General features: G+C 39.1%; 2 protein-coding genes and 1 pseudogene across 4 annotated transcripts; all 3 read left to right on the top strand.

Annotated features, from left to right (window-relative positions):
* The first annotated feature begins 81924 nt into the window (after positions 1-81924).
* Positions 81925-140385, top strand: SLC6A5 (solute carrier family 6 member 5). 2 transcript variants are annotated; one of them, XM_077964828.1, is made up of 16 exons: positions 81925-81992; positions 83344-83880; positions 86477-86615; positions 89218-89349; positions 89690-89863; positions 96829-96970; positions 100204-100336; positions 109522-109656; positions 110795-110898; positions 113539-113663; positions 119149-119261; positions 120016-120147; positions 121318-121417; positions 128657-128757; positions 133397-133564; positions 135826-140385. In XM_077964828.1, exons 1-16 carry the CDS (start codon positions 81990-81992, stop codon positions 135979-135981), a joined length of 2394 nt encoding a protein of 797 aa, XP_077820954.1. In that variant the 5' UTR covers positions 81925-81989; the 3' UTR covers positions 135982-140385. The 2 variants fall into 2 exon arrangements, with proteins under 2 accessions (XP_077820954.1, XP_028689390.1); XM_028833557.2 differs by lacking the exon at positions 86477-86615.
* Positions 140386-150508: 10123 nt separating this feature from the next.
* On the top strand, positions 150509-1082945 carry NELL1 (neural EGFL like 1). 2 transcript variants are annotated; one of them, XM_001092655.5, is made up of 20 exons: positions 150509-150724; positions 158967-159095; positions 260261-260411; positions 331011-331181; positions 372631-372727; positions 402826-402898; positions 403908-403990; positions 411903-412037; positions 412972-413074; positions 422377-422450; positions 433405-433504; positions 446308-446436; positions 609055-609180; positions 728121-728243; positions 862202-862297; positions 1038004-1038144; positions 1067732-1067925; positions 1078216-1078392; positions 1080636-1080860; positions 1082465-1082945. In XM_001092655.5, exons 1-20 carry the CDS (start codon positions 150670-150672, stop codon positions 1082513-1082515), a joined length of 2433 nt encoding a protein of 810 aa, XP_001092655.1. In that variant the 5' UTR covers positions 150509-150669; the 3' UTR covers positions 1082516-1082945. The 2 variants fall into 2 exon arrangements, with proteins under 2 accessions (XP_001092655.1, XP_001092540.1); XM_001092540.5 differs by lacking the exon at positions 1038004-1038144.
* Positions 775040-778758, top strand: LOC106993321 (isocitrate dehydrogenase [NAD] subunit gamma, mitochondrial pseudogene; annotated as a pseudogene).
* Positions 1082946-1120333: the final 37388 nt, after the last annotated feature.

Here is a 1120333-nt window from a genome sequence, read left to right as displayed (position 1 = left end):
ATCGTGCCACTGCACTCCAGCCTGGGTGACAGAGAAAGACTCTCTAAAAAAGTTAATTACCTAAAAGTAAAAATAGGGCCAGGCATGGTGATTCATGCCTAAAATCTCAGCACTTCAGGAGGCCAAGGCAGGAGGATTGTTTAAGGTCAGGAGTTCAAGGCCGGCCTGGGCAACACAGGGAGACTCCATTCTACAAAAAATTAGCCAGGTGTGGCATACACCTGTAGTCCCAGCTACTCTGGAGGCTAAGGCAGGAGGATCCCTTGAGCCCAGGAGGTGAAGGCCACAATGATCACACCACTGCATTCCAAGCCCGGGTGACAGTGTTAGGCCCCATCACTCATTTATCACTCATAAATAGATAAGTTTCAACATATTAAGGCCTTTTGTAAAATCAAAAGCATTTAAAACAAGTCTTACTTAACAAAGGGATTATTTTTAAGAAAATAAGACTTTTAAGGAGAGGCATTCCACATGCCTCCTTTAAATTCAGCATTTGGTTCTTTGTCAAAACAAGACATAAACCAGGCAGCTTAACATAGTATTGAGAAGCATTAGCTATGGAGTCAGTGCCTAGGTTCAAATCCTAGCGCCAGCTCTTACTTGCTGTATGATCTTAGTCACTTTCCTTAACTTCTGTCTTCCTCCATGAACATGCCAATTTATGAGTTAATAAATCAAGAATTTAGATCAGTACCTGGCACATAGAAAACAATATTAGGTGATAGAATCATCATTATCCATTCAAGGATTCCCTTTCCAAAGAATATATAGCACCTACATTAGATCAGTTTAAGAATTGTCATGTTCATCAGATAGTAATTATTGCCCTAGTACATGAATGGGTGAGAAGATTCTGATGGGCATTAATATTTAAAGTGGCAAAATCTGTTTCAACAAGAAATTGTCTTTGGTCTCTTAGAAAACTGGCCTAGCAATGAGGAGGAAAAACCTCTTCAAATGATGGTTTTAAGACCGTAAGTCTTTAGTCTTCCTTCACAAGCATGATTTGCTTTCACTGGGCTAAACCAGTCAGCTTGTTTTCACTATGGATTTGAACTCAGACCATTACTAGAAATTTATGGTGCTGATAACACAGTTTCAACTACTTGCAGTTTTGTCTTGAATGGCTTCCTACACAAATTTGAGTAGGTTAGGGTGATAAATAAGGAGGCCAAAAAGATTTAATGAATTTTTAAAGTAACCAAAAATGATCAGATTTTTTGTTTTCTTTCATTGAAACTGAATACCAAGTATTTCCTATTGTATAAACTTCTTAAAAATTATTTCTCTTCAGAACTCCTGTTAGGTTTCCATCAGATTTCCACCTGGTGACACTTTATTCTCTTCAGGTTATAACTAGCCCAGCTGCAGTTAGTGGATCTTTGTTCATTTCAATTAGCTTTCCAAGGCCAGGACATTCTTATTTGTGTGCCCAAGCATTTTATGAGAACATAAGTGTCCAAATGTTAGCTCTTCAATTAGAATTTCCACCTTCAAACTGCTGTAAAAAATAAGTACTTTGTAGCCTTTGACAATGATACAGTGTGCTTTTCTGTTGTGACAGATGGGCGTTTATAGCTATCAGTGTACTCTGTTCCAGGGATTTTATTTCCATTAAGAAAATGCATTTTTCCTCTATCTTCTTTTGTGATACTGTGTTTTGTAATGCGTGGGGCTCATCTCAATATGACGGTCATCTATAGCGGAACAGTGGGGTCTGAAGAGAGCACTTCGGAAGGAGTGTTCCCAAGAAACAGACCTCTCTAGGGTATACAGAATGGTCCAATAAGTAGCCATAATGGCTACAGAGCACACTCCATGATTAATCAGGCAGCTGTAGTTTAACTTTGAAACAATCCGTTTGCGTTAGGGAGGAGTGAGAAAGTCTGGTCCTACAGAGTTGTTTTTTGTTGTTGTTTAAATCAATGTGGATTAATCAGTGTAGTCCACCTGTGTCCTTCAGCATTCTACCTCTCACTTTTGATGATGATGTAAAATATAACGTGTGATATTGACTTGAGATCAGTCCATAAGAGTCTTACCAGACATGCTCTCATGCTTTCAACAGGGAAATTAAAACAATATGATATGCCACTTTGCTTTTAATGACCATGCCAAAAATTATCATTTACACTGCTGGGCTGTAACATGTACCCAAAATATCCAAGTATTCAGATTTTTCTGTGTAGCAGAATAACAAAAACATGTCAGGTTTGCAACACTGTCAGAGTTTCAGCCGCACTTTAAATCATTTGCAGAAATAAATAGTTTAAAAACTTGATGCTATACTATTTATACTATTTCACTCCTTCGAGAGAAACTAACTTGTGGTGAAAGACCTGTTAGGTGAGATACCCGAGGTCAAGCCCTGTCGAATGCAGGGTTGGCAAACTGCAGCCCCGGGGCCGAACCCACCTGCCCCCTGTTTTGGTAAATAAAATTTTATTGAACACAGTCACACTTAATTCATTTTTATACTCTCTGTAACTGCTTTTGTACTATCATGGCAGAGTTCAGTAATTGTGACAGAGACTGCGTGGCCCACAAAGCTGAAAATATTTACCAGCTGTCCCTTTACAGAGAAAGTTTTCCAACTCCTGGCCCTATAAGGCTTGTAATGGTAGCAAGTTACTTATTTGCTGTTACAGCTGAGAGTGAGGTGATGATAATAGGGAAGTCAATTCTGAGTCAAACAAATTTAAGTAAGATTCATAATCTGAGGCCGGGCATGGTAGCTCATGCCTGTAGTCCCAGCACTTTGGGAGGCCGAGGCGGGTGGATCCCCTGAGGTCAGGAGTTCGAGACCAGCCTGACCAACATGGTAAAACCATGGCCCTACTAAAAATACAAAATTAGGCGGGTGTGGTGGTGCATGCCTGTAATCCCAGCTACTCAGAAGGCTGGGGCAGGAGAATTGCTTGAACCCAGGAGGCAGAGGTTGCAGTGAGCTGAGATAGCACCACTACCCTCCAGCCTAGGCAACAAGAGCAAAACTCTGTCTCAAAAAAAAAAAAAAGAAAAAGAAAAAGAAAAAAAAAAAAAGGATGTATAATCTGTATAGAAGACCTACTCAGATGAAGGAATAAATTTGTTTTTAGTTCCAGTCAAGAAAGAAAAGCTACCTTTTGGAGCAGAGATGGCTAATGCCATAGATAAAATATTTCTTCATAGAACTCATTAATGGTCATGGCAGAGAAGATATAAATACACAACAGAACACATAGATTTTGAAAACTATGTTTCTTTTCTTTAATATGGAGCTAAGCAACTGGATATACTCCATTTATGAACATAGGCTTAAACCTAAATTGCTAAAAAAGATACAGCATTTACATGAAACTGATGTTTTGAATTGTAACAATTAGTGCCTTCTATAAAGAGAATTAGTAAAACTGAAACTTTGTAGCTGATTATCAACTCCATTTAAAAAGTTTTAATTAGACCAGAAGAAATCTGCAAACAGAACTTTTGTTTTTGGTTTTGTTTTGAAATAGGGTCTCGCTCTGCCACCCAGGCAGGAGTGCAGGGGCGCTATCTCACTGCATCCTTGACCTCCCAGGGCTCAGGTGACACTCCCACCTTAGCCTCTCTAGTAGCTGGGACTACAGGCATGTGCCACCACACCTGGCTAATTTTTGTATTTTTTGTAGAGATGGGGTTTCACCATGTTGCCCAGGCTGGCCTCCAACTTCGGAGCTCAAGGGATCCGCCCACATCAGCCTCCCAAAGTGCTGGGATTGCAGGCGTGAGCCACCGCTCCCAGCCTAAACAGAACATTTTAAAGCTAGAGATGGTTGACCCCTGCCCATGAGCTACAAAATAACCCAGCTAGTGAATAACTTCTGAGCCTTAAAGAAGGTAATTGCAATGGTCTTCAAGATAGCTCTGGACCCAAAACTATCGACGTTAGGAGAGACAGTGGGGGAAGGACTTAGCAGTTTTAACAAGTCTTGAGATTCCTTAATGCTTTACCTGCTTGGATGTCACCCCAGAACATGGCACTACTGTTGCAGTGATGCATGGGGCCATGGCAAGATATATAAAGTGCCTGCACAGCTATCCACACATGCTTTGTTGACTTGGAGGCTCAGCAGTCTTAAGTCTCTTCATGATTTTGAGTGTTTCCTTGCTATAAAGTTAAACTTTTTCAAGAACGATAAAGGAAACACTTTTTAAATATCTTAGTAATTCATTTGACCTTTCCAATGAAGTTTTCATCTGTTGTCTCACCATCCTGTTTAACACGGAGCTGTTCACATTGTCAGTTCTACAGTGTAGCTAAATGCACACACAAATGTTGCCACTTAGTTGTAATTAAAGTGAAGGTAATCTGATAATAAAGGAGGCAATTAAGTAAATTATAGCATATTTTATGGAATATTATGCATTCAAGAAAAATCAGTATTTCCTCAAGGCAGCGTGGAAAAGTTCATGATAAAAAGATAAAGCAAGATAAGGTTACACTGATTAAAAGAAAAAGTCAACACATGCTAAAATGCTGAAAGAAAAAAGTGTCAGTGATTGGATTATAAATGGCTTTTTCCTCTAATTATCTATAATGTTGCATAACTTTTGTAAGTTTTTAAAATATATTCTTAAACAAAACTGAGTAGCTGAAATCATTTTGCAAAGTGTTGATATAAGAAATGAACCCACCAGATCACCCCATCAGCTTAGATGGAATGTGGAAGCCCAAAAATTCTGCATACTCTGGCAAGACGCAACCCTCCATCTCTGCCGACAATTCCAGGCTTGAAAACATTGTTTGGAGACCATCAGGACTAATTTCATGATGCCCTTTATTCTTATTAATGCCAATCACCAAGAAGCCCAGGTTTCACAGTTCATTCTGCATCCCCCATTTCTAATCTTCATGCAGTGCCAATATATCCCCATTTTCTAAATTAAATCCTGAGATCATTGCCAAGATCACTGCTTCCCCTGAAGCCTTCTTAAATGGGAGCTATCTTCTCGCGCACCACTCATCGCCCTAGACTTGGCTGTAAGGTGGGAGACTTCTTGTTTTTGGTTGCCAATCATAGACCATTCTCCTTACTTCTACTGATTTTACATTGTGAATCACTTGTCATCAAGACTGTTAACACCAACCACCTAACCTTGTCAGCATCATCACCCCAACCCCAGGTCACTCACCTCATTCCTGTTTTCTTTCCATTGTTTTGCCTTTAATTTACATACAATAAATTGCACATTTTAATTGCATACTATGATGAGTTTTGACAAATGTATACACCCTTGCAACTGTCACCTCTCCCACCTCCTTAAAAATGTTAGCCCCTAACTCACTGCCCACACTGCTCCTGCCTAATCAGAGTCAGTATGAGTATCATGTGGATGATCCTTTATTCCCTGACCTTTTGGTTCACTGGCCTCCTTCAGTGCTCTTGTCTCCACCTGACCTCAGCCACTCACCCCTCTGGTCACCCTCTAGAATTGGCCATAACCCAGAACTCCAACGCCAGCTTGATCTTAATTTTAAGTATCATTCTCACTACCTATTTTTACAGCTTGCTCTCTTTAGTATCACAAAGCTTTGGGTACTGAGGCTGAGGCCAGCCTCTGTCCCTGTGCCTCATGCCCCACTCCCTTAATTACTCAGATGTTTTGTCAGCATTTCTCCCCTTTCCCCTGCATCATCACCGTTTCCCTCCACTGCTCCCCAATTAGCATACAAATAGGCTATAGTTTCTCCTATCTTGGTTCCACTTCTCTTTCCTGCTACTGCCACATTTCTAGTTTTCCCTTTACACTGAAAACCCTCAAAAAGAATTATCTGTGTTTACTGCTTTCTCTATTTCCGTTGTTTCACCTATGATTTATATACAATAAGTTGCACACATTTTAATTGTATGAGTTTTGACGAATGTATACACCCTTGCAACCATCACCTCTAGTAATATTTAGAACACTTCCTTCACACCAAAAAGTTTCCTTATGCCGCCTTGCCGTCAACATTTGTCCTCACGTTCCTCCTCAGGCAGACACTAATCTGATTTCTATCAATGGTAAATATGTTTTGCCTGTCTTAGAACTTCATCTAAATGGTGTCTTGGTCCATTTGTGCAACTATAACAATACCACAGACTGGGTAATTTATAAAGAACAGAAATTCATTTTTCTTACAGTTTTGGAGTCTAGGAAGTCCGAGATCAAGGCACCAGCAGGTTTGGTTGTCTGGTGAGGGCTGCTCTCCACTTCCACGATGGCACCTTGTTGTTGCATCCTCCAGAGGGGAGGAACCCTGTGTCCTCACACAGCAGAAGCGCAGCTGGGCACAGTGGCTCACTCCTGTAATCCCAGAACTTTGGGGAGGCTGAGGCAGGAGGATCGCTTGAGCCCAGGAGTTCAAGACCAGCCTGGGCAACAAAGTGAGACCCCTACTCTCTACAAAAATAAAGTTAGCCAGGCATGGTCGCACACACCTGTGGCCCCAGCTACCTGGGAGGCTGAGGCAGGAGAGGGTGTGTTGAGCACAGTAGGTCGAGACTGCATTCAGCCATGTTTGTGCCACAGCACTCCAGCCTGGGTGACAGAGTGGGACCCCGTCTCAAAGACAAAAAAGAAGGAGAAGGGCAAGAGGGCCAAAAGTTGTCTGAAGCCCCTTTTATAAGGGCCTTAATCCAATTCAAGAGGGAGCAGCCTCCATTGCCTAATCACCTCTTAAAGGCCCCACCTCTTATTACCATCACATTGGCCATTAAGTTTCAACACCTGTGTTTTGGAGAGGACACATTCAAACCACAGCAAATGGAATCATGCTGTGTATACGCTTGTCTCCAGCTTCACTCAGCATGTTTTTTGAGATTCACCATGTTATGTTTCAGTAGCCCATTCCCTTCTATTACTCAATATTATTCTATATGATAAAAGGAATACCACTTATTTGTTTATCCATTCACCTGCGGGTGAACATTTGGGCTGTTTCCAGGTTTTGGCTGTTATGAATTAAGCTGTTATGAACATTTGTGTGCAAATCTTTCTTGAGCCCACCCTCACCAGGCCCTTACCTCCACCACCCCATTCAAACTACTCTTACCAAGCTCACTAGGGAACTATGTTAATTCCAGTAACCAGTTCTCAACCCTAATTTTACTTGACTTACCAGTAGTATTTGATTCACTTCCTTCTTGAAACACTTTGCTTGCTGTTATGGATTGAATGTTTATATTCTCCCAAAATTTGCTCGGGCATACCTCAGAGATACTGCAGGTTCAGTTCCAAACCACCATAGGAAAGTAAGTCACACACATTTTTTGGTTTCCCAGTGCATGTAAAAGTTATGTTCACACTATACCATTAAGTGTATGATAATTTGCATGATGTCTAAAAAAAGTACAGACCTTAACTTAAAATTACTTTATTGCTAAAAAATGCTGACATAGAGATACGAAGCACATGCCGTTGGAAAAATGGCACCAATAGACTTGCTCGATGCAAAGTTGCCACGAGCTCTCAATTAGTAAAAAAATATATATTTAATAATGTATATAAATTAGTTACATATAATAGTAAATATATATAATTAGTAAAACATATATATAATATATATATAGGATTTCAACATTCAGGCATACCTCGTTATGTTGTGCTTCACTTTATTGCACTCCAAAGATACTGCATATATGTGTGTGTGTGTGTGTGTGTGTATATATACACATGTGTGTGTGTGTGTGTGTGTATATATATATATACACAGTATACACAGTATCTTTGGAGTGCAATAAAGTGAAGCACAACAAAACGAAGTATGCCTGTATGTTGAAATCCTAACCCTCAATGTGATGGTATTAGGAGGGGGATGGCCTTTGAGAAACAAAAGGTTGCACCCTCATGAATGAGATTAGTGTCCTTAAAGAGCCCTCTTGCCCTCTTTCTGCCAAGTGAGGACACAATGAGAAGTCAGTGGTCTACAACCTGAAAGAGAACCCTAACCAGAACCCAGCCAGAGACCAATCCATGCTGGCATCGTGATCTTGTACTTTCAGCCTCTAGATGGTGAGAAATAAATTTCCGTTGTTTCTAAGTCACCCAGTGTAGAGTACTTTGTTACAACAGCCTGAACGAAGACACTTGGCTTTCCCCGCTCTCCTCCCTCCTCCTTGGTCGTCTTCAGTTTCCCTTGTTCTTCCTCATCTCCTCACCTTTAACATGTTGGCACCTTAGTCCTGGGATCTCTTTTCTGTCCCTCCCTTGGGGATTTCATCCAGTCTTACAGCTTTAAATACCTAGATACTGATGACTCCTAGAGGTATTTATCCATCCATCTATCTTCCAGGGCAGTCTCCTGAGTATAACTCCTGTGTACATGGCATCTCTCCTTGGATGTCTAATGGGCATCTCAAACTTTGCATAGTCAAAGCTGAATTTCCAATCTTTCCTCAAACCCTGTCCCTGCTGTCTTCCTCCATCTCACTGAATGGACTCCATCTTTCAGTAGCTCAGGCCAGAAATCGTAAAGTTATCCTTGACTTCTTTCCCACCATATCCAAACTGGTTAACAACTCTAGGATCTACCTTCAAAATTCATCCAGAACCAGAGTATTTCCCACTACCTATTAGTGCCAACCTGGTCCAAACCATCGTCTTCCACCTAGATCATTGATTCTCAAAGGTAATGCACAGACTCTGGCAGTGCCCAAAAACCCTTGCTGGCAGTCACGAGAGAAAAACTATTTTTGGCATAGTACTAACACATTGTTTGCTTTTTCACTGTATCAACATTGGCACTGATGGTGCAACAACAATGGAAGGTAAACTTGCTGGCTCCTTAGCACAGATCAAGGCACCAAACTATACTAATGGTCATTGCATTCTTTTGTTTGTTTGTTTGTTCGTTTGTTTGAGACAGAGTTCAGCTCTTGTTGCCCAGCTGGAATGCAGTGGTGAGATCTCACCTCCCCACAACTTCCGCCTCCCAGATTCAAGTGATTGTCCTGCCTCAGCCTCCCGAGTAGCTGAGATCACAGGCATGCGCCATCATATCCGGCTGCATTGCATTCTTTATTACCACATACTCTCTAAAATATCCTTGATAAGCTGGACACAGTGGCATGTGCCTGTAGTCCCAGTTACGTAGGAGACAGACTGGAAGGATCTCTTGAGCCCAGGAATTTGAATCCAGCCTGGGCAATAGAGCAAGATCTTGTCTCAAAAAAATAAAAGAAAGAAAAGAAAAGAAAAATTCTTGGCTGGGTGAGTTGACTCAGGCCTGTAATCCCAGAGCTTCAGGAGGCTGAGGTGGGTGGATCATCTGAGGTCAGGAGTTTGAGACCAGCCTGGCCAACATGGTGGAACCCCGTCTTTACTAAAAATACAAAAATTAGCCGGGCATGGTGGCTCACACCTGTAGTCGCAGCTACTCGGGAGGCTGAGGCATGAGAATCACTTGAACCCAGGAGGCAGAGGTTGCAGTGAGCCGAGATTGCACCACGGCACTCCAGCCTGGGCAATAGAGCGAGACTCCATCTCAAAAAAAAAAAAAAAAAGAGAGAGAGAGAGAAAAGAAAAGAAAAACTATTGATGAAGCTGTAAAACAAAACAAAACAAAAAATTAATTTTTTTAAATTCTGAACCTTGAATATATGTCTTTTCAAAATTCTGTGTGATACTAATAAAGCACTTCTGTTGCATCCCGAAATATAATGTTTGCCTTGAAGAAAAGCACTTATGCAATTGAACTGTGAGCTACACTAGACACATTTTTTTATGGAACATCATTTTTACTTGAAAGAATCACTGACAGACAAACCATGGCAGACATTTTTCTGCAAAAGAAAAAAGTGAGCTTATCACTTAAAGTAAGACAACTAGCAGTATTTGTTACTAATGATAAAATTCAAGCTTTCAGGCTAAAATATGAATTTTAGAAAATACGTAATTTTCTACTGTGAACTTGAGGCTTCCCAATTTTTAGATTTTGAGATTAGCGGTAATAAGAAATATGATTTTTTTATATTGTAGAACAAAATTGTCAACATTTGGAAGATCTGCGTAACCCAGTGATCTATATTTCCCCCAAAATGGATGATCTTACAAATATTCATTCAGTGGGCAAGATAAACCACTGGATTTGAATGTAACAACAAAAAAATTTACTGATGTGATTTCAGATTCCACATTGCACCTGACGTTTGTAAGGGTAAACTGAGGCTGGAGCCGAACCGGGAACAAAGACACAAGGCAAATGGCAGTGAGAATAGCCTTTTATTAGGGCTTGCGGCTAGGTTCCTAAGTCTGTGGGTGTGTACAAGGGTGAAGGGAGTCTTTAACAAAAGGCCTGCTATGCCGGGTAACGCCGCCTCTTTCTAATAAGAAAATGGGGCGACATGTTCATCTGACTGCTTTCTGCTGGTATGGGTCATCGTGGGGTTCTTCCGAGGTCGGAACTCGGGTATAGGGGTGGAGCAGCATCTGATTGAAAGTGACCTGGGAGACTTATTTCATGTGGTCCTGGATGAAGCGGAGGACACAGGGAGCTATGAGCAGTAAGAAGCCAATGATTAGTAAGGGGCTTAGGAAGGGTAGGACCCAGCCATTCATGGACGACTGCCACCACCCAAATGGAGACTCTAATCCTGAGGTTTTTTTGTGGCGTCCTTCTTGGACTTTTTCCAGAGTGAGGAGGTTGGTTTCTACTAGTCCTGACTCATTGATGTAGTAGCAGCATTCTTCATTAAGGAACATACAGGTCCTGTCTTTGTCAGCCGTAAGGAGGTTGAGTGCTCTGTGATTCTGGGCTGCCACCTGGGCCACTGAGGTGATCTGTCATTGGAGGGAAGCCAGGGATTCTGCCAAAGCTTCGATTGCTACCTGTAATCGAGCTGAAAGGTCTTGAGACAATCAGACAGAATGAGTTAAGGCTCCAGTTCCAAGGCCAGAGGCCACAAGGGATGCAGCTAAGGAGACTCCAATCATTAACGGAAGGAATACTGCTCTTGCCTGGCGGGGGCAGGCAAGGGGCAGAAGAGAGGATAGTTCAGCTTCACTGTACAGGGTGAGGCTGGGAACTAGGGAGATGGGAACGCATAGAGTAGTGTCGGAAACCTTGAGAGTTTTTGACAGGGTGGAGTTGCACCAAAAATACCCGCCTGGGGGGGCAGTGAGATTTGGAGGTGCCGATCCTGTCCGGTTGTACCAGGAAGCATTAGGGGTGGAGTAGCAAAAGGGGAGTTGTTGTCTAAGCGGGTCTTGGAACAAAGGAACTTCCCCCAGGGCTTGGCTGGGAAGAGGAAAGGAGGGGGTTAGGTTAGAGGAGTTAAAAGGGCTAGGTAAAGGTACCGCAACCAGTGGGGGCTTATTCAAGGCTGCACACAAGAAACAACAAGAGATGTTGTGTACCTCGGCCATGTGTACCACCTGAGCCCCTTCCCTGACTAAGGTTAGCCAGGAAAAAGGGTTGCTGCTGTCTTGAGGCTTGCTGCCTGGGCTAGAGCTGAGATGGCTTCCTCCTGTTGTCTGATGTCAGAGGCCAGGCTGACAAGGCTGCTAAAACAGTCCAAGTCAGCTGGGAAGAAATATGAGTGTCTGGATCTTCCAATGTAAAAGCAAACAGAAAGTGGCAGTCTGGGTGTAGAGGGAGGGTAAAGAAGGCATCCTTCAGGTCAAGGACAGTGAAATGGGTGGTGTCAGGGGGAATGTGTGAGAGGAGTGTATATGGATTAGGAACAACTGGAAAGGTAGGGACTACTGCCTCATTAATGAGGCGTAGGTCCTGTATGAGATGATAGGCCCCAAAGCTTTTCTGTACAGGCAGGATAGGAGTATTGCATGGTGAGTTGGCTGGAATTAGAATATGCTGTTGGAGCAGGCATGTAATGATAGGTTTTAATCCCTGTCGATGTTCAAGGGAGATGGGGAACTGAGGTCTAGAAGGGAACTTGGAAGGGTCTTTTAGCCAGATGTGGACCGGAGTGTGGTGCTGGGCAATGATCGGGGTGGAGGTGTCCCACACCTCAGGGTTAATGGGGACTGGAAACGGGAGTGGGGGCTCAGCCTGGCGGGGTTCGTCAGGTGAGAGGAGGGGGAAGAGGAACGCAAGGTGTGGGGAGGGGTTGGGTCGGAAGTGAACTGAGGCCCCTAGCTTGGAGAGGAGATCTCGTCCTAACAAGGGGACTGGGCACGAAGGAATGATAAGAAATGAGTGTGAGAAGAGGGAGCCATCCAGGCAGCAAGACAGAGGAGGAGTCAGGCGGTAGGTGGAGGGAGTGCCGTCAATTCCCATGACTGTGACAGTGGAGGGGTGGCTGGGGCCACTGAAAGAAGGCAAAACAGAGTAGGTAGCCCCCGTGTCCATAAGGAAGGATATGGACTTACCCACTACCTGGAGCATGACCCTGGGCTTGGCGAGAGTGAGAGGGGTCCCCGAGTCTGGGCCTCTTCAATCTTCGTTGGTGTCGAGGAGCTGGAAGGCGCCTCCAATACCTGGAGGAGGGTCGTCACGTGGAGGCACAGTGACCGTCCTTAGGTCGGGGCAGTCTGACTTCCAGTCGCCCATCTGCCAACAGTTCGGACAGGGGCGAGTTGGCTCCTTTGGGTTAGGGCACTGCCTGGCCCAGAGGCCGTTGTTGCCGCACTTGAAGCAGGCACCAGATGGCACTCGGGTAATACCTCCTTTCTGGGAGCTCCTGGAGCCGGCTGGCCTTAGGGCTGCTACCAAGGCCTGGGTTTGGAGTTGCACCTTCTGTTTTAGCCTGGCCTGTCGTTGGGCCTCAGCTGCTTCCTCCCTGGAGTTGTAGACCTTGAAGGCCAGTTTGACTAAATCCTGGATGGGAGTTTGAGGGCCTTCCTCTGCCTTTTTTAACTTTTTTTGGATATCGGGGGCTGACTGAGAAATTAAATATGAGGCCAAGACGGTCCCCCCTGCGGGGGAGGCAGGGTCAAGGCGGGTGTATTGAATAAGTGCCTCAGTCAGCCGGATAAGAAAAACAGCCGGATTTTCATCTGTGCCTTAGACTACCTCCTTTAGTTTTTTAAAATTGACTGACTTATTGGAGGCTGCCTGCATGCCAGCAAGAAGGCACTGGACCATCATATCTCGGCGGTGGCGGCCTGCCTGACCAACCTGCTAGTCCTAGTTGGGCTCGGCTGAGGGCACCGCCTCAGTGCCAACTGGCAATGGCGTGGTCAGTTAAATGAGCCTGGTCAGCATGCTGCCTGGCTGCTGCTAGAATACGCTCCCGTTCCTCAGGGGATAGGGTTGAGGTCATAACAACATGGGGATCATGCCAGATGAGGTCATACTCCTGGCACAGGTATCTAAACTTTTTGAAATACTGAGTGGGGTTGGCCAAGAAAGAGCCTACACACTCTTCAATCTTAGACAGGTCTGCCAGCAAAAACAGCACATGGACCCGGACTATTCCTTCGGCGCCTGCCACCTCTCACAAGGGACACAGGAGGTCGGTCCTGGACCACCTAGGTGCTGAGACAGGCGAGGAAGGGGAGGAGGTGGAGGTAAGGGAGACAGAATCTGTCAGGTTTGGCGAGGGCACAGGAGGGGTGGAAGGGAGGGGTGGCGCTGACGAGGACGGGGATAATGGCGGGTCAGGGTAAGGAGAAGGTTGGGTGGGAGACCGAAGGGGTGGCCAGGATAGGGTGTCAGGAGGCTCAGAAAAAGAGGAGGAATCATCCCTCTCCTTGCTTGAGGGAAGAGACTTTGCGAGTAGGACCTGAGCTAACAAGCATTGAGCACAGAGATCTGGGTGAGAACGCAAGTCCTAAAAGGCTTGAACATAGGGTATCTCATACCATTTGCCTAGTCTCTTGCAGAAGTTGGTCAGATATGTGAGGATGTTAAAGTCTAGAGTGCCTTCTGCAGGCCACCGAGACTGATCTTCCAATTTATACTGTGGTCATGCTACTGTACAGAAGAAAATGAGCCGCTTTTGTTTTAGGTCTTGGCTGAGACTTAAAGTCTGGAAATTAGCCAAGAGGCACCTCAGAGGGGATTTTCGGTTTGGTTTGGACTGGGTAGTTCCCATGGTCCTAAGGCGGGCAGTCCAGCGGCAATGGGAGTGTCCTCTCACTGCCACGCGAGTGCGGGGTACGGTGGCTTCCGGGGAGGTTGGACGTCTCCTAGTCCCTGGTACCAAGGTCACAGTTGACCGGAGAGAGCCCCTGACGCGGCCGCGTGTTTCGAACAGGGACTCCCGGAGGGAGCCTTCAGGACAGGGGGAAAACTTAGCCAGCAGTGATCGAATTGAGTCTTGGATTTGGTGAAACGGCTCCTGGCTCGGAAAGGAGGTCCTGGCTCAGGGAGAGGAGAGCCTGCCCGACCTGGCAGGGGTCCGGGGAGGAGGGTCTCCTTCCGGGTTTCGGCACCAAATGTAAGGGTAAACTGAGGCTGGAGCCAAACCAGGAACAAAGACACAAGGCAAATGGCAGTGAGAATAGCCTTTTATTAGGGCTTGCGGGCTAGGTTCCTCGGTCCAAAGGCATGGGCCAAGGAAGTCGCACTGAGGGAGAAGGGTAGGAGCTTTTTATAGCCCGAGAGGTAGGGAAGCTGGTTGTGCAAACAGGGCCTGGGGGGCCTTGAAACTACTAGGGTGGGAGTTGAGTAAGGGTCATGAGGAAGGGGTCTTTGGAAACTGTCAACCGAAACTGCTGTTTACGAACTTGTGGAATGCAGGTGAGCTGTGGGTCATGGGGGAGTGTGGTTGCCCAGCTGGAACTCTGACGCATGTAAGTCTGTGGGTGTGCACAAGGGTGAAGGGAGTCTTTAACAAAAGGCCTGCTATGCCGGGTAACGCTGTCATGTTGGGTCTAGATTCCTGCCTAACAACGTTGAAGAAACTACTTGTCAAGTTCTGGTTTAGTATTGAAGAGGACTATTGGTGTGATGCCATATTTTCTTCCTAAACTTCAACTAAAACAACTTACTGTTCACAGACTGAAGGCAGAAGCAGCTATGAGAAACCAGCTGGGTTCTACTAAACAAGACAATAGAGATTTGTAAAGATGCTAAACACCACCATTATTTTCATTAAATATTTTTTTAAAAATAGGCTGGGTGTGGTGGTTCACACCTGTAATCTCAACACTTTGGGAGACCAAGGTGGGAGGATCACTTGAGCCCAGGAGTTAAAGACCAGCCTGGACAACATGGCGAGACCCCATCCCTACAAAAAAAATTTTTTTAATTAGCTCCATATGGTGGCACACCTGTGTTCCCGGCTATTGGTGAGGGAGGATGAGGTGGGAGGATCACTTGAGCCCAGGAGGTGGAGGCTGCAGTGAGCTGTGCCTGTGCACTCTAGCCTGGGTGACAGACCAAGACACTGTCTCAAAATATATATATAGTTGTTTCTATTAAAAACATATTATTTCCATCAACATATATGGTTTATTATTTTTAATAAATTAATAAATATAAAATTTTCTCAGTTTTAATTTCTAATTATGGCAAATATTAATAGATGTAACCCACATAAAGAAAAGTTATTTGGGATGTTTAATTAATTAATTTATTTATTTACTTATTTTTGAGACAGAGTCTTGCTCTGTCACCCAGGCTCGAGCGCAGTGGCACAATCTCAGCTCACTGCAACCTCCACCTCCCAGGTTCAAGCAATTCTCCTGCCTCAGCCTCCCAAGTAGCTGGGACTACAGGCGCCCACCACCACGCCTGGCTAATTTTTTTGTAGTTTTAGTAGGGACGGGTTTCACCATGTTGCCCAGGCTCATCTCAAACTCCTGAGCTCAATCTGCCCACCTCGGCCTCTTAAAGTGCTGGGATTATAGGCATGAGCCCCTGCACCCAGCCGGAATATTTAATTTTTAAGAAAGTAAAGGGGTCACGAAATTTTAAAAAGTTTGAGAATCACTAACCTGGATTATTACATGACCCTCCTAATTGGTCTTTCTACTTCTGACTTGCCTCCACGTAGCCTCAATCAGACAAAGTAATTCTCTTAAAATATAAATCAGATTGTTACTTCTTTACTCAAACACTCCCGGAAGCTTCTCATCTCACTCAAAATAAAAACTCAAGTCCTGACATTTGCCTATGAAAACCCTGCACCTCAAATCCCATTACATACGTCTCTGAAACGTGCCCCAGGACCACTTCTTTCACTGACTCAGCTCCAGCCATGCTGGCCTTCTTCTCCTTCCACTCCGCTCACAAGCTGTTCCTTCTGCCCGAAAACCTCTTCCCTCAGAGAGCCACATAACTCACTCTTCGCCTCTTTCAGATCTGCCTTCAAAAATTACTTTCTCGACAAGGTTCTCTAACCTGCCAGTTAAAAGTTGTAAAACTCACACTCACATTTCCAAACCCCATTCCTCTTTTATTTTTCTCATAGCACATATTGCCATCTAATATACTCTATATTTTACCAATTTCATATTTTTATTTTATTTCTCCCCTCCCCCCGTAGAATACAAGCTCCAGAAGGACAGGGATTTTCATCTGTTTTATTAACTACTGTGTTGTGCACTGGGACAAAATAGGAGCTCAATAAATACATGTTGGATAAATGAATGAATGAATGAATGAATGAATGAATGTAGCATCTATTGGCCAATAATCTAGACTGGTACCTTACATAATTAACCAGTGATACTATGGCAGTTATCTTCTTTATTTGTTTTATTGTCTATAAATTACTTTGGCCTTTCTGAATTAGGAAACCTTTTGAATATCATTAGTATATATTTAAATATTTCTCTTTTCTCAACCACTGTGATGTATTAAAATTTCAAAGCTGTAGACCATAGGATGGTCTAAGCCCACAGTAAAACTCTGGGTTTGCATATGAATGGGTCATTTAGTTGATATGTACACATTTAAATAGTTTTAAATTGACTTGCATGTTGATCCTTTTTGAAACGTAGATAATCTGGTAATATTAGAATTTTCAAAGGCTAACCCTGTTGTATTGATAAGTGTGTGAAAACTGCTTGTATAGATATAGTTAAAGCTTCCCTTAAAAGGTCAATATAAATTCTAACACATTTTAATACTGTTTACTTATGAATTAGTAGGTAAGGAAACAAGGACAAAATTATGAATGATACCAAATATCTCTTGAACACATAGCCACATAAACTATGAATATTAATAATCAGGATATTTTAATGAGGAATCTTGATCAGATAACTTTTAAAAGCCTTATCGAGTTTTATAAACATAATGACAGTGGCCAGGTACGGTGGTTCACGCCTGTAATCCCAGCATTTTGGGGGGCCGAGGCTGGTGGATCACCTGAGGTCAGTAGTTCGAGATCAGCCTGGCCAACATGACGAAACCCCGTGTCTACTAAAAATACAAAAATTATCTGGGCTACTCAAGAGGCTGAGACAGGAGAATCGCTTGAACTCAGGAGATGGAGGTTGCAGTGAGCTGAGATGGTGCCACTGCACTCCAGCCTGGGCGACAGAGTGAGACTCTGCCTCAAAAACATAAAAATAAAAATAAAAATAAAAATAAAAAATAACAGTAAGGATTCCTGTTGAGAGGTGTTTTTCTCCCTATCTCTATTCTAAAGGTTTCTGAAGGAACAAAATCTTTTGTGCGGTGTCTCCAGGATGTTTTCTGAAAGTAAACAGCACATTTTCCCCCTCTTTGGAACTGAAGCTAAGGCCACATTAACATGAATGCAGCTCCAGGCCTTTGTTTCATTAGTGTGGGCGTCTCCAATGAACCTCCTATTGGGAACCCCAGTAGGATTTTCCCCTGCTTACACCTTTGCTTGCCCTGGCTCCTCATGCTGCTCTGTGATGTTTGGTTTAATGAGACAACTGCTGTAATCCGGAAAAAAAAAAAAATGAGGATCCCGTCTTTTCCTTAAATAGACAATAGTGTAGCTGAGGGAATTCAAGATTCTGCTGTTTCCTGGCACTTTATGTTATCAACATGTGATGGCAATCCTGAACACACTGAGCCAGGAACATCCCAGTAACCATTTAAACTCAAAAACTCAGCCACAGACTGGCAGATTGCATCTCACAGAAGTTCGTTTAGCCTTAATAATGTGGAAAGACGGAAGACCTGAGCTGGAGGGGCAAGGAGTGGGTGAGGAAAGCAGAAGAGGGAGTAGGAGCTCTAAAATGTTTCTTCTGAAGTGAGAACTTGAAATGTAACCTAGTATGGGTGCAATCAAAGTACACAGGTAAAATAGGTAAAGTAACTATGGAAATAAGAACAGTAATAGATACAGTAACAGTTAACAGAATGGTAATAGGAAGGTTAGGGTAGTCTAAATAAACTGAATCCTCCCTATCATACAGAAAGGTAATCATAGATAATGTCTAAAATGGATACATAAAAAAATGGAGATTAAACATAATATTTAGGGATGTAACAGTAACCACAAGAGCAATTTAAAACAGAAACTGTTTAGCAAGTGAAAAGAGGTTGTTTCTGGGTAGTTCAAACAGGATTGAGGCAAGGAAATCTTCTTATGATGATGATGGTCTCTTGTCTTCTTTGATTGTATAACAAAGTATATATATATAGCCTAGATAATAAAAATAAAATATTTTAAATGGAACCAAAACCAGTTTGGTGGTCTGACCTATTTGATAGTGGAGTTGGGGCAGAATAGAGAGGTGAAATCCACTCTGGCATGTCAGACTCAACAGTTACATACAAAGTATCAGCTTTTACTGTTGGCCTTATTCAGGCATGAAAGGGGAACAAGAGAATTTCCAGGGGCCTCCAGTGGTCCTGGTGTCTTGGGCTTGCTGTGAAGATTTGGGTACAAGACAGGTGAGAGCTCAGGATAGTAAAGAACATTCCAAAGGGAGTTTTCATAATTGAGCTTTATTTATTTATTTATTTTTGAGACAGAGTCTCGCTCTGTCACCCAGGTTGGAGTGCAAGGGTGCAATCTCGCCTCACTGCAACCCCTGCCTCCCAGGTTCAAGCGATTCTCCTGGCTCAGCCTCCCTAGTAGCTGGGACTACAGGCACATGCCACCATGCCCGGCTAATTTTTTGTATTTTTAATAGAGACGGGGTTTCACCATGTTAGCCAGGATGGTCTCAATTTCCTGACCTTGTGATCCGCCCATCTGTGCCTCCCAAAGTGCTGGGATTACAGGCGTGAGCCACCATACCCGGTCCTGAGTTATTTTCATAGATCCTGTGGATGGCCTAGAGAAATGGTCCTATCCTCCTCAAGTAACCTTAGATAATTAAAGACACAAAGTAGCTCTGGGGCACAGAGTGTCTAGCTCAAGGATTATAAACGCACCAATGAGCCCTCTGTCAAAACGGACCAATCAGCTTTCTGTAAAATAGACCAATCAGCAGGATGTGGGTGGGGCCAGATAAGGGAATAAAAGCAGGCTGCCAGCGCCATCGGTGGCAACCCGGGCTGGTGGTCCGCTTCCGCAGTGGAGGGTTTGTGCTTTCACTCTTCGCAATAAATCGTGCTGCTGCTCACTCTTTGAGTCCATGCTGCCCTTAAGAGCTGTACCACCGCAAAGGTCTGCAGGTTCACTCCTGACACCGAGACCAGGAACCCACCAGAAGGCAGAAGCTCTAGACACATCTGAACGTCTGAAGGAACAAACTCCGGACACACCATCTTTCAGAACTATAACACTAATGGCGAGGGTCCGCAGCTTCACTCTTGAAGTCAGAGAGCCCAAGAACCCACCAATTCTGGACACACTAACAGGACTGTATGTGGAATTGTCAAGAGATGCTCAAGGACACACAAATATTTCCACCATATGGATACACTAGACATAAATAACCTTAAGGGCATAGATATTAAACTGTCGTGAAATAATTAGGAAATAATACATATTGCATATTCATTGCCTTTGTAATATTATGTATTTAACTAAGATTACATAATAAAAATTTTAATAATGCCTGAGTTTGACAACCAGCCCTCAAACTTTCTGAAAACTTGACAACTGGCCCTCATGAACTGATGCAGGCCAGCTCCAGCAGGGCCTGTGTGTTTGACTCCAAAGCCCTCGATACCACTGTTTAATAACATGTGGTCTGTGGAATACTGGTTCTTTAAAATCTTTCCTGAAACAAGATTTTAAAGAGTCAAATATGTTTGGGAAATGATGCGTGGTTAATTTGCTTCCTTAAAATCTACCATTTAGATGGGCATATCATAGGCCCTAAGAAGTACTGAGGTAATGAGACCTGTTAATTTCAACCCAAAGTTTCCTTTTTCATGTAATAGCATTCAACATCCTGCAGAATCATGTGTTTGTGGTTTTGTTTGTTTATATTTCTTTTTCTTCTTTCCTTTCTCTTTTTCTTTTTTCTTTTTCTTTTTTTAGACATGGCCTGGTTCTGTCCTCCAGGCTGGAGTGCAGTAGCATGATCTCAGCTCACTGCAACCCCTGCTACCTGGGCTCAAGTGATCCACCTGCCTTAGCCTCTGGAGTAGCTGGGACTACAGGCATATACCATCATGCAGGTCTAATATATTCATGTTTTGTAGAGATGGGGTCTTGCTATGTTGCCCAGGTTGATCTCAAACTCCTGGGCTCAAGTGATCCTCTTGCTTTGGCCTCCGAAAGTGCTGGGATTATAGTCAGGAGCCAATGCACCCAGCCATCAGTGTGTTTTAGAATGCACTTTGGGAAATGAGGTGCGTTTGGGGAAGTCCTAGTAAAGTAATTAAAGCACTGACTCTGGAGTCAGACCACCTGTGTCTAAATCCTGACCCCCCCATCATTTACTAGTTGTGGGTCCTTGGGCAAATATAATCTTCCTGTCTGTTTTCTTTGAGCTATAAAACAGGAATAATAATACTAATATCTATTTCATATGGTTGCTGCAAGGATTAAATGAGTTTATATATGTGTAAAGTAGTTAACGCAATCCCACGCACCGAAACAATGCTATGAGTACAAGCTACTGTTGCTGTTGTTATTCTCATACTATTCAGCTTCCAGCCCAGTCATTCCAGTCTCCCAGCCTCTCAGATTTCCTATCAAGCTATACCAAAGAAGGCAACATGATGGCAAGGATAGGGCCGTTGACATTCCTTCCTGAGTTCAAAGCATTTATAGCCACACTAGAAAGATTTAGAATTTGCCATTTTCTCTCCAGAACCTGCCAACTGGGACTGTGATTTTAGATGTGCATACATTTAAATAAAGACTTCTTTAAATAGAAACCATTTAGTTGTCCCATGGCATTGGCTATAGAGAAATTTTCCTTAGACATCAAGAAAATAACAGGCCTTTTCCTTCTGAGTCAGCATCATTGGGAGCAGGAACTGTCACCCTTCACGGAAGACTGGTCCAGGTTCTGACCTTCCCTAGTTGTCTCATGTCCGTGGCTTTTTCCCAGTCAGATGAAGGGCATGAGCCCCTCCAATGCCTTGTCTTCTTGCCAACTTAGCTAATTGCATTCTGCCTTAGGAAAGGTGATGATGGTGACACCTTGGAACAGAATTCCGCAAGAGTTAGGTTAAGAGAAACTAGCAGTGACCTCATCCTAGTTTTGTGAAAATCTGATTTTGTTTGGAAAAAAAGTGATTTAGATAAAAGGCCTAAAGAAGTCCTTTACAAAAAGAAATATAAAAGGCCAACAAAGATACAAATATTTCTAACCTCACTTATAATCAATGAAATGTAATAAAAATCTAAATATGTTTCTTCTATTAGGATGGACAGCCAGGCATGGTGGCTCGCACCTGTAATTTCAGCACTTTGGGAGGCTGAGGTGGGTGAATCACCTGAGGTCAGGAGTTCGAGATCAGCCTGGCCAACATGGTGAAACCCCATTTTAGTACAAATTTTGTACTAAAAATACAAAAATTAGCCTGGAGTGGTGGTGGGCACCTGTAGTCCCAGCTACTCGAGAGGCTGAGGCAGGAGAATTGCTTGAACCCGGAAGGCAGAGGTTACAGTGAGTCAAGATCGTACCATTGCACTCCAGCCTGGGTGACAAGAGTGAAACTCCATCTCAAAAAAAAAAAAAAAAAAGGAAAGAAAAGAAAAGAAAAAAAGGATGGGCAAGGGGATTTTTTTGTTGATTTGTTTTGTTTTGTTTTTTTGATTGACAAAACCTGTACTGGAGAAGGTGTGATGAAACTAGGACTCTCTTGCATGATTACCAGGACTACACAATCTTTTTGGAACATTCTTAGATAATATGCAGTATTTGAAATGCATATACCTTTTAATACAGCAATTTAACTTAAAGATAATTGGACATGTAAACAAAAATGTAAGTTCAAAGAAGTTTAAAACTAACTGTCTACGTGGTAGGTTGAATTGTTCTCAATTCTCTCTTTTTTTTTTTTTGAGATGGAGTCTTGCTCTGTTGTCCGGACTGGAGTGCAGTGACAGGATCTCAGCTCACTGCAACCTCTGCCTCCACATGGCTGCAGTGAGCCATGATCGCGCCACTGCACTCCAGCCTGGGCGACAGAGTGAGACTCTGTCTAAAAAAATAAAAAAAAATGTGTTGAAAAGTAGGAAAACACTCTATGAAAGATTTGTTCATATATTTATTAATTCCTAAGTATTTATTGAGTGCTTACTATGTGCCTTGCACTGTGCTATATTCAAGCAGATTACAGTGTGGTGGTAGTGGGGTTCAAGGATACTCCCGCCTCAGCCTCCTGAGTAGCTAAGACAATAGGCGCACACCACCACACTTAGGTAAGGTTTTGTATTTTTAATAGAGACTGGGTTCCACTATGTTGGCCAGGCTGATCTCGAATTCCTGACTTCAAGTGATCCACCCACCTTGGCCTCCCAAAATGCTGGGATTACAGGCATGAGCCACCACGCCTGGCATTGGTTTCAATTGTTCACCCCAACCTGCAGTTATAAGTCCTTCATAAGCAAGGTCTATTTCCCCATCCCTTGACTGGACTTGGCCATATGATGTGCTTTGGCCAACAATCTATGGGCAGAAGTGACATTAAGCCCAGACCTTAAGAGACCTCAAGTATTTCTGCTTTTCCTCTTGTGGTCCTATATTCTCCAAAAGAAAAGCCTGTCCCAATTGGCTCTTTGGTCTCAGAAAGAAGATAAGAGACACATGGAGGAGAGTCAGCCTTGCCGGCATATAGACAGAGCAGCTGTAAGTTGAAGCTAAAACACACACACACACACACACACACACACACACACACACACACACAAAATATATATATATGTATATATAAATGTAAATATATATATGTAAATGTAAATATATATATCCTTTAATTGTCATTTGAAGCCGCTGAGTTTGGAGACAATTTGTTATGTGGCAGTAGTTAACCAATACAGTCCATCAATAGAATATAATATATGTAATACCATACTAAGCAGCCATTGTAAATGATTAAACCATCTATATTTTTTGACATTTAACAAATCTGTCTACTTAATATTGTTAAGTGAAAAAAAATCAAGTTTCACTGGGCATGGTGGCTCATGCCTGTAATCCCAGTACTTTGAGAGGCCGAGGTGGGTGAATCATGAGGTCAGGAGTTCGAGACCAGCCTGGCCAATATGGTGAAACCCCATCTCTACTAAAAAATACAAAAATTATCCTGGCATGGTGGCAAGTGCCTGTAGTCCCAGCTACATGGGAGACTGAGGCAGGAGAATTGCTGGAACCCAGGAGGTGGAGGTTGCAGTGAGCCGAGATCGCGCCACAGCACTCCAGCCTGGGCAACAGAGCAAGACTCCATCTCAAAAAAAAAAAAAAATTAAGTTTTAGAATATAATCTATCTAGGTACAATTACACATATGAACATGCACACACAGATAATAAGAAAGAATGTATCACAGTGGTTATTTCTGCATAACAGCAGTCAAAAAATATATTATTTTCTTTTCTCTGTACTTTTGAATATTGCTTGATTTCATTTTTCAAAGACCATCCATCTTTTTTGTAATTGGAGATATGGCAATGGCAATGATTATGATATGTACTGAGAAAATAAAGACTAGCATTTTTGGAATAAATAGAAATGTAGTTAGAGAGGAAAAAGGGACCCCATATTACAAGGAGCCTCAAAAGGTAGATAAAGTTCAGATATGATATATAAAGAATTAGAATGAGACAGAATAATAGTTAACATTGATTTATGCTTAATCTAAGCACTCTGATAAGTGCACTATCTCTCATTTAATCCTCGTAGCAACCCTATGAGGTCATAATTTTAATTGTCCTTATTTATTTATTTTGAGGCAGAGTCTCACGCTGTCACCCAGGCTGGAGTGCCAGTGGCACTATCTTGGCTCACTGTAACTTCTGCTTCCCAGGTTCAAGCAATTCTCCTGTCTCAGCCTCTCAAGTAGCTGGGATTATAGGCAGGCACCACCACACCCGGCTAATTTTTGTATTTTTAGTAGAGACGGGGTTCCACCATGTTGACCAGGCTGGTCTCGAACTCCTGACCTCAGGTGATCCACCTACCTTGACCTCCCAAAGTGCTGGAATTACAGGCGTGAGCCACTGTGCCCAGCCTAATTGTCCTTATTTTACAGAAAAAGGAACTGAAGCTCCGAGTAGATAAATAATTTGCAGTAGATCGCACAGTCGAGATTTGAACCCAGGTCTCTCTGACTCCAGGACCCTTCTTTTTGCCAGTACACATGCCTAATCCCATTGCATGTTTTGCACAGAGAGAGTGACCCAGACGCATGAGGTATGAAATCCAAATAACCTAAGATCTTATAGCGTGAGGGACCGTAATGCAAGTCCAGTGGAGGGTATTATAGCACAGAGGATAGGCCACGGAGTCAGCTAGCATCAGAAGGCAAATCCTGTCTCTGCCCTTAGCAGCCAAGCAATCGTGTACCAGTTACTTGGCCCTCACTAACCCTGATTCATCCCTCCATGAAAACATAGAATAGATAAGAAATACCTCCTTCGCAGTTATGAGAATCACTTCATTGTCTGACAAGTAAGCTGCCAATACATGGTTTAGTAATATTACTGATATCAGTAAAAAACACTTTAGAAGCTGTAAAATGTTAATCATATACTAATAATTGGAGTCTACAATTTTAGTGGACACAGTATTTAGGGGAAATTGAGCAAGTGAGCTGAGAAGAGATTTGAGTTGACTGAGACTGCGCTAGAAAAACAGTGTTGAGCTAGATGAAGAATGTTTCATTAAACACATCAGAAATGTGTTGAGGCTGGGCATGGTGGCTCACATCTGTAATCCCAGCACTTTGGGAGGTCTAGTGGGGGAGATTGCTTGAGCTCAGGAGTTTGAGACCAACCTGGGCAACATGTTTTTGTAGAATACAAAAATTAGCCAGGTAAGGTGGTGTGCACCTGTGGTCTCAGCTACTCATGAGGCTGAGGTGGGAGGACCACCTGAGCCAGAAACGTAGAGGCCACAGTGAGTCACGATTGCACTACTGCACTCCAGCCTGGGTGACAGAGTGAGACTGTGTCTCAATAAGAAAGAAATGTGTTAAAAAGTAGGAAAACACCCCATGAAGAATTTGTTCACATATTCATTCATTCCCAAGTATTTACTGAGCACTTACTCTATGCCTTGCACTGTGGTATATTCAAGCAGGTAGTGGGGGAACAAATTTTAATCAAGTGATCACACAAATCAATGTAAAATACACCTGTGATAAATGCAAAAATAAGGAGGACATAGGGTTGTGGAAGCATAGTGCAGGAAAACGCTTACTGAGAAAGTGATGCTTCAGCTAAGAGCTGAAGGATGAATAGAAATTTAAAGAATTTAGTAACAGGTTGTTATTTTGCAGATGAATGGATCAGCATTCTGACAGGGAATTTGTATTTGGCCATGTAAATCAGAGGTTCTCAAATTTGAGGGTGCATCTGAACCATGTGGTGGGCTTGTTAAAACACCGATCGCTGAGCCTAACTCTCAGTTTCCAATTCAGCAGGTTTGGGGTGGGGCCCGCGGAGGTGCAGATCTAACAAGGTCCGAGGTGATGCTGTTGCTGCTGATCTGGGGACACACTTGGCCGATCTTGGGGCCACTGCTCTAAATTAACACGCACAACACCTCTTGCCAACTAATAGAAAACGAAATGTGAGCAGTTCTAACAAATGTTTTCCAGATTGCTCACCACAAAAATCAATTTTCAAAGCCTTTTGGTTGGAATGTTTTTACACTAGGTTGAATGTTAACATTACATGTTCAACCTTTCAATCCTTATTGAGAAAATAAGAAAGAAAAAATCAAAACAAAAATGCCACTGTAATCGTAGAATCGCCCTGCAGTTAGCTCTGGGTGAACAAATGTCAAAGCAATGTAAACAACACTAACGGAATATTTGAAGGGAAAGGATGAGCGTCTGGCCTCCTAGACTGCAGTGGAATGGAAAGGGGTTTTGGCGTCCACACAAAGAGATGTGCTGGGAGGAGACGGTTCATTTTGGATGATGCTATCATTTACAGCATAGGAATTCTGTTCCTTGGAGGTTGGGGAAAAGGGAAACTGCAAACCATCAATGGCTAATATATTTTAATACTTCAAAAATCTATTTTTAGGGTTACACCAGTAATGCAAGAATATATTGCCCTTCTAAACAAGTTAAATCAGTACAGAGCTGAGACTCCCAACACTAATTCTGTCCCCTTCCCAGAAATGATTTATGATGTCCATTTGGTATTGCAGTTTCCAGACCCTCTTCTAGGCAGTTTCGAGGAGAACAATTGATTATCATTTCGTGTAATGGTATTACACTCTATGTATTCCATGATTTACTTTTTTAAAACTCATTGTTAAGTCATACGGATTTTCTCTATCAGTACCATAACTCCATCATATTCTTTTTAATTGTTTGCATATAATTGCAAAACATAGAATTAACAAGATTTATTTATAGATGTTTGTTTAAGCTGTTTCCTACTCTCTGCAATCTATTATATTTTAGTGACAACAAACAATGTTGGCATGAACATTCTTGTCTGTGCCTTCTTGTAGGCCTGTGTGGGTGCTTCTCTAAGGGACAAATTGAGAAAGATAACCACAGAGTCACTGGAATTTGAATATTTTTCATTTTAACAGATAATGCCAAATTGTTCTTCTATCCCCGTCGACGGGGCCACTGCTTTCTTGTACATTTGCCAATAATTAATATTACCAAATATTTGTTACCAAACCTAGTGGTGAAAAAATAGCATTTCATTCATGCTTTAATCTTCATTCCCTTTGTTACTAGTAAATTTGAGCATGTGTTCATATTTTCATCATTCATTTATGTTTTCTTTGCTGTGAATTGCCTAGTTGTGATCTTTTCCTCCTTGTTCTTTATGTAGTCTAGACACTAGTCTTTTTTTCTCTGTGTATGGTGCAAATACCCCCAGATGTTTTCATTTTGACTTTATGTCTTTTGTCATGGAGAATTTTTAAATTTAGAAATTAGGCCAGGCGCAGTGGCTCATGCCTGTAATCCCAGCACTTTGGGAGGCTGAGGCGGGCGGATCACTTGAGGTCAGGACTTTGAGACCAGCCTGGCCAACATGGAGAAACCCCATCTCTACTAGAAATACAAAAAATTAGCCGGGCATGGTGGCTTGTGCCTGTAGTCCCAGCTACTCGGTAGGCTGAGTGCCACTGCACTCCAGCCTGGGCAACAGAGCAAGATTCTGTCTCAAAAGAAAAAAAAAAAAAAGGAAATAATTCACTTTATCATTCTTTTCCCTTTAAGGATTTTCCTATCTGTGTCTTGTTTAACAGAGCCTTTACTTTCATCTTCAACGATTCTGCACCCACTTACATGGATTACCTTTAAAACCAATAAGTCGTCTAGGCAGACTTCATCTTACAGATGCTGCAGCCTCGTCACGTCATTTCACAAATAGCAAAACAGAGGCACAAACAGGAGATGTGATGCGTAATACTAATACAACTCCCCTCACCATGCAGCTGGGTGACAGAGCCAGTCCTTGAACCCAGGTTATCAAATTCTAAGGAAGCAGACTCTAAATTCCCCCATGCATCTGCTGTGACTTTTAAAGCTAACACAGGTGCATCTGATTTGGAAAAGCGTCTACCAAAGCTGGCACTAGAGGCCAGAAGGCCAAAGGGCTCAGGGGAAATGCACACCCTTCTTCAAGCCAGGATGCTTGTTTACTCCCTGATGAGGAGCCAGTGTGGCTCCAACATGTGCCAGGTCTATGACTTTGAGGAAGTAATGTGCTGCCTTGGTTTCCTCATCTGCTCTCTAGAGATCAATAATGACATATGCCACAAAGCACCATTGTGAGTTTAAATGAAATGAGTCTGTATAAGGACTCTATGTCCTTATAATTTATGTCCAAAAACATTAGCTATTATTTGTTAATAGCAATAACAACACAATACCATTCTTCTTGCTTGTTTCTGAAAACTTGCATAACTTGGTTTTCTGAGGCCTCCCAGGTTTATTGGGTTTGGGAACCTCTTGTCCACTCCTCCATATCCTTCCAGGCCACCTCATACTCCAGGCACTGTGTGACGACCAGTTCCTCACAGACCTTCAGCCAGCTTTGAGCAGGTGCATCTGTAATGCCTTCTCTTGGGTCACTCCTCCTACCTTCACTTCCTGCCCCAGGCCTTCTCTGACTCTCTGAGTGGGACACCTGAGAACTTGCTGGAAGCGTGGGGCACTTAACACCCTTAGGGGCACCATTGACAACATGGAACTAAAGCTAAGGGATAAATTCATCCCTTTTATCCCCTGCAAGCCAATAGGCTCTCAGAAACTCCCATGAATCAAGGAGTGGTTAACCCAACAACACACCCTTGTAATGATTCTCCATTTTATTTTATTTTATTTATGTATTTATTTTTGAGATGGAGTCTCGCTCTGTCGCCCAGGCTGGAGTGCAGTGGCATGATCTCGGCTCACTGCAACCTCTACTTCCTGGGCTCAAGTGATTCTCCTGCCGCAGCCTCCTGAGTAACTGGAATTACAGGCACCCACAACCATGCCCAGCTAATTTTTATGTTTTTAGTAGAGATGGGTTTCACCATGTTGGGCAGGCTTGCCTCAAACTCCTGGGCTCAAGTGATCTGCCCACCTTGGCCTCCCAAAGTGCTGGGATTACAGGCATGAGGCACTGTGCCTGGTGGTGATTCTCCATTCTATGTTTCACTTCCCCTTGTCTCTGCCTCCTGCTCCCCAGGATCATATTCCCAAATCAACTACCTCCACACAAGCATGGATCTTATGCTCTGCTTTCAGGGAACCCAGGCTAAGATGTAATGAATGTGTAATAACTCAATTTTCACCTGTCCTTGTCTCTAATACAGGACTCAGCCTCAGCACCCTAATTCAGTCCCCTCCTCCCCCACTATTTCTGGGAATCTTCAGAGCCAGCTCACCTGTTTTCATAAGGTTTCCTCATGTGTTCTTTGCTCTGGCACTCACTGAGTACCACTGATTGAGAAGCCACTTAAGGTGCTGTCATATCCCTTGAGATCCTGACTGTGCCTTGCTCAATACACATTCCTCCTCAAGGCACTGTCTTCTCGTGTTCCCAAACCTGCAGCCCTGTGGAATCAAGGCAGCACTGCATTCCTGGAGCACTCTCTGAATGAAGCCATACGACAATAGTAGAACACACAGGAAGGAGGCTTGTCCCCTCCGTACCCTCTGTATTAGTCTATTCTCACGCTACTAAGAAAGACATACGCAAGACTGGGTATTTTATAAAGGAAAGGGGTATAATGGACTCAATTTCACATGGCTAGGGAGACCACACAGTCATGGCAGAAGAACAAGGGATGTCTTACATGGTGGCAGGCAAGAGAGAGCTTGTGCAGGGAAACTCACCTTTATAAAACTATCAGACCTCATGAGACTTATTCACTACCATGAAAACAGCATGAGAAAGACCCACCCCCATGATTCAATTACCTCCCACTGGGTCCTTCCCATGACACGTGGGAATTGTGGGAGCTACAACTGGAGATTTGGGTAGGGACACAGCCAAACCATATCACCCTCTCTTGTCACCTGCTCCCTTAATCAGGCTGTTTATGCCTCATGTGCCCCATGAAAACAGCTCCTGCAGCCTGTACCTGTGCTCAGTTGGGCTCAAACACAAGTCTGTGGGACCAGGCTGGGGCCAAACAGCTGAGTAGATACCCCATTCTATCCTCCCCAACCCTGTCTTTCCCTCAACTCCAGCCAAATGGCACTTTTCAGTATGAGGCAACCCAACTCGTGCATTTACCACACATACCTGAATCCCATTTTAGACTTTAGCTGAGTTCCCTGGTATGCTTGAAAGGTGAAGGTCCCCCATGAATTTTACTGCGGCTGTTAATCACCACTTGAGTAAGAATCGTTTCCACCGAGGCTGAAACATAACCTGGCAATTTTCATTCACCCTTCAGGACTTAGCTCAGCTATGACAGTCCCCAGTGCCTTCCTTGCACTGCTCTCCAGGCAAGGCTGGGAGCTCCTTTTGATATTCTGACAGGGCTCTGGCGGATGGTAACTCCCATCTTACTATGTTGCAACTTGCAAGCGTTTGTAGTGCTGATGCTCCTGTTAGACTGGCCCAATCTTGCTTGTCATTAAGAAAAAAACAAACAACCCCATCAAAAAGTGGGCAAAGGATATGAACAGACAGTTCTCAAAAGAAGACATTCATACAGCCAACAGACACATGAAAAAATGCTCATCATCACTGGCCATCAGAGAAATGCAAATCAAAACCACAATGAGATACCATCTCACACCAGTTAGAATGGCAATCATTACAAAGTCAGGAAACAACAGGTGCTGGAGAGGATGTGGAGAAATAGGAACACTTTTACACTGTTGGTGGGATTGTAAACTAGTTCAACCATTATGGAAAACAGTATGGCGATTCCTCAAGGATCTAGAACTAGAAGTACCATTTGACCCAGCCATCCCATTACTGGGTATATACCCAAAGGATTATAAATCATGCTGCTATAAAGACACATGCACACGTATGTTTATTGCGGCACTATTCACAATAGCAAAGACTTGGAATCAACCCAAATGTCCATCAGTGACAGACTGCATTAAGAAAATGTGGCACATATACACCATGGAATACTATGCAGCCATAAAAAAGGATGAGTTTGTGCCCTTTGTAGGGACATGGATGCAGCTGGAAACCATCATTCTCAGCAAACTATCACAAGAACAGAAAACCAAACACCACATGTTCTCACTCATAAGTGGGAACTGAACAATGAGATCACTTGGACTCGGGAAGGGGAACATCACACACCGGGGCCTATCACGGGGAGGGGGAAGGGGGGAGGGATTGCACTGGGAGTTATACCTGATGTAAATGATGAGTTGATGAGTGCTGACGAGTTGATGGGTGCAGCACGCCAACATGGCACAGGTATACATATGTAACAAACCTGCACGTTATCCACATGTACCCTAGAACTTAAAGTATAATTTAAAAAAAAAAAAAAAGAAAGAAAATTAAAAAAAAAAAAGAAAAAAAAATAATAAATAAATAAATTTCCAGTTTACAACCTGCGATGTCTATACCCTCAGAACACGTTTGTCAAATGAATGAATGAAACAAAGAGACATTGAGATCTTCTGGGAAGTGGGAGCATCACTAACAAATAGGTGCAAGCTCAGACTGGCTCAAAAGGGCACATTCACACAGAGGCACCTAAATGCAGGCTTGTTGATGTTTGGTCTCTCTGCTAGAGTATAAGCATCATGACCACAAAGACTCTTGTTCACTGCTCTTTCCCCTACCTAGAACATTGCTTGGAACATATAGGCCCTCAATCAATAATTATTGAAGAAGTGAATGAAATGCAGGTGTATTTCCATCCGTCTCTCTCCAGAGAAACTAACTGGCTTGACTTTTTGTGCTTTCTCCCCACTCCTGGGGAAGAGATAGGCACGGAACTAATCTTTCTTCCCCTTCCCAAGAGTGTGGTGTACAGTGGCTGTGGTTTTGCAGATGAAGCCTGGTCCTCAAGGTCAGACAAGCCAGAGGAGCAGAGCAAGCAGTCACCCATAGTCACAGTACTCTGGCTGGGCTGAGGGCAGGTGAGAACTCAGTCATGGAACTGAAACTGGAGGCAGAAGGTAGAGAGCATTATGACATTTTTCTTTTGATTTACCACTTTTGTAAGAAGTGGCCCATGTACCCAGAGAAGTATGAAGGTAAGGTAAAAACCACTACAAATACTGCAATCCCAAGGCACTACTGTTAACACTACGATGAATATCCTTGCAGGCATTTCTATATGCATGTGCAGACACATGTGTGTGCACATATTAGGTTATATTCAGCTATAAGTGACAGAAAACCAAAACAACAATGATGTCACCATGACAGAAGCTCATTCCTCTTTCACATGGAAGCCTGGGTGGGAGGCTCAGGTCTGGCAAGGTGCTCCACGATGTCAGTCACCTAGACTCCTTCTGTCTTGTTGCTAAATTGTAGGTAGCCTCCACCACATGGTCCATAGGACAGAATTTGCAGTCTCCGAAAGAGAGAGAAAGGAACAAAACAAGAGAAAGGGGTGGGGGTGGGGCTGGCGCAATAGGAATACGTGTTGCTCTTAAGGAAGCTTCCACATACTTCTGCTTACATCCCATTGGCCTGAACCAAGTTATATTGCCATACGCAGATGCAAGGGACTTGGGAAATGTAGCCATGTGCCCAGTTAAAAATCCTATTAGTGTGAAAGAAGAGAGGAGTAGATAACCAGGGGTGTCTGGCAGTCTCTGTCACAGGCATAGTGTCTATGCAATATTACATAATAGGATCACAGAGACAGTATAATAGTGATAAAGACTAGAAGTCCACAGATAATTACAGGTTAAAATCTGGTTTAGACACTATTCAGTTTACTTGTCTGTAAATTAGGGATTATAGCAGAACAAACCTATTTCATAGGATTGTTGTGAAGATTGAATGAGCTAATGTATGTAAAAGGGCTTAGCATGGTGCCTGACAGTCAGGCAGTAAGCTCTCAGCAAAGTCAATTATTACATTTTCTGCCTTTTTTTATCCTCACCAATATAACATGAATAAAGTTCTATGTTATCATCTATAGATTTCCTTGTGTTATCTTTTTAAATGACTGCACAGGGTTCCATTACGCAGAGAGAACATTATTTAATTTATTCACCACTTATAGCCATCATAGATTGTTCTTAATTTTTGCCATTATCAACAATCCTTGCATTAACATCATTTTGTACTTGCATGATTACCTCCTTACGGTAAATTCCTATCTGTGAGGTAGCTGGGTCAAATGTGTGTATTTTACATGTAACAATATATTGCCAAACTTAGGCAAACAGGTAGCTTCTGAAGACATTGGAAAACTCCAGTTTAACTAACAGTTTTTGGGTACCTACTAGATGCTGAGCCTTGTGCTAGGGCTGGAGAGGGTACAAAGATAAATTAAGACATGTCCTGCAATTAGAGAGAAAATAACTCCTAGAGTTTTATTTAAAAAAAAAAAAAAAGTTCAGGATGCTGTGAATGCTGATGATGAGGTTTGAGCTAGGGTGGGAGTATAGAAGGGTCTCCCCTGGGAAGTGTTATTACACCTGGAAACTGAGGCCCAAAACGTGTGCATGGATGGGGAGGGGAGGATTGGAGAAGAAAAGTATACCCTAGGGAACGAGAATATGTAGGGGAAAGTTGGTGTGATGGCTAAGAGTATACATTCTGGAACCAGGGTATCTAGGTCCAAATGATGGCCCTGCCTCTGCTACCTAAGAATGATTTCTCTGTATCTCAGTTCTCCAACTTTTACAATGGGATGATAGCAATATTAATTATCAGGGGAACCAACCCCCAATATTTCAACGTAGGTTTTTCTATTTTCTATAAGTGTTGGCCAGCTGAGAAATAGAGAAAGAGTCCAAAGAGAGGAATTTCACAGCTGGGCCACTGGGGGTGACATCACATATTGGTAGGACTGTGATGCCCACCTAAGCCTCAAACCAGCAAGTTTTTTATTAAGGGTTTCAAAAGTGGAGGGGTGTAAGAACAGGGAGTAGATCACATGCTTTAAAGGGCAAAAAGGAGAACTACTGATAAGGGTCTATGTTCAGCAGTGCACATATTGTCTTGATAAACATCTTAAACAACAGAAAACAGGGTTTGAGAGCAGAGAACCAGTCTGACTACAAATTTACCAGGGCGTAATAAAGATATTAGCAATATCTTCCCTACTTGCACGTCCGTTTATAGGCTCTCTGCAAGAAGAAAAATATGGCTCTTTTTGTCCTACCCTGCAGGCAGTCAGACCTTATGGTTGTCTTCCCTTGTTCCCTAAAAATCGCTGTTATTCTGTTCTTTTTCAAGGTGCAATGATGTCATATTGTCCAAACACATACATTTTACAATCAATTTATACAGTTAACACAATTATCACAGTGGTCCTGAGGTGATGTAAATCCTCAGCTTACGAAGATAACAGGATTAAGAGATTAAAGACAGGCATAAGAAATTATAAAAGTATTATTTGGGAACTGATAAATGTCCATATTAAAGTGAAATCTTCACAATTTATGTTCTTCTGCCATGGCTCCAGCCAGTCCCTCCATTCGGGGTCCCTGACTTCCCACAACAATTAATAATAAGGTTATTGTGAAGATTGAATAAGTAAAGGCACAGAAGCACTTAGACAAGCTCCTGGCAGATAGAAAGCATACTGTATCAGCTAATATCAATACTTTCATCTTCTTGTCTGCTTGAAAGTATTTTTTTATTTTAAGTTCTGGGATACGTGTACAGGATGTGCAGATTTGTTGCATAGGTAAATGTGTGCCATGATGGTTTGCTACACCTGTCAACCCATCACCTAGGTATTAAGCCAAGCATGCATTAGCTATTTTCCCCTCTCCCTCCTCCATCCTCCCCCAGCAGGCCCCAGTGTATGTTGTTCCCCTCCCTGTGTCCATGTGTTCTCATTGTTCAACTCCCACTTGTAAGTGAGAACATGTGATGTTTGGTTTTCTGTTCCTGTGGATAGTGGATAGTTTGCTGAAGATAATGGCTTCCAGCTGCATCCATGTCCTGCAAAGGACAAGATCTCATTCATTTTTATGGCTGCGTAGTATTCCATGGTGTAGATGTAACAGGTTTTCTTTATCTGGTCTATTGGTGATGGGCATTTGGGTTGATTCCATGTCTTCGCTACTGTGAAAAGTGCTGCAGTGAATATATGCATGCATGTATCTTTGTAATAGAATGATTTATATTCCTTTGCATATATACCCAGTAGTAGGATTGCTGGTATCGTTATTTCTGGTTCCAGATCTTTGAGGAATCACCATACCATCTTCCACAATGGTTAAACTAATTTACATTCCCACCAACAGTGTAAAAGCATTCCTATGCTCGAAAGTCTTAACCCAGGATTGTGAGAGTTCAACAGTCAGCATCACAGCATGCCCTGTGCATTTTCCCCATGAGTTTCCCCATTCTTTCATTCAATGAGTATTACTGAACACCTCCCAGGTGGTAAGCAAAATAGTCCAGACCCAGGCTTCGAGGTACTGTCTGGTGATGGGGGATTTTAAAAACTAAAAAGCCCACACAAAAAGAAGCCCAGTGAATCACAGACCACTCTGTGCTGTAAAAAAACCACAGGGAGATCTGTGAGAGTCCATCAGGGTCATGTCCAGAGGGACACGACAAAGAAAATGACAAAGAAACCAAGATCTGGGGATTAGGAGGCATCAACTAGGTGAAGCGTGTTGGGGGTGTGGGGTAAACCAAGCAGAGGGAACAGCCTATGGGAAGAAGCTAAGGAGGGAATGTTTAGCACATTGGAGGAAGTGAGAAAAGGCCACTGTGCAGTGAGGGCAATGGGAGGAGTGAGGGAGTGGAGAGGGTCACCAGGCAAGGTGGGGAGGGAGACAGGGCTGGATTGCACGCGATCCATCTCTAGCTCTCAAAGGTGACCCCCAGAGCCTAAAGGTGCGTATGGAAACCAAGTCCTGTCACAGACATCTTAGTAGCCCTGCCAAGGTCTTCATTTTTGCTAACCAAAAGGTGCCTCTCTTAGGGTAACGCTTCACATCTCCCCTTGGACTTGGTTCCTAAACAATCCTGGAACTCAGAAGAAAAGTCCTCCACACTAGCACTTTTTTTTGAAAAGAAACAGTGTTTATTGAACACCTATTATGGGCCAAGGAAAGTCCTGGGCCTTTTATCCTTCTTACTTCATTTACTGCCCAACCATCTATGAAGTGACTAATATTAACTTTCTTTTAGATAGTTAAGAAAATGGAGACTTAGAGAACACAAGTAACATGTCCAAAGTCATACAGCTATCAAATAATGGAGTCAAGTGTCTGAGTTCAAAGTCCTGATCATTTATTCCACATTGCTCAGACCACAGGATAGGCCTGGTCTGTTTTACTTAGACTTGTTAGAATCTCAGGAAGCCACTTCATTGTGCAGAGTGATAGCATTTCAGACAGCAGCGAGCTGAAAATTGAAGAATCCTCTCTTTAACCAGTGTGGGGTTCGTTAAGCTGCAGGGAGCTTTTAATATTGTCAGCATTTCAAGGCAGTTCTATGCTACCTGAATAAAGGAAAGAACGAACACCCATCTCTAAAAAGGTGAATGAAAGTCTTTGCTAACTAAATACTTCAGATAAGCATCTTCCCCATTTGGCTGCAATTACCTTGGTCCCAAGTTACATCATTGCTAGTGAAATGATTAACAAAATAATGGTAATGATACTGATGGTAAATTAAATGGAAATAAAAGGAGCTCAGTGTACTGTTCAATTTCCCACTTGGGGACTACTCCTAAGCTGTGTTCTTCAGCTTCCCACTGGGAATTTCCACATGTAAATAAATATGCCTGATTGAAACTGCAAACTTCGATGTCTATATGTGGCAAGCACTGAAATCTGAGCTTAAGATTTTTCTCTGCCTCCCAGGTAGTTCCCAAGGCTAATGCCAATGAAGATGGATTTCTCTCCACAAAATGTTCCGATGAATTATGTAAATAGAGACAAACACCTTATAGGACTGACCTCTGCCACAGAATTTGACATCCTCCTGCCCTAGCCAAACCAAGTGGAAAATTGGATTTAAAGAAAAGAATCAGGACTTCATTACAACCCACATGCCTTTGTGGTGTCTGGATTCTGATCACCACAAATCAACACAACCCCACCAAGAGGAATTGCCAAGAGATGTGACAAGGGATGGACATGGCAGATGAGACCTGGTTTATGTCATCAGGAGGCTCTTATCTTGCCAGAAACCCTTTATTATGGTTTCAGCAACAATCGTTAGTTTTCCTAATAGGACACCATACAAAGAGAGTGAGGGCCCTGGGTTTAAAACCTAGCTTTGCCTTGTATTAACTGTGTGATTTTGAATGTGTTACTTAAAAATCTTTCTGAGCACCAATTTCATCATGTTTAAAATAAGGACAGTAATAGTACCTGTTTACAAGGTGGCTTTAAGAATTAAAAAGAGAATGTATGTAAAAGACCCAGACTAATTGCTCAAGAAATGGAAAGTATTTTTGTTTGTTTGTTTTTTAAATCATTATTAGCCTTAAATTAAAGGTTGGTTCTATTTCAGGGTGAATATAAACTGGGTTTTAGACTTTGAGTTTTTAATATGACTTGAGTGCTTCTTTGGTCTTGAAACGATATTGATTTTAGGCTGTATAAAATTAGGTTGGTTTTTAAAAAATTATTTATCTGCCACTTAGTAGCAATGTAATGCAGAGCAAATCCTACCTTAACTGAGTCTTAGTTTCTTTGTTGGTTTAAATGAAATAGTCTAAGCAAAAAGTATAAGACTCTCAGAAGAAAACATAGGAGCAAATTTTCCTAATCATTAATTAGGCAGTGGTGTTTTAGATATGACAAAATGCACAGTGATAAAAGAGAAAATTGACAAGTTGGGCTGTATCAGAATTAAAACGTTTTATGTTTCAAAGGACATCATCGAGAAAGTGAAAAGATAACCCGCAGAGCGGTAGAAGATATCTGCAAATCATGTATCTTGATAAGGGACTTGAATCTAGAGTACATTAAAAACACATACAACTTTACTGGGCACGGTAGCTCATGCCTGTAATCCCAGCACTTTGGGAGGCTGAGGTGGGCAGATCACCTGAGTTCAGGAGTTCAAGACCAGCCTAAACAATATGGTGAAACCCCATCTCTACTAAAAATACAAAAATTAGGTGGGTATAGTGGTGGGTGCCTGTAATCCCAGCTACTAAGGAGGCTGAGGCAGGAGAATCACTTGAACCCGGGAGGTGGAAGTTGCAGTGAGCTGAGATGGCACCATTGCACTCCAGCCTGGGCAACAGAGTGAGACTCCATCTCAAAAAACAAAACAACCACTTACAACTTAACAACAAAAACAAACAACCCAATTTTTAAAATGGAAAAAGATTTGACTAGACCCTCCTCCAGAGAAGATACACAAATGGCCAATAAGGGGCCAGGTGAGGTGGCTCAGGCCTGTAATTCCAGCACTTTGTGAGGCTGAGGTGGGCAGATCACTTGACCTCAGGAGTTTGAGACCAACCTGGTCAACATGGCAAAACCTCCTCTCTATTAACAATATAAAAATCAGCCAGGCGTCATGTAGTCCTGTAGTCCCAGCTACTCAGGAGGCTGAGGGAGGAGAATCACTCGAACCCAAGAGGCAGAGGTTGTAGTGAGCCGAGATTATGCCACTGCACTCCAGTCTGGGTGACAGAGTGAGACTGTTTCCGAAAAAACAAACAGACAAAAATGGCCAATAAACACACGGAAGTATGCTTGGCATCATTTGCCACCGGGGAAATAGAAATCAGAACAATAATGAAATAGACTTTCACATCCACCTGACTATAGTAAAAAGACAGACAATAACAAGTGTTGGTGAGCATGTGGAGAAATCCATTTTCATTGCTACTGTAAGTGTAAAATGGTGTAGCCACTTCGGAAAACAATCTGGCAATTCATTACAGAATAAACGTAGAGTTCCTATATGACCTAGCAATTCCACGTCTGGTAACCAAGATAAATGAAAACAGGTTCACAGAAAAACCTGTACATGAATGTTTACAAGAGCATTGTTCATAACAGCCACAAAGTGAGAACAACCCCAATGTCCACCAACTGATGATGAGCTTTGAGCACATTAGTCTACATGAAAGAGGCCAGTCCACAAAGGACCACATATTCTATGATACAGTTTTCACAAAATGTTCAGAATCAGAAAATCCTTAGAGACAGAAAGTGGGTGGGCAGTTGCCTAAGGCTTGCTGAAGAAGGGTTGAGGAAAAATGGGGAATGACTGATAATAGATAGAGGGTTTCTTCTGGCAGGGGGGATGAACATGATTCAAAATTAGACTATGGCAATGTTTAATCAACTCTGTAAATACACTTTTTAAAAAACCATTAAATTGTACACTTAAAAAGTAAATGGTCTGGACAAGATGATTATTTGGATCTTGCCCAGTTTAACATTTTATGGAATAGAAGCCCATCTTGAAATGAGGCTCGACTCTACAGGAAGAGAATGGCTCTGTCCATGTCAGTGCACAGTGAAGGGAAAGAAGTTGGGTAACTTAGCCAGTACACAGTGACAAAATCCCATCACTCTATTATAAAAATTAGCTAATTCGGCCGGGCGCGGTGGCTCAAGCCTGTAATCCCAGCACTTTGGGAGGCCGAGGCGGGCGGATCACAAGGTCAGGAGATCGAGACCACAGTGAAACCCCGTCTCTACTAAAAATACAAAAAATTAGCCGGGCGCGGTGGCGGGCGCCTGTAGTCCCAGCTACTCAGGAGGCTGAGGCAGGAGAATGGCGGGAACCCGGGAGGCGGAGCTTGCAGTGAGCCGAGATCGCGCCACTGCACTCCAGCCTGGGCAACAGCGTGAGACTCCGTCTCAAAAAAAAAAAAAAAAAATTAGCTAATTCATAAATTAGGTGCCACATATATAAATTGTAATTAAGCGCTTAGTAGCCACTGATGTTTGATGGGATACTTCACATATGCCTGGTCCTGTTCTTTCCATGGATCTCATTTAATCCTCACAGCAGCTTTATGAAGCTTCAGATGAGAAACTGAGGCTCAGAGGGTTACAGTAAAGAAAAGGAGGCTGAGAGGTTAGATGCAAATGCAGGCAATTTGACTCTAAGACCTGTGCTCATGACCTCTGGCTATCCTGCCTTGCTTTCTCCATGCAATCCCCCGGGTGCAAAGTGCATGCTTAATCAGCAGAAGCAAATAACCAAGTCAAAAATAACCTCGTAGTTTCTTGCTCTATTTCTTAAAAGCAAGGAGTGTGATCATTTCATTTTTCAAAGCCCTGAATTCAGCTTTTCTTATGCTCAGGCAGACACTGTCATTTGCTTGCAAGGCACATACTCCTGGCTTCCTGGGGCTAGATGTGCTCCTCTTATCTAAGCCAGGCTGACTGGTTTTTTTCCTTTTTCTTTTGTAAATGTCTGTAATCCAGCAGCTTCCCAGCGGGCCCCTGGAGCTCCCGATTGCTCTACACCTGAGAAATTTGCTACAGAAGCCCTAAAGAAGCCAGATTTCAAAGTGCATGCTATTTGATTTTCCTCTCACCTCCAGCCATAATGCTTTGTTTGCAACACAGTAATCGTTCCACAGCCAGTGATTCCTCCATCATAAACACAAGAATATGACTCTGGGAATGTAGTGAGCAGTAGGAGACGACAAATTGTTCAGGCATGGCCTTTCCACCAGGCTGGTCCTGATATCAGAGCCTGTGCTGCCTTGGCGCGTGCCTCTCCTCAGCCCTCCTCTTCCTACCCACACTAGATGCTACTCTCGAACCCGCGCCCAATGCAAGGCTGAAGCTCAAACCCAATGCAGGCTGTAGAGAAACACCCAAATGTCTGCTCATAACTCAGAAACCACAGTCCAGCTTTGGAGCTTACCGTAGAGATCAGGACAGTCAATGCCCAGCCCTCGGCAAGAACTGCCACGTTCCTTTGGTAGAGGCACCCAGGCCTCCAGCCTGTGGTACAGAATGCACCTGTGTGGGAATGCACACAAGTGCCTGAGTCTGTGAACATTCAGCCTGCCATATAGGCCTCATGAGTTCTGTGTGGCTCCATACAAGCCGCTGGGCCTCTTTGTGCGTACACTCACCTCTCCGTGAGCACCTGGGCACACTGGATCTCTGTGCCCCTCCAGGTAACACCTATTAGCACCTTGGCCTGTGAGAGGACACTGAGGCCCCAGCCAGGTCCCCTTCCCAGAGGCCTTTAATCTTCCACAGTTCTAGCAAAGAATGGGGAGGTGCCCCCAGCCCTGGGATGGTCCAGAGCCTTGGAAGGCAGGTTGGCCTGGCATATGGGACTGGTACAGAGCAAGGTGGCCATTTTCTTCAGGAAAGGAGGCCTTTTCCACAGAGGGCCAGGCACTGGCAGAAATACCCCAAGCATTTCCTCTGTCCTCTTCCTTGTGCTCCTCCCTCTGCCTCCGCCCTGCCTCTGCCCTTTCCCCAGGCTCCTCCTCCCCTATCTCATTTTTGTCTCCTTCCCTCTTTCCTCCTCCTTTGCTTTTCTCTTTTTTCCCTTTCTTCCCTTCCTCACCCCATTCCCTATCTCTGCACATTTTTCTGTGTCTTCCAGTCTCTGTTTCCCCCTTTTTCTCTTTGCCTCCTTGCTCCCTCTCTTTCTCTGATTCTGCCTGCCTTCCCCTCTTTCCCCTCTACTTCCTCTTATTCCCACCAGGATTCCTCTCTAGGCTGCCTACTAGGCCCCCTGGAGCACACACAGGACTGCTGGATTGACCATCTGACCCCCACGCGCCCAGGCAAGGTGAGGCGAGGCCGTCGTCCTGCCCAGGTCCCTGCCCAACACACGTGGCATTGCAGCCAGTTGCTCGGGCTCAGTGGACCACTGTGGGCACAGGTGGCTCCTTTGGAAGGCCACTTCCTTTGCAGATAACTAGTGCTTGCATAAACGAATTGCCAAGGTCTGAGTTTAGAAAGAAGAGAAATCTCCAAACTAAAAGCCAGAGGGCTATAATGACCTTGTCCGGGGGTGACATCAACCCCAAACACCGATTCCCACCGAATTCCAGCCTCCCTCCAGTTGGGGGGCCCTATGGGAGAAGATGAGCTCAACCTCTGGGTTCCCTGTCTTCAAACGAATTACAGGTGGTCTACGGAGGACCGCAGAGCCACGCGCGGTCACCACACCACATCTTCCTGCATGGCCAGATCTCTCAGGGTCACATTGACTGCTCTAATATTGCTCTTCTTTCCTTTAACTGCCCAGGCAGCCCAGAGAGTGGGAAGAACCTGACCAGAGAGGGTACAGTGCCTGATCAAAGGGCAAATCAACGGTCTCCAATCCCTCCAAGAAGGGACAAGAAAGTGCCGGTGAAATGTAATGGGACAGAGATAATTTTCTTTTCCAAGACTCCACTAGGGGAAAGTGACATAGGCCTACTTGGGTAAACCACTTGAAGGGGTGGAGGTGGTGAGACCTTCTAAACATGTTTTGCTTGAGTAACAGCAGGTAAGCGCTGCCCCCTTACCTGGGAATGTAGGTCAGGTTAATTGGAGGGGAGGTAGGAAAGTCTGGGCCAGAGGTGACAGCTCGGTCAAGGAAGGTGAGAAGCTGGTCCCTGCAGAGTTTTCCATCTCAGCCTTTCACTCACAGGGCTCAGTCTTGTCTACAAATGGCACAGAATATTTGATTGAAGAGGCATCTAATTATCAGGCCCTCAGGATCCTTGAGACCTGATGTGGTTATGTGGCTGCCTCTGTTCCTCAGTCCCAACCACCCCTTGTCTAGGCCTCCCTTTCTGCATTTGAAGAACGTGGGGCTGGACTCCATGGGTCTCTCAAGGTCCAGCCTGCTGGGTCAATCTGTGAATCTGTGCTATGATTCACTCTGAAATCAAGGCTGAGTGATAGAATTGGAAGCTCTTCCTGTACATTTTCTCGATGGTTCTCTTGGGTTTGTTTATCCCTCACAGTCTCTCTGATCCTGGCCTCAAAGAACTGGGCCACAATCTGATGATCAAAACAACTGGTGCAGGACAATTGCTTTGATTTGCTGTTGGCTTCAAATCTGGATTAATGGTTGCCTTTCTAATTAAGCCTCTGAGCACAGGATTTAAAAACTCACAGGTATCAGGTCCTTAAAATGGGCCAGCCCCTCTCACTCTGTCTCAAGGCTCCTTTTCTGTTATATAAAAAATATTTTTAATATCCTATTTACTATCCTGAAATGGAATTCATAAATAATATAAGCCACTTATGCACATGATTTTAAAAATCATTATAATGTTCTTAGTACATTATATAGGAGACATAAGAATTTATTACAAAATACATATTTTAATACAGAAATGTTTGATTACATCCTAACTAGAGACATAATGAAGTAGTCCAAAGTCTACACCTACACATAGAATCATGGATATACTTACACGTAGAACCACATGTTACACCTATACATAGGATCATGGATATATTTACACATTGAACCACATGCTACATCTATGTGTAGAATCATGGATATACTTACGCATACAACCACATGCTACACCTATATGTAGGATCATGGATATACTTACACATAGAACCACATGCTACACTTATGCGTAGGATCATGGATATACTTACACATAGAACTACATGCTACACCTATATGTAGGATCATGGATATACTTACACATAGAACCACATGCTATACCTGTGCATAGAATCATGGATATACTTACACATAGAACCACATGCTATACTTATGCATAGAATCATTTATATACTGATGCATATGTGATTCTATGTCTGACTGTGACCAGTAGCACTCCCCATGCACATGTATACAGGAGCATTATATTGGTGACTCAGATACCATGAGCAATGTTGATTTTCCAAAATGAGTTCCAAAAGAGTTTAAACAACTCAATTAAAAAAAAAGTAAGTAATTCAGCAATGCTGCCTGTAAGTATATGCCCAAGCAAGATGAAATATATGTCCTCTCAAAGACTTGTATAGGACTATTCATAGCAGCCAAATTCCTAAGAGCCAAAACCTCGCAACAATTCAAATGTCCATCAAGCTGGTAAATGGATAAACAAAATGTGGTTTACTGCTATGGAATACAATTCAGCAATAAAAAGAAACAAACTATAATCCAGGGTGCAATGTGGATGAACCTCAAAAAACAGGATGCTAAGTGAAAGGAGAGAAATACAAAAGACTATATATTGTATGATTCTTTATACGCAAAATTTCTCGAAAAGACAGATCTGCAGAAACAGTAAGCAAATCAGCGGTTGCCTGGGGTGGGAGTGATAATTGACAGCAAATGGTACAAGGAAACTTGTTGGAGGGAAGGAACTGTTCTGAAGCTGGATGTTGATGATAGATGCCCAACTCCATCAAATTTACCAAAATCATTGAATTGAATAAACACATACTGAGTTGATATCACTGAAAAATGAATTAATTTTCTGGCATATAAGTCATACTTTAATAAAACTGTTTTAAAAGATGTGCATCTCTTTTGATTTATATGGTAATTCCAGTTTCAAAAGTTCAACACACACTGGTACTGTGCAAAAACAACCTGTGTTCCTATTTAAAGCAGAGCTAGTTTTTCTCTGACCGGAGTCAGACAATTATGAACAAGTTTTTCATCTACATGAGTATCCAGGAGGACATGTGACAGTTGTGCAGGATGTGGGATGGTTTTTCACCGTGGAGGACTGTCCTGTGTATTACAGGTTATCCAATAGCCCCACCCCAGCCCACTAAATGCCAGAAACAACCTGCATTCATTGGGACACTGAAAAATGCCCCCATAACTTTCCCGATCACCTCCCGGGAAATGGTTTCTCCCCCACTGAGAATCCCTGAGATAGCCCAATATCACATAAGGAAACTGAGGCCAAGCAAGGGGGAAACTTGCCCAGGGTCACGGAGTGACCTAGGGTTCAGCAGGATTGAATCCAGACATCCTAAATCACAGTCCAGCCTCCTCAGCCTATTCCAGGCCTTTTCACTCTTTTCTTCATCTCCAGACTTCTCCATCATTCTGGTTCTAGCATGTAAACAGCTCAATCTCATTCAGAATCCTGGAAAAGGCAGGCGGGAGGCCAGAACTTGTTGGTATTATGCTGACACATGAATGTCACTCTCAGGGAATTCAAGCAATGGGGGCAGCTGTTCTAAGGGTCCCAAATATGAAGCTGTGGTGGGTATATGGACCCAAGGATGTCAGATACCCACCATGCAGGCTGAGGTTCAACCTTTCCTCCCCAGGGTAGATACTGATGGTCCCCATGGTAGACATTGATCATTGACAATGGTGCACTTCCCATCTGAGACTGGATACAGACTCTGCCTCCTTCTTAAGGCAGACATTGTCAATTAACTGAAATTTCCAGAAAAGACAGTTACTATCCTGGGGTGCTAGAAAAAGCTGGGTGCAGGTCTGAGACAAAGAACCAACATTAGTCCAGAAAGTTCAGCCTAGGAGAGGAGGAGAAGGGGGGTGTGATAAAGAAACAGACAAAAATGAAAGACTAGCCAAGGACACTGGAAACAGAGTTTCAGGCTTTAGCTCAGGCAGATGGGTCCTCAGAGAGCAGATGCTCAGTAACTGCTTGATGAATGACCACTGATAGAAGAACAGGGACTGTCTGTCCTGGTTTTACAGCAACCTCTTAGTCAGTCCCCAAGCAGGTGTTTGCTGCTTCCCAAATTGAGGCTGGAGTCCCCAGGCCTCTGAAGCTCATCTCACAGCCTGGGCTTTGTGGAGGGTCCTTGACCCTTTTTAAAGGAGTTTTCAACCTGGGCCCAGGTTGTTCCCCAGAACAGCTAACAGTGATCACAAGAACAGGTTTCTCTTGGAGGCAACCAGAGAGATTCATACAATAGCTGAGATTCATACAATAGCTGAGTCTAGAGGCCAAGTGCATAGACTTTGAAGTCAGACAGACATGAATTTGGATCCCAGTGTTGCTAATTACTAGTTGCCTGATCTTGAGCAAGTTGCTTCTCTGAGGTCATTTTTCTCATCTCTCCCTGGGATCTAATTCACAGTGTGTTGTGAAGATTAAATGAATGGACACTCATTTGGCTTTTCAACATCTATTCATCTCTTCCTCCATTTGAAAGTAGCCATGTAATTTGGTTATAAGAGCCTGCATCCCAAACTCCAGAAATAGGCCATCATTGATCCAATCAATTAGGATAACACCAGCCCTGTTGCTACACTGATTGGTTAAGGAATGAGTTACCTAGGCTATGCCAATCAACCTGTGAATTTCTCCTGGTTAGTTCAGTTTGTTTTGGTCAGAGTAAAGTTCAGAAAAGTTCTTTGATGGAGCTGGGTGTGGTGCCTCATGCCTGTAACTCTGGCACTTTCAGAGGGCAAAGTGGGGAATCACTTGAGGCAAAAAATTTGAGACCAGCCTGCAAAACAAAGTGAAACCTTGTCTCTATAAAAAGTACAAAAAAACACAAAACAAAACGGAACAAAAAAAACAAAAACAAACTAACAAAAAAAACTCATCTAGCCAGCATAGTGGCATACACTTGTAGTTCCAGCTACTTAGGGAGCTGAGCCGGGAGGATTGCTTGAGCCTGGGGGGTTGAGGTTGCAGTGAGCCATGATTACACCACCATACTCCAGCCTGGGTGGCAGAGTGAGACCCTGTCTCCAAAAAAAGTTATTTGATGGTAGATATTGTTTGATGGTAGAGCTCTCCATCCCTGTGCCTCCCCTAAATATGAATGAGGAATTGTGTGGCACCAGTTAAAACCAGCAGCCATTTTGAAGCCATGGTAAATCCAGCCTAAGGAAAGCCAACACATGGAACTGGGTGGAGCTGAATTACAGGGAAGCCAAGTCAGTCCTGATCACACTTTACCCTGTCTGTGAACTTTTTAAGCAAAATTTGAGTGGGGCTTCCTTTTACTTAAAACATAAAAAGCACATATAAGTCTTGAATAAATGCTAGCAATCAAAACTGTATGATAATCAAGAGGATTACTAATTGAAGCCCCAAAAAGAGTTTGATATTTTCAGCATATGACACATCAACAACTTTCCCAATGGTATTCATTTATTTCACCAATTCTTCTTCCTCTTTCCCTCCTCCTTCCTCTTCTTCCTTTTCTTCCTTCTCCTCATCTTCTCCTCCTCCTTCCTCCTCCTTCTTCCTCCCTCCTCCTTCCTCCCCCTCCTTCCTCCTCCCTCCCTCCCCCTCCCCTTCCTCTTTCTTCTTCTTCATCTTCCTCTTCCTTCTTCTTCTTCCTCTTCCTCTTCCTCCTCCTTCTTCTTTCTTTTTCTTTCTCCTTCTCCCTCTTCTTCTCCCTCCTCCTCCTCCTCCTCCTCCTCCTCCCCCTCCTCCTCCTTGAAACAGGGTCTTGCTCCATTGCCCAGGTTGGTGTGCAGTGACACGAACCCAGCTCACTACAGCCTCAACCTCCTGGGCTCAACCAATCCTCCCAACTCAGCCTCCCAAGAAGCTGGGATTATAGGCACATACCACCTCACCCAGCTGTTCGAATTTTTTGCAGAGATAGGGTCCCACTATGTTTCCCAGTTTGTTTTCAAACTCCTGGGCTCAAGCAATCCTCCAACTCAGCCTCCTGAAATGCTGGGATTACAGGAGTGAGCCACCATGCCCAGCCTACCAATTCTTCAAACAAATTAATTAAACAAATAATTATTGCCTTTCTACTACGTGACAAGCCTGGTGCTAGGTGTGGGGTTAGAGTGGGGAGCAAGATGGAGATGATGCTGCCCCCTCAGAGTTTATTATCTAGAAATTAGGTAAGTATTTAAAGCGTGGTAAGTGTTAACATGAAGAAATGGTAGCAGGAATGGATAAGTGTACTGGTCAACATCCTCCCCACACATCCCCTCATCTTTGATAAGTTTCTTTGTTACTAAGCAGAAAGGAAAGCCTGCACACTCACAAATGTGGGCATATTTAAAATGAAAACTTTGCAAGATTATAGTGAATGGAGAAACTCTACATCAAAGTCATATGGTTTTCAGTGTGAAGATGTCAGTATTTTTCCCTCCCTCCCTCCCTTCCTTCCTCTGCTTCAGCCACGTATGCCTTCTTTACCTTCCTCTATCTCCTTACCTTCATCTACCTTTAAGACCCAGCAGAGATTCTATAAGAGGCTCCCTGGCCAACATAGGTGCTTACATTCTCCCTCCTGGGACCTTGCATCTGTTTTCTCCTAGAATTCATCCTATTCTACTCCTTTAGTTACCCCAGGTCTTCTAGTGTCCAACGGCCCATTCTTCCAACTGACTATCACCTTGTCTTGTGCTCCAGGATCTGAGCTCTTATAATTTGCATTTGCCTCAGGGATATCTGTATTAGTCCATTCTCAAACTGCTATGAAAAAATACCCAAGACTGGGTAATTTATAAAGAAAAGATGTTTAATTGATTCACAGCTCCACATGGCTGAGGAGGCCTCAGGAAACTTACAATCATAGTGGAAGGCACCTCTTCACCACACGGCAGAAGAGAGAATGAGTGCTGAGCAAAGGAGGAAGCCCCTTATAAAACCATCAGACTTCATGAGAACTCACTCACTATCCTGAGAACAGCATGGGGGAAATCACCCCCCGTGATTCAATTATCTCCACCTGGTCCCACCCTGGACACGTGGGGATTATTACAATTCAAGGTGAGATTTGGGTGAGGAAACAGAGCCAAACCATATCATTCCACTCCTGGCCCCTCCCAAATCTCATGTCCTCACATTTCAAAACACAATCATGCCCTTCCAACAGTTCCCCAAAGTCTTACCTCATTCCAGCATTAACCCAAAAGTCCAGGTCCAAAGTCTCATCTGAGATAAGGCAAGTCCTTTCCATTTACGAGCCTGTGAAATCAAAAGCAAGTTAGTTACTTCCTAGATACAATGGGGGTACAGACATTGGGTAAATACACCTGTTCCAAATGGGAGAAATTGGCCAAAACAATAGGCCCCATGTAAGTCTGAAATCCAATAGGGCAGTCATTAAATCTTAAAGTTCCAAAAGATCTCCTGTGACTTCATGTCTCACATCCAGGTCAAGCTGATGCAAGAAGTGGGCTCCCATGGCCTTGGGCAGCTTTGACCCTGTGACTTTGCAGGGTACAGCCCCACTCCCAGCAGCTTTCACAGGCTGGCATTGACTGTCTGAGACTTTTCCAGGTGCATGGTGCAAGCTGTTGGTGGATCTGCCATTCTGGGGTCTGGAGGGCAGTGGCCCTCTTCTTATAGCTCCCCTAGGCAGTGCCCCAGTGGGGACTCTGTGTGAGGGCTCTGACCCCACATTTCCCTTTTGCACTACCCTAGCTGAGGTTCTCCATGAGTGATCCACCCCTGTAGCAGACTTCTGCCTGGACATCCAGGCATTTCCATACATCCTCTGAAATCTAGGCAGAGGTTCCCAAACTTCAATTCTTGTTGTCTGTGCACCCACAGGACCAACACCACGTGGAAGATGCCAAGACTTGTGGCTCTAAAGCAATGGCCTGAGCTGTGCATTGGTCCCTTTTAGCCATGGCTGGAGCAGCTGCGATGCAGAGCACTAAGTCTTCAGGTTGTACACAGCAGGGGGGCCCTGGACCTGGCCCATGAAACCATTTTTCCCTACTAGACCTCTGGGCCTGTAATGGGAGAGGCTGCCATGAAGGTCACTAACATGCCCTGGAGACATTTTCCCCATTGTCTTGGCAATTAATATTTGGCTCCTTGTTACTTATACAAATTTCTGCAATGGCTTGAATTTCTCCCTAGAAAATGGGTTTTTCTTTGCTACTGCATTGTCAGGCTGCAAATTTTCCAAACTTTTATGCTCTGTCACCTCTTGAATGCTTTGCTGTTTAGAAACTTCTTCCACTAGACACACTAAATCATATCTCTCAAGTTCAATGTTCCACACATCTCTGGGACAGGGCAAAATGCCACCAGTCTGTTTGCTAAACTATGGCAAGAGTCACCTTTATACCAGTTCCCAACAAGTTTCTCATCTCCATCTGAGACCAACTCAGCCTGGACTTCATTGTCCATATGACTATCAGCATTTTGGTCAAAGCCATTCAACAAGTCTCTAGGAAGTTCCAAACTTTCCCACGTTTTCCTGTCTTCTTCTGAGCCCTCCAAACTTTTCCAACCTCTGCCTGTTACCTAGTTCCAAAGTTGCTTCCACATTTCAGGTATCCTTATAGCAGCATCCCACTCCCAGTACCAATTTACTGTATTAGTCCATTTTCACGCTGCTATAAAGAACTACCTGAGACTGGGTAATTTATAAAGGAAAGAGGTTTAATTGACTCACAGTTCCACATGGCTAGGTAGACCTCAGGAAACTTACAATCATGGCAGAAGCGGAAGCAAACATGCTTCACAAGGCAGCAGGACAGAGAAGTGCTGAGCAAAGGGGGAAAAGCCTCTTATAAAACCATCAGATCATGTGAGAACTCACTCACTATCATGAGAACAGCAACGTGGCGGTAACCACCCCCATGATTCAATTACCTCCCACTGGATGCCTCCCACAACATGTGGGGATTATGGAAACTACAATTCAATATGAGATTTGGGTGGGGACACAGCCAAACTGTGTTAATATCTAACCCATTACTCTGTCCTAAGGACTTGTTTTATACCTGTCCATATTCCTACTTGCTTACTGGTGGCTTATGAGATTCTGAAGATAATTCAATTAGTTCCTGGCCCTCAGCCTAGACTACACTGGTACTTACATAAATTCTACTGCTAACATAATGCGGATAGTGCCTTCTCACTCACTGCAAAGAAGAAAAAAAAATGCTCCATTGCTATCTCATCTTCTATAGCCTTGCTTTATTACATATTTTTAAAGCAAAGAAGTAACATATGCTTAAGGAGAAAAACTCAAACAGTATAGCATTTGGTAAAGTAAAAAGTGAAAACCTTTCATCTGCTCTTCTGTATCTCCTCTCCCTGGAGATATCCATGCTACCAGTTGGATGTGTAGCCTCTGACCTAGGGTAGTCATGTGGGCTCTAAAAGCAGGTCACGTGGATTCAAGCCCAAGCCTTATCACTTACTAGTTGTAGACTTGAGCAACTTGTAGGTTAGCTAACCTCCCTATGCCTTAGTATATTTATCTGTAAAAGTAGGCCAGACATGGTGGTTCACACCTGTAATCTCAGCACTTTGGATGGCTGAAGTGGGAGGATTACTTGAGTCCAGGAATTCAAGACCAGCCTGGGAAACATGGTGAAACCCCATCTCTACAAAAAACACAAAAATTAGGCGTGGTGGTGTGTACCTGTAGTCCCAGCCACTGGGGAGGCTGAGGTGGGAGGATTGCTTGAGCCTGGGAGGTCAAGGCTGCAGTGAGCCATGATTGTGCCATTGCACTCCAGCCTGGGTGACAGAGCAAGACCCTGTCTCTGAAACAAATAAACAAAAAACACACCACTAGACTAATAACAATATCCTCTCATGGGGTTCCTGGAAGGGAAAAACTAAAAAATATACAGAACAATGATTGGCACTTGGTTAAATGCTTAATAAGAATAAATAATTATTATCTACCTTGTTTTTAGTAACAGCTATATAGGGTCCCACAGGGCAGTTGTCTTTTATTGATAACTGATGTGGTTTACAAATTCTAGCTATTCCAAAATCATAGTCCAATACTGAGAACAAATATTTTGAAGTTGAGGCCACTTGGAAAATCTAGAATATGTGGTTTGGGTTTCCCTTCCAGAGGACAGTGCAGTCCTCTGCCACTTCCCTTCCCGTTCCTTTCTTTTTTTTAGATGGAGTCTTGCTTTGTCACCCAGGCTGGAGTGCAATGGCAAAATCTTGGCTCACTACAACCTCTGCCTCCCAGCTTCAAGTGATTCTCATGCCTCAGCCTCCTCCTGAGTAGCTGGGACTACAGGTGCCCACCACCATGGCCAGCTAGTTTTTGCATTTTGAGAGAGACAGGGTTTCACCATGTTGGCCAAGCTGGTTTTAAACTCCTGACCTCAAGTGATCCACCTGCCTCGGCCTCCCAAAGTGCTGGGATAACACGTGTGAGCCATGGCGCCTGACCAGTTTTGGTTTTCTTATTTGGAATCTAGTGACACTTCTTATTAAAGCTTCCTAGTGTTCACTTGCTGGCTAGAAGGTGCTGCAAGAGACCATTTTCTAGCAAGGGTCACTTTATTCTTCTAGAAATAAGGTTCTCAAATCAGGCACCCTTTCTTTCCTCCCAAGCCTATGTCCTGGGTAGCCAGCACCTTCGATAATGAATGCTGCTTTGAGCTGGGATTACTACCAACTAGAAATGGGACAGTTTTCTCTCTGCTTTTCAACATGCTTGGCTGGCAACACTCTTGGCTCCTAACAGGTTAAAGGGACAACAAAGTGCCTTTGTTTGAATAGTCCTCTTTCCTGGAGAAAGAGAAGGGAAAGAAGCAACCCAGACCAGATGGATCTAAATTGAACACGCTTTTCTCGGCACTTAATTTCCCCTACACAGAGCGCAAAAGGCCTTCTGGGAATACTTCCCAAGCAGTGCCTGGTGTTTTAACCATTCGACAGCGGTTAACCATACTAAGCCTCACAGGGCTCAGCTCCCCACCACCACCGAGGAGCCCAATCAGGCTACCATTTACCTGGTAAAGTGTCCTGTAAGCAGCACCAACCAATCTTCCCCAATAAAAGATGACCACAAACAATGTTAACAACTATGCTCGGCAGAGCCTTGATCTATAGATGCAGAGGAGGAAAAACAAAAACAAAAACAAAAAAGGTCGAATATAGCCCCTGGAAGCAAATTTTCCATGTTTCCCAGTTAAGATGTCCATTCCATTTTTGTCTCCTTTTATTAGTGGTGCCGTCCATTATTAACGATGGGGTCAAAGGCAGATCAATAGGAGGTAGAATTCTCAGACATTCTTTCTTTTTCACATCATATCCAATCAGCTGTCAGCTTGTCTACTCTGTGATGGGTCTTATATCCATTCCGACTTTAGAATCTCTACTGTCTATTTTTTAGTTTAACAAAGTATATTAAAAATATTGGGTACTTTGTTGGCACTCAGTCAAGGGCACAAATCCTAACAGTGTTATTTACTAATTGCAGACCTCTAGCAAGTCTCTTAACCTCCCTGAGCCTTATTTGTCTCATCTGTGAAAAGGCGAGTCTCATGCCTAATGCATAGCACTATTGTAAAGAATAAACAAGAACTGTGTTACAAGTGTCCAGTGCTGTTCGCATCTACTAGGCACTCAGAAAATATCTGCTGGACAGATGAAGAGGAAGTGAATGGAGACTTCCAGTTAAATGTGATGAATGTATATTTACTTTTAATCCTTCCCAAAACCACACTAAAATGATAAAGAGATTAAAAAACAAGTCTAGACGGGTTGATAGGTGCAGCAGATCACCATGGCACATGTATACCTATGTAACAAACCTGCATATTCTACACATATATCCCAGAACTTAAAGTAAAATAAGAAAAAAAAAAGTCTAAGTCAACAAAGACACAGATAAAAATAGCATAGCCTTGATCTGTGTGGTTTGTAAATGCAAAGGAGGCAAATGCAACCAACACACCTTTGTATTGGTTATCACTTGCTGCATAACAAACCACCCCAAAGCCTAATGGCTTGAAATAAAAATCATTTTACTTGCTCATAATGGTGCCACTCAGTTATTTGGGCTAGGCTCAGGTAGGTGGGTCTACTGTTGGTATTAAATGAGTTCATTCATTTGCAGTCAGCTGGTAGCTGGTATGACAGGTCTGGGTTCTGCTGGAATGGTTTGGCTTCTCTCCATGTGATCTCTCACCATGTAGGAGTTTAGCCATTGATTCTTCTCTTGGTGGGCTCAGGTTTCCTAGCAGTCAGAGAGTAAATCCCAAAGCAGAAGCCTCTACCTGCCTCACATTTGCTAATTCAATGTGGGAGAGAGCTACGCAATGTCGTAGATAACTCGATTCTTTGGGGGAATTGCTACAGTCTACCACAACCTCTGAAGCACATTTTCCAATGTTACTCTCTTTTTCAATGAAGACAACTACATCTCTGTTGTCTCTCGTTGATAGAAATGCTTTCCAGCAGTGCTGATAGTCAAAGATAGGTCAAAAGAGATCAAAACAAGTGGACAAGTGAAACTGTCTTAGCAGACCAGAGAAAAAGGAAACCACAATCTGAAATGGGGAAAACCAAGAAGGAAGTTAGTTCATGCAATAGAAGCCTAGAGGATTCAGAAATTGAAGGCAGGAAGTACATCCGAAATTCAGTGTGCAGGTGAGGCTAAAAGAAGAATGAGCTGCAAGTTTGTGTAAGAGGCATTATCTTGACTTCTATATCTTTTCTCCCGCCCTAAACGATCATGTAAATACCCTTGTCATATCCCAGAGCCTGGAGGTATACTCTGTGGAGGTGCTGAATCTTAGACTCTTCTGGATATCAGGCACTGTTAAATGTGAGGGCGCCATACTGCAAACAGGGGAATTATACACGTGACGGTAAGAAAACAATGGTGAAAAACATACATGATCCCTCAACTGGCTAACAGAAATTCCTGAAAGAAAGAACAGAGAAAAAAGATATGATAAAATGATCAAAGACTTCAATAAATTTTGATAAAATTTCCCAGAAATGAGTTTATAGACTGAAAAGACCTACTAACCACCTTGCAGAATGAATTAAAAAAAAAAAACAGAGAAAAAACCAGAACTAAGGTAAATTATTGTGATTTCAGGATAACAGAGATAAAGAGATAAATCCTAAAAGCAGCCAGAGAGAAAAGATCAAACAAAGAAAAATCAACAAATATAAGTCATATACAAAGGTTCAGACATCCATACGGCATCAGACTTAGTGGCCACACTGGATGCTAGAAAATAATGGAGCAACACCTTCAAAATAATGAGGGCAATGATCTCCATATTCAGCCAAACTATAATTGTGATGGTAGGCTAAGGATATTTCAGATATTAAAGATCTGAAACAGTCTACCTTACATGCATCCTTTCTTAGGAACTTACTGAAGGGACAAAAATTAGGAAGACATAGAAACTAGAAAACAGAGTGTGCTTGTTACCTTGTCTTGCAGCTGCAAGCCCAGAATTCTATACTCTGCTACATGAGTCTGGGGCTCAGACTCCAAAAATCACTCTTCACCTTGGCCAGCTGACTCCCTGTTAATCTCTGCCAGTGGGGAGCAGGGTTGCTAGAGGGAGACTGGAGGACTGGGGAAGGAAGAAGGGACTTATTCCTTACCGTTTGCTTGCTGTTCTCTTGCAGTTCCTGAGAGCATCACACTGGCAACACTTCTTCCCCCGGCAGCAAAATTTCCTTCTTATAGCAACTGTTAATCCAGTTGACAGTTTTCCCAACACTTTCAAAATCAGCCTCCTATGCCCCTCAGAGACACCAGTACCAGCTAAGCCACCTCTCATCCTCTGGTCTGTTAAAATAACTGGCATCATTTCTGAAGCCTGATTGATATACACAAGATCCAATACAAGATGAAAACCAGAACTCAAAGGGTGAGGGTGGAAGGACATCCTGGGACAATTGTTATGTACCAGACTGGTAGATTGCTTAAATTGATAGCCCCAGTTGGTGACCTTCCTGTATCTGTAGTCTCTGTAAAGTGACTTTTCAGATTCTTCCATCAAGACATGGAGTCTGCTTTGGTACTCCTTGATGCTTGGCTGGCCTTGTAACTTGTTTGGCCAGTACAAAGTGAAAGAAGTCACAGTGAACCATTCTAATCCTAGCCTCAACAGGCTTTGCATATTTCCTTTCTCTCTCTTAGGTCCTTGTCTCCACCACTGAGCCTGGGCTAACCTGCTAGAAGGATAATAAATCATACTATCCAATAGCCCCCCACCAACCTCCTGCCCCAAGCACAGCTACTTAACTAAGCTGCAATTAACTGCAGATGTCTGAAGGAGTCCTGCCAAGACCAGGAGGACCATCCAGTTGTGCTCAGTCCCAATTGCCAACCTGAAGAATTGCGAAGTAAATAAATGAACTGAATAAATAACTGATTGTTGTTTTTAACCACTAAATCCTAGGGTAGTTTGTTTTACTGAAATAGCTGATACACAGGCTTAGAGAATAACGAGTTCACATTGGAGCAGAGGATTTGGAGGCTCACAGATGGAGATCTTCAAGAAAAAAGGTGGTATCATTAGATAAGCTAATATGTTTGAATATATTGACAAGAATATTTACATTTCTAGTGAAGATTAAGTAATGATTTACTTTTAGATTCATAGAAAACAAGGAAATTTGTTATCCAAAACATTGTATAAGAAAGAAAATGAAATCATAATGTTCTGAATGTCTCATCTATGAACAACAGTCGCATGGTCATAATAAAGCAAACAGTGAATATTGTTTTAACTCCAATTTATGATAGATAATGACACTGGAAGGCTCAGAGGAGAGGGCTTGTATGTACATGTGTGATGGAAGGTGAGGTGGTGAAATGAAAGAAACCCAAATCCTGCTTTCCATAGTTAGAAGTCAAGAAATAGCAGAACAATCATGTTAATTAGAAGCATGGAGAAAAGCATCAGAAGAAACAGCTGAAAGATTCAGTAGATGGCTCTAGGGAGTCACAATTGTTAGTGGAGTAAACTGGGGCAAAGGACAGTGCCTTTTTATTTGTTTTTTGAGGCAGAGTCTTGCCCTGTTGCCCAGGCTTGAGGGCAGTGGTGTGATCATAGTTTGACAGTGGTTTCTCGTTGCAAGCTTTGTGAAACGATTCGATATGACCTATGTATGTATATAACAGACAGAAATAACATTCAAATTAAAAACTGAATGGACCAGGGGTGGTGGCTCACTCCTGTAATCCCAGTACTTTGGGAGACCAAGGTGGGAGGATCACTTGAGCCCAAAATTTCAAGACAATCCTGGGAAACAAAGTGAGATCCCATCTCTACAAAAAATTAGCCAGCATAGTGGCACACACCTGTAGTCCCAGCTAAGGTGGGAGCCCAGGAGGCAGAGGTTGCAGTGAGCCGAGATTGTGTCATTGCACTCCAGCCTGGGTGACAGAGTGAGACCCTGTCTCAAAAAAAAAAAAAAAGTAAGAAAGAAAAAAAGAAAAAGAATAGACTGCATGGATTTTCTTCAATAGTAGTTGCCACTTAACTTGCCTCTTGGGTGGTTTCAGCAACCACGGCTTTTCATGATACTGTTTTTACCAATGCAAATGCAGACAATATTCATCAGTAATTCTCATCAGGCTGCTAGGGCCTCGCTCCCAAACCCAATTGTTGTGTCTTTGATTCTACCTCCTAAAAATGGTGATCTACCCCTTTCCATCATCATGCCTCTGTAAGAGCTCAAGACACCAGCATCCTGCACCTGGACATCTGTAGCATCTTCTCAGTGACTCTTCTTCCCTCTCATCTAGTACCCTTCAAATGTTCTTCACGGAGCTGCCAGAATGTGTTTTCTAAACAAGTCACCTCAGGTCATTGCCATATCTAAAAATCCTTTATTGATTTCCCTTTGTCTTTAGAACACAATATAAACTCCTCAGGCACAGCTTTTCATGCTCTGGGCTCTCCGACCCCTTCCAGCCTCATCTCTTGCCATCTGTCAAGCTAGTCTCCAGCCATACTCAGCATCTTTCCTCTCTTTATTTTGTCATGCTTTGGTTTTCTGCCAAGCTTTTGCATGTGTGATTCCCTCTGCCTAGACCATGATTCTCTTTTCTGGCAGGCACTGTTGGTTGCCTACCCAAAATTCAGTCTTTCCTTTCTATTTGCCAGCAGAATCCTGGAAATCTCTTAGTCTCAAGGAAGGTAGGTGCAGACACTGGTCTAGAGGTGACATATAGTCCAGTTCCAGCTAATGATTTTTTAAAGGAAGTCGTTTTGTGACATCTTGAGAGATTTCTCCTTCTTTACAAGAAGATATGTAAGCAAAAACTCTCAGCCCCATACTCCCCTAGCTTTCTCCCCTGATTATGAGACCTGCACCTGTCACAGACCAATAAGAGAAAGGAAAGTGATGTTGAGCAGAAGTCTGACTTCCTAGATACCCTGGACCAATGCTAAAAACCACTTACCGCCAGACATTTTGTTACGTAGAAAAACAACCCTCTCTTTGTTTATGTCACTGTTGTCTGGGTTTCTGTTACTTGCAGCTGAAAGCATTTACACTGGATACAATCACGCTTCCCAAGCTAAATCCTGTTTGTTCTGCAGGACTCAGCAAAGTTACCACCTGGACCATATTAGAGAACACTCTCCCCCAACCCTGTGCACCTGTAGCTTTTTAAATTATAGTATAATGGCTAAAAGCCAGATCTAAAGCCAGACAGCCTAGGTTCACAGCCCAGCTACCAACAAGGTGGTGACTTTGGGCAAGTTATATATTTGCTCTCTGCCTCAGTTTTCTCATCTTTTAAATGGAGATAAGAATATTACCAACCTTATCTAATTGTCATAGGGATTTGGTGAGTTAATGCATGAAATGTACTTTGTACTTGGCTCCTAATAATCATTCAATTAATGTTTACTGTTGTTAACACAAGCTTCCTTACAATCTTATCACAATAGCCTATTAGTCCTCTTCCCTGATAGGTCATAAACTTAATGAAAGCAGAGGCTGCATCTATTTTATTGCTCTGTCCTCAGGAATACCTGGCCTGGAGATATGCCCAGTAAATGTTTATTGAGTGAATAAAAATATTATCACATACTGTGAACAGTGTATGAAAAGCAGAACAAGTCGAACATTAACCCAATTGAAAAGGCTTTTTATTTTTTCCCCCATGTGAAACCAGTGAAGGGAGTTAAAAAAATCAGCAACTTAGTTCTAGAAGGCTACTGCAGGAGAAATTCTCACTGATGGCTCAAAGGACAAAATATCCAGGTGCTTCACTAGCCCCCAGGATGGTAAGATTCACTCAATCAAGAAGAAAATTACCTAAGCAGCCAAAAGATACTCTTATAGTCAGCATTGGGCCAATTGTCCATAAGCGTTTTACCTTTGCCTTGTCCAAGTCTGCCTTCTAAAGATAGAATCTGTAATCAAAGATAGGTTGTGGAAAATAACAATGAATCAAAGGGCACCAATATGAGATAACCATATCTCTAAGTATCTTTCTTGTTTAATTTTGATTCACAGTGCTTTTTCTTGCCACTGACAGCCAGTGGGGCAACTCCCACTCTCTGATTTTTCTTTTTCTCTTTCTTTCTCTCTCTCTCTCTCTTTTTTTTTTTATCTTGTTGCATACCAACCATTCTCGGTCTTTCAACTCATCCTTATCCCTTAGTTAGTTGGAGCTTTATGATAAAGTTATTTTTTGGTGTGTGCCCAAGAAAGTAGGGAAGAAAAAAATCTAGCTGAAGGATGGTTGCATACAAGTATTTTCTGGTGAGTGAGCAGTTTTATTCCCTCATGTCTGACAGGTAAGACAGGCCACAGTGCTCTTTGGGTCTTCAGAAAGCTTCTACCATCGATCTTCATGATAATTTACCCTCTTATCTCTTTCTTTTTCTTTCACCTTGAGCAATTATGGCATCTTTGCAGAAGTTCAGTAATTGGAAAACTGGTTTACAAATCTGGTAAGTTTTTCTTCTTTGAAGACTTTTTTCTTATCACATATAGAGCAAGGAGAAAGAAAAAAGTATACATTTTAGTGAAACCTAGAAGGCTGAACATTGAGTATACTTAATATTCCCACTTTTACCTTTCAAGAAAAACTTGAATAAGGGCACAGGAATTTGATCATTTGGATAACTCAGGGCTAAAACCATATTAGTAATTTTCTTTTAAAAACATATTTTAGGCCAGCATGTTGGCTCATGCATGCCTGTAATCCTAGCACTTTGGGAAACCAAGGTGGGAGGATAGTTTGTGTCCAGGAGTCCAAGACCAGCTTAGGCAACATAGTGAGACCTTGTCTCTACAAAAAGTTTTAAAAAATTACCTGGGCATGGTGGTGCATGTTAGTAGTCCCAGTGACTTGAGAGGCTAAGGTGGAAGGAACGCTTGAGCCCAGGAGGTCCAGGCTGCAGCAAGCCATGATTGTGCCACTGCACCCCAGCCTGGGCAACAGAGCAACATCCTGTCAAAAAAAAAAAAAAAAGTATTTTTAAAGACTTATAGCCTCTGCATTGGTTTTAAACTATATTTGCAAGAGGGCATCAGCTCCAAGGATTGCTTCATAACCAAGAGAAAATAATAACAATAATATTGGCAACAGCTCACATTTATCAAGGATTGTACTAAGCGCATTACTTCATTCACTCCCAACAAATCCATGAGGTAGATTCTGTTATCTCATTTTCCAAAAATGTTACTGAAGCTTAGAGAGATTAAAAGCTATTTGCTAGAGATCATGGAACTAGTAACTGGAGCTAGGAACCCAAACTAGGTCTAACTCCAAAGCCTGTGCTCTAAACAAAGGTGCGAACTCACATAACATGTTTGACCAGCGTGAGAATCACCTTAGGAGGTTATCTGGGTCCATCTCAGAACTGCCTCCAGCTTTCTGAGGGTTTCTTCCAGCTAAATGCTCCTGATTTGAGACCTGGTATTGATCAAAGAGGTAGCTACAAAGAGTATAGGCAGGAGGTGCAATGTACAGTTGGCATATGTACATTGCTTGCTCCAGAAGTATTTTTAAATACAGTGTAATTAGGCAGGTGTTACACTTCTCGGTACTTGTTTCAGGGATGCTTCATATATTGATCTTGCCCACCTGGCCACTGTAGGCCTTTCAATGTGCCATGCCTGTTTCATTCAGAGCTGGAAGGAGATTTAAGAAATTATTTAGTCTGACACTTTCATTTCGTTGGTTTTTGTTTGTTGGCTTATTTCTCTGTTATACTATTGTTGCCTTGTGCATTTTTTGTCTCAGTGTCTATGTATCAGCTAGCTTTCTCCAAATCATGTTTCAGTAACAAACAATCCCCCAATCTTAGTGGTTCACAACAATAAAGTTTTATTTCTTGCTTAGATTATGTATTAGTCAGGGTTCCCTAGAGGGACGGAACTATTAGGATAGATGTATATATGAAGGGGAGTTTATTAAGGAGTATTGACCCACACAATCACAAGGTGAAGTCCCCCAATAGGCTGTCTGCAAGCTGAGGAGCAAGGAAGCCATTCCAAGTCCCCAAACCTCAAAAGTAGGGAAGCTAACACTGTAGCCTTCAGTCTGTGGCCAAAGGCGCAAGAGCCCTGGCAAATCACTGGTGAATGATTCTGAATACTACAGAATTTAAACATGCCACCCTTCTACCACTCTTTGCCTGAGCTTCGCAACACAGGGTAATACCAATCCAGGAATCCAAAAGCTGAGGAACTTGGAGTCTGATGTTCGAGGGCAGGAAGCCTCCAGCACAGGAGAAAGATGAAGGCCGGAAGACTCAGTGAGTCTGCTCACTTCACTTTCTTCTGCCTGCTTTATTCTAGCCATGCTAGCAGCTGATTAGAAGGTCCCCATCCAGGTCGAGGGTGGGTCTACCTCTCCCAGTCCCCTGACTCAAATGTTAATCTCCTTTGGCAACACCCTCACAGACACACCCAGGAACAACACTACTTTGCATCCTTCAATCCAATCAAGTTGACACTCAAGATTAACCATCACAGATTATATACATCCTTTGGGGATTGGCTATGACTCTGCTCTATGACCTCTTCAGTTGGGGATATAGGATAAAGGGAACAGCTTCTCTATGGGATATGCTGTTCTCATAGCAGAAGGAAAAGAGAGACAGAAAAATCATTTGATGCCTTTAAGAATTCTGCTTGGAAGTAACATATCACCTCCACTTACATTTTATTGAGTAAAGCAAGTCACACGGCGAAGCACGATGTCAATGGTGTGTAAAGTATCATTTTCTATAAGTGAGAAGGGCCATCTAAGAGTTTGAAAAAAAAAAAAAGTCTTAATCTACTTTCTTCCAGTCTTTTCATAAAAAGAATATTATTTTTCCTATTGAATTAATACATGTCTACCACAAAAAGTTCAGATATACAGAAAATGTAAAGAGATAAAATTCAGTCCACTTCTTACCCTCATAGGCACCCATTGTTAATATTCACACTATTTCCTTCCAGTCCTTGTTCTAAGCATTTTATTTTATTTATGTTATTTATTTATTTATTTATTTTGAGATGGAGTCTTACTCTGTCACCCAGGCTGGAGTGCAATGGCGCAATCTCGGCTCACTCTAACCTCCACCTCCTGGGTTTAAGCGATTCTCCTGCCTCAGCCTCCTGAGTAGCTGGGATTACAGGTGCCCACCACCATGCTTGGCTAATTTTTGTATTTTTAGTAGGGAGGTGGTTTTGCCATATTATCCAGGCTGGTCTCGAACTCCTGACCTCAGGTGATCCACCCGCCTCAGCCTCCCAAAGTGCTGAGATTACAGGTGTGAGACACTGCGCCCAGCCTTTTTTTTTTTTTTTTTTAACAGAGTAATACCATACTGTAAGTTTTCATTGCTTAACACTGAATCTTAAATACTTTCCTATATTCTTAAGAATGGTTTTATAATACTTTATTCTATGGCTCTACACCTTAAATTACTTGATTCCCCTATTTTTGTCTACATTTTGTTATTGTAGATGTTTTATCCTTGTACATAAAACTGTTCACATTTTAGAGTGTCCTATTTGTTAGAAGAGACACTTGAAAGATTAACTTCATTCTTCAGATGAAGATTCAGTAGTCAAGAAAGAATGTTGCTGAAATATAATACTCATGATCAAAAGGTAGACTATTACCAAAAGAGAATTGGAAAGGAACTACTACAGAATTTAAATATGCCAGCCTTTTACCACTCTTTGCCAGAACTTTGCAAGGCAGGGTAACACCAATACCAGCCATGGATATGAGTGTTTCCCTTCATTCCTAACCGTCTATGATAATTGAGTTCTAAAGTTTTTATTAAACAAATATGCCCTCAGGTCCTAGAGTTAATTATAAATTCCTAGTAACTGAGAATATAGGATGGAAAAGATTGAAGAACATCTGGTTTTTCACTGTGTGGAGTTTGGGGAAACAAAATGTAGATTTAAATAAATTTCAAGTTTTGCCTGAGGCATCAATGTCTTAGCTTGTTTGGAACATTAAGGGCAAGATAAAACCTCTCAAGATATGTTGGTCAGGGTTCTCTAGAGAAACAGAACCAATAGGACATATACAGATATTTAGAAAGAGATTTATTATGAGGAATTAGCTTATGTGATTATAGAGGCTGAGGAGCCCCACAATCTGCCATCTGCAAGTTGGAGGCCCAGAAAAGCCAGTGGTGTAGTTCTAGTCTAAGCCTGAGGGCTTCAGAATCAGGGGAACCGATGGTGGAGGTCCCAGTTCAAGTCTAAAGGCCTGAGAACCAGTAGCTGTGACGTTGAAGGGCAGGAGAGGAGGGATGGCCCAGCTCAAGAGAAAAGTTGAATTCTCTCTTCCTCCTCTCTTTTGACCATCTGTCTGTCTGTCTATCTGTCTGTCTGTCTATCTATCTATCTATCATCTATTTATTTATTTATTTATTTATTTATTTGAGACGGAGTTTCACTCTTGTTGCCCAGGCTGGAGTGGAATGTTGCGATATTGGCTCACCACAAACTTCGCCTCCCGCTTTCAAGTGATTCTCCTGCCTCAGCCTCCCAAGTAGCTAGGATTATAGACATGTGCCACTGCGCCCGGCTAATTTTGTATTTTTAGTAGAGACAGGTTTTCGCCATGTTGGTCAAGCTAGTCTTGAACTCCTGATCCCAGGTGATCCACCTGCTTCGGTCTCCCAAAGTGCTGGGATTACAGGCGTGAGCCACTGTGCCCAGCTGACCTTCTATTTAAACCCTCAACAAATTGGATGATGCCCACCTACCTTGGTGAGGAGAATCTTCTTCACTCAGTTTACTGATTCAAATGCTAATATTAATGTTTTCTGAAAACACCCTCACAAACAAAACCAGGAATGATATTTTACCGTCTATCTGGGCAACCCTTAGCCCAGTCAAGTTCATATATAAAATCAGCCAGCTATGGTGGCATGTGCCTGTAGTCCCAGCTATTCAGGAGGCTGAGGTAGGAAGATCACTTGAACCCAAGAGTTTGAGGTCAGTCTGGGCAACATAGTGAGACCTAGTCACTAATAACTAACTAACTAACTAACTAACTAACTAACTAACTAACTAAGCAAATAATCAACCATCACAGGACAAACAATGATCATTGCGGTCCACTCCTCACTCCTATCATGTGGAAGTAAGTGGTTATGTGCTAAGTTGGAAGGGGCATGACATTGGTGGGAGGGAACCTAAGACACGATTGTAATTTGGGATTTATGAAATCTTTGTGAATACCTCTTGGAGCCAGACCTGGTCTGAGATGTTAAAATGGTGCCAAGGATGCCATGTAACCAGTAAAACTCTCCCGAGACTTTGCCAGAGGGCTGAAGGTTTCTAACTTAAATTACATTGTCCTCCAGACCCTAAAGCTCACAGCTTTAGTTATTGGGGTGGGGTGAGGAATGGGTCCTGGATCTGAAAACAGAACGGCCAGCCTAAATGTGCAGAGCTAGTCAAATGGGTCAATTGCCTCTCTTCTTCTTCTACTTGCCTATGTATCCTCCCATTCCAAGTGGCTATGTTAGAGATTCCAGCCCATATAACTATCCAGGTTCCTTAGACAACTGTCACTCTAAACTAGTCCATGGAACATCATTGCCATAAGATCTAGGCCAGTTTCCCCAAAGCAGCATAAAGGACATTCCTTGATCTGGCACCACCTGTGTTTCCAGTAAATCAGAATGTAAATGCATAGCCGTGAGAAGGGGCTACTGTGAACTACAGAAGTTTAAGAAGGACTAGATTAATAAATGTAACAGAAGCTACTAAGAGATAATGGGCTGGTCTGGTCATTGGGCACAGATGTCCCCACAAATGGGTCAGGCAGTGCTTTGTCTTCACTTCGGTGTTCTGGCGCCAAACCACCAGTAGAACTCCAGTGAGCCAGGGGGGTCTCTTCCCCTAAGATATGGAGGCTTCCTTAGCCTGCTGTGTCTTCTCCCCAGTGCCCCAAAATACTAACCTTCAACCCCTTCAGCAGGACTTCATGGCCCCAGGGGCTCAGGCCCAAGAAGCGAATGTTCATTTGTTGGTATATTTAGGCCACCAAATTCCATTCCTAGAAAAAGTGACCCTACAAATGACTTGAAATCTGAATCAACCAGATCTATATCCTCCTGTGGGGTTGGAGTAAAATGGAACGATGTGGGCAGGACTCCCATTTTTAGACACCAATGCTTAGAAAACAGGCTGCTACAGAATCACGGGAGCCCTGTCTACAGGCTATCAAGTGGTTCCCGTTGGAACCACTCTTGCTCTGTTGACATCCATAGTTTCTGGGTGCTCAGCCACCATTTTTCTTCTTCTAGTAAAAACACCCCAATTTTTCCTTCGGAAACCACCATTCCTCCCTCTCTGTCCAACAGTTTGGATGAAACTGACCCAATCTCTCTTCCCAGCACCAATTAACATATGCCATGCCTGGCTGCAGTGATTGTTTCAGTGCTAGGACCAGGCCCTAAATCACTAACTGAGACACAGTTGAGGGTTATTTGCTGGATATGCTGAAAGGTGCAAGATCTCTCTCTCTCTCAGGCTGATAGAGCTGGCCAGTTTCTGTTCTTGCAATGAAATAAGCTCCCACCATGAAAACAACCCCACGGTGCTCGCCTGTCTTGTCCACTAGTCTGTGAGTGCCTCAGAGTAGTGAGACTATCAAGTTCACCTCCAGCTGCTTTTGTACAAGTTCAGCATCCAGGTATTGCACATGTTAATTAAATGAATGAACTTGGAGGCCTCCCCAAAGACCTCACCTTTCATTGTGAACACAAACATGAAGCAAAGCCTTCTTCCTTCTGGCAAGAATTTGCAGAAGAGGAAATGGTGTCCTATGGGCCACATTCTTGCCATCCTTGATGCACTACAACCTCACTTCCCTCTATTTTATGGATGAGGAAACTGAAAAATAATGGACAACATTCATGGGAGGCAATGTGCATGAGATGATTTTGATGTGGTGAGATTAACCTGGACTATCCAAGTGGGCCCTGAATGCAATCACATATGTCCTTATGAGAACATGGCAGAAGGCTGGGCGTGGCGGCTCACGTCTGTAATCCCAGCACTTTGAGAGGCCAAGGCAGGCGGATCACCTGAGGTCAGGAGTTCGAGACCAGCTTGACCAACATGGCGAAACCTCATCTCTGCTAGAAATACAAAAATTAGCTGGACACGGCGGCAGGCACCTGTAATCCCAGCTACTTGGGAGGCTGAGGCAGCAGAATCGCTTGAACCTGGGAGGCAGAGGCTGCAGTGAGCTGAGATCATGCCACTGCATTCCAGCCTGAGTGACAGAGTGAGACTCTGTCTCAAAAAAAAAAAAAAGAGCATGGCAGAGATGTTTTACATACAGAGAAGTGATGTGAAGATGAAAGCAGAGACTGGAGTGATGCAGCCCCAAGCCAAGGAATGCAGGCACCAGAAGTTAAAAGAGGCAAGGAAGGGCTTCTCCCTTAGAGATTCTGTGGGGAGCACATTTCTGTGAACACCTTGATTTCAACCCAGTGATACTGAGTTTGGATTTCTGGCCTTCAGAACTGTGAGAGAATAAATTTCTGTTGCTTTAAGCTATCAAGTGTATTGCTAATTTTTTACAGCAGCACTCCATTTCCAGGAGCCAAAATCTGTATGAGTTTCTTATGGCAGCTGGCGTTGTTGGGAGAATTAAGTGGGTTAATACAAGCCCTTAGGATGGTGCTGAGAACAGTAGTTGTTTTATGTTTTTGTTAATATTATCATTATTATAGGCATTGGAATGTTTTCAGGAAATAAAAATTTGCAAGTGTCTTTCAAGAGGAACCCAAGGGTGTTCTGGGGTGAACTATGAATTCCCTGAATTTATATGTGAATTCTGATGTATTTTATATATTTTCAATGTATATTCAAATACAGTAATATGTGCATATGTGTACTTGTGGGGTAGGGTGTGTATTAGTTTGCAAGTAACAAGGTATCATAGACTAGGCAGCTTAAACAAGGGAAATTTATTGTCCCACAGCTCTGGAGGCTGGAAGTTTGAGATCAATGTATTGGCAGGGCTGGGTTCTTCTGAGGGCTGTGAAGGAAAGATTCGTTCCAGGCCTCTTTCCGTGGCTTGTAGATGGCCGTGTTCTCTCTGTGTCTTTTCACATCATCTTTTCTCTAAATGTGTCTGTCTCTGTGTCCAAATTTCCTCCTTTTGTAAGGACACAAATCATATTGGAATAAAGCCCACTTTAATGCCCTCATTTTAACTTAATTACCTTGGTAGAGACCCTGTCTCCCCATGTCACATTTTGAGGTACTGGGGGTTAGGACTCCAATATGTGTTTTTTCAGGGGACCCAGTTCAACTGCCAACATTGTGTGTGTTTACATAGCTTTCTTCATATCTCAAAAATACCCAATACACATGCACAGGAACACTTGCCCATAGGATTAAAAACCCTTTCATACGATGAAAGCTCAGAGTGTGGACAGCAGGTAGTGAATGGTTTTGGGGTGGAGCTTCCAGGCCTTTAAGGTTCTCATCTCAATAAACAAATGCCAGTTCTGCTTAAGTAGCCTTAAGCCATGCTTGGAAGGAGGCAGTTTATTTGAAAGCAGTGCTGGCAGTGGGAGAAGCACAAGTTGTGGAATTATCCCAATCTGCCTTGGCCTCTAGGCGCTGTTGCCTCAGGTAACTCACTCAACCTTTCTGAGACTGTTTCTTGGTATGAAAAATACCCCCTACCTTGAGGCTATGGATTTAAAATGCCAAAGGTAGTATCTGGATTCTAGCAGGCATACGAAGAGCCTGGTGAGGTATGATTATAGGTGAGGTATGATTGATAAGCACAAACTCTGCTCTGCCTCTGGGAGCCCCACTAAACAGTAGCACACAGTAATGGAGTAGTGCTGGTGACTCAGGCTCTGCCCTTTATCTGAGACACATACTGTTGGCCTCACATAAGTGACCTTGGCAGGCCCAGGTGACAGAAAGTGGCTTTCAAGAAAAATGGCTCGTTGGTCTTCTGGTCAGTCAATTAGGGTGGCAGGGGATCGTGTTGGTTGCATGGATATTACCTCGGTTTGACAAATGGCTTCTTGCTCCCACTTGGGGCAGGTTCAGGTTGACGTTGTGTGAAGGCCTGGCATGTTAGTCAGGGTAAGTCTAGGCTGCTGTAACAAAGAGACCCCAAATAACAGCCACTTAAACTAGATAAGGGTTTATTTGTCTTTATGTCCTCATTAAGAGATAAGAGGAGCTGGGCTGGTAGGCAGCCTGCCATTCTTAACATGTGGCTCTGACTTGTAGGTCCATAGTGGCAGCTTTAGCTTTCATCTTTCCCTTGCCAACAGGAAGGGAGGGATACACAGGCTTAAGCTTTTTGAGAGTAAGTCTCTGGGAGCACACATCTGTTTGCTCACATCCTATTGTTCAGAACTTAGTGACAAGGGCTAGCCTACCTGTGAGGAAGGCTTAGATATGTCATCTGTAGCTGAATTGCCATGCGCCCAGCTAATCTCAATTATTATGGAAGAGGAAGAGAACAAACAGTGGGGAATACAGCTAGGAGACTATCACATCCAGTTCACCAGCATTTTTTCTCATTCTGGGTCTATTAGTAATCCTCTCCTTACAGAAGCAACTTTTTTGATAATTCTTCATTTCAAGAAACACCCACCTTCCCATCCCCCACAACACACGCACATACATGGACATTTGAATGATTTAAAACGGATCTGTAGGTCTCAGGTCCATGAATAATTGAGATCTAAGTTCTTAGGATTGCATGATATTTCACAATTTACCCAGTTCTCTCGATTCCATTATTTTATTTCATCTTCACCTCAGCTTTGCAAGTTAGGCAGAGCAAGATTTATTATCTCCATTTTACAACTGTAGAAATGAAATCTCAGAGAAGCTAGTACTTTATCCAAGGTCACCTGATACCTAATTTAGGCCTATTTCCATTCAGAGCCAGGGAAAAAGATTGGAAATTGGAGCTCAGTTCAATTGGAACAAATTCATTCATTCATATTAGCAATTCTAGGAAAGTGGTGATTGAAAGTTGAAAGTCAGGAGAGAAAGTATACCTTTCTCAGTGATCTTCCCACCTCCTAGTACCTCTCTTCTGACCCCTCTGAAGTTCAGGAACTTCCTGTTCTCTTCTGGCAGCCCAAATCTCTCTCCTGTTGAACACTCCACCAAAATGGTATAAAACTGTCTTTATTTCTGTCTTCACTAACTAGGGTTTTTGTTTATGGATACTGCAAATGTCAGCTAGCTGTAATGAGGAAAGCAATGTAATAAAGTTTATACCAGGATGAAAACATGTAATGAGTTATTCTAGGAGTAGGTAACATTTAAAAAACAACAACAACAACAAAAACAAACAAAAAACAGCTTGGTTAGGCTGGGGGCAGTGGCTCACGCCTGTAATCCCAGCACTTTGGGAGGCTGAGGCAGGTGGATCATTTGAGCCCAGGAGTTCCAGACTAACCTGGGGAACATGGTGAAACCCCATCTCTACAAAAATTATAAAAAGTAGCTGGGTGTGGTGACACACATCTGTAGTCCCAGCTACTCAAGAGGCTGAGGTGGGAGGATTGCCTGAGCCTAGGAGGTTGAGGCTGCAGTGAGCTGAGATTGTGCCACTGTACTCCAGCCTGGGCAACAGAGTAAGTCTCTGTCAAAACAATACAAAACAAAACCTTAGTTATGATACTATATGAATTTTGAATTGGAAAAACTTCAGGGTGATAGTGGCATAGTACAAATATTTGTGTTCAGGAGGTTCTTAGGCATAAGGCACTCTTTTCATTGCTGTGGTGCCTAGCTGCTATGCCTGACATAAAGTCTGCCTTAAAATAAGCTTAAGAGGGCCGGACATGGTGGCTCATGCCTGTAATCCCAGCTCTTTGGGAGGCTGAGGCGGGCGGAGCACCTGAGGTCGGGAGTTCGAGATCAGTTTGACCAACATGGAGAAACCCTGTCTCTACTAAAAATACAAAATTAGCCGGGCGTGGTGGTACATTCCTGTAATCCCAGCTACTTGGGAGGTTGAGGCAATTCTTGCTTGAACCCGGGAGGTGGAGGTTGCAGTGAGCCAAGAGCACGCCATTGCACTCCAGCCTGGGCAACAAGAGTGAAACTCTGTCTCAAAAAAATAAATAAATAAATAATAAGCCTAAGAGATCATAAGAGAAAGCTATTGTTAATTAATCTCCTATTATGTCTCAGGCTCTCTCCTGGGCACATTACATGCATAACCTCATTCAAGCCTCATAATAATGCTGTCAGGAAAGGATGATTGTTCTCATTTTAGATAATAAGAACAATACCATTTTATTTAGCATTTGCTATATGTAAAATAAGATATGAAATTTGTAAGATTAAATAAATTGACCAATGTCACATAGCTAGTAATAAGAATTCAAATCCTGAGCTCTATGATTTTAAAATTGATGCTTTTTTTTTTTTTTTTTAACAGCTTCCTCTGATGCCTGAAGTTCTACCACTAAAATATTCTTCTCTGGGCAGAGGCACTGCTGTGGATTTAATATATTTATCCTCCCAGTCCACTTTTAAGCAAGAGTCATTAGTAGGGAGAAAAGATTTAAAGTATATTGACTGATGCACTTCACATACAGTTGACCCTTGAACAATGTGGGAATTATGGGCAGCAACCCCCCGCAGTCAAAAATCCAAATATAACTTCCTTTCTTTCTTTCTTTTTTTTTTCTTTTTTCTTTTTTTGTTTGTTTGACAGGCTGTCTGTCACCCAGGCTGGAATGCAGTGACATGATCATGGCTCACTGCAGCCTCGACCTCCTGGGCTCAAGTGATCCTCCCACCTCAGCCTCCCCAGTAGCTGGGACTACAGGAATGTGCCATCATGCCAGGCTAATTTTTGTATTTTTAGTAGAGACAGGTTTTGTCATGCTGCCAAGGCTAATCTCGAATTCCTAGGTTCAAGTGATCCTCCCGCCTCAGTCTACCAAAGTGCTGGGATTATAGGCTTGAACCACTGTGACCTGCCTGAGAATCCAAGTAAAACTTCCTAAAACCTGTTGATATGAAGCCTTACTGATAACATAAACAGTTGATTAACACATTTTCATATGTTGTATGTATTATGTACTGTATTCTTACAATAAAGTAAGCTAGAGTAAAGGAAATGTTATTAAGAAAATCATAAGGAAGAAAAATTAGATTCCCTATTCATTAAATGGAAGTGGATCGCTGTCAAGGCATCCTTGTTGTCTTCTAAGGAGAAGGAGGAAGAAAAGGGGTTGATCTGGCTGTCTCAGGAGTGGCAGAGGCTGAAGAGGCAAAGGAGGCAGAAGGGGAGGCTGGAGACAAGCACACTCAGTGTAACTTTACTGAAAAGTAACACTGTTTTTTGCTTTTGTTTTCAAGACTGAGTCTCACTCTGTTGCCCAGGCTGGAGTGCAGTGGTGCAATCTCGGCTCACTGCAACCTCCACCTCCTGGGTTCAAGCAATTCTCTACCTCAGCTTCCTGAGTAGCTGGGATTACAGGCACCTGCCACCACACCCAGCTAACTTTTGTATTTTTAGTAGAGATGGGGTTTCACCATGTTGGCCAGGCTAGTCTTGAACTCCTGACCTCATGATCCACCCACCTCAGCCTCCCAAAGTGCTGGGATTACAGGCATGAGCCACTGCGCCTGGCCAACACTGTATTTTTGATTGAAGAAAACCCATGTATAAGTAGGCTTGCATAATTCAAACCCATGTTGTTCAAGGGTCAACTGTACCTTTACAATATTTACAATCATGTACAGCAAAATGTTCATTACATATTAAAGTGTTTACTAAATATGGTTAAGTAAAAAATGCAGCAATAAAACATGAATTCTAATGTTATCCCAGTTCATAAGGAAAAATGCATAAATAAACATAATCCAGAAATATATTTACTAAAACATTCAGTGGTTTTAACCTTAAAATAGGATTAAAGTTTGCAAGTGAATATCTTATTTATTGCTATTGTTATTTAGTCTGTCCATCATCCCTCCTGCACTTACTTTTTTTTTTTTTTTGAGATGGAGTTTTCGCTCTGTCACCCAGCTGGTTGGAGTGCAGTGGCGCGATCTGGGCTCACTGCAAGCTCCGCCCCCCAGGTTCATGCCATTCTCCTGCCTCAACCTCCCGAGTAACTGGGACTATAGGTGTCCGCCACCACGCCTGGCTATGTTTTTTGTATTTTTAGTAGAGATGGGGTTTCACAGTGTTCACCAGGATGATCTCGATCTCCTGACCTCGTGATCCACCTGCCTTGGCCTCCCAAAGTGCTGGGATTACAGGTGTGAGCCACCGTGTCCGGCCCCCCCCTCACTTATTCTGAGAACTAATTTGCTACCCCACTCTTTATTTGTAAAACTGCCTCCTCTTCTCCAGGTGATTTTGAGGAAGCTTCCATTCACAGCATGCTGCCTGCCCATCATGTTTGAGAGGCAGACATGCGGCCAGCTTTGGACTGATCAAAGTACTGAGTGATTGGCCTAGGGAGTGGGGAAGAAACTAAAGGTGAGCATAGCAGCTGCAATTGATGTCCCAGCCCATGTTGCTTTGGCCCATCTGCAAGTTCACCTGCAGTCATGTTGGACAATTTCTGGCATGCTGACAGCTCCCCACCTCAAGCAACCATGTCTCTCTGTTTCTCTACCTGACACCTTTTTCCAGCACTTGCTCAGTCCAACTGTAGAGTACCCACAAGTGCTGAGGATTTAATACTCTCAGGAACAATCCTCAGTCAATAAGGGGTGGGAGTCTGTGGACAAATCACCTTCTAGCTTCCCTGCCCCTGGAGGGAAAACTTTGACATGTGTTCCACAGGGTACCTCAGAGGGACCCCAGTGAGCCTGAATCCAGTTGTCCACAGAGGTAACTCACTCATCAATGCACTCTTTATTGACTCTTCTCTAACTACCTCATTGGGACTTCCAAATAATCTACCTGCATCAAAGCCACCATCTCAGCCTCCTTTCCCCAAACCTCCCAAACTGGGTAGAGATATACTATTTCCCCTTGGATCATAATCTATGAGCACGGGAACCCACAACTTTGAGTCACGTGACACCTACAACACGAGAGTCTGAAAACATGGACCCACAGAGGCCAAGGCTCCAAGAGAGGATCCTGTTGCTGTAGGCAACCTGGATCTAGCCCACCTGAAGTCAGCTCCATTTTTACCTTGACCCGTTCATTACTTGACTACGCGTCAGCTAGTTTTGAGTTGGGTTTCTATCCCTTGCAATTGAAAAAGAGTCCTGATGAAGTGATTTATTTTCTTCTTTTTGCCTATTTTTTTTCTATAATGTAATACAAAAGACCTTGTAATGCCAAAAAGTGACAGAACAGATTTCTAAGGGAAAAAATCACTCTAAATGCCTTTGACAGCGTCACCTTAATCGCCCGTGTGGGCGCAGCCCACCTTTTTCCCTTGGTATCAGTGAAACCAGGCCTTCATGAAACAATGGAATCATTGAACCATGCACCGTCACAGGCAATCACACTCCCCAAATGCTCCCACCGTGGGCAATGACAGAGGGTCTTTCCTTTGTCAGTGCCCCACCAATCACCCAGACTCTTAAATGGTTTGGATGTAGCTTCTCATTTGGCCCCAAAGCTGTGCCCAAGTTAATGACTTGGAAAAACATGTCATCATCCACATAATCTGCAGAAACCAGAGAGAGCCCTGAGTCAGGCATTTCCACTGCAGAAGAAGCATTCACAAATCCTCCACATTTTAACAATGTTTGTATTATTTCTTGCAATTGTTTAATTAAATCCTGTGTAAACAGATGAGCTTATTTGCTTGCTCCTAATAGTTGTAAAATTTGGATATTGTGCATACTGACAATTACAAATACTTGTATTTACCAAGTAAAATGATTTCCATAAAAATTCCTTTATGCTAAAGAGAAAACTGATTTGGTCTTTATGGAAACATACTATGGTCTTTGTTCCCATGGCTTTTTTATAGCCAGAAGTAGTCACAGATTGCTGAGAATCATTAGGAAAAGGAGTGAAAACAAAGCGCAGAGCACTGTCACTCTCTGCTCAGAGCCTGGCTACATCTTCATACACAGCTCTATGTCTGCATTTTGAAGGCAGTCATCAAAAAAACTGGTCCAGATAAGATGAATCCAATTCTGAAAAATGTGCAATTCCTTTTGGGAGTGATTCCATAGTTAGGAACCCACACTAAGAATCAAAATTAGAGACACGAGCAAAGATGTATAGCAAAGAATATAGTTAGTGTGAGTGAAGAATGATATTTTACATTTAATTTTATTTTAATTAATTTAAATGATAGTAGTGACACGTGGCTATTAGCTATTGTAGTTGAAAAGACTCACATGGAAATAAATAATTACAATAAACTAGTGCTAGGGAAGTACGGAGAATGGAGATATTAACTTTGTTCATAAAAAACCTCCAAGAGGAGACACATGTTGGGCAAAGTCTTACATATAGATAGAAATTCATTCTGGAAGGAAGAGCGTTTCAGGCAGAGGACACTGCAGTGGCAAAGGCACAGAGTTATGATGGGCTTGGCATTTTAAGGAAGGCGCAGTGTGAAGAGATAGAAAAAAGAACCCACTTCAAAAAAAAAGAAAAGAAAAACAGTCAAAGTTCATTTCCCATCAAGAAAGATGGGCAGAATAAAGTCCCTAGAATGGCCTATTATTTGAAAAAACAAAGAAGAAAGATGGGCAAAATACATAAAGATTTGGTCAGCAAATCCAGGAATACCAAGATGTGTAGAAAGGAGTCATTTGGGTACATCTCTAAGGGCATAATGTCAGACTTCAGATAGTAACTTTCAAATCTGGTATCTAAAGGTAGAAGGAGCTCTTGCTAGGCACCATGCTAGAAGTTTTTACACACTTTATCTTATTTAATCAATCAAAGGAATTCCATTTTATTGAAAAGGAAAGTGAGGCTCCGAAGATAAGTAAATGTTAGTAGCCACAAGTTGGATATTAGCTTCCCAAGAACACATAGTTAAAAAATGTCTGAACTTGGTTCAAACTCATGACTAACATCTACTACTAAAGCCCTATTTTCACAATATAATGTTATCCTCCACCCAGGAAGATGTTTAAACTGAAATAGAAACACTCCGAAATAGAATGCAGATTCTAAGAAACTACTCTAAAAGATTTATAGATCATTTCCAAGCTCTAATGGTGACATTCCAAGGGACAGCTACCATAATGACTAACTCTGGATTGTCTGCCAAAAATGGTAGGCATAGCTGGCCTCCTCCAGGCCATTGTTTGAAATAGTCTTAGAAATCTGGATGCCACAGATTGCTAGAACCAACAGTCACAAATGGGGTACCAATGTCCATAGTCCCCTAGACTCAATTTACAAGGGTGCTATCTAGTGACAAAATCACAAGGTCCTAAAGCTTGTTAATGCTATCTGGCAGTTCTCTACAGGTATAAAGTGTGTTGAATTTTCCAAGTTCCACTTCGTGGATTAGCATCCTTACCATTGTACCTTTCTGAACCTTCTTCACATTCCACCCAATAGCCTTGGTTAACTACATAAACTGCCTATACAGTGAAGATTTCCAACATCTGTTTCACTCTACTTGTGGGAATTCCTGCTAGGTTTTCCTGATATTAAACTTAATTCCCCACCCCTCACTGCCCCACCAACTAGGACAAAAAGAGAAGACCAGGGAAACATTTAATAAAGAGAGAAAAAAGGAATCTTATTCACCAGCATTGCAGACACAGTATCAATTCTCTTGTATTAGAAGTCTCCTATTTCCAATAATAAACATATTTGAGACCTGACATCTCTTACAAGGCTAGTATCTCTCGTTTTGGGGTTTGGGAACTTTCGGCAGATGGATAAACACAGAAGACTCATACCTGGAAGGAGATTACCAAGTAGTTTCGCCAAACATATGCAACAAGCAAAGCACGACTACCAAAAGGATGATAAGAAAAGGCAGCAGAGGAAAGGGGTGAATGCATCATGCATACTGGAAAGACATTAATGTTATCATTATGGAAAAAATAGAAATCAGGAATTTTCAGTTTGGTGTAATTTTAATGTAAATTACTTTATAGTTTAGTGTACATTATAAGGATAAGGGTGGGGGTAGGAGAGCAGCATCATATTTTCCAAGACTGTGTCCTCTGAAGGTCTTAATTATGCCCTGGTTCTACCCCAGCAGAGCTAAGAGATAGAAACATGAGGACCTGAGGAAGGAGGATTAGCCAAATATTGGTAGCTGGGATCCTTAATTAGCTGAATTCATTTTTCTGAGCTCTACTCTTCAGAGAAAGACAATAAAATAGGTGTAGGGGTAATACTTCCTATTGAAAGTAGCCTTCTTGGTGAATATCCTCATTAATTAAAGCAATAGATTCTAGTGCTAACTTCTTTTCTTAAACTTTTTAAATACATATTTTACATAAATTTATAAGTATGACTAGTAGAACTATTTTTGTTTAAGTCAATGTTTCTCACCCTCCCTCCACTTTTTCTACTTGGCTCTTCCCTTGTCTCCTGGGCTCACATCAATGCCCACATTTTCTGCCAGTAATCTTATTTACTAACTTATGTGTGTGCATTCACATTTTACTAGAACACATGTGTGTTCTAGTACACATACACACACACACGGAGAGACAGACAGACCGACAGACATGGCATTTTGGTTACTGTTTATTTTATATAAGTAAGATTCTATTATACACACTTTAATGTATCTGGCTTTTCTCAATACATCATGAAAATCTCTCCAATCTCTGTATGGTTCTAATTCAATCTTTTTAACAGCTACAAATCATTCCACGCTGCAGATACTCTAATGATCTAATGTGGCTATTTCTTTTTTCCGCAGGCTTTCACTTTATCAACTATGGTATAATAAACGCTCTTGCACTATGGTTTTTTATTTCTCTGGGATAGATTCCTAAGAGTGAGACTGCTGGATCAAAGGATAATATAGTTCTTTTTTCTTTCTTTCTTTTTTAAAGGTATGCCGCTAGACTTTGTTTCTAATTTGTCAAATGACCTTGAGTGCTCACTTTTCCTCCCTGGACCTGGAACTCTGCTTTCTCACTGGTAAGGCAGGCATGTGGGACTACAGTTGACCTTGAACATCCTTTTCATCTTATCATATACTTCTCTGCTTCTGCCCTAGCACCCACTGCCCTAGCACCCACTGCCCTGTGTTTTGCTGCAGTGAAGTGAGAATCATCACTACTGCTGACTCAGGAACAAGCATCCTGCCTGCCTGAGTCTTGGAAATTTGGACCTACATTTTGCACAGACTGATTATTTAGCTGAACCACTGATTTCCAAGTATGAGCTCTTCTGAAATGCTATGATGAGGGATGCTTGCTTTGATTAACTTGTGTTTCCCTGACACCCCTGGGTTCAGATGAGAACTGAACAGTGAGGCTGATTATGAAACTTCAAGCTTCTGCCCTTTCTTTTTATTGAAATTTACCTTCATCTAAACAAAAGGTGCCTCAGGAAAAACTCCTAGCAGCTTCTGTATTTGAGCACTTTTCCAGGATGCTCCTAATTTTCATTTAGTAAAGGTAAATACTTGATTATTGGGCGACCAAACACTGAATGAGGGAGAAATGTTGCACAATCGTTACATATTTTGTAAGGTTTTCTATTCTGTGTAAGTCTACCCATATTAAACCTTCTAGCCCAGGAAGAGGGATTTGTCTTATTTGCTAATTCTGAGGGGCTTCAAACCTATATTTCCTTTAGATTGAATGATATTAATAACAATAGCTTATTGAAAGTATGCCGGTAGCCAATCTCAATCTAGGCACTTTGCATGCATTCTTTCGTTTAATCCTCAGGCTACCCTTGAGGTTAGGTTAATTCTTTTCTTTTTTTTCCTGAGAGGAGTCTCGCTCTGTCACCCAGGCTGGAGTGCAATGGTGCCATCTTGGCTCACTGCAACCTCCGCCTCCCAGGTTCAAGCTGTTCTCCTGCCTCAGCCTCCTAAGTAGCTGGGACTACAGGCGCGTGCCACCACACCCAGCCAATTTTTTGTATTTTTAGTAGAGATGAGGTTTCACCGTGTTAGCCAGGATGGTCTCGATCTCCTGACCTCATGATCCGCCCGCCTCAGCCTCCCAAAGTGCTGGGATTACAGGCGTGAGCCACTGCACCAGCCGAGGTAGGTTAATTTTTATTATGCTCATTTTGCTGATGGGGAATTTTCCCCCCGAGGTCACAGAGCCAGGTGGTGCAGTGTATCTGCGGAGCCCACATTCTTAGCACAGAAAAACACTGCAATGGAGCTGGGCAGTAGTAGACAAGTGGGACAAAAATACGGCGGCTTCTTGACTATCGGCCATGTCACCTGAAACCCACACTGAGCCCTCACATCCATCATCTGTGGAAGTTGTATGTGTTAACGACTCCCATGTTAAAATCACATAAACATAGACATAGGGGCTCATACTCTATCCCTCATGTGGCGGATGGAGAGGAGCCAACACAGACCCGGGCTCAAAGCTAGGCTCTGCCCGCTGACCCTGGACGCGTTTCTTCTCTTGTCAGTCGCGCTGGCAGCTCTTTCTCGCATGCTGCCCTGAGGACCAGAGAAGACTGGTTCCACAGTGCCCTGCTAACGCCAGAGCAAGCGCTTGTAAAACACCGGTACCTTTCCCTCCTCTCTCCTTCCTTAGTGAGAAGGAGGGCAGCGACTTGAATGCCCTAGGCCGCCCTCTGGGCCCTCTCCTGTCTGGGTTGCAGCTCACTTTTCGGGTCTTGGCAGTAACACTGGCGTCAGGACTGTCACCGGATGGCCTGTTTTTCAGTAGACTACCCCCATACAACCGAGTGGACACGAGTTTTCAAAAATATTTATTTGCTTATCTGCAAGGCAGGAGGGGAGGGAACAAAGTGATCGAGGACAAAATCAATTACTATTTTTCATCTTTGACAAAGTAATTAAGGCCGTAGTGACTGGCTAATTCAGACCGAATGGCTGCGCGGTGATGGATGCGGATTTACGGCCTCCTTGGCTGCGGCGCACTGGGCCAGATTATCACTACAAACAGGCGTCCGCGGAGGGCGGGGGCGGAGGCCCGCGTCTAGAGGACGTGCGGCTGGCCTTTTTTTTTTTTTTTTTTTTTTTTTTTAATACTGCAGTTCCATCCTCTGCGCTTCGTAGGCGCTGACACACACCCATACGCACAACCTGCTGCCCCAGGGCCTGGCTTCCAGCCTCAGCACGCTCTCTCCAGCCCCTGAACCCCAACCTTCAAGCCGGGCTTGTGCCCGCCCCTCCGCCCCCGCGTCGGCCTCATAGCTACACCTCCAGGCCTCTCCGCTCCAGACCCTCCCTCCGTTCTCCAAGCAGCCCCTCCCTTCTAGAATTTTGCGGCTGAAAGTGGGGGGAGGCCTAGAGCCCTAATAGCACCTCTGCCAAACCCCGTAGCAGTTCCTGCGCGTCACCCGCCTCTGCAGAGCCTGACGCGCGGCAGGCCCCACGCAGGAACCCAAGTGTTCACTGGGCCGGGGAGGGCCAGCGGGCGAAACGTCAGGCCTGGGTGCCAAAGGGCGGCGCTGGGCGTCACTCAGGCCCAGGGCCGCAGCTGGGGGAAGTGAGAAGGCCGGCAGGATTCCGCCGCCTCTGCGCAGTTCTCCCCATTCCTCCCGGGGCAGCCAAGTTTGTGCGCCCTGGAACGTCCGGGCGCCGCGTGGACGCTCCATTCTCACCTGGCCCTTTGCGGGGACTGCTCAAATGCAATTTGGGAAACTGGCCAGAACCTTCCAAAGTCGTGACTGTCCCTCGGGGAAGTCGGCCAGGGAACTGCAGAGGGAGGCCTACACCGATCTTTGGGCCCGCCTGTTGGTACCGCTCTGGCCGATCGCTCTCTGAGCCCGAGCCTGCCTGCCAGGCCTGCCTTTACAATTCTCGCATTCATTCGTCTTGAGCCCTCTCGGAAACTGGGGACTGTTTAGGCAGAAACACCCTTAGGTTCTCTTGGCCTCCCCCAAGATGCCAAGAGCCTGCGGGCTGCTTCTCAGCGCCAGCTGGAACTTGAGCAGGCATCCCTGCGGAATTCTCAGTCCCACCCACTCAGAAGACCCTCCTCCAGCCAGAGTCCACCACAGCCCACCCCACCTCACCCTCTTAACCCTAATTCCCGACCTCGCCCTACGAGCTGGCCCCGGGGAGAGCGCGACTGACCCCAGAGACAGCCCCGCGGGAGGTGCTTGGGATCTTCTCCAGGATTCAAAAACGACTTTCTGAGCCCCAATTTCCTCAGCTTTGCAATTGTATAGTTTCTGAAAGGCCATTGCCAAATCTAACCGGGATAATTCATGGACAGCCGTTGCACAATGGTTGAGTATTGAGATCTCAATATACGTTAGCTCAAAACTGCAATAAAAAGCGACCTGAAATCCTCAAGGCGTCTCAAAGATCTCCTACTCCTGCCCCCACCAAAAGCAATGCAGACCGTGTGTCCCCAGCCAGTTGCCCTTTAGAGGGGCTAGGCGGGAGAGCCAACCAGCGGAGGCATCCAAACACTCTCGGGCTCTCCAGAGGGACAGGAGGGCGCCCCTCAGTGCCCCCGGCGCCCGCCGCAATCTGCCACTGCAGCCTACGCCTGCGGCCGCCGCCGCCCCGGCATTGTCCTCCTGCCGCGCGGGGACGGCCCAGCCGCTTGCGACGGCGCGCACCCTGAGGCAGTGGGCTGGGCTGTTGGCAGTAGGGAAAGGAAAACGTGCTGTCTGTGGCTCCTCATCCCCGAGGCCAGGGGTTCCCCAAGCTAGACCGGCAAGTAAGGAGAGGAGGGAAGCATTTTGCTGATAATCCCCTTCTAGTCTCCAAACTACACTTTCTTTGTAAAGGCGTTTTCTCCTCTCCTGATTATAGCTATTGCATTGTACCAACAAGAAAGTCCATCTTTTTATCGCCACTGCCACCCCCAATCCCATCTCCGCCACAGTATTGTTGAACTTCCTGGCACGGCTCCCCCCGCCCCCCCTCCCCCCTCCCCCCCCGCCCCCCCTCCCCCCCCCGCCCGTTGCTGGGCATCTCGATTTGGACGTCTCTAAGGTCTCGCGCTGTCAAATCAGGCCTGGCTCTGGTAGGATTTTATTGAAAGGACTACAAAGAAAGAATGGGTTTCCCTTGACTTTGAAAGTGACCTAAGAACTAGGTCTGTGTTGGAAAATCTTCATTTTCATTTCTCTAAAACGTCTTCAAAAGAGCTTAAAAATGCAATGAGAACGGTCAGTTATACTCAGAATTTTCTCCTGATTGTGTTAACAGCAATAGGAACGGAAATACTAGATCTCAATTTTTAAGCAAAAAACCCAGGATTCGTCCAAGACTGACTGTCCGGAAGGGTAGGGATGTGAGAATCTAAAGTCCACATACATGCTAGGTAGGTATACCTTGATAAATGCAGGACCCATGCCTGCTTCAGCCGTCGCAGAGCTGTGGGGCTATGCGCAGACCCTCAGTCTCTTTCGGAGTAATATTTTCGGCATCCCTGAAGATTGGGGGAGAGAGCAATGGAATATAGTGAAAGGGAAAGAGAAGACAGTGGTTTAGCTCCCTCCCCCTACCTCTACATCCCGATCCACTCTGCTGGCGACTGCGCCTTGCCTTGGGTGCAGTGGGACGTGTCCCTCCCATGTTTCCCTTAATTAGGAGGAGGCAAACTTCTGTCTTCCCCTCCTGCCGGTTTCGGTTTAGTAATCAGACCCACATGAGTCACGCCCAACACGCAGCCCCCTCCCGCTGGAGCGACAACTGGCCAGCATACTCTAGGCTGTTGTCCCTTTAAAACTTGAATCCAAGGGGGTAATGATTTATCAAACTTGTATTATCAAGAAAATGTCAAACCAAGGGCACCTTGCTTTGCACTGACGCAAACCCGGCCTTTCCCAAGGAGATATAGAAAGCGCCTCTCCTGCCGGAGCCAAACCCAGTCTTGTCAATAGCGGGTTTCACCCTCCACCAGTTCAATCTGTTGCCTGTGTCAGACATGGTGAGTGTTTGCTTTTGTTCTTTCAAGAGGAAAAGGGGCTGAGGGGATAGGAAAAGCAGATTCGTTTTGGCTATTTCTTTTGAAGACGTCTGTGCATTGGGTGGGGGGAAAGGGGGCGAGGAGGAGAACAATTCTCACAGCCCTAGGTATTTGTACTTGTGAGCGTCACCTGAGGTCGCAAAGAGGTTTCCTAGGTTGTAGAGCTGAGAGGTTGACTGTGGCTCCTAAAGACCCGATCCTGGGCACTGTCCTCGGTGCTGAAAAGCCAGACGCCGGTACAGAGGCGAGTTGCTCTGGGTCCTAGAGGCTATTGAGACAAATGCTGGCTGAAGCCGAGGTATTCAGATTTGTGGAAATTGAGGAGTTCTATTTTGCGTGCTTGTGAAAGGGGGTTAGACTAGAAGAGTGCAGTGGAGGTGAAGATAATAGGATTATTACAGTGTAATAATAATTATTGGTGCTAATGTTTAGGAAGCCCTGAAAGATAAAAGTGGCTAGGAAAACCACCGCTGGCAGTTATTTTCATTTGAAAGTGAATTGGGAAAAAGAGAATAAAAATTAGTCATGAGTTTTGGTACTCAAGCCAGCGTAGGGTTGTGAAGGATATTAGACTCCTGTGAATAGTTACGCAAAAACAAATAAACAAACAAAAGAACCAAAAAACTTTGCATATTATTTTACATGTCTGGGAATCTGGAAGTGAATACAAGTTGTGTAAGATAACAAACCTAGTTACTACTCTGTGTCTTAAATTTATTATCGTTGTAGGATTTTTTGTGGTTATTTTGATCGTGATTCTTAACATTTCTTTGCTACCTGGCGGGAGGAGGTGGGTTGTGGAGCGCTGGGACTCAACCAATTTGGCCTCAAGCACTCGCAGGTGCCAGGGCATCAGCTTTGTGGCCACAGCTTGTCTATGGGGGAAAAAGGCAATGTGCATTGTTGAATGACAAAGGAAATGGGGCGGAAAATTAAAAAATCTTTCTACAATGGTGATGGGGATGCGGGCACCCACAGCTGTGATGTGAAATCCAAAGAGGGAGGAGAGCTCATGACTCTAGGGCTATTTCCACTCCCCTTTTCCCCTTACAAAATTCCATTTCTGCCTCTTTTCTTAGTTCATCCTCCACTAGGGAGGAAATATTAGCTTCTTTGTCATCTGGTTATTGATGAAGCGGGCAAATTGAGAAATACTGATTGCAGTCTTTCTTAACAGAAAAAATTCAGATTCCAATTTGCTTCCCCAGATATTGTGTCTGGACCTGAGTTGCGAACGTCCCCATATGTAGATACAGGTATTTTTAATGCTGTTGTGACTTTGTTTTGCACGAACTTGACATTGTGTTTGCAGGATTGCAGTGCTCCCAAGGAAATGAATAAACAGCCAGCCAACAGCCCGGAGGCGGCGGCGGCGCAGGGCCACCTGGATGGCCCATGCGCTCCCAGGACGAGCCCGGAGCAGGAGCTTCCCGCGGCTGCTGCCCCGCCGCCGCCACGTGTGCCCAGGTCCGCTTCCACCGGCGCCCAAACTTTCCAGTCAGCGGACGCGCGAGCCTGCGAGGCTGAGCGGCCAGGAGTGGGGTCTTGCAAACTCAGTAGCCCGCGGGCGCAGGCGGCCTCGGCAGCTCTGCCGGACTTGAGAGAGGCGCAAGGCGCGCAGGCCGTCCCCCCTCCTGGGAGCTCCGGGCCCAGCAACGCGCTGCACTGTAAGATCCATGCTCTGCGAGGCCCGGAGGGGGATGCGAACGTGAGTGTGGGCAAGGGCACCCTGGAGCGGAACAATACCCCTGCCGTGGGCTGGGTGAACATGAGCCAGAGCACCGTGGTGCTGGGCACGGATGGAATCACGTCCGTGCTCCCGGGCAGCGTGGCCACCGTTGCCACACAGGTAAGCGGTTGCATTCGGCCCGCACAGTGTCCTGCTCTCCAGCTGCGCGAGAGAGGCCAGCCGGGCCGTGGCGGGTGCACGTGTGCTGATGGGGAAACCGGTTGGCAGTGCCAGGTGATGGATGCGGGAGGCGGCTTTGGGGCTTCGGAAGCTCGCACTGCGCTGGGGTCGGCAGTTCAGGGCGCGAGGGCTGCAGTGACCCTGCCAGAGGGGCCACGACCTGCCCCTTCCCAGCCTTGGCTGTAGTGGGAATCCAGGTCCGGATTCACAAAGCAGTTCAGGCAGATAGATCCCACCCTTTTATGCAGACAGACTCCCTCTCCTGCCAATGACTGTCTTTTCTTTTCAAAAGTAATTTCTTAATTAAACAAAAAGAGGGAGAAAATTCAGAACAAAGCCAGGTGGTCGTGGCTGGGGGTGGAGGGGTAGGAGGATAATAGTTTAAGTTTTGTAGCCTTTACACTGCCAGTAAAGCTTATTACATGAGAACTCATTTGATGCCAGGTGGGTTTACCTGAGGCTACTGAAGCTTAAGCTTTGGGGCCTGTCCTTTGCCTGGGTCCTTCCAAAACCTGGTGTCTACTTTTGCCAAAATTTTCTATTTTTTTCCCTAAAGTAACCTCCCTCAATTGTATAAGCTTCAGGCTACACTAATCTGAATCCCCTCTTGCATTTGATCCTTTACCACTTAATTAGAGGCGTGAAAAACCCACAGAGCAAATCCCAATCCTTGGGTTATGAATAAAGGCAACTTTTGCTGGTGGCCCGCTGTCTCATACAGGCTTTTGTTCTCTTCCATTTCCCTCTGTCTCTCTCCTTCCTTCTCTGATCTCTTCTTTCTTCTGTCCTTTTTCATCCACTTCAGCTCTTCCCTTCTCACTGCCTGCCTTTCTGCTATCTCCTCTCCTTTCCTGGCCTCAGGGACTAGGCATATATCCAGCAGTGGGGCCTGGACCAAAATTTATGCCTGTGTGAGGTTTAGGATTTATACAGCCCTTCTATCTTTAGTTACTCTAGTGTTTGCACACACACACACACACTCACACTTACCCACAGGCCCACCTAGCAGGAGCTTGTGGTGTCAGAACTAGAAATAAATATAGAGTTTCCCACTTGCCTTTCCTTTTGGGGTCCACATCTGGAGGGTTTTTCTATGTGTATTATCTGCCTCTGACAGCATGTATACCACAGTGTGACCCCAGGTGGAGCAGAATATTTGTTTCACTTGTCTTGCTTAACCTCCGCACTGCGGCAGAAGGAGCTGGAACTCCCACCCTTTGCAGCTCTGGAAGGATTGAAGGGTGGGATTAGGCGTGGAGGTGGTCTGTGTGTGGGAGGATGAGAGGGAGGATGTTAAAGATGTTTGGTTTCTGAAAGTACTTATTTTCGGCCCTGCCCATCTTTCTGATTGTGCCTTTCTGACACTCACCCTGGCTCTTTCTCCCTCCCCAAGACTTCTCCTGACAGCTGCTGCTGTGTCCTCCACAGCCTGTAGAAAAGTATGAGACCTAGCAAGTTACTACAATAGGAGGTGAAGGGTGACTGAGGAGGTGGAAACTGTGCAGTGGCCTGAGTCCCTGGAAAGCTTTGTGCAGTATCTAGGTGTCCCTAACATTTTCAGAGTTTATTTGGGGTGGTCTCCCCCCATTTTTCCTGAGTAGTAGTGAGGCATTCCACGACCAGGCACTGCCCCAAGAAAGCGTCCTAGTGTGAGCTTGAAGAAATGAGCCTCAAAGATTCATAGACTGCTGGAGCTGGCAAGGGCTTCAGGGGACAGTTATTCTAAGCTTCTTTTATAGATGAGACATGGAGGTTCAGAGAGAGCAAGTGGCTTGCCTGGGGTTGTCCACCTGGTTAGTAGTAAAATTTAGACCAGAACTCAAGGTTGTAGATGGCTTGTGTCTTCCCATATCAATCTTTTTTTATTTGTTTGTTTTCCCTCTTGTTTCATCTTCAAATCTGCCTCCTGCCCATCTCCCTTGCATTAGTCTTGAAGGATGCCTTCTTAAATTAGTTGACCAGGCAGGTTCTGTTTGGTCAAGAAAGTAAGGCAGGGGCTCCGGCTGGCTTCGGCATTGCAGCTCTCTTTCTGGTCTTGTCACACACTCTAAAGGAAGAAAGGGCTGAGGAGGGGGTGTGGTGAAGGCTTTTTTGTGGGAGAGGATTAATTAGGAACCTGCTTGCTGGGAACTCCAGGCATGATGCTTGCCAAATAAATTCTTGGTGAAGGGTTGGGGATGGAGGGACCTGCTTGCAATCACCTTACAGGTTCAAGGTTTGGGGAGAGCTGCTTGCTGGTGTGCCCTGACTGTATGATCTAGGAAAGAGGGGGTTTTGGGTCTGTTTAAGATGGATCTTCAGATCAGAATTGGGGACCTGCTTGCTGATTGACTCTCAGTGCAGGGTTGAGGGGTGAGGTCCCTGCTTGTAGATGCATCCTTTCTTTACATTTGGGGTCCTGCTTGCCGATGCATCCTCAGTTGAAAAGTGGGAGCCTGCTTGCTGGGAAGGACCCCTAGCCGGGGGGAGGGGTGGAAGGGGCCTGCTTGTGGACCTACTCGGGGCTGTTATCGACAATGTGCTTTTCCGCCCCCAGGAGGACGAGCAAGGGGATGAGAATAAGGCCCGAGGGAACTGGTCCAGCAAACTGGACTTCATCCTGTCCATGGTGGGGTACGCAGTGGGGCTGGGCAATGTCTGGAGGTTTCCCTACCTGGCCTTCCAGAACGGGGGAGGTATGGCTTTTCCGCTCTTTCCGCCTGCTGCGGGGCGGGGCGGGCACCTGAGGGTTGGGTGGGACAGGAGCCCTCAGGCAGGGTCGCAGGGCGGGGAGGCTCAGAGCAGCCTCCGCAGGCTCCAGCCCTACACCTCATAGGCGTGAGTGCATAACCAGAGGGCGGGGACGACCATAATCGTTCGGCATTAGATCCCGGAGTCTCTTATCTAGAGAGGGGCGCAGGGGAGGAGTGAGGCCCCACAAACCCCCACTGACCCAGTTTTGGGGCCTGGGTCCGGAGCCACGTAAGCACGGGTGCTAGCGGTCAAGTGTTCAGAGAGCGGCGGCACTTCGGGCACCCAACAAGGTTACAGCCAGCCGCTGTACAGTTCTGGAGCCCTGATTCAGGGTTATAGCCTGCCTTCCTAGGGCACTCCTTAGGCGAGCTAGGGGGTGAGGGAGAAGGGGTGGGGGATGTGCTGTCAAAAACCTCTCAGAAGTGCCTGCCACCTCCGCCTTCTTGTTCTGCTTCTTGAAGCAGAACGTATTTTGATTTTAGTAAAATCGTACAGCGAAAACAGGTTTCTTTCATCTGCCCTAAATGGGAGGAAGGTGCTGGTTTTGAAGGAAAGCCGTTTCAGAGATGGGGAGGACACTAGTTAGGCTTGCATCGGCTGCTGGGCAACTGTGCTCCCTTGTACCTCTTCTGTACCCACCGAGGAGGGACCCGGCACATTCACGATCCCTCTGGCCCTCCCGACGTTTAGGTGCCGCGGGGCCGGCCGCTCTCTAGCAATAGGAATTTGAACCTAGAGCCCCCTCCCACATCTTCTCAACTGGACGGAAGGGACAAACAATGCATTCCTTCAGCCCATAGGTCAGGCAGTTTGAGGGTTTTTGTTCTTTTGTTTTGCCTCTTGGGTCCGCTTCAGGCGGAATTTGGTGCAGCGGAACGGACAGGTGCTGCATCTGTCCGTTTTTGGTGCATCACCGGACGGCTAAAGCGCAAAACATAGGCCACTACTCCCCTCCTCTCCAGTTCCAAATTAGGACACTCTGACAAGTACTAATGAGAACCGCAGAGCTTTTGCCATCTGGGGTGCCCTGAAAACAGACCAAGTACCGGCCACACGAATAGAGGCACCCAGATAGGTTCCCTTTTGGTTTTCCACAGGGCGCCCTCAGGCCAGGATGCTACAACAAGGCTTCCAGTGAATAGAAGGGAAGTGGGTACTCAGGGTAGAGGAGGGAGTTCCAGCAAAAGGAGGTTGGCCCGCGCAAGTGCCCGCGCTCTGCTCGCCCGGGATCTGCGAAGAGCGGCAGAGCAGATCTCAGCGCTCGCGAGGAGCCAGGCGCTGCGATGGGAGGCAGCCTGTTCCGCACTGCGGTTCAGGGCCCCGCAGCCCTCAGTGTGGGGTGGAGGGCTCGCCGCTCCTTTTCAGGAGCTGAGGAGGACTGCACAATCCCCGTCTTGAGAGGATAAAGCAGGACCCCGGTTTTACTGCCCAGCAGCCCGTGGCTGCTCCTGGGCCTTCCTGGCTTGGAAAGCCCCGGGCAGGAAAGGCCCTGCCATCAAACAGGAAGTGCAGAGGGGCGGGAGCATGAAGAGTAGACTAGAGAAAGATTAGTTTTCCCTCCGCTAAGGCCACTGTTCTGCGCTCGCGCATCTCCAGTACCCTGGCCCTTGACTCTGGCCCATGCAGCAGCCCGTTCTGGTCAAAACCTTTTTCAAAACTCATGACCATTCCCCAAGTCCCTCCCAAACAACCTCAAAGAACGTTGAAGGGAAAGAACCCTACAGAAGTCTCAGCGACTCTATGGAGGCCTGCCAGATACTATTGCCCTAGACGGGGCATTTTGAGGACTAAAGAGATGAAGCGCAAACAACATTAGGGGCTCACAGGCTGAATAAGACACTTACATAAAAATTAACAAGTGATTGGTGCCTGGAGCAAGGTACTGTGGGAGGACACAGATGGGAGACTTCTTGGAAGAGGAAGCATTTGAGTTGACCTTGAAGGATGGAAGGAACTTCTCACATGGAGAAGGGCGTTGAGAAGTGTGTGATGCGGATGGGGATGGGTTTAGGAAGCAGGATGGGTATCCCCCAATGGCTTTCTGGCAGAGCCTGCCCAGCCCTGGTTGGTAGAAGCTGTTCAGGTAACTTACTGTAGAGGAGGGCTCCTGGAGTTTAGCTTAGAAGCTTTTAGGTCCTGGGAGGGCTGAGGCTCCGATAAGATTTCATCAATCTGAATCCAGTAGTGAGTCAAAGGCATGGACTGGTTAAGCTCTGCAGGGGCTTAATTTTGGGAAATTGAAGTGCTATAATAAAAAAAGAAAAGAATAAAACCCCATCAGCACATATCCCTAGCCATCTGCCAGTGGAGAATTTGAAATAAGGAGTGTATTTGCACGGGTACCCTTATACTTTTTGGAGGAGGGCTCTTAAATATCTGTGGGTGACTGTTGCTGAGACAGGACATCAAAGGGCTTCTTCAGGAATGGAGCTAAATTGTCCTTTAGTTCTTTGAGAGGGAGCCCAGCCCCCAACCCGGAAGGCGAAGGAGGGCAGCAGCCTGCTTTTGCCTCCCAGGGCTCTCACTCCCCACTCTCTTTCCAAGGTGCTTTCCTCATCCCTTACCTGATGATGCTGGCTCTGGCTGGATTACCCATCTTCTTCTTGGAGGTGTCGCTGGGCCAGTTTGCCAGCCAGGGGCCAGTGTCTGTGTGGAAGGCCATCCCAGCTCTACAAGGTGAGTCCAGCCTGCCTCCCAGCCTCCTCAGGCCCTTTCTGACTCTGTCCCCTCTGGCACCATGCAGCCCCAGGGAGGGAGACCTGCCTTTGTGGTTAATAGAACTAACTCTTTCCATCCTTTATTTCGTCCTTCTGAATAATGGCCCAAGATCACCTCTGGCATTGTTGAGTTCCCAGCAGAATGCCTTCATATCCCTGGTAGACATACAGTCCACTCTGCTATTAGTGCATCCATTCTGTACAAGAGAGCCCAGACCTAGGTCCCTACCCTATGCCTAACTCTAAGAATTCCATAGCATTTAAGAAGGAATGAACCCCTGGAATTTTTGCTTCTGCAGGCTGTGGCATCGCGATGCTGATCATCTCTGTCCTAATAGCCATATACTACAATGTGATTATTTGCTATACACTTTTCTACCTGTTTGCCTCCTTTGTGTCTGTACTACCCTGGGGCTCCTGCAACAACCCTTGGAATACGCCAGAATGCAAAGATAAAACCAAACTTTTATTAGGTAAGTTTGGAAATATCTGCTTTAGGTGTGTGTATTCTGAACTATCCATTTATTCAACAAAATAACTGAACATATATTATGCATGCTAGGACCTATACTATGTTCTGGGAACACAGAGATTACATTGAGCTATCAAATATACTTAATTCTAACATTTAAGGAGTTCCTGGCCCAGAGAAGGGCATAATCAAATTTTTGTTTGCTCACGAATAGCTGGAATCTTTGTTAAAAATGCAGGTTCACAGGCCCACAAGATAGTCTGATTTATAGATTTGGTTGGGTTCAGAAAATTTGCATTTAAACAAGTCCTTGTAGAATCTTATTTTGTTTTATAGTGTTTCTTAGACTAGCAGCATTACCTGGATGGTGGTTAGAAGTCCCCCTCTAGCCTTTCTGAATAAGACTTGCATTTTAACTAGGTTCCCAAGTGACTTATCTGCATGGTACAATTTGAAAAGTGATGGTCTAATTCCTAGAGTCCAGGTGAGCGATCCTGCGGCCAGACTTCACAAGATACTGCTCAGTGCATGGGGTGAACATGAGAGTGAACCCTTAGACCACTCTGATAAAAATGTAGTGTCTAGAAGAGGGCCAGCTACTGGGGAGTCAGGGAGTGTTCCTGGAAGATGTTTCAGATGTGAAATAGATTGGGACTTGAGGCCTTGGGGAAAAGCGTCAGCTTCTTGGGTCAAGGGCAAGAGAGTGAATATGAGGAGAAGTAGGGCAGCTATGTCAGGAAGTCTTTCTGGTCTATATCTCTGTCACTGACTATGTATGTCTGGGTCAGGTAACTTCTCTCTGGATCTGTTTTCCTTCTCTGAAAAATAGAAATAAAAATGTTCTTCCACTACCTACCTTATGGGGATTGCTGTAAGGAGAAAAGAAATGAGGGGTGTGATACACTTGCAGAAGTATACAACTCTACAGATAAAAGGTGCTAGTAGTAGTCACTTTGGAAGCTCTGGTCATTTCAAAGGGGACCTAGAAACAAGTAGTTTCTTCTTTCCCCAGTAGATCTGTTAATTCTCCTCAGCTAGGTCTGTGCCAAGACCAGCTTTCTGTGATCTCCGTATGATTGGCTCTTAGTGTTGCCCTCCAAAACCAGCTTTTTTCATGATGGAAAGCACATTATTTAACCCTTCAAGTAGATTAAGGGCAAAAAGATGAATTCTTCCCTCTCGCAGACCCAGAGAGATGCCATTCTTTTCTGCATTTTCTGCCATGAACATGTGTTTATTTTATAGTCTCTCTCGCTCTGTGTGTGTGTGTGTGTGTGTGTGTGTGTGTTTAAAGCAGGCTGAGCATGTTGACTGGATCAGGCACATGGATGGAGGCCCAAGAGGCACAGAAGCCCCTGCCCCTGGCTTCCAGTTTGGCTCACCATCACCTGGGAGACATGAAAGGCAGAGCAAAGACATGACACAGCTCAGCTCCTACTCAACTGGTACAAAACCATTAAAACTATCCTAGCTCTGAGCTCAAGGAGACAATGCACATTTTTCACTCTGATTGTTTCCTGAGAGTATATGACCAGGCTGAGCAGATTCTATCTCATTCTTACTCAGTGTTTTAAATTTTTTTTTTTTTTTTTGGTGGAAATAAAAACAAGGTGTCAGTCCGCACTCTTTCTTTGTGCAACCCCTCCATCTGTCGTTCTCTGTGTTATCAGCACATGAGTGTGTTCTGTTCCTCGGGCCAGGCTATCCCTTCCTTGCAGGGGTATCGGTCCTTTGGAATTCGGGGGTGACTTAGAAAAGGTGATAGTGGCCTGATTTGCAGAGCCCCACGCTCTGCTGTACCAATCAGGAGTCTAGACAACGGATATTCCCAGGCTGTTTCGCAAATGGTCATATTGAGCAAGGCTTCCTTAAGAGATGGACAAACTCTTTCCCCCAGCATTTCCCATCAGTTGCCTTCCAGTTTCACCTGCTCTCTCGCAACCCCACAACTACCCACACCCTGTGACTGCTGGGCAAAAGGACTCACCCCAGGAGAAAGGGACTGAATGGCTAGCTATTGTGACCTTCATGTGCAGCGCGGAGCTGCCCCATGACGCTCTCAGTGCTGCAAGGGACACATTCCATGGAGATACCAGGCAATCATACCCACTCCCGCCCCAGAGGAAAGCCGTGGATCTGTGCGTGGGGAGAGGCAGCGCTTGTCACGTCTTTCTCTGATGCAGGTTGTAAGAGAGGCTGCCGTGTTTAGGGTGACTCAACTCTTCAAGTATCTGTAATGGAGAATGACTAATCTGCGCCCTGTCAAGTGAGACCAGCGGCTTTATGTGAAAATAGGAGCTAGCTGGGTCACGTAAAATAGGAACAACATAAATACCATTTCTATTTCCGGAATGGCTTCATTTTCATTAGAACTTTAATTAAATGATTCCTTTTCTCCCTGGTCTTTCATGTGCTTTCATTTATTAATAATTGCCCGAGTAAAGAGAATCCCATTCCACAGCTTCCAATTTAGGACGATCATTATCTCTGTTCTTTGTTCGGGGTTGCTGGGCCGCAGAGCTCTCTGATGAGATGGCCCATCATTCCTTCGCCGGTGGACCCGAAGGCGCCGGGCGCTGGGAAGTATGCTCCTGCCGCCCAGTGGTGGGAGGGGATATTGCAGGAGGCTTGAGGCTGCGGAGCGAGCGAGTAGGGATCCTGGGAACTCTGCTGCATTGCTGCAGGAACGGTGACCTTGTGCTGCTGCGGCGGCAGTGATCTGCAGACATCCAGAGACGCTCTCTAGGGAGGCTGCCTGCGTGCTTCAACAATTGCAACTTGGGAAGCAAGAGATTTGGTGTTTGCCCTCGTGTTAGTGATCGCTCCAGTCTTGGGTGGATATAACGTTTGGCAGGAGAGCGAGAAATAACTTACGTGCTTATTTACAGAACAGAGATATGGAGGGTTCTTTAATTGTCTTCATTCATGTCATCGCTGGGGGAAACAAAAGCTTTCCTGGTAAACGATTAGGTGGGAATCTTCCTGGAACTGTTATTCGATTAGACTAAAGAAGATACTTTGAACAGGAAGATATTTTTAGGCCCTGAAGTGGAGATTCTCAACAAGGGGAGATTTTGCAGGGGACATCTGGCAATGTTCAGAGACATTCTTGGTTGTTGCAGCTGGATGGGCTCCTGGCATTTAGTAGGTGGAGGCCAGGGATTCTGCTAAATATCCTGCAATGCACAGGACGGTCCCAGAGCCAATAATTATTAAAGTTGTCCTTGCAGGGTTAACAAGAATTCTAGACAGAAGTATTGTGATAATTAGCATTAATCAGGCTGTGCTTTGACTCACTTCCTTGAAACCAAAAGTTGAGTAACACTACATACATTTGCATCCCCGTTGTTCCTATAGATAAGATTTCTGATGTTAGAATCCTAAGGCTTTTGTTTAAGAATTGCTTAAGCAGATCCTGAATTCCAGCAAAACAGCTGATGCCAACCAGTTTAAAGACTCCTACCAGCTTTAAGCAGTGGTTCATGCCTGTAATCCCAACACTTTGGGAAGCCAAGGTGGATGTATAACTTGAGGCCAGGAGTTTGAGACCAGTCTGGGCAACATGGCAAAACCCTGTCTCTACTAAAAACACAAGAATTAGCTGGGAGTGTTGGCGCACACCTGTAATCCCAGCTACTTTGAAGGCTGAGACATGAGAATCGCTTGAACCTTGGAGGTAGACATTGCAGTGAGCAGACATCATGCCACTGCACTCCAGCCTGGGTAACAACTGTCTCAAAAACCAAAAAACAAATGAAAAAAGGTTCCCACAGAGGAACTGAATCAGTGTGAGAATACATTTCTTCATGTCTCTGTTCCATGACTTCACCCTGCACTCTTCAACCTACTCCAAAACCCTAGCCCCAAACTCTTTGGGGAGATGGATTTGAGGTTTCCTCTTATCTCCTTGTTCAGTGGCTCTTATGATTAAACCTCTTTCTCTGCTGCAACCCAGGAAACTCTATTTGTTTCCTGCGAGTGTATGATCAGGCTGAGAGATCCTATCTCATTTTTAGCCAGTGCTTTATTTTTTAATTTATTTTGGTGAAAAAAAAAAAAACAAGGTGTCAATCCCCAGTCTTTCTTTGTGCAGCCCCTCCATCTGTCATTCTCTGTGTTACCAGCACATGAGTGTGTTCTGTTCCTGGGACCAGGCTATCCCTTGCAGAGTATTGGTCCTTTGGAATTCTGGGGTGACTTAGAAAAGGTCCTCTTTTCTTAATTAAACCTCTTTCTCTGCTGCAATGCAGTGTCTTGGTGGTGTATTGACTCACTGTGCCCATTGGGCAGTGGACCTATTGCGGTTACTTTATCTGACCCCAAATGCCATTAGCCCAGCTATTGAGAAACCTTGGTCTAAAGAACTACTGAAAGGGAAGGGATTCTTATTATTGTTTCCAATTTTTACCCAACATTCTAAGAAACTCTGCAGTGTGTATGGGAAGCGGTAGGCAATTTATGGCAGGCAAGTGGCCTTGTGGGAGATGATGTTGAAGACTAGAGATACTCTCTCCAGAAAACGCTATGACAATGATGATTGAGTTATGGCTAAAATTTATTGAGTGCCAGCTGTGTGCCAGGCTTCGTGGGAAGATTTTTCATTTGTGATCTCTCTTCATTTAGTCCTTACTGCAACCCTGAACAACAATGTCCAGAAAATGGAGGCTTGGATAAATGGAACTCATTCAAGCTCTCAGTAGTAGTGGAACGCCTGAACTCACATTCTTGCCCACTTTGCTCTTCCATAGACAGCATAAATTGGGAATCAAGCCTGCTTCTTAAAATTATTTATTTATTTTAGAGAAAAGGTCTCATTCTGTTGCTCAGGCTGGAGTGCAGTGGTGCGATCACAGCTCACGGCAACCTTGAACTCCTGGGCTTAAGCAATCCTTCTCCCTCAGCCTCCTGGGTGGTTAGGACTATAGATGTGCAGTACTGCACCTGGCTAATTTTTAAAATGTTTTGTACAGATAGAGGTCTCGTTATGTTGCCTAGGCTGGTCTTGAAGTCTTGGGCTCAAGCCATCCTCCTGCCTTGGCTTCCCAAAGTGCTGGGATTATAGGTGTGAGCCACCCTGCCTGGCCACTTTTTGTTATTGTTGCTCATGGTATTTAAAGACAATTTTAACACATTCAGTATTTTTAAATGGGGAGATTTCACGTAAGTTTATAGATTTTTTGCATCTTTTGCCGCAACATCTGGAAAAGCTTGGCACTGATTGGCTGGAGTGCTCTCTGGTTGGCCATAGTCCCCACCTCTCTCTATTATTTTCCAATTTTATGCCTTCCTTATTTGAGTCATCATCCTGGCTTCTGTAGGTGTTTGAATTTATAATCCCTGCTCCCTATTCACATTGGAGTGCCTAAGTCATTGACTCCAAAGAGAAAGCTTGTTTACATCCTGGCTTGATGTATGACCTTGGCCAGCCACTGCATCCCTCTGTGCCCCAGTTTTCCTTATCTGTAACATAGAGATAATAACAGTACCTTCTCACAGGGGGTGGTATGAGGCTTAAATTAGTCAATGCATGTAAAGTACTTAAAACAGTGCTATAAACGTGGTAACTGCCATATGAGTGTAAGTTGTTGTTGTTATTGTTACTATGTGCTCCTTCGCAAAATAATGTCCTTTGGGATTAGTCCTGGTGGATTCTTTATTTAAGGTATTTGTCAGTTGATCTGTATTTTAAAATCTGTTAGAGAGGCATTGTAAAATGGTCAGAAAGACTTCAGATTCTTCCTGTTTACAATGACAATAATAATATATACCTCCTGGATTTTATGAGGATTTCATGAGATAATCATTAAAGTGCTCAACACAGAGCCTGACATACCAAGACTTACATGGTTAATTTCCTTTCTCCATCCCTGCCTAGATCAGGCCTTCTCAGCCTTGGTACTACTGATGTTTTGGACTAAATAATTCTTTTTTTTTTTTTTTTTTTTTTTTTTTTTTTAAGAGACAGGGTCTTGCTTCATCACCCAGGCTGGGAATGCAGTGGTGTGATCATTTCTCACTGCAGTGTTGCATTTCTGGGCTCAAGCAATCCTCCTGCCTCAGCTTCCCAAGTATTTAGGACTATGGGTGTGTGCCATCACGCCTGACTAAAGGACTGAATAATTTTTTGTTGTGGGGGGCTGTCCTGTGCACTGTAGGATATTTAGTATTAGCATCCCTGGCCTCTACTTATTAGATACCAGTAAGCACCAGGTCCCCAAGGTGTGAATAACTAAAAATGTCTCCAGACTTGCCAAATGTTTCCTGGGGAGAAAACTCATCCCTAGTTGAGCACCACACTGTTAGGTCCTGTCACAGGCTCCCCGGTAGATGGTGTGGTTGCTGCCTCTGCCTACCCATGTGAGAGTAGAAAGTACACAGCACGTGTATCCTAGAGTGCTTACTGAATGTGGTGCCAGGCAGTGGGTCCAAGGTGAACTTCTTCGAAAGCCTTCTGTAGCAGTACCCTTCAGGAGGTCTGTTTATTTTCCAATTAAATTCATTTCAGCAATTTATTTGTTTTCTGCAGAGTCATAAGGATCTGGGTTCAAATCCTGATTCTCTTCCTCATAAGCTGTGTGGCTTCAGTAGAGTTACCTACCTCTTTAAGCCTGTTTCCTTGTTTTGCAAATGGAAGATTACAGTACCTCCTGCATAGGCTCTTGTGAGGATTAAATGAGATAATGCACACAAAATGCTTGCCCACCACATAGAGAGTGCTCTGTATACAAATGCCTTTGTCATCAATACGAGGTGCAGTTGTGGGGACTGGGGGCTCTGATGGAGAAAACATAATTCTTTGGTTCTTTTATTAATATATCTGGCTTTGCCCAGTTAATACTTTCCTGAAGTTACTCTCTAATATTTGGCAAATGTTTTTGGCATTTGTTTTTAAACTGCTGCAGAGAGATGCAGCTCTGTTTTCTGTACAGATTTCACTGTGTTTCTATTCTGTCCTCTCCTAAACAGATTCCTGTGTTATCAGTGACCATCCCAAAATACAGATCAAGAACTCGACTTTCTGCATGACTGCCTATCCCAACTTGACAATGGTTAATTTCACCAGCCAGGCCAATAAGACATTTGTCAGTGGAAGTGAAGAGTATTTTAAGTAAGATCACTCTCTTTTTCTTTTTTTTACCTTCTAAGAGAAACCCAATGAATTAATAAATATTCAATTTGCAGACCAGAGGTGTGGGTGGCCCAAGGGATGAGACTAGAGAGGAAGGTTTTTTCCCTGGTTTGGCTTCCTAGAGCAGATTGTTGTGTCTAGTGAGCCTGGAAAGCAGAGCTGGATGAACGATGGCAGTAGGAGCAGAATCAGTGTGGCTATAATTCATGATGTTGATGAAAAGCCCATTGCAAAACCTTGATCCAGTGTAATCTAAGTGGACTGTCAGTTAACCAGATTAGTTTTTCTTCCATCTGCACTTGGCTTCAGGGAAGAGAGGCAAAAAGAAAACAAGTCATGTTCAAAGTTTTAGTTTAAATAAGAAGAAATTCATTTTTTTCCTTTTTTCAGAGCTTTGCCTTAGTTTTGTATTTTTCAATATCGGTTTTGCTAGACATTGGAGATTGAGGTTCAGGGATACTTGAAGATCCTTAGCAACCACTGGAAGATTTAGTGAAGTTCATAGAATTATTTTTTTATTTTCTTTCTTTTTTTTTTTTTTTGATATGGAGTCTCGCTCTGTCGCCCAGGCTGGAGTGCAGTGGCGCGATCTCGGCTCACTGCAACCTCCGCCTCTGGTTCAGGTGATCCTCATGCCTCAGCCTCCTGAGTAGCTGGGACTACAGGCACGTGCCACCATGCCTGGCTAATTTTTTGTATTTTTAGTAGAAACGGGGTTTCACTGTGTTAGCCAGGATGGCCTCGATCTCCTGACCTTGTGATCTGCCCACCTTGGCCTCCCAAAGTGCTGGGATTACAGGCGTGAGCCACTGCGCCCAGCCATGAAATTATATCTTAGGGGAGATAAATGTAGACAGAGTTCATCATAGGGTATGTAAAAAGTGTTCTCTAGCTAAACTTTAACTCAGAGGTTGTAAATTCAAATGCACTCAGGCATGGCAGAATTATAAATGAGTAAAGTGAAAATAAGTGAGATGATAGGGAGGGGTGGGGACTGTGGCAAACCAAAGAGGCTGCCTGTCACAGGTAAGGGAGGCCACTGGTGCTCAGCTCCTCTGATCACTGCCTTGTGAAATTGTGGGGCAGTGCTGCCAGAGCTTCTATTTTACAATCAAAGATGGAAATAAAATCTGGATTTTTATGTATCTCTCCTATTTTAAATGGCAGCAAAATAATTCAAATAGAACATGGGGATCAAATAAAATGCATTAATCAATGAGCTTCCAGTTTGTGGCTTTCACTTAGATGGTAAGTGGTTGCTAATACCTCGACTCTTCTCTCAGTTGTCATTAATTCCTATTCCTGTTTTTTTTCCCCTGTAGACTCAGAGTGTACATGGTTGTTCCTTGTAGAACAAAAGGGAAAGTTACCTAATTGATTAAATAGTCCCCTTTGACCATAATTATCATGGTATTGGGGTGGGCCTTTAATTATCCCTGAGCACTGAGCAACTGCGTCTGACCTGGTATATGATGAAATCTGAAAGACTGCCAAAAGCAGGTTTGCAAATCATTTGCCAGTACACCTAATCCATGCAGTCAGGTGTACTAGAAAGTGATTTGCAAGCCTGCTTTTGGTGGCCTTTACTAATCCTTTGGGGCCAGTCTTTATTTCTAAGAAGAAATGTCATCAGGAGTTTCTTGGGACTTGTTTGAGGTCCTACAATTGAAGTGTGGAGCAGTTGAGACGGCTAAGTCGTGGAATTGTTGACTATGTGGTTTACCTATTTTGGGGATGGGACATGGGGAAGGTCCCTTTCCTCACTTGGCAAATATGGTCCTCAGGGTTTTGCCTTGGAACCAAGTTTAGTTCCAGCCTTGGTCTGCCCTAGTCAACTCTGAGCCCAGGTTCTGCCAGGGTTTGGGCCTGAAAGAGGCTCTGTCTGCACAGAGTTGGCCATCCCTGTTATGAAAAACATGGCCGTGTGTTGCCAAAGAGCCTCTCAAGCTAGCCGGCTGGACCAGGAGTCAGGCTGCTGCCTATATTTCCCTCGGCAGGTCAGAACGTTCTGGGCCATCATTCCCACAGTCCTGCGAGCCTCGATGCTGGCTTGCCTGTTCTTTAGGTCACAGAAAAATGTCAACCTACAAACACAGCAGTTTCACAGAGGATGTATGTCTAGATGGTTGTGGAGTAGAAGGAATTGTCTGAATCTGTTATCAGGCACTGTCCCTGAAGCTGCCTCCTGTCCTCAGGGGTGAGGCTGCCCTGCTAGCCATTTGGCCAGGCAGGCCATGATGTCTTCATTTTCTATACAAGTTGCCAGCAGCAGCTACAGCTGACCAGTGGCCTCTTCTGTCGGCAGCTGCTCATCTGTCTTAGAATGTTTTGCTTGAGCAAGGTCTAGGCAGCCCTGCTTTTATAATTAAGCCAACCTTAGCCTCAGGAAATGCCCAACACAACTTGAACTACAATCCAGGGCCACATTTTTAGTCATTTAGCATGTGCAGTTTCCACTATGTACTAATTTTTAAAATTTAAAACCACACAAATACTATCAGAATAAATTCGCATAAAAGAGTAGAGCAGGCCGGGCGCGGTGGCTCAAGCCTGTAATCCCAGCACTTTGGGAGGCCGAGGCGGGTGGATCACGAGGTCAGGAGATCGAGACTATCCTGGCTAACATGGTGAAACCCCGTCTCTACTAAAAATACAAAAAACTAGCCGGGCGTGGTGGCGGGCGCCTGTAGTCTCAGCTACTTGGGAGGCTGAGGTGGGAGAATGGCGTGAACCCGGGAGGCGGAGCTTGCAGTGAGCCGAGATCACACCACTGCACTCCAGCCTGGGCGACAGAGCGAGACTCCGTCTCAAAAAAAAAAAAAAAAAAAAAAGAGTAGAGCAATAGAGAAAACACACAAAAATCACCCTTGACGGTTCAGAGTTTCTGTTGCACTCCTCCTGGGGATGTGCTAGTGAGAATGGAACTGACAGCCTTGTCCTGAAGCCTGCCCAGGGCCATGAGTGGCCTCCTAGCACATAATCAAGAGCAGGGTAAATCCAGCTGGAGTCTCTGCAGATGGCTGTGGGCAAGAGCCCAGACCAGCAAGTTCCCCACAGCCTGATGTGATTAAGTCTGCGATGGTGGGGCGGGTGGAGGATGCTGGGGTTTTGTGCAAGGCTCCTGGCTCTACTGGAGGCTTAAAGCCTGCTGCCTGTCACCTCCCTCTCTCCTCCTTTCTATCACTTCCCCCATCCCTCCCTCCAATTCTTAGGTACTTTGTGCTGAAGATTTCTGCAGGGATTGAATATCCTGGCGAGATCCGGTGGCCACTAGCTTTCTGCCTCTTCCTGGCTTGGGTCATTGTGTATGCATCCTTGGCTAAAGGAATCAAGACTTCAGGAAAAGTAAGCACTTGGATTTATCTAAGTAAGAGAAAGCTGTGGGATGCCCAGGGGTGGTTGCTTTGGGGAGCAGGCAGAGCACTGGGAAGAGAGTCAGGAGCTGTGGATGCTGATTCTGACTCTGCCCTGGAGCAGCTGAGGGGCTGTAGGCAAGTGACTTCACTTTCATCTGCAAAATGGGGATAATAATACCTTTCTTGCAGGGCTGTTTTAAGGGTTAAATGAGACACATATATACAGAGCTCCCAAGGGATGGTGGGGGTACTCTGATTAGGATTTCCTTCCTTTCCTCTCAGGGGCGGCCACTCATTCAGCAGAAGGAACCTCCCTGATATCATTCAGTCACTTCCCCTAAACTCTAGAATTTGTGCTGCCGGCCTTTTGCCTCTTAGTCTGGCTGCCAAGTTAGTTATTGCTTCTGCCAAGAAGCTGGCTGAAGATCAAGACTGTGTAGTAGATTCCCTTTCCTCACTCCTGGCCACCATGTCCGTGGCCTTCCTTGCCTTTCTTTCAACCCTAAGCTTGACACTCTTCTACCCCACGTGCCCCTAGCACTAAAGGAAGATGGTCCTGCCCGTGGAATTTTGGCTGAGCAATTACTTGGTAAGGGTCACTTAGTGATCGCTTGGCTGGGCCCTTTGGAGATGACGAAACTCCCACCGAAGCTCAGTTCCAAGCCACAGAAAGAGAGGAGCCCATGGAACCTCAGGCCACACTGGGCATTGTTGTAGCATTCACAGTAACATTTCTTCATCTCCTTGCAGCCTTAGAAAAACCTACTGAAGGCTGGGCGCAGTGGCTGTAATTCCAGCACTTTGGGAGGCTGAGGCAGGTAGATCATATGAGGTCTGGAGTTTGAGACCACCCTGGCTAACATGGTGAAACCCTGTCTCTATGAAAAATACAAAAATTAGCTGAGCATGATGGGGGGCACCTGTAATCCTAGCTACTCGGGAGGCTGAGGCAGGAGAATCACTTGAACCCAGGAGGCAGAGATTGCGGTGAGCCAAGATGGCATCACTGCACTTCAGTCTGGGCGACAGGGTGATATCCTGTCCCGCCAGACACATACACACACACACACACACACACACACACACACACACACACAAAAGAAAGAAAGAAAAGAAAAGAAAAACCTACTGAAGAATTAACCAGTTATTCCAATACCATGCAATAATATTTAATTACCCCAGGAGGTATTTGCACGTTTTAGGATGAAACAAAAATGTCTTTAAGCCCCAAAGAATGAGGATGTAATGGGGGATTCTGAGACCATAGGTTATGGCGTTGAGATTTGGTCTGTTATCCAGGCCAAGAATTTCTGCGATTATGTTACAATCAACCAACTTCTGAAGGATCGGGTCTCATCGGGAGGGTAATCAGTGCCATCTTTCACCCCCAGGCATGCTTCGCACCCCCCACTAGACACCCAATCCTGGCACCTATTAGCCACATAGACCAAACTGTCTTCTCCCTAGGGACATGGACATTTTTTGATTATGGTTCTTATTAGTGCTTGCTTTTCATGTCATCTAATTCCACAGTGACTTGAGTGGTAGATTCTGGCAGGTTTGTCAGGGTTACCTGAGGCAGGTGGTACGCCTAAAATCACAGAGTGTGGGGAGAATCAGGCCAGCTAGAGAGAACCAGCCCGGGAGTGAGGAGACCTGGGCCCTTGTCCTTGAGGACTGCTCATGGTGTTTGCTGTGTAGGGGTATCTCTACTTGGGCGGTGAAACGTGGCTGAGCTTCTGATTTTGCTCTTAGCTTTTATTTCTTTTTCTTTTTTTTTGGCCAATAAATGAAAAGCACATTTTCCTAGCTGTTTTAGAAGTTCTGTTTCCTCATTTCTAAGGTGAGGGCAATTGGACTGGGTGATGTCTAAGGCCCTCTAGTTCTAAGATTATTCTGTCGGACACTTGCTGGGTGACTTGGAGGTTTGGGGGCACTTTTACTCTGTGACCTCAGTTTCCCCTTCTGTAAAATGAGAACTGGGATTCAGTGACCCCTGAGGAACCTGCTGGCTTTGAGTGAGTACCACGAGACTGGATTGATTGTTTTTCTAAGGTTACAGGGAGATGGGAAATGTTAACTTGACCCTTATGACAATACCCAGCCTGGCCTGAAGTTTCCCGGACCCCTCACTTTCTGTAGCTTGGAGCTGAGCTTGGGTGGGGTTTCCATAAGCGACAAAGGGCCCAGCCAAGCGATTGCTCAGTGAGACTAGCCAAGTATCTGCTCAATCAAAATCCCATGGGCAAGACTGTCACTTCTGTAAGTGGCCAGATAGGTGTCTGTAGTATAGGCTGGAAGGTGAGACTGCAGGAGGAGAGGTGATAGGTGAGGAGGGTGAGAACAGCACCTTTTAATGATGTGAGGAAGAATGGCCTGTGGCTCCAGAGTCAGACCAATCTTAGTTCAAATCCTGGCTCTATCACTTTCTAGTTGTGTGACTCCGGACAAGCTATTTAACCTTCGAAACCTATTTCCTTCTCTGTAAATTGGGGATAATAGTGCATAATACTTAGGATTGCTATAAGGATTAAGTGAGATATGCATGTTACTACCTGGTGTATGGTCAGTTATGAATTAACATTATCTCTTTTCATGTTTATTATTCTGAATGGCTGCTGTATCGACTGCGTATTGTGCCACTTTGACATCTCCAGAGCAGAGGCTTTGTTGGGGAGATGGGAAGAGAAAGAGAGCTTTGTTGAACACTGTATGCCAGGCACTGTGCTGGCTGCTTCACATGCATTAGAAGCACATTGATTCCCACTTTGTAGAGAGAGACTGAGGCTTGTCAAGGTAGAGTAAATTGCCTGAAGTCATAGAGTTTTTAAGTGGCAGTAGTGGGATTTGAATCCAGGTCTATCTGGCTTTGAAGCCGAGACATTTTTTATTTTTTTTTTATTGAGATGGAGTCTCACTTTGTCACCAGGCTGGAGTGCAGTGGCGCCATCTTGGCTCACTGCAACCTCCGCCTCCTGGGTTCAAGTGATTGTCCTGCCTCAGACTCCGAGTAGCTGGGACTACAGGTGCCCACCATCATGCCCGGCTAATTTTTTTGTATTTTTAGTAGAGACAGGATTGCACCATGTTGGCCAGGCTGGTCTTGACCTCCTGATCTCAGGTGATCCCCCTGCCTTAGCCTCCCAAGGTGCTGGGATTACAGGCGTGATTACATCGCGCCCAGCCAGCCTAGACTTTTTCTAATACAAGACATTCTCTCCCAAGAAGGGGTTATTAAGAATAGATAGTAAATGAGGAATTCTGGAGCCATCATTTTTATATAGTGGGGAAAAAATCTCCCCACAGTGAATCAGAATCTGCATTTCTACCCAGTCTCTGCTGTGTTGCTGTGTGGCTTTGGGCAAGTCACAGGATATATTACAGCTTCATTTCTAGCAAAATCAACAGTTAGAATATTCTCTAAGATTCTTTTTATCTTATTAGTCTGTGTTCTTTTGGAATGGCATGGCAGCCAGTTCTTTCCATTGATTTAGAATTTAATTCTTGGTGATAGATTTCATAGGCTTTCTGGAATAGGAAGTTTTGAGCAGGTACGTTTTTCTTTCAGATCTGCCAACTTATCTCTCTGTTTCATTGAGAAAAGTTTCCAACCAGAGATCAATGATCAATTTCTATTTTAAATGAAGAATACCACCGGAAATAATGAATCACAATTTACTATCCTGCCCTGGCCTGTGCAGACATTAATCATAGAGCATTATTTGGGAGCCAAGGTGGATGCAGCAGCTTTATGATGAACTCCTTTGTGATTGAAATCCCAGGAACACTGTCATTTTTATGCAAAAGAGATGTCATCCTCCTGCAGCCAGATAAGCTCAGTTCCTCTTGTTTAGGGCCTTAGGAGACAGGACTAGCAGTTTGCTTCCTCTGAGACAGGTCTTCCTATTTCACTGTTGGAGACTTTTCCAGCAGCTAGAATTTCAGAGGCACAGGCGACCAGCATGCAGCCTGAAGGTCAAATGCAGCCCACCTGCCCTCAGGGGCGCCTCTGCCTGAGAGTTGTGGCAGCGAAGCAAAGCTAACCTAATTAGCTTGTACGGGCTGGTGGGCTTTTACCACCTGTTCAGGGGTCCCATGGTGAGAAGGATGCCTGGAGGTGTCAGGCCAACAGGCTCAGATGGGCGAGTCAGTGTCACTCCTGCCAAGTGTAATTCATTACTGTTCAAGTTTAATTCCTCTGACAATACAATGTGGAAACAGGTGCCTTCTAAATCTCCTCTGACACAGAGGAACTAGCTGTGCAGAAAGCCTCCATGCCCACCTGACTCACATTTGAGGCATTCCCAGGATTTGTAAACCAAACTGTTGGCCCTCTCAGTTCACCATGATCACCATCTAAAAATGAATGCATCACCTGGGCGAGGCAAGCAAGTGCCTAGAGTGCAAAATTGAGAGGCACTCACTCTCAGGTTCCCGAAGCACAGGGCCAGCACCTGACAGTGAATTCCTCCGTAAATTTTGCACCCTAGATGCCTCCTGTCTCACTTGCCTCCCCCTAGTCCTGGCCCTGCCATACACATTTCTGATCGTGTGGCCCACAGAATGGCGTTCATGGAAAGAGTGGCTTTGGAGTGGGGAAGCTTTGGGCTTAAATCCTGTCTGAAGACTTTGAACGAGATATTTAATCCCTTGTGAGAGGCTTAACCTGAACCTCAGTTAACTTCTCTGCAAAATGGGAGAAATATACCTGGCCACAGAGGGAACTCAGGAATGATGGTGTCTAAACAGCCTCCAACAGTGAAATGGGAACAGTTGTATCTTAAACTCATGCCAGCCTTGGAGATTTCCTCCTTAAGCCACCGCCGTCTAGGTCATGTCCTCTCCCTCACCTCTTCCTTCCATCCTCACTTCCCACCAGCCCCAGGTGGTCAGGGGATGGAAAGGATACTCCTTATTTGTCTCGCATCCCATCCCCGTGCTGTTTTGGGGGCAGGAAAGTCAGGCTGGTCAGGGCCTGCCCTTGTAGCATCTCCTCTTCCCAGCCCCACCTGACAGCTGTGAGGCCAGCCCTGAGATGTCAGATGCCCTTGGATTTCCTAACATCCACGTGTGGAAGGGCTTCACGTCTCCTTAGACTTCAAGGGGAGGGAAGGAGAGAAGCAGGTTTGGTAGAAATAGAGAGGAGCTGGCTGCTGCCCCTCCCTTCCATCCCTAGCACTACAAGTTCTTTGAGACAAGGAGGGAGGAGAGACTGCTGTTCTGTGGGGCAGGGAAAAGGTATCCCCGGTGTCGCAGTAGAGAGAAAAGGAGGGCAGCCCATCCCTGGCAGCTCTGAACCTGCAGCCAGGAAGAAGGAGTTTGGCCTTGAGTAATTGGGTTTAGAGACAGAAGCAACTTCCCCATTTCAGTTCATGGCAACGCCACCCTTTCAGTTGCTGAGGCCAAAACACTTGGGAGTCACTCTGACTCTTCTGTTTTTCTCACACTCCCCATTAAGTCTGGTGGCTCCTCTCAAAAATGTATCTGGCAACTGTTTCTCACCAGCTCCATTGACAACACCCTGGCTGGAGCTATCCCCATTCTTTGTCCCTTGCCTGCTGGCTGCTGCGGCTTCCTTGCTGTTATCCCTGCCGTATTCTTGCTACATAGCAACTGGGAGATTCTGTGGAAAGGTTAGATCCTGTTACCCCTGTGCCTGAGTCCCTGCCATAGCCCCGTTGCCCACAGAGTAAGAGCTCTGCCTGGCCTCACCTAGTCTGCCCCTCCCTACTCCCACTTTGCCCATCTCTCCCACCTGTGCCCCATCTCTTGCCACACTGGCCTCTGCTGTTCCTAGGAGTCAGGCACACTCCCTTCTTAGGGCCGTGATTCCAACTGTTCCCTTCATCTAAAATGTTCTCCCAGACATCCAGTTGGCTCACCCTGACTTTCTTCCTTGACCAACTTCTCCCTGAAGCCTTCCCAACCATCCTCCCCACACCCCACCCCACTTACCCAGCTCTAATTTTTCGTTTTTTCAATCCACATATCACCTTCTAATATACCACAAATAATACTTACCACGATTATTGTTGATTGATGATCTCCCCAGCTAGAACGGAAGCTATTCAGGGCAGAAATCTTTGCTTTGTTTACTGATAGGTCCTGAACATTTAACTGTCCCTGGCACATATGAGTTGCTCTAAATATATATATAAGTATGTATGTTCATTTGAACAAGTGGAGTGACCCCAAGAGTTATAGAGTTATATCTTTTTTTTTTTTTTTTTTTTTTGAGACAGAGTCTCACTCTGTCACTCAGGCTGGAGTATAGTGGTGTAATACTGGCTCACTGCAGTCTCTGCCTCCCGAGTTCAAGTGATTTGCCTGCTTCAGCCTCCTGAGTAGCTGGGACTACAGGCGAGTACCACCAGGCCCAGCTCATGTTTGTATTTTTGCATTTTTATAGAGATGGGGTTTCACTCTGTTGGCCAGGCTGGTCTCTATCTCCTGACCTCAAGTGAGCCGCCTGCCTCGGCCTCCCAAACTACTGGATTACCACGCCTGGCCTCCAAGAGTTATTTCTTCATCTCAGCTCTAAACTTCCCCAACTCATCTCCCACTGTGAGTCCTTGAATCTGTCCTCACCTCCTGAAATCCCACTTACTACCATGCTGGAGCCCCTACCAGGTACTCAAGTCTGTGCAGGCAGCGTGTGGCGGGGGCCCTGTGTCCCTCTCATGGGGCAGGTATTCCAGTTGCCCTCAGAGGGAGGACTGCAGGTGGGAATGGAGGTGGCCCTTAACCAACAGCCATCACCCCATGGATCAGAGAGCCCAGAGTGGGCCTGGATGGAAGCTTAACCTCAGCCTCTCAAGTGTCTTTTTTTTTTTTTTTTTGAGACAGAGTCTCGCTCTGTCACCCAGGCTGGAGTGCAGTGGCACGATCTTGGCTCACTGCAAGCTCCACCTCCCAGGTTCATGCCATTCTCCTGCCTCAGCCTCTGTGGAAGGGCCTGCCCTTGTAGCATCTCCTCTTCCCAGCCCCACCTGACAGCCTATAGTCCCAGCAACTGGGACTATAGGCACCTGCCACCATGTCTGGCTGATTTTTTTTTTTTTTTGTATTTTTAGTAGAGATGGGGTTTCACCATGTTAGCCAGGATGGTCTCCATCTCCTGACCTTGTGATCTGCCTGCCTCGGCCTCCCAAAGTGCTGGGATTACAGGTGTGAGCCACTGTGCCCGGCCTCAAGTGTCTTTTAATGCACTTTTTGGACTGTAGCCTACCTACCTGTAAGCCGAGCATTGTCAATGCTATTAAGTTGAGGACTGGTGAGTCTTAGGCCAGACTGAAATGGTACTTCTGTTTCCAGTGCCCTGGGCCGGTTCCACTTTGTGTGTATTGTAGCACTGTACTCTTCCAACAGCCCCGTGAAGAATCTACTGTTGCTGCCACTTTGCAGGTGTGGGCACTGAGGGTCAGAGACTCAGAGAGGTTAAGTTGCTCCTCAAGGTGATCCAGTTCGTAAGTGCTGGAGTCAGGATTTAGACCCAGGCTCGTGGGACTGCAGAGGCTGAGCTCTCACACTGTTCCTTCCACTTCTGCCAAATCCTGGTCCCAAGCCCTCACCTTGAGGTTTGATGGACAGGTATGGAAGGAAAGGTCCCCCCACCTACCACGTTCAACTAACCCCCAAGTTCTGCTAATGTTACCTCCCAAATGTTTCTCTTTTCCTTTCCTTTTCTTTTCTTTTCTTTCTCTTTTTGACATGGAGTTTTGCTCTTGTCACCCAGTCTGGAGTGCAAGGACGTGGTCTCTGCTCACTGCAAACTCCGCCTCCTAGGTTCAAGCAATTCTCCTGCCTCAGCCTCCTGAGTAGCTGGGATTACAGGTGCCCGCCACCACGCCTGGCTAATTTTTGTATTTTTAGTAGAGATGGGGTTTTGCCACGTTGGCCAGGCTGGTCTCAAACTTCTGACCTCAGGTGATCCACCCGCCTTGGCCTCCCAAAATGTTGGGATTATAGGCATAAGCCACCGTGCCCAGCCTCCCAAATGTTTGTTGATGCTGGTCCCTCCCTCTCTTCCAGCATCCAGGAGTACCCTTTGGTTGGCATTCAGGACCTCCTATGACATGATCTTCTCCAATGTCTCTAGTCCTCCACCCCCGCCCCCCACTCTTAGCCTCAAGTTTATGCTGTGCTGATAGTGAGTAGGGCTTTGCCTCACACACCTGCCTTGCCCATGTGCTTCCTTCACCTTCCCACCTTGCCTCTCCTCCTCTAAGCTGCACTTGTCCAGCTCAGTGTCATCTCCATGAACCTCTTAGTAGACTTCTAGGTTGAGCACAATGCCCTTCCCTGAACTTCCATAGTGCCCTGTGTGTAATTCTCTAGCTCATTATTCAGACATTGTCTTTGTGTCTTCTAGGTTAGGAGTCCCTTCACCTTCGTGCAGCTGATGCCTGGCACAGTGGCCAGCTCATAGGAGGCCCTCAATAAATATTTGTTGAACTTAATGGGATTTAATAACCCGCTGTTATAAATCAGGCACCACGCTAAGTCCTATCCATGCATTAGCTCATTGAATCCTCACGATTGTCTGTAAGAAGGGCGCTATTATCCCTAATTTACAGATTCAGAAACTAAGCTTCAGAGAGCGTAATACATTGTCTAAGGTCACACAGCTACTCAGTACCAGAGGTACAATTTCATTTGAACCTAAATGCGTCTAATTCTAAGATCACGTTCTTTTCACCTTACGGGACTGCCCCACTTATGTGTATAAACAGGGACGGAAAGCTTAAGCTAATAGGATTCATCTTTAATGGTGGAATTTTGGTGCTCTACCAGGGGTGGAGTAGGAGTTGGGGAGGAGGGAGGCACAGAGCCCCCCTCCCTCCTTCCCTCTGTGGTTCCCTAAGGAGTTGTGTACTCATCAGCTGGGCTGGGTGACATCTACCCCAGCCTTCTGGCTGTAGGCCGACTCATCCCACAGCCTCAGGTCTCTCCTAAGAGGCTTTATTTCTAGCTCTCTCTGACTCACCTTTGGTCCCAATGCCTTCCCTGCTTCCCCAGCCCTGTCTGCGTTTGGGGAGAACTACCCTGATGTGCTCTCTGTCACCCGCTTGTGCCGGGGTGGCAGCCCTACTCCTTCCCCGAGCAATGCTCCTTCTGCACAGGTGCACTCTGCAGGGCTGCTCCTTCCAGCCCCTCTGCCCATGGCTTTTCTAGGTGGTGTACTTCACGGCCACGTTCCCGTATGTTGTGCTGGTGATCCTCCTCATCCGCGGAGTCACCCTGCCTGGAGCTGGAGCTGGGATCTGGTACTTCATCACACCCAAGTGGGAGAAACTCACAGATGCCACGGTGGGCTTCTAATTTTATTTATAACTGGCCCGGAGGGGAGTGGTCCTCTGGGATGCTTGGGCAAAAAGGATTAGACGTCCTCCCCCAGGGAATCCCAGTGTGTGCTTTTATAAGAGCCTGATGATCTTGGTATATTATGCACTCAGGAAATATTTAATGAGAAGTGGACAACTGAGGGTTTTTAGATTCCTGGAATAGTTGTCCTACATCTGGGGTTATAGTAGAGGCCGAAAATGAATAATGAAATCCCCTTAATAGCTTTGGGCCAACTCACACCACTTATCTGTTACTAATTATAGAGTGTCAGAGCGTAGTTTTGCTGGTGGGAAAATAACAGCATTTAGTGTAAACCACAAGCGATTCTATTTTTAAAATATTTTTACCTGAACCTTTTAAGGGCTCAGACACGTCTGAATACTTTTATACACCCACACAGGGCCAGCACAAGCCGAACTTTCTCTTTGCATATTCTGTACAGGCACATCTAACTCTAAAATTTCCAACTCAAAAACTACAAATGAGGGGGTGATTGTTGAAGGGGAACTGACTTTTCTCACCTTAAAGAAAATTCTGCTTTTCCAGGGTGTGTTAAGAACGCATAGCTAGGATTGAGTTTGATTGCACGTAACAGAAAGTCTCCACTTAATGGCAGGTAGGACGTGACACTATAAAGTCTACAGTGGCATAGAGGTTGCTTTACTAAGATTAGGGCTACAGAGTTTCAGAAATTTAATAGCAGTTGTAATCCGCAGAAATGTCAGTTAAAAAGGGTTTTGATTTTGCATCCGTTAATATATTTTGCTGTTGTAAATTATTATTTTCTGAGAGTGTATTGACCTAAAGGAAGGACTCTCCCTTCCGTTTAGCTTTACGGGAGAGAAAAGATGAGCACGGCATGTAGTGTAGTTTATTGAGTTCCTCACCTTTGATACAGGAAGTTAAAATCTCCCAGGTAATTTACTGTGCCTTTGGTTTCCAGCACAAGTGATTTATGTTCTCATTGATGTTGATGTCAGAAGTCATCTTGTCCCTGATGTTTCCCCTGGAAACATGATATGGCACTGGGTGTGTGAGACTCCCCTCCCCTGGGGCCAGTCTCCTTTATGGATCTTGAATCTCTTTCCCTTTTGCCTCTCAGGTATGGAAAGATGCTGCCACTCAGATTTTCTTCTCTTTATCTGCTGCATGGGGAGGCCTGATTACTCTCTCTTCTTACAACAAATTCCACAACAACTGCTACAGGTATGTAGAGGTGCTACAAGATCTGGGCATAGCTGGTGAGTGGGACAGAAGAATGGACTGAATTATCAGACACCTGAGGCCACATCCTCACATTTCATCTTAGGGAGAGCTAGAGATTTGCCTCTGGCCTAGGACAAAACACATGCTGAGGCCTAGGCACTGTCTTTTGAAGGCCTAGATCCTCACTTACATACCTGGCTCTGATACATGGTGGAGGCTCAAGTGGCTATTTATAGGATGGAAGCAAGTTTCTCTGGAGGTCATGTGCAGCCAGCTGTGTTCTGTGACAGTCATTTGTGAGCTACCTAATCTGTGGATACAGTGGACTGTGCCTTCAGATGGTCTTCCCTCTGTGTGGGGCTGTGACCTAATCTCTTCTTATAAAGACACCAGTCATATCAGTCACATTGGATCAGGGACCACTCTAATGACCTCATTTAGCTTAATTACCTCTTTAAAGACCCTCTTTCCAAATACAGTCACATTCTGAGATACTAGGGATTAGGATGACAAAATATGAATTTGGTAAGGGTGGGGGAGCAGTAGGAAGATATGATTCAGTTCGTAATGGCCTTGAGTAACAGACTATGGTATTTGAACTTCTTTGGTCACAACTGCTCATTAACCATTGACCCAAGTTAGTCTGAACACCATTAAAGGGTGAAGCATTGCTATCTTCTTTATTAGAAATGAGGCTGTGTGGTGTGGCAGAAATAACCCAGGCTGAGAGCTGGAAAGTCTAGATTCACATCCTGGCCCACACTATTAATTAGTCCATTACCTTCCCCTGGACCTCAATTTCCTCATCAGTAAACTAAGGGGTCAGTCAAGGTGGATCATTTGCTGCACACTTCTAGGCTTTGCATGGTACAGGCATCATCTCATTCTGTCCTGGCAACAGCCTATGACAGCCTCATTGCTGCCATTTCAAATCAGAGTGGAAAGGAAGTGGATTGCTCAAGGTCATGCCGCTACAAGGCAGGAGAAAAAAGATTTCAATGTAGCCCTGGGTTACAGTGTAACCCATCTAGCCGTGACCTCACATTTGAGAACAGGATGACTGAAGGTAAGCTGGGAAACCCTGGCTGTCTTACCAGCAGCAGGCTCTGCGATGAAGGTAGAGTTGCTGGGCTCTCTTCCCTCCCCTGCCCCTTTGTCCTTCTCAACCCTGTGTGTCCCAACTCCAGGCTACCCTCACATTTTAGGGTCATTTGACTTTCCCACTGCCTTCTCTTCCCTCACACATAGTTCCCGTCCTGGAGCCGACCAAGGCCCCATCTCCTCCATTTCTGTTCTGATGGACAGATTTACCCCTGCCCCTGGAATAATGTCTTAGTTTGTTCATATTGCTCTAACGAAATGCCATAGACTGAGTAATATGTTTTTCTTTCTTTATACATTTTTTGCTTTTGTTATTTTTAAATGACACATGGTAATTATGCATATCTATGGAGTACAGTGTGATATTTCAGTACAAGTACACAATGTGCAATGATCAAATCAGGGTAATTAGCATATCCACTACCTCAAATAATTAGCATATCTACCACCTCAAACATTTATCATTTCTTTGTATTGGGAACATTGAAAATTCGTTCTTCTAGCTGTTTGAAAACATATAATAAATTGTTGTTAATATAGTCATTTTATAGTGCTATAGGATGATTTTTTTTTTAAGATGGAGTTTTGCTCTCGTTGCCCAGGCTGGAGTGCAATGACCAATCTCGGCTCACTGCAACATCCACCTCCCAGGTTCAAGCGATTCTCCTGCCTCGGCCTCCCAAGTAGCTGTGATTACAGGCATGTGCCACCATGCCCCACTAATTTTTTTTTGTGTGTGTATGTGTGTGTATTTAGTAGAGATGGGGTTTCACTATGTTGGTTAGGCTGATCTCAAACTCCTGACCTCAGGTGATCCACCTGCCTTGGCCTTCCAAAGTGCTGGGATTATAGGCGTGAGCCACCGTGCCCAGCTGGGATGGTTGTTAATATAGTCATCCTACAGTGCTGTAGAGCACTATAATTTATTTCTCCTATCTACCTATATTTTTGTATCTTTAACTGACTTTTGGCTATAAACAACAGACATTTATTGCTCACAGTTCTGGAGGCTGGCAAGTCCAAGTTCAAGGTGCCAGAATATTCAGTGTCTGGAGGGCTGCTCTCTGTTTCAAAGATGGCACCTTGTTGCTGTATCCTCATATGGTGGAAGAGGCAGACACATTCCCTTCAGCCTGTTTTATAAGGGCACTAATCCTATGAGTTGGCTCTGCCTTCCTGACTTAATCACTTTTCTAAAGCCCCACCTCTTAATACTATCAAATTGTGGATTAAGTTTCAGCCAATGAATTTGGGATGGGAGGGTTCAGACCATAGCAGATAAGTTGAGACCCTTTATATAGAATGTGGAGTCAGAGCTTTGGCCCAGAGGCCCTGAATCAGGGCTATTAGGGGATATCTTTTGAGCCTTTTGGTGCTTTTTAAATGAGTCCAAGGGAGCCTGTGGTTAGGACATGAACATACATATATATAAAACACATGTGCAAGCAAACACGTGGGCACACATTTATGTGTCCTTCCCCTTGTCCCTTTCCACTCACCAAGCACATCTAATGGAAAACTCTGGTCTCTTCTTTCCAGGGACACTCTAATTGTAACCTGCACCAACAGTGCCACGAGCATCTTTGCCGGCTTCGTCATCTTCTCCGTTATTGGCTTTATGGCCAATGAACGCAAAGTCAACATTGAGAATGTGGCAGACCAAGGTACAGGACAGTTGTTACCCTGCTGTTGCAGGGCAGGTCCCAGGCCCATGTCACAAGCTCCTAATTTATACTATGCTGGGAAGTTGGCCTTCTGGAACAGGATAGAGGGTGGAGGAGCCCAGGTCCTTCTGTACAGTGGGACTGAGGAAGGCTCAAGTAGGAAGCTCACTACAGAGTCAGAACTGGCTTGTCTCTGACTAGAGGGATTGCTTTAAAAGCCCTCTTTCCTTCTCGTCTCCTCCCCTTCCTCTTACCTTGCCCCTCTTAATTTAGCTCCAGCCTATAGAAGTGAGGGTTATACCTCTTAGGTATGAGTAGAGAATTTATTAGGCAAACCATTGCCTCAGGAGCTGATGTGGGCACAGGCTGCTGTAGGATGACATTCCTTGCAGAGGGCCCTGTCGAAACCAAGGCTTAGTGAGAGAACTGACTTCAGAGGACCATTTTCCTTACAAAGCACTTTTCTGATTGTTAGGTCAAATGTGCTTTCAGGGCCTTCTGCTTAGTTAGCAATGCAGACCTGCAATTTTTTTCCCCAGTGGGTAGAAAGGTTGGATCGTGCTGGGTGGGTGGAGAGGCATGTGGAATAAATGTTTACTCTCTATCCAAATGATCTTCTTATTAATGGCTAACATTTGTATGATGTTTTCAAGTTTACAAAGAGCTTTCATTTTTATTTCATATAATCCATATTACTAGGACAGCATTTTGCAGAGAGAGCATTCAAGATTTTAGTACAAAGGATTTGGATATTTAGTAGGTTTCAGTGATTAAGGGATTTCATTGTGTTTATTGTTTACCATTATGATCTCATTCTCAATTCAGACATTTATGGGATGCCTAGTGTGTTGGTCCTGTGCCTCATGCTGTGGGGCATGACTATGGCCCTGGACAACCAAGGGGTGTACCTGTGAGAGGCTTGTCTGGGCAGTTATCTTCCTTCAAGCAGCTGATTGCCATTCTCAGATAATGTTTCAGATGTGGTGAGAGAACTAAGCCCTGGAAATTTCACCTTTTTGGACACTAAGATTTCTTCTGGTTCCCTAAGGATAATTCATTACTGCGCCAGTTCATGCTGATAGTACACCCAGGGCCTCAAAGAGTTAAAGAGCCAGCACGTTCCAGGGGTGCAATTATCTCTCCCTGGAGAGGCTGTGAAACCCTGAGGGGTGTTTGGTTTTGCAGCAATGCACTAAATTAGAGGGGCCCCAGGAGATAAGCAATGGCTCTGGCTGGTTGAGAATTCTCAGATACCCTGGGAGGCAGGGAGGGAAAGTGAGAGGGTAAACAGGTTTTGTACTTAGAGGTACTGGAGTCACTTCCAGCTGTCCTGTAACCTCATTTCCTCCTAGCAGAGTGGTTGGAGCAGATAGGTTCTGTCCCATTTTCTAGAAGATCTTAGGCATTTTACTTTCTGTGACATTACTGAGTTCTTTTGGAACCAGTGGCCAACCTGCTAGAGACTATGAATCCTGAGATGTGGGCCAGGTTAGTAAACGATTCTGAACTCTTTTCTGCTCCAGGAAAGGGATTTCTGGGGAGATATTGCAAAACCTCAAATAGAATGTTGTTTTTCTGGTATGTAAAATGAAGCCAACAAATTGCCCATGTTTTCCTCTGAAATTTCTCCTTGCCAGTGTTTTTTCACTTCCTTTGATTTGAACAAGGATAAGGGCACTTCTAACAGGTTCTAACCTGTTGTGTTAATACTTGTCTCTGGCACAGGGACAGTGGGCCTCATCTCCCACAGGAGAGGGTCCATGAGATCTTCTCCCAGACCCACTGGGGAAGCTTTCCTGCTCATCTGAACCTGCATGTATTTTTATATGTGCTTTACAGGCTTGTCTTACTTGCCTCGATATGATGGAGGCTCTGCAGAATATAGGACAGAAATTTGGGGTCAGGTCTGCATTAAACCCGAGCCCCATTTCATCCTTGCTGGGCAACACTGGCATATAGACATTCAGGCCATTTTTGCTGACCCAACTTTGGTAACTAAGTTTTGACCTTTAGTCAAATAGAGGTTCTCCTGAATGACCTAACACTATTCGATTTAGTTTACCACTCCCTTCTAAAAGAGGCATTTCTACCAAAATGATCATCCGAAATCTTGGTCTTATCAAAATTTTGAGGGGCTGAGGATGGGTAGGATTGGTGAAGGGACCAGGCTGTCTTTTGCTTTTGTGATAGACATAGGGAAGGGGGCATGTTCTTCTTGGGGATCTGCTCTAGAAAAGCAGCTTCCAGGGAAGTTAGGCCTTCAGAGCCATCTCCCCACCATATGCATTGCCACCTATGGAGCGGTGACTCATGTTCAGAATCTATCCTGAAGCCAAACAAAGATGCTTATCCAGCAGCAGAAAAACTCAGACCAGAGTAGATAAGCAGAAATGTGCATATTTATTTAGCATTCCCAGGTGTAGGTAACTCTCAGCTAAACAGAGCACTAGAAATACTACCTTGGTTCCCTTGCCCCTTAATAGTTCAGATACCTTACTGATCAAAATGAGCATTCTCAAACGGCACTGATGCCCCACTTCCATGCAGCCATCTGCCTATCACCTGTATCCCAATCCTTCTGCCCACAGGCACAGAAGTCCAGCTGGCATATCCTCAGAGAGCTCATTCAATTTGTAATAGTTATCACAGCAGAGTGGCTACCCAAGCTGTGCTATGGGCCTTGATGCATTGCATTGACCAGAGCCCCTTGCTGTGTCTTTAGTGGCGCTCTAGGATAAAGGAGGCTCTCATGGTAGGATCTCTGGGGACTCTGCTCAAGTTACTGAAATGTGGAGCCCCTTTGATCCCCTTTCACAAGACCAATAATAGTCTATGTTTTCTGAGTTCCTAGTATGTCCAGGCATTGTTCTAAGCTTTTTACTTGTGTTGATGCATTTAATTCTCACAGAAGCTCTATAAAGGTAGGTACTATTACTATTTCCATTGTGTGGATAAAGAAACTAAAATTTGTCTAGAAAGAACAAGTGACTCCCCTAAGTCCTCTGCCAGTAAGAGGTACAGCCATTTTTTTTTTTTGTTTTTGTTCTTTTTTGAGATGGAGTCTTGCTCTGTCACCCAGGCTGGAGTGCAGTGGTGCCATCTTGGCTCACTGAACAACTTCCACCTCCCCTGTTCACACCATTCTCCTGCCTCAGCCTCCTGAGTAGCTGGGACTACAGGCGCCTGCCACCATGCCCGATTAAATTTTGTATTTTTAGTAGAGACTGGGTTTCACTATATTGGCCAGGCTAGTATTGAACTCCTGACCTTGTGACCCGCCCGCCTTGGCCTCCCAAAGTGTTGGGATTATAGGCGTGAGCCACCGAATCCCGCCACCAGTTTTTTAATCCATGAGGAAGAGAGCCGGTACTCCAGTCACTGGGCTCTACTGCCACCTAGTGGGAGAGGAGAGAGGCAGAACCTGGCCTCCATCAGACTGGCCATATACTTTTTAACATCTAATGATGTTATTCCCTAGATGACTCTGCTCGCCATCAGCCTTGGGTAAGTGGAGTCTGCTGTAATTTAGCTTGCACATTCCGCCTTCACCTGGGTGCTTTAGGGAGGCAGCTGAAATGGAAGCAGGCTGAATATTTTGAAATCACTTCCTTCCTCTAAAAAAGCTGTAAAGCCCAAAGGGTGGAATCCTGTTAAAGTAAGCCGCTGAGGACCTCTGCTAGTGGCCATTGAAGACCTTCTTGTCGGCTTTATGGGCATGACTGTCGTGAGAGCATTAAACTGACTTCCTTGTTGTTCTGCATTTGAGACCTATTTTGAACTTTAGTTTAATACAGACTTTTCTTTTATGGTTCACATAGGGAGCCTTCAGAGACTGGCTCTACAGTCTGTTCAATAAATGCATAAAGTGGGGAAATCTCAGGCATTTGAGGCTTTATATTTTAAATACACCAAGGCCCTAGGCAACATCAGGAGCTAACAACCTGATAAATTCCAGTTTAAAAAAGTGCTGTTATGCTTGCGTTATAAACATTCTAGGTGCTGTGACTTCTGGCCGCGGATGTGTGCTGCCTGTGGATTATCCCGGTGCCCACATTCACTTGTCTCTGCCCATTATCGTTTAGTTTTCTACTTACAGGGAAATTCACAACTGCTGTGTCTTTAGCCACTTTTAGTTACAGTAATCTTCCCAGTGAGGCCGTGAGGCAGGGAGAATGACTGGCAGGGTTTTATGATAGCAGAGAAAACTGCCGCTCAGACATCCCCAGCAAGACCCACATGAAGTGTTCTAGAGTAAACCTGAATCAGAACCGCTAACTTCCAAGTTCATAGTCCACTCATAGTAGAAAATAATAATCTGTGGGTGTTGATGATGTAGGGGGTACTGGGCTCAGTGTTTTATCTGCGTTTTCTCATTTGTTCATTGTAGCCACCTTGTGAGGTCCTATTTTTATCCCCATCTTACAGATGGACAAAATTGAGGCTTACAGAAATTAAATAATTTGTCTAGGGTTGCACAGATGGTAAGTCATGGAATATGGATTTGGACCAGATCTGAGCCTTAGAGACCGAACCCTCTTAATCCTTACATGATGTTTCATGCACCGCCCCACCAACCCAACTAACTACTAGGACTGGCACCATTTATACCAATAGTGCAAGATCCTGAAAGTGTTAGATTCATATTTTATGTGAATGTTTTCTCCTGGAGGACTAAATAGGAGGAAGGGTAGTTAAAGGAAGAAATACTAATGCATTTCTTCCTAGACTTAATACTTCGGTGATGGGCTGATCTGTGCAGTACACCACCATGGCACATGTTTACCTGTGTAACAAACCTGCACGTCCTGCATACGCACCCCAAAACTTCATAAAATAATTAAAGGAAGAAATAATGTCATTCTGGTCATGTTCCAACTTTTAGAGCAGGGATTCTCAAACCTCAGCACTACTGACATTTGAGACAGGATAATTCTTTGTTGGCAAGAAACTCTCTTGTGCACTGTAAGATGCTTAGCAGCATCCCTTGCCTCCACCCACTAGATGCCAGTAGTTATCCTACCCCTACCCCCAGCTCACCCCTGAGAATAAAAAATGTCTGCAGACATTGCTAAATATCCCCTGGGGTGCAAAATCACTGCTGGTTGAGTACTACTGCTCTAAAGGGTAATTAATTACATTTTCCCTTAATTCATCCAATACGAAGATGGAGTTTCTCATCCTATGTACATGGCACACAACCTAGCCGTGGAGTCCAGTAGAGTTGCCTCTGAGTCTCTGCTTAGACACTATTTTTAGGCCTCTCCTGTGAGTTCTAGCTGTTGACCTAATTCCCTTGGTCTTTTTCTTCAAGAAGCCTATGGTTTAATTGAGGAAATGGATAGAGATGAGTGAAAAATAACTAACAGTGGAAGCAGCATATAAGAAGTAATAAATGAAGATCTCAGCAGAGAGAAGGCCCTCTGGGCTCCAGGAAGAGCGGCCTTGAGTAGGGCCTGCCTGCAATCATCTGTCTCGTTCCTTCCAGGGCCAGGCATTGCATTTGTGGTTTACCCGGAAGCCTTAACCAGGCTGCCTCTCTCTCCGTTCTGGGCCATCATCTTTTTCCTGATGCTCCTCACTCTTGGACTTGACACTATGGTGAGCCCCTTTGCCATCAGTCTCTATCCCAGACTCCTCTTGAAGACTCCCCCTCTTCTGGGTCCTGGGTTCACCCTTCAGGAGAGCGGTAGGCTTAGGGGTGTCTGAATGCTTCTCCCGAGAGATCTGGAGATGTTGAAGTGCCTGCGTAGGGCTCAGGATCACCTTGTATTTTGGGTACTCACGTAATGGTGCAAGAGAGTCGTCCTCTCTCTTTCCTTCTCCCTCTGTTCTATGTGGCAATTTTTAGTCTGTGTGCTTCCTGCCTTCGTGTCATTTTGCCAAAGCAAATTCTGTAGGGCTGGATGAGAAATAATGTGAAGTCAATTTTAGGGGAATTGCTGTGGGGCTGAGACAACCACAGATCATGCTGACAGGTGCTCAGAGTTTAGTCCTTGGGTGCAAAGAGGGTTTTTCCTCAAGTAGAAGAGCAAATGCAAGGTAAACTGGAGGATAGGAATTTACATCTCATGAATACAAAATGAAACTTAAAATGTCCTAATGGGTGAATATGAATGCAAGTCTCTGGGGGTTGGAAGTACAATTTTTAAAGCTCACATCCTGCTTGGGTTCTCTTGGTTGCCCTTGTGGGTTGGACCCCAAGGAGGCTTTTTAGACCCATTGAGGGAATGCCATCCTAAAAACCAAACCTAACACAAATACAGCTTTCCTGGATGGGACATGCAAAGGGCTTGGGGGTACCTCCTGGGTGGTACAATTTGACTCAGATGTTCATTTCCTGACACGGTTTCAGTTTGCCACCATCGAGACCATAGTGACCTCCATCTCAGATGAGTTCCCCAAGTACCTGCGCACACACAAGCCAGTGTTTACTCTGGGCTGCTGCATTTGTTTCTTCATCATGGGTTTTCCAATGATCACTCAGGTAAGCTGCCTCCTGGGCACAGGCTTGCGGTGGGGATAGGTGGGTGGGGGAGCCAATGGCTATCTGTCCTTCAACCCTTAGCAGCTCTCAGACCTTATAATCAAAGGCAAATCACTGCCATTTCCATGTAGATGGCACCAGTTCATTAGGGATTGTGACTGTAGAGGGAAATATGTCATCTTGGCTACCAGTGATGCTTCTAGTATCTCATAATTGAGATGTAGCCTTATTGAGCCAACAAGGCAGGTGTGTCCTACTTTAAGAAAATAGAATACGTGGCTTGGTGCAGTGGCGCATGTCTCTATTCCCAGCCACTTGGGAGGCTGAGGCAGAAGGATTGCTTGAGGCCAGGAGTTCAAGGTTGCAGTGTGCTCTGATTGCATCTGTGAACAACCACTATACTCCTGCCCGGGCAACATTGTGGGACCCCGCCTCTAAAAAGGTAAATAAAAAATTAGGAAAAAGAAAACAGAATACATAAAAATCTTTATTTACCAACCAGGTGCATTTTCTGATGATTACTGTCATGTATGAGTCAACAGGCACTTCAGTTTCTTCTAGTCCTGAGTGTCTTGGTAAATTGTGTTAACTCACTCAGTATATATATTGCTTTTGTTGTCTCTGTGGCCTTGAGCAATCTAACTACCAGGGCTTTAATTTCTTCCTCTGTAAAATAATGGATTGGAATGTGAAGGTCTCTGCACCTTATTTATTGTTGGGAGACTTAAAGAGTGAGGTAGAGATTCATGGGGATGTGTGAGAAATACCCAGAGACACCTAAAGGTCATCGGAGGGTCAATTGAATGCAGATACATAGGTGGATATGATCAATTGCTTAAAGCAAAAATAAAGCAATCTGGCTGCTTTCACATATACTTCTTCAGAGGTTGACCTTTGCCTTCCAAGAATAAGATGTTAAATCGCTTTTTTTGGTGCTTGTTATATTGATTAGCTCGGAGTCTGTTGAGGAACTGCTTTGCTGACACAGCAAGGCCTCCAGCTTACATGCTGGACCAGGTGTAGGTTACTGCTATTGAAAGGAGGGGAGATACATGGACTCCTGTTTGCACCTGACTCTTCTTAGGATTGAGATAACTGGCTATAAAACATGGGAAGAGATAGCCTGGCTCCAGGACGTATTTGATATTGGTTGTTTCTCTCTCCTGTTAGGGTGGAATTTACATGTTTCAGCTTGTGGACACCTATGCTGCCTCCTATGCCCTTGTCATCATTGCCATTTTTGAGCTCGTGGGGATCTCTTATGTGTATGGTAAGGAAATCACTGTGCCTGTTGCTGAAGTAGAGCTTGAGTGTCGGTAAGGCATTCATGGCAAGCAGATTTTCCATACTTAATAAGACAATACAAGGCTTAAATTGCAACTATTTAGGAAACCTAAGAGAGCTGCACCTTTGTTTCCAAACTTGCCTCAAGACCACTGTGATCCAAATTTAATAGGGAAACAAGAGGTGGCTGAAGATGCAACTTAAAAATCTTTGTATCAGAAATTCCTAGGACTCAGATACCCCTTTGGGTGTGGTCTGGCATGTGAACAGTTAATTGAACAATGGCCAGATCAGGGAGAAGGAGGCTACTTTGCAGGCATGAAATTATTTCCTGATCTTCAGTGCCCATGCAGCTTGAATTGAGGGATAACTTTGTAGCTGGTCCCTGGGTACTGTAGTGAGAAGAGACCACTCAGCTCACAGATCCTTAGGAAACTTTATTAGCATCATAGGTGCCTGTGATGCAATATCTCAATCTCAGATTTTTCCAGGAATACACTTCCAGTTGTCTTACAGTTTATCCTTCTTACTATCACAATAGCAACCAGCTCGCCATATCAGTGGGGCCATTATCAAGAACAGAAATGGTGAGCTTGGCCGGGCGCGGTGGCTCAAGCCTGTAATCCCAGCACTTTGGGAGGCCGAGATGGGCGGATCACGAGGTCAGGAGATCGAGACCATCCTGGCTAACACGGTGAAACCCTGTCTCTACTAAAAAATACAAAAAAACTATCCAGGCGAGGTGGCGGGCGCCTGTAGTCCCAGCTACTCGGGAGGCTGAGGCAGGAGAATGGCGTAAACCCGGGAGGCGGAGCTTGCAGTGAGCTGAGATCCAGCCCCTGCACTCCAGCCTGGGTGACAGAGCGAGACTCCGTCTCAAAAAAAAAAAAAAAAAAAAAAAAGAAATGGTGAGCTATCAGATGTCATCTTTGCCCTTTGTGTGGAAGTGTTTGTCCTCGGGTTTCAAGGGTATCTCCTGGTCCCTTGTATGCACTGTCAGTTAAAGAAAGTCCTATTTGATTCAAGGCCCTACTGACTTCTTTCTGCTTGGAAGCCTGCTCAGAACTGTCCCGAGGCCTCACTTATATATATATATATAGAGAGAGAGAGAGAGAGAGAGCGCCACCATAGCAAATATCTGGAAGGTGAACATTTCAAGTTCAGATTATCTAACTGTACTTCAGAGCTCAAAAGAGACAGCAACATATTCTAAGCCAAAAGGAAGTAAAAGATATTATTTGGAATGCAGGATATGCTTGAGGGACAAATGTACCATCTGGAGCCCAAAGGAAGAGGGGTCTAGGCCAGAGGGGTCTGCAGAGCTCTGCAGGTATCCCCGTTACGAGCATCTTATTTTTAAAGTAATTGTTAGCCTCCACCCAACAGGTGCTTAACAGCGTCTTGGTTTTCTGGAAAGCTCATTAAAATAAAGGGGGTGGAGTGGGAATCCAGAGGGAAAAAAGAAACCTCCTGTGTAAACATCCTGGTACTCACTCCAGAAACAGGATGATACTTGCAGTCAGTTTTGGACATTGGTAGAAGGGGAATTTATCTCAGATTAGAGACTACATCCCCACTGCAGGGAGAGTTTAGTTCCTGGCAAGAGAGGTGGGCAGGCATGCCAGCTGTCCTGATGAGATCAGAGACCAAGCTGCCAGCACTTTTGGCTGATAAGACAGCCTGGATCCTGCAGTGATGGTGTGATTGAAGACCTGCTGTCGGAGTTAGGGTGAGGCTTCAAAGTGCTTTCTAGCTGAGCAGAGAGTGGTAGAAACCCAGTGAAATCCACCACAGGCAATCATAACTTTCTGCCCAGAAACTAAAGACCTTGCCAGGAGAGGCAAGAAGAAGCCTCCAAGGTCCTTCTTTGGCAACTCAGCCCCTCATGGGTCTACGTGTAAGCTGAGGTCACCAGATGATCAGTTGGCAAAGTCAGGAAAGCTCTTTATTTGCAGCACTGGCCCAAGTGCAAGTAACTATCTCATTTCCATCTTCTGTTACCTGTACCCTAACTGCTGATTGCCACAAAGGGCACGTCTGCACAGCTCTTCCCTATAAAACAGGGCTGTTCAGGATGGTTTAAAACATCATTAAAATAGGAACCTCTTAATATTTCTGTTTTTTGGAATCAAATAGCTCGTCCCCCACCCCCATACAAATCTAGTCATAGGTTTCTTAGTTCTGAAGGAAAAAATAAATCCTGAGTGCTTTAGTCCCTGGGCTATGTTAATTTTCCTTGGGACCACCCAGGGAATCCCCTGGTTTCTAAGTAAGAGTGCTGGTGTTGGGTTTGCCTCCAGAATCAGGTTGCCTCTGTGCTGGGCTCAGGTTGAACCGGACTTCTGCAGTGTCAGATGTGTCCGTACGCCTCTGATTAGGATCTGGATGGAATTCTAAGAAGTGAATCTCAGGAAGAAAAATAAGCTAACATGACTGTTTGAGGTTAAAAAAAAAAAACAAAAACCTGCACAAATCTGTAATTTATATCCCAGAAGACAGTGTATTCTTTATTGAGATCATGAGGCCTCAAACCAGTGCAGAGTTCATTTAAAATAGTAGAACATAAACCTGTGAAGGGTTAAAATGAACCTGACTCGCCTGGTGTACTACCTTCCTGGCCAGAATTTTAAAAAGCCAGTGAATTGAAGAGATTTGTGTTTTCTTCTTGTTTCTAATAATCTCTAGATTCTAGAGGATATCATCCAAACGTTTGAAATATGGCAGGTACAATTTTCAAGTTTTATTAGATTGAAACAGTTGTTTGACGTTCTCAAGTCAACATGCCTCAATGGCCAATAGCTGGCTTCGAGGTATCCAGGTTTCAAGGTAAAACTCCCTGAGTTTTGTGTAGAAGTGGTCCCTTCAGCAGACTTTTATCTAAGTAGAGTCATTTTGAAAAAATGATTTGCATTTTTCTGGAGCCAGTACAGTGGTCTTTTGGCTGGAGGAACAATGTGATTGAACAGCCACCACCTGTGCTCACAGAGGAACCACACCTGGCCACCCAGGAGGGCAAGCAGCCCCTATGAACAATATCCAGACCAAGGGCATGGGTGTGGTTTAGAGAGGCAAAAGCCACAAAGGTGCATGGGGGAAAGTGACTGACTGGTTGAAGCAAGTCCTTGACATCTCAGTTCAGGATCTTTTGGTTGTATGTAGTTTGTCATGGACTGATTTCTGAGCCTCATATCTGTTTGAGTCTAAAATAATAGCCACAGGTTCACCACCTTTTTGTTTCCCCTGCTGTTTTTCTACTAATTCAGACTCATTTTTGAGAAGCAGCTGCTCAGAGCCCTTTTGGGGCCTGACTACTTGCCCTCTTACCTCTCCAGGCTCGAGGTCATGCAGCAGGCAAGTCCCTCTTGCCCATGCTCAAGGCTCCATGAACAATTCCTTTATCATGAGTTAGGCCTTGAAGGCAAGATGGATGTGGATTAGGGGAAAGGAGAAAGCAGGCAGAGGAAGCCATATAAACAGAGGCCTAAGATGAAAATAGCTGTTGACTCAGTGAAGGACTCAGGTGGGGACTTGAATGTGGGCCAAGGTCTGGGTGCCGAGGGGGGAAATGACTTTCCAGGCCTTCAAACTGGCCCTGGAACCCAAGCCTTTTCACTCTTGGTCCCAGGACTGCTCCTCTTCATTAAGTTGTCTCTTGCTGAAAACTGAGCACCCATGATCCACCCCTTCCTACAACCTGGGGTCCAGATCTTTATTCTCTCTTGGGGGGCTTGGGCACTTCTACCATGACACCCTCCTCTTATAGGAGGCTGCTTATGTGTATTCCTTAGGTCTAACTTTGAGCCCTATCATAACAGTGTCCCCAGTCAAGCCACATGCCACCGTCTCTTGGGGATGGTTTCATGAAGGGGAAAAACATGGCAACAGGATTGATGCTAATAATAGAAATTTCTAGAATCTCTCTCTCTCTTTTTTTTTTTGTTTTTAGAAAAAGAACTGAGGCCTGCTGTTGGTGCTTTATATATATTTTTCAGGGCCTCAGCTTTGACTTCTATTTATTTTATTCTCTCCCCTCACTTATGCTCAGAGGGCCTAGTGTTCAGAGGCCACTCATTTGAAGGTGTGTAATAAAAACTAAAGGAGACTAACAAATCCAAAGGTGATCAGGTCAGCTGCTCAAAGCATGCAGTTCTCGCCTGTAGACCCAAGAAAGCAACCTGGAGTGTCCTTGCATCATGGATTGACCTCTCTGGAAAAGCCTTAAGAGCTCATTCGGCTCAGTCTCCCCAATGAACAACAGCTTGGGCAGGGAGACTGTTTCACCTAAGGTCACACAGTGAGTCAGTAGCAGAACTGGGTATCAACTCTTGGACCTTAACTCCCAGTCCAGTGCTCTTTCCACTGTACCATGTTCGTGACTGACCGCTGTCAGACTTGCCTTAAAGTAGAGTGGGAAGCTCAGCTGCAACCTAAGGCATTTTAGAGTGAACTGGGAAAAGGTGCTTTGGATGAGTCCTCATACTGTTCCCAGCACAGGCTCCTCTACAGCAGCCCTGAGGCTTGGCAGCCCTCCATGATGGCTGTTGTCAGGGGGCCTGGTGACTCGCTGTCCTGAGGGGTGGCTGACTTCCTCAATCTGAGCTTGGTAGGAAGTAAAAGCAAATGTTAGGAGCGGAGGGCTGTAAAGGGTCTCAGGATCCATTATTTTGATAGTGGTGTTCGGAGTGGAGTTTTTTGGGTTAATTTTAAGATTAAAGTATAATGTACATACATGATATATTTTTCATTTATATATTTTTATTAGATATTGACAAATTATAATTGCATATATTTACTAGGTACAAAAGTGATGCTATGTGTTATACAATGTGGAACGATTGAATCAAGCTAATTGACATATCTATCACCTCAAATACTTACAATTTATTCCTCCTGTCTAACTGAAACACTGTATCCTTGACCAAGATCCACCCATTTTCCCCATTCCCCAACCTCTGGTTACTACCATTCTGCTGTCTCCTTCTATGTGTTCAATTCTTTCTTTTTAGATTCCACACATAAGTGAGAACATGCAGTGTTTGTCTTTCTGTGCCTGGCGTATTTTACTTAGCATAATGTCCTCCAGGTTCATCCATATTATCACTCATGACATCATTTCCTCTCTTTCAAAAGGCTGAATAGTACACCATTGTGTATGTACACCACCTCTTTTTTATCCATTCATCATCAGTTGATGTACACTTACGTTGATTCCATTGATGCTGCAATACACATGAGAATGCAGGTATCTTTTGGACATACTGATGTCAAATCCTTTGGATATACACCCAGTAGCTGGATTGCTGGATCATATGGTAATGCGATTTTTAGTTTTTGGAGGAATGTCCACAATGTTTTCCATAGTGGCTGTACTAATTTATATTCCTACCAACAGTGTACTAGGGTTCCTTTTTCTCCACAAGAGTATGTATCCTGAGTGTACAGCTCAATGAATTTTCACTCCAATGTAACCAGCACCCAAATCAAGATATAGAACAGCAGGGCCATTCTTTTTCTTTTTCTTTCTTTCTTTCTTTTTTTTTTTTGAGACAGAGTTTCGCTCTGGTTGCCCAGGCTGGAGTGCAGTGGTGCGATCTTGGCTCACTGCAACCTCTGCCTCCCGAGTTCAAATGGTTCTCCTGCCTTGGGCTCCCAAGTAGCTGGGATTACAGGCATGCGCCACCATACCCAGCTAATTTTTTGTATTTTTAGTAGAGATGGGTTGTCACCAAGTTGGCCAGGCTGGCCTTGAACTCCTGGCCTCAAGTGATCCACCCACCTTGGCCTCCCAGAGTGCTGGGATTACAGGCTAGAGCCACCATGCCTGGCCCAGCGGGGCCATTTTTTAAGGGTCTGAATTGAACTATTCCATTCTGCAGAAGGAAAACTCCAGTCACTTTTCTAGCCCAGCAAGACACTGTCTTCTCACATTCACATTTATCCTTCCCCACTTCCAAGTAGCAGAGAGCAGGCATTGAAAATACAGGACCAGGAAGGATAAGTGGGGACTGAGATGGGGGTGGTGGGGGGCACTGATTAGATGAGGGCAGATGAGGTGGTGGACAGGGAGGTGATGGCAGAAGGGGGAGAGGTGGCCAGTGAAGGCAGGAAGAGGAGCACCCAGAGACTGAATTCACCTGCTCTCATGGAGCTCAGGGCAAAAGACCCAGACATCTGAGGAGGCTGGGAAATCCTGAGAACAGGAGGAGCAAGGGACCAAGGTCTAGAAAGAAGGCCTGACAATGTGCAAGGAGTATTCTTGATGGGAGGAGTTGTTGGTAAGTCTCTCTTGACCTGCAGGTACCCACTTTTCATGAAAATGATGGAGGCTGAAGGAATGATGAGTTTTTAAGCTGAGGCCATACTGAAGTCAGAGTTGCTGACTATGAAGGAGCTTGAACTTGGAGACTGTACAGGTCCCTTCAACATCTCAGTCCCACAGTTCAGGGAAGGCCATACTTCTGATGAGGTTGGGAAAGAATGCAAGAAACTGCCCAATTCTAAAATATTTCTCAACGCCTTTTTCTTTTGAGGAGTGGTTTTAAAAACCTTCCTAAACCAATAGGGAGTAGGGATGGCAATTGTCTAGGGCCATGAGAGTAACCATCTCCTCTGTTTTTACTTTAGTGAGGTTGATGAATGACCAAGAAGACAGCAGTCCTTTGAGTTCCAACAAAGTGGGTGAAGGACACTTGGAATTTATGTTGGTTTTTGTGTGCTATTATCATCTTGCATGGCGCAAAGATAAATGACTCATTGGAATAGCGTACTTGGGAGGGTGGAAGATAAAAGCCAGTGTGCAGTGATTTTATCTCTAAATTCCAAGGTTTTCAGAATATACTCTGCTTATTGACCACAATCTTCACCGATCTTGCCAGAGTTGTCACCAAGCACCTCAGAAAACAGCCGCATGTGTGAGATGTCAGCTTGTGACAATGCTGATAGCGCAGGCTGGAACTGAGCTTTTCAGATGTTACCGTGGGCTGACATTTTTGAACCTCACCACAGAGCATATTTAATATCTATTTAAGTGTCCAATTTGCCTTAATCTTCCTGGCAGCGTGTCATTTGTCTGACGGTTCCCTGCATAATAGGGGTCATGTTGATACCAGGCTGGGGCCAGCCCTAGCCAATGGTGCTTGAGTGAGGGGCTCTAGTGCCTGCCCTGCCCCCATCTCGCCCTCCTGCTACTGTGCCTTATACCTGTTTTCTGCTTGTCTATTTGCAGGCTTGCAAAGATTCTGTGAGGATATAGAGATGATGATCGGATTCCAGCCCAACATCTTCTGGAAAGTCTGCTGGGCATTTGTAACCCCAACCATTTTAACTGTAAGGATTTTGCATGTTTTCTTGTGCAGACAGCACCTTGCATACATATGTGGTGTTTTACGTTTGAGCAGTGTGTGCCTGCGTGTGAGCCTGGGAGCTGGTGTGTTGGGTGGTGGTCTTGTCTTTCAAATGAGAAGACTGAAGTTCAGAGAGTTTAAAAGACTTGCCTAAAGGTGCCTAGCAGGTCAGGTGCAGAGCTGGGACTCATGCACAGGTCTTTGGAGCACCCCTATGGCACATTTCCCATCATATCAGTCTGCTTTATGTACTAATAATGGATTACAATCACAGCCACGTTTTCCACGTGATAACCACGTGGTAGGCTTTGTTCACAGTGCTTCCTATGTATAGCCTCATCTCTCCCTCACAGCAGCTCTTCAAGGGTGGCATTATAATTATCTCCACTTTACAGATGAGGAAACGGAAGCCCAGAGTTGATGTGACTTGCCTTGCATTGCACATCTAGTAATTATCAACAGCTTGGATTTGAACTCAGGTGGTCTGACTCTAGAATTCATGCTTTTAATCATGGTTCAACACAGCTGCTCTACAACTAATATAGCATTAAACTTTTATGCTAATTTTTATTGCTTTTGAGAACTACCTTGTCATCTTCAAGTGGGATGATGACATTTTGGGATCATCTGACATTCACCTTCTTAAAGATCAGACCCTTTCATGTTTCAGAAAATCTGCAATTCATGGACTTACATTCTCATTTTGTCACCTTTGTTATTGTGCTATAAGCTGCCAGCTTTGCCCACTTTGCACTGCAAACACAGCAATTGACAGAGATCTTTTCCCCTCCTCCTCTCTAGCTTATATAGGTGTAATTTTGGGAACGCTGGAGGATGTTGGCTGTAATTCCCAATGAATCCAGTAGGTGACACTAGAAACCAGATTAAGACCTTTGTTTTACTATTACACATAGTACCAGTTTCGCTAAAGGAAGCAAGACAGGATGAAAGTATAATTGTAAAGGGAATGCATTTTTTGTCTTTCTTCTTTCCTTCCCTCTCTCTCTCACCTTCCTTCATAAAATGAGTTTTAATCAAAACATCTCAATTTTTTTCTGAAAAGCTAGAAATGTAGACAGAAAAATCATTCAGCATTGATCTCCCTCTGCATTGACACGAATGTGATACTGAGGCTGACATCTGTACCCATATTTTAGAGTATGCAATTTGTCTGAAAAGTCCCACCAGATTTGGAGCATGACAGTTGAAAAGGATAGGCTTTCTGTCTCTTGAATTCAAGACTGGAATGTATATGAAGAACTCGAATTTACCTAACCGGTGGGAAGAGAACATCTGTGAACAGACTCGCAGGCCTCCGGTGTTCCCATCTCCAGTGCGCTTGCCCTCTTCCCTGGATCCTACCACTCATGATTTATGCTTGGCTAAAATCAAAGTTAGAACCTGTTCTAGATTCTCTCTTGCTTTTCTTCCCACCCCAAACATACTGTGCTTCAGAGGATTTTATTATACCCTGGAACAACATTTCACATAGTAACAATCAGCACTGCTGTTTGTTGTGGTCTATGTGAGGCAGGCACTTTATAAGCATTGTTTCTAAAGCTTAGGACCACTTTGCCTGCTGGGTGATTCCTCTCTCATTTTACATATGTGTGCACTGAGGCTTGGAGAGGTCAAGGAACTTGCCCAAGGCCACTAGATTTGGAGGTGACAAAGCCAAGAATTGAATCCAGGGCTGTCTAAGCTTCAAGCCTATACCTATGTATTATTTCTAAAAACCTAGTACTTTCATCTTTCATTAGAGTTTGGCCAGTTTGGATTAAAATAGTTCGAATTATTTTTGTGAGCAGAATGTCAGAGAAGAGGAATTTTAGGGACTTGCTGTTTTTTGAGAAAGTTCCTCAACTATGTTGTGCTTTACTTAGTTTCTAATATAAATCTTATGCCAGAAAGTTGTGGAGAGGTCCCAGAAAATATTCCGAACCAGATTCCCCTTCTGTGTTGGCTGGGAACTAGGGACAATGAGAAGGGGTCAATTCCATCATCATTGTCAACTGATGAGTCTCCCTCTAGCACCTTCTTTGGCTGCCATCACAAAAAGGTCAGGGTGTACCTGACTCAGTGGCTAAATTATGATCTCTCACGGCCAGTCCCAGCCAAGGACAGCATTTCGTCAAAATTAACTTGGCAGAGGGAAATTCATGGCAAAGGACAAATTTGCACAGGTAAGTTTGATATGATATGTGTGCAACTGGAAATGAGTATCAGAGGACCAAGCCCAACACTTATTTTTTGCCATCTGCCCTTCTATAAAATGGATATTTGTGGTGTGCTGGAATAGGCTAAGATTATGGGTTTAAATTACTTTGGAGCCCCTAAAATGAAATTGATCATTTTTATATATGCCTTCACGGATTTATAGAGCTATAAATATTCTCCATGCAATTATTGTATACATAGTCAGATCATGTTACTGAGTTATGCGTGCACATAAGCAGATGTATTGCTATTTATATAGTAAATGAAATGGAGCAGCTTACAATAATTACATTAGACCATACTTCCAATACTCTGGTTAATAAAGCTTATAACTCTAGGGACAAATGTTTAAAAAGGGGCCTAGAGTAGACATCTCTTTCCATAGAAGATTCTTTTCCAACAGTTGTCTTCGGGCTCGTGTTGCTTTGAATCAATATATTGAATTATTGTTGTACTGAAATAATCACTCATCCCAGCTGTTTGGGCTTTGCGGTAATAATACAGATGCCTTTCATCCATCTAGCACTTCACACTTTTCTAAAACACTTTCGTACATTATCTTTCCTGGCAAAATTCCTTCCAATCACTTTTGGGCAGTTATTTTGTGGTTTAAGTTAGGAAGAGAGGGGTGGGGAGAGGAGGAGAGGACTTATATGGGTACATTATTCTAGACTGATGTTGCTATAGGCAGGGTGAATACAGGGAGCCATACACCATTCAGGGAAATTTTCCCCCAAAGGCTTGAGTAGTGAAGTTAGAACCTTGGCTCCACTTTTTAAAGATACCTCTATTTTTAGCACTTGAATTCCCTTCTTTCTCTTTAGCTGCGCTGGCCGAGTCTTCAGAGGGTTCTCATGGCTGTTGCTAGCCCAAGTGTGCAGTGATAGGAGTTAATGGGCAGAAAATACATCATGACCCCTCTTAAAATCGAGGGGGAACTCATGAGTAAATACCAGACTATCATTTCCAGAAAACCCCTGTGTTGTATACACAGAGGGAGACATATCCATTTTATAGCAGGGAAGTCTGAGACATAAAGGTCCCTCAGCTAATCAGTGGTTGGGCCAAGATGAGCCTACTGGTCTCTGGGCTCACGGCTCACCACTTGGTGACGACGCCTGTTCTCCTTAAGTCATTTAAGGGGAGCTGTGCATCCCTTCTGTTTGTCCCACAGCTTATCATAGGACTAAGCTTCCGGCTCAGTCACTGCCTGGGGACCAATCTGGGTCTCACTCAGCCAGCATTAGAGGCAGCTCCTGGATGTGGGCCATTAAGCAAAGTAGATTCAATTTTTTAAAAGTAAAAAGACATAAACATAATGGAATTCCCCTCCCCCTCCTTCCCTCCCCTTCCCTCCTCCCCCAATCCCTCCTGCCCCCTCCCCTCCCATCCCCTTCTCTTTTTCTTGAGACTGAGACTCGCCCAATTGCCCAGGCTGGGGTGCAGTGGCATGATCTTGGCTCACTGCAGCCTCTGCCTCCCATGTTCAAGCAATTCTTCTGCCTCAGCCTCCTGAGTAGCTGGGATTACAGGTGCCCGCCACCATGCCTGGCTAATTTTTATACTTTTAGTTGAGATGGGGTTTCACCATGTTGGCTAGGCTGGTCTCAAACTCCTGACCTCAGATGATCCGCCACCTCAGCCTCCCTAAGTGCTGGGATTACAGGTGTGAACCACTGCGCCTGGCCTGGGTTTCTTTCTTATAACAAAAGCTTGATTATTACCCACTATAAAAAAGACAGGCTGGGCACAGTGGCTCACACTTGTAATCCCAGTACTTTAGGAGGCTGAGGTGGGCAGATCACCTGAGGTCAGGAGTTTGAGATCAGCCTGGCCAACATGGTGAAATCCTGTCTCTACTAAAAATACAAAAATTAGCCGGGCGTGATGGCACATGCCTATAATCCCAGCTATTTGGGAGGCTGAGGCAGGAGAATTGCTTGAACCTGGGAGGCAGAGGTTGCAGTAACTGAGATCGCACTATTGCACTCCAGCCTGGGTGACAGAGTGAGACTTTGTCTCAAAAAAAAAAAAAAAGAAAAAAAAGAAAATACAGACAACTCCTTAAAAACACCCACTATCATCCCCGCCCACATCTGCCCACTTGTCACCTTAGTATATACCCTTTAAACTTGTCTTCTCTGTCTGTCTGTATGTATACACATGCACATATATTGCTCCGCTCCCATGGTTTGGCAAATGCAGGGTCAGCAGCTCAGTACATGTCATTTCCATCTCTTTGAAATTTAGTTTGTTCATTTGAAAAATGGATTAATAATACTACTCTTTCGTGGGTATAAAATATTAGAGACGAAAGCATCAAACTCATAACAGGGGTTTAATAGTGTTGAGTGCATGAATAATTCATGCCACCACCCTAACACATGTGTCACTTCTCTTTCCAGTTTATCCTTTGCTTCAGCTTTTACCAGTGGGAGCCCATGACCTACGGCTCTTACCGCTATCCTAACTGGTCCATGGTGCTTGGATGGCTAATGCTCGCCTGTTCCGTCATCTGGATCCCGATTATGTTTGTGATAAAAATGCATCTGGCCCCTGGAAGATTTATCGAGGTAATTCTGTCTAGTTCTTTCCCTCCCAATTCCTCCCAAGGGAAAGCCCCTGAAAGCTCTGCACGTTAAAAAACAAAAGATTCGGTAAACTTATTCAAGAGGGAGACTTGGTGATGAAGCAATTACGATTGCTACCATTTCTATTAAACCCATTTTTATTATGTATGATTCCTCTAATGGAGGGGCTCAGCCAATCTGCAAGCAGAACTGTTATTATGCTAGTCCTCAGTGTGGTGACAGCTCTGGGGAATAAATGATCGAGGGTCTCCTTTTTCCTGGAGTTTCCTCCTCCTCTCCCCTCATCCACAGTTTAAATCTCAGTGTTTTGTTTTTAACCACACATCAGATTCCCCCTTCCCTGATGCTCCTCTCTGTCTAAGGCTTCTTCTTCCCAAACATCTATTACCATTAAACTTAAAATCACTACCCCCTCCTGTTGTGCCTCTGTTAGGGATGGTTGAGGGTCTCAGCTGATTAAAATGCCACTGTTACCACAGAATGTAGTGAGAATTTCAGGACATGGCTGGTATGAGGTGAGACTTGTCTTTCTTTGTCAATTGATCCCTTGCTGGACCCATTTCCCATCTCTAATGCGAAGAATCCCCACTGTCACTCCAGAGTGAATGGGACGGGGACTGCCTCTGGTGCCACCAGTGAAGTGTGGTCAGGCTTTTGTTATTTATGAGGAGTCACTTGCTCAGGTGTGCTAGGAATCACCCAGCCCTGCCTCGGTCTTGAGGATCCAGGAATCTGGCATTTTGGACTAGATCAGGGCTACTTAGGGTTTGCTCCAGCAACCAGCAGCATCCTTCTCACCTGAGAACTTGTTGGAAATGCACATGATCAGAATCCAGGCAGAAGACTCCTACTGAACCAGAGTCTTGGGGAAATGGGACCCTGGCATCTACAGTTTAACAAGCCCCCCTGTTAGCGAAGCATTGGACTAGACTCAGGTGATAGAAGGCAGAGAATAACCGTTTGGGCTTTGCTGTTGGTCTGCTGGGTTGAAAAAGGAATGAAGAAGGAACAGGCCTCTGGGGTATCCCATTGAGGCTCTGGAGGGGAGACAGAGGATGGGAATCAGGCATGTGGTACGTGCACAACACAAAAGTCCACTGGGTTGGGGGGTAGCTTTTGTCTTCATTGGACTAATGGTGGAGACAGAATTAGCAAAAGGATGTATAGGAATCTTTTTACTGCAGCCGTATTCCAGTTTCCAACCTCAGGAAATTCTGTTATTCCCTTGAGGTAAATGAGGTAAGTGACTGGCCCCATGGGCCTCCAGAGATGGTTCACTCCTGCCCCACATAAGCCTCCCCACCAACTGACCCAGAAATCTCTTTCCCTCTGAATGGAACCTGGTTTAGCCTCTGCTACTTTTGTCTTAGGCTAAAATTCTCTAAACTGATTGAGTTGACTATATAAATTTATTATGGTGGATTTGGGACACAAAGGTTGCAAACTGATGATTAAGGAGAGATTAAACCAACAGCTCTAAGTACCAGCTTCACTTTAAAAGGTAATAAACATATAATTGTTCCCTCTTATGTAGTCAGAAATATGTTTTCTTTCCTTTTTCTAGAAAATGTTCCAGTCAAGTTATGTTTTCCATAAAAATTTCAGCTGAAGGATTAGAGACATTCCTATTATTTTTAGCTTGCCTGCAAGAACCCACACTGCTGAACCAAGTCAGAAGCGTGTATTTTGTCAACAGATAATTAAAATCTTTGCTCACTCTTGGCGATGTATCTTTGGGGTTGGATTTTTTTTTTTTCCTCTGGTCATTTATATCCTTCTGGGAAATATGCTAAACAAAATCCAATTATTTAGATGTAGCAACCCACTGTTGAGACTACAGAACGAAAGTAATCAAGCACATGTCTTTTGCAGACTGTGTTTGGCAGTGAAGAGAGAAGCTTGAGGATTCCCTTCATTTGGAGGGAAAAATGTATAATTAAAATCTGGGCCCTTTATCCTCTATTAATCTTGTGCAAGGCAAACACAGAGCAATTGCAATACTGCTTGCAGGGTGATGTAAATAATTTCAAGTGAACCAAACTAAGTATCGTCTTTAATGTCTCTGGCCTAGTTAATTAATGAAGGCTGATCTTCCTAACTGCCTCTCTTGGTAGAGGGCCTCCTTGGCTCAAACAAGGACTCTGGCCAAAGTGGTCATAAGCAGTTTGGGAATGGGTGGGTCATCTCCAGATGAGGAAGGTACATTACCTCTGTGACCCTGTCTGTCTTTGGCTTCTTTGCAGAGGCTGAAGTTGGTGTGCTCGCCACAGCCGGACTGGGGCCCATTCTTAGCTCAACACCGCGGGGAGCGTTACAAGAACATGATCGACCCCTTGGGAACCTCTTCCCTGGGACTCAAACTGCCAGTGAAGGATCTGGAACTGGGCACTCAGTGCTAATCCAGTGGTGTGGGATGGTCCAGACTTGATCCTTTTTTTCCTCTCTGCCTCCTCCTAATGTTTTTCATAGCTCTCCTCCCATCTTTCTTCATCTTTCTTCCTACATCTTGGCTCATATCCATGCCTGAGAGTGATTATGTAGAAAAGCAGGCGTAATGTCGCATGCTGTAGTAAAGAGCTACACAGACCACCTGGAGTGCTGTTTGCCTGTGCCCATGGTGACTGTTTCTGGTCAGGTTTGTCCCCTGACCACACGTTTTACCCTACAGGGGAGGATCAGTTAGATGAGCGCTGGTATGTATGCGTGGTTTGGTCAATAGACGTATCCACCGTGTGATGTCATGGGGGTGCCAGCAAGGCATATATAGAATGACTGAATTATAAGACTTAATTTGGACTTGAACAGAACTGAGCAATGTAGTGATCTTGTTCAGACACACAAAGTTCAAGACAGGTTTTTTTTTTTTTTTTTTTTTTTTTCCAGAGAGTCAGCAGTGGTCAGAAAATGTTTTGGATGTAAGACAAGACCATTCAATTTGGACACCACTGTGGTGGTTAAGTTTGTATTTCCAGTCACCACTGGGGATCTGTTTCCTTCCTGTGGATCAGCCATCTCCAGTTACCACTAACTCAGACGCTACAGTCTGCACATTGTGACTTAGATTGAACTGTCAGTTTTCTTCCCTCAACTGTCTGGTTTTGTTTTAAATAACCACATTTGTGAGTTCTTTTGGCCATTTCCTCCACCTCTGCCCAAGAAGCCATCATATAAGTTGTGCCTCATTTTGTACATTCATAGTAGAGCTCCATGCTGGTTTCTACATGATATTTACCACCATGGTTCAATGTCATGATCCCGTGTTTCTTCTCTAAATGTCTCTCTGTAAGCTGTAGATACCTTGTCTTTTGACCTCTGGGAAAACAAGACTTACCCTGGTTCTGTCTATATATTATATATATAGGACACAAGCTCTTAAAAGACAGATAACTTCTTAATTTTTACTCTTAACTTTTACATTCACAGTAAAAGGCAATTGTGGTCATAGAGAAATCAAAGAAATGGAGAGTTTAATAGAAAGCAACCACAATATTCACTGCACTGGTAGTATATTTTAGGACATGGTATTTATAGAACTTTCTGATAAATACAGCTTAGGCAAGTAGCGAGTGAGCCAATTAAGACTATAGCTTTTAAGACTACATTTAGCCGATTCAATTTTAAGAGTTCCCTATTCACAGTATTCATTTTAACTGCACTCTAATGAGAGGGGATCATATGTCTGCAGAAATTGGCCAAGTATAAACTTTATTATCTTCTTGTATCCTGAACATGCATATATGAAATTTTTAAAACGTGACATGTGTTCATGTAGTGTGTACTTGTAGTGGTGTTTTCTGTCCTTATAAATATCCTATGAATTCTGTAGAGATGGTGAGTTTAGTGTAGTGTAGTCTGGGGATTTTATTTTCCCTTACAGTAATAATATCTAAACCTAAAATTGTTTCCTTTAGGGGAGATCATTTCAATCATTTTCTTCATTTATCTTCATAGTACAGGGTCTCAGGCAAAGTTTTCAGTTCAAATCTTGTATATTGTGACATTTTCATCCTGTTTAACAGAAATGAAACCCAACAACAGACTTTAATGTACATTTTTTTTAAAAAAGATTTCATTTGTTAAAAAAAAGTCTCAACTCATTTTACTGAGCTCTTCCTTTTCTAGGGCAAGTATCATTGCCATTTGCCAACATCAATATGAACTTCCAGTTTTTAAGAGGAGCTTGTGAAATGTTTTAGCAAAGGAAACAAAGATGGGTTTTGAACTTTAGATTTTCATGTCTTTTGTCTGCAGTGTATATTTGTTCTCCCCTCTCCTTCTCCTCCTTTCCCCTCTTGTCTCCCAAAGCTCAAACTTGCTTGAGTCTATCACAGAGACTACACCCTGAGCTTCCCCTAAACTTAGCTTTAGGAAGCTGAGCTGTCGCCTCACCTGTCTGCCATGAACACAGGTTTCTCTAAGAAAGCCATATTGATGAGAAGCCCCCAGTTACTGTAGCAGATGTCGCACAATGGTACCAAAAATGAGCCTCTCCAATTGATACCTGGTAGAGTGAGAGGAGCCGGGAGGAATAACTTAGGCCTGGAAATTATCTGCAGGCTTTCCAATTTGAAGGTTGAGAAAAAGAGCTTAAATCAATTAGCATTCTCTCATGGGACTGGTATGTTTGTGTCAGGATGAATGGTTTTTGGCTCTCCTCTTGCCTCTTGGCTAAAACTCGTCTGATGCTGGACGCCAACCCAATTTCTGCTAATTGCTGCTTTTGTGATTAAAAGGTGTGTGTGTGTGGGTGGGGGGGTTCCCACAGATGCTGCCAGGTTTGTTTTGTACAAACTGAAAGTTAACTTAATTGTGAGAACGGAGACCTCATCACTAGCTGCATGTTTTGGATTTGGGGGCATTTACATTTGTGTTAATTATGATTTGTCCAGGTAAGACACAGTAGCTGCTCCTGGAGCAGCTGTTTCCTCCTGACCCCACTTCACTATAGTTTCCAAGATTTATTTCCCTTTGTTTAAAGGGACAAGCTTAGCTGAAAGGTTCCAAATTTACCTGGAAATGGTTACGTTGTAAATTTAGCTTGTCTAATGGACTGTTTCCATGATATTAAAATGTACAGTCAATTGGAAGAAAAAAATGAATGGATACAAATAAAATGAATAACATTGTTAGAAACTGCCACCTGAAAACTTCCCTTCAAACTAGGGAAAAAACCAAGTAGCTGAAGAAAGACTTTTATTAGTTCACTGTATAGAATAGTGGAGCATTTTCCACTTGTGAGATTATTTCATAACACCAACAAAGGCCAGAAACTCATTCAGAGAAAAAAAGCCATATGTGAAAAACATTAACCCTGTCATATCCTCAGAGGAGAAAAAATGTGTATTTCTTAACAATTGGTGTTGTGACTTCTTATGCAAATGTCTTGCATATTAGTAACTTATTATCTTTAGGACTATGTTTATCAGGTACAAATATGTCCAGTTCTGTTTTATTGTTTTTCCTTTATATTTATGTATTGCATGAGGTCTGTGGTCAATGCAAAATCATGATGACCTCAATGTCTTTGAAATTTCCAATGCATTTTTAATATGTAAGAAATGTAATCATCTTGTATTTCAGTAAGCAGCACTTTAAAAAGAGTTTAACACGATGACTTTTAAATGGATAGGACTTGGTTGTTTTTATGGTAATGTTGCATTGGAGTTGAGTTTTCCTTTAATTAAGTTCTTGTTTCCTTATCTACGTGTCTCTCAGTGCTTCCTGTCCACCTTTGCTGTCAGCATGGTTTTCCCATGCCTAAAAGTAAGATTTTCTTTTCTCTTTGTTCCCTTGGCCATAGGTCATTGTCCTCTTCCCAGAGGCTAGCACAATAACTGTTGCTCAACGTCAGGTGAGATGGCAAGATCATACTACTGTTGTTGCACCTGGATTTGAGTTGGGACATGCTTCTTTGAGGCAGGTGACTCGAGAGAGGACGTGCTGTGTGGCAGGGTGTTTTGCAGGACCCAAAGGTCAAGGCCAACAGAGGAGCATTTCCTTCTCTTTCACAATGGGTATCATGTAGAAAACTTCCAGGTTGGGAGCAAATGTGTGGGTGATTCAGCCTTGATACTCATTTCCCCACTAAGTGGCCCTAGGATTTGTGAAAGTGAAGCTTCCTATCTTTCCCAGATTTTGCTTTAATTGTCCAGAAAGGCCAAGTAGTTTCGAAATGTGGTCTTTGCTCAGGTCACCTCTGAGCAGCCTGCAGCCAAAGAGAAAGTGTTTTCAGATTGGGTATTCATCACCTCTGAAAAGCAAGCAGTGGTTTGACTTGCCTGCCGTGGATTAAATACATCTTCAGGTAACCATTTGCCTTATAGGTGTATTTTACTGTTAGGATGATTCTTAGTAATTGACTAAAAACTGTTTTGTCTCTCATTTGTTCGTGTTTTTTTGCACTTTATTATGGACCTGTAAAGGAATAGGTTAATTCTTACATTGTGTACTTGGCTAACATCCAAAACGCAGGCACCTTTTGTGGGTACTGTTGCCCACGAATAAATATATGTTCCCTAATCAGGTCCTTATATTTTTTCATTAACTATACATGAAGAAGATATATTATGTTACAAATGATGCATCATATATATATATATCTTATAGAGTACATATTATATACTGCACATTATTCATTTAAGAAGTCATTATTCTTGAGGCCCTACCTCAAATTTTGTATTTATGTATAAAAATGCAATTTATTGTATTATATATTTGCCTATTATATAATAATATAAATTAGAATTTATCCTAATAATGTATGAGTTCACAAAACCCTAAATAAATGTCAGTGTTTAAAACATAATGATTATAGTATTGTGTGTCTTACAAAGCCATTACCCATCATCTTTCTTTCTTAATAAATAGCCTTTAGGTATCCCCAAGATTGATCTATTTTGTTGTGCAAAACCTGGGACGGTCATGGAAAACTGCCCTCCTGGGAAAACGAGATACTGTGCTGCTGCAGAAACAAATATCAATTCAGTTATTATGTTTTTAACCATCAGAAGACACTATTGTTTGCTGAATTATTAGTCACCCTCATGGGGGGAGAGAGATTGGAGTAGGAGAAAGAGAAGGAAGAAAAAGAGAGAAAGAGAATCTGAGTAGATCTGAGATCTGAACAGAGAGACTGGACAAGTTAAAACACTATGTATGTTTTCATGATCATTTTGTCAGTCTTCAACTATATTTCAATTTAGCAAACATTTTATGTAATTCCTGCATTGTGCTAGGCCCCAGGCAAAATGGAATAAAGTGGTCTCAAATCTTAAGGAACTCAAATTATAGTAGAAGGAAAACCTATTTCTAAAAAACAAATAAATGCCATTTCTCTCCTTTTGGGTGGGTGGAGCCCTCATGTTCCTTACTCAGAGATGTGGCCCCAGGGTTCGGTGTCATGTTCTCTGCTGTCTGATCAGCTTAACCCAGAGGCTCTGTTCTCCTCAAATGAGCACAGCATACTCATGCTCTGCCTCCATCTTCAGCTTCAGTGCTGGAAGGCTACAGAGATGATCTAGGCTGTCCTCACTAGGAAAGAAATGCCCTTACAAGCTGATGCTGAAATCCACATGCCAAGTGCACAGGTGTCCAGCCTGCAGTCAAGCTCTAGACTGGGAAGAGTCTATGATAATAAGAGCTCCATATAATACATTCAGGGACTGGCCTTAAAACTGTACTTTGGCAGGTGCACAGTGCTGTTAACACTAAACTCAGTGTAATGTCTTATCTTCCCAGCAACGGTGCTCCTGAAAGGGCAAGAAGTGCACTCTGTGGGATCAGAGCTTGGTGCTGACTCATCACCTTCTATGTCCTTCCTGAGATTCCCTTGATCATTGTGTGTGTGTGTTTGTTTTTAACATTTTATCTTGAAATTTCAGGTATACATAAAATTGGAGAGAACAGAATAATGAACTCCTATGTCCACATCACACACTCTCAGCAATTACCAACTCATGTCCAAGTTTATTTCATGATCCGTCTCCCCACCCTGAAACCCTGTTTCCCTAGAGTATTTCAAAGCAGATCCCAGGTACCATGGGATTTCAGTGAGAAATGCTCTGTTTTTATAACCCTTCTAAATATGTTTTTCCTTAATTGGGGATAAAGAGAAATAGGGGAAACTTAGAATTAATTTTTTATTTTTAGAAGAAGAGTCACCAGTCGGGTACTCCAGTCTCACTGGTGACTCTTCTTCTCCCAGGATTTGTCATGTGACTTGCTGGATCATGGCGAAGTCTGGGAGTCCAGGGGAGATACTGGGGTATGTAGGGTCTTGGACGTGGGCTCAGGGGTCTCAGGATAGCCCAGGTATTTTTATTCCATAACTTGATTCCTCTTGCCTCCTCCTTTCAATCACGAAACAAAGGCAGAGGCATTCTGCAATTATGTGGTATATTCACTTGCATGATTTGCCTCCAGGCTTCCAGCCATCTGCATCGTGTGGCACTCACTGCCGGTGTTCAGGAAAGATGCACAGAGAGAGGTTTGGGTCTTACCTGCTAAGGTTGCATGAATTTAATCTTTTGGGCTTAGGGCTTTGAGATAAAACACATTTTTAAAAAATCACTCTGTCTCACCTACTCAAAAGTGGAGAGCACTTATAGGTGCAGGCCCATGACAATCTCACTGTGAACCTCTTTTTTTTCTTTCTGGCTTTCTTGTGAGTGCTTATTTCTATACAGGCCTTCTTGTGAGTGCTTATTTGTATACATAGTCTTGAGGTGAGGGCAAGAATGACAGAAAACTTGCACTAGGCTAGTATTGATATTTTATAAAGTTGGTACAATGTGAGGGAGTGTGGGGGAGAGACTGGTAACTGCCTTTGAATTTCTGTTCTTCCCTTTTTTAGTAACATCTCTGACGTTAGCCAGGCTTGTTGCCACCCAGCCAAACCATGAAGTTTCCTGGTTCCCTTGCAGCAAAGTACAGTAGATTGACCTGGCTTCACTTCTTTATGCCCCGCACCCTGCGAACCACACCCTTGCTAGGTCCTTATCGTGGGTGGATTGTACTTCTTGCCCTTGATTTGGGGCTTGGTAATGCATCTGTGCTTTGGCTAATAGCGTGTGAACAGATGTGGCAGTGTGCCAGTTTTGAGTCTAGACCTTAAGAGGCCTCACCTATTTCTATCTGCTCTTTGGTGTCTCTTTGGGCCATGAGGAACAGATCTGGCTAGCCCATCAACCCAAGGAAGATGAAAGGCACATGGGACAGTCACTCAACTGAAACACAGACCTGCAGTGAGAAATGGAATCAGCCCAGCCACTGTAACCTGAAGCAGAACTGCCTGAGACCAGCACAGATGAACTGAACCCTAGCCAACCTGCAGATATCTGTTTAGTGTTGTATGACATGGAAATTCTGTGGTTGTTATATAGCAGTATCTAACAGATACATATGGAGTGGCCCTGTGACTAGGTTCTGCCCAAATATATATGGAAAAAATACATGGGACTCCTAGGCATGCTCTTCTTTTCATTTTTTTCCATATTTTGCTGTCTGGAATGTGGCTGTAATGGATGGAGTACCAGCAGCTATAATGAACCATGAGGACAAGAACTACATTCTAGGAATGGTGGACTCTCCAACTCTAGAATTCTTTTACTGAAGAGAGTATTAAAGACTTACGTTACTATCATTTGGGAGTTTTCCTGTTATATGAAGCCAGATAGAATCTTTACTGATATAGGAAATAAAATAAACACTCTTGGCCTTTTATCCCACTCCCTATTCTCCCATCCCTTGTGGAGGAAGGTGTCAGCCATTGGTCCTCATTTCTCAACGGGGTCTCCTTAGCTTTCTCTTTTCATCCAGATCAGTGGGAGCAGATGGCTGTGGCAAGGTCCAGCCTGGAGGGAAGGCAGATGGCCAGTCTATTTTGGCTTTCACAAAGGCTATGCTCTTCCAGCATTGTCTCTACATTAATAAAAGTGATGTTTTAGCCTCCTGCTAACTGTTATCTTATGTCTCAACTGGTTCAGAACTCAGGTAGGGAATTGGGCTGTTATGAAACTGACTTCATAGGTTTAAACTCAGGAGAAACAGTAAAATTCATATGGCCTGGGTTTGAGTCTCACTCAGCCACTTACTTGGTCAATGGCTCACTTTCCACATTTGTAAGATAGGCATAATAATGCTACCTACCTAATTGGGTTGTTTTGAAGAATAAATTGAGTTAATCCTTGGATAGTACTTAGAGCAGTAACCGCTCATAGTTACACTTAAGAAATGTAGCCAATACCATTCTGGCCAGGGCTGGGGTGAGGCCTGTTTCTAGGGCCTCTATGAAGATAGTGTGCCAAATTTTTAATGGTCTATTGGAATGGACATGTGATTGCTTAACATTTAATAAAGCCTAGATATGTGCACACCTTGGTTTCTGTCATCAGAAACTTGAAACTCATCCAAGATTATTGATGTTATGGATTACAATGGTTTCATCCAAAGAATTATGAGATGCCTTTATCTATATGTCTATATATTTTTCTATTTTCCTACAGATCTATACCCAGCTTTGTTCTAAATATGTTTGATGCTATGAGACAAAAGGACACTAGTTAATTTAGCAAAATATGGATCCCTCTAATTTGGATGGCATTGAAGTGGATTGTGGTAATTAGAGAATGAAGTTTTCATATAGTTTATATATCCATATGGAAACAGAGGTTCACACATAAATACATTCATTCAGCCTCTTTTTATAAGTGCACGTGCATTTCAGGAAATGAAAACATCCGCACAAGTCAGGCTTGCACAGTTGCAGAGAGTACTGGGGCTGTTAGGTTTGTGAAGGAAACTTGGGTGCTTGTGCACTTTCCTCGACTCTGGCAGCAGATTGGCACTTGTGTTAATTTCCTACTGCTGCCATAACAAAGCACTACAAACTGAAAGATGTAAGACAGCAGAAATTTAATCTCTCACAGTTCTGGAGATTAGGAATCTAAAATAAAGGGTTGGCAGGACAAGTCTTTAGGGGATAATCCTTCCTTGCCTCTTCCAGCCTCTGGAAGACACCCCTTGGCTTGTAGCTTGTCTTCATTTTCTGCTGCTCTTTTTTTTTTTTTTTTTTTTTTTGAGATGGAGTCTCATTCTGTTGCCCAGGCTAGAGTGCAGTGGCACGATCTCGGCTCATTGCAACCTCCACCTCCTGGGTTCAAGCAATTCTCCTACCTTAGTCTCCTGAGTAGCTGGGACTACAGGTGCATGTTGCCATGCCCGGCTAACTTTTTGTATTTTAGTAGAGATGGGGTTTCCCCGTGTTGCCCAGGCTGGTCGTGAACTCCTGAGCTCAGGCAATCCGCCCGCCTCAGCCTCCCAAAGTGCTGGGATTACAGGCATGAGCCACAGCGCCCGGCCTTCTGTTGCTTATAACAGAATACTTGAAACTGTAATTTCTAAAGAAAAAAAAATCTATTTCTTACAGTGATGGAGATTGAAAGGTCCCAGGTCGAGGGTCTGCATCTGGTGAAAACCTTCTCGCTAGTGGGGACTCTGTAGAATAGAGTGGCACAGGGTGTCATGGTGAGGGGGGCTGAGCATGCTAACATGTTCACTCAGGTCTTTCTTCCCCTCCCATGATAATCCATTGATCCATTAACCCATTAATTTCTGCCCTCATGAGCTGATCACCTCTTAGAGGCTTTCAATACTGCCACATGGGGGTTAAACTTCAACATAATTTTTGGAGGGGACAAATAGTCAAACCATAGCACAGCTACTAAAACACTTGAATCTCTGCATCCATGGTCACATGGCATTCTCTCTGTCTTTCCACGGTATTTTTCTCTTCTTATAAGGATATCAGTCATACTGCATTAGGGCCTATACTAACGACCTCATCTTAAGTTGTTACATCTGCAAAAACCCAATTTCCAAATAAGCTCACATTCACAGGTACCAGGGGTTAGAACTTCAACTTATTTTTTAGGGTAGAGGGAAGGTATAGAATCCAATCTGTAACAGTGCTACTTTCTCATTTTCTTTTGTTTTATAAGGCAACTTGTTATGTGTCCACAATGTGAAGACAGTTGAAAGGCTGTTTGGACAAAGAAGAGTGGCTTCGGGAGGGGAATTCGTAAGGCAGTAAATAGAAGGTTTCTCATGCTTGGAACTGCTTTTAGCTTGCACGTTTAGTTTGGATACTAAAAAGGAGTCCTTCTTGCTCTTCCTCTATGGGATCTGCTGCCCCACATAGAGTCAGCCGTGGAGCAACTCTGGGGGAGAGAGAGAGAAGGCCTTCTGACTGTTGCCATGCTGACAGCCAATGAGAAGAGTTCATTCTCCATGCTGCTTCCTGGCAGAACATGCATTGATTCATTCATTCAACAACATTTAATGAGCTCCTAAAATGTGCTAGGCACTGTTCTAGGTGGGAAGATACATTGGTGAACAAGAAAGACAAAATTCCTATTCTTGTGGAGCTTGAGTTATATTGGGGAAGACAGAGAACAAATAAGTAAACATATAAATCATCTTAGACAATAACAAGCACTCTAAAAAATAAAGCAGGGTAAGAAGGCAGAGGATGCTGGGAGTAAAGTGCGAGGCTTCATTAGGCAAGGTCTCCTCAAAGAGCTGACACGTGAGACGAGATTTGAGTCAGTTATAAGTGAACCTTCCAGGTAGAGGGGACAGCAAGTGCAAAGATCATAAGGATGGTATGAATTTGGAATGTTTAAGGAAGAAGAAAGCCCACCTGGAGTGAGTGAGGGGGAGAATAGGGAGAGAGGGACCTGGGAAGAGAAGCAGGTGTGATATAAGATGTTTGGATTTTTCTAAAATATGATGGAAGGCTCCAGGAGGAGTTTTGAGCAAGGGAGCGTGATCTGATACATGTTACAAAACACAGACTATGACTGCTGAAGGCGGAGGTGACTGAATTATACGGGGCAAGAATGGAGGCAGAGAGAACCATTGAGAGTCTATAGCTGTAGCCTGTGGGAGAGCTAATGATGGGCTGGAGGAAGGTGGGAGAAGGTGACCTGGTGAGAAGGGAAATTTGACTTGGGATTTTTCTTTAAGGTATACTCACAGGGCTTGATGGCTTGTGTGTGGGGGCATAGGGCAAGCAAGTCAAGGATGACCTTGGGTTATGTAGTTGGAAGTCAGCAGTGAGAAATTTAAGAGAAGGGAAAAGTCAAAAGTCCTCATTTGGCCATATTACAATTTTTTGTCATGATCATTAAAATATTTTTAAAAACAGCTTTATTGAGATATAATTCACATACCATACAATCCACCCAAAGTATACAATTCAATGGTTTTTACTACATTGTGAATATCTGTGAGAGTTTTACATCCATCACCACAATCAAATTTAGAGCCTTTTCATTACCTCAAAAACAGCCCCTACACTTTTTAGCCATTACCCTCTAATCTTACCTCCCTAACCCCAAGTCCTAGACAACCACTAATCAGATGTTTTGTCTCTATAGATTTGCCTATTCCTGACTTTTCATAAAAATGAAATTGTATAATATACGGTCCTTTTTGACAGGCTTTTTTCACTTAGTATGTTTTCAAGGTCTGTCAATGTTGTAGTATGTGTCAATGCTTCATGTCTTTTTATTGCTGAATAATATTCCATTATATAGGCATACCACATTTCATTTATCCACTTATTTGTCAATGGACATTTAGGTTGTTGCTACTTTTTGGCTATTTTGAATAATGCTCTAGACATTTATGTATAAGTTAGTAAGTACATGGACATATGTTTTCATTTACCTTGTGTGGATACTAGGGATAGAGTTGCTGTACAGCAACTGTTTAACTGTTGAAAGAACACTTTACATTCTAACTAGCAGTATATGAGAGTTCCAATTTCTCCACATCCTCATCAACATTATCTATTTTATTCTAGCCATCCTCGTGGGTGTGAAGTGATATCTCACTGTAGTTTTGACTTGCATTTCCCAGATGGCTAATGATGTTGAACATCTTCTCATGTGTTTATTGGCCACTTGTATATATACTTTGGAGTATATATCTATTCAGATCCTTTGCCCATTTGCAAATTGGACCTTTTATTGTCTTGTATTATTTAGTTGTAATAGTTTTTTAGTAGATATAAGTTCCAACCAGATATGTCTTGCAAAGATACTTTTTCATTTCACCGGTTTTTACTTCATTGATAGTGTACTTTGAAGTGCAAATGTTTCTAATTTTGATGATGTGGCCATATTATATTCAAGATGTCTAACAGGTAGTTAGACATGTAGGCCTGGGGTTCAAAATAGAGGCTGGGGATAGAGATGCATCCCTGTATAGATATTATTAAATCCAAGAGGTGGGATGAGCTTAATAGGGAGGGAGTGTGGCTGGAAGGGGAGGGTTGAGGAGTGAGTCCTGGGGCTCTCTAACATTTAAGAGGTCAGGAAGAAGAGGCAGAGGGATAATCAAAGACAACTACTGGCTCCTGAAGAACGCACGAAGGTAGGCCATCCTGAAGGGGAGGGTGGACTTGGGATCTGGCATCGGGTAAGATGTTCCAGTGTGGCTTTCACTGAGCACAAGTCTCACTGTAACATTCCGCCATCAAGTACGTACATAGCCATGTGTCCCTTCATTGTCACTATAGAAACTTGCTGGGCCCATTCTATGAAGGTCACCTTAGCTTAACGGGCCTACACACTCAAAATCCCCACTCAAGGACTGCACTTATAGGAGGAGATTGCAGTACTTAGTTATCTAGAAAAGATTTATGACCTTATTGAGATTAACTCTTGTTACTGTTAATGCATGTTATGTTGCAAAGCTATGACAGAACATATGTCTTGCTTTATTTTTTAATGGAACAAGCTAAAAGTCCCATCCCACAGGACCGGCTAATTACACAGAGACTTTAATAAAGATAGAGAACTCTGAAGATCTTACCCAGACCACCTTTTCCCCTTGCTGGGGTCACTGTACTTTTAAGGATTCTGGGCTTTCTGAAATCAATAAAAGGGCCTTGGAAACAACAGTCCAAAGCAACTCAAGGCTGTTCCTGCTGAGGTGTACTTAAAAGACTGCAGAGGAGAGACAGGAAATGGCTCTTACAATACAACATGGTGTATGGTGTCCTTGTCCACAAGGCCCAACAAGACTTGGGAAATCCTATTCTCTTCAAGATGTGTGATTTTAACGTTAGCTTTAAATGCAACACGCTCCAGGTGGAAGGAAAAACACGTGGACTCTGTTAGTGAAAATACAGAGTCAAGGCAGACAGATTTCCTTTGCGCCTTAGCTGAATCTAAGTTGGAGTCAGCTGATATCAGTTTACCTCTTAATCATTCAGCTCAACTTCTGGATTGCACAGCAGACTTCTTGAGCTGGAATTTACCTGCTTGTTCACTTTCTTTTTCATCTGCCAAAGGACCACAACAAAAAGGGCCAAGTGGGACGGTGGCTTGCACACAGAAATATCCAGAAAAATAAGGCAGAGACCAGAAGAGCATGCTAGTAAAGCCTTGTCTCTTAATAAGCTGCACTAATTTGGTGAACTTCACTGGGGCTCCTGGGGTCAGAGTTGTGTAGGGGTTAAGGATATAGGTAGTGAAAGTGGGTGCAAGAAGTGAGAAGGGCACGTTCTTATTAGTGAAGAGGATTCTGAAAGGTTGGAATTGGTTTCCAGGAAATGAGGGAGGGCTGTTCTGAGGTTTCCTTGGACTCCTCTGGAATCCCTGTTGTGAATATCAAAGGGGTACTAGTGGTGAGGGGCAGTAGTTGGGGGGGTCAGAAAGAGTGGGAAGACTGAACAAGCTGGGTAACTTGAAATTATGTGGGGTTCATTTGCTGTAAATCAGAGGCTGTCATTTCAGATTTCATGACTTTACATGTCCAGTTGTAAATAACATTCCTAGGTGTTAGTGGGACAAATACGAAGTGGGACAGCAGTCTCAAGTCTGGGAGATCTTCACAGGGAAGGTCGTCAGGTCCTGAAAGGGTCGCATAGAGGGGAGAGAACCCATTCTCTTCTTGCCAAGTAGAAAACAAAGCCTAGCTTTTCTCTCCAGAGAATGTTGTGGTGGTGGGGGAGGGAAAAGAAGGTGGAGGTCCCGGAGAAATTGCAAATGGGGCCAAAATGTGACTATGAAAGAAGAGTGAGCTTTTGATAATACCATTAAGAAAATCACGCAAGAAAAAAAAAAAAAAGATGGTTAGGTATTACCCCTATGTGGCAGCATCTGCCCTGCAGAACGAGAAGGTTTGCAAACAGACTTCCCAAACCCCAACCACAGCTCGCTCTGCCTCGAGGACCCCTTTTCTGCACCCCCACCTCAGTGCCCTCTTCCTGCACCCACAAAGAGAGTACTCAGTCATAGGGGTTCACCAGGAGAGAGGAGAGAGAAGGTACAGGCGGTGAGCGGGAACTCAGCCATCATCTCACTCAGGTCTCTCCCTACCCAGCTGATAGAGCGAATCCCGAGTAATTGTTTTCCGAGGGGGTCCGTGGGCGCTCGGTGGCGCCGCCTCGGTCTGGGTTCCCCGGAGGAAAAATATCCACCCGCTAGGACACAGCGGCTTTTCGACTCGGCGGGGATGAACTGTGGCAACTTCTGCAGCCCCCACCGCGGTGCGGAAGCAGAGGCGGCAACATTGGCGACGGCGGCTCGGCGGGGCTGGAGCGCGTGAAGCCGTGGGGGCGCCGTGCGCCTCCCGCTTTCTGGTTTCGGCCGCGAGTCCCGGGACTCCGACTTGGGTGCTCCGGGTGGTAGCGGCTGCGGCGCCTGCAGTCCAGATCCTCGCAGTTCCGGGGGCGAAGAAGGCGAACGGAATCGTCCCCCAGTGGGGAGCGCAACAAGCCACAGTAGCCAAGCCCCTCGCTCCTGCCCCGGCTCCCAGGCGAACGCAGCTGCAGCGGGGGCCGGGCCCCGAGCCCCACGCCGCCGCCGCCGCCCGTGGTGAGGGGCGGGCTGGGGGCGGGGCGGCCGGGGCTGCCTTCCCGGGCGCATCCCCGAGCGCAGCACAGGCGCTGCTGAGCCACCTCCCCCGCCGCCCGCTAGCAAGTTTGGCGGCTCCAAGCCAGGCGCGCCTCAGGATCCAGGCTCATTTGTTTCCACCTAGCTTCGGTGCGCCCTGCTAGGCGGGGACCCTCGGGAGCGATGCCGGTGGATGTGATTTTAGTTGTGTGGTTCTGTGTGTGCACTGCCAGGACAGGTAAGCATGACGGTGGCGGTTAGAGGGATCCGGGAAACGGGGGTGCCCATAGCCCACGGTGGCGTGGGGAGACCTGGAGCCGAGCTCTACGCTGGTCTGGGGAACGGCGGTAGTGTGGATCGGTTCCTGGGATCTCTTTGCCCTGCTGGGAGTGACAGGGTGAGAAGAGGGACTCACGGGCTTGAAGATGTCCCCGTTGAGTGCCTGTTCTCAGGGGACCCGGCCTCTGGGGCGCAGGAGTGAGGGGCGCGGCCGAGCGGACGCACCCTCGGGCTGCTAGTAACCAGCTTTCTGTGCCAGGGAGTCGAAACCCGCAGCAGGGCGGGCCCGCGTGCCGCGTGTTCCCGAACTTGAAAGGTGCTGTGGAAACCGCTCTCGCCGACCCCCGCCAGGCTGGGAAGGGGTGGCTGCGGGAGTCGCACCCGCGGAGGGAGCGCTTCCGGCTGGCGGGTGCGGCCGGGGCCCAGGAGGGCGCGGTGCGGCGAGGGGAGAGAACTGCGGGAGAACCCTGGGATCCTGCGATCTCCTCCTGTCCCTTTCTGACTACCCAGGAGAACTCCAGGAGTATTCTCCTCCGCCCCGCTTTGCTCCCAAGGGTTGGGCGAACAATTATCTAAGGGAAATAGACCTGTGGAGACAATCCGAGGAGATTTTCTCAAGCTCAAACCAGTTTTCTCTTGCCATAATCGCAGGGTTCGGGGTGGGGAGGAGGAGCAAGGATGGTGCATGATTGTCTGAAGTCCCCACTTCGTTCTGCCTCCGGAGACGCAGTTGTGAGGACTCTCAGCGCATCTTCTTCCTTCTGCTTCCACCGGCTTCCTTGCCCGAAAGTCCCCTGGGGTTTGGAGACTGGCTTGCAGCCGCCTTCAAAGAGCTAGTAGTAGATGCGCGGAGACTGGGGTGAGGTGAGGTGGGGTGAGATGTGGTAGGAAATTGGCAAAAATAGGGCCTGTCAACTAGGGGGAGTGTCGGAGGTTTGCAATCCTACCCAGCCATCCCTCCGTACGCGCTGCCGACTTTGCACCCTAGAATCTGTGTGTGGTCATTCCCTCTGCCTTTATTCTCCCCGCTTTACCACCGTATTTCCTTCTCTATAGGCGTGGCCTTCTCTCCAGGCCAAAGAGCAAGTTCACCTGGAGAGGGCTGAGGGGGCGTCTGCCTTTGGTTGGCTCAAAAGTTCCCTCCGCTTGCGCCCAGGCGCCCCTCTTTGGCAATTAGCCCGCCAGAAGATCTAGCGTCTAGGAGCTTTCAGAGGACCCTTCCCACTTCCCCAGGACTGAGCAGGCAGCGGCTTTCGTCTGGTTAAGAGTGTTGAGTATGGATTTCTCCAGGGACAAAAGAAACCTCCCATTCCGTTCCTTACCTGGGAAGTTCCGAGCTTCCCAGGCTGCGGAGACGCCAAGGCTCAGTCTAGCTTAGAATAGTTACTTCTTGAGTTCAGGCCCATCAGAACGAGTTAGTCGTTTGAAACCAGAAAACGCTGAAGGAGTGCGCGCACCCCAGGAAGATCAGGACAGGCAAGACTAGTGCAGAGCGTGGGCTACCTGCTCTGAGCGCGAGAGTGCTGGTGGACATCTTGCAGAGGAACCGCAGACAGGGAGAAGCTTGAGAGGGAGGGGGCAACCCGTTAGTCAGTTCACCTCCCTAAGTGCACATCACTACGGAATATGCCTAAATCCTTTGTTCTCATTATTCCTTTGAAAAGTCGCCAAAGTACCCTTATCACGGAATGCAAGGTGTTTCAGGGTTCATTGCTTGTGGAGGGGATCTTTAAGAGCAGGTATTTTCCCTCTTTCCACTTCCAATCCCCTTTAAATCATGTAAAAATTTGGTTGTAGGGAAAAATTCATTCATGTATTTATTCATTCAACAAACGATGTTTTGCTGGGTGCCAGTATTTCTTATGCAAAGAGGAAATGACTTAGTCCTTGACTTCTAGGAACTTACAGCTTAGCTGAGAATCTAGATAGGAACTGGCAGGCATTTTAATTTTACAGATTGATGGGGGGTGGTGAAGAGGTAGGAGTATAAGTTTGTATTAAGGAAATATGGAGGAGGGACAGTTTGAATTAATTCTAGGGAGGAGTGGTGGTCAGGGATTTGAGAGTTGTGCCTTCAAGGCTTTGTAGGGAGTTTTCCAGGTGGACAAAGTGGTAAGGCATTCTTGGCAGAGGGAACAGATTGAGCAAAGGCAGGGAAGCATGGAAGAATCTGACCCATTGATTGTGACTGTTGCCTAGGGAGCTTGGGTTTTCAATGCCCCTTGGCACTATTTGAACACTAGAGGCCACATATTTCTTCACACATTATCAGAAGAATCAGAGAGACGGGGGGAATTACCTCTCAATTTGTACACTTAAAATATCTTGTAGTTTGAGAGGGTATAAGCAGTAGCTTTCTGGGGGCAGCCGTCTGATTTTGTGCGGGAATCACCATTACCACACCATCCATCCACCTCTTAGGTAACAAAGGCTGGCTGGTGATTAGTTTATCAGCATCCAAACAGCTGCATGGAAAGTTTCTTTGTCAAGTGGGACAATTGTTGTCTGGGCTGTTAACAGTCCTAGATGAAATAAACATGTGGTTCACTTAGTGAGCTGCTCAGATATCACCGCCTTTTAAAGGAACTGAGTAGATGATTATCAGGCACATTTTAATTAAAGAAAGACTGCAGTGCAGACACAGTTGCATATGAAAAGATCTAATGATAGGTATCACGAGGAGCTGCTTAAATCTGCCTTGTTCAGAGAACTCGTTTTAGAGTGCAGAGTGGAGTCAAGACGGGAGGTGCCATTCTCCAGTTCTTGTTATTTCTGGTTGAGAAATCAGAGATTTTCAGGTACATCACTCATAATGAAAATTTAGAAGGCTACAATAACAGCAGTAATCACACACTATCTCTATGAGTTTTCGCCAATGCTTTGGCCGTGTGAATAATTGAAAACTCGATAATTACTCTCATTGCTTTCCAGTTTGTTTTGGTCACCAGGGTAGAGGGTGAAGGGAGTACCTACACCTTCAAAGCCCCTACTGACTGAGTCAATGTCTTTTGCTGCCACCTGCTGGAAAGGAGAGATTTCTTTTTTTTTTGAGTTGGAGTTTTGCTCTTGTTGCCCAGGCTGGAGTGCAACGACCGGATCTCGGCTCACCGCAACCTCTGCCTCCTGGGTTCAAGTGATTCTCCTGCCTCAGCCCCCCAAGTAGCTGGGATTACAGGCATGCACCACCACGCCTGGCTAATTTTGTATTTTTAGTAGAGACGGGGTTTCTTTATGTTGGTCAGGCTGGTCTCGAACTCCCGACCTCAGGTGATCTGTCCGCCTCAGCCTCCCAAAGTGCTGAGATTACAGGTGTGAGCCACCGCACCCGGCTGAGAGATTTTCTTTTGGAAGGAACTCTCAGGTGGATCATTAATTATGAATTGAATAATGGAACTGTGAACATGAGCCCCCAGCCTCCAAGGATCAGGGAAAAAATATTGGCTAGCTTGGAACAGGCATAGAGCATATTCTTCAGGAAATTGCTTTTGGGGTATTAAGGACCTTTGTAGGTGCCCAGGGCCCCAAACCTGATTAAGTGGTTGTGAAATTCTGTGGTTAAATGAGCTCCTGGAGCATCATTCTAGCATTATTTTAGTCTGCATGGTCCAGAGGAAAACAGCTTCCACCATGGACAATGAGCAGGAGTAAATTTAAAGTCAGCCAGACCCAGGAAGATTTGCTGGAAAGCCTATGTCTGGGACCCCAAAGGTGAACTGAGTGGACTGTGGGCCCGAGCATTCCCTGGGTGGGGGTGAGGAGCAGCCAATAGCAGCAGCAGCAGGAGGAGGAGGAGCAGGTATCTTTGTTAGGGTAGAGGTTCTGAATTCTAGAGTCAGGCCTCAAGTGCCTCTGTGACATTGACATGCTGCCTTCCACGTTTTTAAAATATTTCTTCCCCAGGAGCTTTTTATCTTGCTTAATTGTAATTCACAATTTCAGCCATTTGTAGGGCCGTTATGTCCAAAGTAGAAAACTTTGATAGAGTTTCCTAGGAAAGGGCAGGAGCTCCATGCTTGGACAAGAAGCAGAAACATTAAAATTTTTTTTTTTTATGAGACCACACTCACACTACATAAGGTTCAAGAGAGCCCATGTAAATGCTGCCTTATTAATAGCTTTTCTCATTCCCTAGGCAGTATGCAAAGTGCTATCCTTTACACATCCTGCTATGGGCACGAGGCATTTTCATCCTGGTGGGGACTAATTAAAGGGAGAGGAGAAAACTGTATCCAGAAGCCTAATTGATTTCTCTTTTTTGACTCTGTTTTTATGAGGTGTTTTATTTTATTTTAATTTTTTTATTATGAGGTGTTTTCATAATAAAAGCAATACATTTATCTTTAAAGCCAGAGGAGCTCCTTCACTTTTGAGTTGTGGGCAGGGAGTTGGGGAGCGAATATAGATTTCATATATGGATTTTACAAGCAAACCCAGGGTGAGAGGCCCTTCTAGGTCAATTGGGTGTGGAGAGGGGCTGGGAGGAAAGGGACTATCTGTACCTTTTGTGTGATTCCAGTGGAGTTGAGGACCAGGGAGCTGCAGTGGTCTGGAGAATTGGTCTTTAATTAAAGACAGATGAAACAACCCCCAGCTGGGCACCACTTATGTGCCAGATTGAGCTGGTGAAGTGTGAATATAGTTTCCCCTGAGACCTCATGAGTCTGGTGTAACAGGTACCAGTATCTTTTTACACATGGTAACCCAAAACATGAAATTTCCTATAGCAGAAGATATGAAGCCACCCGTGTTATCGCTGATGTGGAGTACTAGAGTTCTGAAGTCTCCGCTTCAGCAATTCCTTCAGGGAGGCAGGTATTAACATTTCTATTTTATGGATGAGGAAACTGAGGCCTGATAAATGAATGCTTTTTTAAAGGGCACAGAGTTAGTAGAGGGAAGAGACTGGGCTGAAACTGACTCTCACTTTAGTGTTGGTTCCACGGTACTTTCTGGATTGAGGGCACTGTGTTCTCATTTGGGGGTGGGGATTCAAGGACACCATTGGGGTGTTCTGCTAGTTCTACAGGGTTGGTTTGGGTGATTTGAAGCCTTGCCCAATTAATTGCAGGGCTCTTAGTCTGGAAGATTTGAGCATCTTAAGGATGCCATCGTAGAAGAATTTTTGTCCCTGTATCGGTCAATATTGCCATAATAATTTTGTATAACAAATAACCCAAGACTCAGTAGCTTGAAGCAAACCATTGATTTTAGTTCACAGATCTGTAAATTGTGTTTGGTGTTGGCTTATCTAGGCTGCATTTGGCTGGGCTTGGTTTCAAACTCAGGTAGGCTGCTTGCTCCACACTTCTAGGTCTCCTTGGACCAGTGGGCCAGCAGGGACATGTTCTTATCATGATGAGGAAGTAGACGAGAACAAACCCCACTGCGCAAGCGTATTCAAACCTCTGCCTGCATAATGTTACTAACATCCCAATGGCCAAAACAAGTTATGTGGCTGGCCTCAAAGTCAAGAGATGGTGAGGTTTACTCCCATTCTAGTGGAAGGAACTGCAAAGCCACACAGTAAAGGCTGTGGATATGAGATGGGTAAAGATTTGAGGCCAATATTCAGTCAACCACTGTCCTTTTAGAAAGTTTCCCTGGCTTGCATGTCATCCGTCATCTCATACTATGCCGAGATATGCTTATTGCTCAGAGGTCATTGCACCCAAAGTATTGATCATGCACCAACTCATTAGATAATTAATCAGGTCCTAAGTTCAGAGCCTGCCTGCCATCTGTCCAGGCCTGTGAAAGGTACTTGGGCAACAGGGGTGCTTCCTTCTTCTTGCGTCTGGTGAAGGCACATTCCCCAGACCACTTTCCAAATTCCTGGCTAAAGAAACACCAATTTGGAGGCCCTTCGAAATTTAATTTCTGCCCTTAAACATAAACTTTAAAAACCTCCAATTATATCTCAGAATTAGAATAACATCCAAGCTCCTTGTGGGTCACAGGCCTTATATGATCTGGCCCTTCTCTCTCTCCCTCTTTGGCCTCTTTTCTTTCTTTCTTTCTTTTTTTTTTTTTTTGAGACAGAGTTTCACTCTGGCACCCAGGCTAGAGTGCAGCGGTGCTGCAGGATCTGCTTCCTGGGTGCAAGCCATCCTCCTAAGTAGCTGGGACCATAGGTGTACGCTACCACGCCTGGCTAATTTTTTGATCTTTTTGTAGAGATATGGTCTCCCTATGTTGCCCAGTCTGGCCTCAAACTCCTGAGCTCACACAATCCTCCTGCCTCAGCCTCCCAAAGTGTTAGAGTTACAGGTGTGAGCCACTGTGCCTGGTTGGCCTCATTTTCTACTTCTCTACCCCTGGCCCATTCAGTTTCAGCCATGCTGGCCTTTTTTCTGTTCTTGGGACACTCCCAGTTTGTTCCTCATTTGCATGTACCGTTCTCTGCATGTGGAAAGCTTCCTCCCATCTTGCCTTTTCTAGTCATTTAAGTTGCAGCTCAAAAGAACCTTTTCCAACCCGCCTTTCTAAAGTAGGGCCCCCATCCAAGTTGTTTTCTATCCTGTTACTCTATTTTATTTTCTTCACGGTATTTATTGCCATCTCAGATTATCTTATTAATTGGCTTATTTTTTGCCCTCCCCTCACCTAACCCACGGAAAGCGAGCTCCATGAGCACATCTCCAGTGCCTAGCAATGTGTGTGCTATATAGTACACACTCAGTAATACCTGTTGAAAAAATTATGAGATGAATGAATGCAGAGTGAATGGAAGGAAGACATCTTTGGGTCAACTGGAAGGGGAAAACTTAAATCTTCAGTTCAGGGGACAAGGGGAAGCCTGACAGAAACTGAGAAGGCAGCTAATAGACATTTTGTTTGCCTTGGCAATAACGGGTGTCAGCTCTAAAGAGGCCTTCCTGATCGACCATCTGTCGACAGAAGCCTAGCAGGTCCTGTTTCCTAACAGGGAAAGAATAAGGAAAGAGTAGATTTCTTTCTGCAAGCCTATAGGACCAGGGGTTAAGGTGGGAGGACAGGTGAGGTTGTGATAGCTTATGATGTCCCAGTGAACATTCACGCAGTGGGTGCAAGCCTTCCAAATCTTGTCTCAGTGACTGCATTACCATCAGATGAGAGTTGACAGCTGTTGCTGATTAAAACATTTCCAACAGCACAGTCAAAATTGCACGATTGAAATGATGAGTGTAGATGGACACAGCCTTTATGAATGGCTTAAACACAGCCCCTTAGAGTGATCACTAGCCTTATTAATACATATAGTTGGAAATCACTTTGCAATCATGAATGAATCATTCCTCAGAGCACCCCCTGGGTGAGAGGCGTCTTTAGGGGTTTGTCTTAGACAAGGGAAGAGGAGGCTCAGGGCTGTGTTTCTCTGCACTAAGGTTCTCTAAAAAGAGTTATCAGGGTATCTGACTTTCCAACCAGGAATCCCCTTGGATGGAAATATATATCCATTATTCCAGGGATTCTCCTTCCTGGGCAGTCCCTCTGCCACCCTTCTTCAACAGGAACAGGGTCCTTTTCCACTTTTTTCCTCCTCAGCACAGGTGATTGTGCCTGATTAGTTAGGGAACCCTTTGTGGAGGTGTTTACTGGTGGTGGTGGTGTCAGATTTTGCTGCTGCATCTGTCTCTGAGGCAGGTGGATCAGGGCCACAATCTTGTATCCACAGTCACCACCTCTATAAAGCTTGGAAACCCAGTTTTTTCATAACTCACCTGACTGCAAAACCTATCCTGAGTTGAACTCATTTCATGGCAAGACTTGATCTAAACTGATATCAACCTATTTATAATCTTTATTTATGCCAATTAGAGAAGTATGTCATACTTTTTGCTTCAGAAATACTGTATTTGATTATGGGGTGCTGAGTTAGATTTTGCTAAAAATGTTACATAAAATGTAGTATATAGGCCATATTACCTTTCTAACATATGGCACCTTCTGAATTCTGGATATTTAACCTCAGGAGTTTTGGATAAGAAATTATCAATCTATAATGTGGGGTAGGATTGGGGGAAGGAACAAAGAAACTACAGTATTGGCGGGGTAAGGGAGCAAAGATTTGCTTTTCTTTTCCCTCCATAGACAAAGACTTTCCAAGCACTCATCATTGGCTTCCTTGTATTACCTGCCACTCCCTGACTCTGTAACCTCTGCTCTGTAATGCTACTAACAGTCTGCATTTTAAGCCCAAACAACTCTTTGTTCCTTTACAGTGGTGGGCTTTGGGATGGACCCTGACCTTCAGATGGATATCATCACCGAGCTTGACCTTGTGAACACCACCCTTGGAGTGGCTCAGGTGTCTGGAATGCACAATGCCAGCAAAGCATTTTTATTTCAAGGTAAAGGCACCTCCTTTCCTGCATGGTGGCAGAGGTTGGGGAGGAGGGTCTGCCTGGGGGGTGCTCATCTGGTGTGTGTTTGTCTGGAGATCACCTTTGCTATTTCTCTTGTGTTGCTGTCCTGAGTGCTTAGATATGCAGGGGTTATTATTCTGAGGGCAGGAGGGAGGCATTAGAGATCATGGTGAAATATTTGGTTTGGCAGTGAAATATTTCCTTGATTTTGGTGAGGATCTAAAATGGAATGAATTTATAAAATACTTGAAAGTAATTGACCAGCCATATTATTGTTACAGGATATTTCTCTAGCTGTTATCAATTGCCTTTGCCTGTACTTATACCAATACCTATATTTACATCTTTCATCTAGTGGATATGCCATAAGGACAGAGGAAAACTTATGGCTGCATTCTCCTTGGGGTAGAACTTACTCAGTTCTGCCCACTATAAGCTGGACTACAGTTCATTAAATCATTCAGCAAGCATTTATAGAGAAAACATGGTGTGGTTCTTAGAAGCATGGTGTTTCTCACAATTTTGGAGGCTGTGAAATCCAAGAATAAGGCATCAGCAGATTTGGTACCTCGTGGGGGCTGGCTCTGTCTGCTTCCAAGATGATGCCTTGTTACTGTGTCCTGTGGAATGCTGTGTCCTCATATGGTGGAAGGGATGGAAAGGCAGAAAAATAACTAGCTAGTTTCCTTTCTAAAGACACTAATCCATTCATGAGGGCAAATACCTCATAATTTAATCACTGCCTAAAGGCCCCACCTCTTAGTACTAATGCACTGGGAATTAAGTTTTAATATGAATTTTGGTGAGACAAATATTCAAATCAGCAAAGTGATATGTCAACAGATAGTTAAAAAATGGATAGAAAGCCTGGTATAGGAAGGGATGGGGTCTCGGAGCATTCTGAATAGAGGGAATAGTATGTGTAAAGGTAAGGCAAAAGCATGGCGGAAGGGTGGTGAACGTCTGGAGGGGTAGACAGGGACTAGGTTACATGGGGCCCTGTTGGCAGAGCTGATACTCTGCTGAGGTGTGTGGGTTTGGGTGTACTGATGATTTATGGCTGGTGTCCAGTTTGATAGGTGGGACGCCATGTACTTTTTGTTGCCTGTTTTAAGTATTACTCTTGCCTGTAGGCCAGTTAATGGCTTTGTGCTTTACTCTCAGAGAAGTGGGGGCTTTGTAGAGGTTTAAACCGGGAAATGAACTGACCAGATACCATAGTAAGGCAGCCTGGATATTCCTCTATGAAAATGTCTGGCAGGGTTCTTTTAACTGAGCCTTTTATGATGATAATAAAAGGATTATTTTAGCATGGCTGAACCAACATAATAGAATGAGATTTACATATTTACAGTGCAGATAACTTAAGATGTTAATGATATATAGCAAATCTACAGTTATTATGTAATATATAACAAGACTATGGACATACTAATTTTCACTTGCTCCTTACTAATGAACTGGTGAAGTATGTAAGCTGGGTATGGTTAAAAGAGTAGAATGAATTACTTTGTTTTTGCATTGTGCGAGATCTGCCCAGTCACTGTTGAGAGTCCATACCTTTCTTGATCTGAGCAAGGCTGCTGACACTTTGTAAACAAAGTTGCTATGGAAACCTGACTGGTCTGTAAGCTTGAAGAAGGCAAGAGTCCTGCAAATCTAGATACTCCTAGATCCTCAGGGCCAACTCTTATGCATGAAGCATAGTAGGTGATTAATAAACATTTTGAATGGAATTAAAATTTCTTTTGTACTATGTACCTTATAAAAAAGCTTACTGCTTGCTTTAGTCACTACTATTCATTCATTCCACAAGTGTAGGTAGGTCCCCTGAGCTGGAACTCTACTCTCTAATCTGTGTAATCTCTGTTTTGGCAACTGTCTCTGTGATGTCTGTCCAGCTACAACAACTGGGAGGAATTTTCAGCTTCTTCAAGGGGAAGAGTAACTTCTTTATGGAACTTTGACAAAGAAGGCCTTTCTCTTATATCCCCTGTGATTATATTGGGCTCACCTAGAAAATTCAGGATAATCTCCCCCGTCTCAAGACCAGTAACTTAATCACATCTGCAAATCCCTTCTGTCATGTAAGGTAACATAATCATAGATTCTGTCAATTAACACCTGGACATTTTTGGGGAGCCATTATTTTGTTTATCACAAAGTCTGCCCTCTAGATCCAGAAGATTCATGTCTGTCCCACATGCAAAATACATTCACCCCATCTGAGTACCTCAAAAAGTCTTAATCCATCATAGCAACAACTCAAAGATTGAAATCTCCCCTAATCTCAGCTGAAAAATTCTACCTCTCATTAAGTAATCTAAATCAGATATGGGAGAGACAGTGGGTATAATCCATTTTGGGGAAAAAATTTCTCTCTATTGTGGTCCTATGAAACTGAAAAACCGGTAATCTGCTTCCAAAATACAATGGCAGGATAGACATAAGATACCAGTTATAGATATTTCTGTTCCAAAGGAAGGAAATGGAAAGAAGAAAGGAGTCACTGGTCCCAGACTCTTGTGAAAATCAGCAGTGCAAACTCCACTGGGTTCAAGTCTTAGAAATAATCCTCTTTGGTTTTGGCTCTGTCTTCTGGCTTGTGGCTCATTCCTCTGAGACATTGTTCGTTTTTCGTGAATAATAGCATTTGTTTGCAGTTGAGTAGTTTTATCAGCTTGTTTCCTGCCTGTAAAGTTTTGGGGGTTTGTCAGACATCTTTCATGGTGTCCTCTCTCAGTCTTCTTCAGTACAAATTGGCAGGGTTTCTGTTGGTATAATATTGTCAAGAAACTTGAAGGTCTCCTGTCTACTAGACAAGCGGCTTATCCACAGATCTGTCCTGGATAATGCTGTCTCTATTCCTAACTACTTCTGAGATGACTGAAGGGAATCCATGACTCACATACTGATCTCTACAAAGAGGCCTGTAGGTGATTGAATATTTTGACCTTTTGATCCTTCCAAGGCACTATCAAAAAGTTGTTTAGCCACAACTTGGCTCTAGAGCAGGCTTTCCTGATAGTGTATCTCCTTTTATTGTCTTCTGCAATCTGGATAGGCTGAGAACTCCCTGAATTATCAAGTCCTGACTCCTTTTTGCTTAACAGCTCTTCTCTCAATCCCTCACTTTTCTCTCACATTTTGCCATAAACAGCAAGAAGAAATCAGACTGTACCTTCAACACTTTGCTTGGAAATCTCCTCACCTAAATATCCAAGTTTATTTTACTTTCCACCTAACTACAGGACAAAATGCAGATAAGCTTTCTGGCATCAGGTAACAAGGATCCCCCATCTTTGGGTATTCATTCAGTAATATGTCCCTCATTTCCTTTTAAGCCTTTGCTGGGACCACTTTTAACATCTATATTTATTTTTAACTCCCTGTTGAAGGCAATTGGCCTTTTCTACTATGCTCATTAAAAATTTTCCAGGCTCTACCCTATTACCCAATGCCAAACCTCTTCCACATTTTTAGGTATTTGTTACAGCAGCACCCCACTTCCAGTTACCTAAAGTTTGCATTGGTTTCTTACTGGTGCTGTAACAAATTACTACAAATGTAGTGACTTAAAATAAATTTATTATACTTCTAGAGGTTATAAATTCAAAAAGAGATTTATGGGTTTAAAACTAAGGTGTTAGGCATGTTCTCACTCATAGGTGGGAACTGAACAATGAGATCACTTGGACTCAGGAAGGGGGACATCACACACCGGGGCCTATCATGGGGAGGGGGGAGGGGTGAGGGATTGCATTGGGAGTTATACCTGATGTAAATGACGAGTTGATGGGTGCTGACGAGTTGATGGGTGCAGCACACCAACATGGCACAAGTATACATATGTAACAAACCTGCACGTTATGCACATGTACCCTAGAACTTAAAGTACAATAATAAAAAAAAAATAAATAACTAAAAAAAAAACCAAAAACTAAGGTGTTAGTAGAGCTGTGTTCTTTCTGGAAGCTCTACTGAATATTCATTCAGTTCACTGCCTGTTGCAGCTTCCAGAAATTGCCATATTCCTTGGCTCATGGCTGCATCAGTCCAAGGTCGACTTCTGTTGTCACATTTCCTTCTCTCTGATTCTGTCGTCATATTGTCTTCTCTGATACTGACCTTCTGTCTTCCATTTTCCCTTATAAGAACTCTTGTGATTATATTGGAACCACCCAGATAATCTAAGTATTCTCAAGATTCATAATTTAATCACATCTCCAAAATCTTTTTTTGCTGTATAAGATGACATAGTTGCAGGTTCTGGGGATTAAAATATGAATATCTTTTGGGGCCCATTATTCTATCATAGAATGGCTAAGCATTGTTGGCCATAAATATGAACATAATGATGTTTCCTGAGTACTACAATTAAATCTTCCTTTTTCTAGTTCAGTACTGTTCAATCAAAATGTATTGTAAGCTCCATCTTTAATTTTAAAATCCGTAAGAGCCACATTAAAAAAGTAAAAAGAAACAGGTAAAATTAATTGTATATTTTATTTAACCCAATATGTAAAAAATATTATTTAGACATATGGTCAACACAAAAATATATTAATAAAATATTTTACTTTTTTTTAAAAAAACAGTCTTCAAAATTAATTGATATTTTACACTTAAAACACATTCCAATTTGCATGCTAAATTTTTAATCTGTAGTAACTGATATGTATTTTGATTTCATAAAATTTACAGTTAAAAAAGTAGATTCGTCAAATTATTCTGTACAGAATTATTAGATTAAAAAATTAAATAGGTTTATTGAGGTATAATTACACTATAATAAACTGTGTGTATTCAAAATATACAACTTGGTAATTTTAATATACAAATATACCTGTGCAACTATCATCACAATCAAGAAAAATGAACATACTTATCACCCAAAAAGTTTACCTTTTTTCTTATATAATTGCTCCCACCTACCTCTCCCAACCTCCACTTCTAGGCAACTATTGATCTGCTTTCTGTCACTATACACTAATTTGCATTTTCTAGAATTTTATATAAATAGAATCATACAATATGTGCTTTTTTGGTCTGGATTCTTTTACTCATTATGGGTATTTTGAGATTTATACATATTGCAGCATGTAAAGTGCTTTTCTTACAGGCAGTGTATAGTTGGGGGCTTAACTTTTTTTTGAACCAATAAAATAAATTTGTGTTTTTTCGTCAGGGTATTTATTTACATTTAATGTGATTATTGACATGATTGTATTTAAGTTTATCTTCTTGTTATTTGTTTCCTACCCGTTCCATGTATTCTTTGTTCCCTTTCCTCTCTTTATGTCTTCTTTTGGATTAATCGAATATTTTTTACAATTTTGTTTTATCTTTGTTGGCTTATTAGCTATAACTCTTTGTTTTGCTATTTAGTTTATAAACTCCAGACTACATTGTTATTTTTTATTTAATGAGTCAATTATCTTTTAAACAGATTTAGATAATAAAATCAATTATACGTTTAACTCATGTAGTTTCTTTTTTTCCCCAAGTTTTGTTTTAGGTTCAGGGGGTACCTGTCCAGATTTGTTATATGGGTAAATTACGTGTTGCAGAGGTTTGGTATGCAAACGATCCCATCACCCAGGTGGTGAGCATAATTCCCTATAGGTAGTGTTTCAGCCCACAGACTGCCTCCCACTCTCCCACCCGAAGTCGTCCCCAGTGTCTATTTTTCCCAGCTGTGTCTGTACTCTTGCAGTTTGTTTTCTGTGTTCTTCATTCTCTTGTGTAACTTTATATTTCCACCTGATATTATTTTCATCCTGCCTGAAGGACTTTAACATTTAACATTTCTTTCTTCACTAATATTTCTTATAGTGCAGGGCTGCTGGTGATAAATTCTTTGAGATTTTCTATGTCTGCAAAAGTCTTTATTTGGCTTTTATTTTTGAAATATATCTTTGCTAAGTATAACATTCTGGGTCAACAGGTTTTTGTCCCCATTCTTTAAAGATGCCTTTTCACTTATATTTTTTCTAAAAAGAAGTCTGTTGTTACCATATTTTTGTTCTCTGGAGACAATTATTTTTCCCTGCTTTTAAGACTTTATCACTGATTTTGAGCAATTTTATTACGATGTCCCTGGTGTGTTTTTTGTCATGTTTCTTGCTATATGAGATCTATTGGACTTGGGCAAAATTTGACCATTATGTCTTCAAATATTTTTTCTGTTCCTTCTTTTTTTCTTCTATAGGGACTACAGTTACATGTATATATTTGACTGCTTGAAGTTGTTCCATAACTAATTGATGTTATATTTATTTAAAATATTTACTTAGGCCAGGCACTGTGGCTCACACCCATAATCCCAACACTTTGGGAGGTTGAGGCAGGAGGATTGCTTGAGCCCAGGAATTCAAGACCAGCTGGGGCAATACAGTGTGACCCCATCTCTACAAAATATAAAACAAAAATTATTTTAAAAAGATGTAAAAATTAAATTAAAAAATTTTAAAACATTATTATTCCTTTTTCTCTCTGTGTATAATTTTTGATCATTTCCATTGTTATACCTTCAAGGTTACTAAACTTCTATATTGTCTGTCATTAATATCACTCAGCATATTTTTTACCTCATATATTGTAGTTTTAACTCTAAGTTCAGTTTGACTGTGTACAAAATCTTGCATGTCTCTACCTAACTCTTTGAATATATGAAATACAGTTGTAATAACTTTTAATGTTGTTGAAAATTCTAATAATTGTATCAGTGCGGGGCCAATTTTGATTGATTTTTCTCTTCATTACTTCTTCCTTGCATGCCTCTTAATTTTTGATTTAATGGCCAGTCATTGTGAATTGTATCTTCTTTGGTACTGAGTTGTGTATTCTTATAAATACTTTTGAGTTTTGTTATAGTTACTGGGAAACAATTCAATTCTTTTAGATCCTACTTTAAAGGTTTGTTAGATGGGCCCAGAGAAGTGCTAGTGCTAATAGCTAGGGTAGAACTAATTATTTACCATCACTGAGGCAAGATCCTTCAGCGTACTCTACCCAATGACTCATAAGTCATGGGATTTTCCAGTTTGACTGGTGGGAATAGGTACTATTTCTGGCCCTTGTGTATGCTGGATACTGCTGCCTTTTGGGTGGGTCTTTCCTGTCCTTGGGTAATTTTCTCACATGCATGCGCAAGTTAGTACTCAGCTGAGTACTGATTTTGGGTAGATCTGTGTTTTTGTCTTTGTGATGTTGTCTTCTCTCGTGTAGACTGTCCTGTGAAACCTAGGTGCCTTGGTCTCCCCAGACTCTCAGCTTTCTCTCCTCAACTCAAGGAGATTGCCTGAGTTCTGACTTCCTATGCTACAGCCTGGAAACTCCCTCAGAGCAGTAAGCTATGGTAATTATAGGGCTCATCTCTTTTGTATCCCATCTCTGAAGGATCACTGCCCTTCACTGACTGATGGCTAGTGTCTTGAAAACTGTAGTTTCATCAAATATTCACTATAAATCTAAATTAAAATTAATTAAATTATGCAAAATTGAAAATTCATTTCCTCAGTCACACTAGCTATATTTCATGTGCTCAATTGCTTTATGTGGCTACGGGTTACCATATTAGACAGTACAGATCTGGAGATGCTCAGAAATTTTACTGTTTCGCCACAGCTCTGTTAATATAGGCAGGCTTCAAAAACCCTGTGTTTTAAGGTTAATGTATGGTAGCAACTATCAGGCTACTTAAGCTCTCTGTCTCAAAGTACTTCCATTTACTCATTGATATAGTGGAGGTAATAATAGTACCTACTCTATCTGGTTGTAGTGAGGGTGAAATCATACATATAAAGTGCTGGAACGGTACTTGGTGGTAAGCTCTCATTAAACTTGAGTCTATACATTTTAAAGTAATAGGGTATAGCTTTGGCTTTTTTCCCCTCATGTGTATCATCTGCCTGATGTGTTATTGATGTCAGATTTTAACCCAGAGGTAGATTAGGATAGTGGAAAAAGCAGAAGATTGGGGAAGGGCAGAAGATTAAAATTAGCATTTTTTGGTTTTAATTTATTTCATCCTCACTACACTGATATGAAATAGGTACTATTATTACCCCCTTTTGTCAATGAGTAAATGGAAGTATTTTGAGGCAGTATTTGAGGGTGTCCGTGGATACGTCTCTTAATGTTTTCAAGCCTCAGTTTCCTTGTCTGGAAATGGGACGAATAAAGAGACTGATGAGAATTCGATGACTACATATGGGAAAGCACTTTCAAAAGTACAAAGTGTAAAAAACCAGTTCATTATTCTTTCCTTCATTTATTTTTATTTCTCCTAATATTTCACCATCTGATGTCCAGCTGTGAATTGTGTGTTAAGAGAATGAAAACCTTCATTTCAATGCTAGCCTATTAATAATATCGATACATTTAAATAGAAACCTCACTTAACTGGGAACATTTCTACAGTACCAATTCCAAAGCCTGGTAGGATTTATTTTGGGGCTAGCCAGCTTTTGAGTTATCTTTGTTACTGCTGTCTTTGTAGAGCGCAAAGAATTGAGTAAGTAAGATTTTTATTTTCTTCTTGCTTGAAATAAATTTTTTTTAGGGTGTTAAAAGAAAAACTTTAGACAAATTAAATTTAACAGAATTTAACTGAGCAAAGAATGATTCGTGAATCAGGCAGCCCCCGGAACCAGAATAGGTTCAGAGAGACTCTCACTGCTGCGTGGTTGGAGAGGATTTACGGACAGAAAAAGGAAAGTGATGTACAAAAAATGGAAGGAAGTGTGGTACAGAAACAGCTGAATTTGTTATAGCTTGGCATTTGCCTTGTTGGAACATTTGGCCACTGTGGCTGAAACTTGGTGATCAATATGAGTAGGTTACAGTCTGTTTACACACCCAGTTAGGTTACAATTCACTATGTATGGAGAACCTTTCAGGTGGAATTTACAAGGAGGGAGCTTTAGGCTAAACTTAATTTAACAATTCTCCCCTTTCAGTGCCCTCTCCAAATTGAGAAGCTCACCAAAACTCTAGGCATTGAAGTGACTCTGTCATTATTGTAAATATATTTAGTTGGTCTTTAATATCACTGGGAAATAGCGGAACATGTGGTTATAGGGACTTCAGTGTTTTTTTTTTGTTTGTTTGTTTTACATAGAGGTTAGAGTAGAAGGGGCCTTTTTATGTTGGAATTTCTTGTTTTCAGGAGAAAAAAACACCTGGTCTGTTTTGGGATCTCTCTCTCTATTTTTTAATTTTTAGTTTGATTATGTTATATTTAATTTGAGTGACTTTATTTTGGTTTGATCTGATCTTGTCTGTTGGGGACTAGTATATGAATTTAGTCTAAAAGAAGGTCTGTCATAATTTTGTTTAATAATTCTTTTAGTAAGATTTTTTCTTTTTATTTAATTTTTATGAGTACATGATTACATATGGTATTGAAATATTTTGATACAGGCATACAATATGTTAATGTAGATGAGTGTGACCAAAACTTAGGACTTTAGTGCTATTTTTAGTTATTATTTTGAACTTTTGGTCTCAGTATGTCATTTGTAGGTTATGGTGTCTTTATGACTATGTATTTTTGTTTTTTGAGTTTTTGTAGTTTCAGTAGAAGACAATTTGACATTTTATGAATGGCTATGTGTAAACATTTAAAATTTCTGAAAGAATGTAGTATGCCAGGGAGACTATTATGAATATTAGGAAGATAATGTTAAGCATATGGAGTATGTTTTTTAGTTAGGGTCTTTATAAACTAAACTAATTTTTTTTTTTTTTTTGAGACAGTCTCCCTGTGTCGCCCACACAGGGAGGGAAAAGCCTTTGGTAATGTTTTCCATTTTTTAAACTATTATAGGTTATAAGGAGTGGACTAATATTTTATTTGTGCCTGATAATGAAGTAATAAAAATACTATTTAATTTTTTTTGGTCCACATCTCACCATTTATTTTTTATCATCTGACACTGTCATAATAACTTTAGAAAAATTACATTTAACAAAGTTTAATTAAGCAAAGAATAATTTGTGAATTGAACAACCACACTCCCCCACTCCAACCAGAATAAGTCTAGTACTGTTACGATTGGAGAGGATTTACAGACAGAAAAAAGAAAGTGGTATACGTAAAACAAAAGTGAGGTATGGAAATAGTTGAATTGTTTACCGCTTGGCATTTGCTTTATTTAAACACTGTTTAAACAGTTGGCTGCCTTTGGTTGGCTAAAACTCAATGATTGGTGTAAGAGTATGTTACTGTCTGTTTACATATCCAGTTAGGTTTCAGTTCACTATGTGTAGAAAAAATTCTAGGCCAAACTTACAAGGAGGCAACTTTAGACCAAATTTAGCAACAAATTAGGGATGGTGTGGGGAAAAGAATGAGTGTCTATGGGTAAGGCTGGCACAGATGTTTAAGCTGAAAACCTTCCTAAATACCAGTATTAGATTTTCAAAAATCATTTTGGAATACCTCTGCTTTGCTTTGAGTGGTACTTGGAGAAGATCTGAGAGTTTGAAACTATACTTCTCCTTGACTGACAGTGTCTTAGTGTTAAGTTGTTGGGAGGATGTGTCATTGGTGGTTCATTTATAAAAGTGAATTAGAATATGCATGAGTGCAAATTCTTTAATATGTTGCTTTTTTTTTTTTTTTTTTTTCCTGCCAGGAAAGTGCTACCTTTCAGGAGTTCTGCTTCAAAAGAGTTTCTAAAGGAAGAATAGATAGTATCTTTCAAGTAGCTGGTTTTTTTTTTTTTTTTTTTTTTTTTTGAGACGGAGTTTCGCTGTGTCACCCAGGCTGGAGTGCAGTGGCCTGATCCACAGGCGCCCACCACCATGCCCGGCTAGTTTTTTGTATTTTTAGTAGAGACGGGGTTTCACCATGTTAGCCAGGATGGTCTCGATCTCCTGACTTCGTGATCCACCCGCCTCGGCCTCCCAAAGTACTGGGATTACAGGCTTGAGCCACCGCGCCCGGCCCAAGTAGCTTGTTTTATGTGACAAGATAGAACAAAGGCTAATGTACCTGCTTCTAGGGGAAGATTCAGGAATTTAGCACCTATTTGCATTCTAGGCTTTGAGCTACATGTTGTGGAAGACCTAGATGAATAAGGTAAAGATCTCAGCCTCAACTAGGTTACAGTTGAGAAGGGTAAATATGACCCCTGGCCGCCAAACTCAGAATAAAAGAGAACTGGCTTGCCATCAAGTGTGAATAAAGTAAGAATGTTCAAGAAAGGAACTTCTTACTGCGTAACCTGGGAAATGGTCTTTCGGGGAACAGACCTTGGAAGATGTACAGGAGTTAAATATGTGGTTTCTTTTTCACAGGAACACTGCCCGTGTGTAATCATTTTCACAAAATGGTGCTTGAGGCTTGAGCTATAGCTGTTAATGCTCAGAAATATCTGAGTAAGATGGAATTACCCAAAGGGTTTTTTTAATGCCGATCTTCCAGATTTCCTGCCACCCACTGTTGCCCAAGTCTGAATTGTTTTTTCTGTTGATTGGATGAGCTTAGTCACTAATTACCTCTGGGAGCATTTACTAGTCAACCTCACTTTGAGTGGAGTGATTTAGTATAACTTTGCATTTAATCAATTAGCCGAGTGATTCAATTCACATACCACTGTCTCCCAAATATAGGTGTTTTTGCTCTTGCCAAATAAAAGCTCAAGCTAGCTGTGAGAGTGGAGTGTTTTTTCAAATCCCTCTCTGGGGCAAATTAACACTTGCATTGGCTTATTCTGGAAAATCATTAAATGGCTTTGTGATTATCATAGAGCAAATAAACTCTGTGTTTATTCTCCAAATCTGTCCACATCTACTGTCTGCACTAAAATCTATTCTCTCAGTCATGCTCCTTCTGCCATCAAATAGTATGTGAAGGAAAGCAGAGTTGGAGAGAGACAGCAGAGAATGCAAAATTATAAGAATTACTTTAGAAACTATTTAGCTATATGGGCCAATTTCATCTGAACAAATTAACCTTGGACAAATTGCTTTATCTCTTGAAATTTGTTGCCTCTTCAGACATTGAATAATAATGACAATGTCCAAGGTAGAAGATATTTTTAAGGATTAATTTAGATAAATTCATCGTGTGAGAAAAAGACATTTATTTAATATTAAAATTTCTTTCAATAGTTTTTGGGGAACAGGTGGTTTTTGGTTACATGGATAAATTATTTACTGGTGCTTTTTGAGGTTTTGGTGCACCCATGACCTGGGCAGTGTACACTGTACCCAATGTGTAGTTTTTTTTATCCCTCACCCCATTCCTACCCTTCCCGACAAGTCCCCAAAGTCCATTATAAGTTATACAGTATTTAGTTTTCCACTCCTGAGTTACAGTTACTTCATTTAGAATAACGGTCTCCAGGCTGGGCGTGGTGGCTCATGCCTGTAATCCCAGTACTTTGGGAGGCCGAGGTGGGCAGATGACCTGAGGTCAGGAGTTTCAGACCAGCCTGGCCAACATGGTGAAACCCTGTCTCTACTAAAAATAGAAAAATTAGCCGGGCATGGTGGCGCACACCTGTAGCCCCAGCTACTTGGGAGACTGAGGCAGGAGAATTGCTTGAATACAGGAGGTGAAGGTTGCAGTGAGTGGAGATCGCAGCACTGCACTCCAGCCTAGGCAACAGACCAAGACTCTGTCTCAAAAAAAAAAAAAAAAGAATAATGGTCTCCAACTCCATCCATGTTGCTGTGAATGCCATTATTTCTTTCCTCTTTATGGCTGAGTAGTATTCCATGGTATATATATACCACATTTTCTTTTTTTTTTTTTTTTTTTGAGACGGAGTCTCGTTCTGTCGCTCAGGCTGGAGTGCAGTGGCGCGATCTCCACTCACTGCAACCTCCACTTCCTGGGTTCAAGTGACTCCTCTACCTTAGCCTCCCCAGCAGCTGGGACCACAGGTGCATGCCACCATGCCCGGCTAATTTTTGTATTTTAGTAGAGGTGGGGTTTCACCATATTGGCCAGGCTGATCTCAAACTCCTGACCTCATGACCTGCCTGCCTTGGCCTCCCAAAGTGCTGGGATTACAGGCGTGAGCCACTGTGCCCAGCCACACGTTTTCTTTATCTACTCATTGGTCAATGGGCATTTTGGCTGGTTCCATATTTTTGCAATTGCTAATTGTGCTACTATAAACATGCATGTGTAAGTTTCTTTTTTGTATAATGACTTTTCCTCTGGGTAGATACCCAGTAGTGGAATTGCTGGATCAGATGGTTCTACTTTAGTTCTTTAAGGAATCTTCATACTGTTTTCCATAGTGGTTATACTGGTTTACATTCTCACCAGCAGTGTAAAAGTGTTCCCTTTTTTATCACATCCATGCCAACATCTATTATTTTTTAGTTTTTAAATTATGGCCATTCTTGTAGGAGTAAGGCGGTATCTCATTGTGGTTTTAATTTGCATTTCCCTGATAATTGGTGATGTTGAACTTTTTTTTTTAATAAAATGATACTTTTATTATCAGTCAACATAGTCCTTGACAAAGCGAGCTTCATTATAGAAATGTTTTTAGAAAAAAAACAGAGCTTAAAAAACAAAATATATGTTAACTGGATAATATGTATTTCAATAGGCCAGGTGGAGTGGCTCATGCCTGTAATCCCAGCACTTTGGGAGGTCGAGGCAGGTGGATCATGAGGTTAGGAGTTTGAGACCAGCCTGGCCAATATAGTGAAACCCCATCTCTACTAAAAATACAGAAATTAGCCGGGCATGGTGGCATATGCTTGTAGTCCCAGCTACTCGGGAGGCTGAGGCAGGAGAATTGCTTGAACCTGGGAGGCAGAGGTTGTAGTGAGCCAAAGTAGTGCCACTGCATTCCAGCCTGGGCAACAGAGCGAGACTCCATCTCAGACAAGAAAAAGAAAAAAATATATATTTCAATAAAATATTTATTTTTTATACTTTAAGTTCTAGGTACATGTGCACAATGTGCAGGTTTGTTACATAGGTATACATGTGCCATGTTGGTGTGCTGCACCCGTTAACTCATCATTTACATTAGGTGTATCTCCTAATGCTATCCCTCCCGCCTCCCCCCACCCCACTACAGGCCCCGGTGTGTGATGTTCCCACCCAGTGTCCAAGTGTTCTCATTGTTCAATTACCACCTATGAGTGAGAGCACACGGTGTTTGGTTTTCTGTCCTTGCGATAGTTTGCTCAGAATGATGGTTTCCAGCTTCATCCATCTCCCTACAAAGGACATGAACTCATCCTTTTTTGTGGCTGCATAGAATTCCATGGTGTATATGTGCCAAATTTTCTTAATCTAGTCTATCATTGATGGACATCTGGGTTGGTTCCAAGTCTTTGCTATTGTGAATAGCGCCACAATAAACATATGTGTGCATGTGTCTTCATAGCAGCATGATTTATAATCCTTTGGGTATATGCCCAGTAATAGGATGGCTGGGTCAAATGGTATTTTCTAGTTCTAGATCCTTGAGGAATTCCCACATTGTCTTCCACAATGGTTGAACTAGTTTACAGTCCCACCAACAGTGTAAAAGTGTTCCTATTTCTCCACATCCTCTCCAGCACCTGTTGTTTCCTGACTTTTTAATAATTGCCATTCTAACTGGTGTGAGATGGTATCTCATTGTGGTTTTGATTTGCATTTCTCTGATAACCAGTGATGGTGAGCATTTTTTCGTGTGTCTGTTGGTTGCATAAATGTCTTCTTTTGAGAAATGTCTGTTCATATCCTTCACCCACTTTTTGATGGGGTTGTTTGATTTTTCTTGTAAATTTGTTTGAGTTCTTTTTGTCAGATGGGGAGATTGTAAAATTGCTATCCCATTCTGTAGGTTGCTGTTCACTCTGATGGTAGTTTCTTTTGCTGCACAAAAGCTCTTTAGTTTAATTAGATTCCATTTGTCAATTTCGGCTTTTGTTGCCATTGCTTTTGGTGTTTTAGTCATGAAGTCTTTGCCCATGCCTATGTCCTGAATGGTATTGCCTAGGTTTTCTTCTAGGGTTTTTATGGTTTTAGGTCTAACATTTAAGTCTTTAATCTATCTTGAATTAATTTTTGTATAAGGTGTAAGGAAGGGATCCAGTTTCAGCTTTCTAAATATGGCTAACCCAGTTTTCCCAGCACCATTTATTAAATAGGGAATGCTTTCCCCATTTCTTGTTTTTGTCAGGTTTGTCAAAGATCAGATGGTTGTAGATGTGTGGTATTATTTCCAAGGGCTGTATTCTATTCCATTGGTCTATATATCTGTTTTGTTACCAGTACCATGCTGTTTTGGTCACTGTAGCCTTATAGTATAGTTTGAAGTCAGGTAGCTGATGCCTCCAGCTTTGTTCTTTTGGCTTAGGATTGTCTTGGCAATGTGGGCTCTTTTTTGGTTCCATACAAACTTTAAAGTAGTTTTTTCCAATTCTGTGAAGAAAGTCATTAGTAGCTTGATGGGGATAGCATTGAATCTATAAATTATTTTGGGCATTAGGGCCATTTTTATGATACTGATTCTTCCTATCCATGAGCATGGAATGTTCTTGCCATTTGTTTGTGTCCTCTTTTATTTCATTGAGTCGTGGTTTGTAGTTCTCCTTGAAGAGGTCCTTCACATCCCTTGTAAGTTAGATTCCTAGGTATTTTATTCTCTTTGAAGCAATTGTGAATGGGAGTTCACTCATGATTTGGCTCTCTGTGTGTTTATTGTGTATAGGAATGTTTGTGATTTTTGCACATTGATTTTGTATCATGAGACCTTGCTGAAGTTGCTTATCATCTTAAGGAGATTTTGGGCTGAGACAATGGAGTTTTCTAAATATATAATCATGTCATCTGCAAACAGGGACAATTTGACTTCCTCTTTTCCTAACTGAATACCCTTTATTTCTTTCTCCTGCCTGATTTCCCTGGCCAGAACTTCCAATACTATGTTGAATAGGAGTGGTGAGAGAGGGAATCCCTGTCTTGTGTCAGTTTCCAAAGGGAATGCTTCCAGTTTTTACCCATTCAGTATGATATTGGCTGTGGGTCTGTCATAAATAGCTCTTATTATTTTGAGATACATCCCATGAATACCTAGTTTATGGAGAGTTTTTAGTATGAAGGGCTGTTGAATTTTGTCAAAGACCTTTTCCTCATCTATTAAGATAATCATGTGGTTTTTGTCTTTGGTTCTGTTTATATGATAGATTATGTTTATTGATTTGTGTATATTGAACAAGCCTTGCATCCCAGGGATGAAGCCAACTTGATCGTGGTGGATTAGCTTTTTGATGGGCTGCTTGACTCAGTTTTATGGAGGATTTTTGCATCGATGTTCATCAGGGATGTTGGTCTAAAATTTTCTTTTTTTGTTATGTGTATGCCAGGCTTTGGTATCAGGATGATACTGGCCTCATATAATGAGTTAAGTAGGATTCCCTCTTTTTCTATTGATTGGAATAGTTTTGGAAGGAATGGTACAAGCTCCCCTTTGTACATCCAGTAGAATTTGGCTGTGAATCCGTCTGGTCCTGGACTTTTTTTGGTTGGTAGGCTATTAATTATTGCCTCAATTTCAGAGCCTGCTATGGGTCTATTCAGGGATTCAACTTCTCCCTGGTTTAGTCTTGGGAGGGTGTATGTGTCCAGGAATTTATCCATTTCTTCTAGATTTTCTAGTTTATTTGTGTAGAGGTTTTCATAGTATTATCTGCTAGTAGTTTGTATTTCTGTGGGATTGGTGGTGATATCCCCTATATCATTTTTTATTGCGTCTATTTAATTCTTCTCTCTTTTCTTCTTTATTAGTCTTGCTAGAGGTCTATGAATTTTGTTGATCTTTTCAAAAAACCAACTCCTGGATTCATCGATTTTTTTGAAGGTTTTTTTGTGTCTCTATCTCCTTCAGTTCTGCTCTGATCTTAGTTATTTCTTGTCTTCTGCTAGCTTTTGGATGTGTTTGCTCTTGCTTCTCTAGTTCTTTTAATTGTAATGTTAGAGTGTCAATTTTAGATCTTTCCAGCTTTCTCTTGTGGGCATTTAGTGCTATATATTTCCCTTTACACACCACTTTAAATGTGTCCCAGAGATTCTGGTATGTTGTATCTTTGTTCTCATTGGTTTCAAAGAACATCTTTATTTCTGCCTTCATTTTGTTATGTACCCAGTAGTCATTCAGGAGCAGGTTGTTCAGTTTCCATGTAGTTGAGCGGTTTTGAGTGAGTTTCTTAGTCCTGAGTTCTAGTTTGATTGCACTGTGGTCTGAGACACAGTTTGTTATAATTTCTGTTCTTTTACATTTGCTGAGGAGTGCTTTACTTCCAAATATGTGGTCAATTTTGGAATACATGTGATGTGGTGCTGAGAAGAATTTATATTCTGTAGATTTGGGGTGGAGAGTTCTATAGATGTCTATTATGTCTGCTTGGTGCAGAAGTGAGTTCAATTCCTGGATATCGTTGTTAACTTTCGGTCTCATTGATCTGTCTAATGTTGACAGTAGGATGTTAAAGTCTCCCATTATTATGTGTGGGAGTCTAAGTCTCTTTGTAAGTCTCTAAGGACTTGGTTTATGAATCTGGGTGCTCCTGTATTGGGTGCATAAATATTTAGGATAGTTGGCTCTTCTTGGTGAATTGATCCCTTTACCTTTATGTAATGACCTTCTTTGTGTCTTTTGATCTTTGTTGGTTTAAAGTCTGTTTTATCAGAGACTAGGATTGCAACCCCTGCTTTTTTTGTCTTCCATTTGCTTGGTAGATCTTCCTCCATCCTTTTATTTTGAGCCTATATGTGTCTCTGCACATGAGATGGGTCTCCTGAATACAGCACACTGATGGGTCTTGACTCTTTATCCAATTTGCCAGTCTGTGTCTTTTAATTGGAACATTTCGCCCATTTGCATTTAAGGTTAATATTGTTATGTGTGAATTTGATCCTGTCATTATGATGCTGGCAGGTTAATTTTGCTTGTTAGTTGATGCAGTTTCTTCCTAGCATCGATGGTCTTTACAATTTGGCATGTTTTTGCAGTGGCTTGTACCCGTTGTTCCTTTCCATGTTTAGTGCTTCCTTCAGGAGCTCTTATAACTCAGGCCTGGTGGTGACAAAATCTCTCAGCATTTGTTTGTCTGTAAAGGGTTTTATTTCTCCTTCACTTATGAAGCTTAGTTTGGCTGGACATGAAATTCTGGGTTGAAAATTCTTTTCTTTAAGACCGTTGTATGTTGGCCTGCACTCTCTTCTGGCTTGTAGAGTTTCTGCTGAGAGACCCGCTGTTAGTCTGATGGGCTTCACTTTGTGGGTAACCCAACCTTTCTCTCTGGCTGCTTTTAATATTTTTTCCTTCATTTCAACCTTGGTGAATCTGATGATTTTGTGTTTTGGGATTGCTCTTATTGAGGAGTATCTTTGTGATGTTCTCTGTATTTCCTGAATCTGAATGTTGCCCTGCCTTGCTAGGTTGGGGAAGTTCTCTTGGATAATATCCTGCAGAGTGTTTTCCAGCTTGGTTCCATTCTCCTTGTCACTTTCAGGTATACCAATCAGATGTAGATTTGGTCTTTTGACATAGTCCCATGTTTCTTGGAGGTTTTGTTCATTTCTTTCTACTCTTTTTTCTCCAAACCTCTCTTCTTGCTTCATTTCATTTATTTGATGTTCAATCACTGATACCATTTCTTCCAATTGATTGAATCGGCTACTGAAGCTTGTGCATGTGTCACGTAGTTCTTATATCATGGTTTTCAGCTCCATCAGGTCATTTAAGGTCTTCTCTGTGCTGTTTATTCTAGTTAGCCATTCGTCTAATCTTTTTTCATGGTTTTTAGCTTCTTTGCGATGGGTTCGAACATCCTCTTTTAGCTCGGAGAAGTTTGTTATTACCAGTTATCTGAAGCCTTCTCTCAACTCATCAAAGTCATTCTCTGTCCAGCTTTGTTCCATTGCTGGTGAGGAGCTGCATTCGTTTCGAGGAAAAGAGGTGCTCTGATTTTTAGAATTTTCAGCTTTTCTGCTCTGGTTTTGCTGGAGATCCACTCCAGATGTTGTTTGCCTGGATATCACCAGTGGAGGCTGCAGAACAGCAAATATTGCAGAACAGAAAATGTTGCTGCCTGATCCTTCTGCTAGAAGCTTCGTCTCAGAGGGGCACCCGGTTGTATGAGGTGTCAGTCGGTCCCTACTGGGAGATGTCTCCCAGTTAGGCTACTCAGGGATTAGGGACCCACTTGATGAGGCAGTCTGTCCATTGTCAGATCTCAAACTCCATGCTGGGTGAAGCACTACTCTCTTCAAAGCTGTCAGACAGGGACGTTTAAGTCTGCAGAAGTTTCTGCTGCCTGTTGTTCAGCTATGCCCTGCCCCTAGAGGTGGAGTCTATAGAGGCAGGCAGGCCTCCTTGAGCTGTGGTAGGCTCCACCCAGTTTGAGCTTCCCGGCTACTTTGTATATCTACTCAAGCCTCAGCAATGGAAGACGCCCCTTGCCCAGCTGCACTGCCACCTTGTGGTTCGATCTCAGACTGCTGTGCTAGCAGTGAGTGAGGCTCCATGGGCATGGTACTCTCTGAGCCAGGCATGGGATATAATCTCCTGGTGTGCCATTTGCTAAAACCATTGGAAAAGCACAGTATTAGGGTGGGAGTGTCCTGATTTTCCAGGTGTTGTCTGTCATGGCTTCCCTTGGCTAGGAAAGGGAATTCCCTCAGCCCTTGTGCTTCCCTGGTGAGGCGATGCCCTGCCCTGCTTCGGCTCACACTCCATGGGTTGCACCCACTGGCCGACAAGCCCCGGTGAGATGAACGCGGTACTTCAGTTGCAGAAATCACTCGTCTTCTGCTTCGCTCATGCTGGGAGCTGTAGACTGGAGGTGTTCCTGTTCAGCCATCTTGGAACCTCCAGAACATTTTTTTTTAAATATGTTTCTTGGCCATTTGTATATCTTCTTTTGAGAATTGTCTATTCATGTCCTTTGCTTACTTTTTGATGGTATTATTTCCTTTTTTCTTGTTGATTTGCTTGAGTTCCTTGTAGGGTCTGGATATTAGTCCTTTGTCAGATGCATAATTCGTGAATATTTTCTCCCACTCTGTTTACTCCGTGGGTTATTTCTTTTGCTGTGCAGAAGTTTTTTTAGTTTAATTAGGTCACATCTATTTATTTTTTGTTGCTTTTGCTTTCAGGTTGTTGGTCATGAGTCTTTGTCTAAGCTAATGTCTAGAACAACAGTGGTCCCCAAACTTTTTGACACCAGGGACCAGTTGCAAGGAAGACAATATTTCCATGGACTGTGGTTGGAGCAGAGGATGGTTTCAGGATGAAGCTGTTTCACCTCAGATCATCAGGCATTAGATTCTCATAAGGAGCACACAACCTAGATTCCTTGCATGCACAGTTCACTATACGGGTCATCCTCCTATGAGAATCTAATGCTGCGGCTGATCTGATAGTAGCCAGAATTCAGGTGGTAATGCTTGCTTCTCCACGTCTCACCTGCTGCTATGTGGCCCAGTTCCTGACAGGGAGTTGGGGATGCCTTGTCTAGAAGAGTTTTTCTGATGTTGTCTTCTAGAATTTTTATGGTTTCCAGTCTTAGACTTAAGTCTGATCCATCTTGAGTTGATTTTTGTATAAGGAGAGAGATGAGGATCCAATTTCATTCTTCGACATGTGGCTTGCCAGTTATCCCAGCACTATTTGTTGAATAGGGTGTCCTTTCCATACTTTATATTTTTGTTTGCTTTGTTGAATGTTAGTTGGCTGTAAGTATGTGGCTTTAATTTCTGGGTTCTCTATTCTGTTCCTTTGGGCTATGTAACTATTTTTATACAAGTACCATGCTGTTTTGTTAACTGTAGCCTTGTAGTACAGCTTGAAGCTGGGTAATATGATGCCTCCATATTTGTTCTTTTTGTTTAGTCTTGCTTTGGCTGCATGGAGTATTTCTTGGTTCCATAGGAATTTTAGGATTATTTTTTCTAGTTCTGTGAAGAATTATGATGGTATTTTGATGGGAATTGCATTGAATCAGTAGATTGCTTTTGACATTATGGTCATTTTCACAATATTGATTCTACCCATCCATAAATGTGGTATGTATTTCCACTTGTTTGTGTTATCAATAATTTCTTTCAATAGTGTTTTGTAGTTTTCCTCATACAGATCTTTCACTTCACTGGTTAGGTATATCCTTAAGTATTTTATTTTATTTTATTTTTTGCTGCTGTTGTAAAAGGGATTTTGAATTCTTGATTTGATTCTTGGCTTGGTCATTGTTGGTGTATGTCAGTGCTACTGATTTGTGTACGTTGATTTTGTATCCTGAATCTTTACAAAATTCATTTATAAGATTTAGGAGATTTTTGGATGAGTATTTAGGGTTCCCTAGATATATGATCATATCATCAGTGAACAGCAGCAGTTTGTCTTCCTCTTTACTGATTTGGATGCCCTTTATTTCTTTCTCTTGTGTGATTGCTCTGGCTAGGACTTCCAGTATTATGTGGCATAGAAGTGATGAAAGTGAGCATCCTTGTCTTGTTCCACATCTTAGGGGGAAATGCTTTAGACTTTACCCCCATTCAGTATAATGTAGGCGGTGGGTTTGTCATAGAAGGCTTTTATTACCTTGAGGTATGACCCTTCTATGCCAATTTTGCTGAGGGTTTTTAATCATAAAGGGATGCTGGCTTTTGTCAAATGCTTTTTCTACATGTATTCAGGATGATCATATGATATTTGTTTTTAGTTGTCTATGTGACGTATCATATTTGTTGACTTGCATATGTGAAACCATCCCTCCATCCCTGGTATGAAACCCAATTGAACTTGGCGTGATATCTTTTTGATATGCTGTTGGATTCAGTTAGCCAGTATTTTGTTGAGGATTTTTGCATCTGTGTTCATCAGGGATACTGGTCTGTAGTTTTCTTTTTTGTTATGTCCTTTCCTTGTTTTGGTATTAGGGTGATACTGGTTTTATAGAATGATTTAGGGAGAATGCTAATTTAGGGAGAACTCTTTTGGAATAGTTTTAGTAAGATGAATATTAATTCTTTGAATGTTTGATAGAATTTAGCTGTGAATACATCTGGTCCTGGAGTGTTTTTTGTTGGCAGTTTTTTAAAATTATTATTACTGTTTCAATCTTGCTACTTGTTATTGGTCTCTTCAGAGTTTCTATTTCTCCCTGATTTAATCTAGGAGAGTTGGATTTTATCCGTCTCCTCTAGATTTTCTAGTTTGTGTGTGTAAAGGTGTTCATAGTAGCCTTGAATGATCTTTTGAATTTCTGTGGTATCAGTTGTAATATCTCCTGTTTAATTTCTAATTGAGCTTATTTGAATCTTCTCTCTTCTTTCCTTGGTTAACCTTACTAATGGTTTATTTATTATGTTTGTCTTTTCAAAGAATCAGCTTTTTATTTTATTTGTTTTTTGTGTTTTTTGTTTCAATTTCTGTTAGTTCTACTCTGATCTTTGTTACTTATTTTCTTTTTCTGAGTTTAGGTTTGGTTTCTTCTTGTTTCTCTAGTTCCTTGGAGTGTGACCTTAGATAATCTATTTGTGTTCTTTTAGACTTTTTGATGTAGGCATTTAATTCTATGAACTTTCCTCCTAGCACCACTTTTGCCATATCCTAGAGGTTTTGATAAGTTTTGTCCCTATTATGAGCTTTTTCCACCCTTTTACCTTAAGTTAATGTGAGTCCTTAGGTGTTAGATGAGTCGCTCGAACAGTGGACACGTGGTTGGTAGATTTTTATTCATTCTGTCATTCTGTATTTTTTAAGTATAGCATTTAAATTCAGTGTTAGTTTTGAGATGTGAGGTACTGTTCTATTCATCATGTTGTTCCCTAAGTACCTAGTTTTTTTTTCTCATTGTGTTATTGTTTTATAGGCCCTGTGAGATTCATGTTTCACAGAGGGTCTATTTTGGTATATTTTTGAGGTTTTGTTTCAAGATTTAGAACTCCTTTTAGCATTTCTTGTAGTGCTGGCTTGGTACTGGCAAATTCTCTAAGCATTTTTTTGTTTTGTTTTGTCTGAAAAAGACTTTATCTCTTCTTCATTTATGAAGCTTAGTTTTGCTGGAAAATTCTTGGCTGATAATTATTTTTTTTTTTCAGTAGACTAAAGGTGGGACCCCAACCCCTTCTGGCTTGTAAAGTTTCTGCTGAGAAATCTGCTGTTAATCTGATAGATTTTCCTTTATAGGTTACTTGATGCTTTTGTCTCACAGCTCTTAGGATTCTTTCCTTCATCTTAACTTTAGACGACCTGATGACTATGTACCTAGGTGAGATCTTTTTGCAGTGAATTTCCCAAGTGTTCTTTGAGCTTCTTGTCCAGATGTCTAGATCTTTAATTAGATGCCTAGATCTAGATGTCTAGATCTTTAGATCTTTGAACTTCTTGTCTAGCTGTTTAGATCTTTAGTAAGGCCAGTGAGGTTTTCCTTAATTATTCCCTCAGATACGTTTTCCAAACTTTTAGATTTTTCTTCTTCCTCAGGAACACCAATTATTCTTAGATTTAGTCATATAACATATTCCCATATATCTTAGAAGCTTTGTTAATTTCTTTAAAATTCTTTTTTCTTTGTCTTTGTCTTATTGGGTTAATTCAAAAGCCTTGTCTTTGAACTCTGAAATTCTTGTTTCTACTTGTTCCAGTCTATTGTTGAAACTTTCCCATGTGTTTTGTATTACTTTGTGTGTCTTTCATTTCCAGAAATTATGATTGATTTTTTCTTTATGATACCTATTTCTCTGGATAATTTTTCATCCATATCCTGCATTGTTTTTTAAAATTTCTTTAACTTGGTTTTCACCTTTCTCTGGCATCTCCTTGAGTAGCTTAATAATCAACCTTCTGAATTTATCTGACAATTCAGAGATTTCTTCTTGGTTTGGATCCATTGCTGGGGAGCTAGTGTGATCTTTTGGGGGTGTTTTAGAGCCTGTTTTTTTTCATGTTATCAGAATTACTTTTTTGGTTCCTTCTTATTTGGAACCAAATGAAGTAATCCAGTGGAGAGGTCTGCAACTAAAGGCCTGCTGTTCAGATTCTCTTGTCCCGTGGGGTGATCCCTTGATGTGGTGCTCTCCCACTTTCACTAAGGTTGGGACTTACTGAGAGCTAGACTACAGTGACTGTTATTGCTCTTCGGGTTCTAGCCACCCACCAGGGCTACCAGGCTCTAGGCTGGTGCTGGAGAATGTTTGCAACAAGTCCTGTGATGTGATCCGTCTTCAGGTCTTCCATCTGTGGATAGCAGCACCTGCTCTGGTGGAGGTGGCAGGGGAGTGAAATAGACTCTATGAGAGTCCTTGGTTGTAGATATGTTTAGTGTGCTGACTTTCTCGAATGCTACTGATGTTAACAGTGAAGCTGTCACATGGACAGACAGGACCTCTGGTTAGCTAGGATGTTGTAGGCCGTGGAATTACCTGTTGTTTTCTCTTTCCGGGTAGCAGTATTCTGTCACAAGTTGCTTTAATGGCCTGAGTTGGTTGGCCTCCAGCCAGCAGGTGGCACTTTCGAGAGAGCAGCAGCTGTGGTAGTAGGGGGATCTAAGCTTGCCCTAAGTTGGCCAGGGTAAGTATTCTGGTTTCTCAGGTGATGGGCAGGGTTACAAGACTCCCAAGAGTTTCTGTCTTTTGTGTTCGGCTACCAGGGTTGGTAGAGAAATGCCAGCAGGTCGGGGAAGGTTTAGGCAGGTCTGGGCTCAGACTCTCCTTGGGTGGGGCTTGCTGCAGCCACTGTGAGGGCTGGTGTGTGTTGGGGGGTGGGGGGCAGTGGTTCTCAGGCCAATGGGGTTATGTTTCAGAGGGGATTATGGCTGCCTCTTCTGTGTCATGTAGTTCACCAGGGAAGTGGGGGATAGCTGGTAGTGAAAGGCCTTACCCAGCTCCCACACAGTTGGTGAGGCTGGTCTTGCTCCTGCAGTGCCCCCTGTTCAGATCTTGTCCAGGTCATAAGCTTCCCACTGAGAAAGAAAACATGGCTTCAGGCCTCGTCCCCTCCCTGTCTGCCCACACTGTGGTCAGCAGCTCCTGTGCTCATATCTGCAGCAGTTCCTGGCCACCCCCCAGATTTTGCTCCAGAAAATTTGTGCCCAGTTGAAATTATTACAAATTTCATTTGGAAGCTTTGTTCACCTTGTGACCCCTCCCCGATTCTACTCATTGCCTTCTCTGAGGATGCCTATGAGTATAGAAAGGGATGGTTTTCCTGGGCTCGAGCTGGAGATTGGGAGTGCCTAGAAGGCTCTTCCCACTGCTTCTTTTTTATTTTGTGCAGCTCCCTAAATTTGTGTCATCTCTAGGTAAGGTTAAATCTTTCTCCTGAGATCTGGATATTCAGATTCCTCACTTTGCATGTGGAGGCTGGTTTTTTCCCTCTCATACTTTGGGAACTCAGTTTTTTGTCTGTCTCCCAGAGTTTGCTTCAGTGTGCCACTTCTTTCAAAAGATCAATGCATTCTCTCTTTTTTTTTTTCTGGTATGTTTCTGTGGTGGTTCCTCAAGTGAAAGTTCATGGTGTGAGTCTCCCCACACTGTTCTGTCAGTCGAAGTGGGAGCTTACCTCCCCTGTCTCCTATCTGCCATCTCCATGATGTGTTTTTCTTTTTTTTGTTTGTTTTTTTTTTGTTTTGTTTTTGAGATGGAGTTTTGCTCTTGTCACCCAGGTTGGAGTTTAATGGTGCCTTGTCAGTTCACTGCAACCTCTACCTCCCAGGCGCAAGCACTTCTCCTGCTTCAGCCTCCTGAGTAGCTGAAGCTACAGGATCATGCCACCATGCCCAGCTTATTTTTTTTTAGTTTTAGTAGAGATGGAGTTTCACCATGTTGGCCAGGCTGGTCTCAAATGCCTGACCTCAGGTGACCTGCCCGCCTCAGCCTCCCTAAGTGCTGGAATTATAGCCGTGAACCATCATGACTGGCCTTGATGTGTTTTTTTTAAAATTTTTTATTTTTTGAGGCAGGGTCTCACTCTCTCACCCAAGCTGGAGTGCAGTGGCATGACCCCAGCTCACTGCAGCCTCGACCTCTCAGGCTCAGGTGATCCTTCCACCTCAGTCTCCTGAGTAGCTAGGACCCACAGGCGTGTGCCACCATACCTGGCTAATGAGAAAAAGAAAATTAAATGTTAATTGATGTTATTATTAAGAGTATTTATTAGAAAATATACTTTTTTATTAAATAAATATCTAGCACTTTCCTACCATGTGCTATGCACTTTTTAAAGCATGAGGGATTTAACAGTGAACAAAGCAAAGACAAAAGGCAAATAAGTAAGTGTAGAGTATGTTCACTTTATGTAACTTAAGAAAATTCGTGCATTTAAATCAGGAAAATATTTCTGCTTTGTTTTCTCTCAAGAAGTATATATTTGAAATTATATATTGTGCTTAATTCCTAGTGAGGATGGATAAACTGTCATTTGAACTGGCTTTTTTTTTTTTTTTAAAGAATGATTTCAAATACCTAAAATTTGTAATTTAATTCTTCTGTCAGCCTTCCTATACAGGTACTATTTTTATATTTTTAATCCAAATGAGGAAATTGAGACCCAGGAGATTCCAGTAACTCTTTTGTGATCACAGATTAGCTGTTATGGCAGACATAGGATTTAACTCCGGAGATTATGCCTGCCGGAGCCTGTGGCTTAGACTCACTCCACCTTATGCATGTTTTTCCTACTTCATGAAAGTTGAAAGGAAGAAATAAGTGCAACCTGATAGAGACACAGCTTCTCTTAAGAGACACCAAAGGACATCTGCCAATATGTCTTTTGACAGGTATTTTAAATTGACCAGGACAGATGGTTGTCCTGTCAGTTGCTGAATTCCATTTAATGGAATTCTGATGATCCTTTCACTCGGAGGAGCCTGCTGAATACTTAGAGTTAAATATCTGGTAGTTTTTTTGGCTGCTTAAAGAGAATGTGCAAGAACATCTGAATTAAGCATGGGGCCACAATTTAATAGGCAGCTATTTCAGTGTAGCCTTTGTGGATGTTTGACATGGGCTTTCTTGAGAAAGCACTGTGGGAGAATTAGATCTGTATTGACTACACTGTTTTTCATGAATGTTCTGATTCTAATTAGGATTTATCTTTACATATTGGGGCTAACTTATTTTCTGTGGGAACACATCTCTAAAATTAAAATTTAAGTCAGTGGAAAAAAATGATTCGACATGCAAATATTTTACTTAAATACAACTTTCCATGAATGCAGCCAATGTATGAAATAAAGCACATGTAGTGATAAGCTAGGCTGGCTCCTTCTCATGCTTACAGTCTGTTAAAAAATAAGTCACACAAACTTCCTGGCAGCATGAGCTAGCAGAGCAGGCATGGGGCCATGTGCCTGGGGACCCAAGCTCTAGCCTTCACTATTGACCCCTGGGCATATCGCTTAACTTTTCCTGGCCTTAGCTCTCAGTCAAAGGGCTGGATGACTTGACAAGGAACTATTTTACAAAACAAAATAAAAATACACCCAAGCCCAAAGGATGCTATTGGCAACAACGCTGTAGCTGTCTTTCAGAATCAATACATCTTCACATTTTGCCATATTTGCCTCGAACTTTAACAAAAAATAATTGCAGAATAAATGGAAGTTCCCCTCCTGGTTCCTTTCCTTTATCAACCTTGCCAGAGGTCACTACTAATGTGATTGATAGCATTCGATCCATGTCCATGTACGTGTGCATGTATGTGTGCATGCTTACATATTGCCATGTTTATATGCGTCCATATACAAGATAGATAGTAGAGAGGGCTTATGTCTAGTGGCAAAATATGCAACCTTTGGGGACAGACTGCCTAGGTTCAAATCCTAGCTGTGACTCTTACTAGCTGGGTAATCTTGGGCAAGTTCCTTAACTTCTTCACTTCATTTTTACCATTTGTAAATAGAATGTCTATTTCGTAGTACTATTCTGTGGATTAAGCAAATTAGTTTAAATAATGTATTAGAACATCATTGGGTATGTAGCAAACACTCAGTGAGTGTTAACTGTTGCCTTGTGCGGTTTACAAAATTATCTAAATGGCATAATACAATATGGATTATTGTGAAACTTATCATTTAACTCTCCATTTTTCTTTTGAACACATTTAGATCTAGTTCATTAGTTTGAACTACTGCATAATACCACAACATATTCATCCATTTGCTATTGATGAAAAGTTGGCTTGGTTCAGATTGTTGACAAAAAATACTGCAATATACATCTTCATGCATACCTCCTTGTTCATGGCTTTTAAATTCTTATGGCACATACCTCACCATAGAGAGAATTCTTTAGGAAATCCTTAATTATCCAACAACTCATTAGTGCAGTCCTATGCCTGGTCATCCCAATGATGGAGATAATACTACATTGTGAGGCAGCAAATAATATTTTTGAACTACTCTGTTAGAAGTAATCTGAAGGAAGACTAGTTTTGGTTTAATGCAATGGTCTTATGTTTGTCCCACCTAAATCACTTCAGTCATGCCAGCCACATTTTGGTTCCTTGAATACTCCCAAGATTTTCCCTGACTCATACTACCATTTGTGCTTGCTTTTGCCTGAAAGACCTTTTTGTCTTTACACAGTTCCTTTACACAAGGAACTTTACAAAAATAGTTTCTGTTCCTTGTAAATAGAGATTCTATTTACAGATAGGAAAAACAAAGTGAAGAAGTTAAACACTTTGCCCAAGATTACACAGCTAGTCAAAGTCTTAACTGGAGTTTGAACTTAGGCAGCTTGTTTGTTTATCTATGTCTGACTTACTCATCATCTCTTTTTAACTTAAATGTTACTTTCTTAAGGACCTTTAAGGGTTCCCCATTTTGTTATCAATCACTGCTTCCTGTTTAGTCCTTCAGAGTTCTTTGCATAAATTGAAATTACGTATTTTTTTGGTCTCCTTTAATTTTCATCCCCCAGTAAATAATAATAACTCCATAAACTCTACTTGTTTTGTTTTCCATCATCAGTCAGTACCCAGCACGATGTGTGACACTCAGTGCAAGTGCATATGTTGGTGTAAGTGTAGCCCCTGTCACAATATTAATTTGTAGTAAACTTATTGTGGACCAAAACCCCAAAGAAGTTTGTTTTTCACTTGTTCCTGCTAATCTCTGACTTCTCCTTCTTGAGCTCATGCAGTTAGTTTTTTAGACTCACATTTATGTCCTTATGTTCATTACCATTAAATTTCATTACTATCTATAAAAGGAGAGCATTGAATTAAGTAACCAAGGTCACTTTCTGCTTCTAAAAATGAAATTGGTTATTCCAGAGCAGCACTATCCAATAGAACTTTCTGTGATGGTGGAAAAGATCTATAGCTACACTGCGCAATCCTACAGTCACAAGCCACACATGGCTATTGAGTAGTTAGAATGTGACTAGTGCAACTGAGAAACTGGATTTTAAATTTAAATTTAAGTAGCCACATGTGGCCAGTGGCTGCTGTATTGGGCAGTGCCATTCTAGAGAAACAGTATCAGAATTTTAAAAGATGAAATGGCATGTATAGCATATAGGGAGAAATCAACAAGCAGATAGGATGGCCTGTTTAGGGTCAGGGTTTGTTTATTCATTGTTCTTTTATTTATTTAATAGATTAAAATATTTTTTTCTTTCACTGAGCATCAGCTATGTGCTAGGCACAGTACTGGGTACTGGGATATAGCTTTGAAGAAGGCAGTCATGACCCTTGCTCTCAAGGGTCTTCCTGTTTTAGGTGTCAAACCTAAAGCATTTCTTCAAGGTAAGCTATTAGTTCCTGGCAAAATGTATTGCTAGTCTTCAAACTGGATTTCTGTGCATAGTGTTTTTTATATCTGTAATCTTGGTTAGTCTGGATTCTAGAACTTAAGGCTCTAGAATTCGCCTCAGTACGATGAGGAGAATGAGGAGCCAAATGTTTATGAGGCAGAAGGAATATCGGCTTGGATCTTTCAAAGAGGAGGCAATTTATGGTTGTATCTTTCAATATAGGCTGGATTGCACTGTAGTTAGTACCAAGGGCCGATTTTTTTACATGTTCGTTATAGGACATCTGGGAGTCCTGGAGCAAGCTGAGAGGGCAGCTTTTATGTAGAACATTGCTGGTGTTCTGACAGAAGGAAAAGAGCATGATGGAGTAGGAGCTGGCCTTGAAAGCATCTTCTAGAAGTGTATCCCTTTGGTTAAAGCAAGTTCCATGGCCAAGCAAGGAAGTGGTCTCCCCTAAGAAAAGGCAACAAATATTTGTGAATGGTAATAAAGTTTATTGTAGTCTTTTCTTCTCATCACAAATATTTGGTTCAATCTCTTTTTGATTGAGAAAATACACTCTCTTCCGGCCTTTCTTTTGGGAGGCCAAACAAATGTCCCACTAATCATGGCAATAGGATCATAGCCCAGGATCCTGTGATGTGTCTTTCTCTAGGTATTTGATTCTCTTGCTTCAGGTATCCATGAAGGAAAAAAGCAAATTAGCTGCTTCTCATATTAAATATTCATTGTTAGAACAAGGCCAGAATATTTAAATATGCTATTACACACACAGACACACACACACACACACACACAGTTTTGGAAAAAGGAAGAATGGAGGATACACAATAGTTACTTCTAGAAAAATTTTGGCCGGGCGCGGTGGCTCAAGCCTGTAATCCCAGCACTTTGGGAGGCCGAGACGGGCGGATCACGAGGTCAGGAGATCGAGACCATCCTGGCTAACACGGTGAAACCCCGTCTCTACTAAAGAAATACAAAAAACTAGCCGGGTGAGGTGGCGGGCGCCTGTAGTCCCAGCTACTCTGGAGGCTGAGGCCGGAGAATGGCGTGAACCCGGGAGGCGGAGCTTGCAGTGAGCTGAAATCCGGCCACTGCACTCCAGCCTGGGCTACAGAGCGAGACTCCGTCTCAAAAAAAAAAAAAAAGAAAAATTTTGGAATTTAATGGAACAGATATTACAAGGATCCTTACCTTAGAAATTGAGCATGTTCTTTAGCTCCCTGGAAACAGATCTCTAGTTCATTGTTTTCTGTGGCTTATGGCTTCACTTTCTTGGGGTCCTTCTTTTTTCATTATAGTCTTGAAAAACTCTGTGAGTCCACTCTTTACCCATAGAGGTTGGAAGCATAAGGATTATTTTATTTCCTAAACAATCATAGACTCTTTTAGTCTAAGATAGTGTGACTCTTTGGCTATGAAACAAGAGTGAAATTTGGTCATTTTTATCATCTATTTAATTCCAATCAGCCATGGTATGTACCAGGGGCCATACTCACAATTAATATTGAGTACCACAAACCTATCAGGATTTCATGGAAAAGCCAGACTGTTAGCCACTTTTCTTTATCTCATCCAACTGAAAAGATTCACTGGTATTGCCTTAATTTATTCAGATGCCTTAGCAATGGGTGGGACATCTATTTCCTTGACTTCATCCTTGCCTCAAGGCTGAGTTTTTGTTTGTTTGTTTTCTTTTCAAGGCCGAGATTTAATTGGCCTGCCCAAAGCCTTTTTCAGGTTTATCTTTTATTGTTGGAGATGAGGAGAAGTTGTTGCTTTCAATACTACAAGTTCTGGAATTTCTGGACTCTATCTCCTTTCATTTTCATGTATAAGGTGGCCAGTTCGTTCCTGTTATTTATTTATTTATTTATTTATTTATTTATTTATTTATTTATTTGAGATGGAGTCTTGCTCTGTCACCTAGGCTGCAGTGAGTGCCATGGTGCAATCTCAGCTCACTGCAACCTCTGCCTGCAGGATTCAAGCAATTCTCCTGCCTCAGCCTCCCGAGTAGCTGGGACTAGAGGCATGCGCCACCATACACGGCTAATTTTTTTGTATTTTTAGTAGAGATGGGGTTGCACCATGCTGGCCAGGCTGGTCTTGAACTCCTGACCTTGTGATCCACCTGCCTCGGCCTCCCAAAGTGCTGGGATTACAGGCATGAGCCACTGTGCCCAGCCTCTTTTCTGTTCTTATCTTCTATTAGTTTGCAAGGGCTGCTGAAGCAAAGTAATATTGACTAGGTGGCTTAGAAAACATAATTTTTTCTCTCTATTTTTGGATGCTAGAAGTCCAAAATTAAGGTGTTAGTGGAGTTGGTTCCTTCTGAGGGCTGTGAGGGAGGGGTCTGTTATGGGGCTCTCTCCTTGGCTTATAGATGGCTATCTTTTCTCTATGTCTCTTCAAATCATTTTCCCTCTAAGTGGATCTCTATGTTCAAATTTCTTCTTTTTATAAGGACACCAGTCACACTGGATTAGAGCTCACCCTACCAACTTCATTTTAGCTTCATTACCTCTGTAAGGCCCTACCTCTGAACAAAGTAACATTCTGAGGTATTGGAGGTTAGGACTTCAACATATGAATTTAAGGGGAGACACAGTTCAGTGCATAACACATCTTTTTCTTCTAGTCTTTGTCTGATGCAGCCAACAGTAACCAAGACACACTACTAACTTTCTGTTTTCCAAGCTCATCAGGTACATTTTTCTCTTCCAGTTTATTTTGGATGACAGCTTTAGCAAATGTTTCATCCTTGTGAAGTATGAATCAAAATCAGTCTAGCTTCCAGTCTCCTTTCTGCCCACTGTGTGGCTCCAGAAACCAATGCTATATATATATATGTAAAAAAATATAAAAAATATATAAATATGAAATATATATAAAATATAATATATATAAGTATGTATATTTGTTTATTTGTTGTTGTTGTGTTGTTATGGTAGCGATTTTGTATCGACAGGAAGACTGGATGTTGTTGCAATAAACTTCAAATCTCAGTGGCCTACAGTATCAGGAGTTTATTTCTTGCTTGTAATACATGTTCATCATGAATTGCCTACCTTTCTCCTTCACATTTTTCACCCCCTGGGATTCTTGCAACTGCTATTAGGAGGCTTTCTGTTGCTGTGGCAAATTGTGGGAAAATAAGAAAGGTGAAGCATCCACTGGCATTTAAAGCTACTGCTCAGAAATGATATGTGTCAATTCTGCTCAAATTTCATTGGCCAAAGTAAGTCTTATCGCCAAGGCTTCAGTTAAAGGAGGTGGAAAGTACAGTTCTCTAGGGAGGGGCAGCAAATATTTGTGAGTGCTGTTAGTCACAGTCTAGCATAATATAATATTTTAATATTTTTAGAAAAGTTCGGGGAGATAGTAGACAGAGTTTAACGACTTGACACTAGGTGAGTGGGAAGACGAGGGCAAAGGGTAAAGAGAAGGACTTTGGCTTTGGCACAGAGATCTTAACTGTAGTTAACACCAGAAGAATCTATCCTTTATCAGATGCTTAACAGGTTAACATGTCAGGGCTTGAAGAGTTCTTGGCAGTGGGGGAGGGGAAATAGTTGGTGCAGGCTTTGTATTCCAGGAGTTCAAGTTGCAGCTCTGCCACTTAGTAGCTGTGTAAATTTTGTTATGTTACTTGACCTTTCTGAGTCTCCATTTTTTTTTTTTTAAGAGAAAGTCTTGCTCCATCAGACAGGCTGGAGTGCAGTGGTATGGATGTCAACTCACTGCATCTCCATCTCCCGAGTTCAAGTGATCCTCCCTCCTCAGCCTCCTGAGTAGCTGGGATTACAGGTGTGTGCTGCGACACCCAGCTAATTCTTGTATTTTTAGTAGAGACGTGATTTTGCCATATTGGCCAGGCTGGTCTTGAACTCCTGAGCTCAAGTGATCTGCTTGCCTCAGCCTTCCAAAGTGCTGGAATTACAGACATGAGTCACCATGCCCGGCCCTGAGTCTCCATTCCTCACCTCTCAAAGGGAACAGCAGTATCATCCACCTCATAGTACTATTTTGAGTAATATCTCTTTATGCAGTAGTTGTATGACATTGGGCAAGTTGCTTATGTATACTTCAGTTTCGTATCTGTCACATTGAGATAATACTAGTACATATTTTGTAGGGTTTAGTGATTTAAAACATTTAAGCCAATGCTTGTGGTAAATCCTCAGTAAATGGTAATTATTCTCATTGTAGTTAGCTGAGTTGATACATATAAACCTTTTAGCACAGTGCCAGGCTCACAGTGAAAACACAGTAAATATGAGGCAATCATTTTCTGCACTAACCCTTATTAAGAAGTGCAAGCCTAAGAAGTCAGAGTCAGAGAAATGAAACAGAGAAGGAGGGAGAACAAATACAAGAGAGTTCATTACCAAGCAAGCCATAGTTGCTTGGCAAATTGATTACTCAGTCTCTGTATCAGTCTGTTCTCACACTGCTATAAAGATACTACCTGAGACTGGGTAATTTATAAAGAAAGGAGGTTTAATTGACTCAGAGTTTTGCATGGCTGGGGTGGCCTCAGGAAACTTACAATTATGGTGGAAGGTGAAGGGGAAGCAAGGCACATCTTACATGACAGCAGGAGAGAGAGAGAATGAGGAAATGCCACACTTTAAAACTATCAGTTCTCATAAGAACTCACTCATTATCATGAGAACAGCATGGGGGAACTGCCCCCATGATCCAATCACCTCTCCTGACATGTGGGGTTTACAATTCAAGTTGAGATTTGGGTGAGAATACAGAACCAAACCATATCATTCTGCCCCTGGCCCCTCCCAAATCTCATGCCCTTTTCACATTTCAAAATCAATCATGCCTTCCCAACTGTTCTGCGAAGTCTTAACTCAGTCCAGCATTAACTCAAAAGTCTAAGTCCAAAGTATCTGAGATAAGCCAAGTCTCTTCTGCCTATGAGCCTGTAAAATAAAAAAACAAATTAGTTACTTCCAAGATACAATGGGGGTGCAGGTATTGGGTAAATGTTCCCATTCCAAATGGGAGAAATTGGCCAAAACACAGGGGCCACAGGCCCCATCGAAGTCCAGAATCTTAAAGGGCACTCAGTAAATCTTAAAGCTCCAAAGTAATCTCCTTTGACTCCATGTCGCACATTCATGGCATGCTGATGCAAGAGGTGGTTTCACAAGGCCCTGGGCAGCTGCACCCCTGAAGCTCTGGAGGGTACAGCCCCTAGAGCTGCTTGCATAGGTTGGTGTTGAGTGCCTGCAGTTTTCCCAAGCACACAGTGGTAAGCTGTTGCTTGATCTTTTATTCTGTGGTCTAGAGAATGGTGGCCCTCTTCTCATAGCTCCATTAGGCAGTGCCCCAGTGAGGACTCTGTGTGGGGCTCCAACCCCACATTTACCTTCCACACTGGCCTAGCAGAGGTTTTCCATGAGGGCTCTGCCCCTGCAGTATAATTCTACTTGGACATCTAGGTGTTTCCATACATCCTCTGAAATCTAGGTAGAGGTTCCCAAACCTCAACTTTTGGCTTCTGCACACCCACATGCCCAACACCACGTGTAAACTGCCAAGGCTTGGGGCTTGCACCCTCTGAGGCCACAGCCCAAGCTCTACCTTGGTCCCTTTTAGCTGCTGCTGGAGCTGGAGCAGCTGGAAGGCAGGGTGCCATGTCCTGAGGCTCCACAGAGCCGCTGGGCCCTGAGCCTGGTCTATGAAGCCATTTTTCCCTCCTAGGCCTTGGGCCTGTGATGGGAGGGGTTGCCTTGAAGATCTCTGAAATGCCATGGAGACCTTTTCCCCATTGTCTTGGCACTTAACGTTCAGTTCCTTGTTACTTATGCAAATTTCTGTGGCCAGCTTGAACTTCTCCCCAGAAAATGGGTTTTTCTTTTCTACCACATGGTCAGGCTGCAAATTTTCCAAACTTATATGGTCTGCTTCCATTTTAAATGTAAGTTCCAATTTCAGACCATCTCTTTGTGAACATATATAACTGAATGCTTTCAGAATAAGCCAGGTCACCTCTCAAATGCTTTGCTGGTTAGAAATTTCTTCCACCAGGTACCCTAAATCATTTCTCTCAAGCTGGATGTCCCATAGATTCCTAGGGCAGGGGAAAATGCCATCAGTCTCTTCGCTAAAGCATAACATGAGTGACTTTTATTCCAGTTCACAGCAAGTTCTTCATCTCCATCTGAGACCACCTCAGCCTGGACTTCATTGTCCATATCATTTTCAGCATTTTGGTCAAAACCATTCAACAAGTCTTCAGGACATTCCAAACTTTCCCACATCTTCTTTTTTTCTTGTGAGCCCTCTAAACTGTTCCAACCTTTTCCCATTACCAGTTCTAAAGTCACTTCCACATTTTCAGTTTATTTTTATAGCAGTACCCCACTCTGCAAGTACCAATGATCTGTATTAGTCCATTCTCACACTGTTACAAAGATACTACCTGACACTGGGTGATTTATAAAGGTTTAATTGACTCACAGTTCTGAATGGCTGGGGAAGACTCAGGAAACTTACAATCATAGCAGAAGGCAAAGGGGAAGCAAGGCACATCTTACATGGGGGCAGGAGAGAGAAAGAATGAGGAGGTGCCACACTTTAAAACCATCAGCTCTCATAAGAACTCACTCTCATGAGAACAGCATGGGGGAAACTGCCCACATGATCCAATCACCTCCCTCAACATGTGGGGATTATAATTGAGATGAGATTTGGGTGAGGTCACAGAGCCAAATTATATCTGTCTCCAGGATGTTTTTAAAGACACCATATATAGTCACTGCATCTCCAAACAGTTCATGCAGTAAGGGAGGAAGGAAGGAAAAATTCATCTGTTGACTCCCAACTACTATTGTTCCAAATTCCCTACATGAAACATTGACTTCCCCAGACTTCCAGGTTGCATGCGCCTGAATGCCATATGAGTTCTGAGATATTTCCTGTGTCAGTGGCATCAGGGAAGCCCCAGAGATGGCATGAAGGTAGGTGAGGAACCGCCAGAGCAGGTATGTGAGCAACAGGAATATCTGAGTACAGTCTCCAAGGCAGGCTGTAAGTCTGTGGTGATGTGGTGGCAGCAGCAATCTGCTGGATCACTGTGGGAGTTGTGTAAGTTAATGAGAGGTTTCTCTGTGGCTTGAAAGCAAAGAAAATGCATGAATCTGGGGTTTTATATAAACATATTCACCTTTTAAGCCCCATTTTCTCACTTTATATGTGAGGAAATGGGTGCTAATTTGGAAAAAGATTTATTTAGAGTTATACAGCTTGTTAATTGCGGAATAAAAATTAGAATCCAGGTCGTACGAAGAGTTAGTTTTGACGTTTTCTGATCTCTAGGTTGCTAGTTTTTATTTATTTTTCCAACCTTTATTTTAGATTCCAGGGGGTACATGTGCAGGTTTGTTACTTGGGTATATTGCGTGATGCTGATGTTTGGAGTATGAATGATGCCATCACCCAAGTAGTGAGCATAGCATCCAAAAGTTAGTTTTTCAGCTCTTTCTTCCTCCTTCCCCTCTCTAGTAGTCCTCAGTGTCTATTGTTGCCATCTTTATGTCCATGTTTCCCAATGTTTACCTCCCAGTTGTGAGCGTACAGTATTTTGTTTTCCGTTCCTTTGTTAATATGCGTAGGATAATGGCCTCCAGCTGCATCCATGTTGCTGCAAAGGACATTATTTCAGTCTTTTTTATGACTGCGTAATATTCCATGGTGCATATATACCACACTATCTAATTCACCATTGATGGGCACCTAGCTTTAGTTCATGTCTTTGCCATTGGGAATAGCACTGTGAGGAACATGTGAGCACATGTGTCTTTTGGCAGAACTATTTTTTTTTGGGATATATACCCAGCAATGGGATTGCTGCATCAAATGGTAGTTTTTTTATTAAAAATATTTTATTGAGGCATAACCATCATAAAGAAATGTGTACAAATTATAAGTTTACAACTTGCTGGGTTTTTGCAAAGTGAATACACTTGTATAGTCAGTCTCTGGACTAGGACATAGAATATGCCAGCACCCTAGTCACTCGCACCTGAAAAAAGATAACCACAATCTGACTTCTATCATCATTGATTAGTTTTGCATAGTATTGAACTTTACATAAGTTGAACCCCACAGTAGAAACATCTTTGTTCCTGCTTTTAAAAAAACAAACACTCAATATTATTTTTATACAATCACCCTTTTTTTTTTTCTTTTTAATTATACTTTAAGTTCTAGGGTACATGTGCACAATGTGCAGGTTTGTTACATAGGTATACATGTGCCATGTTGGTTTGCTGCACCCATTAACTCATCATTTACATTAGGTATTTCTCCTAATGCTATCCCTCCCCCATATCCCCACCCTACGACAGGCCCCCATGTGTGATGTTCCCTGCCCTGTGTCCAAGTGTTCTCATTGTTCAGTTCCCACCTATGAGTGACAACATGAGGTGTTTGGTTTTCTGTCCTTGTGAGAGTTTGCTCAGAATGATGGCTTCCAGCTTCATCCATGTCCCTGCAAGGGACATGAACTCATCTTTTTTTATGGCTGCATAGTATTCCATGGTGTATGTGTGCCACATTTTCTTAATCCAGTCTATCATTGGTGGACATTTGGGTTGGTTCCAAGTTTTTGCTATTGTGAATAGTGCCACAATAAACATACGTGTGCATGTGTCTTTATAGTAGCATGATTTATAATCCTTTGGGTATATACCCAGTAATGGGATCGCTGGGTCAAATGGTACTTCTAGTTCTAGATCCTTGAGGAATCACCAGACTGTCTTCCACAATGCTTGAACTAATTTACACTCCCACCAACAGTGTAAAAGCATTCCTATTTCTCCACATCCTCTCCAGCATCTGTTGTTTCCTGAGTTTTTAATAATCGCCATTCTAACTGGTATGAGATGGTATCTCATTGTAGTTTTGATTTGCATTTCTCTGATGACCAGTGATGATGAGCATTTTTTCATGTGTCTGTTGGCTGCATAAATGTCTTCTTTTGAGAAGTGTCTATTCATATCCGTTGCACACTTTTTGATGGGGTTGTTTGATTTTTTCCTGTAAATTTGAGTTCTTTGTAGATTCTGGATATTAGCCCTTTGTCAGATGGGTAGATTACAAAAGATTTTCTCCCATTCTGTAGCTTGCCTGTTCACTCTGATGGTAGTTTCTTTGGCTGTGCAGAAGCTCTTTAGTTTAATTAGATGCCATTTGTCAATTTTGGCTTTTGTTGCCATTGCTTTTGGTGTGTTAGTCATGAAGTCCTTGCTCATGCCTATGTCCTGAATGGTATTGCCTAGGTTTTCTTCTAGGGTTTTTATGGTTTTAGGTCTAACATTTAAGTCTTTAATCCACCTTGAATTAATTTTTGTATAAGGTGTAAGGAAGGGATCCAGTTTCAGCTTTCTACATATGGCTAACCAGTTTTCCCAGCACCTCAAATGGTAGTTTTGTTTTAAGTTCTTTGAGAAATCTCCTAACTGCTTTCCACAGTGGTTGCACTAATTTACATTCCCACCAATGGTGTATAAGTGTTCTGTTTTTCTCCAAGCCTCACTAGCATTTGTTGTTTTTTGGCTGTTTAATAATAATTATTCTACCTGGTATGAGATGTTATTTTATTGTGGTTTTGATTTGCATTTATTTAATGGTTAGTCATGCTGAGCATTTTTTCGTGTTTGTTGGCCGCTTGTATGTATCTTTTCGAGGAGTGTTTGTTCACATCTTTTGTGCATTTTTAAATGGGGTTATTTGTTTTTTGCCTATTCAATTGTTTAAGTTCCTTATGGATTCTGGATCTGAGACCTTTGTTGGATGCGTAGGTTGTGAATGTTGTCTCCTGTTCTAGACATTGTTGTTTACTCTGTTGATAGTTTCTTTTGCTGTGCAGAAACTCTTCAGTTTAATTAGGTTCTACTTGTCAATTTTTGTTTTTGTTGTAATTGCATTTTAGGACTTAGACATAAATTCTTTTTCAAGGTCAATGTCGAGAATGGTGTTTCCTAGGTTTTCTTCTATGATTCTTATAGTTTGAGGTCTTACATTTAAATCTTTAGTCAATATTGAGTTAATTTTTGTAAATGGTGAAAGGTAGGTGTCTGATTTCATTCTGCATGTGGCTAGTCAACTATCTCAGCATCATTTATTGAATAGGAAATCCTTTATTGCTTTTTTTTTTTCAACTTTGTTAGTGATTAGATGGCTGTAGATTTGTGGCTTTATTTCTGGGTTCTCTATTCTGTTCTCTTGGTCTATATGTCTGTTTTTGTACCAGTATCATACTGTTTTGGTTACTGTAGTCTTATAGTTTGAAGTGAGGTAATGTGATGTTTCTGTTCTTTTTGCTTAGGATTACTTTGACTATTGGGCTCTATTTTTGGTTCCATGTGAATTTTATCACAGTTTTTACTAATTCTGTGAAAAATGACATTGGTTATTTGATAGGAATAGTGTTGAATCTGTAGATTGCTCTGGGCAGTATGGCCATGTTAATGATGTTGATTCTTCCAATACAAAAGTATGGAATGCTTTTCCAAATCTTTGTGACATCTATGATTTCCTTTAACTGTTTTGCAATTCTCTTATGGAAATCTTTCACCTCCTTGGCTAGCTGTATTCCTAGGTATTTTTTTTTATGGCTATTATAAGTGGGATTTCATTCTTGAATTGGCTATCAGCTTGAACATTATTGGTATATAAAATGCTACTGATTTTTTAAACATTGGTTTTGTGTCATGAAACCTTGCTGAAATAGTTTATCAGCTCTCATATCCTTTTGGCAGTGTCCTTAGATATAGAATCATATTGTCAGTGAAGAGATAGTTTAGTTTCTTTTTTGAGCTATCTAGATGTCTCTTATTTTTCTCTCTTGTCTGATTGCTCTGGCTAGTACTTCCAGTACTGTGTTGAATAGGAGTGGTGAGAGTGAGCATCATTATCTTGTGACAGTTTCCAAGGGGAATGCTTCTAGTTTTTGCCCATTCAGTATGATGTTGGCTATGGGTTTGTCACAGATGGCTCTTATTATTTTGAGGTATGTCCCTTTAATGCCTAGTTTCTTGAGGGTTTTTATCATAAAGGGATGTTGGATTTTATGGAAAGCTTTTTCTGTATATATTGAGATGATCATATGGTTTTAAAAATTCTGTTTATGTGGTGAATTACATTTATTGATTTAAATATGTTGATATATTGCTAGTTTAATTCTGTCTCATCTTCATCCATCCATCTTTTCATCTATCCATCCATTCATCCACTCACCTATCTCCATGCTTAAAGACCTCCCTTATATCTAGTGCTGGGCAGGTATTTCCCACACAGTAATGGAACACTAGGAGAGAATAACTGTGAGTCACTTCTTTTGCCTGACTTTATGCTCTCTTCTGCTGTGGTGGTTGGGAAGGCAGGCTGTCTGTGGAGTTGAGCCAATGGGGAGGAAATTGGATGCACTCAGGATGTCTGATAGATGGAATGACTGAGTTTGTCTGGGCCAAGGGAAAGGGAAAGCAGCTGTTCCATCTCTGGCTTCAGCTCCAGTGGATTGGCTGTAGCTTTGAAATGTAGAGAGAAGATGGATTTCCAAGGAGGACACTTGGCTTCGCTTAATCATATAGGACCTTAGACACAGCTTCCCCATTGAAACAAATCATCAAAGAGGACTGATGGCTCACTAACTGCAAGGCACCGAATAGGAACTGTGAATTACAGGCAGATCCAAGTTTGATTCCTCTCCTTTAAGAAATGAAAGTATAGTTGGAAGATAAGCAAATATGTAAAAGATTATTAATATTATACCATTAAATTAACAGCTAACAGTAATGTGCTTGTCTAAGAGAGACCTGTTGTATGTTAGAGATCTTAACTTAATAGTCTATGGAGAAGCATCAGCGAGCCTGTGAACTGCCTGAAATTGCATGTAAATTTTGTGTGTGCATTTTACTGGGGAAAGGGTCTATTTTTGCACCATATTCCCAAAGATGTGTGCAGTCTGTCACAAATTTAAGTAGTCCATTGTATTTCATTCTCATAACAGTCTTCTTTTTCACACGAGAAAGCCAATACCCAGAGAGGTTAAATGGCAGAATCGGTACTTACACCTAGACCTTGTTGACACCACACTTTGAGCTTGGTTCATCTTGCTATGGCATACTCCTACCATAGTGGAGGAAACAGAGGCAAGCAGTGGTTGGTCCATTCCCCCAGCTTTGATTTGTACCCACGAATGGTGTGTGACTGTGACTGCTGCTTTGAACAGAAGTCTGTGCTTCAGGGTGAAAGCCAGCAAGGCTTGGGATCATTTAACCTTGAGAACAACAGACTGAAGGTGGCATGCTTCCTAGTGGATACCTGAATGTGTAAGATGAAGATGATGGTGGGCAGTTTTCCCTGACTTCACAGAGGCTGGATGAAGAGTATAGTTTATATCCAAGGAAGAACTTCTTGACTTCAAAGTGGCTACTGAGGGAGGGATTACATTTTCAAAGCAGCCAGATTTGGATATGTCTTGAATAGTTTTGTCTAAGATTAGTGGAAGGATCCACTCTGAAGATTTTCTTTGGTCGTTGCTCTTTTCTGTGATTCTAAATGCACTTTATTTTCCTGATGTCCAGAAGCCAGTGGAGAGTTAATCGGTATGTGTGAGTTGGGATTCTATGATAATTTCAGCTGCAGTCCCAGAAGGGGCATTTGACACCTACTACTTAACTTTGCTATTCACCTTGAGAAACACAGTTCTGCAGACACCTGAGGAGGTCTGCAGTTATATGAGGCACCCAGGGCTTCAGATACTCTGTGAATGTCTTGACACCTTGACAAGCTGCAAGGCTTTAATGGGCTTAAAGCGCTTTGGAAATTACCTGCTGAGGTTCTGTTGCACAAATTAAGACCACATGGGAAATTATTATGTTGGGTTTACTTGGCTGATGCCTGTGGCTGAATGAAAGGGGAGAGAATAGGAACCTTTGCTTCTAGCAATAAAGAACTGGAGCTAGGTTAGGTAGGTTAGGTTAGAGGGGCTATCACTCTGAGTGTGTACATAAAAGGTATGGGATTTTGTGTGTGTGAGTGCTTGCCTATGGCTCTGTGTGTGTGAATGTGCAGATTCCTGATACCCATGTGTCTACATGGGCGTGAGTGTGGGGATGTGCCCAAGCATGAGGCTGTTGGGATTATGTGTGGATAGTAATTAAGACCTGGGTTTGAATTCCAGGCTTACCATTTACAAGCCAGGTAGGTTAGGTGACTTACCTCTCTGCACATCGGTTTTCTTATCTGTCAAGTAAGAATGGTAATAACCACCTCACAGGTTTGCTATAAGGATGAAAATAAAAACCATGTATAAAAAATGCTAAGCGTATGTCTGGGATGAGCAAGTGTTGAGTAAATGGCAGCTGTTGTCATTTGTAGTGGGAGCAGGTGTGCACAGATGCATGTGGTAAGGATATGCATATGTGTGTATACCCACGTTGGCTTTGTCCTCAGCTGTCTTAGAAGACTGAGTAAAGGGCTTCCCTTCGTGCAAAATCGCTGGTGTACTCTCTAACCCAACATTTCTAGAGAAGCATTTCACAGTGAGGCTCCCCTAATGGAGTCCTCTGGGACCCATCCTTTCTAGGACTTACCTGGCTTTCTGCTGGGTTTGTTCAGGGTTTTCACGCTGCCTTTTGGAGTCTTTTTTTTCTCACTGGTCATCATTTTCCGAGTCTTTTCCCTCGGTGGAGGGAGGAGGTATCCTGGAGGAATGGGTGATCTGATTTACACTGGGCCCACTTGCTATCACCTGAGACCTAGATAGAACTTTGCCTTTTTTCCTGCCCATTTCCTCTTTGTTCTTATGCTTCGTGGATCTGAGTAAATGGTAGAGAATATTTGAGTTCCTCCTGTGTTAAGCTCCGTCTTTAATCCTCACTTCAGCTTTTCATGGCCTCAGTTGCCTCTTTTACTGCATGGATTTTTGTCCTTTTGTTCTGCACTAATAGTTTGGGGTCTTACTGTTGTTTTCCTGATAAGGTAACTACCAGCAGAGTCTAGCTGGGAAGGAAATACAGATATATGTGTAAAGATAATGAGCATCAATGGTGTTCCTGAATGACTCCCAGGTGGTGAGTGCTATTGGCGGTCTGAGGATTCGGAGATCATTTGGGGCTGGCAGGATCCTGGAGGATTTGCAGCAAGAGGGGAAAAGTGAATATGGCCGAGAAAGACTGAGAAGTAGGGGAAGGCATATGAGGCAGCAGGGGATGTACTGTTACGGGACAGTGTAGATGCCAGTTTGACATAAGTAATGAGTTCATGTGACAAGACAGAAAATCCTGGAAAGTTAGGTTAGAGTGTAGCTGTACAAAGTTTTAAGTATCAGGCTTTGGAGCTTATTGTTGGGGGAAGGCATGGGCTTTTGTATCATTTAGACTTGAGTTCATTCATTAATTCTTTCGTAAGTCATTTATTGAAATGCCAGGTACCATTCCAGGTTCTGGTGATACAGTGGGGAACACAAAGGCCAGTCTCTACACTTAAGAACTTACATTCTAGTGGATTCAAACCCTCGCTTTGTTATTTTCCAGCTGGGTAAATGTAAAGAGCTTATTTAACCTTTCTAAGTCTCAGTTTCTTCTATTGTAAAATAGGGATAGTCAGACCTAAATGAAATAATGTAAATCAAAGGGCCTGATACATGGCTGCTATCCAAGTGTGTTAACTCTCCTCTTCCTCTTCTTCCCTGCCATCTCTCTTTCTCCCTGCCATCTCTCTTTCTCTACCTTCCTTCCATAGGTTTTGAGAATCATTGGCTCTCTCCTACATCTGTTGCTCTGACAGAAGAGCACTGCACCTTCTAACATTCAGTTACAATTTAGTGGACTCCTTAGGTACTTGGCCTAATGTATTTGCTTCCTAGAAGTGACATCAAATTGATGTAGATCAAGGCAGTTCATCAGTAGTAGAGATTAATCTATAAGTGCTTGGAATGTTCTCCAGGACAACTGCAAATTAGTCTGAGCTCAAGCTGGACCATGCCTAAAGAGAACCTAGATTAGGAGCTTAGGCTGGGAGAAGCAGGAGCAGATGAGGATAGGAAGCAGAATCAGAAGAGGAGAGGATGGGGACAAGAAGAAATATAAAAGGCCCTAGGTCTAGTGGGAGACTCTAATGGGTAAGGGTGCTCCCTATGTAGAAGTTTATTTTTTCCTTATGTATTTGTTGAGTACCTACCACTGTGCAGTTGTTGAGGCTACAGCAATGACCAAGAGAACAAATTCCCTTATGAAGGTTGTATAAAATCAGAAGAGAGAGAAAACAAACACATGAGCAAATAAATTCCAAGATAATTTTGAATGGAGACAAAGGCCATTCGTTCATTTATTCAATCAACAAAATTTTGAGTGTCTACTCTTTACTAGTTATTGTTCTAGGTGATGGGACTGTAACAAGAAAAGGGACAGTCTTTACTCTTATGGACTTTGCATTCTAGTGTAGACACAGTCAATTAACCAGTAGACAAATAAATATATAATAAGACTCTGTTAGTGACAAGTGCTATGAAGTAAAATAAAGAAAAGCAACAAAGTACAGGTGATAGGGATATTTTTAGATGAAATGCTTAGAAAAGTCCTCAAGAAGGAGTTAATATTAGGGCAGAGACCTACCTGAGGTGATGGAAGAAGCCATTTCCTACCCCAGGGGAAGGACATCCTGGGTAGTTGGAACAGCAAGTATGAAGGCTCCAAGCTTGGTGAGTTTGAGGAAAATGTAGAAGATCATGGTGACTGAAGTAGGCAAGGTGAGAAGGGGGAGTAGCAGGAGTTAATGTCAGAGAGGTAAGCAGGAGACAGATCATATTGGGCCTTGGAGGGTATGGAGAGAAGTTTAGATTTTGTTTTCCATGGGTGGGAAGCAGTTGGAGGATTTTGAGCAGGGCAATGATCTGTAATTAGTGTTTTTGAAATATGACTGGCTGCTTTTGTGTAGAGGGGGAAGAATGTAACTAGAGAGACCAGATAGGAGGAGAGGTGCAGGAATCCAGGTGAGATGATGGCTCTGATGAGGATTATCATGAAGGATACAGTGAGAAGCATTCAGATTTGGGATATATATATTTTATAGGTAGAAACAGCAGGGTTTGTGATGTATTGGATATGGAGTATGAGGGATCCTGTGGAATCAAGACTGTGTTTATGGTATTATCATTGGAAAGACTAGGGGAGGTGCTGGTGTCATTCAGTCATCTAAGGTCATGTTGGATTTGAGAAATCCATTAGATGTCCACAGAGAGATGTCAGCAAGGCATTAGGTCAAACAAGTCCAGGGTTGAGAGGAGAGATTGGACTGGAGGTGTATTTCTGGAATTCATCAGCACAAGTGTGATATTTGAGGCCAAGGTGGTGATGAGATTATTTAGGGCAGCGTCTCTCAAAGTGTGGTTTTTGGAGCAAGCAACAACAGCAGCAGTGGTCCCTGGGGATTTGTTAGAAATCCAGTTTCTCAGACTTCTCCCTAGAATTACTGAATTAGAAACTTTGGGGGTGGGGTCTAGATAAGTTTTAATAATTCCTCCTACCAATTCTGGTGCTAACTCAAATTAAGTGTTGGGGAGTGACATAGAGAGGAGGCCTAGACTGATCCCAGGATCTCTAGCAATTAGTATTAGGAAGAGAAGAAGGGGCCAGCAAAGGTTACTAAGAACCAACTTGGAACTTCAAAGGAAAACTCAGAAAGTGTTTTGCAATGGATGCTAAGAGTTTAAGGTGGTGAGCAGTCGGGTCAAATGCTGCTGAGGATTGAGGGAGATAAGGACTAAAAATTGTCCAATGGCTTTGGAAAGATGAGGATTTTATTAGTTCCTTCTCATGCTACTATAAAGAACTACCCAAGACTGGGTAATTTATAAAGAAAGAGGTTTAATTGACTCACAGTTTTGCATGGCTGGGAGGCCTCAGGAAACTTACAATCATGACAGAAGGAGAAGCAAACATGTCCTTCTTCACATGATGGCAGGAAGGAGAAGTGCCAAGCAGAGAGGGAAAAGCCCCTTATAAAACTATCAGATCTTCTGAGGACTTACTCACTATCATGAGAACAGCAGCATGGAGGTAACTGCCCCCATGATTAAATTACCTCCAACCAGGTCCCTCCTACAATATATGGAGATTATGGGAACTACAATTCAAGATGAGATTTGGGTGGGGATACAGCCAAACCATATCAAGGATCTTTTTGTAGCCTTGACTGGAACAGTTTCAATGGAGTGACCAGCATGAAAGCTTGTTTGAAGTAACGTTAAAAGAGAAAGGATGGTAAAGAAACAGAAACAAGTATAGCCAACTGTTTGTGGGGCTAGATAAAAAGGCATAGTGACAAGGAGCAGCAGCTGAATGCTGACTTTGGGTCTAGGGAGTTTTTGTTTTGGAAGGGGAGTTTTTTTCTTAAGGTCAGAGATATTATAACATATTTGAAAGTCGGCAAGGGTCCTGTGGTAGAGTCTGTAAAGTATGATGCAGGAGAGGGGTTGCTAATTGCAGGAAGGAAATCCTTGAATAGGAGAGAGGGGCTGGGATGCCGTTTGTGAGTGGGGGGACTCATCTTAGGAGCAGAGTGAGCTGATCCTTGGCATCAGCAAGAAAGGGAGAGGATAATGAATATGGATTTATGAGGTTAGTATACTTGAAGATGCAAAGATGAGCTAGTTCTCCCTGTATTCTCAGTGAAATAAGAAGTGAGGTCATCCACTGAGGGCAAAGGAGGGTGGTGAAGGTTTAAGTGAGAGAAGAATGTGTGAAAAGAAGAAAATAAATGAGACCATTTGGTTTGCTAGAGCATGCCTCCTCACATGCTCTCCAAACACTCAAGGTGGGCAGGTGAGATGGCAGGGCAGGAGGCAGTTAGAGCTTCTCCCACATGGGCTACTCCTCTTGCCCCAGCAGCCCCAGGAAGCCCCTGGCCAAGGAGAGCAACCTGTCAGTGCACAAATGGGGCAAGCAGAGATGCCCACGCTGCCCTCAGTTGGGTAAAAAGTTAGGCACTTAGCCCAGTGTCTTCTCTCTTCTCTCCTCTCTCCTGTGTCTTCCCGCTCCTCTCTCCTCTCTCCTCTCTCTTCCCTCCTCCCTTTTCTCTCTTCTCTTCTCTTCTCTTCTCTTCTCTTCTCTTCTCTTCTCTTCTCTTCTCTTCTCTTCTCTTCTCTTCTCTTCTCTTCTCTTCTCTTCTCTTCTCTTCGACAGAGTCTTGCTCTGTTACCCAGGCTAGAGTGCAGTGGTGCGATCTTGGCTCACTGCAACCTCTTCCTCCCAGGTTCAAGCAATTCTCCTGCCTCAGCCTCCCAAGTAGTTGGGATTACAGGCACGTACCACCATGCCTGGCTAATTTTTGTATTTTTAGTAGAGATGGGGTTTCACCATGTTGGCCAGGCTGGTCTCAAACTCCTGACCTTGTGATCTGCCTGCCTCGGCCTCCCAAAGTGCTGGGATTACAGGCATGAGCCACCATGCCCGGTCCCCTTTCCCCTTTTCTATACCTTTACTCTACAGTTCTGTATAGCCTTCTTCCGTACGTTATTTTTTTTTTCTACTTTCCTGCTCTTATTTTTATTATTTCTCCTCATTCTAGACCTCACATAGGCTCTGGAGTCTGATAGCCTGGTGTGAATCCTGGCCCCCAGTTTGTTATTTTGGCTCTAATGTTGTTCTCCTTTAAAAAGAACCAGAGCTCCCTGGGCAGAACTGATTACAAAATTTGGGATGGGGTACATCAAGATGGCTCTGGGGTATCTGTTTTCAGATATATCTGAGTTAGAGCAAAAAAGGGCCAAGAGGTAAACTGAAGGGGCTTTCATTGATCAACATGGAGCAATTTAATTATAAAAAGGCAATAATTATTATAATTGATAAAAATAACTTGCTACAAAAAAATTCATGAATACATGATAATGCTCAAAAAGAATGTGACCCTGAATCAGTTCTTGAATGTTTTGTGCCTCAGTTTACATGTGTAAAACAGGTAGATAATAGTAGTGTGACCACCTCATAGTACTGTGGTAAAGATTAAGGAATACAGTGCCTGCAGAGAGATTAGCAAGCGATTGAAACATCATGCTTAAGTGTCAGCCATAGTTAGCATTATTATTATTATACATCTTCTACTACTAACATTATTATTAGTAATATTGTTCCATAATGGTAATATTGTTGGTTATAGTCTCTTCTATTAACATTATTATTATTTCCACAGAGTATTCTACAAGATTCTATGATAAATATTCCAGGTACAAAAATTTAAAGTGGGGAAAAACTCAAGTATTTACTGAGAGCTACTATTACCTAGGCACTTCGCAATGCTCAGAGTTGGAACAATCAGGAATTATAGTTTATGTTTATATGTGGATTTGTTTAATGTTGTTCTTCCATACTAGTTATAAGTGCCCTGAGTCTAGGTTCCTTTAAGTTGTGGTGTTCACTGTTATATCCCAGTTATTGGTATAGTATTCGTTAAGTAAATGAAGTAGTGAAAAACACCCAGAATTATCTACGATGCAGTGTGAGAAAATGTAGTATAGAAGATTGTAAGATCACAGCAGATATTTCTGCTGAGAGTTAGAGGGTGTGTGTGTGTGTGCACACCTGTGCATGTGTGTTTTCCAGGCAAGCGTCCCAGAAGAGGATGCTCCAAGCCCTGGTGGGTGGGGGAATTTTCATCAGGTTGAGAGGCAGGCAGGAGGCATTCTGAGCAGAGATGCAGTGCTTTACAGAGAGCCTGGCACACAGGAGTGCTAGTGCTGAGGGACTGAGTGGATGAATGGAACAGGCACTGAGGTGCTGTCAGGTCACTGGGTTTGCTGGCTTGCTGGGGCACAGGGAGTGCAGATGATGGGGAATCACTGATGGTTTTAAGCAGGAGCACTTCAGCTTAGATGCAGGGTCCTGGGAGAGGCTGGTTTAAGCTACTGTAGATCAAAATCTGGGTCACTTTGCTGTTTGTGTTCATGTTAGAAAATTTGATGTTTTCAAAAAGACTTTTTCTTTCTTTTCTTCATTCTTTTCCGATGAAATTGAATAATAGCCCAGGCTGTGGACTTGGACCTGGATTCAAGTCCCAGCTTAGGCAGGACTGGCTTCATGACCTTGGATCATGTCCCCACATGTAAAGTGTGGGGGGAAATACCTATTTCCCAGTGAATCACCAATGAGGTAATGCCTGGGGAAGAACTTTTCCTGCTAGAGGACGAGAAACCAGATTTGAAAGATGGGACCTATTTCTTTATTCCTCAGAGGTGGCAGTGTGCTTGGTCTTTAACCCCAGGAAGTGGAGTCAGACTTTGCTTAATGTATTTCTTAAAGGTGTATTTCCTATTGGAGGAGCAAGCAAGTCACTGAGGTATTAGAACTGGGAGCAGAGATATAAGTAGGGCTCTTTTAACACCTTAGAGTTGTCCTATATAATTGCTGCAAGCTACATGTGGCTGTTTAAATTGATTAAAATAAAAGTTAAAAATTCAGGTCCTCATTTGCACTAGCTACATTTCAAGTGCTCAGTAATCATGCTGTATTGGCTACTGTGTTGGACAGCACAGCTGTCCTTGTAGAAAGCTCTGTTGGACCCACCGCCTGACAAAGAGCAGGGAACACGGCAATGTTGATCAGCAGAGCTCTGCTAAAATCATGGTGGTTTGGCAGCATCTTTCGGGGCCTGTTGACATTGTCCAGTGAGGCCTACAGAGGACAGAGCCCTTGAGTGAAAGTGAAATGATGGACCATCAATGTTACTATGTTTTTTGTGCTGTATTTGCAGATGGGCAGGATGCACACCACGTTGTCATGTTGCATCTTGGGAGCCAAATGCTCAACATAAATGAATACTGTTTCTTGCTTTCCTGCTGTGCTTTGTTGCTCTTTAAATGTTCCCAGCAGACAATAATCCAGCCGCTGTCTGCCTGTATTTACATTTTCTGTCATGATAGAGAGAGTGGGAGCTGTGGCATGTTAAAAGCACTTCACCATTTCTGTCATTGCCTTGACAGTGTCTTCTGAGAAACCCCAGAAAGTGAAAGGGATGGATGTCCTTGCTCAAGTGACGTGCAATGGGATTTGGGTGGGATTCAGCTGGATAAATTGCCAGTCATGTTAATGGACGTGTTCCCGCCCTGCCATTCCCTGGGCACAGAGAGAAAGTGACCTCTTCTCACTTTCTGCAGGGTTCACAAGAGGGTATGCTTAATATACTGTGGGGGGTAGCATGAGAAAGGAAGTAGTGAAATGGCCCAGAAAGCTCAAGTGGTCAGGAAGCCGTTTTTAAAGGATTCACTCAGAGACATGGGGCAAAACAAACAGACAATAACCAAGATACTTTACCCTCAAGCACCATCATTATACGGGAGGAAGATTCAGAGAGGGAACTATTTATTCACTCAACAAATATTTATTGAGTCACTACTATTCTAGTGCTTAAGTGATAGTAGTAACAAATAATCAATCTCTGTTCTGGTGGAATTTACATTTCAGTGAGGGAAGAATAGCCAACATGTACTGAGTGCAGACCACACGCTGGGCACTTTTCCAGCCCACTCAATCCTCATAACAACCCCCTGAGATGTACACTATTACTGTCCTCATTTTTCAAAGATCATTTTCTTGGAAGTGGCAGAACTGGTTCTGGCTACCTGGCTTCCTACTCGATGCTGTTGATCGTACCCTGCACTTTACTGCCACTCCTCAAACTAGGAAAGGAGAAGGTCTTCCTGGATGAAGACAGACTGAGCAGTGCCTGCCATCTCTGGGAGCAGGAAGCCCATGTTTAGGACAGGGGACTTTGTAATTGGCCTTGCATTTTCCTGGTCCCAGGCTCTTGCTCCTCTCCTTTGGGGCATTTTCCAAACCTGAAGAATCCTGAAGCTTTCTCAGCCTTGTAATACCATTGAGGGCACGGCAACTTCCGTGGTTGCCCCTGGCCCTGGAGTCCCTTAGATCTAGGAATTCTTCCCTCCTTGATCCTCCATGGAGAATTCCCTTAACAGATTCCGGCTGATGCTGGTGTCCCAAGTTGCAGCTTTTGATTTCTTTAGCCTTAAATAACTTTTCTTAATGTTGTCATGATGATGACAGGAATATTAGTGATGTCAGAAATAATCTTTTTCTAGTACCTCCTTGGTTGCAAAAAAAATTCAAATCTACTTTTTCTGATATGTTTTTTTTCATTTTCATTTTATTTTATCTTAATTTTATTTTTTGTAGAGACAGGATCTTGCTATGTTGCCTAGGCTGGATTCAAACTCCTGGGCCCAAGTGATCCTCCTGCCTCAGCCTCCTGAGTAGCTGGTACTACAGTTGTGTACCACCATGCCCAGCTCTAGTGTTTTATTTTCTGTTCCTTTTGATGTTCCCTCCCTGCTTTGTGCAGATTTAACTTTTTTAAAAGGGTTTCAACCTGCTTCTTCAGTTCCTTCTCTGAACTGACATATTTTCTGGTTCTGAGTTTTCTCCTCTCCTTTACTTCTTTCTTTCCCCTCCTCTTCCTGTTTTAACTTCAAGAACAAAACCAGTTTTTAAGCTGATTCTAATCCTCCCTGGGTTTCTGATGTTCTTATTCTAAAGTTCAAATAGTAACTTTCTGTGCACATGTTAATTCCTGGAGCCTTCTTGCTCCTCATGGTGTTTTTCCTTCTGCCTTGATGCACGTCTGATTCTAATCCGTGTTCCAAATATAGACCTTTTAGCTTCCCCCCGCCCCGGACCCCGGGCTTATGCTATTGCCATTTGTCTTTTCTCCTATCTCAACTTCAGAAAGTGTCATATGGTGTCACCTGGCAGAAGGGCTTCTGTTCATCTCTAACTGCTCACAGATGATGCCTTTTTTCCATTGTGATTAAACTGACTTCCAGGTCTCTGAAGTCTACAAGCGTAATCAGGACTTATTTAATATCCCTCATTAGGATAAAAAGGGCAGAGACATTTTAGAATCTTCCCTGTCAAGCCACCAAGAACATCACGGTGTTTCTTTTCATCTCTGTGAATAATCCTAAGAACTTTTCAGAGATTAGAACTTCCTTCTTTAAAGAGGGATTGCTAGTGGTAGTGGGTACTTCAGAAAATGTAGATGAGTCACCCAAACCCACCAAGGTGAATTCTGTGATGGAACACTCCACGTCTTTATAAACTTCTCTCAATTTTCAGAATTCTGGCACTGTGTTTCCACAGAGATTAGATGGGGTATTTGTCAGGGGAACTGATGAATACATAACTCTGTGCTCAATCAGCCACCCCTTCCTGCAAAGTCCCAAGGGAAATATATGATGGAGTCATGCTTCTTAAACTTTAATGTGTATATGAACCCTCTGTGGATCTTGATAACACATGGATTCTAGTTCAGGAGATTTGGCTGTATCCTCACTCAAATCTCATCTTGAATTGTAGTGTGTCCTCTGCATTTCTACAAGTTCCCAGAAGACACTGATGCTGCAGGTCTGTGGACCATACTTTGAGCAACAAAGGGCTAGAGGATGAGAAACCAGCAAAGGAGCATTGTCATTATCAGCTGGGGCTTTTCTCCATGCTCTGGTGCATCCCTCTATTGAGGTAGACTTTGTAGTAAGAAGGACTTCTTTTTCCAAGAGGAGACACCTAGGCATCAGCTAGGCTCTTGCTTGGCTCTGTTGGGAATGAAGTGCTGCGGCAGACACATCTCCCAAGCTGGAGAAGGTGCTGGGCTATGTCTTACTTTAATGGTTATAGGTAAGGAGGAGAGTTCAAAGAGGTAGTAGGGGGAAACCAAGAGGAAAATGACTGAAATCTTTCCAAGCGAGAGCAAAAACTATAATGCCTTTCCTTCAGACTCAGGGATCTTGGCTCCCATGGGTCTACTCATTACCTCCCCTTATGGCACATTGAAAACTCCATCTGTAGTAGTCTGTTCTCATGCTGCTAATAAATACATATCTGAGACTGGGTAATTTATAAAGCAAAGAGGTTTAATGGACTCACAGTTACACGTGCCTCACAATCATGGCAGACGGTGAATGAGGAGCAAAGTCATGTCTTACATGACAGCAGGCAAGAGAGCGTGTGTAGGGGAACTCCTCTTTGTAAGACTATCAGATCTCATGAGACTTATTCACTATCACAAGAACAGCATGGGAAAGACCCACCCCCATTATTCAATGACCTCCTACTGGGTCCCTCCCATGACATGTGGGAATCATGGGAGCTACAATTCAAGATGAGATTTGAGTGAGGACACAGCCAAACCTTATCACCATCCTCTGCCCCTTGATATCCCTAACCCATAGCAGTGCTTTTTGGAGGTGGAAGAGCTGTGGCAGGTGGGGGATGAAAGAGCTCTTACTTTGTATTCTATTCTTTTCACCTAGAATGTCTCTGTGTGCACATTTTCAATAGATATATATATCAGGTAATCTACACTAAGCTAATGTAGCTTCAAATCAGTCTATTTTCAAAGACCCTAGAAAGCTCAAAGGGCTTGTAGAAACTATTAAATCCAGTGACTCTGGCCGGGCATGGGAGCTCACACCTGTAATCCCAGCACTTTGGGAGGCTGAGACAAGTGGATCGCTTAAGGTCAGGAGTTTGAGATCAGCCTGGCCAACATGGTGAAACACCGTCTCCACTAAAAATATAAAAATTAGCCAGGTGTGATGGCGCACGCCTGTAATCCTAATTACTTGGGAGACTGAGGTGGGAGAATCCTTGAACCCCAGGGGTGGTGGCTGCAGTGAGCCAAGATCGTGCCACTGTATTCTAGCCTGTATGATAGAGTGAGACTCTGGCTTAAAAAAAAAAATCCAGTGACTGAAACTTTTCTGACTAAAACCTATTTGTGCAGGGAACAAGACTCATGGCTTATCTGCCAAACCCAACCCTATTTTCTAGACATGAGTTGTTGTAACAGTGAGATTACTGTTTACTTTTCCTGGTCTTTTCTTCATTTTCTTTTGTAATTAGTTGTATATCTTCTTTAGCCATCACCCAAACCTAGGAATGAATCAAATTTGAGCCTTGAAATCTTCTCTAGGTTTCCTGCTTCAGTCCTTGCCTGCTTTCCTCTTACCCCACAGACCCTTATTTCCTTGTAACCTTTGCTGGCTTGTCCTCAGCTTCTATATCTTCAAATATTGTGCTGAGCTCTGTCTCATCTTCTCCACCTCTTCGGGTGCTGTCTGGTCACATGGCTCCAAATATCATCTGTACACTGATGACAGTCAGATTTATATTTCTAACTCACACCACTTCCGTGAAAGGCAGAGTTAAATATCTAACTGCCAAGCTAGCATCTCAAACATGGTATGCTAAAACTATCTACTCTCCTCAACACTCTGGACATCTTCTTGCCCCAATACCAAGCCTTTTCTGTCTCACTAAACAGCTCCATCATCTACTCACTTACTGAGGCCCAAGATTTGGGGGCCATTCTTGAACACTGTTATCTTTATGTTCCTCATCTAGTCTATTGATTAGTACCATATCCTCTACCTCCCAAAATATATCTTCAATTAGATCACATCCCACCATGTCCACGGCCACAATCTTATTCCAAGCTACTATCGTTTCTTGCTTAGAAAATCACAATAGCCTCCTAACTTGTATCTTGTCCTCCACTTATGCTCTACTATAGTCCATGCTATAGGCAACACTCTTATGCTGAAAACTCTCCAGTGACTTCCCACTGTGATTAAAACGAAGCCCAAACTAAAGACTTTTCTTGTAAAGTTTTGCCTTATCTGACTCCTTTCTATCTCATCCATATTATTATACTATTTCTCCTCCTTGCTTGCCATAATCAGACCAATCTTCTCACTGTCTGAACATGCTATATCAGTCAGCTATTGCTATACAGCAAACTACTCCAGAACTCAGGAGCATGCATTGATAAGCATTTATTCTCTCTTTTATAGGACTGCAAGTTGATGGAATCAGCTAATCTAGGCTGAGCTTGACCGGGAGTTCAGCTTCAAGTTGAAAATATAGTTGGGCTTGGCTCTTTACAGTAGTTTAAGCTCAAATCTGCTCCATAGGTGGTCCTTCTGGAGCCCAGGATGATGGGGCAGCATATACTCAGGGCAGACTCTTTGCAAGGCGGTAGCCCAAGAGGGCAAGCCTATTGTACACGCATGTTTTAAGCCTTTGCATATATCACATCTATTTATGCTTCATCGGCCAAAGCTAATTCATATGGTCAAACTCAACATCGGGGGCCATGGTAATATGTTCTGTCCACAGTGGGAGTAGGGAGGGAATATATTTGCTGAACGACACGCCAGACCATGATACTCCAAGCTTGGTCCTGCCTCAGAAGCTCTTATCCTTATGGTTCTCTCTTCCTGCGATACAGTTGCCCAGTTCTTCACAAGTCTGCCACTCATTATTTAGTTTATGACTTACGTGTTACCTCCTCAGAGACATCTTTGAGGACCTTTGCCTTGGCAAAGAAGCCTTCTCTCTACCACATTACCGTGTTTTATCTTTTCCATCACACTTTTTTGAAACCAGGTATCACTTCATTTACTTGTTTTGTTCATGTGTTTGTTGTCTGTAATCTTCTGCTAGAATGTACAATTTTGAAGGATGGGACATTATCTTGTTCACAGAAGTGTTCCAGTGCCTAGAACAGAACTTGTCACATCATAGGTGATCAGTAAATGTTTGTTGTTTGGCCAGCCATCTAATTTTCATATGCCTTAAAGCCCAACTATTGAAAATTATAGGTCTCACACATTTATCCAACTATGTATCACCACACATGGTAGAATTAACCAAATGACCCATTACAATCTAAATGGATAATTATGGAACTTATTAACATCAATTTATAAGCAGTCATAACAGCAATTGAAAGCCATGATCAACTGAAGATAGCGGTGACATTAGTGTGTTCTTCCTCAAAACTGCGGGCTTTACAACCATCTGCACATGTGCATACACAGTAGGAGCTTTGAATGTTGCTACATAGTTGAGTCCTGAATAAACTAAAAGCACATTCATTTTAGTTGACTGTTAACAAATTACAGTAACCTACTTAGTAGGTTATTAGTAAGTAATCTTTGGCTGTATACAAAATAACACCTTGCAATGGGATGCCATTTACTCATGCAATTAATAAAAGGAGCTTTGTTTTTCCATCCAGTTTAGACCCATCAAGACGACCCTTATGGTCTACCACTGGGTGTGGGCCACATTTGAAGGGTGATTGATCTGGTGCAATGCCATAATCTTCTAGATGAGGACATTGAGGCTCAAAGCAGGGAAATGACTTGTCCAAGAACACATAGGAAGTAATGACTGAACTGTGAAATATTTTATTCTTGTCCTCTGACTCTAAGCTTAGTGTTCCTTCTGCTTCTCTGTGCTGGACCTCCATGTAAAGTGAAAATATCTTCACAACGAAAAAGAATTTCTTACCTGTCTACAGTCTATTAACTCTAATTATTTAATAAAGAGATCGTGAGGTGAGCAAGGAGAGAAATTATCCTATTTAAAAGGGAGGAAACTGAGACACTGAGGAGCCAATCAGTGGCAGAGCCCCACTAGCATCCATGTCTTTTGGGTGAGGGAAGACTTCTGTTGTCACCTGGATTTGTGATTGCAGGTAGGGAGTATCTTTTGACAGTGTCAGTTGGCAGAGGGAGAAGCACAGGGTCTGTTCGACCTTTGACCTTACTTCTTACTATAGTTCATAGGATGAAGTTCTTTGGAATTATTACACAAAAGTCTCCAAGCTTTTCAAGAACTCTAAGGTGACATGGACAAGTGGAAAGATGTGATTTGGAGTCAGACAGATTTGGGTTCAAATCCTTCTAGGTCAGTAATCTTAGGTAAGTAACTTAACCACTCTAACCTCAGACTTCTAATCTGTAAGATGGAGATACTAGTGTTGTCCTCCCTTCACATATGTAGGAAAGTATCGAAGTACGTGGCATATAGAAGCACTTAGTAGATAGTGGTTATGATTATTTAAAGTGGAATTGATTGTGGCAGATTTCACACACACACACACACACACGTGTGGAATTGAACATTGCCCTTTTCTCATCCTATTGTTTTTGCCAAGTGTGATTTTCAGATAAAGGTCATTGAAGGTGAAATCTTATTTACAAGATATAGTCTAGATCATTTTTAGACTGTTTTCTCGGTACACTAACCAGTTTTTACATTGTATATTTCTCTGCAGTGGTGTTGGTAAGTGGAAATCCAGGATATGTACAATACACAGCTTCCTAGGTGGTTTCTTCCTGGTTCTACACCATTGTATCCTGAAGGCTGGAAAGAACCGTGAAAAGACTTTTGTGCCCTCCCCATGGCTGAAGTTAACACCTTGTGCACAGTATTCTAGGCTGATAAAACCCTTTCATTTTCTTTGCCCTCAAAAGGAGAAATCTCTGGTGGTGACTCCAGTTAGCTGATTATTGGTCTGCTCCCCTTTGGCTCACAGATCTGTCTTGTTCACAATTACATGCCTGACTTCCTTTTTATAGAACACCTGGCACATATAATAATTTTTGAGTATTGCCTCAGAGTGATGGGTTGTGCTGACCAGGAAGGCAATTGAATGTATTTAAATAGTGAGAAAATGTTAACTAGTCTGTGTGCGCAGTGTATCTATGTATAAAGATATATCAGTGTATGATTTTGCATGTTTGGGAATGTTTTGTATGATACATTTAATTAGTGGAAACAGAATGTGCTGAATCTTTTGAAATACGCATCTAAACATAATTTCTTCAGCAAGAGGAACATGTCTTGGTCAGCAAGATTCTAGGTCATCTAGGCGTGATGAAAAGGAAGAGCTGTTCAGTCTGGCATCCTTTCATTCAAAAGAGAAGGAACTGAGATGGAATTCAGATGTCTTAGTCCATTTTCTGTTAATTATAACAGAATGTCTGAAACTGGGTAAATTATAAAGAAAACTAATTTATTTCTTCAGTTATGGAGGCTGGGAGGCTAAGTCCAAGGTTGATGGCTGCATCTAGGGAGAGCCTTCTTGCTGGTGGAGACGCTCTGCAGAGTCCCGAGGTGGTGGCACAGGGGCATCACACGGTGAGGGGGCTGAGTGTGCTGGCTGAGGTCTCTCTTCCTCTTCTTACTCGGCCACCAGTCCTACTCTCAGAACAATTTATTAATATATTTACCCATGAATACATTAATCCATAAGTGGATTGATCTATTCATGAAAGCAGAACCCTCATCACCCAGTCACTTCCTAAAGGCCCCACCTCTCATGTCCATCTTGGAAATTAAATCTCAACATGCATTTTGGAGGTTACACATGTTCACGTCATAGCAGAAGGCATTTATTGCAGAGGGCAGCACTTGAGGTCATGGGATTATATGGGGATACAAGTGATCTGAGTATCAGAGGAAAAACCTGAGTTTGTGAGTTTTAGGCTTTCTTGATCATGGCAGCTGTGTATGGTTTCCCTTGCTTGAGCTATAGTTGGGAACTGCATGTCCTCAAGCCATGTGTCCTCATTTGTTCTGTCTGTTGGCATCACTGCATGAAGGAAAAGCTGGCTGGGAAGGTGGGGAAATTTGTACTCTTAGTGGCTTTCTGATGGGTTGGATTGCAAAGCTCCGATTACTTTCCTTACCCTTGCCATAGCTAAAGAGGGTTGAGCTTCTACTAAGAGTTAGTAGAAGCTTTCATCTAAAATGTCAGTTCAGATGCAAAACCTTCATTCTATAGCCAAAATGTTTGTCCTCCTGCTCCATCTACAGTGGTTAGGAAACCCAATATTTCCTCAATGACTTAGTGTTGCCCCTAGGATAGAATCATGATCATGGTCTGTGTGGTATGGTTTCTGTCTACATGTCCAACAGTGTCTTTCCACTCACCTCCCTGCTCCCTGTACTCCAGCCACATTGAAGTTCTTTTGATTCCTTGAATACCTCGTATTTCCTCATGCCTCTTGGGTACATTTTAGATATTTTGTCTGCAAGTAACTGCCAACACTCAATTAGCTTAAATAATAAAGTTTACTTTTTATCTCTCATATATATGTGTGCATATATATATTTATATAAAATTTCAGTAGCTTTTGGGAATACAAAGTAGTTTTTGGTTACATGGATTAATTGTACAGTGGTAAAGTCAGAGGTTTTAGTGTACCCATCATCGGAGTAGTGTACATTGTACCCAGTATGTAGTTTTTTTTTTTTTTTTTTTTGAGACGGAGTCTCGCTCTGTCGCCCAGGCTGGAGTGCAGTGGCCGGATCTCAGCTCACTGCAAGCTCCGCCTCCCGGGTTCACGCCATTCTCCTGCCTCAGCCTCCAGAGTAGCTGGGACTACAGGCGCCCGCCACCGCGCCTGGCTAGTTTTTTGTATTTTTTAGTAGAGACGGGGTTTCACCGTGTTAGCCAGGATGGTCTCGATCTCCTGACCTCGTGATCCGCCCGTCTCGGCCTCCCAAAGTGCTGGGATTACAGGCTTGAGCCACCGCGCCCGGCCCAGTATGTAGTTTTTTATTCCTTATTCCCCTTCCCACCCTCCTGCCTTTTCAGTCTCCAGAATTTATTATACCACTCTGTATGCCTTTGCATACCCACAGCTTAGCTCTTACTTTTAAGTAAGAACTCATGGTATTTGATTTTCCATTCCTGAGTTACTTCACTTAGAACAGTGGCCTCCAGCTTCATTCAAGTTGCTGTAAAAGACATTATTTTGTTCTTTTTATGGCTAAATAGTATTCCATGGTATATGTGTATATATATAATTTTCTTTATCCACTCATCAGTTGATGGGCACTTAGGTTGGTTCCATGTCTTTGCAATTGAGTATTGGAGCATATTCTATCATCCATCCATCCATCCATCCATCCATCCATCCACCCACCCCCCCATCCACCCATCCATTCACCCATCCACCCATCCATCCACCCACTCATCCATCCATCCATCCATCCATCCATCCATCCATCCATCCATCCATCCATCCATCCATCCATCCATGTTTTGACATATATTTACTGAGGGGCTGTTATACCCCAGGAATTGTTCTAGGCAATAGGGTTAGAATGGAGAACAAAACAGACAAAACCTCTACTCTCGTGGGATTTATAATCCAGTGATAGAGACAGACGTTAAATAATTATAAGTAATGCAGCTATTCTAGGGCTGTTTGATCTTGGTTGAGTGATAATTCTTTGTACAGTTAGCTTTTAGGGCAGGGATGGAAGAAAGCAGGGGATGTCACACACTATAGTGAACAGCTGGGACTATGGTGGGCGAGAAATTACTAGCATTTTTTGTAAAAGAGCAAAAAAGTTCAATGTTTTCATATTTTTTCTCTTTCAAAAATTAAGGTATGGGTTGTGTACGGTGTCTCATGCCTGTAATCCGAGCGCTTTGGGAGATTAAGGTGGGTGGATGCTTGAACCCAGGAGTTCAGGACAAGCCTGGGTAACACAGTGAGACCTCTTCTCTACAAAACATTTAAAAACAATTATCCAGGCATGGTGGCACGTGTTTGTGGTCCAAGGTACTCGGGAGGCTGAGGTAGGAGGAATGCTTGAGCCTAGGAGGTTGAGGCTGCAGTAAGCTGTGTTCATGCCACCACACTTCAGCTTGGGTGACAGAGCAAGACCCTTTCTCAAAAATAAATAACTAAATAAAATAACATAAAACTAACGTGTAATTAACACACAATAAATGGGTAGATATTAACTGTTATTGGTGAGTTTTTATAATTTTATATATTCATAACAACATCACCCTCTAAATAAAAGTAGTTTTATTATTGCTTCCTGACACCTTATCCACCCCCAGCTGTTTAGCTTTGCCTATGCTTGAACTTTAGATGAATAGAATACTACTGTTCAATATACTTTTTGTATCTGGTTTCATTTTTCTTAACATTTTTAGATTTAGCCATGTTGTATGTATCAGTGGCTTATTTTTATTGTCAGCTAGTTTTCCATTGTATAAAAATATTATTTATTTTGGGTAAATATCTAGGAGTGGAATTGCTGGGACAGAGAGTAGGTGTAATTTTATAAGAAACCACCAACGAGTTCTCCAAAGTAGTTGTTTATTTTACAATCCTATCATTAATGTATGAGAGTTGCAATTGCTATACATTCTCCAACATTCAGTATTGTCAGTTCCTTTGATTTTAGCCATTCAAACATATATTTAGTATTATCTCATTGTGGTTTAAATTTGTATTTTCCTGATGACTAATGATGTTTAGCATCTTTTCACGTGTGTTTTGTTTTTATTCCTATGTCTCTGTGCAGGGTCTGTTAAAATCTTTTCTTCATTATTATTATTTAAAAAATTGACTTGTAGGAGCTTTTTATTCTGGCTACAAGTTCTTTTCCAGATACATGCATTGCAGATACTTTTCTTACCGTCTCTGGCTTATCTATTCATATTCTTGCTGGTGTTTCTCATAAATAGAAATGTTAAATTTTGATGAAGCCCAGTATATATATTTTTTCTTTTGTGGCTTTTTGTGTCTTTTCTAAGAAATCATTTCCTACTTTAAAGCCATGAAGAAATTTTATCTTGTAGAAATTTATAGCTTTTATGTTTAGTATATAATGTACCTTGGAATTATTATTTTATCATTTTGAGACAGGGTTCTCATTCTGTCACTCAGGCTCATTGCAGTGGCATGATCATGGCTCACTGTACCCTTGAATTCCTGGGCTCAGGTGATCCTCCCATCTCAACCTCCCCGATAGAAAGGAATACAGGTGCACACCACCACACCTGGCTAATTTTTTGTATTTTTTTGTAGAGATGGGGTTTCACAGTGTTACTCAGGCTGGTCTTTAACTCCTGATCTCAAGGAATCTACCTACTTCAGCCTTCCAAAGTGTTACAGGTGTGAAACACCATGCCCAGCCTGGAATTTTTGTGTGTGATATAAAATAATGGTTGGGGTTCAGTTTTTAAAACACAGCTCCCTAGATGTTCTGGCACTATATGTTGAAAAAGACTTTTCCTATTTCATTGACTTTGTCAAAAATTATTTAACTCTCTCTCTCTCTCTCTCTCTCTCTCTCTCTATATATATATATATATATATATATATATATGAATCTATTTCTGTTCCACTGATCTATCCACAAGTTTATCCTTATGCTAATACCACACTTTGCTGATTACTGCAGTTCTATGGTAAATCTTGAAATCAGGCAGTATAAGAATTCCAACTTTGTTTTTTTCATGATTGCTTTTCTCTTCTAGGTTCTTTTCATTTTAATTTACATTTTAGAATAAGTTGTCAATTTCTTTAAAAAATTCTGGTATTTTGATTTGGATGGCATTAAATCTATTTATCAATTTTGGATAATGCACATCTTAAAAATATTTTTAATATTAATAAAATACTGAGTTTTCCATGACTCAATCCATCAACATTGTCTATCACTCCATTGATTTAGGTTTCTTTAATATCTCTCAGCATTGTTTTGTAGTTTTTAGTATAGAGGTGTTGCACGTTTTCTGTTGGATTTATTTTTTCTTTTTCTTTTGGAGTTGGAGTCTCACTCTGTTGCCCAGGCTGGAGTGTGATGGCATGACCATGGCTTACTGCAGCCTTGAACTCCTGGGCTCAAGTGATTATCCCACTCCAGCCTTCTTAGTAGCTGGGACAGACATATGCCACCATGCCTGGCTAAATTAAAAAAAAAAAACAAAACAAAACATTTTTTAAGAGATGAGGTCTTGCTATGTTGCTCAGGCTGGTTTTGAGCTCCTGACCTCCCTCAAGCAATCCTCCTTTCTCAGCCTCCTGAGTCATTGGGATTACAGGTGTTAATCACCATGGCCAACATTTTATTGGACTTATTTTTTATTATTAGATTTTTAATGCTAATTTAAATGGTATTACACTTAACTTTCATTTTTATTGTTTATTACTATTTCATAGAATTGCAATTAACTTTTATGTATTGGCCATTCATCTTGAGATTTTACTAAATCCACTGATATTGGTAGTTTTTTTTTTTTTTTTTTTTAATGTGGCAGATTCTATAAGGTTTTCTTCATTTACAATGTTGTCATCTGTAAACAATGGCAATCTTACTTTTTCTCATCTTTTATCTTTTATTTCTTTTCTTGCCTTATTGCACTGATTAGTACTTATAATACAACGGTGAATAGAAATGATGCTGAACATTTTTGTTCCAATTTTAGTTGAAAGCATTCAATATTTCATCATTAAGTCTGATGTTACCTGTAGATTTTTTTGTAGATGCCCTGTATCAGAATGAGTTGTCATGTATTCCTAGTTTGCTGAGAGATTTAAAAAATAAAATCCTTGGCTGGGTGCAGTTGCTCACACCTATAATCCCAGCAGTTTGGGAGGCTGAGGCAGGTGGATCACCTGAGGTTGGGAGTTCAAGACCAGCCTGACCAACATGGAGAAACCCTGTCTGTACTAAAAATACAAAATTAACTGGGCGTGGTGGTGCATGCCTGTAATCCCAACTACTCAGGAGGCTGAGGCAGGAGAGTCGCTTGAACCCAGGAGGCGGAGGTTGTGGTGAGCCAAGATCGTACCATCGCACTCCAGCCTGGGCAAGAGGAGTGAAACTCTGTCTCTAAATAAATAAATAAAATCCTTAAGAATGGTGCATTTTGTCAAGTGTCTTTTCTGCATCTGTTGAGAAAACCTGGCACCAACTCTAGTTTAAGTCAGCTTTGGGAGTAGTCATTTCAACAGTAGGGGCTGTAAGAGGGCAAACATTTATAAACATCTTTTGTAAAGATGGCTAAGCAAAACCGACTTTTCTTTGAGAATTTTCTCTGTTAAAGTTATAATGGGTGAGACCACACCATTACTTTTCACTCAAATTGTTTTCCTTGAAGCAGAAAATTTCGTATATGGCCCATGTACCAGAAATTACTGTAATTTTAAGATCTTATCATTAACTATGATAAAGTGAAGTAGACGAAAAAGGAAAAAATGGGCACCATGCTTGAAATAGAAGCTATAACATTAACAGATGACACACACACACACACACACACACACACACACACACACACACTTTTTCTCATTTGATTCAATTTTTCCTTCCAGAAGAATGATCTTAACACAGTACAATATAAAGCAAACAGGAGAAAGAAAAAATTAAGCCCTAATTTGGTTATAACAGGAAGAAAGCCTCAATGTGCTTCAAACAACTTCTAATCCTGAGCCCAGATTAATCTCATACAAAGAAATAGAACAAATTTAGTTTTGGTCATCTAACTTCTATGCTATAATCTTAGAAAAATCAAGGAGAGTGAGGGATGTGCCATTGGCTCCTATGCTATTTGTCCTTATCATTTTTCATGGAGAAATTTTGTATCCCAGAAAGCATAGGGTAGCAGAGCCTAGTGATCTTAATATCTCTTCTTGGTAAAATTCTGAATTGAAGAAATTAAACAGATGGGAACATTAGAAATGATTGACTCTGCTGGAGCTAGTTCAAGAAGACACTCATATATCCTTTTTTTCTCATGGCTTCTTGAACCCTGGAAGGTAGAATCAGTTCAGTTTGGTCTTTGTGCCCCTACATTAATCACATTTGACTCTAGCTGTAGCTATACATTTTCTTGTAATTTGTGTTTTTAGATGCCAGTCTCCTTCATTAGGTTACCACCTCTTTAAAAACCAGGGCCAAGTCTATTATCTATCGTATCCTGAGTTTAGCACAGTGCCTGGAACTGCGAAGGTGCCTGATAAATATTTGAGTGATAAATGAGATGACAGAACTTACATTTTTAAATGAATCTTATGTACCAGCCAAACCTTTTTACTTGCAAAAGATCAATAGCCAATTCAAAATGGCTTAAGTAAAAGGGAGGAATTTTATTAGCTGTTGTAACCAAAGTTAGTATTGGATGTAACCTGCATCCTCCTGGAATAAGGGGCTCCAATGATGTCATCATGGCTTAATCTCACTTTCTTTCCATCTCTTTGCTCCACTGTGTTTTGGGCTGGCTATATTTAGGCAGGCTGTCCCCATAGGAACAAAGTGGTCCCTAGGATCCGAGGCTTATATCATATTTTCTCAGGAATCCCAGTTGGAAGATGCGACTCAAGTTTTTTTTTTTTTTTTTTTTTTTTAAATCACTAAGCAAAACAAAACTTCTGGAACTGTGTCTCATTGGTTTGTCATGGGGCGTTTACACATCCTTAAGCCAAATATGTGGTCAAGAGGATGGACAGTGTTGATTGACCAGACCTGGGCCCTATGCCTACCCATGGAGTTGCAGGGTGGAGTGAACACCTGCATCATATGGGCTGGAAGTGGGTAAGTTGTGGATCTCCAAAGGAAAATCACTGTGTAGCTACCAAAAAAGAGGGAGTACATGACAAGCAGGAAAAATAAATTTAAGTACCTTCAGATTCTGGACCAGGTTATCTATTGCTATCTCACAGACAAGTTGACTTTGATTTCAGTAGGGCCTTTAACAGTCTCTCAGAAATAAGACGGTTAAATGTGAGCATGTTGATAATATAGTTAGGCAGATTTATAGTTTACTGAGCAAACATATCCTAAGAGTGTTTATTCATGAATTGATGTTGACCTGAAGGATGAGCCCTAGGGTCATGCTGTGTGATTTTGAATATAATAAGTTCTGGGCTGACATTTCTCATCAGCAACTTGCACAAACACATCACAGGTGTGTTTGTCAAATGTTCAGGTCAACTGCTCCTAGAATTTTGTGTTTCACAGTCTCGGAAAGTTGTAGAAAAAATTATTTGGGAAATGATGCAGGGTCTACAACTTTTTGTTTTTGCCAAGGAAGGATGTACATATATTAACTGTCATCTATTTATTTCACTAACATTTTACTAAGATAATGGCATTTTAATATTTAAAAAAAGGAAGGATATGATGTCATAAGAAAAGACAGTGAGTTCCAAGAGAGGAAAATTGGCTGCCTTATACTGACATTAAAATAAAATAATGTAATGGATATAACACAAACAATCGTAACATAAAAATTCAATTTTCACAATTACAATGAATCTAATTTCTGTAATTTTCTCTCTGAAGATTTGTCATATTGGAGATTTATATTTGACAGTACATCATAGACTGGATCCTTAATGTTAGCCTGTGGATTTGATTGTCTTTTAGACTTAGTGAAAAGTTCAGGTTCATATAGCTCTGCTGACAAAAATAGAACCACACTCTTAATGCTGTTTTATTCAATTCAGATATTTTGCATTATACAGAGTGGTTGAGAAACAACTCCCCCAACCCCAAGCCACATACACGTACATCTCTGGCCTGACTCATCTCAGCCATTTCTGCTCTCTCCTTTTCCCTACGGGGGAGGGAAGGAGCCATGGTACCTGACAGTGAGATGTGTAGGAAGTATGATCAGGGGAGCTGTTACTTAGAGGGCTGCTCTCACCTAAGTGCTCAGGTAAAAACCCAGCTCATCTTGATTGAAGCAGGCAGAAGACTAGCTGAGAGAGTGCTGCCAATCAACTAGCATCCTGGAACCAGTTTGTAGTACCCTATTGTGGAGCTGCTGCTGGAAGTGATGAAGAGCTGAGAGAAATTGCCCCTTCACTGAATGTTAGAACCAAGCCTCTCATTTCATTATCTCCAGGGACCGTAACCAGAAATCAAAACTGAAAGGATAGAATTTCATGGGCTTAATATAAAGTTCTTCCAAGGGGTCTAGCACCTCAGCTGTACAACAACAAGCCTGACTTGAGAACATTTCATGTAAAAAAGACCTGCGTGTTTGTGTGTGTGTGTTTTTTTTTTTTTTTTTGAGACAGAGTCTGGCTCTGTCAGGCTGGAGTTCAGTGGCGCGATCTCGGCTCACTGCAACCTCTGCCTCCTGGGTTCAAGCGATTCTCCTGCCTCAGCCTCCCAAGTAGCTGAGATTACAGGTATGAGCCACCACGCCTGGCTAAGTTTTCTATTTTTAGTAGAGATGGGGTTTCATCATGTTGCCCAGGCTGGTCTTGAACTCCTAACCTCAGATGATCCACCCATCTTGGCATCCCAAAGTGCTAGGATTATAGGCGTGAGCCACCATGCCCAGCCAGACCTGCATTTTTTAATTGAGTCAAGTTCAATATGATCCAGAAGAGCCTATGTCATCTATCTTAGGTCACCTTAATAGGGACATAATGTCCAGATCATGGGAGATGATAGTTGCACTAGAGCAGAGTTATAGATATTTTAGGTTAGATAATTCTTTTTTGATGGGTCGTCTTATGCTTTGTGCATTAGCAGAATCCCGGGCCTCCACCCACTTACTGCCAGTAGTTTCCCTCAGATGTGTGGACCAAAATATCTCCAGATACTGCCAGATATCCCTGAGAAGGGGGAAATGTGTCTAGTTAAGAACCATTGCACTAGACTCCATGGTGGAGCTCGTATTCAGTTCTGGGCAATGCATTTTACGAGGAAAATTCACAAACTGGTAAAGCCCAGAGGAATTGCATCAACCAGGGTGAGATGTATGAATACCATATCACTGGTATATTGGAGGAACTAAGATTGTTCAGACTGGAAGAGAACAGACTCTGGTGGTGGTGTTAGAGCTAGATGTTGGGGAAGGATATTCCAGCTTTACATCCATCCTTCCTTCTCTTTCTTCTTTCTCTCCCAACTTTTTTTCTCTATAACTCTTTCCTTTGTTTCTTTCTTCCCCTTTCTCTTTTCTCTGGCTTCATTTTCCTTTACACTTAGATTTTTTTTAAATATAATTTTAAAATTGTGATATTATATATCTATATATGTGCGTGTACAATGTCACAAAAAGTGACATTAATTACATTCACAATGTTGTGCAATCATCACCACTATTTCCAAAATTTTTTATCACCCCAAACAGGATTCACTCAGTTTCATCTTCCTGCCCCATCACTGGGTATAGAGAGACTTCTCCTGGCTGCCTTGCTATAATCCCCCACCTAGGGTAAATCCCACCATCCACGCTCAGTAGGAATGGTGAGACTCAGCTGCTTACAGCCTTTCAAATTTCTATTAGCCAGCTTTAGCTAGACTCTTATTATCTTCCTTTGGTGCTTATATATCCCAAATGCTTTCTGACTCTATATATACCAGAGCAGCTGTTTCAAACCTTTCTATTTATCTTACTTGGCTCACTCCATAATCTTCTTATTCTACTACCCATAACCTTGCCTTTATCTCACTAAAAATTTAGGTTATGTGAAATGAGTTTCCTTAACTCTTTTTTCCTCTGGAATTCCACTCTGTCATCACCTCTCTTTTCATCCTTTGGGGTCAGTCTCAGAGCCATGTGATCTTCTTCCTTCTAAACCGATTTTACCTGAGCTGGTGGAATCTCCTGCCTCCAAAACTTGATTTGAGAGCCATATTCTCCTTTTTTGCAATTTTGGTATGTTCCTTCTATTTCCTCTTAATATGCTGTCTTAGTCAGCTCAGGCTGCCATAACAAATCATAGAACTTGATGGCTTAAACAATAGAAATTTAACAGTTTCGGAGGCTGGGAAGTCCAAGATCAGGGTTCCAGCATGGTCAGGTTCTGGTGAGAACCTTCTCCCTGGTTTGCAGATAGCCTCTTCCTTGCTCTATCTTCACTTGGCAGAGAGAGAAGAGCCAGGCTCCCCGGTCTCTTCTTGTAAGGGCACTTATTCCATCCTGAGGGCCTTATCTAACCTAATTACCTTCCAAAGGCTTCGTCTCCAAATACCATCACATTGAGGGCTTCAACATGAGAATTTTGGGGTGATGGAATTCTGTCCCTAGCACATGCCCATGTCACTCCCTCCTGAAATTCAGAACATCCCTTCACCCTCAAATCCGCTCATACTATCACTAATCTCCCTCTTCTCCAGTTCATACTCTAAGCTGTGGCAGCCATCGTCCTCCCACAAGAGCCATCATGGTGTTGCCCGACTCAGAATGTGGCCTGTGGCCTAATAAATCCAAACTCCTTAGCATGACATTTGAGACCTTTCATGAATCTGGCTCCAAACTACTTTTCTCATCTTCCACTACATCATGCTCCTGATTCTAAGCTCTTCCTATCCTACTGACCCTTAGTGTATGCTGCACTTTTATGATGGCAGTCTTTGCTTTCAGTGTCTTGTCATCCAAAGATGTCTTTGTCTCCATTTCAATCCCTTTAATTTTCTTCATATGTATCACATTTTTTCTTGACCCATCCTGGATGACCTCAGTTAGAATTACATGGGTTTTTTTTTCTCTTGGAGGATGCAGCATATTTTTAAAAATTCTATTTGATGTACATTTATTCTGCCTTATTTTGCAGTTTCTTTTTCTCTCTTTCTCATCTCTGTTAGAGCGTAAGCTTCCTGAGGGTAGGAATTCTTTTTATATTTGATTCTCCTCTAGGGCCTTGAACATGCAAGAATCTATGATGCATCTGCTGCTTGATGAACTCAGGTGGTTTTATATTTATTCTGTGGAGAAGAAGAGGACAAAAATAGGACCAATGGCTTAAAGTTCTTGTTTTTGATTTAAGCTAAGGTGAGACATTTTGAGTTAGAACCAATTGACAATAGAGAGAGGGTGTATCGGGGTAGTGATTGCCTGTCACTGAAAATGTTCAAACCAAAGCCAAGAAAAAAACCCTCAGAGTTATTATAGAGAGAATTCCCAAAGTAGTGGGAAGATGGTTAGAGGTCCTCTCAGGCCCGGTTTCTTAGTGTTGGTAGTTGACATTTGGGGCTAGATAATTCTTTGTTGTGGGGAGTGATCCTATGCATTGTAGGATGTTTAGCAGCATCCTTGACCTCTACTCACTAGATTACAGTAGTACCCCTAAGTGGTGGGAATGATAAATGTCTCAAGACATTGCCAGATGTCCCCTGTGAGCAAAACCCAGTTGAGGATGACTGTTTTAGGGTCTCTTCTATTAATAAGAATCTGTAACATTTTGTCTTCTATTTTCCTTTTTTTTAAATTATACTTTAAGTTCTAGGGTACATGTGCACAACGTGCAGGTTTGTTACACATGTATACTTGTGCCATGTTGGTGTGCTGCGCCCATCAACTCGTCAGCACCCATCAACTCGTCATTTACATCAGGTATAACTCCCAGTGGCATCCCTCCCCCCCCCTCCCCCCTCCCCATAATAGGCCCCAGTGTGTGATGTTCCCCTTCCTGAGTCCAAGTGATCTCATTGATCAATTCCCACCTATGAGTGAGAATATGTGGTGTTTGGTTTTCTGTTCTTGAGATAGTTTGCTGAGAATGATGGTTTCCAGCTGCATCCCATGTCCCTACAAAGGACACTAACTCATCCTTTTTTATGGCTGCATAGTATTCCATGGTGTATATGTGTCACATTTTCTTAATCCAGTCTGTCACTGATGGACATTTGGGTTGATTCCAAGTCTTTGCTATTGTGAATAGTGCCTCAGTAAACATACGTGTGCATGTGTCTTTATAGCAGCATGATTTATAATCCTTTGGGTAGATATCCAGTAATGGGATGGCTGGGTCATATGGTATTTCTAGTTCTGGATCCTTGAGGAATCACCATACTGTTTTCCACAATGGTTAAACCAGTTTACAGTCCCACCGACAGTGTAAAAGTGTTCCTATTTCTCCACATCCTCTCCAGCACCTGTTGTTTCCTGACTTTTTAATGATTGCCATTCTAACTGGTGTGAGATGGTATCTCATTGTGGTTTTGATTTGCATTTCTCTGATGGCCAGTGATGATGAGCATTTTTTCATGTATCTGTTGGCTGTATGCATGTCTTCTTTTGAGAAATGTCTGTTCATATCCTTTGCCCACTTTTTGGTGGAGTTGTTTGTTTTTTTTTCCGTAAATTTGTTTGAGTTCTTTGTAGGTTCTGGATATTAGCTCTTTGTCAGATGAGTAGATTGCAAAAATGTTCTCCCATTCTGTAGGTTGCCTGTTCACTCTGATGGTAGTTTCTTTTGCTGTGCAGAAGCTCTTTAGTTTAATTAGATCCCATTTGTCAATTTTGGCTTTTGTTGCCATTGCTTTTGGTGTGTTATACATGAAGTCCTTGCCCATGCCTATGTCCTGAATGGTATTACCTAGGTTTTCTTCTAGGGTTTTATGGTATTAGGTCTAACATTTAAGTCTCTAATCCATCTTGAATTAATTTTCGTATAAGAAGTAAGGAAAGGATCCAGTTTCAGCTTTCTAGTTATGGCTAGCCAGTTTTCCCAGCACCATTTATTAAACAGGGAATCCTTTCCCCATTTCTTGTTTCTCTCAGGTTTGTCAAAGATCAGATGGCTGTAGATGTGTGGTATTATTTCTGAGGGCTCTGTTCCGTTCCATAATGGGTCTATATCTCTGTTTTGGTACCAGTACCATGCTGTTTTGGTTACTGCAGCCTTGTTGTATAGTTTGAAGTCAGGTAGCGTGATGCCTCCAGCTTTGTTCTTTTGACTTAGGATTGTCTTGGCAATGCGGGGTCTTTTTTGGTTCCATATGAACTTTAAAGCAGTTTTCTCCAATTCTGTGAAGAAAGTCATTGGTAGCTTGATGGGAATGGCATTGAATCTATAAATTACCTTGGGCAGTATGGCCATTTTCATGATATTGATTCTTCTTATCCATGAGCATGGTATGTTCTTCCATTTGTTTGTGTCCTCTTTTATTTCACTGAGCAGTGGTTTGTAGTTCTCCTTGAAGAGGTCCTTTACATCCCTTGTAAGTTAGATTCCTAGGTATTTTATTCTCTTTGAAGCAATTGTGAATGGAAGTTCATTCATGATTTGGCTCTCTGTTTGTCTTTTACTGGTGTATAAGAAGGCTTGTGATTTTTGCACATTGATATTGTATCCTGAGACTTTGCTGAAGTTGCTTATCAGCTCAAGGAGATTTTGGGCTGAGATGATGGGATTTTCTAAATATACAATCATGTCATCTGCAAAGAGGGACAATTTGACTTCTTCTTTTCCTAACTGAATACCCTTGATTTCTTTCTCCTGCCTGATTGCCCTAGCCAGAACTTCCAACATTATGTTGAATAGGAGTGGTGAGAGAGGGCATCCCTGTCTTGTGCCAGTTTTCAAAGGGAATGCTTCCAGTTTTTACCCATTCAGTATGATATTGGCTGTGGGTTTGTCATAATTAGCTCTTATTATTTTGAGATACGTTCCATCAATACCGAATTTATTGAGAGTTTTTAGCATGAAGGGCTGTTGAATTTTGTCAAAGGCTTTTTCTGCATCTATTGAGATAATCATGTGGTTTTAGTCCTTGGTTCTGTTTATATGCTGGATTATGTTTATTGATTTGCGTATGTTGAACCAGCCTTGCATCCCAGGGATGAAGCCCACTTGATCATGGTGGATAAGTTTTTTGATGTGCTGCTGTATTCGGTTTGTCAGTATTTTATTGAGGATTTTTGCATCGATGTTCATCAGGGATATTGGTCCAAACATCTCTTTTTTTGTTGTGTCTCTGCCAGGCTTTGGTATCAGGATGATGTTGGCCTCATAAATTGAGTTAGGGAGGATTCCCTCTTTTTCTATTGATTGGAATAGTTTCAGAAGGAATGGTACCAGCTCCTCCTTGTACCTCTGGTAGAATTCGGCTGTGAATCCATCTGGTCCTGGACTTTTTTTTGGTTGGTAGGCTTTTAATTATTGCCTCAATTTTAGAGCCTGCTATGGGTCTATTCAGGGATTCAACTTCTTCCTGGTTTAGTCTTGGGAGAGTGTAAGTGTCCAGGAAATTATCCATTTCTTGTAGGTTTTCTAATTTATTTGCCTAGAGGTGTTTATAGTATTCTCTGATGGTAGTTTGTATTTCTGTGGGGTCAGTGGTGATATCTCCTTTATCATTTTTTTATTGCATCTATTTGATTCTTCTCTCTCTTTTTCTTTATTAGTCTTGCTAGAGGTCTATCAATTTTGTTGATCTTTTCAAAAAACCAACTCCTGGATTCATTGATTTTTTGGAGGGTTTTTTGTGTCTCTATCTCCTTCAGTTCTGCTCTGATCTCAGTTATTTCTTGCCTTCTGCTTGCTTTTGGATGTGTTTGCTCTTGCTTCTCTAGTTCTTTTAATTGTGATGTTAGCATGTCAATTTTAGATCTTTTGAGCTTTCTCTTGTGGGCATTTAGTGCTGTAAATTTCCCTCTACACACTGCTTTAAATGTGTCCCAGAGATTCTGATATGTTGTATCTTTGTTCTCATTGGTTTCAAAGAACATCTTTATTTCTGCCTTAATTTCGTTATGTACCCAGTAGTTATTCAGGAGCAGGTTGTTCAGTTTCCATGTAGTTGAGCGGTTTTGTTGATTTTCTTAGTCCTGAGTTCTAGTTTGATTGCACTGTGGTCTGAGAGACAGTTTGTTATAATTTCTGTTCTTGTACATTTGCTGAGGAGTACTTTACTTCCAACTATGTGGTCAATTTTGGAATAAGTGCGATGTGGTGCTGAGAAGAAGGTATATTCTGTTGATTTGGGGTGAGAGTTCTGTAGATGTCTATTAGGTCTGCTTGGTGCAGAATTGAGTCAATTCCTGGATATCCTTGTTCACTTTCTGTGTCGTTGATCTGTCTAATGTTGACAGTGGGGTGTTGAAGTCTCCCATTATTATTGTATGGGAGTCTAAGTCTCTTTGTAAGTCTCTAAGGACTTGGTTTATGAATCTGGGTGCTCCTGTATTGAGCGCATATATATTTAGGCTAGTTAGCTTTTCCTGTTGAATTGATCCCTTTACCATTATGTAATGGCCTTCTTTGTCTCTTTGGATCTTTGATGGTTTAAAGTCTGTTTTATCAGAGACTAGGATTGCAACCCCTGCTTTTTTTGTTGTCCATTTGCTTGGTAGATCTTCTTCCATCCCTTTATTTTGAGCCTGTGTGTGTCTCTGCACGTGAGATGGGTCTCCTGAATAAGCAAACTGATGGGTCTTGACTCTTTATCCAATTTGCCAGTCTGTGTCTTTTAATTGGACCATTTAGTCCATTTACATTTAAGGTTAATATTGTTATGTGTGAACTTGATCTGACATTAGTTGGTTATTTTGCTCATTAGTTGATGCAGTTTCTTCCTAGCATCGGTGGTCTTTACACTTTGGCATGTTTTTGCAATGGCCGGTAACTGTTGTTCCTTTCCATGTTTAGTGCTTCCTTCAGGATCTTTTGTAGGGCAGGCCTGGTGGTGGCAAAATCTCTAAGCATTTGCTTATCTGTAAAGGATTTTACTTCTCCTTCACTGATGAAACTTAGTTTGGCTGGATGTGAAATTCTGGGTTGAAAATTCTTTTCTTTAAGAATGTTCTTTAAGAAAATTCATTCTTTAAGAATGTTGAATATTGGCCCCCACTCTCTTCTGGCTTGTAGAGTTCCTACCAAGAGATCTGCTGTTAGTCTGATGGGCTTCCCTTTGTGTGTAACCCAACCTTTCTCTCTGGTTGCCCTTAACATTTTTTCCTTCATTTCAACTTTGGTGAATCTGACAATTATGTGTCTTGGAGTTGCTCTTCTTGAGGAGTATCTTTGTAGCGTTCTTTGTATTTCCTGAGTTTGAATGTTGGCCTGCCTTACTAGGTTGGGGAAATTCTCCTGGATGATATCCTGAAGAGTGTTTTCCAGCTTGGTTTCATTTTCCCCCTTACTTCCAGGCACCCCAATCAGACGTAGATTTGGTCTTTTCACATAATTCCATATTTCTTGGAGGCTTTGTTCATTTCTTTTTCCTTTTTTTCTCTAGACTTCTCTTCTCACTTCATTTCATTCATTTGATCTTCAGTCATTGATACTCTTTCTTCCAGTTAATTGAGTTGGTTACTGGAGCTTGTGCATTTGTCACGTATTTCTCTTGTCATGCTTTTTATCTCTGTCAGTTTGTTTATGGCCTTATCTGCATTGATTATTCTAGTTATCCATCCTTCCATTCTTTTTTCAAGATTTTTAGTTTCTTTGCACTGGGTACGTAGTTCCTCCTTTAGCTCTGAGAAATTTGATCGACTGAAGCCTTCTCCTCTCAAGTTGTCAAAGTCATTCTCTGTCCAGCTTTGATCCATTGTTGGCGACGAGCTGCGTTCCTTTGGAGGGGGAGATGTGCTCTGATTTTTTGAATTTCCAGCTTTTCTGCCCTGCTTTTTCCCCATCTTTGTGGTTTTATCTGCCTTTGGTCTTTGATGCTGGTGATGTACTGATGGGGTTTTGGTGTGGGTGTCCTTTCTGTTTGTTAGTTTTCCTTCTAGCAGTCAGGACCCTCAGCTGTAGGTCTGTTGGAGATTGCTTGAGGTCCACTCCAGACCCTGTTTGCCTGGGTGTCAGCAGCAGAGGCTGCAGAATATAGAATATTGCTGAACAGTGAGTGCTGCTGTCTGATTCTTGCTCTGGAAGCTTCGTCTCAGGGGTGTACCCTGCTGTGTGAGGAGTGAGGTGTCGGTCTGCACCTAGTGGGGGATGTCTCCCAGTTAGGCTACTCAGGGGTCAGGGACCCACTTGAGCAGGCAGTCTGTCCATTCTCAGATCTCAACCTCCATGCTGGGAGATCCACTGCTCTCTTCAAAGCTGTCAGATAGCTGTCAGACTCCACCCAGAGTCTACAGAGACAGGCAGGCCTCCTTGAGCTGAGGTGGGCTCCACCCAGTTCGAGCTTCCTGGAGGCTTTGTTTACCTACTTAAGCCTCAGCAATGGTGGGCGCCCCTCCCCCAGCTTTGCTGCTGCCTTGTACTTAGATCTCAGACTGCTGTGCTGGCAATGAGGGAGGCTCTGTGGGTGTGGGACCCTCTGGGCCAGGTTTGGGATATAATCTCCTGGTGTGCCGTCTGTTAAGACCCTTGGTAAAGCACAGTATCCGATTTTCCAGGTGTTACGTGTGTCAGTTTCCCTTGGCTAGGAAATGGGATTCCCTTCCCCCTTGCGCTTCCCAGGTGAGGTGATGGCTCGCCCTGCTTCAGCTCTCGCTGGTTGGGCTGCACCAGCTGACCAGCACCGATTGTCCAGCACTCCCCAGTGAGATGAACCTGGTGCCTCAGTTGAAAATGCAGAAATCACCCGTCTTCTGTGTCGCTCGCGCTGGGAGCTGGAGGCTGGAGCTGTTCCTATTCGGCCTTCTTGCTCCTGACCTTGTCTTCTATTTTCTACATAATAAGTACTTCAAAAATCAGTGGAAGTACCTAAGGTTGGGAGAATGAAGGGAAGGACGGGAAGGAACATCAGTTCATTGAACCTATTATATACCATGAAAATCTGTGAGACAGAGAATTTTACCCCATCTTACAGATGCGGAACTTGAGGCTCAGCAAAATTATGCAGCTGGTAAGTAGCAGAGCTAAGTCCCAAATGTGGACCTGCCTGACAAACTCTGTCTTCCTCTACTTTCCTCTTGCTTTTATCTAAATGTATCTCCATTGCCTTTAACTCAACTCTTACATTAACTCGCCTCCCTTTATGAATCACACATGTAAAATTTGGGAGTATTTTGGTATTTGCTTCTTGTAATTAACTTTTCCATAGAGCCGTGGTTCAGCACTCTCCTATAGAGCTGACCTGGAGTCTCAGACATTGAAAGGATCCATGGTCCATGTGGAAGAAGATCACATTGAAATGCTGTACACTTCTACTTAATGATGCTAATGGCTTGTTGTGAGACTCAGTGTCACCAGGATTCACAAACCCGTGAATACCAGTGGAACTACAGTATTGCTAATGACTGTAAAACATCGATTCTTGTGTCATTCTGTCCAAGCAGAACCTCTTGTGTTTTGTGCATCATCTCAGGAGCGTAAGTCTTTCTGGGGTTCCTTCTAGGGCACCTCACCACTCAGTCTGACAGCTTCATCCATCACTGGGCAGGTTGTTCTCTTTTCTCAACTCTGGCCAGTTCAAGAAGCTGCTGGAGGTTTGTTGTTGCCAGGGCTGATAGAATCCCTTCTAAATCACCACCTCTGTCCAGGGTGCTGTGCCTGATTGGCCTCCAGAGATGCAGGTCTTTAGAGATACTGTTGGAGACAGAGGTGTCCTCCCTAATTTGACCAGAATCCAGTCCTCTGGGGGTGCAGAGTGTTCCTGGGTCCAGAAGGACTCTTACCCCAATTACACCACACTTTGTTTCCTGGACTCTATCCCTGCTTTGCCCAGAATCCACAGAATCTCTTACGGAACTATCCTATCTTCTGTATGTTCTTATACCTCTAAACATAGTGGCTCAAACCCTGTCCAAAGGTCTGGTGAGGAGAGACAGAAACTTCATTATCTCCCTACAGGCTACTATCATCATGAAAAAAGAGAAACACTCCTTTTCCTCTCCCCAGATGCCAAACAAAGGTCTCAGAACATATAGTGGCTATATGGTGTGGGGTGGGGAGGTAGGTTGCTTACAGCTATAGCACTGGGCCTCAACTTAGCTGGCCACCATGCCCTCTTAGACAAATGAAAAGAGGAGATTGACACTTGACTGGAGAAATGCCAACATTTTTGTACCATCAGTGAAAGATTTCGGCTGGAGTGTGTGTAGCCGTAATGTTGTTCTCAAGTGTCTTTAATTCATTCTTTTGGTTGACTTAACTAGTGTGGCTGGTCCAATTCTCTGCTACTGAGTCTGTGTCTAGGATGCCATTGATCAGCCAGCTTTATAGTTGTGAAAGGAGAGCCCCAGAGACATTTGGGTACACACTGGTACTGGCACAAATGCAGATTACTAATAGTTTTATGTTCCAGACCATGAGTCCCTAGACTTTTTCTGGGAAAAGTGAATCTAATGAGTGTTGTAGTTTCTCCGTTCTCAAGGGCATGGATGGAAGAAGGCACATGGAGTGTGGTAGGTAATGTCCAGCCAGTGGAGGACAAAGAGTGAATGATTGATTAGGGCTCACAGTGATGGATGTCAGCTCCCAGATATATCAGGCAAGACCTTGAGATTTCAATTTGGGATTCTTTGAAATAAAAACAAGATTCCTTAGGATTTCAAGCAAGATTGGTATAGGCATACATACTGCTAGTTTGGAAATCTTTTTGTCTTTCTACTGTATTTATTTTTACTACTAAATCTGAAGTATGGTGCCTAATTCCATTTGACAGTGTCTATTAAAGGTTTCAGTGCCACTGCCAAATTCCCAGGTCTCATTTGGCCCCTTTGGAAAATCGGGTCTAATGGAAGGAAAACTCAGCCCAACATCTCTAAATGTGCAGCTCCTCAGAGTGCCAAAAGCCGCTGTTGTGTGCTGTCCTGCGGGTATAAAAATTAGCTCTTTTTTATGAGTGTTCAAGCTGCTACCTTATTTATCTGCCAAAGATTCATACTCATCTTGCTGTCCAAACTGCAGGCATGTCTGGCATGAGAGTGTGTTTGAGGGTGTGAGGTGGTGGAGGGGGAAGAATTTTATTTTGCATCTGCACATACCCACTGTTGGGTTGCCTGGTGTCATGAAGTGTCAGTGGTAAGGTGCAGTTTAACGTAACATGACATTAAATTAGACAAGGTGACTAAACCCATCCCCTCAGGAACTATAGCCTCAAATATAGTAGCCATTCACTTGGGCTTAAGATTTGTTCTAGTGGATAGAAGCAGTCCCAGTTCAAGGCTACCTGGTGTCTTGGAGCACCTGCAGTACCTGGGTGAAGAGAAAAAAACATGTGGACTTGCAGTTTTCAAAAATAGTTATCACTGTGCATCTGTACAGTAAACATAAGCAAATACAACATATGCTTCAAGCTTGTTGCATTCCACTTTTCCTGAGAATACCAGGGTTCATTTTTCTTGAGGAACGTCAGAAACATGTTGTAGTCTCAGCTTAATCTTAGATTTGTTTGTAAAGCTCCACAAACAAACCACAACTTTGGAAGTTTGGCAAATGCTCAGTCCGGGAGATCTAAATCTTGACTCAGTCCTTCAAGTTTTAGGCAAGGAATGACTTTAAAATGTCTTCTTGCTTTTACATATTTTGAAACAAACTGGGAGAAAATGTATTTGGAAGGAATCTTGGAAGCTGGCCGGTTTTGTATGTGTGATAGAACAAGATGCTTATAGGTTTGCTTTAAAAAATAAAACCTCAAAACTTGAAGTCTGATATCCCTGGGGCCATTTGATAAATGCTGATGGTTTTGCAGAGCCACACATTACTTCCCTTTCCTTTTCACATTTATTTCTTTGAAAGACATACCAGAGTCTGAACTTTGAAGGGACCTGGCAGCCTTTGCTAAGAAAAGGAAACTTCTCAGAAGAGAACCTTGTGAGTGCCTTAAATATCTTTCCAGGTGGGCACCATCACATGAGTGATTTTTCTGAGGTAAAGTTGCCTACTTTGTAGATTAGTCTGTGGTCTGACCGCGTCTCTTACAGTCAATTGTTTGATGTGTTGTTTCAAGCCAGGTTCATATGGAGCAAAGTGCCCTTTGGTTTTTTATTTGTTCCCTAATTGTTTGGAAATGTGCTCAATAAAAGACAAAGTAAACACGATTCAGGTGTTGTGCTGAAGGCAGGGATTGTGGGGTACTGGGAGGGAGACAGGAGAGATGAGAGAACACACGTGGTCCTTCTTTTAGATAAAAGCCTGTCCCAGAAACAAAGGCTGATGGAATACAAAAGCTCTTTGTACACTGAGCACGTCTGCCGTTACGGATGAACCCTCTCCAATGGCTGCTATCAAACTTGTCATATTTTATTCATGAGTTGTGGTGTGCCTGGATGAAATAAGAAAAGCAAAGCTTCAAATCATAATTAGGGCATAAAAAAGATAAAATAGTTATTATTTTGACATTTTTGAAGAATTTTTAAATCTCCCCGATAATTCATTTGAAAAAGTTGCACGGAACGACTGGGTGTGTGGCACGTATTTATGCTGGTTGGAGTCTCAGTTACACCCAGACCCACAGTGACAGACTCCATGCATACGGTGAATAAGAGCATAATTAAGGAGAGGGCTACAGCCGTCGTTACACATAAATAGAAACATTGACAGGCATCTTTGCATTTCTCATGCTCACATTATTATTCTGTGGTTGATCAAAATATTGCTTCCTTGTTTTTTACATTTTTGTCTTTTTTATAGAACATGGGGTCTAGATCATTTGGTATGCCCGGTATGGGGGGACTTGAGGGAATAGTGACAGGAAAAACTTAAAAGGATACCTGTACCTACAGATGTTGTGGGACAGCAGCACGGGGTTGAAGAAAGACACTCATCCTGTTGGTTTACATCATGAATTTGAAAAAGTAAGCTGAAACACTTCAAAAAAAGATGTCAACCTTACTGGAAAGACAAAAAAGGCCAACTGTTGTTCCATGGCATTCTCTTTGGATGCAGGGCTTAGTGGCTCCTTATTTATTGACTAACTCACCTGGAGACACCTATCACCCACACCATCCATATGCTCTTGGCCTCTCTCCTTCCTGGGGATTCAGCGTGAGGTATTTATTTACTCAGGGTTTATCTTTGTCATGCTAGGATCTATCCACCCATTCTCACTGCTGGGTTGTAAGCTATTTGAGAAGGGTGGTGAGAGCAAGCCCTCCCGCTGTAGTCACCGCATGTACCCAGCCTGCTTGGGGTTGTCCTGCCCTGGCACTCAGGCATGGAGGAAAGTGAGAGTGACATTTTCAAAACTGGTCATGTGCACGATCACATGTATTAATATTTGTTGTGTGGATTCTGGGATAGAAGAATTATTCTCATTGGTCATCAGTTTATGAAAGGGACCCCAAGATTCAGAGGGATTAAATGACCACCCAGATATTAGTGTTGGAGTATTAAATATCACTCAGATACTAAGTGGCAGGACTGATGGTGCATCCCAGATCTTCTGATCCCCAATTCTACTTCAACACTGGGCCGCATTCTGTGACCTTTTTCATATCATGGCACATAAGGAAAATGGCTGTATTTGTACATTACATGGAAGGAAAGAGAAGGGACTGTTTTTATGCCAAAAGTGCTCTGCTGAGCCACCCTGAGGGCTGAGGGACTCATACTCCAGAGACCCCTGTAACCCACACCCTGGCACGCCAGCTGAGAAGCACCAGGGTGAGGCTGGAGAACCTAGAGGGGCTAGGAAGAATGTGGAAGGGCAGGAATGGAGGGGGTTTGTGTAGGGCCTGGGTGAGTGTGTGTAGTATTAGCATAAGTTAGAGATGTGCTGGGAAGGGCCTTCAATCCCAGGTGCATAGGGGGCCAGCCGGGTAACAGCTGAGTGATGTGCACTGGCAAGGGAACGCAGCCAACTGGCAACATTGTGCATGAGTTGCATTTCTTCAATTCCACATTCACTGCACTGTTGCCTGTGGGAATATGGGCTCTGTGTTGCCAGGTCATCTAATTTTTTAATGGAGATTTGAATTTTTATATGAAATGTTTCAATTTTTATACTGTATTTCACTGATTCCAAGACACACACACTTATTCATATAAGAGCTCTCCAGAACTTCTTAATTTTGCAAACTGAAATGCTATATCCATTAATATTTTAGGGTAGGATTGGATTTTGCCTTACAGGCAATTGGTATAATTATGTAATAAATTACATATGTGTTACAATTATGGTGTCTCTTATAATCAACAGCTTTTTGTTTATTTCTTACGGTGTGTCAAATGATGGTGTAGTTTATAATTGATGACATCTTGGACTTGATGAAATATGGTGGGTTGGGTGGGTAACACTGGGAGCTACACCAGCATGTTGAGGCTGCATCTGGCCTGAGGCTGGCCAGTGTGCTACTGTTGACCTGGAGCCAGGACAGTCACCAAAACACCAACACCTGGAGCTGGGACACCAGTTCTCAGCTGTGGCTGCCCATCATGTTTATCTGAAACAAACAAATAAATATTGACACCTGTCCTACACCCCAGACTATTTTTTTTGTTTTTGAGTCTCTCAGGGTGCAGACTGCAAATCACATTTAAAACATGTTACCCAGGTGATTCTGATGCACAGTTAGTGCTGAGAACTGCTCAGCTGGAGGGAGTTGGAAGGAGGAAAAGGTGAGATGTTAAGTCTGTGTTCACAAAAGGCTGAGGGGAAGGAAGTTAGACATGAGAGTCAGGTATTTGTTGATCTTGTTGACCGAAATCTCCAATCAAGGAATGAGAACTGGGGGCTGCCGTTTAAATTGGAATGAGGGCTGGGAAGGATGACTCACAACTGTAATCCCAGCACTTTGGGAAGCCAAGGTAGGAGGATCACTTGAAGTCAGGAGTTCAACACCAGACTAAGCAACATAGCAAGATATCTCTACAAAAAATTAAAAATTAGCCAGGCATGGTGGCAGATGACTGTAGTCCCAGCTACTTCGGAGGCTGAGGTAGGAGGATTGCTTGAGTCCAGGAGGTCAAGGCTTCAGTGAGCTATGAACATGCTACTGCACTCTAGCCTGGGTGACAGAGCAAGACCTTGCCTCTGTTAAAAAAAAAAAATGAGGCAGATACAGGAGAAATTCTAATGCTAGTGTATATTGTAGGCATTGTACTTGCATGGTGGGTTTCGGGACAACCTACAGATAGCTTCAGAAAGGTTTAACTTTCTAGGTTCATACAGGTTCAGAAGGGTTTACCAGGGATTACCAATGGATTACCAGTCATCCATCCATCTATTTCTCCAATGTCCTTCACTAGCTGCTCTTTGTGCTATATGTGGCATCAGGCACCACAGCACAGTGGTGAGCTTCCATGCAGCCTCACACTAGGATGAGCCCAAAGAAGGAAAAGCTGTGGTATGGTAATTAATGTAGACTGGGAGACCTACTTTAGCTGGGGGCTGGGGTCTAGCGAAATGACGTTTCAGCTGAAGCCTGAGTGATGAATGGGAGGTAACCAGGTATGGAGTGGGCTGAAGTGTGTTTCAGGCAAAAGAATGACCTGACCGGAGACCCTAAAGGCAGGAAGGAGCTTGTGTGTTAGTTGGTGGAACCTAAAGAAGGGCCAAGAAGGAGACCAAGAAGGAGGGAAGAGGTGGGAATTGGGCCTGGCGAGGTCTATAGGATTTCATTATGTAGAGTTTTGTTGGTCACGTGAAGGGGATTCAATTTTTATTAAATTAAATGTGTATTTTTAATTGTGGATAAAAAACACACAACATAAAATTGACCACTGTTATCATTTCCAAGTGTGCATTCCAGCAGTGTTAAGTATATTCATGGTGTATAACAGCTCTCCAGAACTTTTTTATTTTGCAAAACTGAAATGCTGTTTCCATTAAATAATAACTCCATATTTTAGGAGGATTGGATTTTGTCTTAGAGGCAGTTGGAGTCATTGAAGGGTTTGGAGCAAGGCAGTGGCATATGTAATGAGGTGTGACACAAGTCTGTAGCAAGAACTGTGAGCACAGGGAAGCTGCACCTAAGCCATTCAAGGGAGTGAGGAAGGTGTAGGTAGACACCTCCATACTTCAAGATTGACGTCAAGGATGACCCTTCCCTGGGCCCCCTGTCAAAGCCCAAACACGCCTGGATGGCAGTAATAGTGCAGCACTTCATGGCAGTGAGAAGAGCAACTGTTTTCATGTGAAGTCATGTCATTTCTACTCTAAACTGCAAGCAATGTGAAAGCAGGGAGTACAACCATGCAGTGCCTCAAAGGGAAAGGTCCTCACCTGACAGGGCATGAGCTGCTTGTTTTATTGGAAAGAAGAGACACAAGGTGGTTGGCATTCAGGGCTTGGCAAGGTTTTCCCCACCAACTGGCTTTTAGCCACATATTTTATGTATAATTTAGCCACAGCATCCTTTTTGGTATTTCATTTAAACAGAAGATCTCACCATGATTAAGGAACTATCTAAACCCGCTAGTGTGTATTGGGGACAGGGCAAGGTTGAGAGCAACTTCCTGGAGTCTTGCTTTTAATCTGTCTTTTTTCAACATGTGACTTCGGCATCCCTTCTCTCTCAATCTTTGACTGGATGGAGAAAAATAATTTCTTATTTTGAGCCCCTACCTTTAAAGGAGGCTTTAAATCCTATTTCCTATTGACATATTTATTTATTTATTTATTTATTTTGAGACAAAGTCTCATTCTGTTGCCCAGGCTCAAGTGCAGTGGCATGATCTTGGCTTACTGCTGCCTCCACCTCCTGGGTTCAAGTAATTCTCCTGCCTCAGCCTCCCGAGTAGCTGGGATTACAGGTGTGCACCATCACGCCCAGTTAATTTTTTGTATTTTTGGTACAGATGGAGTTTCACTATGTTGGTCAGACTGGTCTTGAACTCCTGGCCTCAAGTGATCTGCTTGCCTTGGCCTCCCAGACTGCTGGGATTACAGGTGTGAGCCACTGTGCATGGCTGCTATTGACGTATTGATCAATCAGGAGAGTCTGTTATGCTGCTGTGTGCCAGCCATTGTCCTGGGTCCTGATTTTATAAGAGTATGACAGACACCCTGTCCTTGAGGGGCTATTGGCCTAGGTACAGTGAAGAGAGAACCAGTAGTATATCATATTCATTCTTTCATGCATTCAACAAATATTTATTGCACATCCATGTGACAGGCACTGTTCTGAGTGTTAAGAATGCAGCAGAGAAAACACAGTCCCTGTCCACATGAAGCTTACATTCTACCAAAGATGGCCAATGGCCAATTGCAATAAACAAGTATACTAATAAATGAGTAACTTTAGGTTGTAATACATACTATGAAGGAAATATAACAGCTATATTGGAGAGAGAGAGAGAGAGACTTAGGGGGAGAGTTGACTTTACATTGGGGAGGACTTCCCTGCAGAGGTGACGTTTGGGCTGATGCCTAAATGAAGGAGCCAGCCATGCAAAGATAATATTAATGATCACTCACATTATTAATGAGGAACACTTCATATGCTAGGTACTTTTCTAAATTCTTTATATTCATGAGATCATTTAATCCTTGTAATAATTGTACAAAGGAGATAGGTATTATGTGCCACAGAAAGAAAAACAGAGGCACAGAAAGGAAAATAGGAATTAAATCACTTGACCAAGGTTATATATATAGGTCCAGTAAGCTGAGAGTTGAATCCAGGCTGTTGTGCTCCAGAGCCTTTGTTCTTGAAACAGCTAGCCAAAAGGCCCCTTGGGTCAAACAAGTTTAAAGGGCATAAGGATGGCCCATGTGGGTGAAGGTACCAAAGGAGGCCAAAGAGCATAGTCAGGGCCTTTCAGGCCATGGCAAGGAGTTAGGGTTTTATTCAAATCATAATGGGCAGTGTGGACAGCTGGATAATGCTGCCCTCCTCCCAAATGATGGCCACGTTCTAATCTCCATAACCTGTGACTATATTACTTCAAATGGTAAAAGGAACTTAGCAGGTATGATTAAGTTAAGGGTCTTGAGGTGAGAAGCTTATCCTGGATTCCAAGTGGAGCCTGTGTAATCACAAGGGTTTTCATAGGAGAAAGGCATGAGGATCAGATAGAAAAGTGATGTGAAGATGGAAGCAGAGAGAGATCATAACATGCTATGCTGCTTGTGTTGAAGATGGAGGAAGAAGACACAACCCAAGGAAAGCTGAAAAAGGCAAGGAAACAGTCTCCCCTAGAGCTTCCAGAGGGAGTATGGCCGTGCCCCCATCTTGGTTTTTGTCCTGTGAAACCTGTTTCAGACTTCCGACTTCCGGAACTGTAATATAATAGAATTGTGTTGCCTTAAGCCTCTAGGTTTACAGTAATTTGTTACAACAGCCATAAGAAACTAATACAGCAGCTCTTTTAGGACTTTAAGTAAGGAATTGAGGTAATGTGATTTAAGTTTGAAAAGGATCTTCCTGATTTTCTGATTGCTACATGGGATAGAGCGAGAAAATGACAACGAGTAAGAGGAAAGGGGAAATGAGGAGAGAGGAGGGGAGGGCAGGAGTGACAAGTGGAGGCAAGCTGACAGTGAGGGACTGGTGCAATATTCTAGTCAAGAGGATTGGGGATCATAGTGGAAATGGAGCTCAGGGCTTGCTGATGGATGGATGTTCTTTGAGGCACTCTGACAAATAAGACAGCAGGCAGAGGAGTGCACCGTGTAGGAGCCTCTAGACAGCCTTGGAGGTAGGAGGACAAGAAGAAGAATGCGGTGTCAAAAGGGCAGAATGTTTCAAAAGGAGGCAGAGCATGACTGTTGGGGAGGTTACCAGTGGTTCACTTAGTGGTCAGGCCACCATCTGGCCATTGACTTTGGCACAATTAGAGAATAAGATTTGTAAGAGTGGGTGGTATTGGTCAGTGCAGCTAAAAATACTGGCCAGATGTTTCTCTCCAGACTGAGTCCATCTTAATCACCACAGTACAGAGCCTGGCACAGAGAACGTACTCCACAAATACATCTTTGAATGGGTGAGTGATTGAATTTTGGATTGGAAAAGGAAAATCACCCTCAGCTGGGGTGCCAGAGCTTCACAGAGTTAGAGGAATTGAGTTGGGCCTTGAGAGATGGGCAGGGCTTGAATAGGCATGGAGGTGGCTGAAACTCTGGGAGGGAGAAGAGATGGTGTCCCCATGGAGCCTCTCACTTGTGCCTGGCTGTGCTTCAGACCCTTACCATGTCTTGCGCTCTGGGATCTCACAAGTACTCTAATTGGGGATGCACAAGGATGAACTTACAACTACTCTTGGTATGGGTAGTTCGGAGAGCTGAAAAGAATATCTGTTGTCTAAGTTAGATGATACCCAAGTAGAAAAGACTGCTTGGGAACCTACCAGGCATCCTTTGAAATAAATTATCACAAAGGCTCTATTTAATACACTGAAGGAATAATTTATTGAAACAGATTCAATGTTCTTACCCTAGGATATGCAAGAACCAAATTATTTGCAACAATGATCAAAGACCAATTTTCCCCAAAATTGACATTTTCATTTCTTTTAAAAAAGCTTCAGTAAATGAGGATTATAATTTTAGCTCTCAGTTATGGCTCTTGTTTGGAAGGGTGGAGGTGGGAAATTGGTCGAGAAAGATCCTGCAGCCAGATAGCAACAGGCCCTGAGTTCAAGGAACAAGTGACATTTCCAGTGATTCATTTTAAGGGGGGACGTTAATGTTTAATACAGTCAGAATAACATCTCTAAAAAGGAGGTCCGTTTTCAAAGAAAGACAGCAAGTCTGCCAAAGGAAAAAAAATCTACCATATCCATAGCCCCTTTTCTGGGCAGATGCACAAAGCTTTTGGACAGAGCTTCTGTTCAAAGCCTGGAGTTTCAGGTGACCTGTTTCCCGTCCAGAAAGCCTCACCATCCTTCCTGAGCACAAGGTTGAAGACTGATAATTGCATAGTTTCCCCAGGAACCTGAATACACAAACACCCTGTGGCCAACACAGATAGATAAATAGTGAGGGAGACCTCCTCAGCAGTGACTCTGGAACTAATTAGCTAACAAGGCATGTAATTAGATTAATGCATGTGATCTAAGAGCTGATGATGTGCTTTTTAGGACAGTGGAAATAAAGGAGCTGAAAAGAAAGCATTATATTGAGGAGTTCCGAATTATTATTCCTGGCAGAAATACCAGCTGGGAGGGTGGGGAGGTGGTGGTGAGCATGAGGGTACCTATTCATCACTTAGTTCCTGCTGGTTCACCTGGGACTGACATTGCTTCATGACTCCTGGTTGCTGTGGAAAAGATTTTTTCCCCTCCTTCCCATAGCAAGGTGAGAGGCTCCTGTACTATTTATTTGGCATGCATTGTAGCCAGACCTGCACCGGACAGAGGGGTCTTTCCAGAAACAACGTGCACAGTTGTTTCTGGAAGGACCCCTCTAGCTTCCCCCAGCTCTCTCCTTTGGCTCCATTGGAGAAGAAATTACAGATCTGAAGCTTACTAAGCCCCCTCCATCTCCCCAGTGCAAGCTTCTGCAATGCAGAGGGTCACCCTCCCCAAGTACTGAGTCATGTCCCTCACCACTGACCTCTGGGACCCCAATAAAGCCAACTTTACCTCTCACTCTCCACTCCTTTCCTACTTCTCATTAATTCCTTTGCCTCCATCTGAGGTAATGCTGCCCTATTGGTCCCTGAGTGTGAAATCTGTGCAGTTTCTGGGGTGAAATATTGCTGAGGCCACCAAAGTCATTTCTCATTGAGCCTCTGACAGTTTGCTAATTAATATGATTTTGGTCATTGCATCCTCTGCTGAAGTTGGACCAATTTCCCAGGGGTGGGAAGTCAGACATTAATCCACTAAACCAACTAAATTACTTGTGTGTGAGAGAGAAGACAATTTCATCAGGAGTATTTTCCTGTGGTTTGACATATCGCTTTGCAGGCTGTGGACTTTTAAGAGCAGTTTCTACTGTGATGACAGGGAAGCCTAGATTCCTGATAGAAAAGTCATATGATTAAGATACCCCAAGATACCTCTAAGTTCTAACGATACTCCGAGAGCTGTTTGCATATCACAGAGAGGGGATGCAAGCTCTATTTTGAAGTTGGGGAGAAAACTATCTGGTGCTGTTTTCTGTGAGGCTGAATACAAGCTTATTCAGAAGAGTGTGTCTTTCTACTTCTCTACGCCACAACTGTCTTTTTGCCTACGGAGCCACAGGAGCTTACCTTTGAAACATTAGCTGTTCACCCTAGTAATTGCTCTATCCTCTAATTTAATGAAAACCCATTAAACCGAAACAATAATTAAAATGAGACATCATCTCTGTAGGAGGCTTGCATATTAAAATCACTGTGCATTTCAATGCAGGCAGATTTTTATTCTTGAAAAACAGCATTTGAAGCAACATGTAAAAATGATTTATAATGAATAATCATAAATTAGAGAGCTTGGCAGTTGAACATGATGCCCTACTGTTTACTACTGAATCTGAGTAGATGTGGCAAGGTCAGGACCAATACAGCGTTTAAAAATGTCTCTTTCATGCCTGAGAATTAGGACTGTGCACAAAAAGGAATTAATTGTAATTAGATCAGCCCACCAAACTTTTTAAGCAGGCTAGAGATGACACCCTTAATATACGGAATAGTTTAGGCTGTGGGAGGAGGAGTGTGTCTTTACGTAGGGAAGGCGTAGCATTGGAGTAGAGAAGTGTAATGGTTCTCTCATGTTGGGGATTAGGGAAGCCAAACAGAAATATACAAAATAAGCTACAAAGTTGGAGTCAGAGACACATCTCTGCTACTTGCTAGAGGTGAGATCTTGGATAAGTCACTTATTTTCTATAAACCACAGATTCTTCATCTTTAAAGTGAGACTATTAATTCCCATTTAATTGGTTTTATGAATTTGAAATATTATCATGTGTATGAATATGCTTAGAAAATATTAAAGCCCTGACTTTAATGTCTAGATATCTGGGCATTTTTTTAAAGCATCTCAGAAATGTCATAAGGTGCATAGTACCAAAATACTAGGCACTTTTCATTCATTCATTCATTCCTGAACCCTGGAAGGCGAGTGTTACAGATGAGGCAACTCAAGGATGAAGGGAGGAAAACAGCTATCTAAGGTTGTACAGCAGGTACTTGGCAGAGCTGAGATTCAAACACTGGTTTGTCTGAGCCCATAGATGGTGCTGAGGGGCAGTGGTGCCTTATGGTTGGCTTTAGACAGATCTGGGTTTGATTCCAGATAGACTACTTAGTAGAACACGTTTTAACTTTTCATATCTCGTCTGTAAAATGGAGATAGCAATGCTGACCCCATTAGGCTGCTATGAGGATCAAATTAGCATATATAAAGTCCTTAGCTTGACATCTAGCAAAAATAAAAAATTCAGAACTGTTTGAAAATTGACTGGCTGGACATAGATTGGAGTGGCTGGAAGTCCTATAGCCGCTGCCCAATTTTCAATTTTTGTTTTAACAGAAGAGAGTTAGAACTGACTACTAACCATGCCTCCACCCATGGCTGGCAACCCCTGCTCACCTGCCCACTGCTCTCCTGCCCACTGCTCTCCTGCCCACTGCTCTCCTGCCCACTGCTCTCCTGCCCACTGCTCTCCTGCTGGGCTACAGCCATAACCAACCATCAGTGTGACCTTTACTTCAGCACCAGCTGTAGCACCAAGACTCTTGTGGCATGGTGGCTGCTGCCATAGCTTCATACCCCACCCATCCTACAGGACCCAGGGCCTGTCCTGGCTCTATACCAAACAAGCTAACAGTTGTCATGTGCTTGTTTTGTGGAAGACAGTTTTGAGAGTTCAACATGTACTAATTGATTTAGTCTTTATACTATCCCCGTGGGTATATGTGGTTTTATTCTCATTTGTAAAAATGAGGAAGCTGAGGCACAGAGAGATTAAGTTATCTAAGATTATACATCTGATAAGAGGTGAAATTGGATTTTTTTTTTTTTTTTTAGATGGAGTCTGCCTCTCTGTCACCCAGGCTGGAGTGCAGTGGCGCCATCTTGGCTCACTGAAGCTTCCTCCTCCCAGGTTCAAGTGATTCTCCTGCCTTAGCCTCCCAAGTAGCTGGGATTATAGGCAGCACATGCCACCAGGCCTGGCTAATTTTTGTATTTTCAGTAGAGATGGGGTTTTGCCATGTTGACCAGACTGGTCTTGAACTCCTGACCTTAAGTGATCCACTCACCTCATCCTCCCAAAGTGCTGAGATTACTGGCATGAGCCACCACATCCAGCTTGAAACTGGAATCTTAACCAAACAGTGAGGCTTCAGAGCCTGAGCTCTTAACCACTACCTTACACTGCCTCTTACCTGGAAGATTAAGTCCCTGGTGAGGGGACTCACTCTCTGGTCCTGCTCCAGGTGATTTCAGACCTGTGATGACATGACCTAAACATGACCTTTTTTTCCCTCTCTCTTTCTTCTCTCTCTCCTTTCCTTCCTTCCGTTCCTTTTTTCCTCCCTCCCTCCCTTCCTTCCTCCCTCCCTCCCCCCTTTCCCCCTCCCCCCTCTCCCCCTCCTCCCCCTTCCCCTCCTCTCTTCCCCTCCTCTCTTCCCCTCCCCTTCGTTTCCTCCCCCTTTCCCCTCTCCTCCCCTCTCCCCTCTCCTCCCCCTCTTCCCCTCTCCTCCCCCTCTTCCCCTCTCCTCCCCCTCTTCCCCTCTCCTCCCCTCTCCTCTCCTCTCCTGTCCCCTCCCCTCCCCTCCCCTTCTTTCTCCTCTCCTCCCTTTCTTTCTTTCCCTCCCTTTCTTTTTTCCTCCCTCCCTTCCTCTCCCTCTTTCTTTTTTCTTTCCTTCTCTCCTCTCTTTCCTTTCTTTCTCTCCTTTCCTTCCTCCTCCTCTCTCTTTTTCTTTCTTTCTTCTTAGAGATAGGGTCTTTCTCACTATGTTTCCCGGGATAGACTTGAACTCCTGGGCTCAAGTTATCCTCTGTCTCAGCTTCCTGAGTAGCTGAGATTACAGGCATATGCTACCATGCCTGGCTCTACTTTTCTTGTATCTCTGAACTGAAAAGCTGAGCAGAATCCATTCGCTTTTGTTTGTGTCTTTATAACTAGACTTTTAGCTCCTCATGCATAGAAGGTGTGTCTTAGTTTTGTGTCCACAGTGCTGGTTCAGAGGAGTGCTCAGTAAAGGTTTTTAAAGTTAAGAATGAATGAACAAAGGAATAAATGAGTGGATGGGTGGTTAGCAGAGGGCAGGGGCAAGGACTGCCCTCATGTCTTCATAAGAACATCGAGAGATCCCTTGCTGGAACTGATGTTCTTGCACCCGGCAACCTTTGGTGCTTAGAGTTTTGTGCACTATGTGATGAGTACACCCTTGGGGTTCTCAGACTCTTGACAATCAGTGTGTATTAAAATGGCACCTGAGGAGGGTTGCTGGTCAGTTATTGCCAAAAAAACCCCTCTGTTGTCTTCACTGATTTAAGGATACACAATTGTGGGACTGAAAGCAAGGTGATTGGTGATTATTTTCTTCTTTTGTAGGATGTCCTTCTTGTTTCTCCAATTTCTATGATGAGCTCATATATTTTAGCATAAACATTGTTTTTTTCTTACAATAACTCTCAGAGAAGATTTGGAAAATTCAAACACATGGAAAGAAGAAAAATTTCACCCATGTTAGCTCCTAATTTTTGACAAAATTGAAGGCCATGCCTATCTATCTGCTATGCATCACGAAATAAATTTTACGTTACTGTAGACTTGATATGATGCTGTATGTACTATTGTATACCTGTTTCAGAGTATTGGCTGGACATTTCTATGTTATTTCAATGCCTTTCATATCATTATATTATCATACATAATTTTCCATGGGGTGTATATATCCTAATTTACTTAGCCATTCTCTGCTGTTGGATAGCTTCTTCACTATATAATGCACTCTTAATCGTATTATAAAAGTCTTTTCACCACTCTTTTGCTTTTTGTTCTCCTGTCTTGTGATTCACATGGAGCTGGCATTCATACTTTAACTCTTTATTCCTGTGTTTCTCACTGAGATGGGGCGGGAGGTATGGGGATGAGGGGGATGGGGATAACGGGACTTGATTGCTGGTGGGTGGCAGTGTGGAAAGGCAGCCTAAAGAGGAGTGGCTACACGTTGTTAATTTCTTAGCAACAGGGGATGCATTGATTTGCCTTACTAGTATTGTCAAACGTTTTTAAGAAGAGCTCATCTGCCTTACAGTACCTATCTAATTAGCAAAATTATGGGGTACCAGAATCTCTTTTGATCGAATTACACAGTAATTACAGAAAATTGGTTAATACCATGTGTCACAGGATGCCTTAGGTTTAGTCCCCTAATGGAGGAGTTGGGGACACTGAACTGGCTTTATTATTCTTTAGGCAGCTCATTACTTGAATGTACTTTTTCTCAACAGGTTTGGGTTATATTTTCATGTATTTGGTAAACCTTTTTTCTTATATTGTGTTCCAGACTTTGGAGCCAAGATATGATTTATTAATGTGACAAAGATTTGAGGCTTAACCACGTACCAGGCACTGTGCTAGGTGTAGTGTACATATTGGTAGGCAATTTTTCATGGAACTTACAGTCCAGTGGGGAATAAATATAGCACTTGGCGGGGGGCTGTGGCTCATGCCTGTCATCCTGGCACTTTGGGAGGCCAAGGTGGGTGGATCACTTGAGCCCAGGAGTTTGAGACCAGCCTGAGCAATGTGGCGAAACCCGATCTTCTACCAAAAATACAAAAATTAGCCGGGCGTGGTGGCGGGTGCCTGTAGTCCCAGCTAATCAGGAGACTGAGGCAGGAGGATCGCTTGAACCCGTGAGGCAGAGGTTGCAGTGAGCCAAGATTGCACCATGATCCAGCCTGGGCAACAGCCTAGGTGATAGTGAGATCCTGTCTCAAAAAAGCAAAAACAAACAAACAAATATATATATATATATGGAGCACTTAATAAAATGATTACACATGTAAATGATTATACACATAATCCCTGACAATTGTGATAAGTACAATGAAGATAAATAAAGACAGGAACCTGAGCTGGCCTGGGGTGGTCAGAGAAAACTGGCCTGAGGAGTAGCAATTAACATGTTATCAGAAAAGGGGAGAAGACAGATGGTTGCTGCAGATGGGAGTGTACCAAAATGGGGAGGAACATGGCCCTGGGAAGAAGGGATGTGAGGCTTGTGGTGCTGGAATGCAGGAATGCGGGCTGTTGGGGACAGGAAAGGGAGGAGGATAAAAAATAAGCAGAGGCATCAGTTGAATACCATGGAATGTCACAGTCGACTCTGCTGGGGCAAGAGTCAGCTTTGTCTCCACTCGTCATGTGACCTTGGGCAAGCCATGAAACCTCTCTGTGCCTCAGTTCCTTCACCTGTTAAATGGAGATGTGTTTGTATTTACCTCATAAGGCATGTACAAATAGATTGTTCATTCATTTATTCAATAAATATTTCCTGAGTGAACACAAAAGTGCCAGACACTGGGTGTATCATGGTGATTTACCCTTGATTTATATCAAGCACCGAGATCACACAGATTGGCGAATAGCGGGTGTAGCACAGTTAAGAGTGTAGCTCATGGAACCAGCTTGCCGGGTTGAAATCTCAGCACCAAGCCTTCCTAGCCTAGTGTCCTTTAGAACATTATTTAAATTCTGTAAGCTTTAGTTTGGTCATCTGTAAAGTAGGAATAATAATAATGTCTTCTCCTAAAGTTATTGTAAGTGAGATGACATGTGCAGAGCATTAGCCCTGCCCTTGGCACAGTAATAAGACATACACGTTTGATTTGTCTCATTCCGGCTTCTGGAACAAATGGAGGTTTAACAGAATGTTATTGTGCACTTGTTAGTGGAGATGAAAATCCCTTACATGTTAACTGGGAGTCTTCTAGTGATTTCTGTTGCTTTGAAAGTTGCTTGGATCTGACATCCTTAAAGAAGAACATCTGACATCCTTAAAGAAGAACATCTGACATCCTTAAAGAAGGGTCACAAGACCAAATAGTGGGACATGTGCCTCCCACCCTCCAAAACCAGAAATTGCCTCACTGATGGTTGGCAGTTCTGAATTGACAAATTTCCTCTACATTCAGAAATGAAAAGCCAACTGTCATTTCAAATTAAGAAATGTTGCTTTACCTTTTGGGGCCGTTCTTACAATGAACTTGTGTGGCACTCAGGCTAGAAGGATGTGGCCTGTCTATATCAGGAGCTTGCTATATTTTGAGGTTCTCAGTGTAATTACTGAAATGTTGCCTGCATTCTCTAGCAGCTGAGGCTGAGACGGGCTGCCTTGGTGCGTTTGTGTTTATGTGTTTCTGGCTGCTGCTGCTTTTCCCACCTCAATTTGCTGATTCTTAGCTGTGCACTGGTGGGGATTTTGCCTCTTGGTCTGCTTTGTGCTAATGTGGTACCCCTTGGCCAATCAGGGGCCTGAGAATTTGCTCCAATATTAGGTAAGTAGATGCTTTCTCTGCTGAACTTGTAGTAAGAGATACACTTGCAGAAAAAGAAAAATGCTGGGATAATGTAAAACACGTGAGTTCACAGTCATACAATGCTGTTGCAGTGAATGCCCTCTTCTCCCTCTCTCCTGCCTAGTAAATGCTTATTCATGTTTTTAGAGTCAGGTTCAATGATATCTCCTCCATGATGTCATCCCTAATCTCTAAGGGGCCTCCTCTCTTTATCTTTGTGCACTGCCCTATTCTGTAACTGTTGTCTTAAAGAAACTGTCTTGCTTATGTGTCTATCCTCCAGGGCAGAAACTGTATTTTTACTTTCATTCCCCCAGTGCCAACCACCGTGCCTGGCGCAGGGGAAGCAAGGTATATGCTTGTTGACAATGAAATTCACCACCATCCGCACTCTATACATCAGGGAAGAGGGAAATGAAGTTCCTTCTATTTGAGGCAGGGAAGAGTGTGTGAACACAGAGAAGAGTGTGTGAACACAGAGAAGAGTGTGTGAATACAGAGAAGAGTGTGTGAATACCATCATTTAATTTCTTTCCTTCTCCAATCTCCTCCCTTCACCCAGCACTTTTTTTTTTTTTTGCTGATGTTTAATCATCATATTAGCATTTTTAGTCTTTCTTTAAAAATGACGAGGTGGAACCGTTTTATCCTGGGAAAGAAAAAGCACTTAACTCTTGCTGCTGAGTTAGCACTTCTTAACTAGAACATGCAAAACCTGAGTATTTCGAATGCCATTTTCCCCCTTTTCAAAAATGTGAAATATTCACTTAAAGTGAAGTGGTTGTTGTATGTGAAACTACTTTTATGCAATGGTAGCCTCCAAGGACACCCCGAGAGGTTACAAAATGGGAAGCCTCATGGACAGACTAAATTCCAATACTTGAATCATGTTTAAAATATCTAGGAGGAAGCAGGGGAAAGAGATGGAGTAGGTTAACACATGTAGGATTGAGTGTGAGCAGTGGGAAGCACCAGCCCACCCAGTTCCTGTGTTATTCATTCCTCATATATTCTGTGTTTTTTTTTTTCTCTCTCTCATTGCTGCATCAGCTTCTTTGATGATGGTGTGATTATGAGGACTGGAGCTGAGGTTAACGAAAAGGGAGGGGGCTCAGCGAATGGGAGGTTTCCGGAGCCCACATGCTTCCTCTATTGGAAATACTTAGGAGCAAGTAATCCTGGATACACCTGTAATTCACCAGTTAATTTGGTGAGCAGTGATGGGTTTTATTAGCATTTCTCAAGGATAGTACATGTGGGACCAGAATGGAAATGAAACGGATGTCAATGATGGGTGTTGGTTTAGGGATGGCGTGACTGTCATTGTGAAGGTGGCACGATTTGCACATTATAACTTGGTCCTCCCAACCCATGTATTTGTAAGTAACACTCTTATTCAATCCTTCTTATCTGTATTCAACACACTTATGTTCCATGTATTCAGTCTATGTTTAGCATGTTTCACAGGTTTCTAACTTGCTCTCTATATTTAGCACTTCTTATGGGCTTTATCTGTCCCGTTTGTTTTTCTTGTTCTCTCTAGCAGAATTGAATATTCTTAAGTAATACAGCAGACACATATTATAGTGGTTGAATATAGAAGTACAATATTCACTATAGGTTCCCATTAATTGGTTTCATTGGTTGCTCTTTTAACTCCAGGGATAAAGCAGGTTGCTGCAAAGTAGGTGACATATCACTATTTTTAATAGTTGACAACTTTATGTTTTATGTTAATTTGGAAAATCAGCAGAGGAGAAAAATTGTAGAATCTAGGTTTCTTAATAGATGGAATTTGCCCTCAGTGCTCTCTTTTGCTATGCAGCTATGAGCAGGATTAAGTGATTAACTGAAATGAAACGTCAAGACTAGGAAAGAACTTGGAGATCATGGAATTTAGTGGTCTTAATTTTCAGATGTAGAGTGTGAGGTTCAGAGAGGTAAGGTACTTTATCCAAAGTCACACAGCTAGTCATCTGCAAAACTCAGTGATCTCAGTCCTTTGAAACCTGTCCAGTGTTTCTGCCTGCATATTGTAGGGCATAGAATTACTTTGTTGTGTTTTTCTTAACATCTGAATCATGGTCAAAATTTACTTGAAAGGGCTTCTCTGAAAATGAGAATGCACATAAAGCCTCAGTGTATCAAAACAGATGTTTCTTCCATTTCACTCTAGTGAGTCCTAATGGGGTCTCTTTACTTCAGTGTGCCAATCATTTATAAAAAGGAATAAGAAAAGCCAGCATAAGAAATGTTCCGTTTTCTTGGAGGGTTGAGTGAGCAGAAGTATGGTAGGACTAGATCAGACTATTAAGTGGAGGTGTCCTGCAAAGAAGTAGGACTTATTTAACAGCAAACATGATTAAAATAAATTTTCATGGCCATGAGCATTTGAGAAGGACCCATTTATCTCCTGGTTTTCCAAAAGATATATTATTTTCTGACTATAATATATGTGGTTACTTGAAGTAACAATATAAATGAGAGAAATAAATGGAAAATACATTAATCAATTCAGTAAACCTTTATTGGATGCCTGTTTTGTGCCAGGTACTAAGAACTGTGGATAAAACAATGGATAAATAAGTATGCCTGCCCTCATGGAACTTATAGTCTAGTGGAAAAAGAAAGGAAATAATAATAGGTAACAAACTTGAAACAAGACTGTGATAAATGATATCAGCAAATAATAAATGGATTACAGTACATACAATATGACAAGTCAAATGAAGAAAATACCCAGACTGGAGTATTAGAGAGACATTAATGCAGAGCCTGCCTTGGAGAGGCCAGAAGATTGCATTTACAGTGAAAGCTGAAGGAGAAGGAGTCAGGGACGTGAAAAGGAGAGAGAAGAGCACTGTGGGCAGGGGGACAAGCATGAAGATCTGAGGTGTGAGTGGGCCTGGTGTGCTCCTCTAGCAACCAAGGAGAAAAGTATGAATGGGGTGGGAGAGGTAGGCAAGAATCAGTTTGTGTGCAACTTTGCAGGCATGCTGAAGGGACTGGATTTTATCCTCTGAGCAGTGGGAAACCATTGGAGGATTTTAAGCAGGAGGCTGAAAGGACTCGGACTTAGGCTTTAAAAAGAGCACGTTAACTACTGTGTGAAGAATGGTGAAAAGAGGGCAGTATGGAAGTGGGAAGGTTAGGAGATCATTGGAAGCACCCTAGGGAGCAATGATAGTGGCTTGGCAAGAGTTTTAACAGTGAAATTGGGAAGAAGTGGACAGATTCCAGATGTGGGAGCCCACTTGACTTGTTTTTAGATTGGATATGGAGAGTGGAGAACAGGGAAAAATCAAGGGCAATTTCTAGTTTTTCGACTTGAGGAACAGGGTGTTACCATTTACTAAGACTGGGACCTCTGTGAGAAAATTGAGAGTGGAGGGAAGAGAACAGGCTTCACTGTGGGCACATTACAATTTGAAATGCTTGAAGGTGAACATTTGAATGTACTGCTTAAGGGAGAGGTTAGGGCTGCAGATATAAAGTTGGAGGCCATTGGTCATGGGGTTGGATAATATCACTCAGGGAGAGTTGAGTGAGAGGTGAGGATACCCATAGCTGATATGGTATTCATATCCATTTCCTCCAGCAGGCATTGCTGAACACTTATGGCTCTCTTTTCTTTGGTCCCAAGCTTTAGAATCCTGAAATTCAGGCATCCAATACCAATCAGTTGATTCCTAATTGATGAGTAAAGAAGAAAAAAGTAAAAAGTCAACATATAACTGAATTTTAAGAGTTGAATTTTTTTTGGCATTACTTATAGGTGAATTTATTAAGATGATCTTTGCTTAGAAGTAATGATAATAGGGTACGGTGGCTCACACTTATAATCCCAGCACTTTGGAAGGCCAAGGTGGGTGGATCCCCTGAGATCAGGAGTTCAAGACAAGCCTGGGCAACACGGGGAAACCCTGTCTCTACCAGAAATACACACACACACACACACACACACACACACAAACAGCTGGTCATGGTGGCACATACCTGTGGTCCCAACTACTTGGGGGGCTGAAGTGGGAGATCGCTTGAGCCCGGGAGGTGGAGGCTGCAGTGAGCCAAGATCATGCCACTGCACTTCAACCTGGTAACAGAGTGAGACCCCCATCTCAAAATAAAGAAGTAATGATAATAAAAATAATATTAACAAACATTTTCTAACACTCTCGTTTATAGAGTGATTCACCCACACATTTAATAGGTTTTAAATATCATCTGGAATGTCTTTGGCTGGGATTTTGTAAAGGTATAGGAGCGTTTTTCAAGTGGCTATCTCTTATCTCAAAGCTTGACAAAAGCTGACAGCATGCCACTTAACAATTAAGTAGTGAAGGCTTTGCTACTATTGTGCAGGTAGGTTTTATACTGGTAGACTGGTCTACCTGAGTTGGGTGTCTCCAAGATAGAGGACAAACATTGCTTTCTGCCATTCATAGCCTAGATATTTACAGGTGGAAAAGACTGTGCTGTTCTTTTCTGTGTTACAAAATTGAAGCAGCAATTCAAAAAATTATAGAAGGCTAAGGTGGAAGGCTCTAAGAGATCACCTAGTCCACTCCCTCATTTTGCAGATGAGAGAACTGAGGCCCAAGGTCAAGAATTGAAGGATATCTTATTCAGAAGCCACCCTTTAGGATGAGATTCTTCAAGGTCCATATACCAGTCTGTGATGTTGCTTGGGCAGTGCAGCCTTTGAAGTTCTATGTTTTTCAAGGGCTTCCCATGTAGTCCTGGAGAAATAACCAAGTAGTTATCATGCAGTCAGAGGAGGTGGTCAGAATGTGAGAGGAGGCCACCAGACGCACTTATAATGTTCATTTATCATCCTCTGAATAATCTTCTCTAACTTTGCTCCCTTAATGTCCCTTTCTGATGCCAGAAAATGTAGTGTAAAATAATGAGATAACACCTAGTTTATCATGACAAGGGTGAGTCTGGGTATGAAGTGATGGATGTCTCTCATTATGCTGATGTTGGAGAAAGAAACATTCTTGTCCAGGACCAGGATTAGCTGGAAGCACACACCTCTAGACCTGCTGAATTGGCTTCAACTTTAATAAATATTTCATGAGGAAAGTCATCCATTGCATGTTTATGGAGAAATTCCAGGCACGTGTGTGGAGCATGAGCATGCCTTGTATTTATTCTTTAAGCAAAGGCAGAGTTGTCTGGCATTATTAGTGCTAGTAAATATCTGCTAGGTACAAGGCAAGGACAGGTTTCCTATATACATTGTGGGGAGAAGGAAGCTGTGTCCATGGAAAAAGTGAAATTGGAGAATGCTGAGTGGCATTTGGGTCTTATTATCCCAAGATTCTCTGAATTTAGGACCACATTTATCCGACTACCTCTCACCTTATTTACAGCAACCTAATCTGTTTGCAGCAAACTGAATTGCTCAGTGTCCTGTCAAAATTCCTGTCAGAAATCACTGGCCAATTGTGAACTTGTCAAAGTGACAAGTGGGCGCGGTGACAGAGATAGCATTTCCGGGATTTGCATTGAATGAATGCAGCTGTAGGGAGTGGTGAATGGTGCCTGAAAATGAAAACTATTGACAGAAGAGGAAAATGAAAAATGCAATCTGGATTCTTTGGACATGACATTTTTAACCATGGATCTTTTCTCCCCTTCCTTCTCATCTCCCCTCTCCTCTTTCTCCTGTATTTCTTCTCTGTCCTTCTCCTTCTCCTTCCTCTTCTCCTCTCCTTCTTCTCTCCTGTTTCTCCTGATCTTCCTCTTGATTTCTAGACATAGAAAGAGAGATCCATGCAGCTCCTCATGTGAGTGAGAAATTAATTCAGCTGTTCCGGAACAAGAGTGAATTCACCTTTTTGGCCACTGTACAGCAGAAGCCATCCACTTCAGGAGTAATACTGTCCATTCGAGAACTGGAGCACAGGTAAGAAAGCTCTTTCTGCTTTTGAAAATCTCCTTAGAGTTAATGGGTTATACAAAATGTCTTGGAATTTAGAGTTTGTAGCCCCATGAAAACTTTCATCTAACTGAGGCCTCGTTTCTGTTAAACACATTCATGAATTTACTTTGCATTAAGAATTTACTTTGGTTAAAGTGGCTTTCTTGTTTGCTCTTCAAGGACCAATCATGAGTATCTTTCTCACCTGTCTTCTGGTAGACTTTGAATAAAATCACATTCTATCATATTTAGTCATCAAGCAAGTTAGTTACTTATGTTTAACAACCTTCAATAAACATTTACGGTGTGTTTATGTGGGGATTATACTTGACACTGGGAATATTAAGGTGAATAGTGTAGGATTTTCATTGCAAAGATCACATAAGCTAGTAGGGAAGATAGACAAATAAATATAATAAAGTATTGAAGATGCAGTGCTAGAAGGTTGTAATCAGGAAATAAAGGTAAGAGTAGTCATTCTGCTAAGTGTTGTGGTAGCCAGGAAAGGCTTTGGAAAAGATGATAGTTGTATAAGGAAAAAAATCTGAGTATTTTACATGCCAAATGTGAAGGAGTAAGGGATGGAAGAATAACATTTCAGAAAGAGGTTGCTATGATTTTTAAGAATCAACACGTGGGTAGGTAAGTGGTTGGAACATAAAAGCGTGTATGGGGAAGGGATGAGAGTTTGGGTTGGGCAATGAGGGGTGGTATTATAGAGGTAGGTAGAAGCCAGATCATTGCAAAGCTTCAATGCCATGTTAAAAACTTGGGCTAAAGTCCCCTAGGCAATGGGTTTTAAATTTAAGAAAGATCACTCTATCATTGAATTCAAATTAATAATCATTAGGTAACCTAAACAATTTTAATTTTTAATACTGGGTTCCTCTGTATTAGTCCACTGAAAATATTTATGAAGCGCCTGCTCTGTTCTAGGTGCCATGTAAGGTTTTGTGGAGAAATCAAAGGAACAAAATCTTCTAAGGATATATGAGGGAGTTTGGCAATGCAGGAAACAAGGCATAACCACACAAAAAGCTAAAGAATAAAAAGTCAATAATAAAGAACTAGTAGATTGGTGTTACAATGAATTATGGAGCTAATTTCAAAATTACGTAAAGGTGTTAAGTTCACTGAATTAAATGCATTAGGTTAGTGGTTAAGGAAGACCACACACAGTGCTCTTGAAGCACAGGCAGAATTCCAGCAGGTAAGGGAAGAAGGGTGTTATATCAAACAGAAGGAACAATGTGCACAGTCACAGAGGTGAAGAAATGTAGAGAAATGCAATTTTGGGAGTGGGAGCAGCGAACAGACCAATTTGGCTGGAACGGAGGCTCTTTCTATGCAGACTTTTCAGCAGTTGTAAGGATCAACAGTTCTGTCTTTAATGGTTGGTTGCTTTCAGCCTCAAAGCGTGCTGATGGACCCTGATCATTCTGTGGGGGTGTTGTCATTACAATCTGGCTGTTCTTGGTCAGCCCAGAGAAAGCAAGGTGATGTACATGTCTGTGAGAGATATGGGTTCATTCAAAGGTGTTCTGTGTGCTGGAGAAAGGTATATGTTCTCATTTTCCAAGGATTGAGTGTCAAGGCAAGTCTCAGCTTCACAACCCTACCTTGCCTCATTGGCCTTGTGGGGTTGAGTGTGAATGCCTCTTTGGTATGAGGATTATACAGATGCCCAAAGTAGGAGGTAGATCTTCAGATACTTCTCAGTGAATGCACAGGAGAGCCTCCCAAAGCAGGTAAGAAGCATGTGAAATAGTTGCTAATTTATTAGAAAGAGCAAGGTTTCAGAGTCAGACTGATGGAGGCTGGAGTTCCAGTTCTAGCTTTGTGACACCAGCTCTTCAATGTCTTGGAGCCTCAATTTCCTTGTCTGTAAAATGTGTGTAATAATCTATTTTCCTGGGCTTCTGTAAGGATGAAAAAGGATAGCGCATGGTGTGCATGGTGAGTGGCCATCCCATAACACATATACATTTATTCTCCTTGTCTAAGTGTGTTCTGAAACTGTATTTGCCGTGTTTCTCTTTTGGATTTTTTTTTTTTCAATAGGATAGGTTTTAAAAAAACTTTTGTGTTGCCATGTGAGGCTGTCTTCTTTTATATCCCTAGTGGGTTTCTAATAGAACCCGAGGATGATTGAAAGGAGAGTCATTTAATCATTTTTCATTGTAATAGGAAAACTTCAGAATTTTTTTTTTTTTTTTTTTTTGAGAAAGGGAGAAGAGGCTGGGCACCATGGTTCATGCCTGTAAACCCAGCACTTTGGGAGACTGAGAAGGGCAGATCACCTGAGGTCAGGAGTTCAAGACCAGCCTGACCAATGTGGTGAAACCCCGTCTCCACTAAAAATACAAAAATTAGCCAGGTGTGGTAGTGTGTGCCTGTAATCCCAGCTACTCGGGAGGCAGAGGCAGGAGAGTTGCTTGAACTTAGGAGGCTGAGGTTGCAGTGAGCCAGGATTGTGCCATTGCACTCCAGCTTGGGCAACAAGAGCGAAACTCCATCTCAATAAATAAATAAATAAATAAATAAATAAATAAATAAATAAAATAAAAGGGGAGAAGAAAACCATGTACAGGGGTTGAATGCCTTTAGCCAAAGAAGGTGAGGCATAGAGGTCTTACCACTAGGAAACATATCCGAGTCACACAGCACTAAAGTATATTAGCAGTAGAAATTATCTGAGTCACAAGGCACCAAAGTATGTTGGCAGTGGAGGGTATCCAAGTTACATGCCACCGAAATATGTTACTGGCGGCAAATCCATATGGGTCTACAGTAACCTCAATTCTTGTGTCTTCAGAAGAAAAATGTATCTGAGGGGCATAAGGCAGAAGGAGAGACCAAGGCAAGTTTTAAAGCAGGAGCAAAAGTTTATTAAAAAGCTTTAGAGCAGAAACGAAAGGAAGGAAAATACACTTGCAAGAGAGCCAAGCAGGCACCATGAAAGACAAGTGCGAACAACCTCAGATCTTGACTGCTACACAAAATAAATATGAAGAAGTAAGATACTAGATCCCCTCTCCTCTGGACTTTATGGTACCCTGTTCCATGTGTGTGTAGTCTGACAAGGCAAGGTATGAAAGACTGTGGATTTCTAATGCATTGGCTATGGGTAATACAGAAAACCCAGTTTGTACTCTAGTAGAGAAGATCTAGTTAAGGAGACCTGGAATGCAAGAAAATACAGAAGAATATATAATGGCATATATTTAGAAATTTAGACTATTCATTATAACCCTCCTCCCCTCACCAAATGTTCCCATCTGCAATAAGTGAGAATCTTTCATAATTTTCAGGTTACTTTTATTATTTACCAGGATAACAGTATCTAGAGGAGCAAATTATCCTGTAGAAATTTGGCATGGACATTTGACCAGATATGTAAGTTGACCAAGGATTGGGGGCTTTTCTTTATTCAATAGCAGAAGATCCAGGTATGTAGTAGATGGATTGTTGGCTTAGAAGTCAGACGCCCAGGTTCTTTTCGTGGTTCTCTCTTACGTGATTCTGATTGTATTATTAATGATGAAGATAAATTAGATAAGTATTTGAAACAATTGGGATATGATGGACATTATTAGATTTCTAGATAATTTTTTATTTTTATAATTCAGTAGCTTTTAGTATAATCATAGAATTGTGCATTCATCACCACGATCAATTTTAGAAGTGTTCATTACCCTCAAAAGAAATCTTATACCTTTTAGCTCTCCCCCACAATTTCCTCATAAGCTCCCTAGCCTTAGGCAACCACTAATCTACTTTCTGTCTTTGTAGATTTGCCTATTTTGGTTATTTCATACAAATGAAATAGACACTATGTATTCCTTTTTGACTGGCTTCTCTGACAGAATAATGCTTTCAAGGTTCCTTCATATTGTAGCTTGTGTCAGTAGTTCACTTCTTTTTATTGCAGAATAATGTTATGTTGTTTGGATATAATACATTATAGATATCCATTTATCAGCTGGTGGACATTTGAATTGTTTCCACTCTTGGCTATTATGAATAATGCTGCTATGAACATTCATGTACAAGCTATTGCGTGGACATGCTTTTTTTTTTTTTCCCTTGGGTATGTGACTAGGAGTGGAATTGCTGGATCAGATGGAAATTCTGTTTAACTGTTTGAGGAACTGCCAGACTTGTCCAAAGTGACTACACTGTTTTACATTCCCCGAAGCACTGTTTGAGGGTTTCAGTTTTTCCACATCCTTGTCAACACTCTTTGTTATCTTTCTTTTTGATGATAGACATTCTAATGGGTATGAAGTGATACCTCATTGTGGTTTGGAGTTGCATTTGCTTGATGGCAAATGATGTTGAGTATCTTTTCATAAGCTTATTGACCATTTGTGTATCTTCTTTGGAGAAATGTATATTCAGATAATTTGCTCACGTTTAATTGGATTCTTTGTCTTTCTATCATTGATTTGTAATAATCCTGTATGTTTTCGATGCAGTCATTTATCAGATGTATGATTTACAGTTTTCCCCCATTCTGTGGGTGGTCTTTTCATTTTCTTGGTGGTGTCCTTTAATCACGAAGGCATTAAAATTTGATGATGTCCAGTTTATTTTATTTTTTTTTATGGTTCTGATGTCATATTTTTGCCTAATTCAAAGTCGTGAAGATTTACTCCTATGTTTTATTCTAAAAGTTTTATAGGTTTAGCTTTTACATTTATCTCTTAGATATATTTTGAGTTATTTTCTTCTAAAAGTTTTGTAGGCTTAGCTCTTACACTTATCTCTTAGATATATTTTGAGTTAATTTTTATATATCATGTGAGGTAGGGATCCAACTTTATTCTTTTGCATATGAATACCCAATTGTTTCTTCACTATTTGTTGAAGACTGCTTTTCTTCCAGTGAATTGTACTGGCACCCTGTTGAAGATCAGTTGACCATAAATGTGAAGGCTTATTTCTGGGCTCTTACTGTTACGGATCTTTGGGGTGTCGCTTTTCTGACCAGAAACCTGTGGCTGGTGGTGCCTTTGCCCGAGTTTTGGTAGGGTCCACTGGGCTTGTTCCACCAACTGGGCCTGGCAGGCTGCACTCAGCTTATGGTACTGGCCTAGGTGCCATGCCTCCGAGGGAGATGGGAGTCAGGCATGGAGCAGCAAGGGGTGTGTGAGTGAGCATGGGGACTGGCCACTGCACAGTCAGATACGCTGGCTGCTGCCACGGGGTGGGCAGCTCCAGGTACTGGCAGGGTTACCGACTCTCTGTGAGATTGTGGCTGGACCAGGTGCACCGCAAGCAGCTTCCACCAGCACCGGGGAACATGGTGGCACCTGAAAGCTTCGAGACACCAGGAACTGCAAGGCCCCAAAGAGACAGTCACAGCCCTGGCTCAGGGAGCCCAGGTCTGGGCTCCCCAGAGGGCTACAGCTCTTCTCTTCTCTCCTCCTTGCCCCCAGTGTGGCAAGCAAGGAGAATGTTTCAGCCCTGTTTGTGTTACATCTTTTATAGCCTCTTTCAGGGAGTCCCAAGTTCTTGTCCTGCAACCAGGAAGAACGAGGTACACAGACAAGTGGAGAGTGAGCAAGATGAAGAGAAGCTCTGTTGAGCAATAGAAGAGTCTTCCACAAGGGTAGCTCCTTTCCTCAGCCAGGGTGTCCGACAAGTGTTCAGCTCCTAATAGAGAGGAGACCCTGGAGTGGGAAGCTCCTCTCTGCAGGCAGGTTCCGCTGTGGTCTCTGCAGCTCTCAGCAGAGAGGAGGCCCTAGAGTGGGTGGCTCCTCTCTGCAGCTGGTTATCCTGATGTCTGCTTGAGTTTCAGCAGAGAGGAGGCCCTGGACTGGGTAGCTCCTCTCTGCAGCTGGTCCTCCTGATGTTTGCTTACCTCTGGTTGAACCTGGGCTCCCCGAGTCAGGGCTGTGACTCCCTCTTTGGGGCCTTGCAGTTCTTGGTGTCTCCAAGCTTCCAGGTGCCACCGTGTTCCCTCGGCGTTGGTGGAAGCTGCTTGCAGTGCACCTGGTCCAGCCACAATCTCACAGAGAGTCGCTAACCCTGCCAGTATCTGGAGCTGCCCACCCCGTGGCAGCAGCCAGCATATCTGACTGTGCAGTGACCACTCACACACCCCTTTTGGACTTCTATGGGCCTCAGAGGGGAGGAAGTACAAGCCAGTTGGCCCATGGGCGGCCATGGATATGCCTGGAAAAGGCACTACAAGTTCCCACTCTGGTCTGTGGAACTGGCAGCCTTCTGGTCCTCCCTGGCTTGAAGGTGAAGTCTCACCGGGGACCCACCCACTTCCACCCAGGAACCTGTCTGCCTCCTGCTGACATTTATGGTTCCCAGATTGCAGGTGCCAAGGGATACCTGCAGGCCAATGCTGAGCTGACTTTAGCCCCACCTCAGCTTTCCTCCTATGCTCATTGGTGCCCAAAATCCAGAGAGGGCTAAGGTGGCAGAGGGCTGGTGTGTTAGCACAGCCCTGAGCATGTGCACACCTGGCTAGGCTGTGACAGTGCTGAGACTCGGCCCTGACTTTGCTCAAAGACTGGAGCAGGTGCTTGTATCAGAGAGAAACCAGGCGGTGGGAGCAGGCATTTCTGAGCCTACAAGTGCAGTGGGGTCCTTCCCAGGTCCCCAAGAGTGCAGGGATGCCTGGGCCCGCAGCTGCAGCTGTGAGGGGAAGGGTTGGGGCTCCTGCCTTGGTGAAACAGGAGGCCTGGGTCTGTAGCCACAGTTTGGGCAGCTGCAGCTGAGCCCAGGGGCATAGGACTCCTGCCTGCTCTGTGGAGTGGGAGGTCTAGATCTGCAGCCCTGACTTGGACACCGCTCCTGCCTGCTCTACGGAGCAGGAGGCCTGGGTCTGCAGCTGCAAGTGGGCAACTGCAGTGTGCCTGGGGAACTTCTACCCCAACTTGGAAGGGGCGGGGCTCCTGCTTTTTCACAGCTCCCAGTTGCTCCACAGAGCCTGCAGGCCTGGCCACGCCTCACTGCTGCAGCTGGAGTGATGGTAGTGGCTGCTCCAGACAGCCTGCCACTACCATCATTACTTCTATTTCATTGATCTAGATGTCTGTCCATATGGAAGAGCTGTTTGATTATTGCAGTTTTGTAATAAGTTTGGTAATTGGGAAATATAAATCTTCCAAGTTTGTTCTTTTCAAGATTGTTTTGGTTATTCTAGTTCCCTTGGATTTTCATATGAATTTTAAGACCAGCTTGTCAGTTTCCACAAATAAGTCAGCTGAGATTTTGATAGAGATTGCATTGAATCTGTAGGTCGTCAGTGTGAGGAAGTATTGCCATCAAAACAATATCAAATAATTTGATTCATGAACATGGGGTGTCTTTCTGCTTTCTCAGATCGTCTTTCATTTCTTTCAATTTTTTTTTTTTTGGTTTTCAAAATCTAAGTTTTTGGTGGCTTTTGTTAATTTATTTCTAGGTTTTTTTAATGCTATCATATATGGAATAATTTTCTTATTTTCAATTTTTGGTTGCTCATTGCTGCTGTATAGAAAGGAAATTAATTTTTGCCTATTACTTTGCACCCTGCCACCTTGGTAAGCTTATTGATTGGTTCTAATAGTTTCTAGTGAATTCCTTAGAATTTTTCCATATAAGATTATGTCATCTCCAAATAGAGATAGTTTTATTTCTTCCTGTCCTGCCTGGCTGCCTGTTATTTCATTTTTGTACTGAATTGCCCTGGCCAGAACTTCCAGTACAATGTTGAATAGAAATGGTGGGTGAGCAGATATCTTTGTATTATTTCTGATTTTAAAGGGAAAGCTTTCAGTTTTCACCTTGAAGTATGTTAGCTTTGGATTTTTACAGAGACTCTTCACCAGTTTGGAGGTTTTTTTTTTTTTTTTTTTTTCTATTTGTAAGTATTCTTTATCATACTGAAGAAGTTTCTATTTCTAGTTTGGTTAGTGTTTCTATTATGAAGGGTGTTGAATTTCTTCACATGCTATTTCTATATCTACTGAGATGATAACATAGTTTTTATCTTTTATTCTATTGATGTAGTATATTATACTAACTGATTTTCAGAAGCGATACTAAACTTGCATTCCTGGGATAAATTCCACTTGGTTATGTTCTATAATCCTTTTTCTATTTTATGAATTCGATTTGATAGTATATTGTTGAGGACTTTTGTACCTATACCCATAAGTGAGATATTGGTCTGCAGCTTGCTTTCTTTTGATATTTTAATATGGTTTTGATATCTTTCTTTTGAGTTTTAGCTGATTGTTAAGCTATATCGAATAGCTTTTTTAAGCTAACATTTGCCGATTGCATACCATGTGCCAAACATTAATTTTTTTTAGATGATCCCCTTTGACTTGTTAGGTATATAATTTTGTAATTTGAAAATATTGAAAAGTTTTCCTTTCTTAAATTTCAATATTTATATTAGCGATTTCTTTTTCTTGTTTTATGATATGGACTAGAGTGTCCATAATCGTGGTAAATAATATATGAACAAATCAAAGGTGTTCATTAAAGTCAGGAAGAGGGCAACAGATAATCCTTTTTTTCTTTCCAACTTTAATAAGGTCCTCTGTTTAATAAACTGTCTAGTAGTACTTTCTAATATCTATCTCTATTTCTATCTGTCTTTATCTAGTTGTCATGTAAAGGAAATCTAATTTTATTCCTATTTTACTGAAAAATTTAAAAAGAATAACTGTTATATTTTATTGAATATCTTTTCAGTGTGCATTTTGAGAGACTTTTGTGTCTGTCCCCTTTTATCTATTAACATAAGTAATTACATTAATAGAATCCATGATGTTGAGCTATTTCTGAAATCCTTGAATAAACTCACATTAACGCTTTAGTTAGGATTTTTTGTATCATTAAATAATGATAGCAATAGCAATATTAATAAAAGCAGTAGTAACTACATTAGTTTAAGCACTGAAGAATTATAGGCAATGTTTTAAATACTTTAAATTTATAAAACATTTAAATGTTTTAATTCATTAATAAGTGAGATGCCATAGATTTTTCTGTGTATTTGAGTTAATTCAAGGCTTTTTGGATTTTTTTATGCTCTAGGCTAGTTAAAAAATATACACTGTATCTTTTCTACAAGTGTTTCTGATAGAATGAGCCTGAAAATAGATGCAAATGTAATTAGATGTAAATAATGACATGTAAATATAATTAGAAAAGGACAGAAAATATTTTGTGTAGAAAATATTTGGGCTGAAAAGTACAAAAAGTATTTAGGCTGATAATTTGGTTTTGGGGAAGCTGGAAAATCTTTTATTATTGAAATGTTCATTTTCCATTTCATTTATGGTATGGTTTCTATCTAATTACTTTGAGCTTTTCTTGGGATCAATTTATGTTTTTAAGAAAATCCTGTATTTCATTGAGATTGGGATTTTTTTTGGCCAATATTTGGACATTATAATCTCTTTTACTTAATAAAATTTTTATATTTGTGATTTTTATCTCCTTTTATTTCTAATGTGTGATATGTGTGTTTTCTTCTTCTTTACTTGGTCAGGCTCATTATGGGATTGTGTAATTTATTGATCTTTTAAATGAAACAGTTCTTAGTTTTATTGATCAAGTCAACTGTTTTCATTTCAAATTCACTGGTTCCTACTTTTTACCTTATTTTGGATCATCTTGTTTGTATTTTTACTAGCTTCTTCAATGTTTAGTTCATTTGTCTTCAGTATTTTCTGTTTACTGGTAAAATCACTGATGGTTTTATGTTTTTTTGTGAATATTACTTTGAATACAGCCCATTGATATTGCTATTTAGTGTTTTTATTTTCTGTACTTTTCTATAGTTCTTAATTTCAGTTTGACTTCCTCTTTAACCCTGGTTAAAGGAGTGTTTAAATATTCCAAAGTGATTAAATTAAAAATACTTAATGGGTAATTTCTGGTTTTATTGTTAATTGAGGGCATGAAATATGTGCTGTCAGATTTGTAGATTTTTGAGTTTGCAGAATTTTTTTTTCCTGGTGATCTTTCACATGCTCAATATTTTTGATTTTGGGGAGTACATTTTAAAATAATGTGTAGTTTCTGAAAATGTATAGATATATACAGACATATGACTTTATATATAGCACCTTTGAGTTATGTTATTTAACTTCTCTGTGCATGGATTAACTGATTGTTCAATCCATGACACTCTGAGAAAGGTAGGTTAATGGCTTCTATTGTAATTATGTAAGCATTGTAGGTATTGTAATTATTATTTTTTCATAGTTTCTTTGGATAGGTGTAAGGGTCAGACTGAAAATGTCATGTATAATCTGTATCCCATTTCATTGACCAGTACTGGGAAGTTCAGCCTAGCATTGTGCCAAGGATGAGAGAACATGGGTATTGGAAACACTAGGCAGTCTCTGACTTGATTGGTTGGGGTGTTTCCTATTGAGTCTGTGCCCAAATACATGGAAGCAGCATAGGTAACGGACTGCCTCACATAGGGGTTTCTCCAAGTAATAATCCTCAAGCACATAGTATGCACTCAATAAATACATTTTAAATGAAAAAAGGATTTGTCTTTTTCATCTTCAGTTAGAGCTGCTCAGAAGGTTCACATGGAATACATTGTACCAGACACAAGTATTACCTGGGTGTGCTACACGTGGGAGGTTGCGTAGGATAGTGAAGGGGCAAAGGTTTTGGTATCTGGAGGCTGAATTGATAGTACCTGGTGATTTTTCTGAGGATTACCATTTGTAAAATACCTAGCATAGTGCTTGGCATACAAAAGAAACTCCAAAAAAAAAAAAAAAAGCCATAATGATGCTGCTGCTGATAATGACGATGTTATTGAGATGGAAATTTGATGCTGAGGGGAGACAGGGTGCTGAGGAGTGACCAGATGAGAAAATGGTCATCCCACCCACCACCCCAAGTTCAGTGATTAAAGGAAAATAATGACTATCACCCAAACCTTCTGGTAATGTTCAACATTCCAGTCAAAATGTTCCATCTTTACTGATGAAGCACAATGGGGGAACAGCATTCTGGATCTGATCACCTTCCCTAGCCATCATGAGCACCACAGGAAGTAATCATGCCCCTGCCTTTTCCAAAGCTGTCAACCAGAGAAACTTCATTTACTGTTTTGGAAATCACTGTTTCCAATTTCTGCTAGGCTTCTGGCTACTCTCAAGCACGGCCATTATTGAATTAGAAGACTTCATTCAGTGGCTGAGTTCCCTTCTGGCCAAAGGCAGGCATCTCTCTCACCTAGTGGGAACCTAGTAGCCAGAGTTAAAACTCTTGGGAGATTGTGTTTCTTTAAACACGGAGTGAACTTCTTGGCAAAGCAGTATCTGGAAACTCCCTAGGTAACTGAGCCAATTGAGTTCCCATGGATATCATAAGTGGGTAGATAAAATGAAACGGAAAACTGAAATATAAAGACTATTAAAAATGTACCTGGAGGTAGTAATTGAAATAGGCTCTTTAATGTAGTGGAATGGAATGGGTACTCTGTTATTAATTCCAATGTATATTTCTAATGTGATAAAATTATTTTTTACAGTAGAAATAGAGCGCATTAGCAGAGCAACAAAGATGAATCTGTCTTGCTGAACTATCTTAATGACATTGCAGATTTAATGTTTATTTCTTCGGATTCAAATGTGTTAATATAGAGCTTTGTTAAAATGGAAAGCTTAATTAATGCAGATTAAATCTAATTGAACACTCTGCCAGTATATGTAACTCTATAAGATATAATGGTAAATCTTCTGTTTTTGTAATTTTATTTCTAAATTATAGATAAAATTAAGTTGAAGCATAATTAGATGGGAAGCTGAAAGCTAGGGCTCTAAGAAAAAGCTTCCTGTGGAATCCTTCTCTGAGATGAAGACGACATTTTTGGCTTCCTAAGAAGGTGTCTCCTTTTTTTTTAAAGAAAAATTTTGTATTTCAAAAGATACTCTTCAGTTTTCTGAAGAACTTTGGTGGTGGAAAGAACTTTCTACTGTGATGCCAGGTAGACTTGGGTTCATTTCCTGGATCTATCAATTACTAGATGTTTGAGCTTTTGCAGTTACCTTTAATTTACCTCAGACTCAGGGTTCTTCTAGGAGAAGTGAAGGTATCGGTTGATTACCATATCATAAAGTTATTGGGAGGATTAAACCAGAGCAGTTCCTCATACATCTCTTATATCAAGGCTCTCAGTAAATGTCATTTTCCTTCCTGTCCTTGTGGCTTCTTTAGATATTTCCTAATTCTTCTTAAAATTCTTCATAAGGGAAGAAGGTAGATGTTGGGACCTTCCCACCATTTGAAATAGTAATTAGCTTTTCACATCAAGAGATTGTTATAGATAATCTAAAACAATGAATTGCCAAATGGAATATATTCTGTAATTTCTAAAAAAGCATGTTTAACTTCTTAATTATAGATGACTTAAGCTTATATTTAAATTATTTTGCACTTTTATAAAATTGATTGAAGAATATCAGAATGGAGGGTAGGAGGAAAGGGGAGAAAATTCCAGAAGTATGTTACATGGTTTGTTGAAGCCAACTCAAGAAGCCAAGAAAAACTTTCTCCTTGGGTAATTCTTTCCTCAATGAGATACAACATAGGCTTTTATTATTACAAAGTAGATATTTTCAATTATTAAATTACTTTCATTTGAGAAGGAAGGGAGCAAATTGGAGTCTTGCCCTAAGAAATCTATCCATACTGCTTTTGAAGTATGCAAGCAAGTCTCCACACTTCAAACAAATATTGGGTGTCTGTAATTAGAGAGTCTTTAGGGTTAGGACTATGATCTGAGTAGACTGTAAGCTGTCTATTCAGCATCATTCAGGAAATAACAATGCAAACCTATCAAATACTATGTGGTCATAGATGCTGGGCGACAATTGTGAAGCATACAGGAGTGGAAACAGTCAAAGAAACACTGCTGAGTATTATTAGTGCCTTGGTAGGAGGAATACAGGGAGCCAGGCACCCTACCTTGACCAAAAGGAGTCAGAAATTCTTTCCTCTGAGAGTTATGCTTAATATGTTAAATAGAAGGATAAGTAGAAATCAGCCAAGATGAATGGAAGAGGATTCTGAATGCAGCATGAGCAAAGAGGTGAGAGATGAGGGATAGCAGTGCATTAAAGGAACTGAAGAAAAATTTATTGTTGGAGAGTAGAGAAAGCATAGGTAAGGAAGAGGCAAGGTGTGTCAAGAAATAAACCTGGGGAGGCAGGCAAGAGGCCAGATTGTGAATAGGTTTTTAAGTAATATATAATGGTTTAGCCTTTAGGCCCAGGGCATTGGGAGCCATGGAAAGGATGTAAGTGCAGGTTTGGTGGCATGATTAGGTTGGTACTTTAGGAAGACCACACTGGCTGCTTAGTGGAGAATGGCACGGAGGGGGCAGAATTGGAGACATAAAGACAGGAGGTTGCTGCAGTTTTCTAGAATCGAGATCTTAGATAAGAGGACAGAATCCTGGACTATTTCAGATAATGGTGGTGCCAATTCTGGGCAGGGAAGTTAATTCTGGAGTAGACTGTATGTAGTTCTATATGGGATGTTAGGGGATAGAGAAGGAGGAGTCAAGGGTGATGCCCAGGGTTCTGGCTTATGCTACTGGGAGTTAGTGTGCCCTGGGCAGATAGAGTTGGGTTGTGAATAGCTTTTTTCTTTAATCATTGTGCTGTGTGTGTCATATGGCCCAATTCCTTGCATTTCCTTTGTCCAAGTTTTCAGTTGAATAAATTAACACAAATGTAGAAAAGTAGAAAAGAGTAATAATGAATGGGATGTATTTTCCAGTAAATGGTTAAAAGCTGAAAATGTGGACCATCTAGAGATGCTGCCAAATGCTAGGAGACAAGACGTCTGGATTCTGAGATTCCATCATTTTTATCTTTATGACTAGTGGAGCGCAGATACAGCTTCAAGGGAAAGTTTAAAGGGTGTATACTTGAGAATGGACAGTTAGGCTGTGGTATGCATTGGGAAGTAGTAATTTTCAGGCAGAAATGAAAATGAATGGAAGGATCTTATGTCAAGAAAATGAGGGTATTTTCAGGAACACACTAATTAAGTAAAATTTAAATCTTTGTCAGAAGAAATGAAGCTGTTCAGATGACTTTTGACCTTAATTGAAGACAAGAAGTATCATAGCAATAGAATATAATGCTTTGGGCAAATTGCTCATGCTTGTATATGTGCATATTAGATTTTGGATTGCCTAGTGTTTGAGAAATGAAAAAACAGCTAATGTAGCCATTAACCTTTACTTTTTTAAGTATAAAAGTCACAATTTCATTAATATTTGTGCATAAAATCATTTAAGTTCAATGGAATTCTCCTAGAGAATTTAAAAAACTGTCTTCTTTGACATCCTTTGGAATGAGTTGTGAAACACTTGCTCTTCTGGGTAACATGCATTCATTCACTTGGTTCTGTGGTGAGAAATATGGGCAGAATCTTGTCGCTGATGAAAGATAGATTTAACTCCTAACTTGCTGATTTCTGGGTGAAAGGCACCTCAGGCTGTCAGAGCACTGATGAGGGTGGTGCAATGACAGTGATGCTGGGCCAGGAGTCAGAAGACCTGGACTCAAGGCTCTGCTTTGCCAATGAATACCCATGAGATCAGACAGGTCCTCCCTGGACCTCAGTTTACTCCCTGTCAAATTATAGTTCATTCATTATTCATCAAATACGAATCTGCTTTGGGCACTTATCTGTGGGCTAGGAACATTGGTGGATTCTTCAGCGGTGAAGGTGTGAAAGGGGCCTGTCCTCAGGGAACTTTTATTCTAGTGGGGTGAGTCAGATGATAAATACGGACAAAATTAAACCTAATGATAAATGTCATGGAAGAAAATAAAACAGAGGGATGAGAGATAGGTCAGTAGAGAAGAGAAGCTGGAGAGGGCTTTATGAAGATAGGACATTTGTGCTGAATCTAAAGAAGAGGCAGCTATGAAAAAATCAGAAAAATGAGTGTCCCAGATAGCTGAGACACTAAGTACAAAGGCCCTGTGGAAGGAGCCAGTTTGGTATGTTTGGGGGACAGACCAAGAGCTAGTGCACTGAAAACTTTGTTAGTTGAGGGTGATGAAAGGGAGTGGTTTTAGATGAGGAGATGCTGACGCAATAGCTTCCTTGATGATTTCACAGTGTGAGAGAGAGCGTATCATGACAAAGTGTGATGTTTATACAAGGCCATATTATTTCAGGACGACAGTCACTTATTAAGTGCAGGCTATGTGCAAAGGAAGTCTACCCATCCATGCATAGTGTTCCTTGGAAATCCAAATTTCATAATTTATAAAACTACAACAATTACATTTTTTAGAGCATATGCACGCCATCAGTTTTTTTTTCTAAAGGACATTTTAGCTCTCCTTTTCCCCTTCTTATCGATTGACTTGATTACAAATAATAATAATACTTTGGTAGGAGTGAATTGGTAGTTCACCATTTGAAGCATTATCAGTTCATCTGGAGACAGCCAGAAGTATGTGTGTGTGTATGTATGTATTTATTTATTTATTATTACTATTTATTTTAGATTCAGGGGGTACATGCGCAGAGTTGTTACATTGGTATACTGCATGATGCTGAGGGATATGGAGATATGAATGACTTTGGAATATGGATGGTCCCATCACCCAAGTGGTGAGCATACTATCCAATAGGTAGTTTTTTAGCCCATGCCCCACTCTCTCCTTCCTCCTTCTAGTAGTCCCCAGTGTCTATTGCTCTCACCTTTATGTCTATGTGTATTCAATGTTTATTTCCCACTTATAAGTAAGAACATGCAATATTTGGTTTTCTGTTCTTGTGTTAATTCGCTTAGGATCATGGCCCCCAGCTGTATTCATGGTGCTGCCAAGGACATGATTTTGTTCTTTTCTATGGCTGCATAGTATCCCATGGTGTATATGTACCACATTTTCTTTATCCAGTTCACCATTGATGGGCACCTAGGTTGATTCCATGTCTTTGCTATTGTGAATGGCACTGTGATGAACATATTAGTGTATGTGTCCTTTCGATAGAATGAATTCTTTTCCTTTGAGTAGTAGCAGGATTGCTGAGTCAAATGGTAGTTCTGTTTTAAGTTCTTTGAGAAATCTCCAAAATGCTTTCCAAAGTGACTAAACTAATTTACATTCCCACTAACAGCATATAAACATGTCCTTTTCTCCACAGTCTCACCAGCATCTATTATTTTTGACATTTTAAAAATAATAGGCATTCTGAAGGGTATGAGATGGTATCTCATTATGGTTTTGATTTTAACTTCTCTGATGATTGGTGATGTTGACTTTATATATATATATGTATTTTGTTGGCTGCTGTATGTCTTCTTTTGGGAATTGTCTGTTCATGTCCTTTGTCCATTTTTTAATTGGATTATTTGTTTTTTGCTTGTTGATGTATTTAAGTTCCTTGTAGATTCTGGATATTAGACCTTTGTTAGATGCAGAGTTTGTGAATATTTTCTCCTGTTTTGTAGGCTGTCTAGCCAATAATAGCCTCTCGTGAGAGGTGGAGGGCCTCATCTCTAAGAAGATGGGTACAGCACAAAGGTGGGGGAAGTAGGTGGTGTGTGGGAATGAGAAACTATAAGGAGGTGCCTGTGGCTGGAAAATGCAGCCTGCAGGGCAGGAACCGCAAAGAGATGGGACTGATGATATTAAGAGTGATTGGCATCCTGTCCAGATTTGTTAATAAGCAGTGACTAAATGTTGAAACTGCAGGCCATAGTTAGCTTGTAGAAGGGCTTTCCTTGGTTGTGATGGCTTCCACAGTATCCTTCCACAATTTTTAAAAAAACCATAAGTTAGTTTACAACATTTGAAAATTGAGTGATTTGGTCTAAAAAATCCAGCTTTCCACCTTCTCGTCAAAAATAGGTATGTATTTTTCAGTTTGCCACAGTCCCTAGTTCTCTCAGTTGTCTTCCCATCACCATAAGATCATGTGTCAATTGCTGCTGTGTGGTTTCCTTTTTATGAATGTAAAGTTAGGAGAAAAGTGAAATTCTTAAACTCATTTCTTTATTCAAAGGAGAAAACTAAAGGGACTTAAAAGGTAGCTTGTTTTTTAAAAAATACATTAGACTTCTAGCCTACTTCTGTCATGTAAGTACAAGGGCCAGTAGCCACTGGAGATTTTGTAGCCCTTGTAGCCACTGAAGATTTTGACTCCCTCTCAAGGTTATACAGATACAAAATGGCAGAGCCAGAATGCAAAACCCCATCTGAAGATTTTGCCCTTTCAGACCTTTTGCCCATTTTAAAATCAAATTATTAGATTTTTTCCCCATAGAGTTGTTTGAGTTCCTTACATATGCTGGTTATTCATTCTTTGTCAGATGGTGGTTTGCAAATATTTTCTCCCTTTATGTGGGTTGTCTCTTCACTTTGTTGATTCTTTCCCTTTTCTGTAAGGAATCTTTTTAACTTCATGTAATCCCACTTACCCATTTTTACTTTGGTTGCCTATGCTTGTGGGGTAGTACTCAAGAAATGTTTGTTCAGTCTGATGTCCCTAGAGAGTTTCCTCAATGTTATCTTTTAGTAGTTTAATAGTTTGAGGTTTTAGGCTTAAGTCTTTAATGGATTTTGATTTGATTTTTGTATATGACAAGAGATAGGGGTCCAGTTTCATTCTTCTGCATCTGCTGGTCCAGTTTTCCCAGCAACATTTATTGAAGAGACTGTCCTTTCTTTCCCAAATGCATGTTCCTGGCACCTTTGTAGAAAATGAGCTCCCTGTAGACGTATGAATTTGTTTTTGTATTCTCTATTCTGTTCCATTGGTCTATGTGTCTGTTTTTATGCCAGTGCCATGCTGTTTGGGTTACTATAACTCTGTATTATAATTTGAAGTCAGGTAATGTGATTCCTCCAGTTTTGTTCTTTCTGCTCAGGATAGCTGTGGCTATTCTGGGTCTTTTGTAATTCCAAATAAATTTTAGGATTTTTTTTTCTATTTCTGTGAAGAGGGTCATTGGTATTTTTACAGGAGTTACATTGGATCTGTAGATTGCTTTTGGGAGTATGGACATTTTAACAATATTAATTCTTCCAATCCATGAATGTGGAATGTCTTTCCATTTTTTTGTATGTGTCCTCTTCACATTCTTTCATCAGTGTTTTCAAGTTTTCTATATAGAGCTCTCTCACTTTTTGGGTTAATTCCTAAGTATTTTCTTTTTGTATCTGATGTAAATGAACTTACTTTCTTGATTTCTTTTTCAGATCGTTCATTGTTGGTGTATGGAAATGCTACTTTTTTGTGTATCCTACAAGTTTACTGAATTTGTTTATGTTCTAATCTTTTTGTGGATCCTTTAGATTTTTCCAAATATAAGATTATATCATCTGTAAACAAGGATAATTTGACTTATTCCTTTCCAAATTGTATATCGTTTGTTTCTTTCTCTTGTCTAATTGCTGTAGCTAGGACTTACAGTACTATGTTGAATAACAGTGATGAAGATGAACATCCTTCTCGTGTTCCAGATATTGGAGCAGAAGCTTTCAGTTTTTTCCCATTCAGTACGGTGATAGCTATGGGTCTTTCATATATGGCTTTTACTGTGTTGAGGTAAATGTTCCTTCTATCCCTAGTTATTTGAGGGTTTTTATCATGGAAGGGATGTTGAATTTGATCAAATTATTTTCAGCATCAAGTGAAATGATTGTATGAATTTTTCCTTCATTCTGTTGATATGATGTATCACATTGGTTGATTTGTGTGTGCTGAACCATCTGTGCATACCTGGGATAAATTTCACTTGGTCATGATGAATGGTCTTTTTAATGTATTGCTGAATTTAGTTTGCTAGTATTTTGTTGAGGATTTTTGAAACAATGTTCTTCAGTGACATTGGCCTGTAGGTTTCTTTATTTTTTTGACATGTCTTTGTCTGGTTTTAGTATTAGGGTAATACTGGCCTGATAGAACGAGTTTGGAAATATTCCCTCCTCTATTTTTCAGGATAGTTTGAGTAGGATTGGTATTAGTTCTTTTTTAAATGTTTGGCAAAATTCAGCAGTGAAGCCATTGGATCCTGCACTTTTCTCTGCTGGGAGATTTTTCATTATGGCTTCTATCTCATTACTTATTATTGGTATGTTCATATTTTGGGTTTCTTCATGGTTCAGTCTTGGAAGGTTGTATCTGTCTAGGAATTTATCCATTTCTTCTAGGTTTTCAAATTTATTGGCATATAGCAGCCTCTAATGATCCTTTGAATTTCTGCAGTATCAGTTATAATGTCTCCTATTTCATCTCTGGTTTTATTTATTATCTCTTTTTTCTCAATTAATCTGGCTAAAGATTTGTTAGTTTTGTTTATCCTTTCAAAAATTAACTTCTTTCCTTGATCTTTTGTATTGTTTCTTCGTTTCAATTTCATTGGTTTCTGCTCTGATCTTTATTATTTCTTTACATCTACTAACTTTGAGTTTGGTTTGGTCTTGCTTTTCTAGTTCTTTAAGATGTATGATTAAGTTGTTTGAAATTTTTCTATTTTTTTTTTTTTTTTATGTTGGCTGTGATGGTTAACACCGAGTGTCAACTTGATTGGATTGAAAGATTCAAAGTATTGATTCTGGGTGTGTCTGTGAAGGTGTTGCCAAAGGAGATTAACATTAGAGTCAGTGGGCTGGCAAAGGCAGACCCACCCTTAATCTGGGTGGGCACAATCCAGTCAGCTGCCAGCATGGCTAGAATATAAGCAGGCAGAAAACTGTGAAAAGAGAGACTGGCCTAGCCTCCCAGCCTACATCTTTCTCTTAAGCTGGATGCTTCCTGCCCTCGAACATTGGACTCCCAATTTCTTCAGCTTTGGAACTCGAACTGACTCTCATTGCTCCTTAGCCTGCAGATGGCCTATTGTGGTACTTTATGATTGTGTGAGTTAATACTTAATAAACTCATATATATGTGTGTGTGTGTGTGTGTGTATATATATATATATATATATTCCATTACCTCTGCCCCACTAGAGAACCTTTACTAATAAATTGGTGCTTATAGCTATAAACTTCCTTCTTACTACTGCTTTTGCTGTATCATGTAGGTTTTGGTATGTTGTGTGTCCATTATCATTTGTTTCAAATTTTTTTTTCAATTCTATTCTTAATTATTTATCCATTTTTGAGATGGAGTCTCGCTCTGTCACCTAGGCTGGAGTGCAGTGGTGCGATCTCAGCTCACTGCAACCTCTGCCTCCCAAGTTCAAGCAAGTCTCCTGCCTTAGCCTCCCAAGTAGCTGAGACTACAGGCACGTGCCACCATGCCTGGCTAATTTTTGTATTTTTAATAGAGATAGGGTTTCACCATGTTGGCCAGGCTGGTCTTGAACTCCTGACCTTAGGTGATCCACCCGCCTCGGCCTCCGGAAGTGCTGGGATTACAGGCAATTTTATTCTTAAACTATTGATCCACTGGTCGTTTAGGAGCATATTGTTTAGTTTCCATGTGTTTATATAGTTTCCATAATTCCTCTTGTTACTGATTTCTAATTTTTTTTTCATTATGGTAAGAGAAGATACTTGATATTATTTCAGCTTTTTTGAATGTTTTAAGACTTGTTTTGTTGTCTATTATGTAGTCTACCTTTAAGAATTACCCATGTGCTGAGGAGAAGCATATGTATTCTGTAGCCTTTGGATGAAATGTTCTGTAAAAATCTATTAGGTCTATTTGGTCTATAGTGCAGACTAAGTCCAATGTTTCTTTGTTGATTTTCTATCTGAATAATCTGTCTAATGCTGAAAGTACAGTGTTCAAGTCTTCAATTATTATTTTATTGAGATCTGTCTTTGTTTTTAGCTCTAATAATATTTGCTTTACATATCTGGGTGTTCCAGTGTTGGGTGCATATATATTTACAATTGTTATATTCTCTTGCTTAATCTTTATTATTATATAATAAACTTCTTTGTACTTTTTATAGTTTTTGTCTTAAAATGTATTTTATCTGATATAACTATAGCTACTCCTGCTCTTTTTTGGTTTCCATTGGCACGGAATATCTTTTTCCATTCCTTTATTTTCAGTCTATGTGTGTCTTTATAGGTGAAGTGTGTTTTTTGTAGGCAACAGATTGTTGGTCTTGGTTTTTGTTTGCTTTTGTTTTTGTTTTACAACTCAGCCGGGCACTTTATGTCTTTTGATTAGAGAGTTTAGTCCATTCACATTCAATGTTAATGATAAATAAGTATGTATTCCTGCATTTTGTTATTTATTTTCTAGTTGTTTTGTGCTGTTCTCTTTCATCTTTCTTTTTTTCCTGTTGTCCTTTTAGTGAAGGTGGTTTTCTCTGGTGTTATGTTTTAATTTCTTGCTTTTAATTTTTTGTGTGTGTCTGCTGTGCTTTTAGATTCGCAAATAATATCTTATAACCCATTATTTTATTATTATTTTTATTCTTTTTTGAGATGGTGTCTTGCTGTGTCGCCCAGGCTGGGGTGCAGTGGTGTGATCTTGGCTCACTGCAAGCTCTGCCTCCCGGGTTCACACCATTCTCCTGCCTCAGCCTCCCGAGTAGCTGGGACCACAGGTGCCTGCCACCACACCTGCCTAATTTTTTGTATTTTTAGTAGAGATGGGGTTTCACTGTGTTAGCCAGGATGGTCTGGATCTCCTGACCTTGTGATCTGCCCACATTGGCCTCCCAAAGTGCTGGGATTACAGGTGTGAGCCACCGCACCCGGCCAACCCATTATTTTAAGCTGATCACAACTTAACACTGATTGCATAAACAAAAAAGCAAAAGAAAAGTAATAAAAACTGCACTTTAACATCATCCTCTCACTTTTTATCTTGTTTTGTTTTATTTATATCTTATCATACTGTCTCTGTTTTGAAAAGTTGTTACAGTTATTAGTTTTGGTTGGTTCATCTTTTTGTCTTTCTACTTAAATTATTAGTAATTTGCTCACCACAATTACAGTGTTATAATTTCCTGTGTTTTTCTTGTGTACTTACTAATACCAGTGAATTTTGTACCTTCAGTGATTTCTTATTGCTTATTAATGTCCTTTTTTTCAGATTGAAGAACTCCCTTTAGGATTTCTTATAGGACAGTTCTGGTGTTTATGAAGTCCCTCAGGGTTTGTTTATCTGGGAAAGTCATTATTTCTCCTTCATGTGTAAAGCATTTGTGTGTGTGTGTGTGTGTGTGTGTGTGTGTGTCAGATATACTATTCTAGAATACAAGATTCTTTCCTTCAACACTTTAAATATGTCATACTTCTGTCTCCTGGCCGATAAGGTTTCCACTGAAAAGTCTGCTGCCAGATGTATTGGAGCTCCATTGTATGTTGTTTGTTTCATTTTTCTTGCTGCCTTTAGGATCCTTTCTTTATCCTTGACCTTCGGGAGCTTGATTACTAAATGCCTTCAGGTTATCATCTTCTTCTTCTTTCTTTCTTTTTTTTTTTTGGTATTAAGTCTTAAAAATTTGATGTGTATTTTTTTTCTTATTATACTTTAAGCTCTAGGATACATGTGCACAACGTGCAGATTTGTTACATAGGTATACATGTGCCATGTTGGTGTCCTGTACCCGTTAACTCGTCATTTACATTAGGTATATCTCCTAATGCTATCCCTCCCCCCTCCCCTTCCCCCACCCCACTACAGGCCCCAGTGTGTGATGTTCTCTACTCTGTGTCCAAGTGTTCTCATTGTTCAATTCCCACCTATGAGTGAGAACATGTGGTGTTTGGTGTTTGGTTTTCTGTCCTTGTGATAGTTTGCTCAGAATGATGGTTTCCAGCTTCATCCATGTCCCTGCAAAGGACATGAACTCATCCTTGTTTATGGCTGCATACTATTCTATGGTGTATATGTGCCATATTTTCTTAATCCAGTCTATCAATGATGGACATTTGGGTTGGTTCCAAGTCTTTCCTATTGTGAATAGTGCTGCAATAAACATACGTGTGCATGTGTCTTTATAGCAGCATGATTTATAATCCTTTGGGTATATACCCAGTAATGGGATGGCTGGGTCAAATGGTATTTCTAGTTCTAGATCCTTGAGGAATCACCACACTGTCTTCCACAATGGTTGAACTAGTTTACAGTCCCACCAACAGTGTAAAAGTGTTCCTATTTCTCCACATCCACTCCAGCACCTGTTATTTCCTGACTTTTTAGTAATTGTGATTCTAACTGGTGTGAGATGGTAGTTCATTGTGGTTTTGATTTGCATTTCTCTGATGGCCAGTGATGATGAGCATTTTTTCATGTCTGTTGGCTGCATAAATGTCTTCTTTTGAGAAGTGTCTGTTCATATCTGTTGCCCACTTTTTGATGGGGTTGTTTGATTTTTTCCTGTAAATTTAAGTTCTTTGTAGATTCTGGATATTAGCCCTTTGTCAGATGGGTAGATTATAAAAATTTTCTCCCATTCTGTAGGTTGCCTGTTCACTGTGATGGTAGTTTCTTTTGCTGTGAAGAAGCTCTTTAGTTTAATGAGATCCCATTTGTCAATTTTGGCTTTTGTTTCATTGCTTTTTGTGTTTTAGTCATGAAGTCCTTGCCCATGCCCATGTCCTGAATGGTATTGCCTAGGTTTTCTTCTAGGGTTTTTATGGTTTTAGGTTTGACATTTAAGTCTTTAATCCATCTTGAATTAATTTTTGTATAAGATGTAAAGAAGGGATCCAATTTCCAGCTTTCTGCATATGGCTAGCCAGTTTTCCCAGCACCATTTATTAAATAGGGAATCCTTTCCCCATTTCTTGTTTTTGTCAGGTTTGTCAAAGATCAGATAGTTGTAGATGTGTGGTATTATTTCCGAGGGCTCTATTCTAATTCCATTGGTCTATATCTCTGTTTTGGTACCAGTACCATGCTGTTTTGGTTACTGTAGTCTTGTAGTATAGTTTGAAATCAGGTAGTGTGATGCCTCCAGGCTTTGTTCTTTTGGCTTAGGATTGTCTTGGCAATGTGGGCTCTTTTTTGGTTGCATATGAACTTTAAAGTAGTTTTTTCCGATTCTGTGAAGAAAGTCATTGGTAGCTTGATGGGGATGGCATTAAATCTATAAATTATCTTGGGCAGTATGGCCATTTTCATGATATTGATTCTTCCTATCCACGAGCATGCAGTGTTTTCTATTTGTTGGTGTCCTCTTTTAGTTCGTTGAGCAGTGGTTTGTAGTTCTCCTTGAAGAGGTCCTTCACATTCCTTGTAAGTTGGATTCCTAGGTATTTTATTCTCTTTGAAGCAATTGTGAATGGAAGTTCACTTATAATTTGGCTCTCTGTTTGTCTGTTATTGGTGTATAAAAATGCTCGTGATTTTTGCACATTGATTTTGTATTGTGAGACTTTGCTGAAGTTGCTTATCAGCTTAAGGAGATTTTGGGCTGAGACGATGGGGTTTTCTAAATAGACAGTCATGTCATCTGCAAACAGGGACAATTTGACTTCCTTTCTTCCTAATTGAATACCCTTTATTTCTTTCTCTTGTCTGATTGCCCTGGCCAGAACTTCCAACACTATGCTGAATAGCAGTGGTGAGAGAGGGCATCCCTGTTTTGTGCCAGTTTTCAAAGGCAATGCTTCCAGTTTTTGCCCTTTCGGTATGATATTGGCTGTGGGTTTGTCATAAATAGCTCTTATTATTTTGAGATACATCCCATCAATACCTAGTTTATTAGGAGTTTTTAGCATGAAGGGCTGTTGAGTTTTGTCAAAGGCCTTTTCTGCATCTCTTGAGATAATCATGTGGTTTTTGTCTTTTGTTCTGTTTATATGATGGATTACGTTTATTGATTTGTGTATGTTGACCCAGCCTTGCATCCCAGGGATGAAGTCAGCTTGATCATGGTGGATAAACTTTTTGATGTGCTGCTGGATTTGGTTTGCCAGTATTCTATTGAGGATTTTTATATCAATGTTCATCAGGGATATTGGTCTAAAATTCTCTTTTTTTGTTGTGTACTCTGCCAGGCTTTTGTATCAGGGTGATGTTGGCCTCATAAAATGAATTAGGGAGGATTCCCTCTTTTTCTATTAATTGGAATAGTTTCAGAAGGAATGGTACCAGCTCCTCTTTGTACTTCTGGTAGAATTTGGCTGTGAATCCATATGGTTGTGGTTTTTTGGTTGGTAGGATTTTAATTATTGCCTCAATTTCAGAACCTATTATTGGTCTATTAAGGGATTCAACTTCTTTCTGGTTTAGTCTTGGGAGGGTGTATGTGTCCAGGAATTTATCCATTTCTTCTAGATTTTCTAGTTTGTTTGCATAGAGGTGTTTATAGTATTCTCTGATGGTAGTTTATATTTCTGTGGGATCGGTGGTGATATCCCCTTTATCATTTTTTATTATGTCTATTTGATTCTTCTCTCTTTTCTTCTTTATTGGTCTTGCTAGCAGACTATGAATTTTGTTGATCTTTTCAAAAAACCAGCTTCTGGATTCATTGATTTTTTTGTAGGGTTTTTTGTGTCTCTGTCTCCTTCGGTTCTGCTCTGATCTTGCTTATTTCTTGTCTTCTGCTAGCTCTTGAACATGTTCGCTCTTGCTTCTCTAGTTCCGTTAACTGTGATGTTAGGGTGTCAATTTTAGATCTTTCCTGCTTTCTCTTGTAGGCATTTAGTGCTATAAATTTCCCTCTGCACAACGCTTTAATTGTGTCCCAGAGATTCTGGTATGTTGTGTCTTTGTTCTCATTGGTTTCCAAGAACATCTTTCTTTCTGCCTTCATTTCGTTATGTACCCAGTAATCATTCAGGAGCAGGTTGTTCGGTTTCCATGTAGTCGAGCGGTTTTGAGTTGAGTTTTTTAATCCTGAGTTCTAGTTTGATTGCACTGTAGTCTGAGAGACAGTTTGTTATAATTTCTTTTCTTTTACATTTGCTGAGGAGTGCTTTACTTCCAACTCTGTGGTCAATTTTGGAATACATGTGATGTGGTGCTGAGAAGAATGTATATTCTGTTGATTTGAGGTGGAGAGTTCTGTAGAGTCTATTAGGTTTGCTTGGTGCAGAGATGAGTTCAATTCCTGGGTATCCTTTTTAACTTTCTGTCTCGTTGATCTGTTTAATGTTGACAGTGGGGTGTTAAAGTCTCCCATTATTATTGTATGGGAGTCTAAGTCTCTTTGTAGGTCTCTAAGGACTTGCTTTATGAATCTGGGTGCTCCTGTACTGGGTGCATATTTATTTAGGATAGTTATCTCTTCTTGTTGAATTGATCCCTTTACCATTATGTAATGGCCTTCTTTGTCTCTTTTGATCTTTGATGGTTTAAAGTCTATCAGAGACTAGGATTGCAACCCCTGCTTTTGTTTGTTTTCCATTTGCTTGGTAGATCCTCCTCCATCCCTTTATTTTGAGCCTATGTGTGTCTCTGCACGTGAGATGGGTCTCCTGAATACAGCACACTTATGGGTCTTGACTCTTTATTTAATTTGCCAGTCTGTGTCTTTTAATTGGAGCATTTAGCCCATTTACATTTAAGGTTAATATTGTTATGTGTGAATTTGATTCTGTCATTATGATGCTAGCAGGTTAATTTTGCTCGTTAGTTGATGCAGTTTCTTCCTAGCATCGATGGTCTTTACAATTTGGCATGTTTTTGCAGTTGTTGGTACTGGTTGTTCCTTTCCATGTTTAGTGCTTCCTTCAAGGAGCTCTTGTAAGGTAGGCCTGGTTTTGACAGAATCTCTCAGCATTTGTTTGTCTGTAAAGGATTTTATATCTCCTTCCTTATGAAGCTTAGTTTGGCTGGATATGAAATTCTGGGTTGAAAATTCTTTTCTTTAAGAATGTTGAATATTGGCCCCCACTTTCTTCTGGCTTGCAGAGTTTCTGCTGAGAGATCTGCTTTTAATCTGATGGGCTTCCCTTTGTGGGTAACCCAACCTTTCTTTCTGGCTGCCCTTAACATTTTTTCCTTCATTTCAACTTTGGTGACTCTGACAATTATGTGTCTTGGAGTTGCTCTTCTCGAGGAGTGTCTTTGTGGCATTCTCTGTATTTCCTGAATTTGAATGTTGGTCTGCCTCACTATGTTGGAGATGTTCTGGATAATATCCTGCAGAGTGTTTTCCAGCTTGGTTCCATTCTCCCCGTCACTTTCAGGTACACCAATCAGAGATAGATTTGGTCTTTTCACATAGTCCCTTATTTCTTGGAGGTTTTGTTCATTTATTTTTGCTCTTTTTTCTCTAAACTTCTCTTCTCACTTCTTTTCATTTATTTGATCTTCAATCACTGATACCCTTTCTTCCACTTGATCGAATCGGCTACTGAAGCTTGTGCATGCATCACGTAGTTCTTGTGCCATGATTTTCAGCTCCATCAGGCCATTTAAGGACTTCTCTACACTGTTTATTCTAGTTAGCCATTTGTCTAATCTTTTTTCATGGTTTTTAGCTTCTTTGCAATGGGTTTGAACATTCTTCTTTAGCTTGGATAAGTTTGTTATTACCGATTGTCTGAAGCCTTCTTCTTTCAACTGGTCAAAGTAATTCTCCATCCAGCTTTGTTCCGTTGCTGGTGAGGAGCTGCACTCCTTTGGAGGAGAAGAGGCACTCTGATTGTTAGAATTTTCAGCTTTTCTGCTCTGGTTTCTCCCCATCTTTGTGGTTTTATCTACCTTTGGTCTTTGATGATGGTGATATACAGATGGGGTTTTGCTGTGGATGTCATTTCTGTTTCTTAGTTTTCTTTCTAACAGTCAGGACCCTCAGCTGCAGGTCTGTTGGAGTTTGCTGGAGGTCCACTCCTGACCCTGTTTGCCTGGGTATCACCAGCAGAGGCTGCAGAACAGCAAATATTGCAGAATGGCAGATGTTGCTGCCTGATCCTTCCTCTGGAAGCTTTGTCTCAGAGGGTCACCCAGTTGTATGAGGTGTCAGTCGGCCCCTACTGGGAGGTGTCTCCCAGTTAGGCTACTTGGCAGTCAGGGACTCACTTGAGGAGGCAGTCTGTCCATTCTCAGATCTCAAACTCCGTGCTGGGAGAACCACTACTCTCTTCAAAGCTGTCAGACAGGGACGTTTAAGTCTGCAGAAGTTTCTGCTGCCTTTCCTTCAGCTATGCCCTGCCCCCAGAGGTGGTGTCTACAGAGGCAGGCAGGCTGCCTTGCGCTGTGGTGAGCTCCACCCAGTTTGAGCTTCCTGGATGCTTTGTTTACCTACTTAAGCCTCAGCAATGGTGGACGCCCCTCCCCTAGCCTTGCTGCCACTTTGCAGTTTGATCTCAGACTGCTGTGCTAGCAGTGAGTGAGGCTCCATGGGCATGGGTCTCTCTGAGCCAGGCGTGGGGTATAATCTCCTGGTGTGCCATTTGCTAAGGCCATTGGAAAAGTGCAGTATTATGATGGGAGTGTCTTGATTTTCCACGTACCTCCTGTCACAGTTTCCCTTCGCTAGGAAAGGGAATTCCCTGACCCCTTGTGCTTCCCAGGTGAGGCAATGCCCCGCCCTGCTCTGTGGGCTACATCCACTGTCTGACAAGCCCCAGCAAGATGCACCTGGTACCTCAGTTGGAAATGCAGAAATCACCTATCTTCTGCTTTGCTCACACTGGGAGCTGCAGACTGGAGCTGTTCCTATTTGGCCATCTTGGAACTGGGCAGAGGTTGTCTTCTTTTGGTTAAATTTGCTTGGTGTTCTGTAACCTTCTTGTATTTGAATATTGATAACTTCTTATAGGTTTGGGAAGCTCCTTGTTATTATCCCTTTGACTAAACTTTCTCCCCCTACCTTTCTCTTTACCTCTCCTTTAAGGCCAATAACTCGTAGATTTGCCCTTTTGAAGCTATTTTCTAGATCATGTAGGTGTGCTTCTTACTGTTTTATTTATTTATTTATTTATTTTTTGTCTTCTCTGGCTCTGTATTTTCAAATACCCTGTCTTCAAGTTCACTAATTGTTTCTTCTCCTTGATCAGTTCTGCCATTAAAAGACTTTGATGTTAAATTAATTTTAACAAAGGATTCTGAATTCCTTCTCTGCATTATGTTCAATTTCTTTGACTTTCCTTAAAACAACTATTTCGAATTATCTGTCTGAAAGGTCACGTATCTCTGTCTCCCTGGGTTTGATCCATGGTGCATTATTTAGTTTTTTTTGGTGGGTCATGTTTTCGTGGATGGTCCTGATGCTTGTGGTTATTCATCAGTTCCTGGGCATTGAAGGTATTTATTGTAGTCTTCACAGTCTGGGCTTGATTGTACCTATCCTTTTGTGAAGGATTTCCAGGTATTTGAAGGGACTTGGGTGTTGTGATCTATGTTTTTGTTCCCTGTAGCTGAGTCTGCATTAGGCGGCACCCTAAACCCAATAATGCTTTAGTTCTTGCAGACTCATAGAGGTACGACTATGGTGGTTTTTGGATGAGATCTGGAGAATTCTCTGGATTGCCAGGCTGAGACTCTTGTTCTCTTCTCTTATTTTCTCCACCCAAAAACGGAGTCTCCCTCTCTGTTCCGAGTGGTCTGGAGCTGGGGGAAGGGGGACAGAAGCACCCTGTGGTCACTGCCACCGGGGTTATGTTGAGTCAGAATAAAGCTAGCACAACACTGGGTCTTGCCCAAGGCTTACTATAACCCTCCCTGTCTACTGCCTATGTTTGCTGAAGGCCCTAGGGCTCTGCAATCAGCAGGTGGTACAGCCAGCCAGGTTTGTGCTCTTCCCTTCTTTGCAGCAAGTTCCCCTGGTCCCTGGGTGGGTCAGAGATTCCATCTGGGAGCCAGACCCTGTAGTCAGAAACCTTAGAAAGCTGCCTGGTGCATTATCTACCTGTGACTGAGCTGGCACCCATAATGTAAGACAAAGAATCTTCCCAGTTTTCCTTCCCGTTTTCCCAGGTGGAAGAATCTTTTCCTCTGTCCGCCACCACCACAGGCTCATGGGAAGTAGTGCCAGGCTACCACCAATGTTCCCTTAAGGCCCAAAGCCTCTTCAGTCAGCTTGTGATGAATGCTCTCTGGCCTGGGACTCATCCTTCAGGACAATGGGCTTCTCTCTGGCCCAGGTTAGTTCCAGAAATGCCATCTAAGAACCACAGCCTGGAACTGGAGACCCCAATAGCTTTCTTGGTGCTCTATCCCATTGTGGCCAAGCTGGTACCTAAGCTATAAGATAAAATCCTTTTTACTCTTTCCTCTGCTTTTCTCAAGTAGAAGGAGTCTCTCCTCAGCTGTGAATTTGTGCTGGGTCTTGCCTCAAGCCAGCATGTCTCAGAGTCTCATCCAAGGCTCATTCATGGTCCGTGGGCTCTTTAATTAGCAGGTGATGAATACTGCCTGGACTTGGTCCTTTATTTCACTTCAGCAGGTTCCCCTCTGGCCCAAGGTGTATCTAGAAATATCATCTGGGAGCTAGGGTCTGGAATGGGGGCCTCAGGACTCTGCCTGGTGTCTTATACTACTGTGAGTGAGGTGGTATCCAAGTTACAAGACAAAGTCTTCTTTAGCCTTCCATTTCCTCTCCTGAAGCAGAAGGAAGCAGTCTTTCCTGGAGCTGTGAGCTGCACTGCCTGGGATTGGGGGAGGGCTGGTGCAAGCACTCCCTTGGCCACACTGGCTGGTGTCTAATAGGTCACATGGCCCCCAAGTTAGCTGGCTCTGAGTGCAGTATAGTATTAGTACTTGCCTATGAATTGCAGTCCTTGTGGCCTTGACTGCCTTTCGTGGTTATTTAGGAACCCAGAGACTTTAGCCCATGGTGGCAAGGCTTGCTGAAATTCAGATTCTGACCACTGGGATCAGGAATTCCCTTCTAGCTAGAGCTTGACTAAATGCTCCCACTGTGGGCACAGGCTGAGTTCTGCCCATTGGCAGCACCAAGTTCCAATGCAAAGCCCCACAGTCATTGTACTCTGTCTCTCCTGAGTGCATAGATTCTTTTTGGTATGTGGCTGCTGCTGGGGGTTGAGGGAGGGATAGGGTCAGCAATTCAAGACTGTCTTTCCTACCTTCTTCAGTGCCTCTTTCAGTGATATGAAGTAAAACCAGGTACTGTGATTGCTCACCTGATTTTTGGTTCTTATAAAGATGCTTTTTTGTGTGTGTGTATAGATAGTTGTTAAATTTGGTGTTACTGCAGGGAAGATAATTGGTGTAGGCTTCTATTCAGGCATCTTGCTTCACCTTCTCCTGAAGAATTTGAAATAAGATTGGAAGGGCGCTTGAAGATTTTTACCAATGGGTAAGGGTTTGGGTGTTGGTGAAGTGTTTTTGTTTAAGTAGTTTTATTATTGCTATTCTAACGGAATCAACAAATATTATTTAAAATTCTTTTTAAAAAAGTATGGTTGGCACATAATTGTACATATTTATGGGGTACAATGTGATGTTTCTATATATGTGTACATTATGTAATTATCAAACCAGGGTGATTAGCATATCAATCATCTTAAACATTTATAATTTCTTTGTGTTGAGAACATTTAAAAACCTCTTCTAGCTATTTTGAAATATACAATACATTATTGTTAAGTTTAGTTATCCAACTATACAATAGAACACCAGAACTTGTTCTTTCTATCTAATTGTAGCTTTGTAAAAGTTGACCAATCTCTTTCCTTCTCTCCTTGCTTCCTCCCCTTCCCATCATCTGGTAACCACAATTCTACTCTCTACTTCTCTGTGAATAGCTTTTTAGATTCCACATGTAAGTGAGATCATGCTGTATTTGCCTCTGTCTACCAGGCTTATTTCACTTAATGTCTTTCAGGTTCATCTAAGTTGCCACAAATGACAGAATTTTATTCTTCTTTTTTATGGTTGAATCGTATTCCATTGTGTATATATACCACATATTTTAAATGCATTTATTCATTGGTAGACATTTACATTGATTGCATATCTTGGCTATTGTGAATAATGCTGCAATAACATGGGAGTGCAGATATCTCTTTGACATACTGATTTCATTTCCTTTGTATATGTACTCAGTAGTGGGATTGCTGGATCATATGGTAGTTCTATTTTTAGTTTTTTGAGGAACCTTCATACTGTTTTCCATGATGGCTGTACTAATTTACATTCCCACCAGCAGTGTGTGAGGATTCCTTTTTCGTCACATCCTTGCCAGCACTTGCTATCTTTTAATATTTTGAGAGTATCCTTTGTATCTCATTGTAGTTTTAATTTGTATTTCCCTGATGATTAGTGATGTCAAGCTTTTATTTTTTTTTCATATATCTGTTAGCCATTTGTATGTATTCTTTTGAGAAATGTCTACTCAGGTCTTTTGCCTATTTGTTAACTGGGCTTTAAATCATTTTTCATTTATTTTATTTATTTTAATTTTTCCATAAGTTATTGGGGGTACAGGTGGTATTTGGTTACATGAGTAAGCTCTTTAGTGGTGATTTGTGAGATTTTGGTGCACCCATTACCTGAGCAATATACGCTGCACCATATTTGTCATCTTTTATCCCTCACTCCCTCTCACTCTTCTCCCCAAGTCCCCAGAGTCCACTGTATCATTCTTATGCCTTTGCATCCTCAGAGCTTAGCTCCCACATATCCATGAGAACGTATGATGTTTGGTTTTCCATTCCTCAGTTACTTTACTTACAGTAATAGTCTCCAGTCTCATCCAGATCACTGCAAGTGCTGTTAATTCATTCCTTTTTATGGCTGAGTAATATTCCATAATATATATACCACAGTTTCTTTATCCATTTGTTGATTGATGGGCATTTGGGTTGGTTCCATGACTTTGCAATTTCTAATTGTGCTGCTATAAACATGCGTATGCAAGTTTCTTTTTTTGTGTAATGACCTCTTTTCCTCTGGGTAGATACCTAGTAGTGGGATTGCTGGATCAAATGGTAGTTCTACTTTAGTTCTTTAAGGAATCTCCACACTGTTTTCCATAGCAGCTGTACTAGTTTCTATTCCCACCAGCACTGTAGAAGTAAGTGGGTTTTTTTAAAATGAGTTTTTTGAGTTTCTCATATATTTTTTATATTAACCCCTTATCAGATGCATAGTTTGCAAATATATTCTTTCATTTTGTAGGTTGTCTCTTTGTTCTGTCGATTGCTTCCTTTGATGTGCAGAAGCCTTTAGTTTGATACAATCCTATTTGTCTATGTTTGCTTTTATTGATTATGCTTTTGAGCTTTTATCCAAAAAGTCCTTGCCTTGACCACTATCATGGAGCTTTCTCACATGTTTTCTTTTTAATAGTTTCATAGTTTAGGGTCTTATGTCTTTGGCCCATTTTGAGTTAATTATTGTATATATTAAGAAAAAAGGGTCTAATTTTATTATTTCACATTTGGGTATCCAGTTTTTCCAGCATCATTTATTGAAGAGACTGTCCTGTCTCCATTGTGTTTACTCAACAACTTTGTTTCAAATCCTTTTCCATTGTTGCATGTCGTTTTTATGCTGGTATCATGTTGTTTTGGTTATCATATCTTTGTAGTATGTTTTGAAGCGAGGTAGTGTGATGCCTCTAGCTTTCTTTTTGCTCAAGATTGTTTTGGCTATTTGAGATTTTTTGTGGTTCTATACTAATTTTAGGATTTTTTCCCTGTGTCCGTGAAGAATGTCCTTAGTATTTTGATAGGGATGGCATGAAATCTGTAGACATTTAAACAATATTAATTCTTCCAATTAATGAAATTTGACTGTCTTTCTATTTTTTGTGTCCTCTTCAATTTCTGTCATCAATGTTTTATAGATTTTATTGTAGAGATCTTTCACATCCTGGGTTAATTTTTTTCCTGGGTAATTTTTTTGGTAGTTATTGTAAATTGGATTGCTTTCTTAATTTCTTTTTCAAATAATTAATTGTTGGAATATGGAAATGTTACTAATTTTGCCTGTTGACTTTGTAGCCTGAGACCTTATCAAATTTATTAGTTCTTTCAGTTTTTGTGGTGATGTCTCTGAGGTTTTATATATTTAAAACTGTGTTGTCTGCAAATAAGGACAATTTAATTTTCTCCCTTTTAGTTTGGATCCTCTTTATTTCTTTATTTTGCTTTATTATTTAGGTTAGGACTTTCAGTAATATGTTCAACAAAAGTGGTGACAGATTGTCCAGATTATCTTGTTCCAGATTGTAGAGAGAAAGATTTCTGCTTTTCTTCATTGCGTATGATGTTAGCTGTGAGTTTGTTATATATGACCTTTATTATGTTGAGGTGTGTACCTTCTATACCTAATTTGTTGAGAATTTTCAACATAAAGGAATGTTAAATGTTATAAAACACTTTTTCTGCACCTATTGAGATGATCATATTTTTTTCCCTCCATTCTGTTCATGTGCTGCATTATGCTTATTGTGTTGCATATGGTGAACCATCCTTGCATCCCTGGGATGAATCCCACTTGATAATTGTGAAGGATCTTTTTTGATGTGCTGTTGCACTCACTTTGATAGTATTTTGTTGAGAATTTTTGCATCTATGTTCATCAGGGATATGGGTCTGTAGTTTATGTTATCGTTTTTGCTTTTGCAATTTTGTATATGTGTATCCTTTTCTGACTTTGTCAGTGTAATGCTGGCCTCATAGAATGAGTTTGGAAGAATTCTCTCTCATTCAGTTTTTTTTTTTTAATATTTTGACATGAATTGGTATTAATTCTTCTTTATACAGTAAAGCAACATGCTAAGATGGTTATTTTTAGAGAGAGCTCTTAGGTGGTTGTGCAAAGAATTAATTTAGCATGCTGGCATTTATTGTTGTTAATTAAAGGAGGAGGTCAGTTTAGAGATCATGGTTGGGATTAGGTACTCTTCAAATTGAGAAAGGATGAAAGCAGAGGAAAAAGATGGAACTAGCTGAAAGCTAAATTGATTGAATGAATTAACAGCATTTGCAGTGATCTGGATGAGATTGGAGACTATTATTGTAAGTTAAGTAACTCAGGAATGGAAAACCAAGCATCATACATTCTCACTGATATGCGGGAGCTAAGCTCTGAGGACTCAAAGGCATAAGAATGATACAGGGGACTTTGGGGACTTGGGGAGAAGAGTGAGAGGGGGTGAGGGATAAAAGATGACCAAACAGAGTTTATTTTTGAAGCTTCATTATATTGTTTTCCACAGGTTACTTCAGGGACATTTCATTTTTCCTATGGCCATGGGTGGCCATATTTTCTATGGCCAAGTCAGAGTCTGGGGAACATATACTCTGATGAATAATTTTAGGCTGACTTTAGAGATAATTCTTAATCCAGAAGATTGGGTTTAGTCTCTGAAATCATGGAATCCTTGGGATGTGTTGTTGATTAACTGGGAAATAGGACAATAAATTATCCTAGAATAACTTTCCTTGAAAGTCTGTATAGTCATTGTAGGTTTAGCAGAATTGGCTCTGTAGAAATAGTTAGTAGATACACATGATGAGTTTGAAGAGGATGTGATAAAAAAACCATTGCTGGCTCATTTGTATCTTTTAGTTCTGCTCTGATTTGATTCTGGGTACTCAGCTCTCAGCTTTGGGAATGTGGAAAAACTGATCTCTTTCTGAATATTATACATTCAATGTCTTGGGTTTATCTTGATTCCAACCAACAAGAGGTAGAAATGCTCCGTAGCTATTTCCAGCATTCAAAACATGATTATGTGTTTGTTAAAAAGATAAAATGAATTCATTTTGTGCTTTTTTACTCCAGCATTGTTCACAGATGAATCTTGAGCTAAAAACTGGAGCTGCTGGTCTGTCTACCCTTAAGTGGTATCAGCTTTCAGGCTGAATTTGCACTTCTCTTGAGACATAATGAAAAGGGAAGCAAATTTGATTGATCCTTAGTATATATTAATTGTTTTACCTTCATTATCTAATTTTGTCTTTATCACAACCAAGATATGATAGGTATTTTTTAAAATTTCAACTTTTATTTTAGGTTCATGCTGTATATGTGCAGGTGTGCTACATTGGCATATTGTGTGATGCTGAGGTTTGGAGTACAACTGATCCTGTCACCCAGGTGCTGAGCACAGCATGTAATAGGAAGTTTCTCAGCCCTTGCCTCCACCCTCCCACCACTCTAAATAGTCCCCACTGTCTATGGTTCTCATCTTTGTGTCCATATGTACCCGATGTTCGGCTTCCACTTACAAGTGAGAACATGCAGTATTTGGTTTTCTGTTCTTGTGTTAATTCACGTAGGATAATGCCCTCCAGCTACATCCATGTTGCTATAAAGGACATAATTTCATTCATTTTTTTTTTTTATGTCTGCATAGTATTCCATGGCGTTTATGTACCACATTTTCTTTATCCAGTCCACTGTTGGTGGGCACCTACATTGATTCCATGTCTTTGCTGTTGTGACTAGTGCTGTAATAAACATGCGAGCTCGTGTGTCTTTTTGTTAGAAAGATTTGTTTTCGTTTGGATATATACCCAGTAAAAGGATTGCTGAGTCAAATGGTAGTTCTGTTTTAGGTTTTTTGAGAAATTGCCAAACTGCTTTACACAGTGGCTGAACTAATTTACATTCTTTACATTCTTACCAGCAGTATGTAAATGTTCTCTTTTCTCCACAGCCTTGGCAGCATCTATTATTTTTTTGACTTTTTAATAGTGGCCATTCTGATTAGTGTGAGATGGGCCCATTGTGGTTTTGGTTTGCATTTCTCTCTCTCTCTTTTCTTTTTTCTTTTTTTTTTGTTTGAGACAAAGTCTCTCTCTGTTGCCCAGGCTGGAGTGCAGTGGCGTAATCTCAGCTCACTGCAACCTCTGCCTCCCGGGTTCAAGTGATTCTCCTGCCTCAGCCTCCCGAGTAGCTGGGATTACAGGTGCCTGCCACCACACCTGGCTAATTTTTGTATTTTTAGTAGACACAGGGTTTTGTATTTTTAGTAGAGACAGATTTGATGTTGGCCAGGCTGGCCTCAAACTCCTGACCTCAGGTGATCCACTTGCCTCAGCTTCCCAAAGTGCCGGGATTACAAGCATGAGCCACTATGCGTGGCTGTGGTTTGCGTTTCTCTAGTGATTAGTGATATGGAGCATTTTTTCTTACATTTTTTGGCCACTCGCATGTCGTCTTTTAAGCATCTGTACGTGTCTTTTGCCCGTTTTTAAAATGGGGTTGTTTTTGGCTTGTTGATTTAAGTCCCTGATAGATTGTAGTTATTACGCCATTGTTAGATACATAGTTCGCAAGTATTTTCTCCCATTCTGTAGGTTGTCTTTTAATCTGTTACTAGTTTCTCTTGCTGTGCAGATGCTCTTAGTTTAATTAGGTCCCACTTGTTAATTTTTGTTTTTGTTACAATTGCATTTAGGGTCTTAGCCATAAATTATTTGCCAAAGTCGATGTCCAGAATGGTATTTCCTAGATTTTCTTCTAGGAATTTTATAATTTGAGGTCCTATATTTAAGTCCTTAATCCAGCTTAAGTTAATTTTTATATATGGTAAAAGGTGTAGGGGTCTTGTGTCATTCTTCAGCATATGCCTAGTCAGTTATCCTGGCAACATTTAATGAATGGGGAGCCCTTTCGCCATTGCTTATTTTTGTCAACTTTATCAAAGATCAGATGATTGTAGGTGTGTGGTTTTATTTTCAGGGTCTCCATTCTGTTCCATTAGTTTCTGTGTCTGTTTTCGTACCAGTACTTTGTTGTTTTTATTACTACAGTCTTATAGCATAGTTTGAAGTCAGGTAATGTGATGCCTTCAGCTTTGTTCTTTTTGCTTAGTATTGTTTTGGCTATTTGGGCTCTTTTTGGTTCCATATGAATTTTAGTAATTTTTTCCAATTCTGTGAAAAATGACATCGCTAGTTTGTTAGGAATAGCGTTGAATTTATAGATTGCTTTGGGCAATGTGGCCATTTAAACAATGTTGATTCTTCTAATCCATGAGCGTGGAATGTTTTTCTGTTTCTTTCTGTCATCTGTGATTTCTTTTAACAGTGTTTTGTAGTTGTCCACGTAGAGATCTTTCATTTTGATTAGATTTATTCCTAGGTTTTTTTTTTTTTTTTTTTTTTTGTGGCTATTGTAAATGAGATTTAGTTCTTGATTTGGCTTTCGGTTCGAACATTATTGGTATATAGAAATGCTGCTGATTTTTGTACATTGATTTTATATCCTGAAAGTTTACTGAAGTCATTTATTAGTTATAGGAGTCTTTTAATGGAGTCTTTAGGGTTTTCTAGGTATGGAATCATGTTGTCAACAAAGAATTTAAATCCTTCTTTGCATATTTGGATGCCTTTTATTTATTTCTGTTGCTAGATTGCTCTGGCTAGAACTTCCAGTGTTCTGTTGAATAGGAGTGGTGAGCATGGGCATGCTTGTCTTATTCCAATTCTTAAAGGGAATACCTTCAGTGTTCACCTGTTCAGAATGTTGTTGGCTGTGGGTTTGTCATAGATGGCTCTTATTACTTTGATGTATATTTTTTTCCATGTCTAGCTTGTTAAAGGTTTTTATCATGAAGGGATATTGGAGTCTACCAAAAACCTTTTCTACATCTATTGAGATGATCATGTGATTTTTGTGTTTAGTTTTGTTTATGTGTTAAATCACATTTGTTGATTTGCATACATTGAAGCAACTGCATCTCAGGATTAAAGCTCACTTGAGCATGAAGAATCAAGTTTTTGATGTGCTTCTGGTTTCAGTTTGCTAGTTTTTTGTTGAGAATTTTTACATCTATGTTCATCAGTGATATTGGCCTGTAGTTTTCATTTTTTGTTGTGTCTTTGCGAGATGTTGGTATCAGGGTGATGTTGGCTTCTTAGAATGAGTTAGAGAGGAGTCCTTCCTACTCTATTTTTTGGAATAGTTTCAGTAGAATTGGTACCAACTCTTCTTTGTATGTTTGGTAGAATTTGGCAGTGAGTCTGTCTGGTCCAGGGCTTTTTTTTGTTTGGTAATTTTTTTACTGACTAAATTTCAGATCTTGATGTTGGTCTGTTCAGGATTTCAGTTTCTTCCTAATTCAATCTTGGGAAGTTGTGCATGTCCAGGAATTTATCAATTTCCTCTAGATTTTCCAGTTTGTGTGCATAAAGGTGTTCATAATAGTCTCTGAGGATCTTTTGTATTTCTTTGATATCAGTCGTAATGTCACCCTTGTGATTTCTGTTTGTGCTTTTTTGGATCTTCTCTTTTTTTTTCTTTGTTAGTGTAGCTAGCAGTCTATCAATCTTCTTTATCCTTTCAAAAATCCAATCTTTGGTTTTGTTGATCCTTTGTATGGATTCCTGGATCTCACTTTCCTTTAGTTCTCTCCTGATTTTAGTTATTTATTTTCTTCTGCTTACTTTGGAGTTAGTTTGTTGTTGCTTTTCTGTTCCTCTGGCTGTTATGTTAATTGTTGATTTCAGATCTTTCTAACTTCTAGATGTAGGCATTTCCTCTTTATACTGCTTTTGCTTCCTCCCAGATATTTTGATATGTTGTGTCTCTGTTTTAAATAATTTTTTTTGATTTCTGCCTTATTTTCATTGTTTATTCAAAAGTCATTCAGGAACTAGTTGTTTAATTTCCATGTAGTTGTGTGATTTTTAGAGATCTTCTTGGTATTGATTTCTATTTTTATTCCACTGTGGTCTGAGATTATCATTGGTATGACTTGCTTTATGGAAAAGCATGTGGTTGATCTTTGAGAATGTCTCACGTGCAGATGAGAAAAATGTATACTCTGTGTTTGATGGATGGAGTATTCTATAAATGTCTATTAGTTTCAATTAGTCAAGTGTTGAATTTAAGTTTAGAATATCTTTGTTAGTTTTCTTTTTCAGTGATCTAATATTATCAGTGGGGTGCTGAAGTCCCCAACTATTATGTGTCTTTCTAAGTCTTTTTGTAGATCTGAAAGCACTTGTTTTATGAATCTGGGTGCTCCATTTTTGGGTGCATATCTATTTATGACAAGTAAGTCTTCCTGTTGAATTGGACTTTTCAGCATATGTAATGTCTTTCTTTGTCCTTTTTTAATGTCGTTGGTTTGAAGTCTGTTTCATCCCATATAAGAGAAGCAACCCCTGCTATTTTTTTAGTCTTTGGACTCAGGAGACTGCTGTTCAGATAAATTGAATAATTTGTCCAAAGTCATACAGATAGAAAATGGCAGAGTCACAATGCAAAACCAAATTTGAAGAATTTGAAATCAGATTGGGAAGACATTTAATGATTTTAACTGGTGAGTTATCTTTAAATGTCATTTTTCATCTCCTACCTTTAGTATTACTTCATGGTAGTAATTACAGTTTTGCTGAGTTGGATATGTTGAGATTGATGTAATTCTAGCCTGACTTAGGGCACATATCGTTGTCTAAGTTGGGGAGTTTCCCAAATGGGTACCAAGGGCCACTGGGCATGTAAGCCACCCTTAGAAAAGAAGAGTTATAAGATTAAATACATGTGGGAAGCATGACTGTCTTTCTTGGAAAATCACAATAAATATTAGCATATTGAGAGCTCTTCAAATCATGTCATAAAGTGCTAGGCCCTGTGCTAGGTACTTCAAATGTGTAGTAGCATTTAATCTGTACAAAACAGTAAGGTATTATTACCCCCACATCACAGATGAGGAAACTGAAGCACAGATTGTTGGCTGCTTTGCCAAGAGTCACCCAGCTAGTAAAGTGATGGACCTCAGAGTCAAACCCAGGTATCTGGCTCCTCAGCACATTTTCTTGACCAGTATATGTTACTGGCTCTTTAAACTTACCCAGCATTTCCCAAACTTATTTTTATCATGCGGTGCTTTGGAGGTATTTTTAATGCCTTAGCATGCTAACAAACACTGGAAAATCCTGCATGCGCAGCATTGATTCAAGGCCATGATGGACTTTCAGTCTAGATAAAAGCAGCAGAGTCTTGGACCCCTGAACATAGTGGAACAGGTGAGGTTGTCAGAGAACAGGCAGTGAGAGGAAAGGCTTGGTGAGGTTTAACCCAATTACAGTGTTGCATTCATGATTGGTACCTGTACTTTGTCTTTCTGAGGTCAGCAATAAGATATGTCCTGAAAAAGGCTGTTGTTCAAATGCTGCAAAGATGTCTAATGCCCACTTGGGCCTGTGGTCCACTGAGGGCAATGCGTGGGAGCTCTCTACTTGTCAAGATTCAGAGGCAGAAAGGGGGCTGGACAACTGCAATGTCCGTTTCTAAATTGTTATATGAGACTTTTGAAATTGTCTAAAAGTTTCAGATGAGGGTAAGATAAATAACCTCTGAGCTGTCCAGTAAATGAAAAATACAACATTCAGCCTTTATTGATAAATTCCCCTTCATTAAGCCAGTGTAGACCCCAGAAATGGGTGGGTTGTATCTGGTTGAAATTTAGACACCTTAAAACTTGAAGAAAGCCATGAAAATTTGTCGAGATCTTTTCCCACTTTTTTGCAAAGGATTTGAAATATGGTTAAGTACAGCAACTCCAGGGGTTAAAGATAGTTTCATTTTTCATCTTTTAGAGGACTCCGGGGACATAAAGAGTTATTAACTATAGTTGTATGGTGCCTAAGGGACAAAGAGATGATCCGCTTGATTCCTTGAGCACCTTTCAGGCAGACTTCAGGAGGATTTTTAGTAAGTCTTACTGGAGAGTGAGATAAGGTTCTCAATCTAGACTGCAGTGACAATGGAACTTGGGCCCTATGTTAGTTTTGAAGGCTGATTTTATGACCTCAAATTTCTGGTTACAGGAATGTTGAGCAACCTTTTTCAGTGGCAACTCTTAATGCTTTGTTGTTTCTGGGAGACTAGAGTAGTTGCTTATTCTTGTGCTTGGAGAACGGTGATGTTTTGAAAGCATGACATAAGGTAACCACAGGTATATACAGAATTTATGAGGCTAATCCTTCCCTGACAAATAGTGGAAAGCAGACAGTCCTGTATGCTCTGGAGGCCTGTGGCCAGTTTACGGTCTTTTATTCATTCTGCTCTTTTTTTCTCTAAAATGTTATTAAATACCTATTATAAACTAGGTGCTGTGCTAGGAGCTGGGGAGATTGAGATGTACCCTTGTGAGAGGCAGATCACTCAACAGTTACAGCACACCATAATATGTATTATAAAAGAAATGAGTAATATCATGCCACTTCTTTGGTTAGCACTCTTAAATTCCTTCTCCACTAATTCATAATAAAATCCAAAGTCCTTACCAAGGCTGTGTTTCTGTGGGATCTGGCTCCTGCCTGCCTTTCTGACCTCATCTCCTGCCTCTACTACATTGTCACTCAGCTCAGCCACAATGGCCTCCCTGTTATTCACAGGCATGTCCAGCTTCCTCTTGCCCCTGCCCCAAGCCCTTTGTACCTATTTTTCTTGTCAAAGTATAGAATACCCTTTTCCTCATAGACTCACCAGTTATTCAGATCTCCTTTCACAGATTTACACCTTATTAGAGAAGTCTTTCTTGATAGCTGTCTGTAGCATCGCCCCCTCTCTGCCCCTGCCGTGCTATATCCCCATTACCCTGATTTATGTTTTATAAACTTGTCACCTAATACAATATATATTTATTTTGTTTCTTTCTCTTTTCTGTTAGATAAACAACTCAAGTACAGAAATTTTATTTGGTTTGTTCACTGCTATATCCCAAGCACTTTGAACGATGCATGGCACCTTGTAGAGGCCCCATCAATATTTGCCCTATTGAGAAGCAGGAAGAGAAGGAAGCCATTAACCCTTCCAGGAAAAGTCAAAGGAGGCTTTATAGAGGAGATGGCATTTAAACTGGGACTTGAAGCATGAGTCAGAGTTTACCAGGTGGAGAAGTTGTGGGTTGCAGAGTTAGGTGGAGGGAGGGAACGATTATGGGTGTGACATCAAAGACAAAGGCATGATGCATTACTCCTTTCCCTCCTCCACCCTTCTTCTTCCTCCACCTGTCTCTAGAATACAAATTACTAGCCAGCCTCATTTCTGGGAGAGTTTACCACTGAGCAACTTGCTCTCAGGCTCCCACACTACAGTAAGATGTGTCAAGTGCCTGATTGAGCTTAAGTATGATTATGATGAGGTTGGGGAAGGTGTGGATGTATTCATTCTTCTGCAGTGAGTATTATCAGCTCATGACCAGCTCCTTATATGAAGTACACAAGGGTTTCACATGCTGGCAGAGGGATTGTAAAACATCTTGAATTGATTGTAGGGTAATAATGTCCGTCTCCAAAAGGACTTGTTATGATTGTAAAATGTCCAACTGTTTTCATATGTTTAAAACTCAGGATGAAGTTAGATCTCCACTTGGGGCTTTTTCTCACTCTGACACTTTGGAATTTTAATTGAGCCTCAGCAGCTAGATCTTTAAAGTGAGATAATGTTCAAACACTTTAATTAAATTTTTAAAAAGGGCAGCAATAACTTACGTACCAGCAGGCTCAGCCTGGGTTCTGTAGTGATTCACATATTGCTTAATCCGAATACCAGGGCTGCTCTCTTGTTCATTTGTATGTTACTGGGAAACACTTGCTTAGCAAATGAAGATGAACCATAAGAAAGCTCTTATTTAATACCCTCAAAGAGATTAGCTGAGGGCCTCTCTGTAGCTCCCACTGGGTCGGCAGTAGTAATACATCCAGTTCTTTTCCATTTTTCTCTTTTGTTCTAAGAGGCTTCTACCAAGGACATTAAAGTGCTTAATCAGGCCACTGTGTTTACTTAAGCTCATACTGGGTCCCTGAGTGTCCCAAGTCAGTCTAGGAGTGGACAGGAGCAGATAATAACTGGCAGTGAAGAGTAGACTGAGGGTCAGGGAGCATACACGAGAATGATTCCTAGGCAAAGTAGTAGGTTGGAAACCAGGCAGAAAGACTCCAGGAGACATGCAGAAGTTGAAGAGTTAAGCTCAAGGGAGTGGCTTGGTAAACTGGCATAGTCAGGACTCAGAGAGCACTTGGGTAATAGACATTAAGTCCTCACAGAAAGAAATCAAATAGATGGTATAGCAGATGGAAGCCATTAGCAATCAGGTGATTACATTTTCTACCTTCATTCCCTGGCAGGGCATGATATGGCATAAATGTCTAGTATATTTTGGTTGAATGAATGTGACAAACTTTTTTTTTTTTTTTTTCTGAGACAGGACGCCTTTTGCTAGAGCAAGAGTTATTCTTGGGGCCGGTATGCCCAGGACCTGCAGGTGTGGGTGGGTGAAACACCTCAGAGATATTTTAATAGATTGATCAGTTTAAAATGAGAATTGTGGAGCTTGATTTTTGGCAGATTTTGACAGTTCGCCAGTGTCAGGGGTAGCAAGGTAGTTCTTATAGTCCTTCATGTGGATGATGGAGGTGAGTCTTGAAGAGTGGGTATGATTTGCCAGGTATCCAGGAGTAGAAGAACATTCCAATCACCGGGAACAGTGCTTACCAATGCAGGGTGGGAAGGTAAAGGTTGGAGATGAAGCTGGAAAATTGGAGGTGGTAAGATCATTGGTTGTCTTATGTGCTCAGCTTAAAGACCTTGGTCTTGTAGTAATATATACACTGAATGAATGAATGATGCAGTGGGGAATAAAGAGGTCTAAAGCAGGTCCAGTTTTCAGTGGAGGGCATGAGCTGTGGTGGTACACCTAAGAGCTTGGCCTGGAAAGCTGAAGAGAACAGTTCTGCCAGTGACAAGGGTCATAAAGGAACCATGAAGGAAAATAGTACAGTAAACAGCAGAAAATACAAGGTCTGTGTATTAGTCTGTTTTCAAGCTGCTGATAAAGGCATACCTGAGACTGGGCAATTTACAAAAGGAAGAAGTTTAATTGGACTTACAGTTCCACGTGGCTGGGGAAGCCTCGCATCATGGTGGAAGGTGAGGAGGATCGAGTTGCGTCTTAGATGAATGGCAGCAGGCAAAGAGAGAATGAGGAAGATGCAAAAGCAGAAACCCCTGATAAAACCATCAGATCTCGTGAGATTTATATTTACTACCACTAGAACAGTATGGGGGAAACTGCCCCCATGATTCAATTATCTCCCACTGGGTCCCTCCCACAACATGTGGGAATTATGGGAGTACAATTCAAGATGAGATTTGTGTGGGAACACAGGGTCAAACCATATCAGTCCGGAAGGGGCAGCAGTAGTAGGACTGCAGGGAGGGTCACATGGAAACATTGAGTCGTTTGCCACACGTTTAGCCAAATCCCCTTGGACTTCAGAAGGCACAGAAGACATAGCTGAATATTTTAATTACCTGGAGAGCTTTTAAATATACTATTTTGGAAATTGTTATAAATCTCCTGAATCTCAGTGCTTGGGAATTTGTTCTGGGGATGTCAGTTTTAAATAAGTTTCCAAGTGATTCTAATGTGAATACTCTGCCAAGTATGTGGGAATCACTGCAGGGCAGCTGTACTGTATACCCTCTCTCAAAAAGGCCGTAGAGAGGAAACAGCCACCCAATCAGAGGTGGAAGGCGAGCCAAGGCTCATGGAAATCCTTCAGAAATGTCCCTGCACCTGCACCTCAGACAGCCTCACACAGTCTATATTGGTTAGGATATGGGAATGACTACTGAAGCAAATACTCAAACAACAATGATTTAAGCAAGATGGAAGGGTAATTATCTTTCTTGCAGCAGTTTGAATGTAGGTAGTTAATATGGTCTGGCTCTGCATCCTCACCCAAATCTCATCTTGAACTGTAATCCAAATTGTAATCCCATGTGTTGGGAGAGGGACCTCATGGGAGATGATTAGATCATGGAGGTGACTCCCCCCATGCTGTTCTTATGATAGTGAATGCATTCTCATGAGATCTGATGGCTTTATAAGGGGCTTTCCCCTACTTTGCTCTGCACTTCTTCTTCCTGCTGCCATGTGAAGAAGGACATATTTGCTTCTCCTTCCGCCATGAATGCAAGTTTCCTGAGGACTCCCCAGCCAAGCTGAACTGTGAATTAATTAAACCTCTTCCCTTTATAAATTACACAGTCTCAAGTATGTCTTCATTAGCAGTGTGAGAACAGACTACTACAGTAAATTGGTGTCAGGAGTGAGTTGCTGCTGTAAGGATACCTGAAAATGTGGAAGTAACTTTGAAACTGCGTAACAGGCAGGGGTTGGAACAGTTTGGAGTGCTCAGACGAAGATAGGAAAATGTGGTAAAGTTTGGAACTTCCTAGACACTTGGAGGGCCTAGAAGACAGGAAGATGTGGGAAAGTTTAGAACTTCCTAGAGAATTGTTGAATGGCTTTGACCAAAATGCTGATAGTAACATGGACAATGAAGTCCCGGCTGGGATGATCTCAAATGGAGATGAGGAACTTGTTGGCAAATGAAGTAAACATGACTCTTGTTATGCTTTAGCAAATATACTGTTGGTATTTTGCCCCTGCCCTAGAGATCTGTGAAACTTTGAATTTGAAAGAGATAATTTAGGATATCTGGCAGAAGAAATTTCTAAGCAGCAAAGAATTCAAGAGGAAGCAAAGCATAAACATTTGGAAAGTTTGTAGACTGACACTGCGATAGAAAAAATCAATTTTGGGGAGAAATTCAAACCAGCTGCAGAAATTTGCATAAGTAACAAGCAGCCAAATGTTAATCACCAAGACAATATGGAAAATGTCTCCAGGGCATGTCAGAGACTTTAGCAGCAGCCACTCCCATCACAGGTCCAGAGGCCTAGGAAAGAAAAATGGTTTCCTGGGCCAGGCCATTGCTTCAGGGGGTGCAAGCCCCAAGTCTTGGCAGCCTTTATGTGGTATTGGGCCTGCAGGTCCACAGAGGTCAAAAATTGAGGTTTGGGAACCTCCGCCTAGATTTCAGAGTCTGTATGGAAATGCCTTCATGTCCAAGCAAAGTTTGCTGTAGGGACAGAACCCTCATGGAGAACCTCTGCTAGGGCAGTACAGAAAGGAAATGTGGAGTCAGAACCCCCACACACAGTCCCCAATGGGTCACTGCCTAGTAGAGCTGAGAAGAGAGCAACTGTCCTCCAGATCCCAGAATGGTAGATCTACCCACAGCTTGTGCCATGAACCTGGAAAAGTTGCAGATACTCAATGCCAGCCCATTAAAGCAGCTGGAAAGGGAGCTGTACCCTGAAAAGTCACAGGGGCGGAGTTGCCCAAGGCCATGGGAGTCCACCTCTTGAATCTGCGTAACCTGGATGTAAGACATGGAGTCAAAGAAGATTATTTTGGAGCTTTAAGGTTTAATTATTGCCTCATTGTATTTCGAACTTGCATGAGCCTGCAGCCTCTTTGTTTTGGCTAATTTCTCCCATTTGGAATGGGTGTATTAAGCCAATACCTGTACCTCCATTGTATCTAGAAAGTAACTAACTTGCTTTTGATTTCACAGGCTCATAGGTGGAAGAAACTTGCATTATCTGAGATAAGAATATGGACTTGGACTTTTGGGCAAATGCTGAAATAAGTTAAGACTTTGGGGAACTGTTGGGAAGGCATATTTGTGTTTTGAAATGTGAGAAAGACAAAACTTGGGAGGGATCACGGCTGGAATGATACGGTCTGGCTCTGTGTCCCCACCCAAATCTCATCTTGAATTGTAATTCCCATGTGTTTGGAGAGGGACCTTGTGGGAGGTGAATAGATAATGGAGGTGGTCCCCCATGCTGTTCTTGTGATAGTGAGTGAGTTTTCACAAGATCTGATGGTTTTATAAGGGGCTTTCCCCATTTGGCTCTGCACTTCTTCCTGCCACCATGTGAAGAAGGATGTATTTGTTTCTTTTTCCATCATGATCAGAAGTTTCCTGAGACCTCCCCAGCCATACTGAACTGTGTGTCAATTAAACTTCTTTCCTTTATTAATTACTCAGTCTTGGGAATGTCTTTATTAGCAGCATGAGAATGGACTAATATAGTAGTCCAGAGTTTATGTGACAACTTTACAGGGTTGAGAAACTAGGTTCTTCTGTATTATGGCCCTCTGCCTGTGGTTCTTGATGATTCAGTCTCATTCCCTCGCTATGCCAGCATGAAGGAGAACAAGAAGTCGAGAGCATTCTCCTTACACATATTACTTTCACTGATATCCTACTAGTGAGAGCTTGATCACATGACCATACCTAGCTGTAAGGAAGGTGGTGAATGTGGCCTTTATTCTAGATGGCCATGTGCTTCAGTAAGATTCAATTACTAAAGGAAAGGGGAGAGTGCACACCAAGGGACAGCTGGCATTCTCTGCCTCCAACATTCTTCAGATTTTCACTGACAGGGTCCTGGACTCCTCTCTGGGCACTCCTCTCTGGTTAATTATTTTTTAGTGCACAATTCTGGATTAGGAACTTATTGGGGGATTGACACCCCTTCAGGAAAATCACCCAAAGGCTTACCTATAAAAGCTTGCTTTCCCTGAAGTTACTGCCATAAAAACCCCTCCAAGCAAGAATGAGCTTTGGTGGAACCAATCTGGGTATTTGCCTGATGTATCTTAAATTTGCTTGTTCATGTGAACAAGACCTTTGCATGGAAGAGTGAGACAGACTGGATGTCAGTAAAGAGATTATATTTAGCTGAGTTGAAGGGAAGGGAACTAACATTTGCTGAGGGTATACTTTTGTGTGTTAAATGTTTTCGATATGTGATAACACATTCACCCAGAAGACCTGAGTGTCAGATCTGGCTCTCTTGCTCACTGGCAGTTAGTTTAACTGTAATACCTTTGAGAGTTTTATGCTGGAATTGCCAAGACACAGCCCTGGTTTCGCAGTGGGAGTGCAGAAAGAACTATGGCTTGGTTTATCTGAATCTAAATGTTTTCATGTGTAAGATGGGGGATTCTAATGGTGCCTGCCAAGGCATGAACATTAGTATCTAATTTCTAATTCCATGGACCCCCCTGGACCATGATCAGAAAAGCCTGGGTGACCAGTGTCAAAATAAACTCATGTTTTTATTCTTGTGCCAAAGCTGTGTAGATACTGTCAGTGCTCATTATCGTCTTATCAAATGAAGCAGGAGAAAGTAAGTCTTTCTTTCTGTATGGCTTGAAGGGATTTTTGAGGCTTATAATTAGGAACTATTTCTCATTGACAGTTTTAGCTAGGCATGTACCATATTTATATGTTGCTCACATAAAAGACCAATGCAGGTATTTCTGGCTAGGTATCTGGCCTGGGAAGATCTTCTTCTAGTGGAGAGTTAGAGGCCCAGACTCTGTCCACTTTGTCATTCTTCCATCTTCAACATGTGGTATTCCAGGTGTTTCTGAGGGTTGTCTTTATTCCAGCAACCAGAAAGAGGATTGCATGCAGGAGGTTTAGGGTCAGCCTTGGAAGCAGTACACACGTATCAATTACTTCTGCTGACATTTCATTGTCTGGAACTCAAGCATATGGCCACACCTAGTATTTTTAGCAAGAAAGGCTGGGAAATGAGTCCTAGCTCTGTGCCAAGAAGAAAAGTAAATTGGTTATGATTTTCTTCCATCCTAAGTTAATGTGTACTATCTTTCTTATTTTTGAAAACACAATATTCTCTGTGGGGGAGTGATGAGGTTGTGCAAAACTGTTTAAATGATTTCCCTCTGTTGTGATGGGCACCACAGATTAAAAATATCTTAGTCCCAAAGGGAGACTGCTAACTGCTCGTCTCTATGCTACCTACTCCCAACAGCCTCAGCATCTCTTTATTGGTGCTAGAAACTTCGTTTCCTCTACAACATCCTAGACATAGTGTCATGGAGCAGACAGGGCGTCTTTAGTGTTATGTAAACTTGGGTTTCTATCTTGAATCTACCACTTACTGGTTGTGTTTTCTTGGACTACTTTATATCTTTGAACTTCAGCTTCTTCATCTGTAAGCTAGGTATAATCATATCTGCCCAATGGGCATATTTTAAGGATTTAAGACAATGTCTGGCACATAGGCGCTCAATAATTGTCAAATGTTATTATTGTTTAGATCCCATGCTTTCTGTCCTGAGTTTAAAGGGGATGATTTAAATGAGATATTCTGAATATCTCATTTATCTTGCATGTTCTACTCTTGGAATATCTATTAAAATCAGCCATATTTGAAATGTAGTCTCCACGTATAACTTGCAAACCCTAGAAACCCAGAAGAGAGTTAATAATTGAAAAAACCCTAAAGTTTGTCATTACCTTAATGATTGGTATGAGGAGCCATTTTCCTAGCACTTTTCTAAAATTTAACCTAGGGACCTCGTGCATGCTCAATTCTTGTTGAGATTGCTGCAGGTAAGGGCTTTGTGGAACTGTCTTGGGGTTCCTCTTACCCAGAAATTCATGATCTACTGCATTCTGGCTTCTGCCTGCATTCTGGCCTTCCCACTCTCAGATGTCCACCCGATCTCATGTAGGACAGGGGAACTCTTAATAATTTTAATGCTGTTTTATGCTTATCATATTTTTTTTCTTTTCAGTCAGTTTCTTTGAGTCAGTTTTAGTGTCTCACTTTCTGTCTGTTCTTAAGGGTTTCACTTTTCTGCAACTGTGACAGATAGAAGGTGGATTTCACAATTCTAACCTGGGTGAGTGGATGGCTTCTCTTGATTTATTATAAGAATAACTCAGTTGCTGAGGAAGATGAGAAGGAGAACCAGGAGCCAAGATTTTATTGGGAAAAAAACTATGATTCAAAGGAGAATGTCCAGAGGATCCAGTCTTTCTATTTTTGCAAGTATGAAAGATAAAATAGATTTTCCATTGGGATGTCAATCACTGGCTTGGCTTCCTTGGCTTGGCCTCTTAGAAGAGAAGACAGTGATTTATTTTTTTAACTTTTTCTTTGAAATTAATTTTAGACTTAGAGGGAAGTTGCAAAAATGATACAGCAAGTCTTATATATCTCTCACCCAGTTTCCTCTAATATATTAACATTTTACATAACCATGATAAAATTATGATAATCAGGAAATTAATATTGCTGCAGGACTATTTTTTTTGAAACAGAGTCTTGTTCTGTTGTCCAGGCTAGAGTGCAGTAGTGCAATCACGGCTCACTGCAACCTCTGCCTCCTGGGTTCAAGCAGTTCTCCTGCTTCAGCCTCTGAGTAGCTGAGATTACAGGTGCCCGCCACTGCGCCCAGCTAATTTTTGTATTTTTAGTAGAGACAAAGTTTCACTATCTTGGCTAGGCTGGTCTGGAACTCCTGACCTCATGATCCACCTGCCTTGGCCTCTCAAAGTGTTGGAATTATAGGCCTGAGCCACTGCGCCCATCCTGCTGTAGGACTATTAATCGAATTCCACACCTTGTTTGAATTTTGCCAGTTTTGTTTGTTTGTTTGTTTGTTTTTTAATGAATATAGGATTTTGTTTTTCTGTTTCAGGATCTTGTCCAGCCCACATTTCATTTAGTTGCTGTTTCTTCTTAATCTCAAAAATGTTACAGTTTGTCAGACTTTCCTGTCTTCATGACTTTGACACTTTTGAAGAGTATGGCCAGTTATTTTATAAAATGGCCCTTAGTTTGAATTTCTGACATTTTCTCCTGATTATTATTTTTTTTGGCAAGGATACCATAGAATGATGTTGTCTTTTCTGTGTGCATCATGTCAAAGGATTCCTTGTATTGCTATATCTTATTACTGGTGATGTTATCCTTGATTGCTTTTTTAAGGTGGAGCCTTCCAGGATTCTTCACTGTGAAGTTTTTATTTTTCATTTTGTAATTAAAGAAAGTGGTAATTTATAAAGGATTTTGGCTGGGCGCAGTGGCTCATGCCTGTAATCCCCCCACTTTGGGAGGCCGAGGCGGGTGGATCACGAGGTCAAGAGATCGACACCATCCTGGTGAACATGGTGAAACCTGTTCTCTACTAAAAATACAAAAATTAGCTGGGTATGGTGGCACATTCCTGTAATCCCAGCTACTTGGGAGGCTGAGGCAGGAGAATTGCTCGAACTTGGGAGGTGGAGGCTGTAGTGAGCCGAGAGCCAGCCTGGTGACAGAGTGAGACTTTGTCTCAAAAAAAAAAAAAAAAAAAAAAAGAAAAAGAAAAAAAGTTTTTTCCAGCCCTCAACTGAGAGAGTGCTTTTGAATCACTGAAGTGAGAAGCTGTGTTCCTGTGCGTCTGTTTATGGAAGAAGGAGAAAAGATGGAGAGCAACACCTCAGTAATACCTGGTCTTATTTTTGCTCTCTCTTCTGTCCTCTGCCTCCTGGGTTCAAGCAATTCTCGTGCCTCAGCCTCCCAAGTAGCTGGGATTACAGGTGTGTGCCAACATGCCTGGCTAATTTTTTGTATTTTTAGTAGAGACACAGTTTCATCATGTTGGCCAGGCTGGTCTTGAAGTCTTGACCTCAGGTGATCTGCTTGCCTCAGACTCCCAAAATGCTGGGATTACAGGCGTGAGCCACCACGCCCAACTCCTGAAATAGCTTTTGTAGACTGTTGGTGTAATAAAAAGGGGGGAACTCTTTTCTTAACAATGCATTTCCAAGGTAGGCAGGGATATATTTTATGTGATTTGTAAAATTCCTTGTGTGGAAAACAGTTACTCTATCACAAATCCATCACTAATCTGCTCCTATGAGAACTTTTCCAGTCTCAGGATAGCAAGAACTCACTACTGTGTGAATAGCATCCATTCATTTATGAGAGATACATACATATGATCCAAGCACTTCTCACTAGGCCGCACCCCCCAACACCACCACACGGGATCAAATTTCAATATGAGTTTTGGTGGGGACAAACCATATCCAATCATAGCAGTCAGGGAACTTGACTTTTGAAGCTTTCTTAATGTTTGAGAGTCATTGGCAAACTCTCTCAGAGAAAGTTTGCATCACTGTTTCAAACTCCACAAACATGTGAGTAAGTTTCTGATATCTTCTTGCATTCTTATGTCCAAGATCAGAGAAGAATTCCCTTCTCATATCTAGTAAATTTCATCTCCAGTTCAACCTGCACATCTTAACAATCGTACTCATCTCATAAGACCTTGCTGCTCATCGTGTGGCCTGCAGACCAGCAGCAAGAGCGTCGCCTGGGGCTTATTAGAAATGCCATCTCTCAGACCCCAGCAGACCTTCTGAATCAGAGCCTGCATTTTGACAAGTTGACTCATGTGCACCCTCATGTTTGAGGAACACTTTTAAAGTGTTTACAGTGGCTGTGCCCCCTTGATACCTGAATGAACTGAGCTTATCAAAAATTCGATAAAGGCGGCTTCATGATGATGGTGGCCAGGAAGCTCCTGGGCATTCTGGAGATGAAGAACATAACAGGAATTATGGTAGCACAGGATAAGTTGATTAATTTTGAAGCCTGCTAGTTGTTTTGGAAGGTGGGGGGGACCCTGGGTATATTAGCTTCGTAGGGTTTTATTGATAGTGAGAGAACGCACTATGACACAGATCCATCTCATCTACCTTTTTGAACTGCTGCAGATTGGGCTTAGGTGTTTCAAGTTTGCCCAGAATACATGATTCTAAACTCAATTTGCCTAATGGCCAGTCTACTTAATGGTGATTTCCCCTAATAGTACTACTAACATAAAAATTCATGTTTGTGAAATTTATAAGAATTCATATGTGATAGGAAGGTAAATTGGTTTTTGTCAAATTTGGTTTCAGATAAAGCTGCTTTAGGCAAATGTTCACTTACATATATTAGCTCTAGGCAAATAGATTTTATAGATGAATTCACCTGATCCAGGTGTCCTCTCCTGAGGAGGGAACAGGGAATTCAGGGTAGGGGGTGGGAATGTTTAGTCATTATTTCCACTAGCAGTGATACTGGGTGTGGAGGAGGCTTCTGTAATAGCAGGTGGGCTGGGTGGGAGCTTGCTACACTGGTCTTACTAATGGCCCCCTGAGAGATTTACTGCATAGCCCTCACCTGTTTCAGTGTTTCACTGTGAATGACTGTTACCACTTAGGCCCATCTGGGCTCCATCTTCTAAGCTCATTCCTAAGCACTGTTCTTCTTAGTGACCGTACACTTTTATGAGACTCTTCACAATGCTCATGTTTAGCCTGTGGTTTTCAGGCTGGGTGGCTTTATCCCAGTGTGACTTAAACTGATCCAGGCTTTGTCACAGAACCATGTTCTTTTCTCTCACAGTGCTTATTCGTTTCCAATTTTACATTTATTAGTGTGATTATTTTGTTAACATCTGTTTCCCACTGGATTGTAAGCTCTGTGAACACATGGATCATATCTGTTTTTGTTCATCACTGTGTCTTTACAACCTAGCAAAGCACCTAGCAAGTTGTAGAGACTCAACATTTTTGAAATAAATGAATGAATACCTTAACGAACCTCTGGCTTTTATTAGCAGTAATAAATTACATATGGCACATCTCACAGATGATGGTGATACATCAAACTGCCTTGACATTGAAGTTGAGAATCACTGTAGAAAATAAAAGCTTCTTATCAAGGAGGCAATTCAGCAAAATTAACATTTAAATAATGATGACAATAATAATAGCTGACATTTATTGAGTTCTTATAGCATGCCAGTTATGATAAGTACTTTACCATAAAATTTATCTCACTACATTTATTGAGAGCTCATGTCTTCCTAACAGAAACAGCCACTAGAACATGTTTCCTACGGCACCCACTCTCATCCTCCAGTACTGTGGAGCCGTCAGCACCAGGAACAGAGGAGGGTTCCATGTTGCTTCTGTTAAGGGTAGTTCATTTCCAGCTCATGGTGGCTGGCCTCATATCCAGCTGAACGCTCTGCTCGTGATGTCAGCCTTCCTGGTGACTCTTATGGCTAGTGGAAATTTCAGTTATAGGACAGGTTGGTCTGTGTTGATTCTCATAGTTCTTTCTTCCAAGAGGGCCTGACTTAGGCATCATTGTCCTAATTTTGTGTCTTTGGTCATCATTTAACTTCTCTCTGACTTGCTTTCTTCACTAGTTAAATGAAGATGATAATAGTACCTCCTTCTAGTGGGTTGTTCCAAGAATTTAGTACAATATTGTATATAAAGTAATTACTAAGGTGGTATGTGGTAAGACTTGATAAATGTTAGCCATTATTATTATTGTTATTTAAATGGTGCTTTTGCTGAATTACCTTCTTGATGAGTAATTTATTTTCTATAAGAGTGATTGTCAACTGCAATGTCATACCCTTTGTTGTATCACAATCAGCACTAAGGCATGCTACCTGTAATTTGTTACTGTTACTAAAATCCAGATATTTATTACTATATTTATTCATTTATTCAAAAAATATTTATTAAGTCACTACAGTACGCTAAGTGTTATGCTAGGCTCTGAAGACACCATGGTGAAAAAAACATATAGTCCATGTATTCATAAAGCTTATCCAGTGGGAGACAGATGTTAACAAAATAATGAGAAAAATATGTAAGGTCAAACAGATAGCTGTGAAGGAAAGGAGCATAGTCTCATTAAAAAAAAACCCTAGGTAGTGGTAGGGAGTGCATGTCAATGGACTTCCTGGGGAGGTGACATTAAAAGTGAGAGCTGAATGAGTAGAAGTTAGCTAGGGAAAGAATGGGTTAAGAGCCTTTCAGGTAGTTGGAGCAAGTACATTGTAGTGGGAGGGATCATGGTATGTTTGAAGACTTGAAAGGACGTTGGTGTGTAGAGGGCAAGACAGAGAGTGAGAAAGTTGACACTGGAAAGATAGGCAGGGGCTAGAGCATGTAGGTTCCTGAAGCCCATGCCTAAGACTTCTAGGCTTGAACTCAATAGGAATAAGAAGACATTGATGGATTTTAAACTTGGAAGTGGGAGTGCTTGGAAGAAGTTGATAATATGATTGGATTTTTGTTTTAAAAACATAACTTTGGCTGTAGAATAGATTGGAATGGGCCAGGGTGGATTCAGTGAGACCTGATAGGAATCTATATAGTTGCTAGTAGTAGATGTTGGTGGATAAGATAAGGATGATAGCTGTGAAGGAGATTTGGAATGGATAAATATGGTAGATACTTTGGAACAGAAGTGATAGAATTTGCTGATGGTGTGCACATCAGGTGCTGGGGAGAGAAAGGTGTCAAAGACAATGCTTAAGTTTTTAGCTTCTGTTCTGATATAGGATATAATGGATGAGGCCCAGGTTTTGGGGAAAGAATTAGGAGTTAATGTCTTGAGAGTATTGAGTTTGGGGTATCCAGGGAGAGATGCTGAGTAGATAGTTGGTTATACAAGTAAACAGTTCAGAAGACAGGTCTAGACTGGAGATATAAATTTGTGATTTATTTATGTAAAAAAGCACCCTCTTGGTTGACACGGTGAAACTCCGTCTCTACTAAAAATACAAAAAAATTAGCCCCATGTGGAGGCAGGCGCTTTTAGTCCCAGCTACTTGAGAGGTTGAGGCAGGAGAATGGTGTGAACCTGGGAGGCAGAGCTTGCAGCGAGCCGAGATCATGCCACTGCACTCCAGCCTGGTGACAGAGTGAGACTCCGTCTCAAAAGAAAAAAAGCACCCTAACATATTACTGTGGAGTCAGGGTACATAGAGTCACTGTTATGATGCACTTTCTGAGAGGTGGAGAAAGGACTGGAGTTAGAGGTAAGAAAACAAATTTTGTATAACTGGTGACACCCGTGGGAGTGTTTGAACATTACCTGCATATCAGCCCTAACGTAAAATAGTTTGAGAACTACTAGGCTATAGGAAAAGGGCCAGAGGGCCAAATATCGGTGGTTGGTTCTATGAATCTAGCTCCAACTTACCTTTCTGTTGCTTCACAACTCCTCTGATCTGTTTGTATACATCATCAGTGCTGTTCATACTTCTTTCTTTGTGGCCTAAGCATGCCAGACACATTTCTTCCTCCATGTTTTTACATTTTCCCCACTCCTGAAGCACTTTTCTTACCCATTTCACTCCAGTCTAGATCATTCTTCTACATCTAGCTTCTTTTTGAAACGTTCTTACATCACCATTCAGGAGTGGATCTCCTCTCCTCGTTTTAAAGGTCAAGCTTGTATTGTTGTCTGTCTTTCCATCAGTTTTTATTTTATCGAGTGACATGTAAAATCTTTGACAAGAGGCATACATATCAAAGGTTTTTGTATTACCTTGCGCTTGTTACTTACTTATCTTTACACTTAGTGCCTTCTTTGCATATATGATTTTCAATCTTGCTTTCACAGTATGTAAGCCTGGCTTAGCCTTGAGAAAATGGCCCTTTACCTAGTTGTAATTTGGATTTGTGTTATAGATAAGTGAGTGATTTTAATTTTGAGTGGGAGAATATATATCGAATTGAAAACAGTAAAAATAAAGAAAATGCTGTCTGCATAAGAAAGCTTTCTTATTACATCAATTGAAAAAAGTATAGAACAGTGAGAATACTATGCTACCATTTGTGTTAAAGAGGTGGGACAAAATAGTATATTTATACTTGCTTTCATAGCATAAGAAACCTTTGGAGAAAAGGTTCTTTTCTTCCTAACAAATGATGCTTGCACAATGGGACATTTGTATTCAAAAGAATGAGCTGCATACTGACCCTATACCTTTTACAAAAATTAACTCAAAATAGATTATGTACTTTAATGTAAAATGCAAAACTATAAAACTCCTAAAAGAAAACATACCTTCGGTGATGAGCTTTTAGGTACAACATGAATAGCATGATCCATAAAAGAAACAGTTGTTAAGTTAGATTTTTATTACAGCTACAGCCTTCTGCTCTACTAGAAAGATTAAGAGATTAAAAAAACAAGTTATAGGCTGGGCGCGGTGGCTCACATCTGTAATCCCAGCACTTTGGGAGGCCAAGGAGGGCGGATCACGAGGTCAGGAGATCAAGACCATCCTAGCTAACACGGTGAAACCCCATCTCTGCTAAAAATACAAAAAAAAAAAAAAAAAATTAGCCAGATGTGGTGGTGGGTGCCTGTAGTCCCAGCTACTTGGGAGGCTGAGGCAGGAGAATGGCGTGAACCCAGGAGGTGGGGCTTATACTGAGTGGAGATCACACTACTGCACTCCAGCCTGGGTGACAGAGCAAGACTCTGTCTCAAAACAAACAAAAAAAACAAGTTATAGATTGGAAGAAAAATTTGAAAAACACACATTTGAGGAAGGATTTATATCCAACATATATAAAGAACACCTGAAACTCAACAGTAAGTAAACTCAACAATAAATAAACAACCCAGTTTTTTTAAATAGGCAAAATATCTGAATAGACATATTACTAAAGAAGATATGTAAATGGGAAATGAGCATATTACAATGCTGAATATCATTTATCATTAGGGAAATGCTAATTAAAACAATGAGATACCATTACACACCAATTAGAATGGGTAAAATCCAAAAAACCCCCAACATTGCTGGTGGGAATCAATAGCAACAGGAATCCTTGTTTATTGGTGGTCTGAGTGTAATGTAGTACGGCCACGTTGGAAGGCAGTTTGGCAGTTTTTTACAAAGCTAAACATAGTCTTATCACAAAATCCAGTAATTGCACTTCTAGGTATTTACCTATTGATTTGAAAACTTATTTCAAACCAATTGATTTGAAAACTTATTTCAAACCAATTGATTTGAAAACTTATTTCAAACCAATTGATTTGAAAACTTATTTCAAACCAATTGATTCGAAAACTTGTTTTCACAAAAAATCCTGCATACAAACAGGAAGTAACCAAGTCCCTCAATAAGTAAATGGATAAATGAACTGTGGTTCATCTATATGATGTATTACTCAGCTATAAAAAAAATGCATGACTAAGCCATGCAAAGATATGGGTGAATCTTTTTTTTTTTTTTTTTTTTTATGGTTGATCGTATTTGGATGAATCTTTAATGCATATTACTTAGTGTAAGAACCCAGTCTGAAAAGGCTGAATACTGTATCATTCCATTTATATGACATTCTGGAAAAAGCCAAAAAAAAAAAAAAAGATGAAAAAAAAGATAACAAACAGATTAATGATTTCCAGGGCTTTGGGAGTTGGGGGAGAGTTAAATAGGTGAAGAACAGAGGAATTTTTTAGGTAGTGGAACTATTGGGTGTAATTCTGTAGTGGTGGGTACATGACACTATGCATATATCAAAAGCCACAGAACCTTACAGCACAGAGAATAAACCTCAATGTGTGCATATTTTAAAAAATCATTTAGGAAGTTAAGAGATCCCAGGATGGAATTCAGAATGTAACAGAATTATCTAACTGTATTACAAATGTATGAAATAACCTCAACAACGGGGATTGAGGAAATAGGAGCTGACTTCCGGAACTTTGGACACGAATGGAGTAGGTAGGACTAAAGGCCGAAGGAACTGTATATAGACCCTTCACTTGAGTTGATACAGTTGTTTACCTGAGGGTATTGGTTAATGATATTAAAACCACTATACATGTATACAGAAGGTGAATAATTAAGTTAATGGATGGCAGATCATGGGAAATTACAGATAAGCATGGGACAGAGACTAGAATTATCTATGTGATAACGGATTAGAGTTTAAGATATCAGTATGAATTCATGTTTAGCTTACTTTAGATACAAATGGATACATATAGAAATATTTACAGATATGTGTATATGTACTGATTGTTATACACACACACATATATTTCTTTGTTGGCTGAGAGAGCTCAGAAGCAACAATATCTCATAGCAATGAGCACACATAGTGGCCAAATCTTGATTTCTAATACCATTCTCCAGTAAAAGGAACAAGGCTTCCTTGGAGAGATGGTTGATTTTAGGATTGGGTCAGGAAATATATAAGATGAACCTTGAGCATCTTACAGTACTAGAAAGTAAGGAAATGCTCAAAACAAAATAAAACAAAACAGGAAACATGATGGGAGTAAGTCAAAGGAACCAGCTGAAAAACGTCCAACAGCTAAAGCTGGAACAATTTGAGCAACAAGATAAACAGTGTTGGATTATAAACCAAAGTAAAAAGTGATAACCCGTGAGTCTACACTGATATAATAAGTGTTTGAATAAATAAATAAATGAGAATAGATAAATATCCCATGCAGTAAAATTCTAATAATTTATGTAAAATGAGTATTTTCATTTCAATAGTCCATCCTCAAGGAGGTGGAATGTAACTCTCCACTCCTAAAGTGTGGGCTCCGGAGTGTCTTCCTTCCAAAGAGGACAGTATAGAACTGGGAGGGGGAAGAGTATTTTTATAATGGAGAAAACTGACAAACACTCAGCCAGGGAGATAAACCCTGACAGTAACATCAATAGTGATGTCATGTAGTAGAATGCATTCTTGATATGATGCTGTGAGATTTGCACATTACTTCTATGGTATTCCTCCCCAAAAGTCACAACTCTAGTATTAATTATGAGAAAAATTAGACAAATCCCAATTGTCAGATATTTTACCAAATACCTGGCCCGTACTCCTCAAAACTGTCAAGGTCATAAAAAAAAAGACAAGTCTGAACTGGCACAGCTCTAAGGAGCCCGAGGAGGCATGACAAACAAATGTATTGTAGCATCCTAGATAGGAATGTGGAACATATAAAGGGTATTAGGTAAAAACTAAGAAAATCTAAATAAAATACAGACTTGGTTAATAAACTATTAGTATTGGTTCATTAATAGGGCAAACTGGGTGTGGGATATGTGGAAACTCTATTTTTGTAATTTTCTGCAAATATAAAACTATTCTAAAAGAGTTTACCATAAAAAACTTTGTACAAATACATGGGATACCAACACTAGTTGCCTATAAGCGTTTTTGGATACTGGGAAGATTGGGTGCAGGATGGAAGGGAAATTTTCCACTGAGTACCTTTATAGATATATCAGTTTACTTCTGAACAATAGAAACAAAAAAATTTAGAAAACTGAAGATTATATTTCTTGTTTGGGAACAATAATATTTCTTCTTTAGGCATTTTAGATAAAATTTAGAAAGAAGTATAGAAAGTGCTACATATGTTTTGGTCATGAGTACGATTACCATTACCACTACAACTACAACCACCATGATATATTTAGTGCCTATTTCCTAAATCTTGATATTCATAAACATCTTAATTTTGAGTCCTGGAGATCCAAAGTTATACCTTAGTCTTCAGATGCAGTTGTGCAATTCCAAGCTTAGTGCCTTCGGCTTGGTTGCTTAATAAATGTTTTTATTTTACTGTATTTGCAGTCCTTGACAATCAAAACCAAATGATTCCTCGCCCCTTGTCCTGCTATATTAGCTGATTTTTTTTTAAGTGTATTCTGTCACTAATTTTATTTTTCTATCTTAACTTGCCTGAAGTTTCGTGTATTTTTCCTGGTTCTCTAGGGAAGTTAGAAGCCAGCCTTTACTTTATTAAATACAGCATGGCTAATACCATGTGGATTTTTAAAGAGTGTAATAGAACAGTTTTGAATGGGCATAAAGAGCCAGAGTTTTACATTTCATTTAACAATGAGTGTTTTATTTTCAATAACAAAGGCAGTTTGTAATTGCTGTCATGATTAATCTCTTGCTATATGTTTGCTAAGAGGATTGAGTACAGAACTAATATGTAACCTTACAACTACAAGTAAAATCATCAGGTCTAGTCTAAACAAGAGGAAGGGGAAGGTAGAAAAACACTTCTTTCTGAGAAAAGGCAGAATGCATATGCTTTCAGCAGCATCACACCTTTGTAAGGCTGTTTATTTTCATGTATATAGAAAGATGAAGGGAAATCATAATCAATATTGGATACTAGGCAATTTATAAGACGATTTACAAATGTATGTCATTTTATTCTCAAAACAAATCTGTGAAGTAGATGTTTATTTTCAACTAGATGAAGAAAAGAAGGTTTAGGGAAATGGTGTGTCCTGCCCACATTCACACATGAATTGAATGGCAGAGGGGAGGGATTGATCGCAAGATGTCTGGGTTCTGAAGCCTCTTTATACCTGGCATATTTTTTTTCTGGTATATATTCTTTTTCCATATTGCTCTGAATAAAGGAAACAGAAGTTGAGAGTACCAGAAGTTTGTCTAGGAAAATCAAGACTTTCCTTTAGTTTAGTCAGATAGCTCTGTAGCCTTAAAGGGCACATGGACCTGGAACCCAAAGATATCTGACTCGTGAAAGAACCGCCAACGGGTCCACTTCCATTAGTGTAAACAAGAAGCTTGAGGCCAGAATGTTTGGGTTTGATACAAGAAAAATAACAGATGAATGAGAAAGATATCAAAGTAGTCCTAAGGTATTTATTTCTTTAAGTAGCCTCTGAAAACCGTGTATTTTAAAATACATAATGGTTTATTTATATTAAATTACATTTTTGGTAGAATTCCATTTTTATAAGTTAAAAGAAAATGCATAGTTATATATCTGTGGTGCTATTTATAAGCAGAAAATCAACATTTTGAGATTTGGTTATCTGGCCAATGACCCAGGCATTTAATAGAAACATACTTAAGTTATAGTTTTAATTTTTTAAAGATATAATAAAAATCTGTATACCCAAAGTTAGAGTGTTCCAGTTTCTATTGATGTATTAAAAAAACTACTCCAAAACTTTTGCTCACAGTTTCTGTGGATCAGGAATTTGGACAGAGCCCAGAAAGGATGACTTCTCTCTATTCTACCACTTCTGTGGCTTCAGTGAGAAGAGTAGACAGCTGGGCAGGCCAGCTGGAGGTGTTTTCACTCACAAAGCTGGTGTGCAAATCAAAACCACAATGATAGCATCTCACACCAGTTAGAATGGCGATCATTAAAAAGTCAGGAAACAACAGGTGTTGGAGAGGATATGGAAAATAGGAACACTTTTACACTGTTGGCGGGATTGTAAACTAGTTCAACCATTATGGAAAACAGTATGGCGATTCCTCAAGGATCTAGAACTAGATGTACCATATGACCCAGCTATCCCTTTACTGGGTATATACCCAAAGGATTATAAATCATGCTGCTATAAAGACACATGCACACGTATGTTTATTGCAGTGCTATTCACAATAGCAAAGACTTGGAACCAACGCAAATGTCCATCAGTGACACACTGGATTAAGAAAATGTGGCACATATACACCATGAAATACTATGCAGCCATAAAAAAGGATGAGTTTGTGACCTTTGTAGCGACATGGATGCAGCTGGAAACCATCATTCTCAGCAAACTAGCGCAAGAACAGAAAACCAAACACTGCATGTTCTCACTCATAGGTGGGAACTGAACAATGAGATCACTTGGACTCGGGAAGGGGAACATCACACACCAGGGCCTATCATGGGGAGGGGGGAGGGGAGAGGAATTGCATTGGGAGTTATACCTGATGAAAATGACGAGTTGATGGGTGCAGCACACCAACATGGCACAAGTATACATATGTAACAAACCTGCACGTTATCCACATGTACCCTAGAACTTAAAGTATAATAATAAAAAAAATTAAAAAAATATAAAATAATGGTTGTTGGCTGGAATCCCAGTTGGGGTTGTCAACTAGAGCACCTACATGTCACCTCCCCAGTATGGTCTGGACTTCCTCACAGCAAGGTGGCCTCAGGGTAGTTGGACTTTTTACAAGGTGACTTAGGGATTAAAGCGCAAGTGTTCTGGTAAACAAGATAGAAACTGCATTTTTACATTTATGGAAGTCACCAGGCATTCCTTTTGCCCTTAAAGTACTTACAAGTCCATGCGGGTTCAAGGGGAGGAGACAGTTCCTGCCTTTCAAGGTAAGGAATGTGAAGTTCACATTGTAGAAGAGTATGCAAGATGGGAGATTTTGTGACTGAAAGTACAGTTTTCCCAACAGAATATTAAGCCATGTAATTCAGATTATCTGTGACATACAGGACAGGAGATGACTGTGTTCATAGCTGCTGTCATTTCTTTTTACTTATAGACCAGCAATGACCTGTGCCCATTGTTACTTTTCAGCGTTTTTTCTTTTTGCCTTTCTGTGGTTTCATGTTTCTGTACCTCTCTTTACTGAGTCAAGGTAGACTAGTAATCTCTAAATTTCACTGGTTATTATCAGTAAAAGTTTATTTTTGTTTACTTCCCAGTTCAGTGTTAATCTGTGTGAGGAAAAGTATCTGTGCTCCATGAAGTCGTTTATAGACCCAAACTTTCTCCACCATATGGTGCCACCACCCAATAAGGCCTCAGAATTCTCTACTGGACCTCTGCAACTGGCATGGATAAAGCACATCCTCTGTTAACTATTTTGGCCTGGACATAATACACAACACCTCTGCTCGTGGTGGTTTTTTTGGTGACAACTACTCATGTGGTCCTTTCTAGATTAAAGGGAACTGGGGAATATACTTTAGTATGTGCCCAGTGCCCAGGGAGAAGGCGGGGTGTAGATATTAGCTACATCTGCTACACTTACCTCTTGTTCTTCTCTCCTCCAGGCTGATAAGGAGTCTGGAGCCTGAATGTTGACATAATATCAAGAATAGAATGAAACTAATTGACCAACCAATCAGATGCAAATTAGCATAAGAATTCTAGGAGTTTAGACCTGAGCTGGACTTTAAAAATTATTTAGTTCAATAGTTTAAAACTATTTCTTTCAAGAATAGTTTTTTTAAAGAATAAAACTATTCTTTTATCCAAATGAAATCTTACAGGAAACTCCAATTTATGTAATAGATGACAGTGAAGTTGCTCTGGTTAAAAAAGGTAATGGGCCTTGTCTTTTCCCTCTGCCATGGACTCTAAGAGCCTTTTGAGAAATCCTAGGGCTTTGTGGATCAGATATAATTACTTTATTTAAGACACATTAAAAAACCGAGGCATAGTGGGACAGTGATACGATATCATTTTTGGCAGTGATATGCCAAAAATCACATGATTTGTCTGGCAGGTTTAAGGTTGCAACTTAAGCTTCAGTAGTCCCACTACTACTTCATTAAAAATGGTGGTACTGCCTCTTTTTCAAGACACGTAGCCATTGAGACCCCTGGTCTAAGGTGTGGCACGGTATACCTGCCTTGTATTGTTGGCTTAATCTCTTTGTCAGCCAAACAGTGGACTTAGGACCAGGAAAGAGACAGGAACTTCAACATGGGCTGGGCGCGGTGGCTCACGCCTCTAATCCCAGCAGTTTGGGAGGCTGAGGTGAGCAGATCACTTGAGGTCAGGAGTTCGAGACCAGCCTGGCCAACATGGTGAAACCCCGTCTCTACTAAAACTACAAAAATTAACCAGGCATGGTGGTGGGGCGCCTGTAATCCCAGCTACTCAGGAGGCTGAACCAGAAGAATGGCTTGAACATGGGAGGTGGAGGTTGCAGTGAGCCAAGATCGTGCCACTGTACTCCAGCCTGGGCAACAGAGTGAGAGTCTGTTTCAAAAAAAAAAAAAAAAAGAGCTTCAACATGAACAACTGTAGCATTTCTTTCCAGAGTGATGAGATTAGCATAAAGAATGAGGGCTGGCACCTGGGTCTGCAATAGTATGACTTGGCAGCATACCTTGACTGAGGGCATCATGAGAACCATGGATGGAGGCTGCCTGAGTTCACTGGAACTGTTTTGTCCTCTGACGCTGATGTGATCATGCCACTGAACCCAGTGAGGAGCATAGTGTGGTGGAATTAAGCACACCTGGATTTGAATCGTGGGAGTGATGTGGCTGCAGGCAAGGCACTTTATCATTTTGGATCTCACACTTCACACTTACGAATATAATAATAAGTACCGTTTAGGATTATTGGCAGAATTACAGATAATATATTTTAAAAACCTGACACAGTAGAAAGTAATGGGGTGTTGCCACCATACTTTGGTGTCTAACAGACTCAGGTTCAAGTCATGGCTCTGCCTCCTATGGTGGTCTGAGCTTTATATCTTTAATTTCATAGCTGTAAAATGAGGTAGTGGTTAAAATATGGACTTGAGTTGCAGCATAAAGCATGAAGCCTGGAACTAGACTGCTTTTGTTTAAATCCTGGATCTGTTCTTATCTACCCGTACAAACTTGGGCAAGTTATTTAATCTTTCTGTACTTTGGTTTCATCTTTTATAAAATAGGGATGATAATAGTTGGTAATTTTTAACGTTGTTATGAGGATTACATGAGTAAATATTTGCAGACCAGTGCCTGGCCCATAGTCAGTACTATAGAAATATTTGTTAAAACAAGTAAAATATTTTACAGGTTTGTGGTAGGAATTATTTTGATATGAAATATACGGACCTAAAGGCAGTTCTCCTAGTAATGATTAGTACTCAGTAAGTATTAGCTCTTATTACATAAATAATGTTAGCTATATTGTTTTTGTTATCATTGTTATTATTATTGCCCATTAAAATAGAGTTACCCTTTATTGAGGTCCTACAAAATTGTAGGTACTATGCTGGGAAACTTATTTTTTTCATCATCTTTAGGATTTTCCAGGATTTTGGGAAATGATCTACCCAGGTACTCTCTCTCTATATATGTGGTGGCTTGTTCCTTTTATAGAAAGTAGCTGGACGCCTACCTGGGTTTCTGTCTATCTGGAGGGTCCTGCTAGGGGTACACACTGGGAAAGGGTGTCGTCTTGTTTCCCAAATCCATTTTGCTTTGACCTCCCCACCCAGACTCCTAGGAAGCAATGGTTTCTTCAGGGCCACAGAAGAATCATTGTTGGAATGTAAGCAGGTACTGCACTAACTCTGGAGCTCTTTGGGGTGTGATATATTTCTCTAAATAGCTAGTATATATCCTTGTAGAATAACTGGAAAAGAGACCTTTTCTAAGAAATGTTTTACCTTTACTTGTGAATTAGTGCTGGATACCATCTAAAATTAACTTTTACTGTTTTCACTCTTGTACACAGATGCCACATAATTCATCCAGCAATAATCACTTTAACATTTTGAATATATCTCGCCCTTCTATTATATATATAAAAATATAAAATTTTATTATAAATATATACATATAAAATTGTATTATATATTTTAATATTATACATGTATGACATCTCAAAATAGGATACCTTTGGTATCAATTTTGGGGAAAATGATAAAAATTTTAATAAAAATAACTTGATTGATCTTTACCTAAATTTTTAGAATTATTGCTCCTGAATTTATTTCCAGTCTACTAAGGAATTCAGATAGTCTTATGAAAATTGACTGCAGTTCATGGTAATATTAATTGTACCTAATACCCAAGGGTGGACCTTTGGGGAATTATGAATGTTGATTCTGGGTAGGGTCTACCTTGCACATAAGTAAAGGCCTGGGCTTAAAAAATTTAGCTAAGTAAATACAGGTTGGAAAAGATTTGCCTTCATAACATTTTGTGTGAAAGGTCTTGGGGTGTCAGTTGATGGGAAAGTCAGTATAGGCATAGTTGTGCACAGCTTAGAGCAAAGCAGGTGATAGTGTCACTGTACTTTGCATTAGACCACATCTGTACAATGCCTTTATTCCTGGATGCTATATTTAAGTGGAAAATTGATTCATTTGACCATGCCTAGAACATGGTGACCAACATGGGGAAGGCTGGAGAAAGGAAGAAGGCAGAAACCTTGTCCAGGAGGGGTTCATAATTTAGATGGAGATGGGAGTATAAAGGAAGGTGCCAGGGATGCTTGGCTTGAAAAAGAAAAAAGAAGAGGGAATATCACTGCTGTTTTCAAATATTTGCAGGATGAGCCGACTTTTCTGGGAGTGAAGGCAGTTTGTTGGAACAACACACTTGGCTGAGGTCCAAGGCTAAGGGCTTGCAAATCTTTTGCTTACAAAATCTGACTTACAGTTTTATCGTTTATACAGCTGCCCTCCCCCATAGACTCTTGAAAAAACCCCAATACACCTGAGTCCTGAAGCATGAGGACTGCTGAGGGGTAGATTGCTCACTAGATACCAGCCTACTGTCACTTCCAGTGTCCTCCTTCTACCTGGCAGCACCACATGGCTCCTATTCACTTGCTCGTAGCATCAAACTTCTGCTCTCCTCATCATGACCAGCTGGCCAGGAAGTAAGGCAACACCTGGCATACTACTATAGTGCTTCTTAAACATAGATGTAAACGTAGAACGTGAATCATCTGGGAGTTTTGTTGAAACGCAGATTCTGCTGCAGTAGACCTTGGGTTATCCCAATAATCTGAAATTCCACAGGTGATGCTGCTATTGGTGGTCTGTAGACCACACTGAGTCACAAGGTTCTACTACAAAACATGAGTCTTCCCTCCAGGCTACAGCCAAATCCCATCAGGCCAAATGACTTCCTGCTCAGAGTTGCCGCACATCTTTATTTGTAGAGCATTACTGCCTGGAAATGTTGCCTTATTTTCCTCCCAGCCCTCATGAAAGAATTTTATCCAGATGTCACTTAGCCATCCAGTGTTTTTATTGTCCCTAAGGCTGCTTCAGCAGTTATCTGACACGTTTTTTCAAAAATATATCATCTTGATTTTCATCCAAGTTGCATGAGATGCAGCACTTTTTGAATATGTGCAGGATGTGGCCAGAAACTTTAGTCTGAGATACAAGTATCATTTGCCTGACACTAGGACAGACTTCTCTTCTCATAGCTATATGTTTGTGATTACCCCAAAGTAATCACTGACTCCAGTGCTTTATAAAGTGATCTTTAAGAGATGTGTTTATAATACATTGAATACTTGCTCAATGAGGCCACAACCCTGAGAATAATGATGAAATCTGGTTAAATATATTTGCCTCCCTGTTTAATGATTCCATCAGGTGACTTCTGTGAGTATTTCTAATTGTCATTGATTGAAGCCCTTTCAAGGTATGTCCCTTCCCCCAGTAGTTGCTTATTGGTCAAAGTAAAGTAATTGAGAGATTTCTCATGATGTGTGAATCCTGGTAAGATCTCAAATATAAGCTTGTGGTGCATTTCTATACAGGTGCTAAATGGTCTTGGGCAAGATACTTAATATCTTTGATCACCTATAAAATAGGGATAATGAAATCTACCTTAAAGAAATTAAAAAGATGATGTCTATGAAAGCACTTGCCATATTCCTGGCACATGGCAATCATTCATTAAATGACTTTTCTTACCTCCTCATTTGTTCCTTTTAGGCCATTTTCCACCTTTTTTTTGGGGGGGAGGGACATATTTTACTTCCTTCTTCCCTAGTCACAAACCACCTTCAGAAGTGGGATATGTATTTTAAACCCCTTCTTAGTTTTTCATTATGTGTTCAGTAAAGACATGTTGAATGAATTAATGAATGACCAATACTCTATAACATCTTCTTGATCTCTAAGTTCTCTGATTGTTTGATTCTTCAGTGCTCTAACAACTTAGAAGAAATTGGAGAATTCCCTTAAAATAAATGGCTTGTTAAAGCACTTCCTTTTGTGCAGTGTTATAAAGTATGTATTACATAAATTATTACTAATAAGTGTGAACCTGGGCCTAGAAGTTGGCTGCTATGGTATAAATAACCTCTTTTAGTTTATGACCTTGGGCATGATTCTTTGTACTGGTGCAAATGAGGTGAGTCAGAGGCTGGTCTTGACTCTCTGCTTGCCCTTCACTGTTTACTTTGGAAAGATCTGTGAAAGATGAGCAAGACATATGTATTTGTTCTTTGGCATGACTTTTGGGATTCACGCACAATAGAGGCTGAGTTTCATGATAGATTCATTTTAGTCCTCATAGAAAATGCATTTTGTCTTTTAGATTAAATACAGTTTGGCTCGTGGGGTTAGCCAGTTTAGTGGATTAGAATAGAAGCAGCAGGCCCTTCCAAATCTAGGGATTAAGCCTAGTTACCTGTCTAGGCAAATCGCTCTGGAGTTGCCTGTATGAATGAGTTGTTGGAGTTAGTGCCTGGAGAGGCTATCCTCACCACTTTGTCATCATGCCTCTGGGATGGGCGACAAACTGGTAGAAAGTACACACACTGTCAAATTTAGATCTAAGTTTAAATCTGGTTTGGGTATGTTTAATCCTTAATCTCAGTTTTAAAGTTTTTTAAAAAGAGATAATACCAGTCTCATGGGTTTTTTGAGTGATAAATTAGTATATGTGAAATACCTACTGCAAGCCCTGGCAGTGAGATCAGGCCCAATGTTGATGACAATGACACATTTCAGAAGAGAGGCATAGGAAACAAAATAGTTCTGGCACCTGTGAAAGTACCAGCCCTGTTGTGTGCCTGAGGAGTGTCCCAAAGTTGCTTGTAGTATTTTATGACTGAAGTGCAGACCACAGTGGTAAGGCTAAGAATTTCTTATGGGTCTGAAAAACAGGATCATAATCTTGGAAAAGAAAAAACTTAATTGCATATTTCATTCTCTGATAATTTGAAATACTGATTCTTTTGTGTCTAGCTTCAACCTTTTCTCCCCTGCTTATTATCTAGGAATTGTTATTCAATTATATCTTTTTGTTTAGGGAGAAGAAAAAGACTAATCTTTTCATTCTGACAATGTATTTCAATCCCTGTGTCCAACATGACTTCTATTTCCCTTTAATTCTTGAAAAAGTAAAGATAATTGTTCTAAAAATAACCATCAATAGATCAATTCCACATGAATGGCCTTTTTTAGACATTCATGGAATGAGGGTTCTGATTTGTACTTTGAAGTATTTAAGAAACACTGCACTGAGTTTTGCTAATTAGCTGTGGCTTGTTACCTCACAGTGGATCAATTGATCTCTGTTTCAGAGGCTCAAGATGTTGCCATGAGGGTTCTCAGACAATAGATTCATTGGGTGTCATACAGTGCATTGATTTCAGGTCTTAGCTCTTTGTGTCATGTTAAGCTAATTTTAGATTGTGAGAGACCCGGTAGTAAGGGGTTGAGGGATTGATGATGGCTGTGATATCCAGAACTAAAATAAAACAAATGTTTGTTCCTTTACATACAGCTATTTTGAACTGGAGAGCAGTGGCCTGAGGGATGAGATTCGGTATCACTACATACACAGTGGGAAGCCAAGGACAGAGGCACTTCCTTACCGGATGGCAGATGGACGATGGCACAAGATTGCACTGTCAGTTAGTGCCTCTCATCTTCTGCTCCACGTCGACTGTAACAGGTATTTCTTTGTCTTTGAGCGTTGCTGATTCTGCCCTTGAAATCAAGCAACGGAAAAGGGGAAAAAAATATCAGATTCCTTCATGACTTGCCAGGAAACAAACACCAAGGGACCCTAATTGTAATTTAACCTACCAAATGGGACATTAGGCATGCTGAAATGACCAACTGTAATATGATAAGAAAACAGTTCATTAAAATGAAACTGTATCCCGTGATTAGGAGCAAATGTACAAAAGGTTGATTGCAGATTGGGGAATAGTAAGTGCACCTCAGTGTGCTCCAGGCACTGGCTGGAATTCCATGGAGCTGTGATCACAGTTAACATTGATATATTGTTGTTGAGTTCGTTCCACTTGGAAGCGAATAAGCTCGTCTACCTTAGAATGAATCTGAGAAGCCTGTGCTACTGAAGCAGCTAATTCTATTTCACTTCATCAAGCTCACCTTTGCTTAAATATCTTTTCCAAATGGAGGCTTCTTAAAGAGGCTGTTGTATGAGCCTTTTGGAATTGATGCCGTGTATTTTCTCCAGAGGAACCTTCCAGCTTGTCAGGGGATGGTGGGACTATTTGTGAGGTCTGGGGGGTTTTACAGGAGGTTTTGGGTTGGGGTGGGATGGAAATGTTGTCTCCCTCGTCTGTCACTGGAGCCAGGCTTAATGAAAGTTGAAGAATGAGGGAGACCATCGGCTTCTATTGCATCATTTATGGCTGGACAGCTGGATAATGGTGTTCAAGGGGAAAGTTTTTATCTCTCCAGAACCCACTGAAAATCCTTATGGATAGTGACCTGAGTCCAATTACAGAGATTTTTTTTTTTTTTTTTGCATTCTGAGCAGTGCCCATGCATTGTTGATTCTCATTAATGATGCCATCAAAGTTAAAACGACTTTTCAGCCATACAAGGCTTGCTCCCTTGAACCCAGGATAAGGAACATGCATATTGGGGATAGCCTGCCTTCCGAAAACCATCGAGAGGAGAGATATTCCAAGGTCAGTCAGCTTTAGACCACATTTCTCATGAGGAGATACTTGAATGTGCCTGCCACTCTGACTCTGCAGTTTCTTTTAGAAGAATTGGAAGGGCAGGGAACTGGTGTCAGGCTCAAGGGAAGGTTTGCCATCTTGAGGTGAGTCTTGGTCCATTTTGATGTGACCTATTTAAGGTACATTTTAGACTTCTGAAGAATTGTGGTTTCCACCAGATATAGTAAGTATGTCTGGACAGAGTTTCCATAGAAACCACTAGCTCCTTTGTACCCTGCAGACCGGGCCTGGCCAGCCTGGATAAAGCCAATGCTTAGCTGCTATATCCATTTTCACTTTCAGGAGCTCATTGCCCCCTTCAACTCTCTAGAATTAAAGTGGCCTATCAGGCAGCACTCCTATGACCCACTGTGACCTACACCCACATGCTGTCCAAATGGGATTGTAGAGGAAGAGCCCTGCTTATCCTTCTGAGCCACAGGACAGAAAGAGGTCACAAAACCCTAGTTTAGTAATTTCCAACTTCAGAGTCCTGGAGATACTGCTGCTTTCTTGCTATGCAATTTTTTGTTTCTTCCTTCCAAAAGTTGTACTCTGTTTCCTGACATTCTTCTCTCAAGAAAAGTTCTTAGGTGGTGGTTGGCCTTTAGTGCTCAGTCCACATTGGTGGTGGTTGTTGTTATTTACTCTGCATATCAATGGCACCTCTTTGACCCTGCCTTCAAACTTCCATATGCTGTATGTCCTTCATGGCAACCATGACCTCTCTACCAGGAGATCTGTAGTTCACAGTATTCTTTAGAGTCATTCCCATTTATAAAGAATTGACTGAGGGTATTCCAAATATTCTTTCTGTTTTCTTAATATTTTTCATACTTTGACTTGTGGCATAACATGTCCCTCATGTAAGATCTTGGAGGGAAAGTTTATGAAGTTGCTGCTAATTAATGATTCGTAGAATCTAAACACAAATACATTTTTCAAGTAGGTCAGAGAAAAAATGGCCCCAGAAGACTGGGTAATAAGAAAAGTAAATTTTGATTTTCATGTAGGAAAAGTCTAGAAACATGATTCCAAAATCTGACTGTACCTAAGAATTACCTGGGGAACATATTAAAAAAAATAGATAACCAGGCTTTGCCTCTGGCCTACTGCATTAGATTCCCTGAGGGTGGAACCTGAGAAGCAATATTTTTAACAAGCCCTCCATATAGGTTCCATGTGGGCAGTCTACCCTTGCTGCATGGACTGGCATTTCAAAACCACTGGTTTAGAAAGAGGGGAAGGAATTTGGTGGAGAGGCTGGGCTACAACAAATAAATGAAGTCTTGGAAGACCAGTTACCTGAAGGAGGGTAAGAAGGAGAAAAGGTTTAAGGAGAGGGTAGTGTGTAATGCAGGACACAAACCTTACCTTCTTCACAAGTTTCTTCCCAGCCCGAACTTGCTGACTTTAGAGTAGCGGAAGCTCTGTCCCATTTATCAAGAAGCCGGTTCTATCACTTTTAGTCTCAGCCACCCTCACAGAGAGTGAATTTCAGCTATCCATTTCATACTACCTTGTGATTCTTATTTTTTGATCCCTGTTATCTACCCTTAGAGTTTTTCTCAACCTCTCACCCAGTAGTGTTCTGCTAATTAGAGCATGAAAGGAGATGATGTTAGATAACTTTTGAATGTTGACTGTGCTAGGCACAGTGCTGTGTACTTTACATAGATTAACTTATTCCATACTCATTCTGTTAGTTTTTCCTCTTTTTAAGATGAGGAAACTGAGGTTATATATTTGTCTGTAATCCTGCTACTAATAAATGGCAGCACCAGGATTTGAACCCAAGTTTGACCTATGAGTGTCTGCATCTAGCTACTACTAAGCTATTTAGCTCAGTAATGGGGACCATTGACACTTTATTTGGTACATGAGGGAAGGCCAAGATTCAAGGTGAGCAGTTTGTTCCTTTCTAGTATTTCCCCGCCACATGTCTTATATTGCTAATCCTGGGAGCTGCTTGGAAAGATGTGGAATCTGACTGATGGAACCCTTTGCACTGGTGCTGGAGAAGGGATATACATTTATTAAGCCTCTACTATAGGCCAGGTAATGTGCTAGGAATAGTATTCCTTGGGATATGGGGACAGTTTTACTAGACCCATTTTGCAGATTTGGAAGTAGAAAAGGTCAAGATAAATAACTAGGTGTGAATCATATAATATAATAAGCATATAACCAAAACTCTGAGTCTGAAGCTACCTCCAAAACCTTAGTCTAACCCACCCTCCAGGTGACTTCCATAGTATGCTAATGACATGTACTGCCAAAGACAAGGTCACAACCATACCAGGGAGTTTTTCCAAGGGAAAGATACTGCAGAAGGTTCAGGGACCATGAAAACATCTAAAATCAAGAAGAGAAGATTTCCCAGATAATTCCATTGCTCTGAGGAATATTAATGTGGCAGGATTTTGCACATTATTTTTTTAGGTCAGAATTGAGAAACAGAACTTTTTCAGACCTAATTGTACAAATTGTCACAAGAAAAGCTACTGCTATTTTGGTCGGTAGTTCAACACTTTCTACTTGCTACCGAGACACTTTTCTCCTTGCTTCAGCTGTTTAGCTGGGCCTAGTTAGAAGTTCCTGATGTGTGGATAGCAGATTACCCCAAGCTAGAAAAATAAAAGGAACCATTCAGTTGGGTGGGCAGACTGATTATCTCCATTGCCTTGGGTTTTTCTCCAGCTGCCTTTTATATTAAGAGTTGCCAACGAAGCCTAGAATGAAACCTGGAACGAACCTTCCTTAGATTCACCCTCTCCCTTCTCAGCTCACTTTACAGCCTGTCTCTATTACTCAAAGGACAGAATCCACCAACATCTGGGATTCGGTGCATAAGCAACTTTTCCCTTTCAGAACAAAATGAATTTTATTTCCTTCTCTTTATTTGTAACTTTTAATTTTCATTCAGCCCATCAAATTAATTTATTGGGCACACTATCTCTGCCAGGCTGTGCAGGATACAAGGAAATAAGAGTCCTTGCCATCAGGAAGTTCTTGGCTTATTCATTTAGTCATTTAAAATTCGTTCTGAAATCACCAGAGCCCCTCACAGTGATTGGGCCTAATCCCTTGGTATCAGAGGAAGCCTGGATGCAAACAACAGCCCTGTAAGCAGGCTGATTTGATAGCTCTCAATGGCAGCTGAACAGTGGAAAGAAATGGAAACAGTGACTCCCAGGATCTTGGTCTTGAAGTGACAGTGGAGCTGAGCTCCTCAGCAGCTAAGAGATGGACGGCTTTTAATTCACCCAGCCTTTGACCAGCACGTTTTGTGATATGCAGGCATCCCTACCCTGTGTTAACCTCCTCATTCCTCATCGCTGGAAAAATTCAGCTCTTAAGTGCAGTCTGTCACATTTCAACTTAGCTCTGAACTCTCATCTTATTTTTTCAGACTTGTTCAAATGTGTATGGCACATATACACACATCTGCATCCCGATTTTCACCTTGACAGGGAGTTAACAAGTGATTATAGTCTAGACTAGACTAAACATATTTAGCTTTTCCTTTTAACACGTGCTATTTATTATCCACAGAGCACATCCAATTTTTGCATACAACTGACCTTGAAAAGCTTGCAGAATCCAAAACTAAACTTGCTACAAATCACTGAATGAGTCAGTAATTCAAGGTTTCTATCTGAAATTTCTGAGTAATTTCAGGTTGTGAATATCTGTTTATACGTGTAGACTTTTCATAATGAAATCTGTTGATATGGCATCTTCCTTCCAGAGAGCTCTGCAACTACTTACCAACATATTATTTAACCTCGTATTTTTTGAGGTGGTTAAATCACAAGTCTAATGCATGATGTTGGTTTTATACAAGCATTTCTGCTATAGAATGCAGAGGGAAATTAAGAGATGACTATCAGAGGTCTCAGCTTTCAAGAGAGCCAGGCTGAGACTCTCAATCTCCTGGTTCTCCAACCGATAGGCTCTTCACTTCATAAACAGAAATACAAGAGCACAACTCATTATCAAAATTAATTAAAATAAAATTGGAAGCTACCATATGCCTCATGTCAAACTAACAAAGCAGCTTCAGATCCTCTATCTAGGAAGAGATGGCAAGGAAGCTGGGAAGATAGGACATACTCATGTGTAAATTTAAATAACAGTACAAGGCAAGAGAACAAGAGATGTGGAAAAGCAGTCAGTATATGACATATTGCTGGATTCCTGGTATAGACAATCAGGCCTGGGAGGTCACAGTAGGGGAAGCTCCTTGGGGACTTGGAGTAACCTCTCAATTTCTTACCAGCCTAGGTGAAAATGCATGACAATCTCTACAGCTTTATGGTTTCACCATTATGTGATCTAATTCTGTATCAGTCACACGAGTCAGGCTTAGAACAAGGTTTGTCTCACTGGCATCACAATGCCAAACCTAGTCTGGTGAGAGAAAAGTGTGTATGGGCAAGTAGTATCGAGTTGGTAGTGAGGGAAGGCCTGTAGGGAGAGACAGAGAAGGAAGTGTGGGAGAGGAAGGAAAAGGAAAGCTTGTCTTCCATGTTTCATATTTGAGGCATTTGAGCTCTGTAGTTTAACCTAGATGGAAACACATTTTGGACCCTAGTCTTAGTTTTGCCATTTATAAAATGTAAATTTTATGTAATGATGCAGGAGTATGAAAGCAAGAAATCTATGTCTAATTTTCTCATTCATTCATTCACTCATTCATATGCCAGAAATTGCTCTTGCATCTTAAAATGGGAATAATATTAATTCTTCTACCATAGCATTGTGGTAGGAATTTAGCTAGAGGGTGTATGCCAAATTCTATGAAAATGTTAAGCTTCTTTATGAACATACAACATCATTGAGCACAACAGACATGTACCAACATATAGAGAAGGTTTTAATGTATTGTACTGAAAATGAGTAACATTTAGTCCGATTTTTACCTCTGTGAAAATAGTGGCTTATGTCCCATGGATTCAGGACGTAATGTGTAATGTAGGTTCACTGAACAATGTGAGGTTTCTGAGGTTATTCTGCTTTCCAGATCCTAAGCAAGGTTCTCCAGTAGTTTGTCTTTGAGTTCTCTGGTCTGTAGTGCAGCACAGTATTGCGTGCTTTTTACACCAATAGAATCACTTTAAAAATCTGTAACTGAGGCAGAGTGGGGAAGGAAACACCCCCTGCTATGTAAGATTTTTTGTTGATCCTGGCAGGGCTTTGAGAAAGTGACATGCCCTTTTCCCCTTTTTATTCCTGTGAGGAGTGGTTCGGAAATTTACTCCCCACCACTCATGAGGCAAAATTATCATGGCTTTTATGAAAGGATGTAAAGTTTTAACTTTACAAATGAGGGAACTAATTCGCTCTCATTTTCTGAATGTCCTAAAGCCCACATGGATGAGCCAAATGTATACTATTTGCTTCTCTACTTTGAAAGTCTGACTTTTTAGCACAAAAATGCTCTTGACTGAAAACTTGAACTGAAAGAAATTGGTATTACCCTGGGCAAGTCCTTTACTGTCTCTGGGCTTTAGCTTCCTAAGTATACGATGTGGGGCTAGGACTAGATGACTTTTAAGTCTTCTTCCAACTCTAGCCTTCTGGGTGTATCTCCTTCTGATTCTATCTCATCACAAGGCTGAGTTCAGGGCTTGCATTACCCTCCCCCCTTGCACCATGGAGAGCAACTTAGCTTGTCCTCTTCAAAGTGCCATTTCTGTAGTGGACCTGCAGGGGTTTGCAATCATCTGAATTTATATGTGAGTTGGCAGTGCAACATGCTGCTGATGAGCAAAGACCAAAGCCTACTTCCCCTGGATGCTCACTCTCTCTTTTTCTTTCTTAAATCACTTGCTGGAGAAGCTACTGAATATGTACTTTTGGATGCTAATGAATGCTGGCCTTTTCTTCTTTCCACCTTGTGCTGTTTCTTCCTGAGTTCTCTGCCTCAGGCATGTGACAGTGGACAGCCTGTGTGGGATGCCGGCTTTTCTGGCCATGGAGGCATTAGTGACCTACAAGACAGGGCAGTGCACAGTAGCAAGCAGATGATGGATAGCTGTGCTGTGAAAGACATACATCCTCTGAATGCTGAAGTAAAAAAAAACCTTGGATGCTGCTAAGTCACAGAGATTTAAATAACAGGAAAGAGATCTAATGTTAAAGAGATAGATGGCCAATATAATACTTTCAAAATGAGATTTTCAGGCAAAATAGAGAGTGTCTGCTTAATTGCTAAGGCAACCTGACCATTACAGTGTTGGATATCTCATTCTGACTGAGCCCCCACATTTCTACTCATGCTGTGTACCCTGTGGCATATTCATTTCAACTTTATTAGGTGGATTCCAAGTTTAACCTTGCCCTATGTTCTATTAACATCAGTAACAGACCTATTTCTAATTTTTAAGAGCCTTCAACTTTTTTTTTTTTTTTTTCTGGTGGGTTTAAATATGCCTTTCGTTAATGATTGCCTCAATGGCAGAGAGAGATAGGAGGTGAAAGGATTAATTGAAGTGGAAGATGAGAGAGTGACCTGCATTTTTCTCCATCCACTTGCACTCCTGGGCTTTCAAGTTTGCAAATAGAAAGAACTGGGAAAAATACAATAGACTCTTTCCTTTATCTAGTGGTTTGTTGGCTCCCTGAAGTGATGAGCAGAATAAAAAGAAAGCATTTTGTTGCATACATGAGACCTGAGATGTGTTAAAATAGAGAGGAAAATAATACTTCATTTCCAACTCATAGTGATTTCATCTACCTGCCTTCAGTCACATCTCATGTTGTCATTGTATTACGTGGACATGGGTCTATATAGATGAATGGAGGGGGAAAATAGGTGCAAGAGAAAAATATATTTTCTGATAGGAAAAATATTGATGCTTGCATCTTTATTGTTGTAATTTTACTCTATTTTTGATGGATATGCATGGTTATTTTTTAAAAAGAAAAGCAAGGAAAGAAAATAAACCAGAACAATATACCTGGTGAAACTGTTTGAAAAAAATATACACATTCATATATTAGTTTTCTCTGTTCCTTTTATGCTTCACTTGTTGGAAAGGAGTGTTGGGGAATAAAAAATGCATGAGCCATAAGGACTTTTTAATTGAAAAAACAAAAGCAAAACCAAAGAATTCCAAACAGTACATTAGTTTTCCAGGTAGATCAGGGATGCTGATGTCGTCATTGAAAACAACTGATTTTCTATACTACTGTAACAAGATTCATCTATCTCCTTGGAAACTTTAATTAAACTAATGTTATAAATAATAGCAGCCAGAGCTGTTGGACACAAGAAAACAGATTTATAGCTGCATCTGTTCAGCTATTCTTTTAGGTAGTATATTGGAGTTAGGGTGTGAGGATGAAGAGGCTCAGATGGAAAATGATTCTGTGCACTCTTTTTCCTGCACAAACCCCAAATCCAGGTGACTTTTCTCTCCAGATTATCCTTTTTAGTTTGTTGTGTTTCTTCCAGCAAGGGTTCTAGAGTTGCAGAGCCAGCCAGCTAATGTGCCTGGACCCACACCTGAGGGTTCTCATTGGCAATTAGAGTGGAAATAATTTCTCTTCTCCTTAAAGGGCTTGTGTGATTGTGTCTGCAACTCTCCCTCAAGAATGCCATGTCGCATCCCTACTCATTAGAGTCTATTAGTCGGAGGGTGTCACTTTTCTGACAGCAAATTTCACACATTTGAACTTACAGGCCTCAAGTTGTAGCTATCAGTTGGCTTCTTTGGGACACTTGGAATGCCTGTATTACCCAGAATGGAATTTTATTTTCAATGGAGGTAAACAGCCCCAGGCTGTGATTAGTGCTGGTATATCCTCAGCAAAGCATTTGACTAACTAATCCTTCGATGCAGTTTTGCTAATATCTGCTTTCCAGGTCTGATGCTGTTTTTGGCTGAAGTACAAGCAAGAAAGGGGCTGGGGAAATGCTAATTCAAGTTTCTTGTATTCTTTGACATTTTAACCTCAGAGGCATAACACGACGCTGAGGAAAATGTAGAGCTTTTGCTTAATCATTAGTGAGATAAAGTTAGTGTCTTATATTTCTCTAGAGATGATTAATACGTTCACTTGATCTTTATAGCTCTGTGAGATGGATGTGATTGCATCTTATAGATGGGAGGTTTTGAGATGCCAAGTATAAGGTATGTGGATGTGCTTTGGTCAAGATTAGGCTGAGGCAGACAGGGCCAGAGTAACTCAGTGAGTTTGGAGCGCAGGTGCATAACTCCACTTGTTATGTAATCACAGCCATAACATGGGAAGGCTCATCACCTAGCTCAGAGCCACTATTGTTTGTAAAAGGTATAACTGCACTGCTGACGCTGTGCATATAGCATGCATCCAGAGGGAGAGAGGGAAGCTGTTAACTATGTAAGGGAGAGCCAGCCTTGCAGGCCAGGGAATGCAGCTGTAAGCATGGGAGCGGGAGGAGGCGCAGAGCCAGATCTGGCAGCCGAGATAAAGGCAAATGGTGTGAGAGGGCTGCTGATGAGAGAGTTGCTGAATAAAACCATATTTCACCTGCCTATAGCCCCCGAAGTGTTCTTTCAGCCATTCACCACCCATCCACTCACTCCCCTCAAACCTCAGCATGGGCTGGAACCTAATATCTGGTGTGACATTTGGCATAGCTGGCAGGAGAAGGTGAGTGGTTCTTCAGCCCCGAGGCTCCCAGCTCAGCTATGTGACCTCGGCATGGGCTGTGGTACCCAGTGGTAGCGGTGCTGCTTTGATGAGCCTCAGTGGAAATGTGAGAGGCAGTGGATGGGTCTCCTGTGAGTGTGGAGAAAGCGCTGAAGCAACTGGAACCACACAGCACCAAGAAGGAACATGTCTTTGCTGGCAGAGTTGGATGGGTGTTTCTGATTGCACAGAGGGAAGTACATGCTCAGCCCCTGCAGGACATCACCCAGGTTTAAAAGCAACAGTGCTCCTTTTGCCTGGGATTGAGATGATGCAGTTGAGAGAGTCTTTCTGGCAGCCAAGCAGGCAATTCAGCAGACACAAGCCCTACAAGTAGTTAGCCAGGGGTGTCCATTTAAACTTGATGTGCATGTGACCACAGATAGTTTCAGTTAGGGCCTATAGCAGTGCATGGAGCACTGAATGCACCAGTAGGCTTTGGGTCCCAACTATGGAAGGGAGCTGAGCTCCAGTATTCCTTGATAAAGACGCAGTTAGTAACTGCATATGCTGCCCTTCAGGCTCATAAGAACATAATAGGATGGGACACAGTTGTTGTGCAGACAACTTACCCAATAGCAGGATGGGTGCATTCATGGATAACAACCCCCCAGACTGGGACAGCACAGACATCCACTTTAGCAAAGTGGGACACCTACTTAGAGCAGCGGAGTACTCTAAATACAAGTCCCTTAGCAGCAGAAGTACAAGAGTTATTGAAGCCTGTAGCCTGTAGTCCTAATGCAAGATAGGGCCATGGGGCCTGAGGTACCCCTAAACCCTGAGCCATCACTGTTTAAGGAAGGGCACCCCCCTATTTCTGATGAGGCATAGTATGCAGATAAGTCTAGCCAGAGTACTACTGCTGCCTGGACTGCTGTTGCAGTCCAGCCTAGTACTGACACTATAGAGTTTTATACCAAGTGTGGGCAAAGTAGCTAATGAGCTGAACTCAGGGCAGTGTGGATGATGATCAAGGAAGTAACACCTATGGTAATCTGCACCAATAGCTGGGCAGTTTATCAAGGCTTAACCTTTTGGTTAATTACCTAAGAGTTACAGAATTAGCTAGTCACTAACCCATGTAGGGCCAGGCCATATGGCTGGATCTATGAGAGGAAGGATGACCTTCTCCAACTAGGTATGAGGACAAATGATAATCTGTTGTTGCCTGCCCCAGCACCCCTGAAAACAGAGGGAACAGAAAACCTGGTGTTAGCCATAAGCTCTCCAAGCTGCCCTTTGCAGATGGTTGGCTATCATAGCCCCCTGTGGGTTGCCCCCTGTGGACTGCAGTATAACTTACATGGTACTCCTTGGGTATTTAATGTGTGGCCTCCACAATTAACCATTTGTAGGGGAACGGCCAAGGAAGGGATCCTCGTCCTGGGGCCATGTGTACTGTCTGTGTGGCCTATTAGAAGCTCCTCTGTGACTTTGGCACAGGTACAAGATCCAAAAGAACCATGGGGAACTGATAAGGTGTGGTACCATTGCCCAGGGCAGAAGCCCTTGGCGACTGCATTGTTATCCAGAGATGAAAAATTAACCTGCATTTTGCCTGAGGAACATGATTTACCCCTGTTAGTACCTGTGCCTGCTTCGTCATTTTGGCTGTAGGTTGACATGCTCCAACAGCATTGCAGACTAGGCCCACACCTACGCTGAAGTAACCAATATCTCAAACTGTTGGATCTGCACCACCCTTCCAACAGCAGCTGCGGAGAGTTTGCCCTGGCATGTCCATCCAGCTTCCGTGAAGAACTGGACATAGCTAGAGACTTGGGATTCCACGGACATTGGTTGAGATACAACACAGGAGCTTTTAAGGGGTGTCATAGGAGATTAAAGCAATTGAGTGCCTTACTGATGACCCCCTACAGAGTTGGTGGGCATTTCTGGGCCCTACCCTATGTTGGGCCCTAATAATCATAGGTAGTATAGTGGGAATATTAGCAATAGGTTGTTACTCCCTATATTGTTGCTGTAACCTGTAGGGTTCAAGGTGCTGCCCTATGGGGTCCCCACTAAGAAAATGCCCTCAGCCTAGGGAGTGGAATGTAAGAACTGTGTGCCAAGCCTATATATCAAACTTATGTTCCCCAAACTTATAAACTTGTGTGTGTATATTGAGCCTGTGTACCCAAAGCTTATGTGTATAACCTGTATATCCAAAGCCTATGTTTCCCTCAGCCTAGTGGGTGGAGTGCAAGGTACATGGATGTGCTTTGGTCAAGAATAGGCTGAGGCAGACATCCGGGCCAGAGGGACTCAGTGAGTTTGGAGTGCAGGTGCATAACTGCACTTGTTATATAATCACAGCTATGAAGCCATAACATGGGAGGGCTCATCACCTGGCTCAGAACCACTATTGTTAGTAAAAGGTATAACTGCCCTGCTGACACTGTACGTATGGCATGTGCCCAGAGGGAGAGAGGGAAGCTATTGACCTTGTAAGAGAGAGCCAGACTCGCAGGCCAGGGAATGCAGCTGTAAATGAAGGAATGGCAGGAGCCACAGAGCTGGAGCAGGCAGCCGAGATAAAGGCAAACAGTGTGAGAGAGCTGCTGCTGAGAGAGCAGCGGAATAAAACCATATTTCACCTGCATGGCATGCCCCCTCACCACCCCCCGGTGTTCTTTCAGTGATTTGCCACCCATCCACCCACTCCCCTCAAACCTCGGCATGGGCTGGAACCTAATATTTGGCGTGACACGAAGTAAAGAAGTAAGTTGTCCAGGGATACAACATAAGTCAGTGGCAGACTACAGCCAGCGCCCAGGGGTCCTTCTTTATTCCTTTTTTTGGGAGGAGCTTATTCTTTACCACTCCCTCCACCCCCTGCTCCATCTGTAGTCGCTCAAGAGAGTCAAATAGCTTTCTCTGGGCTAGCACCCAGGGCTTGGATTTTCTTACTCTCTGCCTCCTTCTCCCTGTTTGGTGAGATAATACTTTTATCATGGAAGAAGAACAAAGTATTCAACTTATAAACTGGAGAAAAAACACACAGGCTAAGTTTTATGTATCACTTTCTGAGACTAGGTTTGCTGGTCGCCTCACAAGACCACTTCCCTGTTGGGCCCAAATCCACCTTGTTATAAATTCCAAGTATAGCAGATCAGTTGGTCTTTAGATGCTAGAAGGCTTATGTGTATTGTTTTTCGATTCAAAGACTCCCTCCTTCCTGGAATTTGAAGTATTGATAGGTTCATGACTTCAACACCACAGAGATATGGCCCATTGTCCTTGTAAGATTTGTATGCCTTGAGTGTGTCTTGGTGCTGATGTGTAATAGCCAGGGACATAATCTTACATCATGCTGACTGCAAATGAGCCATTTGGTCATTTCTTCAAATGTGGAATAGACGTTACACTAGTCTCCAGTGTTACGTATGTGGTTTTACACTGCTTCGATATAAATTTTGATATTTGCTACCTCAAGGTGACAAATTCTCTGTGTTCTTTAAGGGGACTTTACAATTGAAGGTCTCATTAAAAACCACTGGTGGTGAAATCAAGGGTTGGGCAGTAGGAGACCCCCATTTAGGAGAGCATTTGTCATTATTGCTTCTTTTATTGGCACCTAATTAGATATGTACTAGAGGCTGCAGGAACTAATAAGAGAGCACAGGAGGTAGGGGAACACATTGAATTCTGAGTAATTTTCATGGATGGCAATTTTTCATGGACATTAGGTTGATACATAACGACTTAACACTGCAAACCTGATCATCCTATTCCCTACCCACTGCAACACACAATTAAGCTTGCTTAATAGCCTCTGATAAGCTTTAGGATAAAGGTCACAATCCTTAATATAGCTTACAAAAATTGTGTGTAGTCTAGTCCATGTTTCCTTCTGTAGTTTCTCCTTACATTGGTTTCTGCCTTTTTCTGATTTCGAGTTCTTTTAGTTCTTTAGAAGTATCATATTCACTTAAGCCACAGAACCTCTGCACAATGCTGTTTCTAGGATGTCAAGTTCACTCCTACACATCCTTATTTTTCAGGCTAACAGAAAGGGGCCTCTTGTGTTTTACGCTTTTACCATAAAATAGTGTTTGCTTTTCAACACAGTAATTTTTGATCATGTGATTGATGTCTGCCATTCCTGTGGGCCATAAGCACCCTATGAGCTCACCATTGTTTCAAAAATGCCGATCATAGAGCTGCCACCTAATGGGTATTCAGCAAATATTTGCGAATACCCGAATGAATGAATAAATGGCAAAGCTTCTCTAGGGATCTGGATTCCTAGCTTGTGGTCACTGATCCTCGCATTCTCGACGGCCTCATTAGTGAGTTCCTATTTCTTTGCCTCAGTCTCCTCATCTGTATAGGCATCATTTCTACCCAGTCCACGTGTACAGGGGTGTCGTGAGGTTCAAATGAGAGCCTGCACGTGAATGTGTGCTGTAACTTTCAGTGTGCTTTATGAATATCAGGCACAAGGAAAGGTGAAGATGAAGTAATCCTAGCAGTTTTTGCTTTGAACTTTCGAGTATCGTTCTCTTCTTCAGGAAGGCAGTTAATTTATCTGAGGCTTTCGGTGATTTCCTGGTCTGATTCACAGCACAAGGTGAACTGTGCCTCGCTCTCAAGTTGAATTTGCATGTGGCCTGTGTCAGCGGGAGCTCTGGCAGGTGTGAAGGAGTGGAGGCGAAGTTAATTTACAGATAGAGTACGAACATAAACTGATCACAGGTAGGGTGAAGGGATGTGTACCCCTGATGGAGAACAAACACAGTTGGGTACTTGTGTTTTGCCTGCACAGGACATATCTCCGTCTTTAAATCCTGTGGGTCTGTTTTGTAAAATTTGAAGCTCAAAGTAAGGGCCTCATTCAAGCCCATTAGACTAACCTCTTTGGGCAGGATTTCATGACTCCCAGGCTATACTGGTGTAGCCTTAGTGTGAAGATCAATGGATATGTTTTTCTTTAATTTTTAAAAATTATGTAAGGTGCAAAGTGTTTAACGCTATACAATACCCATTGCCCTGCCCTTAATCCTATTGCACAGAAGTGGTCATTATTAGCAGTTTTGTTTCTGTTCTTCAGATTTTTTCTTTGCATACACAACACGTTTTTTTTTCCCCCAATAATGATATAGCATTATATATGTTATTCTTCACCTTGCATTTTCATTTAACAGAATATCAGCCTGATCTGCTATTGATCTGCAGCGGGAACATATTCAGCAGGAATGAGGGCTGTTTGGTTTCTTGCAGGGTAGCCTGGGGCTGCTTTGTCCCTTGGTAGTGTGTGGAGCAGTATTCACCTGCAAGCCTCTAGCCTCCTGCTTTGGGCTACAATACATCTCTCTTTCCTGTCACACACAGCAGTGACTATAGAAACAGGGCAGGGAGCCAAGAGCCCCTGCCCTTGGATCAGCATGTCCTGTCTCAGCTGCATAGCTAGGTGAGACCATGGCAATTATCCTGCACTGAGATGGGAGTAACAAGATTGAACTGGGTTTGTGATAAGAGTCAGGTGCTCCGAGCAGGGTCATAATGCTCAATCTTATTTTGTGTGGCTGAAATGGAGCTAGTGCTAGCCAGGGTCAGACATCAGGTGAGCACAATGAGAGACAGTGTAGTTTAGTGGTTACGAGCATGAGCTTTTGGAGTTGGACAGAACTGAGTTTCAAGTCTGGCTCTGCCACTAGATATGCTACCCTTGCCAAGTTACTTTTCTAAGTCTCAATCATAAGATGGGACAGAGTACCTCCCTCAAGTGACTGTGAGAATTAAATGTGACAGTGCATTTAGATCAAATAGGACACTCCTGGTTGCTAATAACAGTAGCTGAAATGATAAGGATATATAATGTTTACTTCAGAAGTTTAGATAAAGCCGTGCCTGGGATGAGTCAGTAGCTCAGAAGTGACATGCAGGAGGGACACCCTATGTGTCCTTTGATTCTGCCATCCTTGGCATTGTTTCTAGATGCTTTCCTCTGGAAAATTAGCACTGTGTCTTGTAAGTAAGTGTTTAATATGTGCCATCATGATGATTCGGATGCTAAATCTGACTATGATTCTTTCTCATCTGAGAAAAGCAGAAGTGAACCGCCAAGGACAAAATATAGGAGATAATACCAGTGTCTGGTTATTCAAGAGTCATTTTTTAACAATTGAATTTTTTTTTAAATCGACAGAAAATTGTATGTATTTATTGTGTAGAGCAGGTTGTTTGAAGTATGTATACATTGTGGAATGGTTAGAACTAGCTAATTAACAGATGCATTCTCTCACAAAGTTACAAATTTTGTGGTGAGAACACAACATCTATTCTCTTTGCATTTTCCCAAGGCTACAAGATACTTCATTAATTCTAGTCACCATGCCATACTATATATCTTGTGAACTTATTCACAGTCTAACTGTAATTATATATCCTTTGACCAACATCTCCTTATCATTTTGATACATGGCTGTTCCTGCCATCAGGGCATCTTCAAAAGACAGGGCCATGATCAAAGAAGGGAAAGAATATGAGTGGTTCTGAGAGGCCAGAGTGCCTCCTGCCTCCAGAGACCATCGTCCCAATTGGCAGGGCTCAATCTTGTTGGCCTTCACTTTGGGAAACCCGGCCTCTACCTGTCTGCCTGTTGCTGCTGCCCTCTTAAAGGCCCTTTCAACATAGGTGTTCCTTATACATATAAAGGGCCATGGCAGGCCCAGCTACGCCAGAGCCTGATTGCAGCTTTTACCCAAGCCTGACTTCACACTTACTTTTATCTCTTGATCCTGTCAGCGCTTGCCTTTTTAGTTCACCAATCCCTAGATTTTGATACCTACTCAGTTTGGCAACTTGTTGGGATTCCTTCCCTGTGTACTGAGTTCAGAACTTCCTGGGTCCTCCTGCCAGTCCTCCTGTACAGCATCCTCACTGGCAGGACAGCCCTTCCTGACCTCAGGGGAGATTCTGACTTTGCTTTACTAGTCTCCCTGACCTTGACTTTTTGATACACACTGATATTTTTATTTTCCTGCCCTCCTTTAACGGCAAGTTGTATCAATGATAGTTTGGGGGATGGTTGCTCTGGACCTCTCTGGAGTTAGAGCTATGCAGCAGTGGAAATCTATATCTGCAGTTGAGCTTAAGGCTTCACTTGGAGGAGCTCTGAAATCTAGATTTCAGATTCTGGAGATGAATACGAATACAACTTTTACAGGATACATGAAGCTGTTAAACGCACAAATTATATGACTGAGCCTTGCTCTAAAGCTCATCCCTGCTAAGCACCACATGAAAAAGGTGACCCAGTATTTGCAAGATGAAAAATCACTAGGATTAGCCAAAATGTCACCTCCTTCAAAAGAGGATGTGCTCAGGTATCAGCTGCAATCATCCCTCAAGCAGGAGGCCGGGTGGGGTGCTGGAAAAGTCTTGGAGTCTGAGCTGGGTATCTTCTGCTGGCTTCTCTGGAAACATTGTCTCCCCTCCCTTCACTCTGCTGTGTCTGAGCAGGCTGACCTGCGTGGGCTGCATCTGTGGGCTGCTTTGCCGTCTGGATTTATTTTGAATTTTATTAGCAGGAAGAACAGGCCGGGGAAGGGAGGAGGAGAAGGTATCTATTGCCCTGTCTCCTTCTCTGTGGGGTCACCTTGGGCTGGCTGTGACCTTTGACGGAAAGCCACAGACCGTATTAGGTGGTCCTTTTTGGCTTCCTTGCCCTTTTATGCCAGAAAGGGAAGAGGTTTTCCCATTTTCTTTTTACAAACTGTAAGGTGCCACCATCCCTCGCAGTTCATGTACTCCTGGCCTGTACTTCTGTAAACAATCCCTTTTAATCTATTATCCTCTTTGCAAATGACCAAAGCACAGTATACTGACTTTCCCACCAGGACGCTGACTGTTACAGATCCTAATTCAGAAACCCTGGCTCTCTCTCTGGCTTCACCACTTCCCAGCTGTGTGCCCTTGGGTGTGTTTCTTAACTCCCTTGAATCTTGGGTTTCTTTTCAGTAAAATGGGGCTGGCAGTCATTTTCTTGCTTCTGTCTCTATCACCCTCCCACCTCCTGCCTTCAAGGAAGAAACAAAGAGTGTACAAATGTTATATAAACTGTAATGTACTGTGCACAAAGGAGGAGTTACTATCTTTGTGATGTGCGAGGAGCTTGAAGTGGGAATTGGGGAAAGCAGAAGGCTTTGAGGCTAGAGCATTTGGGTCTCCAGATGGGACTCTGCATCATCACCTGCTTCTCAGCACAGCCAATGAGAAGCATGTCTGGCAGGAGAATAGGACCCAACAAAATACCCTCCAAAGCTGATGCCACAAGACTTCCTGTTCCATTCACCTTAGCCCACAGGTCCAACTCATCTGGACTACAGATGAGAGCTCCTCCAATTACAGGCAAATTATGTAGGGATGACATTAGCCTCTGGGAAGATGGACTCTATGGTAAGGCCTTCGGAAAATACAGTTATGTGGTCCAAAAGGAGGAAGCTGTTGAAATGGTGCTGAGAAACAGGTGAAAAGGCCAATTTCTGGCCTTTTGTTTTTCAACATGCAGAGAGTGCAGTATTGGCAAGAGTAAATCCTGTTATTTGTGTCTGGATAATCTGACATTTGTGGCTAAAAGGAAATGGCCATGGCATTTATATTGGAAATTTCCTTGGAAGGCCTTGTGCATGAACTTCTGGAGGGAGGTAGCACCCACTATAGCAGATCACTCTTTATCACGTCAATCACCTCATCCTCTTTTATTGTCTTTGAAGGACTTATCATTGTGTAAAATTATCTTGATCAGTTACCTGTTTACAGTTTTATGGTGTGTGTCATTCTTTCCTACCTGTACCCCTTGCCTCCAATAAGGAAATCAGCTCCTTGAACTTATTTTAATGCTGAGTTCCAAGCACTTGGCTAAATGCCTGGCACAGAGTGGAGATTCAACAATATTTGTTGAATGAATTAATAAATGAGGGAAGGATTACTATGCATAGTTGGCTATGTTGGGCACAAGACAGAATTCTGGGTCTTTAAGGAGCTCACATCTAATGTCTAATATCTTTCCACAACTTTGAAGCAATGGGCAGGCATAAACCCACAACTCCAAGACGTTAAATACTCAGGACCCTAATAGAAGCAAAGGCACAGATCAACTGTTACAAAATTAGAAAATGGGAGACTTGACTTCCAGTGGAAATGAGGGGAAAGTAGAATGAACAGAGGTTTAAGAGAAAGGCTGTGTTCATATTCAGATCCCTAATTTCTCAATGGTTTCCTTTTGCCTAAGTTATTTGGGCCACAGTTTTCTCTTTAAAAAAAAGATGATGATTGACTCTACATCATAGGTTTAACTGAAGTAATGCATGGAAAGCAGTTGGGCACATAGTAAGCAGTCAGCAAATGTTGTTATTATTGTTAGCAGCAGTAGTAGGATGAGGAGGAGGAGAAAGAGGAAGAGACATTTATGAACTAAAATTCAGTGAATCCTGAACAGTGGGTGAGAAGACTTGGGTTCCAGCTTTTCTCTTGCTATTCAACTCTGTGGTGATCTTTGAAAGAACTTCCCTTTTCTGGGTATCATTTGCAAAATGAGGAGTTTGAACTTACTGATCTCTGGGTATCCTCAAATTATTATTAGTTTGCATAGAGTTGGGCTTGAAGGATGCATAGTGTTTGTGTTTAAGAGAGTACGGTGTGCATATGGAAGAATAACTTTCCTTCTTATATTTATTTTTTTCTGCCTATGCCATAAGGTTATTTAATTGAGAAAAAATAATCACATATGTCTTGAGATCCTTCTACTCCAGTACCTGCACACTTTGGATACAGAGGAGCAACCAATCAAATATTCGTTTTCTTGGCTGACTTATTTGGTTGGATATTAGAATTGGAAAGAGTCCCAAAATTCCTTTTTTAAAATTTCTGAATTGCGAATGAGACATTTATTTTGCCCTCACTCATATATACTTAGGTAAACACAGAGAAATAGAGGGAGGGTGGAAGAGAAGAAAGAGGATGTCGAAAAGGACCGAATAATATTGATAAGTTGTTCACTGTGTGTCAGGGGTTTACATATAGCATCTCATTTGACCTTCAGAACAATCCTGTGTGGTGTGAGAGCAGATGTTTTTAAGGCATCTTCATTTCCATTTTGACTCTGAGACAGTAGGATCAGGGAAGTTTAGCCTGTTTAAGGTCCCAGAAGCAGGAGGTGCGTTAGAGGTGGGATTGAAACCCAGACCTTCATGACTCCCAAGCCATCATATTCTCACACTTTGCCAGTGTGACTATTTCATGCTGCCTCCTCTCTTCTCACACCCTCAACAATCCTCCCCTCTCCTCACATTCAGTTTATAAACTTGTTTCCTGCCTCACCCAGAAAATAGAAACAATTAGAAGAGTAGCTTACTGGCTCCTGTCACTATCTCCATGCACCTGCCTGCTCTGTACTCTGCATTTTCCATCACTACAGGGACTGTCCATGCTCCAATTTAGGCCACCCCTTTCCCTTGTGCCCTCTGTCCAGTATCATCAATTTTCCCTCATCAGAACCATCTCAAGCAGCCTTGTATACATTATATAAATCCATCCGATGTAAATAAAAATCTTCCTCTAATCCCGTATTTCTCTCTAGCCATACTCCCATTTCTCTGCTTCTCTTTATAGTAAAATTCCCCAGAAGAGCTGGCAAATGCTCTGCCTTCACTTCTGCCCATTCCATTTTCTCTTGAATTAACCCTAGTCACGTTTTGATCCTTATCATACCACACAAAGCAACTCTTATTAAGGTCACCAGAAACCTCCATAGTACCATTTCCAGCGGTTAATTCTCCATCTTCATCTTATTTGACCTGTCGGCTGCATTTGACGTAATGAATCACCCCATCCTTGAAAATTATTCTTCACTGGGTTACTGGGCCACCCAACACTTGCAGTAATTTTTTTCACTCGTTACTTTTTCTCACATGCTAAATATAATGATCAGTAAATTCTATTAATTTTATCTTCATAATATATCAAGAATCTGACCACTTTTCACCACTTCTACAACCACCAGCCTGGTCCACAACTACAAACTTGTTGTAGACTATTGCAACAAGTTTCCCTGCTTTCACCTTTGCTGTGTCCCAACCTATTCTTAACCCATCAACCAGAGTAATGTATTCAAATTAGATAACATCAGTTCTCTCCTCAAAACTCTTAAAACTTTGTATCTCAAAATAAAAGATTGAGCCATAGGATGACCTATAAGTGTAAAGTGATCTAGCCCCTTGCTGTTTTCCCAACTTCATTTCCCACGATTCTCTTTCCTGCTTACTCTGCTCCAACCACATCTGATTCCTTGAACTTTGATGTTGTTCCTTGAACATTCCCTACTCACTCCTTTGTGTCTTTTGCATTTGCTGTTTGTTGTTCCTCTAATACTTTTAGACATTCTCATATCTTGCTTCATTTCTTCTATGAAGTCTCTTTTCAAATGCCATCTCATCCATAAAACTTTCTAAAGTAGAAACTCCCCTGGCATGTAACTCACCATCCCACTTATTCTGTTTTATTTTCTTCTTCGTATTTTTTGATTCCTGTATTTATTTGATTACTGTGTATTTTCACCTTCTCCTTTTATACCTTCCCAAAAGAGGGCAAAGATTGTTCAGAATTTAGCATAATGCATAAACCATAGTGGGTAATAAATATCTGTTGAAGGAAAGAATTAATGGCAATGCTGTGTTGCTTCCTTTGTATCTTATATTACTAACTATTGAGCACTTTGAATTATATATGCTATTGGTACAAAACCAAACAAGACCAAATCAAAACAAAAAATGAAGCTGATGTCCTTGATTTTCTGAGAGTCACCAAGGGGCCAAGCAGCGGAGTCGCTTGTTCAAACAAGTTTGCAGGGCCAGAAGAATATGTGTGAGATTGTTTTACAATAAGCAGATAACAGGGATATCTGCTGGGCCTTTTTCTCATTTGGGATCAGGTCAATGATGTAGACTTAGTCAAACTAAGCAAGTGGGATGAAGTGGAAGGCAGAGTTGAGGAAGAGGACTAAGAGTTATTTCTTGAGCAGCTACTACAAGCTAGGCTTCCTGATTTACAGACATTATTTTATTTCTATATTTCATAACACCTGGGAGGAATCAATCACCTCCCAATTTCATAAAGAGGTTAAATGACTATGTCAAACCCTCTTAGCTTGGAAGAGTTAGACTTGGATATTATTATACTGTAATCTTATTGATGGGGAAGAGATGGTGAGGCATAAGAAAGTAGCTGTAGGTTTCTCTTTAGAGTTTATGTTCTAACACAGAGAGATCTGTCCAGAATGTAAGTGAGGATCAAAATACTGTATCTTTCTTTTTTGTGTGTTTTTAAAATTAATATTATATCTTTCAAAAAAGCAATTGTCAAGCTTGCTTTTTTTTTTTTTTTTTGCCGGTGGAATGCTATAGGAGATATAGAATCTATATATATTATTATATCTTATAATAAGCTGTGATCTTATTTGGAACATAAAACCAACACATTGATTAGTAGATTGTAACACACAATACTGCCTGGTGCAATGCTAAATTGTATATCAGCTGTATTTTAGGTGCTATTACAATCGAGAAGACACAAAAATCTGTACCATTTTTTAGTTCAACATTTATTGAGTTTTTTAAAAAAATGTGTTTGTCCTTCACTAGTTTCTGAGAGTAAAGAGATGATGATATTAAATACTATATGCTGAACACTGGTCTATGCACTTTAAATGTGCCCTCTTTCTTAATTCTCACAAGAACCATATAAGGTAGGTACTACTATTGTTCACGTTTTCCAGATGAGAAAACTAGAAAAAGATGGTAAAATAACTCATTTCCTCAAGGTTGTTGTTGCTAGTCAGTGGCAGAGTAATGATATAAAGCCAATTAAGAGTCCAGTCCTAACCACACATACTAAAGAAAAGGTCTGAGTTTTTTTTTTTCTTCAACTTTTATTTGCAGTTCCAGGGTATATATGCAGGAGGTGCAGGTTTGTTACATAGGTAGAGGTGTGCCATGGTGGTTTGCTGCACAGATCATCCCGTTACCTAGGTATTAAGCCTAGAATCCATTAGCTGTTTTTCAAGATACCCTCTCCCCCAACACCCACCCCTTGATAGGCCCCAGTGTGTGTTGTTCCTCTGCCATTTTTCCATGTATTCTTATCATTCAGCTCCCACTTAAAATTGAGAATATGTGGTGTTTGGTGTTTTGTTCCTGCATTCGTTTGCTGAGGGTAACAGCTTCCAGCTGCATACATGTCCCTGCAAAGGACATGATCTCATTCCTTTTTTATGGCTGCATAGTATTCCATGGTGTATATGTACCACATTTTCTTTATCCAGTGTATCGTTGATGGGCATTTGGGTTGACTCCATGTCTTTGCTATTGTGAATAGTGCCAAGTTTTTCAGGAGTCCAGGATGTAGATAAATAAATGATTTCTGTATCAATACAGAAGGTGCTACCCATAGTGTGGTAGGAATGCTATAAGAATACAGAGGTGCTGTTATTAACCTAGCTTGGAGTATCATGAAGGATGATAAAGGAAAGTTTCCCTTATGTCCAGATTGTTCTATGAAAATGGCATTTGCTTACACCTGAATCACTCCACATTATTTCCCAAACACGTATAGATCAACAAGGATAAAAAATAAAAGTATACATATCCATATTTTTAGCATAACTGGAGGCAGACAATACTGTACACTTTAATGTACCTGAAAATGAAACTTTATGAAATGAAAATAAAAGAGCAGAAACATGTATACAAAACTACTATAAAAATAAAATGAGAAAATATTTCAGCTGATATAAATTTAAAAAAAAAACCCAAAGTAGAAAACAACTGTGATAAAATATTATCAATCTGAATTAAACATCATTTAACAAACCTTTAGAATCTCTAAGAAAACCCATCCTTAATCAAAAATTAAGAAACTCAGAGGAAGAGTGTATATAAAATAGTAGTATGTAAAATGTGAATTGATTTAATACAGAAAAGAAATTTTAAAAAAAGACAAAATCATTTTAGGAATGAAGAAGAAAATAATAAAACCCCCAAAGGAGAATATGTTCAACTGAAAGAATTACAGGGGACATTAAAAAAGAGGCATTAAAATAACCAGGAGAATGAAAATAAAAAGAATCAGAAAGAAAATAGTCAACAAAAAAGATAGATACAGATTATCTAAAATATGTATAATTGAAGTCCCTGAAGAAGCAAAATGAAATAACCGAATAGAACTAATATTTAAAATTTTATTGGAAGATAGCCAAAACAATCTTGAAAAAGAGGAATAAATTTGAAGAACTCACACGTCCCAATTTCAAAATGTACTACACAGCTATAACACTTACTGTGATACTGGCATGAAGATAGACACGTAGAATAGGACAGAATAGAGAACACAGAAACAACCTTCAAATATAGGATCAATTGACTTTCAGGAAGGATGTCAATATTGTTAAGTGGGAAAAAGACTTTTCAACAAATGATGGTGGGAAACTGGATATCCTCTTGCAAACAGATGAAATTGGAGCTTTACCTTATACCCTGTACAAGAATTAACTAAAAAATGTATCAATGTAAGTACCCAAACTATAAAACTCTTCAAAGAAAACATAAAGTCTTCATGACATTGAATTTGGCTATGATTTCTTAAATATAATACCAAAATCAAAGGAAATAAAATAAAAAATAAATTAGACTTCATCAAGATTAAATATTTTATGCATTAAAGGACACTATTCATGAGAGTAAGAAGATGTCCCACAAAATGGGAGAAAATATTTGCAAATTGTATATCTGGTAAGGGATTGATATCCAGAATATGTAAAGAACTCACACAACTCAATAACAACCCAATTCAAAATGGGCAAAGGACTTGCAAAGACATTTCTCCAAAAAAGATAGGCAAATGGCCAATAAGTACATGAACATCCTTAGTCATTAAGAAAATGATAATCAAAATTACAATGAGATAGACATCCACTAGGATGTCTATAGTTTTTTTTTAAAAGAAGAAGATGACAGTTGTTGATAATGATGTGGAAAAATTAGATCCCTTATGTATTGCTAGTGGAAATGTAAAATGGTACAGCCATTATGACAAACAGTTTGGTAGTTCCTTAAAAAGCTAAAAAAATTATCATATGACCCAGCACTTCCATTCCCTGGTATATACCAAAAGAAATTGAAAGCATAGACTTGAACAGATACTTTATTCATTGCAGCATTATTTATAGTAGCCAAAAAGTGGAATCAAGTGTCTATCCATGAATGAATGAACAAAATGTGGTATATACATACAATGGAATATTATCTAACCATAAAAAAGAATGAAGTTCTGATACATATTACAACATGGATAAGCCTTGAAAACACTATGCTAAGTGAAATAAGCCAGACACAAAAGGACAAATATTGTAAGATTTCATCTATATGAAATATCTAGAATAGGAACATTCATAGAGACAGAAAGTAAATTAGAGGTTATCAAGTGCTGGGGAGAGGGTGAATGGAGAGTTATTGCTTAATGGTTACAGAGTTTCTGTTTGGGATGATAAAAAGTTAAGGAAATAGATAGTGATGATAATTACATAACATTGTGAATGTAATTAATGTCACCGAATTGTACAATTAACAATGGTTAAATGGTAATTTTTTGTTATAAACATTTTATCACAATTAAAAAAATTAATGTTATATATCAAAAACATTGAAATATATAGCTTAAATGGATGAATTGTATGTGAATTATATGAATGAGTAAATGAAAGAATTATATTTCAATAAAGCTATTAAAAATTGCAATGCAAGAAAATAAAACAAAACCCAAATGTACATATTGAGCTGGTCCATTATAAATCTGGGAAAATCAATCTGTAAAATAAAGTCTGAAATACATCCTAGTAAAAGTAAATTTTATAAAATTATATAAAATTTTATAAAATATGAAACTTACTTTTATATTAAATTTCATATAAAATTTTATATAAAAGAGAAGAAATTTCATGATCTTAAGGCAAAAAGACCTCACAAAGGAAAAAAGTTCAGGTTGCCATTAGATATTTTTACTGCGATGTACAAAACAAGGCAAAAGTAGCATTTTCAAGAAAACTAGAGGAAAAATTGAATGGTAAACACTTCCCAGTTTGACAGCTGAGTTAAATATTGGTGTATTATATAGCTAATGAAGTGCTAGGAAGGTGTCTGGAACCAAGGGTCCAGTGGGTGGAAGCAAAAGAGTATATGAAACTTTTGGGAATTGCCAATATTTAACAATTCAGTCTCTGTAAAGTGAAGCGGAGAGGCTCGTAAGGCCGTAGATTTCATCAAGTAGTTCATTTATTCATTCACTTAATTGATGTTTCTTGAGTGTTAGTATTAAGTGCCTAGTAATGCCCGGTCAGTTACATGTTACTGAGAGAGAGCATTGTTTATGAGATCTATATAAAGGGATGAAGAGAGGTTAAAGAGACTAGGGGAATGTGCATACAAATTTTCATTTATGCATGGAAATGTAGTATGGCATTTACCTGAGTAATTCTTCAGCTATTCCAAACATCCTCTTTCAAATGAAAATTTGCATTTCAACCTTTACATCAACCTGGTATTGAAAGTGCTGATGGACAATTAATGTAAGAGGCAGAGAGGACTGAGCCCGTTCATCCATTTGATCAACATTATACAGTTGTAGGGAGATGGCTGTGTACAGGAACTGATCAGATGGATACAATTTGAGTGCATAAGTGCAAAAATAAGTGAAATGAAAACCACTCTTCTTGAGCATATATTTTGTGCCATTAACTGCTTTAGGTACTGAGGATGCCAAGGCAAATAAGAGCTGGTTTCTGCTTTTCAGTTGACCTGAATCTATAAAATGCTGATTACATCACAGGGTATAAGTGAGGTAAGTACCAGATATGGTGAGAAGAACAGAATTCTTAACTTTATGTGTACTGGTGAGTGGTCATGCCAAGACTTACCATAGTGCTTCATTTGAATTTAGAATTGCTTGCCTTACAGTGTATCTTCCTGCATACTTTTGTGTTAGTTAGGATGCTCTAGTTGTAAGTAACAGAAATCAACTTGAATACCTTAAGCAAAGAAGGTGAGGTTATTAAAAGGTTACCAGATTATCTCATGGAATGAACATAAGGAAAGGGATGTAGCTGGATCAATGGAAGGATGTGGAAAATCAGTAAACATTCAGGTGACTTAATATCACTTCACTTATGCCACTTTACGTTTGTATTGGTGACATTTTCAAAGCAATTACTGTTCATGGCCTCATTGAGCCTCAACATAAATAGGTAAGTAGGGCAGGCATCATTTTCTTTATGTGAGAGGTAAGGAAATAATCCAGGAAGAGGAAATGATTTGTCTAAAGCTACATCCCAAGTTTACTGGTTAAATCCAGAATTTAGAATAGAGGCCTCTAACTCTTGGGCTTATTCTTTTCCCATTGGTTGTCTTCAAAACTTTCTCTTACTACTACACAGTTTTTTCCTTCTTCTAATTCTCTCACCCGTTTAATTTTTATTTTATCATTCATTTGGTCTTTGAAATGAAAGGAGTCACTTGTGTGTCCTTAATAACAGGCTTATTTGACACGTCTCTGGCAACTGTCTTTAATTTATATCCCATAACCTGAACATGAAGGGGCCATCAAGAAAGGAGATAATTAAAGAGATGATAGGAGATCTCAGTCATCTCAGTGATTTTCTTATTATCATCCATGAAGTACCTTACCAGAAATGGGCCATTATGGTTTAAATGATGAGTTGGAGTTTGAAAAGGATTTGGAACTTCATCAGATACTTTCCGAGCTTGTAGCCCATTGCTTTCCAAACTCCAATTTTTCTTCCACAATGAACAATAACTTTTTGATTAAACAGCTGGCAGTTACTATGGAATGCCTCACATTTAATAACAAAAGTCTTCCTTCAAACAGGAAATTTTATCTAAATTGCTTTGCTCTTCTTCCGTGATTGAGAACTTCTAAAGTCTGACAGGACTGATAGCCTGAAAAAATAAAAATTTCTTTCAAGAAGATGATGATTACTTTTTAAAAGAAAGAGCCCCAGACTAAATGAATAATTCAGTGTGCTTGCTACAAAGCAGAAGTCAAGGCACACAAGTTGTCCTCTCTGTAAACATGATTAAAAAACAATCAAGTTTGTCTTGGCACTTTTATATTGGGAAGATAGTAGACAGCAGCTGAGAGAAAGAGGAAAAAAATTAAAGCACCGCTTGGGACTTAGGGACCTTCTTCACTTTTTGTTTTTGTTCTTAATAGAAGTGGCTACCATTATTCAGCTAATACTATTCTATGCCCTTAATATGTTAATTAATTAGTACTCCAACCTCAATCCCTTCCTGCCCTCCTGCTAGTACTTCCCTTTGACTGAAACCAAGTGGAACCAAAAGGAGAGGAACTTTTGCTACAGATCAGTCTCCTGTAACTCAAAGCCAGGCAAAGAGGGGTGGAGAGCATATCTGGCCAGGACAAATGGAGAATATTCAGCTCACTTTAATTTTATAATAAATAAAGTTATTTATTTGTATTGCTGTTCATCTGCCCAACGATGCAGGCTCTAGGAGGACAGGGATATAGTATTATTCTTGTCAAAATAAATTTACAAGTGCCTGCCTATATATTATCTATCTATGTATCTATCTATCTGTCCAGTCTATCTAATCTGTCTATTCATCCATCATCCAAACAACTGTTATTAATGGGCATAGTCAGGAGAACTCTTTCATTTCCTCATAATGCTTTGAAAATGGTGGGACGCTGTAGGAATTTTTCTTTTCTTAGTACTGCTTTCTCGTTTGTTTTTTCAGTCATGTAGAAAAACCTCTAGGAATGGTCCTGCAGAGGAAAATCCCCTCCCTATGCCTCTTGCTTTGCCTGGGAGATGCCGTAAGAAGAGGCCCAACTACTTCCATCATAGGCTTGCTTGGCCGTAGTGGGGGCTGGGGCAGGAGCTCCCAGTCAAACCTGACTCTGCTGCTCAAGGGCAGATAATGCCAAATGAGGCATCTACAGAGATTGTTTTTTTTTTTTTTTTTCCCTTGGAGACATGGTCTCACTCTGTTGCCTAGGCTGGAGTGCAGTGGTGCAATCTGGGCTCACTGCAGCCTCAACCTCCCTGGGCTCAGGTGATTCTCCCGCTCCCACCTCAGCCTCCTGAGTTACTGGGACCACAGGTACATGCCACCGTGCCTAGCTAATTTTTATATTTCTTGTAGAGATGGTGTTTTGCCATGTTGCTCAGGCTGGTCTGGAATTCCTGGGCTCAAGTGATCTGCCCACCTTGGCTTCCCAAAGTGCTGGGATTACAGGTGTGAGCCACATGGGGCCAGGCTGGCACCTATAAGTCTGATTTTGTGAGGGGCCTATGAATTTGTATTTTTGAAAAGCTTATGAGGCTATCCTACTGCCTAGTAAAGTTTGGGAATTGCCAAGGGACCTTTGGTGGTTTTCGAAGTCCTGAAAAAGTCAAAAAGTCAAAGAATACTAATCCATGCCTGAATGTGGAGATGGCAGTGTTTGAGGTGTGTGTGTGTGTGTGTGTGTGTGTGTGTGTGTGTGTGTGTGTGTGTGTGTGTGTAGTCTATGCTGTGCAAAGACTGCATGGAGAGGGAGCAAAATAATTCCTGTGTTCCTTACCATAACTGCTAGTCCCTGATATATTTCATATGGATTGTTTGGGAATGCTCAATCATCAGGCCTTTGGGGAGACATTTGTTTGCGCTGGGAAGCTTTAAACTATTACACGAGAGTGTCACACATGCTCACTGAATGACAGATGGCTTTCGGATTCTTATAGATTAATATAACAAGTAGCAGATAGAGGTTGGATCAGAAGGCCTTCAGTGTTCTTTCCAACCCTGAGAGTCCTGGTTACCAATGTCTGTTTTATGTGAGCAGCGGTCTTTTGATTTATTATCACTGGAACATAATATCTGAATCTTCATCTAGGTGAATAATAATATGGGCTTGCCCTAACTTATCACCCACTTGTGAGCATCAGCAAATATTTTGGAGGCAGCTAGCCTGGGGTATAATTGAACACTAGGAGCAGCACATTTTGCTCTGAACCCCTGGAAAAGATGGGACCGATGACTATGGTCTTGATGTACCCTCAATGGCACCATCTAGAGAGTGATTTCAGAGGTTAATGCTCCCCTCTCTTTCCTATCAGATTGTGGCTTTTAAGCTCCTCTTTTACAGAAATTGTGAAGCTAACACTAGGTACTGTGTTCTAACCAGTTGAGCCAAGTGGTCTCAATGAGGTTTTTGGTATTTTGTCTGAAAATATTTCAAACTAAAATATCTTTTAGATTATTCTGTAAAGATAAAGGCATTGATTTCACCTAAAAACATTAATAATGTTTCATTTGTGAAAAGCATTTTAGACTTTTCAAAGTACTTTTACAAAGCACATGATGTTTTGTGCTTACGGGAAATCCTGTGTGTAGATGTTGTTATTAAAGGTTTATGGATGAAGAAACCAAGGACTCAGAGAGGTTTAGTAACTTGTCCCAAGTCACAAAACATGAAAGTAAAGGTAAGACACAAATGGGAATTTTCTGGCTGTATTCTAATGATCTTTTCCTGACTGATGCTCTTTGTGTAACCCACTGGTTGAATATTTGACTTTCTTTTAATTTATTATTTTTTTTTTGAGACAGGGTCTCACTCTGTTGCCCAGGCTGGAGTGCAGTGATGCAATCACAGCTCACTGCAGCCTCGACCTCCCAGGCTCAAGGGATCTTCCAGCTTCAGCCTCTGGAGTAGCTTGGACTACAGGCACACACCTCCATGCCCGGCTAACTTTTTTTTTTTTTTTTTTTGTAGAGATAGGGGTCTTGCTATGTTACCCAGGCTGGTCTTAAACTCCTGGGTTCAAGCAATCCACCCTCCTTGGCCTCCCAAAGTGCTGGGATTGGAAGCCTGAGCCATTGCACCTGGCCTGAGTTTAGACTTTTTTTGTTTTTTTGAGACAGAGTTTCGCTCTTGTTGCCCAGGCTGGAGTACAATGGCATGATCGCAGCTCACTGCAACCTCCGCCTCTCGGGTTCAAGTGATTCTCCTGCCTCAGACTCCTGAGTAGCTGGGATTACAGGCGCATGCCAACACACCTGGCTAATTTTTGTATTTTTAGTGGAGACGGGGTTTCATCGTATTGGTCAGGCTGGTCTTGAACTCCTGGCCTCAGGTGATCCACCCACCTCAGCTTCCCAAAGTGGTAGGATTGCAGGTGTGAGCTACCTTGCCTGGCCTAGACTTTTTAATAGCAGAATTCATTGAGGGTTTTAAGCCAGTATGGCATGGCAGAAGTTTACACCTGGATTTGAATTTAGAATTCACCATTTACTGAATAGTATTAGGCAAGTCATTTAATCTCTGTGAACATCTGTCAATTGAGTATAGCAATGCTTGTCTTTTAGGGTTATTGCAAGGATTATAAAGTCTGTAAACTTTTGGGCTATAGGAGTTGCTCACTCAAAGGCAGCTCTTAAAAATTTTGAGGCAGTGCCTCTCCATCTCTCTGAGTTTGAGGCTTGCTAATTGTCCTTCATCATCTGCTGAAACATCCTTCAGAGACTGGAAGTTCACTGCCTTCCAGGAGTGCCCCTTCCCTCTGTATGCTATAGCTCTGACTGCTAGGAAATTTTTTCTATCTTGAGCTCAAAGGGCCTCCTTATAGCTTCCACCGGTTGGTATCACTTTTCCCTCTTGGTGCTACACAGAGCAAGTTCAATTCCTCTTCTACATGATAGTCCTCCAAATATTTGAAGACCTTATTATGACCTCTCTAATCTTTACTTCTTCAGACAGAACATCTGTGTTCCTTCAACTGTTCTTCACTTAATTTGGCTCACAGTGTCCTCACAATCTTTTCCGATTCCTTCTGAAGTATATCTGTTTATTATCTGAGAAGTTCCTAGAACTAAATGTGATTATCTCTGGACAGATTGACTCAGAATAAAATGAGATAATTACTTTCTTCTCATGGTACACTTTAAGATCACAACATCCTTTTTGACAGCTGATCTTAGCTCACTGTTGACCAAAAAGGTGTGTTTTTAAAATTTTTTTAAATATGTGTTTCCGTTTACCCTTAGATTTCACATTCTGTCTTTCAGTAGCATATTTAACCTAAGTTTGGACCCTTTTATTTTTTCCATGTGAAATTTCTTTTGATTTGGCCCTAATTCCTGGCTATTAATATCTCTTTTAATCCTGATGGTGTTGTGCTAAATCTGTCATGATTGAAACCATCACACCAGCTTCAAATTTTCCGACATGTTTAAGAAACCTATATTCTAGCCAGGTATAGTAGCATGCACCTATAGTCCCAGCTACTTGGGAGGCTAAGGTGGCAGGACTGCTTGAACCCAAGAGTTTGAGACCCTGTCTCTTTGCATGCCTGTATCAAAACATCTCATGTATCCCATAGATATATACACCTACTGTATACTCACAAAAATTTTAAAAAATTAAAAATAAACAGTGAAGCATACTTTCTATTATTTTGCCAAATCACAGATACAAATGCTAGTTAGGACAGACTTATATGAGCTGGTTATTTGACCCTGGTACATAATCACAATCATCTCAGAATGATATCTGGATCGTGAATTTTAAGCAGAGAAAGGTTGGTAAGAAGTAGTGAAAGAGTGATGATAGGGACATAAAATATGGTTAAGAAGAAAAAGCACCCTTATTATCATTAGAGATACAGACGAGGAGAGAAAAAGAAAACAGTAAAATTCAGTTGCTGGGCAAGAAAAAGCATGAACCTGACAAGGGTTTCCTAAGGGGATGAAGCAGGTCACACGCAGGCTTGATCTCTGAAAAGGCCTCTCTCCTCTCTGAGGAGGGTGTCCACACCCTGCTTTGGCAAACTCCCTCCCGCAGTGTTTACTGATCTCATTTGAACACTTCTGCCTTCTCATTTAACACAGCAAAGGCATCTCCTTGCAGATTTCAACTTTGCGCCTTCTCTTTTTTGTTTGCATTTGTATTTACAGACAGCTGTTAAGGAACTCGCTGAGCCTTGTTACAGCTCTTTTTCCTGTGCTTTGTGTGGATTCAGCTTGAATTCAGTCCTTACCTGTTGGGGACATACTGTATTTATCCCCGTCGTCCCTCTCCCCATTACAGTCTGTGTTTTCTGATATAATGCCTGTGTTGCATTTTTTAATTTTGTCATTTTGTCATTTTCTGAGTGTCATCTGGATTTGTTAAACAGATTGGCAGGAGGAGACTACAGAGTTACTCTTTGGGCCGTTCCTTTCATGTCCTTCTGGTTTCAGCCCTATGTACTGTGTGTTCCATTTGAGCAGATAATTAATACCATCCAGGCAGCCTAATATGGAATTGAACAGACAGCTCATCAGTGTACACGACTGGCAAAACACCCTGTCACAGTGAGTAAGCTTTGAGGACCTGCTCTGAAGAGTGTAACAGCCTATGGAATGAATGCTCAATATTTGTTGGTGCCAAAAGTAATGCTGATGACATCGTAACTTCTGCTTTTCTAGTGGGGCTCAAGAAAGTTATAATTCTCACATTTTTCTTATGAGGCTAAGAGGGGAAAGGGTCTGTTATGTCCCCTTAGCATAAGGCCCAAAGAGGGGCTTAGCTTCATGTGCAAGTTCACCCATTACCATATTGGGGAGAAAAAAAGGGTGGGAATGAACTTACGTTCTGTATAGGAAAAATTCTCCAAGGAGCACCTTGAGATTCACTAATGCCAGCTAAAAGGCAGTAAAGATGAGGCTCTATGTAGCTAAGGAAGGTCATTGCAACTTTTCTCTTCAGCAAGAGCATGAGAGCTTCTCTTCAATTCTTGGCAAAGCCCAAGGTAAACCTCTTCATTTACTGTCTCATTTGGGCTTCATATTGTCTTATTGAATAGTGGCATAATACATGTCAATTCACATGATTTATATTGGAAATTTATTCTTTTATATGATTAGGAAAGGTACTGTGGAGTCCCTTCAAAAACTTTCCTTTATCCAGGTAAATAAAAATCCAATATTTCTTTATAAGTAGTATTGTTGAACCACCACATTGTTTTGTGTTTAGCTCTGAGGGCTTTATCTGTTAATGAGAAAATCAAGTTCTGCACAGAATATCGCCTAGTCTTTTAAGCAGACAGGACGCTTGTTAGGGAGGGTGTTTTAAACCAAAGTCATGAATTAAGAGAAGTTGCACCTTGGGAAGAAAATTCCTAATGTGAGCCCTTGAATCAATGACTGGCTTTGACAAGGAGTGTGGCAGTTACTCTTTGCCTTGTTCATTCCTCTCAAGCAGGTTTTACTTTTGACTAGATGTTTCATGTTGCATGGTATGATATTAGAAATGAGATACTTACACTTTAAAATATTGATAGATACTAATGGCATGCAAAATTCCTGTAATTCTCCCAATACAACTTAATAGGCAGCACCTTGTAATGGCTCAAGTGAATACAAAGCCTCAGACACATGTCTAATGGGAAGTGAGTGTTCTGCAGCCCAAAGAAAGGGGAAATTTTTGATGGTTGGAGATCAAATGCATTGTTTACATCTGATAGCCTATAGGAATGTGGTACATTTAGACTGATTTCAGTGTAATCAGATTAAGCAGTAAATCATGTGCTTTTCAAAAAAGATGCCATTTGATCTAATTAATTTTCAAGTTGCCAGCTGCTTTTCCTGCTCTTTCTGAAATACGTCTCTCTGGTTTCCCTGTTAGTGAGTTGTCTGCCTGATAGATTCAAATTTGCTATCTCTCTCTCTTTTCTGGGTGAGAAACAGTGAGAGGGGTTTATCTTGCTCTTTCTTTTGTGCTTCTTGTATAAATCTCACAAGGTAGGGATGGTGGAAGAGGACACTTTAAAAGGGTTATTACATTTCACTCATCTTCATTGACTTCATGGATCTCATGATTATTAGCATAACGTAAAGTGTCACGTCTGACTATTTTTCTCGTCTGGATTATTAATTGTTGCAAATTGCTCCTCCTCAAGTTTTGCCATAGTAGAACTTTTATAGCTATCTGACTATAGTTCTCCTATTCTGAATATAGTCAGAGAACTTTCATTCATTTATTCATTCAGTGTATGAATTTGGCTGGGTTCTCTTCCAGATACTAGAAATGCTGATTTGAAAAAGACAGATGAGGCTCCTTATCTTAAGGTGCTTACAGTGTGCTGGGTAAAGCAAGCTAAGTGATGGAGACTGACCAGGTGGTTAGGAGTTACTTTATTTAGGATGGATAGGGAGGGCGTCTAGTGCAGGAGATATCTAAGCAGATATAGGAATGCTGTGGTCATTGTTCCATTTCCTCCAGACTCAGAAGATAATTGGTGGTAGTAGCAGTCAGGAAGTACACATACAACTTCAGGATGGATATGATGGGCACAAGGGTACCAGGAAAGCTATTTCCTCCTTCCTTAGCCAGGTGATCTAGGAAGGCAGGGCCAGCCACGACCAGAGTCTTGGAGACCCCTGTGGGTCATGGGAGGTACCGTGTTATGTGCTGAAGAGTTGAAGAATGTGTCTGAATGGATCGTCCAAATGGGGAGGTTCTGAGAGATCAGGAAATAACCAACATATAGGGGGGTTAGAATGCATAAAAATAATATATAAAGAATGTATAATGTAAGGGTAGTCCTAGATGAGAACTTAAAATGCAGGCCTCTGCTTACTGCTGTTTTCACTTTTCCAGAAACATTTTTCATAAATTGGCTAAATCCAATTAAATATCCCAAATTGACTAGGAAAATGCTTACTACTGGAGTGGGTGAAAGTGTTAAGAATAGTGTGCTGCCGTATTTTACTCACAAAAGCTAATTGATGCCCAGGTGTGTGTGTTTGTGTGTGTGTGTGTGTGTGTGTGTGTGTGTGTGTGTGTGTGTTGGGGCGGGGGGCGTTGATGATAGTGTGTTTAAGCACACTATCTTATAAATTGTTTCTTCCATCTCTTCCTGTTGCCTGAGCCTATTTTCAATCATGTGTGAGGTTATGATTAACTTTCCACAAAAATAAAACTTTTATAAATGTCAAAGGATTATATTTTTGGAAGAATGTAAAAGAAATAAGATATTTGCTTAGAACTTTGAGTAATTTACATAGAGAAGTTTACGATTTATGGCCAGAAAGAGTTAAAGAAAGCTGAAAAAATGATACTTTAAAACTACAATAATAAAAATACTGCAGTTTTAGGATTCGTAGAAAGTATACTTTATCCAAAAATTCTGTTTTAATGCAAAGTTTAGTATCTAAATAGATCATCAGTTTTCTCCATAATATCAGATTAAACAGCAACAGAAATGCTTTTTTTTCTGTTACATATTAGCTTGTTCTAGCTTTAAAGTTTATTAAGGGAAAAAAGAAACTTAAGACTTAAATTTTCATAATTGTGGAAATGTATGGCAAAACAGACAATGAGTTCTTGCATTTTAATATTGAAATATCAAGCCCTTAAATTCCCTGTGATAGTGATGTCATTTCTTTTAACTGTAAATTCAAAGCATAAGTAAGCATCTAAGATATTGAGACTTCCCATCTCAGTGGGTCCATTTGGTGAGAGCTACAGCAAGTAGGCCGGACTGGGTCACATGACCTGTGCAGCTCTGCATTCTTAGGTACCCATGAGACTTACACAATGTCAGCACCGACTAAGTGCCAAGGGCATGTAATATATTTTGTTTAATCCTCATGACAATCCATACAGTCAACAGTAATATCCTTATTTTTTAAATGAGGAAATTGAAGTACAGAGAAATTAAATTACTTGATTAAAGTCATGCATTTAGTAGAATACGGAACTGCAATATGAAGAACCCAAATGTATTTAATACCAAATTTATGTTATCTTTGCTATACCACACGATCTAAGATACCTCTTGGCTTTGTGGGCATGAAAAAGACGACAGTTACCTTTTTATTTTTCAGCGTGGTATATTTTTTAGGGTAAATGATACTAGCCACAACTTCAGAATATCCTCTCCTTCTCAGTGGCTTAACTTCGCAGAATTTTATTTCTCATTTAAATAGAGTCCAGTTGGGTGTGTCTAGTTGATAGGTGGCCTTTGATGTCATCATTTAGGGATTCAAGAATCTCTGTCTTATAGCTCTGTCCACCCCCTAGCCCTCAGTCTTCTCCAGGCAGCTGAAAGGGAGAAAAAGCAAAGAGATAAAGGGAAAGAGACAGCATGGAAGATACCTGAGGGAGTTTTTAAATTATTTTGTGTGGGGTGGAGGGGCGAGCTTAGAAGTGGGGCACAGCCTTTCCACTCCCATTCCATAGCCACACTCAACTTCAAGGGAGGCTGGGAAGTGTAGTAGAACTGTGAATCTAGGAGGAAAACAAAGTGGGTTCCAGGAGAGCTGACCGGTCTTGCCTTCATGCTTTGACACATGAACTTGTTTCCCCTTTTTCTTCTGATAAGTAAATCTAGTTAGGAATTTTACTTTATTTGAATGAGTTAGCTTTTCATGTTGATCTTTTAGGAAATAAAAAACCTGTCTGTAACAGGAAGACATCCCAGGGAATGTTAATCATGTCCTCTCTTGTTCAGAGTTGATGTAAAAATTCTACCAAATCATTTACTATTTTCGTTTTCCTGTATTTTAACTCTTCGATAAATAGTGGCTTGGCTGGGGCTTTTGTGGCTGGAACTGCCCTTCATTGCTTGTCTAGAGAGGCAGTAGAGCAAGGTGGTCAATAGTATAGACTATAGGATCTGGTTTCAAATCCCAGCTGTGTCACTCACAAGCTGCTTAACCATGGATGAGGTATTTGACCTTGCTATACCAAGAACACCCACCTGAGGGTGCTGTTATGGGGATTTAGTACATTAACATATTGAAAGCCCTCGATACACAATATGGGCACACATTAAGTGCGGTACAGGTGCTGGCTGTTATGTCTGCTCTTTCAGCTCCACTTTATTCTTCATTCAAAACTCAGTGCAGTGTCTCCTTCTTTGGAAAATTTTCTCTATGGCAGGCAGAATTCTGGTTTTTGTTTTGTTTTGTTTTTCCTTTCTGCTTCCAGGAAACGTTGAATTTAATGCATTGAATTATAAGGTTTGTCCATACATGTGTCTGTCTCAGGCATTAGATCTAAAGACAAGAATTTGCCCATTCTAAATTTGCCTGTATGTATTCCCATAGCCAGCACAGCACAGCACAGTGTCATACACATTGTAGGCAATCAGCTATTTGCTGATGTGAAGGAAACCTCATTAACTAGAATACCCTATACATCAGAAAGTTCCATTTCCTTACCACACTGGAGAGCAAGGAGTTCACTGTATTAGCTTTTACTTTTCATTTTAGTTGACTTGGGTGACACTGGATTTAAGTGACAGATCACTGTGCCCTACCTGCCTTTTTACATTATCCAGTCCACCCAAACTGTCCCTCCGGGACCAGCCGCCTTTGTGCTAAGATTCTGATTTTACTTTGGCTGGCATGTATAGCTTCCCTTCTGTAGGGGTACATGTAGGAATGTGATAATTCAATTTCTTAGTTTGTGTTATCTTATCAGCATTAGTCTGTGCCATGCACCTTTCTTGTTTCATTCATTCACCTTTTTCTTGCCTCACCATTCCCACCAGGCCTGTGATAGGAAAATTGTATGAGTATCCTTAGCTAACCGATAATATTGTTTTTGCATGTGTGAATTTTTAGTTTACATACATTATGGGCCTTGTTGGTTTTTTCTCTATTTTTTAAACTGTTAATGTTAACATAACTTTAAGCTCACAGAAAACTTATAAGAGTGATACAAGGAACAATCATATTTGCCAGGATTCTGCATTATTTGGAAGGAAGAGAAAGTGTGTATTCATAGAGAGATATATATATACAAACAGTATTGTTATTATGAACACTTTGAGAGTTAAGTTGTAAACATCGTTACCCTCTACCCCTAAATACTTCAGTGCCTATTTCCTAAGAACGAGACATTCACTTAAGTATATACTGCCCAGTTAGCAAAATCAGGAGATGGAGTATCAATAAAATACTATTACATAATTTGCAAATCTTATTCAAATTTTCCCAATAATATCCTTTATGGGATTTTTCCCCCTGCCCTAGCATCTAATCCAGGATACCATCTTGCATGTAGCTTTTATGTCTTTTTAAATCTCTTTTAATCTCCAACTGTTGTTCAGCCTTTATTTTTCATGACGTTGACATTTTAAAGACCACAAGTAGTTATTTTGTGGACTGTCTTTCAATTGAGGTTTATCTGATGTTTCTTCATGATTAGATTTCCTCCTCCCTCCTCAGCAAGGTTTCTTTTTAAAAAAATACTGTTTTTAAACTCTCTTCATGTTGATACATCTGTATTATTTGTTGATTCCACCTGCTGCACAGAATTCCCTAATGCAGATTGGAACAGATTGGCAGGGCTGCCAGGAAGGCAGTATCCGGCAGACCTTCCTTGGCATCAGGATGGTGTCTTTGCGGGGGCTGTGTGACATGGGACATGAGAACACCACTTTGACACATGTGCCCTGGGTCACCCTGCTTTAGCTGATGGTGGTAGGCCTCAGATGTTTGCTTCTTCAACTGTTTCTGAGGCACACGGAGCTATTATGCTTTGCAAGATAAGGTAGCATAGGAAGTTGATCTCTTCGATTGTTTCTTCCTTAATTAATTCATGCATTTAATAAATATTGATTAAGGGCCTACTCTGCTCATTGGAGCTTATCTTCTAGCATATTGAATATGTAAAATAAACTTTTGAATTGAAAACTCATCTTACTGTGACAGAAGCAAAACTTTTAAAATTGAGGTTAAGTTAAATTGTTTGACATTTTCAATTTATTAGTAAAATAACCTTATAGAAATTATGCTTCTGCCTCGTCACCCAAATACAGTGATTTCCATTTGTCTCTGGACTCTTCTGGTATTTACCAACATTGAACATCGTTTGTGCCTCATTATCTCTATAGGGCATAAATAATTTTGCATTCCCTTTTTTCCAGTGAAAATTATTTTGTATATACTTTCCCTTGTTTCACAACTTGCATATTCATCACCCTTAATGACTGTAGTAAATTATTTCAAGCTGATCTATAACTTATGCATATCTCCTATGTTGTAAATTTGCCTTGTTTCTAGTTTTACCACTAATATTAGGAAAAAAATTTTAAAGGAAGTATGTATCCGGCTCCTGTGTTAAGGCAGTTTTGACAAATAGTTTCATCTAAAATCGTTCATTCTAAGATACAAAAAAGGTTAGATTCCTTTGAAGAAAACACATTCTGTCTTTTTTTTAGGAAAACTTATTTTTTCTTGATTATGTTTGGAGCCTCCATTTATAATGGAAAGATAATTAGTAGAGAAAGACCTGATGTGCTTGGAGCTTTGCCAGCTGAAAACGTTGCATGTATCGTTAGGAAACAGCAGGTTTCCAGTGGGGAATAGTAGAGTAATGGACTGTGCAGCTAAGATATAAGGCTGCAGCGTGACAGCTCCCAACCGCAGCAACTTCACAATCACTCACTTTCCTTGACACAAGTGGACAGTCTTTCAGTTCTTCCGCACTTTCCTTGTGAGAACCACCGGAGGAATACATCACCCTCTGGCAGGAGGCAGTCAGCTCCATCACAGCAGGGAGGACTGATGAGCTGTCTATACCTCTGGACACACCTAGGAATGATTCCACAGCGGTTGCTCAGTCCTCAACGAGGACTCAGGAAAGCAAGAAATGGACATAGTTCTCATTTACAGATCACTATATCTCACCCCATCCAGAATCTTCTGAGCATCCGGTGCTGAGAGGTGCTTGCCAGGGGTGAGGTGGAAGCTCATGATCAGTGGGTGGTTTCAGGGATTATTTCTAAAGAGGACACAAATAAAAGATTTGTGACTAACTAACTGGACCTTGGTAGGGTGGAATAACTGAGACATTAATTGTTTGGTAGGCTCTGTTAGAAACTTCAAAGATCCTAGAGGATCCTAGAGGGCCCTGACCTCTTCTGTATTAGTTATGTGCCTGTATGGATTAGATGAGGATTTTCTTCATATACAGAATTTTTACCTTACTTTTCCTCCATGAGAGTAGGACCTTGTGTGTCTGGTTTCTTGCTCTATTTTCCGTTGATTAGTGTGGAGCTTAGAGGGTAAGAAGTGCTCAATAAATATTTGGTGGTTGGACAATGACTTAAGCTGCATGGTTCTGTAGACTAAAAACATGATCATCTAGGCAGCTGCAATCTATTTGTTTAAAGGATTCTCTCAGATTACTACAGAAATGAGTAGGAGCTAAAGAAACCAAAGCCAGGGAATAGCAGGGTGCAAAGGAAAGTACAGTGGCTTTAGAGCCAGGTGGATAAGGGTTCTTATCCCAACTCTACTACTCACTGCTGTCTTCACTTGGTTGACTCATTTATAATCCCTAAATCTGAGCTTTCACACCTATAATGTGTATCAAACCACTTTCCTCGCAGAGTTTGTGGGCAGTTCATTGCTCAGAGTGGACACTCAAAAATGTCACCTTCTTCCTCCCTCCCCTGCCAGAAGGGAGACAAAAACAGGAGGGGCCCAGATGATGTGTCCAAGTGTTAGATCTCTGCATTTGTGTTATCTGTCATTTAAAGTGTGCCACATATTGGCTTCTCTTCATACAGCAGCTAATGGCATGCGTACTTCAAACAGCATATGTACCTTTTGGTTCTGCTTTGAGCCTCTCTATTAGTAACTGTGTTCTTTGTCTTTACAGGATTTATGAGCGTGTGATAGACCCTCCAGATACCAACCTTCCCCCAGGAATCAATTTATGGCTTGGCCAGCGCAACCAAAAGCATGGCTTATTCAAAGTAAGCACTAACGTTCTTTTTATTGAAGTATATATATAGGCAATGCTCAATTTTCCGTGTTATTGGAGATGCGTTTATAATTACATTAGTGGGAAGGGCATGGCATAATAACTACTAATGTTTATTGAACACTTACTTTGTGACACATGCTTTTCTATGTGCTTGACATGAATAAACTGGTTTACTTGTCCTAATAATTTATGAAGTAGGCGCTTTGAAACCAGGCAGAGTGTTAAGTGACTTGCCAAGATTATCCAGTTCACTTTGCTGCCAGGTATGGATGATCCAGAATGCAAATGACCTCAAAACGTTGACCTCCCAATTCTGAAGGATTTAGGATAATCTTCAAACTGGTTTCCCTTCTCAGATTATATGTTAATTCAGTTTAGAGTAGATGTCGAGATATGAAAACTAAATCTCTGCTTCCTTGAGCTTTGGTTTAATTGCATTACTGGGAACAGAAAACCAAATACTGCATGTTCTCACTTTTAAGTGGGAGCTAAACATTGAATGCACACGGACACAAAGATGGGAACAATAGACACTGTGGACTACTAGAGGTGGGAAGGAGAGAGGGCGCCATGGGTTGAAAAACTATCTGTTGGGTACCATGCTCACTACCTGAGTGACTAGACCATCCATGCTCTAAACCTCAGCATCATGCAATATACCTGTGTAATAAACCTACATGTGTATCTCCTGCATCCAAAATTTTTAAAAAAATAACTGCATTATTATACTTCACAAAAACATGAGGATACAGTGACAAAATAAATTGAAAAACTTAAAAATGCCATGAAATTTTAAGACAGTCTTGTTCTTTAAAAGAATGACACACTTTTGCTTCTGGCAATATGGCAGACCAGATATTCTAAAAATCCTTCTGCTTCAAAATGCCTATAATGCTCGATAAAATATCCCAAAAACCTTTTAAAATTCAGCATTGTACTTATATGAAAGGAATTCCTTGGGGACCAAATATGTGGAGGGGAGAGAAAGCCAGAGGGATATCAGTACCAGGAACTTAGAGCCTTAGATTCCTTCCTTTTAATTTTTAAAAAATTAAGGTGTAATTCCACATGTTCTCACTCATAGGTGGGAGCTGAACAATGAGAACATGTGGACACAGGGCGGGGAACATCATATACCGGGGCCTGTCAGGGGTTGGGGGCTAGGGGAGGGATAGCATTAGGAGAAATGCCTAATGTAAATGACTAGTTGATGGGTGCAGCCAACCAGCATGGCACATGTATACCTAGGTAACAAACCTGCACGTCATGCACACGTACCCTAGAACTTAAAGTATAATTAAAAAAATACAAAAAGAAATTAAGGTATAATTTACATACAAGAAAATTCATTCCATTTAATGTACAGTGTCACAAGTTTTGGAAAATCTACGCTGTATTATAATCATCATTATAATTGAGATAAAGAACCATTTCTTTACCTCCAAAAATTTCCATCCCCCTTTGTATTCAACCCTTCTCCTCGCCCGAAGCCTTTAGCAACCACTGGTCTGTTTTCTGACCCTGTAGTTTTGCCTTTACCAGAATATTATATAAATGGAATCATATATGTGTGTGTGTATATTTACATAAGTTTGTATGTTGAGATTCACCAAGTTGTTATGTGTATCAGTGGTTCATTGTTTTCTATTGCTGAGTTAGTATTCCAGTTCTGTTGTATGAATGTATCATAGTTTGTTTGTCCATTCTTCAGTTGATGGACATCTGGGTTATTTCCAGTTTGGAACAACTATGAATAGAGCCTCTATAAACATTTGCATACAGGTTTCTGTGTGAACAGAGGTTTTGATTTCACTTAGGTAAGTGTGTGGGTATGGGATTATTGGGTTGTATATAAAGGTATGTTTAAATTCACAGGCAGCTGCTAAACCATTTTTCAAAGTAGCTGTGCCATTTTTTGCATTCCCACCAGCAATCTATGAAAATTTCAGTTAGAGCCTTAAATTTCAACCATCTTTGTAGGATGGGAGGAATTACTTAGATCCCATGCATGAATGAGTGTTGGAATGGAAATTTTTAAAGTAAAGTCAGTCCACTATCTAGCAGAGGGAGGCAATCCAGAAACTATCCTGTCTACATCTCATCTCCAGGTAAGAAAAAATACTTCCCAGAGAACTAGTAAACCACAGCACTTGAAGGGTTGCAGACTTGAAACCCAGATTTACTTTACCCATGAAACTCAATAAAGTATATTAAAGTGGCCCTGGCCCTGGATTATGTACCTCGGGAGTCCTGATGAAGAAAATACAAATTATCTTTGGAGAAAGTCACTTTTGATGTACACCTCAAAGGATGCCCACAGATTAAGTCCATAAAATAGGAGCTCTAAAGCTATCATGAGTGACAGTGGAAAGAAACAAAAAAGTGCTCAGTCCTCAGAGGGCTACAGAAAATGAAATTAGCGGATAAGGAATGTTTTTTTTAAAAAAAAAATTTTTTAAAACTTCTGTTTAAAATATTTGAAGAATCAAAATAATAAAGAATGTATTATGACTAGAGACAGTAAGTAGGCCCAGAGATAATTGAACTAAAAAGCACTTCCAAAAATGAAAGATATAGTTGTTGGACATTAAAAAAAAAAAAAAAACAACCAAAAACCTCACTGAACCTGCTAAACAGATTAGACACAGGTATGGAGAGCATTTGTGAAATGGAAAATATTGTTAAAGTAATTAAACTAATAGTAGTACTTCAGAGATAAAGAGAAGAAAATAGGAAAGAGGTTAAAATATAGCAAAGATACATGTATATAAAAAAAGTTTACGTGTCTGTTTAATATGTGTGTATATGTATGTGTATCTGTATAAAATGGCTATTCTGATGCCTCTGTGTTTTCTAAGTGGCTTCTTAGATAGCTTAGATAGATAGATAGCTTCTTAGATATGAATATTATTATATACATATATTTAAAAATTAAGGAAGATTATAAGGAATATATTATATCTATATATGCATATATATTTGAAAATTCCAAATAATAAACAGAGATAAAGTTTATGGGTACTATTACAAGTATAATGGGTAAGAATTTTCTAAACTTGATAAGAGACATTAATTCTCATTACTGAAAGAACAATGAAATAAAAGTATATGTTGTTGATTGCTATCTAAGAAGCCACTTAGAAAACATAGAGGCATCAGAACAGCCATTTTATTTAGCTCAAAAGCCATTTTTTTTCTGCTTTGACCTGGCTAAGCTGATACTTGCTGGGCTCTCTCCCATGTCTGTGGTTAATTGGCATGCCAGCAGGTGGCAGGATGATCTGAGAGCCTCTTCACCTCTCTGGGGGTTGGCTGGCTGTTGATTCTTGTTCTTCAGTTGTCCTCCACATGGTCTCTCATCTCCAGTGGCCTAGCTCAGCTTATTTACATGTCAGCCTTGGGTTTCCAAGTATAGGAAGAGTGCAATCCCTAAAGTACTAATGCTTTTCAAGGCTTTGTTTGCTTGATCACATTTCCTAATGTTTTATTGCCCAAAGCAAGTCATATGGCCAAATCCAGAGTCAAAGGGTAAATAAATAGACTTCATCTCTTGAAGGGTTGCTCCATGATATCACATTGCAAGGATATGGATGCAAGGTGGGAAGAATTTTTTTCGGCCACATTAGTAACCTATTATACAAATCAAGATAAATAGACAGCCACACTTAGATATATTGGCAGAATAGCAGAACTCCAAAGACACAGAGAAGATCTTAAAAGTAGCCAGTGACAAAACACAAATTTTTCACAAAAGGATAACAAATTGAACAGCTGGCTTTTACCAGTAAAAGCAGAAGTCAAAAGACAGTAGAAAAAGTGTTTTCCAAGTTTCAAGAGAAAATAACTTTCAAATGTAGTAGCATATACCAAGCTTAATTGTCATTTGAGAATGAGTGTGACATAAAGACATTAGTAGAGAAATAAAACTCAGTTTATGACTAATAGATCTTCATTTTAAAAACTTCTTGGAAAGAAGACATATAGTGCAAGAAGAATTGGAGAGTAAATGCATATTGACAGCATGCACAAATCTCAGTGAGTATTATTCTGAATGATTGCCATTATCATTGTTTGATTAAAATATAATAGTAATGCTTAATTTTAGAAAAATAAAATTAAAAATATTGACAGTGGAATCCTTCACCAGCAACCAGGATATCCAGGTTCTCTCATCAAAATTGACTAGAAGGCTGGCGTGACTCATGGAGAGAGGGAAGAACAGTGTGGTGCGGCAGCCTACCTGAGAGCCACATGGGAAAGGGGAGCCCCCTCCCCCGCCAGCCAAGGGAGGCAGATTTCCAGTAACTCCAGCCAGAGACTCAGGGACGGAATTCGGATCTCCCTGGGCCCAAGCCCCTAGGGGGAGAGGTGGCCACAGTCTCTGTGGACCAGCAGACTTAGCCTCTTCTCTTGGTAGTTCTGAAGAATCCGGGCAGCTTAGACGACTGGGTTTCAAGCAAAGCACACCCGTTCCACTAATAGACAGAGTGCCTCATGAAACAGGTCCTGCTCCCTGTGCCACCTAACTGAATGAGAGCCTCCAACAGGGATTGTCAGACACCCTATACAAGAGCAATCCTACTGGCATCAGTTTGGTGTTCCTTGAGGCCAGAGGTCCCAGAAGGAGCAGGCATCCATCTTTGCTGTTCTCCAGCCTCCTTAAGTTACATCTCCAGGCATGCAGTGAATCAGATGAATAGGGCCTGAAGTGAGTCCCCAGCAAACTGCAGCAACCCTACAGAAGAGGGACCTGACTGTTGAAAGAAAAACAAGCAGAAAGTGACAAGAACAGCATCATAATCAACAACAAAAGGCCCCCACAAAAACCCCACCCAAGGGTCAGCAGTCTCAAAGACTGAAACTAGACAAACTCACGAAGATGAGAAAGAATCAATGAAAAAATGCTGAAAACCCAAAAGGCCAGAGTGCCTCTTCTCCAAATGATTTCAGTATCTCTCCATCAAGGGTGCAGATCTGGATGGAGGATCAGATGGACAAATTGACAGAAAAAGGCTTCAGAAGGTGGGTAATAACAAACTCCTCTGAGTTAAAGGAGCATATTCTAACCCAATGCAAGGAAGCTAAGAACCTTGATAAAAGGTTAAAGTAATTGCTAACTAGAATAACCAGCTTAGAGAGGAACATAAACAACCTGATGGAACTGAAAAACACAGCACAAGAACTTTGTGAAGCATACACAAGTATCAATAGCTGAATTGACCAAGCAGAAGAAAGGGCATCAGAGTTTGAAGATCACCTTACTGAAATAAGACATGCAGACAAGAATAAAGAAAAACGAAAAGGAATGAGCAAAGCCTCCATGAAATATGGGACTTCATAAAAAGACCAAACCTACCATTGACTGGAGTACCAGAAGGAGACAGGGAGAATGGAAACGAGCTGGAAAACACACTTCAGGATATTATCCAGGAGAACGTCCCCAACCTAGCAAGACAGGCCAACATGCAAATTCAGGAAATACGAAGAACACCATTCAGATACTCTGTGAGAAGATCAATCCCAAGACACATAATCATCAGCTTCACGAGGGTTGAAATGAAGGAAAAAAGTGTTAAGGGCAGCCAGAGAGAAAGACCAAGTCACCTACAAAGGGAAGCCCATCAGACTAACAGTGAACCTCTCAGCAGAAACTCTATAAGCCAGAAGAGATTGGGGGCTAATATTCAATAATCTTAAAGAAAAGAACTTTCAACCCAGAATTTCATATCCAGCCAAAGTAAGCTTCATAAGCGAAGGAGAAATAAAATCCTTTCTAGGCAAACAAATGCTGAGGAATTTCGTTACCACCAGGACTGCCCTGCAAGAGCTGCTGAAAGAAGCACTAAATATGGAAAGGAAAAACTGGTACCAGCCACTGCAAAAACATGCCAAAATATAAAGACCAATGACACTACAAAGAAACTGCATCAACCAGTGTGCAAAATAACCAAATAACATCATGATGACAGGATCAAATTCACACGTAACAATACTAACCTTAAATGTAAATGGGCTAAGTGCCCCAATTAAAAGACACAGACTGGCAAATTTGGATAAGAACTCAAGACCCATCGGTGTGCCGTATTCAGGAGACCCATCTTATGTGCAAAGACACACACAGGCTCAAAATAAAGGGAAGGAGGAAAATTTACCAAGCACATGGAAGGCAAAAAAAAAGCAGGGGTTAGAATCCTAGCCTCTGACAAAACAAACTTTAAACCAACAAAGATAAAAAAAGAAGGGCATTACATAATGGTGAAGGGATCAATTCAACAAGAAGAGCTAACTATCCTAAATATATATGCACCCAATACAGGAGCACCCAGATTCATAAGGCAAATTCTTAGAGACCTACAAAGAGGCTTAGACTCCCACACAATAATAGTGGGAGACTTTAACACCCCACTGTCAATATTAGACAGACCAATGAGACAGAAAATTAACAAGGATATTTAGGACTTGAACTCTGCTTTGCATCAAGTGGACCTAGTAGACGTCTACAGAACTCTTTACCCCAAATCAACAGAATATACGTTCTTCTCAGTGCCACGTGACACTTATTCTAAAATTGACCACATAATTGGACATAAAACACTCCTCAGCAAATGCAAAAGAACTGAAATCATAACAAACTGTCTCTCAGACCACGGTGCAATCAAATTAGAACTCAGGATTAAGAAACTCACTCAGAACCAAACAGTTTCATGAAAACTGAACAATGTGCTCCTGAATGACTCCTGAGTAAATAATGAAATTAAGGCAGAAATCAAGAAGTTCTTTGAAACCAATGAGAACAAAGAGACAACTGCTAGAACTGATCATCAGAGAAATGCAAACCAAAACCACAACGAGATACCATCTCACACCAGTCAGAATGGTGATTATTAAAAAGCCTAGAAACAATAGATCCTATGTGAGGCTGTGGAGAAATAGGAGTGCTTTTACACTGTCGGTGGGAATGCAAATTGTTCAACTATTGTGGAAGACAGTATGGTGATTCCTCAAGGATCTATAACCAGAAATACTATTTGACCCAGCAATCCCATTACTGAGTGTATACACAAAAGAATATAAATAATTCTATGAAGACACATGCGGCTGGGCACAGTGGCTCAGGCTGGGCATGGTGGCTCACACCTGTAATCCCAGCACTTTGGGAGGCCGAGGTGGGCGGATCACGAGGTCAGGAGTTCAAGACCAGCCTGACCAATGTGGTGAAACCCCATCTCTACTAAAAATACAAAACTTAGCCAGGCGTGGTGGCTTATCCCTGTAATCTCAGCTACTTAGAAGGTTGAGGCAGGAGAATCGCTTGAACCCAGAAGGTGGAGGTTGCAGTGAGCTGAGATCCTGCCTCTGTATTCCAACCTGCGTGAAAGAGCGAGACTCCGTTGCAAAAAAAAAGACACATGCACATGTATGTTTACTGCAGCACTATTCACAATAGCAAAGACATGAAACCAACCCAAATGCCCATCAATGTTAGACTAGATAAAGAAAATGTGGTACATATACACCATGACATACTAGGCAACCATAAAAAGAAATGAGGTCATGTCCTTTGCAGGGACATGGGTGAAGCTGGAAGCCATCATCCTCAGCAAACTAACACAGGAACAGAAAGCCAACACTACATGTTCTTACTCGTAAGTGGGAGTTTAAGAACACGTGGATACAGAGAGGGGAACAACACACCCCAGGGGACTGTTGGGGGTTGAGGGGGGAGGGGAGGGAACTTGGAGGATGGATCAATAGGTGCAGCAAACCACCATGGCGTATGTATACCTATGTAACAAACCTGCACACTCTGCACATGTGTCCCGTGGTTTTTTTTTTTTTAGAGGAAATAAAGAAAAAAAAATCAATTAAAATTAAAATTGAAAAAAATATTGACAGCAATAAAATGATAGTAGGGGTGATCCGATTTAAAGTGCTCTAAGGCCTTGTATTGGTCAGAAAAAGAATAGAGAAACTGATTAACTTTAGACTTTAAGTCTGCATGTTGGAATTAAAACAACATCAAAATAATAGAAATCGTGTTTAACTCCCAAACTCTGAGATTTAAGTATAAGAGAAAAGGGGATTTTTTAAAGCCTCATCAATCCAAAATAAGATAAGAAGAGAAATATTTAATGTAAGATACCAGATATAATTCCATTTCACAATTGTTATTATCATTTAAGTGACTTACACTTAGAATGAAAAATAAGAGTATTATATTGAATTCATAAAACCCAAAGCCTGTTGTATATTGCTTACAGTGAAACATCAAAAAAATAAGGACTCATAAATGTTGATAGAGAGGTAGTTAAAAGAAAAAAAAAAAAGAAAGAAAAATAGGCCAAACTAAACATGAGAAGGCTGGAGAAACTGCTGATATCAAACTGCAAGGGCAAAAAGGTCACCACATAACAATAAGCTGTTTTAAAGATGTACATACTGAATCACATAATCTCAAACTGTATGTTGTAGCCTGGTAGGATAGCAGGGATGGATGGCCTGCTCACTACAGTGTGCTGGGTCAACTGAATATCCCCATGGGGAAAGCACTAATCTTGACCCTGTTTCACACAACTGATAATGCAAAATCAATTCCAAGTGGGTTATAGATCAAAATCTAAAAGTTAAACTGACAAAGCTTATAAAAGATAACATAGGAGAATACTTTATGAATTTGATGTAGGAAAAAATGCTTTTTAAATAAGACATAAGAAATAATAGCTATAAAGGAAAAGACTGATCCATTGGAATATATTAAAATTTGGAACTTTTCTCATGAAAATAGATGACTAAGAGAGTCAAAAGGCATGTCAAGGAATAGGAGGAACTATTCAAAGTAGTTGTGTCCCACACAGACTTTTTATGCAAACTGTATAAAGGACCCCTTTACATCAATAACAAAAAGTCTATCCAATAAAAAAATTTGAGAAAAATACTACCAGGCACTTCACAAAAGGGAATGTCCAAAAGGCTAGTAAACATAGGGGATGGTATCAATATGATTAGTCATCAGGGAAACTAAAGCCAAACTGAGATGCTACTGAATATCCATCAGAATGGGTCAAATTAAAAACACAGACCATACCATGTATTTGCAAGGATGTGGAGCAACTGGAGCCTTCATTCACTGCTGGTGGGAATGAAATTGATTTAAGTACTAAGGAAACCTGTTTGTTAGTATAGTTAATAAAATGGACGTACGTATTTCCTGTGATCAAGAAAGAATACTCTAGGTACCTAATGTCTAATAGAGATATACATTTGTATACATTAAAAGGCATGCACAGAATGTTTAAGATTTGCATAAATTTCACGGGGTGCATGTGAATGTTGTTATATATATATAATGTATAGTGATCAAGTCAAGGTATTTAGGGTGTCCATTGCCTGAGTATAATACATTTTCTTCAGTGTAGTCACCCTACTCTGCTATCAAACGTTGAAATTATTCTTTCTGTCTTACTGTATGTATGTGCCCTTTAACCAGCTTCTCTTCATCCTTCTCCATGTACCCCATTCACCCTTCCCAGTCTCTGTTATCTGTCTTTCCACTCTATATCTTTCCACTCTCTGTGTATTCAAATTTTTTAGCTCCCACATATAAGTGAGAACTTGTGATACTTGCCTTTTTCATGCCTGAATTATTTCACTTAAGATAATGACCTCCAGTTTCATCCATGTTGCTGCAAATGACATGACTTCATATTCTTTTTTTGGCCAAATGGTATTTCATTGTGTATATACGCCATATTTTCTTTTTTAAAATTCTATGATTTTTTTTTTGTTTTTTATATTTTGTGTTTATTTTTTATAATTTTGAAAAAATTTCAATAGATTTTGGGGAACAGGTGGTTTTTTTCTTTCATAGATAAGATTTTCATAGTGGTGATTTCTGAGATTTTTGGTGCACCCATCACCCGAGCAGTGTACACAGTACCCAACATGTAGTCTTTTACCCCTCACCCTCTCTCACCCTTTCCCCTAAGTCCCCAGAATCCATTGTCATTCTTATGCCTTTGTGCCCTCATAGCTTAGCTCCCACTTATGAGTGAGAACATACGATATTTGGTTTTCCATTCCTGAGTTACTTCACTTAAAATAAATCTCCAATTTCATTCAGGTTGCTGTGAATGCCATTATTTCATTTCCTTTTATGGCTGAGTGGTATTCCATCACATATATGCCACAATGTCTTTATCCATTCATTGGTTGGTGGATATTTAGGCTGGTTCCATGTCTTTGCAATTGTGAATTGTGCTGCTATAACTGTGTGTACAAGTGTCTTTTTCATATAATGACTTCTTTTTTTCTGGGTAGATACCCAGTAGCGGGGTTACTGGATCAAATGGTATTTCCACTTTTGGGTCTTAAGGAATCTCCATACTGTTTTCCATAGTGGTTGTAATAGTTTACATTCACACCAGCAGTGTAAACGTGTTCCCTTTTCACCACATCCACGCCAACATCTATTTTTTTTTTATTTTTAAATTATGTCCATTCTTGCAGAACTAAGGTGGTATGTCACTGGGGTTTTAATTTGCATTTCCATGATAATTAGTGATGTTGAACATTTTTTCATTTGTTTGTTGACCATTTGTATATACCACATTTTCTTTATCATTGATGAACACTTAGGGTGATTCCATATTTTTGCTTTCACAAATATTTGCTTTCAAAAATCTATAAATAAAACTAGGGAAGTCTCCTAGTTTTATTTATGTATCTAGGTGGCAGTTGCACAAAGTGTTTACTTCGAGTTAATTCATCAATATGTGCTTTTATGATTTGTGTAACTTTCTGTATATATGTTATTCTTTAATAAAAATGTTTACTAAACTATACATATATGCATAGCAGGTAATTAGAGGGAAAATGGATAAATTTGCCATCATACTGAGTGATATTTAACATACTTCTTGCAGTAACTTATAGATAAAGCAAGCAGAAAAATTAGTAAGCATATGGATTTAAACATACTTAACAAATTTATCTAATGGCTGCATATATATATATATATATATATATACACACACACACACACACACACGCAACCAACAATGAACACACCTAGAACATGGAATCTTTGTGAAAATTAACTGCATAAAAGGCCATAAAAAGGAAGTCTCCACAAATTACAAAAAATTACAAAAAATGATACATAGACCATATTCTCTGATGACAATGCAGTTATGTTAGAAATAAATAGTGAAAAGATAACTAACCTCTCACCTTTATATGTTTGGAAATATAAACAGTATCATTTTAAGTAATCATTCTGGGGAAAAATAATAGTATAAGTTAATAACTAAGAAAGATAATAAATATCACAATTTGTGAGATGCAGCTAAAGCAAATCTTAGCACTATTTATCTTTAAATGCCTATATTAGAAAAGGTAGATATTTAATGAGTTAAACATCCAAATAGGAAAGTTAGAAAAAGAGCAACAGAATGTATACAAAGAAAGTAAAAGGAATGAAATAGTAAGAATGTAGAACAGAAATTCATAAAATAATGAGTAGGGTACAATAGGCAAGATCAAGAAAGCCAAAATTTGGTCATTTGAAAATACACTGGGAAATTTGAACAAGAAGAAAATGAGAGAAGGCATAAATAAGGTAGAAATAAAAAAAGCATATAACAATAAATGCTGCAAAAATTAAAACAGTAACCATTTATTAATAACTTTATGCCAATAAAATGGAAAATTAGAGAAAAATGGACAATTTTCTAAAGCTACATGAATTACCAAAATGGACTTGAAATAAACAACTACAGTAGTCTTAGCTTCATTAAAGTAATTGAGTTTGTGATTTGAAGTCTATTGTACCAGTTAGCTTTTGATAGACAACAAATCAAAACAAAGCTTAATGGCTTAAAACAACAGCCTTTATTTACCTCACAATTTTGTGGGTTAGAAATTTAAGCTGGGCTTACTTTGCTGGATTTTATTCTCAGTGGGTTCATTTGTACATCTTTGATCAGCTGCTGGGGTTTCTGGGGCCTGGCTGTACTAGAATGACCTTAGCTGGTATGGCTTTTCTGTGCTTTATGTGGCCTCTCAATTTCCAGAAGTCTAGCCCAAACTGGTTTACATGATCATGGAACAAAGTTTCAAGAGTCAGAGCAGAAATGTGCATGGCCATTTGAGGCCTAGGCTTGAAACTTGCACTAGATTACTTAGGTGCATTATACTGGCCAAAGCAAGTTACAAGGCCAGCTGGAATTCAAGTGTATTGGAAATAGATTTGACTTTTTGATGGGATATGCTACAAATTCACATTGCACAGACATGGACACAGTGAGGAGCAAAGCACTGGCACCATTCTTGCAGTCTATCATGTCCCTCCACCAAATAACCACGAGGCTCACACAGTTTTACAGGGGCATTCTAGGACACATCCAGGGAAATAATTCTAATCTTATATAAACTCTTCCAGAGAGGAGAATAAATGAGAATACAACTCATCTAATTTTATGAGGACAGTGTCACCTCGATTTGCAGACTAGACAAGGACCGTATGAGAAGGGAATTGCTTAAGCCAATTTACTTTTGAACAGATTAGATTAAAAATTTTAAGCAAAATATTATTAGCAAACTGTTTATTAGCAGTGTGTATGTATGCATGTGTGTCTGGGTATGTGAGAGAGAACAAGTTGATTATTTCAATAGTGAAAATTTGTTTTTATCTTCAGAAAATTTCTTAATGAAATTCACTACATTGAACAGACAAAAGGAGAAAAAAATCCAATGGCCTTTTCAAGAGGCAGAAAAAGCGCTAGATTAAATTCAATACTGACTCATTAAAAATTCCTAGCAAACTAGAAATAGAAGGAAACTGCATTAAATTGATAAAAGTACATAAAGTAAACATACATCAAATATCGTACTTATGGTTTAAATATTAAGAAATTCCTGTTAAAATCAGGAACCACACAAGAATAATTATTATCAGTGTTTCTATTCAATATTGTAGTGGAGGTTCTTACCAGCAAAATAAGTAAAAATCTTAAGGAGTATAAAGAAAAATGTAGTTATTAACACATTATGTAGTTGCCTATGTAGGAAAAAATGATCACCAAATTATTAGAGTTAGCAAGAGTTCAGAAAGAGTGCTAGACGTAAAGCCAAAGATAAGATCAATTGCATTGCTGAACAAAAGCAACAAAGTAGCAGCTGCAATAGCAACAATAACAAAAATTGCAATTAAATAGATTTTATTTATAATATCAAAATGTGAATAAAATACTTAAGAACAAATCAAATAAAATATATACATGACACCTATAAAGAAAATTATAAAATTTTATTAAAAACCACAAAAGAAGACCTAACTGGGCAGAAGTACACTATGTTCTTGGAGAAGAAGGCTTAAAATAATTGTCTGATCCTTCTACATTGGTCTCTAGGGTCAATGAACTTGTAATCAGTTCCCAAGAGGATTTGTTTTTTTCCTGATGGACTCTGCAAGCTGATGCTAAAGTTTTTAGGGAAGACCAGAGGCCAAGAATAACTAAGACATTTTCTGAGGGAGAAAAAGGAAGGGACTTAGCTATCCAGATGTGAAGGCTTATTATAAAGTTATAGCAATCAACAGAGTGTGATATCACTACATTGGTGAGCACATGAACCAAGAGATCAGAATGGAGAGGCCAGAAATAACCCTTTCATCAGATGTGGAAACTTGGAAACTTGATACGTAACTGATGTGGCATTCCTGACCAATGAGGAAAGGATGGATTCATCAATACATGGTTAGGAAAATCAGTTATTTAAAAAAATTATATATGTATATATAATATATACACACATTGAGTGATGTAATTGATTTTTGTGTACAGTATAAGGAAAAGCTTCAAATATATACCTGAATCATAAATAAAATAAAAATAAATAAAAATCACTTACAAGGACAGTTGAATTAAATATCTAACTATGAAAGCACAATGTTGAAAGGTTTTGAAGACAACATAAGAACGTATCTTCACGATCTCATTCAGGATAGAGAAGTTCTTAAGATAAAAAATGCAAAAGTCCTTAAATATAGATGGGTTTACTGCCTAAAATTCTAAAAATTTTAACAATACATCAAAGAAGATCTTGACAACAATTAGCAAAAAAAAAGTATTCATTAAAGAAATGCTGTAAATCAATAAGAAGGCTTTTTTTTTTAACTCAGTAGTAAGTCAGGCAAAAGATACAGAAGAATGGTTTTCCAAAGTAGTAAGCATAAATAGCCAGTGAACATATTGAAAGTAATTCAAGTTCACTAGTTATCTTGGAAATGCAAATTAAAACCATTATGAGAAACCATTTCTTACCCATTAGCCTGGCAAAAGTGAAAAACCATCTGACAATGCTGTGTGTAGGGGAAGTTGTTGAGCAATGGATTCTCACCCATTGTGTTGGAAACTTGAATTGGTAAAACAAATAGGGAGGGAAGTTTGGGAATCCTTGTTATATGCATAATTTTGACATAGGAGCCCAACTCTTTGGTATAAACATTGAGGAAACTCTTGATCGTATACCCAGGTATACATGTATAAGCATCATCACAGGAGATTTTTTTGTTTTGTTTTGTTTGTTTGTTTGTTTTTTGGTAATTTCAAAAACTTGGAAAAAACTTAATTGTCCATCAATAGGAGAATGTTTAAATACATTGTAGTAGAGTCATCCAAAGAAACATAAAAATCAGTGAAATTGAACAAAAATTGATGAATTGCTAAAGTAATTTTAAATGAAAAAGCCAGTAGCAGGGGAAAATTACAGTATTAAATCATTTATATATTTCAAAATGCCAAATAATTCAATATACTGCTTATTGATACATCCATATATATACAAAAACAAATGCATAGGAATGATAAACACTAAATTTAGAATAGTTTAATTCTGAGAGGAGGAAATGGGAATTTTATTAGGGTTGTAAACCCAGAAGACTTCAACTATATTGAGGATATTTTATTTCTCAAGTGTTTCGTGCATTTTGTTTTCAACCCTTTTGTACATCATAAATACTCAAAATGTTTACAATGGCATACTTTTTCAGGGTGATGATCCACATATATATGTGACTATATGTGTATATGTGTGTATGTGTATATATGTATATGTATATAATTTTGCCGTGTTTCCAAGAATGAACAGAAATTCATCCAGGTGTCTCAGTTTAAAACTGAACTCATATTCACTGCAATGCTGTTTCTTGTTCTGTAGCTAGTTACTACCTGGTGAAGCTCTACTTTACTTGTAGGCCCTGGATCTGTAATGAAGGGCAATGACTGGTTCTCAATCCTGAAAAGACATTAAAATCACATTGGAAGACTTTAAAAATGAAATTATTGTGTACTCTTAGACCTCCTCATTGAGAACTGAACAGTAGGGTCTAAGAACCGACACTTTTTTTTCACAACCTTCTTATTGGTTTTGATTTATTCAATTTGAAGTTTCAAATTCGAGTGCACTGACATACGGGAAATACGTGTTGATAGCCTGGATTAGGGTTTTGCCTCCTCTCTATAAAGAGCCCACAAATCTAACATATGGTCAGTAATTAGCTTCTAATTAGTGACTTTTTAGATTAGTGGTTTTCTAACTTTAGAGTGCATACAAATATCCTGTAAGGCTTGTTAAAACACAAGTAGCTGGATGTCAACAAAATGTTAGAGTAGAAAACCCCAAGCTGCTGTTTCTCGACAGAAACACTGAAAAACAAGCAGAAATTGTCAGAACCAACTTTGTTGGAACTTAGGAAAATCGTCAAAGGTTTATAGCAACTGAGTGAATGCCAAATCAAGAAAAAGGCAACTTTAAAGGACTAGGAAAGCTGTGAGGTGTGTTTACTTGCCTTTTGCACCATAGCATTTATAACCCAGTGGCAGTCTTGAAAGATTTCAGCCCATGTTCCTAGTGTAGGACAACAGTCTCTGGTTGTGGAATGGGCAGAGCAGACCTTATTCACAAATTATTTTGTATGTCTATTCTAACTATCTAGGACTATGTGAAGAACTGATACAAGGTACTTGTTTCCATCTCACCTAACTCAGAACTCTTCCATGCTAGAAAAACGTGGCAGGCATTGATTTATTGTATATTTCAAAATAGCTCCAAGAGAAGATTTGGAATGTTCCCAGCATGAATAAATAACTAATGTTTGAAGTGATAGATATCCCAATTATCCTGATTTGATCATTATATATTGTATGCATGTACCAAGTATCAAATGTATCCGATACATAGATACAATTATTATGTATTAATTTAGGAAAACATTTCAAATCTAACAAACACCATGTGGCTGCCTGTGGCCAAAGAGTATGGTTGAGACATAGAGTAGATCACGTAAAGCAAAGAGAAAATGCTGGAAAGAGAGTTTCTTTGGACAATTAGGACATTCAAAATCACCTGTGTGTTCAAGGAATTTAGAAAGCCATACACATGCCTAGGGCAAGAGGCAAGGCCAGAAAAGACTTGAGAACACCCAAAGCTTTCATCTTGGGCTGATCCCCAGGATCCGTGCAAGCCTGGTTAAGTGTTGAAGGAGGATCCCAGCACAGAGATAATCTGCAAGGGTTGGAGGAGTCTCTCTCTCTCTCTCTTGTTTTTGGCTGCTGACATTCAAGGAAATCCCTGTCAAAATACTTTTTTTCTTTTAACTTTTTTTTTCTTTTCTTTTTTCTTCTTCTGAGACAGGGTCTCATTCTGTTGCCCAAGCTGGAAGGCAATGATATGATCATGGCTCACTGCAGCCTTGACCTCCTGGGCTCATGTAATCATCCCATTTTAGCTTCCTAAGAAGCTAGGACTACAGGCACACGTGACCATGCCTGGCTAATTTTCAATTTTTTTTTTCATACAGACAGGGTCTCACTATGTTGCCCAGGCAGGTCTCAAACTGCTGGCCTCCAGCAATCCTCTTTCCACAGCCTATAAGAGGATTGGGAATACAGGTGTGAGCCACCTTGCCTGGCCCAAAATACTTTATAACGTAAGATTAGGAACAGAGATTTCAGTTACTATACGTGACTAGAAATACAGTCTCTGCAAAAATAGTTTGGTAAGCGACTAAAGAAATGGACTACTATAGCATTCAACAATCAAAAGTAAAGGAAACCAAAACTCATCAAACCCCAGTAAAGGGGAGGATCTGTTCTCCAGTGTTAATATGTTATAACATCCCAATGTTCGGTGTTTAAATAAAGTCACAGACAAAGAAAGAGGAAAGTATTGTCGTTCAAAGGAGCAAAATAAATGAATAGAAACCATTCCTGAGGAAGCACAGATATTGAGCTTACTGTATAGACTTTAAAATAACTGTCTTTAATGTGCTTAAAGAGCTAAATGAAAACATGGATAAAGAAATAAGTCAGGAAAATGATGTATAAACAAAATGAGAATATCAATGAAGAGATATAAATTATAAAAAGGAACCAAACAGATATTCTGCAGCTGAGAAGTACAACTGGAATAAAACACTTACTAGAGGAATACAAGAGAAGATTTGAACAGGCTGAAGAATGAGTAATGGAACTTAAAGATAAGATTACTGAAATTAACAAGGCTGTGAAGCAAAAAGAAAAATGAATAAAGAAAAATGAACAAGGCCTGAGGGATCTATCTGTAGGACATTATCAAATAGACTAATGTATGCACCAGGGGTGTCTCAGATGGAGAAGATAGAAAGTACTAGAAAGAAAATTTGGAACAATAATGGTGAAAACTTTTCATACTTGATGAAATATATGAATGTATATATACAAGAAGTTTAGCAAACTGTAAGATAAACTCAAAGGTATCCACACTGAGAAACATTGTGATGAAACCATCAAAAGACAAACACAAAGAGAATCTTGAGAGCGGAAAGCAAGACATGACTGTCAAATACAAGGACTTCTTCATAAGATTAGCAGCCAATTTATCATCAGAAACCACGGAGACCAGAAGGCAATTGGTTGTCATATTTAAAGTAGGGTCATTACTACTGACCTTACAGAAATTAAAAGGATTAAAATAGAAGACTGTGAATAATTATATGAAAACAAATTAGATAACCTAGGTGAAATTGACAAATTCCTCTAACCTACTAAGACTGGATCATGAAGAAGACTGGATCATGAAGAATTAGAAAATCTGAAGAGACTTATAATAAGTAAAGTGTTTGAATTGGTAACAAAAATCTCTCAACCAAATAAAGTCTGGGACCAGATGGCTTCACTGGTGAATTGCAACAAACATTTAAAGAAGAATGAACATCAGTCCTTCTCAAACTCTTCCAAAAAATTAAAGTGGAAATACATTTCCTAACTCATTCTATGAGGTCAGAATTACTATAATACCAAAGCCAGATAAGGACATCATAAGCAAAGAAAATTACAGACTAATATCTCTTATGAATGTAGATGAAACATTTCTCAACAAAATACAAATGAATTGAATCCAACAGTTTATTAAAAGGATTATACACTATGCCCAAGTGGGATTTATCAGGAGAGTGGTTTAACACAGGAAAATGAATCAATATTATTTGCCACATTAATAGAATGAAGGGAAAAAAACCCCCACAGGATCATCTCAATTGACACAGAAAATGCATCTGACAAAATCCAGTATCTTGTCATGATAAAAACACTCAGAAAATGAGCAGCATATGGGAACTTTCTTAACATGATAAAGGGCATTAATGAAAAAGCTCAGAGCTAGCATTATACTCAATAGTGAAAGACTCAAAGTTTTCCTTTTAAGATCAGGAAGAAGGCAAAGATATCACTACTGCTATTTAACACTGTACTGGAATTTCTAGCCAGTGCAAATGGACAAGAAAATAAGTAAATGCATTCAAATTGGAAAAGAAGTAAAACTATCTGTACTCACAGATGCTGTGATTCTGTGTATAGAAGTTGGACCCCCTACTTCACACTATACATAAAAATGATCTCAAAATCAACTAACATTCTAAATATAATAGCTACAAGCATTAAATCTTAGAATTAAAAAGTCGAGGTAAATCTTTGTGGTCTTGCATTTCACAATGGATTCTTTTGGTCAAAAAAAGCATGACCAACAAAAGAAAAAAAAATAGATAAATTGGATTTCAAAATAAAAAAAATTTCTTCATCAAAAGAGATTATTAAGGATGTGAAAACAAAACCAAAAAAGGAAGAACATATTTTCAAATTGTGTGTCTTATAAAAATTTAATGTCCGGAGTATATAAAGTACTCCTATAACTGAACAAAATGACAAACAATCCGATTGAAAAATGGGCAAATGATCTGAATACACATTTCTCCAAAGAAGATATACAAATGTCCAATAAGCACATGAAAAGATACTCAACATCTTTAGTCATTAGGAAAATTCAAATTAAACCTCCAATGATATGTCATTGCATACCCCAGTGGTTATAATTTTTAAATAAAATTCCCATTCTAGTAGAAAATAAGGGGAAAATAAGTGTTGGTGAGGTTGTGGAAAATTTGGAACTCTTGTATACTGCTGGTGGAAATATACAATCATACAGCTTGATGAAAATGCCGAAAGCAATGGCAACAAAAGCCAAAATTGACAAATGGGATCTAATTAAACTAAAGAGCTTCTGCACAGTGAAAGAAACTATCATTAGAGTGAACAGGCATCCTACAGAATGGGAGAACATTTTTGCAATCTACCTATCTGGCAAAGGTCTAATATCCAGAATTTACAAGGAACTTCAACATATTTACAAGAAAAAACTGTATCAAAAAGTGGGCAAAAGAGATGAACAGACACTTCTCAAAATAAGACATTTACATGGCCAAAAAACATATGAAAAAAAGTTAAACATCACTGATCATCAGAGAAATGCAAATCAAAATGACAATGAGATACCATCTCAAGCCAGTCAGAATGGAGATTGTTAAAATGGCAAGAAACAATAGATCCTGGTGAGGCCGTGGAGAAATAGGAACATATTTACACTATTGGTGGGAATGTAACTTAGTTCAACCATTGTGGAAGACAGTATGGTGATTCCCCAAAGATCTAAAACCAGAAATAACATTTGCCCCAGCAATCCCATTACTGGGTATATACCCAGAGGAATATAAATCATTCTACTGAAAAGACACATGCACACGTATGTTTATGACAGCACTATTCACAATAGCAAAGACGTAGAACTAACCCAAATTCCCAACAATGATAGACTATTTGATAAAGAAATTGTGGTACATATACACCAGGGAGTAATACACAGCCATAAAAAGGGACACAATCATATTCTTTGCAGGGACATGGATGAAACTGGAAGCCATCATCCTCAGCAAACTAACACAGGAAGCAAAAACCAAACACCACATGTTCTCACTCATAAGTGGGAGTTGAACAATGAGAACACATGGACACAGAGGGGAACATCACACACTGGGGCCCATTGGGGGTTGGGGGTAAGGGGAGGGAATTTAGAGGACAGGTCAATAGGTGCATCAAGCCCCCATGGCACAAGTATACCTATGTAACAAACCTGCACGTTCTGCACATGTATCCCAGAACTTAAAGTAAAATTTAAAAAATAAAATTTAAAATAAAAATAAACATTTTAATTAAAAAAATTAAAAAATTAAATCGTGCAACTGCTGTGGAAAACAGTTTCTTCGTTCTTCAAAAATTTAAAAACAGAATTACCATGTAATCCAGCAATTCCTCTCCTTGGTTTATAGATAAGAGAATTGAAAACAGGAACTTAAACAGACACTTGTATGTCAGCATTCACTGCAGCATTATTCAAAATACCCAAAAGATGGAATGAAGCCAAATGTCTACCCATGTATGAATGGATAAAGAACACTTGGTATATGTATCCAGTGAGATATTATTCATCCATAAGAAAGGAATGAAGTTCTGATACATACTGCAATGTGGATGAGCCCTAAAATCATATGCTATGTGAAGGAACCACACACAAAAGGACAACTATTCTATAATTCCACTTACATGAAGTATCAAGAATAGACAAATTTATTGAGACAAATTAAATTAATGGTTAACAGGGAATGGGGTGGGAGGTCATGGGAGTTATTGCTTTATGGTTACAGAGTTTTCTTTGAGGCAATAGAAAAGTTTGATTAATAACGGTGATGGTCGCATAACACTGTGAATGTATTTAATGCCACTGAATTGTGCACTTAAAATGTTTATAATGTAAACATTTAAAAAACAAAATAAAAAAAACAAAACAGGTAGCTTGGTCCTGTTTCCAAAGTCTGATTCAGTGGGCCTAGGTTGGGACCCAAAATCTTCTCATGTCTAACAAGCCACCAGGTGATGTTGATGCTGCTGGTTCTGGGACATGCTTTAGACAGAAACATAATGAGAACTCCAGGGCCGGGAGGAAGAATCTTGGTTTCAAGGGATGGAGATCTGAGTTTGAATCCTGAACATACCTCTTTATTATAGCTGTTGAACTTGTGTTACTTTGCTTTTTGAAGCCAATGAAGTTGCTCTCTTACTTAAATTTTTTCAGTGACTCTCTGTTGCGTGTCAGATCAGTGTAAGATCTGGTCCTTGCTGTCCTCTGCAACCTTCTCTCATGCCATTTTCTCTTCTGCCCACCATGCCTCAGCCACTTTACTCTTTTTATAGTTTCTTGAACGTGACAGGGCCTTTTCACCTGCTTGTGCCTAGGACAGTTTTCATTCGGTTGTTTGAAATGCTGTCTTCTTTTTTTTGATTAATTATAATTTGTATTTTAAGTTCTAGAGTACATGTGCAGGATATTTTCCTGGAGCACCCTCTGTTTGCAGGTCCTTCACCATTACTGCATGTATCAGTTAGCTATTGCTGCACCACAAACCCCCAGAACTCAGGGGCTTATGTCAATAAGCTAACAGGTCTGCTGAAAAATTGTGTTGATAAGGATCAGTCTTGGTTGATCCCCTCTAGATTTACTCATATGCCTGTAGCTGGCTGGTGGAGTTGGCCAAAGGCTGACTTATCTGGGATAATCTCAGTGACATAGTGATTAATTCCTTGCTGGGGCAGTGTTGGCAACTGGACCATGTGTCTTTCATTATCTAACAGACCAGCCTGGGCTTGTTCCTGTGGTGCTTGGCAATGTTTCAAGGTAGGGTAGATGCTCACAAGGCCCTTGAGGCCTAGGCTGGGAACTGGCACACCATCACTTCCACAGTGCTTTACTGGTCAAAGCAAGTCACAAGACCAGCCCTAGACTTAAGGGGTAGGGAAACAGACTCCTCCTCTTGATGTGACTGTGTACAAAGTCACTGTTCAAGATGTGTGAGTACAAATGGGGAATCAATTTGCAGTCATTCTATCACATACTTTCCAACGGAAACATCTGTATTTCCTTCCTCACACTCACCACAGTTTGAAAGTATAGGCAGGGCTGGCTTCATGGGCCATCAACCTGTGCAGTCCCACGGGGCTGTGCTTAGAAACGTCCTGTGATTAGCTTAATGCCCTGCTGTTGCCCTCTTCAATTGTTTAGTAAATTTTGAACAAGGGACTCTGTAAATTATGTAGCAGGTTCTGAGTATCGTTTTTGTGACTGTTTATTTGTTCATCATTGGTCTTTCTAGATGGTAAGCTTCACCAGGGTCAGAACTCTCTCTCATTCAGTAAGTGCTTAGAAGTACCAGGTACATAACTGGCAGACAATATACTCTTAATGAATTTACCAGTTATGACTCTATCTTCTTATTTGTAAAGGTCCAGAGATGTCTTTCCTGAAGGTAATGCAGATTATATAAGAATACATATTAAAAGCAACTTGCACATAGTACGTGTACAGCACATGTCCCCATCCCTTTTTTGTATTTAAGCACATAAAAATGCATTTCTAGGCATTTAATGCTCCCTGTATGTGTAACTGTATGCTGTAGAAATGAAGGCACTCTCCTGTCTTTTAGGAATGTCTGCTTTAGTTGGGAGGATGTCATTAAGAGAGAGAGAACAGTTATTCCTATTATCTATTCCAGCTTGATGAGTGTATGATTCTCTGTAGATATAAGGAACTTTGTGCTTGAGCTCAAATACCTGGTACAGACAGATAACACAAAGAGCATTCAGAGACTTGGACAATCATTTTGCTGCAGAGGTGGGTTATGGGAATGTAGAGGACAGAACCAACAGTTATTGAATGCTTCCTATGTTCAGACTTTGGCCCTGAGGTATGTTATCTCAGTTAATGACATATGTTATCTCAGTTAATGACATTTCACCGTCAGAGAAATCCTACTAAATTAGTGATTCTTATCCCCATTGTATAGGTCAGGCAATTGGACTCCGAGATTAAGGAAGTTGCCAACCTTGTATAGCCCAGAAGTGATGGAAATGGGATTTAGACCCAGGTCTTTACGATTTCAAAGTCTTTACTTATTCATTCAACAAATATTTATTAAGGACTAACCGTGTGTTTCCACAGTTACCACTGTATTGACTAGGGAGACATGATATTTAATTACACCAAGTACCACCAGGAGACAGAATGTGTCTTTTTCTGGGTTTCCAGCTTCAAAGAATAGGTGATCCCAGTGGAAACATCAAAAGGGGATGGCAATTTCACATAGCCCATCTTCCTAGAGAGCGAGGCGGTTCTTCTTGTTGGGGACTGGCCTCATGGAATGGCTCATTACAAAGATGCTTTCCATGGGACAGCTTTCAAAACTCATCTTCTCCTTAGAATCCTGGATGCCAGGCAGTGCTTCTGGCCATCCTTTTATGAGAAGAAATGGCTGGGGTAGGGGAAATATATCAGTGTCTCATTACGGAAACTACCTCTTGATCAATTCAACACTACAAAAATCTCCCTGAAAAAGAGGCAGCCACTTCTCAGGTGAGAGTCAGCATAGCTCCAGGCTTTTAATATTTATCTTGTGGAAGCTGCCTCATGGATTCAACAACCGCGTCTGCTGAATTGCTCCAGAGCTAAAATTGCTTCTGATGTGCTTCCAGGTTAAAATAACATTATTCTCTATTTTAAATATTATTATGTTGCTTTATAGGCAAAGTAAAAGCAAAAGCTCCTCACTTGTCAAACCGAATTTCTGCACCCTGGTGGATCCTTGTGGACAGCGCAAAAAAAAAGTGCTGCTGATTAAATAGCAGAGGATGGAATCACTTGTTTGGTGCCTGGTACATAAGCCTCTAGCATTAGGTAATTCCTGTCTGAGACACAGAACACAAGCTGGGAATTTCTTCACTTCAAAACAGCATCCATTTGAAAAAAGCTGGCCGGTAGCGATAGGCTTATCTGAATCTTCTGATTGTCATAGATTTTCATTATCAAGATGATTGACTACCCACTCAATTTCCCTTTGATGCATTCTAAGCTGATTATGCTGTTACAATTTCAGAGGGTGAAAAATTAAAAAATGAGCCCAGGTGAACCGAAATAAGTTATAAGGATGCTTCAGGGGTTGAGTGTTCTGACAGTTTCTAAAGAGTTGAGGCCTCAGGGAGACTTTTCATTCCAAAGCCTTTCACAGCGGCCAAGGCCCTCCTGGCTTTGTTTCTCTATCTCTGTCTGTGTCTGGTGAACTGGGGTCTGAAACCTTTCCCTTACCTGGACATCACTGTCTCCTCTAACAGCTGAGGTGTCACTGGGAAGTGAAATTGATTACAACTTTTTAAAAATTCCACAGCTGTTATTTTTACCTCAGCTGCTTCCCATAATTCCACAGATGGTAAACATATGTTTATAGGCACATTGAAAAATAAGCTATATTGGATTCCTCCCATCTTTAATTCTTATTTTTCCTTTCATGCAGAAAGTCAAAGTCACAGAACTAGGGAATCTTACACATTTGAAGATTAATATTTCTGTGCATTAAGACTTTGGAAACAGCAGGACAGCTAATGATATGCTAATGAGCTGACAGTTTTTATGGATCATAATGAAAGTCGACAAGTGTCTTTCTTGGCTGTTTTGCATGCTGGAATATTTTATTAACGTCTTCAGGGCAGAAGTACATGATTGGTTGCATTTTGAAAACCTCTCTGGGAGTTTCCCAGGTCCTACTTTTTGTTAGTCTGTTTCCAAAGCTTGAGTCCCTGCCAGTTTATAACCAGAACACATCTTCATCCATATATTTACATGCCCAGCAGGAAACTCTCCCACCCCTTTTTCCTCTCTCTTTCAAAGCAATTTGTTTCAGTATTTTAGCATACAAAAAAAAAATAGAACCATTTTCTTCAATGTAAACAGAGATCTGCAGGGAAATAAGAGCGTTAAAAAAAGAATTAGCATTTGCTTGGTGGTGAAGCTGCTTTCATTTGTATCAGAAAGCTCTGCATGTTTAGAAGAGCTTGCCTAATGTTAGTTATTCCATACACAGGAGGGACCTAATTGGATAATTTTCTAATTTTTTTAATTGCATGTTTCTACATTTCTTAATGCAAAATGAGAAACGTTCTAGGAATAATAGAAATAATGGGCATTAGTTCCCTAAACATTAACAATCCATAATATACAATGTACCAGGTGCAAATTTATTTTTCAGTGCATGGTGAGCTGACAGCAGGAGGTACAGGGTGGCAACAGGTGAATTAAACAAAAGGAAAAAAAAATCCATTTTTCTGCTCTCCATCAGTACTAATAGTAAAAGCTTATTAATTTTGGGCTCTGCATCTTAGGGATTTATTTAGGGCCTCAGATCAGCTGAGGTTCATCATTACACTAACAATAAGAAAATGGAATGTTTAGCAAATTAATAGTGTAAATAAGATTACGGGGGCGGGGCGAGGGGGAATATTTGGCTACCTAGAAAGACTTCTGTTTTCTAGCACTGGAAAACTGTCTTAGCAAATTATTAGTATTTAATACAAATAATTAGTCTTGCATGTTTGATTAGTATCTATCAAGGCAATTAAGATAAAATCTCATTTTGATAACAAGAGCTCTTTGTAACAATATGTTGTTAGTTCATGTTAAGGGGCTCCCTTAAATGATTTATTTTTTACCTACAGCATATTGTAGTGACCCAGCACTGGTTTTAGAGTGTTAATCAGAAATGTCTCGATCTGTCTCTAGCTGATGATAAACAAGTCTCAATCAATTTAGAAAGTTTATTTTGCCAAGGTTAAGGATGCACCCGTGACACAACCTCAGGAGGTCCTGAGGACCGGTGCCCAAGGTGGTCCTCATGTATACCTTGCTTTAGACATCTTAGGGAGACATAATACATCCATCAATACGTGTAAGATTTACATTGGTTTGATCTGGAAGGGTGGGACAACCAGAAGAGTGGGGGCTTCCAGGTCATAGGTAGATTTAAAATTTTTCTGTTTGGCTGTTGGTTGAAAGCGTTATCAGTAGTAAGGAATGTCAGGGTTCTGATAAGGGGTTGTGGAGAAGAAGGTTTTATCATGCAGATGAAGCCTCTAAGTAGCAGCCTTCAGGAAGAATATATTGTAAATGTTTCTCATTAGACTTAAGGTCTGTGTTGATGTAAATGCTGGAGGGGTATAATGAAGGATGTTCAACTCCTCTCCCATCATGGCCTAAACTAGATTTCCATGTTAACTCTGGAATGCCCTTGGCCAAGAGAAGGAGGTTCATTCAGATGGTTGGGGGCCTTAGAACTTTATTTTTGGTTTGCAAGAGTTAGTAGCCCTGTAGTATATAGCCTAGGATTAAGGTATCCTTTAGAAAAGCTACTTAGGGTATCAAAGCCTTAAATTTCTCGTAGGTCATATGAACAGGTGATCTGGTCCTAGATAAGTAGTTCTTATGATAAGTATCAAAATGACCTCAGACAGTTTTCAAAATAGTCATGACTGTTCTTTCAACCTCTTCCAAAATTCTGATGTATACCCTAAATTAAAAACTAACGCCCTACATGATCTTCATAGATCCTAATTGTGCTCAAAATTATGTGGTTCAATATTGTATAATTCATAGTTTTCAATAATTTGATGCTTTAAAATATTTATTGTGTTTACTATGTGAAATCTACTACAATAGGAACTTCAGGGGATACGAAGATGAAAATCTATTATCTTTGCGTTCATGGTGTTTGTAATATAATCTAGTAATTCTGTTGGGTTTTGTTCAGTTCCAAATCAGTGAGATTTTACTCTGTTTATATATGAGTTGGATGCAATAATTTTAACCATTGTGAACTTTTAATGAGTAAACCCTCTTGCTCCAAAAGAAGCAAATTGTTGACAATAGAGCAGAATTTTTCAAAGTGAGGTCCTTTTACCATTCATCAGAATCATCTGGAAGAGGTTTTTTTTAAAAAATTAAGATTCCTGGGCCCACTCCAATCCTACTGAAACAGGATCCTTTGGGTTGACACAAGAATCTGAATGTTAAGCAGATACTCAAGGTGATTCTCAGAAACTAGAAGTTTGAGAAACACTGCCAAGATGAATAATATGGCAAAAACCATAGGTCTGAAAAAATGAGATCAAAATAGGTCAGCTAATACAGGCCCAGCTAGAGTTGCATTTTTCAGTTAAATGTAGATACATTTAGAGTTAAATGAGGAGAAATAATAAAAATTTTGTCTTTTTATGCCATATCGCCTTTGGGGGAAGTTGTAGTGCTTGAAGGCACATTTTCATCTGTGGAAATCCTCATAGATTATATATATATATATATATACACACACACACACACACACACACACACACTTTTTTCTTTTTTTGAGAAGAATAAAGCTGATTGAGCTCCTTTGTAGTTTTATACATTATAAAATCCCTTTTGTAGTTTTATGAAGAAAACTACATGCTTAGCAAATGCTTCTTTTATCAGCAAATGTCCTGGCAATAAATTGTCCATATAGCAATTTAATACCAGATCTTCTGATTCTTATTCTGGGGAAGGTGCTGTGATATACATAAATGTGTGTAGTCACATGCATACACACACATGCACTCAGACATCTTTAGATTATAAGTGGTATCTGTAGGGTATCACCGCTTTTCTTTTAATCCAGCATTGACTTAGAACCATTCAAATAAATTAACATTCCCATCTTGATTCATTTGGTAGGAACAAATTTTCATGCCAGTATGTGGGCTCACCTCTATGACCTTTTCTCATAAAAAATACCAAGTGCTTTGGGTTTTTGTGTTAATGAGCATTGGGAAGCTGTCAGCTTTTATTTCTGTTTTTTGTTCAAGTCAACATCATTGACCTTCACCTAATCTATAACAGACACACACAGGTACCAGAGATTAAAAGTGGAAAGACAGGTAAGTAAGGAGAGATGCAGACAGAAGAAAGGTATGAAGGCAGGTGATTTGTAATTCATAATGTCACTAAAATGAGTAAAGTCACTTGAAAAGGAAAAGGAAAACTGCTATGTGCTGTATTTTCTTGCTTTAGGATTAGTGGGATGGGGTATTTTAAAATGAGTTTTCTGTTTGTTTTTGGAAAGATATTTAGCACCATGACATATGTGCTCCAGGTTTCTGAGTACCCTTTTCCATGATGATAAAAATAAAAATAATCTAGGGTCTTCTGATGAACACGTATGGATCCGATCCTTTTCTGTTACATATACTTCCACCAATTCTGCATCACCTAAGGTAACCAGCTGTCCTGGTTTGCCTAGGAACCTCTGTTTTAGTGCTGAAATTTTCCATGTTCCAGGAAATCTATAAGATGGAAATCTATAGTTCTGTCTGTTCACATTCTTTTATTATTATGATTATTTGAAAAGTAATGAAAGCATAGATGCCTAAAATGTGACAGTTTCAGTTTGGAGGCCTGTTTCATTGACCTAGAACATGAGTGCTGGGTGGATCTTTAGCTTTTTCACCTAGCACTTCTTTTCCAGATGAAGCAACTGGGGCTCACAGAAGTTGACTAACTTATTGCCTAAGTCTGCCCGGTTAGTTAGAGACAGATCCAGAACTTGAACCCAGGTTCCCTGACTTCTAATCCATGCTTGTCTCAAATTGCCATGTATGCTTGAAGGTGTGCTAGCCTCTCAAAGGAGTTAATTTGCTTTGAAAGACTGCATAATTTCATCCCAGAGAGAAGTTAATTCATTTAGATTGTGCTCCATTAATTGCTCCCTGGTATTCCTCTGCAAGAGATTATGAATTAATATTGAGCAGCAGTGGCAGAAACTTCTTCCCCATGGTGAGGCTGTCTTCTCTTGTAATCACAAACACTGCATCATCCTTGAAGAGGAAGAGGTTAATAAACATATCATTCTGTGGAAGAGGTGCTGTGATCCTGTTATTTCTATTAATATTTCCAATTAATATTTTTTCTTGAAATAGTAAGTCAAAAACAGCATTTGCTGATTGCCTTCTGCTGTTTAGAAGATGAGCACATAAATGTTAAATGTTACTCCCTCTGAAAGACTTTTATCACTATCTTAAGCCTATATTTTATTTATAGATTAGGCTCAATATTCTGAACCAGCTTCCACATCTTCCATCTGTTCTGTAATATCTCTGCCATCAAATCAGAAAAAAACCCTAACAACAGAATCTTGAAATTCAACTTGAAAAATTCAAAAGCCAAGTCAATATTTTCATTGAGAGATGACAGCCCTGATGACTTTCTTAAATTTGAGCTATTCTTCCAGACTGAATTACAGAATTAATAGACCACCTTTTACTCTTGTCTTAAGACTCATCAACAAAGACTCATGTTACTTGATTAGTTGAGGAGCAAGGATTGTTACGGAATTTTCCCAATGTCTAATTTTATTTCCTTGGTTAAATGAATCAGTAGAAAAATTTTAGGCTAATATGTTTCTTTTATATTTCTTCCCACTTTAAAAAAATCCTGTAAATCAGCAGTATTTAACGTTCCAGGATGATTAGTACATTAAGGAGAATTTTTATTGAATCAATGCTTTTTATTGATGTATCTTTGGTGATATAATCTATAATTGGCATTAACTAGTGGTAACTAATAGTAGCTTTCTCCACGTAAATGTCCAATTCAAGATTCCTAAAGTAGGATGCCTTAGAGTAGTTCAGTATATACTAAGGCTAGCTCACCCTTTGAATGAATCAATTTTGTTGAAAAATAATCTGACCTGCCAAGAGTATGTGATTGCATAGGGGCCATTTGAGCTGGTGACTGTAATCTTGATTGCCACCTGTCTCTTCTGTTATCAAGGGGATCATCCAAGATGGGAAGATCATCTTTATGCCGAATGGATATATAACACAGTGTCCAAATCTAAATCGCAGTAAGTAGCAACTTAAAGCATTGTGATATATAACTTGTTGATCATATCAGAGAAACACATCTGGAAAGATAGACCCAAATTGTTTACAGTGTTGACTTCCGAGGTGCTGGGGATACTGAAAGAGAACTTAATATCTACATTATATAACTCTGTGTCTTTAAAAAAATATGTATCATTTATTGGATTAATTGGTTTTCTCACTGCTTATAAAGACATACTGTAGTCTTTATAAACTTTATAAACTATGGACTGGGTAGTTTATAAAGGAAAGAGGTTTAATTGACTCACAGTTCCACATGGCTGGGGAGGCCTCACAATCATGGTGGAAGGCAAAACAGGAGCAAAGTCACATCTTACATGGTGGCAGGCAAAGAGAATGAGAGCCAAGTGAAAGGGGAAACCCCTTATAAAACCATCAGCTCTTGTGAGACTTATTCACTACCATGAGAACAGTATGGGAGTAACTGCCCTCATGATTCAATTATTTCCAACTGGGTCCCTCCCACATGTGATAATTATGGGAGCTACAATTCAAGATGAGATTTGAGTGGGGATGCAGCCAACCCGTATCATTTATTGAATTAAAATTTGAAAAGAAGAGTTAGCAGATTCTATTGGTGGATATAGAAAGATATGTTTAATATATATTTTAAAAAACTATTCATTAAGATTCTTGACCTGGATGAGAGTTTACTTTTTCTTCTTCTATGATACTTAACATTTTTTCAGTTACCTCCCTGTAAAAATGAGAATTTAATTTTAACTTTAAAGTGTCATGTTGCCTTTCTTTTTAGTTAACAGTGCCTTTTTCCTGTTCCTTTCTTTTTGCTTATTAAAATAGGAAAAGATCCAGACCTGAAATCCTCTGTGATTTCACTCAAATTTCAAAGCAATATTGACCAAAAAACCCCCAAAAAACTCTTCTACATAGTCACATATCTACTGTTTTAAAATTTTATTGCTTATATTAGCACAATATAAATATACATTTTATATTTTCTTTATTGAGCTTGCCCAACCTGCAGTGATTTCTTAAGCCTGGTACAAGGAATAATGGATTTACAAGAGCTTTTGGCCAAGATGACTGCAAAAGTAGGTATCTAAATTTCACTTGTGATGTTTCATTTCTTTTTCTGTCCTATCTGGAATTCGGAGTGATGTGTTATAATGGAAACATTTTTAGCCTTGGCATCTGCTATATGTTACTACAAAAATGTTTTATTCTTACTCAAAATAGGACTACCAATAGTAAACATAACCATTCCTGTCTTTGGTGCTATTAAGCTGTATCATAATGTTTACTTGAAAAATGTTTGGAAGCAAGAGGCAATATGTATCACTGTAGATTCTATGGGAGTGGAAAAGGAATTTGCCCATTGGCTGTTAAAGTAGTAATACTGTAAGATGATCTATGGTCAGAGCCACTGCTCTTATAAGCTAATGCATTTTGGATGTAAGAATAATTGCGCATAATCGGAAGGGGCAAAATAGCTATGGTTAGGAACAGATTACTGTCAAAGGAAGGCATTACATTCCATTTTTAATGTATAATTCATTTCAAGGCTGGTTCTGAGTTAAATAGCAAAGGAGGCCAAATTTGCCTTTCAACACCTTTGTTTTTATAATTCTGCACCTTTTCCTCCTCTCCATTCCATCATCCACTTAACAAGCATCTTTTGAGGACCTGCTGTTTGCTGGGCACTGTGTTGGGCACAAAGAGGCAATGGTGAGCAAGACATACTTTCTACCCTAGATATGTTCATATTGAGTGGCAGAGCCCAGTGTGTCAACAACTAAGGGCTTTAATATATATTCATAAAGTGTATATTCATAATGAAAAGCCTTGAGCCTTGTTGAAAAAGACACTGAAAAAATAGAAAATGTGGCTAATGCTGTTGTTATCATACCAATCAGTCGTGGACATGAGTTCCAGCCTAGGGCGAAGAAAGAATTAGGTTGGCCCTAAGAGACATTATACTCTGCCAAAGGAAGAATTTTAATAACAGTGAAAATGATACATTAATCCTATTGTACCTGCGGCTAAGACTGCTCCCTACCATTAGCCATGGCATGTGCAAAAAAATTGGTGGGTAGGTAAGCGTTTGCGAGATAAGGCTATATTTTGGACCCATGGATTGTGCTGCTGAAGACAATGTTTCTATTTCAAACTGGGTTTTTGGCTAAGCCAAGCCCCTTTTTGTCTGGAAAGGAGAGATGCATAATTTTTGTGAGAAAACGATTGAGACTGGGGCTTAGATCCGAAGCATTAGCTTTTCACTTCAGAGTATAGTGGGAATGTGAAACGCAGGTGATTATTTGCCTTCCCAGCTTGTGTCGTGGAGAGGCTTTTATTTCATATTGTCTGGAGCAGCTTGATCTCAATACTGTTAATTATATTTTAGCATGCTACCAAATTTTTGGAACAGGAAACATGCCACTCAGTCTCAGGTGACTGTGGTTCTTCATTCTCCAGCTTCGAGGACGTCATTCTTTCCCATTGCAGAGAATGTCATTTTTCTCTTTTTAGCCACACATCATCTAGGAACTACATTGAGCTCTATTCTCAAAACATTATTATATAAAATGGGCATTTGTGAGGCAGAATATATTTAATTGTGGGCAATTGCAAGCAGCAAATGGTTTAATCCACTTTCTAAACCTCCCTTTGGCACTTTGGCAGATTTTTAAGTCTGTTCCTTCCAAACCGTGTATAGAATTACAATTTGAAAACTGAGTACTTCCATCTTTGCTGCGTAATTTGAAATCTGTGATCATCTAGAATAAGCGTTGGCAAACTTTTTCTGTAAGGGACCAGCTACTAAATTTTGGGACTTGCAAGCCAAGAGGCAAAATCAGGGATATTATGTGTAGACTTAGTTCATTTAAGTATAATCATTTAAATTATAACTCTTGAAAACTATAAAAACCATTCTTAGCTTACAGGACATACAAACGTAAGTAGCGAGCGAGATTTGGTCCACTGGCCTTAGTTTGTCAACCGTTGATCTAAAAGAAACGGAAAATCAGTAATACAAGCATTTACTATGTATTAGTTATAATGCTTAAGCTTTTATATCCACTGTCACTTTAATCTTTACCACAGTCCTTTGAGCTTGCTTTAATTTATTAGTCTGCTTTACAGATGAGATGACTGAGGTCCAGGAAGGTCTGATAACTTTTCCTAAGAGAGTAGATGCAGAGCTGGGACCTGAACTCAGGTAGTTAGATCCTGAAAGTTGAATCATGACTGAGAAAGTTTATGGTTTGACAAGATAGGGTTAGGAAGAGAGATAAAAGATATAAATAGGGAGTAATATTACTCTTTCTAACCCTCTCCATCCACTGGCAGAAGGATGGAGATACTACTAAGAATGAGCAAATAAAAAGAGAGGAAAAGAGAAATGAATGTTTGATCATTTTATTGAGCTGAACTAAAGTTTTCAGATCACTCCTGTTGGGAATGAAATGTATCAACATAGAACTTGTAGTAACTTTTCAAAGAGGAAGGTTATGGCAAGGGCTAGGTCTCTTTTTTATTGTATTATTTTATTATTTTTTAAAGAATAAGGTCTCTTAATGCACCCTTTTGGCTATGAGCTGCTTGTTTTCCTTGGAAATATGTGAAAATTCTTTGACATTATCTACTTAAGTATTTTCAGACCAGATTGCTCAGAATCAGACTGCTACACCTAGGATAGGCCAGGTGAAGTCTCAGGAAAGTATTCCTTAAGGATTTTCAAGGAAGATTTTTTTTTTCCTTCTAGCTGGCGCCAAGGTCTGAACATGAAAGTTTTCTTTCTTTGCCTTGTGCAAGCCTGCTTTTTGTTCACTCTAAGACTGACGGTATCACATGTTAGTACCAAATCTTTATATAGGGGCTTCCTTTAAGGTACCCAACTTGGGAAGATACTTTTTCCCAGCTCTGTCCCCTATACCCTGTGCAACCACCAGGATAGAAGCTCAAGGGCTCCACATTTCATTGGAAATCTTCAGGATGTTGTTGTCTTTAGTGCTCACTTATTTCCTGGGATCCCTGCAGTCACTTTGTTTTGGACTCCATGACTTTCTTCCTTTTATATTAGCTCAGTGACAATTTTCAAAAGTTTTAATTTATATATTGAATACAGCAGTTTAGTTGGTTCAGTTGGTGAAGTCCTTCAGGGTATGTAGTCTGCCATCTTGGTGGAGGCAGAAATGTAACTCACTCTTTTGGCAGATGGAAGGAGATGGAGTCTGGAGATGTCAGGCAGACTTGAAGTTGAATATGGTTCCCAGATGCAAAAGGAATTCTATGGCACTAAATTTATCTGGGCCCAGTCTTTATTTTTAATTAAATAGGCCGATTGTGGCAGAATTTGGTTAATGGGGCTGGAGGTAATTTTTGGAGGTTTGATTTGAGTTGTCCAGCAGTTCTGATTAAGATGAGTAGACAGTCATATAATTCATAGTGGAGATAGAGAATGGGCTTTAAAGTCAGGCTGATAACGATTCTGAGTCTCTATTTTATAATCTCCTTGGATATTTGTAGCTTTGAATAAGTTATTCGACTTGTTTCAGCATCTGTTTCCCCATATGTAAAATGGTGACAATTATTCCTGCTCTTGTAAAGATTCTGTGAGCCCAGGTAAATGAGGTTTGTTGCATGTCACACAAGTGTCATTCATTAGTTGGTGGCTGCTGCTATTTGTACCCTTAAACCTAGAAAATATAGACAACCATGGGGGGATGATGGTTCCTTAGAGAAAATGGTCTTTAAGAAAATGCACATCTTACCCAGTGACTTGAAATCACAAAGTCTGGTAGAGCCTGTACATTGCTGTCAAGACCCTAGTCTGGGAGTCCTGGGAAACAGCAGGAAGTCCTTCCTCTTGGGTCAAGGTGGAAACCCTGGAACCCTTCCAGAGAGGAAACTCTGTGTACAAGCTGGATAGGAATTGGTAGCCAAAATCAGAACCAAACAGATGTAGATACCAGATCAGTCCAGGGGTCTGTGTAGGAGAGCTCACTGTTCCTTTTCTCCTTTTAGGGTTAGGCATGCTGGCAAGTGACTGTGCCCTTGCTTGATACAGGACAGGGGTCAGGGTAGATAAGAGCTCTGTTGAGGAATTCTGGCATTTTGGCAAAACTATACTTTTTTTAAGGCAGAGAAGAGATGGGGCTGCTACCTCAAGCAATAACCCTTTTTTGTCCTCCTCCGTTTCCCTTAGTGATCTACAAGCATCAGCCACACCCCTGGCTTACTCTGAAGGTTCTCTCAGGTGGTTTTGACATTGTGGGAACTACCTACCTGCTGGGAACATTGTGACAGGGTCGGGCTCTGTCCTGCTATCAGATCCCAACTGCACTGTAATCCCATTCTGACTTCAAGCTCAGAAAGAAGAGATACTGAAGACTGGGACTTTCTTGATTACTTCTGTTTAAATATTTGTGACAAATCTATGTATGCAAATCAAGCCACACTTGGAGTGGCATTTAAGCTTGTAACATCTTTAATTTTGAGACTTTCATTCTTTTGAGGAATTCAATAATGAATTTTCAATTAAGCTCAAATGTTTAACAATAGAAGCCTGTTTTTTCCTTTCATATAGCAAATGCCAAATAAATGTATTTCAAAGAAAAGAAACAATCCACCACACGACTAATATACTTAGATCTGTTCATTGACCTCTGACGATTAAAAAAAGGCCTCTGCTGTCTGTCTTTCATTGTGTAGAGTTAAGAATAAATGATTTGGTCCCTGGTGCTTAGATAAAGGCATAAACAAAAGGAAGACAGAATGGAGATGTAGATTTGATACCATATCTATTTTGAATCTGCAGACAATCTTAGAGAAAGTGGCAGGTAGTATAGAAATAGCTTTTGAAAATGAATGTGTATAAATCCAGCATGCTAATACCAATGACAGAAAATGTAATTCATTTTTTGATTCACAGTTGTTTGTCTCCTTTATTGCTCTTTTAGGATTTAGCAGGAGCGAAGGGGAAGGCAAGAGGTTACATGAAGCATCTTTGAAAAATTAGCTTTTTGCCTTAACATCCCTTTGCCTTTGTGTCTATTTGATGTGCTCTTATTATTACAGAGAATAGGACTTTTCAATGTTGTCAGGAAAGGCTAAAAATATTAAAAATAAAAACCACATTCAGAAGGGAAACAAAATCAGCCTTGAGAATAGCTTTTATTATATTAAAACTGACATTTTCCTTGGAATTGAGTTTTGTAGGTGAGCATAGCTCAGCTTTGTGGGACAGTGCTAGAAATTGCCACTGTTACCCTTAGGCAAGCTCCTGGATTTTAAGAAAGCTTAGATAGATGTAGAATTGCCTTTTGGGCCATTTAGTCTGTAAGAAGTTCCCTTTTTGGAGTGATACAGACACCAGAATTGTTTCAGATTTTCAGAGTAAGTCAGGAATGAGTCTTCTCACAAAGGTACACAATTCTGAGACCCTTTTAGGAGGAATGCAGATCTGGTTCAACTCTGTTGTTCAATCCAAGGCCATATATCTGTTACTGCCCTTATGTAGGAACTACTGGGGCTATAGAAATGAAGTAAAGATAAGTGAGAAGTTGTCACTTTCTTTTTATTGAGATTCCACATCTGTAGATTCAACCAACCATGGACAACAATATTTAGAAAAAAATTCCAAAAAGTTACAGAGAGTAAAACTTGAATTTTCTGTGTACCAAGTACTGCATTGAATCCATGTGAATGAATTGATGTTTAGACATTGTATTAGGTATTATAAGTTATTTAGAGATGACTTAAAGTATATAGGAGGATGTGCATATGTTATATGCAAACTATACTATTTTATATAAAGGACTTGAACATTTTCAGATTTTGGTATTGGCAAGTGGCCAAACCATATGCCATCATCCCTCAGAGTCCAAGAGTATCACCAAACTCAGAAGTGTATTTTGTCTGTTTCCTAAAGCATTGCCAAATAACTTAATTATCATAGATTCTATAAACTCTATGATTAAGCTGGAGTTTTGTTGTATTAATTTATTTATTGAGACGGAGTATCGCTCTATTGCCCAGGCTGGAGTGCACTGGCGTGGTCTTGGCCTACTGCAACCTCTGCCTCCCAGGTTCAAGAGATTCTCATGTCTCAGCCTCCAGAGCAGCTGGGATTATAGGCGCCTGCCACCACACCTGGCTTTTTTTTTTTTTTTTTTGTATTTTTAGTAGAGACAGGGTTTCACCATGTTGGCCAGGCTGGTCTCGAACTCCTGACCTTGGGTCATCTGCTCGTCTTGTCCTCCCAGTGTGAGTCACTGCACCTGGCCTGGGTTGGGGTTTTAAGTGAAACATAAATTTTTAGAAGATCATGCATATTAGAAGGAGTGATAGGAAGCTAACATTTCAGGCAGCGTCAACTCTTAGGTCTTTAGGGGCTGCTCATGGTGCATGGTGGTTGGTCTAAGATCCTACTTGTTGTTTTTTCTGCCCTTTGCTACCACCCATAAAAGGCAGACAAGGGGCAAGTTTTCTTGAGAAATTCCAAAAGCTTGGAGGAAGAGGATGAAATAAATGACAAAAACAAAGGTTAGAATTACATGTGGATTCCATTTCCAGAGAGTAGTTCTGGTATGAGTAAGTCGGAGGAATGTGTATGAAATGGAACCATAGTTAATGTAGAAAGATGGTGGAAGTCTTTCCCTAGATTTATCTATTATATTTAAAATAGTGGCTTAAAACAATCTTAGTTAGATCAAATGTTGAATTGATCTTCTGTATGGGGAAAGTACTTAAGACATGAAAGGATAAACATGATTGAGAAGGGAAAAAGAAACTCAGATAATTTTCTAGGAAATGATACTTGTTTTTCAGTCATGGTGGTCTCTATGTAAGGAAAGGGAAAGGGAGAGTAATATCACTACTAGACTGAGTTACTCTTTCATATGGATGTGACGGTAGACAGATCATATCAAAGTGCTGTATTTAGGGTTTTTTTGCACCATATTTTTGAAGGTAAACTGGAGTAGGCTGTATGAAAAGTGATCAGAAGAGAGGCTTGGAATCATATCATGAGGGGCTGTTAAGGGAAACTGGTCGTGCCAAGTGTGGTCAAGACGACAGGATAACCTCAAATGCATGAAGATTAGGTTTGCTCAGGATAGGTTACAATGAAAACCTAGGCATGGCAGGAAAAAAAAAAAATTTCACAGCCAAAACCATGAAAAATGTTTCAAACATTGAGAGCTAACTGAAAAAAGTGGCTTTCCTTGGAAGATAATACATGTTCCTCCACTGGAGATGTGCAAAGGCTAGATAATCACTTGAGGTTTCTTGTGAGGATATTCAAGATTTATAATCCCTTTCCAGCGGGAGAGTCTAAGACTCTGTGATTATTGGCAATGACTGGGTGGCCTAGAAAAATAAAAAAGGTTATTTTACAAAATTCTGATCTTACCTGGGGGTTTGGTTACTTTTCCTGACCTTCTTCTAAACACAAAAGTGAATTCCTGGGGCATTCTGTTTGGGGGATCCTCTTACAACTTTTCTTTTTTTTCTGGCCTCAGTTCTCCAGAATTTTTCATCAGACAGAAGGCAGTGACTTCCTAGTTTGTAAACCATGACATTCTAATTAGTGTGTGAAGAACATAGAGAGGATAGTGGGAGATAAATGTAAGAGCCTTGGAGTTCCTGATTAGATCGCCTGTAAACATCATAATGAGTCCTTGAGAACACATTCATTATGAGTGTTTTTGTGTGGGCTTGAATGGAAAGCACACACATTTATGAACACCCATGAGGTTCCTGAGATACAGTTTAATGTCTCATTTGGTATTCATTAGACCATGATAGCCAATATGTCTTCAATTTAGAGTGATTCCACCTTGTGTAAAAAAATAAATAAAACAAAAACCAGATAATGCTAAGAATCAGTGAACTGCTCTGAGCACTTTCTTCTCAGAAGGGTTTTTTTTCTTGTTGCTATTAGCTTTGTTAGGATGATGCAATTGAATTACAGAAATTACATTCAGTAACTCTTGCTTGCAGCTAAATTATGCAGAGACAAGACTTAGTCAATTGGAAAACTGTCATTGTGAGAAGACTTGTCAAGTGAGTGGACTGCTCTATCGAGACCAAGACTCTTGGGTAGATGGTGACCATTGCAGGAACTGCACTTGCAAAGTAAGCCTCTTTGTAAATAAATACAGTAAAAACAATTGTAAGGGGACAAGTTTGATAATTAGAGTGTAACCTGGTTCTTTAATAAATAATGTTAACTCTAAGAATTGTTAGGTTTTTACTTAGCACCCACTAGCCATATGAGCAATTGTGAAACAATGCTGGAAAAGTGTCATGTCTTACATGAATACTTGGAAATTAAAATCTGCTTTCCCTTGCCAACACACTCTAGTTTGATTTAAGATGCAATGGTTGGAGTTTGAAGGTTGGGATATAGTAGAAAGAAGGGACTCCTTTGATTTTCAAACAACCTAATGGTTATCCTTATTCACAACCAGAATAACTTTAAAAGGGGAGTTTAATTATTCTCTACATGTTTTTGTTGTCTTTTACAAAGTGTATCCATCACCTGTTTCAAATAATTGTAAGACGTTTCCTCCCTGACTCACTATCACTGTCAGGATATCCATTATTTGTATATCCCTTCATCTGTTTCAGTGAATTATAACAGCCCCCTCCAAAAATTAGTATGTAATCCCTGTCCAGTTGAAATTACTTGATAAATATCCAAAGAATGCCATTGTTTGTCTAGGAAAATACAAAACAGATTGTTAGAGCCTCAGAAATGATTGACAGGGTCTGCAAATGTGTTATTTATGTTCTTATAAAAATAGACTTTTTGTTTTCTGCATAATCTAGTTAGCATACATGGGCAGGTAGAATGAAACCAGTGATGTATTTCAGAAACGTAATTGAGGTGGTACGGGTCATTCGGGCTGGAGAAAACACTTTATTTGTGGTCCTGGAGTGGACTGGGAATTCTAATACTGCTTCTGTTTCCCCGATGAGTTTTCTAGGATGAGATCTGAATGATCTCCACAACAGGAGCTATCAAAGGATACTTCTGAGATTATGTTCCATGTGCTTCCTTCCTCAGAGTGGTGCAGTGGAATGCCGAAGGATGTCCTGTCCCCCTCTCAATTGTTCCCCAGACTCCCTCCCGGTGCACATTGCTGGCCAGTGCTGTAAGGTCTGCCGACGTAAGTACTGACTGAGGGCCAGACTGGCTGTCTGTGTTTTGAGATTTATTTATTTTCCGTGTTTTTCTGGACTCAACTCATTGACATTGATGAAATGAAACATTGGCAGTTGATGTAACATTAAATATATGGTAAGAAGAGCCACAGTATTTTAATCACTTGCAACGTGGCAGACACTTAACATGGGCTTTTTAAAAAAAAATCCTAACATCAACTGTAATTACTGTTCTTCTTTCATTCTCTGTGGAAGGAACGTGTGTTCACAGGGATTAAGTCACTTGTCCAACAAGTGGGTGAGGCTGATCTGTGAATTAACAACTCCAAAGCTCCATAGGCTTTAGTCCCCTCATTCTAAGTGATCAAGTTAAAGGCCAAATTCTGTATTTTGGCTTTCTGAGGTTTTGGCTAGATTCTCCTCTTCTTAAGGGGCCTTTGTTAGGAACTTCGGGATGAAATTCAGTTAAAATATGGAAGCTATCATTTAGAACATGTGGTATGTGCCATATACTGTGTTGGATGCTTTAAATCTACTAGCTTAGTGAATTCACACAGCAACTGTTGAGGTGGGTATTATTATTATCCCTATTTTACAGGAAGCTGAGGCTTAGGGATGTTAACTTACCAAGATCATGAGGCTGGTGAGTGGCAGAGGTGAGACAGAAAACTAGTTCTGTTGACTACAAAGCCCATAGCCTTTTTATCAATCCATATGGTCCTCTACAGAAAAGGAGAGTTCTGGTCAGAAATGTATGCTATAGATAATTTTCAAGGTCATTTATTTACCAAAAGAAACACACCAATGTCAGTAGCCTTCAAAGCACAGTGGTCTATCATTCTGCCAGGAACAGCATGTCACCTATTATGACACTGAAAGTGGGAATAGCAGTGAAAGTGGGTTGCAGCAGCCCAAATAATTGTTGAACTTTTCAAAAAGGAACTTTGTAATCTTCCTTTTTTTTATGGTTGGCACACTGCACCCATTGCTCTGGGGGATGTACTTGGAGTTGCTCTAAGGAGAAGAACTTTCTTATTTCTGTTCCAAGAACTTTTGGAAGTCATGTCTGGCAATATATGCAGCTCAGGTGTCTGGATACTGAATTATATAGTTTGATCCCATGATGGAGAGAGTTGTTGGTAGGTACAGATTATTTGGTTTCATTCTTGATATTCTTCAGCAGAAGAAGTTGAAAAACTATTAGGGGCCAAGCACGGTGGTTCATGCTTCTAATCCCAGCACTTTGGGAGGCCGAGGCGGTCGGATCACTTGAGGTCAGGAGTTTGAGACCAGCCTGGCCAACATGGCAAAATCCTCTACTAAAAATACAAAAATTAGCTGGGTGTGGTGGTGGGCACCTGTAATTCCACCTATTCTGGAGGCTGAGGCAGGAGAATTGCTCGAACCCAGGAGGCGAGGCAGAGGTTGCACTGAGCTGAGATTGTGCCACTGCACTCCAGCCTGGGCAACAGAGTGAGACTGTGTCTCAAAAACAAAAAAACAAAAAAAGCAAAAAACAAACAAACAAAAAAACAAAAAAGAAAAGCTATTAGGGATGTATTTAAAAATGTGAGATGTTTTAGTCTATCATTTAGAGTTCCTGCACAGATCTCTGAATACCATCTCTTCAAAGTTGTTGTTTGGACATGGAAGTAATGAGTCCTTCAGCGGGTTTGTGTCTTAACGTTTTGATATTTTTAAAAAATTATAAAAGCACTGTGCTTTTGGCTTAACATTTTCAGAACACAGAGAATGATAAAGATCAAGATGGACTTATTCACCCATAATACCTCCACTTAGAAACACTCTTGAAATTTTAGTGGCTGTGTCCTTTTTTTAAAAAAACAAATTATATTTTGTGTGCAGTTGAGGTTGTACTGTGCGGGCAATTTTGTATTCTGGTCTGTTAACTTGCCATTGTCACTTAAATATATTATTATGTTTTAAAAACTTCTTCATAAATGTCATTTTCATGAGCTTCATTGTTTCCCATTGTTTGACTGTTGCATAACTTTTTTTTACCAGTCCCAAATCATTGATATCTAGATTGTTTCCCACTTTTCACTATTATAAAGTACTCTTAAGTAACATGTTTTGTATAGAAAACACATTTTTGTATATTTTTGTATTTTACATTTCCTGAAGATATATTCTTCAGGCTAGAATTACTGGGCCAAAGATGAACATTTTCAAGACCCTGGATACATAGAGTTAAATTGCTCTCTCACTAGATGTGTGTGGGACAGTCATTTTTCTTTATGCTAATTTGTTTGATAGTTTTAGGTTTTAAAAATTATTTCAGAAAATAACTCAATTTTTTTTAAAATGTTGATACATGCACTAACTAAAACATCAGTGTTTCTATTTTTTTTCCTTTGCATGGAATTCATAGCAATTTAGTTACGTAGCACTAATTTTCTCATAGCTCTGATTGGTAGTTTGATGTGTTCAGAGTTTAATAAAGTGGGAATACAAATACATTATTAAAACACTATTCTAGAAAAACTTAAAAAGAAATGATACAAGGCACCTCTGGTAATTAAAAGGTTGAGAATCTCTGGGCTAGAGGGCTTTCGTTTCTTACTAGTTTTTAATAGAAATATGCATTAAGTGGTTACTGAGTACTGGTGCCTGGAATAATGATGAGGGATCCTTCCCTGCTTTAGAGGAGCTCACTTTCAAGGCAGAGACATGGTTTATAGTGTCTGGAACTATAAGTGCACTAACATTAGGCATGTGTACGGAGCACTGTTGGAGTACACAGGAATGGCCTGGGAGGGAGGTGGAGGATACCGGGGAAAGGCCTGGGATGCTTCCTGGAGGACATGGAGCCAAGTTAAAAATGTAGAACCTACTAGAAGTTGACTTTGATGGGTTAAGCAGTGGGGTGGAGAAGAGAATGAGGATTGCTAGAGCAGAGTTCTAACACTAATCAGTGGAATTTCTAGACATTTTCAACGTCTTCATATCAGAAACATGATAGAGAATATTTACTTCGGTTGTCCCTTCTAAAGATAAGTATGTGAAGTAATGCATATGTTAGTTGTTAGCCATACCACAGTGCCTATGTATTTCAAAACATCATGCCGTAGACCGTAAATATGCATACCTTTTGTCAGTTAAAACATAATAATAAAATATTTTTTAAAATGACAAAAAATAAAGTGTATCTTGTATGAATAACTCATAGTCAAATCTTTTTTTTTAATCCAGTCTGACAGTCTGGATTGTTTTGTTTGAATTGGATCCTTTAATCCATTCACATTTAATGTTGTGAGGGATATAATTGAAACTACTGTTTCCTGAGTACCATGTTTTTCCTTGGTTTGGTTGCTTATTTTGATTTTTTTCATTTTTTTGTGGAGCTGCCTGAAGTAAATTTCTTTTATGTGAATTTAAAGAAAAATGCCCAAGCTTCTAGGGACACCAGGTAAAGGCAGGGACATGACAAAGGCAAAATGAGCCAATATGTAAAAGCAGATTGTGTTGTCTGCTTACTCACTGAGTGTTCACGGACTTCTTTTGGCCTTGGGAGCTACAGCACTTACAGATGAGGGCATCTGTTTAGAAATAGGAAAGAACTTTATCTAAGCATCCATGGGCGGTATAGAAAATAGGGAGTTTCATTCCTCAAACATTTGTTAGGTGTCTGCTCTATTCAGGGCATGTTTAATATACCTAGTTGCATGTTAAAATTCTCTGGTGAACTTCTTACACTTGGAGGTTTCCAGGGCTCCACCTAGACCTGCATAATCACAATCTCCAGGCAGCAACATCCTGAAATCTGTATTATTTTGGTAGACAGATTTGAGATCTACCAGAGATAGAAGGAGTGAGGAAGATGGAGAAAAAAATATTTCTTCCATGCAAAACAGTATGTGTGAAGGAATAAGAGTGGAAGAGGGAAAGGGGAGTAGTGTATTTGATGATAACACAGGATTTTTGTAGGTAAGAGTTTGAAATAGAGCTGCAAACCTGAGTGGCGGATGGATGATGAAGATGGTGAAGACATTCAGTAATTCTTACTGAGGTCCTTCTGCCACTATTGTCAGTTCTGGGGGCAACAGGTGACACATATGGATCATTTACTCTGACAGGCAGTGTATTTAACCTTTTATATATATTAATTCATTTAATTCTTCCAACAACTCTAAGTGGTAGGCTCCACTACTATCCCCATTTTACACATGAGGAGGTGAAACCCAGAGAGGAGAAGTGACTTGTCCAAGGTCTCTCAGTTTTCGGGGAGCCAAAATAAAGCCCTGGCAGTCTGGCTTCAGAACCCAGTGGGATGCTCTTGACCTGTTGGCTCTACCCATTGTTCTCCAGAGAGATCTCTGTTACAATAAAGAGCATTATTTCACATTAACACTATGGAAGACATAGAAGGCACACAGAGAAGGGAGTAATTAACTCCATCTGAAACGTACATATGTATGTGTGTGTTAAGAAAACATCATAGGCAACAGCTGAGCAGGGTATTGACAAATGAAGAGTTTTCCAGGCGTACAAAGTAGATAAGAACATAACTGCCAGAGGGAATTGCACACACAAAATCATGGAAATAAACCAATGTTGGTTTTGGTACTCCAATCAAGGTTTTAATGCAGAGTTGTGGCATAATCAAAGATGTGCTTTTAGAAAGGCTACTGCATCAAGAGAGCTGGAGGTGGTGGGGGATATGGAACTTGGGCGTATTCCAGGTGGAGGTGTTGAGGCTGGCAGGCAGACACAGCCTGGGAAGATGCAAAGGAAGGGAAGGGTGTGGGTGACAACCAAAGGAGCTGGCACATTAGAGATACTCCACAGGTACTGTTTTGCATGAGACAAATGGATCAGGGACAGAGCATCTGCAAGGGAGAAATTGCCAGGTTTTGAACAAGAGCATGTGGGAGACTCATGGTGTGATTAACAGAAATAAGACAGGTGGAGGAAGCAGTTTGGGGAGCAGTACATTCCGTTTGACATGTTTGAGTTAGAGATGCCTGAGGACAACTAGTTTGATGTGGGTGTCTTGCTCATAGAGGTGGTATCTGAAGCCAAGGCTGTGAATCAGCTCACTAAGGGAGGAGGGATGCTTGGGTGTTCAGCTTCTCTGATCTGCCACTCTCCTTTGAAGTGTAAAACACTGTGCTGATTTTGACATTCTAGGCCGCTGAGTACCAACGGATGGCTGAAGTGTGTGCAGGGTACAAATACCTAAATAAAGATAGGGAAACCTTACATCCACATCTGACAGGGACGTCAAGCTGTACCTGTCAATTGGTTATTCAGTGTGCACCTGAATGGCAAAAGTCTTCAATTATTGCACCAGACAAATCAAGGTCAAAATTGAAGGGCCAGGTGTCTGTGGGTGCAAAAAGATACACTGCATAACTCTTTATATCCTTAGTACATTTGTTTCTGACATAATGGAGAAACGTGTGTTGGTGCTAGGTTTCAATTTTGTGTTTGGGCACTGCAAAATATTCTAGTTTGCATGTCACCAGTGTGATATGAAGAGCTTTAGGTATTCATTTACATTTCTAATTACACTGAAAGCTGTTGGAATGGAGTCCCAAATGCCCCAGCCAAACGCACCAGAGCCTGACTCACCTTATGCTTGAATTTCCTCAGGCATAAAAAAATGCCTTTTGGCTATAGATCAAGAGGTTGGATAATGAGGACTGATGTTAGGCATAGGAATGCAATGGCAGGGAAGGAGGGCTGTTGTCAGAGAAGTGAGGATGAGTATGAGAGAGCAGGAGAAATTCTTGTGACCTCTAGTGGTGATCCTGAAAGTCGTCCTAAGATAATTTCATAGATACATACATTATTCACCAGTGCCAAACTGCAGATGGTTGAGGCATGCAGTAACATGTTGATCTCATTCGCCAGCACCAAAGCACCCTGCTATGTGAGGACATAAAGTTCAGTGGACATTTAATTTTTATAAGAGACTGGTGGATTTGAGGGGTGGATGTGTCTCCATGTGTGGTGTGAAAGTAAACAATGAGGCATTTTTATCTACCGATTAGGAGTTCTGAGATGAGCCTCTCAAAGGGGAAGAGAGGATTTGGACAAGTGCCTTAAGGCAGGGGAGCAAATGTGTTAATACCATTGTGGGAGTGGCAAGGGGCAAAGGAAGAACAAATGTCTATTTCTTTGCTTCCCAGCTTGGGCCAAGAAGCAGATGGCAGATTTGACAACAGTGCACTTAGCAGAACTGTCACTCTGGAACATGCTGCCTTGCCAAGTTGGCAGCAGCCACATTTGGGAGTGTGGGAGTTTATTAGACAGGAATTCCAGACCTTGGAGGTGTGGTCTCCCCATACAGGTACACTGGGAAATCCAGCTCTCATTAGGATCCACAAGTCATGGTCAGCCGATTTATCTACAAAATTGAGGTATAAAAGATGATCAGGGATAGATTTTGTTTAGTGAAGGACCTATCCAGACAATTATATTAATTCTCCATTTTTTTGGTATCTACTTTTAATGTTTGAAGTTGTATTGAATGCCAGAAATAACTCTTATCTGTGGATCAAGAAATTTGTTTTTTGCTACCTACTAGAGGCTCATTAATTTGAAAATGATTTATTATTACTCACAATAAGTCCTGAGGCATGGGGCTTGGAGCTGGAGATAAAATTATAGGCATTGTCCCTACCCTCATGGAGGCTGCAATTAGCAGCAGGGACATGGTGGGGTGTACAATTAAATGGGAAATTAGGATGTCATGTGATATATATTCTGTTGGGATTAGGTCCAAAGTACAATAGAATAAAGAAGTGAGGACGATTAACCAGTGTTTAAGGGTAAGAACAAGTTCTGAGGGAAGTCAGCCCTAAGCGGAAGCCCGGAAGCTTATGGGTGTATAGAGGGGGAGGTTGCCAGTGGAAGGTGGGTGGGGTGCTCTGCTGGTGTTTCTGAGAAAGAGAACAGTATATGTAAGGCCTGGAAGTGAGAGAGAAAGCGTGTCTAGAACGTATGTGGAGGTGTGAGTGTTTGGGAGGGTGAGTGAAATCACAGGAAATGGTGGGCTGTGAACTTTGGGAGATAAGAAGCCTCATGAATGGCCTTGTTTGTTGAACTAAGGATTTTGGACTTTATTCTGAGAGCTTTAGGGACCCTGATTTTAAGCAGGGCCTCATGTTTGCACTTAAAAAAATGTATGTCTGACTGTTATAGGGGGAAGGACTGGTGAAGATTGAGACTAGAACATGGGAGAGCTAGGAGGGACTAGGACATGGGAGAGCTAGGAGGTTGTGGTAGTACTGAAGAAGAGGGACGATGACAGCCTGAACAAAGACAGTGTCTGCGGGCAGAGGGTGGGGAATGGAGAGGAGGAGGTTGACTTGAGAAACTTAAGAAGGGAACATTGATAGGATTTGGACACTGATTGGACATGGAGTTGTATAAGACAGAGAGATTAGAAGGATGCCAGGCACTGGGGTGTGGGAGCTGGGATGGATACCTGTGCCATTGCCATTCACTGAGAGGAGAATGCAGGAGTGGAACATATTTGGGCGGGGAGTGAGGTGGCTACAGGTCAGGTTCTGAGGGGAAGCAGGCTCTGAAATAGAGATTTACATGTACCTTATTAGGAAGTGCTCTGAGAATCAATTCTGGGATAGGAGTGAGGTGGTGAAGGAAGAAGAATTGGGCAGAAGGAGAAGTTGAGCTGCAGTGGTGACAACACATACTGAACTCATTCCTACAGGGAGCTTTGGAGCTGGAATGGCCCGTCAGAGTTGTCCTCAGTTTGGAGAAAGGGGGCCAGGACTGTGTACCATGTTCTTCACCTTGGGCAAGGTGGCTCTCTACAGCCCTATACAAGTCTTAGATCTCCATTCAGGGGAGAGCTGTTAGTTGCCAGCTGTCACAGCAGTTGTAAGAATGTATCCTTTGCTCATGGAAGTAGATCTCCACATGCCACAGCATCGACTACAGGGTATGATGTTAAGCAAAGCATGTCCCTGGACTTCTTCCTGTGGCTAAAATGGACTAGATGACTACTATTTTATTTTATTGGAAGGGAGGAATGAAAGCCCTATTTCTCACCTGGTCACCCTCTTTGCCTTTCATATCTTGCCCCTCAACATCAAAAGGGGTCTAGGTTCTTTATCTGCAAACATAGCACTTGCCTCACTTAGTAATTATACATTCACTGATGTGATTATGTAATTACTGTCCGTTTCCCTGATTGTAAGCTCCATGAGAAAACAGCTTTGGTTCTTGAAACATTATATCACCAGTTAGCATGTTGCCTGCCCTTTAGTAACACTAAAATATTATTTGAATGAAGAATGAACATCCCATGAAAACCAGAGGATTTTATAACTAGGAAACCACCAGATTTAATCAGCCCATTTTTAACAGATACAGATATAGGGGTTCTGAAAGGTGAGGTGGTTCTATAAGACCAACACTGAATTAGTGGGAGAGATCTCTTAGAGTGCATATCATTGCTTCTGTTCCTCCTAGAGCTGGGGCTAGAAGGGTCCTCATCAGGGCAGGAGAGGGAGTGACCAGATATTTGCTGCTTTTTTCCTGTTGAAGTGGATGGAGAATTTGGTGGTGTTATATTAGGATCATATCAAATTGACATAAGCTGTACTTGCTTAAAAGTGAGTCAGCCAGTTAAGTCAAGAAATGAGTTTCAGTGCAATCTAAATTGAGTGGTAGGGGCTCCATTTATATTTCTCTTTGAAATTTTCTGCAAGTTCACCCCCCTGCCCTTCCTGGCAGCCTTTTAAACTCACCTTTCCAAAGGCATTCTCTCTAGTGCATTGATCTAGCACTTTACAGGCTTTCCTGGTATTTCTCACTTGTCTCATGTGTATTTCTCACGCCCACGCCCATGATCACAAGGAAGAAGAAACGGTGTCCTTCTCCATTGTGGCTGAGGTTCTGAGGAATGGAGTATATGTGAGTCCCCTTTCACCCAGTTGTTTGTTTTAGCTGGAGTGTCTGAATCAAAGCCACTGCTAATTGTACTCCACAGTGATTGCCACCAGTTCTTTCTTGTTTTAGCTTCTTACTACATCAATTCATTCTCTAGTTCCTTTGGCAACTGTAACATTGAAATAATTGTATATCCTGGCTGTAAAGGCTGGGCAAACACAATCATGATGAGGCCTGCCTGGGAGATTTAAGGGTTATCCTCCACACAATTCCCATGTCTTTCACTTTAGACAAAGAGATTTGTATTGCTCAGAAGCAGAGAATCTAGGTTTCTGTGGAATCTGTTGGAGTTGGAAGGTACCTCTGAGGTCATTTTGTGGCACAGCAGGACTGTCTGACCCATTTTTATGTTTTATTACAGCAAAATGTATCTATGGAGGAAAAGTTCTTGCAGAAGGCCAGCGGATTTTAACCAAGAGCTGTCGGGAATGCCGAGTAAGTGTTAATTTTATGGTTCCTATCACTTCTGGAAAACGAATAGATAGATGTGTGGGCTTTAGATAAGGTTCTTGAGTGGGGCATATTGGCCTGGATAGGTCCCTGAGGGGTGGAACTCTCTGCGGTGGGCTGGAGTACAGGATGGGGAGGATGCAGCCACTGTCATTTATGTGGTTAGCTTGTGGTCAGCTGTGGGTCAGGTAGCCTTGGAAGAAGCTATTAAGGCAAGGATGTGAGAGGAGAAAGAACTAACAGCTACTATTAGTTAGGGAGGCTGGTGGGTGGCCCCGGGAAAAGGTTTTGAGTTGGTGTTAGGGGAATCAGTCTGCGATGCTAGTTGTGATAATACTAATTCTACTCCCAGAGGGCTGATATACTGTTAAAAATGCCTCTTTCTCCTGCCTGCCCGTCCTATGTATTACTTGAAATAAGGTGTATAAAATCATAGATCTCATTCAATAATCATTCAACAAATATGCATTAAGCAAATGCTATATGACAGCATTATAGTGTCTGGATATACAACAGTGAACAAAACATAGTCACTGCCTTTATAGAACTTGCAGAGTAGTGAGGGAGATAGTAAGAATTAAACATATAATATAAAGCCAAATTCTATAAAAGTATGAAGTAGGCTGAAGGAATAGAGAGGTCTGAGGTGGGGATGGGTGGACTAAGAAGACCGCTCTGAAATGTAAGTTTGGAACAAAGCCCTGGGTAAGGTGTGGGAGCCAGCCATGCAAGTATTTGGGTGAGTGATTACTTAACCAATAATTGCTTCCTAGGTAGATGAGGGAGAAGGCACATTCCAAACAAAAGGAATTGCACTTACAAATGCCTAAAGCAATAAAGACAGCAGGTTTTACTTAGGGACCTACAAATAATTTGACTTGAGTGAAGTTCTAGAGGACATGTGCGAGAGTGATGAGAGATGAACCTGGACAGATAGACAGAACAGGTGAGAATGAAACTAGTTTGGACTTGATCTTAATGGAGATGAGAGTTCATTGAAGCTTGCGCGCTCTCTCTCTCTCTCTCTCTCTCTGTGTGTGTGTGTGTGTGTGTGTGTGTGTTACGAGCAGCCATGCATTTCCAAAGGTCACTGTGATTGCAATGGGAGGAGTGATTGGAGGAGCACCAGATTAATTTGAATAATTGTAAGAAATCACCTAAGGTTATGATTGAAGGCAGTGATAGTGAAGATGTACAGGAAAGGAGATTCGAGAGCTGTTTGAAAAATGGAATTGAAAGGACTCGAGTGATTGGGTTTGGGGAAGGCTAATATGATGGGGAAGAGAAACCCAGATGATGTTCAGGTTCCTGGTAGAGTTGCAGGGAATACCAGTTTCTGTTTTCCCAAGTAGCCAAAACCTCCCGTGGCTAACGTAGGTTAAAATGACAATGTTATTGAAATGATATTGGGGGACTCGCAGAATCCTCAAAAGTCCAGACCAGGCTTGATACTTGATAGAAACCAGAGTCCCAGAAATTAGGAAGCAGAAACCATAGCAATGGCCTACTAGCGGGGATCCTGGCAAGCACATTGCTGCTGTGATGAGTGACTTTCAATCATTTCTACTGTCCTGGAGTCACTTATACAAGATTTAAAGTTCAGAGAGAGGACATATGATTAGCGAAGTTTGGATCATATGTCCAAGCTCTGATTGTTCAGGATGGGGAAGAATTCAACTCCTTTATCCTCTGTGTAAGGAGCTGGTTACCTGGAATTACCATCCCATTAAGACTGCATGCAATGGAGAAAACATTCCCCAAGAACACTGTGTACTCATGGGAAGGGAGACTGGATCAGAAGAAGCCAAAACGTGATAAATGCTCTCTGCATTAGGTGATGACGAGACACTGATGCAGGAAGAGGGACATTCAGGAGGAGGAACATGTTTTGTGGGTGAGGAGGGAATGAAGAGCAAATGAGACCAGGTTTAGACGTGTTGAGTTTGATTGTATTTTGGCTATCTACACAAACTCTAAAACTTAGTGGCTAAAACTTATATTTTATTATTATTTCTCGTGGTTGCATGGGTTGAATGGGCTCAGCTCAATGATTCTCACTTGGGTTCTCACATGCAATTGCAATCCGATGGCTGCTGGAGCTGGAATCCTATGAAGGCTTGACATGGCTGGCTCTCAAAGATGGCTATTTTATTTTTGTGTCTAGCACCTCAGCAAAGATGAATAGAAAGAGATTTCTCTCAGGTGCGCTCTCTCTCTCTCTCTCTCTCTCTCTCTCTCTCTCTCTCTCTCTCTCTCTGTGTGTGTGTGTGTGTGTGTGTGTATGAGTGTTCCTTGTTCTCTGCAGCCCCTAGACATGTCTACCTTTGGCTTTTTTTTTTTTTTTCTTTTTCTTTTCTGATACCGGGTCTCGCTCTGTCTCCCACGCTGGAGTGCAGTAGCACAGTCTCGGCTCACTGCAACCTCTGCCTCCTGGGTTCAAGCAATTCTCCTGCCTTAGCCTCCTGAGAACCTGGAATTACAGCCACGTCATCATGCCCAACGAATTTTTGTATTTTTAGTAGAGATGGGGTTTCACCATGTTGGCCAGGCTGGTCTTGAACTCCTAACCTCGTGATCCACCTGCCTTGGCCTCCCACAGTGGTGGGATTACAGGCGTAAGCCACTGCACCTGGCCCCTTGGGCTTCTTTATACCATGGTGGTCTCAGGGATTTCTCACATGCTGGTCAGGTTCTCCCAGAATAAGCTTTCCAAAGACCAAGGTGAAAGCACCAATATTTCTTATAACCTGGTCTCCAAAACTGGAACATCATTTCTTCTACATTCTAAAGGCTATATAGGCCCAGGCCAGATTTATTGTAGAGGCAGACAATACAAGGGCAAGAATACCAGGAGGCATGATTCATTAGGTAGACAGGCATCTTTGGAGACCAGCTATCATAATAAGACTTTGTTATATAATTTTCTACTTAAAAATACCCACCTGCAGCCAGGCCTGGTGGCTCATGCCTGTAATCCCAGCATTTTGGGAGGCTGAGGCGGACGGATCACCTGAGGTCAGGAATTCAAGACCAGTCTGGGCAACATGGTGAAACTCCATCTCTACCAAAAATACAAAAATTAGCTGGGCATGGTGGTGCATGCCTGTAATCCCAGCTACTCCGGAGGCGGAGGCAGGAGAATTGCTTGAACCCAGGAGGCGGAGGTTGCAGTGAGCTGAGATTGTGCCACTGCACTCCAGCCTGGGCGACAGAGTGAGACGTCAATCTCAAAAAAAAGTAAAACAAAACAAAACAAAACCCACCTCCAGCGTATCATAATGGGAAGTTACTAACCTAATAGGTTAGTGGATTTCCATGGCTGAAAAACATTAGGAATCAGAGAATTCCTTTAGTTGGGTGAAAATCTATCCCCCCTGTAACTTCTATCCAGTGGCTTTACTTCTTCTCTCTGGAGGGTAAGAGGGTGAGTCTAATTACTCTTACAATGTAGCATTGTGGTTGAAAGGTCAAAATCTGCAGTCAGGTGGACCTGGGTTTAAATCCTGAAATTTTACCTAATTGTTAATGAAGTTCAGAGTTCCTTGTGTTCTTTTCCCCCATTGGGTTCTAGTAAGAGCTGGGTTGGAGAATATCACTTTAGATTATTACTTCCTCCTGCACGGTATTTTTTCTCACCTCACCACTCCCACTGCAACATAATGGAAGATAATTACAGGCATAATCACTAGCCCTGGAGGAATGTGGAATATTTTGCCTAGTGCCTTGTGTTGAACTGTCAAACCCATCCCTTTTCTGCCTAACATGAGCTGGGATACACTGGTCAGAATAGTAACACTTCTTACCTATCTGATCCTGGTTTCTAGAAAATAGAGCCTGAGGCCTAGGTATTTGTGTTGATGCTTTATTTATTCTTTGGTGGTCATGGGGGTGGATAGAGGAGGGGGAAGGGTATAGTCCTAGGAATGCAAGAGTGAGGCACAGACAGAAGGAAGTATGGAAGGAAAGGCAGGAGAGCAAGTACAAGATGGTGCATAGCAGAAAAGCCAGAACCCCACAACAAAGCACAACTGGCTTTGTGAGGCATCTCCTGACAAGCTGACAGAAATCACTGTGTCTCAGAAAAGACCATCCTTGCAAGTGCTCTTACTTACATTGTTTCATTTTCTTTTCATCACACCTCTGGGAAAACAGACAGGAATGCATTTTAAAGATTGAAAAGAATGAGGCATTTAGAGACTTGCAGAAGCACTCAGGGAGATACTAATCAAAGAAGAGCTTGAATTTTGTTCTTTATGGAGGACTAGGCAGGACTTTCCCTATATTCTGTCTCTCATTGGCCAGACTGTACCCTAAAGGTTAGCTTCCTTGAACCTCCCTATTTTGATTTCCATTCTTGCCCTCTTGGCTGCTGCTGGGAATGCCAGAGATTCCACAAGTCCGGATGGTCTGGTGGGTACGCACGTGTGGTGGTCTCTCTGCATCAGTGGGTACTGATGCAGTGGGTACTGCATCAGTGCCTAATTATGTAGCTGTGTGTCTGGAATTGGTGGGTTCTTGGTCTCACTGGCTTCTCACTGACTCAAGAATGAAGCCGCGGATCCTCGTGGTGGGTGTTACAGTTCTTAAAGATGGTGTGTCCCGAGTTTGTTCCTTCAGACGTTCAGATATGTCTGGAGCTTCTTCCTTCTGGTGGGTTCATGGTCTCACTGTCAGGAGTGAAGCTGCAGACCTTCACGGTGAGTGTTACAGCTCTTAAAGGCAGCGTGGACCCAAAGAGTTAGCAACAGTAAGATTTATTGAAAAGAGCAAAAGAACAAAGCTTCCACGGTGCAAAAGGGAACCCCAGCCCGGTTACAGCTGGTTGGCTGGGCAGCCTGCTTTTATTCCCGTATCTGACGCCACCTACATCCTGCTGATTGGTCCATTTTACAGAGAGCTGATTGGTCCACTTTACAGAGAGCTGATTGGTCCATTTTGCCAGAGTGCTGATTGGTGCATTTACAATCCTTGAGCTAGACACAGAGTCACAGAGTGCTAGTTAACTAGAAACAGAGTTAGCTAGATACAGAGTACCAATTGGTGTATTTACGAACCTTGAGCTAGACACAGGGTACTGATTGGTGTATTTACAAACCCTGAGCTAGACACAGAGTGCTGATTGGTGCATTTACAATCCTTGAGCTAGACACAGAGTCACAGAGTGCTAGTCCTCCAAGTCTCCACTAGGTTAGCTAGATACAGAGTACCAATTGCTGTATTCATAAACCCTGAGCTAGACACAGAGTGCTGATTGGTGTATTTACAAACCCTGAGCTAGACACAGAGTGCTGATTGGTGCACACACAATCCTCTGGCTAGATGTAAAAGTTCTCCAAGTCCCCATCCAGTTCAGAAACCCAGCTGCCTTCACCCAGTGGATCCTGCACAGGGGCTGCAGGTGGAGCTGCCTGCCAGTCCCAAGCCAGGCCTGCAATCCTCAGCCCTTGGGCTGGCTGTCCATGGGACCGGGCACCACGTAGCAGGGGGCACTCAGGCTGCGGGGGAGCCCACCACAGGGGGAGGAGCTCAGACATAGCCGGCTGCATATCCCGAGCCCTGCCCTGTGGTGAGGCAGCTAAGGCTCAGGGACAATTTAAGTGCCGCGCCAGCCGGCCGGCACTGCTGGGGGACCCGGTCCAACCTCTGCAGCTGCTGGCTCAGGTGCTAAGCCCCTCACTGCCCTGGGCCAGCGGCGCCCGCTGGCTGCTCGGTGTGCGGGGCAGCCAAGCCCGCGCCTGCCTGGGTGCCCCCTGGGAACTCTCACTGGGCCCCTTCCCGCCTGCGCCTCTCCCTGCACACCTCCCCGCAAGCAGAGGGAGGAGGCTCCGGCCTCAGCCAGCCTGGAGAGGGGATCCCACGGTGCGGTGGCGGGCTGAAGAGCTCCTCAAGCCCCGCCAGAGTGGATGCCGAGGCTGAGGAGGCGCTGAGAGTGAGGGCTCCTAGCACGTTGTCACCTCTCAGCTGGACCAAATGGATTTGGTGGCTCTTATTTGGGTGTAGAGGCTCTCCACTCTGTGGCAGGGGCAAGGATGGTGTGATAGCAAGGGATTTAATGATCTCTTGATTGACAAGGAAGCTCTCAGGGCTGGGAGTAGGGGAGCAGGTGGGGTGGTCAATATCCTATAGGTGGCACATTATCACACAAGGATGTCATGTGGATTAAATGAGATAAAACACATGGAGAACTTAGTACAGTGCTTACCACAAAGACCATCCTCAATAAATGTGAGCTATTTTTGTTATTCCATATGACCATACATGTCCTCTTTGAATTTAAGACAGATACCATGCTCTCTGAACATTGCTTTACTTCTAGGAAGGGAAAAAGGTTGGATTCTAAAATCCTTGCTTTTGTCTTCGACTTCAGGGAAAGCTGGGATGGTTAAAGGCAATTTTGCCCACTGTGGTGATGGTACCAGAATCAGCCATATCACTTACAATTAGCAAATCCTTTTCCATTTTGAATGGAAGCTGTGGGTGACTGTAGCAAGGGTCACTATTATGATTCAATGTCTATTATGAAAGCAGAGCCAGGCAGGCACCATTTGAGACCTGTAGAAGATATGGGCATGGATTTGAACGGCCGGTTATTTAAATAGCACTTACTACTATTACTGGCACATTGCAGTTGCTCTATACACTTGGGTTCATCTTTTACTGTTTTTTTTTTTTTTTTTTGTTAATAATTTAGAAAGAAGTTGGGGCAGACTGATTATTCTCTTGCATAAGTAGTGTGTGTGCCTGTGTGAGTGCATGTGAATAATTTTATTCTGTACAAAAAAGTTATTTTTCCATTTATTGTGTTTTCTATAGTTATTTACTACTTTGTATATAAGAGTTATTGACAATAATTTTTAATATTTCTTGAGCACTTATTATTTTCCAGGCACAATTAGAGCATTTAAAACATTTATCTTGGCCCGGAGCGGGGCTCAGCACGTTGGGAGGCCGAGGCGGGTGGATCACAAGGTCAGGAGATCGATACCATCTCGGTCAACATGGTGAAACCCTGTCTCTACTAAAATACAAAATTAGCCAGGTGTGATGGCGCATGCCTGTAATCCCAGCTACTTGGGAGGCTGAGGCAGGGTAATCGCTTGAACCCGGGAGGCGGAGGGGCAGTGAGCCGAGATCGCGCCGCTGCACTCAAGCCTGTTGACAGAACAAGACTCCATTTCAAAAAAAAAAAAATCATATTCATCTCATTGAAACCTCATAATAATTCTGTGCGGAAGGTAATACCCAGATGTGAAAATCAAGGCACAGAAGAACAAGGCCACATAGGTAGTGAGTGAGCCAGCTGGGATCAGGACCTGGGTGGTTTGGCCCCACAGCCTCCTCTCTTAGCCTCTCTACTGCCACTCCTGATAGTATTAGACTGACTTGGAAATAATTCTCATTTCTGAATTTTAGAGGGGCAGATTGAGAAGGATTGATTGATCACTTTTCAGTTTATCTAAGAATATCACATTGGTCAGGCTATGGCCCATTGATTCCCTTGATAAAGGTAGCATTTATAAAAGGCCATGGAAGAGCTTTGGGACATATTTAATGGATATTGTCAGCAGAGAGTGAGGATAATGGGTATAGGATCAAAGGGCCTCTTATTTCTCCCAGGCAGTTTTTCTCACGATGTAAGCCCTAATGCTCTATGGAATCTGTTGTATGCAATAAATTAAACTTTCTCTTAGGCATCTAAAATGGTATTATGAAAGTATTATCCTTGGGAGGATTGAGAAAATAATTGCTAAAATAATTTTTGATATTCTGTCATTCAGATGGAGATCTTCAGTTGGCAAAAGGATGCCTGGAGATCCCTCCATTTTCATTTTCCTGGGATCATTTTAAAGCTTCAGCAACATCAATTAGACAAAAAACAAACTCTTGTTTCAAATATTTTCACCAAGTGTTTCCAGGAATTACCATAATTTTTTTTTAAATCACCATGAATAAACTCTCCTAGCAGTCTTATTAATTTTGCCCAATTATTGCTTTTCTGCAAAATTTCTTTATCCTAGCAACAATTTTTGACTTGAAGTTGTAAGTTTTATATGTTGTTAGAAATTCAGGTTAGTGCACAATGATTAGTACAGAACTTGAAAGTGTATATATTTGACCAATGACATGGAGACAAGCCACTCTAAATGAGAAAGAAAAGAGGAATTATATTTTTTCCACCAACACAGAACTCCAGGGATCATAAAATAACATACCATAATCAGAAAGACTTAAAATGTTAATTATCAGGTACTTCTTACCAGAGATAGTTTTGAAAATAAAGCTGTAAAAGGTTTGTGCCTAATTATGTAGCTGGACTAAATGGATTTGGTGGCACTTATGCAATTGTAATCACAGTTCATATTATTTTCAAATTCATGCAAAAAGGTTTTTCTCCGTTTAAATATTTGGGATTATGATCTTACTCATTAAATATGTTAAAGGTTGATTAGAATTGTTGACTGATTTAATCAGTGGAGCAAACCCTTTTTATAAAAATAGAAGACTTGTGAGTGATTATTTTAAAAAAATCTTCACATTTTTAATATTTTGTTTTTACAAAAATATATACTTATACAATTTGGAATATAGAGGTAAAAATATAAGGAAGAAAATGGGAATCACTCCAGAATCTCACCACCTAGAAAAAATCTTTTAACTATTTGATTTTTGACAGCAAGAGTGAAATTTATTTTAATTGTCTTAGTTTGGGTTCTCCCAGAAGGAGACCCTGAGCTAAGGATTTCAGTACAAGTGATTTATTAAGGTAGTGCCCCCAGGAGAAACCAGTGAGGGTATGGGGAATGCCAGATGGAGAAGGGGAGGAAACTGAGCAGAGGTACAATTTTAGATGAAAGGTCAGACATGCCATGATCCCACCATGGGCTCTGGAGCATGCATTCTACCCTAGAGAATATCTCTAGGGTAGAATTCTTTATCTCTTTGAGGTAAAGAATATCCCATACTATTCATTCATTGGCTTTGGGTCATACCTGTGGGAATTGTAGAACTTGCATGTAACTCTCTGCATGGGCAAAATCGCTCCAGTGCCCAAGGGCAGTGCTCTGAGAGTGACAGAGGTGAATCAGTTGCAGCAAAGCATTGATAAACCTAGAGGTGCGCGCATAGAACTGACAAAAGGATTCAACAGTGTCAGTCAGTCTTATTTATGCCAGGAGGCAGCAGATCATCAATAAATATATTAAATATCGAAGGATAGACTTAGAGGCAGTAATGGTAAGTAATTCAGCATTGTGATTTCCTCTACATTTAATTGCTGATAGTAAGATTACTAACTTCTATTGATTGGTAATAACTGGTTTGTTTCCCTGTTGTAGAAAGTAAGGCACATCGGGTAGGGACACTTGCCTTACGACTGGAGATAATTTTTGAGGCTAGATGCCACCCATCATGGTCTGGATTCAGGAATAAAAATGAAGTGCCGTTGCAAAGTGGGGCAGAGAGTGAATAGCAGGATCAATTCTCAGGTCTTAGGGACAATTCTAAGATGGGAGAAAGTTAAGAGTTACCTTGGGAAAGATTGGGAATACAGATAAAAGGAGAAGAAAAGACAAGACTAAGAATGCCAGAGACTGGACTGTCTGGACTGGAAATTCTGAGAAATGAGAGGAAGCCATGGTGCAAATATTCCAAAAGATGAGCAGTTGGAAATTTATATTTGACATACACAATTGTGTTACTGTTCCAATTTAAGAATGGGTATTCCTGATATAGTGGGAGTTCTTGCCAAACAAGAGAAATGTGGAACCACTGGGATGACAGTCTCTTGAAGATGGAAAACTCACTCTCTCCTGCATCCTTCTTGACTGTACACCTTCATCCTATTCTTCCACCTATGTTGGGAACTACCTTTTGGCCTTAAATGAGACACCTCCTCTTGAGCTTGCTTCTTGGTTGACTTAAGCATCCCCTTAAAAATGAGAGAGAAAAAGTAAATATTTTAGATAAAATAAGGGACTCTCACCATTTAAAAAAATAGTAATTAATGGAATAATTTTTTAAAAATTGGCATCAAACTTAATACACATGCTAGTAATGTCAACCAAAAGGACCTTGGATGAAGTAAAGTCATAAAGATTCACCTTCTGAATATGATACACGTTATTGTAAGTGATTTTATATCTAGGGAAAATCTAGTGCTCAGCTAACTGATCCTCTTTCAGTTCTTTCCTGCCCACATGCCTTGGCTCTTTTCTGCTCTCTTTGCCAGGAAAGTCCCTTTTTCCTTTATTCCACTAATCAAGTTCCCCCAAATGTGGCATCTTCATAATTTCTCCCAACGTGAGCAGAATTAATTATTATTCTATGACACATTATAATACTTTTATTAGAGCATATTTTTTAGACTTACTGTTCTGTATGTGTTATGGTTTCTAGTTTATGAGGCTTTATTCCCCCTTCCATCCAAACTGAGAACTCATTAAGAGCAAGGAAGATATGCTCTCTATCAATGGATTCACAATGCCTGTTATCCAGGGGCGTGCCAGAGCTCACATAAGCTCAATTATATATAACTTCCCAACATTGCTTTGAGTGATACCATGTTAGTAGCTCAAAATCAGCCATCCTGGAGTATTTACATCATAGAAATTAAGAAATGTTATAAATTAGGCCTCACCTGCCCAAGAGTTAATGTTAAACTTTTATCAGTGCATCACTGTTAGAATCCTTCTGCTCCATAGAGAAGATACTTCAAAACTGTTGAATTTGAGGCTTTTAGGATATAGAAAGGGACATTTACCTTATATTCTAGGGGTCTCATTAATTTAATTTGTGGCATTATCGTTTTTAGTGGAATCCCTGGGAGTATTAATTATTATATGTTGTTATCACTGCAGGCTATTAACAAAGAACATTATAAGTTTGTTCAACTGACTAAAAATGTGAACATCTTTTTCTTTCCCTAATATTTGGCTTCCAGGGTGGAGTTTTAGTAAAAATTACGGAAATGTGTCCTCCTTTGAACTGCTCAGAAAAGGATCACATTCTTCCTGAGAATCAGTGCTGCCGTGTCTGTAGAGGTAAGTGGGCTTGGTGGTGGGCCATGCTTGGGGTGAGGCTGGGGCTGGCCTTGGGGGTCATGAGAGTTTAATGAATAATGTGATGATAATAACATGGGTCCAAAACTCTGAGCTGCTCCTTAAAAAGGTGCATATCCTATTTACCTCTCTCAGTCATAGTCTCCTCAATTGTAAAATGAGTATAATAATAGTATCTACTTAATTATATGCTGTGAAGATTAAATGGGATAATGCATAAGCACCTACCATCATGCCTAGCATGTGACACATGTTCAATAAATGATAGTTCCTATAATAATGCTAATGATAATTCTTATAATAATAATCATTATCATCATTATTACATTTTTCTCATGAGTGAGATTGGGAAGCATTCTTTTCAGCTCCGTCTGTTGGGCCAGTTCCCATACTCTGGTAGAGAATGATGTGTGGTGAATCCTTACTTATAGGTTAGAGTTTTATGCAACATTTTTACTCCCTGCAAGGAAAAATGCATCAGATAAATAACACGTGGTTGCTAATTAATTACTGGGCAAAAATGGTTTTGCTTCATCTTCCTGGAATTTCCTTCATCCCTAAATTTATTTAAATTTTTATTTATTATTATTAGTAGTTTAGAGATGGAGTCTCGCTCTGTCACTCAGGCTGGAGTGCAGTGGTACGATCATAGCTCATTGTAACCTTGAACTCCTGGGCCCAAGCAGTCCTCCTGCCTCAGCCTCCTGAGTAGCTGGGACTACAGGCATGCACCATCACACCCAACTAATTATTTATTTATTTATTTATTTTTAGAGACTGGGTCTTGCTATGTTGCCCAAGCTGCCCTTGAACTCCTGGCCTCAATCAATTCTCCTGTCTTGGCCTCCCAAGGTGTAGGGAGTACAGGCATGAACCACCATGCCCAGCCTATTTTTATTTTTCAATTGTTATATAATAGTTGTGCATATTTTGGGTGTACACGTGACCTTTTGATACATATATACAATGTGTAATAATCAAATCAGGGCAATTGAGATATCCATCACCTCAAAATTGATCTTTTCTTTGTGTTGGGATCTTTTCTTTGTGTTACAATTCTTCTATTTTGAAAAAAGAGAATAGTTAATTGTTCAGTATAATTACCTGACTGTACTATTCAATAAATTCCTTTTATCTAACTGTATTTTTGTACCCATTAACCAAATTCTTTTCATATTCCCTCCCCGCGCCCTTTCCCCTCATGGCCTCTTAAACTGATCTTATGTCTTAAAACCCAGCTCAAGTATCACTTCCTCTCCGCAGCTACTCACCCAAGCAGAATTAGATGAATTAGGAGAACCTAGGATTTGTTCAAAACCTTTAAAAAAATCCAGCTAAACTCATAGGTATTATTTTAAAACTATACCTACCATAAATACTTCAGATTCTCAAATACCCAGTAAGTGGTATTCTTTTAATTTGAGCTTTGAAGCTTCCAGAGTTAAGGAGATCCCAGCAGCATAGCAGTTTAGCTCAGGTAACCTCATATTTTGCTTTTTTTCCTATCTTTTCTGTAGCAGAGGGGTGGCAAAACTTCTTTATAAAGGGTTACAAAGTAAATATTTCTGGCTTTGCCAATAAGAGGTTTCTGTTACAACTAACAGAAGAAAGTTAGCAAGAAAGCAACACAGACCATAGGTATACGAATGGGTGTGACCATGTTCCAATGAAACTTTATTTACAAAAACAGGTGGCAGCCTGTAATTTTTGACCCCTCCCTTAGCACCTTCTGGTATATGAAAATGTTGTATCTTTCACCATGGCATGTTTTCAGCTTAGGCTTTCTGTGCTTGGTCATGAGAGCCCTGGGCTTTGGTAAAATTCTTAGGAAAATGTAGTATGTTGATAGCCAGAAATGGCCCCTAGAATTAGTGATAGGCTAACTATGACATCAGAATATCTTCCTGGAATCTGCTTTCATGGTTATAAGCTTATCTGCAGCTGGTATGCTTTAGAAATACCTAAAGATTGAGTGGAATTTTCAGAGTGATGCATTTATTGGTAACCAATAAAATGGTTAGGTAGGTCTTATAATTTAATGCAAAATCCATCACTTGCTATTTGTTGGGGTGCCAAGTGAGACTCAGTTTATGTAAATCCTTTCTGATTTATGGTTTCATTAGAGCAGAATCATTGATTAGGCCACAGAAATTCAGGAGGGATTTCATTACCCTGACCCAATTTGCAATAGAACAGGTGCCACTGCTTCTGTTAGCACTTGTCTGCAATGTGTCTGTTACCAATGAAGATGCTGAGAGATGTGACATCTCATTGACAAGAAGCAGACGTGCAGGATTCCCATTGCTAGCAAGCAGTGGTGTTTACCAAACCTGATTCAGCTTTGAGGGAAGAGTGGGAGGCAGGAGGAAGACCTCATAGATTTGACCTTAGGCAGGGCCCATCTATGAAATCAAGAGCTTTCTTTTTCATACCCAGTTCCTTCTCAGCCAGGAAACAGTCAGCTCTTTCATTTGGAAGCTAATGGTTTTCTTCAGAGGTATGTGTGTGTGAGAAAGTTATTTTATGCTCTTTGACTGCTCTACATTTGGACAGGAACTAGAGCATGTCTTCAGAAAAGACATGGTGGGAGGGTCTTTTCACAGGAGGTAGATGAATTAACCATTTGGATTTCTTCCGTACTACTCCCATCTCAGAATCAGACTCTGAAGTAAAGGAGGCAGCATTGTTGACTGAGGCCCTTTTCAGAAACATCTACTGTCATGACCTTCCTTCTTGCTGATCCATAGCAGAGAGAATCCCAGAACATCCAGCCCACTTGTCCACATGCTAGGGCCTGCTCTGCCCATCAGGCAATCAGGAAATGAAAGGCATATTTATCTGGATAGTGAGATGTCTCTTTTTCATGAAACCCTACAATTTAAATGACAATTAACAAAGAACAATGCAGATGAGTTCAAAAGTCTGTCATCTTGAACTAAGCCCCCCCGTGAATTTTGCTCCATATCTCTTAATTCCATCTTTAAAAGTAACATAATCGTCTCTCACAATTTTGTGAGAAATACTTTTGCTCTTTATCTTCTGTTTGATTTTTGCCTTTTCCTCTACATTTCTGAGTGGACTCACAAGAGGAGGGGAGGGGGTTGGACAATTACTGTTCTGACAAGACCTGGAAAGCCCAGTGGACTTCTAAAGCAAATTATTCAGTTCTTCTTGCCTCCTCCCCTTCTCTGAAACAGAAAGTAATGAAAAGGTGAGAAACACTCGATTTCTGTGTAAAGTAATTTGTATCCTGCATATGGAGAGGCAGCATCGTTTGCTCTGTGGACTGATTGTCCACAGACTGGCTGGCAGCATCGTTTGCAGAGAGGTGGGACGGAGATGAGCTGAGGCGCATCTTTTCGGGAATGAGCTCTGTGGTCTGCTATGGCCGTACTGCCTCTGCCACCCTGATGTTATTGATTACAAAAATCAAAGTGGCCGTGGCCTTTCAATACCTGCACCGAAGGCCTTTCAATTAGCATATTTATCATCTCTCTCTTACTGTGACCATCCAGTCATTAGTCTGAGGGAAATTACCCTGTGACAGTGTCATTCCTCGGAAGTCTAAGTCGAAACCTTTCTCATGCCTGCCTGGAGCATTTGAAGTTTTCCAAGGTTTATTTTCTTTAGGACTCTGATGAGCCACCTTACCTGGGGAGGCTTAGACTGGGAATTTGAGACAACTTCCAGAGAGTGGCTTTTGCTGCTGATCTCAATTTGCTTAATTATAGAATATCCATACGGCTCTCCAGTCTTTTTAAAAATAACGTTTATTTTAATGATCACATTTTGTGAATTGATTATTTAAATACAGGAGACAAGGTAGGGATGAAGATATGGTCCACCCACATAGAATGTTTCTGTCATTGTCATGTTAATGAATGAATGACCTTATTTTCAGCACTAGCTGATAGGCTTTATATATTTTACAAATGAAATAAGGTTAAAACCCATTTTGCTGAGTTATAATTGATTTCCTCAAGTTATAGCTTGCTAGCTTGATTATGAAGTTAATTTTTTTTAACTGAGTCTTACCCAATTTTCTTATATGGTTACTGTCCTCCGCCCCACCTTTTATTGAGTAATCAAGATGAAAGATACAGGCTACATCTTTACATTTGATTTTTTTCTTTGTTTGAATTAAACCTAGGACTTTAAAGTTAATAAGAACAGGTTCTGACTGACTTATGGTGTTCACTGTATCAACAAACTGGTCTCCAAGCTAGGGGCCCAGGTACCTTGTCTTCAAATTTTGTGTCATGGCAGATGCTGTAACTAATTCCCTTGTCCTTTAGGGAAAAATGAACATAACGAAGTCAATGGGCGGTTTAATCCACAGGGCTATTGGAGCAGCTGGGACACCCATAGGAGAAGAACTATAGAATTGCTAGGAAAGAAACATGTAAAGGGAATCAAGGTGATGGATGCTGGCAGGGAGAGGCCACTTTGCAGTTCGTTGGACTCACGGTCTCAGTCACACAACAGCACCACCCGAACAGCCTTAATCACCACTGCAGCTTTTCTCTGATACCTCAGGACAGTTTGTGCTGGCAACATGAAATTCATTTACCCTCCTCTTTACCTTGAGGTAATGGCTGTAGCAGGAGCCTGCCCACTTGAAGTGTGAGGCCATTAGGTGGAGAAGGGGAGTGTGCACTGGAATAACATCTAGGCTCCTGCCTGGGAAGAAGTAATAAAAGCATCAATGTAGACCCAGCAGAAAAAGATTGCTCATGAATTTCTGGTGCTCTCAGTTAAAGGATGGAAAAAAAAAAAAAAAAAAAAAAAGGTCAACAATATTGACCATGTATTCGCAGGACCACTCCAGGAAAACAGACCCATCATTTGACCCATCCCGAAATTCTTAACATACTCCTCAGGGTTTTATTCCCCTCGTAATCAGCTCTAATTGTATCTTCAATGTCGCCAATGACGTTGGAGGGTTTTGCTGCATTTTTATGACTTCTAGTATTGGGAAAAAGTTCTTTCCGACATCTGTTCCAAATGCATTTATCTGTAATTTTAATTCAGGCTTACTTGCCTTGTCATCTGGCCTGGACGGAAATTAGCTGAGATTATTTGTACTGTTTAAGATTTTATGCCCTTCGATTAAACCCTCCCAAAGAGTCTTGGCATCAAATGATTTCCCCCTCACCCGGTCTTCCTCATTGTTTTGGGTGAATTTATAATTGAAATGGTTTTAGAGAGAGGATTTCAGGCAATTTGAGAAGAAAAGAGACCTGAGAAAAAGTCACTTAATTAGAGTGTAAACTAGCGCCTAAATAGAGGAACTGGCAGTTCACAGATGGACCAGTTCCTCTGCGTATTGATAGATGAGATCTGATCAAAATCCCAGCAACCGTGGGCTAAAGTGGACTGGAAAGACAGGGCTATATGCTCAACTGTTGGGGCTGGGGACAGAGGACAGTCTCAGTGAGTACATGAATTCATGGCCCTAAAAGTGCTACAGTGGATCAAGGCCTATGAGGCTTCCAGAAGTAGGCACATTTTCCCAGAGAGGAAACCTGACACTAAGGCTAGGCTGCCTCAGACCTTAAGGAAAGACCCTTAAATGTTGACTACTGTAGAAGAAACCAATTGCTTTCTAAGCTAGAACCTGTGAGAGTTGGGAGTTCAGTCTCTATTAGGCCTGTTCTAATGGCCCTACCTTCTGTCCACAAAAGCTTAAGGAATGTTCTCACTCTCAAGGGCCCAGGCTTCTCCTGTGTTTTGTGTGTTGCCTGTGGAGTACATAAAGGCATCCAGTTCTCATAAAGACCTTTCAGCCATCCTTCTTAACCAGTCCGTGAGTGGACCTGACTCTATGTGTCTGAGGCACATGGAGTATGCTGCCCTCACTATACCATTTCTCCTTATATGAATTTCAAGGTTGGGTAAGCAGTAGTGAATGTGAGAGATATTGATGTTCTGAGATTTTAGAATAGAGGACTCTGGAGTGCACTTTTAGATTGTCCAGGTATATAATTTCAAAGGCAACCTGCATGACCTGCTGGGGTATATTTTAGGGACAAGAGATTGAGGAACTATTAGTGACCCATTTATTCCTTGTTGTGGAAGAAGTTACAGTAGTGAATCATAACGATGTATGTCTGTCATTGGCTGCAAAACCAAGAGATGAAGCAGAATCAGTGATGGTTCCTCGATAATTATAAACAATATAGAGTGGGATTTGGAGAGTGGCAGTGTGGGGGGCCTCAGTGTAATAGGCAGAGCTTATTATATGCAGATTAGGCTAATGAATTTAATGAAAGTAAATCATTTGGCTAGTGTTACTGGTCATTCATGGCAACAGAACTCGATACAAGACCACCACGGCATCCAAATTTTAGGCTGCTTTCAACCAGAGGAGAAAGTGTGACCCCAACATTTACATTTTCTCTCATTAATTTCTTTGTACATATCGTGGGCACATGCTTCTCTAAGCATTTGGGACTCTTACTCTTTGTACAGCCAACCTCACTCATCCTTCAAATCTCTTCTTTAAAACATTGTGTTAGGTTTCTTCTCTGCATACACTCCTAGAGCACCCTGCCCCTCTCCATCATAATATCCCCTTGGAACCCAGTGCTCGAAGTCAGTCACCCCTGCTAGAATGTAGGATGAATGAGGACATGTTTATGGTATTTTTTGCTATATTCCTATTGTCTGGTTTAATGCCTGCACATGTGCTAGGTGCTTAAAATTTGTTGTTCTTAAGAGGACAGTGGAACAGGACAGTGATTAAGTACTCCAGCCTCAATCAGACTATGGCTCTGTACCTTCCACAAGTGCACCACCTTCCTCTAACTTCAGTTGTCACATCTGTAAAGTGGGGATAATAATTCAGCTTCATATAATTGTTATAAGATTAAATGGGATGATGCATGTAAAACACTTAGTCAAGTGCCTAGCATATGGTATGTGTTCAATAAATGTTAATTATTGCTGTTGTTACTTCTGTAGCAGATTATTTGGGATTCTCCAAACTTACTCCTTCTTCTTCTTCTTCTTCGGTTGGCATTCCATTTCTCCCACTAGGATCCGGGTCCTGCTCCTCTCAAGTTTCTACCTATTATAGTTTTTTGTTATCTTGAAGTGATTTATCCTTCTCTGAAACATTATGACATTTTTTCCTGCTCACATCTGACTTAACAAAGATTGCCTTGATGGAGGCCATATGTGGTTTATTGCCCCTTAGGGATTATAATTTCCCTGTGGGCAGAGTATCTTAAACATCTTTGAAGTGTCTGCAGATAATTATGTACTGCTGCAGCCCACAGAGTAGAGGCCCCATAAATATTGAGTGAATGATTATTCACTCACTTGTGCAGAAAGGTAAGTGGGCTTGGAATGAATATTGCTTGAATAAAGGCCTCCATTAATTTAAAAAACACATTTTTGAGAAGAATGGTTAGGCATAATCAAAGTGGATTTGACTTGAAGAATGGTTAGGCATAATCAAAGTGGATTTGACTTGAAGGTCAGTTTGTCCCACCGGCCCTTCACTGTCCTTGAAATACAATTTACTCAACTCCTGGCATTGTGATTTGACATGGTACATGCTTAATAGAAACATATGCATTGGAAAATCAACACTGTTTGAAAGGCTTTGTTCCAGGCTGTCAGACGCACGTGGAAAGAAAAGGACAGTTAAAGTCTCCTGGAAAAAAAGAGAAAAGAAACACAGACAAGGAATATGTGTGATAAAGGATGCACATGTCCATTGAATCAAGCTTCCTAATGAAGGAAAATGTGACCATTTGATTGAATTATTGATCAATTCAGACATGGGAAGTGAAGTTCAGGCTCTTCCTTTGGAAGAGAGACATGTGATGCCTAAAAGTACCCCTTTGGTAGGAAAAACATCAAGCACTGCTAGTTTTAATGATTATTGTAAGCCTCTCAAGCCCTTATAGAAGTGTTGTCAACTGTCAGAGGTTTCAGATTTCCAGCCAGTTAGACTCTTGCTCTGATTTTTGACTGAGGCAGTCACCAGTTAACAGGTCATAAGTAGTGAGGCTGGATGTAACTCATCTAGGCCTATGCATCTACTCTCTAATGTCCCAAGGAGTGGCTACCTCTTTCACTTTTCATCACTAGGTTTTGCTATCTGGGAGGATATATGACGTAGTAAGAAGCACATGGGCTTTGGAGTTAGCCAGACCTAATTTAGAACCCTGGCATCTCCACTTACTACCTAGAGGTTCGTGAATTTGTACTTTTTATCTTGAAGTTGAGGATAACAACATTAAGTTATTTTGAACTTTAGTCATCATTGTTAAAAATATCATCATCATTATTAGTGGCTACCATTGATTGACCTCTTTAGTAGTTATAAGGAACTGTTTCAAGTGCCTCACACCGATTAGCCCATTTAACTTTCTCAACAACATATTAAAAGGTGTATATTATTATTCCCATTTAAAACATCTAGCGTGCCAGGCATATTATAGGTGCATGAAATTTATCATTTAATAACAATATTATTATCTTTCAGGGTAAGAATTCTCCAAATATTGTTGGTTTAAAATTTTATTTCAAAGAAAAATAATTCTAGAATGTTATCACTGAAAGGAATTAACTTGACTTTATCTCGTGGAGTGATTTCCATATTTTTAAGCCAGAAACTGTCATTAACATGATCAATATGGGCCGGGAGCAGTGGCTCACGCTTGTAATCCCAGCACTTTGGGAGTCCAAGGCAGGTGGATCACGAGGTCAGGAGTTAGAGACCAGCCTGGCCAACATAGTGAAACTCCATCTCTACTAAAAATACAAAAATTAGCTGGGTGTGGTGGTGTGCACCTGTAGTCCCAGCTACTTGGGAGGCTGAGGGAGGAGAACTGCTTGAACCCAGGAGGTGGAGTTTGCAATGAGCCGATATCATGCCACAACAACAAAACAAAAAAAAAGCCCATGATCAATGTGTCAAAAATATAAAAGCATAACTATTCTATTTGAATCAGAGACAGAGTTGAACCCTGTGTAACAACTCATCTGTGCCTAGAGCCCTGAGGAGCACAGTTTAAAAATTACTAATTTTATCCATTCTCCATATACATACCTAGAAAAGCAAAGTGATTTATACTGTTTGTTAGCTGCAGACCCTAAATTATAAATTAGATCTCCTGACTTCTAGATCCATTGTTTTCTATGAGATCACAGTATGTGATAGAGCATAATTATTGTTTACTAAAAGTCCTGATTTAAGGATGATAAAGCATCTTTATCATATTTGAACTTCACAAATTTTATGGTAGATGTTACCTATTCCTTCTAGTTCACCTAAAATGCTGCATAATTTTCTGGAACATTTGGTGGCAATGGCAGTAAGGGGGAAAAAACAACTGGAGACCAGAATATAGAAAGAGGGTGATTCCATTGAAGTAAGCAAGTACAGTGGAGTTGGCATTTGCCCTGAGTGCAATTTCTAGTCTCTGGTGGTTTAAAATCTGGCTTCTAATGGACACTGTGTAAGCAGACAGGAGACAGCCTGGGGCGAGTATGAGAAACATAAGTCAAGAACCTTAAAGGATGAATCCCTCCATGGGTGAACTAGGAAAAATCCACTCTGTACAAGGAGACTTGCCTGTCAGTCTTGACTCTAGATGGAGGTCTACAGGAGAAAATCTTGTATTCCTGAAAGCTTAGGGCTGGACTTTATTCCACTTGTGTGACTCAATCTTCAAGCCCTAAGACAAAAATGTAGTTGAAAGTCATCTTGGGTTGACAGTTCACTCAGACCCCTGACAGAAGGAAACACAAATCCTCTCCAAAGAAATGCAGTTTAAAAACCAAAACCTCAAATAATTCTCACAGATTAAATTCCAAAAAATATGAGCTTACAGATAGAAGAATCACTCAAAGCACAAGAGAATAAGCCATCATGCATGCTACTCAGCATAAACAACAAATGGCAAAAGTAGATGCAGAAAGCCTGAAGATATTAGAATTATCAATATAAGATATTTATATGTAACATGTTTAAAGAATTTTTTTAAAAAGGAAATTTAAAAAATGAAAGAATAAGAGACTATCAAATTTGACTAAGCAGATTGAAAAATAATGAAATAGGATTCTAAAAATAAAAATACAGCAAGTGAAATTAAAAACGATGTGGGTAACTGAAAGAGAATATGACACAGCCCAAGACAGAATTAACTGATAGATACATCTGGAAATGATACAGAATTCAGCATAAAGAAAAAGAAACAGAAGATATGAAAGCAAGTCTAAGTAACATAGATGAGAGCTTGAGAAGAAAGAACATTTATCTAATTGGAAGTCCACAAAGACAAAATGGAGAAAAACGTGGAAAGGGAATGTTTAAAGAGACAATATCTAAGAATTTTCCAAAATGATAAAAGATTTCATCATTTTTCAGATTCAAGAATCCCCCCAAATCTTAAATACAAATACATTTATACCTACATACCTTAGATTAAAACTGAAAAAATATAAAACAAACAAACCCCAATCAGGCTGGGTTTGGTGGCTCATGCCTGCAATCCTAGGACTTTGGGAGGCGGAGAGGGTGGGGAAATCGCTTGAGCCTAGGAGTTTGAGACAAGCCTGGGCAACAGAGTGAGACTTCATCTCACAAAAAAAAAAAAAAAAAAAAAAAAAATGAGTTGGGCCTGGTGGCACACACCTGTAGTCCCAGCTACTCAGTTGCCGAGGTGGGAGGATCACTTTAGCCCACGAGGCTGAGGCTGCAAAGAACAATGATTGTGCTATTGCACTCCAGCCTGGGCAACAGAGTGAGACTCTGTCTCAAAATAACAATAAAACCCAACCTAACGCACAAATAAAGATCGTAAAAGCATCCACAGAGAAAGGGGTTGCCACATATAAAGGAATGACTATTAGATTAATAAGTGACTCAGCAGCAATAATAGAAGCCAGAAAACATGGAATGACGTTTTCAAAATGTTGAGATAAAATAACTATACTCAGTAAAACTATTTTTTTAAGTATGAAGATAGTCTAAAGACACATTTAGACGAATTGAAATTGAGCAGAGTCACTATCAAAAGGTACTGTAGGAACTTCTGAAGGCTATATTAGGAAGAAAAATTTCTTTGAAGAAGTAGCAGGGAACAAGAAAGAATGTTAAGCAAAGAAAATGTTGAATACGAGGCTAAAGAGTATGCCCCAGGAAGCATGTTTAAGAATGTTTTTAGCAGCTTCGTTTGTCAAGGAAAACCTGCAAATAGCTCAAATGTCCATCTATAGTATAGGCATACCCCAGAGATATTATGGATTCAGTTCTACACTATGGCCATGAAGCGAATATTGCAATAAGTGAGTCACACAAATTATTTTTGTTTCCCAGAGTGTTTAAAAGTACTGTCTGATGCCATTTTACTCACTGGAAAGTCTTTCAAAATTGGTGCTGATCCTCCTGCTTTGTCAACTAAGTTTATATACTATTCTAAATCCTTTGTTGAATGAATGAACCCATAGCTAAAGGCATTCACATGGATGAATAGAGAAAAGCACACCATAGTATAATAAAAATAAAATGGATGTGGTGTGGATGTGGTGAACAGGGAGCACTTCTACACTGCTGGTGGGAATGTAAACTAGCACAATCACCATGAAAAACAGTGTGGAGATTCCTGAAAGAACTAAAAGTAGAACTGAAAGTAGAGTTTGATCCAGCAATCCCACTACTGGGTGTCTACCCAGAGGAAAATAACTCATTATACTACAAAGATACTTGCACATGCATGTTGCTAGCAGCACAGTTCACAACTGCAAAGACGTGGAACCAACCCAAATGCCCATCAGTCAGTGAGTGGATAAAGAAACTGATATAGATGATGGAATACTACTCAGCAATAAAAAGGAATGAATTAATGTTATTCACAGCAACCTGGATGAGATTGGAGACCGTTATTCTAATTGAAGTAACCCAGGAATAGAAAACCAACCATATGTTCACGTTCAAAAGTGGGAGTTAAGCTATGAGGATGCAAAGGTATAAGAATGACATAATGGACTTTAGGAAGTTAGGGGGAAAGGGGCATGGGGTTGAGAGAGAAAAGACTACAAATAGGATGCAGAGTATACTACTCAGGTGATGGGTGCACCAAAATCTCACAAATCACCACTAAAGAACTTATGTAACCAGACACCATCTGTTCCCTGGAAACCTATGGATATAAACTATTTTTTTAAAAAAATACCATAGAAGATATGTACGGTATGATTTCCCTTATAGGAAGTTTAAAATGGGCAAAGATAAATGGTATATTGTTTAGGCATAAACACAAATATGTAGTAAAGCTATAAAAAGCTGCAAGGGAGTGATGAACTCAAAATTGAGGATAGTTATCTCTAGTGGCTGGGAGGGAGATTCATTGGGGAGGGAAATTAAGGAGTTTTGATAATCTGGTTGTATTCATTTTATTTTATATATTCATATATATTAATTTTATGTACTCTTTGTATTTTAAATTTTACAAGAAAACAAGTACAAAAAGAGTAGTCATGTAAGAATGTAGTGAGAAGAGGATGCAGGATCAGCATGGATAAAAGCATTCAGGCAGGAACAGTCTTCGCAAATTTGAATATGGGTAGGGTAAAGCCTCTTATGCCTGGGACAGCCCAAAGTTTCCTATATCTATTCTGCCACTTTCTTATCCAGTTTATCCTTACATACTGCCAAAGTGTATTTTCCTGCATAGTGACGTATAAAAAAAAAAAAGTTACATACTTTATTTTGGGGAGTTACTTTATTTCTTTCTTTTCTGTTGTACAATTTTATTTGTTTTTTCTAGGTCATAACTTTTGTGCAGAAGGACCTAAATGTGGTGAAAACTCAGAGTGCAAAAACTGGAATACAAAAGCTACTTGTGAGTGCAAGAGTGGTTACATCTCTGTCCAGGGAGACTCTGCCTACTGTGAAGGTAAGTACGCTATTTCATGAAGTCACTTGTGAGAGGTTGACTGAGAAGTGTATTCCTGGTAGGTGTGGTTAAAGAGTGAAAACTATCACTTGGCTCTGGTCCTATGCAATCCTATAAGAAATCATATCAATTGCTGAAGGTTCTGTGTTCTCCTGGTTTATCCATACTGTTCAGTAGCATGAGAAGGCAAGACCTTTGAAGGCAGTTATGAAACACAGCAAAGAAACAAAGACAACAGGGACATATCAAATCCCATGTTCTGCTGCTGTGCACATAACAATCACTAGATCAACCATAGACACATCATATTCTCTTTTCTTATTTGATGAGATTGCCATCTTCATATTTAATTAAATGTACATGGTGGATTCTGTTTTCGAATGATACTTTGACATTAACTCATACTAAGCTGCTATCTCCTTGACCTGACAAGATCAGGTTTGTATTCTTTTTAGTGGGTTTCTTAATGACTGATTCATGCATTGCCAATTCCCAATGTCTACTAAAAGTCACAGTGATGGAGGGACTCATAACTTTGGCACATGGGCTGACGCCATTACAGTGGGATGGTGGCCTCAAGCATCAGTGACCCACATTTCTGCTCTAGAGAGAACAACTCCTCCGTCTTAAGAGAGCACCGTTTTTTCAGGCTCAGTACTGCAACCTGCTAGTGGTGAGCATTGCACATCCCTATTACCTTAATGTGCCAGGGGAGTGGGAGTTAGTTCGACCTGGTCTATATGTATAGTGCCATAATATCTGAGCCCATCCATTTCCAATGTGCTCATGGCTCCCTTCCATCAGTTTGCAAAAGCTTTAATAAGCAAAGTGATGGCTGGACTATTTTTCTGTTTGTTCTAGTTCCAATTATTCCTGTTGTCTTCATTAATGATACATTGCACCATGATGATTTGGGTAGTTGTCTTCAATGAATGCTGCAAAATTCTGGTCACTTTCCTCTGAGTGTTTTAGCTCTCAAGTAGGTCAGGTATTCTAAAGGTAAAGGCAGTAATAACTGATGATAGTAATGGTGAATTTCTTACTATTCTGCTGTCTCATTGTTGACCCTTGAACAACACGGGTTTAAACTTTGCATGCCCTCTTATACATGGATATTTTTCAACCAAACACAAGTCAAAAATACAGAATTCGCAGGATGCAAAGCCTGCCTATATGGAGGGCCAACTTTTCCTATACAGTGGGTTCTGCAAAGCCTACTTTGGGATATGAGTATGTGTAGGTTTGGGTATACACAGGGGCCTACAACCAATTCCCTGCATATACCCAGGAATGGCTATATCTTGCTAATCCCTGCTTAACATTTTGGCTTTGACTAAAGACCTCTAGTTGTCAAGAGGATGTATCTTATTACTACCAGAGACCAGTACCTTGTAGGAACCCTCTGTTGTTGTTTTTTTTTTTTTCATTTCTTCTGGAAGGCTTTGTTTGTTACTACCATAATTTTTATTAACAATATATTCTAATAATATATAATAATTTTGTCTTCTTATTTTTCACCCTTTTTTTTGGCTGGTTTTATGGATTTGAAGTTTTAAGGAGACATGCCACTTGGGAGAATGAAACTGCCCCTTCACTTATGATCCTTTTCATCTTCCCTTTAATACATCTTAGTTATTTGTTAATTTGGGGTGATGGGAGTATCAATTTCAACACTTCATATTAATATTTATGTTTAGATCTCATGCTATTTTCTATCAGAAAATTTAAGTAATTTTAAAAGTTAAAAATGTGAATATTCCCACTATTTACCATGGAAAAATCCTCTAAGCCACATAATAGTCTAAAATATGTACCTTCTCACCTTTTCTTATATGCAGGGATAGACTTTGAACAATTATAAAAATGATAGAAGGAACCTCAAAAACAATGTGAATCCTGATTACACCACTTGCAGACCTTTTAGTTGTTCGTCGAAATCAGCGTAGCCAACATTCCTGGCCCCACTTCTCTGTCGAGACCTGGCAGAATATGGGAGAAAACTGCTGGTGCTAATGCTGTTTGGGACTCTTTGATTCATTTCTCATTGATATCGTTTTTTATTACAAAAGATTGGCTCCATGAGGAGCCACCTGCAATATCAATCTGCTCTTTCTCTATGAGGCCTTATTTTATAATGTTGAGTGGTTTTTAGGTCTGAATCGCTGTTTTCTTAGACGTGCTCCTGTTTAGCTCAGTGTATGAGCCTGGCCTTAGGCCAGTTTGCATTGTGGTGCTATTGCTGTTGGGTAATGGCAATGTGACTGGGCTTCAGTCGTTTCCCTGTTGTATGGAGACTTTCCATAAGCTCCAGGGGACGTGTTCTTGGAGAGAAGGATAGCACCTGAGGAGAAATGGCTAAACATTGGACCCCTTCTAGCATGCAGGAACAGAACTCATGGGTTAGAGCTGGGGTCAAATACTGGGCATCTGGCTGTGAGGCACAGAGCACCCAGTAGAGAGAATGCCAACATTTAGAGCAGATGCCTTTCTCTCATTCCTTCTGCCATCTTCAGCATTTGAACTTTGATCTTTGGGCTTATTTTTCCATGATTGCATGATGACTTCCATAGCTCTAAGCATTGTACCCTCACAGCAGCATCCTAAGCAAGGAAGAGAGGAAGGGGCAGGGCTTAAAAACCTTGTCTGTGTGAAGTTCTGTCATTTTATGCTCAAAGTAAGTCCTTCCTAGAAAGCCATTCCCCCACTCTACCCCTATTACCACCATAACCACATACAGAAGACTTCCCCTGTGTTATTTTTCAGACCCAGGTTACACCACTTCTATCCTCACCACACACACACTTGTAGACCGATGTGTGAGAAAGGAGAATGAGATGGCTGTCACTGGTTTGGGCTAATTGTGTTTATTCCCTGGAGCTGGAGGAGAGGTTTGTCTTCCTGAAACCAAATAAGCTTTGCCCTTTACCTCAAAATAGGGTTTTAGCAACCATTCTTTTACGGTTACCTTTAGATGAATTAAATGAGATAAATGATCATGGAGGCCATTTCCCTAGCTCTCTCTTAAGATTTGCCCTTTGAAATGATCGGATAGACAAGCTTACAGGTGGCCAAGTGCCCTCCTAGGAACAGAGACTCTCTGAGGCTGCATTCATTGTCTCTCCACAGCCTAGAAAGAAGTAAATACTTATGAGCTGCTTGAAGCAAGTTATTTTTACTCGGAGTAAGTGGGATGAAAATGACGCGTATGATAAAAGCCACAATGAACAAGAGTGGTTTGCGAATTAAAACAAAATATTACACACATTGTCCAGGCCATCTTGAAAAGCCTATTCAGGCTCTCAGTGGAAAAGGAAGCACAAAAGGCTTTCAATTTCCGTAACTTCCTAAGTTAGAAGCAGAGAGGTGGCATATTGCAGGCTCCTGCTCTGTAGAGATTGTCGTAGAAACTGCCACAGGGAAGCTAGCTGAACTCCTGGCCAATCAATAGAAGACAATAAGACCTTTTGTCGGCTGTGATACAGTTCACAGGAGGCTGTTTCATTTTGCCTCTTCTGACTCCAGTAGGAGGCTTCCCCATTTTGAAAACTGCTCTAGTTGGATTATAATGTTTCAGGAATCTTGTCGGCTGAGGCTTTTTCCCTTCGTAATGACATTTTCAACAGGTTGGTCTTAAGTAGTTTCTGATGCATTAGAAATAGTGTCTGAGGAAAGTATAGCAACAGGGGTCCTACTCATGATCTTAATTCTTGAATTTGGAGTCTACCTAGATAGAGTCTCCTAAACTTTTTCTTCCTGTAGTAAAAAGTTACTTAGGAGCATAAAGAACAATGTAATATACACATCATGCCATCTGTCAGGCATGGAAAGCACTACAATTAACATTAAATGGTAATACCTTTTACTTGCGAGTGTTTTGAATTTGTCAGAGTCCTTTTATGTATGTTACACTTTTTGAACCTTACAGTAAATCTGTGAGACAGTTGCAGCATTGGCCAAATTAACTCCTTTTTATGAATACAGACACGAGGGCTCAGAGAAATGAAGTAAAAAGTTCATCCTCAACTCATTTCTACTCCAGAGCTTTCTGCCCGACTTACGCTGCTCCCTCTCCTTCCACTACCCACACTGTTCCAATACTGTGTTAGCGTTCAAAATGTTGGTTGCCCTCCCAATTTTGCCGACATCAGTTTTGGCTAATGAAATGTGAGTAGACATGATATGTAGTTTCAGAGTAGAACCTCAAGGAGCTTTTGCAGAATTCCACATCATTCTCTTTTCTCGCTGAAACAAAAACTGGCAGTGTTCCAGGTCAGGGCTTCTCCTTTAGCTGACGTCCCAGAATGAAGATGACATGGAACCGTATGACAACTGACAGGTGATGGATATGTGGCATATGTGAGAAATAATCTTCTATGCCACTGACATTTGTAGGATTTGGGGGTGGGGAGTTATATTACCTTGTGCATAATAGCATAAGCCTACTGATATGTCTTCCTGAATTAATGGATCCAACTTTTGTGGGTTCAGAAGGATACCAAAATTCAGAGCTCACAACTGAAAGCAGTTTTTAATAGAGCAAGCATTGAGAGTTACCAAAGTACAAATTGTTGAGTCATCAGGAGTTTGCTCTGGCACTGCTGCCAAGCAATAGACTTTTTACAGACCACAAGTTATAAATTAGCATTTTGTTATGCCAAATTCAACATGGTAAATGGATTTCCCAATTAAGATGATAATGAAACAATGCATGTCAGAAATTTAGCAAATTGTCTGGTATTCCCTAAATATTGAATAGATCACAGTTATTATTTTTACCATTATTATTTACTTAAATCATTAATGTTTATGAAGATCTTTCTTGGAATTGCAGGATTGTGTGCTGACTGAGACCAGTACTTTGAGAAGGAGATCAAATTGGCAGGTAGCAGGGGAGAATACATTCAGATGGAAGGACTAGGGTTCATCAATTCTTCCAGGTGCATATTGTTAGCAGTGGGGCACCAAGCATAATAATGTATAGGTGAGCTCATTCCTTCTTCGGAAAAACACAAGTGGAATTGTATTCAAGGAAATATTTTGGAAAAAAATGACCTGAATTGGTATGAATTTAATAATTTCATGTAATAAAACTGACATGTCTGAAACAGAGCAGCTGATCAGCAAGGTGATTTACAACTTCTTTCATATGACTAGAGGTGGTGGTGAAGGGTCTGACCCTTAGAATGATAAGAGGCCGGGAAAGTGGTAGAGAGATCAGAGTTCAAACAGAACACAGCCTGCAGAATAGCTAAGTGGGTAGATATTTACCAGACACAGAGACTACTGTGAATGTACTTCTATAGATACAAGATCCTGCAAATTCTTAATTAAGAGATTGTGTAGGGAAAATGGGCTAGTTTACTTAATTACACTTCTAATTAACCAGTATTTAGGTAACATTTTTTAGATTTAAATATTTTGCATTTTATAAAATGTGTGAACATCATGATCTACATAGCCCAGTTTCTTCTCGAGTATGGACTTCAGTCTCCTAAAGCTCTACTGTGGATAGCAAAGCATCACTTTAGTTCATTCGTGCCTCTGTAACAGAACACCTGAGGCTGGGTAATTTACAAAGAGTGGAAATTTATTTTCTGATGGTGCTGGAGGCTAAGAAGTCCAAAATCAAGGTGCCAGCATCTGATGAGGGCCCTTTTGATTCATCATCACAGGTGGAAGGCAGAAGAGCAAGAAGTGGGCAAGAGGGGGCCAGAAGTGGCCTTTTTATATGAGGGCAGAGCCATCATGGCCTAATCACCTCTTAAAAATTCCACTTCTTAATATCGTTACAATGGTGATGAAATTTCCATGTGAATTTTGGAGGGAACAAACATTCAAACCACAGTAGGGATCAAAAGCCTCTTCTGATTAGGCATCGTCAGCAAAACCTTAATTCTTAGCTCCTGCTCCCATTTATTTCCAGGGATTCAGAATGCTTGAGATAAGAATACCTTGGGGCATCTTTTTTTTTTTTCTGTTTTCTCATTAGCCTGCCTTACTAATGGAGAGATCTTCCAGTACCCAGCTATCTGTCAATCCCCACCTCCCCTTTCCAAGGCACAGAGATTCCTAGCCTTTGCTTTGTTTAGGATAACTCACATGTCACCTTCCTCCCAGCGGCAGATGCAGCTGAGTCTTGTTCCCAGGCCTGGATTTTCTCTGCCTCTGCTTCATTATTTCCAAGGCTACTTAGCCAAAGTGCATCTATTCCTGCTCTCCCACCCACTTGAAATCTTCTTAACCACCATCTCCCCGCCCCCTGCTGCCCGCCCTGCCCCCGACACCCGCACACAAGATTTTCTTCTTGAAAGTATAACACAAAGAAAAATAAAGTTCAACTTCAAATCCTGGTTATTCCACCTAGTTGTTAAAAGAAGGGGTAAATTCCTAAGCTCTGTCCTTAGGAATTGAACCCCAGTCAAATCAGCTGGGGCAATGGTCAGGATGGATGTTCAAATAGCATTGTTTTGTTTTATTATTATTATTTTTTTACCATGCTTCATGCTTCAAACATTTATTTGCAAGATATGTGCAGAATTGTTAGTTATTTCTTTGTGACAGAAGTGGTGTAGGCATTGATTAGGTTTTCAGGCCGGTTCATAGAAGCCCAGGGGATAGATATTTACTAGGTGCAGAGACTCATGTGAATGAACTTCTGTAGAAACAAGACCCCGCAAATGCTTATGAGATTGTGTAGGGAATGGGCTAGTTTGTTTAATTATGCATCTAGTTATCCAATACTTACGTAACTTTTTTTTTTTTTTACAATTTTTGTATTTAAATATTTTGCATTTTATAAAATGTGTGAACATCATGATGTATGTAGCATCATGATCTTCACGTAGCTGAAGTATTTTACTACAAAGATACCCTGAGTTCCAGGGTCTTGAAAACAGAACCAGGTGCTTTTCTCCCAATTTCGGGTAAGGGTGCATCCACTTAGTTGCTCAGGTCATAAGACGTAGATATCATCCTTGATTCCACTCTTTTCTTTATTCCCAACATCTGCTACATCAGAGTCTTGTTAGCTTTCCCTCCAAAATGAATCACAAATTCACTCATGTTTTGCTATCTTCACCACTTCCACCCTGGACCAAACTTCGTTTATCTTTTGGCTAGTGATCCTGATAGCATCCACTCTTGCCTACCATAGTTCATCTTCAAACATCTTTAAATTGAACTTTTAAGGTGGAAGTAGATTATGCTACTCTCCTGTTGAGATTTGTCTCATAGCTCCCTGACTCAGAATAATATGCAAACTTGGTCCTGTGTCAGGCCCTATGTGAACTGGAACCTGCCTACTTCTCCAAATTCATCTTGTTTCACTCTCTCCAGTGTACACTCTTTTCCCATCACACTGGAATTCTTTGTGTCCCTCCAATAGGCCTGTGCAGTAGTTCTTTTCTCAACCTGGGAGGCCCTTCGCTCAGATCTTTCCAAATCTGCTTTCTAGGCCTTGTTCAATATGTAATTTAAATGTCACTTCTTTAGAAAGATCGCTCCTAACCACGCTGGCTAAATTAGCTCTGCTGCTATCATCAGTTACTCCCTATACCATTTGAATTTGATTTATTTTCTTTGTAGCACTTATGCTCTAAAATTGTGTTGTTTTCTTATTTGTGTTTTTCTGTTTAAAGGTTTATTATCTGACTTAACCCCTTTGAAATATAAACTTCATGAGGGCAGCGATTTTATTTCGTTCACTATCTCTAGCACCTAAAATAGTGCATGGTACATTATAGACACATAAACATATTTGCGTAAAGAGAGAAAGGAAGGAAGAAAGAAAGTGCTTTTCTGTATCTGACACTGTTTTCTTATGTCAAGTTCATCTTACTAGCATTGCTCAAGGGCTGCTTTTTAAAGCGCAGAGTCTGCAGGTCAGGGCCTGCTTCTCACTTTTGCTAATACTCAGTTCATGTATGAATGCTCGTGTGTGAGCGTTTCATGCTGAAACGCTGCCTGTTAACTTTATTCCATATAAACGTCACTGCCTTTCTTTGCTACGGAATGCCTTTCCTTCACTACATGACAAGAAGGTAGCTGTCCCTTCATTTTGATAAAAAGACAATGGTTTTTCAAAAACTCATTTTTATCAGCTGCTTATAGAAAATAGATTTTCTACAGATTTTCAAATGGATGTTCCTGGTTAACACGTGGCTCCCCTGCAAACCATGAGTCAGGGACCCTGGCTACTTTCCTCTTGTGGCTCTAGCATGTGCAGTATGTGCCTCCCAAGGTCACCAGGGAAGGGGAGAAGAATGGAAGGTTACCAGTGAGAGGTTTTTATGGTCCAGGGCTGATCGCATTTCACTGGCCAGAACTCAGATGCTGGCTCTATCTAACAGCAGGAGAGGTTGGTAAATGTCATCTAGCTGTGTGCCCGGGAGGAAAAAAAAAAAATCGGTTTTGGTGAGTGGCTTTTTGATCTTGCCAGCTTTTCCAGTTATTAAATGAAAAAAAAAATCTCCTCATTAATTATAAGCTTTTTACTTTTTATTTATTTCTTTTTTCCCATAAATGAGTTTTGGCTTCAACTGATTATGTTGAAGCTTGCTTACTTGGAGACCAAATAGGATTTAACTACTTAACCATCCCCCTTTCACTTTCCTGTTGCATTATCTCCAGACTTTCCTATGGCCCCCACTGTATCACCTCATTTGGGTTTGTTCTATCCTCAATATTCCTCATGTCTCAAGGTGACCCATCTCCTTTCTTTCCAAGCAAAATTCACAATTTCCCGTGTGCTACAGTTCTGAGTTTTATGCTAGAAAGAAAGCAATTCATGGAACAAGCTTACACACATTTGTAAATGATTGATATCCAGCTAACGTTACCAGAGGTAAATGTATTCTTTAAAGAGGATGTTTGTTAATTAAGAAAGTCTCCAAACCGTTAAATTCCAAGCAGCATAGCAAAAGAAAGGAAAAATTAAAGTAATGTGAACATGGAAGAGAGAACTGCTTAGAGGACTAAGCAGATTGTCTCTGCCTGGGAGTTTGTCTTGGTGGTCAGCTATCCTCAAATATTTTTGCTTTCTAACGTTTTTCTTCCCTCCATTTTTTCCCCTGACAACTCCCAGGGGAGTGATGTAGTAAAAAACAAAACAAAACAAAAAACATTGAAATAGGGACAAGAAGACCTTGATGGATCCTGACTCTATCATTTAGCAGCTGGGTAACATTGGAGAGTCACCCAATTCTTCTGTGTTTTGGTTTCTTTCATGATCTAAACAGGTCTTTTCAACAAGGCCAAAATAAAGGCCTTACTTTGCCAATTGGTTGTGGAAATTAAATAAGATATTGAATGTGAAAACATTTTGCAAAGGCTAAAGCAGCATAGCTATGTACTGTAACATTATAATTATATTATCATGCATTATTATACCAACAATAAATATTATTTAAATCATTGGCAGTATTTGTTCTAGAACACTAGAACACAGGTCTTTAGATCTTCATGGCATATATAAATACCTAATCTATCTATCTATCTATCTATCTATCTATCTATCTATCTATCTATCTATCCATCCATCCATCCATCCATCCATCCATCCATACTCTGAACATAGAGATATATCTACCAACATGTATATTGAGCCACAGTTTGTGTGGAGCCATTGTGGGCTTTATAAAACTGGGGCTTCTGTGTTGTACAACTCCATGGGGCATCATTTATGTAGCAGTCTAGGTGAGTGGCAGCTGGTAGAATTATGCAGTATAAAGTCTGCAATGTTGTACACTGCAGCCCTACCAAAGGCATAAAGGAAAGGGTCAGGCCCAGAGTCTTGTCTCATTCTTTAAGTGAAAATTAATTGACCATCTACTGTGGCTGGGTCTTGTGCTGGCTTCCAGGAATCCAAAGATGATTAAGCCATAGATCGTGTCCTCAAGGAGCTTAACAGTTTAAAAAGGGGAAAAGAGCCTTGTAGCAGATAAGAAAATTACAATAGGATTTGTTCCATCCTAGGATTTAAATAGTGTTGTAGGAATACAGTGGTGAGAGCAATACATTCTGCCAATGGGAGTCTGCACAGGCTGCCCAGAGGAAGTGACATTTGAAATGAGTCCTTGAGAAAGAGATATTCTGCAAGAAGGGGTATGCAGGAAGGCTGTTCTCAGTAGCGGGATCAGCAGATACAAAAGCTCAAAGTGAGAAGTTTGACATGGCTGGACCAAAGGATTTTGGTAGGAGATGAGAGTAAAGATATGGTTGATAGTTGGGTGGTGAAAAGCATTGTGAATGTGCTAAGAAGTTTCAATATTTTTTGTAGGCCAGTATATACACATATAGGATGCGGGTATCACAGTGGGTGCAAAACTGGATCCATTGGGTTATGGAAAAAAATTAGAACTTTTATTTATGCTTATTTTCATCTCATTCTCTTAATGAAATAGTTGTTATCTTGATGAGTTTTCAAACCTGGCTGTGATAGGTAAGAAGGAGATAAAGCATCGTTGAGGTCATAAGGATGAACTTGCATGGCCTTGCTTGGTGTCTGTCCCCAAACTCTCGCAGTCATGCTGCATCTGATTCTCTATCATGACTTCCCTCTCATAACTCAGATACCTGGCATTTTTCCAGGTGAATCTATCTTGCTCTGCTTGGGGCTGGATGGTGCCCAGAAGCCAAGCCTATGTGTGTGGCCTTACATGATTTTTTAGTGATGTACCTTCACCTTAAGAAATCACGCTGAGACATTTTTTGGCTCACTTAATAATATTTTAGGACTTTAGCTTATCTCCTTGAAAGACATTATGCATAAATTATGTTATTTATAGTACTTAACATTTCTATGTAGCAAAAAGAAGGAAGAGAAGAAGAAAAAAACAGAAGGGAAAACCGTCCCTGCTTTTCAGGGACAAGTCCAAGTTTTAGAGCTTTAAATGGAAATAGAAATGTAGTCGCTTTAAACTTTTTTGGTTATTTAAAAATAATACCTTTCAACTATCTCCAAGAAATCTAATATTCAGACAGAAATGAGAAGAATTGAAATCACTCAGTTTTTATTGTACTCTTGTTATTGCAGCTGGTATGTTAGTGCCTGCTGTGACTCAGCTTCCTGGCGAAGCTTACCTGGGTAAACAATTACAGAAGAATAACACAGGTCTAGTGGGAAGTTTGGATTTAGATTTGGGGTACCTGGTTTAGAAATCCTGGCTTTATCCTTGTTTTGTGAACTTAAGCAGGGAACTTCATCTCTCATCATTTTCCCTTTGTATAATTAATGTGCTAATACTTATATCAGTTGTCTTTTTAAATAATTCCTATAAAGAAAATGTAGCACATATACACCATGGAATACTATGGAGCCATATAAAAGAATGAGATCATGTCCTTTGCAGGGACATGAATGGAGCTGGAAGCCATTATCCTCAACAAACTAACACAGGAACAGAAAACCAAACACCACATGTTCTTACTCGTAAGTGGGAGTTGAACAATGAGAACACATGGACACAGGAAGGGGAACAACACACACTGGGGTCTGTTGGGAGGTGGGGAGGCAAGGGGAGGGAGAGCATTAGGACAAATACCTAATGCATGCAGGGCTTAAAACCTAGATGATGGGTTGATAGGCACAGCAAACCACCATGGCATATGTATACCGGTGTAACAAACCTGCACGTCCTGTACATATATCCCAGAACTTAAGGTAAAATAAAAAAATAAAAATAAATTGCTATAAGAACTAAAGGGAACGAAAAGATCTAAGGCAGAATCCAGCACAGAATGGGTGTTAGTTAAATCTGAATATAATAAAGTTCAATAAGATATAAGTAAGTCCTAAAATATATGGTTCAGGGTGTGTGTCAGTGAGTAGTGAGGAAGGGGAAGGCTAATTCTTGGAGTTAGCAGGAAAGACACCAGTCAAGAGGGGGGTAGGTTGAAAGATCAGGACTACACTGACTATGATGAATGCTGAATGTCTGATGGGGAAGTGTGGGGTGGTATAGGAAATTCACACTGAGACTGTAGGATAAGAAGGAATTAGAAACTAGAGGGAGGGTGAGAAGAGAGGAGGTTGATGTAAGAGTTGGAAGCAGTGTGACTGAAAACCTGGAAGTACCAAAAAGTAAAAGAGCATTTCGTGTGTTTGGAACTCAGTGTGGGAGATTGAGAGTATTGAGCACAGAGAGAAAAAGAATTGGGAGGCATTGTAGGCCTTGTGAAATTTGGATTCATTAGGAAATTAAATGTTATTGATGAGATTTTAAAAGAGGTGATAAGATCCAGTTTGTATTTCTGAAAAGTCATCTGGCTTCAGTGGAGGACAGAAGGTAGCAGCAAATCAGGGACACCAGTGGTTAGTCTGCTGCTGCAGTCCAGACAAGATGTAATGGTGGACATGGAAAATGTGGGCAGGAGGTGAAACCCACAGGATCCATTGATTGAGTGTAAGGAGTATATTGGATATTGTATGAAAAGTGAATTTAGAATCAATTCTCTATTTCATCTTTATCAAATCAAACTCTAACGGCTGACTTTGAGGCTCCCTCTGGTTTCTAGTAGCACTAGTACCACTTTATCAAACCTTATTAGAGTGCCTATCAAACAGGATCTTCATTACTTTTTTAATTTTTTTGAGATGGAGTTTTGCTCTTGTTGCCCAGGCTGGAGTACAGTGGCACGATTTTGGCTCACTGCAACCTCCGCCTCCGGGGTTCAAATGATTCTGCTGCCTCAGCCTCCCGAGTAACTGGGATTACAGGCATGCACCACCACCCCTGGCTAATTTTGTATTTTTAGGAGAGATGGGGTTTCTCCTTGTTGGCCAGGCTGGTCTCAAACTCCCGACCTCAGGTGATCCACCTGCCTCGGCCTCCCAAAGTGCTGGGATTACAGGCATGTGCCACCGCGCCCAGCCTCTTCATTACTTTTTCTTAACATATATTTTAGGTTAAGAGCTATTCAAAGGCCAGAGCTGTTTCTAATTCATCTTTATATCCCCAGCCCAACACCTGGAATATACTAGTTACTTTCTGAATGAACTGATGAATAAATGAAGGTAGAAGAGTGTGATTCCATGGATAAACTTTAGTGCTCTGTGGATTCTTTCCACTAAGACATTTGGCATTTCATAGATAGATCTTGTTAATTTCTTTCCAATTTTAAGGTGGATAAAGCCACCTTGAAATATGTTCCAGTTACAGGTTGCACGTCTTTATAAGAAACCTCCCCTCCTCCTTTTAGGATTGAAAGGATTTACAGAAAGCCCAGTGCTAGCTAACAGTTTCTAAGGAGCTGCTATAGAGATTCAGGGACTTTTTCCCATTCATTTCTGGATCTTTATCACTTTTCCTGCTGCTGCTGAATGCTGAAATTTGTCTTTTGATGCTGACACCTGGCTCCTCAAAACTCTAATGGGAACTTTCTGAGCCCAGCTAAAGAAACTTGGTTTGTCAGATAGATTATAGTTCACATGTTGATGCTTCCAGCATTGTGTGAAGTCATGTGTTGCATTTGACTGAAAAAGGAATAAGTTTACGTGTTTAGGCTTGGGAGGAAGGAATGGAAATGAGCATTCTCTTTACAAGTGCCAGAATGTAAGCCTTATGAAGACTGGGATTGTTGCCTGTTTTGCGGATTGTTTTTTCCCTAGCACCTTGGACAGTTCCTGGAACAGCGTGGGTGCTCAGTAAATATTCGTCGAATAAACGAACAGCTGGTGGTATGATGTGGGACACTCCCAGATGTTTGATCAGTTTTTCTGGGTAAAAAAGGAAAACTAACATTTGTGTCAGGCATTGTGCTAATCAGGTCTTAATACCTGTCATCTTGCTCCATCCTGTCTGTAATTGGTCAGTAAGTAAACCAAGGCTCATCACACAGTATATGACAGAATCAGGATTTAATCTCAGACCCATCTGGCATCAGAAATAATTCATGGCCCTATAGAATGATCCAGAAGAAAAATAACTCCAATGGATTCCTGTTATCCTTTTTTTTTTTTTTTTTCCCCCAGGGTACATTTGGTTAGTTGTCCATTTTCTGCAGTCCTAGACTTCTGCACATTTCTTTCACAGAAGTAATATTTTCTCTGAATTTGTCTTTCTCATACACCAACTCAGCATTTTTTGGTGGGGAGGGTAAACAGAGCATCCTTTCACAATTTCTGACAAGCTATGATGAATAGCACTTCTCAGGATTGTCAAAAATCTTTAGTTAGCTCTCCCTTCTGGGCTGCTCTTCTGGGAATCCATAGCTGGGTGATTTCTCTTACACTGGAGAGATTTCTCTTCAGTTATCTCTTAGGGTCTGGGGTTTAGGCAGTCAGAGGGAATCTGCTTAATGTAAAGTTTGAAATGCTTAAATTTTAAAAAGATAAATGGTTTTAATACTTTATACTACCTGATGTGTCAGTCTACTTCGAGAAAGTGGATTTTTTTCCTAAATCAACTCTGACAAATTGCAACTCATTTTCAGTGAATGATTATTCACTGTTATTCATTAACATTATTTCCATAGATGATAAAAATCAGGGCCCTTTTTTTTTTTTTTCTTTTCAGACAGAGTCTTGCTCTGTCACCCATGATGGAGTGTAATGGCATGCCCTCAGCTCACTGCAAACTCCACCTCCCAGGTTCAAGCGATTCTCCTGCCTCGGCTTCCCAAGTAGCTGGGACTACAGGTGCCCACCGCCATGCCTGGCTAATTTTTGTGTGTGTGTGTGTGTGTTTTTTTAGTGGAGACGGGATTTCACCATGTTGGCCAGGCTGGTCTCGAACTCCTGACCTCAAGTGATCCACCCTCCTAGGCCTCCCAAAGTGCTGGGATTACAGACATGAACCACTGCACCCGACTGGGGCTTCCTTTCTGTGTTCTTGAACACATCGAAATGTATATCATCCATTCTTCCCCAGTCCAGTAGTAACAGCTTGCCCCTCACTGAGAATGCCATTGAAATCCATTGTTTATTGTATGATTAGTTCTGGTATAGCTTCAAAATAGATACTTCTTATTCTTCATGGATATAGCTATATATTCAATATACTATTTATTATATATACATATGTATATATGTACACATATTATGTATATAACATGTAATGTTCAGATTTATTTTTTACTTTGACTTTTGAACATAATTCATAATAAATTTTAGTATAGACAATGAATGCCCATGACATGTAGTAATTGGCCAAAACACAATCAGAATTTAACCGGCTACTGAGTGACAAGCAGACCATTTGATATCTAGATTCCAACCCAACTTTGGGCTTTGTGGTTCTCTACTGTCACTGAGTATTGAATGCCTCTTGTTGAAAATTCAAAGGGATAACTTAAATGTTTCAGTTGTGTTTACTTAAATTTCTTAAAGTTTATTCCATTTTTCCCAAGAAGAGAGGGAAAATGTTTCCTTGTTCAAATATGTTTAGAACATTTTACATACCAGATATCAAACTTGCATATAATGGTTTTGAGAAGCTCACTGCCAACTGTGTTTAACATAGCATCTATTCAACTGACTTGTACATGGAATTATCATAATTCACACATGAAACTTATTATCATTCCATAGAACCAGAATTCTGTGGATCATATTTTCAAAAATGCTCCTTAATGGGGTTTACTACGTAATTATAAGCTTTAGTAATATTTACAAATCTGGGAATTCCTAAAATTTTTGTATAGTTGTAATAAGTGGCAGAATTTTTGTATGGTAACTACAGTGAGTTATAAAGTTTGTTTTATTTAACACAGACTCCTACAAAACCTGTTTGTTGTTTCTCTTCCATAATTTAGTGAACCTATGCCAAAATTTATGTTTTTGAATAATTAAGAAGAGAATGTTTCGTCATTTTGCTTTCCCCTTTGGGTAAAGTTTGGGTATGATGTTCCTGAATATGCGGCCATTGAGCATGTGTATAGCTAGAATAAATATGACAATAACAAATATTTGTATAAGACATTTTAATTTCTAAAGTGCTTTAATATATATTGTTTCCTTAGTATCCTATCAACTCCCATAATTTAGGGATTTTTTTTTCCTTAGGGTATTTTGTAGTTGAGGAAACTAAGGCCCAGAGAGGTAAAGTGACATGCCCAAGATTCAGGCAAATTAAATTAAATCTCTTTTTTTTTTTTTTTGAGATGGAGTCTCACTGTGTTGCCCAGGAGTGCAGTGGTGCCATCTCAGCTCACTGCAAGCTGCGCCTCCTGGGTTCACGCCATTCTGCCTCAGCCTTCTGAGTAGCTGGGATTACAGGCAGCTGCCACCATGCCCGGCTAATTTTTTTGTATTTTGAGTAGAGACAGGGTTTCACCATGTTAGCCAGGATGGTCTTGATCTCCTGACCTCGTCATCCGCCCACCTCAGCCTCCCAAAGTGCTGGGATTACAGATGTGAGCCACCGTGCCCAGCCGGCAAATTAAATCTTAATTCAGGTTTAGGACTTTATTCATGCTGTCCTCTCTTAAAAACATACTCAAATTATTAAATAAATACTTAAGTTTACAAGACACTCTTATTAGCATGGAGGGCAGGCTGCAAGATGTCAGAGATTTTTGTCTGCTTCATTCACTATTGACTCTCTAATAACCAGTCTTGCCTGGCACGTAGCAGCTGCTTGGTAAATAATTGTTGAGTGCGTAAATGAATAAATAAAGCCTAGTTGTTGTTGCTGCTAATATTTATTAGTACATTTTCTATATTTATAGTCTAAGTACCTTACATAGTTTTTCCTATTATACTCCAGTAAAATATTGTTATTCTCATTCTACATGTGAGGAAACTGAGATTAAGGAAAGTTGAGAGACTTGCCTGAGGTCATCTAGCTAGTTAAGTAGTGGAGTTAGAGCTCTGATTCTGCAATCCTATTTCTCATCTTCGTAGGAGGTAATTGAGACTCACCCTGAGGTTACCTAGCAAGTTGAGTAGTGGAGTTAGAACTTTGATTCTACAATCCTAGCTCTCATCTTTGTAAGAAGGAATTGAGGCTCACAGTACTTAAACTTGTATCTTTTTATACTGAATCCAGCTGTTTCTGTACCAAACCATCTCATTTCTCTTGTTCTAATTTAGTCGTGGTTGACAGAAGATGACAATGTTGCTGCTGTTGTTAACAGCGAATACTTCCTCAGCATGTACTCTATGACGGTCACTGTGAACCTAAGTATTACTATGATTCCTATAAAACCAAAGATCCAAGAGAATTAATGATTTACCCAAGTTTATGCTGTTAATAAATAAATGGCATGCCTTCAATCCTAATCCAAGATATTTGTCTTCGTTAAAAACAAAACAAAACAAAGCAAAACAAAAAAACCACAATGAAGACCAAATATCAGAGTCTAAATGAGGGATTTTGCCTGTTTATATTTACTCTCTTTATGGGTCCTGAGGGAACATAATATGTGTATCTTAGATAGAAGATAGTTTGGGCAACTCTTATTTTACAATTTTAGGTCAGCATAGATAAGGAATTAGTCTCCCATAGATTCAGGCATGCTTCCACAGTCCCCTTCCAAATTTATCCCCGATGGAGAACTTCAGGATAGAATTTAGCAGAATACTTTACCCAACCCTGTCTCTAATAAACCTGTCCTTAGTAACCTTCAGATTCTCATCCTCTTCCTTCTCCCTTCAAGATGCGGGAGTCCTCTCCCTCAGCCTCTTTCCTTTCTTTTCAGGTTACCCTGCAAAATCAGTTTCTCCTGCGTAACTGCTCTAGTTCTCCTGGCTTTCTAATCTCCCAATTCCCTCCTTTTCTAATTATTATCAACATTATTGATGCTTACTGCTTAGTGTGATGGGACATGCTGTTTGCGATGGCCACAGGTAGTTACACTTGAAAATGAGTGGATGGGATTTTGCAGGCTCTCCGCATATTTACTGGAGAAAGACAAAGGGTTTAAATTAAAGGATTAATTGGAAAGCTCTTAGGTGCACTTAGTTTTTGGTCGACTGAACCAAGTTCTTCCCTTGAAAGGTCAATGAGCTGTTCCATAATTTTTAGCTGCTGCGAGGAAGAAACTGTAAATCTTTCCATTTATTTGCTTTATAAATCTCCCTTCAGCTCATTTAGTAAGAAGCTGAACATAATAAATATGTGGCTTTCTTTTAGAGATGAAAAAACAAAGCATATTTGGTAACCATGCTACCATAAAAGGAAATCTGAACTGCTAAAACCTTAAAAAACTATAAATTAAACTTCCTGAATGGAAGATGTGTCAGTGTGTGTGTGTGTTTCTGTGTTGCACATGTGTGTGTTTTATGTTAGATTAAATCATGCTACTGGGCCTACCCATGTTATCTTCCATGTAAATAGCATGTTTTATGATGTTCCCAAAAGAATGAAATAATCCTTGCTCTGAAATAATACCTGCTTTAAACCAGGCACCATAAAGTTGGAAATAATGGAAGACATGTTCAAACTAATTAATGGTGTACTCAGAGAATAGTGTATTCTGGCTAATTGGAATTTTTGAGTATCTGAGGAGAAAATCTTGAAACTCTTAATTTCCCCCTTTGTTGTTGAAATCTTTAAATTCTTGAATCCTCTTTCTAGTCTTAGAGTGATAGGCTGTGTTCATTGTCGAATTTCTTGGCGACTAAGAATACTCATGGGGCCACCAGGCTAACCGTAGGCATTGCTTCTGAGCCTCTTCATTTACGATGTTAGATTTGCATGGCCAGGTTGAGGCTTCTTCCCTGTGGTTGTGTGAGCTCCAGGGCCCAGTTTTGGAGGTTATTTCTGTGCCCCATTTATCATTTTGGCTTTTCTACTTGAAGTGACACGCAACAAAGGAAGAATGGGATCTTCTTAAGGTCAGAGATGAAATCTTATTCACTGTTGCATCTCTAGCACTTAGTATTGTACATGGTACATTGGTCAGAATGCATTTTTCTAAATATTCAATGACTTACAGTAGACATATTTGAATCACTAAAGTTTTTTAAAAGTTCGAACAGTTGATTTTTCTTCCTTTTTTTCTTCTCTGAATTTATTGAGCATCTCTTGTTCTCAGATACTGTGCTAGGTACTATGACTACAAAGGAGGAAGTAGGTTAATGTTTCCTGAATCCCTCTTACACAGCAGACGTTGTGTTGGGTGCATTTACATATATCATTTTATTTAATGCTCATAGTGAACTACACAGTAGATTTCACAATCTCCATTTTTAAAGATGAATATATACATTCCAGAAGAATTAGGAGTAAGATTGGAATTTAGGTTGGCCCATTATACCTATTATTTTGTCCCTGTGGTTCTTGAATGTGGCGAGCTGCAGTTTCCTGATAAATTCTGCAAAGATTCACTCTTCCCTAAGACCTTTCCTGGACCTAGAGTCAGGGTTGAATCTTTAGAGACCTGAACCAATGAAAGGTTTGTGGTGTATCTCTCCCATAGGTAATTCAATATTTTTGAAAATAAAATGTAGAAATAAGCCTAAAGAAGTCCTATACAGTTCTGAATTTTTTAAGATAATAACTTTACAATATTGCATATCAATTTATCTCTAAAATTCTTTCTCCCCTTCTCTCTCTCTCTCTCTCTCTCTCTTTGCTTTGCTAATGCCCTACCCTATAGTCTGACCATTGGGTAACCCAGTGAGTCCAAGACCCTGGGATTCTGATTGTAGCTACTACGCAGTGCACCAAATATTTTTGATTCTACCCCCTTTTGGGCACTACTGTGTTTGCCGTGGGACTTGTAGTTCTGGCCAAGGAGTTATGGACAGAAGCAATGTGTGTTGCTTCCAAGCCAGAGCACTGAATTAGTGAGCAATACCTCCAAAATTCCTTCCAACCAGCAATCTGAGAAAATGACTGTTTTGTCAGCCTAGATACCTGAGGCTTTCGTAATCTAAGACCACCTGCTGACCTGTAATAGTCATATAACATGAGTTAAATTGACTTTCGTTGTTTTAAACTACTGAAATATTGGGATTGTTTGTTATCACAGCTAAACTGTGATAGCTGTATGTGGAATCCACCATGCAAGGCACTTAAAACTGAATTTTAAAGTATTTTGCCAGACAAATAGGGAGAAAAAAGGATGCCAGACAGAAGGAAAGGCATATGTATTTTGACAACTTTATTTATCAAATTCTTAATTCTTTTCATTTTAAAAGTGCTTTTAGAGGAGTTTGTAGAAGTTGGCTACAGAATTTTAGTAGAAATCATAAGTCTGTTGGTATCTCAGGGCCCATCAAAGCCATGTGGGTATGACAGAAGACAGTTTCTAGACTAAGCAGGATATGATATGATGGCAAAATACAGTTGAAAAGTTGACTATATCTAGAACATAAATTACTTGTGGAACAGTGGTAGGATATGAAGTGATGTAAAGTTCTTACTTTAACTATAACTATTAACAGTGCCTACTAAGCACTCCTAATCTTCTGAGCAGAGCAGAGCCATATTAGGGACTGTTTTCTCTATTTTGAGAATAGTTTGCAAAAATCATTAGATCCTTGACAAGTTCAGTTAAGCCTAAAACATTTGCCTTGGCCCTGTTTTTATTTGTCACCTTCTGGTTTCCCTTATATTAATAAGCTAAGAAAGTATAGATGTGTAGTAGATTCAATAAAATAAGGAACTCGTGTTGGTGTATAAAAGGGCCAGTTGTGCTGATCAGCATTCTTTGATATGCAAATGGTGGAAAATGAAACTCAACATGGCTTAAGCAGGGAAAATGTATGGCTTCAAGTAACTGAAAGTTTAGGAGTAGCCTTCAGGCAAAGCTGGATTCAGGGCTCAAACAATGTCACCAGGGCTCACTTTCTCTCTCTCTGTCTGACTTTTGTTGATTTTATTCACAGGCAGATTGGTTCAACTGCTACCATCATCTTCAAGCTTGTCTTCTTAACTAAATAATCCCAATGGTTCTAGCAAGTGTCACAGAATTGATTAGTCTGTGGGGGTCCAAGGCTTGGCCCCAAACAAATCAGGTTTCCAAGAATCTGTAACATACTGAGTAGCCAGTCCTGAAACACAGTCCCATGCCTGGAAAGTGAGGATGAGAATTCACCTTCACTCAAACCATGTGACTGAGAGCAGGGCAGAGATGCCTGCTCAAAGGAAACTAAGGGTGTTGTATTAGAAGTGAGGGGATAGTTTCTGGGTAGGAAAAACCAATAGCTATTTTTTACTCTGATGTCTTTCAATTTTGCCAATGAGGGACCTGCAGAGTGATGATATGATTGAGAATGATTATGTGGAGTAAACGCTGAACTGAGATTTAGGAGACCCAATTTAAGTCCCTATTTGCTGCTATCTGGCTATGTGATGAAAACCCCAGGTACCTTAGTTACCTCACCTGTTTAATGGGAGTAACAATATTCGTTCGCTATGAGATGCCACAGTGCTGGTAGTGAGATATAGGAGGTTATTCATGTGATGTCTTTAGTATTATTTAGCCCCTTCATTTTCTAAAAGAGGAGGGTCAAGTGACTTGACCAAGGCCATATAGTCAGTAAATATAGAACCAGAAGCAAAGTCTCTCTCTCCTCATATTAAAGACAGAATTTTAATAGCAGTTGTAAAAGTGCCCTGGAAGAGTTTAAGAATTATGCCAGTGTGATTTACAATTTCTAAACAGTTGTTTGTATAGGAAATTTTTGTTAAATAATCTTAAAAGGGCAGAGGTTAATACTTGAAGGATTTCTATGGTTAATCATTTGGAATCTTTGTTAAGTGAAAAACCTCCAACAAATGTACGTTTATTTTGGTAAATGTTTTTCAGATATCTCTTTTACTTAGAGTATGGTCAGATCTGTTTATTATGTTATTTTAAGATCTGATTTTCATTGTTTTCAGCATAATACAGTGGAAAAAGACCAAACTTTTGGATCAGTAATACTTGGATTCCAATCTTGGTTTGGCTCCTGTTAAGTTTTGTGACTGTGGCAAGTTACGGAGCCTCTGGGGACCTGCAAGCATTCACTGTTTATAGTTCTGTATCACTATCCTCAGTAGCATTCTAAACTTACTCAATTCACACTCCATTTGCACCTTCTTAAAACACACTTTATTGTGATATGTCACTCTGGAATTTGTGCTACCTCTTGGCTCACTTTCCTTTCCTCAGACAATAGATGATGGAGCACCTTAAGGCTTGATCCCAGACATTGGCCTCTGCTCACTCCCTATCCCCCATACCAAACCCGTCTATACCAGTGCCATAACTCTGATACATGGTTTACTAACACAGTTACATACTACGCCCCAGCTCAGACCACTTGTCTAAACTTCATGTTTTAAAGATGTATGATCTCTGCCCTGAACACCTGCTCTTCTTTCAGTGTTTCCTCTATCTGTCAGTGATAGCACCAACCCTCCCATTACATAGTCACATATTTAGAAGACATTCTTAAGGCTTTTCTCTTTTATACCCCGGAGTCCAGTAGATTACCAGACTCACTTGTTTTTATCTACCAAGTATCTTTTCAAATCATCAACTTCCCTCCACATGTTTTGACACCCTTTAGACCCAGCTTTTCTTGTCTCTCATCTCAACTGTGGCAGTGGCCTCTTCACTTCCTTCATTCTGGCTCTCTTTAATTGGTTTTGGGTGTTGCATACAGAGTAATCTTTTCACAATGTAAAACTGAGCATTTTGCCCTCTTGGTCTTGGTGCACAGTTTCTCATCGCTGTAAGGAACAAGATACATCCTTATCACAGGCCACAGGAACCTTCAGGATCTCTCTGCCTTCTGATCTCATTTTGCACTGTGCTCCCTCTTTGTCTCCATTCACACTAGCCATCCCTCAGTAACACATCTGCTGGTCCCTCTTCCTGCAGCATTCTTCCCCTATTCCTTACTAGCTTCACTTAGTTATCGTCCATCCTTTTTTTCAGGTCTCAGGTTAGTTACTACCTTCTCAGTTGATTTCCCTGCCCAGTTCCAATGTAATTTCCAATATGCACTCTTCTAGGATCATATATGTCTCCTTTTTTGTACCCTCACAATGCTAATTTTATATTTGTTTGTAGGATTTCTCAATGATTCTGGACATTTTCCCCATAAACATTGTATCCCTAGCACCGAATAAACTGCTGGATACATATATTATGTAAATAATAAATATTTAAATCTCAACTGTTATTTTACTGAAAATGGAAGACCTCTGAAGCCAAACAGATCTGGGTTCATATCTTGGCTTTACTTCTTAATTGCTATCGGACTTTGAGTCAATTACTTGAATTGTCTGGATTCTCAGTTCTCTGATCTGCAGAAAGGGTTAGTAATTCTGCTGCATAGGTTGAAATCAAATGAGATAATGTAGTTTACTACCTAGTATGGGCTTGTCTGATGTAATTCATTGCCTTTCTTCTTTCCTCCCATCCTTCCAACCCTCGCTTAGAATAGAATAGGTTATGTTTCACAAATGTTGGGAAGCTCTTTCTTTACATTTTTCCTAGGCTTTACGGCCATCTCCTCCTTTAGCCTGGCCGGTCATCTGCATGACTCCTACTGGATGCTGTTCAGTTCATTAGTGATGAGTCATCACCATCCTGTGTCCTCTTGGTGGACTGTGCAGAATCATATGGCACCTTAATGACCAACATTTATGATGATGGGTCATTTGCAGAGAGAAGGGAGTAATTTGCTTATTTTGAAGGTACATTAACTCGCTTTGGTCACTAGGACTAGATGATTAAATTTCTTCTTAGAGTCCCCAAATAGCATTTCTACTTGGACCCTCTTTGATTTAAACCAGGTTTCAATGAATTTTAGAAATCTACATTGGTCTGACCAAGTTAGTGGTTTCCTCCCAGTTACATTGATTCCCTAAAGGTTTCAGGTTAATTGGGTTAACTCTGTTTGCTGAAAAATACGTAAAATTTTTTTTGGATATGATTCACCTGGTCAACTTACAGGATGATTAAATTGGGTCAAGTTAAGTTATCCGTTGTTAGATATATCTTGTCTCATTTCGTAGAATTTGAAGTGGTTACTATTCTTTGACTAGTAGAAAATTCATTTCTACTATTTTACTGTATTTACTAGAATATGCAAGTACAGTAAAATAGTAGAAATGAATTTTAAACTAAAATTCCAGTAGTCAGTGAAGTCATGGCTAGCTAGAAAGATAAAAGGTTATGTTTTCTTAGTTTAGCTGCACAAACCCTAACCCATAGTAAGTACTCAATAAAACAGATGGCTATCATTTTTATTTTTGAATAGCTGTCTATATTCAAGTTTGCTGAGTGGTAAGTAGAACTAGGGAGATTTTAGAAATGATATACAGTTATGGAAAATCTATGACTGCTGCTCTCACCTTGGGGGAATTGACAGCTAACTAAATGAATCGTAGAGCTGTGTGGTGAGGGCTATATGCACAGATGGGTGTGGTGCCATAAGAGCCCACAGGATGAGGGACTGAGGGCATCTCTCAGAGAGTGCCGGGCTCTTTTGAATCTGTATTCAGTTTCCTGTATTTTGGGAAGTGGAGGGAAGAAGATTAGGATCTTTTCCTTTATCTAAAGAATAAACCCATTCTAGTTTAGATAAACTGGCCAAAAAAAAAAAAGCGGGGAGAGAATTTATATCTGAATTTCTTGACCACAAGCCTTATATAGTTAGTGAAATTGTGCTATACTTTTTTTTTTAATGGAACTGAAGAAGAACCTTGATTAGTTGCAAGATTCACATTATCCATGCACAAAAATTATGATGTTTCCTTGGAAGAAGGAGGCTTTTGGATTCAGAGCTAGGCTACTGCTGTCACTGTCTTGTGAGGCTTTACTAATGGACTTCACCTTATTGACCAGTTTCTGTCTTCACAATGAAGAAGTTAAAATTAGAAGGTCCTAGCCAGGGGGGAGGGATTGCATTGGGAGTTATACCTGATGTAAATGACGAGTCGATGGGTGCTGACGAGTTGATGGGTGCAGCACACCAACATGGCACAAGTATACATATGTAACAAACCTGCACGTTATGCACATGTACCCTAGAACTTAAAGTATAATAATAAAAAAAAAATTAGAAGGTCGAAGTTGGCATGCTATGGGCTACACTTGATTCGAACATGTTTTTCTTTGGCTCACAGGCACTTCGGAGACTTTAAATTTGATGCCTCTTGGCAGAGTCTGCAGGCCTCCAGTTTGCCACGCTCCCCTCTACTCCCTTTTGTGATACACCCAGCCCTTTTCTCTACAAGCCAGGGGGCCTTCAGGAGAGTAGATTAGGCAATACTTCAAGTTAGTCTCAAGAGAGACTATGTTAGATCAGGATTTTCAGAGTCCGAGGACCCTCCTTTCACATTCACAGTTGTATCCCAGGTCCCGTTCTCTCCCATGACGGATCTGCCCATGTTCCAGATGTGTAGTGAAAAGCATTATTAAGAAAGATTGCATTTTTCAGCTGGCCGTTGTCACCTTCACCTCCAATTTGGAGATGCTTGTCTTATTGACCTTCTCCTTGTGCACCCTTGGCAACTGAAACCTTTAGCACCTGCACAAGGCCCTAGAGGATCAGTTTTACCAGATGCTGGTGGTTCACAAACTTCCATGTGCATCAAAGTCACTTGGACCCAGGTGCCTGGACCCCACCCTTAGAGTTTCTGATTCATTAGGTCTCGGGTAGGGCTTGATAATTTGGCATTTCTAACAAGTTCCCAGGTGATGCAGTATCCTTCCCTTATTTCTGAGGTCAGGAACGTGCTTTTAGAATCACTGTTCTAGACATTTGGGCACTTTTTTTTTTTTTTTTTTTTCACCTTTCTTAAGCCCACATCAATAAAACAAATGACTGTCAACATTTGTGCCATTGTACATGCTTTGAACTACAATGATGGGAAAATATAGCACTCTTTAAGAAAATTAGAGAATGCAGTTATCACCGGGTAGCTCTCCTGCACCAATTTTATAATCTTCACTTACATAATATGTAAGAAAGCATTTTCTATGTAAATAAACTTCAACAATCACAATATTTCTTATTATTTAACTGGGTTGAAGAATTAAATATTTTAAAGAATTAATTCAGAAGAAAACTTAAAACTGCAGAATATATAATGCAGTTTTGCCTAGTACATCCCTGGCATATGGGAGGCAATAATCAAAATGACTTTTTTAATAGATAAGAAGGAAACCCCATAAGGCTAAAACATTGCCTAATTCTAATGAAAAAGGCCAAACCCATTTTAACTTGTGTAGATTTTACTCTACACTGATCCTATTTTATTTCTTATTCTCCCTTTGAAACCGTCCTTAACTAACTTGACCTTGGATGTACTTATTCTTGTCTAATCAAAACCTATGCATCATGGGCTCTGGAGAGATGTTGCTCAGGTTACACTCCCTTCTCTACAAGTTACTAGCTATGGATGTTGGGGAACTTTATTAGTCTGTTTTCACGCTGCTTTGTAGAAATACCTGAGACTGAGTAATTTATAAAGGAAAGAGGTTTTAATTGACTCACAGTTCTGCAGGGCTGGGGAGGCCTCAGAAAACTTACAATCATGATGGAAGGGGAAGCAAACGTACTTCTTCACATGGTGGCAGCAAGGAGAAATGCAGAGCGAAGTGAGGGGGAAGACCCCTTATAAAACCATCATATTTTGTGAGAACTCACTATCATGAGAACAGCATGCAGGTAACCACTCCGATGATTCAATTACCTCCCACCAGGTCCCTCCCAGAACACCTGGAAATTACAGTAACTACAATTCAAGATGAGATTTGGGTGGGGACATAGCCAAACCGTATCAGCAACTTAAATTCTTTGTACCTCATTTTTTTCTATCAGTGTAATGAGGATAACAGTAGTACTTACATCATACCATTGCTCTGAGAACAAATTAATCAATATACATAAAGAATTGGAACAATACTTAACACATTTTAATATTATAATGGAACTCTTACCTTCTTCAGCTCACAGAGTATTTTGTGGAAATAATTTGTTGGTTCTTAAAACCGTGATGTACTGATTCCTAGTTAATAGAAAAGAAAACTAAGACACAAAACACATTGAGATTTGCCTGTGTTTACAACAACTAAACCATCCCTATGCTGAGCGTTCTGAGTCAGGCTGCACTTACAGCTTCTATTTCAGAACTTAAATATGTTGTGCTATCTTCAATCTGCTCTTTGGTAGTTGAAATTTCATGTCCTTTAAAGAAATAGTGTTTCCTGAATTTAATAAATTCCCCTTTTACCTTTTCTGCTGTTTTATCACTAAGGGATGGACTGTACTTCATATATTAAGAGCCCTTCTTCCGGGTGGAAGTTCATCATCTGAATCGGAATTGAATGAGCTATCATGGTGAATAATAATGGTGAATTTAATTCCACAAGACCTATTATCATCTGCTTGTAGATAATGGCACATAATGTGTGTGTATATGTACATATCCATCTATATACACATGTACATATATGTGTGTGTATATATACATATCCATCTATATACACATGTACATATATGTGTATATATACATTTCTATCTATGTACATATATATGTATATATTTGAAAGCATTTTCTTCTTACTGGGTTGTCAGGACACTTTAGAGAGGTTTGTTATTTTCTCAGCTTGGTACCAAAGACAGTTTTAGAGTTGGACATACCTGAGTTCTTCACCTGACTCCTCCACTAGCTAACTATTTGATGCTAATTCTTGCAAGGTGCTTAAACTCTCTTGACCTCAGTTTTCCCATCTGTAACAATAGTGTCCCTTGGTGGTATTGGTGAAAGACAGCAAGGTTAAGCCACTTGCCTATACTCGTATAGCCAACAAGTGGCAGAGCTGGGTATAAATCCAAGCCTTTGTGATGCAGAATACTCTCTCTTCATTGTTTTCCTCAATTTCTGAAGAGGAAGAGTTTGTGATCTCTGGTCCTAAGCCCCTGTGAAACACATGAGACCTGGGGTTCTCTGAATAGGGGCTTCTATCCCAGCAGTTTGTTTGCAGTGGGTAAGGCAGATGGGCTCCATTCCTGGGTATTAGCATCTTCCCAATTCTGGGCTGGAAAATCAGGCCTGTCTACTCATTCAGAAAGGTTATCAATACAAAAAGGCTGACCATTACATAAAAGGCCAGGGTATTGAAACTGCTTTGACTTCTCTAGGTCCTTCTGTCATCCTCTGGTTAACCCTTTCTGTTCCATTATCTTATCTTCTTGACTTTGATTTTCTTTTCAGGTCTTGAACTCATTTCGTACTTGACAGCAGAATTGGGCATAACTGATCAGTTGAACAGTTTGAAATTAGCTGGGGTATAAAGCATGAAGCAGTTTTATTTTTCTTCAATAACTGCCCTCAACTATGTCCTTGATAACTTCCTAGGCAGATTCCATAGCTTTCTAGTGACTTCTGTTTAGGGAAATTCCAGTCTAGTTTGCGACTTCAGTTTCATAACCAATTTAAAGCTTTTCTATTTCCTCCTTTTAGCACTGTCCAAGCTTTGGCCTGAGGACTTGCAGTGTGAAGGGAGTAGACTCTGGTTTTTCAGTTTTGTCTTGCCTGGGGCCTGCAAATATTTGACCTTTCATGGGTCAGTCAGGTCTGTGGCAGGTCCTGTATGACCATCCTTTGTACATGTCCCTAACAGGGAGATTCATTCTGGCCTGGCCTCATATCTAACCACTCCTCCTTTTTAGATCCTTTTCTTAGTAGCATGCCTCTGTAGCCTCTTACTGCTGAAGTCTCCTCACCCAACTGCTAACTATTTTGGATGTGGCCCTGTCAAAGTGGCTCAAGGTTAGTTACCTTTCACAGTGTCCACTTGACCATATAAAACATGCATTCTTGACATGACAGGACCAGGACATGCCAGTACCAAGAGATGATTCTGCTGTTGAGCTCTTTTTCTACTCTGCCATTTTTCTCCAGTGTTTTTCTTCCCATGCTCGGACACAGACATCGGTAGGTTCACTGCATACATAGATACCCAGCTGAGGAATGACATCTTAGACTGTCCTTCTTGCTGGCACCTCCAATCTCTTAGAATCATTTTTTAGTGGTCAAAGCATTCCTTCTGAGCTAGTGACTCATACCACATTATCCTTTCTCCCTGAGCTGTCATTTTTGCTTCTATGGATAGGCGAGGGGATGGAGTTGTAATGATTTAGAATAGCAAAACTTGGAGATAGTGTCTGGCACCTAATTGTTTTTTTTTTAACTTTCTTTAGGATTTCAGTACTTGGTTTCATTTCATCCTCAGCTTTCATACTAATTCTGGCTCTGGGGAGAAGTCCTGCTCAACATCCAATTATACTGGCTTCTCTGGCTCTTGACCCCAGGTGCTTCCCTAGCCATGCTCTGTGGGTATCTTCTGGTGGTTTCTACTCCTGGATTCCACAGCTCGCTAGTCTCCTGACCCAGTCCTGATCTTGAAAACCAACTCTGGTATCTGCCCAGCAGGTTCAGCTTTTTCAGATGGCCTCTGATTCGTAGGACAGAGGATTATCCTAAGGAAGTATTCAGACACCACGGTCTGATGAGAGCCTGGAGCCATGTGCCATCACAAGGGGAGCAAAGTCTTGCCTACTAAGGGAACACATGCCCAGGACTGCATTTCCCTCTTTATTCCTGCCTCTGACACCAACATTTCTGGCGACTAAGGTTTTTGTTGTAATGCATTGTCTTTGCTCCAGCAGATCAGGGACTGGGCAGAGTTGTACAAGTCCACTGTTTCACTGCCACTGAGATTTCTAAGGTGGATTTTCAAAAAGGGAAAGACAACATAAATTAACCCTTATCGAGTACCTTCTAAAATTAATAATATGCTCTTATTTAATTTTTGTACCAATTATGTGCGATAGGTGACCTTATTCCCATTTTAAGGAGAAGTAAATGGAGGCCCTGCCGTAGGCAAGTCACATGCTCAATTCAGCTAGATCTTGGGCTAGAACTAAAATTCAGATTGGTCTGATTCCAAAATTCATTGCTCTTTCCCCTATATAACAATAAAACAACAATGGAGAAGGCATATCTGGCCAGGCTAGCTCATTGGGATGTGCCTAGGATTGGTCATTTGTTTGTATCAACTGGCACATGCCTCCGTCATTGCCTCCTGGCGCTGATGCTGTCTGCCTCGAGGCGTGGCTGCTTTTGAACTGGAACCTGCTCTGGGAACGATACCCGCTAGTCCACACTGACTTTCCATTCTCCAGGCTTATCATTATGCATGTTACTTGCAGCAGCAGAGGAAGTTAATTTGGCAGAAGGAAATTAAACTTGTCTCTTGAGGGCGGAGCAAGATGGCCGAATAGGAACAGCTCCAGTCTCCAACTCCCAGCGCGAGCGACACAGAAGACCGGTGATTTCTGCATTTTCAACTGAGGTACTGGGTTCATCTCACTGGGGAGTGCCGGACAATCGGTGCTGGTCAGCTGCTGCAGCCCGACCAGCGAGAGCTGAAGCAGGGCGAGGCATCGCCTCACCTGGGAAGCGCAAGGGGGAAGGGAATCCCTTTTCCTAGCCAGGGGAACTGAGACACACAACACCTGGAAAATCGGGTAACTCCCACCCCAATACTGCGCTTTAAGCAAACAGGCACACCAGGAGATCATATCCCACACCTGGCCGGGAGGGTCCCACACCCACGGAGCCTCCCTCATTGCTAGCACAGCAGTCTGTGATCTACCGGCAAGGCAGCAGCGAGGCTGGGGGAGGGGCGCCCGCCATTGCTGAGGCTTAAATAGGTAAACAAAGCTGCTGGGAAGCTCGAAGTGGGTGGAGCTCACAGCAGCTCAAGGAAACCTGCCTGTCTCTGTACACTCCACCTCTGGGGACAGGGCACAGTAAACAATAACAAACGCAGCAGTAACCTCTGCAGACGCAAACGACTCTGTCTGACAGCTTTGAAGAGAGCAGTGGATCTCCCAACATGGAGGTTGAGATCTGAGAAGGGACAGACTCCCTGCTCAAGTGGGTCCCTGACCCCTGAGTAGCCTAACTGGGAGACATCCCCCACTAGGGGCAGTCTGACACCCCACACCTCACAGGGTGGAGTACACCCCTGAGAGGAAGCTTCCAAAGCAAGAATCAGACAGGTACACTCGCTGTTCAGAAATATTCTATCTTCTGCAGCCTCTGCTGCTGATACCCAGGCAAACAGGGTCTGGAGTGGACCTCAAGCAATCTCCAACAGACCTACAGCTGAGGGTCCTGACTGTTAGAAGGAAAACTATCAAACAGGAAGGACACCTACACCAAAACCCCATCAGTACATCACCACCATCAAAGACCAGAGGCAGATAAAACCACAAAGATGGGGAAAAAACAGGGCAGAAAAGCTGGAAATTCAAAAAATAAGAGCGCATCTCCCCCGGCAAAGGAGCGCAGCTCATCGCCAGCAACGGATCAAAGCTGGACGGAGAATGACTTTGACGAGATGAGAGAAGAAGGCTTCAGTCCATCAAATTTCTCAGAGCTAAAGGAGGAATTACGTACCCAGCGCAAAGAAACTAAAAATCTTGAAAAAAAAGTGGAAGAATTGATGGCTAGAGTAATTAATGCAGAGAAGGTCCTAAACGAAATGAAAGAGATGAAAACCATGACACGAGAAATACGTGACAAATGCACAAGCTTCAGTAACCGACTCGATCAACTGGAAGAAAGAGTATCAGCGATTGAGGATCAAATGAACGAAATGAAGCGAGAAGAGAAACCAAAAGAAAAAAGAAGAAAAAGAAATGAACAAAGCCTGCAAGAAGTATGGGATTATGTAAAAAGACCAAATCTACATCTGATTGGGGTGCCTGAAAGTGAGGGGGAAAATGGAACCAAGTTGGAAAACACTCTTCAGGATATCATCCAGGAGAACTTCCCCAACCTAGTAGGGCAGGCCAACATTCAAATCCAGGAAATACAGAGAACCCCACAAAGATACTCCTCGAGAAGAGCAACTCCAAGACACATAATTGCCAGATTCACCAAAGTTGAAATGAAGGAAAAAATCTTAAGGGCAGCCAGAGAGAAAGGTCGGGTTACCCACAAAGGGAAGCCCATCAGACTAACAGCAGATCTCTCGGCAGAAACTCTCCAAGCCAGAAGAGAGTGGGGGCCAATATTCAACATTCTTAAAGAAAAGAATTTTAAACCCAGAATTTCATATCCAGCCAAACTAAGTTTCATAAGTGAAGGAGAAATAAAATCCTTTACAGATAAGCAAATGCTTAGAGATTTTGTCACCACTAGGCCTGCCTTACAAGAGACCCTGAAGGAAGCACTCAACATGGAAAGGAACAACCAGTACCAGCCATTGCAAAAACATGCCAAAATGTAAAGACCATCGATGCTAGGAAGAAACTGCATCAACTAATGAGCAAAATAACCAGTTAATATCATAATGGCAGGATCAAGTTCACACATAACAATCTTAACCTTAAATGTAAATGGATTAAATGCTCCAATTAAAAGACACGGACTGGCAAACTGGATAAAGAGTCAAGACCCATCAGTCTGCTGTATTCAGGAGACCCATCTCACACACAGAGACATACATACGCTCAAAATAAAGGGATGGAGGAAGATTTACCAAGCAAATGGAGAACAAAAAAAAGCGGGGGTTGCAATACTAGTCTCTGATAAAACAGACTTTAAACCATCAAAGATCAAAAGAGACAAAGAAGGCCATTACATAATGGTAAAGGGATCAATTCAACAGGAAGAGCTAACTATCCTAAATATATATGCACCCAATACAGGAGCACCCAGATTCATAAAGCAAGTCCTTAGAGACTTACAAAGAGACTTAGACTCCCATACAATAATAATGGGAGACTTCAACACTCCACTGTCAACATTAGACAGATCAACGAGACTGAAAGTTAACAAGGATATCCAGGAATTGAACTCATCTCTGCAGCAAGCAGACCTAATAGACATCTATAGAACTCTCCACCCCAAATCAACAGAATATACATTCTTCTCAGCACCACATCGTACTTACTCCAAAATCGACCACGTAATTGGAAGTAAAGCACTCCTCAGCAAATGTACAAGAACAGAAATTATAACAAACTGTCTCTCAGACCACAGTGCAATCAAACTAGAACTCAGGACTAAGAAACTCAATCAAAACCGCTCAACTACATGGAAACTGAACAACCTGCTCCTGAATGACTACTGGGTACATAACGAAATGAAGGCAGAAATAAAGATGTTCTTTGAAACCAATGAGAACAAAGATACAACATACCAGAATCTCTGGGACACATTTAAAGCAATGTGTAGAGGGAAATTTATAGCACTAAATGCCCACAAGAGAAAGCAGGAAAGATCTAAAATTGACACTCTAACATCACAATTAAAAGAGCTAGAGAAGCAAGAGCAAACACATTCGAAAGCTAGCAGAAGGCTAGAAATAACTAAGATCGGAGCAGAACTGAAGGAGATAGAGACATAAAAAACTCTCCAAAAAATCAATGAATCCAGGAGTTGGTTTTTTGAAAAGATCAACAAAATTGACAGACCACTAGCAAGACTAATAAAGAAGAAAAGAGAGAAGAATCAAATCGACGCAATTAAAAATGATAAAGGGGATATCACCACCGACCCCACAGAAATACAAACTACCATCAGAGAATACTATAAACACCTCTACGCAAATAAACTGGAAAACCCAAAAGAAATGGATCATTTCCTGGACACTTACACTCTTCCAAGACTCAACCAGGAAGAAGTTGAATCCCTGAATAGACCAATAGCAGGCTCTGAAATTGAGGCAATAATTAATAGCCTACCAACCAAAAAAAGTCCAGGACCAGATGGATTCACAGCTGAATTCTACCAGAGGTACAAGGAGGAGTTGGTACCATTCCTTCTGAAACTATTCCAATCAATAGAAAAAGAGGGAATCCTCCCTAACTCATTTTATGAGGCCAACATCATCCTGATACCAAAGCCTGGCAGAGACACAACAAAAAAAGAGAATTTTAGACCAATATCCCTGATGAACATCGATGCAAAAATCCTCATTAAAATACTGGCAAACCGGATTCAGCAGCACATCAAAAAGCTTATCCACCATGATCAAGTGGGCCTCATCCCTGGGATGCAAGGCTGGTTCAACATTCGCAAATCAATAAACATAATCCAGCATATAAACAGAACCAAAGACAAGAACCACATGATTATCTCAATAGATGCAGAAAAGGCTTTTGACAAAATTCAACAGCCCTTCATGCTAAAAACGCTCAATAAATTCGGTATTGATGGAACGTACCTCAAAATAATAACAGCTATTTATGACAAACCCACAGCCAATATCATACTGAATGGGCAAAAACTGGAAAAATTCCCTTTGAAAACTGGCACAAGACAGGGATGCCCTCTCTCACCACTCCTATTCAACATAGTGTTGGAAGTTCTGGCTAGGGCAATTAGGCAAGAGAAAGAAATCAAGGGTATTCAGTTAGGAAAAGAAGAAGTCAAACTGTCCCTGTTTGCAGATGACATGATTGTATATTTAGAAAACCGCATTGTCTCAGCCCAAAATCTCCTTAAGCTGATAAGCAACTTCAGCAAAGTCTCAGGATACAAAATTAGTGTGCAAAAATCACAAGCATTCTTATACACCAGTAACAGACAAACAGAGAGCCAAATCAGGAATGAACTTCCATTCACAATTGCTTCAAAGAGAATAAAATACCTAGGAATCCAACTTACAAGGGATGTAAAGGACCTCTTCAAGGAGAACTACAAACCACTGCTCAGTGAAATAAAAGAGGACACAAACAAATGGAAGAACATACCATGCTCACGGATAGGAAGAATCAATATCGTGAAAATGGCCATACTGCCCAAGGTAATTTATAGATTCAATGCCATCCCCATCAAGTTACCAATGAGTTTCTTCACAGAATTGGAAAAAACTGCTTTAAAGTTTATATGGAACCAAAAAAGAGCCCGCATCTCCAAGACAATCCTAAGTCAAAAGAACAAAGCTGGAGGCATCACGCTACCTGACTTCAAACTATACTACAAGGCTACAGTAACCAAAACAGCATGGTACTGGTACCAAAACAGAGATATAGACCAATGGAACAGAACAGAGTCCTCAGAAATAATACCACACATCTACAGCCATCTGATCTTTGACAAACCTGAGAGAAACAAGGAATGGGGAAAGGATTCCCTATTTAATAAATGGTGCTGGGAAAATTGGCTAGCCATAAGTAGAAAGCTGAAACTGGATCCTTTCCTTACTCCTTATACGAAAATTAATTCAAGATGGATTAGAGACTTAAATGTTAGACCTAATACCATAAAAATCCTAGAGGAAAACCTAGGTAGTACCATTCAGGACATAGGCATGGGCAGACTTCATGTCTAAAACATCAAAAGCAACGGCAGCAAAAGCCAAAATTGACAAATGGGATCTCATTAAACTAAAGAGCTTCTGCACAGCAAAAGAAACTACCATCAGAGTGAACAGGCAACCTACAGAATGGGAGAAAATTTTTGCAATCTACTCATCTGACAAAGGGCTAATATCCAGAACCTACAAAGAACTCCAACAAATTTACAAGAAAAAAAACAAACAACCCCATCAAAAAGTGGGCAAAGGATATGAACAGACATTTCTCAAAAGAAGACATTCATACAGCCAACAGACACATGAAAAAATGCTCATCATCACTGGCCATCAGAGAAATGCAAATCAAAACCACAATGAGATACCATCTCACACCAGTTAGAATGGTGATCATTAAAAAGTCAGGAAACAACAGGTGCTGGAGAGGATGTGGAGAAATAGGAACACTTTTACACTGTTGGTGGGATTGTAAACTAGTTCAACCATTATGGAAAACAGTATGGCGATTCCTCAAGGATCTAGAACTAGATGTACCATATGACCCAGCCATCCCATTACTGGGTATATACCCAAAGGATTATAAATTATGCTGCTATAAAGACACATGCACACGTATGTTTATTGCAGCACTATTCACAATAGCAAAGACTTGGAATCAACCCAAATGTCCATCAGTGACAGATTGGATTAAGAAAATGTGGCACATATACACCATGGAATACTATGCAGCCATCAAAAAGGATGAGTTTGCGTCCTTTGTAGGGACATGGATGCAGCTGGAAACCATCATTCTTAGCAAACTATCACAAGAACAGAAAACCAAACACCGCATGTTCTCACTCATAGGTGGGAACTGAACAATGAGATCACTTGGACTCAGGAAGGGGAACATCACACACAGGGGCCTATCATGGGGAGGGGGGAGGGGGGAGGGATTGCATTGGGAGTTATACCTGATGTAAATGATGAGTTGATGGGTGCAGCACACCAACATGGCACAAGTATACATATGTAACAAACCTGCACGTTATGCACATGTACCCTACAACTTAAAGTATAATAATAATAAATAAATAAATAAAAACAACAACAAAAAAACTTGTCTCTTATTATCCATTCTCCCAGAAGTGTTGTACTTGAGGAGAATCACATTCCCAAGGTGATAGCTATTGTGCAGAAAGGGCGTAATAATCTCTCTCCTTCTTTGGTTCTTTCAAAGCCAGTGTAGAATGCAAAAAAAAAAAAAAAAAAAAAAAGTTGAAAATGTTTTTATTTACCTCAATAACGTTTTTATGAAGACAAAGATATTTACTTGCAAGGCTATTAATTCAGAGATACAAGCTACTGAATAGGTAAGTAAGAACAATTTCTGGGACAGCTCTGTAAACAGGGCCTCTAAGTTGGGGAGGCCAAGCCAGGAGACTGTTTCAATTTAAATGTGATCTCAATAACTGAATGCAAACCTAACAAATAGGACTGGGTGTCTGGGTTTCTTGCTCAATCCATGCTTTTAATTTCTGTCCAGTCCTTCAAAATGAATTCGTTACATATTTCATTGCTGTCCAGGTTGCTGGATGCTAGGATTTGCAGTCTGCCAGAGGATTGAATGTTTTCGGGTATTTTTTGTTGTTGTTGGTTCTGTTTTCAATTTTAGCTTTTGGAAATTTAGCCTGTAGGGACCTTTGGAAGTTATTTCAAACCTGCTCATTTTGTAGATTAGGAAAGAGATCCAGAGAAGTTAAGAATGTGTAGGTTCCAGTTCTGTTCATAGTTTTTTGTCACTTATAAGTCTGTAGCCTTGGGAGAGTCTTGTCCCTTCTCTGGCCTTGAATGGGTCAAGGGCAGGTGAAGAGTAATTGGTACTGCCTAGAGCTTAAACTTTGTCTTCTAACCAATGTCCAGGGCTGTTGTCATTGGATTGGAACAACTGCTTTATTTCCCTAAGCAAAAATGGCTTTTTTTTTTTTAAAGACGGAGTTTTTCTCTTGCTGCCTAGGCTGAAGTGCAGTGGCGCGATCTTGGCTCACTGCAAGCTCCACCTCCTGGGTTCAAGCGATTCTCCTGCCTCAGCCTCCTGAGTAGCTGCGATTACAGGCATATGCCACCACAGCTGGCTAATTTTGTATTTTTAGTAGAGACGGGGTTTCACCATGTTGGCCAGGATGGTGTCGATCTCTTGACCTCATGATCCTCCCGTCTTGGCCTCCCAAAGTGCAAAAGTGGCATTTTTGACTACCTCATAGAAGCTTTGTGTTAGGAGGCTTGTGGCAATCATTGCCGTGTCTTACTTTCTTCTTTTAATAAGTGAGTTTCCATTGTCTAGAATGCCATCCTTACTTGGCAAACTCTTACATGAGTCAGGGCTCAATTTAGAAGCTATCTCCTTGAAATTTTCCTTGACTCCCCAGGCAGACTTTGATTTTCTCTGTCAAGTTTCATTTTATATCTTCTACTCATTGTAATTCCACCTAACATAATCATGATGTCATGATTGCTGAGTGGCACATCATTCACCACAGTGATTTCCTTGTGGGCAGAGGCTACTATAACTAGTTTATCACTAGTGCTGAATACTTGTTTGTTGACTGACTACATGAACACACAGAAATGGGCTGTGGCAAATTTGATGGTAAGGCTTTTGTTGGAAGCATCCCATCACTTCTTAATTAGACATGATGGCCATGGACTGATTTGGGCTAGTGTCCATTAGCTTGGTTGGTGAACAGAGTCTTAGTGAATATACTTAAATGTACATTCATCCCTCAGTTTCTGTGGGGGATTGGTTTCAGGACCCCCTCAAGGATGCCAAAATCCATGGATGTTAAGTCTTTGACATAAAATTGGTAGTATTTTCATATAACCTATGCACATCCTCCTGTGTACTTTAAATCATCTCTAGATTACTGATAATACTTAATAAAATGTAAATACTGTGTAAATAGTTGTTAATACTGCATTGTTTTGGGACTAATGACAAGAAAAATATCTGTACATATTCAGTACAGACACAAACATCCATTTCTTTCCCCAATATTTTTGACCTGTGGTTGGTTGAATCCATGGATGAGGAACCCATGGATACAGACAGCTGACTGCATTGTCTTCTTATCAAAAAAAGAAAAAATCAGTGTGAGCCAGTCATTACCATTTTATGCATCCTCAATAATATTTGATGACAAATGTGATTCTAATATTCCTTTATATCTTCAAAGATAGAAATGCAAACATAGACTATGGTAATCATGCAATCCCTATCTAGCTTACAAAATAATGTTCTAGTTAATTAGGACAACTTTTAAGAAATCTAATTTACTTTTGAGTATTTTTGTAGCATATACAGGTTCGGGGCCTTATATTAGCTTTTAAGCCATTATTAGTGAGGATTTGAATGCCAGGTTTGAAGACACATACACCCATTTCTCCACATACAGCACACTTTCAAAACCAATCATGATACAAACTCAGCAGGCCAGTTTTGAAAATAAGCACTGAGTATTGTCATGAAAAAACATGAAGATTCTCTGAGCAGTCAAATCTGCGGTAAAAGAAATTTGATGAAACTTATGTTAGACATAATAGTTAGAAATGTCTGTAGTGCATCAGTGCTTCTACTGGCTCACAATAGCATGCCAATTTTTATAATCTTATGTATTGTTTACTATGATTGAAAGAGCAGAAAGTCAATCAGCTAAAAGCTATGCTTTGACATCCACAATTAAAAAACAAGAAAGAACAACAAATGCATTGCTAATGAATAAAAAGTTTTTTAAGTTGGAAAATGTAAAATCAAGGAGTGGAAATTTGTAGGGAATGTATAAATTATATATGTCCCCAAAGTGATAAATACATAATATTTATGCTCATGCTTACAGTAGATAGATTGCTTACATTTTCCAAATATGCCATTGTACTTACAAGTGAATTAGTTTACATTTTATATTAAAAGTGCCAGACCTTAGAAGAGCTAAACTAGAATTATTTGTTGTCCCCTGGAGTTACTCTGGTTATTTTAGTGTAATATCCTGCTGAGATTTATATGAAAATGAATTGTAACTTCTAATAAGGTAACCATATGCTTTGGAGGGTGTTGCAATAAAGTGTCATAAATAATTATTGTTTCTAACAAATTCCACCTTGAGACAATCAGATCTTGTTTTAACAGCCCATGTTAGACATGGATTTTAGCCATTTTCATATTTCCACAACCCTTACCTTGCAGTTTTCAAGTGGCAACAGGAGAGACACCCTGGTGGAAACTTTCTCTCTTTACTCTTCACTTACATGATGTTATTTTGTTTAAGAATTGCAAACTCCAAAAGGAGGCAGATATCTAACAGACTTAATTTTTTTTTTTACTCCTAATTGTTGCAGAGAAAATTGATCACATTAGGTATAGTGTGTGTGAATTGTCCAGAGGAATTAACTTTGCTCATGCTTTTCTTGTGATTAATAGTTATTAATTTTAGTAGCTGTAAATAACTAAGAGTCAGAGGGAGCAATAAAAAATCAACTTCTGACTGGGTGCGGTGGCTCATGCCTGTAATCCTAGCACTTTGGGAGGCCGAGGCGGGCGGATCACGAGGTCAGGAGTTTGAGACCAGCCTTGTCAGCATGGTGAAACCCGTCTCCACTAAAAATACAAAAAATTAGCCGCTCATGGTGGTTCGTGCCTATAATCCCAGCCACTCTGGAGGCTGAGGCAGGAGAATTGCTTGACCCCAGGAAGCGGAGGTTGCAGTGAGCAGAGATTGTGCCACTGCACTCCAGCCTGAGCAACAGAACAAGACTCTGTCCAACAACAACAAAAATCAACGTCTATAAATTGTTTCACATTTCTACATCCCAGAAGAGCAGAGTGGCTCCAGTTCTTAACTCAGTTCTTCCCCTTTGTTATATCCCTTCAACCAGCTTTCTTTGCCTTACTGTGTATCAATCAATAAGTCAATCAAAACATATTTATGTGCTGCCCTGTTTCATGCTGGGCAGTGTGAGACATCAAAAAAGAGTAAGACATGATCTCTATCTTCTGTAAATCACCTCCTTAGAGCTAATCTGGCTCACTGGAATGCTACAGAATTTAGGTAAAGGAGGAATTCAGAGAAAAGTTAGGTCACTGGGCACTGAACTAGACGGAAGTTTCATGAAGGCGGCGAGGGCTGAAGAACGAACAAGATTTGGATTAAAGGACAAAAGAAGAGAAACATTTTATGCTCATTCTACAAGGGTTTACTTTTACTTAATATATTATTCTTCAGGTATCAGGGTTTAAATTATTACCCTGGAGCCATTTAATGTATAAGAATTTATTTTCTTCAGTATGATCTTATTCCCTTGCCCTGTTCTTTTTTTTTTTTTTTTTTTTTTTTTTTTTTTTTTTTGAGACGGAGTCTGGCTCTGTCGCCCAGGCTGGAGTGCAGTGGCCGGATCTCAGCTCACTGCAAGCTCCGCCTCCCGGGTTTTTGACGCCATTCTCCTGCCTCAGCCTCCCGAGTAGCTGGGACTACAGGTGCCCGCCACGTCGCCCGGCTAGTTTTTTGTATTTTTTTTTTTAGTAGAGACGGGGTTTCAACGTGTTAGCCAGGATGGTCTTGATCTCCTGACCTCGTGATCCGCCCATCTCGGCCTCCCAAAGTGCTGGGATTACAGGCTTGAGCCACCGCGCCCGGCCATGCCCTGTTCTTGATAAAAGGAGGACCTGTGTGGTTATAGATCCTTGGATCTCACTTAACTTAAAACTGTTATTTGGATGGACTCAACTCATTTAGGTAAGCTAAGTATTCAGCTTATTCAACGTTTAAAGCTTCCTCACAGCTTTTAGAGACCTCCTCTTTCCCTTATGCTCAAGATAGTAGTTGCATATTCTGTCAGAGGACTGGAGTGTCTGATGTAATTCCTCTTACCCAGTCTTTGGGTGATAGTCTCTGTTCTTGCTGTAGCCTAGCATGGCTTTCCATGCATGATGAGTGCTGCCAGGAAGCCTTTCTATCTTAACCGCTGTGCTCCCACCTCTGCCATCACTGGGGCTACTTATTCTCCAGGACCTAATTTCAGCTTCCATTTGCTCACCTGCCTGGGCGGTCCACCTTGAAATCATCTGTATCTCACCCTGTGGCTCTTCCCTGGTGACCTCACCAGCTGGATATTCAGTAAGCTTCTCATGGTGGGGATAGGAAATTCTGGATCCCTTCCTTCCCATATCAGGGAATCAGGGACCCTGGATATGCCACATCACCATTTCTGTTAAATTACAACTTTTTCCTGTGGGCATGGGAGTCCATCTTTAGAGGCTCTCCTTCTAGACTTCCAGACAGCAAATTGGGTAGCAAATTCTTTGTTCTTTAATCCTCCTCTGCCCGCTCTAGGGTTTTTATCTTCCTTATTTGCCCACCTCCATAAAACTGAAGAGTTGGAGATATTAGGTCCTTAAGACCTTTGTTCTCCTTACATCCTCTCTGAATCGCCCCCACCTCCATATCTTCCACTGGAATGGCTTCATCTTCCTCTTTCTATATTTTAGGAACTTCTCCTCCATCATATTCTTTTTCCTTACCCCATGAGCATATCGTCCATTTTGCTTTCGCAAAAAAACTTTATCCAAAAGATGAGAGAAGCTATAAGGGAAGAAAAAGATAACCCTGTAACAACCAGATGATTAAGAGGAAAAACACGTCAAGTTATATTTCACAAAATTTGTCTACTAATAAATACAATGTATGACTATAACCAAATGGGTACAATAATATTTTTTGGTTTCCAATCCAATGAATATTGAAAGGTGGTGAGTGCTTTGGATTTAAGATTTCAGGTTTCCTATCACCATGTCAGTAGTGTGGATAAGACATGACAAGTCTAAATGTTAGGCATCTTTAAAAAGCTAAAAGACAAGACACAGTGACTCAGTGGTTCGTCTGTACATTACAGCCAATCCAGAGCACTGGGATCAAATTCTATTGCCCCAAGTCAGCCTGAAAAAGAGAATGATACTAAATGTAGCATGTTATCGTTGATGGGGATTATGGAACAGAATAAAGGCATTAGTGAAAAAACTCAGTGGAATATGAATACAATCTGGAGTTTAGGTAATAGTAATGTGCCAATCAATGTTGGTTTCTTAGTTTTGACAAATGCACCATGGTATATAAGATGTTGACATAAGGGGAAACTGAGGTAGAGGTATTTAGGAGCTGTCTCTACTATCTTTACAACTTTTTTGTGTGTAAAATTATTCCCAAATAGAAAGTTTATTTAAAATAAATTATTTGGGATCAGGCACAGTGGCTTACACCTGTAATCCCAGCATTTTGGGAGGCCAAGTTGGGAGGATCGCTTGAGCCCAGGAGTTCAAGACCAGCCTGGTTAACATAGCAACACCCTGTCTCTACAAGAAATTAACAAATTAGCTGGGTGTGGTGGTGCACTATAGCGTCGCTCAGGAGGCTGAAGCAGGAGAATCACGGAGCACAAGAGTTCTAGGTTTCAGTGAGCTGTGATCACACCATTGCATTCTAGCCTGGGTGATAGACCAAGACCCTATGTCTAAACAAACAAAAAATGATAAATAAAAATAAAAAATTGAATGATTTGTACCTATGGACAAATCCACAAGCAACAAGCAAAATGCAAACTGTTATATTTCTTGTTACAATCTTTTAAAATTTTTTAACATTTTCCATCTTCTGAGATTTTTAGAATGTTTAAAAAATTGTAAGAATATTAAGAAATTAAAAACTCTCATTTTTTTCTTTGTGTGTATATATATATGTATGTATATTTTCATTGTTTTACTTATAGCCCTGTTTTCAATAAATAGCTATTTAGTAAATAGCCATACAGATATTACAAAAGAGAGAGAAAAATGTTGATTTTCTAACAATCCTGATAGATTAAATTTCCCTCAGAGTGCAGGATATTCTGCATTTAGTTTAGATACCATAAGCTTTTTTTTCATTTTGTTTTAGCCATAGGTGAATTTTGTTTGTTACCCCGTCTGAAGTTTCTTTTGCTAAGATATATTTTTGTACTCTCAGTTTACAATTTTTTTTTCACAGTGATGATGGTGACAATTTTCATTAAACACCTCACAAATAGTCCTACACCATCTCTATATACGTCCAGTTCTGTTATTATTCAAATTTATCATCTCTCCTAGGTGTGTAAGCACCTCGACACAAAATGCATCTTGAGAACTATTAAGCCAAAGCAGCAGCTAATTTAACAGCTTTGGCTTGGTCAATAATGTTGACCAGTAGGAAAACGTCAGCTGTCTTCCATCTTCCTGCTGGTCAGCATTATTAACTTCTCAGTTTAATGAGTGAGCTTGAGAACTGCTGCCTGTGTATGCTTCTGTAGAAGATGAGATTGGATTAAATTCAATCTATATAATGCCAGGGATGATGAAAATTGCATGTCTTCTTAACATTCATGTAAAAATTTATTTCATGGAGCTCTTCCTTCTTTCTGTAAACTCAGCTTTTCTTAAAATGAAATACACATTTTCAATAGGAATCAGACAAAGGGTGACTTCTACCATCACTAGAAAAGCAGCAAATGCAACTTGGACAAAATTAAATGAGAGTTCTATCACACATTTGGCTAAGTTCAGGTTTGCAATAATGACTCACAGTGTCCAAGTTTGGTGTATATGGTGGTTTGTGACGTTTTACATTATGTGCCACATCCCCATGCTAAGTCAATGATGGATGTCAAATGCTGGGGTTAAGGTGCCAAGCCTGTAAGACTCTCAGAAACCCTGTCATGGCAGAATTCTGTACATAAAAGACGTACCACAACCTTCTGTTTGGTTCCTTCTTTGCGACATTGCCCATCACTGTTGGCTCCTATCTAAGATTTGGGACTCCATTAAGCCTTAGTGTGATGCTACTATCTCATCCTCACCTCAGTTTGTCCATAGCTTTGCTTTTGTTCTACATGCCAGTTCTTAGCACCCTGGCTGCACTCTATGTGGTGTATGACATTTTAAGTGGTGACAACCACCTGTTGTTCTGTTCTGTGAATGTGGGCTTCTACCCAATGGGCAAAAAGAGTCCAACCTAAGAGAGTCAACTGATTCCTTAGACTTTCCGTACTAAAAATGTGTGACCAGTTTGAATTTCCTTACTATTTTTTCCATGCTATCTTTTTATTTCCAAAGCATGAGTATGAGTCTTTAGGGGAAGCTGAATTCCATTGAATTCACCCTCAAAATTAGGAGACTCTCCCCTCATATGCATCTTCCAGACCTTGTTGTCTAAAAAGTTCATTATAAAACTTTGACACCCTTGCAAAATAAATAAATAAATAAATAAATAAATAAATAAATAAATAAATGCCCCAACTTCGCTTGAGTCTTTCTGGAGTCCCAACTTTAAAAGGCAAGAACTTTTCTTGATTTGATTTTTCAGCTGTTTTAACTGGAAATGCCTCTCAGCTTCAATCAAGTAAGGTAGCTTCTGTTGTTCTTTTCTTCATTATGGTATCAAGAGTTTTAGCTCGAATCTGCCACCTGCCCTGTAAAGGACATCGATACTCCAGAGCATGTTTGCTAATTATATTTGATTAGTTGAAAGGTCATATGAAGGTTGTGTGTGTCTTTGGATGAGGATGTTTCAGTTAGAGCACTGATAGATCATGTTCCTCAGATCCACCAAGGGTAAATAAATGGAGTTGAACAAAAGGTATTGGCAATGATTAACTAAATCACAGTGAAAGATGTGGATCTGGCCTTGGGAAACTTTTCTACTCAGCTGACATTCTTAGCTATTGTTTGACCTTGAATAAGAATCTTAATCCAGTTTACTGTGTCAGAGGGTGGTGAGATTCAAGATTGTTATAAAATGTTTGTGTATTACCTACTTAAGGGAATCTTTATGAACTTTGTCATTCAAATAATCTTTTCAGAACCCAGAGTTAAAATCTCACAGAGCTATTGTTGGCCGTTGATCTTTAGCCAGAATCCTTTGATGGAATTAGATTCCCAATCTAGCAGTTAGGACATGACGTGATGCACTTTTAAAAAAGCAAAAGGAAAACCTAGGAAAGACAAAGCCAGCTTTAAGTCACTTTCAAAATCTCATTATTTTCCTGAAGTGAGGAGACTCCATGGAAGAGAGTGATATCATGCCTCCGACTCAGTGGAGTACATTTGACTGGGATTTAGGTAGATCACATTAATTGCTTTTCTGCAAGCTACAGCAGAAGATGAGGCTTTTAATAGACATTATTTCTGAAGTTAAATATTCTTTATGCAGCAGGATGTTAAAATAGAATTCTTTATGCCCCATGGGTGGAAGCCCACATGTGTAGAACAGAATAGCAGGTGGCCACTCTACTCCCCCATTCCAGATGAGATCAGGCACGTTCAGGGTGTTATGGCTGTAGACAGCCTACAGCAGTGGTATTCCCAGGCAGTCTTCCGTCCAAGGACTAACCAGGCCTGGCCCTGCTTTCCTTCCAAGATCAGATGATACTCCCCCATTCCAAACTGGAAATGCTGGACCATGTAAGCAGGGCTGACAAATAACTCTTTTCTTTTTTTCTTTTTTTTTTTTTTTTTTTTTTTTGAGACGGAGTCTTGCTGTGTCTCCCAGGCTGGAGTGCAGTGGCGCGATCTCGGCTCACTGCAAGCTCCGCCCCCCGGGTTCACGCCATTCTCCCGCCTCAGCCTCCCAAGTAGCTGGGACTACAGGCGCCGGCTACCACGCCCGGCTAGTTTTTTGTATTTTTAGTAGAGACGGGGTTTCACCATGTTAGCCAGGATAGTCTCGATCTCCTGACCTCGTGATCCACCCGCCTCGGCCTCCCAAAGTGCTGGGATTACAGGCTTGAGCCACCGCGCCCGGCCAACTCTCTTTTCTTAAATGAAAGTGTGATCGAAATGTAAAACTGTCCATATTTTGGGGATGAATATACACCCATGAAAACTACCATCATCAAGGTCATAGATACATCAATCACCTTCCAAAGTTTTCTCCTACCCCATCATTATTATTGTTGTTTTTATTATTATTCTGTGGTAAGACCTCTTCACTTCTCCGTTTATTCTATTAAGTGGTTGGAAAGGTATGAGGGGAGCTGAGGATTAAAGAAAACATTTATTTGGACAAAGTTGTTAAGTTGTTCTCATTTCTTCCCACATTGGAAAGGGGAGAGGTGGATTCTGTCTTCTGCTCAAGCCTAGGGAGAACAGCCTCAGGGATGCTCTAGAGAAGTTGTGCATTTCTTGGAGCTAGGGGAAGACCGTTCACTGCTGTTTGACTCACAGCTTGCCAACCTGAAGAGTGACAGCTGATGGAAGCAACCTTGGGCAGCAGACTAAGGGACACAAATGGAAAGGACCTGTACCCCACTGGAGTTACATTCCAGATATCCCTGGTGTGTTATTTGGGTTCTCTGGGAAGCAGATGCTAAGACTGAGCTAGAAGGGCAGATGGTTTATTAAGAAAGAGGGGAATGCCTGTGAAAAATGAAGAGGAAAGAAGCAGAATAGGGAAAATAAGAGAGCCTCAGACCAGGTGTGAATCTTACAAAGTCTTGGCCAGTCAACGGGGAGCTCCCACATTGGAAGGGAGAGAGGTGGATTCTGCCTTCCTCATAAGCCTACTGAGAACAGCCTCAAGGATGCTCTGGAGAAATTGTGCAATTCCTGGAGCTAGGGGAAGACTGTTCACTATCTGGGTCACCACTTGCCAATCTGAAGAGTGAGAGCTGATGGAAGCAGCCCTGGGCAGCAGGCTAAGGGGTCATTCGAATGAAGAGTGTCTGTTAGAGTCCCATGTTGGGCAAAATGGCCCAGCCTTAGTACCCCTGCGATACTCAGTCATTGGTTGAAGAACCTCAGCTCTGATGTCACTGTAGTAGATTCCAGGGCTAATGCACATGAAGTCTGTTGGTTAACTGTACTTTTCACAACTGAGTAGCAAGGTCTTTCTTGAAGAGAGATTTAAGCAGTGTACCTCTATGGGTACTGGGAATGGCAAACTGCCTCTCCATATATTTCACAGCCATTTCAGCATCTCTGTGGCTAGCATTTCTGAGGAGAATCTACATATCAGGGCCATAAAAGGCTTTAGACTAGAAGAATATCAAAGCTGAGCCAGAATATATTATAGCAGTTACCTACATGAATGAATGTACAAAGGGAAGTCTGTGCAGATATTTGGACATTCTGACTATTCTGTCTTTGATAAATATTATGTAGCAGGGAAATGCTGTTAGTGGGGTTGGGGTTGGGTAGGTGGATGGTGGATTGGAAAGTCTTTCTGCTTGTCTGGACTGATTACTACTTTCTGTTTTATTAGAAAACTTTAATCAGAACAACAAAGATAGATAGGATACTACAGAGCAAGGGTTAGCTACACTTGGGAACTTTCTCAGCCAGAAAAGTCTCCATGGGCCTGCATTAAACCTGCCTCTACATTCCATCCAACAACAGTCTCCCCTGCTCCATCCAAAAAGTATGGCAGAAAGAGGTTCTCTTGTCTAGGGTTGTTTATGGAGAGAATTGCCTCACGTATTGTGGCTCTAAGCCAGTGGAAAATTTTCCTCTTCTGATAAGTCACCTTGGTAAGGCACAGTGTCCTTAAACTTGTTCTTCTGCCAATCCTGTTTCCACCTGCAGTTGTCACACTCTGGCTCCTGCCAATTTCACTTGCAGTGAATTATTTTCAGCAACCTTTGGCTATTCTAGGAGTATCTGTGTATGCTAAGAATTTATCTTAATTCCCCCAATTCCTCTTCTTCTTGGGTTTTGCACTGAATCCTTAAAAACATGATTATAATTTTAAACTGCTAATAGAATTAATATTAACTTAATATTTCATCCATTAGTGGAATTGATTTCTTTTTTGTATTTTTAAATGTGCCATCTCTTCTCATCTAATTGATAATTAATTGCATAAGCATTTTCTATTGAATAAGCATTTGCTGAGCATTTCCTATGTTCCAGGCTCTGTGCTGGAATAAATTTGGGAATAAACTAATTTAGATATAGTCTCCAATTTCAGGATGCTCAGTCTTTAGATTTTCCTACAAATCATGCCTATAAACACATAACTTCCTTTCTGAAAAACTGTGTTGTTTTTCCCATTCAGCTTAATGATTAGATCTCTGGTTTCTTGACAGAGTGGGGAAATAATTGGTGAACAGCTACCTCTGAATCAAGATATACTATGCAAAGACCACACTCAAAGTGCATCAACAATGCAATGGTTACTAAAACGCCAGTTTTTGGTAGGTCACATAAATCTTGTGTTTTGGACAGCCTGGAAAGTTTAGGTTTGCCGAAGTATTAGAGGTCATCTAGTGCAAACTCTTATTTTATAGTACAGAGACAAAGCTTGAAGAGAAAAAAAGTCTTGCCCATAGTCATGGGCCCTGTAAATGAAAGAGCTGGGACTCTGTCTCCCTGTCTATACTCTGCTTTGCCCTGCTGTTTTTGGTACAGAGACCTATGGACCTGTATCAGGGAAGCTGGAAGAGATTTTGTCACTTGGTAAGCTGCAGGATGAGTTGGATCCAAGGTCCTCCTCTCTGAGGGTCTCTGACTCCAAGAAACAAACTGTGAGCACTACCTTTTGCATTATCCATAAATTATTAAAGTTCAGTACCTCTAAACTTTGTAGATTCAAATTCTCAAAGTTGAGAAGTACTCAATATAATATACAGATGAATATTCTCCTAGATAATTGTGGAGTGATGAATGTGAGAAAAATAGAGGACTCGTACAGATTTTCTTGCGATTTCCATTGCCTTTGAATCTCTTCCTCAACTTCTCTGCCTGGGAAACTTTTATTCATCCATGCATCACTAATGCCCTTTGGCCATCTTGCGGAATAGATTGTTGTCCCATCTGTGTTCCTACTGCACTTTATTGTACTTGTGATACTAAGGTTTACTTATTTTAGTTATTTCTGTGACTCTCCCTGGCTGTGCTGTGAGTGATGGGGAATAGCTATATTCATTTTTATATCCCTAATGCTTATTATGTGTACTGAAATAATTAGATGTTCAATATACAGTAATTGAAATGGTTAATAAAATCTAATTAATTAGAGTCAGTCTGGTTTAGCTAATATTATACTTATAATAAACATTTTTACAAATATTTTAAATTACAAAATATTTTTGTTTATTGTCTTTCTTGATTATGATTCTAATATCAACCCCATGAGGGAGTTGTTATTATCCCTGTTTCTATAGGAAGGAACAGAATCAGAGAAGCCATATTTAATGTTATCTAATGAGAAATTGAGATTTCCACCCATCCTGGCTTCAATCCACATGCCCTGGTCTCTACAGGGAGGTTTTCAGATACCAGGTATGGATTGCTAGTAGTTGGATAATTTTCGTATGTCCATGATTAAATGGGATAAGAGTATAAAAGTGAGGGTTCTTTAAAAATAATGCTAAAATACATTAATGTATAATGCTAAGATTATGTTAAGATGAAGGGCCATCCTGTGTGTGTGTGTGTGTGTGTGTGCTGAAATGTCCCCTTTTAAAATAAAATGAGTGGCAGCATATAGTGTATTAAAAAATCTTACCTGTCCAAAGGAACATTGGCTGCAATTTGTAAGACATAAATTATTAAAAATAATTTTTTTGAAGCGTTACTAGTCTGCTAATACCGCAAAGCCCAGGAACCATAGCTACCTTTGTGGAACACCTCAACTAGTTAATTTTTTCTATACCTGTCTTTTGGAAGCAAATAATGAGAAAACAAGCTTATATCAGGAATTTAATTAAGATAACATCCATCCAAAAACCATTTAGGGTGTGTCCTGGAATCAGAATGTACTAAATTTAATTTCTTATATTAGTTTTAGCTATAGCCCTGAAAAGGGAGGGCTCATATTCAGAATAATAACTCTGGTGGCATGTCGTTCTTATCAACTTGTGTTTCATTATTATATTTACTGACATGAGTGGTTAAAAACATCAATATGATGAGTTTCCACAATATGGTTAAAAGTGAGGTTTACTTCTACTTCTCATTTAAGCCTTTTAAAATTAATACTGTAATATGTCCAGAGCATTGTAGACAATTACATTTTTTGTTGCTGTGTTTACATATTAGGTAACATCTCAGATTTCACACTTTTTGACCTAGTTAATACAACAGAGTGAATGTGGTTTTATCTCAGGCTGCATTTCCACCCTGTAGGTTCAGACTGGACTGTGGCAGGGTTTTTGCAGGGAAGGAACATTATTGGGTCACCAGACTGGTGGCATTTAGAGCCCAGCTTACAGCACAGGGATGCTGCTGCTTGATTGCTGGCATTTTGCTACCTTCTGGCTTTTGTCTTTATAAATGGGTAGCATGTATTTCCAATCTCTTCTCTCTTGATAAAGATTGTGTTCATGAGCATTGGCATTAACAACACAGTTTTGCAGCCTGAGGTTAAAAGCTTTCTGATGTCTCATTAACTCACAATGGCATTTCATTTTTAATATTGTCTGTGTACCCTTGCTTGAATCATCACAGTTCAAATGACTATAATTTGCAGTGGCAAACGTAACCGTGATGGATTCTTTAGAAATACAAACCAAAGTGGTGGGTGCCACCACGGTGTGCTTATTCTTGGTTAATGCCTTTTCATAATATTAGGAACGTCTCTTCTGTCACGGGTATAGCAAAGTAGCAATCACATAGGCTTTGGACTTAGACCAACTGGGGTTTGAATCTCACCTGTGTCAGTTATTAGTGGCCATGAGAAACTCACTTCATCTCCTTTAATCACAGTTTCTTATCCATTAAATAGATATAATTGATAATTTCATAGATTTTGCAGGGGGGTGAAATTAAAAGAGAAAAAAATATATGTACTTAGCTTAGCATCTAGTGAAGTTTCAGGGTGGGATCTGCTATGGTTTAAATGTGTGGATCTGCTATGATTTGAATGTGTCCCCCAAATTTTACGTGTTGAAAGCTTCATTCCCAAATTTACATGTTGATATTTAGAGGCGGAGGCTTTGGAAGGTATTAGAATTAGGGTCGGGGCCCCCATGATGGGACTGGTGGCTCTGTAAGAAGAGGAAGAGGGACTTGAGCTGATATGCTCTTGCCCGCTCACCATGCAATGCCTTCTGCCACGTTATAATGCAGTAATGCTGTCTTCCCCAGATATAGCCCCTTAGCCTTGGGCTTTCCAGACTCTAGAACTGTACAAAATAAATTTCTTTTTCTTATTAATTACCCAGTCTGTGGTATTCTGTTATAGCAACAGAAAACATATTAAGACAGGATTTCTTCTTTACGTTATTTTCCTGGTGACACTTAAAAAACATTTTTATCAAATGCTTTGCCTGGAATCTCTAAGACTCAGAATGGCAGCATGCATAGTCCATCTCTCGAATCCCTTTTTGTTTTTTCTTTTCCCCTTGGTGCTTATAAGTTTCAGTGACACAGTCTCTTTTTACAGCTGGCTGAAGAGGGATAAGACCCCCAGCTCCTCTCAGGATTGAAACCTTCAACTACATCATGTTTATCTGAGAGCTTGGCATTGCAGTTTTGGCCTTGGGTGGTACAATACTTTCAAGTCGGTATTACCCTTTACAAGACTGTTGTCTCTGACGACTTCACAGGGAAGTGGGCAGGCTGGGCCAACGGAAATTCCTTGGTCTTGGAGTGAAATAAACATCCTCTCTAGCAACCTTTAACATGGTGAATGCCTTAGAATGCGAAGCACAAAATAAAGATCCAAGTTAACTTTGTATGGATATCTACCTGTTGGAGGGGGTAGCTGGTGATATATTGATATATTTATATGTAACAATCTAGAGGCAAATGTAGGCTGACCCTGCTTTATTCTTGTGATTAGAACAGAATAGTCCTGTTCTTTTGAGCAAGGAATGATTCTATTCCAGACTTAATCCTTCATCCTGTCTCATAGATAGGGAGACAAGAGAAAGCAGTCAACTGTACCTCGCATCTTTCTCTTATCCTCTTATTGTCTGGTTATACATTTTGTTTTCAATGTTGGGGGTAGGCATTTCTAAAATCATCAGAACCTTTAAACTTGTTACAAATGTCAGTTTTTAGTGATCTATCCTCTGCGGAAGACATAATAACATGTGGCATTGATAGGATTGGGGCATTCACAACCAATGTGTGCATGTACGTACACACACACACACACAAACATATCAGGCATGGAGTGAGAAACTGCAGAAATGATTGGGATGAAAGTTACTGTTAGCCTGGGGCCGCTCTCTGCAGTAACTGCTGCAGCCCTTGCTTGGAGCTTTTTGCATGCATATTTTACACTCCCTGTTACCCTTCCTCACTGGCATTCTCTTCCCACTCTAAGATTTCTTCTTTTGTTAGAAACAAGGCAGCCAGATTCCATCCTTTTGGTATCTCAGTGCTGGGTTTGTGTAGGAGGGACACCTGTACATTCTCACTTACTTGTAATTGTAGGTGCTATGCAATTATGACTTAACAGTGAGTAATTTTAAGACATCCTTCCATTCTCAAATTAAAGAACAATGATAATCGGATTTAGATGCCCATTTACAAACAAGAAATTTTTGAAGTTAAGGTATGGCCCACTTATATAAGATGATTTTTGTAACACCTCAGATACATAGCTAAAGATGTCAATATGAATAGAAATATCCACATTTGTTTATTCGCAAAGGCTCAGATGAAGTTAGTGCCTCAACCTGAAGCTTTCTGTGATTTTTCCTAAAGACATACCACGGAATTCAGAGCTTGAACTGATTTTATAAATCATTTAATTCAAACTCCTCCATTTATAGTAGGGAAAATGGATGCTTAGAGAAGTGAAGTAACTTGCCTTTAACTACTTTTTAAAAGAGGTTGGAGTCACCAGCTCTAACTAAACTGCTCCCACTCGCCTTATCTCAACTCCTACAATAATTATAACTCTGAATCCCCAAATAATTACAGACTGATCACACATTTTAGAACATCTTACATTACTCTTTATTGTTTCATGTGTGCAGACTTGTCTAACCTACTTCATTGAAAATATTTAACGTATTTTCTGCTCTACCTTAAATGTAACTGAATACAAGCTACATCTTAAATCTTTCCTATCATGAAGGCTAAATTGATGCTAATTATTTAGTAGAAAGATTCAATGAACATTATTGACTGAAATATCTAAGTATTTTGTCTACGTGATTCTAAGTAAAGGGTTACTAGGACATTTTTTCTTAATATCTGAATGTTTCAGATTTCTTTCTAATATATGGCATCTAGCCAGACTGGGACAGGGGCTATATTATAGTAATTTTTAGAACCATAGTAAGTGCTGAAAAATATGTTTATTGAGTCAATGAATGAATGGATAAGTAATGAAAAATGTGTATAAAGAACTAATAAGAAGAGAAGCTGTGGACAGAAGTGTGGCGTGGGAGAGATAATTATAGGGAAAGGCTATCTTGTTAGGAGACCTATACCCATCCTCACATGTATCCCAGGCAAGAATGAGGGGCAGGCGAAGTCCAGAGGTTTCCCTGTGGGGTCTGGGGCACAGATAACTTTCTTTTGTATCATAGTACCAGCTCTTCTCATAACTCATTAACATCCAATTATGATTTAACAGTGAGTAATATAACAAAAATAATTTAACAGATGAGGGAAAGTAGAATTTAACATGGAGGAGAAGAAGCAGCTTCTAAAATACTGTTGGTTTCGAGGTTCCATCAACTGTGGCATTCAATTTGTCAAGTAAGGTGGAGTGTCCAAAGGGATCCAACCAGGTTCATTAGGGAGAGGGCAACTGTGGCAGTTTGATTGGTGGGACGCGAATGTTTATAAACACATTGATGTCCATGGACCTGTGCTTATTTGGTATGTATGAAGCTGTTGTGCCACAATTTACTGTTGGAGTCATGACAACGACTTTTCATGAGGCCCAAGGATGCTCATCTCTGACTCACAGCTCCCTCCAGCATCATTCCTGGAACATTAATTCACCTGATTGAGCATTCTCCTTGGCATTGATCCATCCTTATGTTGTTTCACATCAACTTCCATGTAGCCTCATGACCATTAGTATCACTTGTTCATTTATTCATTCATCCCTTCAGCTAACAGTAATTGAAGGTCTTCTGTTTATTAGATGGCATGTGAAGTGCTGAGGATATGAAAATGAAAAGATGCACTGCCTGTGTTCATAGTGCTCACCGTTGATGAGGAGAGTAATAAAACCCAAGTCCAAATTTGACCCTGTAAGTTCTCATAGGACACTTCTGTGGCTCACAGTGAGGCAGAGGGTATCACAGGCAGAAGGGTGCATAATTGGTTACCCAGAGTTCACATGCAACGTGGCATTTCCTCTCCTCCAAATCACAACTACCCAGGGTCTATGTCTTGCTGCCTCAGAAATCTGATTTTGCCAGTTTGCTGAGAAGAGTTCCATCTCTGAGGGACAGGCTTATATTTGACGTGCTCACAGAACTTGATTATATATGAATCTCAGAATGTCAATTCAATAATTTACAGTAACTGTCAGGCAGGTCAGACATTTATCTCAGACTAGGATATTCTCACCTTGAAGGGAAGGAAAAAATGGTCAGAGGCTTCCTTAACGAGCATGTGGTCAGCGGAAGGTTTAATAGTAGTGGGTTCTGGTAGGCTGGTTAATATATCATAGAAATACACAAACAGTCAAGGGGTGGCACTTTTTGAGCAACCATCAGCACCCCCCACCCCTCCCCACCACTGTTATGGGCCCTGCCAACTTGCTAATCCTCTCTCTGTGCTGTGGGATGTGGCTGTTCGCTATTCTGGCTTAACCCAGGAATGGAGGTCTAAAGGATTTATAGGAATGGATAGACTGCATCTCTTTCAGACCGTACCACACAAACATTTTTCTCTTAATAGAGCATCATTTAATTCATATAATTCATGTATTAATATGATAGATATGTGTCACATGGCTTATGATGAAAAACAGCAGTCTACTGCTCACTTTTCCCTATTCCTTCCCTAAGAAGTTTCTTGTTTCTTCTACTGTTTACTTCCATTCTTTTCTTCTAAAAATGTGCTTGTATTGCTATCTTTTATATAATTTTATTTATTATCTATTGCCTTTCTCTTATAGTGAGGATTCAGCTTGCTAAATACCCCTTGCTCTACCCTGCCTGCCTGTCCCCTTCTCTGTCCAAGTTCAAATACAATAGAGCTAGGATCAACTGGAAGCCTCAGGTGAGGTCTGAAAGGAATGAGTTTGCAGTTTTAAACCCCAATGCCTGGGGCATAATAGACCAGTGTGCAAAATCCCCATTCTTTGACCTAACAGCTGACTGCAGACAAGTTATTTACAATTTAGGACCCTGGTTTCCTTCTTCTTCAAAATCAAAATGGTAATACTTGCTGTCTAGAAAGTGAGGGTGAACAATAAAATATATTTACAGTGCCTAGAACTATACACCTTAAAAATAGGCTGAATAGGGAGTAAAGCCTTTTGAAAAGTGAGATACCATAAAGCTTGACTAGGAACATTTTTTACTAGGGAATTTTTAAGGCAGGTAAAAATACTCCCTTTCCCTGCCCTAGATAATTTAAAAAAAAAAAATTTTTTTTTTCAGCAAACTGCCCTTAGCTTCTCCAGTCTTGAGCTGTGTCACCTTGTAAAGTACTGTTCTACCTTGGGCTGCCCAGCCCCCTTTCTTTTCAGTCTGTCTCTAAACAGGGTACAATGCCATTGATTAGACTTCCTTCTGCTTAGTAAATTACAATCACACTGCACTTCTCATTCCTTGAAATTACTCCCAAATCACCTTGATTGGGGGTTTCAATGTTCCTGGTTTCCTCAGTCACACATGTACAGACATTTTCTAGCTTTATTTTCCCAGATGGTTGATCTCACGCATTGTATGTGGATTTTATGTATTTAATTCCCAGCTGGCAATTTTATTTCCCCTATCTTTGCTTCCTTTTCTAATCAAATGCAGAAATCAACCTAAGAATATTCTCTATGATGAAGTCTTTCTGGATCTCCTGGTCTAGCCCAGAATTATTTGTTATTCATTTTCTTTGACCAGTTCCTTTCTTCCTGTTACAAGTTGGGTTCTCTGGAAGCAGATACTGCTGAGATGGCATTAGGGGTGCAAAGTATTTATTAGGGATCACCACCTATGAAAGGAAAGGGGAGGAAGCAGGATTAGGCAGAGAGAGAAGAGGAAGAAATTATAATTCTGTGATGACAAAGATCAGGAACAAATACTGTACCTGAGTTTCCTATGTTTGACCAAAATGACCAGACCCTTATACCTTTATACCTCCACCTGGCTCCCCTTGCCAGATGCAGACTGCCCTGGGGAGATTGTGTCCTCAAACCAGCTATCTCTCTGGAGCTGAAGTGGACCCTGAAAGAACTGACAGCTGGAGAATGTCTTTGATTACACTCTCTGCAGTTGGGCAGCAAGTCCTTCCATGAATGGAGATCTTAGGTTTCTATCTTTGTGCCTACTGCACATGCAGAGTATTTCTTTTAGGTTCTTAGTGAACACACTCATGTGTATAGTTAATTGGTTGTTGTCTACATTTTCCACAGGCCTGTGAGCTCCCTCTCACTGATTTTGCTCTTTGCCTCCACCACTTAGCGCATAATGGACATCCAATAAACTATTCAATAAACATTCCATAAATAGACGTAAAACCAGTGTTTATTTTCATGTTCAACTTCTAGAGTTATTTCTATCACTGTATTCATTGGTATAATGTGAAGTGTAGAAAACTTTTTTCTGTGCCCCTCTTGGGTGCCAACCACTGTGCTAAAAGCTTTACATCTACAACCTAATTTAATCATCACAATCATTTTCTGAGCAAAGGTTCTTGCTCTCACTGTATGTTGAAGAGATGCAGTTCAGAGAAGTTGAGCAACTTGCTCTGACTCCAGAGCCTTATAGTTTTCTAGTTCACCACACCACCTCTGCTTGTGAGACTGGGCTTCCGGGCACCATGCTGAGAGCACTTCTTGGGTTAAGACCTGTGTTTTCTCTGGCTTCCATATTAAGAGTCCAGCCCAATGTCAAGTAACATAGGCTACCCCCAAGTTGAGCCCCACTGCAGCCACTCTACTTTTCAGTTGCTGCCACACTGCAGTAAGGAGAGTGCTCAGATCCATCCAGAATGCTCTGTTTCTTATGGCATTCTGGCCCTGCACATCTTCATATGCTTTGCTCTGTTTATTCCAACCTTGAGAGCACATCTTAGATATTGTCTGTGTTCAACATTCAGAGCTATTCTCCCTGCCAGCCTTCCATTCAAGACCACACAGTTTTCTTCTTTCATGACCTCCTTTTCTCCCCATTCAGGGCCATTGTCTTGAAATTAGGGTCATCAGAAACCTGCTCACCCCTATCCTGCATGGGAGTCTTGGCTGGTATCTATTAGGGCAAGCTATGATTCTTGGTCTCTCCCATTTTAACTGCCTGATGAGAACCTCTTGCCCACTGTCCAGATATGCCAATTTATCAAGACAGAGGAATTGCAATAGAGAAAGAGTTTAATACACACAGAGCTGGCTAAAAAGGAGGCTGAAGTTTTATTATTACTCAGATTAACCTCCCTGAAAATTTGGAGGCTAGAGTTTGGAAAGATAGTCTGGTGGGCAGGGAGGTTGGGAATGGGGAATGCTGATTGGTTGGGTCAGGGGTGAAATCATAGGGAGTTGAAGCTGTCCTCTTGTACAGAGTCAGTTCCTGGGTTGTGTGGTAGGGGCCACAAGACTAGATGAGCCCATTTACCAGTCTGAATGATGCCATCTGATCTATCAGAATGCAGGGCCTGAAAAATACCTCAAACACCAATCTTAGGCTTTATAGTGGTGATATTATCTATAGTAGCAATTGGGGGGCTTAGTAATCTTGTACCCTCTAGCTGCATGAATCCTGAGCCATAATTTCTAATCTTGTGACTATTTTTTCGTTTGTTTTTACAAAGGTGGTCTGGTCTCCGAGAAAAGAGAGGATTTGTTTTGGAGAAGGGCTGTTATCATCTTTGTTTCAAAGTTAAATTATAAATTAAATTTCTGCCAAAGTTACTTTGGTCTATGCCCAAGAATGAACAAAGGGCAGCTTGGAGGTTAAAGGCAAAATTGAGTCAGTTAGGTCACATCTCTTTTACTGTCACAATTTTATCACTGTTCTAATTTTTGCAAAGGCAATTTCATCATGGCCCTCTTTATGACCTGGTAAGCAGAATTTGGCCACCCGCTGGGACCTGCTGGCTTATGCCTCATGTTGGAGTGGACACTTGACTCAGGCCCTCAGTCTGGCCACAGGGTATAGGAAACAGTGCCCCAGGAAGATTAAAGCTGCTTGGAGATGGTTGAGAGGGGCCGATTTGGCTCCAAATATTGAGGTAAGTGGTGAAAATGGAGAGCTGCAGCACTGGGCTGTGGACAAGGCATCCAAAGAAGTAACCAGCCAGCAGAAGACATCAGAGTCTGTACCGGGAGAGCCCAGCAGCAGTGGTCTGGGTCCTGTCCATGGATGGGGTGAGCATGAACAAAGTGTAGATATAGATTAGAAGGCACATTTTTCTGTCGTATAGGGTATCAGTACAGTGTGATGACTAAAAGCATGGTCTCTGAAGTCTGTCGGCTTATATCTGAATCCTGACGTTACCAACTACGTGACCTTGAGAAACTTAGTTAACTAATCTCTGTCTCATTCTCCTCTGAAAATAGGGGGTAATTATGGCAGCTACCTAAATGGATTGCTGAGGAATAAATGGGTCCTATATTATGTGCCAAGGATGTATTTCCTCTCTCTCTCTCTTTTTTAACGAGCTTTTTAGTTTAGAACAGTTTTAGAGTCACAGAAAAATTGTGAAGATGTGTACAGAGCTTGCAGTCTTGCTTACTATTAACATTTTACATAAGCTTAGTACATTGTTACAATTAATGAACCAATGTTATTACACTGTATTTAACTAAAGTCTATGCCTTTATTCATATTTCCTTAGTTTTTGCCTAATGTCCTTTATTTGTTCCGGTATCCCATTCAGGATACCACTTACATTGAGTCATTATGTTTCCTTAGGCTTTCCTTGCCTGTGACAGTGTCTTTGCTTTTGATGATTTTGACAATATTGAAGTGTACGGGTCAGGTATTGTTTTAAGAATATCTCTCAATTTGGATTTGTCTGATTTTTTGTCATAATTAGCCAGCGGTTATGTGTATTGAGGAGGAAGACTCATTGATAATTGTTTTACACTTGGAGTTACAATACAATACTGCTTTATTTTGTTTCTCTACTTGTTCCAGCTTTGGCAAATGGAGGCTGTTTCAGTTGACTCTTCAGACAGGGGTTTTAAGTTTGACTCAACTGAGTCAACTCAATGATTCAGTTGGATTTGATGTAATAGGCAACTGGGATTCTGAGCAGGGGTGACCTGCACTCTCAATGCCTTTGGCTATGATTCGATGCTTCCACTTTGGCAGATTGCATCAAGCCATGTGCCCTGCAGGTCTTCCTATGTTCTAAAATAGAAATTCTTGGGATAGAGCCAAGCTTGCTCACTTTTCCTTTTCTTTTCTCCCTGTTCACACTGTAAATTCTGTTTGAACACTAACTGGGAAAGATCCTTTCTAAGACAGATGAATGAAGAAATGTAGTTGAATGTACCACTTTCTCAGCCTGGTAAAGCTGGCATTCCTCAGAGAGTCTGAACTTTTCCTAACCAAAACTAGGTTACAAAACGAATATAGGTTTTATATTCACAGGGTTGATAAACCCATAACTCAATGCCTGCTTACCTCCTGCTTTGAGCACTTATATTTCTGTAATTATTTGCCTGCAGATTGCTCTAATATGGAGGGTACTGTGAACTCTTGGAGGGCAGACACTATGTTTTATACATATTTGTAAACCCAGTGTCTAACATGGTGCTATGTTAACTGCCCAATAATGTTGATTGAATAAACGAAGAACATTGGAAGGGGAATGTAATTAGTTTGTTTATCCAATTTAATTAACTTGAAATCTTATAATCAACACATATGATGAAATTAATATTCAAGCACAGTTATAGTCTCCCTGCCCTTGTTGTGGTTATTTCGTTATGATGAACCTCTTAAAGTACTTCTGAGGAAAATAGTCTTGATTTTGGCTCTTGTTTTCGTCAGCTGAACTTCCCCATTGTATTTATCAGATATTTTCTTTTTCTTGATTTTTACTTATCACTGAACATACTTGTTCACTGACTTAACTTTGTTCATTTTTTTTGATCTCTGGATCTTTTCTTGTCATGTCAATTCTCTTTTTCTTAAGGTAACTGTCTTTTGACAAGTCTTCTTTCTGTTTATCAGTTTTCTTTCTTCTTCTTTTTCCCCTTATTCTGTGAGTGTACTGCTCAATTTTCTTGCAGCTTTAATATCAGGAGTTTGATGAATATATTAGTTTTATATATGACTGGGATGCCTGTACAAAGAATGAACAAGCCTGTAGAGAACCAAGTGTGAATGAAGCAAGGTTGTCAATGAAAAGCCCAGAAGAGGGAGGAAAAGCAGAGATTCATCCTCACCGTTGAGATTACTGCTGTGATTACTTGATATGTGGGCTCATCACTTGCTCTGTAAATCAGTACCCTTTTCCCTGTGGTCATAGTGGTTCTTACCTTAGAGTGACCTTGGTGAAAAACGCCTGTCCAGGTGGTGTTGGCCTGACAATGTATTTGCCTTTCAGGGTCAACTTCTTTCTTCTTTTCACAATTTGCTTTAACCTGTTATACTGAGGTGACTTTATTTTCTTTGCAGCTTTGTTTCCCCCTGTGGCTGGATCAATGCCATTGTGAAAAGGTCAGCAGCTTCTGAAACACCTTTGGTTAGTAATGGAGTGTAGGGCCCATTTTAAAGATTTTTTTTTTCTCTTCTCTATTTCTTTCTCCTTTCCCTCCCACTAAGAATCAGTTCCAGAGTCCCATCTGTGCTTTCCCTCTAAATGGCTCTCCTTTTCCGGTGTTAACGTTGCAGTTAAGTTAAAACATGCCATTGCCCCTCTTAAGCCAGGCACGCCCTGTTGTCAACACAGTGTATTCTCCATTCCCACAAACCTCTTGCTAATCATCCTTGCACTGTGACCGTTTCTGGGTGCTGTTTTGCTTTATAAATGACCATTTAGTCCTGGTTTGTGTGAATGCAATGTGTAGAGCTTTTGTGTCTGAGGGCTAAGCTGTAAGGTCTTGTAGCATTTGCCTTTTGTGCATCTGGTATTGGCAGAAAGTAACTGAGCTTGCAGGTCCTACAATGAGAAGCGACTGCCATTGTGGTGCTTATTGGCATTATTGGACACTAATGGATGGATAGCAGAAAACGAATATATCAGAAGCCTAACCTTTCTTCCTCTCTTGTGTGCTAGGACAGACAGGATCATTCAGGGCAAGGTGAGTGTAATAACATGCTTTGTTTTAAATGACAAATCAGTTTTGGCTTAATTCGTTCCCTTTCTCCCTTTCAATAGGTGAAGATAAATTAACTAGAGAAGCTTGGGGATAAATCAAATAAGTGAACATACTGCTTACCTTTTCTTAGGCCTCCGATGCATTTGGCTGAGTGATTTTTATAAATATGAACTGATCATGCTTCATACAGCCAGTAGCTCCCCAAACTCCCAAGCAGGGCACCTCAGGTTTGCCATGATTTAGTTCCACCACCTTTCTAGTCTCTTTCTCCATTCTTCCCTACACGTACCCTTTGTTCTAGCCATAGTGAAGAAATCACAGTTCCTGTAACGAATCATGCCCAGTCACCTCTTGGTGCCTTTATACACAATGTGCTCCTACCTCAAATTACCTTTCCCCACTATAGTCTCCCACTCTGCACCCACTGGCAGATAAACTCCTATGCTACATACAGGATACTGCCACATGTCATATCCTTGTTAAACCTCCAGTGACCCCTTTCCCACCTGTATATTGATCATTTACACCTTCAGGCCACATCTCTACTTGGTACATTATAGTACCTGTTCTAAACTTAACAGCACCTAAGGTCATTTTCCAACTTGAAACCTTTCAGTGGCTTACTCTCTTTTTTCCCCCTAACTTCCCATATCAACCTAGTGGAAAAATTGGTAAGCATTGTAATATGACCGCATAAGTCCAAAATCCTGGCTGTACGTTTTATGAGCTATGTTACCCTGGGCAAATTATTTAATTTCTCTGGTCTCCATTCCTAGGTGTTCTTGGGAAAGTCATGTAGATTTCCTGTGCCTCAATTTTTATGCTGGATTCCATGTTATCCACCTGGCATCATCACCACCATTCCCTTCTAAAGGTCCCTTCTGCATCATATTGCAGAGAAACAAGAACACTTTCCCAGTATTTCCTGTATGATTCCGTGTTAGAGGTAGCCAGTGACAGTCACTGGCACAAATGTTGGCAGGCAGGAAAGGAGGAGCCACCATTCTCCAGAAGCTGTTGCAGCCAGACACCTGGGCAAATGTGAGAGCTGCAGCCATTTCCCAGGGAACTCTTGAGAATGACTTGTTTGCTGCCGTAGCTCCAAACAGTGGTAGAAGCTTCCTGGAGATTCTTAAAACTTCTAGAGGCTTGCCGGTGAGTTCTTAAAATAAGTTACTTTGTTGCTGCCTACAACCTAGGATTGCTGGTGGCTGCTTCCCAGCTTTTATTCTCCTGGTTCTTCCCAATGCTATGATTATCTTTAATTAACTATTTTTTATACCTGGAATACATAGAGTGGCTTCTGTTTTTCTAGCCACACCCTGACTGGTACAATGTTCTCATCAGTTTAAGGCAGAGAATTAAGGTACCAGCTTCAGAGAATTAACTGAAAAACAAATATACCTGAAGCTCTTTGAACATATTGTATACTTCTTTCTTAATATTTTGTGTCCACTACTGGAATATGAGCTCCATTCTATTCTATACACCCTTATTGGGAGCCTTTTCTACTTTCAGTTTTGCTTGCATGATATATCCATTCCTTATTTTATTAGAGGAGTATGCAGACTTGATCATGTCTCTCTTCTCCTTATCACGAGGAGCTCCCCATTTCTATCATCCTTATCTATGAGGGGAAGTAGAAATCAGCTTGTTGGAATGAAAGAATGAAGTCTACCATGATTGACGACTTATGTACTCATAGCCCCTGCTGTAGTCCTAGTGAACTTCAAGAGGAACCCAAAACTTGCTCTGGTATTTCATACTTCTGTGCCTTTGCTTTTGCTATTCTGTCTGCTGGGGAGATCTATCTTCATCCACCCCTCTGAGATCCTAGGCGCAATTTGTCACAGTTGGAGAGTCCTCTTTGATCTTGTTGCATTTCAGCCTTATTTACAGGCTTGATGGACATATTCAATTATGTATTTGTATATTTGTATTTTCTTTAATTATACAAGATATTTGGGAAAAGAATCCTTTCTTGTTTCTCTTGGTATTTCTAGTCCAGAAACTAGGATAGAATAGATTTCAATAATATATGTTCAATGAATGAATGATCAAACACTTTAATACTAACATTGGCCTTATAACTGCCAAAGGAGTACACTTGGCCATGGGAGTTAGAGGCCATGCTGTTACAGATTCTGTCATCCTATAAGAGCTGTGCTGGAGTATATGGAACTACAAGCAACATTTTGGCCACTGGGCACAAAGACTGATCTGTTAGACTGATAGTGACTGGGAACAAACTGTTACCGCTGTTGTGGCTACAGCAGTGTCAGATGTTTGGGTTTGATCATCCTAATTAGGAGAATATCTAATTCTTCAGAGAGAGAGAGAGACAGCGAGAGCTATTTTCCTCTCTGTCAGTCTGGCTGTCATCACTGGCTGTTTCAGTGTGGTAGGCACATTAGATTATGACTCCTGCTGGGTGCCCAAGTCAACATGAGGCCAGTGGGTAATGTGCTGTTGTTTCTCCACAAGCTGGTGCAAGAGAAGATGTATATTTTCAGTGATTGTTCAGCTGTACCTGGAAATTTTTAGCGAGTGGGTTTACTGCAGGAATGCTTAGATCTATTATTTACCAAATGGTGCGAGTTAGAGATGGATGCGATGTGGCAGGATCCTTATTCGTTTCTCATCTGCAGAGGCTGCTTCCTATTCAGCTCTGTGTTCTACTTCATTTTAAGTATTCCTAATGTTTGGACATCTCCCACTCTACTCAAGATGATTTAGTCATCAGAATGTGGTTGGGAAGTTTTTGCCTATCTTTCTGCTTTCATTGGTCTTTTGAAAGCTCTACTCCCCTACGGGTGGCAGGAAGATATAATAAAGTTTGAGATAAAAGGGTCTGGGCTTGAGCTGTAGCTCTGACATGAACTAGCTTTGTGATTATGGACAGATCTCTTAACCTTTCTGAGCCTCATGTTCATGCTCTTTTAAATGGAAGTAATTATAATTGCTCTTCTTACTTCCTAGGGTGTGTTAGTCTGATTCAATTTTCTAATTCTAGGGCAAAACTAGAAGTAGTGTTTCTTTTTTTCTAAATGAGTGAACTTTTACATAGGAACATTGAATCCCAAGCAGTGAATAAAACACAGCTGAACTTTAATACCATGTCTTATCCTGCTGACATCCAGTTGGAGAAGAATGCACAAGTATATGTGGCCCAAGAAGGGTCATTCCAGGCAGAGTATTGTATATTCTGATGGTGGAAAAGAGTAGTCATTCTACACTCTGTGAGGCATTCTTGTCTAACTGGGGGCTATGTGTATCTTAGTGGTTCTCAACTGGGGGCAATTTTACCTCTCAGGGGACATATGAAAATGTCTGGTGACATTTTTTCCTGTTTCAACCACAGGGGAAGGAGGGCGTGCTCCTGGCATCTAGTGGGTAGAGGCCACCAATGCTGCTAAACATTCTACAAGCACAAGACAAGCTCCCAACAACAACAAACGATCTGATCCCTAAATGCCAATACTGCTGTGGTTGAGACACAGTGATGTATCTTATTTAACCCTGTCCCAGAGTTCCAGGGCCAAGCACGATGAGCTGCATTAGGATGCAGAGAACTCTGAGGAGGTGATGAGCACCCTGAATGGCTTAGCTTAGCCCCTGGGCCCACCTGAATTCTGCACCAGGTTTCCAGCCTAATAAGCCTTGTACTTACAACATCAACCAGCATTAGATTCTTCTCTGCTCAGTTTCCTTGGAAATCTCTTGTATCAATGTTGGCTAATAGATAAGAATTTCTACTTTGCAGCTAGAATGTCTACTTTGAATCCTTACCTGTCATTTACTAGCCATGTGACCATAGGCAATTCTCTATGCCTTAGCTAACTAAACTATACAATAGAGATATGAGTATTCATCTTATATGATTATATGTCAATATGCACAAATAAAAATACTTTATGCCAATTAATAAGCACCTAGAATGGTACTTGACACTTAGTAAGTGCTTGGTTACTGTTAGCCATTATGTAATTGACTATACTCCAGAACGATAGCATATCAATACAACATTATTGTGTGGTTCTCATATCATTTTAATTTAATTGGTCAAAACTTTATTTCACGCCTTGCTTTATGCCAGACACAGCGTTGAGCAGTGGGAAATCAGAAGTGCTCTAAGTGAACTCACAGGCAAGAAAATAAATTTGTTACTATATAGTCCAATGAATATAATAGAACCATATATGATGTACTATGGTGACACCAGATTGGAATGATTAATTCTATCTGAAGCCATCTGAGAAGAAAGTTAGTTCTTTTTTCTTTTTTTGGAAGGTTAGTTTTTAAAAGATGACAAAGTAGATCAGGAAAAGGCCTTCCCAGGTTGAAAGTAGAAACTTCTCCTTATTAGCCTAACCCAAGATGTGTTATTTCTTGAAGCTTCTGCACATCTAAGCTGCTTTGTCCCCTAACTGGTATCACTTTGTGTTCCTCTCCCTCATCTGCAGTAGCTGGAAGACATCAATCCTTCTTGCCTCTCTCCACTTTTCCTGCCTAGATTCAGAGATTTATGTCAGAAAATACATCTTTGTGTGGGAGGGCTTCTGAACAGGTGCCTTTCATTCCCTTTCCTGCTCAGAAGAGACACCGCTGTAGGCAGCCCATAAACGACCACTAATCTTAAGAGCTCATGCAGTTGGCCAGCTGGACATTGTATTGTACCAAATAGCAGTGATCTGTGGAGCTGTTGAACGGGTTCACCCTCATGATAATCAGGAAAAAATCCTTCCTGGTAAGGAGGGGCCAGCTGACAGAGCAGAGAGAAACTTAGAACTTACACACACACACACACACACACACACACACACACACGCGCGCACACACACACACACGCGCGCGCGCGCACACACACACACACACACAGTTAAAATCTCTTTACTGGAGTTTTTAGACTTTCACAACTACCAAATGTTCTTTCCACAGAGAAACAGAGATAATGTTTTGCTTGTAACTGTATTTTAATGAACTATATTTGCCTTAAGAGTTGAGATAAATATGAGTTTACATATTCAGTCTTACAGCCAGTCTCCTGAGCCAAGCTGCCTACTCTGAATGCAACACTGAATACTCAGGCTTGGCTTGATGGGGCGGGGGGTGGGGGTGGGGTGTGAATATGAAGAAAGCTTTAAAACTTTAATATCTCTTTCATGTTTATCTGGGAGTGCGAAAATACCATGAATGTTCAATTAATTATGGCCCATAGAGTTGTGGATAATTGCTTATTCTCTTTCAAAGAACTTTGGCTCCCCCAAATAGTTGCTTTATTTTAGGCATGGGGCTTAAAAAATTAAACTTATTTTCATTATCAGAGCACATCTTAGGGAAGGCAAGTCAGACGAAAGCTTTATTATTGTTAATTATAATTTCATATCTTTAGAGAAGCACCTGTGTAAATTGCACACGAACTGCTGTTCTTCGAATGTATGCAGATTGCATTATGTACATGGTACTTGGCCTCTTGTTTTCTTGCATAGCAAGTTGTCTCGGAGATGTGAGATGATGATTTCAGGGTGGTGATAGGCCCGTTTGGAAAGCTGTTTGTAGTAATTAAACTATCAAAATACTGTTCCATTTCTCTTGAATTCCAGTGGGGCTGATTTGATTAGCTTCATGTTTGGGCTGACCCTCGATTAAACTGAGAGAAGCAAACTGAACTTGCGTCCTTGGCAGCAGACTTTCTCTACCGTGTCTTCTACTCTGGCATTGAAGAGTACAATTTCAGCATATCTCTACCTTGGCATTGTTGCCATTGGGCATTAATAATTCTTGTTGTAGGGGCTTGTCTTGTACATTGTAGGATGTTTAGCATCATCTTTGACCTCTTTCCACTGGATGCCAGTAACATCCCCTGCCCCAGTTGTGACAACCAAAAATATCTCCATATATTGCCAAATATTCCCTGGGAAGCAAAATTTCCCCTGGTTGGCAAAATTGTTCCTAGTTGAAAACCACTATGCTATTTGATGCTTCATGTATACGGAAAAGAAAGGAATCTAAAATGTTGAAACCCTAAAATTGTATGCTGGGCCATGTGGCAGGTTCTTTGATGTTACCTTTAAAGGACCATAGGTACTGATTTGCTCAGGCAACTCCTGTTTCACACCTGTTGTCCCACCAAAATTATCAATAGAATCCCCTTTCACTTTCAAACTATACTGATTCTAATGATAAATTGTATAGGTACTCTAGTTTTGGGGAAGATACTCAAAACTTCATACTTGCATAGAAGGAAATTAGGCCCAGAAATTCAAGTAATTTGCCAAAGGTCAGGTTACATGGCTACTAAATTGGGTTGCTAAAGCTTGAAAAAAGGACCAAGTCCAAAGTTGTATCCGTTGCTTTAATTTTCTCTTTTCAATTTCCCCATAGTGATCTACAGTAAAACTTTTGACACTAAAAGTATTTCAAGAACAGCCATGATGGCAAGAACTTGGAAGAGTTCATCTTTCTCAGTATCCAAACAGGAGAAGAGAGAGTTGAGAGTTGGACAATCCTAGTTTCAAGTCTGAGTTCAGCATTTACTTTTCTGTGACCTTAGGAACGTGCCTCCTGTATTTCTATCTCTAGAAAATAGAGATAATAAACTGAACACAAAGCTATCATAAGGGTTAAATTAGATTATGTATGTATAGTATGGCACCTGGCATATACTAAGCAGTCAATCAATTTTTGATATGATGATTACTAACTCCAAAAGAAAGGGATGGTGGTAGAGTTCAAGATATAAAGGGAAACAGGCAGGACCCTGGGGGCTGAGTTAGGAAAGAAGGGCAACATGAGGAGGGTGGCTGAACTGAGGGCTAGGGTGACAGCTTACTCGTTAGTGCTCTGTGGTTCCCTTGAGGGGCCCGCATCTGGGAAGAATACTCACTGAAATTTTCTAACCCAAAGCTTAACCAGGGTATTTCACATTTATAGGAAAATTTGAAAAGCAAAACACCATAAAGACCCAAAGGCGTAGAGATAGAACAGTGGGATATTGCCTTGGAAGGTTAGCACAAGAGTTAAAGTATCAGCGGTTAAGTTCTGTCCAGAGCCAAGCAGCTGTGTGCTCTTCAGTCAGCCATCCTTCTCCTTTGAACCTTAGTTTCTCATTGTAAAATGAAGAACTGTGACTAAGCCTTAGTACCTTAAAAAGAAGACTCACAAAATGACTTTATAGTAATGTGAAAAGAGTACCAACAGAAACAATACAGCCAGCCACAACTCTATTATCTCTTCAAATTACTTATATTTTGATTTAAAACTTATGTGAATCTAAGGGGTTATCACTGGGTAGTGGCAATATGACATTTTAATTTGTGTGTTTACTTGTATCTTCTAAATATTCTAATATGCATATTTTTCAAATCAGAAACTATTCAATGCTGCTAAATTATTATTTTTTTAATCTATGAAACTATAAATTTAATAGACTGGTGGGGAAATACTCCCTACCTAGAAAACAACTTCCTACGTGTCTTACTACTTAGAAAGTAGGCAATGTGCAGCCCTGCTTGGCTTGTGGATCATTACCTGCAAGTAATGTAGTGTGGAACATGCTAATAAAGACAATGTATGACATCTACTGGCTCCAGCCCCCACCTACATGTGCACAGGTGCCTGGTGTGGTGTCATTGTCTTGGTCTTTCATTTTGGGGAAAACAAATGCATTTGTCTTTTGGCTCATTTGAGTCAAAGGGTTTTAGTGCACCATATTTTATTTTTTCATTATTTTACATATATTAATAATCACTAAGCATTGCTCTAAGGCAATGCAGTGTTGCATAGAAACTATTCTACCAAAACAGATGCAAATAGATGCAAACGTTTCTTAGAAATCCTTCCAAAATCCTTCCTTTTGTAAGATAGCTTCTTACAAAAGCCTTGTTACAGAAAAGGTAGCTATTTACTTCTCAAAAGTAATAACAATTCCTATTCTTTATAGAGAAGAAAAGAAGACCTAGATAAGTTTTGATGTTCCAGAATGTGGAAACGCCGGGTCATTCAGAAATTGAGGAAATTTTAGGAATGCATTGGTTTCATTCATTTATTTACTTCATTCACAAATATCTGAACTACCAAACCAACTTAGCAAATATCTTTTACACTGATTTACTTAAAATCAAGTAAGCCAGAGGAGTGATCTTGACTATCATTTTTATCATTAATTTGATTACATTCTCTGTTTTATGGCTTTGTTTACCCAAAAGAGTCTTTGAAAATCTGTCAGTATTTTGGCTCCTGGACTCATATGGTCCCCATAGGAAGCACTGTAATAGTTAAGGTCTCACAGAGGTATCAGTTCCAATTCTGCCACTTAGAAGTGTTAGTTAAAATTGTATTGTTCAAACTTCATCTATCAAGCGGGAGTAATACCTCTCTTATTGGATTATTTTGAGGAGTAACTGGATATAAATTGCTTACAAGAATGCCTGGCATAATAAGATGTCAATGACATTTAGCTTTTATTTGTGTTGTCTCTCATGAACAGGCTTGCACTCTATCAGTGAAAAACATGAAACAAAATAAACTTCTCTAAAACAAGACACAGCAGAAAAAAAAGATCTTCCTTCTATCTATTTAGTTTCCAGGGTTTATTCAATAATTTCCAAGGCTATAATTTTTTATAATTCATACTATTCTTCCACCTTTCCTATTTATGTAAATTGTGTTTCATTGAATGAAAAAGAATTACCTAAAACTTCTTCGTGTCTCATGAATGAAGTGTCCTCTGTCCATTTCAACTCCCAGTAATCTCTTTCTGCTACAAACTCAAAGTGTTTCTCATTTCAATCTCATTCATTCATTCATGAAACACTTGGGAGCCAGCTCTGTGCCCTGTCCCACTAGCTAAGGATACTGTATCAACCATACTGAAAATGTCATTGTCCTCAAAGAGCTTGTCTTGGGGACCATGGTCTGTATAATGGTTTTTGAAATTTTTATGTATCTTTTATCGTTGGTTAGGTTGTTATCCTTCTGAGGTAGAATCCACTTCCCTGTACCTGACATGGTTATTTGTGCATCCCTTATAGGTGCTCAATAAGTACTTGATGAATAATAATTATAGAAACCATAGCCATTCTTTATTGACCTTTTGGGGTACCAAGCCCTATGCTTTAGATACAAAGTTTCACTTAATTCTCACAGTTCTATAAGGTTGGTGCTATTCTCCTCATTTCATAGTTCAAGAAAGCAGGGACAGCAAGGTTAAGTAACTTCCCAGGGTCTCAGAGCTGGTAAGTGAAGGAATCTGGATTTAAATTCAGGTTAATCTCATTCTACAGCCCATTTTCTTAACTGTTTTGCTATACTAGATGAATAGATGCATGGCTGCCCGCATAATTAGGTGAACAAATTTAATGTATAGGAAGTTTATGTTATGTATATATCCCCTGGATTTTCTCTAATTTTCTCTTTGCTGGTTTCTCCTCACTTTCCTGAGTTCTAAACATTAACGTTTCCCAGGACTCTCTTCATGAACTTTTCTTTCTGTTTATACTCACTCCCTTAGTGATCTTATCTTGTTTTGTGGTTTTAAATAGCACCTATGTAGAAGTGATGCCCATGTTTACATCTGATTTCAGCCTAGATTAATATTTTACTGATTGCTTTATATCTCCACTCGATGTTGAAAATGAATGCAAAATGTAACGTGTCCCAAAATGAGCTCCAGTTATTCCCCAACCACTTGTCCTCCCCAAACCTGCATCTTCTTTAGTCTTTCCCATCAATTAAAGGCAATTATTCCAGTTGCTTATGCTAAAACCTCTGGAGTCATTCTTAATTTCTGTTTCTCTCATTGCAATTTCAATTCATTAGTAAATCCTGTTGACTCCCTTCCAAATACATTTAGACTCTATCTGGTCACATCTTCCCATTTTTATTCTCATCATCTTGTTTAAGCCACCATCAACTTTCACCTCTATTATTGCATTAGTCTCTTAACTCTTCTTTCTGTTTCTGCCCAATCTCTTTCACAAACCACTCCTAATGTGTTCCTGTTAAATTGTAAATCAGATCATGTCATTCCTCTTCCTAGACCTTTTCAGCTACTTCCCAGTTCACTCAGTGTAAAAGCAAAGCTTGGAAGCTCTACCTAGTGAGCTATGCCTTTACCTCCCTGATCTTGTCTCCTCCTGATTCTCCCCATTCTTGGCCTCCTTGCTGGCCTCTGTGCTGACCTGCCAACACAGCAGACAAGCTTCTCCATCTGGGTCTTTGCAGTTACTCTGCATGGCTCATTCTCTCACCCATTTAGAGTTTTACTCACATTTTACCGAATCCGTACAGTCTTTGCTGGCTACTCTTTAAATTGCATATGATTTCCATTCCCCATCCCCCTTCTCTGCTTATATAGTCTCCACAGCAATCTTCACTATCTGAAACACTATCTAATTTATGAACAGTAGATGGCAAGTGCTATAAAAGCAGGGATTTTTGCCTGTTGCGTTGGTTGTCCCAGTCACTATTGCCTGGAACATTCTGTGCACTCATTCAGTGTTTGTTGAATGAATGACTAAATTGTGTATTTACTTTGTGTAAGGCATTGTGTTGCACAGTCTACATTCATTATTAAATTGTAAAATATTCACCGTGATCCTTTGAGTTAAGTAATCTTACTGAACATCCTTTATAGATGAGAAACCTGAGCTTCAGAGATTAAGTATTTTGCTCAAGGTCACACAGTTAAGTATGACATAGGTCTGTCTGCATAACCTCACGAACTCCTGCTCCAAACAATTACATGCTGCTGGCTTTTGTGTGCCAGCCCAGATTTTCCACCCCAGCCCTTCTTAGAAACACAGGCAGTTTTAGCCTTCTTGGGCTTTTCCTTTCTGTGGGCGATGACATGGCATTTCCCAGCATCCTGTGAAGGATTAACAAGCATTCTTTGGGAGAAGGGGTAGAATCAATGCTCGCGTTTATTTTTCTCACACTGAGCATTAAAGGAAGTAGATAAAGGAAGGTTTAGGATGAAAATTCATTTTAGATGAAATTTCTATGAAAAGTACTAAACAATTTGTTCTAGTTCTGCCAAGGCAATAACCTGCCATGTCTGAGAATGCCAGTCTGTTTCATAGGGCACCTCTACTTGGATCATCAAAGGAAGCTCCTGTGGTTAGTTTGGGAAAAGCCTGACTTAGTTGTTTCATCTCTATTTCTGGTTTTCCATCTAGTTTTTATGCTCCTGGATGTTTTTTATTACCAGCTAGTGATACACTAGTGATTATTAACAAAGGTAAATGAAATAAGATTCCAAGCTGCCAGAATAAACAAATCCATAATTACATGAAGTCCATTTCTAGAGATCCTCTTTGTGAATCTTCACATTAGGCCATAGTTGACACTGATCTTCATGCTTGTTTTTCTCCACTGCAGGTAACTCTCAACAATGTTGATGGGATTATATAAAAATAATGCTTTGGCTCTCTCAGAGTTGGCAGATCTCAGCAATAACCACCTCTTAGGTTCTGGGATTGTTCAAATAAGACCAGCGAGGAAGGGCTGTTTTAAAAAGAATTTCTGACTGTTTACAGTTCCTGAAGGACTTTTTTTTCCCTGCTTTGTTTTGATTTTTAGCAAAATGCAGTTTAGTTTCCCTGAAACCTTAACAATCTGGAACAGTTCATTGTTGAACAAAAATGTTCAGTGAAAAGGCACTACAAGGACTTGTATTGCTGGGTGGGCCTGGCAGTGGAGAAGAGAATGAAGCCGAGCAGTGCTTCATGTAATGCTGAATTGCTGCTGCTGCAGCATTTTTTTTTTTTCCTGGAGTCTAACTCATGCACACATTTTATAAAAAGTTAGGTGTATTCAAGTCTGCAGCAAGCATATGTCTCCATACTCGGTTCTCAGAAACTTTGTTCCCTGAAGAACAAGCTGAAAATAGAGAAAAAACAAAATGTAACCACGTAAAAAATCTTAGGTACCCACACTCTAGAAGCCATTCTATATTTCTGAAGGGAGGTAAGAGTGTTTGTCACTTAGCACATAAGATGTCCTTTTTTGGGACTATTCCTTGGATACTTGAATTTAATTAGTCCACAGGAAACAGCACATCAGTATTTTATTTTAATGCTCTCCCTGCGATTCTAACATGCAGCCAGGATTAAGAACCTCTGCTTTAAGCCGTCTCTGGGCTTGGTGTGAAGAGAATAATGACCTCTTGCAGACTTAATGCACTTTGGCCAGAGAAAATCTGACCCATTCAGAGCTAAGAAAACATTTCCAAGACAGGGGCTTTAAATCAGTGACTCCATGCTGAAGACCTAAATTGGCATTTCAAAGTGCAGTGATAACAGGTAATGCCCACCGATGAAATGAAAAGCTAGGAATGCCAAAGCAGTTTAATTAATTAATATATTTCCCCAAGAATCTACTGCAACCGTCCCAGTCCGATTTTATTCTCCTTTGCTGCGCTTCTCTCCCATTTTCCCCTATCATTTGTATCCATGCTCTCTCTACCTCTTTCTTTTTTACATTACCTTTCTTCTTTGATTTATATTTCTCTACTTTTTTCTTTCCCTTTTCTTATTTCTCCCTTTGGCCAGAGTAAGAGATAAGGTTTATTTCGTGCTGTTTGCAATGTTTATTGAGGAATTGTATGTCTCTAATGATTTATTTTAAAAGCAAATTAGCTGGACAGCTTTTATTTCTCTTAATTTAAAAAGCTCTCAGGTTATTGTTCTTTTATTCGTATATTGCCCTGAAAAGTTTATAACCCCCAACTCTACCTTTTCCCTCTGGTGGTTTCTGGAATTTAATAGAAACAGATCCCCTGCCTAAGCTGTTACAACATAAGTTAAATTGGAATTACCTGAGCCAGTTAATGCTCCTTTCTAATTCTCTGTATTGTAGATTTGTAAGTGTTGACTTTAATGTTTCTGAAACCAAGCAGAGAAGTATACTGATTCTGTCTGTATTTGGAAATACAGGGATTAAGTGAATCACAAAACATTTTGCTTCTTTGTAAACATCTTGTTTGGATGGCAAGGATGTGCTTGTTCTGCTGTACTTTAATTGTATTTGTTAAAGGGGGAAGAGAAAGGGGTTTTGTCTTCAACAAATGGCACAAGGACTCAAATACAGAAGTATGGAGTTCTTCTTAGGTTCTTTAGTTCACTTTAACAAACTTAACTTACATTTCTTATCATAAAGTTCAATTTATGAAGTTAAACTTCACATTACAACGTCTATACTGTCTTCATTTGATTTTTATCTTTTGTCAATTTATTGTCTGTGTAACACACTTGCTTTGTTGTGTCGTAGGTTTATGTTTGCTGTGTCTTCCAACTCATAATTTCTTCCTCAACACCTTCCTCCCCTCCCTCACAATCCTGTCATCATCATCACCACCACCATCACCATCACTGTGATCACCCAAAGACACTATGAAAACGTAATTGAGGTCTGAATCCCTGTGCAAATGCCTGACCTGCTAGGGTTGTCTCTGAAACCTCCATTTTAATGACTTCAACTAGTAGATTAATCTGATTTTCCAAACATTTTTTCCTTGACCAATTTGCTGCCATACGTCTTGGATTTGGGTTCATAGTCCCAAGAGGAAGCAGGAGAAGAAGAAGAGAAAAGGAGAGGGGTTGAATAAAGGGCATGGAGGAACTTTTGATTTAAATAAAAACAAGAATCACCTACTGTACTAGCGTCCAGTTTTCAATCCTCATCAATCCTCTCTCCATTCATCTATTCCTTTAATGGAAAAGAAATGGCAAAGCCATTAACCACTTTTATTTTGATGGCAGGTGCATTATACCTGAAAACAAGATTGAAGATCTTAAAATTTTTCCATCCTCAGCAAGACCTCTAGAGTGACCTGCTGAATGGGAGACTTCCAGTACAGAAGTAAATGAAGTGTTTGGAAGCTCATCACGATATATTAGATGATAGATCCGCACAAGTTTGGGAAAGTGACAGCCTGTAGTATTGGATGTTAGCTTGTGAATTGAACTTTAAAATTACGTTAGATATTTCTTTAGGGGTCAGCAGAAAAGACTTGGTGAAACAGGTATCTTGTATAAGAAAATTGTTACTGCCCTTCCTTGCATGTCGGATTTAGGAACTGTAGATGGCCAGGAAGGGTCCCTGATTCTTCCTGGTTCAGGTTGAAGCCAAGCCTTATCACATTGAGAAGATATGATGCATCTCTCTTTATGGGTAGTTTGCACTTTTTGAGAGCTATTTGACCTTTTAGTCGTACAGACAACTGTTATACATCAAATGTCTTGACTGAGGTGCCTTCCTTGGGCAGCCTTTTTGATATTCAGCTAATGCTGTTAAGCCAGAAACTTGGGTAACTGGAGTCCTGTATTTGGTTTTCAGTTACATATTGGAGACCAGTTAACTTATTTGATTAGGGCCCAGTGACAGTGAGAAGTAACTAGGCCATGGCCTCATATAATTCAATTTCAGAGATGTTTTATTTTCATCTTTGATTCATTTTCTTATGTTATTTTCTTCTAGTATGTTATTTTTTTTTGTTTTACTTATTTAACCTTGTCGGGGAGGGAGATATTTAAAGTTGGCAATGCTTTTGCAGAAAAGATGTTCTAAAACTTATTTGTTAATTTTCTTTTGTTTAGATTACAGTCGTAATATGTTCATTTAGAGAATAAAGACAAAAATCACCAATAATTTGAACCCCTCCATCGTAGCTATAATTACTATTGATATTTGGCATATTTCCTTCCAGGGTTTTACTATGTATGTATTCTATTATCATTCTTAATTTTAAAAAAGGTTTTATTTCTTGTTTAGGAACAGGGTTCTGCTGTGTTGCCTAGGCTGGATTCTAACTCCTGGGCTCAGGCAATTCTCCGGCCCCAGCCTCCCAAGTAGCTGGGACTGTGCCATTGTGCACGGCTTTTCTTAATTTTTACATTACCATCTATATTTGAATAAAATGGGTATTATACTTTCAATATAATATTTCTTAACATTCTATCATTAGCATACTTCTCAGCTATTTCATATTCTTTTAGAAAATTACTTATAATGACTAGGTAACATTGCACTGTACAGATAGACCATTCTGTGCACTTCCCTACTGTTAGATATTTAGATCATTTTCAATTTCCATTCTTATAAATAATGTTTCAGTGAACATCCTTGTATATAAATCTTGTTTAAATTCCTGACTTCCCTTTGAGTAATTCTTATGTTAATGTTCAGAATTCTTTTCAGGTATACTGCCATTTCTATGAGACTTGCTAATTCTGTAATTTATTCTTTGGATTTGTTGACAGATGCAAAGTAGCAGCATTGTGTGCTGTAAGAAATTGTATCAGAGCTTAGAAGACAGATTGAGAACACATTCTGATACTTCTTAGTTGTGTGATATTAAGGAAGGTGGTTCACCACTCTGCCTGTTTTCCCTTCCTCATTTGCAAAAGGAAGAATATGGAACTTGTCTGTCTTTCTTTTTCCAGTGATGAGGCAGTGAAAATAACAGTACTTTGTAAACTTTAAAACACTTTACTCTTGTAAGATTTTTCTTAATATTTCTTAGTATAGCAGATTTTTTTTTCAAGTGGGACGTATTACTTTTTGTTTTAATTTATTATAAATGATTTTAAACAGATGGTAAGATACAAAAAATAAAATTGGGCCAGGCGTGGTGGCTCAAACGCCTGTAATCCCAGCACTTTGGGAGGGCAAGGAGGGCAGATCACCTGAGGTCAGGAGTTTGAGATCAGCCTGAACAACATGAAGAAACCCCCATCTCTACTAAAAATACAAAAGTTAGCTGAGCATTGTGGTGCATGCCTGTAGTTCCAGCTAGTTGGGAGGCTGAGGTGGGAGAATCGCTTGAACCTGGGAGGCGGAGGTAGCAGTGAGCCGAGATTGCGCTACTGCACCCCAGCCTGGGCGAAAGAGTGAGACTCCATATCAAAAATAATAATGATATATAATAAATAAATAAAATTGAAATTTGGTGTGGCTACCATCTATTTTAAGAAATACCTCTTTATGTGTTATTAATCTAGTTGAGGCATTGTACTTCAGCTCAAATGCATTGCCCCTACTCCCCCCAGGAAATCACTCTCAATGTCTTTGTCATTCTCAGTATATCTTTATAACTTCACTGGCTTTGAAGTTGTATCCTTTATTTCTTTATTGTGGGTTGCTACCCTTCGAGGTTTAACGTTCAGACTTAACAAAATCTAAATATATTTTTGTCTTCCTTCCAGACTTTATGTAGAATTTTTGTTGTTTCTTTGAGATGGAGTCTCGCTCTGTTGCCCAGGCTGGAGTACAGTGGCACGTTTTAGCTCACTGCAACTTCTACCTCCCGGGTTCAAGTGATTCTCCTGCCTCAGCCTCCTGGGTAGCTGGGTTTACAGGCGCCTGGCATCACGCCTGGCTAATCTTTCGTATTTTTAGTAGAGACGGGGTTTCACCATGTTGGCCAGGCTGGTCTCAAACTCCTGACCTTGTGATTCGCCCGCCTCGGCCTCCCAAAGTGCTGGGATACAGGCATGAGCCACTGCACCTAGCTGACGTAGAATGTTTTAAGTCCAAACATTTCTTTGTCTTTCTTGTGACTTTTTCCAGATTTTTAGTTCTAATTTGCTTTGTTACTACCCAAATCAATTGTTATTTATATTATTATACTGTAGCCATGTTGATGTGATTTATCCACGTAGCCTTTGCTCATCATTCTTTCCTAATCTCAGTCTTTCTTCCTTGTCTTACTTTCCTTTGATATAACTGTTGCATCTGTGAGAAGTTTCTTTAGTGAGAACTATTAGTGGTAAACACATTTGGTTTTTGTTTATTTGAAAATGACTATTTCACTTTTATTTTTAAATGATAATTATCTTAGTATTTAATTCCAGATTACAGGTATATTCCCATGGTCTTTTGGCTCTCTTGGCGTGAAGTCTGCTAATGTGGACATTGATATTCCTTTGTAGATGATGCTTTTTACCCTGATTACCTGGATAATCATCTCTTTTGCTTTGGTGATCTGCTGCTTTATAATGATTTATCCAGGTGTGGGTTACTTTATATTAATTCTGCCTGGTAATTTCTTGAATTTGAGGATTGGTGATTGTTGTAAAATCTGGAAAATTTTCAGCTATTCTCCAAGTATTTTTTAAAATTTAACTTCTATTTTAAGTTTAGGGGTACATGTGCAAGTTTGATATATAGTACTCAATAGTCATTTTTTCTGATCCTTTCCCTCCTCCCACCCTCCACCTCCAAGTGGGCTCTAGTGTCTGTTGTTACCCTCTGTGTGTTCGTTTGTTCTCATCATTTAGCTCTCACTTATAAGTGAAAACATGTGGTATTTGATTTTCTGTTTCTGCATTACTTTGCTAAGGATAATGGCCTCCAGTTCCATCCATGTCTTTGTCAAGGACATGATCTCATTCTTTTTTATGGCTGCATAGTATTCCATAGTGTATATGTACCATATTTTTTTTACCCAGTCTACCATCAATGGGCATTTAGGTTGATTCCATGTCTTTTGCTATTGAAAATAGTGCTGCAATGAGTACACACTTGCATGTGTCTTTAATATAGAACAATTTATATTCCTTTGGGTATATACCCAGTAATAGAATTGTTGGGTCGAATGGTATTTCTGTTTTTTTGTCTTTGAGGAATCACCATGCTGTCTTCCACAATGGTTAAACTAATTTAACTTCTACTAACCTTGTATAAGTGTTCCTTTTTCTCCACAACCTCACCAGCATCTGTTGGTTTTTTTTGACTTTTTAATGATAGCCATTTTGACTGATATGAGATGGTATCTCATAGTGGTTTTGATTTGCATTTCTTTAATGATCAGTGATGCTGGGGTCTTTAATTTTATTAGATCCAATTTATCAATTTTTGCTTTTATTGCAGTTGCTTTTGGTGTCTTCATTATGAAACCTTGCCCATTCCTATGTCCAGAATGGTGTTGCCTACGTTGCCTTGCAGGGTTTTTATAGATTTGGGTTTTACATATAAGTCTTTAATCTTGAGTTAATTTTTATATATGGCTTAAGGAGGGAATCTAGTTTCATTCTTCTGCCCATGGCTTCCCAGTTATCCCAGCACCATTTATTGAAGTGGAAATCCTTCCCCCATTGCTTGTTTTTGTCAGGTTTGTCAAAGATCAGATAGTTATAGGTGGGTGGCCTTATTTCTGGGTTCTCTATTCTGTTCCATTGGTCTATGTGTCTGTTCAGGACCTGAACTCACCACCCAAAAATAACAGAATATACATTCTTCTCATTGCCACGTGGTACATACTCTAAAATTGATCACATCATTGGAAGTAAAACACTCCTCTGCAAATGTGAAAGACCTGAAATCCTAACCAACAATTTGTTGGCCTACAGCGCAATCAAATTAGAAATCAATACTAAGAAAGTCACTCAAAACCATACAACTCCATGGAACTTTAATAATGTGCTCCTGAATAACTTTTGGGTAAATAATGAAAATAAGGCAAAAGTTAAAAAGTTCTTTGAAACTAATAAGAATAAGGATACCACATACTAGAATCTCTGGGACACAGTTAGACCAGTGCTAAGAGGGAAATTTATACGACTAAATGCCCACATCAAAAAGCTAGAAAGATCTCAAGTTAACAACCTCACAGCACAACTAACAGAACCAGAGAACCAAGGGCAAACAAATCCCAAAGCTAGCAGAAGACAAGAAATAACCAAGATCAGAGCTGAAGTGAAGGAGATTGAGATACAAAAAAATTTAAAAGATCAGTGAATCCAGAAACTGATTCTTTGAAAAACTCAGTAAAATAGACTGCTACCTAGACTAATAAAGAAGAAAAGAGAAAAGATTCAAATAAACACAATCAGAAGTAACAAGGGTGATAATAACACTGACCTCACAGAAATACAAACAACCATTAGAGAATGTTATGAACACCTCTATGTATATAAACTGGAAAATCTAGAAGAACTGGATACATTTCTGGACACATACACTCTCCCAACACTGAACCAGGAAGAAATTGAATCCCTGAATAGACTAACAATGAGCTCTGAAATTGAGTTAGTAATAAATAGCCTACCAACCAGAAACAAGCCCAGGATCAGATGGATTCACAGCTAAATCCTACCAGATGTACAAAGAAGAGCTGGTACTATTCCCACTGAAACTATTCCAAAAATTGAGGAGGAAGGACTCTTCTCTAACATGCTATGAGGCCAGCATCATCCCAATACCAAAACCTGGTACAGACGCAACAACAAAAAAATGAAACTTCAGGTCAATATCCTTGATGAATACTGATGCAAAAATCCTAAAAAAAAAAAAAAAATACTGGCAAATGAATCCAGCAGCACATCAGAAAGCTCATTCAGCACGATGAAGTAGCCTTTATCCCTGGAATGCAAGCTTGGTTCAACATATGTAAATCAATAAATGTGATTCATCACGTAAACAGAACCAAAAACAAAAACCAACAATTATCTCAATAGATGCAGAAAAACTTTCAATAAAATTCAACACCCCTCATGTTAAAAAGTCTCTGTAAACTAAGTATTGAAGGAACATACTTCAAAATAATAAGAGCCATCTATGACAAACCCACAGCCAACATCATACTGAATGGGCAAAAGCTGGAAGCATTTCCCTTGAAAACTGACACAAGACAAAGGATGCTCTCTCTCACCACTCCTATTCAACAGAGTATTGAAAGTCTTGGCCAGAGTAATCAGACAAGAGAAAGATATAAAAGGGCATTCAAATAGGAAGGGAGGAAGTCAAACTATCCTTGTTTGCAGACTACATGATCTTATAAGTAGAAAACCCTGTAGTCTCAGTACAAAAGCTTCTTAAGCTGATAAACAACTTCAGCAAAGTCTCAGGATACAAAATAAATGTGAAAAAAAAAAATTAACGTTACTATGCACCAACAACAGCCAAGCTGACAGCCAAATCAGGAATGCAGTCTTGTTCACAGTTGCCACACAAAAAATAAAATACCTAGGAATATAGCTAACCAGGGAGGTGAAAGATCTCTATGAGGAAACTACAAAACACTGCCCAAGTAAATCAAAGTTGACATAAACAAATGGAAAAACATCTCATGCTCATAAATAGGAAGAATTAATATCATTAAAATGATCTTACTGCCCAAAGCAGTTTATAGATTCAGTGCTACTCCTATCAAACTACCAATGACATTCTTCACAGAGCTAGAGAAAACTATTTTAAAATTTATATGGAACCAAAATAAGAGCCAAATAGCCAAGGCAATCTTAAGCAAAAATGGACAAAGCTGGAGGCATCACACTAACTGCAAACTATATTACAGTGCTACAGTAACCAAAACAGCATGGTATTTTTCAAGTATTATCTCTTTCCCATATTCTCTATTTTCTCTTCCTTGGAACTCCAATTAGACTTTTGCATTCTGCCTTTCAAGTCTCTCAATCCTGATTTCCACACTTTCCATTTTCCTATGGTGCACTCTTGGTAATTTATTTAGATTTATCTGCCAGTTAATGAATTCTTCCTTTACTCACTGAATTCATATTTTCAGTGATCTCTCTTTCTGTCTCTGACACACACACACACACACACACACACTTCTAGAAATTCTGTTAGTTTAAAATTTTGTTTTCTGATTCTCTTTGAAAGGATCTTTTTCCTTTGTTGTATTTTAAGTCCGTCTTAAATTTTTAAAAACATGAAAAACATTTATTTTTATGACATGTATTAGATAATACTATTATCTAATGTTACTTTAAGTCTTATTTCATTGTTTGCTCATATTCTACTTACTTTATAGTGTCTTATTTTCTTATTCATTTAGTAGTAATTTTGGATTGTGAACTTATTTTCAGCAACAATTATTATGGGGATCCTGTGAAGCCTGGATTAAGGATGTGCCTCCAAGGACCAGTACTGTTCAATAGAAATTTCCATGATGATGAAAATGTTTTATATCTTCAGGATTCATTAATAGTAGCCACTAGCCACATGTGATTATTGAGCTCTTGAAATGTGGCTAGTGTGAGAAGCTGATTTTGTAACTTAATTTAATTTTAATTAATTAAAAATGTGAATTTATCCACCTTACTGGATAGTGCAGGTCCAGAGAGCTTTGCTTTGGCTTCTTCTAAGTGCATTTGGGAACTGCTAACCTTGGACCACTCTATGTTAATTTTTTGGAAATGGCTGTCTCACACTACACAATTAAATAAATTTGACCTTGAAACTATCAGTATAGGCCTGCGCTTATACAATTCTAGGGGATGTTTTTATATATGCAAGGAAGACATATTCCTCATTATCCATCTCCCTTTTCTGGTGGGCAGATAAATTTTTAGTCCACATGTTCCCCAATGTATGCATAGTTTTTTATATGCATACATTGCATATGCATGGAGCCCCAGCTTTATTTAAGGATTTAATTTTCCATTTTGAGAAAATCTAAATTATTCTCTGCTCTCCCAAACAGTCACTGAAAGCTGGTTATAGAGATCGGTAAACAGCTCCAAACAATTATTTGGGAAGCAACCGCTTATATCTCCTTTTTCAGTCCCTCCCTCCTTTTTTTGACCCCTGCAAACTTCCCTTAAATTCTTATGAGCTCAGAGAATCATCTGAAGAAGGGTTTGCCATATTTTATCCAACATTACTGTTTTGTAACAGGCAGTTTTCAGGACATGTATTCTGCCTTATTGCTGGAAATGGAAGTGTCCCCAGTTCTTTTTGACTGATTAATTTCTTTATTGTGGACAGGTATTGGTAGACTTTCTTGCTGGACATAAAGAGAGGTATTTGTTGGTTGTTAAATAACAGAACAGGAATGTAAAAGTGTTCCTTTCATGGGCCATTAAATTCAGGAAAAAAATAGATAAAACATGATACTTTGTATTGGCAACTGAATGCTGTTTATGTGTTTATAGTTAGGGTTTAACATACCTGGTTTATAAGCGAACTGCAAGCATCCATTCTCCCAGCTGCATCAGGGCATACAGGATTATTGATATGTGAGCCAGGAGTCCATGTTGTGAAGGTCAAATTGCCTTACTGCAACTGTACAAAAGGCCTGGAAGATAATAATGAGATTCAATCAGTGAGGCAATAGATCGTAAATGCTTTTGTTGTTTTATGTGGTTTTGGTTGTATTTGGAAAGATAATCTTGGTTTGATGAGTCTGTTGGTTATAACTAGTCAGTATGTTTTCTATGACTCTCCATTTAAAAATGCATATGTAAATTAGATGCTAATACAAGAAAAACAACTATATGATACAGAAAAAGAAGGCTGGGGTAACTTATACTAGAAAGAGAAGTATAGAACTATATTTGGACTGCGGTAAACAGGGAAGGGTTAGCACTGCTGGGTCATTTTCTGATATTTGCTTGGCTAAGTTTTTCTTACCAACTCAAATGCCACTGCCAATAGAAATCTTTCCTGACCGTCCTGGTCTCTTACTACTCTCTCTGTGCTGTCCTGTTTTGTTTTCTCCATTTCATTTATCATGATCCAAACACACTGAGATATAATTTTGGAGAGAGTGGGGATGGGTAGATTAGCTCAACTCAAAGTGGGGCCTGTGGACCAATGCTGGCCTGCAAATGTGTGTTACTAGTTTATGACAAGAGAAAGACCTTGCTCAAGACTGTAAATCAACTATGTCACTAAGCATGCTGTTTATTTCAGATTTTTTTTTGTTCATTTGTCTGTTTGCATTGTGTTCTTTATAGCAAGACTTTCTCTTTGAAGGAAGTAGTGAGTGCTGACTTACATTCTGATGTGAACTCCTTATCCTGTGGACTGTAAAAAAGTACTCAGACTAACCACTTTGAGTAACCACTGGGTTAAAGGATGAAGAAGGATCAAAAAGATCATGGGGGTGATAAGGGGTTGAAGTGACACTAGTGGGAGATAAATGGAAGGTCAGAGGTGAGTTTCAAAGAGCTACATTTAAGGGAAAGGGGAAGAGTTCGAGATAAGAATGAGTCCAGGAATTTTTCTTTTCTTTTCTTTTCTTTTCTCCGAGACAGAGTCTTGCTCTGCTGTCTCCCAGGCTGGAGTGCAGTGGCGCACTCTCAGCACACTGCAAACTCTGCCTCCTGGGTTCAAGCGATTCTCCTGCCTCAGCCTCCCAAGTAGCTGGGAGTACAAGCATGCATCACTACACCTGGCTAATTTTTGTATTTTTAGTAGAGACGGAGTTTCATCATGCTCAAACTCCTGACCTCAGGTGATCCACCTGCCTTGGCCTTCCAAAGTGCTGGGATTACAGGCATGAGCCACCACACCGGCCAGCAATTTTTCTTTTTCAATTTTATGTTTACTCTGCCATAGAAAAGTTTTATATGAGACCCCGAAAGAAAAAGTTAGCACTGCTCACTGATTTTCTGGATGGAGCAAAATTCAGTATTCTGGGAAGATGCATAACAAGGTTTCTGCTAAACATCTCCAATATTATTATTGCCAACTGGTACAGTTTTCATTGTATAAAACAAAAAGGTGCAATAATATGGCAGGTTTGCCTGTATTGAGTCCCCATTTAGGAACTAACAGAGAGAAAAATTCTTATCTAAAATGCATAAAATTGGAGGGAAGGAATTCCCAAAGGCAGTTTGAGGTCATTTTGGAGCTGATATGGATCTCTAATGCCTTTATCCTGTTAACCCACACCTTTCTTTGGCTTTTGGTGTTACAAAGGCCTCTTTTTGAAGGAGCTCAATTTTTTTTGCAATTAATGCAATAAATCTTAATAGCTTTGTAGAAATTGTATAATTTAATTTTTTTTACTGATACAAAAGTAACATGATTTTTTTGAACATGGTGGAAAATACAGATAAAATATAATATCCTCCTAATCTCACCAGCTTAAAATTATCACTAATATTGGTATTTTTTCCCAGCTTTTTTTTTTCTTGTGCCCCCATATAATTTTTTTTTTTTTTACAGGTTGAAATTACACACACACACTACATATGTGTGTGTGTGTGTTTGTGTGTGTGCATGTGTAAATTTAATACTAGGCATCGTGTCAAAAAAACTGTTTCATTAGAATTATTTGTAAACATCAATTGAATGGTTGAACAATATCTATCACAAAGAGAATAAATTATATAAATATTCTACTTCTTTGAACATTTACTTTGCTTTACATTTTTTCCTATTATATGTATGAGTTGATAAACGTCTTTTTACTCATCTTTGTATACACTTTGAGGAAATTGTTGTATTAATTAAGTAGATGTATGCAAACATATTATTGTGCATCAAAGCCTTGTATCTCTCTAATATTTATACCTGTGCCTATATTCCTGCCTCTGTCATCTTGTGCTCTTTTAGTCATGGATTTGTTCGTAGTGCTGGCTTGGACCCTTCCTGATATGAGCACAAAGAAGGAGCTGGTTTACTCTTAATAGAGATTTTTTATGTCTGCTTGGACACTGGATTTTCTTTTTCAGTATCATTAGCTAGTCTTTGACTTCTTTGGCCCTCATAACCAATCTTAGATTAAAAAGACCAGAATGAGCAGTTCACCCAATTTCTGTAGAAATTCAATTGTACTGTATTTTCATGGCAAATGTTTAGACCACTTATTACTCATATTATCTTGGATCGTTAGAAAAAAATAACTGTTCGTTGACCTAATATAATTTATAAAGCTATTACACATCCTCTTTGTAGCATCGTAACAGACCTTAAAATTCTGAAAGGATGCCATTGTACCAGGAATAATTAAGGGAGAGCGGAGGAAAAAATGAGATTGTCAAGGTCAGTAATCAGTGTCCTTGCTTTACAAGCAATGTCACCTGTTGTGGCTTTCCAGCTTTCCTTTGTCAACTTTCTCCTATTTTATAAATATCTTGAATATGTTATTTATGAAATAGGCTGTTTCTTACATCTATAAGCAAGCTACAATATACGATTATGTTGAAAGAATTTAGAGAATGACTCCTTTGATCATAATTTGGACATAGTACAGTGAAGAGAACAGTGGCACTTGACTGAGAAGGCTTGGTGGAAAGTCCAAGCCGCACCATCAATCATGTATCACTGCATGACTCTCAGCAAGTCTCTCCACTGCTTTAAAACTAATTTCCACATCAACAAATTGGATTAATAATGCCTTAATGCCTTACCTTGCATAGTCGCTTTGAGTTAACACAACACAGTTAAGTATTAATAAAAAATAGTTAATATAAATATAATATCATGGCATTAATGGATGAACATTCCATGGATATTGAGTTCAATTTTGGGGCTACTTCTTTTTATAGCAAGAAGTCAGAGAGTCGGGTGAAAGGTAACTGAGTTTTATTTCTTACCAGCTGTAGGTTAGGTGGTTAGTATATATTACCTTATCACCTTTCATGATGCTCACAGCCACTCTGGAGAAAATGTGGTTCCGAGAGAATGTGTAAGTTGCTCTGTAAGACCATAGTTCTAGTTGCTTGCAGAAGTGGGATTTGAGCTCAGGTGGGTCTGATTCAAAAATTTAAGGTTTTTATACTAGACCATTATTCATAAACTTTTAAAAGGGGAAAAAGGGACAAGAAAACAAAGACCTTGATTTAATTACGTTTATTCTAATAGTCTTTAAATATGTGCAAACAAAATCAGGTGTATAGTGCTAATAATTATGGGTCTTATACACTACAAAGGAAGTTTACTAGGTAACTGTAAACAAAACTACAGTCTAATGAAATTCAAATTAATTACATTGATTTAACATGACCAAGGGTGGTGTTTTGCTGAAGTGAAATCAGCACTGGCAATGTGTGTGAAACATGGATTCTAAGGTACAGGTTCTTTGGGGCTGGTGTGTGCACCGCCACATGTGGCATGGTGATTCATGTTTCTCTTCTTGCTGTATTTGAACCATTGCTAAGCCTTCTTTTGAGAAGCATGCTGTAAATACCATTTTGCCCTCATTGAGCTTGAACAAATCATTTATGAATCAAGTCTACTTTTTATATCATTTGCTAACAATACTTTTATAACCTCTTAGCACAATGTATTATAAACGAAAAACAAAAACGGGCATAAAAATTTCGTGGCAGTGTTCAATCATAAAGAGTTCATCAAAAGAATCTAGAATATGCTTAAATGAAAATGTTAAGACTATTGTCCAAATATATTGTTGTATGGGATTCATAGATCCTGGAAACATCTATGTATTATTAATGTCCTTTGGAACCATTTTCAGGGCAGTGGGGCATACTGCTATACTCATGAGCCAGCAGCCCACAGGGAAGATAAGGTTTGAGAGGCAACAGGACAAGGGCTAAGAAAATTGAATATTTACAGGTGTTACAGAGCACAGTATTGCTGTGGAGTAGTATCCATTGAAAGAGTCAGTTACGGTGCTAGTCCAAACAGTACATCACCTATGCCAAAAGGGGGGGTCTCAGATGACAGAGAAGCCAGAAGTTGTCTCAGCACCAGGTGCCTGAAATGGAAATCCACGCTGGAGACGGTGCCTTCCTCACTGTAGCTGCCTTCTTGTCATCTCTTGGTGACAAGTCCTTTGCCATACTGACCTGAGGACTTGCAGGTGATGACATTTGAAAACATCTGATAAGAGGTAAATGGGAGGTCAGGGAGCTGTTTCCAACATAAATTCCAAGCCATGTGTTCCCACTGTGTTGGAAACTGAATTTTACAATATTTGGCTTATTACCATGGCAGTAGTTGCATGATACAAAATATGCTTTGTGAGATTTCATTTCATTTGAAATGCCTATTTTTTTTTTCATTTTTAGTGAATCAAAATGTCTTTTTGTAACTGAGGACATAGAATGAATAGCAATTGCAGATCTGTACATTGAAGCATCTTTTGGAATTTGCCATAAGCACACTGAGAATCACTTATGGTGCTATTAATAACTCATAGTGGTGGAAAAGGGGGCATGGCTATAAAAATATATTTTTAAAACAACTGAAGATGGGTGCAAGAAAATTTGCTAGTCCCATTTGGGGAGAAAGAACTGGTGTGGGCAATGAGAGTACTTCTATTCATTCACTAACTTTAAAAGTATTTATTGTGCACCTACTATGACCAAGCCCAGGCGTGTTTGTTCATTGCAGGGGATATAACAGTAAAGAGATTGAAAAGCTCTGGCCCTGAACTTGTGAAAGTTAAATTCTGGGTGGGAGATGGATATTAAATGAGAAAAGAAACAAATAAGATGGGTACAGATTTTAATACATGCTAGATGTAAAGTCCTCACGGTTAGAAGGAAAGTGGTGTGTTCTAGGGAGTGTGGCTTTTGCTTAGAGAGAAAGGGAGACAGAGGAGCGTCATGATGTGCCTCTATCATGATGTCCATGTAAGGGTCCACATTATGAAAGGTCCATGGGCTATGGTAAGGAATCTTCAATTTTTCTAAGTGTAAGGGTTTACTACTAAAGGATTCTAAGCAGAGGTGTAATGTGTGATTCAGATTTTTATGTGATCCAATGACTGGTTTTGGGTGAATCTGTTGGAGGAGGCCATAGCAAAAGCTATGCCAGGGAGGCTTCTCCAGTGAGAGAGGATGGAGACTGGGTGGTTGCTGTGAAGATAAAGGAAAGTGAATGAGTTTGAGTTACATTTATTGAAGTTAAATGCATGATACTTGTTTCTGAATTAAACATAGTAGGGTAAAAGAGAGGGAGGAGTCAGGGATCACTCCAGGGTTTCTGGCTTTAGTAACTGCAGATGATGGAGTCACTTTGAGAAGGGAAAATGCAAGATTTCTATTTGGACCATGTCCTTTTTCAGATATCTGTGAAATACATAAGTGGAGATAAGCAGTGGGAGGTTGGACACGCAAGTCTTAAGTTCAAAGATATCTGTTACTGGAGATATATCCTGGGAGTTTTCAGGATATAAATGACATTTGAAACCATAAAAATACTTGAGATTGGCAGAGAGAATGATATGGGCTCAGACCAAATCCTGAAGATGCTTGAAGTTTAGAGTTTGGGTGCAGATGGAGAAGCCAACAAAGAGGATGGATATATTGTGCCCAGGGTGATAGAAGGTGCCTTTAGCAAGAAAGCAGCAGCCTAGGAGGGGATTTTAAGAAGGAGTTAATTCTGTCAAATGCTGCTGAGATACATTGGGAGATCAGAAAGATATCTACTGTATTTTATTTATTAAGAGGTCGGTTGTTGGTAACCTGGTTGAAGCAGTTTTTTTAGGAGTGGTGGGGGCAGAAAGCTGCCAGAAAAGAAGAGTGAATTAAAAGTAAGAATGTGGGATGGGATGGGTGCAGTGGCTTATGCATGTAATCCCAGCACTTTGGGAGGCCGAGGCGGGTGGATCACAAGGTCAGGAGATCGAGACTATCCTGGCTAACACGGTGAAATCCCAGCTCTACTAAAAATACAGAAACAAAATTAGCTGGGCATGGTGGCGGGTGCCTGTAGTCCCAGCTACTCGGGAGGCTGAGGCGGGAGAATGGCGTGAACCTGGGAGGCAGAGCTTGCAGTTAGCTGAGATCCCGCCACTGCACTCCAGCCTGGGCAACAGAGCGAGACTCCATCTCAAAAAAAAAAAGAATGTGGAGAAAGCATGTTAAGCAACTCATTTGAGAAGTTTGGCGTGGTAGCAGAAAAATGGATCAAAAGGGGCAGATCAGGGAACAAATGGAAATTTGTTTTTGTTGTTGTTGTTTGGTTGTTATGTGTATGCTTGTTGATGTTTTAAGATGAGCAATACCAGAGCATGTATATATGTGAATGGGAAAGATCCAATAGAGATATTTGATGTAGGAAGGAGGGGACCTTTTAGGAGCAAGTGGCTTAACATCTAGGAGTCCAGTGGGGAAACTGCCCACTGATAGGGGAATGAACATGCCTTTTTTTTTTAAGAAGTAAAAGATGGATGCAGGTAGGAGTGTTGATCTGATGGTTGGAGGATGAGAGTGTTTCTATGTTAGACAGTTTGGCTTCTTTGGGAAGTGGGATTATCAGATGACAGCTATGAAGGATGCTTATGTGGGCCTCTGAAGGCGAGAGGAGAAGGTTTGACTAGTCTCAGAGATGGGGAAGAGGGGCTAAAAGGAATGTATAGTAATGTCCATCTGACACTCCACACAGCCGGTTGTGTGAACTTGCTTCAGTTGGTTGTGTAAGGGCACGGAAAAGTAGACAGTTGAGTTCAAAAAAGTTTAGAGTTTAGCCTGGACAAGTATATCAGAAAACAGATGGCCGAGGGAGTTGAGCTTAGGGAAATGATTAAAAAGAAAGATTATCCAGGGCAAGTAAAGACAGGAGGCAGGCTGATGAATAGTGAGAAAGTAAATAGTAGATTAATGGATTGGTATACTCTATGAGTGAGAACTGTGGCAGAGGCTAATCAATGAAAGTGAGGTGAGAGCCTAAGAGATAGTAGTTTGAATTGTAAAGGGTTTGAGGTGAGATTGTTGGAGCTAGTACAGTTTCTGATGATGATGAGGCGAGGGTATGAATAAAGGTGTGAATGTGTGAAGTGGTTTGAGGGAAGAGAGTGTTGAAGGTGACAAGGTCAAGAAACTGAGAGTCCAGGGAGACTTTTTCATAGTAGTATTTTGAGTGTTTTTCAAACTGTTCTGTGGCATACAGAAATTATATATATAGGAAATGTTTTATAGAGAAGAGTTTCATGTTCAAATACACTTGGTAAACACTGCATACTATTCTGTCACCTTCTTCCTCACAATCTGTATTAGCATAATAGTTTATATTAGCATATAGAAAGCTCCAAGAAGCTCTGCTAGAAAGATACCTGTTTAATGTACTTAATTAATTTATGTTAATTTTGTTTTTTTAGAACTTTTCTGTTCCTGACCACCTCCTCATTTCTTACCTTGCTAAATTTTCTTGGCTATTTTCAACGTTGCATTCTTCCAGACCAACATAGCCACATTTCAGTAATAATCCTATATGGACTTTAACTGAAATTAAATTAAACATATAATTAAATTTCAGAATAACTGCCTTTTAAACATTCTTTAATCATAAACGCCTTTCCATGTATTCAAGTACTCTTGAGTCTCTAGGTAAAGTTTTATAATCCCCCCCGAAACACACATGTCCTCTCTGAATATTTCTTGTTAATGTTATTTCTGGTTATCGTTTGTTATGCTGCTAATATGGTGATTATCTTTTTCCATTATATTTTTTACCATTTTATGGCAGGCATTTAAGGATGTTATTGATTTCTGTATATTTACTTTATATCTGTCTTTATTACTGAACTCTTTTGTGAGTGTTAATGGCATTTTAATTGATTCTCTAAGGCAGTGTTTTTAAGTCTCTGTAAGGTATAGACCAATTTTTAAAGAGAAAAAATATTTTGAGCAACCTGACAATTTAAATTATTTTTGGGATAATTAGAAGAATATTTCTAAAATATAAAACTTATAACTAAGAGTGCATTTCATATTCTGGTGGCTCTTAATTATAAACCACAAAACTAATCAACCTCAAGTTAACAGCACTTATCATATATGTTCTTACTACCATTATTTGGCTGAATTCAAACCAGCGCTTTTGGTACGGCTATGTACTGACTGAGCCTAGATTGGGTTTAGCATGCCTCAGCTGTAATGTGTTCTATGCAGACTCAATTCTCTCCCTGGTGTCCTCTTTTCCCATCACTGCAAGACCTTCGTTTATGTCATCACTTGATGAAAATGCAAAATTTATGTTATGCCTGACTTTGTTCTTTTCTTATCAATACTCAATGGTTAAAACAGTCATACTTAGGAGCAACTGTGTCTCAATCAAGTGACATTCACAACTGTAATATTTTTGGCCTGCAGGCCAAATGCAGGTTTGCCCATTTATTTACTCAATCATTTATTTATTTATTTATTTATTTATTTATTTTGAGGCAGGGTCTCACTCTGTCACCCAGGCTGGAATGCAGTGGTGTGGTGTGAATACAGCTCACTACAGCTTTGGCTTCCCAGGCTCAGGGGATTGTCCCACCTCAGCCTCCCAAGCAGCTGGGACTATAGCCATGTGCCACCATGCCTGGCTAATTTTTAATATATATATATATTTTTTGATAGAGATGGGGTTTCCTTCAGTTGCCCGGGCTGGTCTTGAATACTTGGGCTCAAGTGATACTCTCACCTTGGCCCCTCAAAGTGTTGGGATTACAGGCATGAGCCCCAGTGGCTGGCCTGTTTACTCTAGATTTGCTAAAAGCTTATATTTGTTTTTCAGATGATCAGAGGAATAAAGATGTAAGTATAGAATCACTGTTGGAGACTGGAGAATCCCTGATAATATACCCATGAACTTTTAGGCTTCCATGAATTTAAGTAGGAGAAATGTTACTCTTGGGAAGTCTAGATAAAACAAACCACCTACTTTCTGCAAAGAATTACCAATTCTATCCTTTTCTTTTCAGTTGTATTTGTCAGCTAGAACTTTCTAATGGTAGCTGTTTAAAAAAGTGATAGTATGCATCCCCCCTGTTTTTTGTTTATAATTTAATGGAAATACTTTTTTAAGATACAATTTTATAATAATTGGTGTCAAATTTTACATTTATTTTAGGCATTTATTAGATGAACCTAATGGCTGCTAATAAATGACTTCTTGATGTCACTGTAATATGCTAGTAGCTTTTCTAATGTCAAGCCATTTTGCATTACTGAACAAATGCCTACTTAGTAGTAGTAAGCAATTTATTTAACATTTCAGATGTAACATTTCTAGAATTTCTAAATTTCTTAAATACTATTTCCTAGTATTGTACACCAAAGCTGGCTTTTATCTTGGAGCTATCTTTCCAATTCTTTTGTGTTATTGTATTAGGTTTTATTACCAAGTTTATGCTAACTTATAAAATGGGCTAGGAAAAGTTTAACCAGACTTCAGAGGGCTAGTTTAGGTTCAAGAAAGCTAACTCACAATTAGTTTAAGGTTACTTCTATTTGGTTTGTCTAGTGAACCAGCTAACGTGCAGTCTAAAGGGTGTACAGCAGCTGAGGATGCGAGTGAATGGACACTGCTCCCCAGCATCTCTCTGATTCTTCAGAGAAGTGTGTCAAAAACTAGGTGATCAGCACATCATGTAGAAGGTGAATACTTCAAGTCAGGGAGGCCCAGAGCTGAGGTCTTTTGCCTTTACACCCTTATGCTGATGGCAGTTCCCCACTGAATTGCCCTATAAGGCTTTTCTTGCACAGCTGGGTACTACTTTCTGTGTTCTGTTTCTGACTCTTTTGTCCACCCTAGAGTAGACCCAGTTATGACTTACTAGGAAACATCCATTTTTTTTCCTTAACTCAGGACACTAATAAAGTATAGGAGCTATTGGTAATTTTGAAGTTTGAAACAAGTTTCTGTGGAGTTTTTTTTTTTTTTTTTAAATAATTGCTGGATGTCTTTCCATTTATTATATACTTTCTGATCTCACATTTTATACTTCTGGGTCAATCTATGGTCATGTTTCCTAGGAAGTTGTCTGTTTCTTCAGAATTTTCATATTCATTTAAAAAAGTGAAAGTGTTTTTCATACCTTTGGGTCTTTTGTGTGGTCGTCATTTGTATTCCTAATTATGATGCTCTGTCTCTTTGCTTCCTTCACTCTGTTGATGTCTTTTTTCCTTTTACAATCCTCTCTTGCATAACATAACCATGTTCCCTTGCTTCTCATCCTCGCTTTTACAGGAGAGGAGTTTTTAACTTGCTGGGTTCCTTTTAATTTTCTGGCACCTGTGACTTAGGCTTGACCTTTTTCGTGTTGTAAATAGAGATGATTCTTGCTTTCCAGGGGCTATGCAAACCACAGGGAGACAACCACAAGCATGTTTAGCACTGTTTACCAACTACCTCAGGATTCTTAGGCTCTCATTTCCCTCCCTTCCTTTCCATGCACATGGAATGCCCATGCCTTCGCTGGCTTCTCTCATTTTCCTCTGTTGGCATTATCCTGTTATGCACTTCCCTCCGTGCTTGCTGCCCTTTATTGTTCCAGCCGGCAAGACAGAGTTCATTGCTGCTGAGAGTCCCTAAGATGTGCTTCCCCAGAAAGCACACTCTGACTTGGAGACTAGCATGCAGGAATTTATTGGGGGCAGGGTGGGGGGAGGTGTTTTCAAGATCGATATCTGTGAAAAAATGGAAGAAACAGAGCAGGAAAAGGGAGAAGTTGAACTACCATGCAGTCACAATATAAGCCTCAGCCAGTTCCATGGGAAGCTCTGATGCTGGGATGGCTCAGCTGAGTTGCCCTGCATTGAAAGAAATGGATCACATCAACCTGGCAGACACTAGTCATTGGATGTGCCCCCTAGGAAGGAGACCAAATTCTGATAATCCTGTTCTGGCAAAGGCAGCTCTCCTCCACTGAGGGAAATTCCCAGAAAGAGACTCAGCTGAAAGCTGTCAGTTACCCACACTTACAGAATCTGAAGGAATAACCGTTTCAGGCCTTTATAAGGGAGCTAGGCCACAAAGCCTCTGCAGTTCTTAAAGGAAGCTTTACTGTTACCCTTTTCAACATGCTTTTGATTTTGCTTTTGAAACTTCTCCTGAGCAGCCGCCCCATTGCAAGAGTTTTCAAATTTTTCTCTCTCCCAAAGAAATTACATCTCTTTTAGCCAACTTTAGTTGATTTGGCTTCTAGGTGATGCCAGAAACCTCAGTGACTTATAAGGTCTATCATTAAGGAACATAGAGCAAACTCCCCCTAAGATGAGAGCTAGACTGCATTTGATTAAATGTGTGGAACTGCACATAAACACCTTCTTTGCTAACTGGGGCTACTGCCATAGGATGTATCTTTAGAGTCTGCTGCCTCACAGTGAGATATTGACTCAATAACTTTTTTTTTTTTTTTTGAGATTACATCTTGCTCTGTTGCCCAGGCTGGAGTGCTGTGGTATCATCTCGGCTCCCTGCAACCTCCGTTTCCTGGGTTCAAGCGATTCTCCTGTCTCAGCCTCCTGAGTGGCTGGGACTGCAGGTGCATGCCACCACTCCTGGCTAATTTTTGTATTTTTAGTGGAGATGGTGTTTCACCATATTGCTCAGGCTGGTCCCGAACTCATGACTTCAGGTGATCCACCCTCGTTGGCCTCCCAGAGTGCTGGGTTTACAGGCGTGAGCCACCACTGACTCAGTAACTTTTGCTGAATAATAAAGCATCCCAACACTTACTGCCATGTAACAAAAATGTATATAATTTCTTAAGTTTCTTTATGCCAGCTAGGGCTGGATAGTAGATGAAGGACCCACTCACATGACTGGAAGTTGGCTTGATATCAAGTGGGACAGTGGGATGAATGGCCACATATCTGTCATCCTCTAGTTAGATAGCGTGGGCTTGGTCACTTAGCAATGTTTTTGTAGTTCCCAAGAGCAGCAAGAGAAAGCAAGCCCCAACGCCCAAGCATTTTTTATGTCTCTGCTTTTGTGGTGGTAGCTATTGTCCTACTACCCAAAGTCAGTCACATGTCTAAGCCCAGAGTTAGTGTGGTGGAGAACTCCCCAGAGATATGGATATAGGGAGGGGAATTGTTATGGGAGTTTTTGCCAGCAACTGACCAAATCTTCAGAGAATGGGGCAGACTTCTTCTTTGTTAAGAGTTTCAAATTGCAGTATGCTGGAGCCAACATATAAAACCCTGAGTCCTCCTCATTGTGTTTTCCTTATGTCCGTGGGGAACCTGGTGGTTCACCCTCATGCTCTTTCATGTCTCAAGTGGTTCTGCACATTAGATATGGTTTCTTTGTCTTTATATAAAACTCTAACTCAACTCAACTTTTTTCTCTGATTGCCAAAGCCTGGCAAATGTAAGCTGTCAGTGAATGTTTGTAGGATGAGTCCCTGAATGAGGAAACAAAGAGCATTATTGATGGCAGAAAGTTTTTACAGTAAAGCACAAAGCCCTTGCTCTTGCTCCTTAGATGTGACTCCATGGGTTTAAAAATGTCCTTGCCCTGATAATGGGAAACAGTAGAAAATGGGGAAGGAGGTTTACTGGCAGAGAGGAGAGGGCCACTGGATAACTCCAGGGAACACTATTCATATAGAATATAGTGGGAATGACTCTTTCTGGAGTTGTACAGTGTGGCTGGCCTAGAATGACATTACAGATCCATCTCTAAGGTCCTCTTCTTGTCTTTTAGTTTATAGATCCTCTTTCTACACTCAAGTGAGTTGTGTCGAAGCTTTCTGAGCTGCATTTTTAGGTCATGGTATACATGTAATACTGCCTAAGTATTTTCCTGGTAAGCCATGAGGGAAGAGGGAAAACTCTTTAAGTCTGGATGCTCTCTTGCAGACATCTTTTTAAGGTCCTCCACACAGCTTGATGGTTCTCAGAATACACAGATCCATTCCCAACCAAGATACCAGCTTTATGTCGCTGCATGTAAGCTAAATTTTTTGAGGACCCACAGAACTCATTAATTCGTGGCAACTCCCTGTTGCAGGCCTTAATTCAATGCTTTAAAAGTTAAATTGGAAGACATATATATGTTAATCAAACATTAGTTTGACAACTGATGCCACAAGCAAACACAGATGTAGATGTCAATCACTGGTGATGGCTAATGCTGCATCTTAAATGCTTTCAGAGACGATGAGTGAAAAAATAAGATGTAATTATCTGCCTTTGTCAGCAGTATTATTAACTTGGCTTGCCCCTTTCCTTCTTAGCACATAAGATAATATGTATGGTTTTGTTTAGCATTGTGATATTAGGGGTATGTGGAGAAACTGGAAAAAAGAAAACTTGCAAAGCACCCCCCACCCTTTTTTTTTTTTTTTTTTTAACAGCTTCAATCTTTCTTCAGTCAACTAATAATTTTAATCAGATTCCTGGAAGTGACAATCTGAATAATGATTACTTAAAACTCATAAATTTTATATAAATGTAATTTTTGAGACAATCTATTTTAAATTGGCTTTTTTTTTGAAGGAAGTTGATTTAATAAGGTGTCACATGAATGTTAGATAGCACAGGCTCTGAAATGACTGAAAGAATTAAAATATGCAGTGTTATCTGACTCAGAGAAGAGAAATTATTTCTAAATCTTCTGTGACACATACATATTCAAACCTGTATCCTGGATCAGCCTACAAGGCTTGGGTCAGGGTCAGTAAGAATCGCTTCTGAAGATAAATGATTTTTTAAAATGTTTTCTTTGTTAACGTCTGTCTTCTTCTTTAACTAGGATAAAGAAATACCAGGGTCACCTCATAGTCTCCTAAACTCTCTGGGACTTAGTTTTCTCATCTTTAGAGTAAGGAGGTTAGACTGGAGGACCACAGAGATTCCACCTGATTCTGATACTCTGTGATTCTAAGATCTATTCTAGGTAGCCAGTGGCTGTGTCTCTATAGATCTGGGGTTCAGGAAGCTACTCTTTATAATTCCTCACCACCTTACTGGCTCCCTAAGGTTGTCCTAGCTGCTGAGGTTGATGTCTTTCCAATGGAAATGGATCCCAGGGTCAGGAACCTCATATAGATGCCTTTCTCACTTCCTGGACTCTGCACCCAATACTCGAAATCCAGTGGTGGTCTACCCAGAGGAAAGAAAGTCCTTATACAAAAATGATACTTGACATACACGTTCATAGCAGCCCAATTCACAATTACAAAATATGGAACCAGCCCAAATGCCCATCAGTCAATTAGTAGATGAAGAAAATGTGACATACTGCGGAATATTACTCAGCTGTAAAAAGGAATGAAGCAGTAGTATTCACAGCAACCTGGATGGAATTGGAGACCATTATTCTTAAGTGAAGTAACTCGGAATGGAAAACCAGACATTGTATATTCTCACTTGTAAATGGGAGCTAAGCTATGAGAACACAAAGGCCTAAGAAGTATACAATGGACTTTTGGAACTCAGGAGAAATGGTGGGAGGGGGCTGAGGGATAAAAGACTATACATTGAGTACAATGTACTTTGCTCAGGTGATGAGTGCACCAAAATCTCAGAAACTACCACTAAAGAACTTATTCATGTAACTAAACACCACCTATTCCCCAAAAACCTATTGAGAAAAGTAATAAAACCTGAGAAAACTGAGAAAAGTAATTAAAAAAAAAAGAAATTCAGTGGTTGGATTTTATTAGCATCCGTATAACTATGGCCTTCCTTCTATGGGACATGATACTTTTCATTTGTAGATTCCAGGGCTAGGAGTGGTGGGGGATAAGGAAGTGATCTTCACTACATGTCTAGCACCAGTACTGCCAAAATAAATACTTGTTGTTTTCTCTCTTCTTCTGACACATTCTTTCATTCATTCTACAAAAATTGAGAACCTACAATACATCAGGCATTGTTCTAGGGGCCAGGGAGGAGCTATAACAGTGACAAAAAACTGAGAAAAATCCCTGCTCTTATGGTGCTTATATCCTAGCAAGAGTAAATAGAAAATAAACATAATAGACAAGTACATTGTATAGTATATTAGAAGATGACAAGTGTGGAAGACAAAAATATAGCAGAGTCAGGGAGGTGGGAAAGGCTGGTAGTGGGAAGGGTGCAGTTTTTAATGGGGTGTTCCTCGCTGAGAAAGTAGCCAAAAACAGACCTCCATAGAGTGAGTGAGCTATGTGGGTATCTGGAGAAGAGTGTTTCAGGCTGAAGAAATAGCCAGTACAAATGCACCAAGACAGGGATGAACAACCAGGAGACCATTATGGCTTGAGTGTGGTGAGATGGAGGAAAGTGGGGTGTGAAGTAGAGATCAGCGTAGGCAGGATCTCTAGGGCCTTGCACATCATTGTAAGACCTTTTGCTTTTGCTTTGGGTGAAGTTGGGACCACGGAAGAGTATGAACTGAACAGTCACATGATCTCACTTACATTTGAACAAGATCAGTGTGTCAAGCGAGGAGGAAGGCAGACCACTTAGGAGGCTCCCAGAAAAATCTAGGAAGAGATGATGGTATCTTGGACCACATGGTAGCAGCAGAGGTGGTAAGAATGGTAACATTCTGCATATATGTTGGGAGTATAGCCAATAATTTATGAATTTAGTGAGTCAATCAGTAAACATTTATTGAGTAGTCTTCTAAATGCCAGCTACAGTTCCAGGTATGAAGAAATAGCGAGGAAGGAAATCTCCAGCTGTGCTGTGAAAGAAACAAAGTGGGTTATATTTGGGACTCTGGAGAGTGAGTGGGCAAGAGGATTGGTGCATTTAGTTTGGTCACTGAGGAGGTCGCTGAGGTCTGAGTGAGGAGAAGCCCTCACATCAAACTTTGCAGTAGAGCAATCCACTGCAGAGGGGATACAGATGCAAAGGTCCCAAGACAGGTACAAGATTGGCCTATTTGAAGAAACGAGGAGTCCGGTGTCTGTGGGTGAGTCGAGGGAGTGGGAGGTGGAGATAAAAGATGAAGTGGAATGGTGGACAGGATCAAATCAGGTGGGGGATTTGTAGATAGGGGGAGAGAGTTTGGGTCACTGAGGCTTGTTGTGGCAGAGACACCAGGTAGCTTGAAGGGAGATAGCAGACACTCTGTGTTTGATATTAGACCACCCAGTGAGGCGGAATGTCAGCTGTCTGGAGCCCATATGCAGGAGGGCCCTGGTCTCAACCTGAACAGTGGGTAAAGCTGGAACTGCTCTGTGTTATGATGCCCCATTTTTTTATTATTATACTTTAAATTCTGGGATACATGTGCAGAATGTGCAGGTTTGTTACATAGGTATACATGTGCTATGGTGGTTTGCTGCACCCATGAACCCGTCATCTACATTAGGTATTTCTCCTAACGCTATCCCTCCCCTAGCCCCCAACCCCTGATAGACCCCAGTGTGTCATGTTCCCCTGTCTGCGTCCGTGTGTTTTCATTGTTCAACTCTCACTTATGAGTGAGAACATGCGATGTTTGGTTTTCTGTTTCTGTGTTAGTTTGCTGAGAATGATGGTGTCCAGCTTCATCCATGTCCCTGCAAAGGACATGAACTCAGGGTGACCCATTTTGAACTTAAGTGCACTCTTACAGCTTTGAGCTTTCTTCAAGAGCCTTGAAGACTTCAGGGCAGGAGCCCTCCCCAGGGAACACGGAGGGGTACACTCAGTACTGCATCCTCGGTGTTAGCTTAGAAGCAACAGATGGTGCTAGGAAAAACTTCCTGAGTCCCACACAGTGAAGGGAAAAAACCCATCAACTTTTCTTTCAGTCTTTTCTGTCACTCTCAAGAGCATCCTCCTGCCACAGTCTCCATCAGTCAAAAACAGATGGAGCTGGAGAAATTGTCAGGCCCGGGAAGGTTTCCCTAAAACATAATTGTTTGGCAAAATTGCTTTTCTTTGTATATGTGTCCATGTTTACAATAAGTCTCCTTCAGGCTGCAGGGTGCCTTTCTCGAGCGAATGTGTCTCTCTGATAAACCAGATTCTTGGTCAAAATCAATTTCTACTTATATGAAACCTAAACAATAAGAATAGCAACAGCAACAAAGAACTTGAGCTTTTTCCCCATTCACTATTTTGTAGGTTCTTCCTATGTATCTTTCAAAACATGATTGCTTTCCCTGATTTCAGAAGCAATACATTTTCATTGCAGAAAAGTTGGAATGCAGAAAAATCTTAAAAATGAAATAAAGCCCTCCGTAATCCTATTACCTAGAGATTAACCACAGTTAACATTTTGATTTGAACTCCTCCGATTTCTGCCTGCATGTTTCCCTCTGTTTTTTTTCTATCTCTCTTACCCTTTCTCTGTAATATAAATATTTTTCTTTTTATAAAGTTAGGATAACAGCATGGTTACTATTTGCCAACATTCTTTTTCAAATAGTAATAATATATTCTTCAACCTTAAATATTCAAACTGTAATTTTTAATGATTTCTTGCATTGTATCTTTTATGTACTATAATTATCTAATGTTTAATATTGTTTAAACACAGTGTTGTGATGGCCTTGTATATATGTATTTTTGTGAGTGTATTATTTTTCTTATGGTATTTTGAATGGCTAAAGAAAATGGATTCTATCATTTTAAGGTTCTTCTTAAATCTCAGCTATTAAACCTAATTTGTTCTTGAAAAAGTGCGTAACCATTTATATTCCACAGTATAGATAAGTGCTGTTAGACCTACCGGATTGTCTTCACTAATATTATAGTTTTTGACTTTGTTAATTTGGTAGGTAAATAAGTGACAGCCCATTTTTGTTTTAATTTACATTATTTTTGCTAATATATTAAACATTTTTGTATGCATATTGTACATTTTATTTCTTCTGTGAATTGCACATTGATGTCCTTTGCTCATTTTTCTATTTGTATATTCATCTTTGTCTTTTTTATTTTTATGACTTAAAAGATGGTCAGTTATTTCCTATGTTTATAATTTGCCTTTTAATTTTTTTAATGGTGTTCCTGAATTGTCAGACATTTTTGATTTACATCAAACCTTTAAAATCTTTATCGTGTTGCTTCTTTCCTTGCTTTTATAATTTGTCTACCTCACTGGTGGACTATTTTAATTTCTACACTATTTTATAGTTTAATTTTAAACAGTTAATTGTTTAGTTATGTCTTATGTTGCCTTATGGTGTGAAGTAGGTATCTAATGTTACTATTTTTTTCTCAAATAGTTGATCAAATGTACCAGAACTACTTATTAAATAAACCTAATTTTACTGCCAGTTTAAAATGTCTTTTATCATATGAAAAAAAATTATGTATGTCTAAGTCAGCATTTTAGTTTTTGTAGCTTTATGCTGTGTTTTAAATATCAAGTTATATATATTTTTAGCTCGGCTTATTTTCAATTATAATATTTCTCTCTTTTTCCTTTTAAAATTGCTTTATTCTTTCTTACTGATTTTTCTAGGTGTTTCTAATAGTTGTATCAAATTTCAAATATACATTTTAATTGGAATTGCATTACATTTATAGTTTTGAGAGTGCTGACACTTTTATGTGATCACAGTATCCCTCTTTTGCAAGTCAACTTCTATATCCCTTAATAAAATTTTAAAGTTTTTTTTTTATAGGCCTTACATAATTCTTTATAAATCTATTACTGTGTCTTTGAGCGTCTGGTTCACTAATATGAATAGAAACCTTCTTTCTTCTGTTATCTTTTCTAATTGATGGTTGGCCTTATTTAGGAAGGATATTGACCTATGGTTTTATTTTTTGACTGATCTCATACTGAATGGAGGGAGTACCCAGGAGGAATTGGTTAAACATGATCAAGGTGGGAGAGGTGGGTCAGGGATGCCTCTCAAGGGAAAACACTGGGGCATGGACTGTTCCTTTCATTTTCTATTCCTATACAGTTAAGGATTGTGTTGAACATACCACAGAAGCTCAGTAAAAACCATTTTAAAATACTTTGTGGTTATTCAAATGATTCTTTTTCACTTCTGGTAATAATGAGGATGGGAAAGGAGGGCTAGAAGGGAATACTGACTTCCACTCTGTGTACTTTGGAGTATTATAGTATCTAGGTCAATGTATTACCAACTGCTAGCAGTTACAGAGCACTATCAGAGGTCTAGGCTCTGGGCCAGACACTCATCATGGATTAATGCATTTAATCTTCACAACATGCTTATGAGGATACCTCCATTCGAGAATAGAAAAGTTGAAGTGGGAGAGGTCCAGTGATTTGCCCAGATCACAGAGACAGTAGGGATAGAGCCAGACTGAATGAAGCAAGGCAGCAGTTCAATAGCCCTGGCTCCTAAAGGCTGAGCTACATTGCTTCCTGGGCATTCCCCTCATGAAAGTCCATTCCAAGAATAATATGACATTGTGTTATCCATGACATTATGCTATTGGCAAACAATGATACCTTATTTGCTGACTTTTAGAAGTCAAACAGTTTATAGTTGGGATCCCAGGGTAAAGAGGTACCGTAGCAGAACTTCCCTTCAGAAGTGAGGAGGTTTGGGTCCCTGTTTTACTCTTCATCTAACTCCTTACTCGTCACCTTCGCTTTCTGGCCTCAGTGGTATCATCTAAAAAAATGAGGGAGGATTATGTAAATTTCAGGGAACTTTTTAGGAACACTAACAAACTGTGGTTGTAATAATACAGTCTTCTGGAAAAATCTACCTTTTAAAGGAATGTTCATTTGAGACATATATTTTCACGCTGGACAGAAAGCTTATTCTTTTAACAAATCAATTGCTTTATCAAGCTCTTTTCTCCATTACATTACATTTTATTTTTTATTAAAGCTTAAAATAAATGTTCCTGTAAACATAAATGCACATCAAATGAAAACTTTCATATTCGCCAATTCATAGAAGCACTGAATTTTAGAACATGAAAGTATATTAGAGATTATCTAGCACAGATAAGGAAACTGAAACTCTGGGATCCTGAATTACTTCCTGAAATTACACAGAGAGTAAGTGGCAGAAATGTGATTGAAAACCATGTTTGGCTTCTAGCTACAGCCTATATGATGACAGTGATTTCCATTGTAAAAATATTTGGGTAGCAGAAACCAAAAATAATGAAGAAATTTCTAGGAGAAAAAGGATAAGAAAAGGGGTTTATGAGTCTTAAAGTTTGAAGGCTTGAAAAATAAAAGATAACAAAGTTGCCATATATATGAGTGTATCCTTAATATATTAAGAACTTTGTCAAATCAATAAGAAAAAAGATAAACAAGTAAATTTTTTAAATGGGGCAAAACAAAACACATAAGGCATTTCATAAGACATATAAATGGCCCATTGAAAACTGTTAAATTTCTCTGGTAATCAAATATATGCAAATTAAAATGATTAGATACATTTTTCATCTATCAAGTCAAGATTAGGTAAAGATCACACCAGCAGGAAAAAGGACACCCTCTCACTTTTCTTTTGGGAAATGGATGGGAACTACTTTTTTAGCAGAGAAATTTGTCAGTTTCATCAAATGTCTTAAAATGTTGCATCTCCTGTGAGCCAGCAATTTTACTCTTAGGAATTTATCTTTAGGAAGTAATTATGGTTGTTTGTAAATATGTCAATATATTTATCTACCTATTATTTAAAACAGAAAAAGTCTTGAAACAATGTTTAGCAACAAGAAACTGGTCAAATGTATTAGTCTATATCCATACAATTAAAAAGCAGTACAATGTAGAAAATATGCAATGAAAGAGAAATGAATATTTGGTATATTATTATGTATACAAAATGCAAACTGCAGATGAGTGTTTAATTAAATTCTTATTTTAAAAAAGTATACCAATATTTAAAAATGTATCCCCAAATTATAAAAACTGACTATAGATTATGGATAATTTTAAAAATTTTGCCTGTGTTTTAAACTTTTCTATAATGACCATAACTTATTTTTATGCCAGGAAAAATTTAATACTTGAAGTATTTCCAAACCTGCCTACATGGTTTAAAGAAACTGTTATTATTTTTTTCTTATACTTTCTCCTATAGGCAGAGTTTTTTGATTAAAACCTACTATGTCAATTGTTTGCCGTCTTTCAGAAAAGGAGGTTGAATTTGAGCTCGAAATCTAGGCCATAGAAAGTCCCAGAAATATACGCAATGTCACTGTATACAAGACTGAGTACTGTCTCTAAGGAGATTTTAATACTCACCAGTGGGCAGAGCTCCCATAATATGTAACTGATAGACTGATGGCTACAGAGACAATTGTATGGGTATGGGACCATGGAAGGCATATGAAGCAAATCTCTACAAAGTTGCTTCCTGGCTTAGGCGTACAGATTCATAAGTTCATTACAATTTTTTAAAATTAGAATACATTTTGAGTTACTTTGTCTAAAAATGTATTGTCTTTGTATCCTCCTGTCTTCAATTATAATAAAATAATTTGGGTCTGACAGTCATCTTCTGAAATGAAAACATGATTTAATGAAATGACATATTCCAAGCTTTAAGTGAAGCAAATGTTTGGTTTAGCTTGTTTAAATTAAATGGTTGTTTTCCTTTGCTGTTATTAGTAAGCACACTTAATGTCATTTCTTGTTTCACACTGTGCATTTAGATGTATTATGGAAATGGGGTGGGAGACTTTGTAGCATTTTATCCTACTTGCATAGTGACACTTAAGCCCCTGATTGACAAAACTCTAATGATGGTGATGTTTGTGTTTATCCTCTACTAGTAAAGAAGGATGATCTTCTAGATCTAGCATGAACTTTTTCTTTCTGCACAGTGCCAAGTGCATTTTCTGTGGGTTTGGGGGGAGATATAATTAACTGAGATGTAGTGATGTATTATTTATATAAACAGGACTTTAGAGCTCTAGAATATCTTATGGAAATGTGACATTTAATTTTGATGAGGGCACTTGGTCTTGCATTGAGTATCAGAGGGACTAGCTTAGCTATGGGGCTTCCCACAGACTTATAGAACGTAATTTATTTCATCTTTTTATTGTTATCTTTTTGGTTTTGTGTCAAGTTCCAGGATGAGATTCATGATTTCTCTGCAAATGGAAAATGAAATTACATTGATTATGGACCCAGTGCCACCTTTGGTGGCCAATCATCATTTTTTTCTGGTCTTCTCTGTTTGAGTACCATTGGCCTTTACATTCTGAACACTTAATAATATACTGGGCACAGGACAAATTGTGAAATCCTCCTTATCCTTCAGGGTTCAGCATAAATGGTACCCTTCTTTATGGCAGAACAAGGGTTTACACATGTTTCACCTTTTTTTGTGGCAGTTGCATTTTCTTAACTTTCCATTTCTACATCTACACTGAGTTTCCAAGCTTCCTGAGGGCACAGAACAAGTTTTTTTTCTTTTCTTTTTTTTTCAAATTTTTATCTGCAGATAAAAAATGTACCTAACTCATAGTCAATACTCAGTGAACATTTGCTGCCTTTGCTGACTGGAACCTTGGGATTTTTCCAGCTGCTATTCATACTTCATCCTGAATCCATTCTAAAAAAGCCTTTCTTAAATGCACCCTTCACCCTTACTCCCCAAGAAGAATCTTTCCTCTTCACTTGGATTTTAGTCCTAATGATACCAAAGGGCATCCCGATAAGAAAGTATTAATTACCTTGTTATAATATTTTACTTCACCAAGCCATAGAAAAATTGATATTGCCGGGCGCGGTGGCTCAAGCCTGTAATCCCAGCACTTTGGGAGGCCGAGACAGGCGGATCACGAGGTCAGGAGATCGAAACCTGGCTAACACGGTGAAACCCCGTCTCTACTAAAAAAAAAAAAATACAAAAAACTAGCCGGGCGAGGTGGCGGGCGCCTATAGTCCCAGCTACTCAGGAGGCTGAGGCAGGAGAATGGCGGGAACCCGGGAGGCGGAGCTTGCAGTGAGCTGAGATCCGGCCACTGCACTCCAGCCTGGGCGACAGAGCGAGACTCCGTCTCAAAGAAAAAAAAAAAAAAAAAGAAAAATTGATATTTTACCAACTGGGAGAAATTACAAGCTTTTTACTTTCTGACATACACCTGGGTCTTAAAGTGATTAGCATAATATGACCGAATTCCCCTACTCTGTAGGACAGTTGTCATCTCTTCTATACCCTGTAGGACCCCAGGAATAACAGAGCATGAGGATGAATAAATAGGTTTGCCTTTTGCTGCTGCTTCTTCCTTTGCTGCTACTGGAGTTAAGTAGAGTAGGCTTTTGCTGAGTCAGAGGTTGGAGCTATGTCCTTAAATTAAAAAAATCAGTTCATCTTATGACATCTTGTGATTATGGTTGTGCATAAATATGCCAATATATTTATCTATTATTTAAATTAGAGGAAGTCTTGAAACAATGTCTAGTAACAAGAAACTGGTCAAATTTATTAAAAAGCTCTTATTTTCTCAAGAACCCATCTGCCTGGATCCAGGTACTAGCCATAGTAGCGTGCCTTATGCTAATGAACCACATGGGGTTAGGCACATTAATTAGGTAAATAGGACCTTGATGTCACTCTCTGCTAGGAAGATATGCTGTCACCATTCATTTCTACAAGCTATATCTGTAGCTGTAGCCTCACTTGGCACAGCTGTGGCTGTGAACTCCCACAGCCTGGTCTTGAATCTTGACTCTGCTACTTATTATCTTTGGGACATAAGGCAAGTCACTTAACCTCTATGAGTCTCAATTTCTCCTTCTGTATTATGAAAATATTGTTTCCTTCATAGAATTGTTGTGATTATTAAATCAAACTATACATGGTAATAGCCTGTAAACACTTAAAAACGTTAGCTGCTGTTGTTACTTAATAAGTTCAGTCATTTGCTTCCTGTGAATATGTGGCTTAGCTATGCCATCATTATTATGGGGGATTGTCTTTATGTGTGTGTATGTTTCTATATAACATTGCAACCTAGTTCTCTTTATACTTGCTGACATCTGGTAAAATGTTATATTATTGATTTCAGCATTCCGTTATGTACCAAATAATGAACCAGAGTGTTGGGAGAAGTAGAGTACAAAAGAGGAAAATTCTTGAATTGTCTATAACTGGCTCCATTATCTCTGAAAGCACTTGTGTTTGTGGACATCCCATCCTTTTTTTTTTGAGACAGAGTCTCACTCTGTTGCCCAGGCTGGAGTGCAATGGCACGATCTCTGCTCACTGCCACCTTTGCCTCCCAGGTTCAAGTGATTCTCCTGCCTCAGCCTCCTGAGTAGCTGGGATTACAGGCATGCACCACCATGCCCGGCTAATTTTTGTATTTTTAGTAGAGATGGGATTTCACTCTGTTGGTCAGGCAGATCTTGAACTCCTGACCCCATGATCTGGCCGCCTCAGCCCCCCAAAGTACTGGGATTATAGGTGTGAGCCACTGTGCCTGGCCTGACGCTTTCTTTTTTATGCCTAAAGGAGACTTTGATATTGCAAAGCCTAACAACCAGCCTAAATCTGCTGGTAGATGTGTTAGTTCTTCCAATTATACATTAACCACAGATTTAAATCCTGGGGATACAACCGTAAACAAGACAGATAAAGCCTGAGTTCACATGGAGCTTATATTCTGGTGGAGCCGAACAGTAGGCAAACACATAAGTAAAGAGTGTATGTGTGTATGTAAAATGATTTCAAGTCACGATAAAACACTAAATAAACCAGAATAATGAAATAGAATTGACTGGAGTGGAGTGACAGTAGGATTGGCTCTAGCAAAGAGGTCAGGGAAGACTTCACTGAGGAAGTGATATTTCAGTAGAACTTTGAAGGGTACACAGGAGTTGGCCAGATAAAAAACAAGGGGAAAGCTGTTCCACTGTCGAGTTTTAGTTAAGAAGTTAGACTTTGGGGCCAGATCCACTTTTGACTAGCTAGCCTTGGACAAGGTATTTAACCTCATTATACTTTTGTCTACCCATCTGAAAAACGGATTTGCTGTAAGGATTAGATTAAAATATATTTCTTACATTGCTCGATTTGGTGCCTTGCTTAAGAAACATGAGCTGTCATTAACATTTGCAAACGTCTTAGAGTGAGAGAAAGGAAGATGGTCTTTGCTTATACTTCGAATTTTGCTGTAGATGGTAGAGAAGCAAAAGCCCATTTTTGCTTCTCCTCCAGAGAACTGGAGGTGGGAGCATTTATGCTTCTTTCCCACTCACCTCTCCAATTGGACTGGTCAGAGTCTGAGACATTTACTGAGCCATGTTTTATTAAATGAGGTAAATCTCTTTAGGAATGGTCTGTGTTCTTCTGAATTAGCTGAACTCCCATTTATCCTACAGCTCAGCCTTAGTCTTTCTATTCTCTCTCCTTGAAGGGACTGAGTTAGGCAGGACTTGCCTCAGACTATACATTCTCCAGATTGTCTACTTGTAACTAGTTGGTCTATTTTTCCCCAAGGTAGTTTCAAATGTTTAGAACTATGCATCCAATATGGTGGCCACTAACCACTGTGGTTATTGATAGCACTTGAAATGTGGTTAGTCAAATTTGAGATGTGTTATAAGTGTGAAATGCACACTACATTTTCATAAATTAATGTGAAAAAGTAAAATAAATCATTAATACTTTTTTAGTATTGATTACAACTTAGGCTAATATCTAGGACATACTTGGTTACATAAAATGAACATTAGCTTTACCCTTTTGAATTTGTTAACAGTGATTACTGAAAAACTTAAAATTACATAGGTGGTTCAGATTTGAGGCTTGTATTTCTTTTGGGTAGTGCTGATCTAGAAGTATGAGAAGACTAGAAGCTTCCATTCTCCCTTAGATCTAAGCCACAGTTGTCAATCCAGTTATTAATAAATCTATTAATTAGAAAGCTTTTGGCTAAACTTTCTTTTCTGTTTCATGAACTAGTTATAAACCAAAAGGCAGAAGGAGTGAACTTTGGTTCACTTGCTTTAGTGTTTGAGGGACTATATTCCAACATCAATTGGTAAACTGCAATTCAGTTCTGGCACTGAGCCCCTGGAATTAGCATTGACCCTACAAGCTAAAGGGTACATTTCACAGCAAGACTGCCCTCGTTTCCGACTAATTGACTATAAATCTGGGGATTGTTATGGCCTTCCCTGGGCTTGATAATTCATAGGAACAAATCACAGAATTCAGGAAAGTTCTACAGTTATGATTATAGTTTTCCTTTTTTTGTTTGTTTGTTTGTTTTTTGAGACAGAGTCTCACTCTGTCACCCAGGCTGGGGTGCATTGGTGTGATCTCAGCTCACTGCGACCTCTGCCTCCCAGGTTCAAGCAATTCTCATCCCTTAGTCTCCCAAGTAGCTGGGATTACAGACATATGCCACCAGGCCCAGCTAATTTGTGTGTGTGTGTGTGTGTGTGTGTGTGTGTGTGTGTGTGTGTGTGTGTATGTGTGTTTTTAGTAGAGATGGGGTTTCACCATGTTGGCCAGTCTGGTCTTGAACTCCTGAGCTCCAGTGATCCCCCGCCTCAGCCTCCTAAAGTGCTAGGATTACAGGTGTGCACCACTGGGCCCAGCTGATTATAGTTTTCTTATGAAGAATACAAATCAGGAACAGTTAAATGATGAGACACAGAAGGTGAGTTCTGGGAAAGGCCCTAATGCAGAGCTTCCATGACTTCTTCCCCTGGAATCAGGGAGCATCAACCTCTTGGCACACTGAGGTGTTCACCAAACAGGAAGCTCCACTGAGCTTCAGTGTCCAGAGGCTTTATTGGAGTTTTATTACACAAGCGTAGTTGATTGAATCACTGACAATTTGATTGAACTCAATCTCTAGTCCCCCTTCTCTCCTGGGAGATCAAATTGCTTCAGAATCCCAACCCTCTAATTATGTGCTGCTGCTTTTTGGTGACCAGCCCCAACCCTAAAGTTATGTAGGGGTCCACCATGAGTTATTTCATTAGCATAAACACGTGTGATACAGGAGGCTCATAAATAACAAAGACACTTCTATTACTTGAGAAATTTCAAGGATTTTTAGAATCTCTGTGCCAGGAGCATGAAACAAAGACCAGACAATTTCTTTGTAACACAACAGACTGAAAAGTGCAGTGTGAGAAGAGCAAAGAGACTGATTCACCATTTAACTAATGTTTATTGAGCTGCATTTTTCTAGACACTTCAGATATATTAGTGAATATCAAACATTCCTGTTCTGAACCTTACATTCCAGCAGGTGAGACAGACAACAATAAACAAACTAACTAATAAATCAATTATAGAAACTATTAGAAGATGGTGCTATCGGAGAAAGCAAAAATGAAACAGATTGTCAGTGTTGATGTGGAGTGATTGGCAAACTGTGGATTGTAATTTATAATACACTGGTCAGTGCAGATCTTGTAGGAGAGTGGCACCGAAGCAAAGACTTCAAGGCAGTGATGGAGTTAGCCTTGCAGCAATCATGGAGAAGAATGTTTTAGTCAAGGAAACAGCCAGTGCAAAGGGCTGAAGGCAGATGTGTTTCTGTCTTAGTCAGGAAACAGCTAGAAGTCCCTTGTAACTAGAGCCAGGGAAGATAGTGAGAGAGGAGAGAAACAGAGGCAGCATGGGGCCAGACGGTGTAGGGCTTCATAGAGCATTGTGTAGTCTTTGGATTTTTTCTGAGTGAACTCTTCCATTTGGAGAACGGCACTAACTTCCTCTTTAATAAATTTACACAGGCTGCTGTGATAAAAATGGACTAAAACAAACAAGAATAGAAGGAAGACTAGCTTTGAGGCAATTGTCATTTTCCAGTCAGGAGATGGTAGTAGTTCAGAAGAGGGTTTTAAGAGAGGAGGGGGTAACAGTCAGGGTTTGGATATGTTTGGAAGCTAGAGCCAATAGGATTTCCTCCGAAATTGAAAAGTGAGGGGTTGAGTAGTCCAAGGTAAGACTGGGCACTGGATGTCTTCTAGGCTGTGGTAAGAAGTTCAGATTTTATCCTGTGTGCAGTGGAAAGCTACTGAAGAGTGTAAGCTGAGTGGCCTGATTATATTAGCATATTATAAAAGTCACTCTGGAGGTTCTATGGAGGAAGGATGGAAAAGTGGGGAAGAGTGGGGAATGGGGAGTGGAGAGGTAGTATTTAAACTCCTTGTAGGTATTAAATGCTCTTATGTTAGAGGATCCATCCCATTTCAAATTACATATTAAAACACACCCACATCTCCTATTAAATAGCAATTTTGCTATAAACATTTTAAAGCAGTTTAATAATTTTGCTTTTGAAATTATTTGGCCTGGATTACTCATTTAATTCATAAATGACCTTGATTCCTCAGCAATCATTATGCATACTTAAGTGAGAAAATCTGACCTGCAAGTTGATTTCAGATGTAAACATATTTTTTACAATTTGTGATTTTTAACAGTATAGAATTTAATGATATAGTGTTACATTTTGTAGACAAATCAACACATCTTAATATTGATTATGTCTAATTATGTCATTTTCTTGTTGTATTTTTGAGCGCATACTTTCTTTTATACAGGTCTCTAAGGTTTTTATAGGCTCCTAAAAACCTTATAGGCTCATAAGCCTAATGGATTAAATGACTCTGGATACCAAGAGAACAGTTAGAAAGCTGTGCTATCTGAGAGGTACTTTTAAAAGGATCTGGTTTTCACTAGCTTCATAAAGGCAGGATTTTAGAGAAATCCAAGTGTTTACCATGTCCTAGGGTTTGTTGTATAATTTCTACATTCATTTTTCAGCAGTTACCTTCTGTTTCTTATACAACTGATCTTGAACTCGCTAGAATGATTGGATGATTTTGCTCCTTGACTCGATTTGCTATAATGTGGTCTGTTCATGTCACTGTGGAACTATTTTCCACCCTGATTCAGTGAGGATGTCTATAGAATTATTAAGAGGCTGAAAAAAAGACACAAAACATTGATTTTGTTTTTACCACCCTTGATAATGGATTCTCTTTTTATTTTCCTGATAACCTGGCATTAGATTGCATGCGTTGAATTCAAAGAGAAATCTAGTCCTAGTTATATTATACAGGGCTGGATGTTGACTGTGAAGTAAATAATTCTAAGGGGACACTGCTCATTTTAACTCTGAATTCACTTTCAGTTACTATAAAATGGCAAAAGATTTTGCAATGAATCTGCAAAGAAATGTATTTTCCGCATTCAATTGAGTAAGTGCTTTTGTGATTAAATGTTCTGATACTGTATGTGCTACACAAGAAAGAGGAGATGGTTAAGAAAAATCAAACTAGAATTTTTAAAGATCAAGTTATTTTCCCCTTGTTTTTCAGAATGGACTTGCCAGGATCATTTATAAATACTTGTTCCTTTGTAGGGGCACTCACCCATGTCTACCCTACGTGTTCCTCATTCAGTTGTGATTTTGAATATTACAATTTATCTGATTTGCAGACTATTCTGAATGGTATTCTTTGTTTCACTTTTAAATGAATATGGTTCATCAAATTTGATTGTTCTTTTGTGCCCATTTGCTTTGGAGTCCTTGCTAGTAATGAAACAAAAGGCTTTTCAGATGGATATTTGAGTGATGAATGGTGACACCTTTTTCTCTTTACCTTACTTCAAGCTGCCAATCTCTTCACAAAGACATTGTGTCTCCCCGTTCTCTTAGTACACCACTTTCATTGCTGTGATAGAAAATCTTAACAGTCAGCACTGAAATTGCATTCCTCACGTGATCATCTCACATTTTGCATGGATAGTTGCCTATAATAAGTATATTACTTTCTTCTCTTACTGTATTAGTGGAGTTGGTAGCAGGATGATTTTTTGGCCTTTGTTTTTGTTTTAAATATAACATAAAAAAGTACAAAAGGAAAAAATCAAAAATATGGGCTAGGGATTTAGACTTTTCAATCCACAGCTTTTCCTTCCTCTGGGTACTTTGGGCAAGTTAATTTATTTCTGTGTTCATCAGCTCACTAATCTGTAAAATAAAGGTTGCTATCATTCGTTCAATGCATATTTACTAGAATGCCTACCTTTCAGGAAGTATTCTAGGCACTGAGTATATATAACACTGAATAAAAGAGTTCCAGGTCCAGTGTGGTGGCTCATGACTGTAATCCCAGCACTTTGGGAGGCCGAGGTGGGCAGATCAGTTGAGGTCAGGAATTATAAACCAGCCTGCTCAGCAATGTGGTGAAACCTCGTCTCTACTAAAAATACAAAAATTAGCTGGGTATGATGGTGCACGCTTGTAATCCCAGCTACTTGGGAGGCTGAGGCAGGAGGGTCGCTTGAACCCAGGAGGCAGGGGTTATAGTGAGCCAAGATTGCACGACTGCATTCCAGCCTCAGCGACAGAGTGAGACTCTGTCTCAGAAAAATAAAAAGATAAATAAATAAATAAGGAGCATTCCTACCCTCTTGGAGTTACCTCTTATTAGGGCGTGAAGGAGACAGCAAGTGAGACCATCTGACACATATATTCCTTCATATAATGCTATTTCCTTTTACCTTGTCTCCCTTCACAGTAAGGAATTAGCTTCATGACAGTATGTTTATAATTATTATTTTTATGTTTCATTTTTGTTGGTTTGCTTTCAAATCTGAAAGGGGAATTTGTCGTGAAGTTGTAACTTTTAAACGTAAGAGTTCCTAACAAGTACGAGGAAAGGAAATGATTAGAAGAAATTGCTGGACAGCACTTAAGTCAGATGTCCTAGATTCTGACTGCCTGGGAGAGTTAAAACCTTCTAATTTTGCAAACATGATGTTTTTTTAAAATCTTGCATTTTAAAGTAATGTTCAAAAATCTCAGTGGCCCAGTCTGGGATGTAACGCTGCTGTCTCTAATTAGAGTAAGGCTTGCTCTTCCGAGACCTTCCGTATACTGGGAGGAAGACAATTCACAGTGCTCAGAGGAACATCTATAGAAATGTTTTTGACCAAAGGAAAAACTGATGAAGAAATTTTACAGAGAGGAAGTTCTTTTTCCTTGGAGAAAAAAATGTGTGAACAAAGGAGTCTGGAAACTAACTGCAGGTGAATTGCAAAATGCCTTGGAGAGCATTGTCTTAGTATATACCATGAATAAGATATATTTCTAAAATAGTATAATCTGTATTCTTTAACAGATTTGTCACTTTGTTTAGAACTCTATTCTAGGCCTGGCGTGGTGGCTCACACCTGTAATCCCAGCACTTTGGGAGGCCACGGTGGATGGATCACTTGAGGTCAGGAGTTTGAGACCAGCCTGGCTAACATGGTGAAACCTGGTCTCTACTAAAAATATAAAAATTAGCCGGGTATGGTGGCATGCACCTGCAATCCCAGCTACTCGGGAGGCTGAGGCAGGAGAATCACTTGAACCTGGGAGGTGGAGGTTGCAGTGAGCCAAGATCGCATCACTGCACTCCAGCCTGGGCAACAGAGCAAGATGCCATCTCAAATAAATAAATAAATAAATAAATAAACCAAAAACCTCTATTCTAGAACTATATTCTTTAACAGATTTATTGCTTTTCTTGTTTTAAGTAAATTTTTCTCATAGATGGAGGTGTATTCATTCTGGTATCTAGTGGCCTTTGTATGTATCCTAGGCGCTGTGCCTGGATGAATGAAAGTCTGTGCAAGAAGGGCCCTATTGATATAAGTGATGGCTAACATTTCTAGAGTGTGTACCATGTGGTATGTTCAGTTTTATACCTTTTACATATATTACCTCATTTAATCATCACAACATTCTCTCCATTTTAGAAATAAACATAAAAGGCTTAACTAATTTGTCCAAGACCATCGAGTTAATAAATAGTAGAGTCAGAGTTTAAAGTAGGACCATCTTAGTCAGGTCTACTCTTTCCACTTCATTAGATAAACAACGGATAATTCTATAAGGATTAGAATCCCCTGAGTGGCGTAGAATAAATGTAGACATTGACTAGGAACTTGCTATATTGGTCTGATTCTTACTCTATTCTCACTTCTCTTTGCCCTTCAACACACATATTATACACATTGAAAACACACATAATACTTGAAAACACATTTGTATGCAGAGATAAATGGGTACAGCCAGTGGGCGGAGCTGCTAAGAAAAAAGGCCAGTCCACTGATAATGCAGATTGTTTGCTATTGACAATTAGATTCAGGAACCCAAGTGCCTCCAATAGCTGTGCAGTGTGGCTAGAGGTGCATTGAATAAATACTTGGGGCTGAATTAATTGAGCAGAACTACCTTTTGAATACCTTAAGTTTGCCTGAAAGAAATCTTCAGGGCCTTAGAGAGTGTTTAATATTTATTAAATAAATGAGGCTTTCGGGGCCTGGGAGCCCCTAAATTAAGGCAGTGACAAAGGGAATGAATTAGTTCTAAACATGTGTGTATACACAAATGTACACATTCCTTTGGAGTCCACATATCTTTGGACTGAAGTCCTGTAGAATACAACCAGATGCTGCTTTTCATTCAGAATTTTCTTTCTTGTGGAAACACTCCATTTGGCTCTTGCAATTTGGATTTGAAAGTAGTGAATGTCTGTATCCATTTGGCATGAACAGAAGTCTTAGAATTTGGACACAGGAAGAATAGCTAATGGATGCTGGGCTTAATACCTTGGTGATGGGATGATCTGTGCAGCAAACCACCATGGCACACAATTACCTATGTAACCTGCACATCCTGCACATGTACCCCTGAATTTAAAATAAAAGTTTGAAATAATAAAAAGAGAAAGAAAACAGATATGTTTGTTCTTTAACTCTTTTGAATGGTTTATTGCATGGAAAATTGTTATTCCCAGTATCATCCATTTACAGTGAGAGATTCTATCAGTTGTCAACACCACTGAAAGACATCAATAAACAGAGTCTTTGGATATTACTCCTGGCTGGCACCTGACTTAATGGAGGGACTGGCACTTTAGAGGGAGGGGGAATGGAAGGGAAGCAACATGGGGAGTAAAATCTATGCATTTAGTCCAGTAAGTCCCACCCTTTTGTGGAATTGTTTGACCTGATGTTATCTAATTAAAGCTGCTCTTCCACACAAAGCGTTGTGTGGCACATATATTTAAAATCATTTTTAAAATTAACTCGATTTTTGGTTTGAAGTATTATTTGTAGAATTTTAGTATCTTTCTTCACTGAAATGATGGTGTTACTGTAGGGTGGGAATCACTGATTAAGAGCCAGTGGCGTACACTAGAAAAATATAGATTTTGCAGGCAGGAGGCCAGGCTCCCTTCTCAATTTCACCACTTGCTGTCTGTGTGACCCTGTTTGGGAAAGCCATGTAACCTTTCTGAGCTGCTTTAACCTTTAAAAAAGTTGAAGTATGTGGGTACAATTCCCAACACACAGTAAGTGCCCTATAAATCCTTACTTTCATTCCTTCCCTTCTTTCAAATAGATAGACACTCATAGATCATAATGATGCTGTCAGGAACCACGTGCTAAGGTATGTTGGAGGGACAAAATAGTTTCCTTACCTGAAATGACAGGTTTGCTCATCTCACACCTCAACTAACCTACTTACTGAGTCACTCCAAGGCTGTTTTTTGTTTTTGGTTTTGTTTTTGTTTTTGTTTTGAAGTAGCCTAATGCCAAACATATGCTGACAGTGATTTCAGTATGGAGCGTTGTACTAAATTAAATGAGAAGAAAACTCAAAGGCAGCTGGATATACAATAATATCTATACGTATCTTGTCTCCTTGGGGGTTTTCTCATTTAATAGAGATAGAAAATTTCAGGAGTCAAACTGCCCTTATAAAGAAATGAAAGTTTTAAAATTGGTAGACTTGGTGTTTGAGGATCCTGGATGAACTTTAATCTAGAGTTTTTTATACTCTCCAAATGGTGTAGTAAGGTTGGCTTCTCAGAGACTAAAGTTAGAGCCAAAAGGAGTTAGAAAACCAGATGGTGGGGCTGATTCAATGGCAGCAAATCTTATTGCTGTCCCAGGGGCTCCATGGAGATTCTGCTACTAAAATTGAACAATGTTTTTCCTAATTTGCAAAAAAATACATTAATACACAGAATGTGCTTCTTTTCTAGGTTTGCATCCATGCTTTTTCTTAATTTTGGCACCTGCTATTTCTTGCCTTTTCCAGAGTCTGGTGTGAGCCAAACATATACCATTCAGCACAATATTATTTGAGTATAAAGTTTCAATAGTGCGTGATGAGTTGCAGAGCAACCATGACATTCAAGTTAGCATCTCATAAAATCTGAGAATCGTTGTCTGAGATTTGAGCCTAAAGATGGCCTTAAAAAGCTTCGTTAAGTAGGAGTGACTTTGGCCAGGTCAACTCTCCCTCTTGCCAGATGGAAAATATCAGAAAAATATTTTTTCTCTCCCTTATTCTGACAACAGGGAGCCCTACTTATCATGCTTACTGAAAAACTGACAAACACATCTCCCATTGCAAAGACACCAAATATTTTAAGTGCTAACTTTGTTTTTAGCCCTCCTACTTCATACAGTCCAGGTTTGCCTAAGAATCTCGGAACATCAGCATAGCTATGAGGTTAAGAGTGTAGTTTTGCAGTCGGGGTGACTTGGTTTGAAATCCCGCCCCATTCGCTGTGTAATCTTGGGCAAATATGGGGCCTTATTTTATTATTTGCAAAATACAAATAGTAATACCTCTCTAGTAAGTTTGTTGTGATGATAAATAGATTAATAAGCCAGAATTCCACACTCTCTTTGGAGAAGGGATCACCTCTGGTTTGAACTTTGCAGTAACCCCAGTGCCCATAGTGTATACTCAGTAAATATTACATAAGAAAATTAATGGATAATGCATCTTAAGCAGTTAGCAACATGTCTGGCACAAATGGGCCTCTCAATAAATAGTAAGGATGGCAATAATAATAATGGTAGTTGTTATATCATTAGCATTAAGTTACTACGTCTTTTGAAATACATTTTATAAAACTACAAAGAATATTTTGCGACTGGAAGGAAGACTAGATACGTTTAAAATGACATTTCCCAAGGCAGCCTCCTACCATCCAATGCCCTTTTCATATGATCAGTGTAGCTTTGGACAAGACAGTCTCTGACCATCTCTTATTTCATAAGGCCAAACTTTGAGAATAATCTCACTTCTAATCTCCCTCTCTTGCAAGCCATGTTTCCAGACTGTTGAGTGGCTCTGGGAAGCAGCAGGTGGTTCATAGATGCAGACATTAGGAATCAAATCTCCGCTCTAAGAGGGGAGAAGATGGAAAGTTCTTTGAGTCCTTTTGGCTGAATAGGTGACTTAATGAGATGATCACTCCAGGAAGCACTGCTATTTCCTTCCCTTAAATAATGAGTATCTTTGAGTGAATGTATTTACCTTCCTTGAGGCTTAGTTTCTTTGATGTCTGTGTAGGGTTTCTTTTATCTTTGATGGCTCACTTTGTCTCACAACAATGATCAGGGTCTTCATGATGCTGCCCAATTTGGTAGCAGAAGCCCATGAGAAGCAAAAGTTTGGAAGCCACAATCTTCTCATTATCATGGAGATTAGGTTGCCTTGTCAACAATATATGCAGAAGAGAATAAATTTAAACTAGCAACTAAGATATATTTATCAAGACCTGGTCTATTAACTTGTTTAGTTTTGTTGTGCAAGCCATTCAAGTTTCTAATGTGGCAGGTGAACTTTTGGGTAGCTTATGTTGCTAATAGCCAAATGGCATACAATAATCAAAGCAATAAATGTGGGTATTATTAAGCACAAGCGCAATGGCCTGAAATAGAATTGCTGAGTGCTTATAAATTACTCTATTATTATTTGAAGGAAAGAACAATCCAAGTTGAAATATGGAAACTACACACCACACAGTTCTGTCACTATTATTGTCCTGTATAAGGTGATTTCTGGGTTTTATTTATAATTCTCAGGTAAGTTGTTTTTTCTCCCCAGCTGCAGAACTCTGACTTGAATTCCATTTTCATTTTAAACATCAATAGTTCATTGTGTAAGAGCATTCTTCATGCTGCATGTTCTTGGCATTTTCTATGAGGAATATAGCACAGTAACAATTTTTTATAGGGATGGGAAAAATAAAACATGACAGACTAAAGATAGGTGGTTAAGTTGTAACAAAACCCAGCATATAAAGCTTGGCGAAGATTTATACAGAGAAACAAAGCTACTGTTCATGCCAGAGAAATCAGTAAAGAGGAACTGAAAAAGAAGCGAAGAACGTATGCTTCAAAGCTATAATGAGACTTGGCTGCCTCAGGCAATATCAGTAAGGAATAACATGCCCTAATTTTGTTGTCTCAGAAGCAAAACATTTCTTTTTCTGTTGCTTATTCAGAATATGTGCCATTAGCCATATGTGTACATTGTAGTCACCAATACAGCTGTAGCCCACATTTCATTAACATGTGTTCTGCTTCCTGCTCGAACACACAACACCCAGAAATGTGTCCCTGACCTTTTAATCTAGCTTGCTCTTTCTTCCTTCATTTACCCATCGTTTATAATAGCACGCTCCCTGAACCCCCTCCTTCTAGGCTACCTCCCTCCTTTTTCTCAGTTGCTGACATTGTAGATGTCTCATTGTCAATTTGGTAGAAGATGTCTTGGAGTAGAGCCTCTCAAAACCTGGAAATTATGTTGAGTCTGTTTGATCTGATTACCTTGAAGGCAGATGACAAACTGTCATCAGCTCTTGCATTTCGTAAATAATCTTTGGTAACCATCGTGGTCATCTTTGAGTAGATTACTTGGGATTCATCTAGAGTCTCAGTGCCTGGAGATTTTAAAGAAAAAATCAGAGGGTACACTTCCCAGGATGGCTTGGGTCAGTTTGCGGAATGGAAGAAAGAAAAATACAGATATACACCAATTTGGGGTCCATTGCGGTCTGATAATTTTGGTTGGATATATATGGATGTCAGCAAGTACAACTTACCTAATGGATGAGCTGATTTTCAAGTCGAGTCCTGGTGTAATGGTTTAATGTTGAGCCAAGGAAATGCCAGACCTTTGAATCTAGATGTCTTCACGGATAGGGCAAGACCTTGATGCTTAAAGCCCATGTGTAGCATCACAGCTGTATGTAATCAAAGACTGCTTGGTGGGGCCTGAAGATAATACAGGCTCACAGAACGAAATGTTATTATGAACAAGCACAGTCAGGGAAGGCTTCCTGGAGGACGCAGCATTTGCAATGAGATTTGAGGGAAGTAAAATGAAAACATTAAAAGTAGTTCAGTTGTTTCATTACTTTACATTTTAATAATATATTTCTAAACATTACTTTGGTTGCTAGATTTAGCCAATTAATTTGAGTGCTATAAATAGCAAATGAATAAATTTTTTCAATTACCTGTTTAGAAATGTACAAAGAGAATGGAGGTAGTTTTAAAGAGGCTTTTTTAGGCAAAGGAAAAAAAGATTTAAGCTAAAGAATCTAGGAAACTACCTCATTCCAATAGGTGTTGAATGTAAAGTAGTCAGACATTTTTTAAAAATTGAAATTATATACTGGAGAACTAGAGGAAGACTGGAAAATTCAGAGTCTTTAAGCCTTATTAGTTAAGGATGAATTTTTGTATCAAATTACATTTCTAAGAGAATAAGGTTCTTGCGACTCAAGGTGTGGTTCTGGGACTGGTAACATCAGCATAAACTGGGATTCTATTAAAAATACATAATCTGAGGACCCTCCCAGACCTACTGAATCAGATTCTGCATATTAACGAGACTCCTGGGTCATTTGTACACACTTTAACACATGAGAAGCGGCAGCATTCTTAGGTGGACAGCCTGTTGTAATGCAGTGGTACCCAACTGATAATCAGCAGAATCATCTAGGTGGCATTTGTTGCATTTAATTTAAATTTTTTTTTTAACAGTAACTCAGATCTAATGAATCAGAAGTTGGGGGCTGTGGTACGCAGAGGTTGTAGAAATTGCATTATATATAATATATAGGTTTCTACATTTCAAAGAACTTCACAGGCAATTCTGGCAATCTAGATTTGGAAGCTGCTGATGTATGAGACTAGTGATTCATAACTGTAACTGCTCTCTACAATCATTTGTGATGTTTTAAAAAATTATAATGCTAGGGTCAGTCCTCCAGAGATACTGGTTTAATTAGCCTTGGGTGGAATTTACACATGTGTTTTGTTTTTTTTTTAAAGCAGACTTACTTAGATATAATTTATATACCACAAAGTGCATCCATACAGCAACTTTTTAAAAAAAGCTTTCCAGATGATTCTGATGTGCAGTCAAGCTTGAGAACCCCTGGAGAAAGACCAGCAGGAGGCTCTTACATACTCCCATTGGGAAACAAAGAGATCTGATTTTCGGTAGTGTCAATGAATAAAGTCTGTACAGATGTGTGAGGCTAAGATGTAGGGAGAAATTCAGAGAGTTCTCTGAGGTTGAATTAACAGATTTTAAAAATTAATTTTGCATGGGTAGAGAACTAATTCAATAGTCTAGGATTACGTCAGTTTCATTTGACTGAGTGGATGGATAGTGACACCTGTGGGCTCACTTCCCTCTTTCCTATGTAGGGCTCATTTTTTATTCAGAGATTAGGGAGATGGCATGAGCTATAAAATATTTAGACTTTCAGATTATTTATTAAATTCAACATGGCCAAATTCAGCAGGAGCAACAATAGGTATACTATACCCAAGAAACTTCTGAATATCAGAATTTAGTACCTTTTAAATCTGCAATTAAAGATAATCTCTGTTGTGATCTATCCATTGTTTGTTGCGCAGACCCTTCCTCATACCTCTGTGTATCTTCCTTAAAGGTGGGTTGATAAGAAGTACATGTATTGCCACACTCTGAATACTCTTTATTAACACATGCCTGTTTTTACTATAATATCACAAGCAAGAGGCAGGAACTTCATGCTTGAGGTAACTGTGAGTGGCTCATTCTCAGATCAGTCTTTGTTTGTTTGTTTTTTGAGACAGGGTCTCACTCTGTCACCCAGGCTGGAGTGCAGTGATACCCTACAAATGGTATAATAATGGCTCACTACCGCCTCGAACTCCTGAGCTCAAGTGATTCTCCCTCCTCAGCCTGGATAATTTTTAATTGTTTCTTTGCAGAGATGGGATTCTATTATGTTTGCTCAGGCTTGTCTCAAACACCTATGCTCAAGTGATCCTCCCACCTTAACCTCCCAAAGTGCTGGGATTACAGGTGTGAGCCACCAAACCTGGCCTAAGATCAGTCTTTGACAAGATCTCAGCTTTACAGTGTTTTCAACTCACTTTACTCTTGAATTCATAAGAATGTAAATTTCCAGCAGTGTTCTCCTTATCTTTTATTTTTCTATAATGGGTCATGGGGTACAGAGTTCAGAAGAAGTATAGTTATTGAGCATGGTCAGGAGATAAGCCTGGTCCTAGAACAGTAGGATTAAGTGTTGGAATCTATTAGAACCTCTAATTATGAATCTCTTAGAATTTTATTGATTCTGAGTAGACTTTTATAAATACATACATAACTGGACTCTAACTGTTAACTAAGGATGGCTAAAACAGTTTTCCAGAGTCTGAGGGAAATTTTACTGAGTTGGATTGAGAAAGACAGCTGTGGAAATGGTCTTTTATTCTCTATATGTGATTGGCACAGTTAATAGAAAAGGATTGGAAGCAGGCTTAAGCCAACCCCTTCAGTGTTTAGCATGGATGAGATTCCACATCAACCAGAAATGGGGCTGATCCTGTGTAACACGGATAACACATTCTAAGGTGGACGGAGTCAGGTTTTCCCCGCAGCTCCTTTTCATTGACCCCTCCCTTTTGTCCACTAGAGCCTGTAACTATAAACAAGGTTTGGGACGTTGTTGGGATCTGTGGTTATTTCACACACAGTGGTGGAGGCAGGGCTGATGGAGAAAGTGACCTGGAAATAGTACATGTGTTAGGAATTATGGCTTTTCATTGGCTGAATTTGGTTAAAGAAGGACTTTAAACTCAGTTTCCTAGGACAAAAATCCTTCTCAGACTCACAGAACCAGGCAGTGGAGGTAAGAAAAGATGCTATCTCTGGCCAGCAGAGTTGTATTTGATGACTGGGCAAAGGTTTATTCATGTTGCTATAATTTGGATGCTTGTGCCCTGAAAACTAATGTTGAAATTTGATCCCCAATGTTGGAGGTAGGGCCTAATCGGAGGTGTTTGGGAAAAGAGGGCAGAGCTCCCATAAATGCCTTGGTGCTGTCCTCTCGGTAATGAGTGAATTCTTGCTTTATTAGTTTCCATGAGAGTTGGTTGTTAGAAAGAGCCTGGCACCTCCCCATCTTTCTCTCTGCTTGCTGCTTTCTCTCTTACTGTGTGATATCTGTACACGCTGACTCCCCTTCCCCTTCTGCCATGAGTGGGAGCAGTCTGAGATCCTCACCAGCTGCAGATGCCAGCCTATGCTTCTGTATACCCTGCAGAACCAAGAGCCAAATAAACCTCTTTTCTTTATAAATTACCCAGCCTCAGGTATTTCTTTATAGCAACACAATGAACTAAGACACATGTCAACCCACCTTCCAATTTTAAATATGGAAAGGGCAAATAATAGCATGCAAGGGAATAAAAGTGGTGATAAAAAGGGTCATTCATACCCAGTTGCTCTCTGTTCCTTTAAAGATGCATAAAAAGGAAAATAAATGAGCTAATTTTAATATTCACCTGAGTAACATGACAATATTATTCTAAAGACATAGAGGAAATGCATACTCTTGTAAATGATGCTTTACAGGCAACAAAAGCCAATTTAAGATGCTATCTCATTATGATAGGAAATAAAGATATATGATCACAAGGAGATACCAGAATGCTATAAAAAGCCAATAAGCCATAAAAAGTCAATAATCTGAGATGATAGTCATCTTGACTGAGAGGAAGAAACCACTGCAAGAATATTGAAAATTCAAGAGCAGAATTAGGGCCAGGAATGGTGGCTCATGCCTATAATCACAGCACTTTGGGAGGGTGAGGCAGGTGGATCACTTGAGGTCAGGAGTTTGAGACCATCCTGGCCAACATGGTGAAACCCCTGTCTCTACTAAAAATATAAAAATTACCCTGGTGTGGTGGCACGTTCCTGTAATCCCAGCTACTCAGGAGGCTGAAGCACAAGAATTGCTTGAACCTGGGAGGTGGAGGTTGCAGTGAGCCAAGATTGCATCACCGCACTGCAGCCTGGGCGACAGAGTGAAACTCTGTCTCAGGAAAAAAAAAAAAAAGCAGAATTAAAATTCCCATACTATAACATAGATAAATAACATATAAAATAACATGTTATAAAGTAGAACTAATGGTAGATGATTCAAAATTAAGAAGATGTCTTCTTAATTAAGACATCTTCTTAATTTTGAATTGTCCCGGAAGCAGAGGGAAAGAAAGACAAAAAAAGATGAGTCTGAAGGTAGCAGGTAAGATACAACCACAGCAGTGCTTCTCCAGTGAAACATACCAAAATACAGATTAGTAAATTGTATCATAATATTTTATAAAGCAGAAAGATACATTCATCTGTAGAGCACAAGACTCCAGGTAACAATAATAGAGTGTTACACCTAATTACATCCTTACGATTTTTTTAAAGATAAATAATTTTTCTCAAGGATACAAAATTCTGTAGAGGAGGAAATAAGAATGAAAAGTATAACCTTAAAGAAAAAATCTGGTGCATCCCAGAGCTTTCCTCTGCAAAAGAAATCAAAAGATAAAAGATAAATGCTGCGATATTTTGATGGAGAAAATTATGTAATTCAATAAATACTTATCCAGCCAAATTTTTCTTTCTATATAATGGTAATAGAAAGTGTAAGAGTTCAAAAAACACATTGAATAAGGCACTCCACATACCAGTGGGTAATTTAAAATAAAGACCCCAAGAATAATCACTTCATTAAAGACACAGAAAAGAATATCAAAGCCAGTTGCTCATAGAAGAGAATTAAAATAATTGTTTTACATAAATTAACTGCTAAGGCAGAACCCAAATCTGAAAATAATCTGTAAAATTCTGTAAAAAAATCTGTAAAAAGAAAATACAAATCTAAAGAGAAAAATGTCCCATAGGAAATAGGCGGTCATGGTGTAACCGCAAGGGAAAATGAATGCATATTAAATTTCATATTTCACATGTGAGTCTAAAGTGATATATTGCTCTACAACTATCTATATGTCTCTGTATCCTCACATACCAACATACAGAGATACACACACACATATACATACATACTGCGTGTGTGTGTGTATGTATATATTATATATATATGAGAGAAGGTGGGGAGGAAGATAAGATTTAGGTGTTGAAAATCTTAAAAGTAAATTCTAGTAGGATTGAAGATAGATTAGTTTTCCAAATCACCACATCAGGTACAAGCAAACTAATTGTAGTCGTCTTAAAACGTATAGATTTTTTAAAAATAGCAGGGCAGCCTACAATATAGAATTGTCAAATATAAAATAAAATATTAACTATATTGTATAATTAAATATAAATGGTTTAGCTTCCCACTTATAAGGCAAAAACTATGCATTTGTATTTTAAAAATCAACAACATTAAGTTAAAAGACTGATAACAACAACAACAACAACAACAACAAAATCCCAGAAATGGGCAAACGTAAAGCAATTCTGAACAGAAAGAATGCAAGGGAGGTAATATTAATATCTATAAAACTAGAATTCAAGGGAAAAAACGTTAAAAGAATTGTGAATAGACAATATTGATGAAAGGTAAACATCATACAGACATCATAGATATGAATCTGTTTACTAATAAAACATGAAAGCGCATAAAGCAAATATCTTAGACAAGCAAGGAAGATTGGCAGAAACAGACTTGTAGTGGCAGATTTTAATGCACTGTTCTCAGTTTGTAACAAGTGACAGAGAAAATAAATACAAGCCTAAGGATTAAATAATTCATAAAGGTGAATTACTACATATATCTTAAAATTTGTACCCTCTAGAGAATATTCCTATTTTTCCAGATGTTCATGAAATATTACCAACAATGATAATAGAAAACACTAGTCATGTTTGTAAATCAGGAATTATTCAGCTATACACAGTAAAACTCTGAAAGAATGACAAAAGTTTCCACAAACCAAGAAACCACAACTACTCAGAAACGAATAGTAAACTTCTAAATAACAAATTGTTCAAAGAAAAAATAAAACATGATTAAGAAATTATTTAGAATTACCAGAATATGTGGAAATAAACACAGCTCTATATGCCAAGCTTCTTCTACATGGCCAAAACTATATTTTGAAATAAATTCATATCTTTGCATACTTTTGTCATTCTAGGAAGTGTAGTCTATAGCACTGACTAGAACAGAAGGTAAGTTACTGGAAAAAAAGGTAAGGAAAAGTGAAAGGGGCAGTTGTCAGTTGCTAAAGTGCTGTGAATGCCACTTACAGTAGAAGATAATAAAGTTTATTAGTGATGTGGGTGGCACTTTTTGAAAGTGATTTCTGGATGAGGAGGGGAATAGAGGATTGGTAGAGAAAACGATGACCTTGGTTTTGAACATACTGATGTCTGATTCATTACTACATTAAAACAAGGTAATAATTATAATCGCAGTAAATATTTTTATTAAGGGCTTGAAATGTCCTAGGCACTGTGCTAAGTGTTTACAAGTATTGCCTCAATGAATCCTCATTATATTCCTATACCTTTAAAGTGGGTATTTGTCTATGTCTTATTTTTTCATTTCAATTAAATGTAATAGCTTTATTTTTAAAAAGCAATGAAGCCCATCATAAAAATTTAATTTGTAAAAGAGATTATTGAATAAAATGTATTAATATATCTACCTCTTGCTATCTCAGACCCCCAACAGCCCTCTGTAGAAATAATTTTCTTGTTTTTGGATGTCCTTTTCATGATCTGGCCTGAATATATGGAAAATATGTACATATATATTTATGCATATGACCCTTTTTATTTATAAACTATTATATATTGTTAAATACCTCCCTTTTTACTTAATATGTTGGATATAGTCTCATGTGAGCAACATATAGAATCATATTATATTTTTCTATGCCTATGTTGTATTCTTTGTGTGACTGTGGCATGATTTATTTAAACAGACCACTATTGGTGAATGTTTTAGTTTTTTTCCAGGTTTACTTCTAAAAAGAACATTTCAATGAATAAACTTGTATCTATCTCTTTTTGCACATGGTGCATGCATATGTTTATCTATAGAAAAAAATCTTATAAGTGGATTACTATATCCAAGGTATGTACATTTTAAATTTTGATAGATATTTCCAACTTGCCTTCCAAAGAATTTGTAACAATTTACATTTCTAATAGCAACATATGATAGTACATCTTTCTTCACATTCTCGCCAACAAAGTAGTGTTGGATTATATGATCTTTGCCAATCTGGTATATATTACGCACACACGCACACACACACACGGGATAAAATGGTACCTTATTATTTTAACTTGTTCTTCTTTGAGCATTTTTTTTTTTAAACAGGATCTTGCTCTGTCACCCAGGCTGGAGTGCAGTGGCATGATCTCAGCTCACTACAACCTCCACCTCCTGGCTCAAGCGATCCTCTCACCACAGCCTCTTGAGTAGCTGGAATCACAGGCATGTGCAACCACCACTGGCTAATTTTTGTATTTGAATTACAGATCAGGATTTCGCCATGTTGCCCAGGCTGGTCTCAAACTCTTGGGTTCAAGCGATCCTCCTGCCTCAGCCTCTCAAAGTGCTGGGATTACAGGCGTGAGCCATCATGCCCAGCCTTGAGCATCGTTTCATGTGCCTGAAAGTTTCTTATATTTCTTTTCCTGTGAAGTCTGCTTTTTTACTATCTCTTTTTCTGTTAGGCTTTTAAATTTGTCTTATTGATTTATATGGACTCTTTATTTGTTAAGAAAATTAGTCTTTTTTCCTCCCATAAGAATTGCCTATTTTTTTATTTATCTGTTTTTTGCTTTTGGGCTTTGTCGATTTCCCTTTTTTTGGCAGAAAAATAGGTACTGTTGTTATTGCCACCATTTTAAAAATGAGAAACCAAAGCTCAGTGGCATTTTGTCTAATTCCAAGTTTGTCTAATTCCACTGTTTACATTCTTAGCTGCTATACAATTCTGCCTCCTAATGTTTGAACATTTAAGCATTATTTTTGCCTTGAGAGAAAGCTAGCTGTCCCTTGTGGAATCTGCTTTCTCTGCAGCTCTTTCAAAGTGAGTCTGTTTATGTCAGACATACCATATACCTCATGTCCATGAGGGTAAGTGTTGTTGATGATTTTCCGTTCTTTCCTTTTTTTTTTCTTTTCTTTCCTTTTGTTTCTTTTCTTGCTTTGAGACAGGGACAGGGTCACCCAGGCTGGAGTGCAGTGTCACCATCATGGCAAACAGCAGCCTTAACCTCCCAGGCTCGAATGATCCTCTCACTTTAGCCCCGCTAGTAGCTAAGATCACAAGCATATGCTACCACACCCAGATAACTTTAAAAAAATTTTTTTAAGATGGGATCTCACTATGTTGCCCAGGTTGATCTTCAACTCCTGGGCTCAAGCAATTCTGCCCTTGGCCTCCCAAAGTGCTGGGATTACAGGAATGAGCCAGTGCACCTGACCTCTTTATGATTTTCAATGATGGTTTTAGATCATTTTCTCTTTCTTATAAAAATCTCTTTTGTTGTTGAGATCTATACTATCTGACTACAGCACCCTATTTCTGTTCCTGCATCTGATACTATTCTACTTTATCCATGAAAATTCTGGTTCGCTGTATTTCTCTTCATGCCGATTCCTGTCATTATTCTTGATTACTTAAATATCTACTTGGGTGAGACAATCCAGTGTTGATATCTCTGTTTTATGAACTTCTTAAATCCACTTGACCTTAGCTATCCAACCACTCTTTCTTATGGGTTAAACAATATTACTTCCTTGGCCATGGCCAAGATTTTGTCATCATCAGAAATGACAACATTTCTGAAACCTTCAAACATTTCATTCTTTAAGAAGAAAGTTCTATGCCTACACTTTTCTTGCTCAACTGTTCCCATAGCAAAAATTATTTCAGCTCATTGAAACCTTTAATCTATTGTTTTTACCTTTTTCATGATTTTTAGATCTTCTTATGTGTTTCCTTTGCTTCTTGGTTAAATTTCATGGCCCATGATTTTAATCATTTTCTTGAAAATATCTCCCAATGCCCTTACCCTTCTCTTTCATATTGTACTCATCCTAGCCTTGTATTAACCCAATTTCCACCTTCTCCACATCTGTTCACAGGTAACAGAACACTAACAGAGACAGGAATGCAATCAGGTGGATTGATTGCATTTTACATTTATGATCACTTTCACTTAGGAATTAAACATGACTTAGCAATAACTCATGTTTCACTAGTAAGCTTGCTTTCTTTCTCTTAGTCCTCAAACTTTTAACCTATTCCCTTTTTAATATCACTTGCATTCTTAGTTTATGACCTTACTTCATATGTCACTGAGAAAAACAGAAATCCCCAGGATAAAACTAACTCATCTGACTCCCAGTTCCACCATATCAGTATTCAACTGCTCCTGTCTCCTACTGAAACAGGTGCTCCTAGCTCATCAAAGGCCAGCCCTTTCCTATGCTCTGTATCCAACCTCCCCTCTGCTTTTCAGGGACCTCACACCTTTGGTTGTCACCTCTTCTTCTGTGTCATCAGTTTCACCCTCTTTCCTAATTATTTACGTCAGCATACTCTCATTATTATCTTTCATCTTACAAAATGTCCTTCTTTGTCCACATCCTCCTCCCATCCATATGCCCTTTCAAGGCAATTTCTTAGAATTGGCTCTGTAGATTGTTGTCAATTTTTTTATCCACATCCACTCCATAAACTGTTCCAACCTTATCACTCTTCTCTGACTTACATGTTGACAGCTCCAGGAGACATATCACTGCTGTCACCTTATTTGATGTCTTAGTAGCATTTGACCTTAGTCAATCACCAACTCTCTTCTTGAGACACTTTCTTCTCTTTTCTGTGATAATATATTCTATTGTTTCCCTTCCCTCGCCACCTTTCTAGTTACCTTTTTTAATCATCTTTGCAGGCTCCTGTTCTACCTAAACTAAAAACATTGAAGTTTTCTAGGCTTCAAACCTGGTTTCTCTTTTCCTTTTTTTCCCCTCTATAAACAAAGGTGATCATAGATCAACATCTCCAGCCCATATCTTTTATTTGAGGTTTGAATTTGTATCCAAATGCCCAATTACTATTTCAGCTCATAAAATAGTGTGTCTTAAACTCAACTTCTAACTTTCTACTCTAAATATATCTCTGGCAGTCTTTACCATCTCAGCTTATTATAGCACCGTCCCTCCAATTTGAATGCTGGAAGCATGAGAATCATTCTTGACTTTATCTAGCAAGTTTTGTCTAGTTTGTCTGGAAAATGTATCTCAAATCCACATAATTTTACCCATGTTCAAACTACTATGATCTCTTTTGCGAACTGGTTAAATAGCCTCCTTTCTGCTCTCCGTATCTCTCATTTCTACTCATCCAATCTAATGCAGCCAGAGTGATCTTCGTAAAAAATATAAATTAAATCATATGAGTACTAACCGTGTGTTCAGTGACTTATTTGGTTATCTCATTTATTTTTCAAATGATCTTATGAGACAGGTACTACTATAGACCTTAAAGAAGTTAAATAATTTACTCAAGGTCACTCAGATACCAGATGGGGGAAATGAGATTTAGACCCAGGCCAATTGGCTTTAGAGCCTATACTCTGAAACACTAGGCAATACTCTCTCATAAAAATGTACCATTTTCTTCCTAACAGCAACTTGAACTATTGTAGCTTAATACTTCACCTGTATTGCCTCTGGGGACCTTGAAAATGTAAAGCTGAATTCTTTACAATCGTGATCATTTCTTTTCCTGGCACTCAGCATCAAAGGGAGTCTTGGTTTAGGCAGCTGAATTAGGACACGCTTATTGGGGCTGCATCCTGAACTCCTGGAGGTCTCCATTCAGGTGAACAGGATTTTATACACACTATTTTATGATGCTGTTGATGGGGATGCACTATAGCAAAAAATCATTTTCTCTGAAAGTACAGATTAATTTAGAAAAGCACCAAGGTGATTCTATGGAAATAGCATATTTACATACACTTCTCAGCAACTGCAGAATACCTGCTAGTCTCTTATCAGTTAATCATAGTAATCAAAGATGCAGAGAGAGACTGTGTCATTATATGACAATTTTCCCATGAAGATCTGCATAAAAACAAGCACCGTTAGTTCTTTCTCTCCAATCCATCCTCTCCATACTGTTAAATTCATCTTTCTAAAACACAGCCCACATCCAGGAAGTTCATGGTTTAAACTTCAAAGTCTTCTCTGCCCAACAAAGGCCAGATCTTACTCTAGCATTTGAAAGCCTCTAGGATCCGGTTCCTATGCTATTTTTTTCTTAGACTTATCTCTGTCTATTCCATTTATGTACATGATACTCTCAAAAAAAAAAATAGTTTCCCTACACGAGCTCCATTTTCTCACTCTATGTCTTAATCTTCTTTGTTCTCTTATCTTCTTCAACTGAAATGCTTCACCCTACCCAATGCCTGCATTTAAAAATCATTATTTAAGGTGTGAAAACATATAGCATAGCGCTAGGTAGAAATTAAATTATTGTTACTATTTGCTACTCTTTATTTTTCTTATGGCATGACTTTTAGTAGAAAAGTGGCTCAGGAAATTGGATTAGTGAGAATGCAGAGTACAGTGGATACACTATGTTGGTCAGCTAGCGCCTGGGGCTTGAAGAATGAATATTCAGATAGAGGTCTCTGAATCTCCAGGCTAGCCAACAGGAGTGGGCACGTGGCCAGCTCTTGGCTGAAGAAGAGAGAAAGGAGCAAGTTCATACATAAGAATTAAGTCAGTATGTGTTTTTATGGGACCATTGGCAGGTAAAAAAACATCAAAGGTGTCAACCATGGGGGCATTGGAGGAAAATGATCAGAAGTGTGGTAGACAAAAGATAGTCTGTAGCACATTGCTGGGTGTGTGTTACTCATATGGCATCAAATGGTCTGAGGTCAGAGAGTATAGGGGTATTTTGCCCAGTCAGGGACCAGTTTTCGCAAACTTTACTGCTAAATTTCCTTTTATAAGAGCCTTACAGAAGAAAAGGAGGCTTGGAGAAAAAAGTGACTTGCTCGAGGTCGCATTGCTAGTTGTATTCCTTATGGTGCCAGTGTTAACAGGTTACACACTGCTACTCAGAACACTTCTTGTTGGCAGTTACAATATGAATTGTGATACGATTCAAGCCCTATCACAGGGTGAGTGGAAGGACCATTCATACAGATCTTGAATACGAAAATAACATCTAGCCTTTGCTTGTCAGCCACTGGGAAGACATTGAAGTTTAAAAACTAAACTATATCTGGGCTGTATCTTAGTTTAGAGTATATATATCTCCCGGTGAGCTTATACCTGAACTACAGAGATATTCTAAGAGTATTGAAATTATGCAACTATCATTCAACTTTAAACTTGGGTCCTATTACTGTCCCTCACTGCTTGTAGTATCATATAAATTAAAACACATTAAATACTTTTATTATTGTTTTGCCAATGACAAAATGAAAATGCACTATTTTGTTAAAAGTGTTCATTTATGTAAGTCAAACATTATTATTTTTGTAATCGTATTTTGGAATTTCATTACAAAAATATACAAGGAGCCATATAAAATAGAAATGACTTGGCAGGGACATGATCATGATGGTGTAGGCTGCACTTGGCTCTTCCCCAGGAAGCTGTTGTGGATGACTACAGTGAGCATTCTCATTGTAGTTACTGCAGGTTTGTATTGTTATTATGGTGATTTTCAGGCAGATGACATTGAAATATCTTAAGTAAGAGATGCTTTGTTTCCCTTGTTTGTCCACAATTGCAGTTTCAGCTGATAATGGTGCTGTGTCCTGAGCTTCTCCTGAACTCTGAGGTCCTGGGTATATGTGCATCAATGTTAGTGTCAAAGATAGTTTATGTATTCATCATCTCAATTTTCTAGTTTTTCTGGCTGTTTAATTGTTGTAAAATAGACCACTATGCCATTCAACCAGCAATTTCTTTATCTAATAATAGAGTGATTATAATAGCACCTACTGCATATGATTGCTGGCTAAGATAATGCGTACTTTCTAAAATTTTGTCCAATAGATGTTAACTCTTATAGTGATTGCTTGATTTTTTGATTTATGAAGTTGACTCTTGGCTCAGTAGGTCAGAGATGAGAAGTCTTGCTCCCCACATTATGATCAAGGGCTTCTCTGGCCCTGGGTGAAATGGTGGTTTGCAAGGTTAACTCTAGGGGCATGCCAAGAGAATCGAGGCACCAGGAGCGTTTCCAGATGAGTGCCATTTGTTAGTCTGTGGTTTATCAGTAGTGGAATTGCCAATCATCTTATTGTGTTTAGTTCCCTTTGTCTTGATGGCACAACCACAGTGCCATCTACTCCCTCTCACAATACTATAGTTGGGAGAGCTTAGTGGCAAGCTGTGCATAGACCCAGACACGTTAACAATACACTATCCAGGATTTTCTTTTTTCAGTGTGATAATGGTTAAGCGCACATCCTCCAGAATTAGACAACCTGGTATTGAATCCTAGCTTTGCCATTTATTAGCAGAGTGACCCTGGACTAGAACTTGACCACATAATATGTAGTTTCTTCAGTTATACAATGGGGGTAAGACACACTTATCTTTTATGGTATAGGAATTAAAGGTGATAATTCATACAATATATTTATAACAGTATCTAGCACCTAAAAATAAATAAATGTTAACTATTATTTCTGGCTTTATATGTTTAGTTGTTCATCTAAATGTTGAGTACCTGTAATACATTCAACATTATTCTGAGTATTGGGGGGTAGAGTGAACCACACTGTCATGGAACAAGATCCATACTCTCATGGAACCCATATGCTACTGGAAGAAATAGGTGACAAATAAAAAGCGAATAAATGAACTCCATACTTTCAGGATGATGTAAAAGGTAGAGGTGACTTTTGAGTTGAGACACAAAAGGGACTAGCTTTGGTCAAATGTTATTTTAGGCTGGGCACAGTGTCTCACATCTATAATACCAGTACTTTGGGAGGCTAAGTTGGGAGGATCACTTGAGGCCCCAAGTTTAAGATCAGCCTGAGCAACTAATGAGGCCCCACCTATACAGAAAAATTTTAAAAAATTAGCCAGTTGTGGTGGCCCATATTTGTAGTCTCAGATACTCAGAAGGCTGAGGTAGGAAGATCACTTGAGCCCAGGAATTCAACGTTACAGTGAACCATGATCACACCACTGCACTGCAGCCTGGGTGAGACTTTGTCTGTTTAAAAAAAAAAGATTTTTCTAGTCAGGGGGCAACAACAAATGCCCCAATGCCACAAGGAGCTTGAAACATTCAAAGAACAGATAGAAATTTGGCATTGTTAGAGTAGAATAGGGGACAGGCAAGGTGATAGGAAAGATGACACAGGTCATACAAGAACCAGAAGAAAAAAATGAATTTTATTCTAAATGTAATGGGAAAGCAAAGGAGGGTTTTAAGGAAGAGAGGGATATGACCTGATTTATGTTTTCTACAAAAGTAGCTCAGGCTGTGGGAAGAGTGAACTTTGAGGAATGGGTTGAAGCAGGAACACCATCAAACTGTTGCAGTTTGTGTTTTCATACCCGTAAGCTTCTGAAGGGCTCGTCTCTCCATTCTCCATTTTCCAAAATGCAATAGGCACTTAGTAAATGCCTATTGGATGAATAAATAAATTGAATGAATCAGGAAACTCTGTAAATTCCATGTACGACAGGTACTGTGCCCTCATCCCTTGTAGGCAGGGGCTGTGTCATACCCTAACACCTGACCAGATCTGTTTTGTTCTCAGTAATTGGAGTGAAGACTCCTAAGGAAAGAAAAATTGCAAATGTTTTGGAAAGAAAGGAAAGAGTATCCTGTATCTATTTTTTTCAGCCTCTCGATTTTCAGGCATTGAACCTAGTGACATTAAACAAAGTTTTTACTTTCTATTTGGGCACATGAAGTATTTTAGGATAAGAAGATTTTGTTTTTGCAGGATACTAAAAGCACTAGTACTTTCATTTACTAAATGTTACTTTTACTTGTGGGGTAGGTAGTATTGGCAGAAGTCTTTTCAGGTCATCAATATAGCAGCTAAAAGATAAAATTTGGCTGAGTCTGAGACTGGAATCTTCACCCACCACCAGCAACTATCACCTATTGGCTTCTGTTGTTGGATTAATTTAAACAGAAAACTCGATGTACCCAGTTATACGTGGGAACTTCTTACTTCATCATTGTTGATCCTAGAAGCTTTCATTTCCTTTCATAATAATTCATTAATCCTTTATCAACTTTTACCCTAAAATAGGTTCTAACTGAAGATAAAACTCAGTGTAACTTTCAGATAAAGAGCTTCTGATTTGAAAGACAGATAGAAAAAAATCTTGAATAGAAGAGAAAGAAGAATAAATAACAAGTAGACTACTGAGTCTTAATGGAATTTTTTTTTTTTTTTTTTTTTTTTTTTTTTTTTTTTTTGAGATGGAGTCTTCCTCTGTTGCCCAGGCTGGAGTGCAGTGGAGCGATCTTGGCTTACTGTAACCTCCCCCTCCCTGGTTCAAGTGATTCTCCTGCCTCAGCCTCTGGAGTAGCTGGGACTACAGGCGCGTGCCACCACGCCAGGCTAATTTTTTGTATTTTTTAGTAGAGACAGGGTTTCACCATGTTAGCCAGGATGGTCTTGATCTCCTGACTTCGTGATCCACCCGCCTTGGCCTCCCAAAGTGCTAGGATTACAAGCGTGAGCCACCGTGCCCGGCCCAATGGAATGGTTTTAACTACATATAAAACTTAACTTTGACTTTGGAGGTAGCAGAATGAAAATGTTCCTTTTATTTCGTTGCCAAGAGCAAAACAATTAGAATCAAAATTTTCATCAAACTTCAAGAGAAGAACAAGATAGGAAGGGGAAATTTTATGTTCATATCCTGAAACTTTTTAAGACAATCTTTTTGTTTGAGTCACCTTAGGTTTTGACTAAGGCATTTAATGCTGGTGTGATCTGAAAAGAAAAAGAAAGAAAATATTTTGCTAGTTACTAGTGTTACAAATTATAGCAGAATGCCAAAATTTATGGAAAGAGATCTTTATTCTCTATTTTTCCATTGTCATACTGACAAATGTTATTATTATATGTGAATGAGAAATTATTATTTTAAGGCCAGTAAGAACTTTTTTGCTTTGCTGTAATATAATTTGTGAATATTCTGAACCTGATGTCCTGGGAAGTTGTTTGGGCCATATGATGCTTTAAACACCAGGGTCAGCTGAAATGCAGCAGGAAGGAGGGAGTATGAGATGTCGAGTCCAGGCAAATTGTTTTCCTTTAGATTAGGGGTCAGCAAATTATGGCCCATGCACCAAACCTGGCCTGCTGACTGTTTTTTAAAAAATTGATACATATTAGTTATATAGCTGATTGTTTTTGTAAATCAGGTTTGATTGGAACATAGCCACACTTACTTGCTTGTGCTTTACCTATGACTGCTTTTATGCTACAGTGGCATAATCGGGCAGTTGTGTCAGAGACATGTTCCAGAAAGGCTATTACTATCTGGCCCTTTATAAGAAAACTGCTAATCCCTGTCATAGTGCAGATTTTACAATTTGCCATCCCTAATTCCCCAAAGCAAATTGTCTATCAGTCTTCTATGATGACAGCTTGTTTTCTGTGAGTCCCAGTGACTCTGTGTGTGTGTGTGTGTGTGTGTGTGTGTGTGTGTGTGTATCACTGAATAAATTTTGTAGCTTCAATAAAGGCTATTGTTCTAGATTTTATGTACCTGGCCATAGGGGTTTATAGATCACCATGACCATACCCTCAGGGACATAGAGAATGTGCTTCAAAAGATACATAGCAGCAGTTTGGACAAAATAATAATCTTGATAGAAGTAAACTGATGTTGACAGAGTGCCTCTGTATTGCTGGATCTGTGTTTCACAATGTTTTTTTTCTTATTATCGTAATTACTATACAAAGTACAGTTAGGGTTTCACATAAGGAACATAAGGAACTGAGGCTCTGAGAAGTTATTTTCTTCAAACAACAAATCTAGTGAGTCCAGACTCAAACCTGCCCTTGGCTCCAAAACCCATATATGTCCTTTCTATCACCACATTTGGGTTCTTCCTGGATAAATTATACACATAAGTCAGACAACTTCAACAGATTTGTATTGATAGCAACAAATCATTTTTTCTTACCTTTACACACCATCTTATACTGCGTGTAGTATTACGCTGCATGTATAGGTCAAGTACAATTTGTTTTAGCTGCGAAGTGAGAGAGTATTAGTTTCTTACCACGGACTGCTATTCATAGCTCACGTCTAATTTTTTTAAAGTGTATCTTCAAAATGGTTATAGAGGGCAATGTTCATACTCCTTGGGAGATTTGAAACATTTTTTAGGTAGAGTGAGACGTCCCCCATCAGAATTTTCATCAGCATTTAATTTTTCAACAAGGTACAAAGTCCTTCAAAATGCCACAGCTAAAGGTTGTTGGGGTCATGGGGAATTTGAGATCAATTATATGGGTAGCCTGCTACGATTTATCATTTGAAGATAGCATCTATGTGAATTTAAAGAGAGGCTAGTCAATATCACAGCACAGAGATAGGACACAGCCAGTATAAGAGTATTAGACATAAAAAAGAGAGAAGCGAAGCCTCCCTACTATGACCCCTCGTGAATGGGGGATGGGACATAGATAAAATTGCTGAGAGCTATTTTAACATAATTGCTTGGAGTAAAGCAAGGCTAAGGCAAGAATTACTTATTTTGCAGTATAATAATTCAGTGCCTGTCCTGAGCCAATAGAGGAATCAGGTGTAATGGCTTACAAAAGTAAATCGTGTAGTAGCCAAATGGAAATCGGTTTAATTACATTAATTTGCCTCATTTTTCATTCTCCAAGGTGAGTGAAAAGCTTTTATGAAAACTAACCAAAGTGCTGATCCCTTGAAATTCATCCAAACATTTAAATAATATTACATAAAATTATCAATTAGATTAGAGGGAAAAATAATTGTGGATGAATGTCTTCTCCCCTGTGGTGCATGTCTTCTCTCTTTTAATGGCTTCTTATGGACAGCAATGGTGGAATATATATAATGTAATAAACCCCTCAATAGGATGCATATTTGTACAGCTGACTATATAAATTTTGTCAGAAACAAATCAAAGACCAAGACTAAATTAACAAAGGCTGTTTATTCATAAACTCGTGGCAAGTTAATCCATCTGCCGTTATTTGTTTCTGCAAGCTGCAAAGGTATCAGAAAGGAGAATAAGTTTTATAGAATTAAAAGAGGAAAGACTGAGGCAGTCTCTGATTGGCAATCATTCTATAGGGTGCGATTTTAGGAAGCAGAGGAGACTTTCTAATTCATCTTTAGGACCATTGGTAGTCCTTGGTTGATGGCTAGGGAGCAAGCTAGCCATTTAGGGGTATTTCAAAAGAGGAAGGATTGTTTAATCTTAAGGATGGAGGGCTTTCTGTGGTTGGCCATTTCCTGGAACAAGTGGGGGCCAACGAGGTGCTTTTTTTTTGTGGTCAGGCTTTCATGTGGTCCTTATTTGAAAGTGAGGGTCTGCCATAGCAGGCGGTTTCTCAGTGATTTCTTACTAGCTATAGTAGAGGAGAGAGGCAGGGCTTCCCATGGACCATGGTGTATTTGTGAACTATCTTCATCTCTTATTGGAATTTAGTTTCCATTTTGCTACTTCCTGTGGTTTGAGATGTACAATAATACAGAAAATAAATAGAGTCCACAAAGAAGAGGAATGGCCAAAGAATGGGTGTTAAATGGCCCAGAAACATTGATCTCAGTTGGGTTTATAAAGGCTAGTTCATCTTTCCAGTATTCAACGACATCGTTTGTTGTTGTTGATGGCAAGGGTGTTAGCCACAAAATTATGGTTAACACTCCTCTCTAGGAGGGTAAGCAAAATATAGTACAGCCATGATGTGGATCATAAATAATAGAAAAAGGCATTGGGGTTCTCCCTATTTGCTTGTTTGGTGTTTATTTCTCTAGTTCTAACAGAGGTATTTTGGCTCTATTAAAAACAGCATTTATGTTCATCATGTGGCAATGTATTTCTGACAAGCAGCAGTGAACTTGGAGTCAGAGAGTTTGAGATTTGGGCTCAGCTCTGTCACTTTACAGTTGTGTGACCTTGAACTCATGGAAAGACCTGGTATATTGAGCAAGACAAATTAGGAGGGAAGAGAACAATGCCATAAATGCAGAGAGGTCTGCTTAAACTTTGGCTATCTTGATCTGGTTACTTTTCACTTATTTTTATGTGGATCTTAACAAATGCCTTTATGAGTGAGTCTAATGGGGGATTCTTTCTGTTAGGTGAGATTTGAGTTGAGGCAAAACCTCCAGCTCCTTGGGAAGCAAATGAGAGCTTTACCCAGATATAGGACATATATGATTTTTCTTAATCAACTGTCCTATTATTAGATATAATCTCTTTGTGAATATCATATAATTGAAAGAGCCTGGAGCGTCAAAACAAAATAGACTTGGATTTCAACCTTGGCTCTGCCATGTGCTAAGCATAAGCGCCTAGGAAACTTAACTTTTCAAACTTTAGTTTCCTTTTCTGGAAGATGAAAAATGCCTTGCAGAATCATGTAGATTAAAGATGATGAATACACATTTTCTGGCACATAATAGGTGTTCAATAAACTGTAGCTATTTTTATATGACATAGATTTTGTCTCAGACAACATCAGTAGGGCCATTTTTGGCTCGATAGCTCCTCATTGATAAATATCCCCTTCTCTGAAGATCTTTTCTGGAGCTGGGAAATACATAGATTTTACCCCCTCTATTAGATTTTACCCCCTCTATTTAAACAGCTTAGATAAAGACTTCAGAACATTTTTTGAGCATTATAAAGAATGCCGCGAGGAATCTCTAGCTTGTTAAAAACTGGCCTTTATATAACTCTGGGTTAAATAACTCAGTTGTGTGAGAACAGGAGCTCAGCAAATAAAGTTATTTCTAAGATGATAGCAAATGCATGGAAACATGGATAAAAATGAGTGATAATCAATGAAAATTCATTTTCAATTTTAGAGGGCAAATATTTTTAAATTTTTAATGCATTTTCGACTAACAGACTAGGAAAATAGGGAAAATGATCATTCTAGGGTCTACTCTTATCTGACCATGCTTCTAATTTTGATTTTGATTTTGATTTTTAATATATGACATATTCACCATAGTCTTATCTATTGCTGTGTTTATTGTTTATCCAGCTATCCATCCATTCATCCAATTGTTTGTCCTTAGTCATTTGTTTTTAAATGTTATTCAGCCCATATTTGATATTAGATTCCATGTGTCCTGAGGTTTAAAGATACAGAAATGTAGGACATCCCCTGTGTTTTTAAACAATTCAGGCCATTGAGGTAGATGCATGCACAGACAGTGACAATATAATTGAACTTTATAGAATTTAACTTCATAAAAACTGAGAAGAGATGGTGATTCTTCTCTCATGGCAGGCCCTAAGTCAAGGATGTGTACAAGGTACCATAGGGGGCCTAGTGGAAGGATGGAGGATGGGAAGGCAGAACTTTTTTGTGGAGTGAATCTCAAGATGGGTTTTGAAGGATGAGAATATATTTGCTCAAGGAACAGATGAGTAGAGCATCCCAGATGGAAGGAACAGGATGAGAAATGGCACCGAGTATTCCAAGGTGATATGATTTTTTTAAAACATGTAATATCTACTGGATGGCTTTTTCATTTTCTTGGTTCAAACTTGTCAATAGGACTTAGTAAGTAGTTTGGATTTTGGTCAATAGCAGCTTGGATTAGAAGGGCAAGTTAGGTAGACTGAAAATATTCATGGGTAGTAGAAGGACAGTGGGAACAGGGTCTATAGGGACAATAGCTCAGTGGTTAACGGTCAGCACTCTGTAGCTGGCTGACTAGCATTAGGCCTGGCTCTAGTAGGTCTTGGCTGTGCAGTCTTAAGCAAGTTACTTAACTATTCTGTGCCTTAGTTTTTCCCATCTGTAAAATGGGATGAATAAATATACTACCACATGAGGTACTAGTGAGAATTAAATGAGGTAATACATGTAAAGAGTGTAAAACAGTGTCTGACACATAAGAAATGTGCAGAAAAAAACTGTGTATTTCCTAAAATGGTAATAATAATGATGATGATGATGATGATATATGCCCCCTAGAGAGGAGAAAAATTGAGGCCCATCTGCATTTTAGGCACAGCTCTAGGAAATTTACATACTTGATCCATTTGCTGTAAAAAAAAAAATCCAGTGAGGGTATTTCTAAAAAATAGCCATTTGTAGAAAAGGAAACAGACAAAATGAATGTGTCCAATGTTATTACATAGCAAGGTACAGAAGCTGAAGCCAGACCAAAATCCACTCATCTATGGTTAATATTATGCAAAGACCTGAGAGCTAGAGAACTTATTGATGGGAAGTAGGTAGGAGGTTTTGGGACCTGGAAGGCCCAGGGATAGCTCTAGGATGATAGCATGTGAAAGTAAAGGAGAATCTAGATACAGATGAAAGCAGAAATCTAGGTGAATAGACAATTCTCTTCTCAGTGGTCTGGCAGGATCAGAATGGAGAAGAGTCAGCTTGGAGTCTGGTACACAAGTCTTGTTTCCTGTGAGCAATGGGAAGAGGGCTAGGCAGGAAGTGGGGAGCTATTGAATGATTACCATTGGTTCAGGGGTGGAAGGAGGAAAGGCCCAATTTGTAGTTTATTGATTTCTTTAGTGTAAATATTTCCACTAACAGCCAATGTGAAATCACTGACTGTGGATTTGGGAAGACATATGCAGAGTCAGCTCTCATGAGCCTCTGTGAACTTGGGGAAACATAGCACTGAAGCCAGGGCCCCAGACTGAGATGTAAGATGACAAACTGTAGGGGTTATCCTGATAACCCACAAATTCCATCTTTTGCCATTTGGGCAGAGTCCTATTTATTTATTTATTTATTTATTTATTTTGTTATCATGATGCAGTCACTACTACTAGTTGTACCTCTTCTTTGGCCAACTCTCTAGCATTCAATTTGCTCCCCAACAAAGACGGTACTTGTCAACTGAAAGATACACTGCCAGGTTCGTCAGGCCTTTCATATTGCCTCAGATCCTCTCCTGGGCCTCCTGTGGCCATACAGCCATGTCTATTACTATATTAGTTTGTTTTCATGCGGCTGATAAAGACATACCAGAGACTGGGCAGTTTACAAAAGAAAGAAGTTTAATTGGAATCACAGTTCCATGTGGCTGGGGAAGCCTCACAATCATGGTGGAAGACAATGAGGAGCAAGTCACGTCTTAAATGGATGGCAGCAGTCAAAAAGAGAGAGCCTATGCAGTGGATCTCATCTTTTTAAAACCATCAGATCTCATGAGACTTATTCACTATAATGAGAACTGCATGGGAAAGACTTGCCCCCGTGATTCAGTTACCTCCCACTGGGTCCCTCACACAGCACATGGGAATTCAAGATGAGATTTGGGTGAGGAAACAGCCAAATCATATCATTCCACCCCTGTATCCTCCCAGATCCCATGTCCTTATATTTCAAAACCAGTCATGCCTTCCCAACAGTCCCCCAAAGCCTTAACTCATTCTAGCATTAACTCAAAAGTCCACAGTCCAAAGTCTCATCCAAGACAAGGCAAGTCCTTCTACTGATGAGTCTGTAAAATCAAAAGCAGGTTAGTTACTTCCTAGATTCAATGGGGGTACAGGCATTGGGCAAATACAGCCACTCCAAATGGGAGAAATTGGCCAAAGCAAAGGGGCTACAGGCCCCATGGAAGTCCGAAATTCCGCAGGGCAGTAAAATCTTAAAATTCCAAAGTGATTTCCTTCGACTCCATGTCTCACATCCAGGTCATGCAGATGAAAGAGGTGGGTTCCCATGGTCTTGGGCAGCTCTGACCCTGTGACTTTGCAGGGTACAGCCTTCTTCCAGGCTGCTTTCACAGGCTGCCGTTGAGTGTCTGCATCTTTTCCAGGCACATAGTGCAAGCTGTTGGTGGATCTACCATTCTGGAGTCTGGAGGACGGTGTGACCCTCTTCTCACAGCCCCACTAGGCGATACCCCAGTAGCATCTCTGTGTGGGGCCTCCAATCTCATATTTCTCTTCCACACTACTCTAGCAGAGGTTCTCCATGAGTGTCCTTCCCTTGCAGCAAACTTCTGCATGGACATCCAGGCGTTTCCATACTTCTTCTGAAATCTAGGTGGAGTTTCCCAAACCTCAGTTCTTGAAAGCTTAACACCACATGGAAGCTGTCAAGGCTTGGAGCTTGCACCTTCTGAAACCATGACCTGAACTCTATGTTGGTTCCTTTCAACCACAGCTGAAGAAGGCTGGGACACAGGTCACCAAGTCCCTAGACTGCACATAGCATGAAAGCCCTGGGCCTGGCCCATTAAACCATTTTCTTCTAGACCTCCGGGCCTGTGATGGGAGAGGTTGCTGTGAAGACTTCTGACAGGCCCTGGAGACATTTTCCCCATTGTCATGGGGATTAACATTTGGCTCCTCATTACTTATGCAAATTTCTGCAGCTGGCCTGAACTTCTCTTCAGAAAATGGGTTTTTCTTTTCTATCACATTTTCAGGCTGCAAATTTTCTGAACTTTTATGCTCTGCTTCCCTTATAAAACTGAATGGCTTTATCAGCAGCCAAGTCACCTCGTGAATGCTTTGCTGCTTAAAAATTTCTTCTGCTGGATACCCTAAATCATCTCTGTTGAGTTCAAAGTTCCACACATCTCTAGGGCAGGGGCAAAATGCTGCCAATCTCTTTGCTAAAACATAACAAGAGTCACCTTTGCTCCAGTTCCTAACAAGTTCCTCATCTCCATCTGAGACCACCTCAGCCTGGACCTTAATATCCATATCACTATCAGGCTTTTCGTCAAAGCCATTCAACAAGTCCCTAGGAAGTTCTGAACTTTCCCACATTTTCCTGTCTTCTTCTAAGCCCTCCAAATTGTCCCAACCTCTGCCTGTAACTCAGTTCCAAAGTTGCTTCCACATTTTTGGGTATCTTTTCAGCAGCACCCCATTCTACTGGTACTGATTTACTATATTAGTTTGTTTTCATGCTGCTGATAAAGACATACCCAAGAATGGGCAGTTTACAAAAGAAAGAGGTTTAATTTGACTTACAGTTCCACATGGCTGGGGAGACCTCACAGCCATGGCAGAAGGCAATGTTGCCCAGGCTGGAGTGCAATGGCACAGTCTCAGCTCACTACAACCTCCACCTCCTGGGTTCAAGTGATTCTCCTACCTCAGCCTCCCAAGTAGCTGGGATTACAGGCATGCACTACCATGCCCAACTACTTTTGTATTTTTAGTAGAGATGGGGTTTCAGCATGTTAGTCAGGCTGGTCTTGAACTCCTGACCTCAGGTAATTCACCTGCCTTGGCCTTCCAAAGTGCTGGGATTATAGGCATGAGCCACTGTGTCCAGCCAGTCACATCTGACATGGAAGGCAGCAGGCAAAGAGAGAGGTTGCGTAGAGGAACTCCTCTTTAAAACCATCAGATCTCATGAGACTTATTCACTGTCATGAGAACAGCAAGGGAAAGACTTGCCCCCATGATTCAATTACCTCCCAACCGTCCCTCCTACAAAATGTGAGAATTGAGGATGCGATTCAGGTGGGGACAGAGCCAAATCATATCAGTTGCCTTTGCCCACTACCCAGATCACCAGGCCTTTTTATGACTTATCCTTTTCTAGCGCCAATGCCCAGTTCTATTTTTGTGTGTCCTGGGCGCTGATTCTTCTCTCTGCATGTTTTTTTCCCACCCACCGCACTGTGTTCTTTGGAAACCGTATTGCATTGTAAAAAAATGTCCCTTACATCCTCATTGAACTCTTCACAGAATGTCCCTCTGTCTCTCAGCCTTTTTGAATTTCTCTGGGGATACAATTCTCCTGCAGCTCTCTGAGTAGAGGTTGTATTTTCTCCCAGAAGCAGCATCAACTTTTCCAAAGACAGCTTTGCTGCATCTAGAGTAATTTCTTCCTTCATACAAAACCCTTTCTCTTTTGAAGCCCCAGCCATCTGCTTATAACACCTGTTATCCCTTCTAGTTGCTGTCAGTGACAAATCTCCTGGCCACTCCCCCTCATTTGTTGAGGTATTTGGCACCTACCTGCTCAGACTTTATCTCCATGATAAACTGTACCATCATTCTAGGCAGAAGTCCAGCCTTGAAGATTTCTATTTTGGGGACTACAATCATCTTCACTCCATACCACTTCCGTATGCTTTTTTGTTAGTTTTTTTCTCTTTTTTGATACAGGATCTCACTCTGTCACCCATTGGCACAATCACGGCTCACTGTAGCCTTGACCTCCTGTAAGTGATTCTCCCACCTCAGCCTCTTGGGTAGCTGGGACTACAGGCACATACCACCACACCTGGCTAATTTTTTGTATTAATATTACTATTATTATTTGTAGAGATGGGGTTTTGCCATGTTGTCCTGGCTGGTCTTCAACTCCTGGGCTTAAGTAAGCCTCCTGCCTTGGCCTCCCAAAGTGCTGGGATTACAGGCATGAGCCACCACCCCTGGCCTTCCTAATGCTCTTGACCTTGCCGTTGCTTAACTACTCTAATCCTAAAATCATAAACTCAGACTAACCTCCAGGTAGAATCTTTCAGCCCAAAGTTTTTGCACATTCTCACTCCACTCATTGACTCGCTGCAGATTTCTATGTTCATTCTACTTGTACTATTCTTAACGTAGTCACCAATGCTCTGCTGACTGTCAGATTTACCCTTCATCCTGCTTTCAAAATGATATTGTTGGATATAAAATGCTCCAAGAATAAATGCTTGGTGCTGTGAAGTAAAACCAGCACTCGGGCAAAAGTTTAATTCTCTCAGCAAGGCAATTTACTTCTGCAGAAGGGTGCCACTCACATCAATCAAGATAGCAAGAGCACAGAGAACAAAGGAGACCAGGGGCTTTTTATATCCTGAACGCAATCCTTATTTCTGTGTCCCTCCCTGTGGGTTGGGGTTGGACTGCACAATCTGAGCTGACCCAATTGGCTACTTGTACATATTTTCCTAAATATAGTAGGGGAGGGGGACGTGAGGTACAGAGGTGGAGTGTGTGAGACGTGCAGTTTTGGGGGGAACAGTGGGTACAGGTAGCCACGAGAACAGATGTGAGTTATTGATTAGAGCTGATGGGAAGCGGGGTAGGCTATTTACGGCAACGAGGGGCAAGGAAGAATAAGAAAGTTGAGTTTGAGAACAAAGGCTAAGGAAGTTAACAGGCTAAATCCTTTGAAGAGAAACTCATAAAGATTTATTTTATCTTACAGTGTGTTAAAAATGCATGAGTTATGTCATTTCCTAGCTTAAAAACTTAAATAATTGTATATTACTTTGTGCATTCATTCAGAGACACACAACAATGAACTAAGCAGTCAAAAAACACTGCTCTCAAATGCATATATCTCATTTGTGTTTTTTAAGAAAGAAAGAAGAGCCGGGCGCGGTGGCTCAAGCCTGTAATCCCAGCACTTTGGGAGGCCGAGACGGGTGGATCACGAGGTCAGGAGATCGAGACCATCCTGGTGAACACAGTGAAACCCCGTCTCTACTAAAACTACAAAAAAAAAAAAAACTAGCCAGGCGAGGTGGCGGGCGCCTGTAGTCCCAGCTACTCGGGAGGCTGAGGCAGGAGAATGGCGTGAACCCGAGAGGCGGAGCTTGCAGTGAGCTGAGATCAGGCCACTGCACTCCAGCCTGGGCGACAGAGTGAGACTCCGTCTCAAAAAAAAAAAAAAAAAAAAAAAAAAAAAAAAAAGAAAAGAAAGAAAGAAAGAAGAAAAAATGTAAAAATCTCCCTCCCAACCCCCCCCAAAGAAAAAAAAAATGCTACCCTGATCAGCTTGTATTTTCGTGCAGAGCATATATCCCCATTGTCCTCAGGATGAAGTTTACACTCCTAAGCATAACATTCAAGGTCTGCCTGGATCTGACCTTCCTTATGCTACAACTAAGTTCTGGTTCCTAACACCAGCTTTCAGTTCTGTGAAGTCACATTCATGGATGGGGCTCCTTCATGTCCTGTTGTCTTTTCTATGATAATTATTTTTCCAGGTATTCTTTTCTTTTCCATTTCTTACCTTCTCCTTTATCCATCTTTTATGACATCTTGTGTCATGACCTTTTCTAGATAGGATTACTTATCACCTTCTTGTGACAGTTCCATGCATATTTCCTACATGTCAGTGTCCTTTATTTTTACCTCTGTCTCTTCTTATTAATGATGAAAGGCATGGCCAAGCCTGCCTAATCTCTGTAACCTCATTGCCCAGCATAGCTCCTGGGCAGCTGAGCTCCTAAGAGCAGGTGAACATCTAAGGGCTCATATAGGACTCGGGTAAACCCTCTTACCCTCAGAAACTCATAGTGAAAACATCTATCTGCCTCTGTCCTACACGACCCAAAACAGTAGAGCAGTATTTGGAAAGACCAATGGAAATTTCCAGTGGGAGTTTTTAGAGAGGCCTGGTGGTACCACTTTGTTGAAGGTCTTCATGTTGAAGCAGGTGCTCCAGGGTCGCAGATGTGTGGGGAAGAAGAAGCTGTCATTGATTGAACTCTGGCCCATTTCTTTACTCCAGGTTTTTTTCCCCAGTAAAACCTTTTAGATCAGCATTTGATAATCAATATCCCCTAATTCCATCGCTACCCTCTACCCTTCTGTCTCTCTGTCTCTGTCTCTGTCTCTCTCTCTCTCATGTATGTGTGTGTTTGTGTATTCTAAAATTCTAAAATTTCTAACTCTCAGGCATGTCTCTGAATTAGACATCAACATATGTCTAAAAGGAGTGATCTCAGCATTTTTTAACCTACAGAAAATTGTTATTATATCTTGGATATTTTAAATTTATTTTTCCAAAAACTCATTCCTTTACCTTATGTAGGATGACCAATTCATCTTTGTTATCAGCCTTTTATTTATTCAAGTTTCTTTTATTCTGATACTCCTAAAGAAGGTTTCCACTCAAAAGGCATACATTCCGAGTTTTCTTTAAACTTAGGAGTTTTAACTTCTTTCACAATTTATTGGAAAAAGACATTAAACAACACACACACACACACACACACACACACACAGAGAGAGAGAGAGAGAGAGAGAGAGAGAGAGAGAGAGAGAGATCAGCTGTCATCCCATGGCATAGTCCGAGGAATCGCAGCTGGGCTCAGGCAGGGAAAAGGAAAAGCCAGTTTGCCTGAGCAGGAGGCAGCAGCCCTGGGGTTGTCAGCAGGGAGCAGTGGGGCATGGAGGAAGAGAATGCCTCTCTCATCTCATCTTGTGAAGGGACAGTCAAGGGGCATTGGCTGGCTCAGTGGATGAATCAGGGTAATCACTGATGGGCAGCAACACCAACTTGAGGAGATGTTGGCTTTCGCTTAGGTCCCCAAGGCTGGCTAGCAAAGCCCAGCAACCTGTCAAGAATGGCTGCCTTTGAACCAAAAAAATGAGAGGCAGCAGCTTGAGACATGTATTGAGGCCTAAGACACTGTGCAAGGTATATTATGTGCACCAGCTCACTGGATCTTCACAACAACCCTGTGTTCCTCAGATGTGGAAACCCAGGTTCAGAAATCTTAGGGAACTTTCCCACAGTAACATTAATAGGTAGAAAATCTGGCTTTTGAACTATTTGTCACATTTTTTTCTTTCCAGCTCTGTGACATTCAGCTACTCAGGGGCATGCCTGTTTTCTTGTTCTCTGAGTGAAAAGAAATACAGGCCTGGAATTGGTACCCTTTTTATTTTTCAACAGCTTTACTGAGATATAATTCACATACTAGGCAATTTACCCATTTAAAGGGTACAAATCAATGGGGCTTCAGTATATTACAGTATTTTACAAATTGTTCTAAAATGTATAGAACATCAAATTTGCCATTTTAGCTGGTGGTTTTTTTTTTTGAGACACAGAGTCTTGCTCTGTTGCCCAGGCTGGAGTACAGTGTCACAATCTTGGCTCACTGCAACCTCCACTTCCCAGGTTCAATCAATTCTCATGCATCAGCCTCCTGAGTAGCTGGGATTAGAGGCATGCACCGCCACACCTGGATAATTTTTTGTATTTTTAGTAGAGACAGGGTTTCACCACGTTGCCCAGGCTGGTCTCTAATTCCTGAGCTCAGGCAATGCTCCCGCCTAGGCTTCCCAAAGTGCTAGGATTACAGGCATGAGCCACTGTGCTTGGCCTCCATTTTAGCCCATGTGTACAATTCAGTGGCATTAATTACATTCACAATGTTGTGCAACAATCATTGCTATTTTCAAAGCTTTTTCATCACCGGATACAGAAACTCTGTGCTCATTAGGCATCGACTGCCCAATCTTTTCTCCCTTCAACTCTTGGAATCTCCCAGCCCCTGGAAACCTCAAATTTATGCTGGAGCCATAATGGAAAACAGCTTAGCGGTTCCTCAGAAGCCTAAACATGGAATTACCATATGATCCAGCAATTCCATTTGTAGACATATACTCCAAGGAATTGAAAGCAGGGACTTGAGCAGATATTTGTGCACCAATGTTGCAACATTATTCACAATAGCCAAAAGGTGGCTCGTTCTAATCCCAACCACATATAGAGGGCCTGAGACTCTGCTATACCATACTAGCTCTGCTTAATTCTATTTTATGTATTGTTCTTCCAAGTTAGGTATTATTCGAGATAGAGACAGTTTAGCGAAGTACAATGTTTCTTTCTTTCTTTCTTTCTTTTTTTTTTTTGAGACGGAGTTTTGCTCTTGTCACCCAGGCTGTAGTGCAGAGCAGTGGCGTGATCTTGGCCTTCCGAGTTCGAGCGATTATCCTGCCTCAGCCTCCTGAGTAGCTGGGATTATAGGTGCTTGCCATATGACCAGCTAATTTTTGTGTTTTTAGTAGAGATGGGGTTTCATCATGTTGTCCAGGCTGGTCTCGAGCTTCTGACCTCTGGTGATCCACCCACCTCGGCCTCCCAAAGTGCTGGGATTACAGGCATGAGCCACAGCAACCGGCCAAAGAACAGTGTTTCTTAACCTTTTTGTTAGAAAATGATTGCTTCCCTAAGGAGTCTTTTAAACATTTTTGCCTTATCACTGTCCCATGGAATTTTATTACCAGAGATACACTATCTGTTCATGAGCGTGGCCCTTTGAGCAACCACAGACCGTTATAATATCTAATATCACCACCATTAGCACCACCTCTAGACCCAGTTTTTCACTCCCTTAGAGGTAATGTCACTCTAGTTGAGAGTGCATGGTGTAGAGGTTAAAAGCACCACATTAGGAGCCAGGTCTGCCTAGATTTTTGTCTGGCTCTGCCCCTTACCTGCTGTATGATCTTAGACTAGTTGTTTAGTCTCTCCATGTCTCAATTTCCTTATGTGTAGACTTGGGATGCTAAAAAGCAATACCTACTTCAAAGAGTTCTTATGAGGATTAAATGGTTAATAATATAGGACAGCACCTGGCACTTGCAAAATGTTATACAAATGTTACTTATTATTATTGCTAACAGAGTTCTTTCATTTAAAAAAAAATGGCTTAAAATCCACTGGACATTATGGGCACCAGATTCTCTCCTACTTCCCACCTTTTGGATGGTGTTTTCCCTTCCACCTTTGGATTGTGTTTTCAGTGATAATATGAATCATTATTCTGCATTTAAAATTGTTTTCTCTTCTCTCCCCATCCATTCATTTTTGTTTTGCCTCAACAATCACATTGCATAGGAGTCTGGACTTAGTGACTTTTAAGAAACGGCTTGAGTACTTTATGGTTTTCATAATAAGGTCATAGATATAGTCAGATATATAAGAATTTGGAATTGGGAATAAGGTTGATTTCAGTTAAAGAAGCTTATTTTATTTCATCTAAGGACTCTCTCTGCATGGGGAAATATAGGAAAAAGTAACTAGTCTTCTTGAGCACATTCAGCTGATCGTCATTCATCATACAGGTGGTAGAAGACAAAATGTTTTTATTGAACCCAGGTTGTGTTCATTAACTACCTGCTCATAGGTCCACAGGCCCTTGTTTGTTTGTGTAAATCAGTCTGGTGTTGAATCACTGGTTAATTTGATCTTGTAGTGAATCAGATCTAAACCTCTGGCACCAAATCATTTATTTTTAAAGGCCTAAAGCCTGTTCACTCTATTTTGACTGCTTGAGAGGAGGTGAATGAATAATTTGACCAAGTAACTATGGGAAATTGCTATTGCATTAACTAAGAAATGTGAATAGTTTTAAAGGGGAAACTAAGTTTGCCTTGTGGAGAGGTGCAATAGAGTAGATGCCAGGGGCTAAAATTCCCCAGAGGTCACCTTCCTGCTGGTTAATCTCTTGTGCCTCCATAATGTAAAAATGTTGATAATACCTACCTATGTGGTACTTGTAAGGGTGAAATGAATTGATACATGCAAAATGCTTAAAACTATGCTTGGCATAAAGTGGTAGTTAATAAATGGTATCTATTATTATATAAAAAGGTACAACCAGAGATAAAGAGGATATAGACAGCTTTGCTGGTGGTATTGCACTCTTACGACTTGTTTACTCTTGACTGAATTTTCTTTATCTTTGCAAAACAAAAGAGTAGCTAGCTAATGGAATCAAAGAGATAGGAAAGACCATCAATGTTTTATGAAGGCGTCTTGCATTTTCAAGATTCAAAACAAATATTATTTTTGGGGGGATTCCTTCCCCAGTCTCTTTCAACAGAATTAGCCTCCTCTTTCTCTTGTAGAAATTTTACTGTTTTTACAGAGTTCATGTTCTTGTGACTGCCTCTCTGCTGGATTGGTACAGGTTTTATGAAGGCAGAGACCACATCCCACTGACATTTGGAACCTTTATTGCCTATAGTATTCAATAGCCTCTCAATGTTTTTTGAATTTCCTTTTCCAATTTCAGGGAAGCCAAAAGACCATTGTAGCTTTTACATTTCTAGGGTGTTCTTTGATTAGCCCAATGGACTCACAAGTCATGATGAAGCCTTGGACCTTTTTGGAAGCACTCACTGGGTTTGTTGGTACCATCAGTTGAAGCAGAGTTCACACCCTGACAGATTGAGGTAGGCTGAGGCACATCCTGAGGTGAAGACTGAATTGATCACCCTTCACTCAATGTGTTTCTTTCCTTGTGGACATTTAGCATCAGTTTTATGGACACCCTCAAAAGTCAGAAATACCAGGTTGGGAAGAAAGTCATGGGATGTTATCTTATGATGCCTTTCCAGTGCCAGCTAGAAACTGATATGCTGTGATTCCCAGGGGCACAAAAAGATGTCTTACTTTATGACAGTGTTTGATTCTGAAATTGAGCCCAGCAAGGGGAAATAAAATGACTTAGCATGAATTCCCCAATATTTAACATAGCTACATGTGGAAAATACTTGAAAAATGCCAGCAATCCAACAATCTAATTTGTATTTCATGGTATATGTAACCTTGTTGAAGAAGACTTCTTTACCATATATGGGATGACCAAAAGGTCATTTGAATTTTTAATCTGAAAATATTTGATCTGGTAATCAACATGTCTAATCAACATGTCTGTTTGATGCATATGTTAGAAGATGATGTTAAAAATCATTTCACTGGGCACCTGAGAAACGTGAAATGTTATGTTGTCATTATTAGTCAGCTCAAGCTGCCGTAATGAAATACCATAGACTAGATGGCTTGCACAACAAATATTATTTTCTCACGTCTCTAGAGGCTGATAGTCTGGGCGCCAGCATGGTCAGGGTCTAGTGAATGCTCTCTCTCTGACTTTCCTTTTCCTCGTGTCTTCAGAAAGAGAGCACTAAATGTCTGTTCTTATAAGGGCACTAATCCCATTGTGAAAGCATCACCCTCATGACCTCATCTAACCCTAATTATCTCCTAAGGGCACCATCTCTGAACACCAACATATTGTGAGGTAGGGCTTCCATATATGAATTTGGAGGAGGGGACACAATTCAGTTCATAGCAGTTATCTAGGCATCTCCCTAGATTGTCTTACTGAAGCGGCATCATTGTCTGGGGTAAATACTCAAGGTTTGTTGCCTCATGCCAAGGAAATCAAGGACACGGACACATGTGGAGTGAGGTTAAGAGTGGAGGTTTAATAGGCAAAAGAAAGAGAAAAGAGAAATAGCTGTCTCTCCTGCAGAGAGAGAGGGGCACCAGAGTGGGAATTTCTGCCCAAGGCAAAGTGCACAGTGTTTTATAGACAGGCTTGATGAGATAGTGTCTGATTTACATAGGGCCAAAAGACTGGTTGAACCAGGTGTGGCATTTACATCACACTCAAGGAAGCTGGCCACCACACCTTAATATTTTATTATGCAAATAGGGTCTCTACCTGGCCATTGCCATGTTGCCTGCTCCCTACTGTGCATGTGGTTGACAAGGAAAGGGACAGATGGAGCCACCATGTTGGACAGGCCTAGCGCCCAGGTAGCCTTTTCCTGTTGGCACAGCTGCCAGCATTCACCCGTGCAAGCTTCCAGCTTGCTTATCTATGTCTGCAGCTTGATTTTACGGGCTGCTGTTTGTTAGAAAAGAAATTGATTCGGGGGCTGCTTTTCATAAAAAGGAAAATCTTACCAAGGACTTCCTTACCCTATCTTCCTAAATAATTTCTTCTTAACTCCTATATCATCACTTCTCCCCTTTCCTCCCCAACCCTCCCCTCCCTTCCCCTCCTCTCCCCTCCCTTCCTCTCCCCTCCCTTCCCCTCCTCTTTCCTCCCCTCTCCTCCCCTCCCCTCCCCCTCCTCTCCTCCCCTCCCCTTCCCCTCCTCTCCTCCCCTCCCCTTCCCCTCCTCTCCTTCCCTCTTCTTTATTCTTTCCCTTCCCTCCCTCCCTCATTCACCCTCTCCCTCCCTTCTTTCCTCCCTCCCTCCCTCTCTTTCTTCCTTTCATCTTTCTTCTTTCTCTCTGTTTCTCTCTCCTCTTGGCCCACTAATGCTCCCTGTGACAACATGCCTTAAGGCACAGACCTCCGTGGATTGAATCTGATAGATAGCTATGTTTTGCTTGGTTCAAAATGTTTGGAGAAAAGGATGAAGCCAATATTTAAAAAATAATGCTAAGATTTTCACCTTCTCTAAAAAGATCACAGACATAGCCCACAATTCCTGAGAGGCAATACAGACTGTGGAGTTGTGCTGCCTGAACTCCTCTCCTGGCAGTCCAGTTCTACTTCCTAGCTACGTGACCTTAGACAATTTACTGCATGTTTCTATGCCTCTAATTCCTCATCTGTAACATGAGGATAATTCTAATATACACCTCATAGAGTGTGAATATTAAATGAGTTAATCCATGTAAAGCACTTAAAACTGCCTGGTACATAGAAAGTACTATGTAAGCACTGTTTCTTATCACACCTTCCTGGTAATGTTTCACTAGAGCTCCAGTTTTCTACAGTCCACATTCTTCCTATTGTTTTTCTACCACTGGGGTTAAGTGTCAGTTTTTATTACCATTGGCCTTGCACCGTGTTTTTTCTCTTATAAGAGAGATCCATTCCGTTGTTCTTGGAGTAGGAAAATGAGAAAGGGGAAGAGAGAGGATGAGAGAGAGAGAGAGAGAGAGAGAGAGCGAGAGAGAGAGAGAGCGAGCGAGCTGGCTTTATGCATTAAGAGAAATAAGAAAGACTTGATTTCTTTGGGGAAAGGACATGATTTGCATATATATTTTTTTACCTGACTTCTGTAGGTGTTTATGTTCCTAGGTTCTATAGGCATTTGGTTTTCCCCCCTTGCTTTAGGGAGGACGTTATAATTATAGAAAAACATGGAACATTGGATAAAGCACTAATTTCAGAATGAGAAGACTTTGATTCTATTCCCAGTGCAGTGATTTTCTGTGTTCCTTTGGGTAAGTTGGAAATTTTCTCTGGGTCTTTACTTTCTCATCTGAAAAAGGGAAGAATATATCTCGTCCACCTCAATGTTTTTATTGTTTTTAATTTTAAAAGTATTTTTAGAGCAGTTCTAGGCTCACAGCAAAACCGAAAGCACAGAGATTGCCTATATACCTCCTGCTGTTATCCATTATCAATATCCCTCACCTGAGCGGAACATTCGTTACAATTGATGAACCTTCACTGACATATTATAATTACACAAAGCCCATAATATACATTTAGGGTTCACTCTTGGTGTTGTGTATGTTATGGGTTTGGACAAATATGTAATAACCTGAATCCACCATTATAGTATCATATAGAGTATTTTCACTGCCCTAAAACCTCACTAGATTTTTTAAAGTTCAAATCAGAGATAGATAGGCCCAATTAAAAAAAAAAATCAGTTTGACACAAAGGGAAAGTAGTGATTATTCTAATATACCAACCAGTTAGCCAACACCTCTGTGTTTTTATAGCTCATGATCTCTGCAAAGTCAGTAGGTTCAAGTCTGATTAAATTGCTCTGCAAGTTATCTTACCAGTCTATGAAGAACTTGCCAAGAGCTATGCTTTTGTGTGGATATCTGCTTGCTCAACCTAGTTGCTCTTAGTTTTCAGGGGGAGATGTCAGCACAGTTGACACAGCTATCAAGAAACAGGGTGGGGGCTTGGGTCATCTAAGTAGTATTTTCCCGGACCTGTATCTTGGGAAAGGCATCTGGAACATCTGCAAGCTCCTCTTGCAAAAAGAGGGGGTGGCCCAAGAGAAGCTACTCCAGAAGCATGCTTTTATGATATGGACAAAAGACCTGACTGTGTCAAGAACTTTAGAACCGATGATTGGCTAAATGGTTTCTGGTCCAACTCCCTGAATGTATATGTGGGAAAAACCAAGGTCTTAAGAAGAAAAGTGACTTGCCCAGTGCCACAGTTAGCTAAATGAAAAAGGAAGAATAGAACTTGACTCTTAACTGTTGATCCAGTGTTCTTTGTCTAGTAGTTAGCGTGGAACAACTATCCTCTTTGGAGTCATAAGAACCTTGGTTGAAATTTTAGGTACTCTACATGTAGTATATGATGTCAGTCCATGGGATGGTTAGGAGTAATGAGATGAGAGGCATAGAGTGGTTGACCAAAAACATGTTCTCGAGAGCTGTTGATCTTCTTTCCTTTTTAAATGTACACAGGGAGTGGGGCATGCCTTTTCCCCTCCTGAGTATATCCCTCCCTGGGTTCTTTTTCTAGGAAATCTTTATGGAAGAAGTCTGAGTAGATCATACCATTTTATTAAGAGAATTCTTTGCCTCTGCTTCTATCAGCTACCCAGGCCCTGCACTCTAATTTAATGATGATGATGCCAAATTTGAGTCTGTGTTTGTTCTGAACTCTTATGCAGATGGAGCCTGGTGATATGTGAAGAATCATTATGCCACATCAAGTTTCATTTTACAGTCCATAAGTATACCTTTTAAAACAAAAACAAACTATTGCACCATCCTGGGGAGGGATGTAAATCATGGATTTTTATTACCTCCAAAGACCACCAGAAAATGAGCTCTAATATTTCAAAAGCGACAAGCCATTTATATGAATGAATCGCAATTTAAGCCCCATTATACTCAAGATGATATATGCTGCAATGGGGCTTATAGATGTTTCTCTAATAATACTTAATAATAAAAACCTTAGGACTCTTTTACTCCTTTCTAATTCCATGGTCTCAAGCAATATGAGTAGAGGCCGTGTCAATCTGTGAGTTCCAGCTGGGAGCAAAATGCTTCTGCCTGTTTTGGGGCCTTGGGTCACTGGAGCCTAAAGTGTGAAAGTATAAGGATTTGACTTAAAAGAGCCAAGGAAGCAGTGATGCACGGAGCAGAATTGCCATTTTAACGGAGAATGTAATGCCAGAACAAATGTCATGAATGGTCTTACACACGGATATAGAATTTAGAGATCTATTTGTTTCCATATATATCGTGATGCATCTAACATAATCATAGTCATAAACATCAGCTACAGCTAACATAATCATAGCATCAAAATGTTATCGAGTGCTAAAACTGGCACAGTGAGAACAATGACAACTTTGGGGTCATATTGTTTGGATTCAGACTCAGGTTTCTATGCTTACTGATTTTGTACTTGGGCAAGTGAAGTGACCTGATAATCTCTGAGCCTCCGTTTCATGGCATGGAGATACCTACCACAAGTAGTCAAGATAAATGAAATAATGAGATGCTCCATATGAAATACCTAGCATAGTGCTTGATATTGAAAAAACAGCAGATATTTGTTGGGTATTTACCAATTGCCAGGGGCTGTTCCTAGTTTTCCTTTATAAGGTATGTACTATTAGACTGTTAGAATATTGGTATCAGCCTGTGCCTAACAATGTGCTTTTAAAATAATTCATCATTTCAGTAGATGTCAGGTTAACTGTGTTCTTCCTAGCAAAGCTTTCTGGACTGATTCAGATTTTTAGCGTGAGCCTGGATTTGTGTATGTTCAACTTCCACTCTGAGATTCAGCCTCAGGCTTAGCCTCTTCTTGTCTCCTGGCTTCTGGATGAATATGACCATTGCTCAAGATAGCTGCTTCAGGAGAGCACTCTTGCCACCTGGGCAAAGGTCAGACTGCATTACAAGCCTGTGGGTAGCATACTCATAGCTTTGGTCTAACTCAGTTTCTCTCTTTAAATGTCCGTTTGTTCTTTCATTAGGGACTTACAATTTTTGTTTTGTAGTTATTCCATACCCTTCAGAGCCTTTTTTCTGTGAACAAAAAGCAGCATTTGTCCTAGGCTCATTTATAAAATCTCAATTGTTCACTGTTTCTGAAGATTGTTTTCTCAGGATAGCCCAGCTCTCTAAAGATGTTAATTCTTTTTTGACTCTGTTTATAATCAGATTTGCTTTTGAAACACCCTTAAATCCTACTGAAAGTGTCTTCTGGGTTGTGTGTTTCCCTGAGGATGCAGAGGCAATCTTTTGGCAAACGTGTTGCCATTCCATCCCCTGTTCCCATCCCCAAACCATGAGAGTTGCCAATTCCTTTCTTTCTTTTATCTTCTTGTCTCAAGAGAGTCAGCTGGATTACACCACTTCACTTTCTCTCTCCTCTCCCCACCATTTTTACCATAAGATAGCTTTTATATCTGGTGGTTACATGACAAAGAATAAGCAACGAAGGCAAGATTGTGACAGTTTAATTTTCTGGTACATTCATCAACTTTTCATCTTTATTACAGTGCTTTTTCTGGACTAGTACCAGGAAATCATTAGATATACAAGAGCTGAAATTACTAATGGTATAAACTGAAAACAAAACTTACTCAAGAACACATCAGCAGAGCAGCAGGGATGTGTGGGCACGGGGTCTCAATGATATGTAGAGAGCAAGGGTTGGATTAAATCCATGTGAAAAATTCTCACTGGGGTTTTCTAACCATCCCTTGTCTGATTTTTGAAAATATTTTTATTCAGGGCCTTGCAGTCTTATGAAACAAGGAAATAGCTTGGCTAGTTTGATTCAAAATAAGCTGTTATAGCCAAGTAACTCCTTTAAATCTAGATGAGGCGGAGGCCTCTCAGCAGCTTGGTGATATCCTAAGGGAAATGAGCCAGGAGGTTTCTCTGGGAGATGTTGACAAGGGTCCATGACAGGGAAACATTCATTGCAGTCAGCAGGCTAGTTGGCAGCTGTGGCCCATGGGCTGAAGATTGAATTGCCTCTAAGGCAAGTCCTGACTAGTTTCTCATCTTAAAGGATGGCTGGGCATCCCAGCAGAGTGAGATGGAGTTCAGTGTGGCTGTATCTCTGTGAGTAAAATACCAACATGATTTAGCCTTCAGCGTGCCCTGCTCCAATCAATTCTCTTCACTACAGCCAGAGTGATATTTTAAAAACAGAGAAATTGAATTGTGTTACTACCCTGATGAAAGTCTGAGCCCCTTCACATGGCCCGCAAGGCCGGGCAGAATCTAAAACTGGTAATATTTTATGAACAGCACACTAATGTCCACACAGGATCTGGCCCAAGCTTATTTTTCCAGTTTCATTTCAAATAGGCAAAGCTCCTTTTTGTAACTAAGTCTTCTCAAACATTCTTTTCTGTCTAGTAGGTTATTCCTCTTCCCTGGGCCTGTTTCACTTCTGTTTCATGTCTCAGATGAACCATCACTATCATAGAGAATCCTTCTCTGACTCTCTCAGAGTAGGTCAGATTCCCCTTGTTGAAAGATCTCACATCCTTGGTAGAATTTATTACACATTTCACTCAATGCCTTGCCCATCTGTGAGGTCTATGTGGCATTTTGTTCATCACTCTGCCTCTGGGCTTAGTAGAAGGCTAACTAATGTTCTTTGAATGTACATTACTAAATGATTCTTTCCATTTCTAACTCGACAGATGAAAACTTTAGCCTCTGTAGTTTCCCTGCCTTCATTCTCTACCTGATGAATTCTTGTTCATCTTTCAAGAAGAAGCTTAATGATATCCTTTTTTGAGATAACTTTTATAGTCATTCTCTGCACCGGTCAGGGAAGGCATGGTGGCTTAAGTCAACAAAGGCATATTTCTAGCTCATGCAACATGTATATGGTGCTTGCCTGGTGGCTTGCTCCTCACTTGGGGGCCCAGGTTGAAAGAGTCTCTTTGTCTTTACTTCCATAGGTTACAAGGCAGAAACAAGAAAATGTGGTAAACTGGATGCTGGCTCTTAATCTTTCCACTTAGAAGTGATTTGCTTCCACTTAGATTTCATGATCAATCATGAGATTAATTTAAACCATGCTTAAATTTGAAAAGGATGGGGAAATACAATTGTGCTATGTGCCCAGAGAGAGGAGAACTGATGATATTTTATAACATCACACTAATGTCAAGCAGCGCTCTCTGATACCTAGGGCTTCTTCTTGTTTCCAACCTCTCACTTGTTATGACTGTTTTCACCTGGCCTTTCATAGTCCTACCAAAGACCTTATAAGCAACAATAACTAAATCACTTCCAAAATCTTAATGTCACCACACTACTCTATGACTCCTTCTTTTAGTTTTCCAGCTCTTGGACTCCAGTGGTCTGACTGTAATAATTCCTTGCCTTCATCAGGATTCTTGGTACAAGTTGAGTTCCCCAGGAAGCAACCTCTGAGATAGTGATTGGCCTGCAGGAAGTTGATTGCCTGAATTATTCCACTGATTTCTGGTGTTTTGTTCTTATTTCTTAGTTATGAAAGTCTTGCTAACTGTGGGTCTCCTTCTCAGATCTCAATGACCTCACAATAACTTTTATTTATAGGCTGTCAGATCTTTAACTCTGAAAACAATCTGATGTTATTTCAATGTATTTTATTCGGAAATAAATCAACTTACTTTTCTTTTAAAATAAATAGATTGATGAGTTTCCTAGTGACTCAATGTAGCCATTTTTATCCTCAGCTTCTGTACATTAATAATATTAAAGCTCCAATGATTATTGTAATAGAAATACTATATTTGACTAATCACCATTTTCAAGAAGCTTTCATGAAGTAAATCATAGTAAATAACTTCTGAATTCAAATCCCAGGTCTAGCATGTTCTAACAGGATGACTTTGTGCCAGATATTTAACTTCTCTAAGCCTCAGTTTTCTAGACTATAAAATGGGAGTAGTGTTTGTATTTTGCTCATGGGATTGCATATGGATTGAATTAGATAATGTCTTTACAGATCCAAAACATTGGGTTCAGACTTGACCACTGGAATAAAATGATGAGGATACTGGGACCCAGAGTAGTTGAATGCAAGTCATAGGCTATAAATCAGCAGAACCAGAACTAGAGCTCACATTTTCTATCTTGGATTCCCATGATGTACTCATGTCCTTCTTTCTCTAACCATCACACACAAGCAGTCTGAGTAAAAGGAACATAAATCTGTGTTTGAAAACAATTTCCAGAAAAGGCTAAACTCTGTGTTTAAGGTTGTAGGTTATTTTAATCCCTATCATGAGCTTGTATGAGAAAGCAGGTGATACTCTGAACTCCATCCCAAAAAGAACAAGATCTTTTGTTGAATCAGCTCATTATTCGATCACATGGGGAGAAGCCCCAGGTCAAAGGATGAGAGACATTAATTTGCATCAGGCAACAGCAGTTGTCTGTATTCATAGTACAACATGGGAGAAACTGGCTACACCATCATTTTGTAGCATATGGATTGAAGCATGTCTTAGTAAGACATACAAGCAGAGAAGGACTGGATTCCCTTGATCCCGCTGATAAAAGCTACACCATGTACTGTGGACACCTAATAAATATTCATTGATATCAACTTCGTGGACACAGAACTCCTTGAATTTGGACATTTAAAAAGAGTATTCTCCCTGGTAAGAAACTAATAGTTGTAAATTCAGTCTTCATACTTCTTGGACTCTTACCTGTTTTGTCTCACCATGCATCGTTCTAGAAACACTTTCAGCTCAGGATGGGATCTAATGCACCAAGCTGAATTTTCACCTAAGCTTTTGTGTTTAATGCATGTTACTTTTTCTCTTGGCTTCAGTGGACATTCACCTTTTGTAATTTATCTGCAAAATGATTACACTCTTGTTCCATTATTTTACTAACCATGATCTTAATTTTCTTTTCCTTCAGATATTGATGAGTGTGCAGCTAAGATGCATTACTGTCATGCCAATACTGTGTGTGTCAACCTTCCTGGGTTATATCGCTGTGACTGTGTCCCAGGATACATTCGTGTGGATGACTTCTCTTGTACAGGTGAGCTTTAAGAAGCAGTGTTGTTTTTCTAATTCATCCATTCTCTGTACCATGTCTGTGTTGTTACATTTAATTCTGAGTGCACAAAGTGCTATTTTTACCTAAATAGTTCTTCTCTTTATTATTTCACCCCCACCATTTGAGAAAAAAGCAATAATAAAAAAATTGTCAGCATAATTGATTTCCACTCCCAATATTTCTGCCTCTGTGTGTGTGCTCGCATACATGGGTATGTGATTTGAAACTGAAGTCTCAGTTGCCTATAGTAACACTGAGGGAGTTAGATATACTAGTTCTAAAAATAGAAAGTCTCAATTATTTTCATTTCATCATGATGAGATGTTTTTGTAGATAAGAAAATGTACTTTGTTCCCACTGGGAAAGACAAGGATGAAATTTAAAGAGGTGACAGGGAGCACTTGGTGGTCAAAGTTTAGGTTTATGGGAGCCAGTCAAAACTATATTTAATTAATATATGCTTATTGTCTGTGTCCCGCTTCTTCCTATATCCCTTAGCACTAAAGTGGTCACTGACTCTGTTGGAGTAGTGCTGGTTTTATGGGGCATTTGGTTTGGCTTTCCAATATATTTTCAATCATGTGCATACAGACATGAACAGTAAATTGGATAAGGGTGGTAGAAGATTCCAAGTCTTTCTTCTCTTGGACCAAATGTGTTTAAATACCCAATCTGCAAGTTATAAGCAAAGGGTCCCTTGAACCCAACGTTTCAATCATGTTGTAACTTTTGGGCATCTTTCTCTTTGTTCCAATCGCATTGGCATATAAAAACTGGATTGTTTACCCAGAATATAATACTGCTATTTTTAAATGTACTTTTTTTTTCCTGAATGACCTTTTCAGAAGTGCAAAAAGTCGCAGAAGTTAAGGGCACATGTTAGTGTGTCCAAATTTCTTTGCCAGTGATGTATATTTGTAAGTTACCATTCTTTGGGTGAAGGACTGGAGAGTTGAGATTGATGCAGGTTTCTGAGGACCACATAAGGTCAAATCTCATTTATCTGTCTTTTACATATTATAATTAATATTCCTAGGAAAGGAAGAGAGAGACTGCATAAACATAGTGTGCTAGGATTTCAGTGTTTTAAAGGATCAAAATTTTTTGGATCAATAAACAAACACTTTCTAAAAAGCTGTAAAGTTACAGGGCCTATCACTCTGTTCTTAATAGTAAATGCAGCTCTTAACTTCTTTTAACCCTATTAGAAGAAGCCAGTGAATATCCTCCTAGCCCAAGAGCACCACATTATGCAACTCAATAAACATTAATTAAGGCCCTGCTGTGTGGAAGACCTTGTTGAAATTCTATCAGAATACTTGTCTGTGCTCGGATTTCCTCACTGAGGAAAGAAGGCAAGAGCTGGCACTTGTCGAATGCCTTAATAGGACAGGTGCTCTGTCTGGTGGTTTATATATGGAACAAGATGGAAAATGTATTATCTTAAGAACTGGCTCCAGAATTACTTTTAGAAAGGGAAATACATTGTTTGGAATAAAAGGTAACGGTGCGGGTATCAGTGGGCACCCAAGGGCCCTTCTCCCTCCTACACAGAAAAGAGTAAATAATACCTCTGCAGGAAAAGGCTACATCAAACACACACACACACTTTTTTTTGTTTTGTTGTGTGTGTGCCTAAGAGGGAACACAAAAGACAGAACAAAAGAGAGAAAGAAAGGAGCGGAGAGGAACCAGTCGGAGAGCAGAAGGCTCGGTGCTGTGGAGGACAGAGGGCTGGTGAAAACCATGCAATAGTAGGATAGCTGAAAGGATTTTTAAGAGAAGAAATATTTTTTGTGAGGTTTTTTTTATTGCTTTGCCATACAGTATGCTATGTGAGTTTTCCTCATTACCCTCAAATCTTCAATAAAGTCTTCCCACCCTGAATGCCTCTTGAGAACTGCCCTCCCTCTCCTGTTAGAATGTAAGTTAACATGGTGGACAACAGAAAGGATACCAGTGCGATTAGGATGTGGGGACCACAGAGGTAACCGTTATTGAGTAACCATTGTTACAGTTCTTTCTGCTGCCCTCACCAACATACACTTACTAATACACACACACATCATTATCATCACTGCCTCCTCTCAGGAATTTCAGAAATCTTGTTGGGGACTGTGGACTTTCATAGGTCATAAAATAGGTGAGGATTTGTTTTCTTTAAAAAGCCTTCTTTTGATCCCAGATTTCTTTCAACCTGCTGCCCTATTTTTCTGCTTTTCCTCACAACAAAACTTCTTAATTTGCCTGTGGTTATTGTCCTCACCTTACATTTATTCAGCTCACATATGCTCCTCACTTCTCTCCAGTCAGACTTCCATACTCACCATTGTGCAGAGGCTACATTTATCAAGGTCATATATGAACTCTGTTTGCTAAATCCAATGTTCTTATCTCAGCAGCATTTAGCAGGGCTGACCACACCTTGCTCTTGGCTTTTGTGCTATCCTATTTCCTGGTTTTCCCTCTTTGTCACTTGTCACTCCTGCCCAGTGTCCCCAGCTATTCTTCTGCTGCTGACATCTGAAAGGTTACAGTACCCACGGGTTCTGCCCTGGTCCCTTCCCCTGCTTACCTATAGGTTCTTTTTAGATGCCTTCATCAATCTTAGACCTTTAATATTATCTTTATGTCAACAATTCCTAAATTTATTGCTCCAGTTCCAGTCTTTTTCCTGAACTTCTGAATTATATATTCAACTTGACATATTCACATAGATGCTTAGTAGGAATTTCATACTTAACATGGATAAGACAGAACTTGATTTCTTTCCACTTCTGCAAACCTCCTTTTCTCCCAATTTCTCCCATTCCAGCAGAAGCACCATCTACCCAATTTTTCTAACCAAAAATTTAGAAATAACTCCTTCCTCTCCCCAGGGGTTACACTTGATCACCCCTCCACTTTCAATCCATGCTTTTGTCTTGTTGATGCTACCCTTTACATCTTGTCCTAAGTCTGTCCACTTCTGTCTAAATCCCCTATTAACATCTTAGTGAACTTCAGCCATGGCCATCACATTTGACTTTCTGCTCCAGTCTTGTTCCACCATAACCCATTCTTCACATAGCAGACAGAGCAATTTTTTTTTTTAAAAAAGAGAAGTCACACAACTGTACTTAAAACTTTGATCTAGTGTCTCATTACATGGAAATCAAATCCCTATTTCTTATTTCAACATGTAACCCTATGTGGTTTTCCTTCTTTCCCTTCTGTCTTGTACCCTTTCTTTCCCTGTCCATTATGACATGGCCATTCTGACCTTTGTCTTTTTCTCCATGTAACAAGCTTTTTTCTGTTTGTTAAGACCTTTGCATGAACTCTTGCCCTTTTATGGAAGTCTTTTTTCTCTTCGTATTTGTGTGTTGAGCTCTCTTATCATTTACCTCTTAGCCTAAGCCTCAGAGAGGCTTTCCATGGTCAATATAAATAGCCACTCTGTTTTTTCTGTCATACCACCTGATTTTAATTCTCTGAGTAATGCATATTATTATCTGGAATTCTCTTATTTATAAATGATTCTTTTACTTGTCTCTTTCCACTAGAACGTAAACTCTGAGAGCAGGGACCTTTTTCCTTTTGTTCTCTACTATACCTTGACTACTGAGAATATTACCTGGCAAAAAGCAGTGCTCAATAAATATTTGTTCAATGAAATAATGCATAAAGCTACTTGACTTTGGGCAAATTCTTCACTTTTGAAAACCTCATTTATAAAATATTGCTCACATCTGTCTTACCCACAGGTTATAGTGAACGTCAACTAATATATGTGAAAGTATTTATCATAGCACTTTTAACAGTAAGGATAGGATGTTCTGTAGGATATTCTGTAGGATGTTCAGAACATTCTGTAGGATGCTCTAAATATAAGTGACTTAAGATAAATTTTATTTTTTGCTTATGCTGTATGTCTATCCCTGATCAACAGAGATGTTCTGCATATCATATTCACTTTGGGATGCCAGCTGTTGGAATGGTCACTGTGGTGAACATTTCCAGTCACCAAGACAGGGAAAAGAGATCCTGGAGGCCCTCCATCAGCCATTAAATGTTCTGACCAAGAAGTGACACAAATCATGTCTACTTACAACTCATTGATTAGAACTAGTCACTAGTTCCATCCAACCACAAAGGGATGAGAAAATACTGTCCTACCTCATGCCTGGAATGGTAGAGAACCAGAAATATTTGGCAAATGGTACCCATGCCTACTATAGTGAGTGATACTAACAGATTGCCAACAAATATAGTTTATTTTGACATGAGTAGCTGCTGATTAGGATAACCTTTTTTCAACAGCAGTTCATAAGCTATGTAGGTATTCTCAAACAGTATGGGCACATTGTATTAAGTGCTATGATGGAAATGCAAGCAAAATACATTGAAAAATGGCTCTTGATTGCCAAGATGAAGTGTTTGAAATGTTTTCTTAAAGCCATGGGGGGCTGTGGGAATTGACTGAGGCATGCTCGCATGCAATGACTATATTATGTTAGGGATTTACAATGAGAAATATGGATGGGAGATAGGAGAGAGGAGAGCCTCTAGGCCAGATTCAAGGACCTTCATTAGACACTAGACACTACATAGTAAGCTCGAGTCTTTGGAATGCTGACATTTACTTTGTGTCGTGAAAATAAGCCTGTTAGACCAAATGGGCTCTGTACTCTCCAAGATGTATTATGTCCCCACCCATAATCTCTGCCATTTTTTATTGGCAAAGAAGACTTCTTTCCCTAAGTGGTCATTTGCCTGTGGAATAGATGAGGTGTATGATAGATATCTGCCACCATAAAATGTCTGTTCAGATGTTTCATTGCCAGATGATAATTTACCTGGAGAAATTGACAGGCCTAAAGGCATTCCTTTATTTGACGCAGGATTCTGATATAGCATTTCCATTATTGACATTCTTTATTTCCAAAGACCATTCTAGTCTCTTCTCAAATCAATCAGTACCTGCTGACACTGTTCAGTTGGTTTTATAACCATGTCAAGGTCATATTTTTTCCTTTCTTTTGCTGTTTTATATCATTTAGCTATGCTACTTACTTTTTAGAAATCAGTAGTCATACTGAAAAATTCTATTAAACCAAAAATAGGGAGCCTAAACTTAAAGAAGATATATCAGCTTTGGTGATTCATTGATTTATTGGATGATTAATTAATTAATTATGTATGAAATATTCAGTTAGTGTCTGTCACAAGTGTTATAAAAGATAGCCACCAAGATTATTAAAAAATAATGTCTGACCAAGGGAGTTCATGGTTCGTTAATTAGGCAGTGTCTACAAATGAAAAAACTCAAATGTTCATTCACGATCAAAATATCATTTGCCAAATCAATCCCTCTTTGAAATCTTAGTAGTTTAGTTCAGTATTAGATGTTTAACCCTGTGGTAGTTATTACTACTTGACAAGTTTTAAAGAAGAAAAACCAAAATAGTCTTTCCCAATTCTGTGCTGACAGCCATGGTCCTTTCAGAAGCCTACACCTGAGACAGTGGATGCTAAGCATGACGGAGGAGAAAGGCAATACATTACACAGAACAGGAAATTTTAGCTCTTACCCAACTTTTTTCTTACTAAAAGTTGAAAAAAAAAAGGATTATATGTATGGGATAATAAAGCTCTAAGAGTTCAACATTGAGAATAATTATCTAGAGCTTAAAAGTGTGCTGTAACATAATCATTACCCCCCTGGGGACTGGGGTTTTGCTGACATGACTGTGTGTTATATATGGAGCTCTGTACTTTTTTATAGGAAAGTCTCCCTTGGCCTTTGGGAGGGTGAAATCTAAAACATTTGGCCTCTGACACTTGGGGGAGTTTTTGGCCTTGGAATTTTTGTGTGAATTGAAATTGCTTTGTCTCTTGTAAGAGATCCCTGAGTTGCTCTTGCTCTTCTGTGAATTTTGAAACTGAAGGAGTTCCCTGAAATGGAGGTGTTACAGGGAGGAGGGGTTTTTCTCTCCCCCATATGCTTTTGGGTTTTGGAATAGTCAACCCACTTGATTTATTGGCCTCTGACTTTCATTTATCCCCAACTACACTCCCCGTGTTTTTGGCTGTTTGATAAGACATTATCATTAGATACGCAGGCAGTTTTAAAGGAGGATATTTGTGATTTACAACAATAGCATGCAGCGATAAGACAGATACTTGACAGTAATGGGTAAGCATTCATTTTTATGCCAAAAGCTTCCCATGAAGGTAAGAAATAAAGGGAACAAGTGAGATAACAAATATCCCATGTGATCTCTATTACCTTGCTAAAAGGATTTTTATTTTCTTGATATTGGCATGGAAGAAACCTTAAAGGAAGTTTATGTTTGAAATAGTCAGAGAAAACTTAAAGACTTAGATATAATAGCCTATTAATTTAGTGGTTTGAATTAAGTACACTATAATGAAAAGAGGTTAGACAACAATTTAAATGCCTTAAAAGTAATAGTTAGTTGTTAGGAATGTCAGGCTAGGTCTCTGGAATATGCTTTACTCCCATGATGAACTATACAAATATTTTTGATGAAATTTTATTATTATTTTGATCAATTATATTGATGAAATAGAGAATATTTTCAAATGTGATATATCTGATATTTTCACATTTAGCGGAGCCACATGAAATGGAACTAAAACAGAACGTTCTCCAACCTGATTGAGCAAAATGGTAAATTTTCCACTGAGCATCATTATCTTTCAAGCCTATACCATATACTTGTGTCAGAATGCTTGTCCTTGTTTACCATTGGTTGTCTGGCAGCATTAAGGGACAAGTTACAGGACAATTGCTTGGCTTTCAGTCTCAGAAGAGGTGATACATTTATAAGAGTGAACAGGTCTCAGGCCTCTAGATTATTTTACTTTAGTAAAAATATGCTATATGAAATGCTTTATAGAACGAAAGCTACTTTTTGCTTGTTAAAAATAACTAGAAACTATTTATTGATATATTGAACAAGAAAAGTAAAAATAAAGCACGTATTGCTACTTTTGCATATTTCAAAACCAACCTAGAAGGTCTGATGATAGTTATTCATCTATTGTTTTGATTTGTATGGCTGGAATTTCTCTCTTTTTTTCTTCCTTTCATTTAAATAGATAATTGGCTCTGTTACCTTCCTTCCCTGCGCCCTCAGCGGAGGAATGCTACTGTACCAAAAGCAGGATTCCCAAATCCTAATTCTTTAGGGCAGAGATTCTCAATTCTCACCTCAGGGTAGAATCACTTGGAATCTGGGATCTGTCCCTAGAGATTTTGATTTTGGCCTGGTCTGGGGTTGGGACCCAGCTTTGGTGGGCTTGTTTAAAAGTAATTCTGATGTCCATTCAAGGTCAAGAGCCACTGCTTTAGCATAGAACAGAAGAATAGAGAGGATTGGAGTATGGAGAGAATATCAGAGGGAAATGGGAAGGAGGATGAATTGCCCACTGTATTTTGTAAACGAGAAAAAAGATTCCGTTGAACTGGTGGTGAGAAATGTGGAGTTCAGGAAGTCATGAAGCAGGGACTTGGATGGTTCCTGGAGGAAGGGTCCTGCTTCTAAAGCTGCACTTCCGAGATGTATAAGTCACTGGATAGACAATGGCTGTGAGGTATCTCTGTAGATGGGGCCTCATGGGAAAATGCTGAATCTTTAACTGTGACATTGCTGCTGCAGTGCTTGAAAGAGCCCTAAAGTCAAATGGAGCATATCCACGGTGACCTTTGTGTTCCATGGGCTGAGGACTAGGCTGCTGCTTCTGGGCCAATGCCTTGGTTATTGGAGGTCCTCTAGAGTCATGATAGAGCCTAATAGAAGTGGGGAACACTTAAAATGACTGAGACATTTCATTGACCCCACTATCTCAGAAGAATAGGAGCTCACAACCATTCAAGTTGAATTGAAGAAATTATAGAAACTTTCATCACTTATACAAACACTTTTGTGACTGGACTTCTCTACCTATCACATACACAAAAAATGAAGTCAATAAAAGAACAAAACAGAAAAAAAATTAAGAGGTCCCTCTAAAGAGGGACTGTAGTTTAAAAATTCATGGAAAGTTTGTTTTTCCAGACCAATTTGAGTTTTCTATATGTGGTACTGGAAAAGCCAAAGACCACATATTTATTTCATTTAGTGATAGTAGTGTTAAAATAATGTTAGGGTTTATTAAATCCAGCACATATATCTTAGGGAGACTATCAAAGCTCATTTACCTTGAAATTTCATGATGAAAATAAGTCTGAAAGACATGTCCAGTGTTTGATTGTTTTGTTGGGTTTAAGTGGGAGTTCCTTTTTATTCCTGCATGTTTTATAAAGGACCTGAACCACTTTGGCTGTTGCAGAACAACCAGGATCAATGATGGAGCTTGCCCCTAGGGTGTTTGTGAACAAACCTATTAAGTACTGTGTTGCCCTTGACCCAAATTCATCATAAAAGCCTTGTTAATATTTCTGTACACTCTATTGTTAGATTTATGCATTCAGAATCACAATAAGGCTTTCTCGTAAAGAAGGAGTTTGATTAAGGATGCTTTAGCGCTTACAAAATTGTTGAGGCCGGTCTTGCAGCTTCACTCTATCCACATTCAGGTCATACAATGAATGGACATTTCTCTTTAACAACCAGAGTTTTATCTTTTATTCTTTATTTCTATCTTAAAGACATGGTACATGCATATCTGTCTGTCTGTCTGTCTATCTTATCTATCTATCTATCTATCTATCTATCTATCTATCTATCTATCTATCTAATCTATCTGCTGTCATTATTTCCATAGTTTTTAGAAGTATAATGAAGTGCCTTAAGATTTTGTTTTCTTTTGCTAAGATAATTGGGAATATATACTAACTATTCTTTGGCCAAATTGAAAGCTATAAATTCTCATGGTTAAAGTCTAGTGTATAAATTCTACTGGTTGCAAGCTTTGAGTATGTCACTTATTTACTTTGTGAATCAGAAAGCCATTTAAATTCTCTGCTTCTTCATCAGTATTCACTGTACATCCTCACAGAGTTGTTAAAGGATAAAGTGACACGGTATATGTATATCAGTTTGAGTGAGTTTAGCTGAAAGAATGAAAAAAAAAAAAAAACAGAATAACATCAAATGACTCAACTGGCTTAAATGACAAATTCTTATATAACGCAATGACTGTGGGTACAGTTTTTTTTTCAGAATTAGTTAATTCAGCGGCTCCATGAAATCCTCAGAGAAACAGATTCTTTCTAACTTTTTACTTGGTTATTTTCAGCATGATAGTTTTGGAACTTGATCTAGGTCCCCTCAAGGTCTCAAAATGGTGAAGTTACTCCAAGCATTAAATCCTGACTTAACCATGTCCCAAAGTCAGAAGGGGAAAGAGATTTCCCTTTTCACAGCCCCTTTTTAAAAATAAGAATAACTTTATTAAAAACCTCATCCCAACAGATTAGTTTTCATGTCTCTTTAACAAAAATAATTTGACCTACCTATTCATAAAATATACCTTAGAAAGATAAATAGAATCAAGATTTATTGCCTGAGGCTTGGGCAGATCCCAGCTTCTTTTGTAGTACTTGGATAACTTACATCTAAACAAAATGTGGGTTCCTTTGTCAAGGAAGATGTGTGTGCCTGCGTGTGTGTGTGTGTGTGTTTGTGTGTGTTTCTGTGTGTGTGTAGATCCACAATTGTTAGAGTATATTAACAGCTTTGAAAACATGTTTCAAGCTTAGGATTAATCAAAAGAAATGCAAATTAAAATGAAAATTAGATAGCAGTTATACTAAATTTATGTATGTGACTATCTGTGTAGATATATAGATACACATATATAGATAGACATATATGTCAGTCACCCTTTTCTGGAGAAGGATCAGGAAATTGGCACTATCATACATCACTGATGGGAATGTAAATTGATACAACCTTTCCTGAGGTTAATTTGACAGCGTGTATCCAAAGGCCTAGAAATGTTTGTTTATAGTAACTTATCCTAAGAAAACAATCAGTCACAATTATTTATGTAAGAAAATTTTCGTTGTGGCCATTTATTCCATTTATTATTTGTAAGAAAAAAACTGGAAGCAGCCTAAATATGAACTAATGAAAATTCAATTAAATAAATGACAATCTATCCATATAGTGGAACATAATGCATATCAAAATAATGTTTAAAAGAATATGTGTCAATGGAAAAGTCTCATCATATAATATGATTTAAGCAAGTATGTGTTTTATTTTCCAATTCAAATAGTAAATAAAAAATATGTATGAATACATATGCACATACACATGCAAGCACAGAAACACAGACAGGAAATATCCTCACACTCCTTCCCAAATAAACAGGGAACAGAGGGTATCTCTGAGTGAATGATCAAACACGATACTTTTTCTTTATACTCTCTATATTTTCCAAATTTTCTGTAGAAAGAAATATAAGGCAGTGAACCTATATACATATTATTATGAAAAAAGTGTTATCAAAGTATTAGAAAGCAGAAAATGCTAGACAAAGGTGACACTGAGTTTTTTTCCCCCAAAGTCTCCTAAATGTTACCTCACTAAATTAAAAAAATATATATTTATGACCTGGTAGGGATAATGTCTTTCATCTTTTGTGACATATAGTTCTGAACTAAAACGATTAAAAGCAATGGCTTTGCTTCATGTTCCTGGAGAATCTGCATGGCCAATATGGCAGCTGAAGGCCACTTGCAATTACGGTGCTGTCTTAATTCAGGCTGCTGTTATGAAATGCCTGACACTCGGTGGCTTATAAACAATAAGAATTTCTTTCTCACAGTTCTGGAGGCTAAGAATTTCAAAATCAAGGTGCCTGCAGATTAGGTGTCTGGTGAGGGCAGATGATGTTTTTCTCTTTGTTTTTTTTTTTTCTTTTTTTGAGATGGATTTCACTTTTGATGCCCAGGCTGGAGTGCAATGGTGTGATCTCGGCTCATCGCAATCTCCATCTTTCGGATTCAAACAATTCTCCTGCCTCAGCCTCCCAAGTAGCTGGGATTACAGGCATGCACCACCACACCCAGCTAATTTTGTATTTTTAGTAGAGACGGGGTTTCTCCATGTTGGTCAGGTTGGTCTCGAACTCCCAAGGTGGGATTACAGGCGTGAGCTACTGTGCCTGGCCAGATGATGTTTTCTAACTGTGTGCTCACATGATGAAAGGAGTGAGAGATCTCCCTGGGGTCTCCTTTATAAGGGCACTAATAACCTAATCACGCCCAAGGCTCCACTTCCTAATACCATCACCTAATCCTAACCAGGTTAGGATTTTAACATGAGTTTTGGGGGAATGAAAACATTCAGACAGATTTCAGATGCTGTTTTCTTCCTGGCAGCTGATCTGATAGTGGGGTCCTACCACACTATCTCTCATAAGCTTTTTATGAAGGGTTTTCAGAAACAAGGCAGTTGGTCCAGATTTTTCTGGATTAGGGCCAAGACATAGAGAGATACTGAGGGGAGCCTGAAAAGATCCAGTATTTCCATAGGAAAGCAACCACTGAATGAGAGAATCAGGGAACATACATTCCAGTCTTCTCCCTACCACCAGCTCTCTGAATGTCATCATGTCAACATTTTTCTTGGACTTTGAAAGATTAAGGTTTAACTAGCTCAATGGTTTTCAGTCAGAATAACTTGGATTCTAAATAATGTTTCTTTTGAAGAGAGTTCAGCTTCTTAAAAAAAAAAGGATTATTTTACAAACTATTACCTTTCTAATTCTATGATTCTGTAAGATATGGTTTCTGACCTCTAGGAGATTATGGTCTCTTTGGGAGACATAAAATTTACATTTAAGTAGAATAATTTTATCAGGCATATAACCGGGTTCTAAATTGTGAGTTACAGGCATTAAATGCCATGGGAAAGAGCATTGGTACTAGGAGAAAGGACATTTATTACTAACTGCTAGAGAGGAAATGTTTTCTACCCTTCCACGGGTGTCTGAAAGGGTTTGAATTTGATGTTAGGTGGGAGTGCATTGAGAAGTAATTGGGTGCCTAGGTGGGAGTGCATTGAAAAGTAATTGGGTGCCTGGTGCTTGAGAAATAGATCCATCTCCATTTTTATTGATCTACAATGTGAACTGGAGGTTACCTGTGCAGAAATGGGAAGAACACAGGGCTCTGAATCAGCCAGGCCTGGGTTTCTGCCCCAAGTAGGGCATTTATTCATAGGACCAACTCAAATCATCTTCAGGGAAATGGACACATCTTCTTTCTAGAATCTTACAAGAGTGAATGAGAGAATATTTGTAAAGTGCTTGGAAGAGAGCTGAGCACAGAGTAAATGCTCAATAACTGTTAGCCGTTACTACCTTTATACATGAGGAATCTATGTTGAGGTGCGGGAGGTTAAGGAACTTGTCTACGGCTGTAGGCTAGATGGTGGTGAGGCAGAGACAGGAAAACCAACATTGTAACTCCATAGGCTTGAAGACAGGATAGGATAGCAGGCCGTATAACTCCAGAAGTTCAAATATAAACTCCATCAGAGCTCTTTTGAAAATGTCTTTAAAATGTGAATGCGGATGAGATCAGGTGCATTCAGACCAAAATCTCAGAAGTCACCAATGAAGAACTTACTCACGTAAGCAAGCACCAACTGTTCTCCAAAAACCTATTGAAATAAAAATAAATAAATAAATAAAAATGCTAATGCAATGTGTTCAGCAAGCAATAGCCATTGTTAGAAATAAATAGCTTGGGACTTGTGACCAAGTGAATCCGTATTTAACCCATAGCTCTGCCTCTTACAAGCTTTGGAATCTTGGGCAGATTCTTTAAGTGCTGCATGCCTCAGTTTATAACACCGAGAAAGACGATTGGGTTTTAAGGTTTGATCATGTGAAAGAAAACCCAACCCAATGACTGAGTCCTAGGTGGTACTCAATATTGAAACCCTAAGACCTGTTCACCATATTCCCTTCTTCTCCCTCTCCTTAACAAGTAGCTCTTAAAGCACTTAAAAGGACACCAGGGCACCTTAAGATACATTTGGAAGGCCGCTTGGCTTGAGAAGTCCAGGCTGTGTAGACAGTGTTCAGGTTCTCTGGGAAAATGAGCTTGGAGTCAGATGCTTTCGGCTCATGAGTTAAGAAGGAGATGATGTAGTGTAAAGTGGACTTCAAAACAGTTTATAACTAGCAAGGAATACATTCCTTTAATTCAAGAGAAACATCACCTTCCTAGAGTCATTAGTTTGTGAGTTGCTGTAGAACAGAGCTTTGGAATGTGCTCTGTTAGCTCCCTTTAAAAATTTAACTTTGTTCCCTGAGAAGGGAAGCCCCTTAAACTGCAAACACTTTTTGGCATTTATCAGCTCTGCTGGCTGGCATCTAGTTAGTCCTTAAGGGTGGTCATAGGACAAATTGTTTTCAGAGAAGCCTGGTCTAGGTTGGACACCAGGATGGAGTCTTTGGCACTCAGGAAATTTCCTTAGAGGGAATTTGCAACACACAGAGAGACATGTAAAGAAAATAGCAAGTTTAATAAAATTATAAAAAGAGTTTTTCTAGTTATAAAAATAGTATATTAATACTATAGTAACATTAAGAAATTTAGAAGAATAAGAAGAAAATAGGCTGGGCGTGGTGGCTCACACTTGTAATCTTAGCACTTTGGGAGGCCTAAGTGGGAGAATCCTTGAGGCTAGGAGTTCAAAACCAGCCTGGTCAACATAGCAGCAATCTGTCTCTACAAAAGAAATTTTTTTTTTTAATTACCAGGTGTAATTAGCCAGGCATTATGACATGGGCCTGTAGTCCCAGCTACTCAGGAAGCTGAGGAAGAGGATTGCTTGAGCCCAGTAGTTCAAGGATTCAGTGAGCTATGATCCGAGAAGAAGTGGAAGAAGAGGAAGAGGAGGAGGAGGAGGGAAGGAGGGGGAGGAGGAGGAAAATGACGACAGCCTCTATTAACATTTTGCATTTCGCAGTATTTATCTTATGTCTGTTTTCAATGCCTGCATTTGTAGTCTACATGGTGGAAATCACACTGTCACTAATGGTCAATATTCCATTTTTTCTTTTTATTTCATAAGCATTGCCCAAATTAATAAGGTTATTTGAAAAATATACTTGTTTATGGTTGAAAACATTCTCTCATATGGGCATATCATCGTAGCTTTTACTGCATTAGAGAAGTATTAACATCCAGTTGCCTCTCTGTCTTCATTTATTTTTAACAGATGCATGCATTTTTTTTTCTTTCTCTATTATGATGATGATCATTGTTTTTCCTCAGTTTGGACAAAGAGTGAGTCACAGAACAAAACTCAACCAGCCCAACACAGGGACTGTGCATGCTTAGGGACTCGTGGAGGGGAGCATCTTAGTTTGTCTGATGTTTTTTATTTAGGGACATTTTAGGGAAAAATAGGAGGTTACAGAACTCTGTAATCTTAATAAACATCATGATGTTTTAAGGACCCCACATAATTATTTTACAGAAAAGCACATGGTACTTAAACAGTGGTGCTCTAAAGTGAGTCTTTGCCTCATTTATGAGATGTGGCTTTCATATTTATATTTTCTGATTGAATTATTTGTCCTTTAAAATTTGAAGAGTATTCCCTAGATGAACTAGCATTTTTTTCCCCTTTTGGCATTTATTTTCCCATTCTGGTTGATAAGCAGACCGTAGGGAAATTATTAAAGTATCAGGAGTTTCAAATAGCTGGGATGTTAGAAGCATATGAGGCATCAGAAATATCTTCAAATTAAAGCCATTTGATTCTGAATTTTGATGAAGTGTTGAAGAAATGTGCCTGAAGAAATCTAACTTGTGAATTATCTAAAAACTTTAGTATTTTTTCTCATTAGGAGAGCTATGTTCCCCTCAAGCAGATCATCCATTTAATTGGTTATAATAAAAATGTGGCATTGATCAGAAGAGGCAGACCTTATTCCTTACTATCAATGTGAGAGGGGGATGAGGGAACAATTATTGTCCCAGCCAGGGGAGTGTGGTGGTGTATGACTGTTACATCACGGCCACCCAGGCTGAGTGGTATACAGTACAGGGGAGGGAATCAAGTCAAGATTTACCCTGTAATACTTTTCTTGGCCTCAAGCAAACTGTTTATTTTTAGGACAGGTTGGAACAGCTCACAGCTTTGGAGCCAAGCCCAGGAGGGATACCAGAGAGTAGTGCCCTCTATCTAGTTTTAGGATTTAGAAAACTGACAGGTTACCAAGTAGCACTCACATGTTGTCATGCTTACCTGTCAAACCAGCTGGAGTTCTGAATGTATTCAACCTCTACTTGGACAAGATTTATTTTATTTCAGCTTTTCTTCTAGCTCTCTTTTCCTCTTGACTCTACTCTTTGGTGCATTATTACAGATTTTCTCCTTGAATCTTGTTTTCTTTACCTTTTACATTTGTTTCATTAGTGTGGGTATGTGTGTGTGTGGTTATTTATGGGTGAATCTAATAATGGTCTAAATGAGAGACTTAATGCCATAAAACAGAAAATAACAGGTATTGGTGAGGATGTGGAGGAATTGGAACCCTTGTGCACTGTTGGCGAGTATGTAAACATGGTGTAGCCACCATGGAAAATAGTTTGGTGGTTCATCAAAAAATTAAAAATAGAAAAAAATAGAAAATAGAATTATATGATCTGGCAATTCCACTTATGGATATATACCCAAAAGAATTGAAAGTAGGGTCTTGAAGAGATATTTGCACACTCATATTCATGGCAGTATTATTCACAATAAAGTGTGGAAGTAACTCAAGTATCCATCAATGAATGAATGGATATGCAAAATGTGATACAGACATATAATGGAATATTATTTAGTTTTAAAAAGGTAGGAAATTCTGACACATGCTATAATGTGGATGAGACTAGAGAACATTATCCTAAGTAAGCCAGTCACAAATAGACAAATACTGCATAATTCCACTTATATGAAGTACCTGGAGTAATCAAATTCATAGACAAAATGTAGAATGGTGGTTGCCATAGGCTGGAGCAATGAGGGCATGGAAAATTATTGTTAATGGGTATAGAGTTTTAGTTTTACAAGATGAAAAGAGTTTTGGAGATGGATGGTGGTGGTGGTTGTACAGTATAAATGTGCTTAATACCACTGAATTGTGCACTGAAAAATGGTTAAGATGGTAACCATCATGTTATGTTTATATTATGTATATTTTACTTCAACTAAAACGTTGGGAAAAAAATGCCACCAGGGGAAAGATCTCTTCCCATTAGTAAGTTATGTAAATGCAGTAGGTCTAATTTCTTTTTTCTTTTTCTTTTTTTTTCTTTTTTTGAGACAGAGTTTTGCTGTGTCGCCCAGGCTGGAGTGCAGTGGTGCGATCTCGGCTCACTGCAAGCTCTGCCTCCCGAGTTCATGCCATTCTCCTGCCTCAGCCTCCCAAGTAGCTGGGACTACAGGTGCCCACCACCATACCTGGCTAATTTTTTGTATTTTTAGTAGAGACAGGGTTTCACCATGTTAGCCAGGATGGCCTTATCTCGATCTCCTGACCTTGTGGTACACCCACCGCGGACTCCCAAAGTGCTGGGATTACAGGCGTGAGCCACCGCACCCAGCCCTAATTTCCTTACTACCATAGGTATATGAAAGGATCCACAGAGGAGAGTTTTTCAGATAATGTCAAGCATCCACCTTTTTATTTTATTTTAATATTATTTTTAAGTTTATGGAATAAAATTTCAAATAGTCATCTGCTCAGTGACTTAGGATTAGATAAGGAGGCTTGTTAAATCAGTAAACTCCAATCAGCCTTTCTCTATCCTGTGAGTATCTCTAGTACTCTCTTGTGGAATAAAGTACATGGGTTTTACAGCCTCAGAGACTCCTTTCACAGATTCTGGGTCATGGCTGTCTTCCTAAGAGATGAGGATGATAGAAGTCTGGCTACGGGATCCGTAAGGTTTTACTACTTTTTTTCTATAAATGGACAGCAAGGACTTAATGGTGATTACCTGGATAATATCCCTTCTAGAAGAGGAACAGAGTTTTGGGAGAGGCAGTTCACACAGAGCGCTTAGGAAATTCAGTGCCCATGTCCCATTTCCGGTAACAAGGCCTCCACCTCGAAATCTACAGGGTGAACATGGCAACTCTAGAGTCAGGGACAGAAATATCTCTGAGCACCAGGGAGTTGAAAGAGCCTTGCTTTTTCTCTTTATTGTTACATCTATGGTATTACATTTTCCCTGCTGTTGATAAATAATTCAGAAAAGAAAAGAATATTAGAGCCATGACCCTTTGGAGGACAAATGCATTTGCAATTGGTCCCCAAACACCCACAGGCTCTTGTGTGAAGGTCAGTATTTTGTATTTGTTAGTTGGCAATATGATCTTTGGGACTTTGCAATCCATTGGCTTTGTTTCTGTAGCTAGAAGGAGAGTGAGGACTGCATGTATGAAATGCACAGACCTAATGGTGTCCTCTTGTCTTGGTCCCTAATTGGGCTGCTGAGCAACAGGTAATAGTTAGACTGGTGGGCATTAGTGGGCTGTGCAGCTTTGTTCAGAAGGCGAGATTATCTGAGGATATTTTATGACATCATACAATTGATTTGCAACCTAAATGGATGTGGACTAGACTACCACACTGAGTATCCAGGGACATGCTTGCTGATGTGGTGGCGGAGATGTCAGGATGCCTAATGCTGGAACTTCTGCCTCTTGCAACTAGGATGTGCATGCTCACCTAACAATGCCACCTACCCATTTGTTCTCTTCTGAAAATCATCTCTAATATGAGGATAATAATAATAATGATTTAATGTATATTATCTATAACAATAATTAAGAAGGTGGAATCTGTATATAATTGTTTGGATTATTTATGTTTAGAAACAATGTTATTATCCACCTATTAGCAAATCATTTGTGTCCACATTCACCATGAATGCTGAATATTTGGCAAGGAAATGGGGTAGAGAGGAAAACATTTGGTATTGGGTGTTAGAGAGACTTATTTTAATCCAGACTAACATACTACATAGCCTTAGGCAAGTCATTTTAACTCTTTGGTCCTCAGTCATCATCTGCAGTGGGAGATTTTTGGATTATAAATGGACTTTTAGAAGTCTCATTAAGTGCTGACGTCTTTGAAGTCAAGATTCATGGCCTTTCATCTCTTCATCCACAGTGCTTGCTATAATGAATATGTACTTATTCCTTTTTTGCGGGGGAGGGGGAGGGAAGCTTAAATATACATCTATAATCATTTGGAGCATTGCAGTTTTGTTTGATTCGTGAAACTTTATTGTAAGGGTCCCTTTTAGTTTTACACTTAAAACTTTTGAACAGATGTTTAAAAGAATGTGTGAACATCATTCTGACCTACTATTTCTTTGGTGGTGTTTGTTTTGCTGAATATTCATGTAACTTTTGCATACTGACTCAGGCCATAATGTTTTATTAACCACTATTGACTTGTGATTTGGAATTGTCACACAAGTGATCAAAGAACCTTCCTTTGCACATCAGATTTCCAAGGGAAAACTGAAGACACAGGTACAGGATGGACAGCTGGTCTCCCCTTTGAAGTCCTTGTCAGGCTGTGTTTCATGCATACTTTTGAACACTTGTTGGCAATTATCACCCCTCTGGCATTGACTATGCTGTTTGTTTAAACTGGTGCCCACAGAGCCAAAGCGGTAACATAGAGGCTCATGGTGCAATGATAACAGATTCCAGTTGTGTCTTTCCTGAAGGATTAGCCTGTATTTTGTGTGTGTGTATGTGTGCGTGTGTGTGTGTTTGTATATGCACGCGTGCGCACACACAGGGCAATGGGGAGGGTAATGTGAGATTGTCACGAGATCCCTGGGGTGTTGCTTCACCAGCTGGAAACCTCTGTGGCTGATGGAACCTTCCATCTAAGTATTGCTCAAGCCCATTGAGCTCATTCCATCTACTTGGCCCAGCAGGCTGCGCTTGGCTTATACTACTGGCTTGGATCCCACACCTGTCAAGAGTGAGCTAGGTGCAGAGCGGTCAGGAATGTGTGAGCAAGTGAGCGCACAGTCCAGGCACTGCACACAGCTAGGCTTGCTGACTGCACACAGCCAGGCTTGCTGACTGCTGTGGTGGGGCAAGCAGCTGCCAGCATAGGTGCTAGGTCCGTATGAGGCCGTGGCTGGACCAGATGTACCACAAGTGGCTTCCCCTGCAGGCTTCTGAACAAGGGGAATATGTTGGTGCCCAAAAGCTTGGAGATGCCAGGAACCACAGAGCCCCAAAGAAGGTGCTACAGCCCTGGCTCAGGGAGGCCTTGGACCTGGGCTTCCTGAAGGGTCACAGCTCTTCTCTCCTTCTTGACGTGGTGAGCAGTGGGGTGGGGGAGGGGAGTGTTCGGGGGTGGTCAGTGCATGTTTAAATTCTGTTTGTGTTGCTGCTCTTTCAGTACTGCCGTTCGATGGGTCCCAAGTTCTTGTCCTACATCCAGGATGAATGAAGTATGCAGACAGCTGGGGGGTGAGCAAGGTGTAGAGGAGCTTTGTTGAGTGACAGAACAACTCTCAGGAGACCTGAAGTAGGTAGATCCTTTCTGCAGGCAGGTCATCCCATCAAGTATCTGGCCCTCAGCGGAGAGGAGACCCGTAGTGTGGATCTTAGATGGAAGTGAGGATAGACGGAAGATGACCTTTCCACAGTCAGGTCATCCCAACAAGTGTCCAGCTCAAGAGGAGACCTGTGGTGGGTAGCTCCTTTCCTCAGGCAGGTCATCTTGATCAAGAGACCCAAAGTGGGTAGCTCCTTCCCGCAGCTAGTAGTCCTGACCTGTCTTTGAATCTGACTGAGTTTGAACATTTATGGGCTCCAGAAAGGAGGAAGTACATGCTCATAGGTCCATGGATGGGCCCAGAAAAAGCACCAAAAGTTTTCATTCCACTTGGCAGAACTGACAGCCCAGCCCCCAGGCTTCAGACTGTCGTGGTTTGAAGGTGAGGCTTCACCAGGGACCCACCTCTTTCCACCCAGGAGCCTGTCTGCATCTTGCTGCCATCAACCTGCTGTCCATGGCACTCAGGCTGTTCCTGCGGAGGGGTGCCTGCAGGCTCCCACCGAGCCATCCTCAGCATTCCCCTGGCCTCCCTCCCAGGCTCATCAGTGCCCAACATCTGGAAGGGGCCCCAAGGCAGCATGGGACTGGTGTGTGAGTGCTGCTCTGAGCCCTCGCTCACCTGGTCAGGATGCAAAAGCACCCAGGTTCAGCCTCAACTTTGCTCCAAAATCAGAGCAGGACCCAGGAGCAGGGGTGGGGCGGGGGGAGTTGTTGGGGGATGGGGCTTGGTGGGGCATATGTGGGATGGGCAGTGAGAGCAAGCACTTCCAAGCCTTCAGGGGTACGGGGACTTCCTAGGCCCTGAGAGCAAATGGAGGCCCCGGTTCACAGCCATGGCTGGGTGGCTGCAGCTGCACCTGGAGGATGGGGCTCCTACCCCACCAACTCAGAAGTGGGCAGGACTTCTGCCTGTTCCCAGTTCCTGCAGGCTTCATGGGGTGCGCAGCCCCAGCCACGCTTCCTCCACTGCAGCTGACATCTTTGCAGTGACCACTTTCAGACAGGCCGCGGCTGCCATCAGAATCATGAAAAGAGTGGGGAACTAAATACCAGAAGGCCTGCATTCAAGTTTCCGCTTTGATATGGCGAGTTTTATGACTTTGGGGAAGATACTTCACATGACTATTGTCATTCTTCTTTGGCAAAGTGAGAGTGGAGACTTCTGTTTTAATGCTTCTGAAAGTCTATGGTTCTAAGTGGTGTGAATGACCAAGGAGGTCAGAAGGAAGGCAGCTCTCAGGATAGGACGACCAAAGAAATCTTCTTTGGGTTGGTGTCTCTGCAGCTGTGAAATCGGGTTTTGTCCTTATTGTTGTTGTTGTTGGAACTATGAGGAGAGGAGAGTCTTCCTCAGTGGAAGGACAGGAAGGAGTCAAAGCATAGAGGAAGAAAGGTCCAAGGCCTGTTTTAGGCATCTCCTCTTTTGTATGATGGCCTTTAGCCTTCACTGGGGTTGAGAGCTCTTGAAAGGATGGGACACTCTTAACCAAACTCGTCTATGCCCCTTTGGCATCTTTGCTTTCAAATTCCTGATTTTGACAATTCTGATAATCACTTATTCCATAGCAAGTATTGTTGAATTTACTGTGCTTCAGATTCTCTTTTGCGCACTGAGGATAGATGGCAGAGACAGAATCCCTGTCCTTTGTGCTTGGTTAGGACATCTGATCTATGCAGTTGGCATGGGTAGAGGAAGCATTTTAGCACAGTTTTAAGTATCATTAGAGAGAGGCATATATGCAAACCACAGTAATCTATTAAATAGAGCATGCTTTGAAATGTTAAAGTCCAAACGAATGAGTATTGGAGGTATGACTGAATAGCATTTGGGAGCCAGCAGAACTGCGTTTACTAGCTTAATGCATTTGTATGAATTACTTAACTTCACTGAAGTTTAATCTCTCATTTGTATAATGTGCATAATATTAGTATTTATAACACAGGGTGGTTTTAAGTATTAAATAAAATAATGAATGTAAAAGACCGAATGCCTATGTGTGCAAAACATGCTAGAGTCACTGTTACTATTATTATATTTTCTATTATTTTTGTTTTTCACTTAATGTTGAACATGGAATCACAGTATTGCTTAAAAGTGGGGAAAAACATGCTATCACCTTTATCGTTGTCATAATTATTGCTTTCTTTTAAACCTACAGAGTTCCTTGGTTGTTGGGAACATGTAGATCATATGAGCAATCTATTGGTAACTTTTGTGAAAGCATCTACTTGTAGCTTCCTTGCAGTTTAGGAAGGAAAAAATGTATATCCTCTTAGGTATGATGGTGATTGTATTTCTTAGGTATAGGTAGACATGTCCTATGAATGTTAACTCATGAAGAACTCAGGCAGAGAAGTGTAATTGTCTGGGGCAGTACAGATACCTAGAAAGCTGAGGAAGATGATTCAGGAGGCGTTTTGTTTACCAACTAAATGGAGGATCCAATTCATGAAGCAGTTGAGCCCAAGCTTTGGAACCAAAGAGACCTGAATTTGTGTCTTAGTTCTACAACTTGTGACCTATAGCAAGTCACTTTAACCCATCTGAGCCTGTTTCCTTATTTGAAAAATAGGAATGATAACAACAGCTGTTCCTTTATCATGACATAGTATGAGGGATTTGTGAGCTAAGAAATATAAAATGCTTAATGGAATTATAGCATATAGCATCAGAAAATAAAACATGTAACTACCTTCTATATGTCTGGTAATACCTATGACATAGTAGTTGCTCAATAAATATTAGATCCTTTTTCTCTCTCATGTTACTTTATGTATTTTCATATGGCTATATAGATTTGAAGTAAAATACTAAAAATATTCTTTTGAGAATATTTATCAACTTTTGGTCCCTAAACTTGGTGTTTCACTTTCATACCTGAAACTGTTTCCATATTCTAACACCTGAGCTCCCAGGATTTGATCTCTGCCATTGTGGAGTTTATATTCTACACAGGGAAATAGCTATTCAAAAATGCTTATTATTTCAGTTGTTGTAAGTGCTGTGAAGAAAACCAAAACAGGGTAAAGGATTAGGAAATGATAGGTGTGATCCAGAGGGCTAATTTACATAGGGCCGTAGGGGCAGATCTAGTGAGGCAATAGCCTATATGAATGAAAATCTGAGTAAGGGGATGGTATGAGCCGTGAAAAGTTCTATGAGAACATTTCAGTCAGAGAGAACACCAAATGCTATGTTCCCAAAGAAGGACTGAGCTTGGTATATATGAGGAAAAGACAGAAGGCAGCCATGCCTGGTGTGAGGGGGGTGGGTAATGAGGTTGGAGTAATAAGGGGAGACCAGGTCATGTAGGGCGATGTGGACCATCGTAAGGGGTTTAGATATAATTCTAAATTTTATGAGAAGCCATTAAAAGCTTATTCAACTGTAGCAGTGGTAGGATAGTCACCATTGGTGACATCAGTAGTTCAGTAATCTATGTACTTATGTAGCATTTCCTGTATTTCCAACAGTGTTGAGGGTAGAGTAAGGGTAGTTGGGTATTGTTGAGTTCAAAGAGGTGGCCCAGGAAATGCCTCTGTCCATAAGGTACTTAATATTTAAGTGAGGAGACAAATTTATTACAAAGTGAGTAATTTGCAAATAATTTGCTGTATTACTATCTCTAAGTGCAAAAGAAGTTAAAAGTAGGAACAGTCCCCTATGGTTTGGAGCAATTTAAAAAGACTGTCATTGTTACTATCATCATCATCATAAACATCATCATCATCATTTGGGTTGGTGTCCATTTTTTTAGAGTACAAGACTATTATAAAAAATGGTCTGCAATAAGCAATTTAGTTCACAAGTTTAAGTGGACGTTTTCTTCACCAGTCAAATCAAATTGTATGGATTTGGACCAAAATACCCAGTCTCACCAGTAAAGAAGAGAAGAGAAGGTGAGTTGGCTAGGCGTATCCTTAAAGGCAGTTATTCCACCTGTATTAACGTAGACCAATTACTGCTATGGAATCTGACTCAATCTGATGGGTATGCCCAACTCTTACGGAGGAGAGAAGGAGGAAGCATGCAGTAAAGAAAGCAGTGGAGATTTTCTCTTCCCTCCTTTAAATTCACTGTGAATTCATCTTATAAGTGGATGGAAATACTGAACTATATTACATGTAAGAGTTAGATATTTGAAATAGAGATGTGAATCATCCTGATACAGATATGTAAATAAGGATGCAAAAGTGTTTAGAGAAAAGGGTATATGACCAGTATCCTGGAGGAGAACCCCATGCAGAGACCTGGAGGTGGAAGAAGCAGTAGTAAAAGTGGCAATAAAATTAAGAGATTATAAAATGAAAATGAGAGGCAGAAAGAGTTAGTGGTTGGCGGTACTTCTGCTAGAGGATCATATAGGCTCAGGAGGGTGAAGGCACTGAAAATTCCATTATATTTGGCAAGAAGAGAGTCATTGGCAGTATTCCAAAGCGGGGAATCATTGCTGTCTCTAATAACAGGATTTAAAAAGACATTTTGATAGAAAGTTGGATAGTGAGTAAAATTTGGAGGGTTTTGGCAGTCAAGGGATTAGAAAGAATTGGAGAAAAACCTGATGAAGACAGCAAGGTCAAGTGAAAGATATTTTGTCCTCCTCAGGCCAACTGTTAGCATGAAGAATACTTGAAGGGTAGATGCGAAAGTAGATTAAAGATGCTTAAGGCATCATCTCAGGCAGGCAGCATACAGGTGGAGGAGCTGGCTTTGTGGAAGAGGAGGAAACATTTTCTTCTTAGGCTAGAAGGAAGGGTTAAAAGGTCCAAGCAGGAACAGGGACTCTGTTGTCAAAGTTAAATATACTTGGAGAGATCCATGCCTGCACTGGCTCGAGCTTTTCATTCAGTACATTTTCTGTAACATAATTTCTTTCTCCGTCTTTCAGAAACCAGGAAAACCAGTGCTACCCTATGTAAATAGAAATGTAAGGTTTCTCCCTGGAGGGACCTTTGAAGTGTAGTGTACACTTTATTGCTCTCTTACATTCTCAGCACTTTGTTTTGCAAAGGTGTTTGCTGAGGGTGGAGAGAACCCGATGGCATTATTTGTGCAGCTAAATCTGGGTTTGAGAACTCTGCACGAATGGCATTTAATTCTTATTCCCTCGGTGCTCTTGGGGAAATCTCATAATTGCTCTCTCAGTCTCCCCATCTGCAAAACTGGTATAAAGTCCCTCTTTTCCTTCCTAGGGCATTGCGGGGATTACTAAGTTAATGTTTCATAAATCTTTGGAAAGATTCTAAATGCGAAGTTCCATCATTACCCACCTACTAGATATGATGACACTCATAATGGTATATTTATTACCTCATGTTCATTTCCACAGCAATAGCTTGTGCATTTGTAGAGATACTATGCTTTCTGTGCCAGGGCACAAACTGAAACAAATCATCTATCACCCAGAGACACATCAACAAGAAAATAAAAAGTGAATATATGGTTTGTTTTGACCTAAATATTGTTTTGGGTGCAGAGCCTGTTGTGAATTTTTCTCCTGAAAACAAACTCTGCCCCCTACCTTGCTAGAAAAATATTTAAAAGGAGACCTGAAGGCTTCTCAGGTCATGCTGGGTTTGAGATGTCAATAAAGAAAGTATGAAATCCAACTGTTAATAGGTGTGATTTATCAGTGACAGCAATTTAAAAAATTATTTTTAATTTTAAAAAATTTTAAAAATTTAATTTAAAAAAATTTTAAAAATTTAATTTTTCAAATTAAAGTTATTTTAATCAAATACTTGATTGTTCAAATAACAATCAAGTCAGAATCTCTGAATTTTAATTAGGAAGATATGATAGTTTCTGTTTGAAACCGTGACCCATGGAGGGGTCCTTCCTCTTTGCAAAGTGTTAGTGCAAGGAATTTCTCTGTGTCTGCTCTTGTGCCAAAGCTCTGGATTACAACGGATCTAGCATCCAGCTCATCATAGTCTGCAAAATATCTGACTCTATTTTAATTAATTCAACTAATGAAGATGGAGTTTGTCATGCAGTGTCCTCATTGGAGTACTTCTGTAAGAATAATACAAGTGGAAAGTATTGAGGGCTCATGTTTCCAACGAAAGTTTGGTGTGTAATAACCTCTAGGTAATGCAGAGATGGCTTGTGAAGAATCAAAGAGAGCAGGTCCATCTTACTCCTGCCCCCAAAAATACCATCTTAAAATAGAGAAAAGGACCTTCTTTGGAAAGTAAGAGTGTGGTCTTTTTCTTTTCCTGCCCGTTTTCTCACTTGCCTTTGCTGTTTTCTAAATGTGCTGTCATGACTGGTGAAGCCTAAAATAGTATCATCAATTCAGTCTGCAGTCATCCATCCTAACTCAGGGACACGTGCTTTTCCCTGTGCCTGGAATGCACTTCCCCTCACATCTGCATAGCTGGCTCCCTTACTTCCTTTAGGCCTCTGGCAAAGGTCTCCATTTCAGTGGAGCTTCCCCAGCCATCTTTCCAAATGTTCAGTCCCTACTGTCACTTCCTTTCTCCTTTCTCTGTTAGTTTTCTCTGCTTACAACTTATCACTATCCACCACATTATATACTTTACTCGTTTACCTTAATCATGATCTGTCTCTTCCACTAGAAAATTCATAAACTCTGTGAGGGCATGAATGTTTGTCTCTTTTCTTCAATGCCATATCCTAGACACTAGAATGGTACCTGGTACATGGTAGGCACTTGATAAACATTTGTTCACATTGTAGGTGATCAGTAAATATGACCAGCAAATATTCAATGTCCTGGGTACTGTGGTAGATGCTAAAGATATATTCAGTTGCAAATAACCAAAAAGCCAGCTCAAAATAAACAATGAGGAAGCTTTATTGGCCCATGTGCACATAAGTCTGGAGGTCAGGCAATTTGGGGACTGGGTTGGCACAGCAACACAAGGATGTCATCAAGGACCTGAGACCTTTCATTTGTTCCCATTTTTTCCCTATGATTCAGCTTTATGCTAAGCCTCCTGGGATCTCTCTGTGGATTTGAGATGAGCGTCAACAACAACATTATCTTTCACATCTGGGGAAACAGAGGATGATCTCTGAGAAACTCTATCAGAAGTGCTAGAAAGCTCCTTTTCCAGGAGCTCCCCAGCTTATATACTCACTTCTGAACCAAACACTGTGACCGGCAGATACACTGATTTGCTGAAGCTTAATCACGTGCTCCATCCCAAGAGCCTGGGTTGGACTTGAAATCTCTCAAAGCACCTGGGCTATGTGTGTGGGCACCCTAATGAAAATAAGGATATTTATAAAATGAAAAGCAAATGGATAACAGGGAGAGAATGACAAAACTCTTTAAACCAGTAAGATCACATGTTTTACAAAGGCTGATACCTACTGAGAGAAATTAATTATGTATATTACAATCATGTGCTGTGTGCTACAGGATGGGAACACAAATGTGAGAGTTTAATGAGATCACATATGTAATTGTATTGGAACTGTTAGGTGCACTGGAGTTTAATAACTGCTTTTAAAATTGCTCTTATTAATACTTCAATACACAGAAGCCTTAGAAGAGTATTCTGAAGGTCATCTCTCTTGACCATCACTAGCTTTGGATGAGGCTTTGGTCACAGTTCTGAAAGTCTGCAATGAATGAACTCTAAGGCATTTGTTTTATGTTCTAAGGTCTGACATGGTAAAATTTATCCAATTATATATTTTTTGTTTAGGTCATATTATAAAAAAGAGAAATGGGATTTAAAATGGTTTAGATTCTGATTTTTAATATATTGCTATTTCTTTATAGAAAACCTTTCTTCAATTGGAGGTTTTAAAGTTAGGAAATTAATGGTCATCTAGCTGTTGTCCTTATTTTAATGAATAATAAACAGCCCCATGGTGTTAACTTGCTCCAAGGTTATGAAGTTAGTAACAGAACTGGGAATTAAACCTTGATCATCAGACTCTGGTTGAGTTTTTTCCAGATTATGTGTCAGAATTATCTTGGTTATTGACATTGTAGAAAATACCTGAATGATTATTTTTATAGACCCTGCAAAGTAGTCTGCATATGTCCCAGGATAGCAAGAAATGAAGTGCTCTGGAAGATTTAGTTTTCACAGATGAAAAGTGGTCAATTTTATGGTTTTGAGAAATTGGAGACTCAATTTTATTCCAGCTTGTACCCATATGCACATCCATTGCACACATAATGTATTTGCAGAGAGAAATCCTGCTTGATTAAACTAACTGATCTTGAAAATAAAATTTGAGATCTCAAGTGCAAAAGAAATAGAACATTAAAAAAAAGAATCTCACTAGAAAACTTTTAGTCTTTGATATTCAGTTAATTGTTCCCTCAGGACAATCTGAAGCCAGCCACTTTCCCTCAGCTCTGTAGGTTTTCTCTAAGCATCTAGAGCTGGAAGATTTCTTTGGCAATCACGTACCATGGATTGGCGTTTCCTATTTGTTTTGTATCCTTCTGTTTCATTGTGTGATCTTGGGTGAGCCAGTTAACCTCTCTGTGCCTCAGATAATAAAAACCAGTTCCCCCCTACCTTAGTAGTCCCATCTCTACTAGAGATGTGGTCAAGATAGATTATGCTTTAGTGGATTTTAAGTAAGAAATCTGTGAGGATAAATTGATGGTAGTATTTGAGCCTTATAAATCCAAGAGGAGTGATAAAGGAGGTGATTAAGGAAACAGCAGTAGCTTAAAGCATAGGGCAAACTTCAAGTACCTAGTAATGCAGAGAACAGTGGTATCACCATTGTATGCCCTCCTTCTCTCTCTCTCTATTTATTTATTTATTTATTTATTTTTGAGATGGAGTTTTGCTCCTGCTGCCCAGGCTGGAGTGCAATGGCATAATCTCGGCTCACTGCAACCTCTGCCTCCCGGGTTCAAGCAATTCTCCTGCCTAAGCCTCCCGAGTAGCTGGGATTACAGGTGCCTGCAACAATGCTCAGCTAATTTTGGTATTTTTAGTAGAGATGGTGTTTTGCCATGTTGGCCAGGCTGGTCTCAAACTCCTGACCTCAGGTGATCCACCTGCTTCGGCCTCCCAAAGTGCTGGGATTATAGGTATAAGCCACCATGCCTGGTCTCTCCTTTTTATTTCTATATCTCTCTCCTATCAGTCTTGAATAAAGTCATGACTCAAAGGTCAAGTGCTCTGAAACCAAATTTCAGACCTGTCTCTTCCATCCCTATAAAATTCTACCAGCTGAGGGCATCTGCTGATCAACAGAAATTTCCTGTTAGCATGAGCCTTCCTGTTCCTCTCAACAAACATGCCTTGGTGGTAATGAAATATCCACGGCATTATCCTGGGATGGCAGGCACTGTGGACTGGCTCGTTCAATACTGTTTCCAGTGCCTGCAGGCATGCCTTCCTGTCCTACAGAGCCTGGGATGACTAGATCCACATTACTCAAATTCCCTTGCTATTTGGGTCCCAAGTATGATTTAGGGTCTGCTAAATAGATAAATTCTTGGTGGCTTTGACAAGGAACTGAGTTATATATAAAAATAGGATGGGACAGCGGTTTCCACTTTGCTGGCTTAAATCACGGCAGAGGCATGGTGTCAGCTTCCTGCTTTATTTGCAGGCTTTGTGACTTGACACCTTCCACATCATGGCAGAGGTGGTGTGGTTCCGAAGTAATGGAAGCTTTGTGATTCTGCAGCCTCCTGATGGTGGCAGAAGCAGAGTTTTCCTTGTTATCCCAATTCTGTGGTGTGATTTGGGGAATTGTCCCTGAAAGTTCACCCTGAAGTCTCTTTGTCATCCCTCCTCTGTTGCGTCCGTCTTCTCATCTGCAAAAGGACACAATGATCAAAGCCCAGCAGCCATCTTGAATCATGAGATAACTAAGAGGATCACTGTTTTATGTTGCTGGACCTAATCCTAGTGGATACATAGGCTGTGAAACAGATGCACAGTATGGCACAATTAAGACTATTTCTAGGCAGGTGGTAACTGAGTGTAGCTCCTCCTTCTATGTCCCAACTCATATGTGAGTAAAATGAAGTAGAAATATATGCTGATGAACAAATATTCTCAAAAAGGCAACCCAAGTGGGATGTAGGGAGAGGTGCATCTGGGTAAGGATTTAAGGAATGACTGTAAGCACGTGAGTCTCCAGGCCAAACTCCCATTTTACACCTTTACCAGTTGTCTTTTTTGTGTATGTGTTCACCATGAAAGGCAAGAGGCAAAGATTACTTTGCTGTAACTCACTGGAATTCATAAACAGTTTTGGCTAAACTGTATGCGGCAGGATGAAATTTTTATTATAATAGCTTGCAGGATAATTCTTCTTAGGAATTTTTGCTTGGGACAATAATAAGCCAAATGAATGAAATTGAGAGAATCAAGGTGTAATTAGAGTACTCTGTCATAGAAATAAATAGGAGTTTGAAGGTGATAGAGAAGGAGGAAAGAAAGGGGAAAGGAGAGAATAGTCAAGGAGATGATGTGAAGCTGGGGCATTATATGGGGTGAAATAGCTAGTGAAAAGTCCTTGGTGGAGTAGCCAAAGGACTTGTAGGAACAAGGATATCCCACATTCAATTTGTTAAGTTTGCATAGTGGGGCTGTAAGACCCTCTTCTTCAAACATAAATATATTACTTCATTAAACAGTAGAACTATCCATTGGCTGAATGAATTCATTCAAGTTATATGCCTGAGCCCTAACTCACTGGAATTTATGTAAATCTTACACAGGGCATTGGATTTCTATGGTTGTGCAGTAGTAAGTCAGGAAATCTCATGAGGACCGTTAGTTATTTTTCTTTCTAAGGAGCTCCCTGTCGACAGATTCACCATTATAAAGTCCCAAGAAGATGAATACCCACCAATGTTTCAACATAGAGCAGAAGATGAGACTTGAAAGATAAAAGACCTGCTTTATTAACTAGGCAAAAGAAGTCTGTGTCAAGACTAATGTAACAACGGGGAACTAGGAGACGGACCATGAGGCCACCAGTAAGAGGAGGTGAAGGAAGGGAAGTTAAAATGAGGAACAGATACAAAAAAACAGGAATGGGTTAATTACAAAGTCTGATTTGGAAGAAAAATCAGACTTAATGTAAAAACATTACATCTCAAAATGATATCAAAAAACAAGTGAGAAAAGGAACGATGGTGGAGCATTAGTTCTGGAGAGCCTTCTGGGGAGAAGGTGCTAGTTTAGAAAATGGAGACTGTGTAAGGGAAACAGCAAAACAAGTGCGTTGTAGTGCAGTTGTCTGCAGGAAACCTCAGGTGGGCCAAGTGATGGGCTGAGAGGATGATGCTATGGAAGGTAAAGGGAACACCTTGGGACAAGCTGCTGCTGAATGGAAGTTAGAAGTAAACCACTGTTTTTCTTACATGTTTATATCTAAGGACAGTTGCATTCTGATTGAGTCAAGTACTTTGAGATATGTGAAATATGCATGCATGCATCCCTGCATCTGTTTTTGTATTGGAGGCTAAACCTGGGTTAATAAGCTCTTACAAAACAATGAATGCAAAGCTTGAGGTTTTCAAATTTGTCAGTAATAGAGAGATAGAGAGGGAGAGACAAGAGATAAAGGTTTCATTTGTTAGCAGGATCACCCTATCTTTTATGCGGTAGTTTTCCTTTCCACTCTGTCACTGGGGCCTTATCCCCAGGGAAAGGTTCTTAGGAATGAAGACAAGTGGATATTTTTTGCACTACAGTCTGCTGCTTTTAGCGGGACAGTCTCAAGAGCATGATAGGAAATGGAGGTAGTACTTACTGCAGGTGGAAGACACCAATGTACATTTCAAGAACTAAACTTTCTTCAGAGGCTGAAGGAGAGTTACTGAATAACAGGCCTGAATAGAATGCTAAGCATGAACAGTAGTTTGAGCAGCAGGATATGCTGTAATTGGAGAGCCAGACTCTGAAACCCAGAGATGAGGTAGGGTTTCCCATGACAAGGAAGTTCTAAAATGCTGTTTCATAGGGCTCTTTATCTCAGGCCCTGGAATCAGGCAGATCTGATGGGAATCACTACATATTGGCATGTACCTTGGGGCAAATCATTTTAACCTCTTTGTGCCTCAGTTTGCTCAGTCACAAAACTTAAAACTAATAACAATACTACCACATAGGGTTGTTGTGATGATTAAATGAGTTAGCACATGTAAAGCTCTTGGAAAAATGCCAGATACATAGTCAGTGCTATATAGCTATATGTGTTGTTTATTATTATTACTACTATTATCATTTCTTGTGTGCCAAGCACAGAAGGCAGTGTTTCATATAGAATATCTAATTTAATTGTCATAATAACTCTGTGAGTAGATATTATTATTATTCCCATTTTACAAATGGAGAAATTAAGACTTAGGTTAAATAATTTATCTAACTTACAAGTGGTAGAATTGGTTTATGAACCTAGACAGGCCACATCTAGAGACCCAGTTCTTAGCAATGTAAAATGATTAGGTACCTGACATTTGCTAATGGCTTGGCAAATAATAGCTACTATTATAATCATTTAAAATGGAAGTGGTATGTGGTAGAAGGAAAGAGTTGATTCAAATCATTGAGATAGAAAGATGTGGGTTGGTATTGTTTCAGATTAACCTGATATCAGATGCAGAAGGGAAATATCAAAGTTAACCTTTGGATTTAGGATACATAGACTGATGGTGCTGCTGCTGCTATCTCTTGATTATCCAATTGTATGAGATATAATGAAAGAGTCAAATAAGCTTGATCTTGGCCACATGTCTTAGATATATTTGAGTAAGACACACCCAAGGAAAAGATGGCTGGGCTCTGGGGGCCTATCCTTAACCTTTATAGCGAAACCTGCCCTCTGTTAATTTAGTCCTCAGAAGCAAAGTCAGCATCAGGATCATGGGCCAGAAGTACCAGGAGTAGCACGTGCGTTAATTTTTATATTCCAACATTAAATGTCAAGGGTGAAGGAATTTTCTTTCACAACATCAGGGGTATACTTCTGTTTCTTCTCTACTTCTTTTATGTCTTTCTCTCACTGTATCTTCAGGGTTTAGCCCAGGGCCTGGAACAAAGTAGGTTTGCAAAACGTATTGGTTGAGAGACTGTGTGCCCTCAGACTGAATCTGCTTCTGCCTGCCTTGGGCAATGTAAGTGAAGGCAAAGCTACTTCATGCCTCTAAGTTTCATCCTACTCACTGGTAAAATGGGGATAATAATATTTATCATTCAAGGCTGTTGTGAGGATTAAATGATGTAATGTGTATAAAATCCTCTGTGTAGTGTCTAGTGCACAGAAAGCACTAGTATCAGTGCCATTCCTTGCTCTACCAATCCGAATCTGACAGAAGAAAAAAACATTTTATTCCTGAATAGTTAAAAAGAAAATGACCAATAATAGGGATCACTTATAGAGGCATAAGTGGGATTAAGGATATACAAAAGGAAGATGAGATAAACAGTGATAATGTCATCAGGAAGCCTTTCCCATCTTTAGGTCTGAAGGGATGTGGGGAATGAATAGCGGTGCCAGAGGCCAGAGAGAGCTGGGATCATGGAGCTGAGGTGGCCCGGTGAGAGCTGTCATTACAGCTGCCTTTATCGCTTCATAGCTGTGGTCATGAGAGTGACACCAAACTAGGAAGGAAGAAACTGGGAAGAATTACTCCTACTTCTCTCTCCTGCTGCCCTTTATCTGGAAGCCAGTCAACAGGGCCCTCCAGGGATACAGTACAGGACAGAGAAGGTAGAGTATAGCTATGAGAGTGAGATGGGTGGATGGCAAATAAATGGAGAACCACGAGTTCCTATACCAAACAGTAAACAGAACAGGGGAAGAAAGTGCCAACTCACTTTTATCATCTAGATAAGTATCACTTTGGCCGGGTACGGTGGCTCACGCCTGTAATCTCAGCACTTTGGGAGGCCGAGGTGGGGGGATCACCTGAGGTCAGGAGTTTGAGACCAGCCTGACCAATATAGTGAAACCCTGTCTCCACTAAAAATACAAAAATTAGCTGTGTGTGGTGGCATGGGACTGTAGTCCCAGCCACTTGGGAGGCTGAGACAGGAGAATTGCTTTAACCCGGGAGGCAGAGGTTGCAGTGAGCCAAGATCGCACCACTGCACTCCAGCCTGGGTGACAGAGCAAGACTCCTTCTCAGAAAAAAAAGAAAAAAGAAGAAGAAGAAGAGAAAAGTATCACTTCTCACATCATGGCACTGAGAGATTCCAATGCATTAGGCTTCTAAAAGTGATCCTGAAGAAATTTACTTAGAACCCCTTTTAGTGAGAGTGATAGTAGTTCCGTGGGGGCTTTAATAGCTATTATTTGAAAAATAGTTTTCATGCTTAAATTAATGTGGGAAATGCTGAGCTGAACAAAATTAAATAGATTTATTTGCTGAGAGTTTTCTTAGAACCTTTGCTAACTAAGGAACATTTTGAATCTCTCTGTGGGAGATGTAATGTGCCACATTCCCCACATTTGTTTTCTTGGAGAATTTTTCGAATAAATACTTCTGGGAACATACTGAAGAAATTGTGTTTGGGGTTATAGCATAGGAGAAATACACAACTATCTTAGCTCTGCTTCGAAGACACAAGCTGGGCCCGGATTTCCTGAGCCAGAACCCTCCGCTGTCATAAGTGACTCTGCATTTAATGGTAAATACCTTTGTATAAGATATCGGCCGGGCATGGTGGCTCCTGCCTGTAATCCCAGCACTTTGGAAGGCTGAGGTGGGTGGATCACTTCAGGTGAGGAGTTCGAGACCAGCCTGACCAATATGGAGAAACCCCAACTCTACTAAAAATACAAAATTAGCCTGGTGTGGTGGCGCATGCCTGTAGTCCCAGCTACTTGGGAGGTTGAGGCAGGAGAATTGCTTGAACCTGGGAGGTGGAGGTTGTGGTGAGCCAAGATCGTGCCATTGCACCCCAGCCTGGGCAACAAGAGCGAAACTCCGCCTCAAAAACAAACTAAAAAAGGATATCCTTTTATTTTTCAGATATCTTAGAAAAGTAGTTGCTTTAGATGAGTTTGGCATTAGCAGAGGTACCCTAATGGAAAGTTAAGCTACACAAAGAGTAGTCTTCAAGTTAAGGCCTCTACTGACAAGGATTTATCCCTCTTGGGCCTCCCTGGGGCAGGCCAGCTATGTTAGCATTCCTGGTACCATTTGACGAGTATCTTAAGTGTGTATGCCACGGAGGAATACAGAAAGAGCTTGACAGCATCTTTGTTGTCAAATAACTTGAAATATTGTTGTAAAAGGATAGAGATAGGAACACATAAACCATTCAGAGAAAATAATTCCAGATAGCTCTTGATCAAATGCCAAAACCCATTATAGAACCAAGGCATATTCAATATTTGGTTGTGGTTGTGCATATGAATGAAGAAGGCTTCTTAGAAATTGCACAACCTCACCTGGCCCCACAGGGATTTTAATAGATCAGGAGAGGTCGCGGCGGGGAGAGTTGATGTTGGGAGAGACTGGCATTTCAGTCAGAAGAATGGGAATAGCAGGGTTTTAGCAGGAAAAGCATGTGTTCCTTCAGGTGATAGATTCATGGAAGGAAAGGACCAGACTCTGATGGTTTTACTTTTGAAGTCAAGCTGCCTCTGCTTTTGGTAGATATCACTTAACAGGGGTTTATGAGCCTTACTTCAATCAGTTCCTTGAGTTGCTGATGAACAGTGTGGGCTCAGCTTCTCCCTGTGGGCTATTAGTGTACTTTTTACCCACTGAAAGTTAATTAGAGGAAACAACCCCCCCCACACACACCTTTCACACTGATTCATCTGTAAGGAGCCAGTAAATTGGATTGGGGACCAGGATGAATTTTACTTGAGATATTTTCTTTCTGCTGAGAAATTGCCAAAATAGAAGACCTTGAGTTTCTGAGTTGTAGCAGAAAGGTTTTCTTTTTAAAATTTGTATGCATGATAGACCCACTGATAACATAATTCATTATATTACATTGCCTTAGGGGCCACATTGTGGTCCTGGAACATAAATTCTACATACAGAAAACTAAGGGCTCATTGATACTTGGTTTATCTATTGGGTTTTGCTAGGGTTTTTTCTCCCCTGCTCTCTCCTTTTAACATCAGTCATAGATGCAGAAAAGAGTATCAGGGCAAATTTTAGGCTTTTTGTTGCAGTTTTGGTCTTTGACTTTAGTTTTATTTATGAAGGGAGACCACAAAATATAACCACATAGTCGTTAAAAGCACAGGCTTTGCCATCCCATGGATGTGAGTTTGACTCTGCTCTGTTGGTGGCCTGGCTGCTGAAGAATTTTAAATCTATGTATTAGTATTAGATACATCCCCTCTAACTGTATCATGTAGGTTTATATATCCTTTATTGGATTTCCTAAAATCTGAAGGAACGGTGTATTAGTCTGGGCTCATGCTGCTAATAAAAACATACCCAAGACTGTGTTATTTATAGAGGAAAGAGGTTTAATTGGCTCACAGTTCCATGTGGCTTGGGAGGCCTCACAATCATGGTGGAAGGCAAAGGAGGAGCAAAGTCACATTTTATGTGGTGGCAGGCAAGAGAGTGCTTGTGAAGGGGAACTCCCATTTATAAAACCACCAGATGTCATGAGATTTATTCACTACCATGCGAAGAGTATGGGGAAATCCCCTCCCCTGCCCCGCATGATTCATTTATCTCCACCTGGCCCCACCCTTGACACATGGGGATTATTATAATTCAAGGTGAGATTTGGATGGGGACACAGCCAAACCATATCAAATAGTCTTCATTTGTTTTTTCACATGGTCAGACATTTACTGAATACCTGCTGTATACCAGGTGCTGTCACTGGCCCAATAGACATAAATAAATGGGATGCACAGAATTTCTGTTCTCATGGAGCTTACATTCTAGGTAGTGAAAAGAGAAGGTAAACAGGTTTACTTGTTTACTGAATATATGGCAATTTCAGGTAGGAATAATAGCCGTAATAATTTAAAAAGTACCAGTTAATGACAAACACTATGATGGAAACGAAACAGAGTGAAGCTGTAAATAACTAGGGTTAGGGAGGGACCCTATTAGATAGGTGGTTAGGGAAGGCTCTTTGAAGTGGGTGGCTTTTGAGTTGATGTCTGGAGAATTGGAAGGAACTAGCCATGCAAAAACCAGAGAGGAGAGTATTTCAAGCAGAGGGAACAAAAATTGCAAAAGTTCTGTGGCAGTGGGAATGAGTTTCACTGGAGCATAGTGAGGCCTAATGGTGGATACTTAGGCTACAGAGATGTCACAGGAGTTCCTTGAACTAAAAGGAGGAAAGCTTGTGGTCAGCACCTGTGGGTCTGCACAGTCAAGATCTGGTCTTGCCTTGCTTTCTTCTATCTATGGTTTCACAGTTGTCAGGCATCCACTGTATGTTACTCAAAGTGCTGCTAAGAAAAGGGCTTCACAGACTGGCAGGGGGGCAGAGGGGCTTCAGGCTCTGACCTGATGAATGTAATGGATTCCTTGTTTGCTTCAGTTTTATGGCTTTAGCTGTGCTGGGAGCCCACCATGCAGAGTGTCCCTTGGCCAAGTTCTCATTAATCCTCTCCAATTGCTAAGAGCCATAAGAAGGGCGTGAGGGACTGGTAATGTGAAGGCAGTGGGGGTGGGTGAGCCCTGGCTATACTTTTGCTGCACTGGTTGGTTAATGCCACTCATGGCCTGGGCAGTAGGACACCGAGATAAAAGTATGCCTGGAAAGCAGATGGCATTGCTCTCAATCTTGTCTGTACATATGAATCATCTGGGGTGGGCAAATTTTTAATTGCTGAGGCACAGCACACTACTCTCTCACTCAAATATTCCAATTTAATTTGTCTGGAGTGAGACCCAGAATTAGGTATTGCATTAGTTCATTCTCACACTGCTATAAAGTACTACCTGATACTGGGTAATTTATGAAGAAAGGAGGTTTAATCAACTCACATTTCCACAGGCTGTACAGGAAGCATGTGAGGGAAGTCTCAAGAAACTTATAATCATGGTGGAAGGGCAAAGGGGAAATAAGCACCTTCTTCACATGGTGAAGCTGGAGAGAGAGAGGGCAAAGTGGGAAGTGCTACACAAGTTTAACCAACCAGATCTCGTGAGAACTGACTGTCATGAAATCAGCAAGGGGGAAATCCACCCCTGTGGTCCAATCACCTCCCAAAAAGCCCCTCCTCCAAGACTGAAGATCATAATTTGACATGAGATTTGGGTGGGGATGCAGTGCCAAACCATATCAGGTATTTTTCCCAAAGCACCAAGGTTGAATGCCCTGTGGCCTAGCTGTGTAGCTAGGCTGTGCTTCACCAGTCTAGAGGAACACACATTACTGCTTCATTTGTTGTTTATTTTTCCTACATCATTTCTCCATGTCTTTGGTTTGAAAACCAGGATCCTTTACCAAATTACAGACTTGCTCTTCATAAAGCAGCATGAAGGTGGCATCCCAGGGACTTCTGATAGCAACTTACAAATAGGTGTGAGCATATATGAATGCAGTGTGTGTGGTATGAGTGATGTGTGTGTTTGTGTGTGCATGCTGTGTTGATGGTGCATGTTGTGATGTGTGTAAATTTGAAGTGTATCTTGCAGACTACTTCAGCCATTCTTCCTATGTAATGACCTTGATTAAATTACTTCTCTTCTGTGAGCCTCAGTTTCCACATCTGAAATTTGGAATGCCAATAGTGTTTCTGCCTCGTGTGCTTGCTTTAAAGATTAAATGGGATAATGCATATAAAATATCTTAGTACAGTTCCTAGCACAGAATAAGCTCTCAATAAAAGTTATTGATTGAAGATGAAATCTTGACGAATTTGCTTAACCTTTCTAAGCTCTGCTTTCTGTATCAGTTGATTTAGAATTACTCTTACTATTACTAATGCACAATATTTTGGCAAAAGTCAAATGAAGAGCCCCAAGCATTCACTCCATGTTGAAGTATTACGCAAAGTAAGATATGTCTGATGTTTCGCTTTATTGAAACATCTTCCTCCATCCATTTGGCCTGTCTGATTTCTTTGTTCCAAACAGAGATCTGTTTCCTCTTCCAATCTGGACTGTAACACTGGCTGACAATGTAGAGGTAAGTATGGACACTAATCCTCCCTGAAGGTGAAGTACTAGATTTAATAGTCCTGGAGTATTTAGGCTACTCCTAAAGGACATGGACAAATCAACTTCTAATGTCCTGCTATACCATGTCACAGTTTGATATGTTTTCCAGCAATGGAATGCAGGGGGCTGAGGGGCTGATGGCTTTTTGTTTGTACAAAGCATTTGTTGTCCAGCAATGTTAGCATCAGTGTGAAAAGTGTGTACTTTTAATCTATTCCCTGATCCCAATTCTCTCCTCGCCACCCTCATGTCTGCCAACCTTTCCCAGTGTAGTATTTTGACAGGTGATATGTTTTTGCTTGACATTGATTAAAGTTCCAACTCCATTGCTTAAAATGAGGTGCATACTAAATGTTGAACCAGCAAAGACAGTTTCAATTTTGACCAAAGGACATCATTTTAAATATGTTTTTGAAAAATTCAGTCTGTATTTGTTTTCTTGTCAAAAAGGTTTTGGGGGTATTGGGGATTGGCGGAAGGAAAGGGCAAATCTAAGGTCTATAATAATGTTGACCTTGATGAATCCTGATAATATAGCAGACTGTTAGATGTCAAGTTATTAACATTTTCATTTTATCATACTCAGCTCTTGTCTCTGCAATTGACAATTGTAGAGATGGTCTTTAAAATGAGAATTCCCTCATATGAGTTTCTTTTTAATTAAACAAAAATATGCATATAGAAAATTATGGAGTTTTTTTCTTTCTAAGAATGACCATGAAAATGAAATATTTCAGGATGAAGATACTTCATCTTTGTATTCTTTTCTTTCGAGCTATTTCCAGAGGCTTTTACCTAATTATATCCTGAATGATTTCAGAAATTTGGCATCAACCAATTTTCCTGTTTTTCTGCATTTACATTGACTTTCTCACAGAAGAGTCTGATTTTATTCTAGATTTGTTTTCTACGATTTTCATTTACATCACCTCTTAGCACCTAAGAATAACCTTTAAAAATTATTCTTCTGGAATTCATGAGCTGTTTCCTTCCTGTTGATGCAGATGGCATATAGCTGGTTGGGTCTTTTTATGTTCCTCTTAACCTTCTTAGAGTAGATGGATTTTAGACTAGGCATTTAAAATGCAATTGTGTTTTCGTCAGGTATTTTATAAATCATAAAGTTGCTAGTGTGTTAAATAGACATTTTTGATTTAACCAGATGGACCATTCATTAAGCCTCTCTGAGGTCGGCAGACAGGCTTTCAGAAATGAGAAGCTCAGTTTGGGGCCTTGTGTCTGAGTTAATGGTGTGTATGTGCGTACATGTGTGAGTGTGTGTTTGTGTATGTGAGATAACAGCAATGTGGCTGGGAGTAAACTAAGATTTCTTTAATGGGGGTGAGTAGAACAGAGTTGTAAGAAAAATCATTTAGTTCATTAAATAAATTATTTATTAAGCACTTGCTGTGTAACAGGCACTGTACTAGGCACTGGGGATGCAGCCTAAATAAAGCAGACACAGAATGTTTGCCCATGATGGAGCTCATCATCAAGAGGGCATTGGGGAAATGGAACTAAGGGAAAGGAAGGGCATGTATAGTTCCCAGTACTCTGCTAAATAATTTAATACATTGTATCTCTTTATTTATCACACTTATTATCGCTTTCGGCCTTTTGGCTAAGATCAGGTGTATTTATCACACTTATAAGAAGTCAATGAGGTAGATGTTATTCTCCTTTTACCAGTGACGGAAATTGAAGCTCAGAAGTTAATGTCAATCGCCAAAGATTATACATAATAAGAAGGATATCTAGGATTGTGTGACTTCCAAGTCATGCCCTTTCTACCACACTGTGCTAGTTATTTCTCTTTAGAAGTGGAGAACGTGTTCTTACCCATGAGAAATCCTGTTCCCAACCCCTGGCGATAGCTATTGATTAATGGAGGGTTTGTTGTTGTTGTTGTTGTTGTTGTTGAGATGGAGTCTCGCTCTGTCACTCAGCCTGGAGTGCAGTGGCACAATCTTGGCTCACTGCAAGCTCCGCCTCCCAGGTTCATGCCATTCTCCTGCCTCAGTCTCCCAAGTAGCTGGGACTACAGGTGCCCGCCACCACACCTGGCTAATTTTTTGTATTTTTATTTTTTTAGTGGAGATGGGGTTTCACTGTGTTAGCCAGGATGGTCTCGATCTCCTGACCTCATGATCCGCCTGCCTTGGTCTCCCAAAGTGCTGGGATTACAGGTGTGAGCCACCGCGCCTGGCCTATTTGAGGTTTTTTTAAATCCACTAAAATTAAGAACCATATGCTGGGCAGCATTAAAGAGCCCGTGTGTGGCAAAAATTCATGTTTTTTTTCTCTCTTCCCATTTAATGGACAAGATGAAAAGAGATATGAAAATGGGATTAGACTGCCCAAGTAACAGGCCATGTGGCTCCGTGGCTTGTGCTGAAAGGTTTGATTGAGCTGAGACCAGTTATGGATAAAATGTTGATGTTTTTTGAAGTTTGTATAATGAATTGCTACCTCTCTTAATGGTGGTGGTGGGGTAGATTATTTTCAAGACCCCATTTATAGATCTACTGAAATGTCTGATGATCAAAAGTAAATATATACATCTCAGAGAATATTTTCTTACCCTGGAGGTTGGTGATATTAAATCTGGGTTGAAAAATGATTGGTCTAGGACTTGACATGGCGGGGGAAATCTATCTATGCAACTATCTCTGAAAAGGAAAACTGAACTGTGAAATCCAATTCCATTCAATCCATTAAACATTTATTGATTGATTATTATCTGCCAGACTTTATGCTAAGTTATGAGAATCCAGAGATGAATAAACCACAGTCTTTTTCCCTTAAGGAGCACAAGTCCAGTGGGTGAGGTATACCTATTAAATTATAGATTCTCTTTTAAGGTGATAAGGACAAAAATATAAAAATATACAAGTTTCTTAAGTAGTCATGAAGGAGGAGAAATTAATGTAGAAAGAAAGAAGGAACAAAGCAAGACTTCCTGGAAGGAGGACATACTAAGCTGGATTACGTAGGATGACAGCAAATAAACCAGGCAATCATGTGATGGGTATCCCAAGCAGTGAAGATGGAATTTATGATGTGGGCCTTTAAAAATAATTTTGGAAAAATTTGTAGAATTCTATGTTGTTAGTGCATAAAATGTGAAGGAAGGAAATGATGAGCATAGATAATAAGAGTGAACATAGGCCATGGCATAAACAAGCTTGTACTGCATGGTGTACAATTTATAGGACTGGGTTGTAAGCTAGTTGGTCTAGGGTTTTTTGTGGGTGAGTTTAGGTGCAGAAAACTCACGTGAAAGGGGAATGCATTACTTCCAGTAAGAGACAGTAGTCTGAAGACAATGAAGAAAGAGAGGGTAGATTTGATCTAAGGTAGAGGATGCAGTTACTAGAGATTGTTGGATTTGGGAGCATATGAGTGAAAGTCATCAGAAAATCATTTTCAGGCTCTGACTCAGGGGCCTGGGTGGATGATGGTATTACTAACCAAGAAGTTTCTAAGAGAAGGAGAGTCTGGTCATGGAAGTGGTAGAAGTCATTTGTTCAGTTTGGACAGATTGGGTTCATACTTTAGAAACCCTAATGGAAATGTCTAAGGATTGGGTAAATGGGTGTGTCTGAAACTCTGAGGCACTGAGTGTAGAGATGTATATTTGGGTATTGTGAAGATAAGAGTGTCATTTATAAATTTGGAAATATGTGAATTTACCTTTGAAGAGAAGAGAGAATAGAACTCTGGGTAAATCAGTGTTTAAGGAAAAGTATGTAGCCAAGGAAACTGAGAAGTAGTTAAGAGGTAGGAAAAACAACAGAAACATGATTTTCTTAAATGAAGGAGACAAGTTTTCAAAGAGAGATGGAGAGAACAGAACGGAGAGATCAAGTAACAGTGATGTAAATTGCCCCTTGGTTTGGAATTTAGGAGTTCATTGTGACCCTTGCCAAGAAAATTCTGGGGAGAAGGGACAGAAGTCAGAGGGCTTTATATTAAATGGTGAATGAGTGATTAGGAAATGAAGAAAGCAAGTGGAAATCTATTTTTGAAAATGCTTGGGTGGAAGGAAATGAGGGACTAGATGGTAGCAAGGGAAGGACATGGAGTTGGGGAGAGGGAGGAGAGGTTGTGACTGCCTGGAAAGGGAGAGACTTGAGAATGCCTTTAGGTGAAGATAAGATGTTATTAACAGTGCAGAGGCTGAAGACCAAGGAAATACTTGAATAGCTTATAGATTACTTAGCCCACATGGAGAGCACAGGTCTTGAATAAAACAGGACTTTTTCACCCTAGGAGTCATAATGAAGTAGGAAATGATGGGTATCCCAATGAGATGGAAGTTTGTAGTTGGGACAGGGGGCAAGATGCTGATGGTGTTTATGCTACTAGCCACTTATTAATGGGTCCCAGTGGAACCTGAGGGCATCTGTTAAAAATGAAGGAGGATGAAGATTTAAAGTGAGTGAACATGTGACTAAAGCTATAGAAAATGGAGCATCCCAGAAGGAAGGAAAATTTTTTTTAAAGATTAATTTGAAATTTTGAAGATCCAGATGGAATTGGAAAGCATACATTTTAAGCAAAGCCAGTCTGCCTGAGAAAGTGGTTTTGCTCCAGCAGGGCACAGTTGCCTCTGCCAGAGTAGAGAAGGCTAACAACAGAACTGGGCTTTGGCTGGGCAAAGGGAGGTGTGTCGGTTAGGGAGACAAGAGTTTAAGTGATGGACAGTGGAGCTCATCTAGGCTGAATAGTCAGAAACAAGGAAAAAGGAGATGAGAGAGGAGTCTAGTTTGAAGAGCAGGTGTGGTTTGAGTAAGGGAGGTAGACACCTGGGAGGGGAGAAAATTGTAGTCAGGGACCAGGGTACTGGATTGAAGTTTCCTGTTGTGGATTACTTAAAAGTGATGGCAGTACCCAGCAGGTGATTATGAGAGGATGACACTGAAGCAGAAAGAAGGTGAAGATTGTTATTTTTGTAGAGGTCAAAACTTTGAAAGTACATTAGTCAGCACGTTATTCATAGGGACATTGAAATCATTTAGTATAATGCTGAGAGTTGAGGGTAAAATCATTAGAGCAGCTATTAATATATACCAAATTAGGCCAGGTGTGGTGGCTCATGCCTATAACCCCAGAACTTTGAGAGGCTGAGGCAAGTGAATCACTTGAGGCAAGGAGTTTGAGACTAGCCTGGCCAATGTGGTGAAACCCTGCCTCTACTAAAAATACAAAAAAAAAAAAAAAAAAAAAAGTTAGCCAGGTATGGTGGCAGGCACCTGTAATCTCAGCTACTCGGGAGGCTGAGGCATGAGAATTGCTTCAACCCAGGAGGCGGAGCTGAGATTGTGGCACTGCACTTTAGCCTGGGGAACAGCGTGAGAGTCCGACTCAAAAATGTGTGTGTATATATATATACATATATATATATATATATATATATATATATATATATATATATATATATATATGTATGTATGGGTGTGTGTGTGTGTGTATGTATATATATACACCAAATTAAAGAAATGAAAAATCCCAATGTCTTTTTAAATATTTGTCTTAGAATGATATTATGCTTGTCCTTGCTGACTCACTCAATCTGATTATCTCTACAGTATTTCATTTTCTTCCTCACATAAATAGAACATGTAGTATTAGATATATTTATTTGTAATGGAAAATTATACAAGCATATTACAACAAGCATTGTGTATGAAAGCAAGTATTCAATATTTGTTGAATGAATTAAAATGTGTACCATCAACTTCTATGCATTTTTGAGAATTACACACTGATGATTGACACAGTGAACGCACTTATAATTCTTGGTATAGCAGTTCTTGCTGAGCCATGAGAAAGCAAATTGTCTCTGCTTCAAATGAAAACTTCAATCTTAAATTGATTATATATGTTGGTTGTGCAATTTTGAATTCATGTTTCTGGCATCTCTTCAATAATATTTCTTCTTCTTTGAGAAGCAATATGGCATAGTAGTTTAGAACATAAACTCTGGGGTCAGGCTGCCAGGGTACAGATCTTACATGCAACATCTTGCCTTTGATAATTAGTTTAACCTCTCTATGCCTCAGTTTTCTTATCTGTAAAATGAGTATAACACTAGTCTTACCATACAGCATAGCTGTAAAGATTGAATATAGCTTATATGAGTTGTGTGATGGTTAGCATTAAGTATCAACTTGATTGGATTGAAGCACGCAAAGTATTGTTCCTGAGTGTGTCTGTGAAGGAGTTTCCAAAGGAAATTAGCATTTGAGTCAGTGGACTGGGAGATGCAGACTGATCTTCAATCTGGGTGAGCACCATCTAATCAGCTGCCTGTGTGGCCAGGATAAAAGCTGGCAGAGGAACGTAGGAGGACTAGACTGGCTAAGTCTTCTGACCTCCATCTTTCTCCCGCACTGGATGCTTCCTGCCCTTGAACATTAGACTCCTACTTCTTAAGCTTTGGACCCGTGGGCTTACAGTAGTGATTTGCCAGGGCCTCTTGGGCCTTTGGCCAGAGATTGAAGGCTTCACTTCCTTACTTTTGAGATTTGGGAGTTCGGACTGGCTTCCTTGCTCCTCAGCTTGCAGACGGTCTATTGTGGGACTCCACTTTGTGATCATGTGAGTCAATACTCCTCAATAAACTCCCTTTCATATACACATCTATCCTATTGGTCCTGTCTCTAGAGAACCCTAATACAAATTGTGAGGCTTAAATGAAAGGATTAAATTCATACTTAAAATTGTACCTTGCTATTGTATATGAGAGTGTTATCTATTATTGTTTTCCAATTTTACTTTACATAAATGTATAATCATTTGAATGTTAGGTGTGACCTTGCCACTTTTGCATTCTGTATCTGTACCCTTTGACTCTTCGTCTTACCTTGTGAAGTCTTAGAGTCTCCAACTTGGGAACACATCCTACCGTGGCATAGTTTTTGTCTGTATTTGGGAAATAATTTTTCAGCCTTCATATCATATCTACATTTCACTCAAAATTTCTCTAAGTATGAACTTCCTTTAAGTAGGACTGAGTGGGCAAGCAGTTTTTTTTGTTGTTGTTGTTCAGCTGCCTTTATTAAATTCATATTCAGTTATTTATTTTAGAGTAATAAAATTTTACTTTTCTGTCATATTTTTTCTCTTTTCAAGAAGCTTAGTTTTTTTTATATTATCTCGTTTGTTTTCTAAATTCAGACATATTGTAGGAGCACTTTTGAAAGACTAAGAAATTGAGAAATTGAGAGGTTGCTTGACTTGTCGAAGGTCACATAATGATTGGCCTGTTTTTCTGCTACTCAATATAGCATTCATAATGCTGCCGATCTGCTTTTGATCTCCTTTCAGTTCTAATGACTTTCTTATTATTGAGACCAAGATCCTAACTCTGTCTCAGCTCTGTTGGTGCTGGGTCATTGTTTCTCTGCCAGGCTGTCCATATGGATAACTTATCAATTGCTCTATGTTCTCTAGAACTGAGCTCCTGCCTTATTCTGACCAGTCAATCATAGGACTTAGATCTTAGACTTGGACCTAGGTCTTGGATCCCTGAGCCTGTTGGCCAGATTCTGTGAAGCTGCCTACTTGGATCTTTAAATCATACATCCTCCTCAGTTCTCCAATGGGGTTAGCTTAGTATGCCTGATCATGATAAATTCAAGCAGAAAATAGATGTATTTGGAGGATATGGATATAGGTATGATAGGAGGTATACAACAAGGAAATAAATGCACATCTAAGATCATGCCTTAGGAATGATCTGATTAGGAGTCCATAAATGCTGCTGCTGCACTTGAATACTTGCCACTGTGCGTCTGATTTTGCCAACTCTGGGAAATCAGCGTCTGTCACCAAAGTTGCAAATATAGATGTCTGTTGTAGTGGATAATGTCTGATTGACCAGTGCCTTCACACCACTTCCCAAGAGCTAAAGATCCTGGGAGAAGGCATCTGATTTTGTGTTCTGAAGTCACATATCCATGTTCTAGCTATCTGGGTGTAGGGAGAGGAAATACTTGTTCTCTTTGGAAACTACAATGCAAAGCAGGGCTATACTGCTAACAAACCTTGAGATAAATGTCAAAAAGTGAGGATGTTTATTGGCTGACTGGTTGAAACACAAAAGTCAAGCACACCACCAACTATCTGTTCTCCCCTTGCTTGTAATAGAGTCCATATCCCTCTTAGCTGAGCCACCTACTGTATCCAGTTTTAGGATTCAGACCTTCTTCATCTGTTCTGTTTAGCTGTGACCAGCTCTCAGGACCAGATGTGTCCCAAGACCTAACAACCGGAATTTCCACTCATGATTCCTAAAGGTTTTAACAGTTTCTCCAGGCACCTCTTGTCCCAATAGCTAATCTGCATGTAACTCAAAGAGCAGCCACATTTCTTTTCTGTTTTTAGAGAAAACTGCATTTGGATTTTATTAAAGATAAGCACATTTATCTACTCAAAGAATAAAAGAAAGCATATGTAGGTCTGCCTCTCTGCCTTTTTAAAATTGAGGACAAGTGAAAGCTTCAGGGGGTAATTTAAAGTATCAAAAACTGCAGCATTGTACCATGTGGGAAACACCAAGGTGTCCTCCTCTGGGGACTATTTTCTATTCATCATTTGAAGACATTTTTCTTAGCTAATATTTTTTTTAGACCCTGTCAAAATGCCTGGGTATTGTTTGAAATGTCTACTATTTGTAAAGATACCATCTGGCATGGTGTTCTCTAGGTTAATTATTCAGAATGGAAAGGAGTTTTTATTTTAAATCCCTGTTCAGTGTGGGGTATGTTTTAATTTCATTGTGTGCCCTTTTGTTTCTGCATAATAGTAAAAAGGAGGCAAGATTTTCCCAGCTATATTGGACTCTGGAATTCATTAGCATTTTGTATTTTTTTGATATTCTACAACTGGTGCTTATATCTGCGTGTGTGTAATCAGAACATTTGAAATCTCCTTTTGTTTAAAGGAAATAAATGGAGCTTTCAGAAAAAATAATTTATTTTTGAATATTTTAGCAAGTTTTGAGCAATGGATATTCTATTTCAAGGCAAAAGAACCTAGGCTAATAATTTGTTTCATGGAAACAAAGGAAACTTATACATTACTATTTCCACAGTATTTGTTACCTAATTCATGTTCTGTTTTAGCTCAGCTACAAATGGTAAGGTCATCTTTCCCCCCCCCCCCCTGCATATAATACTGCAATCTCTTTAAGACCTAGGTCTTTTTAACCCTAACATTCTGATGTTCAATAACTTATTTAATTTAAACATGTAGAGTTCTTATGGACTTGCTACGTTAACTATGATTTTAACCTCTTGCTAGCCTTTACACACACACACATACACACACACACACATTTATTAATAACATTTAAAAAATTCATTTAGAAATATTTAAGATAAACTGAAAAGTATAAGGAACAATACCATGAAGAACTCATCTCAAAGCACCTTCCACTCTGCTTTTTGACCCTCTGTAATCAAAGAATCTCTTCCCTTGCATCTGGGTTATTATTTATTTCTTTTGCTCATCGTATCTCTGTCATTTAGAACTACCACCATCAGCTAGGCACGGTGGCTCATGTCCGTAATCCCAGCACCTTAGAGCTGAGACAGGCAGATCATTTGAGGCCAGGAGTTCAAGACTAGCCTGGCCAACGTGGCAAAACTTGTCTCTACTAAAAATACAAAACTTAATTGGGTGTAGTGACGCACGGTGGTAATCCCAGCTACTTGGGAGACTGAGGCAGGAGAATTGCTTGAGCCTGGGAGGCGGAGGTTGCAGTGAGCCAAGAGCGTGCCACTGCACACCAGCCTGGGCGACAGAATAAGATTCTGTCTCAAAAAATAAAAAAATAGAACTGCTACCATTTCTTCTTTCCTCTGTCTCATCAGGTTCCATAAGACACGACTGTCCAAATACAATTATATGTGTGTGTAGAATTTAAAATTTTTATTAACCAAATTTTTTAAAGTAAGAAAAGGTAAAATTAATTTTAATAATACATTCTATTTAATCTACTATATTCTAAATATCATTTCAACTTTTTATTAATATAGAATTATTGAGATATTATATAATTTTTTCAACAAGTCTGAAAGCTGGTATGTATTTTATACTTGTGTACATCTTAAATTTGGATTAACCCCATTTCACATGACTAATTTCACATGTGGCTAATGGCTGCCATATTGGATAGTACAGTAAAAGTTCCCTCTCCAGTCTTTTCTCTGGGAACATAATCTTTTTTTTATTATTTTTAATTTTTAATTGTTTTGACACAGAGTCTTGCTCTGTTGCCCAGGCTGGAGTGCAGTGGTGTGACCTCAGCTCATTTCAACCTCCACCTCCCGGGTTCAAGCGATTCTCCTGCCTCAGCTTCCTGACTAGCTTGGACTACAGGCACACGTCACCACGCCCAGCTAATTTTTGTATGTTTCGTAGAGATGGGGTTTTGCCATGTTGACCAGGATGGCCTCAATCTCCTGACCTCATGATCTGCCCGCCTTGGCCTCCCAAAGTGCTGGGATTACAGGTGGGAGCACCTGGCCTGGGAACATAATCTTTATGTTGACATTTAACTCAACATTTTTCTTTGTTTTGCTGCTGTTGTTTGATTTTACTGTAATGTAAGTTGGGGGGAGAGAGGATGCAGCTAAGTGGAGCAAGAATTGGGATTAAAATGCCTCTCCGTATAAGTGGGAGAAACAGGAGGTCAGGAAATCTATTGGATTAGTTAACTAGATTAACGTACTTGAAGATACATCCCTGCAAAATGGATTTTACTGGTCAGTTTGTTTGTCTTAGATTGGCATAATGGTATAATGTTTGTGTTCATTTATCCTGTTCCAGATATGATCAGGTTTTAAGATTCTAGATAGTTCCTATGTCATAGAAAAAAAGGATGAAGCTATGCCCCAAGAATGTATAGGGCTTGGAATTAGTTACTAAATGAAATTTGTAGAGTGTGACCTTCAAGATCTTCAACCTGTTAGATATTACCCACAGAATTATTGGCGGTGATGGAGCTGGGTGGTCTCTCATACAGAGAATAAACAGAGCCAGAGACTGTTTATGTATTTGCCACCTTTTGCATACTATGGGCAACAATCACTAGTTTATGAATTTGTCCAATATACACTCTTTGTATAATTATATGTTTTAAATAATTCAATACAACAATTTATTTGAAACATGAAATGCAGAAAGATTTAAATCACAGCTGATATATACCCAAGATGTTTATAGTTAGGAAGGGAGACGTGTAATACTGTGAAAGTATAATAATAAAAATTGGTGTAATTTTAAATGATTGCACTGAGAAAGGAGGGATTAAACCTGTCTATGAGACTGTGAGACTTAAAGTTAATGATACTGGTGCCTAAATTTTGAACAAAGAGCAGGTGCTTGAGAAATTTGGAAACAATGGTCATTCAAACACAAGTTCACATGGGGAATGTTAGGGTAATTTCAAGTAAATTGGTGTCAGAGGAGTATAAGCTGTCAAAAGGGAGTGGCAGGAAATGAAGATGGGAAGACAGGCAGACTCAGGTCATAATGGGGTTCACCACTGTGCTAGGATCTCATCTTTCAGAATTTAGTTTAAAACACAATGCTTTCGCAGTCTTGTTGAGAATGGGTGGAGCATGGTGGGAAGATGATCTACAGACAGATTGTTTTAAAAGCTTTTAGAATAGTCTGGATGAAGGATGATGGTAGTCAGAAGTAAATCAGTGATAGTTAAGACGGGTTTGGCAGCTACGCTTTTGGTGGCTATAGTGGGTGGAATTGTGTTACCCTAAAGCCATAGTTTGAATCCCTAAACCCCAATGTAACTATATTTGGAGATACGGTATTTAGGGAGGCAGTTAAGGTTAAATGAGGTATATTCATCATCTTGCGCTGTCATAATAAAATGCCGTATACTGGGTGACTTAACACAAATTTATTTCTCACAGTTCTGGGGGTCAGGAAGTCCATGATGAAGCTGCCAGCAGATTTGCTTTCTGATGAGGGTCCTCTTCTTGGCCTACCTTTTTCTGTGTCCTCAGATGTTAGAAGTTCTGGTGTCTCTTTCTCTTCTTATAAGGGCACTAATTTCATCATGAAAGTTTCACCTTCTTGACCTCATCTAAACCTAATTATCTCCCAAAGGCCCTGCTACCAAATACCATCACATTGGGGGTTAAGGCTTCAATATATGAATTTTGAGGGGGGTGGGTAAAGATGCAGTCTATAACAGTCATAAGGGTGAGGCCCTAATGCAGTAAGACTGGTGTGTTTATAAGAAAAGGAAGATACACCAGGATTGTATGCCCATAGAGAAAAAAGTCATGTAAGAACACAGAGAGAAGGCAGTAGTGTGCGAGTCAAGGAGAGAATCCTCAGAAGCCAAACCTGTGGGCACCTTGATTTTTTTTTTTTTTTTTTATTATACTTTAAGTTCTAGGGTACATGTGCATAACGTGCAGGTTTGTTACATATGTATACTTGTGCCATGTTGGTGTGCTGCACCCATCAACTCGTCAGCACCCATCAACTCGTCATTTACATCAGGTATAACTCCCAATGCAATCCCTCCCCCCTCCCCCCTCCCCATGATAGGCCCCGGTGTGTGATGTTCTTCCTTACTCCTTATACGAAAATTAATTCAAGATGGATTAGAGACTTAAATGTTAGACCTAATACCATAAAAATCCTAGAGGAAAACCTAGGTAGTACCATTCAGGACATAGGCATGGGCAAAGACTTCATGTCTAAAACATCAAAAGCAACGGCAGCAAAAGCCAAAATTGACAAATGGGATCTCATTAAACTAAAGAGCTTCTGCACAGCAAAAGAAACTACCATCAGAGTGAACAGGCAACCTACAGAATGGGAGAACATTTTTGCAATCTACTCATCTGACAAAGGGCTAATATCCAGAACCTACAAAGAACTCAAACAAATTTACAAGAAAAAAACAAACCACCCCATCAAAAAGTGGGCAAAGGATATGAACAGACATTTCTCAAAAGAAGACATTCATACAGCCAACAGACACATGAAAAAATGCTCATCATCACTGACCATCAGAGAAATGCAAATCAAAACCACAATGAGATACTATCTCACACCAGTTAGAATGGCGATCATTAAAAAGTCAGGAAACAACAGGTGCTGGAGAGGATGTGGAGAAATAGGAACACTTTTACACTGTTGGTGGGATTGTAAACTAGTTCAGCCATTATGGAAGGCACCTTGATCTTGAACGTCTAGCTTCCAGAACTGTGGGAATATAAGTTCCTGTTGTTTAAGTCTGTGGTGTTTTGTTTGGCAGTTCTAGCAGACTATTACAGTAGCTGATTTCAAATAGATATAAACTGTGCATAGTTTTTATATATGGGTTTTTTCATTGTTTTTTTCTGCACCCTCTTGACTTTGTAGGAAGCCTGAGAAACAAAGTTCTTTAATTAGCTTGTGAAATTTAAGAGGATAAGATGGCTATTGTGAGTCTCAATTCTGTACAATCATTTCTACTCATGCTCAACCAGCTAATCTCAGACTTTAAATGTCCACTTAAGGTACCTAGATAACTGTGGGGTGTTTGTTCCTTTATTGACCTAATTAGCCAAAGTGGCATTTATTAGCTAAGTCCTGTTTTCTCCTCCCCTTAGTGTTATACATATGGATACTACATTTTTAATCTATTCTCCAAAGAGCTTCACTTGTCCCACTTCTGAAAGAAATCGTAGTGTTGTTATAAAATGCATTAGTTGTTTTGGTTTTTAAAAATAGAGTAAGGTCAAAGAAAGTGCAATTCTTCTTGAGAGCACCCAGAGTCTTCTCCTGTGTTACTTTCTTGTCAAGAAGATTGAAGGAGAACAAAAATCCTGTGGTTTGTGCCTCATTTTGACTCGGTTTCCTTTATGAAGATTTTGACTCGGTTTCCTTTGTGAAGTCACTTCATGGGAGGTTATAGATGTGGAATCATACCTACATTTTATTGCTTGCTTTTTCTCTAGATGATAACATTTTTAATAAATATTCTTCACCAGTATCTTCTTTATTTTCTTTTTATTTCCATTCAATTCAATTACTTTCTCACTGACATTCCTTCTCATAGAAACTTGATTATTTATTTTAAATGATTTACCATCAATTTATTTTGATTTACAGCAGCATTTTGTAGATAAAACACATCTAATTATTCATGTTGAGTTATTGTTATTAATCTTTAAAGGTTGAGTTCAGAAAGTTTTACAGTATTTCCCAGCTAATGGCCTCATGGTGCCATTCTCAGAGGGAGCTGACACTTCTCTATAGTGATCTTGACTTTGACTGCCTATGGTAGGTCCTATGGTTTTCTGTTGTTCCTTAGAAACTGCTGAGGTCTATGACCTGGAATATGTCCATTCCTTGGATTAATAGTAGAAACATCTATGCCCTAGTTATCTCATGTAGGCCCAAATTTTAAATACTCTACATGCTGATGTCTTCAGAATTTTTGTGTCTAGTCTTGAACTCCCCCTTAGCATCCAGCCTTCTAAATCTAAGAGGCAACTTGACAACTCTGCCTGAATATCAAATGAGCATTCCAGAGTTATCTTCTCAATAAATGAACTGTTGACTTGCTCTCAAATTTCTCTGTTCTCAGTTTGGAGGTTCCTCAAAAAAACTAAAAACAGAGTTACTATATGATCCTGCAATCCCACCCCTAGGTGTATACCCAAAAGAAAGGAAATCACTATATTGAAGCATTATCTTCACTCTCATGTTTATTGCAGCACTATTCACAATAGCCAAGACTTGGAAGAGACCTAAGTGTCTATCAACAAACAAATGGATAAAGAAAATGTGGAACAAATATACAATGGAGTACTCTGTAGCCATAAAAAACAATGAGGTTTTTTTTTTTTTTTTTTTTTTTCGAGGTGGAGTCTCACTCTGTTGCCCAGGCTGGAGTGCCATGGCGTGATCTCGGGTCACTGCAACCTCTGCCTCCTGGGTTCAAGCAATTCTTCTGCCTCAGCCTCACAAGTAGCTGAGTGCCCACCACAACACACAGCTAATTTTTGTAATTTTAGTAGAGACAGGGTTTCACCATATTGGTCAGGCTGGTGTTGAATTCCTGACCTCAAGTAATCCACCCACCTTGGCCTCCCAAAGTGCTGGGATTACAGGGGTGAGCCACTGTGCCTGGCCTGAGATCTTGTTATTTGCAACAACATGGATGGAACTGGAGGTCATTATGTTAAGTGAAATAAGTCAGGCACAGAAGGACAAACATGACATTCTCACTAATTTGTGGAAGCTAAAAATTAGAACAATTGAACCCATGAGTATAGGGAGTAGAAGGATGGATACCAGGGGCTGGGAAGGGTAGTTGGAGGAGTGGGGGTGAGAAAAGGGGATGGTTAATTAATGGGTACAAAAAAGTAGTTAGAAAGAATAAATAAGACATAGTATATGCTTATACAACAGAGCAATTATAGTAAAAAATAATTTACATTTACATTTAAAAATTGCTTTTAAAACATTAATCACATTTAAAAATTAATTTACATTTAAAAATGACTAAAAGAGCATAATTGGATTGTTTGAAACACAAAGAATAAATGCTTGTGGTGATGGATACCCTATTTACCCTAATGTGATTAGTACGCATTGCTTGTCTATGTCAAAATATCTCATGTAACCCATAAATATATACACTTACAATGTACTCACGAAAATAGAAAATAAAATAATAAAGAGACTTAAAAGCACACTAAAAATCTGTTTCTTCTCTAGTATTTCCTATTTCTATAAATAGAACCATAATCCATGCAGAGGCTTAGGCTGAAACTTTTGATCAAATGAAAGAAAATGTACGGAAAAAAGAGCATGTGACAATCTAAAACAAATAATAAATGTACAGATGAAGAAACAAATAAAATGCTAGTTGACCACTCACTCAATGTAAAAAGATGGCCTTTTGATATTAAAAGGCAATGACATTTACAGTAATTTAAAAAACGAAAATGCCAATGAGATACCTTCTTCTCAAGCTTAAAAGCCCTTACTAGCTTTCTTTGTTCGTAGGATAAAGTTGAAACACCCTACACTATGTATTTATTAGGGTTTGTTATATATTGAGTAGCAGGAGACAACTCAAGTTCCTTAAACAATGGAGGAAACACATTGACTCAAGCAACTGAAAAGTCCAGACATAAGGCTCATTTTCAGAGCAGATTGACCTAGTGAATCAATATTATTATGACCAGCATTATTTTTCTCCATGTATTGGCTTTAATTATATAGTGTTGCCCCAGTCTCAGGCATAACCTCCCTTTGTGGTCTGAGAATGTTTGTGAGAAGCCATATGCTTTTCAGTTTTAGGTCCTAAGAGACAAGAGGGACTCTTCTCCTGAAACAATTCAAACAACAGTGCCAGGATCGTGTTGCTGGCCTATATAGACCTGACTTGGGTACTGTGCTTTTCGGCAATAACTTTAGACAGTGAGAGGGAACACTGTGGTTGGCTTAAGCCAGTTAAGGCTCACCCTGATGGAGATTGGGTCAGTTCTTCCCAAATACCAAGCATGAAAAACTTGAGATACTGTTAAGCAAGAGGGACTTTTCCCTGCCTTACTTTAGGTACTGCAGTTCTCTTCATCCTCCTAATCATGAGGATTAGTCATGAGGTTGGCAATTGACAAATACCTTATTATAGTTGCACTCAAGAATACCAGGTGTCTCTTCCTGCCACTGACTTTCTGGAGTATGAGTCTCCTCCCCTGTTCAGTATTCTCCAGTTACATTGTTCTTCCTTTCATTCCTTGGACACACAGCTCTTTCTTGATTCAGGCCACATTTGCACTAGCTATTCCCTCTGCTTGCGAGTCTTTCCCCACTGTTTCACATGGCTAGCTCTTTCTTTTTCTTTAGATCACAGCTTTAAATCACCATTTTAATGTGCTCTTCTTTTGACCACTTACCTACAGAAGACCAAATATGCCCCCATGCACCTTTTCCCCCACTTTAGTTACTTTGCATTCTTCTATTTATTTCCTTTAGAATACTCTTCAGAATCTGTAATAGTTTACTCATTGACTTGCATAGGTATTTATTATTTTCTAATTATATTTTAAGCTTTGTGAATGGTGGGGGGAGAAGATCATGTCAATCTTATTCCACTTGATTCTCAGTATATAAGAAAATATCTAGAACACAATTGGTGGTTAAGTATTTGTAAAGTAATAAGTGAATGGTCCCCTAAAGCCATAAAAACCATTGTGTTGGAAGGAAATTAAAAGGTCATCTCTGATAAATGGGCATCCAATTTGTGCCTTAACAACCCAGGTGACATGGAATTTACTATCTCCCCTAGGCATTCCATTCCACCTCTGGATATCCGTGACCATTAGAATGCTCTTCCTTTTTTTTTTTTATTGAGTTAAAAAATATCATCTCACTGTAATTCAGATATGCTGATGCTAGGTGTATTCCTTGGAATCCAATTTATGTATAACATTCTTTCAAGTTGTTGAAGTCAGCTATCACATCCTCCTCCCTTCCTGTGTCCTCTTTTCTTTACATTTCCCTAACTACTTTATCTATTTTTTATCTGACAAGATTTTATCTAACACTTCCTCACCATCCTAGTGACTCATCCATTAACATGGTCCAGTTTGTCTGTTTTCAGTTGTGTTCAGTGATACACACAATATCATTCATTGTTCATTGGTGGGACCTTCTCTGCCTTACTTTAGATACTGCAGTTCTCTTAACCCTCCTAAAATCTCTGAGCTACTGATTCAGATTAAACGTATGGCTAGTTAAAGCTCATAAGTTTTTTTTTCCCCAGGTGCTGCTGTTAAGCTGCATGGCCAACTTGTAAAATTACGCATATTTGCAATGCCTTATCTTTCTCTTTGTTGTAACAGGCACAGAATTGTTTCTCTGAAGAAGATTTGGTGAGATCAGTTGGCCATTTAGGTATTTGCATTGGTTAGACTTCTTTTTTTTTTTTTTTTTTTTTCACAGTTTTCTTTTTTTTTTTTTTAAATTATACTTTAAGTTCTAGGGTACCTGTGCACAACGTGCAGGTTTGTTACATATGTATACTTGTGCCATGTTGGTATGCTGCACCCATCAACTCTTCAGCACCCATCAACTCATCATTTACATCAGGTATACCTCCCAATGCCATCCCTCCCCCCTCCCCCCTCCTCATAATAGGCCCCGGTGTGTCATGTTCACCTTCCAGAGTCCAAGTGATCTCATTGTTCGATTTCCACCTATGAGTGAGAGCATGCGGTGTTTGGTTTTCTGTTCTTGTGATAGTTTGCTAAGAATGATGGTTTCCAGCTTCATCCATGTCCCTACAAAGGACACGAACTCATCCATTTTTTTATGGCTGCATAGTATTCCATGGTGTATATGTGCCACATTTTCTTATTCCAGTCCGTCACTGATGGACATTTGCGTTGATTCCAAGTCTTTGCTATTGTGAATAGTGCCGCAGTAAACACATGTGTGCATGTGTCTTTATTTATTTATTTATTTATTTTATTATTATTATACTTTAAGTTCTAGGGTACATGTGCACAACGTGCAGGTTTGTTACATATGTATACTTGTGCCAGGTTGATGTGCTGCACCCATCAACTCGTCAGCACCCATCAACTCGTCCTTTACATCAGGTATAACTCCCAGTGCCATCCCTTCCCCATCCCCCCTCCCCATAATAGGCACCGGTGTGTGATGTTCCCCTTCCCGAGTCCAAGTGATCTCATTGTTCAGTTCCCACCTATGAGTGAGAACATGCGGTGTTTGGTTTTCTGTTCTTGCCATAGTTTGCTGAGAATGATGGTTTCCAGCTGCATCCTTGTCCCTACAAAGGACACAAACTCATCCTTTTTGATGGCTGCATAGTATTCCATGGTGTATATGTGCCACATTTTCTTAATCCAGTCTGTCACTGATGGACATTTGGGTTGATTCCAAGTCTTTGCTATTGTGAATAGTGCCGCAATAAACATACATGTGCATGTGTCTTTATAGCAGCATGATTTATAGTCCTTTGGGTATATACCCAGTAATGGGATGGCTGGGTCATATGGTACTTCTAGTTCTAGATCCTTGAGGAATCACCACACTGTTTTCCATAATGGTTCAACTAGTTTACAATCCCACCAAACAGTGTAAAAGTGTTCCTATTTCTCCACATCCTCTCCAGCACCTGTTGTTTCCTGACTTTTTAATGATTGCCATTCTAACTGGTGTGAGATGGTATCTCATTGTGGTTTTGATTTGCATTTCTCTAATGGCCAGTGATGATGAGCATTTTCAAACTAGAACTCAGGACTAAGAAACTCAATCAAAACTGCTCAACTTACATGTAAACTGAACAACCTGCTTCTGAATGACTACTGGGTACATAACAAAATGAAGGCAGAAATAAAGATGTTCTTTGAAACCAGTGAGAACAAAGATGCAACATACCAGAATCTCTGGGACACATTTAAAGCAGTATGTAGAGGGAAATTTATAGCACTAAATGCCCACAAGAGAAAGCTGGAAAGATCTAAAATTGACACTCTAACATCACAATTAAAAGAACTAGAGAAGCAAGAGCAAACACATTCAAAAGCTAGCAGAAGGCAAGAAATAACTAAGATCAGAGCAGAACTGAAGGAGATAGAGACACAAAAAACCCTCCAAAAAATCAATGAATCCAGGAGTTGGTTTTTTGAAAAGATCAACAAAATTGATAGACTGCTAGCAAGACTAATAAAGAAGAAAAGAGAGAAGAATCAAACAGACGCAATAAAAAATGATAAAGAGAATATCACCACCGACCCTACAGAAATACAAACTACCATCAGAGAATACTATAAACACCTCTACACAAATAAACTAGAAAATCTAGAAGAAATGGATAATTTCCTGGTTAGACTTGAGTCCTACAAGAGCACTTTATTGCTGCCTTCTTCCCAGTTATTTGTCAGTGCATGTGACTCAATTCTGCATTGGTGACGCAGTATATCTGCTGTTTGAACCCTAAGAAGAGATAAAAGCTTAATGCTACTATTGCATAATTCTTATCAGAATCCTGGGATTGCCTGAAAGATATTCAGTCCACCCATCCTTCCAAATACTCTAAATTATACCTTTTAATCTTGCCAGATAACTGGAGTAATGTTTATAGGGATCTTGGTGACCAACACGGAGGCATGTAATAGGAAACAACCAGGTGAAATTTGTAGGTATATGTTTAAGGATGGATGTTGTTTAGGGTTCCGTACAGAGTACTCTCCTGTTTTATTCTAAATACCTAAGGGAGAAATACTTCCCATGTTTCAGTATAAAATAAAGAAAAGCTGGAGCTTACTAGAAAGAACGGCGTGTTCTTATTTTATAATGTTGTGTATCTGGTAACCATGTTTCTCATTTTCATTTGACTGTTAGGAAGTTTAGATCTATTGTAATACCTATGCAGAACTGCATGGTATGCATTTCTGTTGCTGATGTTACTGTTGGCTTGACTATTCTCCTACCCCTATTTTCCTTTCAACATTAAAATATAAGATTTGATTTTGTAATTTTCTATTCTATGATGAGCTATGCTAACTGGAGCTTTATTTTGCATGCACTCTTTCCCATATCCTTTCTCTTAGTATGTTTAGGCAAACCTCTTCCTTACTCCATGTGTGCCTAATGGGACTGTAAATCATAATTCCTTGGTCATCTTTTGGCACAGAGGTAGTCATGTGACCAGTCTGACTCCTAGGCATTGAGGTGGCAGTGGAGTCCCTTCTGCTGGGCACCCGGAGAGTGGGACAGAACCAGCCTGCTGAGCCAGATGCAAGTGCCTGCACCCCAGAGTCACCCAGGAACAGCTGCCATCTCGCCCAGCACCCGCAGATGTCCCCACGGTGTCCACCGATGCCTTTTATGGCAGGAGGAAGTACGGCTGGATCTAGAGCCCTCTCTTTGTAGGGGTCAGGGACAGGGCCAGGTGGGCTTCTCAGGCTTTTGAGCACTCAGATGTGGACGGGGTTGTCACCGGCACAGACTCCATTCCTTGGAGTCCAAGTTCTTTGAACAAAAGGATGTGGAGGCAAAACCACCCTTCAGGTCCACTTTGTTGCATGACTCCTTCAATACATGACTGGGATGTGATCTAAATAGGTGAATTAGAATAATCCCAAAACTTATCTGTCAAACATGTTGGGAAAATGTCTTGTCCTCTTGGTTCATAATTACAAGGGTATGGGCCTCAGACTGCATATTTTCTTTCAGGTAGCTCTCTCTTATATTGCTTGTCTATGTTGCTGAGATGAGAAAATCTGGCTGATGTACAAATAGAAGCAGTGGCAAGTAGAGACAAGACAGAGATACAGGGACACACACATCTTGAAGACATAATTTAAAATCCAACCAGGACTAAAGGCTGATCCACTTTATGTATCCCAGTTTTACACCACAATATATTCCTATTTTTCTTCCAAAAAATTTCAGCATGTTTTCTGTCACATTTACCTAATATATAATATTGCCTTTTAAAAAACTATATGCACTTCTGCAAGCTTCCTTAAATACTTTGTTGAATGAGTGTCAGTATCTATCTATCTATGTATCTATGTATCTATCTATCTATCTATCTATCTATCTATCTATCCATCCATCCATCCATCCATCCATGTAAACATACAAATATGTCCTTCCAGTATATATGTATTTACTGTATTATTTATACTGTATCATATATACTGTATTATATGTATATCTGTCTATATAAAGTATATGTACAATTGTGTTTGTAAAACAAGTGAAAAAATTTACATTTATCCATATACAACTACACTTCATGGCACTTGACTCCATTTTCTTGGCATGCTGTAATCCTTCCTGATTTATGTTCTATTAACTTACCCTTTTTCTTCTTACTAACATGTTATCTATCATTTGTAAATCTCATCATTATAAAATAGATATCTTCATATAAGTTGTTGATTCTGTGATAAACATGGCAAGCTTTGGGCACATACCTACTTTTTAGAGACCATCCTACAAGCAGGTACAGCCCATTAATGAAGATTTAGGTTAGGTTATTTTTCATCAGTGAATACACACATATCCAGCCTTGACCTTACAGCTGTCCTCTAGAATGTTTTCCTAATATTCTGAAACCTCATGTTTTCTACATTTTCTCATCTGCTGATATAATGATTTCACTAAACTTTGATATCAGTTCCTGTAGAACTCCTAACAAAGGGTACCCATTTTAGCCCTATCATTTTAGATGTTTTTTCTTATCTCAAAAAATATGATTTACTGTGGAACTTGTGTACTATATATAATTATATACACACAAAGAAGAAGAAAGCAAAATTCATCTATAATCTCACCACAAGAAATAATAATTGTTAACGTTTTGGTACATGCACTTTTATCGTTGTCTATGCACAAAATAAACATATCTTTATATTTTTTAACAAAACTGTGATAGACCCTTTTGTAAATTGCTGTTTTACTTAACAAACTGTGAGTGTTTCTATGTGTTATTAGCATTTTAATACCATATGGATTTTCTCCATTTTCAGATATTTATATAAGCTGCTTACAAGTCTCAGACAACTAGTTTTCTTATTCTAACTTTTGTCTTATAATCTAAAGCCACTGAAGCTTGGGCTCCTTTGCATTTCTGAATTAGGATATAGATGCTGTTGTACTTTGTCCTCAAGAAACCCACTTTATTACTGTAAGGTATTTCTTAGGGTTCAAAATGGAAGTTCCCTATATTAAATTCAATACTACAGTGCTCTTCTGGGACTGTAGGGTGTGAATTTGGGTTTCTGATGCTTTTCCCTTAGTCCCCTCTCCCATTTTTTAACCAAATGAAATCAGTTACCCTTAATTCTTTGTTATTATTGCATTTGTACTGATCTTTTTTTAGTAAGATGTTTTTATTGTAATGAAAATAAAGTATTCTTCTTATGACTTTTGCAATCAAAATTACATTTTCATGTTTCTGAACTTTCTTTGAACCTGATGAAATGTAGTTATGATTATCTGGTTTTCAAAGACCCACACAATTGTGTTTCAAATTTGTCTCTAACATTCAGCTACTGTAAAAATCCAAGAAGGGTGTTTTAAAACTTCACCGCAAAGGGTATTTTTTGGATCTACCTATTGAACACCACAGGGTCATTAACATCTCATCTGGCCTGTATGTCTCCTCAGCTCCTTACAAATCTAAAATTCTAGTCTCCTTGTTACTAGATTCTAACTACTAGTAATTCTGCAGGACAAAACCACATCAGTAGACCAAGGAATTGCTACGTTTTAGCTCAAGCTTGTTAGCTCAGAGTGATTTTCTCTATGATTTCTGGCTTCGTGTATCAGCCTGTGGGCTGGTTGGGTTAAAGCCACATTTAACCAGCCAGGCCCAAGGTCTAGTGAAATGTGACTTTGCAGGGATGCATTTCTGTTGATAGCATGCTCCTTCTCTGTGATCATGCAGCTGATCTAAACTTTAAATCACTCTCTATTCCCCTTTCCTGACTTTGAGAAAATAGCAATTTTTTCAGGTATTATCCCCAAAATAGTTTTGTTTACGTATCTAGTCCCGAGTATATACCATTACCTTCTCTGAGGGATTAATCCCATGGTCTATTTTTAATCCTTTTTTCTCTGTTCTCTGTATTTAACAATGATACTACTACAAATAAGACTGTTTATGGAGTATTTACTCTATGACACACACTATGCCAAATACTCTATCTGCATATTCAGGGCTGAGACATTTTGCACGCAGTTTCAGATGTAACTCTATTATAATTCCTTTATAAATGCAGTTTAGCTTAACCTAGATATTTCGGGTAAAGAAGTGGAGGAAAATGGGTATTTTTTAAATGTAGACCTTTCATGAAGCTTATAAGATTTGACTCTTTGGCAGGGGTGTGTGTGTGTGTGTGTGTCTGTGTGTGTGTGTGTGTGTGTGTGTGATGCTACTTTGCTTTGATTTACAGAACTTTATCTCTGAAAACCTAGGTTTAGAAACAGAAGGAATAAAAGTTTGAGTTGCTCTATTAATATACTGAATTCACTTTACAATAGATCTCACTGTGGGATATCCCTAAATAACTAGCTCTCCCTATGCATTTCAATTTTGATTGGACTTGCAAAAATTTGATTTACCTACAGCTTCTCAGAAAAATATGTACAGAACAGGTCTTTGATATGAGACACACACTGCTCCAGGCATCCTCATTTAAAAGAGATACGTGACAGTAGGAGGCAAAGGGGGTAGATTTCAAGCTTGACTGTAGAGACCAGTGAGGGAAGAGGCAAATTGTAGACTCTTTGGCAGATTTTCTGGCAATATCAACCTAACTCCTAGTTCTCTGCTTTGCTTATGATTCGGAATGCACAGGGCTTTCAGATTTACAAAGCACTTTCACATTCTTTTTTCTAATTTAACAGCTTATGTACTTTGCCACATGGAGAATGATACTTTTTCTTTCCTATCAAAACACTCTTACACTTTAATACTCACCTTTTTCATGAAGACTTCCCTCACTACTCCAGGGAAAGGCAGTGATAGCCTTCTTTCTTGCCTTCAGTTTAGTTCAACAGATATTTGAGAGCAAACTAGGTACTAAATGAAATGACAGGACACGATCTCTGTCTTCAAGAAGAGGCAAGCACATGAACAGATGGGGACAGCGCTTGGCATTATGCCTGACATATGGTGGGTGGCATTTCATAAGTATGAATTGACTTGATTATTGCTTGATATGTAGAGGTGTGTGTGCGCGTGTGTGTATATATGTGTGTGTGTGTTTGTGTGTGTGAGAGACTGTCTGTGTGTTGCTATAGGAATGCAATGAAAGACTTGACCCAGTGTGGAGGTCTTTGTTTGGGTTGAGGACAGATTTCAGGAGATTTCTTAGATTACATGATATATAATCTTTAATCTTTGTCTTAAATGGTAATAATAATTATGGCAGTTGCTCTATATGCCAGGTACTTTTCTAAATGCTTTATATGCATTAATTTATTTAATCCTTACAAACAATTCCAGTAGCAACTAAATACTATTGTTCTCCCTGCTTTACAGACAAGGAAACTGAAGCTTTGAGAGGCTAAGGAACATGTCCAGGGTTATCTGGCCAAAAGGAACTGGAGCCAAGATTTTAATCCAAGAGACATAACCCTCACCACTGTATAGAGTGGTCATATATTTTTCATCCAAACTGAGTCACTCCTGAAAATAAGAGATACTGCTATTAGATGACTAATACACAGGTAACTGATTCTGTCCCAGGCAAACTGGGATATATGGCAACCTTACCAAACTCTCCCTGCTTACTAAATTCTATATTTCCCACAAATATATGTGGTAGCTTACAAAAAACTATGTCTTCTAACATTTAAAGTTTTTTTCTCCATTCTCCATAGCACCAAATACCACTTTTAGTGGTGAGTGGGGTACATAGTAAATAACTAAAAAGGAGCTATTGACCTTGATATATAAAATTGAAGTAATCAGATGGTCTAGACCACTATTTTTCATCTCAGATGATACGGTAGTTGGTTAAATATACCCTCTATCTTAAAACAGTAGAAGTGAGGGACAGACAATGAGGATGGAGGAAAAAGAAAAACAGCTACAGTTATGGAAGGACATGTGGGAGTATGGGACATTTTGAAGGAGGGAAGGATGAAGAAGCAGTGATCATTTATCCTGGTTTGAGACTGCTTTAGACCCACTGTTCTTAGCCATTTTTGTGTCATAATTCACAGGATGCATTAATTCCCTGGGGATGCTCAGATTAGCTATTATATGGCTGCAGAAGAGATAACAAAGGCAGCAGGTTTTGTGTAATTAATTCGTATAATCTAACTCCACTTCTGTCATTCCCTCTCCAGAACTGAAATATGAGCGAATGAGAGGAACTTTATCATTGGGATAACCTTGAGTTCATTCTTACTGACATTCAATAAGTAAATCACTCCAAATTTCTGTACCTTAATTATGAGTAGTCACAAATCACATGTTGCTCATCTCCTATACAAATAGGACAGGCCAGGACAAACTCGCCCTAAAACAATGTTGAAAACTGGCTTCAGTAGAAATAATTCTACTCCAGGCTGAAATATAATATCTTGCATGAGACTTAAATTTACTGAATTGCTGTCTAAAATTAGTAGCAGTGTAACTCCGGCCTTCTTTCATTTCCAAAAGAAATATCCTATTTTCTTAGGTGTTTCCCATCAATTCTGCATTCTGAGTGGGTTTGTGAGCCAGTAACAACATTAACACCAATAGATGGGATCTTCTTGTTTGTTTGATTTCTGGGACTTTCTGCACGGCTGAATTTTCAATTCTAACCATTCTTCAATTTCACGTTTGCTCTCTCTCTCTCTTTTTCTAACTCAAGAGTCAGTGTTAGAGCTTGATTATATTGTGAATGCACATACGTTATATCCTCATACTAAGTAATATGAGAAGAGATTTTTGGCAAAGCATACTTAATCACTGTAAATATTTCCTGTTTTTATTCAAATTCATCATGAATTGTAATCAGGTGGAAAATATCCTTAATTGGTCCAATTTAGAATTTAATAGTAATCCACTGGAATAATGTGTGACAGTGCTGTGAATTTCTCATCTTTAAGGTAAAAAATGGGTTGCTAGATAGCTATCAGTCTTTCTGTTTCATGACTCTACAAACAGAATGATTAAATGATAACTGGCAGCTCCGATGCTACAGTATAGAAGAAGCTTCAGATCATCATGACAATGGGACTCTCACTTTTTATCAAAACAGTGATGTTTTTTCTTTGAGCACATTTAAATTTTGGAGCCTAATTTTAAAATACCTCCTATCTGGGATGAGTGCTGTCACAGTCAATGAAAAAGTTGGGGCTTTGTGCAGTCTAATTTTGCCTTACAATGTGGACATTTAGGATCTTTAGTTAACCAATCCTTCTTGCTTATCTAACCTAGATGTCTGTGTTTTCCTTCATGGCAAACTTTACCTTGTCTGCCATGTTTACTGCAGGTTCAGGGACTTTGCTGCTAAAGTCCTCCTTTTCCCCTATTAGAATGCCCTACTATTTCCTTCCTGCAGACTCTGGGCCTAAATATTTAGAGAGTAGACTCTGGATTTCTTCGTCTTCTTCATGGGTTGCTGTGAGGATTAAATAAGCGAATGCATATGAAACAGTGCAATACTTGGTATATAGAAAGTGCTTCCTAAGTGGAGATGTCATGAATGTTTCTGTCTCCATCAACTTTCTGAGCCATCCTGCTCAGAATGCCAAGACCCTCACTTTGTTTTGAATTCTACCTTAGTGAAGTAAAATTTGTCTCTCCAATGAAGAGAGCTGAAATTGTTCCCAAGGTAGTGAGATTATAATGATTGAGGAGATATTTATCTCCAGATTCCTCTTGTCTTCCTCACATGAGATTCTTGAAATGTGATGGCAGTTATATTTCTAAGTCATGGGGGGAGTACAGAAAGCTGCCTGTGAACCCAATCTGGCCCATCTGAGGTTTATAGTGTGACAGTTTCCTGTTAAGGCCATACTGGCAGGCTTGAACCAATTAGTGATTGCTATTGAATAGTCACTATAGCATTTTTAGGCCTTAAAATTTGATTCCATTGAAATTATCTCACAAAATTGAGGGAAAAACTGAAGGAATCTTAACAAGAGAGAAGGAGGTGAGCCAGCTGTCCTTATGCACTTTGCCTACATTTGTGTCACATCCAATAGATGTAGAGCGAGCATGGGTCCTCTCTTCTCTGTGTTGTCATCAATTAACGTTTAAGTGGTGACACAAATGTGAATTTCTGATAATATGGGTTCTTGATGAAACTTATGTCTGTTATTTAAGCCATTCAGTCTATGGTATTTTGTATTTTGTTATTGCAGCCCAAACTGATGTTAAGGGATGTTAATGCACTCCTGATTTAAGGAGTGATAACATGTTATTTGTTCAAGCTGAGTTAATTTTTATTTTTAATTTACAAATAATAATTGTATATATTTATGGATTATAATGATGTCTCAATACATGTATACATTATGGAATGATCAAATCAGGCTAATTAACATATCTATCATCTCCCATACGTATCCCTTCTTTGTGGTGAAAACATTTAAAATCTACTATTTTGAACAATTTAGAAATACACATTATTATTATTATTTGTTGTTGTTGTTGTTGTTGAGACAGAGTCTCGCTCATCGCCAAGGCTGAAGTGCAGTGGCGCGATCTCAGCTCACTGCAAGCTCTGCCTCCCGGGTTCATGCCATTCTCCTGCCTCAGCCTCCAGAGTAGCTGGGACTACAGGTGCCTGCCACCACACCCGGCTAATTTTTTGTATTTTTGGTAGAGACAGGGTTTCACCGTGTTAGCCAGGATGGTCTCGATCTCCTGACCTCGTGATCCGCCCACCTTGGCCTCCCAAAGTGCTGGGATTATAGGCATGAGCCGCCGTGCCCGGCCACACATTATTATTAACTATAGTCACCATGCTATGTAATAGATGACCAGAACTGATTTTTTTGTCTAACTGGAACTTTGTACAGTTTGACCAACATCTCCCCTTTTTCTGTCTACCCCCTGCCATCTTTCAGCCCCTGGCAACCACCATTCTACTCTCTACGTCTATGAGTTTGACTTTTTTAGATTCTACATAGATGTGAGATCATGCAGTATTTGCCTTAAGGTGCCTGGCTTATTTCACTTAGCATAATGTCTTCTAGCTTCATCCATGTTGTCACAAATGACAAAATTTCTAGCTTGTTTAAGGCTGAATAGTATTCTATTGTGTATATGTACCACATTTTCTTTATCTAGTCATCTGTTGATGGACACATTGGTTGTTTCCATAGTTTGGAGATAATGAACTGTGAATAATACTGAAATGCACATGCAAGTGTAGACATGTCTTTGATCTAATGATTTCAATTCCTATACTCAGTAGTGAGATTGCTGAGTTGCATGGTAATTCTATTCTTCATTTTTGGAGGGACCTCCATACTGTCTTTTTATAAGGGCTGTACTAATTTACATTCCTACCAACAGTGTGCATGCATTCCCTTTTCTTCACATCCTCACCAATACATGTTACCTTTCATCTTTTTTATAATCATTCTAACAGGTGTGAGGTAATGTCTCATTGTGATTTTAATTTGTATTTCTCTGGTGATTCATGATGTTGAACTTTTTAAAATGTATCTCTTGGCCATTTGTATGTCTTTTTTGAAACATTTCTATTCAGGTGCTTTGCTCATTTTTAAAATTAGGTTATTTGTTTTTATGGAGTAGTTTGAGTTTCTTATATACTTTGAATATTACTCTCATATCTGATGTACAATTTGTACATATTTTTCTTCAAACCTGTGGGTTGTCTCTTCACTCTGTTAATTGTTTTCTTTGCTTTGCAAAGTTATTTCTTTCTTAGACACTAATATGAATTACCTAAAATTGGTGATCTAGTAAAGGAAGTGCTACTAGATTTTTATGGCCCTATTTTTCAACAGGGATTTCTTGCTTTTTCCACAGTGTTTCTGTATTTTCTTGGCCTCACCTGAGGCTACTAATCACTAAATACTTAATGAGACTGATCCTCATCTTCAAAGAATTTGTAATCTAATTGAACAGATGAAATTAACTGTAGAATCACCCAGAGCACTCTTCCCTTCCCCAAAAAGTGCAGGTACTGTGCTGGATTATTTTAAGGACACTTTGCTAGGGGTTTATTTAATAGTTTTACAATAGTCATAGTGAGAAATTTATTTCTTTTTCAATTATAAAATTCTTTGGGTGGAGGTGGTGGCTCATACCTGTAATCTCGGCACTTTGGGAGACTGATGCTGGAGGATTGCTTGAGCCTAGGAGTTTGAGACCAGCCTGGGCAATAGAGTGAAACCCCATCTCTACAAAAATTTTAAAAATTAGCTAGGCATGGCTTCTGCCTGTAGCCCCAGCTACTCAGGAGGCTGAGATGAGAGGATGGCCTGAACCCAGGAGATCAAGGTTGCAGTGAGCCGAGACCACGCCACTGCACTCCAGCTTTGGGGACAGAGTGAGAACTTGTCTTAAAAAAAGTTTTTCTGTTAGGTGCATTTAGTTAAATACAATTTTTAAAAAGATTCAACTTAAAGGATATTTTTGAGTCAATGAAAATGGAGGTTTTTATGATTAGACAAAAACTGGAAGGTAATCCCTGTGGTTCTCAGAGATGGGAAAGAATGACTTTGATGTTATGCATGGCTGAGGTTTGTGAATGCTGAGAATCTGTATTCTGACTGAACAGGGGATAGGAAGCGGGCATAGTATTACTGGCACTTAAAGAACTTTTTCGAATGACCTAGGTTCTTCCAAACTGGCAACCACTGCTTTATAGAACAATTAACTTACTGTCCATGAGTTCTAACCTTCAAGCAATATAGGAGTTCAGTAATAGTCTTGCTCATTATCAGATAAACAGCTGACAGCTTCTCCATGGAAAAGTTGGGCTGCAGCTAGATTTTGAAAACATAGAATATTTTGAATAGAAAGTAGTGAAGAGAGAATATTTTAGGCAAGTGGTCTAGCATGTAGAGGAAATAATATATTTGGAAGGTTTTGAAATACAGTGAGAGGGTGGTTTGATTATGTACTAGTTATTGCCATAATAATCATATGTAATAAACCACCTCAAAACTCAATGATTTATAAAAACTCATTTATTCTCAAGGATTTGCAGGTTGGCAGAGGTGGCTCTGTTTCATGATGTGAGTTGGCTAGTGTATTCTCATCCAACTTGCGATAGCAGGTGAGCACAGGCATGGTTTTAGTATGGCAAAGGAAAGTGCAAGACAAGCTCCAAAATATATAAAAACACATTTTAAGTCTTTGCTTATGTCAACTCTATTAACATCTATTGGCTAAATCAAGTCACTTGGCTAAGAACAAAATCAAAGAGCAAGAAAAATATACTCCACCCAAATTTCTAGACACTACATGACAATACTGAAACTTCACATAAAGAGAATACTCAGTGAATAGTCTTTTATTTGCTTCCTGGAGCTACATTTTGCACGTAGTTTGAGTTAGGAGTGGTCTTACCTTACTTATCTTTGCAACCAAAATATAGGGAAGTATTTGTGCAACAGTTTAGGACAGGAATCAACACACTTTTTTGTTTTTGTTTTTTTGTAAAGGTCCAGAAAGGAAATATTTTAGGCTTTATAGGTCATACTGTCTGGGTAGCAACTACTCAAGTGTGGCTTGCAGCAGGAAGGTAGCCACAGAATATATGTAAACAAATGGGTGTAGCTGTAATTCAATAAAACTTTACTTACACAAAGAGCTGGCTAGAGGACTGAATTTAGTTGGTGGTAGGGTTGGGGGGGTCTGGATTTTGCCCCCTTGCCATAGCTTGCAGACAAATTATTTAGGAGACAGCCCAGTATAAATATACATTAGGCAATGCCATTTTGCTGTTCTTATATAATTAAATTAACCTGTATTACATAATCTTTTATTTATATCTTATCATTTAGAAGAAAAACAAAATCTGTGGTTGCTTTCAAAGCTGAGATTATAGTCGATGCTTCTTTTGGTTGTGCAAATCAGCGGGTGTTAATTGGAAAACAAATTTTTACATGACTGAAATGTGTTCTGATGTGGAATTTCTAATTCGTGCCTGATTCTGTTTGGCATGCTGCTGCTCATGATTTTTATCAGATAATTTATGCAGAGATTCTCTTTTGGCCTCTGACATGAATTCTGAACAATCAGAAAACGCTTTAAGATCAAGAGTAGACAATTTTTCTTTCTGTGAAAGAGAAATGAGTTGGCAAATAATGTAGAAATAAATCATCTATTTCTATTTATTTACAACTGGAAGCCATTTAGGGTTCGATTTGAAGGGAGATTTTTGTTCTTCCTTTAGCTGAGCAGCAAACACATTGGCCTCATGCTTTCTCTAAATTTTATCATAGAAGCTCCTTAGCTATGTATTCTGCATTGCCTTCCCCTTATTTCTCGTGAGTTTCCCTGATCCTTTACTGGGGCAAGGTTTAGGGGCTCTCTGGCTTGGTCAGGTCATCTAGAAGCAGCCCAGCAAACTTTTTGTCTGAACATCCAACTCTTTTAAAGAAATCTTTCTTCATGGATTTCCTTAATATCTTGTTTCGAAAAAATGTTCTCTGCCTAGAAAACTACATTTTTCTAGGTGAATCCTGAATCCTATTTCTTTTTTCCCCATCTCACCATTGATATACTAGGTAAAGTAACCACCATGTCAAATAATTTTTTTTCTAAAAATGAGGATGCTCGAAGTGTCTATACTTCCGTGTTAAAGTTCACATTTCTTTGGTGAAATGGATACTCTCTCTCTCTCTCTCTCTCTCTCTCTCTCTCTCTCTCTCTCTCTCTCTCTCTTTCTGCAAGGTAACATAGCAGGAGCTGGAACAATTTTTAGACCTTTGAAACCTAATCTATTAGTCATTTTGAGATTTTGCTGGCTTTCATTTGACTGACATGTGAAGATGAGTAATACATTTATATTGTATTTATGGGGTAAAAGCAGAAGAAATATTTAGGTTTAGGTTGATGCAAAAGTAATTGCAAAAGTTTTTTGCCACTACTAATGATGAAAACCGCTATTACTTTTGCACCAACCTATAGTACAAAGTGATACTAGGCAAGTGAATTTGCTCAGGGGATATTTATTGAAAAGAGAAAAAAAAAAGAAGCTGCTATTTATTGAATGCCTACTTCATAAGGGCTATATGGCTTTAGAGAGTTAGTAATTTGTCGCAGTGTCAGAGGTGGGGCATAGCAGAGATGAGGTTGGAATCCCATTTCAAGTGTGAAGCTCCTCTTTTTCTGGCATCACTATTTCACATTAGCCATATGTACTGATTTAAGGAAACAGCTGGGAAATTATGCCTCTTGTTTGCTGTCTCTGAACTATACATTGAGTAAGAAGTTTGAATGTTTACGATATTAGAGATGGGAAATGTCCACACTTAATTTTGTTAACATTTCTTTCTTTTCTCTGTATTATGGCAGGCTAAATTTTTCCACTTTCTTAAATGGTCTGCAGAAAAATTGCAGAAACCTTAAATCTTCATTTAATTAATAAAAAATGCAACATCTCAATTGTCATGATTATTATTTTTTCTATTAGTATACTAAAGAAGACATGCTGGTTTCTGAGTATATGTGGTTCACTCTGTGAGAACAGTAGCCAAATTTTTAATAGTGCTTCTATAGATTTGGCATTATTCTAAGACTTTCCATATATTGACTTATTTAATTCTCACAACTATCTAATGAAGTACATACTGTTATTATCCCAGTGTAATCGATAAGAATACAGAGATATAGAGAAGTTAGCTAGCTTTCCTTTTAACCTTATCACAGCTACCAGATGGTGGAGCTGAGATTCAAATTCTAGCAGACTCCAGCTGGGCACGGTGGCTAATGCCTGTAATCCCAGCACTTTGGGAGGCCAAGGCAGGCAGATCACTTGAGGTCATGAGTTCGAGACCAGTGTGGCCAACATGGTGAAACCCCCGTCTCTACTAAAAATACAAAAATTAGCCAGACGTGGTGTCAGATGTCTGTAATCTCAGCTTCTCAGGGAGGCTGAGGCAGGAGAATCAATCACTTGAGCCTGGGAGGCGGAGGTTGCAGTGAACTGAGATCACGCCACTGCACTCCAGCCTGGGTGACAGTGAGACTCTGTCTCAAAAAAGAAAAAAAGAAAAAAGAAAAAAAGAAAAGAAAATGGGCTCCATTGAACTTTGTCATCAGTTAGGGTTCAGTCAGGAGACAGTAACCACACAAATTATTTTAAAAGAGAGAATTTAATATAACTACATATTAAAGAACTAAAAATATAAAAAAGAGCATTAAGTTATTAGACTTTTCAGGTATCACAGAAATAGCCTTTTCAGGAAGCAGTTACCTAGGGTTAGGGGAACAGAAGAAAGAGGTTGGAATTATTAATATTTAGAAGGTTGGAAAAGAGGCTTCCCAGGTGCCAGAGTCTCTGAGCATAGAAAAATGGTGTAATAGGATGGGGGCCACCAGAGGAGGGTAAGGAGAGGCTGGCCAGCTGATATGGTTATCTGGGGTTGCCATAAACATTGTTCTTCAAATGTTGGGGTAACGGCAAATGGGAACCAAGTACTGCTACTAGAAAGATAATTGTTGCTGTTGGACTGAAGAATCATTGCTAGGATGATACTTACAAGAAGAAGCTAAAAGGGAACAAACAAGAAGGATAAAGTCCTGTCTTCATTCTGAAGCCTTGCGGTTCTCCTCTTGCACCCATATGGGCAGAGCCTGAGAGGGAACAGCTGGCAAAATAAAGATGTGGTGTTTACAATTCTAGTCCCAGCACCACAAAGCAGAGCTGGGATTGACTTTATGCAAAATTTCCGAATAGAAAAGTACGTTCAAGATTTACAAAAAAAAAAAAAAAAAAAAAGGTGCTATTGGAGAATTGTATTACCTCAGTGTAGTATAATCTTACACATTTTTTATGAACACGATCTGTCTCTCCCAATAAATTATGGATTCTCTCAAACTGATTCTGACTTAAACCTTTTTCAAGGGCTAGCTTAGTGCAAGTCACATAGGAGGGTGCATAATAAATGATTGTTGCTGAAGTGATATTAGAAACATTTGAATATAGATTTTCTTTTAAAATTATTTTTACAGGTTTCAGAACATCTATTCATAGGGTCAGCTGAACAAATAAAGCTTGCGAATGAGTATATTATTCAGGAGAAGGGCTTGCTCTATCCCTGTGAATGCTCAAGAGAGCTCCAGTGTTTGCAGAAAAGTTTTACAAAGATTAAAACAATATCCACTCCCTCTCCCCTGGTGAGATTATCATTAAATAAGGAAACACAGGCATCGATCTGTTTGATAGCATTCCATCAGCAGAGCTGTGGCCTATAAAAAGCAGGTTGAGATTTTCACTCGTATTTCAAGGATGTTTCCCAGTTGGATGGCAGCATTCTGATCCCCCACGTTACCTGTCAAAGGATAATGAATACAGCTAGTGGGAACCATGCCGACCCAACAGCTATTATTTAATTTTAATAATGTGATTGGAATCAGGTTTGTGGTGTTGAGTTGAACAGGATTAGAAAATGAGTCACATCTCTGAACAACAAGTGAGATTGAGGGAGGGTAAAGGGAAATAGCTTCACTAGTCTGAAACAAAAGAAAAAACTCTGCATTTCTGTTACTATGATCATTTTGGGGGCTCATAGGTGGAAAGAATAATTTTGCCTGTTTTCTTACATGTTGGCCCATAGTATATTTTCTAAGTGTAGTGAAGGGCAATGTGATACAGAGACAGTAGCACTGTTCCTAAACCAGGAACAGATGAGTGGGAACCCCAAGTTGGCTAGCAGCTGGTGTGTGAGCTTGGAGAAGTCACTTAATTTTGTTGACCTTCAGTTTTCTCTTTTGTAAAATGAAGTGATTGGTTATAATCAATATCCCACATTCCCCCTTACCCCATTCTATGTCCTCTTCTTTTTTCTTACTTCACTGGCATGCAAATTGTTTGTTTGTTTTTTGCTTTTTTTTTTTTTTAAATGGAGTCTTGCTTTTTCACCCAGGCTGGAGTGCAGTGGCACCATCTCAGCTCACTGCAACCTCCACTTCCTGGGTTCAAGCGATTCTCCTGCCTCAACCTCCCAAGTAGCTGAGATTACAGGCATATGCCTATCATGACCAGCTAATTTTTGTGTTTTTAGTAGAGATGGGGTTTCGCAATGTTGGCCAGGCTGGTCTCAAACTTCTGACCCCAAGTGATCCACCTGCCTTGGCCTCCCAAAGTGCTGGGATTACAGGCATGAGCCATCGCGCCCAGCCAGGCATGCTAAATTGTGTTTCAAAGGTGTCAGTTGGAAACAAACTCATTTTTCAAGATGTAGGTCAATGTCTCTGAAGAACAGCACATACTATAGTCTAAAAGAATACTAGTTTTTCTACAAAATCATTTAATTTATTATATGTTTTACTGTAATAAAGTGAATGTCCTCTGTTTTATTAATGAGTGAGTTTTGATTGAAGTGAAATCATGTGTTTTCTAGAAAATGTAGATTTTTGCCTTAGGTTCTAGTTATTGAAATAGAAAGTTTGAAACCATCTAGTAGTGAAGCTCCTTGTGAATTTCCTCATTCTTCTAAATATAATATTGAAAAAATTGATATGCAACATAAATATGTGTCACATTTTCAAATGGCAACTTCAGATACAGTATTTTGTTGTTAGCACCAATTATTACTGATGCTTTAACAGCTAATCATGTAAGAATTGCCATTCCTTGAGCTCAACCAGTTGTCTGTCATCTTTTAGTGTGTCTGTCCACCCATCTCTTCACCTGTCCATCTTCCCATCCATCCATCCGTTCATCCGTCCATTAACCTATCCATCCATCCTTAGGGCTGACAGGATAATTCAAACATATTGTAAAAGAATATTTTCTCTCTTGATGTCTGCTATTAATATCATAAATAAACAGCCCAAATCACATTTGTTTCTATTTTGAATTCTTTATAATTTGACTAGGAGCATGCTTGTATTTAATTCCAGTATCTATCTTTCCTTCCTTTCCTTTCATTCGTTTGTTCGGTTTTTGAGACAAAGTTTTGCTCTTGCTGCCCAGGTTGGAGCGCAATGGCATAATCTCAGCTCACTGCAACCTCCGCTTCCCAGGTTCAAGCAATTCTCCTGCCTCAGACTCCCGAGTAGCTGCAATTACAGGCGCCCACCACCATGCTGGGCTAATTTTTGTATATTTAATAGAGACTTGGTTCTAACACGTTGACCAGGCTGGTCTTGAACTTCTGACCTCAGGTGATCCACCTGCCTCGGCCTCCCAAAGTGCTGGGATTACAGGAGTGAACTACTGCACCTGGCCCTATTGTTGTTTTTACTACTTACCAAGTGCAAGCTAGTTAACCTTCCTAAGCCTCAGTTTTAGTTTTCAAAATTGAGATCCTGCTTCCCAGTTCACAGGGTTGTTGTCTCTTAAATATGATAATGGGTGTAAAGCTCTTAGTGCAGTGTCTGTCATGCACGAATTCTCTCTCCTCTAGCTTTTAACCTGCACCTTGTTTACTAAGTTCTAGTAAAACAGATTGACTTTTAGCACCTTATCTGCCTTTTGATGAGTTTTTCTTGTTTGTTACGAAAGAGACGTCTGAAAATTAGTTTAAACAAAAAGGGGCTTATTGCAGGGCTATTAGGAGCTCATAGAATTTATTGGTAGGATGATTAAACTTGTGTAGAAAGAGGCTGAAACCAAGGAGGTTCCTAATGGCCAGGATGCAGAAAGGAAGGAAAGATTTCGTAGCAGGAATGGTTGGCTGGAAAAATCTAACCACCATATCCGCTCGCTTCTTATTTCTCTTTGTCTCTCAAGAGTCAAAATTGAATGAAAGGAAAAGTCTGATTGATTGAGCTTAGGTCGCATGATGACTGAGCTTAGGTCATGTGACTTCTCCATTATTTTACTGGACATGTTAAAAGAAGGGCCCCATTCACTGAGATCCTGTGGTAGGAGGGAGTTTCTGGATTCCACCACAGTATATACAGTAGTGAAGGATATGCAGTTCCCCATAAGGGACCTTGATGCCTGTTAGAAGAGGAAATGGATGCTGGATGTCCAAAAAATAGCAAATGTCAGTGACAGTGAGTATATTTGTGTTCATATTCTCTGTATCTACCTGTTTTTACCCAGACTCAGAATCTATTAGTTCTAAGTTTTTATATTGGTAAACTTATAGGTCTTGATTGATTTTAGTTTGTTCTTCTAAGACATCTCTTTCCATCTCTTAGGAAATTTTAATTGCTCATCTCTGGACCCTCTCCAAGGCTTGTTAAGCCTTTATTGAGCTGTGGTAACAGAGCTGCACAGTTTTGTGTCTTGACATAGTGTAGTTGGTTTCAAGGAAAGGCTAATATGTTTGGTCTTATGTCCAATATTCGTGGTCAACATTAATGTTATTTACTGGAGGAAAATAAGTTTCATTTTTATATCACTGGGACATCCAGGAATGCAAGCCTTGCTGGCACTGGGGAGGTCTAAAATTTTATAAATAGAGGGAAATGAATAAGTAGTGGGTTGTTTGATACCATGTAGGAGAAAGGGAAAAATAAACAAAAAGCTGCATTTCTGCACACCCTCAATCTGTTCTCTGAGTACGGAAAGTAATTTTTTGGAATTTAGATCCACGTTGATTTGGTTTTCAATTCTAGTTTTACAAACGTGTGACTTTGGGCAAGTCACTTTAATATTACTGACTCTCATTTTTGTCATTGGTGAAACAGAAATAATAATATTCAGCTTGACAGGATTAAGTGTGACTCACTTGATTGCACTTATTAAGGCTTTGGCAGAATATTTAGCACATGATAGAAATACAATTTAAAAGTCATTTTTTTGTCCATTTGCACTAAAGAGACACAAAAAATTTGAAATCATTAAGTCACTGGATCCTATTGGGGTTAGTCAAGGGAAGACTTGACAGAAGTGAGCCAGAAGCTGGTCTTTGACAGAGAAAAGTGACATGACTTTATGGAAAGAAGACAGGAGAACATGAACAGAAGAGAGACAAAATGTCTGAAAGTTTGAAGTCAGATAGATTAACTAGTTTTCCTTTTGGTTATTAGAATAGCTGGCTAGAAAATGGTGGAAGATGGTGCTAAGGTAATTGCTAAGAAGATGAGATTTGATTTGAGGTTTCTGAACTCAGGAGGCATAAAATCAAAGTAACACTTAAAATGGTAAGTTCATCCATGATGACATGGGCATTCTCAAAGAGTACATTGACTGGTCTATTAAGCAATTAATACCTCCCTTTCACATTTTTGCCTATTTAGTTTTAAATTTCATGCAGTGTCTCCGGGCAAGGTTGCTGACTCTATTATTTGTCTATTATTGTCACTCTATGATTTGTCACAGGCTCTCTTCTGACCTCTTCTGTCCAAGTTGTCTATGTGAGTAGACATTCTGTGTCTGCCCTTACAGGGTCGCTTTATTCAGAGAATCATAGAATGTTCAAGATAGGCTATTCTAATCTACCCAATTTTCAGGTTAAAAGGCTGAGGACCTGAAAGAGGACATGAATTGACAAAGATTATAGACTTTTAGAGCAGCATGTAGTTAACAAAAATAAACAAACATGGATTAGGTAGATATCATGCACTTTAGTAGATGTATAAACTTGGATATCTTATCTGACTTTCAGAACCTCAATTTCTTTTCTGTAAAATAGGCAGGTAATTGATGATACCTGTTTCAAATGGTGTTTGTGAAACTGAAATAAGGAAACACCTCTTAAATATCTGAAAGGAGAGCTCAATACATGTTAGTTTCCTTCCCCTTACTTTTAGAACTGATTTGGGATCTGGAATCTAAAAAACGAATTGCATCATCCCTTTGGGGAAGAACATGAAGGGGAAAGGTAAAAATCACTGAAGAAATCTAAGGGTAAATGAATGCATTTTTTGCTTCTGTTCTTTTCCTACAGTCAGTATCATCTTGGGGAAGCAGGTGAACCAGCTTTTTCTCCTCAGTCACTGTGCCTGGGGCTGGGACAGTTCTCATAATTCTGGTTGGAATTTGGGCTGACATTTGAGGGGTGAGACAGATGGCTATCATCTCCATTAAGAATAACTGCACCCCAGCTCTTTATCCGCAACTCTGCAAATGTGTTTGGCTCCCATAGCAGGTTTATGTGTTGGCAATATCAGTGAAATGATTTCCTTCCAGCTTCGACATGTAAAGACTTTCAGATGGCCCTATGGTTTTTTCTCTCACCTTTCTTTACTCGTTCTCGCAGTCTTGAAATTTACAACAATTAAGGCCACAAGGCTGTTATCTAGAAGTGAAGGAATTGTGGAACTGAAATGTTTCTAATTAAATAAAAAATTTATTTAACTAAAAAGAACCAAAAATAAAAGCAATGCAAAATATACAGTGAGGCACAGAGGATAAAAAACAGATGTGCAAATTAGAGAAACTTGGTTTTAGCATCACAATTTCCATTTACCTGCTCTGAGGTGTCTGACTGTGTAACCTAAGACACTTCATTTTGAATATTTTCAGAATTCTTTCCAGTATAAATCTTTGTGACACTATAAGCATTTTCCTTTTAATAATATTCACAAATTTACAAACATAGAAAAATTTAAAGTATAAAGTGACAATCTTGGACCCATCATTGAATCCTATCAAATCTTAACATGTTGTCATATATACCTTATTCCTTTCTTTGCATTTGATACTTATCATTTTCATGCATGTTTTATGCTATTACTGCATGTCCCTATATTTATAACCAATTTGTATAGTATTGTTTGAAATGCTTTTAACTTTAAAAAAATTATATCATAAAGTATAAATTCAACTGCCACTTGCATTTGTCATTCAGCATCATTGAGATTTATCCCTGCTCACATATGTAGCTCTTCATTTTAATTACGATACAATAATCCATTGTATGAATAGTTCACAATTTACTTATCCTTTTTCCTGATGACTAGTTTTTACAATTACAAAGAATGTCGGAATTAATGTACTGGCATAAGTCTCCTTCTGTTATGTGCATCTTTAATTTGCCTTGATATTGTCAAATTGCTTCTAAAGTTTGGAACATTATTGTTCAAATTGTTTATTCCTAGGTTTATTTATTTTATAATTGCCTAGTAGCTCTAGAAACTATTAAGACTCCTACATTTACAAGTCTTTGTTCATTTAAGACACATTGTATGCTATCTTTCTGCACTGTACTAAATATAAAAATCAAAAAGACATGGCAACCTACTCTCAAGGTTACCTTTAGAAAAGCCATGTGCATGTATAATTATTATCATATATTATAGGGAGAATATCTACTCAGTTTGTTGGGCAAGAGTAGTTTACTTTTATCACCTTTCTTAATATTAGTGGGTGCCAGTTACCTTGAAATATTTTAGCTGTCTATTGTTTCTTCTTTTTTTTTTTTCTTTACTTGGTGTGCTCTGGCACTATAAGAATTAAATATTACTTGGGATACAGAAATGTTTTAGTTTTTATAAGTTTGCCTTAGTTAAGGTCTAAGTCCTTTGGTTTTATTATTGATCTACAAAGGATGTTGTAACTATTGAAGTGAAAGAAAAAAGATATTTTGTTGCTGAGTTTAATACAGATGTTTGCTTATCACATTTAGCAGTATTGAAACTGGAGCCCTAAGAATGGCTCTTCTGTGGACTGTGGAAAGACATTCTGTCATTGGATGAACAAGACAACAGGTCTTGGTTTCTAGTTTGTTTTGTCAATTCAATTCACAAGGCACAAATTTCACCCAGTAAGTTTACTTAGATTTAAGAAAAGATGCAGGCAGAGTGTGGTGGCTCATGCCTGTAATCCCAGCCCTTTGGGAGGCCGAGGTGAGTGGATCACCTGAGGTCAGGAGTTCGAGACTAGCCTGACCCACATGGCGAAACCCTGTCTCGTCTAAAAATACAAAAATTAGCTGGGCATGCTGGTGGATGCCTGTAATCCCAGCTATTTGGGTACTTGGGAGGCTGAAGCAGGAGAATTGCTTGAATCCAGGAGGTAGAGGTTATAGTGAGCAGAAATCGCGCCACTCACTCCAGCCCGGGTGATATAGTGAGACTCTGTCTCACAAAAAAAAAAAAAAAAAAAAAAAGAATGTGAAATGGGAATACTGGAATTCACAACCAGGAGCATCAGAGAGGCCTTAGTCATCCAGACACTGGTGTCCCCTCATAGTCTGGTATTTGTTTTAGTTCCAAGGGATAAGAACTGATCCTAGATTGGGTCACATCAGCCCAAGGAAATGCAGTGTCTATGCTCCTTCATCTTAAAATCCTTGAGAATTTCCTAGCATGTGGAGGGAGAGTATACTCAGTTCCCATTCTTAAGTGTCGTTGCAGGCATAAGTGATCAGATATTCTGACAACTAAATACAGGATGCTCAGGGACAGCCTTGGAAATGTAATCAGTATATGACAACCTTAATAAGACCCTCATTTATCTCCAAAGATTATATTTTCTCACTTGATATTGCAAAAAGTACAACTGGGTGTCAGATTTTTCTCAAGCATTCCCAGAAGATGGAAAAAGAGATTATATCCCAGTTGTTAACTCTTATCTATTATGTTGCCTCAGTGAGCCTCACCAATTCAAGTAGACAATGAGAGAGGTCATACAGTTCTGAGATGGTGCTTTTTGCTTCCCTAGCAGGGAAGACTTTGTATGTAATACTAGGCCTACTGCAAGGTGGCAGTGTAATAGGGTGGTTTGAGAGCCTGGGTGGGCTTTGGAGTCAGACAAGGCCATGTTCAAGTCTTAGCTGTGCTACTTTGTAGCTATGTGTTACTGTGGTGGGCAAAATAATGCCTCCTTTCCATATATGAATCCCTAAAACCTGTTAATATATTAGGTTAAAAAGAAAAGGAGAATTAAAGTTTCAGATGGAATTAAGGTTGCTAATCAGCTGACCCTGAGATAGTTACATTATCCTGGATTTCTGGGTGGGATCAACTTAATCACAGCAGTCCTTTACAAGTGAAAGAGGAAAGCAAGAAAGAGAGAACCAGGCATATAGCAGCATGAGAAGGACATGGCTCAATGTTGCTGGCTTTGAAAAGGCAGACATTAATTCACAAGTCAAGGAATGTAGGCAGCCTCTAGAAGCTGGAGAAGTCAAAAAACAAAACAAAAGAGATCATTCCCTAGAAGTCCCCCCAAAGAAAACAGCACAGCCAGTACCTTTTTAGCCCATTGAGACCCATTTTGGACTTCAGACCTCCAAAAGTGGAAGACAATGAATTCTTGTTGCTTTAAGGCACTATTTTTGGTAATTTGTTCCAGCAGCAATAGGAAACTAAAATAGCAATGTTTATGTCTTGATGCTTCAGTTTTCTTATTTTGTAAAATAAGGATTATAACAGCACTTTCCTCTTATGGAGATTGTTTTAAGATATCCATTTTTGTGCAGAGCACTCGGCTTACTCTTGGTAAGACTCAATCTTTGGATGAGGCATCTAGATATTTGATCACGAAGTTAGGAAACTTGGATTATGGTTTCAGACAAAATGAGGACAATAGTAACTTCCTGCCTTTCTTATAAAGTTGATGTGAAAAGCAAATGAAATTATGTTTTAACTTTTACATTTTAACTAAAGTATTATTCAAATGTAACTTCTCGTTATAATTTAGCTTACACATTCCAAATGGACTTATTAGATAATATGTGAAAGATATAAAAATTCAACACTTGAATCATCAGCTGATTGTAGAAAATAGTGTTGGGGTAATAGATAATATTAATTCCAATGACTGGTACTGAGTAGTAAGTTCTTTCTTTTAAGATATTCTATTTTTATAGCATTTGTACTTCCTACTTATGTGGTAATAATTATGGTTCTTTATTTCATACGGCAGGGATGTGTGTTATCTTTTAATTGCAACCTTTGCTTATAATGTCTAAATGTAAGCACAATAATATTTATTTAATTGAACTAAAGATAAAGTGGAAGAATCACATATTTGGCCAGGATATAATTATCAGAGCTCCTGTAAAACACATTTTGAATATTTAAAAAGGTGTATTAATTTTTAGTAAGTGGGATGTCAAAGTTCTCATTGTTCTGTATGCTAATGATTAAGCATTCCAGATATTTATCATTAATTTTGATTGATTATACATTTAAATAAGTAAATTCAGGCAGATAAAATTAAGATTTATTTGTCTCACTGTTTGAAGTATTCCTTTACTGAGGTCAGTGAGTGTATGTATATGCAATGAAAAGTGAGCATTAGGCTATTACTATAATTCCTTATCACTATTTTCATTTTCATAAACATGTGGCAGTATGCACTGTTATATTAATAGATATATTGTTTTCATCATCTTAATTTTCAGTTGACTCTTGGACACAGTTAAAGGGCACATTTTTGTAGTAGCAGATTTTTCAAACTGATGTTTCCTGTGGAAATTTTATGAAGTAGAGGTTTGTTTAAATTCTATACCAGGGCATAGAAGAAACTTAAACAGACTGCTAAAGGAAGGAGTGTCTCCACTTTTTTCTGGGCATGCAATTAGTCTAGTCAATACAGGTTACATTGGACCAAGCATTTGAGATGGTTTCAACTCCCCATTGGGGCAAACTTCACAGAATGTGCTCATTCATTTTCCAGTGTCGAGAGAAAGAGGAAGGTGGATATCGTGGAGTCTTTAATGACTGGGGTTTTTGTAGGATTTTAATGATTGTTTTAAAGCCATTTATCACTGAGAAGTGAAAACCATTTACAAAATGTAATGGTTAAAATGAATGTGACTCGAATCCCTAACTTAACAGTTTACTTTTTGTTATCTCTCCTATTCTTTTAAACGTGAGGTATTGCAGGATAGGTGAGGGGGAAATCTGATTATTTGACTACTAACTAATATGTGAAAATCCAAAAATTTAGATTGAATAGGTAAATGGGGTAATTTTTAATGTTGCAAATAGTTGATCTGTTTTGTCCAAGAATGGGGTTCCTGTCAAGGAGGATGGAATAGGACAGAAAACTTTAAATTTGTAATGTTCAGCAGTTTTGATAATCTTAGGTCAATCAGAAATAAAGCATGCAAGAACCTCCTGAGATGATACAGCAAATGTGTGGAAACTGGGTAATTTTTCAAGAACTGGATAAGGGCTGTGTCTGAATGCAGACCATGTAGAGAATAGCATATATATATATAAGGCATTTTTGTCATTGGCATCTTGAAAAATAAAATCAATAAATATTTGAAAATTTATTTGCATTTTAGAACCAGTCAGCATCTTCACATAGCCATCAGGCGATAAAGAAGCCTTGGAAAAGAGGATAAAGTGTATTTATAGAGGAAAAAAATCATTCTGTAAGTACATTTAAAGTGGAAATGTTTAGGGAAGTTTGTGACTAGGAGATACTGGGAAGTTTTGATTTGTGCTTCTGCAAGGTTACCAAACACCAAAAAATTTCACAGATAAGTCATTTCATTTGATGTTCTTGATTTTTCCTTTTGAGTGACAGGGATAAAAAGAAGGTTTTAGAGATTGTCTGCTGGTTTCATTGTTGGCACTGCAAAGGGAGAAGTCAGTATCTGATTTTTAGATTCCTAGGGTTTGTCTCACTTTGATGGAAAAAATATTTCACAATGTTTACACTTGAAATTCTTATCTTTGTAGATTTCAGAGGATTAGATGCTAGTTACAATGGGTTTCATCTTTGAGGAGTCTCACAGTTGCGGATCATCTCTATTCCATCACATTTTATTCCTGTTGAGCCAGATGATGATTATAATGTTAGTGTCCTTCACATTGGAAGATTCTCTGGCTATGAAGGAAATGACAGTGATGGAACACATATTAACCTTTAGTCACTGTTAAAATCTCTCTAAAGGATAGACTCGTGAATTCTCATATCAGTTACCAGATGGCATTTCTAGGGACTCTGTCTCTGCCTTCTGGAGGCCTTGGCCTCCGGACTCTCTAGCACCCATGCTGACATCTGCCCCTTCACCTCCAGGTTCTAATGCAGCCCTGAAGTTGGCATCTATCCACAACGAATCAATCAAGGCTTGGCTTCTGACTGGAATGGGCTTGGTTATTTTTTCCTAATTTTATCTTTCGGAAGAGCTAGAAAGGAGGACCAGGTTGCTCAGTGGTCCTCAACCTTCATTTCTTTCTGGAAGAGATTTTAAAAATGCATATGTCTAGACCCCACCATAGAGATTCTGATTTAGTTGATCTGGTCTGGTCTAGGGCTGGGCATTGGTTCATTAAAAAAAATACCCCAGATGATTTAATATATGGCCAAGAAGATTGGGGTGCTAGTTCACACTCTGGATTCTCAAAGTGTGGCTCCTAGATCAGCAATATCAGCATCACTTGGGAACTTATTAGAAATCCAAATTCCTCAGGCCCTAAGCAAGACCTACCGAATCAGCAAGTTTTTAGGGGTAGGGCCCAGAAATCTGCATTTTAATAAGCCTTCCAATATGATTCTGATGCATATCAAAGTTTGAGAACCACTGATTTCATCAACTTTCCGAGATGGGGTAAACTGTTGAGGATTCTCTCTATGGATACAACTATATCATATGCAAAAGGTGCTCAGCACAGACCCAAGTCTAGGGGTTGGCATACACCAACCACTGGGGAGTAAGCCAATTACAGAGATCCATGCTAGCAATGAGCATCCCAGCCAACAATTTTTGTTTTCAAGAGGTAATGCCTGTTCATAACCGGTTATGACTAGAGTGTGAGCATCGGGGAGATGTTTTGCTGCGTTTAATTCTTGGACTTTTCTTTATTAGTTTAAGAAACATCTCTGAGCTTCATTTTTCTCTGGGAAAAAAATATTACCTCTCAAGGTTGTTGTGAAAAATAAAATTGTCCGTGGGAAAGGTCCAGCAAGAATAAATGTTCAGCACATGCCCAGTAAAAAATGCATGCTTAAGAAATTATTGCTATTATTATTATTCCCATATAAGAATAAGCAATACATGGTATGAAGGCTATCATGGTTGTCTCTGGTGTCCAATGTCAAATCTTATAAATTATAATCATAAAGCAGTCTCCTTACTGAACCCGAGTTGGGTCTCGAGTCCTTTCTAATATAGTAGTATGGGGCAACCACTATCAGACAATCAGATCTGACTTTCAAGATAAAACCCGTTTTCCGCCTCTAATTAAGATTGCAAAAATCTTAGAGATAGTCCTATTCCTTCATTTTCTTCCTTCCCACATTTACTTCACACCTGCTCTGCAGAGTCCAATTGATTGTGTAATGCAAGATACAGATATAATTTTGTTAGCCACATTAAGAAAAGTAAAAAAAAAAAGGGGGCAGTTAAATTTTAAAGTATTTTTAACCTAATACAATATATACAAATATTATTTCAATATGTAGTCAGTATAAATATTATTAACGAGATATTTTACATTCTTCTTTTTGGAACTAAGTCTTCGAAATTCAGTGTATATCTTATACCTGTAGCACATCTCAATCCATGCAAGCCATATCTGAAAGGCTCAATGGCCACATGAGGCTAGTGACTGCCATATGGGACAATACAGCTCTAGGTCCTGGGGCCGAGCACCAAAGCAAGGGCTGGTCATAGCCTCAACAAGCTCACAGTTTATTCAGTGGCTCAGCCATATGCAAGTAATACTATTTTTCAGCATGAAGTGTTATTACCTCCCACCTTGGATTTTTCTGAAGAACAAACTCATGTAGTCTGAGTCAAAGCAGAATGCTTGACATTCCTTTAGGGTTATTTTGTTTTCTTGTTTCTACATATTGTGTGTATGATCTGAATTGTCAGCCCCGCTTGTAGCCTGCAAGTTGTACACTCTGACCTTAACATTTGCTACATAAGTAGAGGTCGGACTCAGTGTTGTTGGTGAGGAATGTGTTTCTGCTATCCTGCTTTGGCCCTAGTCCATAATAATGTGACAGCCCAGCCACTTGCTGAGCATGTGCTATGATATGCCAGGTACTGTGCTAAGCAATTCTTGTAGAGGTTGATGGAAAACCCACCAGTGGCTTCCTACCATACTGAGAATATAATCCAGATGGCTTAAAAGGACCTACCTGATTTCACCTATGGTCACCTTGGAGATATCATTTCCTACCTTAATCCCATTTTCTCACTCTACTCCTGCTACCCAGGCCTTCTTGCTTTCTTTTTCCCACTTTAAGCATTTGTCTTGGGATTCCTCTAGCTAGAATGCTATCCTGGGAACACCCCAGGAAAATTGTATGGTTTATTTCTGCATTTCATCTAAGTCTTCATTTATGTGTCCTCAGAAAACCATCTCCAGACCTCTCTATCTACTTTAGTAACCCCATCACTCTCCATCCCCATACTCTGCTTAATTTTTACATATTAATGATCACTACCCTTAATTATATATTACATATTACTTTACATATTTATTTATTGTTTGTCTCTCCTGCTAGAATGTGAGCTCTATTACAGCAGGAGATTTGTTTCATTTGTTCACCATTTTGTTTTCTAGACTTAGAATAGCACAGGCACTTAAGAGATACGTCACAAATATTTGAATAACTTCACATACCCATGGTCTTATTGAATTTTTTTTTTTTTTTTGAGATGGAGTCTTACTCTGTTGCCCAGGCTGGAGTGTAGTGGTGCCATCGTGGCTCACTGCAACCTCTACCTCCCAGTTTCAAACAATTCTCCTGCCTCAGCCTCCCGAGTATCTGGGACTACAGGTGCCCGCCACCACACCCGGCTAATTTTTGTATTTTTGGTAGAGATGAGGTTTCACTATACACCATATTGGCCAGGCTGGTCTTGAACTCCTGACCTTGTGATCTGCCCACCTCGGCCTCCCAAAGTGCTGGGATTGCAGGCGTGAGCCACCGCATCCGACCAGTCTTATTTAATTCTTATGCCAACCTTTTTCTTTTTTTAACTGAAGGAGAAACAGTGTGACAGATAACATATGAAAACATGAAGTTCACAGTCATTAAGTAGCAGAGCTCAGATTTTAACTCAGGATTATATGTCCAGAGTTCAGATTTGTATTTACTGTACTTTCTCTAGGAAGAACAAAATCTCGTTTCCTATGCTTCTGGGTTTCTGCAAATTCTCCAGAAAAAAAAACAACCGAAAAACAAAAAAAAACCCTGTAGCTTTCTTGGTATGATTTTTCTATTTCCTCTGTTGTTAATAGGCTGTTAGACAGCCTAAGCCAGAGGAACTGGATGTAAAATTTGGTGACAGCTTTTGACAGTGCTATCAACAGATGCATTGAAGTTCCCAGGGCAATTACTGAGTTGATGTTGATGAAAATACATTTTGAATACTGCAAAATTGCCCCTTCTTTGGATTTATTTTAGGGTCTATATTAGGTGATAACTGAAGACTTCTGAGTAAAGGCAGTGTGAGGCAACTGATAAATAGTGAGGCATCCTTTAATACACCTTACTTTAACGACAGGAGACTGTCTCAGGGGAACAGAGAGTCTTTCTAGGTGCTTTAATTTTCATTTCAACCCAGTTCCACAAAATCTCATTGAACTTCTGTTTCATATCATACCCTGGGCTTGGAGCTAGGAATATCATCCTGATTGTATCAATTGCATCTATTGCTATGTAATGACTACCTCAAACTTATTGGTTTCAAACAACTGCCATTTTATTGTGCTCATACATTCTGTGGGTCAGCAATTCATTTGGAGCCCAGAAGGGATGGCTTGTATCTCTTTGATATCCGGGCCTCAGTGGAGAGAACTTCAAGTGCTGAGGGCACTTTTAAAGCTGGGAAATAGAATCACCTGAAGGCTTCTTTCCGCATATTTTCAGTGCTTGGTTGATATCCTCCAAGGCTGGACTCAGCTGGGGCTATCAACTAGAGCACTTCCATGTGCCTCTCCACATGTTCTTGGCTTTTTACAGTGTGGAAGCTGGGTTCTGAGAGTCAGTGTCCCGAGATGAAGCATCCAGACAATGAACGTTCTAGAAGCTTCCAGACTTCTCACCTAGCCTGGGAAGTAACACAGCCACATTCTGTCGGTTACAAACACATTTCTAAGGCCAGTCCAGATTCAAAAGGAGGGCAATTAGATTTGACCTCTTGATGGAGGAGGGCAAGGTTACACTGAAAAACAGCATAGAGAGTGGGAGATATTATGATGTCAATTTTTGGAAAATCTTCCACAGACACAGAAAAGAAAATGATATTTGTTACTACCTGTGAACATCAGGAGCTCAATCACTGGTAGAGAGACAGGTGCATCAGACCACAGTCAGGAAGCTTAATTTTCCTTTGGAAAGCAACATTGGCCCATAGTGTGCACATTTTGTGTATAAATGGGGTTATTTGCCCTGCATTTCTATCCCAGGTTTCACTGGAGCAATTTTCATAGATATATCACCTTAGTGCAGTGACTCACTGTGTGAGATCTGGTGTTGCTTTGGCATTTGGAAATCAGCATTTATTTTCAAAGTCTATCCCCTGCCTCATTTTGGTTGACTAACTCCTATCCAATCCTTTCGTTAAGGGTCACTTCCTCTAGACAGTCCCTTCTGACCCTTCACCTGGATTATGTTCCTTTGCTGTGTGTTATTATGGCCCCATGCACCGTGCCTACCTCTTGGCCTAGCATTTGTTATCTGGGATTAAAATGGCCTATTTTTGTCTCTAGATTGTAGGATCTAGCAAGGCAGGGCCAGTGTCTGTCTTCACCATTGTATTTATTGTACTAGTACATGGTTAAAGTCAGTTTTTTATCTATTCTTTTTACATCTGGTCTGGGGAAAAAAATAAATAGGCAAACTCAAGGGCAGACAGAGGGCTATACAATTATCATGATATATTTATCTTGTTGTTCTTACTACCCCTCTTCTTCTTTTATTCTTCCTCTTCCTTTATGGAAGGAATCAATCACAGACACCTCCTAGCACACTTACCTTAAATCTATTGGGCTCCCAGTCAGCTCTGTAGGTAGACTCTGTTAGCAACAAAGAGGAAAAAGGGCAACAACAACTTATGGGTAGTCAACCAACAGAGTACCCTCCAGGACATGTGACTGGGAAAACCTAGTAACTTCCTAAGCTCCAGGGCCTTTATTTTTAATACGTATTCCTAGGAAAACTCATCAGATGGTTGAGGCAGCAGAAACAGATTCTGTTACCACTCTTGCAATCTCAGTAAGTATATAGTTTTATATTTCTAAGGTTGCATTCCCTTTGGTAGTTGGTTTGTCATATCTTTTCTAGTTTTCTATCTTTTGTAGTTTGAGTCTGGCTAGTTAAAAAAAAGCTATCAATTATGAAGTATCTATGATACATTGGGTACTGTGCAAACCTTGAAAACTATATTTTTATTTTTTTTAAATTATATTTCAAGTTCTGGGGTACATGTGCAGAATGTACAGGTTTGTTACACAGGTATGTACATGCCATGGTGGTTTGCTGCACCCATCAACTTGTGATCTACATTAGGTATTTCTCCTAATGCTATCCCTCCCCTATCACCCCGCCCCCGCCGGCAGGCCCTGGTGTGTGATGTTCCCTTCCCTGTGTCCATGTGTTCTCATTGTTCAACTCCCACTTATGAGTGACAACATGTGGTGTTTGGTTTTCTGTTCTTGTGATAGTTTGCTGAGAATGATGGTTTCCAGCTTTATGCATGACCCTGCAAAGGACATGAACCCATCCTTTTTTATGGCTGCATAGTATTCCATGGTGTATATGTGCCACATTTTCTTTATTCATTCTATCATTGGTAGGCATTTGGGTTGGTTCCAAGTCTTTGCTATTGTGAACAGTGCTGCAGTGAACATAGATGTGCATGTGTCTTTATAGTAGAATGATTTACAATCCTTTGGGTATATACCCAGTAATGGAATCGCTGGGTCAAATGGTATTCCTACTTCTAGATCCTTGAGGAATCACTACACTGTCTTTCACAATGGTTAAACTAATTTACACTCCCACCAACAGTGTAAAAGCTTTCCTATTTCTCCACATCCTCTCCAGCATCTGTTGTTCCTGACTTTTTAATGATCACCATTCTAACTGGCATGAGATGGTATCTCATTGTGGTTTTGATTTGCATTTCTCTAATGACCAGTGATGAGCTTTTTTTCATGTTTGTTGGCTGCATAAATGTCTTCTTTTGAGAAGTGTCTGTTCACATCCTTCGCTTACTTTTTGATTTTTTTCTTGTAAATTTGTTTATTTGTAGATTCTAGATATTAGCCCCTTATCAGATGGATAGATTGCAAAAATTTTCTCCCATTCTGTAGGTTGCCTGTTCAATCTGATGATGGTTTCTTTTGCTGTGCAGAAGCTCTTTAATTTAATTAGATCCCATTTGTCAATTTTGGCTTTTGTTGCCATTGCTTTTGGTGTTTTAGTCATGAAGTCTTTGCCCATGCCTATGTCTTGAATGGTATTGCCTAGGTTTTCTTCTAGGGCTTTTATGGTTTTAGGTCTTAAGTTTAAGTCTTTAATCCATCTTGAGTTAATTTTTGTATAAGGTGTAAGGAAGGGGCCAAGTTTCAGCTTGCTTCATATGGCTAGTCGGTTTACCCAACACCATTTATTAAATAGGAAATTCTTTCCCCATTGCTTGTTTTTGTCAGGTTTGTCAAAGATCAGATGGTTGTAGGTGTGTGGTGTTATTTCTGAGGCCTCTGTTCTGTTCCATTGGTCTATATCTCTGTTTTGATACCAGTACCATGCTGTTTTGGTTACCATAGCCTTGTAGTATACTTTGAAGTCAGGTAGCGTGATGCCTCTAGCTTTGTTCTTTTTGCTTAGGATTGTCTTGTCTATGCAGGCTCTTTCTTGGTTCCATATGAAATTTAAAGTAGTTTTTTTCTAATTCTGTGAAGAAAGTCAATGGTAGTTTGATGGGTATAGCATTGAATTTATAAATTACTTTAGACAGTGTGGCCATTTTCAAGATATTGATTCTTCCTATTAATGACCATGAAATATTTTCCATTTGTTTGTGTCCTCTCTTATTTCCTTGAGCAGTGGTTTATAGTTCTCCTTGAAGAAGTCCTTCACATCTCCTATAAGTTGTATTCCTACGTATTTTCTTCTCTTTGTAGCAATTGTGAATGGGAGTTCACTCATGATTTGGCTCTCTGTTTGTCTATTATTAGTGTATAGTAATGCTTTTGATGTTTGCACATTGATTTTGTATCCTGAGATTTTGCTGAAGTTTTTTTTTTTATCAGCTTAAGGAGATTTTGGGCTGAGATGATGGGGTTTTCTAAATATACAATCATGTCTCCTGTAAAAGAGACAATTTGACTTCCTCTTTTCCTATTTGAATACCTTTTATTTCTTTATGTTGCCCAATTGCTCTGGCCAGAACTTCCAATACTATGTCAAATAGGAGTGGTGAGACAGGGCATCCTTGTCTTGTGCTGGTTTTCAAAGAGAATGCTTCCAGCTTTTGCCCATTCAGTATGATATTGGCTGTGGGTTTGTCATAAATAGCTCTTATTATTTTGAGATACATTCCATCAATACTGAATTAGAGTTTTTAGCATGAAGGGCTGTTGAATTTTGTCGAAGTCCTTTTCTGCACGTATTGAGATAATCATGTTGTTTTTGTCTTTGGTTCTGTTTATGTGATGGATTGCGTTTATTGATTTGTGTATGTTGAACCAACCTTGTATCTCAGGGATGAAGCCAACTTGATCATGGTGGCTAAGCTTTTTGATATGCTGCTGGATTCAGTTTGCCAGTATTTTCTTGAGGATTTTCTCATCGATGTTCATCAGGGATATTGGCCTGAAATTTTCCTTTTTTGTTGTGTCTCTGCCCGATTTTGGTCTCAGGAGGATGCTGGCCTCATAAAATGAATTAGAGAGGATTCCATCTTTTTCTATTGTTTGGAATAGTTTCAGAAGGAATGGTACTAGTTCCTCATTGTACTTCTGGTAGAATTCAGCTGTGAATCTGTCTGGCCCTGGACTTTTTTTGGTTGGTAGGCTATTAATTACTGCCTCAATTTCAGAACTTGTTATTGATTTATTCAGGAATTAAACTTCTTCCTGATTTAGACTTAGGAGAGTGTATGTGTCCAGGAATTTATCTATTTCTTCTAGATTTTCTAGTTTATTTGCATAGAGGTGTTTATAGTATTCTCTGATGGTAGTTTGCATTTCTGTGGTATCAGTGGTGATATCCCCTTTATCATTTCTTATTGCATCTATATGATTCTTCTCTTATTTCTTCTTTATTAGTCTGGCTAGTGGTCTATCTTTTTTGTTGATCTTTTCAAAAAACCAGCTCCTGGATTCGTTGATTTTTTGAAGGGTTTTTCCTGTCTCTAACTCTTTCAGTTCTGCTCTGATCTTAGTTTCTCATCTTCTGCTAGCTTTTAAATTTGTTTGTTCTTGCTTCTCTAGTTCTTTTAATTGTAATGTGCGGGTCATTTTAGATCTTTCCTGCTTTACCTTGTGGGCATTTAGTGGTATAAATTTCCCTCTAAACATTATTTTAGCTGTGTCCCAGAGATTCTACTATGTTGTATCTTTGTTCTCATTGTTTTCAAAGAACTTATTTATTTCTGCCTTAATTTTGTTATTTACCCAGTAGTCATTCAGTAGCACGTTGTTCAATGTCCATGTAGTTGTGTGGTTTTGAGTGAGTTTCTTATTCCTGAGCTCTTATTTGATTGCACTGTGCTCTGAGAGACTGTTATGACTTCTGTTCTTTTGCATTTGCTGAGGAGTGTTTTACTTCCAATTATGTGGTTAATTTTAGAATAAGTGTGATGTGATGCTGAGAAAAATGTATATTCTGTTTATTTGAGGTGGTGATTTCTGTAGATGTCTGTTAGGTCCCCTTAGTATAGAGCTGAGTTCAAGTCCTGAATTTCCTTGTTAATTTTCTGTCTCATTGATCTGTCTAATATTGACAGTGGGTTGTTAAAGTCTCTCACTATTATTGTGTGGGAGTTTAAATCTCTTTGTAGGTCTCGAAGAACTTGCTTTTTGAATCTGGGTGCTCCTGTATTGGGTTCATATATATTTAGGATAGTTAGCTCTTCTTGTTGCATTGATCCCATTACCATAATGTAATGCCCTTCTTTGTCTCTTTTGATCTTTGTTGGTTTAAAGTCTTTTTTATCAGAGTCTAGGATTGCAACCCCTGCTTTTTTTTCTGCTTTCAATTTGTATGGTAAATATTCCTCCATCCCTTTATTTTGAGCCTATGTGTGTCTTTGCATGTGCGATGGGTCTTCTGAATACAGCACACCAGTGGGTCTTGGCTCTTTATCCAATTTGCCAGTCTGTGTCTTTTAATTGGGGCATTTTAGCCCATTTTCATTTAAGGATAATATTGTTATGTGTGAATTTTATCCTGTTATTATGATGCCAGCTGGGTATTTTTCCTGTTAGGTGGTGCAGTTTCTTCATAGTGTCAATGGTCTTTACAATTTGGCATGTTATTGCAGTGGCTGGTACCAGTTGTTCCTTTCCATGTTTAGTGCTTCCTTCAGGACCTCTTGTAAGGCAGTCCTGGTGGTGACAAAAATCTCTCAGCATTTGCTTGTCTGTAAAGTATTTTATTTTTCCTTTGCTTATGAAGCTTAGTTTGGCTGGAGATGATATTCTGGGTTGAAAATTCGTTTCTCTAAGAATGTTGAATATTTGCCCCCTCTCTCTTCTGGCTTGTAGGATTTCTGCAGGGAGATCCACAGTTAGTCTGATCGGCTTCCCTTTGTGGGTAACCCAACCTTACTTTCTGGCTGCCCTTAACATTTTTTCCTTCATTTCAACCTTGGTGAATCTGACAATTATGTGTCTTGGGGTTGCTCTTCTCGAGGAGTATTTTTGCAGTGTTCTCTGTATTTCCTGAATTTGAATGTTGGCCTGTCTTGGTAGGTTGGGAAAGTTCTCCTAGATAATATCCTGAAAAGTGTTTTCCAACTTGGTTCCATTTCCCCATCACTTTCAGGTACACCAATCAAATGTAGATTTAGTGTTTTCACACGGTCCCATATTTCTTGGAGGCTTTATTCATTCCTTTTCATTCTTTTTTCTCTAATCTTGTCTTCACACTTTATTTCATTAAGTTGATCTTCAATCTCTGATATCCTTTCTTTTGCTTGAGCTGTTCGGCTATTGATACTTGTGTATGCTTCACCAAGTTCTTGTGCTGTGTTTCTCAGCTCCATCAGGTCATTTATGTTCTTCTCTAAACTGGTTATTCTAGTTAGCAATTCCTCTAACCTTTTTTCAAGGTACCTAGCTTCCTTTCATTGGAGTAGAACATGCTCCTTTAGCTCGGAGGAGTTTGTTATTACCCACCTTCTGAAGCCTGCTTCTCTGAATTTGTCATAATCATTCTCCATCCAGTTTTGTTCCTTTGCTGGCCAGGAGTTGTGATCCTTTGGAGAAGAAGAGGAGTTCTTTTTTCTGGAATTTTCAGTCTTTTTGCACTGTTTTCTCCCCCATCTTTGTGTCTGTATCTACCTTTGTTCTTTGATATTGGTGACCTTCAGATGGGGTTTCTGAGTGGAGGTCCTTTTTGTTGATTTGATGCTAATCCTTTCTGTTTGTTAGTTTTCCTTCTAACAATCAGGCCCCTCTGCTGCAGATTTGATAGAGTTTTCTGGAGATCCACTCCAGACCCTCTTTGCCTGGGTATCACCAACGGAAGCTGCAGAACAGCAAAGATTGCTGCCTGTTCCTTCCTCTGGAAGCTTTGTCCCAGAAGGGTACCCATCATATGCCAGCTGGAGATCTCCTGTATGAGGTGTCTGTCAGCCCCTGCTGGGATGTGTCTCCCAGTCAGGAGACATGGGGGTCAGGGACCCACTTGAGGAGGCAGCCTGACCCTTAGCAGAGCTTGAACGGTGTGCTGGGAGACTTGCTGCTCTCTTCAGGGCCGTCAGGCAGGGACGTTTAAGTCTGTTGAAGATGTACTCACAGCCGCCCCTTCCCCCAGGTGCTCTGTCCCAGGGAGATGGGGCTTTTATCTATAAGCCCCTGACCGGGGCTGCTGCCTTTTTTTCAGAGATGCCCTGCCCAGAGAGGAGGAATCTAGAGAGGCAGTCTGGCTACAGTGGCTTTGCTGAGCTGCAGAGGGCTCCACCCAGTTGGAACTTCCCTGAGGCTTTGTTTACACTGTGAGGGTAAAACCAACTACCAAAGCCTCAGTAATGGCAGACGCCATTCCCCCCACCAAGCTTGAGCATCCCAGGTGGACTTCTAACTGCTGTGCTGGCAGCGAGAATTTCAAGTCAGTTGCCCTTAGTTTGCTGGGCTCTATGGGGGCGGGATCCACTTAGCTAGGCCATTTGGCTCCCTGGCTTCAGCCCCCTTTCCAGGGGAGTCAACAGTTCTGTCTCGCCGGTGATCCAGGGGTCACTGGGATATGAAAAAAGAAACTCCTGCAGCAAGCTCGCTGTCTGCCCAAACGGCTGTCCAGTTTATATTTTTCTTAATACGACTCCTAAACAAAGTAGATGGTTGTCTCTGTGCTTTAAATATGGGGAAGTGGGGACTCAGATGTGAGAAATGTATTGATATCTTACTGCTGTCTCATGTTGGAGCTCTGATTTAAAGGCAGTATGTCTGTCTCTAAAATCCTTATTCTTTCCCTTACCTGCCAAACATAGTTAAATAATTTCATTATGGACATATATACCCAGGCCTCTTTCCTCTATCTTTTAGGGTCTCTTTTTTAGAAACAGTAAAGATCATTAGGACTTGGGCCGTCACTGTCCCCTTGGCACTTTATATTGTGAAAAATTATACAAAAATTTGATTATAATGTTTTCCTAGGTCTTCTATAACAAATTGTCATACACTCCATGGCTTAAAACAACAGAATCTTTTTCTCTCACAATTTTGGAGATCAGAATAAAAAATTAAGGCGTCAACAGGTCATCCTCTCTCCAAAGGCTCTAGGGAAGAGCACTTCCTTGCCTCTTCCACCTTCCTGTGGCTCCTGGTATGCCTTGACTTGTGGTAGCGTCATTCCAATCTCTGCCTATGTCCTGATGTGGCATGCTCCACTCTGTGTATTACAGTGTGCCTTCTCTTCTTATAAAGACACCAGTCATTGGATTTTGGGCTCATACTAATCCCATATGGCCTCATTTTAACAAATTATATCTGGTGAGACTTTATTTACAAATAAGGTCATAATCTGAGGTTCTTGGTGTATATAAATTTGGGGGTGGCACTGTTCAACCAAATGTGGGTGTGAATGAATAATTCAATAGGAGTATAAAGATACACTGAAAAGCAGGATAATAGGGATAGCACATTTTCAGAGTTCTGTGTTTCTCTTTGATTCTACTCACCCCTCCCCACCGCCTTTTCTTTGGAATCTCATAGTTGACTGAGCCTCAAAGCATCTGGACAGGGAGCCAAAATCACTGATGAAGGGGGAGGAAAAGGTATTTTTCCCCTTTGTCAGTCTTTCTCTCAAGTTCCTTTGCCTTTTTTGTCCTTCATCGTATTTCAGAAAGGGAAAGAACAACATGTTCATACTGAGACCCCCTGAAGGAGAAGGCAAACTTCTGTCATAAAGAAAAACATTAACCCAGCATTATTTTTCCTGCCATGTTTCATCTTTAGACACTTGTCTGCAGAACTCCTCTAGGTAGTTGTGAAACCAAAAGAATCACAAGCCAGCCTCTTCACAGTAGAGAGACAAAGGGCCTCAGCAAAAGGGACACCTTGGGGATGCGTACATGACCATTACATAAAACCAAACTTAAATGGCTTCGATTCTTTCTTTTATTCTAGTTGTGGATATTCCTATTGGACTAGGTGACTTAAAAGAAACCTTGAAACATTGAACCACAGTTAAGCTCTTCATTAATTTTGTAGTTTAATAATGCATTTCTAAATTATCTCTCTGAAACAAAACTAACATTCACTGAATCTGTATTACTTGCCTGGTGTGCTACTGGACACTTTTTTTTGCATAGTCTCTTCGCTAATCTTCCCAGCAGCTCTGTGTGATTGATCTTATAGCTCACATGTTCAGGCGACAACTCAGAGGCTCAGAGACATCAAGTATGCTTTCTAAGGTTGCACAGTGAGCAGGTGACAAAGTTGGATTTGAAGTCAGGTTCTTTCTCTTTGCAGGATGCCATGAACTCTGCATTCCCAAGGCAGATAGAGTAGAGTAATGAATCTGATAAAATCTTCCTGGATGTTTTAGGGAAGGCTTCATTAGAAACAGACCCACATCACACTGTGATGATGTTGATGATGGTAATAGTGTCAGTGGGACAGTCTCTGACATTTTTGGAGTTCCTACTACTTTATGTACTGATAATGAAACTAGATGTTTTACAAAGTTTCTTCCTATGAACATTCATTGTATCAGTGATCTTGAGCGTCTCCTCTGTAGCAGAATCTGTTCAGATCTGAGGAACAAAAGACTAAGCCAGCCAACTAAGCCAAGTTTTTACTCTTTAGTCATGGTATCATTGTCTGTATTTTACACACACAAACTGGAGCACAAAGAGTTTGCCAAACCTCTCCTAAGTGACAGTGCTGTGATTTGTATCTAGATCTATCTGCTGCCAAAGCTTTGTCTTTTTCATTCAGTCTTAGATACATCTGGAATCCATTTTCTTTTTTTAAAATAAATATTGTTGTGTATATTTAAATTATGCAACATGATGTTATGGGATACACATAGATCATAAAAAGGTTATAATAGCGGAGCATTTAACATGTGCATCATCTCATATACCTACCCGTTCTGTTTTTGTTTTTGGTTTTTTGTGGCAAGAAGAGCTAAAATCTATTTATTTAGCAGGAATCTCAAATATAGTACAATTTTATTTGATTACCTGTAGTACTCATGTTGTACATTAGATCTCTAGACTTGTTCATCTTACATATTTGTTGCTTTGTATCCTTTGACCTACATCTACCCATTTATTTTCTTTCTTCTTAAAACACAATAAAAACCCTCTATTCTTGGCCGGGCGCGGTGGCTCAAGCCTGTAATCCCAGCACTTTGGGAGGCCGAGACGGGTGGATCACGAGGTCAGGAGATCGAGACCATCCTGGCTAACACGGTGAAACCCCGTCTCTACTAAAAAATACAAAAAACTAGCCGGGCGAGGTGGCGGGCGCCTGTAGTCCCAGCTATTCCGGAGGCTGAGGCAGGAGAATGGCGTGAACCCGGGAGGCGGAGCTTGCAGTGAGCTGAGATCCGGCCACTGTACTCCAGCCTGGGCGACAGAGCGAGACTCCGTCTCAAAAAAAAAAAAAAAAAAAAAAAAACCCTCTATTCTTTAGTAATAAAGGATACATATTATAAAACATTCACAAGTGCAAAATAAGTATGATAAATAGTATACATAACTCCCATTTATCTTCTGTTCAACACTAGTGTAAATAACTGTCAGTATTTTAACATGCATTTTATAGACTTTTTCTATTTATGCTCAATTATATATAAATGATGGATATACATTATATGTAATATGCCATATTTAATATATAATTTATATATCCAAATAGAAAAGCACTTGATTGAATTACTACTTTGTGTTTTATTTATTGCTACTGCAGAGTTACTAGAAAGGAGGAAGCTGTTTCCCCTCTACCCCTCCTCCCACCTTTCCTCTCTGCACCTCTACTGGCATCCTTTCTTCCCATATTCTTATTCAGGGTTTTGAGTCAAGAACAGCTTCCAGTCCCGGAAAATCAAGCCCTCTGTTACTGGGGCAGAGTTAATACACACTTTCCAAGAGACTGAATCATCTAGAGGGAGTTGGGATTACAGAGGTTGATGTCTGGGGATGTAAAAGTGGTCTAAGCTGAAGTAGTTATAGCCCGAAGGAAGATTTAAGAATCTGTAAGCTCTTAAAGTGGTTTATAGCCAGAGTGGGGGTAGTTCTACCGAGGGTAATAGAATTTTCTGTGTACCCAAAGACTCAGATCTCCAATACTAAAGTTTCTGCCCTTGGCAAAGATCTCAGCACCTAAACTTGGCAGGGAATCAGCAGGGCTTTTGGCCTCCAATAATATTTTGGGTTAGATAGTAACCATTGTGAAGACCAGATAGCGCTCCCCAAAACTTTTGTCTAATAGCCCCAGAACTGTAGTGGGATCCTACTGGGCACAAAGGAGTCCAATAATGAATGAGATTTAGTTATCAATTCTGGCACATAAGAGGTTTATATTTATACTTATTTTGACTTAGAAAAATGCTGTTCGAACTCAAGAACTGCGTTATATTATAAATAACATATGTCTTTCAGCCTAAAGCACAGATTTTCAGATTTTATATTCTAGGAATCATCTTGTTCCCTGATATATGTTATACATAATTACTTCTTAACCCCATATTACTATCAAATAAATGGTATATATGTATATATTATGTATATATAAAATACATAATTACTTCTTACCCCATATTACTATCAAATAAATGTTTTTTTTTCAATTAAGGAAATGTGGCATATACTTAGGATTTTTATCAAAATAACTAACATTTCTAATTCCCATTCTTGGAAGAATATTTTGTCTAAGTATAATTTTTGATGAGTCTTTACATCCCCTTCTTAACATATGGACAGAGAATAAATGTGTTAACTTATTTCAGAACTTTCTCCTTAATAATTTTTAACAGTTTGTTAAGATATAATTTACACAGTATAAGTTTTACCCCGTTAAAGTGTAGAATTTGATTATCTTAAGTGTATTTTCAGAGTTGCACAGCAATTATCATAATCTAGTTTTAGAACATTCTTAACTGTGGTCCAATGTTTCAAGGTTTCTGTTAAGTCACCTAGGTGAATAGGAATATCCACAACTAGAATAAAAGAAAGAAGTGAAGCTGTTTGTTTTAACTTTGGTTTTATGTAATGGTCATGTAGAACATTTCTATCACCTCAAAAAACAAACTGATACCCATTAATAATCATTACCCATTCTGCTGAGCTTAGCCCTTGATAACTACTAATTTACATTCTGCTTCTATACACATGCTTATTCTGGACATTTTATATAAATAGGATTATATAGTTATATTTTTTTGACTGGTTTCTTTAGTTTAGCATAGTGATTTTGAGGTTCATCTGTGAAACCTGTTGAAGCATCTGTCAGTATTTTGTTTTGTTGGTGAATAGCATTCAATTGTATGGATACGCCACATTTTCTTCATGCATTGGTTAGTTCATGGACATTTAGGTTGTTTTAATCTTTTGGATATTATGAATAATACTGCTATGAGTATCTGTGTGCAGGTCTTTGTGTGGATTTATGTTTTCACTTCTCTTGAGTATGTACCTAAAAGTGGAATTGCTGGATGATGTGGTAACCCTGTGTTTGTTTGAGGAATGGCCAAACTAATTTCCATAGAGACAGAAATATTTTACACTACTACTAGCAATATCCAAGGACTCCAATTCCTGTATTTCTTGCCAACTTATTATTATTTATCTTTTTTATTATAGGCATTCTAGGGGGTGTAAAGTGGTATCTCACTGTAGCTTTGCTTTGGATTTCCCTAATTGTTAATGATGTTGAGAATTTTCTCATGTGCCTCTTAGCCATTTCTATATCTTCTTTTGGGAAATGACTGTTTAAATACTTCCCCCCTTTCTAATTGGGTTATATTTTAATTACTGCATTCTGAAGGTTCTTTATATATTCTAGATTCAAGTCCCTCATAAGATACATGATTTGTAAATGTTTTCTCTCACTGTGTGTCTTCAGCAATTCTTTGCAAAAGAAATGCCCTGCTTCAAAGAAAGCTTCTGAAGCCTCAGTATTATTTTCTCCACCCACAACGTCACTGTGATAAACAAATATATCAACATGTCATTACCTGGTTGTATTTCATTTTTAAGCTCTTCTCTTTAGAGTTCCTTCCAGGTCCCCAATTCAGTTACCTTTCTGGGGGGTCTTAGTTCTTGTTGACCTGTCTGTAGCTTTTGATACAAAAGACAATCATATTCTCTTTTTATCTCTGTCCTACCTTCTTGTCTGCCTTTCATCATTTATTCCTTCTTTCCTTTCTTTTATAAAGGGGTATTTGTATTAAGCACTTACTATATTTTAGAGCCCAGCTATGGGCTGGAGATAAAGAAAAGAAATATATGGTTTCTATTAAGAGATTTGTGCTCTAGTGAGAAGAAAGACTTTCATAACACACTAATAAAGGTAAATTATAAATGTGATTAGTCCTATGAAGGAAATATATTGGATATTATATAAGAATGTTACAGGGGAAATTGCTTCACTCAAGGAAATTAAAAGTTCTTTCTCTGAGAAGGTGAAGACATACTTGAGATCTCAAGGATAAGCGAATGTTACGTAGGATGAAGAGGGAAGAGCATATGAAAATGCTTATGATGAGAGGTAATATGGAACTTTTGAGGCAGGAGACAAAGCCATTGTGCTTGCAGCTTAGTATACAAGAAGGGGAATGGAGCAAAATCAAGCTGGGCAGGTGGGTGAAGGCAAGACCATACTGGGTTGAGAGTAATGTTAATAATGTTTTTCTGCATTTTAAGACCAGTGGGAAGTATCTGAAGAGCTTTGGCCAGGCATGGCAAAATGATAAGACTCAAATTCCTAAAAGATTGCTCTGAGTGCAGTATGAAAAATAAATTGCAGGTGGGCAATTGGGAATGTGAGGAGATGCATTGGGAAGCTATAGCAGTAGCCTAAGTGAGAGATGTTGATAACTTGGGTAAGGGGAGCGGCAATGGAAATGGAAATGTGGGAATGAGTTTGAGAGATACTTGGGAAGAAAAATTAGCAAGACTTGGTGATGGATTGATTACGAGAGATCAAGGGAGAAGGAGGTATCAAGAATGAATAATAACTGTATGGTTCTGCTTCTTCTTCTTCTTCTTTTTTTTTTTTTGGAGATGGAGTCTCTCTCTGTTGCTTAGGCTAGAGTGTAGTGGCATGATCCCAGCTCACTACAACCTCTGCCTCCTGGGTTCAAACGATTCTCCTGCCTCAGCCTCCTGAGTAGCTTAGATTACAAGAATGTGCCACCATGCCTGGCTAATTTTTGTATTTTTAGTAGAGATGGGGTTTCACCATGTTGGCCAGGCTGGTCTCGAACTCCTGACCTCAAGTTAACCACCCACATTGGCCTCCCAAAGTGCTGAGATTACAGGTGTGAGCCATGGTTCTGCTTCTTCTGACATAGTTTGATAGTGACTACCCTGGTTTGAATCTACCATCATATTAATATAATATTAGGCCACATACAACCTCTCTGTCCCCATTTATTCATGTAGAAAATAGGGATGACAATAATACTTGATATGGATGATATAATGCACTTCAGCAGTATCTGGCTCATATAGTATGAGCATAATAAATGTTACTTATGAAAAATTCAAATTATTATTGCTGTTTAGAAAAGAAGAAAAGGAGAAAAGTGACTAATTTCTGAAAAATTAAATACACTGGAGTCTTCTGGTTCCAGCCAAGATAGAGCAGTCCCAGTCCTTCTAGGTTCTTCCTCTTACAACTAAAAATTCCCTGGACATAACCCTACTCTAATCCTATGGCAATAAAAAACTGCTTAGTAGAAGCAGTTGGTGCTGAGATTCCTCTACTGAAGTAAAGTCACTGGGGTTCAGCAGGGAGCTGAGCCACCACTTGCACCCAGCAACATGAAGACTCAATAAGGCAGTGCAAGGCAGGGCTATTTGGCCCTCGCTTTCTCTCAAATCCATTGTTAGTGCAGCCCATCAGGAAACTGAAGCTCTACCTCCACCCAGCCTTAACAAGGTGGTATAAGGTGGGGCTAACATTATACTTCGTGGTGAAAGACTGAATGCTTTCCTCCTAAAATTGGCAACAAAGCAGTGATGTTTGCACTCACCACTCTTGGACAACATAGCACTGGAAGTTTTAGCCAAGACAATAAGGCAACAAAAAGAAATAAGCATGCAGATTAGAAAAGAACAAATCAAGCTGTATCTATTTACAGATGACATAATTTTCTATGTAGAAAATGTCAAGAAATTATAAAAATGTTGTAGAACTAATAAATCAGTTCATCAAAGTCTCAAGTTATGAGATCAATATAGAAAATTAATTTTATTCCTTTATACTAGTAACTGATGTGCAGAAACTAGAATTAAGTACCTACTATCATATATAATTGCTCCGAAGTAAAATGAAATGCCTAAGAAAATGAAATACCTAGTTAAAAGTCTAACAAAACATTTATAGGATCTGTATTCTTAACATTTAAAAAAACACTAATGGAAGGAATAAAATATTATATAAGTTAATGGAGAGACATACTGTATCCATGCATTAGATGACTCAATATAGTAAAGATGTCAGTTTTCCATAAGTTGATCTATCAAGTTTAACATAATTCCTATCAAAATTCCAACAAGCTTAATCTAAAATTTAGGTAGAAATGCAAAAGAACTAGAATAACTAAAATAATTTTGGATTGAATAATTTTGAATTGAATATTAACGATTTCTTTATAGATACTATAATCAATTGAATCAATTGGATTGAATTCTGAATTGAAATTTGAATTGAATAATTTTGAATTGAATATTAAGGATTTCTTTATAGATACTGTATTCAAGACAGTGTAGTATTGACAGGGGAATAGACACAAAGATCAATAGAACAGAATAGAGACCCCAGAAATAGACAAATACAAACATAACAAATTGATTTTGATAAAAGTATTAAAACAATTCAATGGAGAAAAAGTATCCTTTTGAACACATGGCACTGGAGTCATTGTATGTGCATAGGCAAAAAACAAACAAACAAACAAAAAATTAACCCCAACCTAAACCTTATACCTTATCAAAAATTAACTCAAATGTATCATGGGTTTAACTGTAAAAATGTAAAAATATAAAACTATTGGAAAAATTAGGAGAAGATCTTTGGAACCTAAGGTTAGAAAAGAGTTCTTGGACATTACATTAAAAGCACTATATATAAAATAAAAATGATTAATTCAATGCCATGAAAGTTAAAACCTTTTGCATTGTAAAAGACAATGATAGAATGAAAATACAGATTGCAGACTGTGAGAAAATACTGGCAAATCCCATATCCAATAAAGGCTTTATACAGGTTGAGTATCTTTTATCTGAAATTCTTGGACCAGAAGGGTTTCAGATTTCAGCCTTTTTCAGAATTTGGAATATTTGCGTTATACTTCTCAGTTGAACATCCTAAATCTGAAAATTTGAAATCCGAAACTTTGACCATCATGTCAGTACTCAAAATGTTTTGGATTTTGGAGCAATTCAGATTTTCGATTTCCAGATTTAAGATGCTCATATTTATGTAGAAAATATGAAAAATTTTCAAAATTTAACAGTAAAAAATCAATCCAGTTATAAAATGGGCAAAAGACATGAACAAATGTTTTATTAAAGTGTAGATACAGATGGCAAGTGAACATATACTCAACACCATTGACAGTTAGCAAAATGTAAATTAAAAACATAATGTAGTATTGCTATACACCCATCAGAATAGCTAAAACAAAAAATAGTGACATCAGGTGTCAGGATATGGAGATACGATCACTTAGACATTACTGATGAGAATGTAAAATTACAGCCATTCTAGAAAATCGTTTGGCAGTTTTCTTGGAAACTAAACGTGTTCTTACCAGATGATCCTGCATTCACACTTTTGGATATTTATCCTAGAAATGTAAAAACGTATGTTCACAAAATACTTGTGCATTCTTTAAATGACAAACTGTAGATATGGAGAACAGATTAGTGGTTGACAGTATTAGGGTGGGTGGGTGGGAAATGTCAAGTGGGTGCAAATACAAAGAGACTGTGATGGTGGTTTTGTGAATTTTACATGAGACAATATTGCAAAGAACTACACACTTACATAATACATACATAAATGAATATAGATTAAAATGGTATAAACTAAATTACATTTGTAGACTAGTTAACAGAAGCATACTAATGCCAATGTTCTGATTTTGATATTTTACTATAGGTATATAGGATGCTGATATGGTTTGGCTGTGTCCCCACCCAAATCTCATCTTGAATTGTCATTCCCATAATCCCCACGTGTTGTGGGAGGGACCCAGTGCGAGGTAATTGAATCATAAGGGTGGTTATCTCCATGCTGTTCTCATGATAGTGAGCGAGTTCTCATGAGATCTGATAGTTTTATAAGGGGCTATTTCCCCACCCTTTTCTCTCACTTCTCCTTGCGGCCACCATGTAAAGAAGGACGTGTTTGCTGCTTCTTCTGCTATGACTATAAGTTTCCTGAGGCCTTCTCAGCCATGCTGAACTGTGAGTAAATTAAACCTCTTTCCTTTGTAAATTACCTAGTCCCAGCTAGTTCTTTATTAACAGTGTGAGACTGAACTAATACAGTAAATTGGTGTAGAGAGTGAGGTGCTGGTATAAGGATACCCAAAAATGTGGAAGTGACTTTGGAACTGGGTAACAGGCAGAGATTGAAACAGTTTGGAGGGCTCAGAAGAGGATTGGAAAATGTGGGAAAGTTTGGAACTTCCTAGAGACTTAGAGGTCTCAGAAGACAGGAAGATGTGGGAAAGTTTGGAACTTCCTAGAGACTTTTTGAATGACTTTGACCAAAATGCTGATAGTAATATAGAAAATGAAGTCCAGGTTGAGGTGGTCTCAGATGGAAATGAGGAACTGGTTGGCAACTAGATAAAGATGATTCTTGTTATGCTTGAGCAAAGAGATGGGCAGCATTTTGCCTCTGCCCTAGAGATCTTTGGAACTTTGAACTTGAGAGAGATGATTTAGGGTGTCTCATGGAAAGAATTTCTAAGTGGCAAAGCATTCAAGAGAAAGCAGAGCATGAAAGTTTGGAAAATTTGCAGCCTGGCAATGTAATAGAAAAGAAAACCGATTTTCTGGGGAGAAATTCAAGCCCACTGCAGAAATTTGCATAAGTAATAAGGGGACGAGTGTTAATCACCAAGACAATGGGGAAAATGTTCCAGAGCATGTCAGAGACTTTCATTGCAGCCCCTCCTATCACAGGCCCAGAGGCCTAGGAGGGAAAAATGGTTCCCTGGGCCAGGTCCAGGACCCCCCTTCAGTGTACAGCCTCAGGACTTTGTTCCTGATGCTCCAGCTATGGCTAAAAGAGGCCAGGGTACAGCTTGACCCATTGCTTCTGAGGGTGCAAGCCCCAAACCTTGACAGCTTCCATGTAGTGTTGAGCCTGTGGGTGCACAGAAGTCAAGAATTGAGGTTTGGGAACCTCTGCCTAGATTTCAGAGGATGAATGGAAATGCTTCATTGTCCAGGCAGAAGTCTGATGTTGTCCCTGGCAGAGCCCTCAGGGAGAATCTCTGCTAGGGAAGTGCAGAAGGGAAATGTGGGGTTGGAGTCCTCACACAGAGTCCCCACTGGGGCACTGCTTAGAGGAGCTGTGAGAAGTGGGCCACCATCCTTCAGATCCTAGAATGGTAGATCCACTGACAGCTTGCACTGTGTGCCTGGAAAAGTTGCAGACACCATAAGCCAGCCACGAAAGCAGCTGGGAGTGGGGACTGTACCTTGCAAAGTCACAGGGCCAGAGCTGCTCAATACCGTGGCAGCCCACCTCTTGCGTCAGCATGCTCTGGATATGAGTCATGGAGTCAAGCGAGATCATATTGGAACTAAAAGGTTTTAATGACTGCCTTATTGGATTTTGGACTTGCATGGGGACTGTGGCCCCTTTGTTTTGGCCAATTTCTCCAATTTGGAGCAGGTGCATTTGCCCAATGCCTGTACCCCCATTGTGTCTAAGAAGTAAATAACTTGCTTTTGATTTTGCAGGCTTATGGGCAGAAGGCACTTGCCTTGTCTCAGATGATACCTTGGACTTTGGGTTTTGGATTAATGCTAGAATGAGTTATGAGTTTGGGGGACTGTTGGAAAGGCATGATGGTATTTTGAAATGAGAAGACATGAGATTTGGGAGAGGTCGGGCAGAATGATATGGTTTGGCTGTTTACCCACCCAAATCTCACCTTGAATTGTAGTTCCCATAATCCCTATGTGTTGTAGGAGGGACCCAGTGGGAGGTAATTTAGTCACGAGGGTAGTTACCTCCATGCTGCTCTTGCGATAGTGAGTGAGTTCCCCCAAGATCTGATGGTTTCATAAGGGGCTATTTCCCCCTCCTTCACCCTGTACTTCTTATGACCACCATGTAAAGAAGGACGTGTTTGCTTCCCCTTCTCCATGACTATATGTTTCCTGAGGCCTCCCGAGCCATGTTTAACTGTAAGGCAATAAAAGTACTTTACTTTATCAATTACGCAGTCTCAGGTATGTCTTTATTAGCAGTGTGAGAACAAGTTAATACATTGGGGAAAGATGGGTGAAGGGTACATTGGGGGAAGCTAGGGGAAAGGTACATTGCGGGAAGCTGAGTGAAAGGTACATTGGGGAAAGCTGGGTGAAGTGTACATAGGAGTCTTCTTTCTTCTTTTGCAACTTCCTGTGAATCTGTAATTGTTTTTTAAGTAAAAAATTACCTACACTGTGCCCAAAATTGTAGCAATTCTTTTGGATGACATGGTAAAGTGGACTTTTAGAAAGACAGTAGGAGATGGAATGAGGAGATGGTAGTTTGAGTTTCAGAAGTACAACTTATTATTGATATTTATGTGCTTATAGGAAAAGTGCCTTACATGCTCCAAATCCTAATTTCTTCATCTATAAAATGTTACCAATAGATAAAATCTGCTTGTCATGTCCTAGTCCAGTCATTGTTACAATTATGTAAGATACATAAAAGGTTACTTTGAGTAAAATAAAGCCACAAGCCAGCAGACCCCAAACATGGGGCATTTGTAGCCACAGTAGAAATGTCTGTCAGGTAGTTGTTTGGGTCCTGATTGGTTTCCTAAGGTGTCCATTGATTGTGGCTACTGATGCAAGAGTCACTGTTACAGGGCTGGATTTATTAGAGCCCTCCTGAGTTTTCCCACAGGCAGGAAATGAGGAGGAAGAAGAAAGGAACTATGTGATAATGACTGTTTAATTAGTGTTTGAATATTAGTTAAAAAAATAAGTATTGTTATGATCATTATAATTAGTGAAGAAATAGCTTGCTGTGACAATCATCATTTTTTGTCCTGATAAGTTGGATATTCCAAATATACTGTAGCCAAACTTAAGTTATACATCAATCCTAAATGTGCATTTTTCACCTTTCTAATCTATAGTCTTATTTCCTGGGGACTATAATTGACTCTAAGCAAATCTTTCTTTGGACTTGCAAGGAGGCATTCTAATTTAATTAGCTTCAAATGCCTATCTGTTCACAACCATTCTTCCTAGACTATTAGCTGTAAAGGAAAGAGAAAGATTTCTCAATCAATTTTTAAATTTTTAAAAAAATTGACATGTAAGTGTACATATTTATAGGGTACAGAATGACATTTAAATACATGAATACAATGAGTAATGATCAAATCAGGGTAATTAGCACATCCATTGCCTCAAATATTTATCATTTATTTGTGTTAGAACATTCAAAATTCTATTTTCTAGTATTTAAAAATGTGCAATAAGTTACCCTAGGGGTGACCATAGTTACCCCCACAGTGTTATAGAGCACTACAACTTATTCTTTAGCTATAATTTTCTATCTCCTAATCAAACTCTCTCTATCCTCCTCTCTCTACTATGTTTTCCAGCTTCTCATAACCACAAGTCTACACTATACTTTTGTGAGCTCAAATTTTTAAAGTCCCAAGTATGAATGAGAATATGTGGTATTCATCTTTCTGTGCATGACTTATTTTATGTAACACAATGTCTTCAAAGCTCATCGATGTTGCCACTAATGGTGGAATTTGGTTCTTTTTGTTACTTCGTAGTATTCCATTGTGTATACATGACACATTTTGAATCCATTCTTCTATTGATGGACACTTAGGTTGATTCCATATGTTGGCTATTGTGAATAATGCTGCAGTAAATATGGGGGTGCAAATATCTCTTCAATATACAGATTTTTATTCCTTTAAATAAACAAAGTAGTGAGATTGCTGGATCACACAGTGGTTCTATTTTTAGTTTAAGAAACACCCATACGGTTTTTGATAAGGGCTGTACTAATTTATATTCCACCAACATTGTATGAGTTCTGTTTTCTCTCCATCCTCACTGGCATCTGTTATTGCCTGTCTTTTCAATGTAAACCATTTTAACTGGGGTGAGATAATATCTCACTGTAGTTTTGATGTTCATTCCCTTGATGATTAATGATGTTGAGCATTTAAAAATTATCCCTGTTGTCCATATTGCTTCCTTCTTTTAAAAAGTGAGTGTTCAGATTATTTGCCAATTTTTATTTTGGGTTATTTGCTTTTGTGCTGCTAAGTTATTTCAGTTCCTTGTATATTCTGGATATTAATCACTTGTCATATGATAGCTTGAAAAAATATTGTCCCATTTCGTAGGTTGTTCTTTACTCTCTTGTTTCTTTCGCTGTGCAGAAGCACTTTAGTTTAATATAATTCCACTTATCTATTTTTACTTTTGTTGATTGTACTTTTGAAGTCTTAGCCCCAAATCTCTGTCCATATCAATATCCTAAAGCATTTTCCCTGTGTTTTCTTCCAGTAGTTTTATTAATTTAGGTCTCACATTTAAGTATTTAATCTACTTTGAGTTGATTTTTGTATATGATGAGAAATAGGGGTCTAATTTCATTTTTCTGCATTATGAATATCCAATTTTCCCAGCACCATTTAAGGAAGAGGTTGTCCTTTCTCCAATGTAGGTTGCTGCCACTTTTGTCAAAAATCAGTTGGCTGTTTTATTAGTCTGTTCTCACATTGCTATAAAGAACTACCTGAGACCGGTAATTTATAAAGAAAAGAGGTTTAATTGACTGTCAGTTCTGCAGGCTGTACAGGAAGCATGGCTTCGGAGACCTCAGGAAACTTATGGTCGTAGTGGAAGGTGAAGAGATGGAGGCATGATTTGCATGGCAGGAACAGGAGGAAGAGAGCAAAGAGGAGGTGCTACACACTTTTAAACAACCAGGTATCACGAGAACAGCAATTGGGAAATGTGTCCGCATGATTCAGTCACCTCCCACCAGGTTCTGCCTCCAACACTGAGGTTTACAATTCAACATAAGATTTGTGCAGGAACACAAATCCAAGCCATATCAGCTGTAAATACATACATTTATTATTGGGTTCTCTATTATTAATGTTCAATCGGCCTATGTACCTGTTTTTATGCCAGTATCATGCTGTTTTGGTTACCATTGCTTTGTAGTATATTTTGAAGTCAGGTAGTGTGATGTCTTCAGCTTTATCGTGTTTGCTCAGTTCTGCTTTTTGGCTATTTGGGATCTTTTATGGTTCCTCAAGTTTTAGGCTTTTTTTTTCTATTTCTGTGAAGAATGTCATTGGTATTGTTATTGATATGTCATTAATAGGGATTACATTGAATCTGTAGATCACTTTGAATAGTATGGTTTAACAATGTTAATTCTTTTAATTCATGAACATAGAATATTTTTACATTTTTGTGTGTCCTCTTTAGTTTCTTTTATCAATATTTCGTCATCTTCATTGTAGAGCTCTCTCACCTCCTTGGTTAAATTTATTCCTAGGGTTTGTTTTTTGTAGCTATTGTAAATGCATTTGCATTCCTGATTTCTTTTTCAGTTGGTTTGTTGCTAATGTATAGAAATGTACCAATTTTTATGTGTTGATTTTGTATCCTGCAACTTTACTGAATTTATTAGTTCTGAGATTTATTTTTGGTGGAGCTTTTGCATTTTTCAATATATAAGATTATATCATCTGCAAAGAGGGGCAATTTGACTTCCTCTTTTCCTATGTGGATTCCCTTTATTTATTTCCCTTGTCTAATTGCTCTGGCTAGAACTTTGAGTACTGTGTTGACTAGCAGTGCTAAAAGTTGTTATCTTTGTTTTGTTCTAGTTCTTAGAGACAGTAAATTTTGGCTTTTCCTGATTCAGTATGATATTAGCTATGGGCTTGTGTATATGGTCTTTATTGTGTCTGGGTATACTGATTCTACATCTAATTCTTTGGGAATTTTTATCATGAAGTGATGTTGAATTTTACCAAATGCTTTCTCTGCATCTATTGAGATGATAATATGGTTTTTGTCCATTCTGTTATTTGGACAATGATGTGATATATCTCACATTTATTGATTTGAGTATGTTGAAGCATCCTTGCATCTCCAAAGTAAATACTACTTGATCATGGTGTATAATCTTTCTGTTGTGCTGTTGTATTCAGTTTGCTAGTATTTGGTTGAGGATTTTTGCATCTGTGTTAATCAGGGATATTGGCCTTTAATTTGCTTTCTTTGTTATGTTTTTGTCTGATTTTAGTATCAGGGTAATAATGGCCTTGTACAATAAGTTAGGAAGAATTACTGCCTCTTCAGTTTTTGTAATAATTTAGAATAATTAGTAGTTAATTATTTCCTAAAAGTTTGATAGAATTCAGCAGTGAAGGCATCCATTCCCAGGGTTTTCTTTGCTTGGAGATTTTTTTTGTTCTGTTTCAATCTCTTTACTTGTTATTGGTCTGCCCAGTTTTCCTATTTCTTTCTGGTTTAAAATTGATAGGTTACCTGTGTCCAGAAATTTATCTGTTTGTTCTAGGTTTTCCAATTTGTTGGCATATAGCTGCCGTAATAGCGTCTTTTGTTGTTGTTCAGACAAGGTCTCGCTCTGTTGCCCAGGGTGGAGTGAAGTGGCATGATCATGGCTCACTGCAGCCTCGACCTCCCAGGCTCAAGCAATGCTCCCACCTCAGCCTCCCGAGTAGTTGGAACTACTGGTGTGGGCCACCATACCTAGAAAATTTTTGTAGTTTTTGTAGAGATGGGGTTTCACCATGTTGATCAGGCTGGTCTCTAACTCCTGGGCTCAAGCAATCCACCTGCCTTAGCCTCCCAAAGTGCTGAGATTACAGACATAAGCCACTGTATCTGGCCTAGTTGAATAATTCTTTATATTTCTGTAGTATTAGTTGTAATGTCTCTCATTTTCAGTTTCTTGATTTTATTTATCTAGCTCTTTTCTCATTTTTCCTAAGTCTAGCCAACGGTTTGTTGATTTTGTTGATCTTTTCAAAAAACAAGCTTTTTGTTTCTTTGATCTTTTGTATTTTGTTTGTTTCTTGTGTTTTTGTTTGTTTGTTTATTGAGACAGAGTCTCACTTGGTTGCCCAGGCTGGAGTGCAGTGGTGCAATTTTGGCTCACTGCAAGCTCTGCTTCCTGGGTTCACGCCATTCTCCTGCCTCAGCCTCCTGAGTAGCTGGGACTCCAGGCACCCGCCACCACACCTGGCTAATTTTTTTTTTTTTTAAGTACAGATGGGGTTTCACAGTGTTAGCCAGGATGGTCTCCATCTCCTAACTCGTGATCTGCCCGCCTCGGCCTCCCAAAGTGCTGGGATTACAGGCGTGAGTCATCACACCCAGCTGATTTTTTGTGTTGTTTAAGTCTCCATTCAGTTTAGTTCTGCTCTGATCTTTATTATTTCTTTCCTTCTACTAATTTTCGGTTTGGTTGGCTCTTGCTTTTCAAATTTCTTGAGGTACATCATTAGATTGCTTATTTGAAATCTTTCTATTCTTTTTATGTCAGCTTTTACTGCTATAAACTTGCCTTTTAATACTGGTTTTACTTTGCCCCAGAGGTTTTGGTATATTGTGTTTCTGTTTTCCTTTGTTTCAAGAATTTTTATGATTTCCATCTTAATTTCTTCAATGACCCAGTGGTCATTCAGGAACATGTTTATATTCCATGTTTTTATATAGTTTTCAAAGTTCTCCTGGTATTGATTTCTAGTTTTATTCCATTGTGGTCTGAGAAGAAACTTGATATTATTTTAATTTTTAGAAATTTGTTTAGACGTTTGTGGCCTAACATATGTTCTACCCTGGAGAATGTTCTATGTGCTGATGAAAAGAATGTATACTCTGTCATTGGATATATTGTTCTGCAAATGTCTTTTATATCTATTTGGCTTAAAGTCCAGTTTAAATCCAATCTTTTTTTGTTGATGTTCTGTCTAGATGATCTATCTAATGCTAAGAGTGGGTTGTTCAAGCCCCCTATCATTATTGTATTGGAGTCTCTTCTCTCTCTCTCTGTCTTTCTCTCTTCAGATCTAGTAACATTTGCTTTATGAATTTGGGTCCTCTAGTGCTGGACACATGTGTATTTATAATTGTTATATATATTTGCTGAATTGATTCTCTTATTATATAATGTATATAATGACATTCTTTGTCTTTCCTTTTTTACTTAATATCTATTTCATCTGATATAAACATAGCTACTTCTGCTCACTTTTGATTTCTATTTGTGTGGAATACATTTTTCTATCCCTATACTTTTAGATGATGTGTATTTTCACAGGTGATATTAGTTTCTTATGAGCTTTATATAGTTGGGTCTTACCAAAAATCCATTCAACCCGTCCACATATTTTAATTTGAATTGGGAAATCAAAACCATTTACATTTGAGGTTTATATTGATGGATGAGTACTTCTGTTGTTTTGTTAATCGTTTTCTGGTTGTTTTTTATACCCTTTGTTCCTTTCTTCTTCTCTTACTGTTTATTTTTGTGGTTTGGTGGTTTTCTGTAATAGTAATGTGTTATCCCATTCCCTTTGTATTTGTTTATCTGCTCTACTGGTGAGTTATATATGAGTATGACTTTCATGAAAGTATATGACTCAAAAAAAAAAAAGTATATATTGCCCTTCACTTCCTGATGTAGGACTTTGTTAAGCTTTTCTTGTAGGTCAGGTCTACTGGTAATGAATTTCCTCAGTTTTTGCCTGTCTGAGAAAGATTGTTTCTCCATCATTTCTGATGGTTAGTTTTTCTGTGTATAGGGTTCCTTGGTGGCAGTTGTTTTTTCTTTTAGAACTTTGAATATATCATCCCATTCTTTTCTGGCCTGCTGGAAAATCTGCTGTTAGTCTGATGGGATATCCTTATATGTGATTTGATGTTTTTCTCTCAGTTTTTAGCATTCCGTCTTTATCTTTGCCTTTTGAAAGTTTGACTATAATGTGCCTTGGCAAGGACCTTTTTGGGTTGAATTTATTTGGGGGCTTTCTAAATCTGGATGGCCATATCTCTCCCAAGTATTGGGAAGTTTTTAACTAATATTATTATTTTATTATTATTACTTTTTGAGACAAGGTCTCTCTCTATCACCCAAGCTGGAATGCAGTGGCATGAACATGGTTCACTGCAACCTCGACTTCCTGGGCTCAAGTGATCCTCCTGCAAAGTTATGACCACAGGTGTGTGCCACCATAACCCAGATTTTTCTTTTTTGGTAGATATGGCACATCACCATCTTCCCTACTCTGGTCTCAAACTCCAAGTGATTCTTCTGTCTCAGCCTCCCAAAGTGTTGGGATTATAGGTATGTGCCACGATGCCCAGCCTATGACTATTATTTTTTTTAAAGTAGGTTTTCTATGCCATTTCCCATCTTTTCTTCTTATAACTTCCAAACTTCACATATTTATTTACTTAATGGTGGCCCATATGTCCTTTTAGGCTTAATTTATTATTTTAAAATGTCTTCTTATTTTTGTCTGAGTTTCTTCAAAAGAGCTGTCTTCAAGTTTAAAAATTATTCTGCTTGAAACTAGCCTGTTATTGAAGTTCTCAATTAAAGTTTTATTTCATTCATTGAATTGTTCTGTTTCAAGATTTCTCTGATTTTGTTTTGTGATATCTATCTCTTTGTTGAATATCTCATTCAAATCATGCAGTCTTTCTGATTTTGTTGAAATGTCTGTGTTCTCTTATATCTTAATGAATTTCCTTAAGATCATCATTTTGAATTCATTTTCAGTCATTTCTTAGACTTCATTTGCTTTTGTGTGTTGACTCCCTCCGTCCTGGGGTAACGTTTCTATGTCTGTCTCATGTCATGATGCTGCAGCCTTCTGGGTATATGTGATGGGATGGCAGCAAGACCCCAGGAATATGGACATACAGTGACTATTGGATCCTAGGAATGGATACATTCTGGTGGCAACTCTGCTCTTCAAATGGTATTGTGCTTCAGCATCCTGGATCCAGGGGAGTAGAAAGGACTCAGCATGTTTTCCCTCTCTGGAAGTATGAAGTTGTTTGGATTCCAAATGCTCCCTATGCTGGGATCAGGGCCTTTAAGGGCTATGAAGCTCTTCTGTAGCTAGACTTGCTGGTGTCCATGGTGGGAATATGGCTGCTGGCAATCTCCCACTTTCTTTTTTCCCACAATAGGAGTCCCTCTTGACTTGAAACTAATTGATACCAGGTGCTTTGCGTTCCTTTCTATAATGCCTTTTTAAGTTTCTGAACCTTAGAAGGTCTTCATAACTTTTCCACTGAATCCCAGCATTTTTCCTTTAATATGCTCTGTTTGATTTGTGGTTATCTACTGGTTGTTGTGGTCCTTTGTTGGAGAGGTGAGTGCTGGACACCTCTAATTAATCATCTTGATAACATCTGTCTTAATTCAACTGTAACCACCATCCTATGATTAAGTCTACCCGCAAGTAATTGTAGCAGCAATATTAGTAGAATTAGCAGTAGTAGTAGTAGCAGCAGCAGCGGCAGCAGCAGCAGCAGCGACCATCAAATACCTAACACTTATGGAGCACTTACTGGCTGTAATATACTGTAGTAAGTTTTCTACCTATATTAATTAATTTAGTTCTCAAAACAATCCCAAGTGATAGGTTCTATCATTTTCCACATTTTACCATGAGGAATCTAAGACAGAGAGGTTGGGTAACTTACTTGAGTACACTTAGCTTGTAATTGGCAAACCAGGATCTTCTAATCTAGGCCGGTGGCTTTGGAGTTCATACTCTTAACCTAAATGCCAGTCCATCTTTCACAAGCACTTGTCCTATCTTTTGCAGCATCCTTAGTATCCTGAAAGGAATGTGATATTTATAGAAGAAAACTATATTTTCTTTGGCTGTCTCTATTAAACACAGTGTTGAAGATGCTGGTAATTTTGAAAACTTGGGCATGACTAAAGAAAATGAAATGTGGAAGTTCTATAGCCTTTGTTCTTTGGGAATAGGTCATCTGTTCTCAGTAAGTATGTAGGAGATCTCAGTAGGAATTGAGGGCTAGAATACAGGAAGACAGTTCATTGTTTGCATTATGATATCATTTCCACATGTCATGGTTTAGTTTCAGCCACATCCAAATTAATTTCCAACTGCTCAGTGACATGTTTGTTCATTAGTATCTACATTCACAATCTGAGTTTTTCTACTTACCAGTTCTATGATCTTGGGAAAGTTATTCTATAAAGTACTTTTGTCTAAGTTTCTTCATTGTAAAATCAGCAGACTTACTTCATTTAATTGTTGGGAGAATTAAATGGTATAATATGTGTAAAATATTGACTTCAGTGCTTGGCATTCTCTAGATTCAATAACATTATGTAAGGTATTAATATGAGCAGCTCTAATTGAGAAACCTTGACCATTCGTGAAAGATTATTTCAAATACAACCTTTTGTGAGAGGACTTTTCTCTTCCTTCCGTTAGAAGGAATTTCTTCCCTCCAATGAACTCTCGATCTAGCTTATCTTTATTCCTCTTATCTAGCATGACCACACATGCTAGTTTGCCTGGGTCATTCTGAGTTACGCTTGTTATCCCAGTGTAATTATAAGTGGAGCACCCTTTCATTCTAAAATATGTTCCATTTGTATGATAAAATATAAGGTCAACTACTTATAACTGTTATCACTTCTCTTCTGTGTTCCAGTTAGTTACCCCTATTAAAATGTTCAGGCTAGCAGAGACCATATCTACTCATCATTGTATTCCCAGTACAGACCATAATCACTATTTATTAAATGAATTTAAAGAAGGAGACTGAAAACTCTTGGAGTATAAGTCTGAATTCTTAGACTTTTTAATGTTTCTAACATTGTCTGGTAGTGCACCTGCACATACTAGGTACTTGATAGGTTTGTAAATTTGAGTGGACATGCACAGGGGTATACTATTTCTGCAGTGTGCTGGAGATGACTTGAGCACAGACTTGAGGTGTGCCCTCAGGAATCTTATCTTCTTTTCTCACTGTTTGCTAACCTGTGCACATTTCTTGCTGACAGTTGGGTTGGTCTTAAGGCCTAAATAAAATTTTTTTTTTAGAAAATCCCAAGTATTAAATCAATAATCAGATGCAGGTGTGTGCCCTACCTCTGTTGTGTGTGTGTGATGAAAAACAGTCCTATTTTGCAGGATTTAACTTTTCTCATTACTGGACCCCTGTTAGGAAATTTAAAATAAAAATAAATGAAGATTGATGATATTTCAAATGATTGGTACATTGGTTGTACAATTCACTTAACAAACTATATTGAATTTTTTGTTTTGCTCCAATTAGTGTTATTTCCTTGAGGTGTCTAGCTGGAATTTCTATTCTTGTTTTATAACTATTTGTGATTCGAATGGCCCTACTGGATTTTTCTTCTTAAAATTTGTGAGAAATTATACTAGCAGATGTTAAAAAGGAATAAAGGATGTAAACTTTGCCATATTGTTTATTTATAGAGGAGTCATTTGGGTAACTCCATAAACTTGCTGAGTGTGAGAGGAAATTATAGTTATCTATGAAACCTTAGTTTCTAACTTGGAATCTTTTCATCTGTTTTGTAGAGTTAGATCAGTTTCTCTCCATGTCTTGTGGATCAAGGATGCCACAGCTATCTGAATATATATAACCCATATCACTACACGGCAGGCAGCTATGCAGAGGTTAGATCTGAACCCTATGAACGTGGGCTATATGGAAAATTAGAGCTAAACTGCTGAAGGCCCTTAAACAGAGGCCTCAGAGTAAATCCTTTTCCTACTCTCAGCACAATCCTGTGCTTGCCAGCCTTCCCTGTGACCAGTGGTACTCCTTTGAAAATTTTGTTGGGAAATTCTCCTTTGCTAGGCTATATTCACCAGCCTTCCTCTTCAGTTTTATCCTCTTTGTTCTAAATAAGCCATGGAATCTCTAATATAGGTTTGCCCCGCCCCACCCTCCCCTCCCCTCCCCTCCCCTCCCCTCCCCTCCCCTCCCCTCCCCTCCCCTCCCCTCCCCTCCCCTCCCCTCCCCTCCCCTCCCCTCCCCTTCCCTTCCCTTCCCTTCCCTTCCCTTCCCTTCTCTTTTTTGTAACCTGAGGAGAAGGTTTCCAATTGTGGACATTTTTCAGTATTGTGGACGTTCTAGGCCGGCTAGTTCATTGTTTTGAGCAGTCCTGCACATCGTACAATGCTTAGCAGCATTCCTGGCCTTTATTCCCTAGATTTCAGTATCACCTCCTGTTCCCAATAATGGCAACCAAAAATACCCCCTGACATATCAAATGTTTGTAGGGTGAGGCAGTGCAAAATTCCCCCTATTGAGAGCCATTACCTTGGAATCTCTGAAAACCTTTTCAGAAGGTAAAAGAAACAACGGCCTTAGCGCAGCACTTACCAATTGTGTGACTTCTCTGACACTGTTTCTTTACCTGCAAAGTCGGGATAATAGCATCTTTCTTTCAGAGTTTAGATTTCAACAGGAACTTTTAGGCACATAGTAAGGTAGTGACATGTGGTAGTCACTGTCATTCTTATTTGGTGAATTCCAGCTACATTTCCCAATACCAGTAATTCCAACTTAAGAAAAGGTGTTTCTCTTTCTCTCTCACCCTGGAAACAGAACACGATGAATGTGGCAGCGGCCAGCACAACTGTGACGAGAATGCCATCTGCACCAACACTGTCCAGGGACACAGCTGCACCTGCAAACCGGGCTACGTGGGGAATGGGACCATCTGCAGAGGTAGGCTTACCGCCTTAGGGGTGAGTTGTGAGCAGCCATTCTGCCTGGGCTCTTGGCACTCGTGTGTCGGACCTTCTTGGTAACTCTTGGTGGAACACAGCCAGGGGTCCTGCTCCTGGTTTATCAACTGGCAAGGGTACTATGCATCAGGGAAAAAGAAAAAGGCTTTAGATTTAGCTTTTGAGTTGAAAGAAAAAGGTATAGGTGTGGGTCAGGGGCACAGTTACATAAGTTGATGGCTCTGTTCAGCTTTGCCTCTTGGCGTGGGTTTGTGAGGGAAGCTTCGATTGTGGATGTGGGCTTTTCTTTCCTGTGAGCTTTCCCCGAAGAGCAAGTGGACACTGTTTCTCTCCACACTTGAGGTACCTGCTTGGGTAGGAAACTTACAGTTTTAGCCTTGCTCAGTGTCTTGCAGCAGTTTATCAATTCAGAGGCCAGTGCTCTGGCTTCCCTTAGCATTTAGAATAAAATTAAAATTCCTCCTTCTGGCTTATGAGGGCATTCAGCATCTGGTCCCTGGCTCCTCACAGCTGACACCTCCCTTTCCTCTCACCCTCAATCCATTTGCCTCAGCCTACTGGGTCCCTGTTATTCCTTCAGCATTGCTGTTGCCTCAGCCTCAATGCTCATTTCTTTCATGTCTCTACTCAAATGTCCCCGCATCACAGAAATGTTCTTTGATCACCCTATCTAAAATAGCACCTTAGTACTTCTTAGCCCACACCATGCTTGATTTTTTTCTTCACAAACACAACCTGACAGAACATTACATGTGTATGTGTTTGCTTGTCTCTGTGTTATCTGCCTCCCCACTAGGATGTAAGCTCCATGACAGTGAATACTTGATATTGTCCCCCCATTGTCTCTGGCATTTAGAGTGGTGCCTTGCACACAGTAGGTGCTTGTTTACTATGTGTTAACTCACCAAATCACCAAAGAGGAAAGGCACAATCATAATGAAAAAATAGGCAACGTTAACAAGAAAACAAAAGACATCCTATGAGGTAGGTATTATTATCCTCATTTTAGAAGTGATAAAATTGAGACACAGAGAGGTTAAGTAACTTGCCCAAAGATACATAGTAAACACATTGTCAGTATTCCTCTGCAGGGATGAAATGCTGGTAATGAGTGAAAAATAATTTACAGTGACTAAGTCACTATATTTATGGATTGGATTGGGGAGGAATTTTAAAAGATTGATTTTATTCTGTGTTGGTTAAGGTGAGGTAAGCAGAAAGCCTAATACATGACTATCAGTGTAAATTGGTAAAACTCTTTTTTTTTAAACAGCAATTTGACAAAATTTATCAACATTCAAAGTATGTATTCTATTGATTCCATCAATTTTACCTCTTGAAATTCATTCTAAAAAAGCACAGGTTCATGAAGGGGGGGAAATGTATGTAGAGTGTTTTTTTTTTTTTTTTTTTTCAGCACTGTTTATATTCACTGAAAACTGGAAACAACCAAAATATCCATCAGTCTTGGAATGATTACATTTATTTTGGCATATTCATTTTATAGAGTAGAATGCTGTAGTTTAAAACTCTAAACATTTGTATGTACACACATGCACACACACAAACACATACACATACATGTCACATTGAAAGATGCCCTACATATTTTTGAGAAAAAAAATAAAATCAAGTTCAGAGCAATATAGTGTCATCAAATATCTAAGTTAATATTTATAAATATCTATATACATATTTATGTAAATAAATAAAGACTGGAAACATGCAAACTAGTCACCTTATTACCCAGGGGTGTGTGAAAAAAGAAAATTCACTTATTGCTATGAATTCTATATTATTTGCATTTCTTCCTATGGTCTTTTATACGTGAATATTCATGTGTATTTTTTCTAAAGTACCCTGAAGCAAATAAACTAGTGCTCAGCCTTTTTAAAAGGCTAAGGAAATTTCCAAAGCAAAACAAGAAAACAAAAACGTTAATGTAATTCCATGGATTATCAAGCCCACTGCTGGTAACTGCATGCTAGTGCTATAAATCTGAGGAGCAACATAGGGATTTTAATGCACTTTTTTCAGAATTATGTTACCTCATAAAATAATATTAATTGCCCTTGTCCTATGAGTTTGTATTTGCCAAGTCCTCTCTTGCCATTGTGATAAGTGGTGGTTTCACCTTTGTAGAATTTTCTAAGTCCAGCTGTGAAAAAATATGAGTGCAAATAATGTTCCTGGTGTCCGCAGACTGTGAGGGGAAACATATCTTCCCTTGAAAGTTATGAATTAGGGAAAATAATTTTCTTAAAGACATTCTCTTAATCAATTGTGTCGACCTCAGTAAGGAAAAGTCTTGTGTTTTATAAATGCTACATGGGAAAGCAATGTGGTGTAGTTGAACAATTGGATAAAGAGCTTGTACTCTATACCTGCTTTCACTACTGGTACTTTGCACCTGCTTTCATTATTGGGGAATTGTAACTTTTATGTTTTTACATATTACATATTAAAATTTGGTTGGGGCTGGGTGTGGTGGCTCACGCCTGTAATCCCAGCGCTTTGGGAGGCCAAGGTGGGTGGATCACCTGAGGTCAGGAGTTCCAGACTAGCCTGGCCAACACAACGAAACCCTACCTCTACTAAAAAACAAAAAACAAAATAAAAACAAAAATTAGCTGGGCATTGTGTGCACCTGTAATCCCAGCTACTGGGGAGGCTGAGGCATGAGAATCTCTCGAACCTGGGAGGCAGAGGTTGCAGTGAGCCGAGATCATGCCACTGCACTCCAGCCTGGGGACAGAGCAAGACTCCATCTCAAAAAAAAAAAAAAAATATATATATATATATATATATATTTTATATGTACATATATATATGTAGATATATATGTACATATATATATATGTGTGTGTGTTGCTAGCTAGCTAGTTAGATAGATAGATAGATAGATTAGTATTACTTTCCCTATTTATCTAACAGTATTGAGAGGTGACAATGTGCTAGCAACCCTCACTCTCAGCGCCTCCTCGGCCTGGGCGTCCACTCTGGCTGCACTTGAGGAGCCCTTCAGCCTGCCACGGCACTGTGGGAGCCCCTCTCTGGGCTGGCTGAGGCCGGAGCCTCCTCCCTCTGCTTGCAGGGAGGTGTGGAAGAAGAGGCACGGGCGGGAACTGGGGCTGCGCTCGCTGCGCTGGCAGGCCAGTGTGAGTTCAGGTAGGTAGGCCCCGGGGAGGGCCAGGCGGTCCCGCACACGGAGTGGCCTGCTGGCGCTGCAGGTCCAGGGCAGTGAGGGGCTTAGCACCCATGCCAGCAGCTGTGGAGGTTGACCCGGGTCCCCCAGCAGTGCCGGCCTGCCGGCACTGCACTCAAATTCTCGCCAGGCCTTAGCTGCCTCACCATGGGGCAGGGCTCAGGACCTGCAGCCTGCCATGTCTGAACTCCCCACCCCGTGGTGGGCTCCTGCACGGCCTGAGCCTCTCCTATGGGCGCCGCCCCCTGCTCTGTGGCACCTGGTCCCATCGACCCCCCAAGGGCTGAGTAGTGCAGGCGCAGCTCCGGACTGGTGGGCAGCTCCTCTGCAGCCCCACTGCAGGATGCACTGGGTGAAGCCAGCTGGGCTCCTGAGCCGATGGGGACTTGGAGAACTTTTATATCTAGCCAGAGGATTGTGTGTGTACCAATCAGCACTCTTTATCTAGCTAACCTAGTGGGACTTGGAGAACTTACCTGTCTAGAACTGTGTCTAGCTCAAGGATTGTAAATGCACCAAGCAGCACTCTGTGTCTAGCTCAAGGTTTGTAAATACACCAATCGGTACTCTGTATCTAGCTAACTCTGTGTCTAGCTAACCTAGCGGTGACTTAGAGAACTTTTCTGTCTAGCACTCTGTGTCTAGCTCAAGGATTATAAACGCACCAATGAGCCCTCTGTCAAAACGGACCAATCAGCTCTCTGTAAAGTGGACCAATCAGCAGGATGTGGGTGGGGCCAGATAAGGGAAAAAAAGCAGGCTGCCTGAGCCAGCGGTGGCAACACAGGCAGGTCTCCTTCCACTCTGTGGAAGCTTTGTTCTTTCACTCTTTTGCAACAAATCTTGCTGCTGCTCACTCTTTGGGTCCACGCTGACTTTATGAGCTGTAACACCGTGAAGGTCTGCAGTTTCACTCCTGCAGCCAGCGAGACCACGAACACACCGGGAAGAATGAACAACTCCAGACGCACTGCCTTTATGAGCTGTACCACTCACCGCCAAGGTCTGCAGCTTCACTCCTGATAGCGAGACCACGAACCCACCAGAAGAAAGTAGCTCCAGACACATCTGAACGTCTGAAGGAACAAACTCCGGACACACCATCTTTAAGAACTGTAACACTCACTGCAAGGGTGTGCAGCTTCCTTCTTGAAGTCAGTGAGACCAAGAACCCACCAATTCCGGACGCAGTATTATTGCATAGAATCACTGAGGGAGTATATATTTGGTGTTTTAAACTATAAAATGCTAAACAAACTAAAGACTAGTATTAGTCTTATAATAAAGAAGAGGGAAGAGGAGGAGGATGATGTCAGTTTATGGCCTTCTGCCTGAGATAACCAAATTTGGGTCTCCATTTCAGGGCATACATTTTATAGTTAACTTTGCCACCTGTAACTGAAACATTTACAGTGGGAGTTGGACAAGAATAACCAGACAACTTGAACTAAGTCTTTTTCATGTTTACATTTTGTTTGTTTGAGACAGAGTCTTGCTCTGTCACCCAGACTGGAGTGCAGTGGCTTGATCTCAGCTCGCTCTAACCTCCACTCCTGGCTTCAATTGATTATCTTGCCTCAGCTACTGAGTAGCTGGGATTGCAGATGTGCCCCCACCACACCCAGCTAATTTTTGTATTTTTAATAGAGATGGGGTTTTACCACATTGGCCAGACTGGTTTCCGACTCCTGACCTCAAGTGATTTGCGTGCCTCAGCTTCCCACAGGACTGGGATTACAGGCATGAGGCACTGCTCTCAGCGGAACTAAATCACGTCATTCTCCTGCCTCAGCCTCCGGAGTAGCTGGGACTACAGGCACCTGCCACCACGCCCGGCTAATTTTTTTCTGTATTTTTAGTAGAGACAGGGTTTCACCGTGTTCCTGAGGATGGTCTCAATCTCCTGACGTCGTGATCCACCCACCTCGGCCTCCCAAAGTGCTGGGATTACAGGCGTGAACCACAGTGCCAGGCCAACTAAGTCTTTTTAAGTGTTAAATATAGAAAAGCTTTTCTAGATAGACATGATATTGTTCATAGACTTGACTAAATCTGGTTAGAGGTAAACAGTTAACGTGCCTTTTAATAAGCATTACATAAGACAGCAGTTTCTAGAACAATACTAATTGGTGTGATTTCTCTCAGATGGGCTTCTGTGGTGGTTGATGCCCATGTAAGGCGTCTTTTCTTCTTTTGGATGGAAAATACTTGTTCAGCTACAAAAACTCTCACTAAGTATGTGAAGACACCTTGATGTATGTATTCGTATATGTTATCTCATTTAGTTCCCACCATCATCTTGAGAAGTTGATGCCGTTATTCTATTTCACAAGTAAATTTTAAGTAAGACATAGTTGAATCTGATTTAACTCAACTAGTATAACTGCTTTTAGTTTTTTTCCCTCCCTTTCCTTTTTCCTCCCCCTTTTCCTTCTCTTTTTCTTTCCTCTTCCTCCCTTGGCTGTTTATCATTTAACTCTCTCTCACACACATTGTATTCTAACTAGAAACTATAGAGAAAATAGAAAGGGAAGACAGTGTACAGTGACAATCTAGAATTTTTTAAAAAATTGCTCACATACTTAATAAATAGACTAAAGTCATTCTGAAACTATGCAATATGTTTTGCTCAATATTTTGGCATTTGAGTTTAAATGGACAAAACGCTTGCAAACAGTTTCAAGTCAGATTTGCATTACCTGACATGAAGGTTAGTCTTATCAGCTGCAGAGCGTTTATCTGCTTTCCCAGTCCTGCATTAATGCCAACACAGAAAGTGAGCTTTAACGAGGCAGTTGTCAATATGCAGCTGATAGACTGTCTTCTCTCTTACCTGTCATTAGTTCTGGATAGAATGTGGTGATCTTTGAAAGCATTCTTGTCTTAATGGCTGATAATATTGACATTTATTTATAAAACATTCAGTGAGTGTGAATTCTGTGTCTGGGTACCAAAAGAGCAAAATCAAGTAAGACAAGGCCCTGGGGATTTCACCATTTAGTGTTGGAGAAAGATTTGAACAAATTCTTCCAACCCAACAGAACATTTACAAAATGGTATTATCTTGTGTGAAAGGGGATTGTAAAGAATTACTCAAAATACAGAGCTATGCGAAAAGCATATGCATTAGTTAGGATTCCTTTGGTTGCAAGTAATAGAAATCCACTGGCAAACTGGCTCTGTAATTTGCAGAACCCAGAGAAAAATGCAAGCATGGGCTCCTTGTTTGAAAAGCAGGAAAAACTTGCTAATTAAAGATATTGAAATACAAAGCTTTAAATTTTTTCCCATGATCTTTCTCTTCTCCTGTCATAGAGTTTTGTATTTGCTATTGAATATTGCTCCCTTAGGCGCGGGGATATTTTGGGGATGAATGTTAACCCTATAGGAGCTTCAGTCCCATCTCGTCACTTGGTACATTCATGTAGCCCACCAACTTTGGGGTTTCTCACTCCCTGACCAGTGTACTATGATTGGGCCTAGGACAGGGAAATTGAGTCAAGTACCTCCCCTTCTCTCAAGAAATCTTCAAACCAACTTTAATATTGACTACCTTTCAAATAAAATCACTACAATAAAATTCAGGTCACTGTAGAAACTCCAGGAACACAGGGGAAATCTTTATTCTAAGGCTCTTCAGATTCCTGTAGTTCTCTGAAACCATTCATTATGAGTATGTTTGCATTGAGTGCATGTGCAGACAAGCTGCTTCCTGGAAATTTCTGTTTGATGAGTTGCTGGATAAACCGTGTACAAGGAAAACACAGAAAGGCAGAAACAGAAGGCCAGAGGTTTGATATAGACAGAAAGATTAATGTGACAGATCATGCTAAAGATGTAAACACAGTCCTGAATTAAATAAGTCAAACAGACATCTCACATGTACAAAGATGATTTTCAGAGGCTCACAGGCAATATGAGAGAAAGGGAGAGGGAGAGGGAGAATAGAAAGGTAAGTTGTTATACTAAGGTATCACCAAGGATAACAAACTATATAAACTACTGGATTGTGAATCAGAGAAGATGAAATTTGCGGAGTTTGAAGAAAGCAAGAGGAATAGGAAGCCTTTGGCAAAAGTACTTACAACACTCTAGACATAGTTTTGAAACGTGGTTAATGTAATGAGGAAGAATTCGGGAAGGTGCCAGTCTAAAATTCTGCCCTTAGGTGCCTTTATTTAGACCAAATATTGGAAAGAATGTTGAGGGCCAAGACTGTCTGATATCAGGGGATGGTTTGGCTCGATTAGGGTCAGGTCCATTTGTAAAAACACATTCATATTGAAAATCAGGGGAGGATTTTGAGCATATTTCTAAGAGTGCTCTTCTGGTTATAGAGCAATTTCATAACAGTTTAAGAAAGGATTTGAGACTGTACCCCACATAGGATTGATGTATAAAGTCAGAAAGTAGATAGATGAGAGGTGGCTTAAGGTCAAACTCAATCAGTCAGAAGAATCTTTGCAGCAAGTGCTCATTGTAATTAGAGCCAGTTAAAATTTCCCACCTACAAAGGCTGATGGAGCGGGGAGGTATACCTTTGGTAGTGTTTAAGCTTCTCTTAAGTGTCATATTGAAATAATTGGACCAGGTGATGTTACTATAAGAAATTTGACTTTCAGATTTCTTTAGAGCTATTGGATGATTTGACCATAAATCATAAGCATAAAGACAAGATTGATGTGAACGTGGATGACAAAAATCCCTTTTAGTTAAGTTTAATCAGTTATCACAAAGTGCTCTTAACACAGGGATACGAATTTTTAACATACAGTGGTAAGAATTAGTTTGTCAAGAGTATGCAGAACCTTAATGTCATGCTTAAATGGGTATAGACTGAAGGAGTGGGCTACAGAATGATGGAAAAAACATACATTTTTTTTCTCTTAATGTATTTTCTTTTGAATGAAGTCTAAACTTATTAGCAAAGCACTCAAGGCCCTGTGACATGTGGTCCCATATGGATAGTTTGAACCTCATCTCTTGTGATATCATCTTTCCCCATTACCTTGCCAGTCACACCTGAGAGTTAACTGATCATTTTCCCAACAGACCAGGCCAGATGGATGATTTCATGGCCCTTTTCCTTCTCCTTGGGATCATTTATTATACTGGAGTGCATTATTCTATCCTCTCTTCTTCCAATTGAAATCCTATTCATCCCTCACAGTCCAGCTCAAATCCCATTTTTCCTTGATCTACTGAGTCAGAATAAATTGTTCTCTCAGTTTTGCTTGTAGTATTCAATGTATTAATGTCTTGCTAAACTTAGCTGTTTATATGTCAGCCTTTGCCACACCTTATGCATAATGGGTGCTCAGTAAATACATAGATGCAAAATGAGAATTGGCCAGTTGATTTAATGCAAATCAACTCTGCTCTTGTAGCTTGGTGTATTACTGCAGAATCTACACCATTATTCTGAAAAATCGAAGAAAAATTAAAATTGTGAAGTAAACTTTTATGTAATATATATTTTAATGTTTTGAAAAATCATCAGTGGACCTGTTATTTAAGTTCAAAGACACTGTCTGTTGCCTACAGAAAATTTAGTCTATTTTATGTTTAATGCCTATAGATACTGAAAGTCCTATAGACACTGAATATAGTCATAACAGAAATGATCAAATCCTTTGGCCTAATTTGAGAGGCAATAATTAGGCTCAGTCTAGCTTCCTTTTTGCATAATATCTATTTTAAAATCTTACTTATTGACCCTTTTTAGACTCATTCAGTTATTCTGCAATTATATTGTGAGCTGGGTTTAGAGCTGGGAGGTACTGCTGGACAGTCAAGGCAACAGAGAGACACGACAAGTTACTAAACACATATTAAGAAATAAAAGAAGGCCTGCCAGCTACCAAGCAGAAACATACTTTTGCCCATAGTTTGCCTTTTGAAGAAAGGCTAGTGTAAACAAAGTTTTACTACATGACTTAGGGACTGTAGATTGGCCATTTCACATCCTTCAAATCTGTAAAACACCTATGGGCTGATTTTTACTGATATATTGGCCAAATATTTTATTATAGTTTTTTACCTCTTTTCCTGAGATCTGTTATGATACAGCCTTCAGCTATTAATATATTTCTTGTCCATGGGAACCTAGAATTAGTCCCCAGAAGGGAAAGGCACAGGACTATGGCTGAGCCACCCTGCTCATTCTCCAGAACATTCAAATTGGGCAACTACCTGTACCTTGAGACTATAGGATCTGCAGTCATGTTATCAAGGTAGAAAGAAACAACATACATTTTGTGTAATTCTCCTTGTTACTTAGTTTTGTATAGTACCCCGGGCATTTAATTTACTGATTAAGTCTCTTTGGGATGATCAACATTCTAAGATATTCAAGGCTCTTTACAAAAGGACTCGAAAACATTGTTCTAGATTTAATTTCAAGTAAGTACCCCCTTTCCACAAAACTGAATGAGTCTTTCTTTCTTACATGTGCCTCTTCTCTTTAGCTTTATAATTCTATCTTTTTTCTCTTCTTAAAATGCCCATCTATAATATCATTAATTGTTTTTACTTGCTGGAATGAATTTATAAATCAAGGCAATCATCATAGAAATTATTGAACAAATATTCATTGTGTGCTTATGATGAGCCAGGCACTATGCTAGGCTATCTAATTGGAAAAAGACAAAGGTAATCCAATGATCAGACTATAGTCTGAATGGAACTAAACCTCTCTGAAGCATTTAAAATCATCAATCCTTCCTTTTATTCTGTAAACATTTTATTTCAGAGATGCTCATATTCTCCTGGGTTTCCTTCTGTCTCAGGTACCTCCTTTGATTATTTGATGGATTCTTACTAGTCAGTAAATGCTGTACTGGCTCAACATTTCCTCTCTCTTTTTGTTTGCCTAGGTAATTGTATCCAAATATAATGGATTTAAATGGCATCTATATGCTAATGACTATTAAATTTATATCTTCAGCCCCAACCTCTTCTCTGATTTCTTCAGTCACGTAATCAGTCATCTACTTGAAATGTCCACTTGGATCCCTTAAAGGTATCTCAAACCTAGCACAACCAAACAGAATCCTTGATTCCTTCTACACATAGTAGATTTCTCATTTATACTTCTTTCCCATCGTAGACAATGGGATTGCCATTGACTAGGATTTGCTCAGATAAAACAATCTAAGTATTTTCTTTGATTTCTCTCTCTCAGATTTGTTATCAACCCATCAACAAGTCTATCATCTCTCCCTTCAGAATATCACAAATTCAGCTATTTCTTATCATTCCCATAACTTTGCTTTAGTTTAACCCATGATCATCTCTCCATGGAATGTTGCCCTAAAAAAAGCTAGATGTAGAATTTTGGAGGCTGTGAATTTGATGGTGAAAAGATGAGACGTTTTAATATGATAACTTCTGTTTTCTCAATAAAATATAAAATGCAGTCACGTATTGAAGAATGAGGTTAGGACAGGTGCTGAAATCACTGAGAAGGATGACCAGAGAAGAGACACTTTAATAAATGAGAGGTTGTAGTGGAAATGGACAGGCTGGGGGAAGTGGCAAAATGAGCTTCAAAGGAGAAAGGGGCTTTGCTGGAGAAAAGGGAACTAGTCTCAAAATGAAAATGGGAAACAAAAAGTATTCATCCTCTTTTTCTGAAGTTCAAAGAATTATAGAGAAAAGTATAGCCTCTGCCTGAGAGGGCGGCAGAAGACCCAATTCTTGACTAAGATGGAAAACTGAAGAGGCTGTTGTAAGAGTTGTTGCTGATAAAAAGAGAATTCTATTATAACCATTAGGTGCGTGGGCTTTGGAGGAAGATACATTGGGTTCATATTCTGGTATTTCTATTTACTAGTTATGTGACCTTGAGCAAGTAACTAAATTTTTTAAAAATTCAGTTTTCTCCACCTGTGAAAGGTGACTGTAAAAGAACATACCTCAACACATAAGTTTATTTCTCTAAACCTCAGTTTCTTTATCTTTAAAGGAGAACTGTAAGGGTACTTACTTCACGTGACTGTAAAAATTAAATGAGATAATACACTTATGGTACTTAGGTTAGTGCTTGGAACATAGTAAGTGCTCAGTAGACATTAGCAATTGTCAATACTATTATTAGCACAATGAAAAATCCACTGAAATTTTTCTCCCTACCATCTTTACTAATATCATTGCATCTCTCTTAGAACCTATGGTGGTTCTTGCTCTGTAATACTTAATGAACATTATGTATATAATACACATATATTTATGCATATGATAGCCATTTTCTGTCCTTATTTAATGTACTGATTGCCTTTTTAACATATGTTGTATATATTACTATATTTCCCATCATACCTACCACAGGGATGGATCATCTCAATATGTATTTGTTGGAAAAAATAAAAGTCAATAACTCAAACTTTATGATCCAAGATACTGCCATATACATCTACCCACCCAAGTGTGGCATGTGCTCTTGAGTAGGACATTGTCTTTTCATATGTGTCCTGGCCTAGGTGTGACCAGTGGGAAACATTCATGAGACTCAGATCAGTATTCTAATTATGTAGCCTCAAACAGCATGGAATAAATTTCTCTGTAGGTCATTTAACTCTTAACCATAAATAAACTCAGGATCACTTTGTTCCAGAAAAATGGAATAGTACCCTACCACTGCTTGTTGGAGATATGAGCTATCATTACTTTTTTCTCTACTTCTACACATTTGAATCAGTAGGGGATAGATATGGGACAGCGTGGGAATCACAGTCCCACATCTATCTTTGTTCTCTTGAATCAAGTGAACCAAGATAGATGGTTCTTGGTTCTCTGGGACCATCAGACTCCACTGCAGGGCTGGCATCTTCTCACTTCTCAGTTGTAGGAGGAGAAGGTAGAACAAGTGATGCAGAGACCTACTGAGATATTTGCTCTACGGATGATGTAGAAATGGGAAGTTTTGGGGATCACGTATGAGTGTGGGAGGTCCAAGAAAAGGAATGGCTTCTGCCTTGCTGGAGCCATGGTCTCTGGCAAACATGAACGAATCTTTATCATACTTGCCATATAGACATTCCTCCTCATAAGGGCAAAAGCTATTACTTGGGTAGAAAAGCAAAGAAATTTAAAGGAATCATTCCCTTCTGAAGTCTGGAGAAGATAAATAAGGACTTTCTCCCATCCTCACTATTCCACTCCCAGAAATGCTACCTATTTTAGATGTACTGTTCATATTGTTTGTAAAAGTAGATTGGCAGTTCTGCTAACATGATTATTAACTGCAGTGTTAATGTTAAAGTAACTTCAAAATTTTGCAAAATCTCTGTCATCAAAATGCTTACCAACAAACATTGATACTAAATTTAGATGTGGGGGTATTAGTTATAATCCTGAAGTGGGAGGGGGAACTTCATAATTCCAATTTAGTTCTAAGAGAAGGAAGAGTGTTTAGGCCCAGAGAAGGTTATGCATAAAGGTCTGATAATGTTTTCTTTGAAGAATGTGTCTCAAACTAGAAAATGAAACCAATTATCTCGTCTAAATTACCTAGAGACATTTATGCTCATCAGTTTGATAAAGGACTGCAGGTAGACACAGAAGCTGTATCTGCAGTCTTGAACCCAACAATAGTGCATTAACAAGATTAGGGCAAGGCAGGGGACTTTTGTGGCCACAAGACACAATATATTGATTGTGTTCTTGTGGCTTAACAAGGTGGACCTTGATATAGTCTTGTCCTGGCCTTTAATATTCTTTTTCTTCAAGTGCCTTTCTAGTGGGGGAATAAAAAGTCTCTTGGATGCACTTAAAACACTTTCCATCACTTACCAAAGTCAGTGCTTACGTTTTAAAGTTTGCAGCCCAGTAGACAGTAGCTACATCCCCAGAGGCTTAAGGGAAACATGTTAAATCAGATCAGCTTGTATCTCAGAGGGAGTGGAAATCTGACACGTAGACAAGTGCCGATTCTTTTGAGTGCATTTCCAGGTTGCACTATGCTAAATTACATAGATGTTTGTTAACCATGATTGTCAAATCTGAAATGACCCATAAGATTAGCAAAGCCGTATAACTATGTCAGTCAATTTTATTTTAAAACAGGCTACCAAACATTGAGTTTGTCTCAAGCAATCAAAATAAGATTGTTTTCCTTTCCTTAGTAACAATTCTCCATGGACCAGGAGACTTTAGGAAACATTATTGAAATATTTCATTGTCCATAGGTAGGCTAGCTTCTGGATTATGATCTGTTTTGGGTAGCAGGTATTTGCAAAATATTCACAGTATTTATTAGCTGGTACTATTATAGAATGGCAGCTAGCTCTACTTGATATGTCCATATCAGCTCATGGGCAGAATATTTACCTTAAGTAGAGCCAAAGAACTATTTCACCTGGTTTGGTGCCATATTGTAAGGCAAGGTTAGCTTAAATAGATCTGTTACCTTTTAATGGCTGTTTTGCTATGTAAACTAGCCTAAGCTTAGGCCAAGTACTGTTGCTGGGTCTCCTTGGTCCAGATACTTCAAGAGGCTTCTCTTGACTCAGGTCTTTTTTAAGGCAACAAAGGATAAATTTAAAAATATTTACAAATAATGTACAAGTGTCAGCATAATTTGGCGGTGGTGCTAACTGTAGTCTTTCCTCAGTCAGCTATTGGTAGAATGTGTAACTAGGACTGACCAATAGAATGTGTGTGGTTCTCACTTGCCTGTTTTCACATTTCTGCTTATTTCTACCTCAAACAGAATTATGTTTTTTTTTTTTTTTTTTCATTTCAGCCCTATGCATGCCACGCTGTTTGCTTTCTGCAATAAAGTTAGATATGCTCACGGAAGAGTTCATTCAACTGTGTTTCATCTTTAAAATACAGCCATCTTCTGGCTCCACTGAATTCAATGTCTGTTTCTGTTGTTTTTGCCTAATTGTCTCATTTATAGCTAGATGTTTACTTCCAAGGACGTCTGTTGTTACACCTTGTCCTGTGAGAATAAACCAGTCACATGACCTATTGTTTCTCATTTCCTTATCTGTTAATAGATATGATGGCATTTTCAAATTTTTTCTCACCCTCAGCTCCTAAGTGAGAAAACGTTTAGGGTAAAATGACGAACACGTGAGAAACTGCTTGTCTAAGGTAAGTAAATGATGGTAGCTGCTATAACAGATAAGCTCCAAAACTTCAGGGGGTCCAACACAATACTCTATTATTTATTTCTCATTAACAGCTGATGGTGAGAGTGGTTGTGTGTCACACAGTGACTCAGGAATACAGTCACTTTCTGTGTTGTGGCTCTAACCTCCTCTTGTTTTTCAGAATCCTTACCACTCCATCAGAAGATGGGAAAAGAATAAAAGGTCAAACACAAGAGGTTTTTAGGGACCATCATGAAAGTAGCACCTATCACTTTTGTCTTGCATTGAATTAGCCAGAACTCAGTCCATGGCCACACCAAACAATAAATCAGAAGCTATGTGTGCCCAGGAAGCAGGGGAGGGCACAGATATTGGTAGGCTCTAGCAGCCTCTGCTATACTGCTGTTGTAAATAAAATGCTACATAAATAAAATTAGCTGCATTATTATTTGTAGACAATAAACCTCTTATGTATTTCTGAAATGGATTCTGGCTGATTCACTGTAAAGATCACTTGTAAGCCTACATGTAAAAATTACTGTGAATATCCAGAGTTTAAAGAATTCTCTAGTTGAGCGAACGCATCCTTTCCAACCATGTCATCACCACTTCTCTCTGGCTTCAATCAAATTAAAGACAGTTGCTTTTTATCTAAGCCTCTGATCCTGCCAGTTTTAAGGAAAATTGAGAAACTGCTTTATGGGTCACTTGAAAGTAGTACAAGGAACTCAATCATTAAATATCTTTTGAGTGGAACTGCTAGTGACATAATAGAATAACACTCTACCTGCGCCCTGGACCTTTCATAATTCTATTACTTACATAACTGATTCCCACTTGTCAATATGACAGTTCCCTTCCTATTGTTAGTGATCATTTTTCCCCCAACTTGGGAATTTGTCCTTTTTAAACTTGCAACAGAGAACTATATGTGGATTCTCTCAGGCTGTGTTTTTGTATCACCCTACTCATTTGAGGAGATGCCGTTTTTTAATGTGGTATGTTCTGAAAGATACTGGGCGGGGATATGGCAAAATTTTAAGCATTTATTCATATCTATTAACAGTTTAGCTATAATTTTAGATTTTTTTATAAGGAATAATGAACGAATCTAAGGTATACTTCTTGTAGGTAGAATATTAAAATTCCATAAAATGAATACTGTACTTAAATAAGTGCATGTGTGGATGAGGAATTTTTCATATCCCTTTGAAGCATAGGCCATTTTTGCAGATGTAACTAAATGAGGTAGAAAATGATTTTGACTTAGCCTCCTAGGTTACTTAAAGCTGGGAAACAATCTTTGGGGTCTAGAGGGCAAACTCTTTGTTTTACAGATAAGAAAACTGAATCTTGGTATCTTCACTTAAGTTACCTCTTTGAAGACTGTATTTGTAGAAGGAAAGCAAATTGTAATGAATTTCTTGGAAGAGGACTTGCTGTCTCTTTACCAAAACAAAGCAAAATGAGCACATGCACATAATATGTGAATGCTATGAGATTAGTGCAAGAGGTAAAGGCTCTAGAACATCTCTGTTTAATTGAAATACAGTGTGAACCACATATGTGATTTAAAAGTATTTAGAAGCTGCCTTAAGAAAGGTACTAGACACAGGTTAGACACATCTCAGTTCAGACTAGCCACATTTCAAGTGCTCAGCAGCTACCTGTGGTTAGTGGCTACCACAGCCATTGTAAAACTTTCAGTGTGGGTTTAAATTAATGAAAAAATTGGCACGCTCTTTAATCTGCACCCTTAAGCACATAGAGGAGATCTGTGGAGAGGCAGCAGGGTACCCTTAAAATGAAATGGTATTTTCCATTATTTTTTTGTTATGTTGAGCAGCCCAAGTCTGGCTTTTGGTGGAATGCAACACTGTAGCATTTATTAAGCAGACAGGTAGCTGGATCATATAACAGAGGTTGAGAATACCTCATCATTTCTACAGGCTAACATTTCCTGTCTCTGGATGGAGCTTCACCATGAAGTCAGGTATTGAATAGAAATGAGTAGCATTCATTAAACCTCAAATTATACTAAGATAAGACAGTAGAAGAAAAAAGAACACAACAAATCTATAGCATTTACTTTTGTTGCATTTCAAGATCAATTTCATATTAAAAACAGTTCGTAAGAGAGCAGACATAATGATTTTCATAATGATCTGCTCACTGTGCTGATGCTTATTAACTTTAAATAGTGACATGCTCTGCAGGCTCTCTTACAGCCATTAGACAGAGAAGAGCCCATGCATTCTTGAGGATAGGGAAACATGGCAATTTGTGGATAATTTTCTGACACGCTTTAAGCACAGCACTTAGTGGGATCATACTTGAATGCTGAATGTACAAAGAATAAAATCTCAGTGTAGACCAAGATAATTTAGAATTTGGAATAATTTTATAGAAATTGAATTAGCAATACACATCCCCAAACATTATAAATATAAGGACTTTTGAATCTGACACTCTTGGACTCAAATCTCAACTCTGGCACATGCTGTCTGATCTGGGGCAAAGTCTCCTCACTTAGCTCTGAGTTTGCTCTCTTGCCTGAAGAATATTGTCTTCCCATGTTGCCTGTCTTTTCCAGGATGGATACTCTCACATTCATCCAGCACATAGCTGGAGCCAGAGAGATTGTCCGTGGTCTACCTGCCAGCAAGGTGACTGAGTGGTGAAGGTCATGGTTTCTGGAGCTAGACTGCTTGGTAGGAAGTTTGGCTCTTCTACTTAGCTAGTGTGCCATCTTGGGCTAGTCACTTAACCTCTCTGTGCCTCACTTTTACAACTGGGGATAATAATTGTGTCTATCTCCATGGATTGTTTTTAAGATTAAATGGAGTGTACACGCTTAGGGCACATCCTGGCATATAAATTGTTGCCATTAAGTATCTATCTATCTACCTTATGACTCCATGCTTAAGATCCTGCCATGCATCCTTCTTACATGTTACGTTGAGGATGCAATTAGCATTTCTTAGTGGGATACACAGGCCATTCCTAATTTAGTTCTCACCTGCCTCTGTAGCCTCATTTCCTTTTCCCCCACACAAAACCTGTACTTTAGTCAAAGTAAAACTATTCGTAATTTTCCAAGTCTTCCCTGCTGTGAAATAGCTTGGTAGTTAAATGCATGGGGCTTTGGAGTCAGTTGCCTGTATTCAAAGCTGGGCTTTAGGGCTTGGCAATTTCTGTGGCCTTGGAAGTTACACAAGCTTCTATGAACCTTCTTCCTCAGGTTATAAGAATGAGAAGAGGAATAAATAAAGTGCTTGGCACAGGACTTGTACACAGTCAATTCTTAGCTGTTGTGTCCTCAGTTGGAAGGAAATATCTTTTCCCTCATTTTTATTTGGCTTTTCCTTGTTGTTCAAAATGAAGTTCAAGTTTTACCACCTTAAGGGAATCTGTTTTCACCTCTACTCTGTGTCCAGAATATCACTGTCTGTCCTGGCGTATATTCACACTGCACTGTACTTGTTAATTTGCTTAATCTGTTTCCCTCACTGGCCTAGGCAGGTGGGCAATGTTTCCTTGTCATCTTTGTGTCCTAAAGCTTAACATGTATGGGTTATTTAATAAATGTTCATTGAGGACAACATGCAATGAAATAGTGGTGAGGATTAAGTGAAATTACCTATTTTGGCTGTTTGGCACATAGTCGGAATTCAGCAATTACAAAATTCCTTTCTCTTAGACTTACCTTTAGGTATTTATGTTATGAAGGGTAAGGTTTTAAGCTTTACTAAGAAAATTAAGAGTCAATGAATAAGGATCCTGCTCAAAGCACAGGCACTTTAGATCCAGTCTCTGTTTGGATGTGTCTTTGGGCACCAGAATAGTGACAGCAATCATCTGGACCACTAGATTCAAATTATTCCATTTAATACAAATTGTGGGGTTTTTTTTTTGACTCAAAGAATATTGAAATAATGCAACTATAGTAGAGAAAAGTATGACCATATACCTGCAAGCCCACTCATATGACAGTAATAACAGCTAATATATATTGAATGTCTATAAGTCAGGCACTGGGCTAAGAACTTTATAGCATGTATCTCATTTAAATCATACCAGTTTTCTATGAAGAAGGCAGAAGTATTGCCTCCATATTATATGTGAGCAAACTGATGTGCAGAAAGGATGTCTGAGGCAATCAGCTATGTAGTTTAGGCTAGAGTGGAGGTTAGATGTCAAGAAAGGGTTTCTGTAACACTGAAATTGTCATGTGTGTAGATATCAGCATTAGCAAACTTGGCGAATGCCAAAGCTTTTCATGTAATGGAAAGAGTTCTAAAGGATACAGATGTTTTGAGCATGGACATGGATCAAATTATAGTTATGTAGTACTTAATGATGGAGATGTGTTCTGAGAAATGTGTCCTTAGGTGATTTTGTTGCTATTTGTGCATAATACAGTATACTTAGACAAACCTAGATGGTATAGCTTACTACATACCTAGACTCTATGATACGGCCTATTTTTTTCTAGCTACAAACCTATATAGCATGTTACTGTACTGAATATTTGAGGCAATTATAAAAAAATGGTAATATTTGTCTAAACATATTTGTATTAGTCTATTTTCATGCTGTTGGTAGAGACATACCCGAGACTGGGTAATTTATAAAGAAAAAGAGGTTTAATGGACTCACAGTTCCACGTGGCTGAGGAGACCTCACAATCATGGCAAAAGGCAAAGGGCACACCTTACATGGTGGCAAGCCAGAGAGGAGAAACCTTTATAAAATCATCAGCTCTTGTGAGATGTATTCACTATCATGAGAACAGTATGGGGGAACCGCCCCCATGATTCAGTTATCTCCCATTGGGTCCCTCCCACAACATGTGGAAATTATGGGAGCTACAATTCAAAATGAGATTTGGGTGGGGACACAGCCAAACCATATCAATATCTAAACATAGTAAAAATGCAGTATGAAAGATAAAGAGTGGTACACCTATATAGGGCACTTACCATGACTGGAGCTTGCAGGACTGGAAGTTGCCCTGGGTGAGTCAGTGAGTGAGTGGTTGAGTGAATGTGAAGGCCTGTGACATTGCTGTACACTATGGCAGGCTGTGTATACACTGTACACTTTGGCTACACTAAATTTATTAAAATATTTTTCTTTCTTCATTAGTAAATTAATTAACCTTAGCTTATTGTACCTTTTTTACTTTATAAACCTTTATATTTTAAAATCTTTTTGACTGGTTTGCAATAACTCTTAGCTTAAAAAACACATTGTACTGCTATATAAACTAGTTTCTTTCTTTATATCCTTATTCTGTAAGCTTTCGTCTGTTTTTAATTTTTTTTCTTTTTTCTTTTCTTTCTTTTTTCTTTTTTAACCTTTTAAGCTGTTTTGTTTGAAATGAAGACAAAAACACACATATCACACAGGGTCAGAATCATCAACATCACTGTCTTCCACCTCCATCTCTTGTCCCATTAGAGGGTCTTCAGGGGCAGTAGCACGCATGGAGCTGTCATCTCCAATGGTAACAATGCTTTATTCTGGAATATCTCCTGAAGGACCTGTGTGTGGTTCTTCATGGTTAACTTTTTAATATATGTAAGTAGGACTGTACATTAATGATTAAAAACTATAGCACGGTAAAGACATAAACCAGTAACAGAGCCGTTTATCACTATCAACTATTATGTACTGTGTATAATTGTATGTGCTATACTGTTATATGATTGGCAGCACAGTAGGTTTGTTTAGACCAGCATCACCACAAACATGTGAGTGACGCACTGGGCTATGACATTATGACCAATAGGAATTTCAGCTCCATTATAATTTTTCAGCTTCATTATAATTTTCTTTTTATTTTTTTGAGATGGAGTCTTGCTGTTTCCCAGGCTGGAGTACAGTGGCGTGATCTCGGCTCACTGCGAGCTCCACCTCCTGGGTTCACGCCATTCTCCTGCCTCAACCTCCCAAGTAGCTGGGACTACAGGTGCCAGCCACCACACCTGGCTAATTTTTTGTATTTTTAGTAGAGACAGGGTTTCACCATGTTAGCTAGGATGGTCTCGATCTCCTGACCTCGTGATCCGCCTGTCTCAGTCTCCTAAAGTGCTGGGATTACAGGCGTGAGCCACCACGCCCGGCCTTCATTATAATCTTTTGGGACCATCATTGTATATGCAATCCATCATATGGATGGTGGAGGAAGCATTCTCTGAAGAGATGGAGGTATAGGGAAATTTCATTCCCGTCGGCGGAAGTTTTAAAAATTATAGCTAAAATCTCTGGTACAAAAAGGAGGAGGAGGTCAGGTGCAGTGGCTCACGCCTGTAATTCCAGCACTTTGGGAGGCCAAAGGCTGGTGTATGGCTTGAGCTCAGGAGTTCAAGACCAATCTGAGCAACATGGCAAAACTCTGTCTCTACCAAAATACAAAAAATTAGCTGGGCGTGGTGACATGTACCCTGTGGTCCCAACTACTCTGGAGGCTGATGTGGGAGGATCGCTTGAGCCAGGAGGTCGAAGCTGCAGTGAGCTATGATCATGCCACTGCACTCCAGCCTGAGTGACAGTGAGACCCTGTCTTAAAAAAAAGAAAAGAAACAATAAAACAAAACAAAAGCAGAAGGAGAGAAGTGTAGTATCTGGCTGTAAGTTTGAATTGAGATGGATACAGGGATGGACTGCATTTTGCGTGATGGCAAGAAATCAGAGGTTTGTGGCCACTGTTTAGATTAGTCTCAACCTTCAAGTGGTGGTGCCTGAGGTAGAGTCTGGGGAATGATAGCTGTAGAAATTGGATTACAGAGAATTGAGGAGAAAGTAGCTGGTGAGGCAGCAAGGACAGCTAAAATGGAGAATAGGACATCTGTTACTTTTTGCTACTCAGCATTGTTTTACCCTGCTGCTAAATGTTTCTTGATTTCCTTCTGGGAACCACCCCGCCCTCTTTCAGTCCATATGGACTTAGCATTGGAACTCATAACTTTTCTTTAAGACCGTTATAACAGTGCATTTTCCTGGTCACAGGGATTGGTTCAGGATTTGTCCTGTTACATAAGCCAATCAAAATAGGTCTGTTTTTGTTTTTTATCCTGGTAATATTGGAAAATGAGTCTCAGTTTTCTACTGTGGGAGGGAATCTGGAAGAACATGATGACAGGGCAGAGGCTGTCTGAGGATGAAGCCAACAAAGAGAATTGCATGGAGGGATAAGGTTGAACCAGATCCTGATAATACTGTTGCTGGGGGGCCTCTATACCCAGCCCTACCTGAAGTCAGGACCACCCCCTAGTTTTGCTTAACCTCATTTAATCAGTTTCTGTCATTTTTTAACAAAGCACTAACTGCTCGTAGGGTAACTCAGCTTCTATGTGAAGAAAAGCAGTAAGAATCCTTCATATCCTAATGGGAAAATCATTGTATTTTTATGAGGGTGAGATATATTTGGTGTAGAGATTATGCAAATCTGGTGATCAAGGTTCTTATTATTAAGCCAAAGGGAAGACAGTGTTTTAGATGGAAGAATAATTAGTAGGTTTGACTACAAAACTTATGCATTTTTCCCTCAGGCATGACCACATTATAATCAATTTCAACAGATATATTCTTGAATGAAGGTTTTTTTTTTTTTTTTTTTCTTATTCACTAAAACAGTTACTTATTGTATGAATGCATATGTGGGCTTTTTAGATGCTTTTCTCCTCTCCATTCTACTCAGGGGCCTTTCAATTTAGGGCTGTGAAACAGCCACCACTTTGTATCATTTCCACCGTCCTCAAAACCTGCAGGCCTGTTCCTTGCTCCTGGCTGTCGGAATTGAAATATCTTTTTCCTCTTCTTCAGAATGGTGTTTGGATTTCTTATCAGCTGCCAGCTGGACTTGAAGGCCTATAGCCTAATCATCCAGATAGATAGGGGAAGTCGTCATATTTTGTCTCTGGCTGATAGGAATTTAGAACACAAACAAACTCAAAGGAGTCACCCTTTGGGTAAGATTAAACCAGTGACTCTAATTCAGATCGTTCCATAAATTGTATTATCTTGAGCAAAACACTCTATTCCTTGACATTGCAGACTGTAAATGTTGGGAATAGAGAGAAATAAATGAATCCCAAACCTTTTTATATTATGATACACATAGAAATTATAATGTTTGATAGGCACATGGAAATAAATAGATGAGGCTTCTCACTGCTAAAGGTGGCCAGGCTGGTTTGAGGGGATCAGTAGCTCAGCATACCTTACCCTATTCTTGGCACTCTGGTTGGGAAGCTCCTGAATTTGTAAGCCATATGGACTGGGTTTTGGTCCTGGCTCAGTCACTAAGCCCCACTATGTTCTTGGGGCATTCTCCTTTCCTTTTGAGTCCTCAGTTCTGAATGCTTAAATGAGAAATCTGAGGTCTAGTTCAAATGTAAATGCCATTTATCAGGCATATAGAAAAAAGCACTATCATATGTAAAAATGCAGGTTTTTGAGATATACTGAGACCTTAAGCATGAAAGCATCTATAAGAGTTTAACTACTTATATCTGTTTAATTACTGCAAAGGGGTCTTATGTTTTTAAAACCAGCATGCCTACATTATTTAGATACCTGTGTGACAGTATATGATAGACAGTGTGAGGGTCTGACTTAAGTACCCAGAGATTAGTCACAGAATTTCTGAGCTGAGGGTGTTTAGGTCCTCTATTCCCCCAATATAAAAGGAGACTCTTTAAAAAATCATCATTGTACGGTTACATAGAACATCATACAAATACACAATTGAAGATCCAAACATATAAATCCATAATCTTATACATTATTAACTAGCCTAACCCTCCTTAGTCAAATATAATCACACGAAGTTAGAGACAATTTAGTTCCAGTAACATCTACACTTTTTCCCAACCCCCACCCGCCATCAAGAGCAAGTGCTGACCACTTTCATGGGACAGGGCAGCACTAGATCCAGGAATATTTAGGGACAAATGATCAGGATATATGGAAGCTGAAGTTACCACCAGGCAGTGCTCATTCTGGTGGGCAAATCCAGGGTCCAAGAGAATCAATAATTAATGATCATAGTCTAGGTAAACTTTGGCATTTATTTGAGGAGGTTCAAGGTGATGAAATAGATCACCATGAAGAAGACTTTGGAGTTGGAAATATTCAGTGAACCAAGCAGATTTTGGCTTTAAGATGGTCTATACGTGAGTAGTTGTGTTACATACACTAAGATGAAGTTCTGGAACAACTTCAAGGATAGAGCTTCAGACTACTGGAAAATCAAGGGCAAGAACAAGATTAATGTTCAGGAAAGAACAGGGTTGTGTTCATTGAATGCACACATGCACACACAGAAATTAATGGATATATATGGAGTGTTTACATGCTAGGCTCTGTATCACTTGTTTACACACGCTACTCCATTTAATTTTTTGCTAAATCTCCAAAGGACATTCATCGTTCTATTTATATATGAGGCAACAGAGACTTAGTAGCTACCAATAGTCACACAATTAGTAAATGGCAGAAACAAGATTTGAGCTCAGGCCTGACTTCAAAGTTCATTTTCTTTTCACTGGCATGTTAGAGAGGCTAGATAACTAGGACCTTGGGAACAGGGACCAAGGAAGAAACACTGAGTAAGATGGGTAGATCCAATTGGTTTTTCTACTGTAACACTGGTTGGGGGGCAGGTATACCTGTGCCTTAGGTCAGGTTTGATCCATGGAATGGGATACAAAATGGAGCTAGATAAGGGATCCAGAAGCACAGACCAGAGACTTGACACCAAGTTGTGCCCGACACTCCCGTTTGACCATACATGATTTTCTTTCAGATCTGATGCAGCTAAAGGAAGATATTTTCATCTGAAAAATTATGGCATGTTATACTTTTTAGGATAGCAGTTTGAACCTCAACATGAGCCCAGGTATATTTTGATATCCTTTGCTAAATTTAGTCAAAAGCGATCAAGTCCTTCTGTAATAAATTTATAATTGGGAATTAATCAGAAATGGAACTAAAATGGAAGCTTCTCATACCCTGATCAAACGTGGAGTTTGAGGTTTTGTTTTCATTTATGTGTTCAATCTTTTAGTAGAGCTATCGAAAGAAGGAAAACACTCAGGATAAGTAAGAAGGTAGTTAAGAATGACACAAAAGTCTTGAGTTATTAGATTCTAATCTCTTCGAAGGCAGCTTTCTATTACTTAAACTTAAACATGGTTTTGCATTCTGTGGCCTCTCAGCACCTATCCCTGATTAATAACTTTACAACTTAGTAATTCATGGTCTTGGAGTGTACAACCACTAATAGTTGAAGTAGCCTAGTCTATACTTTACTTTGAAGTATTTATAGTTGAGTAAATTTATAAAATTTACATTGTTGTAAGTAATCAAATGTCTTTGTGGTTAAGGGCTATCAAGAAATGATGTGAAACACCTCATTTGTAGACAACCAGGTGTTTTAGAGCTAGAATGACCTTTGGGGATCACCTCTCCTATTTAAAGGTCAGGATGTCCTGGGGAAAGAACATACCTATAACCTCTTAATGAAAGAGTGAGGCTGAGAACCCAAGTTGTTTAATTCTTGGAAATCTTTTCTTTATTCCATGATGTCTTTCTAGACTATTTTGTTAGTTTCACGGCTATTTTTATCTGTGTCTATATACTACTGTATATACTAATACTATAGTGATAGAGTGGTAATTATGATTTACATAGCAATTTGCCTATTCTCAAAGTAATTTCCACTGTGTCATTTTCCAGTGTTTCTAAGAATAACCTTTTAGGTAAATACTGTCCTCAACCTTGTTTATAGATGATGAAACTGGGATTAAAGAGGGGAAGTAGTGAGCTCAAGGTCATACTACAAAGACATACTAGAGCTCAGATTCAAATGCAGATTCTCTGAATATGGAATATATTATTCTTCCAATGTATTGATCATAAAGGCAACCATATATGTTAATCCAACTTGTAACACTTTTGGGAGTGAGCTATTAATGGTTCCATTGGCAAGACAATCAGTTCCATATTAGACAAACTGGGATAGAACATGTGACCATTCTATAATGTACTCTATAATATTTAGTCAGCCAAGAATATATCAGATGTCTAAAGGCAGGGATGTGATTGTTATAACAAAACAAAAAAACGCAGCTTCTGCCATTGTAGAGATTATAATTTTGTGAGGGCTATAAACAAGCAAATCAAGGCAATGACAATGTAGTATGGATATACTCTAATGGAGGAAAGAGGAACTTCAACCTCTTACTTTAAATTTGAAGGACTAGGAAGGTTTGAACAAGACATTTTTAAGTTGACAACTGAGAGATAAAAACAAAGTCAGAGGTTAGCGAACGGAGATGTGGTGAAAAAGAGAAAGATAATCCATGTAAAGGAACAATGTGGATCAGTTGCAGGGAAGAGCATAGCATGTATATGGAGCTTACTTCCTCTCTATATGCCTGGTCATTCAATTATCAAAATTGCCTGAAAAATATAAGCGACTGATCAACACCAAGAATTTCTTTTCATAGCATTAGGCAATGAAAATTATAAATGTGTCTCTGTGAAGTCAGCATATGTTAAGTATAAGACTAATTGCAAGACCAATAGAACATTCATAATGGTACCTGAAGAAAATATAATGATAGAAAAAAGCCATTTCCTCTCTACCAAAGAAATTACATTATGGAAATTGCACCATCAGAATGAATTAATAGATGGCTTAAAAAATGCAATGCCCAGCAAACAAAGGCATAAATTAAGTATCATGAGAAAGGTTAATGTTAAGGTAACATTTTCTCAGTTTATATGAAAAAAGGACTGCACGGAGAAAAGGGGATGGGTCAAAAAGGAGATTTGAAATTGGACAGCAAGAGAGTTAACATACACATGCCTAAGGGAGCTGAGGTCTGTGGAACTGCCTGGAAATTCATGTTTGTCTACCAGCCATTTTCAAAAATCTCTGGCCAGGCTTGTGTTTATTAGTAAGTCCTTGGCGGTTTAGGTGGCAGATACACTGGTGAACATTGATGAAAAGACCAAGCTGAACTGATCTAGTTGGTGAGCTTCCTATTTACTATTAAGTAGAGTTTTGCTCTCTCTTCTCTTCACAGTACATTTCACAGCCATTTCTGAAAAAGCCCAGCTGTGCTGAGATGGCCACTGAGGGGATACAGTGTGGTTGCATGAAGTTCAGAGACATTTGAGAGCAGCTGAGCAAGGCCCACAGCCTTCAAACACTCATTGAATTGCCTTCCAGAAGCATATTCTTTCACCTTTGTGTGACATGAAAGGGAGCAGAGGGAATGGTAATGATCTGAAATGACAGACATGCTGGGCTAGGATGAGCTAATTTACAGGGTAGAATGCAGTCTCCAAATTAACAACAAAGAGACTAAGTGTCCCATGTCCTGTCCTGAGGCCTTTAATGGAGCCAAGTGAGAATATTATTAACCCTGGGTAGAATGGTCTTAAAAGAACTATTCGGGTGACAACATTTTCCCCCACTGAGGTTAACATTTATCTTGCCTGTCCACAGAAGCTGAACTTCTGAATCTGACATCTCAGCTTTCTTAAGATTGTTGATAACCTGTGTTCTTTACATTTCTGTTTCCCAGGAAAGTAATTGCGTTGTTCTTTTAGTAATGGAAGAACAGAGAAGCTCTCCTTGAGAAACTCCCAGGATATGTTGTGAGGCAAATCGGCTTTTCTGCTTGAATCATCTACTACACAGCTAACCACTAAACTCAGAAGTTTCTTAGCAAAATACCTTGTGTGCACTAGCTTTGGAGGAAGAATTAGAATGCAATTTGACAAGATCGCATTCAGGCAAACATCTGGGGGAAAAAAAACAACTTCAGTGTAGCTCAAAAGCTGGAAAGGAAGATGTACTGCTAAAGAAGTTACATGTCATACATTTCTACAGTAATCAGCTTGTGTCTTCTCTTCCTTTCCATTTCCTAACACAATTTAATTATTTTATTTCCTGATTGCAGATTATATTTCTTCTATTTTTGTATTTGATTACAGAAATATGCTAGAAAAAATAAAGTTTAAGACATACCCAATTCATTCAGGTCTCATTAGCTTGTGCCTACCTGTCCAGATTCACTTTTTACTCCCCTCACCTCCATTTCTAATGGGGAACACCTCTTACTTTCTCTATTTTCATACTTTTGTACTTGCTGGTATTTCTGCTTGGAATTTTCTCTAGGTTTCAACTTTTGAAGAAAATGTTTCTTTTTAAATTCCTTTAGCGCTCAAACACGTTTCTTCCTTTCTCCTCCCATTGCAGACAATTCTAACCTTCATTCTAATACTTGGTATATATATCATATTGTCGCTTTATGTAGCTGTCTCCCCTCCCAGGCTGTGATTCTCTTAAGGACAGACCTAATATCTTTCTTACCTTCATTGCTTAGCACACCATCTAGTCCATAAAGAGCCCTCAGTGAATGGATGTTCAACACAACCATTCATGTTTGTGACATTTATTTTTCCAAGGTACTTTCACTTTGTACCTGTGTGATATGTAATTTTTACCTCTACTGAGCAATCTTTATATAATGTATATTTGCTCTCTCTGAGAACTAAAGGTAGACATAAAGATTGGTGCAACTTGACTTGAGCACATAACCGCTACATTTAGTGGATTTATTTCTGCACTTTGTAGTTAACAGAATTGAAGAGCTGCTGATCTGAGTCTGAAGCCAGGTAGAAAACAAATCAAGTGGCAACAATTAAGATCCAGAAGGCAGATCTGTTCTTGGATCTACTAGCACTGCCATTTTTCTTTGGCCTCCGGTCATAAGTAACTTAAGGTAATCACTGTGCTTTGACTACTTCTTTACCTGGAATTATGTAGCAGGTCTCATCCTGACTTCTTGGGGTCAGGTGTGTTCATGTTGTCAAACCAGTGACCTAAAAATGCTCACTTTTGTTAAGATATGAAGGCTGTTACCATCACAGTAGGTATTTGACCACTCAAATAGTGTCTGTCTTTCAAAGCTTTTGCTCTGGGTGTAACTGTGGAGGCAAGGAAAATGGCACTGCAGAAGAATGATTAAGAGCGCGAGTCTCTGGCTTTCTCAGAAGACTGTGAGAAAAGGATTTGAGCTCATCGATTGTATCTTGGAGGTGGGCACCAGAAACACGGGTAGGGCAATGGGCAATGAGACAGGAAAAGTAAGACATCCAGGGTTGGGTACTTCATTTAAGCGAAGTGGGTTACAGTTGTGCACAACAGGAACTCAATCCTGGTGGGAAATTTTGGGAAAATGTGACCCAAATTTATCTCACTCAGGGAGCATGTCACTGCTATGTAGCTGCTCCCCAGAAAAATTAATTTCCTAGCACTTGTTCCTGGAGCTTTCCCTCAGTCTCAGAGATGCAGTTGCTGGCAGTGGGAAGTCTGGAAGGTGTGTGTCAAAATGGTGAGGCCCAAGGAGATGTGAGGGAGGGACCAACAGTGTCAACTATAAGAATATATTAGAATAGAACTCTTCATGTTCCAATGTGGCCCTAGGACACAAGTGATGTGCAGTTTCAGTGTGAGATGCCACACCACTAAGTGGGCATTCTAAAGTAGATATTTTAAAGCTAGTTTCATGATGTTGAGCTCCTCATCTACTTCAAGGATTTGGAAATTTCAAGGGAATGTAGCTAGGATTTTATGATAAGAATTTATCTAGAGGAATCTGTCCTGTGAGCCTCACACTTTCATCTGCAAGTGGGCTTGTACCTTCCCTTTGATCAGGCCTGGGAGCTCTTCAGTCAGATCAGTTGGAGAGCCTCATATATGTTGTATGAAGTTTGGTGACACAATAAACTGGAATCTGAGCCCCACTTGAGTCAACCTAATATGTCAGAGAGAGAGAGACACTGGTGAACTGCTTTGGAGGGGAAGTAAAGGTGAACTCCTGAACACTCTGACAAACTATTAGAGTAGTCATAGATGTTTCCCCATGGCCAATATGCTGGACTGGACATTCTTGACAACATTCTTTGTCAAGAATGTTGCTTGAAAGAAGCAATAGTACAGTGAGAATATAAATTGATTGAAAGAGAACCAGGAGTTGTGGCTGCAGTGACCACCTGAATGAGAGCTATTGCCCATGCCAGTTTAATGGTAGGCGGGGATTATCCATGAGAGCATCCACAACTGTTCATCTGCCACCAGAGCATCCTACCCTAAGTGACAAATGTACCAAACAGCAAGATACATCCTTTTCTCCTAGTCTCTTTTCCTCAATCTGATCCTGGCAGAAGGAAAAAAAAGAAGCAAGGTCGGGAACAGGGAGACACAATGGTGGGAAGAAAGAAAGGACTATGACTCTTTCTCTCACTGTAAGTGCTCAACTACAGGAGACCCCCGAAGTGGAGAAGAAGTTAAAATCAGATGTCGAAGCAAGTTTAGTGTTTGTATTATTATCTGGGCTGGACAGTTGTCCACAGGACTCGCTGTTATTTGAGAGTGAGAAAAAAAATGTTATGAGACTTCCTGAAGGCTAAGGTGTCATTTGAGGACAAGGGAAAATCTTTTCCTTCAGTGTCAGAGCCAGAAGAAAAGCTGTTTTTTGATTACATCCTCTGGATGGTGTTTGCTGAAACATGGACTGTGGAAACCTCAATTGAAATTCTAGTTCTGCAGCTAATTAGCATTATTGTCTTGGTAAAGTATTAATTAGGCTTCTCCAGAGAAACAGAAGTATTAGAATGTATATAAAAAATATATATTATATAATTAATAATTATATTATGTATTTGTTACATAATATAGAATAAGAAATTGGCTCATGTAAGTATGAAGGCTGGCAAGTCCAAAATTTGCAGAGCTGTTGTACTAGTTTGAAGACAGGCAGGCAGGAGAATTTTCTTATTTGGAGGAAGGTTAGCTTTTTGCCTATTCAGCCCTTCAACTGATTAGATATGGCCCACCTAGGTAATGGAGGGCAATCTGCTTTACTCAGTCTACTGATTCAAAATGTTATTCTCATTAAAAAAAAACAAAAAAAAAAACCCTCACAGAAACACTCAGAATAATGTTTGACCAAATATCTGGGCACCTCATGACCTAGTCAAGCTGACACATAAAATTAACCATCATACTTATACTTTATGGATCCATTTTTATAATCTCATGTGTTGCTTAGAGATTAAATGAGAAAATTTGTGAAGCCTAGGCAGAGATAGAGGTTCAGAAAATGGTAGCCATAATTATTACCAATGGAAGTGTTCAGAGAAGCAAGAGTTGGATCCAAGTTTAGGAAATAAAGAACTAGGGAATAGTATAGTCACAGGGTCAAATGTAGGCCAGTAGTCAGACCAGCAAAAACAGAATGTCTCTAAGACAAGAGGACTATAAACCTAAGGTAAATTTTGTCTTTGACAAAGAATGCTTTATGTTGTTCCTGTAGAACCGGGATGGGGGCAGTGTAAAAATGGCTGAGTAACACCTAAAATCACTTGTTGGGCACTTATTATATAAGAAATACTGTACTAGATTTTGGAGACTCAGGGATGAATAAGACACCATCTCTGTCCTTGAGGATGTTATAATCTATGATGGAGAAACATTTGATAACTTTACAATTCTATCGTGCTTTAAGGGAGCCATTATTATAAAGCATAATGGGAGTCATTTGCTATAATTGGGGTCTCAGGGAAGAGAAGTGACCTTATTTCCTTTGGAATTTCAAAGGACTTTGCCAAATGGATATGAGGGGTAGACTTTTGGAACAGAGGAATAGCATGAGTAAAGTCATGGAAATACAATATTTCAGTCTTTTGGGGAGCAGGCTATCATGTGATGGTACTGAGTTGCAATGTAAGTGGACTGCAGATGAAAAGAGTTCCAAGAAGGGTGCAATAGACAGACTGGGGTTGGTAGTCAGGAAGACTTGAATGCCCTACTAAGAATTTTGAACTTAAATCCATCTAAAACACGAAAGTAACATGCTCACACTGGTGTTTTACAGAGGAAAAAAAAAGAAGATGCAAACTACTAAGTAGGAGTTTCTCTAGACCACTATAGTCCATAGACCTTTTTTTTTTTTTTTTTTTTTTAAAAAAAATTCTGTGTTTTCAAAGATGACTCTTTTTCAAGAATTAGCTTGCATAGCTTTTGGGAACCCAGTCTTTATCACTGAATCTATTCACCCTGTTTAGCAGATTTACATTTAAGTTGAATTTAAATAGAGTTGTTCTAATCATGTTTTAGAGTAGGGTCATATGTGAGCAATAAATTTGAGATGTGATTTATGTACCCTGAAAATTACCATCACATGTTTTATTAATCACCTTTAAAGTACAACTCAGCGTAGTTCTTAATTCCTTAAGCGAACAGATATTTGTTGAGTATCAAATACTGTTCTCGACATGGTGGATATAGCAGGAAACCAAACAGAAGACCTGGCCTATTATGTTTGCATCTTAAAATAGTTAGTCTTATCACATAATATTCTTTCTGACACTCAGACCATAGTGAGCACTATAAACCATGTCTCTCAGGTTTTTCCCAAAAAATAACACCATTATTATGTTCATTTCATATTGGCTCATTGTGGACATGTTAACAAGGTAATAGGCAAGTGTTAGTTTTCTGTTCTTCTGCTGGTAATTATATTTGACATGCAGTATTGCGGCTGCCTAAGGATATAGAAAGATTACTGTCCATGAGACTGCTTTTATATCAAGAGAATATCTTCATTAGGTGTCCCTTTGTATAACCAGAAAAGCCCAGTATAATGTGACTGGCAGACATGGCTCTTCAGTAGCTTAGAGCATCCTGATGTATTTGGTTTTTAACATAGTCTTGGGCAGTGTGGGGCAAATACTATATAGAACATTCATCTTCATTTGACCACTTAGGTATGCACATTCTTATCCTTTGACGTCTCATACCAAACTGCAGTTCAGTGAAGAAGAGTGTTTGAAGTTGCCGGAGAATTGTCTGTTTTCTAGCTGGTGACCCAGCAGACTAATAAATATTCAGTAGATAGAGAGTCCTCATCCACAGGAGAGAAAATGGCATTATGTCTTGAGGGCTATTGAAGAGCCTCTCCTTTTTTCTTGGCGTACTAAAGAAGAATAACTTTTAACTTATAGTCATATTGACTTTACAAATATTTAAAAATTAGCCAGTGCTCACAAAATATGAAATCAGCTTTAAAAAAAATTTTTTTTGGTAAGGAGAGAATTATAAATGGAATTTAATTTATTTTTCCTTTAGAAGACATATTAATACTTTCTATCAATTTCTGAAATTATTAAGTGGAGGGAGGTTAGAATATTAAGGGGTATAAATATTCTTTAGGTGGAGGTAATATTAAAGAACCCTCTATACCTTATTGAATAGAAATTCAGTAAGTGATCAGAGTTAGCAACTGTATTCAGTTATCAAAGCGTCGCTTAATAAATCATTGCTACTTAAAATGTTAGTCTGCTGGTTCCTCGACATTTTTAAATCATAATTTTGAGCAAATATAGATAATTTGGGTCAATAAAATGAAATGGCCTTTTTAAAATACTTTTATTTCAAGGTCGGGGTACAAGTGCAGGTTTGTTGCATAGGTCAACATGTGTCATGGTTTGTTGTACAGACTATTTTATCACCCAGGTATTAAGCCTAGTACTCATTTATTATTTTTCCTGATCCTCTCCCTCCTTCCCCTTTCCACCCTTTGAAAGACTCCAGTGTGTTGTTCCCTTCTACGTGTCCTGTTGTTTTAGCTTTATTTATTTTATTATTTAGATTGACTTAAAGTACCCTCAAATACTGCATTTGTACTACTAATGATGATCATAAACTTTATGTTGAGCTAGGCACTGTTCAAATTGCATATATTTAGCCCTCACAAAACTCTGTGAGGAAGACACTATTACCTACCTCCATTTACACAAGAGGAAACTGAGGCAGAGGGAGATTAAGGAATTTGCCCAAGGTCAAATAGCTATGAATGAAAGAGCCAGGATTAAGCCCAAGCAATCTGCTGATTTTTAACCTTTATGCATTACTGCCTCAAAGGAAAAATCTGTTTATGAACATGAGAAATTATTTTGTATTATTATCAAATCTCTACATACATGCAGTTTAAAGAATGAAACAGTTATAGAAAGCTTTATAAGGAAGATTAATCCCTTGGAAACAGTTCCTCATTTCCTATCCCTAGAGGCAACCACTTGCAATGCTTTTAACAGATTTGCTTGATGTTTTCTTTCATATCTTTAAATAGCACATTTCTTTGCTACTTTGTGATATTTTTAAGTTTTCATTTTTTTACACACCCCTCCACTTATCTTCTCGTTAGACTAATATTCTGTTTATGTTACTACGATTGTGCATGTGCTATTGATAATCTAATCATGGAATATACTTGATTTTCTTTCTTGCATAGCTCTTTGTTCCTCTTGTCATTAAGCATCTAAGTTATTAATCTTGTTATTTAGTTTACGATGGCATTATCATAATTAATCCTCAAACTCTCCCTAGTTGTATAAATACCCTCTAAGACATTAACTCTCTTATGTTCTGGAATAAATCTCCCCCACAGTTTGGTTGATTTCCAGGTTCCCTGTGTAGTTCATGTCCTGGGAATATTTCTGTGCATGTCTCTGGGGTCCTCTTTGCCTCTCTGGGGGTGAGAGCCCATGTTCCTATGTACCATGCTTACTTTTCTTAATTGACCACTCTGGCTTGGTTCTCCATTAATTACATGAGAAAGTCTACATGGGAGATGAGGGTTTGAGAACTTTCTGCTCTGAAAACTCTCTTATGAAGTGAGTGAATTAAAATTTACAAATTGCTTAGAAAACTGTCTGGCGCATGGCAAACCAAACATATGTGTTTAAAAATAATTTTACCTTCACTCTTGACTGGCAATTTGAACAGGGGTTGTATTTCTGTTTGTAAATCATTGTTTCTCTCATAGGATTATGAAAGCATTGTTCCATTGTCTCCTAAGTTCCAGTATGGAATTTGAGAAGTCCATGTCTGTTCTGACATTTTATCTTTTGTTTTGAAATTCACTGTTTTAAATTTCATGATGATATTGTTATAAATTTTCTTCATCCTTCTGGTCACTCAATGGAATTTTTCATTTTAGATATTCATAACGTTTAAGTCTGTGAATGTTCTGACATGATGTCTTTGGTGACTTCTCCTGTACTCTTACCCCTTTTTCTTTGGTCTGCTCTTTCTCTTTCTAGCTTTCCTGTTATTTTGATGCTGGACTTCTGATTCTTCAATTTTCATACTTGTCTTCTTTCTTGTTTTACATGTATTTGCCATTTTCTTCTAATATCTGGAGACTTCGTTCACTTTATCTTGTAACCCTTTCAATTTCTGTTGTCCTGTTTTATATTTCAAGACTGCTTTTTCTCTTCCTGTGTTTTTTCATACGTACCCTTTTCATTTCATGAACATGGTGTCCTTTCACTCTTAGGACATTCATCATGGTGAGTAATCAAGGAATAGTGACAATGAAGTGTTCTCTTAATGGAGTTCTCATATCCTCCTTCTTGGGTTTGTCTAAAAAATTTGCTGTGGCTTTTGTCTTTTGTGTTAGAAGTTTCCCTCAAATGTTTAACCTGGCTTTCCACTCATACTTAAAAGCTCTGCAATAAAACACTAATCAAAAGCTCTGTGCAACTGGAGATGTGATTGTTAATAATTACATTCAATGTGGGGTAATGCATTCATTCTCTCAGGAAACACCTGATTGTCAATTTCTTAAGTATTTTATTTTTAGTTGTTTGTTTTCTTGGAAATATTCTTCAAATCTTCTGCCCAGGCAATAAAAGCCCATCATTCAGCATTCTGATTGCCATACAAACTTTCACTGATTTCCCCTGTATTCGATATGGAATCTGCATTCAGTTGTGCGTGGTGTTCCATAGTGCAGAAAATAAATCTCCCATCTTTTTCTAGGCTGGTGGAGAGGCAGTCATCTAACTGGGCAGAATGGGAAGAGGAACCAGGTGTGTATCTAGTTTTTAAGGAGACTCCTCCCACATTTAACTGCCACTGTCAGTTGGTGTTGTTAATTCCTGAGCCTCTTAAATCCTACGGTGCAAAACAAATTTTTTCTTGGCTTTTCTCACTGAGGGTTTGAATTCAGCTTTTTCAGATCTGAGAAAGCAGTCATCACTCCTTCATCTGCTTCTAAGGTTCCAAAATTTTGTTGTCCTAGTTATAATTCTCACAGCCTTTATAGGTATAAAATCCTTAAAAAATGGAAAAAAAAAGCTCTTAAATATAACTTTGATGAAATTTCAAGAAGGAGCAGATGAAATTATGTGCATTTAGCCAACCATGTGTATTTGGAAACTTGTTTATAAAGAAATTGTTTTGTTTTGCCTAATTACCAGTTTATCTGTTAGATGTCTGAAAGTCTACAATGGGGTATATGTGCGTGCATGTGTGTATGTGTGTATCTCTGTCTCATCCTTCCCTCCTCAGGAATGGGGTGGGTGGGGGAAGGTAGCACGTAGAGACACATAAAAGCACAGGAGAAGAAAAGCAGCATGATGTAGGGAAAAGAGCACAAGCTTAGGAGGAAGAGACGGAGATTGAATCTTCTGCTGACTCTGAGTTATTAATCCTTTTGGCATCTCACTTTCCTTATCTATGAAGTGATTAGAATAACAGCTGTCTTGTAGTTACATTTTGCAGATGGAGATAAAGTGTCATCCTGCACAAGCCTTGAATATGGTGCCCAGTGGAGGGCATGTTGTATCTTGAATGAAGGGAGAACATTTGCTGGCAGGAGATGGGAAGGCCAGGGGGAATCTTTTTGAGAATATTTTTAGATATGTATATTTTGTATAATTATATCTACTTTGTATTATTGACCAGGGCTAAACTACTTGGCCAAAATATCTGGCTTCTGAAAGCCCCCACTAATTTCTGGATCTTTTAGTTATTATAATAACCTTACTATAGGAATTGGGTCACAGTGGTTTAACAAATGTGGAGTGTGCTTTATAGCAGAGTATGAATTTGGGGCTAATTGAAATAGAGACTTTTTGGGAAAACTCAGTGTATGGTTGTCTGAGCTGGTGACAGCAGTTGTGGAGTGTGTGTGTGTGTGTGTGTGTGTGCGTGTGTGTGTTGAACTAAAACCGATACTTTACCAGAGAGCACTTCATTGACTCTTGCATCCATTCATTATTAGCACAAAGAGATTCTCTTGCTTTGTCCTGTTTAAAAAGAAAGCCTCCAAAATAGCAGTTGAAGAAAAATAATAATAAAACCTATGAATAGTTCTTGGAAGGACACAATCCTGCTAGATAGGGAGAAAGAGAATTTAGAGTGGCATAGTAAAGGCCTTCGGTAATAGAAAAGTATTTAATAGAGTTGTTCATGTGGCTGTACTGTTTAGTGAGAAGGGACGATAAAAGATAAGCTGTTTCCAATTTCCAGTGTACCTGTAATCTTGAGTCTTCACCTGTCATCTTTTCAAGAAAGGTGAACTTTTGCCGCTTAAACATCACTTTCCTGAGTAGACTATAAACGCCTCTGTTTCAGCCAAAAACCAAAAAAAAAAATTGAGCATGAATAATTTGAACTATTCACCCCCTCCTTAATACTTTCTTTGCAAGGGAAGATGTTTTCCTTTTACTAAATGAAAACTATATTCAGGAGGCTCTTCTTAGTGTAAAAATAGGGGTATCACTTCTTCAAACAAGGGCTACAGTAGATTTGGTATTATATAATGTGTATTCTTTTTGGAAAACAGCAAGGACATTTCTAGAATCCTTTAAATCTGGCTTTCCACAGTTTTCTGCCATCTGTCAGCTCTTCTGTGGTTATTAAATAGTGATGGCATGGCAGGTGAGAAATTGCATTAATTGTGCAATAGAGAAAATGGAACAAATTAAGTATCTCTGTATTGATTCTTTTTAGAAAAAAAGTAAATAAAATAATGTTTATAATCATTGGTTCTCTAGGACAACATCCAATAAGTCTCAAGAGCTTTCTTAAAGAGTGTGTGTGTCTGTGTTCATGTTTTAAAATTTCTGCTTGCATTAAGGCAAATCTTTGGTATAAAATAGTCTTGGGTTCTTAAAACTTTACTCTCTCTCTCTCGCTTTTCTGAAGTTCACATTTTCCTTTTTAAGGTAGTATCTTTCTGAGCCCTGTATTTTTATTTCAGAAATTCGTTAATGTCTGTGTACCACCCTAAGGGTATTCTACAAATTCTTAATTTTTCATTCAAGGCCCTCTACTCTCTGACCCCAATTTACTTTCCCTATTTTTCTGCATAAATCCTTCCTTTCAGCCAAACAGGAATGCTTAGTGTACCCCACAGACCTTTCACTTTTGCCTCTGTGTCAAAAATACTCTCCCTTCCTCTGCACTTATCTGCTGCTAGCCCCTCCTTACGATTGGATGCTTTCCGAACCCTCCTAGTCCAGATATGCAGTCAGTTCATCTATGCACTTCCACAACCCAGCGGGGTCACTCAGGAACTATTTAGCATGAACTGGCAGTTCACATTCCATTTAGATATGCTCTTTAACTCTGCTTAGAATATAACCTCTGTGAAGGCAGTAGGTTTTATATTTGTTTCATAGTATTTTTTTTCCCTGACATTAAAAGGTTCACTTATGTGTTGCTTGTCTGTCCATCAATCATCTGTCTACCTATTTTTACTCTCTGCTATTTGTTCCTACTTGAATAAAAGCTCCAAAAGATATCTTGCACAGGCTACAGAGGTTGTACATGGTAGACATTTGGCTCTGCAGCTCATGCTATTAACCAGTAATCTACATGAGCCCATGAAGGTTATCAATGGTAACCTTCATTACCATTTCTAACTTTACTTACCCTTCAACGGGATTTTGGCACTGTTGACCCTTTATTCTTTGAATGTTGCACTTCTCTTGGCTTCTATGACACCCTTCTCTCTCTGTTTTTCTACATACTAGCTAATTATCTTGTCATCCTCTTTTGACGGTTTAAATATTGGTGGTCCCCGGTTTGTCATCATCATTTTTCTGTGCTTTCTCTATAGTCCTCTTCCTAGCCAGTCCTCTTGATCTTAGTGGCATGACTCATTACAGGATCACAATCAGTCATAGCACGTGTCAAAACTACTCACTCATAAGAATTGTTATAAGCATTTGTGAAAAATTTAACTTTTTAATTAATTAGACTCACCTCAAATGTACCATTATAAGAATGTCACACGTATGCATTTATTTTTCAATAGTGTGTACCTACTTGTGTGTGAAAATGTGGAATTCGAGTTCACTGTAAGTGAATTTCTCATAACTCACAGCCTATTTTCCATTTGCTGAAGACATCCATGAACTGTGATTATTGATGTGTCATTAATAGTTATAACAATTTTGAAATACTGTAGTCTATATACCATGGATTTAAAATTATGTTTCTTTTCTTGATTTATGATTTATCCATGGGTACATTTTTAATAACAAAGAGAGATGAAGGAAATGTATATGCATCTACATCTTCACGGTATAGAAGTGAGAATGAGGCAGTCCTTACAATCTCCAAATCAAAGACAAAGTGATCATTCAAATAGTGTGTGCAATAATGTTACTTATACTAACATCATGAATATATAGAAATGCTACTCACTATACTTTTTAATGATAAAATAAGAATTTAAAAATTACTAGTAATACATTTTTATTTTCTTGTATTACCTGTGGGGGTTTGAATTTGATCTTCAAAATATAGTTCAAAATAGTTTTTATGGTAGATTAACCATATATGCATTGTTTCCCTCCAAGAAATGACGTTTTAAGATAATTAAATATGTAATTTTACTGATCCTTTGGTAGTAAAATTCTTTTGCAAGTATGACCTATAAAAACAGTTTGGGAGTTCTTTGCTTCATTTGGCCAACTACTTTTGTTTGTAAGTGTGAGTGTTTGGTTTTCATTACAGTCCGAGTATGCTCCTGGGAGTATGTCTCATATGAATGTCATTCATCATCTGTCGCAGCAGAAGAAAAGTTGAAAACCTCTGCTCTAGGCTATTTTATATACTCTTTTGTATTTAACTTTTGCCTGTATGTTGATGACTCTTGAATCAGTATCAACACCCACGATAACTGACCCAGGGCTGCAGTCATTTATTAAGCCAACTACTGGGCATCTTTATGTGGATGTCCTACCGGTTTTTGACTTAAAGTTTATTTTATCTGATGTAAATGTAGCTCCTCCTGCTCTGTTTTGGTTTCCATTTGCATGAAATGATTTTCTCCATTCCTTGACTTTCAGTAAATGTGTGTCATTATAGGTGAAGTGAGTTTCTCATAGACAACATATAGTTAGGTCTTGTTTTTAATCTGTTTAGCCACGCTTTGTCTTTTAGTTAGAAAATGTAGTGAAGTTAGGTCACAGGGAAAACTGCTGCCCCCCAAATTGGCAAGACAGACAGGCAGAAACAAAGAACTTAAGGAAGCAAAAACTCCAAATTGAAACTTGTGTGGGAACCAAGACCAGGGTAGGGAAACCTGAAATGTAACTGATGAATTGCTTTAGGCTTATAGACAAATCTGAGTTTTAAAAACTCCTTAGGGTGGGGGGATAGCGATAGAGAGGCCCTCACACTTTTGTGAGCTTTACATCCAGGAGCTTGACCAGCTTCTAAGAAGGAAAAATTCCCTTATGCTTCTAGCAGGAGAAGGAGAGAAGAAACCATGTGGACATATGCCAGAGCATTCTGTTCTTAACAAAAGCTGCCTTTAAGAGAAACTATTTTATTTATCACAGCCTAAACTCTAGGGGTTTTATCAGAGCCTACCCAATCTAGGGAAAAGGAAACACCCAACTCCAGCCACCTCATAGCCTTCCACAAGGGGGAAGAAAAATTCACAACTCCAGCCCACTCTAACCATCCTGTCCCACCTGACTTTGGGAGGTGGAGACTGAGAAGCACTTGTGAAATTCATAGTTCAGAGGCACAGTCTTAATGAAAAAGTGAGACCTAATCATATAGAATGCTAACCCCTCAACAACTTCCCACCATGTTACAAATGTCTGTTTGTTACAGTCTCTTTTACATAATACATCATGTCATGTCTGGTTATCAAGAAAAAATGGCAAGGGATACTAAAAGGAGAAAGCACAGTTTTAAAACACAAAGCAAGTATAAAAACCAGATTCAGATGTGGCAGGAATATTGGGAGTAGACCTGGAATTTAAAACAGGTATGGTTAGCATGAAAAGGAGTCTAATGGATAAAGTAGACAGAATGTAAGAACAGATGGGCAATGTAATCAGAGAGATGGAAATTCTAAGAAAGGATTGAAAAGAAATGCTACAGAAGAAAAAATCTGTAGCAGACATGAACAATGCCTTTTTTTGTGCTAATTAGTAAACTGCACATGGCTGAGGAAAAAAAAAATCTCTGAGCTTGAAGATATGTTAATAGAAACTTCTAAAATGGAAAAACAAAAAGAAAACTGGGAAACAAAATAAAACAAAATAAAAAGCCAAAGAACTGTGGGACCACCATAAGATGGGTAAATGCATATAGTGGGAATATCACAAGAAGAAAACAGAAAGGAACAAAAGAAATATGGGAAGCAATACTGGCTGAGAATTTTATAAAATTAATTTCAGACAACAAACCATGTATCCAGGAAGCTCAGAGAAAACAAAGCAGGATAAATGCCAGATCTCTCTCTCTCTCTCTCTCTCTCTCTCTCTCTCTCTCTCTCTCTCTCTCTCTCTCTCTGTCTCTCTCTCACACACACACACACACACATACACACACACACACACACACACACACACACACACACACACACACATATATCATATTCGAACTGCAGAAAACAAAGATAAAAATTCTTGAAGAAATTCAGGAGAAAAAAAATCTTGCCTAGAAGACCAAAGAGAATTACCACTGATTTCTCAGAAATCATGCAAACAAGAAGAAAAAGGTATGAAATATTAGAATTTCACTTAGAATTCTGCACCCAGTGAAATTATCCTTCAAAAGTAGAGGGGACATAAAGCCATTTTCAGACGACAAAAATTGAAGGATTGTGTGCCAAGTAGAACTACCTTACAAGAAATGTTGAAGGTCTTCATAGAAGAGGGAAATCATATAGTTCAAACCTTGGATCTACATAAAGAAAGAGCATCAGAGTAAGAATTAGCAAAATTAAAATTAAAACATTTCCCTTATCATTGATTGATCTAACAGATGACACTTTGTTCAAAATAATAGCAACAATGTATTCAATTATATATTCTTACATAAAAGTGAAATGAATGACAGCAATGGTACCATGATGGGAGAGAGAATTAGGGTTTTTTTTGGTGTTGTTATTATAAGGTTCATGTACTCTCTATGAAGTAGTATAGTATTATCTAAGGGTGTGCTGGGATTAATTCTAAATGTATATTGCAAACTCTATGACAATCACTTTTTGTTTTAAAAAAGTATATTGCTATGGTAAGAAAAAAGAGAAAAGTAGAATCTCAAAATGATTAATGAAAACTTCAAAAAGAAGAAAAAGATTGGAAGACAAAAATAGAAGCAAGGACACAGGCAGTGAAAAGAAAGCAGTAATACATATAGTAGATACTAATTCACCTGTGTCAACAATCAGTGGTCTAAATATACCAATTAAAAGATACAGAATATCAGAGTAGATCAAAAGACAAGACTCAACTATGTGTTGTCTACAAAACACCCACTTTATTAAAAAATATATAGATTAAAAGCAAATGGAAGAAGAAATGTATGTTATGCTAATACCAAAATAAAATCAGAATAGCTATATTAATTTTGGACACAACAGACTTTAAAGAAAAAAAAATATCAGGGATAAATAGGGCATTACATAATTTTAAAAGAGTCAATTCTCCAAGAAGATACACATAATCCTTTTTGTGTATGTGCCTAACATGAGAACATCAAAATACATGAGTAAAAACTGACAAAACTAGAAAGAGAAATAGATGAATTCACTAGTATAGTTTGACAATTAGATACTCCTTTTTCAGAAATAAACAGATTCTGCTGGCAGAAAATCCTTAAGGACATAGCAATAATACTACATTAATCAACTGGATATAATTGACATCTATTAGCTACATCGTTCAATGACAGTACAACACACATTCTTCTCAAGCTTCTCACATGGAACATTCATCAAAATAAACCACGTTCTGGGTCATAAAGCAGACCTTAGCACATTTAAAAGAACAGAAATTATCGTATGATATCTGCATTCAGACCATAATAGAATTAAAATAGAAATCAGTAACAGTTGGAGAACTCCAAAATTATTGAAGATTAAACAACAGACTTTTAATTAACCTATGGGTCAAAACGGAAATCTCAAAAGAAATTAAAAATATTCTAAACTAAATAAAAATAAGATACAATTTTTCAAAATTTGCAGGGAAGGCGGTGCTTAGCATTGAATGCTTGTATTAGAATAAAAGAAAGATCTGAGAGTAATGATCCAAGCTTCCACCTTAGAAAACTAGAAAAAAAGAAAATTAGATTCAAAATAAGCAGGAGAAAAGATATAATAAAAATTAGTGCCAAAATCAATGAAATTGAAAACAGGAAATCAATAGAGAAAATTAACAAAAATAAACCTAGTTCTTTGAAAAGATCAACAAAATTGATGAACCTCTAGTCAGGCTAAGATAAAAAAGAAGGAAGACAAATCACTAATATCAGTAATGAAAGAGAGGACATCACTGTAGTCTCATGGACATTTAAAAGGCAATACAGGAATATTATGAACATTTTCTATGCCCAAAATTTGATAACCTATATAAAATGAACCAATTTCTTGAAAGATAATCATCCATAACTCACAAAAGAAGAAATAGATTATCTGAATGGGCCTATATCTATTACAGAAATTGAGCCAATAATTAACATTTTCAAACAGAAGCACCAGGCCCAGATGGGTTCACTGGTGAATTCTACCAAACATTTAGGAAAGAAATTATACAAATTCTCCACAGTCTCTTCAAGAATACAAAAGCAGTGGGAATACTTCCAAATTCTTTGTGAGGCCAACATTAATACTAAAACCAGACAAAAACCTCACAAGAAAAGAAAACTATAGCCCAGTATTTCTCATGAACATAGATACAAAAATTCTCAATAAAATATTAGCAAATTGACTCCAACAGTTATTTTAAAAAATACAGTACATCCAAGTGGTGTATATTATCCCAGGTGAGGCAAGACTGGTTCAACATTTGAAAATCATTTGAATTAATGTGTTCAGCACATCAAAAACCTAAAGAAGAAAAATCACATTATCATAACAATAGATGCAGAAAAAGCATTTGACAAAATTCAACACCTATTGTTGATAAAAACCCTCAGTAAACTAGGAATAATAGAAGGGAACTTCCTCAACTTGATAAAGAACATGTACACAAACCCTACAGCAATGTCATACAATAATGAGAAACTACAAGATTTGCTGCCAATTTAGGAAGAAGGCAAGTATATCCCCCCTCACCACTTTTTTTTCTTGACATAGTATTCTAAATCATAGCTAATGTGTTAAGAAAATAAAATAAAAGGTGTACTTACTGGAAAGAAAGAAATAAAACTGCATTTTCTTCTGCATACCATGATTATCTAAGTAGAAATTTTTAAAAAATCAATTTAAAAATCCCTTCTGAAACTAGCAAGTGACTATAGCATAGTTGCAGAATATAAGGTTAATGTACAAAAGTCAATAGTTTTTTCTGTATACTGGCAATGAACAAGTGAAATTTAAAATTAAAAACAATGCCAGTTATATTAGCAACCCCAAAATGATATACGTAGATTTAAATATAACAAAATATGGACAAGATCTATAAGAGGAAAACTATAAAACTCAGATTTTAAAAATCAAAGAACTAAATAAATAGATATTCCATGTTTATGGGTAGGAAGACTCAATATTGTTAGTATGTCAGTTCTACCCCATTTGATTCAAGATTTTATGTAGTCCCAATAAAAATCCTAGGGAGTTACTTTGTGAATATTGATAAACTGATTCCAAAGTTTATATATACAGACAAAAGACTCAGAATAGCCAACAGAGTACTAAAGGAGAACAAAGTTGAAGAATTGACACTGCCAGATGTGAAGACTTACTATAAAGCTACAGTAATCGAAACAGTGTAGTACTGATGAAAGAATAGACAAATAAGTCAATGCAAGAGACTAGAGAGCCCAGAAATAGATCTATGGTAATACAGTCAACTGATGTTAGACAAAGGAGCAAACACAGTGTCATGGAGGAAAACTGTCAACTCAACAAGTGGTGCTAGATAAACGACATCCACATGCCAAAATAAATTGATAAATGTAGACACAGATCTTAAAACTCTAGTAAAAATAAATCAAAATGGATCATAAATGTAAATGAAAATGAAAAACTCGAACTCCTAGAAGATAACAGGAGAAATTCAAAGTGACCTATAGTATGGCAATTATTTTTTAGATACAATCAAGGGAACAGATCATGAAAGAAATAATAATCTGAAATTCATTAAAATTATAAAGGTTTGTTCTAGAAAAGACATTGTCAAGAAAGTGAGAAGGCAAGACATAGACTGGGAGAAAATAGTTGCAAAAGACACATCTGATAAAGGACTGTTGTCCACAATGTACAAAGAACTCTAAACTCTACAATAAGCAACTGAACAACCTGATTAAAAAATGGGCAAAAACCTAGCAGACATCTCACTAGGGAGCTAATAAACATATGAGAAGATGCTCAACATTTTATGTTATTAGGAAACTACAAACTAAAACAACAAGGAGATACACTACACACCTATTGGAATGGCAAAAATCTGACACACTAACAGCACCGAATCTTCACAAGGATATGAAGCACCAGGAAGGCTACGGTCACTTTGGAAAAAAGCAGTTTCTGATGAAGCTAAGCATGTTCTTACCATGTGATACAGCAATTTAGCCTCTTGGTATTCATCCAAATGAGTTGTAAACTATGTCCACACCAAAACCTGCAAACAGATGTTTCGAGCAGCTTTATTCATAACCACCCAAACCTGGAAGCAATAAAAATGTCTTCCAGGAGTTGAAAGGATAAACTTTGGCATATCTAGACAATGAAATATTGTTCTACGCCAAAAAGAAATGAACTATCAAGCCATGAAAAGAAATAGAGGAAATGTAAATGCACAATACTAGGTGACAGAAGCCGATCTGCAAATGTCACATGTGATTTCAATTATATGACATGATGAAAAAGGCAAAACTATGAAGACAGTAACATCTTCAGGGGATTCCAGAGGTTGGGGGAAAGGAGAGAGAAAATGTACTCAAATAGAGGATTTTTAAGGCAGTGAAACTACTCTGTAATGATACTGTAATGGTGGATACCTATCATTGTACATTGGTCCAAACCTGTACGAAGTATAATGCGAAGAGTGAAACCTAATGTAAACTATAGACTTTGGTTGATACTGATGCATCAGTGTTGGTCCATTGGTTATAATAAATGGAGAATGGCAGAGCGAGATGGCCAAATAGAAGACTCTACCAATCATTCCACCTACATGGACAACAATTTAACAATTATTTGTGCAGAAACACACTTTCAAAAGAACCAAAAACGAGGTGAGCATTCACAGTACCTGATTTTAACTTCATATCACTGAAAAAGGTATTGAAGAGGGCAGGAAAGACAGTTTGAACTACTGATGCCACCTTTTCCCCATCACTCAGCAGGAGCTATGTGCCATGAAGAGAGAATCTGTGCATTTGTGGGAGGGAGAGCACAGTGATTCTGAGATATTGCATTGAACTCAATTTTGCCTTGTCACAGCAAAAAAAAAAAACAAAAAAAAACAAAAAAAAACTGGACTGAACTTTACTAACACCAGCCCACGGAGGGAGAATTTAAACCAGCCCTAGCCAAAGGAGAATCGCCCATCCCATCCCAGCAGTCAGAACTTGAGTTACTGCAAGCCTCACCAAAGCAGGCTAAAATGCTATGGGACCTTAAATAATGTTTATTTAAGTTTAATAAACTTAAATAACAATTTAAGTTCTAATTAAGTAACAATTTTAAGTTTAATAAATAACAATTTAAGTTAATAATAAACATTATTTAAGGTTCCAAAACCTAGGCTCTAAACAGTTTAGGCCACAAGGATTACAACTCCTAGGTGTGTCCTAGTCCTGAAATGGACTCAGAGCCAGTGGACCTGGAGAGCATGCAACCTATTGAGACACCAGCCAGGCCAGCTGAGGGAGGGCTTGCACCACCCCTTCTCCAACCCCAGGTTGCATAGCTCACAGCTCCCACGAAGACCCCTTTCTTCCGTTTGAGGAGAGGGAAGAGTGGGGAGGACTTTGTCTTCCATCTTGGATAGCAGCTTATTCATAGTAAGATAGGCACCAGTCACAGTCAGAGTCATAAGGCCTCCTTGCCATGCCTTAGCTCCTAAACATCATTTCTAGACACACCCTGAGCCAGAAGGGAACCTGCTGCCATGAAGGTAAGGACCCAGTCTTGGAAAGACCCATCACCTGCTAACTAAAGAGGCTTATAGTGATAGTGGCTATGAGGTGAGGCTCCTCTGCCTGTGGAAACAGAAGAGAAGGGTGTGAGGGACTGTGTCTTGTGATTTGAGTGCCAGTTCAGCTGCAATACAATAGAATACGAAGGTAGACTTCTAAGGTTTTTTGACTGCAGTCCCTAGCTCCTAGATGACACCTCTGTACCCAGCCAGGGCCTGGGAGAACTTGCTGTGCTGAAGGGAAGGATGCAAGCCTGGCTGGCTTCACCACCTGCAAATTGTAGACCCAAGGCCTTGAGTGAACTTAGAGGGTAACCAGGTCATGGTTACAAAAGACCTTGGACAAGACCCAGTGCTTTGATGGCTTAAAGTCTGACCCAGCACAGTTCCAGTGGTGGTAGCCACAGGGGTACTTGTGTCACTCCACCCACAGATCCAGACAGAGAGAGAGACTCCATTTGTTTGGTAGAAAGTAAGGAAAGAGAAGAAGAGTCTCTGCATGGTAATCCAGATATTTCTTCCTGATCTAAGCTAAGACCATTAAGGTACTACATCTAGAAGATGCCTATCTCTCGCCGTATACAAAAATAAATAAAAATGGATTAGACTTAAATCTAAGACCTCAAACTATGAAACTATTACAAGAAAACATCGGGGAAAGTCTCCTGGACATTTGCCTGCGCAAAAATTCTTCTTGTATAATACCTTACAAGCATAGACAACAAAAGAAAAAATGGGCAAATGGGATCACGTTAAGTTAAAAAGCTTCTTCACAGCAAAGAAAATAATCCACAAAGTGAAAGACAACCTACAGATGGGAGAAAATATTTTGCCAACTATCCATCTGACAAGGGATTAATAACCAGAATACATAAGGAGCTCAAACAACTCTATAGGAAAAAAAAAAATAACAATCTAATTAAAAATGAGCAAAATATCTGAATAGACATTTCTCAAAAGAAGCCATACAAATGGCAAACAAGCATATGAAAAGGTGCTCAACATCATTGATCATCAGAGAAATGCAAATCAAAACTACAATAAGATATAATCTCAGGCCAGTTAAAATGACTTATATACCACCACACTTGGCTAATTTTTGTATTTTCAATAGAAACAGGGTTTAGGCTGAGGCACGGGAATCGCTTGAGCTTGGGAGGTGGAGGTTGTAGTGAGCTGAGATCACACCGCTATACTCCAGTAGGGCAACACAGTGAGACTCTGTCTCAAAAAAATAAATAAATAAAACAAACAAAAAAAGGCTTATATGCAAAAGATCAGCGATAAGATGCTGGCGAGGGTGTGGAGAAAAGGGAACACCCAACACTTTTGGTGGGAATGTAAATTAGTATGACCACTATGGAGAACAGTTTGGAGGTTCCTCAGAAAACTAAAAATAGAGCTACCATAGGATCTAGCAATCCCACTGCTGAGTATATATCTGAAAGAAAGGAAATCAGTGCATAGAAAATATATGTGCACTCTCATGTTTGTTGCAGCACTATTCACAATAGCCAAGATATTGAAGCAGTATAAATGTCCATAAAGAAATGAATAGACAAAGAAAATGAGGTACTTATACACAATGGAGTACTATTCAGCCATAAAAAAGAATGAGATCTTATTTGCAGCAACATGAGTAGAACTGGAGGTCATTTTGTTAAGTAAAATAAGCCAGGCACAGAAAGACAAATTGTGTATGTTCTGACTTATTTGTGGGAGCTAAACATTGAAATAATTGGACTCACGGAGAGAGGAAGTAGAGGATGGTTAAAGAAGCTGGGAAGGATAGTGGGGGAGTGTGGGGGAGGTGGGGATGGTTAATGGGTACAAAAGATATAAAAAGAATGAATAAGACCTAGTATTCACTAGCACAACAGAGTGACTGTAGTCAAAAATAATTTGTGTACATTTTTAAATAACTAAATGAGTATAGTTGGATTGTATATAAAAGATAAATGTTTGAGGTGATGGGCATCCCATTTACCCTGATGTGATTATTATGCATTGCATGCCTATATCGAAATGTCTCATAGTAATCTATAAATACATACACACGCTATTGTACCCACAAAAATTAAAAATAAATATTTTTTAAAAAATTTAAAAATAGGGTAAATTGAGCACTCTTGTGTGGGATTTTGATAGTGGAAGAGGTTGTGCTTATTCTGGATCAAGAGAATACAGGACATGTTTGTACTCTCCACTCAATTTTGCTGTGACCATAAAACTGCTCTAAAAATGAAGTCTGTGTTTTTAACAGCATATGATACAGAGTTTCACACACTGAATTTGCCTAGTGAATTATTATCTAGCTCCAAAATAATTGTATTTTCTACTATATAACACATTACATCATCTGTGTAGCTATCTCTCTCACAAAGTAGAAAGTCTGTGAAATAGAACATAAGGAAGGAGAGAGAATTATGATCCAAGCAAGAATCATGGGTCCACAATTCCACCCAAGGAAGCTAGTTCAAAGCAAGAGGAAGAGCACAGCTTTTCACACAATTGAATAGATCTCAACTTCCTGATTGTGGTACTGAAGATGCCGACAGTAGCCCGCTGCTCTGTGAAGGCAGTTTTCTGACCTACCATTCTTGGCTACTCCTGGGATGTTTTACTTGGCTGTGAGATCCCCCTGAGAAGCTTCTCTTTTTCTCACACAATTCCTCCATCAGCAACGTGTGGTGGGCGGCACACGGTGACTATGATTCCTGGAGATGGCATTGGGGCTGAACTTATGCTGCATGTCAAGACTATGTTCAGACATGTGTGTGTGCCTGTGGCCTTTGAGGAAGTGTCAGTGACCTCCACCTCTGCCTCACATGAAGAGGAAATTCACAGTGCCATCATGGCAGTTCATTGAAACCCTGTGTCTTTGAAGGGTAGCATTTAAACTGATGTCACCCTGCCACCATCATACAAATCCTTCAACAACATGTTTCACACCACCTTAGATCTCCGTGCCAATGTCATTCATTTTAAAAATTTGCCAAACGTGGAGACCTGGCACAAGGACATAGCCATCCTAGTTGTTCGGGAGAACATAGAGGGTGACTATAGCAATCTGGAGCATGAGAGTGTGAAAGGAGTAACAGAGAGCCTAAAGATCATGACTAAGGTCAAGTCTTTGTGCACTGCTGAATATGCCTTCCAGCTGGCCCAGTAGATGGCATGCAAAAAAGTGACGGCTGTGCACAAGGTCAGCATCATGAAACAGGGAGATGGTCTCTTCCTCCAGTGCTGTGGGGAGGTGGCATCCCGCTATCCTCAGCTCACCTTAGAAGATATGATTGTGGACAATGCCACAATGCAGCTAGTATCCCAGCCCCAACAGTTTGATGTCATGGTAATGCCCAATATTTATGGCAATGTTGCCAACACTGTCTGCACAGGGTTGATTGGTGGGGTAGGCGTTGTGCCTGGAGCCAACTATAGCCACATGTATGCAGTGTTTTGAGGCAGCTTCAAGGCAATGTGACAATTTAGTCAATACAAATCTGGCAAACCCTACTGCCATGCTGCTGGCAAGTTGCATCATGCTGGATTACCTCAAACTTCACTCCTATGCCACCCACATTCATACTGGAGTCTTGGCATCCTTGGACAACAAAAGTATCCACACCCCAGATCTTGGAGGCCAGGGTACCACATTGGACATCATTCAAAATGTCATAGATCACATTTGAAATGTCAATTAATTGGTCTGTGCCTTGGAGGCTAAGCTATCCCCCAAAGTCTGTCCTGTCCTACTTGTTACCTCCACTCTTCCTGCTTTAAAAACCGTAGCCAGTTTAGCTCCTGCAGACTCCAGAATAAACCAGCTTATGCTTTAATTCACAAGCATGGAAGGGTGGGGGCCTGCGTGAACCAAAACTGATTTTTCACCATTAAATTAAGTGCCATAAACATTGCTTGTTTAAATTAGCCAAACCTAAATGAATTGAGGACATTCTTATCTATTTTAATCCACAATTCTCCCTTCTCTATGATATGATATACTGAATAAATCAGAGCTGTTTGTGGAGTCCTGGGGCTTTCCCAGAACTTGGCACACTGATTTTCTCTTTATCTCGGTCATTAAAATTCAGCAAACCAGCCTGCAGAGAAGCCTGGCTTCTCTCTAGAGGTCGTTAATGAGTTAATTAGTGCAATAAACTTTGCCTAAAAAATATACATTGCAACTTTTCTAATAAATAGGGCAACATACAGCCAAGCTGGCATAGAATGCTTCCACTCCTTCCTAGATAGCCCATCTTTCCCATAGTCTTATTTATCACCTTTATGTTAGGAATTTTCTCCAGTGTTCTTTTTCACACATGAACATTTTGGGGCACTGCAGCTCTTCTGGAAAGGCGATTCTTGAATTCTTCCAGCTGGGCTCAAGAGCGTAGAGGTGAAAACCCCAGTTAACAGGCACTAGGCCCACAACATTTTGCTAAACAGAGAACCATCAATTGTAAACTCTTTGCTCAGTGTTTCACAGTCTTTTACGGTTTACTTTCAATCTTTCTTTCAAAGAAAGAATGTATATATAAAACAAAACAAAACAAAAAACACTGAGCGGAATGTTTATTGTCATTTTATTCTATTTTTAGTGTTTTTTAGAGTTATAGTTGGGAGACACACAAACTAAAATAACTCTATTAGTGCTTGCAAAGTGTTACTTAAGTAGGAAATTAAAAACACAATGATTGTAAAAACTTAAAGTAGTTTTATCAGCAGGATGGCCTGTAGATAGAAATGAGACAGAAAAATAATGAATTCTAGATTGTGGAAATGTGTGTCTCTCCTCTTACCTTTGGATCTCTGCATGGTTAATAGGTCACAAGTTAAAGACATTTAGATCATAGAAAGTTTCTTACAGTTTCCAACAGGCTCTGCCTTAATCATATTACCTTGGTCTAACCTTTCCTAATTGGGTATAAAGTCAGGGCCAGGATTTGGACAACTGAAAGCTAGTTTGAGAGGATTTAGTCTGAGAAGAAAGTGAGTACCTGCAACCCTATCTCGAAGTCTTTCTTTAAGAATAAGGCAAGCAGGGAAGAGTCTATGTATAAATTGACTGTGATAGTCACGTTACTGGCCATTAGACATGTCACTGCCAGGGCTGCCACTAGCCCAAATGGTGCCCACCTCTGGGCTGATCTAGACCTGCACCAAAGGCATGTTTTTTCAAGTGGAGCAAGGGGCGGATTTTAGCCAGATGACCCCCTGCACCTCCAATGCCAGGCTAACTGATATTACTTTAACCCATACTACCCACACGTACCACTCTTTTTTATGATGATGAGGATTTATTTATGGCACAATCAGCTTAATGGCAGACAGTGGCCCAGCTGTTGGCTTCTATTTGGCAATGGGGGTTTATGATACACTTGAGTTAAAATTTCTCTGTCTGTTAAAGATGGTCATTTTCAGAATCCCATTACAGTTCTTGGACCAGACTGTTGCAATGACACCTAGTACACCATAGTAACATTTTTCATTTCCACTGTTAGATGTTCTCACTTAGATATGAACATCTCTAGGGTAAGCTTCATGTGTTTTCTTTCCTTATCCTTTGTAGTCTGTAACATAATGGCTGGTACATAATACATGGGATGCATGTTTGTTTAATCAGCCAAAATATGCATGTTATGGTTGATATTGCTACACTTTTTTATCTGTAAAGTGTGATAACTGTACCTGCCTTACATTTGTTGGAAAGATTGAGAAGATTCATGTAAAACCTACATTATTGTGCCTATAAGTGCTTAGTGTATTTTAAAAATTATTATATTCATTGTTACACAGAATATACCATTCTAAAATATAATTCTGAATAGAACTGAGTGAATTTTATTAATTCATTATAGATTTTTGATTTGCGGCCAACTTTCAAATAGAAGAGCAAATCATATCTTCTGATTCATCAAATCTCCTTATTCTAGCTCCTTTTTATTTATTGAATCTGGCAACCCCTCTATTTTTTCACCAACACCTTCTTCCTCATTAGCTTTTCTTATTGGTAACTTCCCAGTTTCTCTTACTGCAAGTATAGCTTCCTAACTATGTCTTGCCTGTAGCTTAGCCCTGTTCAATCTATTTTCACAATGCACCCGGCATGATCTTTTTGAAAGGCAGAGATATCATGTCCCTTTCTTAAAACCTTTATTCAAAGGCTTCATTTTGTCTGTAAAAGAAAGGCAATGGAGCATAGCATGAAAACCATCTAGCATGAAAACCATCTAATGTTCTGGCCTCATCTTCCCTTCCTCAGGTTCACCATGTCTATCCCCCAACCCTCATTCCAATATCAATGCAATGTGGCATTCCAACAAGAGTACAACAGAGTTTATTGTTAAAGGACCATCTATTCGCTCCAGATCAGGCCTTTGTGCACAGTCTTGGTTCCTTTCCTCTTCAGTAGATGAATTTCTCCTCATGCTTAAGGATTCAACTTAATCATCACCTTTTTGGGGGAGTCTTATCTTTTTACCCCCTTCCCATTTTTTTTCTGAGATTTAGGGTGTAACTCTCAGTGCTCCCCACCACAGCTCTCTGTATACACTGTCTAGTATTTATCTCTCTGATTGTGATAACATGCCTTATCCCCACCATCCCTCATTAACCTTACTGTACAACGCATCCCTTGGCAACAGGAGTGACAGTCATTCATCACTATAGCATCAGAACCTAGGATAGGGGATATATCGGGACAGGCTCTTAGTTCATGCTCACTCTAAAGAAGAAAAGGAAGAAAAGAAAGGGAAGGGAAGGGAAGAGAGAAAGGGGAAGGGAGGAAGGAAATAAGGAAGGGAGAAGGAAAAAGGGAAGGAAAGAGGAAGGAAGGAAGGGAAGGAAGGAAAGGAAGGAAGGGCTTACTCCTATGGCTTAGGAGTGGGGAATTGGAAGAGCTAATCTATTGCAAAATGCTCATCTGACTTCAGTCTATGAACCTATCTTACAAGATTACTCCTCTCTAGAGAAGACTAAAGCCCTCAAGGTAGTAAAACAATTAGTTGGCAGGCTGCCTCTGTTTCCTGAGAAAATGTCTGTACTGCATTTTTTGGATAATTTCATCTTAGCCTTTATCAGTTTACCATACTTTGTTTACAATTCTGGTGTTATAAAAAATAGCATCAACAAGTTGCCTGATTTTTCTTTAGATTACTCTTTCTCTTTACAGATTTGTTTTGGTTACTGGTCATACAAATTACTCAGTCGCTCAGATTTCATAGCTGACTGACATTCATCCCAACTCTGCCACACAGGAGCAGTGTGACATTGGATAGGTTGCTTAACCTCTCTGATCTCTAGTTGCTTATCTGTGCAATAAACATAAATGTGTACCTTCATGGGATTGTTGTCAAAATTAAGTCAGATCGTTTTGGTTGTCTATTGCTGTAAAACAAACTACCCAAACCTTAGTGACTTAGAATGACCAACGATTATTTGTTGTGATTATGTAGATTAGCCAGAGGCTTCTTCTTAGCAGTAGGATGGTTGAGAGCTCCAGAATCACCTCATTCACATGGCTGGCAGTTGCTACTAATGATGGTCAGTCAGGGGCCTCCATTTTTCTCCACATGGTTGTCCTATGTGGTATTTTGATCTCCTCACAACATGACACCTGGGTTCTAAGAAGGAATGTTCTAAGAAGCAAAGACCAAGGCTGTAGACCTCTTAAGGCTCAGACATGACAGTTGCTTAATACCATTTCTACTACATTCTATTGATCAAATTAGGCAATAATAGGATAGACCAGATTTAAGAATCGGGGAATAAATTCTGACTCTTGATGAATGACAAGGTCACATTACAAAGGGGTACATGGGTGAGGAGCACTATTGATGTGACCATTTTTGGAAACATGCTCTACCACCATGAAAATGTATTTAAAACTCCCGGGCAAGATGGCCCAATAAGAACAGCTCCAGTGTGCGGCTCCCAGCAAGATCAATGCAGAAGGGGGTGATTTCTGCATTTCTAACTAAGGTACCTGATTCACCTCATTAGGACTAGTTAGTCAATGGGTGCAGCCCATGGAGGGTGAGCCAAAGCAGGGTGGGGTGTTGCCTCACCTGGGAAGTGCAAGGGGCGGGGAACTCCCTCCCCTAGCCAAGGGAAGGCATGAGGTACTGTGCCATAAGGAGCAGTGCATTCTGGCCCAGTACTATGCTTTTCCCATGGTCTTCACAACTCACAGACCAGGAGATTCCCTTGGGTGCCTATACCACCAGGGCCCTGGGTTTCAAGCACAAAACTGGGCGGCAGTTTGGGCAGACAGGGAGATAACTGAAGGAGGTTTTTTTTTTCATACTCCAGTGGCACCTGGAATTCCAGCAAGACAGAACCATTCACTCCCCTGGAAAAGGGGCTGAAACCAGGGAGCCAAGTGGTCTAGTTCATTGGATTCCACCCCCACGGAGCCCAACAAGCTAAGATCCACTGGCTTGAAATTGTCGCTGCCAGCGCAGCAGTCTGAAGTCGACCTTACCTGGTATGCTTAAGCTTGGTGGAGGAAGGGGCGTCCACTATTACTGAGAGTTGAGTAGGCAGTTTTCCCCTCACAGTGTAAACAAAGCTTCCAGGAAGTTCAAACTGGGTGGAACCTACCACAGCTCCAACAAGCCACTTAGCCAGACTGCCTCTCTAGATTCCTCCTCTCTGGGAGTAGCATCTCTAAAAGAAAGGAAGCAGCCCCAGTCAGGGGCTTATAGATAAAATTCCTATCTCCCTTGGACAGGGCACCTGGGGGAAGGGGCAACTGAGGGTGCAGCTTAAGCATATTTAAATATTCCTTCCTGCCGGCTCTGAAGAGAGCAGTGGCTCTCCCAGCACAGTTCTCGACCTCTGCTAAGAGACAGACTGCCTCCTCAAGTGGGTCCCTGACCCCTGTGCCTCCTGACTGGGAGACACCTTATACAGGAAAGCTCTGGCTGGCATATGGCAGGTGCCCCTCTAGGACAAAGCTTCCAGAGGAAGGAATAGGCAGCAGTCTTTGCTGTTCTGCAGCCTCTGCTGGTGATACCCAGGGAAACAAGGTCTGGAGTGCACCTCCAGCAAACTCCATCAGACCTGCAACAGAGGGGCCTGTTACAAGGAAAACTAACAAACAGAAAGGAATAGCATCAACATCAACAAAAAGAACATCCACACAGAAACCCCATCCGAAGATCACCAACATCAAAGACCAAAGATAGATAAATCCATGAAGATGAGGAAAAACCAGTGCAAAAAAGGCTGAAAATTCCAAAGACAAGAATGCCTCTTCTCCCCCAAAGGATCACAACTCCTCTCCAGTAAGGGAACAAAACTGGACAGAGAATGAGTTTGATGAATTGACAGAAGTAATCTTCAGAAGGTGGGTAATAGCAAACTCCTCTGAGCTAAAGGAGCATGTTCTAACCCAATGCAGGGAAGCTACAAACCTTGAAAAATGGTTAGAGGAATTGCTAACTAGAATAACCAGTTTAGAGAAGAACATAAATGACCTGATGGAGCTGAAGAACACAGAATGATAACTTTCTGAAGCATACACAAGTATCAATAGCTGAATTGATCAAGTGGAAGAAAGGATATCATTATTAATGATATATTGAAATGAAGGCAGAAATAAATAAGTTTTTTGAAACCAGTGAGAACAAAGACACAATGTACCAGAATCTCTGGGACACAGCTAAAGCAGTATTTAGAGGGAAATTTGTAGCACTAAATGCCCACAGAAGAAAGCAAAATAGACCAATAACAAGTTCTGAAATTGAAGCAGTAATTAATAGACTACCAACCAGAAAAAGCCCAGGACGAGATAGATTCACAGCCCAATTCTACCAGAGGAACAAAGAGTAGCTAGTACCATTCCTTCTGAAACTTTTCCAAACAATAGAAAAAGAGGAACTCCTTCCTGACTCATTTTATGGGGCCAGCATCATCCTGATACCAAAACCTGGCAGAGACACCACAACAACAAAAAAAGAAAATTTCATGCCAATATCCCTGATGAACATCAATGCAAAAATCATCGATAAAATACTGGCAAACCAAATCCAGCAGCACATCAAAAAGTTTATCCACCACGATCAAGTCAGCTTCATCCCTGGGATGCAAGCCCGGTGCGACATACACAAATCAAAAAACATAATCCATCAGATAAACAGAACCAATGACAAAACCACGTGATTATCTCAATAGCTGAAGAAAAGGCCTTCAACAAAATTCAACACCGCTTCATGCTAAAAACTCTCAATAAACTGGGCATTGATAGAACATATCTCAAAATAATAAGAGCTATTTATGACAAACCCACAGCGAATATACACTGAATGGGTAAAAACTGGAAGCATTCCCTTTGAAAACCAGCACAAGACAAGGATGCCCTCTCTCAACATTCCTATTCAACATAGTATTGGAAATTCTGGCCAGGGCAATAAGGCAAGAGAAAGAAATAAAGCGTATTCAAATAGGAAGAGAGGAAGTCAAATTGTCTCTGCAGATGACATGATTGTGTATTTAGAAAATCCCATCATCTCAGCCCAAAATCTTAACCTGATAAGCAACTTCAGCAAAGTCTCAGGATACAAAATGAATGTGCAAAAATCACAGGCATTACTATACACCAATAATAGACAGAGAGCAAAATCATGTGTCAACTCCTATTCACAATTGCTACCAAGAGAATAAAATACCTAGGAATACAACTTATGAGGGATGTGAAGGACCTCTTCAAGGAGAACTGCAAACCACTGCTAAAGAAATAAGAGAGGGCACAAACAAATGCAAAAACATTCCATGTTCATGGATAGGAAGAATCAATATCGTGAAAATGGCCATATTGCCCAAAGTAATTTATAGATTCAATGCTCTCCCCATCGAGCTACCATTGACTTTCTTCACAGAATTAGAAAAAATTACTTTAAGTTTTATATGGAACCAAAAAGGAGCCCGCATAGACAAGACAATCCTAAGCAAAAACAACAAAAGTGGAGGCATCATGCTACCTGACTTCAAACTATACTACAAGCCTACAGTAACCAAAACAGCATGGTACTGGTACCAAAACAGATATATAGACCAATGGAACAGAACAGAGCCCTCAGAAATAATACCACACATCTACAACCATCTGGTCTTTGGGAAACTTGACATAAGCAATGGGGAAATGATTCCCTATTTAATAAATGCTATTGGGAAAACTAGCTAGCCATATGCAGAAAACTGAGACTGGACCCCTTCCTTCCACCTCATACAAAAATTAACTCAAGATGGATTAAAGGCTTAAATATAAGACCTAAAACCATAAAAAGCCTAGAAGAAAACCTAGGCAATACAATTCAGGACATAGGCATGGGCAAAGACTTCACAACTCAAACAACAAAAGCAATGGCAACAAAAGCCAAAATAGACAAATGGGATCTAATTAAAGAGCTTCTGCACAAAATAAGAAACTATCATCAGAGTGAACAAGCGGCCTACAGAATGGGAGAAAAATTTTGCAATCTATCCATCTGACAAAGGGCTAATACCCAGAATCTACAAGGAACTTAAACAAATTTACAAGAAGAAAAACAAACAACAAAAATTTCCATCAAAAAATGGGTGAAGGATATGAACAGACACTTTTCAATAGAAGACATTTATGCAGCCAAGAAAAGTATTAAAAAAACTCATCATCACTGGTCATTAGAGAAATGCAAATCAAGACCACAATGAGATACTATCTCATGCCAGTTAGAATGGTGATCATTAAAAAGTCAGGAAACAACAGATGCTGGAGAGGATGTAGAGAAATAGGAATGCTTTTACACTGTTGGTGGAAGTGTAAACTAGTTCAACCATTGTGGAAGACAGTGTGGCAATTCCTCAAGGATCTAGAACCAGAAATACCATTTGACCCAGCAATGCCATTACTGGGTATATACTTAAAGGTTTATAAATCATTCTACTATAAAGCACATGCACATGTATGTTTACTGCAGCACTGTTCACAATATCAAAGACTTGGAACCAACCCAGTTGTGCATCAGTGATAGACTGGATAAGGAAAATGTGGCATATATTCACCATGGAATAGTATGCAGTCATAAAAAATATGAGTTCAGTCCTTTGCAAGGACATGCATAAAGCTGGAAACCATTCTCTGCAGACTAGCACAAGAACAGAAAACCGGACACCACATGTTCTCACTCATAATTGGAAGTTGAACAATGAAAACACGTGGAAACAGGGAGGGCAACATCACACACTGAGGCCTCCGGGAGAGTGGGGGACTAGGGGAGGGATAGCAATAGGAGAAATAACTAGTGTAGATGACGAGTTGATGAGTGCAGCAAACCACCATTCCACATGTATACTTACGTAACAAACTAGCATGTTCTGCACATGTATCCCAGCACTTAAAGTATAATTAAAAATAATAATAAAATAAAGTCTATAAAAATGACAAAAAGCACTCTTACCACAGTGCCAGTCACATGGGGATTGCTTAATTAATGGCAACTGTTATCAGCCTTGACTGTTTCCCTCTTACATCTTCTCTAGCTTCACTAGCTGCCACTTCTGTCCCCATAGTGTACCCTTTGTTGGTTCCCTCCATTCCATATAGTTTATTCTGTGCTTATACCATCTGAAGGACTATTTAAAAAGTTGTTGAACTAGTCTCAGATTTGAACTTCTTTATTTCACATTTTGTCTTGTATTAATTGGACATCTACTTGAGTTTAGCCTTAATAAATCATATGTACCTTGAGAGTAGGAAACATTCAATCAACATTCTGGACCTTGTATTACCCAGCACAGTGCCTTACATATGGTTGGTGCAATCTGGTAATTAATTGCATGGCAAATTGGATTGAAGATAATAGTGATTATAGCTATTATGCATTATTGAGTTTATGATGTCATATGTTGTTCTATATGCTTTGTATTTATTAACTTATTTTCATATCGACCTATTCAGATGATGATTATCATCCTGATTTTATAGTTGAGAAAACTGAGGGACAAAGGTGTTAAGAAATTTAACTGAGGTCACACAACTAATGGGAGTTGAGGCCACTTTAAAAGTCAAGGAGTTTGGCTTTAGAACCCAACTATTTCAATGGTCATGAGCGTTTGTACATTGTGAATTTTCATACCTTTATGTGAAAGTGGACTAGGTTTCAGTGACACATCAGTATCTCCTTTTGAAAAAAATTATGTAGAACCACAGAATTTAAGAAATGTAAAGAGAGCTCAGTTTTGCAAAAGCTAAAGCCCAAGAAGGCAAAGTCAGTTGCCTCAGTCTCACAACTACTACATAGCTGAGACAGAATGAGAATCCACATCTGATTTCCGATGAAGTTCTTGTTCTGGTATTCCACAGCTATCTCCTGATATGACTTGTAGGAAATGCTACTTCTGACTTTTATAAATACTTACCGTATGTCAGGTATGTTTTTAATTGGTTTACAAATATTAATAAATTTAAATCTCACATTCACCCATTATATTGATAAAGAACCTGAAGCACTGTCTAGTTCACTGACTTGCTCAAGGTCAATTACAGACAGTAAATAGGGAACCAAGATTAAAACGCAGCCCAGGGCACCAGTGTCTAACCATACTACTAAAGCTGTCTCTCAAAATGTTGGATTAATTAGATATTTGTGAATGAAAAAGAAAGAATATCCAGATAAATGAGATCATTTGGTACCAGAACCAAGTATCAAATATTGAAGACAGATGACATTTCAAGAATGGTAAATCAAATAGTAAACTTATTTCCTTAGAGTAATGACAGTCACAAAGAGAGAACACTTAGAACAGGAATGATGTGCTATTGAAACAAAAGAATTACTAAAATAATGATATGGAGTAGCCACAAATAATTTTGCAAGTAAACAGAGGATTTTTAAGAAATGTAGCCAGTTCTGGGTCATTATAGCAGTTGCAAAAAGGTGACATCACTAAAGGCTCAGTTGGGAATATGCAGAATTTCTACAGGAAGCTGATTAAAGAGCTAGACATTTTTTGAAGGGAGGCACTTGGTCCTTGGAGTTTCCCTGACAACTTGCATAACATTGGAACTCAGTGTGGTAAATTGTTCTTCACATCAAAATGAATTTGCTTACACTGATATGGAAAGCTACATATTCTGCATTTGTGATTGCTCCAGGAAATGCAAGGAAAAGAGAAAAGACATATTTGAAGTGGAAAAAAATGGCTCAACTTCACAAAGGCAATTAAAAAACTTGGAATGTCTTGTTATCAATTTTGCAAATACTTAAAAACCAACTCAGCCTGAGTAAAAACAGCGTCTACTGATGAAGACTCTAACGTGGACTCTGATCAGCTTAAGCATCTGGTTTGCTACAGTTAATGCCAAATTTAGTGCATACACAATAGATGTAAATGAATAAATGTTGCCACAAAAGAGAGGGAAAATATTGTATATGTCTAAATACAAGGTTACTACTTTTTTCCTTTTTATCCCTCATGAAAAGGAAATGCTTTAAATTCAAATCCTTATAAAGGTTCTCATATTACTAGGTATTCTCCCAGTTCTATTATTTTGAACACAAGAAACATTTTGGGGAGAAAAAAATGACATTAGCTATACTGGCTTATTATTTGAATTGAAATTATCTGGAAAATAAATTTTAATAATAGGCAAAAAATACCCTCTCAACAAATAGTTATTATTCCTGGGAGCATAGTCTCACAATTGCAAATATTGAATGTCATTATTTAATTAGCTTGATTGTGGTGACAATTCTGCATTATATATGTATATCTAATCATCAAGTTGTATACTTTAAATATATGGAATTTAAAATTATCAGTTATACTTCAGTAAATCTTGAAAAAATACAAATGTAAATACTGATAACCATACAGAACACTTAATAACACAGTTCAGTTTTTGGTTACATTGTAAAGATCACAAATATAGACCTATTAGACAAATGGGGAAAGAAGCAGCGCTGATACTATGCAGTTGGATTCTTGTGACTTTGCTGGAAAAGATATCAAATACAGATTCAAAAAGTGCTTTGTCTCAAACAACTTAGACAGATGGAATGATGATTAATTTAGAAAACTTCAGAGAATTTGAAAAGTGGCTCTGGGCTGGGGAAAAATTTTAGGTCAAGATTCATGAGAAGAAATTAAATGAAATTATTTAATGTTTTTATAGTAAAGAAAAGATAATGTTTCTATACTAATATATAATATAGTCCATGAAATGATATACTTAATATAGCTATGCATAACTGAACCCATAAATCAAATATTATTAAAAATATTTATTTAATATATTCCTTAAAGTTATTCAAGTTGATCTAGAATTTTTTTCATTCTTTAGATGTTGTCATTAATTTAAAAAATATTTTAATTATATTTGGAATTTATTTCTATACAGGCATTTACATTGCTTCCTATCTGCAGCATTTTGTGGGAAAAGGGATCAAAGGAGATTTTGAAGTTATTGGGAAGAAATCTATAATAGCAAAGGAAGAAGCCAGGGTTTCTGGACGTATCGATATTATGGAAAGAAATGCAAAGGAATTTAAGACAAGATAGGCTACATTCAGGGTGATATGGTCATAGACCAGGAATTTCAAATGAAGTTATATTTAACTACTTAAGGCTGGTACTATAGCACACCTATGGTACTTCATCTAGTTTTGATATTTTAAATTTATAAAACGTGTAATTTCTGTTGAAGGTATACAATGTCAACTTTATGATAAGCTTCAGAAAAAGATGTTGAAAAACTTCATGGTTAAATGAACTGTTTTCTCCAAGGTAAGAAAAGCCTCTGCATTCTCCTTTTCAAGGTATTCAGGTTGTGATAGAATTAAGTTATTTTGATCTCAGTTTTATTCTTACCAGCAGCAAGATCTGTGTATACTCAGTAACCTTACCCATTCATTCTTTCACTCCTTTACTTGTTTCTCAGTGTTCTTTGTCTTCCATTGAATGCTTGCTTTGAGCCATAAACTGTGCAAGCACTGAGATTGCAGCTCTGAGAATTGATGTGCTTTCTCTCAAGGAGTCCACAGGGCTGAGAAAATCAACAATAATCAGACAATTGTAGTGGAGCATAATAAATATTGTAATGGAAGTATAAGCAGGATCTATGAGAGGACAGAGGAAGGGAAGGGAAATCATAGTAACCTCTCCAGAGTAAGTCCTGTCTCAGATGAACCTTGACAAAGTTTAGGAGGAGGGAGAGAAGGAGGAAGGGAGTAGAGAAAGAGAGAGGAGAGAAGAAGAGAGCAAAACAGGGCTGAGAGGGCTGCCATCACCTGCCCATTACTTGACATGCAAACTTTTTACTTTTTGCCTCATCATTTTTTATTTTGTACCCTATAATTATTGTTGAACTCATTTTACCCAAAGAAGGCTGCCCTGATTATGTTTTTAATCTATATGGAAAGATTTTCAAGATTTAAGGTGAACATCTGATTTTTCTATGAAATGTTTTTGTTTCAATGATACTCTTTGATTAATTAATCTGATTCAAAATCTCACTATGGTTGGCTCTAATTCTTGTGATTAGGATTTATTACTTTCCTTAAGCTAGTTCTCAGCACAATCAGTAGCTCTGCAAACCTTTTCATTCTTTGTCATGTTTCTATCTCAATATCAGTTTCTCTGAGCTCATGTTTTATTAATTTGTTATTTTCAGTCCACTTCTTATCTACTTCTCAGATGTCTCCTTAGTAGTGAAATGGATCTCATATTCCCTTCCTTGGTGCTCAGCTCCAGAGTGAACTCACCTTTCTGATACTGTTTTGATCTCTTACTCCTTCTGGAAGTAGCAGGTCTGAGAATTGATGTGCTTTCTTTCAAGGAGCCCACAGGAGTTTCTGCTGAAATCTTATCCATCACCCTCCTTAGTCAGCCTTCCTATAGCAGGTGGCATAACCTACTCCTGCCGATAGCTCTGAGAAGCCACCAATAGGCCAATTTCTGCCCAGGGTCTATGGTAATTCCTGTTGCCACTTTTCTGCAATAGTAGCAGAATTTATACCATCTGGACCATTCGGTGCCATCAGGAAATGGCCAAAACATTCGCATGCCCCTCAGGTTCAAGTAAATAAACAGCAGCAGCAGCAGCAACAACATTTCCAGTGAGAATGACCCTGTCATTCTTCTACCTGATACTTTCCTCTTCTTTTCCCAAGAAATCACCTTTCCCCCTAAAAGAATCATCTGCTCTCCATCTTCTTTCTCCTGTGAGGCTATTTTGTATCTGTCTAGAGTACTCCAGAAGTGGGCAACTGAAGGTATTAGCATTACTTGACCATGGTTATACTTTTTATCCAGATTGGCAGATGCTTTTTACAGTCTCCGGCTGGATTTCATTGAAAAAAGCTTAAAATTCACAGGAGGAGGAAAGTACTTCTCTCCCAGGATCCCCACTGAGCTGATAACAGTCTATGGGAAGTCATCCATTTAAACAGAAATAAACACGCCTTGGGATGCCAGGAGACTATTTTCAGTTTTATTAAGCTATTTTCAGCTTTATTAAGAAATCTGTGTTTAATTTTTGTAGCATTTTCAGTCCTGTTCATTTAGCTTTTCTCTGTGTGTGGATCAATTAGAACACTTGAGAGCAGACATTGCATTCTGCTCCTTCCAGAATCACAATACATTTGGAAGACAGTAAAGAACCTGAAACACCTTCAGTCACCCAGTCAGAAACTTGTACTATATGGCTCTTCATGGGAAAAAGTAGTCCTGATTGGATATTGCCTGTGTCTGGGTCCTGGGAAATTTCAACATTTTATTGTTTTTATATATATATATATATACACACACACACACACACACACACACATATATACATACACACACACACATACACACACACACACATATATATGTACACATCTATACATATATATATGTGTGTGTGTGTGTGTGTGTGTGTCTGTGTGTGTTTATTTTTTGGACCGTATAAATTGGTAGATTGGTCACCTATAATAAGTTAGACACTGTTTTAGGTCAGGGTCAGCAATCTGTGCATATGTAAAGGGTCAGATAGTAAACATTTTAGGCACTGTAGACCTTATGGTCTTCATTGCAACTGTTCAACTTTGACATCTGAAAGCAATAGGAGCCATAGATAATATGTAGACTAATAAGTGGCTGGCCTCTAAGAAGTCTTTATGGACACTGTAATTTATATTTTGAATACTTTTGTCTAACATGTAATATTTTCTTTTCTTTTTTTTTTTTTTTTTTTTTTTTGAGACGGAGTCTCGCTGTGTCACCCAGGCTGGAGTGCAGTGGCGCAATCTCGGCTCACTGCAAGCTCCGCCTCCCAGGTTTACGCCATTCTCCTGCCTCAGCCTCCGAGTAGCTGGGACTACAGGCGCCCGCCACCACGCCCGGCTAGTTTTTTGTATTTTTAGTAGAGACGGGGTTTCACCATGTTAGCCAGGATGGTCTCGATCTCCTGACCTTGTGATCCACCCGCCTCGGCCTCCCAAAGTGCTGGGATTATTAATTTGTTTTTCAATGATACAAAAATATGAGCCATTGTTTGCTCCCATGCCATACTAAATAAGCCTGCAGGCCATAATTTGTGAACCCCTGCTCTAGGAAAAGCAGCTTAAGTAATAAATAGGACAGAAACCCTGACCTCTTGTGACTTTTGTAGGGAAATTAGACAGTGAGCATCTAAACACACAAATAATATTTTTTTCAAATTCTAAGTGCTAGGAAGAAAGGAAAACAAAACAAAACAAAACAGCTAGTTGTGACTGAAAACCCCTGGTGGTAAGAGGACTGAGGGCATGGGCTGCATTAGCTGCTTAGAGAAGAATTCTCTGAGATAGCATCTGAGTTGATCTCTGAATGATGCCAGGGAGACATGTGAATGTTGAAGGGACAGCAAAGGCAAACCTGTGAGTCAGGGATGAGCTCAGGGTGTTTAAAGAAGCAAGAATACTTTTCTGGCTTGAGAGAATATTACAGAGGAGAAGGAGGAGGGTAATGAAATGAAAAAGGAAGGCAGGTACAAGTGAGGTAGGAACCAGAGGCCAGAAGAAGAGCTTTGGGTTTATTCACATTTCTGGGCTAGGTCATGGGTTGTTTTATCAGCTGAAGAGTGATAAGAAGTGGTTTATAACTTTAGACAGATCACTTTGGCTGCTGTGTGGATGAGGACCATCATTGGAAAATGAGAGTAGACGTTCAGAGGAGGGCAGTCAGGAGGCTACAGTGGGCTCTAACAGTCCAAAACAGAGGCTTTTCCATTTGCTCTTTTTCTAACACTTTTCTCTTGTGTGAATCTGGTAGAAGCTTGGGGGAAGGTGAGAAATAATGATGCAATGCAGTTCAGGTTGGACTACTGAATGAGATTTGCACCAATAATATTTTCAAATTAACTCCATATTATTTGTAATGCTCACAATGATAGCTAACAATTTGGGAGATATTCACTAAATGTAGCATTATTTCATTTAATTATCACAGCAATTCTGTAAGGCAGGTGTCATTATTTACTCCATCTGTGAAGAAATTGAGATACTAATAGTCTCTACAATGGGTGAAGAGATCTCAAAACTGGCAAGTGGCAGAGACAGTATAGGTTCCATGCTTGGCTCTTAAGCCTGTGATCTGTTCACTTGCTCATCTTCTCCTCTGTTTCAGTTATCTGCTGCTACATATAAAACCACTCAAAGTGTTGTGGCTTTAAACAACAAACATTTATGATTTATTCTCATGATTCATGGGTTAACTGGGCTCAGCTGGGTGGTTCTTCTGTTCCATATGTTGTTGACTGGAATTATATGTGAGGTTATAGTCAGAAGCCCATCACAGCCTGAGACTTCCCAGATGGCTTCATTGTCATGGCTAGTAGTTGGTGCTAGTTGGCTGGGGTGTCTCTGTTTTCTTCCATGTGACTTCTAAGCCACCATTATGTTAGACAGAATTTCTTACCGAATGGTAGATGGATTCTAACAAGGAAGCTTCCAGAAAACCATGTTCCAATGTGCAAATGGTTATCAAGCTCAACATTAATTACATTTGATGATGTTATTACCTCGGAGTAATTCATATGGCCAATTACAAAATTAAACTTGAAAAAGAATCTACACGAAAGGTGGGTTCATTTATGGAACCAACCAATACCTATAATATTATTATTTTGGCTTCTGCCTTTAGATAGAAATATAGAGGAATGGTTTCCTCTTTTGTAGAATATCATGGCCCTCTTCTCAGGAATTAAGGATAGACTGAGGCACCAGATATTTATGAATTCATGTGTTGATTAGACATTTGTTAGGTTTTTACTACAAGTGAAATACTGCTCTAGGTTCTGTGGGAGAAAACAAAAAGGAGAATGGGGGCTGGGCACAGTGATTCATGCCTGTGATCCCAGCATTTTGGAAGGCCTAGGTGGGAGGATCACTTGAAGTGAGGAGTTTGAGTTCAGCCTGGGTGTATAGTGTGACCCTACAAAAAAATTTTTTTTTAATTGGCCAGGCATGGCAGCACATGCCTGTGGTCCTAGGAACTCAAGAGGCTGAGGCAGGAGGATCATCGGAGCCCTGGGGTTTGAGAATAGAGCAAGCCATGATCATACTGCTGCACTCTAACCTGGGCAACAGAGCAAGACCCTGTATCTCTCTCTTGCTCTATATCTATATCTATACCTAGGTCTATCTATCTTCTATCCATTTGTATGCATACATACACACATACATAGATAAACAGAAATAAATAAATAACAGTGTAAGACGTGGGCCATTCCCTCAAAGTGCTTAGTGTCTAGGAGAAAATATGCTACCAGATGGTTATCTAAAACATATGGAAGCATGTTTGTAGATAAAATGTATACCTTAAGATATGTTGCAAATTGTTTTTATTAGAAGGCTGATGTTTTTCAAAAGAAGACATACAAACGGCTAACAGGTATCTGAAAAAATGGTCAACATCACTAATCATCAGTGAAATGCAAATTATAACCGCAATGAGATACTATCTTACCCTAGTCAGAATTGCTATTATTAAAATGTCTAAAAGCCCAATGGGTTTCCATCTGACTATAGCCTTATGTATGATTCCCTCTCTGTGTGGAGAAAATATAACTCTAATACACTGTTGGTGGGAATGTTGGTGGGAATTAATCCAACCTCTATAGAAAACAGCACAGAGATTTCTCAAAGATCTAAAACTAGAACTACGATTCTATTCAGCACTCTCACTTCTGGGTAGCTACCCAAAGGAAAAGAAATCAATATACCAAAAAGATACATGCACTTGTATGTTTATCACAGCACTGTTTAGGACAGCAAAGATGTGGAATCAACCTAAGCATCCATCACTCAGGTTGAAACTGTAAGAAAACAAAAATGTGTTTCTTACAGTTGAGGAGACTGGGAAACCCAAGATCTAGGTGCTGGAGAAAGCTTGATTTCTTCCTCCAAGGTGGTGCCTCATTGCTGAGTTCACTGGAAGGGATAATCACTGCGTCCTCACATGGTGGAAGGCAGAAGGCCAAAAGAGTCTTCTCTGTAACCTTGAGCCCTTTTATAAGTGTGCTAATCCCATTCACGGGGCAGAGCCCTCAAGAATTAATCGCCTCCCAATGGCCACACCTCTTAATACTGTTGCACTGGGGATTAATTTGCAACATGAATTTCAGAGAAACCATCATTCAAACCATTTTGAATGGTCACATGCTCATTTAATTTTAACATCTAAGCAGAACTTGCTGATCATTGTTATAATACAAGTGTGGGGTATTCTAATGAGATACAAAGCCAAAGAAAAGCCACCATACCATCAAACATGTACTTAGACTATTCCACACACTGTCTAAATGCTTTCTATGTGTGATTTCCTTTTATCTCTGTAGATGCCTTTGTACATGTACTGTAAATATCTTCATTACCTAGATAACGAAGTCTTAGGAATTGTTACTTTCTCAGGAGTCAGAGACAGGGCTTGAACCCTGGTCCCTTTGACTCCCAAATCTATTCTCTCTACCACTGTGTGACACAGAAGTGATGCAGTGGGAAAAGAATTGCAGTGGGATAAGGATTGGAATGGTGTTCAGGATACTTGAGTTCCAGTCCTTAGGACTGAACCAACTAATATGTTATACTATACAAATCAGCTTCTTTTGTCTGTTTTTTTTTTTCTCTCCTTTAAAGCACAGAATTCTACATTTCTATGGTAATTTAGATCTTACATTTTCCTGACAGCTAACACTGTAAATCTTCTGCACTCCTATTTTGTCTTGCCCTGCTCTATTGTTTTTAAAACAGTGTATATCACCTTCTAATATTCTGTATCATCGACTTAATTATTTTGTATTGTTTCATCAATTTCCTCTGCTGTAGGATGCACATCCCAGTGCCACCAAAATTTCCAGGCACATGGGAGGCTCCTAATAAATAATATGATGCACCCTTTTAAAAGGAAGATGGGAGTGGAAGGAGAAGATAGGAAGTGAGGATAGAAAATATGATGTAACAAGCAACAAGAAGACATTGGTGCACTGGTATTAGAATGATTTTTATTTCTGTGGGGAAACAATGAAAGAAGATGGGACTGTGGGCAGGATGCACAATTAAGAGGGTCTCCAATGTCACATGAAAGAGTGCAGATTTTGTTAGGTGATGGAAAGCTAGTTTTATCTCCAGGACTTGTTAGTGAACCAAAATTCTAGGAGTGCAATGGTTGATTCTAAGAAACAACCCTTGAGGCTTTATTGTATTTGAAAGTATCATTTAACTTTCTGCTGAAATGTATGGTCAATCTTTCTTGGGAAATGACAAGAGCCATCAAAGAAATAAGAAGTGATATTGTACCCTGAGCTCAGTGAGAAAAATGTACAGATGCAGATGTGTTACTCCTTATTTATGGTAATTGAATTTTAAATTTAATTTAGCAGTAAAAATCTGCTATTTAGAGGATTGTTACACTGTGAAAGACTTGAGAAGCACATAGATTCTAAGGGTACTTAGAGTATCATTTGATGCCTGATGGGTGACAAGCATAAATGCATCTAAATTAATCATAATTGCCATTCTAGCAAGTGAAATGCAGCAGTGTGTTTTTCAAAAATGTGCTTCCAAAACATAAAAAGAATATGATAAATAGCAGGTCAAAAGACTGATGCTACAAGGCTATGTGATGAACGAACACAGGCTACCAAACTGTGTACACTACACATCTAGACAGTATAGATTCTATGTATATATTACATTTGTTACAAGCATTTCATAATCATCCTTTTAAAATAGCTGCATATTATTCTATTTTGAACAATTACAAAACTATATTGTATAAAAGCTTTATACACTTTTGGACATTTAAGAGTTTGAATTTTCATAATCATAATCATCACTATAATCAATATCTTAGTGCACTGTTTGTTTTTTCTCTGTATTAAGGATTGTTCTCCAGAGAGCCCATACTTGCAGAGAAATTACTGGATCAAAAGATATAAATTATTTTTGGATCAATTCTGTATGCCAATTTGGTTAAAATTAGCACTTGTTAGTGTTTTTATAGATTACTGTTACTGAGGTTGAGATTATGTTTTTTAGCCAGTTGTTTGCTTTTCTCTGAAATGCCTGCTCATGCCTTCGGATCGTTTATCTTTTGGAACCTGGTGTTTTTCATTTGGATATCACACTCAGAATTCTGCATATGCAAAAAGTCAAGTCTTAGTCAAGCCAAATTGTCAATATACTGAAACAATTAATCAATTTATTGGGACAGTTGGTCAATCTACTGAAATGATGGGTCATTTCATCTATAAGAGTGGATCAATTAAATGGAACATCTGGTAGAGTAAAGGTGCTCCCAATAAATCATGTTATAAAGTAGAGCTGAAAATAAAGGAATACCCTGCATAAGCTAGTTCACGACTTGCTCATGAGTTCACAAGCACCTCCTTTCTGATTCTTACTGAAGTATAATAATAATTATGACGGAAAGTTCAAAAAACATCTGTTTTCCATATACACTAGGAATCTCTGCACTAATTGCAGTATGTCGATGTTTTTATTTTCTTTCTCATTGGGTGTTCTGAGAGCAATTATCCCTTTAAAATTAACAGCCTCAGTTCTCTCTTTTCAGTGGCCTTTACTCAGATGAAACTCTCATCAACTTCACCTAATAAATGAGAAAGCTCATTCCCTCGTTTATCATAGGTTCTACTCTGCAGTTGTATTCATGCCAGATCAAGGTACGAGGAAACTATCCAAAATTATGAGCACAAGGTTACTACACTGTACGTGAAAGAGAAGAATATTTTTTTCCACCTGAGTCTGTGGAAGTTTTTCATTAGCAGGGATGCTGTCTCCCAACTTTGCCATCATGACCCTAGAATGTAATAACATGTAAGACGCAATAGGAACTAAGGTCAGCAGGCATAAAAGGGGTCTGAATTCTTTCAGTCTTACCCCATGCCATTCATTGGAATTATATTCTTAATTATATGTTTGTTCTATGAAGAATTAGGATATTGAGTCAACAGTGTGCCTTTTTCCATGATTTCCTATTCATTTAAGTAATTTATTTATGTCTGGATGTTTGCTGTAAAAATAGACACTGTTAATTCTGGCCTGCATTATTGCTCTGCTGTAATGAGCCTTGGTGACCCTGCATCAGGGGACACTATTTTCTTCTGGCAGGTGTCATGGTGTCAACATTGACAGCTCTTTGGCTAATTAAAATTTAAAAGATGGTAGTATTCATGCAGCTGTAATAAGATTATATCTGATTTACTATAGATGAAATAGTCCAATAATTTAATCCATTTGCAGCTAGCCCTGTGTGTGTGTGTGTGTGTGTGTGTGTGTGTACATGCATATAGATAAGATAAAAGTAAATTTATATAACAGAAAAAAAGAGGAAAAGGAGCAATTTCTTCTTTCTTTATTCTACACCTATTGCCAAACACATACCTACATGTTTACCAGTACACTCACACACAAGAAAATACCTCTCCAAAGAGCAATGGCTCATAATAAATGTATTATTTTAAACTCAGTCAAGCATAATTTCTCTCTGGATTTTGTTCTGAATATCCACGATGTTAAAGATATTCTGAATATTCTGCCCAATGGAGTAGAGATCTAACCAAATCCTTAAAAATGGACCCAGGACACAAACTGGTTCCATGGTCTTTACCTTGACAAAACATAGTAGTGACACATTTCTGTAGCTTTATTCTAAGCTAACAGGCAAAATATTTTTATACTCTTTCAAAAGAGAGGCCCATATGAACCCTTACTTTAAGCAAGCCGATTGAGCCACAGTTCAATATGAACCCAAGGTCAAATTTGACTTAGCAAGTAATAAAAACAAGTAAACCTTGTACTCAGAATTAATTTTTAAAAAATTATTGAGTAAAGTTCTTTGTTTTTATTGTACCTCAGAAAGATTCAGGGCCATTTGTCATGAATAGGAGCTAAACTACATAGGTCATATGAAATGAAATGCTAAGTATGATTACTTACATGCAGGAAAAAGCCTGGCTCGTGTGGAATCACATAGCTCTAGGTTGGAACGCTGGCTTTACCACTTACGACTGGGTAACCTTTAGCAAGTTACTCAACTGCTCTGAATCTCAGTGTCTTTATCAATAAGGATAGTAATAGTAAATACCTCATGGGGTTGTTATGAACCTTAAGGGAGATAATGTATGCAAAGGAGGCTATAGTGTATCATGGTAGAAAGCTATTAAAGATAACAATGGTGCTAAATATAGAAACTGTGTTAAAGAAAACTCACTAGATTTGAAAATCTGGTTTCTGAGCTAAGACATCACTGAAGCAAGCTATTTAGTTGTAGAATATATAGTTCATATTATATATGAACTAGAGCATATTTAGCCTCTCCACTCCCTCTGAGAAGGCTGGATAATAGGTCATAAGAGTTGACTCCTCTGGACTGGAACACCCTGCATTTCTCTCCCAATTTAAAGAAATATGTTTAAGGAATATATAGGAATGAGAATGTGATGAAAGTAGCATAATCAATAAGGAATAATCAGTAAGTGTCTTATTCTTTTATCATAGAGCTTATGGTTTAATTTCCAGGATTACCGTCTGTTCTAGAGAGAAAGATGTTTTTGAAGGGATGATCAGGATCTCAGTTTTTAAATTTCATTCCCCCCAAATTCGACTTTCATCTTCTCTCCCTCCTCCCCCAATTCACTATCAATTCTTCAACTTTACTTTGAAGTTTATCTAGCTGTGGGAAACCATTTTCTTATAATATTATCTTGTGATAGGATCATAAGCCGCTGACATTATTTCTAATTATACACACAGTAAAGGGTTTAATTTCCTCCTTGAACCACTTACACGCAGTATGTCAAACATGTTCCTTTTGATCATCCCATAGGGTTGCCATTTCATTATAGGAATTTCATCAAAAGGGAAAGAGTTTAGGAGCAAGGGGCCTCTAAAATGCCTTGAAAAAAACAAAGTTCCTGGGTGGTGTTAACTTTCAGGTAAACCCAAGTAGTTACCATTTTGGGGAAGCTCTTATTTGAGCCAGACATCATTTTACACATTTAGCATATGCTTTCATTTAAGTTTTACATTCATTTTGTGTGGTAAGGGTATTGTCCCTATTTTATTAAAGAATCAGCTGAACAGAGAATTTTGATGTTATTAAGGTCACATAACAAGCAATTTGATTCAGGTCAAACTCCAAAGCTGATTTTATTACTCTATGCATGCCTCTTAAAGCCTATTAAAAAAACTCACTCTGAGATATATATATATATATATATGTGTATATATATATATGTATATATTCTGAATATGAATAAACTTTCTATCATTTCTTAGAATGATTTTTAAAATGCTTGACCTTCCTGCCCTTTATTGTTCAAACTCTACTTCCATAATAAGAAATGATGTGAAAACAAATATTCCTTAAAATAAGTTTACCTTACCCTTTCCAATTTAAGTGAGTGGATGGGAACTTTTAGAAATTGTAAGTTATTTTTAATCTTTCGCAGTAAAAAGCTAACTTGTTCTTCTTTCCAATCAGTATTCTAATGTTGCTTATTGTATTAGTCAATTTTCACACTGCCGATAAAGACATATCTGAGACTGGGAAGGAAAAGAAGTTTAATGGAGTTACAGTTCCACACGGCTGGGGAGGCCTCACAATCACGGCAGAAGGCAAGGAGGAGTAAGTCACATCTTACATGGATGATGTCAGGCAAAGAGACAGAGCTTGTGCAGGGAAAGTCCTGGTTTTAAAACCATCAGATCTTGTGAGACTCCTTCACTATCATGAGAACAGTGCAGGAAAGACCCACCCCCTTAATTCAATCACCTCCCATTGGGTTCCTCCCATGATGTGGGAATTGTGGGAGTTACAATTCAAGGTGAGATTTTGGTGGAGACACAGCTAAACCATATGACTTATGATCTTAATGATGTAGTTTATTTTACATAGGCTAGGCATAGCAGATACAACTTGTTACTCTTAACATAAAGGCATTTCTACTTAATAGAATATGTAGGGAGTTCTGATAAGTACATTATATGCATTACTTTTTAACATCAAAAGAACTATAGGAGAAAACAGCTATTTAATCTAATTTAATAGATAAGAAGAATGAGGTTGAAAGTAACTATTTACTTGTTAAGGCTATGTAAAACTAGTATGTATCAGAACTCAGATTTGAAACCAGATCTACCTGGCCCTGAAACATGTGTGCTTTCTATTACATCAATCCTAATAAATAATACTAACATTGACTATCACTGTGATTAATATCCAGACATGCTGATAATTACGGTATTACCTTGACATTTAGTGCTATGCAAGGAGTAATATAAACTTCACTCAGCAAATATTCACTGAGTGGCTACTATGTTTCAAGCTTCATGGTTGGCAATGTAAAGCAAAAATGAACATGGTTTCAGTCCTCCTGATATTTGTAATCTAGTCAGAAGACATATTTCACATAATAAGACCATTGTGGTACATACTGTAAAGTAATACTAAGTGTATGGTTATAAACTTGACCTAGCTCCTGGGTCAAGGAAGGCCATCATGAAGAAATAATCATAGGTTGAACTAAGAAGATATCAAAATTTGCTGACATTCCTTTTGATCATCTGTGAGTTTGATGTTGCATTATAGAAATTTAACACAGGATGCTATTTGAAAGGATGATGTCCAAGCAGAGAATGTTGTTATAGGTTCTGTATAGAATGGAGTCAGCTTATTGATGCTATGCAGGTTCAGAAATGGGAGGAACTTTCCATGTTGGAGTAGAAGGGGAGAAGTCTGAGGAGGTAATACAGGCTAGATCCTGCAGAGCCCTGAGTGCATGTTAGATATATTCATCTGTATCTGATGGGTGCTCAGAATTCACTGAAAGGTTTTAATTTGAATATAATCTGTCATTCAAGTTGACTGAGCTTTCATTTCAAACTTCAGTATATGGGCAGCAGACACCAAGCAAGTAACCCATGTAGTGACTTTATGAGCTGAAAATTAATCTGTGCGTTTCAGTAAAAAAGTCTGTAGCTTTACTGGCTTCTCATAGTGTTTAATGACTCTGAATCAGCTTATTGATGCTATCAGGAAACTGATACATTTGTAAAAAGAAATGCATTACCCATGCTATAAAATTAAATGTTGCATTGCAAAGCAATATACTAAATATCTCTCTAGTCAATTTTTGTAAACTAAATGTTATAAAATTATATTGGAACAAAAAGATAGCATAAATCCATGTGGAATATATCTCTTTAAGAAGATTATTTTGTTACTCTGTACTGATAGGCATGTTTAATTACCTTTTTACTGAAGTGTGTATTTCACATGCCTGGGAAAATAAGTGCATTATTTTGCCCAATTTGCCCTTCTTGTTAACGTATGTATAGTTGGGGCTTTGAAGGCATATGCATTTTGGGAACTGCTTTTTTTTATATTTGCATAAAATCAAATATATAATCTTTATCTCTTTTTACACAAATATTAACAACATGCCACTGTGTAGCTGGGATCCTGTTTTAAGAACCTCTAAAATAAAGTGTGACTATTAATGCCTCAATTAACTTTTAATGCAAGAATTGGGACTGTCTCTAAAGCATGTTGAACCTATCCTTTATAATGTATAATGCTAAACATTTTCATAAAAGAGGTCAAATAATATCTTCTAATGCCCATGAAAATTTCAGCTAGCATTTACTGAGCACCTGCTATATGTGCCAGCTACTTTATATATTGTCTCATTTAATTCCCTCACACTCAGGGGTGTTATTATTATTTCACTTTATACAGGAGTGCTATTGTCTGAATGTTTGTGCCTGCCTCCTTTCAAAATAAGTATGTTGAAACCTAATCACAAATATTACTGAATTAGAAGGCAGGATCTTTGGGGTGTGATTAGGTTATAAGCATGGTGGCTTTTCAATGATGGGATTAGTGCCTTCATAAAAGAGAACTAGTCAGGTCCTTCTACCATGCAAGGACACATCAAGAAAGCACCATCTATGAAAACCAAAGAAGTAGCCCCTTATCAGACACTGAATCTGCCAGCACCTTGATTTTGGACTTCCCAGCCTCCAGAGAATCAATTTTTATTGTTTGTAAGTTACTCTGTGTATGGTATTTTGTTATAGCAGTGTGAATGAACTAAGGCAGTAAGTAAACTGAGGTGTAGATTGGTTAAGTGACTTGCTTAGTCTACACAACTAATGAGAGTTAGAGCTTGGGTATGAATCCAGCTAGTTTGACTGGTGAGTCCCTACTCTTAGCTACTACCCGGAATAGCTCTATTCAAGTGTATGATGGCTCTTTTAGAAAGGATTTTTGTTTTGTATGATAGTTTTTTCTCTATTTTTGTAATAATTACTTTGTCCAACTTTATGTTAACACATTGCTTTCCAAATAAACTAACTATCCAGAAAAATAATTTAATAATAACATTGATTAGAAGGAGGAAAATAGTAACTGCCATCAATCACACCCTGATTACCTGCCAGACACTAGATTCAGTACCTTACATTTTCTTATTTCATTCTTACATCTTTGAGGGAGGTATGAGTATTCTCTTTTCTCAGACCAGGACACAGAAGATTAGAGGACTGAAGTAAACTGTCCCTTCAGTGGCAAAGGTAATTCTGTAGATTAAGTCTCAGAAATGCACAAGTACATGTTCTTGCCCACTACACAAAATTGTCACAACTACGCATACGTTTGCATGCAGTGAAAATATGGATAAGTGAAATAGCCAGGAATGGATAAAAGAAACATTTTATAGTTTATTAAAACATGAAGTGTGGCACTGCAGTTGTATACAACCTAAATGTCACTGCATTTGATGAAGCCATCTTCTCTTACTCACCTCCCAGAGGAGATGGAGATCAGGGGATGTGATTCCTCCACATAAGTAACCCTTTTATAGCAGGAGTCTCCCACCTCTAATCCCAGCTACTTGGGAGGCTGAGATGCAAGAATGGCTTGAACCTGAGAGGAAGAGATTGCAGTGAGCCGAGATCATGCCACTGCACTCCAGCCTGGGTGACAGAGTGAGACCATGTCTCAAAATAAAATAAAATAAAATAACCATGGGACAGATCCCATGTCAGCTATCATTGAGGATTTATAAAGGTGAATGAGGCATGATCCCTTCTCCCAAAAAGCATCAAATTCAATGAGAAAGATAGAACTTAGAGTGAGTGTGATCTGTTGAATCTTCTATCAACAAGATGACCTTAGATTCTCTGTAATACATGTTTTGTTTCCATAACTTTAACTTTTTTGGCTTTGACTATTTTTAGGCAAATCCAAAGACCATTGACATGGGATAATTCTCAATTTTGATGATATACTGATTGGGATCTTTTATGTTTGAGAATCAAGTCGTTAGTACTCTGAAAATAGGGAGTGATCCAATTAGTCATTCAACAAACACTTCTAGAGCACCTGTTAAGAGTGACTGAGGCACAAGCACCAGAGTCTGCCTTCCAAGGTTTAAATCTCCACTGTCACGTACTGTCTTAGTCCACTTTCTATTTCTATGACTGGATACCTGAGACTAGGTAGTTTATAAAGGAAACCAATATACTTCTTACAGTTCTAGAGGCTGGGATGTCCAAGGTCAAAGGGCTGCTTCTGGTGAGGGCCTTCTTGCTGGTGGGGGCTCACTGCAGAGGCTCGAGGTAGTGCAGGACATCACATGGTAAGAAGCTTTTCAGAGACAGCCAACCTGGCTTTTATAAGACTCACTCCTGTGATAACCCATTAATCTATTACTTCACTACCCCTCAAATGGTGGTATAGTTTGGATATATTCCCATCCAAATCTCATGTTGAACTGTAATCCCTAGTGTTGGACGTGGGGCCTGGTGGAAGGTGATTGGATCATGGGGGTGGATTTCTTGTGAACAGTTTAGCATGATCCACTTGGTGCTGTTCTTGTGATAGTAAGTTCTTGCGAGATCTGGTTATTTAAAAGTGTATGGCACCTACACCCTGCCCCACCCCCCACCCCTACTTGCTCCTGCTTTCGCCGTGTGAAGTGCCTGTTCTGGCTTTGCCTCCACCATGATTAATAGCTCCCTGAGGCCTCCCCAGGAGCAGATGCTGCTGTGCTTTCTATACAGCCTGCAGAACCGAGACCCAATTAAACCTCTTTTCTTATAAATTACCCAGTGTCAGGTATTTCTTTGTAGCAATGCAAGAATGGCCTAACACAAATGGGTTGATCCATTCACGGCCCAATCAGTTTTAAAGACCCCACTTCCAATACTGTTACATTGGGGATTAAGTTTCAAAATGAGTTTCAGAGGGGACAAATATTTAAACCATAGCTTTTAATACCTCTGCAATGTTGGGCAAGTTTCTTGATCTTGTTAGACTTCTTGCTCTTCATTTGTGAAATGTGAATACTAATAGTATTGATGCCATACAATTGTGGGTGAGAGTAAAATGAGATAGTATAAATAAGGCACTTTAGCACAACCTCTGAGACACAGTAAAGGCTTAATAAATGTTAGCTGTTATTACCAATAGCAGCATTTTTAGGTACTCTACAGGATGCTGGACATAAAATGATGAGCAAACCTAGACATGGTCCCTGTCCTTATGCAGCCAGTATTTGAGGATCTGTCTGAAAGAATACTCAGCATGCCTGAGTATGAAAAGCAGAAGTTATTATGGCCTGTGAAACAGGCAGAGGACTGGAACTTTTTATATATAAAATTTAGCCTTATACATAAGAGCAATGGGAAGCCATTGAAGTGGATAAGAAGGTGAAATAACATTTTAGATTTTCATTTGGAAAGATTATTGGCTGATGGATGGATGGACTGGAAGGGGGTACAGTGGTTTCAGCAAGAGGGCTTTCTGTGTGTGTGTGTGTGTAACATGAATCTCACTCTGATGCCCAGGCATGCACTGGTGCAGTATCAGCTCATTGCAACCTCTGCCTCCTGGGTTCAAGTGATTCTTCTGCCTCAGCCTCCTGAATAACTGGGATTACAGGAGTCCACCACCACACCCAACTAATTTTTGCATTTTTAGTAGAGATGGCATTTCTCCATGTTGACCAGGCTGGTCTTGAACTCCTGACTTTAGGTAATTTGTCTGCCTTTGCCTTCCAAAGTGCTGGGATTACAGGCATGAGCCACCGTGTCTGACTGAGGGCTCTTAACCAGTACACAAACTGCCTTAACTACTATAAACATTTTTGTATATAGTACAAACACCAACAGGTGGAAAAGCCAGAAATAGATAAACCTTTTATAGTTTATTAAACTATGTGTCACACAACTATAAGTGGTGAACTGAGATTGAAACCAGAATCGATGCTCCTGGCTACATGATCTTGCTTAGTTCAGTGATCCAGTTAAGACACAAGGGTCGATTGGAATAGTATAGAAACAGTGGCCAAGAAAAGCAGTGCACCAGATTCAAGATGGGTTTAGGTTAAAGAATGGACAGAACTTGGTGAAAGGTTGGTTGTGGCAAACAAGCCAGGCTTTGTCTCTGTCACTCTGCTTAATGTAATGCTTAACAAATGTCTGATGAAGGTCACTGAAATTTCTCAGATCACTGCATTAGTAAGCTCAGTTATGTTTTTTTTTTTAAGTATTCTTAAATCTTGGAGATTTGCTAAGGTCTTGTTACATCCTCTCTGAATGATTGCCACATTTTTGGAGAATATTTAGAACCTTGTGATTGTTTCCCCTGAAGAGTTAGTCACTTACAAACTAGGATATAATCAACAGCATTTTCCCCAATGTATTTGGTGCTGGATTTATTTTCCCTCCAAATATATTGCAGAGCTTTAAAACTGTTGTCCAGTGAGTCAGTAAAAGGAATGACTTTATTTGAATGTGTTATTGTTGTGAATATGTATGTGTGTTTGCTTTGTTTCTTTGTCTATAGAGTGTTTTAAAAGCTAAAATTTAGTTACAAATATTACTTTTCACCTATTACTTTATATTATTTCCATAAGTTTTCTTCTCTGTCTATAAGGTCTAGTGTTTCTCAGAACGTATTTTTGGGACAGTTTGTGAATATCAATTTGTCAAAAATATGTTGACTTACAGTAATATCTTCAATATGCCAGCTTTCCCTACCCTTTGTGTCATCCACAGCTTGAATCCTTTCCGTTACCACAGCTAAATCCCTGATTTTTAAAGCTGCTAATACCCAGGGGACTTTTTAAAGAAAATTTATAACATGAAGACACTGTCAAGTTATGACTTTTATTTGACATCACACCATCAAAGCTTTTTTAAAACACTTGATGATAGGCTTGTTTTTTACACATTTAAAAAGTTAATTTTTCTCCCATTATTAAAATTAAAATGTAGTCATATGAACAATTTTTGAAAACACTTAATAAGAAGGAAGCCAAATCACTCAAAGGATAGTATCACTGCTTACGTGTTGGTATATTTCCTTCCAATCTTTTCTTCACATTTAGTGTCACAGTAATGGTGGGGTTCCAGTCACAGGGGTGCCATGCTCTGTCTTAGTAAGAAATCTCAAACTGGCTTCATCTAGTCTCAACATGGTCAGGTGTCCCCCCCTCCAATCATACTTCCATAGTGTCCAGAGTGCCCCCTCTGATCCTGGGGACTCAAGAGTATCCTAGATTGCTGAATAGAGAATTGTCTCTATAAAAATGGGTCAGATGTAAATAGGGAAACTTTTAAGACTCTGGCGAGTGGCATTTCTGCTGGGTCATTCCCAGGAAAAATGCTGGCAGCTGCTCCTCACTGACAGCAAAGAGAATGATGCTCTCATGGGTAGGGCTTCCTCCTGGAGGTACAGCTGGAGAAGAGGCAGGGAAAAAGGTGGTCCTCCAGACCATAATGAAAACAATTCATAAGCACAAAGACTAGGGTGGGAACACATACATTGTTATCTTGATATGATGAGTTTTTATATTATGTAGGTATGATTATGATCATAATGTAATTATCATTTGCCTACATAACACTTTATTCTGGTTAATATATTTCATCTAATATAAACATTTTATTGTCCTAGGTGAGTATAAATACTAGAATTGATAATAAGAATCATAATAATTAACAGATATATAGTATTTATTGTAACTTGGCCAAAATCACACAGTAAGTAGAGAAGCTGAGACTAGAGCCAGAATTTATGCTCTTAGCCACTACATTACTATTGCCAAAACTGTGTGTAAACATAATTGTAGTAGTTATATACTTACTATTCCATTGATTGCATAAATTAAAATTTACTTAATCTTTCTCTTACTGAAGTAAAGGACTGTTTTTAGGGTTTATTTCTCCTTCCACCTGTTAATAATGCTGCTGCGATCATCCTGGTGCATAAAGCTTCATTGTTGTTTCATTGTCACAGAGTTTTTCCTTAGGATATATTCATCAAGGTGGGATTATTATTACAAATTTTGCTATTTTGGTAAATAACATTTTGGCAATATATGCCAAAGAGTACAGAAATAAGTACACTTATTTGTGTACTCTTTGGCATATATTGCCAAAATACTATTTACTTTTCAGGTTTGTGTAATTCACACTGCCACCAGGGATTGGTGAGAGTTTCTGCCTTATGTATTTTGTCTCTCTGTGGCACTCACACTAAGCATACTAGGTGGAAGGCACTCTTCTGGCTGTCAAGGAGGATATTTTATATGTTCCTCAGGACAGCAGACACTTCCTTGTGGCATTTGACAGCATATAGATAAATGTGGACATAGAAAGTGAGTGGTATGGGAAAGAAGGCATTTCAGGCAGAGGAAACACTGGCAAAGCCAGATGTCAAAAAGTAAAGGCCTTGATTTTTGAACACAGGGTTTACTTTTTCTAAATGTTTGTGAGTTGCGTGACTGTAACAATGAGTTCTGACCCTGGACAAGGCATTTATGGTCTCTGGGCATCTACTCAATAGATTACAAATCCAAAAGATTAGATTATTTGATTATAAACTTCCTCATAATTCTAATATTCTTATTATATAACCATGTAAATTAAATAAAAATTATCCATATATTGAAAGAAAAATCCTATATGTTGTTTGAATTCTAAAATATGTATTTCTTCTGGGGTAAGACATGGTGGCTCTATGTGCTTTCAAAGGAAGGCTATTATTTCCAGAAGATAGCTATTAATCCTGGAAGATTTATGGTGGTATATGTCAATTGTGAACAATTTAAGACTTCAAAGTTCTTGTTACCTTCTACAGCCTATAAGGATATTAATTTGTTTCCCTGACCTTGACTGGATTCTACAGCATAGCATGTTCTTTCTCCTGTACTGTAGAGAGAATTTCTTATAATATTAAGGGAAATATAAATCAAGTCAAACCTGACATTGGTGTACAGAGATAGGGCAGTATGAAATTCATGTTCTTAATCCAGTAGACACCATCTGCCCTTTGAGGTCAGGGAAGCAGTGATTTAGGATGGGGCCATGGCCAGTTGTTTCCAGAAGTTGTGTGTTTGAAGGACACAGAATAGTTTACCTCTCCCCAGAAAATCATTTCTAGGGGCTTGTCCATCTTTCCAAAGTCACTATCTTTGTAACTTCTTCGAAACAAAGTCATCATGGCTCTGTCAGACCATGTATGTCTTATCCATCCTTCCAGGCCCCACTTGAGAATTCCTTCTTTCAGGAAGGACGTTACCCTCATAATACCTCTATTTTTAATATAACTAGTTTATCAATGAATCATTTATTTATCTTCTTCACTAGTGTGCAAACTCCAGAGCAGAACCCTTGTAATATATCTTAGCATTCCCAACTTTCAACACATAGTAGGTATTCAACAAATGTTTATTAAATAGATACAGAAATAAGTGATGAGTTAATTTTCCTAATAAGACATTTTTTTTTTCCATTGTGTTCCTACTTTGCTTTATTTCTGCTAGGAGTAAATCAAAATAGTTAAGAGTACTTGCCCTAGAGTCAGATGAGGTGAGTTAAAATCCCGACTCTAGTTCTTTGGAGCTGTGTGACTAACCATGGTAAATGGCTAGCCTCTTTGTCCCTCAGTGTATTCATCTGTGAAATGGAATTACTTTATAAGGCTATTCTTTGGATTAAATGACGTAATACTTGTTATGAGCTTGCTTAGAACATTGTTACTTGTTTCTTCATTATTACTTATATGCATATTAATATGATTCCTCAAATTAGAATCTTCTAAGAGCCTCATTTAACTACTAAGAGTGACGTCTCAGCAATGTGCGTGTGTGTGTGTGTGCGCACGCGTGTGTATGTATATATATTATTTTATTTTGTGTTTTTGAGACAGAGTGTCGCTCTGTCACCCAGGCTGGAGTGCAGTGACGTGATCTCGGCTCACTGCAAACTCTACCTTCTGGGTTCAAACAATTTGCGGGTCTCAGCCTCCCAAGTAGCTGGTATTACAGGTGTCACCACTATGCCTGGCTAATTTTTATTTTATTATTTATTATTTTTTAGTACAGACAGGTTTTTACCATGTTGGCCAGGCTGGTCTCAAACTCCTGGCCTCAAGTGATCCACCTGCCTTGGCCTTCCAAAGTGCTGGGATTACAGACATGAGCTACCATGCCCAGCTAATTAAAAAAAATTTTTTTTTTAATATATAATTTTAGTAGAGACAGGTTTTCAACATGTTGACCAGGCTGGTCTCGAACTCCTGGCCTCAAGTGATCTGCCCATCTCAACCTTTCAAAGTGCTGGGATTACAAGCATGAGTCACTGCACCCGGCCAGAAACAATTTAAAAGCAAACTCTTGGGCTAGGCACGGTGGCTCATGCCTGTAATCCCAACACTTTGGGAGGCCGAGGCAGGCGGATCACAAGGTCAGGAGACTGAGATCATCCTGGCTAACATGGTGAAACCCCATCTCTACTAAAAATACATCTAGTGAACATAATTGATATAGGTAATGTGGAAGGTTCAGCTCATCAAAGCACTGATAACTGTTAAATCTGTCAGCCTTATGACCTGCTTTAGACTCTAAACTCCATGAGAGCTTGGATTGTACCTTTTTATTTGTGCCGGCTTATGAAATTCAACAAGAAGCAGAGAGTATAGGAGAGTATGAAGGCTGATGGGTGGGAGGAGAGTATGGGAGTTTCGGATATACCTCAAAATCACTGCAAAAGTGTTTATCCAGTAGATCACAGGACTTCATACTTTCTGCATCACTGCAGCTACTTCTATGCCTGCCAGAGCCTTGCAGCCATGTTTCAGTGAGATGGTTCATCCCTTTTTCTTCTTCTCCTGCTGATAACAGTTATATGGTTGCTGAAAACACTGGCTCAGGTCCTGTTCAAAGCAGATCTATTTGAATGTGAGCCTGTGTCACTGGTATTGTTTATAATAATAATTATTATTTTTGTTTTTCCTCTGGAAGCCAAATGCTAAACTCTTCAGAAAACTTCCCGAGAGATTATGGGAACAGTTGGAAGCCTTTATCTTTTATTAAAATACTTTGAACGTAACATTGTGCATTTACACCACCATGATAGAGAGGCACTAACAGCTTCACTGAGATATTGATGAAGTATCAGAATAAATATTGAAAATATTTGGTGTTAATATGGTGCTGTGCTGGCAAAGAACTCAATGTACTTTCTTATAAATTATCTTGTCCTCACGGTATCCCTGAAAAGTGGATGGTGTGATTCCTATTTGACAGATGAAGACACTGTACCAAAGTGGTTGGCTGGAATTGCTTTTTATTCCATCAGGGCTGAGGCTCTTAATTGCTCCCTTAAAATCTCTGACTCTTCCAAAAAGTGAAAGCCCCCACATTTGGTTCCATTTGGTTGCATTGCCAGCTAGACAGCAGCCCTAAAAGCCTTATTTCCTTTACCTGACAGGGAGTTCTGATTTTCCATTCCACTTGCTGTTGTCCAGGATGAGCACCCTGAAATACGCTTTCTATGCACATTTAAATATTTTATGTTAATGATGATTGAAGTCAAATTTCAAGTAACACTTCCTGTGGTTTATTGACCCAGTTAATTTAACATTAAGAAAGAAACGAGAATGAATAAAAATCATTACACATTTCCATGTGCAAATGTGTGCCTGGAGGAAGCTGTTACATGTGGGGCAATCAATAAATTCTAGAAATTTAGTAGATTTGCACATGACTTTGACATTAATTTCCACAGGTTCTAGGGTTTGTTTTAGAACTCCTTCTTCATCCATTGTCTTCCATCACAGGATGTGGTATTTTCTGCAACTTTGAAATTCCCTGGCTCTGAAAATGCACCTTCGGTGATGTACATGAGCAATGGGATGCTGTCTCCCAGGAGATTTGTAATTGCTTGGTGCTGACAGGTGCTCATTGGAGGCCTTCATTTCCTACCCAGCATCAGCAATCCATCTCACCCTCAGCAGTAATCCTGCCAGGAAGAGGGAAAGGTCATGGCCCAGGGGAGTAATTTTCATGCAGAATTCTGATCAACCCTGAGATCCCTCAAAGGTGATTGAAGTGGGGGCATTGCTAGAGGCAGGGGTGGGGTGCAGGGCGATGGGGTGGGCAGGGGAGGAGGTCAACCAGCAGCACACCAGACAAGTTTTGATAAGAGTTCTACTGGTTAAAAGTAAAAAATAACTGATATAGATTAGGAGAGAGCTTATTATAATAACAGACACTGATATTTGCTACGTGCTGAAAATTGTGCTAAATTCCAGCTCTCTCACTTGATCCTATAAAAAACTCTATGAGTATTTCGGTTACTTCCATTTTATAGATGAGAAAGCTGCGGCTGGAGATGTGAAGTCACTTGTCTAGGCCACACGGCTGATAAGTGACAGAACCAGGACTCCTTTTCTTTCCCTTCTTTCTTTGAACAAACATGCATCAAGCTCCTGCACAGTCCCACACATGGTGTAAACTATTGAGAATACAGCAGTCAACAAAGTGGATGGGGCTCTGCCTTCATAGGGTTTGCAGTCCAACAGGATTTGAATCCAGATTTATGTCACTGTAATATCTGAACTGTTAACTTTTATACCCTATTGTTTCTAAACACCAGCTCCTAGAGCCTCATCTTGAAGTAGTCTCCGGGAAAGATAGGAGAGATTGAAAGACATAGATGAATTCCAAGTAAATCAGACTGTGCTTACTTTCTGGGAGACGTGTGGGCCAGGATGATCCCATGGAATGATGGATTCTATGCTCCTAGAGTCTAAGACAGAACTCTCCTGTTTTGCAATGACAGGAAAATGCATGGACAACTCAGAACAATCCCTTTCCAATTTTCAGCTCTGACTTATAAGTTAAAAGACCCTGCTTCATGTCTTGGGCCCCTTGTCATTTGGGGAACGTAATTTCACTTCTTTAGCTTATTTCCCCATCTGTGAGATGACAAAATTAAATGGCATCTACGGTTCCTGCTAACTCAGATTCTCTGTGATTCTGAGTTTGTGAGTTTAGTTGGTGTATGCCCTGGGATTGGAAGGCATACACTCATTTGTCCTCTTCAAGATGGGGTATCTCCTATAAGAGTAGATTGTAATTTTTTTGACTAGAACCAACAATAAGAAATAAATTTTACATTGTGAGTTAGTACACAAGCACACACACATACACACACATCAGAAAATGGTATAAAATGCTATTACTTATGTGATATACTCCGAAATACTCTATGGCATTCCATTCTAGTCTGGTCTAGTCTATTATGTTTCATTGTTGTAGAAGTGTTGACTGTGATCCAATAAACTGATTTCATATACATTTCGTAACCCACTAGCTGAGCCTGGTTCCATGAAATCAGGCTGCCAAGGAGAGTTTCTCAAGGTCAAGCCATGTCTGCCTCCTGTTTGCTTTAGAAGATTAACAAAAGTATACATATTTATTCCTCAGACTGCTGAGCAAATGCCCCATTGCCCTCTGGGATGTTCATTCCTCCCTCTTTGACTAGGCAAGCAATTTCTCCCAATTTCCTGCTTTGTCTCCATGATGCCATTAGACCCTCTGCTATCCTTTAAGTGAATTGAAAGTGCCCCCTTAGGATAGAAGCACAAGCCATTGTTGTATAAAGAAGTGACTGGCCAATTCAGCCTGGAATAAAACTGCTTCACTCAGTCATCAAAGGGCTCTTTAAAATTCTCTAATGCATGGAGTTTAACTGGAGAGAAAAAATAATCACCCATATTCGTCAGTACAAAACAATGAAATAGAGTACTTGCAGCTTTTGAAGTGGCTTTATTATTATCAGGTCTCTCTTTTGCTCAATGGAGAAATTATTGTGGGAATGTAAGAACTTTTTAAACTGAGGCTGAAAGCTCTAAACACTAGGGGATCTCAGACAGTGACTACATTACCTTGTGAGGCAGAACGGTGTGTTTAAAGCTCACTGATGGTTCTCTTCATGAAGTATTTCCTCACAGGACCTCTAATTTGTTGCTTGGGAAGCTAATAACAAGGACAGGGGAGAAGAAAGTGGTCATTTAGCCAAATCTACCTGAATACTTAAGTTCTGGTGTTCTCTTCTGTTTCCATTAGTGATGGGCATCATTTTATTGTTGCCCCATTTCTTAGTGACCTAGGAAACACCTATAAATGTAGTAAAAGATTTAGTTCTATTGGGTTTTCCACTCTAACCAGGGTTATTTACTTCTGATACCACCTTCCATTTTACCTCTGACATGTCACCAAGATGGCTGCTGTCTTCATCTAGCTCTTAACTAAAACGTCACTTCAAAAAAAGCCTTTTCTGAAACATTTCACCGAACTAGCTTCCCGTTTTTGTCACATTACCCTTTTTATTTTACAACAATTTTTACCATCTGAATTTATCTTATTTATTTTTATCTGTGTTTATTATCTGATACCTTCCAGTAACATACAGGTTCCACTGAAGATAAAGACTCGATCTGCTCCCTGCTGTACCCCAGAAGGCAGAACGCTGCCTCACAGTATCAGGGTTGAGCAAAAATATGTTGAATGATATTAGGTGTTTACTGTCCACCCCCTAACTCCAAGCTAGAAATAATCTCTCCTTTCTTTAATTCTCAAACAACTTGCTCTTACCTCACTTCCTGCTTTGGATGGCCAGTTCTTATAAATGTTGACATCTTTTGCTAAATAGTAAGCTCCTAAGGGAAAGGATTAACATTTTATTAATTTAGGAGTGTAACATTTATTAATACCCATGTGCCAGTCATAGTGCTGGGTACTTTGTTAGCATTATTTTATTTTTTCCTCACTGCAGCCCTATGAGACAGTCATTATTACCTCATTTTGAAAATGAGGATCCCAGACTTAAAAGCACAAGAAAGTTTTTTCCCAATTCATTTAGCTAGTAAATGGCAGAGCTTTTGACTTTATTTTATTTTCCCCTATATTTACATCCCTTTGGGCCTTTCATGGAGAATTATCTTATTGAATGTTTCAAAAATTAATGGATGAAAATTGAAAATAAAGTTAGTAGATTCTATCTTGATTCTCATAAAAGGAGTACTATTGATTTTCCTCAAGAGATTTTACATTTTCTTCTACTATGTGTTCTACATTTTCTTCAGATACTGTGATGCTGGTACAAGTGCCTGCTTCCTAAAGAAACCCTAGTGGCAACTTCCTTGAAACAGAGGAATGTTTTTCAGTCAACTTGATGTTTTGTAAGTGCCTATAGGTTCCAGGCAGTATGATGGGAATCTTAGGAGAAAGGATTTAGCAAGCACAAAGTCTGCTCTCAAGCGCCTTACAGTTCACTGGAAATATTCAATTGGTACTTCCTCACCAAGGTGCTAGAGAACAGAGTTCACTCAAAATATGATTGTTCTGACTTCATTCCACAAGTAACAAAAGAGGGAAGAGAGAACAGGTGAGGCCCAGAAGGAAGAGGAAAGAAGACTGATGTTATAGAGTAAGGGGTTGAAGACACGGAATCTTCACTGAGAAATGCATTTCTTTCTCCTTGTTTAAAAAGAGAGTTATGTATTTGTGCTTCCCCTTTCTTTGTCTCCTGAGTGTTTTAGAATCATCCTTACTTTCCAACCTCCCCCACCTTTTTTATAGCATATTTTCATTCTATTATTTGTAAGTTGACTCTGACTTTCTCCTTATTAGTCTTTCTGTGTGTCTTAAATAGGAGTTTTCTTTTCTTCTTGGAATAAAACACCTTGGAGGAAATTTTTAAAATACAAAAAAGTACAAATGCACCAATAATTCCATCACTCAGGTAAAGTACTATTGTTGATTCCTTTCTAGTTTGACTACTTTATTCTCTCTCGTATCATGTTTTGTCAGACTGAATATATAATTCTGTTTTCTGACTTGTTTTTGTTAGAATTTATTAAACATTTAGGTTGTTTCTGATGTTACCTGATTATAAATAATGTTTCAGAAGATTTTTTACATTAAGCTTTGTCAACAACTCTGATTTATTTCCTCCAAATAGATCATTGGAAACAGAATAATTTAGACCAAAGGATTTCCACTAAAGCTACACCAATTTAGTTTCTTACCAGTGTGGCATGAGAATTCTTGTTTTGCCACCCTTTTTCCAGCATTGAATATTATCTTCTAAATTTGTGTGCCTATTTGGGGGTACAAAAATAATATTCCATTTCTTAAGGTGAACCTTATCATTGCTAATAAGATTGATTTTTTCCCCCATTTCTATACTGGTCCTTTGCATGATTTTTTATGTTAACTTATTTGGCTCATTTAATTTTTTGAGGTAAAATTGCATAAAGTGAAATATGTAAATCACAAGTGTACTTTTAAACAAGCTATGAAAAGCGTATTCAATTGTTTAATCTCATCACTATAAAGATATAAATTATTACTATTATCTCAGAAAATTCCCTTGTGCTGCTTTTCAGTCAATCACTGTCCATCAGTTCTCAGCCACAAACCACTACCGATCTGATTTCTTTCACGATAGTTTTTCCTGTCCTAGAACTTCATACTAATGCAATCACACAATATAAAACTCTTTTTGACAAGTTTCTTTCATTCAATGTTTTTGAGTTTTATTCTCATGGTTGGGTATATCAGTGGTTTATCCCAGTTTATTGCTGAATAGTATTTAATTGTATGAATAGACTCATAATTTGTTTATCCACGATGGATATTTGTGTTATTCCTAGTTTTTTTTCTTTGTTTGTTTTTTTTTCTTGGTGGCTATTTTGAGTAAAGCTTAAATGAACACTCTTCTCTTTTTGGCTTTAAATCTACCATTTTGCTATTTGTTTTTCTATTTGTTCCACTTAGTCTTTGTTCCTTTTGTTTCTCTTTTTTTTTTTTGCCTTCTTTTTAGATGAACAGAATAGATTTTACTATTCCACTTTATCTATGCTATTGGCTTATTGGCTGTATGTCTTCTTCTTTTTTTTAATGGTTGCTCTACGGTTTGCAATATTTAACTTAAACTCATCAAAGACAAACTTCAAATAATATGATTTTTGTTCATGTTTAAACTAAAATATTTTAAAAAGTAAATTTTAATTTCCTTGGTCCAATATCTGTGTCTTCATTGTTATACATTTTAAATTTATACATGTTATAAACTCTCAAATATATTATTTAAAAAATTTTAATTGTCAATTTTTTAAAAAGTTAAAAATATCTTCTACATTTGGTCACATATTTACCATCCGTAGCAATCTTTATTTATTTATGTTTTTGTTTGGATCCAAGTTTTTATCTGATATCATTTTCCTTCTACCTGAAGAACTTTATTTAATGGGGTACAAATTTGCTGGTGGTAATGTCCCTTAGCTTTTTACTGTCTGAAAAATTCTGTCTTTTGCCTACATTTTATAATGATACTTTCACCAGTTATAGAATTATAGACTTTTTTTTTTCTTAATACTTAAAACATGTCATTCTTTGTCTTCTGCTTTGAAAAAAAAAAAAATCCAGACTGAATATATCTCTGTCTTATGGTTGGATGATTAATCTATTTGCATTTAATGTTATTTAATTAGTTGGATTAGATTTATGCCTGCCATTTTACTTTTTGCTTTATATGTCTTGTGTCCTTTTGTTTTTGAATTAGTTTCGTTGTATGTATTAAAGTATAAGACATGATATTTTGGATACCTATATGATATGGTTTGACTGTGTCCCCACCCAAATCTCATCTTGAATTGTGGATCCCATAATCCCCACATGTCATGGGAGGGACCTGGTGGGAGGTTATTTAATCATAGGGACAGTTACCCCTCCTGCTGTTCTTGTGATAGTGAGTTCTCATAAGATCTGATGGTTTTATAAGGGGCCTTTCCCCATTTTGCTTGGCACTTCTTCTTGCTGCTGCCATGTGAAGAAAGATGTGTTTGCTTCCCCTTCCACCATGATTGTAAGTTTCCTGAGGCCTCCCCAGTCATGCTGAACTGTGAGTCAATTAAACCTCTTTCCTTTATAAATTACCAAGTCTCCAGTATGTCTTAGCAGCATGAGAACAGACTAATACAGTAAATTTGTACTGTGTAGCGGGGCACTGCTGGAAAGATATCCAAAAATGTGGAAGTTACTTTGGAACTGGGTAATAGGCAGGGATTGGAACAGTTTAGAGTTCTCAGAAGAAGAGAGAAAGTTGTTAGAAAGTTTGGAATTTCCTAGAGACTTTTTGAATAGCTTTGAACAAAATGCTAATAATGATATGGACAATGAAGTCCAGACTGAGGTGGTCTTGGAAGGAGCTGAGAAACTTGTTGGGAACTGGAGTAAAGGTTACTCTTGCTATGCAAGGAGACTGGTGGCATTTTGCATCAGCCCTAGAGATCTGTGGAACTTGGAATTTGAGAGAAATGATTTAGGGTATCTGGGGGAGAAATTTCTATGCAGCAAAGTGTTCAAGAGGAAGCAGAGCATAAAAGTTTGGAAGATTTGCAGTGTTATGATGTGTTAGAAAACCCAATTTTCTGTGGAGAAATTCAAGCTGGCTGCAGAAATTTGCATAAGTAATGAGGGTCCAAAAGTTAATTACCAAGACAATGGGGAAAATGTCTCCAGGGTATATCAGAGACCTTCATGGCAACTCCTCCCATCACAGGCCTGGAGGCCTAGGAAGAAAAAAATTGTTTTATGAGCTGGACCTACAGCTTCACTGCTCTATGCAGCTTGGGACATGATGTCCTGCATCCCAGATGTTTCGGCTGTAGCAATGGCTAAAAGGGGCCAATGTACAGCTCAGGCTGTTGCTTTAGAGTGTGCAAGCTTTCAGCCTTGGCAGCTTACACATGGTGTTGAGCCTGTGGGTGCACAGAAGTCAAGAACTGAGGTTTGGGAACTTCCACCTAGATTTCAGAGGATGTATGGAAACACCTGGATATCCAGGCAGAAGTATGCTGCAGGGGCAGAAACCTCATGGAGAACCTCTCCTATGGCAGTGTGGAAGAGAAATGTGGGGTTGAAGCCTCCACACAGAGTTCCCACTGGGGCACTGCCTAGTGGATCTGTGAGAAGAGGGCCACCGTTCTCCTGACTCCAGAATGGTATATCCACCACTAGCTTGCACCATACCCCTGGAAAAACTGCAGACATTCAACAGCAGCTCATGAAAGTGGCCAGGAGGGGAGCTGTACCCTGCAAAGCCATGGAGGCAGAGCTGCCCAAGGCTGTGGGAGCCCACCTCTTGCATCATCATGACCTGGATGTGAGATATGGAGTCAAAGGACATCATTTTGAAACTTTAAAGTTTAATGACTGCCCTGTTAGATTTCAAACTTGCATGGGGCCTGTGGCCCCTTTGTTTTGGCCAATTTCTGCCATTTGTAATAGGTGTATTTACCCAATGCCTGTACCTCCATTATATCTAGGAAGTAACTCTCTTACTTCTGATTTTACAGGCTCATAGACAGAAGAGACTTGCCTTGTATCAGATAAGACTATGGACTTAGACTTTTGGGTTAATGCTGAAATGAGTTAAGACTTTGGATAACTGTTGGGAAGGGCATGATTATGTTATGAAACACGAGAACATGAGATTTGGGAGGGTTCAGGGGCAGAATGATATGGTTCATCTGTGTCCCCACCCAAATCTCATCTTGTAGTTTCCATAATCTCCACAGCTTGTAAGAGGGATACAGTGGGAGGTAATTTAATCACGAGGGCAGTTACCCTCATGCCGTTCTCATGACAGTTAGTGAGTTCTCACAAGATGGTTCTCACATAGATTCTAATGAGAATCTATGTCAGATTAATAGTAATTTAATACCAATAATCTATAGAAATGTTATTCTCACATAGTTGTGTTCCCTCTTCTTTTTTGTGCCACTATTGTTATACTGTACATGTTACATCTACATGTTATAAACCCAATAATGGATTGCAATAATTATTTCTATATATAGTTTCATGTATTTTAAAGTAGCTGAGAGAAGAAAAGAAATTATACATTTGTAAATTTTGTCATAGTAAACTTCTTATGTACCATTGTTGGTTCTCTTCCTTTTTTCTCGTGGATCTCAGTAACCAACTAATATATTCTCCCTACTTCAATATAGCTTTGCTATATACTACCTTCTTTGTGTGGCAAGCATAACTTTTTACATATGTTGTCAAGTATAGATATTTACATATGTTATAGGCTTAACAATACAATTACATTCACATCATATTATGCAATTCCATTTTAAACATGTTAAGAGATAAAAGGAAAATAAATATGCATTTACTGTCTTTTAAAATTGCTTAATTACCTTTACTGGTGCATCTCCTCTCCCATACCATGTGGAATAGAATTCCATTTGGGGGTCAGTTGGTTTTAGACTGAAGAAATTCTTTTAATATTTATTGCAAGTGCCTTTACTAGCAACCAATTCTGTCAATTTTGTTCCTCTGAAAATGGCTTTATTTTTTTCTTCATTTTTGAAAGATAGTTTTGCTGGAGATAAGAAATTTGTTTTATTCTTTCAGCACTTTGAATATGCGTGTCATCTCACTATATTCTGGCCTCCACTGTTTCTGATGAGATATCTGTTGTTAATCTTCCTGGGATTCTTTTACGTATAATAAGTCATTTTTCCTTTGCTGTTTTCCCAATTTTCTCTTTGTATTTTACTTTCAACATTTTTACTATGATGTGTCTGGGTGTATATCTGTGTTTATCTTACTCGGAATTTTTTTGAGCTTCTTGGATGTATCAATTAATTTTTTCCATGAAATTTGCAAAGTATTAACCATTATTTTTTAAAACATATTTTTGTTCCTTTCTCTTTTTCCTCTTCTTCTGGCACCCCAATTTTGCATATATTGGTACAATTAATGGTGGTCTTCATATCTCTGAAACATTTTAAATTTTTCTTCATTGCTTTTCTGTTGTTCAGATTGAATAATCTTTATTCGTCTGTCTCCAAGTTAGCTGATTCTTCTACCCACTCAAATCAATTTTTGAGAACCCCTAGTAAATTTTTCATTTCTGTTATATTAGTTTCCTACTACAGAATTTCCATTAGAGTCTTGTAAAAATAATTTTTATTTTTTATTTGATGAGATATTGCCCTCATATCTTCCTTAACTTCTCTAAGCACATTTTTCTTTAGTACTTTGAGCATATTTATTGCAGTTGCTTTAGAGTCTTTGTCATGTTCATATCTAGACTTTCTCACAGCAGCTCTTGTTGTCTGCTTTTTATTTTATTTTTTTCTGTGCATGAGTCACACTTTCCTGTTTATTTACATGTTTCACTTTTTTTTTTTTTAGAACAGTAGGCATTTTAGATAATATAATATAGCAATGTCCCCTACCCCCAGACTGCTTTTTCCTATCTCTTTTTATTTGCATATTTATTTGTTTGGTGACTTGGCTGAACTCATTTAGTGACACTGCCAGTGTAAAGCACTGGAAAGCCTCTGATGTTGTTCCTCAGAGGATGCAGCCTTTGGCGTGCTCACAGTCACTCTGGGAGACAGTAGTTTTCTCAGAACTATCCTTGACTCTTCCCTTCTTTGGTCTTTCTGGTACACTGTCTGCCTCTACTGGTAATACACTCAGGTGTTAGTGTTTGCTAATTTTCAGCCAGTCACTTTATTGTTTTGGAAAATGCTATGGGAAATAAATTACCCTACAATCTGATCCAATTAATTTCAGACCTCTTTGCAGAAGTTTTTTGAGGCCAAAAACTGAAGTATATTTTGACCATAGGAGGTCTCTTTATTGCTGTCTCTTTCCCAGTTCACTCTGATAAACTAGATGACTTAGGGTTTAGTTTATTGCTCTTATGGAGGTATCAGCCTTCTCTTAATTGCTTATTGTTGAAATCTTCCTGGTTTTTGAGAATGCCCTAAAGCTTGAACTTCCCCACTCTCTTTTCTGAATAAAATCAGTGATTTTGAGGGGCGCTTTGGAGCTCTTTCCCCTTGTGGCCTGTTGAGACTTCTTTCTAAGTTTGGTTTGAGTCAGTCTAATATAGCCTTTACCCTAGGGCTCAATTAGTTCTAGAACTATTTCTATAGATGATCTTTCTGACATCTCTATTGAATTACCCAAGTATTCAACTGGACTCTCAGCTCTTACTGATCAGAACTTTAATGTCTCCCAGACCTATTAAGCTTCCATAAGTTCTTGTCACAATGCCCCATTAGTTATTCTTTGACTGGCTTTTCTGTGTATTATTCTAAGGATGCACTGCTTTGTGTTAAAAGGTCCAAGGGGGCTCCTGTGGAGATTTCCAAAGTGTTCTCTATTCAGTTTCCTCCTCTTAGGTACTCTGGCCCCATAATTCCAGTCACTTTGGCTGCTTCAAACTCTAATCATTGTCTCTTGATTGCAACAAAGGTACTGTGCCCTGTTTAGAATTGCTTATCCTATGCCGTTTTTCTAGAATATATCTCCAGACACAAAGCTGAGGCACTCTTGGAGATCCCCTTATTTGTATCCCTTCTATGTGTCATCATATCCTTTGCTACTCCTTGTTTGAGGTTTGAAAACAGTTGTTTTATACATTTTATACAATTATGGTTGTTTATGGTAGAAGTATAGTCTTATACAAACTAAATCTTTATGGGAAGAAGTGGAAGTCCTGTCTTTGATTTTTGTGGCTTTCTGTTTTTCTTATTTGACCAGGCTCCTTAAAAATTCAAACTTTTGATTTTTGTCTGTTGTATTAGCTAATAGTATTTTCCTTTGTGTCATTTACTTTTAAATTGTTCTACATTGTTTTATGATTTCCGTATTTTAATTTTTATGTAACTGAAATTATTTTTTTAAATAATTTCTTCCGACTAGAGAACAAACATTTTCCTATAATTTCTTTCATGGGTTTTTTGGGGGCTTCACTTTTTATAATTAATGTTCAGTCTACTGAGATTACTTTTGGTATATGTTATAAGATGGTTTTGTGTGTCTTTTATTCTAAATTTCTTTAAACAACTTGTAGAAAATGATGTGCTATAAATAAACCAGTAAGTGCATATCACAGGAAAGTGGTTGAATGTCATTTTTAATTATTTTGGAATTCATGCATATCAATTTTGTGTCATGGATTTAAGGTCATTCTTGGGTGATATAAGATTAAGACAGATACTATGTGCTTCCTTTTAAAAGGTAAAATTTGCTTAAAACCAATAAAAATGAAAATGAGGACATAAGGACTAGGATATAAAGACTAAAGGGCAAAGTGGCAGCCAAGGTGGGTGTTTCTAATTTAAGACAATGGATACCATGGCCAGACTTGCAGTAAGAAAGACCTAGTTTTGAATTCTGATTCTTTCATTTACTTCCTCTCTTTCTAGGTAATGCTTAAGGTGAAATCAGACAATGTAGGTGAACCATTCTTGCCATATCATCACTATGGCCACCATCATTGTTGTGATTATAGTAATAGAAAGATTAAAAGATGAAGATGCAGTTTGAGTGATATGAGTATGCAAGGATGAAGTTGTATGATCTAGCCTTTGCTTTCTTTTTAATAAATTAAGTAGCATAATGTGGATTATGTGCTTTCAAACTTCCCTCCATATGTATGTGTACACATATGCGTGTATTTAGTTTCATCACATGGTTTGCAGTGATCCATTTCTTTCCATTTACTGTCACCATGGGTTGTCATCTATATTCAGTTCCTGGACTTTGTAAAGAGATTCACTAAGCACTGAAGCATTGAGCCAGGGAAAGGGATGAGGAGGAAAAGGAGACCTAGTAGTGATTGTGTCACTTTTCCTGGTCCAGTAAGTGACTGCTCTCCCTGGCTTATCTATTCTCCATTCACATATGTTTAAACCAAGTCACACAAAATTGGCTCTTTTCTTGTTTGCTCAAAGGAAGTCTGTGGTGGAATTTTACTGGAATTGGAGTCGGTATCACTGAATTGAAATTCCTTTTTCTCCACTGATGAGTCGTGAGATTTGGGGCAGGTCCCTTCTTCTTTAATGTCCATTTTGGGGTTGGAACACACAATTACTTAAGGGCCAGAGAAATTTCTGCGTGTGCATTAGAGTTCATTCACTTATTGATATTTAAATCATTGTTGAGTGATTTCTATGTCTTAAGCACTGTGTTTGGTACTGAGGACATTGATATGTAAAAACAATAGAACTTATTCCTACCTTCAAGGAACATGTATGAAAGAATAGACAAACATTAGAGCATAGAAAGAACATAGGTATAGTGAATGGTACAAAGGAGAAGTGCAGATATTATGGGGGGTGAATAGTGGAGGTCAGGAGTCTAAAACTATTTTGGTAAAGAGAAAGACAGTAATATTTTAGGCTTTTTGAGCCAATAGGCAAAATGGAACAATTCTTCTTACCAAAATGCTCTGTTGGTAAGTTTTAAAAATATTTTATATCTAAAAAAAGTCACAAAGGCCTTACAAAAACAGGCCACAGGCTGCAGTTGCTGAACTCTGATTAGACAAACATTATATTCATAATACAGGATGCTAAGATAATACCCCCATCTAGAAAATTTCTGTGGTCACTATTCTCCTAAAGGATTGTGTAAGAGACCTGTCCCTGTCTTTCTGTTTTCCCCTATCTCTAAATCCTTCTCTCTTTCTTTCTATTTCTATTATATCTTTGTATAATTCACAAATATATATGGAATATATACCCTCATGCCAACAATTTTCTGGTATCTTAATTTGGCTGCCTATTTGTGTCCTGTGAGTAAAAATTTTAACCATTTTATTAGTTTTCATACAATGTTCTGGTGACTATGTTGTTGAGTTACTGCAATTGTGTAGATGCTTTGCCAGGAGCTGGGTTAATCCATCAATATATTGTACATCGATATGCTATATCTGCTGAGGCAGCTGGAGAAGGAGATTGAGAGAAGGTACTGAGGGAGCACAAAGAGGAAGAGAAAAGAACAGATAAAATACCTAGCTGTCCCAGAGCAGGATTAGCAGACATGTTGTTTTGGTTATCCTTTGTTTCACAGGTTAAAAAAAAATCTCTTTGCGCTCAATAGAATTAGAGGCATGGTGTCCTCTCTGAACACACTAAGCCATTTGAAGAGGCTCCAAAAGTGGAATGAAATTCAATTAAGGAAAAAAAGATCACTTACTACCTTTTAAGACTCGTAATATGAAAGATATTTCAAAACATAAAAGTTGAAATATTTTAAAATAGCATTTAAAATGCCTGAATCACTTAAAAGTGTTCTGACTTTTATTCATTCTATTTTAATTCTATCCTGAGGTAGCAATTCAAGCATTCCTATAGATATTTCTAAATATTTTTTGCAGTTACATCAAGAACTAGAAAAGGACAAATATCCTTATGCAATCAATTTGACTTTAACTATTTCCTCTCTCCTCTCTCTCTCTATTTTTCTCACTTTCCCATTACTTGTGTCAGTACATGAGTTTTTCTTATCCTATTTTATTTAGAGTTGGAAAAAGCTATGACTGAGGAAAATGCCAAAGATCTAATCAAGGAATTGTCAATAATAATCATGTGGCTCAAGCTATAGATCACTTTGGATTAAGCATCACCCTTCATCTGGGTATGAAGTTTCCAATGCCTTTTATTTGTTATCTGCCAATGGAGATTAAAACATTCCCTTCCCAGGGGATCTTTCAGAAGCAGATGGATCTCCACTGTCGGGGCATCTGGGAAATTGTCTGCCTGAAGACAGTCAAATAAAGCTGATGACATTATTAGGTCCTTTTTTGCCCCCTAAAAACTTGAATCCATTTGTATACAACATTCAGTTCTCAAGTAAAATTTTTGTCAAGCCATTAAGTTTTGTATATGATGCCAAGTACATCTTAAAGGATGAGAGGGCCAATTGACTGATGGCCTTAATGTGTTTCATAAATCATCTCTGTGTGCATGTTCAGTCCAGCCCAAAAGACAGAGGCAATAGACTCCAAAGCCTGCCATTCTTAAGCAAAGTTTGCTTCAGTTCTGTATAAATATTAGGCCTTAGCAGAGTTTACTACAGATCTATTTTAGTCTTAATTTCATGCAAAATCAACAATGGACATTTATACAGCATTAATTAAGGCACACTATTCAATACATATAAAATTTTCAGCATTCTTTAGATATGACCTTAGTTTACTATAAAAACTGTTATTGAGATGTCAAAGCCTCAGTGTTTTTTTCGTAAACTTCCTCAGGCTATGACATTAAACTTGCCCTTAGACATTAACTAGAACCTTTTTATGTATATATGAGTAATAAGAACAACATCCTGCATCTATGTAGAACTTACAGAAACACAAATACTTCCTGTTTATTTTCAGCCAGGCACTGTGCTAAGCCTTTTTATATATAGTATCTTATTGAACCTCACACCTCTCTATATGTTTATACCCATTGTTAACAGTGAATTACTTGAGGTTTGTAGAAATTTGTGACTTGCCCAAGACAAAGTCAACAAATGGGCAAGCTGGGTTTTATAACCAGTACTGTTCTATTCAGAATCTAGGTTGTTTCCACTTTGCTTTCCAGTCTAACTTGGTTTTCTCAAAATTATCTGCCCCCACAAAAAAAGAAGGACCAAATAGTAGATTTGCTCAAGATCATAAAGTTAATTGAACAGACAAAGGCAACACTAGAATTCAGGTATTTTTCTTCTGACATGTTGCTCTTGGCATGACACTTACTGCTTCTCATATATACATATATATATACACACACACACATATTATACACACATATTAAACAGAAATCAGAATGAAATGCTTTGTATTTGAATTCTTGTTTTTTAGTTTTACTGTCTGTTTTTCTCTGCTGTACTCAGATGGCCTTTTAAAAATTCTAATTACTGAAGTTATTACATTAAAGAAGTATTGCAAGAACAACAACTTAAATTCTAGAAATCACAGGAAATAAAAGGTATTCCCTTTGAGGATCTCATTGAGATGCTGAGAGGATAATGCTTCAATAAAGAGATACCTGGGTTGAATTTGAGACCAATTTTGCATGTGAAATCTCAGCAAATATTATGCTCAGTTAAACAGTATGTGATCATTTGAACAGATGATGTTGTAAGAAAGAACTTTTCTGTAAATTGTTGAAATGGAAAGAGTTCTTCGTGCAAGTAGAAATAGGCAGCTAGTTAGGCTTTTCTTAATGAAATGACAGTTTTCAAGGTACTTAGCTTGAAAGTACAGAGTGCAGTATTTCCTGAAAATGGAACCAAAAGGAAGGGGCCTGGGGTGTATCAGTCAGTCTGCATAATTTGCTATCATAATAAACTGGGTACTTTTTGTTTTTTCTTCTATGATGAAAAATAACATAGGAACAAAAATCCACATAATTCCATCCATCACATTTGATATGTCCTTATATTAATCAGGATAGAAAAACTATGTTGTTCTAATGGTAAACCACATAATCTCAGTAGCTTATACTATAGAAGTGTATTTCTTGCTCACATAAAGTCTGATGTGCTTTGGGTCGTGCTCCTCCATTTTATAGTTATGCCAAATGGAAAATATGTCTTTGAAGATCACTGCAACAACAGAAAAGAAGGATAGACAGCATACAGCAGCTCTTACATGGCCCCGTCACTTCCGCTCATAGCCCATTGGCTAGAATTAGTCACATGGCCCAGGCCAGCTACATGGGAAACTGAGAACTATGTAAAAGAACAAATGGTTATTTAGTGAATGATGTCTCTGACCCACTAATTATTTCTACTCTCCTTCCTGCTGCCACCCTGCTTTTTCCCTTCCCACTTTTCATTCTTCTCATTCTGTCTTTCTTTCAGTACTGGTCTTTCTTCACCTTTTTGTATTTCTTTTGCATTTAGCCACTATTTAACAAATTATACATCTATCCTGTAGAATACTTGCATGACCCTAAGAAAAATGAATGCCTCCTAAATTGTGTGCCCTAGGTGCTTTTCTTGCCCTACCCTGGTCCTGGTCCTGCTATTCTGTGACAGGTCATTTCTAAGTTGAACAATATGTGAGAGTGAAACATGATTCCTAACTTCAAGTTACTTTCTGTCCTGTGAGAGAGATGTGATGTACAGATATAATGACAATGCAACGTAAAGATAAAATGCTGGTGTCATGCAATTTCGACAGGTGTTGTGCTGTGGGAATTGATTCAATATTGTTCTACACTCAACAGTGTTTGCTAAATGCAAATCAGAGCACTTTGAGCACATATTAAAGAGGTAAAGAAAGTATAATCCTTTTGCTTTAGAGAGGACAATCACAAATGGAGAACGTGGAGAAAATACACATGGTTACCCGTCACACACACTTTAACTGGGTATGTGTGTTGTGTCAGAGGTTCTCAGACTTTGCTGGATGGACATGGGATTCTCTGTATAGCTTAAAATGTGTGATATTATCTATTCTAGAGAAGGGCCAGATCTATAACCTGAAAAGGTTATTGACCCCAGAGTTTCCAGGGTGGGTACAGATAATGACTACTCTTGTTTCATGAGGATTTACCCCAGACGTATAGGAACAGAGACATTCTGAATCCTCATAAAATAGCCAACATTGTTCATCCCTTGAAACTACTGGCATGGATTGTCTTGCACGGAGGAAACAAACATTTCCTTTTTTTTTTTTTTTTTTTTGTTCAATGTCTGAAGGGAACTATCCCTGCAGCAGGATTTGGAAAGGTTCATAAAACTTGAGCAAAATGTTTATAAAGCAAAGAAGTAAATGACAAAACTGTAACTTGGCAAAGTTTCAAGAGGCTTTGATCAACTGGAGCAGAGACTGGTCTCAGCGATCCAGGGATGGGCTTTAGGAAGTCCGTGAATCCCCTGAAACATTTGTGTGTATTTCGTTCTATGCATTTTTATGGAGGAGGGTCCACCTATACACAGTTAAGAGCCACTAATCTCCTTTTAAAAAGATGGAATCTCCAGTCGAAATAGATTTAAATACATACCTAAGATCAAATAATTAATCAGGGCTAAATCCAGTTCTGAAGCCCTATTTTTCTCATCCCTACTGTTCTGAGCTAAATGGTGTCCCCTCAAAGATATTGTCAAAGTTCTAACATTTGGTACCTAAGAATGTGACTGTATGTGGAATAGGAATGTAATTGCAGATGTAATTAAGTTCAGATGAAATCATGAAGATGTCCCTAATCCCTTATAAGAAGAGGAGTTCTCCCTGTGAAGGCAGGTACATGTAGCAAGACAACCACGTGGAGGTAAAGGCAGAGATTGGAGTTACACAACCGAAAGCCATAGGATACTGATGGCTTACCACCACTAGAAGCTAGAAAGTGGCAAGGAAAGATTCTCGCTTAGAGCCTTCAACGGGAACACAGCACTGACAACAGCTTGATTTCAGACTTCACCCTACGGAACTGAGTCAATGAATTTCTGTTGTTTAAGCCATTAAGTTTATTATGGTAGCCCAAGGAAACAAATACATTCACTATAGCTAACTCTCCAAACTGGTACATTTATTTTCATCATATCAGTGCCAATACTGATAATTATGTTTCCTGTTTTTTAAAATGCATGTTTACCAGACCTAGTTTAGGTGCCTCTCCCGGCAATGTGGGCACGCTGGTCCTTGGTGACTTGCTCTGTTTCCTGGCTGGAACTGTTAAATAGTGGCTTCTGCCATTCCCACAATCAAAATTAGCTACCAATAAGAATGTACTAACTCTACCACTTTTTTGGGCTCAAGGGCCAGGCGTTAGGGCCAACTTCATCATGCTAGCTCTGGCAGAAGCTGCAGCAGTTTCCGTGTCCAAGTCCAACCTGACCAGACCCATGGAGGTCCCAGCTTCCCCAAAAGTTCCACAGGGGCTGGCTAACATCAACTGGAGTTGCAGGGCAGTAAATGCTCCATGAGGCAAACTTTAAGAGAATACAGGAGTCATAAGGAGGCAGGCCACGAATTGTTCTCTCTTATCCCCATCTTAGAAACTGTTCAGAGATGCAGAGGTTCTATGGTGGCTTTCCTGAGTTATCCTATTTAACCAAGAAACCATTGCTACTTTCTTGGTAAGCTTTAGCCAGCTCATCATGCACAAGGTTATTATTTTTGCTTTACCTATTTTTGTTTTTTTTTGAGATGGAGTCTTACTCTGTCACCCAGGCTGGAGTGCAGTGGCGCGATCTCAGCTCACTGCAAGCTCCACCTCCTGGGTTCACATCGTTCTCCTGCCTCAGCCTCCCGAGTAGCTGGGACTACAGATGCCCGCCACCACGTCTGGCTCATTTTTTGTATTTTTAGTAGAGATGGGGTTTCACAGGGTTAGCCAGGATGATCTCGATCTCCTGACCTTGTGATTTGCCCTCCTCGGCCTCCCAAAGTGCTGGGATTACAGGCGTGAGCCACTGTGCCCAGCCAGCTTTACCTACTTTTATTAGGTGAGTTAAATTTATGTGTTGAATTCATAACCCCCTGTGTATCAGAATGGGACTTTACTTGGAAATAAGGTCATTGCAGATATTATTAGTTAAGATGAGGGCATAGTAGAGTAGGGTAGGATGGATACCGAATCCTTTATAATGGGTTACACACACACACACACACACACACACACACACACACACACACACACAGAATGAGACAGAATGAGAGAGAGAGAGAGAGAGAGAGAGAACACTCCATGTGAAGATAAAGGCAAATATTGGGGGTGATATTTCTATAAGCTAAGGAATGCCAAAGATTGTGAAGATGGGAGAGGTGCATGAAAAAGGTTCTCCTTTGTAGCCTTCAGAAGGAACCCACCTTGCTGACACCTTGACCTTAGACTTCGAGCCTCTAGAACTGTGAGACAGTAAATTTATGCTGTTTAGCACCAAATCTGTGGTACTTTGTTATGGCAGCACTAGTAAATCAACATACTTATTTCTCTACCGTACTTCTCATATTATTCGTGCTGTCCTTGGATTGTGACAACTCCGTCTCTGCCCCCTTAAAATGAGTAGCATTCAAAATTGCCCTCAGCTCTGTTTCCCCAGAAATATAAGCCAATATAGCCTTTATTCCTATTTAAAAATGTGTGTGGTTCGACCTGGGTGGGCACTGACTGATACAAAGAAATATGATATGTACTCTTCCTGAAAAAGCTCACAGTTTTCAGCCAGACTCATCTGATTTGTAAGACCATTAGGAATCAGCAAAGGCAGAATGTTGTAGGTTTGACATCTACACTGTGACAGAGTTCAGGAAAGGGAGAGTTACACCATGAGCTTCCAGAACTACCAAACAAACTATTGACTCTGAGGAATTCCATTCTATCTCTGTGTTTTCCTCATAACCAAAAAGCAATTGTTCATATTTGGCATATTCTGTACATATTGTTTTTTAATTCTTACAGATGAGTGTGTGGCAGGCAAAGGGGAATCATTCCAAATAGGAAATTCAGGCATTTGTAAACAAAGCCTCGTGTTGGTAATTTAGACAAAGTAATTAGTGTTTATGACTTTAGGAGTCTGGAGTATATGTGATGAATTATATTAATCGGGAGTGAATTGATACTGGAGGGTAAAGAAGGATAATTTCTCCAGCTAAGAGCGCATGGCCAGTAGCTGAAACTATTCCTCAGATCAAGCCATTACATCTATCAAAAGGCATTTATTAACTGCTTATTCACACATCACACTATGCTAAATGTGGAACCAAGTCTTAAAACCCACTCTCTTAACTTGTGTATTATCTATGCTAGTTTCAAAGAAAGAGCAAGCAAACTTCCCTTGAAATGTAGAGCCTTAGAGTCTTTAGAGTTCCTTTAAAGCAATCTTTATATGTAGTAACACGTTTTTGTTTGGAGAAGAAATCAACCAATATCTCATTTTTCTTGTTCAAGTTTTCTAAATATTTCCACACTTAGTGGTTCATATAATCTTGTTTATGTATATGTTATTAATATATGGATTGACTCAAACTCTCTGAATGATTTTTGCTTCCAAAATATAGCTTCATTACCCTAAATGAGTTGTTTATAGCAATACCATGTACTGTAACTTCTGTAATACCATTGTCTTCACTGTATGTGGAGTACCTACAAAAAGCCTGGGTGAGAGAAGGTACATAAAAAACATCTGTTGAATGAGAAAGCCCTCATTCCTGGTTGTATCCAGGAAGGATAATGTCGTCAAACATTCCTGTAAGGAAAGACGCCAAAACTTTTTTGAGCACCTGTCATGTCCCGGGCTCCCTCCTAAGCACTTTACATAATTGCAAGGGATATCCCTTCTTTCACTTTAATGTGGGTACAGTAGCATTTACTTATTTATTTGTTTAGATCAGTAGAAAAAATTAAATACTGCTGGGCACAGTTGCTCATGCCTGTAATCCCAGTGCTTTGGGAGGCTTAAGTGGCGGGGGTGGGGGGTCACTTGAGGCCAGGAGTTCAAGAACAGCCTGGGCAGCATAGCAAGACCACATTTCTACAAATTATAAATATATTAGCCAGGCTTGGTGGCATGTGCCTGTAGTTCCAGCTATCTGGGAGACTAAGGAGGGAGAATCGCTTGAGCCCAGATAGCCGAGGCTGCAGTGAGCCATGATCATGCCACTGTACTCCAGCCTGGATGACACAGAGACTGTCTTTAAAAAAAAGAAAAGAAAAGAAAGAGATCAGGAAAGAAAGAGAGAGAGAAAGAAAGAGAAAGAAGGGAGGAAGGAAGAAAAGAGAAAGAAAGAAAAAAGAAGAGAAATAAAAGAATAATATGCATGGAAAAGAAAGACATAAGGAAAGGAAGGAAGGAGGGAGGGAGGGAAGGAAAGGAAGGAAGGGACGAAGGAAGGAAGGAAGGGAGAGAGGGAAGGAAGGAAGGAAAGGAGAAAGAAAAAAAGACAGAGGAAAGAAAGAAAGGAAGAGAAAAGAAAGAAGAGAAAGAATAGTATGCATGTTAGGAACTTAGCACTGTGTCTGAAACCAAACAGATTCTCAGCTATCTTAGACACAGCTCATGCATCACTTCCTCTTGACAGCCGTTGGAAACCTTAGGTACCCTTCCTTAATGTTTTTTTTTAATTACTGTGTGTTCTGATTATCAGAAATTTAGGACATTGCCTTCAAATCATCCATTAGTGCCTGTTGCTGCCACACGAGTCTAGGCCGTGGGTGGGCAAACTTCTGTAAAGAACCAGGTATTAGATGTTTTAGCTTTGTGCGGCATGTGGTCTTCATCAAAATTACCCAGTTTTGCCATTGTAACACAAAAACAGCCAGACAATATGTAAATTAATGAGCTTGGCTGTGGTTCCAATAAAAGTTTACTTACAAAAAAATAGATAACAGGCTGGATTTTTTCAGTGGGTTGTAGGTTGCCAACCCCTAATCTAAGCCTCTTGAGGATGGGAATCATCTAATCTTTCTTAGTTTTTGTAGCACCAAGCTCAGTGACTCAGTTAAGGGAGGGGCTCAATCAATGTTAATTGAACTGGGAGTGTACTATCCCCTCCAAATCATCATGTGCCAGGTGCTGATTCTTGTTTTTATTCTTCCTTTTATTTGAAGTATAATCAGGTTGCTGTTGAACATTTTTAATTTTGTATCCAGCAGATGTGCCCCATTTGAAGAACAGAAGCAAATCAGTACATACTAAATTACCAGGTCACGTTCTAACACAGAGATCTGTGCATTCTGCCTGAGCATCTAAGGCTTCTAATTTTCTCAGGTATCCTATTGCCCTCAAGTCTTGCAGCTCTCCTTGAAACCAGCCAGTGTTGTCTGTGACCTGTTTATTGAAAGCTGTGTAACTAAGTACAGTAATAGAATTTTTCAATCAATACTCAATTGTAGCAGGAGCTGGTAGAAAGATTTCAGCACAGCCATAACATGCTGAGATAACTTGGTGTCACTAAGAAATCAGGCAGCAGAGAGCAGTACTAATTGAGTTCTATCAATCATACATGTGGGCACTGGGCTTGAAATTTGGTGTAGAAGCTATAGTATTGTTTGATGTGTATTTGGTTGTGTAAACTCGGACAGCAAACTCATTTGAACTCAGCTGAATAACATTCAGCTGTTCTAGGCCTTTCATAACAATTTTCCTTTTTTTCCCTCTGTTTAAAAACTCAGTAGTATCCTCTAAGTGCATAACATAAAAGGAATAGCAGTGGTATTTAATTGTAACTCTGGGATAGATGGCATAAAGAGGAAATAGAACCTAATAGATAGAGAATTGGAAGTCAAAAGACTCAACCTTCAAATTCCAGCTGTTCTTCCCGTTAACTCTGTGTTTTGGTTGTGAATCAAGTGATAGCCAATGCATTGGTTTTTCTATCTTTACAATGGGGATTATACCTGCCTGCCTTATTAGTGTTTCAGTGAACTTCAAAGCAATTTTTGGCTGTGAAAATGCTCTGCAAATGATAGTTGTTGTTTTATGAACACCTTAATTATTCTGCTTCTCCAGGAAAAAAATGTGTCAACACTGAGTGAATTTTCCTTGTAATTTAATCCTTTAAGTGCCAGAACTTTAATTTTAATATTTTTTATCGAAGTCTTTCCCAAAGAATGCACAATAAGCTAACTGCTTTATTAAACTGAATAGTTTATGCAAATTTAACCCGTTTATGGCTCAGAGTTAACACTGGGATTTCTGCTTCTGTGATTCATGTTGTAGCTGTAGGTGCTGCTGACTGTGGGACTTACCTGTGATTGAGGCCAGAAGTAGCTTGGCTTAGCCTTCTGGAAAAATTCTAATTAGTCACTGTTAATTTGGGCTATTTGCCTGTTCTGCAAAGGAAGATTTAGGGAATGACTGAAATAATGTTACAGTTTGAAGGAACACTAACACCATTGAGTCTAATCCCTTCTTAGAAGGAAATAAAATGAAATCCCAAGGGTTTAATGAGTTGCTCAATGTCACACAGAAAATGAGTGTTTAAGTGTACCCTATTCCCACCTTCTGACAACATTAACATTCATGAACATTTTCTCAAAGCTTTACTATTTTCAAAGCATTTGCACATCCATATCTTATTTAGACCTCTTCAAAGCTGTGAAGTTGACAGAGCAGGGGCCGTTCTCTCCATTTCATGAGTGTTAAGTGACTTTTCCTCAGTCACTTAGTGGGTGAATGCTCAGGGAAAGATGCTGGGACATGAAAACAGATCTTCTGACCACAGGTCCTAGTTTCATCCCAAGCCATTTATGTTTCATGCTATTGGACTATGCTTTGTCTACTGTAACATGCAGTATTAATGCTGCATAACCTTTGCAGTAGCACGACTTTGCTGACTGCTGTAAAATAAATAATCTTCCTAAAGATAGAAGATATCTTTTCCCAAATGAGTTTTTCATGTTCCAGAGCAGTTTCTTCAATATCACTGTTTGTGTGCTTTGCATTTTTCACAGAACTTACAGCCTTATGTATGAGATCTGCAGCACCAGCAATAGGAATAACTGGCACCTTCATAACAGCTTTTACCTACTTGCATTCACAGTGTGCTTCTGCCTCAAACCTCATGTGCTATAACTTTTTCTTAGCACTTTAGATGCCACCAATACTATTAGTTGAGGTTCCCAAATACATGATAGCCTGCTTTTGTGCCATATTAGTAAAATGTGTTTCTCTGAGAACTGTTGCAAACTTAACTCAAACTGGCTTAAGAACACCTGGGATTTTTTGGTTCCTGAAACTAAAAATCCAGGGATAGAGTAAGCATGGCTGGACTCAAGACTTCTAAATTAGTATGAGGAAACATCTCTCTTTTCCTCTCTCTTTCTCATCTTTCCTTCTATCTGAATTTTTCTGCATTGGACTTTGTTCTCAGGCAGATTCTAACAAGTAGAAGAAAAGATGGCCACTAGTAGTTCAAAAATTATATTAGTCAATTCCATTGAATCAAGAGTGCTCCCCACCAGCCCCAACCCCACAATAGCATCAAGAAAAAATTCTCTTTGAATTGATTGAGCTATATACTTCCATTCTTGGAACTGGGACATGCAGCCAACTGTACCCAAGCCATGTAAATGGAGAGAAGGGGTAAGAGGGATTCCTGAAATAAATTATATCAATATAATGTAATTATTACATTTAATATATTAAATAAATTACATATAATTTATTATATATAATTATATATTTGAAATGATATTAATATATGATATAACATATGATAAATATATAATAATCTATATTTGATATATTTGATGTACCACATATTGTATATTATTTGATATAATATCAAATTAAATATATAATATATATGATATATAATGTGTGACTATTAATAAAGCATAATGCTTAACAGGAAAAAAATCGCAAAATATTCACTACACACAGCGAAATGCCTATGCCATGTTCACTGTGCTAAAATGCCTTGCTCTCTCACTTACTTGAAAAACTCCTACTTTACCTTCTAACTCCACTCAAAAGCCATTTACTATGTAGATGATCTTGGGATAAGTTACAGAGCCTCTATAACCTGTGGTTATAACATGGCATACAGTAAGACTAACCAGCTGTTAAGCTATTTTAAGAGATTATATGCCTGATCCATGTAAAGTGCTTAGGACAATCTTTGGCAAAAGTTATGTGCTCTATAAACGTTAACAATGCTGCTGCTGCTGCTGCTGCTGTTGCTGACACGGACATCATGGAGAGACAAGTGCTGTAGGAAGACAAAGCAGTGTAAAGGCACAGAGAGTGGCAGTGGTGTTGTTTAAGAAATTATAGGTCATGCAAGGCATTTCTGAATAAATGACATCTGAGTGGAGAAGAGAATTAAGTGATGCTATGAGCTATGTGAACAACTTGGAGATGAGTGTTGTAGGCAAAGAGATCAACAAGTGTAAAGTCCCTAAGGTAGAAAAGAGCCTGGTTTGTTTGAAGAATAAAATCATAACAGGGCCGGTCGTGGTGGCTCACACCTGTAATTCCAGCACTTTGGGAGGCTGAGGCAGGTGGATCACCTGAGGTTAGGAGCTTGAGACCAGCCTGGCCAACATGGTGAAACCCTGTTTCTACTAAATACAAAAAATTAGCCGGATGTGGTGGCACATGCCTGTAATCCCAGCTACCTGAGAGGCAGAGGCAGGAGAACTGCTTGAACCTGGGAGGCAGAGGTTGCAGTGAGCCAAGATTGTGCCATTGCACTCCAGGTTGTGCAACAAGAGCGAAACTCTGTCTAAAAAAAAATCATATCATGACATTTACTAGAGGTGTCATTTTTCTTAAGATCTTCAGTTTTATCTTTTAACAAATTATAGACATATATAAAATTAAACATTGAGTCATTATTTTTAGTAAGAATTTCTATCCATTTAATCACCCTTCTTGAAAGTTTGGAGCTGAGTCAAGTGCAGGTTTTTCCAGGCAGAGTCCTGGGAGCCAGTGGAAAGTAACCACCGGTGCTTTATATTGGCATTGGTAGTATGTGGAACCAATGGACCAAATTGTGTCCAGAAAAAGGGTGCATGTCTGACTTGAAGTAAGGAGTTCAGAAGAAGGTTACCAATCTTAGGAGCTGGAAAGAGAATGGAGGATAAAGCTTTGGAACTGAAAAGGCTGAGCTAACAAGGATATGAGAGCACAAGGAGTATTGTGACCTGATATGGTTAGAAGCTCCAAGTCAGGGTGAATTATTGTTGTACAACTTGGGTTGCAATGTCTTCCAGAATAATTTTTTTCTATTTAATATAAGATCTGGCTTTCCAGATAGAATCCTTAAGATAACATTAGGAGGTAGAGGCATGCTCAGGCTATTTCCCAAACCTTCGTTCTATTTCCTCAGTAGAGTGAAGACTTTGGATAGAGGATGAAATGTAAAAATATGGTAGAATATATTAGAATGAAGAATGTTCTTTGAATTTGACATCCTTTTAGTTAGTCATTGAACACGTGTTATTCACTTACTTATGTGTACTGGACCCTGTGCTGAGCTCTGGGGGAGATACAGAAATGAGGATTTTAGGGCTCTTGCTCTTTTGTAAGCTGGAATAAAAATAAAGTACATGTAAACCAATAATTTCAATAAAATGTATCTGGTGCTTTACCATTCACGAGCTGTATAAATTTGATAGGGTATTTAAGCATTTATTTCCTGATTTATAATGTTTGGATAAAAATAACACCTACCTTATGGCATTTTGGGGTGGGGTTAAAATAAAAGAAGCAAAATAGTGTTAAAATGTTTAGTACATTACCTGGCACATAATACATGCTAAATGCACTTTTTAAAGGGCTATGATACCAGCAAGGGGTTGTAGTAGCATGGAGCAAAAAATGACTTATTTTATCTGGGCTTGGAAAAATCCCATAGGCCTACTAAGTCTTGAAGGCTGAATTGATAAACAGGGAAGGAATTACAGAGTGAAGAGTCATGTGAAATACTAGGAAACGTTCTGGAGGAGAATTTTGTTTATCAAACAATTAGGTAACATATATTGAGAAACATTAAGAGAAACTTTAGGAAAGTTGGGCTGGGGTCAGATTATGAATGGTGTCATATATCACGTCAAGAAACACTTCTTTAAGTAATTACAAAGAGCCTTCACAGGTCTTTATGCAGAGGAGTGAAATAACAGGAAATCACGTGTGTCTGAACCTGTACTAATGAGATGTAGAGGAAAGCATAAAAGGGCATTTGGCAACCATGTGCCTGGGTAGAATCATAGAAGATTATTCTGTATTAGAGCTACAACTCTTGGGTAGATGGAAAGAGAAAATAACACGAGGAAAAAAATTCTTGCTTTTAAGGCAACTGGTATATGTATGATGCCTTAGACAACTTTAGGAGATGAAGTGTGCCACTCACCAGTGATATTATTTTATGGAAGCTGAAAAAGCATTAACATGTATGACAATAGTTAGCCTATCCATGGTCTATATAGTTGCAGGGAAATGTAATTCACAAACACCTGCCTGAGTCTATTTGGCAAGTATTAGGAGCATCAACCTTAGTTTTATCAGCACGAAAAACTGCTCAGGGAATGTATTGCATTCAAAAAAGACTGCTGAAAACCCCAGAAAATGGTTTTGAAATTTCATGGTGTTATGGTTATCGGTTTTAATTTTAAATCTACAGTGCTTTCTGTCACTCTGAAATACCTTTATTTTGGAAAAAAAAAAAAAAACCCAAAAAAAACAAAAACACAGAACTCAGTCTATTGTGTTTTCTTAGTAAAATGGTGTCATTTTTTTAAAGCAGTGAATCAGAGGAAAAGACTGATTTTGATCATTTGAGTTTGGGAATGTATATGTTATATTGTCTGTTGATAGAGAGACCTTTATATCTTTGCTGCTTGTGCAAATGCTACAGTGTAGGTTGCAGTACATTGCTGCATTATAGTTTAGCTCGGTGACCTACTGTAGTGAACATCAGTCTGAGATCCTAGATTGGTCCATGTGTCCTCAATATGGCTGTACCTTATTACAGTAATGCCCTATGAAACCAATAGAATGAACATAAATTGATATGGCCTTTTATTAAATGTTTCACAATCTACTAGATTGTAATCATTTCAATTAACTATGCACCTCTTAAAATAATTAAGACTTAGACCTTTTACTTGCTGTCCAACATAGCCAACAATTTTTAAAAATCTAATAGATGATAGGACACCTCAGCAGTCATGCTTGGGAGGCTGCTACTATGAGCTCAGGAGACTCCTAGTCTGAAAGACTGTATCCACTTGTATCCTCTTTCTCCATTTTCTCTTCTCTTCTCATCTTCATGTTCAGAAATGTCTTAAGTCCTCACCTCCCTGCTTCTAATCTTTGACATTGTTTCTGTTGCTGTGGACCCATTGATATCTCTCTTCCTTCCCTTTCTTTCCTGTCAACTACTTTGCAAGTTTCAAACTTTTACATCCAGTGATCATCAAGTCCATTTTTTCTGATTTGGGACAGAATACAAACATTTTTTGGATGATATTTTGATTCACTTTATTTGATGATTTAGACATTTTCTATCATGCTCACTGCTTTGATATTCTTTCTTCATGCCAATAATTCTTGGGTATAACTATTGGATATGGTATTACTCTGGGTGTTAGAAGTTCCTGATCCCAATTTTGAGAATCATCAAATGGAAACTAACAGCACTATTAATGGCTAATAAAAGAAGAGAGAAATGATTTAACTACTGAGCAAGATCTTTTTTTAAAAAAAACTTTAACAACTAATATTTAACAAACACTATTGTCCATATGGTTCAGAATCCAAAAGGAAAACTTCATTGCCCAATGCATATGTTTATAATTTCATTCATCCTGTATGTTCCATTCTGTTGAAGAACAAAATGGAAGCCAAAGCATTTATAAGAGGCCAACATTAGATGAAAGCACCTGAGTGACTCTTCTGGCCGGTTTAAACTGCCTGGTGAGACTCAGCTAACTCTGCTGGTTTTGTAAGCTTACTCTGGGATTTGTAATTAATTTATTCAATAAGGAGTGATTGATTATGTATTATGTGCAGGAAGTGTGCTTGGAACTGGAGACTGAGAGATGAAAGACACGATCTGTATGTTTCAGAAGCTCAAGAATCTATTAGGCTAAACAGATCAGTAGGAAGACAATTATAGGACAGCATGATAAATGTTATATGACTACAACAAAGATTCCTGAGTGGAATACAGGAGGGACTCTGTACTGGGTTGAATAGTGGACCTAAAAAAATATGTCCAAGTCCTAACCCTCATTACTTATTAATGTGACCTTATTTGGGAATAGGAACTTTACAGATACAGTTAAGTTAAAGATCTTAAGATGGTATCATCTTGGATTTAACATTGGTCCTAAATCCAATTACTGGTATAATTGGATTGGTATAAATGATACCAGTAATAAGGAAAATGAGAGAGCAATTCGACACAGAGCACCTAGAGGAAAGCCACATAAAGAAAAAGGCAGAGATTGGAGTTATACTGCTACAAGAAGCTAGGACAGAGCACATGGAACAGATTTTCCTTCAGATCCTCCAGTATGAACCTATCCAGCCGACACCTTGATTTCAAACTGAGTAAATTTTTTTTGTTGTTTTAAGTTACCAAGTCTGTGGTAATTTGGATATGACAACTCCAGGAAGCTAATACACGTCTTTAAGCTAGACTGGAGGTCTGGAACTGGAGATGGTCATCAGGTCATTACAAGGCCTCCCAGTTCAGGGGACATTTCAGCTGAGATTTGGAGGTCAAGTAAGAGTTACCTGATTTACTAATAGGAAAAAGAATTTCAGGCAGAAAAAAATAAGTGTAAATGCAGTCCATATTATTCCCAGTTAAAAAAAATCTTCTTTAATTTCTAATTGTATAGGAGGAAGGAAAGAGACATGCTGCTCACCCAGTTTTGTCTACTCTGGACAAAGAAAGATCTGATCTCTACTACATGGTCTACCTGGTTTGTGAATCTCTACAGAACATAGATTATTGACTTCTCTCACATCTCCACTTCCATCACACTGATTGAGGGGACCATACTTTTCTCACCTGAATTATCATAATAGCTTTTAACTAGTTTATCTGCTTTCACCATTGCTTATCCCACCCCAAGTTCTATTTTTCTTAACACACTAGTCAGGGAGAGCATCTATTGAAACCTAAGTAACATAACATCCCTCTGTAGCACAAAATCTTCCAATGCTTCTTAATTGCATTCAGAACAATATAATAAAGTTTTTAAACATCCTAATGACCCTAGGAGAACTAACGCTTTATGAATTTTCTGTTCCTATCTCCTACAACTCAACCTCTGACTCACGACGTTTTTGCAATTCCTGGACATACTAAGTATGGTCCCACAAGAAGCCTTTATGCTAAGCTATTCTCTTTGTCTAGAGTATTCATCACGACATCATTTGCCTGGCCTGTTCTCAGTCTTCTTTTATGTTTCTGCCAAAATGTCAATTTATTAGGCCTTCTTTGATCATTCTAAATAAATAGTAATCCCTCTACCAATATTTCTTATCTCCTTCATCCTGCTTTAGTTTTTCCCATATCACTTACTATAATTTGGATTATTATATATTTATTTGCTTAGTTTATATTTTTTCTCCACTAGAGGATAAGTTGCATATGACCAGGGATATTATCTGCTCTGATCATTGTTACTGTTAAGTGCTTAGGAGAGTACTTGGCACATAGTAGTATTTTGATTGATAGTTTTTGAACGGATGGATGAACAATACTTAGAAGAATTTTTTTAACTGAGAAATTCATAGAAGCATTCAGAATGTTTGATGAGAATTTCTGGGTCCATGCTTTATTAGGAAAAACTCAATAAATTTTGAGTGCAATATTACAGAAAACAGATTGTGAAGGCCTGCAGTGGGATCTGATATTAATTCCTCATTTTTTTCCCATGAAAAATACACACAAATAAATTGGGGATGGCCCTTAATTGGTGTGGCTTTAATAATAGGTTTGATCAATTTTGGATCCTGTTCAGTGATATTCTTATCCCCCATAGGCCAGTTTCTATTGCAAACTGATTTTCTTACCTGAGCTTTCTTGTCCTTAATTCTTATTACTCTTACAGAAGGAAAGAATATAGTCCTTGAGGCCCAAATGTTATTAAACGATTTCTCTGGGAAACTTGGCTTCTCTCCTGTGTACTCTGCAAATGCTGGATGAAGCTGTGAGCTGCCACTTCTTTTTGCTCCTCTTACCTGGGTACTCTGTGCCTGTCCTTTCTTTGTTTTGATCATAGTACACTAATGAGATTCCACATTCTTTGCATATTGTGGATATGGGAGAAGCATTTTAAAGATCTTGACATGAATAGATTCCCTTCCAGCTGAGAGTCTGAGTTGGGAATAGCTCTCCAGTTGGGCAGAAAGATGAACATTATGAAAACTTCATTATAGCATCCTCAGGAAATAGTCAGACAAGGCATCTTGCTTAATCCTTTCATGGCCAGTATCATGTGGGCTAAACAGATGGATTAAAAAAAGCAAACTCAGCCTGACTGAGGAACTATACCTGATTGGATAAGGTTATAGAACTTGCTACTGGTGAACAGTGGCAAAGTAAATATCTTAGAGGTATGAGGCACTTACTTTCACATATTCCGTGTCATTTAAACTTTGTCCTAACTTGAAGAAGAGGTATTCCTTTCACAAGTGAGGAAACTGAGGCACAGAGGAGGTAACTTGCTGAAGGTCACACAGGTGGTGATTAAATCCAGATTTGTCTGTTTTTCTACGGACTATGCTCTTTTACCTCCACCATGCTGCCTATAAATTATAAATACATTTTGAGGGATTTGAGCTTAAACCTTTCAAAAAATAACATTAGCACAAGAACAAGGGCAGCCCATGTTGTAGATGAGATATAGCTAAACATCTAGAAAGGCAGATCACCGGGCAGTGGTGACAGCTCCAGTGCCAGCGGCTGTGTGCAGCATGAAAGCAGCTATTAATCAGACATGCTCGCTTAAGGGGACCCTGGGTTTTGACTTTGAAGGCAGCCAAAGAAAGGTCGAATATATGTTTTTGAATTCTACAACAAGCAGAGCTCTTTTGAATTCTTTATTTTCTAAAAATGAAAATTAATAATTCTAATGCTTACTTCCTTGGTTGAGCTCTTCAAACATGGAATTAAAAGTAGTAAATTTTCAACAAAATACATATGACAGACTGTTAACCCTGTAAATTAGGGTTTCATTTGCCTTAACTTCTCACATCAGTGTATTTTTCCCAAGATGGCTTTCCCCACATGTATGTGTCTGATAAACCAATGATGTCAACAATAATTAGTACCTTTGAAGAAGCTGAAACTTAACACTGGACCTGCGGTTACATTATTCCTCACAACAACTATATAAAGAAGGTGCTGTTTTAGCGTTTTATTTTGTCAAAAACAAGATAAGGCTTAGAGCGGTTTCTAGACGAACCCAATGTCACGTAGCTAGAAAATGGCATATCTAAGTTTTGTGTGAGGCTCCCCACATCCAGGAGCCCATTGTCTGAAACACCAAGTCTCCGCATGTGTTAAGTATTTGAAGGGGTGGGGTTAGGGGCAGGGACAATATTGGCTGCAGGATATGATGCCTAAGGTGCGAGATATGATGGCTTTTTCTTTTCTTTATTTATTCTTTGTCTTCTTTCCTCTGTTCCTTCTTCCTTCTTTCTACTCTCCTTTCCCTCCCTCTTCACTTATTTAAAACTTCAAACCAGTTTTCTCTCATTGGGTGAAACTGGCATAGATTCTCAGGCACCTGACGTCCTGCTGAATCCTGGGTGTGGCTAGAATCCTAGAACCTGGAATTTAGTCTCAGCCTCATAATTAACTTTCTCCTGGGCTAGCCATCTAACTTTTCTCCTTTCAGCTTCCCCAACTCCAGAATGCAGATGTAATTACAAATTACCTTTTAAGATTATTGTGAAGTGCTTTTTAAACAAAAGCAGAAAATGATGTACAAATCTGAGAAGTTGTTCAGATTTCAGGATGGAGGTGGGAAACAAAGGCGCTCTCCTGAGAACTCTGGTCCACCCAAATCACTCAGCTACTATCACTGCAGGTAGGATTCGTATTTCTTTCAAGACTTAGCATGTAATTCCATGCAGTTATATAAACCTGCAGAATGCTTTTACTTGGGAGACTTTGCTGGAATTTATCTCTTTAAAAGTCTCTAGACTGTGACCTTCAGGGGTAATAGAAGCGTTGGCTCGGATATGGCAGTGCAATAGGAAACCTTCTGACCTTCTTACCTGGGGCTTTATCTTCAACTGCTTTTCACAGCTAGCCCTTTCTGTCTCCCATTTCCTAGTACTCCTGTAAATGCTGAATGCCAAATTTTGAATTGCTTTCAGAGTTTTTACTGCAAAAATATAATTTGATGTTGCTTTAATGTCCTAGGGAGTCCTGAATTAATTTCTTGAATTTTGCATTTTAAAATATGAACATCGTCTTTTATTCTATTCCTCTTTGTCTTTGTCTTAATCGCCCCTCATTTTCCTTGTTATTGATTCCAGTGCCCAACAAGCTCTCACACTCTGACCCTGATGTGTGCACCAGTTAGTGAGAGGTAGACTGCAAAGAGTTTTTGATATTTGTAAAGAAAATGCTCTATTATATGAATTAACCTAGAGAAAAGGGGGCTGATGTATTTAAAAAGTGCTCACCTTTTTGAGCACTCACTGTGGGTGGGCACTATGCACTATCTCATTTAATTCCAGTTTTACCAGTATGATACAAGTTCCCTTATTGACCTGATTATACAGATGAGGAAGGTGATACTTACAGAGATTAAGCAATTTGTCAGAATCAGTCAGCAAATAAGAAGTGAAACCAGGACTAGAAGATAGAGCTGTTTCTAGAATCATGCTTTTACTAAGCCAAAGGTTGTATGGAAGAAGTACTCAGGTATTTGAGTTGTTTGCAAAATGTGTCCATGATTGACCACAAGGTTAGGATTAAATATTCCTCACTCCTAAGTTCTTGGTGATTATCTGTTGAATTGCCCTTCCTTTTTAATGAATCTTTCATTTCTGCATTCCGGAGACTTTAAATTCATAAAAACTTTTTCAAATTCAGCATCCATTCTATGGAGGCATTCTTGACCTTCTGGTCAGAAGATTTTTCCTTCTTGGCACCTCCTCTTGACCTTGTACAGGCAGTATTGCTTGGATTGCTAAGGCACTACGTGATCTGCACACTGCATTCCTTGGGGCTTTTGCACTTGCTGTAACCTTTGTCTGGAACATTCTTTGCTTGATAATTTCGTGGCTCACTCATTTTCCCCTTTAGGTCTCTACTCAAATGATGTCTTTTCAGTGATCACCCATTATATGTCACCCTATTTAATTGCAACCTTCCCCACTGTCACACTGCCCACACTGTATCTGCTTTATTTTTCTCATATCACTTTGGTCTCTTCTCCATAAGAATATAAACCCATCAGAAATATTTTTATCTGTTCTGTTAACTACTTGAACTCTGGTTCTCAGAGAAATCCCTGGTACAGAGAGGGTGCACAATAAGTATTTATTGAATGACTGAATGAAGGACTGTCTGCCTTTTTTCACCTTTGACACTGTTGAGATAGGGAGCTAGATGATTCCTTGTTGCAGGGCTGTCCTGTACTGCTAACCTGTAAGATATTTAGCAACATCTCTGGTTTGTAGTCACCAGTAGACCCACTAGTAGCAGTTGTGACATCCCACTGGGACAACTGAGACTGTCACCAGACATTACTAAATATCTGCTGCAAGTGAAGGGCATTGTCCTCAGTGAAAACACTGTTTTAGACTCAAAGATCCTGGAGAACAGGGATCATATATTACTAGAGCATATAATAATACTGTAGCACATAGTAGATGCTTGGTAATATTTTAAAATTAATTTGTTTATTAAAATAGTTTTTGGGGAACAGGTGGTTTTTGGTTACATGGACAAGATCTTTAGTGGTAATTACTGAGATTCTGGTTCACCCATCACCCAAGCAGTGTACACTGTATCCAATATGTTGTCTTTTATCCCTAAAGCCCCTCCCTCCTTCCCACTGCATCCCCAAAGTCCATTGTATTATTCTTAGGCCTTTCTGTCCTCATAGCTTAGCTCCCACTTAAAAGTGAGAACATAGGATATTGGGTTTTCCATTCCTGAGTTACTTCACTTAGAAGAATGATCTCCACCTCCATGTAGGTTACTGCAATGCCATTACTTCATTCCTTTTAATGCCTGAGTAGCATTCCATGCTGTATATATACCACATTTTCTTTATTCATGCATTGTTTGATGGGCATTTAGGCTGGTTTCATATTTTTGCAACTGTGAATTGTGCTGCTCTAAACATGTGTGTGCAAGTATCTTTTTCATAAAGTGACTTCTTTTCCTCCAGGTACATACCCTGTAGTGGGATTGCTGGGTCAAATGGTAGTTCTACTTTTAGTTCTTTAAGGAATCTCCATACTGTTTTCTATAGTGGTTGTAATAGTTTATATTCTCACCAGCAGTGTAAAATTGTTCCCTTTCACCTCATTAATGCCAACATCTTTTTTGATTTTTACTTTTTAATTATGGCCATTCTTGCAGGAGTGAGGTGGTATCTCATTGTGGTTTTAATTTGTATTTCCCTGATAATTAGTGATGTTGAGAATTTTTTCATGTATTTGTTGGCCATTTGTAGATCTTCTTTTGAGAATTGTCCATTCATGTCCTTAGCCCACTTTTTTTAGGATTATTATTATTTTTTTCCTGCTGACTTATTTGAGTTCCTTGAAGAGTCTGGATAGTAGTCTTTTGTTGTCCATAGTTAGTGAGTATTTTCTCCTATTCTGTGGGTTGTCTGTTTACTCTGCTGATTATTTCTTTTGCGGTGCAGAAGCTGTTTAGTTTAAGTCCTATCTATTTATGCTTGTTATTCTTGCATTTGCTTTTGGGCTCTTGGTAATTAACTCTTTGTCTAAGCCATCAACTAGAAGAGTTTTATTGATGTTATATTGTAGAATTTTTATGGTTTCAAGTCTTAGCTTTAAGTATTTGATCCATCTTGAGTTGATTTTTGTATAAGGTGAGAGATAAGGATCCAGTTGTATTCTTCGCCACGTGGCCTGCCAGTTATCCCAGCACCATTTGTTGAATAGGATGTCCTTTCCCCACTTTATGTTTTTGTTTGCTTTGTAGAAGATCACTTGAATATAAGTATTTGGTGTTATTTCTTTCTCTATTCTGTTCCATTGGTCTACTTGCCTATTTTTATACTATATCATGCTGTTTTGATAACTGTAGCCTTGTAGTATCGTTTCAAGTTGGGTAGTGTGATGCCTCCAGATTTGTTCTTTTTGCTTAGTGTGGCTTTGACTATGTGGGATCTTTGTAGGTTCTATATGAATTTTAGGATTGCTTTTTCTAGCTCTGTGAAGAATGATGATGGTACTTTGATGGGAATCACACTGAATCTGTAGATTGCTTTTGGCAGTATGTCATTTTCACAATATTGATTCTGCTCATCCATGAGCATAGGATGGGTTTCCATAGGATGGGTTTCCTTAGGATGTGTTTCCATTTGTTTGTGTCGTCTATAATTTCTTTCGGCAATGTTTTGTAGTTTTTCTTGTAGAGTTCTTTCACTTCCTTGACTAGGTATATTTCTAAGGTTTTTTTGTTTTGTTTTGTTTGCAGCTTTTGTAAAGGAGGTTGAGTTCTTGATTTGTTTCTCAGCTTGGACGTTGTTGATGTGTACCAGTGCTACTGATTTGTGTACATTGATTTTGTATCTTAGAAGTTGACTGAATTCATTTGTCAGATCTAGAAGCTTTTTGGATGAGTTTTTAAGGTTTTCTAGGTATACAATTGGCAAACAGCAACAATTTGACTTCCTCTTTACTGATTTGGATGCCCTTTATTTCTTTCTCTTGTCTGATTCCTCTGGCTAGGACTTCCAGTACTATGTTGAATAGAAGTGGTAAAACTGAGCATTCTTGTCTCGTTCCAGTTCTCAAGGGGAATGCTTGCAACATTTCCCTCTTGAGTGTAATGTTGGGTGTGGGTTTGTCATAGATTGCTTTTTTTTATTACCTTGAGGTATGTTCCTTCTTTGTAAATTTTGCTGAATATTTTAATCATAAAGTGATACCGAATTTTGTGAAATAATTTTTCTGCAACTATTGAGATCTTAGTATTTTTGCTTTTAATTCTGTTTATGTAATATATCACATTTATAGACTTGCATATGTTAAACCATCCCTGCGTCCTTGGTATGAAACTCACTTGATAATGGTGTATTATCTTTTTGATATGCTGTTGGATTCTGTTAGCTACTATTTTGTTGAAGATGTTTACATCTATGTTCATCAGGGATATTGTTCTGCAGTTTTCTTTCTTTCTTTTTTTTTTTTGTTATGTCCTTTCCTGGTTTTGGAATTAGGGTAATACTGGCTTCATAAAATGATTTAGGGAGGATTCCCTCTTTCTCTGTCTTTTGGAATAGTTTCAGTAGGATTGGTATCAATTATTTGAATGTCTGATAGAAGTCAGCTGTGAATCCATCTTGTCCTGGACTTTTTTTGTTGGCAATTTTAAAATTACTGTTTCAATCTTGCTACTTGTTATTGGTTTGTTCTATTTCATCCTGATTTAATCTGAGAGGGGCGTATATTTCCAGGAATGTATCCATCTCCTCTAGATTTTCTAGTTTGTGTGCATTAGGTGTTCAGAGTAATCTTGAGTGATCTTTTGTATTTCTGAGGTATTGGTTGTAATATTTCCTGTTTCATTTCTAATTGAGCTTATTTGGACCTTCTGTCTTCTTTTCCTGGTTAGTATCACTAATATTCTATCAACTTTGTTTATCTTTTCAAGAACCAACATTTTATTTATCTTTTGTATTGATTTCTTTGTTTCAATTTCATTTAGTTCTGCTCTGATCTTTGTTATTTCTTTTCTGCTGCTGTGTTTTGGCTTGGTTTTCTTCTTGTTTCTCTAGTTCCTTGAAGTGTGATCTTAGATTATCTATTTTTGCTCTTTCAGACTTTTTGATGTAGGCATTCAATGCTATGAACTTTACTCTTAGCATTGCTTTTGCTGTATCCCAGAGATTTTGTTATGTTGTGCCACTATTATCATTCAGCTAAAAAAAATTTAAATTTCCATCTTGATTTCTTTGTTGACGCAAAGCTAATTCAAAACAGATTATTTAATTTTTATGTATTTGTATAGTTTTGGGGGTTCCTTTGGAGTCTATTTCCAGTTTTATTCTACTGTCATCTGAGAGGATACTTGATATAATTTCAGTTTTTAAAAACGTATTGAGACTTGTTTTGTGGCCTATCATATGGTCTATCTTAGACTATGTTCCATGTGTTGAAGAAAATAATGTATATTATACATTTGTTGGGTAAAATGCTCTGTAGATATCTGTTAAGTCCATTTGTTCTAGGGTATAGTTTAAGTCTATTGTTTCTTTTTTGACTTTCTGTCTTGATAATCTGTCTAGTGCTGTTAGTGGGGTATTGAAGTTTCCCACTGTTACTATGTTGCCATCCAGCTTATTTCTTAGGTCTAGTAGTAATTGTTTTGTAAATTTGGGAACTCCAGTATTAGGTGCATATATATTTAGGATTGTGATATTTTCCTGTTTGATTCTTTTATCATTATATAATGTTCCTCTTTGTCTGTTTTAATTGTTGTTGCTTTAAAGTCTGTTTTGTGTCACATAAGAATAGCTACTCCTGCTCACTTTTGGTGTCCATTTGCATGGAATATCTTTATCCACTCCATTCCCTTAAGTCTTTATGTGTTAGGTGCGTCTCTTGAAGACAGCAGATATTTGTTTGGTGGATTTCTATCCATTCTGCCATTCTGTATATTTTTTAAGTGGGGCGTTTACGCCATTTGCATTCAACGTTAGTATTGAGATGTGAGGTACTGTTCTATTCATCATGCTAGTTCTTGCCTTTATACCTTGTTCTTTCCCCCCCACTGTGTTATTCTTTTACAAGTCCTGTGAAATATATGCTTTGAGGAGTTTCTCTTTTGGTATATTTTGAAGTTTTGTTTCAAGATTTGGAACTCCTTTTACCATTTCTTGTAGTGCTGGCTTGGTAATGGTGAATTCTTTCAGCATTTGTTTGTCTTAAAAATGTTTTCTCTCTCCTTCATTTATGAAACTTAGCTTTGCTAGATACAAATTCCTTGTATGACAATTTTTTTTTGTTTAGTTTAGTTTCAGGAAACTGAAGATGAGACTCCAATCCCTTCTGATTTGTAAGATTTCTGCTGAGACATCTGCTATTAATCTTACAGGTTTTCCTTTATAGGTTATCTGATACTTTTGTCTCACAGCTCTTAAGATTCTTTCCTTTGTCTTGACATTAGATAACCTGGTGACCATGTGCCTAGGTGATGGTCTTTTTGTGATGAATTTTTCAGGTGTTCTTTGAGCATATCGTATTTGGATGTCTAGATCTCTAGCAAGACCAGGGAAGTTTTTCTCAATTATTATCTCAAATAAGTTTTCCAAACTTTTAGATTTCTCTTCTTCTTCTTCAGGAACACCAGTTATCCTTATATTTGGCCATTTAACAAAATCCCAAATTTCTTGGAGGCTTTGTTCATGTTGTTGATTCTTTTTTCTTTGTCTTTGTCTTATTGGGTTAATTTGATAAGCCTTGCCTTTTAGCTCTGAAGCTCCTTCTTCTACTTGTTCTAGTCTATTATTGAATGTTTCCACTGCATTTTGTATTTCTCTAAGTATGCCTTTCATTTCCAGAAGTTGTGATTGTTTTCCTTTATGATATCTATTTACCTGAGAATTTTTCACTCATATCCTATACTGTTTTTTAATTTCTTTAAGTTGGTTTTCCCCTTCTCTGATATTGCTTTGGGTAGCTTATTAATCAACCTTTTGAAATCTTTATTTAGCAATTCAGAGACTTCTTCTGGGTTTGGATCCATTGCTAGGGAGCTGGTGATTTTGGAGGAGTGTTATAGAATCCTGTTTTGTCACATTACTGTAATTATTTTCTTTTTCTTTTTTCTTTTTCATTTGAGTGGACTAATTCAGTGGAGAGGCCTGAAACTCAAGGCCTGCTGTTCAGATTCTCTTGTCCCACAGGATGATCCCCTGATGTAATGCTCTCCCACTTTCCCTAGGGATGGGACTTCCTGAGAGCTGGACTGTAGTAATTGTTATGGCTGTTTTGGGTCTAGCCACCCAGTGGAGCTACCATGCTCCAGGCTGGTGCTAGAGGGGGTCTGCAAAGAGTCCTGTGATGTGATCCATCTTCAAATCTTCCAGCCACGGATACCAGCACCTACTCTGTCAGATGTGACAGGGAAGTAAAGTAGACTCTATGAGGGTCCTTGGTTGTGGATATGTTTAGTGTGTTGGCTTTCTTGAATGCTGGTTAAACTAGCAGTGAAGTTGTCACATAGACACCCTACAACTTCTAGTTAGCCAAGATGTTGTAGGCAGTGGAATTAGGTGTTGTCTTCTTATTCCTGGGATCAGAGTTATTCTGTCCTGAATTGCTGTAATGGCCTGAGCTGGTGTTGGCCTCCAGCCAAGAGGTGGTACTTTCAAGTGAGAATTAGCTGCAGTAGTAGTAGGGGGCTCAAAGCTTGCCCTAAGATGGCCAGGATACGTATTTTGGTTTCTCAGGCAATGGGATGGGCCATAAAACTCCCAAGAAATTGTCTTTTGTGTTAGGCTACCAGGGTGGGTAGATAAATATTATCAGGTGGGGGCAGGCTTAGGCAAGTCTGGGCTCAGAATCTTCTTGGGTGGGGCTTGCTGCAGCCACAGTGGGGAATGGGGGAGTGGTTCTCAGGCCAATGGGGCTGTGTTCCAGAGGGGATCTTGGTCACCTCTTCTGTGTTATATGGTTCACCAGAGAAGTGGGGGATAGCGAGAGGCCTCACCCAGCTCCCACACAGTTGGCAAGGCCAGTCTCACTCTTGCAGTGCTCTGCTCAGGCCTTGCCCCAGGTCATGAGTTACCCTTCTGAGAAAGCTCATATCCACAGCAGCTCCCACTCATCCCCCAGACTCCACTCAAGAAAATTTGTACCCAGTCAAAACCACTGCCAATTTCAGGTGGGAGCTTCCTTTGCCCCAAGACCCTTTCCCAATTCCACTGGCTGACTTCCCCGAGGACCCCTGTGAGATATAGTCGAGGGATGGCTTCCTGGGGCTCAACTTGGAGACTGGGAGTGTGTTCAAGTTATTTCCCGTGTTACTTGTACTTTCACATTTCTTGCGACTCCCTAAACCCATTTTAGCTCTAGGTAAAGTTAAATGTTTCTTTGATGATCTGGATTTTCAGATTGCGCAGTGGAGATGTGTGTTCAGAGGTAGGTTTTCCACTCTCACATTTTGGGCACTCCCAGTTTTTCACCTGTTTCACAGAATTTGCTTCTTTCAAAGGATTGGTGAATTCCTTCAGTTTTCCTGGTATACTCCTGCAGTGGTTCTTGGAACAAAAGATCATGGTGTGAGTCTCCAAATGCTGTTCTGTCCATCCATGTGGGAGCTACATGTTAGCTTTGTCTCCTATCTGCCATCTTCCCCAGAATCTCTTGATAAATTTTTAAAAACTGGATTGATCTGACTTTAAACGTTTAGCTCAAATATTACGATACAGTTACTATAAGACTATCCTCTCAAAATTTTTATTTTCTCTTATATAATAAATTTACTTCAATAACAAATATGTGTTTATTATCATACAGGTTCAAGATGATGTACAGGAATTCAGAGTTGCAAAAAAATGTGATCTTAGTCCTTAAGAATCTCACAATCTGGTTAGAGAAGCATATACATTGGCCAAAAATGAAATGCAGAAGAATGCGTTATCTGTCTCCTCAACCTTTGCCTCTCCCATCTAATTTATCCTCTATAGTGGAGATTTTCTGCAGAGACCTGGATAATAAATATTTTCACCTGTGGAGGCCATACTGTCTCTGTTATACCTACATTCATGGAAAATATCTCTTGTAGACATTTTCTTATATAAGTATTTCTAGAGCTAAGAGCAGCATCTTAATTTGAAGATTTCAGGAGTAATGTAAAAGACTTCATTCTCCCATCCTATCACAAAATGCTGTGGGCCGGGCGCGGTGGCTCAAGCCTGTAATCCCAGCACTTTGGGAGGCCGAGACGGGCGGATCACGAGGTCAGGAGATCGAGACCATCCTGGCTAACACCGTGAAACCCCGTCTCTACTAAAAATACAAAAAACTAGCCGGGCGAGGTGGCGGGCGCCTGTAGTCCCAGCTACTCGGAGGCTGAGGCAGGAGAATGGCGTAAACCCGGGAGGCGGAGCTTGCAGTGAGCTGAGATCCGGCCACTGCACTCCAGCCCGGGCTACAGAGCAAGACTCCGTCTCAAAAAAAAAAAAAAAAAAAAATGCTATGGACTAAAAGGGTATGTATAAAACAAGTGATTTTTATACTTCAGGTTTAGTGGATTGCAAAACCAAGTCATTGGATCCTAACTGCATTTTATAAATTATATAGAATGAAGTAGAATAGAGTAGAAAATATCAGAATGCCTTATATATACTAAGAATGCATTTTATGTTTCTGTTCATATGTGCATATAAAGGTCATTAATAAAAATCACATTTCATACTCTTTTATTGTAAAATTAGCAATGCATAGTCTTAAACTGACTAAATCAAATAATAGGGCAAAAGTCCATATGCAGGTGGTAAATGATTGTGCCTTAAGGCAACTAACAAATCCAAGAGGTAGCAGGGAGATGAGAAGGTGAAGAGGATGGTTCACAGATTCTAAAATGCCCCTGCTTCTCTGAATGGCTTACTGCATTCTTTTTAAATATTCTGCCTCTCACCTTGGTGTGAGTTATAAACACCTTTTCATTTTCTTCTATTTAGTGCCTTTCCTCAGGACAAAACTTTGACCTGAAATGTCCCTTTTCCTGTACTTCTCTACCTGGCAAAAAAGCCCATTCATTCTTCCAGGCCCGTCTCAAATGCTAGCTCTGTTGCGCAGCTTTGCATCAGTCCACCAGGCATAGTTAATCATTTTTTTCCTCTTTGTTCTTTCAACACTGTGTTCATACTACTGCAGTAGCATTTATCACATTTTATTGTGCTTGGTTTTATATGCCTTTCTCTCTGTTATTCCACTATGAGATTCTTGGGGATGGGGACAATTTTCATCACTAGTTGTAGACTTCTCAACACCCAGTGCATTATCTGCACATAGTAGGTGGAAGAGCCCTAAATGGAGAAAGCTTAGTGATGTGGTTAAGACTCTGGGCTTGAAACCCAGGATGCCACCGTGCAGTGGTGCAAACTTCGATAACTTATTTAGCTTATCTAAGCCAACTTTCTCATCTGACAATGAGTATAATATGATTAATTGACAATGTTACTGTAAGGATGAAATGGAATTATGATATCAGGCTTTACTGCAGTGCCTGGCATTTAATAAGTTTTCAACAAACAGAATTTACCATTAGTATTGTTGTTGTTATTATTATGATTACTGTTGAAAGGACAGAGGAAATGGCTACTGAAACTGCTGATACAAACATGTATAGTAACTGATAGTGTCAACAGTGATTTTTGAAGTAAATAATTAAATTTTGTAATATACTCTGTGCTTTAGAACAGAATGATAATATGAAAAGCAAGTATTGTAGACATCTGGATGTTTGTTTTTATATTCAACTAGGCATGTTACTGAGTTTTACTCTTTCCTCGATATTTTAAACTATTTAGGGGGAGAGTTTGAGGGGGAAGAATGGAAAACAGGATTAAAATAACAAAATTTTGCTCCTGAAGACACTTCATAAACTTAGTTGTGTAAAGTTGGAGCAGAGTTTCTCAACTTCACCACTATTGACATTTTGGGCTAGATCATTCTTTTTTGTGTAGGGCTTTCCTGTGCATTGTAGGATGTTTAAACATTCGTGGTCTCAACTCACCTAGTATTAAGACCACATTGTTCCTCCCTCCATCTTGTAACAACCAAAAATGTTTGAGGGGCATTTGATAAATATGCTTTGAACAAGGTGAGGAATGAAACCAAAAAGCAAATGTAAAGGTGATGATATCACCTTTATTATTAACAGAGCTGGGTTGGAGAACATGTCCATCTGTAAACCGAGCTGGCTTGCTAAAAATGAACACAGAAGAAGGCTGACTTATCCACTGAGTTCCAGAGAGGAAAGTGTCATTAAAGAAGTCAGGAAAACTGATAATGTCTGAAGTCAGCTCATTCTCAAGAAAGAAGAATGGCAGGCCTGGTCCTTTGCAGAACATGACCAGATTTTAATGATTTCCTTCCCGTTTTGGATTTTAAGTGGACATGGTTAACTTAATCATAATCTTTGGTTCCTGACACCTTGTAATAACTGTCTGTAGTGGCCAGCTTTTATTTATTTAAATAAATAGTTATTTTTAATAATATGATTCATACCTACTAACATGCTACCCAAAATAAAGCTGAAAATGCAACAGCTGTCTGTTTCTAATCACACAGAGCTTCCCAGCCCTTGCTCCTGCCTCTCCCACTTGAGCAGCATCATCCTGATATATATCTTTCCCAAATTTACCAACAAAATAAATCCCTCCACCTCCATAGGGTAGAATGAGCAAAGTCAGCAGGCAGAGGTCAGAAATTAGCTTCAGGAAAATGCTACCTCAAGGAAAATTCTTCCTCAAGGAAACTAGGAAGGAAGAGAAGGTTTACCTTCTAACAGATGGTGTTGAAATTTGTATGTTTACTTACTGTTTCAGGATTTCAGGGTGTCACTAGGAACTACATTTATGCCATTAAACTTTAAGAAGATTATGAGAAGTGTTTAGAAAGTGAAGGGCTATTACTTTTTATTAGTGTAGAACTGCTTTTGTTGAGTTGAGTACATGGTGATGGTACTGGAAATCCACAAACCTGGCATCTGCAAACCCGCCTTCCCATTTTGTTCCCCTTAATACCTACATTTTATTTTGCATGCTGAGAATATTTTATATTTTAATATAAAAAATACTCTTTCTGTGGATTGAACCTCTCTCAGATATGAGTTTTGTGATTTATTTTCTTGCACAATGAAAAGAGTTCTTTCAATATTAGAAGCATACCATTTTACAGTTGATCCAATCTAACATCTCCTCCAGGGCAGTAAGTTAATAACAAATGGCACTATAATGACAGATTCAGGTTTATCTTACTACACACACACACACACACACACACACACACACACACAATCTATTTTTGCCATACTTCAGAATCTGGGTAGCAGTTGAAGAAGAACCAACATATGAAGTCATATATCCATGGTACCTGAGTTTCTCTGAGTTTTCAAAGGAGCTATAATTCTAAGTTTCATTGCAAACCATGTGATATTATAAAGGTCTCTCAGTTAAGGAAGGTGTGATGAGGAGTCCTCACTAAAGAATAAGCTCCATGGCACAGGGATCTTTGCCTTCTTACTGCTGCATCTTTAGAATCTAGATCATAAACTGGTTCACAACTGTACTGTTATCTGGAAAAGCAGGATCCTGGTGATAAATAACAACAATCACATCCAGTTCGTGAGCACATTCCATTGGCCGTGCCTTGTGCTGGGTGGTCTACATTTGTAACTTCATTTAATCCTCCAGCATGATTGTTTTTATTATCCTCAGCTGCTTTTTTCTTGAGAAAACTGAGGCACAGAGGAGTGAAATGATTTGCTATAGTTCATACAATTAATAAATATAGAGCCAGAATTAGAACCGTATAATTTCTTTTTTTTTTTTTTTTTTTTTTTTTTTTGAGACGGAGTCTCGCGCTGTCACCCAGGCTGGAGTGCAGTGGCTGGATCTCAGCTCACTGCAAGCTCCGCCTCCCGGGTTCACGCCATTCTCCTGCCTCAGCCTCCCGAGTAGCTGGGACTACAGGCGTCCGCCACCTCGCCCGGCTAGTTTTTTGTATTTTTTTTTTAAGTAGAGACGGGGTTTCACCATGTTAACCAGGATGGTCTCGATCTCCTGACCTCGTGATCCGCCCGTCTCGGCCTCCCAAAGTGCTGGGATTACAGGCTTGAGCCACTGCGCCTGGCCTAGAACCGTATAATTTCTACCAGCCCATCTCCTCACAAACTAGAAAGACAATGTAGTGGTGACCCAGCTCCTTGTTTTGCTTCTGCCATCAACTAAATAATGCTGTGCAAATTACTAATCCTCTGCATATCAGAGTCCTTTTCATTGAATTTCTGAGTTCATAGTCAATCAAGAAGAGCCTATTCATATATGAATAATCCATGCACAATCTCTAGACTAAGATACATCAGTATATTCTGATATTTTATTAGATATTCAAATAAAGCTTGAATTGATCTTAATTTCCACAAAATAGTTTATGTTTTTGATGACATATCCCTTCTTTATTTGCTCTGTGTTGAAATTACGTTGGTATATTGTCTAAGGTTCAGCTAGGGAATGGTTTTCTTGGTTATTTCAGATAAATCACATTGAAAATAATGTGTGCCTAGATTGGGAGAAATGTAATGAGTCTCAAGCAAAAACAGAAATTAGATAATAGATACATGAACTTGAATAGCTCTTCATCCCCATCCTTTAATGCAATATGTGCAATTTAGGCAATTTTTTTTTCCTTTTAATTTTTAGTCAGTTCCCTCAGCCCTTATGGAACTATTTCAAAAATACAATAAACCTGCCTTTGTGAACACTGGATTGTAGATTAACCCACATTGTAACAAATAAAGAAGGGGTAAGATTTCGAAGGCAAAGATGTGTTTACTTGAATCTTGTCTCTGCTACTTTCTACCTATGCAGCCTTAGGGCACAAGTTCACCATTTCTGTAATAAGAACAATATACCTATCAGATACCTCCATGATAAGAACAAAAACTACCCTTATTAAAGGAAGCAAATCAAGCATAAATAAAAAGGGATGCCTTGAGCCCATCTTGGTGAAGCTCAACGCCTTGTATGATGATGATTAGATTGTATTTTAATATCGGGTTTATATTGTCTGGATATTAGACAGTTTGTTCCTGGTCTGTGTTTCACAGTCATAACAATTCTGTTATCAGTTAATTTTATTTAACAGGGCACTTATGTAACGCTCTGTGCCAAACACCATTTTAAGTTCTTTATAAATGTTAACTCATTTAATCATCATACTACTCTGTTTATTCTAATATCTGCACATCCTTAGAACATCACAAACATCTCATGCTCTCCTCATAAAACCTTCCACTGTATCATCATTTCTACTTAAGGACCGAGTAAATCAAACGCGTATACCTACCATGAAGCAGCATCAAGTCTCCTAACCAGGTCTGCAAAACTTAGATGAAGTGCTGTTTCAACTCTGCACTAAAGAAACCCAAGCTGGGCCTTCTCTTTTCAAGCCCCTGCCTTCTTTTGGTGCTACTTAAAACTTTTTCTTACTGTCTTTCCATCTGTTATTTTTAGCTTGCAAAAACACTTTACTGTTCTTTGAAATGTCAGTCACCAGAGCCCACAAGGTGTAATTTTTGGGACGAGAGATTTTGCATACATCATGTATATTTTATATATTTTGGTTTTTTGGATGAACTTACCATGGCAGGTACTGTCTAATTTTTTAGAATTGTTCTAAGGTGCTAGAAATAGGAAATGTTCTAAGATGCTAGAAATAGGAAATGATATTTGAATTCTAAGGTACACATTGTCCTTTGGCAGAGGCAAAGGAAGATGAAATTAATTGCTGAAGCTATGAAATGTTAAATCATTCAAGGGATATTAAATGATGTGAAAAACAACAATATTGTGAGGAGTTCTACGTATTTGGAATAGTGTTCAACTTTCTGAACACATCATGTGGCTTTTGAAGTTAAACTCATACTAATTTTGAGTGATCATGGCAAAATATAACCATGACATTTTTCTAGGATGTCATTTTCAAACTACAATTAAAATTTAAAACACTTGCTCACCTATCTTTCTTGTGAATAAAATAAACTCAGGGTTAACAGGTACAATCATCTTCATTAATGAGAAATTTTGCACATTTAGTACACTAAATTCTTGGTTATCCAGCAAGGTTTGATATTAAATTAATTGAATGAAAGAGTTGCAGAATTGTTCGAGTGAGAGTTTTATTATCAGAACAACCTGTAGAATGTAGATTAATTCATTTAACAAATCTGTTTTGAGCATCTACTATGTGATTAGATACTGAGGCTACAATACAATGGTGAGTAAAAACAACTATGCTACTTATTCTTATGGGTCTTGCAGTTCAGTTGATAAAGCAGGAGATGGTAATAAATTATACGTAAATATACAATCATATTTACTATTGCAATGGAGAAGTTCATGGAGCTATTTGATGCTATGCAAGTATGTACTAAGGGGAACTAACCTGTTCTGGGAAGGCTGACAGGATATCACTGGGAAGGAGTAATAATAGCTTTGCAGTGCTTATCAAGAAAACCTAAAAATCTATACCCTTGGGACCAGCATTTCCACAATGAGGCATTTTTCATAAAGGAATAATTTAGGTTGTGCTGAGCATTTTAGCTATCAGGACAAGGCATTGTTTTTGTTACCAAAATATTGGAAACAGCCTACATACCCAAATGTAAATAATTAGTTACATTTATATTATAAATATTAAACTATATCGACTATCAGAAATCTTTTTTAAAGAACATGAACGTTTTTATTGTCATAAGAGATGTTTAATGAAAAAGATTAGATTACAAAATGACGAACATTAAAAAGGTCTTCACCTTCATCCTGACCTTACCCTTCCTAGTTACTCAATCTATACTATTTGATTTCAAATGTATAAATGAGAGTAAGAGTTAATGGAGTTATACTCCAGAGTATAAATGGTAATACTAGTGTATCAATACAGATGTACAGTGTATTCCCTATGCAACAAAGAAAGAATTGCGTCAATGCTGCTGCTGTTTACCATGAATTTATTTATTGCATTTTATCTAAGATAAATACTTTGTTCTCTTGCAACAGCTTTCTGTGAAGAGGGCTGCAGATACGGTGGGACGTGTGTGGCTCCTAACAAATGTGTCTGTCCATCTGGATTCACAGGAAGTCACTGCGAGAAAGGTAATCTAGCTTTTTTTATGGGGGATAGAGAGAAAGATTGGTAGAAAGATTAATTCAGAAAGAATAACAGCTCTTTCTTTAGGAATAATACTGTGGATTGACTTGATACATTGTATTTTGATGGTGGATGTGGCTCTCCCAAAGTGGGTACCTTTCCATTGTTGTATAAAAGACTACCTCTCTCTGAAAATAGAGCTTCATTTGCCTTCCCTCCGGCGCGTGTAATTTAGCAAGGTCAAGTCTTTTCTCTGCTATAGCTCAGCGTGCGTTTTTAGTACTAATTAGAGATAAAGCCTGATGAACTGACCTGCCTCACTTATCATCTATTGGGTAGCATCACACACAGTTATTAGAATTATAACAATCTGCTGTGTCAACGGAATCTAAATTAGCAGCACATGCTCCTTGTGTAAAACCACATTAAATAACTCCAACAGCAGGTTTATTGGTGTGCTTGAGATTTTATTCTAATATTGGTTTATTAAGAACATTATCATTCATAGATCTGATAATATAAGCCAATTAGTGTAAGTAAGATTACATTATGTGCAACTTTCTATTTGCAATAAATGTTGTGTTTACATTTGGCACTATTTGGCAAAATCCAACTCTCTTATTGATTGGAGAAGTCCTCCTATTTGTGTACAAGTGAAATTTGATGTTCAGTGCCAATGTATGTGTCAGTACAAACAAGGGGATTATGACACGTAAAAGTAATATTTTAGTTTGTTTTTCCATGTGTTTTGTTAGGGTAAAATCACTGCATTGTGTTTTTTTTCTGACTCTGGAATGTCACACTTACTGCTTTTCATATCATAGCATAGAAAAATGGAAATAGGATGTCGTATTTATTATCCTTATTATTACATGAATGGGGAGGTGTCTTTGTCTGGTGCCAGAGATATAAGCAAAGCTTTTGTTTCCTTTCCTTCATGTTTAGAAGCTTCTGAATTTAGATAACATTTTTTAAATGTGCACATTTATTATATCTCACCCTGACCAACCTATTACATTGCACTGCCTGTATATTTATGAGGCAGCCTAATCCTTTTAAATGCATGTCAAAAGGTAACTAAAATTGTTCAATAAGGAAATCAGTGAACAATATTTGCACCACTGTTTCTGTATTTTCTGACATTATCAACAAATAAAAAATTTATCAAATAATTGTTTTTTATTAAAAAAATATGAAAGAGCCATGTACTACCTTTGAGCAGCCCAAGAGAATTACCACATAGAGCTAAAGAATTCTTGCTAAAAGCTAAGAAACTTAAGGGTAACTTAGGACACATGTCTTTACTGCACTACATTTAATTTTAAGTAGGTTTTTTAAAATGAAAAAGAAAAAAAAGATTTCTTACTGCTTCCTGTAGAACTGCTGTATTCCCTAAACTGAATACACAGAATTAATGGGGACAGAATGGTGATAATGATAATGTCAATAATCGTGGATACTACTACTAATGATATGCCATTTATTATGCAATAATTGTTAGGATTTTTAAATTAATATTTTAAGATTAAACGAAGGAGGTAGATATTACTACTCTTATATGTAATCAAACTAAAGTTTAGCTAGTGTAAGTAACTTATGCAATTATTAGCACTGAGAATAAAACATAGTTGTATCCCACAAAGCCTGTGTTATCAAACCTTGCATGGGTTTTTCAAGGATACTACATGGATTTTTAATTAAAATGTATATTCTTGGGCCACCTCTCCAAACTAGATGGAATATCAGGGGGTGGTTTCACGAATCTGCATTTTCACCAAGCACCTCAGGATATTTAACCATAGCAACTAGCAACTACTGTAACATTCTTATTTTCTTACATTACAAATAACTGGAGGGAAACATTACCTTAGACCAGGGCCTGTAATCAGTGGCAGACCAGGAAGAACTGATTATGGTGTCTCATGCCTTCTCGATTTGTCCTTTGTCCTTTTCTCTGCTCAGTAAGTGGGTGATTGCATCAGTGCTTACAGTCTGGTTCGTCATGTGGAGTCAGAAAAATATAAAGGAGAAAATCAAGACCAGGAAAAAATTTAGACAGAGATAGGCAAGCATGGGTCCCTATGTAAATATTAAAATTGACATGGAGAATTATGTATTCTTGAACTCTTGCACGACCATCATAAAGGGAAAAAAATACAATAAAATAAAACAAGGTTTCTCTGCATTTAATGCTATACTTCATCTGTAGCAAAGTCATTCCACTTAATATTGGCCAATACTCAAATTCTATCAGATTTTTCATGGAATGAATAAAGTACATATTTATCAGTCAATTGTGCACAAGGGATCTAAATAAATTATGGGCTTAACACAGAAAATCTGAGCCATTATCTTGTCTGAGTTATTTTGTCATGTTGATCATTAGCAATAAACATTAAATAAGTCTATTTGCCTTCGAATAGTCGTGCTAGATGCCTTGAGACTCATAGTGCCAAAGGAAAAATGCAAATGAATTGTGAATGTCTTGTGGCATGATTACACTAAATCTTTCATGTGATTTATTTTAATTTTAAGACTAAGTAAATGGTCCCATTTGAGCTATATAGAATCCACTTATGTTTAGTCTTAAGCATGTTCTTTTATCCCCCTAGTTATTGGTTTTATTCATTGCTTGCAATATTCAGCCTTTCGAAATTCAAGTACACTTAGTAAAATCATTTAAATAATTTGTTAAAGAAAATTCCTATCTGATGTTAATATTCCCACTTGTGTTTGGTATGTAACACACAGATGAACAACTCTTCATTTACTTTCCATTGATGACATTTCGGTAACCTTAAACTTTTCATAACCCCCCTTGAGCAAACATTTTGCCTCCTTTGGTTTCTAAACAACGTATAATTCTAGTTCTTCTCCTACCCTTCAACTTCCTTCTCTGTGTGCTTAGTTTGATTTAGTTTTACAATTAGCATGGAGATGTGTAAAGAGAAAGATGAGTGAAGAATCAGTAAGAGTAGTAGTTTTTCCACTCGTAGGATGGAAAAGGGCTGCTGGTAAATGCTCTCTTCTCAACCTGGCTAAGAACTAAAAGGACAGAATACCACACTGATGTAATGTAGACACCCACAAAGCAGCATGAAACAACACAAAGTCCTCCTAGAGAATTTTCACATGTAAAATCAAAGAGCTACACTAAATCCAAATATATGTTAACTGCCACAAAATAGCAAAAAATCACCCTCTAAGAAGTATGTGAGACTAAGTTTTCTATTTGGTATTTTCATTTGCAAATTTGCAAGCAACAAGAAGGATCGATTAAATACGAAATATGGAGCTATGTCTAGATCAGGATTTCTATTTATTTTAGTGGCTTAAAATAACAAATGTTTATTATCTCATAGTTTCTGTGGTTTGAAATTTGAGAGCAGCTTAGCTGAGTGGTTCTAGCTCAGGGACTTTTATGAGATTGCAGTCAAGATGTTGACTGGGCCAGTAATTGTCTGAAGGTTGGGGAGTTTGTTTCCAAGATGGCTCACTCTTGTGGCGATTGGCAGGAGGCCTCAGTTTCTCATTTTGTGGGCCTCTCTACAGTCTATGTGAGTGGCCTTATGACATGACCACTGGAATCCTCCACGTCAAGTGATGAGAAAGAGAGTGAAAGCAAGGAGGAAGCTATAATGCTTTTTGTGACTTGATCAAATGTTGATCGAGTTTTCACGTTGGCCATATTCTATTCCTTAGAGGAGACTCATTCCAGCCCACAATCAAGGGGGAGAGGAATTAGGCACCACCTCTTAAAAAAAAAAAAGGATTGTCAAAGTATTTGTGGGCATATTTTAAAACCGCCACACCGCGAACCCTGTTATTTATTCACAAACCTTGGCTCTGATTTTAAACTCCTTGTTTTGGAACCTTTTCCATACCTCTCAAACTTCCCTTGAAATTTTCTGGTTTTAGTCTTTCACTCCCTACAGCTTATACTTTTGATCATGGAACAGGATGTATTGCTTACTTATCTGACGTTGAACAGCCACAGAATGGGATTCAGTTACTAGACTGTGTGGAACTGACTCTGTGTGTGTGTGTGTGTGTGTGTGTGTGTGTGTGTGTGTGTGTGTGTGTGTGTGTGTGTGTGTGTACAGGCGCCTGTGTGTGCACATGCAGGTGTGGACTTGCACATCCAAACAGAGAAGAAGGAAGAAGGCAGGAGTTTATGAATGTGAATGTAGGTGGATCCTAATGTCTGTTCTTAATCCTTTTTTCAACTTTTATTTTAGATTCAGGAGTTACATGAACAGGTTTCTTACCTGTGTATATTGCATGATGCAATAAAATCCTAGATATAGGATGAGTAATCCTGTCACTTAGGTACTGAGAACAGTACTCAGTAGTTTTTCAGCCCTTGCCCCTTCTCCTTTCCCACTCTAGTAGTTCCCAGTTTCTATCATTGCCATCTTTATGTCCACATTTACCTAATGTTTCGCTCCCACTTATTAGTCAGAACATGAGGTACTTGGTTTTCTGTTCCTGTGTTAATTCACTTAGAATAATGGCTTCCAATTTCATCCATGTTTCTGCAAAGGACATGATTTCATTCTTTTTATTACTGTTTAGTATTCCATGGTGTATATGTACCATATTTTCTTTATCCACTCCACTATTGAGCACTTAGATTAATTCTATATATTTGTGAATGTCTACAGTGAATAGTGCTGCAATGAACATGTGAGTGCATGTGTCTTTTTGGTAGAAAGATTTGTTTTATTTTGGGTATATATCCAGTAATGGGATTTCTGGGTCAAATGATATTCTGAGTTCTTTGAGATATCTCCAAACTGCTTTACACAGTAGCTAAACTGATTTACATTCCCACCAACAATGTATAAGTGTTCCCTTTTCTGTGCAGCCTCACCAGCATCTGTTGTTTTTTGACTTTTTAATAATAGCCATTCTGACTGGTGTGAGATGGTATTTCACTGTGGTTTTGATTTTCATTTCTCCAGTGATTAGTAATGAGAATTGCTTTATATGTTTGTTGGCTGCTTGTATGTCTGTCATCTTGTGAGAAGTGTTTGTTCATGTCTTTTGCCAGTTTTTTAATGGGGTTATTTGTTTTTGCTTGTTGAATTGCTTATGTTCCTTATATATTCTGAATATTAGACCTTTGTTGGATGCATAGTTTGTGAAGATTTTCTCCCATTCTGTAGGTTGTCTGCTTACTCTGTTGATAGTTTATTTTGCTGTGCAGAAGCTCTTTGGTTGAATTAAGACCTAGTTGTCAATTTTTGTTTTTGTTGCAGTTGCTTATGAAGAGTTAGGCATAAATTATTTCCCGAGGCTGATGGCCATAGTGGTGTTTTCCAGATTTTTTATAGGATTCTATAGTTTGAGGTCTTATATTTAATTCTTTAATCCATCTTGAGTTAAATTTTTGTATATGGTGAAAGGCAGGAGTCCAGTTTTATTCTTGTGCATATGGCTAGCCAGCTATCTCAGCACCATTTATTGAATAGGGAGTCTTTTTCCCACTGCTTATTTTTGTCAGCTTTATTGAAGATCAGATGGTTGTGGGTGTGCAGCTTTATTTCTGGGTTCTCTGTTCTGTTCCATTGGTCTCTTTGTCTTTTTTTACAAGTACCATGCTGTTTTGGTTATTGTAGCCATATAATATAGTTTGATGTCAGGTAGTGTGTGATGCCTCTAGCTTTGTTTCTTATGCTTAGCATTGCTTTGGCTATGCAGTCTTTTTGTTTTGGTTCCAAATGAATTTTAGAATGGTTTTTTCTAGTTCAGTGACAAATTACATCGGTAGTTTGATAGGAAAAACATTGAATTTTGTAGGTTGCTTTGGGCAGTATGGCCATTTTAATGATATTGATTCTTCCAATCCATGAGCATGGAATGTTTTCTCATTTGTTTGTGCCATCTATGATTTATTATAGTAGTGCTTTGTAGTTCTCCTTGTAGAAGTATTTCACCTCCTTGGTTAGATATATTTTGAGGTATATTTTTGTGTGACTATTGTGAATGGAATTGCATTATTGATTTGGCTGTCAGTTTGAAAGTTATTGGTGTATAGAAATGCTACTAATTTTTGTACATTGATTTTCTATCCTGAAACTTTACTGAAGTCATTTACCAGTTCCAGGAGCTTTTTGGCAGTCTTTAGGGCTTTCTAGATATAGGATTATATTGTGCATGGAGAGAGACAGTTTGACTTTTTCTTTTCCTAATAGGCTGTCTTTTATTTCTTCCTCTTGTCATATTGCTCTGGTTAGCACCTCCAATACCATGTTGACTGGGAGTGGTGAGAGTGAACATCTTTGTCTTGTTCCAGTTCTCAAGGGGAATGCTTCCAGTTTTTGCCCATTCAGTATGATGTTGGCTGTGGGTTTGTCATAGATGGATCCTATTATTTGGAGGTGTGTTCCTACAATGGCTAGTCTGTTGAGAGTTTTCATCATGAAGAGATATTGGATTTTATCAAAAGCATTTTCTGCATCTATGGAGATAATCATATGGTTTTCAGTTTTAATTCTGTTTATGTAGTGAATAACATTTATTGATTTGTATATGTTGAACCAACTTCGCATCCCAGGAATGAAGCTTATTTGATCATGGTGAGTTGACTTTTTCATATCCCATTGAATACAGTTTGCTAATACTTTGTTGAGAATTTTTACATCTATGTTCATCAGGCACATTGGCCTTTAGTTTTGTTTTTTCATTGTACCTTTGTCAGGTTTTGCTATTAGGGTGATGCTGTCTTTGTACAATGAGTTAGGGAAGAGTCCCTTTCTTTGATTTTTTTGGAATAGTTTTAATAGAATTGGTCAGCTCTTTGTATGTCTGGTAGAATTTGACTGTGAATCCATCTGGTCCAGGACATTTTTGCATGGTAGGATTTTATTATAAATTCAGTTTTGGAACTTGATATTAGTCTATTCAGCATTTCAATTTCTCTCTGATTCAGTATTGGGAGATGTGTTTCCAGGAATTCATCCATTTCCTCTAGATTTTCTAGTTTGTGTGTGTAGTGGTGTTCATAATAGCCTGTGCGGATCTTTTGTATTTCTGTGGTATCTGATTGTAATGTCATAGATCAGGATTTCTTAACCTAGAAGACACTATTGACATTTTAGAACAGATAATTCTTTGTTGTGGAGGGCTATCTTATGCATTGTAGGATGTTTAGCGTCATCCCTGGATTTTATTCATGAAATGTAATTAGTAGTACACCTCCAGTTGTGACCATCAAAAATGTTTTCATACCTATCACCTTAAACACTTGTCATTTCTTTGTGGTTAGAATATTCAAAATTAAGTAAAACTTTAAAAAAGTCTCTAGTAAGATTAAAGAAAAAGTCTCCAGACATTGCCAAATATCCCCTGGGAGACAAAATCTCATCCCATTAAGAACTCGTGGTCTAGATGTAGCCTTTTTAAAAGTCTCTTTTAAAAAATATGCATATATATGTGTATATATATATTTTATAGGTAATAATGGCTCAGTGTTATTTGATAATATGAAAATTATAAGCATTTTTTGACAAGAAAAACACTTTTAATCATCTCCTGAACATTTTTAGAAGTACTCAGGGTTTCCTGTGATTAGAAAATGCTTACCCATTCAAGAGCTAGAGACTGGCTGATATCCATCATGTGCTATGAGAAGCACACCTTCTTGTAGTCTTAGGAACCAGGTTGGTGTGGAAACTCAGCCTGCTCTGTGTTCGCCCTCTCTCAATGGTGGAATAAACATGATGCTCCGACTCCACCCTAGGAACATGTGACTCCAAACCTTGTGTTCTCCTAAAGGAAGATAGTATACCAATCCTCTTTCTTAGAAGAAAAATTTAAATGTATGTAACAATAAAAGAATTCATCTTATAGTATAAGACTTAGATGCACACACCACACACACTTGTAACATCTTTGTTTTTTTTTTTCTGAGATGCAATCTCACTCCATCACCCTGGCTGGAGTGCTGTGGTGCGACCTTGGCTCACTGCGTCCTCCGCCTCCCGGGTTCAAGCGATTCTTGTGCCTCAGCCTCCCAAGTAGCTGGGATTAAAGATGTTCTCCACCACACCTGGCTAATTTTTATATTTTTAGTAGAGATGGGGTTTTGCCATGTTGACCAGGCAGGTCTCAAACTCCTGGCCTAATGAGATCCACCTGCCTCAGCCTCCCAAAGTGTACCCAGCCAACACTTGTACATTTTAAGGAGAATTTGCGCTGAAATGCTTTCTGTATTACAAAGCCACTCAATTAATCATTATTTTTTGGTAGGAAATTGGACTGGGTTGTAAATCAAGTTACTTATTTATAGTGGTACAGACAAGCCTGCCAATTATACCACATTTCCCCATTATATATTATATGATTTTAGAGTCTTTAAATACAGTTGTATAGATATCAGGTATCTATAACCAGGGATTTGTGAATCAGACTGTGAGAACTGGACACGACTACCCAAGGTGTAGGCTAGAACACAGTCTAGTATAAAATAATCGGAAAAAATGTGCTGATGTTATAAAAATAGCAGACCTTGACGTTTTCCTCCACATTTGTTCAGAAATAGGTTCATTTACTGTAACTATTTTTAAATAAACTCTCATAAGCTTTGAACCTCTCACACTATCCAAGTGTTTTTGAAATATAGTAAGTATCTGATCAAGAATATTTAGGGATATCAGTAAAAAGCAAACGACTTTGAATAGCTTTGTTCATTTATAATATAATTTTGAGTGGTTATTATTTTCCTGTTTTGCTTATATGTTTCCAATTTTCTAATTTTTAAAATAATACATTTAAATTATGTTTATAATAACAAATGATTTTTAAAAACTTAAAGAGAACATAACAGTCAAAATTTTTCTCAGTTACTTAGGATTTTTTTAACCTTTTCTAAAGGAAAATTTTTTGCAGAAAAATTTATTCTACTATCTTTTCTGTGCCCCATGGACTTGCAGATATGTAGACAGAGAGTAATAGTTTGCCTGAGGTATATTGTTAATTTACCAGGTAAAAAGAATGATCAGAAACAACGACTTCTGTGCTCTTTCATATTTTAAATCTTGCCTGTATTTTGAGAGATCCCTATCAGCATCCATCTATTGATAATTGCTTTACCCATCCCTGTTACTGGGGGAGATTTTAAGAATTTTTAAGAAGGTAAATACTTACTCCCTTCCCATAACAGAGAATAAAATATTTCTTCCATTTCCTCTCCAGTTATCACAGGACCGTGACAAGGGCATCTGGGGGGAGAATGAATGCAAAAGTACATATTTACATCCCTAGCAGACCGGAGAATTATTTAACTTTTCTCAATTTGAGCTTTCTCAGGTTGTCTGGCACATGATACTTGCTCAGTAAATGGCAACTTCTATCATCAATGTTGCTTCTTTTCTTGTGCCTGATGCTCAGAAAGGAGTAAGCGGGGTTTCTATGACATCATTGAAAAAGAGAAATATGATGATTTGAGGTTTCTCTGCATTGCCCATCTAGTTGAACCCACTAGTAAAAGGAGGGTTGCAAATGCTTTTTTAAAATTCTATTAAAGTCAGGTAGATGCGAATATGGTTTGAAGAACTTCCTGTCCTGGATGTTTCCAGAAATTAAGAATGGCAGAGGAGACATCAAACTAGAAGATGAGAGGAGCTTAAACCTGCTAAGACTGAGAGAATGTGATCATGTTTAGAACAGCTGAGAAGTCTTGCCCTGTTCAGTATCCCTTTCATCTCTTCAGTTCTACCCACTCAACGTTTTTCTTCCTTCTTGAATGACATCTCTGCTAAACATCTGGCATACTTCCGTTGGATAAAAAATGGGGTTGACATGCAATTCTTAGAGCCAGTTGGAGCTATTTCACAACCCTGTCGTTGATCCTGTGAAGATTTTCATTTTTCCAGGTTGCAGACCTATGGAAAAATATCTCCAGCATTTTTTAGCCTCATTGTCCAGACAAAGAGCACATTTTCAAGTCATTTCAATTAACTGGAAACATCCATGTCTTTTTTTCACAAATAAGAATTTGAATGAGAAAATAAAGATGCTGTCTGGTATACTGAAAAGAGTACTGTATTGATGATCAGAGGTCTGAGTTTTGATACTAAATCTGCCTCTGTGAAGTGAAATTTACATTAATCTACTGTACATCTATTATGAACCCCAAACTTTTGCATTTATTATTTCCTGTGAGGGAGTTACTTTTATCCTTTTGGACATATATGAGGACATGTGTAAGTGTCATTCAGCAAGTAAGTAGTCAGGTTGGGATTCTAACCCATGTATTACATACACTTTGTATGAATCCAAATTTCATACACTTTGCTTTGTAATCTGCTACCTCTTGATCATTTTGTCTGTGCCCAAGGGCAGTTAAACCTAACAGATTATACAGGAGGTAAAATAAATTATGTTTTCCTGTGAGTAATGAGCCGTAATATCTTATTTGATCATGTGCATTGTTTTACATATTCCTTTCAACATTTTTGTGCCTAAGGCAGGAAAAGAGTAAACAAAAAAGGGGGGAAAATCACAATATCTGAAGTCACAATAGCTTAGTTTTAATTAAGCTGCCACTATTTACCCGGCTCTGTAACACTGGATCAGATATACTTAACGTTTCTAAGTGTCAGTTTGCCACCCAAAAAAGAAAACAGATGTTGATATTACTGACTACATAATTTTATTGTGAGATTAAATGAGATATTGTACTTAAAACACCTAGTAGAAAACCTGGAACACAGTCAGTGTCTAGAAATTGTAGCTACTGATAACTTTAATTAACCAGGGGATAAAATTGAGACTCAGAAATAATAGGCTGCTTGCCCGAGGATACTCAGCAGGTAAACAGTAAAGCCATGTCTTATATTTATCTTTTGCTACTGAAGTCTCTCTCGTTCTTCTATTAGTTCTTACAGCCTCTCACTGTAGAATTCAAGTGTAAAGTGATTTTACTTGTATCATCTTTCCAGCTCATATTCTCTCTGTTCCCACAAACATTTTATGTAACGTCTTATCAAGCTAACAAAAATTAATTTATGCAATAGAGTTCTGCTCTGGGGAAAGAGTGAGCTAGTTCAGCACCTGGAATAGTGGCATGTTTAACCTGGGTATGGTCCCTGGAAGGGAATTTTTTTTTTTTTTTTGCTATTGTTTACTTCTCATCTCTTGGAGTTAAAATTGAAGATTTAACACCAAGTTCTCACTGTATTATTGATAGCATGGGTGACTCTGTACATAGGAGGAGTTGAGATCTCATTCAAAAGGCTACCCCACTTATCCTTCTACAAATATTTTCTTAGTTCTTCATTGATTCCTCAAATTGAAGAAAGGCAAACTAATTCTAATTCTCAATTTGGCATCAGGAAACCTGGATTCTATTCTCAGATTCCACTACTCATCAGCCATGTGAATAGGGACAACCTCAGCTTTTCCATGTAAAATTGGAGTAATCATCCAAATATGTGGAAGGTGACTAATGATTAATGCAGGCACAACTGATTTTTACAAGTGTTGTAAACATAGTTTAGCACCCAACTTTGGGACTTAGAAGTCCTTAACAACTATTACATTATTGTCTATCAAAACTGTGGCATAGGAAAAATCAAGATTTTTATATCTTGTTACATTACATTTGAATTCAATAAACATTTGATAAATGAATGAGTATAGACAAGGACCCTCAATTTCACATGGTCCAGTCTTTTCATTTTATAGATCTGAAGTTGTAATAACTCTAATTCAAACCTTATTGAAAAGACACCTAAATTAAAGTATATTATATCAAGAATGGGGAAGAAAAGTCATTAACAAGAATAGAATAGAAATTTTTGTCTATTTCTAATAGTTTTGTCAGTCCACCTTTCTATAGGGCCCTTTGTAACTTTACCATTAACGAAGGGAGCCAATCTTTTAAACAGATTGGCATTCTCTGTCAAATAAATAAAGGCTGTTAGGGATTACTTTGTCTATTTAGTAATGCAGAAAATAATTCTTGACTAGATGACAAGCAGATCTTGCTTCTCACCAAGCAAGCACACACTACTGATCTGTGAAAGCCAAGAGTTTGGTTCATATCCTCATTTTTAATCCTGTATCCTGGGAAATACAAACACCACTGTAACTTTAAACACAAAGGATAAATAGGAAGGAAATCTAGCTTTCTGTGAAACTGTGAGCAACTGGAGCCCAGAAGTTACAAACTTTACCTAGTTACTAGCCATAAGTCTTTGTATCCAAGAATATGCAGTACACTAAATAATATGGAAAAAGGCAAATTGAAGCCAATAGCCTAACTCAGAAGGAATAGAACTCTTAGGATTTGCATCATTTGCTCCTAGTAGGACTCACTGAATAATCAGAAAAAGTAGTTCCTGAAAACATTCACTTAGATACGAATTATGATGAATTGATTAATCACACAGCAAGATCTATGCATTTATTATGGTAGTGTCTGAAATGATAAGCAGTTTTTGGTTTTTTGAGCTAATGTGGTTTTAAAGCATTTTCCAGTTTAACAGAGACCTTGAAGTTATCTATGGGTGGCAGAAATTTTAGCTAAAGAGATTAAGTCATGGGAGAGGGGAGGGGGGAGGAATTGCATTGGGAGTTATACCTGATGTAAATGACGAGTTGATGGGTGCAGCACACCAACATGGCACAAGTATACATATGTAACAAACCTGTACGTTATGCACATGTACCCTAGAACTTAAAGTATAGTAAATTAAAAAAAAAAAAAAAAGCAAGCAAACAAGTAAGAAAGAAAGAATGGGGAGGAAAGGAGAAGGAAAGAAAATGTCCGCACAACTGAATCTAGATGTTTAAATATTGAATATTTTCAAATTAATTAGTTTAAAAATTATTTTCCTATAGATGTATATCCAAAATTTTCACAAAACAAATTGTCATTAAGTTATATAGTAAATGTAATTATCTCATGAAAAATACAAGAAAACATACATAAATATCTATACTATTATACTAATGACTCTCATTCTAGAGGAAAAAATGTATAATCATTGTGTTGGTCTACGAAGAATCCTATAAATTTTCATATATTATAATTATGCTAGGTTTGGTGAATTTTTCAATTATTAAATGAAATTCAAACCATTTAAAAGCTTCATTTAATATGACTTGCTGTGATATTTGTTATAAATGTCAAAATATAAGTATTTTATTGACTGACAAAACAAATATATTAAAAAGTAATTCATGCAATAATGTTATTATAAAATATTTTATAATATTAGCTTTATTAACGACACTTATGAAAAGTTAAAAAAAAAAAAGAGAGATTAAGTCCATGAGGGGAGATCCGGAAAGATTAAAGAACATCTTACTAAGAAAAACACTTCAGTACCTCCTCAGTGCTTAAAAGATAAAGTCCAACTATAGCATAAAATCTAAAGACTTCCATAATTGGGCCTCTTCCTCCCTCTCCAGCTTTATCTCCTACTTCTCCTTAAAGAAAACTTATTTATTTATTTATTTATTTTATTATTATTATTATTTTTGAGACGGAGTCTCACTCTGTCACCCAGGCTGGAGTGCAGTGGCCTGATCTTGGCTCACTGCAAGCTCCGCCTCCCGGGTTCACGCCATTCGCCTGCCTCAGTCTCCGGGGTAGCTGGGACTACAGGCGCCCACCACCAGGCCCGGCTAATTTTCTTTTTTTTTTTTTTTTTTTTTTGTATTTTTTTAGTAGAGAAAGGGTTTTGCCATGTTAGCCAGGATGGTCTTGATCTCCTGACCTCATGATCCGCACACCTCGGCCTCCCAAAGTGCTGGGGGAATGAGCCACCGCGCCCCTCCTCTTTAAAGAAATCTTAAGCTGCAGCCCATTCTAAACTACTTCAAGTCACTGAAATGCACCTTAATTTTTCAAACCTCTGAGCTTTTGTTTGGAGTACTCTCTTTGCCTATTACACACATACAGATTTACATATTGATCATAAGCATGATATTAATAAAAATAATAGAAAAATTAGTTATTGTTTCCAATAATCCAAAATAGTCCTGATTTTCCCCCCTCAAATTGCTTTTTTTTTTTTAAAAAAAATTCTACAATACCCCGTATTACTAACTAGCCAGTACCAACCAGGCCCGACCCTTGGGTTCTCAAGATCAGACAAGATTGGGCATGTTAAGGGTGGTATGGCCACAGACTCATACTGCTTCTTCCAAGTCTTCTTTCATTACATTTGATGGCAAACTATAATCTTTCACAATCTCTGGGCTGAGGTCTTGAAATCATCCGTGATTTCTTTATTTTGCACTGCATATTCGAAACCTTTGGCTTAGCTTTTAAAATATATCTTAAATCCCAACTTCGTATGATCTCCACTGCTGTCACCCTTTTACATTGCTTTTTACGTCATAATCTCTAATCTAGATGATGGCAAAAAATCTCCTAACTCATCTTCCTTCCACTGTTATGCACCTATAGTCTCCTTTTAACATAGTAGCCAAAGGGACATTATTGAAACCTAAGTTATATCTTGTCATTCCTCTGCTTCACATCCTTTATAGCTCCCCATTTTCACTGCATAAAAGTCACAATTATTACCATGGCCTATAAGGCTCTAGTTACTCTGGGCCCACCTACCTATGAAATTGGTTTGTCCTCACCATTCAATATGCTCTCTCTCACTTTTTATCCTCTTTCTCTGGCCATAATTGTCTTTTTGATTTTTCTAGAATATGTCAGTTACGTTTTTCTTACTTTTTAAAAATTATTTTATTTTATTATAATTTTTTAATTTATTTACCTTCAACCAACTCACACCGTATTTTCCTTACTGCTTTGTTTGCTTGGAATGTTCTTCCCTCAGATATTTTCACTGTCACCTCCCTCCTGTGAAAAAGGTTTCTGCACAAACATTACCTCCTCAGACAGGTCCTGACCCCTATCTAAAATAATACATTTCCTCCTCCCCATTGCTGTGTTATTGTTCTTCGGAGCCTTTATCACTCTCTGACACAATAGTACTTTTCATATGGCTTCACTGCCCAACCAGAATATCAACTCCAGGAGGGCAGGGGTTCTGACACAATAGTACTTTTCACATGGCTTCACTGCCCAGCCAGAATATAAACTCCAGGAGGGCAGGGGTTCTGTCTTTGCCATTGTATTTCTGGAGGCCAGGGTAGTACCTAGCACATAGGAACTGCGTGAAACATTTACTGAAAAAGTAGACAATTTAACAAGAAGAAACTCTTTTAGTTTTGTATTAGTCTCCAAAGCCTCAATAGTTATGATACGTCTTGGGAAGGATGAAAAAAATATTGTTGTCAATCACATGCCTGCATTCCTGATATTTTTGGATCATATGTAGCCAGAGTTATCCTTGACGTCTCCTTCTCCCTCACTTTTCCATTCAATCACTAAAGTGCATTTTCTTTTTTTCCTCCATCCTACCTCCTAGTATAAACCACTCATATTTGTTTTTTGCCTGAAATGATTTCAGAAGACAAGTCTTCAAATCCCCAGTCTTACTCCTCCCTCACAAAAATGTTCTTCCTGCATTGCAGCCAGTATAATCCTTATAAAATATAACTATAATCAAAACGTCTCCCTGCTGAAAAAACTTAAATGGTTTCCAGTGCTTTCGTTATAAACACCAACCTTCTTACAGTAGCATCAATGACTCGCTCTGAGTACCTTTTCCATTTTAACTTTTAATCAATATTCCTCCTCCACTAAACACTGTAAAATTTTATCAAAGCAACTCTTTGTTTTTCTTTCTCTAGTTTCCTTCTTCTTCCCATAATACGCAGTCCCATCTTTTCCTATTTTCTCACATAGATTGTAAGCTTTTCTTCCAAGATATTTTTCAGACTCTTTGCTCAAGATTAGGTTCCCTCCAGTGCACTCCATATCAACTTGATTTTCCCTTCATAAAATGTATTACATTTAATTGCATGTTTACTTGTTTTCTCTTCCGTTTCTTCCTACCACCCATCCCTGTAGCACAACCAACATTTGTTTAACTTCCTTTTCTTTTTCTTTTTTTTTTTTTTTCTGAGACGGAGTCTCGCTCTGTCGCCCAGGCTGGAGTGCAGGGGCGCAATCTCGGCTCACCGCAAGCTCCGCCTCCCGGGTTTACGCCATTCTCCCGCCTCAGCCTCCCGAGTAGCTGGGACTACAGGCGCCCGCCACCTCGCCCGGCTAGTTTTTTGTATTTTTAGTAGAAACGGGGTTTCACCGTGGTCTCGATCTCCTGACCTTGTGATCCGCCCACCTCGGCCTCCCAAAGTGCTGGGATTACAGGCGTGAGCCACCGCGCCCGGCCCTTAACTTCCCTTTCTAATCACCTCCCCCCTCCCCAAAAAAAAACCCCTTCAAAGTATTGCTGAATCTGTGTAATAATTATTAACCCAGAGTATCTCCAAACCAAAGCACTATTTTTCTTCTATTCCTTTCCTACTGGTGCCATTCTTCCCATTCCAAGGTGTTAACTATATATATAGGTGTTATATATATAAATGAGGGCATGTTGGATTTGCATATCATGTTCTGAATGACAGAAGCATTAAAATCTTATTTAAAAAATCTTGATATTCATAAACTAGAGATTCATTTCAGGAAGATAAGCGAGTCCCCACTTCCTTCCATAGACAAAGCTATGGCCTTTCATAGCACTGATCAGATAAGAATGGCCAGATATAGTATTTTCCTGGTTCTTAAATTGCCCAGCGGTTTCTTTTGGAGCAGACCATCTGATTGGAATGGTTAAAGAACTGCATACTGCACTTTTAAGCACTTTTAAATTTATTGTCAGCAAATTCTTATGGTACTCTGTTTCAGTAAAATGATGCTAACACTAAAGGGCAAGCCTAAAACTTTTCCAGATGCTTGGTCTCCAGCTATGTGGAAATACTGCATTCACTTGTGTGTTCTCCATAAATTCCATGCATTAGCCTTTTGGAGATGTTTGCATTTATTTTCATATGTATATTTTTCCCAGTGTCTTTCACAGTAGCAATACTTCCCTAGTCTCTGAAAATTAGGGTCAGAATGGTGAAGGAACCATTTAAACAACATAGCTCTTATTTAGTGTTTAGGCTAGACCTTCATTTAAGCTAGACTTCATGCTACAGGATTGATGTATGTCACTTAATCTTCATAATCCAGAAGGTAAGCATTGACCAACATCCTTCACCCCACATTGCTTGTCTAATTTCACCACGTATTTCTACACCCCTTCCCCTGGCCATGTTTCAAACATATCAGCAATACCTCAGGGCATTTATACCTAGTGTTCTCTCTTTCGGGGATGTTTTTCCTCCATATATATCTAGGATTCATTTCTTAACCTGCTTTTAGGTTTCTATTTAAATGTTACTTATTAGTAAGACATTTTCTACCATTCCATTAAGAATGCAATACTGAACCTGGCCCCAGATAATAGCACCTAATTTCCCTGCTGTTCATTTTTTCTATTGCACTTTTCACCATTAAAGACACTAAATGTATCACTGATCTATCTTGTGTATTGTCTGTTCCTCCCACTTGATGGTCACCTACCATGAATGCAAAGATTTTTTTGTCAGTATTTGCTGCTACAGCCCAGCTCTTGGAACAGTCCCTGGAACTCAGTTTGCACTCAAGAAATATTTATTGAATGAATGAATCAATGATTATCCTAATTTATTGGATAAACTGAGATTAAGTTCTGGTAAGGTAGTATGCACAAGATTATAGGACTAGGAAGTGTCAGAGCTGTGATTTGAACAGCTCTTTGTGCCCCAAAGCTCAGGCTTTTAAAAACTTCCCTTTGCCACTCTTCTCAAAAAAGCAAGGCTGAATACAAAAGTTTTGACAACTGCAAGAGTTCATATCTTCTGTGTTTTTTCTCAGTTGAATTCTGAATTCTGAGTGTGTTACTATGGTAACCCTATATACCATCTACACTGCATTGATGTTCTGAGAGACTTTCTTCATCATTCTTAAGTTAATACATTCTTCCTTGTAAGGGATTGCTATAATAGTAATATTTTATATTAGTGCAGATCTTTGTAGTGTCTAGTGCATTTTTCCAGGTACTATATTATCTTTTAAAAAATCTTGTAACAGTTTAATGAGGATTATATTGCTATCATCATCCTGATTTTGCAGATGAGAAAATTGAGGCTAAGGGGTTAAAGAAATAGCTTATGTTTGCAAAGCTAAGAACAGGGGGACAACTAGAACTTAAATTCTTGTCTGGTATTTAAAATTCTGTGCTTTTTTTTCCAGTATGCCATACTGCCTTCAGCCTTCCTTCTACAGAGGTGTTCATTTTTCTTGGGCCAAATCATTAATATGGAGGTTTTATATTGAAAGTGTCGGAAGGATGACATTGTAATACCTGTAGCCGCAGGGCATTTCTACATTAGGGCAGTGGGGTCACAGTATGCCTTTTTGAGCTGGGCGTTTTTTGCCACTTACCATGTGACCTTGATCAAGTTATATAACCTCTCAATCTGTATCTCCCAACACTGTCATAAAAATTAGAGAAAGGCTAATTAGCAAACACTGGATAATATAAATTAGTAGGTAGTAAAGAGTCATAGGGTACAAACTGTTATCTAGAGCTTCTTTATTTGAGAAGAATTTTATCAATCATAGCTACCGTTTATATAGCTCTTTACAGTCACAGACACTTTCAAAGACATTTTGTTTTTAGAGCATCTCAACAAAACAGTGTCCAGTAAGTTTAATTCCCATATTACCCACAAAGAAATATATTCAAATAGGTTAAATCACTTATCTAAGTTCATTCTAATATGAATCATTCGGTTGCATTGCTCCAAGCTTTGAACTTGAAGTCGAATGAAAGCAACATGTGCCTCTCAATGATGCCTCTTTCTTCAACAGGGATGAATAATTATGTTTTATCCTTAAAAATCCCCCCATGTTAAGGTATGGCGTAACACATCCCAGAGAAATGTAATTCAGAAAACCAGACGGAAATAACATTTCTGAAGAGATGTTCACAGATATCTACTGTACCAACAATTAGGAAATGTATGAATAGTCATCTAAAATTAGTTTCATATACACCTATAGATTCTTCCCCGGTTGAACACTGTCATCTTTGTTTTTCTCAACGAAAACTTACTTTTAAGTCAGATAAGTACATTCTAATGGCAGGAACACTATGCTTATATTTGTATATTTTAATAGTTACTAGCCCCCAAATTGCTGGTTATCTTAGCAGAGAACCTTATTGTACTCTTCAGTCTATCAGTATATCAATAGCTGGTATTTTTTAGAGGGGTCTGTGAAAGCCACTATTGTAGTACTTAAATGGATTATAGGATCTATGCCCTTATTATTCTCTTTTATAGGTGAGGAAGCTGAGGCTTGAAAGAGTTAGGTAACATGTTAATAATCACACAGCTGTTTGTTTGGTTTGAGATTGGGATGTCCATCTACGGCAAAATAGGCAGTTTCTGGTTTTCTAAGTTCTTAAATATCTGCATTGTTGGAAGTATTCCTAATAAATAATTTATGCTTTTAAATTTAAGTCACTCTGTCTTTCTCTCTTCAACTCTTATAACCTTTAGCGAATTATTATCTAGTAAAAATTTGGATTAGTAAATGTCACATTCTGCTCTCCTTTCCTTAAGGGCTGCTCTCAAGCCTTGAAATAATTCTAAGAGTACAGAAAGAGGGAAAAGCAGGTCTGGAAAACTCACAAAAAGTTAGCAAACTTTTTGAAAATATAATATGTATATAGAAAAGCACACCAGGAGGAACCACTCTCCTGGTTTCCAACAGCCCAGGTTAGTTTTCCTGTTTTTAAATATTGTACAAATTGAATCAGACTATAAGGCCTCTTTGTGTCCAGATCCTTTTGTTCAACATTAAATTCGTAAGATTTATTCATGCTGTGAATTAGTTGTAATTTGTTATTTCTCACGGTGGAATAGTATTTTATTTTGTGGATATCCCAAAATGTATTAATCCATTTCATTGTTGGACATATGGGTTGTTTCCAGTTTGGGCTATTTTGCTACAATAACTATTGTTGTATATGTCCTTGGGTGACCATATGTATATATTTCTATATACCTATATATCTAAGAATAGAATTGCCGGGTATGCTTAGGTGTAGTTTTAGTAGATACTGCCCAGTTTCCCAAAGTTGTTATACCCATTTATATTCCTAATAGCCATAAATGAGAATTCCAATTGCATCGTAATTTTGTCAATACTTACTTATTACCTGCCTTTTTCATTTTAGCCGTACTGGCAGTATAGTAATTATATTATAGTTTTAACTTGTACTTCACTGAATGACTTATATAGTGGAACATATGTGCTTCTTGATAATTTGGTTATAGTAGTTTGTAAAGTACTTAAGTATTTGGCCCTTTTATTTATTGTGCTACCTGTTCTTTTTAAAAGCACAAAGTTTAAAAAAGTCAAGTAGTTCTATAAGATTGGCTATAACTCCTTGCTCCTATTCTATTCCAAAGTCAAACATTTTCTTTCCCATCTCTATAATAATAATAATATATTTACATTACTATTTCTAGAGTTTTTTCAGTTTTAGATGTTACCTATTGACTTCTCACCATGGAAGATGAAGAGTTAATTCTTTTTTTCTACCACTCATCCACAGTGTGCGTGGGTGAACACACACACACACACACGCGCACGAGCACCCAAACACTTCCCATTTCTCTATATACTAGATCAGTATTCACTGTTTACCTTATTATGTATATGTAAAAAATATTTATAGGTGAACTATGAAGTTGGCTATCATTACTTCTTTATTATACAAATGTTTGCTTTCTCTGGATGTAATGATTACCTAATTTTGTTATTGCTGTTTGTTCAGTTTTTCATTCACTCAATGTCCAGTCAACCTCAGATTCTCTGCTAATAATACTATCCTCCCAATACATTTACATGTATTTGATATTTTATGATGTTAATTCCATGAAATAAATTTTTCCAGAACATTCTGCCCACTTCATTCTATACTGGAAGCTCTTTCTGTCTACAACACAACTGTTTCCATCAGGTTTTTTTTCAACATCATCTCTTTTTTGTTGTTGAATCTCCTGTTCCTGTATCCTTTGTATTTATCCTTTTTGGGATTATACCCCTATCTTTATAGAACAGATTTTTAATTAACTTCTTGAGGAAGAGTGCATAGGAGCTAAGTTGTTCAAATGTTGCACATCTGAAAATGTTTTTATTCTTTCTTTCTACTTAGTTGATAGTTTGGATGGGTTTAGAATTCTAGGTTATAGAAAACATTTTTCATGAGACTATTGTAGGATTAACTGTATTGTCACATTTTTCAGTATAACTTTTGAGAAACATAATATTGTCCTATTCTTGTTCATTTATATAAACTCTACCCTTCTCTCTTTGAGAAATTGTGTCCTGTTTTTTCATCCTCAGGAAATTTGATGATGGTGTAGCTTTGTGAGCATCTATTGTTAAATCAATGGGTTGGAGACTGAAAAACCTTTCAACTTAAAAATCCCTGGTTTCGTTTCTGGGATTTTAAAAAATTTCCTTCATGACTCCTTTACATTTTCTCTGTTCTTTACTTTTGGAACTCTTATTATTTGGGTGTCAAACCTTTCAGATTTGTTTTCTAATTGTGTTATTACTTCTGCCTTACTTTTCATATTTTTCTTCTTTTTATTATTATTTTTTCTTTTTGTGGGGTGATGGAGGAGACATTTCATCAACATTATCTTCCAAAGTAATTGAGTTATTCATTCAAGCAGCTACCCTGTTTCATTATTGCTTTCTGAATGTTTTTGAGACAGAGTCTCCCTCCACTCAGTCTGGAGTGCGGTAACGCAGTCATGGCTCACTGCAGCCGGGCTCACGTAATGTTCCCACCTCAACCTCCAAAGGAGCTGGGACTACATACAGGTGCATGCATTTTTCCCTTATCTTCACTTTTCTTAAACATTCAGTAGTCCTTGGTTATCTGTTGATTTTTAAGAGTGCCAGTTATGAAAAGTTGATTTAAAGCTCAGTTTACCTATATGGGATTCTGACGTCAATGATTTTAGGTTCATTCTTTTGAACCATTCAGAGCTTGTAGGGAAGAGTCTTTCCATTTCCTAGAAATTAGTTCCTATAAATTAATTACATTTCTGGAGCAATTAAACTTGATTGATAGCATTCTGAGAGTCAGGTCGGAAGAATAATGCATAGGGTTGTAAAATTCAGGTTGTAAATTTTTAATTAATACCGCTGTCTCAGTATGGTATTTCTGCTCTCAACTATGTTCCGATCTTTGTGGTACCCTCTGCTGAGACTAAATCTCTAGTGTTTGCTGGGGCAAAAGAAAGGCAGTAGCCTGGCTGGGGTGAGGAAACAGCTCTGAGGAATCTAACTGCTTTTTAATCTAACTTCTAATTAATTTTCCTATTTTAGCTTCACTGTTCCCCATAGTTTCAGAGATAGTTGATGCCACCAATTACTGGGTCCTATGCAATAAATTAAGTTGCTTCTTGGCTTTCTCCACTCCAGGCTATGAGTGGTTTTCTCCTGTCTTCCAAGTGAGTTATCATTTGTCCACCTCTTTTCTAGATTCCAAAATTATGTTACTTTTATCATTTCTCCTATGTGCTTTACCCAAGAGGGTTTATATCCTTTATAATTTGTCTTTAGTATTATCTTGTTGGAGTTTGAGAGGAAAAGTAGGAGTAAACATGATTATTTACCAGTATCTTTAACCAAAAGCTAGCCCCTTAGTTCTAAAACTGTTTCTTTCCCATAGATAAAAAGTCAAAAGAAGCCCTAGTCAATGTGATAATTTATATATGATAATAATATAACTGACCATGAAGATAGTCATATGATATAAAATGTCATCCACTTTCAGAGAAAAAAGGTTAATGGAATGAATACAATTTTATTTTATACTGCATGACAATTACTCTTTACAAAAAAAATTATTAACAGAGACTTTCTGCAAAGACAGACATGTCCCCTTTGGAAGCAGAGTATTTATCTAATTTCAAAGACCAATAGAGCATTATTTAAGATGTTAAATGTTTGAATTATTCTTTTAAATTTGCAGGATGTTATGGGAAATTGGGACTATAAATTGCCATTCCACTAAGGATAGTTAAGTCAGAATTTTTTTTTTAAGCAAGAGCTATTTCACATGAAATTTTATGTGAAATATAATTTCAAGTGATTTGGATGTGAGCTTTCAATGGTTTAAAACAGGACCAATGGAATGTAAATAAGGGGAAATGGGAAATGGTAAAGGGAAATATAGTGCATAATTGGGGTTGAAGGACCATCCAGATACCACAGAGATGAGCTCTGAGATCAGTCTTATTTAACAACTTCATTAATGATCTGGAAGGAGAATTCAACAGGTTAATTAAATCTGCAGATGGTCCTTCGTGGAAGTTACAAATACCAGGGAGAACTGAGAAATAATGTAGAAAGACTAGGGGGTCAAAAGCTTTGATAGCTATGGGCACAGAAGAGCAAAATTAAATTTGGGAAGGATAATTACAATTAAATACACTTTGTTCAATGAAAAAAGGAGTTAAACTGCAAACAATGCTGAATAGAAAACAGTAAAGCTAAAAACATTCTGTGGCTGATGAGCAATTTATTTAGATAAGAACAAAGCTTTCTGACTATAGAAATAAAGTTATTTTTAAATAAATTGTACTTTACAATGTAGCTGTTCTGTGCCTGATAGTCATAAAACAAGGATTTAGTAACCTGCATTTGGCTAGTGTTAAAAAGACAGGAAAGCATTGCTCTAACTCTCAGATGTGCTTATTTTCTAGTAGAGTAGATAGATTAGAAAGTCATGAAAATACTCTAGTAGATCCTGAGATTAAGATGGGGAAATGACAGATAGAGCAGGAGATCATGGGGGGAACTTTTGAAAGATGACTATGAAATAGTTCACTTCCACTTTTAAACATGGGTGGTTAGTGTTAATGTGCTAGGTGGTTGAAAAGATTGGCAGGTACTTTTATACCCTTTTCCAGTAGTACCATTGACCATGGGAAGTCCTTTCAGGTCTGGGTATTGGAAGAGCTTCTTTAATTTTGAAAACATGATCAATAGTTAGAATTCTACCAAGGCCTGGGGAAGTGGAGCAGACTGGATGAAGTTATAATGGTAACTATTAGAAATGGAAATCAGATATACCCCAGGGTACACACAGCCAAAAGGTCAATCATTTATTGAGTATATTGCCTGCGCCAAGATGGCTGCAAGTACTTTACATAAGTTAACTCCTTTAATTCTTACACTTATCCTATAGGATTAGACATTATTCTTATCTCCAATTTGCTATTAAAAAAACCCCGAACCCTGGAAAATGTAAGAAAATTACGTAAGTTTAAGTGCTAATAAGCACAGGACACTAGGATTCAAACCCAGGGAGGCCTGCTTCCAAGATTTATATGTTTGTTTTCCCCAGCTATGTTATAGTATCCCTCATAGAATATTACCATAAATAATATATACAGAATTCATATAAGGTATATATACACATAAATGTATACATATATGTATGTATATAGCCTATATACGTGTGTATATAGCCGTGTGTGTGTGTGTGTGTATGTGTGTGTGTTCCATTCTTTAGAGTTCTAGGGGCTTGTCCTAGATAGACTGGACCCAGAGCATTTTTATATGAAGCTCTTATTAGCAGAATTGTCCTTGTATATAAAGTATGTGAGCAGAATTTGTTGTCTACAGTTTCCAACAGAAAACATTATCTTAACTAAAGGAGGTGTGTATTATATCTGGGTTAATGGATGATGGGTCTCTGGAAGGGAGACACATGAACTAATAAACACATAGCTGTTATTACGTAATTTCATAATGTTAGTCCCTACTAGTGTCACTAAGGGTAGAATCCTGAGTCATCATGTTTTAAAATTTAAATATTAATATCTTCAAGAGGTAACACTTATACATGCTAGAATATTCAGATATTCTATAAGCTTAGTTAAGAATATACCTTGAATATCTTTCTGTTTGTCTACCAGCTGCGAGTTCTCCCACCCAGAAGGAGCCAGAATTACTAGTTTCTTACATATAGGTTAATAGGCTACCAATTGTAGTGGGACTCAGATAGTGTGTGATTGTTCAGATTGATGAGAATATCTTGGAGAGATATATACAAGGGATAGTAAATGGATTTGACAGAATGAAAGTAAATTTCACAGTTTTATTTGTTAACAGCTAGCATGGACAAATTACCTATGAAAAGTGTGCAGAAAACCATTAAGAAATGGAAAAATGATTTAAAAATGATTAAAAAGGACAGCTGTATTGGAAAGCAAACAAGGTATGAAAGAGAAATCTAGAAGATTAATACTGAGAAGAGCTGCCTGGGGTGACTGACAGCTTTAGCCTCACCATATCTGCCCTCTCTTTGAAACTAGTCAAAATTTCTCAAGCTTCTCCAAATGAGATCCAGAGTTAAGAAGAATTCTGTGTTTGTAATAAGGTGAGGTGGTTTGAACTGAAACTTAATCACATTTAGGAAAGTCAAGTATCCCTTCTGGGAGAGATCAAGCAGATTATGAAATGATTTTAGAGAACTCATAACAAGCTTCTTCTAACTTTTAAATCTATATTTGGCCAAATAAAACACATGGAAAGAAAGTTCTGTTTTTGGTCCCTGGGGCAACAGACCTAAGAAATGTTTCTAACTTCTACTTAAATGACTCAGTTTCTAGGGCTCACTTCACTCTCTAAAATGGCATTGGTGATCATACAGAAATTTCTTCATGATACAGTGCAGTCGCTTCTATTATTCTAGTAATAGTAATTTCTCTATTATTTGCTAGTATACAGGAAATAACACAGGTTATGCCACAGAGTGTAGAATCTTGAGAAACATGAAATATTAAAAGCATAATTCTATTTTTTGACATCAGTGGAAATTACATTGGCCTCTCTGAAAATAACTGCTCAATCATGTCTCAAATATGGACCCTGAAAAAAAATAACAAAAAGGCAACATCAATCCTTAAAAAATCAACCAAATATGAGAATTTATTGATTAGAAAAATAAAACAAACAAAAAGCAAAAAAGATCAACATTAGCTGAGATGACTTATAACCTACAGAGACCAAGTCAATTCATGCAGACTTAAAATGTCAATACCTTCTTCAATTCCAGTAGCAAGTGGTTGCAACTTCTGACTGAGGCAGTTTTCACTTGTATATACCTGGCAGTGAAACCTCCTTCATCAAATAAATGAATTTTTGTCTCAATGCCTTGTCATCAAAGCATCAATAATTGAGTAAACCATACCCCATGAACTTGCTTATCATTTACGTTGTTACCTTTCTCCTAGGGTAAAAAAGCTATAGGGAACTAATCTTGTAGGAGAGGAACTTTGAAGGCAAGTATTTTCTAAAGTAATTTTCCAGTGCCAGCAACGAATTCACCTACATTTGTAGGACTTCTTAATTCATTCACATATAAAAAAATATGTAGAAGCTCAGGAAACTCATGGCAAAAAATATAAAAGAAAAATCTATGGTTAATTTAGTAAATAACAAATGGTTTCAGAATGCTAGACACAAGAGCAGACACAGGTTTTATCTCAGCAAGACAGAAGATTGGTAAAGGAAGGACTAAGGAAACACAAGACCTGGCCACAGGCCCATTTATTAATTTAGAAGCCACATGTATTCGTTTGTCTCATGAATGGTTTCTGAGTACTTGCCACGTAAAAAGATAATTAAAAACAAATTCATATTAGAAGCATTAGGGGAGATAAGAGAAGCACATACATTATTATTAATGCATTATTTAAAAGTCATAAACTCTGTATGAGAGGTATAGAGCTTTGGTAGGATTTTAGAAAAAGTATTGCTTCTGTTTCTGAGGATTGGAGAAAGGATCAGGAAAATTGTCATGAATGAAAGGCATGTGTATGGAACATTAAGGAATGATTTAGACACATCTAACTCAAACTGGAGAAGTGACGTTCCAGACAGAGAGAATGCCTTGAAAAAAAAAAATACAGCATGAGATTGTAGATAATGCTCTGGTAAAGCTGACTCATTTGGTTTGAAAGCTAGGTGGGGATTGTAGTTATTTGTATTAACATCAGATGTAGAGGGATGAGTTCCTGTCTTTTCCTTGATGATTTTAAGGAGTATGTATGAGAAAATATTAAATAGTAGCAGAGTTGAGGATATTATCATCTTTCTATTATGAAATAATGTGTCAAAAGTTTCTTAACTATGTTTGTAGTAAGTGTTTGATATATCACTTTCTTTACAAAAAGTTGTCTTCTTTCCAGGGCTACATCATTTTATGAGACACACCAGGAATCATATAGCTATAAAGACTATACTAGATTGTTATTGCTATGCAAAGTACATACATGATTTATGGTTCTTTAAGTAATTAGCATATTAATATATAACATGTGAAGACTGAACATCAGGCATGAATGGATTCACAATTGTTTTGGTGCCTCTAAAAGGTTCCATTGATTTTTGTAAGTTAAAAAATTAATTAAAAAGTACTACATTTTTATTGTACAAAATGGGAAAACATGGAAAAGCAAAAAAGAAAATTAAAATTCCTCATAGTCTTTATACTAAAATAAGAAATATGTATATTACTCTATTTACTTCCACCTAGCATTTCCATGTACGTACACTTCTAAATTTTTGTCAGTGAAAAATACATATTGTATTATTTTAAGTCATGTAAAACACATATAAATTGTATCACAAATATACATCTATATTAAATATTTTATAATTATACAAATAGGTTTTATAGCCATGTGTGCTCTAGGACCACATTTTAAATTATTTAAAATTTATACCTTGATATGGTTTGAATGTTTATGTTTCCCTAAAATGTCTATGTTTAAATTTTCACCTCCCAAGGGATGATACTAGAAGATAAGGCCTCTGGGAAGTGAATAGGTCACTTTTGGATAGGATTAGTGCCTTTATAAAAGGACCTTTGAAATTGTGACCACTGGCCTTATATTAGAGGCCCAAGGGAGACGACTTCTCCTTCCACCACGTGAGGTTAGAGTGGAAAGACAAAGCTCTCACCAGATACCGAATCTGCTTGAACCTTGATCTTGGACTCCTCTGTCGCCAGAATTGTGAGAAATAAACTACCTAGTGTATGATATTTTGTTGTATCAGCCTAAACGAACTAAGATCTACATATTAAAAATAGTATATTTATATAATATATAAATTTAAAATATGTATTTGTAATTAGCAAGAATCGACCTGTATTTTTTAACTTTGTTAATGAATCATAGATGCTTTTTAATTTATGAACGAGATTTATACTAGTGAAAAGAAAGGACTTTTTGGCTTACTCACCTGAGGGCGGTGTCCTCCATTGGCATGCCCATGGGTGGCTTTATAGATGGGCACCAGAGTTCCAAGCATCATTCTCTGAACATGGCTACAAACTGTGTCCTCTGATGCTCTCTGTCTCTTTAAATGTTCATTACAAAATATGACACGTATTGTTCCTCCTATTCTGGCAATCTGACAACCTTGTGTGATTCACTCCGTCAGCTCTTCTGTTGGGTGATTCATAAATGTGCATGAGTCCAGCTTTAGAGAAAGTTTCTGGAGCCATGGGAGTAGACACTTTTGTCTTGGTGAGAAAAAAGATCCAAGAGGGAGATAAATTAGTTTTGGAGAGAATGAAATCAGGAGGAGGATCAAAATAGACTCTTCCCAGGCAAAAAAGCAAGGGCCCAGGTAAGGCCTCAGAGTTTGAGTGTGAGGAGGCAGATAGAGGGAGCATGAGATTTCGTTAGAACAGAGATTCTGTTCCTACCGATGATCAGCTGACCTTTACAATGTCTGACAGATGCTCAGTAAGTGGCCTCTGAACAGAATTGAATTTTAAGTTACTTTATATAATGCTTAAAAATCTACTTTTGCTTTTACTTCATATTAATATCTTCCTAGTTTAAAAGGTTATTTCTATTCTGTTGCTGCCTCATGTGGCCATTTCCCTATTTCTCTTTGCTTCCAGTTCTTTACATTTTTAAGTGAACTTAAAGCCAGTCAATGATTTTCATGGTACTAATTGAAACTAACAATTCCTAAGTAATCCAGTTATTCAGTAGTAGTTAATGACAGTACTCAGAATGGTCGTTACAATATTCAGATTTTTCTTTTGGTGGTAAGAACAGCCATGCCTCTCCTGAAGAAAGGAAAAAAAAAATTAGACAAGCTCAGCAGATGTAACCCACTGTATCTCCAAACACTTCACTTGATATTTAGCTATAAAGGGCCAAGGAAAATAAAGCATTAGAAGGGTGGTGATGGAATAGGAAACCTATCAATTTAAGGTCAGTTGTATATCTACAAGTAGATTCAACTTTGTGACTGATGAGTAGGGAGGAAGCAATGAATTGGGTGTTTGGCTTCATTGTTAGTATCTAGGCATTTTGTCAAGTTGTGTCTGTGATTGACAGTCTCTTCAGTTGGTATTTAGGTATTGCAATGTGTTAGCTTAAATTAAATAGTGAAGAAATGCGTATGTTTTAGGACCAGACATAGGCACACCTTTCAACTGTTATTTCAACATTAATGTGTATCATTAAGCAACTTTCATAACATCTTTGGTTCTTAGCTTCTTCACCTGTCAAGTTAGGAAATAATTGCTAAATAATTCTTAAAAATATAAATAAAAATAATAGCCAAAATTTATTGAACATTATATGCCAGATGCATATTTATGTGCTTTTACATGTATTTGCTGATTTAAGCATATATTACTAATTTCCCCATTTTACAGATAAGGGAACTGAAACAAAGAGAGACCAAGTAATTTAACTTAAGTTTATGTAGGTGGAATATGGCAGATCTAGGGTTTGAATTTAAGCAATCTAGCTGCAGAGCCTATACTCTACTGTCTTTTACTGTGCAATACATCTCTCATTTGTGAAAGCTATGATACTGATGATGGGAAATATCAGTGATGCTGCTGATGGAAGATAATGATGATGTTGATAATGGAAGTTGATAAGAATGCTGATGCTAATTCAAGAAAATAACATTACTGACACCCTTACCTGGGAAAGTCAATTTTTCCTCATAGCTACTTTAATTTCCTCAGAGCTATAAACTAACTAGTTTAGAATCTGTAAATGGGATGTGTATGCAAATATAAAAGATTATTTCTGTATACTTTACATTATTGGTGAACTACTCTATGATTGTATACTACTTTAAAATAACTTTTAGTTCTGTCTGTTTTTCCCTTAATTTTCACTCTTCAAGATACTCAACCATCACAAAACTATAGTTTGTGTCACAGAATCCTTCCCAGAATCTCAGAATTGAAGATGAATATCAGATCTTCTCTTATGCATTTCCTACCCCATCCCCACTCTCCCGAAAAGCTTAGTTTCTTATCAGTTCATTCTAGTCTGTTATTGTTGTTGTTTGCATTCTATGAAAAGAATTAGCTCTCACAGAAGCATCCAATTTTATTAAATGTTTGTAATCATTTCTTATTTTCTGATGAAATCTGCCTTTTTTATAATTCAGCTCTTGGTCCTAGGTCTCTATTTTAGAGCCAATTAGGAAACTATGTGACAGCTTCTTAGGAAGTGAGGAACATTACATCTATTCCCATTTAAATGCCCCTTTTGAATTTGACCCACCACTCCAGGCTACCAGGGTCATAATTCTACCATCTTGTATATTCACGATCTCCTTCCTGTTTAATGTAACCTTGAAAGTTGATAAACATGTGATGTTCTCAATGTCTTTATCCATTTCTTGAGTATAGAGGAACTTTTATTTCTGCTCTTCCCAAGCCAGACTACATTAGAAAGATAAATCATCATGCACTTACGTCTTGTCTGTGCCACAAATAAAAGAGAATTTCAGTTTCACGAATATGTCACCCTTTGGCATAATTCATCCTATATGATTGTGCTGAATTTGGCTCTTCTCCCTCTGTATGCCCACCTGTTTCATAGTTAGTGATCCTTGTCTACAGCTCATTGCCAGGGTGCTAGGGCACAGCACTAGGCTTAGAAGGCATAAGACGACAGGGAATGGAAGAGAGGAGCCAGGGATGGGGGAGACTCTGATCGGGCCTGTGTCAGTTACACAGAAAATAGCACATTTCAGACACCCGTGATGGCAGCAAAGACAAATTTCACAGTGTGTCTTTGAATGTCACAGAGCTATAGAAAGAATATGGCAAAGAGAAGTACCCCATTTAGGCTCTATTCCTTTCTTGCTACTTTAAATTATACAACCCTTTCTGTGATGTTGGCTGTTAAAGCTGAGATAACGCATGCTATAAAGCAATCTTAATAGAACATACAAAGTGTCTTTTCTATGAAAACATAAAATTTTTTATTGAGTTATGGTATAAGATCTTCAGCCTGAGTTCCTTGGGAAGAAAAATATATATCTTGGTGATATAAGTCACCTGGAAACCATAAAGCTGCGCGGGGACAATGTAAGAAACAGATAATTAAAAGGAGCAATTGGGAAGACTTTATTTGTTACTTTGACAAATATGAGATGGCATTTTCCTCTAAATTCTTAAATGAAAATTGCTTGCTTGACAAACTAAAGCCCAGGTGAGAACTGTGAAGGGCATTTGGTATTTGTCCTGCATCCTACTAACATCAGCAATTTAGTTAAGTTATAACATGTTTCCTGTAGTGACACTAGCCGAAAAGTGCAAACTGACATAAAAATGAGGCAGGGTTGGTTCATCATCTCAGATCTGCTCCAAGGATCAGTTAGGCTGTATCTGGCAGGTGGAAACGTGCATCACTGAAACTTAATGGTTAGAGAAAGTAAGGCAGACTCATTAGCATTTCTGGCTTAAGCCAGAAATGTTACCTACTGCAAGGTCTTCATATCCTTGAAGGATATGAAAGCATGTTTGACCTTGCAGTAGGTAACATGAGGAAGCACAAAGAATATGAATTTCAAGCCAGGCATCTTGGATATGAATCCTGTCTGTGCCTGACAATGACTGTGATATTTGCAAACTCATGTGATTTTTCTGAGCCTAAGGTATGAAATGAGATAATAACCTCTACTTTACAAAATTGTAGTGAGGAGTAAATGCAACAATGTAGTGTAGAACTGTGTTTGAACGAAGAATATTTTAAAACACAGTTTCCATCCCTCTCCTTTGATTTAATTTATTAAAAACAGGAAAAGACATTGTCATTTAAATCTGAGAAAAAGTCTTCAAATCTGGATATCAGCATGAAATATTTGTATCTGGAGTCTCAAAGAACAGATGCAGGCTTAGATAATTCAACGTGCCTTCTAGTCAGTCCTTCCAGTTGTCAAGAAGCAGCCATTGTAACTACTTGGTTTCACATCTAACTTTCCTGGCATCAATCCATTTTACAGTTTTTATCCAGATGAAGTTTGACAATTACACTCTATGAATTTTAACAATTACACTCTAGAATGATTCTATTTTGATCTCTTTCTATACTTTGAGTACACCCCTTTCCTTACACTCTTCTCACTTGGGAAAGAAAGTAACCTGAAATTATAATCTATAGGAAAACATTGAAGATTTAAAGCAAGAGACCCACCCATAATGTTTGCGTTTTACAGAGGAAATTTAGAGATGACAATTTTGGCATGAAATGCTGGTTTTCCAATGGTGAAATTTCAGGCAGTTTCACAAATTTATGCTGTGTCAGCCATGGCTTGGGTATCCAGATATTTTTATGAGATGGCTATTCATCATCACTCCATAACCAGATTGCCAAGTATGATCATAAGGGAAGAAAAGCAGAGTTAAGAAAGAAAATTAGAACTGTGGAGTATTGGTAGAAATCTAGATCTTTTTCTTTCTTTCTTTTTTTAAAAAAATTCACCTTTTGTTCAAGAACAAGTCCTTGGTTCCTTAGTCTCTACCATTCTATTTGAGTAAATAAGCTTTATCTCCCATGATGTGAAGGGTAGTTTGAAGTACAGTTCCTTAACCTAAGAGAAAGAAAGATCTTAGTCTTCTATTAGGAGCATATGAAGTCTATTGAAGTGTCTGAACACTTCCCATTTGCTGCTAAAGTAGCCCTGGAACAGAGCTGAGTATTGCCATTCTCTTTTAATTGGGTAACCTTGCAAAGGTGAGAGCAGCTAAGAGCTAGCTGACCTCATTGATATTGGTCAATACCCGAAGAACTGGGCCGTGAGTCTTGTCAATAACTGTAGGGAAGTCACAAAAACGATCAAGTAGAAGGCAGCTGACCTCCTAGGAAGGGCACTCTTTGCTCCTGAGGTGGATGTTACATTGTACAAAATTATTTTGAATGTGCAGGAAAAGCCACATGCTCTATTTTCATTATCTTAGATTATAACCCTATGCAGAGCCCCTAGTTTAGAGACTGGTAGGAATTCAGTCTTTACTGTATTGAGGGGGGTCCTTTCTGGAGTTTTATTAATATATTAATATCTGAGGTCTTATGGGGCACAAAGCAGTTAAGCATGTCATATAGTCTACCTCAATCAGTGCTGGGAGGCTCATAGAGCAAACCTTCAGGGACTCTTAAATCTGAAGGCTTTACAAGTGACAGAAATCCAATCCAACCTATCTTAAACAAAAATAAGAACTGTTTTTCACGTTATTGAAAAATCCTTGGTAGTAGCCTGATCTCAGGACACAGCTAGATAAAGGTGCTCAAACAACGTTATGACCCTATCTTTCGTATCTGGATGAGTTTCATTAACAACGAACTCTTGCCCCATGGTGAGATGTTGGCTGCCTGCCATTCCAGGCACCCATCCTTATATCCTGGTTCTTCTAGTGAATATAAAAGACCTTTGTAGCTCTTCCAAAAAAAAAAAATGTGCCTTTAATTGACTCTCACTGCACTAATTGGATTAAATAGTAATAGTAGATAATTCTGTATGAACCACAGGGAGTGAAGGAGAGAGCAGTCTCCAATGAAAAGCCATGAATGTTATCAGAAAAATGAGGAATGGATGTTGGTCTTGCAGAAACAACAGTATCTACCTAGACACAGAAAGTGGGAGTCTTTACAAAGCTGGGAGCACCATTTCTGAGACCTGTCTCCTGAAGCACAATATTTAGCTATCTCCATCAATTCTAGCTCTGTCCTTTTTTGGAATATTAAGAATGAGCAGCTACAGCCTTCCATGACTTATGGACTGCATCCTCCTCTAACCCTTGATCAGTGTGGCAGAAAGGATCTCTTTGAACCCTCCTCTGCAATCAAAACCACTGGATATTCCCCCCACCACCATGCACATCGATCCATAAATTCAATCTCATTATTGAACTTCAGTCTCACAAGAACACACATGACAGTCAAGAAACTTTGTGTCTGAGGCCTGCACTTTAGAAAGAGCCCGCCTATTTTTGAACTAAGTAAAGTAAAATATAAGGAAGATTGCAAACAATATCTCAATATATTCATTTTCCTACCACATTTTCCTATACTTATATTTTTCTTTACGTGAACAACAGGAGGTCACAAACTGAAAATGAACTTGCTGAGTGATTTTATTCTTGCTGTCCTTCAGTCAGTTGCTTTTATATGGAATTTAGGGGGCAGACTAATACAGTTCAAAGGCATTAGAAGGAAATTTAGAGTATGTGGCCCATAAGAAAGCAATTAAAGTAAGATTGACTTTTCTGATTTACCTTCTCCAGTTTTGCTTCGTAGATTTCTAGATTTTGATTTGGGTTCACCTAGTCCTAAGTTCTCAAAATGCAAGAAAACTGAAGCCTAAAGATATTGTGACTTGCTCAAGAAGTAAGAGGAATTATAACTTCCCCTTTCCAAAGGGCCTACTGTGATGCTAGGCACTGTAAAATGATACGTTTTGCTATTGAATCATCATAATAATCCCATGTAGCATAGAAATAATAATCATGAAAATTAGAAATATTAGGCACTCAACATGTAACTAATGTGGTCCAGAACTGGGATTCAAAATTGTTTTACTTGTACAACAAATTGAAGCTGGTTATCTGATGCTCAGCGTTACTGCTAGGATCTGTACCTGGGTCTCCTGAATATCAGCCCTGGGGGCTTTCCTCAGTGGTCCCAAGGAGATCAGTCTCTCATTGTTTTTAAATTCTGCTTCTCAGAGAAGTCCGTTTACTATTCACTTAGTGTGAGATACTGGGGCAGATTACCTATTCTAGGTCCTCCACTCCCACTTCAGCATAGCTGCTCCATTTTTTCATATCTGTAATAAAAGCAAGGCAGTAAGCCTGCGTTTGAAGAAATGTTTGGGGTTACAATTCTGTGAAGATTCCTAGCTTTATGATCTCTAAGGGCACTTTTGGTTATGGCTTCTGATGGCTGGGTGGTTCCACTTGTAGACCAGCTGGGCCCACCAAGCTCTTTTTCAATCACATAAGTCACTTTGATGCACTAGGTTTTGTTGCTCCTCGGCTTCATTCTTTCCTCTTAGCTTTGACACTGTGCATTTCAGTGATGGCTTGTTCAGCATCCCAGCAATGACAAAAATGCATGACTCCACCAATTTTGAAAGAATATAAGAGTACTTTGGCTTTGGTTCATCTATTTTGCAGTTGTGTTTTACCTGTTGTAAAAAGAAACAGGATTTCAATTTTTTGTGTCGTATTTATTATTTCAGATTTGTCACTGTGTTCTGTGCTAACAGAATACAAACAGCTGTGCCCTGAGGTAACTGAGGTCAGTGGGAATGTTTCCTATGAAGATAATACGAGAAATCAGATTCTGGGCCATAAGAAAGTTGGCCAAAACAAACAGTTCTGTTCTTGTACTATTTCCTTCTGTAACATTTTCATTAACTCCTCTGCAGCATCAATTATCACTTCCTAAGCAGATGACTCACCACTCTATATTCTTGGAAATAATCCTTTCCAAACTCTAGCTCCACATGCTGCTTTGAAATTGATCTCTCAATGTGTTGAAAGACCCTTGGCCTGATGAAAGATGGACACATCATCTTTTCTCATCCTACATTAATTCCTTCTGCTAAAAATGGCCATTATTTTCCTTACCCCACCTCTCCTTTCTTTGCAAGGCTGCCCCTTGCAACATCCAGGAATGGTGAACTTTTAGTTACATTAGTCCTGATACCTTGGAAGATTCTTGCTGGACCAAAATGGACACTGGACACATGTTGGGGAAACTGAATTCTGACTTCCAGACATTTAAAACCACAATTCATGGACTGAGCCTATAAGATTGTATTGGCCCCTCGATTTGTAAGTCCATACACAGATAGGAACAGAGTTGATTCCAGACAAACAAAATTCATAGAGAAACATAAATAAAAACTTTGTAAAGGAAGCTAATCTTCAACAGGAGAAGAGAGAAGACAATGAAAGAGAGAGAGATTTAAAAAAAGTACGTTTCTTTATGATTGTTTAGTTCCTAGGCAGATTAGCAATGCTGGGCTGAATGATTTTATTTGTGCTATTCTTCAGTCAGTTGCTTTTATGTAGAATTCAGGGGGCGGTCATTGGGCTTATTGAAAGTTCACTACATGTTTTTGATTAATCATACTGTCTCTTGAATTTTTAAGTGGTATTTTATTCTTTACAACCAAATTATCCCCAATTGAGGGATTGCTTTTCCTGAATTTCCTACTAATAATAATTACCAGAAGAAGTGGATTACTGAGTGATTATTCTCTCCCAGTTATGATACTGCCTAGTGCTTTACCTTAATTAACTTTCAATCTCAAAACATCAAATGAAATAAGGATTATACCCTTTGTACAGATGCTATAATGCAATTAAGATAAATTAAGCTTCTTGTCCAAGATAATTTAGAACTACATCTAACTTCAGAATTAGGCATTTAGCCATCCTACAAATGTATCTCCTATTTCTGTTAGTGCTACTTTTTATCATTCAGGCTCAAAAACTGAGTCTCTATTCATATTTATTTTTATTGATGCATAATAAAGATTTCTCGGGTATATGTGATATTTTGACACATGCATATGGTATGTAATAATCAAATCAGAGTATTTAGGGTATCCATCACCTCAAATATCTATCCTATCTTTGTGTTGAGAACATTTCAAATCTTCTACTTATTTTGAAATGTACAATAAATTATTGTTAACTATAGTCACTCTACCGTACTATGAAACAGCAGAACTTATTCCTTCTACCCAACTGTATGTTTATACTCATTAACTCACCTCTCTTCACTCTCCTACCCTTCCTAGTCTCTGAAAACTACTTTCATGAAATCAATTTTTTTAGCTTCCACATATGAGTGAGAACTTGAGTGAAGCTGTAGTTTAACTTACTTACATTTCATTGTTAGTATCCAATAAATTCTCTGAATTCTGTCTTAAATATTATCTTTCTGGCAGGGCATGGTGGCTCATACCTGTAATCCCAGCACTTTGGGAAGCCAAAGTGGGCAGATCACTTGAGCCCAGGAGCTCAAGACCAGCCTGGACAACATGGTAAAACCCTGTCTCTACCAAAAATACCAAAGTTAGCCAGGCATGATGGTGCATGCCTGTAGTCCTAGCTACTCAGGAGGCTGAGGAGGAAGGATCACTTGAGCCTGGGAGGTTGAGGTTTCAGTAAGCCTTGATTGCTCTATTGCACTCCAGCCTGGGCAGCAGAGTGAGACCCTGTCTCAAAAAACAAACAAACAAAAAGAAATATTATCTTTCTAATGTTAGCTCAGCCTCTCAGTACCCCTAGATTATAGTCATGTGACAAGTCTCCCTATTACCTGTAAACACAACTCCTTCAAATTTAGTATATGAACTATTTACCAAGTTTATTGTTTGACAGCCCAGTTCTAGTTACTTTACTCCTTACAATTATTCAATGTCTCTCTATTACCTACCAAGAACAATAATGTGTTTTTATATCAGCCATCAATACCTTATCTAGTATTTCTCCAAATTACCTTTTTTTTTTACCTCATCTCTCATCCCTCTCATGCACTTACCTTGCCCTCCGATGAAACAATGTTACTCATTATTTCTTGAAATAGTCCTCAAACATTGCTGCTTTTATGGTTTTGTTTCCACAGTATCCTTTAAAAATTTTTCCTTTTCTTTGCCAACTGAGATCCTATCAACTCTCTATGGTCCATTTCAAATACTCTCATACTCCACAGAGTATTTCCTGATTCTTCTGGCTGAATGGCATCTCTTTCTCCTTGGAACCCCTATAATATGCTTCTCATATGTTTCTAATAGAGCTTCCCTTTCTTTTCTTGTGATATGGAGATTTGTCAATTGCACATAGAGGGGTGGCAAGTGCTTGGCGTGTGTATGATTACTGTGCTCATGGAGAGCAACATGAGTTGATCATAGCTGTCTTTCTTGAGACCCCAGATACTTGCCCAGAATGCCTGCTCACTTAACGCTAAGTCAAGGAAACCACTCCCAAATGATTGGAGTTACCAAGCAAAATGAAATTCAACTGGTGTCCTCACTATAGTAGCTCCCATCTGATAGAAGCTTCTACACTACTCCCACTCTTCCTACCAGATACCTGGCCTAGGACTCAGCATAACTCTTCCATTGCAGCTGTAGAGAGAGAGTTCCAGAGTTTTTGCTGAGGTCTTTCTGTCTCCCAATTCTCCATTTTCTTAGGCCAGGGCACTGCTTCAGACTAACAAGAAAAGGAGGCCAATTGCTCCAGGGCTTCGAGTTCTTTTGCTATAGTTTTCCTGGAAGCTCTACTTTTGGAGATATAGATACTGGGTCATTAAAAATTGCAATTACCCTGTTAAAGAACCTAAAATTCAGGCTGTTACACCTGTTTTAACATGAGTATAGATTTTCCATCTCGAAATTATGAGGTTATTATATATTGACATGACATTTATTCCCAATATAACGGGTCAGATTTTATCTTAGGTGAGCAGACACTGGCCTAGATGCAATCTGTCACCTTCTTACAGGTCGTAGATTGACATTTGAAATACTATATTGTTTGCCACTCTCTCACACACAAACATGTATGTATGATGATGAGAAAACAAAACATGGAAGATGCAAGAAATAATTAATGAAAGACAGGAAAAAAGAGAAACAATACTAAAATGAGTTTAACATTTTTAAATTTAGGATATTAAATTGTTTCATTAAGATTTTATTTATGTTAAAAGTAATTTTCATAATAATCACACGTTTCAGAAGAATATTTTGAAAACAAAACAATCTTGCCTTTTCAACGTTCCTAACTATTTTCTACATTGCAGTGTTTTCCCCCTTCTCTTTTAAGTGGGACATTGTTTTTCCTGACACAATGGAAATGTAAATTACTTTCCCTTTTTCACTGTTCCATCGTATAAACACAAGAAAACAAACGTGTTTGAGGGACCAAGATGATTAATGTCTACAGTGCATCAGGTATTCACTACCTGTGCCATTCATTTCATTTCCACTCTACTGTAAACTGAGAAATCTTTAGTTATTTTGAAAGTACATTGCCAACTGAGGGAATACATTCTGAGTAAATTTCAGGTTCCATCAGGTTTTGCTTAAAACTCTCTGAGGAGGAGAGTGAGTAGGGAAAGGAGAGGAGAGGAGAGAGAAAAAGATGGAGAGGAGAGGACTGTTTTTCCCCATATTTTATATTTTTTATTCTTTTTTACATTTCCTTTTCTGGGCTCCATTCCAGCACCATATTCACACAATTCCATAATTTATAACCTAACATAAATCAGATACCAGCCACAGTTTAAGTGTGATTTGTTATATGTGTGGATTTCTGTTTATTGTATCTTTATTGAGATTGTCAGCAATAAGATGTAATATGTAATCTCTACCTATTTAAAAGCTTCATGCTGTTTGATCACAAAAATGATTTGCGTCTCCTTATCTCAGTGGAGAGAATATTTGATACAAGGTTGCCTGCCATGAAGTCTCCGTGGTGTAGTGTGCCTGGTGAACTGCCCACTCTGCACTGGAGCAGACGGTGTGTGCGGACGCTATGGCTGGTGGCTGATAAACGGCAATTTAGGTGTCAAGGGAATTAATTTAATATAAACTCAGAATTTCTTCCCCCGCCCGCAACAGATGGGTTCATATGGTGATATCTTCTGAAGAGAATATAGCCTGGCCAGTTTGTTTCCCTTAATATACCAGATGTGATAGAAGTAGCACCAATTTGGGAGTCAGATTCCACAAGTTCAAGTACTGCTAACCACACAATTTAGTATCAGAACCTCAAGGGAGATATAGCACGTTCAACTCCTCATTTTCCTCATCTGGAAGTGAAGAAGTAGTATCTAATTTACAAGATTGGGAAAATTAAATGAGATACTTATAAAGTTCTCTAGTGTAATGTCCATCATAGACTAGGCATTCAAGAAAAAGGAAGTGTTGGAATCTTACCATATATGGAAAAAGGTCGAGAAAAAATACCACTGGTTTCACTGGGGCTCTGCAAACATGCCTGTGGATTTTACTTTGTTGCACAGTTCTCTGGAAATCCCGTGTTGAAACTACAACCTGGAGGAGTGTTTGTTTTCATGCAATGGCTTAAGTGGTCACACCTCTATATTAATATATGTCTCTCAATAACAATAATGGCAATAATAAATAATAAACAAATAATAATAAACTCTAACGAAAGGCTGGAGGAGTAAAAATATTTAGTGGGGGTTTGTGTGAAAAAATTATTTGAGGTCTGCAGTTGCACTGAAACTACAGTGAGATGAGTGAGACCCTTACCTTAGGTAAAATGTAAGAGGTTGCCAAAAAAACTCAGTAATCAAGAAAAATGACATTCTAATGCAATATTTTTCAAAAGAGAAAATGAATGCAAGCATATCTACAATGGACAAATATTACTTTTTTGAGAAAGACAAGATTCAATGAGGTATGATTCAGGTGAGGTGAGTGAAGCAGATCAAATCATGGCATGACTATGAAGTTCAATGAAGGTATGAGTAAGGCAGACAGTACCTTGTTAGGACTTTAAGTGTTGGCTGTGAGATTTTTCTGAAAAGCAGTTTGATAGACCTTGCTGAATGATTTGGAGGTTTGTACTGATGACCATTCTCATCCTGTTGCTTTGTCAATAATATGTGGTACCCTAGATTTTAGTGTGTGAGTTCCATTCACCCCAGGCCATAGTAAGAGACGTAAATTTTTGACGACAGAGTTTGAATGTTGACAAGTCTGCAATAAAGTGTCAAATGTTTAGGCATTCTCAAATTCAAGGAAAATATCACTCTATTTTCAACACAGATTAACTGATGGAAAAATAATAGGATATTTTCTTCATTTAGTTATTTTCTCTGAAATTATAGTTATAAAAAATTCTGTTCGAGATATTTTTTCCTGTTTTTAACTCAGTCTAGAAATTAGAAACATGATAATGATTTTGTTTGGGGTGAATTTAGCAAATTTATAGATAAGACATAAATGATTTTGTTATTAAATAATAGGACCTATAATTTTTAAATGCCTACTACATGCTAAGCACTGAACCAAGAGTTTTCATCTCTATTTGCTTCCATACTCAGATTAGCTTCCTAGAATTGGTCATTTTATAGGCAAAGAAACTGAAACTTAGAGAAACTGAGTTATGCAAAATCACCCCGTCAATAAATGACAGAGCCAAGATTTGAACCCATGTTTTTCTAATCATGATGTCCATGCTTAGTGCATTAAGACCAGAGTTAGATGTTGAGCATTTGTACTTTTTGTTTAGAGGGAAGTGCGTTTATGGAACATGAAGTATCAGGAAGAAAAATTACATCGGTCTCAGAGAAGTTTACCTTCTTTGAAGTTTTGGGCTGTGGAAATTCCAGAAATAGAGAAATGAGAATAACCTTCTATAAACTCAGTGGATAGAATCTAACCCCTTAGGTATAACTCCTGGCCTGAGGAAGGGAGGGTGACATGGTGGCAGTTGGGTAAGGCAGAGGCGTGCAGCTTGCCAGCTGCAGACCCTCTCATGACTCTCACTTGAAACCCTCACATTGCAACCCTTAGCCAACCAGAGGTATTCCAGAGTATCTGAAGAAAGCCTCCAGTTCTGCAGGCATCCTGGGAAGTAATTCTGGTCCCTGATTATGGCACACTCTCTAGTCTCAACGACATGTATGGAATGTGGTGTTCTGGGTATTCCAACACTTTGGCTAATAGGAAATTCATACATTAGTGAAACATACGAGAAACTTTATTAAACAACAACAACAATGATAACAAACCTTGATTGCCAGTTCAGAAGGCACCTGATACCTTTTCTGTGGCTCATTGCCACTGTTCTCAGTATCAGCATCATGATGTGACAGATGTTCAGTCCTGCTGAGTCATCCAGAATTCTGAGGGATGATGGAGATGCAAGATGAACCATAACCCAGGATGTCAAATCTGGATGGACAATCTGGACCTCCTCTTATGGTAGTTTTGAAACTATGTCGTGGAAAAATGACACTGAAGGGTACTGGGATGGAGAGGAGATATAGTAAATGTGGGCTTCAGCACTTACCCCATTATCCATCTTAGATGCTTCACTTTCAAGGTTCTAGAAATAAATTCGAAAAAAAAGTATGGCTGCTTTGAAAGACGAGCTTAAAGAAATCTCTAATCAAATCCTATTCCCTCATCTTCCTTTCACAAAACGTGATGTCCATAGAGGTTGTGTGCCTTGCATAAGGCCTCACAAGGGTTACTAAGAATACAGAAATAGGAACCTAGACCTTCTGACATCTGGCTTCAGGTTCTGTCCTTATTTTAGCCTGCATCTGTTTGCACACCTGTTCCAAGGTGGCCCAACTGCCTGGTCACCCGTTCTCCTCAAATCTTATTTTTATGTCATCTGTGTGGAATAGCAAAGCAATTTCTCTGATGTAGAAAAATATTTTTGAGGCTGTGGCAAGATCTCAACATTAACTTCACCCCATGACCTGTCACGATTTGCATCAATCCTTCCAGAGGTAAAATGCAGGACATATTTCATCAGCTGTCAGGAGGTAGGGGGCATCAGTGGAGGCATGTAAACAACATTTTGGTTTATATTCCTCATATAGAGGAAATAATAGAATGATCAAGATTTTTTTTGTTGTTCACAATGATAGTAAAATCTTTACAGCCCTCCATTTAATGACAGGCTGCTCTTTCTGAAGCCTTACAACACAAACTCACCTAGAATTAAAGATTAGGGAGAAAGAAGTTCATGAACTTGAGCTACTGTGATTATTATCCAGAAAGGCTAATTACATGTCTAATGAGCTTGATACAGGTGAAAGAGGTAGGAGAGGTTCTCTGGTGGCTGCTGGGCCGGGTAAGAGGTCTTTGGAAATGAAGGTAATTCGAATATTTTATGGAAGAAGAGTAGGGGAGAGGGTGGGTCAAGAAAGAAATAACTGTTGGAACTGATGGTACTCATAGCAACATGATGTGCTATGCAGAGTGTTTTGGTTTTACTCTTTTTTATTCAAACATACACACATCATTTTTGGAAGTTAATGGAAGTTGTGAAGAATATCCTCAAAAATATTTGCATACATGTATATATATATAATGAACATTTTGAGAATGAGAAAGAGATTTTAGTGACCACAGAAAGTCTCTTTATTGGCTTGTGGGCATTCCGGGATCATAGCCTGAGTCATTGATGGGGGAGATGGATTCTCCAGTGTCCTACCTGTATTCATGTGAGGGTTTATATTATACCTGCTAAACCATTCTCTTTTCTTAAGTTTTTCTTGTTTTAATAAAATCTTCAGATCGTTCATAATTATACTTTATCTTATAAAGTATAATTTTTTTCTGATTATGATTTTCTCTGCGTCTTTTGGATTTCAAAGGACATTGTTGGGAATGGGAATGGGACTATGTGCAATGGGCATTTGATAATCACATTTCCTAATGTCAGTTACTTTGGATAAGGGGAACCTACAGATAATCCTGGAATAGTTTCAACCTGTGTCAATGCAGGGCTTCCCCTCTTCCCACCTTCCCTCCTCAAGCTTCTAATAGACAACTACATTTACTAGGGCAATTTCTATCTCCTTTACTTCATTCAATATTAGAATGAGGCATCAAAGAATAAAGAGATGCACCCCCCTCCCTCCCAAAAAAAGCATAAACAGGAAATGAAGACAACTAAAGAGCCAAGACAATCCCCAAAGCACCTCTTGAATTACTCAGTTAACCATACCAAGTTTATGCTATTCACTCCTCAGGGCTCCTAAACTACCTGAAACTAGAGTGAGTTGGAGCTTTGACTCCTCAGTCAAAGCTGAACTTGCCTGAGAAACTCTTTTATCTCTGAAAGCAGAAATTGAGCATTATTTCCTTCACCTTCCCCTGCTCTTTCACTTAGCCACTTGTCGAAGGAAGACCAGGGCCATTAGAGAAACCTGGGTAATTGTGCCTTTGCTTGTCAGCCATGTCCAGAGGTGCACAGCCTGTGACTACCTTGAAGCCAGTTGCCTTGGAGGAAAACTAGTGATTTAGGCAGGGTGGGGTAAATGCCTCTTTTCCAGACTTAAAAGGATTGAATTTCTCAGTATGAGGTTGATAACACAAGACCATCTCATTTTTGGCAGTTTGATTGACAACTTTCTCTTCTTGTTGATGTGTATATATCTATTTTAAAATTGTAGTGATGATGCCAGGTTATAGATCATTGTTTCTTGTGTTTGTTTCGCTTATCATTCATTTCCTTTCATTTCCCCCCTATCTTTTCTATTTTTACAGGAATTGTCCTGGATAGTAACTGTGTCACTGTGGCCTCTCTCTTATTGATGACAACTGAGTACCCAGGCTGGGGTTTTTAATCACTTAATTTGCAAGGGAGGATTACACCATGTTTCCCTTCCTTTTGCTTAACCTTAAGAGGTTAAGCAAAATGAGAAGGGCTGGGGGTTTTCCATTCTCTGGCACTGGTGCTAGAAAGCAGAAGAAGGAACCAGCTGTTTGAAACTCAGGGATGTATGCCAAGTGACACTTTAGTTGTCACTAATTAGGTTCCATTCATCAGGGACTGTTATTTCCATAGTCCTTAAAATTCAGCATGTTCTCCATCTTCAAGAGGGGTTGGGAGAGGACGGAGGGAAGCTTCTTGATAAAACAACGTTTAATGCTGTGTGCCTGCAAAGAAATTATGTCTCTTGCAACAATTGAAGTATGCATTGTTTTGGTCTCCCGGAGGCCCTGCTGCTATAACACTCCAGGAAGCAAATATCTTTCTTCAGAGAGAAAACAGAACTCTACATAAGGTGTTTTCAAGTGCTTGCTGATTCTATGCTGAGAACAAAGATTGTTGTCTGTTTTCCTACCCACCTCTTGACTGTAATTGATCTACTTTGCTCAGACTTGGGAGTAATTTAAGAAAAGACAGAGTTTTAAAAATGATATTCATAGAAGGGTGATGTGCTAAAGTAAATACTACATTGGATGGGATAATATAATGCTGTAACCTTGGGTGAGACTGCCTCCCTAATAATTAGTGAGGAGACTGGCTTCATAAATGGTAGCCTGTAAGGGCATACATTTCCCCTTCAAAGACATTTAGCTCCTGAACTTGTGCTTTCTGCATTAATTAGTCATCAACTAAGGAAAATGAGGAGAAAGAAAGGAGGAAATGTTGGCCTTTGGTTGCAAATATCTTTTCCAAATTCTATATAACAAGAATTAGAATTATTTGAAGAAAGTTGAGATGACAGATAAATAGATTCTCTATTTTCCCTACTTCCTTTTTACTTTTAATCTGGAAGATGTTAATATGGTGATTTTTAAAGGATACCCAACCACTGCTAAAACACATGCAAAAACACATATAACACCAATTGGATCTTCAGAATCTCACATCTAATATGATGGAGCTGGTGACAAGTTATTCTAACAGGGAATGGCACTAGAAGCAACTTATGGGAAGCTTGACTCATCTTCATTTGCTGTGACACATGTGGAATAAATTCTAGGTCCTTTGTTTTCCTTCAATATTTAGTTAAGTCAGGACAACAATTGGGTAAATTGAATTTTATTTAATTTATTTCCTGTCTCATAGTTGATGATGATGATTTTTCTAATCTATGTAATCCTCACGAATATAAGTTTATTTCTTTTAATGGATGAGAAAACTGGAGGAGTACAAAATTAAATAATTTGTCCAAAGTCCACAACTGGTAAGTGTCAGTGGGGACACAAACCAAGGCAGCATGGCTACAACTTCATGCACCTAAACAGTATAATATATACTGTTAAATGTGTGGACATGTATAAAGGACTTAGCACAGGACCTAGAATGTTTTCTGTGCTATCCGAGTATTTGCTGCGGCTTCTTGTTCTTCTTCTTCTTGCTCTTGTTTGTCTACCTCTTCTCCTCTCCTTTTTCCTTCTACCTTCTTCTTTACTTTATAATAATAATTATTGTCATTCTCATTTTGATAGTGCAGTATATAATATCCTAGCTTCCATTAATGAGTTGCTGCATTTCTTACCTTTTGGTGGTCTTTACTCAGAAGTTACTAGGAATATTTTTATTCATTATTCAAAGTTGTTTATATTTTTCGTGTATTTACAGATTTATGTGTTAAAAATGTTTCTGATCTTTTTTTCAATTCAGATTCATCATTTAAGGAGTTTCCAGATTTAAAGAAGGATAGCTTGCTTGTCTCTTAAACATGACCCTATAGGTTTTCTTCCTTTTTACTAGTAAATCATCTGTGATGTACCTAATAGAGCAGTTATGAATCAGAATGATTTTACCACATAAAGTTGATATGGTCAGCATTTAAAATGCAGGAAAGTAGTAGTTGATAGATTAGAAAAGCTTGATTAGTTACCTTCAGCAGCAGATGATTGTCAAAAGCACCTTCCTTCTCATCCCCATTACCTGACCCTATTCCAACTCTTATATTTGATTTTTTACTAGGGTCAGGCCTCCCTGTGAGTCCCACTTCTAGGGTGGGTCCCACTTCACTCCCTATTAGTCCTACCTCACATCCTTTACCCATGGTGTTTTCTCTGAAAAACACAAAATGAAACAAAACAAAACAAGTCAATCTTCTCCAAATCCCATCCAGCTCAACAGTATCTGCACCTAGCGACTTTTCTTCTTTTTAGTCACCGTTAATTTAGAGGCTCACCATGTCCCAAGCACTATACAAATTCTTTACATACACTGGCTAAATGAATCCTCAAAATAGTCCTATGAGCTAGGCTTTATTATTTTTATATATATGAGAAAAGCTTTTTTTCAGCTTTAATTAGTCAGTTGATCTTTCACTTATTCAACAGGGGTTTACTGAACACTGGCTTATGTTACACTCTGTGGGATGGGGTGCTAGAAATACAGTACTGAGAAAAAATAGGGTTTCTGCTTCTGGGGAGGGTGGTAGAAGACATGAAGCTATCGTGCAGATGAATATGTTTATGCTTCAGTAAGTTATATGGATAAAAGCTAAGGGAGCTGTAGAAGAATGGCTTTTGAAACCAGGTAGGCAAAATTTCAGATCTTGATGGCTGTATAATCTTGGTCCACTTATCTACTGATTTGCCTCAGTAGTAGTCACTATAGTCGTATCTACTACTTTGCCTATGTAGTCACAATAACAATTGAGGGATTAATCAAAATAAGTAAATCAAAATAGAATGTGGAGATGTAAATGGAATTTGGGGTGGCAGAGTTCCATTCATCAGACTGCACATGTGTACTGAGTACGTATCAGCACAGTGCCAATTGCTGTTCAAAATTTTTGCCTTCTCTTTTTTATGGGTCTTTTCCTTTCAGGTCTCTAAACCATCCCTTATTAAGTTTTTTCCCATAGAAGAAATATACTTCCCACCCTGATAACATCAAGCTTGCCTAATGACTTGCTTTGGTCAATAAAATATAACTAGAAGTAACTTTGTAACTTCTGATAAGAAGCTTTAAAGCCATTGCATAGTTCAGCTACCTCCTTTTTAAAAATCTGTGCCTTGAGGATAGCGTGTCCAAAATATAGGACATTCCTTATGTGTGGATTTCAGAGTAAAGAGGATTAGAGCACACTTGCATCCAACCTTCATGAGCTTGTAAAGTGAATGAGAATTAAATTATCATTGTAAAAACAGAGATATTGAGGTTGTTTATTACCACAGCATGTCTAGCCTAAAATTATTGATGCATATCACAAGAGCAGAGAGGGAGGGTCTCTATGCTTACGTACTTCGCCCACCACCTTAATGACACTTGTTCACATTTGTCTGTTTCAGGAAGTCTGGATGAGTGAAGAAGAAAATGGGGGGGCTGTGTTCCTTTGGTTACTTACACTGCACTGTAATGCACTACCTTTGACCAAGTCTCTTACACTTGAGAGCTGGCATTTCACCCCAAAGCCTAAAACAGTGGCATCAAATCCTGGTAAAGGTAAAAATTAGTGAGAGAAGTGGGTAGCTATGATGAAAAGTCCCAAAATGATCTTTTATCCTTTAAGAAACCCTTGAAAGTTCTGAAATTGTCATATTAAATTGGAAAAAATAATTGTATCAACTGTTTCCTCATCAGTTATTATGGAAACCATCACATTTTTGTGTAATAATGCTAGCCTGCACATTAGGAAAAAGAAATTGCTAAGTTGTAGATAGAAGAGCCTTTTAGGGGTCACAGAAATAGAATCCAATCAGTCATAAATTCAGCTTTTCTCCTAAATCTTTACAGCAACTATTGTCCTCAAAGGCATGTACCGAAATTCTCTGAGGAACATGACATTCTTCTTTGAATATTTCTTATTACTGGTCCGAAGGAGAAACAGGTTCCACTGTAGCTATTAGCTTAATGCACACATTTGTAATATGACTTCAAAATATAATCTTTCCCAGCCATTTGAGAGAAAAGCCATTAGTTGTCACTTTGATGAACAGAAAGGTGCGATATTCAAGTAAAAGTACACATAGAAGATATCAAGTATATAAATTTGAAATATGATAGAGAAATTAATTCATACAGTTTAGGAGAAATTTGTCTTTCATCAAGTACAGATCATATCATAATAAAAAATCTGTCTTTTATTCCTGATACTTATACAAAGCTCTTTTCCACTGCCATGCATTTGCCATGCTGTTCCAATTATTTTTAATTTCTCGCCACTTATTGACGATTTGTTATACTCCTATTTTTTTATTGTTTGCTGAGTTCATCTTATCTGCCTCTGTGTTCCCATATTACACTGGCCATATTAATACAATACTTAGAGGTGCGTGTGTGTGTATGTGTGTGTGTGTACGTGTGTTTGAATGGATACAGAAACATATTGCACACTTGGCCCATTCAAGTGCAGATTGAATAAATGAGTGAAATGCATGCAATTGAAAATGTAGTTATTAAGCTTATCTCAACTTTGTTGCATAACAAGTCATTAAGCCTCATAGTCTTCTACAGATGAAGCTCTATTTGCAATATTGCTTTACTCACTTAATAGTGCCTTAAATTAGAGAAGACTTAAACATGGTAGATTAAACAAATGCACTTACTTTTCCTTCCTAAGTCCCCAGGAAGGGAACAAAAGTGATATAAATGATAGTAAAGGAGTTGTAAAAATGATGTACATATACAAATATGAAAAGAAGAGGAAAGGAGGTGATAGTGGCTGAAAATGGAAAATGCAAAACATGTCAATAAATGGAAACTGACAGTAGATTAGAAAAAATAAAAGTTACATAGCTGCAGAGTTACTGAGAGAGAAAGAAACTTGGAAAGACCTGGGAATTGACACCATAAAATACCTCCAAAAATGAGATCAAGTATAGGAATGAAAAGAAGAAGATTGGATGAAAATTTGTCTGACGAGTAGTTAGACTCCCAGGTCCCCTTTCAGACAGAAGCTACACCTTCCCTGTCGTCAGAAGACTGGAGGTTTGCTCTTATGAAAAATTGTATTAGAGTGGGTCCAGACATGGAAGCACCAGACACAACAAAAAGCAAGGTGAGAGCATATAAGGAAGTGTAAATGTAAGACAGTCTTCAAAATGGCAGTATCCTATCCCCTCCTTTACTTGGCAGTCTGGCACTTTTCAAGAGGGTGATTGGAAAATTCCTCCCTGAGGAAATTGATGACTTCAAAATGAAAGACCCTTGAGTACTAGAATTTGATTATTCACCAACAAAATAATCAGTAAAGGCTACAAGATAAATGAGACAAAGCAATCAAAATAGATAAAAGAAACAGAAAAAGAGAGACAATGGAGACAGAAGAAAATGCCAAGGAGAAGGCTGTAATATTTGCAGAAATGAAAAGACATTGTATTTATGAAACAATAACAGAATGTCATGAAAAGAAGCATTCAAAAAATAAGGAAGAAGATTTGAAAATCAGAAAAATATGGTATACATTAGCATAATATAAGGTAGTGGAACAGGTAGCACCAGGAATCTGCCTCTTCAACTAAACAATGATTACACTGGCCAAATCTTTCTGATGTAACTATTTTGAAACTCTGGGGTCTATTCCAAGGCTTGCAATGTCCAAGGGAAGCCTTGAACAATAAACCATACTTAATTTTAGCCAATTTCAGCTCTTATCTGGAGGTAGCACCCATCCCCTACCTACCTCAACTCTGTGGCACATGCATATGTTCCTGGAGCATCTTGGGTGCAGCTTGCAGGAGCCATGCTGGGTAATAAAGATCCTGTCCTCCAGATATCAGAGATCTATGTTCAGATTACTATTGCTGCTTCTGATTTTGCAGGTAGAGACACAAAGGCAGGAAACCATTGTTGTAAGCCTTTCTCCACCACCTCCTCACCTCCCCACCCCACAGCATTATTGTAAGCTACTCCTTCTCCCACTAAAACAACTTCCAGGAGATTTAAAGAGTCAGTTTTTACATTGTGGGAGTCCCACAAGCAGATGAGAGGGAGAAAGGAGCAGAGAGATTATTTAAAGAAATAATGGCCCCAAAGTCCCCAAGTTTGATAAAAGACATGAATAAAACTATATCTATGAAGCTTAATGACCTCTAAGTAATATGACCTGACATACCCAAACTGAGATACGTTATAATCAAGCTGTCAAAACCCAAACACAAAGAGAATCTGGAAAGCAGCAACAGAGAAGTGACTCATCACATGCGAGGAATCCTCAACAAGATTATCAGCAGATTTTTCACCAAAACTTTGGAGGCCGTTGTGCAGGGGCCTGATACATTCAAAGTGCTAAAAGAAAAAAAAATAACTGTCAACCAAGAATTCACTGTCTGGAAAAACACCCTTCAACAGTGAGGACGAAATTAAGACATTTACATGTGTGTGTATGTGCGCACACATGTATGTGCACATGCGAGAGAGAAGGAGAGAGACAAAGAGAGTTCAGTACCACTAGACCTGCCCTGCCCTACAAGAAATCTTAAAGGAAGTCTTACATGATGAAATAAAAATATACTAGAATATAATGCAAAACTCCATGAAGAAATAAAGATCTCAATAAAGGTAAATATATGGGCAATTATAAAAGCTAGTATTATTGTAACAATTTGTAACTCCATTTTTTAATTTTATATGATTTAAGAGACTAATACATAAAAAAACTTATTATAAGCTAAAAGGTAGTAGTATTATAACTTTGGTTTTAGACATGATACATAATTTTATTTTACACATTTTAAGAGACTAATTAATTTAACAAGAACAATTATTAGTATGTTTATTATCACAGTGCACAAAGATGTAATTGGAAAAAGTGAGGATGAAGCTGTAAATAAAAGATTTTTTTAATGTTATTGGAGTGAAGCTGGTGTAAATTTAACTCAGAGTGCTAAAAGTTTAGGATGTTAAATGTAATACTTATAGTAACCACAAAGTTGTTATAGCATATACACAAAAAGAAATGAGAAGGGAATTAAAACTCCAAACTATAAAAAGATTAACTGAAAACAAAACACAGTAATACAGAATATCGGGGACAAAAAAATAAGTCATATAGAAAACAAATAAGAGAATGAAAGAAATAAATCCCTTATTAACAGTAATTACTTTGAATGTAACTAGATTGTTCTCTCCAATCAAGAGACAGAAATAGGCAGTATGGGTTTTTTAAACAAAACATGATCCAGCTATGCACTGTCTATAAGAGACTCATATAGATCCAAAGACATAAGTAAGTTAAAAGTGAAAATATGGAAAAAGATATTCCACGCTCATAATAAAAAAAAAAAGTGAACAAGGGTTGCTATACTAATATAAAAAATAGACTCTACGTTTTAAAATTTTATAAAAGGTGGCCAGGCACGGTGGCTCACGCCTGTAATCCCAGCACTTTGGGAGGCCGAGGTGGGCAGTTCACAAGGTCAAGAGATTGAGACCATCCTGGCCAACATGGTGAAATCCCATCTCTACTAAAAATACAAAAAAATAATTAGCTGGGCGTGGTGGCGTGCACCTGTAGTCCCAGCTCCTCTGGAGGCTGAGGCAGGAGAATCACTTGAACCCGGGAGCTGGAGGTTGCAGTGAGCTCATATTGCACCACTGCACTCTAGCCTGGTGACAGAGAGAGACTTCATCTAAAAACATATATATATAAAAGGTAAAGAAAGATATTATATATTAATAAAAGTTTCAATATAACATGAATATATAATAATCACAAACATTTAGACAACAAAAAACAATAAAATATATAAAACAAAATTGACAGGATTATAAGAAGAAATAGGTATTTCTAAATTCATGATTGGAGACTTTCATACCCCACTCTCAGTAAAGGATAATACAACCAGAATGAAGATAAGTAAAGAGATAGAGAGACTTGAATAACACAATAAACACACTAGACTTAAAAGACGTGCACGACACTTTACTCAACAACAAAAGAATACACATTTTTTTCAAGTGCAAATGAGACATTCTCTAGGATAGACTATATGTTATGCCCAAATTAAGTCTCAACATATAAAGAGATAAATGCTACACAACGTATTTTTCCTGTCCACAACAGGATGAAGTCAGAACTGAATACTAGAAAGAAAACTGGAAAAATTACAAAATGGTAGAAGATAAACAGGACATTTTAAAATAATCACTGGATCAAAGAAGAAATCACAAGAGAGATTAGAAAATGCTTAGAGATGAATGAAAACAAAAGCATTAACATACCCAAAGTTACAGCATGTGGTGAAAGCCAGGGGGAAATTTTAGAGCTATAAACAGTTACACAGAAAAGTATGAAAGATCTCAAACCAACAACCTAACTTTATAACTTAAGGAGCTGGAAAAAGATTAACTAAATCAAAGGCTAGCAAAAGGATGAAAATAATAAAGATTAGAGCAAAAATAAACAAGGAATAGAAAATAGTAGAACAAATCAATGAAATCAAAAGTTGATTTTTCAGAAAGATCAACAAAATTGACAAACATTTAGTAAATTGACTCAGAAAAAGAGTAATCATATTACTAAAATCAGGATTGGAAGTGGGGACATTACTACCAATTTAATAGAATGAAATAGGATTATAGGAGAGTACTGTATGCCAGCAGGCCAGGTATGGTGTCTCACGCTTGTAATCCCAGCACTTTAGGAGGCTGAGGCCAGTGGATCGCTTGAGGTCAGGAGTTCAAGACAAGCCTGGCCAACATGGTGAAACCCCATCTCTACTACAAATGGAAAAATTAGCCAGATGTGGTGCCAGGCACCTGTTACCACAGCTACTTGGGAGGCTGAGGCAGAAGAATTGCTTGAACCTGGGAGACAGAGGTTGCAGTGAGCTGAGACCTCACCACTGTACTCCAGCCTGGGCAACAGAGCAAGACTCCATCTCAAACAAACAACAGAAAACAAAAACAAATAAAAAAAATGAGTACAGCATGCCATCTAATTGGGTAGTGAGGGCAAAATGGACAGTTACTAGAAACACAAACACAAAAATTGCAAAGACTAAATCATGAAGAATTAGAAAATCTGAATAAAACTATAACAAATGAGATAGAATCAGTAATCAAAAATCTCCCAACAAAGTAAAGCCCTGGACCTGATGGCTTCTCTGATTAATTCTACCAAACATGTACAGAAATAACATGAAAAAGTCAAGCTTTTCCAAAAAATTGAAAAGAAGGGATAACTTCTTAACTTTTCTATGAGGCCAGGAATACTCTGATACCAAAGCCAGACCAAGCCATTACACGACAACTACAAACCAGTATCACTTACGAATGTTATTGCAAACATCCTCAAAAAATACTGCAAAATTAATTCAAAAGCCTATTAAAAGGATTATATAACATGACCAAGTGGGATTTGTTCCTGGAATACAGGCATACTACCCAAAGCAATCTACAGATTCAAAGCAAACTCAATGACTTAATAAAATCCCAATCTACAAATTCAGAGCAATCCCAATGGCTCAATAAAATCCCAAAGACTTTTATTGCAGAAAGAAAAGCCTATCCTAAAATTCATATAGAATTTCAAGGTACTGTGAATAGCCAAAAATGATCTTGAAAAAGAACAAAGTTGAAGGACACACTTCTTTAATTTCAAAACTAACTACAAAGCTAAAATAATCAAAACAGTGTTTTACTAGCATAAAGACAAACATATACACAAATGGAATAGAATACAGAACCCAGAGATAGGCTCTCACATATATGGTCAAATGACTTTTGACAAGGGCATCAAGACCATTCAATGGAGAAAAGACCATCTTTTCAAAAAGTGATGCTGAAGGAACTGGGTATCTACATCAAAAAGGATAATGTTAGACCATTATTAACACCATATACAAAAATTAACTACAAAATGGGTAAGAGACCTAACATAAAAATGAAAACTCAAAATCTTTGAAGAAAATATAGGGAATAAACTAAAGATACTAGATTTGGCAATTATTTATTTTATATAATACAAAAGGTACAGGCAGCAAAATTTAAAATGGACATATTGGACCTCATGAAAATTAAAAACTTTGTGCACCAATGAGCCTTATCAACAAAGTTCAAAGGCCACCTACTGAATGAGAAAAAATATTTGCCAATTATATCACTGAGAAGAGGTTCACATTAAGAATACAGAGAAAATTCCTAAACTTAACAGCAAAAACAAAAAACAAAAAAAACAACAAAAAAAACCCAATTCAAAAGTTGGCATACAACTCGAAAAGACATCTATCCAAAAAAAAAGATATATAAAGAGCAAGTAAGCACATGAAAAGATGCTTAGCATCACTAATCATTAGGAAAATACAAATTAAATCCACAATGAGATGCCACTTCACACCCATTAGGATAGCTACTTTCAAAATAAACAAAAAACAAAACAGAATATAACAAGTGTTGGTGAGGATGTTGAGAAATTGAAACTTTTATGTACTGTTGGTGGGAATGTAAAATGGTATAACTGTTGTAGAAAACAGTATGGTGGTTCTTCAAAAAAATTAAAAATAGAATTACCATATATACAAGCCAACAATTTAATATCTAAATATCTACTCAAAAGAATTGAAAGCAGGTTCTTGAAGAGATATTGTAAACCTATATTTATAATAGCATTGTTCACTGTAGCTAAAATGTGGAAGTGTACCAAATCCCTAGAGAGGTGAATGAATAAGCAAAATGTGGTATATACTTACTACAGACTATTATTCAGCCTTAAAACGGAAGATAATTCTGCAGTATGCCACAACATGGATAAACCTTGAAGAAATTATACTAAATGAAATAAGGCAGACATAAGTAGACAAATACTGTTGATTCCACTAACATAAGCTATCTTACAGTGGTCGAAATCTTAAAGACAGAAAGTAGAATGGTGATTCCTAGGGGATTCCTAGAGGAAAATGGGAAATTATTGTTAATGTAAATAGTTTCAGTTTTGCAAGATGAAATGAATTCTGTAGATGGCTGATGGTGATTGTTACCAAACAATATGAATGCACTAAATATCACAGACCTATAAACTTAAAAATGGTTAAAATGGTATATTTTATGTTGTGTTTATTACATTAATAAATTGAAGAAAAAAGCTTATCAGATTAGTTTAAAGGTCAAGTTGGGGATATTGACAACGAAAGAAAAAAAAGACCCCTCAAAAAAATTCAACAAAACAAAAGGACAAATAAGAACATTAGAGGAAAATTTCTTCTGAATAAGATAAGTTCCGTTAGGAGAAGGCAGTAAACATTAGAAGAAAACTATGAAAGATTTAATGAATAAAATTTCCTATGAATAAAAGTCATAATCTGTTAGACACAAAAAGCTTGCATAAAAAGCTCACATATCTTGGTACAATTTTTTAAAAAAATCATATCATTGTAAAATTTCTAACCACCAGAAGAGAAGTGAGGATTCTAGATGCTTCCAGAAAGAGAAGGGAACACAGCAATATATCAAGGATATAGATCTAAATGGCATAGACTTCCTACCTGTGGTACTGGAAGTTACATGACAATGGAAGATGTTCAAAATATTGAGGAATATTAGATAATACAGTTCCATACCTAGGTAGGTATCCATCAGTTATGAAAATGGTTGGAGGCTAATGTTCTTCCCAAAATGTCCTCAAACCTGTGACTATATTACCTTCCTAAGCAAAAATAACTTTGATTTAGTTCAGGACCTTGAGATGAGACAGTTTTTCTGAATTATCAGGGTGGACCTAATGTAATTACAGGGTCATGATAAGTGAGACACAAGAGCACTGGAGTCGGAGAAGATGTGAACACAGAAGCAAAGGTCTGAGTGATGCCTTTGCTAGAAAGGGTAATGAACCAAGGAATGCAGGCAGCCTTTCAAAGCTGGAAAAAGCAAGGAAACCAATTGTGCTATAGAGTCTCAAGAAGTACCACAGGCCTGCCAACCTATTTTAGAATTCTCACCTACTGTAAAGTGATAGATTTGTGTTGTATTAAGTTTGTAGTAATTTGCTACGAAAACAATAGGAAACTAATACAAAGATAAATATTTTTGAGGGACATTATTTAGAGTTTGTTTGTGATAATGTTGGGACATACTAGTAGCAGAGAATTAAAAAAAAAAGTATCTTCATTTTCTCAACAAGTAAGACAATAGAAAATGTTAAAACTTAGAAAAATCAAGAAACAAGCAGTATAAGAAAGCTGTTTATAAATGTGGAGGTAAATGCCAAGGAAATGTAGCTAAAAGAGTGAAATATGCTGACTTTTAGGGACTGGAAGTCAGAAGTGGGAGGATGTGACATGTTTAAACTCTGTTTATCTATTGTGTAGGATTAGAAATACACAAAAGGAAACAGTGAGATTGGAGAGGAGAAAACCCTTTTGTTTACTGGTGGAGTTCATTCTTCCTTTTTAAAATGATTCTAGTCTATAAGTTTTTCAGTGGACTTCTCACATGTTAATGTTAAATATCTGCTTAAGATATTGTTTCGTGCACTAGTCCCCAAGTTTGACATTCACAGTACATGTTCAGTAGCATGTGGTTAGCACATAATCTACTGCGGTTTGTTCTGTGTCTCATTCATCATTATATCCCAGAACCTGGTACAATCCTTAACATACAATATATAGTGGTTGAATAAATGAAATTCTGCCTGAAGAATGAATGCATAATCATTATTAGGACTTTTATGAGCATCATAAATCACAGATTAATTTGAGAAAGAAGATACTTTTAAAGATTTTCATGAAAAGTGGGTATTTGAAATATTCTTGATGAGACATACTATGACAAATTGCATATCTCTACACAGGCACATACATTCTCTAACCTTCAAAGCTTCAACGTATATTATGTAATTATGCACACTTTTAAGCAAGCTCCTTCCTATTGCATTAAGTAGGTTGATTCTACAGCTGAATCACTGAATTGGTTATCTCAGTCACAAGCACAACATGGTCAAGCCAAACATCAATAGGGTGTGTATCAGGCAGGGTGCAGTCAGAAAAAAATGAGCTCTCATAAATATTATGGTAATAAGGATTTTATTATATTATAGGAAATTGATCTTGTGCAAGAATGGGAGGGGCTTGGTCAATGAAGATCTGGAAGAGGGGTGTCAGAGGAGCCAAGAGAATTATGACATAGTCCATCTGGAGCACTGGCATGGGGTGAATAATTTGGAGCTTATGGGAGAATCTGAAATTGCAAGCACACAAGGCTTCAGGAGTGGGACTATGAAAGTGAAGCCCCTAGGGAGTTCTCGTGAAAGCTGTTGCCTCCATGTAATTACGTCAGTCAGTACACAGCCAGGCAGCTGGTGGTGCGTGGACCTGGAGATGCTGTTGGGCAGTAGAGCCAGCAGGTGGAAAACAAAGTCAACATGAAACAGGAGAGTGAGGACAAGCTGTTAGGCATCTCTGCATTTTTTTGTGTCACTATGTCTCATCACAACAGCCTTCCAAGAATAAGGGTTCTGCATTTCTCCACCTTCCAAATCTTGCAAAACTTCATTTTTGTTTTGGCAACTGTAACATAAAACCTAACAGTAAAGGGGAGTCTAGACCATGTCATTCTCAATCTCCATCAAGTTGATGTAACAAAATCTAGCACAGATGAGGACAGATACACTTCTAACAGGGAAAGGGGAAAATATTTGTTGTGTATTTGCTGAACAATAATCCAGATTTTTTACAGTGAATTTCAACTTTGAAAACTTGGGATATTGCTATGTCCCTCTAAACTTCAATCATGAAACCTCAGAACTATTTCACTTGCAGTGAATATAACAGTTAAACATATATGAAGATATTCAGCTTTGTCTGATATGTATAGTAAAGTGCTAAAAAATGTTGAGGCTGGGCATGTTGGCTCAAACCTGTAATCTCCCAACACTTATGGAGGGAGAGGTGGTAAGATAGGTTGAACCCAGGAGTTTGAGACACCTTGGGCAACATAACGAGACCCCATTCTCCACACACACAAACATACACACAAAAACGTTGGTTTGTTTTCCTATCAAATGGCTTAATTTTATAGGTAAAAGAAACACAAGAAGTAAAATAAGTCAGTTTCTGACTACTGATCTCAGCCACTCCTAACCTAACAGACTTTCAGTCACACCCAAAAACTAGTGCCTTGCAGCAGTATAAAAGCCACTGTAACTTCCCAATAATGTTCTGGATACCTAGTTCACACAATACTCTGTGTGAGGTGCTCTGTGAGGGGATGGGAGGTTTCACTGATGCATCTAACCTGGTTTGTGCTCTCAAGCAGCTGATCCTGAAGCTAAATAGACAAGGCTAGTGTGTTTGTGCTTATGGTCAAAGGCACATTAAAAAAAATGTCCTAAAGTTAAAACAATATGGATTTTCAGAGAACGGGTAGGGTCTGTCAATCAGCTGGCTGTGGACAGACTTTCTAGTTGAAACTTATATAAGAGGGAAGGAAGGAAGGGTTAATGGAGAGCTATTAATTATACTCTGAGGTGGAGAGGAAACACACCAAGGCTCACATCTGGTGGCTCCATTTTCTTAGAGTTCTTAAGCAGAATAAACAGAGCATGGTCATCTATGAAAGATAAAATTAATCATCATTAGTACAAATAATTTTCTGGAAAAGGAGTAAAACAAAAGTGTTTTCTGGTAGCCTTCCTAACTCTGAAATCATAAATTTATTTGAGATAGTGACAATAAAGTTATTATTTTTATTTTTATTTGAATAAAAGGTTTGGATTTGGTTACTGACGGATACACATTCCAGGGATATTCATTTCTTTCACTTCCCTGCAACTCTCCAATTTATTTTTTATAAAATGTTTCAGATTAATTTGAAATTATTATATTGCTTTACTCAAGAGAAAAACCTCAACAAGGTATTCATTTTTATAGCTTATGACTTAGAATTTGTTTGCTTTTCTGCAGGAACTATAATGACCACCTTTCACAGGTGACTTGCTGCTGTTTAGGAGACGCTTGGTGATTATCATGAGAAAAGAGCCAAAGAAGGAAGAGAGAGAATTAAATGTGTCTAATTCTCAAATGATAAAATATAACCCTAAAGCTATTAAAGCACATGTGTTGTTAGGTGACCTAGGAGTTCTGGAATGCGTGAAAGGCAACATCAAGTGACTTTCTTGGTTGTAATAATATATGGATAATCTAAGGACTATCACATCCAGGTGTGCAGGATCCATTTAGCGTTGCTAATGGCATTTTATATGTGGGTAGTAATGGCCTGATAGTCACTTCCCTTGTGAGCCTCCATATTGCAGTGTATGATTCATAGCCAATACTTAAGGCTTTAAATCATAGACCTTTTCATTTTGATTCTCTGATCCTACCATTCCTAATGGCATAGCATTTTTAAGGCACTAATGTGAGTTCCACATTTACATTCCCAGGAAATGTTTTTAATTTATTCATGTAAAAATGGTTTAATAGTTTGATTGCTTTGTTCACTGAAATAGTAATTTTAAAACACTTGAAATTAAACTGAAAAGTCAAAAGTGTTTTAAAACATCTTTAAGACAATTATGTAAAGCTCATGGGCTTAAATATTAAAGTAACATTGACAAGTTGGGAGGAATGAAATATGATTCAAATGTTTTAACTGATTTTCGATCAATCAAGGGCTCGAACCTGAATTTTCCTATTTTAGCTTTTAAACTCATTAGGGGGCAAAGTTTGACTTTATTAAAATCTGTGTATCAATTCGGAAGATATTCTATTATAGACACAGAAGCTATGTTGGGCAAAGGGGCTTCAGTCCTGTCTTGGCTGTAAACACCTCAACTTCAATGCAGTGCATGACAAAAATACGACTTGGTATTTCAAGCAAGTTTGTTATTCCAAACCCACACATTCTGAGCTGCATCAGCTTTGAAATTCAAATGCCAGATGATTTGGAAATCACTTTTGAGGAGAAAAATATATTATGATGCATTCTCCCTTGCCTGACTGGATTGATGACAAAGCCTTTGCATATTTACAGGTTAAAAGAGGCAGTGAGCAGGAAAGTCACTTGTCTATAAGATAAACTGACAACCTTAGTCTCTGAGATGTGAGTTCACAAGAGTTCAGAGAGCATTTTTGCTAGGAACTCTAAAACCTCAGAGGACATCAGCTCTTTAAAGGCAGGAAAGGACGCTAGCACTTATCTACCTTAATCCTTTAGTTTGTGTATGTAAAATGGTATAAGAATAGCCTCTAGCTATCTTAGAGGGTTGTGGTGAAGATTAAATAACAATCACAATTTCTATACAGAACTTGAAACATCTCAGATACTTGTTATATGTTCACTTCTTTCATTCATTTCCACAGATATTAGTCTTGCTTTGTGTTTACCAGCAAATAATGTGAATCCATAAACAAGTACGTGGAAGGCAAAGGATATTAAACTATTGGTATTGCAAATAAATGTAACACCTGTCTAGCTACTCTGTCAATCTGACAACATCCGACTTCCCTTTCTCATTAAAAGCTTAAAGTCTACTTTTTTGGTCATTTTTGCATCCCTTTGGTTATTTTATATTTTGACATTTTGAATATATTTTAAGTTTTATTTATTTTGGCTAAAGACTCTTCCTATATGATTGTATTATATATACAATTTGTAGCATCTTCTGAATAACAAGGATACTTTGAAATCTTATATGCATCTTTTTTCTAGTTTATGTAAATTGGAAAGCTGAGACACTTCAGCCGTTTTATCTAAAAATCTCTATACCAAATCTTTAATCTGTCAGTTTAGTTTTTTATAATTCAGCACTAAGCAAACTGGCTTTAGGGAACTATTGTTTGTTGTTTGTTTAATGAAGTGCTCTTGTACCACCTGAGATACGCATTTAATCCTCTCAAACAGAATCCTGGCCTTCTGAGATGTAGTGCAGGGCCTCTTAGATCATAGGAAATGATTCGCAGCGTGAGGTGGACTCACCAATCAGGCTTCAAGCACTTTAGACAGCCAGAAAGGGTAAAATGGAAAACACCTTGACCTGCGGCATAATACAACAGGAATGTTGCCTAACTCCGGGAGTATGTTTGTCCCAGCTGCAGCAATGTGATCGTATTTGTGTTTTACTGACTGTCACACTATGTTGTTATGACCAGCCCTCTCCCACGAGACCAAGCAACTTTAGTATAGCTCTCAAATTCTTTTCATTTCTGTATTCTTTATAATTATGGTCTAGAATATAGTAGCTATTCAGTAAATTTTAAAACAAGCAAATTATTAGGGGAAAACTGCACAAAGAAAAAATTATTGGTGACTTCCCGATTCAAAACACGTCTAACCTAATTTTGTAACATTATGGAGCAAACTATATCATAATTTATGATGATACTGATTCTGATTCAGAAAGATGTTTGAGATACCTGCTTTATTTCTGCTCACATCCACTTGGCTGATTTACTCACTTCCTCCCTTCTCTCACTTCACTTATGCTCCCATTTCACCTTCTCAAAGAGGTCTGCACTGATTATGTATTTAATAACTGTCCCCCTACCTCATCTCAGACACCCCCGATCTCCAAGACCTTTCCTTTACTTTCTTTTTTACAAAAATCCTTTTCCTTTCCAAAGTTCTATATCATCTAATTATTTATTGTCATTATTGTATACTGATTCTCTCTTGCTGCTAGCTTGTAAATTTCACTAAGATAGATCTGTTAATTTGTTTTGTTCACTAATATTTCCCAAGTACCTTGAATAATGTCTAGCACTTAGTAGGAGCTCATTAAATGTTTATTGACTATATGAATAGAAGATGCTCAAAAGTCAGGTCTAATTCTTATGTTTCTAAGGTAGGCATTAATGACATTTTATGTAAGTTTGCCATGATAAGGTTGGAAAGTAAGAGGTCTAGTTTTCACAAAATTAATGTATCCATACACTACGATTCTGATCTGCTGCAGTTTTCACAGGGTTGGAAATAGTCTCCATTTGTGTTGGCCCCAGTGGTTCATCCCATTCCTTGAGTGGCCACGATTGTTCTCCTCTTTCTCTTTTCTGCCTTTGCCATTTTGCTTAACCTGCTTCTACACTTTTTTTATGCTCAACTCTGTTGTGCCTTGTGCTGTTAGCTGTTTCTCAACAGAAGTAAAGTTAAACATGTATGTGGGCTCTGAATTCAAACTACTTGGGTTTTTATGTTGAACTCATCTTTACTAGCTGGATGTGTGATTCAGGGCTATTTTCCTTACTGCTTTGCAACTCAATATACTCATCTACAAAATTGGAATAATCTTGCTTCTTCTGTGTAGAGATGTATGAATGAATAAGATCTTATATGAGGCACTTATAACAGTGTATAGCATATAGAAAACTCTCAAGATTAAAATGAAAGTCATTTTAGTTCTGGCTCAAGTGGACCATAAATTTCTTTAGTGTAAGGACCATCCAGGATTCCTTTTTTTGTGTGTATCTCCTAGTGAATATAATAGCAAATACTATACATATTTACTGATTGATTTTTTGACTTTTCAGCTTACTGTTTGGTTTGTTTTAATGACAGTGAAGACAAGGTTTTTATGATGTCCCTAAAGATAGCTATGAAAATATAAAGCAAAATGAATATCACATACTAAGATAATATTAGTTCTTATTATACTAGCTTTTCTTTGTGAAACTTGTAGTGACAATACTTGTCATTGTTGGGTCTTCAAGCCATTAATTTATTGATTCGCCACCCTAAACCTCACAATATTTGACTGAAATCGTAACAAATGTTAATGCTCACTAGCTAAAGGACCCCAGCATACACTTGTAGTCAAATAAAGTTGAGTTTATTACTTCTTGCAAGAAGGGATATTGTACATTTATGATAATAGTAGGTACTTCGATGAGAAAGTTTTGGGGTATGGATTGTCATGGGATTGAGTCTTGTGTTAAGTGACCTGGGGAGATTGGAAGGAAATAGGCATCTATTCTGAATTTGGTAAGTTTAAGAGGAAGGGGTAAATGTATGAAGTATCTTTATATTTGTTTAGTTCACACATAATAATATACTTATTTATGGTATATATAGAGATATTTTGATACATGTATACAATGTGTAATGATCAAATCAGGGTAATTAGTATATCCCTGATTTCAAACATTAATCATTTGTGTTGTGAACATTCAAAATTCTCTCTTCAGGCTTTTTGAAAATACATGCTAAATGATTGCTAACTGTATTCAGCTACAGTGGTACAAAACTAGAAATTATTTCTCCCATCTAGCTGTAGATTTGCATTCATTAACCAACCTCTGCCTATCCTTCCCTCCGTCTTCCCCTTCCCAGCCTATAATGACCACAATTCTACTCTCTGCTTCTATGAGCTCATTTTTTTTAGCTCACATATATGAGTGAGAACATGTGATATTTGTCATTCTATGCCTGACTTATTTCACGTCATATAATATTCTCTAGGCTCATCCATATTGCCACAAATGACAGGATTTCGTTCTTTGTTATGGCTAAATAGTATTCCATTGTGTATATATACCACATTTTCTGTATCCATTCATATGCTGATGGGCATGTGGGGTTATTGTGTAATGGTGGCTATTGTAAATAGTGCTGCAATAAACATGGGGTTGTTGGTATCTCTTTGTTATAATGATTTTATTTCCTTTGGATAAACACCCAGTATTGGGAATGCTGGGTCATAGGTAGTTTTATTTTTAGTTTTTTGATAAATCTACATGCTGTTTTCAATTATGGCTGTATTAATTTACATTTGCACTAACAGTGTGTATGAGTTTCCTTTTCTCTGTATCATCAACAGTATATGTTTTTTTGTGTGTTTTTGATAACAGCCATTCTAACTGGGGTATGATGAGACCTTATTATGGTTTTTATTTTTATTTTGGTGATGATTAGTGATGTTGAGCATGTTTTTATATACCTGATGGCCATGTGTTTTCTGTTTTTTTTGTTGTTGTTGTTATTTTTTGTTGTTGTTGTTGTTTTTGAGATGGATTTTGTGCTCCTGTTGCCCAGGCTGGAGTGCAATTGTTTGATCTCAGCTCACCGCAACCTCCACCTCCCAGGTTCAAGCAATTCTCCTGCCTCAGCCTCCTGAGTATTTGGGATTACAGGCATGAGCCACCATGCCTGGCTAATTTTGTATTTTTAATAGAGACGGGATTTCTCCATGTTGATCAGGCTGGTCTCGAACTCCCGGCCTCAGGTGACCCACTAGCCTCGGCCTCCCAAAGTGCTGGGATTATAGGCATGAGCCACCATGCCCAGAAGGCCATTCGTATGTCTTATTTTGAAACATGTTTACTGAGATCATTTGCCCATTTTAAAATGGGATTATATGGTTTTTGCTGTTGAGATGTTTGTGGTCCTTGTATATTCTGGATATTAATCTCTTGTCAGGTTAAGTTTTCAAGTATTTTCTTTTATTCTACAGGTTGTGTCTTCACTCTGGTGATTGTTCCTTTGCTATACAGGAGATTTTTTTGATTGATATAGTCCCATTTGCCTATTTTTGTTTTTGTTGCCTGTACATCTAAAATCTTACTCATAAAATCTTTTTTTTTTTTTTTTTTTTGAGACGTAGTCTTGCTCTGTCACCCAGGCTGGAGTGCAGTGGCCGGATCTCAGCTCACTGCAAGCTCCGCCTCCCGGGTTTACGCCATTCTCCTGCCTCAGCCTCCCGAGTAGCTTGTTCTGAAGCATTCCCTTATAATTCTTCTAGTAGGTTTTATAGTTTCAGGTTTTACATTTAGTCTTTAATTCATTTTAGTTGGTTTTTGCCTATGGTGAGATATAGGTGTCTAGTTTCATTGTTCTTGATGTGGATATTCAGTTTTCCTAGCTGCATTTATTGAACAGGGTGTCCTTTACCCAATATATATTATTGGTGTCTTTGTCTAAAATTAGATGGTAGTTTTTTTTTTTAAACCCATTTTTTCACTTTAGTTTATTTTTTATTTTATTTTATTTGTTATTATACTTTAAGTTCTAGGGTACATGTGCACAATGTGCAGGTTTGTTACATATGTATACTTGTGCCATGTTGGTGTGCTGCACATATTAACTCGTCAGCACCTATCAACTCGTCATTTACATCAGGTATAACTCCGAATGCCATCCCTCCCCCCTCCCCCCTCCCCATAATAGGCCCCGGTGTGTGATGTTCCACTTCCAGAGTCCAAGTGACCTCATTGTTCAATTCCCACCTATGAGTGAGAACGTGCGGTGTTTGGTTTTCTGTTCTTGCGATAGTTTGCTGAGAATGATGGTTTCCAGCTGCATCCATGTCCCTACAAAGGACACAAACTCATCCTTTTATATGGCTGCATAGTATTCCATGGTGTATATGTGCCACATTTTCTTAATGTAGTCTGTCACTGATGGACATTTGGGTTGATTCCAAGTCTTTGCTATTGTGAATAGTGCCACAATAAACATACATGTACATGTGTCTTTATAGCAGCATGATTTATAATCCTTTGGGTATATACCCAGTGACGGGATGCCTTGGTCATATTGTATTTCTAGTTCTAGATCCTCGAGGAATCGTCATACTGGTTTCCACAGTGGTTGAACCAGTTTACAATCCCACCAACAGTGTAAAAGTGTTCCTATTTCTCCACATCCTCTCCAGCACCTGTTGTTTCCTGACTTTTTAATGATTGCCATTCTAACTGGTGTGAGATGGTATCTCATTGTGGTTTTGATTTGCATTTCTCTGATGGCCAGTGATGATGAGCATTTTTCATGTATCTGTTGGCTGTATGCATGTCTTCTTTTGAGAAATGTCTGTTCATATCCTTTGCCCACTTTTTGATGGGGTTGTTTTTTTCTCGTAAATTTGTTTGAGTTCTTTGTAGGTTCTGGATATTAGCCCTTTGTCAGATGAGTAGATTGCAAAAATTTTCTCCCATTCTGTAGGTTGCCTGTTCACTCTGATGGTAGTTTCTTTTGCTGTGCAGAGCTCTTTAGTTTAATTAGATTCCCATTTGTCAATTTTGGCTTTTGTTGCCATTGCTTTTGGTGTTTTAGACATGAAGTCCTTGCCCATGCCTATGTCCTGAATGGTATTACCTAGGTTTTCTTCTAGGGATTTTATGGTATTAGGTCTAACATTTAAGTCTCTAATCCATCTTGAATTAATTTTCATATAAGGAGTAAGGAAAGGATCCAGTTTCAGCTTTCTACTTATGGCTAGCCAATTTTCCCAGCACCATTTATTAAATAGGGAATCCTTTCCCCATTTCTTGTTTCTCTCAGGTTTGTGAAAGATCAGATGGCTGTAGATGTGTGGTATTATTTCTGAGGACTCTGTTCTGTTCCATTGGTCTATATCTCTGTTTTGGTACTACTACCATGCTGTTTTGGTTACTGTAGCCTTGTAGTATAGTTTGAAGTCAGGTAGCGTGATGCCTCCAGCTTTGTTCTTTTGACTTAGGATTGTCTTGGCAATGCGGGCTCTTTTTTCGTTCCATATGAACTTTAAAGCAGTTTTCTTCCAATTCTGTGAAGAAAGTCATTGGTAGCTTGATGGGAATGGCATTGAATCTATAAATTACCTTGGGCAGTATGGCCATTTTCACGATATTGATTCTTCCTATCCATGAGCATGGTATGTTCTTCCATTTGTTTGTGTCCTCTTTTATTTCACTGAGCAGTGGTTTGTAGTTCTCCTTGAAGAGGTCCTTTACATCCCTTGTAAGTTGGATTCCTAGGTATTTTATTCTCTTTGAAGCAATTGTGAATGGAAGTTCATTCATGATTTGGCTCTCTGTTTGTCTGTTACTGGTGTATACGAATGCCTGTGATTTTTGCACATTAATTTTGTATCCTGAGACTTTGCTGAAGTTGCTTATCAGCTTAAGGAGATTTTGGGCTGAGACAATGGGGTTTTCTAAATATACAATCATGTCATCTGCAAAGAGGGACAATTTGACTTCTTCTTTTCCTAACTGAATACCCTTGATTTCTTTCTCTTGCCTGATTGCCCTAGCCAGAACTTCCAACACTATGTTGAATAGGAGTGGTGAGAGAGGGCATCCCTGTCTTGTGCCAGTTTTCAAAGGGAATGCTTCCAGTTTTTGCCCATTCAGTATGATATTGGCTGTGGGTTTGTCATAAATAGCTCTTATTATTTTGAGATACGTTCCATCAATACCGAATTTATTGAGAGTTTTTAGCACGAAGGGCTGTTGAATTTTGTCAAAGACCTTTTCTGCATCTATTGAGATAATCATGTGGTTTTTGCCTTTGGTTCTGTTTATATGCTGGATTACATTTATTGATTTGCGTATGTTGAACCAGCCTTGCATCCCAGGGATGAAGCCCACTTGATCATGGTGGATAAGCTTTCTGATGTGCTGTTGGATTCGGTTTGCCAGTATTTTATCGAGGATTTTTGCATCGATGTTCATCAGGGATATTGGTCTAAAATTCTCTTTTTTTGTTGTGTCTCGCCAGGCTTTGGTATGAGGATGATGTTGGCCTCATAAAATGAGTTAGGGAGGATTCCCTCTTTTTCTATTGATTGGAATAGTTTCAGAAGGAATGGTACCAGCTCCCCCTTGTACCTCCGGTAGAATTCGGCTGTGAATCCATCTGGTCCTGGACTTTTTTTGTTTGGTAGGCTATTATTTATTGCCTCAATTTCAGAGCCTGCTATTGGTCTATTCAGGGATTCAACTTCTTCCTGGTTTAGTCTTGGGAGAGTGTAAGTGTCCAGGAAATGATCCATTTCTTTTGGGTTTTCTAGTTTATTTGTATAGAGGTGTTTATAGTATTCTCTGATGGTAGTTTGTATTTCTGTGGGGTTGGTGGTGATATCCTCTTTATCATTTTTTATTGCATCTATTTGATTCTTCTCTCTTTTCTTCTTCATTAGTCTTGCTAGAGGTCTATCAATTTTGTTGATCTTTTCTAAAAAACAGCTCCTGGATTCATTGATTTTTTGGAGGGTTTTTTTGTGTCTCTATCTCCTTCAGTTCTGCTCTGATCTTAGTTATTTCTTGCCTTCTGCTAGCTTTTGAATGTGTTTGCTCTTGCTTCTCTAGTTCTTTTAATTGTGATGTTAGGGTGTCAATTTTAGATCTTTCCAGCTTTCTCTTGTGGGCATTTAGTGCTATAAATTTCCCTCTACACACTGCTTTAAATGTGTCCCAGAGATTCTGGTATGTTGTATCTTCTCATTGGTTTCAAAGAACATCTTTCTTTCTGCCTTCATTTCGTTATGTGTCCAGTAGTCCTTCAGGAGCAGGTTGTTCAGTTTCCATGTAGTTGAGCGGTTTCAATTGATTTTCTTAGTCCTGAGTTCTAGTTTGATTGCACCGTGGTCTGAAAGACAGTTTGTTTTAATTTCTGTTCTTTTACATTTGCTGAGGAATGCTTTGCTTCCAACTATGTGGTCAATTTTGGAACAAGTGCGATGTGGTGCTGAGAAGAATGTATATTCTGTTGATTTGGGGTGGAGAGTTCTGTAGGTGTCTATTAGGTCTGCTTGGTGCAGAGTTGAGTTCAATTCATGGATATCCTTGTTAACTTTCTGTCTCATTGATCTGTCTAATGTTGACAGTGGGGTGTTGAACTCTCCCATTATTATTGTATGGGAGTCTAAGTCTCTTTGTAAGTCTCTAAGGACTTGCTTTATGAATCTGGGTGCTCCTGTATTGGGTGCATATATATTTAGGATAGTTAGCTCTTCGTGTTGAATTGATCCCTTTACCATTATGTAATGGCCTTCTTTGTCTCTTTTGATCTTTGATGGTTTAAAGTCTGTTTTATCAGAGACTAGGATTGCAACCCCTGCTTTTTTTTTGTTCTCCATTTGCTTGGTAGATCTTCCTCTATCTAGCCTTCTTTCTTATTTAATCTTGTTCAGTTACACGTTCAGGAATATATCCATTCCCTATAGGTTTTCTAATTTGTTGGCATATAGTTGTTCCTAACATTCTCTAATGATCATTTGTTTTTCTGTAGTATCATTTGTAATGTCTCTTATTTCATTTCTGATTTTATGTATTTGTGTCTTCTTTTTTTCTTAGCTTAACTAATGATTTGTCAAACTTATCTTTTCAAAAACACAAATTTTTATTTTGTTGATTTTAAAATATATTTTTAATTATCTATTTAGTTTATTTCCGCTCTGATATTCATTATTTTTCTTCTACCTATTTTGGGTCAGATTTGTTCTTGCTCTTGTAGTTCCTTGAGGTGCATTACTAGGTTATTTGAAATCTTTCAAGTTTTATGAAATAGGCATTTATTGCTATTAGTGCTGTTTTTTCTGTGTCCCTTTGGTTTTGGTATGTTATGTTTCAATTTTTATTGATTTCAAGAATTTGTTTTGCTTCTCAATTTTATCACTGAGCCACTAGTTGTTTGGAAGCATATTATTTAATCCCCCTTTATTTGCACAGTTTTCAGAGTTGCTCTTTTATTGATTTCTAGTTTTATTCCCTGATGATCTGAGAAGATACTTGATATGATTTAAATTTTTGAAAAATTTTAAGTCTTGTTTTATGACCTAATATATTGTCTATCATGCATAATATTCCAAGTGCTGATGGAAAGAATGTGTATTCTGAAGCTTTTGGGTAAAATGTCCTGCAAATGTCTGTTAAGGTCATTTGATATATAGTGAAATTTTAATTCAGTATTTCTTGGATGATTTTTCATCTAGATGGTATGCCCAGTGATCAAAGTGGAATGTTGAAGTTTCTAACTATTGTATTGGACTCCATCTTTCTCTTTAGTGCTAATAATATTTGCTTTATTTATCTGCATGCGCCATTCTTCAGTTCATATATATTTATAATTGTTATATCCTCTTGCTGAGTTGATCATATTTTCATTGTATAATGACCTTTTCTTTTCTTTCTTTTTTTTTTTTTTTTTAAGATATGATTTTGCTCCTCTTACCCAGGCTGGAGTGCAATGGTGTGATCTTGGCTCACCACAACCTCTGCCTCCTGGGTTCAAGTGATTCTCCTGCCTCAGCCTCCTGAGTAGCTGGGATTACAGGCATGCGCCACCATACCTGGCTAATTTTGTATTTTTAGTAAAGATAGGGTTTCTTCATGTTGGTCAGGCTGGTCTTGAACTCCTGACCTCAGGTGATCCCCTCACCTTGGCCTCCCAAAGTGCTGGTATTACAGGCATGGGCCACTGCACCTGGCTGACGTTCATCTCTGTTCATGTTTATTGACATCCAGTTTATTTTGTCTGATAAAATTGCTTTTTATTCATGATTTTATTTTCCATTTACATGGTATATCTTTTTATGTTTCTTCCTTTTCAGTCTATACTTACAAATGAAGTGAGTTTCTTGTAGGCAGCCTATAGTTGGGTCTTTTTTTCAAAATTCATTTAGCAAGTCTGTCTTTTAGTTGGAAAACTTAAATTATTTGCATTCAAGGTTGTTATTTATTGATGAAAAGTTATTTCTGTCCTTTCAGTAGTTGGTTTCTGAAGTGTTTTGTATATGTTTTGTTGCTTTCCTTATCTCTGATTATTTTTCTGATTTGGGTAGCGATCATGATTTATAAAGTTTGATTCCTTTCTCTTTCCCATTTGTGTATCTAACAATGAGTTTTATACTTTCTGTGTGATTTATGATGGAAAATATCATCCTTTCAATTCCAGATGTAGATTTTCCTTTGGCATTTTTCTGTAGGGCTGCTCTATTGGTAATAAATTCCCTCAGTTTTGCTCATCTGGAAAATGATTTCTTTTTCATTTCTGAAGGATAGCTTTACTGGTACTATTCTTATATGACAGGTTTTTTTTTTCTTTCAGCACTTTGAATATATTATACCATTCTGCTGAAAATATGTTGTTAGTCTGATAGGTATTGTTTTCTGTGTGACTTGATGTCCTTCAGTTGCTATTTTTCTCTCTTTGAATGTTACAGTTTGACCAAAATGTGACTCAGAGAGAACTTTTTGTTTTGAACCTACTTGGAGATTGTTGAGCTTTCTGTATCTGGATTCTATATAGCTTACAGGAATTGGGAAATTTTCAACTATTATTTCATTAAATAGGTTTTATATGCCTGTTCTCATTTCTTCTCCATCAGGAACTCTCAAAATTTGAGTATTTCTTCACTTGATCATGTTGCATATGTCATGCGGGCTTTCTTCATTCCTTCATATTTATATAGTTATTTTTTGTCTGACTGGGTTATTTTAAAATTCCTGGCTCAAGTTCAGAAATTCTTTATTCTGCTTGTTTTAGACTACTGGTGAGGCTGTCAATTGTATTTTTATTTTCAGTCATTGTATTTTACAGTTCTTGGATTTCTGGGTTTTTTTTTTTTTTTTTCGATTCCTCAGTAATTTTGTGTGAGGAAGTTATGACTCGTTCATGCTTCCTTTTACTTGTTCCACTCAAATTTTTGTTGGTAACGTCAGTGATAATGACTGGATTCAAAGGAAGTCAAAAATGCATTTTTTTTGTCCTAATATATCATAGATATGTGAAGCTGGCTCATGAGAGACAAGCCATAATGGGTGAAATTAAAACTTAGACGCAATCCCATCAGGTAAAGCTTAGAGCTGAGGTAGGACACAGACCAAACTGTGGGTAATAGATAGAGGTGTGACTTAAAAGGTGAAGGTGGGTGTTTGAGAAAACAGGAACAATCCACAAGCAGAATACTAGGCTATAGACAAGTCCACTAAAAATAACTAGACCTAAGAGTCAGGGAAATACTAGGACACAGAAACAGAAAGTCAATGAATATTTACACAGGTAGTAAGATGCTAACCAAACTTCAAGTCTTCAGTTATACAGATAGAATCCAAATCTTGGATGTTATAAAGCATAGAGATGGAATAGGCCACAAGGGCAAGACAGATTTTAATCTAGCCTATACCCAGAGAACAAGAAAAATGCAGGGTCAAGAACTGGGTGAGTTGGTTCTGGGCATTATAAAATATTTAATATCTTCTGGTTATGCAGAAGCAGATTAATCTCAGGTCACTGACTGGAACAGTGTCTACAGATGGGAGTCAGATGGCAAGAGCAAAGGCAGGTGGACTTGTTTAGAGGGTCAAGGATAATAGGTCAAGCTGTCACTGTGATGACTGGATCAGCGTTAAATGGATTAAAGCATACAGAATTAATTCATGACTTCAGAGCCTAGGATCCTGCTTTTGGGATCATTTCTTACTAATACAGTGCCTTCCTGGATTCAGCCAAGTAAATGAGCATCCCAGCTTCATGCCATGTTTCAATTTCGGCATTTTAGGTGATGAATGTGATCTGCATCAAGTTTTCATCTATTTAATTCTTTAAGGAAGTACAAATTTTACTAGAGCTTATCTTCCTTCTGGAATTTTCCTGAGAACACTCATTCATGGCCATTTCTAGCACTAGACACTGCCTATGTTTTCCAAACTCTTACTATATTACATTGCTTAGCTACCTCGTTATCTATCGACTAATATAATATTTAGATCACAAAGCCAGACATTCTTGCGAATAAAGAAAATAATGAGAAATATTATCTGCCTTTTGGGAGCTTTTATTCTACCAAGCAAAGGCATGACTAAAATAAAGGAGAACACCATAAACTGTATTGTCTACTATTACATACAGATAAACCAATATTTGGCCGAGGTTAACACAAAGTTGATTCATAGAATTCCAGGATCAGGTTCTGAATCACAGTCTCAGGCAACTGAAAAAAAGCTTCTTATAGTAGATTTACCCAAATTAACACGTGAGGAATGAATAGGTGTTAACTGAGTAGAGAAGGTGATTGGGTCAATGCTCTAAGTTATTTTAACATCAGTATACTTTCTGTCTTTATTGTAGTAAGTAAACAAAAGTAAGGTTTTTTTTTTGATGACTTAGGATCAGAGTAAAGAACTCAAAGGTAGACTTATGTCATGGGAACCTAAAGGTATTTTTATTTTAGTTGTTTATTTTAATTAAATTATTTATCTGCATTTAAAAGTATTTATCTAGGGGATGATAAAAGTAACACAGCAATATTTTCTGGGTAAATTTATGTTCTATGAAGTCAGGCTCTTGTTAATCAAATATTTACTATATCTAAGAAGGAAACAAGGTCAAAATAAATTTAGTGCAGGATTATCAGTTTAGTCAAGGGATTAACATAACATCCTAGTGATGATGTACTACCTACTGAAGGAGCATTGTTAGTGTCTGGAAAAGAATGGGTATGAAAACGTTTATTAATTCACTGGTGAGATGTCTTGGAAGCTGAAGAATTCATGTGCTGAGAAGGAGGTAGTGAGAATCGGCACCCAGTGCCACATAGTCAAGGTGAATGGGGAGGAATAAAAGGCCTTGGTATTGGGTAAGAACATAGATATTAATTCCATTTGTGAAAGTACTTTTTGCAGAGTGATAGAGTGCCACGATTGCAAACTTGCCTGACAAAAGTCTGCAACTCTTATTTATTGCTTATAGACCAGAATTATATTAAAGACTTTTACCTCTAACAACTACATTTACCTGAGTATATTATTGAAGATCTGTAAAACGTATGAAAAGCAAGAAATGTAGGTGTTATTTATACTTCATTTATAATTCTACAGAGCCTGTTGTGTTTTTGCAAATGTTTGAAACTCCTTTATTATTAAATCTCTTTCATCTTACTTCCTACATCTCAACTACTGGGATCATTTCTGACACCAACACAGAACTGGGGCTACTCTGCAAAGCACAATTTGATTCTCCATTCCAAACTTTGGTTGTCTTTATTTCTTCTATCTCAAATGTCCTCCTTGGTTTGCCTTTTTAAAAAGTGTCATTTTTTGACATCATTTCTATTTATAATATTTTCTCAGGACAACTCTGAACAACCATATCTTGTTTACTCTGGGGCTGTGACTCATGTCTGTTTATGTGTGTGTGTGTGTGTGTGTGTGTGTGTGTTCTGTGATATGATATGTTCTGAACTGTCTTTTGATGTGTCTTATCTTCCCACCTGTATTGCACTATTGTGTAGGGTTCTATTGTGTAGGGATCATGGCTTGTATTTCTTTGTACAATATTTTCACAATATTCTGTGCTAATATTATATGAATAATCATTAAAGGCTGTATGATATTGTAACACTTTCATTAGAAAGATCTAGATTTAAATCAAAATTCTCAAGCTATGGTTTTCTAGCTCTAAAATGGGGATAAAGATACCTGCTTCTCAGGGTGGCAATGAAAAATCGAAAAAAATGTATGTTGAGTTTGACACTTTAATTTCTTTTTAAATGTTAATTATCTTTCTTTATAAATTGTTGGGTTGATAAGGTCTGGCATCAGTAGGTAGTACATCTTCACTATGATGTTATATTAAATGCCTTGGCTAAACTGATAATCCTGCACCAATTTTATTTTGACCTTGTTTCTTTCTTGGATAAGGTGGAAATTTGATTAACAAGAGACTGACTTCATGGAATATATATTTACCCAGAAAATATTGATATGTTACTTTTATCATCCTCCAGATAGATACTTTTAAATGCAGAGAAATAACTTAATCAAAATAACTAACTAAAATAAAAATACCTAGAGGTTCCTATGATTTAAGTCCACCTTTGAGTTCTTTACTCTGATCATAAGTCATCAGAAAAGATTTACTTTTGTTTACTTAGTGCAATAGAGAAAAAAAGTAGACTGATGTTTAAAATAATTTACAGCATTTACCTAATCACCTTCTTTACTCAGTTAATGCAGGTGTCAGTTTAGGTAAATCTACTGTAAGAAGCTTTTTCTTAGTTGCCTAAGACTGTGATTCAGAACCCTGATCCTGGAGTTCTATGTATCAACCTTATGTTAACTTTGACCAAATATTGGTTTGTCTGTATGTAACAGTAGAAAATACGGCTTATGGTTACATGGTCTCTGTTCATCTCAGCCACTGTTGATTTCCACCACCTGGCACTGCAACTTCTTCAGAGGAGACATTCAACAAATACTTGTGGATCTAAAGGATAGGTCAGCAGGAAGGAAGCCACACTAAATTAATCATAATTAAATAATAAATTCAGTTATTCAAGGTAGTTTACTTGTATCAAGTATTTCAATTAAATTTTGGTGGCATTTAGATATAGTCAATAAAATATTCAACATAATAAGTTATTTCACTTATGTTACTTGAGCACTTCTTACGTGCATGGGACTTGGGTAGGTTCTGTAGAGGCATCTCACATTTTTCCCAGAGACATAGAATTAAAGTATGCTGTCAGCACAGGAATGAAAGAGCCAGTGTCTAATGAAACTGGCATTGGAGCTGAAGCACTACTTAACAATAATACAGCACCATTTTGGAGTTTACCTAAGTGAGGGGCAAGGCCAAAAGTGTAAACACAATGAATATGAATCATGACATTAACAATTTGAGACCCTGAGATGGAAATTGGGTGCAATTAGCTTCAGTCTTCCTTGTAAATGGAAATGTTTGCTATCTTTGCTTTTTTTTTTTTTTTTTTTTTTTTTTACATTCATTCTACATTCCCTATTTTATTCCATGTCTTGCTGCTATAACAGAGTACTACATACAGGGTAATTTACAAAGAAAATACATTTATTTGGCTCACAGTTCTGGAGGCTGAGAAGACCAAGATCCAAGATTGACGGGACATATCCGGTGAGGGTTTTCTTGCTGTGTCTTAACATAGTAAAAAAGCAAGCAAGCATATGGGTCAAGGGGAGAAAAAAAATCAGGCCAAACTCATATTTTTATCAGGACCCCACTTTCTGAATAACAAACCATTCTTGTGATTATGGCAAATTTCCATTCACAAGGGCAGAACTCTCATGACTTAGTCAACTCTTGAAGATCCCACCTCTGTTGCACTGAGGATTAATTTCCAACACATGAAGTTTAGGTGGACTTATTTAAACCATAGCACTTTCTTTGTGTTCACTGATTATAAGTTAAGTAGGCTGGCTGAGGCTTGAATGATGTTAAATTTGCATATTATTGAATGAGTGCAGGTTGTTTAGGTAAAGAGCTTCTGGCGAGGAAAAAAAAACCCCATAATATCCATAAAATTGAAGGCTATTTTGTCTTTGTTTTTATTTTTTTTTTCAAAATGGAAATGGAAGTTTTATTGATTTTATTAGTTCATCTAAAATGGAAGTACGTTGGCTGGTTGGCTCACGCCTGTAATCCCAGCACTTTGGGATTAACAGCACTTTGGTATACACCTGCTGAGGCAGGTGTATCACCTGAGGTCAGGAGTTCGAGATCAGTCTGACCAATATGGTGAAACCCTGCCTTTACTAAAAATACAAAAATTAGCTGGTCGTGATGGCGTGCACCTGTAGTCCCAGCTACTCAGGAGGCTGAGACAGGAGAATCACTTGAACCCAGGAGGCAGAGGTTGCAGTGAACCGAGTTCACACCCTGCACTGTAGCCTGGCGACAGAGCAAGACTCTGTCTCAAAACAAACAAAAAAAGTAGGTTAATTTTTTTCTGATTATAAAATATGCTACAGTTTCATTATAAAACTAATATCAAATCATAAGGAAAACAATAATCACTTTTCCACTAACTAGAGATAACTCAAGTTAACAGTTTATATATGTATGTATACAAACTCCTCTCAATATTCTTCCAGTGTGTATACATTGACACCACATTTTAAAATTAAAAATGAGATTAAGCTGTAAAGAGTTTTTAACATTTTTCACTTAACAGAATATTATGAATGTATATTTTAGACAATAGACCTATATTTGTCATTATCCTAGGCAGTGTCTCACTGGTGAACACAGGATAATTGGGCTGTTTACCACTTTAAGAAGAACTACCATGATCAAATAATGATCAAAGATGAAAAACATATATTTCACATTTATTGACTATTCTCAGGTACAATTTCTGGAAGTAAAATTATTTCCTGATATGAACAAGTTTAAGGATATAATTACACATAACAAAACTGTTTTTCTCAGGATTTATGCTTATTAATATTCCTACCCAGCCTGTTTCAACACATTGTCAACATTGGATATTATCATTGTTTTGAGTCTTTGCTAATAGAACACTTGAAGTTAGATTAGAAATGATTTTTCCTGGCTATAAAAAAAATCCATCTTTTTTTTTTTTTTTTTTTTTTGAGACGGAGTCTCGCTCTGTCGCCCAGGCTGGAGTGCGGCGGCGCAATCTTGGCTCACTGCAAGCTCCGCCTCCCGGGTTCACGCCATTCTCCTGCCTCAGCCTCCCAAGTAGCTGGGACTACAGACGCCCTCCACTTCGCCCGGCTAGTTTTTTGTATTTTTTAGTAGAGACGGGGTTTCACCATGTGAGCCAGGATGGTCTTGATCTCCTGACCTCGTGATCCGCCCGTCTCGGCCTTCCAAAGTGCTGGGATTACAGGCTTGAGCCACTGCGCCCCGCCTTTTTTTTTTTTTTTTTTTTTAATTTTTTTTAATTTTTAATTTCACTTTGGGAGGCTGAGACAAGTGGATCACGAGATCGCGCCACTGCACTCCAGCCTGGGCGACAGAGCAAGACTCTGTCTCAAAAATTAATTTTTGTGGATGTATAGTAGGGATATATACTTATGGGGTATATGGAATATTTCGACTGAGGTATACAATGTGTAATAATCACATCAGGATAAATGGAGTATTCATCACCTCAAGCATTTATCCTTTTTGTTACAATTTATCCAATTATACTCTTCTAGTTATTTTAAAATGTACAATTAAATTATTATGGATTATACTCACCCTGTTGTGCTATCAGATACTAGCTCTTATTCATTCTTTCTATTATCTGTACCTTTTTCCTCCCTTCCTGTCTTCCTTTTAGTGTACATGATTGTCTCTGGTGGTGTGTTTTAATTTGTTGCTTTTTAATTTTAGGTATACATGGTACATTTTTAGATTAGAGATTACCATGAAGTTTACAAATAATATCTTATAAACCCCCCCCCCCTTTTTTTTTTTTGAGACGGAGTCTCGCTCTGTCGCCCAGGCTGGAGTGCGGTGGCGCGATCTTGGCTCAGTGAAAGCTCCGCCTCCCAGGTTCATGCCATTCTCCTGCCTCAGCCTCCCGAGTAGCTGGGACTAAGGCGTCCGCCACCACGTCTGGCCAATTTTTTTTATATTTTTAGTAGAGACGGGGTTTCACCATGTTAGCCAGGATGGTCTTGATCTCCTGACCTCGTGATCCGCCCGTCTCAGCCTCCCAAAGTGCTGGGATTACAGGCATGAGCCACCGCGCCCGGCCTAACCCATTATTTTAAACCGATGACAACTGGACACTGATTGATAAAGAAACAAGCAAAAATAAAACTAATGAAAGTCTATACTTTGTCTCCCCACTTTTTAACATTTTATTTTTTGTATTCATATCTTACTGTACTATGTCTTCTAGAAAAACTGTTGTAGTTATTTTATAGGTTCATGTCTTTATCTTTTAAAGTATTAGTAGTTTACACACCACAATAGCAGTGTTATAATATCCTGTGTTTGCCCTATACTTACTATTATACCAGTGAGTTTTGTACCTTTAGATGATTTCATATTGCTTATCCATATCTTTTCTTTCAGACTGAAGCGCTCCCTTCAGCATTTCTTGTAGGACAGGTCTGGTGTCGCTGGTGTTTTCAGCTTTTGCTGTCTGGAAAAGTCTTTATTTTTCCTTCATGTTTGAAGGATATTTTTGCAGGATATACTATTCTAAGATAAACGTGTCCTGTTGTTTTCTTCAGCACTTTAAATATGATACTTTCTCCTGAATAGATTTGGGAATTTCTCTGTTGTTATCTCTTTGAATGAGCATTCTACCCCTATTAATCTCTCTACTTCACCTTTATGTCCAATAACTCTTAGATTTGCCCTTTTGAGACTATTTTCTAGGTCTTGTAGGTATACTTCTTTCTTTTTAATGTTTTTCTTTGGTCTCCTCTGAGTGTGTATTTATTTTCAAACAGCCTGTCTTCAAGCTGACCAAATCTGTCTTCTGCTTGATCAGTTCTGCTATTAAGAGACTCTGATGCATTCGTCAGTATGTTAATTGCATTTTTCAACTCCAGAATTTCTGCTTGATTTTTTAAAATCATTTCAATTTATTTGTTTATATGATTCTGGCTACTTTCTTGGTGTTATCCTGAATTTCCTTGAATTTCCTCAAAACAGCTATTTTGAATTTTCTGTCAGAAAGTTCATGTATCTCTGTCTCTCTGGGATTCTTCCCTCGTGCCTTATTCACTTCTTATGGTGAAGTTATGTTTTCCTGGACCATTTTATGCTGTGTGTATTCATCAGTGTCTAGTCATAGAAGAGTTAGGTACTTACTGTAGTCTTCACAGTCTGGGCTTGTTACTACCCATCCTTCTTGGGAAGGTTTTTGAAGTATTCACAAGGCCTTGGGTATTGTAATCTAAGTCTTTTGTCAATGTAGCCATATCTGCATTAGGGATCACCCCAAGTCCAGTAATGCTGTAGTTCTTATAGACTCACAAAGGTACCACTTAGTTCTCTTCCCTTACTTTCTCTCCCACAACAGGGTCTGCTGAGCTGCCTGGAGCTGAGGTGGGGGTAGCCAGCACTACTGGGACTTCACTGGGTGAAGCCAGCATAGCACTGGATCTTGCCCAGGGCTCACTGTAACTGCTCCTAGGCTACCACCTATGTTGGTTCAAGGCCTTAGGGCTCTACAATCAGCACATTGTGAAGCCAGCCAGTCTTGTTCCTTCCTTTCAGGGTGATGAGTTCTGCCGTGTCTCAGGTTGGTCCAGAGATGCCATCTGGGAGCCAGGGCCCAGAGTCAGAAACCCCAGAATTCTCCCTGGTGCTCTATTCTACTGCAGTTAAGCTGGTCCTGAAAACACAAGACAAAGTCTTTCCTATTCTTTCCTCCCATTTCCCCAGGCAGAAGTGTCTCTTCCCATGTCTGCCATCAACACAGGCCCACAGGTAATACGGCCTGAGTACTGCTGATGCTCACTTAAGGCCTAAGAGTCAGCTTATGGTGAATGCTGCTATGCCTGGAACTCACCTTCAGAGCACTGGGCTCCCCTCTGGCCCAGGGTATGTCCAGAAATGTCATCCCAAAGCCAAGGCCTGGAACTGGGGAACCCTAGAGCCCCCTTTGCTCTTTTCCACTGTGGCTGAGCTGTTTCCTAAGCTTCAAGATAAAGTCCCCTTTACTCTTCCCTCACCTTTTCTCAAGCATAAAGGGTTTCTCTCTGTAGCCACCATAGCTGTGTATGTTCTGAGTCACACCTGAAGCCAGCATGTCTCAGAATCTCACTAAGGCCCATAGCATGTACTACCTGGTTACTGCTGCTGATTATTCAGGGCCATGGGTTCTTAAATCAGCAGTTGATGAATAATGCCAGGACTGGGTCCTTCCTTTCAAGGCAGTAGCTTCCCTTCTGGCCCGGGGTGTGTCCAGTAATGTCATCCAGGATCTCATGCCTGGAATAGGGCCTACACAACTCTGCCCAATGCCCTATCCTACTGAGGCTGAGCTGGTATCCAAATGGCAAGAAAAAGTCCACTTTTCTCTTCCCCCTCCTCTCCTCAAGTAGAAGGAAGAGCTCTCTTTCGGAGCTACTAGTTACATTGCCTGTGTTTGGGGGAAGGGTGATGCAAGAAAATCCCTTAGCCACCCTGGCTTATGTCTTACTAGGTTGCATGCACCCGAAGTCCTCTGGCTGTGCGCCCATTACAACACTAAGACTTGCCCAGGAGTTTCAGTCCTTGTGGCCTAGACAGTACATCAAGTATATTTAGGACTCCAGAGCACTGTAGCCTGCGGAGCCAATGCTTGCCAATTCTGATCACTGCAATGAGCATTTACTCTTTGGCTGGGCTGATCTAAATGCTCTCTCCATGGGTGCCATCTGAGTTCTGCCCAGTGTTGGCAGCACTGAGTTCTCACAATCACTTTGCCCTCCTTCTCCCAAACACACAGATTCTCTCTGCAGCACGCAGCCACTGCCAGGGAATTGAAAAGTGGTGGCATTAGCAATTCAAAGCTATGCTTCCTACCCTCTTCTGTGCCTCCTTCAAAGGTATTAAGTTAAAATCAGGTACTGTGATTTCTCACTTGCTTTTTGGTTCTTATGTAGGTGCTTTTTTGTGTGTAGGTAGTTGTCAAATTTGGTGTTCCTGTGGGGAGGACTATCAGTGGAGGCTTCTATTCATCCATCTTACTGCAACCCTCTCCTAACGTCTTACTGATATTAAAAATTTTTTATGCTACTATTGATTACTTTTCCTCATATTTTCTTTGTGTTTTCTTCATATTTTATTCTACCCAATGATTCTGTGTATTTTCAACTTGCTAACTCTGTTAAAATTATATCATTTTCTCATTAATAAAATTAATTTTTATTTATTAAGTGCTGCATAAAATAGATCAAATACAGGTACAAAGTTCACCTAAGTAAACACACATGTGTTGTACATATGCAATATTTTTAGCACTTTGGTCAGGTCTGACATAGAAAAACTATACCCATTTCAGGTGTACAATTTGATAAGTTTTTATATAGGTATGCACCCATGAAACCATCAGTGCAATCAGGATGATGAAAATATCAAGCAATCCTAAAATTTCCTCATCCATCTTTATAATTTACTCACCTACTCTTCTCTGTCACTTGCAAACCACAAACACTGATTTCCGTTTTTTCACTACACTGCTTTTTCTCATTATACCTTAGTTTGCATTTTATAGTATTATATAAATGGAATCTTACAAAGTATACTCCTATTTTGTCAGACATTTTTCATTTAGAATAATTATTTTAGATTGTGTATGTTTTGTTTCTATCAATAGCTTATTACTTTTCAATACCAAATAGTATTCCATTGTATGACTATATCAATTTGTCAAAGTATTCACCTCTAAATAGACATTTCTTGTTTCCAGTTTTCATCTATTACTAATAAATCTGCTATGAGTATTAATAACTGTTTATTTTGACATGTGCTTTTATTCCCTCTCTTGGGTAAATACTTAGTAGTGAAATGGCTAGATCATGTATATGGCAGGTGAATATTTAACTTTTAAAGGAGCTTCCAAACTGTTTTCCAAATTGATTATACTATTTTGCATTCCCACCAGCAGTGTATGAGTTCCATTTCCTCCTTATGTAATTCAGTCTGGGCTACAGTCAGTCTTTGTAATTTTAGCTGTTCTGAGATATCTAGCAAGATCTCATTTTTTGTTTGTGGCTGTAATCTACATTTTCCTAATGACCAGTAATGTTTGACATTCTTCCTTATTCTGGCTTATTTGCCATCCATATGTCTAATATTGTAAAGTTTCTATGTAACTCTTCTCATTGTTATAAAAATTGAGTTGTTTCCTTTTTATTGACTTTTGAGAGGTTCTTACAGATTTTGATAAAATTCTGATATTTGACATATGAAAATATCTGTAGACTTTGTTGTCGCTTTGTGGCTTGTCTTTTTATTTTTAACAGTTTCTTTGAAGAGCAGAAGTTTTAATTTTGATAAAGCTATTTTTATTCTTTTATAGATTGTGTTTTTGTGTTGTATCTAAGAAATGTTTGACTAATCCACAATCGTGATGAGTTTCTCCAATGTTTTGCTTAGAAATTTTAGTTTTAGGTTTAATGTTTAGGTCTATGACTCATTTGAGTTCATTTTTGCAGGTGGGGAAAGATAGAGATCAAACATGTTTTATTGTTCTGTTGCATGTGGCTATCACTTGTTCTATCAAGATTTGTTGAGAAGATCAACCTTTCTCTACTGAACTGCCTTTGCACCCTTGTCAAACATCACTTGTCCCTATATAAGTGAATCTATTTCTGGATTATCTATTATTTTCTGTTGATCAGTTTGTTCATCTTTAAACTAGTAACACATGAGTGTATCAAAGTAGGCTGATAACCTTGGAATAAGGTAGAGTTAGCCCTCTTTCTTTGTTTTTCTTTTTAAAATTTATTTCATGCTTTTTAAAGTTGTCAAAACAAATTCCTAGTTTGCCTAGTTGGTGACCTGTTAACAGTAACGAAACTGGCTGGTAATGATGCAGCTTTAGGTTACTTCTGAAAGATTAGTAGAAAAGTAGAAATATATTGTCATTTTATTATTGTTCATTAATTTTTACAAAATAAAATTCATCCCCCCAAATAAACTCTTTTAATCTGATAGCAAAACTGAAGAAGAACTGAGCCATCTGTGTCATTCTCTTTTTTATTATAATTTCATTGTAATCACTCTGGAAATATGTCGGGGGGATTTTCAATTAATTTTCTGCAAAGTCTTAAAAAGCAGAAAACAGACAACAACAAACTTATTTAAAAGAAAAGCCTTCTAGAATCAGGCTCTGTAGTGTATTTTGAAAATGTATACACAGTTTGAAGACTGATATTTATAGCTGCCGCTAGAGTTGTGATTTATGCTACTGAGGTATAACGCTGTGTAACTGATATGCCATATGATGATACTAATTGCAATCTGGATGAAAATTAGAAATGATGGAGTCATGTCTTAGAAATCTTAACAACTTTGAAAGTACAGTTTAAAAATAGAAAATATACTGTTGCACAAAGTTATTGAACATACAGATTTCTTCCTGAAACATCACTATGTTTATTTGAAATGTACATGATGAATTTGGAAGAAAGCAGAATCTGGACAGACAGGAAAGGAAGGGTGGAACTGCGTACAATATGAATCACTTCTACATCTATTATTGCTAATAAAATATTTTGAAGAGTCCCTTTCTTAACATTCATATTATAATATTTTTTTCTGATTTTTAATGAGTATATATTGCTTACTGAAATGCATACATTTTATTAAATAACTGCACATATATTTTTAGAAAGAAATGGAGGGGCAAAGGCAGGAGAGGTTTTGTGCCACACATTGTGTTAAGCACTTCATTAGGCTCTTCTGATTTAATCTTTTGAATAACATAGCAAGGCTCATGTGTTGTTTACAGATTATGGACCTGAGGCTGGGACCGGTTCAGCGATTCAGAAAACTATTAAGTGTTAGATTTAGTCTCAGAACTTTACGATTCCAAAACCTGGGTTTTTTCCTAGAGACAATTATCCAAATATATGGAGTATTATAAAATACCTGGAGCCAGATTACAAGGAGGCTTTTTTTTCTGAGGCTGTATTCAAATAATTAATTTTACAATTTCATTTATGTTCAGTTCCCAGAAAAAAATGAAAAAGGTTCTTGAGAAATAGAATCAGGAATTTATATTTTAAATGATATTTATTAAATGTAGACTGATTAATGTAATGATTAAATGTAGACTGAAAGAGAATGATATATATTTTGATTTAACCTGACAAGTGCTAAAATGTTTGGAACCAATGGAAGCTTTAGAGACTGCTTTTCTTCCCTATGAAATAAAATTATTTTTAAAAGTTCCTTAATTACCCACGTTTGGTTGGTCAAGGCAAGACAATGACCAAAGATCTTTGACTTATTTAGCTTAAACAGGGAGGGAGGGAGGAAGAGATGGAAGGATGAACCTGGGAATCTAGTACATCATTAAAATTGGAATGGCTTTGTGGTGTGTATGTGTGTTTAAGAAATAAGGCAACACCATCAAAATATTGTTTTAAATTTCATTCAGTACTAGTTTTAGACCTGAACTATTCTGGGGAACACTTTTGCAGTCTCACAAATAATTTAGTGCCTTTAATTATCTTGGCATATGAAAGTTAATTATTGTCAGAAAAGAAAAAGAGAAGGAGAGAGGAAGGAAACATTGATTGTGGTACCTGTTATCTTAGAGATTTTCACATATAAAATCTTGTTTGTCCCTCACAATATCTTTCAGGTAGGAAATTTCTTTATTTGAAAGACGAAAAATATCAAAGCATACAAACTCATTATCATTCACTGTCTGGTGTCTAATGTCTTGAAAAGCATCCTTTCATGTATTTTGCCCAGGTGTTTTTGTTGTGTTAGGTGGGTAAAACATGTCCCATTACTTGTTTTAGGCCAGAGGTTGAAGTTTTCTATTTTTTCCCTGAATGACTTTTGTAGTTATATTCTTTCAAGGAGTTTGTTCATTTGATCAATGTTGTGTAATTTATCAACGTACAGTTTTTTATTATATTCCCTGATTATTCATTTTATGTGTCTGAAATATGTAGTTGTAATCTGTGCTCGTTCTTTTCTTCTGATAATTCTGTCTAGAAGTTTATTAATTTTATGAACATTTTCAAAGGAGCAGATTTTGAAATCATTGATTTTTCTCTACTGGTTATTAATTTTCTACATTATTGACTGCTAATCCTATCTTTACTATTTCCTTCCTTCAGTGTACTTTGTATATAAGCTTTTCTTCTTTTTAAAGCTTCTTAAGGTGGAAGCTTAGATCATTGATTGAAATATTTCTTTTTTTCTATATTAGCACTCAGTACTATAAGTTACCTTTTAATCACTGCTCTCACAATATCCCACAGATGTTTATATTTTATATCTTTATTTTTATTTAATTTGAACTAATTTTATTTTAAAATTTGAACAAATTTTTATAATTTTACTTGTAGCTTTCTCTTTTATTAGTGAATTATATTGTAGGATTTAAAAATTTCTTAATATTTGGGGATATTCTAATTATATTTCTATTATTTTCATTTTAATTTGCTTTTGTCATAGAACATTCTATGTATGATTTAAATCATTTAATATTTACTGAAAATTGTTTATGTGCACTTCAAGAAAATTTTTGGAGGAAGATTTTCTAAATGTCAGTAAGGATATTTTGGTCAATAGTGTTGTTCAAGTCTACCATATTATTGCTTATTTATTTTCTACTTGTTCTAACAACTGCTGATAGAATAGTCTTAAAATATCCAACTGTAACTGTAGATTTGTCTATTCTTTAGGTTTTGTCAGTTATTGCTTTACATACTTTGAATATTTGTTATGTATATATGCATTTAGAATTTTTATGACTTCTTTATTAATTGACCTCTGATAATTATCTAATACCCATCCCTATTCCTTGTTCTGAAGTCTACTTTGATATTACTAAAGTTACTCTAGCCTTAGTTTCATTACTGTATGCATGGTATATCTTTTCATATCTAGCCTCTCTGCTATTTTTATCATACATTTTATGTCTCCATATCTTTAAACTTTGTGTCTTTGTATTTACATGGCTTACTTAAATGGCATATAATTAGGTCTTGTTTTTCTTATTCCATCTCACAATCTAGGCCTTTTAATTGGAATGGTTAGGCTATTTGCATTTAATAAAATTATTTATATAGTTGGGTTTAAATCTACCTTATTGCTGTTTAAATTTTATTTACACCATCTGTTCTTCATTTCTTTTTCCCTTTTTTCCCACCTTCTTTAGGGTTGTGTTTTATGATTCAATTTTATCTTCAGTATTAGCTTGTTAGATATAACTCTTTTGTGTTTTTTTCCCTTTTTTTTTTTTTTTTTTTTTTTTAGATTTTGTGCCAGGGTTTACAATACACATGTTAAGTTACCTACAAATAATATTAAACTGTGTTATATTTAGTGTAAGAACCCGACCATAGGTTCTTTATAAAACAGTAAATTTCTATTTCCCTCATTCTAGCCTCTCTGCTATTTTCTCATATATTTCATTTCTCCATATCTTATAAACTCTAACATAAATTATTAGTTTTATTTTAAATATAAGATTATATTTTAAAAGTTAAAACTGAAAAAGAGTACCTCTCTTGGCTAGGGCTGCTGTAACAAAATACCACAGACTGAGTGGTTTAAATTACAGACATTTATTTGTCACAATTGTAGAGGCTGGGAAGTCCAAGATCAAATTTAACGCAGATTTGATTCCCGTAAGAGCCCCCTTCCTCACTTGCAGAGGGTTTCCTTCTTTCTGTGTCCTCATATGATAGAGAAATAGCTCTGGTCATTGTTCTTCTTCTTAAAGGGACACTAATTTCACCATGGTGTCTCCACCTTCGTGACCTCATCTAAACCTAGTTACTTCCCAACAGCCCCATCTCCTAATCCCATCACAATGGGAATTAAGGCTTCAACACATGAATTTGGGAGAATACAGATATTTAGTCCATAACAGTGTGTTTTGTATTTACTCACATATTTACTATTTCTAGAACTCTTTAATCTTTTTGTTGTGGATCCAAATTTATTCTGTGTGAAGAACTTCCACAAACTTTCGGTGGTCTTTAAGTGTGCTGATGACTAATTTGCTTAGCTTTTGTTTGCTTGCAAAGTTCTTTATTACACATTTCTTATGAACATATATTCTCATTGGGTGTCAAATTATAGTTTTACAGTTTTTCTTTCAGTAGTTTAAAATTTTCTCTCACCTTTCTTCTTTAAATGTTTTCTATGGAGAATATCATAGTCATTTGATCAAATTTTACATAATGTGACTTTTTTTATCTGGTGGCTCTCTCTTTTTTTTTTTTCTTTTTTTTTCTTTTTTTTTTAATGAGAGAGGGAGACAGAGCCTTATCTGTCATCTAAGCTGGAGTGTATTGGCATGATCTTAACTCATTGCAGCCTTGAACTCCTGGGAGCAAGTGATCCTCCTGCCTCAGCCTCCCAAGTAGCTGGGACTACAGGTGCGTGTCACCATACTGGTTAATTTTAAAACATTTTTTGTATAGACTGAGTCTAGCTATGTTTCTCAGGCTGGCCTTGAACTCCTGGGCTTAAGCAACCCTCCCACCTTGGCTTCCCAAAGTTTGGAATTATAGGCAAGAACCACCATGCCCAGCAAACTTTTTGAGATTATTTTGTTAATCCCTGGTTTTCATTCATTTTGATTAAGATGTGCTTTGTTAGGGTTTTCTTTATGTTCTTCTTCTTGGAATTTTTTGAGTTTCTTAGGTATATGATGTTATGGTTTTGCTCATCTTTGGAAAGATGCTGGCCATAATTTAGCTATTGTTTCTTCAAATGAGTTGTTTTTGACCCCCTTCTACGTTTTCTTTTCTTTTCTCTTTTCTTTCTTTTCTTTTCTTTTCTTTCTTTCTTTCTTTCTTTCTTTCTTTCTTTCTTTCTTTATTTCTTTCTTTCTTTCTTTCTTGTTTTCTTTCTTCTTCTTTTTTTTTTTTTGTTCAGTTTAGTTTAGTTTTGTTTTTGAGATGGAGTCTCACTCTGTCACCCATGCTGGAGTGCAGTGGCATGATCTTGGCTCATTGCAACCTCTGCCTCCCAGGTTCAAACAGTTCTCCTGCCTCAGCCTCCTGAGTGAGTAGCTGGGACTACAGGCACATGCCATCATGCCTGGCTAATTATTTGTATTTTTTGTACAGACAGGGTTTTGCTGTATTGGCTAGGCTGGTCTCGAACTCCTGGCCTCAGGTGATCCACCTGCCTCAGCCTCCCACAATGCTGGGATTACGGTCAATGCCTGGCCCTTTTACCCTTTTTTTCTTTTGCTTGGGACTCAAATTATTTGTATGTTATATTGCTTGATATTATTCTATATGTTTCTGAGACTTCATTTTTCCCTCTCTTTGCTTCATTGTGGTAAGATTCTATCGCTGTGTCTGCACTTTCACTGATCTGTCATCTGAACTGCCTAATTTCCTGCTTGGGTTTTCAGCCACTGCAGAGAATATAAGCAGTATGCTGGGCAAAATTACACGATGTACTTTCTCATTTCTCATCTCTTAGGGATCACTGTCTTACACTGTCTGTATTCTATAGTCTAAAACAGTTATTTTATAAATTGTTGGGGATTTTATTTTTGTTGTCGTTTAGTGCAAGAATGTGTTTCTTTTTTGGATGGAATGGAAATATTTCCTCAGTAGATTTTGATAATACTTTCTTTATATTGATCTTGTGTTATAATTCCTAACATTCATCTTTCTCAACAAATATTTATTGGGAATCTATTATGCTAGGCTTTAAAGGACTTGTCTTCAAGGAGCCAGCCTACTATACAAATAAAAAAATACTATGAAATAAGGCAGGACTTGTAGCAGAAATGTTGAAAGGGTGCAGGTGGATACCAAAGAGAAACATGGTGGTAATTTCAACAGAAATATATGTGATTCAGAGAGAGATGAACAACTCTTTTCCATGAGATGGTGTAACCAGACCAAAAAAGAAAAGTTTATAAATGAGGTGTTTTTTTTCTAAGACACAAACTCTTTTAACTTGATATGTTGATTTCAGAAAGCTGAGATAAATTCTATATCCATTAAGAAATTCCCGGGAAATACACACACACACACACACACACACACTCTCTCTCTCTCTCTCTCTCACACACACACCACCCAGAAGTAATACTTCCATTAAGGCAATATAGATGAGGAAAATGTGTAAATAAATAAATTTAAAGAAGTCTTCTAGAAATGAGAAGGGATATATGTGTTGAATTTCAAGCACAGCAGAAAGAATGGTCAATTTGACCTGAGCAAGCAGGAAGTCTTGATTAGAATATTGTTCATGTTACTGATTCTAAAAATTTAATTGTTCTTGGCTGGCTGGGTTGGTGAAATGTGTGGTGTTGATGGAATCTTATAGGAAAACAAAATGAAAAGTCACAGAGACATGAGTCAGGTTTCTGTGCTCTGTGATCTAGAAGAAAAATTAAATGGAAAGAACTCAGAGTGTTATGGAGATGAGGTGTTGTTAGAGATAGGACTGAAAAGTTTGCAAGAACTGTTTGTGAGGGATTAAACATTAGTTTGTGAGATTTTATTGACTGTTGGTTAAGAACAGTGAGGTAAATGCCTTACTTCTAGATTTCTTTCTTAAACACAGGCAGAGATAGTGCTCTTCACCAAAATTTTCAATACTAGAGTAGAAGTCTTGGTGGGTAGGGAGTAAATTCAATTTCAGAATTGTTAGGCCTTTACTTCCTGAGAATATCCACTTAGAGAAATCCAATGGACATTTAACATAATTTGCTATGGTTTGTGGAAGAAGTTTTACTAAAATATAGTTTTGAGATTTATCAACCACAGGTCGTTGCCAAAGTCATTAATGCTGATGAAATAATCCAGAAAAAATGTGAGAAGAAATAAAAGATGAAATACTAAGTAGCCTTGGGAAAAAAATAAAGAAGAATGAGAAAAACCAGAAGAAAATATGTCATAGAAGCCAAAGAAAGTGACAATTTCTAGAAATATTTAACAGTGATATATACATAAAGGTAATGTGTGGTAAATGACAAGAAGGATCTGCTGGGCTTTGTAGTTGGAAGGTCATAGGTAACATTTGATAAGTGGCGAAGTAATAGACTAATTTAGATGACAGTAGGAAGATCAGGTGATAGAGGCCAAGGCCAAAGGCTAATCACTTTCCAGGAAATCTGGCTGTGAAGGGAAGAAGGGTATCCGAAGAGAGACACTGGGAGAAAACTATTGTTTTTAGTAGGTAAAACACTTAAATATATTTTTAGCCTCTCTTGTAAGAACCAGTAGAGAGGGAGAAGTTGAAAATTTAGCAGGAAATATTCTTAATGACAGTGTAGATATGGTAAGACTATCTCTTTTATACACAGCTGGTGGGTGTATAAATTGGTATAATCTTTCTGAAAAGCAATTTGATAATGTGTGTAAAGAGCCTTAAAAATACAGTGTTTGACCCTGAAAGTCTACATAGAGAATTCCACCCTGTGGATATAATCAGAGATGTAGATAAAGATTTATGTACAAGGATAATAATCACAGAATCATTTATAATAATGAAAAAAGGAAACAATCTTTATGCCAAACAAAGAAGACACAATTAAATAAATTATGGTGTATTCACAGAGTAGTCACAACCATTGTAAATGTTATTTTCAAAGACTTTCAAATTATTGGAGAAAATGTTCTTGTAATATATTTTTGAGTGAAAAAAATGAGAAACAAAAAAGCTGAATGCAGAGTGTAATCTAAATTTTGTAAACTAAAAAATAAAAATTGAAAGAACAGATACAGAAATTAGTAGGAGAACACTAGAAAATTGAGCAATGCCTCAGCCTTGACTTAAGGGTTCTAGATAACTACAGTGATCGAAGGGTTAGTTTTAGGTGCAATATCATCTCTACCTAAATGAATGAAGAAATGGAAAGATATTTATAGATATGGGGAAAGGAATCAAGATTTTTTTCTATTAAGTGAACAGCAAATCCTTCATCACCATCACCATCATCATTATCATCAGGAACTCACAATATTAATAACATATTTAGAGATAATTTTGTGTCAGTTTTTTATTACATGTTTTTAATAATCACAGTATTTTAGACAAGCAAACCAAGTCACAGCAAAGAAGAACCATATTCAAAGTTTTACACACTCTAGAAAATGGTGGATGTGAAATTCATACCCAGTTCACAGTCCAGTTGTGAGCCTACTGCTGAGAGAGGAGTGGAGCAACATTGGGGGGGAGGGACTTAAAATGTATGGGGTAGTCACTGTGGGGACATTGAGGGGACTTGTCCAGAAACAGGATGAAAGAGTTGGTTGAATGGTACTGAGGGTCTTATTAACATTATTTACTTGTAGGGCCACCAGTCCACAAAACTATATGCTATAAATGAAGTAACCTGCCACGGTTCAGGAGAAAAAAAAGAGAGAGGGTTAGATTAGTTATAGTGTGTTGACTAGCAAACAAAAACAAAAACAAAAAAGTAGGATTTGAAACCTTTGAAGGTGTTGGCAATAAATGAAGCTGAATGGATCTAAGTCTAATATGGAACACTGAGCTTTTGTTTTATAGGGAGATGAAGTAAAGGATAAAGAAAGGAATGGAGGGAGGAACTGAAGTACTTGCTGGGTCAGGGGCATAGTGAGAAGAACTGAACTGGAAAGTTGATACAATTTGTCGTCCTCGAGGAGATTGAAGACTTTGATGTTATATGGTTAGATAGTAAGATAAGTGTCTAAACATCTGTGAAAAAAATGAATGACTAAATCATTCCTATGATGACAGAAATCAGAAGCAGAGGAAGACTGTGAAGCATGTTTCAAATTGCTTAGTAGATGAAAATGAAGATCTTCTTCATCTAGAAAATCTCTAAATGATGAAAATGTGAGGTTGAGGAGAGGTGGTAAAGTGGGATGACTTCAACTTCAAAGGATGAAAGGGCTTTGCATGGAGACCAATGAACTAAAGATCTACAATCAGCAAAGGGCACCGGCATAATGACCATGGACTTTATGGCATTGGAATATACAGACAAGGATTTTAGTGGAGAAGAAGCAGGTTATATTCTTATGTTTAGAACATTGTCTGATGCACAGTTAATGCTGAATGCCCATTTATCTAACCTCATAGACAAATAAAAGGCTATATAATTAATGTGGCCAGAGCAGGAGATAAAGGGATTCTGTGAAGAGGTGGAGGATGTGATGGGATAGGGGTTGTTTACCTTGGAACATAGGTTGCAGAGAGTATAATGCAAAGTATTTACAAAGAAGACCAGAAATGGACAAAAGAACGTGATGGGAAAATGCAAAGAAAAAAAAATCAATGGATAAACATCAGGTAAATGTTTGTTGATGGGAAGAACTAGTGTTCAGTCCAGTGAATGAGAATGACAGGAATAAAGGATATGACTCATAATGACTATCCTAAGGTGCCCTGGGACAGAGCCAACTAAGCCCTAAGTTGTCTGAGAACCCTAGCAATGTTAAGAGCCTGCAGCCTTTTCTCAGCACTCAAATTACAAAACATGGAAAAAGCTTTATGACGACTTTTGAAGCTAATTCTGCCTTGGTGATTGGAGGTGATTAGCTGTCACTTGCCAAAGAATCACTGGCTTGAGGCAGCTATGGTGCCAGATTTTTTTTCTGACATGAATTAGGTATAATAAAGCAGCTTGGGGTGGGGAAACTACTTTTAAATACAAGAGCATTGATTTTAAGGATAAACTGGGGATAAATTTGGCGATTTTCTCCAATTCTTAGCCCTCCATGGTGTAGAGGTAGGCATCTGGTTGCTAGAATCCTAAAGTCTCAAACTCTGTAACTAGCCTGTTTCTATGTTCTGCTCCAACAACTTAGTAAGGCCATTGAGGTGGTACACCCTCTCTTCATTAGCTTGCATGTCAGTGAGATGTATATAAAAGTCTGATAATATGTATTAGTTCTGAGGCAAACAGGTGAATGAGATAAATCACTGGGGAAAGGAAACACTCCTAGTTCCCTCGCATTGTCATTGGGGTAATATAATTTTCTACAGGGATAATTATTGACATGTAGTGAAATGCGAAATCAATATCTGTATTATTTACTGAATAAATTTATTTTACTAGAATAATTGGTAAACATCTTCAATAATAAATTCCCCAAATTCTTGGATGGATTTGTGTTTTAATTAACATTCTTAGCTGGAAATTAGAGGCAGATGGGAAGGGGTGTTAATAATTCCGTAATTGATAACAATCACTTATGAAACAGAGAAACAACTCATAGCTCACTAATTATTTCAGAGAGTAAAACACTCCAAATTGTTAGGAGAAGCGCTCAGTGATACAAGAAGTCAGTAAGTAAGGACTGGGTAGAGGCAACAGCCCTGGGTTTGAATTTTGGGTCCACCACTTATTAGCAGTTTCTACCTTGTTTCTACCTCAAGGAGCAAGGACAACCTATTTTATAAGAAAGGTTCTGAGCAGTTCGATATTAATAAATCATTTTGATTGACTTTAACCTAGCATTTCCTAACATGCTTTATGCCAGGTCTTTCTCCCCTATAAAAACTATTAACCCCTTAAGAAATTAGAATGCTTTAGAAGACTTTAGGAAACATTGATAGAAGGTTTTCAAATTCCTCTCCCATTGTTGGTGGGTTGGAATTAGCAAGAGCAGCTGATTTTTATTAAGTGCTCACTCTGAGCTAGGTTCTGTACTATAGACTTGAACTATAAAATCTCCCTTAATTCTTACAACATTTGAAGGCTACTACTATCATCACCATTTTGAAGTTAAGGAAATGAAGGCACAGAGAGTTTAAGCATCTTACCTAAGCTCACAAGGCTAAGAAGCAGTGGAAGATGCTATAAAGACAGGTAGTCTGGCTCAACAGCCAGTTTCTGTAATCACAATGCTAACTCTTCTAGGGTTTAATCAGCTCGTGTGGTTCAGTGAATACCAAGTGGAAAGTAAAGACCTAGAAACTACAAAACAGGCCCCATGGAGTGGCATATTCCAAAGTTCCAGGAGCAAGTATGGAAGCCAGGGAATAGAGTTCGGAAACCAGAGAAGCAGGGCCAAATGCAAGAGCAGTGATCCGAGAATAAACTGGGAGAAGTCTGAAGCATTTTTCTAGACTGCTGGATACTGTCTATGGCTTGCTTTTATCTGTCATTCATGGTCTTGTGTGTAGTTAAGCCTGCTGAGTTTAAAAGACCAATAATAGGATGGACCTCTTGGTTTAAATGAGAAATTTTCATTAAATCAGGACATGGAACTCTATTCAAGCTGTAGTCTCATACAACTAGAATTAAATAAAAGAAAAGCATACTAGGCCAAATAAATATAACTAGGAAGGCAGCAGACATTGGTACATTTCATTTGAAATTTTAAAATTCTTATATGTCAAGGAATATACTAACTACTTCATCATGGATGCCAATGGGCACTGCTTCTCTTTAGCTTAGCCCGAATAGCTTTTAAATGCAATGTCCTATTTTAGCAGGGTTTTTGGTTTGGGGAGTTTAAGGTAAGATGGTTAAAATGGATTTTTTCCCCTCTACAATGTGGCATTTTCTTTAGGGTTAAGAAGTTTCCCCTATTGGGAGATGGGAACCATATGTTGTTAAGCAATGGGTTTATATTTTATTAAAGAGAGGAAATCGTATTATTTAGAGAGGGTATTTGGATGTGAGGGCAAGCTGCTGTGAAATCCATCACCCCATTTTTCTCCAGAGTTGATTTACTGGCCTCGTACCAGTTTCTCTTTGAACCCTTGTTCATCCTGCAGCTCAAGGAGCTGGGTTTCTCAGTCAGAGGTGATGACTTCTGAGAGTCAAAGAGGTCCATTTTGCTCACAGGTTTCCAAGAGTCTAACATAGAAAAATAGGCAATTGTGCACATTTCCTGAGACCCAAAACTTGTTCCAATTTTGAGTAGTCTGCTGGCTGTCTCTCCTGTTCTCCCATCTCCATAGAAAAATAAATTCTCAAAAGTTGCTAGAAGCACCTGTGTTAGATTGTAATGGCAGTTTGGATACCATGAAAGCAGGACTTGTCAAGGCAAAAGGAACACCAAGAAAAAGTGTGGCCAGGAGTGCATCATAGTCTCAAAATAGATTCCTTGAAATATTCATGAAGAATAAATTTGCTGAATCATTCTCTAAAACCTATTTAAAATGCTTAAATTTTACCACAGAGACTGGATCCAGGAGCCTCTCCTCTATCTTCTGAGTTATGGTGTCTCTCTCCGGTGTTGAGAATAGATTAACAATATGCCAAAAGAGGAAAATCTGTTTTCTTGTTTGGGTGATGGTTGGCTCCCACCTCTGGCACTTTGTAAAATTAGGGAGGTGAGCTGTCTTAGATCCGATAGTCTAAAGTATCTGGTGGTGTTTGGAGAGTAGGCCATCCGATGGTTTCAATTTAAATGAATTTATTTGTGCAAATTAATATTCGACCATATTGAACTATAGCCTCACCTCAGGCTGCCTCATCAATCAGGGTCACAGAATAGTGCAGATGATTGTGGGACCACTAAATCTGTGTTTCTCAGCTCTACACTCCTTATTTAAACCTAAAAGTATACTTGCACTTGCTGTTCTTCAGGCACTGCCTTCCTAGCTCATGGACAACTTTGCAAAGGTTCCTTGTTTCCAAATGAGATTTTTCTTCTCTCTGTAGTTTGACAGAGTGTCTCCTAATAAAATTTCTGCATTCCTAAGCTAAAGGATAAGAACTACATCTGTCACTGAGAGGATATCTAATTAAGACCTCATCTGGTGCATTACCACTCACTACTTAGTGGCATAAGACAAGACCCTAGAAGGATGTTCACAGCTCTTCAGGTAAAGAATTCAGACAAGGCCAATTAGAGGTGGCTTGTCTCTATTCCATGAGGTCTGGGGACTCAGCTGGAAAGACTCCAACTGGAAGACTCTAAGCTGTAAGCTGGATGTGACTTGAATGGCTGAAGCTGGAATCCTCTGAAGACTTTTTTACTAACACATCTGGAAACTGGGCTGGGATGACTTAAGGGCTGGGCTCAGCTAACACTCTGGAACAGAGCAAATATCCATGGTATCCTCGTGTCATTTGGGCTTCCTCAAAGCATGGTGGCTTAAGGGTATTTGAATTTATTACCTGGTGGGCAGAGCTCCAAATTCGAATGTTCCACTGAACAAGGTGGAAGCTGTGTGGCTTTATGACTTAGCTTTGGAAATCAAATATACTCACTTCTAACCATACCTAAAAGGTCAATGTGGTCACAGCCTGCCCAGACTCGATAGCGGATAAAATATACTCCCATCTCTTTCTGGAAAATGTCAAAAAATTGTGGCTATGTTTTTAAACTGCCCCATTTACTAACACATTTCACAAAGTAATTAAACTAGATTTTTAACAGGTCCCAATATGTTTCCAAATACATATAGCTTCTTTAGTACAATCTACTTTTTACTTAGACAACTATTCTATGAATATGTCCATGGCTAAAAAAAAATCAGAGTAATAGCATAGAGCCAGTTGAGGAGGCTCAGGAAGTACCAGTCTGTAGTCATTCTTTTCTTTGGACACAAAATGACGTTACTGAGTTTCATTATCTATCTTGATCACTTAAATTCTGTGGGAAATAAATTTCATGAGAAAAAAATAGGAGTTTTTCTGTGTCTGAAAATGTTCACCACAAAATGTTGGGGACCACCACCACTTTATAAAAGAGGATTATTAAATATGGATGTTGAGGCTGGCTGCATTGGGACCTTGCCAAGTCCCATGTTAAGCTAGTTATGTCCCTTAACTACTAGAGTGGTTTCACCATGACCGACGTTCTTCATAGACTTGCAAAATCTGAAATTCATTATTCGTCACCACACTTTTTTGGGGGTGAGATCACATTAGTATCGGGAGACTAATGTATAGACCAGACACCAGTTTAATGATTTATATGAAGAACTGTAACGTTTTAGAAATACTTCCATTCACTGGCCTTCACAGTCGTTTTCTGGAAGCACTCCACTGAAAAAGCAGGTAATAATTAGACAGCCATTTGGTAAATATTGCACAAAACTTTGAAAGGCAGGTATGATGTTATCCTATATACCCAATACCTAGTAGAGAGCCTGATACAAGGAGGATCCCAGTAAATGTTTGGTGAGTACATGAAGTAATACTTTGGAAAGAGACCTTAGGGAGGATGTAATCGGATGGTATTCAAATATCCCTGAGATTCTTGAGGAGGATATAGGGGCCATCATAGAGAGCAGTGGGCAGGAAGAAGCAGGGGTCCTAGAGTTGCTCTCCTTTTATCTATTTCAGATATTAGACTCTTACTAATACTTAAATTGGGAAAGGAATTATGATACAAAGTATCAGCAGCTAAAAATAAATTATGAGATTTGCACAAAGTCACCCAATTAGTAAGAGACTAACCTGGAACTCAAATAGGAAGCTTCTCGCTTTTAGCTCTGGGCTCTTTCTACTATGCAACCTGCTAATAATTCACTGGGAGCTTGGCCCCTAATTTGGTGTGAAGTTCTCTAATCTATCTCATGAGAATAGCATTTGGCAACTTTCCAGAATTTACTATAGCATTTTCATTTTCTTTCTGAGAAGCAACACGTGACATATCAGTCATCACCTTATAAAATTCTTTCTGCCCTAATTTTTTTATCTTTCTCTCAGACCCTCATTCATTCGCCTTTTTAAAAATTATTATTCCTTGGGCAGCCTCACAGACAAGTTATTTTCTGAAGAGAAGAGGAGCAAGGAGGATGTAGTGGATACGTAGACAATAAAATCCAGGCAAAAGCTCCTTCTAAAACACATTTTCCTTAAAGCATTGTTATCACTGCTATTGTTCATACCATTCCATTCATTCCCTTGAGCTGCCATCTCCTGCTGATGGTTTAAAGAGGTCAAAATAACCCTGGTAACTTACTTGAACATTAAAAATATCTAAGCCGTAGCACCAGAGAAGTATTTCTTGTTCATCTTCAGCTGGCTGTGCAATTGACCTTGCCTTGGAGCTATACACACTACCTTTCTAACTGCAGTCAACTGTAAGGACCCAAGAAATGGAGAGGGCCAGAGATGCAAAGCACTCTTAGAATCCTGAAATACGGTCTTCTCATTTTATACATGAAGGCACTGAAACCTAGAGAGGGGGAGGAATTTGCTGAAGGCCACATAGCTAATTAGTGGCAGAGAACTGTGTCTCCTGATTGCAAGTTTAAGACTCTATTAGCAATAGCTGACTTATTTTTGCTTCCAGCACAATGCATTGTCCTCTACCTGAAACCCTGGTGACAGAGCAGTCTTTCAGCATTGCAGAGGACTAGTGAGGTCTGGCGACTAGTCATGGCACCCAACTAGCTGAATTCATAAGGGATAGACAAGTCTAGGGGGACATACAGGTCCAGTGTGCATCAGTGAGGACCAGGAGACAGCTAGCAGCACGAGGAGCTGAGTTCTCTGGCTAAGCCAGCAGTCTGTCACTCCAACTCTTTCTTGTGACAGATGACTGGGGCATTAGCAGTGTGCTTACCCAGAGAGAAACAAGGTGGGAGCAGATGGTAGGAAGTGCAAACAGGTATTTCCATTGTGCTCAGTGGAAAGAGATGAGCAATGAATCCTACACTGGAGCAATAGTTTTAAAACTTTTTTAAAATATAGCAAAAGCTTTTATGTTTCCAGACAAAATCTTGCCTGGGACCTCAGTGCATAAAATGGATAAAAGCAGAGTGCCACTTGTTGAATTTGGGTATAGAATAAAATGTTCTCGGAGACTCCAGTCAACAGAGTTTGGAGACTAATGATAGCCGGAGAACCTCCCACTAGGAGAAGTTTTGGAAAGCTGTGGTTGTAGTGACTAGTGGGGGTACTATTGTCATTTAGTGGACAGTGGCCAGGGATGTGAAGGATGGTCCTAGATGCCTAGATGTTGAAGACTTGTGCTGTGTCTCATATGACAGATATGAATATCTCCTCAGACATTCATGTCAGTGAAGAAGAAATTTGTAAAAAGCTGAGCCTAGAACCCCATTCTATTTTACGTGACATGGAGTATTAATTCACAGTTTTGATATACACTGTATTTTCCAGACATGCAACAACTGGGATAATTGAGGGAAGAGTAGACTTTGGTTGTTGTTGTTTGGAGCTTCATCAGGAGTTGTTTACCAAGAGAGAGAACAAAAGGGTTAAAAGCAAGGATTCTCGAGTCAGGCAGCCTGGCTTTGAATTGCAGATCCCATACTTAGTAACTGTGTATGACTTAACACAAGGTACTCAGCCACTGTGTGTCTCAGTTTCCTCAGCTGTAAGTTGGAGATAGTAACAGTACCTACCTCAAAATTTTATGGGAACTCAATGAGTCAAATCATGTTTTACCTAGGAAAATTATACACTGCAGACAGTGATACTTATGTTATTTGTGGCTCTAATACAATTATATGTTTATAGTCCTGCAGTTGCAGGAGTTGCATTCCTGGTCATTACAATGTAGACATGGATGTGCATATTTATGTCTTTAAAACTATCAACTATAAGAAAAAGTGTTGGCAATATATCAGTTTAATGTTGTCCTGTTGACTTAAATCTAAACTTGTCAAGGGTAAGAATCTAACTACTTTATTATGTTTTTTTAAGGTAGCCATGCTCAGGCTTTTACATACTGAGTATGCATTGTTTTAATATAAATTCCTTTCCTTATATATTTTATATTTAAGGTTTATGATGATTTTTCAAGATTATGTATATAGGAAGTTTATATTAAAATGTCATTTCTGGGTGCTGAAGAAGGCATTACAAAGTGCTTCTAACAGGGAGCATGGGGTGTGGTTACATGGAGAACTGCTGTAATAGGTGAATGAGAATCCCCTGGAACTCCTGAATTTATGGGTGATGAAAGCATAGTTGCTCTGGGAAAAGCTGAGAAGAAACAAGAACTTTCTACAACCTACTCTATTTTTCTGTAAGACCCCTTGCAAGCTTAAGGGCTCCAGTAAACCTAGTGTGAAAATATGGCTTTGGGACTGAGATTCTCAAAATATATCTGAGCCCCCTCAGTGAGCTTCTTAGTAGACTAAGAATAAAGTGACCAACAATGGAAATAATCTCAGTTGCATAGCCTAAAGGGCATTTGTAATTAATGTATTAAAATATTAAGGATTACTAATATCTGGCATTTTAATTATAAAATTCACCAATTCTTCTCAAGTTTATTGAAGATTCAGTTTATTATTCCACAGGGTATTTTGCTACCATCAATGGTCTGGCCGTGTTGAAAAACTCAACTGACACAGATGAAATTTGCAGAAAGGGTGCTTTGTTACCCAAACATTAAAAGTGTTTTAACTTACTTATGGCTTTTAATTACTGTTATTTTTGATTCTTAATTATGCATCCTTAGTTATATTAATATCAGTTTTGTTTCTTGTGAGATTGTTTTCTGCCTAACTTTATGTAATGATTCTCATTTTTAATAGTATGATTTTGAGCCAATAAGTTGGCAATAAAAAGACTTTAAATTTATGGCATTCCCATTTTAGTGTGAATTATCTATACCTCTATTGTTACAGAAAAATGGTAAGAGCATGGCTTGCCCAATCTCCAGTTTGCTTCTACAGTGGCAAATTTTTGTTTGTCATTTCAATAACAAGTTATTACCTGACTGGAAAGTGAAAAAAGATGAAGTGGGTTAGGTGGAACCTATGACCATACCTAAAGGGATCAAGATTGATAAAATTTGAGAGCCCTCTTTAGCTCAGAAGTTGCACCTGGGAAGTGGATGGGGTGTAGAGGAGCCAGGAGCCATGATGCTTTGTAGGTAAGATAAAGAAGGCATATTTTCACCTGGAGACAGGTTCTTTATTACTTTTCATCTGAAAGCAGGTTTGCAGAACACAGTAAACAGGCTACACTGAAGAATGAGCCAAGGTTCTCCTGAGGAACTCTGCCTGACACGACAGGGAAGAGGCAAGTCGAATCTGAAATAGTGCTACTCTGCTTTTAGACACTTGAGATATTTCTCTGTTGGAAATTCTGGGCGTTTTTTTTTAATTTTTTTTCCTAAGCCAGATTCAATTCATCCATGAGCAAGAAGAACAGACATATCCCTGAAATGCCAAGTATCTCTATCCTAATAGAGATAGGAACACAGATCAATCTGATTATTTTTAAAAATATGAAAATTTCAGGGGCCTGCCTGCTTTCTATCAAAACACATGCATTTGTTTTTCAGGACTAATATAACATCTAACTAGAGTAGGATGACTAGAAGACCAAATCCCATGCAATTACAAGACCATTCTAGTTTTGAGGGATTTTTGTTTTGTTTTGTTTTGCTTTTCTGGTGAATTTGGTATGAGCCCTAGAAGTGAATATGACTGGATTGACCTCCACTTGCAAGAAAAAGGCTTGCAGGAGTACCCATCCCCACCTAAACAGAAAGTTCTATAGCCTCAGTGGAAAATTGCTCTTGGGTTTTCTTCCAACCCTAGAATTTCATAATTTCAGGAGAAGTCAGAGAGACTTTTGCTAGCCCAATTCGGCTCTCTGTATATCATCTTTGCCATAGCTCTTTGAAGTTTTGGACATAACCTAGCAAAATGGACTTCCTTTTTTCTTCTCCTTCACTTGCATTTAATTAAACTCATTGAATTAATAGGAATTAAAGACCATCTATATGCCACAAATTTTGCTAAGTTTAGGGAGGCAAAGATAAGGAATGTGATTTCAAATTGCTCAAAGTCCAGGAAAAGGTACAGGCAAATGAAATAGTGGTGATAATATAATAGAAGGGTATTGTGTTTGAGATAAGCAAGGGGTGCTATGGGAGTCGAGGGTGATGGGTTGTAGTATCTTGAATCCAAAGCATTGTAAAAGTATAAGTAGCACTACATGTTTAGAAAGAGATTAAATCTCTTTTGTGCACTTCCAGATTGCTAGCTTTTTCCCCTTGTTAAATTGGATTGGGATATACCAAATGCAAATGTTACTGCTGATGACACTTACTATTTTTTCTTTGGATGCTTTCTCTAAAAAGTATAATGAAGAATCAAATTTGATTAATGATTTCCAACCTTCAACAGTAATTGACAATTACTGTATGCCAGGTACTTATGTAGTTTTCTTTATGAACTCATTTAATTCTTACCACTACCTTACGAGGTGTAGGTATTCTTTTTATTCCCAGTTTATAGATAAATAATTGAGGTAAAGATATATGCAGAAACACGATCAAGGTTGCAAAATTGGTGCAAGTAAGCATGCTAAGAGCTCAAACTTTCTTCAGAAAATGTATCTAAAATTCAAATACAGTCAAATCACTTTTCTAATTAAAAGCATCAAAGGCTCCCTTTGCTTAGACTCAAGAGGGCAAAGTCTGATGTCCTTAGTATAACATCTTAGGTTCTCTATGATCTGGTCCTTACCTCTTATCCAGTATCATTTCTTGCCTTCTCTTACCTTAAATTTGTATTTCACCATTCAAACATGTTTCCCAATATACTTTTTTAAAACATTTTTGTCTTCATCATTTTAAATACCTGATATGTACGTGTTCCCCTGCTCTTTGCAAACTTAGCTCCAACATCATCTCTTCTAGAACATTTCCTAGCTAGCTCCAAGCCACTGATGGAGCCTCTTCTGTACATTCACTTGGTAGTCTGTATGTATTTGCAATCAGAGCTTACCACATTGCACTGACATTCATGTGTTTCACTCCTATATTAAGCTGTGAACACCTCAAGGACAGAAGCCATGCCTTAGTCATCTTGATATTGCCAGCATCTAGAAGAGTAGAACCTCAGGACTATTGGCTGAAAGTTCCTGATCCACAGGATGCACTGTGCAGCAGTTAGGAACTCAACTCTAGAGCTCAGGTCCTGTACTAGCATTTACTGCCATGTCCTCTGGACAAAGGATTTAAACTCTCTGAGAATCAACTTTCTCATTTGTAAAATGGTAAAAATAGTGGTATCTTCACCATGGTTGTTGGGTAAACACAATGGATATAAAATAGTTAATAAGTTATTTTTTACATAATAGTCACTTATAAATATTGTCATCAATCCTTATCATCATATTTTGAAAGCATTATACTCAAACCTTTTAAGACCAGAGTATGTCTGCTTAAGGCTACAAAAGTCTTCAGAGGAATTCTTTACAGATTTACCTCTTTGCCATTTGCTAGGGTTTGTCAATCCTTGTGGTCATAAAACAACAAGAAGATATGGCCCCATACATGAATCATACTGTTTTTCACTCACTCTTTTGCCCTCTTTTCAGTAGTCTTTCTCTGTATTTGAAAAAAAAATAGACTTCGAAATAAAGTGAGGAGGTTAAGAAAAAGTAGCTTGGAGGATGGGAATAAAATTTAGCCCAATATAAAATTATTAGACTTGCCACATTTTCTGTCTTGACCACTAGAATATGCTTTAATAAAACTATTTAGAAATATGTTATTTTCTGATTTATCCTAAAGAGCCATCTTTTATAGCTGGTGAACGGGAAATGTTTGTAAATAAATGTCAGCAGCATGATAGTTTCTTTAAATGATAGAGACTTTAAATAACTGAAAGTAGTTTCAAAGATTATGTGAATTATAAAACAATATAATTATAAAAGCTAACATTTATTGTTTGCTTACTGTAATAAGCACTTTACATTTCTTATCCCATTTAGTAATTATAACAATTCAGTGATGAAGTAGTGCCACTTCTATTTCCATCAAAGAGATGAAGAAAGTAAGGCTTGGAGAGGTTAGGACTTGTCCAAGGTCAAAAGATACAAAGATGCAAATGTGAGACACTAAATAAGTTCTGTTGACTCCTGAGTTCATGATCTTTATCAGTTCACTGAACAAATACAAGCACGTACAGACATGCTGATTATGCATACATGCATGCATACACATGTGAAAAGCCAGTATATTTAAGCTTCTAATTGTGTACATAAAGCTGCAATTGATACATAAAAATGAAATTATTTGTTTCACATTACACATTGACTCTGATCAATAAATAAAAAAGAAGCAAGGTTCAATACATTATTTTAGCCTGTTTCTGAAGATCATGAAGTTCAATTGAATTCAGTTTCAGGAGGAGTCAATGTAGAGCAAGAATGGCATTTTTCTTTTTCCTGATGACCTTTGAGCTGTCTAAGCTCCCAGAAGAAAGACACAAGATTCACTTTCTGTTTGTTTGCTTGTTTGTTTGTTTTAAACTTCTCTACCCAGCTGTGACTCACTGTTCAGCAAATACCTCCAGTCTCTGGAAATATTCAATTCATTCTTCTTTTCTAATCAGCAAACCCTCCTCTGCCTCCAGCTCAGTTCATCATTAGTTTGATTGTACATCTAGATACCTGAGATGCTGTTTGCTTATCAAGTACAGCTTGCTTTCTCTTAACCTGAATTGTTGAACTTTAAAGATTTGGAGCACTACAACATTATTTTAACTCATGCCACTAAGCACATTACTCTTTCGATTGTTATTGAGTCATAAATCACTCCCTGGCTTTACCTGCTGCCAGGTTTGCAGTTAACTACTGAGAGCATGTTCTACGATGCCTCTTGGAAAATAAAACCTTTTTCTACTTGTTACATGTTTTGTTATCTCATTATACTGAGGGAGAAAGAAGGATTAGTCTAATATTTGAATCAAATCAAGTAGGTTAGTATGACAATAGTAATTAGGGAGCAGTTCCTAGAAAAAAACTACATAGTTATTGTTTTCTTTTCTTTTCTTGGCCAATCTGGGAAATCTATGCTGTTGATATCTGCTGAGATGACACAAGTGTCTAGGTAGAAACAATCAAATAGGAAATGTTCCTAATAATTCACTCACTCCTTCCCTTCCTTTCCTTTCCCTTCCCTTCCCTTCCTCTTCTTTCTTTCCTTCTATTTAAGCCATCTATGTGATTACCAGTTATCGGATGCCTACCATAGGTAAAGCATTATTTAAAGTGCCCAGATTTAGAGAATGGAGACACAAAGATTAATCAGACCTAGTCTCTGCCTCAAGCTATTTTTATAATACTAGGGGAGAGAAAACATGTAGGAAAGTGGGAACTGAAATCCAAGGTGGAAAGTGCTCAGTGCTATAAAAGATGCACAGATAAGCCTATAGAAATCAGAAAAGATATTCTTCCTGCTAGAGAATCAGGGAAGCTTCATGATTGTAGCAGCATTTGAACTGTACCTTTAAAAAGATAGGCGTGTTGGAGGCGTGAGGGCAACATTCCAGGTGGAAGAGTGCAGAGGCATATAAAGATGAGAAATCTTGTGTTTCTGTCATTTCCTTTATTTCCTCTACAAGCCTCTGGATCTCTAGGCCAGTAAAACCCTTAAATCTCAATCTCTTCAGATTCTTTTTCATCTATTTTCCCAAATCAAACTCATTTGTTCTGTATTGAATGGATCTTAACCACCATCTAGGTGAACAACTGGCCAATCTATTGATTTGTACACATACACACAAAAAATCATTCTTATATTATTTCATTCATTTAAGATTACCTGTTCATATTTTAACAAGGAGTTCTCAGAAGTGACCCTAATTCTACACATACAATTTTAATGATCAGGGCACTTGTTTTTGTTTGAGGGAAGGAAGGGATACTTTAAATATTCCCTCAGAATAGAGATAACTGTCCCCATAGCTAACTTGGCATTCCCTTAGTTAAATGTTGTTGGGCACAATAAAATCTAAGCAGAATCAAGTTATTGTGGGCAAGATAATTTGCATTCAATCAATTCAGTTTTTTGGAAGATGAATAATATAGGAGGAAATTGTAAGGCTTACATGGGACACCCTGTAGTATATTGCAATATTGGAGTCACACCAGGGAATTGCATAGCTCTACCACCTCTCTGTATTAAAGAGAACAAAATATCATTTTAAATTTCCACAAGTCTTTAGGTTCCAACAGATTCATGCTTCAAAGTGTCTGTTCAGATAATCTAAAATAATGTACTACTTTACCATAAGAGGAATAAGAGAAGGAAAATTTAATATTTCCTAAGTACAGTTATGTACCAGGTACTATTTCTAAGATATTTCTCCTGCACAAAACTGCCTTCCGGTTTATCATCTCACTGACCCTAAAATGTAATCTCAGTCTGGGCTTATGAGATTCTGCATAATCTGACCTATGCTTGCTTTCCCCTTTCCCCTCATCTGTGACTATCCGCATTCCTTAAATTATTTTACTCACATTAACTTTCTTTATTTAAAATAACACCTTTATTCCTTCCTCAAAGTTTTTGGATTTCCTATATTTTCTGATTGGAGAATTCATCCCCCAGAGAGCCCTGTGGTTCTCACTCTCTTTTAATAGAGTCTTTCCTCAGAGAACCCTTCCCTTATTACCTGGTTTAATGTAGATCTCCCACCACTGATTTCAGCTGTTCTCCCTCCTTTTTATTTTTCTTCATCCCATTTAATGCCACTTTATATTATCATATATATTAATTTTTTAATTTATTGTCTATGTTCCCTCTATAAGATAAAAATCAAGAGAACAGGGACTTTTATCTTGCTTGCTGCTGAATTCCCAAAGCCAAGAACAATATTCAGCACATAGTAGGCATTTAATAAATATTTATTAAAATGGAGGAAAATATTGTTATTTCCATTTTACAGAGGAGCAGATTATATTCAAGAGAGGTTGAAAATGTATGCATGGTTGCCAGTCTAGTAACTGAAGCAACTGAGGATTTGCACCCCTGTCCCTTTCACTGCACCAAAATTACTTTGAAGAGCATGCTGTAGGAAATGCTTCCATTGTACTGTAGAGTTTTGCATAAGCAAAATCTTTTTTTCCACAATGCGTCTGTTATAATTAGGTATTTGTTTTTCTCACTTCCCATTCAATAAAACCTAATCTGTGTTGTCATCTTCTTTAGACTAATTACAGAGAGTCTACTACATATAGTAATCATTAACTAATGCACAGAATATACTAACTTTAACTGGTTTAAATAATACTAGCAATGGTTCTCTGTCTTTCTGTCTGTCTCTCTCTTCCTAGTTATTTGACAAAGCTTTGGTTGCATCTCTTATTTTAGTTCAATGCATATCAGAACTAGAAGGCATCTTAGAGAGAGACACAGAGTGGAAAGGCATCCTCTCAATGTCACATAAATCCCTGTAGTGAGCGTCTGTGCTCTTTCTGATATTTTCGTCAGCCTTATATCCTGCATATGAGAAAAACAAAAGGAAAAAAAAAGGCAAAAGCAAAATCTAATTGCTAAATGCCCTAAATTTTTTCTTTGCCTTATGTTAACATTTGTTATAACACAATTTCCATGAAAGCACTTTTACTAAGCACTTTTATTTATTTTATCTATGCTTTTTTAATTATGTGGAGACATGACAGAGCTTTATCTCAGTGTCATTTTAATTGGAAGTATTGATATCTGAAGTTGCACCTTGCTGAGAAAATTTTATTTATATACCACATGTCCCCAGCCTAAACAGTTCTGTAGTAAACTGTAATGTTGTTCATAGCTCTTGTTTGCCTTTCCACTCCTATAGGAGGATTAAACAGCCACATTCCTTATCACATAACTTATAGTGCCTCCTGTAGGCATCATTGACAGGACTGACCATGTGACTTGCTCTGGCCAGTCCCCTGTGAGTGAACAAGATGTAGGTTGCATCCAAAAAGGAGCTTTGAGTTTGATTTCTCCCTGCTTCAAGAAGCAGTGCATTCTACAAAGGGGCTCTTCTCTTATCATTAAGAATGGGTCATGTAGAGACAGTGGATATGGAGCAAAGAATGAGATTACTTGCAGCCGTCACGTAATATGTGCAAAATTGTTGTTACTGGTGTAATCCATTGAAAAATGTTGGATTTGTTTGTTAGCATATCAAAAGTTGAATAGTTGATAAGACAGCTTTTTTTGTGAGTGGAGATATCTAAGCTGTGGCTTGTAGCTGTTTGGTATAATTTTGGATAGAATCCAGAATTTCATACTGGATAAAAGCCAGGATTCAGTGACCTTTTATGGATCTTCAACTTTGAAATTTTATGATTCTTTGCTTTACTTTCCTAGTACTTCTGTTACTCAAATATTTATGAAATTTATTCAAATGATACCTTAAAATCCTGATGCATTCATGACATCATCTGAGTTGTACATGTACAATTAATTACTCACAATTTTTCTTCAATTGAACTCTATGTTTTTACTTAAATTAGCTTACTTAACCAGGATACTTGTTATCATTACCAAAAAATAGAAAATCAATATCATTTACATTAAACAGAAGGTTATTCTGTAAAAATACATACTATAGAAAATAAACTATTATTAATTTTAACTGTGCCTTATTGATTCCTATTAATATGGGTCTTTCTCATTGTCTTTACTAACAAGGATTATTAAGAAGTGTCAGAGAATTGAGATCTTCTCTTCATTACCAGAAAGATGAAAAGGGAAATCAATAGAGGGGAACATACTCACTGGATGATTTGGGGCTGCCCAATCTGTGCCTGTCCTTTCATGGACCTCTAGAAAGACACACCAGAAGACTGGATGGAGTACAAGGAACATCACTTCTCTGAAAGATAATTATCTTTTTGTGATAATATGTTGATGTCATGGGTACTGACTTTGATTTTAAAAATGATAGATGGAGCAAGATACCTGAATAGAAGCCTCCACCAATAATCATCCCTGCAAGAATAGCAAATTAAACAATTATCCACAAAATGAGGAACCTTCGTAAGAACCAGAAATCACTGTAAGGGATCACAGTGCCTAGTTTTAACTTCATATTACTGAAAGAGGCACTGACAGAGGAAGAGGGTAGGAAAGACAGTCTTGAATTGCTAATGCCATCCCTCCACTATCCCCTGGTGGTAGTGGCATAGTGCAGAGAGAGAATTTGAATGTACTTGGGGAAGGGAGAGCACGATGATTGTGGGACTTGGCACTGAAACACAGTGCTGCCCTGTCACAGCAGCAGGCAACACTAGGCAGAACACAGCTGGTGTTCATGGAGGGAACGCTTGGTCCAACTCTAGCCAGAGGGGAAATGTCCATCCCAGCAGTCAGAACCTGTGTTCTGGCAAGGCTCCCCACCATAGGCTAAAGATCTCTGGTGTCCTAAGTAAACTTGAAATGCAATCTAGGTTACAAGGACTGCAATTCCTGGGCAACTTCTTGTGCTTTGCTAGGCTCAGAGCAAGTGGACTAGAGGGGCATGTGATGTAGTGAGACACCAGCTGGGTGGCCAAGGGAGTGCTTGTACCACCCCTTCCCCAAGCCCAGGCAGTACAACTCACAGCTCCAGGAGAGACTCTTTGCCTTTGAGGAAAGGAGAGGGAAAAGTAAAGAGGACTTTGTCTTGTAATGTGGATACTGGCTCAGCCACAGTATGATAGGGCACCAAGCAGAGTCCTGATGCCCACATTCTGGCTCCTGGGAGCTTAGCACAGAGAGAGAGAGAGACTCAATTTATTTGGGACAAAGTAAGGGAAGAGAATAAGAATCTCTGCCTTATAATTCAGGAAATTTTTTCAGGTCTTATCCAAGACAAGCAAGGTGGTAACTGTATGAATCTGCAAGAGCCATAACATTACTGGGCTCAGAGTGCCTACCATTGCAAATATAGGTGCAGTTACCAAATACTTAGACTACAACCCTCAAGTCCCTTCAAATACCTGGAAAGCCTTCTCAGGAAGGATGGATACAAATAAACCTAAAAACTATGAAGAATATAATAAATACCTAACTCTGCCCAAAACCAATGAACATCCACAAGCATCAAGACCATCCAGGAAAACATGACCTCACCACACAAACTAAATAAGGCACCAGGAACAAATCCTGAGGTAAGTGACCTTTCAGATAGAGGTTTCAAAATAGCTGTTTTGAGGAAACTCAGTGAAATTCAAGATAATACAGACAATGAATTAAGATTCCTATCGGATAAATTATATAAATAAAAATTATAATAAAATTATAAATAAAAGTTATTTATTATAAATAAATTATAATAAAATTACAAAAATTATAAGAAATAAAAAGAATTGTTATGGTGGGGGGTGGGTCCTTGATCCCAGAGCTCCCAAGATGGCGACGGGCCGCTTCCAAAATGGTGGCAGGCCGCTTCCAAGATGGTGGCAAGCCTCATGTTCTCTGACCTGGGGTTCTTGGCCTCACGGATTCCAAGGAATGGAATTTTTGGGCCGTGAGGTGAGTGTTATAGCTCTATTAGAAGCCGTGGGTCACAGAAGAGAACCATGGACTCTGGTGACTAGTTTTCAGCTTGATTAGGACGAACCCAGGCACTTAGTTGTGCAGGAACAGTAGCAAGTCTTTAGCCTGATCGGGAGCGGCAATGGGCGCCTCCCTGGATCAGGAGCACAGCAGAGACCCTGCCTGATCTGGAGGGACAAGTCAGAGGTGAGTCTGTGAAGGCGGCAAACAGCAACGGTGGATGGGGAGTGAAAGCTCAGCTCCGGCCTTAACAAACACAGACTAAAAGAGAGGGCAGTTGCAAGATTTAATAGAGTGAAGACAGAGCTCCCATATAAAGGGAGGGCACCCAAAGAGGGTAGCCCATTGCTGACTCAAATGCCTGGGTTTATATCATGATCATTGTCCCTCCTGCTGTGCTCTCAGGCAATAAATGATTGGCTATTTCTTTACCTCCTGGTTTTGCCTAATTAGCATTTTAGTGAGCTTTCTGATTGGTCGGGTGTGAGCTAAGTTGCAAGCCCTGTGTTTAAAGGTGGAAGCAGTCACCTTCCCAGCTAGGCTTAGGGATTCTTAGTCGGCCTAGGAAATTCAGCTAGTCCTGTCTCTCAGAATCAAGCAAAAATTCTGGAGTTGAAAAATGTAATTGACATACAGAAGAATGCATCTATATTAGTTCATTTTCACACTGCTATAAAGATACTACCTGAAAATGGGTAACTTATAAAAGAAAGAGGTTTAATTGACTCACAGTTCCACATTGCTGGGGAGGCCTCAGGAAAATTCTAATCATGGTGGAAGGTAAAGGAAAAGCAAGCACTTTCTTCACAAGGTGGCAGGAGAAAGAGTGCAGGGAAAACTGCCACTTTAAAACCATCAGATCTCCTGATAACTCCCTCACTGTCAAGAGAACAGCATGGGGAAAATGGTCCCTATGATCTAATCACCTCTCACCAGGTCTCTCCCTTGACACATGGGGATTAAAATTCAAGATGAGATTTGAATGGGGACAGAAGGCCAAACCATATCATTCTTCCCCTGGCCTCTCCCAAATCTCATGTCCTTTTCACATTTCGAAATCAATCATGCCTTCTTAACAGTCCCAGAAAGTCGTAACTTATTCCAGCATTAACTCAAAAGTTTAAGTCCAAAGACTCATCGGAGACAAGGCAAGTCCCTTCTGCCTGTGAGCCTGGAAAATCAAATGCAGGTAATAAAATCAACATGGATTGAAGGCTTAAATCTAAGACCTCAAATTATGAAATTCCTAAAAGAAAACATTAGGGAAGATTTCCAGGACTTTGGCCTGAGCAAAGATTTCTTGAGTAATACCCGACAAGCACAGACAATCAAAGTAAAATTGGAGAAATGGGATCACACCAATTTAAAAAAAACTTTTTCACAGCAAAGGAAACAGTCAGCAAAGTGAATAGGCAACCCATAGAATTGGAGAAAGTATTTACAAATTATCCGTCTGACAAAGGATTGATAAGTAGGAACTCGATTGATAAGTAGGAACTCATTTGATAATAAGGAACTCAAACAACCCTATGAAAAAATAACTGATAATCTGATTTTAAAATGGCCAAAAGATCTGAATAGGTATTTCTCAAAAGAAGACATACAAATAGCAAACAGGCATGTAAAAAGGTGCTCAATATTGATCATCAGAATAATGCAAATCAAAACTATAATGAGATATCATCTCACCCCAGTTAAATGGCTTTTATCCAAAAGACAGGCTATAACAACTCCTGGCAAGGATGTGGAGAAAAGAGAACCCTCATATTCCATTAGTGGGAGTGTAAATTAGTACAACCACTATGGAGAATAGTTTGGAAGTTCATCAAAAAAGTAAAAAATGAGCTACCATATGGTCTAGCAATCCTACTTCTGGCTATGTACTTGAAGGAAATCCGTCCATCAAAGAGGTATCTGCACTCCTATGTTTATTCACAATAACCAAGATTTGGAAGCAACCTAAATATCCATCAACTGATGAATGGATAAAGAAAATGTGGTACCTATATATACTGAAATAGCATTCAACCATAAAAAAGAGTGATATCCTGTCATTTGCAACAACATGGATAAAACTAGAGGTCATTATGTTAAATGAAATAAGCCAGGCACACAAAGACAAACCTCCATATTCTCCCTTATTTTGAGGCCCTAAAAGTTTAAACAATTATAGAGATGAAAAGTAGACAGATGGTTATGGGGGGCTGGGAAGGGTAGTGGGTGGGAGGGAAGTGGTGATGGTTAATGGGTACAAAAATATATTTAGATAGAATTAATAAGATCTATAATTTGATAGCACAAAAGTGTGACTAAAGACAACAGTAATTCACAGTACATTTAAAAATAACTAAAAGTGTATATTTGGATTGTTAGTAACATAAAGAAAGGAGAAATGCTTGGGGTGATGAATACCCCATTTGTCCTGTTGTGATTATTACTCACTGTATGTCTGTGTCAAAATATCTCATGCACCATATAAATACACAAAACTACTATGTCCTCGCAAAAATTAAAAATTTACAAAGTGATAAACTTCAAATTCTCCTTCTGATTTTGCACCATCACCAGTGTCCACAGTCTTGTCTTTTTTCCTCCAGATAAACAGCTCTAAGTCCTTCATCTTTTCTTTATCTGATAAGGTTTCTGTGACTCTCCTCTACTTTACACTTTCCTTTCCCTGACTAGTAGTCGTCTTAGCAAGCTCTCTTTTTCTTGCTCAGAAGTAAACAGAATTTATATTTCAACAATATAATTGATCTGAAAACCTCTTGTATAAAATTCTCTATTATTTTCAGATCTCCCAAATTTAACTAGGACATCATAGGAGACTTTGGAATACGGGAAATGTCTCATGATTGACTCTCTGTTTAAGTATAATGAGAAGTTTTCCTGATGCTTTTACTATTAGCTTTGGAATCAGTGAAGCTTTAACGTGTAATCTCCAGGGCTAGTTTTGTTTTCACTCTTATCAAGATGGGGATAAGGGTGGATTATCCCAGAAATTTCCTCTCTGTTCTTATTCAGGTAGAAATGCAAATCAGCCAAGTGAGAAGTTACAGCAGCAGGACCTGGTCAAAGTGGGTAGGGAAGAAGGGCAATTTTCCTGTCTGAAAAGAACCTGACTGTCTCACAACCTGGCAGATCCTTTCAGAAGTAAAGCTATTAGACTTTTCATTCAGCTTCACAATGTCGGCCACGGACATGCTAAACTGTCACACTTATCTGACCCAAAAAAATCCTGGGCAGTGATTTGTGCTTTGAGCCAAAATAGCTTTCAGATCTCTTTGGCTAGTGAAAACTAACGGGATTTTTCTTCAATGAATGTTTGATTTAAGCTCCTCCGCGTGCGCAATGGGAAAGTGACTGCTCTTCCCACTATCAGAAACTGCTCATTAATAAGTAAATGTGCCTAAGCAGTTGTACCAGAGATGGGGAAAGAAGCCTTTCAGGCAGTTATAATGTTAGGGAGTCCTGTTCCCCTCAGAACACTTCATTTTAATTTTGTCCTCAGTATGTCCCTAATAAACCAAGTGGGGTGGTCTGAATGGTTGGGGAAATACCCCTGAACTAGTTTTTACTGTTTTGCTTTATATCTCTTTCTCACAACTTCTTTTCTGGATGCTGACTGTATGTATATAGTCTTGGCTAAATCACGAGTCACTTAACCAGATTACCAGTCACTTTACCTCAGTTTATTCCTCAATAAAATGGGGGGCTTTACAATGCCTTTCTCCAAAGGCCATTGTACATATTTAATGACAGGACATGTGAAAGTTTCCTAGAATATTGTGTAGCACATAATAAATGCTCAATAAATGATGTTTAAATCAGAATAAAACTGTATTAAATATTAAATTATGCTCCTCTAATGTGAATGACCCACAGGTAAAGTCTGTCCTGATTCAAAGAGCTTATAGGGCAAGCCTACAAAGACAGCTTCATAAAGGGCTCGTAAAATTATTCATCATTTCTATTCATACAAAACTTAATGACTGTGGAGAGCTCAGAAAAGAGCAGTGAAATGATGAAAGTTCCATGAGGTCATTCCTCTGAGAAAGGGTTAGAGGAGATGGATTCTTTAATCTGGGCAGGTGAAGATTGCAGCATGGCTTAATAATGGTCTTCAAGCATGATTGATGTTAGTAACTGAGAGAGTAATGTAAGGGTTGCGTTAAAGTGGAAACACATCCTTATAATTCTCCCAAGACCTGCTAGATATTTCCTAAGAGCACAAGTAAGTGAAACAGATTCCTATTGCTAACGAGAACAGATATTAAAGCTGAAGTCAAGAAGAAAATACCCCTGCATGTTTACTTGTCAGAGACAGCATCTGGATGGCTGATGGCTGGACATTGTTGAGATTGCGGTGCCTTGTGGACTTTAGTCAATTTCACAACACCTGCTGCTGACTGTAAGATTGCCTGGCAATCTGGGTTAGCCCCACAATGCCCAAAACAGAACTGACTCCCATTAAATGTGTGACAAGTATCTGAAAAAAAGAACTTATTTACACAAAGAGTATGCAATAACTGCACTGGTAGAGATAAGAATTTTAGGGGTGCTGCCTTAGTTATCCTGATTGGAGGCAAAACAGGCCCTGCTTTTAGGTTCTTATAGGAATCAGAACCAGGTTTGAATTCAATCTACCACTTACTAGATGGGTGACCTTGAGCATAGGTTATAATTCCCCTCCCTGTTCTTTATATACTAGTCAGAGTTCATTTTGATAAATCATAGAAATTTACTTCAGATAAATGTAAGCAAAAAGGAATTAACAAATGAGATGACTAGTTTATAAATTGACAGAAAGATGAAAAATTAAGCTGTAGCAGAAACCAGAGTAGGCAAGGCAAAGGAATGCTTTGTATAAGGCATCACACCAATTTTGCTGCAATTAAACACTTTTTGCTCTAATGGACTATGGATTCCACTGTAGTGTTGAGTAATCTCCGACAGACCCCATGCTTTTATGTCATTCCTCAAAAGTTCTGGGTGGGAATATCTGATTAGTTGTTCTTAAGTCATATGCCCTATGCTCTAGGTGCCATGGTACTAGAGAGGGAATATATGTTCCCAGCAGGCTGTTAGCATGCCCTACCTCCACTTATCACAGGATTTTTCCCAAATTGGGATGCTGGTCACCCAGAATTACATATGTCAACTACATTTCACACTTATCTTTTGCAAAAGAGAGATAATATTCTGCTAGAGTTGAAGTACCTGACATGTACTAATAGATGACAAATGCTAGCTATCTTAATAAAAATTACAGTAGTGGTGATGGTAGTTGGAGAAATTTCCCAGTGGGAACTAGGTAACTTCTGTTTACTAGACACTGAACTCTTTGAGGGCAGATTACTCACTGTCCAGTGGTGGAACTCCATGACCCTCAATCATGGCTGTATATTAGAATTTCCTGGGGAGTTAAAAAAAACCTGTGACAGTGCTTTTCCTTTTTTTATTCCCCCCTTCCTAAGGAACATGGTATTTCTAAATGATTATTATTAAAATTGAAATAAAATAAAATAATTGTCATAGAACATTTAAACACCTGAAAATTGATTTTATGGATTTATGGGGCCCATTTGATAAATAGTGGTTTACGCTGCTTTTATTACCATTAGGCCTCTATTTTTTTTTTTTTTTTTTTTTTTGAGATGGAGTCTCGCTCTGTCGCCCAGGCTGGAGTGCGGTGGCACAATCCATTAGGCCTCTATAATCTTAATAGTGTAAGAGTGCCTGGCACTGCCTTTCCAACATTAGGTATATTAGGCAATTAATTCCAACAGGTACTTATAGTATAGCTGCTCTGTATTGATGGTGCAAGTCAAGGCCAGATTATTTAAGTGTCTGAAAATAAGATAAAATTATCCTTTTGTTAATGCTTAAGCACTTCAATTGCTCAACTACCTAGAGACCGAATTGCTTTACCATGAGTGTGGCCAACAGAACTGCTTCCAGGTAAAGCTAATGTGTTCTGTGCACATAGAACATACTCCCCAAAAAGGATACATTTTCTTGTTTGCAGTACCTGTCAATATATGCTTCCTGCAAAGTACATCTTCAACAAGCTAAGTAAATGAACCGCTACACAGGGTTAAATGTAGGTCTAGATCTCCCAAATCCAGTGGTTTTAATATTGTCATTGTCTGAATCAAGAATGATGTTATCTGCAGTAATTATCCTGTTCGATTAGCAGTTAAAAATGCTAGTAAAACAGTCTTCTAATATGTGTGAAGATTTTTGAAAATCTTTACGCCTTTGGAGTCAGTGTAAAAGCTTAATTTAAAGAGGATGCCTAGAAAATAGTGTAAAACATAAATATTTTTTATATAAAATATGAATTGTGCTTTTAGTAATTAGTCCAAAGAGTGAACAAATAGAAGTAAACAAGTATTTAGCATAAGGTGTAATTAAGTAAAATAGGATACCCAAATAATGGAATTTTATGTGGTTATTATAATCATCCAAAAGAAAAATGAAATTATATATAGTATATATGTATATACACACACACACATGCATGTATATAATATACCATTATTTGGGTGGTTATAACCACACAATATTCCATTATTTGGGTATCCTATTTTACTTCATATGTATATATATATATATCAAATGTGACCTCTTTATATAAAATACCCTAAGTATTTAGCCAGCGTTAGTAGTGGTTGTCTTGAGTAGCGGAACTTAAGGATAATTTTTTTCCCATGCTGTATTTTTTGTATAAATTTCCAAACTTTCCATAGTTTTTGTTTTATGATGAAATACCTCTGTTGCTGTTTTTCCTAAAACAACAACAAAAAAATGCTGACACAATAAATTTAAGCAACATAAACACCTAAGGAAAACAGTAAAATTCATCTCCTTATGCCTCGAGAAACCACCATCATTTTGGTGACTGTTCTTATATGCATCATCTTTTTTAAAAATATTGACACATACTATCTACTTTTACAATAAAGGCATTTATGTTGCTTTATGGTACTCAACTTTATTCAATTTTTTTTCTCCTTACCTCTCCCCTTACATTTATTCTTCCACATCTTCATGTAATTTAACCAACTCCCCATTTAACCACTTAATATATAAATTTACAAATGCACACTCCTAAGACTATATATGAAGATTTGTGTTTATGTATGTGTACATATATGGATATGCATATTTGTGTATAGTAGATGATATGCATACATATCCATATATACATATATGTTATATATACATATGTACATTACATATGTACATGTATGTCTGAATACATACAAAATTATAGAAATCATATGAAATTGTCAATTTTCAACTGCTTTGACTTATAAACATCTCAATTTCGTAGGATATATTCTTCAAATCAACAGACTCATTTGTTTTGATGGTATTAAATGATTTCAGATATATGACTCCTTACATACACGTCTTCCATGGAGAGGAAACAAAAAAGCAAGTAGATAGTCACAGTTCAAATAGATTTTCTAGGAGAGAACGCTGGAACATAACAAAGAAGTGATGAGAAACACTGAAAGCAAAGGAGAGGGAAATAGGCAGGTTGGTTGGCCAGGGTTGGCTGGAAACTGGGAGAAGCTCCTGGACATGAGGAAAGGGTGAGTGAGTGACGTCAGGGTTTCATATACCTGCCATGTATAATCCTAGCCATGGAAACAGTCTGCAAGCCTCACAGCCTTGAGACTAATATAGGCAGCTGCCTAGTGATTGTGCCGAGCTCCAGAAAGGGAAATCACACTGAGTCCCACAGATTTCCAAACCCTAGGCAGCTGCAACATAGTGCCATTCTGAGAGCTCAGCCCTCAAAGACTACCAAGGAGGAAGAGGGGAAGCCAGGCACTTTCATCCACCCTAAAGACAAATCTCACCTCTCCCACTGCTGTGAGTTGTTGTGGGACCAAGATGTGAGGAAATCACAGGCCCCATAGCTGTCTGCCTATTCTGCTCCCACTGAGAGTGGCCCCCATCCTCCTCAGTGGCAGGCCGCCAATCCTGTGCCAGTCCAAGTGCACAGCCCTCAGAGGACTGTGTCCTCCCCTGTGTTCAACACTGCTGTTGCCACTGCCAGGTCAGGAAGGGAGAAGGGTACTAGGCAATGTCATACACTCTAAGGACAAATGCTACTGCCTCTGCTTATGAGCTGCTGTAGGACCGAGGTGGGAGAAACCACAAGTTCCCCAGACACCTGCTTAAGCTGCTCCCACTGAGAGCGACCCCGCCCTCCCTGGAGGCCAGTCTGCAGCACAGTCACCACTGCAACCAGCTGAACATTCAGACAATAATCTGGGGACCACCCCAGCCCTGCCTATCACTGACAGTGCCAGAACATCCTACCAGAAGGCCTGAAGACAAGCCTGCTGGCCTGGTCCCGCCCCCACGATACTTAAGCATGACATCCAGGGACCGGCAGATTGCCCAGCTCAGTCCACATATGTTGGCACCTGAACACTTTTCCCAGGGTTTGAGGTTATGCCAACCCAACTGCTGATACTGCCACAGCTAGTACCCATCTGTACAAACCACTTGCAGGCCACAGGGATGCCGTGACCAGCCCGTCACAGCCCCTGCCAACATCACCGTGAACCACTGGGGTTCTGGTGGGCTGCCTCGCCACTACTTCTGCCATTGCCCACATGATACCCATGGACCAGGGGCCTGAAAACCTACCCACATTTCTGGACCATTCCTGACACTACCAGCATCCAAGCAAGCTATCTGGAAGCCCAAGAATCAACCTGCCTGGACTTGTGAACACTAGAGCCGGCATCCACCACTCTGGAGTTCAAAGACAGGCATGCTCAGCTGACTGCTGCCACCACTGGGACCCAAAGACTGGCCCACCTGGTATCCTAGTCCCCAGCAAAACTTCACCACAGCCTCCACTAATAACCATACCCTAAGCCACTGAGGAAATTGCAGATATCACCAATGCTGTTTATAGGCCAGGAAATCATACAAAGACTGAACTACTGCACAAATCCAGAATCAAAGCTGAAGGCCCCACCCACCACCAACGTATATATGTCTTCAGGAAAAAGCCTTCCCCTATGAAAGCAAGTTCAAAAAAATAGAAGAAGTGACTGTTATACCAGGTGTGCAGATATCAGCATAAGGAAACCAAAACATGGAAAAGCAAGGAAATATGACATTTGCAAAGAAACACAGTAATTCTCCAGCAATGGATCTCAATCAGACATTCATAAAATTTTGGATAAAGAATTCAAAATACTGATTTTAAAGAAGCCCAAATGAGACATGAGAATTCTGAAAAATGATACAGAGAAATATAAAAAACAATTCAGGATATGAATTTAAAAATTACCAAAGGGATTGATTTTTTGAGATGGAGTCTTGCTCTGTCACCCAGGCTGGAGTGCAGTGGCGCAATCTCAGCTCACTGCATGCTCCACTTCCCGGGTTCACACCATTCTCCTGTCTCAGCCTCCCGATTAGCTGGGACTACAGGCACCTGCCACCACACCTGGCTAATTTTTTTTGTATTTTTTAGTAGACACACGGTTTCACCATGTTAGCTGGCATGGTCTCGATCTCCTGACCTTGTGATCTGCCCGCCTCAGCCTCCCAAAGTGCTGGGATTACAAGCAGAAATCTGGGAACTGAAGATATCATTGAATGAAATAAATACATTTGGAAGCTTCGATAATAGTCTAGGTCAAGCAGAAGAAAGAATCTCAATAGTTGAAGACAAGTATTTTGAAATAATCTAGTCAGACAAAAATAAAAAGGCATAGAAAAGAATGAACAAAGATTTTGTGATGTTTGGGACACCATAAAGCAACGGAATATTGAAATTATCATTGTCTCCATGGACAAAGAGATAATGAAAGGTTTCCAAAACCTATTAATGAAATAATGGATGGAAACCACAAGTCAGGCAAAAGATTTAGATATCCAGATATAGGAAGCTCAAAGATCGTCAAACAGATAAAAATCCATAAAGGTCTTATCTGTGACACATTATAGTCAAACTGTCTAAAGTCAAAGAAAAAAAGAGTTCTAAAAGCAGCAAGAGAAAAACACCTAGTCACCTATAAAGGAACCACCATCAGACTAACTGGGGATTTCTCAGCAGAAACCAGGAGAGAATGAGATGACATATTCAATGTGCTGAAAGAAGAAACTGACAGAGAAGGATAATATATCCAGTAAAATTACCCTTCATAAGTGAGGGATAAAGTCTTTCCCAGAGAAGCAAATGCTTAGGGAATTTATCACTACAAGATGAGCCCTACTAAAATTGATTAAGGGAGCCCTACACCTGGAAGCAAAAAAACAACATTTACCAACATAAAAACTCATAAAACTGTAATACTGACAGGTAAACCATACACACAAATGAGAAAGAGAAAGGGCTCAAGTGGTTTCACTACAGAAAATTACCAAATCACAATGACAAATAATAAGATAAAAAGGAATGAACAAAGAACATACCAAACAACCAGAAAACAATTAACAATATGACAAAAAAAACTCACAGATCATTAATAACCATTTGATTTAAATGGATTAAATTCTGTACTTAAAATATATAGATTGGCTGAATGGATATTAAGAAACTATAATCCAACTGTATGCTACCTATTAGAAATGCACTTTATCTGTAAAGACACAGGTATACTGAAAGTAAAAGGATCGAAAAAGATATTCCACTCAAACAGAAGCTAACAGCTGGGAGGAGTAGCTATACTTACGTCAGATAAAACAGACTTTACATCAAATACAGTGTAAAAAAAGACAGGGAATATCACTATATAATGATAAAAGAATCAATGCAAAAATAGAACATAACAATTCTAAATATATACACATACAACACCAGAACACCCAGATTCATAAAGCAAGTCTTACTAGATCTAAAGAGAGAAACTGACTTCAATTCAGTAATACTAGGGGACTTTAACAGCCCACTCTCACATTAGACAGATACTCTAGACAGAAAATTGACAAAGAAATCGTGCATTTAAATTAGACTTTAGACCAAGTGGATCTGAGAGACATTTACAGAACATTTTATTGAACAACTACAGAGAATACATTCCTCTCATCAACAAATAGAACATTCTCTAGGACAGACTGTATGTTAGGCCACAAAAAAATTCTCAACCAATTAAAAAAAAAAAATGAAATAAAATCAAGTGTCTTCTCAGACCACAGTGGAAGAAAACTAGAAATCAATACCAAAAGGAACTTTGGAAACTATACAAATACAAAGGAATTAAACAATATATTCCTAAACAACCATTGAATCAACAAAGAAATTAAGATGGAAATCAAAAAATGCCTTTAAAAAATGACAATGGGAAAATAACATACCAAAACCTGTGGGATCCAGCAAAGGCAGTGCTAAGAGAAAATTATATAGCAATAAATGCCTACATCAAAAAAATAGAAAGATTTCAAATAATTAACTAGTGATGCACCTTAAGAAACTAGAAAAGCAAGAACACACCAAGCACAAAATTAGCAGAAGGAAATTAGATCATTTAAATAATAAAGATCAGAGAAGAACTAAATGAAATACAGACTTAAATATAAAGAATCAATGAATAGCTGGTTCTTTAAAAAGAAACAAAATTGAAAAACCACTCACTAGACTAACCAAGAGGAGAGAAAATCCAAATAAACAAAATCAGAAATGAAATGGGAGACATTACAAGTGATAGCACAGAAATACAAAAGATCATCAAAGACTATTGTGAACAATTATATACTAACAAACCCCAAAACATACAGGAAATGGATAAATTCATGGAAACATACAACCTTCCAAGATTGAACAAGGAAGAAATAGAAAACCTGAACAGACCAATAATGAGTAGTGAGATTGAATCACTAATAAAAAGTATCCTAACAAAGAAAAGCCCAGGACCCAGTGGATTCATAGCTGAAGTCTGCTAAATGTGTAGAGAACTAACATCAATCTTCCTGAAAGTATTAAAAAAAAAAAAAAAAACAGAAGCAAAGAGAACTCTCCCTAACTCGTTATCTGAGGTCAACATTACCCTGATATCAAAACCAGACAAGAATACATCCAAAAAAGAAAACTATAGGCCAATATCCTTGATGAAGTTAGATGTAAAAATATTCCACAGAATAATACTAGCAAGCTGAATCCAATAGTACATGAAAAAGAAAATATACCATGACCAAGTGGGATTTACACCAGGACTGCAAGGATGATTGAACATGTGCAAATCAATAAACACGATACATCACATAAGCAGAATGAAAGACAAAAACCAAATGATCATCTCAATAGACACAGAAAAATCATCTGATAAAATGTAACATCACTTTGTGATAAAAACTCTCAACAAACTAGGAATAGAGGGACCATACCTCAAAATAATCGTGGCCATATATGACAAACCCACAGCTGACATCATACTGAGTGGGAAAAAGCTGAAAATCTTTCTTCCAAGATCTGCAACAAGACAAAGATACCCACTTACATCAATCCTATTTAACATAGTACTGGGAGCCCCCATCAAAACAATCAGACAAGAAAAAGAAAAAAAAATTCCACATCAGAAGAGAGGAAGTCAGATTTCCTCTGTCGATGATAAGATCTAACATCTAGAAAATCCTAAAGATGCCACAAAAAAATCTCCTATGTTTCATATATTCAGGAAAGCTGCAGGAGACAAAATTAATGTACAAAAATCAGTAGCATTTCTATACAACAGTAATGAACTAGCAGAGGAAAAAAATCAAGAAAGCAATTTTATTTACAATAGCTCCAAAAAATATATACTCAGGAATTAGTTTTACCAATGAGGTAAAAGATCTCTGTAAGGAAAACTGCGAAACACTGATGAAAGAAATTGAAGAGGACACAAACAAATTGAAGGACATTATATGCTCATAGATCAGAAGAATTAATATTATTATAATGGCCATATTGTCCAAAGGAATAGACAGATTCTCTGGGATCCTGGCTACAGAAAGCCTCACATCCTCCACGGACATTTAAGCTGACATGGGTGTCTGCCCAGAGAATAGGCACAGATGGGTCTTCAGTCAGTATGGAAGTAGGAACCTTTGTGAACAGCACAGCTCCAGGAGAGCATGGACAGGGACACCCATCCCCCAGGTCTCCCTCTGAGAATGTCTTGTCTCAGCTGACCGCCATGCCAGGAGAAAGGAGGACTTACTTCCCCATGGGACTGGGGCACAGTTATTCTTCAGGACCCTTCCCTGCCGGCCCTCCCACGGCACCTGCCTGACTGCCCCGCAGGGTTGTGTGCATGGTGCAGCCTCCACTGCACAGCCTGGATGCTTTGCTGCACGCGATTATGTTGCCAGCAACCTAGGAGGGCTTCGGATCCCCCAGCACACCTGGAACCTGAATCCAAGGCTCCAGAGGATAGAGCAGCAAGACAATCCCAACACCCAGGGCTGGAGCACTTTAAGGGGAGGTTCGATCATATGAATTAATTTATCCATTTATTTAAATAGTTTATAAAACAATAAAGGATTGCATACCAGTGATTAATACAAGGACTTGGAGGGAGAAGAAATAGAGAGAATAAGTAAAAAAGGAAAGAAGTAGTAACTTCTAAGAGGAGAAAATAAAACAACATGTAAAATTAAGCCCCTGGAAAATGTAGTGGAAACTCAATGTGTGGAAATTCATACATTCAATGTTCTTGAGCAAACAAGATTATTTTTGTAGTAAATTTGCTAAATTTTTATTTTACTTCAGAGGACTACTAAATTTACTAATATATTACCAAGGACAAGATAATTTGCTTCTGGGTAAAGGGAACTCAAATAAACACATTAAATTATTATTGCTGGTACATAAACAAATAGATATACAGGCATGGCATTAGTTTATTAAGAGAAAATATAGGAAAACATATTATGCTATATATGTTCATGTTTTCCAGTTGGATTGTCTCTGGGCCTTTCTATATGAATCTCCCTTTTGTAGAACTGTTTTTCCCACTGTGTGTGCCTGGCTTAATTTAACTCATTTCTTCAAATTTGTTCTGACTGTTGTGTATTTCACCCTTTCTCTACAGGGTCTCTAGGGCATAGCTGCATCGTAACCTTTACCACACTGACTTACAGATGTTGCTTTACTTGGCTAGACCCAGCAGAAATGAATATTGAGAGAAATGATGTGTTCATCTATTCCATGATCTCAACAAAATGATCGGCCCAAGTAACATGATTTTTTCAATCAGTGAATAAACTAATGTTTTAATTTCATAAATATATTATTTCTAGTCTGTTATCCTATGAATATCTCTCAATAAAATAATGTGTGGCCCGATAAATATCAAAAAAAAAAGGAATAGACAGATTCAATTCAATCCCTACCAAAATACCAATATAATTTTTCACATAATTCAAAAAATCAATTCTAAAATTTGTATGGAACCAAAAAAAAAAAAAAAGTCAGAATAGCCAAAGCAATCTTGAACAGAAAGAACAAAGCTAGAGGCATCACACTACCTGACTTCAAAAGATATTACAATGCTATAGTAACCAAAACAGCATGGTCTTGTTGTAAACACAGACACATAGGCCAATGGAACAGAATAGAAAGCCCAGAAATAAATCCATGTATTTAGAGCCAACTGATTTTTAATAAAGGCACCAAGAATATATACTGAGGAAAGGACACCCTCTTCAATAAATGGTGCTGCGAAAATTGGATGTCCATATGCAAAAGAATGAAACTAGATACCCATCTCACCCCACATGCAAAAATAAACTCAGGATCAATTAAGGACTTAAACATAAGACTGAAACTATAAAACTGCTACAAAAAATAAGTAAAACACATCAAAATGTCAGTCTAAGAAAAACTTTCATGGCAAAGACCTCAACAGCACAGGCAACTGTAACAAAAATAGACAAATGGGACTATGTTAAACTAAAAAGCTTCTACACTGCAAAAGAAACAATCAACAGAGTGAAGAGACAATATGTTGAATGGGAGAAACTGTTTGCAAACTATCTATCCAAGGGACTAACATTCAGAATATTCAGGGAACTCAAACAACTTAACAAAAAAATAACAAATAGTCCTATTAAAAAGTTGGTTAAGCACATAAAAGACATTTCTCAAAAGAAGACTTACAAATGGCCAAGAGATGTATGAAAAAATGCTCAATATCACTAAGCATCATGAAATGAAAATCAAAATCACAATGAAGTGTCATCTTACCCCAGTTAGAATGGCTGTTATTAAAAAGACAAAAAGCAACAGATGATAGTGAGGATGCAGAGAAAAGGGAACTTATACATTGCTGATGGGAATGTAAATTAGTAAAACCACTATGGAGAACAGTACAGTTTCCTCAAAAAACTAAAAATAGAACCACCATATGATACAGTCATCCCACTATTGGGTATTTATCCAAAAGAAAAGAAATCAGGTTATCAAAAAGATACTACATGTGCATGTTTATCACATAACTAACTATTCACAGTAACAAAGATAGGGAATCAACCTAAGTGTCCATTGACAGACAAATGAATAAAGTAAATGTGGCATATACACACCACAAAGTACTATTTGTCCATAGAAAAGAATTAAATCATGTAATTTGAAGCAACATGGATGGAACTGGAGGTCATTATGTTAAGTGAGACAAGCCAGGCACAGAAAATTAGATACCACATATTCTCACTTATGTGTAGGAGCTAAAAAATTTTGGTCTTCTGGAGATTGAGTATAGAATGATAGATACTAGAGGATGTGGAGTGTCTATGGGTGGGATGGGGAGCAGATAAAGAAAGGTTCATTAGTGAATATAAACATATAGTTAGGTAGAAGAAATATGCCCCAATATTTGAGAGCAGATAGGGTGACTATATTTAGCAAGAATGTATTTTGGTTTTTTGTTTGTTTGTTTGTTTGTTTTTGTTTTTGTTTTGAGAGGGAGTCTCGCTCTGTCGCCCAGCCTGGAGTGCAGTGGCTGGGTCTCAGCTCACTGCAAGCTCCGCCTCCCGGGTTCACGCCATTCTCCTGCCTCAGCCTCCCGAGTAGCTGGGACTACAGGAGCCCGCCACCTCGCCGGGCTAGTTTTTTTGTATTTTTTTTTAGTAGAGACGAATGTATTATGTTTTTAAAAGAAGTTTGAAGAGAGAACTTGAAATGTTACCAACATAAAGAAATGACAAATAGTATAGGTGATAATTCTAACTTGATGGTTATACATTCTATGCATGTAACAAATACTTACACCCTATAAATATGTAAAATATTTTGTGTCAATAAAACATTGATATTCCATGGTGTGGATCTATCACAATTTACTCCTTTCCCTTATTAAAAGGCATTGACTTTTCATTGTTTTTCTCATCACAAACAATACCCCAATAATCATTATTATACATATATTTTGCATAACCAATGTTTCTATATCTAAGCAATATATTTTCATGTATGTGATACTGATTTTTACCAAAGCCATTTACATATACTATTAATGGAAATGTATTTAATAATTTTTAGTAGATAGGTCTTGGCACATTAAGTAGTGATCTAATGTTTCCATTTTACAAAAAATTTTTGTTTGGAAGAATTAACAAATTTTATCAAGTGTCTTGTAAACATCTATTGTTTTAAAAACTGTTTAACATATTATTCTTACACAAGAGCACTTGTAGTGCATAAACACATATTAGGAGACATAAAGATGAACACTCATTAACAAATCATCCAATTTCAAAATAAAAGAAATGACTCATAATATTGAAGTTATCCTAATGCTACTCCCTTATTTCATCCCCTTTTGTCACTTATGCTTGGATGCAAAATCTTTCCAGAATTGTGTATATTTATTATTCCTTCACATTTTAAAATATGTAATTTTAGCACACACATATGTATATTTCAACAAATATGTTATAATACATTTTATTTTTTGAGCTTTATGAACATGGTATTATACTATATATTTTGGAAAATAAATATGTGCATGACTTATCAACTTATTCTACTCCTAAATGTATACTCAAAAGATATTCATAAATATATGAACCAGGAGACATGGGTATGACATGTATCAACAGTAATTTTCATAACTGCAATAATTTGAAAATAAGAATAAATTGTGAAATATTCGTGCAATGTAATATACAGTATTGTAAATAAATCAACAGTTCAAACAACATAGATAAATCTTATAAACATTGTTTTCATTGAAAAAAAGTCATAAAAGGTGTGCTATTGACTTTTCTCCCATCACACATCAATATTTCTTCTTTTTAAAATAGTGATGTAGAGCCATCTTTTTTTATCACTTGAACATCCTACTTGGTTACAGTATGGTTTTTCTCTTGATATTCTGTTTAAAAACTCTCATGAATAGCTTTATTGAGATATATTTCAAATATCATACTTTTAACCCATATAAAGCATATAAGTAAATCAGTTTTTCAAAGATTTTTGCAACCATTGCCAATAGCTAATTTTAAAACATTTCATCACCTCCCCAAAGAAATTCCATATTCATTAAGCAGTCACTCCACGTAATCCCTTTCCCTTAACCACAAGCAACACTAAGCTACTTTCTGTAAGCATGGATTTGCCTATTTTGAATATTTTATTTTAATGAAACAATACAATCTATGGCCTTTTGTGTCTGACATCTTTCACTAAGCATGTGTTTAAGGTTCACTCATGTTATGGCATGTATCAGTACCTGATTCCTTTTTCTGGCTGAATAATATTCTGTTTTACAGGTACACCACATTTCTTTAAACAGTCATCAGTTTATAGATATTAGGGTTGTTTCTACTTTTTGACTATTATGAGTAAAGCCACTACTAATATTACTGTACCAGTATTTGTTTGAATATATATTTGTAATTCTCTTGGGTGTGTATACTTAGGAGTGGGATTGATAGATCATACGGTAATTCTATGTTTAATTTTTTTTGTTTTGCTTTTTGAAATGGAGTCTTGCTCTGTCGCCCAGGCTGGAGTGCAGTGGCGCGATCTCAGCTCACTGCAAGCTCCGCCTCCTGGGTTCACGCCATTTTCCTGCCTCAGCCTCCTGAGTAGCTGGGACTACAGGTGCTTGCCACTACGCCCGGCTAATTTTTTGTATTTTTAGTAGAGACGGGGTTTCACCGTGTTAGCCAGGATGGTTCCGATCGCCTGACCTCGTGATTCGCCCGCCTTAGCTTCCCAAAGTGCTGGGATTACAGACGTGAGCCACCGCGCCTGGCCTATGTTTAACTTTCTAAGAAACTCTTTGCACAGTGGCTGCATAATTTTACGTTCCCACCAGCAATGAATAAGTATTCAAGTTTCTCCACATCCTCACCTATACTTGTTATTATCTCACTTTTTGATTCTAGTTGTCCCGGTGGGTATGCTGTGGTATCTCTTTATAGTTTTGATTTGCATTTTCCTGATGACTAATTAAGTTGAATATCTTTGTATATGCTTATTGGCCATTTGTACATCTTCTCTGGAGAAATGTCTATTAGATTCTCTGCACATTAAAAAAAGAGTCGTCTCTTTTCTTGATGTTTCTGCATACTATATTAATATTTTATTTAGAATTATAAATATGTCACATATGAGCTGGTCTGTGATTTTGTTGTCTATTTTCTGTACCAAATGAGTCCACTTTAAAAATAATTTAGAACCTGTTATTTTTTTCTATTATGAAAATGTATGAATTATATTAAGATTAATTGCTTTTCAAAATTTAGAGAGACTTGGCTGTAAGGCCATGTGACCCTGAAGACCTTGAAAGTGATAATTTTTCACTTTTTGATCTCTTTTATGATTATGTGTCCTCAAAATTTGTACTTCTTATATGCACAGTGGTATTAATTTGTATTTTTTGAAAAAAAAATATACATTTCCCTCAGGTTTAGAAGCCAGTTACCACACATTATTATTGCATTCCCATATAATTATTTTAATCTTTTAATGTCTATAATTATGTTTCTTTTTCTATTCTTGTTTAATAGATTTTTGCTCCTTCTTTGCATTTCTTAATTAGCCTTATAGGAGTTTCTTTTTTTTCATAGATACATTTTCAATATATTTTTGTTCTTTTTTTTTTTTTTTTTTTGAGACAGAGTCTCACTCTGTCTCCCAAGCTGGAATGCAGTGGCATGGTCTCGGCTCATTGCAACCTCCTCCTCTCGGGTTCAAGCGATTCTCCTGCCTCAGCCTCCCAAGTAGCTGGGACTACAGGCGTGTGACACCACACCCAGCTAATTTTTTGTATTTTTAGTAGAGATGGGGTTTCACCATGTTAGCCAGGATGGTCTCAATCTACTGACCTCATGATCCACCTGCCTCAGCCTCCCAAAGTGCTGGGGTTACAGGCGTGAGCCACTGTGCCCGGCCTGTTACTTTCTTTTCATTCCTACTTTATACATTTTAGCTTTCAAGTTTATTTTCTCCCTACTTTCTTGTTTCATTTCAAATTGTCTTTAACTTATTAAGAAGTAGACCAAATTTTGTCATTTCAGTGCAGATCTTTTCCTCTGGTCATATCCCACAGTTTTTGTTATAAGGTCTTCTACTTTTTGCTATTTTCTGGATAGCATATTATTTTTGTTTGACTCTCTTATGATCCAGAACTTGATTAAGAAAGTCCTTGTTAATTTCAGGTGAATAATTGGTATTAAATAATTATGATATCAGTTATTTATCATTTAATTGCATTAGTTAATGTAAACTATGAAATGTCTGTTTTAAAATATTTTAATATTTTATTTATGGGCAAAGGCAGAATTAATTTCTTACACCTCAAAGAAAAAATATATGCTTGGTTTATAGGTTATAAGTATAGGTCAAATATCATGTATCATATATTATACATAAACTCCAGTTTTCATATTTTTTTCTTATACATTTAAATCTATCCAGTTCTGTAGGGGGTATAACATTTTCAGCAATAATTTATATCAGATTCTACTTGAATTCATAAGAATATTTGCTCTTTGTAATTTGCTGCTTTGCTGTATATTGTAGCCGAGTTTATACCTGTGATATATTTGTTTCAGGTCTTGACATTTTTATTTTCATTTTATTATATCCTGTGTCTTTTTTCCTAAATTGCAACTGCTCTGATATCAATATTGCTACTCCTTCTTTGTCTGTTACTTTGCATTGCCTGATACATTCTGGCCCTTTATTTTCAATCTTTCTTATTTCACAGTTTAATGAAATAATACAGCCAGACAGAAAAGTACACAGAAAAATATTAGATTCCCTTACACTAGAATTATTTTAGTAAATATTCAATATTTCTCTACATTTGCACCAAAATTATTTTTCCTAATCATTGAAATACTGTAGATTTGAATAAAATTTAAATTCTTTATATATTCTCTCTTGACTCTATTCCTTCTACATTTTCCTCCCTGGTGATAGTTACATAAATTTTTATAATTATAAAAATTGACATGCCTCCATTTCACCCATGTTTTAATTATTTTGCTACACAACCATAAACATATTATATATATGTACACACACATATGATTTTTGTTTGTATTTAAATTTTATAAATAAGTAATCATGTACTTATCTACAATTGGTTTTTCACTCAGTTATGTTTCTTAGACAGACACATATTGATACATACATAGTTCTGATAATATTTTTTAAGTACTGTATAGTATTTTATTTGAAGAAGACAAGGTTGATTTAGTTTTCATTCTTCTAGTGATCAACATTTAATTTGTTTCCATTTTTAATACAAATAATGTCTAATATTCTCACAGAAGTTTCCTTGTACATATTTGCAGGAATTTCTTTAGGGTATATATCAAGAGGTGAAATTATTTCATCAAAGGATAGGACTATATTCAATTTTATTAGCTACCAAAAATTATTCTCTGAAGAAATTTACCCATTTATACCATTATAGGAGAATTGCTTTTCTACATATTTTCACTGCTACTTGGTGCAAGCTGATGTTTTACACTTTTCAACCTGACCTATGTGAACTGGCTGCTTCTTTTGTGTTTATTTGCCTTTCCCTGATTAGTAGAGAGGTTGAACATCTTTTAATTTATTTATTGATCATTCTGTTTACTTTCAGTGCATATTTTCTGCCCGTATTTATACTGTATCATTAACATTTTTCCTGTAGAATTCAAGTTTATGATTATACACTGAATATTCATTTTTTGTCATTCATGCAAATATCTTTGTTACATGTTTGTTACACTATTAATGCTTTTTTCCTCTTTTGGTTAATTTTTGTGTCTGCCTCATATTTCAGACATCCTTTATTACATGGATCATTAAGATATTGTTTGACTTTTTTCCTAAGTTTTATACAATTTTATGTGTGTTATTAAAGTCTATAATACATTGTAAAATTTACTTCTATATATAGTGTGAAATAAGAATCTATTTTTGTTACTGTTCTATCAGAGGAGCCATTTGTTCAATCTATTTGGCTAGTCTGTCTTTACTCCACTGATAATACTTCTATTATTTTCACACTCATATATATGCCTAAGTCTATTTTTCAGATTTTCCACATTGCTTTGTTGGTTTACTTGCTATTCATGCATCAGTAACACATTATTTTATTTACTATATTTTTGATAAACTTTGTCATTTGGTGTTTGGTAAAATTGTCCATATTATTTTTCCTCCAAAGTTTCTTCTTGGCCTTTTCACAGAATTAAAATTCAGCTACTGGGATGTCCAGCTGCCTCTGCTTCTACAACCAGAGATACTATGAGTTGTAGCAAGTTGTAAGTTTTCTTTCCAGGAGGAGGACTCTCTGTATTGGTCAACTCTACTATAAAGCTAAGAATTCTTCTACCCTTGGGGAGAGAGGATTTAATCCAGTTCAGTTTTGTCATGACTCTCTGGGAAAGGAATAGCAAGTGTATACAAGGCCATTTGCACAGGTGTAGTAAAGGCCTTCTTCTGAGTCCAAAAATCTCTGAGTGCCAAGGTTTCCAGTAATCACCGTGTTGGTCTCCTTAGCCCAGGGCTATCTAACACCAGTCTTATTACATTTCAAACCCACGATAAAAGTATATGTCAACAATTTGCATTTGAGTTTTAGATACTGGCATGGCTTGCTGACATCTTCTAGGACCTGTGAAGTTGCCATAGCCAGCCTTCCTCAAGAGAAGAAATAAATAGTTGGGTTGGAGTGGAAAGAGGGAGGAAAAAGGTTATGTTTAAGCTTTATCTTTCTGGAGTCTTCTATTCCAAATTTTCTATAATGACAATTTGTTATTTTGATCATCTGAAAAATATTAAGTGAATCAATTTTTTAAAAAACTACGATGTCAGCATGACAGAAAAATCTTGTCTTCCTTTTGTAGCATCTAGTTCACCAGATAATTTCACTAGCTTGATTATCTGTAACTGCTTAGTAAAAACATAACACTTTCAACACTTTATAGAATTAGGAATTTCATCTGTCATGAGAGTTCTTATTTATGCCACAATGGATTTTACTGTTTGGCCCAAAAATATTTTCTGTAATGAATTTTATAAATAACCTTAGATTACTTCTAAATTCTCTGTAAGTACTAAACCAGTTTATGGCATCTAATGATTACTTACCTCCAGGTTGTTTGCTCTCCGTGCAAGATGTGAGCTTGTATTTAGAAACATCTGATTTATTATTTGTCCTTTATGACTTTAATATTTTATTTCACCACAGTATTTATAATCAGTTGGACCTACAGTTCCCAACAATTCAATTTGCTTGTCTTTGAGATCTGTATACTTTTTATTTTCAGTACCCAGAGCTTTATACCTAACATGGGTTTTTATCCAGGTTGTCTCTGTTATAATTTATCCTTGTTATTAGCAGTGACATAATACAGTGACATAATACTGCTTTTTAGTGTTGATGGAAGATTTGGTTGAGAGATTATATTTACAAACCCTTTGTAAAGTTTGTTTTACAATCTGTTTTCAGATATGTTATCTCATTTGAACTTCATTCCTACTCTGCAAATAAGTCATTGTTTTCTCCATTGTAAGAGGAAGGAAACTGACGTCCAACATCATATTTTCAGTTGTTAAGTGTAAAACTCAAACTCATATTTTCCAACTTTTATTTCAGAGTTGTTTTTTCCCCTATGCTGCGTTCTGATATCCAGAGTATTTACGTATTTTACTGATTGTAGGGGACTACCATTGCCAGTGACTATCCTGATGGTGGTAGAGAGTGTGTTTTGTAGTACTTACTTTCTATGAATATTATCACATAATATCTTAATGTGAATTGTCCCTGAAAGTATGACTTTGCCAACATGCATAATCTACAGGTCTTTAAATGTGTGTGTATGTGTGTATGCACCCATATCCATGTTAATTCAGTGAACTTTATTACTGCTAAAGATATCTCAAAAACTCTTCCATGGGATGCAAATCTTTTGTCTTTTCTGAACAAGTAATAGAGATTTGTTCTCTTACTCTATCATTTTTGTTCTTATTCAATCTGAAAAGCAATTGAAGATGTGTGAGTTCATACTGGTAAATTGCTGGGGTAGGTGTTTCACATGTGACCCGGTGTTTGTCATCTGAAGCTTAGCTCACACTCCTTGCATACTGTGTTTAAGATTTCACATTTGGTAGTTTTTTCTTGGTATTGATGGGGAGAACATTGTGACAACTGTTATTCCATCTCATCTGCATGTCTTATATTATGCAGTGAGGTAAAGTAGCAGAAGACCTCATTATTTGAGTCATCAACAATGAACTGGACAAAGAAATGTATAATCAACTGTGGGCAATAATATGTGCATTATTGGGATTTAAACTGGTTTATCCCATCTGTTCTAATTACCACAAATATGTCATGAATGACAAAAACGCTTTACAGCTTATTACTTTGCAGCTGATAATGCAATGGAGTAGGTTATGGTTTTCTTCTATATGGGCTTCATTCACTATTCGCAGGAGTGATCTGTTTATGATGGGGTAAATGGAGGAACTAGAATAAGAATTATTTCTGAAAAAGTATCTGGGAGCCAAGGTATTTGTTTATGTTTTATAGTTCCTTTTGCTGGCCTTGCTCCTTCTCTGGCAGTTTACACTTTTCTCCCAAGTTCTCAAAGGTTAATCTGTTCTATTACCACCCCTGGGCAAAGCTCATCTATACTCCTGTCTCTATCTTTGGCAAGTAGTTACCATAGCTTTGAAATCCTCTGTCCTTGCTCATTTGTGTTGTCAGGAACAGAATTTGCTGAAGGCTTAGAAAGCAAATCCTACTGGTCTGATGATTTATGGTTGACTCATTTCCTACAGTTGCCACTCTCTTGATATTATTATAAATAATGGAGGTAAAAGAGTGTATGATTAAAATCCATGCAGAATGGATACATGAATGAGTGAGCAGTATAGGGTAGTATACTCCTAACCTGGATAAGTAAATAAATAGTCTTGATTGAGGGACTTCTGATGAGTGCCTGAACTGGTTTATGTGGGAAAACTAAGGATTTGTTGCCACATGACAAGGTAGCGACAGAGTTCAAGTAAGATTTTCTGGCTCCCAAACCCATGATCTTTTCATTGCAAAATGCTGCAGAAAGTAAAAATTTGTTTTACAATTTTGGCGTTTGCATTTATTACACTCCTGATTGTTTGGAACTTTCTCTGCATGATTCAGACAACTTACTACCATCAACATTTACCCATGGCCCTAAGGAAGCTAAGCACTCTTTGTATTTCGGATTTTATCAGAATCTTTTTCAACTTTATTCAACTTTATATTGAAAGAAGTTGTGCCAAAAATATATCTGTTGGACTTTTAGTATGTTGTTCTTCACAGTTGTCATTGTGGTTGTCCTACTACCTTCCTTTCAGACAGTTTTTAGCTTTAGGATTCATGCAGCAAGTAAATGTATCACAGTGGCCCATTCTGGTTATACACACATCATTGTGACTACTCAAAAAGATAAAACACATACAGCAAATGTGAATGGTTTTCATCCTCAAGCAGATCCATGGAAAGCTAACTACTGTACATAGACTTTATAGAATAATAATTTCCTTTCTTTTTTAAAATAAAAAAATATTTATTTATTTATTTATTTATTTATTTATTTATTTATTTGAGATGGAGTTTTGCTCTTGTTGCCCAGGCTGGAGTGCAATGGCATGATCTTGGCTCACCGCAACTTCCACATCCTGGGTTCAAGTGATTCTCCTGCCTCAGCGCTCCAAGCAGCTGGGATATAGGCATGCGCCACCATGCCTGGCTAATTTTGTATTTTTGGTAGAGATGGGGTTTCTCCATGTTGGTCAGGCTGGTCTCGAACTCCCGACCTCAGGTGATCTGCCCGCCTTAGCCTCCCAAAGTGCTGGGATTATAAGCGTGAGCCACTGGACCCAGCCTGATAATTTCCTTTCTATACTTTATTCTCAAAGACAGAACATACACAGTAAGTCTTAATAAGTAATTTGGAAATTGAAAGAGGCAGGCATAAGTATGAAGAGAAGTTCAGTGTTATGCTATCTGTTAAAAGAGTAAATTGGATCAACACATATCAACCAGTCCAGTTGTAAGATATAAATCATGTGACTATACCAATGTTAAGACGCACTAGGGCAAAATCAAATAAGCTAAATGTGTTTCTCATTAAATCAAATAACAAAGAATTCTGGGTTTGAGTCTTGTTCTGTCTCACTTTTGCTATTTTTCTTGGGCAAGCCTTCCTATCTATATGAGCCTCAATTTCCTCATCTTTGAAATTGGAATACTAATCCTTCTTGGGGTTGCTATTAAAGTACAGTGATATAGCATATACCAAATACAGAGCATAATATTTGTCCTGTGTCTTTCAGGGCAGTTCTAGGTAATAGGTAATTATTTACAGTGCTTCCCAGTTTGAGTAGCTGGGTCGCTGGGTATAAATCCAGTCATTTAGAGGCTATTCTCAGTTAGCAAGCCCCTGCAAATAATGGCTGCATCAGACTGTGCTTCAGTGTACCTGAGTCTCCATATACTATTCTTTGCTTGCCTAGCCTAGTCCCAAATTATGAAGTGTTTCATAGCTGTAATACTTGGCTTTTTAAAAAAATACAGTAATTGATCCTCAAACCCTCTTCACACACAATATTTCCTTAATTCCAACCTTGATCTAATAATTACTATGACATCACTGGGAGAAACATATTGCAGCCCTTGTCCAGTGCTAGCTCGAGAACTACTGAGCTGATTCCTAACAGAGATTGTTCTCTTCCCAAAACCACACAAATTAGTGAATAACTTCTGATTTTCTTTCTCTGTCTCTAGTAGTGAGAATGCTGGCTCCATGAAAGAGGTCTGTGAGAGCAGGGACCTTGTTTGCTCTCCAGGGCTTACTGCAACAGACTGGCACATAAGTGTCTAATAAATATTCTGACAGAATAATTGGAAGCTAGGGTGTTTTTCTGAGTGCATTTAACTTTTATTGTGACAATACCATCATGATAATACCTTATATTTGTCAAGGGCTTTGTAGTTTACAAATCCATTCACATTCATTATCTCATTTGATCCTCACATTAGCACCATGCAGAGATTATTATTTTATGTTCTTGGATGTAGATGTGGAAGCTCAGAAAGGTTACTAAACAGTGGAGCAGGAGTTGGAACCTAAGTCTTTTGATCACAAGATCTATTTACTCCCCGTTACTCACACAGCTTCTCCTATGATCTGACTCCATTTTTTGTACATAATTGAATACACTCACAGGGTGCCTTTGTAATTTTGTCTTAGTTAACTCGATGCGTACCACCATTTACCTATAATAGGTTTTGGGAAACTTGGTTTTTAAAATTTCTTAGGGTCTTCATTCCTATCTTGCTCCTGATTACATACGTTTGGTAATTTTCCTGCTTTTCCTGTGACTTCCTGGGAGAATGTATACTACTCTAAATTTGATTTCAATGTATTTATTTTAAACTCATCCATTCACTAGCTCGAAGCAGAGAATTCAAAGGAATGCTCAGATTCTCACTCTTATCTCTGCCCCAGGCTGTCACTATATCCTTGCTGACACTCTAACCCCTCTTCTCCTGCACTCTATGGATATGACCCTTGATATCCCTTGCTGTGATTATGTCAATATGGTGGATTCAGAGTTAAGGGTATTCTAGCTAAAAGTCATGTGTAAAGCTCATTGCAACACATCCTAAACAATAAATACCCCAAATATTCCCCCCCTTTTTTATGGCTTAGTTTGAATGAAGAGAAATATTTGTTTTAAATCATCCCCTAGAAAAGTTACGTTTACTTCTTCATTGCTGTGGGTATCACGTGAAGCCCAGAATGGCATATATCTTACACAAGCCCTGCTGCTATCACAATAAATTATGAATCCAATTTGGCATTCATTTTCTGTTAATTCCTGATTAGGTCTCAGAATGTTCCCAAGATAGTGCCTCAGAAAACCATTACTTATCTATGCAGTAATCTTACCTATAAGAGTTAACATTAATATAATACAGGCTACTAATCTATAAATTTATCAAAACTACAGGGAATGGAGGAACACATGGACTTCTGTCTCCAGAGTGATCTTTTCAAAACAGAAATGTAATTATGCCTTACTGCTTCTGAAAAAAGCATTGGATGATTTCCCATTATCTGGTTTAGTCATAAACTAAACTCTAGCAGGACTTAAATCTTAAGTCCTTTCATTGAGTGGTCCCACTGTACTTTATAAACTCATCTCTTCCTCACCCACTTCTCCATAAGTCCCATGCTACAGCTGCACCAAATACTTCAATGTTTCCTGAGCACTGTGTTTTATCCTGCATCAAGGTTTTTTGCATGTGATATTTCCTATCCCTAGAGTCCTCTTTTAGCTTTGTCTGATAACATTTGACTTGCTTTTCAAGGCTCAATTGAGATATCTCTCCTATGGAATTTCCTTAATTCTCATCTTTATCTAATAGTAGCTCCCCTTCTCTTCTAAAGCAACTTTAATCATCCCCTCTGCTATAACACTTGGAATATTGTTGTAATTATTTGTCTACATTTTCTCCAGTAGACGACAAAGTCTCAGAGTCCCATGCTTTTTCTTCGTATATCTTCTGTGTCCAGTTTTTGTTTGTAGGAGCCTCTCACTAAATGATTGATGAATGAATGGAAGTTGGAATTCTGAGTTTTCTCCTGGGTGCATGCACCAAAACCCAAAACCGTTTGTTTAGTTCAGAGCCACCAGCATGTCAGAGTCTCATAATATGGATATCCTAATGTGATAAAAACAGATGGAAAACTAATTTAAAAAATCATGCTAATGTGTTTGTTAAAATGCATTTTCACAAATTAAGTATCCTATCTTAAAATAATGATACTGTTAAAAGGCCAGCATCCAATGTGAGTTGTCTTACTATCCTTTAAAGAATTGTCAATTTGACTACCCTTTTCTGAATTTATGAGTTTATTCTGACATTCTCAAGTAACTTAAGGCAACCTGATCTTGGTGATTCAGACCTGCAGAGTCACAGTTCAACTGCTGTTCGGCACAATAATATCCCAGACCTACCCAACAATTTTACAGGTTTACCACTGCCCCAAGTCATGGTGCTCAGTCATGGTTGTAATGATGTGTTTATGACTTTATGGCCTAATAGGTCCCAAAGGCACTTAAGAAAATAACACAGTATAATGACTCTGTGCTCTTTAGTTGGAGCTGTCTTTTAAGAATATCAAAGTAGAATCTGGAATAAAATGGCCTTCATTCAGCTTTGATATATTCTTACTGTGTGACTTGGGGCTTCAGTTTCCTCATCTGAAAATAGGACATGGGGCCAACAATTTATGTGGTTTATGGTGGGAATAAATAAGATAACATGTGCAAAGCACATATAATAGTTATTATTACTATTATTATCTCAAAATACCTACCAGCCTAAATCCACTATGTTCTCAACCCCTAGAGAGATATTAGGCCCACTCTAATGTGTCTGAGCACATGACCCTCTCCTTTATTGCCTAGCATGGAGAAAATAGTCAGTATTGGTTGAATAAATATCAGGTTTTAGGGCCATAGCCAGAGAGACAATAGACCTTCTGATCCTTTCCTCCTAGAAGGGACCTAGGAATCCTTTCATTTTCTGGTCTGTCATTGTATCTTGCCTAAGGAAAAAGTAGAAAAATAAAGGACAGGACTTATTACATCATATATTGAATGTATATTACTTCAAGGAACTCTGTGGGCTCATACTTGTATATTTAATCATCACTCTATCCATGTAATGTATTCTCCAAACTTTTAGACACAAACGATAAGGCTCAGAGTACAACAAGTATTAGAAACTTGCTCAAGATTACACTTTGGAAGAAGGAATGTCAGAATTCAAACTCAAGACTGCTGAACTCCTTCAATCAAATCACAATGCCTGAGACATCCTGAACATACTTTGTGTTTCACAGTTTTTTCTTCTTCATTTGATATCTTCCTTTCATGTAAAATCATATTAAGAAAATAATCTTTGGATTCGCCTTGCTTTTGTGACCTGGAAGAACCTAAATATGAAAAATAACTTTAAGGGACTTTAAGGTTTTAGCCTCTTGTGACATTTGGCAGCAACAAAAGCTTATTCTTTTGCCAACTCAGGTCTCACCAGGATCCTACAGATGATAGCCCCATGGAACACAATCTTTCATTTAAAGTCTCTAAATAATATGAAAGGAAGTCAGAATTATAATAAATGACAATAACATGTCCAGGGGCTTTAGAAAATGGAATTGTTGGATCCAAATAGATATTTTGTAATCAAAATCTGTTGAACAGAGCTTACATGGTTTGTTGAGGTACCTTAAATATTTTGTGAGCATAGAAGGAAGGCTTTATTTAATGAGCAAAGCATAGAATGTATGAAATTAGGAGAAGAACCACTGAATAAAACAAACTGAATAAAAAAGAAAAAAAGAGATGATAATGAAAGTAAAGAAAATGAGAAATAAAAATATACGAAAGAGTTGTTAAAAGCATAAATTGTTTCTTTTCTGCCTCAGCCTCCTGAGTATCTGGGACTACAGGTGCACGCCACCATGCCTGGCTAATTTTTGTATCTTTAGTAGAGATGGGGTTTCACCATATTGGCCGGGCTGCTCTTGAACTCCTGACCTCGTGATCCGCCCGCCTGCCTCAGCCTCCCAAAGTGCTGGGGTTACAGGTGTGAGCTATCACACCTGGCCTGCAAAAGTTATTTCTTTGAAAATATTTATAATATAAACAAAACCCTGGTGGCACTAATTGAGGAGAAAGAGACAAGGCACAAATTATCATTACTAGTAACAAGGGGGACTAAAGTACAGATACAATATAGTTTTTAAAATAAAATAACCAATGTATGTTAAATTTTGAAAATTTAATGAAATAGATAAATAGCTAGAAAAATATAATTTATCAAAAATGAGTCAAAAAGACATAGAAAATTGTGTAGATATATAACAATTAAATTTTTCAGGTAGTTAAAAATCAATACTTACCTAGCCACAAACATAGCTACTCAAAACTGAAGCACAGATAGGTATGAGCAAGGTCAGTGAAACACTGAGAAAATGTATATTGATATTTACAAAATATTTCAGAAAATAAAAAGGGGAAATATTTCTCAATTTCACTTAATATAGTTAATACAAACAGCTACCAAACTAGTCAAAGTCAATGGGAAAATTACAGTTCAATATATGTTATTTAAAAACTTAGTAAAGGGTATTCAATTAGAAAAAGAGGAAGTCAGATTGTCCCTGTTTGCAGATGGCATGATTGTATATTTAGAAAACCTCATCATCTCAGCCCAAAATCTCCTTAAGCTAATAAGCAACTTCAGCAAGGTCTCAGGATACAAAATCAATGTCAAAAATCACAAGCATTCCTATACACCAATAACAGACAAAGAGAGAGCCACATCATGAGTGAACTCCCATTCACAATTGCTTCAAAGAGAATAAAATACCTAGGAATCCAACTTACAAGGGATGTGAAGGACCTCTTCAAGGAGAATTACGAACCACTGCTCAATGAAATAAAAGAAGACACAAACAAAAGGAAGAACATTCCATGCTCATGGATAGGAAGAATCAATATCGTGAAAATGGCCATACTGCTCAAGGTAATTTATAGATTCAGTGCCATCCCCATCAAGCTACCAATGAGTTTCTTCACAGAATTGGAAAAAAACTACTTTAAAGTTCATATGGAACCAAAAAAAGAACCTGCATTGCCAAGACAATCCTAAGCCAAAAGAACAAAGCTGGAGGCATCATGCTACCTGATTTCAAACTACACTACAAGGCTACGGTAACCAAAATGCGTGGTACTGGTACCAGAACAGAGATATAGACCAATGGAACAAAACAGAGCCCTCAGAAGTAATACCACACATCTACAACCATCTGATCTTTGACAAACCTGACAAAAACAAGAAATGGGGAAAGGATTCCCTATTTAATAAATGGTGCTGGGAAAACTGGCTAGCCATATGTAGAAAGTTGAAACTGGAACCCTTCCTTACAGCTTATACAAAAAATAATTCAAGATGGATTAAAGACTTAAATGTTAGACCTAAAACCATACAAACACTAGAAGAAGACCTAGGCAATACCATTCAGGACACAGGCATGGACAAGAACTTCATGACTAAAACACCAAAAGCAATGGCAACAAAAGCCACAATTGACAAATGAGATCTAATTAAACTAAAGAGCTTCTGCTCTGCAAAAGAAACTACCATCAGAGTGAACAGGCAACCTACAGAATGGGAGAAAATTTTTACAATCTACCCATCTGACAAAGGGCTAATATCCATAATCTACAAAGAACTTAAACAAATTTACAAGAGAAAAATCAAACAACCCCATCAAAAAGTGGGCGAAGGATATGAACAGACACTTCTCAAAAGAAGACATTTATGCAGGTGACAGACACATGATAAAATGCTCATCATCACTGGCCATCAGATAAATGCAAATCAAAACCACAGTGAGATACCATCTCACACCAGTTAGAATACCGGATCATTAAAAAGTCAGGAAACAATAGGTGCTGGAGAGATGTGGAGAAATAGGAACACTTTTACACTGTTGGTGGGATTGTAAACTACTTCAAACATTGTGGAAGACAGTGTGGAGATTTCTCAAGGATCTAGAACTAGAAATACTATTTGACCCTGCCATCTCATTACTGGGCATATATCCAAAGGATTATAAATCATGCTGCTATAAAGACACATGCACACGTATGTTTATTGCAGCACTATTCACAGTAGCAAAGACTTGGAACCAACCCAAATGTCCATCAATGATAGACTGGATTAAGAAAATGTGGCACATATACACCATGGAATGCTATGAGGCCATAAAAAAGATGAGTTCATTTCCTTTGTAGGGACATGGATGCAGCTGGAAACCATCATTCTGAGCAAACTATCACAAGGACAGAAAACCAAATACCGCATGTTCTCACTCATAAGTGGGAACTGAACAATGAGAACACTGGACACAGGGTGTGGAATATCACACACCGGGGCCTGTCATGGGGTGAGGGGAGGGGGAAAGGATAGCATTAGGAGAGACACCTAATGTAAATGACGACTTAATGGGTGAAGCACACGAACATGGCACATGTATTCATATGTAACAAACCTGCACATTGTGTACATGTACCCTAGAACTTAAAGTATAATAATAAAAAACTTATCTGAATAAGCAACCTAAAATGACTATTTAAAAAAAATATTGTGAACATGTTGCTTTTATCTAAGGAATTCCTAGAATGACTTAAGAGTAGCTAATGTATCAATGTAATTCCTTATGTTGAATGATATAAGAACAAAATATGAAGAATCATCTCAAATAGAAAAATATTTCCAAAAAATCAACTAACTATGTTAAAGAAAAAAAAATCTTAGTAACAGATATAGGACTTCTACCAAACACCTGTATCAAGCATCATATTTAGTTAAATAAAGGCTTAATCTATAACTCTTTTAAAAAACATGTAGAATGAAAAATGATGAAAATTATTTAACATTAGCAGAAATTTCCTTATGTTCCTCAAAGAAAACTGCTGTCTTCCAACAAAAGTGAAAATAGAAGCTACATAATTGGAGAGTTTATCAAATATACAAATACATTTTAAAAATCTACATAAAAAGTAAAACAAATTAAGTGGGTAAAATTACAAACATAATTACAGAAACAAGAAAACCAATAAATGTATAGAAAGATGTTTTACTAGTAATCAGGAATATTTGAATAAAACCACATAGGGATACTATCTCACACCCACTGTAGTGGCAAAAACTAAAATTTCTGCCAATACCAGCTATTGACAAAACATGGAGCAACAGAAAAAAATGTACACTTTTTCATTGGGGCATAAATTATAGGCATTTTGAAGAATTTGGTAGAGTTGACTGTGCACATAATCTCTGACTCAACAGTTTTACTTCTAGGAATATACTTGGGAAACTCTTGTGCATGTATAAAGGAACATATGAGCAGGATTGTTCATAGCTTTGTTGATTGTGATTGGAAACATCAGAAAGCTAAATTTCCATCAAAGGTAGGATAAAATAATAAACAGCACTGGAAATGAACAAATTGAGCTTACTTTTTTCAAGATGGGTAAATATCAAAATAACAAATGAAATAAGGAAGTTACAAATTTTTGTGTGCAGCTTGATGCTATTTATATCATTTTAAAAGGTAAAATTACACTATGTGTTATTCAGGGATTCTTACATAAAGAAGTACATAGGAATGATAAAACTACAGTCAAAATACTGGCTAATTCTGGGAAGATGTCATCAGATAGACATGAAAAGGAGTCTTCAATTACTTAGTAATGATTTATCTATTTAACTAGATGACAGATATTGTTGCTTATATTGTATTATTCTTTACACTTTTTTGGATTACTTTAACATTTCATAAAAATGACAAATATATGTGTAGGTGAGCCGTAAATAATTACTATTATCATTGCCCTGATGATGATTAAAATTAATCCCAAACTGCAGAGGATTCCAACTATTACTATTTATATTTTTAATCCTTGAGTTTTATCTGTTAGGAGAGGCAGTAGGTGCATGTGCATGGTGATAACCCATGAACTGAAAAGTTCACTGAAATATCTGGGGTCTAAGGCCTAATTAACATCTTCGGTACTTGAGTTGAACGGCAAGACCTCTTCAGGCCTCTAGAGTAGGCGGGGAGGACTTTACATGACTCTGTAATGTTGGTGAATGCACGACTGGCCAGCCACATCTTGTTTCCAAGTATAGATCATAATCCATAATGGATGCCTTTTAGAAATCATATTTATGTAACTGCACAATTTATGAATGTGCAGAGAGGCAGAGAATAGTGGCTGTATTCAACAAACACCATAAATAATCATGCTGCAGTGGAGCACAGAATCCAAATGCAATTTAGAAGTGCTCTATGGAATTTGTAGAGCATTTTCTTAAAGCAGAACTGGGAAAATTTTTATTTCTGTTCACTACTTGAATTCTGTGGAAGCACGAAGGAAAGTTCAGTCTAGTCCTTTTTCTTGGTATCAGTCTTTCCTTTATCATACATTCTCTGGTTGGGCTGAAAAATAAGCATTGTTGAGAGCTGAACCTAGATACAATGTGGGAGAACAAATTGTAATGTATTTGCTCCTACCCAAATCTGCCAAAATGTTATGATTCAGCCTGGCAGTATATGTTTACACCGTGGTATGAATTCCTGTAGCATGAAAAGGCATACCTGTGGCTGAGGTCCCTTTTTCCCCAGATTGAGGTTTTGAACTCTATTAAGAGTTCCTTATCCACCACCCACATCTACTCTATATTTACTGTCCTTTGGACCACTCTGTGCATGATCTTCTTCTATAATATGTGACCCACCCTCTTCTTTAGTGTTCACTCATACTTATCTCTTTTAGCTAAGACCACCTTGGCTTTCTCTCTCCTTTTTTAAAATAATAACTTTTATATGTGTGTTATTTCAGTGATTTAATTTGAAGTAGTAGTTTTATTTAAGATAATGGAGACAGATTATCAAGGTTAAAATCTCAGCTCCTTCAATTTCCAGCTGTATGATTTTGGTCAGGTTCAAACTTCTCTGAGACTGTCTCCTCATCTGTAAAATAAGGGTAATAATAGTAGCTATTTCATCAGGGTGTTGAGAGGATTAAGTAAGCTAATTCTTGTAAAGCACTTAGAATAGTGCTTGGCAGAGTGCGTGCTAGGTGTTGGGTTGTTATTGTTGTTAATCACTATTATTATTGAGATGTTATCTCTAATATATTCTAGAAAATATATAATGTAATAATATATTTGTAATAATCTCTGTTTACTTCCTGTAATAATCTCATGTTTACTTCCTCTGACCCATCCTAGTTTCCTACAACTTTCTTATTTGAGTTACTATTTGACTTACTTTATTTGCCTTAGCAAGGGGCAAGTAATGCTCCAACCCCCTCCACTAAGCCTGCCATTCTCACCAACAGCAATCTGGAGTGTTATGGAGACATGATGTTTGATAAGAAAGATAAGGTCCCTGGCCTCCTGGGTTTACAGTCCAGTGAAGGAAGATAGACAATAAACAAAGATATATGCTGGATCATCTGAAATACTGATTAATGCTAGGAAGAAAAGGAAGCAAGGTAATGGATTAGGGAGGCTGAAAAGATAAGGCTACTCAAAGAAGGATTTTTTCAGACTGTGGCATTTGAACTGAGAGCTAAATAGAAGAAGGATTATGTATTAAGAACACAACACAGGTAGAGGCAAAGGCTCATGCAAAGGCTCCGACACAGATGATGGATTTGAAAAGGTCAGAATATCTGGAGTGTAGTGAGCTCATCCTCATATGGGATGAGGACAGTCTAGATCTTATAGGGAGTCATAATATTGTTCAAAGCGCCTACTAAAATCTAATCACAATAGAACCCATATGTTGGACAATACGGGCCTAAAATACTGTATTGTGTAAGATGCAAGCTGACGTCATAACAAAGGACAGAATTGGAATGAACCTGCCTACTTGAGTCAGATCCAGGGCCCAGATCCATCCCATTCTTGCTGCTTTTTTGGTGCCACCTGGTGGCGATTGTCTTCAAGCCTCAACGGCACATTGAGAACACTTCTTGTTCCTGTCTTAGCCAGAACATGACAGCTGTTCCAGAAATACGCTTGTGAGTTGGTGCCTCTTTAGTTGAAATGATCCCAGAAGAGTGAGCTAAGAGAATATTGAGCACATGGGGCCCATTCTCTTTCCTGAAGCAGGCCAGCCTCCTGTGTAATGCTGGCCTTGCCTTCTTTTCTCTTTCCATCTCCCCCAAATATAAGCACCTTATCCCACCTCTGTTAGAGAATTAGGACAAGACAGAGCATGAGACTAACTGACACTCAGAAGTCACATTATAATGAAATCATGTTATCAGGGAGTATGTCATCCAATGATTTTATTGTATATTTTATTATTAGGGAGGATGACAATGTAACTTTGATTTTATACTTACTGTGCTTGATATATATTGATATTATAATATTTTCTTATATTTTAATTATATATGTGCTTGTCTCCCTCAAGGGAAATGTGCTACTCAGAGCTAGGAGAGGGTCTAATTCAACTTTGTGCCCCTAGTAAGAAAGGGGGAAATGAAAACCAACGTGTATATTCACCTACTACAAATAGTTGTAGAATAAGTCTTATTTAATAGTCACAAATAGTCTACAAGGCAAGATTGATTATCTTTATTTTAAAGACAAGGGAGACAAGGATGAAGAATGAAAAGCCACATAGGCAGTAAAGAACAGATCTATAAAATGCCATCCCAAATTGTCTGAACATAAAAGCTACCTGACTAGAAAAAAAAAAAAGAAAGAAAAAAAAAAACGAAATATGCAACAGATGTAAACTAACAAAGCCTGTTGACATTCCACCTAACCAAACCTATTACCTCCAACACTTGAACACATTTCCTGGCAGGTTGCTAATGCCCAACAGATAATTGATGGGTTAAAAATGAAAAATACATTTGACCATTTTGGAGTTAAAGAGTGGGGTTAATGGCACCTATTTCCCTAATCAAAGAAAGTAGTCAAGGTGATTGGACATCAAGTTTATTCTTAAGTAGTAAGGCCACAGTCAGCTATGGTTTGGGACTCCAGGCAGCCCTACTGAAGTTGCACAGAAGCGGTACTTGTCAATGCCAATCAGTCTATTCCTGCTGTTCAATTAGGTTCTGATTTGTAATTCACCACCCTCCAGCACCATTTTACTCAGTGAATTGCAGTCAACACCACAGGAAAAATTAATGCCTGTGAAATAATACTTGAGTAATGGGAAGAAAAGCCAAATGCAAACTGTTCTCTTATAAGTGTATTTATTTTTTTCCAAAAATAATATGGAATTGCTCTTTTGCAAAGAAGTCATTCCTCAGGGAATGTGTGTGTGTGTGTGTGTGTGTGTGTGTGTGTGTGTGTGTACACCTGTGTGTGTATATGAGAGAGACACATTGGTGGCTCGATATCAGAAAAAAATACTTTTGCCAGATTATAATAACTATTATTTGTGATTCTATTAGTGGAAATGTATCTTTTTCAAATTAAAATATGTATTTACATACAGATTGAAAAGGAGGAACTACAAAATAGGCCAAGTTTTCTCAAAGACATGCTTGAAACTCTGAGTCAGTCAGAGGTTGTTGTTTTGTTAAATAAGTTAGAATGAAAGTAATAATATTTAGGATAATAAAAGTTGTCAAGTATTGAGCATGGACTCTGAAATCTGAAACTAATAATCAACTTCCAGGCATTATCTAATTTAAGTATCATGGAGATATAGCGATTATTTCCCTTATTTTAGTTATAAAGAAACTGAGACTGAAATATCAAATACATGGTTCCATAGTCAATTCAGGAACAGAGCCAGAACTTGAGTTTGGTTCAATTTGACTCAAAATATGTGTCTTAGAGCCTGAGCAACCCTGGTGAGCATGTTAGAGTGATGACAGGACACCCACCCCTGCCTGGGGTTCCAGGCTTTGTGCCCAGGACTGAGCGTACCAATCCTGGTATTGAAGTATTAGCATTTCCAGCTATATCAGTATTTATCTTATCAAAAATAAAAACATAAAACTAGATTAATCTTTAATTCAAAACAACTCGATTAGAAATGATTGACCTGGCAATGTCATTTGGTTAGCAGAGAAAATATTACACAATTCAAAGCGAGATTTTCAGAATCTAACATATTCCATCATTTTGCAAATATTAAAATAATACATTAAATCATTTTGTAAAATTAACAAATAACAATTTAACATTGTCAATTTAAATTGTTGATTTAAAATATTTGCCTTAAAATTTTTAATTCCAAATTTTCTGTATATTTGGTATATAAAAATGAAGATGTTGGAGTACCATGCTAAACATAATTATAATGTTAGAGGTGTGCCATCCAAATAATTTAGAGATTTTGTCGCCCTTGTCAATGTGAGGGTAGGTGCCACAGACTCAGAATTCTAAATCTGTCAAGTATGAGTAAAGTGAGCCAGGTATGGACTGCTCTGCAGGGGAGGGTCCATGCGCCACCTAAAGGCAGCAGCTGCTCCTCACGTTCTGACAGTTGCACCCATGTGGCAACGTGAATTGAAGGTTGCCAGATTAATCTCTTTTTTGTTTTGTTTTTTTTTTTTTTGGAGATGCCAGGCATCCAGATTCTTAACACTGGCATCTGATTCAATATTTAAATATAGCTCTCCCTGTGCCAAACAAAATCACACAATGTGTTGTGGGCTATTTCTGGCCAGGGGGCAGACTGTTTGGGTCATCTATGCTAAGGCTGTGGGAATACATCTGTCACAGGGGTTTGGACAATTTTCTTTGTGACAAGAAAGCCCTGCCTCATGGATTGAGAAACTATTCTTCTACAGTGTACAGTCCTGTCCTATTTTATTGAGGACTGGTTTCCAATGTATTTGTTCCTTTGCCAATGTCATTATTGAGAAGCCAGGAGCTGGATGGGGTAGGTGATACTAATGGTCACAGCGATGGCAATGGGTGATCTAATCCTTCTTAGAGGGCTTTCTTATAGCTTGAAGGTAGGGCAGGTAAGTGGTAAAATTGAGGGTAAAGCAATGAAGAAACAGCGAAAGTCTCTGAAAATGACTTTACTATTTCGTGGCACTTTTGTGTTGACACAAATTACTTAATAATTCCCTTTTACTATTTGCTTTTAATTACATGTAAACACGTGCATGATTTTTGCAGTACTGACCTTCATGTGGACCTCAATAGAAACAATCTGTGGACTTCTCTGGCTGTTGTGTTTCTACTTCTTTCTGAAAATCTCAGTCTTTGGCATAAGCCATGGGAAAAAGATAGGAGGGGACAGATGGGAGTAGCTTATTGAAAATTACTGAAAGAAAAAATACATACAAAAAGTGAAAGTTCAGCAGATGAAGAGGAAGCAGATATCATCAACCAGAATCAAATCCTACTGCAACATGTTTAATTAATTCTCTCTGGGGGACCTTCCTCTTGCTACCTGCCACTAACTTTCTTCTCCATCCCTCAGTGCCTGAATACCTAGCATATTATGTTATAAAGAATATAGTGTTATAAAGAACATAGACCCCATCTGGACTTCTCCACTTTGAGGTATTTTCTCTTCGGGCCTCAGTTTCATAATGTTTGAAGGAAGAATTTGAACCTTAAAGTGCCTCATTCACTGTGGAATGTGAGGATCAATAAAGATACTGTATATGATAGCATATCCATTATGGTTCCATGCTGCCCCACCCTAAGGGATAGCTGTTATTGCTAAGCCTCTGAGGCACAGTGTTTCACATAAAAAAAGACTCTCTAAGGACCCCATGATCTGACTTTGATTTTGAAGCCAGAGCATTGTCTAGAGATTGCAAGGAGGAAGTTGGCAGCTGAACTTTGCTCACTACAAGTTGGGGAGGTAGAGCAAATGAAGTTCTAATGAGCTGAACGAGTAGCTTCATGCAGAGCTGGCTCTGGATGTCTTCTCAGCAATGCTGTTGCTTCTCAGTGTTATTCACACTGCATTTCCCTCAGAGACATATTTGTTTCTACATCTGCCTCCCACAGCAGACCGTAAGATCCCCGAGGGCAGAAGCCATGTGTGGTTACTTATGGTCTCACAGAAGAAGGTGGAAGAAAGGGGCAACTTTGCTTACAGAAGAGCAGAGTGTTTGGCATTAGACAGACCTGAACTTGAATCCCAGGTCCATCATGTACCATTCTGTGGCCTTGGGAAGGTGACATATACTCCTAGTGTTCTAATCTGTAAAATGGAGAAAGTAAGTTGTACTTATCAGCATTACCATGGTGACTAAAACATAGTATCTGAGTACTTAATAGGCATTGAGAAAACTGTTCTTCCTCTTCCTTATTTATAATTTTAGCATCTAGCAAAATATTTGAGTGGGCTTATGTCAGGTGATAGGTGCCTGTACACGTGTGTGTGTCTATCATATGTGTGTGTGTGTGTGTGTGTGTGTGTGTGTAGTTACCCGTTGCTTAACAACAGGGATACATTTTAAGAAATGCATCATTAGGCCATTTCATCCTTGTGCAAACATCAGAGAGTAGACTTACACAAACCTAGATGGTCTAGCCTACTACATACGTAGGCCACGTAGGCTATGTGGTATGGCCTATTTCTCCTCAGCTACACATCTAATAGCATGTTACTGTACTGAATACTATAGGCAGTTGTAACATGATGGTAAGTATCTGTGTATCTAAACATATCTAAAGATAGAAAAGGTACATTTAAAATATGTTATACTCTTATAGGATCACTGTTGTATACATGGTCTGTCAAGCACACACACACATTTACTTCTTTTAAATGTATCTAGCAATTTGGCATTGGTATTCTTTTATTTTATTTATTTATTTATTTTTGAGATGGAGTCTTGCTCTGTTGCCCAGGCTGGAGTACAGTGGCATGATCTCAGCCCACTGCAATCTCCACCTCCCAGGGTCAATCAATTCTCCTACCTCAGCCTCCCAGGGCATCCGCCACCACACCTGGCTAATTTTGTATTTTTAGTAGAGACGAGGTTTCACTATGTTGGCCAGGCTGGTTTTGAACTCCTGACCTCAGGTGATCTACCCACCCCCAAAGTGCTGGGCATTACAGGCGTGAGCCACCGTGCCCAGCCGGCATTGGTATTGTTTAAACAACTGTTGAATTGATTCATGGTATATGCTGTTAAGTATTTGTCCCATTACCTAGGAAACCTTGGGCAACTCTCCTCTCTCATGGGGACCTAACCTTTTTTACATGTAGAAGAGTGGTTTGGGGCTCAGAATTTGCAACTGAAAGCTCAAGTTCAATGAAAACTATGTCTTATGTATCCTGCACAGTGTTGGTCTAAATGACATTTTCAAACAAATAAATAAAACCAACCTTGTAACCAATTAGACAGACAGTGAATAAACCTTTGACTGGGTACAGTAATGGTATTTTCTGGGATTCCAGCAAGGCATGGTAACATTTTTGGAGCTACATTATAGCTGCTCTCCTTGGGCAGAACATATACGCTCTGTAGTTTACCAACACCTGGGCTACATCACTCATTTAGATTGCCTGCCTGGATTCTGTAATCTTTGGAGTGTTTGACCTTGAATATGGTATCGTACAGACATGTCATTCTTCTGTGCCTCTATGATTCAATGATTTCTAAGCATGTGGGATTTAGACATTCTTAGTCATAACCAATATCACTATGGCTAACCCACACAATAGAAAAGAGTTGTTGTTTTTCCATGGGCACTGAAAAGAGATATACAGCAGATGGTCATGGGTAATGACATTATCCTTTAAGTCATTTCTGATTGCTCTCCATCACATAATCTACCTCTCAACAGTCTTTCTTCTCTAGATACTAAAGTGGTTTTTCAAGATGTGTAGTTAAGTTTATTCAATGAGAAATGATTTAGTCCCTTTGTTTCCACTTTTTACTTGGTCCTGGCTCCAACCTTTTCAAGTCGCAGATGCTTCTTCATGGGACCAGCTCTGACTCTGGATCCATGGTGAGCAGCATGAGTTCTGCAAAGACATTTTCAAGCCAAGTGCATCCAGGATGCTGTGGAGCCACAAGCAGACAAAGCAGCATAAATGCTCTTTGGGAATCATAAACCCTAGTGCTCCTATCTATTAAGAGTTCTTGAATTTTCTCATCTTAATTTCTTCTCCAACTCACTGAAGAAAAAAAAAAATAGATGCTGATTTCCCCCCTTTCAGAAGCACCATGATAAAACTTTGTGAATTTGACAAAAGCTTTTTTTTTTTTTTCCAGAATAACTTTTTCATTATGATGGTTACTTGTCTGCCATTTACACAACATGAAATAATTTTTCTCTGGCTGTAATCAGATGATGACAGAAATATGGTGAAGCTCTCTAAAGGATTGACTTACTTTAATTCTTCAGTTCTCATTCAGGGCTGAAGCCTCCTTGTTTCATTTGGAGGTGAATTATCTTATGATCATGTCTGCATAAATACCTCTACTATGAATAATACAGACTATTGGAATATTCAAAGTAAAAAATGTGGACCTGTCTTTAAAGGGATAGGTTTAATATCATGAAGAATAAATTAAAAATCAAATTGTGTTCCTCCTTTTAAGCAAGAAAATAAAGCATCATTCAGAATAGAATTCTTTTTATTATTATTATTATTATTATTATACTTTAAGTTCTAGGGTACATGTGCATAACGTGCAGGTTTGTTACATATGTATACTTGTGCCATGTTGCTGTGCTGCACCCATCAACTCGTCAGCACCCATCAACTCGTCATTTACATCAGGTATAACTCCCAATGCAATCCCTCCCCCCTCCCCCTCCTGCCTCCCCATTATAGGCCCCGGTGTGTGATGTTGCCCTTCCCGAGTCCAAGTGATCTCATTGTTCAGTTCCCACCTATGAGTGAGAACATGTGGTGTTTGGTTTTCCGTTCTTGTGATAGTTTGCTAAGAATGATGGTTTCCAGCTGCATCCATGTCCCTACAAAGGATACAAACTCATCCTTTTTTATGGCTGCATAGTATTCCATGGTGTATATGTGCCACATTTTCTTAATGCAGTCTGTCACTGATGGACATTTGGGTTGATTCCAAGTCTTTGCTATTGTGAATAGTGCCGCAATAAACATACGTGTGCATGTGTCTTTATAGCAGCATGATTTATAATCCTTTGGGTATATACCCAGTAATGGGATGGCTGGGTCATATGGTACATCTAGTTCTAGATCCTTGAGGAATCGCCATACTGTTTTCAATAATGGTTGAACTAGTTTACAATCCCACCAACAGTGTAAAAGTGTTCCTATTTCTCCACATCCTCTCCAGCACCTGTTGTTTCCTGACTTTTTAATGATCGCCATTCTAACTGGTGTGAGATGGTATCTCATTGTGGTTTTGATTTGCATTTCTCTGATGGCCAGTGATGATGAGCATTTTTTCATGTGTCTGTTGGCTGTATGAATGTCTTCTTTTGAGAAATGTCTGTTCATATCCTTTGCCCACTTTTTGATGGGGTTGTTTGTTTTTTTCTTGTAAATTTGTTTGAGTTCTTTGTAGGTTCTGGATATTAGCCCTTTGTCAGATGAGTAGATTGCAAAAATTTTCTCCCATTCTGTAGGTTGCCTGTTCACTCTGATGGTAGTTTCTTTTGCTGTGCAGAAGCTCTTTAGTTTAATGAGATCCCATTTGTCAATTTTGGCTTTTGCTGCCATTGCTTTTGGTGTTTTAGACATGAAGTCTTTGCCCATGCCTATGTCCTGAATGGTACTACCTAGGTTTTCCTCTAGGGTTTTTATGGTATTAGGTCTAACATTTAAGTCACTAATCCATCTTGAATTAATTTTCGTATAAGGAGTAAGGAAAGGATCCAGTTTCAGCTTTCTGCTTATGGCTAGCCAATTTTCCCAGCACCATTTATTAAATAGGGAATCCTTTCCCCATTTCTTCTTTCTCTCAGGTTTGTCAAAGATCAGATGGCTGTAGATGTGTGGTATTATTTCTGAGGACTCTGTTCTGTTCCATTGGTCTATATCTCTGTTTTGGTACCAGTACCATGCTGTTTTGGTTACTGTAGCCTCGTAGTATAGTTTGAAGTCAGGTAGCGTGATGCCTCCAGCTTTGTTCTTTTGACTTAGGATTGTCTTGGAGATGCGGGCTCTTTTTTGGTTCCATATGAACTTTAGAGCAGTTCTTTCCAATTCTGTGAAGAAACTCATTGGTAGCTTGATGGGGATGGCATTGAATCTATAAATAACCTTGGGCAGTATGGCCATTTTCACGATATTGATTCTTCCTATCCATGAGCATGGTATGTTCTTCCACTTGTTTGTGTCCTCTTTAATTTCACTGAGCAGTGGTTTGTAGTTCTCCTTGAAGAGGTCCTTTACATCCCTTGTAAGTTGGATTCCTAGGTATTTTATTCTCTTTGAAGCAATTGTGAATGGAAGTTCATTCCTGATTTGGCTCTCTGTCTGTTACTGGTGTATAAGAATGCTTGTGATTTTTGCACACTGATTTTGTATCCTGAGACTTTGCTGAAGTTGCTTATCAGCTTAAGGAGATTTTGGGCTGAGACAATGGGATTTTCTAAATATACAATCATGTCATCTGCAAAGAGGGACAATTTGACTTCTTCTTTTCCTAACTGAATACCCTTGATTTCTTTCTCCTACCTGATTGCTCAGGCCAGAACTTCCAACACTATGTTGAATAAGAGTGGTGAGAGAGGGCATCCCTGTCTTGTGCCAGTTTTCAAAGGGAATTTTTCCAGTTTTTGCCCATTCAGTATGATATTGACTGTGGGTTTGTCATAAATAGCTCTTATGATTTTGAGGTACTTTCCATCAATACCGAATTTATTGAGCGTTTTTAGCATGAAGGGCTGTTGAATTTTGTCAAAAGCCTTTTCTGCATCTATTGAGATAATCATGTGGTTCTTGTCTTTGGTTCTGTTTATATGCTGGATTATGTTTATTGATTTGCAAATGTTGAACCAGCCTTGCATCCCAGGGATGAAGCCCACTTGATCATGGTGGATAAGCTTTTTGATGTGCTGCTGAATCCGGTTTGCCAGTATTTTATTGAGGAGTTTTGCATCGATGTTCATCAGGGATATTGGTCTAAAATTCTCTTTTTTTGTTGTGTCTCGCCAGGCTTTGGTATCAGGATGATGTTGGCCTCATAAAATGAGTTAGGGAGGGTTCCCTCTTTTTCTATTGATTGGAATAGTTTCAGAAGGAATGGTACCAGCTCCTCCTTGTACCTCTGGTAGAATTGAGCTGTGAATCCATCTGGTCTTGGACTTTTTTTGGTTGGTAGGCTATTAATTATTGCCTCAATTTCAGAGCCTGCTATTGGTCTATTCAGGGATTCAACTTCTTCCTGGTTGAGTCTTGGGAGAGTGTAAGTGTCCAGGAAATTATCCATTTCTTCTAGATTTTCTAGTTTATTTGCGTAGAGGTGTTTATAGTATTCTCTGATGGTAGTTTGTATTTCTGTGGGGTTGGTGGTGATATCCCCTTATCATTTTTTATTGCATCTATTTGATTCTTCTCTCTTTTCTTCTTCATTAGTCTTGCTAGCAGTCTGTCAATTTTGTTGACCTTTTCAAAAAACCAACTCCTGGATTCATTGATTTTTTGGAGGGTTTTTTTTTTTTTTTTTTTTTTTTTTTGAGACGGAGTCTCGCTCTGTCACCCGGGCTGGAGTGCAGTGGCCGGATCTCAGCTCACTGCAAGCTCCACCTCCTGGGTTCACGCCACTCTCCTGCCTCAGCCTCCCGAGTAGCTGGGACTACAGGCGCCCGCCACCTCGCCCGGCTAGCTTTGTGTATTTTTTAGTAGAGACGGGGTTTCACCGTGTTAGCCAGGATGGTCTCGATCTCCTGACCTTGTGATCTGCCCGTCTCAGCCTCCCAAAGTGCTGGGATTACAGGCTTGAGCCACCGCGCCCGGCTTGGAGGGTTTTTTATGTCTCTATCTCCTTCCGTTCTGTTCTGATCTTAGTTATTTCTTGCCTTCTGCTAGCTTTTGAATGCGTTTGCTCTTGCTTCTCTAGTTCTTTTAATTGTGAAGTTATAGTGTCATTTTAGATCTTTCCTGCTTTCTCTTGTGGGCATTTAATGCTATAAATTTCCCTCTACACACTGCTTTAAATGTGTCCCAGAGATTCTGGTATGTTGTATCTTTGTTCTCATTGGTTTCAAAGAACATCTTTATTTCATTTCTGCCTTCATTTTGTTATGTACCCAGTAGTCATTCAGGAGCAGGTTGTTCAGTTTCCGTGTAGTTGAGCGGTTTTGATTGAGTTTTTTAGTCCTGAGTTCTAGTTTGATTGCACTGTGGTCTGAGAGACAGTTTGTTATCATTTCTGTTCTTGTACATTTGGTGAGGAGTGCTTTACTTCCAATTATGTGGTCGATTTTGGAATAAGTGCTATGTGGTGCTGAGAAGAATGTATATTCTGTTGATTTGGGGTGGAGAGTTCTATAGATGTCTATTAGGTCTGCTTGCTGCAGAGATGAGTTCAATTCCTGGATATCCTTGTTAACTTTCTGTCTCGTTGATCTGTCTAATGTTGACAGTGAAGTGTTGAAGTCTCCCATTATTATTGTATGGGAGTCTAAGTCTCTTTGTAAGTCTCTAAGGACTTGCTTTATGAATCTGGGTGCTCCTGTATTGGGTGCATATATATTTAGGATAGTTAGCTCTTCCTGTTGAATTGATCCTTTTACCATTATGTAATGGCCTTCTTTGTCTCTTTTGATCTTTGATGGTTTAAAGTCTGTTTTATCAGAGACTAGTATTGCAACCCGTGCTTTTTTTTGTTCTCCATTTGCTTGGTAAATCTTCCTCCATCCCTTTATTTTGAGCCTATGTATGTCTCTGCGTGTGAGATGGGTCTCCTGAATACAGCAGACTGATGGGTCTTGACTCTTTATCCAGTTTGCCAGTCTGTGTCTTTTAATTGGAGCATTTAGTCCATTTACATTTAAGGTTAAGATTGTTATGTGTGAACTTGATCCTGCCATTATGATATTAACTGGTTATTTTGCTTGTTAGTTGATGCAGTTTCTTCCTAGCCTAAATGGTCTTTACATTTTGGCATGTTTTTGCAATGGCTGGTACCGGTTGTTCCTTTCCATGTTTGGTGCTTCCTTCAGGGTCTCTTGTAAGGCAGGCCTAGTGGTGACAAAATCTCTAATCATTTGCTTATCTGTAAAGGATTTTATTTCTCCTTCACTTATGAAACTTAGTTTGGCTGGATATGAAATTCTGGGTTGAAAATTCTTTGCTTTAAGAATGTTGAATATTGGCCCCCACTCTCTTCTGGCTTGTAGAGTTTCTGCCGAGAGATCTGCTGTTAGTCTGATGAGCTTCCCTTTGTGGGTAACCCGACCTTTCTCTCTGGCTGCCCTTAAGATTTTTTCCTTCATTTCAACTTTGGTGAATCTGGCAATTATGTGTCTTGGAGTTGCTCTTCTCGAGGAGTATCTTTGTGGCGTTCTCTGTATTTCCTGAATTTGAATGTTGGCCTGCCCTACTAGGTTGGGGAAGTTCTCCTGGATGATATCCTGAAGAGTGTTTTCCAACTTGGTTCCATTTTCCCCCTCACTTTCAGGCACCCCAATCAGATGTAGATTTGGTCTTTTTACATAATCCCATACTTCTTGCAGGCTTTGTTCATTTCTTTTTCTTCTTTTTTTCTTTTGGTTTCTCTTCTCGCTTCATTTCGTTCATTTGATCCTCAATCGCTGATACTCTTTCTTCCAGTTGATCGAGTTGGTTACTGAAGCTTGTGCATTTGTCACGTATTTCTTGTGTCATGGTTTTCATCTCTTTCATTTCGTTCATGACCTTCTCTGCATTAATTACTCTAGCCATCAATTCTTCCACCTTTTTTTCAAGATTTTTAGTTTCTTTGCGCTGGGTACGTAATTCCTCCTTTAGCTCTGAGAAGTTTGATGGACTGAAGCCTTCTTCTCTCATCTCATCAAAGTCATTCTCCATCAAGCTTTGATCCGTTGCTGGCGATGAGCTGCACTCCTTTGCCGGGGGAGATGCGCTCTTATTTTTTGAATTTCCAGCTTTTCTGCCCTGCTTTTTCCCCATCTTTGTGGTTTTATCTGCCTCTGGTCTTTGATGATGGTGATGTACTCATGGGGTTTTGGTGTAGGTGTCCTTCCTGTTTGATAGTTTTCCTTCTAACAGTCAGGACCCTCAGCTGTAGGTCTGTTGGAGATTGCTTGAGGTCCACTCCAGACCCTGTTTACCTGGGTGTCAGCAGCAGAGGCTGCAGAAGATAGAATATTTCTGAACAACGAGTGTACCTGTCTGATTCTTGCTTTGGAGGCTTCCTCTCAGGGGTGTACTCCACCCTGTGATGTGTGGTGTGTCAGACTGCCCCTAGTGGGGGATGTTTCCCAGTTAGGCTACTCAGGGGTCAGGGACCCACTTGAGCAGGCAGTCTGTCCCTTCTCAGATCTCAACCTCCGTGTTGGGAGATCCACTGCTCTCTTCAAAGCTGTCAGACAGAGTCGTTTGTGTCTGCAGAGGTTTCTGCTGCTTTTGTTGTTGTTTACTGTGTCCTGTCCCCAGAGGTGGAGTCTACAGAGACAGGCAGGTTTCCTTGAGCTGCTGTGAGCTCCACCCAGTTCGAGCTTCCCAGCAGCTTTGTTTACCTACTTAAGCCTCAGCAATGGCGGGCGCCCCTCCCCCAGCCTCGCTGCTGCCTTGCCGCCAGATCCCAGACTGCTGTGCTAGCAATGAGGGAGGCTGCGTGGGCATGGGACCCTCCTGGCACGGTGTGGGATATAATCTCCTGGTGTGCCTGTTTGCGTAAAGTGCAGTATTGGGGTGGGAGTTACCCGATTTTCCAGGTGTTGTGTGTCTCAGTTCCCCTGGCTAGGAAAAGGGATTCCATTTCCCATTTCCCCTTGCACTTCCCAGGTGAGGCGATGCCTCTCCCTGCTTCAGCTCTCGCTGGTGGGGCTGCAGCAGCTGACCAGCACCAATTGTCCGGCACTCCCTAGTGAGATGAACCCAGTACCTCAGTTGAAAATGCAGAAATCACCAGTCTTCTGTGTTGCTCGCACTAGGAGTTGGAGACTGGAGCTGTTCCTATTCGGCCATCTTCCAGAATAGAATTCTTAAGTTCATAAAGCAACTAAGGATTAGATATAATGGCATAAGGGAAGAAGTGAAACGTAGTCCCTTTTGTTCCCTGGCCATCATCAGACTTGTAGTTTGGTGGAAGTAACAGTGTGATCTATTGAGAGGTAGAGTAGCCTCATGAAGTTTTGTATTCAGAGAAAAGCAAGCCTAAAACTTAGCATACCATGTAACTAGATATGTTGCCTTATGGAAATTATTTAATACCTTTCAGACTTGTTTCCTTTATCTGTAAAATGGAGATAAAAATATTCTATTGGTTGAATTTATTTTGGCTGGAAGTAATAGAAAACTCAAGTAATTGTGGCTTAATAATAAATTCTTTAATTCTCTCTCATGACATGAAATCTGGCAATCTGTAGCTCCAGGGTTGGTTCAGCAGCTCAATGATATCAAAGGCCTACTTTGGTGTTTCTCTGATTTAATTGGAATATTTCCCATAAACTAAAGAAGGCTGTATTTCTCTAGTCCTCACGTCCTCCAGTCAGCTAACTAAACAGAATGAACATATTAGAAATTCCGTCATTTAACCATGAAAGTCAACTCCACTGCCACTTCATCACCAGCAGACTTCCCCTTACTTCTTATTAGCAAGAACTTGGTCACATGCCCTTATCTAGACAAATCACTGGGAAAAAGGATGAAAATTCCATTACTATTATTATAGATATGAGGTTCTCAACGTAGAGTCCTCAGATGATTCTGGCAAGCTCATTTAAATACAGACTACTGGGTTCTACCCCCAGAATTTCTAATTTAGCATGTTGGGTGGTACCACATAATTTTCATATATAATATGTTTCCTGCTGATGTTAATGGTGCTAGTCTGAGGACCACCGTTTGAGAACCGTTGATTGAGACCAAGAGTGATTTATGCAAACAAGTCAAGGTTCTTGTAATTGAAAGTGAATGTGTGGGAGGTGGAGGGTGTATCACTCAGGATAGAGCAGAAAGACAAAATCTGTATGGTGCCTGCCCCCAGGATGGAGGATGGGGAGTGCACAGCCGCTACCATTCTACGAGCTGAAATTGACCAAAACATACCTGGAAGTTGCAAGCCTTCAAATAGACTCCAGAGTCCTAAAATTGTTCTATCAGGCAGATTCTACCAGTGTAATTATAGTCTAGATTGGGAGAGAGACTCCTGGTGCTGACTACTCTGCTATGTTCCCAGAATCCTCAGAGGTATCTTTCATACATAGTTCATAAGGTGACATTGATATCTTTTTAATTTACCTTCTTGACAACAATAAATACCCATATCAATCGCTTTGGGAAAAACAACAACTTTGATCTGGCACTAATAGAAGAGAGGTAAGGAAGGTGCCCTTTAGACAGAGGAGCCTTCCAAAGGAAAACACACACACTGTCAAAGTAGCATGATTTCTTCAGCCAATACATCCATCTCACAATATGCCGTAGGACTGACATAAAAAGAGGCCTAAGGGACATCTGTGGATTTTGTCTCACCAGAATTCAGTTCCTGTTCTAATAAGGGCATTCCAATAGTTTCTGAGGAACAACCCCTTCTAAATTCTCAGTTTAAGATATCTCAAGTAGTGCTGATTTTACCTCTTGCTCTAGGGGTGGGCTGGTTACCAGATATGATCACAGTAACTACTTCAGGACTCAGCATGTAACCAAATCAAGATGAATGAAGCTCAAATCCCGTTTTTGGTTTGTTTATTTTTGTTTTTCTGGGTTTTTTTTTTTGGTTTTTTGGTGTTGTTTTTTTTTTTTTTGAGGTGAAGTCTTGCTCTGTTGCCCAGTCTGGAGTGCAGTGGCATGATCTCAGCCCACTGCAATCTCCACCTCCCAGGGTCAAGCAATTCTCCTACCTCAGCCTCCCAGGGTGCCCGCCACCACACCTGGCTAATTTTTGTATTTTTGCAATAGATTTGTGCCAATACTATTGGTAAGAATCTCTCCCTTTGACAGATTTAAAATGATGTCTGCCTAGAACATCTGGAGGCCATTACATGAAGAGGTTCTGGCTTATAGGAGTGGTAATATGATGACGAGCAGAGTGGAGATACAGAGGGAGCCTAAATCCTGATAATATTGCTTCGTTGCATGGATCCCATAGAGTCTAGAGCCCCTGGACTTGTACATTTTGTGAGTCAATATGTTTCTTTTGGGAGAGGAGAGGTAAGCAGGGTTACGGTGTCACTTACAACAGAGGGCCCAGTGTCAAAAGGTGCATCAGCACCTGCTTACTATTCAAGTACTCAGCCCCGGCCCTTCCTCATGCACCTGCTCCTTACCCTATGCCGACCTTCTTTCCATTCTCCCAGATCTGTATTCCCTGACCACTCCTCCAACCTTTGTCCTTGACTCCTTCCTTTGGTTTTGATGTGCAGAAACATTTTTTGGTCTCTGATTTGGTTCTAATTTAAAAATAAATGCATCTGGCTATCCTGCCTCAGGGCAAATTTAGAAATATTTCTTTCAGTTCAATAGAGTCCTATGGTTACCCTTTTATTGGCACTAATCTTATCTCACATACCGTACTCTGTGGGTAGGACCAGATGTAGGGTAAAAATCTATATGCCGGTCTTTTACTGGTTTCTTACAGATTTAAAATTAGAATGTTGGCTTTATACTTTTCTCTCTTTTGAATATAAGTATTACAGCTACACATTTGTTTCTAGGCACTACCTTAACTGGTTCCCACAGATTGTAACCTGTTGTTTAATAATATCATTCAGTCCAAAATATTTTACATTTTCCTTATAGTTTAATTCATTGACTTTTGGAATTTGTGTAATTTCCAAATATTTGTACCTTTTCTAAGTATCTTATTTTGATTTGATATCTGTTTAATTCTGTTGTGACCAGAAAACATACTCTGTAAGATTTCAAGCTTTTGAATTTTGGGGGGATTGTTTTATGAATGAGGATTTGTTCTATCTTGGTCAACATTCCATGCACACTTGTAAAAAATGTTTATACTACAGTGATTTGGTATAATGTCCAAGAAATGCCAATTAGTATTGTTCATATCTTCTATATTGGTGACTTTTTGGTGTATCAGTTACTGAAATAGAGGTTAAAATCTCTAGATTTGTGTTTTTTCCTTTTGGTTATTTTATTATTGTTTCATGTGTTTTGAAGTTTTGCCATTAAAAATTATATATCAATTGCTGGATCAAATTGTAGTTTTATTTTTAGTTCTAGTGTTTTTCATAGAGGTTGCTCTAATTTACATTCCCATCAACAGTGTATAAGTGTTCCTTTTCTCTGAATCCTTGCCAACATTTGTTAATTTTTGTCTTTTTAATAATAGCCATTCTGATTGTTGTCAAATGATATCTTGTGGTTTAATTTGAATTTCTCTGATTAATAATCTTGAACATTTTTTCATATAATTTTGGTCATTTGTATGTCTACTTTTGAAAAATGTTTATTCATATCTTTTGCCTACTTATTAATGAGATTGTTTGATTTGTTGTTGGGTAAATTTTATGTTTGTGTTCCTGGTAAATTCTGGATATTAGTTTCCTGTCAGATCCATGGCTGGCATATGTTTTCTTCCGTTATGCAGACTGTCTCTTCACTCTGTTGTGCCCAAAGGAAAAAAGTCATTATATCAAAAACCTACCTGCAATCATCTTTTAATTTAAGTACGGTTCGCAATAGTGATAATAGGGAATCAAACTAACTCTTCATCAACAGGTGATTAGATAAAGAAAATGTGTTAGATATACACAATGGAATACTATTCAGCCATAAAAAATGAAGTCATGTCTTTTGCAGGAACATAGATAAAACTGGAGGCCATTGTCCTAAGTTAAACAAGTCAGACACAGAAAGACAAATACCACATGTTCTCATTTATAAGTGGGAGCTAAATAATGTATACACATGAATATACAATGTGAAATGATAGAAAATGGAGACTCTGAAGGTGTGGGGGTGGGAGGGGAGGTAGATGATGAGAAATTACTTAATGAGTACATGTAAGTCCCGTGATGGACACACTAGAAGCCCTGACTTCTCCACTATGCAATATAGCCAGTTAACAAAGTTATACTTGTACCCTATAAATTTATACAAAGAAAAATTTCAAACCTATATATTTAAGAGTGTTACATCTTCTTGGCCAATTGATTCTTTTTATGAAATGACATTTTTATCTTTGCACATTTTCTTTATCTTGAAGCCTATTTTTTTTCTGAAACCCATATAGCTATTCTAGTTTTCTTGTCATTCATGTCTACATGGAATATCTTTCCCCATACTTCTATTTTAACCTGTTTGTGCTTTTGTATCTAAAATACATCATTTGTATACAGCAAAAATTGGGTATTGCTTTTTTCTAGTCTGATAATCTTTGCCTTTAAGTGTTTAATAAATATACATTTATTATAAATATTGATATGGTTGGGTTTGGGTCTACTATTTTGCAGGTTTTTTGTTTTACTTGTCTTTTTATACTGTAGATCCAGTATTATCCAATGCCTTATGAGATTCTGCAGTCTGGCTTGTGGAATCATGCACTGTTCCTCTTCCTGTGCACCAGGCTCTACTACTTCTAATATATTTTGGTGATCTTTCTCCAGCTTTGGATAATTTAATCATATTTATTTTCTGATTAGCACTTTGCTGATTACCTGACTGGTATTCTCTGCAGAACATCAAAATTACCTCTCTGTTCAGCTATCTCCTCTCCAATACTCTGCTTTATAACCTCTGCTTGTCTTGGTCTTCCTATATTCCCATCGTTGTATCCTCAAACCAGGTAGTTCAATAGGCTCCTCATGGGTTTTCTTCCTTCTACCATGGCCTGCACCTCTCTTAAGGTAGTAAACTGGGATATTTGTAGCACTCTTCTCATTTGTTTTATGTCTCTTAGGGATCATTTTCTTAGTTACTTAATTTCCAGTATCTTCAAAACTCTTTTTTCGTGTGTGTGTATGTGTGTGTATATATATATGAAAACATATATGTATATGTATGCATTTGTTCCTATTTGTTTCAGATAAGACAACAAATTCAGTCCCTGCTACTTTACCTTGGTAGCAGAAATCTGTTCACTATTCAACTCAGTATGTTTTTCTTTACATTTTGAACATATTTTTAATAGTTTCTTCAAAGTCCTATGTATTCCCCCAAGTGTACAAGAGGCTGTATAGTATAATGATTAAATGTGTGTATTCGGGAGTCAAGTAGACCTTGGTTTAAATCCCCACTCTGTCACTTTCCAGATGTTTTACCATGGGTATATTATTTAAACATGTACGCCTCCATTTTCAGTAAAATTAGAGCAATTCAAATGATCTCAGAGGCATTCTGAAGATCAAATGGAGTTGTGAATATAAAGCACTTGTCAGAGAACCTGACACATAGTAAATTATTAATAGATGGAAGTTCAAAAATTCTTCCTATTTGATAGAGAAACTGTAGTAAGAATCATAGAATATTCTAAAATAGAATGTATGTCAGAATTAAATGGGGTGGTAGAACTGTTAAACACTATAGGAATTCAGAGAGAAGAAAGAGGACTTCTTGGTGGAATTAAGATTTGTGCTTGGATTTTAATTGTAAAACAATCACTTGCAGGGCGGGAAACCTCAAATTCAATGAAGTATGGAATAAGTGGGTATGTAAAGCAACCACCCCAGGGAGTGCAAATGTTTTATGATGAAGAATTTTGAGAAATAAAGGCAAATTGATAGTCAAAGTGAGGTCAATTATTTATGCTTTGAATGCCCGATAGGAGATTTTTATAGTAAGAATCATTTGTAATTACTAGAGGAGCAGGATATTTTTAAAAATCATAGAATCATAGGATTTCCAGGCTTGGAGTAAATAAGATTTAGTTACATGTTTTTAAAATCTTCAAGGTTCATAGCAGTCAAACTTCAATAGTTTTGTTCGTTGGTTATGAGGGATGACAGTAAGGAAGGAGTGCTGGGGAGGAAGATAAATTTGGTAGATAGAAACATGTATGTCATGTAAAGCTTTGGGCAGGATAAGTTTGAAATGAGACCTCTGAGATTTGCAAATCCATATTCAATAGTAAATACATTTCTGAATTTGTGTTAGAGGTTAACTTAGAGATATAGATCAGAGTTTCCAGAATAAAGGTGAGAGTTGAAATGTTAACAGATGGGTTCTTTTAGGAAGATTTTGAGCAGTTTGTTAGAGAAAGGACAGAAAGGCTTCAGAGATAAAATTAGATGGCCATAACCAGGAAGAAATGGGTTATTTTGTGCAAAGTCACTAAAGAAAGAGAGCTCTATTGCCATTACTATTCACATCACTGTTAATAGCAGGTACGTTTCAGATTAATACACAAAAACTAGTTACTAATAAGGACTTACAAAGAAGAAACAGCAATCATGACATCACCAGATATTTTGTGAGACAATCACTTGACTTTGCAGAGCTTGTTCATACCTTATTGGAGCTTGTTTGTAAGGCAGACAAAATTTGTATTTTTAAAATTGCCATTTGCCTAATGAAGAACCCGAGGTACAAAGAGGTTACTTAAACCTTCTAGCAGTCATTCAGCTGGTTAGCAGCAGAAGAAGCTATGAGCCCAAAGCTAAGATCTCCCGTATTCTGGAATATTAAAAGTAGCCGTTTTAGTTTTTTCTCGTGCTGCTAATAAAGACATACCTGAGACAGGGTAATTTAGAAAGGAAAGAGGTTTAATTGACTCACAGTTTTATATAGCTGGGGAGGCCTCACAATCATGGCAGAAGGTGAATGAGAAGCAAAGTCAAGTCTCACATGGTGAAGACAAGAGAGCTTGTGCAGGGAAACTCCCATTTATAAAACCATCAGATCTCATGGGACTTATTCACTACCACAATAACAATACGGGAAAACTGATCCCATGATTCTATTATCTCTACCTGGCCCTGCCCTTGATACATGGGGATTATTACACTGCAAGGTGAGATTTCTGCCCCTCATTCTGCCCTGACCCCTCCCAAATCTCATGTTCTCACATTTCAAAACCAATCATGCCTTTCCAACAGTCCCCCAAAGTCTTAACTCATTTCAGCATTAACTCAGAAGTCCAAAGTCCAGTATCATCTGAGACAAGGCAAGTCTCTTCCACCTTATGAGTCTGTAAAATCCAAAGCAAGTTATTTACTTCCTAGATTCAGTGGGGGTACAGGTAGTAAGTAAATACACTAATATGGGAGAAATGGCCAAAACAAAGAGACTACAGGCCTCACGCAAGTCCAAAATCCAATGAGGCAGTAATTAAATCTTAAAGGTCCAAAATAATCTCCTTTAACTCCGTGTCTCACATCCAGGTCACACTGATGGAAGAAGTGGGTTCCCACAGCCTTGGACAACACCGCCACTGTGGCTTTGCAGGGTATACCCGTCTCCACTGGCTGCTTTCAAGGGCTGGCATTGAGTGTCTGCAACTTTTGCAGGTGTGCGGTGCAAGCTGTCAGTGGATCTACCATTCTGGGGTCTGGAGGATGGTGGCCCTCTTCTCACAGCTAGCGCTACTAGGCAGTGCCTTAGTGGGGACTCTGTGTAGGGGCTCCAATCCCACATTTCCCTTCTATACTGCCCTAGCAGAGGTTCTCCATGAAGGCTCTGCCCCTGTAGCAAATTTCTGCTTGGACATCCAGGCATTTCCATACATCCTGTGCAATCTAGGCGGTGGTTCCCAAACCTAAATTCTTGACTTCTGGGCACCCACAGGCTCATCACCAAGTTGAAGCTGTTGAGGCTTACAGCTTGCGCCCTCTGAAACCATGGCCCAAAATAACCTTGGCCCCTTTTAGCCTGCGATAGAGCAGCTGGGATGCAGGGCACCAAGTGCCAAAGCTGCGCACAGCAGAGAGGCCCTGGACTCACCCCAAAAATCCACTTTTCCCTCCTAGGCCTCCAGACCTGTGATGAGAGGAGCTGCTGGGAAGTTCTCTGACATGCCCCAGAAACATTTTCCTCATTCTCTTGGTGATTGGCGTTTGACTCCTCATTACTTATGCAAATTTCTTCTGCCTGCTTGAATTTCTCCCCAGAAAATCGGGTCTTCTTTTCTACTGCACCATCAGCCTGCAAATTTTTCAAACTTTTATGCTCTGCTTCCTCTTGAACACTTTGCTGCTTAGAAACTTCTTCCACCAGATACCCTAAATCATCTCTCTCAAGTTCAAAGTTCCACAGATCTCTAGGGGAGGGGCAAAAATGCTGCCAGTCTCTTTGTATAGCAAGAGTGACCTTTAATCCAGTTCCCAAAAGTTCCTAATCTGCATCTGAGACCACCTCAGCCTGGACTTTATTGTCCATATCACTATCAGCATTTTGGCCAAAGCCCTTTAATCAGTCTCTAGGAAGTTTCAAACTTTCCTATATCTTCCTGTCTTCTGAGCACTCCAACTCTCTAGAAAGTTCCAAACTTTCCCACATTTTCCTATCTTCTTTTGAGCCCTCCAAACTGTTGCAACATCTGCCTGTTACCCGGTTCCAAAATCATTTCCACATTTCTGGGCATCTTTACAGTAGCACCCCACTCTCAGTACCAAAATCTGTATTAGTCAGGGTTCTCTAAAGGGACAGAACTAATAGAATAGATGAATATATGAATGGGAGTTTATTCGGAGAATTGACTCACATAATCACAAGCTAAAGTCCCACAATAGGCCATCTGCAAGCTGAGGAGCCAGGAAGTCAGTCCAAGTCCCAAAACCTCAAAAGTAGGGAAGTTGACAGTGCAGCCTTCAGTCTGTGGCTAAAACCCTGAGAGTCCCTGGCAAATCGCTTGTGTAAGTCCAAGAGTCCAAAAGCTGAAGAACTTGGAGTCTGATATTTGAGGGCAGGAAGCATCCAGCACAGGAGAAAGATGGAGGCCAGAAAACTCAGGCCAGTCCTTCTAGATTCCTCTGCTTGCTTTTATCCTAGCTACTCTGGCAGCTGATATGGTGCCCACCCAGATTGAGGTTGGGTCTGCCTTTCCCAGTCTATTGACTCAAATGTTAATCTTTGGCAACACCCTCACAGACACACCCAGGAACAATACTTTGCTTCCTTCAATCAAATCAAATTGACACTTAATATTAACCGTCACACTAATAGAGGCCATAAATGCACAATCCTTTCATTTTACATGTAAGGAATTGAAGCCTGGAGACTTGGACTCTCTTGGAATGTGGGGATTTTAAGTTACAGAACAATAAGTATCACTTGCCTAATGAATGTCTGCCTGGATTTGTAGTTTTTAGATTGATCTCATTCAATCTTTGAAACAACAGCATTATAAGATAAGTAATTGCTGTGGTTTAGATGTGGTTTGTTCCCACCAAAATTCATGTTGATTTTGATGTCCAGTATGGAGTGTTAGGAGGTGGGGCCGAGTAGGAGGTGTTTGGGTCATGGAGGCATAGCCCTCATGTGCAGAGTAATGTCCTCAAATGAGGGTGAATGAGTTCTCTCTCGCAGGAATCGATTAGCTCCCATGGAGTCTGGTTTATCAGTTTCTCTCTCGTTTCCTCTCTTGCCATGTGATGTCTTTGCCCATACCCACCGCTTCCCCCTTTTTTTTTCTACCATGACTTGAAGCAGCCTGAGACCCCCACCAAATGCAGCTACATAATCTTGAACTTTTCAGTCACTAGAATCAAGAGCAAAATAAACCTTTTTTTCTTTATAAATTACTCAATCTCAGGTATTCTAACAACACAAATGGACTAAGATAGTGATGTTATCATTTAAAAGCCAAAGAAAGTGAAGCTCAAAAAAGATAAATAACTTGCTCAAAGTCAAAGTCAGATAGCTGAGAAGTAACAGAACCAAAATTCAAACTCAAATATATCTAACTACAAAGCTTTGTCTTGTTTTATGTGTTATCTTGACTCTTGACTTTCAGCAAAAATCTTCTTCCACTCTTTTAGCTGCCTACATAATCTGTGATTAGTGCTGGGTTTTTTTTCCCCTTGTTTGCTTGTTTCTGTTTTTATTTTTAGATATTGCATCAGTATGAGTTCTAACCTGAGCACAGTCTTTTCTCTGAATATGGAAAAGGGTCTCTCATAATAATTAGAAAATGCTGGCTAGCAATAAAAAGCAACTCCAAACAGTAATGGCTCAATAAAATAGAAATATATTTCTTCTCCTTGAAGAGGTCCTTTACATCCCTTGTAAGTTGGATTCCTAGGTATTTTATTCTCTTTGAAGCAATTGTGAATGGAAGTTCATTCCTGATTTGGCTCTCTGTTTGTCTGTTACTGGTGTATACGAATGCTTGTGATTTTTGCACATTAATTTTGTATCCTGAGACTTTGCTGAAGTTGCTTATCAGCTTAAGGAGATTTTGGGCTGAGACAATGGGATTTTCTAAATATACAATCATGTCATCTGCAAAGAGGGACAATTTGACTTCTTCTTTTCCTAACTGAATACCCTTGATTTCTTTCTCTTGCCTGATTGCCCTAGCCAGAACTTCCAACACTATGTTGAATAGGAGTGGTGAGAGAGGGCATCCCTGTCTTGTGCCAGTTTTCAAAGGGAATTTTTCCAGTTTTTGCCCATTCAGTATGATATTGGCTGTGGGTTTGTCATAAATAGCTCTTATGATTTTGAGGTACGTTCCATCAATACCAAATTTATTGAGTGTTTTTAGCATGAAGGGCTGTTGAATTTTGTCAAAAGCCTTTTCTGCATCTATTGAGATAATCATGTGGTTCTTGTCTTTGGTTCTGTTTATATGCTGGATTATGTTTATTGATTTGTGAATGTTGAACCAGCCTTGCATCCCAGGGATGAAGCCCACTTGATCATGGTGGATAAGCTTTTTGATATGCTGCTGAATCCGGTTTGCCAGTATTTTATTGATGAGTTGTTGGGTGCTGACGAGTTGATGGGTGCAGCACAACAACATGGCACAAGTATACATATGTAACAAACCTGCACGTTATGCACATGTACCCTAGAACTTAAAGTATAATAAAAAAAAAAAGAAATATATTTCTTACTCATCTAAATAGCCCATGGCAGTTTCAGGTCTGTGGAAGGGCCCTGGTCTACATAGCCTTGCAGGAAGCCAGGCAGAAAAATGTTCTACTATTTTCAATACGTGATTTCCAAGGTTTTCCTGGAAATTGTCCTGTAGTGAGCAGGTAAACATATTCTGGAGGATCGTATTAGGCATTTTTATGAACCATCTTGAAATTATGCCACTTCTAACTCTGTAACTAGAGTTCAGTCACATGGCCTTACATATCTCCAAAGGACGCATGCTCCAGGCACATCTCTAAGAACCCAAAAAAAACAAGAGATAGAAGAACTAGCCTGTTTCTACCACAGGGTCTTTGCATGTTATGTTCAGTACGATACTGGCATTCAGCAAATAGTAGAAAATAAGGAGATTTGTGTTTGCTGTACTTGTGACAATTTATGTTACTGATTCTTCTTCTTTAAACTTATGTGAAGTTTTCTGGTGACCAAGGGAATCCAAGTCTTTATGAGGCAGGTATTATAGGTTTAAAGATTCTATTCCTGAATGCTTAACAAGGTTACACTTGTCTCAAAATCCAAATGAATATTTTTAGAGATCCAGAAAAAAATCTCTTAGTCTGAGCCAGTTTCCTGATTGCAAGTTTACATTATTATATATATTTTTTTATTTTCAGAATCCACTTATTCTGTCTTCTGTTTTATAGCAGTAATATTTAGTCCAAAGATAATATCCAGACTGTGCTTAAGAGTCTTTTTTTCACAGTCACATGATGTTTGATTTTATAATTCTCAACCTACAGATGAGAAAACAAAGACTTGCGAGATCTAAATAATTAGTAGTGCATTACTGAGCAGGAATTTGAAGTCAAGTTTGTCTCTAAAGTCTATATTTATAACAACAGTTCATTTTTCTTTTATATTCTATTTGCCCCTTAGACTCTATGTATCTGGAGGGCAGAGACCTTACGTCTGTCTCTGTATCAGAGGATATGATACAGTGCTTAGTACATGGGGCAAATGTATTAGCACATGGGGGGTGCTCAATAAACTTTTGTTGAATGAGTGAAAATATCAGAAGTTTTTCTCATGACTCAATATCACCCTAAAAACTCTTAGAAAAGATGTAATCCATCCACAACCTGAGCCACTACTTCACTGCAAGCTTTAACTGTTAGTATGAAATACGAAAGTACCTCTTTGAAAATAAGCTTTGAGAAAACCTTTATTGGTTTTATAAATTTTGAAATTGCAAATCTAATAGGAAAGCGATTAGATGGAGGAAGAGATCCATCCAGCTCAAGAGATGGATTTTACAGGAATTCCAGGATTTGTTTGCAAATTGCTTTCTATAGAAAGTTTACCATATGCCCCAAATAGGATTAAATGTATTGCTTATGATACATTTTATGAAAACAAACCTTGGGTATTCATCTGTTTCTTATTGTAAATGGAAAATTCATGGTACAGGTAGAGCTTTTCATTGCAACAATTATAACAATTGTTATAATTATTATAATCATGATTAAAATTTCTCCTTATCACACCATTGCAATTATAACTTTTTTGTTACCTCTTTTGCCCACTTAAAATATCTAAAGATTAGAGGTAGAAGCAAAGTATTAAATAGAAACTACATGATGTCTTTTAGAGGAAAACAACATATAAATATAAAATTTATTTTTTGTTTAGTTTTATGAATTGACATTGTAGTTTTGTGATTTGCAAAAGCCAAGAAATCTTGGGGTATTTCGAATCTCCATTATAGCCTGCATTAATTTTTCCTTTCATTCAACTTACCAGTCATTTATTTTTTCATACATTCATTCCCACAGACTTGTATTGGGTATTTTCAAATTGCTTGTTACTCCCACTTATAGGTATCACTAGCAAGGTAAACCTACATAAAATGTTGTCCATTTTCTTGGAAAATTTGCATTTCAGTGATAGACACAAAAAGGAAAGAATTGTGATAGGGCAAGATAAGTACTAAAATAGATGTGTGTACAGATACCGAGTCACTAGGGGAGGGAGCTGGTGATATTGGTGGTTGTTTGAAGCTTCAACTATTAGTATGAAAGACGAAACACAAACACACCGCACACATATATGTATATAGTTCGTCCCTTTGATTCTGAGCTCCTGGATTTTCTGAGTCATGTTTCATCCATTTTTGCATTGAACACAACACAAAAATCATCCTTGCACATATTTTTAACTCAACAGATATTTACAGAATTAAATAAATGTATTATCTTTGTGTAAAAATCCTTTCTTGATTTGTCAACAAGATATGATAGTTGTGACAAATATTGGTTCTAGCTAGTTCTGAACTACATTTCACCATTTGTAAGTGGTGTGACCCAAGCAATAAATATGTGAGTTATTGTGTTGCCAACATTTGGCTCTGAGGATACGGAAATGAATACTATGGGTCTCACTCAACAATCCCCCAGCTTCTCTTGTTTCCTTGTTCACATTTTCAGCTCTGTGCTGGATTAAACTGAGATTTAAATAAGATTTTAGGACTTTCTGTAGGAGGAAAGGTGACTTTTTGTTTGTTGGTTTCCTTTGGGATGGTTGACACATTGTGAGTGCAGCCAGGCTCGCTGTAATTTATCAGAATTCCTTGGATGAGAGTTGATTCCACAGTGAACTCAGAGAGACCCCATTCCCAGAGCTTCTGTCTTGTTTGTTTGCCTGTAGGGAGTGCTGACTGGGAGAAACAAATCTTTGTCTCTTAGGACAAAGGCAGCCACAACCTAGCTTGGGAAGAAACTATCATTTATAATTTGTAAACTCCCCAAAGTGTTGCTGAAAAGCCTCCAAGTGTTTTCTGTATTTGGGTCTGTGATGGTTGCTTTATATACTACTGTGACTACCGACACAGAAGAAAGCCAGTTTTAGGAACACAGTGAAAATGTGAGCCCCTCTCAAGCACAATATGGTTGCATAAAAAAATGAATTTTCTGGCTTTAACTATAGACCTTGCACAGAGAACAGAAATTTGCAACCTAGGTACCAACATGTGATATGACCTGGTTATTTCCAGCGAGTTTCTGGAATCGTCTGTGAAAAGTACAGTTCTCAGGCAAAATGAGCTTCTCCACTACTTTTCGCATTTAAAACTTTAGATTGAGGTATGGCAATCTACATGGTGACTGGAAATTTATTTTCTGGGAATTTATAATAAACACACACACAGTCTGACTGCAATATCTGAAGATCCTATACAAATATTAGGCCCTGGGGACTGAGGGCATTTAGAAGTCTAAGGGATGATGTATGTGAAAAGATTTTATGGGCTGAACAATATGTGCTACAGAGGAAGAAGGTGGTATTTGAGTTGGCGTCGCACAGTATGAGAAACTACACCTTTTCTCTCTTTACTTGGCCAGAATGCCTTGAGATCAGAGTATCCAGTTTCAAACTAAATTAACAGCCTGGTGCACAACACAGGACTTGTCAAGATAATAGAACCAGTGGAAGCTGAATGCCCCTGAACTGATGCCTCTAACAGGGTCCTGTTAAAAGAAATTGCAAAGTACATTGTATTCATTATAGGTTAGATTCCAATGGTTTAATAATTAAATTTATGTTCATATGAGTCCCATATTTCAGATATTTCCAAGAGAAGTCAAAGAAGATTCCCAGGCAGCAGTAGCTACATTCTAAGAAATAACTATTTGGAGAAATTCTGTAAGAATGAACTGAACCTGGTTGAACAATTGACAATTCTCTTTTCCGCAATGGTGTCAACCTCCTTCAGTGCAGAGTCAAGGCTTTGTGCTAGAAAATCTATACATGAACCAGGTATTTGGTGATTCTAAAAAGCCAGAGCCTAGAGAAAAACAAACAAATAAACAACAACAACAAAAAGCCTAGGAGACTTCCTTTCCTCAAGAATGAATGAAGAATGAGAATCTCTGATGGACTAGCATAATCCATCCATAGTTTTAAAAGAAATAGAACAATAGTTCCCAAACTGTGTTCCCTACAACACTAGTTTTGCAAGATATTAAAGATATGTCCAAAAAAGGTAGTTATTAGCTAAATAAATTTGGGAAACCATGCATATTATCAATATTATCCAAAAGCTTTGCAGGACATATAATTATGACAAGTCTCTGGGGCTGTCATTTAAAAAATCAGTTTAATAATATTTAATCCAGAGCTTCCTGAACTTATTTGTTCATAAACATTTTCAAAGGACACACAACAAAATCTGGAATTGCCAATTTAGAAATGTTTAATCCAAAAAAGTCATATATACCCAATACCAAAACTGTGCCAAACACCCTCAACTTAGTTCTTATTCAGAGACAACACAGCCTTTGAGTTAGGATTTTTTTGTGACCATAAGCTCTCATTCATTGTTCAGTACAAGAGAAAACATCCAAGAATGAAGCTTTCAATTCGTTTGAATTCTGGAAAACATAGGATTTGGTTCTTCCAGATGACTTTCGTTGTAGGTGACTGAACAGTTTTAATTGATATGTTGACATGATGAGCATGTTTTAGGCATTTCCTGAAAGGTTAGTGTCAAAAGAAATTAATAATATCCTGGTGGGCTTGTGTTTTTCTCTGAGGCAGATATTGATGAATGTTCAGAGGGAATCATTGAGTGCCACAACCATTCCCGCTGCGTTAACCTGCCAGGGTGGTACCACTGTGAGTGCAGAAGCGGTTTCCATGACGATGGGACCTATTCACTGTCCGGGGAGTCCTGTATTGGTAAGCAGCTTTCAGGCGTGCCCTCCAGCCACTCGGACCTTTGCAGGAGGTGCAGCTTGCTTTGGTACTCTGTTCAGCTCCCAGTGTTACGACCATTCATTGGTTAAACGCATCAGTTTTCAAGTTGTCTCCCTCTACAATTCAGGGATTAGGCCAGGGATCATGCAATGTGGTGTGCTAGAATTTTTATATAGAAACTGTGACAGAGGAACAAAGCCTGGGACTGTGTGTGATGGCTGTGTTCTAAGGAAAACCTTAGACTTCTTAATTATTTCTAAGGAAAACCGTGATGACTTACTGAAATTTTTGACAGTTTGAGAGGCAACTGTAGAGATGAGGAAATATTAAATAATACTGGATACTGGATTTAGAATAAGAAAGTTTAGTTTGAATCTCATCTCTTATACTGCAAATGTCACTATAGTCTCTCATCCTTCATCTGTGTATATGGTAAAAATGGGGTAACAATATACATATTATTAGGATTAAACAAGAATACCCCCTATTTTAAAACTGCAAGATTTGAATTGGTGCACATATATGATATAGTTGCATTAACATTATTGTTGTTATTGCCACCACCATCATCTCTTGAAAAGTCTCCTTTATTGGTTGGGTCTCTCCTTGTGGTTCTGTTAAACACTGATCACGGGAAATTAGCAGATGGAATTATTCACCTTCAAGACCTTACAACTTTCATGAAAGCCAAACAACTGATCAAAAACATAACTGTTTCCATGAGAACCTTAGCCAATCCAATTCTTTCATGTTGTGTCACCTCTGTTGAATTCTTAATGCTGATTTGGACCAACCTAGGGGGCAAGCATTCTGACCTTGGGTTTCCAAAGTTCAGTTTGCTGAATTAGAAAGTGGGAATTTGATTTTGAAAATTTGTTTTCTCTGCTTAGGGGGTGTGTGTGTGTGTGTGTGTGTGTGTGTGTGTGTGTGTGTGTGTATTTTTTTCCTAAAGGCTGCTGGAGTGTTTTTTCAACTTCTCCACTGATGTTGATGTAAAGCAAAGATGAATTACAGAACAATGGCCATGTGGCATGAATTATTCCCCAAAGTCTTGACATTAGTGTTGAGAGGCATGTAGTGTAGTTACTAAAAGCATAGACTTTTGGGCCAGATGTTGGCAGTCAAATTCCAGCTCTGCTGCTTCTGTTTACCATGGACAAATTTTTATCTAGTCTTTACTTCACCTATTTTGTCTGTAAAATAGAAATAATGTTTATATCTCATTGAGTGTTGTAATAATTAATTGAATTAATATCTGTTAAATGTTCAAGAAATGTTAGCTGTTATTTTAAATGTCACAGCATATTCAGCATTCTACCCCATACTCTGTTCATATTTCTTTTCCTTTACATATTTCCAGGTACTTCTGTACATATGCAGCTCATTGTAAATCAATGTTATATGAATAGGAACAGCTCAAATGGCTATTGTTGAGGAATGAAGATAGAATATTAACATATGACATTAAGCACGGTGACTAAAATAAAATTTTTATTTTTACAGATCATATTTGACATCATTAAAAGAAGAGACTCTTAGATTTTTTTAGTGCACAAAGGACCTTAGAGACCAGCTAGTTAAAACAATTTTATTTATGTATTCATTTATTCTAGTTTTAAGTTCAAGGGATTCATGTGCAGGTTTTTTCCATGGGTAAACCACACATTGCTGAGGCTTGGTGTACAGATAATCCTATCACCAAGGTAGTGAGCATAGTACACAATAGGTAGCCTTCCAAACCATACCCTTCCCCTTTCTTCCCTCCTTAGGCGTCTTATCTTTGTGTCTATGTGTATTCAGTGTAGTTAACCAATTTTATAACTGTTTGGACCTGCCATGGGACGGCACACTTCTCTGCCTTTATGTACACTGTTCCTCTGGCTGGGATGAAACATGATGATTCACATATGAATTTCATTTTCCTAAATTTAACTCATGTTTCACCAAGTCCCCATGAAGTATTCTTTGATGCCTTCCAAAGACTTGTCACTCCTCTCTTCTGCTAATTCTAGACCTTTTTCCTGAGTGAATGTTTCAGTAGCTTCACTTATATAATATATTTGCTCTCTAACTAGACTATGAGCTGCAAATGGGCTTTTTTCTTCTGTTTCTTCAGTGAGACCCTTTGCTGATGGTTGTTTGTTTAATAAATGTGAAAATGCAATCATATCATACGATCAATAAAGAAACTCAGTCTCAGAAGGGTGACACCTCGTTCCCCGCCACATAACTGGTTTGGTTACAAGTTAAGGATCAGACCTAGGTCAAGGGAGAATCTAGGAACAGTTTATGCCTCTTGTTTCAATCTTACCCGTACAGCCCTATCACCCTCATAAATGTCCCTGGCACTTGTCCTGGTTCTCATTTCTCTCTAACAAACATGCTGCGTGGCTTGCCTGAAGGAGGAGGTGAAATTCCTGCACTCTCAAGGAGCCTCTTTCTTCATCTACAAACTGATCCCTGTTTTGCAAAGGAAAACCTCAGTGAACTGGACTCCTTGGAGTTGGAGTTGTTTGGATTAGTGGCGTTTTTAATTTGAGTAATAGTCTGAATTTCTTTCATTTCCACGTTTTTGGGAAAATATTTGTAAATGATCCTTCATAAGGACAGAAATCTGACCCTCACTTAGTATTTCTGCGGTAGTTGGGAATACTCTGTTGGTTCAGAATATTTCTTGGACAAAAAAAAATGTAAGTCAGATAGTGATACTTTCTTATTATGGCCTTCTAATGCCTTCCCAATGAATGTAAAATAAATTTCTAACTTTATATGACCTTCATGGTTTTAGACGATATTGTTCCTGCCTGCTTCTTGGACTCATTTGCTGTATATATATAAGTCTTTTTGATCTTTTCGTGCCTTGAACATGACAAAAAGCTCATTCCAGTTTCAGGGCCTTTGCCTTTACTGCTCTCTCTGTCTGGAGCTCTCAACACCTCTCTTGTTGTATGTGCTGTGTTATTTAGGTCTCAGAAAAATGTTACTTCTTCATAGAGACCCTCCGTGACTTTTCTCTGAAATAATCCTTCCCTACACTTTGTTATAATACTCTCTTTTATATCTTTTTTAGCATTTTTATTCACATGCACATGTGTGTAATATTCTCTTGCCACAAGTGTACAAGTTGTTTGAGGGCAGAGACCTTGTTTGCCTTTTACTACTCTACTCGCAGCCCCTAAGATAATACAGTCAAAGAGAAGGCATTCAGTGCACATGTGTCAAATGATTGAAGGCATGGACATTCAAAACTGTATCAAGTCAGATTTATTTTCTATTTTGTTTGATATAACTAGTTGTGTTGTGTAGATTGCGGTGCATGACATAAGATGTTAAATATCACAAAACCATATGAGTCTTTTATTTTAAAAAAAAAAGTTTATTGAGAAAAGCCATCATACCAGCATTGCTTTGGGTCTTCTGGGAATATGGTTATGAACAAGTTAAGATGTCTGTTCTTGAGGGATTAATAACCTGACACATTCTGGATCATAATAACGTAGCTTAATGGCACTGAAAATGAGCACATCTGAATAAACCCTAAATAATATCAACCACTAATGCTTACATTTAAAAGAAATATCAGCATCTAAAATAACTCTTACAATTTTTTTAAAAGTGGTTTGCAACGTGTACTCAGCTATGTTTTTTTCTTCAGACAATGGCATATGTTATCATCTAAAATGTATCAGTTGAGGCTTTTAGAAGAATAGTCTCATGTCACTCTATGTCACTTTCTGTCAGATGAGGATAATAGCACCTTCACTACTGATTTTATCCATTACTGTAAGCCTTGAATAATATTGATATCATAAAGAACGGCATGCTTGCAAGATTTATTTTATGAGAAAAAAATGTTTAAGATATGCCTTTTTCTCTTAAAATGGAACATATGATTGAAGAAATGACCAGTCCTAGTATTGCAGAGGTAGACAGAATCACTATTCTTGAAGAGCTTGTCAGAGTTAGTCTCTTCTGTCTCTCTCTGTCTTTGTCTGTCTCTTTTTAGCTTGTGTATCTTTATAATGCCAGGAGAAAATAGTACACAAAAATTTGTAAATTAATATTTGTGGAAGAAGATGATGACAGTGATTTGTTGGTACTGTAGGGTACAATGCACTCTGTGCTTTGATGTACTGGTAGGAGTCAGTGATTCTCAGTTTTAATATAGAAGTTGTGAGCAATTGCTCTTTTATCTAGGCGATTTAGAAATGAGAAGAAGTAATATATAATTAACAATGGCATGCATAAACAGCAGTACTTTGCATATTTTAAAAATAAGATTCAGACTCCTCAGAATGTCAATCAGTTTCCAAAATATTGCTCCCACGAATGAAACTTTATTTTCATCTGTTCGCTAATATACTTTGCATAAATACTCGAGCCTACTCAAATTCTTATTCTGCTCTTCCCAAATCCTGCATTCTCTTTCCTCTACTCCTTTGCTTGTATGCTTTTGCCTGACTATCCTCATAGCCCATTTCCATTAGTTAAAATCCTGATGAAGTCTTACTCCGTAAAGCAGGGATTCTCAAAACTGTGTCATAGATTCATTGGAGTAGTGAAATGGGAGAGTTCCCTGTCCCCCTTTGCAGGACTTGTGACAAAAATGTGGCTTGTCTGATCACCTGCCATATGCTCCCGAACCCCTTACAGGAGGGGGGAGTACACAGATGGGCAGGTGCAGGAGCTGGGGCAAGCACTTCTGGGCTCTGGCCCCACAACGGCATCTAGGGGTGGGTGCCTGAAACTCCTGAAGCCCAACTGGGTGTGTGTTACAGTATGTTCAGATAGCTTTGCAGTCCCTAGGCAGCTTAAGTATTAAATGGCTCAGTGGACCCTCTGCCTTTTCACAGAGGGCCAGTGCAACAGCTTTCTGTGTCTCAAGCTCTTGTCTGGTGTCCAGGAAAAATCAGATCACAAACAGAGTTGAAGGATGGTGAATGTGGGGTTTTATTGAGTGGTAGAGGTGACTTTCAGTGGGATGGATGGGGAGCTGGAAAGGGGATGGACTGGGAAGACGATCTTCCCCTGGAGTTTGACCATCCAGCAGCCAGACACTCCTCTCTGAGTGTCCCCAGCCAAACTCATTTCAACATTCAGATGCTCCTTCTCTTCTCTCATTCCCTGCTGCTCTTGCTGTTTATCTGTTCATCTGCTTGTGGAGCCTGGGTTTTGGGGTTTCTATGGGTACAGGATACCCATAGATACCCCATACGGTGTACAGGATCCCGGGTACAGGATACCCATAGGGTGTGGTGGGCCAAAAGGCAACTTTTGGGTGTGAAAACAGGAATGCCTGTTCCCATTTAGGGCCATGGGTTTCCAGATTTGAGGTTGGGGCCTTTGCCAGGGAGCTGCCTTTTTCTACCGAGTATTTCCATCTCCTGTCCATATCAGTAGCTTTTTAAAACTACCTGTAATGGGGCATCACACATCCTGGAGATTCACATTCAGTTGGTTTGGTGTGGGACCTAGATTGACATCATTTTCTAAAATTTGTTTAAATTTATTTTTTTAAATTCATAATATTTTTGCATATTTATGGGGCACATGTCATATTTTGCCACAACCATAGAATGTGTAATGATCAAGTCAGGGCATTTGAGGTGCCTATCACCTTGAGTATTTATCATTTCTATGTGTTGGGAACAATGCGAGTCCTCTCTTCCAGCTATTTTGAAATATATAGTACGTTGTTGTTAACTATAGTCACCCTACTCTGCTATCAAACATTGTAACTTAATTCTTCAATCTAACTGTATGTTTGTGCCCATTGACCAACCTCTCTTTAACACCCATTCCCCAACCTGCACACCCCTCCCAGTCTCTCGTATTGATCATTCTCCCTACCTCCATCAGATCAATTTTTTTAGCTCCTACACATGAGTGAGAACATGAAATATTTACCTTTCGGTTCCTGGCTGTATTAGTCTGTTCTAATACTGCTATAAAGAACTACCTGAGACTGGGTAATTTATAAAGTAAAGAGGTTTAACTGGCTCATAGTTCCATCGGCTGTACAGGAAGCATGGCTCAGGAGGCCTCAGGAAACTTACAATCATGCTGGAAGGTAAAGGGGAATCAGGCTCGTCCTACATGGCTGGAGCTGGAGGAACAGAATCAAGGTGGGAGGTGCTGTGTACTTTTCAACAACTAGATCTCATGAGAACGCACTCACTATCATAAGAACAGCAAGGGGAATGTCCACTCCCATGATTGAATCACATCCCACCAGGCCCTTCCTCCAACACTGGAGATTGCAATTTGACATGAGCTTTGGGTGGAGACACAAATCCAAACCATATCACTGGCGTATTTCATGAAGTCATTTAAAAAAAGACTACAAGTGATTATTAGAAAGACTATTTGGCCAATGTAGAGAACTACTGTCATTTAGTTCTTCTAGTAATAACAATACAAATTTACAATACAAATTTCTCCCCTCTTATTTTTCTTCATAGCCATTTATTTGCCATTCTTTTATAGAATTTAGCAGATTAATGTTCTTAATTACATCTTTATCACCTATAGTACAATTGAGATTTTTTTGATACATTTCTATCAATTAACATTGAATTAAATTGTATTGGTTGTGCTTTTTATTTAGTTATGAAATAAAATGATTCATTCACAATAAAGCCCATATTGTTGCTAGAGACACACTCAAAGATGACATACAGCTATTTTTATGGGATGGAACACCTGTTGGCATTCCATTATTATCTCCTTTATAAAACTTAGTTGGGTGAAACAGTCTCCCAGACTCTGGAGCCTGCTCTCAGGCCACTGTAAATGGCACAGTGAGGATTTACTTCTCAGAGTACTGCCGAAACCATGGTCACCATGCAAAGCAGTATGAAACAACCAGAAAATATTCTACCGAAATCCCTTGGGAAAGAAATTTCCATTTTATCTGGTGGATGTGTCAGGAATAATTGAAATGGCCTAAGAAAGATTTTGCTTTGACTACTTCTGCTCAGTGCCTGTTTTCCATAGGAGTGGAGATAAAAAGGGATAGAACCTGGAGGTGCTCTATCTATAAAAGTGCTCTCAGTGACAAACCTCACTGAAGGCGAGGGGAGTTATGAAGCCTTAGCAGGCAATACTGTGATGTAATGAGAGGCAGGTTTTAAGGACATAAAGCCTGGATTCAGTCCCAAATTGGCCTCTTTCTAGCCGAGCAGCATTTGGAAAGATATTTAACCTTTCAAAGCCTTAGTTTTCTTAGTGTGCATTGATTAAAATAAAACTTACAATAGAACTTTTTCTAATATGTGTTTTTATATGCAAATTTCCTGACAAGTATTATATAATAGTCAACGCTTAACATCCCTCCACCTTAGTTCCCTCACCTGTCACATGAAAATGATAACAGTAATACTAATAAGACATAACGTTTATTGAGAGCTTACTTTGTGCCAGACATTGCTCTCAGCAATTTACAAAAGCATCAACCTCATAGGCTGCTGTGGAGTAATCATGATAATTAAGTGAACTAACAAGGGAAAGCAGCATTCAGGACTTAGGTTTTAAGCATTCAATAGATGTTATTTTCATTAACTGAACAACTACATGATGTGTTAGACACAGAACCAGGTAATTTCATGTATTTTCTAATTAATTTAATTTCACAATGACCATGGGAGGAAAGCCCTCTTACTGTCCCCATTGTAAAGGTGAAGAAAATGTGAGCTCAAGGATAAAGAGAACTTGTCCCAAATTCCACAGCTGATAAATGGCACACAGAAGTCATAATCCAGGTGTGTTTGATCCCAAAGCTTCTGTTCTTAATATGTTCACACTGTACTGCTTTCTGGAAGGGAGGAGACCAGTGATGGACTCGTAGCTAGGGGAGATGTTAGCCAGAGCAGTTGGAGATCGAAAATACAAGGCAAACGAAGCATGAGAGAAAACAGGTGAGACCCAGATGGACAGTTACAATATTATCTCCGTGTCATGAGCCCTAGGAACTTATTTTATTCACTGGACTCAAGGGATGTGTTCTGGGGCCATCCTTCTGAGCCATGGGCAGGATGACTAAGCGACATGTTTTTGACAGTTAATCTGAAAGCACCTCAGCCTTGATAATAATACTGCTGGGATATCCACTGATGTCATTACCTTCTTTGCATTTCTGGTGATGTAATCCAGAGAAGAAAAAGGAAAGAAAGGGTGGGGGATAAAGAGAATGAGAAAATGATAGGCAGATTTTTAAACCAATTTTTTAAATGTACTTATTTATTTATTAGGCACTTTAATTAAAAGCAATTAGAATAGTATATTCAAGAATCACATGTTCAAGAGTTATTTAAAATACAAATATTTGAAAACTAAGGAAAATATATTAACCAATGATAGTTATCAAAGATGTTCATAAATATCCTGGCAGTCAGAGCAAAGTAGGAAACATGAGTATATAAATTATTCTAATTTAAAAGGAAGTTGCATACGTAATCGTCAAGAAGTCAAGTCTGTGCTGTTTTTTCTATTCTAGAGAAGAGACATGTCAGGGTGGAAAAGCACCTTAGTGGACCAGGGTATTTCAAACCAAGAAAGTTTAAGAGACAAGGCATAGACACTAATCCCAGGACACTCATGGATTTTCTCTCTATGCTAAACAATAAGACCCACCCCACACATAAGGTATTTTTTGGTTAAATAGCATGCCACCTTTCTTTGATAATATATAGTGTGGTCTCATTACTTCAAAATTGTTGTTTCCAAAGAGCTTTACACACAGTTTTATCAAAGAACTAAATTCCCTATTATTGAAGAGCCTTGCTTAAGGCAGATGCCACTTAGCCATGGAACTGTATGGACTCAATGTGAAGTAAATACAAGCAAGATTTTGGGAATCAGAGGGCCTCAGTTGCATGACACAAAATTGCCACATGTCACTAAGAGTTTCGGAAGGACAGAGAGACCAAGACCCAGACACCACCTCAGTATGGAATGGATATGGAAAAGGATCAGTATTATCAGGGTGCAGAATGGAGAGGTTAAGAACATTTTGCAACATCTAATAGAAATGGTCTTCCGGGTCCCCCAGAAAGCACCTTACACTGGACACACAGTTGCAGATGATAAATCAGGTGAGAAATGAGTCCCATCAGACCCTCTGGAAGCTTGCCTGCTCCTTTTTAAGTCTTGCCATACATAGATAAGCCTGGAGCTATTTAGCTTATCTAAATCATGTGGGCTAAATTGGACACATTTTAGAGACTTCTCTGGGAAGACAAGTGCACCTCCTCAGTTTCGATGATAACCACTTCACAAAGTAACATCAGAATAGAGTGCATTACACTAGACTCAGGCATGAGCCCAAGGTTCATTCGTTACCCACAGCCTAGCTAGGCTGACAGAGCAAGCCTATAAGTTGTTTTCTATGTGTACCTTCTAGGAGTTTCTAAACATTTCTGGGAGTTAGTCTAACAGAATCTCAGACTAACATTAGGGTCTATCCTGTAAGCTATTCCCAACCTGTTTATTATCTTTTCAGCCGCAATGTTTTGAATATCTTCCTAATGGCAGCTATGACTATTCGTAAAGGAAAAAAAAAACTGCAACTTTGGACCATGACATGAAGCAATGCAGGCATATAGGGAGCCAGGGGAATTGCAATTCTAGTTCAGGTGAAGATCACTTGGGCAATAATGATAGGGAGAAAAATTAGAAAACTACTTTAAAAAACTTTCACAAGTATTGGAATGTTATTGTAAGTATTATGTCCTTATAAATACCCTACAGTGGTCTTAGCACTAAGCTAGGTGCTATGTAGGATGCAGAGAATTTATACCAAAGGGACTTTAAAATTCCATGTTGAAGATAAAAATAATCAGCATACATAAAACAACCAATAGCCTTCTGATATAGGTTATACTTTAAAATATGGGGTCAATGCTATAAAATATATAAGTAATTAGAGAAGGAAGTGATTAGAGAATATCAAAGAACAGTCATACCAGAATGCTTGAGGCTGATTGGACTTGAAGGATGGAGGGGTTTAGGTATTTTATAGGTATAATAATAAAAGTAAATATTAATATCTAAGATTAATTCATTACTTCATGTTCTAGGTACTCTTCTAAGAGCTTGACATTTCTTTACTCACTTTATCCTCAAAACAACTCCACTAGGTAGAAATATTTATGATTTCCATTTAATGGATGAAGAGCCTTTATTTTATATTGTGAATGCTCTAAATCTATTTAGTCATAGAAACCTTTTCTCTCCTGGGCATCTTGTGGATTTGGTTTCTATTATCATAAAATACACTAATTGAAAACTTGAGAATGAATATAGCCTATTCTAGGAATTTATAGAAAACCGTATTTACTCAGTATCATTGAATAATGAGCTGTTTCAGATAAGGTTTTTTTTTCTTTTTTCAGTTCTGTGGTAAAAAATGATTGCATACACTACTTGCTCTATACTATCAGAATGTTTCTACTATCTTAACTTTGGTGTAAGGATATCCTTCCAATATATGTCTTTTTGTCTATTACCTTTTAAAAATGTGGTCATTAAAAATGTGAATCACTCAAAACAGCTGTTGATTATTGAGTGACGTTCTAGTGGTTTATTGAGGTACAGCTCATTGGTCCCTAAGTTAAATGTTCCCAGTCATAATGTTTTTGACCAACATATTTCTCTTTTACATAGATATTTTATCTTCTTTCCACACTGTCAAGCTAATCTCTACTTTTAAAAATGACATTTAGGAGGTTGCTCTCCTTTCCACTCTGATAAACTAAAGAGTTGGTTATGTGATGTCTCAGACAACAGGATCTCAAAGTCCCAGAAGCCTTTGGGGATAAAAAAGGATTGTGAAGCAGGATTTCACAAGTGCTGGATGACAATTTTGTATTCTGTGAATTGGTCTGGTGGGAGTTCTGAGAAAAGGAAGACATGGGCTGGGGACTTTAAGGCTTTATTGGAGAGATGGAACTTGAAGAGTAAAGAGTTGGGTAATACACAAGGAAAAGATGACTGTGTTCCCATAAAAAGGTGCTTTGTAGTGTGGTTATGGTTTTCGGGTCCTTTCCTCACTGTGAACTTGACATGTTTTGGAAAACAAGCCAGAGAAGCTTTTTAGTTTTCTGAACAAGACCTTGAAGTTTATATGCAAATTGTTCTTCGTAAGTTTTAAATGTCTTTTTCTTTCTTCGTGAATAGCTGGCAGTCTCAACTGAGTGAAAACAGAATGAGAGGGGGCATTTCTAAAAAACAGGGTTTCCTCAGATCATATTACTTCCTGTGAACTCAGTGCCCCTTGTAGCTTCAGGCAGTAATTTTAGAAGTATGATACTCAGACCAGCATCATGGGAGTTGCCTGGGAACTTGTTAGAAATGCAAATTCTACACCACACTCTAGACCTTCTGAATCAGGAGCTCTGTGGGGAAGGGCCTAGTGATCTGGGTTTAAATGAGAGCTCTCATTGGTTGATTCTGAAGTTCACTGAATTTTGAAAATACTGCCTTGGGGTTTTCATTGAAAGCCCTCAGAACACTCTGAAACTGTGTGCAAGCTTGTGTATACACGTGTGCCTACATATTCTGGAGGAAATGGAACCATAGTGTTTCCTGGGATCTTGGCCACTGACAATGTGCAAACCACTGTTGAAATACCAGGATCCAGCCTCAATGTTTCCAGTTACCATTCTAACTCTGATTTAACTTATAAGTATTTTCTTCTGGGAGATTTATAATTCAATCTCGGGGGAGATTCATTGCTTTCCTTTCTCAGTTTCTGAGCACTCCTTGATACTGAATTGCTTGTACTTTCAGCTTCCTGCCTTTTTGAGACTCACTGTGAGCAATTGTTTCATTACAGAAACTCCTGGCTTGAATGTGTTAGAGCCAAAGATCATGTCTAAGCAGCAATTCAGAGTTCATTACTGATATGGTATGGCAATGTCCCCACCCAAATCTCATCTTGAATTGTAGCTCCTATAATCCCCCTGTGTCATGGGAGGGAACCAGTGGGAGGTAACTGAATCATGGGGGAGGGTTTTCCCATGCTACTCTTGTGATATAGAATAAGTCTTACAAGATCTGATGGTTTTATAAAGGGCAGTTCCCCTGCACACACTCTCTTGCCTGCCACTATGTAAGAGGTGCCTTTGTTCTTCCTTTGCCTTCACCATGATTGTGAAGCCTCCCCAGCCATGTGGAACTGTGAGTCAATTAAACCTCTTTTCTTTGTAAATTACCCAGTTTCAGGTATTTCTTTATTAGTGGCATGAAAATGGACTAATACAATTATCTACAATTTCTTTGAAATGAATATTGAATAGTTTTTTGTTCTTACTCTGAGATTACTCAAGCTGCTGTGAAATGTTTACCTGTGGGTTTATGAGCAGGAAATATTAAACTGTAGTACTCAGACCAGTTAAAGCAGTGTCAGCATAAAATCACTAGTCATTTGTTAAAGGAGCATTTATTGAGAGGGTCTGGTCAGTGTTAGTCCCTGTACTAAGTCTTAGGCATACAGAGAGGAATATGACACAGTCTTTCCAATCTGGAGTGGGGACAGTGGAAGTGGACAGGGATTTGGAGAGGCTGTATTGTGGACCAGCTAGATTATAAATCAGTTAGAAAAAAAAGACTCTAAGACAAAAGTGACTAACTTCTCATGGAGTGGGGATATTTGGGGATGGCAATGTATATGTTAATCTTTCACAGAAAATATATTTGCGCCAGGCCTATTGAATGAGAAGAATTTTTTCCAGGTGAAATACTCATTAAGGGATGTATTCCAGGAAGTGATAGCAGCCTGATTATAGATGCGGTCATGAAAGGAATCTAATTGTATTCCAAGGATGGTGAGATTTCCAGTGTGGAAGAAGCACCTGCTTCATCCACAAACCCTATATAGGTTTGACATAGGTGAGGAATAATTAGACCACAGCCTTGCAATAGAGGCGGAGACCAGATTGTGAAGGGTAGTGTTTTCTAAACTGAGGAGTTGCAAGTTTTGAATTTTATTTCATAAACCAGTGTTATATAATATTGTTATTAAAATGTGATCATTTGTAAAAAAGTCATGATTTTTAATATGCCATATAGTTACACAAATGTAATAGTACTTCCCATAAAATTTCAGATACTCTATCATAAGTGTATCAATGTGGTTTTCTGCATCTGTTTCTGCTATTCCTTTTGCTTCAAATGACTTTCTTCTGAAAAAGTGAAGCCCTCAGAATTAGCCAGCTATTGAATATAATCATTATCGAGCAACTACTATATGTTAAATGTCCTAAAATTCTCATATTGAACCTTCAAGTTTGGTACGAGTTCCTGCTTTATGGATAGACAAACGGAAGAACAGTGACATCTGAACTTTCTCATTGCCTCATAGTGAGTAACAATTTCTCAGCTGAGAAATTGTGAAAATGACTTCCTAAAACTGTTTGGGGACACATGTAAGTCAGAGATAGACTCAAATACAAGTTTCTGTCAATTCCTAAATATACAGTCATGGAGTAATTGAAACTGGATCATTTTCCTGCTAAAAAAAACCCTCAGGATAATGAGAGTAGCATTATTAGACTATTCGCTTAGCTTGTCTTCGAGGAAGAGACCATGGCAGGGCAATGATGCCATTGTAATTAATGGTCCAGGTGGCAGAAATACAGAGGAGTCAATAAGTGGCATTATGGGGTAAATGGTGAGGATTCTGTCTACTCCAATAAATTGTAATGCTTTTTAAATAGAGGCCTTGTTTTAATCATTTTATCATTGCCTTTTATAAATATTAAGTATCATTAATATTTAGAGAATCAATGTGTAGGTTGTCATGTTGGAGATTGTATTAGTTCATTTTCACACTGCTGATAAAGACATACCCGAGACTGGGACAATACTAAAAGGCAGAGGTTTAATGGAGAACTCACAGTTCCACCTGGCTGGGGAGGCCTCAAAATCACGGTGGAAGGCAAAAGGCACATCTTACTTCTCAATAGGAGAGAGAGGGAAGTGAAAGCGGAAACCCCTTATAAAACCATCAGTTCTTGTGAGACCTATTCGCTACCATGAGAACAGTATGGGGGAAACCACCCCCGTGATTCAGTTGTCTCCCACTGGGTCCCTCCCACAACACATGGGAATTATGGGAGCTACAAGATGAGATTTGGGTAGGGACACAGAGCCAAACCATATAAGATATTTACCATCTAGTCTTTGCATAAGGTTACTGTGTTTGTATTCTACAGAATTGGGAGTCAACCATTGTGTGATGAGGTGGGACAAGCATGGCTTTTAGTTAGGATGCCTGCATTTGTGTCCTCACAAAAACTTTCTAGTTGTGTGGCCGGCCCTGGGCAAGTTACTTGACCCTTGTTACTCTTTCTATACCTCTTACACTGCTAGCATTGCTAAAAGTGTGCTGCTGCATACAAGATAACACAAAAGTAGGAGAGGAATTTTACTGTACTCCATGGTTTCAGGAAAATATGATTTATATGTAAATAATCCTGATATTATTAACTAGAAGACAAAAATAATTTTTAAAACAGAAATATAAAACTTCAAATATATTTTATACTAATATATAACAGGGTTTATGAATATCCAAGATTCCAAGTGAGTGTTCACTCTTTTTGCCATGGAGATAATTTTGGTAGAAATGTTTGAAAAGAGGGGCACGCCCAAGATGGCCAAATAGGAACAGCTCCAGCCTCCAGCTCCCAGCATGAGTGACACAGAAGACGGGTGATTTCTGCATTTTCAACTGAAGTACGAGGTTCATCTCACTGGGGCATGTCAGACAGTTGGCGCTGGTCTGTGGGTGCTGCCTGACTAGCAAGAGCTGAAGCAGGGCGAGGCATCCCCTCACCAGGGAAGGGAATTCCTTTTCCTAGCCAAAGGAAATTGAGACACACAACACCTGGAAAATCGGGTAACTCCCACCCTAATACTGCACTTTACCGAAGGTCTTAGCAAATGGCACACCAGGAGATTATATCCCAAACCTGGCCCAGAGGGTCCTACGCCCACGGAGCCTCCCTCATTGCTAGCACAGCAGTCTGAGATCTAACTGCAAGGTGGCAGCAAGGCTGGGGGAGGAGCGCCCACCATTGTTGAGGCTTAAGTAGGTAAACAAAGCCACTGGAAAGCTCGAATTGGTTGGAGCCCACCACAGCTCCAGGAGGCTGGCGTGCCTCTGTAGACCTCTCCTCTGGGGGCAGGGCATAGCTAAACAAAAAGCAGCTGAAACCTCGGCAGAGGTAATTGCCCCCGTCTGAGAGCTTTGAAGAGAGCAGTGGATCTTCCAGCATGGAGGTTGAGATCTGAGAACAGACAGAATGGCTACTCAAGTGGGTCCCTGACCCCTGAGTAGCCTAACTGGGAGACATCCCCCACTAGATGCAGACCGACACCTCACACCTCACACAGAGGGGTATACCCCTGAGACGAAGCTTCCAGAGCAAGAATCAGACAGCAACACTCGCTGTTCAGCAATATTCTATCTTCTGCAGCCTCCGCTGCTGATACCCAGGCAAACAAGGTCTGGAGTGGACCTTAAGCAAATTCCAACAGACCGACAGCTGAGGGTCCTGACTGTTAGAAGGAAAACTAACAAACAGAAAGGAAACCCACACCAAAACCTCATCAGTACGTCACCATCATCAAAGACCAAAGGCAGATAAAACCACAAAGATGGGGAAAAAGCAGTGCAGAAAAGCTGGAAATTCAAAAAATCAGAGCGCATCTCCCCTTCCAAAGGAACACAGCTCATCGCCAGCAATGGAACAAAGCTGGACGGAGAATGACTTTGACAAGTTGAGAGAAGAAGACTTCAGTCGATCAAACTTCTCAGAGCTAAAGGAGGAACTACATAACCAGTGTAAAGAAACTAAAAACCTTGAAAAAAGAATGGATAAATGGATATCTAGAATAATCAATGCAGACAAGACCTTAAAAGAACTGATAGAGATGAAAACCATAACACGAGAACTACGTGACAAATGCACAAGCTTCAGTAACCAACTCGATCAACTGGAAGAAAGAGTATCAGCAATTAAAGATCAAATGAATGAAATGAAGCAAGAAGAGAAATGTAGAGAAGAAAGAATAACAAGAAATGAACAAAGCCTCCAAGAAATATGGGATTATGTGAAAAGACCAAAACTACATCTGATTGGTGTGCCTGAAAGTGACGGGGAGAATGGAATCAAGTTGGAAAACACTCTGCAGGATATTATCCAGGAGAACTTCCCCAACCTAGTCAGGCAGGCCAACATTCAAATTCAGGAAATACAGAGAACACCACAAAGATACTCCTCGAGAAGAGCAACTCCAAGACACATAATTGTCAGATTCACCGTAGTTGAAATGAAGGAAAAAATGTTAAGGGCAGCCACAGAGAAAGGTTGGGTTACACACAAAGGGAAGCCCATCAGACTAACAGCAGATCTTTTGGCAGAAACTGTACAAGGCAGAAGAAAGTGGGGGCCAATATTCAATATTCTTAAAGAAAAGAATTTTCAATCCAGAATTTCATACCCAGGCAAACTAAGTTTCATAACTGAAGGAGAAATAAAATCCTTTACAGACAAGCAAATGCTTAGAGATTTTGCCAACACCAGGCCTGCCCTACAAAAGACCCTGAAGGAAGCACTAAACATGGAAAGGAACAACCGGTACCAGCCATTGCAAAAACTTGTCAAAATGTAAAGTCCATTGATGCTAGGAAAAAACTGCATCAACTAGTGAGCAAAATAACCAGCTAATATCATAATGACGGGATCAAGTTCACACATAACAATATTAACCTTAAATGTAAATGGACTAAATGGTCCAATTAAAAGACACAGACTGGCAAATTGGATAAAGAGTCAAGACCCATCAGTTTGCTGTATTCAGGAGACCCATCTCACATGCAGAGACATACATAGGCTCAAAATAAAGGGATGGAGGAAGATCTATCAAGCAAATGGAGAACAAAAAAAAGCAGGGGTTGCAATACTAGTCTCTGATAAAACAGACTTTAAACCATCAAAGATCAAAAGAGACAAAGGCGGCCATTACATAACGGTAAAGGAATCAATTCATCAGGAAGAGCTAACTATCCTAAATATATACGTACCCAATACAGGAGCACCCAGATTCATAAAGCAAGTACTTAGAGACTTACAAAGAGACTTAGACTCCCATACAATAATAATGGGAGACTTTAACACCCCACTGTCAACATTAGACAGATCAATGACACAGAAAGTTAACAAGGATATCCAGGAATTGAACTCAACTCTGCACCAAATGGATCTAATAGACATCTATAGAACTCTCCACCCCAAATCAACAGAATATACATTCTTCTAGCACCACATCACACTTATTCCAAAATTGACTACGTAGTTGGAAGTAAAGCACTCCTCAGCAAATGTAAAAGAACAGAAATTATAACAAACTGTCTCTCAGACCACGGTGCAGTCAAACTAGAACTCAGGACTAAGAAACTCAATCAAAACCACTCAACTACACGGAAACTGAACAACCTGCTCCTGAATGACTACTGGGTACATAACAAAATGAAGGCAGAAATAAAGATGTTCTTTGAAACCAATGAGAACAAAGATACAACATACCAGAATCTCTGGGACACATTTAAAGCAATGTGTAGAGGGAAATTTATAGCACTAAATGCCCACAAGAGAAAGCTGGAAAGATCTAAAATTGACACCCTAACATCACAATTAAAAGAACTAGAGAAGCAAGAGCAAACACATTCAAAAGCTAGCAGAAGGCAAGAAATAACTAAGATCAGAGCAGAACTGAAGGAGATAGAGACATACAAAAACCCCCCAAAAAATCAATGAATCCAGGAGCTGTTTTTTTGAAAAGATCAACAAAATTGATAGACCGCTAGTAAGACTAATAAAGAAGAAAAGAGAGAAGAATCAAATAGATGCAATAAAAAATGATAAAGGGGATATCACCACCAACCCCACAGAAGTAAAAACTACCATTAGAGAATACTATAAACACCTCTATGCAAATAAACTAGATGATCCAGCATGCAAACAGAACCAAACACAAAAACCACATGATTATCTCAATAGATGCAGAAAAGGCCTGTGACAAAATTCAACAGCCCTTGATGATAAAAATTCTCAATAAATTCGGTATTGATGGAACGTATCTCAAAATAATAAGAGCTATTTATGACAAAACCACAGCCAATATCATACTGAATGGGCAAAACCTGGAAGCATTCCCTTTGAAAACTGGCACAAGACAGGGATGCCCTCTCTCACCACTCCTATTCAACACAGTATTGGAAGTTCTGGCTAGGGCAATCAGGCAACAGAAATAAATAAAGCGTATTCAGTTAGGAGAAGAAGAAGTCAAATTGTCCCTCTTTGCAGATGACATGATTGTATATTTAGCAAACCCCATTGTCTCAGCCCAAAATCTCCTTAAGCTGATAAGCAACTTCAGCAAAGTCTCAGGATACAAAATCAGTGGGCAAAAATCACAAGCATTCTTATACACCAGTAACAGACAAACAGAGAGCCAAATCAGGAAAGAACTTCCATTCACAATTGCTTCAAAGAGAATAAAATACCTAGGAATCCAACTTACAAGGGATGTAAAGGACCTCTTCAAGGAGAACTACAAACCACTGCTCAGTGAAATAAAAGAGGACACAAACAATTGGAAGAACATACTATGCTCATGGATAGGAAGAATCAATATCGTGAAAATGGCCATACTGCCCAAGGTAATTTATAGATTGAATGCCATCCCCATTAAGCTACCAATGACTTTCTTCGCAGAATTGGAAAAAACTGCTTTAAAGTTCATATGGAATCAAAAAAGACCCTGCATTGCCAAGACAATCCTAAGCCAAAAGAACAAAGCTGGAGGCATCACGCTACCTGACTTCAAACTATACTACAAGGTTACAGTAACCAAAACAGCATGGTACTGGTACCAAAACAGAGATTTAGACCAATGGAACAGAACAGAGTCCTCAGAAATAATACCACACATCTACAGCCCTCTGATCTTTGACAAACCTGACAAAAACAAGAAATGGGGAAAGGATTCCCTATTTAATAAATGGTGCTGGGAAAATTGGCTAGCCATAAGTAGAAAGCTGAAACTAGATCCTTTCCTTACTCCTTATATGAAAATTAATTCAAGATGGATTAGAGACTTAAATGTCAGACCTAAAACCATAGAAATCCTAAAAGAAAACCTAGGTAATACCATTCAGGACATAGGCATGGGCAAGGACTTCATGTCTAAAACACCAAAAGCAATGGCAACAAAAGCCAAAATTGACAAATGGGATCTAATTGAACTAAAGAGCTTCTGCTCTGCAAAAGAAACTACCATCAGAGTGAACAGGCAACCTACAGAATGGGAGAACTTTTTTGCAATCTACTCATCTGACAAAGGGCTAATATCCAGAACCTATAAAGAACTCAATCAAATGTACAAGAAGAAAACAAACAACCCCATCAAAAAGTAGGCAAATGATATAAACAGACACTTCTCAAAAGAGGACATTCATACAGCCAACAGACACATGAAAAAATGCTCATCATCACTGGCCATCAGAGAAATGCAAATCAAAACCACAATGAGATACCATCTCACACCAGTTAGAATGGCAATCATTAAAAAATCAGGAAACAACAGGTGCTGGAGAGGATGTGGAGAAATAGGAACACTTTTACACTGTTGGTGGGACTGTAAACTAGTTCAACCATTGTGGAAAACAGTGTGGCGATTCCTCCAGGTTCTAGAACGAGAAATACCATTTGACCCAGCCATCCCACTACTCGATATGTACCCAAAGGATTATAAGTCATGCTGCTATAAAGACACATGCACACGTGTGTTTATTGCGGCACTATTCACAATAGCAAAGACTTGGAATCAACCCAAATGTCCATCAGTGACAGACTGGATTAAGAAAATGTGGCACATATACACCATGGAATACTATGCAGCCACAATAAAACGATGAGTTCGTGTCCTTTGTAGGGACATGGATGCAGCTGGAAACTATGATTCTCAGCAAACTATCACAAGAACAGAAAACCAAATACTGCGTTTTCTCACTTATAGGTGGGAATGAACAATGAGATCACTTGGACACAGGAAGGGGAACATCACACACGGGGTCCTATTGTGAGGAGGGGGTAGGGGAGAGGGATAGCATTAGGAGATATACCTAATGTAAATGACGAGTTAATGGGTGCAGCACACCAACATGGCACATGCATACATATGTAACAGACCTGCACATTGTGCACATGTACCCTAGAACTTAAAGTATAATAATAAAAAAAACAGTATATACATATGAATATAAAAAAACAAAAAAGAAATGTTTGAAAAGCATTGATCATTTAAGTGACCCTCAGTTTGGTTAATTGACAATGATGTTGATACGAACATTCTGAGTATTTTGCAAGGACAAATTATATCATGAATTTGAAATGATTTTGAAAACTCTAAAGAGTATAATGTATAAGAGTTTACTAAGGCATTGTTATTATGCATAACAAAAGAGGAATCTCTGTTACATCAAAATGTGTTAATTAATCATAACTCAATAAAAGTACCTCGGGTGGCCAGGATAGCAAACCATCTGCAGGTTCTTGAGGAAGATACATGAAAGATACCAGAATCTGTTGTCTTCCCCTATTAAGTCTTAACCTTCCAAGAGCAGGAATTGTGCCTGTTTTACTTGCTATCATATTCCCAATTCCCAGAATGGTGTCTGACACAGCAAATCTACACTTGCTGAAAAGTGAATTTATAAAGATTCTCAGAGCAATCATTTTTCTTATTAATGAATACATTGGCCCCCATCTGCAACTTATCCTGATAAGCTGGGCTCAACCAGGGTTGAACTGTCAGAATCTTTTTATTTTTAATCTGGCACCCTGAGTGGCATTAAAGATACCAGCAGTAGTAAAGATTTTACAAAGGGAAATATGAAAGACTGCCAAAGGTGGACACTAGTAAGAACAGATTTTAATCCCTAATAAACTATTGAAATAGGGAAGAGGGCCCAATGTAAACAGAAATGAACTTCAATTTGTGCAGAAATGACTGGGTGTTTTAAAGGGTGAATAAAGGAGTAGAAAGAGAGTGAGGCAGGGGCTTGAACATGAGTCAGGAAAGTGGAATTTACAAAAAGCTGAAAGGGTAGGTTTTTCATGTGAAACTCACCTGAATTTGCTAAGTGGCACTTGTGGAAGTTAGACTCAACTCCTCCACAGCGACTAGGAAAGGGGTCCTATTTTCAAGTGTTGGCTGAAACGAACAGTAAATTATTTTGGCAGCCTTTACCTTTTCCAGTCAGAAACTTATGGGGTTTGGAATTCCCATCCTGGTGATGTGACCTTGAGTCATTAGAAAACATGTTAGTGCCTGTTTGAGTCTTTTAATGAGGGTTGGTTAATGGGGTGGACAAAAACATTTATCAGAGAGTCTGCTCAGAGGAGTCTGACTAGTGTTCAGTCATGGATAGGACCTTTGTTAGTCGCCTACTTTGATTTTCCTTGGAAACGAACTTAGCTTTGGTGTATATGGTTTTACCTTCCTTAGGGTAAGAACTACAGAAAAAAAAAGACTAATTTAAATTAAAGAGAATTTGATCCTCCAAAGTCTAGAGCAGTGGACTCAAGTCTTCTACTCTGTGCTTCCTTTTCCCTGGTCCCCACAAAGGCCTTGTGGATCTTTTCAGAGAATCTTCCTTTCAAAATAGGGAGAAGCCCCAGAGCTGTTTTACCAAACCAGCTGTTTAGCATTTTATAGAAGAAATATGAAGAGAGGATCAAGATTCAAAGGGATAAAATCCTCCAAGAAAAGACACCATGAGATCAAATAAAGATTCATTAATTAGCTTGTTTGTGTTCTCTGAAGATGCTGCCCTTCTTGGAATGGTAGTTCAAATTACTGTTCTTGATCAATGTCTTAACTCCCCTACTACTAGGGCAGTTTTTGGAAAAGCCTTGACTACCCCTTAGAAGTTTGGAACTACAATACACAGGGCCGTGAAAGGAAATAATAAATAATACGCTTGAAAGGACCTGGAATTCTTAGCTCCTGTAATCTGACCCTCCTGTTGTTTACATTAAGACCTGGTTTGAGAATTGCTGCATTGACAATATTTTTAGACCTTTGACTTCTGTGTATATTGCAGGATGCCTTTTGTAGTGAATGAAATTACTTTGTAACCTCCCTCTGCCTAAGACCTTTCCTTGGCGTAGAAGAGAGAAGAAATAATTCCTCATCTGACAACTTGCTTAAGAGAATGATCTGTCAAAATAGAGAGTTAGTTTTGATTTTCACCTTGGCTGGATTGTATTTGTCACCAAGGATTACATTGCCAAGGCTTCAATGCAGACAGGAAAAACATGCTTCTTCCTTTGTTGCTTCCCCTCATTGGCACTTGCTTGCAAATGCTCGTTAAGGGAGAGCAGAAATGTTTCAATAATTATGGAATGTCCAAGAGAACTGTTTAATTCTAAGAAATGCATTTGTTGTCCGAAGGCTAGTTCTTTCCTTCACCTCTATTCTGCTCTTCCTCTGTCACCACTCATATTCTAACACTTGAATTACAAGCTCAGCCTTACAGAGATGAAAAGTAATCATATCAAATTGGAAATGGACAAGATCTTAGAAAACATTTTATATAGCTCCTAAATTTTACCAAAGAGAAGCCTGGGGCCATCCAAAAGCAAGGGTTCTTTTTCAATCACAGCTCCACCAAATCTAAACGTAACAAATGTTTATGCATTTCTTACTGGGTGAAAGACACTGTAAAAGCTGCTATGAGAGACACAAAGATAAGACCAGAATCTTACAAATGTGAATGGGTAAGGAAGATAGAAAAGAGAATGCTTACAGCTAAGCATGCAAGAAAACATAAAGCTGACGTAGGCAGCATAAAATTAAAATGCAGGGAGAGTAATTCTTTTCAGCAAAGGATGAAATTTTGTTAAAGACATTAAACAATATAATGGCTATAACAATGGAATGTGTATGGCCTGGTATTAGTCATTTAGTAGACTGTAGCAATAATACAAACCACCCTCCTACTCGTAAGCAGATATATAAAAACATAAATCGTGGGTTGTTGACATCAATACTGTAGCCTCTGTGCAGTAAAACTCTCTTTAAACAGCAAGTATTTCAATATTTATAGATTTTTTATTTATTCTCTCTGCTGGTCAGAACTGTATTGATTTTAAGCAGATTTAATCACTAAAGAAGTATGACTTGTTCATAGCAGAAAGTAAACCAACTTGATGAATTTAGAAGAAACTTTTCTTCATCTACAGTAAAACACCTAAATTTGTACATCCTATAGATAAAATGTAATTAGTGACCAAAGCAAGTTCATGGAGTGTAAGAAAATTGTTTTTCCACACGTTTCACTTAACATCAGATTAAGGCTCAGAGAAAGCATTTAATGTTAACATTTCTGGGTATGGCTAGCCAATGTACTAATCAAAACCATGTGAACACACCTGTAATCCCAGCACTTTGAGAGGCCGAGGTGGGTGGATCACGAGATCAGGAGATCGAGACCATCCTGGCTACACGGTGAAACCCCGTCTCTACTAAAAATACAAAAAATTAGCTGGGCATGGTGGCAGGCGCCTGTAGTCCCACCTACTTGGGAGGCTGAGGCAGGAGAATGGCCTGAACTTGGGAGGAGGAGCTGGCAGTGAGCCGAGATAGCACCACTGCACTTCTGCCTGGGCGGCAGAGTGAGACTGTCTTAAACAAACAAACAACAAACAAAAAAAACCCATGTGAATTCGTGTGAGAATTCAGAATTCACATGGAAATCCTTGGCAAATCGATGAATGTGTGGGCTGGCTGCATCATAAGAGATCAGGACTGGTGGTGCAGATTTGAGTATGTTTAAGTATCTGTCCTGAAGAGATGGGAGAGTGGAATTCATTAAATGAGGTTAAATCTATGAGAGAAAAATTATGGAAACAATAGGAACAAGATCAACAATAGTGACTAATCATTTTTGAGCAATTACTACATGACAAGCATATCATGTATTTACCCAGATGTTTCTATGGGGTATATTTTTATCTAAATTTTTCACATAATGGGACCAAGACTCAGAGATGTTAGGTAAATTTTTAGAATCATACAAGTAATAAATTACAGGGATGGGACTGGGACAAAGTTGACTCACTTGTCCCTATGTGGCTGGAACTTTCTCAGTTTTAACGCTGAAAGTCAACTATCGCAGAAACTCCCTCAGTGCCAGGAAAACTGGTATCCACAGTTTCTGGATTACAAAGCTTAAGCTTTCAATTGGTATGCTATACTTCTTCCACTAAGGAGAAAGAGAAGAAAGGATCAGACATGGAAACTTAGGAAAGGTAAATAATTTTTTTTAATTAGAGATAATTATAAAGTCAATACTCATAGGACTATATCTGTCTTCTTGGACCATTGTATCTGCAGCACTTAGCAGTGTATCTGGCATGCAGTAGATGTTCAATAAATATGCAGGGAATTCATTTACTCATTGATGAGTACTAGTGACTAATGAAGAGGTAATAGGATGAAGAGGGCAATATTATATTCCAGAAGGGTCACAGAGAGAACTCTTAGACTGAAATAATAACAATATTTGTTATAATATTTTTAAGCAAGAGCGATGATTTTGCAAACAAGTGGTTATGAGAGACTTCAAGATTTAGCCTTTGAGAAGAGGGTCCCACGGAAGCTTACACACATTCAGGGGAGAATGAAAATGAGTAAATGGGGATAGCTGCTAATTGTAGATACTAGGAAATAAAATCTGGATCAAGGAAATAGTGAGCCAAAACGTGTTTTATTTTTCCTTTGTCAAAAGAGAGAGTCTCCTTAATTAAAAGAAAGGGGAAGATTCATTGCAGAGTAACGAAATTATACACCAAACAAGGGAACACCATAGGAAAGGGTTTCTTCCTGACTCAGGAAAGATTTGGGGCTGGAACAGTGAGTGAAGAGTTAATGCTAAAGGGGTGTTGAAAATTCTTCCTAAAAGATACATAGCAGCATCTCAAATAGATGAAGCTATCTCACTTATCTCTTCCTTTAGTCTTTGTCTTTTCAGACTGAACATCTTGTGTTTTGCCAAAGTGAGATGAGTTTGAGCCCCTCATCACGCTAATGGATCTCTTCTGATGTGTTCTAACTGTCAACCTCATTCTTCATAGTCTGTGTGCTAAAGGGAACACAGTATCCAAGTGTGGTATGGCCAGCACATGATAGAGCATGGCTGCCACCGCTTATCCTGGATTTGAATTTATTGTGCAGGTTCAAATTTCAGTAGTCTTTTATTTTGCAAGTTACATCAGACTTCAGATTTTGCTACTTGATTATTTTACTTATTTTGCTAATGTGTAATGTGTATATTTCCCCCCATAATTTTCTCTTTCCCACTGTAAAAAACAAAAAACAACAACAAAAAAACCAATACTGCTTTAGCTATTGGAGAGGGATCTGTGCTCTAGTTTGTCTGTCATTAATAAACCCCCAAGCTCTGTTCTCATTTCTGAGCCACTCATAATGATTTCCAAGTAGGAACACACACACAGCTGTATCTTCCAACCCTAGGTAAAATTTTGTTTTCTGACACATCACCTGTTTTGAGTTTGAAAATAAGACTAGTTGTGCTGTAAAAGTTATTCAGGAAAGAAGAATATGGAGTAATGAAAAAGTTCATTCCTTTAACCTGTTACCAAACTGTTGGTAAAATGTTTCCTTTGATTTCTGAAATCAACCTGTAGATGTGTTAGCTCCCGAGGCAAGTACTAATACAGTGGTTATGCTATTAAAACTTCTACAGAGCCATTTGTCTTGAAGGGTAGGAAAATTGCATGTAGATTGGGATTGGTTTGATTGCTGCTGATCTAAACATCTCTGAATTATACTTTCTTACATGCCCAAGTAACCTAAAAACCTCACATCAAAGATGAAAGCAGATTGACTTGATACAACTAGACTTTTTTAAAGAGCAAAAATGAGTACAATAATAACAGCTTTCAGAAATTGTGAAAATGCTAATGCAAGAAAATTAGTTCAAATGCAAGCTTAGCCATGGAATTTTATTGAAAAAAAATTCATTTAAGCATGAAGCATTTGAATAATGAATTTATAAGAAGAAACACAGAGAGATCACAGTCAGCCATTATTTACAATAAGAAAAACAAGTACGTTCTAATGATAATAGATTTGAGTACGAAATACTCAAATACTTCGTCTAATTTTTATTTCATTGCCTGTTTGTCATTGGGAGGCCTGTCTGATGATTTGGGTAAGTCTCATGGGTGAATAACTTTGTGTTTGCTCAGCACAGAACAACAGTTGCAATATGTAAATAGGGTGCCTCTTCCCGTTGGATGCCTTGGGATATGTATAATAGATTAAGTTGGCTTTGTGCAGAGCAAACAGGTCTGTATTACTAAGAATATGAATAATGTTGGTTTCCATAATTGCTAACATCTGGCTTTCCATAAATCTGTTAAATTGCATGGAAGCAGAATTAGATTTTTGTATCATAAGTAAAGCAATTACATGGAACTCTGTAGGCAATATGGTCCTATATTCAACTGTGAAATCTTTGCATTCTGGAGAAGTGAAAGCAAATCCTGGTTTTGCGCCCTGTATTTATTGTGCACAATAGCTATGTTTATCTTTATGCTCAGGCTTCTTAATTTATGAGAGAAAATCACTACCAATATATTTGCAACTTTGTAAATGCCAAATAACCAAATATTTTAAAAGCATAATATAGCCGGGCATTAGTTGTCAATTTAGAGATTATTTTAGAGAAAGCCATAAATTACAGACCCTTTTGTAGCCACTGGTGGTGGGTGGGTTGAAATTATACTTCCAGACAATTTCTGGAGCCATTTGTTAATGCTTCCTCTGCTCTTGTTCTCAAGCGTTTGACAGAAAATCAAATGTTTTTTTTTCCTGGGCAAGGGGCAGGGCATTGCCCCTTCTCCAATATGGTTACTAATTTGCTGTATTTTTTTCTACTTTAAATTAGACCCAAGGGCCTTCACAGATGAGAACTCAACAACAAAATGTGTTCCCTGAAGGGCAGGGTTGTGATTATGCCTTATGCTTATTGAACACTCTAGAGACCGAATTTTGGCAAAGTAGGCATTATAATAGTCTCAGTCTGTGGATTTCCTAAGAAAGTTAAATCGAATAAATAAATTGAACATCCATATAGTATTCTGTTATACTCGGCACTGGGGAGAGAAAGAGAAATAAAATTTATTGTCTGCCCTCAATGAGCTCACTCTCTCTGGAGGTAGACATATTAAACATGTAACTCCTGAGAGGTGAATGCAAGGATAGAATTGTGCATAAGGTACAGAGAAAGCAAAAAATCTGTAGTGACTGTCTTGCCATATAAGAGATGGTGATGCTTAACCTGAATTTTTAAGACTGTGTAGGAGTGAAAATAGTACAGGAAGGAAAGTGCTTATCAATTAATTAATTTATACCTTATATTATTCCCTATAGGCCAAGAAAAAGTAAAGAGAAAGAATACTCTCATAATAAGAAAAAACATGTTTTAAGACACAGTTGCTTCACAGGAAACAATATGGCCTCTTTGTGGATTTCCCATTGCTTTTTTAAAAAAATTCAGTTAAATACATTTTATATATATTTATGGTATACAACATGATGTTTTGAAATAGGAATACATTCTGGAATGGCTAAATAAGCTACATTTTATATATATATATATATATACACACACACACACACACACATATACATTATACACTTATTTTTGTGACAAAAATATTCTCAGCAATTTTCAAGAATACAATACCTTGTTATCAACTACAGTCATCATGTTTGACAATAGATCTTCTTCAATTTATACCTTCTGTTAAACTGAAATTTTGTATTCATTGCTTTTGAATGAAAAGGGAGGGGACACACAAGATAACAATTGAAGTGTTAGATGACATTTATATGCTATGCTGGGTTTAAAATTTTTGGAAGACCATACATTGGGTGGGTATAGTGTATATAGAAGATAAATGAGAGAAAAACAAAGTAGCATGTCAAAGAATATACAACTGTTATGTGTAAAATGACTAATACATAGTAAGCACTCAACTAAAAAGTAAGAGCTTGGTTTCAAACATTGGTCACCATACTCCCACATTTAAAACTCCTTTTAGTTGAGAAGAATAAGAGAAATGAAAGAAGATTGAAGAGATAAGAGAGGCTATATGAAAGGAGCACAATATGTTCAAATAGAAATAAACTTAGAATGGGGTGTGCATGACTAGTAACAGTGAGCAGATATAGTGAGCCTTGATTTTAGTTGACTTGGCATACAGGCATCTTAATTTGAGATCTTTTCTGTAATTTTCAAAGGAGAAATCATTGTTCACTAATGAAATGTCTTGACTAAAACTAATATTGGTAAGACAAAGCCAAAAAGTAGATCTTGGAAAAAAAGTGTCTTCTAGAAATATTAGAATTTCTTAATGTCATCTACTTTGTATTGCATGATGTGCAAAGAAACTTGCACATAGCAGATAGACTAAAACCAAGTAAACTCGTAGACACTTCCTGAATGGTCTCAGACACTAAGTCTCAGTACTTCTACTAATGAGTAGAAGTTACTCAGTAATATATTTCATCTCAGTTTAAGGGAGACATTTTCAAAAGAGTTATTCAAAGGTGGAATCAGGTATTTTGTAAGGTAATGGAACGCCTTTTGGGGAAGGACTTAAGCCAGGGTTGGACAGGTTTGTGTTTGAGATGTTGTTAAGGTCGCTCAAGCTTTAAATGTCAGAATGGGCTGACTGGATTTATGTTTTTATTCCATTCTTACTGTCAATAAAAGAGCAGGACAGTATATTTATGTCTTTCATCAGCATCCATCCATGTAGCTCTGATATTATTTTTTATGCATGGGCAAATATTCTCCTGGCCATTACGATAGTAAGACTTTGATTATAAAAGGCACCTACCAAGAATTGTTCCCACTTCCTTCAAACTTTGGTGGTAGGATCTAGGAGCAGTCTAATTGTCTCAAGGTTGCCCAAATTGCCCACTTGTTCCTACTCAGTGGCTAATATATTCACATCTTTTCTAAAAGACTCAGATCTGCATGGGGGTATATGCATACTGTTAATGAATTAACAGTGTTTATGGCCTCTGGATGAAATCGTTCTTAAGAATATCCTAAGAGAGCTTCCTAACTGCTAGTGGATGTTTTAGTAATTGGAGTCGGGCAGCTAGCTGTAGGTTTGGGTCTCGGATCAGCCACTCACTAGCTGTATGACAATGGTCATGCTATTTAAGTCTATAAACCTCAGCTCCATTATTTGCAGAATAGGAATAAGGACAGATCCTCCCACACAGAGCAGAACTGACTTGCAGTGTAAATGAGATAATGCGTGTGAATAGCTTGGCACAGTACCTGGCACGAGGTAAACGGTCAATGATGTTAGTTAATGCTGCTGTAAATGATGGTGGTTTGTTCTCAGTTCCCTTGGCTAGATTCTAAGCCTCTGTGCTTCCTATATTGCAGACATCGATGAATGTGCCTTAAGAACTCACACCTGTTGGAACGATTCTGCCTGCATCAACCTGGCAGGGGGCTTTGACTGTCTCTGCCCCTCTGGGCCCTCCTGCTCTGGTGACTGTCCTCATGAAGGGGGGCTGAAGCGCAATGGCCAGGTGTGGACCTTGAAAGAAGACAGGTGTTCTGTCTGCTCCTGCAAGGTGAGGCTGATGTGGTGCAGCAGAAATTGAAACTGTTCTTTCTCTTCTTCCCTCACTTTTCTGCCTCCCTACCTCTCTCCCTCTGGCTGTTGACTGTAGTTCCCAAAGAGGCGTCTGTTCTTACCTACACTACAGCTAATGATGATGCTAAAGGGTAGGGAAACCTGCTTTGAATTGATTGTGTTCTTAGTGGAAAGTGAGGTGTGAGATTGAGCAGGAACTTCAGGGAAGGGGAAGCAGGGCAGAAAAGCCAATGATAGTCCTCCCACTGAAAGCCTACAGTGCCTTTAAGGTTGGTTGGGTGAGAGTTTTAATGAGCCCTCATCCCACACTTATACAAACTTGCTTATTAAAACTACTCTTTGCTTAAAATAACCACCTGCATGAACTTGCTCACTTTATGACATCATCTAGAAAAGCAAGGCCGATAGACTTGCATCCAGTGCTGAGACAGGTGAATTTTCATTTTGAACAAATGATAATGATAGTATGAGGCCTCTTAGAAATTGATGTCTTCTTTGTTATTCTCAGTGATGGGCCATTCCTTATATGAAGTTGTTTGGGAGTGAGTTTAATGCTTATGAAAATAAAATTCTGTCATCATTTGGTTTTGCTTTATGCTTTGCAAAATGGATCTATTAAAGTGTTTGATCTCTTTGTGTTTTATTTTTTCTTTTATTGATCTTGCCTATTTATTTTCCTTTGTTATTGCTCTACTGTAGCTCTTGCCTTGTATGTCTATGTCTGTTGGGATGAGACTATTTAATCTTGAGCTTTATGGGCATGGGAACCAAGAGAAATTACTTGCTTAGTAGCCTCTTAGAGAGCCAAGTCTCCTGATAAATTCCCAGTGTGCTCCCAAGAAACAGAACTGAAATGAGCCTTAAGAAATCATCCAGTTCATCCACTTGCCTTCACCTGCCACACATTCACAGACCTGGGGCCACCTAGTTAGGAGGGCCATGTTATCAAGTGCTAGATCATTACCCCCAACACCTGTTTTTTCCCCTTTCACTTAAACCTAGTTTCCCACACTCCAATCTAGGTTTGTTTTCCCTTATTGGAGCACTTGCTATCTTTCAGCCACCCTGAAATTTAAAAAAAAGCAGCAGCATGTTTACCTTTTACAACATTACTTTAAAAGACAGCGAAACTGAATTTCCATGGGATAAAGTAACTTGCCCTAAATATTAGAGATATAAATGTCTAAGCTGTGACTTGAACTCCACTTGCTTGGCTCAGAGTTCATAGTTTTTCCATCTTGTCAGATGTCTTGTAACACTCTACAGATGATATTTATTGGTGTATTTTAAACTAATTAGGTAACTGGAAATCTAACTTGACTGAGTTCAGACTTTCAACTCAGACTTTCGACTCTCAACTTTCAACTAGATTCCATGTACTTCCTTGTATGTAAGTGACTGGTGAGACATTCCCTCAAGGGGTTTTGAAGTTATTAAGTATAATATTTAACTACATGGTGCTGACTCAAAGGGCAAAAATTTTTAAGAAAGAAAAATCTCATCGTGGGCTAGAATATTTCCATAATTCTTTATGGAAGAGGGGGCAATTAGGTCTCCCATTCAGCCAGCAGAATCGGGGTGAATTCTTTGCTAGATCATTTCAAGAAAATGTTGTGTTATTAAACTTTTGAGGATGATCATTACATATCCCCACATCCTTTTTGGGCTTTCTAGGTCCCCAGTCCCTGGGGAATAGGCAAAGGACATTAGTGGAGTCTTGACTAGTATGAGAGTAAAATTCTTCTTTCAGTTTTTGTTTTATTTAAGCCATAATGAAGCAGGAAACTTACTAATCATTGAAAATTTCCCAGAGCTTCTTTAATTAACTGTGTTAATAATCCAAGCAACCTAAATTGATTATTCTGTTTTGGATCCTAAAGTGTTTCCAAAGTCTTACGAGAATTAGACTGAAATTGCCACAGGGGATAAGCAATTCTTGTAATCTAATTTTGTTAATATGATGCACCTTCACTGCAAACCACCCCAATTTCTGAATAAAGTACAGGCAGATTTCTGTACATAAATCTTTTGTTTGTTTGTGTTCTACATGTACTCATAGCACAGTTTCCCAGAGGTTGTGGAGGAGGAAGAGAGCCTGGTTTAGGAGCTCAATTAAGAATCCTAAATCAGATTCTGTAAGTCACCATTATAAAATGAACTGTTTGTGGCCTTCCTTATTTGTTTCTATTATTTGAAGTTGAAAGTGCTCTATTTCAATTTGATAAGAAATATCTCCAATACTTACACATCCAAATGGATGACTGTAATGGCATCATCTTGGAAGCTAAGAAATAAAACCAAGGTTGGGGTATAAAGTACTATCTTTTCAATCATATCCTTGATGTTTCAAATTTAAATACCATCAAACTATGCAACAACAGAATTACACAAACCAACAAAAGGTCAAGGCTTACTGCTGAAAGAAGTAGAGTTAAGATTCTTTTAAAAGGCTACTTTCCCTTTTGAGAGTCAGCACACCAGGTTAGCTACTAGTGTTTCATGGTAATTGAAAAAAAGGCCTTGAAACATGTCCACAGATGAATAGAGTTCAACGATGAAGCTAGGCTGGCATAAATGGATTTGGGCTTTTGTTTAGTGCTATGCACTTCCTTGGTAGTGACAATGTTTTTGTGCATCTTTAGACCACCTAGTTAATTAGGTACAGAAAGGTTGCTGCACAGCTTAAAACTTATGTCCCTGCAGCATTATTTAAACCACAGAAACCCAGAAGAAAAACGGTTGTCTTTCTCGGATTGATCCCTAAATCTTGGTTACAGGCCAGCTTCTTTTCATAGATACCCATCTGTGGCTCTTCCATTCATAAATTTGTCCAGGACTTTAGGAAGACATCTTTAGTTTCTGCCTGTGCTACATGGGAAAGTAGTGACATCCCCAGCTTATTCGTTTCCATGAAATGTAGTATTTTAGTATGAGTAGTTGTGTTTATGTTGCAGATCGTGGAGATGAAGACGGAAATGGATACACAAACAACCACTTGTCATATATGGTAGAGCTATGAAAAATTTGCTGTGGTAACGCAGAAAGGGGAAGCATAGTTGGTTTTACATTCTTGGATTCAACCAACCTCAGATCAAAAGTATTTAAAAAACAAAGATAATGCAAATTGAAAATAATGAAATATTTCATTAACATCCTATTAGGTATTATTAGTAATCTAGAGATGATTTAAAGCATATGGAAGGATATGCATAGGTGGTTTGCAATACTATGCAGTTATATGCAAACACTATGCCATTTTATTTAAGGGACTCGAGCATCTGCAGATTCTAGTATCTGTGCAGAGGTCCTCGAACCAATCCCCCAGAGATACTGAGGGACGACTGAATGCTCTACTCTGAGAAGATGCAGAAGCGAACAGGGAAAGCCTTTCACAGAGGATGTGATCTTTGAAGGGGACCTTAAAGGATGAGGAATTTAATCAAGTAGAGATGTAGGAGAAGGTGAATCCCAAACAAAAGGGAACTGTAAGAGCAAAGATGCAGAAGTGTAAGAACGTATGTTGTGTTAGAAATATGAAGTGAATGATGAGCTTAAAATATCAAGAGCAAAAAGAGTACAAGAAGGGTATAGTCACTGATGAGCTGGGAGATTAAGGCTGAAGACAGAGCCAGGCCATGGAATTTAGACTTCATCCTGTGGGTAGCAAATGATCATAAGAGATTTTACATTTGGAATTGGCAGGGCCCAATCAAGGTCTGATTGACAGCATGATGGATGACCTGAGCAGATAAACGCTAACTAGAAAGAAATCACTTAGGCTGAGGTAAAGGTTCAGAGGAGTAAAGATGAAAACCTGAAAGAGGGATAGAGAAGTAACATCTAATGGGAGAAAATGCAGAAGTGAAAAATGGGTCCTGATGACTGATGTTGCTAGAGACTTAGTGTCTGTGGTAATGTCTTCCCTATTCTCTGGGCAAAAAAGAAGCTCCTGACTAACAAGTATGAGACATAGCTGCCCATTTTCTCAGGTGAATAGGATTCGGGTGCCATTGATAAGCGTAAGAACCAGGGTCTGCAAGTTGGGCTTGTGTGCTACTACATCTATACCTACATGTACACTTATACCTATACCTATCCTATTATGAGTAGTAACTGGATAATCTAGTGGGAAGAAGACAGCAAATTATGACGGCCAGATAGTGTTTCTATGATTTCATACAGTTAAAAAATGTGAGTAGCATTCATCTTGAAAACAATAATACTAAAGACTTGAGCAGCGTTAGTTCTTGAATTTTTCTGGGGGTTAGAGAGGAGTAGGGAAAGGGATACCATAAATAGCCAGTAAACTTCCATGTTATAATAAAGTCAGGGACGAATTACTGTGGAAAGGAAAGGTAAAGTGGAGAAGACCTTTTCCATGAGATTGCCTGGAATCATGGCCATTTGACCTGGTTTATATAAACCTATTTCCAGGAACTGAAGATGGTCATGCCAGGGACACTCTCAAAAGCACTCATGTATCCCTTTCTGGCAAGGAGGAAAGAATCTGATCTACAAGGAGCAGTCAGCACACTGGTCCTGCCTTCCTAAGAATCGCACTTACTCACAGGAAGCAACCAGGGAAGAGTCTGGCCTGTGCCTGGGGCCAGGATAGAAGTAACCTCTCTGAATTCGAAAACTGCTCATAAAAATGCTTTACCTTGCTCTTTGAACCCAATAGCAGCATTATAAATATTTTCTTATCTATGGTGGTTTTGATGGTTGGAGTTAGCTGTGCAAGCTGCAAGATTGTGTTTCTTTTCCTTGGAAAGAGGAACTTATTTGGTAGGTTTCATTTGGCACTCAAAACTCTAGGGGTCCTGTAAAGGAACAGGGTGTCTCTTTCTGTTTCCCCAATTCTTTCAGTTCAAAACCCTGCTTTGTCTTTGCAGGAGCTTGAATGTTACACCATGCTACCTCCCCATCTGACTGGGTGATGTTGTTTCTCCATCAATGATTTTGAAGCTTTGCACCAGAATCACCTGCAGAGCTTGTGAAACTTTGATCACTGGCTCTACCCTCAGTATTTTCTGGTTCAGTAGATCTGGGGAGTGGTGGGGGTGCAAGAATTTGCATTTTTCAGTAGTACCCAGGAGATAGTAATGCTGCTGGTTTGAGGGCTGCCACTTTGAAAACTTTTGCCCCAAGAATCCTTCTGATATCACTTTATCTAAGATTAGTTTTTTCTATCCCCTAGCCTCCTCATGATGCAAAGATGCATCATAGTGAAAAATCATTGTTATGAAAGTTCAGGTTAGGGATAAGTTTCTGTTTTGTTATTAGTTTTCTACATGGAAAAGGCATTTCCCTCTCTGGGCTTAGTTTCCTCTTCATTAAAATGAGATAACTGGATAAAATGACTGCTAAATGTCTTTCTACCCCAGGTGTTAGGACTAAGGGACTAGTTTGTGGGCTGTGACCTGAAAGCAAAATTAATACTTTGTAAAAAGATTGGAAATCACAGCTCAATTTGTATGTGAGAGAGTAGAATAGGTGCGTCTAGATTACCAGCCCTAATTTCATAGTCTATATCAGGCATCAGCAGGGTTTTTTCTTTAAAGGGTCATGTTGTAAATATTTCATGTTTTGTAGACCATAAAGCTTCTGTCCCAAATACTCAATTCTGCCATTGCAGTGTGAAAAAGACCCACAGGCAAAATGTAAATGGACAAGGGAACTTGTGTTCCAATAACACTTCATTTACAAAAACAGGCATCAGGTTGAATTTGGACCGTGGGCATCAGTTTTCAACCCAAAGTTTATATTACTGTTTTACAGAAATAATCTGACCTATGTCTACCTTCTTGATTTAAAAGTTTCAAAACTCTATGGCAGAAAAAAACATGAGTGATATTATGTAATTTGGAGCAAATCTATCAGTGTGTTGACTATTCAGTATTAAAATTTATAATTAATAGCAAAAAACCTATAATTTTTCCATGGCATAAGAAAAAAATATATTTTTTATTTGATAGGAAAGTTTATTTCCCTGCTTTTTAAAATTCAGAAGCATTTTAACTATTACAATAGTAATTAATTGCTTATCGTTGAACTTGCAGTATAGAATTCCATCAAAACAGTTTCTGTGGCAGAAGATTGCGAAAATACATCTTTGGCATATAAGTCGGGATTGTTCAAACCACCCATGGGATAGAGATCAAGCTCTAGAAAGAGCCTCAAAGATCTCTGACAAAAGGATTACTTATCATCAGTGGGATCCATACTCTCCCCAAATTTAGTTTCTAGTGCGATTGTGCTCTGTGAGCTGATGCTTTGTAATGGCATTCTCATTGTATTAATGGAGCCACCTGTGACATTTTCATTATTAAAAATGATTTTCTTGACAGTTACCCTGTAATTCAAAGGGAAAGTGAACATTGCCATTGTTCTGCAACATGTTAGAAGCTAAGAGGGTCCTATTTGGCATTTTCACATAATTGATGAGATGTGAAATTGCTTTATTTTGTACTAACCCTGGAGGCTATCCATTTGTTCTTATTCATTCTTTTAATCAGCACGCGAGAAGAAAACTGACATTCTTATCGAGTCTCATAGACTGTTGTGCAGTAACTTCTTCTGAAAGAATTTATCCCTTTGTTTGATGCCAGCCGCAGACACAGCCACACTGGTTCCCAAGGCATGATCCTTCTACCCTTGGGAAGAGTGATAGTGTGCCATTGGAAGCTGAGCTGATCAAATGGTTTTATGTTGTAGCTATCATTACTTTGCTTAGTTTTTGTTGGCTAAAGTAAGTCTTCAGGGAGTCATTTGGGGCCATGGTGACGCAAGCAAATATATTAGTGAGTTAAAATAATATGAGCAGTATGAGTTAAAAATATGAGTTAAAAATATATCAGCTGTAAACCAAAGACCTATTGTTGGAAAATTCCTAGGATCAGTACACTTCCTTGTCCTGACTAGCTGGATTCTCTGATTCAATTCACTTGCTAAAATATAGACTCTCTTGCTTTCTCTCTATGTACCCATTTGCATATGCATGCAAATGTATGTGTGTGTATAATCTTTCATCTCTTGATATTTTTGGAACACCATGATTTCTTGTTATTTGTACAGTAAAAGATCCAATGCACACAATGTATTTTTCAACCTGTTGTTATATATGTAGCTGGCATGTCTCCTTTCAATTCTCCTTAAAGAATATAAAGATTTTAAGGTTTCCACTTTAGCTGACACTAAATATCTCAGCAAGCTCTGTCTGATTATTCAGCGTTGTTATGGATAAAGTAGATAAAGACCCTGAGGGCAAGTCCATCAAGTTTTCAGATGTCACTAAGCTGTGAAGGAGGGTGAGCTATAGTAGATGACAGAAATAGCATTTGCAAAACATTATGACAGGAAGGAGAGATGAAATGGATCTAACAATATGAAATGCAACAGAGATAAACATCAAGTTGTATAGTTGCTGCCCCTAAACAGCCAACTGCACAAGATGAGATAGGGCTTAATGAGGTTTTAGTCTTCATTAAGCTCAATATTGGCCAACATTATGGTTCATTCAAAGAAAGTAAATACAGTCATGCATCACTTAATGACAGGGATACATTCTAAGAAACGAGTCATTAGGCTTTTTCCTCACTGTGTCAACATCATAGAGTATATTTAAACAAACCTAGATGGAATAGCTTACTACGCACCTAGGCTATTTGGTATAGTCTATTGCTTCTAGGCTATAAACCTAGACAGCATGATACTATACTTAATATTGTAGGCAACTGTAACACTGTGGTAAGTATTTGTATGTCTAAACATAGAAAAGGTACAGTAAAAATACATATAAAAGATGAAAAATGGTATACCTGTATTGAACATGTACCATGATTGGAGTTTATGGGACTAGAAGTTGCAGTAGGTGAGTCAGTGAGTGAATGTTGGGTGCATGTGAAGGCCTAGGATATTACTGTGCACTTCTGTAGACTTTATGAACCTTGTATACTTAGGCTACACCAAATTTTTTTCTTCAATAAATTAACCTTAGCTTATTGTAACTTTTTTACTTTATAAACTTTTTAATTTTTGTAACTTTTGACACTTGTCTAATAACACTTAGTTTAAAACACAAACACATTGTATAGCTGTACAAAATATTTTCTTTATATTATTCTATAATCTTTTTCTATTTTTAATTTTTTAAAACGTATTAAACATTTTTTTCAAACTAGGACACAAAAACACATCTTAACCTAGGTCTCCACAGGGTCAGGATTATCAATATCACTGTCTTTCACCTCCATATTTTCCTCCATGTGTTATCCCACTGGAAGGTCTCCAGGGGCAGTAATACCCACAGAGCTGTCATCTCTTATGATAACAATGCCTTCTTCTGGAATACCTCCTGAGGACTTGCCTGAGGCTGTTTTAGTTATCTCTTTTTTTATAAGTAGAAAGAATACATTCTAAAATAATGATTGAAAAAGATGGTATACTAAATACATAAACCAGTAACCTAGCCATTTATCATTATCAAGCAGTATGTACTGTAAATGACTGTAGGTGATATATTTTTATACAACTGGCAGCTCAGTAGGCTTGTTTACAAAGGCATCATTACAAACACGTGCATGAGTAATGCACTGCATTATACAATGGCTGTGATGTCACTAGGTGACAGGAATTTTTCAGCTTCATTAAAATTCTATAGAATCACCTTTGTATGTGTAGTATGTCAGCGACCAAAATTTCATTGTGTAGCACATGACTTTATTGAAAAAAGCCTGCATTAAAGTACAACGCTTAAAAAAAGGTGAGCACGAAACTCAATTCACTCTTTCTTCAAAGACCGTTACTGAATAATTCGATTTAGTTGTCTCTCAGCTACCTCATTTGAGAAATAGAGATATACATTCATATTCCACAAAATGTCAGGATTAAATGTGATCATGCATGTAAATGCCTCTGCACAATATATAACACAAGATAAGTATTAAGTGTATGGTAGAATATGATGATGATGATGATGATGATATATACTTAAAACTGTTGAAAGAGAAGGCAACTATGACAGTGAAAGGATTATAAATGATGGGGACTGGTCAAGAAATTAGAGGTGTTTACCCAGAAGTGAAACATCTCAGTGAATACATAAGAGCTGTCTTCTAAAAACTGAAGAATTGAAATATGACAAAGTGTTTGGAGTTCTATTATTACCGAAAATATGGATTCAGATCAATGGATAGAAGTAATGAGAAGTCTGATTTTTTACATTATAACATGTACAGAGATGCACACCAAAGTCTCTCCATAGTGGTGAATTCAAGACTGGAGAGCCTCAAGCACAGACTTGAACACTTTTGAATATGGCTGCTGTAAAGAGGATTCAGCTGTAGGTCAGGAGGCTTAGTTATATGTTCTTTAAGGTACCTTCCAGCCCTGAGACTCTTTGATTTTTTAAAATACTCAACAAATTCGTTTTAACCATGAATGGTGATGACAGGTCTTACCTTAAATTTTCAGCAATGAAGAACATTGTTTAAGAAATTACTGTAAGCAACAGATGTATAAAAAAAGACACATTGCAAAATGTTTAATCTTACTGCTAAAGTGCTGCTGACTTTCAATTTTTTATAACTATGAGTCCTCAGAGCCAATACTTCAAAAATTGTACTGTGCTTACAATATGGAGAACTGCCATAAGGTGGAAAGAGGCACCTGATTATACCCCCCTGTAGTACACAACTTTAAGGCGGTCTTGCCGAAGAAGATTTTGAGACCATAACAGTTGGTGGTGCTGCTTGGAGAATCACTACCTACCTATGCCGTCTTGGATAACTGGTTTAGCCTCTCTGGGTTTAAGTTAATTCTTCTGTATAAAGGGCATAATCAGACTTCCTTTCACAGTTGGGACAGGGATATAGTTAGATGAATGTATTTGAACATGTTAAGTGGTATCATGGAAATACAGGAGCATGATTTTCCACTCAAATGACTTATTGATCATATATGCATTTTTAGCTGATTATATTTCTTACTTAGAAATATGATTTCTAAGAACCCTTTTGAAAAAGATTTTCAAAAAACATGTTGACTTTTTGTTAAACTTAGAAATGTTCCTATTTTTATTTTTTCTGCTCTGCAAGCAAAATCAGGGAAAGAAAGGGTGTGTTTGTGTGAACACACATGCGTGCTTCAATTTTGAACAGAATGAGAGGTGGCCAGGGGATGACTAAGAATCCAAGAAGTTCAGTTCTCATAGTGTAGCTGCCCATCATGTCCTAAATGATGAAATCTCCTTAACTTCATTTCTAAACAGGATGGCAAGATATTCTGCCGACGGACGGCCTGTGATTGCCAGAATCCAAGTGCTGACCTTTTCTGTTGCCCAGAATGTGACACCAGGGTCACAAGTCAATGTTTAGACCAAAATGGTCACAAGCTGTATCGAAGTGGAGACAATTGGACCCATAGCTGTCAGCAATGTCGGTGTCTGGTATGTTTGCTTCCTACAGGGCATTGAGCCTTTACTCTGAAAGAGGTTACAAATTCAGTTGTCTGTGGGACCTAGTTCCCCTTTTTACATAATACTATACAGGGAGCTCTGGGGGGCCAGTGGCTAAGGGTCATGTTCTCTGACTAAAGATATTCAGGTTGTATTTGAAACACTGTACAAAGTAAAAAGCACATATTTATGGGACAGATTTGACCCAAACAATGACAGTTTACAGCTATTACTAATAAGAAATCAAGATCAAGAAAAATCTCTGCAAGAAAGGAAGCTTTCAAAACCTTGACTAGTTACTTGTAGTCCTGACAGAGCTAAATCTTTCATTTCTGTGCCATAACCCTTAAAGATTTCAATATAAGAGGTAACAAAATATAGTAGATATATCGGAGATTTAATTATAGAGACCTAGAATCTAAACCTGGTCCTCCCACATGCTAGCTTAACATGATTACCTTGAGTAAGTCCTAGCATTTTACTATTCTTTCCTCAAGTGGATACAGGTGTGTGAGTACATCTGAGGGAAAGAATGAGCTGTTATGAAGATTACAAGATATGTAAGAAGGACAAATACAGTACTTGGCTCAGAGAAGGTACTTAGTGTATGGTAGTGACTATTGTTAATACTTCCTACCTTGAAAAATCTTTTCAGATACTACATGTTTAAAAAGAAAAAAATGAAGGTTGTTATAAATATTAATATAGGGCTACTAATGGAATAATTAGATTTGAGAAAGTCCACAGAAAAGGCTTAATTTCTTGACCTGGTTCTTTCAGTTTCAAATTATATCACAACGATTTCTAGCAATGGGAAGACTTTTAGGACACATTGGCATGGAATGTGATGTCCCATATGTGAAGTCACAACTATGGAACGTTCTGAGTTGATTCATAATGGATATTATTAGCTGGGTGTCCACAGTTTAACATTTGCTGACATGAATGATTCTCATTTTGTGGGTACTATATGAAAACAAGCATTCAGATAAATTATGCTCTACATTTCCACCAGATTTTTTTAAAATCTTCAGGTGAATGTACAGATAATCTTAACAGAATATGTCTTTCTTAATCACTCCTACAACTGAGAAGTAAGACTCAGATAAATAAAAATTGTAGTCATTTTTTAAAACTCCCACCAAAGGACAAACAAATCAATACAACTGTAGAATTAGTTTCCCTATGAGACTAGCAAATTGTATTTCTTTTCCAAGAAACGAATCATCAGGCATCCAGAAGAATTGGTATTAATTTTATGCATGAAATTTTTCATAAATAGAATTTCAGAAGTATATCCTCTTCCATCCCAGCCCCTAAGATGAATATTTCTCAGGAAAACTGAAGCTGTTAAACATATAACTTATGAATTACTTGAGAATAATGTGGGTCATGCATAATAAATATTTGTCAAGACTTTTCATGTGCCAGACTTTGTGTGATGTAACAGTGAGCAAGATACACATGGCCTATACCTACACAAAGCCCATAGTCTTATGGAGATGACTGAACAATTAAACAAGTTACCATACATTGTGAAGTATTATGCCATAGATTGTAATTCATGATAGCAGAGGAAGAAGATGCATAGTGAAATAATTTTATTGTGGGCAGCTCAGTGAAGCCACAGATGCCAGATGCTGAGACACACAGAGGCTCCATTTGAACTGCAATCTAGAAAGTTCAGTGGACACATGTTATATTCAAAACCATTCTGAAATGGTTCTCTTGACATTACCCAATCTTAACTTTAAATCTCATTGAAATATTATAGTGCTTCAGGTTCTGCTTTTGACCTTAAGAGAAACTCATTGCTCTTTATATACTAGACAGTATCTTATAATTTATTTATTAGCCTTTAATGACCAAAACTGTGCTAAACATGATAGCAAGTAAAAAGCCCAAAGCCTGAAAGCTCAAAACTTAATGTGGAATTGTACTGATTACGATATGATTATAAGTATCATGTTAAAATAATTATAGGCTGTGCTTGGCACACAAAGCAGCTCACCTAGATCTTTCTGTGTACTGCAGTATAGATGGTCGGCAAAAGCATTCTGAAAGAAGTGAGACCTGTAGTAGGTCTTCAAGGAGGAAGTGTATTATATCCTCAATGGTGTCAACTAGAAACATTCAGTGATGAGAATTACTGTGCTCTCATTCCCCTTATATGACTTGGGAATAAAATTATGCATAGGAACAATAATGAGACTTTTTTTGCTTTTCCTCTACAGGAAGGAGAGGTAGATTGCTGGCCACTCACTTGCCCCAACTTGAGCTGTGAGTACACAGCTATCTTAGAAGGGGAGTGTTGTCCCCGCTGTGTCAGTGACCCCTGCCTAGCTGATAACATCGCCTATGACATCAGAAAAACTTGCCTGGACAGCTATGGTGTTTCAAGGCTTAGTGGCTCAGTGTGGACGATGGCTGGATCTCCCTGCACAACCTGTAAATGCAAGGTAATGGGATGTTCTGCGGATATTGAAGCCTTGAACAATTGCCAGAAAACACTTGCAGGAGGTCCACTCCTGATGTTTCTGAATGCACAGGTTCACTAGACATGGTGGAAACTCTGGCATAAATTTACCTCTGATAGGAATTTAATATGTGTGAATATATCATAGCTGCACCTGTAAAAAGGCAAATTCCAAATGGGCATGAAATATAAGAATTGCTCCTGCCTTTGAACTACAGAATTTTGACAATTGATTCTAGGCTGAATTATGGCCGATTTAGGCTCTTTTGACCTGCATATTAAATAAAAAGGGAAAAAAGAAGAAGGAAGGGAAGAAGAAAGAAGGAAGGGAGGGAGGGAAAGAGGAAAGGAGGGAGGTAAAGAGGGAAGGAGGGAGGGAAAGAGGGAGGAAGGAAGGAAACCAGTCAACTTCCTTTCATCCTGGAAAAGTTTCTAAGTTCTTTTATTAAACCGTCAATGTTAGGGGAAAAAAGTCATCTCAAGTTGTTTTGTTTTGTTTAATTATCAGAGTGCCTAAGGTGGGGACCTGCAGCTCTTGCTACAGCATTTACATTAACAGTGATTATTTCCCTGTCTTTTTGGAGGAGTTTTCATGGACATCCTCATGTGTCATTAAGATTAAAAAACTGACCATTCTCTCCCTTCAAAGCTCATGAAGAGCTGGAGTGGTAGCTGATTTGGAACAATCATTAGTTAGTGTCAAATCTCTGCCAAAACATCTGTTTAAGATTCCCATGATCAAACATGTTAAAGCTAGGAGTCTACTTGGTCCCATCAAACCTTGGCTCAGCTTCAGGCATCAGTGGAAGCTTCCCAACTTGCCTCTTTATGCTGTTATAAATGTAGATTTTTTTTTTTTCTGGGAAAGTATCATCTTAAGATGTAGCCCCAACAGAAAAAGGATATTATCAGACCTCATATAGAAAATGATCCATGGTCCCATTTGTACCTTCAGCTCCAGGGAACTAAATGACCAGGATACATGGAGACCTCTGTTACTTATTTGATAATTATATGGAATTATAAAGGTATATTTATATTAGTACATAAAATTAATTTTTAATGAATTTAAAAATATTTGTATACCCAAATATGCACTATCCCCTTCATAGTAACCATGAGAGATTTTATGCAAACCTTACTGGACCCCATCTTGGACTCGACTGCAGATTGTTAGGGGTACTTTCAAATAGCTTCTTAAATGACAAATTGCTATCTTTTAGGATTTATGGAAAGAATCTCACTTGGAGTAAGTACAGCAAACAGGTCATGTGAAAAGTTGGAAATCCCAGGGAGGTCTCCTAAGCAGGGATTGAGTGCAGGTGGTGTGTGAAATTGCACTGCTAGCAGAATCCCAGTGAGCAGTACCCTGGAGGATCTGTCAGTCCTTCCTTCCTTTCTACTCTTTCTCTAGTTTTTTTCCTAGCAGTTTTTCTAGTCATTTCTATACGACTTCTTGAAGTTTTATAAACTTCTTGAAGTTTGTCTCAAAATGCAGTAGTTTATTTTGAGTATAAAAATTGCAGACTGCTAATGAATTTATATTCTGTGTCTCAACTGGCTAACGCGTGTTTCTTTGATGTACAGAATGGAAGAGTCTGTTGTTCTGTGGATTTGGAGTGTCTTCAAAATAACTGAAGTATTTAAAATGGACTCATCGCAGAAGAATGGACAAAATGACCATCCAACGTGATTAAGAATAGGAATTGGTGGTTTGGGTTTTTTGTTTGTTTTGTTTTTTTTAACCACAGACAATTGCCAAAGTTTCCATCTGAGGAAGGTGTTTGGAGGTTGCCTTTTGGACCTACCACTTTGCTCATTCTTGCTAACCTAGTCTAGGTGACCTACAGTGCAGTCCATTTAAGTCAATGGTTGTTAAAAGAAGTTTCCCGTGTTGTAAATCATGTTTCCCTTATCAGATCATTTGCAAACACATTTAAATGATCTCATGGTAAATGTTGATGTATTTTTTGGCTTATTTTGTGTACGAACATAATAGAGACTCAGCTCCTTTTATTTATTTTGTTGATTTATGGATCAAATTCTAAAATAAAGTTGCCTGTTGTGATTTTTGTCCCATCTACTATATACTTAGTGCTGAGATCCTTGTAAAATGTTTTGATGAAAATATATATGTAGGGTCCAATTGCATTATACATACATTTCAAAGTGTTGAACCTTCTTAAATGCCTACTCATTCAGCTTACACAGGCTGAAGCCAAGTATGACAAAGAAGGGAAGGACCAAAAACAAAGAATTATTTTAAAGAGAACTCTTGTCTCTTTTGCAAAAAAAAAAAAAAAATTAACTCACAATTTAGAAGCAGCAATGCTTAAAGCCTTTCTTGGCTTTGAAAGCAAAATTACCTTTGTGTCAGATTTATGTAGTACTTGATAATTTATAAAGCATCACAGTTAGTTATCAATAAAGTTATAATCATAGTACATGTCAGAAGTATTGTCCCTATATTACAGAAGTGTGAATTAAGGAGTTCCAGTCAACTAATTTGTTTAGAACTAGTTGATTTACAGTGTGTTGGGATTGGTAATCAAGTCTCCTAATTCCTGTTCAGTGCTTTTTCCTACTAAACTACATTGCCTCTCATATACGTGAGGGAGACACCTTTAAGAAAATCTATTTGTATACTCAGAAGTTATTTTAGAACAGTGAATGTTTCCACTTGAGCCAATGCCATATTTTTAAGAATTTTCAGTTATTAAGTTTTACAAAATGAATAAAATGCACAAATAACATTTTATCTGAGCTGAGAATTCAAGCTTGGGTTGTAGTTTCAGGGAAATCACATCTCAGTGGTTTGTGATACCTACAGCTCTTGAATTCATCATTACTCTGAATTAAGTTGGTTTGTGGATTCCCATTCACTCATCAACTTAAAAAAAGACCTAACTTGTTAAGTCAGTCATGCTAAAAAAATTTAAATACAAATATTCGCCAAATTATTAATTTAAAATTACACACTTAGACAATTATTATTCATTGGTATTTGTCCAGTGGAAATGATACCCAATATTTTTTGTGAAGATGAAGTTCACTACATAAAATCAATTTTATGTATTGAATTATGATAACAGCAATTTAAATACTACATTTGACAAAGACTGATATAATATGGTAAATTAGAACACATCTGTTTTATTTTAATTCCCTAAATGAAACCTTGAAGAGAATTTTAATATCACTTCTTGAAAATATTTAGAACAATTTAAAAAATCCTTTCAATTTTTGCTGAAAAAAACAAAGACATTTACAATAATTATTTGTAACTGAATATGTCAGGGATTGGAGAACTATGATCTCATGTTAAATCTTATTATTAATAGCATAAAAGCATTGTGATTCAGTGGAATATGAGGAAAGATGAAAGTTCCACACATTAACTAGATGCATCTAATGAACACAATTTTGCCTCATTTGTTACATCCAGGTCGCATACAAATATATATGTGTGCATATATGTTACATATAATATTGTATATTTGTTATATATGCTATATATGAATATATATTCATGCGTCCTACATTTATATTTAAATCTACTCATATGTAACATACATACATACATATATATATATATACACACACACACACACATAAACACACATATATGTACGCACATTCCCAGAACTTCCCCTACTCTGAACTTTATAGATCTGTGCTTACGTACTGGTATGAACTTTCAGAATACATTTGCTTTGAATTAGGGTTACAAACATATGGCTACAGGCTACAGGTTAGATTATATACTAATTGGGTACAGTCTTCATCTATCAGTATTTAGCATAGTGCCTTCCATACAGTGGGTTTTCAATTAAGTCTTTCAAATATTGAATTCATAATTTTTCATAGTATCAAAAAGCTATCAGGAGATATTGGAAACCCACTCTAGTGATTTTCAAATATTCTTAAGCATGAGACTCATTTTAAAAATCAAAATGTATTCAGTCCTTCAATGTGGAAATTGACTAAAAGCAGAGTTTTTCTGATTGGTGTGGGTGTTGGAACTGGAACACCTTCACACACTGCACCACAGCTCACAACTTTCAACAGCGCACAGCGGGAAAGCTATTGACCTAATTCTTCACCTTCACTCCTACAAAAAAGGAAACTAGCACTCCAAGTGGTTAAGTGACTTGTGCAGAGTTAACAACTAATTAGTCATAGACCTATAACTACCACCCAACCCACACTTTTTTCCCTGTGCCATTCTGCTAAGGATTCCAAATGTGTTTCCACATTTCAATTCCAAGTGAGCTTTCTAAAATCCTTTTTAATGGATGACATTAAAAGACAATCGTGGATGAGGTGTAGTATTTGTTACTGTCTTTTTTCTATGTCCCTTCTGATTGTGACTTTGCTTTGTTAAAATTCTGGTAATGGGTTATGGGAAGCATTTGTATTTAAAGACCGTATAGCATATCTAAACCCATAATAGCAATGAGCCATTTACCAAATCACCCAACCTTATGCTTTATAGGAAAATAACTGAGGGAAAATAAAAACATTTTCCAAAAGCAACTACTTCTTTTCTTAGGATTAGAACACACACACACACACACACACACACACACACACACACACACTCCTCAGAATACAATAAAATCTGGCATTAAGAGGCAATATGTATTGCCTGTTTTATGATTTTATTATTCATTCACCCTTTACTATTTTATTAATTCAGTGGTAGTGTGGTAGGCTCTGCAAATTCAGAGATGAATAAGACAAAATTACTCTTTATGGCTTTTGCAGCCTCATATGTAAAACACTGACAATAAGCTAGAAAATAATCAAGTGAGAAACACAACTACTGGCTATATTAATACTAGGAAAAAATTGTGAAGTGATAAATTAGGGAGGAACTGGATAATCTCACTATATATAGGGTGAAGTGATGAAGGAAAAGCTCTCTAAGGGGGTAATAGGCAAGCTGAGACCTGGAGAATGAGAAAGAGCCATACGTGCAAAGTGCTGTGGAAATACTTCTCCAGACAAAAGAAATAAGTGCAAAGGACTGCAAGGTGGAAAGTAGTGCGGTGTGTTAAAGGTCATGAGTGGATCCAGAAGCCAGTAAGTGAAGGGACAGATGATACAAGGCTGAAGAGGAAGGCTGGAGTAGATGTTGCAGCCCACAGTCCTGAGATGGCCAGTCCCATGTTCATTCTGAGATCAATGGGAACCTATTAAACAATTACACATTTATTTACCCACCTTTCAGGGACTTACATGTCTATACAATCTATTTTTTAGCTTTGAATTAATTCATATTTAATTACTATTCAGTAAACATTACGGAATTCCTATTATGTACCTAGGAAGAATATAAGAATAAAAACATATCATCTTTTCCTTTAGAAATTTAACATGTAGATTGAGTTATCATAAAGCAATAAAAATTGACATAACATGCCCATAAATAAATTCGAAAAATACCTACCAAAAAGAGAGCCTTTACACTTATTTGCTGCCTCTTCAGTACCCTCATTTGATTTCTTAGTTCTTGCCCTTTGTGATCATAATCAGTTGTCTAGTTCATTACTGTGATGTCATTTTATACTATAGTTTCAAATTGGGATAATGAAACAGAGAGGAAGAAGAGAATCTGTTTGATTGATCTAGAAACAGTAACAACTACCCCCACTACTGCAACAGCACTAGAATATAGTAGTCAACTCTCCAAGTTGGGGTCCACCATATAGTGCAAAGCTTTTGGGTAGAAATGATTTAGGTTACCAGAAAAAGAAAAGATATTTATATAATTTCCAGCAACTTTTCAACACATGGAGTTATTAAATTTTTAAAAAATAAAAGGTTTATTTTTTGAGGCAGCAAATCAATATTTTAGGAACTGAGAAGCCAAATATCAGAAACATTTCAACACATGGAAATGAACATTTATCTAGATTAAATGGCAGTTGACATGCCAATCTCATATGATAAAAAATGTACAACGTTAAGAGGGACATTTATGTACTTTTATACTATTTTAGCACTGTTGTTTTAATAATGTAATGAGCAAAATGAATTTAAGTGTAGGAAATGGTAATGTTTCTTTTAAATGCAAAATCAAATCACCTTCAATAATATTGGAAACAGAGCTGATTCCTTGTGAACAAGGCATTCCTAGGGAATTTTTTTTAACCTAATTTCATATATAACATTTGAAAATGACTTATTTAATAAATAGGCAACTAAACTAGAAATCAGAGTCACAGAGGCTTTGAACAGATTTTAACATATCAAATTATAAGGGACAATGAGATTTAAAGAAGTCCCTAATGGAGGGAGTGATGAAAACTGCAACATCAATAAGAGTGCATACCTCAAAGGTCTCCATTGATTGATTGTTAGCTGATTATTGCCAGTTGAGAATGTAGGCTCAGTCTTTCCAATTTTTCAAACAAAGCCATAAATTTGAATTTTAATGTGTGATATGAGTTTTACATTTTTCATCCAGGTTTGAAAGAGTAAATTCATACCATACAAAACACGTCTATGGACTCATATGACCCATGGGATCAATTTGTCACAGACCTGGTTTCGAGCCACTGGAAAGTCTAGAAGATAGGTAATACTCCAAATGTTATAGGGCAATAAATCAATTGCTCTGCTCCTTATCCTAACTGCACTCTTCCCCCATTTTTCATTCACTGTAATTACATGGCACTTATTGGTACCTAACGCCAGAATTTATTTAGTGTTTTGTGTTTTCAGCAAAGTATGAATGTGGGTATTTCTAGTAGTTAGTTCATTTCTACCAGAAGGAAAACACTTGCTTCTTAAGTGAGTGGAACATCAGCGTCCTACCTTACTGTTAGAAGGCATCATCAGCCACCATAAATATTTCCATTTCTGAAACAAATGATGTGTTTGTAGTATGTGCTCATTCAAAAGGTTTAAGATTGAAATGTCTTATTTATCAGAACTGTGCATTGTCCAGACAACAACTATGGATTAATTCTCATAGGTGTACTGATGATGATTAAATTGTATGGAAGTTTGTTGAAAGAGCAAGACAGACAGACCCAAGATCTTCCCTGTTCCAGCCTCACTCTGATTCACAACCAGACAAGCAAAGCAGACCAGGGAAGTCCAGGTAGACAAAGTCAATGGAAAGCATAGGAGCTGCTGGCAGGCTCTTGGGACATCACCTGAAGAGGTAAAGAAAGGAAAGCCCAGAATAGCCTCTCCATAACAATGACAGAGCATTTTGGTAGCTGCAGTCCGAGAAAGGAGTGCTCATCGTTCATTTTTGTTATTCAGCATATAAGAAAAAAATGCAGAGGATACAGGTACAGCAGACCTAAAAATAACTGTAATTAAAGAGAGTGAAAAGCGACCCCCTATATAATGTGGAGAGCATCAAAATTAAGAGTCGCTTGTGTTTCCTGTGGCTGCTGTAACATATTATCATATACCTGGTGTCTTAAAAACAATAGAGATTTATTCTCTCACAGTTCTGGAGTCTAGAAGTCTGAAATCAAGGTGTCAGCAGGGCCATGGTCCCTCCAGAAGCTCTAGGGGAAAATACTTCTTACATCTTTCAGCTTCAGATGACTCCAGGTAATCCTTGGCTTGTGGCCCCATTACTCTAATTTCTGCCACTGTGGTCACATTGTCTCCTTCTCTTCTCTGTGTGTCTCCTATAAAGACAATTGCCTACCAAGATAAGAATTAATTTCCCTAGCATACCTGATGGTATTATACCATATCAGTTGTCATCTCTCAATTGTACAATTAGATTTATTACTATAGTTTATCATTTAGATTTACTCATGACTTCCCTTCATTTCATGCAAAAAAAAAAAAGACTTGCAAATAATTCATCTCTGGATATTTTGAAGAAATGTGGTCATTTTATATTGGGAAAACAGATTCTAGGCTAACAACTACACTTCAATTAATTATCAAATCAGTGTTTAATGGGCAACTCACTCAGGTTCTGTGTTCTCAGAGCTGAGGGAAGAAAACTAATATAGAACTACTCTACTACTTGACAGAAATTGTACTTAACATTACACAAATGTTGTATCAATTCATGCTTACAACAATTCTAAAAGTTGGAGACAATAGTCCACATTTTACTGATGAGGAAATGGGCAAATGACCTTGCCTTATACAGCTGTGGGCAGAGGTTTTGCGATTCTGAAGCTAAAGCCATATGGAATAGCCAGAAAAGATTTTGACAGGAAGATTTACTGTTGCCTTAAAAGACTGCAAAAAACAGGAAGACTTTCCTTGAAATAAGAAGGCAGAGAAACGGAAGAACTAGACTAAAAAAGAGAGTATACTGGTGAATAAAGTAGCATAGGTGAATATTAGAGCAGGTCTTTTTTTCAGGATAAATGGTCTGGACTGGGTTGCAGATCTGAGATACATTCTGGTTCTTGAGGGACCGCCATTTTTACTATAATTCTAGACAGGACTTTGCTATGTTGCATTTGATGAAATAGTATGTGCCTGGCACATGCATGGCTAGAAGAGTTCTCTTAGTTCATGATTCAACAGCTATTAGTTTTCACTTTCACATTCTGGATAAGGTGGGTAATTATATTCAGCTGTCTGAAACCATCCTGCTACTGCTGTCTCACAGACTTGTGACTCTTCATTTGTTCTCAGGAGCAGGGTTGCACTGTGAGCTGTGAAATGCATCCAGCTTTCTAGTGCCTGGCAGAAGCCTGTTCATCATCTGCCTCTCTACTCTGGATCTAGATGGTTCAATTACACTGGTTTTCAATGGAGAGATTCATCTTTCTAGTCACTTTACATAGCAATCTTAGAAAATATGAGAAATCATTTTGACTCCACAATGGACAAAACTACTAAAAATGTCCACAGTTTAGAGCATGAAAAAATGATATATTATAAAAAAGACAAAATGTAGGAGTGAATCTACAGAACTAGGATCAAGAAAAGGGGCCTTACTGGCCTTTGGGAACAGCCCATGTGATGTGAAATAGCAAAGGTGAGGAACAGACAGTATGCAGTGGCTTCAAGCTGGTAAAACAAACCCCTGTATTTAGCTCAAGCTTTGGAGCACAACACCAAAAGATGGTTGGATTTGGGGAGACTGTCCTGAGAACTTCCTGTCTAAGCACCTGCACATTTCTTTTTCAATGAACTTTCTTCAATGTAAAGAAATCAATTGCCTATGGATCATGCTTATTTCTTCAATAACTTATGGACTTATCTTTATGCTAGACATTGATTGCTTATTTTACTGAGCATTTCTTTTTGACAATGTTATTTAGGAGCACCAAGGTACAGAAAACATTTTCCAGGCATTTGGAGGAATGTCATTCTTTCCATATGAAAGGATACACTACACAGCATTGCACTGATTTAATAAAACACATTTCTAAAAAAAAAAAAAAAAAAAAAAAAAACAAAACAAAACAAAAACAAAAACAAAAAAAAAACAAAAAGCAGCTCTGAAGGCTAGGGATTCATGTTGCTAATTTTTAAGACAAAGACTCTATGAGCTACTTTGAAAGATCTCTGTGAAGCAGCGTATGAGCAGTGATTGATTGTGGTATCAATGAAATTTGAAGCAGAGTCGCTCAATAGTCCTGGAGATCTAGCAGCATAGTCAGGGGAAGTCAGCAGGTATGTAGGAGGTTGGGGGTCCTCAATCTCAGAAATGATTAAATAACATTGGTTGTGATTTGACTATTTGTTGGTGCTGAGTTAACCGTTTTGCACCGTTTTAATGTAATAAGTGTGTAATAAGAGTTTGGAGCATGGGATGAGGTTACAGGATATTATTTTGATGCCACAGTGTAGCATATGAATAAAGCCACCTGTACCATAGAGGCTTATGAATACAGTGGCAAAGGGAAGAATGAGAACAAACTTAAAGTGGAAAGAGCAGAAATATTGGAGCCAGACAGACCTGGGTTTGAATATCAGTTATATTATCCCCTAGTTGGGTCAACTGTGAACAAGTTACTAACCTGCTTGAGTGTCAAAATTTGTTTATTAAAACAAGTAGTAAAAACTACATATCTTGAGGGGCTTTTACAAGATTAAGAAATACTTTATAAAATGGGAATAGTAGGTGCTGGTGACTCCAAATGGAGGAATGGAGGGAGACAAGGGCTGAAAAGCTTCCCGTTGGGCACTATGTTCACTATCTGAGTAACCAGATCAATAGAAGCCCAAACCTCAGCACCACACAATACACCTTTATCAAAAACCTGCACATGTGCCATTTTTTAAAAAAGAGATACTTTAATTATTAAGTATATAAGCTTTACAGATGGTAAATGAATGGGTTAGTATTAGGAGTCTTTTTGATGTTTTTACCTCTTAAGATGCTCTACTCCCTCTTTTCGCATTTCCTAAAGCAACTACATAAATAGCTGGCAAAGGATTGGGCTCTGCTCTTCTTCAGAATCCAAAATATCTTAATATCTTAGCCTGGTTGATGAGCCATCAAACAAACACACATCTTATGCTATTTATTTTTTCCCTCCAAGGAGATGAATGAGCAACTTCAACATATGACGGTACTTGGGGCATGGCAAGTAGTTTTAAAAAGATAAAGAACTTCTAACAAGCTGGGTAAATTGTACAATTGTTCAGCACTTGAATTCTCCTGTCAGGCTGTATAGACAAGTGGAATGATGATAAAAAGGTGTATTATAGGTACACAGTTGCATGCAAGTAGGTAATTATTATCTACTGGCCACAAGACTGAAATTCAATGGTAAATACAAGTCAGGTAATTTGAAGTCATTTGCTCTAATAAATAAAATATGAGGTAGCTAAAAAGGCTGGGTATTGTTTCCCTTGGAAAACCTGCAAGAGAGGAAACACTTTACCATGAAGTCCACACGCAGAATACCCTCTTCCTCTGCAGAGTTAAGAAATGGAGGGAATCTCTGGATAAACAATATATTTGGTGGCACTATTAAAATAATAAAAGGCAAATAACTTGATTTAAAAATGAGCAGAGGACCTGAACAGATGCACTTCTCCCAAGAAGACATAAAAATGGGCAACAGATACATGAAAAGGTGATCAACATCACTAATCACCAGGTAAATACGAATTAAAACTACTCTGAAATGTCACCTCACACCCATTTGAATGACTATTACATACAAGATTAAAGATAACAAATGTTGGCAAGGGAGTGGAGAAAAGGGAATGTTAGTATATTGTTGGTAGGAATGTAGACTAGTACAGAATTATGGAAAATAGTATGCAGTTACTTGAAGAAATTAAAATAGAACTACTAAATGACTCAGCAGTCCTACTTCTGGATTTATATCCAAAGGATATAAAAATCGTTATTTTGTAAAGGTACCTGCACTCCCATGCTCACAGCGGCATTTTCACAATAGCCATGATATGAAAACAACCTAAGTGCCCATCAATAGATGAATGAATAAATAAAATATGTATTTAGGTATTTTACACATATATTTTATATAACGAAATATTATTCAGCCTTAAAAAAAGCAGATCTTGCCATTTGCCACAACATGAATGGACCTAGAGGACATTAAGTGAAATAGGCTAGACACAGAAAGAAATATATTGCATGATCTCACTTATATGTGGAATGTGTTTTAAAGAAGATCGAACACAGCGATAGAACATAAAACAGTGGTTTATGAAGTGGGCATGGGCATGACATGGGGAGATGTAGGTCAAAGGATACAAAGGAACAGATATGTAGGATGAACAGGTCTAGAGATCTAATACACAACTTGAGAACTATGGTTAAAAAATTGTATTACATTAGAAATTTTTCTTAGATAAGTAGATTTTAGCTGCTCTTGTCACCAAAAAAACTGTGTGAGATGATAGATTTGTTAATCTGCTTCATTTTGCAATCTATATGTATTCTATAACATCATGTTGTAAACCTCAACTATACACAACAAAATTCACTTTAAATAAGAGAGGGAGACAACATGAACTTTTCAAACCATAGGGAAGACTTTGAGTAGAGTGGCTCACATGTCCCCTTCTTACATGGCTTCTCCAAACCTACAACTGGTCCCCACCATATGAGCTGTCAAGTGGTCTTTTCTGTAGTTGCCCAGTCAAGACTAATCAATCAGTATTTACTGACTGCTCTTGACTGAACTATATCTCATAGAAATACTAAAAAAGCAAAATCCAGGTGTCCAGAATGAAGTCTTACTAAAAAAGATCCCTGTGAGTGACTGAAACAGGTGGGCCATCTCTTTCTTCACCCAAATACTAACACTTACTGTCTTATGCCAAATAATAGAAAAATGATGCTTCTGCTCATTCCCAGGGAAGGGAAACATCAGGAATTCAATTAGATAGAGTATAGACATTATAATTTGATTTTTAGGTAAAGGAAGGAACTAACATGGCATTAAAACAACAGGTATGAGATGCTGCAATTATCCTTTCCAGATGCAATTATCTAGATAATTTAGACCAAAACAAATGTAGAATAAAAACAAAAACAATTGCTTACATTATGTAGATTATAAGAAAAAAATTAATGGAATGAATCTCTGAGGCTAAATTATGTGGCATACGTGTTGAACTGGTTTGAGAACAAAAGTATTTCTTACACACTCACAGTTTGTCAGTCAGGGAACAGAATACCAGATACTAAATACTACATGTTCTCACTTGTAAGTGGAAGCTAAATGATGAGAACACATGGACACAGAGGGGAACATACACAGGGGCCTTTCAGAGGAGAGAGAGGATCAGAAAAAATAACTAATGAGTACTAGTCTTAATACCTAGGTGATGAAATAATCTGTACCACAAACCCCCATGACACAAGTTTACTTGTGTAACAAACCTGCAATTATACCCCTAAACTTAAAATAAAAGTTAAAAAATGAGAATGAAATAATACTAGTCCTTGTCCTTGAGGAGCTTAACATTTATAAGGGGTTATAGACTATGAATTTTAGAACAATGTGTTAAAATTTGTGATAGAGTTCACTGTAAGATGCTAAGAAAGTAGAAAGGGAAAGCACCTGACCCACACTTTGAAGGAAAATGTTGTTAGAGAAACCCTCAGGAGGACTAAATTGAGATGGAAATATTTAAAGGAAGACTTTGGTAAATAGTGTCCCAGAAGATGAGAAAAGCTGAAGGAAATGCACGGAGGAGTGATCCGGTATGACGCCTGTAGGTAATTTCATACTGATATCCTGGTGAAATAAGAGCTAGGAGAAAACAGTAAGAAATAGTTTAATGAGGGAGTTGGGGCCAAGTTTTAAAGGGTCCTGTACGGCAAAACATGAAACAGTGAAATAATGAGTGGGGAACATATTTTGATAACCCAACTCTGAAGTTAAACATAGGAGAAAAATATTTCAGCATTGACAACTCCAGATCTGTTAGCACCTGCCACAGAGGTTTTAGAAACTCTGGAATTTTGTATTAGGTCTTCTGGAATAAAGGAGCCAAGACCTCTACAGAGTAGTGAGTCAAACATGCTTGGAGAAATAGCAGGATTATTGGGGATGGGGCGGGGGTGGCACAGAGAACAGGTGATCCCAGAAAAAACATTGACCAATAACTTTTCTGGTTACAATCCTTACAATACATTTTTCTGACATTGGCTTCTATCCTCCTGTTCTTGCTACTTTTGGTTTTAAAAGCTGTTAAGGCTGCAATAGAGTGGTGTCAGTGAATTTATAGGGTGTATCTTTAAGGGAGTGGAATAACTGGAAAAAAGGTAGAGCAAAAGTTTAAATATCCAAAAAAAAGTGTGAGTAGACTGGGTGCATATAATCTTCTTTCCAGTCTCCCTCTGAGGATCAAGAAAGAGTGAATTTTAAGAACTGACTGGACTCTTAAGATAGTCTCTGTGGACAGGGAATTCATTCATTTATTTTACCTTTAATGTGTAAGTTTTAGGCATTTGTTCATTCTTTTCTGCATTGTTCTATTCATTCATATGATTATTTAATTTACTCATCCATAGCTTCATCTATCCACTCAGTAGAACCTCCTTACTTTAGAAGATAACTTTCAAGTCTGTATATAGCTTAAATAACCCTAGAATGGCCAAGAAAACTCTAAGTATTACCAAGACACTAAAGAAGTAGAGGGGTTACTAGGACACTTATTACTTTCCGTGATCTAGGCATTGCTGATAATTTCCTTAATGATAACTATAATTTCCTTAATGTGCAGAATAAGCATATGACAATGTTACTGTTTTAAACACCATTCTTCTAATGAGGAAACTGAAGCAGAGAGTTTAGCTATTGATAATTTGCCTAAGGTTGCAGAGTTCTTACGAGGCAGGGCTGGGATTTGCCCCTGCTAGGTGAGTTAACCTCCAACTCACCAACTGAACTAATCAGGGAATTCCTCTCTTTGTACTAGAATATAATTTTAAAATTATGGGTTTTTTTTTTCTGTTCACCTGTTTTTTGTGTGTTTGTTTGTTTGCTAAGTTACTCAACTACACTTCTGCCTTTTATTTTCATCACTGAGTGTTTGGGGTTAGGTCTAGTGAGAAAAAACAGGAACAATGTTAGATATATCAAGCAGAGAGAATTTAATACAGGGGATTAGTAACACATGCGTTGGAAGAGCTCTGATGCTAAACAGGAGCCAATCCAGAGATGAGCTGCAGCTGGAAGCCCTGAGAGGCATAACAAGGAGGTAGTGTTATCAAAGCAGAGGAACCAGACTCATGGCCAAGGCTGAAGCAGGGTGGGAGCTTGAGTCACAGGGAAAGCACAGCCATTATTAAGAACATTGCTCAAGGCAGAGGGACAATAATTTCTAGCCTCCCTCTACTTTTCAATCTTCCGCTAATTTCTCCCTTTATTTCAACCTTCCTAGGAGCCAGAAGGAAAAGGGTTCTTGGAAAATGGAAAAGCTGGTTTTACAAATAGCTCATAGGCCGGTTTGCCCCAGAAGCTCATTCTCTATTCAATTGATCTGCAATTCCATTTTCTATTCTTAGACTGATTTGTAATTAAACCGCAGATATTGTCCACAACTCGTAAAAAACAAGCATCTATTTTATGAGATCTGATTCGCAACAAATACAGAGATGCATACTCTTGAAAGAGATAGAATCATCTGTCCCTTGGATAACAGCCAGTAGCATGTAGCATTGATGTAAGTTAAAAAGAGCATAGGGAAATGGTACCTGCTAAAGTCTGAATGTTTCTGTCTCCATAAAATTCATATGTTGAAGCCCTAAACCCCGAGGTGATGGGATTAGTAGATGGGGCCTTTTGAGAGGTCATTAGGCCAAGAGAGTAGAGCCCTCATAAAGTGGATAATGTCCTATAGTCCTTATAAAACAGGCTCAAGGGAGCTTGTTTGTCCCTTCCACCAAAGAGAACACAGCAAGAAGGTTCCACCATGAACAAGGTTCCACCCATGAACCAGATCCTCACTGGACACTGAGTCAGCCAGTGCCCTGATTTTGGACTTCTCAGATTCTGTATCTGTGAGAAATAAATGTCTGCAGTTTATAAGTCACCCAGTTTATGATATTTTGTTATAGAAGCTCTAATGGACAAAGACAGTACCTTTGTTAGAACTTAATGACCTAAGGAAATTAAATCTCACTTTTTAAAATATATATATATATTTTTTTATTATACTTTAAGTTCTATGTGCCATGTTGGTGTGCTGCACCCACAGTTATATACTGTGTTCATAAAGTATTTATGTATTTTCCCTCAATAACTTCTAAAGTAGACTCCCCCAAAGCATCATTATTTATTATAGAATTGATTTTTATCAATGAAAAAAAATGACAATCCATGCAACATTTCAGTTAAGCACATATTTAATAAGAAAACTGTGGCACACTGTAAGAGTTAGAAGTATCTGTTATTGGATGATTGATTATTTACTTACATATTTAGACACAGGGTTTACTACCACTTCAACAAATTCTGCTGTATTTAAAAGATCCCAGAATGTCTAAGATAAGATTCCCATCAAGGGAACCCATCTTACCCCTGCAAAAAAAAAAAAAAAATAGCATTTGGCTACTTTTACACTTTTGATCATCATCATCACCTTTGGTGTTGTCACGAATTGTCTCAATTCAAAAAACATGCATGAAGTAGACTTCCTACCCAATTTCCTCATTAGCATTGCATTACCCTGGACCATGACCTGATGTTGTCCTGTCTCATTTTACTTTCAGGACCTTTCAATTTTAGTTGTGTTCATCTAAACTGTTATAGAGCACCCTGTGTTTAATGGCTCTGAGTTCACTAGGGTCTTCTCCAGTGCAGCTGATCACAAGCTTCTCTGAAGGATATCACACTTACTTAAGAATATAGGCTATCTCTGAAGACAACTTTGAGCTCAAGCCTTAGCAGTAATTTGTTCCAGTAAATCCTTCTGACATCTTTAGCATGACATCTTTTTCCCTTTCAGTCAAAATTTGCTGAGCAGTTGCTGCATCTCTACATTTCCTTTTGCCTGTCTAAAAAGCTTGAGGACATTTGACATAATTGAATAATGGAATGACAAGAAGCTTACATGGCAAATTGGATGAATTTCTAAACTTTCTTTTCTCCCTTAGTTTCCTCAGCCTGATTTTCTTTCCGTAAAAATCCATAGTTTCTGTCATTGTAAAAGTCTTGCTTGAAAAAATTACCTTATATTAGTGAAACTATGCTGTAGGTATCTGTAATAGTTGGACATATCTCTTCTCTGCATAATTTTAGAAGCAATTGAGAGATAGCAAAGAAATTAAGAAAATAGAGGTTTTTTTAAGTTATATTATTACAGATAGAGCTATGTAGAGAATGCGACTTGGGCATGCAGCAATAGTGGACTTCATAAAATAGACCCCCAGAATTAAATAGATTTGTCCACCTAGCATTGGACAATAGCAGGTCTCCTCGTACAGAAGCAGTGCCTGCCACTGTGAAATGTAACACAGACGAGCAGGGTAAGATGCGCATTCTCTGTGGGAAGACCAATGTCAAAACTCAAGGAAGAAAGAAGGAGCTGAGTTCTGTCATCACCCAGCTCTTTTGCTGTATTGGCTAATGATATAAGTAATTTATTCTTTCTTTGGAGGTAGCAGGTAAGTGGGAAGAAAGAAGTCAGGTTTCTCCACCAAAAAATAAAAAGAAAAAATAAAAATAACATGCCTGTGGTCCTAGCTACCCAGGAGACTGAAGTGGGAACATCCCGTGAGCCCAGGAGTTCAAGGGTACAGTGAGTATGATCGTACCACTGTGCTCCAGTCTAAATGACAGAGCCAGGCCTGGGGAAAAAAATGGAGTAGAGACACATGTTCTCTATCAGTCACCTCCTGTTCAATCCACAACTTAATCTTTCCTGTTGTCCTCCCTTTCTTTCCTTTTAGTTTTACACTTATTTTTTCCCTAATTTTGTTTAATTCAGACAGCAAGTATTGATTGAATACCTGCTTTAAGCAGGTTTCTACAGGGGTCTTCTTATTTTCCAGTTCTTACTCCATTCTTAGCCATCCTCTAGGCCTACCTGTGGCCTAAATGGGCACTGCTGAATTTATTGGAAGAAAACAATGAGCGTAAGGCTCCTACATATATATTTGCTGAGTTCTCTTTTGAGTATTATTTTTAAATACTTGGTTTAATAATTTAACCCATATTTATCGGGAACTGTAGTAATATGTGATATTCTTCTAAGTGCTAAGGATAGCACAGTAAGCAAGACAAGTTCTTACCTCTAGATGGTTACATTTCAGTTAGGAAAACTGACAAAATAAACAAATAGATACATAATGTAATGTCAGCTATAAATAAGTGTATTCAGGAAAATAATACAGGGTAAAGGGAGATGAGAGAGGAGATGTATCTTTGGATGGGATGGTAAGGGATGATCTTTCTAAGGTGACCATCTTTAAGTAGAGGCCAGAGTGAAGTGAGGTAGTCAGTCATGCAAATGTATGAGGGAAGAACGTTTAAAGTAGATGCAGCAACGAGTACAAAAGGCTTAGATTCGAAAAAAGAAAAAGACCTAAATGAAGGTCATAAAACATTCCCCAAAAACATCTACCCCAAAACCTCAGATTACATTTTTTTTTTGAAGAACACACAAAGTATTTATGAAAACAGACCATAGTCTGATATGTAAATCAAGTGACAACAAGTTTTGAAAAGAATAGATACATACGTGGTATATTATCCGAACACCATGTAATTAAGCTAAAAATCAACTTATAAAACTAGTCCTATGTGTTGATAAATTAAGAAATCTTTCTAGGCTGGGCACAATGGCTCATGCCTGTAATCCCAGCACTTTGGGAGGCCAAGGTGGGCAGATGACAAGGTCCAGAGATTAAGACCATCTTGGCCAACTTGGTGAAACTCTATCTCTACTAAAAATACACAAATTAGCTGGAGATGGTGGCATGTGCCTGTAATCCCAACTACTCAGGGGGCTGAGGCAGGAGAATCACTTGAACCTCGAAGGCGGAGATTGCAGTGAGCTGAGATCCAGCCACTGCACTCTAGCCTGGGTGACAGAGCGAGACTCCGTCTCAAAAAAAAAAAAAAAAAAAAAAAAAAAGAAAAAGAAAAAGAAATATTTCTAAATAGCACATAGGTTAAATATTATTTTAAAAATTTGAACTTAAAGAAAAAACTGCATCTTAAGGCTGGTTCAACATTCGCAAATCAATAAACATAATCCAGCATATAAACAGAACCAAAGACAAGAACCACATGATTATCTCAATTGATGCAGAAAAGGCTTTTGACAAAATTCAACAGCCCTTCATGCTAAAAACGCTCAATAAATTCGGTATTGATGGAACGTACCTCAAAATAATAAGAGCTATTTATGACAAGCCCACAGCCAATATCATACTGAATGGGCAAAAACTGGAAAAATTCCCTTTGAAAACTGGCACAAGACAGGGATGCCCTCTCTCACCACTCCTATTCAACATAGTGTTGGAAGTTCTGGCTAGGGCAATCAGGCAAGAGAAAGAAATCAAGGGTATTCAGATAGGAAAAGAAGAAGTCAAATTGTCCCTGTTTGCAGATGACATGATTGTATATTTAGAAAACCCCATTGTCTCAGCCCAAAATCTCCTTAAGCTGATAAGCAACTTCAGCAAAGTCTCAGGATACAAAATTAATGTGCAAAAATCACAAGCATTCTTATACACCAGTAACAGACAAACAGAGAGCCAAATCAGGAATGAACTTCCATTCACAATTGCTTCAAAGAGAATCAAATACCTAGGAATCCAACTTACAAGGGATGTAAAGGACCTCTTCAAGGAGAACTACAAACCACTGCTCAGTGAAATCAAAGAGGACACAAACAAATGGAAGAACATACCATGCTCATGGATAGGAAGAATCAATATTGTGAAAATGGCCATACTGCCCAAGGTAATTTATAGATTCAATGCCATCCCCATCAAGCTACCAATGAGTTTCTTCACAGAATTGGAAAAAACTGCTTTAAAGTTCATATGGAACCAAAAAAGAGCCCGCATCTCCAAGACAATCCTAAGTCAAAAGAACAAAGCTGGAGGCATCACGCTACCTGACTTCAAACTATACTACAAGGCTACAGTAACCAAAACAGCATGGTATTGGTACCAAAACAGAGATATAGACCAATGGAACAGAACAGAGTCCTCAGAAATAATACCACACATCTACAGCCATTTGATCTTTGACAAACCTGAGAGAAACAAGAAATGGGGAAAGGATTCCCTATTTAATAAATGGTGCTGGGAAAATTGGCTAGCCATAAGTAGAAAGCTGAAACTGGATCCTTTCCTTACTCCTTATACGAAAATTAATTCAAGATGGATTAGAGACTTAAATGTTAGACCTAATACCATAAAAATCCTAGAGGAAAACCTAGGTAGTACCATTCAGGACATAGGCATGGGCAAAGATTTCATGTCTAAAACACCAAAAGCAACGGCAGCAAAAGCCAAAATTGACAAATGGGATCTCATTAAACTAAAGAGCTTCTGCACAGCAAAAGACACTACCATCAGAGTGAACAGGCAACCTACAGAATGGGAGAAAATTTTTGCAATCTACTCATCTGACAAAGGGCTAATATGCAGAACCTACAAAGAACTCAAACAAATTTACAAGAAAAAAACAAACAACCCCATCAAAAAGTGGGCAAAGGACATGAACAGACATTTCTCAAAAGAAGACATTCATACAGCCAACAGACACATGAAAAAATGCTCATCATCACTGGCCATCAGAGAAATGCAAATCAAAACCACAATGAGATACCATCTCACACCAGTTAGAATGGCAATCATTAAAAAGTCAGGAAACAACAGGTACTGGAGAGGATGTGGAGAAATAGGAACACTTTTACACTGTTGGTGGGATTGTAAACTAGTTCAACCATTATGGAAAACAGTATGGCGATTCCTCAAGGATCTAGAACTAGATGTACCATATGACCCAGCCATCCCATTACTGGGTATATACCCAAAGGATTATAAATTATGCTGCTATAAAGACACATGCACACGTATGTTTATTGCAGCACTATTCACAATAGCAAAGACTTGGAATCAACCCAAATGTCCATCAGTGACAGATTGGATTAAGAAAATGTGGCACATATACACCATGGAATACTATGCAGCCATAAAAAAGGATGAGTTTGAGTCCTTTGTAGGGACTTGGATGCAGCTGGAATCCATCATTCTTAGCAAACTATCACAAGAACAGAAAACCAAACACCGCATGTTCTCACTCATAGATGGGAACTGAACAATGAGATCACTCGGACTCAGGAAGGGGAACATCACACACTGGGGCCTATCATGGGGAGGGGGGAGGGGGGAGGGATTGCATTGGGAGTTATACCTGATGTAAATGACGAGTTGATGGGTGCAGCACAGCAACATGGCACAAGTATACATATGTAACAAACCTGCACGTTATGCACATGTACCCTACAACTTAAAGTATAATAATAATAAATAAATTTAAAAATAAAAAAATAAAAAAAATAAAAAAAATAAATAAAAATAAAAAGAAAAAACTGCATCTTAAGATTTGTGGGATGTAGCAATTATAGTAGAGGAAAAACTGTAACCACACTTTTATACATTAAAAGGAAAATTACTAAATTTAACAAGTGATATGGATTGGCTGTGTCTCCATCTCACCTTGAATCGTAATACTCCCCATGTGTCAAGGGTGGGGCAAGGTGGAGATAGTTGAATCACAGGGGTGGTTTCCTCATACTGTTCTCATGGTAGTGAATAAGTCTCCTGAGATCTGATGGTTTTATAAATGGGAGTGCCCTTGCACAAGCTTTCTCTTGCCTGCTGCCATGTAAAACCTGCCTTTGTTCCTCCTGCAGCTTCCACCATGATTGTGAGGCCTCTCCAGACATGAGAAACTGAGTCCATTAAACCTCTTTTTCTTTATAAATTACCCAGTCTTGGGTGTGTCTTTATTGGCAGCATGAAAACAAATTAATACAGTAAATTGGTACCAGGTAGTGGAGTGCTGCTGGTAAAGATACCTGAAAATGTGGAAGCAAATTTGGAACTAGGTAAAAGGCAGACATTGGAACAGTTTGGAGGGATCGGAAGAAGACAGAAAACTGTGGAAAATGTGGAAGTACCTAGAGGCTTGGAGGGCTCAGAAGACAGGAAGATGCGAAAAAGTTTGGAACTTCCTGGAGACTTGAATGGCTTTAAACAAAATGCTGATAGTGATATGAACAATAAAATCCAGGCTGAGGTGGTCTCAGGTGGAGATGAGGAACTTGCTGGAAACTGCAGTAAAGGTCACTCTTGCTGTGCAAAGAGGCTGGTGGCATTTTGTCCCTGCTCTAGAGATCTGTGGAACTTTGAACTTGAGAGAGATGATTTGGGGTATCTGGTGGAAGAAATTTCTAAGTGGCAAAGCATTCAAGAGATGACAGTGTAAAAGTTTGAAAAATTTGCAGCCTGACAGTGCAGTAGAAAAGAAAACCCATTTTCTAGGGAAGAATTCGAGCCACCTACAGAAATTGGCATAAGTAATGAGGAGCCAAATACTAATCACCAAGACGATGGGGAAAAAGTTTCCAGAGCATGTCAGAGACCTTCCTAGCAGCTGCTCCCATCATAGGCCTGGAGGTCTAGAGGGGAAAAATGGGTTCCTGGGCTGGATCCAGGCCCCCCTGCTGTGTGCAACCTTTGGATTTGGTGCCCTGCATCCCAGTTGCTCCAGCCATGGCTAAAATGGACCAAAGTACAGCTCAGGTCGTTGCTTCAGAAAGTACAAGCCTCAAGCCTTGGACGTTTACATGTTTACATGTTTACATGTTTACATGTGGTGCTGGGACTGCAGGTGAACAGAGGTCAAGAATTGAGGTTTGAGAACCTCCACCTAGATTTCAGAGGATGTCTGAAAACTCCTGGATGTCCTGGCAAAAGTCTACTGCAGGGCAGAGCCCTCATGGAGAACTTCTGCTAGGGTGGTACAGAAGGGAAATGTGGGGTCAGAGTCCCCATACAGAGTCCCTACTAGGGAACTGCCTGGTGGAGTTGTGAGAAGAGGGCCACCATCCTCCAGACTCCAGAATGTCAGGTCCACCAACAGCTTGCACCATGTGCCTGGAAAAGCTGCAAACACTTGACACCAGCCTGGGAAAGCAGCCAGGAGTGGGGTTGTATCCTGCAAACCACAAGGGCAGAGCTTCCCAAGACCATAGGAACCCACCTTTAGCATCAGCATGACCTGGATGTGAGAGTTGGAGTCAAAGGAGATCATTATGGAACTTTAAAGTTTAATGACTGCCCTATTGAATTTCAGAATTGCATGGGGCCTGTAGCCCCTTCATTTTGGTAAATTTCTCCCATTTGGAATGGGTATATTTATCCAATGCCTGTACCCCCATTGTATCTAGGAACTAACTAACTTGCTTTTTATTTTAAAGGCTCATAAGGAGAAGGGATTTGCCTGGTCTCAGATGAGACTTTCAACTGTGGACTTTTGAGTTAATGCTGAAAAGAATTAAGACTCTGGGGGACTGTTGAGAAGGCATGATTGGTATTGAAATGGGGGGACATGAGATTTGGGAGCCGTCAAGGGCAGAATGATATGGTTTGGCTGTGTCCCCACCCAAATCTCAACTTGAATTGCAATAATCCCTGTGTGTCAAGGGAGGGGCCAGATGGAGATAATTGAATCATGGGGGCAGTTCCCCCATATTGTTCTTGTGGTAGTGAATAAGTATCATGAGATCTGATGGTTTTATAAAGGGAATTCCCTTGCATAGCTTTCTCTTGTCTGCTGCCATGTAAGACATGCCTTTGTTCCTCCTTCATTTTCTGCCATGATTGTAAGGCCTCCTCAGCCATGTGAAACTGTAAATCCATCAAACCACTTTTTCTTTATAAATTACCCAGTTTTGGGTATGCCTTTATTGGCAGCATGAAAACAGACTAATACAACAAGACCGCATCTCAAGAAGTTAGAAAGAAACAGTATCAAAGCAAGCCTGTGAAAATTAGAAGGAAGGAAATAATACAAATATTGAAAACGAGCAAACAAAATAAAACAAACATTTAATTGAAAGGATCAGTGCAGTGAACAGCTATTTTCAAAGGCTAATGAAATAGTTAAATCTCTGATTAGATTTACTACCGTCGGGACAAGGAAGAGTTGAGAAGGCACATGTAGTTGTCATCAGAAAAGAAATAACATCAGAAAAAATGCTACAGTAAAAAAAAGTCTATTACAAAGTCCTATAAACCATTAAATTAAACATTTAGATAAAATGAGCCTACATTGAAAATATTATCTAAGTATTTTATATTTTATTAAAATGTAGAATTCATGTTAATATTATTTTAAAAACTAAAACTAACTATAGGCCTACTTGGTTTCATTAGGAAACTCTCCCAAGCATTCAAGAGAGAAATAATTTTAATCATATATAAATTCTTTTCAAAAAATCCCAGAAAATGTGTGAGACTAGTATAATGACATTGAAACCCAACAATGACATTACAAAAATTTAAAGGGCCATGCTCACTCATAACCAATTGTAAACATAACTTCAGCCTACTGAATCCAGAAATATGTAAAAATCATAGTACATCATATCTAAGATTAATTACTCAAGAGTGAAACACATTTAACTGCAACAGATTTATATAAATAATTATATTTACAGATTAAAGGAGGAAAACTTAGATACAGAAAGAGCATTTGATAAATGCAGCATCCGTTTATAATTAAAAACCCTCAATAAAAATAGGCATAGTAGTGACTTAGCTCAAAGTAATAAAAGCCATCTACTTAAAAACCACAGCCAACATTATATTGAATGGGGAAAAGTTGAAAGCATTCTCCCTGGTAACTGGAACAAGCAAGGATGCCCACTTTCACCACTTCTGTTCAACATAGTACTGGAAGACCTGGCCAGAGCAATCAGACAAGAGAAAGAAAGAAAGGGCATCCAAACTGGAAAAGAGGAAGTCAAACTGTCACTATTCACTGATGATGTCATCGTATACCTAGAAAACCCTAAAGACTCATCCATATAGCTCCTAGATCTGAAAAATGAATTCAGTAAAATCTCAGGGTACAAAATCAAGGTACAAAAATCAGTATCACTGCTATACACCAACAATGACCAAGCTGCAAAAAAATCAAGAACTCAATCCCTTTTACAACAGCCGCCAAAAAAAAAAAAAAAGAAAAAGAAAAAAACTTAGGAATATACTTAACCGAAAATGTGAAAGATCTCTACAAGAAAAACTACAAAACACTGTTAAAATAAACCATAGATGACACAAACAAATGGAAACACATCCCATGCTCCTGGATGGGAAGAATCAATATTGTGAAAATGACGACACTGCCAAAAGCAATCTACATTTTCAATGCAGTTCCCATCAAAATACCACCATTATTCTTCATAGAACCAGAAAAAGCAATCCTAAAATTCATATGGAATCGAAAAGGAGCCCACATACCCAAAGAAATACTAAAGCAAAAAGAACAAATCTGGAAGCATCACATTACATGATTTAGTATTATACTACAAGGCTGTAGTTACCGAAACAGCATGGCACTGGTATAAAAATAGGCATGTAGACCAAGGGAACAGAATAGAGAACCCAGACCTAAAGCCAAATACTTACAGCCAACTGATCTTGGACAAAGGACACAAAAGCATAAACTGGGGAAAGGACACATTATTCAATAAATGGTGCTGGGATAACTGGCAAGTTAGATATAGAAGAATGAAACTGAATCCTCACATCTCACCCTATACAAAAATCAACTCAAGATGGATAAAAGACTTAAAGCTAAGACCTGGGACCATAAAAATCCTAGAAGATAACATCTGAAAAACTCTTCTAGACATTGACTGAAACAAAGAATTCATGGCTAAGACCCCCAAAGCAAATGCAACAAAAACAAAAATTAAAAAATGAGACCTAACTAAAAAGCTTTTGCACAGCAAAAGAAATAATCAACAGAATAAACAGACAACTCACAGAATAGGAGAAAATATTTGCAAACTATGCATCAAACAAAGGGCTAATATCCAGAATCTACAAGGAATGCAAATAAATCAGCAAGATAAAAACAAATAATCCCATCAAAAAGTGGACTAAGGACATGAATAGACAATTCTCAAAAGAAGATATACAAATGGCCAACATATGAAAAAAATGCTCAATATCACTAATTATCAGGGAGATAATTAAAACCACAATGAGATTACTACCTTACTCCTGCAAGAATGACCATAATTAAAATATCAAAAATCAACAGATGTGGGTGTGGATGTGGCGAGAAGGGAGTACTTTCACATTGCCATCACTGGTGGGAATATAAATTAGTACAACTACTACGGAAAATAGCATGGAGATTCCTTAAATAACTAAAAGTAGAACTACCATTCAATCCAGCAATCCCATCACAGGGTATCTACCCAAAGGAAAAGAAGTCACTATATGAAAAAGACACACGCACGGACATGTTGACAGCAGCACAATGTGCAAATAGCAAAGATACGAAACCAACCTAAGTGCACATCAACCAATAAGCAGATAAATAAACGGTGGTATATTATAAACCATGGACTACTACTCAGCCAGAAAAAGAAACAAAATAATGTTTTTGCAGCAACTTGGATGGAGTTGGAGGCCATTATTCTATGTGAAGTAACTCAGGAATGGAAAACCAAATATCACAGGTTCTCATTCACAAGTGGGAGCTAAGCTATGAGGATGCAAAGGCATAAGAATGATATAATGGACTTGCGGGACGTGGAGGAGAAGGTTGGCAGAGGGGTGAGGAATAAAAAGCTACATATTGGGTACAGTGTATACTGCTTGGGTGAGGGGTGCACCAAAATCTCAGAAATCACCACAAAAGAACTTATCTATGTAACTATAAACCACCTGTACCTCAAAAACTGTTGAAATAAAAATAAAAAATAAAGAAAATAAAAAATAAAAGTAAAGGAGAAAAACCATCTTAATAGGGGCACAAAACTTGCTTGAAAATGCAAGATTACTTCATATTAAAAGAAAGTATGAAACTAAGAATAAAAGGGAATTTCACTAATCTGATAAAGATTTTTGGTAAAAGTACAGCAGACATAATATTAAAAGGTGAAACACTGAAATTTGTTTCCCTTTGGGACCAGGAATATGGCAATGAGATCTACCATTATCACTTCTATTTGGTTCTATATCTAAAGTCTTAGCCTCAAACTAGGGAGAAAATAATATTAAAGTATAAGAATTAGAAAAAACACATAAATTATCATAATTTTTTGATATGATTGTGTTCATAGAAAATCCAAAAGGATCTGAAGATAAACTGTTAGAAGATATAAATCATTAAAATGATATTAAAGTATAAGAAATAGAAAAAAATACACAAAATTATTATCAGGCTAGGCATCGTGGCCCATACCTATAATCCCAGCACTTTGGGAGACCGAGGTGGATGGATCCCTTGATGCCAGGAATTCGATACCAGACTGGTCAACATGGTGAAACTCCATGTCTACTAAAAATACAAAAATTATCCAGGCATGGTGGTACACTTCTGTAATCCCAGCTACTTGGGAGGCTGAGGTAGGAGAATCGCTTGAACCTGGGAGGTGGAGGTTGCAGTGAGCTGAGATCACACCACTGCATTCCAGCCTGGGTGACAGAGTGAGATTCTGTCTCAAAGAAATAAAAATAAATAAATAAATTATAATTTTAGTTGATATGATTGTGGTCATGGAAAATCCTAAAGAATCTATAAATTATTTAAAAAGATAAATCATTAAATAACTTTTTTTTTTTTTTGGAAATAATGTCACCCAGGCTGAAATGCAGTGGCCTAATCATGGCTCACTGAAGCCTCGAGTAATCCTCCCACCTAAGCCTCCCTGTAGCTGGGACTGCAGATGCACACCACTGTAACCGGTGATTTTTTGCAGAGAAGGAGTTTTGCTATGATACCCAGACTGGTCTTGAACTCCTGGCTCAAGTAATTTGCCCACTTCAGTCTTCCAAAGCACTGAGATGATAGGTGTGAGCCACCATGCCCAGCCAAGTTGTTATAAATTATTACAATATTAGTGAAATTATTAGTGAAGTTATTCAGTTTCTGAATATTAAATCAAAATAAAAAATAAATTTTAATCCTACTCTCCAACCACAAATACATAATAAATAAAAACAACTTACTGCACCATCAAAACTTATGAATTAGCTAGTAATAAGGCCAACAAAAGTTGTGAAAATTTTCCAGGGGTAATAATACAATTTTACTGAAAAACAGACTCAAAGTTAGAGATATGCTATGTTCACAGATATTAAGAGCCAATACTTTAATGTCATTGTTTTTGGCCAAATTAGTATAAGAGGTCTATGTTATTCTATTTAGACTCTGCAAATATTTTAGTATATTGGCAAGATAATTCTAATTTTTTGGGGTATTTATGATTCAAAAAATAATAATGAAGTATATGACTCAAGAATATAATAATAATAAATTTTAGCTAATGAAAATAATAAAGTGAGAGACTTGCTTTCTCAGATGCCATTATTTATTATAAAGCAATAGTGAAAAAGACAATGTGATATTGATAAATAAGCTAGTAGAAAATAGCAAGCCCAGAAATTGACGCACTTATATATGGATCCAAATTTTCACAAAGATGACATTACATAGAAATGGTAGAGACGAACTCTCAACATACAGTGTTGAAGAAATTGGAATTTGTATAAAAAAAATTGATCTACTCCCTTACATCATACACAAAAGCAAATTCCAGATAGATCAAAAAGCAAATGTGACTATATGAGAATGTCTTAACATCTTAGGAGACAAGCTATAAAAACACCACCCATAGAAAAAGAAATGAATACACATGGCCATATTACATTTAACACTTCCCTCCTTGTAAGACATGATAACCATGTGAAAAGACAAGTATGATTTGCAATACATATAATCAGCAAAAGGGCCCGTACTCAAAATTCATAGACATTTTATAATCCATTAAGAAAAGGAAACCCAAAAGAAAAAGTAACAGTGTTGAACAGGGATTTCACTTATGATGAAAGTCAATGACCTTTACACATATAAAAGGGGATTCAACCTCATTAGTAACCATAAAATTTCAGATTAAAGCCACATAAAGTGATAACTTTACCCCACCAGATTGGCAAAACTTTACAACCTGACAAATACCAAGAGATGTTTGAAGTTATAGAAACAATCATACACTCCTGTTGGGAGTCTAAATTTTTATGACTTCATAAACATTCATTTGGCATTATCTTGTGGTATTCACAATCTATGTATTCAATGATTAGACATTTTAGTATTAGATATTTATCATAGAGAAATGTGTGCTTATGTAGACCAAAGTATCTGTACAGGAATATTAATAGCAGCATTGCTGGAAATGCAATGATGGTCCATCAAGACTAGAGTGGATTAAAAAAAATGTAATATGGTTTTACAAAGTGAAATTCTACACATCAACAAAAATGAATGAATGCAGCTGCACACAACGTAGTTAAGAACATAAATTTGAACAAAAGAAGACTAAAATGAAACACACAGAATTATTCCATCTACATAAAGTTCAAAATATGCAAAACTGAAATTACTGTGTGTGTACTGAAATAAAATCATCTTTAAAATGAATATGCATATATACATGCAAATATATAAAATCAATATGGATAAATAAATTTAATATATATGTATATTAAAAAACAGGGTCTTACTCTGCTGCACAGGCTGGAGTGCAGTGCCTGCTTTAACGGCTCACGGCAGCCTCGACTTTCCTGGGCTAAGGTGATTCCCCTACATTAGCCTCCCAAGTAGCTGGGACTCTGGGCACACACCACCATGGCCGGCTAATTTTCGTACTTTTTGTAGAGACAAGGTCTCCCTATGTTGCCCAGGCTGGTCTCGAACTCCTAGGCTCAAGTGATCCATCTGCCTCAGTCTCCCAAAGTGCTGAGATTACAGGAATTGGCCACCGTAACTGACCTTAATATGCTTATAAATTGAGGGAGGTGATTGTGTTCAGGAAGGGGACTCAGAGACATTAGGGTCTCTAGGATAATTGTATCATTCTAATCTTGATTTGGTAGTGGTTATTAAAGATATTAATTCTATAATCAACTATACATTTTTATGCTATGATCTCAGTGTATATTTTTATTGTAAATAAAGATTATATTTTATCCTCCCCCAAAATAAATGATGGCTTTGGAGTAATTTACATGTAAATTAAATGTATGCATTACTGTAGTAAAAAAAAAAAAATAGTTACAATCTCATAAGGGACAAAACTGAAAGGAAAAATACTTGGTTCTGATTGAGTATAATAAATACTGTAAGATAGGTCTATTCATTGTTCTGTGAAGTCACACAGAGATGACCAATTATATCTTAACTCTCCCTGAGGCAGGAATCTAAGTATCAAATAGCCTTCTCTTTCTCACATTCCCTATATACCAAGTGCCTCTCTGACCCTTTCATGCAACAAGCTAGGAGAGCACCTAGTATCTAAATATTATTAGTTTAAATATTGCAACTTCTTGACTTCTGAGACAAAAAAATTATAACTTGGACCAGTTATAAATCAGGAAATATTAAGAAGGACACATGGTCATATAAACTTAGGTTTTGTCCTTTTTTTTCCTGCTCCATACCTAACCAGGAATAGATTCCATGAACTGGAAATAGAAAAGCAATTGGATAAGAGGCAAGTGCTAGCTGGTCTGTCTATATTCCAAAGATAGCTTGTGAATCTTAGTAAAAAGAGTACTTGTGCCTCCCTGGTCACGTCTGGAACTCTGGCAGTCAGAAGCTTTTCCGATGTCTCTTGTGTCACACTAATGTGAAAGCAATAGAGCAGAGATGGCTGCAAGGGCTGATAAAGACAGTGTGAATGTTTGCTCTGTTCTGGATCCCCCTGCAGTCCCAAAGCAACACAAAATAGCAACCAATTCTTTCCTTGCCTATGGAAGGGGGCACAGAAGTTAGCTGAAAGAGGAACCCTGCAGGCCAGAAAGAGAACCTGAAAAAAAATATGGAACTTTAAAAGAAATAACAAAGGTTGGCCCCTTCTGTGCTTCTGTATCTTCATCTTTTGTGCATTGCCTGCTTAAAGGGAGCACACTTGAAACAAAATAAGGGCAAATAAAAATCTCAAAAGATCCTAGCATAAAACAGAAATAGATAAGATTGGAATAGACATCATCCTTCAACATTTGTGTTAGTTTCTCCAGAACTTACTGTACAATGCTGGGAGAAAAGGGGGAAGATTAGGCTTGGAGAGAGAGAGTGACAGAATTTAAAATGTAAATCAAGAAAATAGAATTTTAGTGAATCTACTTGGAAGTTAATATTTGACATTTTCTATATCAGGTACAATGAAGGCTTGGAATTAGCAATTAAACTGACATTTAAAACAAAGAGGGTTATACTGCATACACTTGAGCTTGGGGCCATTGAATTTTTAACTTGCAATATGTCTACAATTTCCATCTCACTTTTCAGGATTTTGCAGTGGATCTCTATGGTTGCTCTGAAAGCAATGTTTTTTAAAGGCTGTGATGAAATATCTAACTGAGGTTTCCTATATAGAGCCAATGTTTACTTGAGCAATCTTAATTCAAAAAAGGTGTGCAAGATGGACTGTAATTTAACAATTTAGACAAAGTCTTTCATTTGGTTGATACATTTACAATATTTTGCAATTTTGGTTTCTCCCACTGCAAAGAAATTCCCTAGCACTTAACCATTTAAATGTTAGAGAAAGGTAATTAAGGAATAATTTTCCTGTGGTGATGTTTGTGGTCTTGTCAAATGAATCAGCTGCTAGCATGGCAGTAAAGGTTGCATCCAAACAGAGCATGGTTTACAATAATGGAAGCAGATGGTTTACCGAGTTAGGGAATGAGAACTGATTATTGATTTGCTATCCTTGTAACGACATCAGTGGAGAGTGATAATGGACTGTACCACTTGGAACAGAGTAAATAGCCATTTTTATATTACTTGCTTTCTTGCAAATTGGCTACTAGCAGTGAGAGTAAAATATATGGCTGTCTCATATCTCGAAGCACTAAACAAATTGCACTAGAGGAATGCTGTAAAGCATGGTAGAACATTTGCTGATATTTACAACTTGAGCTCAGGCTACAAACTCCACATTAAAAAGTTCTCAATTCTCTCTGTTTATTTTCCACAGTCATTTGGGTATTGCTTCCCTAATTTTTAGCTGCTGCAGTTATTTTAGAATAAGGCATAATTGTTTTTTACCTCACAACATTGAAGAATACTCTGGGATTCTTATCAATTTGTCATTTCAGTGAAAAAATATAAGCTATTATCTGGGCTTGTATTTTTTGAAAAAGGAAAATTATCCATAGAAAAATAATAGAAAGAAGTATCAAGACACAAGAATGTTACTTTAAAATGGTTCTTGAATAAAGACAGTGCTGATTATGGAGCAAAACTTCAATTTCCGCTTTGTCTGTCTTATGATTTTCCTCCCACCCCTTCTTTTCATACAGCTGACATTCTGTCAGGAGAAGCTACCTAGATGTACTCATGTCTGAGTCACTCCTGCAACAACATTTTTCTTTCTTCCTCTGGGAGGTGCTCTGAGTCTGCATACATTTTGCCGTTGATTCTATTTGTAAACTGGATAATTTTGTGTGATCTGGACTACACAATCCACTTGTGCCAAGATAAACAGGTGTCTCCATGGCTGGCATCCACAACTGAAACAGCTAGGAAGGTTATTTTGGATTTTTGAAATATCTTAGCCTCTCACCAGGAGAGTGTAGAGTTTACTCCCCAGTTGTGGTAGCTGTATGTTCAGAACAGAGTTCCTGAACACAGTCATACCAACCTGGAGGTCCACTGTGTCTTCACATAGATAATCCATGTTGTTGAAGAGTGTAAAGAGATGCCCTTCCTTTCTCCTTGATTCCCCTTGAATACCACTGGATAAATGATTAAAGGTAAAATATGAAAAGAAGAATCCCAAGGCTTTATGCAGGGATTTATGAAGGACAAATTTTCTTACTCTGATTTACTGGTGGTGGCTTCCTGAATTCTTCCATGGAAAAAAATATTCTGAAGATACATCTAGCTTCAGTGGGAAAGCAGTGCCATATTGAATAGTGATATCTGCATTGGCATAGAATATAGAATAGTACACATAACATGGTTCCCACTCATGACACAAGAATTTCTTGCATTTGTTTGAAGTATCATTGCTACTGGAACATTTTCAAATGTTGTATATCATCTAATCAACATTGGAATATAAATCAGATGCTTTTTTTTTTTTTTTTTGAACATTGGACCACAAGAAGGAGGCTTAAGACCTATTACCAAAGTGATATAGACATTGCTTAGTAGTTTAGAGATTGCTTATATTCCTTGCAACTCAATATATGCTAGTACAATCAGGCTTTTAATTTGTTCATAAACTTACTATGCATGTTTTGCTTACAGAGGGCCAAATCCCTCAGGCAAACTTGAAATTGAGAAATGCACTGCATATTCAGGTTTATTCTAATGTTTGGTTTCAACAAAGTCCTGTTTCTCTCTCTCGGGAGTCTTATTTTATAGCATTCATTTTTATTTGGAGATCAAGGGCTATTCCTCTGAAACTTTTTACTTTATTTTGAATTCTAAATAAAGCTTGTTTATGATGAACAATGCTTTTAATTAATGTTTATTTTATTACTTTGCCCCATCATGCAAATATTATTGTGAATGTCTTCAGCCAGAAATAGTATTTAGCCATACTTGTACAATGAAACCAAAACTATTTCATAATAAATATATATCTGAATAGGTACACTGGTTTTATAAATGAATATGTTTCTTTTTATAGCTCAGTGGTTCTCAGATGGAGGTGATTTCACCCCTGAGGGACTATTTGCCAAAATCTGAAGACATTTTTGGTTTATACACTAGCACCTGGGGGACTGCTACTGGCCCTTAATGGGTAGAGGCCAAGAATGGTCTCTAAAAACACAGAAAAACACTGACAACAAAGAATTATCCAACATTGAGAGACCTGCTGTAACTCTTGGTATAAAGACTCATCTTGTAAGTTATAGTGCTACACATTTTGACTGGTCTTCTGCTTAATAACCTAATTGAAGAGCACAATATTCTGAAAACAGTCATATATCACTTATGAAATTTGTCATTATAAATTTAGGGTTTCAGTAATCAGTATAGTGAATATTTATTAAAATAGACTAAAATGTGACAAATAAACCCTTAAGAAGTTTTCAGGATGAAATAATAGAATATGTTTTCTAATCACAGTGAAATGAAACTAGAAATTAATGAGAAAAAAAAGTTTCAAAGTTTAAAACTAAAGCAAAAATACTTTTAAATTGCCCAAGAAATAACAAAATGGAAGAAAATAACAAAGAATTGTAAAATATTTTGAAAGAAACAATGATGAAATATGACATATCATTATGAACCTATACTGCTGGGATATCCCTGATGAATATCGACGCAAAAATCCTCAATAAAATACTGGCAATCTGAATCCAGCAGCACATCAAAAATCTTATCCACCATGATCAAGTGGGCTTCATCCCTGGGATGCAAGGCTGGTTCAACATACGCAAATCAATAAATGTAATCCAGCATATAAACAGAACCAAAGACAAAAACCACATGGTTATCTCAACAGATGCAGAAAAGGCCTTCAACAAAATTCAACACCGCTTCATGCTAAAAACTCTCAATAAATTAGGTATTGATGGAACGTATCTCAAAATAATAAGAGCTATTTATGATAAACCCACAGCCAATATCATACTGAATGGGCAAAAACTGGAAGCATTCCCTTTGAAAACTGGCACAAGACAGGGATGCCTCTCTCACCACTCCTATTCAACATAGTGTTGGAAGTTCTGGCCTGAGCAATCAGGTAGGAGAAAGAAATAAAAGGTATTCAATTACGAAAAGAGGAAGTCAAATTGTCCCTGTTTGCAGACAACATGATTGTATATTTAGTAAACCCCATCGTCTCAGCCCAAAATCCCCTTAAGCTAGCAAGCAACTTCAGCAAAGTCTCAGGATACAAAATCAATGGGCAAAAATCACAAGCATTGCTATACACAAATAATAGGCAAACAGAGAGCTAAATCATGAGTGAACTCCCATTCACAATTGCTTCAAAGAAAATAAAATACCTAGGAATTCAACTTACAAGGGATGTGAAGGACCTCTTCAAGGAGAATTACGAACCACTGATCAACAAAATAAAAGAGGACACAAACAAATGGAAGAACATTCCATGCTCATGGATAGGAAGATTCAGTATCATGAAAATGGCCATACTGCCCAAGGTAATTTACAGATTCAATGCCATCCCCATCAAGCTACCAATGACTTTCTTCACAGAATTGGAAAAAACTACCTTAAAGCTCATATGGAACCAAAAAAGAGCCTGCATTGCCAACACAATCCTAAGCCAAAAGAACAAAGCTGGAGGCATCATGCTACCTGACTTCAAACTATACTATAAGGCTACAGTAACCAAAACAGCATGGTACTGATATCAAAACAGAGATATAGACCAATGGAACAGAACAGAGCCCTCAGAAATAATACCACACATCTACAACCATCTGATCTTTGACAAACCTGACAGAAACAAGAAACGGGGAAAGAATTCCCTATTTAATAAATGGTGCTGGAAACTGCCTAGCCATATGTAGAAAGCTGAAATTGGATCCCTTCCTTACACCTTATACAAAAATTAATTCAAGATGGATTAAAGACTTAAATGTCAGACCTAAAACCATAAAAACCCTAGAAGAAAACCTAGGCAATATCATTTAGGACACAGGAATGGGCAAGGACTTCATGTCTAAAATACCAAAAGCAACGGCAACAAAAACCAAAATTGACAAATGAGATCTAATTAAACTAAAGAGCTTCTGCACAGCAAAAGAAACTACCACCAAAGTGAACAGGCAACCTACAGAATGTGAGAACATTTTTGCAATCTACCCATCTGACAAAGGGCTAATATCCAGAATCTACAGAGAACTTAAACAAATTTACAAGAAAAAAAAAAATCAACCCCATTAAACAGTGGGCGAAGAATATGAACAAACACTTCTCAAAAGAACTCATTCATGCAGCCAAAAGCACATGAAAAATGCTCATCATCACTGGCCATCAGAGAAATGCAAATCAAAACTACAATGAGATACCATCTCATACCAGTTAGAAAGGTGATCATTAAAAAGTCAGGAAACAACAAGTGCTGGAGAGGACGTGGAGAAATAGGAACACTTTTACACTGTTGGTGGGACTGTAAACTAGTTCAACCATTGTGGAAGACACTGTGGTGATTCCTCAAGGATCTAGAACTAGAAATACCATTTGACCCAGCCATCCCACTACTCGATATGTACCCAAAGGATTATAAATCATGCTGGTATAAAGACACATGCACACGTATGTTTATTGTGGCACTATTCACAATAGCAAAGACTTGGAACCAACCCAAATGTCCATCAATGAAAGACTGGAAGAAAATGTGGCACATATATACTATGGAATACTATGCAGCCATAAACAAGGATGAGTTCATGTCATTTGTAGGGACATGGATGAAGCTGGAAACCATCATTCTGAACAAACTATCACAAGGACAGAAAACCAAACACTGCATGTTCTCTCTCATAGGTGGGAATTGAACAATGAGAACACTGGACACAGGGTGGGGAACACCATACACCAGGGCTTGTCGTGGGGTGGGAGGAGGCATTAGGAGATATACTCAATGTAAATGACGGGTTAATGGGTGCAGCACACTAACATGGCACACGTATACAAATGTAACAAACCTGCATGTTGTGCACATGTACCCTAGAACTTAAAGTATAACAAAAAATAAAAATTAAAAAACATCATTTATCTCAGTAAGTTAAAACATAGACAAAAATCTTAAAATATTACATACGAAATTCTAGAATATGTAAAAGGACTCATACATAATGACTAAAAGTGGTTTATTCCCAGAATGCAAGATTAGTGTAACATTTTAAAATAGCATAATTTACTATATTAATAGAAAAAGAAAAGGGAAAAAGTATATTGTCATCTCCATCTACTCTGAAGAAACTTTGAACATAAAATTAAGTACCCATTCGTTAATAAAAACCAACTCTCAGGAAGCTTGGACTCAATGGGAAATTCTTTAATCTGATAAAAAATACGTATTTTAAAAACCTACAGCGAGGCCGGGGGCGCGGTGGCTTACACCTGTAATCGTAGCACTTGGGAAGGCCGAGGCGGGTGGATTGCCTGAGCTCAGGAATTTGAGACCAGCCTGGGCAACACAGTGAAACCCCATTTGTACTAAAATAGACACACAAAAAATTAGCCAGGCATGGCAGCATGCGCTTGTAGTCCCAGCTACTCAGGAGGCTGAGGCGGGAGAATTACTAGAACCTGGGAGGCAGAGGTTGCAATGAACCGAGATAGTGCCACTTCACTCCAGCCTGGGCAACAGAGTGAGGAGTGAGACTCTGTCCCTAAAAAATCCTACAGTTAATATCACACTTGATGGAGAAATAGTATGCACTTTCCTCTTGAATTTGGGAATAAGTCGGTGGTGTCCATTCTTATAACTTAATCATTTCCAATGTACTGGAGTACACAGGTCAACATGTATTATTTTGTTTCTTTGATTTTTGGAGTGATGCTTTTTCTCTAAAGGTAGTTTTTAGTTATTATTTGGGCAGGCTCTGTGGAGTAAGTGAAAAAAATGACTTAGAAATGTGTCCTGTCTTTTCAAACTCAATGACTTCTAAAAATTTCTAAAAATCATTTATAAATGAGTTGAATGTGAATGTTTTTCTTCTCCTTAGCATTAGTGAATTTTCGATCTGTCTACCCTAGTACTGGGAATAAAAGGGTATATATGTATTGGCTTTAAAAATACTTATTCTAGATTTCTAATGCTTTATGAATATATTTCTGGAAAGTTATTTTATTTAAAGATTCCCAATATGTCTTTGTGTTATGTACCTGCTCAGAAAATAGAGAAACATTGAAGTATTAATTTGCAAATGTGTATAGAAGTAGCAAATGACCTCAACAGCGGTGAGACATCAGGCTTGTCCCATCAGTTCCTTTGATCCAACCATTGACCTAAAAATGCACAAACTACAGAAAAAAGTCTCTTGGTCAAGAACCATTACAAATTCCATTCCTCATGTTGGAATTTTTCCTTCATCTAATTTTTGTGAGACATGTAAGACACTTGGTATTAATAATAATATTGCCTTGCATGGGTGAAAACTAAGACCCTGAAAAATTAAGGAAATTGAGGAATCTCACAAGCAACTGGTACTTAATGAATACCATACAGCCTAGGCCTTTGGAATACAGACTTAGCACCTGAATTCTGTTTTAAGTACTTTGATTGATGACGGTCAGTTAACTTATCTGAGCCAATTGTCTTTTCCTCACCAGAAAGCTTTGTAGAGATGCTGATTATTTTTAGTCTAGTTACACTTTTTTCTAAAGACTCTCTTCCAAATGTATGTATTTATATTATGTGATCATGACCACAGCTGAGATAACTGGATGACAACCAATTCCAAAAATGGATGTCTGAAGAAGGCGCTGGGGTACACCCGACCACAGTGGCACACCAAAGGAGGGAGGTGGGAAAGTGTTGCACCCTAGTGCAATAAGAGGATGTGTTGTCTATAGATCATTTACAAATGACAATAAAATTGACTAAAAGTACTTCTTATTATCACAATATACCAGACATCCTAAACAAATTCAAAGTCAGTGATAAAATATTCCTTTCCTCCACAGAAAACTGTTTCCACCAAATCTCCCATTCCTACCTTTGGTACACCACTGCCCAATAGTCACGTACATATTTACATTTCTTGTAGGTATCTTTTGGATTGTGTGTATTAACAGTACATAGGCAACATATGAAGCATATTCAGAGATATTTATCATCACTACCCTTACTCTCTGACGCCAAACTCTATTTCTTTTTTCTTTTTTTTCCCTCAAGACGGAGTCTTGCACTGTCGCTCAGGCTGGAGTGCAATGGCGCTATCTCAGCTCACTGCAATCTCAGCCTCCCAGGTTCAAGCAATTCTCCTGCCTCAGCCTCCCGAGTAGTTGGGATTACACGTGCACACCACCACATCAGGCTAATTTTTGTATTTTTAGTAGAGACGGGGTTTCACTAAGTTGGCCAAGCTGGTCAGGCTGGTCTTGAACTCCTGATCTTGTGATCCACCAGCCTTGGCCTCCCAAAGTGCTGGGGTTGCAGGCGTGAGCAACCGCACCCAGCCCAAACTCTATTTCTTTTACCACTATGATAAGAATAAGCCTATCTGCTTCAAGAGCTTTCTGGTTCCAGCTCTGCATTGCCATATTTTAACCAGTTTTCTTTTGTATGTTCCTTGTAACTAAGCAACCCTATATATACACTGTTGTGAAGCTTAAATGAGGCCCTTATAGAAAGGGCTTTGAATAATCCTTTTGTTGTGAGCCCTGAACACCTTGTAGCTATTGAATTAATGATGTTTTTGATGACAATAAATGTTTTTTGCCTTCAGGAAGCTTAGCAAAAGGGAAACGGCATGGGTCGGGGGTTATGGATTCAATTTAGCTTAGCCATTGAATAGATCTGCTCTAGTCATAATCTGTGAATTTCATGTTTTTTTTTAATCTATAGATGATGATAATAATCTATTCTCTGACTACCTTTCAGGATTTCTGTGAAGATCAAATAAAATCATATATCTGAAGGTTTTATTTTTAAAATAGTTAAGATATTTAGAAAACACAAGAAACTGTCTCCTGATCCCTAGGTTTGAGCTCTGTCGGTTATCCCACGCTGCTTTTGAGAGCAGTTTGGGTTTCTGTTTTCCACAGTTAAGTCTCTAACTGAAATAATCTCCAAAAT

The sequence above is a fragment of the Macaca mulatta genome, chromosome 14 (genome assembly GCF_049350105.2).
Source record: "Macaca mulatta isolate MMU2019108-1 chromosome 14, T2T-MMU8v2.0, whole genome shotgun sequence".
NCBI lineage: Eukaryota > Metazoa > Chordata > Mammalia > Primates > Cercopithecidae > Macaca > Macaca mulatta.
This window is presented reverse-complemented; position numbering and strand designations above follow the sequence as displayed.

Excerpts from the sequence above, each read along its gene's own strand:
- NELL1 (XM_001092655.5), top strand. The coding sequence starts at position 150,670 with ATGCCGGTGGATGTGATTTTAGTTGTGTGGTTCTGTGTGTGCACTGCC. Across the intron at positions 150,725-158,966 it reads TGTGTGCACTGCCAGGACAG|TGGTGGGCTTTGGGATGGAC; the intron begins GTAAGCATGACG and ends GTTCCTTTACAG. Across the intron at positions 1,067,926-1,078,215 it reads GTTCTGTCTGCTCCTGCAAG|GATGGCAAGATATTCTGCCG; the intron begins GTGAGGCTGATG and ends ATTTCTAAACAG.
- SLC6A5 (XM_077964828.1), top strand. Across the intron at positions 110,899-113,538 it reads TTCCACAACAACTGCTACAG|GGACACTCTAATTGTAACCT; the intron begins GTATGTAGAGGT and ends TCTTCTTTCCAG. Across the intron at positions 119,262-120,015 it reads CTCTTGGACTTGACACTATG|TTTGCCACCATCGAGACCAT; the intron begins GTGAGCCCCTTT and ends ACACGGTTTCAG.